The sequence below is a fragment of the Rhinoraja longicauda genome, chromosome 11 (genome assembly GCF_053455715.1).
Source record: "Rhinoraja longicauda isolate Sanriku21f chromosome 11, sRhiLon1.1, whole genome shotgun sequence".
NCBI classification, from domain to species: Eukaryota; Metazoa; Chordata; class Chondrichthyes; order Rajiformes; family Arhynchobatidae; genus Rhinoraja; species Rhinoraja longicauda.
In genome coordinates this window covers 24626990-25756592 of record NC_135963.1, presented here as the reverse complement: position 1 = coordinate 25756592, position 1129603 = coordinate 24626990, and the positions used below count along the sequence as shown (strand labels likewise).

At 42.1% G+C, this 1129603-nt stretch overlaps 3 protein-coding genes across 6 annotated transcripts; 2 read left to right on the top strand and 1 right to left on the bottom strand.

Moving 5' to 3' along the window:
• Nucleotides 1-157199: 157199 nt before the first annotated feature.
• pomgnt1 (protein O-linked mannose N-acetylglucosaminyltransferase 1 (beta 1,2-)) lies at nt 157200-195625 on the top strand. Its single transcript, XM_078408497.1, has 21 exons — nt 157200-157477; nt 162709-162811; nt 164426-164541; nt 167203-167268; nt 168716-168829; nt 171713-171830; nt 172111-172209; nt 173216-173343; nt 175051-175121; nt 175857-175932; nt 177408-177491; nt 177874-177915; nt 180128-180186; nt 180505-180577; nt 182605-182733; nt 185749-185874; nt 186146-186210; nt 186459-186503; nt 186818-186953; nt 191522-191631; nt 192233-195625. The coding sequence occupies exons 1-21, from the start codon at nt 157208-157210 to the stop codon at nt 192303-192305; spliced, it is 2103 nt and encodes a 700-aa protein (XP_078264623.1). The 5' UTR covers nt 157200-157207; the 3' UTR covers nt 192306-195625.
• A 72595-nt stretch (nt 195626-268220) lies between these two features.
• Nucleotides 268221-281571, bottom strand: tspan1 (tetraspanin 1). 2 transcript variants are annotated; one of them, XM_078407958.1, is made up of 8 exons: nt 281458-281571; nt 277634-277711; nt 274709-274915; nt 273614-273688; nt 272132-272230; nt 271152-271289; nt 270989-271072; nt 268221-269325 (listed from the first exon to the last, which is right to left on the bottom strand). In XM_078407958.1, the coding sequence occupies exons 2-8, from the start codon at nt 277688-277690 to the stop codon at nt 269263-269265; spliced, it is 723 nt and encodes a 240-aa protein (XP_078264084.1). In that variant the 5' UTR covers nt 277691-277711; nt 281458-281571; the 3' UTR covers nt 268221-269262. The 2 variants fall into 2 exon arrangements, with proteins under 2 accessions (XP_078264084.1, XP_078264083.1); XM_078407957.1 differs by lacking the exon at nt 281458-281571 and adding an exon at nt 278419-278452.
• Nucleotides 281572-555672: 274101 nt separating this feature from the next.
• pik3r3b (phosphoinositide-3-kinase, regulatory subunit 3b (gamma)) lies at nt 555673-1071182 on the top strand. 3 transcript variants are annotated; one of them, XR_013547854.1, is made up of 17 exons: nt 555673-556088; nt 556638-557295; nt 693430-693522; nt 700084-700161; nt 807242-807373; nt 840655-840856; nt 844895-844980; nt 1019629-1019740; nt 1020215-1020313; nt 1025082-1025262; nt 1026586-1026711; nt 1028864-1029006; nt 1030024-1030200; nt 1030312-1030386; nt 1033097-1033267; nt 1035256-1035521; nt 1070709-1071182. XR_013547854.1 is itself a non-coding variant. In XM_078408495.1 (16 exons), exons 2-16 carry the CDS (start codon nt 556971-556973, stop codon nt 1035452-1035454), a joined length of 2199 nt encoding a protein of 732 aa, XP_078264621.1. In that variant the 5' UTR covers nt 555674-556088; nt 556638-556970; the 3' UTR covers nt 1035455-1041539. The 3 variants fall into 3 exon arrangements, 2 of the variants coding, with proteins under 2 accessions (XP_078264621.1, XP_078264622.1); XM_078408495.1 differs by lacking the exon at nt 1070709-1071182 and having other exon boundaries at nt 555674-556088; nt 1035256-1041539; XM_078408496.1 differs by lacking the exons at nt 555673-556088; nt 556638-557295; nt 693430-693522; ... (3 more) ...; nt 844895-844980; nt 1070709-1071182 and adding an exon at nt 999414-1000082 and having other exon boundaries at nt 1035256-1041539.
• Nucleotides 1071183-1129603: the final 58421 nt, after the last annotated feature.

Below are 1129603 nucleotides of genomic sequence, written 5' to 3'. Positions count from 1 at the left end.
CAATTTGGGCCCTTCTGGCTTCTTACATGCTTACTATTTGGGGATATCTTTTGTGAAATACCATAAGCCTTCCCAGTCTTCCTGCTTTATCTTTTTATGATGTATGGACTGTTCTATATTGTGGACCCCTATGTATCTCCTGGTTTTTGCATGCCATTTACCATTTCCTAGGTATCACAAAATGCTGGAGTAACTCAGCGGGTCAGGCAGCATCTCTGGAGAGAAGGAATGGGTGACGTTTCGGGTCGAGACCCTTCTTCAGACCATTTACCAATTCCTGATAGTTAATTTCATTTCACTAGGGGAGTATTGAAGGTCTTACATGTACTAAGTTATTTCAAGCTTAAGCCTTTTAATATGGTTTGCTTAATTTGGAAAGAAGTTTAAACAAAATTGCACACTGAAAAGACCAGCATGATAACAATATTGAGACAGTCCTTCTATTTCTTTGCTCCATGGCATGATTCATCCAACTGAGATAGAGTACTCCAAACAATAAATGACCCCACATTGTTTTCCCTACTTAACATATCTAACCACATCAATGCTCATCAAGCATTGCTGTTTATCACTCTGCACAAAGTATTTTTGGAGTTGATTTGAAATTCAGTTATCCCTCTCTCAAATCTTTTTGCACAATATTATGTATAGAGTGTAAATAACAATGGATAGGGAGCTGGGTACTGTCTCACACTATGCGCTGGGGCAGAGCACTTAAGGGAATTGCCTTCTCAATGGTTGCCTTCTGTTCCACTTTGTGCAGTTGCTGGAACAGAAAATAGCAGTCGCTCTCCAAATTATTGGATTTTTTTTCCCCATGAGATTTCTTTTGTGTCCTTACGTTTCCAAATGTAGCGACACTGGAAGCACTTATTGATCCTTTCCCTTGCTTTGACAAGCTGCAGTTCCTTTTATTTTCAAATTATTTTAATCATAATCATGTACATAAATGTTTCTCTATGTTAACTGTACTATCAATTCAGTACATCTTCTTACAATGCGTCAACACTTCTCATATTTCTTCTTCAATGACGGATCTATGAAGCATTGGAGAGGCTGTTGCACAGGCCCTGCTCCTGAGTATTGAGTGGCGACAGGTTCTAGGCTGTAGTCCTTCCTCACAGAGCTTTTGGGATGGCTGCACTGAACCTCTCTGCATCCCTCAGCACATTTCCTGAACTTTGGAATCTGCCTGTTAGCTACATCTCCTTGCACTGGAAGACCAACAAATTTCAGACAGACCAAAATGTTGTTTTCCTGAATTGTTGATCTTGCAATGGCAATTGGTGTTTAACTCGGTATGTGTCCCTGGGAAAAGCCCACGGGTCACTGAGTCCTTTGTGGTGCAACTTTTGGGATGGACCTTGGCACAAACTGCAGCATCAATTTTGAGACCTGGTTGGAGAATGCACAGTCCATAACGAGGTGGATGATAGTCCCATCCACGTCACAGCCATCCCGAGGGTAGCATGTGGTCAGATTGAGTCCCTTACTGCGTATCAGGGACCTGAGGGGGAGGGTTCCTCTCGATACCAACCCAGCGATGTTTTGTTTAGTTTAGTTTAGTTTAGAGATACAGCGCGGAAACAGGCCCGTTGGCCCACCATGTCCCCTCTGACCAGCGATCCCCGTACATTAACACTATCCAACACACACGAGGGACAATTTTTACACATACACCAAGCCAATTAACCTACAAAACTGTACGTCTTTAGAGTGGGAGGAAACCGAAGATCTCGGAGAAAGCCCTAAGTGGTCATGGGTAGAACGTACAAACTCTGTACAGACAGCACCCGTAGTCGGGATCGAACCCGGGACTCTGGCGCTGCAAGCGCTGTAAGGCAGCAACTCTACTGCTGCGTCACCACGCCACTGTGCCATGCCATCTTGGTGCTTGTTTGTGAGTTCTGGCAGAGATACACTCTGCTAAACATCCACTAACACAGAGCTTCCCACAGAGCCTACAGGACAATCCAGGCTGGCCACTGGCTGATGGATGTGGCCAAAGGCATTTTTCCACAGGAACTTTTCCACGAAGGGCATGTAGTGTGTAAAGTCAGCTGAACCAAACATACGGCAACATGGCCATGCCCATCCTTGGTGAGACCTGGGCAGCTAGAACGTCCGCACGTAGCAACTCTTGGTGTTTACGTTCTCTGGCTCTGTGCAGACTGAGGCAGCCGCACACAAAGACTTTATTCATAAAGCATACATTAAATGTAATGGGGATATGTCCTTCATGGCAGTAATCATACCAACATATCAAGACATTCTCTTAATGCATCGACCTCCTCTTTAATGAATTCATGAAATGTTTGAGAGTCTGTCTAACAACAGCGCTCAGTCTCTCAGTGTCTAGTGGCAGCAGGACCATAGACTGTGGGTTGAGGCTGCAAGTCCCAGAAGGAGCCCTGACCAAACTATCAAAGGACTGTCCTGCCACAAGACAGAAGTATAGTCGGACCGTGGCCGCATTTGGAATATCGCGTGCAGTTCCGGCTGTGCCATTACAGGAAGGATGTGAAGGGTTTGAGAGGGTGCAAAAGAGTACTGCCTGGATTAGGGGTATTAGTTACAAGGAGAGGTTGTATTTGGATTGTTTTCTCTGGAACGTCGGAGACTGAGGGCAGATCTGATGTAAATACATAAAATGATGAGAGGTACAGATAGGATAGACTGTCAGAACCTTTTTCTCAGGGTGGAAATGTCACAGATTAGAGGACATAGTTTTAATGTCAGAAGGGGAAAGCTTAAAGGAGATGTGTAGGGCAGTTTTGTTTTACAGAGCACAGTGCCTGTAATGCACTGCCAGGACTGGTGGTGAAAGTAGATATGAAAGTGGAGTTTAAGAAACTCCTAGATAAGCGCATGGATATCCAAGGAATGGAGTTATATGAATCATGTGCATGCAGAGGGTCAAGTCAAGTCAAGCCAATTTTATTTGTATAGCACATTTAAAAACAACCCACGTTGACCAACGTGCTGTACATCAGTTCAGGTACTAAGAATGAACATACAATGGCACACAAACATAACAGCACATACATAAACAGTTCACAGTGCCCCCTCAGAGGGCCTCAAACGCTAGGGAGTTGAAATAGGTTTTGAGCCTGGACTTAAAGGAGTAGATGGAGGGGGCAGTTCTGATGGGGAGAGGGATGCTGTTCGACAGTCTAGGAGCTGCAACCGCAAAAGTGCGGTCACCCCTGAGCTTAAGCCTAGACCGCGGGATAGTCAGTAGCCCCAAGTCAGCCGACCAGAGGGACCTGTAGATAGAGGGGTGGGTTAGAAGATTTTTGATATGGGGGGGAAGGGGGAAGGGGGGCAAGCCCGTTTAGGGCTTTGTATGTGAATAGGAGGAGCTTGAAGTTGATTATGTACTGTACTGGGAGCCTGTGGAGAGAGGCCAGAATCGGGGTGATGTGGTCCCTTTTACGGATACCCCAGGAGTCTCGCTGCTGAGTGGATGACTTGAACTTGGCCTCATGTTTAGCACAGACATTGTGGGCTGAAGGGCCTGCTTCAGTGTTGTACCGTTTATATTCTGTGTAAATAAGCATCTTAAAATAATGGCTATGATGGGAATTGTGTTTTTGGACTATGGGAAAGATTATGTAATGAAGGAAAATTTCACCATTGTTTATCTTAATCTGATTCATTTCCTGTTTTTCTATATATTAATATATTAATGAGAAAATGGGCCACTCTGTGTTTTGTGTGCTTCTGCAATCAAACTGTGAATGAGCTGTGCTTGCAAATTTATAATGAAACCACAAAGGAAATCTGTTTAAATGAGAACAGTATGAAATTATTCCCTATTTCTGGAGGCTGAATTATATTCTCAAGGTATTGAACCTAATATTGAAGTGCGTATTAAAATTGTGCCTGATTAACTGCATCAAATTATTATCCTTCCCCAGATCTTCTTTTAAGGAACCATGTAATAATTAACTTTTATTTATGCCACTTTGACCTTGGAAACCTTGGCAACCTCCTTGCTGCTTGTCCAGGAACTCTGTGCATTGCAAATAATCTGCCCTACGAAAATACGTGTACATTTTTAAAGCATTTTTCAAGCATGTAATAATAATCATAAATTTTTTTTTTTTTGGTATTAATGGCTGGATACACAGTATACGTATATGACACTAAATTATGGGTAGCGTAAGGGTGCTGAGAGGAGTATAGGAAGTGCATGTAGAATGATATATGGGTAGCTATAGAAAATTAACATTTCTAACTTAAGGAATCAGCTTACAGACAGTTCTCAGGAACAGAACTTGGGACTGCCTATAATCTAATTTGGGACAACACAGTGATGCAGCTGGTAGAGCTGCTGTCTCACAGTGCCAGAGACCCGCTTCTAATCCTGGCCTCGAGTGCAGTCCGTGTGGAGTTTGCACATTCTCCCTGTGATTGTTTGGGTTTCCTCTGGGTTGCTTCGGTTTCCTCCCAACATCACAAAGATGTATGGGTTTGTAGGTGAATTTGCCTGTGTAAAAAGATTGTACATAATGTGTAATGAGTGCATGAGAAATTGGCATTACATAGAACGAGTATGAACTGGTGATCGATGTTTGGCATGGACTTGGTGGGCCGAAAGGCCTGTTTCCATGGTTTAGAGCTTCCATCTCTAAACTAAACTAATGCCACTTTGAACTTTCTACTTTTTATAATCTTGAATCCAAATAAGTTTATTTTCAATAGGATATGCTAGGTCTATTGCAATGCAATTCCAAAACAACTCTGACTGCAGATGATGGAATCTGGAGCAAGAGCTGGAAGCATTTAATGGGTCAAGATGCATCCGTGGAGGGAAAAGGTGTGAGTCGATATCTGCATCAGTCCTCTGAAATCTTCCAACATCCTGAGTTTTTATGCTTCAGTGAAGGAATTTGGAATTGGGTTTTGAAAGTTATTCTTAAAAACAATGTTTTTCTTTCATGTGCAAAAGTGTTATCAAAAACTTGATGTATGAATTTTAAGGGCCTCTATTATTTTGTTTATTCATGATCTAAATTGTCCTAATTTAGTCACAAGAAAATCTGATACTAGAATCTTGAGTGAAAAAACAGATGCTTGGGGAACTCAGCCTGAAGAAGAGTCCCAATCCAAAATGTCCTCTGTCTAATCCCTCTACAGATGCTGCCTGTCCCACTGAGTTCCTACAGCAGTTTGTTATTTGACCGAGAGTGGACTAGGAGAGAAAATATTTGGGAATGCACTTTTCATTGTTTATTTAGCCTTATGTTAATTTCTGAATTTACCACCCAAAGGAACTGTCATATGAGGAAAGATTGGAAAGACTGGGCTTGTATTCACTGGAGTTTAGAAGGATGAGAGGGGATCTTATAGAGACTTATGAAATTATAAAAGGACTGGACAAGCTAGATGCAGGAAATTTTTCCCCAATGTTGGAGTCCAGAACCAAGGACTACACTCGAAGAATAAAGGGGAGGCCATTTAAAACTGAGGTGAGAAGAAACTTTTTCACCCAGAGTTGTGAATTTGTGGAATTCTCTGCCACAGAAAGCCGTGGAGGCCAATTCACTGGATGAATTTAAAAGAGAGTTAGATAGAGCTCTAGGGGCTAGTGGAATCAAGGGATATTGGGAGAAGGCAGGCACAGGTTACTGATTGTGGATGATCAGCCATGATCACAATGAATGGTGGTGCTGGTTCAAAGGGCCAAATGGCCTCCTCCTGCACCTATTTTCTATGTAATCTATGTAACTTCCAATTGATCAGTGTAATTTCACATTCACAAGTTATAGGTGTAGAATTAGGCCATTCGACCTATCAAGTCTATTCCGCCATTCAATCATGGCTGATTTCTGCCTCCAAATCCCATTTTCCTGCCTTCTCCCCATAACCCTTGACACCGGTTCTAATCAAGAATTTGTCTATCTCTGCCATAAAAATATCCACTGACTTGGCCTCCACAGCCCTCTGTGGCAATGAGTTCCACAGATTAACTACCCTCGGACTAAAGAAGTTCCTTCTCACCTCCTTTCAAAAAGAGCGCCCTTTAATTCTGAGACTATGACCTCTGGTCCTAGACTCTCCCACTAGCAGAAACATCCTTTCCACATCCACTCCATCTATGCCTTTCATTATTCTGTAACTTTCAATGAGGTCCCCCCCTCAACCTTCTAAACTCCAGCGAGTAGAGGCCCAGTGTTGTCAAACGCTCATCATATGCTCACCCACTCATTCCTGGAATCGTTCTTGTAAACCTCCTCTGATTATTGAGTAAATGGGTCAGTGAATGTTTATTAAATTACAGCAGAAGTATAATTAGGGGACAATTGAATAAAATCTCACTTTTGAAGAGATATGTTGGTTATTTATTTATAAATTATAAAGTTGTTTCGTTGCCTGATAGAACAGAATGGAGCCAAACTATAAAGAGGCAATTAGGAAAAAACCTGAATATTGGTGAATAATTCATATCTGTCTCCAAATTATATCATTAAAACAGGAATCATTAAAGGGAAGGAGAGTAAGTGATGGAGTACAGTTAAAACAATAACACTTAAAGAGAAACACAAGTGCAAACTTGACATATGAGGAAACAATGGGTCGACTGGGCTTGTATTCGTTGGAATGTAGAAGGACGAGAGGGGATCTTAGAGAAACATATAAAATTCTTAAGGGAATGGACAGGGTGGATGCAGGAAAAATGTTCCCCATGGGGGAGTCCAGAACCAGGGGTCACAGTTTAAGAATAAGGGGTAGACCATTTAGGACTGAGATGAGGAAAAGCTTTTTCACCCAGTGAGTTGTGAATCTGTGGAATTCTCTGCCACAGAAGACAGTGGAGGCCAATTCACTGGATGTTTTCAAGAGAGAGTTAGATTAGCTCTTAGGGCTAACGGAATCAAGGTGAAATGGGGAAAAAGCAGGAAAGGGGTACTGATTTTAGATGATCGGCCATGATCAAATTGAATGGCGGTGTCGGCTCGAAGGGCCCAATGGCCTACTCCTGCACCTACTTTCTATGTTTCTAAATGGCTTGTTTCAAGTAGATAAGAATCTATGACTTTTAAACTGCATGCTTATTTTGTAAATATTATTGATTTGTGTTCTATGCAAAATGTAAGACCATGAAAGATCATTTGCCTGAAATATTCATTCTTTCTAATTCCACAGATTCAGTTCAGTTCAGTTTTGTTCAGTTTAGAGTATTGCCATGTGTACCGAGTGAGGTACAGTGAAAAACTTTTGTTGCGCGCAAACAGCCAGTGGAAAGATAATACAAGTTTACAATCGAGCCATTCGCAATATAAAGATACATGATCAGGGAATAACGTTTGTACGAGGTAAAGCCAGCAAAGTCCATTCAAAGATAGTCTCATGGTCCCCGATGAGATAGATAGTAGTTCAGGACTGTTCTTTGGTTGCTGTAGGATGCATGAGTTGCCTGATAACAGCTGGGAAGAAACTGACCCTGAATCTGGAGGTGCATATTTTCACACCTATACCTTTTGCCCGATGGGAGAGGGGAGAAGAGGCAGTGGCCAGGCTGCGACTTGTTTTTGATTATGCTGCTGGCCTTGCCAAGGCAGCAGGAAGTGTAAACGGAGTCAATGGAAGGGAGGTTGGTTTGTGTGATGGTAACATTGTCTTCTGCATTCTCATCCAAATTGTTGATATAAACCACAAACAGCAAGGGCCCACCATTTGCTGCAATTTCTTGTGGTCTTGATGGAGCTGTTCCCAAACCAAGCTGTGATGTATCCCAATAAAATGCTTTCTACACTACATCTGTAGAAGTTGATGAGGGTTGATAGGGACATGCTGAATCTCCTAAGCCTTCTTAGGAAGTAGAGACTTGATGTGCTTTCTTGGTCGTTGGTTCAATATGGCTGGTCCAGGTTGGTCATATTTACTCCTCGGAATTTTTCAACTGCCTATACTTCGGTGCCCTCAATTAAAACTGGGATATGCGTCAATTTAAACTGGGGTAAGCTTCCTGAAGTGGATCACTATCTCCTTTGTCTTGCAGACATTGAGGGAAAGATTGTTGTCTTGGCACCAGGACATGAGGTTCTCAATCTCTTTGCTGTACTCCGACTCATCATTATTTGATATCCGGCCCACAATGGCGGTGTCGTCTGTGAATTTGTAATGCCGCCTGACCTCCAGAATGTTTCTAGCACTTTGTTTTTATTTTAGATTTTCAGTATTTGGTCATTTTTTAAACATTTCTTTTACCATGTCATTACTTTACAAAAGATTTCAGATTTTCATATATTTGTCTGCAAAAATGGAGGAATTTCCCTTTTTTTCATCCTATTTCAGAATATCGGTTACTTTACTCCTTATGCAATGTAGCTTGCATGGAATCCCAGGTGGCATGGTTGAACATGTGTAGGAAGGAACTGCAGATGCTGGTTTAAACTGAAGACAGACACAAAATGTTAGAGTAACTCAGCGGGAAGGCAGCATCTCTGGAGAGAAGGAATGAGTGGCGTTCTGGCCGAGACCCTTCAGACTGATGTCAGGGTAGAGGGAGATACATAGATAAGGAAGTGTAAGGTGTGAAAATGGGACAAAGGGAATGGAGATCAAGGAAAATGTAGAATAGATCATTGTTAGCTGGGAGAAGGTAACAACAAAGCAGAGATAAAATGTAATCGGAGACAGTAAGACTGGTCGGAGAACTGGGAAGGGGGAGTGGTGGAGAGGGAGGAAAAGAAAGGGTTACTTGAAGTTAGAGAAGACGTGTTCATACTGCTGGGGTGTAAGCTGCCCGTGACATATGAGGTGCTGTTCCTCCAACTTGCACTGGGCCTCACTTGATTGAACATGTTAGGCAAAGGGGTGAGAATGGCCAGAATTAGAGGAAGATTACAGAACAGCAGAAGTTTGGTAGAGATGATGCCACGAGGGAAGAAACATGTGAATGTGACATGCAAGATTTAAAAGAGGAATGATAACATAGAAGGCTGGTGTGGAATGGAATGTAGATAGCAGAGTTCTGTTTTGAATTCTATGGAAGGTGGAGAAGAATTAGGATCTGATTAGAATAGTTGTTTGGAGCAGAGAAAGAGTTGGATAAGAATGGCAGCAGCCATGAGGCATTAAAATATGATGAACAAATTATTTTACCCTAGTTGCTGCACTATACCCAAACACCTGATTCCGTGAATATGTATAAATCTATTCATGACTGTCTTGAACATACTATGCAACTGAACTTCCACATCTCTCTAAAGCAGGGAAATTCAAACCTATTCCATCCTCTGATCAGAATAGCCAACTCTTTATTTTGAGACTTCTCGATATCTCAACCAGGGAAAATAATATCTTCACACCTACTCAGTCAACCCCGTTATAAATATTGTGCTTTTTAATGAGATAACTGTCTACCCTTCCAAACCAGAGAATGTAGACCCAGTCCACTTAATGTTTCCTCATCCCAGAATGAATTGGAGTGACCTCTTCCTTTGGTTGGAAAATCAGGTCTGTACACAATATTCCTGATATGCTCTTATCAGGGATCTGTACAGCTGAAACAAGATATCTACGAACTCAAAACCCTCTCACAAAAAAAGGCCTTTGCTCTTCCTAATTACTTGCTGCATCTGTAGTCTTTCTGTCAGTGAGCTGTGGCCAAGAACAAACCAAGTTTTATTCTCAGTTCCATCAGGTTTCAATCCCTCACCATTTTAAAAAATACTGTTTTCTCATTTTTTTACTGCCAAAGTAAATGGCCCCAATTTTTTCCATTGTCTATCTCCTCAGGTATGCATGTAACCTGAAGCCTCTCTGGATACTCCACACTTGATGTAAATTGTGAAAATCGGGATCCTCGCTATGATCACAGGAGGACCTCACACATTCCAATATCTCAAATCAAAAATGGTCCATATGTTCCCTTGTTTTCCTATTCATTCATTGACCATGAGACTATCTTTGATTGGACTTTGCTGGGTTTACCTCGTACAAACATTATTCCCTGATCATGTATTTTTATATTGCGAATGGCTCGATTGTAAACTTGTTTTATTTTTCCACTGGCTCTCAGTCCATGCCAGTAAACTATCCCTAATACTGTGAACTTGAATTTTAGTTAATAATTTCTTGTGTGGTAAGAAATCAAAGATATCCAATATCCATATACACACTACTCGCCTCTGTTTTGCTCGATGCAATCTCGGTTTTCTTTTGTGGATTTATCAATCTATATTTCTAAGGTAGGATGAAGATAGAACAGACATATAGATGAATGTTGTTCTGAAGTTGAAAACATAAGATCTTTGTCATGGGAAGTATTAAAGATTCAACACTAAGCTATATAGAATGTCAAGGTTTAGATGGAAATAGTGGGTGGCGAAGAGAATGAAATCAGGGGCAAGTTCACAAAGGTTCATGGCAGCAAATGAAGCTAATGACTTGGTATTTCTTCTGAGTGTTTAAGTGGAAAGAATTGTGACACAGAATGGTTATCAGGCAAGGTCTGATAATATCCTTTGGACCCACACGGTGCCTTGCATGATAACTGGTGTAAACATTAGTATGGGCCAATAAAATTATAATATTATTTAAGCATGTCCCTTTTGCAGCCGGTGACCCTGAAATTTCACAATGTTATGAGTCATGATGTTTTTGAGCAGGTGTAGTTTGTTACAAAATGGGAAGGTTGGAACCAGTGTCGTTTGGGGAAGGAAGTGGGGATCGAGCAGCTGAGTGGCTGCTGAAATGCTCCAGCTGTAGCCAGATGCCTCTGTCACATCTTTCCCATTGTCTTCAGCACTGGTGCCTCCCTCACTTTTTCCACTTTAACACCATTCTTCCTCGAGGAGGGTGACCAAAGCTGAACACAGTACTTCAAGTAGGGAATCACCATCTCTTATACAACTGTGACACAATGTACCAACTACTATACTCCGTTCCCTTTCGTGCTTTGGTGACCATTGCTGGGACATATTAAAAGTCAAGGATCCCATCCGTCTGAGGTGTTCTTCAACAGAAACCTGATGTCTGCCAACATCTATAGCCTCTGCTCACATTGTTGAGTTCGTGGAGCCTCAGGTACTGAGGCACCTCCAGGAAGAAAATTGGGAAAAGCAAAACTTTACAGAAGTTGATTCATTTTGCTGTTACAATCCAATACTGTAATAAGAAATCTATTTACTTTTAAGCTAAGGATCTAATGGAAGTTTAGAAAATAAAGCTATCAATGTGTCTGTGTGAAACATGTAATTCTGCTCATGCCAGTTTTTTTCGTTATTGTCTTGAAAATATGCTACTTCTGTATAAGACATACAGTATTTTTTGTTTCACCTACTTAATAATGTCACTGCATTACATTTTGCAACATTTCTGAGATATAATCAAGTGATATGCAATCACGTGCCATCTTATCATATCATATCATATATATACAGCCGGAAATTGGCCTTTTCGGCCCTCCAAGTCCGTGCCGCCCAGCGATCCCCGTACATTAACCCTATCCTACACCCACTAGGGACAATTTTTACATTTACCCAGCCAATTAACCTACATACCTGTACGTCTTTGAAGTGTGGGAGGAAACCGAAGATCTCGGAGAAAACCCACGCAGGTCACGGGGAGAACGTACAAACTCCTTACAGTGCAGCACCCGTAGTCAGGATCGAACCTGAGTCTCCGGCGCTGCATTCGCTGTAAAGCAGCAACTCTACCGCTGCGCTACCGTGCCGCATCTTGCCTTTTTCTCTTTATTTTGGGGCTATTTTTAATCCATTTCACCCATTTAACATTGCAGGATTAATCTACCGACAGATTAAACCTTATCTACAGTAAAACAAGATAAATAATTGCCACAACTGGTACTCTGCAAACTGATTGATGAGCAAGCCCTTTGTAAAACAGTGCCTCTCACAACATGTATTAGGTTTCTGTGAGTTCCATAGCTGTGGGAGTTTCGGCGTTTCCTGTTTGAAAAATTATTCTCGTTCAAGCGAAAATTTCTTTTGTGTTAACAAGTCAAAGAATTTTTGGAAAAAGAAATCTAAAGAATTATTTTCAGTTGCCATGCACATATTTTCTATTCATTTGTCATGTTGAGTTCAATAGATCCATTCATCTAATTTCTTGATAATTAGTAAAGTACAAATGTCCTTTGTAAAGATGTGAATTCATTATTTTGTTTCTCATTCAAAATCATTTTTAATTGACACTCTTTGTATAAATCTCTTTTCAATGTTTGGAATTTGCATTATCTTTGGAACAATGACCATATTTAGACAAAATGACCGAGCCCAAATCATTGCATGGATATCCTTTGAGTTTTGTTAAATTTTAAAGCCACACTTCTGTAAGTTTGAAATCAAAGTTATCATCCATATTCTTCCATTCCCTACATATCCATGTGCCTATCTAAAAGCCTCTTAAACGCCACTATTGTACCTTCCTCCACCGCCATCCTGTGCAACCTACCACTCTTATGTGTAATAGAACCTGCCCCGCACATCTCCTATAAACTTTATCCCTCTCATTTTAAATCTGTCGTTGGTCCTTGACACTTCCACCCTTGGGGAAAAGATTCTGACTGTCTCCCCTATCCATGCCTCTTATCATTTTGATATACTTCTATCAGATCTCCCCTCAGACTCCAGTGCTTTAGAGAAAATAATCCAAGTTTGTCCAAGCTCTTCTTAGAGGTAATATAGCCTCCAATCCAGATAACATTTTGTTAAACCTCTTCTGCATCCACACCAAAGCCTTTACATCCTTCCTGTAATGGGACATCCAGAACGGCACACGATGCTCCAAATGCGGCCTAAACAAAATCCTATTAAACTCAACGTGACTCCCTGACTCCCCTGCCCCTGACTGATGAAGGCAAGCATACTGTTTACCACTCTGTCTACTTGGACTTGGACCCCAGATTTTATGTGAAGAAAATTCTGTGCCCTCCAAAAAATGATGACAGTGGGTGTTTTGAATCAGCCATGATCAAAGTGAATGGCGGTGTTGGCTCGAAGGGCCAAATGGCCTACTCCTGCACCTATTGTCTATTGTCTATTATTTAAATGATTTATCAATAAATGTCTGGACACATGTTCAGGGGAAAGCCTAAAAAAGAAAGCTCCCATAAAATAACAACAATTTGTTTAATTGAACAACAGTGGCATCAATTGATTGTAATTAATTTATTAGCCAAGTATGTAAAAAACATACAAAGAGAGCATACATACACACGAGAGCATTTTAAAAGTTTATATTTGAAAGGATTGAAATGAATGCTTTACATTTAAGGAAGTTGGGACATAATGATTGTGGATTGTTTTAAGGGCTATTAATGGCCTAAAGATGTATATATAATGCAGTAATATGTCTGGAAATCATTGTGGAACCAGAATACCACCAGCATTGTTTGCTGCTGCCATTAATTTAGTGGTAAAATAGTTGAATGGCTGTTTTAAAATTATCAAGTAGAAAGATGTGAATGATCAAAATGCAAGGTTCTTGGGATAAATGAGACCAATGTATCTCCTGGGATTTGGACAACACTGTGAGGTAAGAAAGAAGTCCTCGAAACAGATGTGTAACATGGTGCATGGCGAAGATAATGTACGAGGTCTCTGGAGGTTTGAGGTTGAATGAATTAAACGTTCTTATTCAGTATCAATCTTAAGATTGTCAAACTTGTGATTATCACAGTGAACTTACGTGGTAGTTTGGCAGTCCCAGGTCATTGCTTTGCTTCCTGTCTCTTCTGTTTTTGATAAATTCGAGTAACAATAGATTTTTTTTCTCTGCACTTAGGAGGAGGAAGAATAAGATGGTGAGGGAAAACAAAACATCATATTGTACCTAAAAGGGAAAAAACCCTGCAATATCCTGGAAGATTCTAAAGGGAAAAATACCCACAATATTCTGAGTGTGTTTAAGGTATTTATAACACTGCTGGCCTTGTTGCAATACCTAAAATAACACATCAGAGACCTATTTTAAAAACCTTTGCCTTAAGTCATATAGAATTTTAATAATTTGATTTCTTATTCTATCTGTAAATGTGTCCTCCAGAGGTAACTAGTCCAGGTAAAGCTGCATCACTTTGACATTTTTAATGGTTCAGAAAATGCATGTGAGTATTATTTGTCTAATTCCAAAGCTTTTTGGAAGGCTTGATTTTGCTAACTAGGCTAAAAGTTGTAAAAGTTGTAGGGAATATTCTTTTTTTGTTAGGAGTTTTGGTTATAAAAATTATATCCTTCCCTGATGAGGTTTGCTCCCTCTATAAAAATACTGAGGGTTAACCCACAATATTTGGTGCTGCAGGGAGATCCCCAGATCAGATTAGAGAAACATTCAAAGAATTTGGTCACTGAGTGACTACTGCTGGTTTTTCCCCTCATCACTTCATGTGTTTCATATTAAGGTCAAGTTAACAGCCATTAATCTACCGCGGTTAATAGTGATGTCTGCACTGTAACCTTTCTGAATTTATCAAAATCAAAATCATATTTGCTCATGAACTCTATACGCCATAAAAAGGTGTGAAATTCTTTAGCTATGTAGTGTATATATGCATTCCTGAAATATATAGAATAGAATGAATTTTACATATAATCCTCAGTTTTGGGGAAAAGAAAAGAACAGTTGTGACTGTTAAATGCATTTGATAATATTGTAGCGACCATAGAGAGTGGTCCTAGTCGTCGAACCCTCAGATTGGCCAGCAAGGTCACGTGTGGGCGCGACCGTAGGGATTGGTCCAGAGAGCGACATCGCTGATTGGACAGCGTTGTCATGTGCGCTTTTGGCGCCCGAAAAGAGTTAGTTGGGAGACGTCTTCGAAGAGGACAGTTAGTTTTAATGGTTGTCTGTTATCTTGTTAAGAAAACTTTGTAATCGAATATTGCTGTCGCAATAAACTTCTTCAACAAAGAACAAGTTTCCAGACTCGCCATATTGGTGACCCCGACGTGATCTGGGCGATCACCGACCATGAATGAACACGACGCCCCGTTGTTGACTGCTGCGCCTCGCACACCGGAGCTAAGCGCGGTCAGCGTTCACCTTCCGTCGTTTTGGACACATCAACCACAATCTTGGTTTGTCCACACCGAAGCCCAGTTTCATTTAAGAAACATCTCGGCAGATGCGACGAAATACTACTACCTCGTCAGCGCTCTATCGCAGGAGACGACCACACGCGTGATGCGGTTCATCGTCAACCCTCCCGCGGAAGACAAGTACGAGGCCATGAAGGCACTGTTACTACGAACCTTCGGGTTCCATAGGCATGACCGAGCTAAAAAACTTCTGCACCTACCGGATCTCGGAGATCGGCTGCCGTCCGTTCTCATGGCTGAGATGCTAATGCTAGCCGGTGAACATACGGATTGCCTCATGTTCGAGCAGGCATTCCGAGAGAAGCTTCCCGAAGATGTCAGACTTATGCTCACGGATTGTTCTTTTAAGGACCCCGAGGCATAAGCGGTTCGATCAACAAGGTCTCGACATCAGTGACCACGCCACAGCGAGATCAAGATGGCGCCGCGTCTCCCGCCATTTCTCCAAAAGCCCGCCAAAAGGATCCGCACAAGCGCGGCTGGTGCTATTACCATCTACGATGGGGTGGAGAATCCCGCAACTGCCGCTCACCTTGTACTTTCGCGGGAAATGCCTCGGCCGATCGTACATAGGGGCAGTTGCGATTGGCCAGAACCGACGCCTCTACGTCCGAGACCGATTCACGGACACAGAATTTTTGGTGGACACGGGAGCCATTGTCAGTATAGTGCCGCCGACCGACCTGGAGACCAGATCGGGTAAGACAGGTCCTTCCCTCATCGCGGTTAATGGCAGCCCCATCCGCACGTTTGGTACACGGAAGATGTCCCTTGTTTTAGGCCTCCGCACGTACGAATGGCCATTCATTATAGCAAACGTCAGCCAAGCGATCCTAGGCGCAGATTTTCTCTGGGCCTTTTCACTGGTCCCCGATGTCCGCGGTAACGACCTCCGACCCTCCGCCAGCGATGAGCCCGTCGTTCCGACAATCGCCTCCCCGCCCAGCCCTACTGTCCAGGCCATCGTCGCGGCCCCTGACTCGTATGCCAAGGTCCTGGTGGAGTTTCCAGAGCTGCTCATCCAGCGTTTTGACACCCCTTCGGCCAAGCACGGCGTGGTCCACCACATCCGCACCGAGGGCCCTCCCGTTTTCGCTCGGGCCCGGAGGCTACCGCCCGAAAACTGGTGGTGGCGCGGGCGGAATTTAGGAAGATGGAGGAAATGGGCATTGTCCGTCAGTCTGACAGCCCGTGGGCCTCGCCGTTGCATATGGTCTCCAAGGCATCTGGGGGGTGGAGACCATGTGGCGATTATCGGCGTCTCAATGCTGTCACCACGGCTGATCGCTACCCCATACCGCACCTGCAGGACTTCTCGTCTGGGCTGGAAGGTGCGGTGGTGTTCTCCAAGATCGACTTGGTACGAGGATACCACCAGATTCCTGTGCGGCCGAAGGACATACCAAAAACTGCCACGATCACTCCGTTCGGGTTGTTCGAATGGTTGCGCATGCCTTTCGGTTTAAAGAACGCGGCACAGGCTTTCCAGCGACTGATGGACCGTGTGGGTCGGGGTTTACCCTTTGTGTTTATTTATTTAGATGACATCCTGGTCGCCAGCCCCTCAGTGCAGGAACACCAGGTCCACTTGTGGACTGTATTCCAGCGGCTCCAAGACCACGGGCTCATTATCCAACCCTCCAAGTGTCAATTCGGCCTCCCTTCTCTCGATTTTTTAGGGCACAGAATCACCCCTGCCGGCGCCACCCCTTTGCCCGAGAAGGTGGAGGCTATCCGGGCATTTCCCAGGCCCACCACAGTGAAAGGGCTGCAGGAGTTCGTAGGTATGGTTAACTTCTACCATAGGTTCGTCCCGGCAGCTGCGCGGGTCATGCGCCCGCTCTTCCAGTGCCTTGCGGGTAAACCTGTAGAGTTGATATGGTCCCCGGCCGCGGAGTCGGCTTTTGCAGCAGCTAAGGCGGCTTTGGCAGACGCCACCATGTTGGTCCACCCGAGCCCCTCCGCCCCCACGGCCCTGACGGTTGATGCGTCTGACGTGGCGGTGGGCGGGGTCTTGGAGCAGCAGGTCGGTGGCCTTTGGCAGCCCTTGGCGTTTTTCAGCTGGCAACTGAGTTCGGCTGAGCTGAAGTATAGCGCATTTGACCGAGAGCTTCTGGCCCTCTATTTAGCTGTTCGTCATTTCAGGTATTTCCTTGAAGGCCGCCCATTTGTGGCCTTTACGGTCCATAAACCATTAACTTTTGCATTTTCCAAATTGTCCGACCCATGGTCGGCCCGCCAGCAGCGGTACCTGACTGCCATCTCCGAATTTACCACCGATGTCCATCATATCGCGGGTAAGCTTAATGCCGTTGCTGACGCCCTGTCTCGGCCTGCTTTTCCCCCCATTTCGGCGGTGGACTGCGAGGTGGATCCCCAGGAGCTTGCGGAGGCACAGCTTCTGGCGGATACCGCCTCGGCATACCAGTCCACCACTTCGGGGTTGAAGTTGGCTCAGGTAGCCTGCGGGTCGGAAGGCACAAAAGTCTGGTGTGATGTTTCCCTTCCCCGTCCCAGGCCGGTAGTGCCGCCCTCCCTTCAGCGCCGGGTTTTCGATGCCATTCACGGGCTGGCGCACCCGTCCATCCGCTCCACCTCTGCTTTAGTAGCCGCTCGGTTTGTCTGGCATGGCCTGCGTAAACAGGTAGCTGTTTGGGCCTGTTCCTGCGTTCCCTGCCAGACCGCTAAAGTCCAGCGCCATGTCCAGCCCCCCGTACAGGAGTTTGAGGTCCCAGCGGTCCGTTTTTTCCACATTCACGTGGATTTAGTTGGGCCCTTGCCTTCCTCCCGGGGCTACACCCATCTCCTCACGGTGGTGGATCGGTTCACCCGGTGGCCAGAGGCTTTCCCATTGTCCGATACCTCTGCTGCCTCTTGTGCCAGGACTTTGGCCCTCCATTGGGTAGCACGTTTCGGGGTTCCGGCGGTTATTACCACCGACAGGGGGCCGCAGTTCACTTCGTCCCTCTGGGCCACGCTAGCAGAGCTGTACGGTTCCCGGTTACAACACACCATGGCGTACCACCCCCAGGCTAATGGGCTTGTGGAGAGGTTCCACCGTCAACTCAAGGCGGCCCTCAGTGCGAGGCTAGAAGGCCCGGACTGGGTCGACCAATTCTCCTGGGTCCTTCTGGGCATCCGGACTGCTCCTAAGCAGGATCTCGGTGCTTCGTCCGCGGAGCTAGTATATGGCTCGCCACTTAGAGTACCCGGGGATTTGCTTCCGGACCCCTCCGGCCAGCTGCCTCCAGTCCCATCAGTCTTAGCATCGCTCCGGGCATGTGTGGGTTCCCTTGCCCCAGTTCTGACTTCACGTCATGGGTGTCCCATGGTACACGAACCGCCTGCCCTGAAGGACTGTGAGGTTGTATTTTTGCGTAAGGATGCCCATCGTGCCCCGTTGCAGAGGGTATATGAAGGTCCGTTCCGGGTTTTGCGTAAGGGGACGGTCACCTTCACCTTAGACGTGGGCGGCAGGAGTGAGCTCGTCTCGGTGTCCAGGCTTAAACCTGCGCACTAGGATCCGGACCGCCCAGTCCTGGTCGGCCAACCACCTAGGAGAGGCCGGCAGTTCCGATCAGTCCAGGACCCCCCGCTCTGGCAGTTCCACCAAGTCCGGAATCCCCAGCTCCTGTGGTTCAGGCTGCCCCTCTCCTTACTTGTTCTGGTCGCGAAATCCGGCTCCCTGCTAGGTTCCGTACCTCGGGTTCTGGGGGGGGTCATGTAGCGACCATAGAGAGTGGTCCTAGTCGTCGAACCCTCAGATTGGCCAGCAAGGTCACGTGTGGGCGCGACCGTAGGGATTGGTCCAGAGAGCGACATCGCTGATTGGACAGCGTTGTCATGTGCGCTTTTGGCGCCCGAAAAGAGTTAGTTGGGAGACGTCTTCGAAGAGGACAGTTAGTTTTAATGGTTGTCTGTTATCTTGTTAAGAAAACTTTGTAATCGAATATTGCTGTCGCAATAAACTTCTTCAACAAAGAACAAGTTTCCAGACTCGCCATAATATATTACTAATAACATATATAAAACTTTCTTTTGTTATTTCAATTAAGTAGTAACTATTCTCAAAGAATGGAATAAAGACTTCTCTGAAACTACCAAAGAGAAGTAATTTTCACAAATAATACACATTGTGACTGTTTCTGCCTTCCACATGTTCAAGTCTAATGTGCTCATTTATAGGTACAGGATAAAATCACTTGTATCAACTCTTTCATCCATTTTCATTAGTTAACAATATTTTGCATTTATAAAGCACTTCTAATGTGATGATTGAGCATGATCAAATTAAATGTTGAAATCAAATTGGAGGTTACTAAAAAGGTTTTAGGGTGAGTGCATTAGCATTGGAGTGGTGAAGAGGTTTAATGGGGGAATATCAGAGTTCAAAGACCAAATGCCTCAGGGTGCAACTACCAGTCAGCATGACAACTAATTCAATTTGTTCATCTTGCTGTGATGTATGAAAAAAATACCAGGAATCAAATTGATACACTTTGGTAATCATCTGATATTAAATGATTAGCACGGATGGCACAGTGGCTCAGCTGATGGAGCTGCTGCCTCACAGTGCCAGAAACTGATCCTGACCTCGGGTGCTGTATGCGCGGAGTTTGCACGTTCTCCCTGTGACTGCGTGGATTTTCATCAGGTGCTCCTGTTCCCTCCCAGATCCTGAAGATTTGTGGGTTTGAAGGTTAATTTCTTGTCTTTGTGAAATTGTCACCTAATGTGTAAGGAGTGGATGAGAAGTTTGGATAACATAGGACTAGTGTCAATGGGTGATCGATGGTCACTGGGTGATCGATGGGTGATCGAGGGCCTGTTTCTATGCTGTATCTCTAAACTAAACTAAGCACCATTAAAGAGACAAAGAGGATAATTTTGCGAATCCCCATGAGAGGTGAATGGGGAATTAAAAGCAAGTCAACTTGAAATCAAGTTTCCACCTTCTGACTTTTGATGAGGCAGGTTTGGCTGGCTGATTAAATTGTAAATGGCAGGGCTCTGGGGGAGTGTTGTAGAGCAGAGGGATCTAGGAGTGCAGGTACATAGTTCCTGGTGTCACAGGTAGATAGGGTGCTCAAAAAGGCTTTTGACACATTGGCCATCATCAGTCAGAGTATTGAGTTTAGAAATTGGGAGGTTATGTTACATTTATACAAGACATTGGTAAGGCCTGATTTATTGTGTTCATGTTTGGTCACCCTGCAATAGGAAATATGTTGATAAGCTAGAAAGGGTGCAGAGAAGATTTACGAAGATTTTGCCAGGACTTGAGGTGCTGAGCTATAGGGAGAGGTTGAGCAGGCTAGGGCTTTATTCATTGGAGCACAGGAGGACGTGGGGTGATCTTATAGAGGTGTACAAGATCATGAGAGGAATAGATATGGTAAATGCACAGTCTTTTACCCAGAGTGCGGGAATTAAGAACCAGAGGACACAGGTTTAAGGTGAGAGTGGCCATGATGGTATTTACAGTGAAAGAGGGAGGTGGAAGATTTATTGGCCAGGGATCCCGAAGGCATGAGTCTGCCCATGAGTTAGCGAAATGTAACTGAGCGTGCTGATCACCTTTAGTTATGGCTGGGAAACCATTTACCATCAAAATGTCATTTAGCATCTCCCACAGTTGCAAGCGAGGCGTTGTTCCACTTACAAAGGTGTTGTCCCACTTACATTGTGTACTGGTATTCCATTGAATACCATGGGCTGCACAGTGTAGTTACAAAGATGCTCAGAAGTTTACTGCTAGTTTAACTAAATGCTGCAGTTTACTATCAGTTTTGCATCAGAAGATTCGCAATGAAGCACAAATAGCAAATCTCCATGCTGCTAGCACTGGAGGCCAGTGATAAATGTAAAATGTAAATGTAAAATTGCTTAATCACTGAATATATTTAGGTTTAGGTTTATGATTGTCACGTATATCAAGGTACAGTGGAAGGCCCTGTTTTGCATGGTATCTATATCATGGTATCAGATATACTATACATAAATACAATCGTCAAACTCAGGGATGGTAGATAGAACAAAGGGGAGGATACAGAGTCCAGAATATAGTTCTCCAGCATTGTACCACATTAGATCTGTAGACAATGTCCACAATGGGAAAGAGGTGAATTGGACAGTACCTTAGCTTATGGAAGGACCACTCAGAAGCCTGATAACAGAAGAGCTTTGTCACTGCAATCAGTCAGGAAATTGTATTTACTTGTCTCAACTTCAGTCGATCTTTCAAAGCAACAGTCATGGTTTGGGATCCATCTCTCACTGCCAATATGCTGTGATAACTGATTATGGATAGGAGCAATCTTAAATTGTTAAAAGAGCCTCGTTATAGTATTAGGAAGTTTCCAGGAAAGTTTAGTTAAACAGACGAGCCTGGTGTATTCTGCAGCCCAACAGCTCAGCTGAATGTGGAGAGCAGCAGGTGCTGATGCGTTTTGCTGCACTTCTGGTCCTTGTTTTCAGTATGAAACTCCCAGCAAGAATAATCAGCGGCATATCAACCTTAGTTTGTCACCGGTTGTTTGATTTTTCATTTTTATCTCTTTGCATATCAGTGTGAAGTAACACCCGACTGGCATGACAACACTCCTGTTACAGTCTACATATCGACTTTCCACCTGTCAAGAACAGGCAGAATCTCAGATTATTCTGGCAGCTGTATAAACAGTACGACTAAATGCTGCATATGTCTCTTATATATCTATACAAAATTATTTACACATATATCATCTATAAATGTTGTAGGAAGGGTATTGGACCATCTCTTTGAAAGGCATTTGATTGACCTCAATGTAATACAAACATTCAGTGTGTGGGATTAGACAGTTTGTTGTGGCAGGGAGGAGTGGAAAAAATCATTCCTTTGTCTTGGTCAACATAATCTTTCCTAAATAAATAAATGGTTTGACTGAGGTACGTGCTAATTGCATGGCACATGGATTAGTCTTTCAACATATTTGCCATGCAGATGGTATTACACAAGGAGTCAAACAACACAAAAGCTAAAGGTTTAGTGGTTCACGACATCTTCTTAGCTCCGTTTGATCTGCTGCCCTGTCTGGTTTTGCTGGACAAGGATGAGCAGGGTAACTAAAGCTCCCTATTATCAGTGCCTGGAGCTGTTACTTGGTGTCACCACTGGGCTGAAACTGAAGTTAAGGTTTGGGTGACTGACGATGTGGAGCAAAACATTTTTTTGTACTTGAGTACTTGCCACAGTTTTTATTACTGAGGAGTGATAGATGGTGTGTTTATTACTACAAGCAAGAATGTAGACTGTGGAGTGTAGTGATCCTGTCTTTTGTATCCTCATGGTGAATCCTACTTTAAGGATATTAAAATAAGAATTAAATTGCCACCTGGGCGCTTGAGCAACTCTATCGCTCAACAGTGTCATGGTTCATTCTACTTACCTATACTATCTCCAATATCTCCTAATTCATTTGGATTACATAATTTTGTCACTACCTTTGATACTCAGTTACCCAGTATCTACTACTCTCTGGCAGAAAGACTCAAACTCTTCTGCTCACAGAAATTCCTCCTATCTCCCCAGCCAAATATGTATCCCTTACCCTGAGCTCTAATTCTAGACTCGTCCACTGAGAAATATCTTTTGGTATCCACAATGTCACCTAGAGCTGGACCATTTTTTTCATTAAGTGGGAAAACATTGTGGCAAATATTCTTCCTTCTTCATTCCATTCATCCTGCATTCAGAGGCAGCAGCAGCTATCTCCTGCTCATATATGCTCTGACTGGTGGGTTGCCCCAGGCCCCAACATATCCCCTCTCACTTGTGTCATATGGGTGTCTCCGTGCTCAGTCTCAGTTTAATATTCAATAGAACTCTTGTCTTTTTTCCTGGGGCTTATTGGAGTGAGGCCTTGCTCGTTGATTATTAGCATTGCTTAAACATGGAAAACAAAATTGTGAATGAAAATCAGAATTCAAAGGCCGGCACTGACACAAAATGCTGAAGTAACTCAGCAGGACAGGCAGCATCTCTGGAGAGAATGAATGGGGGACGTTTCGGATCGAGATCCTTCTTCAGACTCTGAGTCTGAAGAAGGGTCTCGACCTGAAACGTCACCTATTCCTTCTCTCCAAAGATGCTGCCTGTCCCACTGAGTCGCTCCAGCATTTTGTGTCTATCTTCAGTTTAAACCAGCATCTGCAGTTCCTTCCTACTGAATTCAAAGGTCAGTGTATTAAGCGCCATTGAGTTGATGGTGATGCAATGGACAATTTTCTCCAAAACAGTAGAAAGCAAAAACCAAATGGAAAATACTGTAAATTGTTTTTGTTTTAAACATTTTTGCTATTTCATTTAAGTTTTTCCAACTGCAAAAAAACCACATATCAATTGATATAATGGATTATACATAAGATTTGGATCCTCAGATTAATTATGTTCAATAAGATGAGATGCGATAGGAATAAAGAAGAATTATAAATAGGAATGTAGTAAACCAACAGAAATACTAACTCTTTGCATTACATTCTTGTGACGGTCTATGACTTTTCTGTGGTCTCTTTCAGCTAGGCCAAATCCTGCTGTCGGGAGTCGATGGCTCCAATCACAATCACTGGCTTTCAGCCACTGAAGCCTTATTGAGTCTCCACATGTGTGCTGGTGAACACAGATTGATCCAGAGACAGATGGAGCAGCATCTATATCTGTGCTCTGTCATTGGATTCCTCTCCAGACTTCCTGGAGCTTCCCAGCATTTTCCATCCTCTGCCAGGTCAGACCCAGTGATTCAGGAGGATCCAAAGAATATTCTGCTCCTCATCACCAGTCATCCAGATCTTAACCAGTTTCAGCCCCTAGGGCCTGTGACGTAAGATTGAATGTAAGCAATATATTTTTGTTTAGTTTAGTTTAGAGATACAGAGAAATCAGAAGCCCAAGTTAATTGTAACAGAAATAATGATTCAGTTGAACTGACTTTTGTTTTCTTCGATGAGGCAGCAGGTTGATAAAGGTAGCTAATTAGGTTTATTTGGAAATTAAAAGCAGATAGAATTAACAGGACAGTGGCAGCTAGAGTTTGCAATTGTCCATCGAATGGAGGACAGACATCAGAGGTGAATGGATATCTTTCAGATGAGAGAATTGTGCAGTAGGGTCCTTAGAGTCCCTACAGGTTGGATTGTTTAAATCCATTGTTTCTTGTGGTATATAAAAATGGCCTGGGATTTTGTACAATTTTATTGGTTGTGGATGATACAAGACTTGGCAATGCCGTAAGAAGTGAGCAGCATATTGCAATCTTCAAGAGAGCTCCAGCAACCTGGCAGATTTAAGTATGAAGCAATGCACTGGGGAGGAATAATTCACAAGACGTTTAATCAAATACATACTGATTTGAAAATATGCAAAAATTAAGGCATTGGGGTGGGTGGGTGAGCGAGTGTGTGTGATTATATTCACAAATCTTTGAAGGTGGGAGGGAAGTAGATAAAGTAGTTGAGAAGGCAAATGTTACACTTGGCTTTGAAACTGAAAATCACACTTAATTTTTACAAAGCAGTGTCAAAGTTTCATCTGGAGAACCGCATGTGGTCTGGGCCCAACAGTTTAAATTGAAGTAATGGTATTAAAGATGTAGAGAAGCTTTACTGTGCGGGTATGTGTTTAAGGGACTTTAGCTGATTTGTGAAACTGTGATTGCATTCCTTTGAGCAGAAGTTTAAAAAAATCAAAGGGACATTGTTCCCACATAGAGAATTGTTATGTTTAAGTATAGTTTAGTTTAGTTTAATTTAGAGATGTAACGTGGAAACAGGTCCAGATGTAACGTGGAAACAGGTCATTTGGCCCACCGTGTCCATGCCAACCAATAAACTCCATATACTAGTTCTATCCAATACTCTAAGGACAATTTACAGAAGCCAATTCACCTACAAATCTGCACGTCTTTGGAATGTGGGAGGAAGCCAGGGCACTCGGACAAAACTCATGCGGTCATAGGGAGAACGTACAAACTCGAATAGACAGCACCCATTATCAGGATCAAAACTGGGGCTCTGGCGTGGTAAGGCAGCAATTCCACTGCTATGCCACTGTGCCGCCGATGATCTGAAAGAGTAGCATAAGCAGATTCCATGGGGACTATTAAATGTATAAGTATTTTAAAATAATAAATTTGCTGGGGTATTGGGAAAAAGTTGAAGCCTAGGTGCAAATTATTCAGCACTTTCAAAGTGTTGAGTAAATAAAAGCATGGTAGAGGATTTATGGTGGGTCATCATTTTATCATGAGGAACATCGATGACTCTTTCCACTGCAACAAACCAAGTAGCCATTCCATTCACCGCAACAAAAATCTAGAGCAGAGAAAGAGGGTGAGGAAAGCAGAAGGAAGACAAGAAGGGAAAAGAAAAAAAGATATTGAATTCATATTGCATCTTCTTGATGTCATGACTTCAGTGCTCTTCAAAGCCACAAAAATACTTTTCCCAAACACAGAAACTGCATTACAGATACAAAAGTAGTGTGTTAATGAGGGAAGAGATAACTATAAATAAATATATTTTCTATATCTATATGTTTGTTTGTTCCTGAACTACAGCCAAAACGGTACATAATAACGCGACAATTTTAGGCCCACCTTATTCACTGTCGTCCCTTTGTTGCTAATGGAAGAAGTTTAATTGAAATTGGTGTTATATTTAAAAGTCATTCACGTTTTAAAGTTTAAATCTATGTCCTAGGGAGGGGGGATAAGGGGAGTTGAGGGGGATGGAGTGGGGGGAAGTGGAAGGGGGAGGGCGGGAGGGCGGGAGGAGGGAGGGGGAGGGGAGGGGGGAGGGGGGGTGGAGGGGGAGAGGGGTGGAGGGGAGGGGAGGAGGAAGGGGGGGAGGCGGAAGGGGGGGAGGCGGGTGGGGGGGGGGGAGGGAGGGAGGGGGAGGAGGGAGGAAAAGGGGGGTTGAGGGGGATGGAGAGGGGGAAGGGGGAGGGGGAGGGGGAAGAGGGAGGGGGAGGGGGAGAGGGGAGGGGGAGGGGGTAGAGAGGAGGGGGAGGGGGTAGAGAGAGAGGGGAGAGGGAAGGAGAGGGTGCTGAACCAATGCAGAAGAGGTTTGGGCCCAATGGGTCCACTTGGTCTAGTATATATATATAAATTCCAATAAATTGATTCATCTTTTTTGGCATTATATATATGTATATATATGTATATATGTGTATATATGCATGTATATATATATATATCTATATATATATATATATATTTATATATATGTCTATATATATAGCCACAAAAGATGAATCAATTTATTGGAATTTATATATTCAATAATGGAATATATATATATTTTGGATGCCATAAATGATGAATCGATTTATTGAGATCATCTAAATGTCTAATAATAATAATAATCAAGGTTAATGTTACTCAGGATAATGATCCTGAATGTTACAGTGTTCTCCGAAACATAACGTAGATTGAAGTCAAAGTCTGTGGGGTGCATAGGTCTTCATCTTTGGTTCCAAACAGTAAAGAGGCAACATAGAAAAATAGGTGCAGGAGTAGGCCATTCGGCCCTTCGATATGATCATGGCTGATCATCTAAAATCAGTACCCCTTTCCAGCTTTTTCCCCATTTCACCTTGATTCCTTTAGCCTGAAGAGCTAAATCTAACTCTCTCTTGAAAACATCCAGTGAATTGGCCTCCACTGCCTTCTATGGCAGAGAATTCCACAGATTCACAACTCTCTGCGTGAAGAAGTTTTTCCTCATCTCAGTCCTAAATAGCCTACCCCTTATGCTTAAACTGTGACCCCTGGTTCTGGACTCCCCCAACATTGGGAACATTTTTCCTGCATCTAGCCTGTCCAATCCATTTAAGAATTTTTAATATGTTTCTATAAGATTCCCTCTCATCCTTCTAAATTCCAGTGAATACAAGCCCAGTCGACCCATTCTTTCATCATATGTCAGTCCCGTCTTCCTGGGAATTAACCTGGTGAACCTACACTGCACTCCCTCAATGCCCTTCCTCAAATTAGTGGACCAAAATTGCACACAATCCTGCAGGTGCGGTCACATCAGGGCCCTGTACAACTGCAGTAGGACCTCCTTGCTCCTAAACTCAAATCCTCTCACAATGAAGGCCAACATGCCATTAGCTTTTTTCATTGCCTGCTGTCCCTGCCTGCTTACTTTCAGTGACTGATGTACAAGCACACTTGGGTCTCGTTGTACCTCCCCTTTTCCTAATCTGACACCATTCGATAATAATCTGCCTTCCTGTTCTTGCCACCAAAGTGGATAACCACACATTTATCCACATTATACTGCATCTGCCATGCATCTGCCCACTCACCCAACCTATCCAAGTCACCCTGCAGCCTCATAGCGTCCTCATCGCAACTCACGCTGCCACCCAGCTTTGTGTCATCCGCAAACTTGGAGGTGTCACATTTAATTCCTTCGTCTGAATCGTTAATATATATTGTAAATAACTGGGGTCCCAGCACTGAGCCTTGCGGCACCTCACTAGTCACTGCCTGACATTCTGAAAAGGACCCGTTAATTCCTAATCTTTGCTTCCTGTCTGTCAACCAGTTCTCTATCCATGTCAATACCCTACCCCCAATACCATGTGCTCTAATTTTTCACACTAATCTCTTGTGTGAGACCTTGTCAAAGGCTTTTTGAAAGTCCAGATACACCACATTCACTGCCTCTCCCTTGGTGCCCACTGAGCTCCTCATGCTCTTGAGTTCAATTGAATCAAATAGTTAACCAACTTGGTAGCAATTGTTTAGTGTTGGCACCAAAAATAAATTTCCTTCTGTAATTATCTATGACTGGGAAAAAAAGTGTAAGTCAAGGATTCCCTCTAAAAAATTATCAGATCAAACTTAACAACATTTTGAATTGGTAAGTCAGTTGCTGGTGAATTTGGGCACTATTAGTCTATATCATAGCATTAGGGTACAATTGAAGGTCTCAGTGGTGCTTCTGATATTAACTAAGCCTATAATGAGTGCCAGCAGAAAACTTGCGATGGAAGGCAAAATCTTTTGGACTTGCTTGTGGCTAATTACAGTGTTTTATTAGCAGAGCCTTAGAGAATGTTGTAATAATCTAGAGAATCTATGAACACCTGGGGCATTTGTAAATCCCAGCAGAGGCTGCAATGATATGGAGTGCATTAAGAAATCATAATCAATGAATTTTACCCACAAATTCCACTAATTGTCAACACTCAAGGCTTGATACTCTCCACTTCTCACAGAACAGTTCTCAGACCAGTAGACACACTGGATTGCAGGATCAATTCTGAAGAACTAAACAGACACAAATCGTGCTTATTCCAACCCGCTTGAAATAAATAGTTTGGTAACTTTTAGAGCAACTGTACAAGGTACTGGTGAGAACACATCCAGGGGCGGCACAACAGTAGAGTTGCTGCCTTACAGCGCTAGAGACCTGGGTTTGATCCTGCCTACAGGTCTGTCTGTTTGTACGTTCTCCCTGTGACTCCGTGGGGTTTCTCCCCATGCTCTGGTTTCCTCCCACACCCCAAAGATGTGCAGGTGTATAGGTTAATTGGCTTTGGTGAAAAAATTGTAAATTGTTCTTAATGTGTAGAATAGCACTATTGTAGGCTCGTCGATGTGGACTTGGTGGGACTGTTTACGCGCTGTATCTCTAAAGTCTAAATGACTGTGAATATTTTGGTTCCCCTATTCAAAGTAGATAGTATATTATTGGAGATGTTTTAGAGAAAGTTCACTTGGATGAGGCTGCGTCTTGGGGGGTTTAAGAATTCTTTCCTTGCCCTTGCAGAATGCTGTTAAGGTGCCAAACCATGACGACATCATTCAAGGATCTCCTGCTTGGAAGCGGCTTTTGCCAGAAACAGCTCGTCAGCTGATGGGTTTATTTAGTGTTGCGCAGTGCAGTGAAAGCTGTTGAATCCGAGAAGAGTAATTAAAGAGGAATTTACTGGATCAAATGAGCTACGAGAAACTAAAGCACAGTTGGAAAATAATGTCAGAAAGAAAATAAAAGACAGACGGATTGTGGCTGAAGTAGGCGTTAAGTTTTGCATCATCTTAAATAGCTACATGTCATTATGTAGCATTTGGATAACATTATTCATCTTCTCCACCAATCTTTTGTTTTGGTTTCCTCATTAATCTATCTGTCTGTCTGTCTGTCCGTCTGTCCGTCTGTCCTTACGTCCGTCCATCTGTCCGTCTGTCTGTCAAAACTGCAGATGCTGGTTTAAATCGAAGATAGACACAAAATGCTTGAGTAACTCAGCAGGACAGGCAGCATCTCTGGAGAGAAGGAATGGGTGATGTTTTGGATCGAGAGCCTTCTTCAGACTGATGTCAGGGGAGTGGATGGGATAGAGATAGAATGTAGTCAGAGACAGTAAGACTGGTGGGAGAACTGGGAAGGGGGAGTGGATGGAGAGAGAGGGAAAGCAAGGGCTATTTGAAGTTAGAGAAATCAATGTTCATACCGCTGGGGTGTAAGCTACCCAAGCGAAATATGAGGTGCTGTTCCTCCAATTTGCGCTGGGCCTCACTCTGACAAAGGAGGAGGCCCAGGACAGAAAGTTCAGATTGTCAATGGGAGGGAGAGTTAAAGTGCTGAGCAACTGGGAGCTCAAATAGGTTAAGGCGGACTGAGCAGGGTTGTTCAACGAAACGATCGCCGAGCCTGCGCTTGGTCTCACCGATGTACAGAGGTTGACACCTGGAACAGTGATACAGTAGATGAGGTTGGAGGAGGTGCAAGTGAACCTCTGCCTCACCTGGAAAGACTGTCGAGGTCCTTGGATGGAGTCGAGGAGGGAGGTAAAGGGGCAGGTGTTGCATCTCCTGCGGTAGAAGGGGAAAGTACTTGGGGAGGGGGTGCTTTGGGTGGGAAGGGACGAGTGGACCCGGGAGTTGCGGAGGGAACGGTTTCTGCAGAAAGCAGAAAGGGGTGGAGATGGGAAGATGTGGCCAGTAGTGGGATCCCGTTGGAGGTGGCAAATGTGTTGGAGGATTATATGCTGTATGCGACGGCTGATGGGGTGGAAGGTGAGGACAAGGGGGACTCTATCCTTGTTGCGAATGGGGAGAGGGAGAGCAAGAGCAGAGCTGCGGGATATCGAGGAGACCCTAGAGAGAGCCTTATCTATAATGGAAGAGGGGAACCCCCATTTTCTAAAGAATGAGGATATCTCTGATGATCTAGTATGAAAAACCTCATCCTGGGCGCAGATGTGGCATAGGGGGAGGAATTGGGAGTAGGGGATAGAGTCTTTACAGGATGCAGGGTGGGAAGAAGTGTAGTCTAGTTAGCAATGGGAGTCAGTAGGTTTGTAGTAGATGTTGGTCAATGGTGTGTCTCCCGTGATGGACACGGTGAGATCCAGAAACGGTAGGGAGATGTCGGAGATGGTCCAAGTGAATTTGAGTGCAGGATGTAAATTAGCCGTGAAGTTGATGAAGTCCGTGAGTTCTGCGTGGGTGCAGGAGGCAGCACCGATGCAGTCGTCAATGTAGCGGAGGTAGAATTCGGGGATGGGGCCATTGTACGCTTGGAACAGTGATTGCTCAATGTACCCTACAAAGAGGCAGGCATAGCTAGGGCCATGCGAGTGCCCATAGTTACGCCTTGGATTTGGAGGAAGTGGGAGGAGTCAAAGGAGAAGTTGTTGAGGGTAAGGACCAGCTCTGCTAGGCGGAGGAGAGCATTAGTAGACGGAAATTGGCTGGTTATATGGTCGAGGAAGAAACGGAGGGCTTTAAAACCTTTCTGGTGGGGGATGGAGGTGTAGAGTGACTGGACATCCATGGAAAAGATGAGGGAGTGGGGGCCTGGAAAATGGAAGTAGTTGAAGAGATGAAGAGAGTGTAAGGTGTCTTGGACATAGGTAAGGAGGGATTGGACCAGGGTGGATAGGTATGAGGTATGTGGAAATTAATTCAGTGGGACATGAACAAGCAGAAACAATCGATCTGCTAGGACAGTTTTGTTCGTGGATTTTGGGCAGAAAATAAAAATGGGCCGTGCGGGGCTGGGGAACGATAAGGTTGGAGGCGTTAGAGGGCAGAGAGCTGGAAGTAATAAATATATCTATCTGTCTGCCTGTCTGTCTGTCTGTCTGTCTGTGTCTGTCTGTCTGTCTATCTGTCTGTCTGTCTGTCTGTCTGTCTGTCTGTCTGTCTGTCTGTCTGTCTGTCTGTCTGTCTGTCTGTCTGTCTGTCTGTCTGTCTGTCTGTCTGTCTGTCTGTCTGTGTCTGTCTGTCTGTCTGTCTGGTTATTTGTCTATTTATTATTTTAATTTGTTCTCCACATGCGTAAACAATACCTTTGTCTGTTCTGTGGCACCATAATTCTACCCAATTCAATGATGACAGCAAGTAATTATCCTAAATACATTTGCTATGAGAGTACACCAACTTTGTACCGAGAGTCAAAAGTTTTTAGCCTAATGAGCACACAAAAACGAAGATCACAACTTGTCCATCGGGATTCTAATCATACTAACACGTGTTTTTTTCACATAGCACACAGAAATTCTCAGCACCATCCCTCAGTGTGGATGTATTCTCCTGCAACACTTCATCACCCTATCTCTCCCTCTAGGCTAAATTCAATCCATCACGTTGCCAATCCTACGCTGCACGCCCTCAATAGCAAGAATATCCTTCCTCAAATTTGGAGACCAAAACTGCACACTGTACTCCAAGTGCGGTCTCACTAGGGCCCTGTACAACTGCAGAAGGACCTCTTTGCTCCTATACTCAACTCCTCTTGTTATGAAGGCCAACATTCCATTGGCTTTCTTCACTGCCTGCTGTACCTGCATGCTTCCTTTCAGTGGCTGATGCACTAGGACACCCAGATCTCGTTGTACGTCCCCTTTTCCTAACTTGACACCATTCAGATAATACTCTGCCTTACTATTCTTACCACCAAAGTGGATAACCTCACACTTATCCACATTAAACTGCATCTGCCATGCATCCGCCCACTCACACAACCTGTCCAAGTCACCCTGCAACATCATAGCATCTTCCTCACAGTTGACACTAACACCCAGCTTTGTATCATCTGCAAATTTGGTAATGGTACTTTTAATCCCTTCATCCAAGTCCTTAATGTATATTGTAAATAGCTGCGGTCCCAGCACCGAGCCTTACGGTACTCCACTAGTCACTGCCTGCCATTCTGAAAGGAACCCATTTATCCCCACTCTTTGCAAAATTCTGTTGAAATAAAGCATCTAGTGCAATAGGTTTAAAGCATTGAAGTTCCAACAATCCTTTAAAAAAAAAAAAATTCTTCCTGTCTAGCATGGCTGAGGAAAATGGAGAACAGATAGGTTTCATAGTTTAACAACCAGGAGCTGAGGAAATGTGTTAAGTCAAATCACTTCATAATGCTGTAGTGGAATTGACTGAAAGATTTGGGAGATTTAATTTGATCAGAAGTAGTTTGAAAGAGTAAGGTCGAAGTCTGAGGTTACAGAGGCAGTCAAAGATTTAGAGTTGGGGGAGTTAGTATTCTCCTACCCATTAAAAAATGTTGATCTTTGCTGAAGTGCAGCGATGAGAGGTAAGTGATCAGTCCATATTAATCGAAGGTAGACACAACGGTAACTCAGCGGGTCAGGCAGCATCTCGGGAGAGAAGGAATGGGTGATGTTTCAGGTCGAGACCCTTCTTCAGACTGATGTCAGGGGAGGGGGAGGGACACAGTCCATATTAATCCATCGGTAACAGCACGAACAATCACTAGCAACTAATGAAACTTATTCAACGTGCTATCCTGCTGCTTGCAAAGTGTCACCAAGAAATTAATTCCTGGTCGATAGCACTGAATGTATTGCCTGGTGGCGTCAGTGTTGTGGTCCCTGTATTCAGTCTATAAAGTCATAAGAATGAATTTCAGGGGGAGAGCATGTTGAGCATCTAGTGCCGCTGATTGACGAACACGTCAATGACTCGGTTGTCATGAAATGCTTCGAGAGGCTAATCAAGAAGCACATCTGCGCCCTCCTTCCTCGCAACATGGACCCACTACAGTTTGCATACCGTCCGAACAGATCCACGGATGATGCGGTCTCCCAGGTTCTGCACACCGCTCTCTCTCATCTGGACAGCCAGGGGGGCTATTTGAGGATGTTGTTCATTGACTTTAGTTCAGCGTTCAACACAATAGTCCCCAGCAGACTGGTTGAGAAGTTGCTGGAACTGGGGCTTAGCACCCCTCTTTCACCGCCAGGCCCCAAGCGGTCAGGATGGGGGAACACACATCTAGCTCCCTCACCCTGAACATAGGATCCCCCCAGGGTTGCGTCCTTAGCCCCCTACTGTACTCCCTGTACACACATGACTGTGGGGCCAGGTTCAGCTCAAACTCCATCATCAAGTTTGCTGATGACACTGTGGTGGTGGGCTGGATCTCCGACAATGATGAGAAGGCCTACCGGGAGGAGGTGGCTGATCTGGCACTCTGGTGTCAGGACAATAGCCTCCTCTTGAATGTCACTAAAACTAAGGAGCTGATTGTGGACTTTAGAAGGGCTAAACATCCAAGGACGTACACGCCACAGGAGATAAATGGGTCTACTGTGGATAGGGTGAGCAGTTTTAAATACTTGGGAGTCCACATCACAGAGGATCTGACATGGGCAACGCACATTGCCGCACTGGTGGGTAAAGCAGCGCCTTTACCACCTTAGACAGCTGAGGAAATTCAGAGTGTCTCTGAGGATCCTTCATTGCTTCTACTCTGGGGCTGTAGAGAGCATCCTGTCTGGCAGCATTACAGTCTGGTTTGGGAACAGCTCTGCCCAGTACTGGATGGCCCTGCAGAGTAGTGCGTTCGGCAGAATGCACCATGGGAACTACACTCGTCCCCCTGCAGGACCTATACATCAGGAGGTGCAGATCCAGAGCAAGCAAGATTATGAGGGACCCCTGCCACCCCAGCAATGGACTGTTCCAGATGCTACGGTCAGGCAAACGCCTCCGCTGTCACACTGTGAAAACGGAGAGGATGAGACGGAGTTTCTTCCCACAGGCCATCAGGACTGTCAACTTTATAACTCCAGGGACTAAATTTTGTCTTCTCTATATTAACTTTATTAACTTTATTTATATGCTGTAACTGTAATTCTTTTTTGTGCACAATCCGCAGGCATTGCCACTTTCATTTCACTGCACATCGTGTATGTGTATGTGACAAATAAACTTGACTTGACTTGACTGTCTATACACATGTGTCTTAATTTACTTCAACGCACAAGATGGACCTTTCAAATCAACATGTAAATCATCACCAAGTATTGTGTTTGCAAACATAACCACGCTATAAGTAGTAGAACTGATTATTTATGCTTAAATTGACATTTTGGGAAGGGAATGGCACTGGGATGACTGTCCATGTCCAGACTGAGAGTAGGGGCGAGAGGCACGATACTTCCAGAGGACCAGGATTACAGTTGTTAGGTTTAGTTTAATAGTATCCCTTTACTGCCGAGATAGTTGCTTCAGTTTTGGCGCATTGCCTTATGTAATTTGTACAGCAACAATTTAAAAAGAATGTCTTGGGCTTTGTCAAGAAAGAAGAGAGAAGACCAAAATTTCACCTGCTCACTCAACAACACTCCAGTCTGACGAATGTGTGCCGTAGAACATTGACAGGTTAATTGTGAAAAACCACAAAAAATGTTTTGAATGTTTATTTTCTAAAATAAATCCACAGTTCTCTAACACATGCATTTTGTATTAAATGGCTTGAATTCATACATTGCCAAGCTGATACCATCACCCATAGCAACGGGCTATTAATGGTTGGTTAGCAGCCTGGATTCAGGGTTTAATTCCAATCAGATTGCTTAACTGTTGTTATTTTTTTTGATGAACCATAGGAAAGAAGTGACCCACAATATCCATGCATTGGTGTCGAATATGGTTGCCAAACCTATCATAAAATAAAGACCGCAGGGATCCTGTTAGATTGAATCTACCTTAACTGAGATTTCCCAGTTATTCTTGTAAAGAATGGAACCTCTGCTTGCCCCCTTCCTGAAAAAGGTGCTGTCATGTATTCAGTACCTCTAGATGGACATGAATGCCAATGCTTCAGCCATTCCTCTAACACACACATAATTGGTCCACCATCACCGAGAAGGGGGATATTCTTCGAGACTCCTTCACCTGTTGGCTGATTAAATTTCCATCACCATTTGTAATTACATGTGATCTCGTAGTTTGAGATTGCACAGCCTTGGAGACATAGTCATACAATGTGGATACAGGCCCTTCAGTCCAACTTGCCCATGCCGATCAACATGTCCCATTTACACTTGTAACATTGGCCTGTGTTTGGCCCATATCCCTCTAAACCTATCCTATCCATGTACCTGTCCAAATGCTTTTAAATGTTGTGATAGTGCCTTGTCCATTGCATGCTGCTTTTGCTGTTAGCATGCATGTAGTTCCTGCGTTGCAACTGGTCTTTTGGCTGGTACCTCATTTTTAGTGTGTCAGATATTGCTCCTGGGCATGTCTGAGCTGCCGTGGTAGTGTTGGTGAAGTGAGTGATCTTTTGGGCCATGAGACTACAGACTGCGTGTACATTTGTGCCGCTGCTTATGGTCTACACCCCCGCCTGGATACTGAGTTTTGTGTTGCCAAATCTGTTCTGATTGTAACCCATTTAGGACAACAATACTGCCACACAACGTGCCAAAAGGAGACCTCTGTGTGAAGATCAGGACTGTATGGTCCTTCCATAAATGCCAATAAGTGGCACAGCTGATAGAGCTGCTGCCTCATAGCACCAGAGACCCAGGTTCAATTGTGACCTCATATGCTGTCTGTGTGGAGTTTGCACGTTCTCCAGGTGCTCCGGTTTCCTCCCAGATCCCAAAGGTGAGCAGATTTATAGGTTAATTCGCCTCTGTAAGTTTGTAGGAAATGGGATAACATAGAACTAGTGTTAACAGGTGACCTATGTTCAGTGTGGACTTGATGGGCCAAAGGGCCTGCTTCCTTTCTGTATTAATAAATTTTAACTAAAGCCATCATGGGCAAATACATTGCCACAGGTTCACGATGACAAGATTAATACGTAAGTTTATCCCTCGTTGGTTTACACACAGTCTGCCGCACAGTCTAACAGCTGTATTATTCACGACTCAGCTTGTTTGGATAGTCTTAGTGGTACCAAGGTTCTCGTGGTGATGGATATTGAATGGCTCCACCACAATACATTCTGTGCCCTTACTGCCACCTCCATGCATTGTTCAACATGGAGGAGCTCTGATTCATAAGGTGAGAGAGGGATAATCAGGAGGAAGTTTACTTACCTATGTCTATCTGATGCTTGGGAACTTACCAGGTCTGGCATCAATGTTGAGGACTACAATAACTACTCTACCCTGTCTGCTTCCCCCTGTGCCATCACTGCTGATGTGTTTGGATGTACTTAGGGATTGTGATGGAGGAGTTGGCACGTTATCTGCAGGTGTGATTCTATTGCATCAGGCTGGTCTATGGGCAGCTCTCCCAATCTGGTCACCGGATCCCTGATGTTGGTGAGGAGGACTTTGTCAGGGTGAATTGGCGATGAGCAATCAGGAACTCAGTTCTGCTTCGAAACTTGAAAATGCTTGAATTCTGGCCCAGTGGGGCACCCACAGTCATAACATGTTCCAATCAATGTCTCATAGAAACATGGAAACATAGAAAATAGGTGCAAAAGTAGGCCATTCGGCCCTTCGAGCCAGCGCCACCATTTAATATGATCATGGCTGATCACCCAAAATCAGTGCCCCGTTTCTGCTTTCTCCCCATATCCATTGATTCCGTTAGACCAAAGAGCTATATCTACCTCTCTCTTGAAAACATCCAGTGAATTGGCCTCCACTGCCTTTGGTGGCAGAGAATTCCACAGATTCACAACTCTCTGGGTGAAAAAGTTTTTCCTCATCTCAGTTCTGAATGGCCTATCCCTTATTCTTCAACTATGATTCCTGGTTCTGGACTCCCCCAACATCGGGAACATTTTTCCTGCTTCTCAATTGAGATTTGATAGAACTTGGCACTGTCGTTCGTTTGCTGGTTTGATTTCTTTTGACATAGCGTCTGCAGGTTACCTGCTCCTAAAGCTACCCATGCTATTGTAAGATCTGACTTTATATATATCTTTAATTTGTAATGTTAGTTTCTCAATATAATAAAATTCAATGGATAAACCACTATTGTGTTGCCAAACTGACAGCGTTAATCAACAGCTAAATGAAACAGGAAGCCTTGTCAGTTATCAGAGGGTGAGTAATGCAAACACATTTGTCAACAACACAAGGTGAACATTGGTATCAAAGCATGACGTGTGGCAATGTTTTGAAATCTTTGATGTCATTACTTATTGCAACTTTCTTTATGAGACAACATGACCTTGACTGTATTCTATGCGTTTAACATGTATGAATGATCTTACTGGTTTTTATCCCAAGTGATTACATCAGTTACACCACAAGACTGGCCAAAATTCCACAGGCATGAGCAATGTGAAAAAAAAAGTAAAATATTCTTTTTTAGAAGATCCTGAAAAGAAGGATACGGATCAATAGAATCTGGAAAAAACATCTAAGGTTGGCACTGGAAACTGTTGGACTGTGGCTTAAGGATAATGTTACAGCCAATGTGATGCTTTGCGATTTCTAACTGTGCCTGAATAGGAAATTTATAGTCATAGGAAGGAACTACAGATGCTGGGTTAAACTGAAGATAGACACAAAGTGCTGGAGCAACTCAGCGGGACAGGCAGCATCTCTGGATAGGAATGGGTGACATTTTGGGTCAAGACCCAAAACGTCACCCATTCCTTTTAAAATACGTCTTTTAGGTTTAATGTGGTTCTCCAGTGTTTCCCAATTTGAAGAGCAACCAAGACAAGGAATTCTGTTAAAATTTAGGTGAAATCTCTCAACTAGAGAGCTTCACGGAATAATGGTTGGTTTAGAGATTACAGCAGCTTATAAAATGAAGATGTGTGCACACATAAAGTGTCTGGAGGAGATTTATATGGTATTTATCCCAATTATGTGGTAAATTATTCTGTTTCATAGAAGGATGAATCTTGGAAATGGAAAAAAGTTGAAGCACACCCTCCACCCCCCACTCTTTAAGATCACAGAAAGCTTGTAAGGAAGAAAAGGATTTTCAGGCAGTGGTTCAATCTTTGTCAAGTGAAGTTCTGGGTCTGGAATTTTACAGTGGGTTAATTTTGGTAGTTAAAAGAAAGAAAGATATTTCATATGTCGAATAAAATATTGAGGCTAAACACAAAGTGCAGGAGTAACTCAGCGGGTAAGGCAGCATCTGCGGAGGGAACGAATAGGCAGCGTATTCCTCAGGAGCCCGAAGAAGGGTCTCGAAGGTCTTGACCCGAAGCGTCACCCATTCCTTCTTTCCTGAGATGCTGCTTATCCTGCTGGGTTACTTCAGCATTTTGTGTCTATTCTCGATCCGAAATGTTACCTGTCCATTCCCTTCACAGATGTTGCCTGACCCGTGAGTTATTCCTGCACTTTGTGCCTTGCTTAGAATTCCATCATGTGCATTGCTTGTATCCCCAAAATAATGGGACATCTGTGAAGGACAATATGAAGGTGGTAACGTTTGCTACCGTTCTACCTGTCAGTTTTGTTTAGTTTAGCGATACAACTTAAAAATAGGTCCTTCGGCCCACCGATTTCGTGCCGACCAATGATCCTTGTGCGCTAAATCTATCTTACACTTTAGGGACAATTTACAGAAGCCAATTAACCTACAAACCTGCAGGTGTTTGGACTGTGGGAGGAAACCCGTGCACCCGAAGAAAACCCACGCCTTCACAGGGAGAATGTACAAACTCCGTACAGACAGCATCCATAGTTGCCGAACCAGACCCTGACTCGACCAGTGCATATGGTCTCTACCATACGCCTGTAGACATTTTAGAAAGTATTCATCAACATGCCGAATATCCCCAATCTTCCAAGGAAGTAGAGACATTGATGGGATTTCTTTATGATTGCATCAATGTGTTGGGTCCAGGACAGATCTACACTATGTAAATCGTCACAGTAGATTCTGTGGCCAATTGGTTTTAAAGATTACATAGAAACATAGAAACATAGAAAATTTGTGCAGGAGTAGGTCATTCGGCCCTACGAGCCAGCACCGTCATTCAATATGATCATGGCTGATCATCCAAAATCAGTACCCTGTTCCTGCTTTTTCCCCACCAATGAATCTTTTGATTCATCATTAGATCACCAATGATTTTTTTGTTCCACAGTTGATCGATGTTGAAAAATATTAATGGATGAAAAATGATCCTATATGACGGTAGCTCCGAGAAAGAAATGCTATAATTTGTTGGCTTTAGTTAATGAGTTCACAAAAAAAAATCCAAATGACCTCGACCCAAAAACTGCAAAGTTCATACATATTTCATGCTTCATTGCCAAAACCACCTGTTTTCACTTTTGCTTGCACTAACACGGTTTTTCACCAATATATTTTAATATACATTTACTTCCAAATAGTGTCGTTTTCAGTTTATTTCCACGTTTATGTTTTATTAATATATTAATATGGCTCCTGATCCTATAAGACTACATTTAAAAAAAACATTTGATTAAATAAACAAACCCACGAGGCGATTTGCAGGTTTTACTAATTGTTCAATTATGAACGTCAAATGAAAAGGTCTCAGTACCCTGGGTCATGCATGCAATCCCAAGTTTGTCAAATTATCCAGGTCAAGAAATGGCACAAATTTTTTCATAAATATCTTCCTATATTCAAAAGAAGGCATTTCATGGATAATGCTGGCACTAACTCAAACCTATCATTAAAAAAATATCCTGCTGATGAAATTGGTAATTATCTCTTTATAGAACCATTGATTAATTCAGAATAAGCAAGGCCATTCCATTCATCATGTATTGATTGTTAGACACATACCACTGCTCTTGCACTGTAGCCATGTATATTATTCCCGTTTAAATATTTATCTCATAGAGTCATAGTAATACAATGTGGAAACAGGTCCTTCAGCCCAACTTGCCTACACCGGCCAACATGTCCCAGCTACACCAGTCCCACCTGCCTGCGCTTGGTCCATATCCCTCCAAACCTGTCCTATCCATGTACCTGTCTAACTGTTTCTTAAATGTTGGAATAGACCTAGCCTTAACTACCTCCTCTGGCAGCATGATCCATACACCCACCACCCTTTGTATGAAAAAGTTACCTCTCAGTTTCCTATTAAATATTTTCCTCTTCACCTTTAACCTATGTCCTCTGGGCTTCGATTCCCCGACTCTGGGCAAGAGACTCGGTGCATTTACCCGATCCATTCCTCTCATAATTAGATTGGGTAGATGCACAGATGAAATCTGATTTCATTATGAAAATTATTATTCAATGATCACATGGTTCCACATTTGACTGCCTTGAAATGGTTAAGGCCACCAGTTTGTCAATAGCTTCCTGAAGTCTATTGCTAGTTTCCATTTTTTGCTTCATCTGCCAGACTTTAGACTTTATTTTACTTTAGAGATACAGTGCAGACCAGGCCCTTTGGCCCACCAATTCTGTGCCGACCAGCAATTATTATTACCCTGTGCACCAGCACTATCCTACAATTTTTACAATAATAAAATTAATATAAAATTTACAATTTCACCAAAGCCAAATAACCGTACATCGTTGGGGAAACCGGAACACCCAGGGGAAACCCATGTGGTCACAGGGGGAATATACAAACTCTGTACAGATAGCACCCATGGTCTGGATTGAACCCGGGTCTCCAGCGCTGTAAGGCAACAACTCAACCATTGCACCACTGTGCCACTGCAAGATTTAAAGTAAATCGTTAATTCCCAAGACAAATTCATTAACATTGATTAAAAATAAATGGTCTCACATTCAATCCCTGGAGAACACCTCTGTAAAATTCCACTCAATCTAAAACTGTTCAGCACTTCTCTCTGTTACTGGGGACTTCATGCCACATTGGCTTCATGGTTTTAATCTCACAGGTCTGTTTGAAAGAAATATTTCAATTTCAATAATGGAAGCAATAAATTAGAAACTAGTTTGGAAATCATGTTTTCACCTCTATTTCTGCCATATTTCAAACCATCCGTTTATTCTTACCTCATGTTTATTTTGCAAACACGATTTCTGCTTCTTTGTCTATTTATTTGTCTCTATAAAGGGTGTTGATACACAAACATGCCACTTGGCATGCATGATTTTAATGCAGATGACTGTATTGATACCAAAACCTGGGTGGAAATATAGTTCATTCTGATGTTTCGTCTTTTAAAGCAACCTACTACAAGACCAGTGTTCTTCTTCATTAACCTCAGTTATTCGTAAATTAAACTCTAATATCTTTTTTGCTGCTCTGATACTTTATCCTACTTTGGTTATAAGCTTTTCACTTCCTCTTCAAAATCCTTGTTTTTGATTGTTCCTACAACCTTATCTAGTTAGATTGTAAGATATTCTTTTACACACCAAGATATCCATTTTTTTAGGCCAACCTTTGCACAAAGTATCTCCATATCTTCAGTGATTTCAGTTTTAATTTCAATTTTAATTTACTTTATGGTCTCTCCTCTAATTTCAAATCTGACTCATAGAAATGTGTATTCGTAGAAATGTATACCTGCAAGTTTGGTTGCTTACAATTTGAATGTCAATGCATCCCTGACTACCACACGTTTTTTTTTCAGTGTCAAATCATGCTGATAATTTGACAGGGTATTTCAAACTGATGGTTGTATCGAATGGTTGCTTACCTTGCCAATTCTGCACATAAGTAAATAATTTAAAGGGGACCTGCCTGAATTAATCCCCACCTATGAGCTGCAATCTTTTCAAGGAGGTACTCTTTAAATTTCTAAACAGTATGTAGAACCTAGTAATTAATGTGTTTTGCACCAATGTGACTTAATTTCCCCTGACATTAGTTCATCTGAGCAAATGCAGCTTGCAATGGGAAATTCCCTGCTGAATTTGCAAAGTGGGAGAGATTGAACTGGAAACCATTTTAGGGTCATAGCCTAAGAACATTAAGTTCAAATGCAGAGTAATGAAAAAGGCAGGACATAACAAAATTTTAAATAAATTGTTAGTAAGTAAGGTCATAAAGCAACATTGACAAGAAACCCAATAATTTTGATCAACAATGCAATTGTTGAGAATGACCTGTAGCTCTTAATTTGTGATACGTGGCCGTACTTAAAGGCCAACATTTCTCTAACATTCAGTGGTGTTTGTTGAAATTGGCAAGGAAGTGAAGGATTTATTTGTTCAATATGAGATAACTGTAATCTTGAAATGCTGGGAATTTCCAAATTCCATGCAACTTTGCTGCAATCCCAGTTGAGCTGAAAGTGAAAAGTCTTTGGTTTAAATCTCCAGATGCCCTGAAGTACTGTGGACTGCAGCTAAAACATTTCTTATCACCAGTGACCAGACACAACAGTGTGTAACCTGAGCAGTTTTTTTAAAATACATCTAAGAACTGGGTTGCAACCTTTTCCAGTCATTGTGAATCTTGATAACTGTACATTCTGATTAAATTCTTTAAATACACAATGGGTGAAATGGTTGATTGAAAAATTGATAAGTAAAATAAATTCATTCTTTATATAATCATGCCAAAATCCAGAAGCAAGTAGGTGCCAAAAGCTTATTTTGTAGAAAATGTGTTTTGTTTCTTGGTGGGGGGGGGGGGGGGGGGGGGGGGGGGGGGGGGGGGGGGAGGGGGGTTAAAGTATTTGCAACAACTGTTGGAACCTCAGTGAGGATTCCAAGTTCCAAGAGGAATAGATCGGGTGGACACAAAGAGCCTCTTGCCCAGAGTGGAGGAATCGAGAACTAGAGGGCATTATCATATCATATCATATATATACAGCCGGAAACAAGCCTTTCCGGCCCTCCAAGTCCGTGCCGCCCAGTGATCCCCGTACATTAACACTATCCTACACCCACTAGGGACAATTTTTACATTTACCCAGCCAATTAACCTACATACCTGTACGTCTTTGGAGTGTGGGAGGAAACCGAAGATCTCGGAGAAAACCCACGCAGGTCACGGGGAGAACGTACAAACTCCTTACAGTGCAGCACCCGTAGTCAGGATCGAACCTGAGTCTCCGGCGCTGCATTCGCTGTAAAGCAGCAACTCTACCGCTGCGCTACCGTGCCACCCTGGTTTAAGGTGAAGGGAGAAAGATTTTATAGGAATCTGAGGGGTATGTTTTTCACACAAAGGGTAGTGGGTATTTGAAATGAGCTGCCTGAGGAGATAGGGCAGGGACCATCACAATGTTTAAGAAGCAACTAGACAGGGACATGGACAGGACAGGTTTAGAGGGATATGGGCCAAACACATGCAAGTGGGACTAGTTGGTCAGTGTGGACAAATTGGGCTGAAGGGCCTGTTTCCACACTATATGACTCTATGACTCAAAATAGGTTTCTCCTGCCTGTAACAAACAGGGTTGTTCTTTGAATACATTTGCCAGATGTAACTCAAACATCTTTGAGGAGGAGAAATGGGCAGAAGAAGAGCAGATGTCCGCTGATGACCCCTTTGAACTCCTTATTGTCATCATTACAAGGGACATGACAGAGTAAAAAATGATATTGCAACATTCATTGCTTTGCAACCCGACAAGTATGGGCTTGATTTGCAGAGTTTCATTTCCTTTCGTTATGTTGAAGCTGATTGGGTTTAATCAGTGGTGTTTCACATTGGAAGAATATAACTGGACATGCTGCTTCAGCAGGCTGAGCTCCAACCTGTTTATCTGAGGTCAATTTAGTTCCCAGAAATTTGCATGACCGAAACAACTTGGCTACGCTAGCTGAGAAAAACAACTGAACCAGAAGAAAAACAAGTAGCTGAAAGAATTGGATCAGTCTGTCATTGATTCAAAAAAGGAAGCCTTAGTATGACCACACTCCTCAATAAACCTGTGCAGGATCACCTTGATGGGCTAAGGAAGGATAACATTTGCATTTCCACATTGCCTTTTGTATTGATAGAACCTTATTACATGTTTTGTGGCCATTAATGTGGCCTTGAAGTATTGTCATTAATGTAATGCGATCAAATACATGAGCTGGTTTTCTCATAGCATGGCTCTGCAGATACTGAACAAATAATTAGGTGTTTGGTTTTAGTTTTCTTCGTTTTAGAGATACAGCATGGAACAGGCCCTTCGGCCCACCAAGTCCATGCTGACCAACGATCACCCTGTGCACTAGCAATATCCTACACACTAGGGCCAATTTACAATTTTACAGAAGCCAATCAACCTACAAACCTGTATGTCTTTGGAGTGTGGGAGGAAACCGGAGCACCCGGAGAAAACCTATACGGTCACAGGGAGAACGTACAAACTTCATACAGACAGCACCTTTAGTCAGGATTGAATTTGGGTCTTTGACACTGTAAGGCAGTAACTCTACAGTTGCTCCACTGTGCCGCCCTGTGCTCAGGTAGAAGTAGAGTGTTAGGGGCACACAGATGTCTGAGTTCAGCTTTTTAGCCAGTGATAGCCATTATAGACAAAGCACATCAGTTTTAGCTTGAAGATCAAAGTCCCCAAATTTGTTTTGACACCACAATATTATTGTCAATTTACTAATTTTAATAGAGATGAAATAACAATAATGAATGCAAATAAAATTCACATGGCCACAGTAAGTGAACAACATTGACTACATTGACATTGCCATCAAAGATCACTCCACATGGCTGGAGTTAATTTTATACCATATTTACACATACCAAAATGTCATATGTATTCATTCACAAAGTGCATTTCACAATATACTTGGCTGCCAACGCTCATCTGTATGCAATTTGGATATAAAATCATTATAAAATGCTCTGGAAGGATTTAGCTGTGGTGGCAGAGTGGAAAGTAGGATTTTAAACACCAAAATTCCTTAACAACTGCCGTGAAAATTAAACGTTCCTAGAAGGATTTCCATATCTTGCCCTGAAAGAAAATAATCATTATACAACTGTACACATTTGGACATTCCAAAAAATCACATTTGGACATTCCAAAAAATCAAATCAACCATTTCAAAAATATATATTAATGTAGTATCACCTTTCCCCCTGTAACACAACTGATCATATTGGAAAGGATTGAGCTAATGTCATGACAAGTTCACATCCTGCTGTACTCCTATTGTAGCTAATCCTTTTCATATGTTAAAACATTGGGTTTCAATTTATGCAGGAAAACAAACTGAACTGAAGAATGTGATCCCAAAACTCTTATAAAAATCCTAAAATCCGATGCGATCAGAAATAATTAAATGCATTCAGTTCCTCTAAAGCATCAGCCGAGGCAAACCCTTTATTTAGACTTACAATTCACATATTTGCTATTTTTAAGTTGTCATCTTTCCGAAGGTTAGTAAGCAGACATGTACACATTCAGCACCAAGGGTTAAAAATGGGAATAGAATACCTTACTGTTTGCATTTTAAACCGCGGAGCATCTAATTCCGTTTATCAGCTTGTGAATATTTCTCCCCCAAAATAATATCTTTACAATTTTCAAAATTATCCATAGGATTAGGTTGTATAGAGTGTGGAAATGATTGTAGACAGAAATAATTATATATTACTGCCTCTATCATGTAACTTTGAAACAAGAGAACTTTAAATTAACTATTTTTTCCTGGAAATAATACTTATGAGCATGATTGTTTTCATTTACTCCTGAATTTGAGCAGCACATGAAAGGCTGGTATTTACCAGCAGACTGGAAGAGAGTGCCTCTTATCTTTAGATGTCTGTGATACCTATTACAGCATACTACGCCACTTCAGAAAGCAGTCTTAATTGTAAATGGAAGAATGTGAATGCAGAGGAGAAATTCAGAGAATCTGAAACATCTTGAGTATTTGCCCTGTTCACTCCTATAAGCATCAGAAGACTTGAACTGACCCAGATGGGACTTCAGATTGCTACATTAAAAAAAAAGTAGCTGTCTAGGGCTGGTGCAACTCAAATAGTTTTGCAACATCTATTCCCACCTTAGCTTAGATGGCTACAGTCAGGTCTCATCTCAGGTCTGCTTCCTTCCAGAGAAAAGTGCTCAGTCTGATCATTCTTCCCCAACACTCACATCTTCTCACATCTGTTAACAGCCTTGTAAAATTCTGTGGAAAATTTTACCTTTAAATATTTTCTTTATTTATTCATTTTTCAGGATCAGGAACAAGGCTAGGATCAGGACGAGCAATGCTAGAACGTCTTGCCCCTGTTTAAATGCCCTTGGAAAACTTTGTGGTAAGCTGGCTCCTTTAACCACTGCAGTGCTTCAGGAGAGGGTAGTTCACAGTGCTATTGGGAAAGGACTTCCAGAGAGGATGAACATATATGTACCAGAGAGGCAATACATATATGAATCTGAGTGGTGTGTGATTTGGAGGGAAACTTGTAGGTGGCGTTGTTCCCATCATAGGTGATGGTAGAATTTGCAGGTTTGGAAGGTATTGTTGGAGTAGCCTGGGCAAGTAACTGCTATGTACTTTGTAGATGGTATACACTTCAGTCACTGTGCGGTGATGCTGGAGGGGATGATTGTTAAGGTGCACAATGAGGTGCCATTCCAGAGGTCTGCTTTGTCTTGGACAGCACCAGGCTTCCTCAGAGTTAATTGAGCTACCTTAAACGAATGAAGACTTTGGAGCAGTGCTAAATTTTATGTAATTTTAAAAAATGCATACAATTTTGTACAATGACTTATAGGAAGCTCCAAAATGTACTAAAATACATGAAATCTCAGTTTTTGGGCGGTGACTGGGTGTGTCTTAGATCTCACTGGGAACTAATTGCTGAGACCTCAGCATTTTCAACTTTCCCTCAGTAGTTTTTAAATGCAGCACCAATGAAAAGTTGAGAAAAATATGCTGCAAGCAAAAAAATATATTCCACAACATTTGTTAAATTGTAGTGTACTTTCAGCCTCATTCCTAGTGAAAGCAAGTTAAAGGACCTACATTCAAAGTGACACAAAATGCTGGAGTAACTCAGCAGGTCAGACAACAACTCTGAAGAACATGGATAGTTGACTTTTCGGGTTGACACCCTTCTCCACAGATGCAGCCTGATCTTCTGAGTTACTCCAGCACTTAATGTCATTTTCTGTATTAACCAGCATCTGCAGTTCTTTGTTTCTACAGACCTACATCCAAAACTGGCCAACATTATGGTCAGCTTTCCGAAAGCTATCAATTAGGTTTGGCATGTTTCCATCCTGTTCTTTAGCAATGCTATTAAACTAAAAATGGGAAAGGGCATAGTATTTTTGAACCCCTGACATATCTGCATATGAAATCTTCAGGCTATCAATTCTTACATGTAAATGCATCATTACCACAAACATTAAATTATCACTGAGCCGCTGCTAAACTTTCATAATTGGGTTAAAACGTGGGCATGGAATTTTATAATTGGGTTTATTCGTTGGATCAGAATTTATTCACAAAAGTGTTATAGAGATAGAATTTCTGCAGGTTGATATGATCTTCAGCTTGAGGAAGACAGCAAAAACACATGCTTTACTGATAAACACATTTCATCCAAACATGCATCAGCCCCAGCCCTGGTCATTCCAGTCAAATTCCCCATCTCCACCTCATTATAAACAATATGTGTCTAAAACTGCCCGCTTATCCTGGACTGCATTTGTCCATGCATTGTCGTTCTTGTTGGGTTGTCCGATGCTTAAATCAAACACTCTTACCCTTGGTTGCCATGTAAATCTCAAGTCCTCCATCTCTCTCTTTGGTCCTTTCTATTTGCTCTACCTTTAAGAGTGCCTTCAAACCTATTTCTTTTTTGTCTCTTGCTACTATATGTTTCAGTAGCAGCTTTTTTCCCCTCTGGTTTGTTAGAATGGTTTTCTGAGTGGGAGGAGGTTCCTAAGTGTTGGCATTGTCATCTGTTAATATTATTCAGAGAATCAAAGAGTGATTATTGTGGAAAGCGGAGAAGAAACACTGGTTTATTAGACTGCTCTTCTGAGTTCTTCACTCCCAAATTTTCAATATTTTTCATAATTAGAAATATATAATGCTGGCAATAAACACAAAAATGTAAGATCATATTCGAAGACTTAATTGTAAAGGGCACCTAAATTGTCTAAAGAATAGTCACACTATCATTTTGAGATATGGGTGTTTGTTCTTTAAATAGAAAGAATATTGACTTTGATGTTTTGTACGCTATGATTTTGATCCTTTTGACTTTGAGTCCAATTGCAAGAGATAATGGCAACAATTCAGTTCTGAATTGTAGAGAATCCTCTTCTTATCAGAGATCCCCCTCTGCCCCCCCCCCCCTCCCCCAGGAATAAGTCCTTTGATGGTTAGTTTTCAAAATTCTAAATCTTCAAAGTTATGGCATAGCTGGGATTTGAACCCATGCCATTAGAGCCTTCGTGCCTTAATTCTCAGAAGTTCAGGTTGATTTGACTAAGCATAAGTCCTTTGAACTCAAAGCCAGTACTTTCTGTTCTTCCACAACAAGATAACATAGGACTTAATATTTCCTATTAAGTATGAATGAACAGTAAATGGTTGTAACTTCTATTCAGAGTTAACTACAGCATTTGGTCTCAGATCTCCTCTGCTTAATACTGTCACAATTATCTTCCTTTCCTTTCAGTAGCGAGGTTGAATGTTTTCATCAACTTGCAAAGCTTCTTTTTGCTGAGTGAAGAGCAGCTATAGTAAAAATATACTTAATCGGTGTCACAGATCATGGAATCCCGTGCATATGTTTAGGTCTGAACCGCTAAATCGTGGCCTGAAACTCAGTTGTTGGACCTTGTTACTGTGACTCTGTTCCCATTCGGATATGTCCTCTTGTCAAGCTAAAATATTTGGCAAATAATTCATACAATAGGTCAGGCTACTTATTGTACGATCAGCGGGACAGTGCTATAAACGTGGCCAAATCATTGGCTGCATTTGTATGATTACGGAACAAATTGAAAAATGAGTTAGAATAAAAGGTAATGACATATCCAGCACAGCAGAAAATAAGAGAGTCAGGTACAAAGAGGAAGGATGCAAAATTTGAAACGAATTGATGGAATCGATGACAAATAAAATACCCATCCACAATGCAGCCCTAATTTTCACTATCCTCAGCTGCAGAATTCTATAAATGAAAACATTCTGGCAATCATGGCATACGTTACGTCCAGATTTAGAAATAGGTCTGAGATAAAGATTTGTGCATGACATTATGACAATGGAATGCAGACAAGTAATGTTCAATAGAAAATAACGATGTGAGGCACATTTGCTCAAAATAGTATCTACTAATTAAACATAGCAACTATTTATTAAGTAGGGATATATTAAAACCATTCTCCCACGGCTGGGCTAAGTTTAACCACTTTAATTGAGTTGGAAACAATGCACAGAAACAACTCATGATATCAAGTGAGGAGTCACTAATTAACCTGAAAATACTTCATTTCTGAATGTGGGTCCAAATGGGCTGATCTCATAATGCAGGAGATACATTTATGATAATAAACTGCCATCTCATTCTCAGGGCACAGGGAATGTTCCAGAAGATTATGAAAAAATCAGCAGGGGGGTGTTCAATTGCTTAAATACAACCCACAATAACCATTGTAATAAATAATCATGAACTGTTACATCACAGAAGCAGATAATGTGACCTATAAATTATAATCAACCACATGAGCTGCCTGATCAAACTTAGTTTATAACCTTTCCTTGTTTGTCTAAGTAGCATCTCACATGGGGGGGGGGGGGCAAGAATGAAGAGGGACCCGGCAAAGACCAACAGCTCATACATTTGATTCGAGACTGCACTGAGAGACATCACCTAGAACCAATTATTTGTTTTCTTGGCTGGAGAAGAGTGAATGTTGCATTGGTGAAGTAAAGTGGAGAACTGAGTATGGAACAAGGATACACTGATGTGAACATTAAACATGTAAAATCATAATGGCAAGAAAGAACTTGATGTTGAGGGGGATTTTTGGTTTATGGGCAGCATTGCAGTATTGCCCTTGCACACTGTCTGTATCCTAAGGAATCATGTTCCTGTGTCTGTACCCTTTCTGAGCATCAATTGTGCACCCAATGACACTGCCTCAATCCCCATGAGAGTGATAAATTCAGATTCATTGTTCCTTTGTCTCAGATTATTTATGTCACATTGCAATTGTACCAATGTGAAGGCTGTTCTATTTTTTGCAGTTAAATATTTTAAGAATACCTCATTTTACTTTTCATGCAGCTGTTTCAGTGTTCGATTAAAGATGATCCCATAATAAGCAGGGCCATTGGACATATGTCTGTCAAAGGAATTGACACTATTGTGGTCCTGCTGAAGTCTGCTACATCCTGTCAAACAAGTTTCTTAGTGAAAACTCTGAAAAGCACCTTCCTTCAGCATGTATCATCGCACAATGGCATTTCCTTTTCAGTTGAAGCATTAACGATGTGGGTCGAAAGTGCCAATGAAGTACTGAAACGTTCACTGCGCTTACTTGTAAAGATTAGGCTCCTGGGACAAAATGGTATGCAGAAAGCTGACATGTATTAATCAATATCAGATCTCTGTTCCCAATTTCCCTCCACTTGCAAAGCTGCCTCACGTTGACATTCACCGTGAACTGCAACATCCCATTGAGCACAAGCGTTTAGTTTGAGAAACTAAGTGTCGTATGAAATTTAAAAATTTCAAAAATTTGAGAAATATTAAAAGACTTAACATGCTTGCCAAACAATGATGTCAACAATAATGTCTTTCTGTATTGTCTAGCTCTTTTATTTAAAGATCCCATTGACATGTTTTGATCGATTTTGGTATACATTTCTCGCTTATTTTTTGGCATGGAAGGTGCAACTTTTTATGTTCCCCTGAGTAGATCACAATAGCAAAAACACAAAGTGCCTGAGTATGGCAGTGGGTCAGGGAGCATCTCTGGAGGATGTGTACAAACAACGATCTGAAACGTCCAGGTTTTCCAGAGATGCTACCTGACCTGCTGAGTTGCCCCAGCACTTTGTGTATTTTTGTAAACCGACGTTGTAGTTCATTGTGTCTAGATCAAAATAACACTCAGTTCCAAGGCAGATTATGGCAACCACAAATTTGGTCCTTACACTTCTGTGCATAATTCAGTTAGTGCACCTGACCTTTTCCTGCTTATCTAAAGACTTTAGCATTTATTGAACACCCATTTTGTCCATACTGATATTAGTAGAACTGAAAGTTTGACCTTGGACATGAGGCCAAGATAATTTGATCAGCAAAGAGACTACTTGCCAGAGAATCTTCAGAGATACCTGATGGTTGACGGTTGGCAAGGACTCAGTGGGCTGAAGGGCCTGTTTTCATGTTGTATATTTCTCTGATTCACTGTGACTATGACACAACTTCCATGTGAACCTCTGAAATGTTTTAACCAGGTCAGGTTTTATGGGGGCAACGATCATTTGGATATGTGATGTAGTACAGGATGACTTTCACCAGGCTCTCATGCTTGAACCTCTCTCTATGTGCAAGTCAAGGTCACATAGACTCAATTTTCTTGCTGCAGGATCGTTCCAAGCTATTGCAGTAGATCTCTGCCATGTCTCCAAATTTGCTGTTCATTGCTGCACAAGTTTGCTGGACAATACATTTCCAGCTTGCACAGTTTAGAGGTGTGTAGCACATTGTCTGCAGGTGTACACTGCCCTTGGAATTGTACAGAAAACTGTTCAGAGCTCTAGAGTACACTGCCTGGACATTGATAGCACTCTATTTAGAGGTCTGTGGCAGAGTCTAGAGATGTCTCGTACAGTATACGGTTTAAAGGTGTATCCTTCACTGTTTAGAGATGTTTGAAGTGTACAGTGCATTGTCTAGAGTTGTGTAGGTACACAGTCTAGAGGTTTATAGGACGCTGTCTTAGAGATCTACAGTACCGCTCTGTTTAGTGATGTATAGTACACTATCTAGTGGTAAATAGTACACCGTCTAGACATCTGCAGTACACTGCTGAGCGGTCTACACTACACTGTTTAGAGGTGAATAATGGATTGTTTAGAGGACCATGGTACACAGGTTTATAGAAAATTGTTTAGAATACACTGCCAAGAGGTCTACCGTACACTCTATGGAGGTACACAGTAAACTGTCTACAGGTCTACAGTACATTGTGTGGTGTACAATATGCTGTTTGGAGGTCCAGAGTACACTGTCACTGGATTACTCTTTTCTGTTTTTCAGTTCAACCTACAAAGCCGTATTTGATGTGCTTCCTCCATTGTCAGAGTGAGGCCCAGCGCAAATTGGAGGAACAGCACCTTATATTTCGCTTGGGTAGTTTACACCCCAGCTGTATGAACATTGACTTCTCTAAGTGCAGGTAGTCCCTGCTTTCCCTCTTTATCCCCTCCCTCTTCCCAGTTCTCCCACTGGTCTTCCTGTCTCCCACTACATCCTATCTTTGTCCCACCCCTTTCCCTGACATCAGTCTGAAGAAGGGCCTCAACCCGAAATGTCACCCATTCCTTCTCTCCCGAGATGCTGCCTGACCCGCTGAGTTACTCCAGCATTTTGTGTCAAGCCTTATTTGATGGTCCATGTCATTGCTGTGAGTCTTTCTTTAAACAATATTGCCATCCTTGCATTTTTTAATTTCTCTCTATTTCATCGTAAAAACCATGTAACCAGAAAAATTAGGCAGTGATAGTGGCTGATGCCCTATAGGCCATTTATGGAGCCTGCAAGGCTCAGTCGGGTGCAGTTGGTTTGAGTTGCAGATAAATGAAGAAGAGAGGTTATAGAGGAATTCAAAGAAGATTGAGAATTTTATATTGGAGTCATAGAGAGATAAGCACGTGTGCAGTGCAGGGAAGAATGAACAAAGTTGATGGAAGTAAAGTTAAAGAAACTGAATTCTGGAAATGGAATACAGCACCTTATGTATCTTATAATATTCTTTGTGTTTGCAGAAACAAGTGAATGTAATTAAAACATATATATTCAGTAGCATTCAGCAATTTCAAATCTGGAAACAATTAAAGTACAAAAATATTGTTTGACATAAATTACTTCACTTGTTGGAAAAACTTTGTTAACTTAATTTTCTAATGAATGGTCATCACTCTGATCTGTTTTTCTCTAGGCGAGCAATGCCTGATCTACTGAGTATCTCTAAATTGTTCAGTTTTTATTCACATCTCCAGCATCTGTAATGGACTTTATATAAAGTTGCACCATGTACTTGAGTTGCACTAACTTGGTCTGGTTTAGCTAGAATATTTGATAATTCACTTTTTTTTTGGTTTGTTGCATTTAATGTTCCTGCAATGCAAGTAAGGATTTCATTATTCCTGTCAATTAAATACTCTTGAACTCTTGTGAACACTTGAAATTCTGTCTTTATAAATCTAAATACAAAATAAAGACTACTAGATATTAAGAGAGACACATTTTCTGCACTTTTCACTCAGTTTAGCAATCTAGAGCTTTCTGCTCATTTTTGTCTACACTTCATTGTTAAAATTACATTCAATTATTTTTATCAATGTAATAAAAGAAGAGTAATTTGGAGCTGAGGTAGTGTTGGGATGAGTGTAGTGCAGGGTGGTTAAAGATCCTGATTGTTGATGGGAAGAAGCTATTCTTGAACCTGGAAGTAACTGTTCTCAAGTTCCTGTACCTTCTTTCCGATGGCAGCAGCGAGTTGAAAGCATAGCCAGGATGATATCAGTTGCTTTGTTGCAACACTTCCTGCAGATATTTTTGATGAAGGGGAGATCAATTCCGGGCAATGTCCATTAGTTTCTAAGCATTTGAATTCATGAACCAGGCCATGATACAACCAGTCATAGAAACATAGAAACATAGAAAATAGGTGCAGAAGTAGGCCATTCAGCCCTTTGAGCCAGCACCGCCATTCAATATGATCCAGAATCAGTACCCCATTCCTGATTTCTGACCATATTCCTTGATTCCGTTAGTCCTAAGAGCTCTATCTAACTCTCACTTGAATACATCCAGTGAATTGGCCTCCACTGCCTTCTGTGGCAGAGAATCCCACAGATTCACAACTCTCTGGGTGAAAAAGTGAAAAAGTCAGTATGCTTTCTATCTTAAACATATCCTTCTCTCAAACGTCTGAAGAAGAATGGGGTGGCACAGTGGCGCAGCGGTAGAGTTGTTGCCTTACAGTGCCAGAGATCGGGGTTCGATCCTAACTATGGGTGCTGTCGGTACGGACTGTACATGCTCCCTTGACCATGTGAGTTTTCTCCGAATGCTCCGGTTCCCTCCCACACTCCAAAGATGTACAGGTTTATGGGTTAATTGGCTTTGGTAATTTATAAAATTGTTCCTAGTATGTAGCATAGTGTTAGTGCACGTGGTGATCGCTGGTAGGCCAGGACACAGTGGGCCAAAGGGCCTCTTTCCACACTGTATCTCTAAGTCTAAAGTCAAGAGACAATAATGATTTAATTCCTGTATCTCTATTGATTTGGAATGAAACAACAATGTAATTGTACAGATGATTATTTAACATGGAAGAACTTAAAAAATTATTAATGTTGTTTTGTTAGTTTGAAGTACAGTTTAAAATATAGTTCAGTGAAGACAATCAGCAAATTCAAGTATTTGGCACGTGAGCAGTTGATCTTAAACATCCCCCCTTTTGTCGTTCTCTCTGAAGCTAGTTCAATTGTAGATTTTGTTAACTTGGACATTTCACAATGTTAATTTATTTTGGAGTACAACCAGAACATTAAGGCATTTCAGTATTTGGTTTTTACTTCCTTTGACTTTATCTATTTATTTTTCCATTTTAATATACAATACATAACTTCCATTTATAAAGCTTATATTGCATAAACCTGTTTTTAATCTGTTATTTAGTTATTCTTCGACATCCTATTTTCGAGCTCCAAACATTTTTTTCCTGTGTGAAGCCACATACTTGGGTATGTGGGAGATTCTGATAACCATTTATTTTTTAAACAATGTTTTAAATAGCTCGACAATCTTTTTTTCAGAGTGTTCTGCAACGCTCGTGTTTTTTTGTTATCCCTGTTGCTTTCCAGTGACCTTTCCATTTTTCAGACAAGAGGGATATTCTGTATCTGGTGCACTATCCCAGGGATCAGTTGTTGGGCCTCAAATGTTTACTACTTATATTAATGGCTCGATTGTGATCATGTGCGGTCTTTCCGCTGACTGGTTAACACTCGACACAAGCTTTTGACTGTACCTCGATACACATGACGATGAACTAAACTAAACTAAAGTAAACTAAGCTAATGACTGGAGAAGGGAATTAACTATGAGGTTTTCAAGTTTGCCTTTGGCACAAACATAGGCTGGAATATGTTTTGTGTTGAGGGCGTTGTGGATCTGCAATAGGACATAAATAGACTGGGCAAAAAAATTGCCGAATGGAGTTTTACTTGCGAGGTCATGCACTTTGGTAAGATGAATCAAAAGGTGAATTGTTATTTAACTAGAGTGAGACTGAAAACAAATGAATTTCAGAGGGATCAAGATGTTTTAGTCCATAAATCACAAACAGTTAGCAGGCAGATACAACATGGGATTTTGACCTTTATTATACAGGGATTAGAATAGGGAGGGTGTGTTACAATTATACAGGGTGTTGGTGAGGCCACACCTGGAATGCAGTGCATAGTTTTGAACCTCTTACATAAAAAGGAGATAACAGAATGGAGGCAGTCTGAAGAACATTCATCAGGCAACTGCGAATGGGAGGGTTGTCATATCCAGAGAGTCATAGAGTCATACAGTGTGGAAAAAGGCCCTTTGGCCCAACTTGCCCACACCAGCCAACATGTCCCATCTACACTAGTCTTACTTGCCTGCGTGTGGCCCATATCCCTCTAAGCTTGTAGGAAAGAACTGCAGATGCTGGTTTAAATCGAAGGTAGACACAAAATGCTGGAGTAACAGCAGGACAGGCAGCATCTCTGGAGAGGAGGAATGGGTAACGTTTCGGGTTGAGACCCTTCTAGACCCGAAACGTCACCCATTCCTTCTCTCCAGAGATGCTGCCTGCCCCGCTGAGTTACTCCAGCATTTTGTGCCTACCCTCTAAACATGTCCTATCCATGTACCTATCCAATTATTTTTAAAATGATAGTCCCTGCCTCAACTACGTCCTCTGGCAGCTTGTTCCATACACCTACCACCCTTTGTATGAAAAAGTTACCCCTCAGATTCCTATTAAATCTTTTCCCCTTCATCTTAAACCTTTGTCCTCTGGTCCCTGATTCCCCTCCTCTGAACTAGAGACTCTGTGCATCTACCTGATCTATTCCTCTCATGATTTCATACACCTCGATGAGGTCACCCCTCATACTCCTGTGCTCCAAGGAATAGAGTCCCAGCCTGCTCAACCTCACCCTGCAGCTCAGGTCCTTGAGTCCTGGCAACATCCTCATAAATCTTTTCCGTACCCTTTCCAGCTTGACAACATCTTTCCTAGAACATGGTGCCCAGAACTGAACACAATATTCAGAATGCGGCCTCACCAATGTCTTATATAACTGCAACATGACCTCCCAATTCTATACTCAATATTCTGACTGATGAAGGCCAATGTGCCAAAAGCCTTTTTGACCACCTTATCTACCTGTGACTCCACCTTCAAGGAACTATGTACCCGCACTCCTAGATCCCTCTGCTCTGAAACACTCCCCAGAGCCCTACCACTCACTGTGTAGGTCCTGCCCATGTTATTCTTCCCAAATAGCAACACCTCACATTTCTCTGTAAGAGAGGCTAAATCATTTTGGAATGTATTCCTTGATGTTTAGAGGAATAACCTTATTCAAACATATAAGATGCTATAGCAGCTTGGCAGGGTGGATGTTGAGAGGTTTTCACCAGTGGGAGAGTCAGGAATAAATTGACATAACTACAAAGTCAGGGGACTCATTTAAAACCAAGTAGAAATTTCCTCTCTCAAGGATGGTGAATCTTTGGGATTCTCCAAGCCAGTAGATGGTGGAGGCCAGATTATTAGATATATTTAAGTTGGAAATAGTTCAATATTTGTAAAAATAGTAAAAATATAAATGGTGGAGGCCAGATTATTAGATATATTTAAGTTGGAAATAGTTCAATATTTGAAAGGTCAAGGAATCAAGCATTATGAGGAGTAGACACAGAAGAACAATTGAGGCCAACATAGATCAGTCATTGAATTACTCGGCAGACTCGATTGGCCAGGCACCCTACTCCTGCTCATATTTCTGTGTGTTCTTGTGTGTTCTCTGAAGTTAATGACATGTTGTGATGTATGTTTCCATGGGAATCTATCGCTCCCACCATTTTATGGCACCCATGTTGCCAGTTTATTTCAGGGCAGAGATTTTGGAATGACCAAAATAAAACCATTTCCCTGCTCATAGGAGTGTCACGTATATTTACCACATGATATCAACAATGTATCAACACACACTGCATTAATTTAGCACCATATCCATCAATAGCAATGAGTTCTACCTTGGTTGCCTTTCTGAGACACAATTATTCAGGGAGACAGAGGCTGGAAGTATAGATGAGGGCAGCTTGCTGCAGGCAGGGAAAGCAATCAGGCTGTGGCACAGCTAATGGGGGCCTGGTTGAAAGATCTGCGGGAGCACAACTAATACACCAATAACTTCCTTCGGTTTATTGCTTTGTTCCCTGCTGTATCATTTTAAGCATGTTTTAGTTTAAAGTTACACTGAAACAAATGACAATTACAGCGTTCGTGGAACAACTGCAAATTATTGAATAATAGAAAGGGAACACAAATGTGCAAATGTAATGCACTCAGACATCAGCTTCAGCTATTCAGGCACATTCTTTCTCATTACTGAGATCCTCGGGTCAACGGTTCAGCACTGCAACCATCAGCTAAAGTCAGTAATGAAGTGGCTGTCTGGCTGATTCACATATTCGGCTTTATGTAAGCCTGACACCTCAATGATGGCGAATGAGAAATAAATCTGCACATTGAACGTAAGTGGAAACACAGCTATTTATTAATTTTGACATAAAGCAGAAGATGTCTGATAATGGAAGCCAAATAGCTGTGAATAATTATCAGTGTGGATTAAATGCAGAGACACAAGACGCTGCAGAGGCTGGAATCTGTAGCTAATAAAGGGAGCAGTTGGATGAACTCAGCGGGTCAGGGTGCACCATTGGCGGGAAATGGACCGTCAACATCTCGGGTCGAGAATCTTTATCTAGACTGAAAGAGTAGAGAGGAAGTAGCCAGTCTAAAGAAGTGGGGGAATGTCTGTAAAAAGTGCTGCCAAGCAATAGGTGGATACGGGTATGGAGGGGTTGATTTTCAGGTAACAGTAAGGTGGGGGGGGGGGGGGGAGGGGGAGGGAAGGGTGGAGATAGCAACAGAGGCTGGGAAATGATAAGTGGAGAGCAAATGTCTGCAGATTCAGTCCCTCCAACTGCATTCCTTGTTTTTTTTTGTGACAGATTCCAACATCTGCAGCCTCTTGTTAGGAAAAGGAAGTGAAGAATGGAACTGAATGTGGAAGGGTGGTGACAGATGGGATCACCAGAGGGACAGGAGGGGAGGGGAGGGGTGAGCAATGGAAGAGAAGGGGGTCAAGTGGGAGGTGTGGCTGAAGTGGAGGGAAATAGTATCTGGGTAAGCTGGAAAGCTGGGGGGTGGGGGGGGGGGGGGGGGGGGGGGGGAGGGTAAGGTAGGAAGAAGGGAGCGTGAAAGAGGACCAGGGTAGAAAGAAGGAGAGAGATAGGATCAGAGGGGGTGCACGTTACCTGAAATCAGAGAATTCAATGTTCATGCTGTTGGGTTGCAGGCTACCCCAAGCGGAATATGAGATGATGTTCCTTTAGTCTGCATTTGGCCTCACCCTGCCTGGCAGTGGAGGAGACCTAGGCCAGACAAGTTATGGTGGGAAAGGGAAGGGGAATTAAAATGGCTGGCAACTGGGAGAGGGAACTAAAATGGCTAAAATACTCCTTGTATTAATTGTAAAGACACATTTTACTATTGGAGTTGTTTTCCATTATAGTTTATCGGTCTGCGGAATCTCACAGTGCTCAGGTTTACTACTGTCCCATACTCTGAGTGTCGGCTGTTAGATTCCTAATATCTTATATGGCTCTTTTCCAGACTTCCGTCAGAACCAAAAGAGAGAAATAGAGCATTTGCTTCCCGCAATTCCGAAGGAAACATTTTTCCATTTTATCTTTAGAACATTTATCAAGTGACATTCTATGCATTCCATTTGTCAATTTAATATTTTATTTAAAAATCACATTTTTACTGAAGAGCAAATTGGCACATGTCCCCGTGGAGGTAAATAAGATCAGGAAGGACCATTATTCTAATTCCATTCTGCTCTCATCATTTTCCTGTGAGAAGTGGAAACATATTTGTACTGACTTGGATTTCAAAGCCTGGCTTATTGAATTTTAATTTAAAATAAGATTAAGCGATGGACCTTTGTAAGAAAAATATAAATGGAACATGAGCTGCCTTAGAATGCTGTCAAGTGATATTTTTTTTAGTATTATTAAGATAACAATGGCATTTAAGTAAGAGGACCTGAACCTTAACAGAGTCCACGTCAATAAATAGCATGAATTGCAATGACTATGAACTTTAACTGAAAGCAGAAAGCACAGGAAACACACTGCACGTGTGGCAGCATCCATAGAGGTGGCTGTTTACCAAAGTAAATGAAGAAAGCATACAAAAGAAAGAGTTGTTCACATTGAAACTTGTCCACTCCTGATCCTGGGTGGTGAATCTGTGGAATTCATTGCCACAGACGACTGTGGAGGCCAATTCTTTGGGGGCATTTCTAAAGTGGAGATTGACAGGTTCTTGATTATCAAGAGTGTCAAAGTTTATGGGAAGAAGGCTGGAGGATGGGGTTGAGAGGGAAGGATAGATCAGCCATGATTGAATGGCAGAGTAGGCATGGTGGACCAAATGGCCCAATTCTGCTCCTATGAACATAAATTGATCTACTATAAGAAGAAATGAATAGGAGGCTTATAGTACATATTATTTTCCATGAATAATTCTGACATTTAAAGGATTGTCCTTTTGCCAATACAGTCGGAGTAAACCGTTTTCTGTTTTTGTATTGTGCCAATATTAAGAAATCGATGCTTGTAGAAATCAGCAGGTCAGCATTGAAATGAAAACAAATCGCAACCTGCTGGAAGAGGTCGACAGGTCAGACAGTGTCTGGGTAGGGAATGAACAGATGATATTTCGGGTGGCGACCCTTCTTCAGACTCTTTTCCAGTCTGAAGAAGGTCCTAACCTGAAACGTTGCCTGTTCATTCTATCCCCAGATGTTGCCTGACCTGTTTAGTTCCTCCGCAGTCTATGTTTTGTTCAAGATTCCAGCACCTGCAGTCTCTTGTGCCTTCATTAAAAGTGAAGCCTATGAAAACCAACAATTAGATATGCTCCATATTCATCATACTACAAGGTAATGCTGAATAATCGTGCACAGAAATATTATTCTCCTTTGTAAAACTCATATTTAATATGTATACTTGAAAAATGAACTAATTATTATTCTTAGCTTTATGCAATGTTATTATTTTGGATGAGATTACATGATAAATGCCAGCTTTAAGTTCTGACTTGAAGTTACAACACTAGTCTCAAGGCATTATTTGCAAAACATCTGGTGTCTTAATTTGCTATTTTGCTTCTACAATGAGAAAATATTAACCCTATTTCTGTGATATTAGGCAGCATTCAGGTCTGCAGACAGAGAAGAGTGTATGTGCTCATACCACAGACAAAATTCAAGATACTGTACGTGCTGACAATCTGAAAGGAAAGAGAAACAGAAAATGCTGGAAACTATCATAGTATCTACATAGAGAGAAATAGAGGGCTTTTGAACTGAAATACTAAGCCCATCAACATTTGTGTTAGTATGGTGCTTCACCAGTTGAATGTTTCTAACTTTTCTTATTTTTAATTCGAAGCGGAGACTGTGTCATTACTCTGTCAGGTTTCAGGATATTAGGCCCTGACCTACTATCTAACTCTTTGGTGACTCTTGGACTATCCTTGATTGAACTTTGCTGTCTTTACCTTGCATTAAACGTTATCCCCTTATCATGTATCTATACACCGTAAATGGCTCGATTGTAATTGTCTTTCTGCTGACTGGACAGCACGCAACAAAAGCTTTTCACTGTACCTCAGTACGCATGACAATAATAAACTAAACTACCTAGGCCCATTTTTGTTTTCCAAAGCTTCCTGCACATTTTGCTTTTCTCCAGAGAGCCAGACCTACAAGCTGACTGATTGTCCATCGCAACTCTTGAGCTGGTTAGATGCATTTAAAGCGAGGGAGGTCTTTTGTTTTTATTTGTGTATCTTGTGATATTATTTCTTGTTGGAATTCTTTCTAACCTTAATTAGATACAGATCTAAGAGCCACTCGTTCTTGTATTGTGATCTCTACATGAAGGATCCATATCCTGGCTGGCAATTAACAGAATCTAATGGAAAGAGTCAAATAGGGCTTGTGAGCCCCAGTAGAGGTATAGATCCCTGGAAAATGTAACCTGTTAGAAGTTAGTCAATTTCAGCTGACCTCTGAGGAGCACAGAATCTGCACTCTTGCTGGGTTCCCTGTTCAGCAGACTCGGGCATAGAGTCAAAGAATCATACAGCACCGAAACAGATCCTTCAGTCCAATTTGTTCATGCCAACCAGGATGCCCCATCTAGGCTAGTCCCGCCTACCAGTGTTTGATCCATATCCCTCTAAAGTTTTCCTATCCAAGTACCCATTTAAATCTCTTTCAAATGTTGTCATAATACCGGCCTCAACTACCTCTTCTGGCAGCTTGTTCCATGTACACACCACCATCTGTGTCCCTTAAATCTTTCCCCTCTCACCTTAAACCTAAGTTCTCTGGTTCTTGATTACCCTACTCTAGATTCTGTGCAGTCACCTTATCTATTTCCCTCATGGGTTTATACACCTTTATAAGATCCCCAATCAGCCTCCTGCATCCCAAGGAATAAAGTCCTAGTCTGTCTATCCTCTCCCTTTAGCTCAGGCCCTCAAGTCCTGGCAACACCCTCAAAAATCGTCTCTGTGCTCTTTCAAGCTTTATGACATCCTTGTTCCAGTAGGGTGACCAAAACAACAGAATACTCCAAATGTGGCCACACCAACGTCTGGTATAACTATAACATTTAATCGTAACTTTGATACTCAGTACCCTGACTGATGAAGACCAATGTATCAAAAGCCTTCTAGACCACATTCAGGGAACAATAGACAATAGACAATAGGTGCAGGAGGAGGCCATTCGGCCCTTCGAGCCAGCACCGCCATTCAATGTGATCATGGCTGATCATTCTCAATCAGTACCCCGTTCCTGCCTTCTCCCCATACCCCCTGACTCCGCTATCCTTAAGAGCTCTATCTAGCTCTCTCTTGAATGCATTCAGAGAATTGGCCTCCACTGCCTTCTGAGGCAGAGAATTCCACAGATTCACAACTCTCTGACTGAAAAAGTTTTTCCTCATCTCAGTTCTAAATGGCCTACCCCTTATTCTTAAACTGTGGCCCCTGGTTCTGGACTCCCCCAACATTGGGAACATGTTTCCTGCCTCTACATGTCTGTACTCCTAGATCCCTCTGCTCTACACAATTCCCAGGACTCTACCATTCACTGTGAAGGTCCTGCCTTGGTTTGACTTTCCCAAATGCAACACCTTCTACATATCTGCATTAAACTCCATTCGCCTTTCTTCAGCCCACTTGCCCAGCTGATCAAGATCCTGCTTTAATTTTTGATAACCATCTTCACAGCCACAACACCAACCACTTTAATGCCATCTGCAAAATTACAATGGCTAGTACATTCTCATCCAAACCACAAACAACTGCGGAACCAGCACCGATCCCTGAGGCACACAACTAGTCACAGTCCTCCAGTTCAAAAAAACAATGCATAACCAGTGATTGGGCAGGATGTAAATACCAGCTGCAATATGATTGGATTCAACAATTAGACTGAATTCATGTCCAAACTGGAATCTCAGTCATATTGCAAATGCTAAAAATATAGTTTACATAAAACTGGCATTAAGCATTAGTGGAAATATTAATTAATGGGGAGTCATGTTCGTAAATGACAGTGTTCCTAATTCTTTGATCAAGTTAACAATAAACCAATATTCCTTGGAAAAACATCACATTAGTTCACCACAAAACATCTAAGCTCTGTTAAAAACTACTGCAATCAAATTGCAAGATTATTTGTTGCTTGCATGTGTGGCAGACTAATATATTAGGTAATTTAAGGTTCTCTTTTCTTCCCTTTTCTAGTAACTGGCTGCATTCTAGCTTCGGTAAGATGACAGGTGGGTGGCTTATCATAAACCCTTCACCAACTTTGTTCCATGCTTTGCAATGAAAGGGACTTTTAAACCAGGTCTCATCCAGGTCATCTCCTACTCCACTGGCTTGAGCTTGGCACTGTGTTACAGCTTTCACAGTGATGGGCCAGCGAAAAGGATACCTGAATGAGCACAAATAATTTATTCCAAAGTATGATAGGGAACAAGAGAACACTAAAATGGATTGAATAAGATCAGGCAATATTTTCTTCTCTTCCTGATCATCCCCATGAATTCAGCACAACATAAACTCCCATTTGACTGCCTCACCTACTCCTCAGAGAATGGATAACTTTAATCGAAATGCTGGGAACAGAAACATGGGAGACGTTCCCATTTAATTTAGTTTTGTTTATTATTGTCATTTATACTGAGATACAGGAAAAAGATTTGTTTTGCTTGCTATTTAGTCAAATTATACCATGAGTACAATCATAACAAGGGTGGAATGGTCGTAGTGGATAATAATAGATCCTCTTCTGGGCCAGCAAGCAGTGACTGACCACATTCTGGCACCATATTGCAAGCTTCCAACTTGAAGTCTCTGAAATCAAGTTTGATGTTGGCTTAAGGAGACATACATTTTTGACGTTCTCACTTTAAGGACAGGTGTCCTGGCGGCACCGTATCGATGGTGCCTGGCCCAGTGCAATGCTGTCAGTTCCTTTCATGGCTGCTGCCGCTCCGTGCAGCTGCTGCACATGATGTTCATTCACCACCTGCAGTAGGTTTTCCAGTGGCCGATTTGTCCTCTCCTCTGAGGGAGACATAAGGAAAGACACTGAGCATCACAGTTGCGTAGTGATGGAGTTGTTGCTTTACAGCACATGATCAGATAAACCATGGTCAAACAATTCACCAGCAGCAGATATATGTATAAAATCAGTGGACCAAGACCTTGTCAGCCCAGACTCGTAAATGATGATGTAAAATGGACATCGCATTTCTCTGGAGAAAAAGGGTAGGTGACATTTCGGGTCAGGACCCTTCTTCAGACTTCTTGATCTGAAGAAGGGCCCCAACCCAAAACGTCACCTTCCTTTTCCTCCAGAGATGCTGACTGACCTGCTGAGTTACTCTAGCACTGTGTCTATCTTTGGTATAAACCAGCATCTGCAGTTCCTGGTTTCTATATTAGAGTTGATGGTATTCTCATGACCTTACTACTGTGGTTGATAACATTATGACCTTTCTTGGTGATTGATAACATTAGTTTGCTGTCATATATCCTGTATGATGTACACACTAAAACCATAATGAGTCACGGACAGAGGGTAGGGTAAACTAAAGTGCTGTAAAGAACACAGTGCCAGAACAACTCATGAACAAGTTCATCCCAACAAATTCATCCCAACAAGTTGAACCTGGACATATGCATTAGGTCAACACATTGAGCACAGTGTATATGCGTGAAATTCATTCACTTCATGTTCTAATTTCATGTTGTTCGGTGCCCTTGGTAGGCTGGACTCATGCACAACCCTATCTAAGAGACAGAGGGGAGGTAGCAACATGGTCACTTGTTATTGTGGGACGAAAGAAGAATTAGCATCAGTTATATAAGGAAGGCACTCAGCCAGAAGAAAACCAATTCAAGTTGAGTATTGAGAAATTAAATTCAAAACCATACTTTCAGATATTGCGGGGAAGAAAAGGAAAGTGCACTGATTTGAAGCAGATATACTGGGCATTTAGGAGAGATTTCAGAAAGTCCTACTTTCCACAAACTGTGGTCGACACATGTGGCAATTCGGCAAGAAGGTGGATGAATCTGTGAAACTGATTAATATGTTCAAAAATAGCTTGAATCTGTAACAGGAAAAGATCAGGGATGGTATTTTGCAAGGAGTGGTGTTTCAGAACGTTATTTCTTGGGAGTGTCGGTACTTTGCCTGCTTAAGTCAGTGAACACATGATGATGGGCTCCTAATGCTAAATGCAGACAATTGGTGCCTTTTCTAATCAATAACGCACAAAACTGACTGTAACCATCGATTTATGGAGCAAATATCCATTCCAGGTTGTCATTTGAATTGCTCTGTGAGGCAAGAAGTCATGAGGCAATCGGTCAGGTATGTAACGTTGTGAAGAGAATTGCTCACATGACAATACAACTGAGTTATGGTGACTGGCTGAACTATTACATTAGCCAGCCCCTAATATAAGCTGCCGGAGAAACAGGCCTGCTCAGTACAGGAACAGCATAAGGGCCAGGACAAGGTTTAACTTAGCAAAGCAAGGATCACATGGATATCCCCTGCAGGAGCAAGACACTCTTCCCCTAACAGCAAAATGGGCTGCAAGCCCCTCAACCTTCAGACCTGTGACACAACTTCCCCTTCCACTTCTGACCCCCATCCTTTTGTCTCACCGCATGCTCTTGCCTCTATACTTCTTTCCAAAAATAACTCCCTCCTTCTCTCTTACACCCCTGCCCTTTTCTGTCAATCCCTCTTTTCCTTCCCATTCCTCCTCCCACTGCCCCAGTCTGCCTCCCATTTCTCCCCACCAGTCTGTCGCTCTGTTATCCTCTGTGTAGGAGAGAACTGCAGATGCTGGTTTAAATCGAAGGTAGACACAAAATGCTGGGGTAACTCAACGAGACAGGCAGCATCACTGGAGAGTAGGAATGGGTAGGCTAAAGTCAGTCTGAAGAAGGGTCTCAACCCGAAACGTCACCCATTCCTTTTCTCCAGAGAAGCTGCCTTACTCCAGCATTTTGAGTCTAGCTCTGATATCCTCGCTCCTTTCCTTACATTGGCACATATACATGGATAGAAACAGTGGTGGACAAACGCAACAATGATTTTCAATGTCTTGGTCCAGTGTTTGGAATCAGCCTCATTTCTAACACCTGCTTCCAACAAGTGTGGAGAATTTGAAGTGCCCTTCTGTGACTCCAGGCCCAAGGTGTGGCAATCTTCTAACCTGTGGATGATGCTGGCCTGCAGTGCGGCAAAGCATAACGTGCCTGTAGGGGTTTTCAGTGTTGTGGTCACCTCTGACTTGTGCCTTAAAACTGAGATATTACAGACCTGTGTAGGATAGGGAGCTGGGGACTGATACGAGCAAAAGCACATGGTAATCACATTATCATGCCATGTGACTGCATTACAACCAGCTGAGATATATTTGGTTTATCTTACTTGTTGAATACTGCGTTGGTTCCAAAATAACCGCCTGGTTGTCATCCTTTTTATTTAAAGCAGTGTTCAAGAGTTACTATAGTTTTGCGAGGCTTTTTTAAAATCAAAAGTTCACCATTGAGGATCTCTGGCAGCTTTATCCAGCTGGAGCATCTTTTGTTTTGTTAATATAATTAAAAAGATTTGACAAATTCATAATGGAATTTGATTCTTGGAATTACAGTTGTTCAGGGATTTTGTTTGAACGAGGAGATGAACACCATTGATTATCTAAAAAACAGGACATTAGTCCTCTGGTCAATTTCCGAGAGGCATTTGTGAGGGTGTGGTGGGGCCAAGGGTAAAACCTTTGTCATCGAGTTGCAGCTGAAGTATTGGCAGGGCTTGCTTCTAAACTCAGCTGTCGGAGCCTGACGTTCATCCATTATTAAAGACACCCTTACAGGCTGTGATGCAGGAGCACTATCTGTTTACAGTGCTGAATTGAGGTGGTATTTTCAGAGCAAAAGAGAGCATGTCTCCATTGACATGCACCTGCCCATTTGTGGAAAATAACAGCTCACTCTTCCTCAGCTCTGAATGTCAGGGTCATTGAGTTACTGCGTGCGTTAACTGGATCCTTATACAGAAACTATAACAGTTGGGAAACTGCAAGGGTTTCACCTGCAGATGAACTCATATGTTGCGCCCAGCAGTGAAACTTCCCTTCCCTGTCGTGCTGATGCCTTGAAATATCCATTTTGTTCTGTGGGCTGAGCTTCTGGTGTGATGCAAGAAGGATCACAACAGGGCAGCCTGAGGACCAGAAGTATTTTCTTATCCCCAGTTTTCATGCTCACCGTGAACATCTTTACTAACAGTTGTTACACATGTGTGCCTGGTGGAAAACCTCACAAACACGCTTGAATATTTGCAACCTCTGATTCAAGAAGATGTCTGATAGGGACCTAGTGCCAGACTATAATCCTGATTCACTTGATTCACTCTCTCTGGCTATAACTTGCTCATCACAGTCAAGTGTCGGCTGAAGAGGTCAAGCACCCAGTACATTGGAGCACAACGCAACTATGTCACAAACGTCCATTATCACCAAAGATACTAGAGGAACTAGATAGACCACTCGACCCTAAAACCCGTAGTACGTCATGACGCCATTTTAGAAGGCAGAAACTTGCAGAAACATTTAAAAAGAAAAATAACAAAAATCTGTGAATTGATAGATGAGATATATTCTGCATTCTCATGGCATCATCACACATACTGTTCCCCCAAAACACTGATTACACTGCGAGAGGCATAACGAATAGCGGGTTTTGATTACTAAAATGGCGGACGTTATGCTCCTTTGCGTACTGCACTTCAGTATAGGCGATTTCAATGGAGTGGTCCATCTTGTTCCTCTAGTATCTTTGATTATTACAAATCTCTACATTTCTGGCCACCTTTTAAGTGATAACCTGCTTCTGTACTAACTCAACCCTTTCAGGTTCCTATCTGTACACTGTGAATGACTTGATTGTGATCATGTATTGTCTTTCCACTGACTGGTTAGCAGCAAAAGTTTTTCACTGAACCTTGGTACACGTGACAATAAATAAACTCAAACTCAAACTCAAAACCTGGTTACCCGATGATCAGTGAGGGTTCCATCATCCTTATCTGAACTTGGAAAAGCTCAGTCAGGGCTTTCTCCTCAAGCTCCGGCTTTCTCCGACTGTGACCAGGTCCTCTTATGTCTTTCATTCAAATCACTTGAGAGGATGTTCCAATTGTTAACTGACAGCAAAGTGCATTCCACAAAATCCCCACACATTTCTCCTTTGCCTGTGGTAGTCCGATGATCTGGTGCTAACGCCAGAGTCTTTAGAATTCCCTATCTTTAAGCAACTTTTATAAATACTCATTTCCTCCCTCCGCTCCCCTCCCTTCCCCTCCCCCCACCCTTGTCCCCCTTCCTCCACTTAAAGTCAGTTAACCAGCTCCACAGTTCGCAGTGATGTACCCCTCACACCATCCCCAGCCAAACAATTGGCTAATTAGGGAAGACAAACACAAAAAGCTGGAGTAACTCAGCGGGACAGGCAGCATCTCTGGAGAGAAGGAATGGGTGGCATTTTGGGCCAAGACCCTTCTTCAGACAATTAGGGAACATTCCTTCCTGAAGTCATCTATTGCCGGCCCTGATTTGTCCCGGTCTTTTCTTACTTCCAGTTCCTCACTCACCCCACCCCCCCCCATCCCGCTATCCCACTCCCCCCCCCCCATCCCGCTATCCCACTCCCCACCCCCCCCCCCCCCATCCCGCTATCCCACTCCCCCCCCCCATCCCGCTATCCCACCCCCACCCATCCCGCTATCCCACTCCCCACCCCCCCCATCCCGCTATCCCACTCCCCCCCATCCCGCTATCCCACCCCCACCCATCCCGCTATCCCACTCCCCACCCCCCCCCATCCCGCTATCCCATTCCCCCCCCCCCCATCCCGCTATCCCACCCCCACCCATCCCGCTATCCCACTCCCCACCCCCCCCATCCCGCTATCCCACTCCCCCCCCATCCCGCTATCCCACCCCCACCCATCCCGCTATCCCACTCCCCACCCCCCCATCCCGCTATCCCACTCCCCCCCCCCCCATCCCGCTACAGTTAGTCTGAAGAAGGGTCCCGACCCCCAAAAAAAAACCTATCCATTTTCTCCAGATATGCTGCCTGACCCGCTGAGTTATTCGTGCATATTGTGTCTATCCTCTTGGATCAGCTTTGCACACTCTCTGTTTCTGGGCAACTATTCCACCTCACCTCTCGGTGTCTGCCAGCCAGGATCATTATCATTAATTTCCCATTTGGACGCTTGCATTTCACTGGCATTGCTGAGTCTCTTGTGGCTCTGGAGACACTGCCAAGAGCTACCTACCTTCCTCTGCTGGTTTTTCACATCACGAAGGACATCGCCTACAGATTTTAAAGCCTCTACTTGAAGTAAGTGGAAGATCTGTCAATGATGTCAGACTTTGACTCCCCTTCCCATTCCCACACTGACCTTTCTGTCCTGGGCCTCCTCCACTGTCAGAGAAAGGCCAAACGCAAACTGGAGGAAAAGCAGCTAATATTTCGCTCGGGCAGCTTACACCCCAGCAGTATGAACCCCCACCTTAGTCGTTATACTAGTTTCACTATAATCCTGCTGAGTTTCATTGTTTGTATTACTCATTAACACCTTCTCCACAGCCAACCATGGACCATTGTGGGCTCCACCTTTCCTTGATCATCATTGCTGGCTTTTGATCTGTCTTTTTGCAGGTTTTTCATTAATTTGTTCTATGTATCTTTTCATATCTCTCGGTTCCCTCTCCCCTGACTCTCAGTCTGAAGAAGGGTCTCAACTCGAAACGTCACCTATTCCTTTTCTCCAGCCATGCTGTATGACCTGCTGAGTTACTCCAGCTTTTTGTGTCTATCTTCAGGCCTATATTGGGTAGGGAACCTAGGACTTCAACTGGGCATTCAGCACAACCTCAGAAGAACATACAGAAACCTCATAAGCAAACAGGAACAGGATGAAGCCACACGACCCTCATTCTTCCCCACAGTTAAAAATGATCATGTCTGATCTGCCCCAGGCCTCATTGTCCGTACCAGTTCTCTGTAGCCCTCAATTCCCTGACGTCGCAACTATTTATTTACTTCTTCTTTAACTTCCCTGGTGATTAAGCATCCACAATGCTTTGAGTAAAGATGTTCAGAGATTCAGCAAGATTTAGAGGGCCAATTTCAACGCTCAGAGAACGCAAATTAGGGTTTGAGATATAAAAGGTTGGAGACCAACGTACGTGTTGAGGAGACTAATTGGAAATTCATCAATAGATTGCAGGAGGCTGCTCTGAGTTCATTGACTTAAACAAGAAATGCTTTTATTATTTTACATTACATTTTTCAAGTAAAAGCTATTAAGGTTCAAACCATTATCCTAAATGCAGCAACACGGCAGATTTAATTTGGATGTAACAAGATACAATATTAATTTCTACAAGGCTGGCATTTATTACCCACCCCCTCCATTGCCCTTGAGAAGGTGGTGGAGAGCCATGTTTCTGCACCACTGCAGTCCTTCTGGTGAAGAGTGTCTGACAGTGTGTAATGTAGGGAGTTGCAGTACTTAGACTCAGCAAATTAGGCCTGCCGATATATTTCCAAGTTATGACTCTGGCATATGTTGTGAGTGCAGATGTGGCAAGTAACTGCAGTCCATATTGTACACTGAACACACTGCAGCCATCGTGTGGAGTGAATAATAGGAGATGGGCTAGCAATCTAATGGACAGCTTTGTCTTGCTATTGAGGGCGTGCAGCGTAGTTTTACTAGGTTAATTCCCGGAATGGCGGGACTGTCATATGCTGAAAGACTGGAGCGATTAGGTTTGTATACACTGGAATTTAGAAGGATGAGAGGGGATCTTATCGAAACGTATAAAATTATTAGGGGGTTGGACACGCTAGAGGCAGGAAACATGTTCCCAATGTTGGGGGAGTCCAGAACCAGGGGCCACAGTTTAAGAATAAGGGGTAGGCCATTTAGAACAGAGATGAGGAAAAACTTTTTTAGTCAGAGAGTTGTGAATCTGTGGAATTCGCTGCCTCAGAGGGCAGTGGAGGCCAATTCTCTGAATACATTCAAGAGAGAGCTAGATAGAGCTCTTAAGGATAGCGGAGTCAGGGGGTATGGGGAGAAGGTAGGAACGGGGTACTGATTGAGAATGATCAGCCATGATCACATTGAATGGCGGTGCTGGCTCGAAGGGCCGAATGGCCTTCTCCTGCACCTATTTTCTATTGTCTATTGTCTATTGTCTTGGATGGTTTTAAATATCTTGAGATTTATAAGACCTGCACTCATCCAGGGAAATGGAGAGTATTCTATCATTCACCGTTAGTGTCTGCAGGAATGGCCAATTACCAATTGCCGCACAATAAAGTCAGAGTAATTCAGTAAGGAAACAGATCCTTCAGCCCAACTCATCCATGCCCACAAGCTGCCCCATCTAAGCTCGTCCCATTTGTCCATGTTTGACAAATAAGACAAACTGCTGGAGGAATTCAGTGGGTCAGGCGTCATCTAAGGAGGGAAATGGACAGGTGACTTTCCAGTTGGGATCTTTCTTGGTCTGAAGAAGGATCCTGACGCGAGACTTTAGACTTTAGAAAAACAGCACAGAAACAGACCCTTTGGCCTGTTGAGTCCACACCAACCAGCAATCACTCCATACCCTAGCACAATCCTGCACACTGGGGGCAATTTACAAATCACAGAAGCCAATTGACATACAAACCTATATGTCTTTAGAGTGTGCAAGGGAACCGGAGTGACCGGAGAAAACCCATGCGGTCACAGGGAGAACGTACACACTCCGTACAGCCAGCACCCGTAGTCAGGATCGAAGCCGGGACACTGGGATGGTGAGGCGACAACTCTACCGCTGCCCCACTGTGCCGCCCATGCCTGAGACCTGAGATGTTGTCTGCCCATTTCCTCCCACAGACGATGCCTGACCCGCTGAGTTCCTGCAGCATTTTGTTTTGTAATTCTATTTTAGCCTCCTCACGGCACTCCATATCCCTCCAACCATACCCAAACACAATTCCCAATCCCGTTGGCCCACTGCAGCAAGCATGGGCTGAAACATCAATTCAGGCTTGGTCTTCACTGAAGGCAGCAGCATCATTGACACAATCCTGAGTGAGAAACTTTGGGGCGGCACGATGGCGCAGCGGTAGAGTTGCTGCCTTACAGTGCCAGAGACCCGGGGTTTCGCCAAGATCTTTGGTTTCTTCCCACACTCCAAAGACATACAGGTTGGTAAGCTAATTGACTTGGTATAAATGTAAAATTATCCTTAGTGTGTGTGGGATAGTGTTAAAGTGCGGGGATCGCTGGTCGGCGTGGACTCGGAGGGCCAAAGGGCCTGTTTCCGTACTGTATCTCTAAACTAAACTAAATTAAACTAAAATAAAATTTACTAAACTAAGCTAAACTTAACAATAATGTCTGGTGGGCCCTCTCCCAACTTCGGGCGACACACTACACTTTGAAACATAGGCTGCATGCTTTTAATTATCAATTAACATCCCCTGTTCGGTGAATGCTTTCCTGGCATTGCTTCCGGCAAGTAACACAATTAAATTGATTTGTTGAAACCTGTTCTTTTTTTAGTCCGATCCACAATTCTCTTGCTTTTAGCACATTCTCTATCCTTTCAACCCCAGGCCCACCCCACCAGCAGCTCCGAATGTGTTTCGGAGTGCAGGACACATGGGGACATGTTGGCTGACAGTGTTGTTCTGCCTGCACATCTGGTTGAAAGGCAGCCTGGGGATCTCTTTCCTTTTGGGAGATGTCCAGGCAGTTCTATTCCTCTACAAAAAGAAACACAGGAAAGCCCTGTTTCCTAACAGAATTTAAAAAAAATATATATATTTTCATCGTTTTAAAACATTTGGTTTGTGGAATTTCATTAGCGAGACATCAATCACTGAGTAAAAACAGATAGCACCTACTTGCCAAGAGATGGACGAAGGCGATCCAACCATTTGCCTTGTCACACGGATGCTGAGACAAACCAAGGCCACATTCCTCTTTTTAGAAATGTAGACAATAGGTGCAGGAGTAGGCCATTCGGCCCTTCGAGCCAGCTCCGCCATTCAATATGATCCTGGTTGATCATCCAAAATCATTACCCCATTCCTGCTTTCTCCTCATATCCCTTGTTTCCATTGGCCCCAAGGGCTATATCTAACTCTCTCTTGAAAACATCCAGTGAATTGGCCTCCACTGCCTTCAATAGACAATAGACAATAGACAATAGGTGAAGGAGTAGGCCATTCAGCCCTTCGAGCCAGCACCGCCATTCAATGCGATCATGGCTGATCACTCTCAATCAGTACCCCGTTCCTGCCTTCTCCCCATACCCCCTCACTCCGCTATCCTTAAGAGCTCTATCCAGCTCTCTCTTGAAAGCATCCAACGAACTGGCCTCCACTGCCTTCCGAGGCAGAGAATTCCACACCTTCACCACTCTCTGACTGAAAAAGTTCTTCCTCATCTCCGTTCTAAATGGCCTACCCCTTCTCTCAGTGGCAGAGAATTCCACAGATTCACAACTCTCTGTTTTTATTCCATGAAAACATGTGTGGTGCTTCAAACCAGCACCCTAGCATTGGGCGGTGGAGTGTCACAGCGGTAGAGTTGCTGCCTTACAGCGCCAGGGACCCGGGTTCGATCCTGACTATGGGGATTGTGTGTACGGAGTTTGTACGTTCTCCTTGTGACAGTGTTGGTTTTCACCAGATGCTCCAGTTTCCTCTCACATTCCAAAGAGGTACAAGTTTGTAGGTTAATTGGCTCAGGTAAAAAAATTGTAAATTGTCCGTAGTGTGTAGGATAGGGCTGGTGTATGGGGTGATCGCTGGTCGGCATTGTCTCGATGGGCCGAAGGGCCAGTTTCCGCGCTGTATCTCAAAAGTTTAAAGTAAAGCCTAAAGACTAAAGCGTTCAATCTGTTCTACTCTGGGTTTTTATCAATTAAAACCAGATTAAATCCCTGTTTGAATCTCAGTTCAGATCACTTTTAAATTGCTTTCATTTAAATATAAGCAGCACAGTTGTGTAACTAGTAAGAGATGCTGCCTCATTGCACCAGAGACCTGGGTTCGATCCTGACTTAGTATGTTCTCCCTGTTACTGCATGGGTTTCCTCCGGGTGCTTTGCTTTCCTCCCACAGCCCAAAGATGAGCGGGTTTGTAGATCAATTGGCCTCTGTAAAATTGCCTCCAGTGAATGAGGAAGTGTGATAACATGGAACTAGTGTGATGGTCGGCGTGGACACAGTGAGCTGAAGGGCTTGTTTCCATGCTGTATTGCTAAACTAAACTAAATCCATCCAATTGAGTAAATATATAAAACCATGAATCTATTTGACAAGGGGCAATACAATCCTCCCGACTGCACCATTCAATATTCATTCAACTCATTGCAAAATACGTAATCTGCTCATTCTCATATGATTGCACGTCTGACATAGTTGACTGTAACCTAGTGCTGTTTTTGCTATATTACAATGACTAGTTCATAAGTGATAGTAGAATTGGGCCATTCGGCCCATCAGGACTACTCTGCCATCCAATCATGGCTGATCTACCTTTCCTACTCTACCCCATTTTCCTGCCTTTTACTCATAACCTTTGAAACCCGTACCAATCAAGAACATGTTAATTTCTGCTTTAAGAATACCCGATGACTTGGCTTCCACAGCCATCTGTGGCAATGAATTCCACAGATTCACCACACTCTGACTAAAGAAATTCCTCCTTATCTCCTTTCCAAAGGTGCATCCTTTTATTCTGAGGCTGTGCCCTCTGGTCCTAGATTCTCCCACTAGTGAAAACATCTTCTTCACTCTATCCAGGCCTTTCATTTTTCAGTAAGTTGCAAAGAAGCCCCCCCCATCCTTCTAAACTCCAGTGAGTACAGACCAAGAGCTGTCAAATGCTCATCATACATTATGATATACATCATAGCTCAGAGGGAATCGTAGTGTTCTGGTTAAATCTCAAGATTAATTTCCAGGAGCCTGCAGTTTTCATCTGGAGACTGAATTTGAATCCCACATATGGCAGCTGGAAAACTTAAATTCAAAAAGTAAATTAAATGAATCTGGAATTTATAACAGTGGTTCATATGAATGATGGTGAACTACTGGATTGTAATTAAAAAAGCCTGTTTTGCTAATGTTTCTTCAGAGAAGAAATACTGGAGGTCTTACCCAATTTGGCCAATAAGTGCCACCAGGATCCTCAACAATGTGTCTGACTCTGAGCTAGCCTTTGAAATAGTTGAACAAGCCACATAGTTCACGGGTGGTTAACAGTGAACAATAAGTGCAGTCTAGCTGGAGAATTAAGTTAAAAAATCAAAGCTGATGCACTTCAAATACTTATTTCTCATATTATTGTATGTCTGACACTGCTGACTGTAACCTAGTGCTGCTTTTACTATATTACAGTGACTAGCTCATAAGTGATAGGAGCAGAATTAGGCTATTTGGCCCATTGTATGATGTCCAATCTATCTTTCACTCTCCTATTAAGATTTCATTACTCTGTCAGAAGTTATAAAGTGCAAGGCTTTGTTTCATCAGTCTTCACAAAATGTTTTCACTGCATAATTTCTTATTTCTGCTGTTTCCAAATTGCACTGCTTGACTTCTGTGAGTGCTCTGAAGGAGGGTGGCAATACCAATATCGACGGCAACTGCATCACAGGCAGCCGGTCACAATGCTGTCAGCTGGGAAACAACACCTGTAGACAGAAAAGAGAGAAATGCCACTCATAAACCCTTCACAATTGCATCTGTTACTCCATGTTACAATGTTGAGGCATGAGTGCTTTCTGCTTCTTTCTCTTTTATGGGGGTGGAGGAGGCAGGCAGGGAAATTCTAATGGATCAAATGTTCTGAACTGCAGCCACTGCTACTGTTGGGACTAACCTGCATTTTTGTTTTGCAGAGATATTGGCTTCCACCACTAGCGTGGGTCTAAGCTGGCTCCAACCTACTCTGGCTTAATGCATTGCCAGCTGCTTCTATGTGCACAGATGGATTCACAGAGTCCCGACAGTGCCAAAAAAACTTCTATAGACTGGGAACGGTCACTCTGCCTGTGCTGGATCAAGGCTGGCACAGTCCAGCAGCTCCATTCATTTAAATGGTAGGCCTTGTAAAGTTAAATGGAGCAACATCATTGTATGATTTCCAACAATATTTTCATTTTTGGACAGATAAAAGACATTCCCCACAGCCTGGGAGTGGGGCTTTGTGCGGTGGTTCCTCACTCTGAGAAAGCCACAGTGCTGCCCTGTAAAAGGGACACAAATTCATCTACCGTATACGAATGGGACAGCTGAAAATCAGCAACTTAGTCCAAACTCCATCCAATCTATGGATATTTAGGTCAGCTTAGAGATACAACGGAAACTGGCCTTTTGGCCCATTGAGTTCACGCCAACCATCGGTCAGCTGTTTACAATAGTTCTATGCTATTCCATATTTGCATCTACTCCCTACACACTTGGGGTACTTTTAAATTTTCAAACCTGTCTTCTGGATGATCTTACAGTCTGTGAAAATCAGAGCAGATGACGGACATGGTTGACAGCAAACTTGCAACAGGTTCAGATGGTAGCAGACTTTACATACAAAAGTATAAATATCCCAGCTCCGAGGGATGAATGGCTGACAACTCCCACTTCAACTGCATCACAGCTGTAGCTGGACGATCAACAAACTTGACGTCACCTCTATAGAGTCGTGACTGAGCAGCAAAAGGTGGCAGGCTGTGCGGCAACTCCTATGAGAGCGTTGTGTCATTCCAGCTGTTCGAGGCCAGAGAACCAGCCGCCCAATGCAGAACTGGAATGTGATGCTGCTGACTCTGGAAAATGGTGAGAAATTTGAAAGGCATTATTCAGATGGAATCCCTCTTCAAGTCCCAGATACACTGGTGGGAAGCAACGAAGGTGAGCGTCTGGAGTATAATCAGCAGGATGGATGAACCGTGAGGTCCAGCCCTGGGTCAAATCCAAGTCTGTGGCGTTCAGGTTGAACGATCCCGACCTGAACAAGAAATCTATAAAAGACCTTTGCAAAGCCTTCAGGGTTGCCAAGAGAGAAATCTGGACCAAGCTAGACTCCCAGAATAACCACACGGACACCTGCCAATTTCAGCAAGGCTTGCATGCTATAAGGGGCTACAAAATGAATTTGGGGAGTATCACTGGCAACAATGCATCCTGAACTAGCTCAAAGCATTTTATGCTCGCTTTGAGCAGAAAGTTAGCGGAATGATATCACCCACGCAGAAAGCCTGAGGGCCACCAGTACCCACAGACACCGTTACAGACATGAGTTTGGCCTTCCTGCGAATGAAACCATGGAAAGCGATTGGCCCAACTGTGTCCTCAGAACCTGCATGGACCAGCTGATAGGAGTATTTGTGGACATCTTTAATATCTTCCTAAGCCATTCTGAGGTTCACACCTGGTTTCAAAAGACCACTATCATTCCAGTGCCAAAGAAAAAGAAGATAGCGTGCTTTAATGATTAGCATCTTGTGGCTCTGACATTCACTATCATGAAGTACAATGAGAGGTAGGTCATGTAATGTAAGAAAATAACTGCAGATGCTGGTACAAATCACATTTTTCACAAATCATTTATTTCACAAAATGCTGGAGTAACTCAGCAGGTCAGGCAGCATCTCAGGAGAGAAGGAATGGGTGACGTTTCGGGTCGAGACCCTTCTTCAGACTGATAGGTCATGATGCACATTAACTCCAGCCACCCAAAAAACCTTAATCCGCTCCAATTCCTATCGGTGTAACAGGTCCAAGGCAGACACCATCTTTCTACTAGTTTAGTTTAGTTTAGAGATACAGCCCCTTCGGCCCACCGAGTCTGCGCCGACCAGCAATCCCTGCACACTAACACTATCCTACACACACCAGGGACAATTTACAATTATACCAAGCCAATTAGCTTACAAATCTGCAAGTCTTTGAAGTGTGGGAGGAAACTGGAGATTCCGAAGAAAACCCATGTAGATCACAGGGAGAACATACAAACTCCATACAGATAGCACCCATTGTCGGGATCGAACCCGGATCTCTGGTGCTGTAAGGCAGCAACTTTACCACTCTCCTTAAGTTTAATATAGTTATTCCTGGCCCTATACTCATTCCTGGAACATCTTGATAACATCTTGTCTAATCCTATTTATTGACTATAGCTCTGCCTTTAGCTCTATAATTCCAAACAAACTCCTCCAAACTCCTGGACCTCCTTCCAACTGGATCCTCAATTTTCTAACTACTACACACAATCAGTGAGGATAGGTGACAAAACATCCTCCACAATAATTCTCAACACCGGTGCCCTGCAAGGATCAGCTCTCAGCCCTTTACTATACTCCCTATACACTCCCAACTGTGTGGCCAAATTCTGCTCCATCTCCACCTACCTGTTTGCAGATGAAACCACTAGTGGGCTGGATCTCGAACAATGACAAGACATGAAGGAGATTGAGAGCTTCGTAAGATTGTGTCAAGATAACAACCTCTCCATCATTGTCAGCAAAACAAAGGAGCTAGTAACTGTTTTCAGGGAGCCGGGTGGATTACACGCCCCAGTCTGTATCAACAAAGCTGAAGTGAAGATGTTCGAGAACTTCAAGTTCCTAGGCATAAGTATCTCAACAATTTGTCCCAGTCCAACCACTTTGATGCTACAGCCAAGAAAGCAAAGCAAGTCTGAGAAAATCTGGCATGTCTTCAATGACCCTTACTAATTTCTAGAGATGCACCACAATGCTAGGATGCATCACAACTTAATTGCAATCCCCCCACCACCCCACCCCATTGACACCGCCTGCACTTCACACTGCCTTGGGAAAGCATAATCAAGGACTACTTATATCCCAGTCACTCCCTCTTCTCCTCTCTCCTGTCATGCCGAATGTACAAAAGATTGAAAGCACATATCCCCAGATTGAGGAATAGCTTCTTCCCTGCAGTTATCAACTATTGAACGGACTTCTCATAAGCTAAGGGTGCAGTCCCAATCTTCCAACCTACTTTCTTATGTTGTTTGGACTTTTTAATCTTCACTTTCTGTAACACTTTAATCTGCACTGTTTCTTTTCTCTTTGCGCCACCAGTTGTACTTGCATTTAGTTTGATTGCACTCATCTATGGTATATTTGCCTGGATAACACATGATACAGTTTTTCCACTGTATCTTGAGTGGCAAAATGGCGGCGCTGCCATAGCAGCTGCGGCTTACCTGCGGTCCATTTGTCTTTGTGTTTTGTTGTTTTTTTGTGTCTTAATTGTCGATGTGATGTCGTGTTTTTGTGTTTGTGTACTATGTGTGGGTGTGGGGGGGAGGGGGGGAACTGTAAAATTGTAAATATGTGTCCCTTCCGAACGGAGACCCGACCTTTGTTTTCTGGGTGTTGTCTCCGTTCCTGCTGCGGCCTACCATCGGCCCAACTCCTGGAGCTGGCGGCCCCCAGGGCTCTGGTTCGCAGAGCCCGCGGATCGGACTTACCATCAGGCTGCGGGAGCGGCTGCGACTCGCCTTAGGCTCGGGCCGCATGGATGCCGTCATCGGGAGCTCCGGCAGCGGCAGCGTGTTCGCTCGCCCCGGGTCGCGGGGCTTGGGTCGCGGACATTTCACCGTCCGGCGCAGCCTAAAATAGGCCGCAGGATTTCTCTCTGCTGGGCGGGGGCTTCAATGTCAGGAGCCACGACCGCCCCGACGTGCAGCAGCAGCGGCAGCGTGTTCGCCCGCCCCGGATCGCGGGGCTTGGGTCGGCCCGCTGCGGACCTTTCACCGTCTGGCGCGGCCTGCAACCACAACAACCTGACCGCGGGAGAAGACGGCAGGGGAAGGGAAAAGACATTGTGGCCTTCCATCACAGTGAGGAGAGGACTGGAGGAGACTCACTGTGATGGATGTTTCTTTTTTTTGTGTGTTTTTGGGGTTGTATAATTTGCCTATTTTAATGCTTTATTGTGTAATCTGCCTAATTTAATGTTTTATTGTTGGACTGTGGGTGACTGAATTTCGTCCAAAAAAAATCGTTTTTTTGGATGACAAATAAAGCTATCTTGAATCTCTTGAATCTCTTGAATAATAAACAAATACCAACATCAAAACACACTGGTCTGTGCATTGAAGGATTCCTCAATCTTCTTTGAAATTTTAATATAAAAACATGAAATGATGGAAATACTCAGTAGATCGGGCTGAACCTATGAGAGCAGAAACAGAATTAATGTTTTCATTGACTAGAAATGTTATTTCGATTTATCTTCCGACAGGTGTGACCTGATCTACTGAGTATTTCCAGTATTTTATGTTTTTATTTTAGATTTCCATCATCAGCATTGTTTGATGTTCATTTACTTGAACTATTACCATGGGATTCATTACATCTCCCAGAGAGCAGTTTGTCACATTTAATCCGACAGGCAGCATCTTCAATATTCTTTCATTCGCATTAATATAGGAGAGACACTGGCTCTGGAATGACTCCACTTTCCAGACATTTTTTTCTTTATATAACTCTCATCTTGTTTGTATGTATGTATGTATGTATGTATGTATGTATGTATGTATGTATGCATGTATGTATGTATGTATGTATGTATGTATGTATGTATGTATGTATGTATGTATGTATGTATGTATGTATGTATGTATGTATGTATGTATGTATGTATGTATGTATGTATGTATGTATGTATGTATGTATGTATGTATGTATGTATGTATGTGTGTATGTATGTATGTATGTATGTATGTATGTATGTATGTATGTATGTATGTATGTATGTTCCTGAAATTTAGTCAAAACGGTACATGATAGCACAACAATTTTAGGCCCACCTTACTCACCATTCGCCGGCGGTGTGCATTGATCAAGTTTCATTACATTTTAAAAGTAATTAACTTAATAAAAAATGTTTTAAAGCGCTCCCCCCATCCTGCGCAGTAGCGCCGGGAGGACTGGCGCCTATCCCGGCGTGCCCCGTGCCGGACCTTCCTCCAGTGGTGCAGCGTGGCAGCAGAGGGTCAAAGAAGATGGCTGCCGGCAGGACGAACATGCGGCAGCGCCCTGCGGCTGCTCTCCTGCTGCTGGCCGCCGCGATGGCCACCTGGGGCCGGGGTGAGTGACCCCCTCTCCTCTTTCCTCTCCACCCTCGCCTGCCCCCGGCCCCGGACCCCGGGGGAGACTACCCGGCCGGTAACGGGTCCATGGGTCACCAGTTGGGGAGGGGGGGGGGGGGGTTGCCGGGCCCGCAGGAGATGTTTGGACACAAAGGGTCCACGGGTCGTCTAATTTAATTTAAAACTTAAAGCGAAAGTTATGGCATCGTGATTTGAAAGGTTCTGTCAAACTTTAAAATGACCCTTTCCCTGTTGGTTACCAGTGCTTCTGGTAAAAAGTTAAATTATCTGTGTCGGACAGGCAGTGGGCCTGGTCCATGTATTTAACACTATATAAATGTCTAGCAATCATCAAGATGCTAGTTGAAGCTTCCAAGATCATTCCCGCTGAAAAAGAAAGAGATTGAAACTGAACCATTTAATATAAGAACATCTTCGTGTGTGAACAGTTCTACTGGGTTGAAGCCATCTCTCTTTTGGAGGACAATTAGGATGCTTATAAGTTTACATTTTAAGAGCAGTTTCTTCATAAAATAATATATTGTAAGTACAAAAATCAAATCACTGTCTTTCTATAGACTTTTAAATAATGATTACAATTTAATAATAACAGGTGCTCCAAAGGTCAGTGCTGTGCTATCCTGTTCCTAGTTCCAAGTACGCTTTACATAAAGATTTCAATTCTATTTTAATTGTTGCATATGCCTAGAATGCTAATTATTGAACAGAACTAAAATGGACTATGCTCTCTGGGTTGAATAAGTTATTTGTTTAAAAGCATGTGCATCAGGATGCAGTTAAACATTTTTAAATACATAAAATCGAACATACATGCAGACAGAAATGCACGTATGTTAAATATATTTATCTTATCAAAGCAAAAACGGGGTTCCTCCGGTGGGACAGAGCTTTCAGCTATTTCTCCACTGGATAAGGTACAATGAAAACTGAAGCCTACAGGTACAACAGACAGTGAAGAAAGCTAATGGCATGTTGGCCTTCATAAAGAGAGCAGTTGAGTGTAGAAGCAAAGAGGTCCTTCTGCAGTTGTACAGGGCCCTGGTGAGACCACACCTGGAGTATTGTGTGCAGTTTTGGTCTCCTAATATGAGGAAGGACATTCTTGCTATTGAGGGAGTGCAGCGTAGGTTCACGAGGTTAATTCCCGGGATGGCAAGACTGTCATATGATGAAAGAATGGAGCGACTGGGATTTCACTGGAAGGATGAGAGGGGATCTTATAGAAATATATAAAATTATTAAGGGATTGGACACGCCAGATGCAGGAAGCATGTTCCCGATGTTGGGGGAGTCCAGAACCAGGGGCCACAGTTTAAGAATAAGGGGTAGACCATTTAGAACTGAGATGAGGAAAACCTTTTTCACACAGAGAGTTGTGAATTTGTGGAATTCCCTGCCTCAGAAGGCAGTGGAGGCCGATTCACTGGATGCATTCGAAAGAGAGTTAGATAGAGCTCTTAAGGCTAGAGGTATGGGGATAAGGCAGGAATGGGGCACTGATTTTGGATGATCAGCCATGAATGGCGGTGCTGGCTCGAAGGGCCGAATAGCCTACTCCTGCACCTATTGTCTATGTATCTCTGTATCTATGTATCTATGGATATGCAAACTCATCTTGTTCTCCAATGAAGCTTTTCAACTTAAAAGGCTTCAAGGTTTTGCCCAAACTTACAAAGAAGGAACTGAATGGGCATGAGGACTGAGTACTGACAGAAAGAGAACAGGTCTGCCAGTCACTGACCACAGTAATAAATTGGAAAACCAGTTTTTTCACCTCTAAATTGTGAGTTTAAATCTGGTACTAGTAGATTAGAGCCGAAGAAAAAAAATCTTTTAACTTCCAAATCGCACAAACATAATGCACTCCAAAATCCTCAGTTGGATAAATGCACGCCCTTCTGTATGTCAGTGCAAATAAATAAATAATCAACAAGCTTCACACAACAGCTTCACAGATGTCAATGTAACATTCCGCCAGGCCCGAAAGTAAATTAAAAAAATACAAAACTTACTCTCTTCCTCTGTATGACTTCAGAGATATGATATAAGAGACTTAGAAACAAAGCAGAAGCCCTCACAATTATGGTTCAGGTATTAAAAGCAGTAAGGAATGACAGGATAAAGACTTTCATCCCCGGGCTTTTGGATAAAATTGTCTCCATTCCATCATCCTGATTTCAAACCCATTTAAACTCCTTAGGCAACACTTTACAGTTTGTAGTTAATGATTTATAAAGATAATGGAGCAAAATATGTTGTGGATCAAAAGCACTCTAGTGGAATTATCTCCGTAATGCCGTTTTCATGACAGAAAGATGAGAGCCATCAAATTCACAGATTCTTCACAATCTCTGGTAATAATCCAGCAGTCTCACATAGGGAGACATGTGGCGAGAGGGTCAAGGGATAGATGATGTAGCGCAGAATATACTTACAATATACTGCAATGTTGTTAACAGTCTATGGAAGAGACTGATAATTAATTTGCAGTTTGAGACTAGAATTATTATTACCCCTTTTATGTGCAACAGAATTATTATTTTTGTCTCCCTCACCATCCATTATATGAGAACCTTTTTTTTTAACATTCTTTCATCCATTCTCCTTTCTGCCATATTTTTAAATACACTTTGTGTGTTCATATTTTAAATAGAGCAGAGGAGCCTTGGAATCATGAATACGGGTTTACGTTAGTCTGGCATGGGTACGTGATCCAAAGTAACAGTGTGGCCTGAAGGATCTTGACCCGAAACGTCACCCATTCCTTCTCTCCAAAGATGCTGCCTGTCCCGCTGTTACTCCAGCATTTTGTGTCCATCTTTGTAATAATGTGGCCGTTGAGGGAAATATAGAAGTTTAAGTAACCAGGTACAGTGGACAGAATAGGCATCGGCAGGACCATCCAAGCTTTAAATGAAGCAGCTGTAAATGGTGCAGCAATATGTCAACATGCAGGAGATGGCCGCCGGGCTGGGTCTGGGTGAGGCGTTGAGTGAGCCAACACTCATTCCCAATAGTATTCGTGGTACTAAAGCTTCAGTCCATGAACGTTTTTGATAGGATTGACAACTGTACGGTCTTTGCAGATTCAAAGTCCTTTCTTTGCCCTAAGGATTCCCTCCACACGCGTGTTAAATGGAATGAAGTCAGATCAGATCTGACAGTTGAACATTGGACATCTGAAAGGCTCTGTGGACTGTTATGGGAATAGCGCACCCGGTGGTGCAGTACCGGGGATATATTACCCATGAGGCTGGAGCGATAGTGATCCTGAATTAAAATGGCTGAACCCAAGACTCGAGTGTAAAGCCTCTGTTAATTAGTTGTGTAGCTGTACTGTAGCAGGTTACAGAAAGGAAACACACTAACAAAACATGGTGTCAGGATCAATCGAAAGGACGACAGCAGACGACGTTTGTGAGTAATTACTGCTGAGAGACGAATGTGGGGCCTACATTGTTTCCATTGATAGAGGGGCGGATTTATCAGGAAAATGGAGCAGCTGAAGCCCCCTAGGCAAATTAATTTTGAGGCAAGGGACCTGCCAATGGAGTGGAGACAATGGAGGGAAGAGTTTGAGCTCTATGTTGATTTGAGCATGAAAGGGTAGGAGGACAAGACAATGAGGAAACTGCTAATGTACCTAGTTGGACCACAAGGGAGGGAGCTCTACCAAACGCTCGAGACACGGACGCCGGAGGGCAACGTACAAGAAGTTACGCTAGCGCAGGCACTCGAAGCTTTCGAAAAGCATTGTCAACCCGTGAGGAACGAGACCGTCGACAGGTATAGATTCTTTATGCGGAGCCAAGAGAGAGGGGAGACTTTTGATTCGTTTTTAATAGAACTGAAGCTCTTGGCAGCTCATTGCGGTTTCAGAGAGTTGAAGGATTCACTGATACGTGATAGAATAATATGCGGCATAAGGGATGACATGCTGCGGGAAAGACTTCTCCGAGAAACCTCACTTGACTTAGAAAAGTGTGTGAAGGCATGCCAGGCTTCGGGGCTGGCCAAGGCCAGAGTTGATGTCCTGGTAGGGGACCAGCGACAAGATGTCTGTGCAGTGAGACATGAGGGGAAACGATACCAGCCAACCATAGAGTGCAAATACTGTGGATACAAACATGAGAGAAAGAAGGAGAAATGTCCGGCATATGGCAGGGAGTGTTTCAAATGCCATCAGAAAGATCATTTCGCCTCACAATGCAGGGAAAAGCAGGGGGAGCAGAAGAAAGAAAAGAAAGGGAAAAAACCTGTGCATGCAGTGGTGGAAGTGGAGAGTTCCAGTGATGAGTATGATGACAGTTGAGGTTGATGAAATTCACACAATGGAACTGCAACCAGAAGCAGGAAAAGCAGAAAGTGTGCACAGGGTTGAGGAGACTCAATTCCCAAAGAAAATCTTTGCGACCATGATGCTGAAAGGGAAGGAAGTAAAATTCCAGGTGGACAGTGGAGCCACATGTAACATCATTCCCAAGATGTATGCGAAGGATGTGGATGAAACCAAGCAAGTATTGTCCATGTACAACAATACGACAGTGGTGCCTCTTGGGAAAAGCACGATGAGACTGGTGAACCCGAAGAATGGAAGGAAATACAAAGTAGAGTTTGTAGTCCTGGAGGAAGACTGCATTCCAATCCTGGGAAGCAGGGCAGCCCAGCAGATGGGGCTCATCTCAGTTTGTACAGAGAACATAATGACACTGAGTGGCAGTGAAATCCCTCTGACCAAGGAAAGATTGATAGCGGAGTATGCTGATGTGTTTGAAGGGACAGGTAAATTTGAGGGCAAGTACCATCTGCTGGTAGCTGACAGCATAACGCCGGTGATCCACCCACCACGAAGAATCCCTGTAGCCTTACGGAGTAAGCTGAAAGAGGAGTTGGGCAGACTGACAGAAGCGGAAATAATTGCCCCAGTAGAGACCCACACACCATGGGTATCCAGCCTTGTGTGTGTAGAAAAGCCCAATGGGAAGTTGAGAGTGTGTTTAGACCCGAGGGATCTGAACAAGGGGCTTAAAAGAAGTCATTACCCAATGACGACGATCGAAGATGTCCTCACCGACCTGAATGATGCCAAGGTCTTTAGCACGTTTGATGCCAAGAACGGGTTTTGGCATGTGGAACTGGATGATGAGAGTTCTCAGCTTACGACATTTAACACACCATATGGTAGATATAGGTGGAGACGCATGCCGTTTGGTCTGTCCACGGCCCCTGAGGAGTTCCAGCGACGACAGAACCAAGTGCTGGAGGGCCTGGAAGGAGTGAGGTCTGTTGCTGACGACATCCTAGTGTTTGGGAAAGGAAAAACGGCAGAGGAAGCAGAAAGAGACCATGACAGGAAGGTTAAAGCTCTGATGGAGAGATGTCGTGACCGTCACCTGAAGCTGAACATAGAGAAGGCAAAGCTGAAGGTGAAGGAAGTCACTTTCATAGGACATAGAGTCTCTGCTGCAGGACTGAAACCAGATCCAGGGAAGGTAGAAGCCGTGCCACATATGCCTAACCCAACGGATGTCCAAGTAAGTTCAGCGATTTATTGGCTTTGTTAACTACTTGAGCAAATTCCTTCCTGGATTAAGCGACCTATGTGAACCGCTACGCAAGCTGACACAGAAGGATGTAGTTTGGTGGTGGGCACAGGTGCATGACAGGGCGGTGATGGACATAAAGAAGCTAGTAACTGCCGAGCCAGTACTCAGATACTATGATCCATCCAAGGAGCTGACAGTACAGGCCGACGCGTCAGAAACTGGACTTGGTGCGGCGCTGATGCAGGAGGGCCATCCAGTTGCCTATGCCAGCAGGGCCCTGACGGATGCCGAGACCAGATATGCACAAATAGAAAAAGAATTGCTGGCAGTGATGTTTGGTCTAGAGAGGTTCCATGTGTACACATATGGAAGGCCAGTGAATGTGCAGTCAGACCATAAGCCACTGGAGATAATGGCCACAAAACCACTTCATCGGGCACCAGAGTTTGCAGAGGATGCTGGTGAGGATGCAGACCTATGATGTGACAATAAGATACAGACCAGGGAAGGAGATGCACCTTGCAGACACGCTGAGCAGAGCATATATTCAGACTGGCAAGACTGACAAGACCATGAGAGAACTGGAGACTGTAAACCTGGCAAGGCACATCCCAATAGCACAGCCTCTGTTAAATGGCATAAGGGATGCAACAGGAGAAGATGAGACTATGCAGAAACTGCAAGAGGTGATCAAACGAGGCTGGCCAGAGAACAAGAAGGATGTTGACCCAGAGCTCATCTCCTATTTCCATGTGAGGGACGAGCTGAGTGTTGGAGATGGTCTCATATTTAGGGGAGAGAGAATAATCATCCCTAAAGCCAGGAGACGCGACATGCTCACAAGAGTACATGATTCCCACATTGGTGTGAATGGCTGTCTAAGAAGGGCAAGAGAATGTCTGCACTGGCCCGGAATGAGTGCAGAAATCAAGGACTTCATACAAAAATGTGAGACATGTCAAGCTCAAGGGAAAGAGCAACCAAAAGAAACGCTGCATTCCCATGAAATTCCAGAGAGACCATGGGCGAAGGTGGATGCAGATTTGTTCCACTTGGATGGAAGGAACTATTTGATCACTGTGGACTATTTCTCAGGATATTGGGAAATAGACTATCTAGAGAAAACACTGGCAGTGAATGTCATCCATAAAATGAAAGGCCAGTTCGCAAGATATGGAATACCAGATCAGCTCATCACAGATAATGGGCCACAGTTCACAGCTGAGGAGTTCAAGAGTTTTACCAAGAAGTGGCAGTTTGAACATACGAGCACATCACCCTATTATCCACAGAGTAATGGAAAGGCGGAGAGCAGTGTGAAAGTTGCGAAGTCATTGCTGAGGAAGGCTAAGGCTGCCGGAGCTGATCCTTACCTGAGCCTACTAGCTTTTCGCAACACACCAACACCTGGCATGAGTAGCAGTCCAGTTCAAAGATTGATGAACAGACGTACCAGGACCATTCTACCGACTACTCAGAGGCTGCTCAAACCTGAAATTCCAAAATAAGTAAGAGATGAATTGAGAGCAGCTAGAGACAGACAAGCAGACTACTACAACAGAGGATCTCAAGATCTGATTCCCCTGAAAGCTGGCGATCCAGTTCGAGTGAAGCCGACCGATAATCGACATCAGTCCTGGAGGAAGGCTGTGGTTGTAGGCCGTGTTGCGCAACCCAGATCTTATGAAATCAGAACCGAGGACGGCGTCATCTATCGTCGGAATCGGCGCCATCTGAGGAAGACCAACGAGCCATTTCATCGCGTTGATGTTGACCTAGATGACCTGGTGACGTCGCCTGAACCGGAGCGAGAAAATTGACCTATGAGCCGACCACCGGTCCCCAGGGAGCATCAAACCCTGACAACAAGATCTGGTAGATGCGTTCGAAAACCACGCTATCTGCAGGATTATGTGCCCAAATAAGGATAGGGCCTGTACATGTAGTTAAATATAGATGTAAAGGCTATTAGGTTATGTTAAAAAAGTTCATGTTATATTTTCGGTTATAGTTTGATATGCATTGTTTTATGTAATGGCTAATAAAACTAAATAAATAAACAAACAAATTAATAGATAAAAAGGGAAAGGGAATGAGGAACCAGACATGTGTTGTTCAAAGTTTAGATAATTCCGAGCACTGAACTGTCGCAGATCCAAGGGAGGAAAATTTGGAAGCTACCACGGAAATGGATTGTCAAAGGCATGTTGGAAAATGGACTGTTGGAGACATGTTGGACTCAGTGAAATAAGATACCATGGAAGAATTTAATTTATGGCTATACATGTAAAGTTCCTGTACATATCTGTTTTGTATATAAAGGGGGATGTTATGGGAATAGCGCACCCGGTGGTGCAGTACCGGGGATATATTACCCATGAGGCTGGAGCGAGAGTGATCCTGAATTAAAATGGCTGAACCCAAGACTCGAGTGTAAAGCCTCTGTTAATTAGTTGTGTAGCTGTACTGTAGCAGGTTACAGAAAGGAAACACACTAACAAAACACGGACCATTAGCAGCATTAGAAGCGCCCGATCTAAGCTCAGTACCGGGCACATCACTCACTCTACAATTACAATCAGGCAGGTGATCGACCCTGCTTCAATGGGGAGTGCAGAAAGGAATGTGGTAGCAGTACCTAGCATACCTAAGCAGAGACTGTTCCCTCCGTAACTCCCTGGTCCACTCGTCCCTTCCTACCCAAACCACCCCATCCCCGGGCACTTTCCCCTGCAATCGCAGGAGATGCAACACCTGTCCCTTTACCTCCCCCCTCAACTCCATCCAAGGACCCAAACAGTCTTTCCAGGTGAGACAGAGGTTCACCTGCACCTCCTCCAACCTCATCTATTGCATCCGCTGCTCTAGATGTCAACTTCTTTACATCGGCGAAACCAAACGCAGGCTCGGCGATCGTTTCGCTCAACACCTTCGCTCAGTCCGCCTTAACCAACCTGATCTCCCGGTGGCTGAGCACTTCAACTCCCCCTCCCACCCCCAGTCTGACCTTTCTGTCATGGGCCTCCTCCAGTGCCATAGTGAGGCCCACCGGAAATTGGAGGAACAGCACCTCATATTTCACTTGGGCAGCTTGCAGCCCAGAGGTATGAACATTGACTTCTCCAACTTTAGATAGTTCCTCTGTCCCTCTCTTCCCCTCCCCCTTCCCAGTTCTCCCTCTATCTTCCTGTCTCCACCTATATCCTTCCTTTGTCCCGCCCCCCCTGACATCAGTCTGAAGAAGGGTCTCGACCCGAAACGTCACCCATTCCTTCTCTCCTGAGATGCTGCCTGACCTGCTGAGTTACTCCAGCACTTTGTGAATAAATACCTTCGATTTGTACCAGCATCTGCAGTTATTTTCTTACAATACCTAAAACTGAGATGCCAGCCTGGTGAAACTGCAAAACGGGACTACAAGCATGTTAAGCAGCCAAAACAAGCAATAGGCAGCTCACAACCACCTTTTCAAGGGCTGCTAAGAATGCACAATAAAGTGTGGCCTTGTCAGTAACACCCACATTACAAAAATTGTCTGTTAACTAAAGGGTGTGGAAGGAGTTTGAAGCTCACGTCAGTATTGTGGGCATTCTGCCATGCAACATTCAGGTGAAAAGTGAGAAGAAGTGCTGAGAATAAATGATTGGATGAACTTGCTTGCGACTGCTCCTATCAATGATGTAACAGCACAAACGTTTTCCCATTCAAGCCCCATTCAAGCTCATAAATATGATTTCTACTGAGATTAAAGTGTTGCAGAATAAGGACATTCTCCTTCAATACACCGTTAGTGCTGAGGTTGTGAACCACCTCTGGGGTGAGGGCTTCACAATGTGGCTACTTTAAACCAGGAACGTGGAGAGCTGAGGAAAAAAACAATTGATGAGTTATGTGGGCCTCAAGTATTTCACCACTTTAGGGATTATTTGGGCAGGAAGATAATTTGAGGTTTTAAATAGTTACATTTGTGGTTAAGCGCATTTTTATTTTAGTTTATTATCCACAACCCCAGTGGGCTGATACATCATCAACTAGAAACACTGAATTTATCCAAACTGTCTTTGAACTACGGTCAGAACTAGAATCAACAATGGAATTAGTTTTATTTAGTTTAGTTTAGTTGAGAGATAGAGAGTGGAAAGTGCCTTTTGGCCCACCGAGTCCATGCCGACCAACAATCACCTAGACACTAATACTAACCTAGAATAGAATAGAATAGTTCCTTTATTGTCATTGTAACATGAGCCATGTACAACGAAATTGTAAAATGTCAGCCAGTCAGTGCACCATTCAAACATTTCTAAAAGCTAACGATACATACAAGGTAAAATATTTAAAAAAAGATAAACAACTAAAATAAATATCATGAAAATAGCACGCATAAACACCCAACCCTACATCCTTCTGTCGATTTCACAGTCTCTTATTATGTATCGCCCCTGCGTTCCTTGGCGGCTACATTTAGTGCCTTTATAGCAGTGGGGTAAAAACTATTTTTAAGTCTGTTTGTCCTTGTCCTTGTAGATCTGTACCGTCTGCCTGACGGTAACAGTTCAAACAGGGAGTGTCCGGGGTGGGAAATGTCCTTTATAATACTCTGGGATTTTTTGATGCAGCGGGAACTGTGTAAGTCCTCCAAGGTAAGTAGAGGGCAGCCGACAATCCTCTGGGCGTTGTCAATGGCCCTCTGGAGCGCTTTCCTCTGAGCCGCTGTGCAGCTGGTGTACCATACGCATACACAGTATGTTAGGATGCTCTCAATGTAGCACCGATAAAAGGACAACAGCAGTCTCTGAGTGATGTTATTCTTCCTGAGCACCCTCAGGAAGTGCAGTCTCTGCTGGACCTTTTTCAGCAGCGCAGAGGTGTTCACGCTCCACGTCAGGTCCTCCTCAATATGGATTCCCAGGAAGCGGAAATCCGCCACCCTCTCCACACAGTCCCCTCTGATAGTTAATGGTACCATGTCCGTTTTATTCTTTCTGAAGTCTATTATTATTTCCTTTGTCTTTAAGGTGTTGAGGAGCAGGTTATTTTCTCCACACCACACTGTCAGCTGCACTAAAGGTAATTTCTAGAAGACAATTAACCTACAAACCTGTAGGTCTTTGCAATGTGGGAGGGAACCGGAGCACCCAGGAGAAAACCCACACGATCACAGGGAGAACGTACTAACTCCGCACAGACAGCACCCGTAGTCAGGATCAAACCCAGGTGTCTGCCGCTGTAAGGCAGCAACTCTACCACTGTGCTCTGTGCCGCCTTTATTTTTGAAATGTTTATGGGTTAACTCTGTGGAGGCACTGCCTCTGCTGGGAGGGTAACAGGAGAGGAACCCTGCCTGTACTGAGACTGACCCGGTGTTTCCAGCCTCGGTGCTGTTTGCTCACACGGCCAGGTTCTTGACATAACTGTGACTTTGCCCGTCTTGGGGCCTAGAAGACGCATGTGTCTGGAGCAGCTTAAAGGAACCAGGGTGCAGAACTTCATTTTGGAAGGCAGAGGGAGGGAAATAACTTGCGCTGAAAATTGTTGCTGAGGTCCCTCAACACTCACCATCCACCACCTCACCCTCAGCTGTTGAATTCCAGTGTGGACATGCTCCTGTTGGTCTTCCGAAGAGTCAATTCATTACCAATCAGAGCAGATCAAATGCAGGACATGAGGTGGCTAAGCGACTCTGTGCATGGACGCTGTTCCCAGAAAAATATTCTGTGCAGATAGAAAATTTATGGCCTGAACAAATCAAGTAAAACAGCTCCATTTTCTCAGACCATGTTGCACTGACTTGTCAGTCACTGGGCCACTGGAAATGAGTTCCCCTCCAGGAAACTGACGTTACTCACTGCCCATAAGGCAGAGTGCTGGCCGTAAAATGGATTGCAATTGCTTGGTACATCCACCTGTCCACAAGGCAAGGAGATCTCCAAAGAAGTTGGATGTTGCTGCATTTAATTGATACAACAGCTAAATTGTTTCAGTTTGCATTTTTTTAAAATCTACGATGAAACTGCACAATACATCCAGGAGAAAAAGAAAAAGATGCAATTATATAACACTTTCCATGTCTTCAAGTAGCTCAACCCATTTTAAATTCTCTTTTAATACCAACTATTTAATTCCATTTTAACAGTTTAGATTTAAAATCCTTCACAAAGTGGTTGCTCATGTAATGGAGGAGAGAATGACGAGGCACAATCTTTAGCCTTCTCCTTTTCCCTGCCACCCCTGTCGTGAGGGATGTAACACTAACACATGCAGAAAGGCTTGTAAACAGAGGCTTAGAGATACTGATGAAGATTCATCATGATGTTCTGCTCCACTCCAATTTGCTCATCTTCTCTTTCCGATTAATTATCGAGTAAAACCCTAATGATATCCTAGTAATTGACTCAGATCCTCTCAGAGCTATTTAACCTAATTTCCCTTTGTTTTCCACATGAAATGAATGGCATAGAAAGAGCAGTTACTCTCAATATCTATGATAGGATGTTGACTCTTCATGTTCCTGCCTCTGTCATTGTTCCGTTTCGGGAGATATAAAAATAAATCACTATTGATTCGTTTCCTACCTCTCTTGTCACCTGTACAACGTTTACATCAACCCTCTCTTTAAATATATCCCAGCAATCAGCTTCCACATTACATCTTTAAGCACAGTGATGGCAACGTATGGACAAATACCAGACGATCCCTCAGCATCCAGCTCTGTGCATTTCAACCTTCTCAATAACTCAAGGACATTGTACCAGGGATGAGTAGAGGATGTGTGGAAGTCAGATTCTGGTTCTAGTTGATTACTGCGCAAACACCTCATAAGTGGGTATCTCGCTCAGGTGATAGTGATGGAGGGAGGCCTGCAGAGGATGGAACAGACACAAGGGCAGATTGAACAATTTGGGTTTGAATATTGAAAGAAGGTATGGTTGGACATACTTCTGGAGGTTCACTAACTGGTTTGGGAAATAGCAGGACAAGGATTCCTTTTTTTTAAAAAAAGAATCTGGCACTGGTAAATGAATCAGACACTGGATTACAAAGTTCATGAGGGATCTAGAAGTGAAATCAAGATCAACACTTTATACGGTGAGTAACTTTGAGCTGGAGCAACATCTGAAACAACTTCTCCTCCTCACTGACCATCAACACAGGTGCACCTCATGTTAGCCCCCTGCTCTACTCTCTTTACACCTTTGAGTGTGTGACTAAGCACGGCTCCAATGCCATCGATTTTTGCCGACGACACCATGGTCACTGGCCAAATCACAGGTAGTGATGAGTCGATGTACGGGAGGGAGCTAGAAGACCTAGGAAAGACACAAGGTGCTGGAGTAACAGCACATCAGGCAGCATCCCTGGAGAACATGGATAAGTGACATTTTGGGTACGGACGCATTGCAAAACATACTTGGCTAATAAAGTATGATTATGATTATTATGATTGTGATTATGATTTTGGGTTGGCCACTTTCTTGAGAAGACTCAGTCTGAAGAAGGGTCCGGACCCAAAACGTCACCTATCCACATTCTCCAGGGATGCTGCTTGACCCGTTGATTTACTCCAACCTTTATGCCTTTCCTTGGGAAAACAGCATCTGCAGTTCCTCTGTTGTACAGCTGGAATACAGCTCAACCTAGTTGAATGGTGCTGCCACAATAACTTCTCGCTCAATGTCAGCAAAACCAAGGAGCTAATCGATAACTTCAGAAAGAGGAAGTCAGGAGACAATGTGCCAGCTTTCATTGGTTGTTCAGTGGTAGAGAGAGTTAGCAGCTTCACATTTCCTGGACATTGTAGCGTAGGTTCACTAGGTTAATTCCCGGAATGGCGGGACTGTCGTATGTTGAAAGGCTGGAGCAATTAGGCTTGTATACACTGGAATTTAGAAGGATGAGGGGGGATCTTATTGAAACATACAAGATAATTAGGGGATTGGACACATTAGAGGCAGGAAACATGTTCCCAATGTTGGGGGAGTCCAGAACAAGGGGCCACAGTTTAAGAATAAGGGGTAGGCCATTTAGAACGGAGATGAGGAAGAACTTTTTCAGTCAGAGAGTGGTGAAGGTGTGGAATTCTCTGCCTCAGAAGGCAGTGGAGGCCAGTTCGTTGGATGCTTTCAAGAGAGAGCTGGATAGAGCTTTTAAGGATAGCGGAGTGAGGGGGTATGGGGAGAAGGCAGGAACGGGGTACTGATTGGGAGTGATCAGCCATGATCGCATTGAATGGCGGTGCTGGCTCGAAGGGCTGAATGGCCTACTCCTGCACCTATTGTCTATTGTCTATTGTCTATCGTCTATTAACATCTTGGATGACATCCTCGGATAGTATACAGATGGAACCACGAAGAAGGCTTGCCAGCATCTCTACTTTCTTAAACATTTAGAGATTTGGCATGTCACTCAATACTCGAACAAACTTCGACAGATGCACTGTATAAAATCTTTTGACTGATTGCATCATGGCTTGGTACGGCAATTCCAATGCACAGGAATGCAAGAGGCTGCAGAGATTGGTGGACTCAGACTAGCCGATCACAGGCACAGCCCTCCCCACCAACGAAAGTGTCTACATGAGGCGCTGCCTCATTGAGTATCCTCACCATCTGCAACATGCCTTCTCATTGCTACTTTTGAGCAGTAGATACAGAAACCTGAAGTCCCACATCACCAGGTTTAGGAACAGCTGACTTCCTACACCATCAGGTTCTCGAACCGACCTGACCTGCACAACATAATCCCACCTCAGCAGTGGGACACTGCAGACCATCTCTTGCACTACGAAGGACTTACTTTTCTAACTGTGTTTTGCACGAATGCCTTGCTTTTTGCAGTCTTTTTCCTTTATTGCCTTGCAAAATTTATGTGTCATTTATATATATTTTTGTATGTGTGCTGCCTAAGTCCATGTGCCTGTGATGCTGTTGCAAGCAAGATTTTCATTGTACCTGTTCCTCACCTTACAAGTGCACATGAAAATAAACTTGACTTGCCCTGACTTGACTTGAACGCATTGGACATTTAGTGACATTCAAGATTCTGAAGGTATCACAAAAAGCTGGAGTAACTCAGCGGGTCAGGCAGCATCTCAGGAGAGAAGGAATGGGTGACCTTTCGGGTCAAGACCCTTCCTCAGACTGATGTCAGGGGAGGGGGCGGGACAAAGAAAGGATGTAGTTGGAGACAGGAAGACAGTGGGAGAACTGGGAAGGGGGAGGGGAAAAAGAGGGACAGGGGAGATTTCTCCTCAAGATTCTGAACCTTGACAGCAAATGATAAAGCCCGCTGGCATGTAAGAAAATAACTGCAGATGCTGGTACAAAGGTCCCGACCCAAAACGTCACCCATTCCTTCTCTCCTGAGATGCTGCCTGACCTGCTGAGTTACTCCAGCACTTTGTGAATAAGCCCGCTGGCATGGTTATGTCATTAATCAAAGGTGTTCTCAATGTTTATGTGGATTGCTTAGGTTTATTTATTGTCATGTGTACTGAGACTGGGTGAAATGTTTGTTCTGCATGTTCTCCAGCCAAATCATATTGAACATGAGTACATGTTGTGTACTCAGGTTGTGAGTTGAGTACACTAATTTTGAGTGTACATGTTGTACACTCCTCTTCTGGAGCAGCATGCTGAGAGGCCTGCTCGTTCCGGCACAATCTTGCAACTTCCAAATCTCTGAACAGGCTGATCTTGGCCCAAGGCGATGCACAATTTATTATATTTCTCATTTCAAGTCCTTGTGGCCTGGCAGCACTGGGTCGATGGAATAGGTCAACCTGGCCCAGTGTGATGCCATCGGCTCTCTCCACCTCTACTCTATGCTGTTGCCGCAGGCTGCGCTCGATCTACACACTTACCCTGCTACTGTAGGCCTCCCGCGGCCCTCTCTGCCAATACCATGTTCCACAAAAACTACAAACGCGCTGTCCTTGGCCTCCATTAGCTGCGCCTCCACTTCTGTGCGTCCACGTCACGTGTCCCACTTCATGAGCAGATCTCGTAATTCTAGAACTCATTTCAAGGCCACGGAGGTGAGTTCACAAACTGTTTGCAGCCACAGATGTTCCCCTTCGCCTTCCACCGCCACCATCATCTGGGTATGCAGGGGCTTCACACAAAGTGTGAGTCTTATTCAGATTGCTCGAGTGATCTTATTATATCCAAGAAAGAAAATGCGAGGAGTTTTGCGGAATGGTGTGTGCGCCCCAGTCGGTTTATTGAGCTTTTTCCAGCGCCAGTGTGTACTTATGTGAAGGAGAGTTGTTCTTTTCTTTGATGTGCCACACTTAGGCAGGTTTTCCAACACAGTTATCCAGTGGCCTGCATCCTCTGTGCCTGATTATTGTCTGTCGACTCTGTAACATTGAAAGCTTTTTCTCTGTGCTGTTCTTTGGTCCTTGTTTGCCTGCTAGTGACAGCTGCTCCTGTGGCCTGCATTAATCTGACGTGAAAAACATTCATGGAACATCCAGTAGAGTTAACTGACAATGCAGTGAGTGAACAGAGCTTTAGCCTCACTGACCTGCTGCTCTTCCAATCTGCTACAATCATCAGAGTCGCTTCTTGAAAGGCTGCGCTCGAATTATATGCCAGCCAACTACTGCTGCATTACGGAGATAGACACAAGATGCTGGAGTAACTCAATGGGTCAGGCAGCATCTCTGGAGAAAAGGTGACGTTGCAGGTCGAGGCCCTTCTTCAGACTGAGAGTCGGGATAGAGGGAAACTAGAGATATGAAAAGGTACAGAGAACAAATGAATGAAAGGTATGCAAACGGACAAATCAAAGCCAGCAACATGATCAAGGTTTTATTACAATTATTGTTTGGGCAGATCATCATACCACTAGGAAACTCTCATGTGAAGATGTCTTAAGAACATCAGTAAGTACAAATTATTTTCTTTTGACGTGCCACCTCGTTATTTGGAAGATTAACCTTTGCCAATATTTAATGGTTTTGCTATTTTCGCCATCATTACCTCAGCTAAAATCCCAGACACACCAAGCGCGCAGTGCACAATGCTTAACACCCTTCAGTCCCATGGACTACTATCCTCCTCCCCTCCAACCCTCTAATAGACCAGGACATAGGAAGCTTTGAACCGTGGTTCCTTCCTGTTGCTAGAGACCAATTCCTGTGACCATTTATTGACGCGAAGGATCAAAAAATAAATCACATTTAAAGAACAGCAGTTGCTGAAACTTTCAAAGCTTGTTTATTATCATTTTGGGCCCGGAGGCTGTTGTCTGAAGATGAGACAACCACTTGGTCCTCAGTTTGTTGCTGACATGGACATTCCTACATGAGGCAAGTTTCATTGCCAAACTATGAAAATTTCTCCCAGCTTGCTCTACCCCATGACTGAAAGATGACTGAGTAAATAATTGCAGGGAACTTCTCACATGTTATTTAATCTGACTACTCACATACCACAGATGACATTCCCATGGCTTTGAGGGATCTGGGCCATAATGTTTGATTATTTAGGCAGCTTATGTCTGCCATTGTGGGGTTTTTTCTCGCTGCTTATGGAATCACTTCACGAGCACAAAGAATAACATTTCCCATCATTTTCTGTAAAAACAGTAGAAGGGAAAATAGTATTCCTGCATTGCATATACTAAAGCAAATTCAGGAGAGAACAATTGCACAGAAGAAGAAAAATCCTGCAGTACCTGTTGAGGATGCAGCGCCCTGAGATAGTGAACATGGAAATTCACTGTCTGGACAAAAAAGTCCTCTTTCAGTGCAACTACCAGTCATAAACTTGGTAATCATTAACTCCAGCCCCTTGACCTCACCAGCCATGAAAATTCACAGTGACAAGAATTAAATCTCATGTATTCACATTTTAATTGTGAAGATTTAAAAAATATAAAATTAAAAACCCTATTGTCTCTTTTTTATTTCTCTCAGTGCAATCTTTCTTTCCATCTATTTCTTTATGCGAGGACCCATTTCAACAAAATTCATTCTCAGTTCTCCAGGACACTTCGCTTTCATTGAGTAATGTGACACACTGTCATTTGCCTTGTTCACTCAGATAACCTGCTTCCCTCCCCAATCACCCCATTCCTTTCCCCTCTTTTGTACCATCATCTCCCATCCCTGACACCCTCATTTCCCTTATATTCCCCCTCTCTCTGCTCCCCCTGTTATCTTCCTCTGGCTTTACATTTCATTCCTCCTCTTCTCTCCTTATCTGATACCCTTTTGTCTCTTTTTCATCTCTAGCCTTTGTCGCTTACTCCACCCATCTGCCAATTAAACTCTCTCATCTGCATCCACCTATCACTTGCCAGGCTTTGTCCTCCCCCCACCTGTCTTTCCCAGCTTTCTCCCCCCCCCCAATCCATTGGTCTGAAGCAGGTTCACGACATGAAACATTACCTGTCCATTTTCTCCACAGATACTGCCTGACTTGTTGAGTTCCTCCAGCACTTTGTGTTTTACTTAAAAACCCCAGCATGCTTGGACAAGTCTAATCAGCAACAGGTCCTATAGGTGTAGTGCTGCAGCAAATTTGTTTGTTCGTTGTTTGAGGTCTAGGCATTGCTGGTAAAGCCAACATTTAATGCCCATCTCTAATTTTCCTTAAATCGAATAGCTGGTTTTCTAGGCCATTTCAGAGGACATTTAAGAGGCAATCACATAGGATGTATTTGGAGGCACATGCAAGCTAAGCAAGGATGGCAGATTCCACCACCCATTCCCCACCCAAAGGACATTAGAGAAACAACGGGATTTTTGTATTGAATTCCAGCAGCATTTGTGATAATTATTGCTGAGCCAAATTAATTTGTTGTCCAGACAATCAACCCCAACTATAGAAAATAGATGCAGGAGGAGGCCATTTGGCCCTTTGAGACAGCACTGCAATCCCAGAACTTAAATTCGACAGATGCCATGAAGAGTTTTTTTTAGATTGTTTGTCTAGGATTCTGAATTACTATTCAGCTAATTTAACCACCATTCCCTTTCATTAAAGTACAATGAAACTTAATGAAAGAGAAAATATTGAATCTAAAGCCGAACAATTGTAATCAAATAACTGCCTGCTCTTGTGAAATGCTCATAGGAGAGGAGAGAGCAAAATCTGCCTGGTTGTGGAATCACTTTGAAGGTGGCAGAACATTATTTGTTTGATGTGGAGTTTGGTGGGATGGAAGGTGAGGATCTGGGCAACTTTAACGTTGTTCTGTCCAGGAGGAGAAGGGGGGAGAGCAGAGATGATGAGATGCAGTCAAGGGCTTTGTTAACAATGGTAGAGGGGAAACCATGATTCAGAAAGCGAGAAGCCAATGGGTCTCCAACCTGAAACCTTGACTCTATTTCTCTTCCCACAGCTGAGGCCAGACCTGGTGAGTATTTCTAGCATTTTCTTATTTTTAGATTTCTACCATCTGTGCTTTAAAAAAGAAATCATTGTCTGCTGTTATTGGACAATCTCAAAATCAAATCAGAAAAAAACTTGGTCTCTGGGCAAAGTTGTGAAGGAGGATATCTGATGCGAGAAAAAAAACCTTGTACTCACCGTGAGTGAATGCTGCAATACCTCAATCCCCTGGCACGAAACTAATTGGAGATGGTGGAGGTTAATGAGATGTGAGTGCACATCTCTAAAGGCTTATGTCGATGAGTCATTACTGCAGCACAAACTTGGCAATGACAGGCAGGATAAAGTCAGTCAGGTGCACTTCAGCTGAAAGCCTATCGCTAAATAAACAAACCTGTTTGCTGTTGTTGAGGAGTTACCTTTGTGGCATTGATGCTTATTAAGATAATTTCAAATGTTGTTTCTTAGCAATCTATTATTTATTAAATAAAAGAAAATGCTGGAAACATTCAGCAGGTGAAAGCAGCGTCACTGCAAAGGGACATTAGTGCAATTTATCAAGTCTGTCTGTTTGAATGATAGAATTATAGAATTATAGAAAACAGGTGCAGGAGGAGGCCATTTGGCCCTTCAGCCAGCACCGCCATTCATTGTGATCATGGCTGATCATCCACAATCAGTAACCAGTGTCTGCCTTCTCCCCATATCTCTTGATTCCGCTTGCTCCAAGAGGTCTATTTAACTCTCTTTTAAATTCATGTACTGTTAAATTCATGTGCTTCCTATACTGTTTGCTACAGTACCTGTACAGGAAGGGTATGATTGTGCTGGAGAAGGTGCTGAGGATGTTCACCAGCATGGGTGATAAGACTCTCTCCACCCAATCTACACCTCTCATAACATTATATAATTCCTTTAGGTCATGCATCTGCCTCTAGTGAAAATAAACCAGGTTTGTCAAACCTCTCCTTATAGCTATGACGTTCTAATGCAGGCAATATCCTGCTGAACCTTTTCTGCATCCTCTCCAAAGCCTCCACATTCTTGGTGTAATATGGCAACCAGAATTGTACAAAATACCCAAAATAAGGCCAACCCAGGTTTTATACAGCTGCAACATAATGCCCTGACTATTATACTCAATGCCCGGACTGATAAATGCAAGGATGCCATATGCCTTCATTACCAGCCTGTTTACTTGTGGTATCAATTTCAAGGAGCTATGGACTTTCACCCTTACATCAGTGATCTTGAGGGTCTTCACCTTTACTGTATACTTTCCTTAGATTTGACCTCCAAAAATGCGATACCTTACAGGTGTCCGAATTAAACCCCATCTGCCATTTTTCCATCTATATTTCCAACTGATTTATATCCTGTTGCATCCTTTGACACCATCCTTGTTATCCATAATTCCATTAGTTTATCTGCAAAATTGCTGCTTAGACTACCTACATTTTCATCCAAATTATTAATATATTTTACAAGCAACAGAGATGCAGCACTGATACCAGCAGAACACCATTACACGCAGGTCTCCAGTCAGTAAAAACACCCCACTGCTACTACTCTCTGTCTTCTATGCCCAAGCCAGGTTTGGATCCAGTTTAGCAACTCACCTTGGATTCAATTTGTGACTTAATTTTCTGGACCAGCCTACAATGAGGGAGATTGTCAAATGCTTTACTAAATTCTATGTAGAGAAGATCCTTTTCTCTACACATCAATCATCTTCATCACTTCCTCAAACAAATCAACCATATTTGTAAGACAGGTTCTTACACATACAAAGCCATGTTTACTAACCCTAAAGTCCACGCTCTTCCAAATGTGAGTAAATTCTGACTATGAATCTTCTCCAATGATTTCCCTACTGCTGATGCAAGGGTCTCCCTCTTGTCCTTCTTAAACTAAGGAACAAAACGGGCTATTTTCCAGTCTTCTGGCACCTCACTCATGGCTAAAGAGGTATACCGAGATCTCAGAGGCTCTTGCAATTTCTTCCCTTACTTCCCTCTGAATCTTGCAACAGATAGATTTCATCGGGTCCTGGGGTCTTACCCACTTTAAGGTTTTCCAAGACAAACAATGCCTCCCTCTTATCGATAAAATGAACATGAATCTGAAGGAGGGATGAATGATTACATGAGAGCCATTATCAATAATGAGAGTAGATAAAACCTGCATGTATGGAGTGCACCTTATTTGAAAGGTGTAGGCATCTCAAGCTGGAGCAAGATTTAGGATGGACAGTTAAAATAGCAAGATATGTCGACTGAATGGAAGTGTTAGGCAAAGCAAACATTTATTAATATTTATATTAATAACATGCAATTAAAATTATATGCAAATGAAGAATTGCGAGATGTTTCTAAGATAGACACAAAATACTTGAGTAACCCAGCATCTCCAGATGACGATTCGGGTCGAGACCCTTCTTCAGACTGAGAGTCAGGGGAGAGGGAAACTAGTGGCATGAAAAGGTACAAAGAACAAATGAATGAAAGGTATGAAAAGAACAATCAAAGCCAGCAGCGAAGATCAAGGAAAGGTGGAGCCCACAATGGTCCATTTTTGGCTGTGGAAAAGGTGATACGGAGTAGATATAGTGAAAGTAAGCAGGATGACATTGAAACTAGTAGGGTTACTAGGGTGGGGGAGGGACGGAGAGAGAGAGAATATGCAAGAGCGACTTGAAATGACAGAAATCAGTATTTATATCGCTGGGGTTTCAAGGTGCCAAAAATGTATCATACTTTCTTCTTCGGGAAGCATTGTGAAAATATTTCACCTGGAACAACATTGGCCTTTCTTCATTCACATCCATCTTCCAATGTCTTTTAAACATTCTGTTCAACTCTGCTGATGCCTCTGAACTTGGTGACAGTGGATTAACATGAAACAATACTTTACAATGAAACAAAAATATATCAACCACAATGTTCAGTTGTTGAGGCAAGGGTGCATTTCTCATTTGCACTGCAATTTACAGCACCCTCAATGTCAATTTGATACTCATGGAAAGAATGACATGATTGAAATTGGACAAATCCTTAATGAAACATGCCGCAGAATCTAAACTGCAAAGTCCAATACAGTGCCAGGTCATGCAGAGAAAACAGTATTGGAGAGGGAAAGAAATGTGGGATTAAGGTGGAGAGCGAAGAAAGTAAAACACAAAAAATTAATAATTTCATACAAATCTCCAACAATAAATATTGAGAAAAAATAAATTAAAAAATACTTTTCTGCCAGAGATTTGGAGTAAAAACGTATTTATTAATACTGCACTCAGACCAGCCATTCATGTCTCGTGGATGAATTCCACAAACTAATGGATTTTTGGTAGGGACACAATAATCATTCAGGTACTTTCTGATTTCTGTGTCTTACTTAGAAAGAAGTAAGATGTGCTTATGATAAGGTGTTCTTATTATAGAACGATAGAAGAGTAGAGCACAAGAATGGGCTCTTTGACCCACAATGTTTGTGCCCAAAAATGATGACAAGTTAAATTGATCTCATCTGCCTGTACATGATCCATTTCCCTCTATTCCCAGCACTTCCATGTTCATATCTAAAAGCCTCTGAAAAGCCACTATGGTATCTGCCTCCACCACCACCCCTGGCAATGTGTTCCAGGCCCCCCATACTCTGCGTAAAAATACTTGTCCCACACATCTCCATTAAACTTCCCCCCTCTCACCTTACAACTATGTTCTCTAATGCTGGACATTTTCATCCTGGGTAAAAGGTTCCGACTGTCTATCCTATCTATACCTTCCAAAATTTTATATACTTCTATTGTTTCCCCTCAACCTCCGACATTCCAGAGAGAACAATCCAATCTATCCAACCTCTTCCTGAGCAGAAACCCTCTAATCCTGGCAGCATTCTAGTAAACCTCCTCTGCATCTTCAACAAAGATTCCACTTCTTTCCTGTAATTAGGTGACCAGAACTACATGCAATTCTCCCAATGCAACCTAACCAAAGTCCTTTGATTCACGATGTGTAGGTATTGGAAGAATCTATCCGCATTAGCCGATAACGGTGATACAGTCTTCCTCATTATTATTTCCACTCCTAAATAAAGGCTCTTCCAATAAGACAGCAACTTATACAAACATAGAAACATAGAAAATAGGTGCAGGAGGAGACCATTTGGCCCTTCGAGCCATCACAGCCATTCATTGTGATCATGGCTGATCATCTACAATCAGTAACCTGTGCCTGCCTTCTCACCATATCCCTTGATTCCACTAACCCCTAGAGCTCTATCTAACTCTCTTTTAAATTCATTCAGTGAATTGGCCTCCACTGCCTTCTGTGACAGAGAATTCCACAAATTCACAACTCCCTGGGTGAAAAAGTTTCTTCTCACCTCAGTTTTAAATGGCCTCCCCTGGTTCTGGACTCACCCAACATTGGGAATTTTTTTCCTGCATCTAGCTTGTCCAATCCTTTTATAATTTTATGCGTCGCTATAAGATCCCCTCTCATCCTTCTAAACTCCAGTGAATACAAGCCCAGTCTTTCCAATCTTTCCTCATATGATAGTCCCGCTATCCCGGGGATTAACCTCATGAACCAGCTGCACTGCCTCAATAGTAAGGACGTCCTTCATCAATTTAGGAGACCAAAACTGCACACAATACTCCAGATGTGATTTCACCAGGGTCCAGTACAACTGCAGAAGGACCTCTTTACTCCTATACTCAAATACTCTAGTTATGAAGGCCAACAAACCATTAGCTTTCTTCACTGCCTGCTGTACCTGCACATTTACTTTCGGTGACTGGTGTACGAGGACAGCCAGGTCTCGTTGCACTTCCTCTTTACCTAATCTGACACCATTGAGATAATAATCTGCCTCCTTGTTTTTGCCGCCAAAGTGGACAACCTCACATTTATCTACATGGGATAATGAATAATTAATTTCACATTTATGTTAAATTCATTTTGAAAATTCACCTTGGGGACACAATGGCAGCACAGTGGTGAAGCTGGTTGAGCTGCTGGTTTGCAGCACAAGAGCCCTTAGTTTGATCCTGACTTCAGGTGCTGTCTGTGTGGAGTTTGCAGTTTCTCTCTGTGAGCAGCATTGGCTTCCTCCGGGCGATTGGGTTCCCTTCCCCATCCCAAAGACATGTGTGTTTGTAGTTTAATTAAGTTTAAGTTTAGAGATACAGTCTGGAAACGGGCCCTTCGGCCACCGAGTCTGCACCGACCAGCAATCCCCACAGATTAACATTATCCTACACACACTAGGGACAATTTACACTTACAACAAGCCAATTAACCAAAAAGACCTGTATGTTTTTGAAGTGTGGGAAGAAAGTGAAGATCTCGGAGAAAATCCATGCGGTCACGGGGAGAACGTACAAACTCTGTACAGACAGCACCCGTAGTCGGGATTGAACCCGGGTCTCAGGCACTGCATGTGCTGTAAGGCAGCAACTTTATCGCTGCGCCACCGTGCCACACCTGCAAATGGCCTCTGTAAATTGACCCTGGTGTGTAAGAAGTGGATGCGGAAGTTGGATAATATAGAACTACTATGGATGGGGGGGGGGTCGATGATTGATGTGGACGGTGGGCCTTAGGGCACGTTTACATGCTGTACCTTTCCAGCAATCAAAAATGGTCTCAAAGTGGTTTGAAATATATTTAGTTATTCTTCAACCATCACATTTAGTTGTCTATTGACAGTTACATTGCCTATTTCACCTTTCCTAATTTAGTAACCCTCAACAAAGCATGACAGGCAAAGTGCTTTATAGACTAATTAGCCCAGAGATATATTGAGAACTAAATTAAAGCCTGAAATTATTTTTAAATTGAACTGCATGCAAATATATTTCTTGAATTTCCCAAACTGAATTGGTTATATTTGATGGAAATTCCTTTACTGTAGTTCCATTAGGAAACCAAATAATCTGCATGAGGGTTCTTGTAATCTTCTGCAGGAGACTGGTGGAACTCGGGTGGAATTGTCACCCAGAATGTTGATCTTTCATGCTGCTGTGGCTTACAGGTAATGTTGCTGCTTTCACATAAAACTCTTGTAATGCCACTCAATCCCCCCCAAGCAAAGGAAAGTACCCTTATGGCTACAGACTTGTTTTTAAAGAAAGATCCATGTCAAGTCAAACAGGTTAATCTGCAGAAATCCATCAAGGCTTCAAACGACATGAGAGAAGAGTAGGAAGTAATGATTACCTCGTATCAACCTTGTTTCATTACGCAAGTAGATAGTAGGTGGGGGCGAACACCGGCAGGGTTGGGAAGGTAATGGTGTTGGAGGGAGTAGGGTGAGGTTGGTTGGGGACCGGTGAGATACACCTTCTCTATATTGCAAGAAATTATGTTTCTTTCAAGAAAAACAGACATGTAATGTGATGTGACCTGAAGCTCAGGAGAAACAAGAGAAAAAAGTGCAGAGGATCTTTGACTGAAGCAACTGATTAAATAATGAATAATAGGTTGTAAAAAAAGATTGTGGCATCTTGATCATCATAACTAACTTGATGGCTTTTCCAATCCCATTGAACAGCACAATTGATGCTACTTTAAGGCAGTGTGAATATAAACATAAACTTAGGAACTCTGCATTCCCATTAGAAAAGGGCTGCAGGACTGCGGAACTAATAGTCTGACTCAGTCTATTTTTAAGAATGAAATCATAGGGTTGGTGAACCACCACTGCAGAATAATCTGGCAATTGATCACAAGAATATTCTGCTGACTAAATTCCTGGTCTTCAATCATGAAAACTACGCGCTTTATTCATTGACTATTTAGGAATGAGGGGCATACAGTACTTTGAGACAAACCTTTTGAAAAACTAACTCCAGGTCTAAGTGTAGCAATGGTAAAAATATGATTTGATGATCCTTCTCAACCATTTGCATCGATTATAAAGAATTTACAATAAACAATAGACAATAGACAATAGGTGCAGGAGTAGGCCATTCGGCCCTTCGAGCCAGCACCGCCATTCAATGTGATCATGGCCGATCATTACAATTGGTATTACTTCTTCAGCTGACAGTATAAGTCTTTGAAAATAGAGGAAGCCTGGTTGTGAGAATAGAAGAAACTACAGATGTTGGAAAATTGCGTAGATCACAAGTGCTCGAGTAACTCAGTGAATCAGGTAGTATCTCTGGACCAAATGGATAGGCAAGGTTTCAGGTCGGGGCCCTTCTTCAGAAGTCTGATTGTGAGGAGCTTCTGTGTAAAGTCCAATACTTTACGATCATCCAATTGAATGACCACATTAATGATTTGTTGAAGTGCATTTTTTCCCCATTTAATTCACACACAAATATCATTCAAAGATAAAGGATTATCGATTGTGTAAATAATACAGATAGCCGCTGGTGCTCAAAATTAATTTCAGTCAGCCCAATAGTTTTCTGTTCTTTGGCTAACATTGGCTCATGTTACAGCAATTCAATGCAGGACGACAGGGGTTAATTATGCTGCACCAAGGATACATGCAATGGACAATAGTGTAATTGTGCTGAAATTACTGCACACTGAACCAAAGGGTGCAATAGAAGCCTGAAAAAAATCTTGATAAGGGTGCTTCTATTAAAACAGTGAGGAAGAGGGTGCCTCGAAATACTTTTTCATTCAACACAATTTTTTTCATCGTAATGGCATATATGAATTTGAATATATGTATTATAAATAAAATTATACCCATTTAAATGCATCCATCAAAAACCCAGTGATGTCTGTGCAATCTGATAAAACTATAAACCAAAAGAGCTACTTCCACAGCATGACATGGGATACACAATAGGAGCAGGAGTGGGCCAAGTAATTCCTTAATTAAAGCTGCTCTCCCATTCAATAAGATCATAGCTGATCTGATGTTGGCCTCAGCTCCGCATTCATGCTTAATTTCCAAAACGTATGTCTCTCTTATAGCTCCAAAACCTGCCTACATATTGTAATATTCTGGTCAGTCACTAGAGCCGTTCTACATGCCGAGTCAAGATCCCCTGCACACTTCAAGTGACAAAAAACATCAGGATGTGAGGCTTATGGGCCTGTCCCACTTCGGTGATTTTGAAGGTGACTGCTGGCGACTGTCAAAGTCGTAGCAGATCGCCGGTGACTTTTTCCCCCCTACGACAATGTCTACGACAATGTCTACGCCAAGCTACGACAACAACAACGGGGAATACTTGGCTGAGGCCAACATCAGATCAGCTAGTTAGCCTGACTTCGGTGGTGGGAAAGATGCTGGAGTTAATTATTAAAGAGGTAATAACCGTGCATTTGGATGGCAGTAAAAGGATGTCCAAGTCAGCATGGATTTATGAAAGGGAAATCATGCTTGACTAATCTTCTGGAATTTTTTGAGGATGTGACAAGTAAAATGGATGAAGGGGAGCCAGTGGATGTAGTGTATCTAGACTTTCAGAAAGCCTTTGATAAGGTCCCGCACGGGAGATTGGTGACTAAAATTAGAGCACATGATATTGGGGATAGGGTGTTGACATGGATAGAAAATTGGTTGGCAGACAGGAAGCAAAGAGTAGGAGTAAACTGGTCCTTTTCAGAATGGCAGGCAGTGGCGAGTGGAGTGCCGCAAGGCTCGGTGTTGGGGCCGCAACTGTTTACCATATATATTAATGATTTGGAAGAGGGAATTAGAAGCAACACTAGCAAGTTTGCGGATGACACAAAGTTGGGTGGTAGTGTAAACTGTGAAGAGGATGTTAGGTGGTTGCAGGGTGACCTGGACAGGTTGAGTGAGTGGGCAGATGCGTGGCAGATGCAGTATAATATAGATAAATGTGAGGTTATCCACTTTTATTGTTCGCCAAAGGAATATTTTGCTTGATTACTTACTTCTATTTAATAATTTTTCACCATCTTTGAATACCGAAGATGTTTAAACATTAAAAATCAATTACGGTTTTCACAGCTGGCAAAGTTGATGGCAGGGTTTTGTGCAGTGTCAATGGCTTTCAGTGGTGGGGTCTCCTCACTCACCTCTGTAGACCCTGCCTTTGCTCCGGTCACACCTCTGGAATATGCTGGGAAGATTGGCCTTCAGCAGGGTCTTTCCTTCTATGCGGAGGGGGGGGGGGAGGGACTGGGACAGGGACAGGAAGTTACTGCCCCAAAACTGGATAGCTTTTTGTAGTTTAATTGCTTAAATGATTAAAACTAACTAAAACATTGGAAAGAACCCGCTGCTCCTCTTTCAGTAGAGCTCCGAGAACTCTTACGGTCACCGTAGGGGGGGAAATGGAACTTCAGTTTAATCTACCCTGCATGTAGCTTCGGTGTCACGTGACACTGTGTCAGGGAATTAATTGTAAGGAGATCTTGATTTCATTAGTAAAAGACGGGACTTCTGAAAGTGCAGCATACATTTAACATTAGACTACAGTGGCAGTCCATATTTTATGCACAAGTGTCAGAACCCACAGCCTTTTGTTTCAGAATGTCTTATATGATCATTGAGGCGCAGCTAACGACCTTATTGGAGGTCATAACTACATTATTTAAGGTGTAATTTTTACATTTGTAAATTCTAAAGTCCACATTTATTATGGTGAATCCTGTGTTGTAGATTTGCCAGGCTGTAAATAATGCTTCCCACTCTGCAGTGGCCTTGAACTACTTTCTTATCCAGTCCTGAGGAGAGGAAACCACCATGAAATTACTCTTTTATTTTTCTTTTCGGAAAATAAACTTCTGGCACTCTGAGGCGGTATCTAAAGAATGATGATCTCAGTATATTTATTCAGTCATTTATTTAGATTGGTGGAATATAAGGAGCAAAATGCAAACAGAACAGTATTTTTATGCAACAAGCATGAATAAAATATTGGATGCAATGCTTGAATTCAACCCGCGCCCTGGTCTAAATTTGAGTTGTTGCTACCTCCAGTTAGTGGGAAGTAATGCAAACTTCGGAGCCCTGGAGGCTGGAACTGAAGGGCGGCATTGGATAATTCGGGTAACTTAATTTACTGTCAAACTCAACCTGAAACTATAGAGAGTTAAGTGTGATTTTGGGGTGAAGCTAGGATTATTGTTTCTTTACTTTTAAAATTGCTAATTTTACCCATGTAAACATGAACTTCATTTCAAGTAAGATCAATGTTCACATTGTTAAAATATGTTTTATTGAGCTACACAAGATAATATTATCTTAAACTTAATTGGACTTCACGGCCGGCTTTGTGTGCATCCAATAAACATGAGTGGTTACCTGCATGTGTGTGACGTGCATATGCAAAGCATGTCCCAACCCAAAACATCACCTATTCACATTCTCCAGAGAGGCTGTTTGACCCACTGAGTTACTCCAGCACTTTGGGTCTTTTTTTTGTGTAAACCAGCATCTGCAGTTCCTTGTTTCTACTTTATGCATGGAGACTGTTGGATATACACTTCGTGATGCCCATCGGTATATATGCATGAATTACATCGCTTGCAAGATTTTCTATTTGTATATGTGCTGTATAAAAAGCATGGTCCTTGACTGCAGTAGAGCAGAGCTGTAATCTGATAGACACAAAAAACTGGAGTAACTCAGCGGATCAGGCAGCATCCCTGGAGAAAAGGAATAGATGATGCTTCGGGTTGAGACCCAAAATGTCACCAATTCCTTTTCTCCAGAGAAGCTGCCTGACCCGCTGAGTTACTGCAGCATTTTGTGTCTATTTTTGGTTTAAACCAGCACTGCAGTTCCTTCCTACACTGCATTCTGATATGTTGCCGGTCTGTAATGTTAACTCAGTTTCTCTTTCCACGGATACTGCCTGACCTACTGATTGTTCTCAGCATTTTCTGTTTTTACACTGTTGTTATAGCCTTGCCTTGTTGGGGTATTTCTGTAGTTTCTATGTTGAATCTCTAGAAGAATGTAATACCACCAAGCAGAGTCAACTTGGCTTTACAAAAGAGAAATAGTGTTTGTCATGCTTGATGATTTTGATTACACTTCACATCTAACAGTGCAAATGCTACAGTTTATATTTGGCAAAGAAAATCCTGTGCTGCACAGTCTGCACAGTGCTAGCAGCATCACACATCTGACATTGCACCGACTTTATTGCGAATTCGACCCAGAATAGCTTGTGTTGCGCAGGTTACATTTCAAAGCCAATACTGTGTATCCAACAGCACACAAACGGTTCTGCATTTCCAGCACTGCCTAACATACACTGCACATATAATCATTGTACAGTATATCTGACATTGCTTAGGTAATGGTGCACATTCAAACCTTCACATCTGACACAAAGGGAAACCGTCGTCAAAGCTGAAATCCTTTGGAAAAATAGCACGATAAAAAGAGATAATTTTGTAACCTTTGAAAAAATCACTGACAAATTCTGTATAAGAAAATAACTGCAGATGCTGGTACAAATCGATTTATTCACAAAATGCTGGAGTAACTCAGCAGGTCAGGCAGCATCTCGGGAGAGAAGGAATGGGTGACATTTCGGGTCGAGACCCTTCTTCAGACAAATTCTGTTTCCACAGTGTATTCCTCTCACTGTCTTTTGGTGAACAGGGGAACAAATAGAAAATGTAACAGGTTCCTGTTTGTGAGGCTGTCAGCCACTTAATTATCAAGCAAGTAACTGAGGTTGGATTGTTTCACCTGGATTGAAAAGGCAAGTGGTTTGTTTTGTTGTTTCTTTATTGTACTTAATATTAATGTTTATAATAAATGTATCCAGTTAAACGTGGACCATTCTACATTGCAAGAGGGCCACAGCAGGCAGACTTGGCTGCTGATGTAAACTGCATGGCTGTAAAAGGTTAGTACAGTTACTGATAGCGTGGAACCCAGCAGGAGGCAAGGGGTCAAGCATAGTGCAGACCATTACTTTCAGCAACCAGCAAGCATCACACAAGGCTGTGTGTTGCTGATAGTCTGGTTACATTTTCAGTCAAAGAATATTATACTGCGGTCGACCTCAGTTCTGCAGAAGGTGATATAAATCACTGTGACACCACACTCTGAACCCCAGGCACTGTCAGGAGGAGTTGCCATGGTGAGATTCAATAACATGGAATGTAGTTGTCTTAAATTGGGCGGAGGCCTCCAGGGAAGTTACTTCTCATCTCAAATTTACTTTTAAGAACATTGCATTGAGTTGACATGTTAAATGAGTTCTGGAGAATGGGGGCCGTCAAAGCAGCGCAGTAACATGCCACATGTGGGACGTGAATGAACATTGTGGTGTTAGTGTATGTTATTTTAACACATGTTTGTACATTTCTACTTTAAGAACATTATCTTCCATAAGACTAAATACTTCTGAGCATTCCTGGGATTGTGGGTGGGGGGCAATAAAGAAAACAGCAAATGCTTGTATCTGCATTGTTCACTGCAGATACTAAGGGCAAATCATTGCAGTTTGCTGATGCCAAGTAGTTGGGTGCTGCAATTAGTGGAGGAGAAAGTTGCAACACTGCTGATCATAAGATTCATTGGTGCTTTGTGCAATGTCACCATTTGGAATCCATGCTTATCGACCTCATGTATAAGCATCTGGACAAAATGGAGTAGACCTGATCCAGTTCAGAAGATTGCTGTCCCTTTGTTGTATCTACTGCAAGATAACCTACAGTCAATACCTTGTGAGAGCAAAAGAATTTCTATGGAAGCTTTTATGAAATTAGATCCCAGAGTACCAGTTCAAGGGCCCATGTTATATAAGGCAGACTGGAATGCACAATTTCAAAATGGCATCACCTTTCCTTTCCCATGAAACCTACCGGGGCGCGACAACCCTCTGAAATCCATCCGCTTCTCCAATTCAGAGTATTTACTTGTACCGTAGTTCAATTGCTCCAACTAGATCTATTTGCAGCTGCAAAAGTCCTAAACTTTGGAATTGCTTTCCACTGCCATTCTCTCACTTAAGACTGACTTAATTAACCCCCTTAATTAACCTTTTGATTCAGATTGAAGTATCAGCTGATGTGACTCAATATCCAATTTTAATAGAAAACACTTCCATGAAGCAAATGTGAAGTGCAGTAGGCTGGAAGAAAGATCATATGTAGCACAAACACATCAATTGCTCTGTTTTACTCCTCAACCGTGACCAGTACCTTTGCCTTCACACTCCAATGCATATACATAAGCTATGCATACTATGCATATGCAGAAAGTGGTGTATCTCTTCTAAGATCACCACACCTTCATAACACTGTGTTTAAATCCTGAGTCTCTTTAAGATGACTCAGAATTATACAGGAAGAAAGAACAAATTTCTGAAGTTGGGGAAAATCAATGGTAGAAAAGAAAATTGTCTTTCATAAAAATAATAAGCAGTGTTTGAAGACTTGTTTGGGGTACCGCAAGGTTCGGTGCTGGGACCCCAGCTATTTACGATATACATTAATGACTTGGACGAAGGGATTAAAAGTACCATTAGCAAATTTGCAGATGATACTAAGTTGGGGGGTAGTGTGAATTGTGAGGAAGATGCAATAAGGCTGCAGGGTGACTTGGACAGGTTGTGTGAGTGGGCGGATACATGGCAGATGCAGTTTAATGTAGATAAGTGTGAGGTTATTCACTTTGGAAGTAAGAATAGAAAGGCAGATTATTATCTGAATGGTGTCAAGTTAGGAGGAGGGGGAGTTCAACGAGATCTGGGTGTCCTAGTGCATCAGTCAATGAAAGGAAGCATGCAGGTACAGCAGGCAGTGAAGAAAGCCAATGGAATGTTGGCCTTCGTAACAAGAGGAGTTGAGTATAGGAGCAAAGAGGTCCTTCTACAGTTGTACCGGGCCCTGGTGAGACCGCACCTGGAGTACTGTGTGCAGTTTTGGTCTCCAAATTTGAGGAAGGATATTCTTGCTATGGAGGGCGTGCAGCGTAGGTTCACTAGGTTAATTCCCGGAATGGCGGGACTGTCGTATGTTGAAAGGCTGGAGCGATTGGGCTTGTATACACTGGAATTTAGAAGGATGAGGGGGGATCTTATTGAAACATATAAGATAATTAGGGGATTGGACACATTAGAGGCAGATAACATGTTCCCAATGTTGGGGGAGTCCAGAACAAGGGGCCATAGTTTAAGAATAAGGGGTAGGCCATTTAGAACGGAGATGAGGAAGAACTTTTTCAGTCAGAGAGTGGTGAAGGTGTGGAATTCTCTGCCTCAGAAGGCAGTGGAGGCCAGTTCGTTGGATGCTTTCAAGAGAGAGCTGGATAGAGCTCTTAAGGATAGCGGAGTGAGGGGGTATGGGGAGAAGGCAGGAACGGGGTACTGATTGAGAGTGATCAGCCATGATCGCATTGAATGGCGGTACTGGCTCGAAGGGCTGAATGGCCTACTCCTGCACCTATTGTCTATTGTCTATTGTCTATTGTCTATTCTCAATGTTTAATGACAACATACTTTACATTGAGAGTATCCTCTAGCTTTACATTCTCTTTTTATTCACATCATAAAATCATGTGATAGGAGTAGAATTAGGCCATTCGGCCCATCAAGTCTACTCCGCCATTCAATCATGGCTGAACTATCTCCCCCTCTTAACCCCATTCTCCTGCCTTCTCCCCAAAACCTCTGACACCCGATTAAGAGATTGAATTTAAAAGCAAAACAATTGTTATGTGAACCTAGTAATACACATCACTGAAATGCATAGCACATCGGTGTCTATATGTGGACCAAATGCAAGCATGTCCATTTGTGATTACCTTTTTTAAATTCCGTTTTGGTGTTTTGTGTTCAAATGTTAACCATTCATTTTTGGCAAAGACAAGCTAGGAATGTATGCCAGATCTCCCAATAAAACATCTGGATTCTATTGAAAGAGCAATTTTCCTTATTACTGTTTCAGGACCTGTCTTGCAACAAACATCAATCATTTCATTATTGAATAATAAACAAATGTGGACTGACTTCTTTACAGCACAATATCCTTTTGCTCTTTTAAGCACAGCTCAAGGACAACACATCAAATATTTTTCTGATACTGAACTGACGTGACTGTCACCAACAATACAAAGAGTATTCACTAAATATTATTCATACATTGCTCCAGATTTCAAAGCATGTGTGCCAGTTATAACTTTTTACAGTTTCAGAATTGGAACTCTCTGCCGAGGTGATTGTTTTGCTCAAATTCTGTACAATAGTGGGAATTCAAAATTGTTTCTGCAAGAACTAAAAAAAGCTGGTACACATCCCATGACTGACTTTATATTTTGCTTATCAGTATGGCTGACGCAATAACGACTGGACATATTTTACTGATGTCAATAGGACACAGATACATTGTCACAGAAGGCCTGATGAAAGAGTTTTAATGGATTAGTCTGAGCGCAAGGCTATGTCAGCCTCCCGCTACAGTTTGAGGTGAGTCAGTTGAAAAACAATGTGAACAATCCTCTCCACACACACCTATAGTCCAATACGCCTGACAACTATTATTTTTAAATAAACAGTTCTTGCCCAGCTATAATTACATGCTATTTTACACTAATCCCAGCTGCACCTCCTCTGTTCTTTTCAAGAGATTCAAGATTCAAGATATCTTTATTTGTCATCCTTTTGGACGAAATTTAGTCACCCACAGTCCAATAATAAAAGCAATAAAACAAACAAATTACACAACCCCAACCAACGCACAAAAAAAGAAACATCCATCACAGTGAGTCTCCTCCAGTCCCCTCCTCACTGTGATGGAAGGCCAGAATGTCTTTTCCCTTCCCCTGCCGTCTTCTCCCGCGGTCAGGCTGGTGTCGTTGCCACGTTCCAGGCCGCACCGGCCGGCAGAAGGTCCGCAGCGGGCCGACCCAAGCCCCGCGATCCGGGGCGGGCGAACACGCTGTCGCTGCCGCTGTTGCTGCACGTCTGGGCGGTCTTGGCTCCCGACATTGAAGCCCCCGTCAAGCAGAGAAAAATCCCGCGGCCTTTTTCAGGCCGCGCCAGACGGTGAAATGTCCACGGCGGGCCGACCCAAGCCCCACGATCCGGGGCGGGCGAACACGCTGCCGCTGCCGGAGCTCCCGATGTCGGCATCCACGCGACCCGAGCCTAAGGCAAGTCGCAGCCGCTCCCGCAGCCTCCAAGGACGGCCGGCTCCGCTGATGGTGAGTCCGGTTCGCGGGCTCTGCGAACCGGAGCCCTGGAGGCCGCCAGCTCCAGGAGTTGGGCCGATGGTAAGCTGCAGCAGGAACGGAGACCCGACCCAGAAAACAAAGGTCGGGTCTCTGTTCGGAAGGGACACATATTACAATTTTACAGTTCCCCCCCTCCCCCCCACATACACACATAGTACACAAACACAAAAACACGACATCACAACTACAATTAAGACAAAAAAAACAACAAAACACAGAGACAAACGGACCGCAGCTGCTAGGGCAGCGCCACCATTTTGGGTATGGGAAGGCACTGCAGAAGCTGGTTTAAATTGAAGATAGACACAGAATGCTGGAGTAACTCAGTGGGACAGGCAGCATCTCTGGAGAGACGGAATGGGTGCCGTTTATGGTCGAGACCCTTCTTCAGAGGTCTGAAGAAGGGTCTCAACCCAAAACGTCACCCATTCCTTCTCTCCAGAGATGCAGCCTGGCCTGCTGAGTTACTCCAGCATTCTGTGTCTATCTTCTGTTCTTTTCTTTGCCAGGAGGAAGCTATTCAATTCCGACCACTGCCAACACTCTATGGCCTTCTCCATTATCTTGCTTTCCCTGTCAGCCTGTTCAGTTTCTTCCCAACTGTGATCTTGACCAAGATCCCCTTCTCCTCACGCCAGCCACACATTGCAAACTAGAAATCACTACTGACAACAACAGAGAACAATATTTTTAAATAATATTTTAATGTTCCTCATATTAATGAAACAAATTTTCTTTTTAAAGTTCACCTGCAACCAAAGTATTAATTTTTCCCCCGAGGAATAACTGGAAATATTGAAGGGCAAGAGATGATCTTTTACATTATTCACTTTCTTGATTTGTTTTTCTCCTCATATTTGCCCCTTTATCAAGTAAACCACTTTCATCGACAACATCAAAAACTGTGTCCTGCTCTGACACACTTTTAGATTAAGCAAATTGCACTCTTCTGTGTGAAACACACAAAACAAAAATTCAGGTTCTAATTTTTGCTCATTCCATTTCCACCTTATCTGGATACATGTGAATCAGGAGTCAGGAGTGTTTCATTGTCATATGTCCCGGGAATATAACAATGACATTTTTATTTGCTGCAGCTATTAGGTCTATAAATGCAGCAGTACAAAAAAAAATAAACATACCATAATCAATAGTCCAATAAATGAATAATCAGTGATAATAGGTACCCAGACCATAATAGCGCAAAACTGAAATACGCAATGCAACCTAAACCAAAGTTCAGAGTAGATCATTGCTGAGGTAGGGTTGTTCTTAAGGTTGTGCAGTGTGGTTCAAGAGCCAGATAGTTGCTGGGAAAAAGCTGTTCTTGAAGCTCTATGTTATGGTTGGCAGGCTCTCGTATCTTCTAACCAATGTAGAAGTGAGATGAGAGGGTATGGGAGCATGGCCAGGGTAGTGTGGGTGTTTGATATTAGCTGTCTTTTTAGGGCAGCTCCTCCCGTAGAACATCTTTGATGGTGGGCAGGTGAATACCCGTGATGGACTGGGCAACGTCTACTATCTTCTGCAACCTCCTTCTTTCCTGCATGTTCAAGTTACCAAACCAGGCCTTGATACAAGCAGTCAGTATGTTCTGTACCATATACCTGTGGATGTTAAAGGGAGCATTCATCAACATTCAGAATCTCCTCAATCTTCAGAGCAAGTAGAGGCGTGGATGAGCTTTCCTTGTGATTGCATCAATGTGCTGGGCCCAGGGCAGATCTTTGGTGGTGAGCATGCCCAGGAACATGAAGCTGTCAACCCTCTCCACCACCATCCCATCAATGGAGAAGGTATGTGGATCCCTGTCTTTTCCCTTCTGTTGTCAACCATCTATTCATTGGTCTTGCTAACGTTGAGAGCAAGATTGTTGTTCTGGCACCATTCAATCATATTATGAATCTACCTCCTTTACTCTGATTCATGGTTACCTGTCATTTGCTCAACAACGGTGGTATCGTCTGTGTATTTTAAAGTGGCATTGAACTTGTGTCTGGCTACGCAGTCATGTGTATAGAAAGAATAGAGCAGGGAACTGAGCACACAGCCTTGAATTGATGGTCATTGAGATGGAAGGGTTATTGCCAATTTGTACTAATTGAAGTCTGCCTCAGAGGAAGTAGAGGATCCAATTGCACAGTGAGGAGCAGAGACCCAGCTCCAGAGACCCAGATCCCTAAGTTTGATGGTTCGAAGGGGATGATGCTGTTAAATCAAATTCTTTACCTTCAGTCTGAATAATCACACGTGATACTGGATTAGCACATCAGATTTATTCCACCATGGGGTTCTTCCCGAGAAGATCTCCAGACACAACACTAGTGTCTGAAGAGACGTCAACTCAGGGGAGGGGAAGAACAACAACTTCTCCACCATTGTTTACTTTTTTATACAGAAAAAGAGAGGTGTGACAAAAAGAACCAATTACACATCTAATACAAGGACCAATTACACATCTAATACAATTCCCATGGTTACAGAGAAGTAATACAAGGACCAATTACACATCTAATACAATTCCCATGGTTACAGAGATGACAAAATCATTGATACAGGTCACATGCTCAAAAACCAAACCATTAATATAAGTCACATGTTTTTAGAGAAACGCATCAATTTACCTAGCGTGGATTCAAACTTTTCCTACTTTCACACGCACCCAAATAAGGAATTGTTACTAAGAAAGAAACTTTCTTATCTCTATAGACGAGCAATCTCGCAGCTGCATGACCTTGCTTTACTGTTTCAATACACAACACTCGCAGTCAGACAGAATGGGAGAGGATCTCTGCTGCCTTTGAACCCCTAACTGTAGTCGATGAACAACATCCTGACGTATACATTCTTATTGTCCAAGTGGCCTAGTGCAGAGTGGGGAGCCAGTGAGATCGCATCCCCCATTGGTCTGTTGTGGCAGTAGGTAAATTGTGGTGGGTGAAGGTCCTTACTTGGGCAGGGGTGGAAATCTTCCAGAATCCTAAACAAAATAGAACAGTTCCTGCAGATGAGGGTGGTGAATGTTACCCCATGGTTCAAAAAAACTGGAGAGAGAAAACAGGAAATTACAAACCATCTAACCTCACTGTGGTACTGTGGAAAATACTGGAGGCTATTATGAAAGAGGAGATTACAGGACACTTGGAAAATATCAAAGGGGTTACCCACAGTCGACAACGACTTCTGGAAGGGAAATCATGTTTGACAGATCTGTTGGAATTTTGCCGACAACAATAAACTGGGTGGGATTTTGAAACACGAGGGAGTTGCAAAGGCACTTTGAGGCAATCAAACAAAATTTGGCAGATCCAATATAACGTGATAAATGTGAAGTTATTCACTTTGGTTGAAAAAACAGAAAAGTTGTTTATTATTTGAATGTTGTTTAATAGGGAGGTGTTGATCTACAAAGGGACGGACTTTCTTATATACCAGTATTAAAAGCAAACATGTTGGCTCAGCGAGCAGTTGGGAAAACAACCGGGCTGCTACCTTTTGCAGGTGCTACAATTAGTTTAGTTTAATTTAGGGTTACAGCGCAGAAACAGCCCTTTCGGCCCACTGACCAGCGATCCCCGCACATTGTCGCTATGCTACACACACTAGGTACAATTTACACTTATACCAAGCCAATGAACCTCTACGTCTTTGGAGTGAGGGAGGAAACCGAAGATCTCGGAGAAAACCCATGTGGTCACGGGGAGAATGTACAAACTCCGTACAGACAGCACCTGTAGACGGGATCGAACCCAGGTCCCCGGCGCTGCAAGTAGGTAGCAACTCCACTGCTGCACCACCGTGCCTCCTCAGCGCCACCAAGTTGCCCCATGGATTGTCATGCTACAAATATACAGGACCTTGGTGAGATCATACCTAGACTATTCGGTACAGTTTTGGTCTCTATGTCCGTTTAATGAGCATACACACTAAGTATTATTCCAGTTGTTTGCGGAGTTAGGTGATTTAGATGAGCTGATGTTGGGAGTGGAACAATTAGTCATCCTGACTACAAGTCATCCTACTAGTTTAATTGTTGTCCTGCTTAGTTTAACTGTTCATGCCCCCTCATTATCACCTCTCCCACAGCCAACAATGGATCATTGTGGGCTCCACCTTTCCTTGATCATCCTTGCTGGTCTTGATTTGTTCTTTTCATACCTTTCATTCTTTTGTTCTTTGTACCTTTTTATACCTCTAGTTTCCCTCTCCCCTGACTCTCAGTCCGAGGAAAGGTCTCAACCCAAAACGTCACCTATTCCTTTTTTCCAAGAGATGCTGCCTGACCCGCTGAGTTACTCCAGCATTTTGTGTCTAACTTCGGTATAAACCAGCATTTGCAGTTTAGATTTTAGATTTCGATTTTTTAGATTTAGAGATACAGCGCAGAAACAGGCCCTTTGGCCCACCGGGTCCATGCCGCCCAGCGATCCCCGCACACTAACACTATCCTACACACACTAGGGACAATTTTTACATTTGCCCAGCCAATTAACCTACATACCTGTATGTCTTTGGAGTTCCTTCCTACACAATGTCAGATGTATTTAGCATAGAATAGAATCAGCCAAGGTTCCTGATCTCTTAACACAACAATTTGCAGTTGTTTCAATAGAAATTGTGGGACTGTAAAATATTTTACAGCATTTCATTGGGGGCATTATCAACCAAAAGTTGATATCAAGTCACAAGAGATATTAGAGCATGAAAGACGGCCAAATTGAGACCAAGCATGAATCAGCAAGTACAGGCATCACTTTCATAATGTCATTCTCTGACAAATTGACATTTCAGCTGAAATACATTAACTGCAAGTACACACTTAGGTCCACTCCACTTGCTGAAACTCTGTGATTATAACTCCTCCCAATAAATGCGGCACTGTTGACACAGATAATTCCCTTTGCAATTAATTACCTCCTATTTCTTTTTCCTTCCTCTCTTCAACCCGTGAATAATATCGAATGAATAGAGTGCAAGTTCCCGCTTCTTTCTCTCATCAGTGCACCGAATCAGCAATTTGGAAGTACACAAGAGAAATCTGAGGTATGATCGACCCAGTTTTATTTTAGCTGCATAGGAGTAAATTCTATTTACTTGATGCCTATGTTGTCTCCTCCATGAGCAGCCCTGAAATTGGTTTAGTGTGAGCCGCAACCTCTCACATGAGGCCGTACTGTGCTGGGAGACACCGGCCATGTACATGAAACTGAAGAGATTAAACAGAAAAAGCAAAGACTTCTTAACTTGGAGTTTAATGCACAATAATCACTAGTTCATATGGACCTTTCCCAACAATTGTTAAATTTTAGAAAGTATTGGCTTTTCACCACTAAAATCCTGAGGCTTCTGCTCCAGCTGCCAGCTAAAACTGGACAGTGACTGATATTGCTTTTGGAACTAATTCGTGTCTAGAGGTCAGACTCTTAATCGCGATAAGTAGGGTACTTCTGGTAGACTGTCCATCCAATTATACATCATTTCATTTAATGCCAGTTGTCAGCAAAGCTGATTACTTAACCTGCACTTACTGTGCATTATTGAATGTGGTAAAAGGCATGAACAGCAAGCAATTCATTATAAATACCTTCTATTGAAAGATGAAGAGGATAGTAAGATCTTTGAATTAATATTCTAAAGCCTGAAAGAGTGTTAAACCATGGCCTTTTGTTATTTTTGCCCTTTAAAAACAGCTTTCAAATGGACCCTGCAATTGAACAGCTTCACGGCCAGAAATTAGGTTGAGATAAGGTCTTTGTCAATTATACCTTAACTGGTTAATAAGAGTTAATGAAACTTGCTTCATTGTACTTCCTCCTTGTTCATGGGAGAGTAGCTTTGGTCTTTATTAATACAAAGCCAAAGGCATAGTTAATAATTGGAGAGAGTTTATGGGCCCAAGATCCGGTTCTACTAATCCCGTGATAATATATGAATACACAAGTTCAGTGCGACCATGTGATTTTATCACATTCACTGTGAGTATCCATTTAAGCAGCCTGGTTTGGACTTGAATGCAAAACCATTGGTGAAGACCAACTGCTGCAAGCTTGTTGTTTGGGAGACTGGGGATTGGACCAGTAGACTGAAATCACATCCAAACAATTCACATCAGCCACGTTTAACCAGAATTTTGTCTTTTGTGTCGGGTTTGACCATCATCAAGGTGTTTGCCAGTGGTGTGTGGGCAGCTGACAGTCTGGCCCCAGAAACGATCTCTTTGTCTTGTTATTAAGCTATTTATGGTCTGCAAACGTTTGATATTTCCCCCCTATTTCCGAGCTCACCAAGCTGCTTTCTGAAGCCTGTGCATTGCAAGTCATTTGCTTTTGAAATAAATGTTAGTGCAGATATCTCAATATGACGTATGTTAATTATGCAGTGGAGTAGACCACTTAGCTCTTAACCTTCCTCCACCATTTAATAAAATAATGGCCAACCTGATTGTAACTCTCCATCACTGTCTACCCACAATAACCTTTGGCCTTTGTTTATCAAGCATTTATCTACCTCCGCCCTTGATAATTTCAAAGACTTTGCTCCCACTGCCTTTGATAAGGAACGTTTGAAAGACTTATGACTATCTGAGAGAAAGTATATTATATCAACTCGTATTAAAATGGGCAACCACTTATTTTTAAATGACAACCCGTTAATTCTAGATTCTCTGCAAGAGGAAACATTCTCTCCACGTCCTCCCTGTCAAAACCCTGTCAAATGCTTCAATCAAGACCGTTCACACTCTTCTAAATTGCAGTGGATATAATAATAGCCTATCCAGCTATTCCGTATTCCAAATCTACTATTTCATTGTTATTCAGTATTAATTCTCCACTCTCATTTTATAGAGGACTAAAGCACCATTTGTTTACTCTTGTACAAAATAAGAACAGTAAATTTTGCAATTTGTTTTATTTTACTATCTCATTTTATCCGGCGTCTTTTTTTCCCTCTTCCTTATTATTATTTTTCTAATTCTTTGGTATTCTTTATATTTTATCCAGTCATCTATCCTGCTGTCTTTGCACAATTATATGCTTTCACTGATACTATCTTTGACTATTTTAATTAACCACAGATGCAGATCTTCTTGGAGTTGTTCTTTCTTGTTGGAATTTGGCGTACATTTAAAGTTCCCCTGAATGTCTGTGACTGCATTTCAGCAGATCCCTTAACTTAATTTGCCAATTCACATTAACTAGTTCTACATTTGTGCTTTATATTTGTCCTTGTTAAAGTATTGTCTTGGACCAATTCTTCTCTTCCTCAAACTGAATATAAAATTCAATTGAGGCACAAGAGATTGCAGATGCTAGAAAATACAGTAGAAAAAGGAGAGCAAGATGAAACCCTTCATCTTGATTCTGAAGAAGGGTCTCAACCAAAATGTCACCTACTGTATAACACTTTTAATATCAAATCACACTATGTTATCCCAGTTTCACCATGTCACGGCTGATTGCCTATATTCCCATTGGGGCAATCTACCAAATCATTTTCATTTTTAACAATAACTGATCTTACACAGCTTTTCTCACATAAAAGAAATGACTAGGCTATAAAAAAGAAATGCTAGAGTAGCAAACCTAAAGCTTGGTCAAGGAAGTGTGTTTTAATGAATACTAGACCAAGTGGACCTGTTGGGCCCAAACCTGCGTTGGTGCAGCACCCTCTCCTTCCCCTCTCCCCTCACCCCCTCTCTCTCCCTCCCTCCCCCTCCCTCCACTCCCGCCCTCCCTCTCCCTCTCTCCCCCTCCCTCCACTCCTGCCCCTCCTCCGTCCCCCTCCCTCAACCCCCTCCCTCTATCTCCCCTCCCTCTCTCCTCCCCTCCCCATCCCTTCCCCCAACTCCATTCCCCTCAACCCCCTTATCCCCCTCCTTCCCCCCACCTCCCTCCACTCCCCTCCCCTCCTCCCTCCACTCCCCTCCTTCCCCTCCCCCTCCCTTCCTCTCCCCCTTTCCCCTCCCCCTCCCGCCTTCCCCTCCCCCTCCCGCCTTCCCCTCCCCCTCCCGCCTTCCCCTCCCCCTCCCGCCTTCCCCTCCCCCTCCCTTCCCCTCCCCCTCCCCCTCTCTTCCCCTCCCCCTCCCCCTCTCTTCCCCTCTCCCACTCCATCCCCTACTCCATCCCCCTTATACCCCCTCCCTCCTTCATCCTTCCTCCTTCTTCCCCCCTCCCTCCTTCTTCCCCCCTCCCTCCCACCCTCCTCCCTCCCTCCCTCCCCCTCTATCCTGCCCCTCCCTCCCTAGGAGATAGATTTAAACTTTAAAATGTGAATAACTAAAAACATAACACCAATTTCAATGAAACTTCTTCCATTAGCACCAAAGGGACGACGGTGAGTAAGGTGGGCCTAAAATTGTCGCGCTATCGTGTACCGTTTTGGCTGTAGTTCAGGAACAAACAAACGAGAGTTTTAGTGTATAGATTTAAAAGAAGGGAAGAGAAGTAGCAAGATAAAAGGGCTAATGGAGGAAATCCTAGACCCTGGTACTTTGGCAGCTGAAGTCATAGCCACCAATTTTATAGCAAATGTATTTGATATTGATGAAAGTTAATTGGTTTCATTGTCCAATCCTCTCCAGGTGAATCAAAATAAAGGAAGACAAACATCTTTCACAACCTTACCTGTAAAGCAAGTTCTGCAAGAGGATCAGGCTCAGTTAGATGTAACAAAAGAACGTGCTCTGCAGTGAAATACTGCCCTTCCTATCAAGTTTTACTAATCAGTTATTGGATGTGGGAAATGACAAATTACCCATCATTCTGGAGCCACATAAATAACAATAGACAAAAGATTGATTGTTAGGAGTGGGTGGTGCAGTACAGCAGAATAAGATGTCATAGCTTCATCTCCCTGTTTAAATGTGACAAATCATTAAGGAAAAAAGCACAGTTTAACAATGCACAAAGTGAACAATTTATTCATCAAAGAACACGATATCCCCTCCCAATCGTCAGCTGCTGATCAACGAACTGAATGAGTTTTACTGCAGGTTCGATAGACAGAAGCATAACCCTGGTACCTCCTCCCCCCTCCCACTCCTCCCCAATTCATACCTACCACTTCATACCTACTGACAACCTGACTCCAGTCTGCAAAGACTGGACCCTTACCCACCAACCCCTCCCCAATCACCACTACACACCCACTTACACCCTGACTCCAGCCTGCAAAGATTGGGCCCTCGTCCACTACTCACCCCCTCCTTGCTGCCCAACATCAGTCTGGCCACTTCTCCATCACTAACAATAGCAATTGAGGAGGTGGAAAAGCTATTCAGGAGGCAGAAAAGCCAGAAATCTCCAGGACCGGACAATGTTTCCCTGTCTACCCTCAAGCTCTGCTGAACAACTGGCACCAGTCTACACAAACCAGTCCCTGCAAACCTGCCTGCTTCAGTCTCTACTATCGTTCCTGTACCCAAAAAGCCAAGGATCACTGGTCTTAATGACTACAGGCCTGTCGCACTGGCCTCTGTAATCATGAAGACCCTTGAAAGACGTGCTGGCCCACCTAAAAAATATCACCTCTGCAGTTTGCATACAGGGCCAATAGATCGGTAGATGACGCAGTCAACCTAGGCCTGCACTTCATCTTCCAACAGCTAGACCGCCAGGACACCTATGCAAGGATTTTGTTTGTGGATTTTAGCTCTGCATTCAACACCATTGTGCCAGAGCTACTACACTCCAAACTCTCTCAGTTGACTGTGCCTGAACCCCTTTGTCAGTGGATCATCAACTTCCTGACAGACAGGAAGCAGCATGTGAGCTGGGAAAGCACATCTCGGACCCGCAGACCCTCAGCATAGGAGCACCGCAAGGCTGCGTACTCTCCCCTCTCCTTTACTCTCTCTACACCAACGACTGCACCTCCACAGACTCCTCTGTCAAGCTTCTCAAGTCTGCGGATGACACAACCCTGATTGGACTGATCCAGGATGGGGAGGAATCTGCCTGCAGACAGGAAGTGACACAGCTGGTGTCCTGGTGCCTTCGTAACAACCTGGAGCTCAATCCTCTTATGACAGTGGAATTGATTGTAGACTTTAGGAGAGCTTCCATTCCCCTCCCCCCACTCACCATCAACAACACCACAGTCACATCTGTGGAGTCATTTAAGTTCCTTAGAACCATCATCTCCAGGGACCTTAAATGGGGAGCCACCATCGACTCCACAGTCAAAAAGGCCCAACAGAGGATGTACTTCCGGCGGCGTCTGAGGAAACACAATCTGTCACAGGCAATGATGGTCCAATTTTATACTGCCATCATAGAGTTTGTCCTCACCTTCTCCATCATGGTCTGATTTGGCTCAGCCATCAAACATGACATGTGGAGGCTGCAGTGCATCGTTCGATCAGCCGAGAATGTTGTTGGCTGCCTTCCCTCCATCGACGAACTGTACACTGCAAGGGCCAGGAAGCGAGTGGGTAAGATCATCTCTGACCCCTCTCACCCTGGCCACAAACTCTTTGAAGCACTTCTCTCTGGAAGGCGACTCCAGACTGTCAAAGCAGCCACAGCCAGCCATTAAAACAGCTTTTTTTTCTGCGAGCAGTAGCTCTACTCAACAGCCAAAAGTCTGTAGCCTCCTTTTGCTCTAGTATTTTATTTCATTCGTCACATGTTTAAATTATAATGTTTTATTCTTAATTGTTTACTGTATATCGTGTTGCTATTTGCGAGCAAAGCACCAAGGCAAATTCCTTGTATGTACACTTACTTGGCTAATAAAATGTATTCAATTCAATAAGGATACTGGAACTGTCACTGTGTAATAGCTAGTAGTTCTTCTAAATCTCTTCAACATTGTGATTCAACATCATGAACTTAGTTCAACTCTAGGATCAATTCTGGATCATAGGTTCCAGGATTTAATATTTCCTCCATAAATCCCTTTCTGTTGCTACTTCTCTTCCCTTCTTTAAGATATTCATTGAAAACCAATTCCATGACCAATGTTGTTGTTGTTGGCATCTGTCCATCTGTGAGAAATTATGGTGTGGCTTTGACATTGTCCTGCTTGGAGAGGAGAATCTTTCATTTGCATTTCCTGCTTCTGGCCGAACAGATCCAATGTTATGGCATACATATAATATTATAACACAGTTGACATTATCTATATCAGTTGTGCCTAAGTACTTGGTGTTATTACCACTTACAAAGCTAGATAAAAGTACCAAATTTTCTGACCATTGTTGTTTATCTCATTCAGCAAATGAGCATTGAGTATTTGTGGGGATGAGAGAAGGGTGATGCTTGACTGTAGATCCTTCCCTCTCAAACTGTTTCTGAGTATCTTTGTGTTTTTACGTCTGAAAGTATGTGGAACTGCAAATGTTTAGTCTCATTTCCTAGCACAAGCATATATACCCTCTGTTTTAAGCCTGCATTATTTCTAAAGATGTTCTTTCTCTGAAAATATATAAAAATATATATTTTTAATATTTTTTAAATATTAGAATAAATGTATTTGGAAACAGGTTGTAGCACGGTGTGATGAGCCTTGTCATGTTCTGGCCTGTGAGAACTGTAAATTAGCCAGCAGTCCGTGATTATGAATACAACCATTTCATGAAAAGGATTTATATCCCAAATTTAACTAGGTTATTTAAATTGGGTACATGTGGTTTGTGAACACGTCTCCAAGTTAAAAACACCCAGGAATTTGTACAGGAGACACATTCAGTTAAATACCAGCAGATTAAAATAATCTCAATGACTGTAGTTACTATCCCATTAAAAGCTGCAGTTAAATATATTCTTGCAAATGGATTCTTTTGTATTAATGTCGCCTAGGTATATTGTTGTTAAATGATCAGATTTTGGATATAAACCACTGCCAGATAAGTTGGCTCATTGTCATATTTCACTGTATGTTGGTTAGGTTAAATGTTGCTACCTTCATCAGCCTACCCCAAAAATATTTCATAGCATAGCATAGGAAATTTTTCCCAATCTCTCATTTTAGTAATTTTATTTTATATCTAGACCTACATAACCTTTTATTAATTTAGTACTCTAATACCAAAGTATTGGGCTATGTAGGATATATATTAAAAGAGTGTAACTATCAGAATCCGCCAGATTCAGGGACAGTTTCTTCCCAGCTGCTATCAGGCAACTGAACCTCCTATCAACAACTAGAGAGCAGTCCTGAGCTATTATCTATCTCACTGGAGACTCATGGACTATCTTTAATCGGACTTTACAGGACTTTATCTTGAACTAAATGTTATCCCATTATCATGTACCTGTACACTGTGGATTGCTCGATTGTAATCATGTATAGTCTTTCCGCTAACTGGTTAGCACACAACAAAAACTTTTCACTGTACCTATATGTGACATGTGACAATAAACTAAAATAAATATCCAAGTCATTTATATATATCACTAACAACAGAGGTCCAAACACAGATACCTGTGGAACACCACCGGTCACAGACATACCCAGAATAACAGCCTTCCACCACTAAGATGGTCTTCTTTAGGTAAACCAGTTTTGAATCCAAACTACCAAGTCAGCATGGATCCCATGCATCTTAATCTTCCGGATCAGTCTACCATGAAGAGTGCCTTACTAAAATCCAGGTTGCCAACATTCAGGTTGACAACTATTCACAACGATCACTTTAGAGTCATAGAGTCATAGAGTCCTACAGCACAGAAAGAGGCCCTTTGGCCCATCGTGTCCGTGCCGCCCGTTACCAACACAGTCTAATTTTAATCCCATTTTCCCGCATTTGGACCGTAGCCCTGAATGTTGTAGCATTTCAAGTGCCCATCCAAATGCCTCTTAAACGTTGTGAGTGTTCCCGCCTCCACCACCACCCCAGGCAGTGAGTTCCAGACTCCAACCACCCTCTGGGTGAAAAAGTTATTTCTCACATCCCCCTGAAACCTCCCACCCCTTACCCTGTATCAATGTCCCCTCGTTGTTGAACCTTCCACCAGTGGAAGAAGTTCCCCGCCATCTACCTTATCTATGCCCCTCATGATCTTGTACACCTCGATCATGTCCCCTCTCAGCCTTCTCTGCTCCAGGGAAAACAACCCCAGTCTGCTCAGTCTCTCCTCATAGCCGAGGCCCTTCATCCCTGGCAGCATCCTGGTGAATCTCCTCTGCACCCTCTCCAAGGCTATCACATCCCTTCTATAATGTGGTGACCAGAACTGTACACAATACTCCAGCTGTGGCCTCACCAGTGTTCTGTACAATTCCATCATTACCCCCCTACTTTTATATTCGATGCCCCGGCTAATGAAGGCCAGTAACCCATATGCCTTTTTGACCACCCTGTCCACCTGTCCTGCTGCCTTCAAGGACTTGTGTACCTGTACTCCAAGGTCCCTCTGTACCCCTGTCTTCCCTAGGGTCCTTCCATTCATGGTGTACTCCCTCTCCAAGTTATTTCTGCCAAAGTGCATCACCTCGCACTTTTCAGGATTAAATTCCATCTGCCACTGCTCCGCCCATCTGACCATCTCATCTATATCTTCCTGCAGCTTGCAGATCCCTTCTTCGCTATTCACCACCCCCACCTTCTTCCAACATTTGTGTCACCTCCAACGGGACCCCACTGCTGGTCACATCTTTCCATCCCCTCCCATTTCTGCGTTCTGCAGAGACCGTTCCCTCTGTAACTCTTTGGTCCACTCGTCCCTTCCTACCCAAACCATCCCATCCATGGGCACTTTCCCCTGCAACCGCAGGAGATGCAACATCTGTCCCTTTACCTCCCCCCTCAACTCCATCCATGGACCCAAACAGTCTTTCCAGGTGAGACAGAGGTTCACCTGCACCTCCTCTAGTCTCATCTATTGTATCCGATACTCTAGATGTCAATTTCTTTACATCGGCGAAACCAAACGCAGGCTCGGCGATCGTTTCGCTCAAAACCTTCGCTCAGTCCGCCTTAACCAACCTGATCTCCCGGTGGCTGAGCATTTCAACTCCCTCTCCCACTCCCAGTCTGACCTTTCTATCATGGGCCTCCTCCAGTGCCATAGTGAGGCCCACCGAAAATTGGAGGAACAGCACCTCATATTTCGCTTGGGCAGCTTGCAGCCCAGCGGTATGAACATTGACCTCCAACTTTAGATAGTTCCTCTGTCCCTCTCTTCCCCTCCCCTTCCCAGTTCTCCCTATATCTTCCTGTCTCCATCTATATCCTTCCTTTGTCCCGCCCCCTGACATCAGTCTGAAGAAGGGTCTCGACCCGAAACGTCACCCATTCCTTCTCTCCTGAGATGCTGCCTGACCCGCTGAGTTACTCCAGCATTTTGTGACAAAATATTCATCTGATGCGTAAATTCCCCTCTTTGTCCTACCTTTTTGCCTAATAACCATTTGTTTTTAATATATGTATAAAAAGTGTCAGGTCATGCACATTGATAAGAAGAGCCAAAGGCAGTCTATGAAATAAATGAGGAGAGATTGCTAATGTGTTCAGTACAAAGGGTTCTGGGTGTTCTTGTGCATAAATCACAAAAACATTAGTATGTAATTGCAACAAATAGTTCGGAAGGCAAATGGCATTTTGGCCTTGAGTGTAAGGCATTTAAAGTTCAGAAATAGAGAAGTATTCTTAGAATTGTACTGGATATTGATGAAGATACACCCGGAGTACTGTGCACATTCTTAGTCCCACGATTTAAGAAAATATATGCAAGCATTAAATGTGGTCCAAGAATGATACTCAGCTAATTCCTGGAATGAGTGGATTGTCTTATCACGAGTGGCGAATGAAGTTGGATCTGTATTCTTTGGAGTTTAGAAAAATAAGAACAATTATCTTTTAGAAACATATAAGATCCTAAGACAGATGTTGAGATGTCTCAAACAAGAGGATTTATTTTTAAGATAAATAAAGAGCAGGTCATTTAAAACTGAGTTGCACAGGATTATCAGATAGTGGTGAATCTCAAACACTGGGTGGCGCCACCAGCAGTGGCTGCCTCACCAAAAGTCTGTGTCCTTTCTTGTTTTTGTTATTTTTAGTATGTGTTAAAAAGTATGTTTTAGTGTTCCTTGGTTTGTTTTATGTGGGGGGTAGAGGGGGGGGATGGGTTGGGAGAAACTTTTGTTTCAAACTCTTACCTCGACGGAGATGCGATTTTTTCCCGTATCGCATCTCCATCCCCACTGTGGCCTAACATCGCTGAGTTGGTGGCCTTTCATGGAGACCGACCCGGCGCTCCAAGCCACGGGAGTCTGTGCGATTTCAACATCGTGGAGCTTACGATCCCTTTGCCGGGGATCAAAGCGCCAACCGTGGGGCCTGTGGACTTTAACATTGTGAAGCCCGCGGTCTCTGGTAAGAAGAGGCCAATTCGGGAGCTCCATGCCACGGAGAGAGTTTCAACCACGGTGAGTTTCCATCACCCCGACAGGGGCTTCGATCGTCGGCTGTGGGGCCTTTGATCGCCCCGATGGTTTGACTGCCCCGTCCGCGGGAGAATGAGAGGAAGCAGATTAAACTTTATTGCCTTCCATCACAGTGAGGAATGTGGAATCCACTGTGATGGATGTTTATGTTAACTTTTTTGTGGTTGTGTGTCTTGTCGCTTTTCACTTAGTATGGCTGTATGGTAACTCAAATTTCACTGTACCTTAATTGGTACATGTGACAATAAACTGACCGTGAAACCTTGAAGCCTTGAATGTCTGGAATGCTCTACCCCAGAGAGTTGTGCAGGCTGGATCATTGGGAATAGATAAAATTGTGAAAGATCCAGAAATTGAGGGCTATGAACCAGCATTGAAAAAACAGTGTTGGCTTTTGGCCACGATCACATTGAATGGCAGGGCAGGCTTTAGAGGCCAGGTTGCCTTCTGCTCGTTTTTTCTTCTGTTTTTGTGTAGTTGAATGTTAAAGGTTTCTCATTAATGCAGAAAAGTAAGTGCTAATTACAGTTGAACAGGCAGTTTAAAAAGAGCGCCAAAAGGAAGCTAGAAGTCAATTTGAAAAGTCCGGGAGCAGAGCAAGGACGCCCGTTGGCTGAGCAGAAAAGTAAGTGCTAATTACAGTTGAACAGGCAGTTTAAAAAGAGCGCCAAAAGGAAGCTAGTAGTCAATTTGAAAAGTCCGGGAGCAGAGCAAGGACGCCCGTTGGCTGAGCAGAAAAGTAAGTGCTAATTTAAGTGAGAAGTCAGGTAAATTGGACAATCAGGCAATTTAATTGGTGATATAAGCAAGACTTGCAAAAGGGTGCAGCCCTGTTCGGGTGCAGCCCAGTGAGAAAAGTGCGAGTCTTTGGCTGCGAGTCTTCGGCGAGGAGGCTGAGGTGAGGAGGATACAATTGTTTTAAGCCAGAGCTGGTTATAGGCACAAGGTGATGGCGGAAAAGTTGGCGCAGTGTGTTTCCTGCAGGATGTGGGAAGACAGGGACGTCGCTGGAGCTTCTGGGAGCTACACCTGCAAGAACTGTGTCCAGGTGCAGCTCCTGAAGGGACGTGTGGTGGAGTTGGAGAGGCAGTTGGATGACCTCAGGGCCATCCGGGAATGCGAGAGTTTCCTCGACAGGACCTATTGTGAGGCTGTCACGCCAAGGGTCCAGGTCGAGCGAAGGTGGGAGACTGTTTCAGGGGGGAGTGGACGTGGACGTGGACTACAGGAGACCCCAGTGGCTATGCCTATTGCAAATAGGTATACCCTCTTGGGAACTGTCGGGGCAGAAGACGTTTCCAGTCCGAGTGGCGGACCTGTTGGCAAGGATACTCGACAGGGGAGACCGAAGTCTGGAAGAGCCGTAGTGGTCGGTGACTCCATAGTCCGAGGGACGGACAGAAGATTCTGTGGCAGCAGGAGGGACTTGAGGATGGTCTGTTGCCTCCCTGGTGCCAGGGTTCAACACATCACGGACCGGCTTCAGAAAATCCTGGTGAGGGAAGGCGATCAACCTGAAGTCGTTGTGCACGTGGGCACGAATGACGTCGGGCGGAAGAGGAAGGAGGTGCTACAGCGGGAGTTTAGAGAGTTGGGAAAAACACTGAGAAGTAGGACGTCGAAGGTGGTTATCTCTGGACTGCTACCGGTACCTCGTGCTGGTGAGGTCAGGAACAGAGAGATAGAGGGTATGAATTTATGGCTGAGGGACTGGTGCAGAGAGCAGGGATTTCGATTTCTGGACCACTGGGATCTCTTCTGGGCTAGGGGTGACTTGTACAAAAGGGACGGGTTGCATCTTAACAGCAGGGGGACAAACATTCTGGCAGGCAGGTTTGCTAGTGTGACACCTGTGGCTTTAAACTAAGTAGTGGGGGGGAGGGGTTAACAAATTGTGAATATGAAGATGAGGTAAAAGGGAATACAGGAGATATTGCAAAAGACTCTCGGAAGAATGGGAACAGAAGTTCTAGAGGGGAAAAGAAATTAAGGACAGGGCCAATTGTGAACGATGTGAGAGGGGAGGTAAATACAGAAGTTAAAGTGTTGTACTTAAATGCGCGTAGTATAAAAAATAAAGTGGATGAGCTTGAGGCTCAGTTAGTCATGGGCAAGTATGATGTTGTAGGGATCACTGAGACATGGCTACAAGAGGACCAGGGCTGGGAACTGAATATTCAGGGGTACACAACGTATAGAAAAGACAGACAGGTGGGCAGAGGGGGTGGGGTTGCTCTGATGGTAAGGAATGATATTCATTCCCTTGCAAGGGGTGACATAGAATCAGGAGATGTTGAATCAGTATGGATAGAAATGAGAAATTGTAAGGGTAAAAAGACCCTAATAGGAGTTATCTATAGGCCCCCAAACAGTAGCCTCGACATAGGGTGCAAGTTGAATCAGGAGATAAAATTGGCGTGTCAAAAATGTAATGCTACGGTGGTTATGGGAGATTTCAACATGCAGGTAGACTGGGAAAATCAGGTTGGAAATGGACCCCAGGAAAGAGAGTTTGTAGAGTGCCTTCGAGATGGATTCTTAGAACAGCTTGTACTGGAGCCTACCAGGGAGAAGGCAATTCTGGATTTAGTGTTGTGTAATGATCCTGATCTGATAAGGGGACTAGAGGTAAAAGAGCCATTAGGAGGCAGTGATCACAACATGATAAGTTTTACTCTGCAAATGGAAAGGCAGAAGGGAAAATCGGAAGTGTCGGTATTACAGTATAGCAAAGGGGATTACAGAGGCATGAGGCAGGAGCTGGCCAAAATTGATTGGAAGGAGGCCCTAGCAGGGAAGACGGTAGAACAGCAATGGCAGGTATTCCTGGGAATAATGCAGAGGTTGCAGGATCAATTTATTCCAAAGAGGTGGAAAGACTCTAAGGGGAGTAAGAGACACCTGTGGCTGATGAGGGAAGTCATGGACAGCATAAAAATTAAGGAGAGGAAGTATAACATAGCAAAGAAGAGTGGGAAGACAGAGGATTGGGACTCTTTTAAAGAGCAACAAAAGTTAACTAAAAAGGCAATACGGGGAGAAAAGATGAGGTACGAGGGTAAACTAGCCAATAATATAAAGGAGGATAGCAAAAGTTTTTTTAGGTACGTGAAGAGGAAAAAAATAGTCAAGGCAAATGTGGGTCCCTTGAAGACAGAAGCAGGGGAATTTATTATGGGGAACAAAGAAATGGCAGACGAGTTAAACCATTACTTTGGATCTGTCTTCACTGAGGAAGATACACACAATCTCCCAAATGTTCTAGGGGCCGGAGAACCTAGGGTGATGGAGGAACTGAAGGAAATCCACATTAGGCAGGAAATGGTTTTGGGTAGACTGATGGGACTGAAGGCTGATAAATCCCCAGGGCCTGATGGTCTGCATCCCAGAGTACTTAAGGAGGTGGCTCTAGAAATAGTGGAAGCATTGGAGATCATTTTTCAATGTTCTATAGATTCAGGATCAGTTCCTGTGGATTGGAGGATAGCAAATGTTATCCCACTTTTTAAGAAAGGAGGGAGAGAGAAAACGGGTAATTATAGACCAGTTAGTCTGACATCAGTGGTGGGGAAGATGCTGGAGTCAATTATAAAAGACGAAATTGCTGAGCATTTGGATAGCAGTAACGGGATCATTCCGAGTCAGCATGGATTTACGAAGGGGAAATCATGCTTGACAAATCTACTGGAATTTTTTGAGGATGTAACTAGGAAAATTGACAAGGGAGAGTCAGTGGATGTGGTGTACCTCGACTTTCAGAAAGCCTTCGACAAGGTCCCACATAGGAGATTAGTGGGCAAAATTAGGGCACATGGTATTGGGGGTAGGGTACTGACATGGATAGAAAATTGGTTGACAGACAGAAAGCAAAGAGTGGGGATAAACGGGTCCCTTTCGGAATGGCAGGCAGTGACCAGTGGGGTACCGCAAGGTTCGGTGCTGGGACCCCAGCTATTTACGATATACATTAATGACTTAGACGAAGGGATTAAAAGTACCATTAGCAAATTTGCAGATGATACTAAGTTGGGGGGTAGTGTGAATTGTGAGGAAGATGCAATAAGGCTGCAGGGTGACTTGGACAGGTTGTGTGAGTGGGCGGATACATGGCAGATGCAGTTTAATGTAGATAAGTGTGAGGTTATTCACTTTGGAAGCAAGAATAGAAAGGCAGATTATTATCTGAATGGTGTCAAGTTAGGAGGAGGGGGAGTTCAACGAGATCTGGGTGTCCTAGTGCATCAGTCAATGAAAGGAAGCATGCAGGTACAGCAGGCAGTGAAGAAAGCCAATGGAATGTTGGCCTTCGTAACAAGAGGAGTTGAGTATAGGAGCAAAGAGGTCCTTCTACAGTTGTACCGGGCCCTGGTGAGACCGCACCTGGAGTACTGTGTGCAGTTTTGGTCTCCAAATTTGAGGAAGGATATTCTTGCTATGGAGGGCGTGCAGCGTAGGTTCACTAGGTTAATTCCCGGAATGGCGGGACTGTCGTATGTTGAAAGGCTGGAGCGATTGGGCTTGTATACACTGGAATTTAGAAGGATGAGGGGGGATCTTATTGAAACATATAAGATAATTAGGGGATTGGACACATTAGAGGCAGATAACATGTTCCCAATGTTGGGGGAGTCCAGAACAAGGGGCCACAGTTTAAGAATAAGGGGTAGGCCATTTAGAACGGAGATGAGGAAGAACTTTTTCAGTCAAAGGGTGGTGAAGGTGTGGAATTCTCTGCCTCAAAGGCAGTGGAGGCCAGTTCGTTGGATGCTTTCAAGAGAGAGCTGGATAGAGCTCTTAAGGATAGCGGTGTTAGGGGGTATGGGGAGAAGGCAGGAACGGGGTACTGATTGAGAGTGATCAGCCATGATCGCATTGAATGGCGGTGCTGGCTCGAAGGGCTGAATGGCCTACTCCTGCACCGATTGTCTATTGTCTATTGTCTACCCTGGAAGCCTTTGGAGAGGCTCTTTCAAACCATCAACCTGTATATTTGTGGATTTTGTGCATCATTCACAATAAACAATAACCTTGAATTTTTATGTCAGTGGATCATTCCAGGTTACATCTGAATCGAGGCCCACTCCAGTAATGAAAAACTACCAATTTCTGCACAACAAGGTTGCTCTCAAAGGTACAGAAGAACATAAGTCTGATTGTGACACTTAAAACCCCAAATGGAATCCACTTTATTCCATGCAAAGGAAAGGTTTGTACCTAATTAATATCCAACCGATAGACAATGTCAGTTATTTTAATACGTACGTGAATATCCCATTGTCCAGAAATCATTTTGATATTGCCTCAGTGCCTACTCCACTAAGTCTCTTAACTGGGCAGCACTGTGGCACAGTCGGTAGAGCCTCACAATGCCAGAGACATAGGTTCGATGCTGACCTCAGATGCTCTCTGCACGGAGTTTGCACATTCTCCCTGTGACTGCGCGAGTTTCCTCCAGGTTTCCGGTTTCCTCCCACGTCCCAAAGGCGGGCAGATTTGTAGTTTATTTGGCCTCTGTAAATTGTCCCTAGCCGGTAGGGAATGGATTAGAATGTGAGTTAACATAAAACTAGTGTGAATGGGTAAAATTCCGTTTCAGGCACCTCAATAAATTAGATCAATTCTCAACACCACTGCAACCAACCCACCTCAACACCATCACCATCCCCCCTGCACTATAATGAGTTCTGGCACACACGGGTTAGCCAATTATGTCTGCGAAAAAAACAGGTGGAACCTGGAGAACAGCCATTGATCGTAGGAGAATAAATGAGACCACTGAGCATGCACCCTCACAGTTGCCTTTGTGACAAATCTAAACAGCAGTGTGGTAACATTATGCACACTGTTGGATATCTCTAATGGGTTTTGGTTTATTGCGATTAGAAAGGGTGATCAGTACAAATTTGTTGGTATCACAAAATGCAGGAGTAACTCAGCAGGTCAGGCAGCATCTCAGGAGAGAAGGAATGGGTGACGTTTCGGGTCAAGACCCTTCTTCAGACTGATGTCAGGGGAGCGGGACAAAGAAAGGATATAGGTGGAGACAGGAAGCTTGCGGCCTTTTCAGGACGGACGATGATAGCGATGTAACATTTGAATGATGGACAGGAAAGAAGAAGTCCCATCATAGGTAAGCAATGCAGGTGACAGAGAAAGAGTTGTGAATGGAAGTGAGGTGTGAATTATAAACCGTACGGAAGCTGTGGTTTAGCGTTAAATCTATTTGTTGGGGAGGTTAATAAGATTAATAAGGTGGTCATGGAGACACAGCCCACAGTAGTGCCGGATAAACATCGACCTATTTAATACATCAATCTCACCACTCCTCAACGTATTTCCGGAGGTATAGAAAACTTTGCATACTATGGTTAAAGCTGAAATACATTTTAGGCATGCAATTTCATTAAATATATAAATAAAAGATCAGCTTCCTTAGAGTATATTGGTCTTTCAACCCATTTCAACTGTTAAAATTAGCCAAACCCTAAATGGACGAGATTTGGGTTTGAAAGTTTTAAAAAATATGACATTTCCTCTTGACCTAGACCCATCATTAATAATTTTACTTATTTTGAAATCTCAAAGGTCTTGTTTCGTGCTAATCTTTACAGTCTTCTCCACCTCTTTTCCATCTCAAATTCCCTGTTCTCTTACTACAGTAAATTACTCCCTCCATCAGAACCAGAGTAGAAACAACAATCATCCTTCAAATAGACTTTGAGCTTTGCTTTTGTAGATTTGTTCTCAGCATAGTCGCTGCATGGTGTAAAAGATTTGATTTTGCATTTTGCTGTCTTCTTCTTTGTCCAAACTTTGGGATTAATGCCTTAAGAGGTCTGGACCTTTATAATTTCCTGCTCAATGCTCTTCATTTCTTCACTTTCCCCTTTCATTTAAGACACTCCTTACAGCTCATCTCTTTATCCAATCTTTCGGTCAATGGTCCGGATTTTTTCATTGTTCACTCGGTATCAATTTTCAAGTGATTTTGGTTCTTTGAAATGCTACATGTTGTTGTGTACATTACATCACTTTTTATACTGTGGTGGCCATGGGGCAACAGTACCATTGTACTATGCCTGGGGAGTCATGACAGTTCGGAGCTCAAAGTTATACAGGAGTTTAGGGAGGAGATAAATGGGTCCGGTTGGGCCGAGAGAGGGGAGGGAAATGAAACAGGAAGAAAAAGGGAAGAGAAAGCATGGAAAGCATTGGGGGGGGGGGGGGGGGGGGGGGGGGGGAGGGGAGTGGAGGGGGAGGGGAGTGGAGGGGGAGGGGAGTGGAGGGGGAGGGGAGTGGAGGGGGAGGGGAGATGGGGGGGAAGGGTAATGGGTGTAGGGGACATGGACCGTTGTGATTTGTTGTTGAAGACCACTGGAGCAAGTGTATCTTCAATGAAATTAGGTATGTGCAGTTTTAAATGAAACTCTTTCTTCATAGCCTCACCTGCTATAGCCTGGGTGCTTGAATATGGATTTTCTTCCCTCAGTCTGATACTTCAGTGACATTGTTGCAGTTGGTGAAAGTACAAAATGTGTGAGTGATCTACCCTGCTTATGGCCATCATTCCTCAATCAACACCTGCAACAAAAACCCAGATGATGCTGTCATTTATTCACTACTTGAGGACACAAATTGACTCTTGGATTCACCAACATAACAATGGAATGCCCTGAAGGAAGGATAAGCTTCAATTTAAAACTCATTTTCTTCTTCCTCTAACTTATGGATTTTGCTATGATTGACAACTATATGCAGTTAACCAAAATTACAGAGAATGCTTTGAAGTTTTGAGTTCTTTTTTAGCATGTTATCAACGTGACTGTGAAACTTGGCCAGTCCAAATGATACAGCGCAAAATCAGTAGAAACCTGTGATCTCACCCAGACATGTTTAAATTTGCCATAATGGCCACTCCCAGAGAAATAATCATTTGCTTACTTAATGATGGGAACTGAACATTTAGGGAGTGATGACCTCTCTTTTAGATGTTTCTAATGCTTGAACTGGTCTGCTATGATTGAAAGAGTACTTATAGCCACACAAATGTAACCTTGAATCCTTGGAGGATAGGGAATTCTGTCACTTATGAAATTGCAGAGCCTTGTTATATTACCAGATGTCCCTTTGGAGCGGGGAAGATGAATTACCAGCTCGGGAGAAAAATGCTTGCCTGACTTTCTTAATGCATCTGTGCACAGCTGTTTATCTAATGTTGCAGATGTCCCCAATGAGAACCTAGAATGACCCCATAGCATGCGTGTTAAGGTCAGTCATTTACTTAACAGGCCCAAGTGATGGTGGGCTGTAAATCAATTTGCAGCATGTGTTATTACTTAGTGACAGCTTCCGTCGGAAATCACAGCCCCTCTAGGCACCGCTCCTCAGTTTAATGCAGGGAGAGGTGCCTCTGCCTGAATATTCTCGTTGGAGGGTACTATGGTACCTGAGCACATTCTCATCAGCATGGCCTCTCTCTATACCATAAACATTTCTGCATCTTCCAAGAGACATGAGAGGAATGGAATTCACAAAGAAAAAGGAATTCTGTCTAAACTTAAAGATGAGGAGTTACACCCTCATCAAATAAGTTGAGTTTAATTTATCATCACGTGTACCGAGGTAGAGTGAAAAGCTTTTTATCATGTGCGAACCAGTCAGCACAAAGACAATACATGATTACAATCAAACTACCACAGCATACAGATAAAGGGAATGATAAAGGGAATAATGTGAATAACATTTAGTGCAAGCCAAACCCAGTAAAGTCCGATCAGTCCGAGGGTCTCCAATGAGGCAGGTAGTAGTTCAGGTAGTAGTTCAGGACTGCCTCTAGTTGTTGGTATGACAAAGTATATGTTTGCAGAAAAAAAAAGAGTGAAAATGAAGGAGAAACTGGAGAACCCAGTATAGATATGAGCTGCGATGACTTTGATTGCAACAGGCTGGGTATCAGATTGAATTGCAGGAGGTGACAAACCTTCATTATTGTCTCTCTGCAGAAGCATCAACTCCTTGTGCAGGTCAAAAATGCAGCATGTTGGCTTAGGCTCATATCTCTGTTGCAAGTACTATATACCAAATTCAATCTGCTCTATTAGCACAGTTTCCTCTGGCTGCTGCTCTTCTCCCCAGAATGGACATTATAACAACCCTTGTGAACAAGAAGGTATGTAGCTAGAAGACCCCACTCAAAAGAGCTCAGAACGTAATGAAAATATTATAAAGTGCACGCAGCCTCGCCTATTCCAAAAGAGGCCAACATTTTATTTAAGCATCAAAAAGTCAGCACATTCATTGTTTTCTTAATATAACACACAAAAGAGAGAGAAAACAGAGGAACAAAATGTGTGAGCAAGGAGATCTTTTACTGTACATTTTGCCATGGAAAGATGATATAGATTCAGCTAAGTTAAAGAAGTTTTTGAAGTGCACAAGCTGGCAGAAAACCAGCAATTGCATGGATTTGCTCAATATCTGTTTAAGCTTCCTGATTGTCAAGCATATCAAACTGCTCAGAGATTTAATACAGAAGGACTTAGAATTACTCTGAAGGGAATTTGAAAACTGGCACTGCAATGATTCAAAACAGCAGCTATCAGCATTCCTGTCCTCTGATATTATAATCTTGAAGAAGAGGTCACAAGAGATTTTGCGATGAAAAACTACGAAACAATTTATACAAAGGGACACACTTAGATGGTTATCCTGGTCTTGAATCATGACTTCAAATAGGTCTTCAAAACCAGCTAGGAGAACAGATCCACAATCCCATTATGTATCTTTTACTGGGAAACGTCTTGCACTGACTGACTGCACATTGCATATACTTCTGAAAATGCTATTTCAAACCATGACAATGTTGAGATATGGTCCAGATGTTTAGAATGGTGAAGATTGTGGCATCATGTAGGCCTATAGTTTCAGTAGTGGTAAAGGATAATATTATTGCCCTATAGCCTTATTAGAGAAACCGGGAAACATAATGTAGTGTCCCATCCTTCTTAATTACAATTACAGTCAAGCTGATTGATGGGGCACTCATTGTTATAGAAGCAATGGTGTATTATCTGACTATATAACTTAAGTTTCCTCCATGTACGCATTTAAAGCCAACATTTCAAGATTTGCAACATATTGATCCAAGACTTGTGAAACCTGATGCATTATTTTCCATTAACTTGTTTTTATCCTAAAACGAGTTGGGTTCATAGTATATTTTCTGACCTGATTGGCATAGAATTTACATGCTTTGTGAGTTTTCTGTTCTTTGTCAATCTTACTAAAGCGTTTGACACTGTCATGAGGGCCTATGGCAAAGTATGGCTGCCCAAAAAAGATGCATAAAGTTGCATAACTATTGTACAGGGATCGATTGTCGGCACAGACTTGATGGGCCCAGGGGCCTGTTTCTGTGCTGTATCTCTAAAATAAAGGAAACTAATTGGACAAATTCAGACTTAAATTAAATTGTGCTCAGGTTAACTTTAATTGACCATTCTCAGTGACAGTCACAATTTTGTTCATCTGATCCAAAACAAGGGAAACAATTTTTGAGTATAGTGGGTGGCACAGTGGGTAGAGCTGTTGCCTCACAGCGCCAGAGACATGGATTCGATCCTGACCTTGGGTGCTGTCTGTGTGGAGTTTGCACATTCTCCCTGTGACCGCGTGGGTTTCATCCGGGTGCTCCTACATCTACATCCCAGACATGCAGGCTTGCATGGATGAGAAAGTGGGATGACATAGAATTAGTGTGAATGGGTGATTGATGGTCGGCCTGGACTTGGTGGGCTGAAGGGCCTGTTCCCAACTGTTTCTCTAAACTAGAGAAAGCGAGTGGAATATTATTCTTAACTGTCTCACAAAAATCTGAATGCTTCCATTTCCAATGTAAGTGAGCTTGGAAGGTGATATTAAAGATTGTCATCTGAGCTGTTTACCGTTCAATAATCGCTTGGGTCAACACCAACCGTTTATAAATAAAAAATGGTTTACATGGTCTATAGTCTGAAGGAGGATCCCGACCTGAAACGTCACCCATCCATTTTGTCCAGAGATGCTGAGTTACTCCAGCACTTTGTGTCTATCTTCGGTATAAACCAGCAGCTGCAGTTCCTTTCTACACACGGTTTGCATATCATTGGTTGCATAGCTATGATTCAGATTAGCTATCCTTAATCTTTTTTTTTAATCAGACATGGTGTTAGGTACATATGATGTGCTCATAGTGACTCCCTTTTGAATTAATATGATGAAGTTACTCATTTGACTGTTGAGTACATGATCAAGGCCCCACAGGATTCCTATATTTCCTGCCATTTGTCTATCGTTGAGACTTTTAATATTTTGAGAACTTTGGGTGTTAATCTGTTGCAGAGAGAGATGAAGAGCTTCTTGGCAGGAGTATTTGGTGGTTTTCACTGATGGGCTACTTGGCTTACATTCCTTCTCATGAACTCGTGACAGTTCAGTGCAAGGGCTGAGTCTCAAACTGACAGTGTTGGTTAAAAGTTTGTCATGATGTTTGCCATCTCAATGATGCTGCCTCTGGATGCTGAGGGGCTGGGTTTGTGTAGCCGCCTCTTGAATGCTGTACAGATGCATTGTTCAAGTAGAAAACACGAGACGTTGACATATTGTAAGACAATGTATTGAATTAATGGTACAAAGAACAACAGAATATATATTTACTGTATATTTTATGAATAAAGATATTTTTGAAAACAGAACTTCACATCCATTAGATTTAATTGTGTATTTTCTTGCCCATTTTGGTTGCAAATATCAGATCCTGGGGCCAAATTGCAAGCACCTCCATTTCAGCTGGTTCCAGCTAATTTGTGGATAACTTCAGTCCTCCTCATGATTGAAGTTTATTGAGGTTGCAGATGTTGTTAAATGTTTACGATTTGTGAGACTATGACTAAGAATGTCTCCAGGCACTTTTGAGTAATACTCACTGTCAAAATTCATTACCACAGAAGGGTTCAGATATTTTGTCACACCCTTTGCTTGGATGAAATGAACAGCAGTATTAAACTTCAACTGAATGATTGAATAAAGTTACCATACTATCCCATCCAGCTGGGCAGAAATTCATGCTAAATGCCTAATTCAAAGTCAACTGGATAACAAATTTCCTCACTGATTCAAATAGTTATAAGCGGTGTAAAAGGTGAATGATATCAGAAGAGCACGCTATTCAATTGTCAAGATTAGCTAACTTGCTTCATGGCATATACACAGAATTTGTGACTGGATAGCATGGCAGTTATTAGCTGTTGTGTGCCTGTGGATAATCCCTCAGTAACCTATAAAATTCTGATGACATCTTCATGTAAGATGACCAAATGGAGATGTACCTTATACTACCTCTCACAAACCTTCCAATTTGTCAGACTACTTGGTTGACATCTGTGAGTGAAAGAGCAGAAATTTCTGCCATTAAAACATTGGGAAGATATTAAACTTTGATCCTTAATATAAAATCTGATCCACCAATTCCATCTCTTTCCCAGGCAATATTTAAGGCTAACTCAGTTTGCAATTTTGGCATCATATGTAACTCCAAGAGTACCTACATCCATCACTTCCTGTGTCGCTGTGTATCTGTTGTTCCAACTCTCATCCATGTCTTTTTACTTCTAATTGATTATTCTAGTGCTCCCTGCCTTCCACCTTCAAAAGGACGATCAAAACCTGTTATCCTTGTCCCTCACTAGTTCCCATTCACATGATCCATGTGTTCACTGTGCCTCATTGACCCCAAGTTTAACAGTGCCCCAGTTTCAAATTCTTAAATGCTTGTTTTAAAATCCCAATCAGAGCCACGTAACTCGCTATCCCCGCGTTTTTTTCTACAATCCTTTGTGAAATCTGTGCCTTTGTGATATCCTTTGTGACGTCTGATCATTTGATTATCACTGAATGAATTATTCCACATCAGCACTTCTGCTTTCAGCTGTCAAGGGCCCAAGGTATTCCTTCCCTGTTTCCTTCCTTTTCCTCACTCTCCCAAAAACCAAACTCTTTGACCAAATCATTGTTCATCTACCCTAATATCTCCTTATGTAGTTTGTGCCCAATGTTGTTTGCCAATGCCTCTTTGCAATGCCTTTGGGAGGTTTATTATGTTATAGACGTTAGATATATGCAAGTTTTTTTCTTCCGCTTTTCTATTGACTCAATGTTGATCACCAGCTTTACTGGGAATACTGAATGTAATTAATTATCTGATTACAGGGTCTATTGGAATCTAAATATTTGAGATTTTGGAGTAACAGCATTTCCTTGTGCTTCTTGCATCCTTTGTTGGAGATTTTCAAGAGCTGAAAAACCATTCAACTGCACCATTATTATTGCCATATCCCCAGGTCCCCAAACAATGTTGAAGGATAGCCATGGACTGTGCTTTTTTGTGATGGCACATACTGATGTGGCTTACCAGCACCTCTAAAGAGTTAAATGTCATTATTTTTCTTTCCAGTCACCTCACACTTGTGTTTATTAAAGATGAGCACTGGCACCATATTGTCTACAGAAGGTCTTGCTTTGACCATGAATTCTTGGCTTTTTTTTTCTTCGTTTATGGTAATTGTATGGGTGCGTCTCCAAAATAATATTCATTCCTCTGATGTAAAAAAAAGAGGCACAACTTCGTGCGTATCACATATGAGAAAGAGTTAGGTGCAAGTAAAGCAGGAAGAGCTAATGGATTCAATGAAATAAAGAACCAGAAATGGTCTTAATTAATTAACAACAGAAAACATAATTTACCCAGGGTTGATCAGTTACAATGTACGCATATTATGACCTTCATTCCCAACCTACACTCTTTTTCTCCTGAATTTACAACTCTGCACTGCTGTACGCCATGGATAATAGTTATATAGATGAAACTATCATAAGATATTTAGTCTAACATAAACTGCAAAGGTGTGGTTGTGTTCTGATATTAGTATTAACTTGTTGCCATCTAGTGGCAGCATTCTTTCTAAACAGAGTTGCGGATGTAACCCGGTCCATCACAGACCAGACTCTCCACCATCGAAGGTATCACAAAATGCTGGAGTAACTCAGCAGGTCAGGCAGCATCTAGGAGAGAAGGAATGGGTGACATTTCGGGTCGAGACCCTTCGTCTGAAGAAGGGTCTCGACCCGAAACGTCACCCATTCCTTCTCTCCTAGATGCTGCCTGACCTGCTGAGTTACTCCAGCATTTTGTGATACCTTCGATTTGTACCAACATCTGCAGTTATTTTCCTACAAGACTCCATTTTCAGAGATGCGCAGGTAGGTTAATTGGCCACTGTAAGTTAGCCCTGATGCAGGTGAGTGACAAAAGATTTAAATGGGTGCGTTGGGAAAATGAGAGAGAATAAGATGCAGGGTCACAGGGCAATTTTTCGATTTTTATTCAGTGATCATTCATTCTTAAATAGTTGCATCTAATTCTAGATTCTCATAGAAGAAGAAACTTCTCCATATCATCCCTGTTGAGATCACTGAGGATGGCATGTGCTCCAAGGGTTAATCTACATTTCCGTTCTCTGGGCAATAACTGTTCCAACCTGCGTCACAACAGAAAATGCAATAAGGAAACTCAGTTGTACAGGGCCTTGGTGAGACCGCACCTGGAGTATTGTGTGCAGTTTTGGTCTCCTAACCTGAGGAAAGACGTTCTTGCCTTAGAGGGAGTACAGAGAAGGTTCACCAGATTAATCCCTGGGATGGCGGGACTTGCATATGAGGAAAGACTGGATAGACTGGGCTTGTACTCGCTGGAATTTAGAAGACTGAGGGGGGATCTTATAGAAACATATAAAATTCTTAAGGGGTTGGAGAGGCTAGATGCGGGAAGATTGTTCCCGATGTTGGGGGAGTCCAGAACCAGGGGTCACAGCTTAAGGATAAGGGGGAAGTCTTTTAGGACCGAGATGAGAAAACATTTCTTCACACAGAGAGTGGTGAGTCTGTGGAATTCTCTGCCACAGAAGGTAGTTGAGGCCAGTTCATTGGCTATATTTAAGAGGGAGTTAGATGTGGCCCTTTTTGCTAAAGGGATCAGGGGGTATGGAGAGAAGGCAGGTACAGGCTACTGAGTTGGATGATCAGCCATGATCATATTGAATGGCGGTGCAGGCTCGAGGGGCCGAATGGCCTACTCCTGCACCTATTTTCTATGTCTACGTTTCTATGTTTTGACTTAGTTCCATAGTACTTTACATTGCATTCACGAGAGAAAGAGGAGAACCGGCCAAAGTTGACATGTAACCACCAGTCTCAAAACAGCCTCAACTTCTAACAGTTAAACAGAGTAGGCCTTTTTCCACTTGGACTCACACCTATTTCTCATCCTCCCCTTCCAATTACATTCCTTCCTCTAGCTTCACAATTCTCAACTTTTCAATCCTTTTGTCTCACCCCTTCTGTCTTTTCATCTCTGGCCTTTGTCCAACCATCTGCCGATCAAACCCCCCCTGACCTGTATCCACCTATTACTTGCCAGGATAGACACAAAATGCTGGAGTAACTCAGCAGATCTGCCTGTCCCACTGAATTACTGCAACATTTTGTGTCTATCTTTGGTGTAAAGCAGCATCTGCAGTTCCTTCCTACATATTACTTGCCAGGCTTTGTCCTGTGACTCCTCTCTTCCAGCTTTCATCCTCTCTCTTCAGTTTCTGAAGAAGTGTCCCAATCTAAAACCCTACCTACCGATGATCTCCAGAGATGCTGCCTGACCCACTGAGTTATTCCAACACTTTGTGTCATTTCTTACTGTAAATGTCTTCTGCCAGTTCCTGATCCATACTTTTCCATCCCAACATGAATTAGGAGTCCAGGTAAAAGTGATGCTCCTAAGATTGATTGTTTGCAAGCAATAAATCCTGGGCCTTATTGCAATGCCCACAGCCCATGAATAAAAACACCATCTACCTTTGCCCATTGCATTTATTATTAGTTAACAAAATTCTTTTAATTTCAGCTTTAAAAATAACGATTTGCCTGCCGTTAATTGTTGCTGTGGAAGAATTCCAAATTTCCACTGCTTTTTGAATGGAGAAATGTTTTCTACTTTCCACTTTTAAAAGGCCAATCTATAAATCTTAGGCTATTTCCCTTATCCTGGACTCTCCAACCAGCAGAAATAATTCCTTCATTTATCATATTTTTACCATATGTGCATATGGAGAACATATTATCTTATGTAGACCATATATGATATTGTTCATATATTCCCCTCTCCTCCTTCCCCTTTTTGATTGCCTTCTCCATGGTGCATTTTTTAATAATAATAATAATAATGCATTACATTTGTATAGCGCTTTTCTAAAAACTCAAAGACGCTTTACAGGATTTACTAAAACATAGAAAAATAAATAAATAAATAAACAAGTAGACGAACAGAAAAGGAAAAATAAGGTGAGGTGACGGTCAGTGGTTGAAGGCAGTGCTGAATAGGTGAGACTTCAGTGATGTTTTGAATGTGGTGAGTGAGGAGGAGTCTCTGATGGTCTGAGATAGTGAGTTCCAGAGGGTGGGAGCAGCGATGGAGAAAGCCCTGTCCCCCCAGGATCTGAGTTTGGTCCGGATGGGGGGGGGGGACGGGGGGACAGGAGGTTAGCAGCAGCAGAGCGGAGGGTACGGGTGGGAGTGTGTCTGTGGAGGAGGTCAGTCAGGTAGGATGGGGCCAGGTTATGGAGGGCATTTGTCAGCATTCACAGTCCATTCAACAACCTTTATCTTTGGTCTCTTTCTAACTTGGTTCACCTTACTCTGTACATTATTGCTTTACTTCCACATCTGACCATGGGGTTGATACCAGGAACTAGAGCAAACAATCTAGAAAACACTTCCTCCTCTTTATGTTTTAAAGTGGCTCGATCTCAGAGCGATATAATGTGTATAATATTCATTATGAATATGACTATAATATTCATTCAGAATGGCCAAACTGTCTCCAAACTACAAATATTCACGTTAGAAGCACAATGTGCTGTGTAATATCATCTTCTATTTTATTTGTATATGTTTTTACGTATGCTGACATATTTTGCTGAAGACTACTGGGCAACACAATATCCTGTATGGAATACCAAGGGATTCTGCTCCAAAATGTTAGACTTCAAGCCAAGCGAGCCAAGGACAGCTACAATGCTGACATCTACTGGAGAAAGTTGAAATTTGCCCAAGTTCATGAAAAGGAAGAATCCAATTCAGTCAGTTGCCATATCATTGGTCTATTCTCAATCATCAACAGAGTAATGTAAGATATAGATACAGGGAACTGCAGATGCTGGTTTATAAAAAAAGGCACAAAGTGCTGGAATAACTCAGTAGGTCAGGCAACATCTCTGGAAAACATGTGTAGGAAGGAACTGCAGATGCTGGTTTAAACCAGACACAAAAAGCCGGATCAAGACCCTTCTTCAGAAACAGAGTTTTAGTAATGTACCAGACCAAGTGGACGCGTTGGGTCTAAACCTCCTGCAGTGGTGCAGCACCCCCTCCTCCCCTTCCCTTCACCCTTCCCCATCCCCTTCACCCCTCCCCCCTCCCTCCACCCCCTCCCCATCACCCCCTCCCTCCCTATCCCCCCATCCCTCCCTCCTTCCCTACCCCCCTTCCTCCTTCCCTACCCCCCTTCCTCCCCCACCTCCCCCTCCCAATGTGTATTGTGACACATTCCTCCCGTGACCACCATTATAACCACAGTAGACCTGTTGGTTCGGACCAGATGGGATAGCCTTCGTTGCCCTCGTGCATCAATGAGCCTTGGGCGCTCAACACCCTGTCGCCGGTTTGTGGTTTATCCCACCTTGGACCACTGTCGGTAGGTACTCACCACTGCTGACCGGGAGCACCCCACAAGCCTTGCCGTTTCAGAGATGCTCTGACCAGTCGTCTGGCCATAACAATTTGGCACTTGTCAAAGTCGCTCAAGTCTTTACTTCTGCCCATTTCCCCTGCATCCAACACATCAACTTCAAGAACTGACAGTTCACTTGCTGCCTAATATATCCCACCCCTTGACAGGTGCCATTGTAACAAGATAATCAATGTTATTCACTTCACCAGTCAGTGATCATAATGTTTTGGCTCATCGGTGTATAGATGCTAAATATTTTGGATAAGGTTCATACCAGGAAAAATCCAAATGAATTGAATTGAATAAATGTTATTAATCAAGTATACATACAAAGAGTTTGCCTTGGTGCTTTGCTCGCAAGTAACAACATGATATACAGTAGTGTAGTGAGTCCAAACGAGCAGTATTATTCAAATACTTTATTGTCGGTAAAACCCGTGACAAACGCAATGCACTTACTCTTGGACTAACACTAACTTCGCTCACTAATCTAATCTCTCTCCAGTTTGGCGCCAGGCATTTAAATACCTCGCGCTCCCTCACCCCGTGACCGTAAACCAATCCGAGGGTTCTAGACTACCTGGCCAATCCATATGTCCCTACATGACCCCCCCCCAGAACCCTCGAAACCATACCTCACGGGCGCCCGAACCTCCCGCCCAGAACGTGTACGGAAGGGGGAAACCGATACCCCCAGCGTGTCAGGAGGCGGGGTGGATGCGGCCGCTGGAGGCGATGGGGGGTCCACTGGAGCGGAGGGTGTAGGTGACGGGGGGCACTTGATCGGCCACGGCGGCCCGGGCCCAACCATAGGCGGCGGAGGCCCGAGAGGTGGTAAACAGGGCGCCACTGGCGGGACCAGTCGAGCGGCCACAGGCCGGCCCCGGCGCGGCGGCTGAGCCACCGACATGGGGAGGTCCTGGTCCAAATGGGCCGGCTTGAGACAGGACACTGAAACAAGCTCCTGGCGATTTCCTACCTGCAAGGTGAAGGTTACAGTCCCTCTTTTGAGCACCTGGAATGGGCCCTGGTAAACCGGCTGAAGAGGGGGGCGGTGGCAATCTTTCCGAAGAAACACGAAATCACAGCCCCGCAAGTCCGACGGAACGTGAACTGCTGTGCTTCCGTGACTGGAGGTCGGGACTGGAGCCAGAGAACCCACCCGTGCCCGGAGGGAGCCCAAGACTGACGTGACGGATGGCGGCAAGGCGGGAGTGGAAGGGAGAATGTCACCCGGCACCCGCAGGGGCGAACCGTAGACGAGCTCGGCCGAAGATGTGCCCAGCTCAGCCCGCGGGGCCGTACGAATCGCGGGGCCGTACGAATGCCGAGGAGGACCCAAGGCAGCTGGTCAGCCCAATCGTAGCCGGTCAGGCGAGCACAGAGGGACGCCTTCAGCTGCCGACTGAAGCGCTCAACCATCCCGTTGGCTTGGGGATGATAGGCGGTGGTCTGCTGTAAGCGAGAACCATACAGCTCTGCCAGCGCGGCCCAGAGGGACGAGGTGAACTGGGCTCCCCGATCTGTGGTGATAATAGCCGGGACACCGAAACGGGCCACCCAATGCAACGCCAGGGCCCGTGCACAGGAGGCCGCCGAGGTGTCCGACAACGGGAGCGCCTCCGGCCAACGAGTGAACCGATCAACCACCGTCAGTAGATGAGTATAACCCCTAGAATAGGGCAATGGACCCACCAAATCCACATGGATGTGGAAAAAACGGACGGGGGGAACCTCGAATCTCTGGTATGGGGGCTGGACATGGCGATGAACTTTGGAGGTCTGGCACGGAATGCAGGTGCGTGCCCAGGCTGCCACCTGCTTTCGCAGGCCATGCCAGACAAACCGGTCAGCCACCATGGCTGAAGTCGCCCTGATGGACGGATGTGCCAGGCCATGAATGGCCTCAAAAACCTTACGCCGCAGAGCGGCAGGCACCACCGGGCGAGGGCGTGGGAGGGAAACGTCACACCACAACTTGGTACCTGTGGGGCCACACGCCACCTGCTCCAAACGCAGTCCCGAGGCTGTGGAGGCGTACACCGCGGCAGTCCCTTCCAGGCGCTGAGCCTCCGCTAGCTCCTGGAAATCCACCTGTTTACCCACCACGGCTACGGAGGGAATGGCCGGCCGGGACAGGGCATCAGCAACGGCCTTCAGCCTACCCGCAATATGACGGACATCGGTCGTAAACTCCGAAATCAGGGTTAGGTGCCGCTGCTGGCGAGCCGACCACGGATCAGAAACCTTAGCAAAAGCGAATGTCAGAGGTTTGTGATCCGTGTAGGCCACGAAAGAACGGCCTTCCAAAAAATAACGGAAGTGGCGGACTGCTAAATAAAGGGCCAGGAGCTCCCTATCAAACGCACTGTACTTGAGCTCCGCTCGAGAGAGCTGCCTGCTGAAAAACGCCAGGGGCTGCCAATTACCGTCGACCTGCTGCTCCAAAACCCCACCCACCGCCACGTCTGAGGCATCCACCGTCAGAGCCGTGGGGGCGGAGGAGTGCGGGTGCACCAGCATGGTGGCGTTGGCGAGGGCCTGTTTGACCGCAACAAAAGCCGTCTCTGCAGCTACGGACCATACCAACTCAGCGGGGTTACCCGCGAGACATTGAAAAAGGGGGCGCATGACCCGAGCTGCTGCAGGCACGAACCGATGATAGAAGTTCACCATGCCCACGAATTCCTGCAAGCTCTTGATGGTAGTCGGGCGAGGGAAAGAGCGGCCCGCGTCCACTTTAGCTGGCAAAGGAGTGGCACCGGCCGGAGTAACCCGGTGACCCAAAAAATCCACCGCTGACAGGCCGAATTGGCATTTGTCCGGATGGAGAATCAGGCCATGGTCTTGCAGCCTCTGGAACACCGTGCGGAGGTGGACCAAGTGCTCCTGGACCGAACGGCTGGCAATCAAAATATCATCAAGATAAATAAACACAAACGGCAACCCTCGACCCACCCGGTCCATCAGACGCTGGAATGCCTGAGCTGCATTTTTAAGGCCGAAAGACATACGCAACCACTCAAACAACCCGAACGGAGTAATGGTCGCCGTTTTTGGAATGTCCGGCGGGTGGACCGGGATCTAATGGTATCCCCGCACCAAATCAATTTTTGAAAATATTGTAGCCCCCTCCAGGCTAGCTGAGAAGTCCTGAATGTGTGGAATCGGGTAGCGGTCCGGCCGTGTTGCCGCGTTGAGTCGACGGAAGTCACCACATGGTCTCCACCCCCCAGACGCTTTGGAAACCATGTGCAAGGGGGAGGCCCACGGACTACTCGAAGGCCGAATAATTCCCAGCCTCTCCAAGTTTAGGAACTCCTCTCGCGCCCTGGCCAGCTTGTCGGGTGGGAGGCGCCGTGCCCGGGCAAAAACCGGCGGCCCCTCGGTCGGGATGAAATGAACGACCCCGTGCTTCTCAGAAGGTGCATCGAAACGCTGGACGAGGAGCTGCGGGAAGTCGGCTAGGACCGCATCGAACTGACCGGGAGCCATGGTAATGGCCTGGATTACTGGGCTGGGTGGGGCGGCGCTTGTAGAAGCCTCTGAGCCAGTACCCCGGGGCCGTACATTAGCCGAGGGTTGCAGGCCCCTCCCGCGGACGTCTGCGACCAAAGAAAACGCCCATAGGAAATCTGCACCCAATATGGCCTGGCCCACATCCGCAACGATGAATTCCCAACGGTAAGTCCTGGACTCGAAGGACAGGGACATAGTCCTTTTACCGTAAGTACGGATGGTGCTACCATTCACTGCAATGAGGGGCGGGCCCTTCCCCCCCACTCGAACTTCGCAGTCATAGGGGGGCACAATACTCACGACCGCTCCCGTATCCACTAGAAAGACGATCCCGGATCCACTAGAAAGACGATCCCGGTACTCTGATCTGTAGCGTAGAGGCGGTAGTTACGGCCAATCGAGACTGCCTCTACCTTCGATCGGCCCAGGCATTTCCCGGAAACGAACACGGGGATCTACAGCTTCGTGCCTCGCTGCCCCACCGCCGATGGAAAGAGCACCAGCCACGCCTATCCGGCTCTGTTGTTCGAGCCCGCTGCCAATGAACAGGCGCCGCCGCCCTCTCTTGGCGGGCCGACTGCGAAATAGCGGCCGATGTGTCGCTCTCCCGGCCGCACCCCCGACTGCCGCTGGGCCTCGAGACCCGGTTAACGGAGCCGTCTCGGGTGTTGCGCTCCCTAACGAGCGTGTCGGCCTTCTCGGCGAACGCTACCGGATCTTCAAAAGGGACGTCCGCCAACACCAACCTGACGTCCCCAGGTAGCTTCTCCCGAAAGGCCGCTTCGAATATCATGCATGGCTGATGGTCGCCCACCAAGGTCAGCATCTCGGACATCAAGTCCGACGGCAGCCGCTGCCCCAGGTCTGGCAAATGGAGGAGCCTCAGAGCCCGCTGGTTCTGGGCCCAGCCGAAGGTCCGCAGCAGGAGCCTCTTGAGCCCCACGTACTGCTCCGTTTGGGGTGGACTGGTCAGGTATCGACTGACCCGCACAGCCACCTCCGCCTGCAGACAGCTCACCAGGTGGTGGTACTTCTCCTGGTCTTCCTCCACCCTTTTAAGATGGAACTGCGATTCTGCCTGCACAAACCACAGGTGCGGCTGATGGGCCCAGAACGGCGGTAGATGAATCTCGCCCGCGCTCGCTCCCGCCTGCGACATGCTGCTGCTTGCTTCTTACGTTCGAGGTCACCAATGTAGTGAGTCCAAACGAGCGGTATTATTCAAATACTTTATTGTCGGTAAAACCCGTGACAAACGCAACGCACTTACTCTTGGACTAACACTAACTTCGCTCACTAATCTAATCTCTCTCTCCAGTTTGGCGCCAGGCATTTAAATACCTCGCGCTCCCTCACCCCGTGACCGTAAACCAATCCGAGGGTTCTAGACTACCTGGCCAATCCATATGTCCCTACATGAGACAATTAAAAATAAAACATTATAATTTAAACATATGGGGCGTGGCTGTGTTCTGCAGCTGCGGCTCACCGGCAGTCTCTCCGTTTTTTTTTGTGTTTTTTGTCATTGTTGATGTTAAATGTACGTTTTGTTTTATTTTTAATTCTGTGTATGTAGGGGGGTGGTGGGGGGGTTGGGGGAAACCTTTTTTTAAATCTCCTCCTCAACGGAGATGCGACTTTTACCGTGTCGTATCTCCGTTCGCGCAACGGCCTAACAACGTGGAGTCGGCGGCCTCCAGCTGGGATCGACCTCGAAGACTCCGGTCGCAGGGCCTGGACTTACCATCTCGGAGGCTTCGGCCGTGGGCCCTGCAGACTGCAACGTCGGGAGTTCGCAGGTCCCTGGCTGGCGACCGGCTTTTGGGAGCTCCAGCCGTAGCAGCTTCGACCGCCCCGAAGCACGAGGCACGATCAACCCGCCCGCAGGCCCTTCATCACCCTGCGTGGCTCGGCCGCAGCACTTTACATCGCCCGGTGGGGGCTCAGGACTCTCATCGCCCTGCGTGGCTCGGCCGCGGCATTTTCCATCACCCGGTGGGGGCTCAGGACTTTCATCGGCCTGCTCGGCTCGACCCTGGGACTTTCCATCGCCCGGTGGGGGCTTCAAGGGGTTGGGAGCCTCGATCACCTCGTGGCGCCACGGGAGAAGAACGAGGAGGAGATAAGACTTTGCCTTCCATCACAGTGAGGGTATGCCTAGAGCAATCACTGTGATGGCTGTTTTGTGTAAAAAATTGTATCTGTGTGTCTTGTGTTCTTTAATGTCTACTGCCGGACCCTGACGTGAGAGGACGCTGGCGTTGATTATTCGCCGCTTTTCCGTCAGGATAGTTTGTCTGTTTGTCTGTTTGTTTCTATGTTAATTGTATTTGTAAAGCGCTTTGTGCATGTGTTAAGGCGCTATATAAAATAAATATATTATTATTATTATTATTATATGAAGAATGAAATAAAATACCAGAGCAAAAGGAAGCTACAGACTTTTGGCTCGTGGAAAAAAGCTGTTTTTATGTCTGGCTGTGGCAGCTTTGACAGTGCGGAGTCGCCTTCCAAAGGGAAGTGCTTCAAAGAGTTTGTGGCCAGGTGAGAGGGGTCAGAGATGATCTTACCCACTCGCTTCCTTGCCCTTGGAGTGTACAGTTTGTCGATGGGGGGAAAGTTGCAACCAACAACCTTCTCGGCTGATCGAACAATGCACTGCAGCCTCTGGATGTCATGCTTGACGGCTGAGCCAAACCAGACCATGATGGAGGTGAGGACAGATTCTATGATGGAAGTATACAACTGGACATCATTGCCTATGGCAGATTGTGTTTTCTCAGCTGTTACAGGAAGTATCTCTGTTGGGCCTTTTTGGCTGTGGAGTCGATGGTGGCCTCCCATTTTAGGTCCCTGGAGATGATGGTTCCAAGGAACTTAAATGACCATAGATGTGACTATTGCATTGTTGATGGTGGGTGGGGGGAGAGGGATCTCTCCTAAAGTCTACAATCAATTCCCCTATCTTAAGAGCATCCATATGCTATTCAACAATCATTGTAAAGCCCCAAACATGCAAGTGTTTCATTGTCTGAAGAAAGGTCTCCACCTGAAACGGCACCCATTCCTTCTCTCCAGAGATGCTGCCTGTCCTGCTGAGTTACTCCAGCTTTTTGTGTCTCTATCTTCGGTTGAAACCAGCACCTGCAGTTCCTTTATACGGCATACAATCAGTAAAATTTATTCAGAAAGACAGTGAAACTAGTCGGAAAACTAGGATGGGGGAGGGATGGAGAGAGAGAGAGAAAGCAAGGATGATTTGAAATTAGAGAAAGCAGTATTCATACCGTTGAATAATATAAGAAGATAACTGCAGATGCTGGTACAAATCAAAGGTATTTATTCACAAAATGCTGGAGTAACTCAGCAGGTCAGGCAGCATCACAGGAGAGAAGGAATGGGTGACGTTTCGGGTCGAGGTCTGAAGAAGGGTCTCGACCCGAAACGTCACCCATTCCTTCTCTCCCCAGATGCTGCCTGACCTGCTGAGTTACTCCAGCATTTTGTGAATAAATACCTTCGATTCATACCGTTGAGTTGTGAGTTGTTTTCACACCTCACCCTCCCATATCTCTAAACTCACTCGCCCCTGACTTTCAGTCTGAAGAAGGGACGACCTGAATAGTCACCAATTCCTTCTGTCTGTCCAGCGACGCTGCCTGTCCCGCGGGGTTACTGCAGCATTTTGTGTCTATCTTCAGTGCAAACCAGCGTCTGCAGTTCCTTCCCACAAATAGATAAAGCCCGTTGCCTAGTTACCGACAGCAGAAGATGGCGGCCCGGACAGGACCCGGAAGTGAATGTGCGGGGTGGGCTGGCAGCAGGGATCCAGGCCCAGGCCCGGGCCTGCAGCTGGAGTCCGGCTCGGGGAGTCGCCTGGTCCCCGGGATGGTCATCTATGGTGGCGAGTGAAGGCCGCAGCGGACAGCGGCAGCAGCAGCTCGCCTCCGATGGACGAGTGGAAGCCCAACCCTCGGGCCAAGCCGTTCGTCCCGCGGCGGCACAGGAGCTGGTTCATCGCCTGGAAGTACAGGCTGAGAGGGCAGCGGTCGGTCAGGAGGCTGTGCCAGGTGAGGGAGGCCCCGGGCCCGGGGTCTAGCTGCCCAGCGGCCCCGGGAGAAGCACACAGGGACCTGGCGGGGAGGAGAAGGAGTATGGGGCGGAGGAGGAGGAGCAGTGGAGCAGAGAGGAGAGGGGAGAGGAGGGTTGGAAGCAAGGGGGAGGTGGGGGAGAGAAGGAGGAGATGAGGGGGCACGGGGAGAAGGACGGAAAACCTGAGCCGCCTTCCATACCTGCATGACCCGCCTCGGCAGAGTAGACACCTCAATGTACCGAGTAGGTTATGACTCAGTTTAAGGCGGAGATTGACAGATTCGTGATTCATAAGTGTGTCAGGGGTTATTGGGTGAAGGTAGGAGAATGGGGTTGAGAGGGAATGATAGATCAGCCAGATTTGATGGGCCGAATGGTCCAATTCTGTTCCTGGAACTTATGACTCACAACATCTAAGAAATAACCAGCATTGCCAAGGTGTAAAAAGCCATGACCAACTGTTGGCTGACAGGATTGGTATGAATCAGTCCTTGATGCTTGCATAGAAGTGACAGCCAAGAGCCTGTTTCTGTGCTGTTGACTTTCACTCATCACATAGCTACAAAGTCTGGTTGAGTTTATTGCCATATGCACAAGTGATGTACAGGCATAGTCAAAACTTTGCTTGCAGCAGGATCACCGATTCCTTGCTCGGACAACTATACAACAACATAAATAATATAAAAATTCTGCAAGCCTGTGAAAAGAAAACGATTGCAAAAACGCAAGACATTGGTGCAAAGTACAATTATTAAAAACAAGCCCATGGTAGTGCAAGAGGTGGTATGTGGTACTCTATTACCACGGTAGGATTAGTCAAGTCAAGTCAAGTCAATTTTATTTGTATAGCACATTTAAAAACAACCCACGTTGACCAAAGTGCTGTACATCAGTTCAGGTACCAAGAAAGAACATACAATGGCACACAAACATAACAGCATCTACATAAACAGTTCACAGCGCCCCCTCAGAGGGCCTCAAACGCTAGGGAGTAGAAATAGGTTTTGAGCCTGGACTTGAAGGAGTGGATGGAGGGGGCGGTTCTGATGGGGAGAGGGATGCTGTTCCACAGTGTAGGAGCTGCAAACGCAAAAGCGCGGTCACCCCGAGCTTAAGCCTAGACCGCAGGATAGTCAGGATTAGAGTTGTGCAGATCAGTTCAAAAAACTGATAGTGTGTAGGAAAACAGCTGTTCCTGAACCTGGTGGCGTGGTGTTTCAGTACCTCCTGCCTGACATTAGCAGTGAGAAAAAGGCCCTTGCCCAGATGATGTGGATCCTTGATGATAAATACCATCTCCTTAAGGCAGTGCCTCATGAAGATGCTTTGGATGTTGTGAAGAGTTGTGCCCGTGATAGACAGGGCAGAGTCCACTGACCTCTGTCACCCCTTAGAAACATAGAACATAGAGAATAGGTGCAGGAGGAGGCCACCTGGCCCTTCGAGCCAGGACCACCATTCATTGTGATCATGGCTGATCATCTACAATGAGTAACCTGGGCTTACCTTTTCCCCATATCCCTTGATTCCACTAGCCCCGAGAGCTCTATCTAGCTTTCTTTTAAATTCATCCAGTGAATTGGCCTCCACTGCCTTCTGTGGCAGAGAATTCCACAAATCCACAACTCTCTGGGTGAAAAAGTTTCTTCTCACCTCAGTTTTAAATGGGCTCCCCTTTATTCTTAGACTGTGTCCCCTGGTTCTGGACTCCCCCAACATTGGGAACATTTTTCCTGCATCTAGCTTGTCTAGTCCTTTTATAATTTTATACGTCTCTATAAGATCCCCTCTCATCCTTCTAAACTCCAGTGAATGCAAGCCTAGTCTTTCCAATCTTTCCTCAAATGATAGTCCCTCCATCCCAGGGATTAACCTTGTGAACCTACGCTGCACTACCTCAATAGCAAGGACGTCCTTCCTCAAATTAGGAGACCAAAACTGCACACAATACTCCAGATGTGAACTCACCAGGGCCTTATACAACTGCAGAAGGACTTCTTTGCTCCTGTACTCAAATCCTCTTGTTATGAAGGCCAACATGCCATTAGCTTTCTTCACTGCCTGCTGTACTTGCATGCTTACTTTCAGTGACTGGTGTACATCAAGGTCTTGTTGCACTTCTCCTTTACCTAATCTGACAACATTGAGATAATAATCTGCCTCCTTATTTTTGCCGCCAAAGTGGATAACCTCACATTTATCTACATTATACTGCACCTGCCATGCATCTGCCCACTCACTCAACCTGTCCAAGTCACTCTGCAACTTCCTAACATCCTCTTCGCAGTTCACACTGCCACCCAGCTTGGTGTCATCCACAAACGTGCTAGTGTTACTTCTACTTCCATCATCCAAATCATTAATATACATTGTAAATAGTTGCGGCTCCAGCACCGAGCCTTGTGGCACCCCACTCTCCACTGCCTGCCATTCTGAAAAGGACCTGTTTATTCCTACTCTTTGCTTCCTGTCTGCCAACCAATTCTCTATCCATGTCAATACCATGTGCTCTAATTTTGTTCACCAACCTCCCGTGTGGTACCTTATCAAAGGCTTTCTGAAACTCTAGATATCCTAATCCACTGGCTCTCCTTCATCCATTTTACTTGTCACATCCTCAAAAGGTCCAGAAGATTAGTCAAGCATGATTTCCCCTTCGTAAATCCATGCTGACTCGGAACGATCCTGTTACCGCTATCCAAATGCTCTGCAATTTCGTCTTTAATAATTGACTCCAGCATCTTCCCCGCCACCGATGTCAGGCTAATTCCCCGTTTTCTCTCTCGCTCCTTTCTTGAAAAGTGGGATAACATTAGCTACCCTCCAATCCACAGGAACTGATCCTGAATCTATTGAACATTGGAAAATGATCACCAATGTGTCCACGATTGCGTCCCTGTGATTTGGGATTGATATACTAGGCCATGGTGCACACCATCAGTATACTTTCTGCAGTACAACTGTAAAACATTGTCAGATTATTCAGTGACAAACCAAAACTTTTTAAACTTCTAAGAAAGTGGACGGACTGGCACGCCACCTTTGTGATTAATTTATGTGCTGGGCCCAGGAGGGTGGAGGAAGGGAGGGGAGTGGGGAGGAGGGTGGGGGAGTAGATTTGGGGAGAAGGGGGGTAGGGGAGGGGTGGGTGAAGTAGAGGGGAGGGGTGGGGGGAGTAGGGTGGGGGGAGTAGGGGGAGGGGTGGGGGGAGTAAGGGGAGGGGAGGGGTGGGGGGAGTAGGGGGAGGGGTGGGGGGAGTAGGGGGAGGGGTGAGAGGGGTGGGGGGAGTAGGGGAGGGGTGGGGGGAGTAGGGGGGAGGGGTAGGGGGAGGGGTGGGGGGAGATGGGGAGGGGTGGGGAGTAGGCAGGAGGGGTGGGGGGGAGTAGGCAGGAGGGGTGGGGGGGAGTAGGGGGGGGATGAGGGGGAGTAGTGGGGAGGGGTGGGGGAGAGTAGGGGGTGTGGGGAGTGGGGATGGGGGGGGGGAGTAAGGTTGGGGGGGACTTGGACAGTTGTGATTTGCTGTTGAAGACCACTGGAGCAAGTATGTCTTCAGTTAAATTAGGTATGTGCAGTTTTTTAAATGAAACTCTTTCTTCATAACTTAGTCATACATTTTATGACCATTGTTCTTTTATTCAATACCAAGAGAATTGGGATATGTAAAGAAAAAGCAAAATAGAAAAAAACTAACAAAACAATTTTTTCTTTGTTGTAAAAAGTATTTCTGTTCAATAACCTTTCTATAATGGCAGAATATATTCATGATAGGCCTGACATTTTACATGTAGTCCAAGAACTACAAACTGTTGGAAATAATAGTTGTTTTTCACACGTGAATGTAGCGCAACGCGTACGCGCATTTGGCGTGCATACTTTTTTTTGCTGAAAAATTGCATTACGTGCCATATTATGAATTTTGATGTAAAATTCTGAATTTTGGAAATCAAAATTCTGAATTTGTAAAATCAAATGTTGGGAGGTCTGGTCTTGTTGATGTTGAATGAGAGGTTGTTGTTGTGGCATCACGCAACCAGGTTTTCTATCTCTCTTGTATACCAACATAACTATCTATGATTCGGCTAACCACAGTGGTGTCATTGGCGAATTTATAAGTGGCATTGGAGATGTGCTTTGCCATGCTCACAAAGACATGGGTGTAACGAGAGTAGAGCAGGGGATAAGCACGCAACCTTGCGGTGGGCCTGTGTTGATGGTCAGTCAGGAAGAGATGTTGCCACCAATTTACTCTGAGTTCTGCCGATGTGGAAGGATCTAGGTACAATGGGAGGTACAGAGGCCCAGTCCTGCGAGCTTGATGATGAATTTGGAGGGGATGATGATGTTGAATGCCGAGCTATAGTCCATGAACAACCTGGCCTAGGTGTTCCTGTGCAGGACTGGGAAGGGAATAGCCCTTTATCCTTATTTCATGTTGTGTTCCACAGCCCCATTTCTCTTGATAGTTGATTTTACTCTTGTAGCTGTGTGTGGAACCCCTTTACGGCTACATGGGTTGACCAGTGACTTTACAGAGTTACATGTCCATTGTGACCATTAAATACCCATCCATATTAATGCCACCGTCCACTACGTGGCCTTTGGTGCCATGGGCTTGAAACCTGGAGAGGGAGACATAACTGGAGGTGAGGATTTCTTTCAGGAGTTGGTTGATCTTGCCTGCACATTTATAGCAGGCTGGTTTTTAATATTTTCTATTATCACGATGCAAGCTGATTTACCTATAATATCACCGTGTGCTCTTACATTTAAATTCTATTTGATTTTGGTGGTTTTGGATGTCTGATAAGCACCTGACATTTTTTTGTTCAGTACATATTGTCGCAGTTATTTAGGCTTATAGTGGCATAAAGCAAGCAGTGAAGCTATAGTGAGTGAACTGTGGTGCTATAAGGGTCAAAGCTGCATAAATTTTGTTATCTGAAAGCAGCCTTGCATTGATTTCAAACGTTAATTGCGTTAAATGTAACGAAAGTGTGTAGATTAATTGTAAAACATAGGTATCTAGTTTAAAGTCAAGCCATTTACATGTATATGTTTTTGCTTTGAGAGCAACCCATGAAATATGTTTGATTTATTTTCTGAAATAAAATCTCCCTATTGATCTGTTTGAGCTAATGTTTAGGACATTTGTTTGTTTTCTGATGTTTTTATCAACACAAGATTGAACAAATACATTCCTGTCTTCCAGATTGGTGCACTCCTGTTTTTACTTGTGACTATAATTGTCAACCTCAAACTTATTTTGGATACAAGAAGAGCAGCAAATGAGGAAGAACTAGAAGAAAACTACGGTAAGCCTTTGCGAAGAAATGTACACTTTTTATTTTATTTGTTGTTAACTGCTCTAGTATGTTGCCAATCTATGTCGGGGATACCACATTGTGTGATGTTAGTTTTTTCAGGCGAGGTGAAGGTAAAATGTAGCGTTTTGAATATTGAGAGAGCAATCTCTAATACTTATTTTTGTTTGAACTCTAATGTACAATGCAAATTAGATGGTCCTGGTTTATACAGAAAATTTGCTTAAATATCAATCAAATTGCTAAACATTTTTTGATGAAGCTGATCAGAGTGGCCATTTTGAATCCTGTTTTGGAATTTTTATTTAGTAGTAGGAATAGAACTTGGTAAGGGTTACATATGCAGACTTCCCAACCCTTCCGAATTTGGCGGAAAGTTTCCGCTTTCATATTTAATTTCCACCATTCCGATTTTGCCTCACATTTTTCCACAAAACATGCCTCGCTGCTCGCACCGCCGCTCGCCTTGCCCGGCCTCGTCTCGCTGCTCGCCGGGCCAGGCCTCGTCGCTCGCCGGGCCGGGCCTTGCCGGGCCTCACCTCGCCGCTCGCCGGGCCTCGTCGCTTGCCGGGACGGGCCTTGCTGTTCGCCGGGCCGGGCCTCGCCGCCCGCCTGGCCTGGCCTCGCCGGGTAGTATGAGGCCCGTTAATGTTGAGAGGGGATGGGGTGGGTGAATGGGGGGGGGGGGGGGGGGTTGGGGGAGGGGGACAGGGGAAGGGGAGGAGGGGAAGGGGAGGGGAGGGGGGAGTGCGGGTCGGGGAGTGGGGGTGGGGGGGCAGAGGATGGGGTGGGGAGGGGAGTGGGGAGCGGAGGATGGGAGGGGATTGGGGGAGGGGGGAGGGGAGTGGAGGGGGAGGGGAGTGGAGGGGGAGGGGAGTGGAGGGGGAGGGGAGTGGAGGGGGAGGGGAGTGGAGGGGGAGGGGAGTGGAGGGGGAGGGGAGTGGAGGGGGAGGGGAGTGGAGGGGGAGGGGAGTGGAGGGGGAGGGGAGATGGGGGGGAAGGGTAATGGGTGTAGGGGACATGGACCGTTGTGATTTGTTGTTGAAGACCACTGGAGCAAGTGTATCTTCAATGAAATTAGGTATGTGCAGTTTTAAATGAAACTCTTTCTTCATAACTTTGTCATACATTTTATGACCATTGATTGTTCTTTTATTCAATACCAAGAGAATTGGGATGTGTAAGGAAAAAGCAAAATAGAAAAAACAAAATAAAACAAAATTTTCTTTGTTATAAAAAGTATTTCTCTTTAATCTCCTTTCTTTAACTAGCAGAATATACTCATGATAGGCCTGACATTGTACATGTAGACCAAGAACTACAGACTGTTGGAAATAATAGTATGCGCATTTGGCGTGAATACTTTTTTTTAACTGAAAAGTTGCATTATGCACCATGTTACTCCAGCTTTTTGTGTCTATCTTTGGTGCATAGAACTGCCTAGTTTCACAGCATAATTTACTTGTTACGGATGGGTAGTGGAGCTGAGTGTGACTATCTTCTGACATCTTTGCACCTGTTTAATATAACAGTTCTTCCAGCTCCCTTGTTTATCAGCATGGCTCCATGGGTGTTTTTCACAGATTTGTCTTGTTTTTGTGGCAGATGATGCAATGCCTAACATGGAAACTGCTCGTAGGCCTTCACATGGCCGGAAGGTTCTGGACATTGAAGTGTATTCCAGCAGGTCGAAAGTCTATGTTGCTGTTGATGGAACCACAGTAAGTGCATTCCCACTATTTAATTTCAGTTAATTTGTCATAATCTAATACCGGTTCTAACATTGGCAATGGTTTATTATTGATACAGTGATTTGTTTTGTATACTATCCAGGAAAATCATACTATACATGAATACAATCAGACCATATGCAAGTACACAGTGCAAATGGAAACATATACAGAATGCAGAATAGTCACAGCTACAGAATACGTACAGATTTTATAAAAGTGTAAGTGTTACAACAAGGTAGATTGGCAGACCAGGACCTCTCAGTGGCTTATGAGAGGTCCATTCAACAGTAAGGAAATGGCCAGGATGTAAGCAGCCCTTTTTTAATGTTGTCTGCTTTCCTGAGGCAGCATGAATTGTTGGTGGGGGAGGCTGATGTGTGCGATGGGCTATGCTGTATTCACAACTGGCTGCAATTTTTTGCCATGTTGGGCAGAGCAGTTGCCAAACCAAGTTGTAATGCATCCTGATAGAAGCTTTCGATGATGCATCTGTGGAAATTGGTAAGAGTAATTGGAGACATGCCAAATTTCCTTAGTCTTCTGAGGCAATGGAAGCATTGGATTGTTTTCTTGGCCATGACATCTGCGTGGTTGGCCGGAACAAATTGCTGGTGATATTTGCCCCTAGGAACTAATCCAATCTAGTAGCACTTGGTGGAAATCAGCACATAAAGGAACAAGTAAAAAGATGGGTAGCTTTCTGTCGATCCAGGATAGATTAAAGCAACAGTAAGCCAGGTCAAAGAGTAGTTGAGTTCACAGTATCTGCCTCAGATAGTTATGCATTGTCTTTAATTTTGCACAGCAGGAAATAAATTTGTTTTATTCACATTTGTATGATTGTGTCCTTGCAACTTTGGAAGGGTGAATTTTATGTGAGTGACCTTGTGGTTATAAGTTCTGAATTTTTTTTGAATGTCCTAATTTCTTGAAGTTACAGACTTATTTTCAGTTAGTGGGATTTCATTGATTGGTGTCATTTCGGGTCGGGATTCTTCTTCAGTCTGAAGAAGGGTCCCAACCTGAAATGTCACCTATCCGTGTTCTTTGGTGCCGCTGCCCGATCCATTGAGTTTAGTTTAGAGATACAGCATGGAAACGTGTAAATCATTGGCTGGAGTTCCTTCTTTCTATCTATTATTCCTATGAGCTCTGACATTGTGTTCGCAGGCAATTGAACCACAAAGGTTCAACTGACTGGCTTGGCATTAGGCTGCCATGTGCATTTTTATGACCATGGTGAAGAACCATGGAAGATTTTTTCTCCCTCTCTTCCTTCCCTCTGCCCTTCTTTGAACCTAATGTCCTATTCTGTCTTCCCTGCCCCATGGTTAAGCACCTGTGCAACAACTTTGCTGAAATTATGTAGGAATTTTGTTTGCAATAAACTTCTTGAGGAACTCAGTAGGTCAGGTAGCAAGAGGAGGGAAGCGGATGATCGATTTCTCGGGTTTGGACCCCACTCGGAAGTTATTTACACGAAAAGTTCCATTTGTTTGGCTTCAACATTATTGCAGACCTGATGGGTTGGCAGTTAGGAAAAGGCATAAAACCAGAATTTCAGTTGCCAAGCAAGTAAATAAGGGCTAGGCAATGGTGAGTGCCTATATTGCACCGTGCTACCAGATCCAATGTTGTCACAAATGCTGAAAATTACTGGTTTATATTAACAAAATACTCAAGGTCCATTTAATATACCATCCTCTCCAGCTTTCCACTTGAATGTAATTATCTGAACTCCTAGTTGGTGGGTGTTTTGCTTTTGAAGAGAGAAACAATGCTGTTGTATTGGTCGTTGTAAGATATTATGGCTTTAGCATGTAGATAGAAACAAAGCACAGGTTTTCAGTACATGCTGTTGCCAGTGTGTCTTCTTTATTTTACAAAAGTACACTGTGCATACTCGCACATATGTACACTGTGCATACTCGCACGAGACTGATACGATAATGAATATATCATATGACACAAATCATACCATTCTAGTACTTAGTTCTTAAAGTTACAGTTACCATTATGTACACTACACTGCTCTCCCCTTAGAAAATAAAATATCTTTTAAATTAGACAAACAAGAATAATTTTATAAATTTAATCTGACGACTGGTTTACACACTCTTTCTGATTTAATTTTTAAGGTTACAGTTACCATTATATACACTACAGTCTTGTCCAGAAATAAGTTATAATCATTGATTTAGCACGTTGTCTTGGACAATCTTCTTTCCATCTTGATTTTAGTATGGCAGCAATAAGTATGCAACAGTATTTGTTGGGCGATTACAGGGAGGGATTTGAACAATCGGCAGCAGCAGTTTGATGTATCTATTATCTTAAATTCAGCGATGGAACCAGCATTTGGTTGAATATAAGTGAAGTTTTATAATAAAACTTGCTGCATATTATCTGTTTTGTGCAATAACAAATATTTTATTTTGAAGTAAAATATGCACTTACCCTGAAAAAAGTGTTAAATTCAATTATTAACATGTCAAATGAGTAGGAAATATTGGCGAGTGTTTGCCATGGAGTCAGTACAAAGAGCAAACATTCGTGTTCATGCAGATGCTGGAATGTCTTAACTCCACGGTCAGTTAAGCAATGTTTATTAAAAGCTGTGCCTGATATACTTTCATTCTGCCTTTGTAGGTTCTTGAAGATGAAGTCAAAGAGCAGAGTCGAGGAATACACGTTATTGTTCTGAATCAAGCTTCAGTAAGTAGTCAGGCACATGAGCACTGAAACTTCCCACAAACCTACAGCCATACCAAATAAACTGCAAGTATGGCTTGGACTTTTTCATTTTGCTGGGATAATGTAAATTATAGAGCTGTGGGTCTGTTTAAAATTAAATGATTAAAAATTACTGTTTCCAGTCATTGTTCAGTGAGGAACTATAGTCAAGATAATTATCGATACAAACATGACTCCACACCAGTTTTTGCTTCACATTACAGATGCCAGTTTGCTTCTAGATGTCTATGCAAATCACGTACACATGTTTTAGAATAGCTTATGGTTTTTGCACATTGAACAGTACACTGGTGATTGCATTAATTATTTGTGCTGGGTGTATTGGGTAGACAGATCAAATCTTGTGCAGTCCTGGTAAGGCACATTGTTGCCATCCAACTGGACTGCGATCGAGACATCATATTAATCAGCACAAGGAATCCTGTTTTTTAGCTGTAAATTAGGTTGGTAGAGTGTCGTGGTGTACTGAGATGGTCTTGACTGGAACGTTGCCCAGGTATGTGCTCTTCATGAAGCGCAGGATAAATTCAGTCTCGGTAGTTACAGCACAGATTTGTCAACGGTCATCAAAGTAATGGAAAGAGCTGATTGAAGCTCTGTTAAAACATGTACCAAAGGCCTTAATTCCACAGGTTGGATGAGAATATTTGCCTTTGACTTCAATGTGACAATTGACTGAGTGAAACGTTAAAGAACTAAAGTCAGTGGACACCAAAGAAACATCAGACTTTGCTGGGTCTGGAGTCATTGTTGTGGACTCCATCTCAATGCCGTTGTGTGGTGTTGTTGAGGCACGACGTGCCCAAGGATTATAATGTAGGAATTGGGGATGTTGTTTCTAAAGATCCTGAGTATGGGTAAGTCAGGCTTTTGTTTTCAGCATTTTATGTTAGAATTCTAGGTTTGGTTATGAGACTAAATATTATTTTGCCCACACAACTGAAAAATCATATTTCATGTTTCCGTGCTGTAATTGTTATATAAGAACTTGGAAAATAAATAGTTTTAAGTATCATACAAAAAGGACTGAAGGCTCCTTACCTTTCACGAATGAAACACAAAGTGTTGGAGTAACTCATTGGGTCAGGCAGCATCTCTGGAGGATGTGGATGAGTGCTGTTTTGCATTGGGGGCCCTTCTTCAGACTACTATGAAACCACTTTCTTCACACGCAGGGAAATGCCTCCCATTGTCATTTTCACTTTTAGACCTTTATAATATTTACTAATCTAGCCTTTACGCCAAATGGATATGTTGTGCACTTAGTTGCTATAATGTGAAAAGTGGGTAGTAATAGTTGTAGATGATTTTCAATATTTTTGTCTTGCTGTCTTTGAAATATTAAGAAGCAGCTTTTTAGTGGTTACTAAGGATACTAACGATGCCAAATGTTTGCTGCTTTAAACAGGGCCACGTAATGGCCAAACGAGTGTTTGATACCTACTCACCCCATGAAGATGAAGCTATGATCCTGTTTTTGAATATGGTGTCTCGTGGGAGAATCCTTCTGTTCACTATCAAGGTCAGTATAGTCTTTCTCCAGAGATACATTTGGGAGACTAGAACCTTTTTGTATGTTTGGCCTTTGCATTTTGATTTTGTTTGGAAGGGAAGTCCAACTTCTAATTGAATTACTGGGACCTGCTTCTGGGATGTTAATGTGACAAATCTATTCTTGTTAGAGTAGAATGACTATCTATATTTGTAACAAATCATACTTCTCTAACCACATTTTCTACTTGCCATCAGTTTTTCAACCCGAGAAACTTGAGGATAATGTGCTCATTTTTTTCAAAACTAGATTTTCAGTTTATATCCAGCATTTTGAGCCATGCCTCCTGTTCAGCAACAGCCACCCAGCTCTCTTTATTGCTGCATTGATCTTTTATAGCCTTCCATGATAAAGTGGTCTGCAGAGCTGACTGTCATGGCTGTAGTGCAAGATGGGGAATACACAGGAACCAGAGGCAGGAATAGGTCAGAGAGGCTGGTCTATGCTGTATAAGAAAATAACTGCAGATGCTGGTACAAATCGATTTATTCACAAAATGCTGGAGTAACTCAGCAGGTCAGGCAGCATCTCGGGAGAGAAGGAATGGGTGACGTTTCGGGTCGAGACCCTTCTTCAGACTGATGTCAGGGGGGCAGGACAAAGGAAGGATATAGGTGGAGACAGGAAGATAGAGGGAGATCTGGGAAGGAGGAGGGGAAGGGATGGACAGAGGAACTATCTAAAGTTGGAGAAGTCGATGTTCATACCACTGGGCTGCAAACTGCCCAGTCGAAATATGAGGTGCTGTTCCTCCAATTTTCGGTGGGCCTCACTATGGCACTGGAGGAGGCCCATGACAGAAAGGTCAGACTGGGAATGGGAGGAGGAGTTGAAGTGCTCGGCCACCGGGAGATCAGTTTGGTTAATGCGGACCGAGCGCAGGTGCTCAGCGAAGCGATCGCCGAGCCTGCGCCTCGTTTCGCCGATGTAAATAAGTTGACATCTAGAGCAGCGGATGCAATAGATGAGGTTGGAGGAGGTGCAGGTGAACCTTTGTCTCTCTTGGAAAGACTGTTTGGGTCCTTGGATGGAGTTGAGAGGGGAGGTAAAGGGACAGGTGTTGCATCTCGTGCGGTTGCCGGGGAAAGTGCCCGGGATTGGGGTGGTTTGGGTAGGAAGGGACGAGTGGACCAGGGAGTTATGGAGGGAACGGTCTCTGCGGAACGCAGAGAGGGGAGGGGATGGGAAGATATGGCCAGTGGTGGGGTCCCGTTGTAGGTGACGGAAATGTTGGTGGATGATATGTTGGATCCGCTGGCCACTCCAACTGGACACTCCAGACCAGTCCAGAGCCATTTGTTAGCTCATGCTGTACGAAGCCTCTTTGATTATTTCTAAATACGTGATAATCAATGACATTAAAACGCAAATTGAAATAGATTTAAATAACAGCATTTAAAAGGTTGGATGTATATGGATAGGAACAGTTTAAAGGAATATGGGCTATATGCGGGCAAATGTGACCAGCTCAGATGGGTTATCTTGATCGGCATGGACAAGTTGAGCCAAAAGGCCTTATTTCATGCTCTATATGACTCTGATAGAAAAATGGACACTTAAAATAAATAATAAATACCTTTCATATTAATACATTTCAATTTGTACCTAATTTATACATATTTTCTCATGACATGAGGCCATTTGGTCCTTTAAGCCTAAACTGGCTGACAGAGCTATCCATTAATCCATATCCCCCACCCTGCAAGCTATTCTCTCGTATGCGCAACAACTCTGGCACTGTATCAGATCCAATAAACCTCCCAATCAACACCTCTTTGGAATGTGGGCAGGCACTGGAGAACCCAGTTATGCAAACTCCTCATGGACAGCAGCCAAAGTCAGGATCCAACTTGCGTAGCTTTAATTGCGAGTCAGCAACACTATCTGCTCTTCTGCAGCATTATCTATGTTATGTGGACAAGGATATCCAGCAGAGGGGGCTACACGATAATATAACATGATCTGTGTAGAGAAACTTAAACTTCATTTGTCAGTTTGAATCGGGTGCCATGAATGGAACTTTAGTATAATTGTGATTGAAGATTGTACTTGTTTTTTTAAATTTTGTTTACATATCACCACTGATTTCCTTTAATGCTTGGTTTAACATTCAATGTCTTTGTCTTTATGCCAGGCAATTGGATATTAAACATCCAAGCAGTTAAATCCAAATTATAGGGGGTAGAAAGAACTGCTAAATATCTGTAGGACAATGCAGTTCAAGAACATCATTGCCCTTGCTTGTGTTTAAATTCAAGTTTGGTAGGAAGGGAAGAATTTTTTTGGCCAAATGCCCAGGTTGCATGAAGAGTCACAAAACATGCCCAATAAAACTCAGCAGGTCCGGCAACATTTCTGGAGGATAAAACTGTGTATAGGTTTATGCAATAAGCAGTTGACCTATTAATAAGCTTCTGGGGAAACTGTTCGGGAGGTGGAAATGAGGAAAAAGAAAATGATATCTCAACAGATTTTGCATTTTAAATTGAGTATGGTCATTTTCTGTAAATAACTTGGTTTTTGGCAGAATAAAAAAACAATGGAAAATTGTTGTCTTCTGGTTTCATCTATAGCTTTCTTGAAATCAGTTGAAAATTTAAGCAACTAAAGTCACAATGACATCAGTGGGTGGATTTGCATTCTCCACTTCTTCCCTCTGAAATTGTACTGGATTTGACATTTAATATAGACTATACCTTAAACATTCTGTTACGCTTGTAGTAGATTATTTTCAAATATAGTATGATTTCATAAACCACGTTTTTACAAAGTTAAGATACTTTTACTTGCCATGCCATTGAACTTGTATGGGGAAAGAATGACCTGTGTTCTCTCTTTTATTTTACTGTTCAGGATGAGGGATCTTTCCATCTGAAAGACTCTGCCAAAAATCTGCTTAAAGGCCTCGGTAGTCAAATTGCTTCATCACTCAGTTGGCGAGACATGTGGACTTTTGTGGTAAAGAAAGCAGGTATAGTGTATACATACTCGTATGTGAATACAATGTAAGACCATTTCCATTGTTTTACTTGAAGAATCAAACATGGCAAAATAGACAATATTTTCTTTTAAGGTGGTAAGAAATTGTAATATCACTGCCCTGTGCTAGGAATTAGAAACATCCTGTTTCTGGCTTGACGTTAATAATAGAGATGTGGGAGCTTTGTACATTTTGGCAGTTAACAAGTGCAATAAAGAAGGATGTGAAGCTGTAATTTATCTGAAATCTGACTCTTCAGTTTTATTTTCAGGTCAAGTGTATGGTGAAAAACATTCCAAGTCTCCTGCCTTGGCCACTTGGGGTGATCCAGTTTTATTGAAGACTGAAGTTCAGTTAACCTCAACTGAAGGTGACATTTTAGTATCTCCTTTCCTTTTTAAATGTTATGCAATTTAATGTAAGCACTGAAGCATATTATCTGCAACTTCTATTCTCATTAAACACTATCTTTATGCAAATTTAAATAAATGTATGGTGAAGCTGCAAGTATGACTTTCAATTTTTGGAAAAATGAAACTAATTGAGACACAAAACTGACAAGCCATGTACCATCATAGCTGATGTCTAAGCTAGGTTGAGTTCAATCTAGTTTTATCGCCAAGTTATGCATAGAGCCATACCGCATGGAAACAAGCTCTTCGGCCCCACTCATCCAATGACCAACTAAGGTGCCCCATCAATGCTAGTTCCATTTGCCTTCATTGGCTTATATATCTCTCTCTCTAAACATTTCCTATCCATGTAGCTGACCAAATGTATTTTAAATCTTAACCTGCCTCAGCTACTTTCAAAGCCAGCTGGTTCCATATATCCCCCACCCTCTCTGTGTAAAGTAGTCTTTCAGATTCCTATTAAATTTTTCCCCACTCGCCTTAAACCTATGCCTTAAAGTTCTTGATCCCCTTACCCTGAGGAAAAGTGATATGTGCATCACATTATCTATTCCCCTCATGATTTTATATACCGCTATAAGATCATCCCTCAGCCTCCTGTGCTCCAAGGAATAAAGTCCTAGACTGCTCAACCTCTCCCTATAGCTTAGATCCTTGAGTGAAAAAGTTACCCTGAGGTCTCTCTCAAATCTTTCCCCTCTCACCGTAAGCATGTGCCCTTTAGTTTTCGATCCTCTGAGGCCCATTTCTGTTCCTAGAAAAGATTACAAGAAAACATGAAACTTGCCTTAAAATCCTTTACTTTTAGAAGATGTTTTAAGGTATTCTACAGCTGCACCTGGACATGAAATGATCCCAACTTGGTTTGGAGTATGTGGTTGAAACAAAATGAGAAATTATCCAAACTATTTCTTTGTGAGGAGCCACAAAAGTATCTGCAAAACGTTTGCATTTCTTGTCCAGATGCCGAGTGCCACTGGGCAGACACGGATGCCAATCGGAGGAGGAAGACGTTTTGCAGCAAGGTGGAAGGATATGGGAGCATCTGCAGCTGTAAGGATCCAGCACCTATTGAATTTAACCCCGAACCTGTAAGTTTCTCTTTTTCCCCTTGAACTGTTTTATCACGGCTTTCAATATTTTCAATCAATTGATTTCAAGTGGCTCATCTGTTATAATGGGCTTGATAAGATAGCAGTGATGGCAATATGAAGTCAATTTATTATGCTGTTTAGTGATTCAAAAATAAATAAATTCTGAACTGTCGATCTTGACTTTTGGTTGAGTACGTGCGACCATTCTTGCCATTGATTCCATCCTGTGCTCCAGAACATTCCCATCAATGTGCATCAACTAATTATTTTGCTAATGGATTTTCATCATTTAAAACTGAAAAAGAAATTAATCTGAAAACAAGGAAGAAAAGTGCTCATGAGACGCTGTGTAGGATTGGTGAATCGTCAAAATGACTTTGAGTCATAGAGTTATACAGCGTGGAAATAATGCTAGCCATACTGCTTTGACCCAACTTGTACATGCATTAGTTGGCATTCTGAGTTAGTTCCACTTACCTGCATTAGGATGGTATCCCCCAGGTTCCTTCATGTGTATATATATATATATATATAGATATATATATTTCTGTCCAAATGTCTTTTGAGAATTGTAATTGTATCTGCTTCTAAAGCTTTCTATGGCATGTTCATTCCAGATAGGGTCAACCCTCTGAGTGGAAACGTTACTTCTTAAGTCCCTCTTAAATATTTCCCTTCTTACCTTAAGCATGTGCCCTCTAGTTTTTAGTTAAATGTTTGAAACATCACCCATCCTTTTTCTCCAGAGATGCTGCCTGACCCGCTGAGTTACTCCAGCACTTTGTGTCTATCTTCAGCATCCACAATTCCATGTTTCTACTGTTTCTGCAATTTCTTCCGTCGCTTTCTCCAAGGCCTAAGGATGCATTTAATCAGACTGAGAAAAACTTTTATCCTTGTCTTTTCTTTTACCTTCTGATGTCTTTACCTTTTGTGGTTTTAGTGATATCTCCCACAGCTGAACGATATATCATTGTTTTAGGCATGAATCATGAACCAAATTCCCATACTCTTCTCCTCATGAAAAGACATTACAGTAGGGACTAATCATAGTTTTAGAAAAATCAATATGGGGGGGGCGGGGTTAAAAATTAGATTTTAAAAATGGGTGCTCTGTTGCCACTGCCTGTATCCTTGGAGTTCTTGTTCGGCACTTGCTTTAAAACAATTAAGTTACAAAATAGTTGGATGGCATGTTGTAGGCTTTGTTAAAGACTTTTGATATGTTTGCTGCTACATTGGCATTATGGTCATATTGCTCTCTGCTCAACAAATTGGAGGTTAAATGCTTTCTCTGAAGGCTGAAACATTTATCGGGAGTACTTTTGATGGCATAGTTGAACAGTTCTACAAGCAGGGTCAGGTTAACATGGAAATGGTCCAAGTAGCTGGCCAGCTGCAAGGGGTGCATGAAGGATGCCAAAGTAGACTAATTTTATTTTTGAAGAAACAAACAAAAAATGCTGTTTTGATGTAATGATTTGTAGTTAAGGGAAATTTGAATTTTATTACAATCTAAAGAACCACACATTTGAAATGTTGAAGATAGACACAAAATGGTGGAGTAACTCAACGGGTCTGGCAGCATCTCTGGAGAGAAGGAATAGGTGATGTTTCGGGTCGAGTCCTTCAGACATTTCAAATTTTGAATATATTTAAAATTTTCATCTCCAGGATAACGCATAATGTGTTTATTTTTTACAGTTAAAGGATAACAAAGTTTATGATGTCCCAGTGGCAGTGATAGCAGGTAACAGGCCCAACTACCTTTACAGGTGAGATTGGTTCATTTATGTGGACTTTGTACAAATGATGGAATTTTGTTAATGTTAATTTGAGTACATTCAGCATATCCTCATTTTACTCTCGGCTGCTATATTAAGGTTATAGTTTGGAATTCAATGATCCTATCTTGTGTACAGGTAGCATCCATGATCCTGCTCTGTGGCTACCTGGCTAACAACAGGTTCAGAGATTTCCAATTGTTAAGAATATAGCGATTAATTTTGTTCCTCCCATTGAAGAGCATTTGACTGAATGGTTAGCGAAGACTCGTATGTGAATTAGAGAGGACAAAGGGAAAATTCCTCGGGGTTTGTATAATTGGTGAAGTTTTAATGAGATGCTGCAGGGTAGTACGGTAGAATTCACTTTGATGAGGAGCTCATCAATTTTATATGTCACTGAAATGGACTATGAATGTCTTTTTGCACAATTGTTGCAGTTTGGTTTGCTTTGCCATGACAAATCGGGCTGTAAATGGAAAATACTTTGGCTCTGGAAATTCAGGAAGATTGTGGGGTATGGGCACAGAATAGCAGAAGCTAATTTTTGGATTGCTTTAGTCACAGGACAGGCTAGACAGGCAGTCTTTGAACTGTAAATTTAGTAGGACTAAAATAAATTGACCTGGCCATTTTTGATTATTTTATGGTGCCTAATACTTTAACATAAATGATGGATGCAACACAATTAAAGTTTGATTTGAATGTGACCTTCCTTTTCTGCAGGATGTTGCGTTCATTACTGTCTGCACAGGGTGTAAATCCAGAGAAGATCATTGTCTTCATCGATGGTTACTATGAGGTGAGATTTACTAGTGTTCTTCATTATGCTGTACATAAATCAAATCCTCAGAAAATATAATAAATTCCAAATGAGTTATTTCTTCCCCCTGAATGTATGACCAGAGATAAGTTTAACTACATTGAAAGTAATTTGTGACTTGGAGATGAATACTAATACTAATGTGCAAATCTGAATAAAAACAAAATAATTTGAGATATCACATTAGAAATCTAATTAGATTCCTACTGTGCTCATCCTAGAAGTGTGAATAACTGAAAGTGTTTCAGTTATAAATGTTTGCTCATTTTCCATCAGGTATGATATCGCCTCCAAAGCCAGACCCAGGGTTCAATATTCAAACAAAGGTGCCCAAACGTATGATGAGCGTTTATAGAAACATAGGTGCAGGAGGAGGCCATTCGGCCCTTCGAGCGAGCACCACCATTCATTGTGATCATGGCTGATCGTCCACAATCAATAACCCGTGCCTGTCTTCTCCCCATATCCCTTGATTCCACTAGCCCCGAGAGCTCTATCTAACTCTTAAATCCATCGAGTGATTTGGCTTCCACTGCCCTCTGTGGCAGAGAATTCCACAAATTCACAACTCACTGGGTGAAAAAGTCCCTTCTCACAGTGTTAAATGGCCTCCCCTTTATTCTATGACTGTGGCCCCCTGGTTCTGGACTCGCCCAACATTGGGAAATTTTTTCCTGCATCTAGCTTGTCCAGTCCTTTTATAATTTTATATGTTTCTATACGATCCCCTCTCAACCTTCTAAACTCCAGTGAATATAAGCCTAGTCTTTTCAATCTTTCCTCATGTGATAGTCCTGCCATCCCAGGGATCAATCTCGTGAACGTACGCTGCACTGCCTCAATTACAAGGATGACGGCTCTGGGCCTGTATTTGCTGGAGTTTAGAATGATGGGGGGGGGGGGGGGGGGGCGGCAGGGGGATCTCATAGAAATTTACTGTATAATGAAAGGCCTGGATAGAGTGGATGTGGAGAGGATGTTTTCACTAGTGGGAGAGTAGGATAAGAGGGCACAGCCTCAGAATAAAAAGACATACCTTCAGAAAGGAGGTGAGAAGGAATTTCTTCAGCCAAAGGGTAAATCTGTGGAATTCATTGTTATAGATGGCTGTAGGGGCCGTCTTTGGCTGTTTTTAAACTGGAGATTGACAGGTACTTGATTGGTGGGGGGGGGGGCATAGTTTCCAGGGAGAAGGCAGGAAAATGGGGTTGAGGGAAGGATCGATCAGCAATGATTGAATGCCGGTGTAGACTCGATGGGCCGAATGGCCTAATTCTGCTCCTATTGCTATTGAACAATATCCTTTGCATTTCAGGAATCGATTCTGGTATTTAAATAGTGTGCTATTTAATGTGCTAGAATAGGTGTTTTCTACAGACTTAAAGGTAAACTAAAAATCTTATTACAAGTAAATTCATTCTTTAATATATAATGTTTCTTTCCCCTTTCATCAGGAGCCAATGGATGTGGTGGAACTCTTTGGCCTGAAAGGTGTTCAGCACACTCCCATTAGCATTAAAAATGCTCGCGTCTCACAGGTATCAATTTCAAGTTGCAGTAATCTGCTTACCTTGTGGATTTTACTACTTTCTGCCTCTACCAGCAGTTCAGTTAGAATTCTTTTCCATCTGTGTTTCCTGACTTAATAGTTCAAAGCACAGAAATAATGTGTTAGTATCTAGTTTGTATATATATGATGGTGATGACAAAGGATATTTTGGTTTTAATCTTTGTGTGGGTCAGAACATTTACAAACAAACTGCTGTTGTAAAGTAACTGCATTCAGAGTCCGTCCTTAGTTTTCAACTTGATATCTGTAAACAGGGTAGTCTTTCTCTGATGCTATACCATTGGCCTACATGTATTTTGATTTTTCCATGCTGTTGCATTTCTTTTGTAACTTATTTTTTTATTCCATAGCACTACAAAGCGAGTTTGACAGCTACATTCAACTTGCACCCAGTAAGTTACGAGACGTGCATGAGATTCTTTTAATGCAGAAGTTTTCTCTACCACTGGACTCCATTGTGAAGCTCCATCTTATTCACATTTCTGTGGAGTTGCCCCATCAAATCCCGTGCAAGGTTGGATCACTATCTCATTGATTTCAATGTGGGTAATAGGCTGTTAATAATAGTGGAGGAGAAGGCAAAATCTTTGCTGAACAAAGTCTATCTATGCTAATCCCACTCTAAACCTTACCTATCCATCTGTTAAATCTTCTTATAATTGTACTTGCATCCCATCATTTCATCTGGCAGCTTGTTCCACTCGGCCAAGGTGAGGGAAACATTATCCCTCGCGTCCCTTTTAAATATTTTCTCTCTCATCATTAACTTATGCACTTTAGTTTTAAACTCTCCTATCCTGGGGTAAAGACTGACTATCTATGCCTCTCATCATTTTATAGGCCCCTTTACTTCAGGGACAACAGCCTATAATTTTGCTCTTTACAACTCAAGCCTTCCAATTCAGGCAACATTCTTGTGGATCTTTTGTGCACCCTCTAGGGCTTAGTCGCATCTTTCTGTGAGAGTGGCAACCACAGCTGCGCGCAATACTCCAAGTGCGGCATAACTAATGATTTGTGCAATTGTAACATGACGTCCCAACTACTGGAGGAACTCAGTTGGTTGAACAGCAGCTGTGGCGAGGGAAGAGTGGCCAACTTTTCCTGTTAAATCCCTGCATCATCCTAATCGCCAAAATGTTGACAATTCTTTGCCTCCCTGCCACTTGACCTGTTGAGTTTCTCTAACAGTTTGTTTTTATTTTGCTCCAGGATCCAACATCTGCAGTAAATTGTGTTTTTTAAGTATTTGTACCTGTATTTGTCGAGGTTCGAAAGCGCTCAAATGGCCCTACCTTTCACTGTATATGTCCTGTCCTGGTTTAACTTCCCAAAATGTATCACTTCACACTTGTCTGAGTTAAATTTCATCAGCCATTCATTCCCTTGTCTACACTTTCAGTTGATCTTGATCCTGTTGTAATGTTGGACATCCTTGTTCACGTTTCACCATACCACCAATTGCAATATCATCTGCACATTTATGGACCATGTCATCTACATTCTCTTACAAATCATAAATTAATTTGATGAGCAATGTAGTGCCCAGCACTGATCTCTGCCACACAATCCTGGTTGCAGGCCTCAAAACAGAAAAGCAACCCTTCATTACTACCCTCTGCCTCCCTTCACCAAGACAATTTTGTATCCAATTTACTATCATGCCCTGGATCCCATGTATTCTTGCCTGGACCAGCCTACCACGTGGGAATTTGACCAAAACCTTACTAAAGTCCACATTGAGAATGCCCACCCCCATGCCCTTGTTTTATCCTCTTGGTTTCCTGTCAAAGAAACTTGATCAAATTTTTGAGACATGATCACTGATCTGTAATTCCGTTACTTGTCCATACAGCCCTCCTTTAATAAAAATTAAATAATAACATTAGTCATCTTCCTATACCTCACTGACAAGCTGGTAGTAAGCAATGTAAAATTCGGCCAGATTTACTGTATCTCGACAGTTCATGCCTGGGCAGTTTTCTCAGTTTATACCAGTTGTAACTATACTGGCACTGTGGCTGGTTCTGGAGCATGGGTTCTACAACCGGGATGATACTTGGCCCTATACATTATTGCTGTAATGACACAATATTGTGGCCTGATTTGAAAAAAATATCCGTTAACTGTCATCATTTCTCACCTGCCTAACATTTAACTTTCACCCCACTGCCTGCTGTGCTATAGTGTCTACCATCTTTCCAGGGGGACACTGAATTGAGTGTGCTCTGCTCATGTGGAGATAATTGATTGCTTGTATATTTTTCCAGTGTCCTGATCTGGCTTGATTTCTGATTAACAAGTAGATAATCTTTTGTAAATAAAAATACTATGAAAAATATGAAATAAAACCAGAAATTGCTGGAAACACGCAACAGGCTAGGCAGGTCCATAAACTGAAATGTCAACTCATTCCACAGATGCTGCCTGATCTGCTGAATGTTTCCAACTTTTTCTGTTTTCGACCATATCGGACCTGGATGGGATTACTAATTGACATGTCTTTTTCTTTGCAATGGTTAAAATACCATCTTTAGATATTTGCATTACGGTAATTAATTGCATAAAATTACAGTTTTTATTTTTTGGATGGTCTATATTTAGGATGCAAAGTTTACTGTGGTACTTGAGGAAGACTTGGATTTCTCGGTGGACTTTTTCAGGTGAGTGCAAAGAGCAAACTTTTGTTTCTATTTCGAATGGAAAACATCACCAAACTAAGCATTGTGAAATATTGATATTTTTAAACATATTTAGTGTTAAGTTTTGAACTTTAAATTCCTGCAAAATTTCTTAAACTTGAATGCTGAGCACCCCATTGATTAAACCTTATAACCCTTGCCAATAATTATTCTCTGGAAAATTTGAAATCCCAGTGTATGTTTTTCTAGTTATATTGTTTTTTATATATTTGCTGCTGGGTCTGGTCAAATGCGGGGTCCTTGTAATTATCATGTACTTTGGAATCTGTTTTCTTCTAGTTTTCTCAGCCAAACAATCCATTTACTTGAAGAAGATGAAAGTTTATATTGCATATCTGCTTGGAATGATCAGGTAAGACATTGCTAAACCTCATCTGGTTGAGTTCTATTTTAACTAGATCGTGTGCATGTATGAATTGAGACTTTGAGGCTTATTGTCATGTTGCTTTGAAATGTATTTTTGGTTGGGATTGATAAATTAGCTATTTAGCCATATCTGAGTGTTGTGCTCTGCTTCAACTGTTGGTATTGTGACTGCAGAGCAATTTTTGGGCATGAGTTTTCTTTTAACATGTGCACTGAGGTACAGTGAAAAGCTTTTGTGTGATAACCAGTCAGCAGAAGGACAATACATGGTTACAATCGAGGCATCCAGATTGTACAGATATTTGATAAAGGGAATAACGTGAATAATGTTTAGTGCAAGATAAAGCCCAGTAATGTCTGATTAAAGATAGTCTGAGGGTCTCCAATGAGGTAGATATAGTTCAGGACTGCTCTCTCGTCGTTGGTAGGATGGTTCAGTTGCTCGATAACAGCATGCAGACTATAGTGCAGATGTGCATCATCAAGTAGCTAAAGATAGGAATTGATGAGTTTGCTGTTGGAAATGTTGCCCATCTAAATTACTATATTGAATTTAAGTTTGAAATAATTTAGTTTTTTGCCAAGGTAATTGGAGAAGGTTGCCATAACATTAGATTATTGTGCGAATCAATAGAGGAGATTGCAGGGGTCTTGGCGAAGATTTGTGTAACCTCTCTAGCTGCAGGCAAGGTCCTGGAGGACAGGTGAGCAGCCAATGTTGTTCCTTTGTTTCAGAAGGGAAGTAGAGATTATCCAGGAAATTAAAGGCCAGTGAGCCTTGCATCAATGATTGGGAAGGTATTGGAGAGAAGGATTTACAAGCATTTGGAAGAGAATGGGCTAATTAGGGACAGTCAGCATGGCTTTGCCACAGCAGGCCATGTATTATGAACTTGATTACGTTTTTTGAGGAAGTGGCAAAGGTCATCAATGGGGGTAGGGCAGTGGATGTTGTCTACATGGATCTTAGTAAGGCATTTTATTAAATTCCCCATGGTGAGCTGATCCGGAGGATTAAGATGCATGGATCCACGGTGACTTTGTTGTTTGGATTTAGAATGGGTTTACACATTGAAGACAGGTTATGGTGGAAGGGTGTTATTCTGGCAAGAAGCTGTGACCAGTGGAGTTCCGAGGGGGGTTTGGGTGGGGACCTTTGTTCGTAATATATATAAAAGACTTGGACTCAAATGTAGATGTGTTGGTTAATAAGTTTGCAGATGACACCATATAGTGGAGTTGCAGACAAAGAGGGGAGATGTCAAACTATACAGCAGAATATGATCAGCTACAGGAATGGGCATAGAAATAGCACATGCAGTATAAATCAAGCAAGTGTGAGGTGTTGTGCTTTTGGCGGTCGAATGTAAGGGGAGAGTGCACAGTTAATGGCAAGACCCTTAACAGCATTGGTGTACAAATGGTTCTTGGGTTCTAGTTCATAGTTCCCTGAAAGAGGCAACATAAGTACATAGAGTGATAAAGAATGCATATGGTGTAATTGGATTGTTTTCTCTGGAGTGTCAGAGCCTGAGGGGAGACCTGAGAAATATATAAAATTGAGGGGCATAGATAGGGTAGACGGTTGCAACCTCTTTCTCCAGGATCAAGGACTGGAAGATGCAGCTTTAAGATGAGAGGAGAAAAATTTAAAGGAGATGTGCGGGTCAGGATTTTCTTACAAAGAGAGTAGTGGATGCCTGGAGCACTCTGTAAGGTTGGTGGTAGAGGCCTATACTATAATGCTGCTTAAAAGGCTTTTAGATAGGCACGGATATGAGAATGGAGGGATATGGATCACTTGCAAGCAGAGGAGTTTAATTTAATCTTGGCATCATGTTCAGCATGGGCATTGGTCGCTGAAGAGCCTGTTTCTGTGCTGTACTTTTAAAGTATTTTGATGCATGAAAGTTCTCACTAGTTGGTGGTTTTGCTTGCTGCTCTACAGATCATTCAATACCGATTGCTGTTATCAGACCAAATAGTATTTCAATGACATTTTGTAAACCTTAGGGTTATGAGCACACAGCGGAGGACATTGCTCTGCTCTATCGAGTGGAAAGTATGCCAGGGCTTGGCTGGGTTCTAAAGAAGAGCCTTTATAAAGATGAACTGGAGCCAAAGTGGCCAACACCCGAAAAGGTAAGGTTGGTTTAATCCCTAGTCCATAAATTCAAGGTGGTTGTCTGTGCATTGTTCTAACAACCATTTCCATTTTTCGATAATGATCATTTTGCATGTATCAGTGTAATAAACTGAACAACTTCTGTTCTCTCCCCTCTCTTTGCAATTCGATGCAGGGAAAAATGTAAATGTTGCAGCTTCAATTTTTTAATAGGTTTTCCAGAAAAAGTAAGCTCCTAGGAGAATAAACCACTGAATAGATTTTCTGACCTCAACAGACAATATACTTTGGTTGAGACTGTCCATCAGCTATTTCCCCTCTTACTTTGGACTAATTCTCTTCCATTGCCCAGCAAAAAAAATAATTAAAAGAAACCGCAATAACCTATCAAAAACCCCAAGTTGGCATGCTTTGAATAACCAGATGTGATCTGGAATATGGTGTAATATTTACTGCTGCTAAATTGAAAGAGTTAATGCAAATGCTTGACCTATTGAGCACAATTATGAGTGGTTAATCATGGGAATTGTGCTATCCTATAAAACAATGTCTTTGTGGATTGTTAAAGTATAATAATTGTGGTCACAGTGTTGTCAGAGGTTATAATAATCAAAGCTGCAGACAAAGTATCATTGAGAAATCTTAACTTTTAACATGAATGGGAAGCGCATTCATTCTCATCGACTCAAAGCTTACAATACATTAAGAATAATATTTGAATATTTCACTAAATTCTAATAACATGTATATTACATAATTGTTAAGTACAAAGGCCAATTTGCCAAACCTGTGGTTTCTGGAATAAGTCAGCCTGGGTGAGAGAACCTGAATGCTTATCATCTTGCCAGGTTTTTGGCAACATATAGACAACTGCTGTCAAAATCCAAGGCGCTGCAAATTGTTATGCAGTTGTACACTAAATGCCACAGTTGGTGTACTCAGAGTTTATTTTTTTAACATCAGTAGAGAGCAACTTATTTCACAGTGGTTCCATTAGCATTTTTTGATAGGATTGCTGTCAATATAATTACTATGAGTTGAGTGTTTTTTAAATACTTAATCTTTATCTTGCAGGTCTTTGTCTGACTCAGTTCTGCAGCACCTCAAATTGTGTTCAGATCATGTTGTGGCTGGTTTCTTATCGTCTCTGACTGACATGACACAATTTCTCTCTTTCCTTTGGCTCTATTCTTATAAATCCTTACCATCAAAACATAGTGGTTTGCCATTGAACAAAATGTTATGTCAATTGAGTATTTCAATACAGTGACTAATCTAGCAGTATATACTCTGACAATTGGCTCACAATTTAATGTCCGTTGGGCATTTCAATACAGTGGCTAAACTAACTACTCTGATAATTGGTTCACCTGATAGGATCCTCCATTCATTTGCAAAAGTTATCAACATTATTCCACTACAATATGTACCTCTGGACACGAGAACAGTAACCTTGCATGGATTCCCATCACTTTCAAATAACGTCATCCAAATTTGGGCATTTCTCATTATCACTGGCTAAGCAGTGAAATATTCCTATCTAATATTATCGTGAGAGCATTATCTCAAGGACTGAAGCAATATGAGAAAACACCACCACAAGCTGTGTCCTAAAATCAATTAAAAGAATAATAACCAGTTAATACTATATTAGTAGTCGTAATATCAGACCACAATTTATTTTACAATTAGCTGCAGTTTTTTCGTGCCAAGTGAACTTTTAATTACATTAAACATTGTACACTTTGTCTACCACATACAAAATATTTATTTCACATGCAACTTGAAGAAAAATCTTTCTTATTTCTTGATGAGTACCTGATTCATACTTCTGAGGTACGAATTCATGTTGTATTTGCCAACCAAAATTAAAAGTTTACCTTGGTTAATGCACCCTTATTGTGCATAATATATTACTTTTGATTGAAAGCTAATGTTGGGAGCAGTTGGCTATACATTCTGTACCTTGGATGTTTAGTTTAATTCAGAGATTATCCACCGGGTGGCGCCAGCAATGGCTGCCTTGCCAACAGTCTGTCTGTCCTTTCCTCCTTTGTGCCTGTTTTGAATGTTAAATGTATGTTTTTAGTGTTCTTTAGCTTGTTTTATGTGGGGGGGGAAGAGTTGGGGGAAACTTTTTCTAATCCCTTACCTCGATGGAGATGCGTTTTTTTTTGTATCATATCTTTGTCCGCACTGCGGCCTAACATCATGGAGTTGGTGGCCTTTGCTGGAGATCTACTGGGAGCTCCATCGGGGGAGCCTGCGGACTTACCATCACGGAGTTTGGGATCCCTGTCGGGGTCGGCTTTGGGGCTCCAACCGTGGGAGCCTGTGGGACTTTTAACATCGTGGAGCCCACAGTCTGGTTAGAGACCGATATCGGCGACTCCAGGCCGCAGGAGTTTCGACCGCCCCAACATGGGAGTTTTGATCACCCCGATGAGGGGGCTTCGACCGCCGGCTGCGGATGGTTCGACTGCCCCGACCGTGGGAGAGTAAAGAGGAAGGAGATTGAACCTTCACAGTGAGAAATGTGGGGAATCCGCTGTGGTGGATGTTTATGTTAACTTTTATGTAGTTCTGTGTCTTGTTGCTTTATTTTTAGTATGGCTGTATGGTAATTCGAATTTCACTGTACCTTAATTGGTACATGTGACAATAAACTAAACTTGAAACAGGCCCTTCGGCCCACCGAGTCCGCACCGACCAGCGATCCTTGCACATGAACACTATCCTATACACACTAGGGACCATTTTTATATTGATACCAAGCCAATTAACCTACAAATCTGTATATCGTTGGAGTGTGGGAGGAAAACGAAGATCTCGGAGAAAACCCACGTGGTCATGGGGAGAACGTACAAACTCCGTACAGACAGCACCCATGGTCAGGATCGAACCCTGGTCACTGGCGCTGTAAGGCAGCAGCTCTACTGCTAAACTGCCCATGTATTGTTTGGGATGTAAATATAAAACTAGCTTTTTTTGTAGATGAAGACATTTGAATTTAAGTTCTGATTTCTCCACAGCTGTGGGACTGGGACATGTGGGTGAGAATGCCCGAGCAAAGAAAAGGTCGGGAGTGTATTATCCCAGATGTGTCCAGATCTTACCACTTTGGCATTGTTGGACTCAACATGAATGGCTATTTTCATGTGAGTAGTAGACAGTTATATTAATATAATAATGCTGCTGTGATAGAAATGTTCAGGGATGATCAGGCCAGTTGCCTAGTAACTAGTCACTAGTATGGAGCAGCTGATGTATGCTGTGTTTTTTCTGATTGGCTCGTGCAGTCAACAGTACCTTTGACAGTGGCTGATTAAAGGGTAATTTGGGTGTGACTTTAAACTGCTTTAAGTAATGAGTGGAATTTTTGTTGTTCTCCATTGATTTAAAATAATTCTAATTATTTTTGTTTTGAAGGAAGCCTATTTCAAGAAACACAAGCTCAACACAGTTCCAAATGTGCAGCTCAAAAATGTAGATAGGTATCTGATACTTTCATCTATTCCTTGGCTTTTACCACATATTATTTCCCATGTTGACTGGTGTGCTTTATCTTTCTAATTTTGCTATCTGACTTCTGTACAGCAATTTTAGAACCACAAATCAATTCAGGAGCTCTTGTAGTTAGAACATTTTATGCTAATGATTCCTCAGTTCAAAGCCACTTTGTTTTAAATGGTTAGTAAATGACTTTGCATACTCACAGGCTCAAACTTGACATCTTTTACAGTTTGAAAAAGGATGCTTACGAGAATGAAATTCACAAACTGCTAAGGTAAACTAGTTGTTTTATTGAAAAATAAAGCTTGCCATCTCGCATATTTCCAGTTGACTGTAAAACAAGCTGTATTCTTGTAGCTTTTTCTATTTCATGCATTCTATGCCATTTTTTACTTCAAGCGTTCTATGCCAGGAAATGATTTTCTCACTATGGTACCATTATATTTAATAAGCAGTGATCAAGTTTAATCATGTCTTGGTTAAACTACATTATCAATTTTGCAATTTGTTGAATAAATGAAAATTAAACCTCAAAACTCTGTTTTTGTAAACCTTTTGAATTGCTAATATTGGTTGCATTTCCTACAGTGAGGCCAAGGTTCTAGACCATACCAAAAACCCTTGTGAAGATAGTTTCATTCCAGACACTGAAGGAAAAATCTATCTCATGTATATTCAAATGGAACAGGAAGCTGATTTTACAACATGGACACAATTAGCAAAGGTAAGAAAGATTTTCCTCATCTGGTTTGTGCCTTCAAGAAGTGACTTGAGGAGAGGCATGGGAAATTATTTCAAAATTAGAATGAGCAGGCACTGCCTATTGGCAATAAAGTGGGGGAAACGCCACATTCTGTTGCTATGCAGCAGATGGAATGTCGGGCAACCATGCGGAGTAAGGAATGATAAGCCTGCGAGGAACCTAATAATTAAAAATATAATGGAATGTGAATCAAGAATATTGGGGGAATGAGTAAGAAGTTTCCAGACAATACCACAATTGGCTGCAATGTTGGAGACACAGAGGCTGCAAATGCTCAAGATTCTTGAGCAAAAACAATCATTGGGAGGATCTCAGCAGGTCCGGCAACACGTGGAAAGAAATGAATAGACAATCTTTAGGGACCTTTCTTCAGACGTGTGATTTTTGTATTATTGATAAGAAGCTGTAGAGTGCAGACAAATATCAGTGATTTGGTCAGGGATGAAGAAAGGTGGCAATTGGAATCTGTCATTAGGATTTGTGGAGCTGAGGGGTGCAAATAAGGCAAAGGAATATAAAATAGAAAGATATGATGTGTGGAAGACCAGATGGATTATAAAAGTACATTCTATAAATTCCTCAAGACAGTATGCATGTCAACAAGGCAATTAAAAAGGTAGTTTATTAACTGAGGAATAGAATATAAGAAAGGGGAATTCATGCTGGAACTGTGAAGCATTAAGCCTATAGTTAAAAATTGTTTATATATTTCCAGTCACTGCGTGGTAGGATTTATGTGGCAGCACTAATGAGAAGATGTACAGGTAGATGCCTGGGCTAGAGAGAAATAGAGGAATGATTAATTTGGTGGTTATCATTTTCTTTAGACCAGAAAAGGCAAAAATATTTAACCAGGGCGTAAAAAAGTGAGTGGCATTCCTCTATTCAACTTTTGCTTCGCAGAAAAATTGCCTGAAATGTAAAGTAGCAGGATTAGAAGAGACTTATGGATATTTTTTTCCACTTAAGTGTAGGTGCGGGCAGAAGCTCTTATTGCATTTAGTTGGTGGAAGGGCTGTAACCTGCAAAGCTGTGAGTAAAGAACTGGTTACTTTGTACAGCGTTTTTAACTAGTGTAAATGAGATAGCCCAGCTAGTTGCCTGTGAGGTAAACATTAGATTTTATGAAAGTTGTGCTTGGGATAGCTAATCCATGAGACTTGCAGTGGCTCAATTCGCAAGGTTGCCTCTCGTTTTATGGGGAAATCCAGACAAAAATATTCACGACCTAATCTGAATGTGATGCCCAAATCTGACGTGAATGCTGCTAATAGCTCCTGAAGCATTGAAACCCTGGAATGTTGATCTGCCAGTTGATCTGCCAGTTGATCTGCCAGTTGATCTGCCAGTCGATGCAATAATTTATTGCATCGAATGGAAGTCGCATTCACAATCTCGTTGTACCCCTGTACAATGACAATAAAGATATATTGTATTGTATTGTATTGTGTCTCTCTCAGCCAAATCTCTGTAATGGCCACAACATCATAGTCTCAAGCACTGATCCACAATCTGTGGCTCTCTGGCAGTGTAATGCTGTTACTCACATCCATCTTGCACTTGAATCTCTTCTGGTGTTCCAGAAATTGTCCCAAGTTTTTTTCCCCACACCCTGGAGGAGGTCTCTTGTTTGAGTCTAAATTAGAAGTCAAATGTAATTTTCAATTAAAAAAGACACAAAGTGCTGGTGTAACCAGCAGGTCAGACAGCATCTCTGGAGAACATGGATAGATGACCGAAGATAGACACAAAATGCTGGAGTAACTCAGCGGGACAGGCAGCATCTCTGGAGAGAAAGAATGGGGACGTTTCGGGTCGAAACCCTTCTGCGGCCACAACAAACTGAGGAAAATCACCCTCTCTTCCCTGTATCTACCTATCACTCACCAAGCATTGTCCTGCTCCTACATCTCTTCCAGCTGTCTCCTATAGACGCCCAACCACAATCAATCTGAAGAAGGGTCATCTATCCATGTGTAGGAAAGAACTGCTGATGCTGGTTTAAATCTTCAGACTGGCGAAGGGTCTCGACCCGAAACGTCACCCACTCCTTCTCTCCGGAGATGCTGCCTGTCTGTCGAGTTACTCCAGCATTTTGGGTCTACCTTCGATTTAAACCAGCATCTGCAGTTCTTTCCTACACATGGATAGATGAACCTTCTTCAGACTGATTGTGCTTGGGGGGGCTGTAGGAGAAAGCATGAAGAGATGTAGGAGCAGGACAATGCTTGGTGAATGCTAGGCAGATACAGGTGAGGAGAGTGCGGGGAGGGGGGTGATAGGCAGATGGTTGGCCAGAGATGAAAAGACAAGAATTGTGGGATAACAAAGGAAGAGTGCGAATTCTGAAGCCTGAGGAAAGGAGGGAAGGGGGTAGCCATAGGGAAGAGAGGGTGCTTTTCCTCGGTTTGCTGTGACCTCACTCTTGTAACGGAGGAGGCCCAGGATAGAAATGTTAGTATGGGAAGTAGAGTTTAAATGGTTGGCAACCGGGAGATCCAGGCGGCCTTGGAGAGCAGGTGTTGGGCAAAATGGTTGCTGAGTCTACACTATGCCTCAACAATGTAAATGAAGCCACACCGGAAACACCGGATACAGTAGATGAAGTTAGAGGTGCACGTGAGCCTCGCACCTGGAAGGATTGCTGGGGTCCTTGGATAGATGTAAGGGAGGAGGTATAGGCTCAAGGACCTATATTCATTCCCCTAGCTGCACAATGCACACTTATGTCCTCATCTCACACTTTTTGTCTTTTCATCCCTGCCTTTTGTCCAACCATCTGCCTATCAATCCTGCCCCCCTCTTCCCTACCCGAATCTACCTATCACTTGCCAGGCTTTGACCTGCCCTTCCTCTCTTCGAGCTTTCTCTTTCCCCCCCCCCCCCCCCCCCTCTCCCCACCACAATCAATCTGAAGGGTCCCGACCTGGAACATATTCTCCAGAGATGCTGCCTGACATGCTGAGTTACTCCAGCACTTTGTCTTTTTATGTACACCGGAAAGTGAAAGCAATTTCTTGTTTCTCAGTCTGTTTCACCTCCTTGAAATTAATCCCATCCAACACTGAAACTAGCATTGGACATAGTCCAAAAGATCTTAACTCGGGTAATTCCAAGGAGGATTAGAGTGTGTCCTCTTATGATTACCTATAGAAATTAGATCCATATTCTTTAGCATTTAGAAGAATGTGGGATGATCTTATTGAAACATGCCATCCTGAGGGCCATGGCGGGACAAATGTCAAGATGTTTCCATTATTAGGAGATCTTGAATGAGGAAACAAGGTTTCCAGAGATTGCAAGAGGAAATAACAAAAGTTTTGAAAGATCAAAGAATAAAAGACTGGGGAATTGAGGCTGATCAGTTGTAGTCACATTAAATGGCATGACAGGCCTGAGGGGCAGAGAGATATGCTCCTTTTTTTTCTTATTTTCCTTATCCTCACAACCCTGTAGTTTGCACAATTAATTTTGAAAGTTGTCATTGAATTTGCTTCCACCCACCTTTCTGCAAGTGTATTTATGATTGTAGCAACTTGTGTGTTTCAAATTGCCTCTGTTGTAATAAAAGCAGGGATTGCTGGAAATACTGGGTTAAATGCATGTGTGGAGATGACAATCAAGTCATAATTTGCATCATTATAAAGGAAAGGTTTGAAATGTTTGAGCTAGTTCCAATGAAAGCTCACCCACATGAACCTTTAAACTCTTTCTCTGTGTGCTGCCTGACATGCTGAATATTTCCAACACTTTCCTATTTTACTACTGATTTCCACCATTTTTTGGCAATATGATATCTTCAGCTTTCTCCAATTGCTGTTATTCTGAATCTCATTGCTTTATGATGGTACTTTTTGTTTTAATTCACCATCAATTCCAACAGCAAACAAATGTCCTCTTAATTTTAGTTGAAGGAAAACAGACTGCATCTTATTTGGGGCCTCCACATAACTCAAGTCCCGCTTCTCAGATACAATCTGCTATTGTATTTCTTTGCTCTGTCCGGTACATTACCATCCTGTCTGAACTAGTATCTGAAATCAAATTAATAAAGCTCGTTAGTTTTGTTTAAGTTCAGCTCAATTTTTTTTCCAATCTCTGAGTCTATTAATAAAGGATCTGTGTTGTTTTCTCCTTTGGGTAGACATGATATAATGGAATTCTAATGATGTGGCAAACAATTATTCATCAACTAATATCAATGATACAACATTCTCGCATTGGTTAAATGTGATCATAAAGGTTATCACATTTGTTTAAAGCCACTGCATTTGCATGTGTTGTGACGTTGACTGCACTCACAAACACAAAGGCTGTGATTGTGAACAGTGCCATGCAAGCACGTGCACTCTCTTGCTTTTTATCCATCTACGAAGAAATGGTTAAAATAAATAAATAATAATTGCAGAAAATAACATGTTATTGAATGTCTACGTTTCAACTATCAAAGGTTGTTTCAAAGTAGAAGATTTTGTCTATTATTGATTTTTTTCTAATTATCTAACAATTGCTGTGATTCTATTTTCTAGTGCCTGCACATCTGGGACCTAGATGTCCGAGGTAACCACAAGGGCATGTGGCGGCTGTTCAGAAAGAAGAACCACTTGCTTGTTGTGGGGACACCTTCCTCTCCTTATTCGTAAGTATTATTCTCCCATTCAGAACATTTTTGATTTAGCATTTTTTAATGTAATTAAAAATTAATTTGAGAATATTCTGATCAGATGTTTCCGTCACTTAAAATTAACCATATTGAATAGCTAAATGCAGCTGCATTATATTGTGGACCTGTTGGGCCCCAACCTCTCCTGCATTGGTGCAGCACCCTGTCCTCCCCCCCCCCCCTCCCCTCTCTCCTCAACCCCCCCCTCCCCTCCCCTCTCCCTTCTCCCCCACTGCCCCCTCCCTCCCCCCCTTTTAAACTTTAAAATGTGAATAACTTAAAAAATATAACACCGATTTCAATAAAACTACTTGCATTATCACTAAAGTGACAATGGTGAGTAAGGTGGGCCTAAAATTGCGCGCTATCGTGTACCGTTTTGGGTGAAATTCAGTCACAAACAAGATAACAAACGAGAGTTTTAGTATATAGATGATGGGTCAGGGCAAAATGCAATTGCTTTGGTTGCATTAAAATGGAGTGAAGCCGTAATCAACTTGCCACTTAAAATAAGAAATTCACCTAATGTCCGATTGAAATTTTGTAGACATTTGAAATAATGTATTTTTTTTACCAGGGTAAAGAAGCCAGCATCAATTATCCCAATATATATTGAGCCACCTCCAAAGGAAGATGTGGAATTGAATTAAGGATGGCATTTGAGGAATTTACTCATCATTTCCATGACTACTTTGTACCACTAAATTTAACGTAATATCATGGTGTTTACATGTTGGTTTTTAAAGATCCACTTCAAGTAAAGAAAACAGTTACCAATGGCTAATACTTGATTAATTGTACTACTATAGATTTTTATAAATTATGGATTGATATTTATTTTACATGGATGCTGAAACTGCATTTTCTGAAATATTAGCAATGCCAATCATTTGATTTGTTACTTTAACTGGTTATCCAGGAAATTATGAATGGGGTCCTGATTTATTCACGCTAAATATAATTGAACCTGGCGAAACCGATTACTTCAAGCGAGCATATTTCTTGCGTCATAAGTGTTTCTACTGTAATTATCTCTTGCTGTATTGTGTACGGCATAACAAATTGTTGACCAGAATTGTATTATCACGTCCTCAAATTCTGCAAATATGTAAAGTACTAAATATGTTAAATGATTTTTAAAAAATGATTGGGGTCAGTTTATTGGGAGTAGGATATAGGAGGGAAAAGATTTTTATCCTGTTGGACGGAATTATTTAAAAACACATCAAGGAGCAGCAGTACAATCTAACACAATATTATAGACTGGAATTTCCAGGTTTCTATGTATTTAATTAACCCCAGCTTGGACTAATCATGAAATCTTATTTAAAAAGCTTGTTTATTTGCATTTTTTGAACTGGGTTGGATTATGTTGACTATTATAAATAAATGCTGTTTATAATTGTATATAATCAATGAAGGAACTAGTAAGATATTAGTACCTATGAAACAATAATTGCTGCCATGGTGTGACAGAAAATCTCCTGAGGATTCCCTGGATGTTTAAACCATTTAGTTCAAACATCAATGCAGGTACTTTTCCCTTTGCAGTGTTTAATTTTACCTACTTTGTGCTCCAGCACAGTCCGAACAGTTATTGTGTATTGAATTGTATAGTTTAATCTTTCATTGCTTCAAAATCAATGAAATGACTGGCTTGAATTTACAGTTCATAAAGGAGTAATCCTAGTTTTAAAAAATGTGTTTACAACCAACATTAAAGATGCTAATGGTTGATGGGTTGTGGGGCCAGAACATGGGTGAGATTTTGAGCACTAAATATTTAACTTGACATGCAATTTATAGGATCTATTTAGATTTTCCACAAAATATGAAAATCAGAATCCTTTATAGTATTGTGAAGGATATTGAACACAAGACATATTGATCTGCACAGTTTCGACTTCTATTGAGTTGAAATGGTTAATGCAAATGATTTATGTGGCATCAATGTTTCTTTCATAATGTGACATTTACGACAATATGCTGGAACTGAGAAATAAATGTTCTATTATAAAATGCATCCCTAAAAGAATTTCACATGTAGAAACAGACTTATGATGAGCGAGTCCCAGTCCTGAGGTGGCAGTTGCTGTCGAGCGATCTATTTGGACAGTTGCTGAAAGATGTTTCAAAAAAATGTATAAATCTACCAAGGTAACAAATAATGCTCAAGATAATTGGACACTAGTGACTTTAAAATCAGTTTGTGGTCATTCCCTATAATTCTAAGTTTGTAAAAATGTTAGCTTTCAAATTGCCAAATAGATTATGCCTCTGCTTAAGTACTCAAAGGTTTCTGTTATCTTTCGAAGCTGTGTTGAAGTCTGAGTTTCCTAATTTGTTTGGAACTTTAACTGCTGTGGTGAAGCTGTCTTCCCCATCACAGTCTTGAATGATTCATTTAATGAGGAGACTGCAAATTAGTACTATTCCAAATCTTCAAAAAGCTGAAACTTATAACAGAGGCTCTGCTTTGTTATGTATGCTCATTTTTTTGCAGAAGATGGATGATTCGATGCAAAATAAATAGATATTTTGTGCTTAAGAGCAAAATCAAATGTGGCTGAAGAATATTTTGCTATGATGTATTGCTTGGCTTGACTCCCTTGAAGTGAGTTGAGTTAAGTTTGCAATAATTGTTAATGCATGATTTAATTAGATAATGGCCCTACCACAAGAAATGTGCACGATGCAACATTTTCAGTAACTTAACAGGATAGCAATTTTCGGAACTTAATTACTAAAAATTGATTCTCTTCAGACACAGAGGAGAGGGTGAAAATAATTGGAGTTCTTGCATCAAAATATATCTGCCAGATTTGGCTTTGGACCTTTCATGAGACCAAGGCGAAATTAGTATAAACACAAGGGTACCTGACCCTACAAAACTTTTAATCATCATTCTTAATATAATTTGGGCAATTTTTCTTTGCACATTTGTGATTGCTCTGTGGGGACGATGCAATATAAATGAAAGTTTCAAAAATAGAATTAGAAGAGCCCAAAAGGAGTGTTTGGATATAAGGCTATTTAAGCTTGTGTTTTGCATCTACTTGATAAAACGAGGCCACAACCTATTGGTGTTAAATGGTTTGGTTTCAGTTTTGCTCAATTCACCATCAAGGCTTCATTTGTTGAATTTGTCTAGTGGTTTAGTTTGATGGTGTGAATGTGGTTGACTCCTGAACTGCGATTAAGTATTCAAAACTGCAAAGGTGGATCCTTTCGATGAACAGAAACTTTGTGCTGTATTGTCCTCGATGAAATGCTACATTTCTAAAGCTCAATATTATTTTGCATCGTCCTTGTGCATACATTGCCATTTTGGTTGTGTTTCTTTAACCTTGGTAATCCAGATTTCTAAACCAGGACTGAACTGTTGGCAACAATAAATGCATTGTATTTTCAATCATCCAATTGATTACATGTGAATGCTGCACTGTAAACTCATCTGCACAATGAACATCACACTGCCTCCTCCAATATATTAATCTTATTTTTTCAAAACCTTTTGATTTTTTGCTACTGCATGGACTAAACATAAAGGAAAAAAAATGTGTAGGTCATGATACTATACAACCGTCCATTAGTTTTGGTGAGCATTGTAATAAAGCATTTTTGTATACTGTAAATAGGCATAAGTGCAGATGATAACAATTAAACAATTGTACGTTTTCCATACATTGCTTGATTCTTTCCATACGTCTTATTTATGTCCACGTATTTTGCAAGTTACTTTTTTTAATTGGTTATCATATTGTTTGCAGGGATATTAAAGAATTAGCACTGTGAACCCAAATTTTAAGACTGCTAAACCAGTTTAGTGTGAAAAATGCTGGCTCAAGGTCATTTTTGCTTGATTCTGAAGCTTGTCAGTTCAAGACTTGCACGTTATTTGTAAACCTATCGGACCCTCAATTGTGGGAAATTCCCTTACACTCTCAGTGGAAATATTTAGATTATGTATTTAAACGGAAAGTTGACTCAATCCAATATTAACGAGGCTGCAATGATGCAAATTTCCGAGGTGCATGGTTTAGTTACAGAATTTGGGTACCATTTTAACTGTAAGGTTACACAGCAGAAAATGCCAAGTAAAGTTTAATGGTTTTGGCTGTGTAAGTTTTAGACATTTTAGAGATTAAAATGTAAATTACAGTGGGGCCAATATGTCAAAACGTAAACATATCAGTAAATGTCCTAAAAATGTCTAAAAATAAGACGTCTGTCAGCGACACCTACTATCTTTTGTTTAGCTGCAATACGACGTGACCAAATTTTTGCACTGAATCTATTGCAGTCGTGGCTTTAACGGTGATTTCCGATTAAGCAGGGTCTTGAGCCAGAAATTATGCTTTGGAAGTGGGTGGTTTGCTAGGCAAATGAAATGGGTAGCATATTGGCCCCACTGTAATTCATGCTATAATGAGGTTTTGTGGTAAGTGACCACGTGGATTCTGCTTTTACTCTCCTGCATTTGTTTGTAGTCAGGTAATTCAAATAATATGATTGGTATCAAGTTCTGTTCATGTGACAATTTGAGATTAAAAAAAAATATTCTAGATCACACCCCATCAATCATTCTTCTATGATTGATACAAAGCAGCTGCCGTATGGACCATCTACAAAATCTACAACAGTTACTCACTGAGGCTATGCCTACTCCATCACCAAAACAATGGTCTGTTCTACATTTTCCTCGATCTGCATCTCCTTTGATTTCTTACGTTTCCTTATCTCTGTAACTCCTCTCCCCTGAGTCTGAAGAAGGGTCGTGACCTGAAACATCACCCATTCCTTCTATCCAGCGAGGGTGCCTGTCTCGCTGAGTTACTCCAGCATTTTGTGTCTAGCTTCGATGTAAACCAGCATCTGCAGTTATTTCCTACACACCAAAACCAATAATCTCTGTCATCAAGAAAGACATGGGTAGCAAGCATTAGGAAACGCCACTAGCTGCAGTTTCCCTTCCACCATAAATGTACTTGGCAGTTAAAATAGTGTCATCAGACTATGCATCTCCAAATATACTACTGGTTATTTCATTGAATTGTCATTGGGTTTAAATCCTGGAATTCCCAACACAGCACTGCGGGGTTGAAAAACTAGTGGTTTGGGAGGGTGGTTATTTTACTACCACCACCACCACCACCACAAGGTCAATTAGGAAAAGACAATGGATACTTAATGATTCCTGGATTAAAATAAAGTAAGTGTATTTTTGTGGTCTTTTCATCTGTCTCTGGGTTACTATTTGGTTACTATTTCTTTGTATGCATTCACAAAAATCACTGACCATCCCTCTAATTTCTGCTCCTGCCATGCATAAATGGTCTGCAATTCCACTTGGATATTTTTGCAACTTGTCAGTGTGGATGGTCTGTTGGCTTCCCAATTCTAGATGCCTGGGGTTGAGAAGTGGAGAATCAACGTGTGTTCTACTTCAGACCAGTCTTCTACCATCTCTACTAACACTAAATCTTAAGAACGGGTTTATTGCACTACAGTTCAGTTTTATCTGATGTTTTTATTCAACTACTTTATTCAACAACGAGTCAGGCAGCATCTCTAGAGAAAAGGAATAGGTGGAGTTTCGGGTTGACCCGAAACTCCGCTCATTCCTTTTCTCCAGAGATGCTGCCTGACCTGCTGAGTTACTCCAGCTATTTGTGTCTACCTTCGGTGTAAACCAGCATCTGAAGCTCCTTCCTACGTAGAATTCTGCACAGTCACGGCGGCGCACGGTAGAGTTGCTGCCTTACAGCAAATGCAGCGCCGGATACCTGGGTTTGATCCTGACTACGGATGATGTCTGTACGGAGTTTTACCTTCTCCCCGTGGGTTTTCTCCGAGATCTGTTTCCTCCCACAATCCAAAGACGTACAGGTTTTTAGGATAATTGGATTGGTAAATGCAAATGTCCCAAGTGGGTGTAGGATAGTGTTAATGTGCGGGGATCACTGGTCGGCGTGGACCCGGTGGGCCGAAGGGCCTTCTTCCGCGCTGTATCTCTAAACTAAATTATCAGTTTACGTTTTATATCCTGAAAGAAACCTTAAAGTGCATGTATAATATTTAAAATGTTTATTCCTGTTTCTGTAAGGTTTCCAGTTCTTGGGATGTTTTTGTCTTTTTGGATATTTACTAAAACATTTGGTTTAGTACTTGTTGATCTTGCTCTTGGGAAATGGAGTATTGGCTCAAAGGGGACATGCTGCTGAATTGGGTAAGGTTAATTGAGTCATTTACTGGAACATGACCTAGATTCCTGGGCAATGAGGCAGACAATTAATCGCATTATGAAATAAAATTTGGTCATAAGTAATTGTGTGGTTATTTCGGAGAGCAAATAAATTCCAAGCACCTGACATAAAATAATGCACATATATACCAACTAGAAAAGATACTGTGCATGTTGTTTTTAATATCCAGATTCGATTATATCAATCAACTCGGTTATATTGACATTAACATAAGATGGCATTGGGGAAATGTGAGGTTACGCACTTTAAGAATTAAAAGGCAGATTATCTACATGGGGAGAGAATGCAAGTGAATGAAGTACAGAAAGATCAAGATGTTCTAAAGCATGAATCACAAAAGGCTAGCATGCAGGTTCCATCAGTGGTTAAGACAAACAGCATTTTGGTATTTTATTGCAAAGGGGTGGGAGTTTTAACAATAGGGAAGTTATGTCACAGTTGCATATTGTGTTGGTGAGGTCACACCTGGAATGCAGTGCATTGGTTTGATCTCTTCAACCTAAAAAAAGAATTTAGGAATGTTGCAGGTAGCCAGCGGAGATTCACAAAGCTCAATTACTGGAATGAGAGGCTAGAGTGTTTGTGTCTTTGTTCCTAGGAGCTCAGAAGAATGAGAGGCGACTTTATTCAATTATATAACTTAAGGATACCTGGACTATCTCTGACATCTCCCTCCCATTTCTGGACCTCACCATCTCCATCACAGGAGACAGACTAGTGACGGACATTTACTATAAACCCACTGACTCGCACAGCTATCTGGACTACATTTCTTCCCACCCGGTCCCCTGCAAAAAGTCTATCCCCTACTCCCAATTCCTCCGTCTACGCCGCATCTGCACCCGGGATGAGGTGTTTCACACTAGGGCTTCTGAGATGTCCTCGTTCTTCAGGAAACGGGGCTTCCCCTCCTCCATTATAGATGAGGCTCTCACTAGGGTCTCTTCTACATCCCGCAGCTCCGCTCTTGCTCCCCCTCCCCCCACTCGCAACATGGACAGAATCCCCCTCGTTCTCACCTTCCACCCCACCAGCCAGCGGATCCAACATATCATCCACCAACATTTCCGTCACCTACAACGGGACCCCACCACTGGCCATATCTTCCCATCCCCTTCCCTCTCTGCGTTCCGCAGAAACCGTTCCCTCCGTAACTCCCTGGTCCACTCGTCCCTTCCTACCCAAACCACCCCAACCCCGGGCACTTTCCCCTGCAACCGCACGAGATGCAACACCTGTCCCTTTACCTCCCCCCTCAACTCCATCCAAGGACCCAAACAGTTTTTCCAGGTGAGACAAAGGTTCACCTGCACCTCCTCCAACCTCATCTATTGCATCCGCTGCTCTAGATGTCAACTTATTTACATCGGCGAAACCAAGCGCAGGCTCGACGATCGCTTCGCTGAACACCTGCGCTCGGTCCTCATTAACCAAACTGATCTCCCGGTGGCCGAGCACTTCAACTCCCCCTCCCATTCCCAGTCTGACCTTTCTGTCATGGGCCTCCTCCAGTGCCATAGTGAGGCCCACTGGAAATTGGAGGAACAGCACCTCATATTTCGCCTGGGCAGTTTGCAGCCCAGTGGTATGAGCTGTAGAGAGCATCCTGTCCGGCAACATTACAGTCTGGTTTGGGAACAGCTCTGCCCAGGACAGGATGGCCCTGCAGAGAGTAGTGCGTTCGGCAGAACGCACCATGGGAACTACACTCGTCCCCCTGCAGGACCTATACATCAGGAGGTGCAGATCCAGAGCAAGCAAGATCATGAGGGACCCCTGCCACCCCAGTAACGGACTGTTCCAGATGCTACGGTCAGGCAAACGCCTCCGCTGTCACGCTGTGAAAACGGAGAGGATGAGACGGAGCTTCTTCCCACAGGCCATCAGGACTGTCAACTTTGATAACCCCAGAGACTAAATTTTTGTCGACACTTTTTGTGCTATGTTTAGTAACTTATTAACTTTATTTATATGCTGTAACTGTAATTATTTTTGTGCACAACCCGCAGGCTTTGCCACTTTCATTTCACTGCACATCGAGTATGTGTATGTGACAAATAAATTTGACTTGACTTGACTTGATCGACTTCTCCAACTTTAGATAGTTCCTCTGTCCCTCCCTTCCCCTCCTCCTTCCCAGATCACCCTCTATCTTCCTGTCTCCACCTATATCCTTCCTTTGTCCCGCCCCCCTGACATCAGTCTGAAGAAGGGTCTCGACCCGAAACGTCACCCATTCCTTCTCTCCCGAGATGCTGCCTGACCTGCTGAGTTACTCCAGCATTTTGTGAATAAATCGATTTGTACCAGCATCTGCAGTTATTTTCTTATATAACTTAAGGAGGCTGGACAGTATAGGTGTTGGGATGTTTTCACTTGTGGGAGAAGCACAAGGAAAAGGGCATTGCAAGGAAATTTCTTCTGAGGGTAGTGAATCTCTGAAATGTTCTGTCCCTGTGGATGGTTGAGGCCAGATATTTATACTTGAGATGGAGACAAAGAAATATATGAAAGATGTTCAACGTTATGGGGAACAGGAGAGTAGTGAAGCTCAACGATAGGTTGAACGGTGGGGCAGGTTTGAGGAGCGAGGTGGCTCACTGCTGGTTTCTTGTGCAATCTGATATCGGTGATGCTAATCATGTTAGTTTAGGATTCGATGCATACAGAGTCAAGAGAGGTGCAGTCTGTTTACTGCATTCAGTTACTATCGGGAAACCAAGAGCTAAGCAAATCCAAGCAATAAATTTAATATTTTGGTTTTTTTGAGAGGACAACTTGTGGGTTGAATATCCGCAAATATTTAAGGGGCATTTTGATCTTTTGATTCTTGGATTGATTTAGTGGCCTATTCACAACCATGTCTGGTATTCGCATTGAATTCCAGATTCATTAATTGATGACTCATTGTTCAGCAGGGCAGAGTTGCGTTTCAATATGAATGCCAATGAGCAATGCCATTCTCAAAATTAACCCTTTGGTTTAGTTTTGATTTATAGGTCAAATTGTACTAATGTGCAATGAAGTAAAGAATTGGATATATAGAGGGGATTGTTTAATCGTTCCCCTCAAGTTATTTTTGATATTTGAATAAATATGCAATTTGGTGAATGGATCAGTTGTGAAGGAAGGGAGTGGTCACTGCAATGTGACTGAAATGGTAAATGGGAGGGAATGTGTGGGAGAAAGAATGCTTTCTGGCAATGTTGGAAGTCAGAGGTGGGTTAGAGAGTAAGTTGGAAAGTGAATGTGGTAGTCATAACGAATACCAATTTCAACAAAACTAAAAGAGCAGCAATGTTGTGAGTGGGGGAAGAGAAACCAATGGGGGGGGGGGGGGGGCAAGTGAAATGCAGGGACTTCGAAGTAAGTATGGATGGTTAGGTTTTACTAACAGATCTGAATTGAGACTGGAAAACCCAAGAGAGAAGAATGGTTCTGCATTGTGGTTTATTTGTTTTTATGAAACAATCCAGTAAAATTGTACAGATTTTTACTAGACGCCACCCTCAACGACACCATGCGGGTCATCACTGGCTGCCTACGCCCTACTCCGATGGATCTCCTGCCAGTGCTCGCAGGTTTCACCCGCCAAGCTTCGCAGAGAGTTCTTCACTCATAGGCTAGTGTGCAAGGCCCCATCGGACGCCAAACGTCCTTTGCACCCAGGATTCACAGCAACTGGGACCTCAACGCCTGTCATCTCGTCACCCTTTCTCCTGTCATGCAGCGACCCTCTGTGGGTCCGGTTTCAACGTACTAGGAGCATGGAGAACCAGCTGGGAACAGACATCGCGACCTCCTCAATTCACTGTCCCACCGAACACCACAGCCCCACCCGGCTCGGACATGCCCCGCAAAGAGTGGGTCGCCCTGAACCGGCTCCGCACAGGGGTGGGCCGGTTCAACGCCAACATGCATCGTTGGGGGTTGCGTCCATCAGCAGCCTGCGTGTGTGGAGCAGACCAGCAAACAGCGCAGCAAGTCATTTTCGACTGCACTGTCCTCCGTCCCCCTGGTGGAGGAGTAGACCTCACGGCCCTTGACAACAGCACGTTGCACTGGCTACAGCGCCTGGAGGACGTTACATAATTTCTGCTGCCTCAACCGCAAGAAGAGGTACAGTAGGTATAGGTGTGAGAGGTCAGGTGATATCATTTGTCCATATAAATTTCCATATTAATATCACAAGGAAACGGATTATATTTCAGAGGTTTTGATCCAAATCTGTGGGGGTTTGATTTCACTAGCTGTGGTATGATTTCACTGTATTGTTGGTACTATGGCGAGTCCGAAAACTTGTTGGTTGTAGAAGAAGTTTATTGCAGCCGCAATATTCGAACACAGAGTTAAACAACAAGGTAAAGGACAACCATCAAAAACTTACTGTCTTCTTCGAAGACTTCGCCAAACTGATATATCTGGCGCCAAAAGCGCACATGACCACGCTGGCCAATCCGCGATGTCGCTCCCTGGACCAATCCCCACGGTCGCGTTCCCACGTGACCTCGCTGGCCAATCCGAGGGTTCGACGACCTGGACCATTCTCTATGGTCGCTACATGACCCCCCCCCCCAGAACCCGAGGTGCGGAACCTAGCAGGGAGCCGGATTTCGCGACTATAACGAGTACGGAGAGGGACAGCCTGAACCACAGGAGCCGGGGGTTCCGGACTTGGCGGAACTGCCGGAACGGGAGGTCCTGGAGGAACTGCCGGAACGGGGGGTCCTGGAGGAACTGTCGGAACGGGGGGTCCTGGAGGAACTGTCGGAACGGGGGGTCCTGGACTGAGCGGAACTAACGGAGGTTGGCCTCTCCTAGGGGTTTGACCGACCAGGACTGGTTGATCCGGATCTAAATGTGCAGGTTTGAGCCGGGACACCGAGATGAGCTCACTCTTGCCGCACATGTCTAAGGTGAAGGTAGCCGTTCCCTTACGCAAAACCCGGAACGGCCCTTGATAGACCCTCTGCAACGGGGCGCGATGGGAATCTTTTCGCAGAAAAACAAACTCACAGTCCTTCAGGGAAGGCGGTTCATGTACCATGGGACACCCATGACGTGAAGTCGGAACTGGAGCCAGGGAGCCCACCCGTTCCCGGAGAGATGCTAACACTGATGGGACTGTAGGCAGCTGGTCTGAAGGGTCCGGAAACAAATCTCCGGGTACTCGAAGTGTCGAGCCATATACTAGCTCCGCGGACGACGCACCGAGATCTAGCTTAGGAGCAGTCCGGATGCCCAAAAGAACCCAAGGGAGCTGGTCTACCCAGTCCGGGCCTTCAAGCCTTGCACTGAGGGACGCCTTAAGTTGACGGTGGAACCTTTCTACGAGTCCATTTGCTTGGGGGTGATATGCAGTTGTGGGTTGTAACTTGGAACCGTACAGTTCTGCGAGCGCGGCCCAGAGGGACGAAGTGAACTGTGGGCCTCTGTCTGTGGTAATAACTGCCGGGACCCCGAAACGAGCTACCCAATGAAGGGCCAAAGTCCTAGCACAAGACGCTGACGAAATATCGGACAAAGGGAAAGCCTCTGGCCACCGGGTGAACCGATCCACCACCGTGAGGAGGTGGGTGTAGCCCCGGGAGGAAGGCAAAGGACCGACCAAATCCACGTGGATGTGGAAAAAACGAACAGCAGGGACCTCGAAATCCTGTACGGGGGGCTGGACATGGCGCTGGACTTTAGCGGTCTGACAGGGAACGCAGGCACGCGCCCAACCCGCTACCTGTTTCCGTAGGCCATGCCAGACAAACCGAGCTGCTACCAAAGCAGAGGTGGAGCGGATGGACGGGTGTGCCAGCCCATGAATGGCATCGAAAACCCGGCGCTGAAGGGAGGGCGGTACTACCGGCCTGGGACGGGGAAGAGAAACATCGCACGAGACTTTTGTGCCTTCTGACCCACAAGCTACCTGGGCCAACTTCAATCCCGAAGTGGTGGACTGGTATGCCGAAGCGGTATCCGCTAGAAGCTGTGCCTCCGCAAGCTCCTGGGGATCCACTTCGCAGTCCACCGCCGAAATAGGGGGAAAAGCAGGTCTAGACAGGGCGTCAGCAACGGCATTAAGCTTACCCGCGACATGACGGACATCGGTGGTGAATTTGGGGATAGCAGTCAGGTGCCGCTGCTGGCGGGCCGACCATGGGTCAGACAATTTGAAAAAAGCAAATGTTAATGGTTTATGGTCCGTAAAGGCCACAAATGGGCGGCCCTCAAGGAAGTACCTGAAATGACGAACAGCTAAATAGAGGGCCAAAAGCTCTCGGTCAAATGCGCTATACTTCAGCTCAGCCGAATTTAGTTGCCGGCTGAAAAACGCCAAAGGCTGCCAACGGCCACCGACCTGCTGCTCCAGAACCCCGCCCACCGCCACGTCAGAGGCGTCAACGGTCAGGGCCGTGGGGGCGGAGGGGCTCGGGTGGACCAACATGGTGGTGTCTACCAAGGCTGCCTTAGCTGCTGTAAAAGCCGACTCTGCGGTCGGGGACCATATCAACTCTACCGGATTCCCTGCAAGGCATTGGAAAAGCGGGCGCAGGACTCGCGCAGCTGCCGGAACGAACCTATGGTAGAAATTAACCATGCCTACGAACTCCTGTAGCCCTTTTACTGTGGTGGGCCTAGGAAATGCCCGGATAGCCTCCACCTTTTCGGGCAAAGGGGTGGCGCCGGCAGGGGTAATTCTGTGCCCCAGAAAATCAAGAGCAGGAAGGCCGAATAGACATTTGGAGGGTTGGATAATGAGCCCGTGGTCTTGGAGCCGCTGGAACACGGTCCGCAAGTGGGCCTGGTGTTCCTGTACTGAGGGGCTGGCGACCAGGATGTCGTCTAAATAAATAAACAAAAAGGGTAAACCCTGGCCCACGCGGTCCATCAGTCGTTGGAAAGCCTGTGCCGCGTTCTTTAAACCGAAAGGCATACGCAACCATTCAAACAACCCGAACGGAGTAATCGTTGCAGTTTTCTGTATGTCCTCCGGTCGCACCGGGATATGGTGGTATCCTCGCACCAAATCGATTTTGGAGAACACCACCGCTCCTTCCAGCCCAGATGAAAAGTCCTGTAGGTGCGGTATGGGGTAACGATCAGCCGTGGTGACAGCATTGAGACGCCGATAATCGCCACATGGTCTCCACCCCCCAGATGCCTTGGAGACCATATGTAACGGCGAGGCCCACGGGCTGTCAGACTGACGGACAATTCCCATTTCCTCCATCTTCCTGAACTCCGCCCGTGCCACCACCAGTTTGTCTGGCGGTAGTCTCCTGGCCCGAGCGAAAATGGGAGGGCCTTCGGTGCGGATGTGATGGACCACGCCGTGCTTGGCCGAAGACGTGTCAAAACGTTGAATGAGCAGCTCTGGAAACTCCGCCAGAATCTCAGCATACGAGTCGGGGGCCGCGACGACGGCCTGGACAGTAGGGCTGGGCGAGGAGGCGATTGTCGGAGCGACGTGCTCATCTTCGGTGGAGGGTCGGAGGTCGTTACCGCGGACATCAGGGACCAGTGAAAAAGCCCAGAGAAAATTTGCTCCCAGGATCGCTTGTTTGACGTCGGCTATGATGAATGGCCATTCGTACGTGCGGAGGCCTAACACAAGGGACATCTTCCGTATACCGAAAGTGCGAATTGGGCTGCCATTAACCGCGATGAGGGTGGGACCTGTCTTACCCGATCTGGTTTCGAGGTCGGTCGGCGGCACTATACTGACGATGGCTCCCGTGTCCACCAAAAATTCTGTGTCCGTGAATCGATCATGGACATAGAGGCGCCGGTTCTGGCCAATCGTAACTGCCCCTATGTACGATCGGCCGAGGCATTTCCCGCGAAGGTACAAGGCGAGCGGCAGTTGCGGGATTCGCTACCCCATCGTAGGTGATAATAGCACCAGCCGCGCTTGTGCGGATCTTTTTGGCGGGCTTTCGGAGAATTGGCGGGAGACGCGGCGCCATCTTGCCGTCGCTGTGGCGTGGTCACTGATGTCGAGACCTTGTTGATCGAACCGCTTGCCTTGTTTTTTGCCGCTATTAGCGCGTCCGCTTTCGCTGCATATGCTTCGGGGTCCTTAAAAGAACAATCCGTGAGCAGCATTCGGACATCCTCAGGAAGCTTCTCGCGGAATGCCTGTTCGAACATAGGGCAATCCGTATGCTCACCGGCTAGCATCATCATTTCGGACATGAGGACGGAAGGCAGTCGGTCTCCAAGATCCGGTAGGTGCAGAAGTTTTGCCGCACCACCATGCTTATTAAACCCGAAGATTCGCAGTAATACTTTCTTCATGGCCTCGTACTTGCTTTCCGCAGGTGGATTAACGATGAACCGCATCACGCGCGTGGTCATCTCCGACGATAGAGCGCTGACGAGGTAGTAATACATCGTGGAGTCGTCCGATATCTTCTTTATATGAAATTGAGCTTCGGTGTGTATAAACCAAGATTGCGGTGCGTGCGTCCAAAACCACGGAAGGTGAACGCTTACCGCGCTTGACTCCGGTGTGCCCGGCGCGGCCATCGACAACGAGGCGTCGGCTTCCTGCATAGTCGGTGATCGTCCAGATCACGTCGGGGTCACCAATATGGCGAGTCCGAAAACTTGTTGGTTGTAGAAGAAGTTTATTGCAGCCGCAATATTCGAATACAGAGTTAAACAACAAGGTAAAGGACAACCATCAAAAACTTACTGTCTTCTTCGAAGACTTCGCCGAACTGATATATCTGGCGCCAAAAGCGCACATGACCACGCTGGCCAATCCGCGATGTCGCTCCCTGGACCAATCCCCACGGTCGCGTTCCCACGTGACCTCGCTGGCCAATCCGAGGGTTCGACGACCTGGACCATTCTCTATGGTCGCTACAGTACAGTCTTTTAAGTTTGGTCAAAGGCACAAAATAACATCTCGTTGAAATCTTAGCAGTGTTCCCAATATGCAAGGACTCAAATAGTTACAGTTTAATGAAAATGAAGATGAGAAGAATTTTTCTTTTACAGTGCTAATTGTGTTATTACACGAAACTGTGATGTCGATGCTGTGACAAATATTGCTACTCCCACCTGACATTTGCATCTGCCCTCACTCACTCTTTGTCTTGGGACTCTGTACTTGCATCCGTGAGACCCGTTGCTTCATTGTGTTCAGGTTTTACAAATGTATTACAAAAATACTCAATTTTTCTGTTTATTTCCAGAAACACAACCAAGATTGTTTGCAGGCCCATCCCCATTGTTTCCTAAACAATGTATTTGGTTAAAACATTCTGCAAAGGATTCTGTCACAAACTGCACCCTGTTTTAACAAAAGGAGCCTTTACGTCATAGCACGGCTCCTTTAAGCGATTAGCGACAGTTGATCATTCTTTGTCCTTGTGATATAATAATTTACCACTGTTTAACCCACTTAGAACGTTTAAAAAATCTGGTTATAAACTCTGGATATGTAGAACAAACACAACAAAAAGCTGTTAAATCAATCATTAGTATCTCAGCTAGTTAATACAATGGCCATGTTAAGCTGCACGGAACGGTTAAATCTGTGATATTGTTAATTGGATTTCATCCCGAGTGGCTGCTAGGAGTTAAAATTGACATCAGCAACTCTTCACAAAGAAACTACTTTTCTTCCTTATGGCTATTAGGCAACTTTCTGGAACACACACTTGGATATGGCTAAGTATGTTTATGATAACACAATTCATTAACTTATGTTACCTTTGAGCGTTGCTTATCAATGCAATTTGTTGAAATTACCTTGCTCTGAACCTAAGTGGTGCAATACATAGATCTTTTCTCTGTATAAAAGTTTCAACCCGAAACGTTGCCTATCCATGTTCTCCAGGGATGCTGCCTGACATGCTGAGTTACTGCAGCATTTTCTGTCTTTCTCTGGTCTCTGAATGTTGACTGAAAATGCAGACGTTTCTATCATTAATTAACTCTTGCTAGAGAGGTGTGGCAGGGAATCTCTTTCTAAATTTCCCAATAATGTAGGACTTCTGCCAAGATCTTTCTATTCCAGTGTTTTCACACCTTTCCTTGCTGGCATTTGCCAGATGTGTGCTTTGAGCTTCCTACAGGGGTCGTCATTAAGAATGGAATGAGGAAATTCCTGTTCTGCAACAGTGTGAGCTGCAGCAGCAGCACAGGAAGATCCCAAGATCTTAGTATGGAAAAACAAAATGTACACTTTACTTCAACGACATTCTTGGCCATAGATCATCTGGAGGCGGCAGGGAAGCAGTAGGCCGTAACAATCATGTGGAGGCGGCAGGGAAGCGGTAGGCCGTAACAATCCGTATCAATGCCAAACCTTATCGACCCATTTCCCCACTCATTCCTGAGCAATTGTACCCTTTTGTAAAATCTCATATATTTTCAATAGTAGGAGCATTAAAGTGACAAGGATTCAGGGAAATAAATATAGCTGCAATTAATAAAACACGGAATCAGCAGAGTTGCTGCATTTAAATGACGTGCCAATGAATATCTAAAATGTTGGTTTTAATTGTATTGTATTGTTAATTTCTTTAACAATTTAGTGTATAACTTGAAATTAGCATTTCAAACTAATTGTCAGTGTATGTAATTTTTCCAATAAATCCCCCCCCCCCCTCCCTTTTTGTATCATTTTAGCTTTGAATTGGGAAAGTAAACCATGTATTGAATATTGTGAACATGTTTGAGTTGTTTCCCCTTGCTGGAAAGTTGAGAGCTTATTTTGGACTGGGCTGAGGAAAAAAAAAAATCTCCATGCACACAGCTGAGACTTTATGGAATGTTATATCCCAAAGGATTGGAATCCTTGTTCAGTTCTGAGACTGATGGTTTAGTAGACGTTGAAGGATATGATGGGTGTGTGGAAAAGTGGAGTTGACACTGAGGCTCAACTTTGAGCTTATTGAACAGCAGAGTAAGGTCCAAGGTATTCAAAGTGTTTTGTGAATGTGTAGGAAGGAACTGCAGATGCTGGTTTAAACCAAAGATTGACACAAGAAGCTGGAACAACTCAGTGGGACAGGCAGCATCTCTGGAGAGATGGATTGGGTAATGTTTTGGGTCGAGACCCTTCTTCAGACTGAAGAATGCAGGAACAGCAGGCACTGCAGAAAGCTAATGGCATGTTGGCCTTCATTGCGAGAGGATTTGAGTTTCGGAGCAAGGAAGTCCTACTGCAGTTGTACAGGGCCCTGGTGAGACCGAACCTGGAGTATTGTGTGCAATTTTGGTCTCCTAATTTGAGGAAGAACATTATTGCTATTGAGAGAGTGCAGCCTCGGTTCACCAGGTAATTGACATATGATGGAAGAATGGGTCGACTGGTCTTGTATTCACTGGAATTTAGAAGGATGAGAGGGGATCTTATAGAAACACATAAAATTCTTAAAGGATTGGACAGACTAGATGCAGGAAAAATGTTCCCAATGTTGGTGGAGTCCAGAACCAGGGGTCACAGTTTCAGAATAAGGAGTAGGCCATTTAGGACTGAGATGAAGATTTTTTTTTAACCCAGAGAGTTGTGAATCTGTGGAATTCTCTGCCATGGAAGGCAGCGGAGGCCAATTCACTGGATGTTTTCAAGAGAGAGTTAGATTTAGCTCTTAGGGCTAAAGGAACCAAGGGATATGGGGAAAAAGCAGAAACAGGATACTGATTTTAGTTGATCAGCCATGATCATATTGAATGGCGGTGCTGGCTCGAAGGGCCAAATGGTCTACTCCTGCACCTATTTTTCTATGTTTCTATGAAACGTGACCCATTCCTTCTCTCCGGAGATGCTACGGTCCCGTGGAGTTACTCCAGCTTTTTTTGTCTATCTTCTGGCCCAATGGAATGTCACTTTCCTTGCCAGCAGATGACCTACCGACCCATCGCATGACACCTTTTGAACAACCCGGGGCTTCTATTTGATCATCAATGATTGAGGATGAATATGTAACTTCCCATGCCCTCTGGCAGGCTCACTTGCTGGGTCTGGCTAGCTGACTCAATGGGCTGCTCACCACACCCTGGCAATGGGCACAAATGGCCCAGTGCTACAGGATGAGAGCTGAGCACTTTCTGGGACTTTCCTCTTCGTTTCACTTTGGCCACAATGGTTGAGTGAGAATCCTGTTCCTAATTTCTATGTGCCCATTATTGCAAATAAATCAATAGAGCACATGATGCAGACTAACAAAATGTCCCAATGAGTCATTCCTATCTCTCTGGTAACCTAAAAAACACAGTGGCAACCTGAAACCCGGTTAAACCAGTATTTTTAAATGTGATTGCATGTGTCCTTTGGATTGAGGAAGAGGTTTGTGCACAACTGTTTTTGTCAGATTACACCTACAACTAATCCTTTAATGTTTTAGGAAAGAACTGCAGATGCTGGTTTAAATCGAAGGGAGGCCCAAAATGCTGGAGTAACTCAGTGGGACAGGCAGCATCTCTGGGAGAGAAGGAATGGTTGACGTTTGGAGCGTCTCGACCCAAAATGTCACCCATTCTTTCTCTCCAGAGATGCTGCCTGTCCCGCTGAGTTACTCCAGCATTTTGTGTCTACTAATCCTTTAATTGTTGTTGTGCATCCACTTTTGTGCATTCTGCATCAGGAACACGCAAGCAGAGGAAAGACTATACTGCCTTTCTCAACATTTGCATAATATTCCAAAGTGCTTTATGGCCTTTGAAATACTTGCGGTGTTGTTATGTTGCAATAGACAAAGCAGTAAAATTGCTAGAGAAAATAGGAGAGAAGCAAAAAGATTTGACTGGGTAATCCTCAGAAAATCTGAACTTCAAAAAAAATCTTAAACCTGTCTAAAATTCTGGTGGAGGATTGACAAATACAATATCTGAAGCAAACAAAAATCAAGAAAATCGGCATAGACACAAAATGCTGGAGTAGAAAGAAACTGCAAATGCTGGTTTATACCGAAGGCAGACACAAAGTGCTGGAGTAACTCAGCAGGTCAGGCAGCACGTCTGGAGAAAAAGAATGGGTGTTATTTCGGGTCAGAACCCTTCTTCAGACCCGACCCAAAACATCATCCATCCTTCTCCTGAGATGCTGCCTGACCCGCTAAGTTACTCCAGCACTTTGTGTCTGTCTTCGGTAGAAAACCAGCATCTGCAGTTCCTTCCTACACAAGAAAACCAGCATTTCAGGCAGCATCTGCAAAGAAAGAAACAGAACTAACATTTTGGTTCAGGGACTTTTCATGAGAGCTGTTTCTCTCTCCACAGTTGGTTCCCACCAGCTACGCATTTCTAGTGTTTTATATTCATTTGGCAATGAACTACCTATCTCTCGAACAATGGGTTCTTAACTTTTGAGCCATTGTTTTGTATTCAAATACAATTACATGTTGTTTATCTCAGCTTTTCACTGAGAATCCACAAGGCTAGAGAATTTCCCTCTTAAGATTTTAAAGACCATGGAAACAAATAGTCTACCCATAAGCTTTCAAATATATTTCCTTTGAAGAGATATTGTAACAGATTTTTAAATTGCAGATGGAACTTCATTATTTTGATAAATGAAACCAGGAAATAGTCTAATATCCAGTTCTGGGGTAGTTACAGCAATGTATAATTGAAGTGATTAAGCACAGAGGAACAAGTTTATGATGGAAAATTAACAACATTTAGAAAGATCAGATTATGCTTGATATACTCTTTGAACTTTTTGAGGATGTACAAAAGTAATAATTAAGTATGTGTAGTCATGGCAGGTGTTTGGGGTAAAGAACATGCAAAATAATTCACATCCTACTCCCAAATCTACCAGAGAAATGAAATCCTTTGAAATGTCAGAATCCAAAGTTCACTTTTGCCTCGCACGACTTTTTTTTTTACAGATGTGACAATGACAATGTCTGAAGCACTGTTCTCATATTATCATTTAGATCAGGCAGCTCGACTAATTCCTTTGAAACAGTGTAACAGAAAATAAAGGAGTTGTTTTTAGGTTATTGTTTGGATATATTATCTTTGTTTTCCTCTCCATAACTGCTGCTTGAGCCTATATAGAACAGAGAGAGGTGTAGAGCACAAGAACATGGCATTTTATATTATAAATGCTTTAATTTGCGAGGGCAAAATAAAAATGTGTAGCAAATTTATTTCTAAATAGGGGCTGACAAAACCACTGATAAAATTAAAAGTACATTATTTGGTTGATTGTGACATTTGGTCCAGTGCTCATGTATAGAGTACTGGTATCATGGCACCAATACCACCATTAAATGGATTTGTACTTGAGGTTTGTATAATGTAACATTAGAATATGTCTACTCAAGTATATCACCCTGAAATCATCGTTATCATCGTAACGTTTTTTGCATATCTTTCATTCATTGTTCTTTATCTCTCCACATCACCGTCTAATCTCTCGTTTCCCTTATCTCCTAACCAGTCTGAAGAAGGGTCTCGACCCAAAACGACACCTATTCCTTCTCTCCAGAACTTTTTGAGACCACCCTGAACATGCTGGTTCTGTTTGAAAATCAATAGATTGCAGAATCTGGAGACCTGAAATAAAAACTGAAAATGCTGGAAACGCACATTTGTTGTGGAGAGTTAACGTTTCAGGCCTGGGACCCTTTATCAGAACTGTTCTACTGTGGATAAACACAAAATGCTGGAGTAACTCAGTGGGACCTCTGGAGAGAAGGAATGGGTGATGTTTCGGGTCGAGACCCTTCAGACTGATATCTGGGAGAGGAAGGTACATAGATAAGGAAGTGTAGGGTGTGAAAACAGGACTAAGGCAATGAGATCAAGGAAAATGGAGAATAGATCATTGTTCATTGGGAGAAGGTAACAACAAAACAAACAGTGATAAAATGTAGTCGGGGACAGTAAGACTGGTCAGAGAACTGGGAAGGGGGAGGGATGGAGAGAGAGGGAAAGCAAGGGATACTTGAAGTTAGAGAAGTCAATGTTCATACCGCTGGGTTGTAAGCTGCCCAAGCAAAATATGAGGTGCTGTTCCTCCAATTTGCACTAGGCCTCACTCTGATGGAGGAGGCCCAGGACAGAAAGGTCAGTATGGGAATGGGAGGGAGAGTTAAAGTGTTTAGCAACTGATTGTGAATTGTTCTATTGTGAAAATTGGGATATCTAGTGAAACCCCAAATCCTCCTTGCTGCGGATCTAAATAATTTTTAGGCATAAGGGCACGGCTGATGGAGCTGCTGCCTCGCAGAGTCAGAGATCTAGGTTTGATTCTGACCATGAATGCTAACTGCGCGGAGTTTGCACATTCTCCCTGACATCACATAGGTTTCTTCCTGATGCTTCCACTTCATTTGTTCATAAGTGCATAAGTTATAGGATAGATAATAGGTGCAGGAGTAGGCCATTCGGCCCTTCGAGCCAGCACCACCATTCAATGTGATCATGGCTGATCATTCTCAATCAGTACCCCCTGACTCTGCTATCCTTAAGAGCTCTATCTAGCTCTCTCTTGAATGCATTCAGAGACTTGGCCTTCACTCCCTTCTGAGGCAGTGAATTCCACAGATTTACAACTCTCTGGCTGAATTTTTTTTTCCTCATCTCCGTTCTAACTGGCCTACCCCTTATTCTTAAACTGTGGCCCCTGGTTCTGGACTCCCCCAACATTGGGAACATGTTTCCTGCCTCTAACGTGTCCAATCAGCCAGTCTAACCCACTATCCAGTTATGGCTGATCTATCTTTCCCTCTCAACCCTATTTTCTGGCCTTCTCCCCATAGTCCCTGACACCCATACTAATCAGGAATCTGTCAAACTCCGGCACCATTTCCTCCCACATCCCACAGATATGTGCATTTGTAGGTGAATCGGTCTCTGAAAATTTCCCCCAATGTGTAGGGAGAGGATGCGATAGTGGGATAACCGAGAATGAGAGTGAAAGGGTGATTGAAGATCAGCGTGGAGCCAGTTAGGCGAAGGGCCTGATTCCATGCTTTTCCCTTCAATAAAATCCCATTTATATAGCTGATTGCAGTATCTCCATCAACTGGAAGTGGACAAGGCTATTAAAATTGGTGACCAACGAGCAGAAGAGATGTACCTTTGCTTGCTTTAAAGCTGAAATAATTTAAATATTGGAGAGAATCTCAACTGGAGTATTTTGTAGACTTGAATTCAATTGAATTCATTTTATTAGCCAAGTATGTGCACATACAAGGAATTGGCTTGGTGCTTTGCTCGCAAATAACACGATATACAGTAAACAATTAAGAATAAAACATAATTTAAACATGTGAAGAATGAAATAAAATACCAGAGCAAAAGGAGGCTACAGACTTTTGGCTGTTGAGTAGAGCTACTGCTCGTGGGAAAAAGCTGTTTTTATGTCTGGCTGTGGCTGCTTTGACAGTCCAGTCGCCTTCCGATTTTGAAGTGCTTCAAAGAGTTTGTGGCCAGGGTGAGAGGGATCAGAGATGATCTTACCCGCTCGCTTCCTGGCCCTTGCAGTGTACAGTTCATCGATGGGGGAAGGTTGCAGCCAACAACCTTCTTGGCTGATCGAATGATGCGTTGCAGCCTCCCGATGTCATGCTTGGTGGCTATGCCAAACCAGACAATGATGGAGAAGGTGAGGAGAAACTCTACGATGGCAGTATAAAACTGGACCATCATTGCCTGTGGCAGATTGTGTTTTCTCAGCTGCTGCAGGAAGTACATCCTCTGTGGGCCTTTTTGACTGTGGAGTCAAAGGTGGCCCCTCATTTAGGGTCCCTGGAGATGATGGTTCCAAGGAACTTAAATAACTCCACAGATGTGTCTGTGGTGTTGTTGATGGTGAGTGGGGGGAGAGGAGGGTGATCTCTCCTGAAGTCTACAATCAATTCCACTGTCGTAAGAGCATTGAGCTCCAGGTTGTTGTGATGGCACCAGGACGCCAACTGTGTCACTTCCTGTCTGCAGGCAGATTCCTCCCCATCCTGGATCAGTCCAATCAGGGTTGTGTAATCTGCAAACATGAGAAGCTTGACAGTCTGTGGAGGTGCAGTCATTGGTGTAGAGAGAGTAAAGGAGAGGGGAGAGTACGCAGCCTTGCGGTGCTCCAATGCTGAGGGTCTGCGGGTCCGAGATGTGCTTTCCCAGCCTCACATGTGCTTCCTGTCTGTCAGTAAGTTGATGATCCACTGACAGAGGGGTTCAGGCACAGTCAGCTGGGAGAGTTTGGAGTGCAGTAGCTCTGGCACAATGGTGTTGAATGCAGAGCTAAAATCCACAAACAAAATCCTTGCATAGGTGTCCTGGCGGTCTAGGTGCTGGAGGATGAAGTGCAGGCCTAGGTTGACTGCGTCTTCCACTGATCTATTGGCCCGGTATGCAAACTGCAGGGGGTCCAGCAGGGGGTTTGTGATATTTTTCGGCTGGGCCAGCACAAATCTTTCAATGGTCTTCATGATCACAGAGGTCAGTGCGACCGGCCCTTTAGTCATTAAGACCAGTAATCCTTGGCTTTTTGGGTACCGGTACAGACTTTCTGATGATGTGAGCAAGCCAGGCTTAGCAGTCAAAGCATCAGCTCAGAGATGCATGTAAATTTTCTATTTTGAATTTAAGTTCACAAGTTAGTTTGCAAAGGGCCGACAGTCTGGAAGATAATAGTTCCCTTTAGTTGAATTTACATTTGCTTATTTGCTGAGGTAAATCTATATCTGCAGCCACCCCTTTGCTCAACAAAGCTGCTGCCAAGATATAAAAGCCAGTTTAACAATGTAAATACAAAATGTCGTCAAACGAACACTGTATTTCCATGGTCTGAATGATGAATAAATAATGGCCAATAGCATTTATATTGCTTCTTTAAACTTGTAAAACACCACAAGGTGCTTTGCTGGAGTATTCTCAAATGAAGTGTGACACAAATGCCACATAAGGAGGTTTTGGGATAGTTGGCCATGAGTCTGTCAAACAGAAGACAGACACAAAAAGATGGAGTAACTCCACAGGTCAGGCAGCATCTCTGGAGAAAGGGAATGGGTAACGTTTTGGGTCGAGACCTTTTTTTAGACTGAAGATGAGTCTCGACCAGAAACGTCACCTATTCCTTTTTCTCCAGCGATGCTGCCTGACCCGTTCAGTAATTGCAGCTTTTTGTGTCTGTCTTCAGTTTAAACCAGCATCTGCAGTTCCTCCCTACACAGTCAGTCAAACAGGTTGATTTTAAAGATGTGTTTGAAAGGAAGCAAAATCCATTTAGAATTTACTGAGAGAACTTAGGACCTTGGCAGCTGAAACCTATGTTGTCAACAAAGCTGCTGCCAAGATATAAAAGCCAGTTTAACAATGCAAGTACAAAATGCAGGAAGTAAATAACATAAGGAATGTGTTAAAAGACCAAATTTGAGGAGCTTGGATATTTGAGGAGTTGGTCACTGAGAAATGGCTGGAAATTAGGAGGAAAAATATAAAGCTGATACATTACGAGTCCAGGAATCAGAATAGGTCAGTGGGCACAACAATGATTGTGAGTGAGTCTTGGTTTGATTTGAGATATGGGCAGTGGAAACATAGAAAATAGGTGCAGGACGAGGCCATTTGACCCTTCAAGCCAGCACCGCCATTCATTGTGATCATGGCTGATCGTCCCCAATCAATACCCCGTGCCTGCCTTCTCCCCATATCCCTTGATTCCACTAGCCCCTAGAGCTCTATCTAACTCTCTCCTAAATCCATCCAGTGATTTGGCTTCCACTTCCCTCTGTGGCAGAGAATTCCACAAATTCACAACTCTCTGGGTGAAAAAGTACCTTCTCACCTCAGTTTTAAATGGCCTCTCCTTTATTCTAAGTCTGTGGCCCCTGGTTCTGGACTCGCCCAACATTGGGAACATTTTTCTTGCATCTAACTTGTCCAGTCCTTTTATAATTTTATATGTTTCTATAAGATCCCCTCTCATCCTTCTAAACTCCAGTCAATACAAGCCTAGTCTTTTCAATCTTTCCTCGTATGTCAGTCCCGCCATCCCAGGGATCAATCTCGTGAACCTACGCTGCACTGCCTCAATTACAAGGATGTCCTTCCTCAAATTAGGAGACCAAAACTGTACACAATACTCCAGATGTGGTCTTACCAGGGCCCTATACAACTGCAGAAGAACCTCTTTATTCCTATACCGAAATCCTCTTATGAAGGCCAACATTTCATTAGCTTTCTCCACTGCCTGCTGTACCTGCACGCCAACTTTCAGTGACTGGTGTACAAGGACACCCAGGTCTCACTGCACCTCCCCCTTACCTAACCTAACTCCATTGAGATAATGATCTGCCTCATTGTTTCTGCCGCCAAAGTGGATAACCTCACATTTATAACATAACAGAGCTTTATTTGTCATTCGGTACCGAGGTACCGAACGAAACTACATAGCAGTCATAAAAAAAAAGAACACAAGACACATAACCCCAACACAAACGTCCATCACAGTGACTCCAAACACCCCCTCACTGTGATGGAGGCAACAAAACTTCCACTCTCTTCCCCACGCCCACGGACAGACAGCTCGTCCCCGACCGACCCGCACAGTCCCCGCAAGGGGATGGAAGTCCCCGTGGCCGAATCGCACTGGGCGCTGAAACGTCTCGCGACCGAGCCGGGCGATGAAAGGCCCCGCGACCAAGCCTTGCGCAGCTAAGTCCCGTGGTCGAGCCGCACCGGGCGATGTTAAGTCCCGCGGCCGAGCCGCACCAGCGATGAAAAGTCCCGCGGCCGAGCTGCACTGGGCGATGTAAAGTCCCGCGGCCGAGCCGCACCGGGCGATGTTAGGCCCCGCAGCCGAACTGCACCGGGCACTGTTAAGTCCAGCGGCCGAGCCGCACCAGCGATGTAAAGTCCCGCGACCAAGCCGCACCGGGCGATGAAAAGTCCCGCGGCCGAGCCGCACCGGGCACTGTTAAGTCCAGCGGCCGAGCCGCACCGGGCACTGTTAAGTCCAGCGGCCAAGCCGCACCAGGCGATGTAAAGTCCCGCGGCCAAGCCGCACCAGGCGATGTAAAGTCCAGCGGCTGAGCCGCACCGGGCGATGTTAGGCCCCGCAGCCGAGCCGCACCCCGCGCCTTGAGGAAGAGAAAAGTTTCCCCCACCCCCCCCATGCTGACTTGGATTTATCCTTTTACTGCCATCCAAATGCACCATTATTACCTCTTTAATAATTGACTCCAGCATCTTTCCCACCACCAAAGTCAGGCTAACTGGTCTGTAATTCCCCATTTTCTCTCTTGCTCCTTTCTTGAAAAGTGGGATAACATTGGAAAATGATCACCAATGCAGCCACTATTTCTAGAGCCACCTCCCCGAGTACCCTGGGATGCAGACCATCAGGCCCAGGGGATTTATCATCCTCCAGTCCCATTTCTCGCCTAATGAAAATTTCTTTCAGTTCCTCTACCCACCTAGATCCTCTGTCCTCCAGTACATCTGGGAGATTGTTTGTGTCTTCCTTAGTGAAGGCAGATCCAAAGTACCTGTTCAACTCTTCTCCCATTTCCTTAATAATTTCCACAATAATTTCACCCGTGTCTGCCTTCAAGGGACCCACATTTGACTTTGCTACTCTTTTTCTCTTAACATATCTAAAGAAGCTTTTACTATCCTTCTTTATATTCTTGGCTAGCTTCCCCTCGTACTTCATCTGTTCAGCCCGTATTGGCCGTTTTGTTACCTTCTGTTGTCCTATGAAAGTTTCCATATCCTCTGGCTTCCGGCTACTCTTTGCTGTGATATACATCTTTTCTTTTAGTTATATTCCATTCCTAACTTCCCTTGTCAGCCACGGTTGCCTCCTACTCCCCTTAGAATCTTTCTTCCTCTTTGGAATGAAATGATCCTGCGTCTTCCGGATTATGCTCAGAAATTCCTGCCATTGCTGTTCCACCGTCAATCCTGCTAGGATCCCTTTCCAGTCTACCTTGGCCAGCTCCTCGCTAATGCCTTCAAAGTCCTTTGTTCAACTGCAACACTGACACTTCCCCTTTAATCTTCTCCTTCTCAAATTGCAGATTAAAACTAATCATATTATGATCACTACGTCCAAGCGGTTCCTTTACCTCGAGTTCTCTTATCAAATCTGGTTCATTGGACAACACTAAATCCAGAATTGCCTTTTCTCTGGTAGGCTCCATTACAAGCTGCTCTAAGAATCCATCTCGGAGGCACTCTACAAACTCACTTTCTTGGGGTCCAGAACCAACCTGATTTTCCCAGTCTCCCTGCATATTGAAATCCCCCATCACCACAGTGGCATTACCTTTCTTACATGCCAGTTTTAGCTCCTGCTGCAACTTACACCCTACATCCGGGCTACTATTTGGGGGTCTGTAGATAACACCAATTAGTGTCTTGCCTTTACAATTCCTCAACTCAATCCACAGTGACTACACCTCGTCAGTCCCTATGTCTTCCCTCTCAAGGGACTGAATTTCGTCCCTCACCACCAGAGCTACCCCATCGCCTCTGCCCAACTGCCTGTCCTTTCTATAGGCTGTATAACCCTGTATATTAAGTTCCCAGGTCCGATCCTCCTGCAGCCATGTCTCTGTAATCCCCACAATGTCATATCTACCAACCTCTAACTGAGCCTCAAGCTCATCTACTTTACTTCTTATACTTCGCGCATTCATATACAATACTTTTAATTCCTTACTCATCTCACCCTTCACATCGATCCCTATTACACTTGGCCATAGTCTCCTATCCCTCTCCTATCCTATCCCTATCTCCTACCAAAATGGCGGCGCTGCCATAGCAGCTGCGGCTTACCTGCGGTCCATTTGTCTTTGTGTTTTTGTTGTTTTTTTGTCTTAATTATAGATGTGATGTCGTGTTTTTGTGTTTGTGTACTATGTGTGTATGTGGGGGGGAGGGGGGGGAACTGTAAAATTGTAAATAGGTGTCCCTTCCGAACGGAGACCCGACCTTTGTTTTCTGGGTGTTGTCTCCGTTCCTGCTGCAGCCTACCATCGGCCCAACTCCTGGAGCTGGCGGCCTCCAGGGCTCCGGTACGCAGAGTCCACAGACCGGACTAACCATCAGCGGAGCCGGCCGTCCTCGGAGGCTGCGGGAGCGGCTGCGACTCGCCTTAGGCTCGGGCTGCGTGGATGCCGACATCGGGAGCTCCGGCAGCGGCAGCGTGTTCGCCCGCCCCGGATCGCGGGGCTTGGGTCGCGGACATTTCACCGTCCGGCGCGGCCTAAAATATGCCGCGGGATTTTTCTCTGCTGGGCGGGGGCTTCAATGTCGGGAGCCACGACCGCCCCGACGTGCAGCAGCAGCAACAGCGTGTTCGCCCGCCCCGGATCGGACTTATCATCGGCGGAGCCGGCCGTCTTCGGAGGCTGCGGGAGCGGCTGCGACTCGCCTTAGGCTCGGGCCGCTGCGGACCATCCGGCGCGGCCTGCAACCACAACAGCCTGACTGCGGGAGAAGACGGCAGGAGAAGGGAAAAGACATTGTGGCCTTCCATCACAGTGAGGAGAGGACTGGAGGAGACTCACTGTGATGGATGTTTATTTGATGGATGTTTCTTTTTTTGTGTGTTTTTGGGGTTGTGTAATTTTAATGCCTATTTAATGTTTTTATTGTTGGACTGTGGGTGACTGAATTTCGTCCAATTTGGATGACAAATAAAGCTATCTTGAATCTTGAATCTTGAGTTTTCTTTCCTGTTAATTCCAGGGTCATTAACTATCCCTTTACTCTCTTTCCCTTTAACTCCATCCTTGACTATCCCATTTGACAAACCCCCCCCATTTAGTTTAAAACCACCCGTGTAGCAGTGGCAAACCTGCCCGCCAGAATGCTGGTCCCCCACCTGTTAAGGTGCAATCCGTCCCTTTTGTACAATTCCCCCTTACCCCAAACCAGCTCCCAGTGATCTAAGAATCTAAATCCTTGCCCCCTGCACCAGTTCCTCAGCAACACATTCAGGTCCTGTATCTCCCTGTTCCTGCTCTCGCCAGCACGAGGAACTGGAAGCAAACCGGAGATAACCACCTTGGAGGTCCTGCTTTTCAGTATTTTTCCGAGCTCTCCGAGGTCACGCTGCAGAATATTCATCTCTTTCTTTCCGACATCGTTTGTGCTGACATGTACTACCACTTCCGGCTGTTCACCTTCGCCGTTGAGGATTTCCTGCACTCTGTCCGTGACATCCTGGATCCTGGCACCAGGGAGGCAGCACACCATCCTCGAATCCCGCCTGTTGCCGCAGAAACCCCTGTCCGTACCTCTCACAATGGAGTCTCCTACTACCATGGCGTTGCCTGACGTCGACCTCTTTGGTTTTGGCTCAACAGCACTTTTTGCTTCGCAAGCCAGTCTGCCGCTCAGTGTGGCAACATCTTCTTCCCCGACAGGTTCCAAGTGAGTGAACCCGTTCTCAAGAGGTACAACACCCGGGACCTTTGCATTTCAACTTTCCTTCCCTTTCTCACCGTCACCCAACTTCTCCCTTCCAGTACCTTTGGTGTAACAATCTCACTGTAGGACTTGTCGAGGAACGACTCAGTTTCTCGGACGAACCCGAGGTCATCCACTTGCTTCTCCAGTTCCCCAACACGGTCCTTCAGGAGCTGTACCTGGATACACTTCTCACACTTGTAGCAGCCAGAGGCACCAGCAGTGTCCCTGACCTCCCACATCCTGGATCAGCTTGCTTGGCATTTCCTTCTTTCGTCTCTCCCTCTCCAGCGTTCAGTGTGGCGTCCTCCCTCAGCCTCCTCGCCAAAGACTCGCAGCCAAAGACTCGCACTTTACTCACAGGGCACTTCCCTCAACAGGGCTGCAAGCCTTGCTTATATCAGATGCTAAATTGACTAATTGTCCAATTTACCAATCTTCCAATCTAATTGTTCAGCCAATCCCCACACTCACTCCTGACCTTCCTTTCTCATAGCTTGAAGGTATGTGTTTTGCCCGGCCTGCACTCAAAGACTGCTAACCTGCTGTTTGCCCTCTTTTTAAACCTGCACTCAAGATGCACTGTCCAGCCAATGGTCGTTCTCGCTGCTGCTTTGCCCGACCTGCACACAAAGACACCGGAGTTTTGGATAAGCTCAAGTTTTCGAAGGATGAAAGGTTTGAGAAAGGTTTGAGCAATTAAGAATGGTCTGATGAATTTAACCAAAAGCAACAGAGTCTCAACCAACAACTGATATCAGGTGATGTTATGGTTTTAGCTGTAACCAGTTTTGTTGATGGAATAGATACGTGACTGAAACCTCATCTTGGACTAATGTTGGGCATAAATGTTGCTCGTTCTCTGGGTCAATCTCTGACCATTGACAAAGTGAGGGAGGGGATAGGATAGGTGAACCAAGGGAGAGGAAACCCAGGTAGATGGGTATGTGTATGATAGGCAGAATCGGTGATTAGAAAACAGATTTAGGGGTAGGAATGGGGTCCAGGTTTGAAGACAATTCCATCAAACTTTCTGTTATTAAAATGGAAGACATTTCTATTCGGAAATGGACACAAAATGCTGGAGTAACCCAGTGGGACAGGCAGCATCTCTGGAGAAAAGGAATGGGTCACCTTTCGGGTTGAGACACTTCTTCAGGCTACCTATGAGAAAGGGAAACGAGAGATATAGATGATGATGTAGAGAGATATAGAACAAATAAATGAAAGATATGCAAAAAAGTAACAATGATAAAGGAAACAAGCCATTGTTACCTGTAGCTAGGTGAGAACGAGAAGTTGGTGCGACTTGGGTGGGGGAGGGATGGAAAGGGAATGCAGGGGGTATTTGAAGTTTGAGAAATCAATATCATACCCCTGGATTGTAAGCTGTCCAAGCGAAATATGACATGCAGTTCCTCCAATTTGCTTTTTGCCCCACTCTGACAATGGAAGAGGCCTAGGTCAGAAAGGTCAGTGTAGGAATGGGAGGTGGAATTAAAATGTTTAGCAACCATAAGATCAGGTGGGTCCAGGCGGACTGAGCGAAGGAGTTCAGAGAAACGATCGCCCAGTCTACGTATGGTCTTGTTGATGTACAAGAGTCCACATCTTGAACATCAGATACAGTAGATGAGGTTGGAGGAGGTGCAAGTGAACCTCTGCCTAACCTGAAAGGACTATCAGGGTTCCTGGACAGTCGAGGGAGGAGGTATAAGGGACAGGTTGCACGAGAAGATATAGGGACAAGTGTTGCACCTACATCTACATCATCTAAATACTGCATTAATTAATTTATTTATTTATTGCATCGTATGGGAGGCGCATTCCCAATCTCGTTGTACCCCTGTACAATGACAATAAAGATGTATTGTATTGTATTTCTATTGTCCCACATGGGTTGTTGAGTGCGGAAATCATCGATGAAGCAATTGTTGAGAGGTGGAGCTAGGTGTTCAAGCTGGTTGGATTCACACAGCATGGAAACGGGTCCTTTGGCCCAACTCAATCACACTGACCAAGATGTCTCATCTAAGCTAGTCCTATTTGCCTGCATTTGGGCCATATCCACGTACATCATTCTTACCAATGCATCTGTCCAAATATCTTTATAACGTTGTTATTGTGCCTGCTACAAATACTACTCGAGCCCTCAAGTTCTGCCACCATTCATGTAATTCTTCTTTGGACTGTTTCCATCAGAATGGCATCTTTCCAAGAGCAGAGTGACCAAAACTGAAGGTAATACACCAAGTGCATCCTCACCAACATTTTGTACAATTGTAACATAACGTCCCAACTTCTATACTCAATTCCCTGACTGATGAAGGTTAACATGCCAAAAGCCTTCTTCATCATCCCATCTACCTGTGATTTCAGTGGACTATGTACCTGTACTCCTAGATCCCTCTGCTTTACCGCAACTCCCCAGGGCTCTACTGTTCAATGTGAAAGTCCTGGTTTGACTTCCCAAAAGGCAACACTGCACACCGCACATCTGAATTAAACCCCATTTACAATTCACCAGCCCACTTGCTCAGCTGATCAAGATTCTGTTGTAATTCTTGATAATCATCTTCATTATCTATGACACCACCCATTTTAGATTCATCTGCAAACCTATTAATCATGCCTTGTACGTTCTCATCCAAATCGTTGAAATAGATGTCAAGCAGCACCGATCCCTGATGCACACCAGTAGTCACAGTCCAATGTCAGAAGATCCTTCAAGAGGGTGAACTCTCAGAAAATGTCCAGTTCTGGTGGCATACCTGGCCGCGTTCTTAATCCTTGCTCAGACTATCTGACTGGAGACTTTGTGGACATCTGCAACCTCTCATTACTAAGTTTGAAGATCCCACCTGCTTTAACTCCATCAATAATATTGAAGAGTAAGGTGACATGTCTCATTGGCTACTGACTAGTGGCACTAATGTCCATGGTGATGAAATGTTTTGAGAGGTTGGTTATGACACATATCAACACCTACCCAAGCAAGGACCTGGACCCACTGCAATTTGCCTCTTGCCACAATAGATCAAGAGGGATGCAATCTCGCTGGCTGTCCATTCCGCACGGAACCACTTGGACAATAAGAACACACATGTCAGGTTATTGTTCATTGACTACAGCTCGGCGTTCAACACCATCATCCCCTCCAAACATTATTAAACTCAGGGAACTGCGTTTCTGCCCATTGCTATTCAACCGGATCCTTGGCTTGCTCATCAGCAGACCATAGTCAGTACAAATTGGTAACGACTTCCCATCCTCGATAACCATCAGCACAGGAGCACCTCAGGACTGTGTGCTCAGTCCCCTGCTCTACTCACTCGAGACTCATGACTGTGTAGTTCCACACTATGTTTACATTTGCTGACAATACCTCCAATGTTGGACAAATAATGGGCGATGATGAGTCATGGGAGGAAGATTGAAATCTGATTGGTGGTCTGGCTGCATTCAATCTTGCTGTCAACATCAGCAAGACCAAGGAGCTGATTATAGGATTCAGAAATGAAAATCCATGAACCTGGCTTCTTTTACGGGTTGGTGGCGGAGAGAGTCAAGTCCTCTGAAGTTCTGTCCTGGACCCAGCTTATTGATGCAATCATTGAGGAGGTGGAGAAGCTATTCAGGAGGCAGAAAAGCCGTAAATCTCCAGGACCGGGCAATGTTTCCCCCTCTGCCCTCAAGCTCTGTGCCGAACAACTGGCACCAGTCTTACACAGACATTTTCAACCAGTCCCTGTAAACCTGCACTGTTCCTGCCTGCTTCAAAGTCTCCACCATTGTCCCTGTACCCAAAAAGCCATGGATTACTGGTCTTAATGACCACAGGCCTGTTGCACTGACCACTGTAATCATGAAGACCATTGAAAGACTTTTGCTGGCACAGCCGAAAAACATCACAAACCCCCTGCTGGACCCCCTGCAGTTTGCATACCGGGCCAATAGATCAGTGGATGATGCAGTCAACCTAGGCCTGCACTTCCTCCTCCAGCACCTCGACCGCCAGGACACCTATGCAAGGATTTTGTTTGTGTATTTTAGCTCTGTATTTAACACCATTGTGCCAGAGCTACTGCACTCCAAACTCTCCCAGTTGACTGTGCCTGAACCCCTCTGTCAGTGGATCACCAACTTCCTGACAGACAGGAAGCAGCATGTGAGGCTGGGAAAGCAAATCTCGAACCATACGAGCACCGCAAGGTTGCGTGCTCTCCCCGCTCCTTTACTCTCCCCATACCAACGACTGCACATGGCATCCTGGTGCCTTCGCAACAACCTGGAGCTCAATGCCCTTAAGACAGTGGAATTGATTGTGGACCTTAGGAGAGCTCCCCCACCCCTCCCCCCGCTCACGATCAACAACACCACAGTCACATCTGTGGAGTCATTTAAGTTCCTTGGAACCATCATCTCCGGGGTCCTTAAAATGGGAGGCCACCATCGACTCCACAGTCAAAAAGGCCCAACAGAGGATGTACTTCCTGCGGCTGCTGAGAAAACACAATCTGCCACAGGCAATGACGGCAGCATCTCTGGAGAGAAGGAATAGGTGACGTTTTGGGTCGAGTCCCTTCTTCAGACTGGTTAGGGACTAGGGTAACGAGAGAGAAGACGATGTGGAGAGATAAAGAATAATGAATGAAAGATATGCAAAAAAGTAATGATGATAAAGCAAACAGGCCATGATGTGGAGAGATAAAGAACAATGAATGATAGATTTGCAAACAAGATGGTGATGTGGAGAGATAACGAACAATTAATGAAAGATATGCAAAAAGATTAACGATGATAAAGGACATTGTTAGCTGTTTGTGGTGTGAAAATGAGAAGCTAGTGCACCCTGGGCGGGGGAGAGATAGAGAGAGAGGGAATGCCGGGGCTACCTGAAGTGGAAGAAATCACTAATCATACCACTGGGCTGTAAGCTGCCCAAGCGAAATATGAGATGCTGTTCCTCCAATTTGTGTTTAGCCTCACTCTGACCATGGAGGAGAACGAGGACAGAAAGGTCTGTGTAGGAATGGGAAGGAGAATTAAAGTGTCCAGCAACTGGTAGATCGGGTTGGGTCACGTGGGCTGAGTGTAGGTGTTCCGCGAAACGATCGCCCAGTCTGCGTTTGGTCACGCCGATGTATAAGAATCCACATCATGAACAACGGATACAGTAGATGAGACTGGAGGAGGTGCAAGTGAACCTCTGCCTAAACCGAAAGGACTGTTGGGGTCCCTGGACAGAGTCGTGGGAGGAGGTATAGCGACAGGTGTTGCATCTTCTGCGGTTGCAGGGGAAGGTACCTGGGAAGGGGTGGTTTGGGTGGAAAGGGATGAGCTAACCAGGTTGCGGAGGGAACGGTCTCTGCGGAAGGCAGAAAGGGGTGGAGATGGGAAAATGTGGCTAGTGATGGGTTGTGGCGGAAGTGGAGGTGCCGGAAATTTCAGAGGATTATGTGTTGCATGCAACAGCTGATGGGGTGAATGTAAGGGCTTCGGGTCTCTGTCTCTGTTGTGATTAGGGGGAGGGGGAGCAAGGGCGGAGCTGTGGGGTACCAGCGAGGCACGAGTGAGGGCCTTGTCTATGATGGGAGACGGGAATGTTCTAGTATGGAACACCTCATCTACGCAGATGCGGTGTAGACAGAGGAATTGGGAGGAGGGGATAGAGTCTTTACAGGAAGTGGGGTGGGAAGAAGTGTAATCAAGATAGTTGTGGGAGTCAGTGGGTTTGCAATAGATGTCAGTAAATAGTCTGTTTCTTGTGATGGAGACTGTGAGATCAAGAAAGGAGAGGGAGGTGTCGGAGATGGTCCAAGTAAATTTGAGTACAGGATGAAAATTGGTGGTGAAGTTGATGAAGTCCATGAGTTCTGCGTGGGTGCAGGAGGTAGCGGCAATGCAGTCATCAATGTAACAGAGATAGAGTTCGGGGATAGGGCCAGTGTATGCCTTAGGCCATTAGGCCCGTGAATACGACACAGCAGAAACCACTGAACTATGGACTTTCTTTGGTTGCACTTAGGACTTTAGGTTATTTCTTGCACTAGTATTGGCATTATGGATTTTTTGTTTATTATACATTATCTTTGTATTGTGTTTACAGTCCTGTTATGCCGCTGCAAGTAAGAATTTCATTGTTCCATTCTCGAAAGATGTGACAATTAAACAATCTTGACTCTCTCTTGACTCTTGAGATTCACTACTACAGCCACATAGGTTTCCTCGGAGTCTGTAGAAAGGTCCTGATCCAAAATGTCACCTATCCATGTCATCCAGGGATGCTGCCTGACCCACTGAGTTACTCCAGCACTTTGTGTTCGATGCAGAATTCTGGCACCAGCAGTTCCTTTAGTCTCTGTATTCATATATCTATCTCAGTCAGGATTCCTGCAATTTCTTCTCGCCCCACAGCATCTTTGGATATGTTTGGTCAGGCCCAGGAGACTTACCTTTATATGTCTTAGGACGTCCAGCACCTCCTCGACTGTGATACAGACTGTCCTCATGACATCTCCAGTAATTTCTTAGAGTTCTCTCATCTTCATGTCTTTCTTCACAGTAAAGACAGATGAAAAATATTAATTGAGCTCATCTCCTGTGGCTCCACACAGATGAGCACATTGGTTTCTGAGTGATTTTCCTTAGTTACTCCATTCCACTTAACATACTTAAAATCTCTTTGTATTCTCTATCTCCTGGCCCTTTTTGCCCACCCGATTACCTTCTTCTCATTCCCCTATACCCTTTAAGGGATACACTTGATCTCAGCTGCTTTACCTCTTTCTTTTTCCTGACCAGAGCCTCATTTTCTTTCATCATCCAGTCTTTCTTCTTCCTGCTTGCCTTGCCTATCACTTTTACAGGAACATGCTTATCCTGAACTCTCATTATTACATTTTAAAAGCATCTCACTTTCTGGACATACCTCTACCTGAAAACAACCTACTGAAGAAAGGTCTCGACCTGAAGTGTCACCTATTCCTTTTCTCCAGAGATGCTGCCTGACCCACTGAGTTACTGCAGCATTTTGTATCTCTCTTCTCCTTCAATCAACTTTTGCAAGCTCATGGGTGATACCGTCATAGTTGGCTGGACTGCAATTTAGAATTTTAAGTTGTGGACTAGCCCTGTTCTTATCCATATTTATTTTTAAGCCATTAGAACCAGTGGTTGCTGGTGACAGAAGTTGCTAGTGGTTGCTCGTGGTTGCTAGTGGTTGCTAGTGGTTGCTAGTGACAGATGTTGCTAGTGGTTGCTAGTGACAGAAGTTGCTAGTGGTTGCTAGTGACAGAAGTTGCTAGTGGTTGCTCGTGGTTGCTAGTGATTGCTAGTGGTTGCTAGTGACAGATGTTGCTAGTGGTTGCCAGTGGTTGCCAGTGGTTGCTAGTGGTTGCTAGTGACAGAAGTTGCTAGTGGTTGCTAGTGGTTGCCAGTGGTTGCCAGTGGTTGCCAGTGGTTGCTAGTGACAGAAGTTGCTAGTGGTTGCCAGTGGTTGCCAGTGGTTGCCAGTGGTTGCCAGTGGTTGCTAGTGGTTGCTAGTGACAGAAGTTGCTAGTGGTTGCTCGTGGTTGCTAGTGGTTGCTAGTGGTTGCTAGTGACAGATGTTGCTAGTGGTTGCTAGTGACAGAAGTTGCTAGTGGTTGCTAGTGACAGAAGTTGCTAGTGGTTGCTCGTGGTTGCTAGTGATTGCTAGTGGTTGCTAGTGACAGATGTTGCTAGTGGTTGCCAGTGGTTGCCAGTGGTTGCTAGTGGTTGCTAGTGACAGAAGTTGCTAGTGGTTGCTAGTGGTTGCCAGTGGTTGCCAGTGGTTGCCAGTGGTTGCCAGTGGTTGCCAGTGGTTGCTAGTGACAGAAGTTGCTAGTGGTTGCCAGTGGTTGCCAGTGGTTGCTAGTGGTTGCTAGTGACAGAAGTTGCTAGTGGTTGCTAGTGACAGAAGTTGCCAGTGGTTGCCAGTGGTTGGCAGTGGTTGCCAGTGGTTGCTAGTGGTTGCCAGTGGTTGCCAGTGGTTGCTAGTGGTTGCTAGTGGTTGCCAGTGGTTGCCAGTGGTTGCCAGTGGTTGCTAGTGGTTGCCAGTGGTTGCTAGTGACAGAAGTTGCTAGTGGTTGCTTGTGGTTGCTCGTGGTTGCTAGTGACCCACTGATACATCAGGCACTTGCTCTGCGCAATTCCCTAAAAGTAGGTCAAGTTTTGCTCTCTTCCTTGTTGGGCCTCTACATATTACCTAAAAAAAGTTTCCTGAATGCATTTCCTTAATCATCTAAGCCCTTAGCATTATGGCAGTCCCAGTTTATACTAGGAAAGTTAAAATCTCCTACTGTAACAACTCAATTCGTCTTGCAGATGGCTCCAATCTTACTTCCTCTACTTCCTGTTGACTATTTGGGAGTTTATAGTCGTTGAGTTAAGTTTAGTTTATTGCCATGTGTACCGAGGTACAGTGAAAAGCTTTTGTTGTGCTCTAACCAGTCAGCGGAAAGACAATACATGATTACAATTCAGCCATCCACAGTGTGCAGACAGAATGTAGACTGTGCGATCGATTCGCTGAACACCTTCGCTCAGTCCGCCTGGACCTACTTGATCTCCTGGTTGCCAAACACTTTAATTCCCCTTCCCATTCCCAAACTGACCTTTCTGTCCTAGGCCTCCTCGAATGTCAGAGTGAGGCTAATCACAAATTGGAGGAACAGCATCTCATATATCTCTTGGGCAGCTTACAGCCGAGTGGTATGAATATTGATTTGTAGGAAAAAAACTGCAGATGCTGGTTTAAATCGAAAGTAGGCACAAAATGCTGGAGTAACTCTGCAGGTCAGGCAGCATCTCTGGAGAGGAATGGGTGACATTTCGACGGGGCGTAGCAGGGAATGGTGGAAATGGCAGCGACGGCCATCTTGTTTGACCCTTTTCCGCCACACTGCACCACGGGAAGAAGGTCAGTGCCCCATGTGAGGAAGGGTCCCGGTCCTCCCGCTGGTCCTCCCACTGGTCCAACGTGGAGGGGGGGGGGGGGCGCATTTATTAAAGTTTATTGTTTTTTTTAAGTATTACTGAGTATTACTTTGAAGGACCGCAGGGGAATTCCCTCCAGTGTCCGATTTTTACCGTGACTAACCAGATTATTATCTGTGGGAACTTGCTGTGCATGAAGGGCCTGTCCCACTTCGGCGATTTTAAGGCGACTGCCGGCGACTAGGCTGTCGCCGACAGTTTGCCGAGTGTCGTGGGCATGATTGTGAGGAGTCTTCCAAGAATCGTAGTGGATCTCGGCGCGTCGCTGAGAAATCATCCGGTTTGAAATTTCTTGGCGACAGCTGGCTTGTCGCCAGGTATCGCTGCTTATTGCGGGCGCTGTCACATGCTGTCCCCAGGTTTGCTAGGTTCTCTTAGGTGCATTTAGAAGCACATTATATTAAAATAAGTAAAGTCATTTCAAAATACCATAAAATCCTTTAACCTATTTATTTACATTTAAAGTGGGTTCCCAACCCAGATATGCAACCCAGAAACCAGATATGCATCTCCCGTATATTTTCAAAGAATGCCCACACACTTTTCACAAACATCCACTTAACCACTTTTAAAATATGTTTTTAAAATACAGCTATTAGTAAACTGGAAGTAAATGCAGTTTATGCCTTGTTACTGTGAAGCTTGCTTTTTAAGTAACCCCTTCAAGGTGTTATAGTTAAAAACTCTCAAGTACTTACCGACGTCAGTGATTTCAGTGAAAATCAGGACGCCGGAGAAGCATTGACAGTGTGGGAATTTCGCGATGTTTCCGAAGACGCTGTAATCTCAACCTGACTCGGCATTGTCGTGGTCATTGTCGCGGGGTAAAAGAAAATTTTGGTGATCCGCTACGACTTTGACAGTCGCCGGCAGTCGCCAAAAAACCCGCCTAAGTGGGACAGGCCCTTAACGTGGCCACCATGTTATCTTTAATATATCAGAGACAATACTTCAAAAATAATTAATTGGCCAGAGCTATGTAACAAAATGATACTGCCACCAATTTACTATTGAAAGTTTATACAGTGAAATATCTTTGCAGTTTCTGATGCCTCGGAGAATGTCAAAACCTTTATTTACTGTAAACCTACAGTTTGTACTTCCCACTATTTGCTTGTTTTGAAGTTGAGTCTTGTGATTCATTTACCATTCTGTACTCAGGTAGAAGGTCCAATCTTCTGTATGTGGGAATGATGTAACCATTTGGCAGCATAGTAATTTTAAGTGCATTGATAAATGTTCGGTATTCAACCGTGACGTCTTGTTACATATTGTCCAAGTTAAGAAGGAACTGGTCATTGATGTGGAACTCAAAGAAGTATCTAATGTAAACAAATAATCACAAGCCACACAAACGCTTATTGTCAGAGTGTAGTGTGGAAACAGGTTTCATTCAGCCAGACTGCTATCCTGCAGAAAACCTTACAGTAAATCAGGACCATGCAGGTCGTCGTGCATGGGCGATTTTAGTCTTGATGGAGGTCTAGCAGACAGATTCCGAGGTGGTTAGCAAACTGTCTGCTCCTGCACAGAAAAACTCTGTGAAGACTTTAAGTGCAGAGACATATCTACAAAGACTCTGACAGCCTCCCATTCACTCAAACTTGGTGGGAAGCTTTTGATGGGCAGATAGTGGGTGTGGGAGCAGGGTGTGTATCTGCACACCCAAAGTAATCCACGTTGGACCCAGGAAGAATGCTTACTTTTTCCAAAAGAGAACTGGATATATATCAAAGTAAAAAAAATGCAGGGCATGGGGAAAGAGCAATTTATTCGTGAAACAAATGCATTCTTTTCTTTCTTTTATACAAATTCAATACAGGAAGCAAACACTTTATTTTTTTCTCTTTCAAAGTCCCAAACAGCGTCCTGGTCTGTAGGCTTTCAACTGCTTTGGGCACGGGAGAATATTTAATAAGAGAAAGGACACCAAGTGCAGGAGTAACTCAGTGGGCCAGGCAGCATCTCTGGAGAACACGGATAGGTGACGTTTCAGGATAGGACCCTTTTACATCTCCTTTCATGACCACAAGATGTCCCCGAGTTGGTTTTGAAGTACAAGAAGTGGTAGATATGGCCTGGTCCATCATGGGTACTGAACTTCCTCCATAGTCAAGATCTGTAGGAGGGCCTGCCTCAAGAAAGCAGCCTGCAGCATCAAAGAGCAACACCACCTTGGTCGGGCTCCCATTTCATTCCTACCATCGGGAAGGTAGGAGCCTGAGAACCGAGACCACCAGGTTCAAGAATAGCTGCTTCGTAACAACCATGAGCTTCTTGAACACTACACAACTCTAACCACCAGACTGTCTTTGGTTACACCAAGGAATTCAGGCTTTTTTTGGCACTAATATTGGCGTTAGTAATTTACAGACATTATTGTTTATTATATATTATCTCAGTGTATTGTGTTACAGGCCAGTTTTGCTGCTGCAAGTAAGAATTTTATTGTTCTATTGTCAGTGCATATGACAATTAAATACTCTTGACTTTTAAGTGCCTGCTCAATGTAAAGGGCATGGAGGGCATTAACTATAAAATAAAGTCGTGCAGCTTTTTAGGAATTTGGATAGAGTGTATTTGGAATATTGTACGAAGTTCAGGTCACTCCATTACAGGAAGGATATGGTGAGGGTGCAGAAAAGGTTTATCAGAAAGCTGTCTGGATTAGAGGATATATTTCCTATAAAGTTACACAAACTTGAATTGTTTTCTTCGGAACATCCGAGGCTGAGGAGAGACCTGGCAGAAGTATATACAATTATGAGACGCGTAGATAAGGTAAACAGCCAAAACCTTTTTACGGGGGTAGAAACATCAAGGACTGGAGGACATAGCTTTAAGGAGACAGTGGCAACATTTTGAATAGAGAATTTGCTCCATTAGATAGAGAATTTGCTTCTTATTATAGAGAATTGGCATATTGTATTCCGTTTTGATAACTGTACTACGGGAAGGATGTTGTTAAGCAGCAATGAGTGCAGCGAAGATTTACAAAGATGTTGCCATGACTTAAGGGTCTGAGCTGTAGGGGAAGGTTGGGCAGGATAGGACTTTATTCCTCAGAGTGCAAGAGACTGAGGGATAATTTTATAAAAGTGTATAAAATCATGGGGAGAATAGATAGGGTGAATGCACAGAGTCTCGTACCCAGAGTAGGGGAATCAAGAACCACGTGATATAGGTTTAAGGTGCGAGGGGAAAGATTTGATAGGAACCCGAAGGGCAACTTTTTCCACACATGTTGAGGGTGTTGGGTATATGGAATGAGCTGCCAAAGTTAATTAAGGCAGGTGTTATAACATTTAAAAGACATTTGGACAGGTACATGGACAGGAAAGGTTTAGAGTGATATGGGCCAAGTGAGATTATTGCAGATGGGGTATCTTGGTTGGCATGGATGCTGTATATCTCTTTAACTCTACATGTGGGATGTTTTTATACACCAAGGGTGGTGGATGCCTGGAATGCACTGCCAGGAATGATGGTGGAGGGAGATATGATAATTCATTTTAGAGGTTTCTAGATAGGCACATAGATATGCAGGGAATGGAGGGAAATGGATCACATTCAGGCGCATAGATATACAGGGAATGAAGGAATATGGATCATGTACAGACACATATATATGCAGGGAATGGAGGAATATGGATGACTTTCTGGCCGAGGAGATTAGTTTAATGTTATTCGTGTTCTACATGAATATTGTGGGCTGGAGGGCCCGTTCCTATGCTTCAGTGTTCTATGTTCTAAGTGATAACAGATTTTAGCACTGGAGGCTCATGGAACTAGCAATTAGAAATGGGAGATTTTATTTACTTATTATGACACAGAATAAGACTATTTTGGCACAGTAAAACCATGTCCCATCACCCTCAACTTACTTTCCTCTACCAGGGAGATTAAATGAGAGAAACTTATTATTACATATATGCTCCTGCCCATCACTCGCCTTTGGTTCTTTATTCTCTGATTTTTATTCAACCACTAGACCAAGCGGACCTGTTGGGCCCAAACCTCTCCTGCATTGGTGCAGTAGCCTCTCCTCCCTCCTCCCTCCTCCCTCCTCCCTCCTCCCTCCTCCCTCCTCCCTCCTCCCTCCTCCCTCCTCCCTCCTCCCTCCTCCCTCCTCCCTCCTCCCTCCTCCCTCCTCCCTCCTCCCTCCTCCCTCCTCCCTCCTCCCTCCTCCCTCCTCCCTCCTCCCTCCTCCCTCCTCCCTCCTCCCTCCTCCCTCCTCCCTCCTCCCTCCTCCCTCCTCCCTCCTCCCTCCTCCCTGTACAACTGCAGAAGGATCTCTTTGCTCCTATACCCAACTCCTCTTGTTATGAAGGCCAACATTCCATTGGCTTTCTTCACTGCCTGCTGTACCTGCATGCTTCCTTTCAGTGACTGATGCACTAGGACACCCAGATCTCGTTGTACGTCCCCTTTTCCTAACTTGACACCATTCAGATAATACTCTGCCTTCCTATTCTTACCACCAAAGTGGATAACCTCACACTTATCCACATTAAACTGCATCTGTCATGCATCCGCCCACTCGCACAACCTGTCCAAATCACCCTGCAACCTCATAGCATCTTTCTCACAGTTCACACTACCACCCAGCTTTGTGTCATCTGCAAATTTGCTAATGTTACTTTTAATCCCTTCATCCAAGTCATTAATGCATATTGTAAATAGCTGCGGTCCCAGCACCGAGCCTTGCGGTACCCCACTAGTTACTGCCTGCCATTCTGAAAGGGACCCATTTATCCCCACTCTTTGCTTTCTGTCTGTCAACCAATTTTCTATCCATGTCAGTACCCTACCTCCAATACCATGTGCTCTAATTTTGCCCACTAATCTCCTATGTAGAACATTGTCGAAGGCTTTCTGAAAGTCGAGGTTCCATCTTGAACTGAGTGTTTATGAGGCCTTCAGCCAGTAGTTGAGTAGCAATTATCATCAGTGTGTTTGGTGTAACTGCAGGGGAGCTCAGGTCAAAGATCACAGGTTTCCTCAACAACAGTACAAAATGCCTGATGCATGCACATGTCAGGCTGATTCTATGGAAAGATGAGCAACGTAAATGGCTTCAGGGCAATGACCTTTCTTCAAAATTGGAAAAGAGAAAACAAGTCTTTTAAGTTCCTGGAAGGGGGCAGGAACAGAGAACAAAGGTAATGCTGTGATTGGATGGATGCCAAAGTTGCCAAGGTAACCAATGCCAGCTGTTAGTGAGAGAGAAGCTCAAAAGAACAAACGGGAATATCCAGCAACGTCCATCGAGAAAAACAAAAGGAAAAACAAATAGCAGGTTACCTGAAATGGTTGAATTCATTATTGAGTTCCAAGAGATACGACTTGTTGAGATGGAAGATTAGGTGCTATATCTTGAGCTTGCTTTGTGTTTCATTGGAACAGTCTAGGAGGCCAAGGTTAAATTGGTAGTGGGATGGAAAATGAAAATTATAGCCAACGGAAGTTCAAGGTTATTCTTGTGAACTGAACAGTGCTTATCCAATCTGTGTTTAGTTTTTCCAGTGTGGAAGTCAGTGTTGCCGGGTGTGAGGGGGTTGCGGGGGGGTGAGGGGGTTGTGGGGGGGTGATGGTCAGTGTTGCCAGGTGTGAGGGGGTGAGGGTCTGTCACCGGGTTGCCGGGTGAGATGGGGTGGACGATTCGCTCTTCTTGCTTGCTTAGGTGTTGTTCCTACTTTATTTCTTCTACGTAATTGTATTATTATTTCTTGTACAAATAAAGTTAATTTTAATATATTCTGTGTGTTACATCAGCTCAGCACCTGAAAACACGACACATACCATTTTCCTGACGTTCACAAGTTTATTTACATAAACCATTTCTTTTTAAATGCATATTTAATTGGGTTTTTTTCCTGTTGCATACCGCAATGAGCATAAGAGCCAGAGATATTGGACGTCATTATGCTTCTGGAAGTGCTAAACGTAAAGCGAAGGAAGAAAAAGAAAGAAGAGACCAACTTGTGATATCAAAAACACGTAAGTTGACAGAATAGTTGAATGTTCATGGTGACGGTGCTACAACGGCTGAAGCTGGAACAACTAGTACTAATGCAGCAGAAGGCATCAGCAAAAGCGGCATCTATTGAATGTGAAAGAACAAGTGAAAAGACCAAGTACTCTAAAGATATTGGTGAGTGGCCAAACAATCTAGATGATTGTGATTGTGAATATTGGATAGCCAAGGGAAGTGATGAATGTCAACATGCTAATAGTGACCTCTTCATCCATGCGATTGTATGACAATGAAAAGAATCCTCGGAGCTGTCACATATGTTCATAAACCTACAAACAAGCAACATGCAAGAAATTGGTTATGCTATTCGGAAAGCAAAGGAAGCCTCTTCTGTTTCCCATACAAGGTTATGACTTCAGGATGTTCATCAAAGTTTAGTGAAGAGGGGTTTAATGACTGGAAAAATGCAAGCAATCTATTACGTCGACATGAAGAAAGTTCCTCACGTAGACAAGCTTTAATTTCACTGTCGATGTGCAAAAACAAAGGTGAGCGTGTCGATTCCCAACTTGTGAAACAAATGGAGACTGAACAAAAGTATTGGCGCACACTTCCAGAGTGAATAATTGAAGCTGTAAAGTTTTTAGCAGAACGAGGCCTTTCATTTTGTGGTAATGATGAAACTGTTGGCTCTCCTCATAATGGAAATTACTTGGGGTTGTTAGAATTATTTGCCAAGTTTGACCCTTTTCTGGCAGAACATATAAATACTCATGCAAACAAAGGAAAGGGACATAAATCATAGCTATCTAAAACAACATGTGAGGAATTCATCAATCTGATTGGATCCAGCATACTGGATCACAATATCGGTGAAGTGAAGAAATACAAGTATTATTCTGTTTCATTTGATTCTACTCCAGACATATTTAATGTGAACCAGCTGACTTTGACTGTGCGCTAGGTTTTGCCGTCTGGACCAGTTAAAAGATTTGTGAAGTTTTTGGATATGGGAGGTCATAGTGCTGAACAGCTTGCTCAAAGTTTACTTGACTTTTTAAAGGAAAATGACATTGATATAAAAGACTGCCATGGTCAAAGTTATGACAATGCCAGCAACACGAGTGGCAAGTATAGTGGCTTACAAGCACGAATGAAAGAGCTGAATGAGTTTGCGGATTACATCCCATGTTTTGCACATTCACTAAATTTGGTTGGAAAATGTGCTGCTGAAGGTTGTCAAGAAGCATTAATTTTCTTTGACTTTGTAGAAAGCCTGTACACATTTTTTCTGCTTCTACTTATCGGTGGGATCTCCTTTCTGCTGCATTATCTGATAGTGGTGCTCATTCGCCCATTGTGAAAAGAATGTCAGATGCCAGGTGGTCAGCTCGTGCAGATGCAACAAAACACTTTTACACAACTTTTCTGCAATAAAACAAGTCTTGGATGACATTTCAAATAACAATGATCAGAAGACAGAGTGTCAACAAGAGGCCCGTGGACTACTTTCAACCATGATGAAGATGGAAGCAGGAATAATGGTCATATAGTGGGATCAAGTATTACAGCATTTTCAAATGACCAGTGCTTCTTTGCAATCTTCTGGCCAAGACTTTGAACACAGCTTGTGCACTCTATGAATCCTTGCATGGATATATTCAAGCTATGCGGTCTACTTTTTCAGACATTGAGCAAAAAGCCAAGGATCTGACTGAGTGTGAAGATTATCAACAACAAACTCGAAGAGAACACAAGCGAAAACCCGCGAATGATAATTTCAGAGGTTCCAGCACTCTTGATCCACTTGTTGAATCTCAAACGCCTTCTCAGAAGTTTAAAAGCCGAACATTTCTTGCCATTATTGATAGCTTGCTTTCTGCTCTGTCAAAACGCCAGAAAGCTTTTCAAAAGGTGAATGGTGTATTTGGATTCCTGCATTAGTTACAGGCGTTTACACCTGAAGAGATTGTAAAGAGGTCATCAAATCTTATCAAATCATATCTGGAAGATCTGGAAGAAAGTCTTGGTGAAGAATTTGTGGTTTATTGAACTGTTGAAAGCTGATCTTGCTTCTCATATTGGCACCGAACAAGACATTGTAGAGTTACAGTTGTACCGTTTGATAACTGACAATTCTTTGGAGTCTTGTTTTCCAAATGTAGAAAATGCCTTGCGCATCTATTTGTCACTCATGGTTACCAACTGCAGTGGAGAACGCTCACTTTCAATACTGAAAAGGATTAAAAATGAACTAAGGAGCACCATAGGTCTAAACAGATTGAACAATCTCACTCTAATGAGTATTGAACATGAACTTCTGCGTGAAATCGACATTTCCAATATCATCAACAAATTTGCTCATGCTAAATCTAGAAAATGTGACTTAGATAGTAGTTTTGTTACTTTTGACATTTGAAATTGAAAAAGTAAATAATTTATGTTTGAATATTTATGTGTATTTTTTTAATTTAAGGTGCCTTTATAACATACTAGACCAAGTGGACCCGTTGGTCCCCTTCACCCCTCCCCCTTCACCCCTTCCCCATCCCCTTCACCCCTTTCCCCCTCCCCCATCCCCCCCTCCCCCCAACCCCCTTCTCCCCATCCCCTTCACCCCTCCCCCTCCCTCCCCTCTCTCGCTCCCCCCCCCATCCCCATCCCCTTCACCCCTCCCCTCTCCCTCCCTCCCCCCAGCCCCCTCCTCCCACTCCACCCCTCCACTCCCGCCCCCCTCGGCCCAACCGTGGAGCCGTTGCCGGGCGGGGAGTGCCCCCGTGGCCGTGTGCCAGCAAGGGGGGAGAGGGAAAAAGCAGTGACGTCGGCCCCGTTTCTCCTGCGGAGCCGAAGCGTCTCCTGCAGCTCGGCTGCAATCTGCGGCGGGGAATGGTGGCGAAGGCATGGACCAGTTGCCGGGTGGGGAGTGTCTCCCGGGACCGTGGGTGGGCGAGAGTGGACAGGGGGAAGGCACTGACCTCGGCCGCATTTCTCCTGCTGTGAGCGGCGGGCGACGGCCATCTTGTTGGACCCTCTACCGCCGCCTCTGCGGCGCGCTGCAGTAAGGGAGGAAGGTCAGGCGCGGGGCACACAGGGATGGGCGCCGGTCCTCCCGCTGGTCCTCTGGGGTGGGGTGGGGTGGGGTGGGGGGGAACAGATTTATTAAAGTTTATAAGGTAAATTGTTTTAAAAAAGTAACGAAAGTAGGTTTATTCACACCATAGGGGAATGGTGAGTAGGGTGGGCCTAAAATTGTGGCGCTATCGTATACCGTTTTGGCTATGTAGAGGGCATGGTACACACATACACACAAACAAACTGAGGGTTTTGGTAATATATACAGATGCTACCGGCCCCATACTAGCTTAATCCGGCCCTGTGTTCAATTGACCGACTCAGTGTGAAAACTAAATAATAGAAACATTTTTAGAAAGAGAGTATTTCCAGATGTTCATTTTCCATCCAAGAAGACTCGACAATGAAACATCAGCTGCAGGTCGTAACATGCACCAAATAAAATCAGGTGTCTCGTTTCAAAGCCCACAAACGGTTGCAAGCACTTGGCTGTTCCTGTCAATGTTTGACGCATTTGTGTCAGAGATGGATGGAGCAAGTTAAACATTAGCTCAATAAACATTGAATATATTTGAGCCCTTTTTGCATTAAGAGGGCACTGAGTCACAAGAGCAGTTTTGAACCGAGAATTCAAAACAGCATTCCCTTGGAAACATGTATTAGTCAATGATACTCCTCTAAAACAATGATTAGTGTAATGGGGGATTGGGTAGCAATAGCTGAAGTTTTACCAAGTTACAGTGACAAACAGAAACAGCTGGAGGAATTGAGCAGGTCAAACCACATTTGTCGAGGCAGAGATAGCCTATGTTTTGAGTCGAGACCCTATATGTGATTGTAGACTGGGGATAACCAGTATAAAAAGACGAGAAGGAGGGGAGAGAATGAGGGTGGCAGATAATAGATGGAACCACTCGCTGAGATGGGGTGGAGGGGAGTGATGGGCAGATGGAACAAGAATTGGGGGAGGGAGCAGGGGGAGTTTTGAGGCTGTGGTTGGCGGGTGATGGATGCAAGCAGATAAGGAAAAAAATTGGGCAAATGGAGACTGATGGGGGAAGGCAGAGACAGGGCTGGAAGGCAATAAATGGAATATGAAAAGGGAGTTGTGATGGGCAGATGGAGGAGGAAATCTGGAAGGCTAGGCCAAGGGAAAAGAAATCTAGGTGGATAAGAGTGTGCATGATGGGCAGATGGAATCAAGTCGGGCAGGGTAACAAATCTGGGTAATAAGGTAAGAGACGTCAGGGAATGGTTAAGGTGAACAAAAGGAGAGAGAAACTATCTTTAGTTTTAAGTTTACCCTTAAGAGGAGTATTGAAGTGTTGTTCTAGTTTGGGTTTGCCTTATGGTGGCAGTGGCAGTGAACAAGGCTGAGGACAAACAGGTTGGTGTGGGAATGGGAAGGGGAGTTGAAATGACATGTAACTGAAAACTCAAGGTGGCCATTGTAGATGGAGCACGGGTGCTCTTTGCTTCCTGCCATTTTCGATTTGTAATCTGAGATGTCACTTCCCCTGAAAACCTTTAGTATTTCAGTTTTCTGATCATCTTATCAGTGGGTTGTTGTCAAATAGTTTGCTGAAAATTGTGTATACTTCATCAATGTGCCACCCTCTACAGTCCTCCTTGTTATTTGCTCAAAGAATACAAAGTTAATCAATCAAATTCATGCAGACTCTTCTTGCTTTAGCTGTTGTTTTTCTGATTGATGATTTTGATTGTTTTTCAAAGTTCTTTCCTGTTATTTTCCCACCACCACTGTTGAGCTGACTGCCTGGTAATTTGTTCAATTCCTTACCTTCTCTTTACACAGTAGCCTGTGACCAGACTTCTGGTTCTCAAACATTGCAATCATAGCCAGAGTGGATTGGGAAAAAAAACCCCACAGTTCTGGAGGAACAACAAGTCAGATTTGGGAAATCACGATCTTCACTTTTTCTTGTCTTGCTTTTCTTAACAGCTGGGGATAAGTGTTATTTGGGCCTTTTGATTTATTTACTTTAAAATTGCTAAACCCTTAATATTTCCTTCCTTTCTATTTTTATATCTCACACTTCACTCTTCTCCTCCTTAACTATGGTGTCCATATTCTTCCCATTTTATATGAATGCAAAACTAAAGTATTAGCTTAGAACCATATCCATGAGATCTACCTGCACGAGAGGTGGCATCTTTGAACTCCAATAGGCTCTACTCTTTCCTTTGGTGTTTCCTTATTAAACATCATGTAATTTTCATTAGCTTTACTTGCCAATGTTTTTCATGCATTCTGTCTTTCTAATTTTGTTACTTTATTTTAGTTTAGAGCATGGAATTAGTGCTCTTCGGGCCACTGAGTCCATGTTGACCATAGAACACCCTAGGTCTATGTTATCTCACTTTCTCATCCATTCCATGCAAACTGGGGACAATTTACAGACGCCAATTAACCTACAAACCAGTCACAGGGAGAACGTGCTAATTCTCCACAGGCAGCACCTTGGGTCTGGATCAAATCTGGGTCTCTGCCGCTGAGAGGCAACAGCTCTGAAAGCTGCATCACCCTGTCTTTTCTGTGTTTTCTTCGATACTGAGCTATCGGTATCTGATACAACTTTTCTTTGTTTGTGTTTACTTCCTTGAATGTTTCTTGATGCCCATAGGTCCAGCATATAATCCTCTAACACTTTCACCACCTCCAACAGGATCCCACTACTGGCCACATCTTCCCATCTCCACCCCTTTCTGCTTTCCGCAGAGACCATTCCCTCCGCAACTCCATGGTTAACTCGTTCCTCCCACACAAACCACCCCCTCCCGAGGTACTTTCCCCTGCAACCGCAGGAGATGCAACACCTGTCGCTATACCTCCCCCCTCGACTCCATCCAAGGACCCCGACAGTCTTTTCAGATGAGACAGAAGTTCACTTGCACCTCCTCTAACCTCATCTACTGTAGTCGATGTTCCAGGTGTCAACTTCTGTACATCGGCGAGACCTAGCGCAGGCTCGGCGATCATTTGCTGAACACCTCCGCTCAGTCCGCCTTAACCTGCCTGATCTCCCGGTTGCACAGCATTTTAACTCCCCCGCCCATTCCCAATCTGACCTTTCTGTTCTGGGCCTCCTCCATTGTCCGAGTGAGGCCAAGCTCAAATTGGAGGAAGAGCACCTCATATTTTGCTTGGGTAGCTTACCCCCAGCGGTATGAACATTGACTTCTCCAACTTCAAATAGCCCTTGCTTTTCCTCTCTCTCCATCCCCCCCTTCCCAGTTCTCCCACCACATTCTATCTCTCCCCGACTACATTCTATCTCTGCCCTGCCCACTCCCCTGACTTCAGTCTGAAGTTAGAGAAGTCAATATTCACCCATTCCTTCTCTCCAGAGATACTGCCTGTCCTGCTAAGTTTTGTGTCAATCTGTTAATGTGTGTGTGCTTCTACAAGCCTTACGCAAGAACATAAAGATTCCTGGTCTACCTTTGGTCGTTTTTATAACTGTATTAAATCTAATCTACCATCTCTTTCACCTGCTCAGCAATTACCTAAATCTTAGTCCAGAACAACTCATTGTTTGCTCAATTTGCCAGGCAGATTAAATAAAAAATTTGAATGCATTTGAATAATTCTGCACTCTTTCCATTTTTTGCATTGCTTTTGCACCAAGTGCTGTTAACAGTTGTTGAAATCTCCTTTTAGTCAGAAGCTTTTTTTAACATCAAACCTCCTCATGTCGGTCAGTGCCAGCGAATCTTCCTACATTTTTATTTATAATTGCCTCACTGCTAAAAAGTATAAAGTAATTACCTTGGGTATCCAAGTAATTAGCTCAGGTGCTTTTTATGTGGTTGTATAATGGGTTTGGCCTGACAATGATCTGGGGAGGTGGTTTCCTGAGAATCTACAATTTAATTGCATTACAAATGGTGAATCCTAGAAGCATACAGTGCAACAGGATAGAAGTCATGTTGACTCAGCATGTTTGGACTATCAAATTTGTTATTCTCCCCCACTCATTTCCCAGAGTCCAGAATACTTTTATATTTCAACTCCCTTTTCAAAATGTTCATTGAATTTATTTCTATCATCCTTTCATCTTGAAATTCTCAGCCTTAGCAACCTTTTGTGTAAATGTATTTTATTCCCTTTGTGTTACTTTAGGTTCTTTTGCCAATTGTCTTCATTCTCTGCCGAGAAGCAAAATGGTGTGGTTCCTAAAGACCTGAGGTAAAAGCAGAAAAAGTTGGAAATTCTCAGCAAGTCAGACAGTGTTGTGGATGGAATTTTTTGTCAGAGGAGGAGGCAGGAATATGAAGTTTGGCAGCGGAGCGGAATCATGTGAAAGGTTTGGAGAGAGACATGCAAACCAGGCCCTGCTCATAAAAGATTACAACCCTTTTGCAGCCAGCTACACCATACCTTTGTACTGACAAATGATGATGTCTTTTTGTATATTACATTCAATAGCTGTTAAAAAATGTTAGTTATTAATATCCTAAGAACAAATAAATAGTTTTACAATGCAAAACAAAAGATTAAAATCTAGAAACACAAACATGAATTAAACCATTTAATGATACACGCAAGCAATTAAGGATGTTTTAATTAGCTACCTGCAACTAGTGTTCTGGTGGATTTTCCATCGTATTGATATCCCATGCTTGTGAGAAATCCCGTCTCAAGAGGATGTAACTAGGAAAATGGACAAGGGAGAGCCACTGGATGTAATGTACCTAGACTTTCAGAAAGTCTTTGATAAGGTCCCACAGGAGATTAGTGGGCAAAATTAAAGAACATGGTATTGGGGGTAGGGTACTGACATGGATAGAAAATTGGTTGGCAGACAGGAAACAAAGAGTAGGGATTAACGGGTCCCTTTCAGAATGGCAGGCAGTGACTAGTGGGGTACTGCAAAGCTCGGTTCTGGGACCGCAGCTATTTACAATATACATTAATGATTTAGATGAAGGGATTAAAAGTGACGTTAGCAAATTTGCAGATGACACAAAGCTGGGTGGCAGTGTGAACTGTGAGGAGGATGCTATAAGGATGCAGGGTGACTTGGACAGGTTGTGTGAGTGGGCAGATGCATGGCAGATGCAGTTAATGTGGATAAATGTGAGGTTATCCACTTTGGTGGCAAGAACAGGAAGGCAGATTATTATCTGAATGGTGTCAAGTTAAGAAATGGGGAAGTGCAAGGAGATCTGGATGTCCTTGTACATCAGTCACTGAAAGTATGCATGCAGATACAACAGGCAGTGAAGAAAGCTAATGGCATGTTGTCCTTCATAACAAGAGGAGTTGAGTATAGGAGCAAAGAGGTCCTTCTGCAGTTGTACAGGGCCCTGGTGAGACCACACCTGGAGTATTGTGTGCAGCTTTGGTTCCAAATTTGAGGAAGGACATTCTTGTTATTGAGAGAGTGCAGCATAGGTTCACGAGGTTAATTTCCGGAATGGCGGGACTGTCGTATGTTGAAAGAATGGAGCGACTGGGCTAGTATACACTGGAATTTAGAAGGATGAGAGGGGATCTTATTGAAATATATAAGATTATTAAGGGATTGGACACGCAAGAGGCAGGAAACATGTTCCCGATGTTGGGCGAGTCCAGAACCAGGGGCCACAGTTTAAGAGTAAGGGGTAGGCCGTTTAGAACGGAGATAAGGAAACACTTTTTCACCCAGAGAGTAGGTGAATCTGTGGAATTCTCTGCCTCAGAAGGCAGTGGAGGCCAATTCTGAATGCTTTCAAGAGAGAGTTGGACAGAGCTCTTAAAGATAGCGGAGTCAAGGGATATGGGGAGAAGGCAGAACGGGGTACTGATTGTGGATGATCAGCCATGATCACAGTGAATGGCGGTGCTGCCTCGAAGGGCCGAATAGTCTACTCCTGCACCTATTGTCTATTGTCTATAAGTGCACAGTCAGCAGGTACAAGGTGAACTGCGGTCTTGTTGAAATGGGCAATCACGACAGTCCCAGAGTTGCTGGCAAATTACTGCCATTTCCCCCAATGCCTTTCCAGTGAAATCTCAACATAAGCTGCAGATTGGTGACTTTTCATCAGAATTGGAGAAAGTTAACTGGAACAGATTTTAAACTTCTGCAGATTCAGGGGGAAATGTATAGTGGAGGAAAGAATAAAGAGAAGTTCTGGGACAGGGTGAAAAGGGAGATGGCAAAGAAACAAAATATGTCCATTGGATTTATAACTGACTATATTAGAGTCATTAGGCACTGTGCAGTCCAATACAATTGAGATGCAATAAAGATCAGTAATAAGTAGAAAATGCTTCTCAGCAGGTCAGGCAGCATTTGTGGAAAGCGAAACAAAGTTAACATTTCCTGTTGAAGACCTTCCATCAGTTCTGGCCCTATTATATATTTAACTAAATAAATGATGAGAGGATGGCACAGAGGCAATGAAAGTGAAAGACCATTTCATTATGTTCATGATGCATGGGAAAGTGGACTGGGCAGAATGAAAAATAAATCCAAATCTGTTGAGGCAGATTAAGGAAGAAAATAAAATGATTGAAAATGACATTGCCAGTGGCAGTAATCATTTGTAAACCTCGAGAGCCTCAGAAACAAATCACTTCCACCTGCACCAGGTGTCCTGACAATTGTTGTAATACACGGTTCTTGTTGAGCATCTCCCAAGTGCTTTGTAAGAGGAGGAGCAACAATATCTGTTGCTGTGAGATTGCTGGCCCCTGTTACATTTGTGCTCGGTTGGGCTCATCAGACGGATGAGAGAGAAAGCTGAAAGGTATGAGCAAATTCAGGGGGAGTCCATTTTGGAGTGCAAAGCGAGTGTATATGGTTCCTATTTTCCAAACCAAGTGTTCAATGGTGAAATTATACTACAACTGTCTGTCCTGCCGCAGTTTTTGTTTTGTTTTACATAGAACATAGAGCAGTACAGCACAGGAACGGGCCCTTCTGTCCACAATGTTTGTGACGAACATGATGCCAAGCTAAACTGATCTCATCCACCTGCAAGTGATCCATATCCCTATATAAACAGATGCAAGTCACATGGCGAAAAGTCATGCCAGCTCCATCATGCAGTTTATCCCACATAAATTGCTAGAGGCTAATGCCACTCATCTCTGAGTGGAGGAATTTTGGAAAAAGAAAGCATTCACTTGAAATATCAATGAGCAAAGATCAAGGGCATTTTCTAGATAAAAAAGACACAAAGGTCTGGAGTAACTCAACGGGTCAGGCAGATTCTCTGGAGAATTGATTGATTGATTGATACTTTATTGACGTTTCAGGTCAGGACCCTTCTCTAAACTCGTCTCTAAATTTTCTCAGTGACTTGGGTGGGTAAGCTGTTCAATGTACTTATATAAGCCATTCCTTTAGACAAGCAATGATAGGTTTGTTTTATTTCAACAACAGTCTGGACTGGGTTCCACTAGCTGCAGCTCAGGATTGTATCTCGATGCCGAACCATGCAGAGCAGTCAGAAATATAGATTAACGTTCAATAGCAATGAGATTTCATTAATTCCACACAATTGTGTTTTCGGCAGGACTGTCCAGCAGTAGAGTTGCTGCCTTACAGCTCCAGAGACCGGGTTCAATCCTGACTCCAGGTGTTGTCCGTATGGAGTTTGTACATTTTCCCCGTGACCACGCATGTTTTCCCTAGGTGCTCCAGTTTCCTCCCACATTCCACAGACGTACAGGTTTATCGGTTAATTGGCGTCGGTAACGATTGTAAATTGTAGTGCGTAGCATAGTGCTGGAGTGTGGGGATTGCTGGTTGGCTGGGACTCGGTCAAAGGGCCTGCTTCTGCGCTGTATCTCTAAACAAAATACTGAACTGATTATTATTAGTCTCAAAGAATATAATCCAGGGCATTTGATCTTTGATAAACGACTTTAAGCAATATGGTTCTAGGAATAATCTCTGACCTTTAGTAGTTCACGTCTGTAGGTTAGTACATACAATGACGCTGAAATTTGATGTCTTTGAACAGATACACACAGTGGCTTAGTTCGTACAATAGGGCGGAAATGTGATCCCGTTAAACAGAGACACAAAGTTAGAGGGATAAATCTAAACATTGCTGAATACATATCCAAAGTTTTTAGTTGCTCTGGAGGTGTTTTTGTCATTGTTCTAAAATAAAGCATGTAGTAAGGTGCATACAAAAGGCCTATTCTCCATCAAAATGGCGGCGATACTTATACTCCAGGTAAATACCCATTAAATTTTCTAGTTTTAGAGTAACAGAACCAGCTATCCTTAAAAGATATCACAAAAACAGCGACCAACTTAAAGTTTTGATCTTTTTTAAGCAATAGTGAAGAATTGCGAGTTGGTAGTCGAAAGTGCCTCGAGTGAGTAGATGAATGGTTGGATTTTGGTGGTGGGGGTGGGGGTGGGTCAGGGGAGATTGAAATGTTCTCGGTTGATGTGAATGTTGGAAAATAAAACGACTGGGATAGGATTGATATAAAAATGGATGTGGACTTGGTGGACCAAATGGCCTGTTTCTGGGATGTCTGGATAAAGCCAGTCTGAAGAAGCCTGAAATGTCACCCATTCCTTCTCTCCAGAGATGCTGCCTGTCCTGCTGAGTTACTCCAGCATTTTGTGTCTATGGCCTGTTTCTGTGCTGTGTTTTACTGTGCTTCTATCAGCATGGAACCAGAAGAGCAGGAATACTCCTCCTCCCATCATGGTAGTGCAGTAATACCACTCTTTGTAGTGCAGTCCCATCTTAGCACCCCCTTCCTATCTCCTGCCCTGCTTTGGCATCTAGAGCCGTATGTTGCTGCCAGCGACTGCAACCCAGAATCTACCTTAACATTGCCAGCAGCCTATTTGTGATTATAGGGAAGCAAGATCTTGAGACAAACCACAGACCCACTACAACAAGGTACCAAGTATGGATTTGATTAAGATTTCATTCCAACTTTCCATACTTAACACTGCACCGATTTCAATGCAGCCTAGAAGCCAGTTCTAGGCTGAACTCCAATGCATTCAAACATTAAAGGGTCATACTTCTAAAGATCTGTCTCGTTTGCTTCAATAAGAGAAGTAGTGCATCTCTGACAAGGGGAGATGTTAACCATACATCACCCACTGGTCCTTTCCTCCAGCAACTTAAGAAATTTGAGCAGATGCATCTATCCTGGCACCTGAGCAATCCTTAGGTCGAGCCACACTCTGCCTTCTTTTACTTGAGCTATTAGACTAAGCTCCCACCTGTTCTCCCAAATAGACATAAACTGTCTTGGAGTATTATTTCAGGAAAGATCAGGGAGTTATTCCTTCTGATCTGGACAATATATTTTGCTCAAAACTGCTAATACAAAGATTGTGGTCATTTTCATAATACTATTAATGGGATCTTGCTGTGTGCAAATTGGAGGCCATGCTTCCCACTTTAAACCACATTTTAGAACATATTTTATTAGCTGGTTTATGTTCTGTGTCGTCGTGAAAAGGGATATGATAGTTACTGTAAATGTGTGCACGGAACCTGCTAATGATCGTTCTTGTTGCGTATCCATTCTGTTGAGTGGATGATGCATTGGGTAAAAGCCAAGGAGAAGGATTGTAATGATAAAATAACGCTGTAATAAGGTCCCACTAAGTAATGAACATGTTTTTGGTGGTCTAATTTCTGCAAGATTCAAACAAATTGTTCTTACATTATGCGATGAACAAGTTGCATCTTCTAATTCACAACTTCCCCATTCTTTCAGTTTTCATGAATTAGTGCTCATTTTGTTCGAGGCTTTTTCTGGCATCTGCAGGGTGGTAGAGCAGTGGTCTATTCCTCTTATTTCAGTATCTTGCCAACTGCTGGCTCGATGCTTCTGCGAAAGGAAAAGAGATAGAACAGATCTTTCTATTGACTGGTTTTCTGGATGTGGAACCTGATCGTGCTCTCTAATTGAAACTCCGTGACGCTCTTTTAATGGCAGGTGAGAGATGAATGAAAAATATTGCATCTTTGATTAATCAACATCCCACTGCCTGGCAACACATAAATAGAAATGAGCTGATAAGTGTCCTGAGCCCCTTAAGTGAAGAGGAAACTAACAACAAATTAGTCTATATCATCAGTGCCTTAGCAACGAGGAAGCACAGTGAATACTTTCTTCATTTATTTCTAAACTTCATTTATAGGATGTGCACGCTGCTGGCAAGGCCCGCATTTATCACCCTCCCATAATTGCCCTTGGTGATGGTGGTAGTGAGATGCTTTTTTGAACCACTGCAGTTTCTCTGGACACGGCACTCCTACAGGCTACTGTGCACGGACGTCTAGCAATTAGTCAGAGGGCCGAAGATGACACAGCAGTATATTTCCAAGTTAATGTCTGCTCTGTGACGTTCGCCCCTCTTCTGTCAGACAGAAGATACTAAAGCTTCAAAGCATATTCCACCACGTTTAAGAACAGCTTCTTCCCCATTATAAAATGATTGAACAGACCTTTTGTTTTCAGGATGTATTCCTAAAATCCCTGTCCACTTTGTTACAGTTGCACTTTTTTAATATCTGCACTTCAATTGTAGTTGTAACTCTGTGTTCTGCATTGTTTCCTGTCTCTTTTTGTACTACCTGATGCCCTCGTGTATGGTGTGATTTATCTCGAAAGATTGCAAAACAAAGTTTTTCACTATATCATTTGGTGTCACTCTGACAGTGAAGGACAGCAAGGTCAGTGTGGGAATGGGAGGGGGAGTTAAAGTGTTGAGCAACCAGGATATTGCATGGGCCTTGGAGAAAAGGACCGAGCGGAGGTGTTCAGCTAAATGATCGTCGGGTCTTCACTTGGTCTTGCCGATATATAAGAGTCCACACCTGGAACAGTGGATACAGTAGATGAGGTTGGAGGAGGTACAAGTCAACCGCTGCCTCACCTACACCTATCTTCTATCTGCACCTGTATCTATCCTCGGTGTAAACCAACATCTGCAGTTCCTTCCTATACAAAGCTTATTGATGTCTGATTCTGTAAAATTGTCTGAATATCATTGGTAATCATTCTATCCTGGAATCCTGGAATTTGTCCAGGTAAAGACAAAGGCTTTGTTGAAGTCTTGAGTCAAATGTTCTTCACAGAACATAGCCTGGACGTTGATGATGTGAATAGACAGTACTTAAAAGCATTGGTATCAACATCTTCCATCTCATTGCTGATGATTCAGTATTGACTGATGGGATCATAGTTTGTTAGATTGGGTCTGTAATGCTTTGTGAACAGAACATTCTTGACCAATTATCCACTTTGTGGTGTCGGTGCCAGTATTGTGTTTGCACCAGGATAGCTTGACTAAAAATAAGGTAGTTGCGAAGCCAAGCCCTTTATCACTACAACAAAAAACAAACAGCTTGAGGAACACAGTCAGCATCTGTGAAGGTAAATGAACAGTTTGACCTTTTTGCTTTGAGACCGCAGCCTCAACTCTTTAAATAGTTGTTGCCCTGCTATTCTCTGCTTCTTCCATCTGTTAATCATTGAGTCAAATAGCTATATAGATTAGAAACATGGCCTTGCGCCCAACTTGTCCATGCCAACAGATTGCCGAACCTAGCTAGACTCACCTGTCTGTGCCTGGCCCATATCCCTCCAACCTTTCCTGTTAATGTACCTGTCCAAGTGTTTCTTAAAAGTCATTATTGTACTCTCAGCTACCACTTTCTCTGACAGTGTTTCCATGTTTTGTGTAAATAACTTTCCCCTCAGACCCTTTTAAATCTTTCCTCTCTCACCCTAATCTTACCCCCCACACCTTAATAGAATCATAGAGTCTTACAGCGTGGACAAAGGCCCTTTGCCTAACTTGCCCACACCAGCTAACATGTCCCATCTACACTAGTCCCACCTGCCTGCATTTGGCCCATATCCCTTTAAACCTGTCCTATACATGTACCTGTCTAAATGTTTCTTAAACATTGCGATAGTACCTGCCTCAACTATCTCTTGCAGCAGCTCGTTCCATACACCCACCACTCTCGTGTGAAAATGTTACCCCTCGGGTTCCTATTAACCGTTGCCCCCTCACCTTAATCCTATGTCCTCTGGTTCCTGATTCCCCTACTCTGGGCATGGGACAATGTGTATTTATCCAATCTGTTTCTCATGATTTTTCTCCACCTCTATAAAATCAACCTTCATCCTCCTGCCCTCCAAGCAATAGTCTTAGGTTGCTCAACCTCTCTCTATAACTCAGGCCCTCGAGGCCTGGCAACATCCTCATAAATCTTCACTGCACCCTTTCCAGTTTGACAACATCTTTCCTCCAACATGGTGCTCAAAACTGAACACAATACTCTAACTGTGGCCCCACCAATGATGTGGATGAGAACATTCACGGCAAGATTAACAAGTTTGCAGATGATACAAAAGTAAGTGGTTTTGCAGATAGTGAAGATGGTTGTGAAAAATTGCGGCAAGATCTTGGTCGATAGGCCAGGTGGATTGAGGAATGGTTGATGGAATTTAATACAGAAGTGTGAGGTGTTGCGTTTTGAGAAGTCTAACATGGGCAGGAACTACACTGTGAGTGGTAGGGCTCTGGGGAGTGTTTTAGAGCAGAGGGATCTAGGAATGCAGGCGCATGATTCCTTGAAGGTGGAGACACAGGTAGATCGGGTGGTCAAAAAGGTTTTTGGCACATTGGCCTTCATCAGTCAGAGTATTGAGTATAGAAGTTGGGAGGTCATGTTACAGTTGTATAAAACATTGGTGAGGCCGCATTTACAGCATTATGTTCAGTTCTGGGCACCATGTTATAGGAAAGATGTTGTCAATCTGCAAAGGGTACAGATAAGATTTACGAAGATGTTGCCAGGAATAGAGGGTCTGAGCTAAAGGGAGAGGTTGAGTAGGCTGGGACTCTATTCCTTGGAACGCAGGAGGATGGGGGTGATCTGAGAGGTGTATAAAATGATGAGAGGAATAGATTGGGTAGATGTTTAGAGTCACTTGCCCAGAGTAAGTGAATCGAGGAGCAAAGGACATAGGTTTAAGATGAAGTGGAAAAGATTTATTAGGAATCTGAGGGGTAACCTTTTCACAAAAAGGGTGGTGGATGTATGGAACAAGCTGCCAGAGGAGGTAGTTGAGGGTGGGACTATTCCAGCATTTAAGAAACAGTTTAACAGGTACATGGATATGACAGGTTTGGAGGGATATGGACCAAATGCAAGCAGGTGCGAGAAGTGTAGCTGGGACATGTTGGCAGCTGTGGGCAAGATGGTCCGCAGGACCTGTTTCCACACTGTATCGCTCTATGACTCGATGACCAACGTCTTATACAACTGGAACATGATCCCCCAACTTCTATAATCTTTTCCTTCTCATCTTAAATCTTTCCCCTCCCAGGAAGATGTACTCACTGATTCAGCAGCTGAGAGAGGAAAGTAGGTTCGAACCAGCGCCCCTAAAATTCATGGGGTCAAGAGTCAACATTGAAGACTTCCTGGGGTGTTTCTGCATACCATAAATACTGCACTACTGCCTGTGTGAACCTGTCATATCAGTGAGATAATGAACCCAGGGATTGTGGTGGAGGAATAGACAATAGACAATAGACAATAGGTGCAGGAGTAGGCCATTCAGCCCTTCGAGCCAGCACCGCCATTCAATGCGATCATGGCTGATCACTCTCAATCAGTACCCCGTTCCTGCCTTCTCCCCATACCCCCTCACTCCGCTATCCTTAAGAGCTCTATCCAGCTCTCTCTTGAAAGCATCCAACGAACTGGCCTCCACTGCCTTCTGAGGCAGAGAATTCCACACCTTCACCACCCTCTGACTGAAAAAGTTCTTCCTCATCTCCGTTCTAAATGGCCTACCCCTTATTCTCAAACTGTGGCCCCTTGTTCTGGACTCCCCCAACATTGGGAACATGTTATCTGCCTCTAATGTGTCCAATCCCCTAATTATCTTATATGTTTCAATAAGATCCCCCCTCATCCTTCTAAATTCCAGTGTATACAAGCCCAATCGCTCCAGCCTTTCAACATACGACAGTCCCGCCATTCCGGGGATTAACCTAGTGAACCTACGCTGCACGCCCTCCATAGCAAGAACATCCTTCCTCAAATTTGGAGACCAAAACTGCACACAGTACTCCAGGTGCGGTCTCACCAGGGCCCGGTACAACTGTAGAAGGACCTCTTTGGTCCTATACTCAACTCCTCTTGTTACGAAGGCCAACATTCCATTGGCTTTCTTCACTGCCTGCTGAACCTGCATGCTTCCTTTCATTGACTGATGCACTAGGACACCCAGATCTCGTTGAACTCCCCCTCCTCCTAACTTGACACCATTCAGATAATAATCTGCCTTTCTATTCTTACTTCCAAAGTGAATAACCTCACACTTATCTACATTAAACTGCATCTGCCATGTATCCGCCCACTCACACAACCTGTCCAAGTCACCCTGCAGCCTTATTGCATCTTCCTCACAATTCACACTACCCCCCAACTTAGTATCATCTGCAAATTTGCTAATGGTACTTTTAATCCCTTCGTCTAAGTCATTAATGTATATCGTAAATAGCTGGGGTCCCAGCACCGAACCTTGCGGTACCCCACTGGTCACTGCCTGCCATTCCGAAAGGGACCCATTTATCGCCACTCTTTGCTTTCTGTCTGTCAACCAATTTTCTATCCATGTCAGTACCCTACCCCCAATACCATGTGCCCTAATTTTGCCCACTAATCTCCTATGTGGGACCTTGTCGAAGGCTTTCTGAAAGTCGAGGTACACCACATCCACTGACTCTCCCTTGTCAATTATCCTAGTTACATCCTCAAAAAGTTCCAGTAGATTTGTCAAGCATGATTTCCCCTTCGTAAATCCATGCTGACTCGGAATGATCCCGTTACTGCTATCCAAATGCTCAGCAATTTCGTCTGAGACATTAACTATAAAATATCCTTGAGTGCGAGACAATTTTCCCAATTTAGACCATAGTCTCCTGATGTTAATTACAATGACTGAACGGTGCTAGGAACAACACTGTTGTTTCTGATAGTGGTGCTCAATTTGTTGCTAGGTTGCTTAATTACTTTCATTTTTATTTCATGGCAGTTTTCGTAAAACAGAATAGCTTGAATCTTTCCTGCCCCTTTAAGAGGACTATTAGGAAATACAAGCCAGGCAGGGTTAAACCAGGAAATGACCTTCATAAAATATATCCGTGTATCCGCTGGATTTTGAAAGATGATCTCTTTGCTTTAAAACACATCGAAATGATTGAATTAGCTGAATTGCAATTTTTTCAGTGCCATGGTGAGAGTAGAATTCATATGTGATTTGGAATCAAATCGTACAAGGGGCGTGGACGGAGTCGAATTTCTTACATGCGTTTGTAAGGATTTCATAACTAATCTATGGAGGGTCCAACCAGAGAGATGCACTGGACCTCTTATTGGGAAATGAAGCAGGGCAAGTGCTGGTAGAGGAATACTTTTGGACCAGTGACCATAATTCTATTAGGTTTTATAAAGTTAAAGAAAAGATAGGACTGGCCCACATGTTAATGGCCCTGATTTGGATCAAAACCAGTGTTGAAGGTATTTGACGGGAACCTGCAGAAGTTGATTGGGAGACGTTTTTTACCGATAAATTGATGCTTGGCAGGTGGGACACTTTTCAAGGTGAGATTGGGAGAGTACAGGGACAACATATTTCTGTCAGAATGAAGGGTAAGGATGGAAGATTTAAGGAACATGATCCCCCAACTTCTATAATCTTTTCCTTCTCATCTTAAATCTTTCCCCTCCCAGGAAGATGTACTCACTGATTCAGCAGCTGAGAGAGGAAAGTAGGTTTGAACCAGTGCCCCTAAAATTCATGGGGTCAAGAGTCAACATTGAAGACTTCCTGGAGTGTTTCTGCATACCCTGGTTGATGTGCGATATTGGGGCTCTAGTCGGAGAAGCAGGAGTTGTGTGTCAGGTGTAAGCAGCTGGCATCATAATAAATGTAAGGGTAGACGGAAGAGGCAGATGGGTGCCATGGCTAGATTAAAAAGACATTTAGACAGGTACATGGCTAGATAAGTTTTAGAGGGATATTGGAAAAGCAGACAAATGGGACTAGCCCAGGTATAAAAGGGCGACACTGTGGCTGCCTTACAACGTCAGAGACCCGAGTTCGATTCTGACTCCGGGTGCTGTCTGTATGGAGTTCGTACATTGTCCTGCATGAGTTTTGTCCGGGATCTCCGGTTTCCTCCCACACTCCAAAGACTTACTTGATTGTAGGCTAATAAGCGAGTTCGGTATCTCACACGCGCAAGGAATCATGGGATTTGTCAAAGGTCATTCGGGATAAACAAAGAGCGTTGCTAGTGATCACGAACGCAGCGCTGTATAAACTGTGCTTACGTATTGGGTGGAACTCGGTGTAAAAATAATATTTTCGGTCTGAGTTTTCGGTCTAAGTAACAAGAGACGAGTTATGGCATATACCATACATTTTAATTTTGTTTACTTGAAACAAAGTCAATATCAATTTGTAGTTTTGAGATGCAACTCGACATAAGTACTATGCATATATGTGACTACTTCTAAACGTATACATTTAAAAGTAATGGCTAACGTACACTGAAACAATGGTTGATAAATGATTAAATGAAATGAAAGATATTAAGAGTTGTATGAACTTCTGTACAGTTACAGATTGAGATGTGTATCGTATTGAACTACGAGGAAATATGTCAAATGTGCTGAGAGAGTTGTATGTTCTTTCACTTGAATATCTGCAAGAATGATGGAGTTGATTGAGAAGTAATCCCCGTATCCCCCCCAAAATGCTTGCAAGCAACCCTCTCTCGCGTGTACAACCGTGACATGCCACCTCCTAAATATTCATCTTACATGGTTTTATCAATTATTGGCAATTCCAAAGCACTATGATTTTCCCCAACATTTTATCTCTAATGAAGAATTATTAAAAACTACACCGCAGATATGCAAAACCAGATCCCGACATGCATCCTGGAACTAATCCAGACACACATACAGAATAACTATTAGTAAATAGTCATTGTGGCTTGAAAAAACAAATTCTCTTAAAATTGTTTATGCAAATGCAAATACACTGGGGCTTCACAAACTAATTGTATATTTCTGTACTGTCATACTGTCAGAAAAAAATCCACCAGTTTGTGTACTATGAATTAAACGCAATAAATGAGCTCTGTATAGATACATGGTGATAACAAAACTGTTTTGCAAAATAAGTACGATGTAAGAGATGAAATGTGCATGTTGCAAACTCGGCAAGTTCAGGATTTCAGTTCATATCAAATCTGGTTGAACATAAAGTTGAACTTCTGATCAAAATGATCTGCAAGTGCAACAACATCTCATTTACACACCTATGGAGGCAGTAAACTACATAATGCTCCGTAAACGGTGAAAATATCATCAATATGCAGAACTGAAGTGATGGGTAAAGTGTTTGTCAGGGTGTTAAACCACTTTAGATGACCTATTCAACATGAATGCGGACAATGGCAACCTTCTTGGTTTTGTGTACTTTTTCTCTGGGCATTTGCTGATAATCACGGCTGGGAGGGGAATCTCTAAATAGGCTTGGCGAAACTTCAAGTCTTCTTGAATGGGAAATCCTCTATCTGCCATTATGCAATCTCCAGGATCAACTAATTTCAAAAATCCACTCTTCCATACAATGTGTGTATCAGATGATCGCCCACCCCAAGGAAAAGCCAATAAAACCACCAAAATCATCTGAACCGTAAATACACCTAGTTAATAGTTTTGAAAGCAGTATTTGTTTACCTCGAAGAAGCAAAACTGGAAAATGCGTATGAAACGCAGATCAAAACAATTATCGATCGTGATGTATACACACAGTAGCTCAGCTGTCGAGATTGTTTATCCCGAATGACTCATGACCTGGGCAAACTCATGCATGCGCAGTTGTAATACCAAACTCGCTTATTGACTTGGTATAATTGTGAATTGTCCCTAGAGTGTGTCGGGTAGCGTTAGTGTGCAGGGATCGCTGGTCGGCACGGACCCAGTGGGTCGTAGGGCCTGTTTCCACGCTGTATCTCCAAACGAAACTAAAACAAAACCTGGTTAGCACATGCGCGTTGGGCTGAAGGGCTATGGTATTGATCCAAGTCAGGACCTTAACTTGTGGATTAGTCCTGTGCTGTCTGACTCTCTGGCTCTCTCCCCAGATCATTCCATGTTTTGAACTGTGGATTAACAACATACGAAGGTATCACAAAATGCTGGAGTAACTCAGCAGGTCAGGCAGCATCTAGGAGAGAGGGAATGGGTGACATTTCGGGTTGAGACCCTTCTTCAGACTGATTAACAACATACGACTTACACATTAAAGCATGCTGACAACACTAATATACACCGATGAGCCAAAACATTATGACCACTAACAGGTGAAGTGAATAACATTGATTATCTTGTTACCATAGCACCGGTCAAGGGCTGGGATATATTAGGCAGCAAGTGAACAGTCAGTTCTTGAAGTTGATGGCTTGGATACAGGAGAAATGGGCAGGAGTAAAGACCTGAGCAACATTGACAAGGGCCAATTGTTATGGCCAGACAACTGGGTCAGAGCATCTCTGAAAGGGCAAGGCTTGTGGGGTGCTCCCGGTCAGCAGTGGTGAGTACCTACCGAGGAGGGACAAACCACAAACCGGTGACAGGATGATGGGCGCCCAAGGCTCATCGATGCGCGAGGGCAACGAAGGCCATCCCGTCTGGCCCGAACCGACAGAAGGTCTACTGTGGCACAAGTCACAGAAAATTTTAATGTTGGGCACGGGAGAAATGTGTCACAATACAGTGCATCGCACCCTGCAGCGTATTGGGCTGCTTAGCCGCAGACTGGTCAGAGTGCCCATGATGACCCCTGTCCACCGTCGAAAGGACCTACATTGGGCACTCGAGCGTTGGAACTGGACCTTGGAGCAGTGGAAGAAGGTCGCCTGGTCCGATGAGTCCCATTTTCTTTTAGATCACATGGATAGCCGTGTACGTGTGCGCCGTTTACCTGGGGAAGTGATGGCACCAGGATGCACTGTGTGAAGATGACAAGCCAGTGGAGGGAATGTGATGCTCTGGGCAATGTTCTGCTGGGAAACCCTGGGTCCGGCCATTCATGTAGACGTCAATTGGACACGTGTCACCTACCTAAACATCGTTGCAGACCAGGTACACCCCTTCATGGCAATGGCATTCCCTGATAGCAGTTGCCTCTTTCAGAATGATATTGTGCCATGCCACACTGCACAAATTGTTCGGGAATGGTTTGAGGAACGTGATGAAGTGTTCACGGTGTTGCCCTGGCCTCCAAATTCTCCAGATCTCAATCTGATTGAGCATCTGTGGGATGTGCTGGATCGACAAGTCCGATCCACGGCGGCTCCACCTCGCAACTTACAGGACTTGAAGGATCTGCTGCTAATGTTTTGGTGCCAGATATCACAGGACACCTTCAGGGGTCTTGGAGAGTCCATCCCTCGGTGGGTCAGCGCTGTTTTGGCGGCACACGGAGGACCAACAGCAGATTAGGCAGGTGGTCATAATGTTTTGTCTCATCAGTGTTCATTGCAGTTCTCATATTTGTCTACTTGCTGTTCAACTTTTGTAGTAATAATTCTTGATTGTAATTAAGACTTGGTGTAGTTGATACATGTAAAATAAATTTACAATGTTAATACTTACTCAAGTGAAGTTTTATTTTCACATTACATCAGTGTCTACTTTCCAAAAGTAGTTGATTGATGATAATGTATTTTGGGACAGCTGTATCAAGGCAGATGGAACACATTTGTGACACTAGCCTTTGTTAGAAATCAGTTGGGTGGGCTACTGACGGGTTCAAACAGAAGCCAACTTGAGGCGAGCCTTACGAGAAAAATAATAATGAGAATGGTTATTTTTTAAACTAGGAATTCTGCTCACCCAGAATTCTAAGGAATTCTAGTCATCTAGTCACACTAGTCACCAGTATATGAATCCTCATGCCAAGAACCACATTATCTTTTATAAAATGAAAACCAATTTTCTAGGTAGTGGACAAAGTAGCAGAATTTGATCTCCAAATTCATTGTTAAAAAATCTTCAATGTTTGGTATTCATTTGGTTTACTAAATGTTGGCAATTGATTATGTAAATGTTTAGTAAGCCAATGTTTAACAAACCAAATGAGTACCGAGCAATCTGAGATTTTTTTTAACATTTTTTAACAGAGCTTACATTTGTATAAGTTTTTGAAATCACAATGACTGAGGGATCAATGTTAACAGGATAGAAGTGAGAGAGGGATGAGAAAAGAATAAAGAAGAGGAGAAAGTGAAAGGTAGAGGGAGAAAGAAGGAAAACAGGTGTGAGTGTGACATATGAGGAAAAAAGGAGAGAGAGAAGAACAAGAGGAAGGAGAGTTATTCAGAGGGGGGTTGAAAGTGAGAAGCAAAACATTAATTGAAAACTTTGGTGATGAATTTATTTTCTATTGTGATTTGGCAACATATTACCAGGATAATCTCAAAACTTACAGCAGCCAGTGGGATAGTGTGGCTCAAATTCAGGTCAATATTTTTCTGTTTTGGTAATTTCTCTTGAGCGAATCAGCCTAGTTCAACATTGAAGGCTTTACATTTTCAAATTCCTTCTGGACATTCAGTTTACAAAAGCACAAAATATTTTCTTGACATAATTAAAATAAGCCTTGAGTTCAATGTAGCCTTAATTACAATGTAGCCATTGTAGCTGAGATATTCTCTTGGAAATTAAATATTTACACAGCTTCTAATGCATTGCATGGAATACAGAAGTTGCAAGGTTTTATTTGCATGGCTCTAAATCCTTGAGGTGAAATTGTATGACGTACATTAGCTGATTGTGCTCCTGATCAATTACGGAGGAAAAGTGTTTTCAAGGTCAAAGTTAATCAACAGTTTTGTGAGATCATATTGATAACAGGAAGCAGGTGAAAGCTGGTGAAATTTATAGTGTACACACCTTTACACCACAATTCAAACTATCAAAGGAACAATTCCACTCAGACATTATTCAACCTATCTGCTAAGCAAAGAGACATTACCTGGTGGGTAAAAGATATCTTCTGTATAAATCTTATTGATATCAGGTAGTTGGATGAACTCAAGGCTTTTCATTGATCCAGTATTATCCATTATTTCCAAGTTTTATATTTATTGTTTTGAAGGGAGAACAGGAAATATGTTTAAAATTGGCTTTGTTACTGAAAATTCTTGTAAGAGTCTGAGGTCTAAGGTTGAGTGTGTGTTTGGAAGGAGAACCCAACAAGAAATAAGAAAATAGGAGTAGGAATAAGCCTCTTGGCCCATCAAGTCTGCACACCATTCAGTAAAACCACAGCCGGTCAGTCCCAGGCTTCATCTCCTCGTCTGTACCTTATCCCTCAATCCAAAAAATACATACATTTTGTTTCAATACCACCAATGATCTAGTCTTCACAGCCCTTTGTGGTAGAGAGTTCCAGAGATTCACCATCCTTCTCTCCCGAGATGCTGCCTGACCTGCTGAGTTACTCCAGCATTTTGTGAATAAATACCTTCGATTTGTACCAGCATCTGCAGTTATTTTCTTATACTACCTGTTGCTCCACTGCGATTTCTCCTCAAGGTATGTCCACTTTGAAGAAGTTCTCCTCCTCTCTTCGACGAGAGTTTAGCAACATGCTCTCTCGCTGCTCCCCCTCTGTGAGTTCTCCTGCCCTCCTACTCTACGACATTTTAACCTAGACTCGCTACCACAGCCACATCTGCTTTACTTCTCCAACTTTAGATAGTTCCTCTGTCCCTCTCTTCCCCTCCCCCTTCCCAGATCTCCCTCTATCTTCCTGTCTCCACCTATATCCTTCCTTTGTCCCGCCGCCCTGAAATTAGTCTGAAGAAGGGTCTCGACCCGAAACGTCACCCATTCCTTCTCTCCCGAGATGCTGCCTGACCTGCTGAGTTACTCCAGCATTTTATGAATAAATACCCACTGTGGGAAGATGTTTTTCATCCACCTCAGTTTTAAATGGCTGTCCCATAATCTTTTATGACCTCTCATTTGAGATTCTCTCACTTGTGAGTTCATGTCAACATCTACCCTGTCATGCCCCTAAGGATCTCCCATGCTTCAATAAGATAATTTCCCTTTCTTTTAAACACTGAAAAATATAGAACTACCTTCTTTGACCACTCATGATAGGACACTGCTCTCATCCCAGGATTTAGCCTGGTGAATTTGTTGGATGCCTCCAATGCCAATGTATCCTTTCGGCAACAGGGGACCAAAACGGTGCACATGAATCCAGGTGTGTCTTCTCCAATACCCTGCACTACTGTGGTAATATTCCCCTATTTCCAACCCTCTTACTATAAAGGGTAGGTGCAGGCATGTGGGACTAGGCCAGTTAAACAACTTGTTTTAGTTTAGTTTAGTTTATTGTCACATGTACCGAGATATAGTGAAAAGCTTTTGTTACGTGTTAACCAGTCAGCGAAAAAACAACACATGATTACAATCGAGCCATTCACAGTGTACAGATACATGACAAGGGGAATAACGTGAATAACATTTAGTGCATGATAAAACCAGTAAATCCGATCAAAGATAGTCCAAGGGTCTCCAATGAGGTAGAAGGTAGTTCAAGACTGCTCTCGAGTTATGGTAGGATGGTTCAGTTGCCTGATAACAGCTGGGAAGAAACTAGCCCTGAATCTGGAAGTGCGTATTTTCACACCTATACCTTTCGACCGATGGGAGAATGGAGGAGAGGGAGTGGCCAGGGTGCAACCTGTCCGAGATTATGCTGCTGGCCTTGCCGAGACAGCGTGAAGTATAAATGGCGTCAATGGAATGGAGGTTGGTTTCTGTGATGACATGGATGAGTGAGCTGTATAACGTTATGATGCTCCATCTCCATGGCAGGTTGCCTTTTGCCTTCCTATGCATGTGTGACACCTTCCTTGTTCTTTTGTTACTCGTGACTCATGCACCAAAGCACCTTAGTCCTTTTATACTTATCCATTTATATAATAGTCTGTTTATAGATTCTCATATCCAAGTGCACAACCTCACACTGTGAAGTAGGGATAACATAGATCTAGTGTGAACGGGTGATCGATGGTTGACGTGGATTCGCTTGTCGAAGGGTTTATTTCCATACTATATCTCTAAACAAAACTAAACTTTCCAACACTGAACTCTATTTGTCAAGTCTTCTCCCACTCGATCCAGTTATATCCAGTTACAATCTCATCGCTCCAAATCTATTTTCATGTTATGAACAAACTTTGATACCTTGTACTCTACGCTGTCCCTCCTCCAGGTTATTTATATGATTCATAAATCATTTAAGTAAAGGAAGGTTAAGGAGGCTATTGTGGTAATATATCTGGAAGTTGGAATTAATGAATACACAGTACAGATTATAAAAGAGGAATCATACTTTACCATTCTTATTGAATTTTTAGAAGAATAAAAAGAGTAAATATTGAAGGAAATGCAACAATACTGCAAGTGGATTTCTCTAATGCTGGTAATAAGGTAATACATAGTATACTCTAATTAACATTAGAACGTCTGGTATCAAAGAACAAATAAGAGAATAGATAGCATGTGGACAATAAATCAGTGACTAAAGACCAGAGATGAAAGATGGTTGGTCAGTCCGGCAAATAGCTTTCCAAACAGATCACTGCGGAGACTGTTGGGCTTTTGGGTTTCTATCAATGATTTGAACTCACAAAATGGAAGAACACCTTCAAACTTTGCCATTAACAGCGAACTGAGCAAGACGAGAAGCAACAATAAAGCTGCAGAAATGGTGTGTGTGAAAAATGAACTGCAGGTCAGTGAACAGCAGCCCCTTTGTGGTCTGAGGAATGAGGAAGTTCCACGTTTATTATACTGAAAAATGTCAGTACAGTAGAGAAATCTTGAAGACCAGATAAATAAATCAGTAATAAATTAACTTTGGCCTTCTCACCTTAAAGTTATGCTTTCAATATTTGATGTTTCAAATATTAGAACGCCAGATTTTCATATTTGAAAAGCCGGAAATCTCCAGTACCGGACAATGTTTCCCCCTCTACCCTCAAGCTCTGTGCCGAACAACTGGCACGGGCCTACACAGACATTTTCAACCAGTCCCTGCAAGCCTGCACTGTCCCTGCCTGCCTCAAAGTCTCCACTATTGTCCCAGTACCCAAAAAGACAAGGATCACTGGTCTTAATGACTGTAGGCCTGTCGCACTGAAAAACATCACAAACCCCCTGCTGGACCCTCTGTAGTTTGCATACTGGACCAATAGATTGGTGGATGATGCAGTTAACCTAGGCCTGCACTTCATCCTCCAGCACCTTGACCCCCGCCAGGACACCTATGCAAGGATTTTGTTTGTGAATTTTAGCTCTGTATTTAACACCATTGTGCTAGAGCTACTACACTCCAAACTCTCCCAGTTGACTGTGCCTGAACCCCTCTGTCAGTGGATCATCAACTTCCTGACAGACAGGAAGCAGCCTGTGAGGCTGGGAAAGCACATCTCGGACCCGCAGACCCTCAGCATAGGAGCACCGCAAGGCTGCTTACTCCCCTCTCCTTTACTCTCTCTACACCAACGACTGCACCTCCACAGACTCCTCTGTCAAGCTTCTCAAGTTTGTGGATGACACAACCCTGATTGGACTGATCCAGGATGGGGAGGAATCTGCCTACAGACAGGAAGTGACACATCTGGCGTCCTGGTGCCTTCGTAACAACCTGGAGCTCAATGTTCTTAAGACAGTGGAATTGATAGTAGACTTTAGGAGAGCTCCCCCTCCCCTCCCCCCACTCACCATCAACAACACCACAGTCACATCTGTGGAGTCACTTAAGTTCCTTGGAACCATCATCTCCAAGGACCTTAAATGAGGGGCCACCATCGACTCCACAGTCAAAAAGGCCCAACAGAGGATGTATTTCCTCCGACAACTGAGGAAATACAATCTGCCACAGGCAAAGATGGTCCAATTTTATACTGCCATCGTAGTCTGTCCTCACCTTCGCCATCATGGTCTGGTTTGGCTCAGCCACCAAGCACGACATCCGGAGGCTGCAGCGAATCGTTATATCACAACAATATCACAAACCCCCTACTGGACCCTCTGCAGTTTGCATTCCAGGCCGATAGAACGGGGGATGATGCAGTTAATCTAGGCCTGCACTTCAGCAGCTGAGATGTTTGTTGGCTGCAACCTTCCCCCCATTGACGAACTGTACACAGCAACTTCTGTTACTAGTAATCTAGCCTTACAGTAATCTATGAAGGACCAAACACCAGATTGCACTATTCAATATGGAAAATACTGCAATTTTAAGTTATACTAGGCCAAGTGGACCCATTGGGCCCAAACCTCTCCTGCATTGGTACATCACCCTCTCCCCCCCTCCCCCCTCTTTCAGTTATAACCTTCCATCTGAACTTGGTTTCCAAAACTCAGCCACTATAAAACCAACTGATTAAATATGGCATTGCACTAAATTCATGAGAATCGTTGCAGAACAGAAAGCGATCATTTGGCCTATTAAATCAAGGCTACTTCCTAATACGGCAATAGTGTCAGTCCCATTCCTTCAATTTTTTCCATTGCCATCTAACTTAATCTCTCTCATGTCTGTCCAATTCCCTTTAGAAGACACTTATTGATTCTGCTTCCACCACCCCTTCACGCAACTAACTCCAGATCACAATTACTCTGTGCAAAATGTTTTATAAGTAATAACAGAGCAATCTGCTTGACCATCCTTGTGCAGTCTTTCTTTATTTCCTCTCCATGTATTGTTTCTGCCCAGACACTTAAATGGAAGCTCCTTATTCCTTTTATAATTTGCTCTTAGGCACATTTTCCTCACTGTTTTGGCCTATCAAAAGCACGCATACTTCTGGACATCTCAGCCAAATTTCTTCTTGACCTTTTATTTGCTCCAAGAACAATCCAGGTCCTTCACTCTAACCTTGCAGTTTAAATCCCTCATTCATGGAACTATTCTTGTAAATCTGTTCTCCACTCTCTCTCTCCATCAGTGGAGAGAAGGAATGGGTGTCGTTTCGGGTCAATACACTTCTTCAGACTGATTCCTTCTCTCCAGAGATGCTGCCTGTCCCGCTGAGTTACTCCAGCATTTTGTGTCCACCATTTGCTAGTACAATATATTGAAAGTTATATTGCATCCTTTGCAGATTTATAGAATGGCAGCAGTGTAGGAGGATGCCATTGGCTCATTGAGTCTGTACTTGCTCTCTGTAAAAAGTAATCCAGGTTCCCCCATCTAACTGTCCTCTTCCCATCACCTTGCAATTTAATTCCTTTTATGATCCATTGAATTCATGCCATCTTCCCAGAGTGCAATCCCATTCCCCCTCCTTATATTGACATACCCCTGTAATTTATTTCCTCTCACATATACCAATGCCTCTTCAAAAAATCTCAAATTGGTGAGACACAATTTTCCCATTCACTAAAGCTGCACTGATGACCCCAATCAGTCCTTTCCTTATGCAGATGGGTTGTGCCTTTTAGAATGCCTTCCAGTAAGTTAGCAAACCAGCCTGCAGCTCGGTACATTGCCATGTTTTCTGTTACCTAGAATGTTCAGAAGTATGTAGAGTATACCTATGCCTAGTATTCTCAAGATGTGAATTATTAACATATGCTGAGAAAAACAATAGCCTTTGTGCTGACCTGTAGAGAACTCAACTGTGCATTTCTTTCTGGGTCATAAAAGCTATTACTCCATTTTCTGTTATTTGCCAAGTTTTATTCACGTTGTTAACACCCTTTTTAATTCAACCTCGTGATGTCTATTAAAAGGCATTTTATCGACTCTATATCTAATACACGAACCGCAATTACCTCAGCAGTCCTCTTAAGGTCATAAGGAATAGGAGATTTGGCCCATCAAGACTACTCTGCCATTCAATCATGGCTGATCTATCTCTCCCTCCTAACCCCATTCTCCTGCCTTCTCCCCATAACCTGACACCTGTACCAATTCCTTAAAAAGACAGGTATGATTTACTTTCTCTATTCAGTTGCTAATTCTGTCTGATTAATGCTTCCAAAACTTGTCTGATCACTGATGACACTAAGTAGACTGGTCTTTGGTTCTGGTGCATTGAGAAGCCTAGCCTGTATTCAAGCATAAGCTAATCATCACATGAATCTGTCACTCAGTCCAACGACTTTCCCAAGTTTCACTTTCTTGCGAGGTATCTCATATTCAATGCCAGCACCTATTTCCTTCGCTGGCATCCAATGGCATAGCCAGAGCCTGTAGCTTCGAATCATTTCACACTTTGATGACTGAAGTGTGACTTTCCGTTCTCGACCACTCCAGATAAAGGGATATCTACTTGCAACAATGGCATTCACTACTCGGGCAAGTGCCTGATCCATCTCCATTCAGTGTAGCTTTCTTTCACTCTGTTCACTACATTTTGTTCTTTGCAACATTTACCTGTATCTTTTCAAAGCCAAGTTTTGCAGGAGTCAGATCATTAAAAGTAAATGTCAAGCACTTTGTGAACTGGTACATTTCAGATCTCCTCAGATACACTTCACCGATAGCCAATCATTCCCTATTTGTTGTGATCCCAGATACCAAAACTTTATCCAAGTTTTTAAACTGCAGCTGCTGGAAATAGGAAACAAAACAAGTGTGCTAGAAACATCCAGCCAGGCAGCATCTATGGAAAGAGTTAAGATTTCAGTTTAAGGATTATGCCACAAGGGCTTTGACCAAAATGTCAAGTTCCTGCTATTGGTGCTTCCCATCCTGCCAAGTGTTCCTAGATACCTGACCTTTGGGTTCATATGAACTGCTGGTTCACCTAATGTTTCATGTAAACAGTTGGCAACATTTTTAATGAAGCCAAATTAAATTGTTTAGGTCATAAAAGAACAGAGAATAAGCTTAGTGGTACAGAACAATTCCCAATGTCATATTTGGCTTGGAGGATGGTAATAAAGTTGCTTCAGAGACCATGTCCAACAGGCCCTCAAATTTTGAACTGTGAATCCTCAGTGTATTGCTGGTCATGTGGTTGTCTCCATTCACAGGCCTTTTCAGTTTGTGATATCCCAATTCCAATTTTATAGTGCTTAACTAGAACTTCAAATTTGTCATCAGCTCGACTCATTCAGATAAAAATTTAATTAGAAACTGGTTTTATTCCCCAAAATTTGGATATTGTTTCAGTAACATAATGGACAATGGTTCCTTAAATGAAACCTCAAATCATATTGAAATAAGCAATGAGGAAAACAGTAATTGAAGGCTTTTATTCTAAAAGTCTGTTATGTTCTGGAGGAATTTAACCTCTTGTCAGCCAGAACTTGTCCCACAAGTGTGGTTTCAGGGAGGAAATTGAATGCACACATTGCCATTACAATCAGGATCCATGGATTTGGCAAGTGCAGCTTCTTTCCTTCTGACTCGGTTATAAAGTAAATACACTGCTAGTTGAAGTCTAGGCTGATGGACTGTAAGAGTTGGTGTTCAAGGATCTGCACAAGTTGCATTCCCAGCACAGGCAAATCCAATCATCTCACTACAGCTGCACCCAAGGTAGCTGCCATTTCTAGAACATCAAGTTGATTTGGAAGTGGTGCTTTCAATTGCTCAAGAGATTGCGATAAAACAGGACTAGTTAAATACAAACTAAATGCCACTTCTCATACTGCTCCCACACACGACTACAGCTAATGCCAGTGCCTAATTGCAAGTAGGTATACATACATCTTACCAATGTAGTGAACAGTTCAGAAGCAGTCATTTGTAACCCACATTCAACGACCCCTCATTGATATTAGCTCCAATAATCTCTTGTTTAGCCCCAGAAAAGTCCCAATATTTAGCACATTTGAAATTAATTAGACTTCAGTTTATTATTTATTAAAAGACAAGATTTCCAAGTACAATGATTTATATAAACTTCCAATTAATGTTATGTCATAATTAGAATACAAAGACTGGTCAAATTTTGGTAGCATCAGATGTTATTTACAAAGCATAGAAGATTTATCTTTACAATGGACAATCATCCAGTTCAATAGATGACAAAGGACTCATGGACATTGCTAGTGATGCGAGGACTATGCATATTCAAGTTGGAGTCTTGCCCTACCTCACGTTTGTATTTATGCTAAAGAAGGAAAAAAAGAGACAAGTTTACACTGTTCAATACAAATTATCTTTCAGGAAAGTGCCATGTATAAAAAGATTCCATGACCAGGAAACTATTTGCAATTTTTAAAGTGCTGATGCGAATAAAGTTTCAACATATCAGTAAATTAAAGTATAAATTTTTGCCCTTGGCCTGGAGATTAGATACACAACTCCTGTAGTCCATGAATGCTGTATAAGGAAACTAATAATCCTCTCCCTTGCCCCACTAAATCTAAACATGGCAGCCTGTTTTAATCATATACACTTGACAAATTCCAGATGTGCAAAATAAATCAAATTTCTGCACACAAATACTTAATTTCTAGTTCAAGAGACCAGATAAACTAAAGCTATGGAAAGACAAGTACCTTTGCTTCATGCAAAAGAGACAGATGCAATTTATGTATTAGAGTCAATGGGCAATCTGTTGTGTCTGAGGTGTCCCTGCACGTTAATTCCAAACGCATGCTTAGGGGCTGATGAGAAGAATTTTCTTGGTGCCAATACAAAGTAATGCCTAAGTTAAGTGTGCCTGAAGACATTCAACTCCAAGTACCATCAAACAATCATGTGCTAGCTTTCACAAATATGAAGTTTCATTACACTCCCCAGCCGACTTAAAAATGTAGCAACTTGCAATACGTCAGTTCTCATACACGAGTTTTTCCATCAATCTTGCAGTACAGATACATTGACACCGCCATTGCAGCAATCTGAAATGAGAAATCGTTCAGGATACATGGCAAATGAGTGAAAACAGCAGATTTAATAACCCTCTAAAGTGACCAAGGCAACAACTTATAGGGAGAGGTTGAGCAGGCGAGGAGTCTATTCTTAGAGTACAGGAGGATGAGGGGCAATCTTAGAAGTACAAAAAATCATGAGGAATAAAAAGGAAAGATGCATAGTCTCTTGCACAGAGTAAAGGGAAATAATGAACCAGAGGACATAGGTTTAAGATGAAGAGGGAAAGGTTCAATAGGAACCCGAGGGGTCACTTCTTCCACACAAAGGGTGGTGTGTATATATGGAACAAGCTGCTGGAGGTGGTAAATGAGGCAGGCACTATCACAATGTTTAAGAAACACAGGTACATGGATAGGCAGGTTTAGAGGGATATGGGCAAAACACAGGTAGGTAGGACACATTGGTCAGTGTGAGCAAATTGGACAGAGGAGCCTACTTCCATGCTCTATGAAAGTAGACACAAAAATGCTGGAGTAACTCAGCATCTCGGGAGAGAAGGAATGGGTGATGTTTCGGGTCAAGACCCTTCTTCAGACGGATGTCAGGGGAGGGGGTGGGACAAAGATAGAATGTAGTCAGCGACAATAAGACTAGTGGGAAAACTGGGAAGGAGAGGGGATAGAGGGGAAAGCAAGGGCTATCTGAAGTTAGAGAAGTCAATGTTCATACCGCTAGGGTGTGAACTACCCAAGCAAAATAAGAGGTGCTGTACCTCCAATTTGCACTGGGCCTCACTCTGACAATGGAGGAAGTCCAGGACAGAAAGGTCAAATTGGGATTGGGAATGGGAGGGGGAATTGAAGTGCTGAGCCACCGGGAGATCAGGTTGGTTAAGACGGACTGAGCGGAGGTGTTCAGCGAAATGATTGCCGAGCCTGTGCTTGGTCTCGCCGATGTAGAGAAGTTGACACTTGGAACAGCGGATACAGTAGAGGAGGTTGGAGGAGGTGCAAGTGAACTGCCTCACCTGGAAAGACTGTTTGGGTTCTTGGACAGACAAGCACCTCATATTTTGCTTGAGTAGTTTACACCCCAGCAGCATGAACATTGACTTCTTTAACTTCAGATAGCCCTTGCTTTCCCTCTCTATCCCCTCCCCTTCCCAGTTCTCCCGCTAGTCTTGCCGTCTCTGACTGCATTCTATCTTTCTCCCACCCCCTCCCTCGACATCAGTCTGAAGGGTCTCGACCTGAAACGTCACCCATTCCTTCTCTCCCGAGATGCTGTCTGACCTGCTGAGTTACTCCAGCATTTTGTGTGTACCTTCGATTTAAACAAGCATCTGCTGCTTTTTCCCTACTTGTCCATGCTGTATGACTTTGATGCCAAAGATGAACATTTAGTACAAAGCTAAGAGGCCAAAAAAAGCTCAGTTTGCTGTTGCAACTTTGACAAAAAAAAGTTACAAATTGGGCCAAACCTATATGTTTGGATTATTGGAGATTATACAAAATATTCTGTTGGGCAATAGAGATCATTAAATATTTTGATTTGCTGGCATCTTAATTTCCAGCTAAATTTTAAGAAATAGCCACTTTTCTTAAATATCATGCCACAAGTTTAATCATGTCTAAATAGCTTGCTTTGACAAGACCAAAGTATTGGATCAGTTTAGAACAATGAACTCACCTCTAGTACACAAATCCCTGCTGCAATCCCACCTACAATGTTTGCATTCTCCTTTAGAATGTCAAAGAGTTGACGAAAACATCCCTGCAATGAAAAAGGGTGATGTAATAGCTGATGAATCAAGGCAAGGCAGAAAATGCCAGGAATTAAAAAGCCATCATACCTGCACCTTGCTTTGTATTGCTGCTGCCTCAGTACAAATAGTCAAATTGCAACAGAAAGATGGGTAGGTTTTGTTGTTGTTATTGAAGTAATAGGAATCAGAAAAATCTGTGTAGTTGGTAAAGCCACAACACTTTAGCTGCAAAAGTTGGAGGAAAAAAATGTTACATCAAATGCTGGAGTTACACTGTTCACATTAAATGCCAGTACATATGCAAGATATTTATCAGGGACACCAATGAAGCAAGTTCAAAAACAGTATGTAAGTTTCCCTATTCAGTTGGATTTCGGCCAAATTTATTCAAATTCCTTGAAGTTTAGTGAACAGTTTGCATCAAGCCTCACATCCCTTTCTCAATTCATACAAGAAAAAACAACTTCAAACTCTTCAAACTCACTTCCCGAGCACATGCATTCCTCACGACAAGGCTCCCCCTCCATTCCCAAGGAATAGAGATCTTTTACCATCTACCCGTCCCCAAAATCCAGTCATTGCCAAGTCCCGCAGCCTCAACTTTAGCATTTCTTTAATGTTATTACAACATCTTTCTACACCATTTAGTAGAGTTGATTTCTTCAAAAGGAGGAAATATAGATAAGAATTTGGTTTTACATTATGTCATGGAATATAGAAAATTCAGTATATTCTGGTAATACAAAATTATGCCTTGGTTCCAACATTTGTTGAAGTACCACCATTTAAGACTGAATTAATGGAATACACTGGTGCCACAGCAACTGAAGTATTTCCTGTGTTATTGAAGTACAAATCCATGACCACAGTAAACGGACTAAAATACACGGGGAGACTTGGCTAAATGAACCATTTTTTCGGGAGTACTTGAACAGGAGCACTGAAATACACCCCAAGGCAATTGTTCTACTACTATTGACATTGTAGCTGATTCTACAGCATTAGCCTTGACATTAACATGGCATTTGTCCCCAGTTTAGTCATTTATGTGGGAAAAAAAGAATTACTTCACTCATTGTAGTATTCCATATGCCAGTTGCATCACTTTGCCTTCCATAATCATCCCTCAGTATTGGAGTAACCCAGGCACGGAGAAGACTTTCTGCCTACACCAAGAAAAGAAAACTGGAGGATTAAAATTCAGCTCCCATTTAGAAGTAAATTGAATATCTAGTTCTACATAAAGCATAGCAAACAGCAAGATTTGGTGCTCACCATAACAAACAAAGTTTTACAGCCAAACTTCAAATTCAGATTCAGGCTGATAAGCGGGAGGTAATTTTTACTTTCAAAAGGAAAGCACCATAATCAACAAAAGCTTCAGCTAGTCTCGTGACATTCAAGCGTGGTGTGCACCAAAAAATCCAGGACTTGAATTGAGTAGCCATACTCAAATGACAAGAACAGTGGAAGATAGACATAAAATACTGGATGAACTCAGAGGGTCTGAAATTAGTCTAGAAGGTTCTGACCCAAAACTTTACCCATCCCTCATTTCACTCCAGAGATGCTGCCTGACCTGCTGAGTTACTTCAGCATTTTGTCTCCATCTTCGGTGTAAACCAGCATCTGCCATCCCTTCCTACCCAAGAATAAAGTGGAAGCTGGGTTTGTGGCAAGCCAGCATCCCCCTCAATTTTCTCAAGGCTGCACATGATTCACAAGGCACTTGCCTAGATGGTCAATATTCAGGCCAGATGTGCAACTGATGTCTAACGTGATAGGATCAGTGAACTGAGATTTCAGCATGTACCATCCACAGGATGGGGTGGCAGAGCAGCGCAGCAGTAGAGTTGCTGCCTTACAGTGCCCGCCCGAGACCTGGTTTTGACTACGGGTGCTGGCTGTTCAGTTTCTACATTCTCCCTGTGATAGTATGGGCTTACTCCAAGTACTCTGGTTTCCTCCCATACACCAAAGACGTACAGGCTTGTAGTTTAATTAACTGGTAATATTGCAAATTCTTCCTCGTTGATAGGACAGTGCTAGTTAATGGGCTGATCGCTGGTTGATGTGGAATCGGTGGGCCGAAGGGCAAGTTTCTGTGCTGTATCGCTAAAGTCTAAACAGTTATGGTCCATTACAGCTACTGCCCAAAAGGGAAGTTGAGCATGTACACTAAATATGGATAATCTGAAAATTCCTCTTCAACACCAGAGAATATAAATAGGGACAAGCTGGTCATCTTCACCACCACATCTTCAGGAGTGGTGTGTGGGGGAAGGGTGGGAAGAAAATCCATCTGAAATGGGGATGCAAGTACTTCTTAGAAAGCAAAGCCAAATGTTACAAAAAGTTTAGTTCTAATTTCACCACTCTTGAAATGAAAGCCTTATACTTCTAAATATCAAGCTGGGATAATCAGAGGCAAGTGCATGTGGAATGGATTTCATAACAATGGCATCAATATACCCTCAACAGCAGAATTCAATACAAAAGTTTTATGTTGCTCTACTTCATAAACTTCAGGAAAAAAAATGTGTACTTACAAAACTAGAATACACCAGAGCCACAACAGCAGCAGCAATCTCAGCAATAAAGATTATGAGAACAATGGCGAAGAACTAGGGAGATGAAAACAAAAGTTACCACCATGCTCAGAGAAAAATCATGGATAAACAAAGTTGAAGTTTAAATTAAGGCAAGCAATGTCAAGGTCCAAGTACCCTACTGTGCAAGTTTGGCAAATCATGCAACAAATTGATTTAATTCTTGATTTATGGGGTTTCTTCAGACTTTATGTTGATCATGGAGACCACAAGATATTATGCCAACATAAACCAAAAACAGGATTTCAGGTCAACCAGCTCATAAAATAACCCACCATACCGTTCAAATATAGCATTGCATTGCTAAGTCAGTAGGGAGGCTCTGTCAATTATTGTAGGATTTGGTCTTTCAAGGAGCTGCCTGTAACATTTAAATGGTGTCCAGGACAATGCATGAGTGACAATTGAAGTTTGCTGCAGCCACCATAAAAGGTTCCATGGGAACAGGGCTGTGCTTCCATTGTACACTGATGGGCTACAAAACCAGCATAAAACCCTTTTACATAGAAGAGGTCACGCAAATGGTGCAAGTCTTATGAAAATTGAATATTCAGCTATAGTCAAGCATGTTTGATGTTTAATTGGAGAGGATGTTAATCTGTAGCATGCAGTCACTGCGGCAAGTATTCCATGTTGCATACGGTCCCAGCTTGAGACACCAGGTTCAATGTTTATCAATCCCAATTAAACTCCTAGCATCAATTTGACACGGTATAGCAATCCCATCCCATCCCCTCCAAGGCCAGTGCAACAGATGCTACAGGGAAAGTACTGAAGCAACTTTACTTTTGAATTTTAGCTATTTTGAGACAAGGCCAATATGGAGTTAGTTTTTGTACCCTATTTAAGTGTACATCAAAAACATTTCCCCGGTGTTGTAAGTTTCCCCGGTGTAGGACGAATAAAGGAATATATTATTATTATTATTTGCTCTGCAATTTCTTGTTTTTATCCCCAGCATCCCACCCAAATCACCAAGCCTGAAAACATACATTATTCCTCTTCAAATCTTTTCCACCTACAACATATACATACCAGTATTAGCAGGCATTTACTTTCTTTCTGTGCTCCACAACACCCGAGAAATCCAAGGAGAACCAAGATAGCACCAATGACAATGCAAAAGTAGCCAATGTTGACAAACTGCATGGCTTGAGATGATACGGGGCCAATTACTCTCACAAAGGAAGTTCCATCCACGCTAACCCATATTCCAACTCCCAACAGGGCTCCTCCTGCAAGCTGAAAGGAATGAGAAAACAGCAGCTTGAGAAGAGTTTTTTCACACACACACAATAAAAAAAGCTTGAATTTCATCTGATAAAGAGATGCTTCAAGAATTACAGGTTTTTTTAAACTTGAATCATTCAAAGTGGTGCAGAGGCAGAGTTTCTGCCATACAGCACCCAAGACCTAGGTTCAATCCCGATTACAGGTGCTGTCTGTACAGAGTTTACACGTTCTTCCCCATGCGGTGTGGGCGTTTTCCAGGTGCTCTGGTTTCCTCCCTCACTCCAAAGAGGTGTTGGTTTGTAGGTGAAGTGGATTCAGTAAAAATTGTAAAATTGTCCCTAGTGTGCAGGATAGTGCTAGTGTAAGGAGCTCACTGGTCAGCATGGACTCAGTGGGCCGAGGGGCCAGTTTCCAGGCCGTATCTCTAAACTAAACACTGCAATGAAGCAAAAAATATCAAAACCTCATTTTATTACAAGATTGATCTTGAATTTAGTCATTTTCTCACACGATATTCCTTGGGTCAGATGTATCATTAAATACTACATTTCTAATGCAATCACTCTAGTACAGGAGAGTAAATTTAGACACGGCCAGATTTAACAATCAGGAGAATTCTTTACTCTAGAATAACTGAACAGGATGTTTACTTCTAGAAATAAAAATGTAGAGGAGACTCAATTTATCCAATCAGTAAAACTACAAACAAGGTGCAAAAGAAACAATTGCATGTAAAAAGAAAGAAAGTGCTGGAATAACTCAGGTCAGGCAGCTTCCCTGGAGAACACAGACAGGTGACATTTCTGGCCGCAACCATTCTTTATGTACAATTGCAAGTTGGATTAGTGACAAGTTTATTATGCTATATTCAAATTAAAGCACAAAGACTATTTCTACAACAAAAGGCAAAACAGTAAAGTATGGTAGGGGAGGGAGGGTGGCAAAGCATTAGATGACAAGACAGATATTGGAATCTGGGCAACATAAACTGCTGGAGGAAACAGTGCAGATCAAGTGGCATGTGTGAAGGCAGAATAATGGCTGACATTTTGGATTGAGACCCTTCCGGATTAGACCTTCACTGGAAAAAATATTAATTCCTTGAAGAGTACACAGGAACACTGAAAGAAATACTGCTGGTTTTAGCAAAGCAAATAGAGTAGCAGTGTCAAGGTGGGGGTCAAGGAAAGAGTCCGATAAGAATAGAATCGTGGGAAATTGAAAATGTTCCAAAATAATTTGTTTGGGATCAGTTCAAAAAAGGATGCATGTAGCAAGCTCCACAAGGTGCACCAGATGAAGCAAGAGATTATCAAGGATTGGTTAACCTGATTATTTGCAATGTACACCAAGTCAGTTTAGTTAAAGTTTAACCACAAAAGCAAATAAAGCCTCAAATTTCACACAAGATTAAAAGAAACTTTCTGCATATGGGTGGTTCACCACTGGAAAGGAGGCATCATAAAATCAGATATTTTGGAATACAAGTGGTTAACCCATTGGGCTCACCCAAACTAACTGTAAAACATAGCCTTACACACAACCCCTCCCCTTCCAAATAACCACTATTTCAAATCTGCCTCTCAAGTCTAGGATTGTTACTGCCTTACTTCCCAACTCACTCTTCAGAAGCAATGTCACCATTCCTCCAAATAGGTTTCTGCCATAAAAACTAATACCTCCATCTTTGATCTTGGAGTTTGTCCATGATTGTCTGCCTGGGTGGGGGGTGCATGTTCTGATTTTGGCCATGATCAAATCATCAGAAATGGTATCTTCAGCTCGACATTTCCGCTCGACAGCTCGCACTCTTCAGCTCGACATTTCCTATCACTCGTGAACTTTGAAAGTGGGTTTCTACTGATGACTTGCATATCCAAAATAGTTCCGCTGCATCATTGTCGGAACTTGTCACAACCTTAATCTTTTGCAATCACCAAAAAGTGATATCAGCATTGATCCATTTCTCTACCATCCAGCTGAGTCTAAACCAGGTGATGATCTTTTTGACCATTTGAATGACCAAGATTACCATCTCCAATGTTATCACCCCCCAGCTTCATTCCCACCTCAGTTCAAAACTGCACTCTTTCTCTTAGCCATTCGCATGCAAACATTTCTGCCATTTAAACATGTTCACCTGGCCACCTTACCCAGGTGCTAATGTCAAATCCCTGGTGGACATTCCGATTTCAAATCAACTTGAATAGGCAGTTTCCTGGTCCATTGGCATTTAAAATTTAATTCTTATTTACTATTACAAATAGTTTGGCTCACCTTGCGAGTCACATTCAGCAACTTCCCACCCCTAGAAGTTATTTTTTAAAAGTCAGAAATCCCTTTAAACCAGACCGAGATCACCTAAATTGCTGATTCTCTGATCTCGTTTCGATGGCAACGACGCAGAGCTTTCTTTCAAAAAAATGTCTTTTAGCAATTTAAAAACTCACTGTAGAGACATTGGGAATGACTTCCTTTATCAGCTCAATGCCAATTTTTGATAATCCTGTAGCGTCTTGACATTTTACATTGAAAACGTTAGCACAAATTGCCAATATTCAAGGTGGCATTTGTATGCAAAATAGTATTTCAATTACAATAGAATGCAAAGTCTACAAACCAAGGATTTAAAAAAAAGTTGAGACATTTACAAAAGTGTCTCACATGGGTCATTTTCATCTAGTCGTGTTGCCTAGCAGCTGCTAATGAACAAGCAGATATACTTACAAAGATGAAGAGGTTGAACAGGATCATCATAACCTTCACAAACGTAAAGCACCCCATTTTCACTTGAAAGGAGGAGATCTACAAAACAGCAAAGAGGGTTAAACATTATGAAAAGACATTTAATTAAATCCATAACAAAAGTCATCCAAGGAGAAAGAGAATAAATGACATATCAGGTCAGAACCCTTCTGACCCGCTGAGTTACTCTAGCATGTGTGTCTATTTTCTGGATACGTCAGCATCTGCAGTTTATTTCTACACATGAAAGTCATCTTATTCAACCAACCAGAAGGGCAAGCTCCACTTGAGGATTTTAGTTGCATGCAGTTTAGTATTTAATTCAGAACTGCTTAAGATAATATTGTCTTAGTTATTGAAGGTTCCAAAAGGTTCTCTAATGTTACGTGTTGCTTTCAGTATCTAAACATTTTGTTGGCAAGAATATTAAATTAAAAGTACATATTTATGCCTTGCTCGGCACTCCCAACCTTGATTCTTAGTGGAAGGTTGAGAATATCATTCATTCTATCCACAAATCTATCACAAGCAAAAAAAGTCTAGCCCAAATTCCCCTTCAATTTGTGTTACTTGATTATGGACAATGGGTACAGAAGCTTCATAAAATGTAGTATTGGCAAGCAAGTGTTTCTGGACACAGTCAAGGGAGGCTCCCCACTCATGCAGAGATGCACGCTCAACAGTATTTGCTATTTAGTATATTTCTTCAATTTAAATTACCCCTGAACAATTTTTTAAAGCTTGCAAAAGAAGGAGTGCTGACCAACCATGCAGCCCTGCTACACCATTCATCAGATCACAGTTGCTCAGTTGTGTAATCTTTCAGCACCATCCCTTCAATCCCCGTGATCTCTAAAGATGATTGAATCAACTGGTTCCAGCCTCTACAACTCTCTGGGGTGAAGAATTCCAAAGGGTGGCTACTCTGAATGAAGCAATTTCAATTTTAAACAGCATGCGTCTTATTTCGAAACCACATCAACTCTCCATAACTACATCCACTGATCTTGTACTTAAAGGAAAAAAATCTTCCCTTCATCTAGACAGTCAAGCCCCAAAGGAATTTTGTACATTTTGATGCAACCTTTTTCAAATGTTCCCACACAAATGTACTATTCTAGTCACTCTCCTCATGAGAGAAGAGTCACACAGCATGGAAGCAGGCCCAATTCATCCATGCCAACCAAGATACCCCACCTAAATGAGTCTCATTTGCCTGGACCTCTAAACTTTTCCTATCCATGCACCAGTCCAAGTGACTTAAATTTTATTGTGCCTGCCTCAACATCTGGTAGCTTGATCCACATACCTGCCATCCTATGCGGAAAAAACGGTCTTCAGGTTTCTATTATTTCCCCTCAATGTAAACCCATGTCCCCTAGTTCTTGATTGCCTTACCTTTGGAAAAAGACTGCATTCACCCCCTCATGATTTTACACACCTTAATCTCCTGTACTCCAAGGAACAAAGGACTAACCTCGTCATGGCAACATTCTTGCAAATTTTCTCTATAATCATTTGATTCATCTTTCTTACAACAGGATGACTAAAACTAAACATAATACACCCAAGTGCAGTGAAATTGCAAGTGCCCTGCTGGAGATATACAAAGTATTGTTAGACACTGACTAGGTACTGGAGGGTAGTCAGTGAGGCTTTCAAGGAGATCTTGTCTAACAATTTGGGTGACAGCATTGCAGCTGGTCGAGCTGCTGCCACACTGCACAAGACCTGGATTCAATCCTGACATTGGGTGTTGCCCATGTGGAGGTTGCAGGTTCTCCTGTGACGGCACGGATTTATTGTGCGTTCCAGTTTCCCCTCACATCCCAGACACATGTTGGTTTGTAATTTTCCCCTTGTGTTTAGGGAGTGGATGCGAAAATGGGATAATGTAGAATTAGTATGAACAGATGATTGAATGGTCAGCATGGACTCTGTGGGCCAAAGCATGATGCATCTTCCAGTCCAATCTATTTTATTGAATTTTTAGGTGGTAACTACATGTAAACAAGGCTAGCATGGCTATTATCCACGTAGATGCAAGTGTAGCATTGACAATATTCACATGGAGACTGGATCAGAAGGCAGGAGCTCATGTGATATAATGCATGGGATTCAGTAGGATTTCAGTCATTAGATTGGATAAGTTTGGCCTCTTCCTTGGAGGAAGAAACTTGGAGGGGGGACCAATAGGGGCAAATAAAATTATGAGGGGTAGAGGATAGATTGCAAGAAATTTTCCTTGGGTAATGTCAGAGGGTAGTTTAGTTTACTGTGGTCACGTGCACTGAGGTACAGTGAAAAGCTTCAATGGCTGCATGCTATCCAGTCAACAAGACGACTACACATGATAACAGTTGTCCACAGTGCACAGATGCAGGAATATAGAAATGTAAAAGTGGAGGGATTGTAATGTTTGATAGCAGATCCACTTCTGGGACCAGCGCACAAGATGTTATCTGGCTTTGGTGTTATCTGGTCCAGTTTTTTCATGGAACAAGGTAATGGATTGGAAATTTAGTACAATGGTTCAAATCTGGAACACTGCCTGGGAGGGTAGTGAAGCAGAGCTTAATTAAAAGCTTAGATGAGATTTTAAATGCAATTGCATAGACAGCCATAGGCCTAATACTGGACCAATAGGATAGTATAGTTAGGTACTTTGATGGGCAGTATGGCCACACTGGGCGTGTCGTGGTGATGTAACTAACGTAATGCCTGGTCCCTTAGTATCTTGATGAGTCACAGGAGGACCAAGTATTAATTAGAGCAAGGAGGGGAAGGAGGAAGTTCTGGTAGGTCGCTTTGATCTTGGAAACCAAGAATTTGCTGGCACCGTGGTAACCCATCAACACAGATTTCAAGAGGAAGAAAATTTAAAAAATCATTTTCCGGATTTAATGCGATCTCGTGGTCAATTCTACCAGATACGCTCCATTTAAACACGGGAAAATTGCTGCATCTCTGAGAAATCTGATTACAAAGTAAAATGCCTTGAAAATTCAACGTCAGGTAAACAAGCAGAAAGACCAGTTGAATGACCATTAGTCAGAACTTAGAGGGAGGGGGAAGGGGGGGGGGGGGGAGTATGAAAACAAACTTGAACTAGTAACAACTACCACCCACGCAATTGTTTTTGTTGTATTAAATGAAAACAATTTGTAGGAAAAACCTCCTAGAAATATTAGACTTTAATTACTGGAAGGGGCTATCGTGGACACGTTGAATTCGTGGCCCAATTTGGGCCTTAATACCGAAGAGAGACACCTCAATTCAACTAAGATTGTTCGTTTTCACCTCTGCAAAACAACCAGTGCGCTAAACAAAGTATGGCACGTATCTAGCTCACTACAATGGAGTGTGGAGATTGTTCTTCTTACAAGAGATATTTTCCAAACAAGGAGAAACACAAGGCAGAAACCACAACCCAAGAAGAAGAAAGTTTGGTGGGAAAAACAAACACAGGCAAGATTAAATGTAACAATCAGTGTAGATAAATTAATCTGACTGTTCATGCTCGTTGGATTATTTGTCGGTTCAATTACACACGCAAATTTAACGACCTTCAATTTAACCTCACTCGATGTGAAACTAGGACGGCTGGAATTTAAAAAAACGATTCATAAATAACTCTATTGCACATCCCAAAAGTTAAGCCTTCTGTCTATTACCAACAAGAAACGAATTCCAAATGAGAAAACAAAACTTTACAAGTCAAAAGACAAAAAAAACAAGTTATATTATGTCTTAAAATAACGAACCAAAGTTTTCACCAATTCGAAATTCACATCATTGAAACATACCTTTTAGTTGTTAAAAGTTCTTTAGTATTTTTCTTTAAAAAGACGATGTAGTTATTCCAGCCCCTTTAGAGGTCAACCAATGCTTTGGTCGAAACTGGTCCACTACCTCAGTCAATCCAAATGCCTCACCTGTTGGCTGGCGCTACATTTAAAGGAGGGGGTTGAACCGTGATTTAAATTGACATTGCGTTTAACCAATGGCCATGGGAAAAGGGTTGGCGCTGAATGAACCAGGTGAAATGATGATTGTGCGCGCCCTCTGGTGAACATGTGGGCAGAGTATATTAACGATAACCTTATCCCATCCCCCCCTCCCTCCCTCCCCCTCACAAAACAAAACCCTGACGTGACATCCTTTGTATGAGTCATGGGGAAATGCTTGAATGTGGAAACCATATTCGTCACAATAGCCCTTCTAATTCGTGCAACTCCCCCAAGGTTAAGGCGACGTCTTTGAGGTAGAGGTGCCCAGGACTACAGCTACATTGGTGACACATTCAAATGACCGAGCTAAAAATCACAGAATGAAGGGCAGCACCTAATCCAAAAGCCGTTTAGATACACAACCGTCCCAAGTAGCTGTTTTGCAGCCGATCAACCGACAAGACTCAGCACTTACTCACGTGAGGAGGTTATTATAATGGCAGCTAAATGTCTTACATGGAGCCTGGGAGAGCAGTTGTCTTTCTTCACATTGTGCTTCCAATGTCCCAGAAGATCAATAATGTTCATGATGTTACTATTCAACAACTCAATCCCCTTCTGATAAGATAACCCCATCCTCTCTATTTGTAGTTACCCATAACCCCCTTTTTTTATTAAGGGGACATCCTTTCCTGAAAGAAAGATATTGACAATTAACAGCTTCAGCTGGGTGTACAAGCAGACAGGGGATGTGACTGGTGCAATCACAAATTTAATGAGAATTTGCACATAAGGTGGAGACCATGATGTTTAGTTTACCCCTCTGAATATTGTAATAGGATAAAGTACTTGACGTTTAGCCTAGCTTTAAACCTTGAGATATTGCCCTCTGTTGAATCAGTTAACATCAGTTAACAGAAGGAGCCATATGGCCTACATGGTAAGGGTCATTGTATCACAGAAAACACTGCGGAGAATGAGGCCCTTCCTTTCATTTTTTATTGTGCTGGTTGGTAAGGATCTACCTGGTCTGTTCCCATTCTTCCAGCACTAAATCCATTACCCTGAAGGTCACAACTTTAAAAAAATGAATAAATTGTGATGACTCTTTCTGCCTTTATCACTTTAGCCAGATTTTACTACCCTCTGGGTGATACTTCCCCCTTCTTTTCTTATCTTTCATATTTTAAGATTTAGGCCTCCCTGAGTTGTTTTACTCCTTTGCTCAGGAATACTCCCATTTACTCCAACAAAGTTCCTTGTAGTTTTGTATGCTTCAGTTAACTCTCCCTTCAGCCATCTATTTTCCCAATAAAGTAGCCCTATTTTTCATCCAAACTTTCTTCTGAACTCTTTTTTCTGTCCTAGAAACAAACCAGAAAATTTCATTTGCATCCACAGTTCACTCCTGTAACATGTTCACCATGACCGTATACAGAACTTAAGCCATGATCTATGTGCTGTTATATATATATATTCCCAGCATAACTTTATTTCCATAACCTGTGACTTGTTTCATGAAAGGAAATGTACCAAAACTAGTTACACTTCCAGCCAATTGAACTGGTACAGTTATAACATTGGCATCTACCTGAGAATGTCAACAATTTCCCAGGCACACATAAAAGCCTGACAAATTTATCAATAAGTTTCATCAGCAGTTTATCAGTATACTGTAATAAATTGGCTCCTCCCAGAGATATTCCTTATATGGTTCTTCCCAGGGATATTCCTTATATGGTTCTTCCCAGAGATATTTCCTTTGGCCTATCTCTCCAGAGATGCTGCTTGACCTGCTAAGTTACTTCAGCACTTTGTATCACTTTTCTTAAACTAGTAGCTCTCGTTCCTTGTTTCTATGTCTTGTTTTCTCTATTTCCCAGTTCTGATGAAGGATCTTCCACCTAAAATTTTAACTCCCTGCTGAGTGTTTGCAGCATTTTCTGTTTTTGTTTTGTGAGACTATTTGATCATTTTCCGTGCCCCGGCTTATTAGTGACCTATATATTTATACCCCTGTCTTTTTAGACCACGTGTAGAAAGGAACTGCAGATGCTGGTATATATCAAAGATAGACACAAAGTGCTGGAGTAACTCAATGGGTCAGGCAGCATCTCTGAGAACAAGGATGAGTGACATTGGAAGAAGGGTCCTGACTCAAAACGTCACCCATCCTTTAAATCCAGAGATGCTGTGTGACCCACTGAGTTACTTCAGCACTTTATGTCTCTTCTTTTTAGACTACCACTGCTTCTAGATTTTCATCATTTTCGTTTTATGTTATTGTATATACAGTGGACGATCTCCATATTCATTATCCTTGGTTTTGCCTATTAGCATAATTTAATATTATCGTGTTATAATGCAATGTTATCATCTGCACTGCATAGCGTGCGGCCTTTCTTTGTGTACTTAGCAAATATGAATATGTGGCTCATTACAATTTATATTGTATGATGAATTTCATCTGCTTTTAGCCAAATTATTGGATTATTTCATGGTCTTCTGAAATTCCTGAAAAGATAAGCTTACTTTAATCCGCTGAGAGGCAAAAGTGGTTGAAATAGGCTTATCTTCACAGATTCACTGGCCTCTTTTAGTTTGTATCAGAATCAAAATTGGACGATTTGGATTGTTTCTGAAACCATATCATTCATGCAGATCAGAGGCCATGCACAAGCCGAATTCTGTATCTCCTTGCACACCTGCAATTTATTCATTTACTTCCTCGTTTTATGCTTAAACAGCTCAATTCCATGAAATGTTTATTTTTGTGTGCTTGAACATCACCCTGAATTCAACTGGACAAGGAGTGATGATTTCCCTTAAAATAATTCCTTACCACAAGGAACTGCAAGGTTATGAAATAACAAAACCGCTTTCGAGAGCCTGGCACTGATTGTGTATGATCTCCAATGTGATGGGGAGAGGGCCAATATAAAGAGATTGGTGATGGTTGGAACCAGGTAAGGATGGGAGTGCCGGGCAGTTGGTGCCAAGTGGGAGGGATGGTGGTGGAGGCATTTTGCAAGGTGATAAATGGAGATAACAAAGAGCTGCAGATACTGGAATGTGGAAAGTGCGTTGGTGCAACCCCGATAAGGGAGGAATGACAGCCAGGTAGAACCAGTTAGGGTGGTGTAAGGAGCCTATCAGTTGAGTTTGGTTTATCGTCATGAGTACCATAGTACAGTGAAAAGCTTTTGTATGCTAACCAGTCAGCCAAAAGACAATGCATGATTACAATCGAGCCATCCACAGTGTACAGATACATGATAAAAGGAATAACATGAATGACGTTTAGTGCAAGACAAAGTCCAGTAAATTCCAATCAAGAATAATTCGAGGGTCTCCAATGAGGTAGATAGTAACTCAGGACTGCTCTCTAGTTGTTAGTAGGATGGTTCAGCTGGGATGAAACTGTCCCTAAATCTGGTGGTGTGGGTTTTCACACTTCTATGCCTTTTGTCCAATGGGAGAGAGGGAAGAGGGAGTGGCCAGGGTGCAACCTGTCCTTGATTATGCTGGTGGCCTTGCCGAGGCAGCGTGAGGCGTAAATGGAACTGATGGAAGGGAGATTGGTTTTTGTGATGGTTTGGGCTGCGTCCACAATTCTCTGCAATTTCTTGCGGTCTTGGATGGAGCTGAACCCAATGGGTAAAGTGCATGGCTTATGGGGAAGATAGGGGTGCAAAGAAAGGAGGTCAGAAAACCTGAGTAAATCAGCAGGAGCAATAAATGAAAGGAACGCTGGAACAAACACGGGCTTTGCATTGCTCATTCTCCAAGCACCACCTTCATGTGAGAGATTGTAATAAGGCGAGAAAAAATATTAATGAAAAGCTAATGAAACCTCAATTATATAATTTTAAATTGTTTTGGGCTCAGTGAAACATAATAATTTAACTGCTATAAATTCATCAGTTGTGAATTTATATATAACATAGACCGGTACAGCAAAGAAATAAGCCCTTTGGCCCACAATATCCACGTCAAACATGAACCCAATTTACTAATCGTCTCTCCCTGGTCTTGATCCATATTGTTCCATTCCCTGCATATCCTTGTTGGTAATACTCTCTAATCCTGGTAGCATTTTAGTAAACCTCTTCTGCGGCCTCTTCAAAGACTCCACATCTTTCCAGTCTGAAGAAGTGTCTCGACCCGAAACGTCACCTATTTGTTTTCTCCGGATGTGCTGTCTGACCCGTTGAGTTACTCAGGCATTGTGTGTCTGTCTTTGGTTTAAACCCCAGCTTCTGCAGTTCCTTCATACACTGCATGATGCATCTTCCAGTCCATTCCACTTAATGAATTTTTAGGTGGTAACTGCACGTAAATGAGGATAACATGGCTATTGTCCACATGGATGACAGAGAACTGCACATAAATGAGGATAACATGGCTATTGTCCACATGGATGTCATGGATGACAATATTAACCTGGAGACTGGACCAGAAGGCAGGAGCCCATGTGATATAATGCATGGGATTCAGTAGGATTTCAGTCATTAGATTGGATAGGTTTGGCCTCTTCCTTGGAGGAAGAAACTTGGTGGAGGGACCAATCGGGGCAAATGAAATTACGAGGGGCAGAGGTTTATATTAATGGAACGATGGTGGAGAGAGTCAAATATTTCAAATTCCTGGGCGTGCATATTTCTGAAGATCTTTCCTGGACTCAGCACACTGATGCAATTATAAATAAAGCACATCAACACCTCTACTTCTTGATAAGTTTAAGGAGATTCGGTTTGTCAAAGAGGATTCTCGTGAACTTCTACAGATGCACAGTAGGGAACCACACTGGCTGGTTGCATCATGGCCTGGTTCGGCAATTTGAACGCCCAGGAGCGGAAAAGACTGCAAAATGTTGTGAACACTGCCCAGTCCATCACCAGCTCTGACCTCCCCACCATCGAAGGGATTTATCGGAGTCGCTGCCTCAAAAAGGCAGCCAGCATCATCAGAGACCCACACCATCCTGGCCACACACTGAGGGGTGATCTCCTGCACTCCAAGGAATAGAGACCCAGCCTACTCAACCTCTCCCTATAGCCCAGACCCTCTAGTCCTGGCAACATCCTCGTAAATCTTCACTGAACCCTTTCAAGATTGACAATATCTTTCCTATAACATGGTGCCCAGAACTGAACACAATATTCTAAATGCAGTCTCACCAACGCTGAGGTGTACTGAGATATATATACTGAGTATGGTGTACTGAGATATGTGTATTGTGTGCTATCCAGGCAAATCATGCCATACATGTGTACAATCGTTCCATACACGAGTACAAAGTAGTGGGAAAAAAAAGAAACAGAGTGCAGAATATAGTGTTACAACTACAGAGAAAGTGCAGATAACAACTGCAAGGGCCACATTGAGGTAGATTGGGGGATCGGACAGGCCATTTAGCACACGAGTCGGGATGTCATGTTACAGCTGCACAAGGGAGTGATGAAACGGCATCTGAAATAATGCATGCAGTTCTAGTCACCATATTATAGGAAGGATGTCATTAAGATGGAGATGATTTAGAAAAGATTCACAAGATTGTTGTCACACGAAACATCAGATGCTGGAATTTTTAGCAAAGCACAGGAATTCAGCAGATCAAGCAGTATCTGTGGAGGGATTGAACATATGACGTGCCTGGCAGGGACCCTTCTTCAGACCTAAGTAGGGTCCCGACCCAAGACATTGTTTGACCATTCCCTTCACAGATGTCTGACTCGCTGAGTTCCTCCAGCACTATGTGTTTTGCTTTAGTATAGCCAGACTGGTGGAATGGGCGCATACGTAGCAGATGAGAAATGTGAAGTGTTATATTTTGTTAGTAGGAAGAGAAGGGACAATATAAACCAGAGAGCACATTTAAAAGGGGTATAAGAACGATGATCCTAAACCTCTGAGTTCCTCTGCACTTCGTTTTTTTCCCCAAGATTGTGCTTGCAATGTAAGGAGAGACTGAATAGGCTGGGACTGCTTTCTGGAGTGAAGGAGGTTGAGGATTCACCTTATTGGAGTTAAGAAAATCATGAAGGGCATAGACAAGATGGATTGTCACAATCTTTTTCCCAGTGTAAGGGAGTGTAAAACTAGATGACATAGGTTTAAGGTGCGAGAGGTAAGATTTTAAGAGAACCTGAGATACATTTTTTAACAAAGAGAATGGTAGAGGGTGGTGGGTAAATAGAGCAAGCTACTAGAGGAAGTGATGGAGGTGGATATATTTACAATATTAAAAAAAACATTTGGACAGGTTCATAGAAATGAAAAGTTTAGTGGGACATGGGCCAAATGCAGACAGATATGACCAGCTCGGGAAGATACCTTGATCGCCATGGAAGAGTTGGGCTGAAGGGTCTGTTTCCATGCTGCATAAGATTATGACTCTATGACTTTAAAATAAAGGCTTAAGCATTCACTCATAACTGAGGTCAGAGAGACTGGTCAGAAGTGAATCGATTTTCGAAAACCTGAGGAGATATGAAACAATTGACTGCATTGATGCTGTTTTCTTGTAATGAGGTTTAACATCTCCTTGAAAGCTGCGCTGTAATTGTCTTCTCATTAATGACACCACTTCAGTTCCTTGCTACTGATGTGTAATTAATTTAACTTGAAGTGCTAAACCGGTTTTGCTGGAATGAAAGGTTCATGTTTCATTCCTTTTGTTTGTTACAATTCCTCATGCTACGCTCTCTGCACTTCATTTACGTTTCTGGCCAGAAGCCAAATGAGAATTTCATCTCTCCGACCAAGTAGATAGCCGTAAAAAACAGTTTCCAATGCCTGATTACAAAAGTTAATGATTACATTAAAACAGTCTGAAGAAGGGTCTCGACCCGAAACGTCAGACCCGAAACGTCACCCATTCCTTCTCTCTCGAGATGCTGCCTGACCTGCTGAGTTACTCCAGCATTGTGTGAATAAATACCTTCGATTTGTACCAGCATCTGCAGTTATTTTCTTATACATTAAAACAGATATTACTCCTTTTTTGTGGTTTCAACCAACTCATGTTTAAGTTCTAGAACTGTTTCCTTAAATCTCTCTACTCTCCTGTTTTATGATGCCCCTTAAACCTTGGATCTCCTGATGTAGATTTTTATTTGAAAATGCTCCTACGAAGTGTTTATGCAGATTTTCCATTATTAAAGGCACTATATAAATGTAAGTTGAAACTGAATATAGTTGGATATAATTGGACTACAGAGGAGAGGTAATTATCCTTTGCTTGCACACACCTTCGAACCAAGTCAGAATTATTCCTTTCTGTTCAGGGCTGCATGCACTATGATGGATATTTTGGTGCTGGAGGAAGTAAAATTAACCTGGAGTTCAAAGTATTATGTGGGCAGCACAATGACGCAGCTAGTAGAGCTGTTGTCTCACAGCTCCAGTGACGTCTGTGTGGAATTCTCCCCGTGACTGTGTGGGTTTCCACCAGGTGCTTTAGAATTAATCCCACAATACAAAGGCACACGGATTTAATTTAAAGATACAGAATTGGAAACAGGCCCCTTGGCCCACCTAGGCCACATCAATGACCCATCACCTGTTCACTCTAGTCCTATGTTATCTTGTTTGCCTATGCAGTTGGAGGATAGCAAAAGTTTTTTTAGGTACGTGAAGAGGAAAAAAATAGTCAAGGCAAATGTGGGTCCCTTGAAGACAGAAGCAGGGGAATTTATTATGGGGAACAAAGAAATGGCAGACGAGTTAAACCGTTACTTTGGATCTGTCTTCACTGAGGAAGATACACACAATCTCCCAAATGTTCTAGGGGCCGGAGAACCTAGGGTGATGGAGGAACTGAAGGAAATCCACATTAGGCAGGAAATGGTTTTGGGTAGACTGATGGGACTGAAGGCTGATAAATCCCCAGGGCCTGATGGTCTGCATCCCAGAGTACTTAAGGAGGTGGCTCTAGAAATAGTGGAAGCATTGGAGATCATTTTTCAATGTTCTATAGATTCAGGATCAGTTCCTGTGGATTGGAGGATAGCAAATGTTATCCCACTTTTTAAGAAAGGAGGGAGAGAGAAAACGGGTAATTATAGACCAGTTAGTCTGACATCAGTGGTGGGGAAGATGCTGGAGTCAATTATAAAAGACAAAATTGCTGAGCATTTGGATAGCAGTAACGGGATCATTCCGAGTCAGCATGGATTTACGAAGGGGAAATCATGCTTGACAAATCTACTGGAATTTTTTGAGGATGTAACTAGGAAAATTGACAAGGGAGAGTCAGTGGATGTGGTGTACCTCGACTTTCAGAAAGCCTTCGACAAGGTCCCACATAGGAGATTAGTGGGCAAAATTAGGGCGCATGGTATTGGGGGTAGGGTACTGACATGGATAGAAAATTGGTTGACAGACAGAAAGCAAAGAGTGGGGATAAATGGGTCCCTTTCGGAATGGCAGGCAGTGACCAGTGGGGTACCGCAAGGTTCGGTGCTGGGACCCCAGCTATTTACGATATACATTAATGACTTAGACGAAGGGATTAAAAGTACCATTAGCAAATTTGCAGATGATACTAAGTTGGGGGGTAGTGTGAATTGTGAGGAAGATGCAATAAGGCTGCAGGGTGACTTGGACAGGTTGTGTGAGTGGGCGGATACATGGCAGATGCAGTTTAATGTAGATAAGTGTGAGGTTATTCACTTTGGAAGTAAGAATAGAAAGGCAGATTATTATCTGAATGGTGTCAAGTTAGGAGGAGGGGGAGTTCAACGAGATCTGGGTGTCCTAGTGCATCAGTCAATGAAAGGAAGCATGCAGGTTCAGCAGGCAGTGAAGAAAGCCAATGGAATGTTGGCCTTCATAACAAGAGGAGTTGAGTATAGGAGCAAAGAGGTCCTTCTACAGTTGTACCGGGCCCTGGTGAGACCGCACCTGGAGTACTGTGTGCAGTTTTGGTCTCCAAATTTGAGGAAGGATGTTCTTGCTATGGAGGGCGTGCAGCGTAGGTTCACTAGGTTAATTCCCGGAATGGCGGGACTGTCGTATGTTGAAAGGCTGGAGCGATTGGGCTTGTATACACTGGAATTTAGAAGGATGAGGGGGGATCTTATTGAAACATATAAGATAATTAGGGGATTGGACACATTAGAGGCAGATAACATGTTCCCAATGTTGGGGGAGTCCAGAACAAGGGGCCACAGTTTGAGAATAAGGGGTAGGCCATTTAGAACGGAGATGAGGAAGAACTTTTTCAGTCAGAGGGTGGTGAAGGTGTGGAATTCTCTGCCTCAGAAGGCAGTGGAGGCCAGTTCGTTGGATGCTTTCAAGAGAGAGCTGGATAGAGCTCTTAAGGATAGCGGAGTAAGGGGGTATGGGGAGAAGGCAGGAACGGGGTACTGATTGAGAGTGATCAGCCATGATCGCATTGAATGGCGGTGCTGGCTCAAAGGGCTGAATGGCCTACTCCTGCACCTATTGTCTATTGTCTATTGTCTATTGTCATTTAGAGGCCTGCAAACCTGCACATCTTTGGGATGTGGGAGGAAACCAGGGCACCTGAAGCAAATCCACGCCATCACAACTAGAACATGCAAACTCCACACAGACGGTCAGAATCGAACCCGGGTCTCTGGTGCTTTGAGGCTGCAGCTCTATCAGCTGCATCACTGTGCCGCCCAGGTTCTTAGATTGCCAGATTAAGTGGCCCTATAGATTACCCCTAGTGTGCAGATTGGTGGTAGAATCTGGGGGGACTTGATGTGAATGTGGGGGAAATAAAATGGGATTAGTTCAACTGTGCGTGATGGAAAGATTTGTTGTGCCAAATGGCCAATTTCTGTGTTACATAACGTTATGATTAAGTTAATATGCCTTGAACATCACCCCTAATTATCCCCTGCCACTGGCAGGATGGATTTAAAAGATTTGGCTGCACAGTTGTATACAGGCAAGAGTGACACTGGGAGTTCTCAACATTGATTTCAAATCCCTAGAGGTTTGGACACAGGCAAGAAAATCTCCTGCTGATTACCAGTTCTTACTTTCCAAAGACGTACAGGTATGTAGGTTAATTGGCTGGGTAAATGTAAAAATTGTCCCTAGTGGGTGTAGGATAGTGTTAATGTGCGGGGATCGCTGGGCGGCACGGACTTGGAGGGCCGAAAAGGCCTGTTTCCGGCTGTATATATATGATATGATATGATATGATCAGCTGATAAGATCACTGTTCCTCCATGTTGAACAATATTTGGTCAAAGATCATAAAGTTGCAAAATGTCTTTTAGGTGGGCATACAATGCCAATCTCCAAGAAAGGTTTACAGATGATTCCTTCAATATGAATTTATCCACAGACTCAAGGTGGTCGCAAAGGATCTCATCTGATTCCTCTGACCAGTTCTGTACAACTTCCTGTGCTGGGTTCTCCCACTTCAGCTGCTTACTTGCAGGCAGAAAGTAGAAGCACAGCCAGGGGTGGTTAAACTTTCCAAAATGTGGCCGGGTTATGGAGCTGTAGGCATCTTTGATGGTTGCAGAGCAGCAATCAAGGTTGTTTGGGCCACTGGTGCTACAGGAGATGTGCGGATAATGGTTTGGTAGCTCCTTCTTCGGGTTGGTATGGTTGAGAATTCCTGACTATTATGACTTAGGGGGTACTTCGTTTCAAGGCTATTGGTAATGGTGCATAGTTCATCCAGTGCAATATTAGTATCGACATGGGGTGGAAATTATAGAACAGAAGGAGGCCGTTGAGCAAATGAGGCAGCACTATCTCTATCTAATCGCACGGCCTACAATCTTTTCATTTTAACCCTGCACATTTCTCCTTTCAGATACTTAACCAGTTCCATTTCCATGGCGACAATTGATCCAGCCTCCACTCCTATCGTTGGCAGTGCCTCCAGACCCTAACAGCTCACTGTTTAATAATAATAAATAATAATAACTATTTATATAGCACTTTTCAAGCAATTGAATGCAGCCCAAAGTGCTTTCCCCAAGAACAAACACATGTCTAAACAAAAATACAATTTAAAACAGTAAAGACATAGACTGTTAATAGCGTACAAAGCACAGATTTATATAAAAAATATAAAATGCAAAATGTAAAATGTAAAATTGAGAGTGTAAAAAGACAGACAAAGTAAAATCAGTTAAAAGCTTGATTAAAAAGATATGTTTTTAACTGCCGTTCAAAAATATCAACTGAGTGGGCGTCTCTCATAGCCCTGGGTAGGGTAATCCACAGCTTGGGGGCCTAGTTGAAAAAGGCTGCTTTACCAATTTTTGTTATTGCTGTGGCGTTGAGTGGCCAACAAGCCAGCATCAGCAGACCTGAGCGCTCAAGTAGGGGCATACGGAAGGAGGGACTCCGTAAGATATGCTGCTCCTAAGCCATTTAGGGCTTTGTAGACAAGAACGAGGACTTTGTAGTCAATCCTTGATCTCACAGGGAACCAATGGAGGGAGTATAATAATGGGGTGATATGTTCCCTTTTCTTGGTATTTGTTAAAAGCCGGGCTGCGGCATTTTGAATGAGCTGCAACTTGTTGGTGGATATTGAAGGCAGACCGGTAAATAAGGCATTACAATAATCAAGTCTGCTTGATATGAAAGCATGTATGAGTTCTTTACAGTCATGTTGAGTTAAGAAAGGCCTTACTTGTGATGTATACATGGAACAATATGGTAAAGCTGCGCCTGCACATTGCGAAAATACACAGAGAGTTAAAATGGCGATCGTGTGTCCAGACGTGTCCTGTTTTGGTCTCCAACGTAATGCGTGCTTTTGAGAATGATACTGAGTAGAACGTATCATTAATTGGCGACGAGGATAAACTTGTTTTGAAGTTTCGCTTGGTGACTTGCTGTTGTGGCTATCATGGTTACGTTTGGCTCAATAGGGGAATTTGATGTTGATGTTGCACATGGCGACTGGGTGTAGGCATTTGCATCATTGGGTTGAACAGAGGTATAACTGAGTGTCATCGGCATAACTTAGAAAATTTATATTATGGTGTCTGATAACTCCTCCTAGCGGCAGCATATACAAGGAAAAGAGTAACGGGCCAAGGCAGCTACCTTGTGCTACACCAAAGGGTATATCATGCAGCTGTGACACATTGTCCCCGAGGCTAACAAAGTACTTCCTTCCACTTATATATGATTGGAACCAACAGTACCTGATCTGACAGGACGACCCAGTTTTCTGGGCGATCTATAAGAATACTGTGATATATGGTATCAAAAGCTGCTGTGCGGTCTAAGAGGATCAGCACTGAGACTGTCCTCGTCAGTGTTAACTCTAAGGTCACTGAATTTTTTTTATCAGGCAGTCTCAGTGCTATAATTTGCTCTGAAGCCAGATTGAAATTTCTCTAAAATGTCATTTTGATTCCGATGGTGTTGTACGTACCTTGCTGATAAAGGGTAGATTTGATATGGGTATATAATTACTCAGTAGCCCACTGTCAACATTTAGTTCCTTTAATAGAGGCTTTATGACAGCGGTTTTATAAGTATCTGGGAAAGTTCCAGACTCAAGGGAGATGTTTATAATTGTAAGAACAAAACTGGATAAACTGTTAAAAACATTCTTTAAAAACTTTGTAGGAACTGCGTCAAAATGACAGGTAGTGGATTTGCTCTCAGCCACAATTTTACAAAGTTCTGAGGTAGAAACACTTGTGAAACTGCTTATTTTTGCCTGCGCCTTACTAGGCCAGCAGCAGAGGACAGTAGAATCTAAAGGGATACCGGCTCTGATAGTCTGAACCTTATCTTTAAAATAATTGGCAAACAGCTCACATGTGCCAGTATGAGGATAGCTCCTCCACTTGCTATTTGTTTTACTGGTTTTATGATTCATGGTTTGTTACCAGACTCAGTGTTGTCTGTTCTGTTAGTGCCAGTCATTAAGGACAAAGCTGGTAAAGTGGGCAGCCTAAATAATTACAGGCCCATAGCTTTAGCAAGTATACTATCAAAAGTCCCAGAATGAATTCTGCTGAATAGATTGAATGAGTTTGTTCAATCCACAGATAACCAGTTTGGTTTTAATGCTAGACATGGCAGTGACTTATTATGCCTTAAAGGAAATTGTAAACAAATATAGAGGTAAAAATTCATCAGTCCTTATGTGCTTTATTGATGCCTCCAAAGCCTTTGATCGTGTTAATCATAGAAAGTTGTTTGTTAAATTGAGTCAAAGGGGGGTGCCTAAATACATTGTGAGTATTCTGGCTTACTGGTATGCCCACCAGTCTATGCAAGTAAAATGGGGCAATATGGTCTCAGACCCATTTGGGGTTAGCAATAGTGTTAGACAAGGAGGAATCTTATCCCCAGTTCTTTTCAATTTCTATATTGATGATCTGTCCAAGCAATTGAAAGCCTGTAATACTGGGTGCATGATTGGTAACACTTTAGTGAACCATATTATGTATGCAGATGATCTTGAGGTCCTTAGTTCATCTAGCCCTGGTCTACAGCAGCTCCTTGCTATATGTTCTGTATTTGGTGTGGAACATGATATCAAATATAATGTCAGTAAGAGTGTTGTTATGATCTGTAGAACCAAAGAGGATAAATGTCTAAAATTTCCTGATTTTAAATTGACTCATAATAATCTTAGTGTATGTAATAAGGTAAAATATCTTGGACATTTTATTACAGAACAAATGACAGATGATGAGGATATTTATAGGCAAGGCTGCATGATATATGCACAAGCAAACATTCTCTTGCACAAGTTTGGTGCATGTACAGATGGGGTGAAGATGTCTCTGTTCAGAGCATACTGTACACCACTCTACACTGCACATGTGGTCAAATTATAAAAAAGCTAGTTTACAGAGTCTTCAGGTAGCTTTTAATGATGCCACAAGGATATTACTTAAGAGACCCAGATGGTGTAGTGCAAGTGACATGCTTGTGGCTGCAGGAGTTAATACCCTACAAGCCATGCTAAGAAATTTAATGTATAAATTTATTTGCCGAATTAATGACTGAAAATGAGATCATCACTAATAAGGTTTAGTACTACATGCTACCAATCACAGTTGTGGAGACATTGGTATAGTTGTCTCGTTGTTGATCACTGATGGCTGATGCTTGAAACCATGCATTGTGCTTGCGTAATTTATTGTGCTTTTGTTAGTAATTTGTTAGTAACTTACTGTGCTTTTGTATGTAACTTATTGTGCTTCTGTATGTTTATTATATGTAATGTCTTGGCTTTTATCTGGACCTTGAGTCTGTAATAAATAATTGATTGATTGATTGATTGATTGATTGATTTTTCAGCAGAAGCTTGGCTTAAAAAATCAGGGCTTGAAGCAGAGTTTAATAATCTGTCAATGGTGGAGAACAAAATCTTACCATTTCCACCACTTTCTGCGATAATTTGAGAAAAATGTGTCCTCCTTGCAGATCTTACAGCATTATTATAAGCAGCAATGGTTTCTTTATTGATGCAAAGATGTACTTCTGGTCCTGTTTTTCTCCACTTTCTTTCGGCTACTCTACATGATTTTTTAAACATGAACAGAAATATGTAACCCTGGAGATGTTTTAACCCTTACTTTCCTTTTAACCTTGAGAGGTGCAACTTTATCAAGTGTCGTAGCTAGGTTACTATTAAAAACTTTTATCATTTCGTCAACAGAATCTCCCTGGGTGAGAAGAGCGAATGTACTGACAAGCTCAGAAAATTTGAGTTCTGCTGCTGGATCTAAAAAGCGCCTTTTACATGTAGACTCCAAGGGGCACCTAAACAACTTTAAAAACACATTAAAAACACACACAGTGATGGTCAGAAACAGTAAAGTCAGACACCAGGGTGTTATCAATTTTTAACCCTCGGGATATCACCAGGTCCAGTGTATGTTTGCGAGTGGCCTCATTTATATGTTGAGTGGTCGAGGGTGTCAAGTAAGCTCAGAAACTCTGTCGCCTTGAGGTCTGTGCTGCTGTTTACATGTATGTTAAAATCTCCATTTAAAATCACTGTCATATCTCATTATGACCAATGTGATCAATTCAGAGAATTCCATATGGAATAAGGATAGCTGACTGGGTGGTCTGTACAGTGTTAGAGTGAGCACAGTTTCATCTGTTTTCAGGTTAATGGCAAGATATTCAAAAGAGCAGAATCTCCCAAGGTCAACCTCTGTGCACATAAAACCTCGTAAAAATTACAGCTATACCACCACCCCTTCCAAATTTATGTTGTTTATTCATTTACTTTCATCTATGGAGTCTTCACCCATCCTCCAAAGGGAACAGTTCATAAGATCATAAGTGATAGGAGTGGAATTAGGCCATTTGACCCAATCAAGTCTACTCTGCCATTTAATCAAGGCTGATCTATCTCTCCCTCATAACCCCATTCTCCTGCTTTCTCCCCGTAACCTCGGACACCTGTACTAATCAAGAATCTATCTATCTCTGCCTTAAATATATCCACTGACTTTGCCTCCACAGCCTTCTGTGGCAATGAATTCCACAGATTCACCACACTCTGTCTAAAGAAATTCCTCCGCATCTCCTTCCACAAAGAAAGTCCTTTAATTCTGAGGCTATGACGTAGACTCTCCCACTAGTGGAAGCATCCTCTCCACATCCACTCTATCCAAGCCTTTCGGTTAACTTTAACTTCTCTGTATTATATACTTCTATCAGATCCCCTTTCAATCTCCTCTGTTCCAGGCAGAACGACCTTAGTTTCTCCCATCAACCCACACTATTAAGGTCCCACAGCCCTGGGATGAATTTATTAAATATTTCCTGCATCCCCTCTAAAACCTTAACACCTATTTGAGAATATGGTGCTCAGACATGTAGCCGAACCAATGGTTTATAAAGGTTCATCAGAACTTCTTTACTCTTATACTCTAACATCTCTATTTTTAGAGTCCAGGTCCCGTATGCTTTTGATTATCCACTTTCATTCTACCCTACCATTTTCAGCAAACTATGCACATATTTCTTCAGATTTCCTTATTCTTGTACCCCTTTTGAATTTACTCCCTGCTACCAAAATACAACTCTTCACATTTCTCACCTGCTACCTTTGTGCCCATTCCTCCAGCCTCTTTATATCACCTTGAATTCGATTGCTATCCTCCTGACAGTTCAGTATGGCACTGAAAATTGTGCTCGGTGCTCCCAAGTTCAAATGTATTAAGGAGAGCAGTGGTCCTGATACTGACCCCTGAGGGACTCCAGTGCACATTTCCCTCTCACCCGAGAAGCCTCCTTTCACTGCTGGTCTTGTAGCAACTGTCCTTGTAGCAACAGTCCCTTTTATACCTTGGGCTTAAATTTTGATGTCCAGCCTAATATGTGGCTTATTTTCAAATGCCTTTTGGAAATCCATTTATACCACATCAGCCACATTGTCTCCATTGGCCTCCATTACCTCATGAGGCAGAAGTCTATTCAGTGTAAGTGAAACCTGGTGTGCCTTTAACAAATCCATACTGGCTGTCTCTAATCAATCAGCATGTTTTCAAGTAACTGCGATTTCTCTCCCTGATAATTTCTTGAATTGTTCTCACTACTCAGATTTAAATGAATGAGTTTCATTTATTGGGTTAATCCTTATCCCTTTTATTTTGAACAATGTATGACATTACCATTAATTTACTTTCTCTTCAGAGTTTCAAAGGCAAACATCAAGAGGTTTTTTTTCAGTGTATTCTTTAAATTTAGATTCCCTGTCTCTTTCTTCACCTACTATCTTCCCAGTAAACCTATGGCCTGCTTGGCTTATACACCGTGTCTTTCAATAACCTACTTGCCGAATGCCGACTTCAAATGGCACCCAGAGCAGTTTGACATCAGTCTAATTCATTTTGGGGATAATCACGTTATTCTTGCATCAGTCATTTAGTGTATTTTCTGCAGCATTTATGTATGCAGTCGCTATGGTAAAACTCTGATAATCTGCTATTGGATTGTTTAAAAATCTTCTTTGGCATTTTGGTGCTGATTTTTGTGCTCCCATTGCACTCTGGGGCCCCGTTTTGTTCCCTTCAAGCCTATTGTGTTCACTTGTAAATGTATAACACTACTGTGCAACATCCAAAACAAAAAGGAATGAATAGTGTGTTGGAGTATTAATAGGTGTTAAGATTCAATAATCTGGATAATCTGCCCGTCCCTTTTTACAAAAACTCAGAATGTTACTCTCTTTTCTAAATATTTTGACTCCCAGATTTATTTCTTCTGAAGTTAATTTTTAAGATTAATAACAGCAATTGCCTCCAGTGGCCAACATGTGACAGTGCACCAGTACAGACATACAGAATGTCTCCTCAATCACTGTGAATTTAAACTTATTTTTAGTGGGAATAATGAATAATTTGATGCGGGATTTTTTTCGTGATCAATCCATGGCTTCAATGCAGCTGGAGAAATCTAGCCCCTCATTGCAATAATGATACACAGGCACAAACTATGTTTCGATTGAAGTCCCAGCTACATCAATCCCCTTTGTCCAAGAACCTGATGGAAAAGATATATAGGAATGTGCTTCCAGCTTGCAATGATTGGGTTTCCCCAGCATTGGGATGGGGTGCTAGGGATGTGCCTGAAACAGTGCTTACATCTGCCTTCCTCAGGCCAGTGGCTAGTTCTCACTTTGACTCCAGTGGGCTCAGTGCTGGAGAATAGTGGGATGTGACAAAGTTGGGAATCAATATCTTACTGTTGTGTTGAAGGCCATGAAGCAGATGGTTTTCAAGGTTCCCATTAACAAGGTAGAGCCGCTGTTAGTTAGGCAAAACATCCTTGATACATCTTGTTGCTAATCTTGCCTTTTTGTCTGGAAAATGAGATCGGGTCTCTAGCAAGCAACCATTTAAATGGAACGCTTTGGCATTTAGATTCTTAAATTGAGAAATTGAGATCAGGAGAAAAGATGGACATAACAAGCTGGAGTAACTCAGCGGGACAGACAGCAACTCTGGTGAAAAGGTATAGGTGACATTTCGGGTCGAGACCCTTCTAATGTCTGAGTTTACAAGCAAAATGTAACAGAGCAGTAATGGTGCAATACCACTTGGTGGAGCTGTGTCCACATCTCATAACAGCCGTGAGCACCACAACCTGGTACAGAAAATTTTATGTGCATTGGAAATATGCTGCAATGCCTTTGCACCAGGGACCAGCTCCAGTTTCACCTGGGACCACAGGGAGGGTTTTCTTGGCGAGGGATTTGCAGAAGCTGTGGGAATCCTGGATCTTCAGCATGCTTACACTAGATAACCACATTTAATATCAAAAGCAAAGGCAGTCTTCTTTTGGGCCTGGAGCTGTTCGGGCAGCCATTCTCAATGCAGTCCAGGCTTCAAGAAGGGGACCGAGTTAAATAGTATAGTAGATGGAAGCATCGGAACATTGAGTGGAGCTGGTGAACCCGGAGGATGGAGTAGTCCTTCCAGTTTTGTCATTTGTGTCCCAGAGATCAGATGAAGCAGATTAATGATTCAATGATTCTTTATTGTCACATGGACAGTGAAGTAAAATCATATAGCAGACCTCACCTAGGCAGTACACAGGTTTTGGTGCCGACAAAGTTACAAACGTTCACCGAACATTCCTCACGTGGCAACAGGTCCCCACTCCCCACTGCCCCCATTCTTCAACCCCCCTCCCCCACCCCCAAGGACCCCCTTCATTCTCCAATGTGCCATTGTACATTAATATGTGTCGGAGCATATGAATGTTAGGTCAGGGTACTTGATTGTTGGGTCTTGATTCCTTGTATTCATCTCCATAATTGAAACCATAACATTTAGCGGGCAGTACAGTATAGGATGTAAACTATGGGTCGTGCTATGTCGACCAGCTTGTATGAGTGAGGTTTAGCACACATCCCAGCCCCCAGTCCATTTTTATCTTTGTGCCATTTAGGAAGAGCTGCTAAATTAACAGAATCTTTAGTAGCAATATGTAGAAAAAGAACATTAAGGTAAGAGGCCGCTATCTGGTGCAGATTGACAAGACCCAAACAAGAGCAGAATAAAAAATCTGAAATAAAAACAATAGATACAGAGCAGATTAGCAGCTTCTGTGGAGAACCCCCCCCCCATGTTTCTGTTCAACGAGCAAGACTACAATGCAATAGGGAGGCCGGGGCGGGGAAATTAACTGTTCAGTCCCATGCCATTCTTCAAGAATGCGGCTATTTCTGGATAGAAAGGATTTGAAGAAACGTTTTATTGAGTTTTTATAAATCAAATATTCTCACCAAATGAACACAGATGAAAGGTTGGTAAAATTTTAAACAGAAGCTGGTATTTCTCTGAGAAAAAGCAATTCATTAATCTCTGGTGTAATCAGAAAACAGTGCCTCACAGCACCAAATATCTGGGTTCGATCCTGATTTCAGGTGCTGTCTGTGTGGAGTTTGCACGTTCTTTCTGGAACCACGTGGGTTTCCTCCAGGTGCCCTGGTTTGAGTTTAGCTGAGTTTAGTTTATTATCACGTACAGTGCATTCAGAAAGTATTCAGACCCTTTCACTTTTGCCACGTTTTGTTACGTTACAGCCTAATTTTAAAATTGATTAAATTCATTGTTTTATCATCAATCTACACACAATACCCCATAATAAAAAAGCGAAAACAGGTGTTTAGAAATGTTTACAAAGTAATTAAAAAGAAATAACTGAAATATCACATTTACATAACTATTCAGACCCTTTACTCAGTACTTTGTTGAGACACCTTTGGCAGCGATTACAGCCCCAAGTCTTCTTGGGTATGACGCTACAAGCTTGGCACACCTGTATTTGGGTAATATCTCCCATTCTTCTCTGCAGATCCTCTCAAGCTCTATCAGGTTGGATGGGGAGCGTTGATGCACAGCTATTTTCAGGTCCCTCCAGAGATGTTCAATCGGGTTCAAGTCCGGGCCCTGGCTGGGCCACTCAAGGACTTTCACTGACTTAGAAACATAGAAACATAGAAAATAGGTGCAGGAGGAGGCCATTTGGCCCTTCGAGCCAGCACCGCCATTCATTGTGATCATGGCTGATCATCCCTAATCAATAACCCATGCCTGTCTTCTCCCCATATCCCTTGATTCCACTAGCCCCTCGAGCTCTATCTAACTCTCTCTTAAATCCATCCAGTGATTTGGCTTCCACTGCCCTCTGTGGCAGAGAATTCCACAAATTCACAACTCTCTGGGTGATAAAGTACCTTCTCACAGTTTTAAATGGCCTCCCCTTTATTCTAAGACTGGTTCTGGACTCGCCCAACATTGGGAACATTTTTCCTGCATCTAGCTTGTCCAGTCTTTTTTATAATTTTATATGTCTCTATAAGATCCCCTCATCCTAAACTCCAGTGAATACTCATATGACAGTCCCGCCATCCCAGGGATCAATCTCGTGAACCTACGTTGCACTGCATCAATTACAAGGATGTCCTTCCTCAAATTAGGAGACCAAAACTGTACATAATACTTCAGATGAGGTCTTACCAAGGCCCTATACAACTGCAGAAGAATCTCTTTACTCCTATACTGAAATCCTCTTGTTATGAAGGCCAACATTCCATTAGCTTTCTTCACTGTCTGCTGTACCTGCACGCCAGCCACTCCTGCTCTGGAGCAGGTTTTCATCAATGATCTCTCCGTACTTTGCTCTGTTCATCATTCCCTCGATCCTGACTAGTCTCCCAGTTCCTGCCGCTGAAAAAGATCCCCACAGCATGATGCTGCCACCACCATGCTTCACCGTAGGTATAGTATTGACCAGGTGATGAGCAGTGCCTAGTTTCCTCCAGACGTGATGCTTGGCATTCAGGCCAAAGAGTTCAATCTTGGTTTCATCAGACCAGAGAATCTTGTTTCTCATGGTCTGTGAGTCCTTTATGTGCCTTTTGGCAAACTCCAAGCGGGCTGTCATGTGCCTTTTACTGAGGAGTGGCCTCTGTCTGGCCACTCTACCATAAAGGCCTGAATGGTGGAGAGCTGCAGATATAGTTGTCCTTCTGGAAGGTTCTCCCATCTCCACAGAGGAACTCTGAAGCTCTGTCAGAGTGACCATTGGGTTCTTGGTCATCACCCTGACCAAGGCCCTTCTCCCCCGATTGCTCAGTTGTGGCCGGACGGCCAGCTCTATGAAGTCCTGGTGGTTCCAAAGAATGACGGAGGCTACTGTGCTCTTTGGAACCTGCAATGCGGCAGAAATTGTTTTATACCCTTCCCCAGATCTGTTACGACACAATCCTGTCTCTGAGGTCTACGGCCAATTCCTTCATCTTCATGGCTTGGTTTTGCTCTGACATGCACTGTCAACTGTGGGACCTTATATAGACAGATGTGTGCCTTGCCAAATCATGTCCAATCAATTTAATTTAGCACTGGTGGACTCCAATCAAGTTGTAGAAACATCTCAAGGATAATCAATGGACACAGGATGAATCTAATCTCAATTTTGAGTGTCATAGCAAAGGGTTTGAATACTTATGTAAATGTAATATTGCAGTTATTTCTTTTTAATTACTAAATTTAATGCAAAAATTTCAAACACCTGTTTTCGCTTCTTCATTCTGAAGGTATTGTGTGTAGAGTGATGATAAAAAAAATTCAATCCATTTTAAAATAAGGCTGTAACGTAACAAAATGTGGAAAAAGTGAAGGGGTCTGAATACTTTTCGAATGCATTGTCTACTGAGGTACAGTGAAAAGCTTTTGTTGCATGCTAACCAGTCAGTGGAAAGGCAATACATGATTCCAATCGAGCCATCCACAGTGTACAGATACTTGATAAAGGGAATAATGTGAATAACGTTTAGTGCAGGATAAAGTCCAGTATCAAAGATAGTCCGGGGGTCTCCAATGAGGTAGGTGGTAGCTCAGGCTGCTTTCTGGTTGTTGGTAAGATGGTTCAGTTGCCTAATAACAGCTGGGAATAAACTGTCCCTGAATCTGGACATATGCATTTTCACCCTTGTATACGTCTTGCTTGATGGGAGAGTAGAGAAGAGGGAGTGGCCGGGCTGTGACTTTTCCTTGAGTATGCTGATGGCTTTGCCGAGGCTGCCTGAGATGTAAATGGAGTCAAAGGTTTCCTCTCGCATCCCAGAAACGTGTAGTGTTTTAGGTTAATTGGCTTCTGCAAACTGCTCGCAGTGTTTTGGGAGTGGATGCGTTAATGGAATAACATAGGACTAGTGTGAATGGATGGTCGATGCCGACTCGGTGGATGGAAGGGCCTGTTATCGTCCATGCTGCATCTTTCAATCAATCAATTGATCTCTCAATGATTGTGCTGAATGACTTTTTGATTGCTATCTGTTGATAATGTACTGAACAAGTGCTAGATACACACACAGACAGTAAATGGACCTTGATTGGAGAGAAAACGCAAGCCCAGTAAATTAATAAAACATCAATCAGTTAATCTGTTTACAACAAGCAATGAGACAGAGTATTAAAGGTTGTTCATTACATTTCTATTACTGCATAGTAATCAGTTATAAGAATTGGATAAAATGAGTCTGGTCATATTTACTGCCCTCATCACCTTATTGTTGGGCACTAGTGGATCCCATTGTTCCATCAAAGGAAGTAACACATGGCAAAGAAGAGATGAAAAGACAAAATGGGTGAGATAGGGAGATAAAGATGGAAGTGGTGTGAAATACGAAGCTGGAGGATAGCATTTAAGGAAAGGGGAAAGGGAGAAATGGGTGTACATCCAGGTGGGGCACATGAAAGAAAGGGGGTGGGGGTGAAACCAAGTGTAGACGAGGCAACTGTTTCGCCAAACACCTGCGCTTGCTCCAAAGCCTGCTGCATCTCTTAGTTGCGAACCATTTTAACTCCATTTCCCATTGCCTATACTGACCGTTCTGTCATGGGCCTCCTCGATTGCCAGTGTGAGGCCATGTGCCAACTGGGGGAACAGCTCCTCATATTCTGTTTGGAGAGCTTACAACCCAACAGTATGAACATTGAATTCTCCTATCTTAAGGAAACTAACATACAAATAGCTCCCACCTTCACCTCTACATCCCTCCACCCCCCCCCCCCCACTCCTCTGCCATGCTCACACACCCTCTCTTCCATATACCCCATTTACCCACCACCCTATGGGCCCATGCATTTGCTCTAGGTGCTCCAGTTTTCTCACACATCTCAAAGATGTGTTGGTTTGTAAGTCAATTGGTGTCTGTAAATTGCCCCAAATGTGTAGGGAGTGGATGTAAAAGTGGGACAACATTGAACTAGTGTGTGGGAAGGAACTAAAGATGACAGTTTATACCGAAGATCGACACATGACGCTGGAGTAACACAGAGGGTCAGGCAGCATTTCTGGCGAAAAAGAATAGGTGACATTTTGGGTCAGAACTTTTCTTCAGAGTCTGAAGAAGAGTTCCGACCCAAAATGTCACCTATTCTTTTCCTCCAGTGATGCTGCCTGACCCGCTGAGTTACTCCAGGATATTGTGTCTATCTAGAACTGGTATGAACAGGAGATCGATGTTTGGCATGGACTCAGTGGGCTGAAGTGCCTGTTTCCATGCTCTAAATATCATTCAATTAATCAGCTCTGTTGATTGTTAGTTGTTAATTTAAGGAAGCGAGGGGCGTCAGGGTTATTGAGTCATACAGCTCGGAAACAGGCCCTTCAGCCCAACTTGCCCATGTAGATCAAGCCCCATCTATGCTAGTCCTATCTGCCTGCATTTGCTATAGTCCATGTACCTGTCCAAATATCCATTAAATATTGTTATAAGACATGACTTATCTTCCTCCTCTATCAGCTCATTCTATTAAATCTTTCCCCTCTCACCATGAACCTATGTCTTCTGGATCTTGATTCCCCTACTCTGGGTAAAAGACTGCGTGTGTTCACTGTATCTAGTCTCCTTGTGATTTTACACAGCTTTATAAGATCATCCCTCAGCTGCGCACAAAGGAATACATTCTTGGACTGCTCAACCTCTCTTTAGCTCAGTCCTTCATGTGCTGCTGACATATTTGTAAACCTGCTCTGCACTCTTTCCATCGTAATGACATCTTTCGTATAGCAGGGTGATCAACACAGTACTCTAAAGTCCAACACTTTGCACCGATCTGCATCAAGCGTCATTAACTATTCCTCAGCCCACTTGCTCAGCTGTAATGTTTTGAGAATCATCTTCCCTATCTACGATACCAACCATTTTAGTGTCATCTGCAAAATTACTTTGACATGCCTGTCTTCTTGTCCTTCTCCATGGCAAAAACTGTGGAGAAATGCTCATTGAGGACCTTGCCCATCTTCTGCGACACGGAGATGACTGATTTAGTTTCTGATGGGGCCCTATTCTCTCTCTTGTTACCCTCTTTCCCTTAATATACTTATAAAATCTCTTTGTATTGTCCTTAACATTTCCTGTCCCCTTTTCACCTTCCAGATTTCCTTCTTAAGTATGCTTCTCAGTACCCTAAACTCCTCTGGGGATACATTTGATCCCAGCTGCCTAAAACTTATGTTCACCCCATTGCTCCCTTCAGTCAACAACCAACTCTTTTGCCTTGTTGAGCATGAGACGAGGTTCTCGATCCCTTTCTGGTGCTTTGTCTCATCGTCTTTGTTGATCTGGCTGACAAAAGTTGTATCATTGGCAAACTCTTGAGTGTGCAAGGAGTAGGACACGGGACTGAGCACCCAGCCCCAAGGACCACCAGTGTTGAGGGTCGGTGCGGGGGGAAAGGTTATGACCAATTCTAACTGGCTGCTGCCCTCCTTGATTACGGAATAAGGAAACCACATCAGCTGTCCTCTCGTCATTTGATATCTCGCCTCCGACCTGCAAAGTTTAAATAATTTTGGTCAAGGTCCAAAGGAAGGATGAGCGCAACCAGTGAGTTTGAAACTTAGACTGAGAAATGCCAGCAGTTCCCCAGGGAATAACTAACACGGTGCAGCAAAATCCAGACTGGTGTGTTGAAACTACATTTTGGTACATGCTGTGACAGAAAACCAAGGAATTTGACCTGGCAGGGTTTGGATACCTGTTAAATATATAAGTTCTTAAGGCCAATAAATATTAGAAGATTATATTGCCAATAGGAAATTCTGTGGCATACATAGATTCAAACCTTGCATTTTAAAATGCACCTTTCTTGTTTTACTGCTAATATCATGAGCATTATGGAAATAAGTTCTGCTCTCTGAAATCACTATTTCTATTAAATCCATCAGTGAATAGATATACTGGTGCAAATTCTTTGTATTGCTAAACTTTGATATCATTCTATAGAATTGTTTAATTTCTATTTTCTCAATTTATTATTGAGAAACTTCACAATTGTACAAATTCATTAATCTTTTGTACTTTAGATGTGAATTAACAGAATTTGTTAATGCTGTGACAAAGGAAGGGCAAAATAATGTTTCTTTCCCCCCCCCCCCCCCCCCCCCCCCCCCCCCCAGAAGATTGAATGTAAAGCATTTAATTATCATTGCAGTGTACTTTGTTCCATGCTAAAGGTAGCTTTGCCCAAATGCAGTCCAATTAACCTTCAAGTCCTTCACCTTTTAATGGATCATATACCAGATGAGCTCATTAGAAAGTGCACTAAATCTAATGGCGTGATAAGAGATCAAATTGCAGTTACTCTGGCTTCAGTCATAATTTTTGTTAATCACAGTCATATTCATAACACAAAGGGCAACCAATCTGCAGTGTCTTTGGTTGAGTATGAACAATTAGCACTGGAGGATTTTTTAGATGCTGTTGCTCTGATTCGTTTTTCGCTCTAACAATCATTCATCTCTGCTTGCTTCACAACAGCTGAGAGCAAAGATAAGTGCTTCACTGGCTTCTGTAATATACGGTTATGGCACTCGCACTGCTCTATGCTAAAGCCAATAACAGATGTGTGTTTTATTTCCCAATGGCAGGAAAGGCAGTACCTGAGATCACTTACTGGGGGTACTTATTTTTTAGATAATATTTAACGTCAATAGCTGTGGTCATAAATTGAGTTTCTGGCAAATTTCTCTCTGCTAGCTTGGTAACTAAAGATGTTTTTCTGCTTATTTTCAGAGGTCATTGAATAAAAATTCTAGGTCCTATTTACATAAGATTATATAATAATCCTTCAAACTCGAGCCTCCCGTTCTTATTTGGCTCATAATTTCATGGACACTGCAAGAATAATCGGTCACAGTGAAGGTGCCTCGCGTAGCTGCCAGGAGCCATTAATTGCTCTGACGCTGCTGCTGGCAGTCATTTTATCAGTAAGATACAGTTAATTTTGAGAAGGATCTGAATTCAGAGAGGTTCACAAACTAACCCTCTTTAGGTCCACTTAGATCAGGGCTTATTTTTATGCTCATAATTGACTGAATCTAAACAGCAGAGGAAACTACGTGACTGTTTGGTTAAGCAAATATCGTATTGGTTAAAGTAGTTTCTATTTTCTGCTTTACCAAAAAATGTGTGAAAGATTTCAACTGTTTGTTGCAACATGGTGCGATGTGGATGCATTGCATCGAGATGCTCCAAAACTCATATATATGCAAGCAAATTATTTCTATTGGTTGGATAACGATACTGAAAATTGGCTTAGGAGTGAAATAATGGAGAAATTATTCTTTTGATGATCAAAATTGTTGTGGAGGATTATATTTGCACATTGGGCAATTGTCAAAGTAAAGATTTTTTTCAATCCGCTGCCTAAACATGAGAAACCAACAGTAACCTTTAGTAGCACTCTGGTGTACAATGACATATTTTATCTGACTAATTATATCAATAAAAATCTTTTTCATGTCATCCGTTAAAAAATGGTTATTTTAATATGCAACATTTTACTCTTTGCATATTCAGAAAAGGAGTACCCTAGAATGCCAAATTTTGCCATCGGTAAAATTGAATGGTACAATAATTGTTTTCTGTCTATTTGGTTCTTTTAACAAAGCTGCTCATGGGAGGAAAATAATTTATAAGCACATCTGAAGTGACGGGATCAGTGAAGCATCCAACTTGAATGACTGTAATCTTAGTTAATCTACAGCATTTCTGTCACACTGTGGAATTATTTTCCCAATTATGTCATTAGCACTCACCTTGGTCTTAACTTTGTATGAAGTTAATGTTAGCTTTCGCTTAATAGATGCCTGTGTGCACCACAGCAAAACAAAAACATTGCACGATTACAATATGTTTCTTCTTGAATAATTAAAAGTGAAAAGAAAACCATTAAAGAACATAGGAAGGAGCTTCACAAAAAATGAACATTCTCACCCTTAGTTCATTTTATTTTGCAAAAAAAGGCCAGTATCAGAGTGAGCGAACGGAAAATGCTATTTAGTCTATGTAAAAACCTGGATTCAAATTTGAAAAATTGGCTGAATAACCACGGCAGTGGGCAGGTGTCATAGACCTGCACGGGAAGGTAGACGTTCCCGCCCCCACGAGTCTAGGGCAGATGAGGCTCGCCAGCCTGGGAAGGCAGTCCATCTAGGAGAGGGAAAACTCTGATCTAAAACCTCCACTGCCTTGTGGTCATATCCAGTCATGGCAAAGGCTCCAGGAGTAAACCTCAAGAAAATCCAGAGTCGGAGTCCCGAAGGCAGTTCGTCGTTGTCTACAACCTTGTTCTGGCAGCTCCTGCGGTGGCGCTGGTGCCAAACTGCAATAGCTCTGCTGTCCTTTGGATCGATCAGCGATGTGGCGAGGGGGGACTTGCTGCATGGGCAACAGCCTGTCCTTCATATGACATCGCCCAGGCTTGCATCTGGCTGAATAATAAAATTAAAAATAAAACAGAATACACTCAGCAGGTAAGGCCGCATCTGTGGAAAGTGAAACAGAGTTTATCTATTTAGATTGAAGACTCTTCATCAGAACTGGAAAAAGGAGAAAACAAGTTAGTTTTAAGTTGTAGAAAGAGCAAGAACGAAATGGACAGAACAAATGGAATGCCTCTGATAGGATGAGGCCATAGTTGCTGTGGGGATAAACCTTTGAGGAAGTCATCTAATTCATCAATGAAAAACAGAGAGAGTAAACATGAACAAAGGAGAATAAAAGCTGTGGAATAAGGGGGGGGGGAGAGAGAGAGAGAGAGAGGGAGGGAGAGGGAGGGAGAGAGGGAGGGAGAGAGGGAGGGGGAGGGAGGGAGAGGGAGGGAGGGAGGGAGAGGGAGAGGGAGGGATTGAACAATATCTTATAGAAATTAAAGAATACTAGACCAAGTGGACCCGTTGGACCCAAACCTCCCCTGCATTGGTGCAGCACCCTCTCTTCCCCCCCTCCGCTCTTCCACCCCTCCTCTCCCCTCTCCTACCCCTCCCACCCTCCCACCATCCACCCACTCCCACCATCCACCCCCTCCCCTCTCCTCCCCTCCCCACCCTCCCTCCTCCCCCTCCCCTCCCCCTCCTTCCTCCCCCTCCTCCTCCCTCCTCCCCCCTCCTCCCCACCCCTCCCCTCCCCCTCCCTCCTCCCCTCCCCCTCCCCCTCCCCCCTCCCCCCTCTCCTCCCTCCCTCCTCCCCCTCCCCTCCCTCGTCCCCTCCTCCCCCCACCTCCCTCCACACCCTCCCTCCCCCTCCCTCTTCCCCTCCCCCTCCCCTTCCCCTCCCCCCCACTCCATCCCCCTCAACCCCCCTTATCCTCCCCTCTCCCCCCTCCCTCCCTCCTTGCCCCCTCCCTCTCTAGGAGATAGATTTAAACTTTAAAATGTGAATAACTTTAAAAATACAACACCGATTTCAACTAAACTTCTTCCATTGGCACCAAAGGGACGGCGGTGAGTAAGGTGGGCCTAAAATTGTCGCGCTATCGTGTACCGTTTTGGCTGTAGTTCAGGAACAAATAAACAAACAAACGAGAGTTTTAGTATATAGATTTTGAAACGGAATATGTTGAAGATGGAAACTGTTATAAAATGTGATGTCAATAGTAGCTTGGCGATTTAATTTATGACCAGTAGCAATACAATATGGCGAGTCCGAAACTTGTTGGTTGTAGACGAAGTTTATTGCAGCCGCAATACACGAATACAGAGTTAAACAACAAGGTACAGGACAACCAATACAAACTTACTGTCTTCCTTGAAGACTTCGCCGAACTGACTAAAACGGGCGCCAAACGCGCACCTGACATCGCTGGCCAATCAGCGATGTCGTTCCCTGGACCAATCCCCATGGTCGCGTTCCCACGTGACCTCGCTGGCCAATCCGAGGGTTCGACTACATGACCCCCCCCCAGAACCCGAGGTGCGGAACCTAGCTGGGAGCCGGATTTCGCGACCATAACGAGTACGGAGAGGGACAGCCTGAACCACAGGAGCCGGAGGTTCCGGACTTGGAGGAACAGCTGGAACGAGAGGTTCTGGAGGAACTACCGGCACGGGGGGTTCTGGAGGAACTGCCGAAACGGGGGGTCCTGGAGGAACTGTCGGAACGGGGGTTTCTGGACTGGGCGGAACTAATGGAGGTCGGCCTCTCCTAGGGGTTTGACCGACCAGGACTGGTTGATCCGGGTCCAAATGGGCAGGTTTGAGCCGGGACACCGAGACGAGTTCACTCTTGCCGCCCATGTCTAAGGTGAAAGTAGCCGTTCCCTTACGTAAAACCCGGAACGGCCCTTGATAGACCTTCTGCAACGGGGCGCGATGGGCATCTTTACGCAGAAAAACAAACTCACAGTCCTTCAGGGAAGACGGTTCATGTACCATGGGACACCCATGACGTGAAGTCGGCACTGGAGCCAGGGAGCCCACCCGTTCCCGGAGAGATGCTAACGCTGATGGGACTGTAGGGAGCAGGGCTGAAGGGTCCGGAAACAGATCTCCGGGTACTCGAAGTGTCGAGCCATATACTAGCTCTGCGGACGACGCACCGAGATCTGGCTTAGGAGCAGTCCGGATGCCCAAAAGAACCCAAGGGAGTTGGTCTACCCAGTCCGGGCCTTCAAGCCTTGCACTGAGGGACGCCTTAAGTTGGCGGTGGAACCTTTCTACGAGTCCATTTGCCTGGGGGTGATATGCAGTTGTGGGTTGTAACTTGGACCCGTACAGTTCCGCCAGCGCGGCCCAGAGGGACGAAGTGAACTGTGGCCCTCTGTCAGTTGTAATAACTGCCGGGACCCTGAAACGAGCTACCCAATGAAGGGCCAAAGTCCTAGCACAAGACGCTGACGAGATATCAAACAATGGGAAAGCCTCTGGCCACCGGGTGAACCGATCCACCACCGTGAGGAGGTGGGTGTAGCCCCGGGAGGAAGGCAAAGGCCCGACCAAATCCACGTGGATGTGGAAAAAACGACAAGCCGGGACCTCGAAATCCTGTACGGGGGGCTGGACGTGGCGCTGGACTTTAGCGGTCTGACAGGGCACGCAGGAACGTGCCCACCCCGCTACCTGTTTCCGCAGGCCATGCCAGACAAACCTCGCTGCTACCAAGGCAGAGGTGGAGCGGATGGACGGGTGCGCCAGCCCATGAATGGCATCGAAAACCCGGCGCTGAAGGGAGGGCGGTACTACCGGCCTGGGACGAGGAAGAGAAACATCGCACCAGACTTTCGTGCCCTCCGACCCACAAGCTACCTGGGCCAACTTCAATCCCGAAGTGGTGGACCGGTAAGCCGAAACGGTATCCGCTAGGAGCTGTGCCTCCGCAAGCTCCTGGGGATCCACTTCGCAGTCCACCGCCGAAATAGGGGGAAAAGCAGGTCTAGACAGGGCGTCAGCAACGGCATTAAGCTTACCCGCGACATGACGGACATCTGTGGTAAATTCGGAGATAGCAGTTAGATGCCGCTGCTGGCGGGCCGACCATGGGTCAGACAATTTCAAAAAAGCAAATGTTAATGGCTTGTGGTCCGTAAATGCCACAAATGGGCGGCCCTCGAGGAAGTACCTGAAATGACGGACAGCTAAATAGAGAGCTAGAAGCTCTCGGTCAAACGCGCTATATTTCATCTCGGCCGAATTTAGTTGCCGGATGAAAAACGCTAAAGGCTGCCAACGGCCACCGACCTGCTGCTCCAGAACCCCGCCCACCGCCACGTCAGAGGCGTCAACCGTCAGGGCCGTGGGGGCGGAGGGGCTCAGATGGACCAACATGGTGGCGTCTGCCAAGGCTGCCTTAGCTGCTGTAAAAGCCGACTCTGCAGTCGGGGACCACAACAACTCTACCGGATTCCCCGCAAGGCATTGGAAAAGCGGGCGCAGGAATCGCGCCGCTGCCGGAACAAATCTATGGTAGAAATTAACCATGCCTACGAACTCCTGCAGCCCTTTTACTGTGGTGGGCCTGGGAAAAGCCCGGATAGCCTCTACCTTCTCGGGCAAAGGGGCGGCGCCGGCAGGAGTAATTCTGTGCCCTAGAAAATCGAGAGCAGGCAGGCCGAATTGACATTTGGAGGGTTGGATAATGAGCCCGTGGTCTTGGAGCCGCTGGAACACGGTCCGCAAATGGACCTGGTGTTCCTGCACTGAGGGGCTGGCGACCAGGATGTCGTCCAAATAAATAAACAAAAAGGGTAAACCCCGGCCCACGCGGTCCATCAGTCGCTGGAAAGCCTGTGCCGCGTTCTTTAAACCGAAAGGCATACGCAACCATTCAAACAACCCGAACGGAGTAATAGTTGCAGTTTTCTGTATGTCCTCCGGTCGCACCGGAATCTGATGGTATCCTCGCACCAAATCGATTTTGGAAAACACCACCGCTCCTTCCAGCCCAGATGAAAAGTCCTGTAGGTGCGGTATGGGGTAGCGATCAGCCGTGGTGACAGCATTGAGACGCCGATAATCGCCACATGGCCTCCACCCCCCAGATGCCTTGGAGACCATGTGTAACGGCGAGGCCCACGGGCTGTCAGACTGACGGACAATTCCCATTTCCTCCATCTTCCTGAACTCCGCCCTTGCCACCACCAGTTTGTCTGGCGGTAGTCTCCTGGCCCGAGCGAAAACGTGAGGGCCTTCGGTGCGGATGTGATGGACCACACCGTGCTTAGCCGAAGGTGCGTCAAAACGTTGGACGAGCAGCTCTGGGAACTCTGCCAGAATCGCAGCATACGAGTCGGGGGCCGCGACGACGGCCTGGACAGTAGGGCTGGGCGAGGAGGCGATTGTCGGAGCGACGTGCTCATCTTCGGCAGAGGGTCGGAGGTCGTTACCGCGGACATCAGGAACCAGTGAAAAAGCCCAGAGAAAATCTGCGCCCAGGATCGCTTGCTTGACGTCGGCTATGATGAATGGCCATTCGTACGTGCGGAGGCCTAACACAAGGGACATCTTCCGTGTACCGAAAGTGCGAATTGGGCTGCCATTAACCGCGATGAGGGTGGGACCTGTCTTACCCGATCTGGTTTCGAGGTCGGTCGGCGGCACTATGCTGACGATGGCTCCCGTGTCTACCAAACATTCTGTGTCCGTGAATCGATCATGGACATAGAGGCGCCGGTTCTGGCCAATCGTAACTGCCCCTATGTACGATCGGCCGAGGCATTTCCCGCGAAGGTACAAGGCAAACGACAGTTGCGGGATTCGTTACCCCATCGTAGGTGATAATAGCACCAGCCGCGCTTGTGCGGATCTTTTTGGCGGGCTTTCGAAGAATTGGCGGGAGACGTGGCGCCATCTTGCCGTCACTGTGGCGTGGTCACCGATGTCGAGACTTTGTTGATTGAACCACTTGCCTTGTTTTTTGCCGCTATGAGCGCGTCCGCTTTCGCTGCATATGCTTCGGGGTCCTTAAAAGAACAATCCGTGAGCAGCAGTCGGACATCCTCGGGAAGTTTCTCGCGGAATGCCTGTTCAAACATCGGGCAATCCGTATGCTCACCGGCTAGCATCATCATTTCGGCCATGAGGACGGAAGGCAGTTGGTCTCCAAGATCCGGTAGGTGCAGAAGTTTTGCCGCACCACCATGCTTATTAAACCCGAAGGTTCGCAGTAATACCTTCTTCATGGCCTCGTACTTGTCTTCCGCAGGTGAATTTACGATGAACCGCATCACGCGCTTGGTTGTGTCCGGCGATAGAGCGCTGACGAGGTAGAAGTACTTTGTGGATTCGTCCGACACCTTCTTTATATGGAATTGAGCCTCGGCGTGGATAAACCAAGCTTGCGGTGCGTACGTCCAAAATAACGGAAGATGGACGCCCGCCGCGCTTGACTCCGGTGTGCCCTGCTCGCTCATCGTCAACGAGGCGTCGGGTTCCTGCTCAGTCGGTGATCGTCCAGATCACGTCGGGGTCACCAATATGGCGAGTCCGAAACTTGTTGGTTGTAGACGAAGTTTATTGCAGCCGCAATACACGAATACAGAGTTAAACAACAAGGTACAGGACAACCAATACAAACTTACTGTCTTCCTTGAAGACTTCGCCGAACTGACTAAAACGGGCGCCAAACGCGCACCTGACATCGCTGGCCAATCAGCGATGTCGTTCCCTGGACCAATCCCCATGGTCGCGTTCCCACGTGACCTCGCTGGCCAATCCGAGGGTTCGACAACCTGGACCATTCTCTATGGTCGCTACAACAACATGATTCCTATAAAAGTGAGCATATTTTCCTTTTAATAAAAATGCTCATAATTGGATCCAGATTGCGTTCCAAATTTTACCCCATTCATTGTCTTGAAATGGCAACTTGTAAAGAGTTGTAATGACAATTCCTTCATTTGGTGAAGTTAATGTAATAGATTCCTTACTCTCATCATGCCAAATGATGCTGAGCCTTTAAATGTTGTTTAAATCAAATTTTCATTTATTATGGATTTTGGTGCAGAAATGTTCTTAGATTCCTCAGGAATCAGGAGGTTTTGGGCTGTGGTTTCATAGTAACTGTCATGTGTTTAATGAATAGAAGTAACATGAAGTGTTTCAAACGATCCTGTCATCAGATGATGCCCAAATTGAGAAGGGATGATTATTTACTGATTGTGATCCCAAATGCCTTCCGATTTTTGGCACAAGGTACATTGAGCATGCCCAGGGAAAGTACAGCATTCCGAGATGCAAAATATGGTTTCAATTGTTTTAACCCAACAGTGCCATTTGTCCTTCAAAACTAACTTCTAAATGTGCAGTAATCACAATGCAGCAAAGTGCAGGTGGTGGGCATCTCAAATTAAAGTGGAGAATGCTAGAAATGCTCAGCATTCTCAGCAGCATCTGTGAAGATGCAACGAAACAGAACTGACGAGAGATCATTGACCCAAACAGTAACATCACGTGGTCTGATCTGCAGACAATTTTGAGGTCTCTGCTTTATTTCTAAAGTTCCATATCAACCAGCAGTTTTAGTGTTAAGTGTCTGAAGTGATAGACAGTTTGTCGTGTGGTCTTGTAACAATTTGTTTTGTAATTAATGTCTGAGAGCAGCTTACAGGGGCAAAAACACACATACATTATTACAATAACTGGAGATTTCTATGGATCATGGAAGAAGAAACGACACATTTTTGTATTCTATTTTTGCTCAGCCTTTACTTTAGAATTCCCCTTCTTTTGCAAACTTTCACCTGAGCATAATAATATATCTGTTTATTTTGTCTTTGAATGGCTAACACCAAATGGCTAATCTGATCTGTTGTTTCCACCGTTCCTGGTCCATTCAGGTTCCTTCCTACTAGCGTGACAGAGTGGATGTGCATTGTGCTATCTGTTAAAAAATTACAGCCCTAAGGACAAATATTAACACCCTTCTGTTGCAGATGGTTGCAGCTGTGAAATGTTCCTGAAGGCATCAAATGCTTTAAAAATCTATTTTTCAAAACATCTGCTACCCTTTGATTGACTTCAATTACTGCTCTTATTTTGGCAGCTTTATCTTTCCACACAGCAGTCTTTATTGCATCATTTATGGTACCGGGAAGTTTCCTGTTAATTGGCTTGCTGCGAACTGTACATTCACTCGGATGAAAATCTGTTCCTTCCAAAGCAAACTCGGGTTGGTGTTTTCTCACTGTTCATCTCACTTTCTGTGAGGACACTGCACTGAAACACCGAGGTCAATGACCCACAAGCAGCACTGGTAACGAGCGGTCAGCGAGGTCTTCAAGAGCCAAAATCTTGCCTCACAATCCTCTCTAAATTCTTTGAGGTGGGCTGAGAAAATGGGGTACTGTAGTGGATGTGATTTATCTAGACTCCTAAAGGGACTTTGTTGAAGTGGAATGTTATTAAATAATTAATAGCACAGCCTGGAGTCGGGGAACAAGTAGTGCAACAGAGAGTTGCTGGGTTGGCTGCAGATAGCAGAGAGAGGGGTTTAAGAAAAGATATTTGGAGTGGCAAAAGGCAAGAAGAAGGAACCCAAAAGGATTAGTGCTGAAACAGATGTTGTTTCCGAGTTAGAACATGGAACACGGAACAGTACAGCGCAGGAATGGACTCTCTGGCCCACAATGACTGTGCCAAACATGATGCCAAGATACAGTAATCTGATCTGTCCACACATGATCCATACCTCCCCATTCCCTCATATTTATGTACCTCTCTAAAAGCTTCTTAAACACCGCAATTGTATTTACCTCCACCATTTTCTCTGGCAGCGCTTTCCGTCACCCACCACTCTCTGTACAAAGAAACCTTGCCTTCCACATCTCCTTTAAGCTTTGTCTCTTTCACCTTAAAGCTGTGTCCTCTAATCCCTGCCATTTCCACCCTGGGAAAAGGCTTCTGACTGTATACCCTGTCTGTGCCTCTCATATATATATATATATATATATATATATATATATATATATATATATCTATACACGCACGCACGCACACACACACACACACACACACACACACACACACACACACACACACACACACACACACACACACACACACACACACACACACACACACACACACCCCCACCCTCCAACATCCCCCAACATCCCCCAAACAAGAAATGTTTCATTTCTTATTGAAACATATAAAATTCTTAAAGGATTGGACAGGCCAGATGCAGGAAAAATGTTCCCGATGTTGGGGGAGTCCAGAACCAGGGGTCAGTTTAAGAATAAGGGGTAGGCTATTTAGGACTGAGATTAAGAAAAATGCCTTCACCCAGAGAGTTGTGAATCTGTGGAATTCTCTGCCATGGAAGACAGTGGAGGCCAATTTTGCTGGATGTTTTCAAGAGTGAGTTTGATTTAGCTCTTAGAGCTAAAGGAATCAAGGGATATGGGGAAAAAGCAGGAACGGGGTACTGATTTTAGATGATCAGCCATGACCATATTGAATGGCAGTGCTGGCTTGAAGGGCCGAATGGTCTACTCCTGCACCTATGTTTCTATGTTTCTAATGAAGTTGCTTTAAAATTCAGTTCTTGGAATGCAGCTTCTCACGGTCAATTGGGAATGGGAAATAAATGCTCAGTAGCGATGCTCATATCCTGAAAAATGAATGAGCAAAATGAAAGCATTTCCCGTCCCTAAATATGTTTAATCCAAGATAAGCCCGTGAGGTGGAATGCAACAATGAACTTGATAAAATAAGTGAGAGGTTCAAATGGAGCAAAATGCTCGCATGAACTGATTGAATGCCGGCTTTCCTGTTTAATATTTTCTGCAAGCCTCTGAGTTGCAACATGAATAACTTTAAATTATTATAGGGTTTACATCCAGGACATCTGACGTGACTATTTCCCAATGCCAGCTGCACCACTTAATGGAGACATCAGGCAGAGTCTGGAGGAAAGAACTGCAGATGCTGGTTTAAATCGAAGGTAGACGCAAAATGCTGGAGTAACTCAGCGGGACAGGCAGAGTCTGATCTTTTTTACCATAAGTATAAGAGCCAAGTCAGGTTTATCTGAGTGCTGTAGAAGATGAAAGAGCAGATCACACCCTACCTTTCAAACTGTATCAGAGAGGATTCTGCTGTTGATCTAATGAAATGAAATGATTACAGCAGCTTTACAAAAGGAAATTCCAATATGCCCATGCAAAAGTTAAGAAAACCCTCGCTTTTTCATACAATTATGTCAGGACATTAATGGTTAACTAGACCAAGTGGACCCATTGGGCCCAAACCTCTCCTGCATTGGTGCAGCACCCTCTCCTCCCCCTTTCCCCCTCCCCTCTCCCCCTCACTCCCCCCTCCCCCTCCTCTCTCCCCCACTCCCCCCTCCCCCATCTCCCCCCACCCCCTCCCCCTCCCCCTCCCCCCTCCCCCTCCCTCCCATCTCCCCTCTCTCCCCACTCCCCTCCCCTCCTCCTCTCCTCCTCCCCTCTCCCTCCCAAGGAGATAGATTTAAACTTTAAAATGTGAATAACTTAAAAAATATAACACCGATTTCAATGAAATTTCTTCAATTAGCACCAAAGGGACAATGGTGAGTAAGGTGGGCCTAAAATTGTCGCACTATCGTGTACCGTTTTGGCTGTAGTTCAGGAACAAACAAACAAACAAATGAGAGTTTTAGTATATAGATGATAAGGTGATAACCAGTTAAGGTATATAAGGCATATTCACCTAGTGCCATTGATCCATAAGGTAACATGTTGCCAATTTGCCATTTTATCCACTGGGATTGAACCCTTGGGTCCTTGTTAAACTGTCTGCCTTTGTTTTTGCTGACTGGGTAAAATGGCCTGGCTAATGAAATGGAATAGAAATCTGACTCCTGTGAACTTTAATTGAGAAAGTCAGCCAAATAATAAGACAAAAGAACAAAATAATATTTCTTCTATCCATTGTATTTGTAGTTGAAATATTTCAATAAATTAATAAAGTTATAAATGTAACAGAAATCTTTTATTAGTGTCTCATTTAAATGAAATCAACTGGGGGCTCAATTACAACTCAAAACACTGATGGGTCCAGATGTGGAAACCCATGGTGGTTTTCATAATAAGATGAATAGCTCTGGACGTGTCTAGCTGGAATCTTCAATGCAACAGATGCTTTTGTTATCCAGCAGGGAGTAACGTTTTCAGAGACTGCTTCTTTGGCAGATTGGGAAGCCAGATAAGCCTGTGGGTTGGAAGGCAACAGTGGTTTAACTGAAGGGAACAAAAGGTTCATGTGGACCTCGACTGTAGGGCAGTCACCTAATCTGGATTTGTTTCCTTCAATATAGAGCATCAAATGGGTTTAGGTTTATTGTTGTCTTCGTGCACTGAAGTACAGTAAAAATCTTTGTTTTCATAACATCATAAATTCTCGGAGCAGAATTAGGCTATTCACCCCATATAGTCTACCCCGCCATTCAATCATGACTGATCTATCTTTCCCTCTCAACCCCATTCTCTTGCCTTCACCCTATAACTCCTGACACCTGTACTAATCAAGAAACTGTCTATCTCCGCCTTAAATATATCCATTGACTTTGCCTCCACAGCCGTCTGTGGCAATGACTTCCACAGATTCACCACCCTCTGACTAAAGAAACTCTTTCTCATCTCCTTTCTAAAGGTACGTCCTTTTATTCTGAGGCTATGTTCTGCATGCTATTCAGTAAAATCAGATAATATTATACATAAATACAATCAAACCAATCTCAAGTACAATAGGTAGATCAGAAGGAAAGATACGGAGTGCAGACTATAGTTCTTGGGTATAGACTGCAGTATACAGTTCACAAAGGAGGTGCACTTAATAAGGAGAAATAGAACACAGCTGAATAAACATGAAGCCAAAATCTTGCCTGACCTCTCTGGTGGATGTAAGAGATCCCATGGCAACAGATTGGCAGGAGTGACTGGGATCAGCCCAATAACATAAGCAACATTTAACCTTGAACCAAAATAACCAAATGAAGTATTATCTGTCCATTTATCTCAGTTATACAACAGGACCTTTTGATAGGTAGTCACAAAACGTTGGAGTAACTCAGCGGGACAGGCAGCATCTCTGGAGAGAAGGAATGGGTGATGTTTCGGGTCGAGACCTTTCAATAATTTGACATGCTGTGTGACAAAAACTCCAGATGGCAATTCACCGATTATGAAAATCTTTGGTAATTCTACTTTTGGGAAAGGTGAAATTACACATCTTTCCTTCTGACAACGCTGCAACCTGCAGTTCAGGGCAGAAAGGATTTTGTAATTTATATTAATTTTAAAACATTTCTATCCTATCTGGGTCAGAACATTATGCTGACATACGATATCATGAAATCCTGCAGAAAACAGTATAAGTAAGAAAAATGTCCCAGTACATTGTATTATAATTTGTTTTAAATAATGCATTCCTTTTTTTCATGAATGTCATTGCTGTGATTTAACGGCCAGCTGTGATTTCCTGTGGTTGTCAGCTGCTTGTTTCAACCATTGTGATTTCTGTGATAAAACTTCAGGTGAGGTCTTTGGCTTGGTGACTATGGTACAGAATCATAGAAATTCACAGTGCAGAAGGACATTTGGTTCATCATGCTTAACCCAGCCAAAACATAATGCTGTTCAGGTTGCTTCCCCTTCCCTTGTAGGCTACTGCTCTTCAAATGCTTATCCAGTGGGTGGTGCAGCAGTAGAGTTGCTGCCTTACAGTGCATGCAGCGCCAGAGACCCGTGTTCCATCCCGAATACGGGTGCTGTCTGTACGGAGTTTGTACATTAATCAATTGAGTGGGAGATTTAAACCAAACTGGAAAAGAAGAATTAGTGGAGTGCATCAATGATTGTTCTGAAAACAGTATGTTACGGACCTAGTGTGCAAGAAGGAACTGCAGATGCTGATTTAAATCGAAATAGACACAAAAACCTGGAGTACCTTAGCGGGACAGGTAGCATCTCTGGAGAGAAGGAATGGGTGACCTTTCAGGTCAGATCTGAAGAAGGGTCTCGACCTGAAACGTCACCCATTCCTGCTCTCTCGAGATGCTGCCTGTCCCGCTGAGTTACTCCAGCTTTTTGTGTCTATGTTACGGGCCTTAACCTGGGAATGAGGTATTTTACATTTGGTCATGATTAATGAGGAAGGGCTAATAGGAGATCTTGTGGTAAATAATCCCTTTAGGCGGCAATGACCACAATATGACAGAATTCCAGATGCAGTTTGAGAGTGAACTCAACAGGATGAAAACGGTGCCCTTCCTGTGGTCACAGGTCATGGTGTAGGTGCGGGCAGCTGAATGGGACCCTGCAGTAGCCTGGTGACCGGGCTGATGGAGCACAGTGTGTGGCAGCTACATGGAACAGCCACAAACCGTACTCCAGGCTGGAAGGAGCCGACAGCATTGTGTGTGGCCAGGCTGACCCCTGTTTCAGCAATCCAGTGTCTGGGGCTTGGAAGTGAGACACTATGAAATTGTATATCTCCTTAGCCCAAGATCAGGCTTTTCACAGACTTGGAAGTTGTAAGATGGTGCCAGAAAGTGGTGACCCCGCTGCATAATATGCCAGAAGAGGATCTATTGTATTACGATTTGACTGGACGGCATGCAGAACAGGCCTTTCACAGGGAATGATGTTATATTTCAAGATCGGTTTACTCTGCACCTTGGAGGAGACGCTTCAGGAGGGTTAGCCTCAGGCACTGGTGCTTCTGTTCTTTTATAGGGGCACACTCAGTCACACAGCGCAGAGGTATGGTAGAGGTTTAGGAGGTTCTTCAAGAAGTCTTGGTGAGTTGTCCTGTTGAATCTTGTAGATGATGCTGTGGAGGGGGTGCAAGTTCAGGATGATGGATAGGATGTTAATCAAGGGAATACTTTGTCCTAGATGTTGTCAGGCTTCTTGAGTGCTGTTGGACCTGCATCGGTGTAGGCAGATGGAGGATATTCTGAATGGAACCAAAAGATTTAGGGAAGATAGGTAACTTATTCTGTCAGGTTGCACAGAATGTGAATGTTCATAAGTTCATAAATCATCGGAGTGAAAGTAGCCATTCGGCCCATTGAGTCTACTCCGCCATTCAGTCATGGCTGATCTAACTTTCCTTCTCAACCCCATTCTCCTGCCCTCTCCCCATAACCCTTGACACCCTTACCAATCAAGTATTTGCCAAAAATACCCAATGACGCGACCTCCACTGCTGTCTGCGGCAATGAATCCACAGATTCACAACCCTCTGACTAAAACAATTCCTCCTCATCTCCTCTCTATTTCCTTTTATTCTGAGGCTGTGTTCTCTGGGATTGGTGATGGGAGCTGTCAAGGAGAGGTGGTTGGACCTTCCCTTACTTGAAGTACTATTGCCTTGCAATTGTGAGGTGCTGTAGTTACTTGCTGCCCACAAACCCATGTGTGAACATTGTCATACTTTTAAGCACACAACTTTGCTTCTGTATTTTAGATTGAATCTTTCAGGTGGAAATGTGGTATTACTAGAGCAAACATTAGTCTGAGATTTGAAAAGATCTGCAGAATATAGTTTTTGAGTCTTAACAAAATTATTGGGCTGAGCTATCAGCACTGATTGAGAGCGGGAGGGGGGGGGGTTTAGAAGTGTGAGACAAGGGGACGCAGAATGGATACATTAAAAAAATGTAGTTCTTTCAAAGTGACCTCTCATTAGTGACTACAGTGCAAGATGCTTGCTGGGGCAATTCCAGCACATGCTGCTTTTTGGAACGTAATTATGAAAACCGTATTCAAAGGGCTGGCTGGTGACTTCAGGTGACCACATTGCCCATCAAACATATGGGCCCCATGGACTTAGCAGTGGGACCAATGCCTACATCAGTGCATGAGTCATCCTTTCACATCGTGCAACATTTGATCTCAAGTAAAACAGGAGAGCTGGCATATTTTAAAAGGTCAGTGCGGCATATATTTTTCTTTTAAAACTGTTACGTGGTTGCCACAAGCTATTACATTTTCTTTGATGCTGTTACAAGAAAAGTACTTTTTCTTGGCTTATGCACTGATAGTTCACATCTGGTGCCTTCATTCTGGAGCGGATTTTGCAGAATGCAGCACGGTTATTGAACAGCTATGTTAGCGAACAGACCACAGATCCAGATTGCACTAGTTTCTCTCATGCAATTGCCAAAATCTATGTCAAAAGTTAGCTCGCGTTCATTTATTTCTGTTCTGTGCTTTCAATTTCATACAGTGAAACTTCCACTTCAAAGTCAATTTGTTCCAACTCTTCTGTTTTATATTTGTATAAAAAAATAATAAAAGATATAGGCGCAATTTCAAATTCTTATGGGGTTACCTATTTTAGCATTTGAAAATACACTTTGGAAAATGTGCTCAAGGAGTCAATGTGAGAATTGAGCCAATTCACTCAATATGCCTTTCACACAAGCAATCGTGAATGCCTGTGGTTACTGTGACTGCAGTAATAGATTACAATTGCCCCTTCACACCACTGACATCCAATGGATAATCCATTTGTGATAGCCACATACCGGTAAAAATTGAGTTGTTGATAATGAGTTTTCCTAATGTTTGAGTGAAGTATGAATTTTGATTGCTGTTCACTGATAAATAAACAGGTCAGACTATTTGAATACTATACAACAGTGACATTGCTGAAAGCTAAAGGGATAAGCCAGGCCTGCAAACCAATCCGCTATCCGAAAGGATAGTAGTTCCTGTATGATTTTATGTGCTTAGGTTGAATGGCTGATAAAATTATTTGAAAGAACCCAGTTTGTTTGTGACTGTTGCAATTGGCCGTAGATACTCAGGCCTGATGCAGTCCAAGGAAAAAAAAACATATGTTTAGAGCCAATTAATTTGGAGGAAAATTGACCCTCACCCCCCACACACACCCGGCGACACTGACCCTCACCCCCCCACACACACCCGGTGACACTGACCCTCACCCCCCCCACACACACCCGGTGACACTGACCCCCACCCCCACACACCCCCCCCACACACACCCGGCGACACTGACCCACACACCCCCACACACACCCGGCGACACTGACCCTCACCCCCACACACACCCCCCACACACACACCCCACACACACCCGGTGACACTGACCCTCACACCACACACACCCCCCCACACACACACCCCACACACCCCCCCCACACACACCACACCCACCCCCACACACCCCCCCACACACCCCCCCCACACACACACCCCCCCACACCCCCACCCCCACACACACACCCCCCCACACACACCCCCAAACACACACCCCCCCACACATACCCCCCCCACACCCCCCCACACACCCCCCCACTCACCCCCCCACTCACACCCCCCACACACCCCCCACACACCCCCCACACACCTCCACACACACATACCCCCACACACACACCCTTTTATAATTTTATATGTTTCTATAAGATCCCCTATACGTTTCTATAAGATCCCCTATATGTTTCTATAAGATCCCCTATACATTTCTATAAGATGCCCTATATGTTTCTATAAGATCCCATGTATGTTTTTATAAGATGCCCTATATGTTTCTAAAAGATCCCCAATATGTTTCTATAAGATCCACAGGCATCCAGGTATGTGCATGCCTGTGACAAAAATGGTCTCCTGCAAGGTCCAATTCCCAACCTGTGTGTGCAGCTGGGAGTAAGCCAGTATCAAGTTGTTGGTTATTAGCTGTTTGTTGGGTTAAAAATGAGAAACTGGTGCAACTTGGGTAGGAGAGGGATAGAGAGCGAGTGAATGCCGGGGTTACTTGAAGCTGCCTTACAGCCCAGTGATATGAATATTGATTTCTCTAACCTCATGTAACCTAGGCATTCACTCTCTCTCTCTATCACTCCCCCGCCCAAGTCGCACCTGCTTCTCGTTTTCACCCAACAAACAGCTAACAATGGCCTGTTTCCTTTATCATCGTTAGTTTTTTGCATATCTTTCATTCATTGTTCTTTATCTCTACATCATTCTATATCTCTCGTTTCCCTTTTCCCTAACTAGTCTGAAGAAGGGTCTCGACCCGAAACGTCACCCATTCCTTCTCTCCAGAGATGCTGCCTGACCCACTGAGTTACTCCAGCGTTTTGTGTCTATTTTGGGTTTAAAGCAGCATCTGCAGTTCACTCCTACACATCCATTTGTTGGTGTTGACCTTAACCTTCCCCTGTCCCAGAATGCCAATATGAACTGTACACTGCCGACGGATCCTGACAGCTGCAAAGTGTCATTAGCACCAAAATACCTCCAAAAATATAATTTGAACTGAAACTGAGCTCCAATTGCTGTAAAAATGCTCTAAAATATTCCAGGCAACCTCCCTCTGTGAGCACGTTAGAGCAGATCTCTGCCACTCCAGGGTCTAACGGTGAGGCTGCTGTACCTGTTGACTGATTTGCCTGTCAGGTTGACTACACATTTGATGCCAATGTGCTGTAGACTGGCAAGTCTTCACTGCTTTCACTGGCGAGTTCCCACGCACAATTATTTGAAATATGAAACCCCTGTTAGATTACACTCCTAATGAGATATCAGCAACTGCCCTCTCCCAAAGGGTTTGCTCTTGCATAACCTGACACGCCCAGGTTAAACGCATAAACCGGTGGGTTTCGGTTGCTTCCTGATGTGCTGTCACTTTCAGTACATTTAACCTTCACTCACTCACAAACCCACCCATGCATGGACGGTAAAACCCAGGCCAACGTTTCTGTATGAATTGAATTTTGATTTCCAGCAATCTTAATTATGGGAGCCAACTAACCAATCCTTCAATCATAACTCAAGTCATGCATATGTTTCTTGACTCGCATTCTGGGATCTTTGAAACATGCAATCTAAAATAATACTGAACTCAAAGCCAAAACTTTAAAGCTTGCATTGGGAATACATTTAGGTTTAAAAGGTGCATTATTTATCTTGGAATGTTCATTTCTGACAGGTGATTCACACAGTGGGTTTTATTCAATAAATCTATGGATCGAATATCAGTAAAAGCACAATATTATTAGGTCCTGGAAACAAAACTGGCTTAAGGAAAGCACGGCAGTGGAGAATTCCAGTGTGTTTTCACAGAACACTTAATCCTCTGTATTGTACAGATGGCAGGCATCCACATTGGCTTAATAAACAGAACCTTCATTCTAACAGGCTTTTGTACACTTCCTCCAAGTGCAGCTGCATTTTTCTTTTGAAGCTCCTGGGCATTTGGTAATTGCTGTGTATTCTCAATGGGGTCAGGTTGTCACCCAAGTATGCCAATGGTACCATCGAGCACTTCAAGTCAAACCACCACACATAAACAAGTATGTCCAAAGACCTGAACCTCAGAGAGTAGGTGATAAGTGCAGGGTTATTTTAATTTACTGTTGACTTTCACACACATTTATATTGCTGCTAACTTTTTATAGTAATATAAATAACAAACATTGTAGGATAATTCTCCAATGACTGTTAGCCTTCATTATTTTTTTTCATCAATGTACAAGCAAATGGAGGAATTAGAGCATTTGCATTAGTGTAATAATAATAATCCATTCAGCCTTTAAAATAATTGACCAAGAAAATATATACGTTATGACCCATACCAAAGAGATCAATCTCTGACAGCATGACTGAGGTACAAAGAGTTGAATAGAATATGGACGATCAATATTGTAAATGTAATGTATTGATGTAGCTGAACTGTTTTCAGAATTACCATTTCACTCAGGCACTTACATTTATGAACAAAATGTCCTGCGTTATCGCTCACATATGATCTAAAATCTCTTTATGCAGTTTTCAAAATGTAGTTATTTATATTAGTAAGAAGTGGCAAATTATTGCAGCAAAAGGTGCATTGAAAGGTTTGCACTTCATAATGATTAGGAGGCTTTGTTTGGAATTGCACACAATCATTACCTCGTGCTGCACTGTTCTTTCTTTACTTGTTATTAAACCTGTAGAACGCTCGCTTTTCCAATAATATTGACAGTTACAGATCATTAAAATGAAGTTCAGAACACACCCAAAGTGCTGCTTTTAATGTAAGAAACTTGTCTCACGAAGGGCATGAATAAAACAAGGGCGATTCAACCTCTACTTTCAAAACAGTTAAGCGGTGGGACCCCTTAAAATATTTGTGAACAAAAATGAAGTTTTAGTTTAGAGATACTGCATGGAAGCAGGCACTTCGACCCACCGAGCCCATGCTGACCATTGATCACCCACTCACACTAGTTCTGCATTATCCTGCTTTCGATCCACTCCTTAGACACCAGAGGGAAATTTACAGAGGCCAATTAAACTACAAACCTGCATGTCCTCGGGCTGTGGGAGGAAACTGGAGCACCTGGAACAAACCACATGAGGTCACAGGAAAAACATGCAAAAGCCACACAGATGGCTCCCGAAGTCAGAATCGAACTAGGGTTTCTAGCTTTGAGCCAGTGGCTGTACCATCTGTGTCTCTGTGTCTCCCTTCAAAATTTCAATATGTAGTCAGAACAATAAGTAGTCTTTGTAGGGATCCCATTGGGGGATGGAGGAAGAAGTGCCGACAAACCTAATGCCGAAACATTAAGTCTGTGGATAAATTGCTGAATGGAGCAACATTTGATATGGAATGATCAGTCCGCTATATTAGTTGAAGTTGATGGTGGCTGTCCTGTTTAGGATACCCTGCCTAGAAAACTGTAGGCAGTATATTGTCCAAAACGTGTGGGACACAATGATAACTTTGTGTAGCTTGTCTTCGTGGCCTGGGAATTAGTGTAGGAAGTCAGAACAGCTCTTTTCATTGCAACCCTTGTACCCAGCCGGGCAGCCATTCAAGTGGCAGCCTATCAGTTAAACCTGTGCAACACTCAAATTTACAAGAGCTTCACAATGCATGACACCACAGATGCTGCTTATTGATAGCTGCTTACTGACACACACAGTGAAGGAAAGAAGAAACTTGCTTTAATCTTGCACCATTCATGTTTCCAAAATACCAAGAACAGCTATTACTCCTCATAAAAAAATATTTTGTGAGATGCACATCTGGATGGAATTAGCTTCATTTGGTTCCAATCTTATCTATCAGCTTGTAGCCAGGGTATCGGGTGCAGTAATTTCTCCTCCTGTTCCCGGACCATTACTGTCTGAGTTTTCCCCGAGGAGCTATTGTTTGCCTCCTTGTTTTCTTTGGTGTACTACCAGCTCTTGTTACCTCTGTGTCCCACTCCTCAACCCCTAGCCTCTGTCTCTAACTTCACCCTCCCTTCCCCCACCTGGCTTTATCTGCCCATCAACCTCAATTCCTCTCAGTCCATCTATCACCTACTAGCCCTTGTCTCATGCCTGCCCATCTCGTTATTCTGGCAACCTCCCCGCTCCACTCTGCTGTTAATGTTGGTAGTTGTTTATTGTCATGTGTACTGAGATCTTGTAAATTCCCGTTCGTTTTAATTCACAGTTAGGGTTGGAAATTCAGTAAAGTAAATATTATAATGTGTGAATTCTGTTCAAACTGGCTTTCACCTTGTGTTTGCCTCATGTGGAACTCTTATGGCTGCCTTAATGTTTATGACCCTATGGACATCATCGAGTTCCAGGCTTCACAGTTCAGTTTAGTTTAGTTTAGAGATACAGCGCGGAAACAGGCCATCGGACTATTGAGTCCGCACCGACCAGTGACCCCCGCGCACGAACACCATCCTTCATACACTAAGGGCAATTTACAAATTTACCAATTAGCCAACAAACCTGTACGTCTTTGGAATGTGGGAGGAAACTGGAGCACCCGGAGAAAACCCACGCGATCACAGGGAGAATGCACAAACTCCATTCAGACAGCACCTTTACTTAGGATTGAACGCGGGGCAGCAACTCAACTGCTGCGCCACCGTGCCGCCCACTATTGTCCTGCAAAGCAGAGCAGTCTACAAACAGTGACTCTGCCTCAGAAGGAAGACTCTGTGGTCCCACTCCAAGATCACCCTGATGGTCTCCACACGGAAAAGTCAGAATGGCGCTGATCTCTGTGAGGAAGAGCCCTCTTCTAAAATCCCAGCCAAAGGTAGATTTATTTTAACCATTGAATAATACCACTGCAATCATCTTATTTGATATCTTTCACAAATACGACTTGCAGCAGTTGTTCAACAGATCACGAGAGGTTATTTTTCTTCTGGTTGGAGCATTTTCTATTTATTCTAAACTTCTGCCTTCAATTAAGAAAGTTCAACTACATTGTTTATCATCTATTCTATGAACCCAAGTTTCCTACGACTGAAATCACAAGAGAAACATTACCAATGCCCAGTTCATTTTAATTAATTTAACATTTAACTGATATACTAGATTAAATTAAACACACAATGTTGCTTTCAAACTTTCCAAAACTTGAACGTCAATGCGGCTTATTTTATGGTTTAAAAAAAAAAGGTATTATATTCCATTAACATTTCCAATGCTTTTGCAATATGCAATATGCTTTCGTAATAACTGTCATGGTCTTAATTAAATAATAGAATGAAAATTATAATCAAAGACAAAAACAATTTGGAATGTGTACAGTTAATGGAAGAGCTGGCTTATCTTTGCTTTACGTGTCCATATTCTTTACTTGGCTGCCCTTTAGTCTTATATAATATAATGAGTCTGTTTTTATTCAGTTTTATTTTGATTGAACCATTTAATGCATGTTGATGCAATTCTGAAGTTTTAATGAATTTTAAAGTGTTGCCAGCAAATGTCAAATTTTCTGCACCCTTCCAGTTTCAGGCTACTGATTTGAAAAGTGGTACGGATCAATTAAAAAGATTCTATTCAATGATACTTTGTTGTCACATGGACCTAGGCACAGTGTTTTTTTTTTGTTTTTGCATACAATTCGGTAAAATCATACAGCAGGCTTCATCCAGGCATTACACAGAGTTGCCACGTTTTGGGCGCCGACAGAGTTTCAAAAGTTCTTATTAAAAGTTCTCCCATTAAAAATATTCTCATTGCATTTATCTTTGACATGATGCTATAGCATTTTGATACACATAATCTAATGTGTTTTGCCCGTATAAATGTTATATTCATCAAACAAAATACCAGGGTAAACATTTTTCTCTCATTGTATTTTGGAACAAAGGAGTGACTGGATGTAAAAAGATGAATGCACATGTCCCAGTTTCTACAGACTCAAGTCTTAAATCAGATTTGAAGCTCCTTCATTTTGTTCTGAGCACTCCGCCTCGGCAAATATTATCTACGTATACAGAGAGCAGGAAAACCTGCCCTAATATTTGATGCTGTGAGCAAAATGAAAGATGCATGTGTACATCAGAAGTGACCACGAACCTCCTTAGACACAGAACAATCTGTGTTAGATTCTTGTTTGCTGCACATAATTTTCATGGTGCCTTTGGATATACTGAGTTTGATTGCTTTGAATTATGTCTGTAGAGTATTAGCCTACTTAAAATTAACCCACATTCATTGACTATTTTCAGTTATGTTACCATTCATTTATATTTCAGTCATTGGGTCCTTTCTAGTATATATGGTTAGGGTGTGGAGTCAGGAGGATATTGGTACCATGTATTCTAAGATGGTGACATTGGGCTAAATTGCACAGAACTGCAACCTGCAAGTATCTGCTGTTGTCAGGTAACTGAACCACCCTACCAACAACTAGAGAGTAGTTTTCATGAACTACTATCGACCTCATTGGAGACCCTCGGACTATCTTTGATCAGACTTTACAGGACTTTATCTTGGACTAAAACTTATTCACGTTATTCCCTTATCAAGTATCTGTACACTGTGAATGGCTCGATTGTAATCATGTATTGTCTTTCTGCTATCTGGTTAGCAAACGTTAAAAGCTTTTCACTGTATCTCGGTAGACGTGATAATAAACTAAACTAAAATAAATTAGACTAATTCCACAGAGCACTGCTGGCTGACAGCATAAGGCAGACCAATGCATTGCTTCATGTACTTGAGTGGCACATCTTGCCAGCTGTTCCACCGCTGGATGTAGCAGTGAGTCTGAGGGAGTGCTCAAGTATGTTGTCGTCAACAAACACCTTCACCTAATAACGCAGTTTTGTCGTTTATCTTTTCCAGAATGCACATAGCAATAGAAATAACTCCAAAATGAAAACTCCATTTTGTCATGCCATTTGGAAGATGCCGCCTTCAGATGGATGAAATTCAAGATGGTTTTGTAAAAATCGTAGCAGAGTGTAGCAGCTTCCAGGTCTACCCATAGAATGCTGCTGAAGGACACAAAGTGCCTGTTATCCCATTCTTTCAATATTATGAAAATATATTTTGTTCTTCGGCAGTCAGTCTTCGGTTGCACTTAGTCTTGATTGCTTAAAGCAAGTTTTTTTTTTAGATTTTTTTTTTTTAGATTTAGATTCTACAGCGCGGAAACAGGCCCTTTCGGCCCACCAAGTCCGCGCCGCCCAGTGATCCCCGCACATTAACATTACCCTACACACACCAGGGACAATTTTTACATTTTACCCAGTCAATTAACCTACAAACCTGCACGTCTTTGGAGTGTGGGAGGAAACCGAAGATCTCGGAGAAAACCCACGCAGGTCACGGGGAGAACGTACAAACCCCATACGGACGGCGCCCGTAGTCAGGATCAAACCTGAGTCTCCGGCGCTGCATTCGCTGTAAGGCAGCAACTCTACCGTTGCGCCACCGTGCAGCCAACTCAAGACTAGACAAGAACAAAAAGCACAATATTTAGTATTAGCCTCTGGATCCCCATGTGCCTTTCCAAAGTTATCTGCAACATTTGTGAAATATGGATCATTTGATCTCAGTCCTTACCATAATAGCAACATGAGGGATACAGCTCCATTTTAATATCTCACCAAAGGGTAGTCCCCGTGGATTGCACAATTCCTGGTTTAATATTTATTTCTGCAATTATTTGCAAATTGATAGTATTGTGCTGACAGTTGAAGCTAACTAATGAAATCTCAAGCTTCCATAGAGTCTCATTACTATTGCACTGTGATGCTCTGCAGCTGTTGCATAAGGAGGTTGTGGAGGTTAATGTGACTTTTTTCAGAAAATAATTATTTTAAGTCACTGTTGTGGAAGATATTAATTAATCCACATGAAATAAATTAACTAAAAATGCAATGAAGACATTCTGAGTTTTGTTATATTATTTTATTTTTATATAATTATGTCATTGTTCAAATTAGGAAGAGGGCGTGGAACAGAAAAGGGTTTTGGATAGATGCAGCGTGGAAACAAGCATTTCAGGCCACTGAGTTTGCACTGACCAACGATCATCAAAACACTAGTTCTCTCCTACACAGTAGGGATAATTTACAAAAGGCAATTAACCTACAAATCTGCACATCTGATATGTGGGAGAAAAGGGGAGCACCTGAAGAAAGCCCACAAGGTCACAGGGTGAATATACGAACTCCATATAGACAGCACCTGTAGTCAGATTCGAACCTGGGTCTCTGGCACTGTAAGGCAGCAACTCTACCGCTGCGCCACTGTGCTGTTGCTGAAGGAGTTCAGTGCCTCACTTAATTAGTGCAACTTGGCTTTTACATTTGGTAGCGATAGAAATCCGAGCTCAGTGTTTATAATGGCACAGCAGTGATGTACAGCAGCTATGTTCTGTCAGAGGCTGAAGAAGTAGCAATCTTGATGTGGGTGACACATCAAAGAAAGGCAGGTCTATATGGGGCAAGGGGTCAGCATCCAGTAAAAGCATGCTAGCCAGATACATAGAGGAAGACTGATGTCCATGTCACTGTAGCAACCCAGTTCCTGGCAACAAATAAGGAATGTGTGATATCCGCAGAAGGCCAAAGTCTATGTTTCTCTCACTTTGGCACTTATTCCTCATAGGGCCATTCAGGAAATCTAATCCAGAAATCACTGAATTCTGAGAAAAATGCCTCATAAAGAGTTTAAGCTGCACAGCTTGCTAATAATGGTGGCAGTGTTGGGCAAGGAACACCAGGCTCCAAAGCATTACTACACTGTGTGAAGGGACGGTTGACAGTTTAGATCTAAAATCCCTCTTCACATAGAGAGTCTTGGATCTGGAATGTTAACTCTTTTTTTCACAGACACTGCTGAGTATTTCCAGCACTTTCTGTTTTCATTTTAAATTTCCGACATCTCAGGTTTTTTTTCTTGATTTTTAGCTGGGACTCTGAAGGTGTGAGTGTTGGCCTGTAGATCTCAATAGTCATATATTCACTTTTCTTTTTAAGTAGTTCACTCTGCGTTGAATGCATCACAGTTTTTCTAGCTGAAGGGCAATGATATTTGGAATGATGTCTCTGTGGTCACCAGCTATCTAAACATCATTTTTTCCTTCATTAAGACACTGCAATTGATACCATGAGCTCCGATACATACAAGCCAGCAAATTAGGTGCTACTTGAGGGCGATCTGACATCAGGGAAAGCTCTGTCATTTGTCCAGCTGATGCTTCCTTTCCACAGGAAAAGTCATGAAGGTGTAAGTTATTTTCTACAGCTGTGATTTTGCACGTATATACACCAATTGCAAACATGCCAGATGTGGTAGATGTTTGCATGGCTGGCTTTTCCTTTTTGGTAAGCTTACAGAGAAACGGAAAATGGAAGTAGAAATGGGTCATTTGTTCTTTCAAGCCTGGTCCCCCATTCATATGATAAAGGTCGATCATTCAAATTCAGTGCCCTCACTGCTTTTTCTATTTCACCCTTGATCTCTTTAACTACTTTAGTTACGACAATACCCATGTCCTACTTGGAAATTGCCCTCTGCTGCCGCTGTGGTTGACAATTCCACAGCTTCACCACTCATTGGTGAAGAAATTCCTCTCTTCCCCTTAGTCCAAAATGGTGTATGTCATACTCTTGTGGTAGAAGAATATGAATGTTACCCCTGATTTTGGACTTTCCTGTGATCAGGAGGATTCTTCCTGCATCAAATCTGCCCAGTCGCGTGAGGATTATATAAGTTTAGATCACATGGGGATTCGGGGAGAGCAATCCGACTGGATAAAAAGTTATTTGGTGGAAGGAGTCAGAGAATGATCTTGACGGTTGCCTTTCAGATTGGAGGCCTGTGACCAGATATGTAGGAAGGAACTGCAGATGCTGGTTTAAACTGAAGATGGACACAAAATGCCGGAGTAACTCAGCAGGTCAGGCAGCATCTCTGGAGAGAAGGAATGGGTGACGTTTCGGGTCGATACCCTTCTTGACCCTTCAGGGGACCCGAGACGTCGCCCATTCCTTCTCTCCAGAGATGCTGCCTGACACGATGAGTTACTCCAGCATTTTGTGTCTAACTTCAGCCTGTGACCAGAGGTGTGGTGCAAAGATCTGTTCCGGGTCGACTGTGGTTGGTCTTTTATATTAACGATTTGAATGACAATGTATTAAATATGGTTAGGATCTATATCAATTAGGGAAGTGGGACAAGGAAAGGCAAATGGAATTTAATGCAAACAATTGTGAGATGAGGCATCTTGGTAACTTGTATCAGAGCAGGACTTCCACAGAAAATGGTAGGGCCCTGAAGAGTGTTGTCAAGCAGAGAAACCAAGAGGCACAAGTACACAGTTCCCTGAAAATGGTGACCCAAGTAGAGGGCAGTGAAGAAGGTGTTTTGCATGTTTGCTTTTATTCATGAGGGTACTGAGCACAGGGAATGCAACATGATGTTACAGCTATACAAGAGGTTTGTGAGATCACATTTGGAGTATTGTGTGCAATTCTGGTCACCTAGCAATAGGAAGAATATCATTAAGCTGGAAAGGGTGTAGAAAATATTTACCAGGATGTTATCAGGGCTCAAGGACTTGAGTTATAAAGATAATAATAATAATAATAATAATAATCCATTTATTTTATATAGTGCCTTATCACATGCTCAAAGTGCTTTACAAAAAAAGATAGGCTGAAACTTTTTCCCCAGGACTGTAGGAGGCTGAAGGATGAACTTGTAGAGGTATACAAAATCATGAGAAGTATAGTCAGGGTGAATGGTCCCAATTTTTTACCCTAGGTGGAGGAGACCAGAACTGTAGTGTATAGGGTTAAGAGAAGAGAGGAAAGATTTAAAAGAGATCTGAGGGGCAATTTCTTTCCACAGGTGGTAGTGTGAATATGGGACAAGGTATCAGAGGAAGCTTTTTGGCCGGTGTAATGGTAATGTTTAAAAAACATTCAGACAGGTATATGGAGAGGAAACATCAGAGGGATATCAAAAATTTGCATGGGAATAGGTCTAGCTTACCAATAAAAACTCGTTGGCCAGGACAAATTGGGCTGAAGGACTTTCCATGCCATACAACACTATGACTCTTTCAGTGAGATCTGCTCTCATTCTTCAAAACTCAAGTAAATATAAATCCAATTGTTTCAGTCTCTCTTCGTATGTAATTTCTGTCTTCCCAGGAATCTCTCTAGTTTGACTTCCATGAAGGTCCAGTTATCTTAATAGGGTAACTGAACACAGAATTGTTTTCATGGGGAATGTAGCAGGTAAGGACTGTTCTTTGTTCTGGTCCCCTGTAATGACAATTATCTGGAGGCTAACGTGTTCTTTCTTTCTGAGGCCAGGTCTTACCTGCTGCGATATAGCCTCAATACTTTCATTTAGCATTGGCAGGGTCATCTTTGGATGAACTAACTTCTCTTATTAGGTAATAATGTGACCACTTCAATAAAATACTTATCGCAGCTTACAGATGTTGTGCATATCATTCCCAACCTTCTGTCTTTTCAATATATTCTCAGCTAACATTTTTTGAAGGAGAAAACCTCAATTACCCTTTTCTCCTGTTATCAGTTATCAACAGCTTATCAGCGGGGTAATACGATAGCTAGAAAATAAAGGAAATGTTGATAAATGAATGTGCAGGAGAGTGCATGAACTGCGTGTGAAGAATGACTGCAAAATGTTTTCTTGAAAGGACTGGGAGTATACTGTAGCTTGAACTGTGAAAGTGCAGAGAATCGGAGCGATTGACAATAAGAATTACAGAAGCTGGGACATGCTCGAGGGATCAGTTCAAGGATGTCATCCAAATCCCACGAATTTTATTATGGCATTGTACGCACTGACATTTCAAACACCATTTTTACTAATAACTGTCTGCCACGAAGTATTTGAATCAGGAGAAGTCAATATTCCAGAAATTGAAGCTTGCCTTTCTAAATAAAAATGGCAGATTCTCTGACCCAGCCTTCTAAGCACAGCAAATAATATTCTGTAATGTTGCTAAATATATAACGGGACCTGGGTAAAAATTATTTACCTCTTCAATGTAGTTTGTTTGTACTCCTTAATGTTGATGAAGTTTCTTTTTAAATTAATCATACAGAATGAAACTTGGAAAAGAAATAGGAACTCTAATCATAAAAATTTAATTAACAGGAATCTAGAGTACTAAATATAGACTATATAGACTATTTACCTTGACTCAAAGCACTGATTCTGAGAGATTTTACAGGCTGGGTATGTATTCCTCAGAATTTATAATGCTATTGTCGTCGTGGCTATCCCTCGAGGTCGAGGATGATGGTCTATGTTCCGTTGTAGCGATCGAATCAAGTATTCACCGCTTCTGTGCCGGTTCTTGACTAGGAGCTTCCAGCCATCACATAAGCCTGTTCCTGTCACCTTTCCCCGATCACCGAAAATCTTATGTGAAGTTTTGTGCTGCTCACAGAACGAAGACACCTGTGCATGTGCACCCCTGCAACAGTCTGTTCGAACTCCTTCCATCGGGCAGACGACACAAGGCCTTCTATGCCCGCACCTCCAGACTCAGGAACAGCTTCATCCCCAGGGCCATAGCTGCTATGAACCGGTCCTGCTGAGCCGGATGGTCACAACGCATAGATCAACTTGCACTTTACCCTGTCTAAAACTGTTACAATTGTTTCGTTGGGTTGCTGTTGTCTAAATTACTTAAATTATTGCATCGTATGGGAGGCGCATTCCCAATCTCGTTGTACCCCTGGGTACAATGACAATAAAGATATATTGTATTGTATTGTATTGTATTGTTTAACGTGTACTTGATGTTGCACTCCAAGAAGCGCATGGTCCTTCACAAATCAATCAACTAATTCCATGGCAAGGAAACCAAGACGATTGGAGCTGATAGATCTGTTGCAGCCTTCATCCGCCTTCACAGCCATTGAGTTCAAGATAACTTCGCCTGCCTAGTCCACCGTTGAGGTCTTATAGGTTGGATCGTTCTTCATCCGGACCCTCATCCTCGACCTTACCGCCATGGGTGGCCCTACCAGAAGCTAGTGCTTCCGACGGCATTGCTCTCGGAATCATGGGGACACGCAAGCCTCTTCACCACAACAAGGTGAACGATCCGAAGAGGATAAGGCTATAGAATGATTTGAATAACACTTTCAAGGTATTAAGGGCAACCAGGGAGAAGGTTGGACTGCTCAATGGTAAAGGAGGGAATTTGTGCTTGGAGTCAGAGGATGTAGGTGTGGTACTAAATGAGTACTTTGCATCTGCACAAAGAAGAAGGACATGGACCCAGGGAGATCAGTGCAGGGAATACTAATATGAAAGGGCAAGTTGAGATCAAGATAGAGTTGACGGCAAGACTACTGGCGGCACTGTGGCGTAGTGGTAGAGTTGCTGCCTTACAGCGCTTGTAACGCCGGAGACACGAGTTCGATCCCGACTATGGGTGCTGTCTGTATGGAGTTTGTACATCTCCCTGTGACAAGCGTGGGTTTTCTCCGAGATCTTTGGTTTCCTCCCACACTCTAAAGATGTACAGGTTTGTAGGTTAATTGGCTTGGTTTGTATACTTGGTATAAGTGTAAATTGTCCCTAATGTGTGTAAGCTTGTGTTAATGTGCAGGGATCGCTGGTCGGTGCAGACTCGGTGGGCCAAAGGGCCTGTTTCCACACTGTATCTCTAAACTAAGCTAAACTAAACTTCACAGCATTGATATGCAGAAAGAGCTTGGATTCAAGATCCACAGCTGCCTGAAAGTAGCCACACAAGTTGATAGAGTGGTAAAGAATGTGTATGGTATGATCAGTGTCATCAGTCAAGGAACTGGGACATGATGGGGTCAGGAAGTCATGATGCTGTTCTATAAGACTTTGGTTAGGCTGCATTTGGAAGATTACCTCTATTGCAGGAAAGATTTGGAGACGTTTGAGAGTTGCAGAAGAGATTTACCAAAAATGCTTCCTGCATTATAGAGTATTGGCTGCAAGGAGAAGTTGAACAAACTTAAATTATTTTCTCTGGAATGCTGGGGGTTGACGGAAAATCTGATGTGTATATAAAATGGTAAGAGGCATAGATTGTCAGAATCATTTACCTGGGCAGAAATGTCAAAGACAAGAGCACAAAGGAGAGAGGGGCAAAGTTTAAAGGAGATGTATGAGGCAAGGTTTTCACACAGAGAGTAATGGGTGCCTGGAACATGCAGCCATCATAGCAGCTGCCGGTGGTAGTAGCGGCAGATACGATGGTGGAATTTAAGAGCCTTTGATATAGGCATAGGGATATGCAGGGAATGTAAGGAAAAGGATCATGTGCAGGCAGATTAGATTAGTTTATCGTGGCATCATGTTTAGCACAGGCTTTGTGGGCTGAAACACCTGTACTGTTCTATATACTAATTGCCAACATGCGTATGGAGCGTCTTCGGTCTCTATCTGTGAAGTCTCAGGACGGAATTGGAATAACCTGGAGATGAGAGCCATGCTTTTGCAGAGCAAAGTTTGTCAACGTTCCTGCAGGCAGAGGTTGAGGGGAAGGAGGGAGAAATTTTGAACTTTCTTCCTTGGATAAGAAGGACGATTGCTTCTCAGTTTCTTGTTAATTTTATGCCTGAGATTGATTGATAAATCTTTGCCATCCATACTTATCAAAGGGTATGGGGAAATCATGGATATCAAAGGACATTGAGGAAAAGTTGGGTACATCGAGTAGATTCACAAAGCAGTTCTGATCCTTATGAGAGGCAGAAGAGGTTTTGAGGAACTAAATGATTGATGGGCATTTCTATATTCCCTTTTACAATAATTGGTTTGACATTCTCAACCAGAGGTGCACATAGGCACATGACTGGTTCCCCACCTACGATGGGATTTACAGAAGTTGCTGCCTCAAAAAAGCTGCCAGCATCATCAGAGACCTGCACCACCCTGGCCACACTTGTTTCACTCCTGCCATCGGGAAGAAGATATAGGAGCCTGAAAACTGTAATATCCTGGTACTGGAACAGCTTCCATCAGGCTTCCATCAGCTACATCCATCAGGCTATTAAACACTACACCCTCTAAATAAACTCTGAACTACATAGATTTGGGAGCATTGATTCCCAGGTCTATTCTGCTCATTTTTTTTCTGTTGACTGCCAGAAGCTTGTAGCATAGTAACAGATGGTCAATGGGATCTAATGGGGACAATCTTTCTGAAGGATTTATTGTAACATTACTTCTGTCAACATTCATCATACAGTTACTTAACCTGCTCATGCAGAATTATTTTCTTTGTTATATTGATGGAAACATTCAAATGGTGCTGGAGAGGATCCAGAAGAGGTTTACGAGAATGATCCCAGGATTGAGTGGGTTAACGGCACTGGGCCTGTATTCGTTGGAGTTTAGAAGGATGAGGGGGGACCTCATTGAAACTTACCGAATAGTGAAAGGCCTGGATAGAGTGGATGTGGAGAAGATGTTTCCACTAGTGGGAGAGTCTAGGAACAGAGGTCATAGCCTCAGAATTAAAAGATGTTTCTTTAGTAAGGAGATGAGGAGGAATTTCTTTAGTCAGAAGGTGATGAATCTGTGGAATTCATTGTCACAGAAGGCTGTGGAGGTCAAGTCAATAGATATTTTTAAGGCAGAGATAGATAGATTCTTGAATAGTATGGGTGTCAGGTATTATGGGGAATGGGGTTAGGTGGGAGAGATAGATCAGCCATGATTGAATGGCAGAATAGACTTGATGGGCCGACTGGCCTCATTCTGCTTCTATCGCTTATAAACTAATGTGAATTAATATCACAATTGTTCTTTTTCCTGACCCATCTAATTTTACTTCCAAATTAATATTTACTATATCCAGTGGGAAATGAGGTAGCCAGTTTATCAAACTGGATAAATATTACTTTTAATTTGGAGGAGACTTCTTAGAGATAGCAAAGAAAAGTTGCGGGAGTCACAATTAATTAATCTTATGAGCTGTTAAGGTACACCAGGGAACTATAAAGGAAATAAATGCACAAGTTCATATTCAGTTATATTTGACAGCAAGCACCTCATAATTTTGCTCTATGCCATTTGGCAGGTCAGTGTGACTTTCAGTAAATGTTCTCAGTTTTGATCCAGAAGGGTTTTCAGACTCAAGAAGGCTGATTTTTAATTTAAAGTGCCCTCTACTACCGCCTCCCCCTGCCCCCCCCCCCCCTCCCCCCCCCCCCGCTCTCCCCACACCATCCCTCTCCCGCTCTCCCCTGCCTGAAGTTACCACTGTGAGGCCTAAAGCATTTTGAAGCCTGGGACTGGCTTGCATGAATTGTTGGCATCAAGCCATCAGCCTGAGGTTACCTGCCACTTGGGAGGGCTGGGGACCAGCCAGTTGCCTTGTGGATGGAGCCTGTTAGAGCCTGGAACAGCGGTGCACAGAGGAGATATTAAGCAGGAACTCCCACTGAGTGACAATGTGTGTGGGTTTCTGGTAGGACCATTCTTTCCCTTTCTGGCACCATGAAAAACAGAAACTCGGAGGAAACTTTGACTGTTTAGCCAACCATCCATTTAAGGACTTTTGATTAGATTGCTCGATGTAAGAACGAAAGAGTGGAGAGAGAGTGGGGCAGGCATGGATTTTACTGAGACAAGGTAAGTACCATTCCTAAACGCTTTCAAATTTCATCTTAAATATGAAGCAGAAAATATGCTGTGGTATTTTCCAACCACACATAATGTTCAATAAAGGATTTTCCTCACATGTTCATTCGGCTTCATCTGTTTTATCATCAAGAGTCGGCCACCACTAGGGTTGCCAACTGTCCCATATTAGCCGGATCATCTCGTATTTTGGGCTAAATTAGTTTGTCCCGTACGGGACTGCCCTTGTCCCGTATGAATAGGGTTGCTAACTTCCTCACTCCCAAATAAGGGACAAAGGGTGATGTCACCGTCCCGCGCCCCACATGACCTCACCCAGCCAGCGGCCACGTGCTCCCACTCCACCAATGGCGGCCGCCCGGGCTGGGAGGTGGGTTGCTACGCAACCTCTGTTAGGCGGCGCATGGGCCTCCAGACCTAGACTGTCAAAATGTCGGAAACCTAGAGTGTTGGGACCTAAACTGTCGGGACCGACAGCATCGGGGTATACAGTGTCGGGGCCTACAGCGTCCGGGCCTAGAGCGCCCCCCTGGCCCTTGCCCCATATTAGGCCCGACTGGGCACTGTAGGCCCAGGCACTGTAGGTCTGGACATTGTAGGCCGGGGGTCCCTGTAGGCCCGTACAGTGTAGGCTAATGGAGTGTGTTCGGGGTGTGGGGCCGAGTGTGTTTGCCTAATGGAGGTTGCATTACAACCCGCTTCCCGGCCCGGGCGGCCATCATTGGTGGAGCGGGAGCACATGGCCACTGGCTGGGTGAGGTCACGTGGGGCGCGGGGCGGTGATGTCACCTTGTCCCGTATTAGGGAGTGAGGAAGTTGGCAACCCTAGCCACCACATAAAAAATGAATGTATTCTGATTTCAGAGGCCATGGAGTGAAATGATCTGTGTTGTGTTCATCGATTTTCCATTGAAGTTGACCTGATTTATCAAATGGAAGTGATAAAAAGACCCATATAATGCTTTATTATACATTAGTTCAATAAGTTAGTGCCTCATTTGCTTTTATTACTTGCTAGTATATTCAAGATTTATTTACAAAATATAGTAACTTTGTTTGCCCAATCTTAGTTTGTTCAAACTCCCAGAAATCTCTCAGTACTTAACTATCAAATGTGTTTTTTAATATTAAAATAATTGATTGATTGATTGAAAGTTACAGCATGGAAACAGGCTCTTCGGCCCACTGAGTCCATGCGGTCCTTTGATCATCCGTGCACACTACTTTTATGTTATTCCACTTTTGCATCCACTTACTGCACACTAGGGACAATTTTACAGAGGCCAGTTAAGCTGCAAACCCACATGTCTTTGGGATGTGGGAGGAAACTGGAGCACCTGGAGAAAACCCACGTGGTCACATGTTGTACATGCAAACTCCACACACAGCGCATCCGAAGTCAGTCTGAAGAAGGGTCTCGACCCGAAACATTACCCATTCCTTCTCTCCAGAGATGCTGCCTATTTCGCTGAGTTACTCCACCTTTTTGTGTCTGCACCCGTAGTCAGAATCGAACCTGGCAAAATACCGTCTGGCTGTCTCTAGAGATGACCAGTCCTATAGACAATAGACAATAGACAATAGACAATAGGTGCAGGAGTAGGCCATTCAGCCTTCGAGCCAGCACCGCCATTCAATGCGATCATGGCTGATCACTCTCAATCAGTACCCCGTTCCTGCCTTCTCCCCATACCCCCTCACTCCGCTATCCTTAAGAGCTCTATCCAGCTCTCTCTTGAAAGCATCCAACGAACTGGCCTCCACTGCCTTCTGAGGCAGAGAATTCCACACCTTCACCACTCTCTGACTGAAAAAGTTATTCCTCATCTCCGTTCTAAATGGCCTACCCCTTATTCTTAAACTGTGGCCCCTTGTTCTGGACTCCCCCAACATTGGGAACATGTTTCCTGCCTCTAATGTGTCCAATCCCCTAAATATCTTATATGTTTCAATAAGATCCCCCCTCATCCTTCTAAATTCCAGTGTATACAAGCCTAATTGCTCCAGCCTTTCAACATACGACAGTTACTGTTTTTTATTTCCTAAACTATTTGCAATTACTTGAGAACTCAGCAACTTGACATCTTTCAGCCAATTATTCTATAAACTAAGCTATATGTTTGAAATTTACAAGCAGCAGGTATCGGAAAGAGAAAGATGGCTTTCAATTTATCATTTTAAAAGGTGCAGTTTGGTTGCCGTGTCTCATTTGATACATTGAATTGGTTGACTGAAAAATTCAGCTCCAAAACAATTTTCTGGGCGACAGTGAATGGCAATTTGGTTTGATAATAGTGTTCAGCTAATTTGTGGTCTTGGATGGACTATTGGTGCTTAAAATACTCTCAGACAATGACAATGACAATCACACGAACATCATTTTGCATGCATTGCTGCATTCTGTGGTTACTGGGTGCAAATTTCTATCTCTGAATTTATCTTATCAATTTCCTTTGTCATCAAAACATGTATACTTTTCCGGTGATATTCAGCATTTGAGTTCAAAAAGAAACGTCAAAACAACTTAATGCTTTTTGGGGTTAAATTGTTCCAGAGTATTTCAATTTAGGGAAGGAATCAACATTTAAACAGCAAACAGCACATTTTAAGTTTGAATGACAAATGAAAACTGGCAAGGTGAGAAACAGGACACTGGTTCTGACCACTCTGTCATCTTTAATGAATCAGTCTTAATCTGTTCTGAGAATGGGGATTTTACCAGAAACTGGTGGGGTACCTTCCTAAGTGCACATTTCAGGCTTGGATGACTTTATAGAGATCTGAGAGTCATTTTAAGTAGCAGCCAGGATAAAGAAGTTAATGGGGCCTCCATTCCAGTCCAATATGGAGGTGGAGGAAGGAACTGCAGATGCTGGTTTACACTGAAGATAGACACAACATGCTGGAGTCACTCAGCGGGTCAGGCAGCATCTCTGGAGAAAATGAATAGGTGACATTTCGGGTTGAGACCCTTGTCTGAAGAAGGGTCTCAACCCAAAACGTCACTCATTCTTTTTCTCCAGAGATGCTGCCTGTCCCGTTGAGTTACTCCAGCATTTTGTGTCTATCTTCAATATGGAGGTGAAGCTGTGGCCAGAACATAGTTCTGAAAAAGCAATATGTTTCATTCATTTGCTTGTGGTTCCATAGAGTCCTCTCCCCTACCTCGGAATATGAAGCCCTCTTGTGATACCTCACAGGATATTACCTATCTACCAGCCATGTGCCTTCTAGCAACAGTTTCTTTTTTCCCCAACATCTTGCTCCTGCCTGACAGCCAACTGCCTCCACCTGCTGAATGCAGAAGTGAAAAGCTGTAGTGCGTCCTAGAAAGAGAAATTACCAAGTCGTGCTGCGAAGTTAGAAGCATATCACTGTCTACCTCAGCCCTTGCCTAATCCAACTTCAAATCACCGGGCCAGTACGCCACAACTAGTTTTCATATTCTTCCATGCATGAGCCAGGAAACTAAAATTCATAACTTTCAAACTGTTGTTCACTTCTGTCATAAAGCATAATGCAACCTGAGAGTTTCATATATATAAAATGCAAAAATATTCAGTCACCATTGGGGCTCAATTATTGAAAGCCACACTGCAAATTCTAGATGGCACATTGTCCTGGATTATAAATCCATTTCAAGGGTGCAATCAACATCCAAAATAATATGATTATTATTTTCAGATTTTATAGTCCTTTATAATTACAAAAAAGACATTTCCACTTGTGGGAAAAATCCTCTTATCAGTTGATTGAAAAATCCTCTTATCAGGTAACCGCATGAGTGGAATTAGTAGTATCAATGGAAGGTTGCCAGCAGAATATTACCTACTTAAAATGGATTTTGATATGCTGCTGTTCTTTCAGGATTGAAAGTAATCAGAATATTTCAGAAGTAATGGTGAGCTCCAGGCATTGATACAATTTCAGGTCCAAGAATGACAAGTTTGACTTCACAGCAAGCTTGCTCAAACTCAAATCCTCCACTGTTACTTTTTTTCTTTGACACTTCCAAACTGTAAATTGTGTTGGTACATAAATTCCAATTCAAAGCTTAGGTGCCAACACCAGATCGTACTCCAGCTTAAATAGTAACACTACTGTGGGAAATTCACTGAGGACTACAATATCCTTATGAACAAAATATATTTAATTATATGAGAAACCTATCGAGTGGACATTCTAGTTAAGGATCCAATTAAAACCTCAGCCCAACTCCCTCTTTGGGAAAAGCCAGTATAAAATTGCTTACGTTGAACTACAGTCTGCTGCAATTTGTGCTTACTTCCATGATCTCCTGACCGAAAAGCAGCTCCACATCAAGGATCAATGGCTAGAACCTGGATCTAAATGTAAACTCATTCCTGTTATTTTTGGCGTTAATGCTCCCGTGTCATTGCTGGCTTTAACAGCTAATGCTGCAGTTAATGCTGGGAGAAAACTTCCTCTCGAAGTATCGACTACATTTATAATTCCTGCCTAGAGTCATAGAGTCATAGAGTGATACAGTGTAGAAACAGGCCCTTCGGCCCAACTTACCCACATCGGCCAACATGTCCCAGCTACACTAGTCCCATCTGCCTGCGTTTGGTCCATATCCCTCCAATGAACCTTTGCCTCGTACTAATTTCCTTATCCTTCTCACGTTCCATTTTTCCCTCTATATTTCACCCTTCACTTCTTTCTCTGGCATCTACACCCCCTTTCTTTTCTCTTCCCCTTCTCCAACTCCAACTCCAAATTTCTCTTCCAATTCTCTCTCCATTTTGCTTTCTGTCTTTCCCCTTCTCATTGCCTACCCTTCCTCAACTCCCACTCCCCTCCAAAAAAAAAGCACTTGAATTCAACAGGTCAGGCAAGATTTGCAGAAGCATTCCTTTCTCTCTTTCCTCTCCCCTTTCCCAATTTCAACTCCTCTCCAACAATAAAAAACAAATGCTGGAAGAACTCAGTAGGTTAGGCAGCATCTGTCGAGGCAAAAGATGTAAGCCCTCATTTTGGGTTGAGACCCCACATCAGGTTTAAAAGGGAAGAGGAAAGACTGCTAACTTTAGTTTAATTTTAGTTTAGAGATACATTATGGAAACTGGTCCTCCATCAGCCCAACCAATGATCAACTGTACACTTGTTATATGTTATCTCAGTTTCACATCCTACACTTGAGGGACAATTTTACTGAAGCCAATTAATCTGCAAGCCTACAAATCTAGATATATCTGAGATTTCTCTGTCTCTGGCATACCATCAGGCCCAATGCATGCTGGTTTTCAATATTCCTGCTCTGGCATCCTCTAGACCTCTTACCAATTACCATGGTCTCCAGTGTTAGGTACTTCTACTATAGGGAAAAGTTTAATTACTATCTGTGTCCCTCATGTAAAACAGAACCAGAGAGAGGCACATGCTGAAACAGGCACAGTATGGCGTTAAACGGGAAAACACAAAACTGTGAACTTCACGAAAGAAAATTTGCAAAAGGGAATTTTGCAAGTGCTATTAGAGTGACACACAATGCTGGTTTATGTGATTAAAATGCAATAAAGCATTTTCTTGACCTACAATTTCACCAAGCAAGTGCCATCATAAAGCTGGAATTAATGATGAGGTTTACTTCAAACCAGATGTCGGTAAAGATTTCATTATTATCTGTTCTATGTACTTTAACCGTATCTACAATAGAATAGTATCATTCAGTAGACATTGCCTTTTTTGCATACTTATTTTCTCTATTGTTGATTTATTTATGTAATTCTTACAAAAACCTGCAGAGATACCAAATGCAGAGAATCAACAAGTGGGAGTTTGTTTGTCTACAATCAGTTACTGTACCTCTTGATGGTGTTTAATCGGATGGATGTCCAGATCTACTTTCTAATATATTGCCACAGTCTAAGAAACCATCAAAAAGTGATTGCAATTGGGAGATTTCTCTGGGTTGTTCTTTGCAATAAAAACCGAAGGAAACACTGTTCCTCATTTTAATGGCTTTGCTGTATCCTATTGACCATTATTGTGACTTTCGAAAACACCAGTGATAATATGGTCAGATTAGAATTAAATCATACCATTTTTACAAGCATTTAATGATCAGAATTCCAGTTGGCACAGTAGACTAAATCAAAGATACTCAATCTGGACAGTATTTATGCCTTAAACAATAAGGCAATAGTATAGGGTAGACACAAAATGCTGGAGTAACTCAGGGGGACAGCCAGCATCTCTGGAGAGAAGGAATAGGTGACGTTTTGGGTCGAGACCCTTCTTCAGACTTTGATTTAAACCAGCATCTGATACTTTGAATTTAAACCAGCATCTGCAGTTCTTTCCTACACAAGGCATAATATATATTTTTTACAAGAGATAATGTTAACATAATTATTAGAATGTGTTATATCATATTACAATGTAACATAGAAACATAGAAAATAGGTGCTGGAGGAGGCCATTTGGCCCTTTGACCCAGCACTGTCATTCATTGTGATCATGGCATTGTGATCAGTAACCTGTGCCTGCCTTCTCCCCATATCCCTTGATTCCACGAGCCCCTGGAGCTCTATCTAACTCTCTCTTAAATCCATCCAGTGATTTGGCTTTCACTGCCCTCTGTGTCAGAGAATTCCACAAATTCACAACTCTCTGGGTGAAAAAGTTTCTTCTCACCTCAGTTTTAAATGGCCTCCCCTTTATTCTTAGACTGTGTCCCCTGGTTCTGGACTCCCCCAACATTGGGAAAAAATTTTCATGCAACTAGTTTGTCTATCTAGCTTGTGTATACCAAGGTAAGAAAATGAAATAGCAAAATGCAAATTTAAAATTTATGTCTGGAATCACCATGTAAGGAATGAATGTCTTAGGATAGATTCATTTGCTTTTATCATGTTACTGATAAAATATTCAATGATTATCAGCTGCTGCCTAGTTCTGATGATTTAATTTTCTCTCTATTACAGCCCAAGTCCACTTAAAATGATTAAAGAATAATAAAAATCCGAGAAAAATATTCCATGTGCAAATTCCCTTTTATCTTTCCTGATGATAGCTGTTCCTAAGAAATTAAGATCTGTGAAATGTTTAAAACATTCAAATGAATTGCAAAAGTCATGGTTTATTCTTTTAAGTTGCTTCACAAAGGCCTATGACTTTAATCCCTTATGACAAACATTTTGTTTCTCTGTGAAAGTCATCCAGCAACAGATTCATTAATGTCCTTTCAGTATCTCAGTGCAAGTAGATTTTGACAACCACTGGAATGGGCACCTTTATGTTTAAAAACTGCTTGATCAAGTGCTACAGCCTATAGTTTTAAAATTCATTACGTTTTTGTATTGAACCAACTTCCTGGTAATGTACTGAAGCTGAAACTGTCAGATAGATTTTAACAAAAATCAGAAAACCAATTTCAAATGTGCATGAACAATGCACATTCGGTGGGCCGAAGGACCTGTTTCCGCGCTGTATCTCTAAACTAAACTAAACTAGACTAAACTAAACTAAACTAGACTAAACAAGTCTCCTTCAGGTTTAGGAGGAATTTACGTAGGAAAGAACTGCAGATGCTGGTTTAAATTGAAGCTAGACACAAAATGCTGGAGTAACTCAGCGGGCCAGGCAGCTTCTCTGGAGAGAAGGAATGGGTGACGTTTTGGGTCAAGACCTTTTGTAATGTCCCGTCATATCTGTTAGTCTTGTGTCATGTTCTGTGTTTAGATTCTCATTTCAGGTCCCTTGACTTCCTGCCATTGTAATTGTCAGCCCCGCCTTGATTGTTTCCACCTGTGTGCCCTTACCTCATGTATATATAGTCCACGCCTCCCTTTGTCCTGTGCCAGTTCGTATTGTGATTCATGTGCTCTCGGTCGTAGTATAGCCAGTAAGTAATTTTTGTAACTAATGTTTTTGTAGCTGAGTAAGTTTAGAGTTTTTGGTTCGAATCGCAGTGTTCTTTAATGTGAAAATTAAAGAACGCCTTTATTTTCTCCAAATTGACTCTTGTGTGTGAGTCGTGCGTTTGAGTCCAGTTCCTGTGTGCCCCAGAGCATAACAGAACGAACTGGCCATAATATGGACTCAGCCGACTCTAAGGTTTGGAAATCAGCCCTTGCCAACCAGGGCACTAAGATCCAGCACCAGGAGGAGCAGCTGCGCTCAGTCAGTCACGGGTGCGCGAGCTGAACGATAGACAAGGCGAGTTCCAGTCATCAGTGACGACCCAGATTAACCACCTCGCTGTACAACTCCATCAGGTGCTGGCTCGTCTAGACCCAACCTCGGCAGCTTCTTCACTGGCTCACGTTGAACCTTCAGCCGGCCATCCGCCTGTTGTTCCGGCCACGCCTGCGAACCCCCCGCTGATTCTACGCCTGGCTTCACCAGATAAGTTCTCTGGAAACTCGGAGAATTGTAGATCATTCCTTGTACAATGTGATCTCCACTTCAAGCATAACCCTGCACACTTCCCCTCAGACCAGGCCAGGGTAGCATTTATTGTGTCCCATTTGACAGGACGAGCCGCAGCATGGGCCACTGCGGAGTGGTCTCGGGGCTCCACAGTCTGTCAGGATCTAGACCTCTTCCAAAGAACATTTAGCAGTATTTTTGATCACACTTCCTCTGCTAAGGAAGCTTCCCGAGTCTTACTGCAGCTAAAACAGAACACTCGCCCAGTGATAGACTATGCCATTGACTTCCGAACCCTTGCAACAGACAGTGGGTGGAATATGCCTGCACAAGTGGATGCATTCATGAATGGGTTGTCGGAGGCTATAAAGGACAGACTTTCACCTTTTGAGTTACCCAGTGATCTAGAGACATTAATTACCAGGGCTATTCGTGTCGATAACAGGATAAAGGAAAAGGAAAGACACCAGGCTGCTGATCGTCCTCCCAATCACCAGGGGCGCTCCTCCGGGTCCTTCACACCGAAGAAGTCATCGTTCCCTGTCCATCGCTGGCCGGAGAAAACAGTGTCCTCTCAGCCGTCGGAGGAACCCATGCAGCTAGGACGAACCAGGCTGACTCCGGAGCAGCGACAGCAACGCCTGAAGGACGGAGCCTGCTTTTACTGCGGTCAACAAGGACACCGTCTGGCCGACTGCTCGGTAAAAGAGGTGGCTCACCAGTGAAAAGGAGGACACTGGTGAGCCAATTCCCCATTTCGGACTTACCTCCTCGACCTCTGACACAGGCCACCCTCACTCTGAATCAGCAAATTGTGACTCGGGGGGTTTTGATCGACTCCGGAGCCGACGAGAGTCTCATGGACTGGACTCTAGCTCGATCGTATAAGGTTAAATCTGTGCCCTTGTTGCAACCTATTGTGGCGAGCGCTTTAGATGGACGTCAGTTGTTTGAGATAACTCATCGTACAGAACCTGTCAAAGTCATGTTCAATGCTAACCATGTGGAGATAATGTCTTTTCACTTGTTTGACTCAGCTCAACATCCCTTGGTCTTTGGTTTCCCTTGGCTGCAAAAACACAATCCTCAGATTGATTGGCGATCTGGTAAGATCAGACGATGGGGGGTTGAGTGCACACAATCATGTCTTGTTGAACCAGTGAACAAAGGGGTGAGTTACGGGAAGATCGGGGCGGTTTTGTGTATAAATGTTCTTAAATCTGAAGAAATAAAGATTTCTAATGATGATGATGACTATCCCGATCTGTCGAAGGTTCCACCATGTTACCATGAACTGAAGGAGGTGTTCAACAAGTCCAGGGCCACCACCCTACCTCCTCATCGACCTTTCGACTGCGCTATCAACCTGCTGCCGGGGGGCCCTATTCCCAAGGGGCGACTGTACTCCATATCCGGCCCCGAGAGGAAGGCGATGGATGAGTACATTGAGTCCTCCCTGAGGACGGGCATTATTCGCCCGTCCTCCTCGGCAGCAGGCGCGGGGTTTTTCTTTGTGGGCAAGAAAGATGGGTCACTTCGTCCCTGCATAGATTACAGCTTCCTAAACGAGATTACGATCAAGAATCGTTACCCACTTCCTTTGATGTCTTCTGCTTTTGAACTGTTGCACAAAGCCAAAGTATTCACTAAACTAGACTTAAGGAATGCATACCATCGAGTGAGAATCAGAGAGGGGGATGAGTGGAAAACTGTGTTTAACACCCCTAACGGGCACTACGAGTATTTGGTGATGCCGTTCGGGTTAACCAATGCCCCCGCAGTCTTCCAAGCTTTTATGAACGAGGTCCTCAGGGAATTTCTCAATGAGTGTGTTTTTGTCTACCTTGATGACATTCTTATCTTCTCTCCAGACATACAGTCTCATGAGCGTCATGTCAAGTGTGTGTTGCAGAAGCTCTTAGCTAACCGTCTGTATGTGAAGGCCAAGAAGTGCGACTTCCACGCAGACACAATGTCCTTTCTGGGCTACATTATATCGGCCGACCACATCCAGATGGACCCTGGTAAGGTCAGTGCGGTGGCCAATTGGCCCACCCCCACTAACAGAAAGAAGGTGCAACAGTTTCTCGGATTTGCAAACTTTTACAGACGTTTTATTAGAGACTTCAGTGCTGTTGCTGCTCCTCTGCACTCTCTCACGTCCTCCAAGACCCAGTTCCAGTGGAATCCTCAGGCCGAAGCCGCCTTCCAGCGCATCAAAACATTGTTCACCAACGCTCCTGTTCTGACCATCCCAGATCCCCAGAGACAGTTCATTGTGGAGGTGGATGCCTCCAACGAGGGGATTGGGGCGGTACTTTCCCAGAGAGCGGAGAAAGACAACCGGATTCATCCCTGCGCCTACCTGTCACGTAAGTTGACCCCCGCAGAAAAAAATTACGATGTCGGAAACAAAGAACTGCTGGCGGTCAGAGCCGCATTGGGGGAGTGGAGGCACTGGCTGGAGGGGGCCGAGCAGCCTTTTCTGGTATGGACAGATCACAAGAACCTGGAATACATCCGTAAAGCTAAGAGACTCAACTCACGTCAGGCCAGATGGACTCTGTTTTTTAGTAGGTTCAACTTTTCTCTGTCTTACAGGCCCGGTTCCCAGAACACAAAACCAGACGCCCTGTCCCGACTTTATGACCCTGAACCTGATACCAGAGAACCCGAACCCATCCTGCCACTTAACCGTGTGGTAGGAGCGGTGTCTTGGCAGATCGAAACAGATGTGAAGCAGGCTAATGATGAGACTCCAGCACCAAGTGGCTGTCCTACTAACTGTTTGTTTGTTCCTGTGACATTGCACCCCCAGGTAATCCACTGGGCTCACACGTCCCTGCTCACATACCATCCAGGTGCCAAGAGAACTGTTTTTGTGGTTAAACAGCGTTTTTGGTGGCCTTCACTTGAGAAGGATGTAGCTGAATATGTGGCCGCCTGCCCTGTCTGTGCAAGGAGCAAGCCCTCCAGACAAGCCCAAACGGGCCTGCTGCACCCACTTTCAGTCCCTCAGAGGCCCTGGTCCCACATCTCCATTGACTTTGTTACTGGGTTGCCGGCCTCCAAAGGTAACACAACTGTCCTGACGGTGGTAGACCGATTTTCAAAGATGGTACATTTTATCGCTGTGGCCAAGCTCCCCTCTGCCAAAGAGACGGCAGAGGTAATGATGTCTCACGTTTTCCGTATCCATGGTTTCCCTACAGACATTGTCTCGGACCGAGGTCCTCAGTTTGTGTCCAAGTTTTGGAGTGAGTTTTGTTCCCTCATAGGTGCCACCGTCAGCCTGTCTTCTGGTTACCATCCGCAATCCAATGGCCAGACTGAGCGGATGAACCAGGAGCTCGAGACCTGCTTGCGCTGTCTGATCGCGCAGAACCAGACCACCTGGAGCGACCATCTCATCTGGGTCGAGTACGCACGCAACACGCTTCCTACGGCTGCCAAGGGACTCACACCCTTCCAGTGTGCCTACGGCTACCAGCCCCCCTTGTTCTCGGCTTATGAGGGTGAGGTGACGGTGCCTTCTGCCCACGCCATGATCCGACGCTGTCGCCGAATCTGGGACGGAGCTCGGAGGGTTCTACTCCGGGGTCAGTCCCGGATGAAAGCAGCAGCTGACCGCCACCGCAGATCAGCTCCGCATTATCGCCCAGGCCAGAAGGTATGGCTGTCTACAAAGGACTTGCCACTTCACGTCCACGCCAGAAAGCTGGCTCCAAGGTTCGTGGGTCCATTTCCCATTTCGAAAGTCATTAACTCTGTTTCGGTCCGTCTACAACTCCCCAGGTCATTAAGGGTACATTCCACGTCAGCAAAGTAAAACCGGTCACGGAAAGTGCACTCGTGCCCGCCTCCAAGCCACCTCCACCCCCCCGGCTCGTCGACGGTGGTCCGGTCTACACAGTTAAGGCACTTCTTGCAGTCCGCAAGAGAGGTCGCGGTCGCCAGTTTCTGGTCGACTGGGAAGGCTACGGTCCTGAGGAGAGGTGCTGGATTCCTGCCAGCTTCATTTTGGACAAAACTTTGATCAAGGACTTTGACAAGACTCATCCTGACCAGCCTGGACCGTCAGGAGTCGGTCCTAAAGGGGGGGGTACTGTAATGTCCCGTCATATCTGTTAGTCTTGTGTCATGTTCTGTGTTTAGATTCTCATTTCAGGTCCCTTGACTTCCTGCCATTGTAATTGTCAGCCCCGCCTTGATTGTTTCCACCTGTGTGCCCTTACCTCATGTATATATAGTCCACGCCTCCCTTTGTCCTGTGCCAGTTCGTATTGTGATTCATGTGCTCTCGGTCGTAGTATAGCTAGTAAGTAATTTTTGTAACTAATGTTTTTGTAGCTGAGTAAGTTTAGAGATTTTGGTTCGAATCGCAGTGTTCTTTAATGTGAAAATTAAAGAATGCCTTTATTTTCTCCAAATTGACTCTTGTGTGTGAGTCGTGCGTTTGAGTCCAGTTCCTGTGTGCCCCAGAGCATAACACCTTTCTTCAGACTGAAGAAGATTTAAGAGGAATTTAGGCAGACACATGGACAGGCCAGAAATTGAGAAATACAGACCATGTGCAGGCAGCTGTACAGTTTAAATTGGGATCCTGATCAGCACAGATATCATGGACCCAAGCTCCTCAAGCAAGAATGATTCCAGGAATGGGTAGGTTCATCTACGATGAGTGTTTGTCAGCGCTGGGACCTCATTGGAACATACAGAATAGTGAAAGGCTTGGATAGAGTGGATGTGGACAGGATGTTTCCATTATTGGGAGAGTCTAGGACATAGGTCATAGCCTCTGAATTAAAGGACGTTCTTTTAGGAAGGAGATGAGGATAAATTTATTTAGTCAGAGGGTGGTGAATAGACATGGACATAGAAAAATAGGAGTAGGCCATTCGGCCCTTCGAGGCAGCATTGCCATTCAATGTGATCATGGCTGATCATCCAAAATCAGTACCCTGTTCCTGCTTTTTCCCCATATCCCTTGATTCCGAATCTGTGGAATTCTTTGCCACAGAAGGCTGTGGAGGCCGTTAGTGGATATTTGTAAGGCAGAGATAGATAGATTCTTGATTAGTACGGGTGTCAGAGGTTATGGGGAGAAGGCAGGAGAATGGGCTTAGGAGGGAGAGATAGATCAGCCATGATTGAATGGTGGAGTAGATTTGATGGGCCGAATGGCCTAATTCTACTATCACATGACATCACTCTTCCTGTGTTGTATTGTTCTGAGTTTTGTTCTAAGTATGGTAGATTTTGATTCACAGAAGCAAACTTTGAGGAGAGGCAGGTCAATTATAATTTTAGGCAGTCCCTCAAGTTAAGGATGTTTTGCTTCCATTTCATTTGTGTGGGTTTGAAGATAGCTGATGTTCGATGCTCCCAGGATGCCGCATGGTGCAGAAGGGTCCCGCGATGGACCTGCCCAGGAGAAATGGTGGGCCGGGCGAAAGATGACCTTGCTGGCCGTGGGACCTGGCAGCCTGTGGGGGAAGCCGCTGAACCCCCCACAGCCACGAGCAATGGCAGCAGGCCTGCCTCGCTGCCATGAAGAAATACCCAGCTCAGAAACCACAGAGCTCAGCCTCGAAGACCGGAGAGCCAAGGAGGAGGGAGCCGCTGGCGACAATGGACGCAGGAATTGGGCCAGTAGGAGAGGGACTGGGGTATTGCCTCCAGCGTCTTCAGCTGCAGGAGTTGTTCCCAGGACACAAAGGTGATCAGGTGAGGAGAGAGACGTTGTTTCTGCCTGTTCTTGCCTCACTGAACTTACCTCCTCACACCTCGACCATCGTATCTCACCTTGTCGGCTCCCTTCCCTCCTACATCAGGGACACCTTGCATATCCTCCACTTTTTTAGCTTTCATTTCCCTGGCCCACAGGGTCTCATCTTCACCATGGACATGCAGTCCTTATGCATGTCCATTCCACTGTCTGCAAGGTTTCAGGGCCCTCCGCTTCTCTCAATATTGGCAAGCAGCTCGACAATCACCAGGAAGTTAGCAGTGGAGGATGAAGAGTGTAGGAAGGAACTGCAGATGCTGGTTTAAACCGAAGATAGACACAAAATGCTGGAGTAACTCAGCGGGACAGGCAGCATCTCTGGATGTCCAGAGATCCAGAGAAGGGTCGAGATGCTTCTTCAGACTCTTTATGATGAATAGTTGTGGTATAGTGTAAATTCATGCTGATTGGATATGGAATATAAACTTGCTCATCTATTCCTTTCCAGTTCACTCTTTCACCAACTTGATCGCTATTGCGACTCTTTAGATCTAATTTTAGATTTGCTGATTTTGCATGTTTGCTGAGTTTGATCCCTGGTACTTTTAGCTCTGGGCTACTTTGTGTTTTGCATGATGCATATTGAGGCAAGAACAGAAAATACTGGGAAAATGCTGCAGTTCAGCCACAGCTTGTACAATGGCATGGGAATTGTATTGAAATCGTTAAGGTTTGTTTAAAGTGCTCATATCTTTGTCAAAACTGCTTTCCGCGTAGCATTCAAAGCCAAAATTCTCAAAATAAGAGGCAAAAATGGTGCAAACTATTACTTATAAAGGCATATTTAGAAAGTTAAATTGTTTTATCTGGAATTTTTTACTTTCCTGGGGTAAAATTTGCAGTGAATGTTTAAAATGTGTATATGTGGCTTTAGAATATTTTGAAATGTACAAGAGGCAAAATATCTTTCAGCTTCAATATAAAACCTAAGATTGTTTTCTTGGTCAAAACCTTATACAATGAAGGTGCTAGACACAGAGACAGCTCCAGTAATAAACATAGATGTTGCCTGGACTCGTGGGCCTGAGCTGCAGGGAGAGGTTGGGCAGGCAATGACTTTATTCCTTGTAGTACAGGAGCCTGAGGTGTGATCTTACAGAGGTGTATAAAATCAGGAAGGAATAGATAGGGTGAATGCACAAGGTCTTTTGCCCAGACTAGGGTAATCAAGAACCAGAGGACATAGATTTAAGGTGAGAACGGAAAGATTTAATGAGAACCTGAGGGGCGACTTTTTCACACAGAGGGTGGTGGGTATGTGGAACAAGCTTCCAGGTGAAGTAGTTGAGGCAAATACTGTAACACCATTTAAAAGATATTTAGACAGGTATATGGATAGGAATGTTTTGAAGGATATGGGCCAAATGTGGGCAGGTGGGACTAGGTAGATGGGGCATCTTGGTCGACATGGGCAAGTTGGGCCGAAGGGCCTGCAACCATTCTGTATGCACGATTTGTGCACAAGGCCTGATAAATGCGTGACTCTATGGATTTATGTCACACCTGTCCCTACACCTCCTCTCTCACTTCCATCCAAGGATCCCGCACCCCTTGCAGGTGAGGTAGAGATTATGTGCACCCTTTCAAACCTCGTCCACAGCATTTGGTGCTCCCGATGTGGCCTCCTTTACTTCAGCAAGACAGTGGAGACTAGGCAACTGTGTCATTAAACACATGCAGTCTGTCTGCCAAGGCCTGCTGGGTCTCCTGGTTGCTAACCATTCCCATACTGTCCTTTGTCTCCTGGGCCTCCTCCATTGGCAGAATCAAGGCACCAGCAAATTGGAGGAACAGCACCTCATATTCTGCTTGAATCGCTTACAATCCAATGGTATGAATATTGAATCCTCCGATATCAAGTAAATGCTCTTCTGCTCCCTCTCTGTGGTGTGCGGTTGATGGCACTGGGCCTGTACTAGATGGAGTTTAGGAGGATGAGGGGGGGGGACCTCATTGAAACTTACCGAATAGTGAAAGACTTGGATAGTGTGGATGTGGAGAGGATGTTTCCACTAGTGGGTAGAGTCTAGGACCAGAGGGCACAACCTCAGAATAAAAGCACGTACGTTTAGAAAGGAGATGAGGAGGAATTTCTTTAGTCAGAAGATGGTGATTCTGTGAAATTCATTGCCACAGAAGGTTGTGGAGGCCAAGTCAATGGATATTTTTAAGGCGGAGATTGATATATTCTTGATTAGTACAGGTGTCAGGGGTTATGGGGAGAAGGCAGGAGAAGGGGGTTGGGAGGGAAAGATAGATCAGCCATGATTGAATGGTGGAGTAGACTTGATGGGCCAAACGGCCTAATTCTGCTCCTATAACTTATCAACATAAACTTACGAACCCGCCACACATTTCTCCCACCTTTCCCCTCCTCTGTATGCTCATTTCTCATCCTCAAGTTGTCTATTTCCCTTTTATCCACGTTTTTCCCCTCCCCCGTTCCCTTCCACCCGTATCACTCTCTCTGGCTTCATATTTCACTTATTTTCTCTCCGCATCTGTCTCATTTTCACCTCTGTTTTTTGTCACTATCTCTACTCATCTGTTACATCTGCCTATTCATTGATCAGCTGGCCTGAAGTGGAGGAATGGCAACAGCATGTCTTGGCTGTCTTTTCCAGCTTCTCTTACCCATCAGAATTCGTAAAGTGTGCCAAACCCAGCCAATTCTACTTCAAAGTAGATTCACTCTTAAAATGAGTTTTGAATTGAATTGAATTGAATTAAATTGAAAGATACAGCATGCAAATAAGCCCTTCGGGCCACCATGCATGTTCACACTAGTTCTATATTATCCTACTATTGCACCCACTCCCTGCACAATAGGGCCAATTAACCTACAAACTGACACGTCTTCAGTATGTGGGAGGAAACGGGAGCATCCAAAGGAAACGCACATGGCCATGGGGAAGATGTACAAACTCATGAGGTCAGGATCAAACAAGGGTCTCTGGCGCAGTTGATCTCATTGGAATATTTGGATGTCAGCCTGAGACTAGCAAGTGGATTAATTGCCCATGCCTCAACTCCCCTGGCTGTCTCAGTCCTGCATTTTTATTTCTTGAATGCTAATCTCCTTCTGGACCTAACCCACTAATTTTGAGATAAGATTCAGCCTTTTTACATGCACCCTTCTTGTCATCACTTCCAATGTTATGTCTGTCTGTCTGCACATCGTTCTTTGAAAGTAACCATGAAACCCATCTCTCTGACTACCTCCTGATGCATGAGAGACCGTTAATCCTTCTCTCACATTCAATTTGCCAATGCAAAGCACCTTGGTTCACTATCCTACATTAAAGTCATTTTATAAAGTTCATTTGTTGCATTTGTTCCAGCAATGTACAAACGGGAAACACAGGCTCCCAAACTGCTGCCTGGTTCAAATCTGCTTTGAGTGTCAGTGAAGAGTACATCCGTGAAATGCGTGAGAAATGCACACATTCATTGCATGGAACAGCAATAACACTATCCAGATGACCCAAGTGGACTCTGTTAGGTTTTTGTCTTTCTGTCTTGTTTTGACTAAATAAATGGGGCGATTTTAAATTAAAAAAGCCAATTGACTGAATGAATGAATCCCCCCACCAATAACAATTTTGCAAAAGTAAACACATAAGGAAGCCTAATAAATGTCACTGCCTTACCCCCTTCCCAGCCCCTTCTCTTGCTCTGAATTTTGTTGGCGGGTGCATGTAACATCAGCATCGCAATTGACTCAGAGGAATTACTGGGCTTGACTGTGTAAGGGAGCTGAATTTAAATTAGGCGAGAGGGTGTCATTTGTGTAGCTTCAGTGACCTTTTTTATTCAAATGCATTTTCATTCAGCAACCTTACACTGTCAGACTCAGTGACTATTTCAAGCTGACTCCCCCGATAATAACCTTTGAAAATTAAAACAATATCATAAGCATTGGGAAGATGGAAACATATTCCCCATGGGCCTTTCCGTCTTCAAGGGAGATCCACTGAGGAATGAATTAGATTGAGTTTTGATTGTGATCTTAACAAGCTTTGCACCAAAACTCGATTTTCTGGTCAGGTTTCTAAATACCTGGCTTATCGCTCTGAAAATCCATACTGAAATAAATGAACAATAACAGAAGATCTATAAAAGCCGGAGATTAGACAATAGCTGGAATTGCTAGAAATATATGATGTATCAAAAGGAATTTGAAAAATAACAATGTTGTTAAATCAAGAGTGGGATTGGTTCTGCATGGTTATCCATCTTTCTCTTTCACTGTTAACTAGCCTATATATTGCTAGAGAATCTCCTGAGGTTGAATCATGCAACTAACTACTGGCTAATTGCACAGAGCTCAAATTTCCCAGAATGCAATTGCCTTGTCCCCCTGAGTATTTAACACAAAACAATTCAGGTTCCTTATAAGCATATTGCAGACACAATTGCTGGACACCTCATTTGTTGCCTGGATTGATATGATGTGTGGCATGTTTCTGGCTCAAAATATGTTTCATTTTGGTTTTCAACATGGTGTGGACCATTAGATTTTAGGTCAATATCTCCATCTGAGGTGCTATAGATTTATATCTAATTTGATTTTTGTGAAACGCTTTGGGACATGTTTCTAGGTTAAACCCACTAGGCAAATATAAAGTGAAATCAAACAGAACATGCTGGAAATACTGAGTAGATTAGGGAGCACGAACGGCAAGAAAAACAAACTCACCATTTTAGGCTGTGTAGGAAGGAGCTGCCAATGCTGGTTTATACTGAAGGTAGACACAAAATGGCACAGTAACTCAGTGGGTCAGGCAGCATCTCTGGAGCAAAGGAATAGGTGACGTCTCGCGTTGGAGCCCTTCTTCAGACTGAAAGATAGAGAAGGCCAGAATAAAACAGAGCCGGCAACAGATGACCTCAGGAAGGGTGGAGTCCTCAGGAAGTTTGATTTTGACTGATTACCTTTTATTGGAATTGGTATGTTAGAGGTAATAAAGTTTTGAGATGTAGAGTGGGAGGACAGGGAAGGAGGGAAGAAGGGAAGGAAGGAAGGACTGAGGCCAGGAGAGATTAAATCACCAAAGTGAAAGCATAGGAAACAATTACAAATACATGGTCCTTTTTTCTAAATAAGTGTGTATTAGCAATTTTAAGCATACAAAGCTTATTTCAAATAATTCAATAATTACCCAGAATCCACAATTACCTGAACATAGAACATAGAACATAGAATAGTACAGCACAGGAACAAGCCCATTGTCCCACAATGTCCATTGCAAAATTGCTATCAAGCTAATCTCCTCTGCCTGCATATGATCCATATCTTTTCAATCCCTGGTGATAGGAATCCCATCCTGGCAGTAAGTGCACATCTAAGATAACCCTTTCCACCAGTAATTACTTTTGTGCAATTAATTTTCCTCATGACCTCAAAGCTTTTTGCTCTCAATCTTTATTCTTTCATTCCAACTCTCTCGTTTTGCTCAAACCTTGCCTTCTCAGCCAAGCGTAGTCTGTTTCCCTATTTCCATTTTTCTTGGATCAATTTCTGTTTGGCCACATTCTTTACAGTATTTCTCAAGAAGTCTTTCTGCAGAAATTTATCACCAATCCCACCCATATCATTGTTGCCATTATTAAATATATATTTTTGTCCAGTTTGTTATCGTTGTTCCTTTGTAATATGAGCTCAGTTAAAGAAGAGCACTCAAAGATGGAATTAAAATGTTGGTTGAGGAACTTTCACATGCAAATATAACATTGTATGTTGCCAGAGGATGGTAAAACTTGTACAGGTTTAGAATGTGAGATGATTGCCATTGAAGGTTGAGTCACTCATATCACTTTTGTATATGATAGGTAGAAGAAAAGTACTCGGAAAGAAAAGTAAAATACTTTAATAACCAAGTGTATTGCATGGAATGTGAAAGCTTACCAAAGAGAAAGACCCCAAAAACTACTAGTACTAGAAATCTGATTTAACACTTTCGTGTTTGTAAATGCACAGTAGGCCAGGCATCCTTTCAACAGAAAAGCTTTACAAAGGTGACCGTAAATCTTAAAAAAATTATTACAGAAACCCACCCAAAATCCCAAAGTCTTTCTCGAACACTATAGTGCAAAGACCATCATGCACTGAGCAGCCTTTGTGGTGAAAAGTTGATAGTGGTTCAGTGCTGAGGTAGGTTGTGGTTAGAGTGATGCCGTGTGGTTCAAAAACCTGATGGTTTATAGCAGGAAATCTTCTTGAACCTAGAGCTAATGGCTGCTTGTATGAGTTGCCTGACTTGAATGCTGCAGAAATGGTCCTCAGTAGATTACCGATCTTCTGGTTCAACCAGAGTACTCAGGTCTTGGTAGGAAAACACACTTCCATGTATTTCTTAACTAAGTCAACAACAGTGATGCATTCATTCAGATACATTGTTGAATCCTTGTAATTGCCCACTCTGCCCAATCTAAGCAGTCACAAATTAACTCCTCTGCCTTCTATGACGAGCTCTGTACAAGCCTTTTCATCAGAGCTGTGCTCTTCAGTGACTGCCTATACACAGAAAAAAGGATCACAGCCAGTTGCTCTGATTTTCCAAAGTGCAGGTGAGGGATGGAGTAACAGGGCTGAAGGGCCTGTTCCTGTTTGAAGTTCTATGCGAACTGACCTGCTTGTTTAATTCTCCCATATTTCTTGTTCTAACAAAATCAAATTAACCTTACAAAAGATTCAGTTAACGTTTTGCAGATGGCTTCTGAAGATCCATAATGCAGAGGCTACTTTGACTGCTGCTGTTTCCAGGGAGATTTATTTTAAATTCTGTCAAGGTAGCAGGGCCAGCATTTATTGTCCATCCCTAATTGCCTTTGTGAAAGTGATGGTGAAGTCCCCGATTGAAACACTGCAGTCCTACTGGTGAAAGGGCTTCCACCATTAGGTAAGGTAATGAGAAAAAACCCAAGTCAGGGTGGTATGTGACATACAGGGTGGTATTGCCACAGATCTGCTAAATGGTTTCTTGGTGGTAGAGATTGGAGGAATGGAGGGGGTGGGAGGTTTATTAAAGTAATCTTGATGAGTTATTGAAGAAGGTTTGAACGAGGAACACATTGCAACCACTATATCCCCTAATTGTGGAGGAGTAGAGGATGATGGCCGATTGCAATCAAGTGAGATACTCTATCCCTGGATGGTATTGACTGTTGGAGCTGCACTAATCCAGGTAAGCTGAGAGTGCCCCATCACTTTCCTCCCTTCTGGCTTGTAATTGTAATAGGGCTTTGGAGAGCCATAGGACACCTTGGCTCCCATGTTGTCCTGCATGTACAGGATTTATGATGCTGATCAAGTTACGTTGCTGGTCAAAGATGACCCCAAGGGAATTGAGTGCACAAAACCTATTGTATTTCAGTGAAATACAGATTCCAGCAGGTTGGATCCAACTTCCTGTGCATTTGGCATTTTGGTTAATTTCACCCCTCTTTAACACCCAGGTCCACCAGCCCAAGCATATTAAAATTATCCTCCTCCTTGCGCAGAACAGCTCAACAAATAACCAGCATTCAAAGCTGTGGAAAACTTACAATCTCAGTATTCTGTCATTTACGACAGAACAACAATGCACTTATACAGTAGGAGTAATTGACTGAATTTAAGGATGCAACTTTGTTTAATTAAAAAAGAACTGAGCTATCCCTAATACAGGTAGAAAAGGAGGAAAGACTCAGGTTCCAGCAAGATACTCATCAAAATTATGAGACCCAATGTGATTCCATAACTGCAATTAAAGGCCAATACATCCATCAACCATTTTATAACTTTTAACTTGCATTGCATGCATCGTACTTGCTGAGTGTGTTCGTTGATAGTATGAGTGAACACGATGCTGATGCCTAGTTGATCAGCGTGTTTCATTAGAAGTTACACTGAGAATCTTTATATTATCCACTGATCTGTGGATATTTGTAATTTTTATCAGAGGGCGTATTTACTTGCAATACTTGGTAGACCTTTAGGTGGCACTGTGTGTTTTAAATGTTAAATATTCTGCAACATGAGCGATGAACACTTGGAGGCTCCTCCATTACTTTTCCTCACTGGAGTTTGCTTTTCATTTTTTTAAATTTTCTCCATATATTTACATCAGCATTAATCTCCTCACATTAAATGTGAGGTTATCCACTTTGGTGGAAAGAACAGGAAGGCAGATTATTATCTGAATTATGTCAAGTTAGGAAATGGGGAAGAACAAAGAGATCTGGGTGTTCTTGTACATCAGTCACTTATAGTTAGCATGCTGGTACAACAGGCAGAGAAGAAAGCTAATGGCATGTTGGCCTTTATGACAAGAGGAGTTGAGTATAGGAGCAAAGAGGTCCTTCTGCATTTGTATAGGGCCCTAGTGAGACCGCACCTGGAGTACTGTGTGCAGTTTTGGTCTCCAAATTTGAGGAAGGATATTCTTGCTATTGAGGGCATGCAGCATAGGTTCACTAGGTTAATTCCCGGAATGGCGGGACTGTCGTATGCTGAAAGACTGGAGCAACTAGGCTTGTATATGCTGGAATTTAGAAGGATGAGAGGGGATCTTATTGAAACAGATAAGATTATTAAGGGATTGGACACATTAAAGGCAGGAAACATGTTCCCAATGTTGGGGGAGTCCAGAACCAGGGGGCACAGTTTAAGAATAAGGGGCAGGCCATTTAGAATGGAGATGAGGAAAAACGTTTTCAGTCAGAGAGTTGTAAATCTGTGGAATTCTCTGCCTCAGAAGGCAGTGGAGGCCAATTCTCTGGATGCTTTCAAGAGAGAGCTAGATAGAGCCCTTAAAGATAGCGGTGTCAGGAGGTATGGGGAGAAGGCAGGGACGGGGTACCGATTTTGAATGATCAGCCATGATCACATTGAATGGCGGTGCTGGCTCGAAGGGCCGAATGGCCTACTCCTGCACCTATTGTCTATTGTCTATCAACCTATCAACCTATTTATTTATCTTGATGGGGCAGTATTATTTACTTTCCGTCCACCTGTATTTAATTAACTTATCTGTTGTATAAGGATGTCTTTATTTAATTACTTTGATTTGTTCCTTGGAATTTTACCTCCATCCCAGTCGAAATCCCTCCCTCTAGACTTGAAGGTAGGAAATGGAAAATGTGATGGTGGATATGTGTGGTGTAGGGTTGTGTGTACTGTTGGGAATATGCTCCTAGTTATATGTGCATTGGTGAGGGTGTACTGATAGGAGTGTGCTGGTAGGTCTGGTGCTGGTGGGAATTGTTTCCAATTGGAATATATAGGTGTGCAAGCAGATGTGCATCTCAGTATTTAGGTACACTAGTGGGAATGAATGGTGTTGGGTATGTGTGCTGGTGGAAATCATTAATGGGTTTAGGTGCCTCTGGAATTGTATGCTGTTGGGATTAAGTGCTACAAGGATTGTACATTGCTTGGATGGTGTGCAGCTGGAATTGTTTGCTGCTGGGACTATGTAATGGCTGGGACTATGTAATGGCTGGGACAATGTGGTGGCTGGGACAATGTGGTGGCTGGGACTATGTAATGGCTGGGACAATGTGGTGGCTGGGACAATGTGGTGGCTGGGACAATGTGGTGGCTGGGATATTGTTCTGCTGGAATTATGAGGTGACTGGGATGGGATGGTGGCTGGAATGGTGTGCCACTGGGATTATGTAGTGGTTGGGATGGTGGGCTGCTTGGATTATGTGGTGGCTGGGATGGAGTGATGTTTGGATTACGTGGTGGCTGGGATGGAGTGATGCTGGGATTATGTGGTGACTGGGACGGTGGGCTGCTTGGATTATGTGTTGGCTTGGATTATGTGGTGGCTGGGATGGAGTGATGCTGGGATTATGTGGTGACTGGGATGGAGTGATGCTGGGATTGTGTGGTGACTGGGATGGAGTGATGCTGGGATTATGTGTTGTGTCATCTTGATAACCTAATCTCCTCAGTATTCCTGATCTTCCCTCTGAAGCCCAGACATCCTCCTCAATCTCCCTTATGAATTCTAATTTCTATCTCTCCACCTCTAATCACCACCCTATCACTTTCCCAACTCACTCTAAGCCTCCCTCCATACCTCTCCCCACCCTCAATCATCTCCTCACGATCACATCCCCCACAAGGTTATCTCCTCCCTGATCATCTTCTCCATCTCCCTTTGCACTGCTATGCCCCTGAGCAAATCTCTAGTCTATTGCATTTATCTACTACTTCATAACGATCTTGTGCCTTTACTAAATACATCACATCCAACATATATATATATTCCTTTATTGGTCCCACACCGGGGAAATTTACATCTGCTCTTCAGTTGGAGCCACTGTTGCTCTGTTGTCGATTTTCATGCTGCAGGTTCTGCAGTGCAGCGGTGGGAAGACCAGGGGATGGAACTGAGGAGAGGGTTTCCTTTTCGTGCATCAAGACTTACTGAAGGAATTCCAGAAAAAGTATCAGTTTTATTCAATGAAGTTTGGCATCCTAAACACCCCTGACTTTGAAGAATTAGTCTGCTCGCAAAATACTGAAACAACTGTTTTTTGAAATGTGCGCAGAGAGAAATGACTCTGATTCCGCAGTAACTGAGTGAAAACAAAGCTGAATATCTCAGTTACTGAAGAATTCACTATGGCTGTATCAATGCTGCTGAGGTGGAGTCGGTCAGCAGTTTCACGTTTGTAGGTGTAAATGTCACCAACAATTTGTCCTGGTCCAAAAATGTTGGCACTAAAGCTATGAAAACACACAAACACTTCTCTGTCCTCTGAAGGCTAAGGAAATTCAACATGTCTTCAATGCCTCCAAACAATTTCTACAGATGCACGACAGAATGCATCCTATCGGGCAGCATTGCAGCTTGGTATGGAAACTGCTCTGCCCATGACCGCAGAATGTTGCGGAGAGTTGTGAACAAAGCACAACCTCACCGTCCTCTGATTAGCTCGGCCTACACTTCTCACTGGCTCTGGAAGGCAGCCAACATAAACAATGGCCCCTGCCCTCCCAACTCACACCTCAGTCATTCTCTCTTCTCCACTCTCCTGTCAAGCAGAGGATACAAAAGCATGAAAGTATATACCACCAGATTCAAAAACAGCTTCTTTTCTGCTGTTATCAGACTCTTCAATGGATTTCTCACATGCCAAGGAAGAATTCTTGATCTTCCAATCTACCTAGCATTTTTTAATCTGACTCTCTAAAATTACCCTTGCAATTTTTAAATCGGACTCTCTCTGAAGCTGTAATGCAATATTCTGCATTTTTGTTCCTTTTTGTACCTCATTGTGTACTTATGCATGGTATGATTTGCCTGGATGCCACACAAAACTAATTTTTCACTATATCTCAGTGCACATGATAATAATAAAAAAACATTTCCAATTCAAATATTCTGCTATATATTCCTTGACCCCTGATCCCTAAACTCCTCAGTGCATTCTATCCTTCAAAGACCGTACAGTTTGGACCTCTAATACTTGCGATCATTCACCAGTGTGTAGCCAAACTGAAGCTGTCTTTTATAATTATATAATTTATCATTGTAATTTACAACCACCTCTCACAAGGAAAGTCTGGGGCTGCCAAAGTATTTATAATTTCACTTGCTCCTCCAAATTTTTCACTATCTTTTTTGCCAGTCAGCACAACAGTATGTGGAAACCATCAAATGTAAATTGTATGAGATATCCAGTGAATAACTCATTCTCCGTGCAAAGCTTCAGATTGGTCCATTAACTATTAAAGAGACACTGTTGGTATTTTACCAGAACCTGGAGGCAGAAGAGCTTAGCATGATTGGAGCATGGGGAACTGGCCATTGTAATTCCTTCAAATATCACAGTCTGAATGTATCCAAAAGCCCCCTAAGGAATTACAACTTCAGCCACATCATAAATCTTCTCCAGGGATTTGGTATGCACCTTCTAATGGTTTTATATACTTCTAAATGAAAATGACATATATTGTATTTTGAACCGTTCCCCTCATTGGGCAGTGGTTTGATAGTTACTCTGGAGTTGTGTTGTTGAATATCAGAAAAAGGCCACAACAATGAGATAGTAAAAATAAGGCTTAGTCACTTCAGATTTGAAATTTCCTATTCTGCCTGCTATCTTGCACATTTATACTAGGAGTCTGAACAGAGTCACAGAGCTAGCTCCATTAGCTGCTGACGAAATGAATACTCCTTTCAGTTTTCATGTCCCTGGCCTCTTTCAAAATGCAATTGAAGACAACTTGTAGCAACAGTTTAGTTTAGTTTAGTTTAGTTTAGTTTAGAGACAGAGTGGGGCAACAGGCCCTTTGGCCCACCAAGTCCACACCGACCAGCGATCCCTGCACATTAATGGCACGGTGGCACAGCGGTAAAGTTGGTGCCTTGCAGCGCTTTCAGCACCGGAGACCCGGGTTGGATCCCGACTATGGGTGCTGTCTGTATGGCGTTTGGACGTTCTCCCTGTGACCGCATGGGTTTTCTGTGACCGGTGGGCTGAAAGGCCTGTTTCCATGGTGTATCCCGAAACTAAACTAACTACCCTATAAACACTGAATTGAGGATTCAAGATGACTGCGTCTTCTCCAGGTTTGTGGGTTCTGTTCTCTTTCAAAACTCTGGAACACAAATCATCATGTCCTAGGGAATTATCATCTTCAAATTCTCCAGGACTTTTTTTTCCAATGCACATTTTTGTTAGTTTCTCATTCTTGCTTGACCATTGGAATTTTTGACAAGATTATTTTATGTCATACTCTCTGCAAACAGAGACAAAGCAATTATTTAATCCCCTGCCATTTTCTTTTTTTCCCCATCATAAGTTCTCCCATCTTTTTCTATAAGTGACCCACATTTGTTCTTTTTATATACCTGCAGGATCTCCGACAGTCCATTCTTTTGTTTCTTACCAGTGTACTTTCACATTCTAGCTGACCTTTCATTATCAATTTGCTTTTGAATACTTTTGGGCAGGAGGGCGTAGGGGAAGGCAGGGGTTCTGACCTGTTGTTCTACAGTCTGTTTCAATCTGCCAGTTGATGGGCCTTTTCTTGCCTGCAATCAGCTAGGTTGTAAAGTCAACCCGATCAATAGACCTGATTTTACTTACATTAAACTGCATCATAAATCGTTGGCAATCAGTAGTGCTGGGTTTACACCCAGTGAACGGGGTTGTAAATCCATGCCAATCAATAGGGCTGGGTTAAATTGCACTGAAGTGTTTGCACTTCATTTACATTTTACGAATTTGCACTATTGCTTTTATGTGCATGATTCAATAATGCATCAAGGAAAGAGGGGAGTAAGTGTTTCCCTTCTCTACTTTAGAACAATACTGAAGAACGAATAAATCATTGAAGGAACTGTAAGCATGTTCAGTGTCGACATTCCAAACCTGTGTCAATTCCACATGGGGACGGGTTGTAAATCTACTGTAATTGAGTGTGTTTTGGTGACAGGTTTCGAATGCCTTAAAATTAACACTGTTAGTATAGAAACATAGAAAATAGGTGCAGGAGTAGGCCATTTGGCCCTTTGAGCCAGCACTGCCGTTCAATATGATCATGGCTGATCATCCAAAATCAGTACCCTGTTCCTGCTTTCTCCCCATATCCCTTGATTCCGTTAGCCCTAAGAGATATATCTAACTCTCTCATGAATACATACAGTGAATTGGCCACCGCTGCCTTCTGTGGCAGAGAATTTCATAGATTCAAAACTCTCTGGGTGAAAAAGTTTCTCCTCATCTCAGTCCTAAATGGCCTACCCCTAATTCCTGAACTGTGACCCTTGGTTCTGGACTCCCCCAACATCAGGAACATTTTTCCTGCATCCAGCCTGTCCAATCCCTTAAGAATTTTACATGTTTCTATAAGATCCCCTCTCATCCTTCTAAATTCTAGTGAATATAAGCCTAGTCGATCCATTCTTAGCTCTTCCAAAATCGCCCAGGAGCTAGTAGTGTAACTGTGCTGCTTCCAAGCTCTTTACTTGGCAAATGAGTCACAAAATAGTTGACAAAGGCAAAGTATTGGGAATGTTGGAAACCCGTGTTGGAAATGCTCAGTCAATGTAGTAGCATCTATAGAGGAAAGAATGGGATTGAAGTTTCAGATTCATCTCAGCTGAAAATAGTTAGAGATGTGACAGGACTGCAGGAGGAAATATTTCTCTCATTACTAAAAAATAATAACACAACTAGGAATGTAGTGTTATTGTGTGTTGGTACCTAAATAGAGACTAAAACATTGAGCTGCCCTCTGCAAAAGTTAGCCATTAGATTAGGTCTAGATTAATTTAGACCATGGCTACAACAAATTTTCTTGGAGTTGCCATGGAGAAAACATTATGACACTCCAACTTTGGACAAGACTTTGAAATTGTGAAAGATTTACAGGCTGAGTAGCAGCTGAATGAAGAACAAAGCTGCTATCAGAAGAATAAGCTCTCCATCCCTGTAGTCCATTTTATAACAATATATGCTTTATACTGTTGCAGATTTTTATGTGCCTCTCTGACTCATATGATAAGGGAAGCAGCCACATCTTCCTGTTGAAGGCAAATTCAATGCTAACATAGAGGACTGGATTTCAAAAACAGGGATGTAATGCTGAGGCTCTAAGAGGCACTGGTCAGGCTGCATTTGGAGTACTGTGAGCAAATTTGGGTCCCATATCTGAGGAAGGATGTGCTGGCTCTGGAGAGGGTCCAGAGGAGGTTTACAAGAATGAGTGGGTTAGCATATGATGCGCGTTTGACAACACTGGGCCTCTACTTGCTGCGGTTTAGAAGGTTAAGGGGGGACCTTGTTGAAACTTACAGAATAATGAAAGGCATGGATAGTGGATGTGGAAAGGATGTTTCCACTGGTGGGAGAGTCTAGGACCAGATGTCATAGCCTCAGAATTAAAGGGTGCCCTTTTAGAAAGGCGGTCAGGAGGAACTTCTTCAGTCAGAGGGTAGTTAATCCGTGGAACTCAATGCCACAGAGGGCTGTGGAGGCCATCAGTGGATATTTTGAAGGCAGAGATAGACAAATTCTTGATTAGAACAGGTGTCAATAGAATGAGTTATTGTTTCAGTTCAATAGTCTTTTGTTTTTACCAGCAGTCTAGTTTTAGCACATTTTCGCACTGTGGGCCGAAAAGCCTGTTTCTGTGTTGTACTTTTTAAAAACCGTTATAAAGAACAGAGATTATAAGATGGTTTGACAACCATCTTCACATTCTACAATCCCACCCACTTTTGTGTCATCTGCAAACTTGCTAACCATGCCATGTACTTTCTCATCCAAAGCATTGATATGTATGACAAGCAGCAATGGGCAGGAGCATCGAACCCTGGGACACACCACCAGTCATAGGCCTCCAGTCCAAAAAGCAACTCTCCACCATCACCCTCTGTTTCCTTCCATGAAGCCAATTTTCTATCCTTTCAGCTATCTCTCCTTGAATCCAATGGAATCTAACCAATGTTGTGACATTCTGGAATGAGATGCCATATTTGAGACTTATTTCTACCCTTCAAAAAAAGTGACAATTCCGTTTCCACAATCAATTTCCACTCACTCCACAATTGAACGATGGCTGCTTTCATTCATCTTGATTCATCATGTGGCTTTGGGAGTACATGAATCACAAAAGCCCTCTCTGCATTAATATGGATCATCTTATATTTGGAATACAACTGGGGAAGGTAGCATTCAACTTCATTCATATTTGTTTTCTCTTTACTTCTTACATAATATGAACCCATCTTTATTGATTTAGTGAACTATCCCCATACTCTGTAAGATATGCAGAGTCATAGAGTTATACTGCTCGGAAATCGGCCCTTTGGCCCAGCTCATCTATGTTGACCAATTTGCCTTACCGAGTTAGTGCTAATTGACTATGCCGCATATTCCTCCAGTTCTTTCCAATCCATGTACTTATCCAAGGATCTTTGAAATGTCATAATTGTACCCATCTCTACCACTTCCTCTGGGAGCTTGTTCATTTTACAACCACCCTCTATGTGAAACAGTTGTGCCCCCAGGTCCCTTTTGAACCCTTTTCAGTCTTTCTCCTCTCATTTAAGCCAATGCTCACTTGTTTTAGACTTCCCTACCTGTGGAAAGGACTGTGGCTTTTCACCGTATCTATCCCATGTGCTCAAAGGGGGGGGGGGGGAAAGATCTTAGTCTATCTAACCTCTTCTTATAGCTCAAACCCTTTGGCCCTGGTAACATCCTTGTAAATCTTTTATTCAGCCCTTCCACTTTTAATGACATCCTTTTTAAACCAAGGTGAACAGAACTGTACTCACTACTCCAAATGTTGCCTTACCGACATTATATAACCACCTCCAGTTTAAATTCCATTTGGAATATTTTGGAGGACCAAGAACCAGGAACCAAGATGTCCCGACTCCTGTACTCGACTTCCTGACCAATAAAGGCAAGTGTGCAGAGTCATAGAGTTATACTTCCGAGCAGTATAACTCTATGACTCTCCATCTTTACCACATTGTCTTCCTGTGTCACCTCGTTCCTTGATAGTGGCAACATCCTCAGTTACACTGCGTTTGAAGAAAGGCTGTGCTGTGATATACAGCAGAATACAAGAGTGAGAGCCAGGCTGAGAGCAAATGGAGGTTGGTACAGTGAACTTGCGTCTTTTTGCAGTGTAATTTCAAGGATATAAATTAAAAAATATTGGATTAATTTGTCTCTGGTTGGTATTTGATTATATTTGATTGTATTAATTTGTGACTTACTAAGTTTCCTGTTTCACAAGCACTAATATTATATTTGATATAACTTGTTGGATCAAGGGACATTGCGAATTGCAAAGATTTCAGCTATTCCAACGATGGAGTGTGGATTCTCTTACAGTACAAAAAAACTGTTGCAATATAGCTTCCATTTCTAAGTGTGAATATCAATCCAACTTGCTAAATCATTCTCAATGGCTTTATTTTGTATTAATTATTGAGGTTAAAAGGAAATGGAGAGCCAGAAGGCAAAATTAAATATCAAAGTTCTACCAGATCTTAATGTTCGATCACTGCTGAATGTTGTAAGTAAAAATTGCCCAGACGTTATATTTCAGAGCCAAATTTCAGAACCGAATAACAGTTTATAATGAAAGCAAGATTCTTCACAATGTACTGACAATATTTGAAAATCTACATTATGTGAGCAAATGGTGGGAAAATAAATTAGATTAAATTTTAGGTCTTTATTCTTGACTGAATAGCACAGAGCTGCAGCAAAGATGGTAATTTATTATAAAATTCTTGCCAAAGGCTCCACAATCATTAGCTATTTCTACGTGACCCCTTTTCTTTCATAGTTCATTGTCAATTACCTCTCCTACCCCCAGTTACACTGTGTTTGAAGAAAAGCTGTACGGTGATATACAGCGGAAAATAATAAGTGAAGCACAACTCGTGCCCTGTTGAGAGCAAATCTAAATTTCAAGATTGACATTAATAGTTCCAAAAATTTGAATATTGTTCATGCCACCATGTCAGGTACACTTAACGGTGAAACATTTCTGTTTTCTCAGAATGAAGATCAACCTATCGTTGAAATCATTCAAAGCACTCAGCAGAGAGTAACCTTTCGGTGAACCCGCTACCATGCCGCATTTAAGAAAATTAATTGCTTTCATTTTTATTCAGTACTTTTCCACAAACAATGACGTACTGAAATGCAGCTTTTTAAGTTTTAATTATTTAGGTAAAGCCATTGCCCAGGTAACACGAAGCTAGAGGTCTAATGTTGCATTTCTTTTTGATATGTAACAATCCCAGCTGTGCAAAATAAGCGGTCTCAATATTCTGGATCAGAGAACAGGGAAGGAAAATAGACAAGCTGCTCTTCTATCGTACACAGGGTTGTGATTTTGCAGTTTCAATGGAAAAAAGGCTCAGTTATGATTCCTTTCATGGTGAACACTGTGGTGATACAATCTAAAATATAAAACAGCAAATAGGGTGAAACAAAAGGAACAAATGGAAAAATTCTAGATATAGATACCAGGCCATCAATACTCAATCAAATATTTCATCTATGGGTCGCAATTCTCACAAATATATAAGCAATCAAAAATGAATCTAATTTTGTAAAATAGCAACATTTAACTGGGTAAAATTTCTTCAGTGCTTGGTTAAGATTTTTGAATAAATATTGTGCAATGGGTGCCCATGTGGTACAATATACCCTCGCTTTGCAAGGAATTCTTTAGTTATGAAAATGTGATAGAAAATGGTTTGAGATTTTAACATTTCTATTAATTTAATCAAAGTCATCTGAAGCTTGACTAAGTGAAAGTAAATGTATCCTGATCAAATTCAGGTATTCTTGAGTATTGAGCAGTCTGATCTTGTCAATTGAGTAATAATTGAGGTCCATGAGGATATTTGAGACTAAAGCCAGGAAAGTCAATTACAGGCAGTCTCTGCCTTCTGTTAATCTTCCTGTTTTCTATTGCAATGCCCAATACACAGATTTATCAATTGTAATTTACCATTCATCAGTACTTTGATTATTGTCTGTCAATTACTATGTGGTTTGATTCTCCTATTGTCCATTGCTATGGTGATGCTTAATACTTGTCATGTTTGAATTTGTTAAAAAAATTCATAACATTTTTAACAGTTTCACTAGAACTGAACTAAATCAGTCTACAGTCACGGACTACAAAGGGAAAAACAGGGGCACTCTTCAGCCTACCGCATCGCTCTCCGACGAGCTTAACATCTTTTACGCCCGGTTCGATGCAGAACACAGCGCCCACCATGAGTCCACAGGTGTGCAGGGGGACTACCACACTGTCCTTACAAACGGCAGACGTGAGGTGGTCCTTCAAACAGGTGAACGACCGCAAAGCTCCAGGGCCGAATGGTATTCCAGGGCGGGCCCTCAGAGCGTGTGCTGATCAACTGGCAGAGGTGTTCACCAACATCTTCACCTCTCTCTGAGTCAGTCTGTGGTTCCCACCTCCTTCAAAGCATCCATCATCGTTCCTGTTCCAAAGAAACCAGTAACCTCATGTTTAAATGACTACCGTCCTGTCGCACTGACATCAGTCATCATGAAGTGCTTCGAGCGACTAGTCAAAACTCACATCTGCTCCTCTCTCCCTGACACCTTGGACCCTCTTCAGTTTGCATATAGACCAAACAGGGCCACGGACGATGCCATCGCCATGGCAATACATACTGCGCTCACCCACCTGGACAAAGGAATGTGAGAATGCTCTTTATTGACTACAGCTCGGCATTCAACACTATTATTCCCTCAAAACTCATCCCCAAGCTCCTTGATCTTGGACTGGAGACCTCCATCTGCGGATGGATATTCGATTTCCTGACGGGCAGGCCCCAGGTGGTGAGAATTGGCAGCCACACCTCTTCCTCACTGATCCTCAACGCGGGCACGCCACAGGGCTGTGTGTTCAGTCCTCTCCTGTACTCCCTGTTTACGCACGACTGTACTGCTAAGCATAGCTCAAACATCATCCTAAAGTTTGCTGACGTCACGACCATCTTGGGCCTCATCACAGACAACAATGAGATGGCCTACAGAGAGGTAAAGGCACTAAACAGCTGGTGCCAGGAAAATAACCTCTCTCTCAATGTCAGCAAAACTAAAGAGATGATCGTGGACTACAGGAGACAGCGGGGGAGTGGACACCTCCCCATCCACATTGGTGATGCTGAGGTTGAAAGGGTCAGCAGCTTTAAGTTCCTCGGTGTGCACATCACTGAGGACCTTTCCCGGACACTGCACACGGACACAATAACAAAGAAGGCCCACCAGCGGCTCTTTTTCCTGAGAAGACTGAGGAAGTTTGGCATGAACGCCAGCATCCTCACAAACTTCTACAGATGCACCATCGAGAGCCTGCTGACGAGCTGCATTACAGTCTGGTACGGGAACTGTTCTGCCCACAGCCACAAATCACTACAGAGAGTGGTGAAGATGGCACAGCACATCACTGGCAACTGTCTCCCGGCCATTCAGGACATTTTCTACCAGCGGTGCCTGCGGAAGGCACGCAGCATCATCAAGGACCACAGCCACCCAGCACGCAGGCTGTTCTCCATGTTACCGTCAGGCAGACAATGCAGGAGTATGGCTGCGTGTACCGCTAGACTTAAGAACAGTTTCTACCATCAGGCCATCAGGCTTCTGAACTCATAAAGACATTTCAAATCATATATGTTGATTATTTTTAATATTGTCTTTTTACCTATTTTTAATATTGTCTTTTTACGTTACTAATGTCATTTTTTATCTTATTTATCCGTTGTCTTGTCAAATACATTTCATTGTACCGTTGACCCTGTGCCAACCTACATATGACAAATATTTTTTTAAATAATAATAATAATAATAATAATAATAATTATTATTATTATTATTATTATTATTATTATTATTATTATTATTATTATTATTATTATTATTATTATTATTATTATTATTATTATTATTATTATTATTATTATTATTATTTAAAAAAATATTTGTCATATGTAGGTTGGCACAGGGTCAACGGTACAATGAAATGTATTTGACAAGACAACGGATAAATAAGATAAAAAATGACATTAGCAACGTAAAAAGACAATATTAAAAATAGGTAAAAAGACATATATGATTATTATCATATATAATCAACAATAATAATAATAATAATAATAATAATAATAATTATGTTTATTATACCTTCTTTTGCAATTTTTTACTAGAATTAAACATTTTTTTGTGGATCAATGCTCTGTCTAAAATAATGGGTAGAAGAACATGATACGCAAATGTTCATCATTTATTAATATCCCCTTTGCTCATTTTAGGCCATGATTCATTAACAATACAGATGAGATAATAATAATAATAATAATTATAATAATAATAATAATAATAATAATAATAATAATAATAATAATAATAATAATAATAATAATAATAATAATAATAATAATAATAATAATAATAATAATAATAATTATTATTATTATTATTATTATTATTATTATTATTATTATTATTATTATTATTATTATTATTATTATTATTATTATTATTATTATTATTATTATTATTATTATTATTATTATTATTATTATTATTATTATTATTATTATCTCATCTGTATTGTTAATGAATCATGGCCTAAAATGAGCAAAGGGGATATTAATAAATGATGAACATTTGCGTATCATGTTCTTCTACCCATTATTTTAGACAGAGCATTGATCCACAAAAAAATGTTTAATTCTAGTAAAAAATTGCAAAAGAAGGTGTCATACAGGCATTCAGCATGGAAATAGGCCATTTGGCCCATAGTATCCATGCCAAGCAGTGGGCACCCATTTGCACTAATAGCACCTCCCAGTGCTTGGCCTATATCCTTCTCTGCCCAGGCCTTTCAAGTGCTCATCTTGGGACTTCTTCAATGCTGTTACCAAATCTGCTTCAACCACTCTCTCTGGCAGTGCATTCTAGGTACCTACCACTCTCTGTGAAAAAGGTCTCCCTCATATAGTCACAAAATGCTGGAATAACTCAGTGGGTCAGGCAGCATCTCTGGAGAAAAGGAATAGGTGATGTTTCGGGCCGAGACCCTTCTTCAGACAGACCCTTCAGATGGATTGTTTCTCGACCCAAAATGTCACCAATTCCTTTTCTCCAGAGATGCTGCCTGACCTGCTGAGTTACTCCAGCATTTTGTGTCTGCAGCATCTGCAGTTCCTTCTTGCATAGTCTCCGTCATATACCTAGATTTATCCCCAGGAGTGCCGTATTAATGCATTAAGCATTGATCCTCTAATACCCTCCACATTAGCTCCCAGCTCCTTGAGTACCACGACAAATTGTTTCGGTTGTTGCTATCTGTTTGTGTAAAATATTTAGCTCCTTCTAGCATTGGCCTCTCCAACCAATAAATATGTTGCATTGCACTCACATGGAAGAGTGGAGGAGTGGAGGAGGTAACAAATGGTGGATGTCATTGAAGCAGATACACACACATACAGAATGGCTACAATGTGAAAACTCAGAGCCATGGCCAGGTGAAGATAGAGGGTGGAATTGCTGAAAGATTCTGGGAGCATCCAAACAAGTTCCCCGATATTATAAAGTATTAAAGGATGTAAAGTAGATGATAGCAGCATGGTAGATATTGCCATATGTACAGCCACAGAGAAATATTGATTTGGAGTTGTGCTTTACAAGCAATAACATGGAATGTACAGCCCGACTAGTCAATGCTTGTGTTTGTGCAAGACTTAAGCCTTCAATCATTCATCAGTATTTTGAATCAGTATTATCCTTAATTTTTTACCATTTTACATGTGCGTCTAGGCTCCCCATAATTCCATGTGTGCTATTCCCTTCATATTCTCACATCTTTCTAGATATAAAGGTTTCTTTGATTTTAAAAAAAAAGTGATTTCTTGACGATTAATATATATTGAATTGTTTTGGACTTCCCCACAAACGGAAGCACACTCAAATTCTATCAAATCTTTCCATAATTTTAAAGAATTCTATTGCGTTTCCTATTAGCTTCCTCCTTTCAGGAGAAAAGAGTCATAGAGTTGTACAGCACGGAAATGGGCCTTTCAACCTCCTCATCTGTGTAGAGTATCTTGCCTTTCTAGGCTAATCTTTATTGCCCACATTATGTCCGTATCATTCTCTGCCATGCCTATTTAAATGCCTGTCTGAAAGTCTCTTAAGTGTGGTTATAGTATCTGATTCCACCACCCACTCTGGCAACAAGTTCCAGCGAAACACTCTCTGAATGAAAAAAGCTTTCCCCCCAAATACCCTTTAAAATGTTTTCCACTCACATTAGGCCAATGCTCTCTTGTGTTTGATACCCATACCACAGCAAAATGTTCCGACTGCATGTCCTCTCCAGATTAGAAACACCCAATTTATGTACAGTCCAAGATAGACACAAAAAGATGGAGTAACTCAGCGGGACAGGCAGCATCTCTGGAGAGAAGGAATGGGTGACGTTTTGGGTCGAGACCCTTCTTCAGACCTATCTTCGGTTTAAACCACCATTTGCAGTTCTTTCTTACACCTTATGTACTGCCCAGACAGGTGACTGTTTGGTAAAGCGGTGTGATTGATTTGCCAGCAGCAGGCACCTTCAGTCGTGTGGAACCTGGTTCACGGCAATATCGTTGAACCTTGCAGAGAAGTTGGAACAGCCTAGTTAAAAGCCCTTGTTGCCCTTGCTGGCCAATGTTTTCATTTAAATAAATCGCTGGGCTGCTGCATTTCCAACTTGTGAATTGTTTAGGATATAAACAGGAATGGAAGTCTATTGTAACCTAGAGAGGACCCGTCTCTACGTCTTTCAGGTTACCCCTCGAGTTCCATCACTGCACAGAAAACAAACCCAGTTTAACTAATCTCAATTCAAAACTAAGGTTCTCCGATACAGGCAAACCCCTAGTGAGTCTCCTTAGCACCCACTCCAGCACAACATGTACTTCCTATAATGTGAGAACCAGAACCATACACAGTACTCCAAATGTACAGTAACCAGTGGTTTGTGAAGTTGCATCATATGTCTTAACTTTTATACTCTGTGCTTCGACTGACTGACAAGCATGCCAATATATCTTCTTCACCATCCTTTTGTACCAACATTGCCACGTTCAGTGATTTAAGAAATTGGATCCCAAGGTCCCACCAATAAACAAGCTGCTGGAGGAACTCGATAGAGCAGGCAGCATCTGTGGAGCAAAAATGGACAGATGACGTTTCAGGTTGGTTCCATTCTTCAGAATGGTCTGACCAGTCCCGACCAGTCATCTGTGCATTTCCCTCCACAGATGCTGCCCGACTTGCTGAATTCCTCCAGCAGTTTTTATTATTCAAGTTTTCTGCATTTGCAGTTTCTTGTGTCCCAAAGTCCTTCTGTTCATCAACATTTTTAAGTGCCATTTGCTCTAGATATCTTGCCCCTATTTGTCTTCACAACATGGATCATCACCTAGCACATGCCAGGATTATAATCCATCTGCTAATACTTCACCCAATTTTCCATTTGATCTCCACCCTGTCCCACTTCCGCGATTTTTAAGGCGACTGCCGGCGACTTTTAACCCTACGACAATGTCTACGACTCCCCCTACGACAATGTCTACGACAAGTTACGACAACCTACCACCTAGGCGACGGCAAGCTGCCGACAACCGGCGACCCAGTCGTCGCGACCTAGGACGTCCACCTACGACAGCGACTACGACAAGCTACGACAACCAAAGTCAACCTACCTCCACCCTCAACAAGCTACGACCCTGTCAGGTCACAACTGATGACAACGGTAGCCATTTCACGTAATTTTGGCGCAAAAATGGGTTTGGGTAGGGTCTCCGATTATTCAGCATCATGACTGCCAGGAAGCAACATATGATGGCACTGCTGTTACATCAAATGCAAGCCCTGCTGCTTGCAGCAGCCTTCATGCATAAAATTCTGCAAGACAGAGGGACAAGAAGAATGGGGAAGAAGAAGCCAAGAAGAGGTCTGTGTGGTTGAAGCCCTTGTCCCTGAAGAGACCCAATGCAGTGCAATGTCAAAATTAATGAAAAGAGTTTGCTTTTCAATGCAGTGCAATGCTTGTGTTTGTGTTTGTTTTTTTGGTCAAAGTAAATGAAATTAAAATATTTGAAAGAGATGCCATGAGAAACTACTCTGAAATACAATAACTTCAAACATTAATCTTTGGTCAAAATGTCCAAAATTTACTTTATTCAAACAAACAAAATTCTTATAAAAGGTGGATCAGCACCGGCGACAACCAGTCACCTGGCGACAACGTGGCGACAACCTACGACAGGAGTCGACAAGCTACGATCACTGGCGTCAAGCCAGCTGTCGCCAAAAATGTTCGAGCAGGGAGAAATTTCCGCCAAGACTCGAGAAAAGCTACGACTCATTGGTGACTACTCACGACCATGCCCGCGACACCCCGCGACCGTGCGGCGACAGCCTAGTCGCCAGCAGTCGCCTTAAAAATCGCCGAAGTAGGACAGGCCCTTAAGGTAACCTACCTCACTATCCAGTACACCTCCAACCTTTGTATCATCTAGAAACTAATTGAGTGAAATTAATCATATGTCCTATATGCAAACAAAGAAGATCCCAGTAACAGTCCCTGTGGTAAACCACTGTTCACATAACAGTTTCAGTTTAGTTTATTGTCACGTGTACCGAGGTACAGTGAAAAGCTTTTGTTGCGTGCTAACCAGTCAGTGGAAAGACAATACATGAGAATACAATCAAGCCATTCACATATTTGTAGTTAGAAAAGCATCCTTCCATCTCTACCCTCTGTTTCCTATGACCAGGCCAGTTTTGGATCCAATTAACCAGCCTGCCATGGAACCCATGTACCTTAACCTTCTGAACCAACCGACCATGCAGGACCTTATCAAACAAATGCCTGTTCATTCTCAAATGTACTCTTGCATTTTTGATACCATTCTTCCATCACTTTCAATGCACTCTCACCAGTGCTTCAATATCTTTGCAATTTGGTGAGCTGAATTACACTCAGTGCCATTTTATGGACACAAAATGGTGGAGTAACTTGGTGGGTCAGGCAGCATCTCTGGAGAAAAGGAACAGGTTTTCTCCAGAGTTGTTGCCTGACCCACTGAGTTACTCCCCAGCATTTTGTGCCACTCTTCAGGGTAAACCAGCATCTGCAGTTCTTTCCTCTCCGTTTTATGGACATTATATTCGCACAAGCAAACACAGCTGGTATGATTTTAAACAAGTATCAGTTATGAAAAGATAATTTATTAACCATTGAATCTGTCAGCCCCTAATACTTAACATTTTCATTTATTTTGGTTGAATGATTTTTTCATTAATGTTTTCCAATTGCTTTTCCAAATGAACCACTTTTATGTTTTTCTTTTTCAACCGTTAAGAGTTGAAATATTTTCTGAAGCTACCCTAAAGACATTTTGCTCAGGGACTCGGCTGGGAGGTCATTAAAATTCTTGCAATCATACACCAAGACGTATTTTAGTTATTTTGACATGTTTCATTGATGCATTCTTTTACGATTACATGAAATGATCCCACTTGCAATGAGATAGGAAACCTGAAACCACTTTGTAATTACTTGAAGTGAAGCACTGAGACACATTAATATTTTGACATTCTTTCATGTGACTATCACATTATTTACAGAATCTCATTTAAATAACACATTTGTATAATCGAGCAAGTGGCTTGAATCTGTTTTGTTTTTCATGCTATCTCTGTTACAAGACTAAATCCGTGAATTCATCACGCCATTGGATTTAAAGGGAATAATCCCTGCTATTTTATTATTTTCACGATTCTTTGATCTGTCCCTCTGTAATTAGGCCTTGGTATTTTATAGTGTTGTTTAACACGATTGGAAATATTATTCTTGATACATTTTCTCTTTGAAGAACTGTTAAAACCTTTCATGAGTTAGGATGGTAAGGACTACACAATCGTGGGAAGGTGGAGGGAAATGTAGCACAATCTGCAAGGACCTGAATACATGTCAAAATCTTCAAGGGCTTCTGCACAGAATATGAGGAAAGCTTTGAACACAACCCTAGGATCACCTTGCAATACATACGATGATTGAAGCAGTAGACAGAGAGAAACTATTTCTTCTGATGGGGAATCCAGAAGAAAGGGGCATAAATGACTACTAACACTAATAAGTAATGCAGTATTATTACATTAACACAGCCTCTGTCACAAAACAGCATGAATTAAAGTCTTCTAACAGATGTTTAAGCAAAGTGAAGATGAAAGCAGAAATGACCTATTGAAGTTTTCAAGTGATAGAAAGAGTCTGGATTTTTTTTTAAAGCTTGTCATCTTGTCAGATGAATGCATGTTGCCACAATAGTATAATCCTCCAATAAAATAATGATATGACATTCTCTCTTTGGAGATAGAAATGGGCAGCACAGGTTTAGGTGTGAGATCATGCAATTTAATCTGCAAGAGCTCATTCAGCCAGAGCTGGTTACCTTAACCAGATAGACAGTCCTTTGAGTTTGTCTACAATAACTGCTGAATATTTGTGCTTGCCTCACTCAGTAGTGTGTGATATTCAGCAACAGTACATTTACTTTAATATCCCCCTTCTTACACTTAGTTCTTCGTACCGGCAGATTTAATCATACCTGATTTCAGTTTCACTGCGATAGAAAGCTTTGACAAATAGCTTTGTACTTTCAAAGTCATGAAACAACGCAATTCATTACGTAGAAGATAAGTCATTGCAAGCTAGAATGTGCTGTTGAAATATTTTCAACAGATAATAGTGCCTCTTTAATGGGACTGTCATTTTCAATTTTGATGGCTCTGGAAAGTAAAATATTGGAGCATCCAGCTTTGGATAAGCCTTTCTTTTCTTATTTTGCTTCACTTTGTACAATTTTATCAAAAACAAGTCAGACAGTATCTAATCAGTCAGAAAAATGAAATGACACTGATTTCTATCAATTACTTTTGGTTAGGAAGCTCTCTGTAATTCCTGAAGAGAGTACTCGCCAGGCAAGTTTCGGAGCTAAGTTTTCCAGCCTACAGATTCTTTAGAAATGAGGGGAAGAGGCAAAAATAATAAAAATAAAGCACAATAATTGCAGAGGAATGGAAGGATTTCAGGCAGTTATTGAGCTGATGTTCAAGAATATTAAGAAATACAAGATTTCTGTTGTTGGAGAACTGTGTTGGAATAAGGGATAGGGGGAGTAAGCAGGAATGGGGTATTAATTTTGGTTGATCAGCCATGATCACATTGAATGGCGGTGCTGGCCCGAAGGGCTGAATGGCCTACTCCTGCACCTATTTTCTATGTTTCTATGTGGTGGGGAGGGGATGGTGTAGTGGAATGCATACTCCTTCAAACATAAGTGTAATCAACTGCTCTGCTTACCAGATGAAGTCAATTGCAATATCAATATGAAGCCCAGATAAAATGTTTATATAAAAATCGTTCCGATGAAAATTATTCATAAAAAATATCTATACAAATGCAGAGAGTGGTGGAAATCCAGCAAGCAACAAAGAAATAGAGAGAAAATCTAAGGAGAATACGTGAAGAAAACACTGTAAAAAAATATCTAACCAATAACAGTAGTTTTAGTATTATGAAAAGGTGAGCAGCAAGGAGGACCGTGTTCTAACTAAAGACCGTGGCAGGTAAGATCATACCTGACAATGAAGGACCAACCTGCTGTATTCTGAAATATGTACTGTGTATTTGTATCCATAGGCGAGGGAGAAAATAAAGAACAAGTGGTACAAAGGAGATTTCATAGAGACAAATATAATGGGGAAAATGACGGTGATAAATGCAAACAATGCTCGGGACCTAATTGTTTCACTCCAATTTTTAAATATTATTGGTAAAGAAAGGCACAATTTTCCAAACCCCTTTAGATTCAGGAATTGTGACTTTGGATTTGAAAATTGCAAATGCTGCCCCAGCAGCATCATTGTGACGAACCTTTCATCTTGGGGGGGAGTGACAGTATGAGTTAATCAAAGGGAATAAAAATAATTGGCTTTTACCTCAGGATGACTGGAATATGAAGTGGAGCAATTGACACTTCAGTGATTTGAAGACTTCTGTCAGGCACCACTGGGAGTATAACATTCTGCTTTAGCCATTGACCTGCAAAGATGTATGTTGTCCATGGAGTGGTTTGACACAGATTGAACAGTGAGTATATAACTTAGGTTTATAGATTATATGATAACCATGGGTTGAACACATTTTGGTTTATATTTACTTTGAGTTTAGAAGGAGTAATCTTTAACCAATTGGAAAGATCTAATGTTCCCATTAATGGCAAACTTCAAAATGAGGAGACATTGTCTGATAATTAGAGAAATTCTGAGTGAAATAGGGATGATGTTCTGGAAATATTTTCAACAATGTTTGGAAGCTGGAACAATTGGAATTTTTAAGACTACAGTTAGTAACATTTTTGTTAGGCTGGAATATCAAGGGATTTGTGCATTATATTGGTGTATCAATACCATTGTGGCCCTGCTTCTCGTGCTTCCTTTAGATACATGGGGCCCTGCTCCCCTTAATCTCACAGAGTTCACTGGTAAAATATGTTCTCCTAATTAAAAAAGGTTGGGTTATTAATAAAGATATCAGCCGAAAATCCAAAATATGCACTCGCCCTAAATTACGTGGCAAAACGATACCAGTTGGGCATTACCTTGGGCCTCACTGTTTGCCTTCACCACTCCCCAAACCACTAAACCCACCTTCACCTTGAGTTAGTTCCCCCAGTGAGAACCTCCCAAGTTAGCCAGCTTTAATTTACTTGGCAAGCCCCTGAGCAGCAAATGACGTCTAAACATAAATCCCATAGAAATACTTTGGTAGCAGCTTCAACCATGCTCAGAGTCTGGATCAGCTTTCAAAATCATTCATAAACTATTAACCAGGGAACATTATTAAATTGAACTCATGTTAAAAATAATTTAAACCATAACACTGGAAAACATTTGGGGAGAGAGTTAAATGGCTGAAAGACTTGTGCACCAGCATTTTATGTCTTCCCATAGAGTTTGGTTTTAACCTGCTCTTTTGAACAAGTTGTCAACAAAGACACCTGCCAGAATCCCACTGGGTCCTTTTAATACGCCAATTGCTTCTGATAATGTCATCAATATCCAATGTGGCTTTAAAATGTAGAAACAAGGAACTGCAGTTCCAGCATTACAACAAAAAAAAGACTCAAAGTGATGGAGTAACTGAGCAGGTCAGGCAGCATCTCTGGTGAACACGGATTGGTGACGTTTCAGCTCGGGATTCTTCTTCAAGTGTATCCTCTCGTTTTGAAGCCAAGAGGAAGACCATGTAAATTTATTAAATCCCTCCCAGCCTCTCAAAGATAGTTTAGGGCTTCCGTGCCCCTGACGCCCTCCCGACCAGGAAACCCACCCTGTACTCTTGCGGTGTCAGTGGCAGTTCTGCCCACTGGCTGGGTTCTACCTCCATCTGGTTTTGAAGAACATGCAGGGAACATGCAGATGCTTCACAGTCTCTGCAATCCCAGGCCACAGGCTGCTGGTTGTCAATTAAACAACCCACGTTTGCAGCTCACCCTAGCCCCAAACCAGGTTAAACCTAGTTGTTTAAGTTCCAATTATCATAACCAAGTAGAAGTTCCAATGCTTGTTCTTTCTAATAAAGATCTGAATCTCATTCCAGGTAAAATATTGCATGTCTTTTTCAGATATGACAAAATGATAATTTTAGGGACTGTTTACAGATAACAAGGAGGATCTCAGGCTTACCTGAGAATGGAGGAAGATTCAAAGAAATAATTACTGAAAGCTAGTGCTGGTAATCCATACAGTTCACTTGTGATATGTGCATCTTGCCAGCCATGTCACAGGTGTGAGTGCAACAGTAAGAGCCTAATAAGGAGTGAAGGCTCCGCAGATGCAATGCACCAGTTATTTATTGCAAACTGTGAGATTACCCCATCACTGTCGCTGTTTCATTTGATTTATTCATACCCCAACTTGTTCCTGTCCTGCAGCACAGATTCTATCGAGATTGCTGCTGCAGTTGCCAGATAATGCATGTTTGGCAATGCAGGTCAAACTTCATAAGAGTGGCGAGAATGTGAAATGTACTAAGCAGAGAGCTGAGGCAGAAACGATGGATGTGAAGAATGTTTTTAAAAAGAAAGTGAGATTAACTGGTGGGTTGGAGTGGGGAGGGGGGGCGGGGGGGGGGGGGGGGATGGTCGGGGGAAGGAATTATTGTTGAATGGTACATTGACAGTATTGGATAGAGAATAGTAGTAAGCCTTATGTCGAACTGGTAAAGGTTATGTAGGAACAAATAACTGCAGATGCTGGTACCTACAAGGGTCTGAAGAAGGGCCCTGACCCAAAATGTCACCTATCCTTTTTGTCCAGAGGTGCTGGCTGACCCGCTGAGTTACTCCAGCACTTTGTACCTATTAAGCTTATGTAGCAAAACTGGGTTCAATCCTAATCTCGGCTGCTGTCTGTGTGGAGTTTGCACGTTCTCCCTATGACTGCAGCGTTTCCTCTGGGTGCTCCAGTTTCCATAAGACCATACGACACAGGAGTAGAGTTAGGCCATTCAGCCCATTGAGTCTACTCCGCCATCCAATCATGTTTGATCTATTTTCCCACTCAACTCCATTCTCCTGCCTTCTACCCGCAACCTTTGACGCCATTTCTAATCAAGAACCTATCCATCTCCACTTTAAAAATACCCATTGTCTTGGTCTCCACAGCCATCTGTGGCAATGAATTCCACAGATTCACCACCATCTGGCCAAAGAAATTCCTCCTCATCTCCATTCTAAAGGTACGTCTTTTCATCCTGAGGCTGTTCCCTTTGATTCTAGGCTCCCACATCCAAATGACATGCAGGTTTGTAGGTTACTTGGTCTCTGTAAATAGCCCCTAGTGTGTACCAGTGGTTCCCAACCTGTGGGTCGCGACCCCAAACGGGGTCGCAACACCAATGCCATGGGGTCGTTAAATGATTTTGAGCTGATATGAATATTATATAAAACACGGTGAAATGCATATTAAGATAGTTATATAAATTCATACTATGAAACTAAATGTAACAGTTCCCTAAGTCACTCAACACAACGTGTTGTCACTCAAGCCAGTATTGAACATGTTTGGTTTCTGTTTTGTCTTGGTCGCGCCACCGCTGTCGCTCCTCCCACTTACCTAGTGTTGTACGCGCGCTTGCAGTGACACGTAGTTAGTTTTGTTCGAGTGATTCTTAACCCTTTAAAAATGAGTGTAAGAAAGAGAAAGTACAGTGATGATTTCTTGAAATGGGGATTCACTGACATAGTTAATGCAGGTGTGGAAAGACCACAGTGTGTAGTATGTTTGGAAGTTCTTGCTCATGAGTCTATGAAACCAGCTAAACTTCAAAGACATCTCGAAACTAAGCACCCTGATTTGAAAGATAAAAGTATTGACTTTTTTAAAGCAAAAGTTGTTGGTGTCAAAAGCCGCCGGCTTGATAGCAGTGGATTATTTCAAAACAAAAATGTAGCCGCCATTGAAGCTTCATACACGGTTGCATTAAGAATAGCACGTGCTAAAAAGCCACACACAATAGCTGAGAATCTTATTTTTCCATGCACCAAAGATATTGTACGTCTCATGATCGGTCCTGAAGCGGTAAATAAATTATCGCTTCTATCCGTGTCAAACAATACGGTAAAACGAAGGATAACAGATATGTCCGAGGATATTTTATGCCAAATTATTCAAGAATTAAAAGAAACTCCAACTGGGCTGTTCAGCATACAGCTTGATGAAACTACTGATGTGACAAACTTTGCACAACTTCTTGTGTATGTTCGTTATTATAAAAATGAAAAAATTAAAGAAGAATTCTTGTGTTGTAAGCCTCTGCAAACTTCAACTACTGCTGCTGATATTTTTGATTTAATTGATGATTTCTTTAATGAACATTCAATTGAATGGAAGAAATTATGCGGAGTTTGTACTGACGGGGCACCTGCAATGCTCGGCTGTAAGTCTGGCTTCCAATCGTTGGTTAAAAAAGTGACTCCAGAAGTAATTGGGACTCACTGCATGATTCATCGACAAGTATTAGCTACCAAGACGTTACCTGAACCATTGAAAGAAGTGCTTAACCGAGTGATTAAAGCAGTAAATGTCGTTAAATCAAGGCCACTTGCAACACGGCTCTTCAAAGTTTTATGTGAGGATTTGGGATCAACGCATGAAGCACTATTGTTTCACACAGAGGTAAGATGGCTCTCGAAAGGAAAGGCGTTGAAGAGATTTTTTGAATTAAGAGGAGAGCTTCAAATATTTCTCGATTCTCAAAATGCAAGCGAATATGAATCATTGTTGACGGATGAATTTACGTTGTGCAAATTGGCATACCTGGTCGACATTTTTGAGATATTTAATAGTGTTAATACAGGATTACAGGGTAAGGAAAGTACGATAATATCTTTGTCTGAAAACATATCGTCTTTCAAAATGAAATTGGAACTCTGGATCACCAAAATTAACCATAAGAAATTATACATGTTCCCAACACTTGTCCAATTTGTTGAAGAAGCGGCAAATGAAATTAACATCGATGACTTATATAGCTTGATACAAGAGCATTTGGAAATTCTTACTGTTCGATTAAGAAGTTATTTTCCTGATGAATGTTGCAAATCTTTCTCCCTTACAATCAACCCATTCAATGCCAATGTATCTAATATCCCTGAAGCAGCAGAAGAAGAGTTCATCGACTTAAAAAACAATTTTGAAGCTAAATCATGGTTTGGTGAATTGCAACTACAAGAATTTTGGGCAAAAAGTTTCCAAAAATTCCCAGTAATATCAGAAATCGCGATAAGGAATTTATTGCCCTTCCCAACAACTTACTTATGTGAAGCAGCATTCTCCCAACTTCTCATCCTTAAAAACAAATACCGAAATAAATTAAATCTGGAAGACGACTTGAGGTGTGCCATATCGACAACGGAGCCCAGGATAGAATTGCTAGCTAAAAAACTGCAATACCAGCCGTCTCATTAAAGTCAGTTCATAAACATATTTTACATAACGGTGGAAATTTGTGTGTTCGAACAATTTTGAATTGATTTGCAATTAATTAATGTTTGTAGGAGCTTTGGAATTTTTTATGAATAAATAATCTATAATTCAATAATCGCAATATATGGCAGTTTGTTGTACAAAAACCGAATGTATATATAAGATATTTTAAGGGTTGGGGTCGCTTCATGATTGCTTGTTCTAAAATGGGTCGCTATATTTGAAAGGTTGGGAACCACTGGTGTAGGGAGTTGATGCAACAGTGGGATAACATAAATCTTGTGATCGATGGTTGGTGTGGGCTTGATCAAAAGGTCATAAGGAATAGTAGAATTAGGCCATTTGGCCCATCAAGTCTACTCCGCCATTCAATCGTGGTTGATCTATATCTCCCTCCTAACCCCATTCTCCTGCCTTCTCCCCACAACCTCTGACACCTAATCAAGAATCTATCTATCTCTGCCTTACAAATATCCACTGACGGCCTCCACAGCCTTCTGTGGCAAACAATTCCACAGATTCACCACCTTCTGACTAAAGAAATTTCTCCTCATCTCCTTTTTAAAAGAACATCCTTTAATTCTGAGGCTGTGACCTCTAGTCCTAGACTCTCCCACTGATGGGCCTATTTCCATGCAGTAGTTTCCAATTCTTCAATCAGGTGGCGCAGCGGTAGAGTTGTTGCCTTACAGCAAATGCAGCGCCGGAGACTCAGGTTCGATCCCGACTACGGGCGCCGTCTGTACGGAGTTTATACGTTCTCCCCGTGACCTGCATGGGTTTTCTCCGAGATTTTCGGTTTGTTCCCACACTCCAAAGACGTACAGGTATGTAGGTTAATTGGCTAGGCAAATGTAAAAAAATTGTCCCTAGTGGGTGTAGGATAGTGTTAGTGTGCGGGGATCGCTGAACGGCACGGACCCGGTGGGCCGAAGGGCCTGTTTCTGCGCTGTATCTCTAAAAATCTAAATCTAAAACCCCTTTATTAATAATGAGCATCTGGGCTGAATGGTGTTCACTTGTATTGCAGAATCCATGGACAGCTGATGAATGTTTGCAGGTCCACATGAAACTGTCAACCAAAGCCCAAATCTACTGCCTGAACTCATCCAGCCACCTCTGTCATGCTGGGGAAACTGCTGTGACAGGTTAGAACCAGTACAGGGTCAACAGGCTAATTTATTTAAATGGATTTGTAAGGCTATGGGGAAGAAAGGAACAAAAGGTTAGTTCGTTTATTTCTTAGCCTGCTGCCCAATAAAAGCACTATATTTTTCATTGAACACACTTATACAGCTTGGTTGAGATGAAGAACTTGTCACTTGAGTATGTGCTCAAATCGCACTGTGATGTCGAACACAGAGTCTGAAGAAGGGTTCTGACCCAAAACGTCACCTATTCCTTTTCTCCAGAGATGCTGGCTGGCCCGGCCCCATAGCAGAAGCGTCCGCGTCGCGGGGCTGGAAACTGGAAGTGTCCTGAGCTAATTCTGCTACCACCATCATCTATCGTACAAGACGTGGCTCCCACTGATTGTCGCTGGAAGCTTGCGCCCTTTTCAGGACGGACGATGACAGTGATGTAACATTTGGAACATGTATGATGGACACGAAAGAAGAAGAAGCTGCCTGGCCCACAGAGTTACTCCAGCATTCTGTGTCTATATTATTATGTAGCACACTCCCTTACAAGGTTACTCATGGAAACAGGACAAATACTTAACCAAAGCCCAGAGTTTCTGAATCCGAGAAGGCAGGTAGACACAAAATGCTGTTGTCGTGTGTAACGGAATCAGGGGATATGGGGGAGAAAGTAGGAAAGGGGTACTGATTTTGGATGATCAGCCATGATCACATTGAATGGCGGTGCTGGTTCGAAGGGCCGAATGGCCTACTCCTGCACCTATTGTCTATGTTTCTATGTCTCCTTGGCGCCGGTCATGACCCAGCTCGAAGTGAAATCCCAAACTTCAATGGCTTGTCTCACCTTTGTATTTGGTTCCCAGACCTCTGTCCTTGGCTCGTGGCCAAGCACTGACCACAGTTGACATGACTCTGAGCACGATCACCTTGGAGCACGATCACCTTGAGCAGTATCCTGTTTTGTTCTTTTGGCTAATCAATCTTGTGATACCACTTCTCCTGTGCTTCTAATTTCCAAAGTTTAGCCGACGCAGCAGGAACAGACATTATTTCTGTTTGCAGAGTCGTGCACATTTTGCAAACATTTGACCCTTTCCTTACTTTGCAACCTTTGACTCTCTGGGCACCGATCACATTGTCCGGATCACATTCAATAGAAAGAATTAGGCACCAGGTTTTTTAACAGATCGCTTAAACAAATTCTACAAGCACTAATATCACCAACAGAGATTGCTGCCTGCTGAGTACTACAGCAATCTACTATGACATTCCCTCTTCCCCACTCTCCCATCAGGGTAGAGGTACAGAAGTCTGAAAAAAACATACCTCCAGATTCAGGAACAGTTTCTTCCCAGCTGTTATCAGGCAACTGAATGGTCCTCTCGTCAGCTAGAGTGCGGTTCTGACCTCCCATCTACATCATTAGAGTCCTTTGAACTATCTTTAATTGGACTTCAATGTTTTATCTTTGCACTAAATGTTGTACTCTTTACCCTTTATCTGTGCACCATGGACAGCTTGATTGTATGCATGTAGTCTTTTCTTTGACTGGATACATGCAAACAAAGGCTTTTCACTGTACAGAGGACAATAGTAAACTAACTAAGAAGGGTCCGAAGCTGAACATCACCTGTGCATGTTTTCCAGAGATACTGTCTGACCTGCCTAGTTATTCCAGCACTTTGTATCTTTTTATTCACAAAATGCTGGAGTAACTCAGCAGGTCGGGCAGCATCTCGGGAGAGAAGGAATGGGTGACGTTTCGGGTCGAGACCCTTCTTCAGACTGATGTCAGGGGGGCGGGACAAAGGAAGGATATAGGTGGAGACAGGAAGATTGAGGGAGATCTGGGAAGGAGGAGGGGAAGAGAGGGACAGAGGAACTATCTGAAGTTGGAGAAGTCGACGTTCATACCACCGGGCTGCAAACTGCCCAGGCGAAATATGAGGTGCTGTTCCTCCAATTTCCGGTGGGCCTCACTATGGCACTGGAGGAGGCCCATGACAGAAAGGTCAGACTGGGAATGGGAGGGGGAGTTAAAGTGCTCGGCCACCGGGAGATCAGTTTTGTTAATGCGGACCGAGCGCAGGTGTTCAGCGAAGCGATCGCCGAGCCTGCGCTTGGTTTCGCCGATGTAAATATGTCCACTTTGTATCTTTTGTTGAGTTTGCAACCACTGATTCTAAATCCCATATTAAGCTATATAAGAGTTCAACACATTTAATTGGAAAATATTTGCACATGTTCTAAGACTTTCTTTTTAAGCAACTTTAATTATATTCACTGATCAGTTCATATGAACTATTGTGGATGTTTCCCAATGTAAAGAAATGTGGAATCATGCTGGTCCTCAGCTCTACACTTTCTGAATGACAGGCAGTGACTAGTGGGGTACCGCAAGGCTCGGTGCTGGGACCGCAGCTATTTACAATATACATTAATGACTTGGATGAAGAGATTAAAAGTACCATTAGCAAATTTGCAGATGTTACAAAGCTGGGTGGTAGTGTGAGCTGTGAGGAAGATGCTATGAGGTTGCAGGGTGACTTGGACAGGTTGTGTGAGTGGGCAGATGCATGGCAGATACAGTTTAATGTGGACAAATGTGAGGTTATCCACTTTGGTGGTAAGAATAAGAAGGCAGATTATTATCTGAATGTTGTCAAGTTAAGAAAAGGGGACGTACAACGAAATCTGGGTGTCCTAGTGCATCAGTCACTGAAAGGAAGCATGCAGGTACAGCAGGCAGTGAAGAAAGCCAATGGAATGTTGGCCTTCATAACAAGAGGAGTTGAGTATAGGAGCAAAGAGGTCCTTCTGCAGTTGTACAGGGCCCTAATGAGACCTCACCTGGAGTACTGTGTGCAGTTTTGGTCTCCAAATTTGAGGAAGGATATTCTTGCTATTGAGGGCGTGCAGCGTAGGTTTACTAGGTTAATTCCTGGAATGGTGGGACTGTCATATGTTGAAAGACTGGGGCGACTAGGCTTGTATACACTGGAATTTAGGATGAGAGGGGATCTTATCGAAACATATAAGATTATTAAGGGGTTGGAAATGTTAGAGGCAGGAAACATGTTCCCAATGTTGGGGGAGTCCAGAACCAGGGGCCACAGTTTAAGAATAAGGGTTAGGCCATTTAGAACGGAGATGAGGAAAAACTTTTTCAGTCAGAGGGTTGTAAATCTGTGGAATTCTCTGCCTCAGAAGGCAGTGGAGGCCAATTCTCTGAATGCATTCAAAAGAGAGCTAGATAGTGCTCTTAAGGATGGCGGTCAGGGGGTATGGGGAGAAGGCAGGAACGGGGAGTATAAGAAAATAACTGCAGATGCTGGTACAAATCGATTTATTCACAAAATGCTGGAGTAACTCAGCAGGTCGGGCAGCATCTCGGGAGAGAAGGAATGGGTGACGTTTCGGGTCGAGACCCTTCTTCAGACTGATGTCAGGGGAGCGGGACAAAGGAAGGATATAGGTGGAGACAGGAAGATAGAGGGAGATCTGGGAAGGAGGAGGGGAAGGGAGGGACAGAGGAGCTATCTAAAGTTGGAGAAGTTGACGTTCATACCACCGGGCTGCAAACTGCCCAGGCAAAATATGAGGTGCTGTTCCTCCAATTTCCGGTGGGCCTCACTATGGCACTGGAGGAGGCCCATGACAGAAAGGTCAGACTGGGAATGGGAGGGGGAGTTAAAGTGCTCTGCCACCGGGAGATCAGTTTTGTTAATGCGGACCGAGCGCAGGTGTTCAGCGAAGCGATCGCCGAGCCTGCGCTTGGTTTCGCTGATGTAAATGAGTTGACATCTAGAGCACGGGGTACTGATTGAGAATGATCAGCCATGATCAAATTGAATGGTGGTGCTGGCTCGAAGGGCCGAATGGCCTACTCCTGCACCTATTGTCTATTGTCTATTGTCTACTGCAGTAGTATTTTCTTTTAAAAATCAGACTGCCGACACTGGAAAGATTTTATTCCCCCCTCCCTTGTTCTCATTGTATATTCTGTTTTGGAACAGATATTTAATTCTACTTGTATACATTGCATAAAGTTTTGCCCTTGTCCGTCTGCTACTAAATTAACTTTACTGGCTGTTGTTCTCTCCAAAGGCAGCAGGGTGCAGGACAGAGCAAAGCCAAGGAAATAAGAATAAATCAATCCCAGTGCAAGGGAATATTGAATAGGAAGACGAGAACCGATTAAAATCATATTATTTTCGTGCCTTGACTTTGAATATCAGATAAGTTTGTGTTGTGATTTAATTCTGAATCTTTTTTAAAATATTACCAGCTTGTTCTGTATTTTATCTCTGTTTTATGCCTTGTATGCCTGAGTAAAGGATCATAGCATTAGACCAGCCTTGACATGGCATGCTGTTAGTTTGTTGTAGTGCAATGCATGTGCACAGAAGCTGCCTACTTCCAGCTACGTCTGCCAAATATAGGTCCACGTTTTTGGCTGAGGTAGGAGAAAATTGGGAGGAATAATGAATAAGGATTAAGGAATAATAAACATCTATTGTGTACCATAATGATATTTTGGTATTGGTATTGTCAGAATCCTAGAGTTTTAGAGCCATACAGGACGGAAACATGCCCTCTGCCCAAGTTGCCCACGCCAACCAACATGTCCCATCTATGCTAGATAGATAGATAGATAGATAGATAGCTTTATTTGTCATCCAATATTGGACGAAATTCGGTCACCCACAGTCCAACAATAAAAGCATTAAATATGCATTCAAATTACACAACCCCAAAACCCCCAAAACACAGTCCAACAATAAAAGCATTAAATAGGCATTAAAATTACCCAACCCCAAAAACACACAAAAAAAGAAACATCCATCAAAGAAACATCCATCACAGTGAGTCTCCTCCAGTCCTCTCTCTCCTCACTGTGATGGAAGGCCACAATGTCTTTCCCTTCTCCCGCTGTCCTCTCCCGCAGTCAGGCTGTTGTGGTTGCAGGCCGCACCGGACGGTCCACAGCAGGCCAAGCCCAAGGCGCGTCGCGTCGCAGCCGCTCCCGCAGCCTCCGAAAACGGCCGGCTCCGCCGATGATAAGTCCGATCTGCTTGCATTTGGCCCATTTCCCTCTAAATCGATGCTATCCATGTACCTGTCTAAATGTTTCTTATATGTCGTGATAGTACCTGCCTCAACTATCTCCTCAGGCAGCTCGTTCCATATACCTACCACCCTTGAAACAAAAAAGTTGTCCCTCAGGTTCCTATTAAATATCTCCCCCCTCACCTTTATACCTATATCCTCTGGTTCTCGATTCCTCTACAGAATATCTATCTGTTTCTGTGGAAAAAGATACAGTAAGAAATGCTGCCTTGATCCAAAGTTTTTCTTTTATTAAATAAACACCTTATTGTTATATTGAATTACTGAATATTTTCCCCTTTATTTAGAGGCATTATCTTCAATGACACCCATTCTCATAATTATTCAGCACCATCTTTATTTTGTTTACCTAATTCGACTCCTGGTTGACCCTTGAGTTCCAGCTGTGAATATATATGAGGGAACTTCACTGAATGTCTTGATTTTGTACAAGAGCATTATCAATGCAAGTTGTCTCTCTCGCTGTGGGTTAGGCCCTTCAGCCCACCGAGTCTGCCCTGACCAGCGATCCCCGCACATTAACATTACCCTACACACACTAGGGACAATTTGCACATATACCAAGCCCATTAACTTACAAACCTGTATGTCTTTGGAGTGTGGAAGGATACCGAAGATCTCGGAGAAACCCTACGTGGTCACGGGGAGAATGTACAAACTCCGTACAGACGGCACCCGTAGTCGGGATCGAACCCTGGCCTCTGGCAAGCAAGTGCTGTAAGGCAGCAACTCTACCGCTGCGCCACCATGCCGCCCACAGTGTAGGATAGGATTGGTCTGGCTTTCTGTCATGCCTGTCATGCCTCTCTGATTAAACTCTACTGATCAGACACAGCAAGGTCTTCAGTACCTGAAAAATAACACCTTTTGAAGTGAAGAAATCAGCGCGGAGAAAAAGATTTCCAACAACTATTGTCAGCAATGCATAAAGTTCCAGCACTGTTAATTAAATGTACATGAAGCATGAGGCATGAGGCATTTTTCATAGAATTTCATATCAATTCATTTCAGGGGTGAGAGGGTGTTCAACTGGCACTAAATTAGCAAGGCCACGCTACCAATCACCGGCGTGATCTGTTTAAAATGCAAGGCAAAAAGGTTCAGATTCCATCTATCAGGTAGCTGTGTCCATACATAATGAATGTGCAGCTGCCCAACTTTCCAGGTGACATTTAGCGAGCCATAAGCAAACCACACTAGGCAACAGCTGACTGGTCACTCTAATGTGAAATAATCTCTCCGCTCTTCACTTTGCAAGGATGTAGTCAGCATAAAAGATCAGTAATAATTTTTGCTGTTGGATTCAGCTCAGCAATAAAACCACTGATTGCAGTGTTTTCCTTAAAAACTGAGCAGGTTAACATGACCTCTGTCATTCTGTTTTTCTATGAAATGTTACAATTAATTATTCGTGCCAATTGCTCTTTAGTTATTACTTCATATTTTTGACAATTTTCCCAATCTGGATGGAAGGAGGGTAGGAATTCATGCCCATTCAAGTGTATGAAATGTGACAGAATCAGCAGGAAATAAAACAACTTCTAAAGCATCATGTGTGCTGTATAACTGAAGCCACCATGGTGTGAGATAATAATAATAATAATAATAATAATAATAATAATAATAATAATAATAATAATGATAATAATAATAATAATAATAATAATAATAATAATAATAATAATGATAATGATAATGATAATGATGATAATAATAATAATAATAATAATATATTCCTTTATTCGTCCCACACCGGGGAAATTTACATTTATAGGCAATGGCAGCATTAGTACATTGTTTCAACAAGCAACTTTCTCATGCCAGTATCTTGCTGAATTGAGTCTGTTTTTATAAAGTGAGCTGGTATTGATTGTAAGTGACATCAAGTTAATCCTGAGCCTTTCTTCATGCAATGTCCTCATTTGTACACACATCAATCAGCCTTCCCAAAATCACTGCTCAACCATCAGACGTAGGAGCCCTGACTGATTTATTTCCTCATTTTCTCTAATCCAGAGATATAAACTCACCTTGACTATATTAACAGCAAACCTTTGACACCTATGAAACAGTGCAATGGTGAGTAGAGTTTCCAATTGACAAGTAACAATTGACAATGGTTGGTGTGGGTCTGAAGAAGAGGCCCGACCCGGAATGTTGCCTATCTAAAGATGCTGCCTTGCCCACTGAGTTACTCCAGCACTTTGTGTTCTAAACAAGATTTTAGCATCTGCAGATCCTTGTGTCCAGGTATTTTTTAAAGTTGTACATCACTTTGTGTCTTTTTTGGTAAACCAACATCTGTAGTTCCTTGTGTCTTCATTTTACTGTCTGGACAAGAACAGAACCTGACTTTGAAAGAACAAGTTTTTCAAAGCATAATAATGGGAGGAATAATGTGCATTAAAGTATGCAATATTTATTGAGAAAATCATCAAGGAAAACATCTTATGTATGATATCTTGGCAGGAAACAATGAATCAATTATCTTTGGGGTCATAAGTGCAATACATGTAGAGAATGGAACCAATTGTCACCAAGTTTGACCAACTCTACAAAATGGTCTAAATTTTCTTCTTTGTGTTCCAGTTCTTTGGTTTCTGATGTCACTAATGAATGTGATGAAGAGCCACAAACTCTGCCACAGTTGAGTAGAGTAATTATATTAACTGATTCTCCTTCTACTGTTTTTGTGTCTCGAGGTTCCTCATTGCTTCTATACCAGTTTGAATTGTCTTCGATGATGGCTGCTCAAGAGATGGTGGGGTTGGTATATGATCATTTTTTTTAAGGATGCTTTGAGGATGCCCCTGAGGCATTTTTCTCAGTCTTTCCAGAAATTGCTCACTGTGATGGAACTTGGTGCAGAGTACTTGTTTCAGGAGTCTAGTGCCAGCCATGTGGGTAGTGAGACCCACCCATTGAAGCTGGTGAAGAACTTTGGCCTGGGAGAGGCCACTGACATTGGTTCAACTGTCTTGCCAGTGGATGTGAAGGATTGTGTAGAGGCAGTGTCCGTGGTACTGCTCCAGTGTTTTGTAATACGTTGTTAATCTCTCCGAAGTTTGGTAACAATGGACACGGTGCTGGGGTTGATATCTTGATCTGTACACATCCTGTTCTAGTGTCAAAGATTGTGTTGCTACATTTGCTGCTGGATTTCACCATCGATATATTCCCTTGCAAAGACATGGCTACAGAATAAACAGATTCAAGTATTTTTGATTGAGATGAAGAGGTATGTCTCATGGAAGTGGTTGGATTAGTAGGGGACACATCGAACATACTGAACAGCATGTTCTGCATGGTCTCAGAAAACAATTCCGTTTTTTGCATAGAGTAGGTTTTGGTGTGTTCCCTTAATTATATGAAAATATTTTCAGCAGCATTTAGCAGATACTTGCTAATTTCTATACAACTCTAAGCCCCCACAGCTCTTGCACAATTTCAAAGTTTCCGTAAGGGGCTTTGAAATCTGGAAGGAATTAGATACAGCCGGAGAAGCTGTTCTTATGATGGACCTGTCCGAGTGTAAGACAGGTTACAATGGGAGGAGGTGTGTAGGCACGAACAGACTTGTTGGGGGTAGATAGATGACCTGTTTCTGCACTGTAAACTCTATGATATATGCCACCAGGTTTAGGTTGACAGCAAATAAAACGTTTATTAGCCAGCTGGAAGGAAGGAAATAAGATATGATTGACGGACTACCTAATATATAGTTTCTTTGAATGAATGAATGAATGAATGAATGAATAAGTTTATTCACAAAATGCTGGAGTAACTCAGCAGGTCAGGCAGCATCTCGGGAGAGAAGGAATGGGTGACGTTTTGGGTCGAGACCCTTCTTCAGACTGAATACGTTTATTGGTCAAGTATGCATATACAAGGAATGTGCCTTGTTGCTCCGCTCACAAATGACAACACAAACATACAGTTAACAATTAAGAATAAAGCATAACCACATCAAAACAATAAGGATACAACATTACAGTCTAAACATGTGGGTGAAAATAAACCAGGGCAAAAAAGAGACTACAGGCTTTGGTTATTGAGTAGAACTATCACTCGTGGAAAAAAGCTTTTTTTATGTCTGGCTGTGGCTGCTTTGACAGTCTGGAGTCGCCTTCCAGAGGGAAGTGCTTCGAAGAGTTTGTGGCCAGGGTGAGAGGGGTCAGAGATGATCTTGCCCGCTCGCTTCCTGGCCCTTGCAGTGTACAATTCGTCAATGGGGGAAGGTTGCAGCCAACAACCTTCTCAGCTGTGCGAACGCTCCGTTGCAACCTCCGGATGTCATGCTTGGTGGCTGAGCCAAACCAGACCATGATGCAGAAGGTGAGGACGGACTCAATGATAGCAGTATAGAATTAGACCATCATTGCCTGTGGCAGATTGTGTTTCTTCAGTTGCCGCAGGAAGTACATCCTCGGTGGGGCCTTTTTGAATGTGGAGTCGATGGTGGCCCCCCATTTAAGGTCCCTGGAGATGATGGTTCCAAGGAACTTAAATGACTCCACAGATGTGACTATGGTGTTGTTGATGGTGAGTGGGGGGAGGGGAGGGGGATCTTTTCGAGTCTACAATTAGTTCCAATGTCTTGAGAACATTAAGCTCCAGGTTGTTGCGATGGCACCAGGACGCCAGCTGTGTCACTTCCTGTCTGTAGGCAGATTCCTCCCCATCCTGGATCAGCCCAATCAGGGTAGTGTCATCCGCAAACTTGAGGAGCTTGACAGAAGAGTCTGTGGAGGTGCAGTTGTTGGTGTAGAGAGAGTAAAGGAGAGGGGAGAGTACACAGCCTTGAGGGTCTGCGGGTCCGAGATGTGCTTTCCCAGCCTCACATGCTGCTTCCTGTCCGTCAGGAAGTTGATGATCCACTGACAGAGGGGTTCAGGCACAGTCAGCTGGGAGAGTTTGGAGTGTAGTAGCACTGGCACAATGGTGTTAAAAGCAAAGCTAAAGTCCACAAACAGAATCCTGGCATAGGTCCCCTTGCGGTCGAGGTGCTGGAGGATGAAGTGCAGGCCTAGATTGACTGCGTTGTCCACTGATCTATTGGCCCTATATGCAAACTGCAGGGGGTCCAGCAGGGGGTTTGTGATGTTTTTCAGCTGGGCCAGCACAAGTCGCGACAGGCCTGTAGTCATTAAGACCAGTGATCCTTGTCTTTTTGGGTGCAGGGACAATAGTGGAGACCTTGAAGCAGGTAGGGACAATGCAGGTTTGCAGGAACTGGTTGAAAATGTCTGTGTAGATCGGTGCCAGTTGTTCGGCACTGAGCTTGAGGGTGGAGGGGGAAACATTGTCCAGTCCTGGAGATTTCCGGCTTTTCTGTTTTCTGAATAGCCTCTCCACCTCTACAATGGTTTCTTTGAAATTATGATGGCATTACTTATAAAAGAGTAAAATGTCAAGGTTGGGATGGAAGCAGCTATCTTGTACAATGACACTCAAAATTAATCCAAACATAGTGAACAGTTGTCCCAAGAAAATTCCAAGAGTTCACACATTTGTCAGATCAATAGCTCACAATGGTATCCACTCTATGAATATCATGTTGTCTATATTAATAGTGGTGCAAATACAAACATTATGAATACAAGTTTTCTACCTTAAAGTGATAGATAGGTCATGGAAAATTATTATCAACATTTTGTGGTTTGGATATAGTGCAAAAGACCCTGTTAATATTCAACATGGCAGGAATGTTTACAAGCCAAGAATTTATAACACTTTTCTATATGAAACCATTCAGAGTGCGTTGCAAGGAAAAGACTATTAGTTTTGTCATAATGACTGAATCTATATATTACTAAAACTCTCATAATTTATATACACACACACACACACACACACACACACACACACACATATATAATATATGGGTATATATATATGGGTATATATATAGATTTAGTATGTTCCCGAACTACAGCCAAAACGGTATATCATAGCGCAACAATGTTAGCACCACCTTAACCACCATGTCTTGTGGTTCACATGGTTGTTATATATATACATTTTTCCACTTTTTAAACTTCAATCACCTTTTTAAAGTTAAAAAAATCACTTTTCAACCTACCGTGCCCTTCAGCACGTTCAACGTCACAATGGGACCCGCCCGAGTGACGAGATTGGTGGCCAATGGGGGAGGGGGGCGCCCACGATGGTTGCTGAGGGCGAGACCCGCCAGAGTGACGGGAATGGCGGCCAATGAGGGGGGGGGGGGCTGCTGAGCCGATGAGCTGCCACTGCAACTTTAATAAATGTGCTCCCCCCCTCCGCTGGGGGGGAGGAGGAGAAGAAGGAGAGCGGCCGCAGTGCGTGTGTCGCGCTGTCCGCTGGGAGGTGTAGTCCCCACTCCCACCCAGCCCCAGCAACCCGGACCATCACCGGACTACAACCCCCAGCGGGCAGTGTGGCACATACACACACTGCAGCCGCACTCCTTCTTCTCCTCCTCCTCCTGCTCCGACATCTTTTGCTTCTCCCGCCACCCCGTTCCCGCCGGGAGGTGTAGGCCTCGCTCCCGCCCCGGCCCTGGCGGGGAGGGGGGACGGGGAGGAAAGGCGGGGGGAGTGGGGAGGGAATGGGGGAGAGCGGGGGATGGGGAAGGGAGAGGGAGGGGAGGGAGGGAGGGGAGGGGGAGGGGGAAGGAGGGGGAGGGAAGGGGGGAATGGAGGGAGGAGGGGAGGATGGAAGGGATGGGGGGAAGGGGGGAAGGGAGAGGGGGTGGGTGGGAGTGCCGAGAAGCCTCTATGAGTGGAGTGGGGTGAGGGGATGAGGGAGGATAAGGGGGGTTGAGGGGGGGTGGAGTGGGTGAGTGGAGGAGGGGTGTGGGGGAGGGGAGGGTGCTACACCAATGCAGGAGAGCTTTGGGCCCAACGGATCCACTCGGTCTGGTATATATTTAATACTTTCTCCAATTTCAAAGTACTCCAAAATAATATAACTTTTTACTCATTTAAAAGATCATCACCTGAACAAATGCATCAGGATTTCTGAACCAGGTTTTATTTTGTTTTCCAGTGCATGGTAACATCCCAATCCAAGTAATGCACCTTCCTTCAACATTTCTGTGCAGCAAGAAGATGGTGCATTTTTTTTATTCAGTTGCCTCAGTTCCCTCTTAGCCTCCTCATATTTTTGGGCAGTCTTTTTGACAGTTGTTTTCTCCTAGTTTTTTTGACAGTTGTTCTCTCGCCTACCAACAGAACACAGAGCGTCCGCGCCCGGGTGGTGTTGGAGAGGGACTGTGCGCTGTCCATGGGCATCCTGTGGGGATTTCCAGGACCGTTGGGCACCGCGGGGGATTGGATGCATCGTGGATAGGGATTGTAATATAGTTGTATAATAGTTTCATTTGGTATATTTGTTTGTATTGTATTCTGGTGGTGGGTTCTGTTTTGTTTTATTGCATTATAAATATTATTTTTAAATAATTGAATCTTTTTTTTGGATTACAAAAAACGGGGGAAAAAAACAGAACACAGAAGCGTGGTGGTAAAGTTCCTGGACTTGTATCCAGAAGCCTGGCCCTGTGAGATTTGAGTTTGAATCACATCATCACAGCTGTGGAACTTAAATTCATTGTTTAAATACATCTGGAATAAGAATCCAGGCTTGTAACACTGATCATGAAAGTGTTGGATTTTATAGAAACTCATCTGGTTCACTGCTGTCTCTCAGAGCTGGTGTTCAGTCCTCGTCTGGTTTTGCCTGTGCGTAACTCCAAACCCACAGCAATGTGATTGAGTCTTAATTGCTGTTTGAAATGGTACAGCTAGCCCCTTACTAAAGGAACAATTATAGATGGGCAATAAATGCCCACCTTACCAGTGACCTGTGAAAGAACATGTAATAATTGGCTCTTGAACTTGTCACTGGAAATTAAGTTTAAACACGATGTAAAAGTACCATTTTAGTGGTATGGCACGTGTTAATCGCTGCTGGCGCTGAAAGTTAACTGCTTCAAGTTTGGAATCCTTTCAAATCTCGCAGGTTTTGCGATTGTTAGGGAGATTTTTTCTTTTTAAAAACAATTCTTGATCCAATCTTTCTTTCTGTGCAGTTTTCAATTACCAGTTTGACGTTCTGTTCACTCGCTTAACTCTTTTTTTTCTTTCTGTGTTTATTTCGGAGTCATTAAACGTTGTTGGTTTGGCATTCTATTAATTTGTCTGAAAAAATAAGGTCCTAAAGAATATATACCCTCGTCAACAGCAAGGCTGAAGACTCACATGTGTTCTGCAATAGCATGACCTGTGTCCATCAGAAAATCTTTATATTTGCAGCATTGGCAGTGAGTCTTGGCCTCTTGGGTGGAAAATGTGACAGCATGACTTTATAGCCCATTGCCTTTAAATTGCAATAATTGGAAACATACCTACCTTCATATGATAGCTGATAGTTTGTTGGCTATAATTTTTGTTCATTAGTTATGGCATACAAAACCTCAAAGGACAAAAAGTGCTCTCTGCTGTTCATTTGTTTCTATCAATTAGAATGTGCATTTTATTTGAGACAGAATCCAGTTCCTTATTTACATTTCAAATATTGTGAAGCTGTCCTTTACAGATGCCAGGCATTCTGATCTTTGATTTTATAAAAATGTATACCATGGAGCTACGGCAGCCACTTGTAAAGGTTCATTCCATATTCCTGTTAACCTGCATTCCCTGTTAGCGCAGTTTGTACGTTGATGATACAAACGGATTTCAAAAATCTGAAATGGGATTCACCCCACCGTGGTGGCAAGGAGGTGCGGTGGTAGAGCTGCTGCCTTACAGTGCCTGAGATCCGGGTTCGATCCTGATTATGGGTGCTGCTCCCTGTGACTGCATGTTTTTTCCCCGGGTGCTACAGTTTCCTCCAAAGATGTACAGGTTTGTAGGTTAGTTGGCTTTGGGAAAAACTGTAAAAATGTTCTTAGTGTGTAGGATAGTGCTGGCGTATGGGAATCGCTGGTCAGTGTGGACTCGTTGGGCCATAGGGCCTGTTTGCAAGCTGTATCTCTAAACCAAACTAAACTAAACATTGGGGATATCACAAGGTGTAAACAGCTCTTTACAAGCTTGTCGATTCAGCAGATATAAATTAGAAAAATTGGTAAAAAAAGTTTAAGCATCAAAACGATTAAATTCTCTAGTTTACAAAAACAATTGCTAAAGCTGAGATTCTACTTGTGGACATTTAAGAGGGATGATAGTTTATATGGCAGATTGGTCAGGAGTGGCAATGAACAGGGCAGCAGTTTAGGCTGGGTCTTTATTCCCTGGAGTGCAGGAGGATAAGGGGTGATCTTATAGAGGTGTATAAAATCACAAGAGGTATAGATCGGATAGATGCACAGTCTCTTGCCCAGAGTAGGTGAATCAAGGACCAGAGGACATAGGCTTAAGGTGAAGGGGGAAAGATTTAATAGGAATCTGAGCAGTAACGTTTTCACACAAAGGGTGGTGGGTGTATGGAATGAGCTACGAGAGGATGTAGTTGAGGCTGGGACAATCCCAACGTTTAAGAAACAGTTTGACAGGTACATGGATAGGACAGGTTGGAGGGATATGGACCAAACGTAGGCAGGTGGGACTAGTGTAGCTGGGACATGTTGGCCGGTGCGGGCAAGTTGGGCCGAAGGGCCTGGTTCCACACTGTATCACTCTATGAATCTATGCTCACTGTGTTGTGCCTTTCTTCGTTGTCTCTCAGATCAGCTTCAGTGGAGAAATAAAGATGTTGGTAACACATGGTTTGGACAATGTCCCTGGAGGAAGGGAGAAAAGGCTGGAGCAAATATTGGGGAAATCAATTTCAATTAATAATCATTTCCATAATTCTTATTTTCAATGGCTGGCATTGACTCAACCCTCTGGTATTTTCAAGAAATCATTATGTTTTCCCGTTTTCATCTCGCCTTTAGTTTTCTTGCTTGTCCCATAATTACCCTCTTTTGACCAACCTTTTCATCCCCTTTCATCCTTCAGAATCTTGCACATTCCACCCCATCTCTGACCCTCCCTTTGTGTCTCTCCTCGTCTGCTTAGAACCTGTTTGACCTCTAACCGTTCTCAGTTCTTACATCATTGACATAAAATATTAATGTATAGGAAGGAACTGCAGATGCTGGTTTACACTGATTATAGACACAACATGCTGGAGTAACTCAGCAGGACAGGCTTCTGGTGAAAAGGAATGGGTGACATTTTGGACCGAGACCCTTCTTCAGACTGAGTCTGAGTCTGAGCATAAAATATTAACTTTGTTTCTCTCTCTGCATATACTGCTTGACCTTGCTGAGCAATTCCAGCATTTCATTTCCGATTCCCAGCATCTGCAGTATTTTAGCTCATTTTACCTCAGTTGCAGGACATCTGTATTCAGTTAAAGAGCAAAATTGTCAGAAATGTAACTAAGGCAGGGTCAAGACCATAGGACGTTAAATGGTCAAAGACTATGAAAGTTTCAAATGTGAAACAACCAAGTTCTTTATTTTAAAAAACGATTAAAATAAGATATCCTGGAATATTAGCAATCTCAGGTCACTTTCAGTTACTCCTTCAGCAAAACGTAATTTGTCGATCAGACCAATTCCCTTGACCATGAGCTCAAACAATTACTCTACCTGATTTACCACATTCAAGTGAAGCTTTATGTTTGATTTTAATACACTGTAAGAAATCAGTTTCAGCCCCAGATAGTATTGTGTCCATGAAGTGAACATTTTCCATTAGCTCATATAGGAAATGAATCCACATGGTTACTAACATTTTTGATTGATATTTACACTACATCCCTTAGTTGACTCTACACTACCAATTCTTTTAATACAAATATTATTCTATGCACCTTATTCGTTACCAACGTTGCTTCATTTTTCCAGTTATGCGATTCAAGCTTAATTTTTTTTAAATGTGAATTTGTTTTACCCTTAAACAAATTCCAGTGAATTATTATATTTCATGCGCACAAACAGTGAAGTATATTCCAGATGAGTTCACAAGGAGCCCATTTTGTGTGTGGATACACTTGTGCTTTTAGTAATACCTGTCTGTTTTTGTTCCTCTCTCCACTCTTTATCGAAAACCTAGGACAAAGCATTAGGCATGTTTGCTCAGTTTGCTGCATGGTTGGCGAAACAGCACCTAGCAACCAGCGAACACAGGACATTAGCTTCACATTTAATGCCCATTTACACAGACATGGAAAAACTGTCGCCTGTCAGCTATGGGAGAGAAGTAGTCAAAGCCGCAGTAGGAGGCTGTCAAGCTTTCTTTCAACAGTAGCTCTTAATTGTGTTCTCATTCTTCGCTGTTAGTGAACAATCTCACGCTGCATACAATCTTTTCTATTATAATTATATTAACAATGAGTGGGTTATGAACTGAAGTCTGGAAATATTAATGATTATGTAACAGAAAATCTTGAAAAATATCAACATTCTAAAGGGTTTATGTTTCCACCTCAGCAGCAATTAAGGCTTTGAAATTAAAAAACTAGATCTGCATTCAATGCCATTCATTGAGATCTCTCCTAGGTTAACTGGATGATGGCACAGCAGTAGGGTTGCTGCCTTAGAGCGCCAGAGATTCAGGTTCGATCCTGACTGTGGATGCTGTCTGTACGAAGTTTGTACGTTCTCCCTGTGACTTCATGGGTTTTCTCTGGGTGCTCCGCATTCCTCCCACAGTCCAAAGATGTACAGGTTTGCAGGTTAATTGGCTTCTGTAAATTGTTCCTCGTGTGTGGGATAGTACTAGTGTACAGGGTGATCGCTAGTCGGCGAGGACTCGGTGGGCCGAAGGCCCTGTTTCTGCACTGTATGTCTAAAGTCTGAAGTCTAACAGTCTAAAGTTCCATGGTAAAGACATCTTGCAGGTTTGAGGTTTCATCAGACATTCTCTGTTGCGTGATTTATATTGAGGAAAATTAGGCAAGGGACTAAGAATTGATAATTCTCCCACCTTATCCTCCCCACTGCCCCCATTTCAGACACATGCCCACTGTGCATTGCATTAAAGCCCTGCCAACTGCAAGATTGCAATGAGGCTTCAGACCTAAAGAAACTACTCGGCCTCTAATATCTTACATCAGATGAATAGGCATTTGAATCTGCAGGTGAAAGAAAGATTCAATGTGAATAATTGTAGAGCTGAATAAAGAACCAGATGAACAGATGTCCAGCAGAAAAAAAAAATAGCACAGTCAGAAATTACATTTAGAGGCTATAGCAGATAGTTTCACAGACTAGATGGGGCCTAACAGCAGCTGAGAAATGCGTCCATGTTTGTACTATACAAGGTTTCAATTCCAGGTGGAACAATGCAACTGTTTAGTCATAAATGATTAGAATATGGTTATTATCTTGGAAATGTAACAGAAGTGAATGTCAGCAGTCATTTTACGAATTGGTTACACATGATTAGTCGAAAGGTTAAGGAAATTACTCTCTTCTTTGCCCTTTTCCAGCTCTAGCTTCAAATGGATCTTTTGACTATAAGCCCATTTCCATGTCTATTTACCATTCCATCTCACGCTTTCATTCCTTGAGTTTTGGCTTTTGCCATTAGATTTTCATCATGTGACGGTACCGCCATACATGTCTGCTACAGTTTTGATTTTGATATTTCCAAGAGTGGTGTAAAGAAATAGTTTTTCAAGAATTTTCCACAATTTAATTCCAAAGTCCACCAATTTATGCAAAACCAAAGCTATTTTTGGGAATCCATTGAAGACGGTCAAGTATGCAAAACTCAGGGAAACCAGAGAAGTTACAGACAGAAACCAAGTGCACTGCCAACAATGGGGAAATAAGGAGCTGTAGATGCTGGTTTACAAAAAATGACACAGTGCTGGAGTGATTCAGAGAGTCAGGCAGAATCTCTGGAGAATATGGATAGACGACGTTTCGGGTCATGACCCTTCTTCAGACTGATGGAGGGGGGGGGGGGGTGGGGGTGGATGGAGGGGGGGAAAGCTGTATGGGATGAGGGGCAGAACCAAGCCTGGCAGGTAATAGGTTGAGTGTGTAGGAAACATAGAAAATAGGTGCAGGAGGAGGCCATTTGGCCCTTCGAGCCAGCACCGTCACTCATTGTGATCATGGCTGATCATCCACAATCAGTGACCTGTGTCTGCCTTCTCCCCGTATTCTTTGATTTCACTAGCCCCGAGAGCTCTATCTAACTCTCTTTTAAATTCATCCAGTAAATTAGCCTCCACTGCCTTCTGTGGCAGAGAATTCCACAAATTCACAACTCTCTAGGTGAAAAAGTTTTTTCTCACCTCGGTTTTAAATGGCCTTCCCTTTATTCTTAGACTGTGTCCCCTGGTTCTGGACTCCTCCAACATTGGGAACATTCTGTTCAATTTTTCTGCCATTTCCTTGTTACACATAATAATTTCACCCGTTTCTGCCTTCAAGGGACCCCCATTTGTCTTTACTAATCTTTTTCTCTTAACATACCTAAAGAAGCTTTTACTGTCCTTCTTTATATTCTTGGCCAGCTTCGCTTCGTACCTCATCTTTTCAGCCCGTATTGCCCTTTATGCTACCTTCTGTTGTCCTTTAAAAGTTGCCCAATCCTCTGGCTTCCCGCTACTCTTTGCTATGTTATACATCTTTTCTTTAGTTTTATTCCATCTCTAACTTCCCTTGTCAGCCACGGTTGCCTCTAACTCCAGATGGAACTGCAGATGCTGGTTTAAACCAAAGGTCGACACAAAAAGCTGGAGTAACTCAGCGGGTCAAACAGCATCTCTGGAGGAGACGAATAGGTGACGTTTCGGGTCGAGACGTTGATACAGATGAGGGTTTTTTTGACAGGCAGATGGTTGGACAGAAGATGAAAAGATCGAGACAAAAGTATGAGACAAAAAGATTGAAGAGTTGGAACTGCCAAACACATTTTTGCCAGCACTATTGTTAAACAATATAGAACACTCTACTTTAAACATTTCTATCACCTTTCTGTTAAAATGATGCTGCATGTTTCAACTATTGCCTATCACATAGCATTCAGTAATCTAAACATTTTAGACAATAGACAATAGGTGCAGGAGTAGGCCATTCGGCCCTTCGAGCCAGCACCACCATTCAATGTGATCATGGCTGATTCGGCTGATTTTGCACAAAAAATCTTTAAAACTTACACCTCATTTTTTATTGACAATTTTAAATCATGGACACTGCACCTTTGTTGCTCAAACTAGAATAAATTATTTTTTCCTATTATCCATACTTTAGACAATTGATCTTTACACCTGACTTTTCTAATATATGTATAAAGCCTAAACTCTGCCTGACAATGAGCTTAGAATACCTAGCCAATTCATTCCACTTTGCAAATAATTATGATTGAATTATATTGAATCGTACTACATGTGTACGCCTCATAGATAATGCTGCTTCATTTGCTGAACTAGCACTATGATTTGATCAACAAAATATTTGTTTTTAATAACTTTCAAATAAAAGTTTTTGACATGAATGGAATTTAAAAAAAGCAGAGCCTTGATGAGATTTCTGCAAGTTACACATCAGTTCTGCTAGGAATTAATGTAGAGAATTGTGGTTCCATTATACCGTAACACAGAGCGCCAATCTAATGCATGTTTTCAGATTTCAATTCATCTGAACGTTGATCTAAAATTCAGTGTGTAAGAGGACAATTTATATATCCATCTATTTGAACGGTCTTATCACAGAATCCTTCCTCTGCTAACCATGGATGAGAATTGAGATTTATCAAAAATTCATTTGAGTATTCATAAATTCACTTCATGCACTCTCGAGTCTCTTTATGTAACATCTTCATTGACCCGACTCTCGAAACCCACTGCAGTTAAATTAAAAAACAATATTTCCCCTTGGTAAACCTATCCATCTGCATTAGAGCCATAATTTGATTGTTTCGAATTCATAATGAAAGCATGCTGCAGGATATCTAAATATGAGGATTTTGAGCTGTACAATTGTCACGATTGTTATTGCTCATGAGAACATCTTTCCTTACTTACGTGCCAGGAACACTCTTATATTAAGTATATCCATTAAAGGAAGGCCAAAGTGTCTTTGGGGTTTCTCTTTCTTTCTCTTATTAATTGGATATCTGTTCCTGTGTGCATATTGATATTGCACATTGTCAAGTCTTCTACTAGGTTTATTATCTTTTCCACAGTGCCAATTACCCGTGTTATTAGGTAATGATGAATATTTAATGTTTTTGCACAATGCATTCTAATGAGACCCTTTCCTCCGTGACGCCTTTATTTAGAACATAACTACTCATTGTACTGAGGTAATTGTAGGATCCGTATTACAGAGTAATAGTGGTATACAGCACAGAAACTGTCCCTTTTGCCCACTGAGCCTGCACCAACCAGCATGTACCCATTTACATTAACCTTTTATTAATCCCATTTACTTCTCTTCACCTCAACTCTTCCCAGATTCGACACTCACCCAGGGTGAATTTACAGTGGCTGATTAACTGTGAAATTTGTATTTATTCTGAATATATCATAATGGGGTCCATACTATCACAGTTTAAAAGCTGAATGTTGCTACCAAAGGCTGATCAAGAATTTTTCAGCTAGTTCAATGGATTTGGTTGAGGATTATTCACGGATGTAATTTTATTCATTCAGGAATTGTGAATGATCTTAAACCATAATAAACGAAAGTTCCTAATCTTGCTGTCCACAAGGTGATGCCAGAGTCATTCAATCTGGTGACCATTTTCTTCATTTGTGAGGTTTCACTCTCTAATCTCCTTATGCCTCATTGGATGTTAATTAAAATTTGTAAAACTAGAATCAACATTTAATTCAGCAATTGTGGCAAGGTAAATACCTGATGATGGTTTTGATTGACATCTTTGCATCGGAGATGCACCTTTGAGACCTTTCAAATCCAATGTTTTTCCAATGACCATGACTGATTATAAATGGTTTGTTCACTGGAAGGTAAAATGAAGGATAATCAGATTGTTGGCCCATGCTCTTTGCTGTCCTATGTTGCTCTGCACTCTGTCAATTGGAAACTGCATGGTTTCCCCATAACATTAAGCTCTTACAGGGTTTATTTTTCTCAAATTCATAGTCAATCTTTTCCAAAGAAACATGCAAATAATTTGGAATTACTATTATTTTAGAACATACTTTCTAAGTTATATGAATGTTTAATCTGCCCTGTCTGTAAAAAGTAAATACATTTGTAAATTATATAGAATATTCAGCATGATGTACTTGCCCAGTGCAGTATTTGACAGTTTTTTATTAATATCTTTGTTACGTGTTCTGAGTAATGAATAGGCATCTATATTCTTCTGGGCACAAGTGTATCATTTATATTTATTGTACCACATTAGTCAATAGAGCAGTATATTCTTCAAAGAAAACATACATTTTGTCACACAGTAACATGCGGTCTTGTTGTCTGAAAATAAACATAACATTGGAATTGTAAACCTTAAACTTGAATTAAGAAATAGAAACTCTGGGAACAACAAGTTGCATTTTTACCTACTTAAACATTGTTTGCAAAACTTGAAAAGATGACAAGAGAAAACCTTTCGCAGCAAGTTAAATAACTTAAGGCTTTCTTTTGTCAATGTAAACAATGCCAGCTGAATTCAGGTTGTCATATTTATTGGCAGGGCAGGCCTGAGGGGCCAAGTGGCCAGTTCCTCTTCCTACATTCTTGCGTTATAGCGTTCACTCTAGTCCTTCTGCAGAGGAGCCACCTGATCAGTTCAATGGGGCAACCAAGACGCTGATGGGGATTCACAGTGAGGTGAATGTGGATTGGCAGCATTGCTACTTCAAGAAGCAAGACAGGATCCAGCACTAACACAACACAGTAGCTGAGTGCTCGGAGCCACTTTTTCCAACCTGGAAAAGAAGAGCAACTCCTTTACCATGTGAAAAAGGACACAAAGTGCTGGAGTAATTCAGCTGGTCAGGCAGAATCTCTGGGGAACATGGATTGGTGACGTTCCGGGTAGGGACAATTCTTCAGACTGATTGTGGGGGGTGGGGGGAAAGAAAGCTGGCAGAGAGGAGGGGAATCATAAAGCATAAACCATAAAAGTAGCCCTCGGCAAGCGGGTCTCTGATAGACAGACGGTTGGAACAAAGACCGGAGATTAAAACCAAAGGTGTGAGACCAAAGAATTGAAGAGCTACGAATTGTGAAGCAAGAGGAAGGAATTAGGGGTGGGGGGGTGGGGAGAAATAAGTGCAAGTCCATGTGCGAGAGAGGAGAGAAGGGGAGGGGTGTGGGGGAGATCTATGATTGAGTGTGAGCGATGAACTTCAGAAAGACAATATGGCATTCTTCTTCTTGCGTTTGAGGCAGCAGAAATTATGTAACGCCCTCCAGGCGCTGTAGTCAGTGCATTAATATGGCATTGAATCAGTATTGGTCATTAATGTAATTATCTGCCTGTCTATATGCTTCTGGTGGGAGTTGGTCATGGGTGTATGGTGACATTGATGATAACACTGTGGATGAGCAAGCAGAATCCAAACATTATTTAGCTGAGAAAGAAAAGTTTGAGGGAAATGTTAGTAATCCAGAGAAAGATGGCTAAATTAATGCATGTTGTGGGGATTTAGATTTAGAATGTTGTAAGTTGGATCTTTTAGATGCAACTGGACGAAGTGGACCCATTAGGCCCAAACCTCTTCTGCATTGGTGCAGCACCCTCTCCTCCCCCCTCCCCCTCCCCCTCTCCCCCTCTCCCCCTCTCCCCCCCCCCCCCCCTCCTCCCTCCCTCCCTCCCCCTCAGCTCCAGATGTTTCAGGTCGGAACTCTGCTCTTAGAGCACTAAAGTTCATTTTTTTGTCTCCATACTCAATGAATAATATTTTTTTCCCTTAGAGATGTGCAATGAAGTTTCACTGAATTGGCTACTGAAATGAAAGTGATGGATGCAAACTGGATTTAGACATGTCCGTACTCTGAATCTCTGCGAATGAGAGATGATCTCATTAAAACACATTTGTTTTTTGAGGGATATTGACAGGATGGGCAATGTGAACAGTTTTCCCCCTGAGAAACTTGGGAATCTTTTCTCAGGAAGGGGTTTGACCACAGGAATGAGATGAGAATGCATTTTTTGACAGCAAGTGGTGAATGATTATAATTCTCCCCACAATAGATGTGGATGTTTAAATATATTAAAGACTGCAATGAGTTATTGGGTTACAGGAGAAACCAGGATTTATTGGATCAGGCAGAAAAATGGAGCTGAAACCAAAAGTGTGGCTAGCCACCATCTTATTGAATGGCTGAGCAGGATTAAGCAGTTGTAAGACATACTTAGAAACATAGAAAATAGGTGTAGGGGTAGCCATTCGGCCCTTCGAGCCAACACCACCATTCAATATGATCATGGCTGATCCCCCATATCCCTTGACCCCCATAGTCCCAAGACCCCCATAACTCTCTCTTGGAAACTTCTGGTAGAGTTTTTATGTTCTCACTTTTAAAAAAATTAAATGTCCATATTTAGCTCCGTTGAAGGAGTTGTCCATGTACCTAATAGTGAGTTAATAACCATTTCTAATTTTTGGATAAAGAGCACTTTCCTTCAATTAAATGTTGAAATTAGAACAAAACCCATATATGAATCCCTACCACTATCTCCTTTCTCTCATCTGACACAAGGTTGAATTGATAAGACACCGTGACATAGCTGATCTCTCTTCATAAGCGCTTGTGTTGTTATAGACTTGGTTGGGCTAATGGTCTGGCTGAGTTGAGAATGGCTTGAATTGTTCCAGAATTTCTGAAATCCATGAATTAGGTTTTTAATAGACTCATTGTTGCTGCCTGGCAACCTCCTATTCATTAAACCTAGAGCCCCTCTTTCTTCTTGTGCCATAGAAGTCCCCTGAAAGGCTACATTCATTTGAATGTTCTATCTTCCCTGGCAGCTGTGAATTGTTAGGAACCCACAACATTATAAAGGAAATAGTTTCAATGTGATCTATGTTCTAAATGTTGCTTCTTTTGATGGCAGGGTTTCTGTGATTTGGATGCCTAGGTTCCTTGGCCAAAGTAAATCATTTTGGCTTCCCCCTGCAGAAGCACGGCTGTTTCCTCACAACCCTCCTTGGTCCTATTCTTGTTTCTCCGTGTGATACCAGCCCCAGCTTACAAATCTTCCCTGTGACTGATTTCGGGCTAATGCTGTTCCTTCATCCACCTGTGGTATCTTATTGACATTGATTTATTACCGTGGTAGAGAACCAAACAATGTGAAAGGTCTATAATTCATTGGAAATTAAATGCCATTTCTACAAACCTTTCATTGTAACGATGTATTCAAATGATGGTTGACAGCAATCGCATTGTTTATCCTGACACTATCCACTTTGCTTTGAGAGAATTGGATAAAAATGAAAATGGAATGGTGCCAAAATTGTGTGACTGAAAATGGAAGCAGTACTGGTCAATGAGAGCTACAGACTGGATTAACTGTTTTGTTTCCCCATTACAGAAATGGACAGCGTGAAGGTGACTCATGCTGCTTCATTTATTTCAGGTTATTAATACATACGAGAGGCTCTAAGAATTGTATTGAGCTGCTGAGTTTCTTATGCCTATGCTGGCTTTGCAAGTCCACTCTAAAATGATTGAGTTGATGCAGCCTGATTCTATCACCCCTGTTGGTTTGGAGCCACTAACCTTTGCTTGGACCTGCTCCCTTGGGTTCCACAGAGACATGCGCTCTTCCCTTCCATTGCCTTAGTCAGAAACATCCCTGACTTCAAAACTCTTGGAGCCTTGATCACCGCAGAATGCCTCCTGCTGGTTAGTGGGTTACTAATCTTTCCTCATGTGCTCTCCATTACCCTTAGCACTTACGAAACGTTCAAGTCCTTTGAATTCTAGCGAATTCAAAAGCTGCAGCATAACAAGCTTTTAAAAGCTGCAGCATAACAAGCTTCTTCCTCTGCAACCTCCTTCAACTAGTAGCAGTGGTTACAAAGCAGGGGGTTACTCCACAGATATAGAACCCCCACCCCACCATGCACTTGTAAGAAGATGCACTATGGATCAGGGCTATGTGGAAGCCCCACATTCTGATGTATTGCCCAAATGTGCCTTAAAGTGATTGATTATTTAGAACTCTGATTCTATGGTGAGCCTATTTTTTAATAACAATAACAAGAGGTTGAATAGGATGACTCTGTACTCAGTAGAGTTAATCACAGAGTAATAAAGTATACAGAACAGAAGCAGACCCTTCGGTCCAACTTCAGCCCTGCCCCCAACACTGTTGCAAAAAGAGCTTTGGTTGTTCAATGATTCTGGGCAAATGGCTCTATTACATTTATTCCACGGTTACCATGATCTTCAACATTCAAATCAATGTAATCACCCAACCGAATCATATTTAATAAAATTTGTTAATGAATAAAATTATTTTTCTAGGCCAATCATAGTTGCATTAATTTCTAAAGTGCAGCATTATCCATTTCCTTCATTGTAAATAAGTTATTGGCTTGCTCCAAACTGGCAATTTTACCTGAATTGTTAGAAAATCAACACAATTCTTTAAGACATGTGGATTGCTGCTTTGTCAATGATGTGATCTTTTCTAGAGGAAACCTTGCTTTAATTTCTCTCTACTGATTGTTGTCGTTCAACATTTCCCATTTCCAAATCTGTTCTGACAATAATAATCTGTTCAGAAATGTAACCTAAAAAGTGCATTTTGGAAAGGCAGGTAAAGAAAGCTTTTAAATTGAGCAATGTGGTAAATTAAAAGAGACAACACATTGAAAGGTTCAGCTTAAATTATTAAACTTGGTTATTACAATACACATATTGCTTACATTTTTTCAAGAGATTTGAGAATTGTAAGACTTCAGAGTGGAAAAAAAAAGCATTCCAGGAAGGATTAAATCTCAGGTCCAATCACTTCAAAACCACCAGACAAAGGTCAACACAAGTATTGTCAATATAGTCTACAACCCATAATTTAGACACAGATGTGAAAGTAATTAAATATAAGATAAAATGTTAGCATCTTATAATGAAACATTAAAGTTAGGCGAAGGGAAATAAAATGCAACAGAGGAACATCTGTGTGAACTTAGGTAAGTCTTTTAACTGCACACGAAGAACATTGCTCTGCAGAGACTGCGTTAATAACATCCAAACCACAAAACTATTTGATAGTTATACAGAGTTTTCGTGTTTAACGATATCATAGGATTTTCAGAACTTCATTAGCCAACTAGTCACAATGGAATAAAACATAATATTTCAAATTGATTAGGCTGCTATGCCATTTTAGCAAGTATTATAACTTTAGATATTTGATTTGGGAAGGAGTGCATTGAGTACAGTAGACTTTTAAATAACTTTACAGTTGTTTTTTGGAAGATGAATTGTGCTAAACCTGGAAGGTCAAATGGAAATCCTAATCTAGGGAAGCTGCCATTCAATGCAGCTGGGAAAACAAATCATCTCAGCCATTAGTTTCACTGAATTGCTGCCTGTTTAGGCATGAAATGAATGGGAAGCACTAAAAATGATCCCATGGATTCAACAGGAGCAGAGAGGCAGGAAGGAAATAAGTGATTTTAAAATATTCTTAGATATTGGAATAAGTACCAGACCAAACTAATGAACCCCACAGCTTCCAATACAGCATATTTTAAATAATATTTTATATAAATATACATATTTTAGAATGAGAACAAATTAAGTCATACATACCTGCAAAGCAAATTATGTAACTAATTGAATAGCAAAGGGTTGAGGGAGCAAGATCATTTTAGATTCTGAATCTTCTGGCCAAAGGTTATTTGTTTATAAAAGGTTTTATGGTCCACTTACAGGGGCAAAGATTTATTGTTGGATATATAATTGGCAACCAAATATTTAAAAAATCTTCACAAGTAAGTGAAAGGATTTTGATTGCAGCAAGTTTCACTTTGATTTGGCTGTCGAGGCTGGAGCTAACCTCCCACCAAAAAAGTGGCTCACTCTCAGAACTCTGGATATGAGGTAAGATGATCTTCCATGTAGGTGAGTACTTACCATTTGTTGGGTGCTTCTCCTTTAAATATTGTGTCGATTAGTTGATTTCAAAGCAGGTCAACAGATTTATGTCAGTTATATATACGTCAGTTCCAAGCATTTATTTTTGATTCCAACTGATGAGGCATCTTGTTTGGGATTTCCAATGTAGAATTGGATCATGGGGCAAAGAACCACATCAGACAAAATTGATGTCCAATTGTTCATTTATTCACTGGGCAATTCCTTGATTTTTATTTTGATTGCTAAGCAAACGGTTTTGCTGAGAATACCTTCCTTCCTGTTGGATTAAATCTGAGTTTGCACCTCCCTGCCCCAAATTTAAGGAGAAAACAATTCTCAGCATCTATATTACAACACAACTCTGGTATATATTTGAGGATTGACACAATTTGAGGAGACACTTCTTCACTCAGACAGATGATAACATATGAACTTGCAAAATAGAAATCTCTTTTCCTCCTTTTTCCTAGGCATTCTGGATCTGATCTAAAATTCCTGCCAGAGTTCGTAGGCCATTAATGGAGATCGGCACCTTCCCCCATTCAGTGCTTCTTTGTGGCAGACCTGAGCTTGAGATGAAATGTTTGCACAGATTTGGGACTTCCTTAAAATAGTTGCAGCTCCTTTCTGCCCATGCAATGGAATAACATAAATGCAACTGTCATTGTGATTTAAACATCCAAGGGATATATCTTACATTGAGAAATTAAAGTATAGAATCATATTAAAGCAATATATCAGGAAAGGTCAAGATCAATGCCTTATTAGGTTCCAGAGCACATGCACAGACTATATGGTTACATTTCAGTCAGTGGTCTATTAATTACAGAATGTAATAGCTACCTTGAAGAAAATACAATATTATTAATTATCATTTGAATGAAAAATATGACATTCACTGAGTTTTATGCCTTCTGTAACTAAGATGATTAAGAAAGTTACCATCAATATGTTGTAAATGTCAACAGTTCAATAATTGTACTGGAAGCAATAATTGTTCTCCTTGCTCAATGTGAAGTAAAAAGAGTTTGTTTGACAATGGACGTCTCCTTACTACCTCACATGAGTCATAGGCTGTTTTTTTCTCAGCTATGCACTTTTTAGTCCAAGTTATTGGTTCACCTGTTACCTAATTCCATTCCAATGGTCACTCTTCCACATAGTAGTTAGATTTGCACTTTCTGTGTACATTCGTGCTATTGAGGGAGTGCAGCGTAGGTTCCTCAGGTTCATTTCCAGGATAGTGGGACTGACATATGTTGAAAGAATGGATCGGCTGGGCTTATATTCACTGGAATTTAGGATGAGAGGGGATGAGACAGGCTAGATGCAGGAAAAATGTTTCTGATGTTGGGGGAAGCACAGAACCCGGGGTCACAGTTTAAGAATAAGGGGTAGGCCATTTAGGACTGAAATGAGGAAAAAACTTTTTCACCCAGAGAGTTGTGAATCTGTGGAATTCTCTGCCACAGAAGGCAGTGGAGGCCAATTCACTGGATGTTTTCAAGAGAGAGTTAGGTGTAGTTCTTAGGGCTAACGGAATCAAGGGATATGGGGAGTAAGTAAGAACGGGGTACTGATTTTGGATGATCAGCCATGATCATGTTGAATGGCGGTGCTGGCTCGAAATGCTGAATAACCTACTTCTATACCTATTTTCTATGTTTCTAAGATTTTTTCATCAAACATTGACACCTACTGTAGCAATATTCAATGCATGCAATTTATTGTTATCTCAAATATCTCAATAAACAATGAAGATTGCCTTTTTTTGTTTATGACATTCTCAGGAACAGCTTCATCCCCAGGGCCATAGCTGCTATGAACCGGTCCTGCTGAGCCGGATGGCCACAACGCATAGATCAACTTGCATTTTACCCTGTCCAAAACTGTTACAACTGTTCGTTTCGTTGGGTTGCTGCTGTCTAAATTACCTAAATTATTGCATCGTATGGGAGGCGCATTCCCAATCTCGTTGTACCCCATGGTACAATGACAATAAAGATATATTGTATTGTATTGTATTGTATTGTATTATCAAACTTTTTAACGATATTTATATTGAGCTACTTTGGTGTCCTTATACTTTTAAATCCATATAGTATTTTGTATCCAATATAAATCTTTATGCTCCTGTAAATAAGTCACTGAGTTTTGTGCATTCTGGGTGATCATGTGTAATTTCTGAAGCTTCAGAAGCACAATGCTGTGCAAAGCTACGTCCTTATAGAAAGGACAATGATATTTGTCCTTCCTTTAAAATGGTATGATTCTAATTTAAATTGGATGGAACAGTTAGTGAAATGCTTCGTGTACTTTCTCAGAATTATTTATTTCTCTTGTATATTTTTCAGAAGGAATGAAACTCCTCACATCACTTCTCCGCTCCAATAATTTCAACATGCGTGGAGATTTGTAGAGTAGGATATGCACAAAGGTTTTGCATGGTAATATATTCATAGAACAGTTAAGAAGTGATAACTAAATTGTACATAATATATAATTATGTGAATATTCCAAGATTTTCCTTTTCACATGACATTGGGTCGATACAGGTTTTCCATAAAGAGGGAGAATGGTGGTCAGTAGCTGTAGTAAGATAACCTTACCATCACACCATTTTACTTTTCTGTAATCAAATACCACAGTGAATCAGTCTTGATGCAATGTTCGCACTCTTGTCATATGAGGCAGCAGCTTGTTCAAGCCTTACTCCAGCCACCTGATTAGTACAATACCAGAGATGAGTATCTCAGGGATGAGTATCACATTGAGACATTCATTTAAAGTTCCATCTATCCTCATGCGGAGAAGATATTGTTATAGTACCTTCTGATGAAAAGTAGGCAAATTCTCCCTGGTGTGCTGGCCAATATTTTTCTCTCACTCAATATTACTAAAATCAGATTTTCTGGTCATTACCATTTTGCTCTGAACAGGACTTTGTTGTGTGCATATCCCATCTTCCAACACTTCAAAAATCACTTAATTAGCGGAAATGCACATTTGATAGCCCTACTGATATGAAAAGTGCTTTACAGGTATAGATCTTTCCTTATTGAAATGGATCCAGAAACTGCTAATCTGCCTCATTCCTTTATCAGAAAGAGTAGCTGGTAGAAACCAGCTTTCCATCTTCCACTGAACTCAGCACATGTACAAGTCCTCCCCTGGTTACAACAAGGTTCATTCTTGAGAACTGTTTGTATTCTGAAGAGCTCGGAAGTCAGAAATGCAACACAAGGCACGATGGTGGCACAGTGGTGGAGTTGTTGCTTCAGCAGTGGAGACCCTGCGGGTCCACTCCTGATTACCGGTGTTGTGTGGTCTGCACGGAGTTTGAACATTCTCCCTGTGACTGCATACGTTTTCTCCGGGTGCTCTGTTTTCCTCCCACATTCCAAAGACATTCTGGTTTGTAGGTCGAAGGTATCACAAAATGCTGGAATAACTCAGCAGGTCAGGCAGCATCTCTGGAGAGAAGGAATGGGTGACGTTTCGGGTCGAGACCCTTCTTCAGACTTCTTCAGTCTGAAGAAGGGTCTTGACCCGAAACGTCACCCATTCCTTCTCTGCAGAGATGCTGCCTGACCCACTGAGTTATTCCAGCATTTTGTGATACCTTCGAATTGTACCAGCATCTGCAGTTATTTTCCTACACTGGTTTGTAGGTTAATTGACTTCTGTAAATTGCCCCGAGTGTAGGATAGAATTAGTGAACGGGTGATCATTGGTCATCATAGACCCGCTGGGCACTGTATCTCTAAACTAATCTAAACTGCACCGCAATATTTTAAAATAAAAATATAGGCCACCTCAGGCAACATGTGGCTAAGTCAGGGTGCTTAACTCGATCAGTCACATTTTGCTGTGAACCAAGTTCCCACATGATGGAAGATGCTGGTAGCCACACTACAGTCAGCATATCCATTCTGCCAGTCTCCCAAATGCTTGTGCATGTGTGTAAAAGTCAGGCGTTTGTAACCAGGAGAAGCCCAAAATTACTTTCAACTCCATGCATGTTGATCCTCCATTGGATCCCAGTGCAAAAAGCATCAATTCCAAAATTCTCCTTCCACTTTTAAAACCCCTTTACGGCCTCACCACTTCCTTTGTAAATCCTTGGGTGCCATAATTCTCCAAGTTATTCACACTTATCTAATGCTGGCCTCCTGATCATCCCAAAAATGAATCTCTCCACTAATGATTGCCATGCTTTCAGCTGCTAAGACCCTCAGCTCTGGAATTCCCTCCCTGAACCTCTCCATCTCCCTTTCCTATTTTAAGACATTCCTTAAAACCCATCTTTCAACAGGCTCTTCTTCATCTTTCCTAACTATAATCTCCTATTGAGGCACAGTGTCAGATTTTGATGGAATGACACTCCCATAAAGAGCTTTAGGATGAGTTACTAAATTAAAGGTGCCAATTAAAATTGTTGCATTTTACTATTGGTGACGTGATTGAACAGTTTCCACTGCTGTAAGATACCAACCAGAGTGGACAGTAACACAAATCCAAACAGATGTTAATTATATAATCAGTAATAGAATACAGCATAACACCCTCTATTAAGCTGCTATGATATTGACATTAACTTTCACTTGGCCAGCATTTTTTGCTTGAGAGCATGATCCTGCCATACAACAGTGCCTGTAAACTTTGCTTTCAAACCAAATGGGTTGCACCTTGCATGTTATACATTGAACTTTCTCCAACCTTTAGAAGACATTTTTTCAATATATTTTAAACATTGCCCCTTTGCGACTAAATTCAGACAAATTAATACCACGTCTAGCCAAGGGCATGCAGACACCTGTTGTGTAGGATTTTTCATTCATGGCATGCCAAGCAGACATCCTGTGAATTGCTATTCTATATGAGGAACATAGACCTCTGAATGTAAGACATTCACAAGCAACGTCAAATACAGCTTATTCTCCCCCATATTAATTGTTTATAGGTTTGGTTAAAATGAAAATATTTTCCATTCGAAATGCATAATTGTGTAAGCATTGTTTCGCAATTTCCTCGAAAATCGTAACCCTTAGCATACACTAAAATGTATGAGAATCGCAGTAGCATAACCACAGCAGCACAGTGGTGCAGTGGTAGAATTGCTGCTTTACAGTGTTAGTGACCCGGGTTCGATTCTGATAACAGGTGCGGTCTGTACGGAGCTTGTACGTTCTCCCTGTGACCGCGTGGGTTTTCTCTGAGGGCTCCGGTTTCCTCCCACACTCCAAAAATGTACGTGTTTGTCGGTTAATTGGCTTCGGTAAAATTGTAAATTGTCCCGAGTGAGCAGGATAGTGTGAGTGTACGGGATGATCGCTGGTTGACGCGGACTTGGTGAAGAGCCTGTTTCCGTGCTGTATCTCTAGTCTTAAGTGTAAAGTCTGTGGAAATGTTAAAAACTAGTCCAAAAATATGTAGAATTTTCTGTAGGGAAAACTGAGGAGTCTATACCTTCCATAAAAATAACAAGTTAAAAAATCACCAAAGCATTTTTACACGAGTCATTGTCTAAATAAAATAATGATATTGTGGAAGGTTTTAAATTCTTGATGTCATCTTACAAAATTAATTCAAATACTTTGGAGATAGTCACAGCTCAGCTGGGCAGGCAGCAGCTCTGTAGAGATGGAATGGATGATGTTTCAGGTCGAGACCCTTCTAGAGATGCTGCCTGTCCTGCTGAGTTACTCCAGCATTTTGTGTCTATCTTTGGTGTAAACCAGCATCTGCAGTTCCTTCCTGCACAATTCAAATACTTTGTTGGTCTCCAAGAAATCTAGTTGGGTTTTGGTTGTACATCATATAAAAAAAAGTAATTTCACAATGGCATTTGAAGGCTCTTTAGGGTTGCTGTTTGCAAATGCAAATAACAGAGATGGCAAATATCAACACAACGTATTTTATTAAAGACAGTAAATACAGTCAAGTGCGAGGCCGACATAAAAACGAGACCAGATAGTATGTTTGGTTCTTAAGTGCACACATTTGGAGAGACACGAGACTGCAGATGCCGTAATGTGGAACTGAAATAAACTGCTGGAGGAACTCAGCAGGTCAGGCAGCATTTGTACTTCAGGACCGAAAGTGTAAAGGGAGGATAGCCAGGATAGAGGTAAGAGGAAGTGTTGAGACAGGATACCAGATGAGGTAGGAATGATGGGTAGATGAAGCTAGGGGGATGCTGGGGAAGGGAAGAGTTTAGAGACAGAGGCTCATGTGTGATAGATGGTGCAGATAAAGTAAGGGATGATGAGCAGATGGATCCTGATGGAGGAGGGTAGAGGGACGATAGGCGACGGGAGAAAAAATACAGTTTGGTGGGTGTGCGGGGGAGGGGCAGATAGAAATGGGAAAGGCGAAGAAAGGGAGCAGGAACATAGGTGAACCAAAGTACACACACTTGTTATTGTACTATTATTATTGATATAGTTTCCATTTAATTTAGTTCATTGTCACGTGTACCGAGGTACAGTGAAAAGCATTTTTGTTGCGTGCTATCCAGTCAGTGGAAAAGCTATACATTATTACAATCAAGCTACCCATGGATACAGGATAACGGGAATAATGTTTAATGCATGATAACGTCCAGAAATGTTTGATTACAGATAGTCTGAGAGTCTACAATGAGGTAGATGGAAGTTCAGGACCACTCTCCAGTTGGTGATAGGATGGTTCAGTTGCCTGATTACAGCTGGGAAGAAACTGTCCGTGAATCTGGGGTTTTCGAAGTATCCTCAGAAATGTATCAAAGATTATCAGGGATAAAACCCAGAGCCACACCATACTTGGAATAGTAAGCATAATGTTGCAACCATTCAGATCGGACTAAAATGCAAAATTTCTACATTTCTTGCATGAAGAGATGAATCACTGTTAAAGTAAGGGACTTTGGCAGCGTTCACATTGAGTTCGTGCAAATGATGGGTGAGATGTGGGAATAAATTCAAAATTATTGACCACATTTGCACCACTGTGCACAGTTCTGGCAACTGTGCAATAAGAGGGATGTCAGTAAGGTGGAAAGGGTGCAGAAAAAAAATCACAAAGTTGTAACAGGGACTGGAAGACAAGTTATAAGGAGAACTTAGATAGACTGCTCCTTTTTTCCTGGAGTACAGGAGGTTGAGGGGTGAACCTTTATAGGTGTATAAATTCACAAGAGATACAGATAAGGTGGATGTTCGGTATTTTTTCCAGGGTAAGGGAATCCAAAGTTAGAGGGCCTAGGTGAGAGCGGAAGGATTTAATTGGAACCCAAGGGGCAACGTTTACACAGAGGGTGGTGGGAATAGGCAACAAGCTGTCAGAAAAAGCTGTAGAGGTGAGATAAAATGACAATGTTTAAAAGATGGTTAAACATGACTACCAGCAATGGCTACCTCGCCAACAGTCTATATGTCCCTTCCTTTGTTGTTTGTTTGTATGTGTTAAATGTATATTTTTAATGTTTTATGTGGGGGGGGGGGAGTTGGGGGAAACTTTTTCTAATCTCTGACCTCAATGAAGATGCGATTTTTTTTCCGTATCGTATCTTCGTCCGCACTGCGGCCTAACATCGAGGAGCTGGCAGCCTTTGCTGGAGACCTACTTCGGGAGCTCCACCGTGGGAGCCTGCGGACTTACCATCACGGAGCTCGCGATCTTTGTCGGGGATCGACTTTGGGGCTTCAACCGCGGGTGCCTGCGGATTTTAACATCGCAGAGCTCGCGGTCTCTGATTAGAGACCGACTTCGGGAACTCCAAGCAGGAGCTTCAATCGCCCCGACGCGGGGGCTTCGATCGCCCCGACGCGGGGGCTTCGATCGCCCCGATGCGGGGGCTTTGAACGCTGGCTGCGGAGCATCGAGCGCCCCGAATGCGGATGGTTCGACTGCCCCGACCACAGGAGAATAAAAGAGGTAGGAAATTGGACTTTATTGCCTTCCATCACAGTGAGGAACGTGGGGAATCTGCTGTGGTTGATGTTTATGTTAACTTTTATGTAGTTGTGTGTCTTGTTGCTTTTATTTAGTATGGCTGTATGGTAATTCAAATTTCACTGTACCTTAATTGTTACATGTGACAATAAACTGACCTTGACCTTGAAACCTTGAAATGTTTAGAGTTTAGAGATACAGATGTGAAACATTCAGCCCATCGAGTCCGTGTCGTTCATTGATTACCCATTCACACCAGTTCTTTGTTATCCCACTTCCTTATCCACTCCCTCTACACCAGGACACCTCCCTACAGAGGTCAATTAACCTACAAACCTGTAAGTCTTTGGGATGTGAGAGAAAACCGGAGCACCTGGAGGAAACCCACGTGGTCACAGGGAGAACAGGCAAATTCCATACAGACACCACCCGAGGTCAGAATCGAACCTGGGTCTCTTGGCACTGTGAGGAACCAGCTCTACCAGCTGCACCACCATGCTGCACTGTTGAGAGGGACAGGGGCTAAATGTAGGCAAATTGGATTAGATCAGGGAAGCATTTTGGCTGGCATTGATGAGTTGAACCAAAAAGATTGTTTCTGTGCTGTGTGACTCTAAAACCTTACAAGTTAAGGGCCTGTCCCACTTTAGGCGATTTTAAGGCGACTGCTAGCGACTAGGCTGTCGCCAACAGTTAGCCGGGTGTCGGGGGCATGATCGTGAGGAGTCTTCCAAGAATCGTAGTGGATCTCAGCGCTTTGCTGGGAAATCATCCGGAATGAAATTTCTCGGCGACAGCTGGCTTGTCACCAGGTATCGCTGCTTATTGCGGGCGCTGTCGCATGCTGTCCCCAGGTTTGCTAAGTTGTCTTAGATGCATTTAGAAGCACTGTATATTAAAATAAGTAAAGTTATTTCAAAATACCATAAAATGCTTGTGTTTAACCAATTTATTTACCATCGGGTCATTTGACAGGTAGATTGGAGACGACAGTTTGACGGTCAGGTAAGCGTGGGAATTGTCACGATGTTTATGGCCATCAGCCATTACATTTAAAGTGGGCTCCCAACCCAGATATGCAACCCAGAAACCAAATATACATCTCCCATACATTTTCAAAGAATGCCCACACACTTTTCACAAAACTCCACTTAACCACTTTATTTTTTATTTTTTAATACAGCTATTAGTAAACTGGAAGTAAATCCAGTTTATGCCTTGTTACAGTGATGCTTGGTTTTTAAGTAACCCATACAAGATGTTATAGTTCAAAACTCTCAAGTACTTACCGACTTGTCAGTGATTTCAGCGAAAATTAGGACGCCGGGGAAGCATTGACAGCGTGGGAATTTTGCGATGTTTCTGAAGACGCTGTAATCTCGACCTGACTCGGCATTGTCGTGGTCATTGTCGTCGGGTAAAAGAAAATTTCGGCGATCTACTACGACTTTGACAGTCGCCGGCAGTCGCCTTAAAATCGCCTAAAGTGGCACAAGCCTTTAGTAACTGTCAGGCTTATAAGGGGAAAGAATACTAACCTCTTTAAAATATCTATTCAGTGACTAACATAGAACATAGCACATGGAACAGTGTAGCACAGGAATCGGCCGTTCGGCCTACGACATTTGTGCCGAACATGATGTCAAGTTAAACCGATCTTATCTGCATGTACATGATCCATATCCATCTATTCCCTGCACTTCCAGGTGCTTCCCTAATCTCTTAAACACCTCTATTGTGGCAGTGTGTTCCAAGCCCCCACTATTTTCTGTGTTAAAAAAACATGCCCCATACACCTCCATTATACTTTCTCCCTCTTATCTTCGAGCTCTGCCCTCCAGTGTTGGACATTTCCACCCTGTCTACATTTGACTGTCTACCCTATTTATGTCTCTCATAATTTTATATACTAGTATCACTCCCCTCAACCTCCAACATTCCAGAGAAACCAATCCAAGTCTTTCCAACCTCCCCCTGCAGCTGAAACATGCCTCTAATCCAAGCAGCATTCTGGTAAATCACCTCTGCACCCTCTGCAAAGCCTCCACATCTTTCCTGTAGCGAGATGACTAGAATTGCACTCCAAATATGGCCTAACCAAAGTCCTATAGATCTGCATCATGTCTTCCTGACTCTTATAGTCAATGACCCTCACAATGAAGGCAAGCAAATCATACACCTTCTTTATCACTCTATCTACTTGTGCTGCCACCTTCAGTGACCTATGAACTTGGACTACAAGATCCCTCTGCACATCAATGTTGTTAAGGGTCTTGACATTAATGGTATACTCTGCCTTAAGTAAAGTAACAAAGAAACTAAATGTTACTATTTAGTAAAAGTTAGCAAAGTTAGCAAAGTAATAAATAAGTAATACAACAAACAAACAAGGGAATTCAGGAATTCTTTGTATAGCATTTGTATTTAATTGCAATGAAATCCATGAGTAACCTGGGAAAGTTATGGCATTAAGATCGATGATGCAGTCAACTCTGCTTTATGTGCAATTGTTTTCATTTAATTTCCATTATTTATCAAAGCAAATTAAGGTCCCTTCTTCAGACTGACGTAGAAAGGCAGAAATCTGAAAAACAGAGGTGGAGCTGGCCAAAGCCTGGCAAATAATATGTGGATAGACACAAAAAGCTGGAGTAACTCAGTGGGACAGGCAGCATCTGGATTCCTTCTCTCCAGAGATGCTGCCTTTCTCGCTGAGTTACTACACCTTTCTGTGTCTATCTTCGGTTGAAACCAGCATCTGCAGTTCCTTTCTACACAAATAATATGTGGATAGAGATAGGTTTGATTGGCAGATGGTGGGGTAAGTGATAAAGGCCAGAAGTGAAAAAATGACAAAAGGGTGGCAAATAAGGAAAGAGGAGGATGAACAAAATGCAAAGCCAGAGAGAGGGATATGGGTGGACGGGGACAGGAGATTGGGGAAAGAGGAGGATGAACAAAATGCAAAGCCAGAGAGAGGGATATGGGTGGACGGGGACAGGAGATTGGGGAAAGAGGAGGGATAAAGGAGAAATGTGGGATCCGGTAATAGGAGATGAACATGTGAAGAGGGGAAAGGAGCAGGGTGGCTGGAGTGAGTGGAGAGAGATAATGGGAGGAATGCGTGTGTACCAAGAAGTGGGTAGGGTGAGGGGGGCAGGAGAAAGAGAGTGGGGTGTGCTCATTAATTTATTTATAATTTACAGCAGCTGTTAATTGAAGTAATTTTAATGCAGAAATTGCCTTACAAATGAGTGGGTTAAGGCTGAAAACATTTTACTCCAGCAGAATAGAACTAATTCACTAATTCCCTTTACCAAACTAGCTGGATAGCCAAATAAATTGGAGAAACTAGTTGATTGTTATGAATTTATAAAGGATATTTGGATAATCTGTGCCAGAAATTATGATTAATGCACCTCCTCTAACCTCATCTACTGCATCCGTTGGTTCCGATAGGGGCACCTGTCCATTTTCTCCAGAGATGCTGCCTGGCTCGTTGAGTAGCTCCAGCATTTATTGTCTATCTTTAGAAATTATGACATTGGTATAGATGTGTGTTAAGCGGCATAGGATTCTAATGAAAAATACTTCTGTCATGTCTGAGAGCTCATATGACCTCCACCTGACCTTTTCTTCACTTCTTTGTAACAACGCAAAGGCCCACAGAAGCTCTGTGGCTGGAGAGCTGAAGCTGAACAGAATAACAAGTTAAAATCCTCTAAGTGCAAGTCGTGAATCAGAGTCAAACGTGATTGGAAAATTGGAATTTTGCAGGTTTTTCCAGTTAATCCTGTTAAAATAAAACAGCAGCCAATATTGTAGCTAATCATTTTTTACTGGTCTGTTGTAAGATTCACTGGATGGCTGTTTATAATTTGGATAGGTTTCTGCAAATGTCCTATTGCAGTTAACTAAATGATGGAAGCTAGTGATATGCCAGAAAACTGGCCCATAATGCGTGCATAATACAGACCCCATGTCTGAACTGTGTCCTTTAACTCTACACAGATTATTCAGGAATTTGAATGGTCTATTGTTAAGTGTTCACACATGTAAAAGAAAAACAAAGGAAAATTCACAGCTGTCCAAATAAAAAAAACTGCTTTTATAGATCAGCGTTCTCACGCAGCAGAATGTGATAAAATATTTAAACTTATATGAAGGATTCAACTTTGGCCGAAGGTTAACTCAGTGCTGAATATGTATTCGTGTATTATTCCATGGATTTCAGATATTTAGCCTCTGCAGTACTTTCCTTCATAACTTGTCGTTCATTTACGTAAAAATAATTATAGATTTTTTAAAATGTAAAAAACCTTTTCTTGTATTATTTATTTCTTCGTGCATTGGACAACATTCAAGTGATGAAGGACTAATCACTAAAAACCTCTTAATATTGTTACATCAATTTCCATATGTACATTGAAGACAATAGACAATAGACAATAGACAATAGGTGCAGGAGGCCATTCGGCCCTACGAGCCAGCACCGCCATTCAATGTGATCATGGCTGATCATTCTCAATCAGTACCCCGTTCCTGCCTTCTCCCCATACCCCCTGATGGGCGGCACGGTAGCGCAGCGGTAGAGTTGCTGCTTTACAGCGAATGCAGCGCCGGAGACTCAGGTTCGATCCTGACTACGGGTGCTGCACTGTAAGGAGTTTGTACGTTCTCCCCGTGACCTGCGTGGGTTTTCTCCGAGATCTTCGGTTTCCTCCCACACTCCAAAGACGTACAGGTATGTAGGTTAATTGGCTGGGTAAATGTAAAAATTGTCCCTAGTGGGTGTAGGATAGTGTTAATGTACGGGGATCGCTGGGCGGCACGGACTTGGAGGGCCGAAAAGGGCTGTTTCCGGCTGTATATATATGATATGATATGATATGATATGACTCCGCTATCCTTAAGAGCTCTATCTAGCTCTCTCTTGAATGCATTCAGAAAATTGGCCTCCACTGCCTTCTGAGGCAGAGAATTCCACCTTTCAGCTTTAACCTGACACCACCTCTCTACAACTCTCCACTGCCTACAAGTTGTTGTATTGATTGTATGGCATCCATTAAAGGCAGTGGAAAAGTGTCCTTTAGCTCCAATATTGAGAAGTATTTAAAATAGAGATTATCCAAGTGCTTGGCTTTGCAGGTCAATATTTATTGTCCATCCCTAATTAAGAAGGTTAAGAACTACTTTCTGAAACCACATTCTACTCAACCTAAAGCCAACTTTTCCCCTATTCTGACAAAGGGTTCCAACCTGAAATGGTAACTTTGTTTCTTCCGCGGATCTTGTCTCACCTTTCCAACCCCTGCCTATCCTACCTTTAACTTTAGGACTGTATTCTCCGTTTACACTCTATATTACTGCAAACTGTTTTATTAAATGGGAAAGAAAAAAAAGTGCTATTGGAACAATACTAAGAAGAGATGATTTTTGTTTCTTCGTACAGTTTGATAACAAAGTTAAGTTCGCAATACAACTCTCCCATTGAGATATGATTTTAATTTTATTGTTAAAATCTCAAACTTCATTAAAGCATAATTGTTTAGGTTCCCTTGTGCATTTTTGTTTGGGATTTGTTATTATATTGAGTTTAATAGGCATGGCTCAAAATGATATTGAATCAACTAGATCACCACTTAATCTCTACACTGGTTCATTCAGAATGTAATCTATCCATCACTTATGAAAGCCAAGGAGTTCTGCAGATAAAATAAAATAATTAACCATAACTGAAAAGACAATGGTAAACAACTGGGTCGGAGGATGGTCCCCACCCGACATGTCACGTATTCATGTTCTCCGGGGATGCTGCTTGACCCATTTTGAAGTCCATTTTTGTAAACCAGCATCTACAGTTCCCTGTTTCAATATTTCGGTAATTTTATTCTATTAATTGACTCTGAGCTACTGAAGGATTTCAACGGCAGGTCACCAAGGATTTATTAGTTAAGGTGAGAATGTTGACCCAGAATTTCTTGACAGGAGCTCCCATCTCTGCTCAAGCCAGTCCTACCTTTGACCGTTCATCAAGTGACTACTTGTTGAATGAAGAGAGAAGACAGTGCAGAAGCTGGAATTTTGAGCAAAAATAACATTTGTATAGAAATTCAGATCAGGCAGCATGTGTGGAGTGAAATGGACAGTGAAAGGGCGGCACGGTGGTGCAGCAGTAGTGTTGCTGCCTTACAGCATTAGAGACCCGGTTCGATCTTGACTACGGGTGCTGTCTGTTCTCCCTGTGACCTGCGAGTGTTTTCTCCGGGAGCTCAGGTTTTCTCCCACACTCCAAAGACATACAGGTTTGTAGGTTAATTGGCATGGTAAAATAGTTAATTGCCCCTAGTGTGTGTAGGATAGTGTTAGTGTGTGGGGATCACTGGTCGGTGTGGACCCGGTGGGCCGAAGGGCCTGTTTCCATGCTGCATCTCTAAACGAGGCTGAAGATGACATTTCAGGTTGGGATTCTTCTTTGGATGGAAGTAGCATCATCTGTCCATTTGCCACCACAGATGTCACCTGAACCATTGAAATCCTCCAACAGTTAGTAACTTGCTGAATAAATGTGGCTCAAAATTATTTGGCAAACGTTTCTGGTGAAAATGACAACACATAGAAAGGTATTGGTGAGTCCTTCCCCTGGAAATACTTTGTTATCAGCTAAAACATGAACCCAGATCAAATCAGCAACCAAAAGCAGCCATTTCAAACATTTGAACATCTCTGACATTCAAAAATATACAAAAAATGTTTAAACTAATCACAGTACCCACAGTTCTCGTTATATTAAAATGGTGGAGTTTTTATGAGAACATTCCAATAAAGAGAGTAGGTGAATATTGATTGCCTGGAAAATGCGACTGGGAATTGATAATTAGAAATAAGGAAAAGTTCAAGGGGCCTTGAACATTTTACATCTGTCTTCATGATATCTCTGTAATATTTGAAAAATCAAGGGAGAGGACAGGAGGATCTTAAAACAATCATTTTTGCAAAAAAATAAAGTACTAGTTAAACAAATGGGACTAAAGGCAAATGACATGCAAAGACCTAACAGGATGTTATAAGAAGTGGTGAAAAGCTAGTGATGAAATGATTGTGATTTTTCAACATTTCCCATATTCTAGAAGGGAGTTTGAATGAAATTATAATTATAATTTTCTTGATGTGGTCATTTGTAGGAATTCTGTGGATTTTGTGTCAGTTCAGACATGGTTAACGTGAAAGAACATCAGATAGTGCAAGAATTTCACATTGTAAAAATGAGATCGTGAAATCAGTCCAAAAATAGACGTAGCATTTCCTGGAAAGATAAACTGACATTGAAACACTTCATAAAATTATTACTTTTGGATTAAAAGTTGGTCCTTTGATATAACATAAAGATGCAGGAGTTATGAAATATTTAGAGGTGTTCTACCTCCATGTGACTTTCACAAGCCAACTGTTATATCGATTAGGTATTTATTTATAAACTCTCAGAAAATTGATCTGTGGGAATCGAGACAATTTCACTTAAACATAATCATTATTGTTCAAAGTATGAGAATCAACTTTCAAAATATATTTTTTGACATTTGACTCAGAGTAAGTACCATTTCAATTGGATTAAGTGAGCTATTTGTGATACTTACTCTTAATGACTTGATGATCAATATATCAGCAAAAGACGAGGTATTGTGTAGATCAGCATAATAACATTTTTATTCATTTTACATTGATCAAGTCTTTTGAAATGGCTTCATTATTCATTTTCATTCATTTCAAACCTATCAATGCAATAATTTGTTGCATTTAAAGAACAGGTATTTCTATGGCAACATGCCCTAATTTTCCATTGATTTCACTTCAACAGCTTGCATCGGGCAAAAAGCACTAAGCGGCTTGTAGAAGAACCGAGAATGTGATTACTTACCTTTACGGACAATTCATAGTATGTATGAGTCATTAAATTAGGTAATTTAATTAGCAAAGACTGCTTTGATTCACAAACTGGTTTCCAAAATAACACTCTGTCCTGCTTTGCCCATGTGTACACTGGCCAATATTTAGCGTAGATCAGGATTGAACCTGAGTCTTTGAGGCAGTGGCCCTGCTAGTTACACTCTGTGCCACCTACTGTGACTATTATTAATTTATACTCTAGAACTAGTTAGAAACGATGAAAACATTTCTTGCCCATTTCAGTATAATGTGGATTCAAAGAGTTACAGCCACTGGTTTACAAAAAAAACCACAAGATGCTAGTGTAACAGCGATTCAGGTCTCATCTCTGGAGATGTTTTGGTGACATTTCAGGTCATGACCCTTCTTCAGACTGATTGTGGTGTGGGGGTTGGGTTGGTGGGGGGGGGGGGGGGGGGGAGTAAGCTGGAAGAAAAGAGGGGCAGGACAAAGTGTAGCAAGTGATAAGTTGATAAAGATGAATGGGGTTTTTGATAGACCGATGGTTGGACAAAGGCCAGAGATGGAAAGACAGAAGGTGTGAGATAAGGATTGAAGAGTTGCAAATTGGGAAGGTGGAGAAAGGAATATAGGTGGAAAGGGAGGGGAAGGGCAAAAATAGGTGGGGCACAGGGGAGAGAGGAGAAAAAGAAAGGGAGGGAAGAAGGAGGGGGAGAGGGTTGGTTATTTACCGAAAATTGGAGAATTCAATGTTCATACCATTGGGTTAAAAAGTAACCGAGTGGAATATGAGGAGCTGTTCCTCCAATTTGCATGTGGTCTCATTCTGGCAACGGGAAAAACTGGAATAATTGAAATATTGACTGGAAAATTGACCTGTAACCAAGTTCTCAGAAGCCCAATCATTTCTCATCAAGGGACAGTAGAGCAAAGAAAGATATGGATGATGATTAATAATTATAATGATAAATATTACCCTCCATCTATGAATAACAAAGTTCATATTTTGGATATTTTCATATCCAGAGGAAGGGGCTTGATTTAAATCTTATTGACTTGACCATTTTCCTCCACAGATGCTGCCTGCCTTATTGAGTTCTTCCAGCAGTTTGTTTTTTTTGCTCCAGATTCCAGCATCTGCCATCTTTTTTTGTTTTCATATTGTGAAGTGTTTTTGTAGTCACTCGAGCTGCTGTACGCAGCCATGTCTGGAACATACAGCACACATGCCGATTGTATCCTTTATTAATCTACTGCACTTATTGACTTGAAGGATTTGCCAACTGTTAAATGTGACAATATCACCTCAGTGCTTGTTTTGTGTGAAAACAGCTGCAATTCGCAGTGCCCAGCAGCTGTGTGAATCTGTACATTTAGACGATCTTCAGCCATCTAATAGCCCAAACACTTTTAATTAACATCTTTTCCAATGCTATTACCAGAACAACTACCCTCTGTTTGTGAGAACCCTTTCCACAGAAAACTGAGCCCAAATATTGGTTACCCAAGAGGTTCAGTTACATAGTTATGATTTCTTATGTCAAGCATGAGGGATCGTAAAAACTTATAGCATAGAGAAGGCTGTTTTGCCCATAGATGCCTTACTTCAATTTTTAAATATATCCTTTCCAATTTACTTTTTAAAGATGAAATTAAATTTACTCCCATCTCTCAGTTAGCACTTTGCCAGTCATCATTATACATTACGAAATACAGGGAGACACAGTGGTGCAGCAGTAGTGTTGCTGTCTTACTGCGCCAGAGATCCGGCTTCGATCCTGTCTATGGGTGCTTGTCTGTACGGAGTTTGTACAATCTCCCCGTGACTACGTAGGTTTTCTCTGGGATCTCCAGTTTCCTCCAACACTCCAAAGACATAAAGGTTTGTAGGATAATTGGCTTGGTATAATTGTAAATTATCCCTAGTGTGTGTAGGATAGTGTAAATGTGTGGGGATCGCTGGTCGGCGCAGACTTGGTGGGTCAAAGGGCCTGATTCCGCGCTGTATCTTTAAACTAAACTACTGAACTAAACTATTTCTCCACTAATGTCTCTGATTACTGACCTACCTTCTAATGGAAAGTTTCCTTTTAGTTTATCAAGCCTTTACATCATTTTGAACTCTTCCATCAAATCTCCCTTAACCTCTTGTACTACAAGGAGAACATTAAGGACTGCCACGTCTTTCCATGTTTTTGACCTTCGTCATTCTTGATATTCTCTCTGATGTGTAGACATTATTCCTGAAGTGTGTTGCTCAGAAATGGAGGTGATATATTATCCAAGGCCAATGATTCACAAAACATCAGAATATTTTCTTAATTTCTTGGAAAATATACCCATTCATAGAGCCATTAATTCCTTATTTGCTATTAACTTTGTTAATATTTGCCAAATGAATGGATGTGTTTATGCGAGCTTCCGGTCCTCTTTGTTATTGTTTTCCTTTAACAGTGCAACATTTATCTTAAGTTGGTTCTCTTTGATATCATTCCAAAATGCATCAATTCACATTCTCTGCACTAAAACTGCATCTGTTAATATTTAATTTACTTTGTGTCTGCCTTTTCAGTCTTATCTATAGATTTGAATTGAGCAGATTTATCAATTTCACAACCAACCTATCCAAGGATTGTAGGAAAGTAACTGCAGATGCTGGTACAAATCGAAGGTATCACAAAATGCTGGAGTAACTCAGCAGGTCAGGCAGCGTAAGCTGCCTGACCTGCTGAGTTACTCCAGCATTTTGTGATATCTAAGGATTGATGCTTCTCTAAATTTTAGTTTAGTTTAGTTTATTATTGTCACATGTACGTTGGTACAGTGAAAACCTTTTTGTTGTGTCCTATCCAATCAGTGATGAGAGTGGTACATGATTACAATCAAGCCGTCCCCAGATAGAGGATAAAGGGAATAATGTTTAGAGCAAGATAAAATCCAGTAGAGTCTAATGTAAGAACTGCATGCCATAGTGAACAACACTAGACAGCCTGTATCCCAATGCTTTCCCCAGCTAGAGGATCAAGTACTCTCAACTATTACTACTCCACCATCAAAGATACCTATTGCTCCATCTCTTGCCATAAGTTATGGCTACCTACTATTAAGGTTGTTAATTTATGAATGTTTTATGATCATTATATTTTATCTGTGTGCATTGCATTTAAGTTCCTATTATGCTGCTGCAAGTAAGAATTTCATTGTTCCACTGCCAGAATGTAAGACAATTAAACACTCTTGCAGTCTGAAGAAGGGTCTCGACCCGAAACGTCACCCATTCCTTCTCTCCCGAGATGCTGCCTGACCTGCTGAGTTACTCCAGCATTTTGTGAATAAATCGATTTGTACCAGCATCTGCAGTTATTTTCTTATTAAACACTCTTGATTCTCTTGACTCGAGTTTGATATGGGGCTTTAAACTGTGATTCCATTATGCCGCCCAATCCAGTTCAACACGTATTTTTTTCTCCTCATGAATACGTGTTTTATAGACAATAGACAATAGACAATAGGTGCAGGAGTAGGCCATTCAGCCCTTCGAGCCAGCACCGCCATTCAATGCGATCATGGCTGATCACTCTCAATCAGTACCCCGTTCCTGCCTTCTCCCCATACCCCCTCACTCCGCTATCCTTAAGAGTTCTATCCAGCTCTCTCTTGAAAGCATCCAACGAACTGGCCTCCACTGCCTTCTGAGGCAGAGAATTCCGCACTTTCACCACTCTCTGACTGAAAAAGTTCTTCCTCATCTCCGTTCTAAATGGCCTACCCCTTATTTTTAAACTGTGGCCCCTTGTTCTGGACTCCCCCAACATTGGGAACATGTTTCCTGCCTCTAATGTGTCCAATCCCCTAATTATCTTATATGTTTCAATAAGATCCCCCCTCATCCTAAATTCCAGTGTATGCTGCTCATGTAGCTCTGGCTCAGTGTAGCCCCATGAGTCAAAAGATGTTTGGTTCTAATTCCAGTCCTGTTGCTTGACCCTTTGATCTGGACTTTGCTCAGTGCGATGATCAGGGAGTAATGCAGTGGTTGGGATGCGGACTGCCTGGTATGGCATTAAATTGAGACTCTTTTCATCCTCTTGAATGGATGTTAAAGATTCCATGCCACTATTTAGAGGAGAGTTGCCCTGGCACCTTAGTCAACATTATGCTCAAACCCATTGTCACTAAGATTATTCACCTTGCTGTAATTTATTGAATTTGGCTGTGTTTCTACTTTCGATCAATCTCAGCACCTCACAGTTACCGTACTTAATTTACTGTGCAGCTTATTAGGATGCCCCTGAAGTCATAAAAGATGCTACATAAATGGGAGTCCTTTCTCTTTTTAACCCTGCTTGTAACTGGATCTGCATGATATTTCCATATTCTGTGCCAATTATTGCCAAGATGGCTATAGTTTGTGTGATTCCATTGTAGCTGCTGATCTCTCTTCGAAAGGTCGCTGACTATTACACAAGCTTTTCTTGGCAGGCTGTGAGTTTTTTTTAATGAATTGGCAAGAACAGGGTGTTCCCGGAGAAATATAATTTCTCCTTTTATTATGGTAATCATGACCGTGCTATTTCTAAAATGTTAACTGCTGATAGTATTAATGAGCAGTGTTGTTGCCATGTTAAATTACTTACAGTGTTTTTTTTGGAATAATCCTGTGACAATGAATGTGTGGCAAATCATTTAATCTTCTTGATGGTAATCCTGACAAATGTATGCTGTAGTTAATTCCTCTGCACTCAGTTATTTTGTTTAAAAGACGAGTTTATTTTTATGGAGCATGAACAAAGGTGGTAAAAATATTATCATTCACTTGGAAATAAATAATTATTAAATAATTAATAAATAAAATATCTGTCTCATTGCCATTTTCAGGGATCTATGTACTTGTACCCCAATGTTTCACTTTTCAATAACACTCCTCATGATGCTGCAACTCACTGAGTAGATCCTGGCCTGGTTAAATTCCCAAAATGCATCCCTTTACACGTGTCTGAATTAATTCCATCAGCCATTCCCTCACTCATTTACTCAATCTTGTTCCTCCAGATCTTGTTTGAGCCTTTGAAACCTACATTGTCCACTATACCACCAAGTTTGGTGTCATTTGCAAATTTACCCATCATGCCATTTACATTCTCTTTCGTGTTATTAATACCCATGGATTCAGCATTGATCATTACAGCACACCATTGGTTACAGGCCTCCAGTATGAAAAGCAACCTTCAATTACCACCTTACGCCAATTTTGTAAACAATTTGCTATCTCACCCTGGATCCAGGTATTCTAACATTCTGAGCCAGCCTACCACGTGGGACCCTATAAAAGGCCTTACTAAAATCATCGAGAACAACCACAGATTTCCTGCCCTCATTAATCCTCTTTAGGTTTAGGTTTGGGTTTATTATTGTCAAGGTACAGTGAAAAACTGTTTTGCATGCTATCTAGTCAGATACAATCAAGTCAAACTCAAGTACAATAGGCAGAGCAAAGGTCAAGATACAGAGTGCAGAATTGTAGCATAACAGTTGCATAGACAAATACAATTGTCTGTGATGGGGTAGAGGTGAAATCAGAGAGTCCCCCCTATCGTATGGAAGGACTGTTGATGCCATGAATGCTACATTTTAGACCCCTTGGATGCCATGGATGCTACATTTTAGTCACCTTCAATGGGCAAATATGGAAGTGAATTAAATCTCAACACCACATTGAATATTGCTAATTTTGATATGATTAAGTTGAAAAGTATTTAATAGAAAGTTATGTCTGAAGAGGGGTCGTTAACAGAAAGTAACATTAGGTTCAATATATATCATAACTCAAATTTATTTTCCAGTAGCTCCTTCTAATCCTTTTGTTTTTCACTGTGGATGCATTATGTTTGGCACTGCTGAAGGAGTGAATTTACAAAGCCATCACGAGAATAATATAAAAGCCTAATCTATCATGAGTTACTGAGGCATAGAAACACTTTATAAAAAAAGCTTTGTTTTATTCTTCATTGAGGCAGCAAACAAGTAAACTCGGATGTGTGTCAGGGCCTTGAGCTAGTTGCTGAGGGATGTGGAAAGTAGTCTGATACCTCTGTAAATCAGATGGTGGAGACCGGGAAATCATCACGGGAAGAATTGAAACCCATCTCTCAGTGGTGCAATGTACAACTACTTCATCTGTTAAAATAACGTCGCACTCACTGTTTTTTTAATCTCTTTACCCCAGAGAATCAATCATTGGATTTGGGAAAAGAAAAGAACATCTGCCTCTGTCTCCAGCTACAAAAAGATATTCAAACTTTCTTCTTGCCATATCTCCATGATTTCACTAAAATCTCTACTGTAGGGAAGTGTCAAAATAACTAATTAGATTTTCCTCCTTTAAATTGATTAATCGGGACAATTCATTGGAGGGTGGTTTACTGTGATTGCTATGCTTTATACGTTTCAGAAGTTCACATCTGATGAATTCATGTGAGGCCAGGATCCTCTTTTATCCTGAAGATGGTCACAAAATCTTGACCTAACTCAGCGGCTCCGGCAACCACTCTACAGAAAAGGAATAAGTGAAGTTTCAGGTCGAGACCCTTTATCCTGTTGGGCCTCCAACATTACTGACAGTGAACAACGACTTCCTGAATGCTTACTTACCATCCCTGCTGTCTCCACCCTGTAGATCCCTTGCCAATGTTTGCATTATATTTCTTTGTAGCAACAGAATGACTTTTATCTGGTGTCTGTGTATGAGTGAGTAAATACAAATGTGGATGCTGCCAACGCAGCCATGTTGCTTTGCAGCTCTGCAGAGTTATGAAATGATTCGGCATCACGTACAACGCAAGTTTTTTGAATTATTAAAAACAAGGAACTGCAGATGCTTGTTTACACAAAGGAACACAAAGTGCTGGAGCAACTCAGTGGGTCAGGCACCGTCTCAAACGCTGCAGCACTCCATCACTTTGTGCCCTTTGTTGAATTATTGCAACTCAGCTTTTGGACCTGAAAAGATAACTAGTCTATATTTATACGATTTTAAGCAGTTAATTTTCTCCACAATTTCCAAGTCTCTATTAGTTAGCATAATATAAGTGTGTTGATTTTGTATTTCGAGATTGCCTTGTTAACTTATTAAAAATGAATCCTGGTTTCATAATGACATTTTTAACTGGTCAACTTAACTGTACCAGTCAAATGTAAATATATTGCTAGTTAGTTGGATCTGTAGTCAAGATACATACGCAAGGATTATATTTACACACAATAACATTGTTCACATATAGGAAAGACAGCTTTGTGAAATGCTGGAATTCTTAAGAATTTTTGTTTGGAGTTAAAACATATACTTTTAAATAGTTACGAGACGAAGTGGACCCATTGGGCCCAAACCTCTCCTGCATTGGTGCAGCACCCTCTCCTCCCCCCCTCCCCCTCCCCCCCTCACCCCTCCTTCCCCTGCTCTCCCCCATCCTCTTTCCTACTCTAAACAATGACATGTTTGAACACCACTGAAAGCTTTGAATCATCCTCAGTATCACAAAATGCCTTTGTTCCATTGAAAATTAAAGATATTATTTACCTTTTTAATGCACTTATGATCTTCAGCCTACTTTGGTTGCCTCGGGGATATTATTTTTTTTTGTTTTGATGCATTTTTTTCTTACAAAGTACATACGATGTAATTAATGCTAAACCATAATTTTGGCAAGATCACTGTGCCCTGTGAAGCCTTGTCATTCAGTGGAAACATTTTTTTTTTCTGCACACAGTCTTGTGTAAGTGCACAATAATTACAGAGCTTTTTATCTGGAATTATCCACAATGAAGGGTAATTTAACTGCAGCTTAAAGCAAACAGAGTGCTGTTCAAGTGGTAGCTTTCCGTCTTATCTTCCAGCTCCCCAATGCCCCTTAACCCACCCAATCCTTTAGTTCCACTTCCAATGCATTAAAGCTCTGTTTCTCCAGCTGACATCTCAAACAGTTTGCAGAATGGGAAAACAACTTTATTGCCCTAGTTTGTTTTGATAACTGAATTGCTGACCATTTGCTGGAATGCTGGTCCAAGTAAAAGCTCACAAATTAGGGTTATGGCAATTATCACAAATGTAACATTAATAACAAAATTACCCTTCTGGATCAAAGAGTAGGAAGAAGCCATAAGTCATTCCTTTGACAATGTGAACTTTGCTTTGATTCTGGAAAAAAAACCAAAGCAAGATTGAGATTGTTTGCATTTACATAGTGCAATTTTTGTTCTCAAGGCATTATGTACATCTTTATAGCCATTGGTTCTTGTGGCTTGAGTGAGCAATTTGCCAGCCAAGAACAAAGTTGTGTGAACTTACCCCACTCCCAGGATGAAAGGCGGTGATTACTTCAGTTCCTTTATTAGTTCGTTTTCACTAGCAGAGAAGGTGGGGAATTGATGGGTAGAACAAATGGAATATTTCTGTAGGGTGAGACCAAAAGAACAAACTTAATAGTGTGAGTAGCATTTGGGATCAGGTTATGTTTCTTAGTCTGTATAATGTGTTGTTACTTATCGCTATGTGTTACTGCAATGTGGAATTATTTTGAATTTTGATATTTTTTGAGTCACAACATTATTCATCCACTGTTGTTTTACAATAGACAATAGACAATAGACAATAGACAATAGGTGCAGGAGTAGGCCATTCAGCCCTTCGAGCCAGCACCGCCATTCAATGCGATCATGGCTGATCACTATCAATCAGTACCCCGTTCCTGCCTTCTCTCCATACCCCCTCACTCCGCTATCCTTAAGAGCTCTATCCAGCTCTCTCTTGAAAGCATCCAACGAACTGGCCTCCACTGCCTTCTGAGGCAGAGAATTCCACACCTTCACCACCCTCTGACTGAAAAAGTTCTTCCTCATCTCCGTTCTAAATGGCCTACCCCTTATTCTCAAACTGTGGCCCCTTGTTCTGGACTCCCCCAACATTGGGAACATGTTATCAGCAGAAAAGGATAGCACGTGCTGGCTTAGACTTTAGACTTTAGACATTAGAGATACAGCATGGAAACAGGCCCTTCGGCCCACTGGGTCCGCGCACACAATGATCACCCCCAGGTGGACCTTGATTATGTTGACTGCTTTCCTGAGGCAGCTTGAAGTGGATGAGTTGGAGTCTGGTTTGTGAGATAGACTGGGCTGTGCTCACAACTCTTTGCAATTTCTTGCGGTCTTGGGCAGAGCAGTTCCTGTACCAAGCTATGATGCATCACAACAGGGTGTTTTTAATAGAAATATAGAAAATAGGTGCAGGAGGAGGCCATTTGGCCTTTCGAGCCAGCACCGCCATTCATTGTGATCATGGCTGATCATTCACAATCAGTAACCTTTACCTGCCTTCTCCCCATATCCTTTGATTCCGCTAGCCCCGAGAGCTCTATCTAACTATCTTTTAAATTCACCCAGTGAATTGGCCTCTACTGCCCTCGGTGGCAGAGAATTCCACAAATTCACAACTCTCTGGGTAAAAACGTTTTTCTCATCTCAGTTTTAAATGGCCTCCCCTTTATTCCTAGACTGTGGCCCCTGGTTCTGGACTCCCCCAACAATGGGGACATTTTTCTTGCATCTAGCTGATCAGTCCTTTAATAATTTTATACGTTTTTTTAGATCCCCTCTCATCCTTCTAAATTCCTGTGAATATAAGGCCAGTCTTTCCAATCTTTCCTCATATGACAGTCCCGCCATCCTGGGGATTAACCTTGTGAACCTACGCTGCACTGCCTCAATAGCAAAGATGTCCTTCCTCAAATTAGGAGACCAAAATTGCACACAATACTCCAGATGTGGTCTCACAAGGGACCTGTACAACTGCAGAAGGACCTTTTTAGTCCTATACTCAAATCCTCTCATTATGAAGGCCAACATGCCATTAGCTTTCTTCACTGCCTACTGTACCTGCATGTTTACTTTCAGTGATTGGTGTACAAGAACACCCAGGTCTCGTTGCACTTCACTTTTTCCTAATCTGACACCATTGAGATGATAATCTGCCTTCATGTTCTGGCTGCCAAAGTGAACAACCTCAAAGTGGATGGTGCAGAGGACTGTGGAGATTGAATCAGCTATGAGGTTTTTGGCATGTAGGTTTTGCATATGTGAGCAGGAGAGTAGACCTGAAGCCAAGACCGGATTAGCCATAGATGGGAGAAATGAAGTCAGGGACTCATTCAGGATCGCTTCCAGTAGAGGAGAGGAAAATAACTTACTACACCATTGATTAAATTCTCTGGAACGGTGAGTTGTTTATTTGTAAATCACTGATGCTGGTGAGGCCCACCATCTCACATTGTAAACAGATTTGACCTTAAGGGCCAATATAATTCCAAGCTGAAGTTTGCTTGAGTAGTTACAATTACATTTTAAGAAATGTCACATTTCCTGATGCAATCGTCACTGGCTGAGCAAGTGGTAGAGTGCAGATTTAATTCCCTGCACTCTGTATCCATGAGAAGTTAAATTGCTGCAGTACAATCATTAAACGACCACAAAATAAGGCCAAAGTGACAATGCTCTCTTGGTAATGGATAAATGCTTTTGCAATTCTACATCAATTGAAACACCATGTCACATTCTTTTTTTGTGTGTGCTTTAATATGAAAGCTTTGCCATCTACTATTCACTGATTTTTATTCCACTGCTTCCTTGTGTATTTGATGCAGTCTCTCTTCTATACACAGAGACCGTAAGAAATAAAAGCAGCACTCGGAGCCTGGTCCACCGTTCAGTAGGTTCATGGCTTGGCTTCAGGTCTACTTTCCTGCCGAATACCAAAACCTTTAACCTCTTAAATGCCAAAAAACCTCACCTCTAATTCAATCTTCACAAATTTCTGGTGAGGAGAATTCAAAAGGTTTAGATAAAAGAAGGACACATCCTTGTGAAATCAAGGAATTATTCTTCCTCTATATTTAAAATGGCTAACTCTGAAACTAAGATCTTTAGTTCTAGTTTCACCCATGTTTGTGCCATTATAGGTCTATGATTGTAAAACTGAGGAAGCCAATAACTTGGTGCTGATGATGGGTGCGTGTCTAGGTGAGGTGGAGATGGACGGGATCATGAACTTGAAGCTCAGCTCAAGACAAAATGGATGTCTAACAACTGGGGGAAACTGTGTTTTAACAAATTTCTTATAGACCTGGGCAGTTTTTTCTCTTTTCAGGCAAACTGTTGGAGGAAGGAGATAATAGACAATAGACAATAGGTGCAGGAGTAGGCCATTCAGCCCTTCGAGCCAGCACCGCCATTCAATGCGATCATGGCTGATCACTCTCAATCAGTACCCCGTTCCTGCCTTCTCCCCATACCCCCTCACTCCGCTATCCTTAAGAGCTCTATCCAGAAACAAGGAACTGCAGATGCTGGTTTAAAAAAGACGACACTAAGCGCTGGAGTAACTCAGCAGGTCAGACTCATCTCTGAAAAAAACATGGATAGGTGACGTTTCGGGTCGTGACCCTTCTTCGGACATTTTTGGGTCATGATCCTTCTTCAGACTGAAAAAGGGTGCGGAACCGAAACATTACCTACTCAAGTTCTCAAGCGTTGCTGCCTGACCTGCTGAGTTACTCCAGCACCTTGTATCAAGATTTAACTGTATTCTTCTGGATGATTTGAACATGCATGTATGCACTTTTCGACTGGCCACCATCTGTGTGGGGCTGAGGGATATGGCTGCTTCCATTCCAATGTGGCTTTAAGTTTACTGTCTATTAAAGGCTAGCTCTGTTTCTCTACTGGTTTTTGGATTAATATTTTGGAATCTTAAGGTTTTTTGAACATTTAAAATCGCATATACCATCCTCATTATTTCAGCAAGCACAGGACATCTGTCTTTAACCTGTTCAGTGCTACCCCCAAGTATACTCGGGTCTTGGCCAATAGTGAAAAAAAACTTGGCAGTGAACAGGCTAAAGGTACACTCAGCCCTGCAGTCAGATAGTAGCAACACATACAATATCTGCCAAAGGAGAGAAAGAAATCACTTCCAAATTTACTGAAACAGACATAGAAGTCCTCATCAGAGATGGAGCCTGCTTCCCTGCTGTATCTCTCAACTAAACTTTAAATTTAAATATATATTTTCCCACCTTATTACAGTTATCATTTTTTTTACACATTCTAGTAAGTTCAAAGATGCTTTCATCGTCCTTGTAAAAATGCAAATAAATGCAGTAAAGAAGTAGCCTGATACAACTAAGGATAAAAAGGAAGATAGATAGCAAGGTCTGCCAGCATTGATTTATCATTGTTGCATTCAATGAGGAAGGAAGTGCATGCAGGTTGATTTGTTCATTATTGGTATCTTTAATGCTTTTGGAGGGTAAGGCTATAAAATCACATTTCCCAAAAGATGGAGGACAGGGAGTCTTAGAAGATGTTTTTTTATGAAAGGCATGGACACTGAACCTTTATCCCAGGGTGGAAATGCCAAATACTAGAAGGCATAGGTTGAAGGTGAGAGGGGCAGAGTTTAAAAGAGATGAACGGTGCAAGGTTTGTACACTGTGGGAGATGGGTGCCTGGATTGCACTGCCAGGAGTGGTGGTAGAGATAGATACAATCATGTCATTTAAGAGGCTTTTAGGCAGTCATATGGATATGCAAGGAAAGGAGGGAAATGGCTTTTGTACAGGCAATTGGGACCAATTTATCTTGGCATCATGTTCGACACAGACATTGTTCTATGTCAACAATCCATGTTCCATGTTCTATGTTCTAACACCCATAAGACACCCAGGCATATGCTTAAAAATATTAACTATAACTTATTTTTTGGAGAAACCATAAACAACCTTCCTAAATGATTTTTAGTTGGAGTTTGTGCATGCAGTGAAGTGTCATTGGAGTAGAAAAGAGAAGAATTCAGAGAAGTATCCATCAGATTATTGTGATCTATTATGGTCACTTGCTCTCTTGCTTTGTCCTGGAGATGAAAGTGTGTGGTGGTAAGGAAACCTTGAAGCCAACATCTTTTGGATCTTGATTTGAATGCAGAGACGCCCATAACTGCCAGGGAAAACATAGGCAGAATATTCTTTTGACATTTTCATTACAACTACATTACCACAGCTCCCTATGTTTCAGGCTTGCCCTAATTTTTTTGTGTGAAAATATTTGCCTTTGTTCTCGCGAGTCATCGTGATTCTGAACCCAAACCAGGAAAATTAATGAACTCAATGAGAAGTGGAGCCAAGTCAAATAGCAACATCTGTTTAATTATTATTCTAGAGGATTTGTCCTTTATGAGTAAATCACTGGGTGCCAAGAAGTGCTTTTCTAAGTCTTATTTTAGTGCTTCCAAATGTAACCCGGGAGCCAATGCTGTTAGTGATTGTGATCATAGTCCAAGAGTCTTTAGGGGATTTTGTCTAATGCCAATCATTCTGGTAAGGACTAGCTGCTCTTATTGTCCAGTGCCAGGATTTTAATGAGTCTGCCAAAGCTTTAGAGCTATGGTCTGCCAGACTCTATGGATGGGTGATGCAAACTACAATAAGGTTGTCACCACTCCATTAATGTACTGTATATATTGGGAACATCCTACCGGGATGGTTGCAATTGTGAGAGGAGTATTTCCATTGTGAGCCTGTCACCCACTATATATCCTTGGAAGGGCCCCAGTACCTCTAACTAGGTACAATAGTAGTTGAACTATCTTTTCAAAGCATTGGATTGTAGTTTGAATGTGTTGTCTTCACTACCGGGGGCAGCTATTTTCTGATCCTTTGATCCCAATTCCCAATTCTCTGATTCTCTCATTAGCTGTGAATTCCCCAGCTATCAATTTACAAGCCGGGGTGAAAATCGCTTGCTTGCAGGAACATGGGCCAGTTTTTTCCTCAAAACCATCGTCACATTCCTTTTCTTGATTCTCTGACATCTTCACTTGCAAGACTGTGCTGTGTACTGTACGTGGGAGAAAAGGAGATTACCAGAGTGTGCAATGTTTTGGATCCAGTTAACCACTGTATCAAATGTGGCCGCTCACATACTGATTTAATTACCTCCGTGCAATTTATATCAAATGCATCGTTATATAGATTTAGTATGGAACGGTACTTTGTTACATGTACCGAGGTACAGTGAAATTAATTTTTGTATACAGTTCAGTACAAGTATCACAATACATAAGCACTTAGATACCTATTCGATAAGCATTTCAGATACAGTACAAGTGTATAGCAGTAGTGCACTGAGACAGTGTATAGAGTCGCTAGTTTGGTGCCATTTTATTGATTTTTTGATTTTATTGATATGGTGTATCATTTGGGAACTTTGTTGCATCTGTTTTCATGGTAGCAAGTTAAGCTGGGAGTGTCAATGTTTGGGGAAATTGGAGGTGGATTGGATATCTCAGCGTGGAAGAGCTGAGGAAGTGAGGAAGGACCAGTAGACAACTAATAATCTGGCTGAGTTTTATTCAAAGTAATCTTTCCATTTGTTGATGGCCAAACTGAAATATCTCCAGAGCAACACCTTTGCTTGCTATTTTCCACCCTATTACTGTTATCATTTTTTATAGATCCTAATATGTCGAAACATGCTTTCATCATCCTTGTTAAAACAGTCTGAAGAAGGGTCTCAACCCAAAATGTCACCCATTCCCTCTCTCTAGAGATGTTGCCTGTGCCGCTGAGGGTCTCGACCCGAAACGTCACCCATTCCTTCTCTCCAGAATTGCTGCCTGTCCCGCTGAGTTACTCCAGCTTTTTGTGTCTATCTAAAGTTTAAAGGAGATGTACAGTGCAGGTTTTTTACACAGAGGCTGGTGGGTGCCTGGATTCTGATATCTGGGGATATCAGAAATATCTCCAGAGCAACACCTTTGCTTGCTATTTCTGTGGATTAGTCACTTGATGTGATCTGATATTTTCCAGTATCATCTGCCCTCTAGAACAGACATAAAAAATCCTGCTGATTTATTATCAGAAATGTCTGGGGGTGAGGGTGGAGGAGGATAGACCCAGGTATCCTGGCCGATATTAATAACTTCAACAAAACACTTCTTTGAAAAAAGCTACCTTATTCGGTCATCTGACAGAACGCTGTGAAAATTGACTGTCATGCGATCCTGCATTTAAAAACTATTTGTGTAGGAAGGAACTGCAGATGCTGGTTTACACCGAAAATAGACATTGCTGGAGTAACTCAGCAGCATCTCTGGAGGGATGGAATGGGTGACGTTTCGGGTAAAGACCCTTCTTCAGACTGAGTCAGGGGAGAGGGAAACTAGAGATATGGAAGGCTAAGGTGTGAAAACGACAGATCAAAGCAGATGTTGCTCAAGGAAATGTAAAATGGTTCATTGTTAAAAACTATCTCACTGGTTGTATTCTGGATATTCTGAGGTCACAAAATCCAAATACAATTTAAATACTTTCTTCCTTTGTTCCTAATCTTAATAATTCCAATCAAGACAGCATTTATGGGTCATCATTGAGAAAGCATCTTATTCTACATCATTCACACATGCACATGTGAACAACACATGTTCATGAACACGCACTGATATATAAAAGGAATAGGTGACGTTTCGGGTCGAGACCCTTCTTCAGACTGAAGAAGGGTCTCGACCCGAAAGGTCACCTATTCCTTTTCTCCCGCAATACTGTCTGACCCGTTGAGTTACTCCAGCTCTTTGTGTCTATCTTCGGTTTAAACCAGCATCTTCAGTTCCTTCCTACACAGTTGTATAAACATACATTTGCTAGACGCTAAGATTTCATTTTATTCCATGTTACTTTCCTGGTTGCTCATCAGAGGTTTGCCAGGTCTTTAAAATCTATTTCCCAAATGTACATCTGAAGGATTAAAACAATGCTGGCAAACACTTCATGCTGAAGGAAATTAGCTGCCAACTCCATTAGGCATTTATAAACCTATTGAGTTCTGTAGAGTAATGACTGTGTCATTGTACAATCTCTTGTGCAGAAGAGGCACATTCTTGGTGGAAAATATATCTTAAATTCAAACAAAAGTATTAAAAGATGGAAGAGTACAATGTTTTAAATTAAGCTTTAATTCACTGTCAGAAAACATTGATGGCACGGGTTGCCTGGAAACCAATTGAATTTCTAAGTGAATGTAGAAAAAAGTAATTGCAATGTGCACTTCAGGTCTTTACACGTTGATAACATTCTTGTCTTTGAACAAAAGAACTGTGCTTGGTTGCACAATGATTCTCCCTGTACTTTGATTCTTTACTACAGTACATCCTTGAAATGAAGGACGATCAATCCACGACTACCACTAAGCCCATTGAATTATGTAGGGCAGCACAGTGATGCAGCTGGTAGAGCTGCTGCCTCACAGTGCCAGAGACCCAGGTTCGATCCTGATCTGGGGTGCTGTCTGTGTGGCGTTTGCATGTTCTCCCTGTGACCACGTGGGTTTCCTCCGGGAGCTTTGGATTCCCTCCCACATCGCTAAGATGTGCTGGTTTGCAAGTCAATTGGCCTTTGCAAATTGCCCCTCGTCTATAGGAAGTGGATGCAAAACTGGGATAACAAGGAACTAGTGTGAATGCGTGGTCCATGATTGAAATGGAGTCGGCAGGCTTGTTTCCGTTCTGTATCTTTCAATCAATCAATGTACATCGGCCCCAGGTTTGCAGGGAAATGCCATCCATTCAGCTACAATAAAGATAGGCTTTTTGCATTAATGCCAAAAAGTGGTGGTCATAAAGTTTCTGTGAGAAGTTTGTGGCCATTTTGTGATACAGAATTCAGTGTTGGGGTTGAACTTGTGGAGGTTCTCCACCTCTTGCGCAGAGAATCCATACAGAAAGATCTTGCACCAGGTTGTGTTCAATTCACTAGAGGGGAAGCATTGTGAAAATATGAGGTAGGAATTAGTTAAGTTAGATGTTTTGGATGGGTTTTAAGTGTTTTTTTCAGTTTATGTTAAAAAATAAATAAATTTGTTTTTGAATAACTAAAAGATTCAGTTGCAGTTTGTTCTGGGAAAATCACATGGTAAAGCCTCGGCAGAAGTCACTTTCCGTTATCTTTTATGTGAGCAGGTTTATTCTGCCAACCAAGGCATCCATAAGTTTGTGTTATAAAGGGAAACAATGATTACTTTGCACAGAAAGATCCAATATAATTACGGGACGCGATAAGTAGTGTCAATATGCAGGACTGCATTTTAATCAGGACAACAGGAAGAAACATATGCTCCATAAGTAGTGTAAGAGACGGGTCACAATTCATAATTTTATGATAGAGTGATTGAATCCTTTCTACCCTTCTTTAAGGGTGCTGTGGTGGTTGGCAGATTCCTGTCACAACCACTTCAGTGAAGGGTGATGGTGCAGGACTGCTTCAGCTTAGTACGAGAGGTTTTTCCAGAATTTTGTATTTATATCCAATTTGGTTGGAATTTGAAGTTTCATTTCCAGACTCTGGGAAGGAAGTATGACCACGAGCAAAGGATAATATCGAATATGGGCTTTGCAACCATCTAAAGAAGACAATTTTTTAAAAAACTGATGGTGGAGAGGTTTCTCATGTTTGGAAATGGCATCTGAAATGGTGCATGTACACATCTGTTGGCAGATGTTGGCAATGCCATCCCAGGGCACAATGTGTACAAGAGTATGTACACGTTTTAATGTAATTTTTTTCTGGTTTCTGGGCATAACCCCAGTACCCCCACCCCCCTCCCCCACCCAGTCCTCCCCAATCACCACTTCACACTTACTTACAGCCTGACTCCAGTCTGCAAAGACTGGACCCTTCCCCATCCACTCCTCCCCAATCACCACTTCACACCCACTTACACCCTGACTCCAGTCTGCAAAGACTGGGCCCTCGTCCAATACTCACCCCCTCCTTGCTGCCCAACAGCAGTCTGGCCACTTCTCCATCACTAACAATAAAAATTGAGGAGGTGGAAAAGCTATTCAGGAGACAGAAAAGACGGAAATTTCTAGGACCGGACAATGTTTCCCCCTCTACCCTCAAGCTCTGCTGAACAACTGGCACCAGTCTACACACATTTTCAACCAGTCCCTGCAAACCTGCACTGTCCCTGCCTGCTTCAAAGTCTCCACTATTGTTCCTGTATCCAAAAAGCCAAGGGTTACTGGTCTTAATGGCTACAGGCCTGTCACACTGACCTCTGTAATCATGAAGACCCTTGAAAGACGTGCTGGGCCACCTGAAAAATATCACAAACCCCCTGCTGGACCCCCTGCAATTTACATACTGGGCCAATAGATTAGTGGATGACGCAGTCAACCTAGGCCTGCACTTCATCCTCCAGCACCTTGACTGTCAGGGGACCTATGCAAGGATTTTGTTTGTGTATTTTAGCTCTGCATTCAACACCATTGTGCCAGAGCTACTACACTTCAAACTCTCCCAGTTGACTGTGCCTGAACTCCTCTGTCAGTGGATCACCAACTTCCTGACAGACAGGAAGCAGCATGTGAGGCTGGGAAAGCACATCTCAGACCCGCTGACCCTCAGCATAGGAGCACCGCAAGGCTGCGTACTCTCCCCTCTCCTTTACTCTCTCTACACCAACGACTGCACCTCCACAGACTCCTCTGTCACGCTTCTCAAGTTTGCGGATGACACAACCCTGATTGGACTGATCCAGGATGGGGAGGAATCTGCCTGCAGACAGGAAGTGACACAGTTGGCATCCTGGTGCCATCGCAACAACCTGGAGCTCAATGCTCTTAAGACAGTGGAATTTATTGTAGACTTCAGGAGAGATCCCCCTCCTCTCCCCCCACTCACCATCAAGAACACCACAGTCATATCTGTGGAGTCATTTAAGTTCCTTTGGGCCATCATCTCCAGGGACCTTAAGTGGGAGGACACCATCGACTCCACAGTCAAAAAGGCCCAACAGAGTATGTACTTCCTGTGGCAGCTGAGAAAACACAAGCTGCCACAGGCAATGATGGTCCTTTTTTATATTGCCATCGCATAGTCTGTCCTCACCTTCTCCATCATGGTCGGGTTTGGCTCAGCCACGAAGCAGGACATCCAGAGGCTGCAACGCATCGGTCGATCAGCCGAGAAGGTTGTTGGCTGCAACCTTCCCCCCATTGACAAACTGTACACTGCAAGGGCCAGGAAGCGAGCGGGTAAGATCATCTCTGATCCCTCTCACCCTGGCCACAAATTCTTTGAAGCACTTCCCTCTGGAAGGCGACTCCGGACTATCAAAGCAGCCACAGCCAGACATAAAAACAGCTTTTGTCCATGAGCAGTAGCTCTACTCAACAACCAAAAGTCTGTAGCCTCCTTTCGCTCTGGTATTTTATTTCATTCTTCATGTGTTTAAATTATAATGTTTTATTCTTAATTGTTTATTGTATATCGTGTTGTTACTTGCGAGCAAAGCACCAAGGAAAATTCCTTGTACGTATACACACTTGGCTAATAAAATGTATTCAATTCAATTCAATTCAATTCTTAATAATGTTAGCACTTATTGCTCAACCCTAAAGCGGAAGATAGTGATGAGCCACTTTAATGAATTACTGCATATCTTCCTTGTATTCTCATGATTCCATTGAGTAGGGAATTCCAGGATTCAGAGGCAGCAAAATGAACGAATTCCAAGTGTGCAATTTGGAGGGAAACCTGCAAGTGATGGTGCTCCATGCGACTGCTTATCCTTGCAAAATCTTACACCACGGAACACAGGCTTGGGAAATGCTGTCAGAGTAGTCTGTACAATAAACTGTAGTGCATTTTGTAGATATTACACATTGCATCCATGGTAGAGGAGGGAATAATTGTTGAATGGGATGCCATCCAAGTGGGATGCTTTGTATTGGATGGTGCATACCTTCTGGAGAGTTGTTGGTGCTGCACTCTTCCTTGGAAATGGAGAATATTCCATCATGCTCTTGGCTTGAGACTTGTAGAAGGTGAAAAGACCTTGGAGTGCTAAAGGGTGCCTCATAGATGCTGGTAGCATGCAGAGTGGGCAGAGGATCAAGTCAGTAACTATGCATTGCTGATTTGAAGCCAATGCTGTTCTCTTCAATCTCTGCAATTTGGCCTCTGTCCCATCCTAAAGTACAACAGCCAAGTGTGACTTTAAACTCATGAAGCAAGCTCATTAACACTGCCTATCAGGATCATTAACAACAGACAGATTTGTCGCTGGAAACATTCTTCTGGCTCCTGGGGTAATTAAAAGTACTCCCGGAGCTTTCCATTAGTCAATTCCTTGACTGATGAAGGCCAATGTAGCAAGTCGTCTTCACCATCATATATACATATATACATCATATATACATGCAATGCCACTTTCAGGGAATTACAGTATCTACTCTCTATAGAAGCTTTACAACAATCCCACTCTTTGTGAAGCTCCTGCCAACGTTCAACGTTCAACGTTCCAGAATGAAACACCTCAAATTTATTTAAATTAGACTCTGTTAACCAATCCTCAGCCCACTTTCCCAGATAATCAGCATTCTGTTGTAGTTCTTGACAACTATCTTAACTTTCTACTGTACCACGTAATTTAGTGTCATCTGCAAACTTACTAATCATGCCTTACACATTCTCATTCAAATAATTGATATAGATCGCAAAGAGCATCACACAAACCGACCTCCCTCCCATTGACTCCATTCACACCTCATGCTGCCTCGGCAAGGCCACCAGCATAATCAAGGATGGGTTGCACCCTGGCCACTCCCTCTTCTCCCCTCTCCCATCAGGCAAGAGGTACAGAAGTGTGAAAACGCACACCTCCAGATTCAGGGACAGTTTCTTCCCAGCTGTTAACAGGCAACTGAACCATCCTACCAACAACTAGAGAGCAGTCCTGAGCTGCTAGCTACCTCATTGAAGACCCTTTGAACTATCTTCGATCGGACTGAACTTCATCTTGCAACAAACATTATTCACGTGGTTCCCTTTATCATGTAACTGTACATTGTGGAGAGCTTGAATGTAATCATGTATTGCCTTTCCACTGACTGGTTAGCATGCAACAAAAGCTTTTAATTGTACCTCAGTACAAATGACAATAAATGAACTCAAACTAAACTTAAATTCAAACATGAGCTAGCACATTGAGTGAGACTTGATTTTGATGTGATGAGAATGTGGGATCAGAATCTAAATTTCATTTCTGTGGATTGCAACAAACATAATAATGAACATTCATGAATTATGACTTCAAATGGAGGTGTTGACAGGATAGATTTTCAATTTGCCATTTGCACTATGCCATTTATTTGTATAAACAATGTTATAGTAGCCATCTGGTACATTTCTGAAGGAGGGGCTGATCTACGGCACCAGACGGAGCAAGAAGAATTTGTGGCAATCCCTCTTGGACTGTGAAGACATGCTAGTCTTGTTACATGAACCCATCCTTCCCCTGGATTCTCCCAGTCTAAATCATGATGCTACCTTTATAAACAACAAAAACTATTTCACGAAATGGAGCCACATCTGCTATAAATAAAGGATATTGGATGACTGTCGGCAAGTTTTAAAACAGTAAATCAGTCATCAATGGGTTCAGATTTCATCATAATCTTGTGTAGCATCTGCGCATCACAAGAACCCTCATTGGATTACCTTCTGTAATCCATTGACAGCCAGCCTGAAAATGTTCTTATATGGAGAGATTATGAATTTTGAATCTGAGGATGGGTTGTACACTTAGATGGTATGGAGAAAGCTAGTTCATATGTTGTGACAATCTATAGGTAAAATCCATATTTCTGAGCTATTTTGACCAAAGCATTATTGAAACAAAATACCAAATTTCAATTTATCTCCTGGAAATTTAATTTTCCCGTGTATCACCACTTTTATCAACTATTCATTTAGTTTGATGCCACTTTGAATTTTTGCGTCTTAAAATTCTGAAAGTCCATTATATTTTTTATCTTCGGACTATTCAATCACCTACAAATCACCTACAAATCAAATGATTCATTCTAAAAGATCTTGAACTTGTTCTTTTAAAATCTACTGTAATTTTTATGACCAGTATAAGAAGCAATGCAGCTGTAAATCAGATAACCATTAGCTTCCATTAGCACCTCTGCTATCCACTGCTTGTTATGGGAAGTGAGAAATGTTCACTTTTGCTAAATGGCAGAAAGGTGCAAACTTTGTCGATGTTGGAGAAATCACCTGGATACAAAAGGTATTTCGAAGGAGAAATCCTTGAATTGCCTAGTAATGGAAAGGAAGATTAAAACAAAAGGGCAGCACGGTGGCTCAGCGGTTGAGTTGCTGCCTTACAGCGCATCCAGCGTCAAAGACCCGGGTTCGATCCCGACTACGGGGTCTGTCTGTACAGAGTTTATATGTCCTCCCCGTGACCTGTGTGGGTTTTCCCCGAGATCTTTGGTTTCCTCCCACACTCCAAATATGTAGTTTTGAGGTTAATTGGCTTGGTATAAGTGTAAATTGTCCCTAGTGTGTGTGGGATGGTATTAATGTGTGGGAATCGCAGGTCGGTGCGGACCCGGTGGGTCGAAGGCCCTGTTTCTGGACTGTATCTCTAAACCAGCGGTCTCCAAACTGTGGCCCGTGGGCCACATCCGGCCCACGGGCCACATCCGGCCCGCCACGCGATTTTATCCGGCCCGCACTAAGCACGTTCTGTGCTGTGGGTTCTGTGGTAGCATGGGAACTTTTTTTTTTAGTGGCCTATAATGAATGGTGGTTTATTATCAGGTGTGCACTGCACAGTGGAATTTTTTTAGTGCAGATCACACGTGCACAAGTCACCACCATATTATGGTGCCATTTACAAAAGTCCAAAGTCGGGTCCGCGCGTTGGATGTACTGGAGCAGCTCCCGATCCAGGTGAGCCCCAGGCTGCTGCAGGGCCTCCTCCGTCGCCCTCAACTGGCTCGGCCCGTCGATCGACGTCCCTCTCCTCGACTGACCGACCGCCTCTGTGTCCCAGGGGAAACGCCTTCTGCAGCCAACCTTGCAGGTGCTGGAGGCATTACCCCTCTCCTACTTGCCTACTCATCATGTCCGTCATCACCAGCGGCTCCCTCCTCCTCGGTTCGGGACCGATCTCGGCGGCAGTTTCCGAACTTACATGTCAGGTAGGCTATCAAGTTGGGGATTTGTATGCAGCTGCCGACAATAATAATTTAAATTTGTAATGATTTCCTAACGGAGTGCCCACCCGTGGTCACTCCGCCATTATATCATATGATATTTCTATAGTCTGCATGCCCACTGGTGGTCACTGTATTTATTCTGTTTTATAAATAATTGTATACCTACGGTGTATATATATATTCCAATATTTCAAGCTCTTTAAAAAAATTGAATATTAGTTATTGTTGCCATATAAACCTCATTAAATTTATAAAACTGACATTTCTTTATTTTTTTCTATGGCCCGCAAAATGTGCCAAATATATAATGTGGCCCTCATGCTGAAAAGTTTGGAGACCCCAAGCTCTAAACTAAACTAAAACTAAAAGCACTGTGGGAAAAGTTTTGTGGGAATACTGTGCTGGATAGACAAGTCAGTCATGGAAGATAAAAGAATAGTTTATTGATTAAAAAAACCTGATTTGCAACATGAAAGGTAAAAGTTATCGCAATAGGAGATTGCTCAAGATGGTGGAAAAGGTGTTTTGGAGAAAAGATCTAGAAGTATTCTAACTGTAGTGATCCTCTAGTTTGAATCTTAAAACTATTTCTCTCCATTATTAATAATGCACTTCATTGGAAGGCAAGAGGGCCTTAGTCAATATGCTCACTTGCTCTGTGTGGGTCTCAAGCTGCTGGCAATGATGTTATGCTGCTTGTTTGCCTGAAAATTACAACGGGCAACTCTTCTGTAAGGATCTCCAGGCTACTTTCAAATTATTGCTGAACTGGTTGAATTTTTGTCTTCCCACGCTGTGTATGAGGACCACAATTGTAATCGTCGTGGTTACACTAATGAAGCCAAACCGCAAAATTGACTGGGGCTTCCCTTGACTACACAATCAAGGGGCAAAGTGATTGCTTCACAAAACGGCGTAGTTTATGTTGAATTCAAAATTCAATCCTACTTTGCACAAATGGCGAATTGTCAGCAGCTGTTTAATGCGTTTTTAGTGTCAGATTTTAATTGACTTTTTAAGTACATTGCTTGCACTCACCTGAAGAAAGCACGAAAGTAAAATTACATCTTAATAGATTAGAAGAAGTGTGTGTTTTTTTTTTAAAGACTTGTCGTGCCAGAAAAATGATCAGAAGCCTTCGCGGTCATGATTTTTCCCATGCATTGACAGTAAACACTCTTTAGCGCATGTTCTTGTAGAACATCATCTGGCCTTCTTTGGCTGGAGGCCACGATAATCTTTCCAAACCTACACATCTAAACAGGCATCCATTGTATAAAGCAGTGTGATTTGTTGGTGCAATTGATTTGATTATTTTCATGCCCGAACATCGCCCTGACTTTAATATGAAATATTTACACCAGCACTTATATGTTGTCCTTGTTCCATCAAACTAAACTTACATCTCTTTGCCAATTATGAAGCCACTAGTTGGACAGACTCCCTTATACATTCAAAATCCAAGCAGCAATTACCAGATTTAGGAAAGCTGCAAATATGTACTTTATGAGATTATAAAATATGCCTGTACGATTCTCCTATAGGCTCTCTGCTTTAATTTGTAACATAACAAGAGAACAGTTGATGACAAAGAATACAAAGATAATCAAGCCATGAATGCAATATCCTGTTCCTGAGTCTGGTGGTGCGCACTTTCAAACTTCTGTACCTTCTGCCGGATGGGAGTAAGGAGAAGGAATGACCACGGAGGGACAAGTCTGTGGTCATGTTGGCTGCTTTTTGAGGTAGCATGAAGTGTAGATGGAGTCAAAGGTGGGAAGTTTGGTTTGTATGGTGGACGGGGCTACATCTACAACTCTCTGCAATTCTTGCAGTCTTGGGCAGAGCTGTTCCCAAACCAAGCTGTGGTGCAACCTGACTGTATGCTATCTGTGGTGCATCTGGAAAATTTTGTAAGCATCATTGTAGACATGCCAAATTTCCTCAGTCTCCTCAGGAAGTAGAAGCGTAATAACTTGGCCTTCTTGGCTGTCGCAACAATGTGGTTGTCCATGACAGATCATTGGTAATATTAATGCCAAGGAACTTGAAACTCTCAGCCATTTCTACTTTGGCACCATTGATGTTGATTGGGGAATGTATTCCACTGTGCTTGCAGAAATCGATAGCTAGCTCCTTCGTCTTGCTGACATTGAGGGAGAGGTTATTGTCCTAACATCATGTTACTAAATTCTCCATCTCCTTCCTGTATGTCTCATCATTGTTCAAGATCTGGCCCAGCATAGTGGTGTCATCTGCAACTTGTAGATGGAGTGAGAGCCAAATTTGGCTCTAAGTCATGAGTGCATAGGAAGTATGGTAGGAGAGCAAAAATGTATTCTTGCAGAGCACTGGTGTTGAGAATTATTGTGGATGAGTTGTTGTCATCTATCCTCTTTGGATTCAATCTAATGACCTTTTGAGGATCCCAGAGAGACTTGAAGCTTCTCAAGAGTCTGAAGAAGGGTTCTAACCCGAAACGTCACATATTACCTTTCTCCAGAGATGCTGCCTGAACCGCTGAGTTACTCCAGAATTTTGTGTCTATCTTCGACTTAAAGTACAACATAGCTTATCAACCGGAAAAGCTGAATTCAACCCAATTTAGAAATTCAGTAAGCAACATTTTGTCAGCAATTTCCTTATATCCTTCAATGTGTAAAAAATCTATTGGGTGAGGGAAATCACTTAATTGAGATTTTTATATGGTGCTGTCAGCTGAAAGAATGAAGCATGATTTTTTTTCTTCTAAAGTTGCTGATTTGCTTTTCTTTGTGTTTAGCAGCAGTCTTAGTATTATAAACGTCTATTGTTGACAATATATGCCATCATGTTTTTGTGCAATCACTTTAACAAAGTTCTGACAAGCACACTTACTGTCATCTTAATGGATACATTTACTCCATCATTGCAGTTAGATGTCCAATGGTTATTTCTTTTCTCTTTTATAAATATTGTTTTTAAGCAAACAATCATGATGAAACCAATGTCCGATATATGTTCTGCTACAATAATGAATTACCCCTTAGGGTCTGAGAGTTTGAGAAAGTTCTAGTTTTCTTAATTTCCAATCCTTTCCACAAGATGTTTCAAGCTTGATAGGATTTCTCCACTACTTCATGATTTATAAGAGCAAGATATTTATCAGTGCCCCACAGAGGTGTACTGACCATTCACTGTTGGTCTTTGACAGTTATTTTGGTGATGGCTCCATGGATCAGTTGTGTTCGATGCCCAAGACGGCAAAACAAATTGAGCTATTCAGACCAAACTGGGCGGAGAGGTTGGCATGGCCATGGTGGGCTGAAGGGTTCACTTTTGTTTAACTGTGCTACTCTATGCGCTCCCAGCAAGTTTTAAAGAACTGGTGGAATCACTTCTACTACAGTCCATAGTTGCTAATTTGCAAAGGCTGACCAATAACTGTTCAGTATTTTGAACTGATGCTGTTGTTTCAGCAAATTGTCTCTCATTCAGTTTGATGTACTAAGGCAAAGAAACAACCCAATTAGCATTGGATACTCACTGAAATCATGGCCACTATCTTGCAGCAAAAAATGTGTGTGTGTCCTGGGACAAAGGAGTAGGAGTTTGTTTGTGGAATTCCAGTTTGTGACCCCATATCCATTTTCTGGTGCCATCTTATTTAAGTACACCCTACCCCAACATCATACACCCTCCCACTTAAGTACATAAGGGAGGAATTGGATAATATGATTAAACAACCCTTCATTTTATAATACTTGATAAGCTGTGTCAGCCAGTGGAGATCGGATGGGAATTTGTACCCATGTTTACATCGATCAGCAAGTGCTACTGATTACCTGATCTTCAGCACATGTACCTCAGTGGCCAGAGTGGCTAGCACAAGTTGGAATTACCTGGTGATAATTACATAATGTGTAGGAAGGAAGAAATGAATGAAGAAGGGTCTCGACCCGAAACATCCCCCATTCCTTCTCTCCAGAGATGCTGCCTGGCCTGCTGAGTTATTCCAGCATTTTGTGTCTATCTTTGGTGATAATTACATCTGGACCTTTTAAAGAGGGAATTTTTGTAGTTACAGAAAATCATGGAACCAATCTGAGGAGGACACTACAGGAGGACTACAGGAAAAGGTATGAGTGTTTCTCAGTTGCTGCTCTAGAGCTGGAGTTGGGTGAGGTGAGATGTTTTCAATGTAACATAGGGCAGAAAGCTGTCTAGTTCAGACTTCCGTTGCCCAGTATAGCACAACAGGCATTTGTGTGGATGAAGAAATAGAGCTATTAAATAGCACATGCGGGGAATGCCACCTGGTGCTAATGCCAGCTCTCACGTGTGCTTAACACTATGTGGTATGTTCATTGGTGTGCTCCAATTTTGCAGAGCTGGCACCAATGCAACATTCCACAAGGACTTATATCATCCACTCGCTTCCATGTGCAATTGCATTGCATACACTGTGGCATTTTTCCAGATGACCAGTCACTGTGATTAGCTCTGAAAATATCCATTACCTATTTTGCAGATTAAATGGGATCCATTTCACCAACTGGGGCAGTGATAAAACTAGTGGTGTGGAACTCAACGTCTCGCAGAGAAAGTTAGCTGACAGGAAGGGCCCCTGACTTGTCAACCTTATCGCCGCTTTCATGTCTGGACAACGTGTTGTCAGATATTTCACTTATCCAAAAGAAGTCAGTTAGAGTAGGCCGCGTTTTGTGCAAGTCTAAATGGCATTAATCAAGTCCATACTGAAAACGTTAGTCTCTGCTGAAGTTTGTAGTTTACTACTCTCGTTAATCAGTTTTCACAGGACAAGCGCACTTCAAGTTAAACCAAGATGTAATTATTATCCTGTCAGAAATCACAGGGCTTTGGTGATTAATGGCGCTGGAACTGCTTTTGCGAGAAGCCCGCACAAGAAGTGAGGCTGATCATGAATCCGGTGATGGGGCGATGGAAAGAAAAACATTCTAAATGGAGGGATAGATGAAAGGAAATGAACGTGTGGGTGGTTTCAAGAAAAATAGCCCTCCTCAACAAACCACATTGAGGCTGTTCAACAACATCCACTCTTTAGCTAAAGAAAATGGGACAAATGCTGGAACAGCAGCAGAATTTTGTTGCTCGTCACACTATTTTCCATAAGCTTTCTCATTATTTATTGTTCTCCAACCCCTCCAAAAGATTATAACCTAAGGTCAAGGAGATGCTGCCAACTGCAAGCAGAGTCAGTGCTATCCAAACCCTCCTCTGTGCCTCAACCAGCAGAAATTACTCATGCAATTGAAACATGTCTTAGTTCTCAGGAAGGTTTGCTCAGAAGCCAGATCTCGAATGTAATCACACTGGAATGAATGCTAATAAACCTGCCTCAGGATCATTCCCCCTTAATCCCAGCATGTGTTGCATTTGCAGAGAGCTGACGTTGCCTGAGGGCAGAGTTGCCAATGTTGATGGATACATTCCCTGGAGATTTCATCACATTACATGATCTGCTTGTTCCCTGTCACCCACCTTTATACTTCCACTAGTATTAGTCGGTGATGCCCTTTCTCTAGATAGGCAAACTATTTTTTCGTCACCTGGTTAGACACGTTTACATCCCAGTCTGCACTCTTTGCTGACTCCAGTATTTTGCTGTTCTGAGTTGCCTCACTTTGCTCAATAGGAGAATTCCCACAGGAAATGGGAGGCAGAAACAATAGCTGTTGCTGACCTATCCCCAGGAAATGAGGTCGCAAAGCCAAGGAAGGGGAAGAATGAGTAAAAAAAAGTGACGAAGAAAGAAGGATGGCGCTTCAGTTGGATACCCCAATAATGTGGACCAGGAGATGGCTGGTGAGATTGAGCTTCATAGATACCTTTAGACTTTTGTCTACTTTAGATTTTAGAAACACAGCGTGGAAACAGACCCTTCAGTCCACCGAGTCCGCACCGATCTGCGATCACCCTGTACACTAGCACTATCCCAAACACATTAGGGACAATTTACAATTTTACCGAAGCCTACAATCCTATATGTCTTTGGAGTGTGGGAGGAAACCAGAGTACCCGGAGAAAGCCCACGTGGTCACAGGGAGAACGTACAAACTCTGTGCAGACAGTACCCATAGTCAGGATCCAGCCCGGGTCTCTGGTGTAATAAGGTCTCAACTCTCGCTTTGCATCATTGGGCCGCCTGATCAAAAAGGAGATAAAAAAACTTGATGGAGGTGAATAAGGTAAAAGAGAGACATAAAAAGCTGGAGTAACTCAGCGGGACAGGCAGCATCTCTGGAGAGAAAGAATAGGTGATGTTTCTGGTTGAGACCCTTCTTCAGACTAGTCAGGGAAAAGGGAAACAAGAGATATAGACAATGATGTAGAGAGATATAGAACAATGAATGAAAGATATGCAAAAAAGTAATGATGATAAAGGAAACAGGCCATGTTAGCCTTTTGTTGGGTGAAAGCGAAAAGCTGGTGCGACCTGGGTGGGGGAAGGGATAGAGAGAAAGGGAATCCCTTTTTCTTCCAAATCAACTATATTGGATTTTACTCTGCCATTTTTGCAATCATTAACGTGCTTTATCAGTTCCTGAGGCATTTATTTTCACTTTTAAACTTGACATTTGTTATTGATTTTAATGCTTGCTTTCTGTTTCTGAATTCAAGTGAGTAATTGGGTGAAAACGTGACTACCAGGTTCAAGAATAGTTTCTTCCCAACAACCATCAGGCTCTGGAACACCACACACCATCCTCAACTATAAAGTTCAGACAGACTTTTGTTGCACAAAGGAATTTAGTTTTTGTTTTGCACTAGTATTGGCATTATTAATTTATTGGATTTTTCTTTGTGATATATTATCCATGCATTGCATTTAATGGTCCATTATGCTGCTCCAATCCAATCCAACTGCGGAGCCTGGGTTTATAAATAGTAGGCTGACAAGGTTATAGTGGGCTAATTGAATATTAACCAATTGGACCTAGCTATTACCAATGGTGCTGAGGTTTGGCCTCTCTGTCAGAGTGGCAACCGCGGAAGGAGATGCTGTTACAGAGGGAAATATATATCAGCCATCATCGAATGGTGGAGCAGGCACGACAAACTGAATGGCCTAATTCTTCTCCTGTGTCTGATGATCTTATGAACTCCACACAAAGGGCACCTGAGGTCAGGATCCAACTCTGACACTGTGAGGCAGCAGCTCTAACAGCTGCAACACTGTGCTGAAATGCTGATTATGAGAAATGTTGAGGTGAGTCTCTAAAGGTCCAAGTAAGTGTTCTGGTAATGGATTCCAAGCTTCACTCAGCAATCTCAGTTTTTCAAACTAAGTCACTAATCCAATTCCTTATTTGCCTATTCCATGGCAGTGGGGCTGTTGCATTAGCTGGACAGAGTGCTTGCCCATTATTGCAAGTGCATAGAACAAAATCAAAATCTCCATGGTATAATCTGATTTAGATGGGATTGGCTGAAAAGAATTATCTCAATTTGTCAAGCTACTCTTAACTCTATTAATCAAAGTACATAAAGGAATTTACGCAATAAGGAGGGAGCATTTTATGGAATATCGTATCATCCTAACCAGCTGAAAATACAATGACTTAACCCCTGCAGATTAGGTTTAAGTCTAGATCTGGCGGCCTCCAGCTGGGATCGACCTTGAAGGCTCCGGTCGCAGGGCCTGGACTCACCATCTTACCTGGACTTACCGCGCGTGGGCTCTGTGGACCGCAACATCGGGAGCTCGCAGGTCCCTGGCTGGCGACCGGCTTTCGGGAGCTCCAGCCGTAGCAGCTTCGACCGCCCCGAATCGTAAGGCTCGATTAACCCGTTCGCAGGACCTTCATCGCCCTGCGTGGCTTGGCCGCAGCACCTTCCATCGCCCGGTGGGGGCTTAGGACCTTCAGCGGCCTGCTCGGCTCGGCCCTGGGACCTTCCATCGCCCGGCGGAGGTTTCAAAACTCGGGAGCTTCGATCGCCTCGAAGCAACAGTTTGACTGCCTGACCGCGGGAGAAGAATAGAGGAGGAGATAAGACTTTTCTTTGCCTTCCATCACAGTGAGGGTGTGCCTGGAGGAATCACTGTGATGGTTGTCTGTGTTAAACTGTAATTGTGTGTCTTGTGCTCTTTATTGTTTATTGTTTATGACTGCAAGGTAACGACAATTTCATTCAAATTTATTTTTGAATGACAATAAAAGCAATTTGATTTGATTTGATTTGATTTATTACTGTCACTGAGGTACAGTGAAAAGCCTTGTTCTGCATGCTTTACAATCAAATCAAATAAAATTATACAGAAATCCAATGAGGCCAAACTCAAGCACAATAAATAGATGAAAGGGAAAGATACTGAACATCAAGATTTTGGATTTATTTGGTGCCATGTATTATCTGATCAATTTGATTTATTATTTGCACCAATCTGATGTCTACTCTTAATTGGAATTTCATATTCCTGTAAATCTAGGGATAAAATATCAGTTAAAGACAATTTTTGAACTTACTTTGCCCAATTGTATGTTCAATGGTCAATAGTCAATAGTCGTTTATTTGTCACATACACATAAATGTGTAGTGAAATGAAACATTACCCGCAGTTGAAACACTAAGACCAATAAGAATAATCAATAAAAATGCAATAACACATACAATCATACACTAACACCAAACAAAAGAAACATCCATCACAGTGAGTCTCCTCCAGTTCCTTCTCACTGTGATGGAAGGCCAAAATGTCTTTTCTCTTCCCTGCCGTCTTCTCCCGAGGTCAGGCTGTTGAACTTGCCACGTCGGGGCTCCCGACATTGGAGCACCGCGCCGGACGGTGAAAGGTCCACGGCCTATTCCAGGCCGCGCCGGACGGTGAAAGGTCCGCGGCGGGCCGACCCAAGCCCCGTGATTCGGGGCGGGCGAACACGCTGCCTCTGCCGCTGCCGGAGCTCCCGATGTCGGCCCCCACCCAGGGGCCTGTGGGCTTCTGACGTCCACGCGGCCCGCGCCGGAGATGAGTCGCAGCCACTCCCGTAGCAGCCGCAGGCAGCCAGCGCCGCAGGTGGTGAGTCCGGGCCGTGGGCTCTGCGAACCAGAGCCCCAGGTGGTCCCAGGTGCATGGCCGGTGGTAGGCCGCAACGGGAACGGAGACACGACACAGAAACAAAGGTCGTGTCTCCGTTCGGGAGAGAGAATTTTTTACAGTTCCCGTTCCCTCCCACCCCCCCCCCCCCCCCCCCAAACATAACATACAAACACTACACCATATTAAAACTACAATTCATACAAAAACAACAAAAAACACAAAAGACAGACGGACTGCAGGCAAGCCGCAGTATTATGTTCTATGTCTTAATTTTGACATTCAGATATCCATATATCACACCCAGAATTCTGTACCAAGTTTTCTATACAACGCTGATGGATCTGTTCCATTTACTCAACCGAGTGGCAAACTTTTGTCATGGGGCATCATTTTCTGTAACATGCCGGCTTCATGCGAAATGTGCTGACTGGTTTCTATATATCAGCAGGAAACTACCATTAAGTAAATGAATCACCAGCAGTAAATGCTTCAACAAAGGAAACTATAATGAAGTTTTCTCCATCAAGAATTTAGAGCAAAGCTGTATGCAGATTGAAAATAAATAATAAAATTGTCCATAAAATGGCTTCAAAGGTTGTTGCCAGTCAAAAGAATTTAAAACGACACAAGCTGGTTTTCAGACAACGTGATCAAAGTAAAATCTGTTTCATTTTGAAAACAGTAAGCCCTCTTTATAACAGGACCAGCAAGGGGGGCAATGGTGTTCGTTCTTGCTGATTGTCCGCTGTAACTGAGTAAGGCATTATAGGTAGCAGGAACAAGGAACTGTAGATGCTGGTTAATACACAAAATGACATAAAGGCCTGGTATAACTCTCGTCCATCAGCATCTCTGGGCTACATGGCTGGGTGACCCTCAGATCGGGACTTTTCTTCAGACTATTGGTCTGAAACTGGGCCTGGAATCCAGGTGAGTTGAGGCGAGGATTGGTAGAGTCATTGGTCGTGGCCTGCAGATGGCCGGAGTGCAGGTAAAAGTTGGCAGTGGCAGCAACGATGGCAGGCATAGCCTGGAAGCCGTGAGGAAGCTGTGTGGGCTGTGGTGGCGGCAGTAGGTCTGGTCTGGAAACAGCTGGGAATGGCAGTGCAGGCTGGCATCTGCAGCCTGGCCTGGAAACGGCCGGGGGTTATGTTGGCAGCCCGGCCAGGTGGTGAAGGTCGGTATGTGTGTCCGCTATAACCAAAATCCATTATAAGGAGGTCCGTAAAAATGAGTGTTTACTGTATTGAAATATGTTCATTTGGTTTCTGTCTCTGCCCTTTGTTAAAAGGGCAAATGGCTGTGGGGAAGAGGCAGCTGCAATCTAAAATACACGTATTTCATCCAATAAACAAAGCAGAGAGTTAGTGATTGAACCCGACACCGTGCTAAAATCTGAGTCTAGATTAGATAGATGTGTGAAGATAAATGAAGTAAATATATCTCGGATCAATGGATTAGGACTGATGCATACATGGAGGATAATAATCAACATGGACTGGTTGTGCCAGACTGCCTGACCCTATGTTTTAACATCAATGTAATTCCATGTTAAGCACTGGTTATGCAACAATGCTGGAATGTTTAAGCTTGTAATCAGTATCTGGTCTGGAAAGTTGCCAGTGTTATTGTTGGTAATGTTATGGATCCACTAACTGAACAGCCTACCCATTGCAACTGGAGGATGCTTTCAGTATGAGCGTGAGACATCTCAAAATGGAATTAAAGTTATGCAGTGGAACTTATGCAATGACAGTGCTGGTGACAAGTACCAACATTCTGGCCATCTGATACCTAACCAATGCTGGTCTATATTTGCTGAGGATCCATGTTATCATGGCCCGACACAAAATGAAATAATTAAATGCCTTTCTGGTTCTGGAATCATAGGCTCTGATCTGTGACCATGCACATTTTATTGGATAAAATGGGCTTAATTTGATTGATATGTGGACTGAAACAGTGCAACCGTGCAAACTGACATTAAGAGTGTACTCATATCCAAAGAGATGCCTGTGTAATGCAGGGAACACTGGTAATATTTGATTACAAGTTGCAATCTGATCTCAGCACAATAATTCAATAAGTATTAGTATAAGTTTATGTCAGGAAGGGAACACTACAAATTCAAAAGATATTTTCTTACCTAACAGAGGTTTAAGATTACAGTGAAACACGTTAGTAAATGCATTGCTTTTGTGTGACAAGCAGATGGATTGAATGCAGTAGTGGTTCCTGGGATGTGTGGATTTCTTGAGTCAGATGGAGCATTTAAAGGGACTCTACGAGGCTTTAAAAATATTTTGAGTTTTAGGACTAAGTTCACAATAAAAAGTTTAAATATATTTTACATATTATTTGATCTAGTCATTGGGCTATTAGCAGTCAGCAGGATCTTCTCAATCTTTAAATCACCAGTCCACGATGCCATCAGGATTTGAGGATGGGTAACTGGAAAGGAAGGTGTATTTTCCAAACTTTGGGATCCACTGGAATACAGTGCTGATTTGGAGCTTTTTAAGGACATTCTGTGATGGTCTAGATAGCTCTGATAATCACGATCATGTTTATTAAGCAATCTTTATTTCATCAATAAAGTTGGCCAAACTGGACAGATTTTAATGGGTGAGATAGTTATTGGCACTGAAGACTAGCACTGACAATTCCCTGGTCAACATTTTCAGTGTGGTCTATTGGAACAGATGAAATGTTAACCTCACTTCATGAATTTCTGTAATGTCCGCCCCAAATTTGTCAAGTAGGAGTTAGTGGGTATCAGCAAATTCAAGAGTTTATCCTGTTATCAAATCAAGGAAAGGTTTATTTAATTTTGCTACGTAAATAATGCAATGCTGATTTTAAACTGTTTTAAGGACATAATATTTCTTAACAGGGCACATGAAATGGAAAATTGCTCAACTGACATTACAACAAACAGTTAAATATTCTTGAATACATGAATATTATAAGTAATTCAACTCAGCCAACACAGTCAAACATCCCATTTTATAGAAAATGGATAAGAAAGTAATATGAATCCTGAATTAATTTCAGGATAAATAAAAAATTAAATCCTAAATTAGAAAGCAACGATGTTAAGAATTTCCCAAATTCTTTTGCTCTCAATATAAGCTCATGTTCTGGGAGCAGAATTAGGCCATTCGGCCCATCAAGTCTACTCCGCCATTCAATCATGGCGGATCTATCTTTCCCTATCAATCCCATTCTCCTGCCTTCGCCCCACAACCCCTGACGCCCATACTAATCAAGAACCTGTCAATCTCCACCTTAAAAATATCCGTTAACTTGGCCTCCACAGCCGTCTGTGGCAATGAATTCCACAGATTCACCACCCTCTGATTACAGATATGAATTTACTTATTCTTTGAGCCTAAGATAAGAGCTCGCAATGTTATTTAAAGCAAGTTGCCTAGAGAGTCACTGAGTTCACAGTTGTGGATCAGAGAGCGTGAGAGATAAATACGTTTCTCTGTCCTGCTTTATTCGTGTGAGATTGGGATTTGAGAAAGTATCCTTTGATATGGGCATCCCAAACATCCCCAAAGCCGGAACTAGAATGAATTAGTAAGTAGCTCTATCAGTTGTCAGAAACATTAACATGATTTTGATGAAAGATCATCAACCTGAAACATTACTCCATTTATTTCTTCATAGCTGCAGCCCGATCTGCTAAATATTTACAGCATTTTCTATTTTTATTTCAAATATCAAGCATTTGGACTTTTTTTGTTAGCATTTCTCTCTACTTGTGTATCATGAAACATTTATAAATATTCTGATTTATTTAATTATTTGATCACCAGTTCAAAATGACAGAAGACACAAAATGCTGGAGTAACTCAGCAGGTCAGGCAGCATCTCAGGAGAGAAGGAATGGGTCACAAAATGCTGGAGTAACTCAGCGGGTCAGGCAGCATCTCAGGAGAGACGGAATGGGTGCACAAAATGCTGGAGTAACTCAGCGGGTCAGGCATCCGCAGTTATTTTCCTACACATCTAGTTCAAAGTGACAGGTAGCTTGTCTCAGCTTGCTGGATAATCTTGAGAGAATTTTACCACAGAATAATATTTCGACATAAATAATTCAACTCAGTCAAAACAAGCAGTACAAGACAAGCACAGTTTGTTGGAGAAAGGGAGAAAAAATAATTTGGCTCATGACTTATTTTCAGGGTAAATAAAAGATGAACTCACAGATTAGCAGTCAAAGAAATCAAAATTTGACAAAATTCGTAGAACTCTCATACTTGGTACTTTAAATTATCAAGAATTTACTGTTTGATGAACTGCAGTTATTTTCTGCAGCATATTCATTTATTTCAGTGTAATATTTTCACCTTGGGCCCTGAATTAAATGGCATGGTTATATTTTTAATCACATGGCAATAATTTAATGTTTTTTATTTTTTAAATAATAATTATTTTGACATTTATGTTATCTGCTTCAATTGCCTCTGATCTGCCCGTGATCCACAGTCCATTAGAGGCTCCAATTCGAGATAAGGAAGTGGATGGCTGCTAAAGCTGGCGCAGCCAGGAGATGAATGTGGGAGGATGTCTGTGAGGTATGGCTTGTACCAAGTGCAGTTTGGACAAATTGCTCAAAGTTCCAGGTTGGAGAAGGAGATAGGTTGCGATGTTTGTCCTTACAGATCCATGTATTTCTGATTGAGTTGACGTAGTTGTTTCAAAGAAAAACTGAATTTCAGATTAAAGAAACAAAAGCTGCTCACCTTACTGATAACTATATTTTGTGGGGATATGTCAGAACTGCCACGTTTATCTGCAGTCCAAACAACCAAGAGGGGTCCCCACTCAAAGCCAATATGGAGGTAAACTTGGCAAACACACAGGGGCAGCCAGCACTCACTGGAAGAAATACTTCTTGACTGTTACTCTTTTGTTTGACATAAATACCTTTGACAGCGTCCCACAATATATTATCTGGAATCGTCTCTGACCAACAGCAAGTTGAAAAAGCCAAATGCCAACTGAGAGTGAACAAGGCCTCAGGAGCAGACGATATTCCTGCTGGTTCTAGCATGTGGGGGAGAGGATATTCAACCAGGAATTCACAACCCAACCTCCTCTGCCGGGGAAAAGAAGGTCCTGTAAAGGGACCTTAGAGACACCATAATCTTGATCATCCTCAACAAAGGACGCAAATGAGAGAAGGGATTCCCTGCTATCGGCTGGGGGCAAAGTCACCAACAGGGGGCCTCTCTACCCTCTTGCCCCATTAATCAAAGAGCTGTTACCTGAACCACACAGATTTTGACCATTTAGAAGTGCAGGGACACAATATACCAGATCAACATCTTATGTTTCTGCTGCACCTTCAACTCCCTCAATCCATTTTAATGGAGCAGTGTCAAATCATTTGGGTTACCAAAGGAAGAATTGAAGGTGCATTCTGAAATAGGTAGGAGGGGTTGAAATCCAGGTTTGACAAAGGATCTTTAGAGCTGGGTAAACATCAGTAATAGTGCAGTTGAATATGCACAGTGGCACAGCTGGTACAGCTGCTGCTTCACAGCGCCAGAGCCTCTGGTTTGATCCCAAACTCGGGTGCTCTCCGTGTGGAGTTTGCATGTTCTCCCTGTGATTGCATAGGTTTCCTCCGAGTAATCCGGTCTCCTCCCAAAGATGTGTGGGTTTGCAGGTTAATTGACCTCTGTAAAATTGCCTCTCGTGTGTAGGAAATGGATATGTAAATAGGATAACATAGAAATTGTGCGAATGGGTGATCAATGGTGGGTGTGGACTTGGTGGACCAAAGGGCCTGTTCCCACGCTGTATCTCAAAACTAAACTATACATATTGGGATGAAAAGGGGGCCAGGATAAGAGGAGTTTAGTAAGTAAAGTGGCATACAGTGGGATAAAATTACAGGCACAGGGGCCAATGCTTTTGAGGGATTTGAATGCAAGGGTGAGAAATTAAAAATTAAGACATTGATTATCCCAGACCAGGTGTAGGTCAGGAAACATAAGGTGATAAATAATTTGAATTTAGCACGATACGATTTATAGACAATTAACAGCCGTACAATTGACTCCCGCAGACTTCAGGCAATCCTTGACTCATGACTTTAGGCCGCAGGGTGGTGCAGTGGTCGAGTTGCTGCCTTACAGCACCAGGGATCTGGGTTCAATCCTGACTAAGGATGCTGTCTGTACGGAGTTTGTATGGTGTCCCTGTGACCTGCATGGGTTTTCTCTGGGATATCCAGTTTCCGCCTACACTCCAAAGACATACAGGTTAATTGGCTTGGTAAAATTGTAAATTGTCCCTCGTGTGTGTGTGTGTGTAAGATAGTGTAAATGTACGGGGGATCACTGGTTGGCGCGGACTCTGTGGGCCGAAGTGACTGTTTCCGCGCTGCCTCTCTAAACTAAACTAAACTCCTCAAAATTGAGAAAGAGCTTTGGGAATGGAACTGATAATCTCGTCCTGCCCTTGGGTACACACAAAAGCCCCGTGGAAGTGGCAGAATGATTACACCCCACCTCCTGTGGAAGAGCCTGCAGCTCCCACATTGGCCTCACCAACCACATCAGAACCCAGAAAACTGGTGTGGAAGTTGATTCTGAGGGAGAGCCTAAAAGCTAATATGAATTAGAACTGGGAAAAGGCTACAGATTTGACCAGGATTCACCCCAACTGGTCTGTAAACATGGAAACTCTCAAGAATGGTCAACGTTGTGAGCAGGGCACAATGACGCAGCGGCAGAGTTGCTGCCTTACAGCACCAGAGACCTGGGTGTAATCTTGACTACGGGTGCTGTCTGTGCGGAGTTTGGACGTTCTCCCTAGGTTTTCCCCGGGTGCTCTGGTTTCCTCCCACACTCCAAAGGTGTTCAGATTTGTAGTTAATTTGGGTTTGGTAAAAATTGTAAGTTGTCCCCAGTGTGTAAGAAAGTGCTAGTGCACAGTGATCGCCGGTCGGCGTGGACTCTGTGGACCGATGGGCCTGTTTCCATGCTGTATCCTTAAAACTAAAACACTAAAGCAGGGCCAGGATCAGAGATTCTGAGCATCGGCTTCCCATGGCTCTGGTCCTCAAGGAATTCTGGCAGTGACATACAAATCAAATGGCAAAAAGATGGTCCTGAGGACGTTTCTTCTCTATAAAAAAACACCAATCGAGGACAGGGACACCTCACCACCACCTTTTCAAGGACAATCGTAAATGGGCAATTAAATGCTTGATTAGCCTGAGAAACTTGCATGAATAAAAAACATATACTTTTAATCTTTATTTCAGAAACTAGCGATCAGTTAGCGACCACAACGAACTCAACAGTAGGCTTAAGGTGCCTAAACCTCATGAGGAGTGATAGATATCCAGGTGTGGTATTGTGGCCATTATTGATGCTCTGCTTTCATTTAATCTGACAAGGTAATTTTCAAAATAGGAAACCATCTTTGGACATTCCATGTATTTATCACTGAGTTATTATCAGTGTTATTTTTCTCACTCGCACATAATTATTTGGAATCACTGACAAATTAAATCATGGAATGGTAGATGAGAAGAAAAAAACTATCATTTGAATAATTGTCAATGAGTCATTTGATCTTCATTAATATGAATGGTTTTAGGCATATGTGCATTATTCAACCTGTATTCAAGTTCAAGTTATTAAAATGAGTAACTTCAGAGAACCCCACATATTTATTGGTCTCACAATTCAAAAACAATAAAGTAAAAATAACATGAAGGGAGCATATTAGCATCAGGAGTTGTGTAACTTAAATTTGTTATTGGTATAGTCATATACTGTAACTAGCATTGCCAATGTAACATATTTGAGTTAATGTAACCCAGTTGGCCTTTTTCTTACTGCCTCGCCATATGAGGTATTGTTACCTCAAAAAAAAAACAAAGAACAAGGAAAATATCAGTACTTTACTGGAATAATTCATAATTGCATCATGTGTTTAAAAATACTTTGTCATAAAAGGGGTGCTGAGAAGGATAAAAACAAACGGAACGACATTAGGTTAGCAAGAATAAAAGTTAACAAATGAAGAATGGAGGTGAATCTTTGACCCAAAACCATGTTCTAAATTCCTGACTTTAACATCTTACTACATTTACAGTTCCAGCACAAAGACCAAGATATTGCTATTCACCATAGAGTGACTTAGATGTGTCGGTTTTCCTGGAAACTCATCCCCAGTTGATAATTCAGGGTGTGTTGTAAAGTACCATCAGTGCATTGAAATTTGCCTCCAAAATTAATTTTATTAAATTTCAGAGGCTGAAAACGATGCACAAATGCAATGAAATGATGTGTTTAAAGCTGCTGACAGACTAAATTTCTGGACAATGCCATGTCCCTTGAGCTGGAAAAGATGTGCTCAGGTGGTGCATATGGAATGTACATGGTGTTCTTCAGTTGAGGGATAGATATAATCAAATAGTCTAATATCTTATTTACAACATGCAAAGCTGCTCCCTTTGGTGGGTAAAATTCTAAGAAAATCTTTAGTGTATACTCAGAAGGTGTTTAGATTTAAGCTTCCTGTTTTAAGGACATTTTGCAACCTTGCGTGAATTCTAGCAAGACCAAGCAGAGATGCCTACTGCAGTTGGTGTACCCACTCCCTCCTTTCTTTTCTAGCTCTCCACCCCCCCCTGACTCCAATCAGTCTGAAAGAAACGTCCCGATCTCAAAGGTCATCTGTGCATTTCTTCCATCGAAACTGCCTGACCCACTCATTTCTTCCAGTACATTTTTGCTCGTGAGTTCTGGAATTATGAACATAGAAACATAGAAAATAGGTGCAGGAGTAGGCCATTCGGCCCTTCGAGCCTGCACCGCCATTCAATATGATCATGGCTGATCATCCAACTCAGTATCCCGTACCTGCCTTCTCTCCATACCCCCTGATCCCTTTAGCCACAAGGGCCACATCTAACTCCCTCTTAAATATAGCCAATGAACTGGCCTCAACTACCTTCTGTGGCAAAGAATTCCACAGATTCACCACTCTCTGTGTGAAAAAAAATGTTCTCATCTCGGTCCTAAAAGACTTCCCCCTTATCCTTAAACTGTGACCCCTTGTTCTGGACTTCCCCAATAACGAGAACAATCTTCCTGCATCTAGCCTGTCCAACCCCTTAAGAATTTTGTAAGTTTCTATAAGATCCCCCCTCACTCTTCTAAATTCCAGCGAGTACAAGCCGAGTCTATCCAGTCTTTCTTCATATGAAAGTCCTGCCATCCCAGGAATCAATCTGGTGAACCTTCTCTGTACTCCCTCTATGGCAAGAATGTCTTTCCTCAGATTAGGAGACCAAAACTGTACGCAATACTCCAGATGTGGTCTCACCAATGCCCTGTACAACTGCAGCAGAACCTCCCTGCTCCTATACTCAAATCCCCTCGCTATGAAACTAGACTATGCTTTAATACTGGCATTTAACTTATGTAAATAAAAAGTGGAATTTATCAGTCTTGTAAAAAAAAATATAGCACACATTTAAGCCTCAATGAATCACCATTGAATTGCATTAAGGGGTGAGAGTTGGGAAATGGAAACAATTTGGATGTTTGGGGGGGGGGGGGGACGACGACAAATAGAAGTAAATACAAGAAAGACTGATCATAAGTAAAATCAGTTAATTTTAAACCAAATAATGTTGGTCTGCTTACTTAATAATGTAACATAAATTAAATTATTACCTCAAGTTTTATTGCCATAAGTATATAAAATAAAAACCCTGATGTACCAGAAAGCTAGTGTACGTCATGAACCTGATATTCTGAAATGTTTGTATTTAACATTGCAAGGCAGATTTATGCAACACATTCCCGAAAGTAATTCTTCTGTTCAGATTCTTGAATTTGGGACAATATTTTTCTCTTCTCCATAGAAATGGCCTTGTTTCTTACTCAAACTTACGTATTTGAACTTGTTGAAGGAACTCATTAAGATCCCTGGACAAATGACATAAAAAGCTCGGTAAAGTATTTGTAATTAAAAAAATTTGGAATTGTATTTTAGTAAAAAAATTGAGCCAATTGGCATATTCTGTAGAAGCTGTTCTGATATATCTCTGGGCACTTCATTAACATGAACTTATTATGAAACCTTTAGTTGAATTTAAAGAAACAGGATATGTTCAGTGACTTGTCTGTAAAAATTGCTAAAGAAGTGCAAGAAAATGTCTATCAGACCATTAATGTTCACTCTATCCAAAAGAGCATGTATTTCTCGTTTTCAGCTGTGCACTGTTTCACTGCTCTCCCTCCTGATAGACAGAATAAAAAGAAGCCAAAGGAGTCTGTGGGTAACTTTTGGAAACATTCTAACTAATTCCTCTCCAACTCTGAGAGATTGTGGTTAACCATGACCATTATCTAGGCAACTTCAACTAACCATTACTCCTCCTGGACACTCTTACTTCTTAAAAGATTCCAGTATAACTATTAATGGCAGCTACAGAGCATTAACCGTGTAACAAAACATTTCTGACTGTTCTCTCATAACTACCTATCCATGCTGTCAGAACAAAGTCAATTAAATCTATCCTTTACGTTAAAAGACACAAAGTGTTGGAGTAACTCAATGGGTCAGACAGCATCTCTGGAGAACATGGATAGGTGACGTTTCTGGTAAGGACCTTTCTTAAGTCTGAAGAAGGGTCCTGACCCAAAATGTCAGTCTGAAGTTGAAATGTTACATATCCATGTTTTCCAGAGTTGCTGTCCGATCCACTGGTTACTCCAGTACTCAGTGTCTTTTTTTGCAAACCAGTGCCTGCAATTCCTTGTTTCTACTCTCTATCTTTTACACTATTGTTCAGAGCACAATTACATTTCACTGTCCACTGCACAGAAATCGGATTGATATTGTAACTCCTCCTCTCCCTCAACACCAACCTTTCTGTCCTGGACCTCCTCCATTGTCAGAGTGAGTGAGGCCCAGAGCAAATTGGAGGAACAGCACCTCATATTTCACTTGGGCAGCTTACACCCCAGGAGTATGAACATTGACTTCTCTAACTTGAAGTAGCCCTTACTTTCCCTCTCTCTCCATCCCCTTCCCAGTTCTCCGACCAGTCTTACTGTCTCCGACTACATTTTATCTCTGTTTGCTTTGTTGTTACCTTCTCCCAACTAACAATGATCTATTCCACATTTTCCTTGAACGTCATTCCCTTTGTCCTGTTTTCACATCTTACACTTCCTTATCTATACACTTCCATATCTATGTACCACCCATTCCCCTGACATCAGTCTGAAGAAGGGTCTCGACCAGAAACGTCATCCATTCCTTCTCTCCAGAGATGCTGCCTGTCCCACTGAGTTACTCCAACATTTTGTGTCTATCTTTGACTTAAACCAGCATCTGCAGTTCCTTCCTATACATGTACATACATATACATATAACAAATAATGATGTTGCAAATGTAGTTTAGAGCTTATTTAGGGAGGAAGCTGCTCCTGAACCCGGACATCAAATCATTATGGAGCAGTCCTATTCCAGAGAAAATAGCACTTTTTAATGTCATTTTACAAATATATATAATCCTTGTGATAGTGATATATAGTCCTGGTGCCCTGAACTTACAACGACTCCGTCCAATGCTTTTGTTATGACTATGAACTCTGTGACGGGATTGGATGCAAACCAACAGTGGGTCAGAAGGAAACTATCAACAGCTAAAAACCCTGAATACTTGACTTCCGCTTCAAACATAGGAAATACTCTAGATGAATATTAGGAAGTAGAGTGCACAACAACACATTGAATGAAACTATTGTCGTTCATTGTTTAAGATAAATCTGAAAAGATGTGGCTTATGAATGCTCTAGTTGGTGCTGCCTTGACATCTTATGATATATCTTACAAGATTGAAATATTTTAGCTAGCCACATGTAACATGATTTTATGGTATATTTAAGTGAAATATTTCAGGTTGCTATTTAACAAGGAGGTTTATGTGATATTTCAAACCACACGACACAAGTTTAAGATATATATCGTTGATGCCCTGGAATTAAATGAAAGCCCATTAAAATCGAGGCTTGAAATCATTTCCTGGAATGTGATAATCTCATATGTTTTGCTGCATTAAATATCTGGATAAATTCCAATTGCAAATTTGATCGGTCCGAAGCGTCAATTAGTGAATCGAAAGGTTCGAAAGAATGTGCACATTGTGCTTGAGATCAATAATCCATTATTTAAATCAATCACTCATATCTGTGTCTTCAATGCACAAATAATTGTATTGAAACTGAACGTAATTCTGTGTGATTTATAAAAATACGTAGGTTCTCTGATATGAAGTGGGCTTTCATCACGGGGATCATTGAGCGCATCGGTGCTCCCACTGTTGTAGCTTTGGTCTACATTTTTGACTTCACTGCCTGGGGAGTAGGCGTGGTCCAGTGGAGAAGGTCACAAGACCCTTATAAAGCCTGCCTGAGTTACATTCTAGTGAAATGAATAATGATCATCCAATGGGTCCCAAAGGTAAATGTACAATTTTGTTAATTTAGAATTTCTGTTCCTTGCAGAGGACATTGACAAAGAATTGATCATAATCCTGCTTGTGGTGGCTGCCAAATCACTCAGATTAATGACTTCTGCCACCTGGAGGACAACAGAATACCTGCGAGGTTCACACTTTTCTTGCTCCATCACCAGCAAGCATGCACAATTATAAACCGGGGAAGGCTCTTCAGCCATTTGAGCCCATTCAACTATTCAATATTATCAGGGCTAATCTGTTATCTTCGTGTTACTTTCCTGTACTGGCTCTCATGTCCACTGATTCCCTAACACCCAGAAATCCAAATTGCTCCCGAATACACTCAGGGAATGCCTCCACACCCTCAGGGAAACAATCTCAATTATACAGCTAAATGGAATCTTTTTTTCAATTCTAATTTGAAGAGGTTTCTCCATGCTTTTCCCCGCTTCCCGCAGTACTTCCCCAGCTACGCTTTCATGCGGTCCCTGACTAAAGTTCTCTAGATTCTTATTCTGGACCATCCCCATAAAGCTCTCATCAATATCTTGCACAATCTGGATTTATTTGTCCACTTAACATCTCCCATCCCCAGATTCGGACAGGTACATGGGTAGGAAAGATTAAGAAGGAGATGGGCCATACACCAGCAGGTGGGACTAGTGTGGATGGGGCCTATTAGTCGGCATGGGCAGGTTATGCTGAAGGGCCTGTTTCCGCGCTCTATGACTATGACTCTTTAACATCCTTCCACCAATGGGGCAATCAGATCTTCTACAATGAAATGTATCGCAAACCTAAAGCTTCCATGAGGCTCACAACCTTTGAAAAGTGTTGTGTTCAAGATAGACACAAAAGCTGGAGTAACTCAGCGGGGCAGGCAGAATCTCTGGAGAGGAATGGGAGACGTTTCAGGTCGAGACCCTTCTGAAGAGTTGCAAGCCTCATTGAACTTTTAGGTTTACGATTTTGATTTCTGAAGAAGAGTCTCGACCTGAAACATCACCCATTCTTTCTCTCCAGAGATTCTGCCTGTCCTGCTGAGTTACTCCAGCTTTTTGTGTCTATCTTCAGTTTAAACCAGCATCTGCAGTTCCTTCCTACATGTTATGTGTTCAATATTGATACCTTTCCAAACTCACATACGGTTTATTTTCTCTAATGTGAGAGTAAGAAACAAAACAATATTCCCCAGTGTGTAATAGGTCAAAGAGCCACACATTGTCGAATTCTTTGAGTTGTCATCTTTGAGTACTCTGTGAGTTTTGGATTTAATTGGGGTTCAAATGCTACTTCTAAATGGACATATTGTCAGTTGCCTCGATTATCCTCTGCATTCTCACACGGGAGATAGTAATAGCTAGAATTCCCTAGGGAATAGGAGGACACTGCATACTGCCTGTGCTCCCCCCTGCAGTCAAGTGGCCAGGCAAGGCTCAAATGTGAACGGTTTGCAACGGAGGCCTGAAATATCCCATAGTCAGGTAATAAAGGGTTAGATGACAATTTACACACAAAAAAGTAATTTAAGTCTGTGACAAATGTGCCAGGAGTATGGTTGCAGTCAAAATAAGTATTCAGCAGTGATCCACTGAAGAGTAATGTCACCACAACTGGGACTCCACCCTGTGGGTATGCAGGGATAATTTTATGTTAAGGTAGCTTTAAAAAGCTTTTGAGGGATTTATAACAAGCAGTAGTCTCTACCCTAAATATGTCGTGTGATTTAGATTAGAAATGAGTCATGTAATACTGAGAGAAATATCTGCTCTAGGACAAACACCTTGTGTCTTATATTGGAAAGTTATTGTAGAATTATAAAAAGGTTTTGATGTAAAAAACCTCCTGAAGTGGATTTGTAGGGTAGATTAAATAAAATAATGAAAACAATATTTGCTGAAGATGAGTTACATAGTACAACCATCTTCTGTTAGTCAGCTGCACAGACACCGACATATTGGAGTATCCATGGAGATGGTTGATTTGCTCTTCCAGAACAAACTGAAAAGTGGCTGCACAAGTGATTATCAGAAAACATCAAATATTCCGCATTAGAAGTGGGCGACAAGGAGTAAGGATAGATGCATAGGAAGGAACTGTTTACACCGAAGAAAGACACAAAATGCTGGAGTAACTCAGCAGGACAGGCAGCATCTCTGGATAGAAGGAATGGGTGACAATTCAGGTTGGGACCCTTCTTCAGAGTAAGGAGAGATAACATGTCTTCTGACTGGCAGCATTTTTTTTCCGCAAATAGTAATGATTTTAGGGTAGAGTCATGCATCCACGTTTACAGCGTGAATACTGTTTGATCTTTAGCAAGTAAATGCATTAGATCAACATTCAGTTCACTGTCTGGGTGATTCAGGGTTAGAGATCAAAAGGTTGCTAAGTCTAGTAGTGAGCATTCCTGGAGGTATGATTGCATGCCATTAACTAGATAGCATATTCTTCCTCATGAAATCAACACTTAGGTAGTGCAATCGACACTGCCTTATGATGGAATTCCATATGGTATATTATTGTTCAGTTCAAAAATCTTCTTTATGTTTTCCTTGATTCTTGTGCTAAGAATCTAGCCTGTCCCTCTGATCATCATTTGCCCTCCAGTGGGACCAAGAAGTAAATAGAAAACTGAAGACATTCTTTGATGTGAACAGATTCGCCTGGAGAAAACCCCTAAAAGCTCTGGGAAGCACTAATGAGGGTGGATCTCTGAAAACATTTCTTAATATTTTTCTGGAAGGAGATGTGTGTTTATAAATGCCCCACTGAATAAATAGTAGTGGTTCTCCACGAGTGTTATACTCCACGAAAGATGCCTGGGAAGATGCAATGTTGTACAGTTGTACAGCAACTAACAACAGTGAGAACTGCTTGTTATATTTTATATCTCTAACTCACCAAATATTTACAATGAGATTAAATATGAAAACTAATGTCTGGAACTGAACTGGACATGCTACCATTGTTATCCATTATTATGCATTATTATCCATTATTACTGCAAAAGGTACAGTGTCCAACATTACAGACTGCAATATGCTGCAATATGCTGCAATATGCTGCAATGATGCAGCTTTTACATGAACTCTATGTTTCTGAATGATAAAAGCAAGGCATGTTGAATAAGAAAACCTTTCTATTATTGGGACATACACATTAAAGATGAGGTTGAAAGTAATTTCTTTGCACAATCCAGAGATTTTTATGCACAATCCAGGGATGCAAAGATAAAAATGAAGAGGGAGTAATTTCAAACATAATTGTAAAAGGTGAGCATATTATTATTATTTTCTAACTATATTTGAGGAAAATTGAACAAAGGGTTGACAGAACAGTGGGAGGCGATAGATGACCAAATAATCTCATTCACTCATATAACCTTGACCCCAAAACCTTTAGGAATGAAATAGTTTTTTTCATCCTTCATCGAAAGCAATATGATTGAATAGAATGTTTTAAGTGGGCAGCCAAATGGTCCTATTGTCATTCAGTAGTATATGGCTAATATTAATGCCTGTCATATAATGTTGAAGATTTCCATTTCATGTCTTTGGCATTGAAAACCACCCTTGTGAGATGAAATCCCTAATAATGCTTTTAACATGGAAGCATGATGTCATTCCCTGAGTGCTTGCAAATCAGATTATCCATTAGGCATAGTCGCCAGGAGGCAATAACGCACCCAGGGAATATCAATCAATCAGCTGGAATCTATTTGCCATTAATGGACTTCTTTAATACATTTTGTTTCTAATTATTTCTGTTTTCATTTATTCAGGTTTACCTGGCATGTTTTATGTGGTAGTATTTTCTTAAACAAGCATTAAAATCATATCAGCTTTCACTGTGAAAGCCCACCATTTCCATGAAGCAGCACCCTCTTGAGTAACAAAAATCTGAAAAACAGTGTAATCTCGTTGCCTTTTGAAAGTGGTAAAATTGAAATATAATTTGAGTATTTTCGCAGCATCAATTGTTGCTTTTCTTAAAAAGCTGATTGAAAAGCACCATGTTTAAATTTTTTTCTCTCGTGATATTTTCTGTTGAGTACTTGAGTAGTAACTGTTGCTGACCACACTGGGAGTATTGGCTGGAGAAAGGAATTGATCCTGCTGTTTGAAAGAGATGAATTACAGCATCCGTTCAACTACTGCAGCCATCCAAGCACTGTCTTTTTCTTATTAGTATGTTATTCACTAATGTGTGGTTTGGATTGCAAAGGAAATAATCATACCTATAGATGCACGCTGCAATTCCATGGCACATAACTTTCCACCGAGTCGGGGAACGTGGGTTCAAGTGCCATTTTCAGAACAAAATCTAGACTGACTCCAGTATCTTGGAGGATGTAGGGACAAATTAAACTGAAGCCTTCCTGGATTAATATCAAACACTCCATCAATACACAAAGAGCTGAAGAAACTCAGCGGGTTAGGCAGCATCTGTGGGGAAAATGAACAGACAATGTTTCAGGTGAATAGATTCAAGAAGGTCATCTGTCCGTTCCCTCCACCGATGCTGCCTGATGCTCTGAGTTCCTCCAGATCTTTATATTTTCCTCAAGATTCCAGCATCTGCAGTTCCTTGTGTCTTCAAATACTCCATGGTGCTCTCCCAAGAGAATAAATAGAGCTTTGCCTGGTGGCCTGAGCAATATTTATTCCTTGATCAAAGGCCTTTATCACAATTCTGTTGGCAAGTGAAATTGGTTGCTGTATTTCCTACATTATATTGTTTCAAATAGTAACTTTGATTCTGAGGTCCTTCGTTGGTTGCAAGTGTTTGAGATCTATGGAACATACTAACCTAAATCCTTGCTGAGAATCCTAAATTCCTGTACTTGTAGTTGGCCCAACTTACTCTGGGCAAGGCTTTTTTTTCCTCTAACATTCCATTTGGGTTCAATAAAAGAAATGCTATTTGCAAAGTTTCTTTCACACGGTGTTCTGGGTGCCTATGCATTTTTTACATTATTAAGCATATCAGTTTGGATGAAATGTATGTGGATGCAAACATTGTTTTGGCATCCTCTTATTAGATGTTTTAAGTGAAGTGACATGAATAGAGCACTCCAAATAAACTTTTTCATATTAAATAAGCAAGGAAAAGTTGATAAAAGTGAACCATTTGTGAACAATGCAATTTTGGCCTGCTTTCATTCATTGCCCTGTAAAATTATGATATAAAGACGAAGAGAAATAGATTGGTTTCAAGCCTGGAGCCTTGTCATGAAGGACATGTTACCTCTCCTTTGCATGCAATTAAGAAAATTTGCCTTGTACACTTTACTGTTACTTCTTTGCATGCATGATGGAAAAAATATAAATCCTCCCCATGTTCTGAACATCCGACCTTTGCATGTTGCTCAGAGCAACCTCTGCCATGTGGAAACTTAGTTTGGGGCTATAACCGAATGATTGAGTTGAACGCTTCAATTTAATTACATGTTGTTCGTGATTGCCCTTGTGCTTTACTTCAAATATATTGCCAGGTGCCACATTTCTGACTTGCGAACTGTGAGGGTTATGAAGAGTTTTTAAGAACGGAACCCTGTACTAATCTGGAGAAAGACCCGTATTAGGATTTTGGTTGCTTCTTCAGTCCCACTATGAAATTGACAACCAAAATGTAAAGGGAATGTAAGGCAAAGGTATACAGTTAATGGCAAGACCCTTAACATCACTGATGTGCAGAGGGTTCTTGGAGTCCTAGTTCAGAGCCCACTGAAGGTGGCAGCACAAGAGGATAGGGTGGTAAAGAAGTATGCTTGCCTTCATTGCGAGGGGAATTGAGTATAAGAGTCAGGAAATCATGAAGCAGCTCTATAGGAAGTGGGTTAGGCCACATTTGGAGTTTTGCGTGCAGTTTTGGTTGTCTCAGAAATGATATAGAGACTTTGGAGATTGTGCTGAGGAGGTTTACCAGAATGCTGCCTTGTTTGAGGGTTTCAGCTACAGGGAGAGGTTGGATAGACTTGGATTGTTTTCTTTGGAACATGGGAGGTTGAGGGGAGACTTGATAGAAGTGTATAAAATTATGAGAGGCACAGATAGGATAGACAGTTCAGAGCCTTTATCCTGGGGTGGAACTGTCCAACACTAGGGGGCACAGCTATAAGGTGAGAGGGAGACAGTTTAATGGAGATGTGCAGTGCAAGGTTTTACATAGAGAGTGGTGGGCCCCTGGAACACACTGCCAGGGGTGGTACTGGAGGCAGATAGGACAGTGGTGTTTAAGTGGCTTTTAGATAGGCACAGAAGCGCAGGGAACAGAGGGATATGGAGCATGTACAGACAGATGAGGTCGGTTTAATTTGGCATCATCTTTGGCACAAACCCCTGTTGGCTGAAGGGCTAGTTCCTGTCCTGTACTCTTCTATGTTCTATGATTCAAATTAATCAAAACAATGGTATCTCGATGTAATCAAGAGAGAGTTAGATATAGCTCTTGGGGCTAATGGAATCAAGGGATATCGGGAGAAAGCAGGAACAGGGTACTAATTTTGGATGATCAACCATGATCATATTGCATGATGCTGGCTCAAAAGGCCAAATGGCCTACTCCTGCACCTATTTTCTATGTTTCTATGGGGTTTTTTCCACAATCACCAGTCTCCCTGAACATACCACAGTGGATCTATCTTACTGGCCCAAAGTGTTCAGGAGTTCAGCACATGGCCAGGGTGTTGGTAGTCCTTCCAACAACACTGTGGAAAAGTCTTTCACCTGGACATCTGCATGTATTCGTATTTTGCCAGGAAAATGCTCTTATTTTAAAGAATGTATAAGATTCTGCACATTTATGCTATTAAATTATCCTTTAGATTCAACTCCTCAAAGTACCATTTTGAAGAAAATTTTATTTGAAGAAAATTAGGCCATAAAACAGGCAGTTAAAACTTTAAAGAAAGAGTTAAAATATGTCTTTGTTATGACTATGGGGGTAGGGTGCTGACATGGATAGAAAATTATCACAAAATGCTGGAGTAACTCAGCAGGTCAGGCAGCATTTAGGAGAGAGGGAATGGGTGACGTTTCGGGTCGAGACCCTTCTTCAGACTGATGTCAGGGGGGCGGGATAAAGAAAGGATATAGGTGGAGACAGGAAGACAGTGGGAGAACTGGGAAGGGGGAGGGGAAGAGAGGGACAGAGGAACTATCTAAAGTTGGAGAAGTCAATGTTCATGCTGCTGGGCTGTAAGCTGCCCAATCGAAATATGAGGTGCTGTTCCTCCAATTTCCGATGGGCCTCACTATGGCACTGGAGGAGGCCCATGACAGAAAGATCAGACTGGGAGTGGGAGAGGGAGTTGAAGTGCTCAGCCACCGGGAGATCAGGTTGGTTAAGGCGGACTGAGCGAAGGTGTTGAGCGAAACGATCGCTGAACGATCTGCGTTTGATCTCGCTGATGTTGAGAAGTTGACATCTAGAGCAGCGGATACAATAGATGAGGTTGGAGGAGGTGCAGGTGAACCTCTGTCTCACCTGGAAAGACTTTTTGGGTCCTTGGATGGAGTTGAGGGGGGAGGTAAAGGGACAGGTGTTGCATCTCCTGCGGTTGCAGGGGGAAATTGGATAGAAAATTGGTTGGCAGACAGGAAACAAAGATAGGGATTAACGGATCCCTTTCAGAATGGCAGGCAGTGACTAGTGGGGTACCGCAAGGCTCGGTGCTGGGACCGCAGCTATTTACAATATACATTAATGACTTAGATGAAGGGATTAAAAGTAACATTAGCAAATTTGCGGATGACACAAAGCTGGATGCTTTGAGGATACAGGGTGACTTGGACAGGTTGTGTGAGTGGGCAGATGAATGGCAGATGCAGTTTAATGTGGATAAATGTGAGGTTATCCACTTTGGTGGTAAGAACAGGAAGGCAGATTATTATCTGAATGGTGTCAAGTTAGGAAATGGGGAAGTACAAAGAGATCTGGGTGTCCTTGTTCATCAGTCACTTAATGGTAGCATGAAGATACAGCGGGCAGTGAAGAAAGCATGTTGGCCTTTATGACAAGAGGAGTTTAGGAGCAAAGAGGTCCTTCTGCAGTTGTACAGGGCCCTAGTGAGACCACACCTGGAGTACTGTGTGCAGTTTTGGTCTCCAAATTTGAGGATGGACATTCGTGCTATTGAGGGAGTGCAGCGTAGGTTCAGTAGGTTAATTCCCGGAATAGCGGGACTGTCGTATGTTGAAAGACTGGAGCGACTAGGCTTATATATGCTGGAATTTAGAAGGATGAGAGGGGATCTTATTGAAACATATAAGATTTTGAAGGGATTGGACACGTTGGAGGCAGGAAAATGTTCCCAATGTTGGGGGAGTCCAGAACCAGGGGCCACAGTTTAAGAATAAGGGGTAAGCCATTTAGAACGGAGATGAGGAAAAACTTTTTCAGTCAGAGAGTTGTAAATCTGTGGAATTCTCTGCCTCAGAAGGGAGTGGAGGTCAATTCTCTGTATTCTTTCAAGAGAGAGCTCTTAAAGATAGCAGAGTCAAGGGATATGAGGAGAAGGCAGGAACGGGGTGCTGAGAATGATCAGCCATGATCACATTGAATGGCGGTGCTGGCTCGAAGGGCCGAATGGCCTACTCCTGCACCTATTGTCTATTGTCTATTGACTTGGTGATGTTTATCAGAACAGTGCAGACCAAACATTCTGACTTTCTAAAGGAAGAAGCAATGATAGATACAATATAACAATTTTTTAAAATAGTATTTGATATTTTGCTCAAAGTATTTGATAGCTTCAGCTTCTATCATTGCCTTGGCCTTGGCCTAATCTGTATTCAAGTACTTAAACGTTATTTTTCTCAGTACTACAGTATGTTCACAGTGATGCAATAATCCTACCTTAATTGTTTTGCCCGCGGGTTTTTTTGTCAAGTAATCCTAGAGTAGGGAGTTATGAAAGGCTTCATCTCTTTCTCAATCAATTAGGAACATGGTTTTCTTGTTAAATGAATATGTGCCCTTGATCACCTGTCTGACAATGTAACTGATACTCCAATTGCAGTAAGAATAACTCTGTGTGCTTGATTGCTCTGTTATTTGATAAGTCAGCAGTTCAAGCAAACTACAATTTATATTTCATGCCATCGTCATTGCAAGGCTTAACATCCGTTCATTTCAGTGGAATGCTTGAATAGATTCGCAGTCGGAACATTGCTTTAGGCACTGTGGAAGCAGAGAAACCACAGATGATTATGTTAGCATGCAACATTCTAATAAGCTTCACTATCCCTGTTATTGAAACATTTGCAACCAATTACTATTTATGGGCAAAAACTGACACAGCGTGTGTATCAAGATAACAGTGAACTGTTTGTACCCGCAATATTAAAATTGATTTTAAATAGTCATCTTGAAAGACATCCCAAATCAATTCACAGCCAATGAAGGGCTTTTGAAACATGGCCATAGTTGTAAAGTAGAAAACAAGGCAAGGATTTGATAGATGCAATGAAAAACAAATCTCGAGAAAATCCCTTTTAGTGTTATTTAAGAACATGAGATGAAACTATCCTGGTTTGAAAAAATACATCACTCTACCTTTTACAGCCACTTGAGAAGAATGGCTGAACTCAGTAACCTCTCTTCTGAAGGACACTACTTCTGGCAGTGCAGTCCCTGATGGTCTCGGTATTGGAGTGTCAGCATAAACCTGATGCTCAAAGTTCTGGCCTGAGGCTTGAAGCTGCGAATATCTGATTTGGACAAGATTGCTGCAATTGTCTGACTACAGTGTACAATCAGATGTGGGTCACGTACATATGAGGTCACAGGAGTTTGCTTGGGCCTACGTGATCTCACGGTTGCCAAGCACTTTAACTCCCCTCCTCTTCCCATTCCCTTGCTGATCTTTCTGTCCTGGGGCTCCTCCATTGCCAGAGTGAGGCCAAATGCAAATTGGAGGAGCAGTTCCTCATATTTTATTTGGCCAGCTGACAACTGAACGGTATCAATATTGATTTCTCTAATTTCAAGTAAATCCTGCATCCCCTCTCTCTCCGTCCCTCCCCCACCCTAGTCATACTAGTTTCACTATCATCCTAGTGAGTTCCATTGTCTGTATAATTCATTAACACCTAGCCCAGAGCCAACACCGGATTGATTCCTTGATCATCATTGTTTTTTACATATATTTCATTCATTTGTTCTATATCTCTGTATTTCACCATCTCTCGTTTCCCTTTCCCCTGACTCTCAGTCTGAAGAAGGGTCTCAACCCGAAACGTCACCTAGTTGTTTTCTCCAGAGATGCTCTCTGACCCGCTGAGTTTTTTGTGTCTATCTTCAGGTCAACCTGCATTGCCGGCCAGAGTTTACGACAACACTGCATAGTTTATTTTTGGTATTGATTAATATTTTACACCAAATGTCTGTGTGAACTATTGTAAATGCCTATGTGTGCCGCTTAAATATAACCCATGAGTTCACAAAAACACTAAGTTATAATCACTGCATCGTGGGGCCAGAACACATGACAGCCACCCAGTCAGATGCCACCATGAATGTATCAGTTTATTACATTTATTTCATTCCATAATTTCTGTAAAACAGTTTGAAGTGAGTTTTATAATGAAAAGAAGATGGAAAATTGAATGATTTTTTTTTGAGAAGTTAAAATTGAGACTGCAGTAAGTCTGAGGTGTACAGAAGACAGTGATAGTTGAAAGGGTGACAATTGCTCAAAGAAAAATAGTTTTTAAGCTGTAGAGTCTGAGTTCCTAGAAAAATGAAGGAAGACTTTGCTCCCATTATCTCCCACCCTAGTTACCCTGCTCCTTTCCCTTCCTTCATGCACTCTTCTCCCACCCACAAATCCCTCATTTCCTTATTATTTCCCCTCCCTCCTGCCCCTTTCCATCTAAATCACTCCCTCTGGCTTTACATTTCACCCCTCTTCATTTTACCTCACACCCTTTTGACTCCTTTGTCATTTATTCCACCCATCTGCCAATTCAATACCCCTCACCTGCACACCCACCTATCACTTGCCAGGCTTTGTCCTGCCCCTCCCTTTTTCCACTTTTCTTCTTGCCATTAAATTCAGTCTTGCAATTGGTCCCAACCTGAAACATTGCCTTTCCATTCCCTTCACGGATGCTGCCTGACTCCAGCACTGTGTGTTTTGCCGGAGACTTTGCAACATGTCTATTTCAGCTGTAAAAAGAGAAATGTCTAAGCATAATGCCCGCTTGATATTCAGAAATAACTAATGTTTCCACCTTAAAATTCATGTCCTCATGTTGTTCCTCTTTTATATTTCCTATTCTTTTCATCCCCATGTCTTTTCTTCCTCTGTCCCTCATCCCCTTTCTCAATCCGTCTCTGTCTTTCTCTCTCTGTTACATTCTCCTCTCTCTCTTTCTTTAAAATGCTCCAAAATATCAATCTTGGAACAACCTTTTATTTATTCAGTGTGAACTCCCTGAGCTCAGAGTCAATTTTAAGTTTATTGCACTCCTGTGAGGTGGATTTACCACTTTAATGATAATAATTGAAAAAACAAACTTTAGTTCTCTGGGTAAAAGAGGAACAGTAATATATGTAAAACACCCAGTAGTAAAAGTAAATATAATTTACGTTTTCTCTTTCTACACCCATGATTAAATAGAACCAGGCAAGAAAAATGTTGGTGGTGAAGAAAGGGATGGCTACCTGTTATTGACTGTTTCTTTTCTCTAGTAATTAATGCCCTAACTCCTATAGTCATGAAGTGCTTTGAAAGGCTGTTCCTCTCACACATCAAATCCAGCATCCCTGCCTCACTGGACCCACATCAATTTGCATACAGGGCAAACAGATCCACAGAGGATGCCATCTCTCTGGCTCTTCATACTGTCCTGGCTCACCTGGAGAGACAGGGCATGTACGTGAGGATGCTATTCATTGACTATAGCTCTGCCTTCAACATGGTCATCCCCACCAAGCTCATCACTAAACTCCACCAGCTAGGCCTCAGCTCATCGTTATGCGACTGGATCCTGGACTTCCTGCTGGAGCGACCGCAGGCAGGTAGAATGGGCCCGCACCTGTCCTCCACTATCACCCTGAGTACAGGAACACCACAGGGCTGTGTTCTGAGCCCCATGCTCTACTCCCTATTCACACACGACTGTGTTCCTGCATTCGACACCAACACCATTGTCAAGATTGCAGACGACACAACGGTGATCGGGCTGATCACCAACGGTGATGAAACAAAATACAGAGCAGAGGTGCAGAACCTGGCGGACTAGTGCTCTGATAACAACCTGTCCCTAAATACCACCAAGACCAAGGAGCTGATCATCAACTTCCATAGGTCACACAACGGGGAATACGCCCCGATCTTTATCAACGGAGACAGTGTGGAGAGAGTGTCCAGCTTCAAGTTTCTGGGCACTCACATTTCGGAGGACCTAACATGGTCCACTAACACTGCTGCGTTGGTCAAGAAGGCACAGCAACGACTGTTCTACCTAAGAACACTGAAAAAGTCTGGTCTACCCCAACAGCTGCTGACGACCTTCTACCGCTGCACCATAGAGAGCATCCTAACACATGGCATCCCTGTGTGGTATCTCAGCTGCACAGAGGCAGAGAGGAAAGCTCTTCAGCAGGTAGTCCATAGAACTCAGAGGGCCATCAGAACACAGCCACCAGCCTTGGAGGGCATCTACAACACACGACGCCTCAGAAAAGCCACCAGCATCCACAAAGACTCTTCACACCCCTGCAACAGTCTATTCGAACTTCTACCATCGGGCAGACGATACAAGGCCTTCTACGCCCGCATCTCCAGACTCAGGAACAGCTTCATCCTCAGGGCCATAGCTGCTATGAACCGGTCCTGCTGAGCCGGATGGTCACATCGCATAGTGAACAGATCTACTTGCACTTTATTCTGTTTTAAAACTGTTCTAATTTGTTTCATTGGGTTGTTTAAATTAATACCGACTAGCTAATTAATTTATTGCATCGTATGGGAGGCGCATTACCAATCTCGTTGTACCCCTGTACAATGACAATAAAGATATATTGTATTGTATTGTATTGTATTGTACGTATGATTGTGCCTAATGTCTAGTAAGATCGTTATTGAACTGTATGCAAAAAGAATGTCACTATACCTCGGTACATGTGACAATGAAGTACTATTGAATCATTGTGATGTCCTCTTCCCACACAATTCCAGTAAATATTATTCTTGCATTAGCTTTTTCAAGCTGTACACTAATTTTGTACCTTTACAGTATTAAACGTGAACGTACGACACACAATGTGTTTGCTGATTCATCGTTTATTTTATTTTGATTTGTTTTAACCTGCCTCAGCTTTTCCTGCTTCAGAAATGCATGCTCTTACTATCGTACCTTTATTAGGTGCTAGTTTTGAGGAGTAGTAGGGTGTGTTGTAAAGTGAAAGTGATCGGGGCAATGCTGCATCCTGACATCAAGGCCAAAACAGTAGTCATGCTTTGTACTCTTTTCTCCCCAGAATTAAAAGACTGACTTCTTAATTCAGTGTTTAGTTTAGAAATACAACGCGGAAGCAGGCCCTTTGGTCCACCGAGTCCACATTGATCAGCATCGAAGGTATCACAAAATGCTGGAGTAACTCGGCGGATCAGGCAGCATCTCAGGAGAGACGGAATAAGTGACGTTTTGGGTCGAGACCCTTCTTCAGACTGAACCCTCGATTTGAACCAGCATCTGCAGTTATTTTCCTCCACATCGACCAGTGATCTCTACACATTAACACTATCCTACACACACTCAGGACAATTTACACATCCACCAAGCCAATTAACCTACAAACCTGTACGTCTTTGGAGTGTGGGAGGAAACCGATGATTTCGGAGAAAACCCATGCGTTCAAAGTGAGAACATACTAACTCCATACAGACAGCACCCACAGTCAGGATCAAACCCGTGTCTCCGGCGCTGCAAGCGTGTAAGGCAGCAACCATGCCACCCATTAAAAGAGTAAATTTTGACATGTCCTGATTCATTGAAACAGGGAGCCAATGTTCATTGTATTCAATGGTAAAATGGTAATGGTATGTTGTTTGTCTCACAACAGCAAAAAACAGCCCTTTGTGACAAGGTACCAGAGACTTGACAAATGCTATTAAAATTGTCATTGATACATTAGCTTATGATTTTGATGCCAATTGATCTGATGACAAGGAGTAACATCAGTTGTGAAGCAAGTCCTCAGGTTTATTAGACTGAAACATTTACAAACAATGTCAGACTCCACAGCAGCTGGAGGCTTGACAGCACAGAACCAGATTGACCGAATCATTCAACAAAGAATAGGATCGGATCATGTGACAAATTGCTAACTTCAGATGATTTCTCACAATGTACTTGAAATTACCTTTCACAGTTTATCACCCGATGCCAGCATTTCAGTTGCAGTCTACATTCCAACCCGACAGCAAAAGGAAAACTAGTGTATCTTCTAACCAATGGCGACCTCACGTACATAGTTCAACATTTTCTAATTAAAACCAGCATACATTGAATAAGGTGGTATTTACAAGGTGATTTGGATCATAAAATGAAAAGGCAGCTTGGCTTGTATCTGTCTTAATCCAAATTAGTAACAATTTTCCAAGGAAAAAAAATGAAGCAATCATTTGATCATTTCAAATATTTATTAGAGAAAAAGCTTATTCAGCATTTTCGTACTTAAGGTTCCTAATAGCAGTCGTTTTTTTTACTCTCCCAAAATGGTTGCAACTAAGTGATTGCATGTGGAATTATCTGCACACTTGATAGGATATAAACACACATATTGTATGCCTTAATTTCACAAAAGAGAAAATACAGAATGCAATTCTAATGATAAGGATTTAACAAATTAGATAACCTTGCAGAAATAGCTTGATAGCTCTTTGGAAGCTAATGGATTGATCAGCTCTAGATCTTGATTGATTGCTTGCGTTGTATGAGAATTATGTCCCACTGGGTGAAATAACCTGGCCTTCATCAAAGCAAGTACCTCAGTGTGTGCCTTGAGATGCAAAAGATCATTCCCTGTTGCCATTGTTCAGCTGTGGCCCTCGAACAGAACCAACGTCAGAGCTGAAGCAGTAGTTTAGCTTAGTTTTGAGATGCAGCACGGAGACAGGCCCTTCAGCCCACTGAGTCCACACTAACCTGAGGTCCTGCACACTAACTCTGTCCTACACGTAGTAGGGGTAATTGACAATTTTACCAAACCAATTAGCCTCCAAAACCTGTATATCTTTGAAGTGTGGGAGGAAACCAGAGGTCCCGGAGAAAATCCATGCAGGTCATGGGTAGAACATACAAACTCCGTACAGACAGCACCCTTAAGGGGTCAGGATTGAACCTGGGTATCTGACGCTGTAAGGCTGCAACTATATCGCTGCACCTCTGTGCCACCCACTAGCATTGGAGGAGACCAGCTAGGAACAGGCCATAAATACTCCGTTAGGTCAATGCTGATCAAAATTTACCTCATTGTGATCCATTTATATTGAAAGCTATACAAGAAAGATTAGTATTCAAATATGGACACAACTTCTTAAGCTTTCTGGTCTAGCAAGCTCCAGACTTTCACCACCTTATGTGTAAAAACATATTATCTGACTTACCCCTGAGTCGATAAGACCAAATTTTAAGATTGTGCCACTTGATGTCCCAATAGTTCCTCTGTAAGAGTCCATTAAGTTGATTTACCATTTTAAACACCTGAATTAATTCACCTCAACACCATGTCATGTCATGGAGTCATGGAGCTGCAAGGCACAGAATTAGGCCCTTCAGCATGCGTGCTCCATGGCAATCAAGTCGCCACGAAAGAATGGGTCGACTGGGCTTGTATTCATTGGAATTTAGAAGGAGGAGAGGGGATCTTATAGAAACATGTAAAATTCTTAGAGGATTGGACAGGCTAGATGCGGGAAAAAATGTTCCTGATTTTGGGGGAGTCCAGAACCAGGGGTCACAGTTTAAGAATAAGGGGTAGGCCATTTAGGACTGAGATTTCACCCAGAGAGTTGTGAATCTTTGGAATTCTCTGCCACAGAAGGCAGTGGAGGCCAATTCACTGGATGTTTTCAAGAGAGAGTTAGATTTAGCTCTTCGGGCTAACGGAATCAAGGGATAAGCAGGAATGGGGTACTGATTTTGGATGATTAGCCACGATCATATTGAATGGCTCGAAGGGCCAAATGACCTACTCCTATACCTATTTTCTATGTTTCTATGATTTTTTCATCAAAAATTGACACCTAGCAATATTCAATGCATGTAATTTAGTTATCTCAAATATCTCAATAAACAATGAAAATTGCCTTTTTTTTGTTTATGACATTCTTATCAAACTTTTTAATGATATTTATATTGAACTACTTTGGAGTCCTTATACTTTTAAATCCATGTAGTATTTTGTATCCAATGTAAATCTTTATGCTCCTGTAAATAAGTCACTGGTTTTTGTGCATTCTGGGTGATCATGTGTAATTTCTCCTGAAGCTTCAGAAGCACCATGCTGTGCAAAGCTACTTCCTTATAGAAAGGACAATGATATTTGCCTTTTCTATAAAATGGTATGATTCTAATTTAAATTGGAATTAAGTTAGTGAAATGCTTAGTGCATTCAGGAATTCAATGAAACAGTTGCATCAGGCAGCAAATACACCAAAGGTCAATTACTTCCAGAGGAAAGTATTGGTGTCTAGCCTCAACTTGGCATCAATTCATAATCTGGTTTGCTGGTTCTCTCTCACCTATTTAGTTTAGGTTATTACAACCATCGGTTGTGTTTTAATCATATAAACTGTCATTTCATCTCTAAGTCTACATAATTTTAAAGTGAAAACTCACTCTTTAAAGCCACTTTGACAAAGAAGCAGCAATAGATTGGGAATTAGTAGCTAGCTTGTGCACTCTTTCCAAATGGTGAGCACTAGTCACCATGTGAAGAGACCAAAACAACGTTACAGCCCAGTTTAGACCCAACTAGGATCTTGTACAGGGCAAAATAAATGGCAAAATCTGCTAAACAGTTTTCTGATTGTAATATTCCTAGTTTACAGATGTTTTAAAAAAATCATCATTTGGATAAATGACTGAAGAGCTACTATTTTTTTTGAAGAACATTATAACAAAATCTGGTTAGCATTAATTCCATTCCAAGAAACCTGACTGTGAAACAGAGACAAGAATCCTTTACTTTCTGCAGAACCTACTGTCTGCAGCTTCTACCATAACTTGACTTGACAGTTTGTTCTTCTTTACATCACGATTGAAGTGAGAATCTAAAATGTTGCTCCAACTGAAGTTTTATTCAAATTTTACATTCCCTGTAGTATCAACTGTTCTAAAGCATAATTCACACGAGGGAACAAAGAATGGTTTGATAACAGCATCACAGACATGTTCTGTTGTAAAGCTTTCAAGCAATTCAGGGGCACACAGCATATTTTAAGGCTAAGCTGTTTTAATTCCATTAACCTGAAAAAGATAAATATACTCCATAAGAATTATCTTAATGGTGTGTGAAGGAAAATATTATTAGTAAAAAGATATATTTGACTTCTGGTCTATGTTCAGGTTATGTCAAAGGTCTTTCAAAGAAACAAGCTTTCTCAACGCAATAACAGATGTAATGGTTCAAATTAACATTTTTATTTTGAATAAAGAAAGAGAAAGCTTTGCAGAGGCCTGCAGTTGATTCTGAATGACATGTTTGAGTTGGCATTTTAAATGTGGCATTCCTTTCCCTGGGCACGATGCCAGTGGTTATCAACGTTTTCATTATGACAAATATTGTCCTAATCTTTTGGCTCTGCTTATTGTCACTTAGCAAAAGGCATGTTGCTTCATATCAGCATGTAATGACTTTAGTAATGTAAATCCTTTCTGCAAAAGTGATTAATAATCTGTGAGTCTTGGGTTCCAGTCATTCCCACCAAAGATTTTAAAAGCTGTCAGTGTAAGCTGCTCCTTTCCCATGTTTTGCCCAGTTCTAATGCACCAGGTGGATAGCGTGGGGCTATTTCAGGCGAAGGCCAATGCTCATGTGATTTTAGAGCTGTTATGTTCACAAGGCTTGTCCAGAATTCAATTGCCCTTATCTTAACTGACATCAAGTTCTTTTCACCATGCCTCCTGACTTGGATAACTTGCCATTCTCTAGGGCTACTCACTATCCCGCGGTCTAGGCTTAATCTCAGGGGTGACCGCGTTTTTGTGGTTGCAGCACCTAGACTGTGGAACAGCATCCCTCTCCCCATCAGAACTGTCCCCTCCATCGACTCCTTTAAGTCCAGGCTCAAAACCTATTTCTACTCCCTAGCGTTTGAGGCCCATTGAGGAGGCGCTGTGAACTGTTTTGTATGTGCTGTTATGTTTGTTTCATTTTATCCTTAGTACCTAAACAGATGTACAGCACTTTGGTCAACGTGGGTTGTTTTTAAATGTGCTATACAAATAAAATTGACTTGACTTGACTTGACTCTCCATTCTTCAGATCCCCACTATTTAGAATTTGCAGCCAGATGATTTAACTCCTCTATTGCAGTTCTTCTCCACTTTTTAACATATCTATCTGGTCCACAATTTCCCCAGAACACTCCTTTTGGTCTGATTTTCTCCTTGGTGGCCAAGCCTTGGCATGCATCAGCTCAGCTGCTGAGTGGACGATCTATCTCAGATTCTGGGATTCTCACATTACAAAAAACAGTCTCCAGCCTATCTGTAGAAACAAACAACTGTAGATGCTGATTTATCCCAAGGGTAGACAAAAAGTGCTGGGGTAACTCCGAGGATCAGGCACCATCTCTAGAGAAAAAGGATGGGTGACGTTTTGGGTTGGGACCCTTCTTCGGACTTCTTCCTGCAGTCACAGGGAGAGCGTACAAACTTTGTACAGACTGCACCTGTAATCAGGATCGAACCCGAGTCTCAGGCGCTGTAAGGCATCAACTCTACTGCTGCGCCACTGTGCCGCACCACATTTAATTCTGATAAATGTAAGATGAATGCATTTTGAGAGATGTTAATGAGGCTAAGACCCACACGATGAATGGTGGAGGGGGAAGGGCACAAGAGGAAAAGAGGGACTTTGTTGCACATGTCCAAGGATCCCTGAAGGTGGCAGCATAGGTAAATAGAGTGGTTAAGAAGGCATGTAACATTACTTGTTTCTGACTTAGCAAGGACAGAGAGCATAAAATCACGGAGATACAGTATAACTTTACGCAATATTAGTTAGACCACAGCAAGAGACTGTGTGTACTTTTGGTAACAACACTGTTGGAAGGATATGATTGGAGAGGGTGCAGACGACATTCACCTGGATATTGCTCGGGATGAAACAATACTGTTTTGAAAGAGTCAAATTGACTGGATTCCTTTCCTTTGCAAAATAGGAGGCTGTGGGGAAACTGATAAAGGTGCATAAAAATATGAGTGGCATGAATAGGATAGATTGGGAGCTATTCCCCATAGCAGAATTGACAAAAAGTAGAATGCCTGGGTTTAAGATAAGAAGTTTAGAAGGGATCTGAAGAAGAACTTTTTCATCCAGAGGATGGTTGGACTTTGGAGTGGTCTGGTCTTCCAACAGTAGATGGTTGAAGTGGGTATTCTCACGTTGAAGAGGTATCTGAGCAAGCATTTGATTGCCAAGGCTTAGAAGGCTATGGCGTGAGTACTGTTAAATCATTTTTGATTGTAAACTTTAGAGATACAATGCAGAAGCAGTCCCTTCAGCCCACCGAGTCCATGCTGACCAGCATTAGCACTAGCATGTATAATTTTACCAAAGCTAATTAACTGACAAATATTTTGTGTGTGGGAGGAAATCGGAGCACCTGGAGAAAACCCACGCAGTCATAGGGAGAACGTATGAACTCCATACAGACAGCACCTGTAGTCAGGATCGAACCCGAGTCGCTGGTGCTGTAAGGCAGCAACTCTACCACTGCGCCACTGTGCCGCCCCTTTATAGAAAGAAAGATATGGGATTAGTGGGTAGAGATGGGTACTTATTGCTAGGCAAATATATGGTGGTCTGAATAGCCTATTTCTTTGCTGCATGACTCTATGACTAAAAGTCATCCCTGGTTACTATATGCCAGAGCAAACATATTGTGCTCTGGATCTGGAGCATTTCACAAAGGAATTAATTTTGGAGGAAGTGGCAGCTATATAGTCTGTTCTGTGTTATGAATCTGAGAAGAATTTCTAAATGACATTTCGCTGCCTTGAAATGCGATTGCCGTACAAAGTCCAAAACTAGAGCGGGAGGAGGAAGCATAATCACTACTTGGCTACTTCAATCTACGAGAAGGTGATGTTACTCCATTCAAAGGGACTGTGAATATTTGAACTGTTGCTCATTCATTGAATGTATTCGAGACATCAATCAGTAGATATGTGGTTAGTCATGGGTTTAAGGGACATGGAGAGGGGAGAATAAAGTTCCATTGTCTTTTAGAATAGTGCAGGCTCATTGTGCCTTAAGGCTCCCCCTGTTTTGACTTCCCATGTTCTTACTTCTTAATACTGATCTTTCAATAATCAATCAACAAAAACCCGAGAGGTGAAGTAATATAATTTTCCTTTAGAGTATGAGATATTATGATATTATTTTTCATTTTCCCAGTAATATTTTAGGATTCAAAACTTTGTAATGGATTGCTTAGTACTGCTGGGAAGAGAACTTTAAAAATCTGTAGCAGAAATATTCTTCAAGACATCACCATAATGATTGTAATATAGACAGACATTGCCAAGCAACTGGTAATTCTGGATGATCAGGAGTACCACAACACGTTATTTGACATGCTGCAGTGTCTGGTATTTTGAAATCATATTATTTGTCATCACAAGAAAAGTCATCAGACAGATTTCAAAATTTTGGAGGAGATTCATTAGAAACATTAACGCTGTAAATCCTGAGCTGGTTTATTTCCTGATACATTTTACATACTGAATTTAAAGGCTGAGGAAGGGGGCTAATTGGACTTAATAAAATCAGATTATGGTGAACGGTGATGTTAACACTGATATATTTGTGTAAAGCCAGAGAAACGTAAGATCCCGAGGGAAAGGGGAAGTGGAAGAGCTGGGCAATGCGTATTGACTTGACAGCTTAAGTGATCCAACCATATTTCGCAGCAATATATTTTATCCTGAACACTAGATATATTCACAATTAACATTCACATTCGATAACATTATAAGAATCAAGAGGCCAACGCTTAGACCTGTTGTTGGCACACTGATCTAAGTCTATTGTGTCTTTAGTTGAAAACTGTTTTATTTTGTTGTAACTGTAAATAAATTGGTCCTGCATTTAATCTTGAGAACACTTGGGGATGCAATCAGATGTTAGCCACGTTTGGTAGATCAAGAGATGGCCAATGTCCAGTCAAGTCTCCCCCAATCAAAAACGGCAAATTTGGCCAATAAACTTGGAATGAAAAATTTGGCAAGGAATCGCTAGTGGAGGGAGCAGTCCAAGCATGAGAATGTAGCTGAAGTTCTTCCCATTCAGTCACATACTTGAGGGTTGACAACCTAGAAAAAGCCAAGGTCGGTTGTGGTGTCTCTACAGATTCTGTCTCTTGTCCTGCGGTCCCTGATTCGTTCAGCATGGCCAGCAAGGCTGTAGAGATACCTCCACCGATGGAAGTTAATCAGCAGCGCAATCCTGGCAACCCACACCATGATTGTTGTAGTACCCTCCATGAATTTTATAAAGGCTTCAAACAATCTGCAGTCACTTCTGAAAATGCACAGGCAGATCTCCAGTCCTAACATAGGCCCATTATAAGTTGCAAGAAAGATTGCTGTGGTAGGCACTGTGGGGCAGCGGTAGAGTTGTTGCCTTACAGCGCCAGAGACCCAGGTTTGATCCTGACTGTGGGTGCTGTCTTTTGGGAGTTTGTACATTCCCTCAGTTACCGCATGGGTTTTCCCTGGGTCCGGTTTCCTCCCGCACCTCAAAGACATACAGGTTTGTAGGTTAATTGGCTTCGGTGAAGATTGTAAATTTTCTCTAGTGTGTAGGACAGTGCTTGTCTATGGGAATCGCTGGGCAGCACGGACTCAGTGGGCCGAAGGGCCTGTTTCCACACTGTATCTCTAAATTTTAAACTAAACTAAAAGCAATTGTGTTTCTAGTACTACTGAGATGTTTTACTTAGATTGAAGCTCCTATTTATATCAGAATTGATGGATCAGAATTGGGTGTTACGCAAATAATAGCATAATTCAGTCTACGCCTAACATTGGGAAACCAAGAGGTGAATTAAGCAGAATATTACATGAACGTATCTGCTCCATTTTCACATCTGGCCCAATTTCGTTCTGAAATAACATCTGATGTGATATATTCCAAGTAAAGCTGAATGGGACCATATAGCACTCAAACAACAAGCACATATGGGATTTAATTTCTCAGTTTGACTCTCTGATACAGACCAGGGACATTGTATTCAGAATGCTGACAGCGTAAAAACACAGATGGTTGTCATATGTGGGTACCGGTATCCAGACTGTCCACCACCAGCTACCTTTCTGTTTTGTTACATCTCCTCCCAACTCATGTTCTAAAAGATAAAGAACAGACTGCAACCATTTATTTTCCCCCTTTCAGGACAGTCAAAAGTGCTACAGTGTTTTCAGTGGTTTTAGGGTGAATTTTCTGAACCATTTGTTTGTGAATTCAGGAATGATTTTCTTGCACAAAGTCAATCATGACATTTGGATTCAGGAAAAAGTACTCAAACAATTAGATTGTGAAAATAATTCAAAAGTAGTTTAATTTCTAATACCTGTTTTATGTTGCCCAATTAGAACTTGCTCTGCTTCCACTGAGTGTTTATTTTTTAAAGAGACCAACCTCGCATCCATCTACTGAATGGATGAGTTCTGCTGCTGTACAGAACATTCCTATGCGTGTTGATTCAGTCTCAGGTCATTTGAGAAGCAATATGTATTGAGTCAGTTATAAAGTATGGAAACCCACCCATCAAATTTGATCGAGCAGATCATAAAGAAATGGATCACTGACTGGGGTTAATGAAATAAAATGGCTTTCCACATTTCATATTTTTTCAAAGAGAATAAACAAATTCTGCCTGAAACTTAGTCAATTTGAATTTTAGCCTGAATTTATTATTCTCCATCCAGGCAGAGATGAACACAATCGGGGAGTACTGGCTGAGTGGAAAATGAGGCAAGCATTGTGGAAATATTCAGAGAATTGTCGAAAATGAGAGTGAAAAAGGAAACTAAAAATGTTAAAATCAGTAAGAAAAATATTTTTAAAGTTTAATTTTCAGGGTATCATTGACAAGGTCAACAGTTATTATTTGCCTCTAACTGCTCTTGAGAAGCCAGTAATGATCTGTCTTCTGGTGAAGGTGGACAGAGAGTTCGACACAAAATGCTGGAGTAACTCAGCGGGCCAGGCAGCATCTTTGGAGAGAAGGAATGGGTGACGTTTCAAGTCGAGACCCTTCTAGAGCAGTCTGAAGAAGGGTCTCGACCATTCCTTCCCTCCAGGGATGCTGCCTATCCCGCTGATTTACTCCAGCTTTTTGTGTCTATCTTTGGTTTAGACCAGCATCTGCAGTTTCTTCTTATACATTTCTTATGTTAACGGACAACTTAGCCTGAAAATGGAAATTGGTAACAAAGATGTGGAAATTTAGATTTGCAGTTGTCCTAAGGCATTGAATACACAAAATTTGATGAAATGTTCTGTTATCAACAACAAACCATTAGGTAATTTCAAGGATTGAGAGTGTTTTATTGCCATGTGCACTGGGACCGCAACAATGACATTATTACTTGCTGCAGCTTTACAGGGACATTACATGCAACAACACTGCAAATAAATAGACAACAAATTATCACTTATACCAGACAAGCCATAATAGGATAAACCAAAGTGTACAGTACAACCTCAGTACAAAATCCATAGTAAATCAGTGCTGAGCTAGGGTTGTGGTTAGGATTATGCAGGATGGTTCAGGAACCTGATGGTTGCTGGTAAGAAGCTGTTATTGAACTTGGTATTTCTTAGGCTCCTGTACCTTCATTCCACTGGTAACAGCAAGATGAGAGCATGGCTGGGGTGGTGTGGGTCTTTGATGACATAAGCTGCCTTCTTGAGGAAGCACTTTCTGTAGATCTGTTTTGTGGTGGGGTGTTCAATTCCCATGATGGACCAGGCAATGTCCACCATTTTTTTGCAGCCTCCTTTATTCTTGGGCTTTTAAATTTCCGATCGAGGTTATTCCACAAAGTATTTTATTGCTCTGACTAGAGATTTAATTTCATCTTTTAATGCAGCAGTGCTGTGTTCTGCTGTAGAAACAAGAATTGCATATACTGGTTTACACAAAAGGATACAAAGTGCCGGATAAACTCAATGGGTGTGGCAGTATCTCTGAAAAATGTGGATGGATGAGAGGAGGGAATGTGAGATGAGGAGGTGGGGAGGGAATTGCACTTATTTCTCCCCACCACCTCCTTCCACACTACTTCCTCAGGCTCCACAATTAGCAACTCTTTAACCCTTCTGTCTCACACCTTCTAGTTTTAATCTCTGACATTTGTCCCGCCCCTTCCCCTGACATCAGTCTGAAATCCCACCTCCTCCCCTGACATCAGTCTGAAATCCCACCTCCTCCCCTGACATCAGTCTGGACATTCTATCTTTGTCCCCTCCCCTCCCCTCCCCTTACAACAGTCTGAAGAAGGGTCTTGACCCGAAACATCACCTATTCCTTCTCTCCCGAGATGCTGCCTGACCCGCTGAGTTACTCCAGCATTTTGTGTTTACCTTTGTTCCAATCATCTGCCTATCAAAACCCCCCCTCGCTTGTGTCTACCTATTACCTGCCACCTGCCATGCCTTGTACTGCCTCTCCTCTCTTTCAGTTTTCTTCCCCCCACTCCACTACAATCCATGTGCTCCAGAGATGCTGCCTGATCTGCTGAGTTAGTCTGTCCAGAACTTTGGTCCTTTCATGTGTCCATAATGCCCATATTATGAAAATTTGTGAAATTGGCAAACCTATAAAATCAGCATTATGGTTGTTTGCCTGTATATTGAAAGAAGGCGGTGCAGCGGTAGAGTTGCTGCCTTACAGTTCCAGAGACCCTGGTTTGATCCTGACTACGCGTGCTTGTCTGTATGGAGTTTGTACCTTCTCCTCGTGATCTATGTGGGTGGCTCCCAAAACCATCCTTTTTTTGCCGTCAATGAAGGAAAAGAGGGATGAGCGACACGTGACGTCACTAGGTACGCGAAGGATACTGGGAAAAAGGTCAGCCACCTAAAGTACCCGGCTAATTTGCCGATGGGCTGGATTTCATATGGAAATTATGGCTTGCACAATAAAATGCACCCGAGTGGATCCAATTTCTAGGCATTTGTGTTTGCTTTCTGCAAGATTAAGTGAGCACTGGGCAGGTTCAAAGCCAAACTACTGAAGAAACTAGAGTTTTGAGTTCTAACATCTTGCATATTTGGAGCAGTTTTCTTGCCTTTTCCTTCTGAAGCAAGAGCGATCAATCACGTGTGTATGATGCACTGCTTGTATAACATGGATAAATGGTGGTTAGTGAACCTCTAGCCTGAACTATGTTACTGTTGAAGATACCGTTAGGTTATGCACTATCTGATAAGTTTAGGAATATTTTACCATCTACCTTTCTGTAACTAAAATGATTACATTTCTTTACACCATAAAGTTCCATTCGATCCAGTTGAATGTTCTCCAGGGATTCTGCCCGATCCGCTGAGTTACTCCAGCACTGGGCCGATTAAAGTTTCAATTCTTTTTAATGAAATTGTAAGGCACACATCAATTTGTACCCCTACCTTTAAGAAATTTCTGGTTAATCATTCTTTCAATTCCACAAATCATTGGAAAAGGACTTGGCTAACATGAAAATTGCCAGAAACTTGTTGCTATTAATTTGCCTGGAATATAATTGATTATTCTCAAATATAAGAGGAAATGTAATTACGTAAAGTGGCAGCAAATTAAACTCGCATGCATGGACTACTTTTATTATGTAAGTATATAATCATGTACAATGTACACATCTCTTTTTTTCTTGGCAGTCCCTCAGGACTGAGAAAGAGTTACTTCTACACTCCTTTTATAAGCTCTGAGATGATTAAAGAGTCTGAAGTAGAAACCACAGACTTTTCCACAGAGCGGGCAGGCAGGGCTGACAAGATGGGTGGTTGGGTAGTTTGTGATGTCTGCTCCTTCCACTGTTTGCAACTCCTCCACTTTATGTACTCCGAGTGCATGGCCTTGAGATTCCCAATACCAGACCAAATGCTCTAGTTTCACTTTGAACGGTCACGGATTCTCAGGAATATTCAATTGTTTCATATCATATCATATCATATATATATCATATATATGCAGCGCGGAAGCAGGCCTTTTCGGCCCACCAAGTCCGCGCCGCCCAGTGATCCCCGCACATTAACACTATCCTACACCCACTAGGGACAATTTTTACATTTTACCCAGTCAATTAACCTACATACCTGTACGATCTTTGGAGTGTGGGAGGAAACCGAAGATCTCGGAGAAAACCCACGCAGGTCACGGGGAGAACGTACAAACTCCTTACAGTGCAGCACCCGTAGTCAGGATCGAACCTGAGTCTCCGGCGCTGCATTCGCTGTAAAGCAGCAACTCTACCGCTGCGCTACCGTGCCGTGGAGGCATGGAGGCTTTGAGCACATTCTTGAATCTTTTCCTCGTCCGTCTGGAGGTCTCTGTCCATAACAGAGATCGGAATAAAGTGTATAATTTGAGAGTGTATAAAACAGGGTATTCTGGCTATCCAACCCAATCATACTGCACATGAGTACAGTCAAACTACATATAAGTGTAAGTAGTGCAGAGGAGAAAGGAAACAGAGTGCAGAATATAGCTACATTGAAAGTGCAGTTACAAAAGTGTTATGGCCGCAACGAGATAGATTGGCAGAGTGGGAACACATCCTTCACATAGAACTTGGCGTGTAAATGTTGTCTTCCCTAACATGGCCCAAAGAGTGCAACCAGGGCATCGATTGTGTGGATTATTATCCAGGGACAAGCTACTGATATCAGTTCACTTATCCTTTCGGTGAGTTTGTAGAAACAGTAGTGATTGTATTTATTCATTCTCGAGATGCCTGCTGTAGGTAGTCTAGGTCCAAGAAGCATATAGAAAAGCAGGGATCACTGCTGCCTGGTAGATCATGAGTCTGCCTGGTAGATCATGGTCTGAGATCTTGATCTTTAAATACCCATTTCTTTAATTGACCAAAAGCTGTTCTGGCTTATTGAAGGTGAATTTTCTTATTGATGTCTGACTTCACGAAAAGGTAGTTCCTGAGATATGGAAAGTAATCCATGTTTTACAAGATTTCACCATGAACCTTTAATTTCAGATGGTAGGGTTGTGCAATGAGGACAGGTTATAGAGAACCTTGTGCTTCAGTGAAAGTGGTGATGATTGGCTTGGAGCTCACCCTGTACGGTTGTACAAACACAATTAAAAGAACTGAGATTTTGGTAACCTTGTTTTTGGAGTTTTGATTGGGCAGTTTCCCATTAGTTACAAAAATAGCTCCTTTCCTGTGGGAAGTCTGCCGGAGGTAGCAATAGGAATCTGTTTTGTGACAATAGGAACAGAGAGAAGTGTTGGGGCACTGTCAGTTTTGGTTGACACCAGTTTTCATTCAGATTGGTTCTGTCATTGTGCAGCAGGTGTAAGAAGGGGATAAGCTAGGCAGTCAAATCTGAGTAGTGTGATCCACTGATGGAATCAGAAGCTTTGTGAGATTGAAAAGGCTATGTATAGTGGCTGGGTCTGTAAAGTGGTCAAGTCAGCTCTCTGCATCTTTTTTTGGATTTGATGTGTGATTAAAAATCACGATTCATAATATATTTGCACCATATTTTTTATTTTTTTTATTTTTTATTTTTAGATCCTACAGCACGGAAACAGGCCCTTTCGGCCCACCAAGTCCGCGCCGCCCAGCGATCCCCACACATTAACACTATCCTACACACACCAGGGACAATTTTTACATTTACCCAGTCAATTAACCTACAAACCTGCACGTCTTTGGAGTGTGGGAGGAAACTGAAGATCTCGGAGAAAACCCACGCAGGTCACGGGGAGAACGTACAAACTCCATACAGACGGCGCCCGTAGTCAGGATCGAACCTGAGTCTCCGGCGCTACATTCGCTGTAAGGCAGCAACTCTACCGCTGCGCCACCGTGCCGCCATATTATATTCTTCGGTGCCCAATATCCATCCTACAAGGATATATATGTTTGCTTTGTGTTACGTATGCACATTTTTCCCCTTTGATTAAGAATGAAATCTATGTATGTAAATTAAATCTGAAGATATGTAGTTCCAAAAATAAAATAATGTAGATCATTATTGCTATCACAACTAAGGAAATAGTATTGTCCAAGTAGCAGGGAAAATGGATGTCTTTTTATGAGATTAATTAAATTCCAAATCTTATATGCAGGTACATAAATTCTCACTGGAGCTTTTTTTAACCAGAGGGATTCTTTCTTATTGAAGAGCACTAATCGGTTTTGCTCTCTATGAAAGTCCATAGTGCAGCTGCACTGCTGTTCCACGCACACCTAGTTATTGTAAATATATATTATTAACTCCAGCAAAGTCTTCCTTTTGTAGTGGCAACGGACGAATGCAAATATAATTTTCAGATGACATGTACATCGGGCCCAGTGAAATCTTACATGTACATGAGTAAACAGTGCATTCAGAAAGTATTCAGACCCCTTCACTTTTTCAACATTTTGTTACGTTACAGCTTTATTTAAAAATGGATGAAATTCTTTTTTTTATCATCAATCTACACACAATACCCCATAATAAAAAAAGTGACAACAGGTGTTTAGAAATTTTTGCAAAATAATTTTTTTTTTAAACCTGAAATATCACATTTACATAAGTATTCAGACCCTTTACTCAGTATTTTGTTGAGGCACCTTTGGCAGTGATTAGTCTTCTTGGGTATGATGCTACTAGCTTGGCACACCTGTATTTGGGTAATTTCTCCCATTCTTCTCTGCAGATTCTCTCATGCTATGTCAGGTTGGATGGGGAGCGTCGATGCACAGCTATTTTCAGGTCCCTCCAGAGATGTTCGATCGGGTTCAAGTCCGGGCTCTGGCTGGGCCACTCAAGGACATTCACAGAGTTGTCATGAAGCCACTCCTGCGTTGTCTTGGCTGTGTGCTTAGGGTCGTTGTCCTGTTGGAAGGTGAACCTCTGCCCCAGTCTGAGGTCCAGAACGCTCTGGAGCAGGTTTTCATCAAGGATCTCTCTGTACTTTGCTCCGTTCATCATTCCCTCGATCCTGACTAGTCTCCCAGTTCCTGCAGCTGAAAAACATTCCCACAGCATGATGCTGCCCACCACCATGCTTCACCATAGGTATGGTATTGGCCAGGTGATGAGCGGTGCCGCTTGACATTCAGGCCAAAGAGTTCAATCTTGGTTTCATCAGACCAGAGAATTGTGTTTCTCATGGTCTGAGAGTCCTTTAGGTGCCTTTTTGGCAAACTCCAAGCAGGCTGTCAGCCTTTTACTGAGGAGTGGCTTCCATCTGGTCACTCTACCATAAAGGCCTGATTGGTGGAGTGCTGCAGATATAGTTGTCCTTCTGGAAGGTTCTCCCATCTTCACAGTGGAACTCTGGAGCTCTGTCAGAGTGACCATCGGGTTCTTGGTCACCTCCCTGACCAAGGCCCTTTTCCCCCGATTGTTCAGTTTGGCTGGGCGGCCAGCTCTATGAAGAGTCCTGGTGGTTTGAATGTTCTTTCATTTAAGAATGACGGAGGCCACTGTGCTCTTCGGGACCTGCAATGCTGCAGAAATTGTTTTATACCCTTCCCCAGATCTGTGTCTCGACACAATCCTGTCTCGGAGGTCTATGGACAATTCCTTTGTCTTCATGGCTTAGTTTTTGCTCTGACATGCACTATCAACTGTGAGTCTGAATATTTATGTAAATATGATATTTCAGTTATTTCTTTTTAATTTGCAAAAAATTCTAAACACCTGTTTTCACTTCTTCATTCTGGGATATTGTGTCTAGATTGCTGATTAAATTGGGTTTTTTTAAATTAATTTTAAAATAAGGCTATAACATAACAAAATGTGGAAAATTTGAAGGGGTCTGAATACTTTCTGAATGCACTGTACAGTAGCAAATACACTTAACATTTTTGTGGTCAGACACCTGTTACTGGCATTTTGTTTAAAAGTCTCCAGCAGAGTAGATGACAAGGAATAGTGAATCAAACTACCTATCGTATATTACAGTTGTAAATGTCTCTTCAGCTTCATTACATTAATCTTTGCCTGAAATCTTAATGGACTCACTCTTGAATAACAGTCTGAACCAATACCAACTAGAAAAAATCTTTTGCTCTTTTCTCATTGCCAGGATGACTGAGAAAGGTAGACTGGAGTCGTCTGATCTCGTGCCTGACATTGGAACTCTGCAAGAGGACTACGGAACAGTAGACCACATCTTCGGAATATGACAAGGAAAATGGTAGAAAATGAAAGGAAACATGGGGGCAGGAGAAATATCCACAAATATGGAACAGACCCAGAAGAATGGGAATTCAAAATAAATTATTCTGAGGAATGAGATTGGAATGTTCTGGTTTGAGGGTTGATTTTTCCACTGCTGCTTAAAATACACCCAAATAGATTATCTTATTAGAGGCTCCAAATTTCTGTTCCACTTTGCCAGCAGATGAGTCCACTGAGATGAAGAACTGCTGATAAATCAATATTTCTGTCAGCTCAGAGACTTGCCAAAGCACAGGCATCGTGAGGCCTTCAGCCAGGGAAGAAAGCTGAGATCATTTCCTAAGCACAGCAGAAATAATAGGCCAATGTCTGGAGAATGTAACTGTTTTTGAATGATGCAGTGTGTAGCTCCAATTACTGTGCCAACTCCACATTGTTTTACCCACAAATATATCTCTGCATCAGATATTGATGTGACAACTTACATTTGATTTGTTTTAATAAGAAACAGGAATTTCACCCTGTCCCTTGGTAACCTTAAAAGAGATCTGATGGGCCGTTGGAAGATATATAAACCTTATGTAGTGTGCATTGCTTCTCTTTTCAAATAGATTATTTTTGAGACAGATCTCAGAACACTTGCCAATGCTTTGAGAGCATTGTTGGTCTCAAACAAAGGTTCTGTTTAATTTCATGTGCCAAAGCACTCCGAGAGTTGATGCAGAAATATTTGTAAGATTGACAATTGAAGATGGATAATAGAACATCATCTTCATTTGCTCTTGGCAGTCATGCATAATGGACAGAGTGGTCAACATTTTCTTTCATTGCCTGCCGTTGACTTCAAGGGCGTGTAGACTTCTCAAAACACTATTATGTTTTCAGCCACTGTCATGAGAAGAGTTTATCCTATTTTCTTGTATCGTCATCAAGTTCCAAATTCTTCGCATCCATTTTGGCCGAGCATAAACACCATGTTTGGCTAAACTTTATTACTAATCTCCTCCCATATTAAATTCATTTGGACTATCTCAGCCATCTGTCTCCTTTTTTTAATATCTCTATCTCTATCACAGGGGCAGACTATCCACTGACATATCATATATATACAGCCGGAAACAGGCCTTTACGGCCCTCCAAGTCCGTGCCGCCCAGTGATCCCCGTACATTTACACTATCCTACACCCACTAGGGACAATTTTTACATTTACCCAGCCAATTAACCTACATACCTGTACGTCTTTGGAGTGTGGGAGGAAACCGAAGATCTCGGAGAAAACCCACGCAGGTCACGGGGAGAACGTACAAACTCCTTACAGTGCAGCACCCGTAGTCAGGATCGAACCTGAGTCTCCGGCGCTGCATTCGCTGTAAAGCAGCAACTCTACCGCTGCGCTACCGTGCCGCCCTCTATTACACCTACCCATTGACTCCCAAGCTATCTTGACATCACCTCCTACCACCCGGCCTTTCGCAAGTACACCATCCCTTGTTCTCCATCTCCGCCACATCAGCTCTGAAGATGAGGCTTTCCCTCTAGGATATCTGAGATGTCCTTCCTTCAGTAAACTTGGTTTTCCCCCTGAGGTTATAAATGGATCCTCAACTCGTGTCTCCTGTTTCCCGCAGTTTCAAAGTCAGCTCCCCCTCCCCATTGACAGGACAGGGATAGTTCCCCCAGTCCTCAACTTTCATCTCACCAGCCTCCACATGCAACACATCATTCTCCAAAATTTTCGCCAACTTCAACATGATCCCACCACCAGTCACATCTTCCTGTCCCCATCCCTGTCTGCTTTCCCTAGGGACCACTCTCCATGCAACTCCATGGTTGACTCATACAATCCCACCCAACCCACCACCTCCTTGTACCTCCTGCAACCACCTGTAACACCTACCCCTTCACTTCCTCTGTCTCTTCCATCCAGTGATGCCAACATCCCTTCCAGGTGAAACACAGGCTTTCACGTGCACCTCTACCAATCTCGTCAACTGCATTCTGTGCTTCCAATGTGGCCTCCCTATATCAGCGAGACCAAGTGTAGACCAGGCAACAGTTTCATCAAACATTTTCACTCTTTCTGCCGAGGCCTGCTGGTGCGCCTGGTTGTTAACCACAGCAACTCCCCTTCCCATTCCCATACCGATCTTTCTGCCCTTGGCCTCCTCCATTGCCAGAGGCCACATGCAAACTGGAGAAACAGCACTTATATTCTACTTCGGTAGCTTGCAATCCAATGGTATGAACATTGAATTCTCCAACTTCAAACAATACCCCCTACCCACCTTTCTCTTTCTGCCCACCCACCCCCACTGACATCAGTGTCCACATATTTCTCCCACCACTTCTGTCATCTGTTGCTTTCCCCTCCTCCTTGTGCGCATCTCCCACCCCTCCCACCTCACAGTCTCCCATTTCTCTTTTATGCGAGTGCAGGAGACCTCGGTGGAAGTACCTCTTGAAAACAGGTACACCCTCTTGGGAGCTGTCGAGTCAGACGACGCTTCCAGTCCAAGCGGTGTACAGGTCTGTGACTCGAATCCTAGCGCTGAGACTTAACCTGCGAGACCGACGTCAAGCAGAGCCACAGTGGTGGGTGATTCACCGAGGTGCGGACAGGAGATTCTGTGGCGACAGACGAGACTCGAGGAAGGTGTGTTGCCTTCCTGGTGCTAAGGTGCAAGATGTCTCAGACTGACTTAAGAACATCCTCGAGAGGGAAGGTGTTGAGCCGGAATTAGTTGTGTATGTAGGCACAAATCATGTCGGTAAGGAGAGGAAGAAGGTTCTGCAGCGTGAGTGCAGCGAACTCGGTAGGAGGCTGAAAAGCAGGACTTCAAGGGTGGTTATCTCTGTGTTGCTTCCAGTACTTTGTGCTTGTGAGGGTAGGAACAGGGAGATAGGGGATCTGAATGTGTGGTTGAGAAGTTAGTGCAGGGGAAGGGATTTAGATTTCTTGATCACTGGAATCTCTTCTGGGGCAGGAGTGACCTGTACAAAAGGGACGGGTTGCACCTTAATTGGAAGGGGACCGACATTCTGGCAGGCAGGTTTGCTAGTACTACACGGGTGGGTTAAACTAAAAAGTGGGGGGGGGGGGGGGGGGGGGGTGGAGTCAATAATTGTCTTTCAATTCTTCCAAGTGCTTCAGTATGAGAGTCACCCACAGGAGGAATCTGGTTACCATGAAGTACAAGATGGGGCACCCACCCTGGAAGAGGTGAAACATCATCCCTGCCTGGGAGTGGAACTGAGCAGTGATTTGAAATGGTCTACTCACATCATCCAAACAACCACCAAGGCTAACAGAATGCTGGGATTACTGAAGAGAAATATTATTATTGTAACAACAAAACCAAGTCTATAGCCTACAAGACTCTGCTAGGACCCAAACATGAGTATTGCTCCGCAGTCTGGGGTTCACAACACAAAACAGATGGGGACAAGTTAGAAAGAATTCAAAATAGAGCAGCAAGGTTCACCGTTGGCAATTACAGTAAGGAGTCCAGTATAACTAAAATCCTCGCTGATCTAGAGTGGGAAACTCTTCCAGATCGTAGACCCAAATTACGCCTGAGGACCATCTCTCAAGAAACGCATGGGTTTATTCCAAGCAACATCAAGAGTCATCTTCAATCCGCAAATTCATCCAGACAACCAAAGACCAGGCAATTGGGGGTTTTCAAACACAACATCATCCCAACAAGTAGACTGTTATAGGTTTTCACTGTACCCAAAGGCAATTCGTGAATGGAATCATCTCCACCATGACATTCGCACTGCACCCGACGTTAAGACCTTAACGTTAAGACGTCAAGTTGAAAACAATCGATATTAAGACGTTGACCTTTAAGGCCTACTTTAATATTTAATTGCGACTTGGCACATGACCCTCCTAACATGTGCGACAACCAGTGATGGTGATTATATGTCAGGATACAGATACATAACAACATGGATGTGTATCCGTGCAGCTAACGGGAAAGAGAGTGTAGGAAAGGCCACATGTAAACTAACAGGGCAGGGGGATGGGACTCAATGCAAGGAGACAGAGCGCCATAAAAGGAGGGCAGAAGCAAAAGGTAGAAGGGAGATAAGAAAAACTAACCTGAAAGCTTTGTGCCCTAATGCGAGGAGCATTCGAAATAAGGTGGATGAATTCAATGCGTGGTTAATAGTTAAGGGATATGATATAGTTGGAATTATGGAGATACAGTATGCCTCCAAGGCTGGGAGCTAAACATGCAGGTGTATTCGATATTCAGGAAGGATAGACAGAAAGGAAGAGGAGGTGGGGTGGCATTGCTGGTTAAAGAGATGATTAATGCAATAGCAAGGAGAGGCATTAACTTGCATGCTGTAGAATCTGTATGGGTAGAACTGCAAAATGGCCAAGGGCAGAAAACGCTTGTTGGAGTTGTCTACAGTCTGTTCCATGATGAAAGAAAAATGGCTTGTTCACCACAAGTCACCAGTTACCCATCAAGATTTATTATATTTATTCATAGACCAGGATAAACAATCATGAAGTGTCCTCCTTTCTAGTTCCAAACTTTCTCAGGATCCTACTGTGGCTTCCTCAAGTTATTGCGAGTCAGTGCAGGGATGTAATGCTGAGGCTTTTAAGGCACGTCAAATCACATTTAAAGTATTGTGAGCACTTTTGGGCCCCATATCTGGGGAGGGATGTGCTGGCATTGGAGAGGATCCAGTTTACAAGAATCATCCCCGGAATGATTGGGTTAATGTATGAAAAGCGTTTGATGGCTCTGGGCCTATACCCGCTGGAGGTTAGAAGGATGAGCGGGGACCTCATTGGAACTTACCGAATAATGAAAGACTTAAATAGAGCAGATGTGGAGAAGATGTTTCCACTAGTGGGAGAGCCTAGTACCAGAGAGCACAGCCTCAGAATAAAAGGACGCACCTTTAGAAAGGTGATAAGGTGGAATTTCTTTAGTCGGAGGGTGGTGAATCTGTAGAATTCATTGCCACATATGGCTGTGGAGGCCAAATCATTGGGTACTCTTGAAGCAGAGATTGACAGGTTCTTGATTAGTAAAGGGGTCAGACGTTATGAGGAGAAGCAGGAGAATGGGGTTGAGAGGCAAAAATCGATCAGCCATGATTGAATGGTGGAGTAGACTCATGGGCTTATTGGCCTAATTCTGCTCCTATGACTTATGAACTTATGAACATGAGTGGAGTTAATAACTCTTTTCGATTGCAAATTCTACAAACAAGGAATGTACATGCAATATGTCACACAATGCTTCATTTCAAGGTAGGAGATGAATTCACCTTTCCTAGGGAGAGAGTCTAGGCGATCTCCCAAAGTGACTGGTTTACTGAAAATTGCAAGAGATTGCTGGCATCCTCTGCCCTTGCCTACAATAGCAGAGGGATGAGAAATGTATGCTCAACATCATATTCGCTGCCAGTAGCCGTATAGCCCTGGCTCGGAGCTGCAGCCACTGTTGTGATTGCCGTATGTGATATATTTTCATCAGCAATACTTTGGTGAAGCAAACTCTCCTCAAGATCCTTGTTGCAAAGCCCAAGAGAAAGGAGAAATATTGCTCTCTAATGATCCTTGGTCGATAGCTTCCTCTGCTCAGGATGCTTATCTGTGGCTTCGTCCTCCCTTTCCCAACAGGCATGCCTATTCACTAGACTCTTTCCCCACTCTCTCTACAATACCATGGACGGAGATGACTTGATGCCAATGCACCATAGTCCGGCAGCAAAACGTTGGCTAAAGCTTCGAAGTCAGGAAACAGCCAAACCTCAAGCACACCAGTCCCTGAAAAACAGAGCTTCCCTGCAAATGCTGAGCAAAAAGCCGTGTTTGCTGGCAGTTCTGAAAAATTCCAAGTGATTTGCAGCATTGACTCTGTATCTGCTTGGTCAGGTATTATTTCTGTTTTGCATTTGATCATTTAAGTTCCAATGTCAGAGACTAGAGGGCATTCCTTCAAGGTGAGAGGAGCAAAACTTAAAGAAGTGCGGGGCAGGTTTTTTGCACAGAGTGGTGGTGGGTGCCTGGAACATGCTGTCAAGGATGGTGGTGGATGCAGATACGATGGTGAAACTTTTAGATAGATTCATGGATATGCTAGAAATGAAGGGGGATGGAATATATGTAAGCAAATGAGATTAGTTTATCTCAGCATTATTTTCAGCACAGGAATTATGGGTCGAGAGGTCTGTTTCTGTGCTGTACTTTTTTTATGTTCTATGTCATGCTGATATCTTCAAAGGATCACCTCTGTTTTGGTTCATTAGACTTTTTTTTTCTATTAAAAACAGAGACATTTATATTTATTAAACAGCCGTTGGCACTGGAGGAGTACTCAACCATCTGCATCGTGCTGAAGTTCAGCGAGTCACACAGAGAAGTGTTGGCTGACTATAATGCATAAGGACTGACTCACACACCTGAACATTGTTGCAATGAAGTGAGGAACCAAGCTGGCGATTCAGATTCCCTGCTCAGTTGCTGGTCTCAGCACCTCCAGTGGTGGAGAACAAACCAAATGAGACAAGTAGTCAGATGTACTTTGCATCTGTCCCACCCAACCTTATGCAAGATTTGGGTTATTTATTTTAAGTAATCTCGATGTTTTTAATTAATTTCTCGCACTTAATTTAACTTCAAATTTTGTCTAATATTTATTTAATAACATTTTTAAATAATTTAAATCCACACGAACAAATTATAAATGTCCCCGATCATCAAAAACATTTAAATTTAGTTAATAGGCAAAAAAGATCACACAAAACTGTCAAAAGGCCATCTAGGGGGCACAGTGGCGCAGCTGGTAGAGCCACTACCTCACAGCGCCAGGGACATGGGTTGGATCCTGACCTTGGGTGCTGTCTGTGTGGAGTTTGAACATTCTCCCTGCATATTTGCATGGGTTTCCACCGGGTGCTCTGGTTTCCTCTCACATCCCAAACACATGTAGGTTTGTATGTTAACTGGTCTCTGTAAACTGCTCCTGGTGTATGGAAAGTGGATGTAAAGGGGGGATAACATAGAACAAGTGTGAACAGGTGATCAATGGTCAGCATGTGCTCGGTGGGCCGAAGGGCCTATTTCCATGCTGTACCTTTCGATGAATCAATCAATGTAAGATGGGTCCGGGTTTGAGACTCCACCATAGACTCTGCTGACTGAGGACTCGTGGGTGCTTGTTGACTGTTCCACTCTGCAAAACAGCCACAGCAGCTAGGCCTCAAGGCCTTGGGCTTCCTAAGGCCCATGGAGCTGCAAAAGTAGGTGCAGCCTCAGGTATAGCTCAGTTCATGAACAGAGGCAATTTGATGAGCAGTGCACAATCCAGCCCATTGCAATCATCAGATAGTTTACAAAATCTAAATACCACAGGTGCTGAATATCCAAAAAAAGAAAGATGGAAATATTCAGCAAGGCAGAAGACATCAATTCAGTTTGGTGACCTTTCATCCGCTCATAAAGGAGTTCCCCCAAAGCAGTAACGTTTGCTCTTTTCAAATAGATTTTGCATATGATTATGCAGATGGCCAGGATTCACATTTCCAATGTATAAGAACCATTTCACATTCTAAATGTTAAAAATTTGCAAACCTGTGGTTTTATAAGTTAGCGGCGTAACTCTCCTGTGCAGTACCAGCTAAACATGTCATTATGTACAGTATAGTTATTCGAAGCACAACTATTTTGTTTGGTATCTTGCCTGGATAGATAGAAGATGTCCATACACCGATCACTCCTGAAAAACCTTTGCTTCTCGTTTCCTTTAATATTTATGCTTTGGGGAATTAAAGCTACAAATTCCCATCCTCCCAATCTCCCGTTGTATTACTGGGCTATCAAATGGCCTGCTCGTTGAAAGGAGCACATGGTCATTATGAGAGGAATTTTGTTGCATTCATGCCATTTCATTCTGTAAAAGCGAGTGAATACGATGATGGTTGATTCTGCAGTCTGTTGGATGAGAACTGCACAGTCAGCTGTTGTGGGCCTTTGTGATAGATTCCATCACAGCTTTCAGCTTCAGCCAGTTTTTAAAAGCAAGGCTGTAAATTATGCTGGTCTTAATGTATTTGGAGTGACAGGAAAGCCAATTTAAGCTGACAATAGTGTTTTGCTGCAGAGGTCACTTGCACTACTTTTCCAGGTGGTAGGCTGTGCAGCTTGGAAAGGCAGCCATAAACTTTCTGCTGCAGCTTCATCTTATTACCGGTCACTTCTCATGAGCTGCTCAGTTGTGCATTTCACGGGAGAATCCGATTTCAAGTTGTAAATTTTTACATTCATTATTATTGCTTGAAGTTTCCATGTAAGAACCTGCTTTTGATTGCTTCGGGGTTCTGTTGAGTGCATTCAATACTCCTGGAGTCTTGGTCATGTTGTGGAGAGGGGTACAACAGTTGGATGTTAACTGCTTATTATAGGTGGATTTTGCAGCGGACGGGAGGTTAAACTGGGGAAATAGTCAGCAAGTTGGGAACCTGACACAAGTTGACATGCTCCTACTGACGATGGGTCCAAATCCAAAACACCACCTCTCCATTTTCTCCAGAGATGCTGCCTGACCCATTGAGTTACTCCAGCACGTTGTGTATCTATGCTCCCACTGTTAGTCAGTGATTGGAAAACCCCTGCAGGTGATACGGGTTGGCATTTTAAATGTTGATTTCTCTTCAACAGCAGCCTAACTGCAGCTAGACACAAAGTGCTGGAGTAACTCAGCAGGTACATGGGTGACGTTTCAGGTTGGGAGCCTTCTTCAGACCCGAAAAGTCACTCGTCCTTTTTCACCAGAGATACTGCCTGACCCGCTGAGTTACTCCAGCACTTTCTATCTATCTTTAGTATATACCAGAATCTGCAGTTTCTTTCTACACAGCCTAACTGCAGTGTTGTGATCTAATCCAGAGCACACTGACTTCCTGGGCTCTTTGGAACTTGCTCGTGAAACACAGGAGTGAGCAGAGTGCCCTGAGTAGGTGCTGAGGAGCTGACAATGCACTTTTCCAATGAACACCGATAGATGCAGTCTCTTGCCCAGAGTAGGGGAATCAAGGTTTCAGGTGAGAAGGAAAGATGAGGGGTAACTTTTTCACACAAAGGGTGGTGGGTGTATGGAACGAGCTATCGGAGGTAGTTGAGGCAGATACTTTTGCAATGTTTGAAACATTTAGACAGGTACATGGAAAGAATGGGTTTAGAGGGATATGAGTGAAACACAGGCAGGTGGAGCTTGTGTAAATAGGACATGTTGGCCAGTGTGGGCATTGGGTCAAACGGCCTGTTTCCACGCTGTAAAACTATGACTCTAATTTAGTTGTTTCCAATATTCTCTTCTTCTTCAGTTGCTTTCTTGACAAGGTTGATGTGCAGCTGAAGTTCTAGTGTTTGACAGCATTGTGCTCAATTAGTTATGATTACATGTAAAGTATGATAAATAAAATACTGAGACCTATACAAGTTATCAAAGAAATCACTATTTCTAACAGGGAGCTCAATAATTGAACTGAAGCTGAATGATTCATTGTAAGCCCCTGGATGGTAGTGAGATAGGAGTTGTAAGGACAGGTGATGCACCTCCCATGGTTGCAGTGGAACGTACCAAGGGACAGGGAGGGTGTTTCTTGGGTAAAAGTTGGACAGGCTAGCCTTGATTCTGCTGTAGTTTAGAAGAGCTAGAGAGGTTTTTATTGAAACCAAAGTGATCTTGAGAAGTCGCATGGGAAAATCCAGAATTAGTTTCACTGTTTACGCATGATGAGGTTCTCTCAGAGTGTTGTGTCCTTGAAAGTGCTTTTATCAAAGGGTGAATTATTTGAGTATTCTTAAGGCAGAAGTAGATGGAAACTTGATAAGCAATGGGGTGAAAAGTTATTGGGGTAAGCAGGAATTCAGAGTTGAGGTCACAATCAAATCAGCTATAATCTTACTGAATGGGGGAGCAGGAAAGAAGAACCAAATGACCTCCCCTTGCTCAGAATTTGTATATTCATAATAAAGAAATCCAGGCAAAAGTAGAATGCACTGGGTGATTAGAAATAAAAATTATGAATAGTTTTATTTTGATTACAGAGAAAATTAATGGTGATACATTTGCCATTAATTAAATCAAAACTTTGCTATGTAGTGATTACAAACCACGGAGTCTTTCACATTTGGCATGGACTGTCCTCTTGGATGGAAATCTGAAGTTGTGGCTTTTATAGCTTTGGAGAAAGAAAAGTCTATTGTGCAAATATTTTGTGGTTAAACTGATGGAAATGTATTGCTTTCTTGAATCCTCTGCAGCAGTAAGTCATTTGGCTCCTTCTGCCTGCTCCATCCTTCAATAAGATTACAGGGCTGATTTTAGACCACTTTCTTGCACCATCCTCATTTACTTGATCTAAAACTCCCTCACCAGTCTTTGATGCCAGCTGCCCCACAAAGAGCAGTGCAGTGGCCTCATCCATTGCCCCGTGTCAAAAATGATCCATCACTGCAATTCTCACCACTTCAGATTCGGATTCAGAGTAGTTTATTGTCATACACACTAGGGTGCAATGAAATGCCTTGTTTGCATGAAATTCATAGAATACACAGTATGCGGTAATGATAGATACAATAATAAACAGAACAACCGAAGCCAAACAGCAGAATGGTGAAAGGATTGTTGCACTGTCTGAAGTAGTGCAAAATAATATATAGGGTGCAATAACAGAATAATTAAATGTAGAGTGAAGGGTAAGAGAGTGTGGCAGCACCTTCAGGAAGGAGGTTCAGGAGTCTGAAGCATGGGGAAGAAGCTGTTCTTTAGTCTGGATGTTTGAGCTTTCAAGTTCCTATATCTTCTCCCATAAGGTATAAGGGGGATAGTGGAATAGTCATGGTGACGGGTATCCTTGACAATACTTCCAGCCTCCCCGGTGTAACGCACGGTGAAAATGGCCTGGATGGAAAGAAGTGATCAGGTGGGTTGTGTTCACTAGTCGCTGCAGGTCCAGATGGTCAAGATAAGTACATAGAAACATAGAAACATAGAAACATAGAAACATAGAAACATAGAAACATAGAAACATAGAAACATAGAAAATAGGTGCAGGAGTAGGCCATTCGGCCCTTTGAGCCTGCACCGCCATTCAATATGATCATGGCTGATCATCCAGCTCAGTAACCTTCACCTGCACCCATACCCCCTGATCCCTTTAGCCACAAGGGCCACATCTAACTCCCTCTTAAATATAGCCAATGAACTGGCCTCAACTACCTTCTGTGGCAGAGAATTCCACAGACTCACCACTCTCTGTGTGAAGAAATGTTTTCTCATCTCGGTCCTAAAAGACTTCCCCCTTATCCTTAAGCTGTGACCCCTGGTTCTGGACTCCCCCAACATCGGGAACAATCTTCCCACATCTAGCCTCTCCAACCAGTACAGCTGCCATACCAGGCTGAAAATGTGCCCATCAAACTGTTTTCCGTAGTGCATCTATAGACATTCAAGAAAATCATTCTGGAGTTGCTGCATCTTCTCAGATGCCTAAGAAAGTAAATCTCTGGACCCACTTTCTTGATCATCACATGAGTGTGAAGAGACCAGATTAGATTGTTGGTGATATGGAGGTCTTCTTCTTCTTGCGTTTGAGGCAGCAGAAATTATGTAACGCCCTCCAGGCGCTGTAGCCAGTGCAATGTGCTGTTGTCAAGGGCCGTGAGGTCTACTCCTCCACCAGGGGGATGGAGGACAGTGCAGTTGCAAATGACTTGCTGCGCTGTTTGCTGGTCTGCTCCACACACGCAGGCTGCTGATGAACGCAACCCCCAACGATGCATGTTGGCGTTGAACCGGCCGACCCCTGTGCGGAGCCGGTTCAGGGGCATGTTCGAGCCGGGTGGGGCTGTGGTGTTCGGTTCGACAATGAATTGAGGAGGTCGCGATGTCTGTTCCCAGCTGGTTCTCCATGCTCCTAGTATGTTGAAACCGGACCCACAGAGGGTCGCTGCATGACTGGAGAAAGGGTGACGAGATGACAGGCGTTGAGGTCCCAGTTGCTGTGAATCCTGGGCGAGGTGGTGCAAAGGATGTTTGGCGTGCGATGGGGCCTTGCACACCAGCCGATGAGTGAAGAACTCTCTGCAAAGCTTGGCGGGTGCGATACCTGCGAGCACCGGCAGGAGATACGTCGGAGTAGGGCGTAGGCAGCCAGTGATGATCCGCATGGTGTCGTTGAGGGTGGCATCTAGCTTGCTGGTATGAGCGCTGCGGCACCATGCTGGGGCGGCGTAATCAGCGGCGCTGTACACGAGTGCAAGAAGGTCAAGGAACTTGAAGCTGTCAACCGTCATTTTAGTGTGTTTCTTTCATTTTCCACTGATTCCATCAATTTTCCACTGATGTGTTCTCCCCCCTACTTCCTTGGGTCAACAACCAGCTCTTTTGTTTTGCTGACATTCAGGGATAGGTTGTTGTACAGACACCATGACACAAGATTCCCAAACACTTTCCTGTGCTCATCGTTATTCTGGATCCTGCTGACCACAGTGGTCTCATCGAGCAAGTTAAAGATAGAGTTGACAGTGCAATGAATGTATTGAAGGGAGTCATTTGAAACAGATGACACTAGTTCTAAGGGCCTTGAAATTTTAGCAGAGGTTTTACTGAGCTGAAACTCTACATTTGGGGAAAACAAGAATGAAAAGAACAGATGACAAATGTTTGTAATATGGGGGAAGCCATTTGGGTTTGTGTTGGAACAATATAAAATTAATTCCCTGTTCCGTCAGCTCTGCATCAGATGCCCATCCAGTGTACGGTGCTGATATTATATTAATAATAATAATGCATTACATTTATATAGCGCTTTTCAAACACTCAAAGACGCTTTACAAGGATTTCTAGAACATAGAGAAGTGAATAAATAGATAAATAAGTAAACGAACAGAGAAAGGAGACAGAAGGTGAGGTGACCTTCAGTCGTTGAAGGCAGTGCTGAAGAGGTGAGACTTCAGTGATGTTTTGAGTGTGGTGAGTGAGGAGGAGTCTCTGACGGTTTGGGGTAGTGAGTTCCATAGGGTGGGAGCAGCGATGGAGAAAGCCCTGTCCCCCCAGGATCTGAGTTTGGTCCGGATGGGGGGGGACAGGAGATTGGCAGCAGCAGAGCGGAGGGTGCAGGTGGGAGTGTGCCTGTGGAGGAGGTCAGTCAGGTAGGATGGGGCCAGGTTATGGAGGGCTTTGTAGGTCATGAGGAGGATTTTGTACTGGATTCTCTGGGGGATGGGGAGCCAGTGGAGTTTGTAAAGGACGGGGGTGATATGGTCGCGGATCGGGGCGTGGGTGAGTAGACGGGCAGCGGAGTTTTGAATGTATTGAAGTTATGTATTGATTATGTGATCATAGTCATTTAGGTGGATTACACTCGTACAAGAAGTGAGCAATGAGTATAGAAAACCCACCATGGTCACAGGCATGTGCGATGGAATTACAATCGAAGCAGATGGTTTCAACAGCTGGGTAAATACCTTCTTCGAAATGAGCATGAAGACGCTTGCGACAGGTGTAGATCTGTCATCTGGGTTCTTCTTTGCTGCTGGGTCAATTTTCTATACACAGATTTAATAGCCAAGTTTAAAAACAGAAACTCAATATCATGAGAATTTATGGAGTAGAAATCCAGTCACCAGCATTAACTGAATACAGGAACATTACCAGTCTGTTATCCTCCCCCCTGACATTCCACGCCATTGACTCTGGTTCTTGTAGCCTGTCCCAGAAGAGTACAATGTAGTAAATTCTTTCTCAGAACATCATGGCATTCGTTTAATTATTTAATGATTTTGCACATACGCAAAAACAACCCAATGTGAATTATAATTGACCATATTAAATTGAATACAAATGTAACTTTTACTTTTCACATGCAATGTAAACTGTTCCAGAGTTAAAGTATGAGGGAACTCATGCGTTACTTAGTGTTAACAACTATGTGCTACTGAGCGTAAATCAGATGGTGTATGCTTTTATTGCAGCACATTACTTACATTGAGGATTGCAACATTTGGAGGAGAAAGTGAGAAATTATAAGAAAAGGGTAGGAAAAGTTTTTTTTTTAACTTAGAAATGAAGAGTAAATAAAAGTCAAATAAATTAAACAAGTAAAAACCCTACACTCTTTAAAATGCTTTACAGTATTTTTAATCAAACTCTTTTAACTGGTATTATACATTTCAAAATATCTAAGTTAACAAACGGTTCAAGACTTTAAAAAAATTATTTGTAAATTTTTAAATATTACAAAAATCTCTCTCTGTGTCCCCTCATCCAACCATCTCCCTATCAAAAACCTCCTCTTCCTGCACTAGTTTGTCTTGCCATGCTTTGGCCTTCTCCCCACCCTTGCAATCAGTCTGAAGCAGGGTTCTGATCTGAAACATCCCCTATCCATGTTCTCCTGGGATGCTGCCCGAACCGGTGAGTTACTCCAGCATTTTGTGTCTTTCCCTGGGAGAACATCTCTTCCGTGGCCTGGCGTAGATTTCCCTTACTATTCCTTTATGTAAGTGTTACTGATTGAGCCCAAGTTCCCTCTGCTGTATTGAGCTCTATTGAACTTTGAGGAGCATGTTACCTGACAGATTGAGTGACATTTCCATTTTCACACCCCCAGAAACGTAAATCCTAGGGTTGATGCCAGTTGCAAGGGGCAGTTTTGCTGTCAGTACCCCACATAATCTGGACCATTATTAGATTACATTTTATGTCTGTGGTTTGTGTTTCATGATAAAAATGATTGAAGTAAGAGTAGAAATTTGATGCATATGTGTTCACCAGTGAGGCACAAAGTAATGTAAAAAAAACGTTTCAAACACAAACCCTTCATTTCCATAAGCATGTAAGAAATAGGCCAGGTGGCTCTTAAAGGCTGCTCCACCAAGCATCAGTAGCATGGTCGATCTTCTACCCATCACTTTCCTCACAACTCTTGAATCTGTTAATGCCTGAAAGTTTATAAAGTTTGTGATATCAAATCTTTTTATTTTACAAGTACATTGTTGAACAAAGCATTGTGCAAGATTATGGGTCAACACACAAATAATTGACCACCAGTTCATTATGGTCATTTCTTGTATATGTTTAACCTTAACTGAGGTAGTGATTTTACAACTCGTTGGCACAAGATGATAAGAAAGTGATTGCCTCAGTTGCAAGTATTTTAAAAACAAGCTACATTTGACCAGAAAGAACTATAAACGAGCAGTTTCCAATTGATTTTAATTGATCACTTGGTCATTTCTATCAATATAAACTAACTGCATAATTTATCAGCACAATCTGGTTCCTCTGCTATAGGAAGGATGTCATTAAGCTGGAAATAGTGCAGAGATGATTTACGAGGATGTTGCCAGGACTCAAGAGCCTGAGCTACATTGAGAGATTGGGCAAGCTCAGACTTTATTCCTTAGAGTGCAGAAATCTAAGGGGTGATCTGACAGAGGTGCATAAAATCATGAGGGGAATAAATAAGGTGAACGCACAGAGTCTTTTACTGAGGGTAGGGGAATCAAGAACCAGAGGACATAGGTTTAAGGTGGAGAGGGGAGAGATTTAATGGGATCCTGAGGGGCAGCATTTTCACTTCAGAGAGTGGTGGGTATATGGAAGGTGGGTATATGGAACTAACTGCCCTGAGGTGGTAATTGAGGCTGGTACAGTAACAAAATTTTAAATACATTTGAACAGGTACATGGACAGGAAAGATTTAGAAGGATGTGGGCCAAATACAGGCAAATGGGTCTGAACTTGAACAGTTCAGAAGAGGTCTTGACCCAAATCGTCGACAGTCCATGTCCCTCCACAGATGCTGCCTTACCCAGAGTTCCTCGAGCACTTTTTTGTTCATGTTGCCATTAATAGTTGTTAAACTAATTGGCCTTTAATTTCCGGCCTTTCACCTTTCTCCTCTGGCTTTGAAGTTCACATTGGCTATTTCCCAATCTTCGAGTACCCTCATGGATTTAGTGAGTTATAATAAATTTGAACCAATGGATTCATCAGTCAGAAGAAGGGTCCTGACCCAAAATGTTGTCTGCCCATTCCCTCCACAGATGTCTGATCTCTGAGTTCTTCCAGCACTTTGTTTTTCTGCTTAGGTTTCTGGCATCTACAGTCTAGTGCCTCCATTATTGGCAACATACTAAAGTCAATGTACAGAGAGGGAATAGCTGATCAGTTGGAGACGCTGAATATAATTATATCTAGTCCACATGGTTTTATGCAGGTAAATCATTCTTCGAATGAGTTGGGCCAAGGGGCTTCTGTGCTGCATGACCCTGTGCTATTATGACTGTAAGTGGTTGATAGAGAGGAACTTGTAGATGTGTATTTAGATTTCCATCCTCCTTTGACAAGGTGCCACACAGGAAACTGATGAATAAGTTCAAAGCCCATGGTATCGGAGGAATCTTGTTCCAGTGGTTAGAAATATTGCTGACTCACAGGAAATAAGGAGTTGGAACAGATGAGTCTTTTTCCAGACTGGAAGGAGGTAACAAGTGGAGTACCACAGGGGTCAGTCCTTGTCGGGTAATTGTTCACTAATTACACTAATGAGCTGGAGGAAGCAACATTATGTAATGTTTCCAAATTTGGCAACAATAGGTAAATAGGATAAAGGGCATGTTGTGATAAGGATGCTTTGGTTCTCAACAGGATTAACAAGTGAGTATAGAAGTTGGGAGGTCATGTTGCACTTGTATAAGACGTTGGTGAGGCCACATTTAGAGTATCGTGTTCAGTTCTGGGCACCAGGTGCGGTCTCACCAGGGCCCGGTACAACTGTAGAAGGACCTCTTTGCTCCTATACTCAACTCCTCTTGTTATGAAGGCCAACATTCCATTGGCTTCACTGCCTGCTGTACCTGCATGCTTCCTTTCAGTGACTGATGCACTAGGACACCCAGATCTCGTTGAACATCCCCTCTTCCTAACTTGACACCATTCAGATAATAATTTTTAATGCATGGGGAGGCACAGTGGTGCAGCGGTAGTTGTTGCCTTACAGTGCCAGAAGCCTGGGTTTGATCCTGACTATGGGGGCTGTCTGTCTGGAATTTGTACGTTCACCATGTGACCTGCATGGGTTTTCTCCAGATGATCCGGTTTCCGCCCACATTCCAAAGGCCTGCAGGTTTGTAGGTTACTTGGCTTCAGTAAATTGTCCCCGGGTGTCTAGGATTGAACTAGTGTTAGGGTGGTCCACACAGACTTGGTGGGCCGAAGGGTCTGTTTCCATATTGTATCTCTGAAACTAGAACTAAAATATATAATCTGCTTCTAAACTGTAGTTAAAATGAGACATTTACGTCTGTCAGGTGAAAGGATTTTCAATGTTTTTTTTACTTCACAGACTGGATTCAGGAATGCACCGTATTTAATCTAAAACTCCATATCAGGTTGTTCAGCCTGATGAATCCCTCTGCGTACAGATCAACAGTACATTCAAATCATGTCAGTGTATTGTGCCATTTAACTTACCAAGTATTTGGTGGGCAAAAGCTGATCCATTAACTTAACGACAGGACAACTGAAAAGTTGTTAGTCAATCACAAGACCTGTGAGCCTCGCGTCAGTGGTACGGAAGCTGTTGGAGAGGATTCTTCAGGAGAAGCTTTTCGCCCGTTTGGAAGAGAATGGGTTAATTAGGGACAGGCTTTGAATGTAGCACGTCATGTCTAACTAAATTGATCGGATTTTTTGAGGAAGTGATGAAGGGTGGATGTCATCTACATGGATTTTAGAAAGGCACTTGTTAAAGTCCCCATGGAGGCTGATCCAGAAATTTAAGATGCACAGGATTAACAATGACTTAGTCGTATGGATTCAGAACTGATTTCTTCATAGTAGACAAAGCATTGTGGTGGAAGGACATAACTTAGGCTGGAAGTGTAAGAAAATAACTGCAGATGCTGGTACAAATCGAAGGTATTTATTCACAAAATGCTGGAGTAACTCAGCAGGTCAGGCAGCATCTCAGAAGAGAAGGAATGGGTGACGTTTCGGGTCACGACCCGAAACGTCACCCATTCCTTCTCTCCTGAGATGCTGCCTGACCTGCTGAGTTACACCAGCATTTTGTGAATAAATAACAAGCTGGAGATCTGTGCCCAGTAGAATTCTGCAGGGATTGTGCTGTGGCCTCTGTTGTTTGTGATATATATAAATGATTTGGATGTAAATGTGGAATGGGTTAATTAGTAAGTTTGTAGATGGCAGCGAGATTTCTAGGATCGCAGACTGTTAGGAATGCTATCAAAGATTTTCAGCAAGATATAGATCAGCTACAGAAATGGTCAAATAAATGCCAAAGGGAGCAAGCAAGTGTGAGGTGCTGCACTTTGGGAGGTTGAATGTGAAGGGTGAATGGTTCGGCTGCATTTGGAGAATTGTGTGCAGTTCTGATTTCCCCATCACAGGAAGGATGTGGAGGCTTTGATAACTGTGCAGGGGAGCTTTACCAGAATGAGGCCTAGATTAGAGGGTATTAGCAACATGGAGAGGTTGGACAGACTTGACCATTGTTGTCCCCAGAATGCCAGAGGTTGAGGGAGAACTGACAGAAGTACAAGGAATTCTGAGAGGCACAGATAGAGTAGATAATCAGAAGTTTCTTCCCATATGGAAGTGTCAAATACTCAAGGGCCTGACTTTAAGATGAGAGGGGGAAAGCATAAAGAAGTTGTGCGGGGCAAGATTTTTACAGAGAGGATGGTGAGCGCCTGGAAAGCGCTGCCAGAATAGTGGTGGAGGCAGATACGACAGTGGCATTAAAGAAGCCTTTACATAGGCATATGGAGGGAATGGAGGAACATGGCTTAAGTGCTGGCAGATAAGAGTCTTGGCATCATGTTTGGCACAGACATTGTGGGCCAGTGCTGCATTGTTCTATTGGAAAAGAAACTTCAGATACTGGTTTAAGTCAAAGGTCGACACAAAATGCTGGAGTAACTCAGTGGGTCAGGCAGCATCTCTGGAGAGAAGGAATGGGTGATGTTTCAGATCGAGACCCTTCTTCAGACTGATGTCAGGGGAGGGACAAAGATAGGATGAGAGGGAACTCCCTGGACCAGTCGTCTCTTCCCACCCAAACCATCCCCTCCGCAGGTACTTTCCCCTGCAACCGCTGGAGTTGCAACACCTGTCCCTTTACCTCCCCCCTCGACTCCATCCAAGGACCCACACAGACTTTCCAGGTGAGGCAGAGGTTCACCTGCACCTCCTCCAACCTCATCTACTGTATCAGCTGTTCCAGGTATCAACTTCTCTACATCGGCGAGACCAAGCTCAGGCTCAGCAATCGTTTCGCTGAACACCTCCGCTCAGTCCGTCTTAACCAACCTGATCTCCCGGTGGCTCAGCACTTCAACTCCCCCCCCCATTCCCAATCTGACCTTTCTGTCCTGGGCCTCCTCCATTGTCAGAGTGAGGCCCAGCGCAAATTGGAGGAACACCACCTCATATTTTTTTTTTTTTTTAATATTTTTATTAAAAGTACGGTAAATTACAATAATACAACAGATATATCTTAATACATTTTTTATACCGCTTCATTTTTTTGAGCTTTAAGAAAAAGATAGAAGTAAAGAAGTAAAGAAAGAAAGTGCGCAAGAGTCGTGAAGTGCAAGAGAGTGTTGGGAAAAGAAAGCCCCTTGGAAAAGAAGTTAGAGAAGGAAGTAAAGTAAGAAAGTAGACCCTAGAAAAGAAAGAAAGAAAAAAAAAAAAAAAAAAAAAAGGGGTAGAAACAATCGCTCTATTATAACATTAAACTCCGCAGGAAGGGGACTACCAACCAAGTCTGTTTTGTTGTTTTACCTCCCGTTACCAGGTCCTGATACCATTTATTTATTTATTTCTTTGTAAAATTACTATTGCACCTCATGCTTGTAATAGGTCCAAAAACGTAGACCACGTCTTTTGGAATTGGTCTGCTTTACCACCTCATATTTTGCTTGGGTAGTTTATACCCCAGCGGTATGAACATTGACTTCTCTAACTTCAGATAGTCCCTGCTTTCCCTCTCTATCCACTCCCCTTCCCAGTTCTCCCACTAGTCTTCCTGTCTCCGATTCCATCCTATCTTTGTCCTGCCCCCTCCCCTGACATCAGTCTGAAGAAGGGTCTTGACCCAAAATGTCACCCATTCCTTCTCTCCAGAGATGCTGCCTGAACTGCTGAGTTACTTCAGAAGTTTGTGTCTAACTACATTGTTCTATGTTGTATGTTCTCCAAAAGACTGTCTCCAATAATAAGAAATGTATGAAGAAAGCAGAAGTCAGATATTTAAAGGAATAAAGGCAAGGCAATCAAATATTGACACCACTATTCAATCAGGATATGCATGATCTTCTTAGAACCATAAGATATATCAAAAAAACGTCATTCCTCAACCTTCCAAAAGTATAGTAAACAATGCAAGTTTATGCAATGTCTCCTCATAATTAAGCCCTTTTCTTTTGTTTGAAACATATGTTGCCAGTGAACAAGGCATAGCCATTTGTAGCATCCTTGCACATCATCCAATACAGCAGGGGAATCCTTAAAAGGCACATTTGGGGATACAGCAACTAGTTGGATGTGTAGGTTGCCGAAAGGGCAGTAAATCCTTGCTTGGACAATCTGGAGTTGCGTGGGGTTAGAGTTTTTGCTCATGGCACAGCAGTTCAGAGACTCCTTCCTCTGATTTCCCAAGGGAAGACCACTGTGAGGCCAGATTATAATGAGAAAAACTGGGACTTCAAATGTTAATACATCTTCAAATAAAATTCAAAACAAAAATTACTTTTGAAAAATAACTGATAAGGCCCTGATGCTCTTGCACTGCTGTGTAAGAAGTGATATGTCTTTGTTCTGACTTTCTGGGTTAGTTCCATGCACATTCTACTTCAGTTCTCCATCACCCTTTGCAAAAATGGGGGTCATTGACGAAAGGCCAGTGTAAGCCATGAAGTTCAATTACTTAAATTCCAGACTGTTTCAATTATTATTAAACCAGGGTTGTTTTCCTTTTTTAAAACGTTTGGAGATGTGTTATTCATTAATAAGTAATGTTCCTAATACAAGTCGAGCAGCACAAATGACTCAAATAAAGCGGATTATCAAACAGTTTGCATAATTGCCGGTTTTAGGTTTATACTGCCAGTGCCTTAAATAAACATATTCTGTCAATGAGCCTTTTCAGTCAAAATGAACAGAATGAACACAAAAGAAAATGGTTGAGGGAGAGCATCGGAAACATGGAAACAATTAATTGGAACTGATCACTCAGTTTGGCCATCGTGCAAAATAGCAGTGAAGAAGAACAGAGGTGGAGTCAATCAAAGGAGCTTACCCTCATCACTCATGCGCCTGCCTTATGCCAAAAGGTGACTTTCAGAAAAATAGCGATCTGTGTTGCCTGGAGACTGGTAGAGATCAAGGAGCTGGGGAAGGCGACTGAAGTTGGAGTGACGTGGCACTGGGATCCAACTCCCTCAGCTGGATCCTGGGATGGAGAAGTTGCGTTGTTGGAGGAATCTTGTCGGCAGCCAGGCCGAGGGTGCCAGCAGCCATTGGCACGCATCACTGGGAAGAACGACCACACCGCCACATTTTCGATTGTGGCTCCAGCAGGCAATGGATCTGCAGGCAATGAAGTTAGCTGATTGTCACAGCTACAGCCATGGTCTGGAGGCCCCAAGTGAACAAGAGGTTTAATGTTCCCTCCAATCTCACAATCACCCTGTCTAATCATACCTGCAGGACATGCCCATGTGTCAACATCAATGAGCTCAGATAACTGATTAGCTGCATTCATTGCAGTGCTATTAGAATGTCCATCTTCTGAAGGGCAAACACAGAAAGGCCAGTTCACTACCGTGTCTTGAAAGATAGTCATGAGATGAGGCTAAGAACCATTATCTCACAGTGTGGGTGGTAGGAGCCTTTCTGTTTGGGAAATGCATCAATTCAATAAATATCGGTGGGATCTGCAGATGTCCAGGTTGAGAATTATTTAGACTTTAGACTTTAGAGATACAATGTGTAAACAGGCGCTTTGGCCCACTGGGTCCGCACCAACCAGCGATTACCCCGTATACTAGCACTACCCTACACACTAGTAACAATTAAACATTTACAGAAGCCAATCAACCTACAAACCTGTATGTCTTTGGATTGTGGAAGAAAACCCACATGGTCACAGGGAGATCGTTCAAACACCATACAGACAGTACGTGTAATCAGAATTGAATCTGGGTCTCTGGCGCTGTAAGACAGCAACTCGACCACTGCGCCACCGTGCCACTCTTTGTGAACTTAGGCCTCAGTCTGATTGTTTTTACAGTACATAATATTTCCTTGCAAATGACCAAAACTGATGAATCCAGGAAAATAACTGCAGATGCTGGTACAAATTGAAGGTATCACAAAATGCTGGAGTAACTCAGCAGGTCAGGCAGCATCTCAGGAGAGAAGGAATGGGTGAATTACAAATGCTGGAGTAACTCAGTAGGTCAGGCTGCATCTCAGGAGAGAAGGAATGGGTGAATCACAAAATGCTGGAGTAACTCAGCTGGTCAGTCTGAAGAAGGGCCTCGACCCGAAACATCACCCATGCCTTCTCTCCTGAGATGCCGCCTGACATGCTGAGTTACTCCAGCATTTTGTGATACCTTCAAAAACTGATTAATCTGTTGTTTATGAAATCTGAGCAGACAGTAAAATGCCTGTCATCAGATGCTCACTATCTGACCATCTTTAAGATTTTTACATTTGTCAACATTTTTACATCTGAATACCCACATTTGTCCAGCAGAAGAAAAAGTGTCTTAGCTTGCCATTCCTAATCACGTTCTTAATTTTAGACATGGTTGTTCTCAGATTCATATGTTGACAGAGGTCATAAGCTGTCACCAGCAACATCTGTGTGGACTGGCTGATAAATTGGTGTGCAACAAAATTCCAATAAAATGCTTGATAAAGATGGAATTGGAATATTACAAAGTTCATTAACTTGGTCTGCAGTTGGCTGCTCCAATGGGCTGTTATAGATTGCATAAATAAACCCTGAGGCAGAGAAAGATTTTAATGAGACCATGAAAAGAAAGTGTCTGATCAATTCACTAACTGATTTTGAGGAAGTTATTAGGTGGATGAATGAAGATAACCTGCTTGACATAGATCAGATGCTCAAATGGTCCAACCATATTGATGCCATTGCTAATAAACAAGGTCATGCACTGGGTTTCCTATGTAAAATAACTACCCATCCCTCAGTTGTCACCGACCTACAAAAATCTGATTCTTATCCCTTACTTCAAATGGGACAGATGGAGAGCATGGTTCATTTGAAAAGGTCGTGTCTCTTTGCCACTTTAAAAGGTGGTCACTCAAATCCCACAGTAAGTGATTTAACCTCGTGACTCTCCACACAGGCACAAGGTAAGAGTATAATGGAATAGACTCCTTTAAACTGGTTCTGTCCGACATCAGCCACACTTAAGACGTTCAATTCCACCCAGGACTAAGAGGGCTACCAAACTGACAGGCCACTCACTGCCTCAGAATCTCATTCCTTCCCTTCAACCACTCCCTGGCAATGCAACATGATAGAATGGCTATTTAGGCTGATATGGTATGCTTGTATTCAGTGGTAGGGACATTGATTATACGAGTCAGAAAGTCCTGATGCAGCCTTGTAGGATGATGGTTAGGCCGCAGTTAGTGTATTGTCTGCAGTTCTGATCGTCAGATTACAGGAAGCAGGCCTTAGAGAGGGTACAGAAGAGGTTACTGGACGTTTGCCAGAAATCAAGGGTATTAGCTGCAAGGAGAGGTTGGACAGACTTGGATCGTTTTCTCCGGAATGCTGGAGATTGAAGGGAGACCTGATAGAAGTATATTAAATTATGAGAGACTTAGATAGGGCGGACATTCAGAACCTTTTTTCCCAGGACTGAAATGTCAAAGATTTGAGGGCATAGCTTTAAGGTTAAATGGGAAAATGGTTGATGGAGATGTGTGGGACAGATTCTTTACATAGAGGGTGCGGGGAGGGGAGGGGGGGGGGGTGGGGGGGGGGGGGGGGGGGTGGTGGGTGGTGGTGGTGCCTGAAATGTGCTGCTGTGGATGGTGGTGGAGGTGGATAAGACAGTAGTGTTTAAGAGACTTTTAGATAGGCAGATGGATATGCAGGCAATAGAGAGATATGGATCATGGGCAGGCAAATGAGAATAGTTTATCTTGGCATCAATAGACAATAGATGCAGGAGGAGGCCATTCGGCCCTTCGAGCCAGCACTGCCATTCAATGTGATCATGGCTGATCATTCTCAATCAGTACCCCGTTCCTGCCTTCTCCCCATACCCCCTGACTCCGCTATCCTTAAGAGCTCTATCTAGCTCTCTCTTGAATGCATTCAGGGAATTGGCCTCCACTGCCTTCTGAGGCAGAGAATTCCACAGATTCACAACTCTCTGACTGAAAAGGTCTTTCCTCATCTCAGTTCTAAATGGCCTACCCCTTATTCTTAAACTGTGGCCCCTTGTTCTGGACTCCCCCAACATTGGGAACATGTTTCCTGCCTCTAACGTTTCCAACCCCTTAATAATCTTATACGTTTCGATAAGATCTCCTCTCATCCTTCTAAATTCCAGTGTATACAAGCCTAGTTGCTCCAGTCTTTCAACATATGACAGTCCCGCCATTCCGGGAATTAACCTAGTAAACCTACGCAGCACGCCCTCAATAGCAAGAATATCCTTCCTCAAATTTGCAGAACAAAACTGCACACAGTACTCCAGGTGCAGTCTCACTAGGGCCCTGTACAATTGCTGAAGAACCTCTTTGCTCCTATACTCAACTCCTCTTGTTATGAAGGCCAACATTCCACTGGCTTTCTTCACTGCCTGCTGTACCTGCATGCTTCCTTTCAGTGACTGATGCACTAGGACACCCAGATCTTGTTGTTCGACACAGACATTTGGAGCCAAAGAGCCTGATCCAGTGCTGTACTTTTTAATGTTCTATGTTCTACCTTTCACACCTTGTTTTAATTGTATTCTTAGATCGAAAATTATTATAGTAATTATTTCTTCCTGAATTATCCTACTTTCAGTTTTATCTGACCATCTTCTGCCCATGAACATATTTTGAACCATGAACATATTTTACAGTAAATTTAATAAAAATCTGCAGGATGCTTGAAATCACAAACCACAAAAGCCTCAAAGCCCTCAAAGCACTCAGCAGGTCAGGGACCATCTGTGGAAAGAGTTGACTCTTCACATCCAAGATATTTCATCAAAGAATCTCGCACCAGAGGTGTTAGCTCTGTTTCTCTTTCCACAGATGTGTCCTGCCCTACTGAGTTTGCCCAACATTTTAGTTTTATTATGTAGAAAGGAATTGCAGATGCTGGTATAGACTGAAGATAGACACAAAGTGCTGGCGAACTCAGCGGGTCAGGCAGCATCTCTGGAGAAAATGGAAGGGTGGATTTTGGGTCAGGACCCTTCTTCAGACTCCTATCACCCATCTTTTTCTTTGAAGCTGTCTGACCCGCTGAGTTACTCCAGCACTTTTTGTCTATCTTACTTCATTTTTAATAATGTGTTTTTATGTTTTTTGATATATCTTATGGTTCTAAGAATTATAATTTTCAAATTATTTTACTACTTGTTTTTCAGTCAAGTTAAAATTGAAATGTATGTTTGGATAATCCCATTTAGAAAACCATTTTAAATAGCTTTAGAATTGTAATAACATTGCCTGTTATAATACAGTATATTAAAGTCTCGGGAGCCTGCTTCAAGCTTGAGTTTATTCATATCATGAATTCTCAAGTTGCTTGACCTGATTCAGTCAAAATAATTATAGACTGAAGTCTGAACAACTGGTTCAAAGATGATCCGAATGTTTGGAAAAGAGGGGGAAAAAAGTCTCTTATCTACTCATCAGCATCCCTTTTTAGTTGCCACTCGACACACTCAACCTGAATTGAAACAATTATCATTTTATCATTGTAATGAAACATGAAAGTCATTTAGCTTGCTAAAGGTTGAAACTGATAGATCTCTAGTCAATAGAGACCAAATGCATTGACATATAGAAAATTGTTGGAGTATAATTTATGCCTTTTTGATCCGTCCTAATATTTCTGAACCAACTTTATCATAATTGCATTTTGCAAAATATTCAATGCATATTTGCATCATTGCAGGGAGGAATGACATTTTTTTTTAACCTTCGTATGAGGCAAACATCAAATTGTACTTAACAATGAATTTCTGTTAGTCCCATTGCGCAGCATAGTTCCTGAGAGATATGGGATGACCTAGAAGCCTGAACATGTAATATGAGTAAAGGTACGATTATTGTTTCACCAAATTACTGTGCAGAAGTAGTTTTATATGATACCACCTCCACGGTGAACTTATTAAAACATAAATTCAGTTTAGATTTGAAGGTCTTCTTTCCAAGCATGTGAGCAAACCTGGATGAGGGGCCAAAGTATCAAGATTTCTGGATCTGAGGGATGGTTGAAAGAAATTAGTCTTGAGATGGTTGGGTCTCTGGGGTTGAACACAATTCCATCTCTAATCTGCCACATTTCAAGAGCAGTTTTAACCATCTATTTTAACCAGCAGCTATTGAAATTCAACCCATCTTACTTGTTACATCTCAAAGAGCTCTCACCATTCTAAGATTTGATCTAAGCTTATTGATGATTGTGGGAAAGAAGAAAATGGCTTTGTTTATTAGTTGGTCCTGAAAACCTCCTCACTGCTGTCATATTGACGTTGTTCAATGGTTCAATGGTCCTTTTTGTGAAGTGTACCGAGGTACAATGAAATTTGATTTGCCATGCAGTCATACATTAAAAAATCCAATAAGATACATAACTGCATAAAGGTTAAACATTGACTTAAACAGCCACCACAGTGGCGTGTGAAAATCCCCAGGACACACAGCATAAGCAGAGACCCACAGCCATCAGTTCAATGTCGAGGTCACACACACGCTCCTTCACCGTGATGTGACCGGAGTTGTACCGATCGCTGTCACTCTCTCTGCAGTCCCTGTCCGCCCGAACAGTCAAAAGGTCGTCCACACTCGCACTAGACTCTGGGATGTCCTCATGGAGCGATGTCCCTGCAAACACTGAGATCAGTGCACTCACGGCACTCCCTCCAAGTCCTCACCAGTGCAGGCAGCACGCCCATCTTGTTTCTCGGCAACCTTTCATTCCCCACTGTGATGGAAGCAAATAACTTGTACCTTCTTTTCTCCCACGGTCAGGGCAATCAAAACATCCGCAGTCGGGGCGATCAAACCCCCCACATCGGGGTGATCGAGGCTCCCGTGATCGGGGCGGTCGAAACTCCTGCGGTTGGAGCTCCCGAAGTCGATCCCTAACAAAGGGACCACCAGCTCCACAATGTTAAGGCCGCAGTGCGGATGGAGATACGATATGGAAAAAGTTGCCTCTCCGTCGAGGGATGAGATTTTAAAAATCCCCCCCCCCCCCACCACCCCCGCATAAAACATAAACTAAAGCTGTCCTAAAACTTACAAGTAAAAACAGACTAAAAATAACAAAAGAAGAAAGGGACGAGACAGGCTGTCGGCAGGGCTGCCACGTACGGCGCCACCTGCTGTTAGGAGTCAAATCAGAAATTTATTCTTGACTAATGTACATGGACTAGTGTATAGTGGAAATATAATTACAGGGACTTGTACATTATTTGTACAGTATACAAAACCGTGAGAGGAATAGATCGGTTAGACACACGGTTAGAATCTCTTGCCCAGAGTGGGGGAATCAAGAACCAGAGGATATAGGTTTAAGTTGAGGGAGGAAAGATTTAATAGGAACCTGAGGGGTAACCTTTTCACACAAAGGATGGTGGGTGTATGGAGCGTGCTGTTGAGGAGGTAGTTGAGGCAGGTAATATCGCAACGTTTAAGAAACATTTGGACAGGTACATGGATTGGATAGGTTTAGAGGGCTATGGGCCAAACACAGGCAAGTGGGACTAGTGTAGATGGGATGTGCTGGCCAGTGTGGGCCAGTTGGACCGAAGGGCCTGTTTCCATGCTGTAAGAATCTATGACTCTAAACCATCTTCACCATTGCTTAAAGTACACCTCTCATCCCTCTTCCTCTGGCTCATAACCTATTTATCTTGCATACATATCTGTGAAATCTATTGGAAATGTTCTTCTCATTTACAGGAACAGTGGCACAGCTGGTAGACCTGCTGCCTCACAGCGCTGGGTTTAACCCTGACCTCGGGTGCTGTCTGTGTGGAGTTTACATGTTCACTCTCTGACTGTGTGGGTTCCCTCTGGGTGCTCCGATTTCTTCCCACATCGCAAAGACATGCAGGTTTACAGGTTAATTGGCCTCTGTAAAATTGCTCCTGATGTGTAGGGAGTGGATGAGAAAGTGGGATAACATTGGACTAGTTTGAATGGGTGATCAATGGTCAGTGTGGACAGTGGGTCGAAAGGCCTGTTTCCAGGCAATATTTCTAAACAAAGACATATGCTTTTAGTTGTCATTAAGAGTTCGACCCATGACTTGTGCACTGATCCCCAGCTCCTGAGTCTTTGTTGTTCACCCAGGGCTCAGTAATTTCTACAGGCACATGATGTAAACCTTCGGCTCCAGAAACGTTTATAGATAGGTTTATGTTTGGTATTGCCCCGTGTGCTGAAGTACAGTGAAAACCTTTGTTTTTCAAGCTGTCCAATCAAATCAGATAGTATTATGTGCAATCAAGCCAAACCCAAATACAATAGAATGAATGAATGAATACGTTTATTAGTCAAGTATGTGCACATACAAGGAATGTGCCTTGGTGCTCCGCTCACAAATGACAACACAAACATACCGTTAACAATTAAGAATAAAGCATAACCACATCAAAACAATAAGTAGAGTAAATGGAAAGATACAGTGTGCAGCATGTATTTCTCAGCATTGTAGAACATCAATTCCAGAGACAGAATCCCAATGTCTGCAATGGGGTAGAGGTGACTCAGACAGTACACTAAATTATAGAAGGACCTCATAAGCCTGATAAGAAGCTGTTCCTGAGGCTTGTGGTATGCGCCATAGCACTGCACAGTGGCAGTCAAAACTGATTAATATGGTCTCAGCATATTTTGTGGAACATACTGTCCTGTGCTGCATACATGCATTTTAAGCTGTTCACATTTGTTTTTACAGCATTAGCATTGTACTCATCCAGGGCAGGCTTGGTGCTGAATATTACGTCACCAACAGACATTCCACAGGAGTGGAGCTAATCTTTCAGAACTAATGGGAAACTGTTCAGCCTACAATGACAACTCCTCCAGAACCAAGGTCACCTGAACCTCCATAGTCAAGCCATTGTGTGCAAATGATCCTTGCATTTGCATATGCTCAGGGGCTGAGTTCCAAGCTTTTAGTTTAGTTTCGTTTCGTTTAGAGATACAGCATGGAAACAGGCCCTTCAGCCCACCAAGTCAACATCGACCAGCTATCCCCGCACATTAACTCTACCCTACGCACACCAGGGACAATTTACACTTATACCAAGCCAATTAACCTACAAACCTGTTCGTCTTTGGAGTGTGGGTGAAAACCGAAGATCTCGGAGAAGACCCACGCGGTCACAGGTAGAATGTACAAACTCCGTAGAGACAGAACATTTTTCAATGTTCTATAGATTCAGGATCAGTTCCTGTGGATTGGAGGATAGCAAATGTTATCCCACTTTTTAAGAAAGGAGGGAGAGAGAAAACGGGTAATTATAGACCAGTTAGTCTGACATCAGTGGTGGGGAAGATGCTGGAGTCAATTATAAAAGACGAAATTGCTGAGCATTTGGATAGCAGTAACAGGATCATTCCGAGTCAGCATGGATTTACGAAGGGGAAATCGTGCTTGACAAATCTACTGGGATTTTTTGAGGATGTAACTAGGAAAATTGACAGGGGAGAGTCAGTGGATGTGGTGTACCTCGACTTTCAGAAAGCCTTCGACAAGGTCCCACATAGGAGATTAGTGGGCAAAATTAGAGCACATGGTATTGGGGGTAGGGTACTGACATGGATAGAAAAAAATGGGTCCCTTTCGGAATGGCAGGCAGTGACCAGTGGGGTACCGCAAGGTTCGGTGCTGGGACCCCAGCTATTTACGATATACATTAATGACTTAGATGAAGGGATTAAAAGTACCATTAGCAAATTTGCAGATGATACTAAACTGGGCGGTAGTGTGAATTGTGAGGAAGATGCAATAAGGCTGCAGGGTGACTTGGACAGGTTGTGTGAGTGGGCGGATACATGGCAGATGCAGTTTAATGTAGATAAGTGTGAGGTTATTCACTTTGGAAGTAAGAATAGAAAGGCAGATTATTATCTGAATGGTGTCAAGTTAGGAAGAGGGGATGTTCAACGAGATCTGGGTGTCCTAGTGCATCAGTCACTGAAAGGAAGCATGCAGGTACAGCAGGCAGTGAAGAAAGCCAATGGAATGTTGGCCTTCATAACAAGAGGAGTTGAGTATAGGAGCAAAGAGGTCCTTCTACAGTTGTACCGGGCCCTGGTGAGACCGCACCTGGAGTACTGTGTGCAGTTTTGGTCTCCAAATTTGAGGAAGGATATTCTTGCTATTGAGGGCGTGCAGCGTACGTTCACTAGGTTGATTCCCGGAATGGCGGGACTGTCGTATGTTGAAAGGCTGGAGCAATTAGGCTTGTATACACTGGAATTTAGAAGGATGAGGGGGGATCTTATTGAAACATATAAGATAATTAGGGGATTGGACACATTAGAGGCAGGAAACATGTTCCCAATGTTGGGGGAGTCCAGAACAAGGGGCCACAGTTTAAGAATAAGGGGTAGGCCATTTAGAACGGAGATGAGGAAGAACTTTTTCAGTCAGAGAGTGGTGAAGGTGTGGAATTCCCTGCCTCAGAAGGCAGTGGAGGCCAGTTCGTTGGATGCTTTCAAGAGAGAGCTGGATAGAGCTCTTAAGGATAACGGTGTGAGGGGGTATGGGGAGAAGGCAGGAACGGGGTACTGATTGAGAGTGATCAGCCATGATCGCATTGAATGGCGGTGCTGGCTCGAAGGGCTGAATGGCCTACTCCTGCACCTATTGTCTATTGTCTATTGTCTATTGACAGCACCCATAGTCGGGATCGAACCCAGGTCTCTGGTGCTGCAAATGCTGTAAGGCAGCAACTCTACTGCTGCACCACCATGATGCCCTGTAGACTCTTTGTGACTCGTTTATTGGAACACTGGAGAGGATGGGACTTCAGCTCAACATCTAGCATGGTGCAGTGGTACAGCTAGCAGTGCTCGTAAGGCAAGTGATCTTGGTGCAATAAAGCCCTAGGGTGCTGACTACACGGAGTCGACACATTCCCCTGTGACTATGTGGGTTTCCTCTGGGTGCTCTATTTTTCTCCCACATCCCATAGGGGTGCAGGTTGCTAGATTAATTGGTCACTATAAATTGTCTCTTGTATGTTGGTGACTGGTAGAACCTGGGGTGATTTAAAGTGAATGTATGGAGTACAAAAAACTGGGATTAATGTAGCATTAGTGTTAAATGGGTGATAGACGATTGTTGTGGGTTGGATGGACCAAAGGGCCTGTTTATGTGCTACATCTCTTTTTAACTCTGTGAATCTATGCCTATCTGCATGACCTGCACCATACTGCTCCATGGCAATAAAAGTTCAAACCAAGACTGAAAAACATGAGTTTCTTTGCATGTCATGGCAGTCACCTTTGCTGCACAGCACTGCTTAACTGAGGAAAATTATATATGGAGATTACTTCAGATTACTTCAAACCTGGTACAAAACTCATGGCCTACCAGACAGCCATGATACCTGTCTTCCTTCTGTGACTTTAACTTCGACTACCCACAACAGGCACCTCAAGGCACTGGGGAAAAAAGTAGGCAATTAAACTCCCCACCTTTCTTTCTTGTCAGATTCCACCCATTTCCTTCTCCAATTATTATCTCCAGCCTTGATCTGCTAATCAACCCCTCCTCTCCAGGATCCACTTATCACTTGCCAGCTCTTGCCCCACCCCTTCCCCTCACCTCTTTCCACCAGCTACCTCCCCTCTCCTTTGCCTCATCGGTGTGAAGAAGGGTCTCGCCCTGAAACATCCATTTCCCTCCACAGATGTTGCCTGACCTGCTGAGTTCTTCCAGCATTTTGTTTTTGCTTCATAGGTTTGAGTTCTTTCTCAGCTTTACATACTTTGGTAATTTGACTGCCTCGCTGATGTTCACAGTGCCATCTTATGTTATTTAAGCTTGCGGGTTCCTATATGTCATATTGTTCAGAATCACCCCATTCACGATTCCAATTGACTTGACCATCTCAGAGCAATAAACCTCTGAAGTTAATATCAGGACATTATATACTTGATAATAATTTAAAGAGTTTGAGCGAAGATACAAACTTGGTTTTAAATGTTGTGAAAAGTAGAGAAATACAATTTAGACTAAAATTACATTGCAACATTCGAACTGCATTTCAACCAGCTCAGTGCAGGAAACATACACACTCATTCTTTGAACCACAACTAGAAGGTTGTTTGCCAATTGAGTGGTTTTGTATGATTTCCAATAAAAATAAAACGGTACTTGTTTTCTCGTAAGTGTTGGAGATTTAGCTAATCCTCTGACTGTGAGGGGCCATTCATCATGGCCATGAGAGAGTTGCAAGATGTTGTGGAAATTAATTCCAGTAGTACTAGTCCTAATGTAATGTAGTTAAATGTCTTACCCACAATTATTAACCAATTTACCCAATTCTCTACTTTTTAGTGTTGTAAGGGGAACAGACAATGAAGAGCAAAGACGGTGACAAGATAACAGATGTTAGTGAAGGGAATGCTGTGTACCCTTTTAAAGTCCGTCAATGTGCAGTTTCTATCTGACCATTCATTGACTGTTCATTCAGTCAATTTCAAGTACATTGTCAGTTCACAATAAATGTATTCTGTTCATCACAGCTGCCTCTATCTTTCCATGTCCATGTTGCACCATACAAAGGATCTTGGGGGAGAAGGCAACATCCTGACAAAATGGCTGCTCCAACACAGCATACAGACAGCTCTACAATGGCAGCTGCATCTGAGCTTAGTTGTCCCAGCAATGGGATTACTGTGATTTTATTGCCTGCACAGTTTTCAACAGCCAAGCTGTCTTTTTAGTTTAGTTTGGAGATACAGCAGGGTCAAGGCCCTGTTTCCACCAATCTTTCCACCACTATGCACAAGGAGCACAAGAAGCGCAAGACGCCATTTTATGCAGAATCCGAGAAGTGTGTTCAGCTCTGGCTGAACAATTTCTAATCTTGTGATGTGGACTCGATAAGAAGATGAGATACAGCCCGGACACAGGCCCTTCGCCCAACAAGTCCGCATCGACCAGTAATCCCTGCACACTGATGTTGCAGACACTAGGGGACAATTTACACTTCTACCGAGACAAATTAACCTACAAACCGGTACGTCTTTGGAGTGTGGGAGGAAACGGAAGATCTTGGAGAAAACACACACAGTTCACGGGGAGAACGTGCAAACTCCATACAGACAGCACCCGTAGTTGGGATCGAACCCGGGTCTCCGGCGCTGTAAGGCAGCAACTCTACTGCTGCACCACCAGGCCGTCGTATGTCAACGTGTGTTGCATCTGCTTAATCTGGCCATTGGGTGATCTCGACCATGATTTGCCCAGGAGGAGCAGGGGGATGGACCAGCAGGCAAGTGAGGGCAAGAATCAATACCAGGTCCATCAAGAGGAGGTGGATGAAGAAGAAGAAACTGAGGATATGGAGCCATTTGATTCAGAGTCTTAATGACAGGAGCTTTATGCCTGATTTTCTAGAAGAGAACAACACGATGGTGCAGCAGTAGAGCTGCTGCCTTACAATGCCATGGATCCAGTGTGGCATTGTAAGGCAGCAGCTCTACTGCTGACTATCCTGAGTATGTGTGCCATCTGTACCAAGTTTGTACGTTCTCCTTGTGACCGCTCATGCTCCGAGTGCTCCGGTTACCTCCCACTCTCCAAAGATGTACAGGTTTGTAGGTTAATTGGCTTCTGTAAATTGTAACTTATCCCTAGTGTGTAGGATGGTGTTAGTGTCTGGTGTGATTGCTGGTTGGCACGGACAAGGTGGGCCGAAGTGCCTGTTTCCACGCTGTATCTCTAAAGTCTAAAGTCTACACACTGCTTTCTGGATAAGAAGCAGTGTTTGATCTCGGATAGATGCTGCCAGAAACCAGTACGCCTGTACATTTTCTGCAAACTCAATCTTAGATGATTCAATCAACAGCTGCTAGCCTATCACTGGAGCCTGACTGGTAATGGTGATGGTTTGAAAGTAAGTTACTTTGCTTAAAATGGATGCAGATATTCCCTTTCATAAACAGTGGACAGAAGCAATGCATCTCTGGGCCTGAGGCAAAACTTGCAACAAGGAGTTATTGAGAACAATGGCTGTAAATAAGCCAATATTGTCACCACAATAAGACTCCGAATAAACGCTAATGTTATTCCTCATTCTCAATATCCTGCCTCCACATTTTGCACTGAATAGTTGCTACCTCTTGAATTATTTTCATCAAAGGTTGTATATCATTGTGACAAGTGGATATTCCAATTTCCATATAATACCAGTACTCATCAAATATCCCACTTCAGCTCACTTGCAGTCAAGTATATCAATGGATATTTTAAATCAGAACAATACATAGCTACTGCATTGAGTTCAGAAGGGCACAATTATAACCTCTTGATTCAATGGAATACTTTGGCAACAGCTCAAATGATCATCATGTCATTTGATCAAGCAATGTAGACAGCAGCATTATAGTCTCACGTGAAGTTGCAGCCAAATCTCTCCTCCTGCAGACAGTCGGGTTCTGGTGCTCTAACCAAACATCTGCAAAATATGCACATCAGTGGAGGTGTGCAATGATGTGCTTCAACCACATATATCTCCCTCTGCACAAATGTGATTCATCTCCTAACTCTGTATGACAGATATTCCTCAACCAGCCAGGCCTGGAGCAAGGTCTGTGCTTCTGATGTTTGGCATCTTGCAGTGTCAAAGCACAACTGAGATTCTCATATTTCAAAGGTATTTCAGACTCTGCCTGTGGGATCGAACTCACCAATAGCTGTGCTATTGAAGGAATCTGAGAAAGCACCACCTCTGATGCAAGGCTGGTAGAGTTGCTGCCTCTCAGTGCCAGAGATCCAGTTTCGATCCTGACCTAGGGTTCTATCTGGGTGGAGTTTGCACCTTCTCCCTGTGATTACGTAGGTTTTCTCTGGGAGCTCCGGTTTCAATAGACAATAGGTGCAGGAGGAGGGCATTCGGCCCTTCGAGCCAGCACCGCCATTCAATGTGATCATGGCTGATCATTCTCAATCAGTACCCCGTTCCTGCCTTCTCCCCATACCCCCTGACTCCGCTATCCTTAAGAGCTTTATCCAGCTCTCTCTTGAATGCGTTCAGAGAATTGGCCTCCACTGCCTTCTGAGGCAGAGAATTTCTTCCTCCCATATCCCAAAGGTGTGAAGGTTTGTAGGATGGTTGACCTCTGTAACATTGCTCCTGGTATGTAGGGATTGGTTGTGAAAGTGGAATACCATCGAATTAGTGTAAACAGATTTTAGACTTTAGAGATACAGTGTGGACTAGCAATCATCTACACTATCCTACACACACTAGGGACAATTCTACAACTTACTGAAGCCAATTAATCTACAAACCTGTACATCTTTGGAGTATGGGAGGAAACTGGAACACCTAGAGAAAACCTACATGGTCACAGGGAGAATGTACAAACTGTGTACAGACAGCACCCATAGTCAAGATCGAACCCTACTGTTGCATCACTATGCCACCATTGATGATCAATGGTTCGTCTGGACTCGGTGGACCAAAGAACCTGCTTCCATGGTGTTCTTTTCAATTAATTAATCAGTCTGCATGAATCCTCAATTTTTGCTAATGTTAATTCAATCAGTAGTGTTGCCAGCAATGCCATGCTGCTGCTTGCAACATTAATTGCCTGCTAATGATGAAAGAATGGATCAACTGGGCTTGTATTCACTGGAATTTAGAAGGACGAGAAGGGATCTTATAGAAACATGTACAATTCTTGCAGAAAAAATATTCCCGATGTTGGGGGAGTCACAGTTTAAGAAGAAGGGGTAGGCCATTTAGGACCAAGATGAGGAAAAACTTTTTCACCCAGAGATTTGTGAATCTGTGCATGATGTTTGCTCACTGTTGTGATGAATGTAAGCACAGACTCAAATTTTACCAACAGCAATGTGAAAAATTCCATATATTGGCAAGAGACAAGAGTCAAGAGTGTTTTATTGTACCATGTACTGAAACAGAACAATTAAGTTCTTACTTGCAATTGGCAATACTATTTCAAGTCAGAGTGGAGATGTTTGGATCATGGTCATAGGGTCATAGAGCTGTAGTCCAAAGAAGCAGGCCCTTCAGCCTATCTTATAGAAGACTGAGGGGGGATCTTATAGAAACATATAAAATTCTTAAGGGGTTGGAGAGGCTAGATGCGGGAAGATTGTTCCCGATGTTGGGGAAGTCCAGAACCAGGGGTCACAGCTTAAGGATACGGGGGAAGTCTTTTAGGACCGAGATGAGAAAACATTTCTTCACACAGAGAGTGGTGAGTCTGTGGAATTCTCTGCCACAGAAGGTAGTTGAGGCCAGTTCATTGGCTATATTTAAGAGGGAGTTAGATGTGGCCCTTGTGGCTAAAGGGATCAGGGGGTATGGAGAGAAGGCAGGTACAGGTTACTGAGCTGGATGATCAGCCATGATTATATTGAATGGCGGTGCAGGCTGGAAGGGCCGAATGGCCTACTCCTGCACCTACTTTCTATGTTTCTATGTATATCCATGCTGACCAAGTTGGCATATTGAGCTAGTCCCATTTGCCTGCATTTGAGCAATATCCCTTGAAACCCTGCCTATCCATATATCTGTCTATAGCTTGCTCTATGTGTAGGAAGGAACTGCAGAAGCTGGTTTACACCAAAGATAGGCACAAAATGCTGGAGTAACTCAGCGGGTCAGCCAGCCTCTCCGGAGAAAAGGAATAGGTGATATTTCGGGTCAAGACCCTTCTTCAGACTGAGAGTTACTCAAGTCTCAGACTCAATCTGGAGAAGGGTCTCAACCCGAAACTTCACCTATTCCTTTTTCTCCAGGGATGTTACTTGACCACAGCTAATTACTCCACCATTTTGTGCCTATCTTCTTACAGATTGCTCTAGCAGTTCATTCGAGATACTGACTCCCTCTGCTGTTGGGGCCCTTCTGAAATCTCTCCCCTCCTACCTTAAGGCTGTGCCCCCTAGTTTTAGAATCCTCTACCCTGGAAAAAGGGCTGAGCATTCACTTTATCCATGCCAATCAATCACTTTACCCTATAATTCAAATCTTCTTGCCCATATGCAGAAAGTCCCTGATTTTATGTAATTAGATTCATCTGGCCACCCTCCACTCAGTGTATTACACTTTAGACTTTGGAGATACAGCGCGGAAACAGGCATGTCGGCCAACTGAGTCCACGCCGACCGGTGATTACCCAGTCAATTTTATAATTCTACCATGCCAATTAACCTACAAACCTGTACTTCTTTGACATAAGGGAGGAAACCGGAGTACCCGGAGAAAACCCACACAGTCGCAGGGAGAACGCACAAGCTCCATACAGTACAGCACTCATAGTCAGGATCAAACCCGGGTCTCTGGCGCTGTAAGGAAGCTACTCTACTGCTGCGCCACTGTGTCTCCCCGGATATTGCAACCCAAATGATAAGGTCACCAAAGATCGACACCAAGTGCAGGAGTAACTCAAAGGGTCAGGTCTGGAGAAAAAGGATGGGTAACGTTTCGGGTTGGGACCCTTCCTCAGACTTTTTTGATGGTGTTAGTTGAGGGATAATTGGTAGCCAGGATAACAGAAAAGCTTGCAATTTTTTTTAATGGAAATCTGAAATATATAAACAGAAAATTCTGGAAACTCTCAGCAGATTCAGCATCTGTGGAAAGATGTTTGAGGTCAGAGACTCTGTCAGAACTAGGAATGAGGGTCTCAGATTGACATCTTGTCTGAGCAATGGTGTTGTGTCCTTACTAATTGACAGAATGTCGGCTTGGATTATGTGCTTACATCTCTGCAGTGCAGCTGACTGCAATAACTTCGGGCTCAAAGATGAGAGTGCTACCTCATGACATATACATAGAAATATGATGGTTTTCAGATCCCAATAAATTCTGCGAGCACCAAATATACCGGATTTATTTTTATCTTTTATTAAGTTGCTTTGAGGTGTAAGTGGTTCGGTCGTCTGCCAAAATTAATTGTTAACAATATTTTCATCTTAAAGCTGGCAGCCCATCTGCTCTGATTTTCTGGTGTGCAACGTCTCGATGGGGAAGGCAGCAGTGGAATGTGGTGGAGGAGATGCAGCGGTATCTGCTAGACGGGCAGATGCAGCGGTATCTGCTAGATGGGCAGATGCAGCGGTATCTGCTAGACGGGCAGATGCAGCGGTATCTGCTAGATGGGCAGATGCTCAACATTATTAAATGGAACTGGACCAAGTGGACCCGTTGGGCCAAAACCTCTCCTGCATTGGTGCAGCACCCTCTCCTCGCCCCCTCCTTCAATCTGTAATTCCTTCCTACACACATCTTCAAAGTAGGCAATTCCTATGAGGAAATGTGGAGCAATATAATGCAAGTACAAGAGACTGCAGATGCTGAAATCTTGAGCAAAAAAGCTGGAAGCAAGCCAGGCAATTACTTATTCAAGAGTCTGAAGAAGGGACTCAACCTGAAACGGGTCTGAAGAAGGGTCTTGACCTAAAACGTCACCCATTCCTTCTCTCCAGAGATGCTGCCTGTCCTGCTGAGTTATTCCAGCAATTTTGTGTCTACCTTCAATTACATTCAAGCTATTCATCATTTCTCGAGGTAGTATTTGACCATATGCTGAGATCCATGCTCAATGCCATGGGCTGGTACTTCCATGACAACTTTAGAACATAGCACATAGTACAGCACTGGAACAGGCCCTCTTACCCATAATGTCTTTGCTGGCTTTGATGCCAATTTGAACTGCACAAATTATCTATATCTCTCCATTCACTACCTGTTCATGTCCCTGTCTAAATGCATCTCAAGCATTGCTATCATATCTGTTTCCACCATTTCCCCAGGCAGCTTAATCCAGATACCTGCCGCTCTCTGCATAAAAAAACATGCCTCGTAATTCTCCTTTAAACAATTCTCCTCTCACCTTAAAGCTATGCCCTCTAGTTTTTGACATTTCCATTGTGGAAAAAAGACCATGAATGCCTCTCATAGACACTGTCTATGCCTCTCATAATTTTATATACTTTACAACAATACTAATTTACTTGGTCTCAAAGCTGTCATGGTCCACAGCATCACTTTATTATTTGCTGCATCTGTTGCTGGAACAAGTACCTATTTTCATTTCTTTTTAGAAATATAGAAAACATAGAAACATAGAAAAATAGGTGCAGGAGTAGGCCATTCAGCCCTTCGAGCCAGCAACGCCATTCAATATGATCATGGCTGATCAACTAAAATCAGTACCCCGTTCCTACTTTTTCCCCATATCCCTTGATTCCTTTAGCCCGAAAAGCTAAATCTAACTCTCTCTTGAAAACTTCCAGTGAATTGGCCTCCACTACCTTCTGTGGCAGAGAGTTCCACAGATTCACAACTCTCTGGGGAAGACGTTTTTCTTCAACTCAGCCCAAAATGGCCTACCCCTTTATTCTTAAACTGTGTCTCCTGGTTCTGGAATCCCCCAACATCGGGAACATTTTTCCTGCATCTGGCCTGTCCAATCCTTTAAGAATTTTATATGTTTCTATAAGATCCCCTCTTATCCTTTTAAATTCCAGTGAATACAAGCACAGTCGACCCATTCTTTCAACATATGTCAACCCCACCATCCTGGGAATTAACCTGGTGAACCGAGACTGCATTCCCTCAATAGCAATAATGTCCTTCCTCAAATTAGGAAACCAAAATTGCACACAATACTCCAGGTGCGGTCTCACCAGGGCACTGAACAACTGCAGTAGGACCTCCTCATCCCTAAACTCAAAACCGCTCGCAATGAAGGCCAACATGTCATCAGCTTTCTTCACTGCCTGTTGTACCTACATCCACACTTTCAGTGATTGATGTACAAGCACACCCAGGTCTCGTTGAACTTCCCCTATTCCTAATCAGACACCATTCAGATAATAATCTGCCATCCTGTTCTTGCCACCAAAGTTGATAACCTTACATTTATCCACATTATATTGCATCTGCCATGCATCTGCCCAGTCACCCATCCTACCTAAGTCACCCTGCAGCCTCATAGTATCCTCATCACAGCTCATACTGCCACCCAGCTTTGTGTCATTCGCAAACTTGGAGATGTCACATTTAATTCCCTCATCTAAATCGTTATTATATATTGTAATTAACGGGTCCCAGCACCGACCGAGCCTTGCGGCACCCCACTAGTCACTAACGGGTTCTGAAAAGAACCCGTTAATTCCTACTCTTTGCTTTCTGTCTGCCAACCAGTTCTCTATCCATGCCAATACCCTACCCCCAATACCATGTGCTCTAATTTTGCACACTAATCTCTTGTGTGGGAACTTGTCAAAGGCTTTTCGAAAGTCCAGACACACCACATCCACTGGCTCTCCCTTATACATTCTACTTGTTACATCCTCAAAAAATTCTGGAAGATTAGTCAAGCATGATTTCCCCTTCATAAATCCATGCTGACTTTGACCAATCCTGTCACTGCTTTCCACATGCGCTGCTAAATCATCTTTAATAATCAACTCACCACCGATGTAAGGCTAACTGGTCTATCGTTCCCCGTTTTCTCTCTCCATCCTTTCTTAAAAAGTGGAGTTACATTGGCTACCCTCCAGTCCACAGGAACTGATCCAGAGTTGAGAGGACATTGGAAAATGATCACCAATGCATCCACGATTTCTAGGGCCACCTCCTTGAATACTCTGGGATGCAGACCATCAGGCCCTGGGGATTTATCTGCCTTCCGTCCCAACAGTTTACTTAACATTTCCTGACTAATGTAGATTCCGTACAGTTCCTCCCTCCCACTAGATCCTTGGTCCTCTAGTATTTCTGGGAGATTGTTTGTGTCTTCCTGAGTAAAGGTAGAACCAAAGTATTTGTTTAACTGTTCTGCCATTTCTTTGATTCCCTTTATAAATTCACCTGTCTCTGATTGTAAGGGACTTACATTTGTCTTCACTAATCTTTTCCTTTTTACATATCTAAAGAAGCTTTTAAAGCCAGTTTTTATATTCCCCGCAAGTTTTCTTTCATGTGCTTTCCCCCCCCTCTTAATGAACCCCTTTTTCCTCCACTGTTGAGTTCTAAATTTCGCCCAGTCCTCCGGTTTGCTGCTTCCTCTGGCCAATTTATATCCACTTCAGTTAATCCTTGTTGTACACCTCAGCCCTTCCAAGCCAGATCCGCAGCACCTTCAGGTAGTCAGACCTGAGGTTGAGTGGGATGGAAGATATGTCAGACCAGTTGCCAAAGAGCATGGCCTCGCTTTTCCTGTGGTTGACTCTTGCTCTCGATGCCAACTCAATCTGGTTGCAGATACTGATCAATCTGTGGACTAACAGCAGATCCGAGGAAACGACAGTGACATCGTCCATGTTCAGGGAAGTTTTGATCTGAGTGCCCCCACTGCCAGGCAATGTCGCACCTCCATTGCTCTCATCTCTCCAGGTGTATTCAGCAACGGGTCTTGTAGAGCATACAAGCAGAGGGTGATTGGCCAACCCTGCCTGACTCCAGACCTGATGGGGAAACTATCCATTTCCCACCCATTGATTTGGACTGCACAACAGATATTTACATCGAGCAGCTGGATACAGTTCCTGATTCCATTCCCAAAGCCTATTTTGGAGAGTATGTCCATCGTTTACCTGTGTGAAGGTAGACACAAAATGTTGGAGTAACTCAGCGGGACAGGCAGCATCTCTGGAGAGAAGGAGTGAGTGATGCTTCAGGTCGAGACTCTGCTTCAGACTGACCAGCATCTGCAATTCTTTCCTGCAATTCTTACACATTTACCAGTGTGATATCCTTCAGATGAAGAAAGGGTTCTCCTGGTCCAAGCTGACCAGGCAGGTGTCCACCCCTCTGTTCGGCACGTAGACAATGGTATCCCTGAGCTGTGCCAGTCTTCCCGAGATTTTCCAGCCAGGTACAGACAGGTTGGATCTCTTGTCCCAGAGCAGACTTGACCCAGTTGACTATAGTCTTGGACCTGATCTTATAGTCCACATTTAGCTGCAAGATGGATCTCCAATTCCTGATGTCATCCTGCTTCTTCTGCTTGGAGATGAGGTATTATCATTTTATGTAGTTGAAACAAGAATCAGATGATGGTTAATACACAAAAGGACACAACAGCCACGGTCAACCGGACCGTGTGGAGAGCGAAGAAGGGTTTGCTGGTGCATCTTGCGAGTCGGAGTGGCATCAGCTGATCCGTCCACAATAACCAAAATCCTTTATAAAGTGGTCCGTTAAAGTGATGGTTTACTGTACCTCCGTGTATTCGTGCAAATGACAAGTTGGTATACTTTGAGGCGATCTTGCATTGGAGCAGTTAAATGGAGACACAGGGAATGCAGATGCTGGAATCTTGATCAAAAAACAAAATGCTGGAGGATCTCAATAGGTGAGGCAGAATCTGTGGAGATCTAAAGTATGGTCCCGATCGGAAACGTTACCAGGCCATTTCTCTCCACAGATGCTGGCTGACCTGCTGAGTTTTTCCAGCACTTCGTTTTTTTGCTCATGATTCCAATATTTGCATGTCTCCACTCAATTGCCCTTTTTGATTATCCTTGTGTGACAGTTTAATGATCTATGTACCTGAATTTCCAAGTCTCTTTGGTTCAATTTTATTCCTAATTTTTCACCATTTATATCTGTTTAGATCCACAATGAAATCAATTTGCTTTGTTCTTGTCTTTTCACTATTGACTAATTGTTCTTTGTGATTTAATGCTTTGATTTACACTGCTTACAATATAAAGGATTTTTAATCCACAATTGCATCATGGTTTCTGTCACTGAAAAAAACTATTAAATGTAATGGGCCCAATAATATGCAAGAAAGATATATCGACAATTTGAGTTCATTATACGAAGCCTTTAATGTAGAAACATAACCTTTGTAAGTACATACAGACACGATCAGGCATAATGGATAGCAAAATGGATTACCTGATAGATTATGAGGCATAGATAGGATGGACAGTCGGCACCTTTTTCCCAAATAGAAAAACAGATACAAGAGGGCATAATATTAAGGTGAGATGTGCAAATTTTAAGATGATGTGCAGGACAAGTTTTTTATTCAGCGTGTGGTAAGTGCCTGGAACACACTGTCGATGGTGGTGGTTAATGCAGATTTGAGATTGGCATTTGAGATTTTTGGATAGGCATATAATATGCAGGGAATGGAGGGATATGGATTATGTTCAGGAAGATAAGACGGTCTTGGCTTCATGTTTAGCACAGACATTTTGGCCCGGAGGGCTTGTTCATGTGCTGTACTGTGTTCTATATTCTAGGTTCTATGGTCTAAAATATAGAAGGGGATCATATGGAGATTCCAGGTACTTGAATGAAAAGATGTGTTTTAAAAGAGGTCTTAGAAAAATGGTTTAAGGAGGTAAGTCAGACCCAGATGGATAAAGACACAGTTGGAAATAATGGGATAAAGTAAGAGGAAATGGATGAGAAAACAGGGTTGGAAGGAAAGTGAGTTCTGGGTGGTGGGGATGTAGGGGTTGGAAGAGAATACAAGGATAGTGAAGGTGAGCCCAATAGAAAACTAGGATATGGATGAGAAGAAATGGGAAGCATTGTGTGACCAAAACAAAATGCTGTTCTGGAAGGAGGCAAATGAAGTTTGAGTGAATTAGGAATTAGACAGTAGGACTTTAGAGTATGAGAATATTTCAGAATTTAATTGATCACAAGATCTATGAAGTGATCAATATCTCTCAACCCTTCTCCGAATTGTACCCAGTTGGCCCTCAAATCCATTTACCGTGCTCACTTCAAAATACTTCTCATCTCATTTGGGTAAAATCGTGTCTCATTTCCACCTTGCACCAAATGTTCTAGTTTTTGATTTGCTTAAAAAGCCCTTAACCATGAGTATTATCTGACGCAGGCCTAGCTAATTGCACACAGGATGTTTACATGGAGATCAATAACATGTTCAGTGGTAAAAATACAACTACAAAAATATGTTCTTCTATGTTGTGGCTTTTCGTACTGCAGTAATGTGGACCAAGACAGTAACAAAACCAGTTACATCGCCCCTTAAATATAAAAATGTGTTTGACAGATGCACAATTAAAAAATATACCCCTAAACAAATAAGAAGAGGGAGGCGGTGACCAAAAAATTGGTGAGAAAAGGAATTGTAAGGATTCTGGTGAAAACAGGGAGATGTATTTTTAAAGGATGGGATTCAGGGTAGTGTCACATGGCCATTAAGGGAGGAAGTAGGAAGATGTACAAGATGGGGAAATTAAAGCGACAGGAGGGATGGAGCTGGTTAACATGAAGAAGGTGATGAGGCATAGAAAGTGAGTGGTGATAACAAGGCGAGATTAAAATGTACAGATTAAAAAATGAAACTTGAAATGCAGGGCTACTGTGGGTAAGTAGAGACAGCAGTGATGGATGAGCAGGCTTTTACATGGACACAATAATCTGGAGAAAATATTCCATTTCATATTGATAGTTATTCCCTTAAATGTGTCCTCAAAAGAATCGTTCTAAACTCCTCTAAATCAGACCTTGCCTCTCCTAATTATCTTAAATTGTATCCCAAATAAAATTTTCCACGAGTTTCCCTCCTTTCCCTCCTACTAATGTAAACTCAAAGGCCTGCAGTTTCCCGGCTTATCCCTACCACCTTTCTAAAATATGGGGACAACCTCAATAGAACCTGCCTCCATCTCATCCACACCACTGCATTCCAGATTCCATCCTAATACTGCATTAAGATGATTTGTCCCACTTAATTATTTCCTCTTTATTTAAGTCCTTCATCCCTCCAACAAAAGGAACAACCACTTAATTCAACTTAAATCCACCTCCTGTGTATATTGTCTTTTAACTAGACCAAATGGACCTGTTGGGGCCAAACCTCTCCTGCATTGGTGCAGCACCCTCTCCTCTACTGCCTTCTATGGCAGAGAATTCCACAAATTCACAACTCTACTGTTACTATTTTTCAATTTTATTTTTTAAGCATAATTAATTAAATTGAAATTCCTCAGCTGGTGCAGCAGGATCTGAATCAGTCTTTCCAAAGCATTTATCCAGGCATCTGGATTTCTAGACTTGTAAAGAGTAAACTACCATTCTACTAATCCTACAACCGCAGCTGGTAGAACTGCTGCCTCACAGCATCAGAGACAGGGGTTCAATTCTGACCTTGTGTGCTGCCTGCGTGGAGTTTACGTTCTCTCTGTGATTGTGTGGGTTTTCTCCGAGAGCTCCTGTTTCATCCCACATCCCAGAGACATGTGGGTTTGTAGCTGACTTGGTCTCTGTAAAATTGTCCCCTTGTGTGTAGGGAGTAGATGAAAAAGTAGGATAACATAGAACAAGTGTGAACAATTAATCAATGATTGGTGTGGACTTGGTGGGCTGAGAGACCTGTTTCCATTCTCTATTTGTATTTTGTATCACCAAACAAAACAAAATTTTGCAATGTTAGGAAGAGGGGATGTTCAACGAGATCTGGGTGTCCTAGTGCATCAGTCACTGAAAGGAAGCATGCAGGTACAGCAGGCAGTGAAGAAAGCCAATGGAATGTTGGCCTTCATAACAAGAGGAGTTGAGTATAGGAGCAAAGAGGTCCTTCTACAGTTGTACTGGGCCCTGGTGAGACCGCACCTGGAGTACTGTGTGCAGTTTTGGTCTCCAAATTTGAGGAAGGATATTCTTGCTATTGAGGGCGTGCAGCGTAGGTTCACTAGGTTAATTCCCGAAATGGCGGGACTGTCATATGTTGAAAGGCTGGAGCAATTAGGCTTGTATACATTGGAATTTAGAAGGATGAGGGGGGATCTTATTGAAACATATAAGATAATTAGGGGATTGAACACATTAGAGTCAGGAAACATGTTCCCAATGTTGGGGGAGTCCAGAACAAGGGGCCACAGTTTAAGAATAAGGGGTAGGCCATTTAGAACGGAGATGAGGAAGAACTTTTTCAGTCAGAGAGTGGTGAAGGTGTGGAATTCTCTGCCTCAGAAGGCAGTGGAGGCCAGTTCGTTGGATGCTTTCAAGAGAGAGCTGGATAGAGCTCTTAAGGATAGCGGAGTGAGGGGTTATGGGGAGAAGGCAGGAACGGGGTACTGATTGAGAGTGATCAGCCATGATCGCATTGAATGGCGGTGGTGGCTCGAAGGGCTGAATGGCCTACTCCTGCACCTATTGCCTAAAGTCTATTGTCTAAAATAAAAGAAAATACTGCAGATTCTGGAATTTAAAAAAAAAGAGAAAACACTGAAAGACTCAGCAGGGAAACAGAGTTAACATTTCAGATCCAAGACCCTCAGTCAGAATCTCAAAGGATCTTTGACATGAAACGTGAAAAACTTATATTCCTTCCCCCATGGACGCAGCTTAACATGCTAAATATTTCCAGGCTTTTCTGTTTGTACATTCCATTTTGATGCTTAATTGGTAACTGTTAAAATGAAAATGAGCAGATTTTCATTTGTTTTCCTGAAACACCTTTATAATGCACACGTCTTTTCCAAATAGACGGCCTATTTACAATGGTAACGTTGCTGGAGGGGAGGGGATGTCCTTCCTTTTAAAGATAGCAGACCTTGACTGCAGCCTCGCTCCGCAGCTCAGCGTGCCTCGGTTCAACATGTAGCGGCAGCAACCGAGTAACGTGAAGCCGAATCCGCGCCTTCCCAGGGAAGGGAGATCTGCACAGATTCTGCAGCGCAATGAGCGACTTTCGCTGGCAATTTATCACTGACAACGATGGGGAGGGGAGGTGTGGTCAGACGCGTCACGCTATAAAGGCAGCAAGTCTGGCGGGCTGAAAGTAACTGCAATGAACGGTCCAGACTGCGGAGTTTCGGATCCCCCAGCCAGGGCACAACTAGAATAAAACAACTGCAAAAAAACCCAACCCAACCCACAACAACAACACGGGGAGACAGCCAGCCAGCCAGCCAGCCAGCCCAGCCAGCCAGCCCAGCCTCACCTCCAGCTCACACAGTGGCGAGCTCTTCGCCCTCAACCCCTCTTGAAGACCCACTCAGCATCTCAGCGACAAACCGCCTGGGATTTGGAGAGGTATACATTTATATAATCACAAAAATGTGCAATTGTTTTAGTTTAACTTGGTGTCTGTCCTCTCGAATGCTATTAAGGTCTAAAATACAATCCTCTCTTGTAATTGTGGGAGCTGCCCCGTGGGGTTTTAAAAATAAATCAATCTGGCCCTTATTTTAAAGGCTTAACTTTCTCTTCATGTTCAATGTCAAAAAGCTTCAGGGGTATTTTAAAATAGAAGATTGCTGGCATCTCGTCCCAATTGGCCTGGACGATTGAAAACTGCCCAGGGGACGGGTTACACAGTGGTCTGATTTTGTCCTGTGTTAAATTATAAACATGAACCTATGATTCTGTTTCATGCACTTCCGTGCGGACACCTCTATATAAATGCGCATGTAATGGTGAGAGGCAGCCCACTGATTTTTTTTTTGTTGGTCGTATTAACAAGCTCTCTCTCTCTCTCTCTCTCTCCCTCCCCGTCTCCTCCCTCTCTCTCTCCCCCTCTCCCTTTATCCTCCCCCTCTCTCTCTATCCTCTCCCTCTCTCCCTTATCCTGCCCCTGGTCAGTTCGATCGGATTACTGGAAGGACGTGAACCGAATGATTAACACTTAACTGAGGCAGAAAACAAAACCGCCTGGCAGCCAGCACACCTCGTGAAGTTTCACAGCTTCACCCAACTTAGGTGCCAACCCGGTGTACGTGAAGAGAGAGAGAGAGAGAGAGAGAGGATGGAGACTGCGGCGAGCAGAACAGCGGGCATTTCACACTGGGGAAATTAACAGGGCTTTGACATTGAGCTCCAGGGAAGAGTCAGTGTTGGTCCTCAGGAAACACTGCCGTCTTTCTTTTAAAAAAACCCCAAACCACAACAACATCGATTTCCTCCAACAGACCAACAATGTGCACCGAGGCTTTCCAATACCGGGCTCTGTATGAGTACAAGAAGGAGAGAGACGACGACATCAACCTCCTGCCGGGTGACCTGCTCACCGTTAACAAGTCAGTGCTGCTGACCGCCAGCCATCAGGGGGGGGATGAGAAAAACCCCAAAGGATGGCTAAACGGAGTGAACGAAAGAAACAAAGACAAAGGGGATTTCCCTGGAACCTATGTTGAGTTTGTTGGTCCGATCCGACTTGTGCCTCTAACTCCCAAGCCAAGACCAAGACCTGTTCCCCCGACTCCAGACGGCTCGGCAGCGGCCAGTCCGGCTCCGCTCTCTGGTACGTGCCCCTCAATTATAAAAACAAAACTCTCGCACCGTTCACAGTGAGTGGTTCAGGAAGGAATCTGCCGCACTAGTGTTTGGCCCGTTCGTTACGATGCACGACAATGACAAAGCGGGATGGGTGCATTTCTGTAACTGTAGACAGTTAGTGAATGAAAGTTTTTTTTAGATATAACGGCTCAAGAAAGGAAGCAACCGACAGAGATTAAAATAACAGGGGATGCGATCAATTTAATATCATTTCATGGTTTGATATTTGAAATAACATCAGCTGGTCTTCCTTTCAACCATTCCGGACCCTCTTCATTGGCTCAACTCAACTGAGCATGAAGGAAATTAAAGTGTTAAAGTATTAACATTTTGTATGAACACTTAAAATGCACATGTCTGATTTTCATCAGATATATATTTCTGAGTTAGTTAAAAATCTGTTAAAAATAGCTTTAAAATGTTGGTTTAAATCCCAATCCTCCATGAAATTCCTGTAATTCTATATATTTTTTCGGTACCTGTATGCAGCTTTCATATATTCTTAATGGATGCTGCCATATAGACCGGAATGCATGTCTTAACAGATAATGCATTGCCTTACCCACCTCCAGTTTTTAGTTGAGTAAGTAAACGTTTTACCATTTACCTGCTCTGGAGAATAGTCACCGGTGTCTAACACCAGCCATCATATTGCCCCGTGAAAGACCATAAGATATTTTTGATGTGGCTATCGGGTGTTATTTTTTCCAGGGGCCCAATAATACAAAATAATGCAAAAATAAAATTAAGATTAATTAGTTCGTCAATGCGTTAATAATTAGCTAAATGTTTTCATAGTTAGGGCAATTGGAACCAGAATATAATTCAGAATGATTACTTTGCTGATTTACCTACAAACCTTCCTGCACTGATAACAGAGTTTAAGATATTGTTTTCATGAACTTCAGTAAGTCCGTCTGGATTGTGGCTTTCTATCTATGGAGAGACCAATCCAAAGCAACAATGCTTGGGGCAGGTGTGCTTGACTCTCAGTTATGTAAGTGAACTAAAATATTATTTTCTATATTTCTGAAAATCCAACAAAGTTAAAGTTCAAAGTTTTTAATTCAATGGCTGGAGAAAACTTTGGATTTACACAACTGCAGTGCTTCAGGTTTAAACTGTCACAATTCAACCACAGATATCAAACCAGACAATTCTTCTCAAAAGAAAGGTCCTACAAAATATGGAAAATATTTCAAATTGATAGTTTTAGTAAATCCTAAGGTTTAGTATATCACTTTTGTTGTAAGATGTCTAACTTGCCTCAAAAGTTATTTGGATACCAGACTAAAAACCAACACAAACTTCACTTTACAAGCTCTGCATAAAAGTTGGATTAAACAAGCCCATGATTATTAAAATTTTACTTTACATCAACAATTATTAAAGTACATTTTAAATAGTGCATCAGATTACAAAAAAACATCTTCATGTTCTAATGAATGGTCAATTGAGCATAAGCAAAAACATGCAATTTTGGGGAATTAAATTAATAAATTAGAAATATCGTGAAGCCTTTTGGGATGAAATGATGAGGTGAGCCGGCAAACAAAATGGATGTGAGATGTGGTAACAGACAGCTTTCTTTTGAAGCAAATTAAAACCGATACACTTTTTGATGATGTGTTTACTTTGTTATTGGATTTATCGAAGTTTTAAGTCCATGTGAAAAAATATTTATTCCATAATCACTTTGCAATATATGGCTTACTCTTTTAAGGAAAGTTTCTTTTGTAAGCTAAAAACTTCACTAGTAATACTTTAGGAACATGCTGTGTATCAATTTGATTTGATTTTTTTTTTAATGGCCATAAAAATAGTTAACATACCATGTGTGCTGATTAAGTGAGGCTTGTGGAGAATACTTTTACCAATACGGTAATCATGGATAAGAATAGCATAGTTCTTCATGGGAAAATTTTGGCTCATCGGAAGTGCAGAAAGGTGTTGGACGTTGCACGGTTAACTTGGATTAGGCTAAAGATACTGCTTAATGCTACATAAACACGAAAAGCTTGCACAGGTCACCATTACACATAAAAAATGAGGGTTATGTATTTACACATTATGTTTAATCTGTTTTAAAATGATGGCATTGCTATTTATAAAAGGCCTTGCTTAATTGAAAGGTAGGGTAAAATCAAATGCTCTCGGAAACAATAAATAATATAATGGGAAGTGGTCGAATGATTTCTGTTAAATATGCATCACACTGGTATTTGTGGGGAAAAAAGTAAGCACAATCTTTTTTAAAAAAAGGAAACACTATATTTTAACACAATAATTTAAAGGAAAAGTCAGTGAAACCAAGAATTTTATCTGCTTGAGGTGTTAACTGAACAGAGTGAATAGTTAAAAGTAACTGTTCTGGGTGGTAGTGTGAACTGTGAGGAAGATGCTATGAGGTTGCAGGGTGACTTAGACAGGTTGTGTGAGTGGGCGGGTGCATGGCAGATGCAGTTTAATGTGGATAAGTGTGAGGTTATCCACTTTGGTGGTAAGAATAGGAAGGCAGATTATTATCTGAATGGTGTCAAGTTAGGAAAAGGGGACGTACAACGAGATCTGGGTGTCCTAGTGCATCAGTCACTGAAAGGAAGCACGCCGGTACAGCCGGCAGTGAAGAAAGCCAATGGAATGCTGGCCTTCATAACAAGAGGAGTTGAGTATAGGAGCAAAGAGGTCATTCTGCAGTTGTAAAGGGCCCAAGTGAGATCGCACCTGGAGTACTGTGTGCAGTTTTGGTCTCCGAATTTGAGGAAGGATATTGCTATTGAGGGCGTGCAGCGTAGGTTTACTAGGTTAATTCCTGGAATGGCAGGACTGTCATATGTTGAAAGACTGGAGCGACTAGGCTTGTATACACTGGAATTTAGAAGGATGAGAGGGTAGCTTATTGAAACATATAAGATTATTAAGGGATTGGACACGTTAGAGGCAGGAAACATGTTCCCAATGTTGGGGAAGTCCAGAACCAGGGGCCATAGTTTAAGAATAAGGGGTAGACCATTTAGAATGGAGATGAGGAAAAACTTTTTAAGTCAGAGAGTTGCAAATCTGTGGAATTCTCTGCCTCAGAAGGCAGTGGAGGCCAATTATATGAATGCATTCAAGATAGAGCTAGATAGAACTCTTAAGGATAGCGGAGTCAGGGGGTATGGGGAGAAGGCAGGAATGGGGTACTGATTGAGAATGATCAGCCATGATCACATTGCATGGTGGTGCTGGCTCGAAGGGCCAAATGGCCTACTCCTGCACCTATTGTCTATTGTTCTGTAGGAATCGAATGCATATCACCCCTTACATCTGACAATCATTTTGCGTACATTTTTTTTGGGGGGGGGGGGGGGGTGGTATGAGAATCCCATGTTTAAAAAAAAAAGTAATTTCAGACACTCCAGCACTTTGTGTTGTCTTTTGAAGTAATACATTTCATTATTTATTTGGCATCTTTCATTTGTTGAAGCTTGCAGCCTTTTTGACAAATGGATATTTTGTTGTCAGTGTCCCTGCATTTATGTGTTTTTTGTCTAGCTGGTAAGAAAACTGAAAATAATAACACATGGTGTTTAGGTAATGCCAGTTCAGCATCATATTGAGGTTTGGATTTTTATGTTTTGAAGTATAACTTACTACAAGCGACGGGTTTCCAACAACGCATGGGCTTTTGAACAAATCAATAAAACTGAGCAAATGGCTTACATTTGGCTTTTCTCTTTTAATACCGGTGACTTCTGAGGAAACAGATGGATAGAGTATTTTCACAAAATGGGATTATCCATAGTTAGCAGAAGAGAATAAAATATATATGTATTGCTTGGTAAATTGTTGGTACATTACTGCTGAATGCTACTGGGACCACATCTTCAGCACTCAAAGCGGATCCACTTTTAACAGCCAATTTAAATTATTTTCCCTGTGTAATTGCATTGATAAGAAGAAATTATTTAGCTTGTGTAATTAGTTTCTTCTCAGTTTAAAAATGGAATGTTATTTTTTTCCAAAATATGTAGCTGCTGGCAGTAAATCAAAAGGATTTATTTATAAAAATTGTGCAGACAGGATTTTTTCATTGTAACATCACTTGTTTGCTAATTTTCTGTTCAAGTGACATTTATTGAATTTTACTAATCTTTACATCTTTTGTTTATCAAAAGAAGGAGACATTTTTAGGGTTAATATTCAGAAGAAAATTTTAATCAATTATAATTTAAAATCATTCAAATCAAATAGTTTAAAATTAGGACATTTCTGTTTTGTTGACTATCATTTCATTCCAACTTAGCTCAGTGCACTAGTACAATTGAACACATCCTGATATGTAAATTTTATTTGACCTCGCGTCATATCTCTCTGCTAAAATCTGTAACTAATTGGTGAAATGTTCCTCCTGATTAATTTTACTGTTGTATGCCTCGTTATCACATTCCCCTCAGCTAACAATGAACCATACTACATTTCCTTGATCTGCATCGGCTTTGATCTGTTACTTTCACACCTTACCCTTTCATATCTCCAGTCTCCCTCTCTCCCGACTCTCAGTCTGAAAAAGGGTCTCGACCCAAAACATCACCATTCCTGCCCTCCAGAGATGCAGCCTGCTCGATGAGTGACTCCAACATTTTGTGTCTATTTTTGGTGAAATGTTCACTCTTGTTGGTGCAGTGAATTTAGGAGTACCTTGATTGTAAATGTCATAATTAGGTATGTATCGATTCAGTCATACGTACTCTTTCTGTCTTGCCTTTTACTGAATAAATTTGACTGAATGCATTACATGGTGTAGCAACCAAGTGACTTCAGCTAACTTTCTTGCAACGATAGATAAAGTGTATATCAGCAATACCCCCGATATAGGGAGGTAGCAATCATCCTTTTCTACATTTTACCCTCTGTTTCCATTTCTACATTTCACACTGGCAACTGTTACTTCGTTCTGCCCAGATACTTTATGTGGCTGTCACTGCGGTTAGCTTTTGACATCATTTCTGATAATCTACTTTGTGGAAAATAACAATAGACAATGTGGCACTTGACAACTATATGCAAATAAATATTTTCCAGGTAAACGTAAAGGTGGACTTGTTTTATAATCTTAACCTTTAACCAAGGTACTGCTAGGTGTCTGTCACAAGGCTTTGGCTGCAAGGAGGCATTGAGCTTGTGCTCTGAGGATGAGAGGCATGTGAATGAGTTGATGGAAGGGAAGGACTGTATCATGTTAACTAGAATGGTGGAAGTAAAAATCTCCAGGTTGAATTAACATGAAGAGGGAGAAGTGTTTAAATGTATACTGAGCAGTCAGTGTTAAGGTTTGAACTGAGTAGCATGGTGTCAAGATCTGAATATGCTGCAGCCTCTGCCCCATTTTGGAACTAGAGTACAGAAAACAAAGTTAGAATAGAGAAAGTTAACCTTTGGATCATTAATAATTTGTTGAAATGCCAAATTTATTTTGGTCTAAAAATCTATTAATCATAATATAGGCATGCATGCTGAAGAACCTCTGAATATGCCCTCTTATTAATTTTGGACATTCAGTAATTTTAATTAACTTTCAGTTAAAAAAAAAATTATATATGAAAATGCAAGAGAAGGATTTTTATGTATAACTACATTTATGTAAAACAAATGTGGCTACTTCTTTTTAATGTCAGAGCCATCTTTAAAACTGTTGTTGCTTGATCTCTGTGGCAGTTTCTCTTTCATGTAAAATCAGCCCTTGCTAGTTATCCTGTATTGCGTATCCCAGCAGTTGAGCTCTGGGGAGTGGAAAGATTACTGCAAATAGTTTCCGTACATGGTGAGCAGCAGAAGAAACATCACCTCTTTTTAATTAATTCTGAACTCATTTGCAATGTGACGTCTGTGCGATTGGCGAAAGATTTAGCAAGTCAGGGTAGAAACGTGTCAACAAATTAACACACTTGCATTTATAGAAATTTCGTTTAAGGGTAAATTATAACTAACATTGAATCTTCAAAAGAAAATTGGTATCATTGCAACATTGGTTGAATGCTTTTTCAGCATTGAGATATAAAACAGTTTCTCTATTCTTGCAAAATGTAAAATAGTACTAGGTGTTATGTACTCCAATTGCATTATAATATAATGGATGAAAATGTCCAAGTGTTATCTCACCCCCACTTGACTATGAATCTTCAATTGTTACGAGTTAATTCATCATTGCATTTTTTAATGAAAATATAACTCTAATTTGACAGCTTTCGTCCATGCTTGCTTTCAAATCATACATTTCTTTATAACAAATCATTACAAAACAATCATGGGCTGAGAAAGAGAGGTGCCTTGTAATAGCTCAGCATAAGTTGGGAGCGCACAAATAAATAGAAGTGAAGAATCTTAGCTGGATGATGTATGGGGTATAATGTTTTTTAAAAAATTCACAATATACTTTTTGACATTCTCTGAGGCTATACATACATTCAATACTGTTTACACAAATTACACAATTTTACCCCACACCCTTGCCACTCATGTGGCTCACTGGTGTGGAACCCCTTCCCTTTGAGGGGCGTCTCCACTGCTTCCTGCCACCCATGTCAAGCAGTGAAAGAACCCAAGACTGTGGTCCTCCCCCAGAGAGCATGTTTGTTTGGATAGAAGTGCTCAAGCTGCAATTGGGGCAAGTGCTCAAAACCATTTATACCCATGACTCAGGCAGCAAAATGGTGGTCGACAGGCAGCAAAACACTCTCGTACACTCTATATGGGAATGACTGTACGGTGTTGTGGCACATCACATCAGCTTATAATTATCAGAGCAACTTTACAATTTTCAGTGGAGTGAAAATATATTTTTTAAGTCGCTTACTGACATTACTTTTATGCATAAGCAGTTTGACTAATAATGGGTAATTATTTGTGCTAAGAGTTTGATTAATATATATTATCTTTTGAAAGTCTTCTTGACATTGCATTCGGAGCATTTTGTAGTAAAAATCTGATGTTTTGATTTGCTTAATTGTAATATCTAACACTTGTGGAATTTATGAAACATGATACCAGCTGCTTTAATTAAGTAATAGAAAAGAAGTATGCTGGAGCATCAAGAGATTAATGCTATATTTTAAACCGTGGAAGATGTTGAGATAATTTGAAATCTGCCGAATCAATGAACTGTGAATCACTCTTGAATCCGAAATGGCGATGGTGAGACCAAAAACAGGCTCGGCTATCGTTTCACTGAACACTTCCACTCAGTTCGCATAAACCAACCTGATCTCCTTTCTGTTAAACACTTTAACTCCCCCTCCCAATCCCACACTGACCTTTCTGTCCTGGGCCTCCTCCATTGTCAGAATGAGGCCCAGCACAAATTGGAGGAACAACACCTCATATTTTGCTTGGGCAGCTTACACCCTAGCGGTATGAACATTGACTTCACTAATTTCAAGTATCCCTTGCTTTCCCTCTCTCTCCATCCCTCCCCCTTCCTAGTTCTCTGACCAGTCTTCCTGTCTCCGACTACAGTTTATCTCTGTTTCCTTTGTTGTTACCTTCTCCCAACTAACAATGATCTATTCTCCATTTTCCTTGATCTCCATTCCTTTGCCCTGTTTTCACACCTTACACTCTATCTATGCATCTCCCTCTCCCCTTGCATCAGTCTGAAGAAGGGTCTCGACCCAAAACGTCACCCATTCCTTTGCTCCAGAGATGCTGCCTGTCCCGCTGAGTTACTCTAGCATTTTGTGTCTATCTTTGGTTTAAACCAGCATATGCAGTTCCTTCCTACACTTTTGAATTCCTTTTTGGTTGAAAATTAGTGTTGTACTTGGTTGGAGATGCATCTCTTCATTTTGTGGACAATATGATTGCAATTGTGAAATCTTTAATGGAGTGTTTTATATTTGGTTTGAAATTATATAACTATAAAGAACAGTAAATAGTAACCTGCAGTATTTACTTGCAGCTGCTCCAGTAGTTACATACTGATAGTTGTCTTTCCGTTATCACCTTGGGACAATAAAGCTGTTAGGGAACTGCGTGCAAAGGTGATAATTTATCTATTTATTTCTTAGTGGAGACAATTTGCCTATGTGAATTAAAAATTAAACTAAATTGTAATTTCCTCACTTTCAAATATATTTATTAGGATCATTCTCATTGTAGTTTTTGGTTTGCTCTGTTACTTAATAGAATATTATTCTTGCATAATGTGTTCTCTGTGCTTATTGACTGTCAAATACTGCAAATAGAAATCATTTGCTTATTGATTCTATAGTTCATAGGTTCTCGGAGCAGAAATAGGTCATTCAGCCCATGAAGTCTACTCCACCATTCAGTCATGGCAGATCTATCTTTTCCTCTCAACCCCATTCTCCTGCCCAATAACCCCTGACACCCTTACTGATCGAGATAGTCTTGATCTAAGTGATCCCAGAACCAACCAGTAAAATTCGGCCTCCGCAGTCTTTCTGCATCCAGTCAAGATTGGTGGTGAACATATATAAATTAATTAATCGAGGGGTCTTCTTGATAATCTAGGCTGTCCCTGGTAATGAATAAGTTCTGTTCTTGTAAGTCAATTTTTTTCTGTAGGTCGAAAAGTACACAACAATCACTTGATGTAGTAGCAATATTGCAATGAATGGGCATCAACAGCACACAACACTGTGCTAAAAACATAGGCAAAGTGATGCAGCGGTAGAGTTGGTGACTTACAACACCAGAGACCAGGGTTCGATCCTGACTACAGGTGCTGTCCATACAGAGCTTGTACGTTCTCCCTGCAACCTTGTGGGTTTTCTCTGGGTGCTCCGGTTTCCTCCCACACTCCAAAGACGTACAGGTGTGTAGGTTAATTGGCTTCGGTAAAATTGTAAATTGTCCCTAGTGTGTCGGATAGTGTTAGTGTACGGGGTGATCACAGGTCGATGCAGATTCAGTGGGCTGAAGGCCCCGTTTCTGTGCTGTATCTCTAAAGTCGAAAAGCACTGCTAAATAAGTGCAGTTATTAAAAGTGAAAAGAGAGCGAAAACTAGTTCTGTAATTCTTAGGAACAAGCATGTGAATGTATTTAGTTTCGTTTAATTTAGAGATACAGTGTGGAAATAGGCCTTTCGGCCCACCAAGTCCGCGCCGACCAGCGATTCCCACACATTAACACTATCCTGCACATACTAGGGACAATTTACAGTTACAGAGAGTCAAATAACCTACAAACCTGTAGTCTTTGGAGTGTGGGAGGAAACCGAAGATCTCGGAGAAAACTCACGCAGGTCATGGGGAGAACGTACAAACTCCGTACAGACAGCACTCATAGTTGGGATCGACTCGAGTCTCTGCCGCTGAATGTGCTGTAAGGCGCAATATAGGGGCAAGTATGTGAGTATAGAAAACAAATCTGGAGCATTTGAAAAACCTCTTCAACAAAAACTGCTGGATATATTAATCATTAATCAAGGAATTTGATTCACTCCAAATGTTATCATGGCACAGCTGAGAGCACTTGATGCAGCAAAGACTACGGGGTCACGAGACACCCTGGCTGATGTGCTGGACTTGTGCTCTATATCCAACCAAGCTGTTTCAGTATACCCATAATACTGGTACTGAGGCAATGAAAGGGAATGTTACCGAAGTATGTTCTAACCTCCAAAAGTGGACAATTTCAATCTAAGCAGAGGTATCATTCTCACTACAAACTGCTGCCTGATTTTCAGTCTGGATTTTGCCAGGACTGCATTTGCTCTGTTCAGAATTTTCATGATCATAAGGGAAAATGATGGGTTTGCTTCAAATTCACCACTTTCCCAATGCCATTTGCCCTAAAATGTCATCAATGATTCTTAATGAAACTTAAATCAATGGGAATTAAAAGTAAAACATTTCATAAGCTGGAGTCCTGCCCAGTGGGAAAGAGTGTATTGTGTTTGTTGGAGGTCAAGCATCTCAGCTCCAGGGCATTGCTGGAAATGTATCACAATCCTTTCCCTTTGCTAGGTCAAAGTACTGGAGCATTTTGGTGGTAACTTCACCACAAAAATTGTAATGGTTCAAGAAGACACCTGACCACTACTTTCTCAAGGGCATTTATGATTGATGATTGAAGAGCTGGCCAAGCCAGTAAATCCCACATTCCTTGAATGGATACAAATATTCCTATTTTGGGTGGAAAAATAGGTTGGCTTGTTTTTGCTGTGTGTAACTGATGGCAAACTAATGTGTTGTATTTTTAAAATATTTGCTGCATTTATCTAGACAACATTATTTGAAGGATATCCTAGATTTCAGTTGTGGTTGGGTAATTCTTTCAGACTAAATCCCAGATGTGTTCAGAAACATTTAGTTAAAGAAATAATTGAAAACAGGTTCCCAGTATGTTTCAGGAAATTAAAACTTTTTTTTTAAACACCTACTATCCAAAGATTTATAAAAACAAAAAGCTTTAATTTAATTCAAATTTTAGTTTTAAATTGGCAACAATGGTTGGATTCTAGCACGTATTCTAATCTCAATTTAATATTATTGCTGACATTTGCCAGAGATGGTCTCATGGCTATACCTGGCTCACAGATTGTTACACTGGCATTTTCACACAATTCATTCAGATTGTAGGTGTCATCAGTTAATTTTAAACCGTGTGCCAGAATGAGATCTTTTGTCCAATTAAGAATAATTTTCATCCAAATCAAACGAAAAGGTATTTAGTTCCTGAGGTATTTCTTGACAGTGTTTATTTCTTATTCTGAGCACTTACCTTGATTTTGATTTCCTTTATTGGATATTGGTTTGCCGATTTGAAGAGGAAGTTTCAGTATAATTTTCTGCTGAAGATAAATATCTCCAAAATTACATTTGACCCTCAAAATGCTTGGATATAACTAGTGCAATATTTTATGCTGATATTATATTACATGCTCTGAATATAAATGTAATGTATAATGCATTATTATTATTATTATTATTATTATTATTATTATTATTATTATTATTATTATTATTATTATTATTATTATTATTATTATTATTATTATTATTATTATTATTCAGTCAGCATAAGTTCCACACAGCTTTAATCGAAGCATTATTTCTGTTTTGTTCAGATATTATAGAGATGGCCACAAACATTGGGTACTTTTGAAGTCACAATATAATCTTTAATTTCAAATGGTGTCCTCTCAAGCTTTGCAGCTGTGTTCTATGTTACCATCTGAAGTTTAAAACATAATTTCTACTGCCAATCTCACACTTTTGCATGTTGCCTTTGCTTTATATTGGAACCAAGTCTGAATAACATTTCTTGGAAGTAACAAGGTAGTTTCTGTAGGAATCTATTGCAAGGGCTGCTGCAACATATGGGTCAAATGTGTTTGAGAATTATCCTCCTGAAATCCACCAAGCAATTACCAATTAATCTGCTAGAGTGACTGCAGATTATTTTCTCTTTGCTAATATATGCTGGAATCATACTGATCATGGAATATGACTTTCTGGAATACATATAGTTATGTCGAGTTTATTGTCATATATGCTCAAGTACAACGAGTCCCATGTACAACAAAAATCCTGCTTGCTGCAGCATTACAGGCACTTAGACACAGATACCACACAAGACATAAATATACATAAATTATACAAAAAAACAAAAACACTATGCAAACCAAGATATTAGTGCAAAATACAATTAGAAACAATAGCTTGTGTGGCCATGGTGGCGCAGTGGTCGAGTTGCTGCCTTACAGTGCGTGCAGTGCCGGAGACCCGACTACGGATGCTGTCTGTACGGAGTTTGTATGTTCACCCCGTGAACGCGTGGGTTTTCTCCAAGATCTTCGGTTTCCTCCCACACTCCAAAGACATACAGTTATGTAGGTTAATTGGTTTGGTGTACGTGTAAATTGTCCCTAGTGTGTGTAGGATAGTGTTAATGTGTGGGGATCGTTGGTTGGTCCGGACTCAGTGGGTCGAAAGGCATGTATCCGCGTTGTATCTCTAAACTAAACTAAACTAAACAATTCCTTGGCAGTGTGAGAGATGGTTTTGTCATGCCCATTGCTGAGGTAGGGTTAAAGTTGTGCAGGTCTTTAAGTTATACTTTAATGCTGCAGTGCAATTTAAAGATTCAAGCACAATTGTAATACAGAAAACATAGGAAATATTAGAAAGATTTTTCCCCAGTATTTTTGTTGATTTCTACATTTTAGTTGCTCCATATTTCAGGAGTCTTAACACTTCATCCTTCCTGGAGTATCTGCAATAGGAACAGCATAGTGTCCGCTCCCAGAATTAAACACCTTTTTGAGCTCTCTTCGACTGCTTTTTTTTTTTTTCCGGATGGAAATAGGCGTTAAGAAAAATTGAAATGTGGTTAACCTTCACATTTATTAATGAGTCAAAAGTTGTATTTATCATATAATTGAATATTGCCCTCACAAACTAAAGGTAACAAAAATAAAACGTAAAACAAAACATGTTGTTAATTACACACTTGCCAAAAAGGAATATCAACACATTAAGGGGCTTAACATTTAAAACATTTCTTAAGTGAGTACAAAATATAATTGAAACCAAAAAATGAATTTGTAACGCATTTCATGAGTGCCTAACAAAGAACTTTGAAGGCAATGACTATTTTGAAGGGTTAGTTCTATTGTACTGGAGGAGAAGGATCCTGTTGGCGCACAAGGAGAATTTCTCCACTTCTTTCAGTATTGCCATGGGATCTTTTACATTCACCTGGGAAAGCAAATGAGGTCTTGGTGTGACATCTTGTGCCAGTGACTCAACACTTGACAATAGACAGTAGGTGCAGGAGTATGCCATTCGGCCCTTTGAGCCAGCACCACCATTCAATGTGATCATGGCTGATCATTCTCAATCAGTACCCCGTTCCTGCCTTCTCCCCATACCCCCTGACTCCGCTATCCTTAAGAGCTCTATCTAGCTCTCTCTTGAATGCATTCAGAGAATTGGCCTCCATTGCCTTCTGAGGCAGAGAATTCCACGGATTCAGGAGGGGATGAAGTCTCAGCCTAGTTTGTGTGCACAAATCTTTGCAGTGCTATCTGAACTCACTTACTCTAACATATATTTGAAGTTTTAAATATTATATAACAGAGTTATCATAACTAACTTTGATCATTAATATCAAAGGAAAGCTGTACTGCTACAAATAAGGCAAATAAGTTCCTCCCCTTTCTTTAGGTCCTCTGGAATTCCATTTTACAAATTTGAGTTTCTAAAGAAAAGCTTTAGAGGCTAGATCTGCAGAGATAAATTTCCTTTTCATCAGGTAATGAATGCAAATCATGTGCATCTTTGAACTTGGATTCCTATTATTAGATTTTCTGTAAATCTAAGACTATTTCCTTTTTCTCTCACGAGTTCAAATTTGTAAATATGGGTTGAAAAAATGAATTCCCTGTCTGAAAGTTAATCTGTCAGACTGCGTTGCCCACCACTGTATCCATCTGGTTTTCATTCCATTGTGGTTATGCGAATAAGCAGCATAGATTCAAGACAGTAAAACTACTTGTGAAGCGTAAGATTCATATTACTGTTAGTGGGAAGAATTTTCAGCAGAGAGTCGGAACCATTCTACTGAACAGAGTGAAGTGGAAATATAGGCTAGACAGATTGTGGTCTAAGGTTTTTTCAAAAATATTCTTATGGACACAGTTGTTAATGCGTGGCTAGTTGATGGAATCTAATAATACATTGGTTCTTGATCAATAGAAATACAAGAGAATAAAATTTCCATTAAGAGTTAAATAATGCATCCATTTTCCCCTTCGCCTGAACATCAAGTGATTTTCCTTAAATACTCTATACAATTTGAACATGGAAATTCCTGTGGTTGAATTTTAGCTGACAGGACGGCGCAGGATATAACCCGCACACAGAAAACGAATCTGTACTTTATAGAATTTCTGTTTGAACATTTTTGATCTTTCACATTATCTTCGACAATCTGATTTGAATTGCTTTAAAGGCAAGCACATAATCTTCTAGTTCAGGAAGGCTCAGTCATTTTACTTCAGTAACCCAGAAAACATGAATATAAAACCCATGACAGAGAATTGTGAAAGTAAACCTAATATATTTCATAATTTAGTGGCAAACACAAATAGGAATTGCCCATGTAATTACTAGATTATTGTAAAAGCCCAACTAGTTCAATAATGTTCTATGCTGAAAGCATCTGCCACATATGTAACTAAGCCTACATGGGGCTCCACTCCATAATAATGCTAAATATTTTCTCAAATATTTCCAAGAAATCTACAATATTAACCATTACCTTTTTGAGTATAGCTTTCATATGTGATCTTAATGGAATTCCAAAAATATATATTTAAATATTTAATAATTTTATCAGTTTATAAGGAGAAACTAATTCTCACAGGAGGGTCAATAACGACAAAATAATTGTCAACCGAACAAGAGACGAGTTGAGGAGGCTTTCTTTTTACACATCAGGTGGTTAACGGCTGAAATACAATGCCTGAAAGGGAGTGGTTGCAGCAAATTTAATAGAAATGTTTAAAAGTCAATTGGATATTTATTTGAATGTTTCAAATAAACTTGCAATATTATTGGAAAACAACAGGGGATTAGAGCTGGATAGCCACCTCTTTTAAAGAATTACAGAGACATGATGGTGCAAACAGCCTACCTGCACGATGAAGGATTTTATGACAACTAAATTTTTAACTTCTGCTTTTGCTTCAGCTTCACGGTTCTTGCTGATGCAGCAGATTATGTGGTTAAAACAAAATGCAAGAGTAACTCAGTGGATCAGACAGTATCTGTGGAGAGAATGGATAGGTTATGTTTCGGGTCGGGACCCTTCTTGAATCTGAGCTACTCCAGCTATTTGTGTATTCCTCAAGATTCCTGCATCTGTAGTTCCTTGTTTCTCCATACTATGTGGTCACCCATATGGATTATTTTGATTATCATATTAAAATTCTTACTCTGAAAACAATATTAAATGCTCACACTTATTATGTAGAGTTCCTTGTCGGTGGACTGGCAGTAGTTTGAGGTCCAAACAGCCTAGGTGATCTACACAGGTGACCATGGAGTATCCCATTGTGCAGGATAAGGGCAAGGTGAGAAAGATTTGCTGGAATTGAAGTAAAAAAATAAGCCAACAATTATTTAAATCAAATATGATTTCAACAATTTTACCGCATGTTTTGAGTGATATAATTTTTAATTAATGGAAACATTTAATCTTTACTACAATAAAGAGCTTGCCAAACCCAAATATGAATTTTTGGAAATGAATCAAGATTCTTGAACAAGTAACTTGTTTTGATTGTTGCCTTTCACTGATGTGCTTGTCCGAGATTGTCTGCTACATCACTTGACACTGCAGTGCTGAAGCAACAGTGGCGGGCTGCTGAATGCTGCCATTGTGCAGCTTTGAAAAAACAGTATGCTTTGGCACAATTTGGTGCTCTGTGAGATAGAACCGAAGCCAGCTGAAGATTGATCACTGCAACTGTCGGAGGGTGAAAGAAGAGCTTGTGTTTGCATTCCAACATCATTTTGAACAGGACAAAATTATTCTTTCACTTTCTGTCATCCTGTTTTTAACATCTTCAATGAAACACACATTTGTTGCTCTAAATATACCAGAGAAAATATGTACATCATACAGGTGCTGGATGCATTATCCTCAGACTAATTCCCTATTAGTCTCACTGATCTTAGAACATGTGTCTGAATCACAGGGCAGTATAGAACCACTGCTGGTGGAGCTGCTGCCTCACAGCGTTAGAGACCCGGATTCCATCCTGACCTTGTGTGCTGTCTGTGTGGAGTTTGCACTCTGGATCAGAGGAAAATAAAATCACCCAGAAAATGCTCACCCCTGCTTTCTTGCCCGTTTTCTCTTTTGCTTTCTCTCACTTTCTTGCACATGGAGCAGTGGTTCTATACTGCCCTGTGATTCAGACACATGTTCTAAGATCAGTGAGACTAATAGGGAATTAGTCTGAGGATAATGCATCCAGCACCTGTATGATGTACATATTTTCTCTGGTATATTTAGAGCAACAAATTCACTTCTATATCCTAAATTCAGTGACTAAAAGTATATTTGCCTTCCAACACCTTGTAGTGGATAGAATGCCCGTAAACATTTTAACATTCCCTTTTTGGAAAATATCTGTTTTCCGATCACATTCTACAGTTTATTCGAAAGCCTTTGGTGGTTTGGAATTGCCTAATTCAGTTAGTTTCTGCTTTTATCTGCTGCCTTTTGAAATCAACTGTTGAATTTGATTTGCCTTACTCTCCGACTTTATCAGGCTGGTTTTTATTTAGTAATGTTTCTGTTGCAATACACTTGAGACATAATGAGCTGTGTTTTATGTGGTTTACAACAAACATATGCACAAAATGCAATAGTCAAGTAAAAAAAAAAATAGCTGATGAAACCAAAATTGGCAGTAAATTGATAGCGAGCAAGGAAACTGGACTATAGAATGGTTACAATGGACTAGTCGGGTGAATAAAATTGTGGCTGATGGAATTCAATCCAAAGAAATGCGTGACGGTACATTTGGAGAGGGCAAACAAACCAAGGGAACAAGTGGTTGTTGATCAAGTGGTAGGAAAACAGGTGGTAGGATCTGGAGAGCAGCAGAGAAATTTGTAGATCCCTGAAAGTCATAGGCTGGGAAGATTGAGGCATAGAATATAGGACAAGGAGGTCATGTTAGACGAACTATATAAATGTTGGTTAGGTCACAGTAGAGTGCTGTGTACAACTTTGGTTATCACATTTCAAAAGAATGTGAGAGCACTGTATTGGGTGTAAAAGGAATTTCTGAGGATGTTGCCAGGACGAAAGAATTTTAGTTCTGCGGAGAGCTTGTCCAGCAGGTACTACAGGAGAAACAGCCTTGCTTAAACAGAGGGTAGAAGGGGATGAGGGAAGCTTTGGTAATGATTGCTGTGTAAAATGGTGAGTAACCATGATAAGGGTAAACAACAATCACCTGTTCCCCTTAACACAGGATTCGGTCATTAGTGGATAGTTTTAAAGTACGATGTAAAAGAAATAAAGGGGAGCTGAGAAAATATTTTTCATCCAATGTATGAAATATGGGGATCTGGAACTCCCTGTCTGAATGGGTAGAACAGAGAGAAACATGCACCCATTTAAAAAGGACATGGATGAGCACTGGAGGTGCAGTAACCGCAGGCTACTAACCAGAGCGGAGAAGTTGGATTTGCTGGGTAGGTTGTTTTTGGCAGGCACCAACATATGGGGCAAACTGTACCATCTTGCTGTAAGTTTTGACGCTACATTGAAGTTCACATTTTAAGAAATCAGATTCAAATTATTTTATGTCTTTTCTGCGATTTGAGATGGTAGAAATCTAAGGTAAAAATAGTTACATTGAGGATGAAATAACAAAAATCATGGTATGTTGGAAACGCTCAGTGGGTCAGGCAACACTGGTGCAAAGACAAACAGTTAACATTTCAGGTCCGAGGCCCCTTTGTCAGCACTGGGTAAGAGAGAAAAACAAGTTTGTTTTAGTAGCAAGTAAGATGGGGCAAGGGTGAGTAGAAAAAAGGAATATCCCTGAGAGGGCTATCTCAAATGGGTTAATTTCCACAGCCTCACTATTAATGACACATGGTAACTACCCTATTAACCCATTTAGTATCACTCTATCAGCGATAGTTCACAAATTAATGCCGATACCGCTTTCTCTTTTCAGTCTTGTTTTCATTCCCTCTATGCTAACCTGTGCAAAAGTCTGGAATAAATTATTGAGAGACAAAATAATAAATCCTCATCAATTTGCGGCTCATAACTCAGTGCTTAATAGAATTTAAATGACGCAAATGTAAAACAAAAGGGGAGGTGACGAGAAGTCTGATATTAGAAATTGGCTTGACCTAATACCAGTGTTTAGTCTGTTCTACAGGGACATTTTATGCAACACTGACATAACTAGGTTACATTTTAGAATCAGTATTGTCATCGGGACATTTTTGTTGTGATGTGGATTCTCTTGAAAGTCCTTTTGTAAACAAACTTTTGTTTCTATTCATTATATCCAATGGTGATGGAAAATATTTGCAATGCATTTAGGATTGCTTCTAGATTTTGAAGCTTTTTGCCCGAAACGTCACCCATTCCTTCTCTCCAGGGATGCTGCCTGTCCCGTTAAGTTACTCCAGCTTTTTGTGCCTATCTTCGGTTTAAACCAGCATCTGTGGTTCCTTCCTACACATCAACACTCTAAACAGTTAGGACAAGCAGTGAGCTTTGCATGTTCCTTAGCTGCATGTCGGGCACTCCCCCGACACCCTGGACTGGAGATTCTGGTTTTGAGGGCCTTTGGCCCCAAATTCAGTGTGAGCTCAACCTTGAGTCCTTCCACGACAGGGTCACTCTGCTGGAGTCCCACTCTGCACCAGGCTGCTCCATTGGCTTCTTTCAACCCTGCTCTCTCTCTCTCCTGTCTCGCTGCAGTCATTCACTCTCACTGTCAGTGATGGTCAGATATCTACCCCACGCTCTCCCTTCCATGCTCACCACAGCAGCTCTCCGTCTTGCCACGTTCTTTCACGCTCTCTAAACAGTCCCAATGCAGGATATTGGTGATGAATTCCCTTGGTAGACAAAAGGGATGGCATGTTATGATCAGATATTACAGGTCGTTTGGGAGGGGTGGAGCTATGACCGTCACATCAGTACACCACAAAGTATTGATCAAAAGGCAGGTGCCACCGGGTCCTGTCTGCCTTTCATTACAGAGTACAAACCATGGAAGTGGTGCGATGCAGCAGGGATTTCAGGCTCCGCGCCCCGTCCACCAACAGCATACGTCTAGCTGACGTTCAATCACTCAGACTTTACAAGCTGAGACCAAGGTAATTGTTTCAAAGGGAGAGTGGGAACTGCTCTGTTCTCCATTTCACAGAGACATGACATACCCCTGACGTGCCTGACCTGCTGTACCACATGAGGGTTTCTTCCTTTACCGTATGGACCTTACAGTATCCTCAGGCAGGGGGAAAGGTGGCAGCATCTGCTTTTCAATTAGTACTTCATGGTACACTGATGTGACAGTCTTAGCTCAATTTTGCAGCCTGCCTGCAATACCTAATCACAAAATCTGGTCCCTTTTATCTACTGAGGGACTTCACCACTACCATCTTGTCTGCAGTCCATATACTACTCCCAAGCCAATGCCAGGATTCTGCTGGATGAATTGTACTCGGTTGTCAACTGTCTTTGGATGCCAAACCCTGATACTCATCATCGTTGGCGACTTCATTCAAGCAAACATCATGAACATACTCTCCAAATACCATCAGCATGTCTTGTGTCCCATGCAGGGTGTTAACAAGCTAGACCACTCTTACACCACCATCAAGTAAGCCTATCGCTTCATCCTTCGTCCCATTTCAGCCAGTTTCATCATCTATCAATGCTGCTCCTGCCCAATTACAGATGAAGTTTGAACTGTGAGTCAAAAACAAAGAGTAATATAGCAGTGGTCTGAGGATACCAAGGTCTACTTCAGGACTGCCTTGAGTTGGTGGGCTGGAACATGTTCAAGGCCACTTGATGAGGCTGGAGTTCACTTCATCCAGTATAATGAGTGTACCTCAGTTGTTGCCAGTTTCATCATGAAATGCGTTGATGACTGTGTTCTGATAAAAACACTTTTCAACGATGCCCGTCAGTCACCCTGGCCATTCTCGTTTCTCTCTTCTAACTTCTGGGAAAAGATGTAGGAGCTTGAAAGCCTGGACATCCAACCTTAAGAACAGCATCTTTCCCACTGCTATCAAACTCCTAAACCAATCATCACTTTTGTCACCCCCTTCCTGGAGCTGCCAAATACTCTTGTCTCTGCCGCCAGTTATTGTACAATTGCACATGGTATTAATTTTTATACTACTTCAGATTGCAGTACATTCTTTGCACCATTCTGTTGTTTTGAATTTGTCTTTGTGTGTATTGTTGTATCTATCATTATCTTATATGCTGTTTACTCTGAGCTTCACATGAACGAGGAATTTTATTGCACCATGGTGTATATGACAATAAACTGAAGCTGAAGGGTTATTTCATCGATACTTCCACTTGCACTTTGTTCATGCACACTTCTTTACCAGGTGTGGTGGATAATTGTACTAATCCCATAATTTCAACACAGAGTATTATCTGCCATGTATAGATTTTGAGTCGAATTGGGCCAGAAGTCAGAAATGTCATTTTTCTTTCATAGATCTCCACGTGAAGTGTGGTAATGATGCCCGCGTCTTTATCTATTTCGCCTTTCCAGCTCTGAGCTAACTTACTGCTTTTCCCTCATTTTCATCCAGTTTGGCAGGAAGATTGCCCTGTATCCTCATTATTGCACAACTGGATCTGTTGGTTTCCTGGAGCACATCCAGCATGGGAACTATCAAGGAACACACTGTTATTTTGGCATTGAAGCACATTTAAAAACATTTCTGCATAGGTTTGAATTGCACATTTTCAAACTGTTCCACGGCATTATTGGTACCAAAGTAAGACAACTGTGTAATTTGGTCATTTTAATAAATACGCTAAATTAGTCACTAAGTTGTTTGCTTGATAAAATAATGTTGCCCCTTTTGGTATGAGTTTTAATGCATAATATAAAAGATTATATTGATTTCCATCAATTTTGTAATATTCTTTCATAATTACCACACACAGCTGTTGACTTTAGTTTAGTTTAGAGATACAGTGTGGAAACAGGCCTTTTGGCCCACTGAGTCCATGATGACCATTGATTACCTGCACACTAGTTCCATATTATCCCACTTTTGCATCCTACACACTTAGGGGTGATTTACAGGGGGCAATTAACTGAGAGGACCCACATGTCTTTGGAATGTGGGAGGAAACCGGAGCACCCATAGAAAGCCTACATCAAGTCAAGTCAAATTTATTTGTCACATACACATATTCGATGTGCAGTGAAATGAAAGTGGCAATGCCTGCGGGTTGTGCACAAAAAGAATTACAGCATATAAATAAAGTTAATAAGTTACTAAACATAGCACAAAAAGTGTCGACAAAAATTTAGTCTCTGGGGTTATAAAAATTGACAGTCCTGATGGCCTGTGGGAAGAAGCTCCGTCTCATCCTCTCCGTTTTCACAGCGTGACAGCGGAGACGTTTGCCTGATCGTAGCATCTGGAACAGTCCGTTACTGGGGTGGCAGGGGTCCCTCATGATCTTGCTTGCTCTGGATCTGCACCTCCTAATGTATAGGTCCTGCAGGGGGATGAGTGTAGTTCCCATGGTGCGTTCTGCCGAACGTACTACTCTCTGCAGGGCCATCCTGTCCTGGGCAGAGCTGTTCCCAAACCAGACTGTAATGTTGCCGGACAGGATGCTCTCTACAGCCCCAGAGTAGAAGCAATGAAGGATCCTCAGCGACACTCTGAATTTCCTCAGTTGTCTAAGGTGGTAAAGACGCTGCTTAGCCTTACCCACCAGTGCGGCAATGTGCGTTGCCCTCGTCAGATCCTCTGCGATGCGGACTCCCAAGTATTTGAAACTGCTCACCCTATCCACAATAGACCCATTTATCTCGAGTGGCGTGTACGTCCTTGGATGTTTAGCCCTTCTGAAGTCCACAATCAGCTCCTTTGTTTTAGTGACATTCAAGAGGAGGCTATTGTCCTGACACCAGAGTGCCAGATCAGCCACCTCCTCCCGGTAGGCCTTTTCATCGTTGTTGGAGATCCGGCCCACCACCACAGTGTCATCAGCAAACTTGATGATGGAGTTTGAGCTGAACCTGGCCCCACAGTCATGTGTGTACAGGGAGTACAGTAGGGGGCTAAGGTCGCAGCCCTGGGGGGATCCTATGTTCAGGGTGAGGGAGCTAGATGTGTGTTCCCCCATCCTGACCACTTGGGGCCTGGCAGTGAGAAAGTCCAGGACCCAGGCACACAGAGGGGTGCTAAGCCCCAGTTCCAGCAGCTTCTCAACCAGTCTGCTGGGGACTATTGTGTTGAATGCTGAACTAAAGTCAATGAACAGCATCCTCACATAGCCCCCCTGGCTGTCCAGATGAGAGAGAGCGGTGTGTAGAACCTGGGAGACCGCATCATCCGTGGACCTGTTCGGACGGTATGCGAACTGTAGTGGGTCCATGTTGCGAGGAAGGAGGGCGCAGATGTGCTTCTTAACTAGCCTCTCAAAGCATTTCATGACAACCGAGGTGAGGGCCACCGGTCGGTAGTCATTTAAACACGCTGGAGAGGCATTCTTTGGCACCGGTACAATGATGGATCTTTTGAAGCATGCAGGGACCACGGTGTGGAAACAGGCCTTTTGGCCCACTGAGTCCATGATGACCATTGATTACCTGCACACTAGTTCCATATTATCCCACTTTTGCATCCTACACACTTAGGGGTGATTTACAGGGGGCAATTAACTGAGAGGACCCACATGTCTTTGGAATGTGGGAGGAAACCGGAGCACCCATAGAAAGCCTACATCAAGTCAAGTCAAATTTATTTGTCACATACACATACTCGATGTGCAGTGAAATGAAAGTGGCAATGCCTGCGGGTTGTGCACAAAAAGAATTACAGCATATAAATAAAGTTAATAAGTTACTAAACATAGCACAAAAAGTGTCGACAAAAATTTAGTCTCTGGGGTTATAAAAATTGACAGTCCTGATGGCCTGTGGGAAGAAGCTCCGTCTCATCCTCTCCGTTTTCACAGCGTGACAGCGGAGACGTTTGCCTGATCGTAGCATCTGGAACAGTCCGTTACTGGGGTGGCAGGGGTCCCTCATGATCTTGCTTGCTCTGGATCTGCACCTCCTAATGTATAGGTCCTGCAGGGGGATGAGTGTAGTTCCCATGGTGCGTTCTGCCGAACGTACTACTCTCTGCAGGGCCATCCTGTCCTGGGCAGAGCTGTTCCCAAACCAGACTGTAATGTTGCCGGACAGGATGCTCTCTACAGCCCCAGAGTAGAAGCAATGAAGGATCCTCAGCGACACTCTGAATTTCCTCAGTTGTCTAAGGTGGTAAAGACGCTGCTTAGCCTTACCCACCAGTGCGGCAATGTGCGTTGCCCTCGTCAGATCCTCTGCGATGCGGACTCCCAAGTATTTGAAACTGCTCACCCTATCCACAATAGACCCATTTATCTCGAGTGGCGTGTACGTCCTTGGATGTTTAGCCCTTCTGAAGTCCACAATCAGCTCCTTTGTTTTAGTGACATTCAAGAGGAGGCTATTGTCCTGACACCAGAGTGCCAGATCAGCCACCTCCTCCCGGTAGGCCTTTTCATCGTTGTTGGAGATCCGGCCCACCACCACAGTGTCATCAGCAAACTTGATGATGGAGTTTGAGCTGAACCTGGCCCCACAGTCATGTGTGTACAGGGAGTACAGTAGGGGGCTAAGGTCGCAGCCCTGGGGGGATCCTATGTTCAGGGTGAGGGAGCTAGATGTGTGTTCCCCCATCCTGACCACTTGGGGCCTGGCAGTGAGAAAGTCCAGGACCCAGGCACACAGAGGGGTGCTAAGCCCCAGTTCCAGCAGCTTCTCAACCAGTCTGCTGGGGACTATTGTGTTGAATGCTGAACTAAAGTCAATGAACAGCATCCTCACATAGCCCCCCTGGCTGTCCAGATGAGAGAGAGCGGTGTGTAGAACCTGGGAGACCGCATCATCCGTGGACCTGTTCGGACGGTATGCGAACTGTAGTGGGTCCATGTTGCGAGGAAGGAGGGCGCAGATGTGCTTCTTAACTAGCCTCTCAAAGCATTTCATGACAACCGAGGTGAGGGCCACCGGTCGGTAGTCATTTAAACACGCTGGAGAGGCATTCTTTGGCACCGGTACAATGATGGATCTTTTGAAGCATGCAGGGACCACGGACTTTGCCAAGGAGAAGTTGAATATTGTGGTGAGCACTGGAGCAAGCTGAGTAGCACAAGACTTTAGTACTCGCCCAGATATACCATCTGGGCCTCCAGCTTTCCTCGTGTTCACACGCGTCAGAGCCCACCTCACCTCATGCTCGGACACCGAGAATGTGTGCACATCCCCGGCGGTGGATCCCCCTCCAGCCTCGCTAGCCAGCGCCCCTTCGGTGCTGTTTTTAGACGGCGAGCTGGTGGTGTTACCCGTCTCAAACCGTGCGTAAAAAGAGTTCAGGTCATCAGCTAAGGAGGAGCCGGCACTTCCGGTTGAGGGGGTGCTGGACCTGTAGCTAGTTATAGTCCGTAGCCCCTGCCAAAGGCGCCTGGTGTCCTGCTGCTCCATCTGTGACTCCATCTTGTCCCGGTACCTCTTTTTTGCATCCTTCACTGCCCTTCGCAGTCGGTAGGACTCTCCCTTGTAGTCGTCCATGTTGCCGGATGCCAGGCCGGAGTTGTAAGCAGCGGTGCGAGCATTCAAGGCCACGCGAATAGACCTGTCCACCCAGGGTTTTTGGTTAGGGAAGATACTGACCCTTACCGTGGGGATGATGGTATCGGCTATTGTGGCAATGAAGTCCGTAACCACTTCTGCAAACTCATTTACGTCTCTGGAACTTGCTTGGAACATGTTCCAGTCGACTTCGCTCAGTGCATCCTGCAGCATGGCCTCTGAATGGTCAGCCCACCGCTTTACGTCCCTCGTCACTGTCGCTTCCCGTACTATCCGTTGTTTGTACTCCGGCAGCAGGAAAATGGCAGCGTGGTCAGATTTCCCAAAAGGAGGGAGAGAAACGGCCTTGTAGCCTTTCCTGAATGGCGTGTAGCAGTGGTCCAAAGTTCCTTCCCCCCTGGTGACACACGTGATGTGTGGGTAGAAGTTGGGCATGACCTTTTTGAGATTTCCCCTATTGAAGTCTCCAGCCACCAGCACAGCCGCATCAGGGTTCTTGTTTTGGTGTTGACACAACACATCGTGTAGGGTGGACAGTGCCACGTCGGTGTCCGCATGCGGTGGGATATAGACGGCTGTGATGATCACCGAGCTGAACTCCCGGGGTAGGTAGAATGGTCGGCATAAGATAGTTAGATGTTCCAGGTCCGACGAGCAGGAACGAGAAAGCGTCTTAATATTCCCAGGATTACACCAGTTATTATTGGTCAAGAAGCAGACTCCTCCGCCCTTGGATTTCCCGGATTCTTCGTTCTGTCCGCCCAGAAAACAGTGAAGGACTCGGATGGGCAGATCACCTGGTCAGGCACCAGCAGGGTCAGCCATGTTTCGGTCAGACAAAGGATGTTACAGTTCTTTATGTCCCTCTGGAATCTGATCCTTGCCCTCAGGTCATCCAGCTTGTTCTCCAGGGACTGGACGTTGGCCAGAAGTATGCTGGGCAGAGGTGGACGTAAGGCTTGGGTTCTCAGCCTGTTCCGAATCCCCCCTCGCTTCCGTCGGTGTTTTTTCCGACTTCCCCACTGACCTGCGCTCCCACTGCTGCTGCCGCGGTGCGCTCCTTTGATGATCTCAATTGGTATATCGGTGAGTAGATTTCTGTTTAATAGTGCTCCTGTAGCGCTCGAGTTTAATTTTACGAGCGTTTCCCGGTCGTACATTGGTTAATGCTAAGTGCTAGCACACGCTAGAGCACTTAGGGATAATTTTAAAGTAAACATACCAGTTTAAAACGCACAGTTCCCGCAGAGCTACCACGACGGCGACTGGACTGGACCGCGCCATCATTATGGGATGGTCACAGGGAGAACATATAAACTCCTCACGGACAGCATCCGTAGTCAGGATTGCAGCCAGATTGCTGGCTCTGTGAGGAAGCAGCTCTAGTGCTGAGCCACTGTGCCACCCACATGCTAAATATGGTAGAATTATTCAATGTATTGCTTCACCACTGCCCATGGTTTGTGTTACCAGCATGCAATGTGTACTTGCATTTCTTAAATAGGGGGTGTGTCATTATCTGTACCAATCTTCATTAACAGGATGATATTGGGGTGAGTTAAAAGCATCAGGTTCCTGGGCAAGCACTTCTCTGAAGATCTGTCCTTGGCCCAGAACGTTGATGCAATCACAAGGAAAGCCCATCATTACCTCCACTTTAGAAGTCTATATGTCATGCGGCTGAATACTCTGTCAAACTTCTGCACATGTACGGTACAGCCTGGTTACTGTGGTTACTTCGTGACCTGGTTCGATAACTTGAATGGCCAAGAATGAAGGAGGCTGCAGAAAGTGGTGGATGTTGCCCGGTCCATCACTAGTATTGATCTCTCCACCATTGAAGGGATCTACAGAAAGTGCTGCCTCAGGAAGGTAACAAATATATTCAAAGGCCCAGTTCCTCCTGGCCATACTCTCATCTCACTGCTCCCATCAGGAAGAAGGTACAGGAACCCGAGAACCATTAACTCCAGGTTCAAGAACAGCATCTTCCTGACAACCATCAGGTTCTTGAACTACCCTGAACAATCCTAACCACAACCCTACCTCAGCACAGAACTACTATGGACTTTGTATAAGGTTGCATAATGTACTTTGGTTTGCACCATTATGATCTAATTAACTAGTACAATTGATAATTTATTATATTTTTCTTTATTAGACCATGGACAATAGACAATAGGTGCAGGAGTAGGCCATTCGGCCTTTCGAGCCAGCACCACCATTCAACGTGATCAATGTATATTTATTTGTTGCATTGAGTGTTAATGTACCTGTGAAGCTGCAGCAATACCTCATCTTTTTCTTGCCAGCATGATTTACCTGGGAATGGTTCAGAACAATCTGTTGGTCTGATCTAGTAGTGAATCCTGGGCATTGAACTGCATCATTTAGCAAGTTCACCAAAAGAGCCTCCAATGATTGGCAACAAAATAAGTGGAAAGGTTCACGAAGGAACTGAGTCTGAAGAAGGGTCTCTACCAGAAACTTCACCCGTTCCTTCTCTCCAGAGATGCTGCCTGTCCTACTGAGTTACTCCAGCTTTTTGTGTCTATAAGTGGAAATGTTTATTGTGTTGTAGTTGATGCAGAAGCAACTAACAGTTAGTGAAAAATATAGGGAAGTACATGATTTCTGAGTACTAGCACGCTACACAAATGACAGATTTGTGAAATCTAGAAACTTAAGACACTGAAGAAGGCATTTGGCAAATTATGTTCAAAATGAAGCTGAGAATAATTTTCTGCTTCATGGACAGAATGTTATAGGTTGTGCGGCCATGTTGGTATTTTTAACTTCTCTCCACCACTCTTGCTGACAGTGGGTTCCAGCCTCCATAATGAGTGTGTGAGTTATTTTTTCCTCAATTCCATCTTAGTTCTCCAATTTTAATCTGTCTCCTCCTCCACTGCTTCTCTGCTGATTGGGAAAATGTAATTTGCTTCCACTGCTTCCAGGCCACCCAGTTAACTATCCCTTTATTCTCTTTCATTGCAAAGAAAATAGCCTCGGCCATGCCATTATTTCTCATTATTAGAATTCTCCAGTCCCTGCAACATCCTTTTAAATCTCTTCTGCGCAATCTCATAAAATCACATCATTCCCGTAGTGTGGTAACTAGACTGTACAAAGTACTCGAGCTGTGGTCTGATTCATAATGCATGCAGCTGCAGTGGGATCTCCTGCTTTTGCACCCTATGCCTCGGGCAATAAAATGAAGTATCCTGCAATCTTTAGTAATACCCTTATCCATCTTCATTGATTTGAGCATGTGCACTCTAATATTTCTCTACATCTTTGTTGATTTGTGCACATGCCCTCCTACATCTTTTTGGGTATCCTATCATTAATCATGCCTCTCCCGAATGGCATATCTCACACTTCTTTGATTGAATAGATTCAGCATATTTTAACAATCAAACTGATTTACTGCACCCTGATAAATAACAGGTAGTGTAGGAAAATAACTGCAGATGCTGGTACAAATCGACGGTATCAGTCTGAAGAAGGGTCTCGACCCGAAACGTCACCCATTCCTTCTCTCCTGACCTGCTGAGTTACTCCAGCATTTTGTGATAAATAACAGAATAATTAAAGCCACTGAATGAGTTAAAAGTTGAATGCATCAGCATTTTTTGGAATAATATATTCAACCGTTGCTCCCAAGTTTCCAGTTTTCTTTACTTTGGAATGAACCCAATTCTAAATCAGCATATTTCATCATGTTGAAAAGCAATCAGCAATGAACTGAATTATCATCTTTTCCTTTCTGCACAAGCATTGATTACCCTGGCCTTAAACACTAAAAAAGTATGTGCCTCTTGAGCCATGATTCTGTTTTCTCATGCATTGGGCTTACACAGTATGATCTAGAAATAACTTTACTAACATTTATTTAATGCTTTTACATGAAGATTATTGTTTTAGATTCATTCAGCTGGTTATATTTCTGCTTCTGGGAGGGATGGTCGTGACTCTAAGCCCATTCCTAAGGCTTTGAAGCACTACAATATAGTACAAAGAGAGTGCTGCACCATTAGAGATATTAAACCTAGGCCCGACATGCCCTCTCAGGTCTCATGGTATTTAAAATATCAGTCACCACACTTCAGGCACAATGTCAATGTCTTGCAGAAGCTGTGGAGAATTTTTATGCCAGGGACTGCACAGTTTGGGCTGCACAGTGGCACAGCGGTAGAGTTGCTGCCTCACAGCACCAGTGACCCGGGTTCAATCCTGACTACGGCTGCTGTCTGTACGGAGTTTAAAGGTTTTTCCTGATTCTGCATGGGTTTTCTCCAGGTGCTCCGGTTTCCTCGACCACTTCAAAGACGTACAGGTTTGTTGGTCAATTGGCTTAGGTAAAAAATTGTAAATTGTCCCCAGTGTGTAGGATAGTGCTAGTTTACAGTGTGATCACCAGTCAGCGTGGACTCAGTGGGCCAAAGGGCCTTTTTCGCACTGTATCTCTGAAGTGTAAAGTCTAAAGGCAGAGGAACTTCAAATTATGTGTAAAAATGTGAAATGGTTGCATCTTTCTCTTTCATACAGAGATGTAGGGGAGACCTAACACTGTTGGCTCTTTGATTGAAAGTCTTACGTAATGCTTTTAGTATTTGGGTGGAGATTGTTTATTATTAAACTCCAGCTTCAGGGTAATTCAACTTCAAACTTCAGAATGCCAAGCCTATGAAATGAAATCAGCAGTGGTAACTTGGGTGTATAATTAGGATGATATCTACTGATTAGATGACATCTTGGCTGGTAGAAGTGAGCCTCATTTCATAGATTAATCGTCATGCAGCACAGAAAGAGGTTCTTCAACTTATCTATGCCAATGAAAATGCCTTTCTGAGCTAATCCAATTTGCCTACATTTGGTCTAAATGCCTTTAAACCTTTCTTCTCCGTGTACTTGCCCAAATGTCTATTAAACATTGCAATTATAACTGGCTCTCTCGCCTGCCCTGAAGCTCTTTGCATATACCACAGCCCTCTGTGTGGAAAAACTTGCCTCTCATATTCCCTTTAAAACCTTCCTGTCTCACCTCGAAACCAATGCCCTGTAGTTTTAGACTCCCCTACCCTGTATATCTACCCTTTCCGGGCCTCTAATAATTATGTAAATCTCATAAGGTCGCTCAGTGCTCCTTTGGTACTGGAAAAACAATCCCAGTATAACCAATATCCCTTCATAACTCAAGCCCTCCAGTTCTGACAACATCCTTCTGAATCTTTTCCACACTTTCGTTAATATAATCATATCATTCCTACAACATGGTGACCAGAACTGCACGGAATACTCCAAGTGATGTCTCAACGGCTTGATGCTTAACACAATTTATTTTCTTGTTAGTTATAAAGGCCCTGGGTTAGGACATTGAAATTTGGAAATGATCGAAAACTTGGCAAAGTATTAAATATTAAATAATTTAGTAGTAAACTTCAGGAGGGTATAGACTGGTGAATTGGGCAGAGATGAAGCAGATGCAATTTATTGCAGATAATTGCGAAGTGATATACTTTGTCAGATATAACAAAGTGAAGTAATAAAATCTAAATGCATATTCAGTTTCAGGAACCTAGGGATGTAAATTCACAATCCTTAGGTAAAACAATTGAATCAGTGGTTTTGAAAGCAGATGGACACATGGCTATGTAAATAGGGCACCACTGTATACCATATCAAGGAAATCAATAATATTTAGCAATTCTCTGATTAGGCCTATAGTTCAGTTTAGTTTAATTTTGTTTAGTTTAAAGATACAGTGCGGAAACAGGCCCTTCAGCCCACCGAGTCCACGCCGATCAGCAACCCATACATTAACACTATCTTTTCATTTCTACCAAATCCAATTAGCCTACAAACCTGTACGTCTTCGGAGTGTAGGAGGAAACAGAAGACCTCGGGGAAAACCCACGTGGTCATGGGGAGAACGTACAAACTTCGTACAGGCAGCAGGATCGAACTTGGGTCTCTGGCGCAGTAAGCGCTGTAAGGTAGCAACTCTCTCAATGCGCCACCATGCCACCCTCCGTTGCGCTTCTACTGAATTATTTTTTCAAACACCGGTAACCACACACCAGGAATGATGGGAAGGATGTGAAAGAGTTTTATAAGGGGGTGCCATGACAAGGGGCTTCAATACTGGTGCCGACAAGGATGTGTTCTTGTAATGGAATAAATATTACTATTTACTGAACGTAATATCATCAATAATTAGTCCTGGTCCAACCACATTGATGCTATGGCCAAGAAATCACACCAATGTCTCTACTTCTTCAGAGAAGATGAAGGAAATTCAGCATGTCTCCAATGACGTCAATTTCTATAAATGTACTGTAGAAATCATCTAGATGCATCACAATTTGGTTCAGGAACAGCTTTGCACAAGAAGTCACAGAGAGTTGTGATCATTCCCACTTCTCCCCTCTCCCATCGGACAAAAATACAAAAGCATGGAAGCACATGCCATCCGATTCAGAAACATCCTCTCCCTGCTGTTATCAGACTATTAAATGGACCTCTCATAAGGCAAGGAAGGGTGTAGTCCCAATCTCTCTTGCATTTTATTCTTTCATCGTCTGCATTTTCTCTGCAGCTCTAACACTAATGCTCTTTGCACTACCTGTTGCACCTATGTATAGCTTGATTGTCCTGACGTATAGTATGATTTGACTGGGTAGCATGCAAAACAAAGTTTTTCATTGTATCTCGCTGCATGTGACAATAATATACCAATGCCAATGCCAATGCCAATTATGTTTGGAAATTTGATGAGCTGGCATCTTTCTCCATTAGACAGAGACATGAGAGACCTAACAGATGTGTATTGTTCTGAGAGATTTTGATAGAGTATGAAGGGAAAACAGATTATTTTGGCAGGTAGGTCAGTAACCATTCATTTATAATAATTGGCAAAAGAACAAGAGGGAGAAATGCAAAATATAAACCTGGGTGAGTAGCATATGTGGGTAGAGAAACACAATTAACTTTTCAAGTTGACAGAAGTTCTTCAATTAGAAGGCTAACTCTTTTTCTCTCTCGAAGCAACTGCCTTATCTGCGGAGTAGTTCCACCATTTTCTGTTCTAACTTTAGATTTTCAGCACCCGAGGTTTTTACTTTTAGATTATGGGAAAAATGAGAACCATCAGATAAAGTCATTAAGCTGGAAGTCACTAAACTTGGAAATGTTGATAAGTGTACTATACACATATTTGTTATACACGTATTGGCAATATGCTAAAGACGGCATGATGGCGCAGTGGTAGAGTTGCTGCCTTACAGCCCTTGCAGTGTCGGGTTCGATCCTGACTACGGGTGCTGTCTGTATGGAGTTTGTACGTTCTCCCTGTTCCCACGTGGGTTTTCTCCACGATCTTCGGTTACCTCCCACACTCCAAAGACGTACAGGTAGGTAGGTTAATTGGCTTTGTGTGTGTGTAAATTGTGCCTAGTGTGTGTAGGATCGTGTTAACGTGCGGGGATCTCTGGGCGGTGCGGACTCGGGTGGGCTGAAGGTCCTGTTTCCGTGCTGTGTCTCTAAACTAAACTAAAAACAAATTGATGCAGCATAGAGTGTTCATTGGAGTGGATCAGGATTTCATAGCCATTCTGAAGGGAATTATTTTTTGATGTGTGTACTGCTAAACCTTTTTTATTTCATTTCAAAGTAAATTAGATAGGGAGAAAGATATTGGCAAGCAATTGTGTCTTTCTAATATATTTTTGATGGGTTCAACTTCAGATTATGCATACAAAAGCACATCATTGTTGATTCAGTTCAAGAATAAAAACATTCTCTTCACATCAGTTGACAATGTGTTTTGGTTATGCTGTGAATTTGTTCACTAAGTTGGGTGAGAATTGCATGAATTATGAGTGTTTCTGAGCAGCATTTTGAAAACTGGAAAGCATAATAATGAATGGATTTGTTGCAATTATCCTGTCACCATAAAAATAACACACATCAACTTGGTGACAAGTGAAAACGTCTATCAACGGAAGAGTCTAAAGGCTGCAATAGAACTTTGGTTCTGCCAACTATAAACCAGAATAAATATGCCTTTAGCATATGCTAAGACATGCTGCTCATTTTTTCCCGATAAAAAAAAAACTGGTCTCTGGACCAATGTATAAACCTAATATATTTAATCAGAAAATGAATTTAATCTCTACTGACAATTGGTGATTAATCCAATGAATGCTGCTGACAACTACATTTTCAAATAATTAAGTATGTAGCCAGATAACTACAGGCAAAAGAGAGCCTTATGTCAGTGGTGAGGAAATTATTGGAGAAAATCCAAAGGATAAGGGCGGCATGGTGGCGCAATAGGGTAGGCACAGTTGTTGAGTTACTGCCTTACAGCGCTAGAGACCAGAGTTCGATCCAGACTACAGGTGCACTCCGTATGAAGTTTGTATGTTCTCCCCATGGGTTTTTCCGGATGGGTTTTCTCCGGGTGCTCAAGTTTCCACCCACATTCCAAAGGTTTGTAGGTTAATTGGCTTTGGTAAAAATGATAAATACAATACAATATATCTTTATTGTCATTGTACCCAGGGGTACAACGTCCCTGCTGTATAGAATTGTGCTAGTGTACGGGGACTCAGCGTGGATTCGGTGGGTAGAGTTGCTGTCTTACAGTGCCGGAAACCCAGGTTCGATCCTGACTACAATGCTGTCTGTACGGAGCGTGGACGTTCTCCCTGTGACTGCGTGGGTTTTCTCCGGGTGCTCCGGTTTTCTTCCACACTCCAAAGATGTATAGATTTGTAGGTCAATTCGCTTTGGTAAAAATTGTAAATTGTCCCTAGTGTGTAGGATCGTGCTGGTGTACGTGATCGCTGGTCGGCATGGACTCGGTGGGCTGAAGGGCCTGTTTCCAAGCTGTTTCTCTAAAGTCTAAAGTAAAGTCTGGACCATTCAGCCCGTCTTGCAGGCACTGTCATTCAATTAGAACACAGCTGACCGCTTACAGTGCCATTTTCTTGCACTAACCCAATATCCTCTTATTTCCCCAACATCTAACATTCTATCTTGAAAGCAACACTAACCATCCACAGCCCTCTTGGATAGAAGAACTTTATCTTCATCCTAAAGGCTGAGCCCATATTTTAAGACTGTGATCCTTTGTTTTAGACACCTTCGCCAGGGGAAACATTCTCAGTTTCTCCCTGTTAAATCCCAAAATAAGTTTGTTTGTTTCACTAAAATCATCTCATTCTTCTAAACTCAAGAGGCTGGAGGTCCAGTCCACTTCATCTCTTCATAATCTCACCAGGAAATAAATTTAGGAACTGTTGCTGTCCTCTATGGGAATTTTTTACATGAATGCAGGTCCAATTGAGCATTAACAATGCACGACATGCCTGTTTGAAATCTTTTGAGTCTTGAACCCTATCCACTTCCTTCTTAAATACATTTCATGCTTGGCCTCCACAGATATCTGTGAAATGAATTTCAAAGATTCACCATTTTACACGTGACCCAGTATCCCATCCTGCATCCCGAGACCGTGACCACATGTTCCAGATGCACTCCTCCAACTCACAGCCTTGGGGAACATCCTCCTCGCATCCACCATGTTGAGCCCTGCCACTTGCATTTGTACATCTGTACACTTCAGCACGATCTCCTCTCATTTTGCTCCTTGCTGCCTCAACCTGTCCACGCATGGCACATCTCAGGAATCAGTCTGATGAATCTTCAGAAAACAAAAATGCTGGCAGAGCTCAGGCAGTAGGTAGCATCTGTGGAAAGTGAAACAAATCAGTGCTTGGACTCAATGACCCTTCCTCAGAATAAGTTTCACAGCATTTGTATCTTTGTAAAGATTTCAGCATTTGCAATTTTCTATTACCAGTGAATCTTCATTGCATTCAATTTTTCTTGGATAAGGAGAACAAAAGTTCATATACATTTCTTACCAAGGCCTAGTATAATTACAGTTGGGCAATGTTCCTCCTGTTAGCTGAGGGAGGATGTTGTCCGTGAATTTTTGTTGTCCATCTGGCTGACAAAAATATCATTAGCTATTTCATCATTGTTGATGGCTGCCTTGATTATTTGGAGTTAAAATGACACAACCTCTATGTCTTTAGAAAGTGGGAGTTGCATCTAAAGTAACATACATAATGGGCAATATATGACATTTCCGTTCATGAGGGGTTTAACCCAACACGGCTTGTTTCTTATCTCCATTTTGTTGGAAGCCAAAGAAAATATTCCCATAGACCTTTTGCCTCAGGCCTGATCTTATCCAATTCACATATTTATCCCAAATCCTATATTTTATTGAGCTTAATTAATGGGTAGCAGTCTCTTTTGGAAAGAAAAATGCACCGCAACTGAGTTACTCCAGCATTTTGCGTCTATCTTCGCCGCAAATTTCAATGATGGCATAATTAAAATGTTTAACTTTTAATTGTACTGAAGAGCTTCAAGTTTGATATTTAATGCTGGTGTTTTACATGATTCAGAAATGAATGCGTCTATAGTTGTCTATGTCAGCTGTGTTAAACTTTGTTTCATGACTTGCCTTTAAATCTTATCATCTATGCTTCTCAAATCTCCTTTGCAGTGTTTCCCTTAGCTTTTCATTTTCTTGGTTAACATACATGTGCCCTGGGGATTAATTTGTTTTTAGCATTTATGGTCTGTCTGAGACTTTCATCTCATTTGTTTTAAAATCATTAATTCTGCTTGGCTCATCAGATCTTAAAGAAAACAGGGCAAGGGGAAATAGCCATTCACAGCATTAACTCGTGCTATCTTTTGTCCTTGGCACATTTTTCTTTTCTCATAGTTCTTAGCAAAACAGGATGAAAATTAACAAAAAACATGAAATAATGACACAACAACAAATTTAATAAAATCTGCCATTAGTTTTCTCTCATTTTACAGATCTTTGTAGTGAAAGGAAATACATTGATGAAATTTTAATTTCAGAGTAAAGGCTGATAAGTGTATTTTAATGAACAAAGGCAAGCCATGATTAATGAATGAAATAAATTTAGGTTCTGCATCACCAATTGATGGATAACAAATTCAGGCAAAGCTTATTCTCGTCCTCCCCAGGTTTATATTATAACCAAAGCTTAATACGAACCCATTCTATGCATGCATAGTTTACATTATCCAAACATATATTGAAAATGATGATTCAATTAGTGCTAAATCATTTTAGATTTTGCAATGCACCTCAATCTATTAAGATACGGTTTGAACTTTGCAGATTAATTCTACTCAACCAATTCAAACTTTGTCCTATATCCCACTGATTCATATCCCATTTTGAACAATATTTGATTGCTTTGACTCAGAATGTCGTAGAAACGTTCTGAGTTTTTACGCACTTAAAAGGAAAACTCTCTGCCCGAATTAATGATTAAGTAGCAGTCTCAAAACATTCAGCAGACATACTTACATTCTATCAGTTTAGACATGTTAAGAATCAAATTGCCAAAGGTACAAGTCCAATTTTTATTCTAATATATACATTTAAATTTAAGAAGATGTACTGGAGGACTGTCTCCCTCCATTTTTCAAATCTGCAAACAAAACAAAAACAAAAGCTGGACTGATGCAGAAAGAGATACATGTATAAAAAGAAACTTACATTTGTTCATATCTGGCGTATACCTCATTTATCATAGGCAAGGACTGAATGCATCATCCTCATGAAAAGGGCCAAGGTACATGATATATAGGAAACCGACCAGCATTTCCAAACAGTGTTGCCAAATCATTTGAGGAGGTGTTGCCCTTTTTGGGGCTTTGAATCTGAAAATATTTCTCATTTGTGGAGTTGAACATGATTGTAGCATTCTGGAAATCTGGAACTACTTGTTAAAATTCACCTTGTATTCCTGCCACATTTTACGTCAAGTACTGACTGGGTTTACTCTGCAATTCTCTTTGATCGATTGTAATCATGTATTGTCTTTCTGCTGACTGATTAACATGCAACAAAAGCTTTTTACTGTACCTCGGTACACGTGACAATAAACTAAACTGATTAAGGAGCATTGCTCTAAATCAGACCAAGTCGTCCTAAGAGTGACCATCTTTAGATCTTCCTTAGCCACTTAGTTCTTGGGAACACTGGACATATGATTTCGCAAGTCTAACTCCTCACTCAATAAAATTCCCTCGATTCTTCTAAAATTCATAGAATACGGGCCTAATTCTGCTTGTGATAGGGCATCCTTGTCATTCCAGGAATTGGCCTAGTGCATCTCTTCTGTAGTACCTCCAATGTTGGTATAAACATTCTTCAATAAGGAGACAAGGTATCCTGGTACAATCTCACCATGTTAATATATGTGCTTCCCAGCGATAAATAAACTGGTCAATAATTAAGTGTCGTTTGAGAGAAATAGGCACTGAGTGGGAAAGATGGATGAAGTGAAGATGTACAACTCTTTATTGAGGTTCAAGACCCAACTAAATGATATCAATGGTCTCTTCCTGAAACGACACTGATTCCTTCTCTTCAGAGATGCTGGCTGTCCCGCTGAGTTACTCCAGCATTTTGTGCTTATCTTCGATTTCAATGGTTCAAGATTTAATGGTATTTTATTGTCACGTACTGATCGGCAGTGAAATGCCTTTTAGCATACAGTTCGATATGTAATAATGCTATACTACACATAAATACATATTTGACTCAGTACAAGTGTATAGGTATAGCACACTGAGACAGTATACAAAGAGTCGCCAGTTTTGGCACCATTTTCAAATCCAGGTTGTTATGAGTGCAGCGTTCTCAACCTGACCATAAAAGACTTACAACCATTGCAGTCCTGGAAGTTTAGGAGAGTCAGCCGAGTCAAACGTGGTAGTGGTTGCATCATATGCTGCTCCATCATTCTGTGCCACAGTAGGATACGTCTGGCCTGAATGTTCAGCCTCTTGGAGCTGTGCCTGATCCAATTGAGCCCCAGGCTGCTGCAGGGCCTCCAGTGGCCCACTCCACCATTGAGATGCGCTGCACTGCCTCCTGTGTGCTCAGTCTCTTGGAGCAGATCCCAATCCAGTTGAGCCCCAGGCTGCTGCAGGACCTCCAGCGGCCCACTCCATCGTTGAGGTGTACTACACCGCCTCTCACAGCCGGCCCAACTAAAACCCACGCTTCATGGAGTCCATAAAGACGTGGGGAAATGGAAGGTGTAACAGGATAGCTGAAAATTGTGACTGAAATTCTACTGTAGATTCTTTTATCACATGCATGGCAACTTGCGGTCTTATAATTTATACTTAGCTACATAACATGAAAGCGCTTCAGTTTGAAACCCTTTGACCGCAGACTACTGCTACTATTAAATCACCTTGGAATGCTCAGCTTTCCCTTGAAAGGTCTGCTGTGATTCAATGTGAAAAGCATGGCAGCTCATTAAATTATGGGCCAACGTGGAGCACAGATCCCACATTCAGGCCTGGAATACCACAGCTGCATTGCTTATAGCAAATTCACTCAATTTTGGGAAGGAAGTGTGCGGCCTGCAGCTAGCGCCAGAATCCATTCCCTTTACCCAATTCATGGATGTCTGCTATATAGTTTGAGTTTATATTATGCAGACCTATCGCAACAAACAAAGTTCAGGATATTCATTTGTTGTCTTAGCCAGATCCTAATTTTGAATCCATATGTATAAACTGCCTCATGAAATAACATGAATCGGATTAAAGGACTCTGTTTGCTTGATGGTGAATGGATAATCCATTCAACCAGCCATTTCCTCCTCGGCCATTGGGAAACCTTAACAGGTTTAAGGTTGGACATCATATACAAGCATATTTTATGTTGCCATTTTACTGGCAGCCTCAATCATATTCAATTGTGGTATTCTGGTTGGACATATATGATGACATATATAAGACTAAGCTTGTATTGACTGGAGTTTAGAAGGATGAGAGGGGATCTTATAGAAACATATAAAATTATAAAAGGAATGGACAAGCTAGATGCAGGAAAAATGTTCCCAATGTTGGGCGAGTCCAGAACCAGGGGCCACTGTCTTAGAATAAAGGGGAGGCCATTTAAAACTGAGGTGAGAAGGAGCTTTTTCACCCAGAGACTTGTAAATTTGTGGAATTCTCTGCCGCAAAGGGCAGTGGAAGCCAAATCACTGGATGGATTTAAGAGAGAGTTAGATAGAGCTCTAGGGGCTAGTGGAATCAAGGGATATGGGGAGAAGGCAGGCACGGGTTATTGATTGTGGAAGATCAGCCATGATCACAATGAATGGCGGTGCTGGCTTGAAGGGTCGAATGGCCTCGTCCTCCACCTATTTTCTATGTTTCTATATCCAAACTTAAACCTGTTAAGGTTTCCCAGTGGCCGAGGTGGAAACGGCTGGTTGAATGGATTATCCATTCACCATCAAGCAAACAGAGTCCTTTAATCTGATTCATGTTATTTCATGAGGCAGTTTATACATATGGATTCAAAATTAGGATCTGGCTAAGACAACAAATGAATATCCTGAACTTTGTTAGGATAGGTCTGCAAAATATAAATTCACACTGCCTCTCAATATATTATAATATCAAATTTGTTGTCCTGCTTAAAAAATTATAGTTCATGAGCAAGTAATTTGGGGGAAAAGGCTTTGGGTGAATTGGAGGGAACATGTCAGAATGATCATGATGGACGATGCACTCTACTTTTGGTAATATTCTTATTTTCCCTAAAATGTTCTACCAAAAACTCAATAGTATTTTTAGGTCAATTCCCCCAAACTGCAGCAACTGCACAACCAAAAACTGTGGTTGTGGGGCCCTTGATTCATCTGAGATTCTGTCATCATGTCTACCTCTGAATTTAATTATTCCATCATTGGTGATGATCATCTTTTCAGTTGTCAAGTCCTTAGCTTTACAATTCACTCCATAAATATTCATCCTCTTCCTTCCTTTCTTTCATTTAGGCATTTCCTCCAGTCCACTTCTTTGGTCAATGTAGCGGCCAGCTTCTCGTCTATCTCAATTAGCTCCCAAGCTGCCACTTGCATAGACCGGGTCAGCGATAAGCGTATTGACTCAAACAACTAATAACAGAGATCCTCCTTGACGTTTAATAGTTAGTCTTCTTTATTTGAAGGTGCAATAAACATATTGGCATGTCTCTTGTCATCGACTGGTTATTAATTGCTAGGTAAAATTCCATATCTTTCCACAGTCTATGCGATCAATACTGGTTACCAGATATTACTTCGACACAGTTTGTATTAATCTTCTTGTTAATAAAACTTACAGGCGATTACATCATGGCTGATAAACCTTTTGGCGGAGCTTCTAGCTGACCCTCTGTCAGCACCTCCCAGCTCACACACTCTGTGCCAGCACGTACCCAACTGCCCGTACTCTGGCTCCGCCCAGCCCCTACGTAAGCATTGCATTAACTCTATAGTGTCCAAACTACAGCAGAATACAAGGTAATAATATCAATAAGTAAAAATAACTAATAACTGCAAAATGGCTCCTACAGTCAAGATGTTTGTTCTTTTGCTCTGGCACGAAGTTTGGTGTCACATTTTGTTTGCTAACTATGAAGTACCTGGATATGTTTTACTGCCTTAAAGTCCATATATACATGTATATATAGATGTACGATCTTATAGAGTACAGGAATAAGAGAGGCAATTCGATGCTTCTTCTAATATGTACCAACATCAGATATAATCAGCCTAAAGCAATGAGAACCGGGTGCAGTGTTCCACACCAGATGCCTGTGCACAAATCCTGATGGCATGATTGGAAAGCACTTACGTATTTAGAGTCCAAGGTTTGCATTAGACTCATTAAAGTATGTTTTTTTGTAAAATAATTGAGGTTTGTATGAAGTGAGAGCAGCATCTAAGCAACATTACTTCTGTAACACACAATCCGCACAAAACAGGCATATCCAGGGAGGGGTGATTTTGCCCTTGAATGCCTGAGTTAACTTTTACAAAATATGTTAGAGTTCTGTAATGTTTGAATCAGCGTTCCATGCACGGTAATATGGTAACACTTTGGAACTAGCTTTAATATTAATGATCAGAGTGATAATTGATATTTAGACATAGGAAAGAGGAGCACAAGCTCGAACATTGCGAGCTGATTCCTTACAATGCAGGATATCATTCCATTTCATTCACTCGGTGGGTGGTCTAAGCCACACAGATCCTGGCGAAACTTCTGCTCACACATGGAGACTCACATTTCAAAATAGTAACTTTGATTGATAGCTCAATAGTCCGACCGTCCTCTAATGATTTTCTCTCTGCGTTTATCCCCCCCCCCACCTTCCATCTTGGACACGTTGTCACTGAGAGACTGCATGTATCCTCCATAATGATTCCATAATGCATTGACAGTGAGTTATGTAAATGCCTTTAGAGGCTGTTCCTGTGAGGTTCAAATCCTAAAGTATCCAACATGGAGGAGCCATTGAGCTGATCCTCCACCCAGCAGGATTTATATCTCCTGTTATTGGCAACTGAATCATTCTACCACAACCAGAGAGCAGTCCTGAACTACTCTCGACCTCATTGGCGACCCTTGGACTATTCCTTGATCAGACTTTGCTGACTTTGCCTTGCACTAGACATTATTCCCTTATCATATCCTCCTGACTTAGGCTTTATGCTTTCCTCAGGAGAATCATCTTGTAGCTCATTCATATATCAGCAGTGCTTCCCATTTTACTTGATGCTGTTAGTGAATTCTTACCAATTTTTCCACTGGACACCTAAAGAGCGGAGGATGAATATTTTCTACAATGCTTCATTAGAGTAGGTTTACATGTTAGTACATTCTGGAGAACTTGGGGAAACTTCTGATGAGACTGAGACATGAGAAAATGAGTCTCATCTTTATTGCTTCCACATATTTTATTTCAAAGATAAAACTATGCAACAAGGATATTCAGTTGAAACTAACACTTCCATGTGGCATTATTTGACATAGGAAAATCTGAAGAAGGAGAAAGGAAGATGTTAAAGAAATGCCACCTCCCCACTCCTTGTATGTTATTTCTGTGAATGTTATTTGCGAGAGAAATTGACAATCTGCACACAATGGCACCTCATCTAACACAATTTACTAATCAAAAACAGAATTGAGAAAGCTTTCTTTAAACTTCAGTCTGAGACCAAAATCGCGGTTCACCATTGTTGTTGGGTTCTATAACTGTCCTCAACACCTTGCAATCCACCTGAGTTGATGAGATTTACTCAATAGAAATACCAGACTCCTGCACAAACTCAAGGTTGAACTTCACTCTCACTCAACTCTCCTTGTGTTTCTACACTTTATCCTCAGAACAATAATCCCATTTCTCCTGATCTTTTTGTATTGAGAAGACATTTCTAGAACATAGAAAAAAATGTCCTGGAATATACTGTAATTAGAAGGTCTCCTCCCTCTCTCTTTATTGCATTTTCCAGGCCAAGCAGGACTTTGCTGGTAATTATAATTGCTGCCAGGAATTCTCAGCTCTCCAGCTCATACTCCCTTAAAGTGGACTTTAAAACAAATGTCAAGTCTCTGCCCAATCTGAAGTTTGAGGAGGTGTTGGTGAGAAAGATGGTGCACGTTAATGATATGTACTTCTTTCTCTTCAGCTATGGCGGCAGGAATCAGTACATTTTATACTGTGGTTTTGGACAACACCCGAAGATTAGAGCAATGCCTATTGTTGATCTTTGCAGTGACAGTGAATTTCCTTACTCCAACCCACGGCCAGGCAGTATCTGAGGAGGGAATGAACAGGCGACATTTCGGGTCAGGTCTGATTAAAACAGCCCGAAAAAGGATTCCAATCCAAAATATCATCAATCCATTTCCTCCACACACACTGCTTGACCCGCTGCATTATTCCAGCACTCACAATTCTAGCAGCTGCAGTTCCTTGTGACTTAATTCAAGTTTGTAACGAGAAAACAGTGACTTGCTAGGAAGATTACATTTTCAAATTTATTTTGACATCAGAAATGAGAGATGACATTGCAAAAATATCGTGCTTAATGATTGAGAGCAGTGGAGCTGATGTAATGGATTAACTTGGTCTTCCACATTGTTGGAGAGCAAAGTCACTTTTTGATTAATATTCAATAGATACTTTCAGATCTACTAAAGGCAGAAATAATGTGTATTTTATTATAAGCTTGGGCATCATCAAAAGTGATGACTGCTCCAGCAACATTTATTTTGGCTAAAAGTGAGAGAAGTCAGAGTTGGGAGTGATTTTCACATTTTAATGTTTGATAACTGATAAAGCAGCAGGGTAAACATAACATACATTACCACTAGCCTCTGGGAGTCTCCCTATTGTAAATGGTGAAGGTTTCCATTTTGCACAAAGTGCATGATTTTAGTCTCCATAAAAACTAACGAATATTACCTATTTTTTTGCAGGAGAACATCAGAACATTAAAAAAATAGAAATTAGATTAAGCCATTTGACCCCTGATACATGCTCCACCATTAAATAATAATGGACTTTTACTACACACCCCTTGATTCCCTTAAAATGTTAAAGTCTAACAAACTCTGTCCTGAATATGTTCCCACAATCCTCCTTGCCCCCACAATCATCCTGGCAGCTAAATTCCACAGAATTTACCATCCTCTGATTGATGAGATTTCTTCTTGTTGGATCTGAATCACCAACTCTTCTTTTGAGATTGTAACCTTTGGTCACCCAGCCTTTGGAAACATAAACTTTGTATCTGTTGTCTAAGAAGCTCTCTTAGAATTTGTAAGCTTCGACAAAATCATTCCTATTCTTTGATTCTTAACGGAAAATCTGCTTATTTTACTTAATTTCTCATAATTGCACAACCACCCTAATATGGTAAGTCTTTGTTGCAGTACCTTTACTATAGGTTTATCCTTCCATAGGTAGCTGGACCTGTACACAATATTCTGCGTCAGCCTCACCAGGGTTCCATATGATGGGAGGGAAACAGTTCTACTCTAGGTCTCTGATCTTTGTGCAACAAAAGGCTAATGTAATGTTTGATGAATTGCATATTAACATTTAATGATTTTGTTCAAGGATATCTAAGACTTTCTGAACACATTCATCTTGCATTTTAATAACTATTCCACCTTTCTACTTTTTGAGGGAATTTTAGAAGCTGTGGATGATCACATTTATTCCATGCATTATATTCCATTTGCTGTGTCCTTCCCCATTCACCTTTTCTGTCTCTTTTCTCCTAAAGCTTGCCTGCAAATTCCACACTGTGAACACTGTCACCAAGGTCTATATCATCAGCAACCAGGTACTCTCATCAAAATAATTGCCATAGACTGTATTTCCTGTCATTAATGGCACTTCAGCAAAGGCCTTCTGAAATTATTCTATACCATCTGGGGTTCATCCTTATCTATTCTGCCAGCCACAATCTCAAAAGTGTCGAGCACATTTGTTAAATATGAATGCCCTTTCATAAATCAATGTTGATTTTGTGCAATGCTATTATTATTTTCTCAGTGCCCTGTTGCCACTTCCTTAATAATAGAATCCAGCTTTTTCCCTGCCACTGCTGTCAAGCAAAGTGATCTATAGTCCCTTTTATCTCTTCCCCCATTTGCTTAAATGGTGGGGTTGCATTTGTAACCTTTCAGGCTGTTGGAACTATTCCAGAATCTGTGGAACTTTGGAAGCTGATACCCAGAGCATCCAATATCTCCCTACTCTCTTTCTTCCATACATTAAGATGTAGATCATCAGGCCCTGTGCATTTATTACCTTTCAGTCTCATTATTTTCTTCAATCCTAGTTTGTAACTAATCTTGATTTCCTTGTGTGCTAAATGTGTAGTCCTTCACTATGTAGAGGAAGTGTATTATGTATTTTTCTATGTATATATAGTATAGGAAAATAACTGCAGATGCTGGTACAAATCGAAGGTATCACAAAATGCTGGAGTAACTCAGCAGGTCAGGCAGCCACTCGGGAGAGAAGGAATGGGTGACGTTTTGGGTCGAGACTCTTCTTCAGACTTCTCCCGAGATGCTGCCTGATGTATTTTTCTATGATGTTCAATTTCAGTTACATTTCTTTATTCCTCAATATAATTTCCTTGAATCAGCATACCAGGGACCCATATTAACTTTTGTTAATCTTTTCTATTTATATACATATAGAAAGTCTTACAAATTATTTTATGTTTCTTGTTAACTTTTTTTGTTTCTCAATACCTTGTCCTACTTTGTGAATTTTACTCAATCCTCAGGCTTTTTGGGATGATTATTTTTGGTAATGTCGTAAGTCTTTTTTTTTAACCTATTATTATCTTTAATTTTTCTTAATAGCCAATGTTAGTTCACTTTTCCTATTTTTTTTGTGTCTGAAAGACATCTTTTACCTACAATATATGTATGGACTGCTGGTTTGCTGTGATACGTTTTAATCTATTTTCCAAGTCTACCATAAGCAACGCATGGCTTATGCATTAAGGCTTCTCTGGTATTCAAATTTGAAGCACTAGTTTCAGAATGAGAGTGATTGAAAGATCACTTTCAATTTTAATAGAACATTCTACCTTACATGTGTAGGAAGGAACAGCAGATGCTGCTTTAAACAGAAGATAGACACAAAAAGCTGGAGTAACTCAGCAGGACAGGCAGACAGACAGGGGATGCTGCCTGTCCCGCTGAGTTACTCCAGCTTTTTGTGTCAATATTCTATCTTACATGATCATTTCGCTCCAAAGCTACCAGATTATCAATTAGCCTTAGAAGAAACTGTCGACATGGGTAGTAGTTTACAATACCCACGATTTGTAAAGTTTTTGCTATTTACGGTAACTGTTGATGGGCTATTCGACTGTGGTATATATCACAGCTGGGCCCAATATCAGTAAACACATGCTTTTCAGCGACAGTTCATTGAACAGAGATCAGAAGGTGACAAGTTTTGTTTTTGACCAGCTGGGTGTTGGACATACAGGGAAATTTGTAGATAGTCCTTTGAACCTGGTTACAAAGTTATAAACATAAGCAGAGTCTCTCTTTCCTGGAAGGAAGGTCCTGGGAGAAGGTATTACCTTGGGAGAGCCACCCATTCCATTTTTTTCCATGTGCACATGTGATTTGGATTTATGCAATCTTTTTAAGGATCATTCTCATCGGTGCCTCTCTGACCTGCATACCAAAGAAAGCTTGCTTATGAATGAATGTTGAACGAATAAATCTTGCCTGAAGTTGAAAATGTCATGACTAAAGAGAGATTGCATCTTCAGTTTCTGAAGAATAAATCACTGAATGCTACATACTGTTATAGCGCCAGCCTACAGTAACATTGCTTGCATGGCTGGGATGTCCCCCTTGATCTACAGATTCTTGTTGGGATTCAAAATGGCATATAGTTTCACTGCAGTAATGCAGAGATCTTTAGAATGAAGAAGTCACAAAATGAATTCTCATAAATGCCTTGACGCTTCCAAGTTGTCCCGGCAGATTAGTTTAATACGGGAAATTATTACCACATGCTGCAGACAATCTTGCCCACTTTTTCTTTAATCCATACACTGCAGGTATTTTTAAATACCCTTACATTTTCTCAAAAAGACCATAAGGTGAAATTTCCTCTGTGTGCGTTTAATTCCCAGATATCTATCTTTCGCCCATGATTATAAAAATGAAAACTTTCCTGTGTTTCTGGGAACATTTGTCAGCACCTCTGTGTCTGCAGAATGTCAGCAGAAAATTGGGCAAGAATTGCTGTGCTCATTGTAGCTCATGAAAGCATAGTACGGGGAGTTTATAAGAGGAGTGGGGGAGAAAATCGAGCCAGACTTTTATTAAACATTAATCTGTAAAACTCCAGAACGTGGTTCTGATTTGGTTCTGATAAAGAAACTGACTGAACTCTGCACATTTTAGTAAAAGAATGAAGGACTTTGTTTCCAATTTGGTAACAGCTGTAGTATTTTATAATAAAATGCCAAGAACTTTGGATATTATATGCTCTCAGAAGGAATATCATTCATGCTGTACTCATTATGTTTTGTGGCATAAGTAGTTTTTGCAAGCTCTTGTTATGAATGAATAACATTTTCAGACTGTTAGCTGGGCCTCATTACTTTTCCATCAGCAGTCCCTGTCTTTCTTAACATTGATTCCAAATCTCATTCCCAAAATTCTCAGCCTTTCGAACTGTACATTGCAGCAGGATTTCTTTGTTTATCATTTCGTGGCCCGCATGGTGAACCTGTCAGTAATCCAGAGATCAGCATGTCACAATAAAGTTAGGCAGGACACACACGGGATCTGCCAGCAATCGGTAAGACGTGCCTGGGAAGCTTAGAGAATATGTGGGAGAGGAGGAAACAAGTCATTTGTGGGCAAAGCTGCAAGATTTAATACGGGATTGCATTGAAAGGAGCGCAAGCATCTCACAGGAAGGTTAAAACATAGCTCAATGGACAAAGGGAAGCTAACAAGTATTAAAATGGAAGCAGTTTAAAATATGTGAAATAGAGTTATAAATCCTTATGCAATTTTGTTGATTGTACTACATTGCTGTTCACAATTTTTATGTTGGAAACTTAAAGTTGCCAAGAACGGGGAAAGCTGTTAATGATCATGAGATCCATCATGATCTGGCACATCTGTAATACGTGCTATAATGTGAAGGGTAATCAAGTTAGATTATGTGGACTATTGTGTTTATTACAAATGTTTCACAGCTATTGTATCAGCCAACACTATGTCTTCCTAATTATTTTCTGTCACAGCTAAAACCTTGCAGCTTTCTGCGAGCCTGGTACGTGCTACTCCTTTCTCAGCACCCGTGACTATTTGGGGTCAACCACTCTGTCTGCTCAACAAAGTCCTGGATCTTTGTGGAGAATTAAATTGTGGATAATACAGAGAGCCACCACAAAATGTGATGATGTCTGCAGGAAGGAACACCTAGAGCTAAATGTAGATCTATTCTACATTTTCCTTGACCTCCATCCCTTTTGATGTTTTTTTTTCACACCCCACCCTTCCTTATCTCTGTGTCTCCCTTTCTCCTGACTGAGTCAGAGGTTATGGGGAGAAAGCAGGAGAATGGGGTTGGGAGGAAAAGATAGATCAGCCATGATTGAATGGTGGAGTAGACTTGATGGCTGAATGGCCTAATTCTGCTCCTATCTCTTAAGATCTTGTGACTCTGTCTGAAGAAGGGTCTCGACCGAAACGTCACCCATTCATTCTGTCCAGAAAAGCTGCCTGTCCCGCTGAGTTACTTCAACATTTTGTATCTATCTAGAGCTAACCAGATGTATCCAAACTCCCGAATCATCAAACCGAAATGCCAATGGCCTACTCAGTTTTAATCAGACTATGGAAGCATGTTGCATTTGTGTTTCTTTCTCACTGGCATCTTTTCCCTGTGCTGTAGCCAGCCACAAAAATACCTCCAAGAACTGAAATGAGCCTTTGCCCTAAATTAAGAACAATTGCAAGGAGGCTGGACCGCTGAAGGATTTTAAAAAAACCATGGTAACTTTCTTATTGCTGATTACTTATAAGCAACACCTACAACTGCACTCCAGTTGGGTTGCTTTCAGTTCACCTTATTAAGAGCAAGGACTGGTTGGCCACAATAATACATTTAGGACCAAGCACTGATGGAGGCCCGGTATCTGGTCAAAATTAAGGGGATGCTCATTTTGTTTGTTTGGCTCCTATGCCAAATGCCGTGAATTGGCAGGCAGAGTGTTAGTATTTGCCTGATTGCAAAAACTGATACCAAAAGCCATTATCACTGGAAATCGAACTGCTGTCATGACTTTTAGAACAATTGGATGATCTTGTTTCCTGAAGAAAGTTGTAAACATTCTTGCAAAGATCTTTCAGGCCTGCCAGAGTCATTATTACATTATCCTGAAAAATAATCAAAAGTAATAATTGTTTAGTTCTTGGTAGCTGGATATCTGCTGGGTCTCCACCTCCTCTGCTGCCAAACTAACCTGACCCGTTGAGTTGTCAACTGTTTCTCTTCGACGTTCTATTTTCTCCTCCAACATATTTAGCATGGAGATGAAAATATCCATTGGAAAATCCTTGTTACAGCCCCATTGTACTTAAAGGCAATTTTCTAAAAAATAAATCAGTTTTAAGGTGGGCTGTCAAATATACCTTCGAACCTCAAACAAGTTTTTGATCAAAGGCTAATCCAAAGGAAAATTCAGAACTTGTATCTATCGATGCAAGCAAAAATAGTGATTGATCCATAAAATTGGCAGCACAGTGGCACAGTTGGTATAACTGACAATCCAAGTTCAATCCTGACCTCAGGCACTGTTATTTGGGGATTGCAAGTTCTGGAGAATGTGTTGGTTTTCTCCATTTCTCTTGCTGCCTCCCACATCTCAATGATGTCTCGGATACTGATGGTGAATTTGCCCTGTGTTAAAAGAGTTGAAAGTCTTCTAGGGGAGCTGATGAAATATTTCTTCCACCCAGAGTGTTATGGAGTCCAAAACTCATTTTCTAAAGTGAAACGTGCATATATGAGCATTTGAAATGCTGTGGCACGCGATTGCAAGTGCTGGAACGGTGCTATCAATGCCTTCTATGATTCAGTGTCCTTGATAACTGGCAGACCCATGCTAAGGCCCAAATTCCATTAACCCAAAGCACAGGAATGCCAGAGACATCGTGATCTCGTTCCCTGCACTGTGAATACACAGAGATGATCAGTAAAGTCTTAATTCATTGTGTTTATAATTGATCAATAATTGAAGCTAGCAGTCTTGTAATTACACACCAAGAGTAATGTTTTTCTTCTGTTATTTTTACACCAAAGGTTAACCATGTTTCTTATGTTATTTACAATTCCTTAATAGCAGTAACCAGCATGGGTGCCTCAGGCAGGTGGTTGGTAGTTTCCTGTGAAACCTGTCAGATCAAACTATACCTCGCTCATCCTCTGCTCACTGAGAAACAAAGGGAGGGAGATTCATGTAGGGAGCTTTACAGAGATAAAACTTTGATGAAAGAGCTTTAGAAACCCCATAAAAATGCAGGTGATGCTATTTTTACCCCCAGGTTTCCCATGCTTTTCAATGGCACTTGCAGTAGCTGAGCGGGAGAGTCCTCGCATAAATCTATATGACTGCAGCATTTATATTCCTGTTTCCCTGCTGAATGACTCAATGACTCTATGAATGTCTTTCCCCAATCATTATAGACAATAGGTGCAGGAGTAGGCCATTCGGCCCTTCGAGCTAGTACCACCATTCAATGTGATCATGGCTGATCATTCTCAATCAGTACCCCGTTCCTGCCTTCTCCCCATACCCCCTGGCTCCGCTATCCTTAAGAGCTCTATCTAGCTGACGGTGCTTGCAGCCAAAGGCATCACAGCCTTTATACGTGTGACTTTGTAGTGTCCTGTAAGAAAAAGAGACGTGAGGAATCAGAATGAGTGGAGCTGGATTCACAAGGGGGAGGGAATTGTGAGTAACAGCATTTTGATTTGATAGTACTGAAAATACGTGCTTAAAAATAAAATCAATCCCGGCATGACTGCCTGTACTATCTATCATTGAGGTCGATTGTCATTCATGAAGCATGTTGCCTTTATAGATTTTGGCTAACACTCACCTCTGGCATCTTCACACCTTGTGGTTTGGCACCAGCTGAGCATATGGGTACAGATTCAGCGCCTCATTAAAATTCCAACTGGCGTCTCATTGCATTCACCCTTTATTTGGCAGCTGAAACAATCTCGAGCTCTCGCCTTCAAACTTGGGATACTGTGCGAATTCAGTGTCTTTGTATCTCAGAATAGCCTCAGAAATAATTTAATCAACAGTGTCAGAGGCTTGGTTTGGAAAGACAAATTAAAAAATATTGTCTTAAAAACGGTTTAAGTTTAACTTCTGCATCCTGACCTCAGTCAAAGCACTGTTGCATTGACCTTTCACAAAAGGTCTTTTACAGTGAAACAGCTGTTTAAAAAATAAAGTTCAAAGACTTTGGTATTCAGGTTTTGCATACATTATATCTTAGCGTGCAATAAATTACCTGAATTTTTTAATCTTAGCTTGGCAAATGTTTTGTCACCCTTAAATTCCTGCAGCATTTGTCCTGGATTAATTATGTAGACTTACAAAATATCTGTAATGTAAAAAGTAAATAAAGCTCGTATTTTAGGGGTGCCTGTTAATGACAACAATCTAATATTAAGTAATACTGATGGAATTCATAACAGGGAAAATTAAGAATTGTTGCAATCGATATTATTTTAAGCATTGACTATTACCCCTTAGCTCCCTGAAAGTCTTAATTTTTTTTTAAAAATCCTGCATGTACAGACCTATGATCTTATCTTGTGGTTATTATCATGGGCATTGCAATAAAAGATGACTTCAGGGATTGTGGGACGTTGAGAATTCCCGGTGTATAACACGCACTGCCCTTCCTATCTCAAGACAGCTAGGAGGACTTTTGCCTTCAGTTTTTGAGATGTGAATTAATCTGCCAGGAAGGGGGAATGGCAGTCTTTTTTCTACTTTATAATTTTTTTTTTTGCCATCCACCCGGTAGATAGCACAAGCAGCTCCTCTTGAATCTTGTTGATGCCACTCTGTGGCTTGCTGCTCGCAGCGTGAAGGACGACACCACAGGTTGAAGCAAGCTTTTCCCAGTGGGAATATGCCTCCTCCTGGCTTGGTTAATAAGAAGGAGCAGGTACCTTGGTCCAATCTAAACATTGCAAGGTGTATTATTTTATTGCAATAATTGGACAGTCTATCAAGGCGTTGTTTGAACTGCAGGATATTAACACTATTTCTCTATTAAGTAGCCAGCTTATTTTATTAAACATTCTTTTGCTGTCCCTGAATGTTATTCATAATTTTTCGACGTGCTTTATGTAATCACGAAAGCTGTTCCATGTTCAAACAGACAATCACAACCAACCATTTCCTTCACCAATGTCCTGCTTCACCAAGATATGTAAGAGTCGATCGGCATGCGAGTGAGAATACGGTCCAAATAAATTGAGAAATGGGGTTGATGTTATTACTCTGAGAGCTGGTATTAATCCAAAGGACCAAAGAACCTCCTCCTATGTCGTATCATGAGTTAAAAGCTTTTCAGGCTGTATACACTTGCAGAGTAGTTTTGGTATACTGAGGTTGCCTCAGTATCATGAGGCAACCTCAGTATACCAAAACTACCCTGCAAGTGTAGACAGCCTGAAAAGCTTTTAACTCATGTTTGAATTATCTTCTCAGAAAAATATATGTAATTTCAAGTTTTCTTTTCAATCTGCATCTTCTGTACATCATATGCTGAAGGCTTCAGTTCTACTTAGAAAATATGTCATCTGTTTTATCCTACAGATGTGCATGTGTATGTTTTGAACTATTAATAAAGTGTGTCTGGAGTTGAGGTCAAACTGAAATGTTCTAAGGTCTTTTGGGACCAGAAATGTCTATCTCAGATATTTATAGCCCATCCCTCTTCAGTTTTGCTGTGGGTTGCCTTTGGGGAAAAAAACAGAACAAGTGAATAATGACAGTTAGAAGAGAGCATGATCACAAGGGGAAATCACATCCAAATAATCTAAGTTTTAAAAAAGACGTATATTTCCCCCACACTATAATTCTGCTTGTAGCAAGGCACATTTTTCCTCTTCTTCCCCTCTTAAATTATACTTCCTAACTTCCCTTAGCTAACTGCAGTGCCTGTTGGACTCATTAAAAATGTCTTTATCAAATATAATATTTTCAGTAAAACATGGATTTACACTTTTTCATTTTTCAACACAGTTTCTCTTTAAGAATTCTAAACACAAATTAAAAAAGATTTTCACATATTCTCTTATTAGGAAATATCTGTGGTGGTTCCCTCTGTGGTCACAAATCTCGCCTTTATAGTCCACGAAAAATTACCCAATTAAGTTCTTCATGAAGGCTACCATTCTTTTATGATATAAAGATACTGAAAGGAGATTTTGCAACTTACATTTTCTCTCTGCTTGAAGTAATGGATTAGATGGAAATAATAAATAATGTAAATTATGTGTTTTATCGTGATCTGTGTTGCAAAATTAATTTGGCAGCAATGCCATTCATTGCCATGGCAATAAATGAGTTTCTTCTGAGAATTACCCGATCCCAATGTAGCACAGTATAAATATATGTTAGCCAGCTCTGGAAATAGAACTGTTTCCAGACACTTGGAAATATATCCTTCTCAGGTACCAGTATCAAGTTTAGCATTAGCTCAGCTAATGTCCGCATAGGGTCAGTTCATCACTTTCAAACAAATCCCATCCACCTACTCCTCTGTGGGATGCAGGCCTTATTATATCGGCACAAAACCTGCTGAATGTTTCCCGACATCCACACTCATGATTGAGGTCATGTGCTTTTACCTGGTTCACCTTTGGAAGGCTGAACTCAGCGGACGCAAATATTCAGGACACATCTCCCGAGGCCCTGTGAGGCAGCGTGGCCCTCATGCGGCACAATTTGCTCACACGGATTGGCCAGAAAGAGCCGCAGAAGCTGGGAAGAGCACGGACAGAGAACAAAGTCACGTCCACAGTGTTGCTGTCCACCATGCCTGCCGGTCGGTGTCCGATGGTTCCCTAATGTTCAGAGACATCCAAAAATAGATTAAATCACCCGAGAACTGTTGGAAGCACATTTATATTATTCATACCTAGTCATGAATGATATGATTTGAATGGAGAGCAGCAAAACAAAGCTGTTCACTGTATCTTGGTACATGCGACAATAATATAACCGATAAACCAGTATTGCTAAAAATATTCTGGAAACACAAATGATTAACAAGATTTAACTTCATTGTTGCAAAATATTGCAGAATCTGTCTACAGATCTGACAGTGTAAGTGTGGAGGAAGGCAGTCACTTCTGGCTCTGTCATGCGTTTCTGTGCTGAGCTCAGCACCGTCTTGGACTGAACACATTCCTACAAGACTGACTTCCACGTGCAGGCACAGATGATGACACTTTGCTGTGGATCTGCTGCAGGCTCGCAGCAAGTTCCCGCCCATTCACTCCTATCACATACATGCCCTTCCTTCCAATTACACCGCCCAACCTCCCGTTACCCATTTTCTTTCCCTTCCACCAATTGGTTCTATCTGCCTATCACCCACACAGTCAACCCCTGGGGTATCACCTCCCCTGACTGCCCATCGCCTGGACTCCTCCGACGGTAGGGGTCCCTTGTCTGGTTCCACTCATCACCGTTTCTTGTCAGATTTTATAATCTGCAGCCCTTGGTTATCTCCACTGATCACCTCCCTGCCTCATTTGCAATCTCCACCGTCCTTCCCCCAGTCAGTTCAATCTACCCATCAACCCCTCCTCACCTATGTCGATGTATCGCATGCCATTTCCTGCTCGTGCCTCCCCTTCGCCTCTTCATACTGACTATTTTCCCCTCTACATTCTCAGTCCTGATGTAGTGTCTTGACCTGCAATATCCACTATCCCTTTGCCATCACAGATGCTGCCTGACCTGCTGTGTTGTTCCAGCAACTTAGCATTGATATAATCACAGAGTAAAGTTTTGACAGGAACCGTTTTCAGACCTTAAAATATCTAAGGCTTGTAACACTTAAGGATTTTACGAAGATGGCCATTGTTTTCTCATTTCCATGGAAATTGTTTGCATTGTTAATATTGTTAGGAAATTTGCAGATGACACCGAACTTGGTGGTATAACGGACAGTGAGGAAGGATATCTAAGTTTATAACAGGATCTAGTTCAGTTGGGAAGGTGGGCCAAGGAATGGCAAATGGAATTTAACTCTGACAAGTGTGAGGTGTTGCATGTTGGTATGTCAGACAGGGCAGGACTTGTTGCACTGAATAGTAGAACCCTGGAGGGTTTCCAGAACAAAGAGATCTTGGTGTAAAGATGAATGGTTCCCTGAGAGTGGCAAGCTAGGTGGGCAGTGTAGCGAAGAAGATCTTTGGCACATTGCCTTCATTGGGAAGGGTATTGAGCACAAAATTGGAGGCATCATATTGCAGCTGTACAAGTCGTTGGTGAAACCACACTTGGATCACTGTGCATTGTTCAGATCTCCCAGCTATAGGATGAATGTCATTAATTTGTTAAGGGGCAGAAGAGATTCACCAGGATGATACCAGGGCTTGCGGCCTTGTGTTATAGAAAGATGTTGGATAAGCTGGGACTCGTTTCTTTGGAGTGTGGGAAACTGAGGTGAGACCTTATTGAGATGCACAAGATCTTGAGGGACATGGATAATGCAAATGCTTTGTCTTTTTTCCCCAGGGTTGATGATTCTAAATCTAGAGGGCGTTGGCTTAAGGTGAGAGGAGGGAGATTTAAGAACGGCCTCGGGTGCAAATTTTTCATTCATAGTGTAGTCCATATCTGGATTGAGCTGCCAGAAGAATCTATAGAAATACTTACAATTAAAATACATTTGAACACATATATGGATAGGCAGTTGAGAGAGCTATAGGCCAAAATGCAGACAAATGGGTTTAGCCCAGTATGCTAACATCGTTGGCATGGACAAGGTGGGCCAAAGGGCCTGATCAATGCTGTACTGTTCTATAGCTCTATGAAAGTGCACATTATCAAAGAATACAATTCCAAATTCCAAATCTGCAGAAAGGTCTTGACTGGAAACGTCACCCATTCCTTCTCTCCAAAGAAGCTGCCTGTCCCGCTGAGTTACTCCAGCATTTTGTGTCTACCTTCGATTTAAACTAGCATCTGCAGTTCTTTTCTACACATTCCAAATTATAAGTTGAGTTCAGGAATTCTGCATAATTGAAACTGATTTTGACTTAATTGTCCAAATAGTACCTTAACCGAACCTTAGGGTTTTGCACCTTTACTTGCATTTCCCAATGTTTGTTTTGCCAATATTTATTTTGCCATGGGTGGATTTTCTTCTGTCTGAGCAAACTATTGGGAAAAGCTAAAAGGCTGACAAATTTCAGCAAACTTTTATTGTTAACTTTTATTGACCAAGCACTATTTAGAACTATGTGAGTTGGTTTTAAATTTCAGAACTTGCGATCCCAACTGAACATAATCAACTTTCAACTTCATCGTTTATGTGGTTTGGTGGCCCGTGGACTTAAAGGCATAAATGTTTCACATTATTGACCTCCTTTTAACAATAACGTGCTTCCTCAATGAAGTGCACCTTGCACCATGAATCTCCAGTATTAATTTGACAACCTAATGTAATTTATTATTGTTGCAAATTATCAACACTAATGGGAGACATTTTATTAACAAAGGTAGCAATGGGCCTAAATGCATCACATATGAACAGACATTGGATCACTTCTAATTCAATGATACAATGCGTATATCATCTTGAAGGTGGTTAATATTGTGCAAAGTGCTCCTGATTGGGCTGAGTTTTTAAATATGTTTTTAGGATGGCACCTTGGCACAGCTGGTAGAGCTTGCTGCCGCATGGCGCCAAAGTCCTGTGTTCGATCCTGACATCGGGTGTAGTCTGTGTGGAATTTGCACGTATTGTCACTGCATGGGTTTCCTCGGGTGCATTGGTTTCCTTCCACATCCCAAAGATGGTGGGTTTGTAAGTTAATTGGCCTCTTTAAAATTGCCCCTAGCTGGGTGAGCGAATGCAAAAGTGGGATAACATAAAACTAGTGTGAACAGGTGATCATAAGGTGATCATAAGTAGAATTAGGCCATCAAGCCTACTCCGCCATTCAATCATGACGGGTCTATCTCTTCCTCCTAACCCCATTCTCATGCCTTCTCCCCATAACCTCTGACACCTGTACTAATCAAGAATCTATCTCTGACACCTGTACTAATCAAAAATCTATCTATCTCTGCCTTAAAAATATCCACTGACGTGGCCTCTGCAGCCTTCTGTGGCAAAGAATTCCACAGATTCACCACCCTCTGACTAATGAAATTTCTCCTCATCTCCTTCCTAAAAGAACATCCTTTAATTCTGAGACTTTGTCCTCTAGTTCTAGACTCTCCCACTAGTGGGAACATCCACTCTATCCAAGCCTTTCACTGTTCTGTATGTTTCAATGAAGTCACCCCTCATTCTTCTAAACTACAATTAGGTCAGTGGGCAGTGTGGCCTTGGTTCCCAATTCAATTCAATCAATCAATAATAAACTACCATCCCCACCATATCACCAGGCATTGCCTTGGGCCAGATTATAGAGGCAGCTAGCAGGTGGATTTGTGGGCCTCAGTAGGGAAGCATGAAACATGCTACAGGCCAGTTGCAGACGCCTCAGCTTTGCATCAGCCATAGCAGGCAATCCAGCATAGCCTCACTTGAATGAGGCCATTGGCTCTCATTAAATGAGTAAGTTATCTAAGCTTTTTTGTTTATTGTTTTATGTCTTTGCATATTTGTATTACAATGGTTTAATATGTTTTAAGTTAATGCATTATTTTTAATTTAATACTGTCTTTATAATTTTCATCTTTAAAATATTTAACCTAACTTCAGCAGCTTTCAAATGTTTCTGGATTTAGAATGCTCAGAAAATTTATATTGTGTAGAGATATTTAGTAAGTCATATACTAAATATTACAAAATATTTTAACTGAATGAAGATGATAAATATATAAAGTATTCTAAACAAATGAAGGTGATAGGGATGATATTGGACATGATAATAGGGCGGCACGGTAGCGCAGCGGTAGAGTTGCTGCTTTACAGCGAATGCAGCGCCGGAGACTCAGGTTCGATCCTGACTACGGGTGCTGCACTGTAAGGAGTTTGTATGTTCTCCCCGTGACCTGCGTGGGTTTTCTCCGAGATCTTCGGTTTCCTCCCACACTCCAAAGACGTACAGGTATGTAGGTTAATTGGCTGGGTAAATGTAAAAATTGTCCCTAGTGGGTGTAGGATAGTGTTAATGTACGGGGATTCGCTGGGCGGCACGGACTTGGAGGGCCGAAAAGGCCTGTTTCCGGCTGTATATATATGATATGATAATAGGGATGATATTGGACATGATAATGGCATTTGCCAAATATACTTTAAATTTGCTTTTGTTTTGTTCTGAAGTCACTTAAGAATCTGCAATATCTTAATTTTTCAGTCTGCAGTGTTAGGCACTGTCTTCCTTGACATCCACCTGCACCTCAAGCTATAAACACGATTCTTTTCAATCACTCTTGTGTTCTGGATATCGTTGGCATTGGGTGCCCACCCTTGAGTTTGTAACAGTGGGCAATTATAGGGCACATTTTGGTGTGCCACTGAAGTCACCTAATGTTCAGAATGCAGAGCATGAGGGAACAAGCTGTATTTCTACAACAAAATGTTTGCTGTAGCTCATCTGGTAGCTCAAGCCGTACAGCGTGACCCTCTATACCTACAGGCTAGGATTTGGATGGTATTGTGCTACTGATGACTTTTGTTCTTCAAAACTTTGATCAACATTTGCAAAATGCCTGGTTTGTTGAGTGGTGGCAGAAAATAGACAGGAAAATGGAACATTAAATCTGCGTTGCCCATTTTATACTCCATAAATTTAAAATATCTGCCTTAAGATTCTAAGAGTGTTGATTTCTTTGTAGATCTATAGCTGACCTTTGCAGTTTGAATGCGGTCAGCCGCGGTTGTCAGTTGGGTTTATAAATCTTTCCGTGGGTAAATGCCTGGAAGCTTGATCCTTGCCACCTGTCAGATGTCTGCAGAAGTGTGCAGTTTTCAGCCCGGTGATGAATTCCAGTCCATGGATCCAATTATAGAATGATACAGCACCTAAGAAGGCTGCTCAGCTCATTGTGTTGGACTGGCCCTTTGATAGAGTATCTAATTAATTCTACTGCCTGCGTTTTTTTTTTGCCGTCGGCATGGCATTTTATGCCTTTCCAAGCAGTTAACAAATTCTTATCAAAGAGTCATAGAGCAGAGAAATAGAGCTCTCGGCACAACTCGGCTATGTTGACAAAGATGCCCCATTTAAGCTAGTCCCATATGCCCAAAGTTACCAAACCTTTCCTATCCATGCACCTGTATAAATGTCTTTAAATATTGTTGTGACAGCTACCTCAACTACTTCCTCTGGCAGCTCGTTCTATATACCCAACACTGTTTGTATGAAAAAGTTGACATTCATGTTCCTGTTATATCTTTCCCCTCTCACCTTAAACCTATGTCCTCTCATTCTTGATTCCCCTACCCTGAGGATAAATGGCTATGTGTATCTTCTCAGGCTGTTGTAATTAAAACTACTACCGCCACTCCTTAGGGTGTGCATTCAAGGTCACGGCAACTTGTGTAAAAATAAAAGGTTATTTGCGTCATCTCCCATTGTTTTGCTAAATGCATGTGACTTCAGGTTTTTGCCTTATTTTCACTGGAAACGTTCTCTCTTTAATTCATTAAAACTGTTCATTATTCTGAACACTTGAATCAAATCAAGGGCAGCAGAGTGCCGCAGCAGTAGAGTTGCTGCCTTGCAGCTCCAGTGCCCCAGGTTCGATCCTGACTACGGGTGCTGTCTGTACGAAGTTTGCATGTTTTCCCTGTGACCGTGTGGGTTTTCTCTGGGTGCTCTGGTCTTTTCCCCATATTCCAAAAGAGGTACTGGTTTGAAGGTTAATCGGTTTCTGTAAAAAAATGTAAATTGTCCCTAGTGTGTAGGATAGCGCTAGTGTACAGGGTGATCTCTGGTTGGTGCGGACTTGGTGGGCTGAAGGGCATGTTTCCACATTCTCTAAAGTCAAAAGTCTAAAATAAAGCAAACCTCTTGTTAATCGCCCCAGCCTCAAAGAAGCAGCTCCTATTCTGTCACTCCATTAACAGAGGCTTCTCACATCCGATAAATCTCTTCTGCATCCTCTCCAAATCCTTCTTACCATGTGGCCCAGGATTAAAACAGTCTTCTTAAGATAATTTCCTTCCTTTCTATCCTATTCTTCCATTAATAAAACCAAAGATCTTTACACTTTTTAAACACACTTGTCAACTTGTCCTACCATTTTCAATTACTTTTATTTAGTTTAGAGATACAGAGAAACAGGCTCTTCAACCCACCGAGTCCATGCCGACCAGTGATCCCATACACTAGCACTATCCTGCACACTAGGGACAATTTACCATTTTTGCCAAAGCCAAATTAACCTACTAACCTGTACATCTTTGGAATGTGGGAGGAAACCAGAGCATCCTGGGAAAACCCACGCGGTCACAGAGAGAACGTCCAAACTCCTTACGGACAGCACACAAAGTCAGGATCGAACCCAGGTCTCTGGTGCTGTAAAGCAGCAACTCTACCACTGTGCCACCGTGCTGCACTTTTTGTGTATACATTTTCCTGAGATCTTCATCAACGTAGCCCTAGAACATGGGCGGCACGGTGGCGCAACGGTAGAGTTGCTGCTTTACAGCGAATGCAGCGCCGGAGACTCAGGTTCGATCCTGACTACGGGTGCTGTACTGTAAGGAGTTTGTACGTTCTCCCCGTGACCTGCGTGGGTTTTCTCCGAGATCTTCGGTTTCCTCCCACACTCCAAAGACGTACAGGTATGTAGGTTAATTGACTGGGTAAATGTAAAAAAAATTGTCCCTAGTGTGTATAGGGTAGTGTTAATGTGCGGGGATCGCTGGGCGGCGCGGACTTGGTGGGCCGAAAAGGCCTGTTTCCGCGCTGTATCTGAAATATGAAAAAAATAAAATATGGAACATTAATTGCAATTAATTATAAGAGCAAAACTGTTCATGAAACATAAATGGTACGCAATGCATGTATTGTCATGATGTGAAATTGATTCACTAGGCTTTGTGAGTATAACCCAGTGATACACTGTAATATGGCATTAATGTTTACATGCCCTGCACCAGATTATGTCCCAGTACTGTTCAAAATGAAGAAGGAGCAGGAGCATTTGGCACAGTTTGGAGAACCTCAAGTCTGAGAGATTGCATTCAGTGGAGGAAAGGACATTTAAAGGAGATGTGGGTGGGCTCCGAGGAGCACTCAGACACTAAGCAGATTGCTTGATTTGAAATGATGGTGTACAGCTTGCAGACATAGATTTAAAAATAGCAAACCTTAAACAGAAGGAAAGCAAGCGAAGCTCCAGCCTCCCGCACAGTGAATATAAAAGGACATTTTCACTTTGAACATATTTTACATGTTCTGGGCAACTCAAAGTCACCTAGTTGCTTTCAAATGTAGCAGCCAGTGTGAACACAGCAAAGTTTCAACATTAATAAGCTACAACATTAACAAGTGAGGGCATTCCCATTAGCCGGGGCAGTGAGCAAGCTCCTGGCTCTGATTTGAATTTTGAGATGTGAGCTTCATCTCAACATTAGGGTGGCATGGTGGTGCAGTGGGAGAGTTACTGCTTTATAGTGCCAGAGACCCAAGCTTGGTTGCTGTCTGTGCAGAGTTTGCATGTTCACCCCGTGAGTGTGTGGGTTTTCTCTGGCTGCTCCGTTTCTTCCTACACACCAAAGACATACCAGTCTCTAGGTTAATTGGCTTCAGTAAAACTGTACATTGTGTATAGTATGTAGGATGGTGTTAGTCTACGGGGGTTGCTAGTTGACGCGGTTTCAATGGGCCGAAGCGCCTATTTCCGCATTGTATCTCTAAACTAAACTACATCAGCTTAACCATTACTCTCAAGACTGTAGTCCTACTACAGTGCATGACTTCAAATCCTGGCTTGAACTCACAGTCTGCTCAGTCCAGTTAATACTTGCCTCGGATATACAGAAATTATCCGGAGGTCAGGTGATGTATTGGAGAGAAGCAAAATACAGAGGTAAGCAAAAGCACTCCATGACAAAATGGTCCCAATGCTGTTGGAACTGTGTGGAATGTTAAGTGGGGCAGGCAGCAGGCCAGGGACAGGGGCGATGTAGTGAATAAATATACTGGAGTTTGGCTTGCTCCAAGACCAAGACGTACGACTGCAGATCTGTGTACCAGGCAATTCATTAAGGCTGTTCTATAATGAGGTAAACCGCACATAATCAGTAAAAGATGTCAGAAGACCCCTATCTCGTTCTGTGAATTTTTAAGACTGTACTAGACCAAGTGGACCCATTGGGCCTAAACCTCTCCTGCATTGGTGCAGAACCCTCTCCTTTCCCCTTCCCACCACGCTACTCCCCCTCCTCCCTTCCCCCCTCTCCCACCCTCCCCCCATCCCTCCCTCCTTCCCTTCCCTCCTCATCCTCCCCCTCCCTACCCTCCCCTTCCCCACCCCCCTTCCCCTCCCCCCACTCCATCCCCCTCAACTCCCCTTATCCTCCCTCCTCCCTCCCTCCACGCCCCCCCCCCTCCCTCCCTAGGAGATAGATTTAAACTTTAAAATGTGAATAACAAAAAATATAACACCGATTTCAATGAAACGTTTTCCATTAGCACCATTAGACGGTGAGTAAGGTGGGCCTAAAATTGTTGCACTATCGTGTATTGTTTTGGCTTTAGTTCAGAAACAAACAAAAAAGAGTTTTAGTATATAGATATAGAAACACAGAAAAATAGGTGCAGGGGTAGGCCATTTGGCCCTTCGAGCCAGCACCACCAATCAATATGATCATGGCTGATCATCTAAAATCAGTAACCCTATTCCTGCTTTTCCCCCCATATCCCTTGATTCCTTTAGCCCGAAGAGCTAAATCTAACGCCCTCTTGAAAACATCCACTGAATTGGCCTCCACTGCCTTGTTGCAGAGAACTCCACAGATTCACAACTCTCTGGGTGGAGGTTTTTCCTCATCTCTGTCCTAAATGGCCATGTACTACCCCTTATTCTTAACCTGTGATCCCTGGTTCTGGACTCCCCCAACATTGGCAACATTTTTCCTGCATCTAGCCTGTCTAATCTTTTAAGAATTTTACATGTTTCAATCAGATCCCCCCTCATCCTTCTAAATTCCAGTGAATACTAGCCCATTGCACCCATTCATTCATCATATGTCATTCCCGCCATCGCGGGAATTAACCTGGTGAACCTACGCTGCACTCCCTCAATAGCAAAAATGTCCTTCCTCAAATTAGGAGACCAAAATAGCACACAATACTCCAGGTGCAGTCTCACCAGGGCACTGTACAACTGCAGTAGGACCTCCTTTCTCCTAAACTCAAATCCTCTTGCAATGAAAACCAACATGCCATTAGCTTTATTCACTGCCTGCTGTACCTGCATGCTTACTTTCAATAACTGTTGTAAAAGCATACCCAAGTCTCATTGCATCTCCCCTTTTCCTAATCTGACGCCATTCAGATAATAATTTGCCTTCCTGTTCTTGCCACCAAAGTGGATAATCTCACATTTATCCACATTATACTGCATCTGGCATGAATCTGCCCACTCGCCCAACCTATCCAAGTCATCCTGCAGTCTCCTCGCAGCTCACACTGCCTCCAGCTTTGTTGTCATCTGCAAACTTGGAGATGTCACATTTAATTCCCTTGTCTAAATCGTTAATATATATTTAAAATAACTGGGGTCCCAGCATCGAGTCTTGCGGCACCCCACTAGTCACTGCCTGCCATTCTGAAAAGGACCCATCTTTGTTTCCTGTCTACCAACCAGTTATCTATCCATGTTAATACCCTACTCCCAATACCATGTGCTCTAATTTTGCACATTAATCTCTTGTGTGGGACCTTGTCAAAGGCTTTTTTTGAAAGTCCAGCTACACGACATCCACTGGCTCTCCCTTATCCATTCTACTTGTTGCATCCTCAAAACATTCCAGTAGATTAGTCAAGCATGATTTCCCCTTCATAAATCCATGCTGACTTTGACCGATCCTGTCACTGCTTTCCAAATGCACTGCTCTTACATCTTTACCAATTGACTCCAGCATCTTCCCCACTATTGATGTAAGGCTGACTGGTCTTTAATTCCCTGTTTTCTCTCTCCCTCCTTTCTTAAAAAATGGGATTACATTGGCTACTCTCCAGTCCACAGGAACTGATCCAGAGTCGAGGGAACACTGGAAAATGATCACCAATGCATCCAGGATTTCTCAGGCCATTTCCTTGAGTACTCTGGGATGCATATCATTAGGCCCTGGGGATTTATCAGTCTTCAGTCCCAACAGTTTACTTAACACCATTTCCTGACTAATGTGGAATCCATTCAGTTCCTCCCTCCCACTAGATCCTCAATCCCCCAGAATTTCTGGGAGATTGTTTGTGTCTTCCTGAGTGAAGTCAGAACCAAAGTACTCGTTTAATTTTCTGCCATTTCTTTGTTTCCTATTATAAATTCACCTGTCTCTGATTGTAAGGGACCTACATTTGTCTTCACTAATCTTTTCCATTATTGCTTGAATTTTAATTTATTTCTCCTGGAATTAAAAATTAATCACATCATCACGAGATATGTAAGTACTGGGAAATTAAAATATTCTATTTTGACATCCAGTATTAACGTGAGGCGAGGTCTCACAGAAGCACTTGGAGAATAATACCTTCTCCACTTTGTCCACAGAGGATCAATGCAATAGTGCACTGACTGTCAAATCAACACAAGTATCTTTCCTAACCAAGCATTTTGTACAATCCCCAGGGAATAATTTCTATTATATTTATTGAGCCATGCCTGATTATGTTGGATTTCACAGATTGGAAATGGTACGCTGTAGGAGATTTCTGAAGTTATTTTATTAAATTTTAATACTTAGCAAAAAGTTATTGATCAAAGAACTTGCTTTATACCATCCATTAACAAAAAAAATAAATTGGAGAATTGTGCTCACCACATGTGATTGCTTTGATCTATACATTTTAATTTTAAACACTGTGCTCTTTGCAACAGTGACAATTGCCTGTCGAGCTGTGACTTTGGATTGTTGTTGCCAAATAAGTCATCTCAGAAGGTTAATGGCTTGTTTCTCCAGCAACTCAGCTGGGAGTAAAGCCATCTGTTTTATCACTGTACAGCTGGAACATTGGTGAAGAACTCCTATAACTGATCAGCAGAGCATTTGAACGGACTTTCAGAAAGTTTTGACATGGGCAGAATTGAAATTGTGTTCATTTGCACATCATTGCATGGAGAACATATCCATTGTCAATCTATTATAAAAAAAATACTGTTGGACAGCAAGTGAACTGAAGCAACTTTCACTTTTGTTCCTGATTTTTTTTCACAACATTTAATAATTATGATTATAAATGTTCATGGTACATTAGGATCAATTTTTGCCAGCTGAAATATAAAAGAAAAGAAAAATTACTGTAGCAATGATATTCTGGCTGTATCTTTAGTATGTTTTATTATGATATAACACTTCCAATAAGCAATAATCTACAACCATTATTATTAATTTTATCGCTTTTGCATCAAATGTATCAAAAGGCTTATTCCAACACAAGATAAGCCTTTTGATACATTTAATGCAAAACTGTTTGTGATACATTTGAATGGATCTCTGGCATGGCCCTTTCGGATCTCTGTTATTCTAGCGTGCCTTTGTCGGTAGAAACTAATCTCTCTGCTGGCCTTGGGTGTCACATGAAATCTCAGTCTGCACTTGGGCTGTGTTGGCTATAGGTGCCCAAGCCTAAAGTTGCTCTCATTTTTTTCATCAATTGCCACTGAACTGACAACCCCGGCTCCTAGAAAATTAAAACAAAAAACTGCAGACACTGGAAATCTGAAATAAAAGCAGAAAGTGCTGGAAACATTAAGCATATCAGCACTTGCAGAGTGACACGGTGGAACAACAGTAGAGCTACTGCCTTAGAGCGGCAGAGACTCTAGCTCGATCCTGACTACGGATGCTTGTTTGTACGTTCTCCCTGTGACCACATGGGTTTACTCTGGGTGCTCCGGTTACCTCCCGCATTCCAAAGACGTACAGGGTTGTAGGCTAATTGGCTTTGGTAGGTTGTAAAATTGTCTTGAGTGTATGTAGGTTAGTGTATGGGGTTGATTGGTGGTTGACGTGGACTCAGTGGTCCAAAGGCCCTGCTTCCACGCTGTATCTCTAAAGTAAAGACTAAAGTCTAATCGGGCAGCTTCTGTAAATGTTTCAAGTCATGTTCTTATATATTTTTTTTCTGTCTCTAAATCCCTCAATAATCCATTAAAAGGATGGCTACATAATCATTGGGGTCACCTTGGCCTCACCCATAGCTATAGGCGAGCAATTACTTTCCCAAAGTCCTACCCAACCTTCTCATACCCGACACAATTCAAAATTAACTTGTTTTCTCACTTTTGCAGTTCTGATGAGGAGCATGTTTTGCTTGTGACCTCACCTACCACTAAGCGATGTGGAGAGTGGAAATGTCACAATGCTGCAGGAGGAGGATTCTTCTGAAATTTTGATTACAAGATAACTTTCTATTTCATTCTTTCTCTCTTTGTCTCATGATTATCCTTATGGCCTTTGGAATTAAATCTGTCATTGCTGGGGAATGGTGTTGCAATACCATTCTGACAGTTAGCACTTCAGTGAGACTCGACCACACTTTTGTATTGTCGTTCAGCAACCAGTGAAGTGTTGTTAGAAAAATGAGCGTGTGTAATTTACCTTTGCTTTGCAAGTTTAGAAAATTGTGCTACTGTGATAATTGGAAGTGGACTTTGAACCATGGGAACATTCCTTCCTATTGTATGGGTGGCTTTTGTAAAGATCCTGGGAGATCCCAGAGAATATTGTCAACATGTGTTGAAAGGAACTGCAGATGCCGGTTTACACACAAAGATAAACACAAAATGCTGGAGTAACTCAGCAGGGCAAGCAGCATCTCTGGAGAAAAGGAACAGGTGACGTTTCGGGTTGAGGCCGTTCTTCAGTCTGAAGAACATCTGAGTCTAAAGAAGGGTCTTGACCCACAACATCACCTATTCCTTTTCTCCAGAGTTGCTGCCTGACCTGCTGAGTTATGCCAGCATTTTGTGTCTAACATTGTTAACATCATTTGTTGAAAGAATCTGGGCATAAATAATAGACAATAGGTGTAGGAGTAGGCCATTCGGCCCTTCGAGCCAGCACCGCCATTCAATGTGATCATGGCTGATCATTCACAATCAGTACCCCGTTCCTGCCTTCTACCCATACCCCCTGACTCCGCTATCATTAAGAGCTCTATCTAGCTCTCTCTTGATAGCATCCAGAGAATTGGCCTCCAATGCCTTCTGAGGCAGTGAATACCACAGATTTACAACTCTCTGAGTGAAAACGTTTTTCCTCATCTCCGTTCTAAATGGCCTACCCCTTATTCTTAAACTGTAGTCCCTGGTTCTGGACTCCCCCAACATTGGGAACATGCTTCCTGTCTCTAAAGTGTCCAATCCCTTAATAATCATATGTTTCATTAAGATCCCCTCTCATCCTTCTAAATTCCAGTGTATACAAGCCTAGTCGCTCCAGTCTTTCAATATACGAAAATCCCGCCATTCTGGGAATTAACCTAGTGAACCTATGCTGCACTACCTCAATAGCAAGAATGTCCTTCCTCAAATTTGGAGACCAAAACTGTACACAGTGTTTTACTGAACCAGTATAAACCTTCAAAGATGGATGGATCAACCTGTTCCCTACCCTCTCCCTGAATCCTTACCACAACTACCTCACTTTCTATAATTGTATAATATTTTTAGCAAGCTTTTTGAATGCTATAAGTGGTATATCTTGGAGTGCATTTAAGTTTGGCTAATTCAACCATTCTACTTTGCACATCTGCAATAATATTATGTCTTTTGAGAATTGGGGACTGGAGTCAGCCTAGTCCCAAATGGTACCAGTGAATAAATTAAAGTAAACTCTTAAATCAAGATACAAAGGAATGATCTACAGCTGGGTATGAGTGCATTGCTTTTTCTCAATTTGGGTCTAACTGGTAAAAATATTGAGCTTTGTGAAAACTGATTTTATATGAATATTTTTATGCTGTACACTTCACCTCAAGGACAGGCTGATGGGGGTGTGTGTGTGTGTGTGTATAAAAAAAATTAGTTGTTGTTGTGCAACTTTGTTTCTGTGTGGCAGGCTAAACAAGCTGATAAGATATGAAAAACTATGAAGGACAGGGTCACTGGAGGGCACAAAGATAGCTCCTGCTGCCAGTAGGTGCTGACATGCCAGGTTCAGTGTTTTTTACTGAACCAGTATAAAAGATGAGAGAGAATTGGAAAAAAAACATGAATTGATGGGGAGTAAAATACAAAGTGCTGGGGTAACTCTGCAGGCCAGGCATCATTTGTAGATGGAAGGGATAGGCAATGTTTCAAGTCGGGTCCCTCCTTCAGACTCTGTCTGAAAAAGGGTCTCAACCTGAAACATCATCTATCCATTGAGTCTGAAGAAGGGTCCTGACCTAAAACATTAACTATCCATTCTATCCACAGATGCAGTCTGACCTGCTGAGTTACTCCAGCATAGAGTCATAGACCTGTACAGCATGGAAACAGGCCCATTGGCCCAATCGTCCATGCTGACCAAGGTGCCTTGGACCAAGCTTGTCCCATTTGCCCACTTTTGACCCACATCCTTCTTAACATTTCCTATTCATGTACTTGTCCAAGTGCCTTGTAAATGCTGTTTATAGTATTACCTCAGCTACCTTCTCTGGCAGCTCATTCCATATACCCACCAAGCTCTGAGTGAAAAATTTGCCCTTCAGGTTCATATTAAATCTTACCCCTCTCACCATGAACTGATGTGCTCTGGTTTTAGAATTCCACCCTGGGTAAAAAATACTGTGCATTGACTCTATCAATTCCCCTCACCATTTTTATGCACCTCCATAACATCATCCCTCAGCCTCCTGTACTCCAAGGAATAAAGTCCTGCCCAACCTCTCCCTATAGTTCAACCCCTTCAGTCATGGCACTTTGTGTTTTACTCAAGATTCCAGCATCTGCAGTTCCTTTTATCTCCATGAATTGACAGTGCTTCCCCCAGAACCAGGGGTCACAGTTTAAGAATTAAGGGATAGGCCATTTAGGACTGAGATGAGGAAAAACCTTTTCACCCAGAGAGTTGTGATTCTCTGCCACAGAAGGCAGTGGAGGCCAATTCACTGGATGTTTTCAAGAGAGAGTTAGATTAGATCTTGGGGCTAAGGGAATCAAGCGATATGGGGAAAAAGCCGGACCGGGATACCGATTTTGGATGATCAGCCATCGTCATATTGAATGGCGGTGCTGGCTCGAGGGGCCGAATGGCCAACTCCCACACCTATTTTCTATGTTTATTGTAGAAAATATGTTCCATGGTGCTTATCAAAGCATAATCAGTCAAAAATGTAATTAAACCAAAGGAGATATTGCACTGGGTATCATTACTTACTCTGTATTGCCTGCTCTTTATCTGCGTTCTTTATTTCCTGGAGGTTTAGAATAAGGACCATAGAGCAGGCGAGATGTAGTGGGGCGTAACCTTGATCTTAACCCTAAGAGAGGGAATTCCTGCGTTTGAAAATTGAATGAAATAAATTCACATTATCAGTCTTTCTTGAAGTTAAAGCCTGAATTACAGCATGATAGGTACTGACTAAGGGCTGAAGAGATTGGGAAATGCATATTAGGAACCATATAAAAATGCAAGAGCAAAGGAATTGAACAAGGATTTGAAGGAATGTAAAAAATATATATATTATAAAACTTCTTCAAGTTATATTAAGTAATTGGTATTGATTCTCCTTCTGAAATAAACTCAATGTCACAATTGGTTCATGGAGTACAATTAATATTTAATAGACAATAGGTGCAGGAGGAGGCCATTTGGCCCTTCGAGGCTGCACCACCATTCAATGTGATCATGGCTAATCATTCTCAATCAGTACCCCATTCCAGCCTTCTCCCCATACCCCCTGACTCTGCTATCCTTAAGAGCTCTATCTAGCTCTCTCTTGAAAGCATTCAGAGAATTGGCCTCCACTGCCTTCTGAGGCAGAGAATTCCACAGATTTACAACTCTCTGACTGAAAACGTTTTTCCTCATCTCCATTCTAAATGGCCTATCCCTTATTCTTAAACTGTGCCCCCTGGTTCTGGACTCCCCAAACATTGGGAACATGTTTCCTGCCTCTAACGTGTCCAACCCCTTAATAATCTTATATGTTTCAATGATCCCCTCTCATCCATCTAAATTCCAGTGTATACAAGCCTAGTCGCTCCAGTCTTTCAACATACAGCAGTCCCGCCATTCTGGGAATTAACCTAGTAAACCTATGCTGCACGCCCTCAATAGCAAGAATATCCTTCCTCAAATTTGGAGACCAAAACTGCACACAGTACTCGAGATGAGGAGTCACCGGGGCCCTGTACAACTGCAATAGGACCTCTTTGCTCCTAACAACTGCAATAGGACCTCTTTGCTCCTAACAACTGCAGAAGGATCTCTTTGCTCCTAAAGACCCTTTGTCTTCGAAAGGTTTATGGTAACATTCCAAATTAGGCAAAGTTGTACGGATGAACCTAACTGGCATTAAATCTTCATATTGGAACTCAAGCTATAACCATTTGGGAATTTTGCATCTTAAAATGCTTTTGGCATATTTACAAAACTTACTTCAGCAGCTATGGAATAACTTTTGTAAATCTCAGTGGTGCCAAATTTAAAATTTACTGCTAGGTTGCAGCCAAGTAAATTATGTTGTCCCATAATCCTCTGGGTATCCCCGAGGATGCAGTTGGATTTAATGAATTTTGCTAAGTTCACCATCTGGTTCAGATACTCTTCACTTGTTGCGATCTGCATTGATTAACAATCATCTTTCAAGAGTTAGTCTTCTGTCTTATATGTTCCTTCCTTAATGCATTTCCTTCCGATTCCAATAGTTGGCAACAAAGCTGCGGAAAAGTGCTTTATCAACAGATAGCAGCATTAATAAACTGCTGAAATATGAGCCGTATTAATGCACTGCGATGAATTGGTGCATGTTGAAACTACAGTCCAATTTATTCCGGAGACACGAGAAACTACAGATACTGGAGTCATTAGCAAAACACAAAGTGCTGGAGAAACGCACATGGATCAGGCAACATCTGTGAAGGGAATTCACTGATGATGTTTGGGTCAGGGCCCATTAGTCTGTCCATTCTTCTTCCACACTTTGTGTTTTGTACAATTTATTCTATTTATTCTATCTCAGATCATTGTAAAAATAGTTACTTGTTGCAAATTCATATCAATTGCTAATGCAAATGTTTATTTGAAAATGCAACTGTATAACAAATACCAAAGTGCAGAGACATTTCTGTGATGTTCAGGCCAAGATTTATCCCTCGGTCAGCAGCACTACATCACATTATTGGGTTATTTATTTCATTGTTTTTATAGGGGATTGCACTGTTCTGCAAAGTGGCTGCAAAGACGACAAATCTTCGAAAGATATTTATTGGCCATGAATTTTCTTTGAGACACTCTGATCTGTCAAGCAAGTGACTTGAATTTGGGTTCATTCCTTATATTGAATTTAACTTCAAGGATGGAAGCTGCCAAATGTGACAGCCTTCTGATGGCAAAATAGAACCCTGTGCAGAGATCATTTGTTGACACAGCAGTAAAACTTGACTGCTTGCAATGGGTATAAAATGGAGGAGTTTAAGTTGGATATCTGGTTTGCAATATAGAGGCAAGGTTTTGCATTGGGTCCCTCCTTCAGATTGATTGTGATAGATAGCTGGAAAAGAAGTGAGGTTGAGACAAAGTCTGGTAAGTGATCGGTTGTTACAGGTGAAAGGAGGTTTGATTGGCAAATTTGAGGACAATGGCTAGAGATGGAAAGGAGACAAAATGATATATTTTTTTAAAAGGAGAGAAGGTGAGTGAAATGTTAAGTCAGAGTAAGGGATCTAGGTGGAAGGGGACAGGTGGGGTAGAACAGTGGAAGAAATACATATGCACCTGGGTAGGGCACAGGGAAGAGAGGGGGGGAATAAAAAGAAGTACAGGTATTATCTAAAATTAGTGAAATCAGTGTTCATACTGAAGATAGACACAAAGTTCTGGAGTAACTCAGCGGGTCAGACAGCATCTCTGGAAAAAAGGATGCCCAAGCAGAATATGAAGTGCTCTTCCTCCAGTTTGCGTGACCTCACTCTGGCAATGGAGGAAGCCTAGGATAGAAAGATCCGTATTGGAATGGGAAGGGAGTTAGTAACTGAGAGGGAACTGGGATTAGGCAATACAGCATGTTCTGTTGACTTCTATGGAAACCACTATTTATTTCCTTCAGATTTCCTTTGCCTATAGTGACTGGAAACAGTTGGAAAAATTAGTTGTGACCTCATCCCAACCAGTGCATCTTCAAGGCATTTGATTCAATGCTTGGAGCACTGTGAACAGCTTTGGTCTCCCTCTTTAAGGAGTATGTACTTGCATTGAAAGGATTTTGGTGAAGGTACATTTGGTTGATTCCTGGGATGAAAGGATGATCTTATGAAGAAAGATTGTGTAAGTTAGAGTTCATAAAAGTGAGAGCAATTTTATTGAAAGATATGCTTTATCCAAAAGGTTTCACTCTGGAGTAAGGATTTTATGAAGAGCCATTGACCTGAAATGTTAATGATATGTTACCTCTGCACAATGTAGCCTAAACTTCCGACAGTTTTCAGGAATTTCTGCACTATTAAAATTCTAATATCTGCAGTATTTTGTTTTCAGTTGAGAGGATGTTTCTTCTTTTGGGAGAACTAGAAGATAGATGTTCTCAATAGGAGATTGGAGGGATTCATTTAAATTAGAGAGGATTTTTAATCCAAGAAGGACCTTTGAATTTTTAGTTTTTACCCTGTGGTTTGTAGGATTTGATTCATTGAATGAATTCAAAGCTGAGTTAAGCAAACCTCTGGATGAGGGAAGTTGATGATGATAATAGGGGATAGGCAGCAAAGTAAACTGGAGAGTAAGATTGGATCATTATCTTACTCAGTGGCAAAGCAGGCTCAAGGAATTGTTTGGCCAATTCCTGACCTGGCTGTTTCTTCACATGTTCGTCGTTATTGTGCCAATCTTGCTTCAGCTCAACATTTTTCTGAAGGAGTTGGAATGAAATATAACAGCCAAACTGGTTTGCTGGGCTTGATGAGCCAAATGCTGATCAACCATGGCAGTCCATTCTGCAGCCAGACCAGGTTATAATTCATTGCACTGCTTAAGTCCGTCACAGGACAACTCCCACACTCTGCAATCCCCTCACACTGCAGACACATCAAACTGTGTTCGTTCACTCTGCACGAACAACACTTTTTTCCCCACAAAACTAAATTTATTCAGCTATGACAATAAGTATTTACACGAGTATTTGCACATCAAACTATAACAAAACATCCACCACCAAAACAGCGGACTGTCAAATATTCCTAACAACTAAATATTAAAATCCTACATCGCAATACTGATTCAGGAAACAGTCAATCCCATGTGGTGCCCAATGGTACTGGAATGCTCCATGACGCTGTGTGTTCCCTTTCAAGAGATACCTGGGCATAAATGTAATGCCAGAGGAGGGGCAAGGTACACCAACTCTGTCTCCCCACTGCAGGTGCGTCACTCTGCAGGTGCGTCACTCTGCAGGCGCATCACATTACTCTGCAGGCGCGTCACTGCAGGCGCGTCACTCTGCAGGCGCGTCACTGCTGGGTACATCACATTACTCTGAAGCACATCACTGAGGTACATCACTCTGAGGTACATCACTCTGAAGGTGTGTCACTCTGCAGGTGCGTCACTCTGCTGGGTACATCACATTACTCTGCAGTGCATCACTCTGCAGGTACGTCACTCTGCAGGCGCGTCACTCTGCAGGTGCGTCACTCTGCTGGGTACATCACATTACTCTGCAGTGCGTCACTCTGCAAGTACATCACTCTGCTGATGCGTCACTCTGTAGGTGCATCACTCTGCAGGCGCATCACTCTGCAGGCACGTCACTCTGCAGGCGCGTCACTCTGCAGGCGCGTCACTCTGCAGGCGCGTCACTCTGCAGGTGCGTCACTCTGCAGGTGCGTCACTCTGCAGGCGCATCACTCTGCAGGTACATCACTCTGCAGGTGTGTCACTCTGCTGGATACATCACATTACTTTGCAGCGCGTCACTCTGCAGGTACATTCACTCTGCAGGTGCGTCACTCGGCAGGTACATCACATCACTCTGCAGGCGCGTCACTCTGCAGGCGCATCTGCTGAATGCCATATCTGCAGACCCCACCCAGTCCCTCTCTTTGGATGAGGGAAGTATATGATTATGGGGAATAGGCATGAAAGTGAACCTGAGACCTGGACGGCCATGGTTGATCAACATTTGGTTCATCAAGCCCAGCAGAGCGGTTTTGCTGTTATTTTTCATTCCAGCTCCTTCAGAAAAATTATGAAGTGAAGCAACATTGGTACAATAACGATTTCAACGTATGAAGAAACAGAATAGGTTTGAAAGTTGGCCATACATTTCCTTGAGCCTGCTTTGCCACTGAGTAAGTCAATGATACGTTCTTTCAGCTTTATTTTCCTGCCCATTCCCCATAATCATCAACTTCCCTTATCCAAAAGTTGGCACTGGGTGGGGCCTGCAGAGTGGTTTTTTTTTCTACAGAGTGGTGTCTCTGCTGCGTGATATGTCTCCAGGTACATCACTCTGCAGATATGATACTCTGCAGACCCCACCCAGTGCCTACACAATGCTTTACAGTTCTCTGGCACTGAAGCCATTACTCTTGATGCTCCACTCTCATTACCAGTGCCACACTCTGCTATTCTTTTGTTGTTACTCTGACATTTGGCAGTCGAATATTTTTGCAAGTCGATGCCCCTACCTCCACCCACATTGCAATTCAATACACTAAGCTCCATTCTTAATAGCACATTCTGTAAGGTACAACTCACTGCTGCCCCGTCACACTTCATGCCTAACACCCTGCAGTACATTCAACTTCCACTGCTTCGCCGATGATATCCAGCTCCTCATCTCCACCAAGTCAATCTCCTCCACCACACACTCTACACTGACAAACTGCATTACTGAAATAAAATCTTGGCTTCAATCAAACTTCCTCAAACTCAATTGCAACAAATCTGAAATCATCATCATTGGTCCAAAAATGCTCACCAAATCCACCCAAAACTTCATCCTCAACATTGATGGTCTCCCAGTATCCACCTCACCTCACATCCGGAATCTTGGAATCATCCTTGATCAAACCCTCTCCTTCGACAAACACATCAAACACATCACAAAGACAGCCTTCTTCCACCTCAAAAACATTGCCCGTCTCCGTCCATCCCTCTCCTCCACAGCTGCAGAAACCCTCATCCACGCCTTCATCACCTCCCGTCTGGACTACTGCAACAGCCTCCTCTATGGCGCACCCTCAAAAATCATCAATAAACTTCAATACATTCAAAACTCCGCTGCCCGTCTACTCACACACACCTCGATCCGTGACCATATCACCCCCGTCCTTTATAAACTCCACTGGCTCCCCATCCCCCAGAGAATCCAGTACAAAATCCTCCTCATAACCAACAAAGCCCTCCATAACCTGGCCCCATCCTACCTGACCGACCTCCTCCACAGGCACACTCCCACCTGCACCCTCCGCTCTGCCGCTGCCAATCTCCTATCCCCCCACATCCGGACTAAACTCAGATCCTGGGGGGACAGGGCTTTCTCCATCGCTGCTCCCACCCTATGGAACTCATTACCCCAAACCGTTAGAGACTCCCCCACACTCACCACATTCAAAACATCGCTGAAGTCTCACCTGTTCAGTACTGCCTTCAACCACTGAAGGTCACCTCACCTACTGTCTCCTTTCTCTGTTCATTTATTTATTTACTTATTTATCTATTTATTAATTTCCCTATGTTCTCAAAATCTCTGTAAAGCGTCTTTGAGTATATGAAAAGCGCTATATAAATAAAATGTATTATTATTATTATTAATAAGCAAACACAAATCTCAGCACTTCACTCGCTCTGTAAAAGCACCATCTGCAGTCCCTTCGCAACTCCAACCTGCTGAAATCCCCTCTAAAATCCCCTCTAATCCCTGCTAATATAACACTCTGCCTTCCCAACCCTTTGCAAATTGAGCACTCCATACTCCTCTCACATTGTAAATAGCACACTCAGTAATGCTCTCGCATTGCAACTTGACTGTGTGCTCACTTTGCCAGTACGACAGTGCGCAGTGCTCCACAATGTAGTGGGAACAAATCTGGCTGCGTGCTGCGATGGAACTCTGTTGAATTGTGCTGATTAGTATTTGCTTTGTTCCCTGTACATAATGTATTGTCTATTCAGAATGAGACCTGTTTTGAAATAAGTGAATTAGCAATGCCTGAAGGGTTAAATCATCAAAAGGCATGAGGAACTGTGACCTTTGAATTGCCCGCACTGTCGAATCTATGTTTTTGCATTGATTTTTTTTCTACCCAGCTTTTCGAACACAAAGCTGGCTGTTCGTGCAAAAGAGAAAAAGCAAGGACATTCCCTATTTCCTAGAAATGGTTCAATGCATTGCACACATGATCCGCACAATCCATCACATGACAGCTCTTACACGTAGTTTAACATGAACCTGAACCAAATTTAGCAAAGCAATCATCCATTTTGTCATCTGACCTGAAGCTTCGAGTGAGAAGGACTTGTTCTGTATGTAATGTCCCAAGTGTTTTTATCTTGATTTACTGACATATTCTCAATCTATGTGAAGCAGATTGAATTCAGTTTCTTTAAAGCAGAAAGCCAAATGAATGGCAAGTTGTAGAATGATTGTCCCAGCATATTACTGCGGTTTCTTTGGGTTTTTTATTAAAATAAAATGATTCTCTTTGACCTTTGACAGCCAACGATGAGATAATTCATGAAGAATTTATTTTAACACTGGAAAAGAGACAAAACACTTGAATGTGTTGCCCATGAGCAGAGAGTGGGGCACTTGCTGCAGGCAGGGATTTAGAGATTTCTTAGCATTTGCTGCTGTCAAAGGGCATAATGCACTCCAGCAGCTTTAACAATTGCTACAATATTAGACTGGAAATATGAAAACTGCATTTAAGTACCAAAATAAAAGGTACATTTTTCAAATTGTCCTACCTGTTACTTTGTGGGGGTGTGTTACAGTATATTAGACTTCGATACTTTGTTAATAAAAGGCACAGAGGAATTCAGTGGTAAAAAGGGTAACGACATTGAAATAATTAGCACCGACTATATTCCACTGACCTGCTGAATTTAAATGCAATATCAGCCTCTGTGAACCAGCGGCCTGAAGAAAAGCTCAGCAAAGCCTTTATCAGCATTAAGATCAGTGAGATCATTAGGATCAGGGCAGCTACTCTTGTGTAAATCAATGTGCGTGTGTTTGCCAAATGAATGACTAGCAGCAAGAAGATTAATTTCCATAATATGTATTTGTTTATGGAAAAATACAATGCAGGCATAATATGAGTAGTGTAACAAAACTGTAAAAATAAGGTTAAGCTAATGTTTTGTGTAAGAAAAGTGACTAATATAATTGGATTGCTAATTCTTCAGTGTGCTTATTCTATACTTAAAGGTACAAGTGAAAAAATGGAAATTAATATATTTTAAAATTTCTAAATCCTTATTGTTTTTTTTGTAACTTAATTTGATGATTACTTTGAAAATAATGTTTCTTCTTTCAGTGATAAACCGAAATAAAAATATTGATAAATTAAGAATTGGAGTCATAGAGTGATACAGTGTGTAAACAGGCCCTTCAGCCCAACTTGCCCACACCGGCCAACATGTTCCAGCTACACTAGTCCCACCTGTCCGCGTTTGGTCCTTATCCTTCCAAACCTGTCCTATCCATATACCGGTCTTAACTGTTTCTTAAATGTCGGGATAGTCCCTGTCTCAACTACCTCCTCTGGCAGCTTGTTTCCTACACCCACCACCCTTTGTGTGAAAAAGCTACCCCTCAGATTCCTATTAAATCTTTTTCCCTTTACCTTAAACCTATGTCCACTGGTCCTCAATTCACGTACTCTGGGCAAGAGACTGAGCAAATACCCAACCTATTCTACTCATGATTTTAGACACCTCAATAAGATCACCCCTCATTAAAATAACCCACAAAAGGAGAAATTATGTGAGTAGTTTTCCTCGAAATTTTCCATTTCAATCAGGATTTTTGTAAACAAGCAACAATGTAAATACTGGCACTGACCGCTTTGCCGAACACCGATGTTCAGTTCTCAAGGGTGACCCTGAACTTCCAGTTGCAGGTCATTTTTATTCTCCATGCCACATTCATTTGAAACTTTCTGTCTTTGACCTCTTAGGCTGTTCCAACGAAGCCCAGCATGAACTCGAGGAACAGCAACTCCTCTTTTGACCTAGCACATTATAACACTGAATTGCAACATTTCAAATAGTTCGCTATTTCGGTTTATGTTGGGACTTGTAATGTTAACTCTCTCTATACATTCTGCCTAGCCTGCTGAGTATTTCAAGGGTAAAGAGTGCTTACTTGTCTAATGTTCTGCGGCCAGCTTTTATGGCTTTACCATTGGACACAATTCATCCAATATATATATATATATATATATATATATATATATATATATATATACACACGATAAATTACCAGTAATTCCAGGTAAACTGAACCATTCTAGTGGAAGCCGAGCCAAAGTATGTAATGCATCCTTAGTCATACAAAGTCTATAATAGTTCAGTGGTGAGCTATGGTTTTGCAGGGTGAATCAAAAGCCTGATGGTTGATGCAAAGAATCTGAATCTGAATCTCCTCTGCATGTTCTTCTTGTTGATGGTAGCGAGATGAGAGCATGGCAAGGGGTGAAGTGTGACTTTGATGTTATTAGCTGCCTTCTGAGGCAGTGCCTCCTGTAGATCCCTTTGAAGGAGGGGAGGTTATAATGGACGAGGCATTGCCCACCACTTTCTGCAGCTGTCTTCATTCTTGGGTGTTCAAATTACCAAACCAGGCCACATGGCAACCAGCCAGCAGTGCATTGTTTTTTTGTAGATCGTTCCTTACTGTTGGTGCTTATGGCTGATCATCACCCTCTCAGCATCGTAAGCTTTTCAGGGTTTGAACACCTAATTTAATTAACACATGTTGTTTTTTAAACTTCAGTGATAGTAAAAAGTTTTTTAAAATTGAAAATCTAGCTTTAACTTTTAGAGTTGTCGGTGTGCCGTACTGGCATGTACAGTCACATAAAAAACAACTTCCAGTCAGTGTGCTCTTCACTGTACTCCTGGAGAAGTTTCTGCGTTCTCCAGTTCATATTTCCAGTAATTCTAGTTTTTCTTTGTATCTCACAGTTTCAGTATTGTTGTTCTTCCTGTTTGTCATCCATCTTCATTCATCCATTTCTTTAGCTATATCAGCAACCAGTATTACACGTCACTCCCCTTTCTCAAGAGCCCCCATCTGTGTCGATCAGACTCTCCTTATCACAAACCTTCCCCTCTGTTGCCTCTACCTCCCTGTCTAATTTCTGACATTGTAAAGTTTACAGAGGTTATGGACCTGAAATATTAACTTTTATTCTCTCCCTGTGGATACTGTTACCTGCTGATGATTTCGCAACATTTTTTGGTCGTGTTACTTCCAGAACTGACTATGTAAGTGAGGTCTAACTGCTGTAAACCTCTGGTCTTTGAAATCGCTGCTTCTGATATCTTAATTCACCAAATCAATCCAATGCCTCACTGACCCGAGTTGCCTCCAGGGTATCCAATGCCTTGATTTTAAAATTCAAATTTCAACATGACCTTGAATTGTACTTTATTGTTACATGTACCTAGGTACAGTGGAATTCGATTTTTGCATACACGAGAGTGATAAACCTACACTTGCATTAGGCACAATCATACTAAGTACGAGAGTGTAAGACAGAGACACTACACGAGGCACCATGTTTCAGGTGCCATATTGTACCTTTCAAGTCCAAAGATTTAAAAAATGTTAGCCATAACTTGGCCATAAAGGACTGTTGTTCTGGCAGTGGTACTGGGTTGGAGTTGCAGGGTCCATTGAAGCTGCAGAGTTGCGATGTGTCGATGTCCTTCACTGCTCTGTACCACTGCAAGTCATGTCTATTCTGCGTGCGCGGCCTCTTGGCGCAGTGCCTCCAGTGGTCCACATGGCCAACACGGCCACTCTGATGCCTCCTCGACTTTGGCCGGTGACCCCTCATCATCAATAGTCAGCGCTCAGCCTCCATGCCTGGGACGCCTCCCGCAGCCAACCCAGAAGGTCTCCGAGTGCTGGGGAAGTGATCCCCCAACCTGCTAACTGGCATCGTTCTCCCCTTCCGTTTGCCGCCGCCGCCATCTTGAAGTGCAAAATGGACAGTGACCCTTGCCAATCACAAATCTCATCTCCTCTGATATCTGAATTCCTCCAGAAGGTGTGGGAGAATGAGGGTTAAACATGCAGAGTGGTGATTGATGGGATTTCAAAATCCTAAACTGGAAACAAAATTTGATTGTAAAAGAATATTACATTTTGTTCTTTCTTAGGCATTATTGATGTATCATCAGCAAAAAAAAACCCCAACCAGAGACACAGGGAAATTCAGCCCTGAGGGTGCCCACTTGGGTTTCCAGTATGTAGTTTATGTAAAACTGTCTGTAAACAATAATTGCTACTTTTCAATTGTTATCCCTTTAAGAATTTTGTCAAGGTCTTTGGCTGCAACATTTATAGAAAATTCCAGAGACAATCTGAAAAGAGTCCTTGAATAAACTGTACACAGTGCCAGGAGCTCCCAATGTCTTGCACGTGTAAGGCTGTCTGTGCAATGATCTTCATTGGAGGTAAAGTACCAAATAAGTTTACAAACTTGGTAAATGGTAGCAGAATAATTTGACTTCTTTGTTTGGTCGGGTTCTGGCTGCAACTTATCCAAATGTACATGGAATAAGGGATGTAAGTTTCTATTACCCGACACTCCACGGCATGGATTTTCTTTTTTTCATTTCTGTGTTTGCAGTAAATTAATTGACAGAGATTCATTCGCCTATTCCATTATTGTATTGGTGACTCTATTACTCTTGTATTGGTGACCTGCTTTTGTTGTATTGGTGACTCTACTACTGCTGTATTAGTAACTCTGCTACTGTTGTATTTGTGACTCTATGGCTGTTGTATTGGTGACTCTGTGACTGTTGAATTAGTGACTCTGTTACTGTTGAATTGGTGATTCTGTTCCTGTTGTTTTGGTGACCACTGCAGTAGTATTGGTGACTCTATTAGTGGTGTATTTGTGACTTTGTTACGATTGTATTGGTAACTGTATTACTGAGTATTGGTGACTACTAGGATGGTGAAAGGCAGACCAGGTAGATTTTGGTCTTTTTATATCTCACATTTTCTATGTTCCCTTATTTTCAATGAATTTTCAGCAAACAAGACCCATATTGCCAGCCCATTACCCTGCTCCCTGACCACATTTTCACTTAAAACACATTTTACCTCACAAATGTAACTTTTCTGTCTTGTTTTGCAGAAGCATTGAATGTGAGAGAGCAGAGACAATAATTTAGTGATTGAGCAGTCAATCTAAAGACCAGGCTCCTCTGGGTAATGGTGGAATCAATTTGTATTGATTTTCTCCAAACCAGAAAGTAACATTTTAGACAATGGTATATGATCTATTTAAGACAAATGGTATTTTTAGCAAGTTTTGGAGGAAAAAGTGACTTTGGATCTGCAGTTGCAAAAAGCTCGCCACGATATGGATTTTCTTTGTGTCCTTTCTATGCGGGCAGTAAACTAATAAGCGAGTTCGGTATCTTGGTAAACCGCAAGGAATCATGGGATTTGTCAAAGGTCATTCGGGATTTTTTAAAAAAGCAAATGCGTAAAGTGTGTATAAATTGTTAACTATTCTACCAAGGAATTAAACTAGAATTATGTCAATTCAATAGCTTCCTTTCTTGTTCTGCTGTTCACACACTACTTACATAGTCCTAGTTCTAGTTCAGTTCATTGATCTGCAATTATGAGATGTTCAAAAAATTAAAGAATTTATTACTTTCATTTAATCCTTAATGTGTTTGCTACTGGAATAACAAAATATTACTTGTGTTTGAAACATTTTCTTATCTTTATTCATAATTTATGTGTAAAAATATATTTAATCTGAGGCAGGCAGCGACTGTATCAGTGTGATGTGGGCTGATGCTTTACCTACAGGCGGTGTGAATATATCGTTAAGCCAAAGATTCATCTCCGAGGAAAACTGAGGACAGGGTTGGCCCTGTGAAGGAGTCGCCAATCCGATATAAGACATTTAACTGCGAAATGCCTGCCCTTCAGCATTGGATAGATTGAGTGGAGGTCTGTGCTGTTCCAAGTTTGCGGTGGTTACGGTACGTTTCCCCCAGCTATCTCGCCCAGCGCACATTGACCAGCACAGTTCGCCAGCCCTTGTTAGCGGAGGCTCTTTGTGCAGGTGTTACCCGAAGCCCAAAGGTTTTGTGGAGGTTCTGTGTTAGGATCGGGCACACAGCGAGCTAGCGAGAGGGATGTCAGATCAGATCAGCCCAGGTTGCCGAGTGGCCGAAGGGCGGATTTTAATGGGTCATTATTAAACGGTTCCGTCTTTGCGGCAATGTCAGCTCTCCCTCTCCCAGATCCCCTACCCCAACTGTCGACAAAGTCTGACTGAGAAAATGATCCCAATCTTATTACGGGTTATTTATAAATCTCATTGAAATGAATACGCAGGTCCGTATACACACAGTAGCTCAGCTGGCGAGAATGTTTATCCCGAATGACCCATGACCTGGGCATGCGCAGTTGTAATACCAAACTCGCTTATTGACTGGGATTCATTCTCTGGGTCACCAATGAGTCCGTTATTGTTTTATTGGTGACTACTGGGTTGGTGAAAGGCCCACTGGATCAAATTTAATCTTTTTAACAGATTTCATCTGTTCCCATATTTTCAATGAATTTTTAGCAAAGTGCACTATAGCCATATTCCCAACCCATTACACTGATCCTTGACCACAACTGAGCATCTTAAAGGATAGAAGGTTAGAATGCTATAATGTAATATAAAATAATGGCATAAAGGTACTAATAGTGCACTTTCCAGTCATTGAAAACCTTTCAAAAACATATTGCAAATACCTATGCCAGACTCCATGAGCATAATGACTCTGTTAGGTCTGGAAACAGCACAAAGCAACTGACAATTTATGTACTGGAAGATAAATAGTTCTTTTCAAAGGGTCTGGGCACGAACAGTGCATTCAGAAAGTATTCAGGCCCCTTCACTTTTTCCACATTTTATTACGTTACACCCATATTTTTAAATGGATTAAATTCTTTTTTTTAAATAAATCTACACACAATACCCCATAATAAAAAAGCGAAAACAGGTGTTTAGAAATTTTTGCAAAATAATTAAAAAGAAATAACTGAAATATCACATTTACATAAGTATTCAGACCCTTTACTCAGTATCTTGTTGAGGCACCTTTGGCAGCGATTACAGCCTCAAGTCTTCTGGGTATGATGCTACAAGCTTGGCACACCTGTATTTGGGTAATTTCTCCCATCTTCTCTGCAGACCCTCTCAAGCTCTGTCAGGTTGGATGGGGAACGACGATGCAAAGCTATTTTCAGGTTCCTCTAGAGATGTTCGAACGGGTTCAAGTCCGGGCTCTGGCTGGGCCACTCAAGGGCATTCAAAGACTTGTTATGAAGCCACTCCTGCATTGTCTTGGCTGTGTGCTTAGGGTCATTGTCCTGTTGGAAGGTGAACTTCCTCCCCAGTCTGAGGTCCAGAATGCTCTGGAGCAGGTTTTCATCAAGGATTTCTCTGTACCTTGCTCCGTTCATCTTTCCTTCAATCCTGACTAGTCTCCCAGTTCCTGACGCTGAAAAGCATCCCCACAGCATGCTGCTGCCACCACCATGCTTCACCGTAGGTGTGGTATTGGCCAGGTGTTGAGTGGTGCCTGGTTTCCTCCAGACGTGGCGCTTGACATTCAAGCCAAAAAGTTCAATCTTGGTTTCATCAGTCCAGAGAATCTAGTTTCTCATGGTCTGAGAGTCCTTTAGGTGCCTTTTGGCAAACTCCAAGCAGGCTGTCATGTGCCTTTTACTGAGGAGTAGCTTCCGTCAGGCCACTCTACCATAAATGCCTGATTGATGGTGCTGCAGATATAGTTGTCCTTTTGGAAGTTTCTCCCGTCTTCACAGAGGAACTCTGGAGCTCTGTCAGAGTGACCATTGAGTTCTTGGTCATTTCCCTGACCAAGGCCCTTGTCTCTCAATTGCACAGTTTGGACCTATGAAGATTCCTGGTGGTTCCAAAGTTCTATTTAAGAATGATGGAGGCCACTGTGCTCTTCGGGACCTGCAATGCTGCAGAAATTGTTTTATACCCTTCCCCAGATCTGTGTCTTGTCACAATCCTGTCTCGGAGACAATATCTTCATCTTCATGGCTTGGTTTTTGCTCTGACATGCACTGTCAACTGTGGGACCTTGAATAGACAGGTGTGTGCCTTTCCAAATCGTGTCCAATCAATTTAATTTACCACTGGTGGACTACAATCAAGTCGTAGAAACATCTCAAGGATAATCAATGGAAACAGGAAGAAACCTCAGCTCAATTTTGAGTGTCATAGCAATGGGTCTGAATACTTATGTAAATGTGATATTTCAGTTATTTCTTTTTAATTACTTTGCAAAAATTTCTAAACACCTGTTTTTACTTCATTCTGGGGTATTGTGTGTAGATTGATGATTAAAAAAATGAATTTAATCCATTTTAATATAACACTGTAACGTAACAAAATGTGGAAAATTGAAGGGGTCTGATTACTTTCTGAATGCACTGTACTCCAGATCCAGGAAAATGACAGGGTTTTGGATAGGAGTCGGGGGCAGCATTCATCTTTTCCCCAAAGAGTGTAATGCCTGAATAACGTGTTGAACATTGTAAATTAACATAAGTGTGTTTTTATCCTGCAGTTTTATGTGTTGTCCATGTTAAGTGCATAACATACCGAATTCATTAACGGATTCCAGTTCATCTGGAAAGTATGCAATTTTGACAATCTGCCATGGATGATTTTGATGCAGTGAAGTCCTGAAGGTGTCATTAGAATTCAGTTTCTCCGAAAGTGTAAGAGGTTGTTTTTTATTGCAGTACGTCCTGTACAGAGGTCATTAGCCTTAAGAACTGAATAGAGGATTTATTTAGTTGAGATGCGGGATGTTGTTAATTTCCCTTTGGGCTATTATTGTCTAATTAGTTCTGTTTACTGTTGTTGACCACTGAAATTAAAGGATTTTAAGCAGCTGCCAAGTAGATAAAGGTACAAAAGAAGTATGTTGCAGACTTCATTTTCAAATAATGCTTAAGGCTAATACAATAATTCACGAGGGGCACAGTGATAAACTCTTTATTATTCCCTACTTGTAGATAACCGTGACATTCAGCATTTCCTGTTGCAGTTAACCTGGATTGGAGTGACCTTATACTTCAAAACTTAAGCATTTATCACTGTTATGGTTTGCCCTGTCTTTTGTCACCACTTTAAACAAATATGGTGAGGACGTGGAATAGAATTGAGCGATGCCACTGGTTGGAATACATCCCACAGTATTTAAACTCACTTGTTCAGTTACTGTTAAAGAAAAGAACTAGTGGAAGAACCAAAGCACAGAGACAATAGCAACGCAGATGCTGGAATATAACAAAAAAGGAACTGGAGATGCTGATTTACACCAAAGATAGACACAAAATGCTGGAATGACTCAGCGGGTCAGGCAGCATCTCTGGAGAAAATGGATAGGGAAAGTTTCATGTCAGATCCCTTCTTCAGACTTAGATGCTGGAATCTTGTCCAGATACAAAGTGTTGGAGTAAATCTGAGGGTTAGGAGCATCTGTGGAAGGAATGGATAGGCAATGCTTTGGATTGGGACCATTCTCAATCTGAAGAAGGGTTCCAATCCAAAATGTCACCAGAGCATAGAGTACTGTTTGTTGTAAATATTGATGAATGTGGCTTCTTTATTAGTAGAGCCAGGATTGTGCCATAAGTACCTTTTCATGCATTTTTTGATGATTTTAGCAAGTGTAGCTGACGGCCTGCTTGGTTCAGCAATATTTTAGACTCGCAAGCGGACAATCAATCCTCCTTTACGAATGTAGAAAACCTTTCCAGGAGCTTTCAAGTCTGAGAAGGATTCCAATTCGAAGGTAGCAAGCTTTATGGCTCTTGATTTTAATACTTTGTTGCTGACAGATACTGCAACCAAATATCTGTCTGCAACAAATCAAGGGCAAAGTGTAGGGTCCCAGCAGGAACAGTAAGATTGTTCAGAAATGTTGACAGTAACTGCAGGGATGACAGGGAATTGACAAATGTTCAGCAAGTTTTGATATTGAGTAAGACCATGAGGAAATTATATAGCACAGAGCCTTGTACAGCCTTTGCATCTTCTAGAAAATTACAGTTGTGGAGGGAGAAAATAATTATTTGAAGCAGAGGCTGCATATAAAGTACTATTGACAAAGTGAGATACTGTATTAAGTTGGCAGTAGGTAAAATCTGTTCTTAAAATAACATGCACTAGAAACAGTATTTTACCTTGCTGGGTATCGTGAAGATTGCACTGAGGCATATATAATTATTGTTACAGGATAGGTTATCATGATACACATTCCATTAGGAAGCATTTTACGTGACAAAGGTAAAATGCTGCTTAAATTGGAAGGAAAATTGAAAGAGAAGGTGCTGGGAATCCTCAGCTGATCGGGCTGCATTCGTGCAGACTTGAAGCAAAATGGCTGTTCAAGGGGCTTTTAATCTTTAATGCTAGAGGTGGGAACAAAATAATTATGCTGCTGGGCACACAATTCTATCAGGTTACAAGTTAGAAATGCAGAACATTGTCACTTTGATGCAATCCTGTACCCGTGACAATAGTTACATCCGCCGCAGTGCTCATCAACTTCTGTTGCATTTCTGACAGTAACTAATTGGTAGGGAAGGGTTTGGGGACACTTTAAGGACATTATAACGAAATACAAATTAATTGTTTTACAATACTCATTACACCTAGCTTCCAAAAAACCCCATTATTGAACTAAAGGGGAAGGTGTCAATAAATCTAAATATGAATAAAGATTGTTTACAAAGCTTAAAAGCATATAAATGGCAAAAATCAAGGTTCATATCACTAAACACCTAACCTTCATAGGTACTTATTTTACTTTGTAAAATGTTTATATTTATCTGTCAACAATAACGGTTTAAAAACAGTGAGATTCTGCTCCTCATCCATAGGCTGATTGGGAGCTAAGACACTTGCAATTTGGCAGGGGAACTGAGAATTGAAACTCTGTGTCCGATGTATTGTTCCATTGAACATACACTGTTTAAGGGTGAGAAGGAACTGCAGATGCTGGTTTACACCGAAGATAGACACAAAATGCTGGAGTTACTCAGCGGGTCAGGCAGCATCTCTGGAGAAAAGGAATAGGCGACATTTCCTGGAACCTATTTCTTTCCTGTTCTCCAGAGATGCTGCCTGACCCGCTGAGTTAATCCAGCGTTTTGTGTCTATTTTCGGTGTAAACCAGCATCTGCAGTTCCGTTTGAAGGGCCCTGACCCGAAACGTCACCTAATTCCTTTTCACCAGAGATTCGCTATTTATGGATTTATTTACTAAAATAATGGAAATTCCAGAGGTCCAAAGCAGAATGGGAAAATTCTGGGAGCATTCAGCAGATCAGGCGGCATCTGGGGACACTTTGTGCACACTTTATTTCTACACTGTTGCATTTTCTTTAAACCCGATCTCCGATCTTCACATGTGCGTTTAATAATTCTATACTCCTAATTAAAAATGTCAACTTTATGAAAAAAATAACTGATTTCCCATGGCAGTGTAGTGGAAGTGGAGATTATCACTATTGCAGCAAATTCAGCCCATTAGTTTGTGTTCTGGGCTGTAGTACAGATTGATGGCTTACCCATGAATTATAATCAATGGCAGTTTTAAAATGTGGTATATATAGTATTGGTGGTGAGCCATAATTGTTGCCTTATGACTGTCACTCCTTTATGTTGTGTGATTAACTGATATCTGGTCTTAAACTAGGTGCATAGAGAAGTCCAATGGAAATCCTTGACGAGCCCTTAAATAAACTATCTGCACCTTGTTTGAGCTCTTTGTGTCTTACACATCAGTCTGTAGTCTGTGCTTCATAGAGGGGGAAAACTCAGTGAACATACATACATACAGACATGAATGACAATATATTCCTCAAGAAAGAATTTTGCTTCCTTTGTTTAAAGATGTATTACTTAAATGGTGAGTTTGATTAATTGTTCAATAACAGTTCCTAATATAATCACTTGCCATTACACTGTGACAACCCATTGACTTAAAGCCAAGTGTGACACATTCGGGCAGCTGGTAAAGCTGATACATCACAGCTCCAGCAACCCAGGTTCAATCCTGACTTGCTATGCTGTAGAGTTTGCGCATTCTCCCTGTGACTCCATGGGTTTATCTGGGTGCTCCAGTTTCCTCACATATCCCAATGAGGTGCATGTTGGTAGATTAGTTTACCACTAGTGTGAAGGTGAGTTTAGTTTAGTTTAGAGATACAGCATGGAAACAGGCCCTTTGGCCTACCAAGTCCGTGCTGACCAGTGATCCCTACACACTAGCTATCCTACACACACTAGGAACAATTTACAATTATACTAAGCCAATTAACTGACAAACCTCTAAGTCTTTGGAGTGTGGGAGGAAACCAAAAATCTCGGAGAAAACCCACGCGGTCATGAGGAAAACGTACAAACTCCGTACAGATAGCACCTGTAGTTAAGATTGAACCCGGGTCCCTGGCGCTGATAGGCAGCAACTCTACTGTTGCACCACTGTGCCGCACTTGTAGAGCTGAGGGAGGTTGATGGGAACGTTGGGGGAATACGATGACATAATTATCAGATTAATGTGGACAGTCAGTTCAGATTTGGTCAGCCAAACGGCATGTTTCCATGCAGTTTGACTCTGAGGTTCATAGAACACAGTGCAAACCAACATGTCTATATTGTAAATGCCCTACAGCATCTTATTACAGTAAAGCTTCTAAGACCCAGTTAAGTGGTGAAGGATTTACAGTTTGTTAGGAAAGGTTCAGGAGGATTTCTTTAAAATCCTCTGATGACGGGATAGAATTGAGTATATCCATAATTTCCTGGAATGTCAGTTGTAAGGTAATAACATAACCTTTACTTTGATCTAATGTGCTTAGCTGGACTGTAAGAAATAAATTAATCATTTGCTAGGACACAGCCAAACAGTGTAAAATTCATGTTTTAATATATTCACATAGTGCAGTCGGAGCACATACACTGGTTATGATCTTAAACTAAAATGCCCCTGAGATCTTAACTCGTACTGTAGGTTGGTATTTTTATAGGGGTATTTGAACATACATTGGAATTGTTGTGGAACAACGGAAATTGTTCTTCATGTGATTTTGGTACTTCAATAATCTGTCCCAAGTTGTCACTGTTCAAAGCTGAAGCATTGATTCTTGATTCTCTACCTCATTCAGTGGATGCTGACGTTCAATGGCTATGATTGGGAACAAATTTTTTTTTTCAGTGCTGTTGTTTTCCTGCACAAGGTTTGCCTGTGCAAAGCACATAGTTGTTCTATTCAGGCACTTTGTTGTAAATGGGCTTCACTCAAACAATCCACTGCTATACTTTATTTCAGCACAGCAGCCTGGAAAATCGATTGTGTGAAAATAGACACAAAAAGCTGAAGTAACGCAGCGGGTCAAACAAGGAATAAGTGATGTTTCGGGTCGTGACCCTTCTTCAGACTAAGAGTCAGAGGAAAGGGAAAGGAGAGATATAGACGGTGATGTAGAGAGAGAGAGATATACGACAAATGAATGAAAGATATGCAAAAAAGTAACCGCTAAAGGAAACAGGCCATGGTTAACTGTGATCTAGGTGAAAACTATTGTGTCTCCACACTGCCCAATTAAAAATGAAAATAAAAGAGAAACATGATACCAACATTTCTGGGTCACTTTGTGTCACTACAAAAACTAAAACTGGCTCCATGGAGAAGTCACAAGACTTCAAAGGATTCACTCTCTATGTTGAATGCTGCTGGGCACATTAGAACACATTGCCATTGGAGCAGCCATCATCAGTGAATCCCAGGACTACTATGTTTTCAAGCTTATTGTCAGTCAGGAACTCACTAAGGTAAGTCCCATACTTGCCCTCTGCATCTCAATCCACCCACTCAACCTCCTGATCAGACCAGGTCCAATGCCCCTATCTACATTGCTATGTTTTTCATTAGTACCTACACCAGATTTGATGTTCTGAATGCTGATTTCCCCCAACCCTCTCTGATTGCTGACCTTCCCCTCTTACCAACCCACCGAACCAGCCCTCGCACCAGTACGTTGATTGGTGATAACCACAACCCTATAATGCCAGCACCATCCCTAATTCTCCGATTACCTGTTACATCCCCTGGGTGCATCAGCTGCACCTCAGCTTGTCTTTTAACCAGTCACTAACCTAGCACTCCTTTCCTGATCCCAATGTTGCTAGGCTGAGAGGAGTCTCTATTGTCTGGATCTGCCTACTTATCCCTAAGCCTTAGTCCTGCAAGGCAGAATTTTGTTGGCGAGAAGGTGCAGGGGCCTTTCCACATTACAGAAGGCTCAGTGTATCAAACACCAGAGTCTGTTGTGATCCCATGGCTGATGTAGTGGTTGGGTGTTTCACATCATGACATAACCACTACCTATACCATAGCGATACCACTGTGTTAAAACATTTATGTTGGTGTTTTTTGAATTAATAATAAGTAGTAAAGAAATCTGTAGATTTTGGCTGTTTGCCACATGTCAAACTGTATTCATAAACTAATTGAATATGAAATACATCAATTAAAACAAACATAATATGTCTCATAAAATAAACTCAGAGGAAGAGAAAGATGTGCCAGAAATTGAATTTCATCCATTTTTGGTGCACTGTATATGTATGATTATGTTATTGCGAAAGCTAAATCAGCAGTCACTACAATAAAAACATTGAGGAATTGTGATATCATTGTTTTAAGAAAATATTATTGAGATGTACTCCTATTAAGAAAAAGCAGCAGCAGCAGCATTCACATTCTGATCCCTAGGATATGGGTCAGCACTGAGGGTGCCATTTAGATGCAGCCAAGCAGTGGAAGGATCTCAACAAACAGAGGTGGGATCGGGTAATATGGGAAGAGGTAGAGAGAGGTAACAGCCCATGGGGAAGTGTGCCCTTGATCTTCCATTATCAGTCACAGCATCAGATCATAGTTTAATAGTTCACAGAAACTGCAAGCCACACCACCAGGGATAAGTTTCAAAACATTAAAATGATATTTTAGTTTAATTTAGAGATACAGCGTGGAAACAGTCCTAAGGCCTACCAAGTCAGTGCCAACCAGCGATCCCCACACAATAACACTAGTTCTGCGCACACACAAGGGACAATTTACAATTATACCAAGACAATTAACTTACAAACCTGTCCGACTTTGGAGTGTGGGAGGGAAACCAGAGCTCCGGGGAAAAACCCACGCTGGTCATGGGGAGAACGTTCAAACTTCACACAGACAAGCACCCATTGTCAGGATTGAACTCTGGTCTCTGGCGCTGTAAGGCAGCAACTCATAAGGTCATAAGTGATAGGAGCAGAATTAGGCTGTTCGGCCCATCAAGTCTACTCCACCATTCAATCTTGGCTGATCTTTCCCTCCTAACCCTATTCTCCTGCCGTCTCCCCATAATCCCTGACACTGTACTAATCAAGAATCTATCTATCTCTGCCTTAAAAATATCGATTAACTTGCCCTCCACAGCCTTCTGTGGCAAAGAATTCCACAGATTCACCACCCTCTACCGCTATACCACGATATTTTGAGGGAACACTTTAAACCGTGTATGCTTCATTACTTTAAGCTTGAGGTATCCATTATTAAACTACGTGCTAATAATTCTTGTGGTAAATTCTAAACTTTTGATTCATTTTCTGTCAAAGTAAATAATGTGCACTTCACTCATTGTTGACTTCATTAATTGTCCACATGCAACAGGGAAATGTCATTTGCATTTGGGGTAAATCATGCCAGAAAGTGCTCAGTCCAATTTCCTGACACGGGGTGGCTCCACCCGGATGTTTTTGCAAATCATGATCAGAGTCACATGTCATGTGCTGTTTGCACATCTAAAATTGCCACAGATTGATTTTCTATAATCCGATTTCTAGGCTGTTTACTTCCTGAGGTGGTCTACGTTTTTCTGCTTAGAATTGAGAATGGCTACGTGTCATTCCATAAAATCTTCTCAAAGAGCCAGAAGTGATGTAATTATGGGATGCCAAACAAGTTTCTTTTCCAGAGGAGTCTTGTCTGACTAAATGTACATCATTGTAGCCTACTCTAGGTTTCAGAATTCAATTTAAACTAGACTAAAATCAATGAATAATTTTGCAACTCTGTTCCCAAATGAATCAATCTAAACAAGAAACGTGTTTGTCTGAGATTTGAACTTTAACTATGATATCTCTACAAAACAAACATAGGTTTAAGGTGAAGGGGAAAGATTTAATAGGAATTTGAGGGGTAACTTTTTCACACAAAGGATGGTGGGTGTAGGAAACAAGCTTCCAGAGGTGGTAGTTGAGGCAGGGACTATCCCAACATTTAAGAAGCAGTTAGATAGGTACATGGATAGGACAGGTTTGGAGGGATATGGACAAAATGCTGGCAGGTGGGACTAGTGCAGCTGGGACATGTTGGCCGATGTGGGCAAGTTGGGCTGAAGGGCCAGTTTCCACACTGTATTGCTCTATGAATCTAATTCTTAATTTATCAATATTTTTATTTCTGTTTATCACCAAAAGAAATATTATTTTCAGGAAAAGATAAGAGGAATAGGATACTTTAGCTAATTGTGCCATTCAGACTTTAAAACAGAATCTTTTGATAATTAAAAATAAAAATATCTTGGAAAACCTTGTATGTCAGGTGACATTTGTGGAGAGGGAAGTAATTAAGGTTTCAGATCTATAACCTCTCATTGGAACCAGTTTTTGCTTCCAGGCCTGGAATCATAGAGCATGGAAACAGACCATGCATCCCAACACGTCCAGCTGGTCTTTTGTTTGCGATCACATCAAATTCTGTGCTTTACACTTTTAACCTCTGTAAACAACATTGAATATTTAAGAGGCATTTGGCCTTGATGCAGACAGAGAAAAGAAGTAATTGCACCACCACAAAAGGTGGGCATTTGGCTCATCGAAGCGAGAGGAAGACTATGGTGATGGTGGGAATTGTTGGAAGGTCCACCTATGGAATATTAACACTGGCATTGCCTAGTTTGCCTTTTTAGTGGGCGTTAGCTCTTTTTAAATAAAACTCTGACAATACGATCCCAGATCTGAAACATTAGCTGTTTCTCTTTCAAAGACCCTGCTGGGGTCCAGCATTTTCTAATATTTTCTGTTCATGCTTCTTCATAAAGCTCTCCCTGACGTTTGTTCTTGCCTCTTTAACTTGCAGAGATTAAACTGAGTTCTAATTCCACCCCAGTGCTGCCATCACAGAATCAGTTGATTAAACTCTGAACAAGAGCAATCACGCGACACATATAGCAACTGTGAAAAATGTATGAATAATGTTTGTATAAGAAAGTTTTGGATACTTTCATTTAGATTCTAGCAATGGAAAAGATGGAAAGCTTTCACATCATTTTTAATGGGCTGTCCATTCATTGCATGAATCAATTGCACCTGATGGCAGGAGCACTCAAGTCAATCGGTTTAATCTATGTGAAGCTGTGCGCACTTTCCACAGCTAAGTAATGAGGTAGTGGTTGGTACATGCAGAGCTCCATTAACAGTGAACAAACGTGTTCAGATCCTGAAAAGCTTATTTCATGATAAAACTCCAATTTCTTTGAACAATCTGTCACAATGTACAGACTAGTTAAAATCTCAGCCCAAGTAAATAAAGAGAAGGATTAATAAGGAAAAAAACATACTTTGTCTGATATTAAATGAAAAATGCAATCTAATGAAAACATTTGTGTGTATAGAAACATAGAAAATAGGTGCAGGAGTGGGCCATTTGGCCCTTTGAGCCAGCACCGCCATTCAATGTGATCATGGCTGATCATCCAAAATCAGTACCCCGTTCTGGCTTTTTCCCCATATCCCTTGATTCCTTTAGCCCTATGAGCTAAATCTGATTCTCGTGGTATTGTGCATGCTTGAATCTATTTGTGGACCCTGAAATATTAATCCGGGTAGCAGTTTCCTTTACTCAAAATCAGTTTGAAGGCCAAAATAGTTTTGGGAAAATAAAACTAGGCAGAGTCTTTTCATGACAGGTTTCGATGACTTCACTGCAGGCAAGTTCAGTCGAATAAAAAAAACATACACACCATCCTCCTGTTCAGACACAGTTGGCTTTTGTCCTCCTTTTCAACCTCTCCAGTACCTTCCTTATTGATTATGGCCACCACATTTCAAACAATGGTGCTTCTTCTTAGGCACCATCAGATTAGGCCTACGCATATAATTTCCTCATTTTTAATTATGCAAACTCATACAGACATATGTTAAAATTGCCTTCATCAGTAGGGGTTTTGAGTACAAGAGCCAGGAAGTCATGTTGCACCTTTGTGGGACTTTGGTTAGGCCGCAGTTAGAGTATTGTGTGCAGTTTTGATTGCCCCATTACAGGAAGGATGTGGAGGCTTTGGAGAGGGTGCAGAGGAGGTTTACCAGAATTCTGCCCAGGTTAGAGGGTTTTTGCTACAAGGAGAGGTTGGACAAATGTGTATTGTTTTCTCTGGAGGGTCGGAGGCTGAGGGGGAGACCTGTTGGAAGTACAGTATATAAAATTATGAGAGGCATAGGGAGTGTAGACTGTTAGAACCCTTTTCCCTTGGAGGAAATGTTAAGGATTATAGGGTGTAGCGTTAAAGTGAGAGGCCCAAAGTTTAAATAATTGGTACACGTGACAATAAAAGACCTTTGAAATCTTTGAAATCTTTGGAAGGATATGCATCACATGCAGGTAGAGGATATTAGTTTAAGATGGCATCATATTTTGAAATGATCAGCTGTTAGAATCTGGGATGGTTATTCACCTCCCTGAACCTGAAACGTTCAGGGTGGCACGGTGTCGCAGCGGTAGAGTTGCTGCCTTCCAGCACTTGTAGCACCGGAGACCCATGTTCGGTCCCGACTACGGGTGCTGTCTGTACGGTGATTGTACGTTCTCCCCATGACCTGCATGGGTTTTCTCCGTGATCTCCGGTTTCCTCCCACACTCCAAAGACGTACAGGTTAATTGGCTTGGTAAATGTAAAAATTGTCCCTGGTGTGTGTAGGATAGTGTTAATGTGTGAGGAACACTGGTCAGCGCAGAACCAGTGGGCCGAAGGGCCTGTTTCCGTGCTGTATCTCTAAACTAAACTAAACTAAACTAAAATGCCATTACTCCAGCTGAGGTCATTCCAGCACTCACTGAATACGTTTGCTAAACCATTTGTTGCATGATCGCAAGGCTGACTGCACCTCAGGGGTTAAAATTTCTTTAGTACATTTATCACAATTAAAATGAGTAATTTGAACTTTTATTTACTTCATGACTTTATTTGGGAAATGATCATTGCCATGCAATACTAATCACTGTTCCTGTATTTGAGGTACTTGTATTTAAAATGAAGCCAACATTTATTTTTAGTAACTGGGGAACAAAATGGACCCATATGCATGGTCATATTCTTGTTGATCCATTGTTGTTTGTAGATACAATAGCAGCCATGATTCCAAATGTTGTTGAGCAGAATTATCTTCTTTTGATCTTCCAGGGAATACAGGTACACATGCGTGCACATTGTGGGGGCAGTGCTTGTACAAGCACCGTTCTGCAGTTTAAAGATCTAAACCTGAAGGTTTACTTTTGAAGGCTGAGGCAGACAGCTCTGACCTCTTTCCCCCCCCCCCCCCCCACCCACCTCCCCCATCTCCAATCAGTGCTCCATGGAGACACTTGAACTTAAAGTCCACAAACGAAGGAGGAATTCCTGACAATACTGTCAATAAAGAGTTATTATAAAAAGTCAATGACAAAGACTGGAGGGTTTAACTGTCTGTGCTGGGTTAGTACCATTAGAGGCATTGTACTGTTTCCGTTGGCACATGCCCAATACATAGACAACTCTGGTATGTGTTAAAAGGAATAAGCGCAATATCAGAGTGATTGGGGGGGGGAGGGGAAGTTTGATGTCAGTTTATTTTAACAGTGGTAACAGATACAGTTTAGATTAAGCAAAGCAATTTGCTCCACAAATCTGCCTGGCTTACTGGGACATTTTCAAGAGGTTTAATCCAGTCACCTTCCAGTCTCAGACTGTAATTGTGTATCAGTGCTTGTGGATAGCTGCTCAAAACTGAGGGAACTGAACATATCGCTGGACTACTTCCAACCATTTTTTTGGTAGGTAGATGCACACGCTTGGGGACATTTTCAACATTGCTCAATGGAGGGCAATTTGGAAGAGACTGCGGGACTGCAGTAGAATACTCTTGTGAAATTTGCCCTTCCCTTTGTCCTTGTCAATATTTATCCTTCAAACCACCATTGATGAAAAGAAATGGATCAACCTGTCATTATCTAATTGTGCCTCCAGGACATTGCTGTGTGCAAGTTGACCTCCATATTGTTGAAGTTATAAAAATGACTAAAACTTTAAAAACTGCTTTTTTTGTATTGAATGTGCTGCAGGCCCGGCGCTATGTAAATACAAGTTATTTCTAAAGAAATCAGTAAGATAAATTTTGGGAACTTTATACAATCAGATGGCAGTCCACTATGTCAGATTACAGTCCTTGTAATAAAACACAAGAGTATTTCCACTTTGGGAAAAGGTGTGTGAAATTAAAATAACAGGGATGACAGTCCTCTTCATGTAAATAAATGGGGAGAAGTAGATTTTCTGTTAAAGTTTTGCAAAATTAAATTTCATGAACATTAATTTTTAATCATGCGATGTAGAAGAATATAGTTTCCTTGATAACAAATATATGTGAGGCAGTGCCATCAAAAATTGATGATCTAATAGTTCTTAAGCAGGTAATCAGCACTTTACTAGTGTAAGTCCACTACATCATTACATTCCAATCAGGTACTAACATTTACCCCCTCCGCCAAGAACATGCAAGCAATTTGCCAAACTTCTTTTACATACTTCTCTTAGGGATATGGGGGAAAAAGAAGGAACGGGGCAGTGATTTTGGATAATCAGCCATGATCATATTGAATGGTGGAGCTGGCTCAAAGGGCCGAATGGTTTACTCCTGCACCTATTTTCTATGTTAGTTCTAAAGTCCTCACCTTCCAGCAGATGTGTAAAACATAAATGTATTTGGTTGTGGGTGTTGAGGATTTCATCCAGCATTTTTATGTGACCAACATGTGGTTTTATGGTATTAGGGACATAAATGTGTTTGCATTTCTTGCACCATGCAGACTAACAGCTGTAGCTAACTTCATTGAAGATCCACCAAGCATCATTCTTTTGTTGCAGACAGTGGTTTGCTGCAAGCACGAGTGTTGTCATCCAACAGCCATTGCTTGTACAGTTACCATATTAAATTGGAACAAAGTATTCTGCAATTACAACTAATTTATTTGCATGGTATCTTACAATTGGATTGGAATTGGAAAGTGCAGATTGCAAATGGTTTAATTTGAAGTCATGTTCCCTCATCATAATTTTTACTAGGAATAAGCTGTTACATAAAGAAATACCAACTTCATTTAAATATTAATTGGTTACTGTACTCATTAATTAATCATTTTAATCACCGTAATTGAAAATTTCACTTTATTTTATTATATGCGCAGGTGTGTTACATCACTGCAAATTAAGTTATTTTGCTGTAAAAGCTACGTGATGTGATCATTGTTCTGTTTTGTCCAAGACCTGGCTTTTGTTCGGAGGATGGAATAAAAGTTGCCTCACAGTCATGCTGGTGGCTGTAAGGACAATGCCGAATGTGTGTTTTGATTGATTCGATCCAGTTCAGAAGGGGGTTGGAGATGGATCCACACCACAAAACATCCCTTAAATGTTGTGAGGAAAGAATCCCACTGGCTCAATAGTAGTGCAAGCAGGGAAAATTTGTTCATGGGGTGGATGGGGAATGAAGATCGTCTTTATCTCCTCATCCAGAAATTATTTTGGTATGGAGGACATCACCTGGTTCGTCTCTCTGCTCCTCTGCCAACATTATATGGGGTTTCTCCTCTTGGCATAAGAGCCCTGTCCTTTCTTTAGCCTGTGAAATCTCAGTGCATATTAAATGTATTTCGCCAGTTCTGAGTGCCAACCCTGGCACTAGTTTCCTTGTTGCACACAAATGTCATTTTCAAAATGTCCAAGAGAATTAAAATAAGATTTTGTGGTTGTATGCAGAATCCAGCCATAAAGCTTCAATGGCAAAGTAAAGAAAAACATCCACAGGACTGTATGGTTAATAACAAATTATTTGAGTCTCAAACAATCATCTTATTCCAATTATCAATGAAACTTTGCACTTTGTGAATCTTTTGTAAGCAAAAGAATTTCTCTGTTATTTTAACAAGCAAGAATCTCTTTTCCTTCAAATATTGAATTTGTATACCGGGGCAGCATGGTGGCGCAGCAATAAAGTTGCTGCTTTACTGCACCAGAGACCAAGGTTCGATCCTGACTACGGGTGCTGTCTGTACGAAGTTTGTACATTCTCCCTTTGACCGTGTGGGGTTTCCCGGGGTGCCTCGGTTTCCTTGCACAGTCCACAGACGTACAGGTTTGTAGGTTAATTGGCTTCAATTTAAAAATGTTGTAAATTATCTCTAATGTGTAGGATAGTGCTAAAGTACAGGGATCGCTGGTCGGCGTGGACGGTGGGCCGAATGGCTTGTTCCCACTCATTATCTCTAAACTAAAGCAAAAGTCTTTCAAAGTAATACCTTGCTCCTCCACTAGGTGTGCTACTGAAGTCCTTGCAAATGGTAAAGAATCATTTGGTATCAATGAGTAAACGTAAACCTTAGCATTTTGCATATTATTTTCACCGCAATAACTCTTAAACTTAAATGAGGTTTAACTGAGTTTTAAATAGCCATAATGAATGCTTAAAATCTCTTGGTCCTCCAAAGTTAATCTCATGTCCTTAGAATAATTATTAACAATTTTAATTTCCTTTAAAAAATGATTTTTTACTTTTTCGGAATGTTATTCGAAATTTCATCATCTCCATTAATACTATACACAAGTCCCGGTTTTCATTTTGCCTTTTGTGAAACAATAAGTTATGTGAATTATGACACCAGATAACATTGCCAGGGACACCAGGAAGTGAATGGGATTCCATGCCACTGAAGTGATCAGACAACTCCCTTTGCAGTCAATAGGAAGAACTGTTACCCCCAAAGCTGACCATGCTGTTTTTTTAAAATTCAAGTGGTGTGTCTCTTTAGCTAAGAGAAGGACACACATGCTGAATTCGATTTGGGGCCCTGTCTTGCAGATCTAACAATAGCTCGAGAATTAACTCCAACACTAGTCAGGGCTGACATCGTATAATGGATGTGCGTTGAACTCCAGAGACTGGAGAGGGGTTAAAGGGAGGACAGCTGGCAGTGTTTCTGTGAACTGAACACACTTGTGGCCCTTAAATCAGCTCAAAGGGCTTTTAATTTGTGGTTCACAATGGGATACATAGTTACTGTAAGGCCATAAAGTCCTAAAGTACCTACTTCAAGCAGCCCATAATTACAAATAATAAAGCATAATACTGTTTTAAAGTGGGACGTTTGGGCCAAGTAAGTGAGATAAATTCAATACTTTAGAGCTGTTAGAGGTTTCCATTGTTTTAAAAGAAACCTCTATTAAATCATTCTATAAGATACTGAAGGATATTATGAAACAGATGAAGGTTGTTGCCTGGAATTTGTTGCTCCATCGCCATGAATAATGCGTTGGAACCATTTCTTCTGCTGTTCTGGCATATTTATGACAAGAGACCAGTGATGCTCTGCAACTCCTATGAGAGAGGGGGGGGGGGGGGGGGGGGGGGTGGTGCAGGGACTACATTGTACCTGGGCCCGGGGTTCAAAAGGGGGCCCGGGAGCCAAAGGAGGGGGGCCGAGAATTTCCTGAAATCTCCGAAAATGTTTGCATATATCTTGTGAAGACTAACATTCACATTTTGTGTGAGCCTACATAGTTTTATACATCGTAATTCGTAGAAATTATGATCCATAATATGATGTAGTGTTGGGAAATGTAGAGGTATAATGGATAATATTATTTGCTTTCATCAGAACATCACTGCATCAGTATGATTTAATGAGGATTTAATGGGGAAGCGATGGAGCCAGTCTGAGACGGGCCCGGCTACCTGCATTGCTTTAGTTGGATTTTGTCCAGAATGTTCCCTTTAATGGGAAATAATAATACCTACCTATGCATATTATATATAATTATCAAATACGACGTTATGTGCTTTTTTTAGATGAAATACTGCCTACAAACGCATTCAACGCATTTTAGTACTGGCATGAAGGCAGAATTTGTAATGGTGTTTGATGCAGACAGCTAGTTTATTAGCTGTCTGCATCAAACAGAGGGTGGGATTCACTTTGGTAGTAAGGTGTAGTGACTGGGGATCATGGATCAGCATGCTGAGTAGGCTATATTAACGACAATACATGATGAAATAGATAATTAGGAGGTATGTTACTGTTCCTCACCAGCAGGCATGTTTTAGGGAATTTGGAATTTTACTAATAAGACACTGAATATTCCATGCCAGACTTGACAATACTGGCCTTTTGGAAATTTATGTTTTAGTACCGACTTAATTCCAAGTGCCTGTTTGACACATGGGGTGGGCAGTATGGCAATGGTCGTTTCACCCTGCAACTTAGTGTAGTAGCCTTTGATTACCCCAAAATAAGTCAGGCCTATTTAGGCCGATTTAGGCTTGGATAAAGACGGAAGGCAGCAGGAGGAGCAAAAAGGCAGCAAGTATGCACAGAAACACATCATAAAAATGGTATTTGTTCCTTTTGAGTTTCCCCGATATTTTTCTGTGTTGCTATCCAAGGAAATACTGCTGCTTTCTGGTGCCTGTTGTCACTGCCGTATAATTAACGTAACTAATGTATTAACTGTAACCTATATAACACATTATTGCAACAGTTCAATGCAGAAAATCAACAGAGCACTCCATTCCACTCCTCTCTCATCTTCCATACCCTTTTTGGCCTTGCAGGCTACAGCTCATGGCATAAGACCATAGTGGATAAAACAGGATGGCTAATGGAGAAGGGAAGGGGACCCGAAAGAATCTTTGTACCCACTGATAAAATTCCTCTCGGAGGCCTTGATGCTCTGAAGAAATCCCCACCCTCATGCTCGCTAGGTGCTATGAAGAAATCCCCACCCTCATGCTCGCTAGGTGCTCTGAAGAAATCCCCACCCTCATGCTCGCTAGGTGCTCTGAAGAAATCCCCACCCTCATGCTCGCTAGGTGCTATGTGTGGTATCTGGAGGCTCTTTTTTTAAAATGTTGCTTAACTAAGTAGTGTAACTTTCCAAATATATTTTATTGGAGATAATAACTTTCAACCGAAACATCGGTATCTGTTCGAGACCCTTCTTCAGACCTGAAACATCACCTATTCCTTTTCTCCAGAGATACTACCCGACCTGTTGAGTTACTCCAGCGATTTGTGTCTATCTTCGGTGTAAACCAGCATCTGCAGTTTCTTCCTACACATCAGTACCTGGTATCTGTAGTATGGTCATGCCACCTGGTACACTCAGATCTTGGAGGCAGATTTATATATATGTACACCACACTGCCTTCTAGTTAAACAGACAATAAACACGTGGAAACCATCAATACTTTACACATATGAAGCCAAGCAATAGGTTTATATACATACAGTTACCAACTCAACCAATTATAAATTTAATTGATCTGCCAACCTTATTTTCTCAGACCTTAACTGCAAAGGTACATTTTGTCATTTCATCACCACTTGCAGACTGTGTTTCCCGTAGCTCATGACCTACCCTGTATGTCTTGGCCAGTAATGGCTCTGTCATAGCAACATTCCTTAAACTCGCATGTTGCTTGTCCTCGTCATCCTGTTTTTCTTCACCATATTCTTGTGTATACCAATTCATCTGAAGAGCCCAATAGAGTCATATCACAGAAACAGGCCGCTCAGCCAAAGATGACCATGACGGCCATTGTACTTATCTATACCGTGCCTTATCTTACCGTGCCGTGGCGGCACGGTAGTGCAGCGGTAGAGTTGCTGCTTTACAGCGAATGCAGCGCCGGAGACTCAGGTTCGATCCTGACTACTGGTGCTGCACTGTAAGGAGTTTGTACATTCTCCCCGTGACCTGCGTGGGTTTTCTCCGAGATCTTCGGTTTCCTCCCACACTCCAAAGACGTACAGGTATGTAGGTTAATTGGCTGGGTAAATGTAAAAATTGTCCCTAGTGGGTGTAGGATAGTGTTAATGTACGGGGATCGCTGGGCGGCACGGACTTGGTGGGCCGAAAAAAGGCCTGTTTCCGGCTGTATATATATGATATGATATGATATGATAATTCCAATTTACTCACGTTTGGTCCATACCTAATATGCCTACATTATTCATGTGCTTACCTTGGTGTTTCCAAAATGGTTAAATAGCTTTGTGTTGTCTATCTTCACCAAATAATTCCCAACTCCACAGTACTTCCACAATATCTCCATGGCTCCATATTCACAATCCTTTGTGACTTGATGAATGGAGCTCCCTCGACGTGTCTCCCACGTCTTTAAGTTCACAAGTTCTAGGAGTAAAATTAGGCCATTTGGCCCATCGAGTCGACTGTGCCATTCAATCATGGCTGATCTCTTGCCTCCAAAATCCCATTTTCCTGCCTTTTCCCCATAACACGTGACACCCATTCTAATCAAGAATTTGTCTATTTCTGCCTTAAAAATATCCACTGACTTGACAAGCAAGTTTAACTATGGGAAAAAAAGAGCAACATTCAAAGTTGCTTTGCTAGTGGAGTGAGACAGGGGCGTGGCTGTGAAAATGCATTTCTGTGCACAGGACCTGTTCCGGTTCTGTCGCGGTAGGTTTTCTGTGGAGAAGGCATCACAGGGCCTGACAATCTCTGCAAAGAGATCTGTGCAAAGTAGATATGGACATTCTGCCCAAGTCAATTGCAAGCATGCTTTGGCGTGCCACTGCTGGGAAATTCTGACCTATCTTTTTCCAAGATAGACACAAAGTGCTGGAATAACTCGGCAGGTCAGGCAGCATCTCTGGAGAAAAAGGATGGGTAACGTTTCGGATCGAGATCCTTCTTCAGACAGCTTGAAGCAGGGTCCCGACCTGAAACATCATCCATCCTTTTTCTCCAGAGATGCTGCCTGACCCGCTGAGTTACTCCAGCATTTTCTGTCTAACTTTGGTATATACCAGCATCTGCTGTTCCTTTCTACACTATTTATTTCTAATATGGGTAAGAGCAATCAGAAGTAGAAAGGCTTGAAGAATCATTGTAGAAAGGTGAATCGGTGGTACCATAAAGTGAGCATGTTAAAAGTTCAGATTCTGAAATTCTATCTTGATCACATCCGAGCTGCTGAGAGCAATTGCCCAGCAAAACGATCTCTGGCATTAAAGGGTCAAATGTTATTGACAGTGGACAGACAACAGGCAGTTCACTTAAGCTCTTTGTGTAGTATCTGGCAAAGAAGAGAAATGGAGGGAAAGAGCTTTAAAATCCAGAATCAGTTAGCTAAAGTTCGACAGAAGAAGAAAAATGTTACTTTCATTAGATTCTAGATATCAAATTGAGCCCAACAGGTTCTTCACTGGTCACATTAAATAAGAACGATTGTTAACGTCTCTACCTTGTACACAAATTAATTAAAAATAGCCTATAATAACGTTGCGGTCTGTGCATTACTGGAAAACATGGCTACTAAAAACATTGCTTGCTTAAGATGCAGGAAAACTGAGCTGATCTCTTTCAGGAACTCAGCATGAATTCTGCAGTATTTTCATACATTTAATAACCCTGTGACACAGAGCAATATCTTGGCGCCCAGTAAAAGTCCAGAATATGGATTATGTTCTCATTAAAGTGTCAGTGCAATTTCCTCTCAATGGAGAATATACAAATGGTTTTGTTTCTAAATTGAAACCACATGTTCCAAACCCTAGCAAAAAAATCCCTGAAGATTTTTTGGGTGACCCTAAATACAAATTGTTTTGGTATGTCATATTTTATTTTCAGTCTGCAGTAAATCTTCTTGCAGAATGCTGAGTTCAATTTCGCCATTGCCACAATCCCTGCCCCCAACTAAAAGCTAATCATTCTCTTCAGCCTGCCTCTCTCCAGAATAGAAGAGAGTTGAGGCTGTTGTAAAATGGCTCTTTAAAATGGCTGTTTCTGGCAGCTTGCTGTGTACAAATTGCCTCTCGTTTATTTCATGTCGCAACATTGACTACAGTCCAAGAAGCATTTCATTGGTTGTAAAACATTTTGATTATGATTGCGGCAATATAAACATAAGCTGTCCATTTTGTATTATTTTGTCCCATAGTCTAACCTTCCAGTTGGGGTGGGAAGAAGATATGGTGAGAGGGTCGGTGATGGTGTTCCCTGCTGGCTTGGTAGACTTAAATAGCTGAAGATACGAAACTGAGAAGGGTTTGTGAGCTGGCTTGATGCTGTGAAGGGATGGGAATAACAAAGGCTACCTCGGCCTTCCTGTATTGGGAACAAGGAAATCAAAATCATTGTTCCCACCGCTGATCATTATTCAGCCTCTCCAGAAAGTGCACGAGCATTCGGGCTGCAAACTCTTCTGGATATTCCAGATGGCTTCATCTCCCAATTTTGCTGCCAGCAATTCAAACTGTGCTTCGCATTGCAGTTTGAGCTGCTGGTGTTCCAGAAACCCCTCTGACTAAAGAAATTCCTCCTCATCTCCCTTCTAAAGGTATGTCCTTTTATTCTGAAGCTATGGTCTCTGGTCCAGTTGTGCAAAGCTCCTTGGGCAACAGTGACCATAATATGGTGTAATTCTGCATTGGGATGCAAAGTGACATGGCTAATTCAGAGACTAGGGTCCTGAACTTAAAGAAAGGAGACTTTGAAGGTATGAGATGGGAATTGGCTAGAATAGACTGGCAAATTATACTTAAAGGGTTGACGGTGGAGATGCAATGGCAAAGATTTAAAGACCGCATGGATGAATTCCAAAAATTGTTCATCCCTGTCTGGCTAAAAAATAAAACTGGGAAGGCGGCCAGAGGAAGCAGCCAGGGACTGGGAGAAATTTGAACTCAACAGAGGAGGAAAAAAGGGTTCATTTGTATCTGTGTGTCCTGTGCTTTTTGTTGTCTACTGCCGGACCCTGACGTGAGAGGACGCTGGCGTTGTTTATTCGCCGCTTTTCCGTTAGGATAGTTTGTCTGTTTGTTTTTAATGTTGATTGTTTTTGTAAAGCGCTTTGAGCATCCGATAAGGCGCTATATAAAATAAATGAATTATTATTATTATTATTATTAAGAGGGGGGAAAAAGAGCATGAAAGAAAGCTTGCGGGGAATATAAAAACTGACTCTAAAAGCTTGTAAAAACCTAATTAAGCTATGACTCTAAAAGCTTGTAAAAAGCTATGTAAAAAGGAAAAGATTAGCGAAGACAAATGTAGGTCCCTTACAATCAGAGACAGGTGAATTTATAATGGGAAACAAGGAAATGGCAGAACAGTCAAACAAGTACTTTGGTTCTGTCTCCACTAAGGAAGATACAAACAATCTCCCAGAAATACTAGGGGACCGAGGATCTAGTGGGAGGGAGGAACTGTAGGGAACCCACATTAATCAGGAAATGGTGTTAGGTAAACTATTGGGGCTGATGGCAGATAAATCCCTAGGGCCTGATGGTCTGCATCCCAGTATACTCAAGGAAGTGGCCCTAGAAATCGTGGATGCATTGGTGATCATTTTCCAATGTTCTCTCGACCAGTTCCTGTGGACTGGAGGGTAGCCAATGTAACCCCACTTTTTAGAAAGGAGCGAGAGAGAGAAAACTGGCAATTATAGACCAGTTAGCCTTACATTGGTAGTGGGGAAGATGCTTGAGTTGATTGTTAAAGATGTTATAGCAGTGCATTTGGAAAGCAGTCACAGGATGGATTTATGAAGGGGAAATCATGCTTGACAAATCTTCTGGAATTTATTGAGGATGTAACAAGTAGAATGGATAAGGAAGAGCCAGTGGATGTGGTGTACCTGGACTTTCAAAAAGCCTTTGACAAGGTACCACACAAGAGATTAGTGTGTAAAATTAGAGCACATGGTATTGGCGGTAGGGTATTGACATGGATAGAGAACTGGTTGGTAGACAGGAAGCAAAGAGTAGGAATTAACGGGTCATTTTCAGAATGGCTGGCAGTGACTAGTGGGGTGCTAGGAACCCAGTTATTTACAATACATATTAACGATTTGGACGAGGGAATTAAATGTGACATCTCCAAGTTTGCGGATGACACAAAGCTGGGTGGCAGTGTGAGCTGCGATGAGGACGCTATGAGGCTGCAGGGTGACTTGGATAGGTTGGGCGAGTGGGCAGATGCATGGCAGATGCAGTGTAATGTGGATAAATCAGAGGTTATCCATTTTGGTGGCAAGGACAGGAAGGCAGATTATTATCTGAATGGTAGGCACAAAAAGCTGGTGTAACTCAGCGGGACAGGCAGCATCTCTGGAAAGAAGGAATGGGTGATGTTTTGGGTCGAGACCCTTCTTCAGATTCCTTCTCTCCAGAAAAGCTACCTGTCCCGCTGAGTTACTTCAGTTTTTTGTGTCTATCTTCAGTTTAAGCCAGCATTTGTAGTTCCTTCTTACACATTATCTGAATGGTGTCAGATTAGGAAAAGGGGAGGTGCAACGAGACCTAGGAGTGCTTTCATATCAATCACTGAAAGTAAGCATGCAGGCAGTGAAGAAAGCTAATGGCATGTTGGCCTTCATTGCGAGAGGATTTGAGTTTATGAGCAAGGAGGTCCTGCTGCAGTTGTACATTGCCCTGGTGAGACTGCACCTGGAGTATTGTGTGCAATTTTGGTGTCCTAATTTGAGGAAGGACATTATTGCTCGAGGGAGTGCAGCGTAGGTTCACCAGGTTAATTCCTGGGATGGGAATGACATATGATGAAAGAATGGGTCGACTGGGCTTGTATTCACGGGAATTTAGAAGGATGAGAGGGGATCTTATAGAAACATATAAAATTCTTAAAGGATTGAACAGGCTAGATGCAGGAAAAATGTTCCCAATGTTGGGGGAGTCCAGAACCAGGGGTCACAGTTTAAGAATAAGGGGTAGGCCATTTAGGACTGAGATGAGGATAAAACCTCTTCACCCAGAGGGTTGTGAATCTGTGGAATTCTCTGCCACAGAAGGCAGTGGAGGCCAATTCACTGGATTCAAGCGATTATGGAGAAAAATCAGGAACGGGGTACTGATTTTAGATGATCAGCCATGATCATATTGAATGGCAGTGCTTGCTTGAAGGGCCGAATGGTCTCTCCTGCATCTATTTTTTATGTTTCTATGTTTTCTATATTTCTATCCTCTTCAATCCACTCAATCCAGGCCTTTTGCTATTCGGTAGGCTTCAATGAGGTCCCCCCTCAGCCTTCCAAACTCATCTCACATCTAACTCATCTGAACCTCATATCACAGCAGATACTTATAGTGTGACATGCTGCTGGCAAGTTGTGTTGTAAAGCCTGCATTGCGCACAGATACATACAGGGTAAGCATGTGGTGTTGCCAATCCCTGCGCAATGCTGATATGGGCACGATTATCCTGCTAAAACCCCATTCCACATGTCTTGCCTCTGTCGCATCACCCTGTTAATGCAACATGTTACTTGGCAAAACACAGTGCCTAAGCTGGAGGAAGAACACAGTCCTAATAACGATGCACCTGCCCCTCTCCTCCAGCATTTGTGCATTTTATAAGGATCGTTGATGAATTACAAGCAAGAAACAAACTGCTGGAAGAACTCAGCGAGTCAAGCAGCTTATGATTGATGCTGCCTGATCCGTTGAGTTCCCAGAGCAGTTTTTTTTATTTTTACTCCAGATTCCAGCATCTGCAGTCTCTTTGTCTTGATGAATTGCAGGTTTGCTGAGGCATAATTGGGACTAAAATTGATGGGGGAGGGAGGTCAAGATATTTGAAGAAAGTAAATGCCCGGTAGTGGGTGAGTGGTGCTGTTGAGATGAAAATGGAGCTTTCTATTCAACAAATGGATGCATTGATTTTGATCTCAGTGAGAATAAGGAGTGAGGGGGAGGAGAAGGAGCAAGTCCAAAGACCAGGTCAAGTTGGCAAGAGTGGCAGAGAGCATGAGGTTGGCAATACAGAATTATCCTGCCGGTGTATTCCAAGAGCGATATTGTTGTGTACTCTTTCTGAGGGGCCTTGCCCAAGGAGGTAGTCACAGTGATCAGCCATTTCTGCAGATAGTGTAAGGCTGCCTGTGGTAGTTAGGATCTCAAGTGGTCCTTAATATTTCTGCAACCAGTTTCTTCTCGTCAGGAACTGGAGGCATCATTCACATTATTGTGTGGAGGGGACAACAGTGACTCGCCATAGTTTAAATATTACAGACTCACCATAGTTTAATTATTACAGGGACAAGGCTGTATTCAGCATTTATGGTCCATCCCTGATTGACCATGATCTGAGGGAGAAGTGATGGGTCACCAGACGAGTGAGCCTAGAGTCAGAAATAAGACAGATTGTGTAAGGGTGACAGATGGCCTGTTATGAAGGGTGTTAGTGAAGTGATTTTTTTTGAGCAATTACTGGATTCCTGGTTATTATCACCAAAACTGGCTTTAATTTCAGATTATTTAATCTCTTGAATTTTTCGCCCTGAGTTGTCAGGTTGGGATTTAAACCCACATCTCTGGTTCAGCGGTACAGACCTCCCGCCTGTTGGTGCCATATCTTAGTCACTGCTATTTCCCTATGTAGAAATAGAGAGGGATTCAATTGCTTCGACTTGAGCAGGAAGCAGGATGTGATTTTCTGGGAGATGGGGGCTTCCTTGCCAACTGATGTGAATTTTCCTTTAAACTCTTCACTATTGGTGAGTCAGGGCTGTCAAAGTAAGGGCATCTGAGATATAATGCAAACCTTCACTGAGGTGCACAAGCAAAGATTAGATACCGGGATGGATCTAGATGTGATTATTTGTAGCAGCAGTGTTGCCATGATGTGGCCATAACAGGAGAATGGAGAGCAGTGGAATAAGGGATGATGAGGCTAGATGGTCATAGCCACAGAATGAAAGGACGTTCTTTTTGGATGGAGATAAGGAGGAATTTCTTTAGTCAGAGGGTAGTGAATCTGTGGAATTCTATGCCACAGAAGGCTGTGGAGGCCATCAGTGGATATATTTAAGGCAGAGATAGATAGATTCTTGATTTGTATGGGTGTCAGAGGTTATGGGGAGAAGGCAGGAAAATGGGGTTAGGAGGGAGAGATAGATCAGCCACGATTGAATGGCGGAGTAGACTTGATGGTCCGAACGGCCTAATTCTATCACTTCGGAACTAATGCTCTTATGACAATGAGAAGCCCCTTTTTGAACATGCTGAGAGAGAATGGTTAATTATTCTTCTCCAGTGAGAAGCATGAACAACATTTAAAAGGCAAGAGGAAGTTTAGGATTAGGTTTATTATTGTCACATGTACAGACGTACAGTGTAAAGCTTTATTTTGCATGCTATGCAATCAATTCAGATCATCCAATGCATAAATACAATGATGACAAGCTCAAGTACATTGGATAGAGCGAACTGAAAGATACAACTTGCAGAATATAGTTCTCAGCATTGTAGCACACCAGTTCCATGGACAAAATCCAATGTCCACAATGGGGTAGAGGTGAATCGGACAGTATCCTAGTTTTATGGAATGAAACAAGGAATGAAGCAGTCTGTGCTCACATGCTTCAAGACATTCAACAAATTTACTGTTGAGACAATATCAGTGAATGACTACTTTGACTTCATCCTGCCTTTCTATAGCATTACCACCACCAAATACCCCATTATCCACATGCTTGGAAGGGCAAGGTCAGTTTGGAGTTGCAGGGAAGGGTTGTGTCACCATTTACTAAAAACTCACTTATGTGTGTCCATGTTGAAACCACCTCTTGTTCTGCAAGTATTTATTCACAAAATGCTGGAGTAACTCAGCAGGTCAGGCAGCATCTCAGGAGAGAAGGAATGGGTGACGTTTCGGGTCGAGACCCTTCTTCAGACTGATGTCAGGGGGGCGGGACAAAGGAAGGATATAGGTGGAGACAAGAAGATAGAGGGAGAACTGGGAATGGGGAGGGGAAGAGAGGGACAGAGGAACAAAGGAACAGGCCCATGACAGAAAGGTCAGACTGGGAGTGGGAGGGGGAGTTGAAGTGCTCAGCCACCGGGACAATGTTCTGCAGTGTGAGCCGGTTGGTGGTGAAACATTGGATGCAAGTTGTTTGAAATTCTGTATTTACAATTGGAGGAGTTACAATTTCAGTCTACAATTAGAATGGAGGCAGAAGTAATATATTTCTCTGATACAGCATGCAACAACAAAAACATTTTTTTGCATTAATGCAATGAACCCACTGTCACCATGCACTGCCATCATATTAGTGAGGTGGGAGCTTGAATGTTTCTGTCCTGCCAGCGCTAGATTGTCGAGGGTTAGTCAGGCATTGTAATTCCAGTTAGACACAAAATGTTGGAGTAATTCAGCGGGACAGGCAGCATTTCTGGAGAGAAGGTATGGGTGACATTTCGGGACGAGACCTTTCGTCAGACTGATCTCGACTTGCCTCGACTGAAACGTCACCCGTTCCTTCTCTCCAGAGATGCTGCCTGTCCCGCTGAGTTATTCCAGAATTTTGTCTACTTTCGATTTGAACCAGCTTCTGCAGTTCCTTCCTACGCTTTGTAATTCCAGTCCTTGTCTTCCACTGCTGACCATTTATTCCTACACAGATTTTAACTGTTCGATTAAAAGAAAATGCCTGAAGAGAAAAGATTAGAATTTTGGCAGAATTCATTCCAAGGTTGAAACGTGTTTACAGCCCCGGATAGTTCTGGAGCTGCACATTGTATCTGCATTTTCAACATTTGGACTATCAGAGTTAGCATTGCAAATGTCCTTTGGGAATCTCCCACTTGGATACCGGGTGAAATGGGATTCCTGCCATGTTGTAGCAGTCAATCAGCAAGCAAGCTTTTAGCATGTGTTTTCAAAATCAGACCCTTCCAAGACTGAAATATTTGTGTTTGGTTTTAGACCTGTTTTAGAAGGGTGAGATACTCAGCCAGCGGGCCTTGGTTCGTGCTGTTAAAATCATTAATCTAATCTAAACAAGTCACTCACCTTGGGCAGAGTAAAATTGTTTGGTTTGTTGGTAATGACAAAATGTATTTGGTTTTCTAAAATAATCTGCCAGGTTGCCTAATGCAGTCAATCACTGTGTTTAATCAGTATGTGTGATTAATTACACTGGGCAAGGCAAAGCTATGAAACTGAAATCCCTCCAGACCACAGGCAATTTTTAAGCTCAGTGTTGCTAAAGTCCAAACAAGTGAATATGACAGGCAGATAAGTCATTCAGACATGGTCCACACTCATGACTCTGCATTTTGCAAACCCACTATCCATGACCCAGAAATATCCCAAGAGATTCCAAGGGACAGAATACGATACTCAGGGATATTAAAACCAATCCAGGAGGCAATAGGTTTATCTTAATGGTGAAATTACTTTTAACAAGCTGCATTTCTAGTCGTGAACAAAGGCAGCTGTAAAAGCAGGACACGGCTAGAAATCCAATATTAATAAAAAGAGGGTCCTGACCCAAACTCTCAACTACCCATGTTCGCCAGAGATCCTGCTTGAGTTCCTACAGCACTTTGGCTTTTTTAAATAAACATTGAAAACACTGATAACAGTGTTTGGATGGCGCAGTGGTGCAGTGGTAGAGTTACTGCCTTACAATGCCAGAGACCGGTTTTGATCCTGACTACGCGTGCTGTCTGTACAGAGTTTGTACATTCTCCCTGTGACCACATGGGTTTTCTCCAGGTGCTCCGGTTTCCTCCCACACTCCAAAGGCTCACAAGTTTGTAGGTTAAGTGGCTCTTGGTAAAATAGTGCTGGTGTACAGGGTGATCACTGGTCCGTGCGGACTTGGTGGGCCGAAGGGCCACACTGCATCTTTAAAAGTAAAAAAAGAAACACTCAGCAGGTCAGGCAACATTTGTGAAGAGAGAAATAAAATTAACACATTGGGCCATCAGATGAAAAGACATCAACCTGAGCTCATTTTTGAAACTGCAAGGACCCAGTACTTACCATGCAGTCCAGATTCACACTGCACTTTGCTCAACATTGTTCCTGTTCAGACTCATGCAAGATTTAAATGGGTGTCCCCAGTCTGCCAAACTGAAATCATCTCTCACTATACACCGATCAGCCAAAACATTATGACCTCTGTCAGGCGAAGTGAATAACATTGATTATCTTGTTACAATGGCACCTGACAAGGGTGGGATATATTAGGCAGCAAGTGAACAGTCAGTTCTTGAAGTTGAAGTGTTGGAATGCAGGAGAAATGGGCAGGAGTAAAGACCTGAGCGACTTTGACAAGGGCCAAATTGTTATGGCCAGACGACTGGGTCAGAGCACCTCCGAAACGGCAAGGCTTGTGAGGTGCTCCCGGTCAGTAGTGGTGAGCACCTACTGACAGTGGTCCGAGGAGGGACAAACCACAAACCGGCAACAGGGTGTTGGACGCCCAAGGCTCATCGATGGGTGAGGGCATCGAAGGCTATCCCAGCAGGTCCAAACCGACAGAAGGTCTGGTGTGGCACAAGTCACAGAAAATGTTAATGGTGGTCACGGGAGGAAAGTGTCACAATACAAAGTGCATCGTACCCTGCCGTGAGTGGGGCGAGCTGCACATGAGGACCAACAGCATATTAGGCAGGTGGTCATAATATTTTGGCTGGTCGGTGTATAGGCCCTTAGTTAATTTACAGTTAATCCAGTCAAGCCAAAAAGAAACATGATCTTGTTTTGAATCTTATCTGAGTAATAAATGGCATTTATTTCTGCTGCATTGCTTTTTGACCAATTTCATTCAGCTCTTTTTGCGACCATACTTGGAATGATCATTAATTTAATCAAATTGTGCGTTAGTTTTATTAGAGCTTTTGAAATAGGAATAAATCGTGAATTTTGCCTAATAATGAATGGGATTCCTTGTTATTCTGATTGTTCTCTTGTAAATATGCCGTAACACTGATAAATTACATCGCAAAGTGATTATCAAAACTAACAATTGTTTTGTCATAGGTTAGAAGTTCCATTAGATAAAAATTGTGTTAAAATAACTGTGCAAATATGCCGTAATGATGCTCTGGTTACTCTTTGTGTTTCTTCCCAGTGTGCCTTTTTCTAGTATCATCTGACTCATTTTTTAAAATAATTTAGCACGTTACTTTTCGCATGGAATTAAAATAAGTCAACAGCAAACTATCTTGCAACATAACGTGCAATGCATGGTTCACATCCCTGTTGGACATGTTTTGATAGTGTCTAAATACTGCTGCATGACCTCAAAAAGTTGATAGCTTCAAAAAGTTCAATAGCTGAGAGTTGGACAGAAACCTGCAGATGTGATCACTTGTCGGGCTTTGGGATAGATACACAATAATACTTCAGAAATCGTAGTTAAGTGAAGTCTGTGGAAGTTGATCTATAAATCAGCACAACATTTTCAAAAAAGTTAAACATTTTCTGTACCTGTTCAAAAGTGGGGTTAAATATGTAGTTTCTGCTTGTTTTTTTAAAATGGGATATATAAGAGTTGTTCTAACAAAAGTAAAGTTGTTCAACTGCAACTGGATTTAAAATATAAGAATCTTTTAAGACCATTAATCACCATGAATTTGCAAACTCAAATTATTACGCCCTAGGTATAGAATACCGTGAGCTTTGCAATAACATTTCACTGGAAAACCTATCGCGAAATGTGATCCAGGACTCACCGTATTAACTTTGTGATTCATGATTTTGCTCCTAAGTTATAAATGTGCATGAAGTGCTAATATCTGGAAACTGTTGAACTTGTCCTATGCTGAACTTGAAAGCATGCAATAAATATACTTATGTTAGTTCTGGAACATTTCTTTACCTGCCTGTGGAGTACTTCACTGAAAACCAGCTGCAGATAGATGGCCTATATATTAAAAATATATAGTTGCATACAAAGTTGCATAATTGCATACAAATCACTGAAGGTTAACATGCAGATGCAGAGGAAGGTAACTATTGTATTGGCCTTAATCACATAAGAATTTTCAGGCAATGGAAGAGTCCTCCTGTTCCCATTATATAGAGCCCTGGTGAAACCACATCTGGAATATTGTGTGCGGGTCTGATCTTGCAACCTATGTAAGAGCAGTGAAAATGAAGAAGCTAGATGGTGGATTAAAGCTTTGAATGCTGAAAGCTCTTTCACCTGCGCTATAATAATGTAATATAATTGTGCTTTTATATTGGAGGACCACTTCTTCCTTTATTTTACATTGAAGTGACGTTCTTATATAGATCATCACTCCCAACAAAACTAATAAGAACACCAACATGTCTAAGACAGATCAATGGGATCATTCCTTGCTTTACAAGTGCGACGGTTTCTAGGGTTTGTCCTTAGATTTTGTGCAAGATTCTTCAGTAGACCAGAGTGTTTTAAGACTTGTAAAGGATAACTGGTGAGGTAATCCCTGTCAGTTCTGCTGTACATCCTATCGTTGGAAGTTATGTGGCAATCAGTGGGAGCTTTCCTGCTTTTGTTCTGCTGGCTGATACTAGCATCAATAAGGATGCAAATTCACAGCACATCTTCAGCGCAATCCAACGCATTGACAGGTCAACACACTGTCGTATCGAATCACTGTGATCTGTATTAACTTCGATATTTTGCCCGAAAAATCTTTCTCCCTTCTTGCCATGTCACTGCAGCATCGCAGCATCGTCACACGCTGCAGGTTGCCTTGATAAATAGCAAATGTGATGGCTCGACTGGGAAAATCCATGCAAAGCTACAACGAAAGGACTAATGTGTTTTTAAGAAATCGAGTGTCCCATTACATGTCCTATCACGAGAAAGGTTTCGGCTAGTGCAATGATGTAATTCAACAGCCTTTCAGGAGTGTATTAGCTCAGTAACTATATTGGAAACAAAATCTTTCACATTCAGCATTCTGTTAATGTGTTTGTGTTGACAGCTTGGATGTATTTTCTTTCTCTCTCCGATGCGCAATTAATAAGATCATAAAGTTGTAGCAAAATGAAAATTGGTAGAATCACAATAAAATCATAAAATGGAAGTAAATAAACCAAGTTTTACAGTGGATACGCTCTCCCTGGTTTTAAGATCCCTGAGGGCCATAACATTAAAAGTATCCATTTTTATGATACTCGGGTAGAGGACAGGCAGGAGCTGTCTTGTACATATTGATTTGAAACATGCTATGTACAGCTGTCTGCTCTGCACTGGGTAATTGAATAAAAGCATTTGAGTTTGACAGATGATACTGGAGATTGAATCCGTCAAGTGGCTGCTACCCAGGAATCCGAGCAGAGACAAGGCACAGGCCAGTCCAGCAATTTAATGCACCACTGTCTTCGGGGACTGTAGGTACTTGTCGAACTGGAATTGGCTGCTGACCATCTGTTTTGGATGGTTTGGTTGGAACTTAGAAAGTCACAGGGAGGATTCCTGAAGAGATTGGATGAGCGGGGGGTGGGGTAGTACTATTCAGATCTATCAGGATAGAGAAGCAGGCAGACACAAAATGCTGGAGTAACTCAGCAGATCAGGCAGCATCTCTGGAGAAAAGGGAATCGGTGATGTTTTGGGTTGAGATGGATAATTGGGTGGATAATTTTCAGAATCAAATACATTTTCTACCATTTAGCCTAATATGATTATGATGACTAAAAATGGACATAACTGGGTAGTGTTTGTATTACCTCTACAACTTGTTAGCTGTTCCCATTGTACTTTTGTGGTTTTATACGTGCCATATGAATTAAGATCTTGCATTAAGACAGTGATTTGATGTTTTGGAGGTGTTTTGCTTTTATCTGGAAAGTTTCTATAAATCAGCTTTTGACAGCTTGCCTCGTAATGGCAGACATTAGCTAAGAAGTTAAATTTGGAATCAAGATGTATAAATATACTTCACTAAATTCTAAAAGCTATTAAAAAGACTACTTGTGACCTTCTAAATATGCTTCAAGATTTCATGATATATGATACCATGTTATGATAAATATGTTAATCCCTCAGGAAGTGGGTGGTTGCAAGATCAATAAGCCGTCCTTCACCTCTTGGGCTATGCTTGAATCCAGACTAGAGCATTCAACTCAGTCTCCTCCCTATCGATTGTGAATCAGACCCTTGAGCATGTAATTCAATCTATTGACTAATGAATGAATGCAAATCATAAATCCATTGGGAAGATGTAAATGCAATTGATGTGGTTAGTAAAATAGAATCATAATGCAGAAAGAGGCCCATCATGTCATGCTCAGTCTTTGAAAGAGGAGTCAAGCGTTGTCCCACATCCACACTTTTTAGAAATGATATAAAATCTATGGTTGCATACCAATCTTATCTCTATTCACTTCATCAAAATTTCTTGCAGGTTATCTTACCTTCTCTTTTTGAAAGAGAGCCATCCTAACCTTTTGTTCAGCTTCCTCTCATAACTCACGTTTATCGTCCCCAGAATATCCTGATAACCTTTGCAATCCACCTTCTAAGTCATTTTTCCTCATGTGGTTTCCAGAATCAATCATATTACTCCGGTAGAGCCTAGCCATTGACCTTTACATTTCCTGAATGGTGTCTTTGCTTTTACATTCCACCCCTTTATTTATAGAATGGATAATTCATATTCTTTTTGTAATCAGCTTATAAATGGCTTCATTGAATTCCATGTATGGTCACCAAAGTCTCTCTGCAGAACCTCAGTTATGAAACTCATCCCATTAATAGTATTGCACATGAATCCATCCAAAGAGCATCAATTTACTCTTCCATGAGTCCATCTGACAAACCTTTTGTACATTCTGCTGAAACCTAAGCCCCCTGAGTCCACAATTTCTGTATCATCTGGAAACATTATAAAAGAACTCTTGAGTTTGGCATCAAGATTTTAATAAAAATTGCAAAGACCAGAAGAATTAAAACTATGCTCCTACTCCTATTATATCATACATTACACAAATGGTTTTTCTGGCATCCATCTATCTGCGGGAGATGATGGTGTGGCTTGGCGTTGTCCTGCTTGGAGAGGGGGATTTTTCAGGGTCCTCTCCATTTGATTTGGCCACTGAGCCTGGGCAGGTAAATGGGAATACAAACTTGCCCAGCATCTACATTTCCTTCTCGACCTAATATGCTGATACCAGAGGAATGGCGTGGCCGCTACGTCTGGGGCCTACTCGGTTGCAGGAGTTGCCGGAAGATGGACGCACGATGGATCAGCCGACCGTCTCTAGGGACTCCAGCTCCAGTGCCTTTGGCTCTCCTGAGCCTTACCCACAAGGCAGCAGGGTGCTATTTAACACCTGTTCGGGACCTGGTTGATGGACGTCAGGACGTGTCCGCATGCCGGTGGGCCTGCACGTCGCATCTCTAGGAGCCAGGGTTCCTCCCAGATCCCTGCACAGTTTACCCTGTGACTGAAGATGGCCCCAGTTACCATGTGTTGCCACAAGGAGGCACTGTGAGAGTTTTGATGCAGAGGTTATGTACTGGCATAGAAAATAGGTGCAGGAGGCCATTCGGCCCTTTGAGCCAGCACCGCAGAGTGAGGCTTACGCACTCAGTTCCCTTTTTCGCAAAATTTGCTAGCCAGTGGCATCTGGATTTATACCAGGGCAGCAGACACATGCAATACACTGTGGCCCGCACCACCAACACACATACAAATGCGAGGGCGGATTTAAATGGGTTGTTTTCAATTCTTGTTTAGCATTACCAACATCTATTTGAAATTGTTCCGCTGTTCTTGAACACGATGATCATGTTGTCTCAATATGTTGTGCTTAATGTGCCTGCATTTCACGCACCTTCCATTCATTCATAAGGTGCAATACAGCAATCCTCAAACACATCTCTTACCTTGATTTTCTTTCTTTTGAGTTGTTTCCTTGCTTTACCTTCCATTATCCCTCTTGTTGAATCCAATGCTCCTCTCTTTATATCTCTATCCTGTGTCTTCCTGATTCTTATGGGTGGATTTTGTTGTGCTTCTGATGTCAATAATCCAATGCAGATTGAACAGGTTTCCTTATCTGTAATCAGTTTGTAATCTTATGAACTCTAACAGCTGTGCCACTATGCCATCCTCAATGAATTGCATGCTGTTGTAAAACTCTAGAAGTTTTGAAGTGGTGGCTCAGTGCTAATAACTGTGTACTCTCACATTATTATTCCCCTTTGGTTCACTAATTTTCTTGTAGGCCAATTGGTGGCAAGGTCGAGTTATGTTTCCTCATTCTTTGAATGACAACTAACAATTAATCCTCATCAATTCAATCATTCCTACCATCTCAGTTTTTCTAGTATCCTTTTGTTGGTAGAGATTATGATTTATTTTCTTTGTAGACAGTCCATATTGTTTTGTGCCCTGGTGGTAAAACAGTGTCCAATAATTAAAATAAGGGCACAAAAGGAAAATTCAAAGAGGAACATTAAAACCTGAGTGAGATCAATTATCTTTCATTCTTGGCAAGAAAAAAAAAACAAATGCTCGAAACCATCAAAGAAAGCTCTGTGCAGAACAATAGGGATGTGTGAAAAACAAAATGTTAAAAATAATGTTGCACAGAAGATGTTTGTTGTTTAATCTATATACTGAAACTCGCGTTTGTTTGTTTGTTCCTGAACTACAGCCAAAACGGTACACGATAGTGCGACAAGTTTAGGCCCACCTTACTCACGGTCGTCCCTTTCGTGCTAATGGAAGAAGTGTAATTGAAATCAGTGTTATATTTTTTAAGTTATTCACATTTTAAAGTTTAAATCTATCTCCGAGAGAGGGGAGGGGGTGGAAGGGAGGGACGGAGGGGGGGGAGGAGGGAGGGGGAGTGGGAGGGAGAGGGGAGGGGGGGGGAAAGGGGGAGGAGAGGGTGCTGCACCAATGCAGGAGAGGTTTGGCCCCAACTTGTTCTAGTCTCAAACTAAAAATTAAACGGTGGAAGCAAATCTGGCATCACCAAATAGTCCTGCAGAAAATAAATAGTGCATGTTCTAGATAAGATGACAATTTTTGTCACCACTAAGTGGATGTTGAAATGCAAAGCAGATTTTTTTTAGATACATTTGGCAGTCTTGTCCTCTCCACCCACTGTACTTGTAAATCTGATTCGCTGAAACACATCTGACCAGCAGAAGAGAAATCTAATTCTAGCTTTGAGTAACAGAGTGATAATCTAGGTGCCCAAACTACTATCTGTTGGCTAGTGCTGAGGATGATTAGAAGCCCTCATTGGATTGAAGGGTTTATCATTTCGTGGAAAGGATCCTGAAGGTGCCGGACCAATTTATTGTATGGTGAATCTCTAGTTAATTTAATATTAAATAGCAATATCATACAAAAACGGTCATTGTGACTGATTCATTAAAGTTCTGATAATGTGACACCATCACGACTTTGGTAACGAACAGCCTGAATTTCTGGACTGTTGGGTGTTACTTCCATCAATACACCAATAAACTTTTATAATGCCTTTTTAACATCTTACTGTATAGTATAATGAATTTTCCAGTGAACCTGATGGGTTTGTAGAGAACGGGAAACAGAATTGGGTGAGTTTTCAGCTTGTATGCTACAGATTGACTCCCGGTGTGAAAACCATAAAAACTGCAGATGCTGGAAATCAAAATCAAAAACAGAAAGTTCTGTAAATGTGTGTCAGGTCAGGCCTCATCTATGGGAAGAGTGAGTCAACATTTCAGGTCAGAGACCTTTTTTGTCAGGATTCCAGTTCTGATGAAGGTTCACTGACCTGAAACATTTACTCTCACTCAGCCCCACTCCACACCCAGTGTTCCTGAACCTGACCCCAGTTAAGGTTGCACACCAGACCCACAATCCTGGCTACATTCTGGGTCTCTATTCTTACCACATTCCCCTCTTGTGGTCTAGACCCTTGGCTCACACACTGGACTAACAATGAGCCAGATGCCAAACCATCAGCATTTCCAAACAATCAGATGCTGAGTTACCTGAGTTTTACTGTATTACAATTCCATGATTATCATTATTTTGAATCTCTTTAGAGATCAGTGGATTTGTTTTACTAATCTAAGGAATCAGAGTCAAACATTGATGTGGCCTTCCCATCTAATGATTTATTCTTCCTGTTAATATTTGTGAAGCACTTTCCCTGTATTTTTGGGATCAGTATAATCTGGTGAAAATCATACTCTACTAACTCAAAGACTTTAATACAAAATTAAGTTGAGCAGAGTCTGAAGCTCATTCCAAAGGGGAGTTTACACTGAAAATGCTAATTATTTGTTATCAATTTTGTATTAAACCACAAGTCTAACTCCAAGGAAGCCCCAGGGAATGGCTGCCAAACAAAGTACTCGTGATGGTCTAGTCCTCAACCCCAAGGGTTAGCAGTAAGTTCTATAGAAGGGGTGGGATACTCAGCATTTGTACTGGAATCTAAACATAAAACATAAAACCAGAGCTCAGAAAATCTTACATTTTATAATGGAAGTTAACTTTGATTGCCTCCATTTTCAGCTTTATCTAGAACGGTGATACTAAGGAAGAAGGCAATGTATCACAAAGCAAACAGGCAAATGTCGTTACCCAGAGTGGAATTTCAATGATGTGCCAGTGGCCAAGAATTTGTTCTTTGGAAATTATGTTTACTTTTCTCCTAAAATATCATTTAATCAGAGAAGTGCCCTGCAAAATAAAAACAGATGACAAGTAAATGTAGGTCTAAGAGCTCATGGCCCACCACAGTTAGTGTTAATAATAAAAAAAACAAGTGGAGCAAACAAATCTTTAATTTATAGCTGTACAAATTGCATTTTGATTTAACGTTGCAGATTTATGGTCCAGCCATTTAATAGGTCACAGCTTTGTCTGCCTATTAATGGTTTGGGTGGTCACAACAGGGAAAATGAGCAAGAATGATAGATTTCTCACTCTAACATTTGATTTATCACAAGAACATTTGCATGCTGTGTGTGTAGGGGTTTCCTGCTTTGATCTTGCTATGAAGGAGAGTTGCTGACGAGAGGTCAGGTTCTTCTCTGCATGAGTACAAGCAACTGTTGATGATCCCCAGAAATAAATTATTTGTTCCAGTTCTTAGGTTGTGAATGATGCATGGTATGATAAAAAAAGAATAACTAATTTCTCAGTTTGAAAATTCTGATTGGTAAAACATCCATAATAATCCTTCATAGGACACATTGTCAACTGTGGTCTCACTGCAGCTCTGGTTTACTTCATCATCTTTATTCCTTTCATTCAGGATGAAAGGTGTTATCCAAAATGCATTAAAATATCCCACTATCTCTGCCTCTAATTTTTTTTTGCCATTTCCTCTCAAACTCTCATTCTCCCACAAGTTACTCTCTTCCCCTTCCACTCTCTCCTTTTCACACACCAACATAAACCTGCTCATTCCCCAACCGCTGATTCCACAAGGGACTGATAAAATGTCCATGAAATTTATGACCATTATCAATGTCCACAGTGATAAACATGGCCCTTATATCTGCCCTATCACTATACAAACCATATGAAAGAAATAGTGCTGTCCACACATTCTGCTTTCATTTGAATTAATGGACTTATCTTCTATTATGACAAGAAGTGCTACAAAGCAAGCATCTATCTTCAGGCAGTGGGCAGACTCCATGTGCACCAGTTAGAAATCCATTGCATAATTTTATTTAAAGGAACTCCATAAATCAGGTACCAGATCTGAGAAATATTTGCAGCTGTAAGACGTATTCTAGCCCTTGCACGATGAACCAAAGTGGCGCTCGTGTTTTGCAAAAAAGAAAATAGTTATCCTTGTAATACCGAAAATATGGCAGCCAATATATTCCCAGTATGCCCCAATAAATTCAATAAGAGTGTGATTGATAAATATTGTTCACGACACGACATAAATTTCCTTCTCTTCTTCAATACCACAGTTTCTTTTAAATCCACTTGAATGAGGTAGGGCCTCGGTTTAATGTTTTATCTCTGACACTTGCAAAAAAATGCAACATCTGGTTGTACTGTAATGGATTGTCAGCCTAGATTTCTGTGTGCAAATCTCTGACATAGGTAAGTTCTACCAACTCAACCATATTTCACAGATGTAGCACCCAGAAACTGCAAATGCTGATTTACCAAGGAAAGATACAAAACACTGGAGTAACACAGCGGGTCAGGCAGCATCCCTGGAGAATGTGGATAGGTGATGTTTCAGGTCGGGACCCTTCTTCAGGCAAGTCTAAAGAAGGATGCCGACCTGAAACATCACCTATTCAAGTTCTCCAGGGATGGTGCCTGACCCGCTGTGTTACTCCAGCATTTTGTGTCCTTCTTTCCGTATTTGACAATGTGCTGGTAAAATGCTTCTCTTTCCAGTGAGGAGAAATTCAAACTTTAATGACGAGCCTCAGATATGATGTAGGGATGAATATCTTCCAATCTTCCTGCATGTCTGGTAACATTTTGTTCCATTGAATTAATGTGAGGATAACTGATGACCAATATCTAGACATTTAGCTCTGGCAAAGAAGATTCTATCTTACCGCCTCCCACAATGAATGAATGAATGAATGAATAAGTTTATTGGCCGAATATGTGCATATACAAGGAATATGCCATGGTGCACAATTTTGTCCAATTTTGTAGTTTTGGGTTTGCATCTAGCTTTCCTCTGCAAACCTCAAGGCTTCTTTTAAGCAAGATCTTTCATTAACTAAGTAGACAAAATAGGACAGTGCGACTATCTGTAGGTGTACCATCCTTCACTGGCAGTGGGTTTAAATCGTGGACCTTCCCATTTAACCACAATGTGGGAGTTCCTTCAGCACAAAGATTGAAATGGTTGAAGCACTGGAATGAGCACTGTTGCCAGGCTTTACCAATCCCCGCATCTTTTGTTTGGATGAAAGAAAACAGTCATATCACTCACCAAGTCACAATAAAGGTTGGGATGATGTTCAATATTTTATTGTTTCTTCTTTGCCTGATAGCAGAATGCAAAAATGTTAAAGAAGCAAGGGAAACCGTCTACAAGGATCTACTAATTAAGAATCTAACAAAAAATATCCTTGCATAATTTCCGAGCTACTTATTAATCTGCATGGATTCCCTTTTTCCCGCAACACATCTTTCTCACACCCACGTTTGAAATACTGAAAATAGCAACTCTTTCAAGGATGAGAAATAAATATTTGCTCAGACGTTAGCTGTGCATTAAGGGCCTGTCCCACGTTAGGCGATTTTAAGGCGACTGCCGGTGACTAGGCTGTCGCCGACAGTTCACCGGGTGTCGTGGGCATGATCTTGAGGAGTCTTCCAAGAATCGTAGTGGATCTCAGCGCGTCGCTGGGAAATCATTCGGAGTGAAATTTCTCGGCGACAGCTGGCTTGTCGCCAGGTATCGTTGCTTATTGTGGGCGCTGTCACATGCTGTCCCCAGGTTTGCTAGGTTCTCTTAGATGCATTTAGAAGCACATTATATTAAAATATGTAAAGTCATTTAAAAATACCATAAAATGCTTGTGTTTAACCAATTTATTTACCATCGGGACATTTGACAGGTAGATTGGAGGCGACAGTTTGACGGTCAGGTAAGCGTGGGAATTTTCGCAATGTTTATGGCCATCAGCCATTTCATTTAAAGCAGGATCCCAACCCAGATATGCAACCCAGAAACCAGATATGCACTTCCCGTACATTTTCAGAGAATGCCCACACACGTTTCACAATAACCCACTTAACCACTTAAAAAAATTTTTTTTTTAATACAGCTATTAGTAAACTGGAAGTAAATCCAGTTTATGCCTTGTTACAGTGAAGCTTGGTTTTTAAGTAACCCATACAAGATGTTATAGTTCAAAACTTTCAAGTACTTACCGACTTGTCAGTGATTTCACCGAAAATTAGGATGCCGGAGAAGCATTGACAGCGTGGGAATTTCACGATGTTTCTGAAGACGCTGTAATCTCGACCTGACTCGGCATTGACGTGGTCATTGTCGTCGGGTAAAAGAAAATTTTGCCGATCTGCTACGACTTTGACTGTCGCCAAAAAAATCGCCTAGTGGGACAGGCCCTTTAGTGGAATGTTGACATCTCGTGCAGAAAGTGTTAATAATGAAACTAAGAAGACACTGCATGTATATTATTTTTATTAAACTGGTCTATGCTTACATATAGCAATATATTTAGGTATAGCAATATATAGCAGTAGCCTGTTCTTCCTTTAGGGAACATTCTTGGTGAAAAGCATTTATGTATAAGGCAGCAATATTGTTATCAGCTATTCTTGGGGTTAAATGCAAGGTTAACTACAGGCTTAAAGAAAACGTCTTGTTCTGTTTGTTATTCTTCCATATTTTGTTTTGAGTGTGACTTCCTTGAATTTGGTGGCTACTGTGTGTAAGGCTACTTACACTACAGACCCGTAAATATTAAAGAAACCATAAAACTGGAGAGGAACAAGACTTTTACCTTGGCTCTCTGCAGACCCTGAGTGCTACTGGTGCAGGATGCTGGGCTAGAGATTATGGAGCACCTAAAATTGCTAGTGTAGGTCGGCCTGCTTGAGGTCGTGCCAGGCTTCTGCCACAAGGTTCTTTGAAACATGAAGCCCAAGGTATTTTTAATATGACAAATCAGGATTGTGTTTATAAAGGTTCCTCTGATTGCCCGCGATAGCTGAGCAAATCGATGAAGCCAATTGTTTTGTAGATCGTAGTAAGTAAGGAGTGGGAGCATCAAGAACAAAGGGGGAAGACTCACGACTACAGATAGAAACTGGATGGGGAGATGTGTGAGGAGTTGTTTTGTGTTAGAACTGGGATTGGTCTGAGAGGCAATTGGGCCAGGAGGCAGGAGATCTGGGGATACCCCGTGACTAAAGGATGGGATGGAAATGGAACCAAGTATCGAGAGAACCAATTAATAGAGGAACTAATAGAGGAACTACCTTTAAGACAAAGATCTCCTCGGACTTTCTGGTCCATGGAAAGGACCATGCAAACAGGGCCCTGAATGTTGGAAAATCTTGTTATCCACAAGTTAAAGGTGAAGAAGGAATTTCCGCAATGACATAAAAATGACAATGGAATCAAGGGATATGGGGGAAAAAACAGAAACAGGGTATTGATTCTGGATGATCAGCCATGATCATATTGAATGACGGTGCTGGCTTGAAGGGCTGAATGGCCTACTCCTGCGCCTACTTTCTATGTTTTTAAAATGTGCAGGGCACTCAGCTTGAAGCTCAGCATGTGACCCTGTGGCCCATATGCACTGGCACATCGTACATGTAAACAAACCAGAGTAAATTCACAGCAGTGCAGTGCCTGTACCCCGACTGACATTGAGCACAATGTCGGATTTCTAGGGTACCGTTTTACACCAATTGTTCAATGTAAAAATACCTAAATAGGGCATTCATCCCATTGTTTATTCTGAATAAATCTTCTTCGGTCTTTATTACAACATTTGCTGTATTTCTGAGTAACTCAGTGTGCATCATTGAATGCATGCAAAGAGCTGGATAGATGCGATACACTGCGAATCCTTGGCTTTGGTACTGCTTGATAGGGGTCATCCAGTTAATCTTCTGATAATCAAGATCCACAAGGATTTAATCCTAGGAGACTCATATACGAGTATTACCATGGGGGGGATTGAGTGAGAACTTGTGTGAGTTGGTTTAATTTTGGACATAGTATATTTATTATCTGCTATTTGTCACCCTTAATTCTTCAAAGTTGCACGAGGTGCTTCCTGATTGGAATAATTCTCAAGAGAAGGAACCATGTGGAAATACAATTGAACAGACTGATCCCTGTCCCAGTGATGGAGACATGCATTGATGAGGCCAATTAAGATATCTTGGTTTTCAGTAAATGTGTAGGAAGGAACTGCAGATGCTGGTTTACATTGAAGATAGGCACAAAATGCTGGAGTAACTCAGCGGGACAGGCAGCATCTCTGGATAGAAGGAATAGGTGACGTTTTGAGTCGAGACCCTTCTTCACAGCTCAGTCTGAAGAAGGTTCTCGACCCATAACGTCACCCATTTCTATCCAGAGATGCTGCCTGTCCCACTGAGTTACTCAAGCATTTTGTGTCGATCTTTGGTTTTCAGTAATATCCTGAAGAAGTCTAGAAGCAATATGGCTGCAATAATTAACTTCTGAGAACATGATCCTCTTCTATACCCCCACTTGAACCATCATCCCCCAGATGATAGTGAATCCAATTTTCAGAGGCCAACTGAATTGGTTCCAGTTAGGTGCAGTGGCTAGATGGTTGCTTGGTTACCTCAGAGAGCCAATAAGGTGCTTTGTGTCCGACTGGAACCAACTGCGGCCAAGGAGTCTATGGTCTAATATTACTCGATGCAAACAAACCAATGACAAATCTATTAAACTTATTTCCGCACGTTTCAATAAGAATTTGGACTCTCAGTGTCTGAGCTTCTTGTCCAGTAGTAGCATGTTCATCACACCAGTCCCCAGATTGGGCATTAAAGAGCTTAACGAATCACCAAATCGTTTACTCTTAATGTTGTTCCAGCTGCAAACCCTTTCAGCATGACAACTTTTTGAGTTACCATACTTTTTTGGAGATAAAACACAATAACTTCAGTGGCATTACAATATGTACATCATATTGGAGGCTTATTCACAAAATGCTGGAGTAACTCAGCAGGTCAGGCAGCATCTCAGGAGAGAAGGAATGGGTGACGTTTCGGGTCGAGACCCTTCTTCATATTTGAGGCTGATTGGAGTCCTAATTCCATAAAGGAGCTGCCTTAGCAACAACAGGGCAAGATTGCATCAATGATATTTTCTGTTCAAGAAAATTCCTTATTAATGTGTAACATAAATCAGGAAACAGCTGGAAGTTAAACTAAAGGTTTGGGTTTTAATGATATTGCTTTAGCTCATGTCACCCAGCTGAGCATTAGTAAATTTCGGGGGAAAACTGCTGAGAGCAGCAAAAGAGATCTGTGATGGAAATTATTTTTTTCAAAGGAGCAGCATTTTTGGCACCCTTCCATGGCAGTGGATAAAGGCCCCTATTTCAATTCTGTTAGCATATGTTTGCCTGCTAGGCCTGCTTTAATTTGCTGCTGAAGGCCATTTGAGGTTTGTTTCCACTGAAACTGATAGTGACTGGGTGTCCTTGGCATAGCAGGGCAACTGGCATGAATATTTAGAAAGCATATCACCCTGTGGACTGTGAGAAAAAGTTTTCTGGCAGAAGACAGCGGAGGAGATGGCCAAGGCTCTCACTTGTATGTTTTGACCAAGAGATAAGTTTGTGAAAGGTAGTTTTATCACATACAAACAATGTCAAGACTTAATGGCAGCTATTTTTTCCATTAAAAGTAGGGGAAAAAAATCTCAACTCATCTGGGAAACTCAATCCTGGCTAAATACTGCAGCATAATTTGCAAGTTGTTGTGTCATTTGTAATGTTTGTATCTTCTCAGAGTATATACACATTTTTCTTTTTTTCCTTGTGATGCAGGCCACACATTGTGCACTCTTATCTAGATTATTAATATTTATTGATGCACCCCGATCTAATAACAGTCGCTGCTGAGTCAAGATTAAAATAACAACTTTTATAGTATACACACTTGCCTGCTGCTTATGATCCTAATATCCAACAAGTATAAAACAGTTACAAGAAGAATCAAGCAGTTAGTGTCTTGGTACGACTGTGGAAACTAGACGTGGCAAAGCTGAAAAAGTCTCATCTTTTGCCCAAATCAGTGCTATTCATGGCCAGATGAGAGGAGGGAGCCTGCTCTGCACCAAAGCTAATCCAAGCAGATGGTTCAGTTTATAACAGCCTTCTGGGCCAATATTATTGATGGTATTAGGTTCCGTAGGCTTGTGTTCTTTGTACACTGGAGTTGATTAGAACATTCTGCATGAGATTGCTGAACTTTCACCGATCAGACATGGTGTCACAACTGTGCATGATCATTTCCATGCCATTATTTAGCAAAAGTGTCCACAAAACTTCATCTGAAAAAAAAAAATTGAAAACATGAGTTCTAGGAATAGGTTGGGCAGACTGGGGCTTTATTCCTTGGAGCACAGGAGGCTGAGGGGTGATCTTATAGAGGTGTATAAAATCATAAGGAGAATAGATAGTCTTTATCCCCAGGGTAGGGAAATAAAGAACTCAAGGACATAAGTTTAAGAAGAGAGGGGAAAGATTTAATAGGAACATGAGCTGCAACCTTTTCAGACAGAGGGTGGTGGGTATATGGAACAAGCTGACAGAGGAACAAGTTGAGACAGGTACAATAACAACATTTAAAAGACATTTCAACAGGTACATGTATGTGAAAGGCTGAGAGAGAAGAGGGCCAAACGTAGGCAAATGGGACTAGCCTAGAAGAGGCATCTTGGTCGGCATGGATGAGTTAGGCCGAAGGGCCTGTGTCTATGCTGTATGACAAGGGCAATGGCTCCATACAGTGTCCGTTTTCTCCGAGATCTTCGGTTTCCTCCCACACTCCAAAGACGTACAGGTATGTAGGTTAATTGGCTGGGTAAATGTAAAAATTGTAAAAATTGTCCCTAGTGGGTGTAGGATAGTGTTAATGTACGGGGATCACTTGGCGGCACGGACTTGGAGGGCCGAAAAGGCCTGTTTCCGGCTGTATATATATGATATGATATGATATGACACTGTGAAGTACAGGATTTATAAATTGCAACACAGTAACCAAAAAAAGGGACAATGTCAAATGTGTTCCTACAGCTCAGCGTGCCATGTAATACTTTGCCTTAAGATTCTGATGGAAAACTGCATGTGCTGCAAATCAATATCTAGTGGGAAGTAGGTTGGTATATGGGATGAATACGGTCCAATAGAGCCAGGTTACACAATTTTCACCGTTTTATAAATAAACAGTGTATTCTCAATAAAAAATAGTCTCAATAAATAGACCATGGGCTAGAAACTTGTTCACTCGGCACAAAACATGTTGTACTGTTGAAAATGGCTTAAACCATAGCAGGAGAATTTTCCACACATTTCTCTATCTACTCCTGTCCTTCAGCAACGGGCAAAGCTGCCACAGGCATTTTCCCACATTGCAGGTCTCCCCCAGTGTGCAGACATTCAGAAACATCCTGCAGGCTTTTAGCCGGCACTCCTGTCAGTCCGCAGGAGTACTGCACTGCTGTGACATTCAACTTGGATGTCACACGCAAATTGGAGGAACAGCACCTCGTATTTCACTTGGGCAGCACAACCCAGCGGTATGAATATTGAATGGCGGTGCTGGCTCGAAGGGCAGAGGGTGGTGGGTATATGGAACAAGCTGACAAGTAACCCTTGCATTCCCATTCTCTGTCCCTCCCTCATTCCAGTTGTCCTAATAGTTTCACTATTCGTACTTCTTTGTTATCACCTCTCCCACAGCCAACAATGGACCATTGTGGGCTCCACCTTTCCCGGGTCATCGGTGTGGGCTGTGATTTGTTCTGTACCTTTTCATACCTCTAGTTTCCCTCTTCCCTGACTCTCAGTCTGAAGAAGGGTCTCGACCAGAAACATCACCTCTTCCTTTTCTCCAGAGATGCTGCCTGACCCACAGAGTTACTCCTGCATTTTGTGTCTATCTTCATTGGAAACCAGCATCTGCAGTTCCTTCCCACACATTCAAAAGGAAACTGGATGCATAGCTGAAAGAGCAAAGATTACAGAGGTTTGGGGAGAAGGTTAGGGAGCTAGATTTCCCAGGCATAAAGCTAGCAGCGACTTAATGGGTTGTATGGCTTCTTATGGAGTCATGGAGTCATAGAGCCGTACAGCATGGAAGCAGGCCCTTTGGCCCAACCTGTCGATGTTGACATTCTGGACTAATCCCATTGGCCTGCATTTGGCCCCTATGCTCCTTGGGGCTGTAACCTTCCCGTTGAACTCTCTGCATTCTCAGTTAGATGAACATCTAGGATGGCTCTTTCCTAAAGAATTGTGTATAACCTCTATTGTCCTGGTGATATTTAACCTCATTCAATACCGTTAAATGATGTCCAGTCAGTATGCTATGCACAAATTGGCTACTGTATTACACAGACTACAATGGGTGACAATGGTCCAAAAGTACTGTCTTAGCTCTAGTGCACCTAGGGACAACTTGAAGTGTCTTTCAATTGTTCTTCACAACTCTCCACAAGTAGCTAAAATGGTCCTACTGTGGTTAATAGCACCCTGTGCTGTAGTTGCAATCTTTCCATGTAAATTAAATTCACTCTCTACGTGGCTTTCAGATTCAGACCAGCAGTGAGTAGAAGCCGCCCCTGTCGCTACGTGGTGGCTGCTGAGTTCATTGCCTCTACAGAAAATCCTACTGATTTATTTGGTGCTGGAACTGTTGTGGCACCACTGTGTGGATATTGCAAGCATTGCACATGTTAATTGTGTTGTGAGTAATGTGCTGTAAAATTCTGGTGATACTGGACTACAGGTATTCTGCTCAGTTACCAAAGTGTCTCCTTATGAAGATTAGCCACCTGCCCTACTTTAAGGGTAAACAGAAATAGAAGTTTGTAATGACTGTCCTAACAAAGTGCTCCCCTGCAACTTTAACAGTAACAGGTATCTGCCAATGCGACGGCTTCTGTAGGATTATCCTCGCTACTGAGAACAGTCTAAAGCAAATCCAGCTATTCTCCTACTCGTGAGTGAACTGGCAGAAGGCTGAGTAAACTGGCAGCTGCATGTACATGTTGGGTGCACAAGAAAAAGTCCATCTTGAACAGTATTGCCACCAATAAACCCTCACTTTAGCAGTTTTTGGAAATCAACAATGATCAAAAAACTGAGTTGAGGCAACCTGATAAATATCATGACTCTAAGAGTAGAGTTTGCACGTTCTCCCTGTGACTGCATGAGTTTCCTCTGGGTTCTCTGGTTTCTCCCTGTGTCCCAAAGGCGTGTGGGTTTGTAGGTGAATTGATCTCTGTTAATTGCAGCTGATGTGTAGGGAGTGGATGAGAACGTGGGATAACATAGAACTAGTGTAAACGGGTGATCGATGGCCAGTGCAGACTTGGTGGGCCAAAGGGCCAGACTTGGTGGGCCAAAGGGCCAGACTTGGTGGGCCAAAGGGCCAGTTTCCAAGCTGTGCCTCGAAAACTAAAACTAAAACTGTGAAAAATTGCATGAATTTATTCCTTCCCAGCTCATGGATTAAACATATGTTTGCTTAGTCTGGTTTATTTCACAGTATCTTGAAAAATGTTGCTACATTTATGGGATAGCATTTCATGGGGGAATTCTAGTGGCATAAGTTATGGCGAGGAGAGTTTTATACAGTTTTTCCTCTTGGACAGGAGAAATTTAAAGCATTTCCTTGAATTAGCTCCAGAGTGCACAGTAACAATGGACACATAGCCTGTAGGACTACAATTGAAGAGGAACAGTGTGATGTTAACATACATTCAAAGAAACTAACATCGAAATATCCAGACGTCATGATTTTTGCTGGAAATGCCAGCAAAATTTACCAGGCCAGGCAGCATCTACGAAGGGGGAATCAGAGGGGATGAAAGGAGAGTACCATCCATGACCACAGGGAAGTTGGATTGATCAGGCACAGTACCTCTGGGACTGGTAGCTGCCTCTGTACTTAAATAAACTGGTGGGATCATTATTTTTTTTTCAGTTGCTGTGATCATTTCCATTGGGCCTCACTGCAAGGACGAACTCCTAATGCCATTTTTTCCCCACTAACTCCTAATGCCATTTTCTTTCGCTACTGTCATTTCATTACTGCTCACAGTTCAGAGTGGTTGGGTTTGTGTGCGTGCATATATGTGTGTGTGTGTAAGCGATTGTGTGTGTCTGTGAGTGTGTGTAAGCACGTGCATGTGTCTGAGTGTGTGTAAGCACGTGTGTGTGTGTCTGTGAGCATGTGTGTGCGCACGTGTGTGTGGAAGAGAGATGCAGGAGTGAGGGAATAAGGTGGTAAACCAGTGTGACTTTGGAGAGGAGGCAGGAGGCAGATAAGCAAGCTTGTCCTTGACTTTCCCTGTAGTTAGTGAGCTCTTTATTTTAGATTTAGATTTAGGGATACAGCGCAGAAACAGGCCCTTCGGTCCACCGGGTCCGCGCCGCCCAGCGATCCCCGCACATTAACACTATCCTACACCCACTAGGGACAATTTTTACATTTGCCCAGCCAATTAACCTACAAACCTGTACGTCTTTGGAGTGTGGGAGGAAACCGAAGATCTCGGAGAAAACCCACGCAGGTCACAGGAAGAACGTACAAACTCCGTACAGTCCAGCACCCGTAGTCAGGATCGAACCTGAGTCTCCAGCGCTGCATTCGTTGTAAGGCAGCAACTCTACCACTGCGCCACCGTGCCGCCTTCTACCATGTGGCATTTTCTCACAGGGAGAGGACACACTGATTAATGAAAAGGACATGGAGCACGAAACTGCAGAGACCCATGAGTCCATCTACCTCCAAACATCTTTCTTAAAATGTCACGTCGAACAAGAAAAAGGACTGGAAGGGTACAATAGTAACACACGGTTGCTAATACTTGAACATAAATTGGAAGAGGGATTACTTTATAGTAGAGAAAGATATGAAACTAAATTCTTAAAATGCTCAAAATGAAGGCAGATTCTTTGTCACTGTGCTTTGTGGGCAAATACAGTCGGACCTAAAACACCCGTTTAATTCTCACAACTATAAATGACAGCAGCTGAAACCTACTCCTTAACCAGCTTCGATCCAGATTTTTGTTTTCAACGTTGCCTGAAGGTCTGATTCTGCAACACTGTTTCTTGGAAGCTACTGCCAGAGTTGGCTTTTTAATGCTTTGATTTCATTTGATTTTTCTCACCCTCATTGCAAATTAGTTCATTAATAATGCAAAAGAAAAACATCAAATCGCAGGCAGGATCCAGACTTGCCATTTACAAAGTTTTAAAGAGACAAATGATAAATATAGATGGTTTAACCGATTTATATAAGTGAGCTAAGGAGACACAAGAGGCTACAGATGTTGGAATCTTGAGTAAACAAAGTGCTGGAGCAAGTCAGCGGGTCAGGCAGCTGACTATGGAGGAAAATGCACAGACGACATTTCGGGTTTGGGATCCTTCTTCATGGTATTGGGGTTATTAGTATCCAATTTTTTGGAGTAAACTTAGTCTGCTCTTGAATTTCTTTGGCACCTGCAGTATGTCTTCAACAGTTGCTGTGTTGAATGACAATTGCTGTTTCACTTATAAGCCCAGTACTTGAACGCTCCAAAGCTTTGGTGCCACCTAGTCAGCTTCACACAGCCCAAAGGCCCTTCCTTCTCACATTGCCCCAGACTTCCATCAGCTTCATGGGAGCCCTCCAACATCTCATCCTGTCATCATGCCCTTTATCCTGTATCTGTACACTGTGGACGGCTTGATTGTAATCATGTATAGTCTTTTTATTGAATGGATTGCACGCTACAAAAAGCTTTGCACTGTGTCTCGGTACACATGATAATAAACTAAAGGGTGTCAGGGGTTATGGGGATAAGGCAGGAGAATGGGGTGGAGAGGGGGAGATAGATCAGCTATGATTGAGTGGCAGAGTAGACTTGATGGGCTGAATGGCCTAATTCTGCTCCTATCACTTATGAACGAAACTAAACTAAATTGTTTTCCACCCTAGATGACCTCCTACCCCTATCAGCCAAGTGATGTAAAACTATTCATCAGCCATGAAAATGCAGAAAGATGGAACATAGAAAACTAGAGCAGGAGTAGGCTGTTTGGTGCTTTGATCCTGCTTAAATTCAATTAAATTCAAATTACTCGTGGCTGGTGCTTTATTTCAATGATGTAAACCCACTCTCTATATCACAGGGGCATAATGCTTTGAGTGCAAAAGTTTCTCATCTTAGTCCTCTGTCTCGCTCTTTATCCTTAGGCTGTGATTCCAACATTCTGGACCCCCCCTTTTAGGGAAACATCCTCGCCGCATCCAGTCGGTTTAGCCTTGTCAGAGTGTTGAAAGTTTGAAGGAACTCGATGCTTTTATTTGCTTTAAAGCATTCTCTTTGCTCGCGAAGTCACAAAGAGGACATTTCATATTTAATTCATTATGGAGAGGCCCTTTGAAATTCATGAGGCATTATCTTCAGAGAAACTAAACTAAAAATGGCTTCCTGTAAAAAAGCAGCAGCCAACATTAAAACATTCCCAAATGCACTTTGTGTGAGAAGGAACTGCAGATGCTGGTTTAAACTGCAGATAGACACAAAAAGCTGGAGTAACTCAGCAGGACAGGCATCATCTCTGGGGAGAAGGAATGGGTGACGTTTCGGGTCGAGACGTCTGAAGAAGGGTCTCGACCCAAAACCTCACTCGTTCCTTCTCTCCAGAGACGCTGCCTGTCCCGCTGAGTTACTCCAGCTTTTTGTGGCTATCCCAAATATGCTTTGTTGGGGAAGGATATCAGGGCCTTACATCATGCTGAACTTCCTGATCCACCTGTCCAGGCCTGAAATTTCCAGGAAAGTTTAGGTGATTCTGAGATGTAGAGCAATTTCTCTGGAGGACATTTGCATGCAACTGATTTATACTAAAATAGTGAGAATCAAGGAACTGCAGATGCTGACATCTTGAACTGCAGATGCTGACATCAACAAACAAGATTTGCAGAGGATGTTAGAATCATTTTACTGCTCTGCCCATGAGAAAATTAGTTATTTTTTACCAACAGATCTCAACTTAAATTCAGTCTGAAGAAAGGTCTCGACCTGAAACGTCACCCATTCCTTCTCTCCTGAGATGCTGCCTGACCTGCTGAGTTACTCCAGCATTTTGTGAATAAATACCTTTGATTTTTACCAGCATCTGCAGTTATTTTCTTACACAGCTTAAATTGAGTTCAACTTCCAGTGGCAGTCGTTTTAATACTAAAAGTGGCCAGGAGATTTGTCTAACGTTTTCCCAGTGTAATAAAACTCTTAACCTATTGGTCATGGAGAATACATTTATTTTCTAAATGTAAGATGTATTTTGATTTAAATTGTTGGTGCACTTATTTATAGATTGGACTGTGGGGGTTGGTGGGGTGGGTGTGGAGGGCAATTGGAGATTAAACATTGTGTATCATGCCATTGTTACGAGTGGGGTTTTGCATTGGTTTAAATAGATGGATTAAATATCAGACAGCATAGTAAAGTAAGATTTGGGATTAGATTAGTGGTTTCAATCCACCCAAAATATTTATTGTTAAATGTAAGTTCCTGCACCATAGGCCTCTGTCAGAATTTGACACTAGGCAGCAGGGACATGCTGGGCAGGTCTTGTAGAACGGCTAATGTGGGAGTTCGGAAATTGCAGTTGCTCCATATTCAACACTAAAGAAGGGTCCCAACCCGCAACATCACCTATCCATGTTCTCCAGAGATGCTGCCTGACCCGCTGAGTTACTCCAGCACTTTGTCGTTTCTTTGTAAACCAGCATCTGCAGTTCCTTATGTATACCATAATCATGTGGTCTTTCTCCCTACCCACTGAACATGTATAGGGGGGCATGGAGAATAGGAATCCTGTAGTGGATTGTCGAGGCCATGTCTTAGTTTGGGGTGCCCTCTTTTTGTGTGGCCTGCTGATCAAAGCATGGCTCGGTAACCCACACTGAGAATGGGCCTATCTCACATCAACAAAGGCCCAGCACCCAAAAACGAGAGGTTAAGCTTCCTCGAAAGGCACTTTTTGTAAGAATCCATTAAAAAAAATAAAAATTGCAGTAATAATCTTTGAAATAGTTTATGTAAACGTGTGATTCGGATTAATACTGTCATCGAAGAGCACTGAATTTGCATGTAAAAAATGTGCACTTGTTCCTGTTGTTGAAAGATCCGGTCCATGGTGTAAGCTGGTCAATTTTCCACCTGCAGGCTCTAACATAATTAAAATAGACTCCAGAATAGAAAACGTCTAGCACAGAGTCTAGTCCTAGCGGATATAACTGCAGTTGTACGAGTGCGCCTTTCAAAGTCTAGCCAACTGGACTACTTGTCGAGAATGATAAGAATACGTGTCGGTACACAGTTTGTAACATAATGGTCATGATTAAAAATCCAGTTCAGATGATGCTCAGAGCAGGCTGCGGGCAGGCATAATAAATAATCTCTCTGTGTTCTACATTGACAGGTCCCTCGGGGCAAGAGCTAACTGAGCTGTTAACTTTGCCGGATCAAGCACCGCAGATTGTGATGAAGCTGATTGAGGGCTTGGAGAAGCAAGGTACGTTTGTTAAGAATTCCCTCGGTTACTTTTTTTGGTCAAATTGCAGCCACTTGCATCCACACACCAGCATGCAAGCAAGCGTCTGTCTCAGTCAAAAATGAACAAATCCTTCATTTTTGCATAAAAGTCGAAGAGTTCAAGCTATGGTTCATGCTGAGGACTACAATGTTGGTCTTCAAGAAAAAACAGAGAGTGCTAGAAGTAATCAGCAGGTCACCCTTGGAGAGAAAAACAGAGTTAAGGGCCTGTCCCACTTAGGCGATTTTTTTGGCGACTGCCGGCGACTGTCAAAGTCGTAGCAGATCGCTGAACTTTTCTTTAACCCGACGACAATGCCCACGACAATGCCGAGTCAGGTCGAGATTACAGCGTATTCTGAAACATCGCGAAATTCCCACGCTGTCAATGCTTCTCCGGCGTCCTAATTTTCGCTGAAATCACTGACAAGTCGGTAAGTACTTGAGAGTTTTGAACTATAACACCTTGTATGGGTTATTTAAAAACCAAGCTTCACTTGTAACAAGGAATAAACCGGATTTACTTCCAGTTGACTAATAGCTGTATTAAAAAATTGATTTAAAAAGTTGTTCAGTGGATTTTTGTGAAAAGTTTGTGGGCATTCTTTGAAAATGTAAGGGAGATATATATCTGGTTTCTGGGTTGCATATCTGGGTTGGGAGCCCACTTTAAATGTAATGGCGGAGGCCAAAAACATCGCAAAAATTCCCACGCTTACCTGACTGTCAAACTGTCACCTCCAATCTACCTGTCAAATGTCCTGACGGTAAATAAATTCATTAAACACAAGCATTTTATGGTATTTTGAAATGACTTTACTTATTTTAATATTATGTGCTTCTAAATGCATCTTAAGAGAACCTATCAAACCTGGGGACAGCATGCGACAGCGCCCGCAATAAGCTACGATACCTGGCAACAAGCCAGCTGTCGCCAAGAGATTTCAAACCGTTTGATTTCTCCGCGACGCGCCAAGATCCACTACGATCTTTGGAAGACTCCTCACGATCATGCCCACGACACCCCGGAGAACTGTCGGCGACAGCCTAGTCGCCGGCAGTCGCCTTAAAATCGCCTAAGTGGGACAGGCCCTTTAATGTTTCAGGTCAATGATTCTTCATCAGGGTCATTGGCATCAATCAAGTGAGAGGCAGCCATTTGGCTCCCACCAGAACTTTAAAGGTCAAGGCAAACAGAGCAATATGGCAGCATGACAATGTTCTGCTGGAAGTTTAGATCCCGAGCAAGCTTTCTGCTTTTGCTGGTCTCAGAGAAAACTCTATACTGGGCTGGGTTAGTATTGCAAAGTTTTTGTCGCAAACAGCTGGAGCCATAAGATTCCTGAAAAAAATCATCTCGATCAAGAATATTAAAGAGTCCGAGATGCAAATGAGGGAGCATTGTTATAGAATTAATGTCATTCTTTCTGATGTCTGTGATTTAAAGAAAACAGAAAAGAACACTGGCACACTCACAATCCTCAACACTGCAGCTTATTAATAAATATCCTGCAGCCATACTACCAATTGAAGTTGTGTCAGTTTCCATCCTGTGAGTGGCCTTCAGCCTTCAAAAGCTTTACACTTTTCAATGTGCACAATGTGTAAAGAAGTGTCCGAGAAGAAATGGCCGAATAGATTTCCCCTATATAGGTTTAATGAATAGGTAATACTTGACCATCTTCATTCTTTACTTACATTCAGATCTATCATCTGCTTTTTCTTGTGTTATCTCTTGTCATGGGCCTGTCCTGAATGGTGCGCTGGATAATTACCCATGATCCTCTGAGGGGCCTGTACTGCTAAAACATCAAGCATGCATTAGTGACCCGTGGAAACTTATTTTCAGATGGATAATCCTGTTTTTATCTATCTACTCTGTACCACCTTATCCTAAAACTCACTTGTTCTGCAGTTCCACTTCCCCCTGCTGCTTCAACAGACTTTCCCCATTTCCTTCCGCTATCAAAGATGGGAAACTTCAATAACTCTTGCATTCTAAATCACTCCCCTTTCACTTCCTACTCTCTGTCCAGCTCCACCTCTTTCTAAGTTTTCACTATCCCTTATCATCTTCCTTCTGATCCCAGCCATCCAGTTATAGAGTCAAAGAGTCATTTTGCATGGAAGCTGGCCTTTCGGCCCAACATGTCTATGTTGACCATGGTGCACCATCTAAGCTAGTGTCATTTATTGCATTTAGCCAATATTCCTCAAAACTTTTCCTATCAGTTCATAATCCTCATTTTCATCCTCACTTCCTCAGCTCAATGCATTCCAAGCCTAGAGATGATGCAGCCCATCTGCAAGTCTGCAGCACTCCACTCACCAAGGGGCCAACACCAAGACTACCACCAAACCTGCAAACAAGTGCTGCTGTTATTTAGCAAACTGACATCTACCTCACTGAGGCTGAAGACCAACTAAATGACACCTCCCCAGACCTCTCACTGGCCCATGACCTCCACCACTAAACATTAGGCCATTGTCTCCCAGAAAATCACTGAGTTTATTTCCTCTGAAGAGCCCACCTTTATAACCTCTTGCTTCATGTTACCCGAGCCTCACATAGCCAACTTCTACTTCCTGCTGGTCCACAAGCAGGACTGTCAGAGTAGACACATCACTTCAGCCGGTTCTTGCTCCACTCACAGAATATTGGGATATAGATATAAAGTGAAAAACATCGTTTTATTTACAGTGGGTGTTGGGACTGCGATGGGTAGTGCAGACAAGCTAGTTCCTTGTTTCTCATAAAAAAACATGCACATAATGATGGAAATTTCACTGGAGACCTCGGGCAATTTTTTGCACATCTGATTTAATTTCCATCAAGATTTGAGAGGAACAACCAGGGCTCATGCCCATGGAAAGAAGATGGAACCAGTGTTGCTCAGGTGCATCAGGATCCAGCAGAGGCTGCCTCCAAACACAAAACATTATTGTACCTTTTTCGAAAAGGAGTCAGGAGGAACATTCAAGTATGTTTGTTCAACATTGTCACGACAAGGCGCCTTGATCACACTTATTTCCACCATTTGGACGGTGTTAGAGTTTTCAGGCTGAACCATGGGCAGACCAGACTTGGAGTTGAGCATTAAAGTTATTGGAAGAGTCATGAAAGGGAAATGTTTTTGCTCATGTGCTCCTGAATCAGCCCCAGGAGTGCAGGCAACCTTGGAATTACTGTCCACTTGTTTCCATTAAAGCAGAATGATGGCTGTATATTTGTGATTTCCCAAGCTGCAGTTCTGGTGAATGAGTATCAGTGCCAAGAGAGCACAAGCTCCTAACTTACCCTCGAACTCCTTCAGGCAGCAATAGGTTCCAATTCAAAAAGTCCTGAAGGAAAAGGCTAGCATCAGAATGACATGGGCAGATGTCTTTCCATCATTTAAAGCAGTGCTGTAATTACCCTAAGTATTCTTTGATGTGGTTTCAATAAGCCCATACAACAGCACAGGGTCCTCCACAATTTGCTTGTGTAGGTAGTCCTGAGTGTGAAATTTGCCCTTGCAGGTCATTTCATTGGGCTCCTTATGGGGCACATCTGTGTCTGAAGAAGGACCCCGACCCAAAACATCGCCTATCCATATTCTCCAGAGATGTGTCCTCTTGTATCTAAGGCAGTATTGGTGACACCGTGGTGCAGCTGATAGAACTGCTGCCTCGCAGTACTGAACACTCGGGTTTGATCCTGACCTCTGGTGCTGTCTGTGTGGAGTTTGCACGTTCTCCTTGTGATTATGTTGGTTTCTTCTGTGTGCTCTGGTTTCCTCCCACATCTCAAGGACGTGTGGGTTAGTAGGTTAATTGCCACCTGTAAAATTGCCCCTCGTGTGTAGTGGATGAGGGAAATGTGATAAACTAGAACTAGAGTGATCGATGGTCAGTGTGGATTTGGTGGGTGCTGAATCCCTAAAACTCGGAGTAAATGGAACTGCAGGTTCAAACCAAACGGCAGAATTGCAGGACCAAGTAAACATGGATTCAATCTGCCGCATAGGTTTTGTAGTTTACCGGCAGTCCCGAGGTTATGACAAGATTTCGTCCACGACAACTGTTCATAACCCAAACTGTTCATGAGGTGAAATAAACAAGAACCGTGCGTGGGAGAGAATCACAGAAACCGCTGTGATGGGAGAATCAGCCCGTGTCGGGAAAAGTGTTCACCAGCTCTCCTCGCTGACTTAGTGAGCGAGTGAGTCTGCTCCTTGCTCCCAGCTCTTCGCAGGCCCATCCAGCCCCCAATTGTTGTGGCTCAGGGGGGTGGGATGAGTGAAGGTAAACAGAAATGCTCTGTTCCCACCTGTCAGAAGATGCCCGACAGAAGACCCACAGCAGCCAGCTGATTCATTCTGCTGGACTCCCAAACACTCACTCGTATGAAGAGCTGTCTAGTTTAGTTTAGTTTACAGATACAGCATGGAAACAGGCCCTTTGGCCCACCGAGTCTGCACTGACCAGCGATCCCCGCACATTAACACTATCCTACATACACCAGGGAAAATTTATACAAGCCAATTAACCTACAAACCTGTACGTCTTTGGAGCGTGGGAGGAAACCGAAGATCTCGTAGAAAATCCACGCGGTCACAGGGAGAACATACAAACTCCGTACAGACAGCACCCGTAGTCAGGATCGAATTCGGGTCTCCGGCGCTGCAAGCACTGTGAGGCAGCAACTCTACCACTGCGCCAAGGTGCCGCCCTTGTTGTTATTGTAACTGTCGTGAGTTCATAACCCAGTGAGAACCTATACATTGCATTTTATGCTCAATTCATAGTCTTCTTGGAGACATTTATTTATAGTAAGCAAAACAAGTAGAATGAGTGCAAAATGTATGAATCATTTTTGGAGGAAAAGCCATGAGTCTGAGGTCAAGGGGGACTTTGAGTGTTGTGACAGAGCAAATATTGTATACCACAGTACAGAGCAAGCTTTGTGCCCTTCAGTTCCAGTAAGTTGATGCTGTTGTGTAATTTGTCAGACCAATAAATGACTGGCGCCAAAACCCTGTGGCTTATGTTTCCCGGCCCTAAAAATGGCCTGAGTGTAGAGGAGAATAGTGGTGACTCTTACACGAGGAGTTAATACTTTCCCTGACTTCACTGGGGCCATCCATAGTGAAGGACTGCTGGGAGCACACTGTCAATGGTGTGAAAAGCCTGCTAAATTCTGGCAGTACAATTCAGGCTCCCAAGGAGCATGATAAAAGTGTAGGCATGCATCAGTGGCAGTCATCTTCACCTATCTGATCTTCAAAATTTCCCCAGAGTCAGTGGCTGTGGTTCCAGTCGTAGAGTCAAACGGTTAGAATCATACTGCATGGAAACAGGCTCTTCAGCCCATCTCATTCAAGATGCTCATCTATACTAATCCCACTTGACCCATATCCCATATCAATGGGGGTTTCCATGAGTGGGAGAGTCTAGAACTAGAGGTCATGGCCTCAGAATTCAAAGGCGTTCTTTTTTTTAAGGAGATGAGGAGAAATTTCTTTAGTCAGAGAGTGGTGCATCTGTGGATTTGTTTGCCACAGAAGTCTGTAGAGGCCAAGTCAGTGGACATATTGAAGGCAGAGATAGGTAAGATTAGTAGAAGTGCCAGAGGTTATGGGGAGAAGGCAGGAGAATGGGGTTAGGAGGGAGAGATAGCTCAGATTGGGTGGTGGAATAGACTTGATGGACCGAATGGCCTAATTCTACTCCTATTCCTTATGACCTTGTGACCACTAAATCCTTCCTTTCATTTTATAAATGTTTTTCAAGTGTTGTTATTGTAAAGAGCTCAGCAACAACATCTGGCAGTTTGTGCTGTATAGGTGCAACCCTGTGTGTGAAAATTTGCCCCCTCCCCCCCCCCCCACCCAAGTTCTGATTCAATATTTCCTCTTTCACTTTAGACCTATGCTCTAGTTTTTGAATTCCCCAACTCTGGGGGAAAAAAACTATGTAACTTTCCTCTATCTATGATCCTCATGATTTAAACACCTCTATAAGGTCACCCCTCAATTTTCTATGCAAGGATTAAAGTCCTAGACTGACAAACCTTTTGCTACATCATAGTTCCTTGAGTTCTGGCAAAATACAGGTTAATATTTTCAGGGTACTTACCTGCTCAATGGCATGTTACCTATAGCATGGTGACCAAAACTGAACACACAACTCCAAGTGCAGCCTTATCATTGTATTTTACAACAGCAACATACCTTCCCAACTTCTATACTCAATGTCCTGACTAATAAAGACCAGTATGCCAGACACCTTCTTCGCCACCCTGTCCATGCAGACAACGTGCCACTTTCAGGGAACTATGTACTTGTCAACCTATGTCCCCTTGTTCTTCAACACTCACCAGAGCTCAACCATTCACTGTGGAAGACCTACCCTGCTTTGACTTCCCAAAATGCAATACCTTGCACCCACCTTGTTAACTACACAGGTTAAGTCATAGGGTTGTTATTTTTATTGTTGCTTCATAAAATATCAGAATACATTGATCTTATTCCTACCTAACATTGTTCACTTTCCTTGACAGGTGCAGAAAATGAAAGCCTTTATAGGCCTCCCTCCAGCTCACCCAGTGGCTTGGAGATCAAGGAAGCTCTTGAAATTGGTAAGCTATCAATGACTATAAACAGTTTAAACTAATTCACCCTCATTTTCATTAATAAAGAATCAAATCGACATCCTCAATATCAGATGGATTTCTATTCACCTACCGATACAACTGAATGTGGATTAAAAATTGTCATGGTTACTTGACCAAAGTGGCAGTATTTCATATTTGAATCTAATCAGCAAATGTTATATTCTGACATTTCCATTTGCCTACTTCATAACCTTCATTAATGTTAAAGTAAATACCATGATTGATTCTCTCCTGTACAACCAGGCTATGGCCATCTGTAATAACAGATGTGTTGCCCTGCTCAAGTCTTGCAATGCACAGAATGGGAATCAAAACAAACCCTCCCTGTTTTAATGTTAGGTGGTATTCTCTTGAAACTGTACTGCATGGGTCAAATGTTTTTGTGTGCTGTATGATCTAACATAATTGAAAACCATTTGCAAAAAGAAGGTGCAAAATTAATATGAGTTCCATGACGTCCACAATTTTCCTCCCATGCATCTGATGCGTTCACACATAGAGAAGTCCTGACAAGATCAGTAAGGTGTGAAGTTATACAATATATAACTGGAAGCCATGCAAAGGATTTTAAGTCACAAATAGTCAGTAGGTAAGCACCCACTTGATTTCATTACACTGTCCCCTAAACTCACCTCAAGCCTCGGAAGGTCTCATTCCCAGGGACATTTGAACCAGCTCCACTAACCAGCCCCAAGACTCTGACTCCCTCCTTCGTTTTGCATTCTGCAGTGACAGAGCACGCAAAGTAGGCACTTTTAAGGTCATAAGGAATAAGAGTAGAATTAAGTCATTCGGCCCATCAAGTCTACTCCGCCATTCAATCATGGCTGATCTATCTCTCCCTCCTAACCCCATTCTCCTGCCTTCTCCCCATAACCTCTGACCCCTGTACTAATCAAAAATCTATCTATCTCTGCCTTAAAAATATCCATTGACTTGGCTTCTACAGCCTTCTGCAGCAAATAATTCCACAGATTCACCATGCTCTGACCCACCCTCTCCTCATCTCCTTCCTAAAAGAATGTCCTTTAATTCTGAGGCCTCGAGTCCTCTAGTCCTAGACACTGCCACAAGTGGAAACATCCTCTCCACATCCACTCTATCCAAAAATGAGAAGAGATATCCGTGAATTTATTAAATCAAGACATTGCCTTTCATCATGGCAATAACCACACTATTCACTATTCTGTGTGTTTCAATGAGGTTCCCCCTCATTCTTCTAAACTCCATTGAGTCCAGGCCCAGTGCCGACAAACACTCAACATATGTTAACCTACACATTCCTGGGATCATTCCTGTAAACTTCCTCTGGATCCTCTCTACAGCCAGCCTTTCTGGCCCTTTTCCACATGCAAGTCTTATTCTATGAATTTTTTGGTGGGATCCCGCAAATAAAACATTACGACCTGCACACATTGCCGATTAATGTATCTTTTACCGCCACCTTTCAATTTCTAGGCAGGAAGGTTAAAAACTTAGAATTTAATAAGAATAAGATATTCGAGTTGAAGTTAGTTTTCTTATGTTTAAGCAGTTGAAAAATTGTGGTTATTACCATGATGAAAGGCAATGTCTTGATTTAATAAATTCACGGATATCTCTTCTCATTTTTGTCAAGCTAATATTTGCAGGGCTTCTACTGATATCCCACTGCAAAATCTAAAGAAACAGATATTCAGAGATCAGGACAACCACCGTAATAATTTTGAGCTGTTGTATGCAACTAAGCCATGTTTTGGCTTTTATTATTTATTCTTGATCTTGCATTGGGTTGTAAATGCCAATTTATTCACTCTGTTATCTAACGAGTGAGGGAATTGATAGCTTGCAGCCCAGCCCCACTGTGTGATGTGGAAGAGTGGTCTGCATTGATTGCCATTGCCAGACTCCGAAGTTGTGAGGAGGAACAGGCTGCAACCGTGTGTTTCTAGCAAGCTCGGTCCTGCTGACTCCGCAGAGTGGAGAGACAGCTGGGTGACCAGTGTAACAGATTTGAATTAGAAAACAATTAGTTTTTTAAAAATCCTCCTTTTAAAAAACGTTTCTATGCAGATTGTGCACCGGACATCATTTGTAATTGAGAAGTAGAAATGCATCCATCAAAATGGTGAATTATTAGCTCATGCCCCATGCTGAGGTTTGGTTTCACAGGTCAGGCTGGCTTTCCAGCTAAGTACAAAAGGAGTACTACCGTGATGGAGCCATTGTTCTCGCCGTGAAATATTTAATTATTTGTGGACAGCTTGTTCCTCTGGGAACTACAGACTGAATAGCCTAACATCAAGGGTGGTGTGTGTATGAAACGAGCTGCCGCAAGAGGTCGCCAAGGCTGGGGCTATTGCAACTTTTAAGAAGCAATTAGACAGATACAGGGATAGGACAAATTTAGAGGGATATGGGCCAACTGCAAGTAGGTGGGACTAGTGTAGATGGGACATGTTGCTCGGTGTGGGAAAGTTGGGCCAAAGGGCCTGTTTCCAGACTGTATGATCAGAGGTGGTTCAATTATTGGAGGGGATTCTAAGAGACAGGGTCGACATGTATTTGGAAATGCAAGGACTGATTCGGGGCAGTCATCATGACTTTATATGTGGAATACCAGATCTCAACAATTCAAATTAGTTTATTGAAGTGATGACTTCATGTTAAAGGTATACAAGATGTTAGTTAAGGCCAAATTTGGAATATTGTATACAGTTCTGGTCACTGTGCTGTCGGAAGGATGTCATTAAACCAAAACGTCCGCAGAAATTATTCACAAGTATTTTACCGGGTCAGGAAGGTTTTGGCAAAGGCCTGATAGGCTAGGCCAGGAGCAGTAGATTGAGTCTTGGCCTTATAAAGCTATATATAAACATGAGTGGCATAGATAAGGCATATTCTTTGTCCCAGGGTAAGGAAGTCTAAAACTAGAGGTCAGCAGGTTTAAGGTGAGTAGGCAAAGATTTAAAAAGGACCTGAAGGTATTTTTTTTTCACACAGAGGGCAAAGTGTATATGAAACAACTTGCCAAATGAAATGGTACAGGTGGATACATTTACAACATTTAAAAGACACTTAGACAGATACATGGATAGGAAAGGTGTGAAACAATATGGGTCAGGCACAGGCATGTGGGTCTAGCTTGGTTAGGCATGTTGGTCAGCATGGATGAGTTGGGCCTTTGGGGCTGTTATAGTGCTGTCTAGCTCTGACACACAGATATTAAAAATCTTTCCACACTACTCAAGGGTATGTGCAGAGTTTAAATTTGTCAGCTTTGGAAGACCATGTTTCCACATTGTTGGTGAATGTGTTCACTGGTAACTATAGCCTTGTTACTATAGTAACTATGGTATAGCCACTAGTAACTATTGCCTAAAGGCCTTCCCTCCAACAACATGCCTATTGTTGGAGGGAAGGCCTTTGCTCCTGATTTCCCTCTGCATCGAGTGCACCCCCTGAACAACTATTCCAAACATTTAGGGAGTCCCATGTTGGGCTTGACATCATTTTGCAGTGGTAAATTGATTTCCTTGCTGCTTGTGGGATCTTATTTTGTGCAAAGTAGAGCTGCAGTAATGTCATTTCCAATACTAACTTTTTGCATGTGATGCACTTTAGAATACTTCTGAGGACACCATGCACATAGGCATCTCTGTTTTCAATCTTATAACTACATATTTAGCTTCAAACCCCCCAACATGAACGATGCTGAAAGCTTACAGAATTTGCACTGCCATTCTGTAAGGTAGCTGAGACAAGCCTTAGCATCATTGTGCTCAGTCTAGCAATTAGAAACATGCTCCAGTTTTTTTAGTGGATTGAGCTTGGGGTGCTGCAGAAATTTGACCCAGATGACGAGGTGGATTTCAGAGCAATGATGGCAATTGAATATCAAATGTGCAATCACTACTTCCATCTTCTGTAACAAAGTACTTACTACATTCAGTAAGGTCTTCACAAATGAGCAATGTCAAGGACACATTCTGTAGCTTTCAGTGAGAACCTGAAATGCTGCAATGGGAGGGATTAAATTAGAGTTTTGCTCCTGACAGGCCACAGCCTTGTGATGGAACCTACATACACCGAGATTTCACTCTGCAGATATTCTTTGGAATGAATTCCATTTGGTTTAAGCAAAGTCAAAAAGAAAGCTGCCTCATCCATCAGTAATCACAAGCCAAATATTCAATGCTGACGTAATATACCCGGATTCCTGGGATTGTTCTACTCAACTCAAAGGGATAATGGGCCTCCCTTTTACCATTCATCAAGGTGGAAATATTGGTAAATGCTGCTGTATTAGAATTGTACCCAAAAAGATCATCTCCAGCAATAATGGGATAACAAAAGTCAATGGTGTTTCATTTTCATATACACCAGGACCGGAACAATGAAATTCTTACGTTGCAGCTTTTCAGGCACATTAAACACACCACACCAAATATGCATACATATATACAGTACAATAAATTATCAGTTACACTAGGGTACTGGACCGTAATAATGCAAGCTAAAGCATGTAGTGCAACCAAAGTAGAACAAAGTCCGTAGCAGTTCAGTGCTGAGGTAAGGTGGTGGTTAAGGTTGTGCAGATAGTTCAAAAGCCTGTGGTTGATGGCAGAAGGTGTTCTTGAACCTGGGGGTCATGGTTCTCAGGCTCCTGTACCTTCTTCCCAAAAGTAGCAACAAGAAGAGAGCGTGACCAGGGTGTAGTGGGTCTTTGATGATATTAGCTGCCTTATTGTTGATTCGTATGATGATGGGGAGGTCAGTACCCATGATGGACCGGGCAATGTCCTCCACTTTTTACAGCCTCCTTCATTCTTGGGCCTTCGAATTGGTGAATCAAGCTGTGACGCAACCAGTCAGAAATGTCCCCACTATACACCTGTGGAAGTTCAATGGAGTCATCGGCGAAATTAATTCAATCTTTCCTTCATTAGTGATGTCATATAAGTCTTCACATTACATCAAGTGAGAACCCAGTCACATCGATAGCCACAGAGATTCCAGTCATATTGATAGCTACAGAGAACCCAGTCACAACAATAGCTAGAGAACCCAGTCACATCAATAGCTAGAGAACCCAATCACATCGATAGCTACAGAGAACCCAGTCACATCGATAGCTGTAGAGAACCCAGTCACGTGGAAAGCTATAGAGAACCTAGTCACATCGATAGCTATAGAGAACCCAGTCACATCGATAGCCATAGAGAACCCAGTCACATCTATAGCTGTAGAGAACACAGTCACATCGAAAGCTATAGAGAACCCAGTCACATCGATAGCTATAGAGAACCCAGTCACATCGATAGCCACAGAGAACCCAGTCACATCGATAGCCGTATAGAACCCAGTCACATCGAAAGCTATAGAGAACCCAGTCACATCGATAGCTATGGGGCCGAGGATATTAAAGATAGTATGAATAATTGAAAAGGGAGTAGATGAGCACATTGGGATTTCCAAATGTTATTTGATAAGCTGCCACATAAAAGAATATGACACAAGATCAGCCATGATCACAATGAGTGGCAGTGCTGGCTCAAAGGGCCAAATGGCCTCCTCCTGCACCTATTTTCTATGTTTCAATGGGGATTCTAATCACATCCATGATTACTGAAGGTGATGTTGTTGTGTGGCTGTTGGAGCAGCTCTCTCACAAACATGTGGAGTTTGTACATCTTCGGGTGCGCAGGGAGATTGATTAGCTCCTATAGGTTTTCCCTTAGAAGGTGGCAAAAGAATCAAAGGGAAGTCGATGACATGTGTGAGAAAATAAATTGCAGGGATATCAGGAAATAAGGAAGGAGAATGGAACCATTGGGATTAGGCTGCTGGAAGCCAGGATGGATCCTGGGGCTGTTTGACCTCCGACATGATAGATAAACTAACATTCACAGCTGTGGAGATCCAAGAAGCACATCCACAGCTGTGGAGGTCCTGGTCTACAGAAATAGAGGTCCCACACACAGCCCCATCTCCAACTATGTCCTCTTTCCCCTTGGTACATTGGACCAGCAGTACCTCCACATGAATCATCCACAGCACCAACTGTTTCAGAACCTCTTCCAAAAGGTTGCTTGGCCTTTCACCACAATGAACTCATTTAATATGGAAATTGTACACGTGCTGCTGCTGCTAACTTTTCCAAGCTCCCACGACCTATTTGGCTCCTTCCTGGTGGGGTTCCTGTCTTGTGTTGCCAATATAATTTAAACTAGATGACACCAGAATTCCTGACCGGGTCAGACTCATCCGGTTTCAATATATGGGACTTCTAAACACTGAGGTCAAGACCCATGAATATTGGTTGACTATGAGGAATTTTTATGAACGATGTATGAGATATTTTATTCATAACGTTATATGGTTTGATTTATTCAGAATCATGAGGAATTGCACATGAGGTTTGGGGAGAGGGGGGTTTCCATTTAGTCCCTGATGGCACTTTCTTGGCTTTTGCTCAGGAACTCAGTAAGTAGCAGCTTATGAATTCAATGTAAAACCCCAATACCTCCAGGAAACAATTCAAGATTACATTCTTTTGTCAAGAGGAATGAGAACACTGGACTGTTAATATTCACTATTTCAGTCCTGAGGGCATTCTTACAATTCCAATCATCTTTTCTATCTGTTGGAGAATGGATGTTGAGAGTCCCAATGATCTATCTAATAAAAACCATGGTTACCTTTTACTCCCGTATAATTCAATATATTTTGTTACTTACCGATTTTTGTAAATAATGAAATTGATTTGTTGCTGTCAAATCTTTGCTTCTGTACAATACCTGCTTGAAAACACTAAGAATGCAGAATCCATTTTGCAATTGATCACAATTCAGATAATTATTGGACCTGAGATCCATTCCATCTGCAGGGCAGAGAATGAAAGGATTACAAGGGATATGGGCTGCTGATAGAAACTAATCACACTTCATGATGGTAACAAAAACACAATACCTTGTCAATAGGTAGCTGCAATCTATAGCAGTTGAAGGATTCTGTTGGCTGGAATCCATACAGTCATCTACCTCTGCTCAGACCATCCATATAATTTAGGGTGATTTATCTCTGCTCTAGTTTTGTGAGTTCTTATCGTGTCTTAGAGTCACACAAGGCAGAAACAGGCCCTTCTACCCTCTATGTCTATACTGGATATCAAGTATCTATCTGTACTAATCCCATTTCCCACCATTCAACCAACAGCATTCTATGCCAATGCATTTCAAGTCCCCATCTAAAATATTTTCAAGTGCAAATTAACCATATGACTCAAAATACTGAAGTTTCAGTAATATGGGTGGCACCATGGCATAGCTGGCAGAGCTGCTGTCTCACAGCGCCGGAGATCCGGGTCCGATCCTGACCTTGGGTGCTGTCTGTGTGGAGTTTGCACATTCTCCTGCGCCTACGTGGCTTTCCTCCGGTTACTCTAGTTTTCTCCTACACCTCAAAGGTGTGCGTGTTTGTAGATTAATTGGCCTCTGTAAACAAAGAACTGTCCCTAATACGTAGTGAGTGAATGGGGAAGTGGGATAACATAGAAATTGATTTTCAGCATGCACAGTGGGCCGAAGGACCTGCTTCCATGCTGCATCTCAAAGATAATTTCTTTACCAGTAATAAGACTAATGAGGGCTCCACGGTGGCATAGCCTACTGCCTTACAGCGCCAGAGACCCGGGTTCGATCCTGACTACTGGTGCTGTCTGTAGAGAGTTTGTACATTCTCCATGTGACTTGCGTGGGTTTTCTCCCAGATATTCGGTTTCCTCCCACACTCCAAAGACGTACAGATTTGTAGGTTAATTGGCTTGATGTAGATGTAAAATTGTCCCAAGTGTGTATAGTGTTAGTATGCAGGGATCGCTGGTCGTTGCAGAATTAGTGGGCCTGTTCCTGCACTGTATCTCTAAACTAAACTAAAATAGGTGAATGTAGGGACCGCAGACTCTTCCATAAAAATAGGGCAGGCAGTGAACATTGGGGTGGGGTGTGTCTTCTTCAGCTGTTCACACAAAGCCTTTGTGAGCTCCCAATGTATGAACTTGAGGTCCTCAAAGCCATCCAGATTTTTCTTTCTCCATTTTGAGTGGGTTTACGCCAGAGATTGCCTGGATTCAATAGGAATGTTGCATTTCGTTTGAAGAGGCTTTGAAAGAGTTTATAAGCGAGTGTCTGTTTTTGGAGTCTGGTGTCGGGTAGTTGAGCAATGCTTCCTGTCCAGTGTAACTGAGGACGTTGACCTGGGAAAGTATACTGACATTGCATCACTGGTCCTTCCAAAGAATTTGGAGAATTTTGCAGAGACAGCATCAGATGTGACACAAGGTTAAATCTGGTGATTTGTCCATTCCACGTGTTGTCACAAGGACTCAAGCAACGTGATAGTGAGAGAGACCTACAGTGGGTCTGATGAAACTGACTAGAGCCTATGTCGTAACCAAAGGCAATCAGCCTCGTATGAAGCAGCAGAGAGAGAGTAGTAGGGAAGAGGTGAGGGCCAAAGCAATTACCCAAAAACATTTATCATCGAGCATCAATGAGAAAAACTGTTATACAAGGGAAGAGTGTAACATGGTGTGTAAATCATCTTGGCTATCTGAACAAGTCTGGCTGAGGTTTTGTCAGATACTGGGAGCCCTCTCTTTCGTTGAACATTCTACGGTGGTGCAGCGGTAGAATTACTGCCTTGCAGTGCCAGAGACCCGGGTTCGACCCCGACTACGGGTGGTGTCTGTACGGAGTTAGTACACTCTCCATGTAACCTGCTTGGATTTTCTCTGGGGTCTCCGGTTTCCACCCACACTCCAAAGACATACAGGTCTGTAGGCGGATCGGTTTGGTAAAATTGTAAATTGTCCCTAATGTGAGTAGGATACTGTTAGTGTGTTGGAATCGCTGGTCGGTGCGTACACGGTGGGCCGAAGGGCCTGTTTCCGCACCATATCTCTAAACTAAACTACTGCCAGGTTGTATAGAATACCTCTTGTATTTCTCTGATCTGGAAATATGTGGAAAAACAGAAGGTGAAAGGAATGAAGTGACTGAGGATATATACTCCTATTCTTTCTGGATTGGCAAAAAGTAGAAAGGCAAACGAAATTTGGTGAGAACGGTGGGTGGTCCACGGAGTTCCCAAATGCTCAATGTGCCAGTGGTAGAACAAGAGGAATTGGTCAACTCACTAATATAAACCCCCCCCAGGTGTGGGCAGCAGCTGTGGCTTCAAAAACAATTTACTCCTTCAGGCGCAGTGATGGTGTAGGGGGAAAATCAGCAGGCTGAGCCGTAGGGCAAAATGAGAGAGGGCGGCAGCAGGTGATTGGAAACGGTCATCCAGATAATGGTGGTGACTATTTCCCATGGCTGGGTCCCGAATAGTTCATTTACTGATGTTAATCAATAACTATGTTTTACTTGGCTCCTTAAACAAGTGTTAGGCAGCCTAAGAGCATTATTAAAGGGGCCTAACTTTCTCAGGCCTCTACCACCAATGTCTCGATAGTCCCCAATCTGCCATGTCAATGGACAAACTGAGCATGGAATGTTAACTTCCATTTGCAGGCATTTTCAGCAGATCTGGCCCTGTATGTAGATTTTCACTTCACCCCCCCCCCCCCCCCCCGAAACCTTGGGGCAGCACAATGGCATTTGGGGCAGCAAGATGATGCAGAGGTAAAGTTGCTGCCTTACAGCACCAGTGACCCAGGTTTGATCCTGACCATGGGTGATCTCTGTGCAAAGTTTGCATGTTCTCCCTGTGACCATGTGGGCTTTCTCCAGATGCCCCGGTTTCCTCCCACATTCCAAAGACATACGGGTTTGTTGAATAATTGGCTTCTGTAAATTGTCCCTACTGTGTAGGATAGAATTAATATGTAGGAAAGAACTGCAGATGCTGGTTTATACCAAAGATAGACACAAGATCACAAAAGGATTTCAGACTCTGAAGAAGGGTCTCGACCTGAAAGGTCACCCATTCCTTCTCTCCAGAGATACTGCCTGTCCCACTGACTTACTCCAGCATTTTGTGTCTGTCTTCGGATAGAATTGGTGTGCGGGTAATTGTTGGTTGGTGCGGACTCGGTGGGCTGAAGGGCCTATTTTCACGCTAAATCTCTAAATTAAACTAAACTAAATTTTGTACCAGCCCACTGGGCACTTATCTTCAGAATGTGCAGAATATAACAAATGATCATGGATATTTGACTGCTGGTGCTCAATACTTCTGAGTCCATATTTAAAAACCAATCTCAGTAAAGTCAGAAATCCTTTTTTCTTGTCACGTCTTCTGTCGCCCATCAGAATCCCTTTAAAAATGACTACAGTTGCTGCGGGGCCAAAACATGAGGACGTTTTAATATGCTTCAGGGCATCGGCAGCAATGGCGATTTAGAAACCTATAAATCTCCTGCAGAGTTGAGAGAGGAGAGTGGAGGTCAGTGAGAGGGAATGCTGTGTCAAATCATTTTGAAACGACAGTCTTTGTTGGCCTACAGCGAGTGATAGTTTGGTCCATTTCCAAGTTGTATCTCTTTCCCTTTGATCTGCTCTGTCAACTCTAGGCCGACTTCATAAACTAACTCAGCAACCCACAGATTTTTGCACCTAAAATAGCACAGGAACAGGACTGAAGGGAACCAAGTTCATTACTGCAATAAAAAATGATGGGCTCCTTCGAAAGGGAAAATGATCTGTCAGAACATAGGTTTCATCAGCGCAACTTAAGATCTCTCTGTATCCTGGTATCTTACAACATGATTTAATAAATCCACTCCAATCTACTTCAGTCTGAGGAGAACCTGAGACGTTACTTATCCATGTTCTGCTCCTTCAATACAATAGTTTACCCGCTGAACGTGTTCTGTCATTGCACAAATATTCCTTCAACACTGCTCACTATTTCTACATCTCATCTATTTGCTGCATTCAGTACTCACAATGCGAAGAAAGTATAAAACAGCATTAAAGGATACAAAGTGCTGGAGTAAGTCAGTGGGTCAGGCAGCATCTGTGGAGAACCAGGGAGACATCCACCATTCAGCCAATCAGTCTGAAGAAGGGTCCCCACCCAAAATGTCACCTATCTATGTTGTCCAGCGATGCTGAGCTGAGTTACTCCAGCACTTTGTGTCCTTTTGTGTATTAACCAACATCTGCAGTTCCTTGTTTCTACCAATCTACTATGAATCAGTATGTCTGAAGAAGGGTCTCGACTGAAGCGTCACCCATTCCTTCTCTCCAGAGATGCTGCCTGTGCCGCTGAGTTACTCCAGCATTTTGTGTCTATCTGTAGTTTGGTTGCTTCTTTTTTCTTTAGTTTCATTTGGATCCAGTAGCTGAATATCTGCCGTGAGCCACTAGGGGTTGCTGTTTTATTAGAGTTATAGCCACTCTTTTGTCACCATATCGGGTTGTAATCTTGGTTTCCCAGTAAAGCTCAATTGTGTAATAATTAAAACGTATTCTCTGCACTAGTGTTATAATAGAAATTCCCCTTCCAGGAAATCGTCCAAATGGTGTTTAATTATATGTGAAATGGATTTTCCCGATTATAGCTTGCGTGAGTCACTGGTGGGAAGTGAAATCCTTGGCACTGTATTCCTGTCCCATCTTGCATCTTCAAGACAGGAGACCATCTGGGGGATTTAAAAAACACCTTTGATCTTACATAGTTTTGATATGTTGGTATTTTCTTTCATTCTACTTCATGAAGGTACAGATTGCTGCTACCAATTTAACTAATTTGCTTGCATCTCTGATTCCAAAGGAATTTACTATATCGGGCAGAGATAAGGTTAATCATGTGGATATGTGTTTTAAAAGATTTTAAACAGAGTCTCGACATCAAATTGGCTAAAATTTTGTTTTCATGATTTTAATTATGACGTACTGAGTATGTAAAAACTGTCTACATGACAAATAGTGACACAAACTACCAGTGTCCTCTGCAGCCTACCAATAATTGTTCACAAATTGTTAAACACCTGCACTTGTTGTACTGAAATGAGAATGACAGGCATCTATTCTATGCATCTGGCATTAAATGTTCGAAACTACTTTTTTTTATCCGTGTTTACTGCCAGAAAATTTGTGTGGCTTATTTGCCCTGCTTTACACCTGAATAGCACTAAATCTTAATATCCTCGATGGTTTTTACTGCGTGCTATATCTGAGCATGCCTTTCAAACAGAAGCAGCAATTGCACATAAGTGACTGTCAGAAACCTATGCACACACATTCCTCAGCTAAGGAGCAAACTGCTCCTATCATAATCAAGCACTGTACCTCCACACAGGTGCCATTTGTCTCAAAGTGCTTTAATAAGGAATGTTTTTTTTAAATTTCTGGCCTTTGGACATAGGAAAAAAAAGTTTGTAGTGTGATGAACCCCACTGTGAATCTCAAATATATTGCACAATCAATACGTTATTTTTCTGAAGATAGACACAAAATGCTGGACTAACTCAGCGGGTCAGGCAGCCTCTCTGGAGAAAAGGTGTAGGTGACGTTGTGGGTCGAGACCTTCTTCAGCCTGGTCTGAAGAAGGGTCTCAACCCAAAACCTTACCTATTCCTTTTCTCCAGAGATGCTGCCTGACCCGCTGAGTTACTTCAACATTTTGTGTCTATCTTCAGTGTAAACCAACACCTGCAGTTCCTTCCGACACAATTATTTTTATCATAATTTTTGATTAATGTTACTGCGAAGGCAAGCTCAGCTGTCGATGTTTGTTAAGCAAGGTCCTGCTAATAGCAATCATTTGAATGAAAAATGTATTTATTTTTTAAGGTTGTAACTAAGGGGTTAGCATTAGCCGGGAAAGAAAGGGAGATGTTTCCCCAGACCTGTTAAAATGTGCTAATTTTATATATATTGCTGCCCACGGTTTAATTTCAGGCATATTAATGAATGGACAATTCTCTTGCTCAGCTGTGCTCCCTGAAGTTTGCAGAGTTGGCTTTTTTTGCTTATACAAGCTTCACCCAGTTAAACTTTCAAGTCATGTTTGGCTATCGAGGTTTCAAGTTTCAGTGCAGAGGAATCTGGTATTTTCAAATTATTTAGCCTCTGGAACAGGACATAGCCTCTGAGGTGCAGTGTGTATGCAATAGTGTCCACACATAGATATTAAGATCTTACTCTGTTATTCTGTAGGAATGACTAAGATAAAAACCTACACTGAAATTTTTTTAACTACTAGCTTGTCAAGATTCAAACTTTGTATTGTTTAATTTTAAAGATAATATATGAATATATATACAACTAGTGCTGTTTTATGAAGAAACAAGGAACTGCAGATGCTGGTTTACACAAAAGGACACAAAGTGCTGGAGTCAGTAGCGGGTTATGCAGCTGTGAAATGGGTCCCTTCACGCAACCCTGCTTGTGGTCTTGGAGAGGAGATAGAAATGGGTTGTTTGGAGTTGGGTGACTTAAAGGCTTAAAGCTGTGAAAGAAAGATTTCCCAAGTAAATAAGATCTGTGAGTGCCTGGGAGACAGCTGATGTTTAGTTGTGGAGAGACATGTAGAGGGAGGTATGAGGTGATAGCTCAAAGCTGACGTTTGGCCTCTGTGAGATCACTCAGTAGGTGATTGATGGGATTGTCTTCTTTATTGATCCAGTTGTTTTTAAATCACCAACAAAGGCTGGAATCGTAGAAGTTGTATATGTCACAAACAGGAAAGGCAGCGCTGTGGATGGGAGTGATTCGTGAAATCTCAGGGTATCACATGCACTTTAAAATAATCCGACTTGACTTCCTCATGGGGTGAATTAGATCATGATCTAAGTGAAAATGAAAGTAGAACTGATATTAGTTCACCCAAATACCTATCAACATGGCTGAAAGTAAGACAACAGTGTAGCTATCAGCTCACAATCTTCTGGGCTGTGCAGCCATTTGGTTGCTCAGAGTTTGGAAGTGCCTTAAACCCTTTAAACTGCTTAGACAATAGACAATAGACAATAGGTGCAGGAGGAGGCCATTCGGTACTTCGAGCCAGCACCGCCATTCAATGTGTTCATGGCTGATCATTCTCAATCAGTACCCCGTTCCTGCCTTCTCCCCATACCCCCTGACTCCGCTATCTTTAAGAGCTCTATCCAGCTCTCTCTTGAATGCATTCAGAGAATTGGCCTCCACTGCCTTCTGAGGCAGAGAATTCCACAGATTCACAACTCTCTGACTGAAAAAGTTTTTCCTCATCTCAGTTCTAAATGGCCTACCCCTTATTCGTAAACTGTGGCCCCTTGTTCTGGACTCCCCCAACATTGGGAACATGTTTCCTGCCTCTAACGTGTCCAACCCCTTAGAGGCGGTTTACTAAACGTGGAATGTCAGTCCTGAAGCTGTACTTCATCATATGCACGTGTAGGAAAGAACTGTAGATGCTGGTTTAAATCGAAGATAGACCCAAAATGCTGGAGTAACTAACTCAGCGGGACCGTCAACGTCACCCATTCCTTCTCTCCAGAGATGCTGCCTGTCCCGTTGAGTTACTCCAGCATTTTGTGTCGACCTTCGATTAAACCAGCATCTGCAGTTCTTTCCTACACGTATATATGATGAAGTACACCTTCAGGAGTGACATTCCACGTTTAGTAATTGGCTACAAATATCACTTACTGACATAGGTTTATTGCAGTTTATCATATTTCCGAATACCAGAGTGGGGTGCAGTAGAAAGTGCATGAGGTGGTGAAGTCCATTGAACAGACAAATAGTCTGTGCATGTAAGGGGGATTTAGGTTGAGCAGATAAGGACTGAAGTTGCAGAGCATGTATCTGCTCGGGGCCAGGGACTGGGCACGACGGGCGGGATGGGGATAAGCAGGGTTAGGGTTCCCCGAGAATCATGACCCCTGTCAAGGACATCCATCTGTGTGAACGCGATCTCCCTGGTTACAGCGGCTCTCCAAAAGCAGGCTGATTCACATCGTATAAATCCGGAAGATAGACACAGAAAGCTGGGGCAACTCAGCGGGTCATGCAGCATCTCGGGAGAAATGGAGTAGGTGACGTTTCGGTTGGAGAGCCTTCTTCAAACTGAGAATCAGGGGTAAGTGAAATAAGAGATTTAGACAGTGATGTAGAACAGAGATGTAAAACAAATGAATGAAAGATATGCAAAAAGTAATGATGGTCAAGGAAAGGGTAGCTGTGGGCTAACGAGTTATACAGACAGTGAAACTCAACAGGATGACAGTGAAATTAGTCTGACGACTAGGGTGGGGGAGGGATGGAGAGAGAGGGGATGCAAGCATTACTTGAAGTTAGAGAAATCAATCCTGTACAGGTCACTTATAAGGGGGAAGTTATATAATAGTGTTGGAGAAATATCCTCAAAAGTGAGTTCTGCAGACAGGTTTTTACACCTGGCTCCACTATAGCACTCTCATAAGAAACAGCCCCACTCATGGGCCTGTCATATCAAAGAAGCAGCAGCAACACTTCTGATGTCATGTAGTCCGTACAGGGAGCTTTTATTTCATCCCTGCTGCTGAAAGCAACTGTGAACAGCTACTGAGCCACCCTCAGCTTTCTTTCAGCCTCTACGTAGCTGAATACTCAACCCCTGTGGAAGACTGCCGTGTTCCTACAGCAGGAGCGACCTGCTCATTTGAAATTGGCAACAATGACACCAAAAGCAAACTTAAAGACTCAGCGTGCAGCCATTTGTCTGCTGCCACCAGTGATGTGCGTCTGCCTGACCTTGGATAATTTCATCTCCTTCCCTGAAAATTATTAGTAAGACTGGCACCCACTCACTGCCTTTTGTCATTCCACTCTGCTCTCAGCCTTTTGCGTGAAGAACTGTTTCCAATCTTGTTTCCTGAAAGGCCTGCCTGTTATTCTAAGGGTATGTCAGCCACAATTCAGCGTGGTCCTAAATTGATGTCTTGTGATAGGAGCAGATGAACACAATGTCATTACTTTTTCTGCCCTCAATGGGAACGTTATTCTGTTTGTAACAAATGGGGGTCATGCCTCCTCGAATAAGGGACCATTTCACATGTGTGTTTGCTTGGCATTATTTGACGTCATGTAATGTAAGGGTTTTATGTTTATGCAATTCAATATAATCCAGGATGAACACACAAAGATATGACCAATCTCTTCATTCGTCTACCAGGCATGAAATATGATGAGGTTTCCGAGGGTCAGATAGCTATTAGCAATGGTGGATGGTCGACTTTTCAAAATTCGAACTAGATTTCAAGGTCTGTCAATCATGATTGATTTTTGGGTGAAAACTGAGATGTCCCCAGATGCATATGCATTCACCCTTCTAAGCAGCTGGCAAGTGCAAAATCAGGATAATTGGTGTCTAATTCTCAAGTCCACAACTTTAAACTGATCTATTTGTTAAGGGTATCTATTGTATTAATCTGCATGTGTTGTGTATAAGAATATGATATGCATATTGAATGACTTACGCGATTGTACGCATGCGCGGGGGAGACTCAAGATGGCGATAACATGACAACAGCACGTTTAAATACTTGTGTGTTCCGAGTTTTATTCCGAGTCCGATTCCAGCACAAATACATAACAATTTGGCGACGAGGATGAGATTCCTCTAACAGGAATAGTATTGCGGTCAATTTGAAACTTTTCTCACGACTGGACATGAAGTTAATGACGCGTTATGCATTTGGACTGGAATCGTGGAACGTACGATCGCCGAGTGCACGTCACTCCATCGATGCAACCTACCGTACAAGCGGTACTGTAGACGTGCAGCGCAGCTCATCGAATCAGCCTATAGCCAGAACAACATCAATAGTGTTCACTTGCCAGTAACGTGCTAACCCTAAGCGGTGCAGCCCTGATGTGGTCAACTAGCACAGCCGTAGGAATACCGTGTCGCCCAGCCAGTAACGTCGCGTAGCCTGAAAGTGAGATGGTGCCAGCAGTAGCATCAGCCAGCAAAGCCAGCCCAGGAGGCCAGCTCGAGTCACCGATTCACCTGAGTCCAGAGACAGTTTGGTCTACAGTCAAGTCGACCGGTGAATTCATCACAGCAAGATCTGGACTTAATGAACTCAGTTGGTATTGATCATTGATGAAAATACATCGATCTGACATATTTTGTGCATGCATGTATATGGCGTGAAATATGATAGACTAACATTAGAATTGAGAATATCTCAAAGAAGCTATTAGAACCAAGATTTGGTCCTAAGGTAGTAATCGATCTAATGGTTGAGTTGATCGATTATAAAGTGTTATATGAATGAATGTTATGCCAAGTAATTGGTCATATGCATATGAAGTGGTGACTGTATTGAGTTGCATAGTGTTGTTGTGTAACTGAGTATTAATGGTGCAACCATGGCTAATCCAATCGTTGGGAATGTGCCCCAGTTAGAATCTGGTTATACTTTTGAGGAATGGACTGAAGTCTTAGAGGCTTGGTTCACTTCAAACGATATCACGTCAGAAGAGAAGAAAATAGCATTGTTCCTTACAGGTTTAGGAAGCAAGGGCTACCACACCCTACCTGCATTGCTGCAGCCAGCAAGGCCCACAAGTAAAAAGTATAAGGAATGTAAGGATGCTTTAATTGCTAATTTCTCGCCAAAACCAACAGAAATAGTGCATAGATGTCGATTCTATACCTGCACACAAGCAAATGAAACAATCCCTCAGCTCCTAGCAAAGCTTCGGCAGTTAAGTGATGGGTGTAATTTCAAGGAACGGGAGAATATGCTGAGAGACAGATTGGTGGTAGGGTGTGCAGATGTTAACATCCAGCGAAAATTGTTGGGTACACCAAAATTAACCTTTGAGAACGCAGTCAATATTGTGACAGCGATGGAGGTTGTCAAAACAAGATGTAGAACAGATCAAGAAGATCGGAAGGCCTCAAGAGGATCCTACATCCGTCAATCAGCTTCAAAGGAAGGCGTCTGGACTACAAAAGACAAGGAGTCAACCAAGGACACCCAAAGACAAGGGTCACTCCTCTAAGAAATGCTGGAGATGTGGTGGCAGATGGTAGGTGCTTCAGGTGTTCTGGAATGGGCCACACCAAGAGTCAGTGTGAGTTTGTTAGAGCCGACCAGCGGAGGAGAGGACAATCTCAGAAAAAAGCAAACCACTTGGAGGAGGCAGCTTCGAATTCATCAGAGGAAACCATGAGCCACTTGGACAATGAATCGATCAACAAGTTGACGAACTCTGACCCCTATACAGCCACTTTGATAGTGAGGTACAACTAGAAGTTGTCACTGGAAGTCCATGGACTATCGTACCAGAAGAAGTCTTCAGCAAACTTGGTCAAGACCCTAGACTAGATCCCAGTAGCATCAAGCTGAAATCCTGCACTGGCGAGAAGGTTGACATCAACGGACAAGCAGCAGTACAGTTACAGCTTGAACCTCACAATAAGCCAGAAACGCTGCCCCTAGTGGTAGTAAAGAAAGGTGCAAACCTAATGGGAAAGAGACTTGTTAAGGAAGTACCCTGGATTGCTGTCAAATCTAGCCAGCCAGAACATGCCAGATCAAAGATTAAGTCCACCGAGTAGTATGCACAGTTTGCAAGATGCCATGGAGATAGTACTCAACAAACGCGCCAAACTGTTTGATAACAGCAGCCATGGAGTACTGAAGGGATACCAAGCCAAGGTATATCCACAAGATCAAAACAGTGGAGCACAGTTTTACAAGGCAGCTCCTGTTACCTGTGCTGCTAGAAAGCAGATTGATGCCGTATTGGATGACTTGCTGCAGGATGGCATTATCAAGCCTGTGAACACAGCAGATTTCGCATGCCCGATCATAGCTGTTCCGAAACCAGATGGGAGAATGAGAGTCTGTGGCAACTACAAGCTCACAGCAAATAAGGTGCTGAAAGTTGAACAGTATCCCCTTCCAACTTTGGAGGATCTACTGCAGGAATTAGGAGGAGAAAAGTTCTCTAAACTAGACCTCTCCCATGCCTATCATCAGATAGAGTTAGACCCTGAAGCTCGAAAGATCACCACGATTAACACACCCAAAGGTCTCTTCGAGTATACCAGACTGCCCTTTGGGATATCCAGTGCACCAGCCATGTTCCAGAGAACAATGGAGAGTCGGCTAGCCGATATTCCCATGTGCAAGCCATACCTTGATGATATCATCATCGGCGGAAAGACTGACGAAGAGCACCTCAGGAATCTGGAAGCAGTCCTGTCAAGACTAGAGACCAATGGGTTACGTCTGAAGAAGGAGAAGTGTGCACTGATGCAAGAGTCAGTCGACTATCTCGGACATCGACTGAACAAGAATGGTCTTCGTCCTCTTCAAGACAAAGTTGATGCGGTGCGAGAAGCAAAGCGGCCTGTGAACCAAAGCCAACTCCAGACATACCTCGGTTTACTGGGGTATTACAGGAGGTTTATACACAACCTGTCACAGGAGATTGCACCATTGATTCAGATGCTGAAGGCAGAGTACAGATCAGCAGATTCAAAGAGTGGGAAGAGAAGCAGCAAGCCTGATCCCAAGTTCAAATGGAGAAAGGAACAAGAGCAGGCATTCCAGAGATCCAAGCGTCTTCTTCAGAGTGACAGTCTGCTGACGCATTACGATCCAGCCAAACCCATCCTGCTCCAAACGGATGCAAGCCCCTATGGCTTAGGTGCTGTGATAAGCCATGTTGAATCAGATGGACAAGAACGCCCGATAGCTTTCACATCACGCACTCTCAAGCCAGCGAAGTGAACTACACACAATATGAAAAGGAAGGTTTATCCATAATCTTCGGACTGAAGAAGTTCCACAAGCAGTTACATGGAAGATCTTTCACCATTGTGACTGATCACAAGCCTCTGATGGGACTCTTTGGAGACCACAAGCCTGCCAGCCCGATGGTCTCTGCTCGCGTAGCAAGATGGCATTTGATCCTGTCTGCCTACAGTTACAAGATAGTCCATCGAGAAGGCAAGAAATACCAGAATGCAGATGCGTTGTCGCACTTGCCGATCCACGAAGAGGACTCTTCATGGAATCATCCGGAGCTCGCCGAGCTTGATGAAGCACCAGAGACACGCATCAACATGCTCACCGATCTGGACACACGCCCTGTTGATGCACAGGAAGTGAAGAGAGCCACCAAGAAGGGCAGAGTTCTCTCCAAGGTGAAGAACCACATCATGGAAGGGTGGCCAAGTGCAAGGAATCTTCCAGAAGAAGTAAAGCCCTTTGCCAGCAAGAAAGAAGAGCTGTCAGTTGAGGATGACATAATCCTGTGGGGACCATGAGTGGTCATCCCAGATAATCTGGAGATAAGGACTAGAATCCTTGAAGAACTTCATAGCACGCACCCTGGCATTGTGAAAATGAAGGCATTGGCAAGATCATACGCATGGTGGCCAGGAATCAACAAAGAGTTGGAACAACAGGTGAGAAGTTGTCCAAGCTGTCAGCAGAGTCAGCATAGTCCTGTTGCAGCCCCAATCCATCCATGGGAGTTCCCTGAGAGACCGTGGAGTAGAATTCACTGTGACTATGCCAGCCTCGACAATGAGAATGTGCTGATTGTGGTCGATGCTCACAGCAAATGGATTGAAGCCGTTCGGGTGAAACACACAACAGCAGCAGCAACAGTGATTGCCCTGAGGCGGATGTTTGCAACTCATGGGTTACCAGAAACGGTGGTCACAGACAACGGTACGCAGTTTGTGTCTGAAGAATTTGCCAAGTTCCTCAGCAGCAACAACATCTGCCACATTCAAACATCACCCAAGCACCCGTCCAGCAACGGACTAGCAGAAAGAGGGGTACAGATGGTGAAAGCAGGCGTGAAGAAAGGAAAAGGATCAGACCTGGAACTAAAGATCCAGAAGTTCTTGCTGACGTACCGAGTCACACCTCAAGGAACGACTGGAAAGTCACCCAGTGAACTGATGTTCAGAAGAAAAATCCACACTAAACTTGACAGTCTGCGACCCGATCTCAGCAAAACTGTTCGAAGGAAGCAAGCCTCAATGAAACAGGCAGCAGGTCGAGGAAGCAAGAAGCGAGTCTTTGATGTGAATGATCATATCATGGTCAAGAACTTTACATCCGGTCCCACTTGGCTTTACGGAATGATAGCAGAAGTCATCAGTGAAGTCCTGTACAATGTAAAGTTGAGTGAGGGAAGAGTCGTTCGTCGGCATGTCGATCAAATGAGAGCGTACTTGCCAAAAGGTGATGAAAACACCAACTTCCAACAAAGAGAAGTGGTTCAACCAAGCGAGGAGCCACTGATAGTTCTGCCAACCCCAACCGGAGGTGTAGATCCTGAAGGCACCCCAGATGGTGTAGATCCTGAAAGCACTTCAGATAGTAACGAACCTTTCATCCACAGTGATAACACAGCATCTCAACCAGAGCCTGATATTTCAGATCACATGAAAAATCCAACACAGACAGATAGACGCATGTCTAATAGAACTACAAGAACACCTAAAAGATTTGATGATTTTGTTCTTTATAAGTGAACCTACATATACACAAAGCAATGTATCATGTCTTTTATTTGTCACACATTTTAGTTACGATATGCAGGTTTATTGTTTGATATTATGTGACTTTAGACATGGGTATGTGTGTAGTTGATTTAAAGAAAATCCATTGGTAATATTACAGGTTTTGATATATGGAGTTATGATAAATCTAATTGTAAGACGATTTTCATAATACTATTTGGAGAAGTGTATTGTTCAATTATATACACATTGTGGTTTTACACATTGCACCTGGGATCGCAGATCACATTGTTTTGTGAGTTACATTACATTTATTATACATAAGATAAGAGGAATATTCTCACTAAAGAATATATCCAAGACCGGTTTAAAGTTGTAAACTGAGGTTAGTTGATTTAGTAGGCAATGAGAAGTCACTTGTACAAGCTAAGTTTTGAAAAAGAAATTTCATGTTTTGGTGTCACAGAGTATGGATTTGTGTAAAAGATCATATACAGTGAAGATGAAATTGTGTTACCTGCCTCCAAGTTAAAGGGGGAGGAGTGTTGTGTATAAGAATATGATATGCTTATTGAATGACACGCGAATGTACGCATGCGCGGGGAAGACTCAAGATGGCGATAACATGACAACAGCACGTTTAAATACTTGTGTGTTCCGAGTTTTATTCTGAGTCCGATTCCAGCACAAATACATAACAGCATGGTATAAATGAGACCCCCCTCTCTTTCCTTTCACTGTCCACACCCTTTGGAAATGTAAAGACCTTTTGTCACTGAGGCACTGATTCATTGATGGCCTTCTTCGAACGGCGTGAATTCTGCCAGTACATTTTGTCGGGAAATTCCCACTCAACGGTCACATCTGATCCGGCCTTTCCATTTACAGCATCCTCACACGAACCAGCCCCAGTCACGGGGCTGTCATTTAAAATGAAGCAGCAGCATCACCACTGACAATGCTGAGGCCAAACAGGGAGCTTTTATTTCATCCCGGCAGCTGAAAGCAATTGTGAGCAGCTACTGTGTGCTGCCCTCGGCTTTGCTTTCAGCTTCAACATAGCTGAAGGCTCAAGCCCTAAAGGAAGGCGGCCAACTTGCAGCAGCAGAAGAGGCGTGTTCCTTGAAACTTAAGAACAATGACACCAGGATCAAACTTACAGACATTCTTAATAGTATTGTATTTGTCCGTTGCCACCAGCAATGTGTCCAAAATAAGAAAACAGATAAACAAGAGTATTTAGATAGTTCATAAGTTCTAGGAGCAGAATTATATGCCATTTGGCCCTTCAAGTCTACTCCACCATTCAATCATGGCTGATTTATCTTTGCCTCTCAACCCCATTCTCCTGCCTTCTCCCCATAACCCCTGACACCCTTACTAATCAAGAATCTGTCAATCTCCACCTTAAAAATATCGATTGTCTTGGCTTCCACAGCCGTCTGTGGCAATTAATTCCACAGATTCACCACCCTCTGACTAAAGAAACTCCTTCTCATCTTCTTCCTAAAGGTATGACCTTTTATTCTGAGGCTATGGCCTCTGGTCCTAGACTCTCCCACTGGTGGAAACATCCTCTCCACATTCACTCTATCCAGGCCTTTTACTTTTCGGTAAGTTTCAATGAGGTCCCCGCTCATCCTTCTAAACTCCAGCGGGTAGAGGGCCAGTGCCCTCAAACACTCATCGTATGTTAACCCATGATTCCAGACAACAGGTTAAATCAGACCTGCTGCTTGCTCCTCCACCAGTGCTGCCCTGTGGCTTAACTTTTAATGGCTTTATGGGACTTGTGAAAGCAACTGCGGTGAATTGCGATGCAATGATTGCCATCATTACTGAGCTCTAATTTCTCCCATGCACATGTACACCTGAATATGGATCTCGAGAAGTTGCTTGCAGTGATAGCCAGTGCCTTCAGTGGCTGTTCAGTGTCAGTCATCAGAGATATAATCAATGTAGAATTAGTAATATAAAGGGAAAGTCATACGCCTCTTATTTGTTCATGGGATGTAAGTATACCTGACAACAAGATCGGTATTTACTGCCTGATTTACCCAGGAGCAGGTGGCGATGAGCCGCCTTCTCGATCCACTGCTGTCTCTAATGCCCTCAGTTTTTGATAGGGAATTCCAAGATTTAGACTCAGTAGCGATGAAAGATAATTCCAGGTCAGAGTGGTCTGTGACACTTTGTGAATGGCACAGGCCAGAGTCACCATGCACTGCTTGTGGACCGGGTGGCAGTCAAATGGGTTACTTAGTCCGAGGTGGTGTGGAGCTTCATATAAGTTAGTGGAGCTGCACCTATACAGGCAGCTGGAGAGTATTTCATTCCACTGCCAACCTGTGTCCTGTGAATGGTGGGGATGGTTTGGGCTATCAGGGAGTGAGTTACCCGTTGTGGAATCCCCACCAATCTTTGGTAAAAATGTAAATTGGTGGATTAATGATGGTCTTTATATATCTTATTACAATAGAAGAATGCCATTTGGCCCCTAGGTCCATGTTGACTGCCACAGGAGCAATGCCATTGGTCTTAGTCTACTGTCCTTGTACTTTCTTGTATCTTTGTGGCTTATTCACAGTTTAGTTTAGAGATACAGCGCAGAAACAGACCCTTTGGCCCACCACGTCTGCGCTGACCAGCAATTCCCGTACACTAACACTATCCTGCACACACACTAGGGACAATTTGCAATTTTTACCGTAGACAATTAACCTACAAATGTCTTTGGAACGTGAAAGGAAACCGGAACACCCAGAGAGAATCCACGTGGTCACAGGGAGAAAGTTCAAACTCCGTACAGACAGCACCCATAGTCAGGATCAAACCAGGTTCTCCGATGCTGTAAGGCAGCAACTCTACCACTGCGTCACCATGCCGCCCTCTCTCTCTCACTTACCCATCAACAACTTTGAATTTGCTTTGCTATTAACCTCCATTTTGGGGGTAATTTATAGTGGCCAATAAATCATGTTTGGGATGTAGGAAGAAGCTGGAGCACTCTGAAGAAATACACACAACCAGAGGGAGAACTTGTAAACTTCACACCCAAGGTTATGTTCAATCCCAGGTCCCTGTAGTGTGAGCTAGCAGCTCTTACTGTGGTACTGCTGGGCCAGAAGCAAATGACACGATTTAGTAACAAATACTCATGCCCAAAGTGCACAAAAACTGCAATAGAAACAACAACCAAGTGGCAAAACCTACTCCACAGTCTCTGTAATTTGAAACAAAGGAGGAATTAGTTGATTGGTGCTATATTTCAATATATTTTGTCGATTATACAAAACCATAGTTTAATAAAAAGCAGAAGTGAATGTGAAAAAGTGTACGTATTTTCACATGCGTGCAGTGAAGTTATCATGCCACCAATCTCTCCATTGTTTTCTCAGTGTGGTGTATTTTGTATCATTAACTTAAATTGGCTTGCATACATCATCAGAGACACCTGTCAGTGTGACTGCTGTAGTTATGAAGGGTGCACGTACCTCATTTTTGCAAACCCTTATTTAGTAGTGAAGTGTGGAATACAATCTCTGGAAAGCTAGACAGTGAGTAGACAATTTAGAATTCTTACGTGAATAGTGGTTGAACTGTGAGCAGCTAGAGGTCTCCTGATACTGTTAAAGATAGCATATAAAATTCAAGCCTCAAGGGCATCATCTTCCAGACACAACACCAGTTTCTAAGTTTGTTACAACACTTTAGAATGCTTGTTTCATTAACACCGCCACAAATTTGCCCAGAAAAAACACTATTTTCAATTAAGCCTAGATACATATTTTAATATGTATATATATATATTGCAATATAATCCTGATCCAACTTGAACAGTTTCCCACCAACTGGGGCTAATGGATTAGTATTGGGGGAATCACTGCTGACTATGGACAGTATTTTCACCTTGCTTGCACTATTCTGGATTATAATCATTTTCTTCAAAACTGGGGCAAGAAGTCAGAGTAGCTGCCTGGGGCAGTTCGGAGGCATCATCGCTGCGGTGCATAAATCAAAAACCAATTTAATTTTACCTCTATTTTCAGGAACTATATTACACTTAATCATTCTTATTTATAGTGCTTTATTTTTACATCCATCATCAATTAAACTTCAAAACGCTGCTAAAGGCTGCTCATAAATGAATGCAAATGCGGCGCATGTATTATCTTGATATTATCAAGGGTACATTATTGTAATATAAGGAGTGGGGGTACGAGAAGGCCATAAGGTTTACATATTTATAAACCATACACCATGTTAAATTCAGTTGGTGTAACTCCCGACAATGATGCTGCACATGGTATTACAACAACACTGCCTTATGAACTATTTCAGGCTCACTCTATTTTGGCACTGCACTGGCTTACTTTATTAGCTCATTGATGCATCTATGGAAGACATGTTGTAATAAAGGATATTTACTGGGGTGAATGATAGAATTGTACAGGCAGGGTGGGGCAAGAATGATGAGGCATTGAGCAAATTAAGACATTTCACTAAGAAAACACAAATCTATATTTTTGGCACTGGATCAGTTGAGTTCATTCAGGTTAGCAATGGAAACTTTCCACACTGTCTTAAACACTTGCTAAATAGACACCCAGAGTTTATATTGGCTGGAAATTACATACAATGCTGTTTTGAGACCATGATTCAATCGCAGATTACATCCCTGTCATTATTTAAACTGGGTGATTAATATATGTAATTATGAAACTACCAACCTTTCCTTCTGGGCTGATGTGTGAGCAATATCTTTCACTGGTCTAAATTTAGTGACTGCACTGCTTGCCTAATGCATGTTACTGTCCTACAAAGTGAACTTTTATCTGTCTGTCCAGATCTTTTAATCTTTGAATAGTCGGAAAGAAATATTCTTAATAACTGCACATAAAAAGTCTAAAAATTGAATGTGTAAAAGAGAAGTAATGTTCTCCGTTTCTCTCACATAAATAATTGAATTAAATGGATTATTAAGTCTCCTTCACCTTTCCCTCATTTCTTTTCAATCATTCTTCCTCCTGGTATTGCTGAAGTAAATTTCCACCACTGCCGACCTCCTCCCTGTTCATGTGCATGAGATGAGATGCAGGGGCAAAAGTTTGTCTACGGTGGAAATGTCACGGCCAAGGCCGTTCCTGCCCTCACTGCTTGATGCTAATGGGAGTCAAAGCGAAGTGTTTCTGTTTGCTTGGTCAAAGTGCAGAAATCGTTTTCCTTGACAAACAAGCAGTCAAGTCTGGTACCTGCTCTGCACGTTGCATTATTGACCGTACTGGCACATTTGCTGCTGTGGGGGAGCTGATTCTTAATTTCTCTCCACAGCCATTTCATAACAGACCAGCATCTTTGCATTGAGCATGAAGAGAACATGCATTAAGTAAGGATATGATTTTCCCCTTGTGGTCTCAAAGGGGAAATGATGAATGATGAATACAGCATTTATAGTTTGGTTCAAACTGCCTGCTTCAGCTCTGTAAATTCTATATAATTTTGGAAGACCTACACTGCAGTGAATTTTGTCATTATTAAGAAATTAGAGGTTCGTAAATCAACGGCCATGTGGGAAATGGTTGCCACAAACATTTATATTTCCTTACAACATAGAAGGTGGCCCATCAACTGTATGCCAGTTGTTAGAACAATCCCATACCCCTTATTTATTTCCCTATAACCCTTTAACTCCCCACCCCATTAGGGTTAATTTACAGTGGGCAATAAACCAACCAAAGGGTACATCTTTGAGTTGTGGGAAGAAAACCAGATCACCCAGGGGGAAATGCACATGGATCTCTGGGGCTGTGAGGCAACAACAGTACTTGCTGTGCCCCTGTACTGTGCAGCTTTGATTGTCCATTCCAAATTGCTCTTTCATACACACTAAAAAAATACCACAAACTGGATTTGTCTGCAAGCACCAAGTATGAAAAAAAAGAGTTTCATATAAGGCAGAGAAAGAAAAATGCAAACATATAAAGAAGACAGAGAATAATATTCATTGGCACTCAAGTGTACCAGTTTAAATGAAGAAAAATTGTAAGTAAGGGCAAAAGGCATTGAATTCCTGCATTGTGTACATGATTCCTCACTAACCCAGTCATCGAGATGTCCAACAAGTGAGATTTGCTGAGTTGTGGAAATGGAGAATGGACCAGAATTGATACATCAGTAAAAGGAGGAAGAACATCTAAGGAATAGGGAGCAAAATTGCAGATGGCTTAAAGATAGCTATTTAGAAGGATGCAGGATCCTTGCAGGGTGCTGCTTAATATCATGGGCAGTCATTCACATGACACCTCTGGAATTCAGATCCTCGATCCACATTTAGAACACTTTGTTAATGATCAAAGCGCAAAGTGCTGGAGGAACTCAGTGAGTCAGTCAGCAACTGTGGACAGAATGGACAAATGACGTTTTGGGTTGGGACCATTGTAAAGAGTCTGAAGATGGGTCCCGGCCCAAAACATTGTCTATCCATTCTCTCGACAGATGCTGTCCGACGTGCTGAGTTTCTCCAGCACTTTTTGTTTTGCTCAAGGTTCCAGCATCTGCAGTCTCTGTGCCTCCACTTTGTTGATGATTATCAGTAGACTGATTGGCAGTAATTAACCAATGCAGATTTGTCAACCAATGGTGTTATATGAAGAAGTATATAAGTTCATCTGAATGTACAGTGGAGAAATACAAAATATAGAACTTTCACTCCAGATTAATGATGATCACACATTAAAAAAAAACATAAAACAGTATTTTTGGCAGTAGATCCGTTGTGTTGTTTTGTTTAGCAATGGACATTTTCCACACCGTCTTGCACACCTGCTAAAAACAGACATCCAAAGTTCATATTGGCTAGCTTTAAGAATTAAAAGTATGTAATAGGAATTTTGATTCCCATGTAATAATTTATTGCAAAAAAATAGAGTGACTGTGAATCAGGAGACAGCTAAGATAACAATTCATAAAGGAGACTGGTTATGATCATGGAACTGTTGAGACCAGTAAAGGGTCTGACCCACTTTAGGCGATTTTAAGGCAACTGCCGGCTAATTTTCGCTGAAATCATTGACAAGTTGGTAAGTACTTGAGATTTTTGAACTATAACATCTTGTATGGGTTACTTAAAAACCAAGCATCACTGTACCAAGGCATAAACTGGATTTACTTCCAGTTTACTAATAGCTTTATTAAAAAAAGTAATTTAAAAAGTGGTTAAGTGCATTTTTGTGAAAAGTGTGTGGGCATTCTTTGAAAATGTACGGGAGATGCATATCTGGTTTCTGGGTTGCATGTCTAGGTTGGGAGCCCACTTTAAATGTAATGGTTGATGGCCATAAACATTGCAAAATTCCCACGCTTACCTGACCATCAAACTGTCGCCTCCAATCTACCTGTCAAATGTCCTGACGGTAAATAAATTGGTTAAACTCAAGCATTTTATGGTATTTTGAAATGACTTTACTTATTTTAATATTATGTGCTTCTAAATGCATCTAAGAAAACCTAGCAAACCTGGGGACAGCAGGCGACAGCGCCCACAATAAGCAACGATACCTGGCAACAAGCCAGCTGTCACCGAGAAATTTCACTCCGGATGATTTCTCAGCGACGCGCTGAGATCCACTACGATTCTTGGAAGACTCCTCACGATCATGCCCGCGACACCCGGCGAACTGTCGGCGACAGTCTAGTCACCGGCAGTCGCCTTAAAATCGCCTAAAGTGGGACAGGCCCTTTAGGATTACATCCTTCATAGGAAAAAAATACATTCCCCACTGAAACAAAAATAATTACAAACTATTTTCACGAGATCTTGTTTAACTAACCTCACTCAATGGTTTGAAGAGACAACATGATGGGTAGGCAAGGTAATGTAGTAGATCTAATGTACTTACATTTGTAAGTCTTTTATAATTTGTAACAAAATAGAGTAAAGTAGAATAAAGTGTGGATTCAAGGAATATATCTCTACCTTCAAGTAAACATTGACTTCTCTAACTTCAAGTAACCCTTGCTTTCCCTCTCTCTCCATCCCTCCCCCTTCCCAGTTCTCCGACGAGTTTTACTGTCTACGACTACATTTTATCTCTGCTTTGTTGTTACCTTTCCCAGCTAACAATGATCAATTCTACATTGTCCTTGATCTCCATTCCCTTTGTCCTATTTTCACACCTCACACTTCAACAGACAATAGACACTAGGTGCAGGAATAGGCCATTCGGCCCTTTGAGCTAGCTGTGATCATGGCTGATCATTCACTGTGATCATGGCTGATCATCCACAATCAGTACCCCGTTCCTGCCTTCTCCCCATATCCCTTGACTCTGCTATCATTAAGAGCTCTATCTAACTCTCTCTTGAAAGCATACAGGGAATTGGCCTCCACTGCATTCTGAGGCAGAGTGTTTCACAGCTTCACAATTGTCTGAGTGAAAAAGTTTTTCCTCACCTCCGTTCTAAATGGCCTACCTCTTATTCTTAAACTGTGGCCCCTGGTTCGAGACTCCCCCAACATCGGGAACATGTTTCTTGCCTCTAGCGTGTCCAATCCCTTAAATCTTACATGTTTCAATAAGATTCCCTCTCATCCTTCTACATTCCAGAGTATGCAAGCCTAATCGCTCCAGTCTTTCAACATACGACAGTCTCGACATTCTGGGAATTAACCTCGTGAACCTACGCTGCACTCCCTCAACAGTAAGAATGTCCTTGCTCAAATTTGGAGATCAAAACTGCACACAGTCCTCCAGGTGTGGTCTCACTAGGGCCCTGTACAACTGCAGAAGGACCTCTTTGCTCCTATACTCAACTCCTCTTGTTATGAAGGCCAACATTCCATTGGCTTTCTTCACTGGCTGCTGTACCTGCATGCTTCCTTTCAGTGACTGATGCACTAGGACACCAAGATCTCATTCCTTATCTATGTATATCCCTCTCCACTGACATCAGTCTGAGGAAGGATCTCGACCTGAAACATCACCCATACCTTCTCTCCAGAGATGCTGCCTGTCCCGCTGAGTTACTCCAGCATTTTGAATCTATTTTCGGTTTAAACCAGCATCTGCAGTTCCTTCCTATACATAGAAATATATAACTGGTTGGATGCATGACAGAAAGTAGGCAGCTGAGTTACAGGATAGCTGTAAAGTGGCAGAAGATCAATGGTGGAACCAGGTTTGTTCATAAATTCTGTGAATGATTTGAACCTTTGGGCCGAAAACACAATTTCTAAATTTCCAGCCAAAACAAAACTGAAGGTAGCTCAAAGCAGAGGACATTTGCTACAAATTAAAAGAAGATTACAAATTTGTAGAATGGGTATATGATTTACAGAGTACTGTTAATAAAAGTAAATGGAAATTTTGTATTGGACAAGAAAACCAATTAAGCTAAATATTATTTAGAAAATAATTACCAATGAGGGAGCAATGTAATATGTAACTGCAAATACAAATCAGTAAAAGCTGCAATACAGCTCAATAAGACCACAGCAGAGGTCATTCAATCCTCGGGGCTTATTTCTAGGAATGGTGAAACTCAAAAGTCGAGACATCGGCCATCTTTAGTTAGATCATACTTCAAATACCATGTGTAGTTCTGCATTGTTGCATTATAAAAGGGTCAAAGAAGGTGCAGAAAAGACGCAAGGTTATATTAGAAATGTAAGGTTATATCATGAATGGGTAATAAGCTGGCTGGGTTTTCCCTTGAAAAGAGAAATCCTGGAGTTGAATTAATAGTATCTTTTAAATTATGAGAAGCTTTGAAAGAGACCATGCTTCTAATTGTGGGAAAAGCAAAACTAGAGGTTATCTGTATAAGAATATAACCACAAAATCAAACAGCAGAACCTTCTGTACTCAGTGTAGTGATGATGTGGAACTTGTTACCACATGAAATAGTTGGATAGTATGGATGCATTTAGGGGAAAAGCGATAAATATTGTTGGGGAGAAATAAATTGAGGTGAAAGAGACAAATAATATATACCAATAAAAAGGGAGGAGGTAACATGAGATTTTGACTGGTTTGAACACTAGCATGGTCTGAAAGCTCATTTCTGTGAAATATCTTCAGTGTAATTCTATATAATAACATGCTGTTCCACTGTGCCACACTGTCCCTTATGGACTAAACCTTGATTTAATCAAAGATAGACACTAAATGCTGGAGTAACTCAGCGGATCAGGCAGCATCTCTGGAGAAATGGAACAGGTGACGTTTGGGACAAGAGGATTAAAGCTTTGGATGCATTAAACATCTTAAATAATATATACTAAAAACTTACAGAGAAAAGTAGGTGAATTCTGCAACTGATCTGGGAGACAATTTGAAAAAAACAATTAGCCAAGTGGGAGGGTTAGATTGAGGCAAAAACTGACTATTCAGGGAATTTATTTTCCTCTTGGGAACACAGTCTAACGATTCCATTGCGCAGGGGTGTCAAACTACCGGCCCGCAGGCCGGATGCGGCCCGCGAAGTGGTCCAATCCGGCTCGCGGGATAATTTGAGAGAAAAAAAGCTGCGTTGTCAATCGTTGTGTGGAGGGCGGGCGGCATTTATTGCAGCACGTCGGGGTTGTAGTTCGGGGCACGCGTGAGTGGTGGCCGGGAGGAAGGTTGCGGACTACAGTTCCCGGCGGGCAGCACGACGGGAGGGAGGGTGCGGGCAGGCGGGCACAGTGCCGGTTGCAGTCCCATCCGGCTGGGCGACGAGAGCTGCGAGTCGGTGGCTGGAGCGGAGCGGGGTGTGGTGGAGCGGAGCTGTGCGACGGACTGGAGTGGGCCGGAGGCACCGACAAGAGGAAGATTAGATACTACAATTTACCTGATTTCTTAAACATAATCTTAAATAATCACCATTGCAAACCGTGTCACCTATGACTCATTCAGCTCTGGGTCTATTCGAATGCAGCAGCCTGCTTTAACTGGATGTGACTTTGCTCACGGCAGGCAAGGATAACGAAGTGTAAAGCAACATTACCAATGAATTAGTAATTCAGAATGAATCCATTTACTCACAGGTAAAGGGGTCTGTAAATACTGTCTTTGTATAAGTGTCCACAAATCCAATTAATTAAAATGTAAGAAAATAACTGCAGATGCTGGTACAAATCGAAGGTATTTATTCACAAAATGCTGGAGTAACTCAGCAGGTCAGGCAGCATCTCAGGAGAGAAGGAATTGGCGACGTTTCGGGTCGAGACCCTTCTTCAGACTGATGTCAGGGAAGCGGGACAAAGGAAGGATATAGGTGGAGACAGGAAGACAGTGGGAGATCTGGGAAGGAGGAGGGGAAGAGAGGGACAGAGGAACTATCTAAAGTTGGAGAAGTCAATGTTCATACCACTGGGCTGCAAGCTGCCCAGGCGAAATGTGAGGTGCTGTTCCTCCAATTTCCAGTGGGACTCACTATGACACTGGAGGAGGCCCATGACAGAAAGGTCAGACTGGGAATGGGAGGGGGAGTTGAAGTGCTCAGCCATCGGGAGGTCAGATTGGTTCATGCGGACTGAGCGCAGGTGTTGAGCGAAGCGATCGCCGAGCCTGCGTTTGGTTTCGCCGATGTAAATAAGTTGACATCTGATGCAATAGATGAGGTTGGAGGAGGTGCAGGTGAACCTCTGTCTCACCTGGAAAGACTGTTTGGGTCCTTGGATGGAGTTGAGGGGGGAGGTAAAGGGACAGGTGTTGCATCTCGTGCGGTTGCAGGGGAAAGTGCCCGGGGATGGGGTGGTTTGGGTAGGAAGGGACGAGTGGACCAGGGAGTTACGGAGGGAACGGTCTCTGCGGAATGCAGAAAGGGGAGAGGATGGGAAGATATGGCCAGTGGTGGGGTCCCGTTGTAGGTGACGGAAATGTTGGCGGATGATTTGTTGGATAAGCTGGCTGGTGGGGTGGAAGGTGAGAACAAGGGGGATTCAGTCCTTGTTACGAATGGGGGGAGGGGGAGCAAGAGCGGTGCTGCGGGATGTAGGAGAGACCCTAGTGAGAGCCTCATCTATAATGGAGGAGGGGAAGCCCCGTTTCCTGAAGAATGAGGACATCTCTGATGCCCTAGTGCGAAACGCCTCATCCCGGGCGCAGATGTGGCGTAGACGGAGGAATTGGGAGTAGGGAATAGACTTTTTGCAGGAGACTGGGTGGGAAGAAGTGTAGTCCAGATAGCTGTGCGAGTCAGTGGGTTTATAGTAGATGTCAGCCACTAGTCTGTCTCCTGTGATGGAGATGGTGAGGTCCAGAAACGGGAGGGAGATGTCGGAGATAGTAATTAAAGTGCTCACAGACATCAAGCTGCCATGCATCATGAGCTGGCCTTTACCTCATTTCTTTTCCGTTTCCAGTCACTTCACCCTCACCACCCAGGCGCACAGATTGCTGGTTATTTCCATTCCCTTCCATTTGTGATTTCCTCGTGTCCCGTTCCCTAATTCCATTCTAGCATTTTCCTTGAATTTACCAACAAGAGAACGAATGTACAGTGCCCTCCATAATGTTTGGGACAAAGACCCATAAGTTATTTATTTGCCTCTGTACTCCACAATTTCAGATTTGTAATAGAAAAAAAAATCACATGTGGTTAAAGTGCACACAGGCAGATTTTATTAAAGGGTATTTTTATACATTTTGGTTTCACCGTGTGGTTTAGCCAACAATCCCAAGGAAGAAAGAAAACATGACAGAATTCTGTTGCATTTCACCCCCAAAAAGGAAAACAGCGTGAAGAAAACAAACCTTTTAATTTCCTCTTTTTTTTTACATAAGACGATTCAACCGAGACGTCGGCTGGATCTTTATTTCTTCTGGGAGGTTGGAATCGGAATTAAAGAGAACTTATTTTCCAACGTATAACTAACAGACAACAGGTCCCTGATGTTTAGGAAAAAAAACCCTGCAGATGCTGGTTTAAATCGAAGGTAGAAGAGTTTGAAGAAGGGTCTCGACCTGAAACATCACCCATTCCTTCTCTCCAGAGATGCTACCTGACCCGCTGAGTTACTCCAGCATTTTGTGTCTATCTGAGGTCCCTGATGTTGACAGGCTGGTTAAAGCCAAGAGATGTCAGGTGTCTGGAAGCAGCAAGTGAAAAATGAGTGACACTGTTCGATGCCCTGCGACATGTAAGCAAAATGCATTATGAAATATTGAGTGTCATAATATTGTGATTCATTCATTTTCTGACTGTTCTATTATTGTAAATGTGATCACTTCAATAAAAATTAGAGGCTAACTGTGTTCATTGTCTGAGTTTGATTGCTGGAAGCAGGTTAATTTAAATATTAGGTGCAGTTGTGTAGCCTACATTTATAATTTGTTTCGTTAGGTCTACATTTGTGTGTCTGCTAATGTTCGATTTCAAATGGTTTATTAATGGAAAGGGTGTTGCTCCCAAAACAATCTTAGCCAAAATTAGCATCATTTTTTAGACAATAGACAATAGACAATAGGTGCAGGAGTAGGCCATTCAGCCCTTCGGGCCAGCTCCGCCATTCAATGTGATCATGGCTGATCATTCTCAATCAGTACCCCTTTCCTGCCTTCTCCCCATACCCCCTGACTCCGCTATCCTTAAGAGCTCTATCGAGTTTTCTCTTGAGAATTGGCCTCCACTGCCTTCTGAGTCAGAGAATTCCACAGATTCACAACTCTCTGACTGAAAAAGTTTTTCCTCATGTCCGTTCTAAATGGCCTACCGCTTATTCTTAAACTGTGGCCCCTTGTTCTGGACTCCCCCAACATTGGGAACATGTTTCCTGCCTCTAACGTGTCCAACCCCTTAATAATCTTATACGTTTCAATAAGATCCCCTCTCATCCTTTTAAATTCCAGTGTATACAAGCCTAGTCGCTCCAGTCTTTCAATATATGACAGTCCCGCCATTCCGGGAATTAACCTAGTAAACCTATGCTGCACGCCCTCAATAGCAAGAATATTCTTCCTCAAATTTGGAGACCAAAACTGCAGATAGTACTCCAGGTGCGGTCTCACTAGGGCCCTGTACAACTGCAGAAGGACCTCCTTGCTCCTATACTCAACTCCTCTTGTTGTGAAGGCCAACATTCCATTGCCTTTCTTCACTGCCTGCTGTACCTGCATGCTTCCTTTCAGTGACTGATGCACCTGGACACCCAGATCTCGTTGTACGTCCCCTTTTCCCAGCTTGACTCCATTCAGATAATACTCTGCCTTCCTATTCTTACCACCAAAGTGGATAACCTCACACTTGTCCACATTAAACTGCATCTGCCTTGCATCCGCCCACTGACACAACCTGTCCAAGTCACCCTGCAACCTCATAGCATCTTCCTCACAGTTCACACTACCACCCAGCTTTGTATCATCTGCAAATTTGCTAATGTTACTTTTAATCCCTTCATCCAAGTCATCCAAGTTTTCTCTCCCTCATCACAACTTTCTTGTAGCCTACGACTGTAAGTTAATACCAATCATAAAAGTAATGCTTGCTAGGCAATCTTCTTCACAAGAAACAAAATTCGTAAAGTGAAACACATGAGAGCAGGTTGAAAAAACGAAGGCAACGAAAGCTGTGGGAGCACGCGTGCGTGTGTTTGCGCATGCACAACTGATCCGACCCGCATGAAGTCGCATTTTGCCTATTCCGGTCCCTGACCTAAAATGAGTTTGACACCCCTGCCATAGTGTTTCTTGCACTTTAAAAACATGTGCACATTCTGCTATGCAAGATTAACATTCTGATTTCAGCAGATAATTGGACCCAGAGTAAGAAAGTTCATATGACTGCAGGGCAGTGGAGGAACAATAGAGGTGTGGTGTTCAGGTGCATGCGTTACTCGAGGTTAGAGATGTAACAAAAGTTATATAGTGAAGGCCGAACAACCTATGGCCTGTGACATTATCCCAGATATATTATAAAATAAGCTGCATACCATTTATGGGGAAATGCATAGGAAAAATAAATTAAATGATGTTACAAAGAATGGACTTTGAGCAGAGACAGGTAGAAATGAGATGCTGTCCCAAGAATGAAATACATTATGTTTAGGCATAAAAGGTCCCTTACTTCTATGCCATTACCAACTGAAAAGGGAATAGTACTGGAGAAACACCAGGGAACATAGAAGAAAACACTCAGTCTTGAAAATGAATAATAAGAGGAGAAATGGGTCAAGAGATCACACTCTGAATGGGACTGTGGGTAAGGTCTTGAGAGATTTGTGAGACAAGATCATTGAAAGGCACTGTCCACCTTCAGTTTGCTTTGTCATATTCATCTGGATTAATTACCCATGTTCCCAGCAATTGCCTGGGCAGTAATAAACAAAAGGATAATTAAGATAATGCTAATTCTTCAAAATGGAATGCTGTTTAAACAAAGACATTTTCAACTAAATAAATGTCCTTGAACATTGCATTAAATGACATCATCGAATGATCATCTTGATTTTGCATTACCACTAAGATTCAGAGCTTGGCATCATTTTCATCAAATATTATTTGGCAGATTTTCTTAAGTGTGAGTTTCTCAGAAATGTCATATTGGAAAAAATATTGTTATCTTTTTTTCTTTATTATGATGTGTATTATGCCATCACCAGGGCCTGATCAGATATATCTGAGGACATTATGGGAAACTAGAGAGAAAATTGCAGGAGCCCTGGTTGAAATTTACGAGTCATCCTTAGATACAGGTGAGGTGCCGGAAGACTGGAGGGTGGCAAATGTTGTGCCTCTATTCAAGAAGGGCTGCAGGGAAAATGCAGGGAACTATAGGCCAGTGAGTTCACCATCTGTAGTTGGAAAGTTCCTAGAGAGTATTCTGAGGGATAGGTTATACAGTCATTTGGATGGGCAAGGCTGATTAGGGATAGTCAGCATGGTTTTGTTCGTGGGAGGTCATGTCTCACAAATCTGATTGAGTTTTTTTGAAGACGTGACCAAAGTGGTCGATGAGGGCAGAGCTATAAATGTTGTATACATGGATTTCAGTAAGGCATTCAACAAGGTTCTGCATGGTAGGCTGCTCCGGAAGGTTAGATCGCATGGGATCCAAGGAGAGATAGCTGAATGGATAGCTGAGTGCAGGTGCATGGTTCGTTAAAGGTTGAGTCGCAGGTAGATAAGGTGGTCAAAAAGGCTTTTGGCACATTGGCCTTCATCAGTCAAAGTATTGAGTATAGACATTGGGAGATCATGTCGCAGTTGTATAAGACATTGGTGAGACGGTATTTAGCGTTCAGTTCTGGGCACCCTGTTATAGGAAAGATATTGTCAAGCTTGAAAGGGTTCAGAGAAGGTTTACGAGGATGTTGCCAAGACTAGAGGGTGTGATCTATAGGGAGAGGTTGATTAGGCTGGGTCTCTATTCCTTGGAGCGCAAGAGGATGAGGGGTGATCTTATTGAGGTGTATAAAATCATGAGAGGAATAGATTGGGTAGATGCACAGAATCTCTTGCCCAGAGTAGAAGAATTGAGGACCAGAGGACGTAGGTTCAAGGTGAAGGGGAAAAGATTTAATAGGAATCTGAGGGGTAACGTTTTCACACAAAGGGTGGTGGGTGTATGGAACAAGCTGCCAGAGGAGGTAGTTGAGGCTGGGATTATCCTAACATTTAAGAAACAGTTAGACAGGTACATGGATAGATCAGGTTTGGAAGGATATGGACCAAGCACAGGCAGGTGGGACTAGTGTAACTGGGACATGTTGGCCGGTGTGGGCAAGTTGGGCCGAAGGGCCCATTTCCACACTGTATCACTCTTTGACTCTCTGACTCTATTAACAAAATCTTTAGCTTGTTAATTTCAAATGAATGAATTTGCTAGAATAATGCACACAGGAATGTCAGCTCTTGTACTTTGCTAAGGAAAAAAGCACAGGAAATGATTTAATCAAGTGAAAATGAACTTCTGAGATCGGTCTGGTATGCAAGTAAAGATGAGCAATGGAAACGTTATTCTGAAAGGAAGGAGAGAGAGGCAGCATCTGTCAGGAATGTAATTGTGGGAGTATGTAGGTCAACATATGTTAATTGAATCCTTAAAACGGCACCACACCAACGGCTGGATATTTTTGTTCCTGCAGGGGTGAGGACAGTTGATAGAGGGCTACTCCCTGTAATGAAATTTTCACACAGTTATTCTCAGCTCTCTCAACAGCATCAAATAGCAGTTTGTTTCATAAATAATTGCAAAATGCGCCAGGCTTATTTCATCATAATGATAAACAGACATTTGTTAATTTCTTTTGAAGTCAAGAGAGATTTCACATACACGTTTTTAAGGCAATATTATGCCTATTGATGTAGCAAACTGAATGGAAAATGCTGAGACAGCAACTAGCAATGACAAATACTGATTTAAATTTTATTGATTGGTATAAGTCTACAGACTAAGAAGGGTCTATTATTTATGTGTTGTGGTTACATCTAGTGTCAGACGGGGTTAATGGTAGATAGACACAAAAAGCTGGAGTAACTCAGCGGGTCAGGCAGCATCTCTGGAGAAAAGGAATGGGTGACATTTCGGGTCGAGACCCTTCTTCAGACTGAGAGTCAGGGGAAAGGGAAACGAGAGATATAGACGGCAATGTAGAGAGATACAGAACAAACTAGACAAAGTGGACCCGTTGGGCCCAAACTTCTCCTGCATTGGTGCAGCACCCTGTCCTCCCTCCCTCCCCTCTCTCCTCGCCCCCCCCCCTCCCCTCTCCCTTCTCCCCCACTCCCCCCTCCCTCCTCCCCTCCCCCTCCTCTCCTTTTAAACTTTAAAATGTGAATAACTTTTAAAATATAACACCGATTTCAATAAAACTACTTGCATTATCACAAAAGTGACTATGGTGAGTAAGGTGGGCCTAAAATTGTTGTGCTATCGTGTACCGTTTTGGCTGAAGTTCAGTCATAAACAAGATAACAAATGAGAGTTTTAGTATATAGATAGATGAATGAAAGTTATGCAAAAGAGTAACGATGATCAAGGAAAGGTGGAGCCCACAATGGAGCATTGTTGGTTGTGGGCTCGGTGAAAACAAGTTATACAGACAATGAAACTCAACAGGATGACAGTGAAACTAGTATGATGATGAGGGTGGGGGAGGGATGTAGGGAGAGGGGATGCAAGAGTTACTTGAAGTTAGAGAAATCCATATTCATACCACTGTGTCGTAAGCTGCACAAGCAAAATATGAGTTGCTGTTGCCCCAATTTGCGTTTGGCCTCACTCTGACAATGGAGGAGGTCCAGGACAGAAAGGTCAGTATGGAAATGGTATGTTGTATAACTACACACTGAGAATTTCCCGAAGTAGCATAATCTTGCTATTGGTTGTGAAGGTAATGGAGATATTGTATCACAATGTAAGTTATATCTTTATTTGAATTGTTCGAGGCCACTTTACATTTTGTTACTGTGGACTTGCCTTTGTCATACACAGAGGATCGACACCTACTGCTCTGTGTGAAGTGTTAAGCCTGTCCTTTCCACACAAACAAGGAGAAGCTATTCCATTCTAAATGCTGTGTCAGACAATTAATCAAATTACCGCCAGATGCTGAATACCATAAGCATATAATTCAGAGTATTGTATTTACATTTAAGATCTGGTAGCAAAGTGAACTTGAGATGCAGTATGTATCTGGCAGAGCAGTGTGATGAGCTTCAGAGGTACTCCCGTTTCTTTATTTTATATATAGGCGGTGTCAAAATCTTTGGAATGGCTCGACAACAACTTTCTGTTGATCCTCTTTCCAGTGTCAGAGGCAAAAATTACACCTCAGACAGTGTGCTCCCAAGCCCATTGCTCTGCTTGTATTTGTACACCAAACCTCATGGTAGTGGTCTAGAGGTAGAAACATTCACTGTGATTGCTTTAGTAGAAATGAACACTGCACAGGCTTTGTGGAAATGAAGCCCTGCCATCACGCCAAGGCAATTATCCAGCACCTTGTGCGGCATGACAATTGTGTTAAATTAAAAAGATTCAGAACAAATCTGACAATTCAAAATTGGGCATCCACGATGTGGTATGGATTATCAGCAGCAGCAGAAAATGTATTGCACCACAATCTGTGAACTCATGGCTCATTTCATCCCCCACTTTATTTGTTATGTTCAAGAGGTCAAACCAAATCCAACAGGAGTACAGAAGGACATGCCAAGAATGACACCAGGCAAACATTAAAGATGAGGTGGCAATCTGGTGTATAACTGCACAGGGCTACATATAGGTTAAACAGAAAAACAGCTTGCAATAGACAGCATAACAATCTCATAATGAACAGATCAAATCAAAATTCTGCAGTCTTGCCATATCTGGTCATGAGCAGTGTTGGACAATGAAATATACAAAGAGAGGAGGAGGCTCCATCTCACTTCCCCAGCCACCATGATGGGCCGGCTCACAGCACAAGGCTGAAGCATTCACAATCATGTTTAGAGGAAAGTGCCAAGAAGAGTATTCATCTTGACTTCCTCCTGAGGTTCCAACCATGGCAAAGCTGGTCTTCAGCCAATTGGATCATCTCCACATGATATCGGGAAACATCTGAAAGCACTGATTAGAAGAAAGCAATGGGATGAAATAATATCCCAGCTGTGGTAGTGTGCAGCAGAACCCAGCCATGCCTATCGGCAAGCTGTTCCGGTGCAGTTAGAACACAGCCACTTACCCGATAATGTAAAAAATTACCATGGTGTGTCCTGTTCACAAAAGGAGCACCAGTACAATCTTCTTATGAACCATAAAATCAATCTTCAAACTTCAGTAACGTGTTGTTGAGACCATGTTCCCTCCAACAAACTCCTCATCGATGCCCAGTTGGGCTTTGCCAAGGCTACACGTCTCGGACCTCATCATGGCATTGGTCCTAATATGGAGCAAGGGACTGAATACTACAGGTCAGGTGAGAGAGACACCAAAGTGGCATTGAGTATGGCATCATGGCACTCTAATAAAATTGGTAAATGGACACCTAAGAGAAAACACCTCAATGGTAGAGTCATATTTCACACAAAAGAATATCCCAGTCCAGACATCGCTGCAGGAATCCCTCAGGGCGATGTCCAAGGCCCAACCATCTTCAACTCTTTCATCAATGAACTCCCTTCCAGCTCCACAGCATATCAAACACTCTATGCCTATATGCAGGTAGACTGCAACTACATTCAAGCATGAGCTGATAAATAGCAGATAACGTACTTGCCACAAAGTGCCAGGACTTGACCATTTCCAACTAGAGATAGTGTAACCACTTACCCTTGACATTCAATGGTATTTCCATTACTGAGGCCCCACCATCAGTATTCTGGGGATCACCAGTGATGTGAACATCAACTGGATCAGTCTCTGTCACTACAAGAGCATGTCAGAGCCTGGATATTCAACCCCAAGTAACTCATTTTCTGAAGACCCCAAAATGACAGACAATAATCTGAAAGATACAAATCAAGATTGTGATGGATTAATCTTCAGCTATCTGGGTGAGTTCACTTCGACAAAGTGTCAGGGGTTATAGGGTTATGGGGATAAGGCAGGAGAATGGGGTTCAGAGGAAAAGGTAGATCAGCCGTGATTGAATGGTGGAGTAGACTTGATGGGCTGAATGGCCTAATTCTGCTCCTAGAACTTATGAACTTCCAACAACATTTAACAATTTTGACATCACCGACATAAAAAGATCCCACTTGATTGAGACCCATTCACCACACTGAGCATACATTCCCTCCACTATGAGTTTGCATCCCAACCTAAGTTTAACATAGACAGTGAAGATAACAAAGAATCTCCTGATGGGCTCATGGCAGCTCCCTGCCATCAATGCCCTTCAAATTCCTTTAAATTGTCTCTTAATTGTTGATGTATTTCAAATTGTTAAATAAAACAAATTACTTATAAGAAACAATGATAGAAACCATTTTCAAATGTGAATATAAAGACACTATTTGCCCACATTTAACTATTTAATTAAAGTGAGTGATTTCACTGTGGGATTGGATCCTAAAACCGTGCAATCCATCAGCTCAGTACATTCAAGCTCTGCCATTGAACACATTAATGGTTCCAGCAGTGGAGTTGGAAGTGAGATGTGGCACCATCTGTCCTCCAGCTCAAAGCTGACATCCATGTTGCAATGCACAGGTGTGGATGTTTGAGACAAGTCATCCCTTGAACAGGATGTAACTATAGACTCTGTGCAATTGTCAGTCACGGGTAAACATAATGCCTCATGAATTTTCTCTTTTGAAATGCATCAAAGTGCAGTGGTTAAATATTCTGTCGAGCATTGTGCAGATTGCTCTATCTTGCTGCTTTTATGCTTTCACTTCTAACCATAGGTCATTTCTGCCCCAACCCATACTGATATTCCTCGAGTATAATTCCGATATCCCAACTTTAAGAAGTCTGAGTGGTCTCAAATTTGCTAAGTGCAGTACCAGCCTTATTGTTTGATCCTTGGACATTGCCACCCGAACAGTAGATGGAGAAAATCACAGCTTTGGGTGTAGGTAGGTAGCAACAAATTCAATACAGCTATGGTTTTTGACATAAAACACAAGTCAAATATTTAAAGAAGAAAAGTCTAACAAAGACGGGACATTCAGGAACAAGCTATGGATTTCTTAATTCTGCCTCATCCCTTCCTTGGCATCTTTTGCAGACACTTTCAAAACACTAGGAATGAAAAGGATCTCAACAAACAGTAACATTTATAAACTTGCTTATCTACATGGATCTTTGTTTATATTTAATGTTATGTACGTGAAGTAGATTACATTTTTAAATCACCGTTAATGAATAGCATGAAAGAGTGTGATAGAGGCATGGATAGATGGGCCTGGTGCCTGGCTTACTAGCAGACTTGGCAGAAACCAGAGAGCAGATTGCCTTCTTCTCCCTTTAAACAAGGAAATTGAGTAGGATAGAGACTGAAAAACAGAAGAGGATTTTTTTTAAAATTCACCCAATCTACATCTGGCAAAGCACTGCACTGCTCTGTGGAGAGAGAAATCATTTGGTAAGGTACAGCTGTCCTTGGGATTAGAAAATAGTCACTTGGCCTATCTTGGATCCAGCTGAAGTGGTGCCAAATGCATGGAACAATCTAACCACAAAGCCACATCTTTGGGGTTCCAAGCCACAGTTAATTGCATTGATCCCAGGCCCAGCCCAGTAACAAAACAATCAGATCTTTTTGAGTTGCCATCTTATGTTACAAGCTCTGCAACCTACTTCACATAGAAACCTTGCACAAACGTATTGGGACAAAATGTAACATTACATCCATCACCGTTTCCCAGTGAGCATCAGTACTGTTAGCGATATTATATATATATATATATATATATATATATATATATATATATATATATATATATACATGCAGTATATATGGATGGTGGATCAGGCTCAAGGAATTGTGTGCTCGATTCCTGGACCTGTGTTCGAAGGGAACTTATATCTACTATTTTTGGTTGCTACAAATATTTCCTTTTATGTCAAATAAGGTAGAATTTCCCCATCATTAAGACCATAAAGACCTTGATGCTACAAAGTACAACCACAGAAAGGCTGAAACAATTATTTATCAACAGCGTTGTCAAAAGTTTGTTTTTTGAAGATGACATTCACATGTTTGAACCTTTCTGTAATTCTGAGCAGCTACCTACGTTACCAGTAATGATATGATTGGTGCAGGTTGATCTAACAGTCAGTATGTCTATGATACATGGAAGAAAAATGGAGCATCCGGGGGTAATCCCATGCAGTAACAGGTAGAATGTAAAAACTCCACATAGACAGTATCATCGGTCAGAATTGAACCTGGGTCACCTGAGCTATGAGACAACTGCACCACTTGCAGCAAGACTGTGCTGCCCAGTCGACTGGAATGACAAATGAACTGATTTATATATCTTTTTATCTGCCCCCTTGACCTGGCTCAATTCTTGTCCCTACTTGCCTCATGTAAGCAGGACACGTATTATGCCCTGGATCAATAATTTAACATATGTACTTGATACTACATGGCATTTTTAAAGAACATGAGAAATAGAAACAGGAGTGAGCCATTTGGCCTCTTGAGCTTGCTCCACCGTTCATTGGTCATAGCTGATCTTTAACCTCAAACATAATTTTCCAGCCCCATCCCCAGATTCCTTGAATCATCCAATATCCTACGATCCCTAAATCTTCATCATTCATTCATTTGCCATCTGAGATTTCATTAGTAATAACATTTTCAAAAGAAATCAAAAAGTTTAGCTTTAGAAGCATTAAAATGCAGGACAAGAGCATGTCTACACTGAAAATAATGCCAGATTAAACTAATCCCATCTGCCTGCTGGTGGTTCATTTCAGTCTATTCCCTGCCTGTTCATGTGCCTGCCTAAATGTCTCATAAATATTACTGTCGCGTGTGCTTCTACCACCAACCCTGTCAATGCGTTCCAGACTCCAAACCTTTCCTAAAAACTAATATTTTATAATTGAGGCATCATCCTAGTGAACCTTGTTTGCATCCTTTCCAAACCTCCATATCCTTTCAATGTAAGGCAACCAGAACAGAGTCATAACAACTTACCTCATCTACACTAGTCCCACCTGGATCCATTTGGCCCATATCCCTCTAAACCTCTCCTATCTATATGGACCCATCCAAAAACTTCACACAATATTTCAAATGTGACCGAACTAAAGATTTATACAGCTGCAACATATTTTTTCAAATTCTGTACTCAAAGTCCTGACCTATGATGGCAAGCATGCCATACAACTTTACCACCTTGTCCACTGTGTTGCCACTTTCAAGGAGCTTCAGACTTGAATTGAATTGAATACTTTATTGTCACATGTGACAAGTCGCAGTGAAATTCTTTGCTTGCATACCCAAAGTATGCAAATAGTCACCAGTTTGGACTTTATTCCTTTGAGTGCAGGAGGGTTAGAGTTGATATTATAAAGGTGTGTAAAATCATAGAGGGAATAGATAGGGTGAATGCACAGAGCCGGTTTTTTCCAGGGTTGAGGCATCAAGAACTAGAGGGCATATGTTTAAGGTGAAAGGGGAGCAAATTAATAGCATCTGAGGGGCAACTTTTTCACACACAGGTGGTGGGTACATAGATCAAGCTGCCAGATAAAGTTGAGGCAAGTATTATAACAACATTTATAAGACCTGTAGATAGAGAAGATTTAGAGGGATATATAGGATAGGTACAGGCAAATGGAACTAGCATGGATAGGGCACCTTGGTCAGCACGAATATTGGGCCGAAGGGCCTGTTTTTGTGCTATATGAATCTATGACTCTAAACCTTTCATTTTAAATGTTCATCATTAAGCATTGGGTTTGTATCTCAGAGAATCTGACTTTATTTCTTGATGTGCTCAGGACTTCTTCATACTTGTCAGTCAAAGTGAATGAGGGACAAAGATTACTTGGTGGTGTCCATTCCCTGATTCCTGATCTCATTCCTCCTCTGTGGTGCCTCCGAGGCAGCATCCAACAATCTTGGTTTGCTCTCAAGGCTTGTTTTAGCCTCCCCCCCCCCCCCCCCCCCCCCCCGTTTCCTGGTGACAGCAGCCCGTTTGCACCACATTTGCTGTCTTTCACTGGTGACACAGCTGACGATATTGTCACCACCATCGGCACATCCCTGCTCTGAAAGGCTGTGCTGCCAGCGATCATTGTGGCCGATGCTGGATGCATGCCTGCCTCAGCAGCAGGGCCATTACATGCATCCTGTGTCAATACTGCCAGTAATGCCCAGAGGGCATCTGTCACCTCTGTTCCCCATTTTGGATACAGTCAGATTTCGAAGCATTCACACTTCCAGTTGAACACAATGATTCTCACAATTTGCTCTTGTTTAATCATGCGATCATCGACAACTCACTTCACTTTCCTTCTTTTTCCCCTCAGCCGTTCAATCTCTTAACAAATGGCAAAATTAGCAAAATTGCAAACCCGATAAACTAATGCTAAAATGTTGGCACACTCTAATTTTGTAATAAACGCTGATCAAGTATTCATGCATGATTATAACATTAACCATTTCACATTAAAATAAACACATTAATATATTCAATTTTCTTCCCTTATACCTCTGTTATTCCTTCTTCTCCATTCAATTTTTGTTCCGTGATAGCATTCCAAATCCCCAGTCCTCTACAGTTGTGGCAGTGTATTAAAATATTCCCTCTCTGTTTTTGGAATGTGAATTTGATTCCTTCTCAGGCTGATATGATGAAAGTTCCCCTTTCTTTGCCACTGCAGGAGTCCCAAGTGAAATGTGCATTGGGACAATTTCAGAGCAGTTTGCGAACACATTTCAAAATCCCTCACAATCTGGCACAAGATTTGTAGTCTCACTTAGAGGTCGCAGCATAGATGGTGTTGAGAGAGAGAAAAATCACAGCGTGAGAGGAGGCACTTCTCTGAGCTGTGATCAGTGTGTGTTCTGCATTTCTCTGTAACTGATTACAAAAGTAATCTAATGGTTATGAAGTACTTTGGATGAGAAAGCTGCTTGGTAATGGGAAAATATTTGCCTTTCCCTTTTCATCCTGATTTCAATCAATGAAATCAGAAGAAGTTGAAGCTTTGGCATTGAAACTGCATTGGCCTGGGAGTATCACAAAGGGAGACACAAGGTGCTGGAGTAACTCAGCGGGCCAGGCAGCAACTCTGGACAAAAAGGATTGGGATCCTTCTTCGGACTGAAGACTAAAGTCTGAATAAGGGCTCTGATCCGAAACGTCACCCATCCTTTTTCTCCAGAGATGCTGCCTGATCCGCTGAGTTACTCCAGCACTTTGTGTCTAATAAACCAGCATCTGCAGTTCTTTGTTTCTACATGTTATCACAAAGGGAGATAGGATCATAATCATTTCCTGGTTATTTTGTGTCAATGTGGAAAATCATCCATTCCGGGCATGAGCCACAATTGTGCATCTGATAGGATTTCTTATTTCTCCTTGCAGAGTTGTGTGGGGAAATAAGACTCACCTTCATAAATGTGCTCTTATTCCCATTCATGAGTGGCTTTATTGAGGGCAATACAGCTAGGCTCTTAGAGTGCTTTGAAAAATTGTAACTCAAATGAGCCCTTAAGTAAAAACATGGTCCTAATGACCTATTACCCATCAGTTGCTCACACTACCTAAACTCTCTGTGCTCCTCCCTCTCCTGCCCCCACTCACCCAGCCCACTGATTTCCCTGCACGATATCTCATCAACCCAAGCCTGACTCTTCCCCTTCTGCTGCTTCACCCACACCCCAAATCCTTACCCAGCAATTTCTCTCCTGAGGTCCCTGATGAAAATCCTGATCTCCAACCATTAGCCTCAGCTATTTTTTTTCTGTTTTCATTTTAGTTTTAGAGATACAACAGGGAAACAGGCCCTTCGGCCCACCGGGTCCATGCCGACCAGCAATCCCCACACATCAACACTATCCTACACACACTAGGGACAATTTACTTAGTTGATTTCTGCCTATGATTACTCCACATGCACCACCAGCAATGTATCTGATCGTCAGCTTACACCATGACTGAAGCCACTGGTCAGTTTTATGGTTCTGTGACCACTGGCCCTCTCTCTGTACCCTCAGTCCAAGCTGCATATTTGCAGCCCCCAAAAAGTGAGGCCCAGATTCAGTAACCCCCAATCAGTAGAATTAGCCCCTTCATTTGAACCAAATTAGAACTGCGTGAAATGAAAAAGAAAGGACATTCAGGCAAATGTGTGAAGTATATTAATTTTTTTTTAAACTGGATATTCTTGCATTTTTTCAATTTTGTCGATAGTGTAACTGGATCTGTCCCAAGAGCACAACAATATACAATGTGCCAAGGACCTATTCACGGTGCCATATCCATTAAGGATTTATTGTGAAATCTTTCACTTAAATATATGGGCGAGGGTGATAATTCTCATGCATGCTGCGGTGAAAGCTAAGAAGACCACTCTGAGGGATAAACTGTCTTTTGAGCCATATTAATGCCAGCTGTCTTTTATTGGTGGCGATCCAAATTCAAAGAGACAAAGGCAGCAATATTTATGGAGGGGGAAAAGGATATGTCCAAGGAATCTGCCAAGGAGGGATGCTGAGCTGAGCAACAGGACTACATCCTCATTTATTTGATCCCTGTTGCCTGTTGCCAGGCAGAAAACCGGCAGATGGATGTGACAGCCTATTGGGAACATGTTTCCTGTTTTCCCAATTCTCTCTCCTTCCCCTGTGCCCTCATGCCTTTTAATATCAAGGCCAAAGCTTGCACTGAATTGAAGTGGCGATTGCAACCTTCCCCCTTCATGGAGTCAACATGTGGAGGTGGTAGTTCATAGCTTTAGCTATCAGCAGTGACCTAGTAAAGAGCTAATCCTGGCAGAGAGGTTTTCATATTCCAGTCAGCTGTATTTTTTTTCTCCTCAACTAAAAGCCTATGGCTGGAACTTTAGAATATGAAATGAGATTTTGGTAGATCTGCCTTTGATGATACAGATAATCAATCTACTTTGTGAAGGTCCAAAAATGATTTGAGTTTAGTTCAGTTTAGTTTAGAAATACAGCATCCAAACAGGTCCTTCGGCCCACCGAGTCCACGCTGATACAGCCATCTCCGCACACTTACACTATCCAACACGTACTAGGGACAACTTTCAATCATACAAAGCCAATTAACCTACAAACCTGTATGCCTTTGGAGTGTGGAAGGAAAAGGGAGATCCCGGAGTAAACCCATGCATGTGACGGGGAGATCGTATATACTCCGTACAGAAAAGCACCCATAGTCAAGATCTAACCTGGGTCTCTGGCGCTGTAAGGCAGCAACTCCACCACTGTGCTACAATGCCGCCTGCATTGATATCACAATTTCACGTAGGGTATAATGGGAGCATTTTTTTTAGTTAGCTAAGTAAATTCTGCAGAATATTTCTGAGTTAAAGTGGCAACATGTAAACGCCAGGATAACTCCTCTCAACTTGGGCGGTCCCTTATTTTGTTGCTTGATGTGGGATCTAACTCCCAATTGACAGGAAGTAATGAAACATGTGTGGTGAAATCCTACGCTTAAACAAGTGGCCACGGGTTATAGTTCATCCTATGTTCAATATTTTAGGAATGTCACTTAAGCAAGTCTGCATGAATTCCATTTACCCAGGATGACCTATGACATACATTCTTACTGTGGATTTTCATGTTTCAGCTGATTACTTTTCCATCTTGTAAATTCTTTAACACATTTTCCACAAGTATCTCTGAAGATCTAGCTCTGTGTTGAAATCTGGAGCTATCCATCCCTTTCAAGAACACTGAGGCCTCTATTCTTCTTTACTGCATCTATTTCACACTTGACACAATGATGTTTAAATCATCAGTGAGATACCACATGCCCAATCCATGTGTGGATGTGGGCCGCTACTGAATTTCTTGGATCCAGTCCAGGTGTTGCCTCGTGCATTTCTGAATGAGGTCTAAAACCTGATTCAGGTGCTAATGCCACAATTGGTTGGTGGTGAGTAAAACAAGGTCTACAATATGTGTAGGAAGGAACTGCAGATGCTGGTTTAAACTGAAGATAGACACAAAACGCTGGAGTAACTCAGTAAGACAGGCAGCATCTCTGGAGAAAAGGAATGGGTGAAGCAGTCTGAAGAAGGGATCGACCTGAAACATCACCCATTCCTTCTCTCCAGAGATGCTGCCTGTCCCGCTGAGTTACTCCAGCTTTTTGTGTCTATCAAGGCCGACAATATGTTCTATTTTGGATTGATCAGCTGCCCTCACCAGAGGATTGGCATGCTCCCTTTTATTGCCATCTTATCCCAGGTCTTAACTCTTCAGGCCAACATTGGAAATGGAAAGATTGCAGCCTCAATGATGAAAAAAAAATCTCTTCCTTCACAGTGTGTGTCGCATCACAACCAAATACAGTCACTGAGGTGTCCAGTCAAGTCATAAGACTCAAACACTATAGTTCTTATTGCTGGCTTACCTTCTACTTGTTGCCCCTCTCATTAATTCACTTGTTGCCTCCATTCTGGTCCACATGCCACATCTCCAGCATTCCTTTCCATCTCCTTTTTGATCTATAGTCACCTGTGCTGTATCCCGGTGTTATGCAGTGATAAACCTATGGTCACCAATACTGTTTCTTAATGTTAAACAGTACTAAAACTGTGGTCACCAGTACTGTTTCCTAGTATGACCTGCCAGGCTTTGTCCTGCACTTCCTCTCTTCCAGTATTCTTTGGATCAAGCTGCATCTATGAAAATAGAAACAGTTATTTTTTTCACGCTGACAAGCCGTTACTCAGCAGTACTGAGCCCAGTGTTATGCAGCAACACATCTATAACAACCAGTATTGTACTCTAGCATTGCACTGTGAAAAAACAGTACCCATAAATGCTCTACCTGTTCTACCTGTTCTATATAATAGATCTGTGCCCCTTGGTATAGCTGAGTTAAACTGAGACATGGACCTAGATCTAGTCTGGGCAACATACAATTGGTCCAGTCCTAGCATGTTCATTGGGTCTCTGCTTGCTAGGTGCCTCATCTCTGGATACCTGGTCTCCAGCACAGTCAGGCTCCTGATCAAGGGCTTAATATTGGACCAGAGTTGAGATCTGGCATCAATAAGGCCCTGAGAACCTGGTTCCAACATTACCACTGGGCTCAGTGTAGGACCTCAGTGGACCAGTGGGACCTGGGCTTCAAGGGACCTGGGTCCAGTTTTTGAGTCTGAGCCTGGAGCTGCCTTAGTCATGTGAACCTGGGGCTAGTTGGGCAGTCCCCAGAGATCTGGGCCTGGTGTTTAGTTGGTGTTAGGAACTCAGGCCTTGTTGGGAGGTCCTCAGACACCTGGGCTCAGCATTGGACAGGCCAATGAGTCTTGAGTATGTGTTAATTTGGCCCCAGGGAACTGAGTACAGTGTTGAACACTAAACCCATGTTTCTGTGACCCACCAACTTTTTTGGGGGGTTCCACCAAGGGAAATTGAAATGTTTAGGATGTTTGCTGCTGGCAATGATGTCCTGCTCATTTGTTGTATGCGTCCACTTTTTATAGAGTTCTTATTTAACATGATTCAAAAAGAGGCTCTCTTTGAAAACATTATTGCATAAATATTTTGTGTATGGGTAATTTAAATGCCATGTAAAGGCAGGCAAGGGAGAGAGATATTCATGAAAGTTGCTGGGAAACGTTCAAAGCCAGCTGCCAGATATGAAGGACATGAAAGAGTTCATAAATTCATGTCAAGGTAACGTAGGCAGAGTCCAGACAAAGATTATTATTATGTTGAATACTTTGTATCAGTCACTTTTCTTTTTGCAGTGACTGTGATGTAAGAGTTGGCGCCAAACACTGGGCGGAGAAGGGTAAAACATTTAAAGTTGGGTGGAACAAAGAACTCTTGTGAATCAATTGGTGACATCAAGGCCTAATTTTGGTAATGGTCTCTGGGTTGATTTGAAAGAGCATCTGTTTGTGTTGTATTCTTACATTGCATGCAGGACAGAGGGATGGTTGTTTTTTATGTGGGTTTTTTTTCCAGTACATCACAAGAGCAGGCCTTTTGGCCCACAATGTCTGTGCCGAACATGATGCCAACACCATCATTTATCTACCTGCACATAACCCATATCCCTCCATTCCCCGCATATCCATATGCTATCCAAAAATATTTTAAATACCACTAATGTATCTGCTGCAACCACCACCCCTGGCAGCGTTTTTCAGGAACTCGGCACCCTCAGTTTAAAAAACATGTCCTGCACATCTCCTTTAAATTTTGCCCCTCCTCCTTAAAGCTACGCCCTCTAGTATTTATTTTTTTCATCCTGGGAAAAATATTCTGACAGTTTACCTTATCTACTTCTCTCATAATGTTATATATTTCTATCAGGTCTCCCAGCAACTTCTAGTGTTCCAAAGAAAAAAATTCAAGTCTGTCCAACCTCTCTCTGCAGATAATACCTCTTCATCCAGGTATCATTCCGGTAAATCTCCTCTGCACATTTTCCAAAGCCTGCACATCCTTCCAGTAATGAGGTACCCAGAACTGCACACAATATTCTAAATGTGGGCTAACTAAAGTCCTAGTTGCTGCATCATAACTTCCTAACTCTTATATTCAATGCCCTGACCTATGAAAGCAAGCATACAATAAACCTTCTTTACCACTCTACTTACATTGCCACTTTTAGGGAGCTATGGATTTGGACCCCAAGATCGCTCTGTACATCAATATTGTTAAAGATCAAGCTGTAAATTGTATATTTTCCTCTTCAATTTGACCTCCCAAAGTGCAACACCTCTGGGGCTGTAGAAAGCATCTTGTTTGGCAACATCTCAATGTGGTTTGGAAACAGCTCTGCCCGGGACAGGAAGGCTCTGCGGAGAGTAGTGCATTCGGCTGAACGCACAATGGGACCTACACTCGTCCCCCTGCAGGACCTATACATCAGGAGGTGCAGATCCAGAGCCAGCAACATTATGGGGGACCCCTACCACCCCAGCAACGGACTGTTCCAGCTGCTACGGTCAGGCAATAGACAATAGACAATAGGTGCAGGAGTAGGCCATTCAGCCCTTCGAGTCAGCACCGCCATTCAATGCGATCATGGCTGATCACTCTCAATCAGTTCCTGCCTTCTCCCCATACCCCCTCACTCCGCTATCCTTAAGAGCTCTATCCAGCTCTCTCTTGAAAGCATCCAACGAACTGGCCTCCACTGCCCTCTGAGGCAGAGAATTCCACACCTTCACCACTCTCTGACTGAAAAAGTTCTTCCTCATCTCCGTTCTAAATGGCTTACCCCTTATTCTTAAACTGTGGCCCCTTGTTCTGGACTCCCCCAACAGGCAAACGCCTCCGCTATCACGCTGTGAAAACAGAGAATGAAATGGAGTTTCTTCCCACAGGCCATCAGGACTGTTAACTCTTATATCACCAGGGACTAATTTACTGTATTCATTTATTTTTTGTGTTGTGTCTTTTTTTTTTCTGTTTTGTAGTTTTAGCACAATCCGCAGGCATTGCCACTTTCATTTCACTGCACATCTTGTATGTGTATGTGACAAATAAAGTAGATTTAACTTGACTTCCTCACAGTCCACAATCCCAGCAATCTGGGTATCATCTGCAAACTTACTAACCAACCCGTCTACGTTAACATGTAAGTCATTTACAACATTCACAACAGCAGCGGTCCCAGCACAGATCCTAGCAGAACCCCACTGGTCATAGACCTCCATCCACCACAACCCTCTGTCTTCTATTAGTAGGCTAGTTCTGAAACCATACAATCAAGTCACTATTACTCTTGTGGATCAGCCTACCATGGGGGGGGCTTTATCAAATGCATTACTAACATCCATGTAGTCTACATCCACTGTCCCCCCCTCATCAATCACCTTTGCCATCTCCTCAAAAAACTCAATCAAGTTAGTAAGACACCACCTGCCAGTCAGGCTGAGCTTTTTCAGTGATTATGGATCATTGTTTAACTTCTTGTGCAGCTGGGATCTTTTATCTTTCAGACGTGGATCATCTTCAGAAAATAAGGTCTTGATTTATACATGGCAATGCTCACAACTTCTGACATACTGTTGCAGCCATGGTAATTAAGAACATGGTTCGGATTATTTTCTGATCATTGGTGATTCTCAGGATATACTGTGTATTTTGGAGAATTGAGCAATGGTAATGACGGGGAACCTCAAGTAGAAATGATAAGACCTCCACTTGAGTCAGCCAACATTCTCATGTGCACGTTTGACGTGATTTTAACTCACTGCAGGCCCAATACAATGTAAAGATCTTGTTGCATTTAGATTTAGCTATTTTATTGCTCATGCCTGGAATTAGTGGAGACATCCAAAGTAAATTACAGGGGTGTAGAGAAAGCAAACACAATGCTGACATTTATTTCACCAGGGCTAGAATACAAAAACAGGGATGTAATGCTGAGGCTCTATAAGGGTATTGTGGGCAATTTTGGTCACCATATCTGTGGGAAGAATGTGCTGGCTCTGGAGTGGGTTCAGAGGAGGTTTACAAGAATGATCCCGGGAATGAGTGCGTTAACATAGAATGAGCATTTGACAGCACTTGGCCTGCACTCGTCGGAGTTTAGAAGAATGAGGGGGGACCTCATTGAGACATACCAAATAATGAAAGGCTTGAATAGAGTGGATGTGGAGAGGATGATTCCACTACTGGAAGAGTCTCGGACTAGAAGTCATAGCCTCAGAATTAAAAGACGTTCCAATAGGAAGGAAACGAGGAGGAATTTCTTTAGTCAGATGGTGGTAATCTGTGGAATTCTTTGCCACAGAAGGCTGTGGAGGCCAACTCAATGGATATTTTTAAGGCAGAGATAGATTGATTAGTATGGGTGTCAGGGTTTATGGCGAGAAGGCAGGAGAATGGGGTTAGGAGGGAGAGATAGATCAGCCATGATTAAATGGTGTAGTAGACTTGATGGGCCGAATGGCCAAATTCTGCTCCTATCACTTATGTCCTTTTGTCCATATGTAAGCCTCAACAGCATGTCAATGTCATGATGGCCCAACCGCTGCAGAACAGGCATGAGCACTGTTGAGGTTTAGGTTTATTGTTGTCACATGTTTCGAGGTACAGTGAAAAGCAATGTTTTGCATGCTATTCCAGTAACATCAGATAATATTACACATAAAGTTATCACAGATGCTGCCTGTCTGCTGAGTTCCTCCAGCACTTGTTTTTCTGTCAAAATTCCAGTATGTATATTCTCCCGCGTCTCCGATAGTCGTGTGATGGTCATGTTCTTCCGAAAAGACAGGCTTTGCTACTTTTGACACTCCACAAGTCTAATGTTGTACATTGGTGTCGACCAGTGTTTCCCAAAGTGGGGTATGCGTACCCCCAGTGGTACGCCAAAGGTCTTCAGGGGGTACGCGGCAATTTCCAGCTATGTACTACTGAAACATAGATTCATTATTGGAAAAAAATACTGTGGTTACAAATTATTTTATACATACATATTTGCAAATAAATTATATATTTGGTATGAATTCTCCTACTCAAGTTGTGATAGCTGCTGCATTTGGGTAGTTTGCAGACTCCCGCGCCACAACTCATAAATTTTCGTTTTTTCGTTTTGCGACAACTCATAAATCTTTTTTCTAGCCCTTAAATTCTCAGTTATGGATCATTGGTTAAAAACTGGGTGTATAAAACACACAAAAGAGAGCAATAAGGAAGATAGAAGATAGAAGTAGCCGCAGACAACGATATATCTGGACCATATGAGTGTAATGAAATTGAGAAGGGTATGTGTGCCACCTGGCATCTCTAACGGACCAACTAAGAAGATGGCGAAGAAACTTCGTACGTACGATGTAAATTACTTGAAATATGGATTTTCATGGACGGGAGATGAAGATGAACCGGCTCCATTATGTGTCATTTGTCATGAAATTTTAACAAATGAGAGTATGAAGCCTTCCAACTTGAAGCGCCATTTTGAATCGAAACACTGGGCGGCGCGGACTTGGTGGGCCGAAAAGGCCTGTTTTCGCGCTGTATATATATGATATGATATGATATGATATCGAATACAAAGACAAACCTGCGGAATTTTTTGGGAATAAACTTAAAGATTTTTTTAAAACTCAGAAAATAATGTGGGGCTTGACAGGAAGTGAGAATAAAAAACCTTATGAGCTTCATGTATGGTGTCACTCTTAATAGCGAAAAATGGCGCACCAGAGACAATTGGCAAAACTTTGGTCAAACCTGCAGCAAAGATAATGGCAGAAGTTATGATCAGAGATGACGCAAAAAGGTCTTTTGATCGTATTTGTCTCTCAAATAATACTGTTCATCAAAGAATCACCGAAATGGCTGAAAATATAAACCAAATATTATTGTCCGACATCCGTCAGAATCGTTATTATGCATTACAGGCGGACAAATCCTCTGACATTGCGGATTTTGCAAATCTTTTGGTGTTCATTAGGTATGAAAAAGACCAAAGATTTCATGACGACCTTTTATTTTGCCAACCTTTGCTAGAACATACAACTGGAGAAGAAATCTTTAACATTATGGATGAATTTATGCCACAAACCAAACTTGATGGAAGCGTTGTGTTGGAATGAGCACAGACTCATGGCCCAATGAACCATGGTCGGATGTAAGAAAGGGCTTGTTTCAAGGATTAAAACTATTGTACCAGATGCAGAATTGACACATTGTTGCATACGCAGCTTTGGCTACACATCTGATGTCTGCAGACCTAAAACAAGTTTGAGACGAAGCAGTGAAAATCATAAATTATATTAAAGGATGTCGGTTAAATGCCCAACTTTTCTCACAACTGTGTGAAGAAATGGGTTGTAATCATACCCAACTTCTATTCCATACCGAGGTTCTTTGGCTTTCTCGGGGAAAAGTGTTAACTCGTTTATTTGAACTACTGGAATGAACTACTGGTTTTTCTGAATGAAAGCTGTGAATTGAAAGAATGTTTACAAGACTGGAGATGGCTCTGACAATTTGCATATCTGGCAGACATATTTTGTGTTTTAAATAATCCTAATTTGTCCTTACAAGGCAAGGAAATTTCTATATTTTACATTCAAGATAAGGTGAGCGCCACGGTGGCTAAATTGAAGTTGTGGCAAAAGCGAGTTGTTAATGGAGAAATGGATACTTTTCCATCTCTTCATGAATTACAGACAAGTTCGAGCGAACAAATTGAAGACGGTGTGATGACAATTATAATACAGCATTTACAGAGTTTACAGATTAATACAGATGTATTTCCCTGAATTGCACATAGATATTGAGTGGATAAGATACCCATTCAACATCAATCAATCAGTGCCAAAAGGTCTGTCACAAACAGAAGAAGAACAACTGATGGATTCTTAAAAAACAAATATAAAGAGAAGACATTATCTTCATTTTGGTTACAAACACAAAATGAATTTCCAGAATTTCCAAACGCATACCTGTGTGAAGTTAGATTTTCGGCCCTTGTGGACATTAAGACGAAGAAGAGGAACCGCAAATTAGATGTTGAACCACAACTGAGGTTGAAATTAACAACTACAGAGCCAAATTTTGCCGAAATATTTTCCCAACATAAGCAATTTCATCCTTCACATTGATGATAAATTATTTTAATTTAAAATGTATTTAATGGATACTTTATTAATTTCAGTCTAGTAATTATACATTATATTATAGAAAACTTTTGTTTACATGCATACCTCAATCCAAAATAAAAATGTATGCAATTTTACAATGAAATACGATTGTTTTTAACGAGGGGTACAAGATGCTTACAAAAATTTACGAAGGGGTACACGGGTATCACAACTTTGGGAATCACTGGTGTAAATACTAGATCAGCATAGGATGGTTTTCAGACAATTTTAAAACGTCAAATCGTTCCAGTGATGATTTTATCATTTTTATTGGTAGAACATCTGTGAAAGAATGTGAACTCCATGTGAACAAAAGATCTAGGAAACAAGATAAAGATTTGGCCAATATACTGACTGTACTGTAAACAAAGTTTGTCACACAAACTGAGAGTGATTGTAAGCTGCAAATTCAGCTATATATATCAACAACATATTTTGCCATCATGCCAAGATTATACTGTTGTATAAGAAATGAAGTATTTTTTAAAGGAAATTAAGTTCTCAATGATTAGGATCAGTGTGGCCTCGTGCAGAGTTTGGAGCTTTGTTGCTGGCTGGTCAATGGGTTTATTGGAGGGAGTGGGTCCAGGAAACCATACAATATTTAATGTAAATAGACCAAGTTGGTGATAAATTTGTAGAAAACCTCTGGTTACAAAAACTATTCATACACTAATTATTAGCAGGATTATTGTCATGTGATGCTGGATTGTTGCCCTTGGTTAAGGACCACTTGCCTTTATCTGTTTAAGAGGAAAATTAAAGATCTCAAAACTCCAGCAGGTTCAACCTTGAATTTCCATTCAAATTTATCAAATCCAGGAAGAACGGTGGCAGTTCACAGCTAATTCCTGGTAGGATGGGACAAATTAATTGATTGATTGCAAGATACAGCATGGAAACAGGTCCTTCGACCCATTGAGTCCATACCAGTGATCACCCGTTCATACTGGGTTCCATGTTATCCCACTTTCACATCCACTCCCAATGCACCATAGGTAACTTACAGAGGCCAATTAACCCTACAAACCTGCACGTCTTTGGGATATGGGAAAAAACTGGAGCATGGCCACCAGGAGAATGTGCAAACTCACACAGACATCATCCGAGGTTGAGATTGCACTCAGATCTCTGGCGCTGTGAGGCAGCTGCTTGACCAGCAGCACTACTGTGCTGCCCATGTAGATGTATAAAAATAAACAAGATCCATGGCAGAGCTAACAGAACGATAAGCAGCAGTGGCTGACTGAAACGCGTGTCTCACAAAATGCAGAGTTGTGGCCTGTTCTCCATCAGGTTATTGTTCATCATTGAAGCCTTAAACTGGGATCAAAAGAATTGCAGACAAAATCAGACAGGTTGCAAAAAGATATGTGTAAGAAGGAACTGCAGGTGCTGATTCACACTGAAGATGGACACAAATTGCTGCAGTAACACAGCGGGTCAGGCAGCATCTCTGGAGAAAAGGAATAGGTGACGTTTCGGTTTGAGACCCTTCATCACACTAAGTGAGTGTTAGGGAGGGGGAAACTAGAGGTATGGGAAGGGACAGAACAGATCAGTGCCTGCATCGACGACATGGGAAAGGTGGAGCCCATAATGGTCTATTGTTGGCTGGTGATGAGGTGAATACAAACAGTGAAATTAGCAAGAGGACTGGGGTGGTGAAGGGACAGAGAGAGAGAGAATGCAAGGGTTACTTGAAGTTAGGGAAATCAAGATTCATGCCACTGGGTTGTAAGCTGCCCGAGCGAAATACGAGGTGCTGGTCCTCGAATTTACGTGTGGCCTTGCTCTGACAATGGAGGAGGCACAGAACAGAAAGATCAGTATGGGAGTGGGAAGGGGATTTAAAATGTTTGCCAACTGGGAGTCTTGCAAGAGAATATATAGCATTATGGCATCAGCATGTGGGCCTAGAACAGAAAAAGATGAGAAGCTAAAATATCACTGCAAGGATTAGTTTAGCAGAACTGATCTCAGGGTTTGGTGAAGATTGAGGCCAATGGAAGGAACCCTAAAATGGAAGCAGGATTGTATTCCATCTATTGGTTTGTTACATGTAAACCAGGTTTGTTTAACTATTAAATCTGTGAATTTGGTGAATCTGTGGAATTCTCTGCCACAGAAGGTAGTTGAGGCTAGTCCATTGCCTATATTTAAGAGGGAGTTTGATGTGGCCCTTGTGGCTAAAGGGATCAGGGGGTATGGAGAGAAGGCAGGTACGGGATACTGACTTGGATGATCAGCCATGATCATATTGAATGGCGGTGCAGGCTCGAAGGGCCGAATGGCCTACTCCTGCACCTATTCTCTATGTTTCTATGTTACTTTAAGGTTGGTGAGGTCAATGTTATCTTAAGCTGTGTCACACGTTAACAGCAACATTTTATGTACCATGCTTCCGTTCAACTTGAAGAATCTGCTGCTACAATAAAATCACGTTCCCTCGATGTTCCTTCGGGTTCATGGAATACTGCCAGCACAGTTACACAAAGAACCTCATCCAGGAAATGCCCGATAAAATTTCAGTAATAGTATCAACAGATCTGGGAAAGGTTGTTTCACTCTGGGTAAAATAGTTTTAAAAACATGTAATGCTGAAAATAACAATGGTGTGGGTCAAAGCTTTAGGCACATGAATCTTTGTAATAGTGAAGCTCAAGAGTGTATCATTGTCGTATCAAAACAGAACAATGAAATTCTTATTTACGAATGCATAACAGGTCTACAAACACAGTCCTCATACTTAGCATAATTTTTTTTTAAAGTTCAATAAATTAAAAACACAAATATTAGTACAAAGGAGACTGAACTCAGTGCAACCAAGGCAGTTGTTAGATCATAACCCGTGCCTGCCTTCTCCCCATATCCTTTGATTTCACTAGCCCCTAGAGCTCTACCTAACTCTCTCTTAAATCCATCCAGTGATTTGGCTTCCACTGCCCTCTGTGGCAGAGAATTCCACAAATTCACAACTCTCTGGGTGAAAAGGTTTTTTCTCACCTCAGTTTTAAATGGCCTCCCCTTTATTCTAAGACTGTGGCCCCTGGTTCTGGAACTGTGGCCTGGAAGCAAGTTTTCCATGTTGGTGAAAATGGAAATGTCCTGAAAATAGTTATCTTATACATATTTTATCACAAAACAATTATCTAATTTAATTGCATAAGGCATATTTGAATTTGTATCCACCATACTTTTAGGAGCACATTCTTCTTCATAAATGTTTGCTGCATAAATATCTTTTTCTTCATGCCATTCTGAATCTTTTGCTAATCACCATGTCAATGTCCTTTGGTTCTTACCCCTTCATTATTGGGAACATTTTTTCCATTTATCCTATCTAAACTAAGAGTTTATACTTATATCAAATCAAATCCTCGTAAACTTCATTTTTCCAAGGAGAAGTCTCCCCCTTTTGCCAACAATCCTTCACCAACTCCCCACCCCCACCCCCCTCCTTACCCCAACTCTGTTGTCCATCCTTGTAACTGCAATTCCTTATCCCTGAACTATTCTGGTATTCTAGTGAACTTCTGTCCATGAACCCAGTGAAGGGCCTTTGCATCCTCTCTGAAGTAGAGCAATCATTACTGGAGCAATGCTCGGATGATGTTGTAACCAACCATTATATAAAGGTTCAACAAACCATCTAAGCTCTTGTCCTGCATCTATTTAATGAAGCCCAAGATCCATATGTTTAATTAACTGCTTTCATACCAGAACAGAGCTAATTCCAAAAAGAATATGATTAACATGATTTGAACCATTGGTGATGTCGCTTTGAGTCAGATTATTAACTCCTTATATCAATGCACGGTATCCCAAGCAAGCCATGTCCATTTTAAAGTAGAAAACGAGGCTGTATTAACAGCAACAAAAAATGTTGTTTTGAGATTCTGGCGGAATTAACCAGGACAAATTTATGATTGGTTATGATGACAAAGACCATAATTTGTTAGTATTTGTACTTGGACTATGACAATCTGGTACCTCCTATAACAAGGCATCCAGTTACTGAAGCAATTTTAAAATGCTCACAGCTAAAGGTTGCTGAAAACAACTACTCCTGATGATGAGCATGCAAATCCCCTAACTTTGTTCGTTGCCCACAGCCACTTTACATGAAATGTTCAGGAATATTCAAACACACTCAAGTATTTTTCTCAAAAAAATTTATAAACTGCATCAAACATTAGACTTGTAAAAAAAATATATCGAAACAGTATCATTTATTAAGCTAAAGCTATGATCACAAGTCAACTATTTCCAGCAAGCGGGTTTTTATATTTGTTAATCCTTGTTAACTGAGATGTAAGAGAACGCCAAATATTCAAGAAACTGCAAATGTGCTGACTGATATGTAGTCTCATTAAGCTCAAGTAATGTGAGTGCCACTGAGTAAGCACACCCTTCACAGGGTTCATCTGAAGACCAGGCAAGTCTCTGCAGGTCCCAGAGTTTATCCAAAATAGTTGCAACAAAAATACATCTTTTCATTTTATTACTCCCTAGAGTAACTGCTTTCATGTGTCTTCTGATAGGCTTCACAGATCGTTATTTGTGATTAGCATTAATCCATGACATTTTTTTAAATCAAATTCCAGTTTAAAAAAAAAAATTCACTCAGGGTTTGGAAGGGAAATTATCAGGATGACTGTGCGCTCACTTTTCCACTTTTTTTTCCGGGAAAACCAGCCACAGTGGGAAAAATATTGAATCTTTAGCATCAACGCCAACTGAAGTGTCTTTAAAACCATCTGCCTTGCTTGATGAGTGCAGTTTATAGAATCTGGAATTGAAACATAGAGATTACTAGCAGTTGTTAAATCTGCATTTGTGCTCCATAACAACAGGGAGTTTTTTCCCTGTAAGAAATGAATTACCAGTGGTACCGAGAGAGAAACAAATAGCTGTGGAGTTTTCCAAATGTTTTATGGATGCATTAAAACACAAGGGACATGGAGAAAGGTTCACTTGATGAAAAGGCATAGAGTACTGGAAATTCCTAACTGTGATCTGGGAGCTATTGAAAAAAAAACCCCTCCTTCTGAAATATTTTCTGAGGATTACATTGTTTTAGATTTCATAAATATCTTGGATTTTAACTTTAAATTCTTTTAGTTATTTTAAAAGTGGCAAATGGGTACAGGGGTCAATCCTTGAATCTGGAGATGGTAAAAGAGGTGAGGAGCAGGGGGAAAGCAGAAAGATGCAGCGGTGAAATATGGCATCCTGCAGAAGGATCTGTTTTCTCTCCTTATTGGACACCCTTATGTCCCCATTTCATTTCTAGCCTTTGTTCCTTACTCAATCCATCTTAAAACCCCCCTTCACCCGTATCCATCTATCGCTTGCCAGGAAGATGCTGGAGTAACTCAGCGCGTCAGGCATCATCTCTGGAGAAAAGGGCAGGTGATGAAAAGGTACAGAACAAATCAGAGCCATCTTTCACTTGCCAGGCTTTGTCCCTCATGCTCCATTCGATCCGAAGAATGGTTCGGATCCAACATACTGCCCATTCCCTTCACAGATGCTGCCTGACCACCGAGTTACTCCAGTAGTTTGTGTTTTGCAGAAGAAACTACAATATCGAGAAAGCATTGCCCCTACAGAAACAATGCTTTTTAGAGCACATATTTAGCCGATAATAATTCTCAAAAGCTAGTATTTTTTAGTATTTGCTTTGCAGCGTAATGCACATGGACCTTCAGAATGATAGAATGTAGTTTTAATGTTCCAAGATCTGTGCTGGAAGGAGGCACGGAATATTGCAAAGAAAATCTGGAAACTACAACTGTGCAGAGCCTTAGAAACACAGAACATAGAAACATAGAAAAATAGGTAGTAGTCGGCCATTTGGCCCTTCGAACCAGCACTACCATTCAATATGAATGCAGTAGGACCTCCTTGCTCCGAAACTCAAATCCTCTCGCAATGAAGGCCAACATGCCATTAGCTTTCTTCACTGTCTGCTGTACCTGCATGCTTACTTTCAGTGACTGATGTACAAGCACACCTAGGTCTCGTTGTATCTCCCCTTTTCCTAATCTGACACCATTCAGATAATAAACTGCATTCCTGTTCTTGCCACCAAAGTGGATAACCTCATATTTATCCACATTATACTGCATCTGACATGCATCTGCCCACTTACCTAACCTCTCCAAGTCACCCTGCAGCTTCATAGCATCCTCATCGCAACTCACACTGCCACCCAGCTTTGTGTCATCCGCAAAATTGGAGATGTCACATTTAATTCCCTCGATTAAATTGTTAATATATATTGTAAATAACTGGGTTCCCAGCACCGAGCCTCGCAGCACTCCACTAGTCACTGCCTGCCATTCTGAAAAGGACCCGTTAATTCCTACTCTTTGCTTCCTGTCTGCAAAACAGTTCTCTATCCATGTCAATACCCCACCCTCAATACCATGTGCTCTAATTTTGCACACTAATCTCTTGTGTGGGACCTTGTCAAAGGCTTTTTGAAAGTCCAGATACACCACATCCACTGGTTCTCCCTTATCCATTCTACTTGGTACATCATCAAAACATTCCAGAAGATTAGGCAAGTATGATTTCCCCTTCATGCTGACTTTGACCGATCCTGTTACTGCTTTCCAAATGAGCTGCTATAACATCTTTAACAATCGACTCAAGCATCTTCCCCACCACCGATGTAAGGCTAACTGGTCTATAATTCCCCGTTTTCTCTCTCCCTCCTTTCTTTTAAAGTGGGATTACATTAGCTACCTTCCAGTCCACAGGAACTGATCTGGAGTCGAGGGAACTGGAAAATGATCACCAATGCATCCACGATTTCTAGGGCCACCTCCTTGAGTACTCTGGAATGCAGACCATCGGGCCCTGGGGATTTATCTGCCTTCAGTCCCAACAGTTTACCTAACAACATTTTGTGACTAATGTGGATTCCCTTCAGTTCCTCCCTCCCAATCGATCCTCAGTCCACCAATCTTTCTGGGAGATTGTTTGTGTCTTCCTTAGTGAAGATAGAACCAAACCACTCATTTAACTCTTCTGCCATTTCTTTGTTTCCCTAAAAATTCACCAGCCGTCTATGTGTCTGTGCCAGAGATTATGGAGCATTGTCCGAGACGTGTGAATGGATCATTGGGCCATTTTCTTAGACAAATAATGGATAGTGTATTGGGCTTGGAGAGAAAGGGTGGGAAAAACAAAGAATGTAAGGGAGGGGAGAAATGTATTTTCAGGATTGTTTATGGATATATAAACATTTATGTGCACATACACGATGCAAGTAGCCAGGCATTCAGCATTTGCCTGTCTGCTTCTGACAGTCGACTTTAAAGTGACTAAAGCCAGACTCAGGGAAAAGGCACTGCTCTACAGTGAAGATACATCAACTTGCCATTAACTTCAGTATTTCCTGGCCATGTGAACATACTGATAGACAGCTGACTGTAGGTGCAGATAAAGTTAAATGAATTGAGTGAACTCTCCCAAATTGGGGCTTCGAAAGTTTATATTTCCCTACAGCTTTGATGGTAAAGTCTGACACTTTTTCACAAACAATGCAAATCCTACTTTAAAAAGCCTGGGTAAAGCCTTCACAATCTTCCATTGTCTTTAGAGACATGATTTTAATAGGATTCGTCCCCAGATTGAGACTGCAGAATTGTGGGTCTGAAGAAAGGCCTCGACCTGAAACATCACCTATTCCTCGCCTCCAGAGATGCTGCCTGACCCGCTGAGTTACTCCAGCTTTTTGTGTCTATCTTCGAATTTACAGCAATGTTTGGATCTTTCTTATTATTCCATATGACCTTCAATATTCTGTCTTCCACCACACCAGATAAAACATCAATGCTCATGTACAAACTATTCTGTCCTTGGATCGAAGCCAATCTTGATTATAACGTCAGGTGCACCTGCAGAATCGTGGCAATCAAAGAGCACCTGCAAGAACTCAGAAAGTAACTGTGCGAAGGTTTTACATCTTAACTCAAAGACAATGGACGGATATAATTAGAATCTCAATGTACACCATCAGCCTGCAATAGAATTTTTAAGTTGTATCATGAGTCCGTTTATTCTGTGAAAGAGGGCACTGTGCAAACACATCGTGGTGACGACAGCATTACAGGCCAGAGAGTTAACATTTATAATCCTCTCTAACTGTTCTGTCACTGGGATTTAAAGAAGGGAAGAGGATAAAGTAGAAATGGTGTAACTGTGAACCCGATGCAAATATTATCAGAAAACTATCTAGAATTATTTTCTGTTTAAGAATAGTCTAATTTTCCCACCTGTAGGTACATGTTTAAATATAAAATTTACACAGCTGCCTGTGTAATCCACCCATTGCAGGATACATGGAGACTCCACGTCTCAGCGCCCGGTGCGACTCGGCCGCGGGGACTTCCATCTCCTTGCGGGGACTGTGCGGGGACTGTGCGGGTCGGTCGGGGACGAGCTGTCTGTCCGTGGGCGTGGGGAAGAGAGTGGAAGTTTTGTTGCCTCCATCACAGTGAGGGGGTGTTTGGAGTCACTGTGATGGACGTTATGTGTTGGGGTCATGTGTCTTGTGTTCTTTTTTTGTGTGTGACTGCTATGTAGTTTCGTTCGGTACCTTGGTACCGAATGACAAATAAATCTCTGTTGTTGAACTGGTAGACCCCAGTTGCATTGCACCGCCAAGTCCAAAAGTCACTCTTGATAGAAAGAGTATATTAGAAACCTCAAGGCATAGTGCCATATTGGAATAATGTTATTGTCACTCTCCAAGAACTGATAATGTGCTCTATATTGTTATGATTACTGCAGATAATATGGTAATTACTGCTCAAGGAAATCAACTTTCCACAGGAATAGAACCTTAAAAAAACTTTTTGTACTGTTGCCATGACAACATTTCATACCTTGGACACATATTTTCAGACTCCAATTCCTATCAAACACAAATGGTACTAATTGTTGGCCTTAAGCCATTTGATATGTCAAATATGAAAAATTCATGTTCCTGGTGACAGAAGCAGAGATATCAGAGATGACATCATTGCCGTTCCCCTTTCCAAGTTCAACACACTTTTTATTTTCTCTCACTTGTGGTTTTTTCCCTCCCAATGCGATTTCTCCTCAAGAAACAAGGTAGGCCAGACCACCAATTCTGCTAAGGCTCTTAACAAACAATTTTATATAAAACAGAACCATCCCCTAAGAGAATATCCCTCCATCAATGCTTGGTTGTAATAAAAGAGCTTTTAAAATGTCCAACGGGTTAGTCTACTACAACAGCATCTAAGAACTAGCAGATTCAACACTACTCAGTTTTAAATAGTGATCATAAGGTAACTCAAGTTAGGAAGCATCTCTGGAGAACATGGATAAGTGACATTTGTAATGGACCCTTCTTCAGACTGATATCACTGATAAAGGTGTTGCTCTGCATTAATCTATCTACAAACTAATTTGTTTGTTTGTTTGTTCCTAAACTACAGCCAAAATGGTACATGATAGCGCAACAATTTTATGCCCACCTTACTCACCGTCGTCCCTTTGGTGCTAATGGAAGATGTTTCATTGAAATCGGTGTTATATTTTTAAAGTTATTCATATTTTAAGAATAAGGGGTAGGCCATTTAGAGCAGAGATGAGGAAAAACTTTTTTAGTCAGCGAGTTGTGAATCTGTGGAATTCTCTGCCTCAGAGGGCAGTGGAGGCCAATTCTCTGAATACATTCAAGAGAGAGCTAGATAGAGCTCTTAAGGATAGCGGAGTCAGGGGATATGGGGAGAAAGCAGGAACGGGGTACTGATTGAGAATGATCAGCCATGATCACATTGAATGGCGGTGCTGGCTTGAAGGGCCGAATGGCCTACTCCTGCACCTATTGTCTATTGTCTATTTAAAGTTTAAACTATCTCCTAGGGAGGGGGGCGAAGGGAGGGAGAGAAGGGAGGGAGGGGGAGGAGGGAGGATAAGGGTGATTGAGAGGGATGGAATGGGGGGAGGGGAAGGGGAGGAGAAGGGTGGAGGGGAGGGGAGGGGGAGGGGGAGCAGGGAGGTGGAGGAGGAGGGAGAGGGAGGTGGATGGAGGGGGTGGAGGGAGGGGGGCAGGGAGGGGAGGGGGAGGAGGGAGGGGAGGAGATAGGGAGGGGGAGGGGAGGGGGAGCAGGGAGGTGGAGGAGGAGGGAGGGGAGGAGGAAGGGGGAGGGGAGGGGGAGAGAGATGGGGAGGGGAGAGGAGGGGAGAGCAGGGAGGTGGAGGAGGAGGGAGGGGGAGGGGGGAGGGTAGGGGAGAGCAGGGAGGTGGAGGAGGAGGGGGGAGGAGGGAGGAGCAGGGAGGGGTAGGGGGGTAGGAGAGGATGCTGCACCAATGCAGGAGAGGTTTGGGCCCAACGGGTCCACTTGGTCTAGTGGCATTTAAATATCATCAGAATAGGCTTTCTATGAAACAGTGTTTTTCATCAAAATCATCTAAATTTACTAAATTTTGAAATGCGATGGGAAGTGCTTTGTTGGTTGTCTTGGCCCTGCATCTGTAGACTGTCAACATGTGGGTTTTTTTGACAACCAAAAAAAACTTGGCTGTTCTAAACTGACAATAATGTGGTGAGTGATGGCCTTTGAAACAATAACAACTGACTGCACTGATTTAATGCCTGGTTTGATAGCCGTGGACTTTGTTACCACTCTCGGACTATGGGCTACAGTTCGAACAATATTTTGTGGTGGCTGTAATTGTCTAAAGTCCTTGGATGCCATTTCCATCAAAGCAGCAATTTTACATGAAAGTTTGAATGTGATTTTTTGCTTGCCCAACAGCTTTGATCTTCCAGTCAACAAATAAATCGGTTGTCTGTCAGTGTCTAAAAATGCACCAATTTTTTGATGCAAGCATAAGTTCTTTAACGAAACAATACACTCACTAATTGTCTCACCCTACTTTTGACATCTAAACTTATCGCTTTTAGCATTTTCTCACAATCTTGTATTAAATTTATGTTTCAGTTTCTGCATAATAGCTTTAAAAAAAACTTGTTTTGCCATGCAAAGTACAGGAAGATTTCTTCATTTCCACTGACCCATTCATTATCTTGAGTACTACTTTCTTGCTATCACATATCACACTTTTGGGTCTTCATTACATCACCACCTTCACTTTAAAGAACATGTCTAATTGTTCGATGAGCTCAGTCAAACATACTGAACATCTTGATACAGCCCATTGAGACAATTATGTAGTCCCACACATAGTCAAAAGTCACATAGCAACATAGGGTGGCACGGTGGCGCTGTGGTAGAGTTGCTGTCTTGCAGCGCATGCAGCACCGGAGACCTAGGTTTGATCCCAACTACAGGTGCTGTCTGTATGGAGTTTGTACGTTCTTCCCGTGACCGCACGGGTTTTATCCGAGATCTTTGGTTCCTCCCACACACAGGAATGTAGGTAAATTGGCTTGTCTCCTAGTGTGTCTAGGATAGTATTAATGTGCGGGGATCACTGGTTGGTGCGGATTCGTTGGGCTGAAGGACCTTTTCCCGCGCTGTGTCACTAAACTAAACTAAACTAAACATTTATGCATGGGATGGTCATTGATGAAGCCTTTGGCATTATGACTCCTTGTCCTATATCCCCTTGTTGCAACGTGCCTTTGATGAACAAGGTTCCATGTGAGTGGTTGCAGGGAAACACCTCAAAATATGATGCTAGAAAATCACTTAAAATAGCCAGTGAGAATCATGAATGTCGTCAAAAATCATGAAAATAAATTCCACGAGAGCATTTGTTGTTCATGTTCATAAGTTCTAGGAGTGGTTTTAGGCCTTTCGGCCCATCAAGTATATTCCATCATTCCATCATAGCTGATCTATCTTTCCTTCTGGGTGGCACGGTGGCGCAATGGTTGAGTTGCTGTCTTGCAGCGCCGGAGACACGGGTTCGATCCCGGCTACAGGTGCAGTCTGTACGGAGTGAGTACATTCTCCCTGTGACCTGCATGGGTTTTCTCCGAGATCTTCGGTTTCCTCCCACACTCCAAAAACATACAGTTATGTAGCTTGGTGTGTGTGTAAATTGTCCCTAGTGTGTGTAGGATAGTGTTAATGTGCGGGGATCGCAGGTTGGCATGGACTCGGTAGGCCGTAGAGCCTATTTCCGCGCTGTATCTCTAAACTAAACTAAACTAAACCCCATTCTCCTGCCTTCTCCCCATAATCCCCTGATACCCTCACTCATCAAGAATCTAGAATCTGCCAATCTCCAACTAATCAAGAATCTGTAAATCTCCGTCAATTTATCAATGTCGCCAAATTGTTTTATGTCTTCATAAATGCACAGAAGCTCAGCATACTTTTATCGAAAGGGGTAGTGGTTTATTTGCAGGCAAACCACAACCTACATACAGGTTGAGATTTTAAGCTTCTGTTACAGACTGGGTTTATTAGTCATTGTTACATTGTCGCAATGCAGGACGCCAAAAGATTCTGCTTGCCCACAGGATCCCAGGATGTCTACATGCATAAATATACAGATTGGCGCACTGTTGTAAGAAAATAACAATTTATACCAGCATAGGACAGCACTGTTGATATTTTATGGACTCCAATTCCAGAAGTTTGAACTGTTCAAAATTTAATGCCAAGAGTTTTGCTTAAGTTGAGGCTGGGAAGAAGAGCATTTTAAAATGAATTTAACTCCCTATAAAGGAATATTTGCATTAAACTATATTACTGGGTTGTGTGACTCCTGTGCATATTTCCCATCTGACTTCAGCTTCATTGCTTCATTTTCATTACATGCCATTTTTATGTGAAAGATAAGGCCGCCAAGCCTTCAATTGATCTGACGGAGAAAGAAATTCAGAATTCTCCAACATTTGGATCAGCTATTCATTGAGGGCAGAGAAAGCTGGAGTCCATAAAGAGTTCAAGCCCTAGGAGTGATGAAGCTAAACTCACTGTACATTCTGTCAAGCAGGGAACAGCCAGCTCTAAAGAGAAGGGAGCAGGGTCATTATGCAGCAAACGTCATTACTGAGTACAAGTTGAACTTCTGCTAGAACACTTAGCCATGTTCTGTTAGGTATTGTGGTTATCAGCGTGTACAAGTACAAACTGCTTGTTAGCTGTTGCCACCATCCTCCAAGTAACCTCTTCTAAAATGTAAGCCTTTTTTGAAGTATCACTATAAATAATGCCCAAAAATGTGTTTTACATTCTCCCTCCCCTTATCTTTTCCACAAAGCTGATTACTTTATCTAATCAAATTTCTGAAGGAGTTGGGTTATTGTCATGAATGATGCACCCAGTGACGCGCCTAAGTACTCATTGGAGTGTGACAGAGCTTCGGAGCACACTGCAAAAGACAAGTTCAACACAGCACTCTATCATGTTAAAGTGTCTCATATCTGCTCCCAGAATGAATTACATTTGATAAAGCATTTACCCTGTATTTGTTTCTCTACATTTAACGTGCTGTTGATATTTAATTACTTAGTATAACGGCAAACTATAACTTTTCTCAATAATTGGCATCCCCCTTGCTGCTTATAAAATGTTGATGCCAGAATTTTAAACAGACTGTAAAATTGAACTACAGGTGATCTGATTAAGATTATATTGGGTCTAGTGAAAGGGCAGTGGTGGGAGTATGAGAATGCTTAAAAATTAAATTAAATGTTGCGCTCTATGTTTCCTCCCATTTCCCTGATGCCCCTCGTTGCCTTTTCCAATCGAATACCCGATGGAATTTGGCATAGCTAAGACATATTCATGAATATAGCCTAACAAACAGTATTTTGAGAGTCAAGCACCAGGAGTGTCTTATTGTCATATGCCCCAAAACGGAACAATGAAATTCTTACTTGTGGCAGCGTGTAGACATAGTACTTTGTAAACACCATAATAAATGACAAAAAGAAGTTCAGTGTATAGTAAACCAAACAATAACAGTGCAAAGTGTGCAAAATACACACTTTGTTTAGAAGGATGAGAGGGGATCTTATCGAAACGTATAAGATTATTAAGGGGTTGGACACATTAGAGGCAGGAAACATGTTCCCAATGTTGTGGGAGTCCAGAACCAGGGGCCACAGTTTAAGAATAAGGGGTAGGCCATTTAGAACAGAGATGAGGAAAAACTTTTTCAGTCAGAGAGTTGTGAATCTGTGGAATTCTCTGCCTCAGAGGGCAGTGGAGGCCAATTCTCTGAATACATTCAAGAGAGAGCTAGATAGAGCTCTTAAGGATAGCAGAGTCAGGGGGTATGGGGAGAAAGCAGGAACGGGGTACTGATTGAGAATGATCAGCCATGATCACATTGAATGGCGATGCTGGCTCGAAGGGCCGAATGGGCTACTCCTGCACCTATTGTCTATTGTCTATTGTCTATAAAATAGTACTGAGCAGCCTTGAAGTGCTCCCCTGCTGATGATAATTGAGCAGGAACTGCAGCGAATTAAACAAGAACGAGTCGCACCATGACCACTCCCTCTTCTCCCCTCTCCCATCAGGCAAAAGGTATAGAGATGTGAAAATGCACACCTCCAGATTCAGGGCCGATTTCTTCCCAGCTGTTATCAGGCAACTGCATCATCCTACCACAACCAGAGAGCAGTCCTGAACTCCTGTCTACCTCATTGGTGACCATCGGACTATCCTTGATCGGATTTTGCTGGCTTTAACTTGCACTAAACGTTATTCTCTTATCATGTATCTATACGCTGTAAATGGCTCGATGGTAACCATGTATTGTCTTTCCACTGACTGGATAACACGCCACAAAAGCTTTTGACTGTATCTCGGTACATATGGCAATAAACTAAACTAAACTGCTGCCAATCGCACGGATTGTGGTCTGTTGATGAGGAAGTCAAGGATCCAGTTGCAGAGAGATGTGCAGAGACCCAGTTCTATGAGCTTGGCAACCAGTTTAAAGAGGATGATTGTGTTGAACGCCGAGCTGAAGTCTGTGAACAACAGCCTGATGTGTATGTGGTTTTATTGTCCAAGTTGTCCAGTGCAGAGCGTAAAGCTAACAATATCGCATCCACTGTTGACTTGTTGTGGTGGTAGGCAAATTGTTCTGGGTCCAGGTTCTTGATGAGGTAAGAATTGATATGGGCCATAACCAACCTGCCAAAGCACTTTATCACCACAGATGGTTGTGCCACCAGTCAGTAGTTCTTGAGGCATGTCCCCTTACTCTTCTTGGGCACTGGTTTTATTGAAGCCCTTTTAAAGCAGGTGGGAACTAAACTTGATTACAAAGTAAACCTTTCATGACTACTGTCTCTGACTATCAAAGCACAAACGTAATTTCGTTCTTCAGTATTATGATTAGAAAATTGTGCTCTGGCATTCCAAGCCTCTCTCCTTCCCACCCCGGTCACAAAATCACAATATTCATTTTGCATTCAATCCAATTCCAGTGCAAGAAGCCACGCACCTCCCTGCCCCAACAATCTCTCAACCTGCCCTTTGGCCTGATAGCTCATCATCCCGGCCTTATCTAGCTGGTCTACACAATAGCATTACTGTCCTTCTGATTTTTGGTTGGATTAGACAGTTTAGGTTTTAGAAACATAGAAAAATAGTTGCAGGAGTAGGCCATTCGGCCCTTCGAGCCAGCACTGCCACTCAATATGATCACGGCTGATCATCTAAAATCAGTACCCCGTTCCTGCTTTTTCCCTATATCCCTTGATTCCTTTAGGCCTAAGAGCCAAATCTAACTCTCTCTTGACCAGGCTTGACTAGTGGGTTTTACTAGGCTTTTGAGATTATTCTAAATCAATATCAAATTCCTGAAGACTTCCATTTACAGAAACAGAAACTCATTCATTTCAGTTCCCCATGATGCATTAAATATTAATAAACAGTAATTATTGTCTGCCAATAACAAAACAAAAATCAGAATTCAAGTTACAACCACCCCAGTTCCCATGTTTCCATCCTGTGTTGTACCCAGTCAAGGATGCAATGAAAGATTCAGCCTTAATGAACAAAGGTACCTTGAATTCAAAATTTTCACTAATTTACTTAAATGGATAGGGATTTAATCGACAATGACCCTGAAATGTGCTTTGAAATTTAGAGGTATGTGTGAAGAATAAAATATTTTAATATGTTGAATGGCCCCCTGGAAAACAAAATATAAGCATAAAACCATAGAAGTATAGTATAGTCTTTTTGCTGATGATAGCATGCAAGGAAAACAAAGCTTTTCACATTACCTTGGTACACGTGACAATAATAATAAACTAAACTAAGCTAAACAGATCAGGCAGGAGTGAAGAGATTGAGTTGAGTTGAGTGAGTGGGCAGATGCATGGCAGATGCAGTGTAATGTAGATAAATATGAGGTTATCCACTTTGGTGGCAAAAACAAGGAGGCAGATTATTATCTCAATGGTGTTGATTAGGTAAAAGGGAAGTGCAACGAGATCTGGGTGGCTTTGCACACTAGTCACTGAAAGTGAGCGTGCAGGTAGAGCAGGCAGTGAAGAAAGCTAATGGCATGTTGGCCTTCACAACGACAGGATTTGAGTATAGGAGTAAAGAGGTCCTTCTGCAGTTGTATAGGGCCCTGGTGAGACCACATCTGGAGTATTATGTGCAGCCATGATCACAATAAATGGCGGTGCTGGCTCGAAGGGCCAAATGGCCTCCTCCTGCACCTATTTTCAAAAAAGGTGCCAAACTGTTACTGTATCAGGTTGGTGACCATTTATCAAAACTGGACAAGTGAAGATTAAGATCTTTGAAAAATGTTCGGAAGCAGGGAAAGGATGGAGAGAGGTGTGGGAGGGAGCGAACAAGGACAGGGAAGGACAGTGAGGAGGTGTGTCAAAAAATGAAATGTTCAGGAGATTAAGTCGGAAAATGGATGATGGTCAAAGGCAAAGCATGGTCGTAATGGGACAAGTTGGTCTCGAGGAATGCAGGGCAGCAGCAGAAGCATTGGCCCAAATAATCCTGGCACTCAGTAATTTAAACTGTAGGCAGTCTTCAAGCTACAGGCAGTGAGTCTGAGGCCAAAGGCCTTGCGACACTGTCACCAAGTTAACCTGGGATCACTCAGATCCTGTACCAGATTAGACCTGGCACAGGATCTCAGATCCCATTGATTTCAAAGTGGATTTTAGACATTCAGATCAGTAGATGAAAATTAAGGTACTTCCTTTCATTTATCTTGCTTCAGTTTAATGTTTTTAAATTACCTCTAAGCACTTATGTGTTTTTTTAAATTTTAATATATGATTTTTTTATTTTTAACGTAATTGGTTCAAATGACTCTGGATAGCATTTAATTAAAAAGATAGTGAAAGATTTGTCAGGTGGCACAGCTTTGCCTTCTGCCAGGGGCTATCCGGAGCAGAGGCCTCTGCTCTTGGCCACATACCACCAGTTGATATCTGGACCTTGCTGCCAGACCGAAGGGGCAGAGGGTCATTGTCATTGGGCCACCAAATCTGGCGCAGTTAAGTGTGGCCAAGCAAGAATTGTTGATGCTCATCCCGGGCTACCCGTTAACATAGAAAATAGGAGGCCATTCGGCCCTTTGAGCCAGCACCACCAACAGTTATCCTGCTCATAATCTAATATTTTTGTTATTTCATTGTTGAGTCTGAATGCTTGTGGTGTTGCAGATTGGAAGATGAGGTACTGTTTCTGGAACTTCCACTGAGTTTCTTTGGAAAAGTGTCGGAGATAGGGAACAATGTGCAGAATTCAATTGTGGGTCAGTGGAGAATCAAGGAGAATGGTGCCTGTAGGCTTTGTATAATGATTTCAGACTGAAAGGAAGCAGTTCACAAGAGAGTTATCCAATGTCCAATTAATCTACTCATTGCAGAAGAGACTACATACAAAACAGTGACTAAAGCACACTAAATTGAAGAGGCACAATGAAATGGGTGTTTCGTCTGGAGAGAGGTCTTGAAATGGGGGAGGAGAGCCAGGAAAAGGACAGGAAGACTAGAGGTAAAAGGACAAATCTGATCAGCACGTCCATAGGAAGTGTTGGGGTGGATTGTGGAATCAACTTGGATATGTCGAAACGAGGCAATGTATCTGGTGCTGGCACCACGTTGGAGATGGAGAAATGCCAGAGACTGGCATGTTGGAGGTAGGTGCATGGTGAGGAGTGAGGACAAGGCGAGCCCTGTCATGCATTTGGAGGGACAGCGAAAAGTGTGTGAAATGAGGGTGAACCTATTGTGGATTCTGTCATCCACTCACTTTGAGCTGAAATTAAATCCGTCATCCAGTTTTAAACCAGAAGAGCGTGGGCATGCAGCCAGAGGAGGAATGAAATCCTCCAGCCTTTTGTGCTGCAGAGTTGATGGTAATCAGCACAAGTAAAATAAAGCACTGACAAAGTCTGAACATGTCAAGCTTATGTGCTTTGGGGTATTACTCAAAAGCACTTTCCCACAGCTCAGAGATTTGCTGAGGCAGCCAGAAGATATCTGGTCTTGGTACTTTACGTATAGCAACAGAACACATTAACAAAAGGGCAGGATCTGGGAGTACAATTGAGGAAAGATACCAATTTCTGGTAACATTAGGCAGTAATACTTGTTACCAAAGGTCCTCTACATAAGATGTGAAAGACTGTCACAGTAGTATCCAATTCACCCAGCACGGTGTATATTTACAGTGACCCTCAGTGAAGCAGACCATTCATTGAAAACATCACTGACCCATATATGAGTCAACAATTTGCATGATGCAAGTTAACAATTGTCAAAATGAATTTAAACTTAGGTGTATGGTCACCACACCACCATGAATAGGTGACATTTTGGGTCAAGACCCGTCTTCAGATTCAGTCTGTCAGTCTGAAGATGGGCCTTGAGCCGAAACGTCACCTCTCCATGTCCTCCAGAGATGCTGCCTGAGCTACTGAGTTACTCCAGCACTTTGTGGGGAGTAACTCAGCACGTCAGGCAGCATCTCTGGAGAACATGGAGAGGTGGTGTTTCAGGCCAAGAACCAGGAGTGTGTGATTGGAGTTGCCTGCCGTGCTGGAGAGAATGGACTTCAACCTCTGTGCAATGCCAGGTGCCAAATTGGCTTATTGGCAACGAGAGACACAGGCCAGCTTCAGCTGTGATGGCATCTGCAACTCCTATTACCCACCCTCAATATTAGTTCCACTTTCTTGTCCGCAGCCAATGAGCAGAGCAGTTTGCCCTGCCTGTTGTACTAACATTGTGAACATTAACTGGAGAGCAGCCTGTATCGCACTCTATGGACATGGATTAAATATGCTCCATGATCCCCGGATCTATATATCAAGCTGTTGACAAGAGTTCAGTAAGCAAGTCTGCAGAAATATTACCAATGCATATTTTTTTTGTGCATCTTCATCCATACCAAAGTCTCATAGGTTTACCACATGGGCTGATCTCTCTGGATTTGCACATTTCTCCAGTCCGTTTATGAAAGCTGAATTACTTTATAGAATCAGTTTTAATGGGGATCAGTGGGATACAACTGTTCTTTCTCCTCAGGGTCTGGCTACAAATCTAATCCAGATTAATGGGGGAAAGTATCCTCCGACTGCTGGTTTTATGAACTGTAAATTAAATAGATTTGGACAGTCCAAATTCTCAGCACAGTATACAGCTCCGTGTGTTAAGATTTCTTTACATTACTGTCATTTTTTTAACAAACTGGCAGTTCCATGCTCTGGAAACTGCCTTGTGCAATATTGTGAGGTGTACTCCACTGCCTCATGGGGTAGGAGACCATAGGCATAATAAACTGATGCATTTGCAGTTAGTTGACAAGTCACAACAGCTTTGTTTTCTGGTGTGGAGAAAAAAAAAAAGCTCAAAAATTGCTAATGCCAAAAATCCAAATAAAAACCTCCAGAAAAATACTGGAGATACTCCAGAACGACACCCGTGGACAGAGTGATAGAGTTAGTGTTTCAGATCAAGAAATCAGTTCTGTCAAAAGGTCATTGACCTGAAACGTTGACTCTATTTCTCTAATGCCTGACCTTTGGAGCGTCTCCAGCACTTTCTGTCTTTGCACAAATTCTCAATGGGGATTAAATTTCAATTTGAGAATGTCATGAAAAACAAAAAGAAAATGCAGATGGTGGCAATCTGAAATATAAACAGAAAAGCTGGAAATACTCTGCAGGTCAGGCAGCATCTGTGGAAAGAGAAGCAGAGTCTATGTTTCAAATCTGGAAGCAGATAATGGGTCTTGAACCTAAACATATAGTTCTGACCATGAGACATATTTGTTCCTAGAGCTCTCAACTCTGCCTTTGAAACTTTACGTGGAGCAGTGGTAGAGTTGCTGCCTTACAGTGACAGTGACCTGGGTTCGATCCAGGCTACAGGTGCTGCCTGTACGGAGTTTGTACGTTCTCCCCGTGATCACGTGGGTTTTCTCTAGGTTCTCCAATTTCCTCCCACACTCCAAAGATGTACATTGTTTGTAGGATAATTGGTTTTGGTAAAGATTGTAAATTGTCCCTGGTGTGTAGGATAGCGTTAGTGTGTGGAGATCGTTGGACGGCATGGCCTCGGTGGCCCATTTTCACTTTGCATCGCAAAACTAAACTATACTAAACCAAACTTCAGGTGATCACTAGCCTAGACCATGGATCCTGCCCTCCTCCCATAACCACAGTTCCATTGCCAAGCTCCAATAGTGTTTCTATGCCAGGATCAGCCAGTTCTGAGGGATACTGGAACTGTTGTTGATCAGTACCTAGATGGAAGACGAGATGTTACTTCTTGGATTTGTGTTGGCCTTTCGTGGGGCCAGTGTAACAATGCAAACAGAGAGAGGTTATAGTGGAGAATTTAATGTAAATGTTCATCTAATGTTTTTCTGACGAGCCTTCCTTCTTCCAATGTGTGAACTTTGACTCATCGACAGCCATCTCACACGAGGACCCACTCGCCCTTTACTCCCATCCCACGTACATCTGGTGCCCAGTGCCCCAAACTAAAAACAGTAATTTTTGTATTGAAAACAGCCTCTCTCCTCCCTTGGCTTTATCTTCTCCACTCATCAATCTTCCCCAAGCTTCCTTTTCTCCCAACTCCATCGACATGTTCATTCCAGTCTCCATATGCTACCATGAATGGCCAAGTCTTCAGCGGACTTGCCCCAGCTTCTGAATCTCACCTCCTCAACACCTCCACTTCTCTCCATTTCTTTTGTTCTTGGATCTTCCTTAAAAGCTCATTTCTGACCAATTCTTCAAACGTCACTCCTAATGTCTATTTTCTTTCTGGCTTTGTTTCCAGTTTCAGAATTCACCTCTGCAAAGATTTTTTGGAGCATTATTCTGAGTTCCATATAAATGTAAGCTGTTCTTAATAGTTCATGATGAAAAACCTGAAACTAGGCAAATGTACAATTGCAAAATGCTTTTAGGCACATTTAGGTCTTGATAATGTGATGCTATAAAACATTGTTTTAATAGAAAAGGGGAATAATGAAAACTGCATATGATTCAGCACAAAATAATAATACATTCTCAGTGTCACTTAAATCTTAAGTATCCCACCATGGGAGTAGATGCTGTTCTTGAATTGGTGTTGTATTGGAGCAGTGCTTTCCTAATTGACAATTTATCTCTGTCCAATAGTTTATTTTGTTTGTTTAGTTTCTTGTCATATATACCAGGATGCAATGACATTCCTTGCTTACATGATGCTCCTAGGGTAAACAGTATGGATAGGGTAATAATAATAACAAATAATAAAGTGCTGGAGGAACTCAGTAGGTCAGGAAGCACCTATGGAAGGAACACACAGACAGAAGAAGTGCCCCAACCTGAAATGTCACCTGTCTACGCCCTCCACAGATGCTGCCTGACCCGTTGTCCTCCCGCACTTTGTTTTTTGCTTATGATTCCAGTTCCTTGTGTCCCAGATTCCAGTGTGTCTACATAGGGTAATGATGTATACAACAATAATTACAACAACAAACACAAAGCAGCAATAGACAATAGACAATAGATAATAGATGCAGGAATAGGCCATTCGGCCCTTCGAGCCAGCACCGCCATTCACCGTGATCCTGCCTTCTCCCATATCCCCTGACTCTGCTATCATTAAGAGCTCTATCTAACTCTCTCTTGAAAGCATCCAGAGAATTGGCCTCCACTGCCTTCTGAGGCAGAGAATTCCACAGCTTCACAACTCTCTGAGTGAAAAAGTTCCTCATCTCTGTTCTAAATGGCCTACCCCTGGTAGAATGGCAGAATGGTGCAATGGCAGAATGGTGCAAAGATTGTAGTGCAACTTGAAATAGTGTAATAAAATACTAAAATGCAATAATGGATTAATCGAATGGGATAGAGTAAAAGTACATAGCAGCATCTCAGTGATCTGTGTGTGAAAAGGGAGATGGGTTCAAGAATCTGATAGCCATGGGGAAGGAGCTGTTATTAAGACTGGGCTTTCAAGCTCCTATATCTTCTCTCAGAAGGTACAATAGAGGAAAAGGAATGGCCAGGGTGGCAGGATCCTGATGGAATGCTTTGTGAAGATGAAGAGGGCTATGTTCTCCCCCACTTGAGGACAACAGGGCTATGTTCTCCCCCACTCCCCACTTCCTTAGGTCAACAACCAACTCTATTGTCTTGCTGATGTTAAAGGCTAGGTTATTCTGACATGATGACATAAGGTTCCCAATCTACTTCCTGTACAAGTTTGGTTCTGAACTATAATAAACAAGATGTGTGTGGGGTGACTTAGTTGATTTCAGCAGTAGGAATTGCTCTGTTTACTGCTGTGCCTCAAGTTAAGCAAAGCATCTGCTTCTGATTGATTTGTGATAATAAGTGCTGGAAAGGAAGGCTGCTTCTGACAGCAGATTCATGCAATGCACTAATCATTGTGCACACACTAGCTAAGCAAAGGCAAATGCATTAGGAGGAGGGAGAAGGAAAAGGGCATTTCTTTGTACTTCACTTGTGAGTGCTTCTTCATACCATCTCCATTTTGATTGGCTTTAATTTGCAATATTTTCCAGCCATTCATTCTAATGTCGTGGCATATTGATCAGTTCAATCAGTGAGAAAGTTAGAACAAATTAAGGAAAACCAACTGATCACAGCAGAATGGGTAATAATGATGCCATCATGAATGCCCATGCCTTTGGCACACTGGTTATGTGCTCTGAACCTATTGACCAATGATTAATTCAAGTGTTTATTAAAACTAGTATTTTTGTAAAACTATCGACCAGCAAATTTGGTCAGGGTTGGGCAACAAAAGAGATGCATTCCAAAAAGGCTGTAATGATACTTAAAACTTTGACAATGGCTTTAGCCTCTTTGCATGTTATTTGTCTGATGTTCGCTACACCAATGGGCAATGGAGCTTTCCACTCGAATGGAACTAATATATCAGATTCATTGTCTACACTCCAGAATAAAAGCATTGCTCATGTGTGTGTTTAGAAGCTGGACTCCAAGGCATAATCGACCTGAGCACTGAAGTTTGTGGGAGGATGGATCCGCTATTCTACCCCCCCCCCCCCCCCCCCATTTTAACAACACCAGACTCCATGGTAAGACCCTGAAAAACATTTGGCATATCTGACATCACAGCAAGGGCAGACACAACCTCAAAGACCAAGACCTCAAAAGAGGCACAAAACCCACAGGTCTACTTTACAGCAGGGATTCTGCCTTTTGACAGCAGGACTGCCTGCAGAAGACATCTCAAGGCATTCAAAAGATACCGTCAATGCCGTCTCTGTAGAACCTAACAAAATACAGTGAAGGAATCAGGGTCAGAGTTCTTTCCCAGTAAGTGAAAATCAAAATAACTGCCGATTTTGTGAATCTAAAATAACAACAGAAAATGATCAGGCAGCATCTGTGGGGAAAAAAAACATCATGAAGAAAGGTTAACTACTCAATAATTTCCCTACTGCCTACCGGATCTTAGTGTGCAGAAATTTGCTGATGTTCATGCCTATATATTTACAAGTGCTTTGGAATGCATTTCACCATAAAAATGTTTCCATGTACTACATGTCCACAAATGTAGTGGAACAAAGATAGTGGATTATTTTATTCTGAATCCCAAATTAAATTGATATGAAATATCTCAATGGGCTTAGATCTACTACATCTATTCCTTCAATATCAGTAGTTCTCATGATAGTGTAATTATTCATTACTTTGTATCTGTAAACAGCAGTCACGCTGTTTCATTTCATTGTAATTTATTCTGTATGAAATTCTTCGACACATTTGGAAGAAATTTTGAGACATGCCACAAATGAAAGCCTTTCTTATTCACACACAATGTGAAAATATAGCCGGGTGAATTCCATATAACTTGAAAAGCTTTCACAAAGCTGTCAGAGAAATAAAATATTCGATAGTGCACAGTTATATAAACTTTTTAGCCATCTTCCCCCAGCATCACCTCGAGACAAAAATGTCAAAATGTCCCATCATTTTAAATGTCAAATCCAAAAGCCTTATATTAGTCATATTAAAAAAAATCTAATCTTAGTGCAGAGCAAGACTGTGCCCATTTGTAATCCCTAGAAGCTTTCTCATATTTAGAAAGAATTGTCATCAATTTACCACAATGCCTATTTACTTATTTATCTATTTATTCATTTCCCTATGTTCTCAAAATCTCTGTAAAGCGTCTTTGAGTATATGAAAAGCGCTATATAAATAAAATGCATTATTATTATTATTATCAAAGAAGACAATGCAAAACCAGGTATTTTATTTTAAGTTTCCCAGTATTTTGAACCTTGTTGGTTCCTATCCAAGCAGTGTTCCTGAAAGTCAATCATAAAAATACCATCTTATGCCATTCAATTAAACAGTAATGCTGATCTTTTGAAATTGAGCAGTCCAGATACTGGGTTTCAGTGATCATGTCCAAATGGCACATTGTATCATGGGAACCAGGATTCAGTGGCTGCTGTGAGAGAGCTGCATTACCACAATGCCTAGTGCCAACTCAGGTCATGTAACCAGATAGTCCCTCTGTAATGTGTTATAGAGTGTTTTCTCAAAGAGAAAGTGAATTACTAAGAGAAGCTTGATTGGCCATGACCATTGTTGAGCCAAGAGCCATAACAGTGTGAAAGCCAGGCATTAACTCATTGTACTCTCTGAGTTAAGAAAAAGTGATCTTCTCAGATCCACCCGTGAAACCCTTCATGGGAAGTTAACATTGAGACATGTCAATCGGAATACAAAATTGCACGGAAGAACAATTTGGCAAATTAATTTATATACATTAAGTACAATTCAAAACACAATATATGACCTTGAGTTTTTGTTTTGAGTGTAGAGGTTATCTGGGAGAATTGCACTCAAAGTTGTCTTTGTTTTCAGGAGGCTGTTTTTAGCTCATGCTCCCACTGCAACACATTTGAAATTTGCCAAATACAAAATCTTCCCTATGTTAGCAAAACCAGGCAGACTTTTAAAGGCAATCTTTTCAGCTGCTTTTTAGCCTGGAGCTCAAATCCATCCACTGTATTGCCGCCCAACTTGCATTAACTAACCTGATCCTCATGGGGCTGACTGGCTGAATTGACCCTCCATACACAAGCATGGCCTCGTGAAGGGAAGATGACTGCAAATAACGATGAGGCCTTTGGTCCGAGTCCCTCTCACCTCCCCCAAAATGCTCTGACTGCTTTTAGCAGCTCCCTGCTGACAAAGGACTTCAAACTCTTCGTAAATGTCTCTGTTAGTCAGAAACATCCAAAACTGTTCAAATGGATCTAAATTCTTTTTTAAAGTTTAATTATGAATACCTTGTATCAGAAATTAAAAATGGCAAGGTGAAATAAAGTACATAAACCTGTAAGTTACACTTTTAACAATCCCATTCAAATATGGTGAATTTGGCTGTGGAATCAAAGGTGTGATGTGCTGGCCTTTTGTTAGTGGTTGTGTACAAAACACTGACTAATGTTAGGGTCCAACTGATTCAGCCTGTCTGGCCCACAAACCCTGCGAAAGTTGACTTTAAATAACCAAAATTTCCTTCTGTGAATCATGTAAACCATCATTTGCCACTCGCATTATGACAACATGGCCCCATTACGAGTAAATTGAAGTTAAATATATAAAATCTTTTAAAGCTTGACTTTCTGAGTTTGAAACTGAAAGAAACTTTATTTTTTTAGAACCTACTCAAAGGGTCACAAAATTGCTGAATTAGCAGAACTCACAATGGTGACGAATTCATCCTGGGGATTTGGCCAGTCTGTGGAAAGAGCCGGTTTTTAATACGAGGTTCTCCAATCTTGTGGAAAAAGGTTAACAATCCTGCAATTCATGTCTCAGGGAATTTCCATTAGGCTGATTTCAAGTGAAATGTACTTTTTTTTTGCTTCATTGAAAGATGCAGCATGGAAACAGATCCTTTGGCCAACTGAGTCCATGCCGACCATCGATCACCTCTTCACACTAGTTCTATGTTATCCCACTTTCGCATACACTTCCTTACATATTAGGGATAATTTACAGAGGTCAATTAATCAACAAACCCTCACATATTTGCAATGTGGGAGGAAACCGAAGCACCCGGAGGAAACTCATACGATCACAGGGAGAAGATGCAAACTCCACACTGATGGCACCTGAGGTTAGGTTCAAAGCTGGGTCTCTGTGGCTACTTAAAAAGAATGCAGTGGAAACTAATATGTTGCTAATATATACCCAAATATGTTGCTGAACTCTCAGTCTGAAGAAGGGTTTCGACCCGAAATGTCACCCATTCCTTCTCACCAGTGATGCTGCCTGTCTCGCTGAGTTACTCCAACATTTTTAGTCTAACCTAAATATGTTGTGTTGTATTCTGCATCCACTTGCTATTTGGAGTACCCAAGAAGTTTCCAATATCACTGCATGGCAGGAGGGCTTCCTTTGGCCTCAATACTCCAACAAATGAGTAGAGAAAAAAAAGCCTTAATACTTGCCCATAATGAAGAAGCAGTGCTAGACAATGTATATATGAGACTAAGTAATAATCTCGTCTTTGCTGAATAGTTTCTGGATTCTTGCATTCTCAGACCAATTATGGCCTATTCTATCCAGGATTTTTGGAAACTCTTTTCGCTACATACTCAGCAGGGACTTTGACTTCATGAATATTTCCCGCTTTAATGACATTTAAAGTAATTTAACTTTTCCATCAAGATCATTCGGGGGCTTTAGTTCTGCTTTAAATCCAGTTTTGTTTTCATTAAATTATCTTTGTTCTGGTGTCCAACAAACTGTGCTCTCTGCTCTACTGTGACATTACATAACGTAACTCGTGATTCAGATGCAATTGGTAGAAAAGCTTTTTTTTCCCCCCATGAAAGCTTATGAGGACATTGAACAGCTTTACGAGGGATACTGGTTGTGAGTTGCAAAGGCATTTATCACAGTCAGGAGGTCTGCAATGAAAATTAACAGTGAGCAGTTCTCCCAGCCTTCTTTAAACTAATTGCTCTTGGATACTAAAAGGTTTTGAGCTGAAGTAGGACAGCCAACACACTTCCCATGGATAGCTTTTCTCTCAAATCTTTTGTTGCATTCAACCAGCTTCCTATTGTGTGATCCAGCCTAAGTAACAACATGACAAGGCTTTCTTTACCATTCCGCTCTCCTCTATTATCAGTTATCAAATTTCAGCTGGCTGCCTGCAGCAAGGAATGGACAGCATTCAGAACTGGGCTGACTAGTGCAAGCAATGATTATCTACAGCAGGGGAGAATCTGACCACATCGCCTGTTCCATGAGTTTCTGAGGGGGGATTTACAGGGTGGATATTGAATGTTTCCTCTCATGTGGCTGCCCAGAACAAGGGGGCATGCCATTAGAATAAGGGGGTCACCCATTTCAGACAGAGGTGCGGAAAAATGTATTCTTTCGTGAACCTTTGGAATTCTCTACCTCAGAAAACTGTGGAAATGGTATCACTGAATATATTCATGGCAGATATCGACAGATACTTGGACGACAAAGGAGTTGTGAGAGAGCAAGAAAATGGTGCTGAGACTAAGATTGGATCAGCCATGATCTTATTATTAGAGTAGGCTCGAGAGTTTGAGTGGTTGAAGAGGGCAGAGAGACAGTGTTTTCAAGTGGCTCCCCTGCCCACCACGGCAATACAGAACCAGTCAGCGTCTCCCTTCAAGCTTCAGCTCCCAACAAGTTATGAACTGAGCCACTCTCACTCTCCATCATTTGGAACGAGTCATTGATATTGTTAGGCAGTAAGACTGATTCTGATCAGCAAGGGCTAAGCTCCAATTACGTTATGGGGCAGCGGAAGTGAAATGAGAACAGGCCACCACACACTGATGATGGCAGGGAGATCAGAGGGCATAATGGAGATGGCAGCGGGTGCAGAAACAGCAAGAACAGGAGCAGAGGGAGCAGTGCATGCAGCAGCAGGGGGAGAGACAATAGTGGGAGCAGGAGCAGTGAGCTGAGCAAGGAGCTCATGGGTGGAGAAGGAGTTCTGGAGGTGGCAGTACGGTGTCACAGCCGAAACAGCTCACCCTTACATGGAGCACTTGCCCTGACTAGCTTACTCAGTATAAGTTTACTTTCTGATATATTCACTTGCATATTTGCAGTAACTTTATATACCCATACAGAGCACAATGCATGTTGGCTTTTTATACTGTCTTCAAATAGCGTGCTAAAAGTGGTTTGTCCTGGACAAGAGCCCATTAACTAAGCAGGGTGCTGGCAGTAAGATTGCAATTAAACTGAGGGAAATGTGCCAGTGCATTGTAGCAGAGATAAACAACCTTGCAAGGCATTCTTATAATCTGCTTTGAGATCCCTTGGGATAAGGTATGGGAGCTACCAATGCATGGGACGACATAATGGCAAACACACTTTGATCCCGATAGTCCTGACCTGGGTCAGGTAAGCTCACATCCCTCTTTGCTTCTCTATTTTAATTATGTGCCATGGTGCTGGGTCAAACACTTGGTGTGATCATAGTTGGCAGTAGCTTTCCTGATGCCTAAGTTTAGGGACCCAGCCATTCTCCAGCAGAAACCTGCCCCAGCATTACATTATCATAGCCATGCGAGCCTGAGAGAGAGAAAAAAAATATTTAAAGAAATATATCAGGAGTTACTGGAACTTCTATTCTGGAGCGACCTTAATAATTCTCATTAACCAAGCCTCCTGCACTATAGGTAGACACAAAATGCTGGAGTAACTCAGCGGGTCAGGCAGCATCTCTGGAGGGAAGGAATGGATGACGTTTCGGGTCGAGACCCTTCTTCAGACTGCCCGAAGAAGGGTCTCGACCTGAAACGTCACCCGTTCCTTCTCTCCAGAGATGCTGCCTGACCCGCCGAGTTACTCCAGCATTTTATATCACACCTTCGATTTAAACCAGCATCTGCAGTTATTTTTCCTACACCTCCTGCACTATCAATCCTTACATAGGAGGGGCTAAAGCAAGCCCAGTTTAACATTAGCTAGACCATCCCCCTACTTTTTAATGGCATGGTTCAGCCTTCACTAGGACTCATGTTCGGTGTAATCCAATGATAAGGTCACAATCCATGTAACGCAGGCGATACATGGTGTATGACGTGTAGGTGTAGATACAGACAGACCTGGGATGTCCAAGTTCACAGAGAATGATCAGCTCTGTTGGTGAGGATCCAGAGTTGCTGTTTATCTGTGAAACTTATCCAGTAGAAGTCATTTGCTCAGGAAAGGTTTTAAAAAAACAGCTTTATTGCAGCCACTAATAGTTATGGGATTTTAATTCACTGATTTCAATTGATGAAATATTGTTATAAACTATCACCTCAGATTTACAGATGATTCCAGATTACTCAAAACTGTAAAGTTCGTATATTATTCTGAAATTGAACAAAAACTGCACGACTTGGTGCTGGTTTCAGATGTAGTCGAGTACGCACTTTCCTTTGTGTATTCAGTCAGATTGCCATCGGGTTCCCAGTAATTTGATTTTTTTTTTAACTGCATGGTCCAACTATCCCAGTGATAAAAAAACATTATATCTTGTGCGAGTTGTTAGCTCAGCAGTGGAAACAGCAATCACACCTCTCCACACGGCTGGTTTAATTTTTCACTGGCCTACATTCTCCACAGTAATGACAAACGTGAGCATTGTGCCTGTGTGTTTTCTCTGAAATAATCTGTCATCACAATAGGAGCCTCTGCAGCTGAGCCTATCAGGCCAAGGTCAAGGTTCACTTCTGCGCAGCACAATGCAGTCTTCTACTGCAATCTTAAATGAAAAATGATATTTGTCCTTGCTGGCAGGTTATAATGTTGACACGGTCATTGGTTAATTCTGTGTGTTGGAACCACTAATTGGAACTACATGTTCTCCCTCTTTTGTATTACCACCAACCAGCTGCTTTACGAGTCTTTCCATAACTTTGAGGTAGATTATTTTACAAATGAGTTCTCTCTGATGCCTGGATCACGATTTTCTGTTTGATTTTAATGCCAAAGTATGAAACTTGGAATGACTATTCCACCCAATTCCTGGAGATTTTGTCATATGAGTAGCCACCTCCAATCAAATCTCCCAGCCCTGGTCAGTCACATGGCCTTTGTTCTCCATTGCCAATATATTTATAACAGTGCACAAAGGAAATAACCAAATCACATAGTATTATTAATCTCACCATGATCTTTCTACTGGTCTTCTCAACAATGTGTGTGGGGGATGTGTATTTAATATGGGTTCCTTCAGGATTGACAATGCCCACCTACCACAATGATACAACCTCATCCTCTGCTCATCATTGTGAGGCCAGGCTCAGTTATTTCAGAAAAGGCTGCCTGGGACTGGTGAAGCAATCTCCCGTGATGACAGCCAATCTCTGGAGCTGACAGAGAGGACAGAGTTTGAACTAAAAGACATTTCCAAACAGCAGGGTAAGAAGCATGATCAATCGCTCTGCAGTTGGATCAACCTACAGGTGGACGGTGGCGCAGCCGGTCGACCTGCTGACTCACAACGCCAGACACCTGGGTTCAATCCCGAGGGTGCTGTCTGATTGGAGTTTGCATGTTATCCCTATGACCTCGTGGGTCTCCTCCGGGTGCTCCAGTTTCCACCCACATCCAAAGGACGTGTAGGTTTGAAGGTTAATTGGCGTCTGTAAGTTGCCTCGAGTGTCTAGGTAGTGGATGTAAATGTGGGATTACACAGAACTAGTGTGAAGGGGTGATCGACGGGTGGCGTTAACTGGATGTGCTGAAGGGCATGTTTCCATGATATATCTTTCAATCAATCATTCAAAACAAAAAGTCTTCTCTGAGAACCAAAATATCACATCTCCCTTTGCTGCCAACGGCAATGTTGGTACCAGGCTACAGATATGTGCCTCGAAGCTCAGTGTTACTAAGATGCAACTGACAGGAAGGCAGTTCTGCAATCGCTGTATCTTATGTACAAAATCACATCCAATCCCAATACTGACAGAGATGGCAGGGGTGTTATTCTTTCTCTTGCTAGCCATGGTGCAGTGAGGAAGATTTTGATTGAGACCGACTAATGCAGAATTTGAATTGAACCGTAGAACCTCATGAACTGCATGCTGAAGTGCAGTTTGGACAATGTGTTTACAAAGTTAGTAATGAGGAAGCCAACATGATTACATGTTTGAAGTGATATAAGCTTACGGAAAGGAATCTGAAAAAGGGTCTCGACCCGAAACGTCACCCATTCCTTCTGTCTTGAGATGCTGCCTGACTCGCTGGGTTACTCCAGCATTTTGTGATACCTAAGCTTGCGGAAAAACTGTTGAATGTACCTGTCAGGCAACTCTAAACCAGGTTTTAATTTTTTTCTTTTGTTGACATCTCTCATTAATACAATTTGCCATTTTGTTTTCCAGTACTATCAATGGTTCAGTGGTTCAATGGTTCAAGCTATAGGTTACAAGTGCAAGATTCACCTATCATCTCTCAGTTAGAGTTAAATTTAAAAAGAAACATGTAATATAAAACATTGGGATATATCTGAGCAAATACATCTATATGTATATGAAGAGAATCCTCATAATCTGTGTTGAAGGTTTGAAATACGAAGCATAACACAGTTCAAGTGCTTAATGAAATTCAAATGTCTAGATCCAAATTATATGTTGGTCAGAAATTCATGCTTTGTCCTTCATCCAATGCAATAATGTGTGAACTTTGAAATCTGTCACTGAAGTCCAATTCCATCAGACAATGGAACCAAATTTCAAAAGCTGAACTCAATGCAGATGTCTGATATCATCACATATTTAGTACACAAAGTGGCAGATGAATTTCTTCCCAATATTTGACAGCTGACAAACTGGGCTATTACCACGGAGACACAAATTTGAACACTGACATGTGAGTTGTGGAATTTGAATACAGCTATTTAAATAAATTGGGAATAAGAAGGGTGACCACTGAAAAGCCGATCATTATAAAAACTAATTGACCTCAGTGACATCCATCAGGAATGGATATCTGGAGACACAAAAAACAGCAGATGTTGGAATCGTGAGCAAAACACAAAATGCAGGGGAAACTCAATGAGTCAGGCAGCATCTGTGAAGGGAATAGATAGGTGATGATTGAGTCGGAACACTTCTTCAGACTTACAAAGGGTCCTGACATGAAATGTCATCTCTGCATTCCCTCTACAGATGCTACCTGACCTGCTGAGTTCCTCCAGCACTTTGTCTTTTGCTCAGGAAAGGAAATCTGCCAGACTTATTCAGTCTAGTCACCATGTGACTCCAGACTTGCCAATGTAATTGACTTTATTCCACCCTCTGAAATGGGCAAGGATGTTCAAGGAGCAGTTGAGGATGGATAATAATACCAGGTTTGCCAGTGATGTTCAAACCCTATCAATAATTTTGTTCACAATGTCCTGGTGATACATAGATTGCTCACAAGGCAGTTTCAGCACTGACACTTTCCATCTGCAGGAATTTTAAGACATTGGATTTACTTAGCAGGCAGCTGAAAGCATGTGGAATAGTCAGAAGAAGGGTCACGACCCGAAATGTCACCCATTCCTTCTCTCCAGAGATGCTGCCTGTCCCGCTGAGTTACTCCAGCATTTTGTGTTTATCTTTGCGGCAGTCTGTTCAATTTGTGCAAAACAGGCTACTAGAATCTACTGCGTAGGAAAGAACTGCAGATGCTGGTTTAAACTGAAGAAAGACACAGAAAGCTGGAATAACTCAGCGGGACAGGCAGCATCTCTGGAGAGAAGGAATGGGTGATGTTTCGGGTCGAGACCCTTCTTCAGGCTCAATCAGAATCTACTGTGATGCCGTACACTGCCTTAGTGTACACAATGAAGCAGTCTTCCGCTCCCCTCACCCTCTACACCCATAGAACCTTACTTCCACTGGTGCAGATAGCATTGAGGAGGCCAGATGGCTCATAAATCAGGGGGTTGAGCAATCTCAGAGCAAGGACTGTGTTGCGGGTGGAGAGACGGGGAAGGCTTTATTGTGGCTTTTTCAGATGATTATCATGCATTAAAAAAAAATTGGTCTGCGAGTTTTAAATACAAAGTATATACAAGCAAACATTAATGTATCGGTGGTATTCTTTCTAAAATGTCCGCAAAAAGTTTACAGAAATCTGTATTATAGCATGGTAAAATGCATCTCGAATGACCAAAATGTTGTAACAACCTTTATTCCATCAAATAATGAAATGTTGAGATTGGGATCTTTGAGCCTAAATGATGTGCATTTAAAGGATAATGCAGCCCCAAGTGCTCATGCAGTGTCCAGCAACATTAGAACTCCACAGACCCTCCCTTGGAGCCATCATTTATTCTTAGTGTAATCTAATAGCAAAGTTCGGATGAGATCATTAAATACAATAGTAAAGCCTTAGTGGTTTATATCCATTATCTGAATTTTAAGATTAGATTACAGCCTTGAAATCAGTCTCTTGTCTCCTGTATAATTTATGTATTATTTGCATTGGGGTGAACATTTCTATTTAAACCTTTTTGCTTCGTGTTATCAGCAGCAAAATATGAGATGCAGGTACATTTCATACCATTGATAGTTGAGGGAAGTTTCAGGGTTTTTTTAAAGTATAAATAGAGAACTTGCATTGTTGCTCAGATTGTTTGGAGAATTCAAATCCTTTGTAGAAAGAGCTGGCAATTATTTTACTTGCTGGTTAATTACTTAAATTATTGCATCGTATGGGAGGCGCATTTCCAATCTCGTTGTACCCCTGGGTACAATGACAATAAAGATATATTGTATTGTATTGTATTGTATTGTATTGTATAACAAGTGAGAGTTTAGTAATGCACCATGATGGGGTGGATGTAGGGCGTGCCAGGATCTTCAATTTCAGGGGTTAAACTTTTGGAGGGGTTTATTACACAGTCACTGTTCACACATGGACAGTGTTCACACTGAAATATAAACTCCTATTTTTCTCCTATTTATGCTAGCCCAACAGCTGGGGAGTTCCAGAATTGTCCGCTTTCATTTCAGAGTTCTAGCATCTGCAAAGTTTTGTTTTGCACCTTTATATATTTAATTTTCGATTATTGATTTCTCTGGTTTGCATCAGTAGTTCAGCCAACTAATGAGCTCAGCAAGTGCTCTTTGTGAAAATGTTTTTGAAAGTATAATTGCATCCATTTAGAACATGACCTTTCCTGAATCAATAGTTTGTCACGTGTTTACAGTCTTCCCTCTTTCTGCTCCCTGCAAGCCATAAATCTCCAGTAGCCCGAGAGGGACATGAAACAGGGTTCTAGTTATGGTGTAGTGGAACAGGTCACCAGGAGATTTGCACTTGTCACCCAGTTTCACTCTGAGATTTCTTCGAAGGTAGACACAAAATGCTGGAGTAACTCAGCGGGCTAGGCGGCATCTCTGGAGAGAAGGAATGGATGACGTTTCGGGTCGAAACCCTTCTTCAGACTGATGTCAAGGGAGTGGGCGGGACAAAGATAGAATGTAGTCAGAGGCAGTAAGACTGGTGGGAGATCTGGGAAGGGGGAGGGTTCGGAGAGAGAGGGAAAGCAAGGGCTATTTGAAGTTTGAGAAGTCAATGTTGATACCGCTGGGGTGTAAGCTACCCAAGCCAAATATGAGGTGCTGTTCCTCCAATTTGCGCTGGGCCTCACTCTGACAATGGAGGAGGCCCAGGACAGAAAGGTCAAATTGCGAATGGGAACGGGGGTTGAAGTGCTGTACACCCGGGAGAGCAGGTAGGTTAAGGCGGACTGAGCGGAGGTGTTCAGCGAAATGATCGCCGAGCCTGTGCTTGGTCTCGCCGATGTACAGTTGACACCTGGAACAGCGGATACAATAGATGAGGTTGGAGGAGGTGCAAGTGAACTTCTGCCTCACCTGGAAAGACAATCAGGGTCCTTGGAAGGAGTTGAGGGGGGCTAAAGAGACAGGTGTTGCATCTCCTGTGGTTGCAGGTGAAAGTACCTGGGGAGGGGGTGGTTTGGGTGGGAAGGAACAAGTGGACCAGGGAGTTGCGGAGGGAACGATCCCTGCAGAAAGCAGAAAGGGGTGGAGATGGGAAGATGTGGCCAGTAGTGGGATCCTGTTGGAGGTGGCAAATGTGTTGGAGGATTATATGCTGTATGCGACGGCTGATAGGGTGGAAGGTGAGGACAAGGGGGACTCTATCCTTGTTATGAATGGGGGGAGGGGGAGCAAGAGCGGAGTTGCGGGATACCGAGGAGATCCTAATGAGAGCATATAATGGATAGGGGAACTCCTATTTCTTAAGGAATGACGACATCTCCGATGATCTAGTATGAAAAACTTCATCTTGGGTGCAGATACGATGTGGACAGAGGAAGTGGAAGTAGGGGATAGAATCTTTACAGGAAGCAGGGTGGGAAGAAGTGTAGTCTGGATAGCTACGGGAGTCAGTGGGTTTGTAGTAGATGTCAGTCAATAGTGTGTCTCCTGTGATGGAGACTGTGAGATCCAGAAACGGTCGGGGGATGTCGGAGATGGTCCAAGTGAATTTGAGTGCAGGATGGAAATTGGTCATGAAGTTGATGAAGTCATTGAGTTCTGCGTGGGTGCAGGAGGTAGCAACGATGCAGTCATCAATGTAGCTGAGGTAGAGTTCGGGGATAGGGTCAATGTACGCCTGGAACAGTGATTGTTTGATGTACCCTACAAAGAGGCAGGCATAGCTAGGGCCCATGCGAGCTCCCATAGCTACGCCTTGGATTTCAAGGAAGTGGGAGGAGTCGAAGGAAAAGTTGTTGAGGGTAACGACCAGCTCTGCTTAGCGGAGAAGAGCATTAGTTGACGGAACTTGGCTGGTTCTGCGGTTGAGGTAGAAACAGAGGACGTTAAGACCTTCCTGGTGGGGAATGGAGGTGTAGGTGTAGATTCCCTCTATATCTATGAGATCAGGTATACACACTCAATTGCACCGGCCGTAAAAATATCATTGCAACAGAAGTAGGTTGTCGGCTGGGTATCCTGTGATGAGTGATTCAACTCTTAATAATAATAATAATAATTCATTTATTTTATATAGCGCCTTATCGGGTGCTCAAAGCGCTTTACAAAAACAATCAACATAAAAACAAACAGACAAACTATCCTAACGGAAAAGCGGCGAATAAACCGCCATCGTCCTCTCACGTCAGGGTCCGGCAGTAGACAACAAAAAGCACAGGACACACAGATACAATTTTTACACAAACAGCCATCACAGTGATTGCTCCAGGCATACCCTCACTGTGATGGAAGGCAAAGTCTTATCTCCTCCTCATTCTTCTCCCGTGGTGCCACGAGGTGATCGAGGCTCCCAACTTTTTGAAGCCCCCACCGGGCGATGGAAAGTCCCAGGGCCGAGCCGAGCAGGCCGATGAAAGTCCTGAGCCCCCACCGGGCGATGGAAAGTTCCAGGGCCGAGCCGAGCAGGCCGATGAAAGTCCTGAGCCCCCACCGGGCGATGGAAAGTGCTGCGGCCATGCCACGCAGGGTGATGAAGGGCCTGCGAGCGGGTCGATCGTACCTCGCGCTTCGGGGCGGTCGAAGCTGCTACGGCTGGAGCTCCCAAAAACCGGTCGCCAGCCAGGGACCTGCGAACTCCCGATGTTGCGGTCTGCAGGGCCCAGGGCCGAAGCCTCCGAGATGGTAAGTCCAGGCCCTGCGACCGGAGTCTTCAAGGTCGATCCCAGCTGGAGGCCGCCGACTCCACGATGTTAGGCCGTAGCGCGAACGGAGATACGACACGGTAAAGGTCGCATCTCCGTTGAGGAAGAGATTAGAAAAAAAGGTTTCCCCCAACCCCCCCACCACCCCCCCACATACACAGAGTTAAAAATAGAACAAAACGTACATTAAACGATGACAATAGACAAAAAACAAAAAAAAGACAGAGAGACTGACGGTGAGCCGCAGCTGCAGAACACAGCCACGCCCCTTTTGACACCTTTCACCCGTTCCATCATCTCCAAGGCACAAATCTGGAGTGTAATGGAATAATCTCCATTTACCTGGATGAGTGCAATTCTAACAACACTAAAGTAACTCAGCATGAGGCCATCTGTCTGATTGGTATCTGGTCCATCAATTTACATCTAAGTTGCACATCTAAGTTGCAATGGCAGCACCTCCAAAACCCATGAGTTCTTCCACCATGAAGGACATGAGCTTCAGCTTCATGGGAAGACCATAACCTGTGGGTTCCCCTCTAGGAATTTCATGCTTCCTTAAGCAGCTACTTTTCAGATATGAAAATGCATTGCAAAATTGACTGGCACTGCAGCAAAGTCGAAAGAGGAAATATTAACCTTTTGGTATTTTTACGCTCGTAATATTTGGCACACCATCCTGATTTGGAAATATATTGCACTTCCTTCATTGTCGCTTGGGTCTAAATTCTGGAACTACACCCAGAACAACTACCTCTCATGCACAATTTGGGATGGATAATACATGCGGGCTTTGAAAATGGCATCCACATTTTTTTTAAATCACTAAATTAATGAACATCTTGGTCAGAAAGGTTGTGGGTGGTCATTGTGTGCTGCCAAATCTTTGAAGGTTTAGAATACTTTCAAGCCACCCAGCAATATGTTCATCACTGATAAATTGAGTGGTAATTTTCTTCTTAGCTTATCTAAATTATCAGAGCAAATATGTAGTCACAGCAGTTAAATGAGAACTGGATGAATCATATATTTGCCAGAGTTTTATACTATCTTGAGGTGCATAAATTATTTTTCAGATCTGAAATGCATTGTTAAATTACTGGTACATCAGCAAAACGAATGGGGAAATATTAATCTAATCATAATTATTACGCTTGTAATTCTTGGCAAGGAGAGCTAAATTCATCCTTCAAAAATTGGGCACTGCAAAATTATCAGCAAATCTTAGATGGGTTCAGAATTGAGAGTCTTATCCTTAACCCCACACAGATCACATGCACCTATAAATAAAGTACAGCTTCAAATCAGACTTATCAGGCCATTTTATTGTTGTTGTTTCAATACGTTTTTCTTGCCTTATCTTTTAATTGATACTTCAAAAACCAGATTCAGTTCCACCCATCTAGGTTCTTTACATTGGTTTTATTTAATAATAGGCAAGACATAATAGAACTCTGCAGAAAATTACAAAATATCTAAATCTGCCTGCATAAATAAAACATTGGTGCAGAATGCCATAATGCAAAGAATAGCTGCTGACAAATTATTTAAACAAAATCATGAAATAATTTCCATTTTTAAAGGGATCTCCAGGTGGGATCCTAGACTTACAGGAGCCAAGAATTGAATTTTAAACATGGAAATGATAAAGTGGAAAATCTTCATGGGAGAATTTAGACTATAATTAGCTGTGATGGTATATATGTCTGTCTATGTGCACTAGATGTGCAAATCGGTTGTACTACACATGCTAAAATTAGCTTAGTTCAAACTGTTGTTTTGAATCATTACTTGTGGGTCAATGGACTTGTTTTTGTTTCATCTTCAGCTTTTAAATGCTGTTTTTTCCTGTTCACTGACCTGTCAGTTTATCCAGTGACAATCACCGTTCGTTGTTAAGAAATACAATTTTCAGATTTGTGCAGGTGGTGAATTCGTTTGCTAACACCTGGAAATATCGTGGGTAACTCACTGGCGATTTTCTGCCATTGATGGAGTCACGTCAGAAGGCCTTTTGCTGCAGGACTGGGGCTGATGTATCTGTCTATGTGTTGACTTATGCCAAATAAACAGCAAAGCTGAGGACGTAAATGAGAATATAGAACCTAGAACAGAGAAGAGTACAACACACGAACTAACCCTTCTGCCCACAATGTCCGTGCTGAACATAATGCCGAGTGAAAGACACCTTAAATCTATGCCCTCTAGTCATTGACATTTCCACCCTGTGAAAAAGGTTCTAACAGTCTAGCCTATCTAGGCCTCCCATAATTTCACAATTTTCTTTTAGGTCTCCTGTCAACCTCCAACATTCCAGAGGAAACAATCCAAATGTTTTCCATCCTCTCCCTACAGCTAATACCCCCATATTCCAGACACTTAGGTCCTCAAAGGTAGTTAACGAGTTCGCGACTGAATGACAACATGATTATTAGCCCAAGCTGGAGAAGTTAATTAGAATTTTGAGAAGTTAAACCTGCATCGGTCAACGGCATAAAACTGTTACAATAGAGTACTTGCATCCTAGAAAGTAAAATTGTAACAAAAAAAATCATCTTTTGTCCAGTCTTTAGTTATATCTTTTTCTTTCTCTATTGTCTCACAAAAACACTGAAATATGACAGTGTATATGATAAATATGACAATAAATATGACTTACGCAAAGCCTTCTACCAATGCATGTTAAATATATGAAAGGTACTTTGGATTTTATCACTTGTCTGTCTTATCTTTGGGAAAGAGCCATTTGCCTCACAGCAACTCCTTGATTTAGTGGAGGTGGATTAGGAACTGGTCAGGCTATGGTAGCATGAAACCACAGCCAATGTCCCTTAACACATTAATAACACAAAGGACCTGCAATTTATGGATTGGCAATGGAATTATCACTGTAAGAATGGATATTGAAACTTCAAGCCAGAGCACACTCTCAGGAGAGTTTTCAAAAGAATTGGTTGCAAAGAAAAATCCAAGGTGAATTGAGTAAATGTCAGTCATGGTAAATCATGCATTGAGCCAAAATTTCCAGACAGATGCAACTCTTGTGCTCACACGTCCTGTTCTCTGCGTTTGAGTGGCTCCCCTCAGGACACCAGCTTCGCTGCCCAGGCTGTTGGATGCAGAGGAGAAGGGCAACCTTTGTTCCCAGGGCTGTTCAGCTCCTCAACTCCCAACCACCCCTGTCCTGCAGCTCATCCTGCTCGCTCCCCCCCCTCCCGCCAATAGTTTTTGTACTACTCTACGTGCCTTTGTAAATTGCCCCACGGAGACAAATAAAGTGTTTTTGAACTTGGAACTTTGAATATTCCCATATCAAGAGTGTATACACTAACCTAGAGGAGATCTTTCTTCAACAAAGCATTAAAGGCATCTGTAGGATGTGCTGCCTCTAAAACATCATCGAGAACCCACATCACCTTGGCCACGCTCTCACTTCACTCCTTCCATTGGGAAGAAGGTATAGGTGTCTGAAGACCATAATGTGTAGGTGCAGGAACAGCTTATTCCCAACAACCATCAGGCTACGGAATGCTATGAACTCCTACTAAACTCTGAACTATGAACTGCCTTGATTGTCCTAGGGACTTTGGGCTTTGTTTTTGTGTTGTTTCCACTAGATATATATTTTTATTTATTGAACTTTTTGTTGTTTATTATAGTATCTACTGAGTACCATGTTCACATACCTGCTGTGCTGCTGCAAGGAAGAATTTCATTGATCTGTTTCAGGAAATATGACAATAAAATGTTGTTGACGCCTGACCCTAATGTGTATGGGAGAGCTTGTCTACGATATGCCTATTGGCTGTAAATGGCATCCAGAGAGAGCTTAGCCCAATAATAACTTGACAGCATGTGACACCATGTCACAGGCTATCAAACCTATCAAATAATTTGAAAGTTTAGGAACAAAATTCAAAAGAATTAAAAGTTTGTTATAAATTAAAAATATATACATTTAAATCTATACATTTAAAGTTTAAACTACTTGAAATTGCTTGTAATTCTTCTAGTATCAGCATTTTTTAATTTTAATTTACAATTAAATTGCACATTCCCTCTCAGGAATGTGTAGAAAGGAACTGCAGATGCTGGTTTATGCCGAAGATAGACACAAAATGCTGGAGTAACTCAGCGGGACAGGCAGCATCTCTGGAGATAAGGAATGGGTGTCGTTTCGGGTCAATACCTTGCTTCTTCCCTTCCAGGAATGTTAGCTTTGAAGAGGTTCTCTTCAGTTTTCTGGCAGGATTTCCATCGATTTCCAGTTCTCATAAAGGGTTCTTGACCTAAAGTATTAACCATGTTTCTCTTTCTACGTATCTGCTTGATTTGCTGAGTGTATCCAGCATTCTCTGTATTTATCACCAATTTCCAGCATCCACAGTAATTTGATTTTCAGATACATTTAACTCATTATTCAAAAGTACCTGAATCTTACCTCTCCCTCTCATGCAGCCATTTGTCTGCATTGCAATGACTGGAAACAAAGTTCTTGCTCCAGATCAAATCTGTTGTGAACATTGTGAGCCAATTTCCCACCTGTCAGGGACAATGCAGAGTCCCAACTAAGACTAAGGGACAATGCAAAACCAATCATCGGGACAAGGTCGGGGAATCGCTGGCAATGACCTTTCAGGAAGTTAGGAGCTTGTGCATTCACCCATAATGTACTGGGATCTTCAGCTTCCTGATGGTTACTCAGGAATTAGCTTCACCAATCTACCCATAGAGGATACATCTGTCCATGACTGCACTGGTAGAAGATATTATCATACAGTCCTTAGAGATATTATCATACAGTCCTTGTACGTTGGGAGCATTTTTCTGAAGGGAAACACAGATGCTTAACTTGCAGTGATGCCCAGATCCTGAAAAGTTAGCAAATCAATGATAGCATCTTAAATCAAGCTGTGCAGAGCTTTAGAATCCTGACTGTGTGTCTAAGAATGACACTCTGAGGAAAGAGAATTGGGCACTCTGAAAGATAGTATCCTGATTTCTGCTGGTGCAGTCAATGATTTAGATTCACCCATTCCCTCTGTGTTTTCAGAGTTAGGTTGTGTTAATGTGCAATTTTAAATGTGCTTTATCCTTGCACATACTTTGTCAGAAGGCTTTTTTATCCCCTAAGAACCAATGCAATGAAATTATAGATTTGTGGAACTGAAAATGGTTTTGCTGTGCAGATTTTTGCTGTGCTGCCTGAATTATTTGGAATATTGATGAGGTTTGCTATTATTTAAATTTTAGGTGAAGGATGAGGCAAATTTAAAACAAATGGATTTTTTAAACAAATTTTCAAGTAATACTCAGTATAAAAGCAAATCATTGAGACTATTAACTGGAGAATGCTTTCCCTATGCCTATTTCAGTGAAAAGGGATGCTTCTGTGAATTGATCTTAGTGATGGCATAGCAAGTGACCTCATCCTCACTGGTTATGGCTCTATGTTACTATCTCCTGCATCTGTCATATTTGTATTAGATAATACCTGTCAGGGAGGTTATTTATTCATGATTTATCTCTCAGTTTGAAGAATTTATGTTTCCCCTTTAAATAGCAAACATCAGTAAATCTGGTTTGTTCTTTGTGAGGAGTAGTTTTGATCAACCAGGCAGCAGTTCTTTATTCCACATGGACATGGTACACATATATGCTTACTGCTATATAATGACTTGGTAACCTCCTGCAACCTCCAGTTCTTCACTGAGGGTAAGAGAAGGCCTACACAACTAAAGGGCTCCCGTATATTCTTAATAGTAATCAACTTACTCTTGTATTGCACTGTACAGCAACGAAAGCTGTGACACTGATGTAGTTGCTCATTTTTCCATCTGTTCAGCCTGTTAATTACATTGATCGCAGACTGATGAATTGTTTAATAAACTGCTGGGACTCTGAATGCCAATGCTCTGCAATGATCAGCTGCTCATTATACTTTATTTATCACTGTACTTGCCATTAACTTGCTATAAAAGAGATGTGTGCAGATCCAATGTCTTTTAAAAAGATCCAATCTAATAATAGACCCTGATGACCTTTCTGTGGAAGGATAGTGCTGACATAATGCCAAAAGTCTACACCAAAAATCCTACAATGATTTACAAATGTACTAAGGAGATTTGTATGTTTTCTTTCACAAGAAAAATCCACGGGGTTTATTCCTATTAAAATTCCTTCCTTACCGTTTGTTTCCACCGTATTCTCAATTTGCCTACAGTGAAGCAATTGGTCACTTTTTAATGGGGTTTGGCTAATCTCAGTTATCACAGTGAACTGTGGGCAGCATTAGGGCAGCACAGTGGCACAGCGGTAGAGTTGCTGCCTTACAGCGCCGGGTTCGATCCTGACTACAGGTGCTGTCTGTATGGAGTTTGTACGTTCTCCCCGTGACCGCGTGGGTTTTCCCCGGGTGCTGTGGTTTGCTTCCACATTCCAAAGACGCACAGATTTGTAGGTTAATTGGCTTTGGTAAAGATTGCAAAATGTGTGTAGGCTCGTGCTAATGTAGAGCAATCGCTGGTCACTGGACTCGGTGGACCGAAGGGCCTGTTTCCGCGCTGTATCTCTAAACTAAACTAGACTAAACTAAACTAAACTAAGTTATCATAAACCCAAACAAAAGCACACATGTGCCCATTATGTTGGGAGACCAGCTAGTGTTCTACCATCTTATTACTCTTAAACATTCCCCTGACATCGTACACATTTCTAAATTTCAGGGGAAAGACAACATTAGAAAGCTCACAAGCAAAAGCCAGAGACTGACTCTTGAAAAATGTTATTCCCCATTCACCAGGTTGTCACTATATCTAAACTCAGTGCTTTCTTGTTACAGTCTTCAGTTCTTAAATCCCAGCTCATGATTCTCTTACAATAGGAAAGAAAACAATTTACATGGTGACAACATTTCTGGAAAATATTATTAAACAGGTCCAATCTGTCAACAAAGGTGAAATATAAATTGAAAACTAGGTCAAAAAGAAAAATGGCTTGAATAAAAAGGTGACCATGTTTGATGCACTATGCTTGTAAACGACATGTGCAAAATGCACAAATGCTGATTTGGAAATCGGGAATCTTGCCTGAACTTTCTCTATAAAGCCAAAAACCTGCAGCCATTAAACAAAATTTGAAAATTGATCAAAATTATGATGCAAATGGTTTTGAATAATAGAGTGGTGTGGCATTTCTATCGAGATATGTCAAATGGCATCTTCCCATACTCAGGTTGCCTGCTGGTTAGAGTAGTGGTGGTGGAGCCCATGAGGAACAGAGTAGCATTGTGATACATTCCATCAATGCTGAAAGACAAATGAATTCAGAGGGTGCATCGAATTTTTAGCGCCTTTATTCAAACTTCCATCAGAGGACTCCAAAGATAAGCTAAAAATTCTTGTCATACATGGGATTCAACAGTGAAGAAAGCAAAAGAAAATCCTATTAAAAACATAGATAGCTTTGAATTAGCGTGGGTAGGTTGTAGGTGCAGGGTTCCTTGCTGAAGCTGGAGCCTGTGTCCATGTAGTTCAGCAAGTGGCCTCCAATTGAATTCTAGTTCAATTCAATTTTAATTAGTTTGAACTTTAAACCAACTCTGCACCTCAATTTGTTTTTAGAAGTTAATCTATAAAGAAAAGTGTGCATTTGCCAATGTGGAAACTCACTTGTCTGCAAGTAATTTGTTTTCCATCTTTTGTGCGCTTGGTTTCAGTAAGCGATCCCAAATCATGCAAGTATCGTTGAACACTAAATTATGCTTCCATTGCTCTGTAAACCTCAGAAGAAAATATCCCTTACTGCAACAAAGCAGAATTTTTCCATCTTCAAGTATCATGAGATAATTCAGTTTCATTTCAGTACTACTATAGGGGCAGTTTGTGGCTGGATTGGCACCGCAGAAACTCGTTATAATGCCTGGGTCTAACCCACTTTACCTGAATATTGTCATTGCATACATTTTGTGAATATTTTAATAGGTAGCATGATTTTTGTAGAATATGTAAAGCAGAGAACAGCAAGGCACAGGAACAGCCCCTTCAGCTCACCATGTATGTGCCAATCATGATGGTGATATAACTCATCCCATCTTTGGTTGTAAACTTCTATACCAAATCAGAAATCAATAGAATGCATGAACAATACCTTGAGACTTTGCTTTAATTCAAAACAGAAAGGAGATTTTTGCATATGGTTGGTTAAAACTGAATGCATTCAAATAGATACCCAACTTGTTCTGCCTCAGTTGGCCTCGTTGTGTGCAGATTTCAATGAAAATGGGTCCACTGCATTTTAGAGAAGTAAAAAAAATCATTTAATAGGGAGGAAGACTGTTATTTAAGAATATTTAATGGGCAGGAATCTCACAGAGGATCACATACATCATAAACCACAGAACAATCACAGCAGTTACATCAATCTGGACCCTCAGATGCCTCACTGTGGCAGAAATCTGTGCTTGATCCAGACTTTGGGTGCTGTCTGTGTGGACTTTGCACTTTCTCCATGTGATCATATTGATTTCCTCTAGGTGCTCTGGTTTCCTCCCACATCCCAAAGGCATGCAGGTTTGTAGGTCGATTGGCCTTGGCCTCTGTAAATTGCCGCTAGTGTGTAGGGATTAGATGAGAAAGTGGTTTAACATAGAACCAGGGTGAATGGGTGATCAACAGTTGGCAAGGACTGTTGGGCCAAAGGGTCTGTTTCCATGCTGTATCTCTAAAATTATAGTAACGTTAAAATCGCTCCTAAAGAGCAAATCACCCCCGAGCGCAATATTAGTGAATTGCTCACCATCAGAGATTGCAGTGATCTCTGAGAAATATTGGGAATTCCACAGGGCATTTGCAACCACGTTCAGGATTCTCAAGTGAATGCGGAAGTCCTGAACTTGTTGGCAAGGGGTTAGTGATGTTCTCCTGGACCTGCACCAATGTTCATCTGCACTGAATTCTTCCTGCGCCGACATATGAAGATACTGAATTTCCTCAGCAGTTGCACTGAACAACTTGAACCAGGTTGGACCTGATGTGGGAATAGTCTCTCTGTTTATCTGAATCAAGACGCAGGGTAGGTACATGGGCCCCCCCCGTGTAGGAGGACCTCACATACAGAAATCTGACTTTAAGCAAATTATTTCATAAATATTTAAAGAATTTTTCAACATAGTACTAATAATAAAATGTTCTGTGGTATTCATTAACAACTGGACACAGTTAATTTTCAATTAGTTTAATTGTGGGTAGATTTAGGATAAATATTTGATGAAATGAAAGAATTATAGGAAGTGTATGTGGAGCAAAGCGATATTAGTAGTTGTAGAAACAGCATTTCTTACTTATGGGAAAACTGGTGCTTTCAGGAATGAAACCCTTAATGGATCACATGCAGGCAGAGGAGATTATTTTAACAGCATCATATTCGGCATGGACATTGTAGGCTGCAGGGCCTATCATTGTGCTTTACTGTTATATTTAAATAAAATAAACCAAATGTCTAGAAGCAGTTTAAGTCACAAAAGCTGGCTGTAGTTTTGATCTATATTTGGATAATTTCCTTCATTATGATTTATTCCTGACAAGGTGATATTTTATTTATTTTTGCCGATGTGTTTAATTTTTCTGGATACTATAATTATTGGTATAATGACGACAACATCAGACTCTAGTTCAAGTTTTTCAGAGAGCTGACTGGAATGATGGACTGTCCTGGGGAACAAACGGAAACATTGATGTCCAAAGCTCTGAATTCCATATTTTTCCACTGGTTGCCCATCATAACTTTGTCCTGAGCCCTCCATAAAGGGAAGGGGGGAAATTACACCCCTCTAAACAAAACAGCGGGTGGTGAGAAGAACAGAGAATTTTAGTTTGGTTTAGATAAGTTTGGAGATACAGAAGGGAAACAGTCCCTGCAGCCCACTGAGTCCACATCAACCATCGATCACCCGTTCACATTAGTTCTATGTAATGTCACTTTCTCATCCACTCCTGAATTTCTAAGAGTAATGTTTGTAAAACTGATCTCCCTTTGGTACTCGATCCTGGCTTCTATTGACATAGTGCTGATGTTATCTGTGACTGATTATTAACATTGCACATCTTCATCATATTATTGATAAAAGTGAATTACATTTGTAACATTTCAATGATTTTCTTAAATAATGATGACCTTCCACTGTGGACTTTGACATTTAATATACTCCACAATCCATGGCTGTGAGGCTTCGGGGCGTAACTAACACTTGGTGTTAATTGCTACTAAAGCTCTTCATCCCAAAGGGATTGCAATCCTTAAAAAAAATTCTTTGAAGCAAGGGTTTCAATTGACATAACCACCTTTTGCACTTCAGTGAACTTTCCAAATTATTGAAATAATACTATATCTTTGAAGCTGAGTAGATGTCAAATATCCCTACAACTAAAAATTCCCCCTCAAATATTACTGCTTGTGGAAAAGCACAGCTTTATATTGGTACAGACCTCCTGAATGGCAACCTGACTGTGCTGTTGAAAGACGGGAGGATGAAGTAAATTGTCAAACTAATGCACGTTGTTCATCTTTGGTTCACCATACCTCACCAAAATGTAAAGACTTCATGCAGGAAGTCAGAATTTCCATTATGCAGCAAATGTTGTAATTCAGCTCAATGAATCAATGGCAATGGAAAACTTTCTGAATTAATAATTCATTTCAGATTTGCTGATTAAATTAGAGTTTTAATAGTTTTACAAGTTAATCGAATAATGTTAGCAGAAGAGATGCAATCTTGATTCAGTTTGAATTATCTTGTTGATTGTGTTATATGGGCTTGCGTGATTTACTTCATAATGAACAGTGTGGGTGGCAAGCCAATCTATACTCAGTGCAATAAACACAACCTAGATAAGCCACTTCTAAAAGCAAAGCTGATAAGTAAGAAAAATCAATATTCTCACTTTAACAGTTTTAAGGATGAATTTGAAATGAATGTGTTGGAACTGTTGTCCCAGAACAGACCCCTTGCAATGATAATGACTTCATTAAAGCTACTGTTTAAAGATTAAAATGTTTTTGATGGTACGCTATTCTACGCACAATATATCAAACCAGTTACTTTTCCCATTATCTACAGCGAATGTCATGCCCCGAAATGTTTGTTAGGCATCCTGATAATAAACATATTCTTCATTATCCTGCCACTGGGGAAGGCTGGGACAGTAATATATAAGCTAATGCATTTGTTTTTAAATCCCAGTTAAAGAAGTAGCAAACCTCAGAGCTAGTTGGCCAAGAGACATGAATTAAAGTTGCCTCTGACAAGAACAAGCAGTCTGCATCTAGTTGCCATGATGCCTGATACTTAACGTTCTCTATATTTCACACATCATTGCTGGGCCTTAAAGCAATGATTGCAGAGCTGCACAGCAAAGATCCATGCTATAAACTCCGCTGAGTGATGAATGGCTTGGGACCACTCACGGCGCAAGACTCAACCCGAGCTGACAATCACAGAGGGTGGGTCTCGTCACGCACGTTAAATGCATGTGTTCCCCTCTCCATGTTTCTCCTCACCTCCATTATATGCCACTGCCCTGAGCCTGCCACTGAGGGAATTATTTAAGGCTGTCTAGCATTCCCTTGATTCCTGGTGGCTCTGATATAGCAGCTGCAATCTCTGCACACAGTTGCTCTCGGGATGCCACGCAAGTCAGGTAATAGCACAGTAGTCTTGGTGAAAACCTCCTGACTGATTTTTTTTAATAGTACATTTTTCCAAATTCATGATTTTTATGGGATCCCTGGATTGAGTGTCAGCAGTAAATATTGCACACTTTTCACACCCTAAATAAGGAGGAGGTCCATTTCTAAGCACGCTTATGCAAGTTATTCCATTTCCGAGCTACCTTTCTTCAGGTGAAGACACAGCAAAAGGTACAGAGAAAGTTCTGAATTATAAATCAGAGGCAAACCCACAAGGCCAAGATAGTCAGGTTGTTTGTTTTTTTACGACTCTGAGATTATCTGACAACAAAGAAAATACCTTGTGGAAGCATGGGCTGGCAGATTTAAGTCATGGTGCATATGACCACACCTTAACCCAGAGGGATGAGCAAATTAAATGTGTTGTTACCTCATCTTGGGTAATCACAGCCAAAGCCAGCAACAAGACTACTGTCTGCTATCTAGCGGCTGTAAGAAAGCTGATGAATTGTACTAATAAAGGCACTGTGGTCTCTAACCTCCTTCATTATGTTGCAGATATGGCAGCTGTTGATATCGATCAATATGACATCCACACCATTGCTGATGCACTGAAGCATTACTTACGAGGGCTGCCTTCACCTGTGATTCCTCCAGCTATTTACAGTGAGCTACTCTACACTGCCCAAGGTAAAATGCTTCAGATGACTGGTTCTAAGCCTTTTTATGATTCCGTAAATAAAAATCTGTTCTAAAATGTACTGCTGAATAATAGCTCGATAAATTTGTAATGCTTTTCGGTCTTTTCTGCAAAAGTCATTTTTCTTTCTTTTAAGAGTATTGTTTGCCTGAGAAACGTCAAAGGATTTTAAATCTTTGTTTCATATACCTTTATTTGTTACAAATTGTTTTGTCCCTACCCTGCATCTGATCCTTTAGACTATTCAAATATTTCCACCTTGTGTTAATCTAAATCCTCAGCAGATTTTGCTTTAAATGGCGATGTCCATGTGCGAGCTTTCTTTCAGAAAATTCAGATTCAGTTATTCAGAATATTGCATAGTTTACCTTCATTAAAATGGTGGGAAAGTAAATAAGTAGTCAACTCTGTGTGTTTCGCAAAAACGTAAGCTTGACGAATTTTATGTTCATTCCTTGAGGACCTAATAAATTGTAGCCAATTGAGGGGCCACATTAAGGTAGATATCCCGAGATTTAGGATGAATCCATGGAACCTTTGTATCATAACAGCATATACAGAGACCATCCATCATACCAAGTACATGCTATCTTCTTATCAAGATGTCCAATTATTCTGTATATCCTGCAGCTCTGTGAATTCTTTCCCCTCTAGTGCCTGCCCGATTCCTTCCTCAATCATCTTGTTTCTCATTAAATCAGTCAAAATGTCTAATTCATCAGTCAATTATATCTCATGACTTAAAATATCAGGTGAGGACAGGACCCAACTCCAATATGATTGTGATCCTACACCAAAGTTAAATGTTATGAGTCGTTGTCAAGCCCATTTACATGGACTTAAAAAAAAGACAAGTTGGAGTAACTCAATGGATCAGGCAGCATCCCTGGAGAAAATAGGCAGATGATGTTTGAGTTCGGGACCATTCATCAGACTGAGCATTAAACATCAGTCACAGGAAGGGACACGACCTGAAATACCACCTGTCCATGTTCTCCAGGGATGCTGCCTGGTTACTCCTGCACTTTGTGTCTTTTTTGTAAACTAGCATCTGCAGTTTCTTTGTTTCTCCATCTGTCTGGATAGCAGGTATGTTTTTCTGGTATCGAAGGAACACTGTGCAAGCTGGGTGAAAGGGTGATAGGTAGGGAATAAAAATGACGGAACTGTCATCCTGGTGCATTGTGATCACCCTTTTAGATATATATATATATTTTGTTGAGCTTTAAGCCATCAATTTTAAAAAAAGATTATTGTCAGGTGGAAACAAATAGGTGACACTGTACTGAAAATAAGGGGACGAAATGGCAACTCTGGAACTGGTTCCCACCAACTGGCTGGCCATGTAACTGTTGTCAATAACAGCTGACATTTATTAATTAAAATCAAACATTCGTTCAATGTTGATGCAAAAAATAATGTGTTGTTACTCCTTCATAAATTACTGACTATGGAACTTATCATTCCAATCATATATCGAAGGTACTGAAGTTTAGTATTATTATTTTTACAATCTGGAATCAAATTCATGCCAAACCATCTGAGAGTTGACATGCAGAATCTTCATCTTCATAAAATATTACTGAATTAATAAAGATATCAATCAACTCACGAGAATATTATAGATGATGAATGTGTAATTGAACCTGGTCAGAATGTTCTGCATTTATCCGAAGGCAAAGCTTTGCTGAACCAAATAGCTTTAATACACTTAGAAATAGGAGTTCCACAGTTTGGATGTTCAAAGATAATAAAGCACCCACATAAGGTGCCACGGCAAAGAAAGATACCGAAGGGACTGCCACCCTTGACAAAGGCGATAATTTCGCTGGACACCTACGCTCAGTCCGCCTTGGCCCACTCAATCTCCCGGTTACCAAACATTTTAACTCCCCTTCTATTCCCCTATTGACCTTTCTGTCTTGGGCCTCCTCCACTGTCAGAGTGTGACCAAACTTAAATTGGAGGAACAGCACCTCATATTTTGCTTGGCTGCTTACAACCCAGCAGTATAAATATTGATTTCTCTAATTTCAAGTCTCTTCCGCACCCCTAGTTGTCCTGCTAGTTTCACTGTTCGTATCCCTTCATTATCACCTCCTCCACAGCCAGCAATGGACCATGGTGGGCTCCTTGGCCATGAGTGCCGCCGGTCTGATTTAATCTGTACCTTTTCATACCTCTCCCTGACTCCCAGTCCGAAGAAGAGTCTCGACCCGAGACGTCACCTATTCCTTTTCTCCAGAGATGCTGCATGACCCTCCAGCATTTTGTGTCCATTTTTGGTGTAAACCAGCATCTACAGTTCCTTCCTACACAGAGGAACTGTTTGTTGTATTTGTTTTGAGGCAAACTTTGTGAGCATGCTGGCATCCTGTACAATGATTTTATAGTACAAGAAGATGACTTTAACTGGGGAGAATCTGTAGTATTTTTTATTCTTCAATAAAAGGCGTCGTCGATTTTTCCTCTACTAGTTCTATGAAAATTAAGTAAAATATCCACTGATACAAATTTTAAGTAAAACTAGAAAAGGGTGGACCCGTTGGGTCCAAATCTCTCCTGCATTGGTCTAGCACCCCCTCCTTCCCCACTCCACCTCTCCCCCCTTCCCCTTCCCCCCCACTCCCCCCTCCTCCCCCTACTCACCCACCTGCCCTCTCCATCCCCCTCAACCCCCTTTATCCTCCCTCCCCCCCTCACCCACTCAGCCACTCACCCACTCCAACCCCCCTCAAACCCCCTTATACCCCATCCTGCCTTCCCCCACTCACCCACTCCATCCCTCCTCAACCTCCCTTGAGGCGGCGGCGGCTCAATGGCGACTGTCCCCTCATTCAGCAGCAGCGGCAGCGGTGGCTCGACAGCGATGGTCATTGCTTTGAGTGGGAAGAACCAGTGACCAATCGGGCATCGAGCGGGAGGTCGGAGTCAATCAATCATATCATATCATATCATATATATACAGCCGGAAACAGGCCTTTTTGGCCCTCCAAGCCCGTGCCGCCCAGTGATCCCCGTACATTAACACGATCCTACACCCACTAGGGACAATTTTTACATTTACCCAGCCAATTAACCTACATACCTGTACGTCTTTGGAGTGTGGGAGGAAACCGAAGATCTCGGAGAAAACCCACGCAGGTCACGGGGAGAACGTACAAACTCATTACAGTGCAGCACCCGTAGTCAGGATCGAACCTGAGTCTCCGGCGCTGCATTCGCTGTAAAGCAGCAACTCTACCGCTGCGCTACCGTGCCGCCCAATCGACCCCACGTGGGGGGAGCGACAGGAGCCAATCAGGATGCACCGGACCCCCACGTGGGGGACAGTTGGTAGAGCCAATCAGAAGGCGATCTCAAAATGGCGATCTCAAAATGGCGATCTCAAAATGGCGATCTCAAAATGGCGATCTCAAAATGGCAACCCTCCCCCAAATGCACACGCGTGGATCTGTCGGCCATCTTACCGTTGTGACGCAAGATGAACACGTAAGTATTAGACCAATTGGGCCCCAACTGTGCAGGAACCCGTTGGGTTCCCATTGTGGCATGGAACATGGAGGTATTACTGTGCAGGCACGGCTGACGGGCAAGGAAAGTGGGAACAATTTTTTGAAGTTTAAAAAGTGATTTATTAAAGTTTAAAAAGTGAATAACTTTAAAAAAATAACAACCATTGGAACAGCAGGTCAATGGTGAGTCAGGTGGGCCTAAAATTGTTGCGCTATCGTGTACCATTTTGGCTGTATTTCGGGTACAAACAATCAAACAAACAAACAAACATACAAGATAAGAGTTTTAGTAATATATATAGATAACCACTGATGCCAATTTTGTAGCCCCGCATGATTTATTCTGAGCAACTTGAATTTAGCCCAGATGGAATTTAGAAGCCCCTGCCTCTTTAATAACATTAGTACCTCCTTATGCATGGAATTTTGCCTAGGAAGGTGTTTCCATTTCTTCTATTCCATCACTTTTATCTGTGTGCATAATTGAAGCTGAATTTAAAGGAAGGGCAGCATGTAAAGTGTACAGTTCTTTAATAAAAGGATGTATCTGTAATAGTTACTGACACAGGAATAATATTACACATATCGTTAGAACCTAATAACCTTTTTTGTTGCTGTTGGTTGGGTGCAACAAATAAAGAAAGATATGAATTTGGTTATTAATCATGCAAGGGAAATGTTACATACATCATAAACTTGTCAACGGAAAGTGCCAACTGATAAAGGAGCCAGATCCTCCTACAAAGTGGGCTTGGATTTATTACGACAATATCCTGCCGTGTTTCTGCCATTGCAAAGAGCACCTTCATATTTTGGAAAATAACCATTAATGCTGGGAGATGAATATTCAAACCCTCCTTGTCCGTGTAAGTGGTGGGCTTCGTACAGCACTAATGGAACCAGCCATATAATAACAACAAATGGAAGTAAAATATATTTATCATATATTCTTGTGCAAAGCAAAATAGTGCAGGTGCTCTAAATTTGTAATTGAAGCGGGCGGTGGTGGAAACAGTTTTCTGATAAAGGTGCGTCATGTGCGATTTGTTAGAATCGTACAGTGTGCAAACTGGCCCTTCGGTATAACTTGCCCACACCGACCAACATGCACCATCTACACTTGACCCACCTGCCTGCATTTGGCCCATATCCCTCCAAACTTGTCCTATCCATGTACCTGTCTAATTGCTTCTTAAATATTGGGATAGTCCCAGCCTCAACTACCTCCTCTGGCAGCTCATTCCAGACACCCACCACCCTTGTGTGCCAAAGTTACCCCTCAAATTCCTATTAAATCATTCCCCTTCACATTAAACCTATATCTTCTGGTTCTCAATTCTCCTACTCTGCACGAGACTTTGTGCATCTACCTGATCTATTCCTCTCATGATTTAATACACCCTATAAGATCAGTCCGCATCCTCCTGCGCTCCGTAATAGTCCCCCAGCCTGTCCAACCTCTCCCTATAGCTTAGACTCTCGAATCCTAGCAACGCCGAGCCTCGGCGATCGCTTCGCTGAACACCTGCACTCGGTCCGCATTAACAAAACTGATCTCCCGGTGGCCGAGCACTTTAACTCCCCCTCCCATTCCCAGTCTGACCTTTCTATCATGGGCCTCCTCCAGTGCCATAGTGAGGCCCGCCGGAAGTTGGAGGAGCAGCACCTCATATTTCGCCTGGGCAGTTTGCAGCCCGGTGGTATGAACGTCGACTTCTCCAACTTTAGATAGCTCCTCTGTCCCTCCCTTCCCCTCCTCCTTCCCAGATCTCCCTCTATCTTCCTGTCTCCACCTATATCCTTCCTTTGTCCCGCCCCCCTGACATCAGTCTGAAGAAGGGTCTCGACCCGAAACGTTACCCATTCCTTCTCTCCCGAGATGCTGCCTGACCTGCTGAGTTACTCCAGCATTTTGTGAATAAATCGATTTGTACCAGCATCTGCAGTTATTTTCTTATACTCCATGTAAATCATCTGTGCATCCTTTGCAACTTGCCAACATCTTCCCTGTAATATGGTGCCCAGAACTGTAAGTAATACTCTAAATGCAACCTCACCAACGTCTTGTATGACTGCACATGACATCCTGACTTCTATACTCAATACTTTGAGTGATGAAGGCTATTGCGCCAAAAGCCTTTATGACCACCCTATCTACAGTACCTTCAAGGAAGGCCACCTTCAAGGAACTATGTACCTGCACTCCTAGTTCTCTCTGCTCTATAACACTCCCCAGAGCCCTGCCATACACTGTGGAGGTCCTGCCCATGTTAGACTTTCCAAAATACAACTCCTCACATTTCTCTGTATTAAATTCCACCGACTATTCCTCAGCCCACCTGGCCAACCGATCAAGATCCTGTGGCTATTTTTTACCTCCATCACATCTGCAATCCACCCACTTTTATATCATCTGCAAACTTGCAAATCTTGCCATGTACATTCTCATCCAAATCATTGATATAGATGACAAACAGTAATGGACCCAGCACTGATCCCTGAGGCACACCACTAGTTAGAGCCTCTAGTCTGAGAAGCAAGCTTCCACCTTTTCCCTCTAAGTCTTCCATGAAGCCAATTTTCTATCCAATTTTCTACAGAGAACTACAAGATTATTAAATAATCTTATGGGGAAAAGGCGGGAGAATGGAGTTGAGAGGGAAGGATAGATCAGCCATGATTAAATGTGTAGGAAAATAACTGCAGATGCTGGTTCAAATGAAAGGTAGACACAAAATGCTGGAGTAACTCAGCGGGTCAGGCAGCATCTCAGGAGAGAAGGAACGGGTCGAGACCCTTCTTCTGAAACGTCACCCATTCCTTCTCTCCTGAGATGCTGCCTGACCCGCTGAGTTACTCCAGCATTTTGTGTCTAGCCATGATCAAACGGTAGAGTAGACTTGAGGGGCCAAATGCATAATTCTGCTCCTATAACTTATGAACTTTTGAGCTCTAACATTCTGGGCTGAATCATGTGGGAAGGCTAATTCCAATGAAGTTAGATGTGGTATTAATATTGCAAGTTAATAAAGATTGGAAATGTTACAGAGCAATACCGCGACCCAGGATAAATGTTCAGGGTATATTGCCTTTCCTGACAGGAGTGTAAGCATGTTAGGAAAGGCAATATACCCTGAACATTACATTCAGGGTATGAACATATGTCATTCAATAAGATTGTGGATGGACTACTAATCACTTTATTTCACTATTCCCATATGTCCTGTTCCCAAAGTGACCATGAATTTCCTTGTCTCAATCTTGTCGGTATTTAATGACCGAGCAAAATGACCTTGTAAGTAAAGCATTCCTAAGATTCATTGTCTCCTGACTGTCAAAATATCTCCTCACCTCAGTCCTAAAAAGCCAATCCTTTATTCTACGTCCATAATTCTAGATTCTTCAGGGACTTGAAAATGCTTTTGAGTATCGACCTTGATAAGCGCATGATGTCTTGTGCACAGAGATCTACTCACTTTCATCTAAGATCCAGAAAATACAATTTTTCTGAATAGGTAGCCCTTTCATCATGGGAATCAAATATATCCTATCAAAAGCAAGGAGGCCAAAAATGTGCTCTCACCAAAGTCTAAGTATCTCCAGGAAGATAGCCTTACGCTTATACACCAAGACTCCTTACTGCCGATAATAAACATGTGCACAGTGCTTACAGGCGAAAAGTCTGTAAGGATAAGAAAGACAGGACTTCAATATGGATGTTTGCCAAGGCATATTCTAACCATTAATACTAACTTTTACAAATATTTACAAAAGTATAGACACTTACAATGCATGAAAAGGTGGCACAGTGGCGTAGCTGATGGAGCTGCTGCTTAACAGCACCAGAGACATGGGTTCAATGTTGACCTTGGGGTGCTGTCTGTACGGTGATGGCATGTTCTGCCAGTGACAACGTGGGTTCTCCAGTTCCTCCCACATCCCAATGACATGCCCCAAATGGAAAGGGGACTGGATGAGGAAGCGGGATGACATAGTGTGGACCTGCTGGGCCCAATGGCCTGTTTCCATGTTGTATCTTTCAATCATTCACTCAATCAATCAATCGATTAAAAAACATATTTAAAAATCGGCTTGGATATTGAACCAGAAATGTTGACTTAAATTGCTTGTCGCATTTTCTTGTTTATTCATTTTATGAGATGAGGATGCCACTGGTAAAACCAACATTTATTGTCCATCACAATTGTGCTTGATACGGTGGTGTTGGTGAGCTAGCTTCCTGGACCACTGCAGCCCTTCTGGTGAGAGTAGCTGAATACGCTGTTGGATGGGGAGATTCAGAATTTAGACCCAACAACAACAATGATGTAACAGCAAGGCGATGGCCGATTTACATTGGATCTTGCAGCAAGTGGTGTTCCTATGAGCTTGCTAATCCTATCAATCTGGTTGGGTTTGGGAGATGGTGCAGATGAACTTGGGTAAGATACTGCGGTTTCGTTTTTCTGCAGTTTATTAAGATTAAGTATTTATATAAAAATATTTAAAAACCTGCAGTGCAAAGAGGCAGGTCTGACCATGAAGCTCAGCTCGAGCCAAAATCCAGGTATGATTATTCCATCACACTGGCCAGCGTACAACATTTATTGATCTTCTACTTCAACAAATAATACTTGGCTTCACTAGCCTCCCCTGCAAAAATAATTATGCCATTAATCTTCTCTAAAACCTTCAATCCTGTTTCTCTATCGATCCAATTCCATTTTAAAGATGCCAATTGAACTCCCATAAAATACATGCCCTTGGAAGTAGTCCATTATTTCAATAAACCATGCTTCAGTTTGGTAGCCCGACATGCTCTGATTAGCTCTGTGTTGGGCAGGGGTCAGACAGTGAATACTAAGAGATACTGTGCATGTTTATGTGTTTGTTGGGGAGGGGAGAGATAATGGAGAGGTTTAGACATTATTATATTCATTCGGGCTCAGGTCAGGCCCCAATTTTCTTTTACATTTGTCACTGATTTCCTGAATATATTATTGTTATCAAATCTCACTCTGGAGACTTGAGCACATAAATCTAGACTGACACTCCCGTGCAGTGCCGGGGGATTGCTGCACAATTAGAGTTGCTATCACTGAGCTCAGATGTTAAACTGAGGCATCATCTATTTTCTCAGATGAACCTAAAGAATCAATGACATTGTTCTGGCAAAGACCATGTAAGCTATCCCCTTAGTCCTGGCCAAGATATTGGCTTCAATGTACATTTCTGAAACAGACAGTATGGACAGAAGCTAAGTGCTACAATTTGAAGCTTGCTGTATTCAAAACTTCTTTGGCGTTAGAATGTTATGAAGTATTTTGAAAGAGACATTAAAAAAGTGCGTATTTTTGTTTGAATTTTGAATTTCATCTATTGTCATCATAATTGTTACGAGAGATTTATGAATATTATACCCATGTTCATTTCTGTTCACCCTCTACTGAAATTTGTCAACTTTCATCTGATCTATACTGTACAGGTCTCCCCTTGGTCTTTTCCTTTCAATGTTACAGCACATATATTCAAACAGGGCATATTTTGCATTCTACCTGCATTCTACCATCTAATCACAGAATCTCACGTTGCAGGGGGTATAGGGAGAAGGCAGGAACGGGGTACTGATTGAGAATGATCAGCCATGATCAAATTGAATGGTGGTGCTGGCTCGAAGGGCCGAATGGCCTACTCCTGCACCTATTGTCTATTGCATCAATGCCACTATTTCCTTCAATGCACCTGCAAAACATTTGTGAGGTAGTTCTCAGCCCTTCCGTGTCCAGTTGTGGCCTGACATTGGACTGTGCTCCTTCTCCAAAGAGCCTATGCAGTGGCTGCATTAAGCTTCAGCACATTCTCCAGCATCTCGAAATGCTTCCCTCGGCAGCATTCACTTGCAGTCATCTCTTGCCACAGGAACAAGCTTTGCACAGACCAAACTGCATCTGCTACCAAGTTAAACACAAAATGCTGGAGTAACTCAATGGGTCAGGCAGCATCTCTGGAGAAAAGGAATAGGTGACGATGTTTCAGGTCGAGACCCTTCTTCAGACTGAGTGTTAGGGGAGAGGGGAACAAGTGTTATGAAAAGGTACAAAGAACAAACGAATGAAAGGTATGAAACGAACAAAGCAACATCTGCAGTTTCTTCTTACACACTCTGTCACCAAGTTAATGTTTATCTCAGCTCACATCTGCCTGTCTTCTTTGCCCCATGAATATTTTAGCACACATTAATCCCTCTAAGTTTTAGAGTCACTCTGTATGCTCTTTAAAACTTTTCTGCCGTCCTTTCGAAAATGGTCCGACTACAAAATATATGCAATGCATATGAGAGGTAACTCCATCAGTGATCAATACCATATGGATCTCATTCTGGCTCACTCTCTAATGCTGTCAAGATCCAGCTGAGCCCCTTTTTGACAACTACCTCATGTATCCAGATGTTGTCAGCAAGGTATATTACACTATATTAAGTCTAGGTTGCAAATTACAGCAGTGCATACATTTCAAAACGATCACAGAGGCTTTCACGCACTTTGGTGTGTTCCGAAAGAATGTGAAAGGTGATATATAAATTATTATTTTTTGGTAATATCAGGGCAATGGAAAGGTTGAAGATCTTTTGAATGCTCTTCCTGTTCATATTTTCTACCCTTCTTTTTTTAAATCTAAAGCACCACTCTTCGTGTGTGAGTGAGACAAGTAGAAAATTCTGCAGACAAAAGGGAATGCATCTTGGCAGAGATGGCAAAGATTTTGTTTTTGCTGAAGTGTGCTAAATGGTATCAGTTTGCTGTGCAAACTCTAACTGTACCTGAGGCCCCTTGTTCTGCAGGGGTGTAGCTAAATTCATGCAACACACAGAATATTGCATACATATTAATCTCCAGGTAACTACTAATCTTTCCAGTCTAACGAGAATTACGATAATTGAGCACTGCTGGCAACACAAATTGCTGCAGCAATTTTCTTTCTAATTTCCAACAAGCCAGCAAACACTTTGGGAGAATTCTTGCCCATTGTGTTATTCCATGTCTTTGTGTAATAGGAGTTGAAACCCACACTAAGTGGGGAAGAGAATGGCAGTGGGAAGAAAACGCAGTAACAACACTATGGGTGGCGCAGTGGTAGAGTTGCTGTCTTACAGCGAATGCAGTGCCGGAGACCCGGGTTCAATCCCGACTACGGGTGCTGTCTGTACGGAGTTTGTACGTTCTCCCTGTGACTTGCGTGGGTTTTCTCCGAGATCTTCGGTTTCCTCCCACACTCCAAAGACGTTCAGGTTTGTAGGTTAATTGGCTTGGTAAATGTAAACATTTACATTTTTGTAAATGTAAAAATAGGAAAGTGTTAATGTGCGGGGATCGCTGGTCGGCGCAGACCCGGTGGGCCGAAAGGGCCTGTTTCCGCATTGTATCTCTAAACTAAACTAAACTAAACTAAATTGTGTTAGGAGGTGGTGAACGTTGCCAGTATCGATGCAGGGGAATGTAGGTCTGAAGAAGGATCTTGACCCAAAACGTCACCCATTCCTTCTATCCTGTCCAGCTGAGTTACTCCAGCTTTTTGTGTCTATCTTTTACTAAAGGGCTGCCTGTGCAGGCCAAGTCTTTGGGTATTTTTACGGCAGAGATTTACAGATTCTTGATTTTTAAGGGTGTCAGGGGTTATGGGTTGTAGGCAGGAGAATAGGGTTGAGGGGGAAAGATAGATCAGCCATGTTTGAATGGCAAAATAGATTTGATGGGCCGAATGTCCTAAATCTGCACTAGTCACTTGTGAAATGAAATTGTGAAAAGAGGGTTCAAAATTGCCTGTGTTAATTGAGGGGGTGGGGAGTTCAGAATGAACCAGATGAAAGATGAATTAAACAGTGAGAGGATGGGTGGTGTGGCCATCGGAACAGTATTTGGAAAAGGCAGCATTTAGAAAAACTAGCATGCACTGGAAAAGGCAAAGCAAATGAATGCCATAAACTGAAATGAGCAGGTAAAGATGTTTCATTAAGAACTGGAAAAATATCAGCCTCTACGCACAGGAGGGGCGCAGAAGAAAGGCGGCTCAATATCCAGGCAGAATAAAAGGCGTACCTGAATGGAGGTGAAGAGGTGAATCTCATCTTTGGAGATACAGATACAGAGATGCAGCTTGTAAACAGGCCATTCGGCCCACCGGGTCTGTGCTGACCAGCGATCACCCTATACACTAGCACTATCCTTCACACGAGGGACAATTTCCAATATTACCAAAGCAAATTAACCTACAAACCTGTACATCTTTGGTGTTTGGGTGGGAACCAGAGCTCCCGGAGAAAACACACGTGGTCATAGGGAGAACGTACGAACTCCATACTGACAACACCCGTAGTCAGGATCGAACCCTGGGTCTTTGTCGCAGTAAGGCAGCAACTTGACCACTGCACCACTGTGCCACACTAATCAAGTGAGGTGAATGAACATGGGTAATATGGAGGGAATGTTAGAAGTCGCTGGCTGATCTTTGTGAAAACTGTAAGGTGAGCTGCCTGCTTCCCAGGTCAGCATTCAAGCATCGACATCGGCTTCATTGCAGGAGCCATGCTCAACTTCCTGGCAGTGTGATAAATTGGATATTGCTGCCCAAGGGCCATGTTCTGATGGAGTTCAACCAGCAGGAAGGAATTCTCATTTAATAGTCAAGATTACAAATCTACCAATTGTAAAATAATATAGTTTTCAGAGTGCAGAAGGTAATAAATCATTTCTGGAAGCATGTCCCGGATCCAGGGGATCGAGAGAGCACTGCAGTGTTAGTAAGCTTAACTTTAACTGAGCTGAATGGGATCTGCTGTTCTGTGGCCTCCAACACCACACTGTTCAGTGCATTGACTCCTCAAGCCAAGGGAAGATTAGCATCTGCTGTCCTGGACAAGAATAGACATTGTACTCACATTGATTGATTAACTATGTTAAATCAATGATGATGTCTAATTCAGAAATTCTCTGCTAAATCTATATCTACACCACAAGAATCGTGACGAGATTTGTTTAAGATGAGACACACAACCCCACCACCTCTGAGTTTAGCATGTGCATTTCCAGTAAATCATTTTTGCAGCCTGCAATGGTTTAAATCATTAATCAGTGTCTGTTTATAATGGCATTACACTTAAACTGTAGAGATTTTGATTTCTATTTTCTGTGTAAGCATTTGTAGTTAAACTTAGGATGAGTTTAATTTCACTTTGTAATGTGCTGTGCGTACATATATTTAATTTTAAAGTTCTGACATGCCATCTTTACATTTAAAAGCTTTTAATACTATGTATTCCGGCTAAATCTAGAAATTATTAAACTGTGGATAAACCTATATTTTTCCCATCTGCTTCATGTCACTAAATAAGTTGAACTTATTTGTTCACCAGAAAGGATTATTTCTGGGTCATTTAAAGTTATTTGATTAAAACAATTAAGTACATGCTAATAATTTATAAATAGCCTTTTAAAAATATGCAGATTATTAAGAAGGATTTGAGTAGGGGTCCATCTGGGCCAGAGATTATACACACAGGTTTTAACCTCCTGAAGGATAAGGTCATTCGAAGCAGCAGCTGGTTGAGTTTAAAGTTCATTGTGAGTTTCCATTGTAGAGCACACATCATTGATAATCACTGCAAGGAAAGCAGTGGGGAGTAAGTAATGTCCCAACCATGACAAACCATGTTGGATCAAGGGTGAGTCGTTGCGTTCTAATTAATCCATACTTGCTGAGATAGGCTTAATGCCCATTCATCATCTGCCAGTTTACCAATGAGCTGCTGATGACCTAAGGACTTTAAGTGCTTGTATTATTATAAATACTTCAATGAGATATAGATCCATCAACAGCCTTTGTCAGCGTAGCTATCGTGAAAACGTTCTGTATATCCAACAGAGAAAAAAAAACAAGCCCTTATACATATATATAAATATATATATAGGAAGGAACTGCAGATGCTGGTTTAAACCAAAGATAGACACAAAAAGCTGGAGTAACTCAGCGGAACAGGCAGCATCTCTGAAGAGAAAGAATGGGTGACGTTTCAGGTCAAGACCGTTCTTTAGACGTCACCCGTTTGTTCTCTCCAGAGATGCTGTCTGTCCCGCTGAGTTACTCCAGCTTTTTGTTTCTCTCTCTCTATATATATATACATATCTACCCGAGAGCATTATGGTTCCCTTTGCATCGTTGCTAACTTTTATTTCTAACTTTTTTTCCATTAGAATCCATAATAAAATATTTTATCTGTTTCAGTGCACATACTAAAATATCTTGTGAAACACATGATCAAGAGGTTTATTCCAAACCAACACTGGGTAGCAGGCAATGAGCTGCTGTGAAGCATTGTTCATTGTGCTTTTTGCTGCAGATGGGCATTTGTTGCTTCCTTTCCCAGCCACAGACTTACTGCATATTCCCTATTCTCCAAACAGCATTTCTGAATGTACTGATTTTGTTTTCATTTTTCTTCCTCATGCAGAGGGGATATTTCTCATTTCCCTTTTTGCTGGAGGCCAGTTGCCACAAATACTTGGGCAATACTAGCTTTCATGTACGTGGTGTTATTCTACAAAGGGACACCACGTCCTTCAGCCTTAGTTTGTCTTTGGTGTCCAATATCTGGTCGCACAATATTGTAATTGGGCCTTAATAATAATTAAAACATCACTGTTAACAAGGCCTCCACTTCTCTTTGGAAGTGCTGGGTTGTGAGTGCTCTTGTGACACAAGGCCAATGCTAAACAGGCTAATATATTTTCCAATGGACGATTGAATGAAGAGAATCACCATTGAACAAATTTTAAACTGGTTTATATAAATTCTAATTATTTTGTATTCTATTTCAAAGCAGACTTCAGAACAGCACACAATACCGTCCCCATGATCAAGACAAATAAGTGTTTCTGATGATTAGCATTTCTGATCAAACCTACCTAGGGATTGAAGCCCATGTCACTGCCTGAAGGTATCAGGTCACTGACTGCTGCAAGGGCTTCTTTCTAGGGTTGTGGGATATATTTAAGGCCACCCCAAAGGATTTAATGGACCTTGTCCTTCTCCATGATTCTTCTCCAGATCCTTCAGTCCAACAGAAGAGACATACAACATCTTCTGCCATTTCTGTCAGGGTATAATCTCCCACCCTCCCTTGCAAACGTTCAGGGCCTATTCCTCTTCCTTTGGAGGTGCTATGAAAAACATAAGTATTGACAATCACAGCCACATTATTCTTTACTCTTCTTAGTACGCAGTCCTTCAAAGAAGCTTTGCCTCCCTCTGAGAAGATGACAAGGATTGGTCTAAATGCAACCTCACCTTCTTCTCCCTCAACATATATGTGATAAAATCACTTCTCAAAGGATTAGCTCCTGCCCAATCTCACTGATAGCCCGATCCGCATGTGTAACACATTATAGCTCGAATTTACAATTTAAATTTTAAATTTTAAAGGAGATATGCAGGGCAAGTTTTTGTACACAGAGTGGCGGGTGCCTGGAATGTGCTAGTGGTGGTGGTGGCAAATACAATTGTGGCATTTAAGATGCTTCTAGATAGGCATATGGATGTGCAGGAAATGGAAGGATATGGATCATGTGCAGGCAGATGAGATTTATTTTGGCATTATATTCAGCAAGGACCAAATGGTCTGTTCCTGTGCTGTACAGTTCTATGTTCTACCTTGTGCCAGTATTCCCACTTCTCAACAACTTTGCCCTCCCATCTTTCTAGAACGAAACTCCAATCATAAAATCATTCTCTGTTCTATGTTTGCAACTTCCCTTAAGTTTCTTACTTGGTGTGCACTATAGAGATTTTTTTTTAAATGGTTGAAATAACTTTGAATCAAGCACCTCCTCTTACCTCATCTACTGCACTCAGTGCTCCCAATGTAGCCCCATTTGCAGTGGTGTGACCAAGCATACACAAAGCGATCATTTTACCAAACACTTGCACTCGGTCCTCCCAGGCCTGCTGGTTCTCCAGTTGCTAATCCTTTTCCCTATTCCCATATCGACCTTTCTGTCCTGGGTCTGGGAGAAGGCAGGAAAAAGGGGTTGAGGAGGAAAAATAGATCTTCGTAATAAAATGACGGAGCAGACTCGATGGGCCAAATGGCCTAATTCTGCTCCTATATCTTTTGGTCTCTTCCATTGCCAGAGTGATGCCACACTCAAACTGCAGGATGGCACCACAAATTCAGCTTCATGAGCTTACAACTCAACAGTGTGAATGTTGAATTCTCCAAATTTAGGTAATTTTAGAACATCATTTGGGACGTAGTTGGACAAATGGAATGCAGAACATCCATTGCCCTTCAGTGAAATCAGTTTAATGTTTCAGCAAGGAATGACGCAAAATAAATCACAAATGAATTTGTGCCTGTCAAGCATGGATTAAAGGAATCTATATGCAGTGACAATATTGAATAGTTTTATCAATTAGACTTATTGTGTTTCTTCATGATTGAGTAAATCCAGCTAATTTTTCTATCCGTTAAAGGAGAGATAAGAAACATGCCCACAAAATGTTTTGGTCCCAACTTGGGTCAAAACGCGAAATGCTGGAGGTTCTCCGCAGGTCAAGCAGCATCTGCGGTCCTGCAGTTTGTGTGTCAGGTCAAGCAGCATCTGTGGAGGGGAATGGACAGACGATGTTTCAGGTCACTACCTTATTGCAGACTGAAGGGAGGGGGGGGGGGGGGGGGAGGAGGGATAACGGAAGTGGAGGGAGAGAAAATTAGAACAGAGAAATGGGGTGGGTCAAACCTGCCAAACCTGGAGGAGACAAAATCGACTGTCTGTACCTGGTCTGCTAAACACTTTAACTCCCCCTCCCATTCTCATACTGACCTTTCTGGCCTGGTGTCCTGGGCCTCCTCCACTGTCAGAGTGAGACCCAATGAAAATTGGAGGAACAGCACCTCATATTTCACTTGGGCAGCTTACAACCCAGCGGTATGAATAATGATTTCTCCAACTTCAAGTAACCCGTGCTTTCCCTCTTTCTCCGTCCCTCCCCATCCTAGTTCTCTGTCTAGTTCTACTGTCCTCCTGGTTAAATATTACTGATTGTGTGTCACGATGCTCACAATGAACCATTCTACATTTCCTTATCAACTACATCTGCTTTTATCTCTCGTTTTCACACCTTACCCTTCCATATCTCTAGACTCCCTCCCCCCTGATTCGGTCTGAAGAAGGGTCTCGACCCAAAACGTCACCGATTCCTTCTCTCCAGAGATGCTGCCTGTCCCGCAGACTTACTCCAGCATTTTGTGTCTTTCTTAAGTGATAAGTGGATACAGGTAGGTAGACACAATATGCTGGAGTAACTCATCAGGACAGGCAGGATCTCTGGAGAGAAGGAATCGGAGACGTTTCGGGCCGAGACCCTTCTTCAGAGGGATTGGTTGGCAGATGGGTGGAGTAAGTGACAAAGGGTCGAGGTGAAAAGGAGACAAAAGGGTGTTCGATAGTGACAGAGTGGGAGGAGTGAAATGTAAAGCTGGAGGGTGGGATATGGGTGGAAGGGGACAGGAGGGAGGGGAAAGAATGGGGATAAAAGTGAAAAGGAGCATGTTGCCAGTCTGCCAACCTGTGATGAACCTGTTCATCATACTCCTTCAGCTACAAGAACAATAGAAGGATGATGTGAAGTCTGCAGATTCTGCCGAAGGCAAAGTAAGACATTCTTAGTGGAAGAATGGGTAGCAACAAGAAACTGCTGATGCTGGTTTACAGAAAATAAAGAGACACATGACACTGCAGTAATTTAGTGGGTCAGGCAGCATTCCTTGTATTTTAGAACATTTTCAAAGTTGCCATTTCTTGTGGAGATCTCACAGTGGAGCAGTCAAAATGTAGAAAGAAGAAACTGCAGATGGTAGTTTGCAAAAAATAAAAAGGCACAGGGTGCTGTGGCAACTCAGCGGGTCAGGCTCCAGCCCTGGAGAACACAGTGGATGGGTAATTTGGGAGATGGCATGATCCCTGTGCAGCACATGTTGGGCTTTCGTGTGCTCCTGAGGAATGAACTCAAGGTTCTTGGTGCCTTCCCGAATGTTCTCCATTTTAAATGAACTTGAACCACGGATCCCCATGAGTCAGTGGGATGTTACATTTTTCCAAGAAGGCTGTTGACAACCTCTTTGAAATGTATCATCTGTCAACCTGGTGATCTATTTACAGGCTAGAGCTCAGAATAGAGTGTCTGTTTCAGCAGTCTGGTGCCGGCATATGAACAAGATGACCTGTTCATCTGAAACAATGAGGTATATTTAGGATCTCGTGCTTGTGGACCTTGACTCGGGAGAGGACACGAACATTGACGTTCACTTCTATTGCATATAGTTTTGGAGGACTTTATGGAGATAGCAATGGCTGTACCCCTAAATGCTTTCCGGTAACCTTTACAGCTCAAGAGGGCAAGGTCGAGTGGATGGCACAATGGTACAGCTGACAAAGCTGATACCTCACAGCTCCAGCAAACTGAGTTCAATCCTGACCTCCTGTGCTGCCTGTGTGGAGTTTGTATATTCTCAAGAGTCAAGAGTCAAGAATGTATTATTGTCACATGTCCCAGATAGAACAATGAAATGAATCGGTTGAGAAAGAAAGATATATCAGCCATGATTAAATGGATTCAGTTGTGATGTAATGCTAAAGCCAATCAGCCTGGTCATGCCGATGTGAAAAGTCTGATGCTGAAAAAACAAATTGCCAGAGGAAAACACCAGGTCAAGCTGCTGAGTTCCTCCATCGGTTTGCTTTTTTACTCAGGATTCTAGCATCTGCAGTCTCTTGTGTCTCTGTACAAACTCTTGTTCTACTTTCTCAAAGAGCAGCTTGGGGTTGTCCCAAACCATAACAACCAACAGGTCAAAGCCATCTAATTAGCTTAATGAATATCTACACTCAGCTGCAAAACAAACCACCACAAAGACACTTGTTATATTTATATTGAAGGGAGTTCAAGAATGATGCAACCTTTATTTACATTAAAATATTAAACAGATATAACCTAAATGAAACCCATGGTAGTTCATAACATAAGATTTTCTATCTTAGATAAGGTGATAGCTAACTTTGGGTTAGTATTTTTTAAATTAATCACAGCTGCTGATGAGTCTTTAACAATGTCTTTGTTTAGTTTACTTTAGATTAGAGATACCACGCGGAAACAGACCCTTCAGCCCACCAAATCTGCGCCGACCAGTGATCCCCATACAATAACACTATCCTACACACACTAGGGACAATTTACAATTTTCACCAAAGCCAATTAGCCTACAAACCTGTATGTCTTTGGAGTGTGGGAAGAATCCAGAGATGCCGGAGAAAACCCACACAGCTCATGGGGAGAACGTACATACTCCGTACAGACAGCACCCACAGTCAGAATCAAACCTGGGTCTCTGGCGCTGTAAGGCAGCAACTCTACCGCTACGCCACTGTGCCGCTTTGCCTTGGCTACCTGAAATGAATTTTAGAAACATAGAAAATGCAGGAGGAGGCCATTCGGCCCTTCGAGCTAGCACCGCCATTCATTGTGATCATGGCTGATCATCCACAATCAGTAACCTGTGCCCAACTTCTCCCCATATCCCTTGATTCCACTAGGCCCCAGAGCTCTATCTAACTCTCTCTTAAATTCATCCAGTGATTTGGCCTCCACTGCCTTCTGTGGCAGAGAATTCCACACATTCACAACTCTCTGGGTGAAAAAGTTCCTTCTCACCTCAGTTTTAAATGGCCTCCCCTTTATTCAAAGACTGTGGCACCTGGTTCTGGACTTGCCCAACATTGGGAAACATTTTCCTGCATCTAGCTTGTCCAGTCCTTTTATAATTTTATATGTCTCCCCTCTCATCCTTCTAAACTCCAGTGAATACAAGCATAGTCTTTTCAATCTTTCCTCATATGACAGTCCCGCCATCCCAGGGATCAATCTCGTGAACCTACGCTGCACTGCCTCAATTACAAGGATGTCCTTTCCTCATATTACTAGACCAAAACTGTACACAATACTCCAGATGTGGTCTTACTAGGCCCCTATACAACTGCAGGAGAACCTCTTTACTCCTATACTGAAATCCTCTCGTTATGAAGGCCAACATTCCATTAACTTTCTCCACCGCCAACTTTCAGTGACTGGTGTACAAGGACACCCAGTTCTCGCTGCACTTCCCCCTTATCTAACCTGACACCATTGAGATAATAATCTGCCTCCTTGTTTTTGCCGCCAAAGTGGATAACCTCACATTTATCTACATTATACTGCATCTGCCACACATCTGCCCACTCACTCAAACTGTCCAGGTCACCCTGCTTGATATATGAAGACAATGTCCTTCCTTTGTTCATCATTTTTCTTCATTTTGAATGCACGTAGCTGCTCGTCAGGTAGAAAGAATTTGGTTTGGTTAGACATAGTGACTTTTATACAGTCACTTGGAAACAAGCTATTTTGATATTTTAAGGTGTTGAATGCAGACCCCACCAATTGATAGGAATCATTTGCATTGCACACTAGGCACACACTGCAATGAAGAAGAATAGCAAGCTGAAACGTTAGCTATTCATTCCTCCACAGGTACTCCTAACCTGCTAAGTTACATCAGCACTTTGAGTTTTGCTCAAGATTGCAGCCGTCGCAGCTGCGGCTTGCCTGCAGTCCGTCTGTCTTTTGTGTTTTTTGTTGTTTTTGTCTAAATTGTAGTTTTAATATGGTGTAGTGTTTGTATGTTATGTTTTGGGGAGGGGGGGGGGGGAGGGAACGGGAACTGTAAAATTCTCTCTCCCGAACGGAGACGCGACCTTTGTTTCTGTGTCGTGTCTCCTCCGTTCCCGTTGCGGCCTACCATCGGCCATGCACCTGGGACCACCTGGGGCTCTGGCCGCCTTCGGATGCTGCGGGAGCGGCTGCGACTCGTCTCCGGAGGCTCGGGCGCGGGCCGCGTGGACGTCGGAAGCCCGCAGGCCCCTGGATGGGGGCCGACATCGGGAGCACCGGCAACGGCAGCGTGTTCGCCCGCCCCGAATCGTGGCAACTCCAACAGCCTGACCGCGGGAGAAGACGGCAGGGGAAGAGAAAAGACATTGTGGCCTTCCATCACAGTGAGGAGGGGACTGGAGGAGACTCACTGTGATGGATGTTTCTTTTTGTTTGGTGTTAGTTTGTGATTGTATATGTTATTGCATTTTTATTGATTATTCTTATTGGTCTTATTGTTCAACTGCGGGTAATGTTTCATTTCACTACACATTTATGTGTATGTGACAAATAAACGACTATTGACTATTGACTATTGATATTGATATCTGCAGTTTCTTATATCTCCATTTTACATACTAGACAATTGGCTTCCTTTCATTACAGTCTGTGCTCATTACCATTATTGTACACCCTTGTAACATAAGCATATGTGCAGTTCACGTTTTAAAACTTTGAGAACATATGGAAATGCAGATTCTGGAATCTTGAGTGAAACTCAAAATATTAGAGTAACTCAGCTGGCCAAGCAGTATGTGAGGTGTGCGATACAAGAAATGGCAGATGGTGATTTACAAAAAAAGAAACAAAATGCTGGAGTAGTTCAGCAGGTCAGGCAGCATCTCTGGAGAACAGGTGACGTTTCGGGTCAGGAATCTTCTTCAGACTGATTGTGGTGGGGGAGGGGGTGGAGAAAGCTGGAAGAGACATGGGGCAGGACAAAGCCTGGTGAATGATAGGTGGATACAGGTGAGGGGGGATGTTGATTGGCAGATGATTGGACAAAGGCTAGAGATGAAAAGATAAAAAGTATAAGATACCAATAGAAGAGGTGAGAATTATGAAGCTAGAGGAAATAAATGTAGGGGGAAGAAGTGGGAGAAGGAGAGAAATGTGTGTAAGTCCAAGTGGGAAACAGGAATAAAAGGAGGAATGAAGGAAAAAATAAGAAGGGGGGTTGTTTTTAGGTTAGTTACCAAAAATTGGAGAATTCGATGTTCATATCAATAGACAATAGACAATAGAGAATAGGTGCAGGAGTAGGCCATTCGGCCCTTCGAGCCAGCACCGCCATTCTCAATCAGTACCCCGTCCGTGCCTTCTCCCCATACCCCCTGACTCCGCTATCCTTAAGAGCTCTATCTAGCTCTCTCTTGAATGCATTCAGAGAATTGGCCTCCACTGCCTTCTGAGGCAGAGAGCTCCACAGATATCGTCCCTCTGTAAGCAACCCCACCCTTTCCACCTTCCGCAGAGACTGTTCCCTCTACTACTCCTTGGTCCACTCATCCATTTGGACCCAACCCCCCCACCTACCCGGGTACTTTCGCCTGCAACCACAGGAAATGTAACGCCTGTCGCTATACCTCTTCTCCCTCACATCCATCCAGGGAACCCAGCAGTCCTTCCAAGTGAGATTCATGCGCCCCTCCCCATACCTCATATGCTGCATCCAATGTTCTCGATGTGTCCTTCACAGCAACGAGACCAAGCGTTGATCCGGTGACCGTTTCACTGAACACTTGCACTCGATCCACCAGGGCTTGCTGGATCTCCCGGTTGTTAACGATTGTAACTCCCCTTCCCATTTCCATACTGATCTTTCTATCCTGGTCCTTCTCTGAATGAGATCACGCGCAAACTGGAGGAACACCCTCTAATGTTCCGCTTGGGTAGCTCACAACCCAACCGTATGAACATTTAAGTCCCTAATTTAGCCAACTCACCTACAAACTACGCTCTTTTTTTCTTTTCCTCCCCCTCTCTTTATTGTGCCCCACTTGGACTCTCCTTCCCACCCTCCCATTTCTCCCCTTCCCACTCTCCTTCCACCTACATTCCTTCCTCGGGCTTGACGATTCACACCTCTTCTATCCTTGGCTCACACGTTTTTGTGTTTGTCGTTTTATCACTGGCCTTTGTCCAATCAACAGAGAACCTATAGCTGAGTACCTGCACAGCTATTCCATCATCAAGTATCTTTCTTCGAATATTCTTGCCCAGCGGGTCGATTTGCTTTGCTTTAAAGGTGTGCAGATTTGCTTGAATCAATTATCTGGGAGGTTGCCTTCAGGTAATTGAAATCTGTATCAAGGGTAAACTGAAGCTAAGAATGATCACGTCTGGTGTTTCAATTGATAAAAACCATGCACATATAAGAATCTGAAGCAGATTAAATGGAACTGTGGCATTGTAAATAGTTGTGAGATGTGTTGCTTTTTGGAAGTGAGTGCAGGATGGATGCTGGGGTGCTAAGCGAGGCTAGAAATTGTCCCAACAATTTTCTCATTTGTTCTCATTCTCAATGCAATGGCTCACTTCAAACAAGCTTGCTACTGAAAAAGAGCTAATTTATCAGACAAATCAAAACCTGTTCAACATACATCACTTTTACCGCAGAAGCAAGCTTATCCCAACTTCAGACATTGGGCGGCACAGTGGCATAGCAGTAGAATTGCTGCCTTACCCGAGTTTGATCCTGGTTACAGGTGCTTGTCTGTATGGAGTTTGTACATTCTCCCCATGACCTGCGTGGGTTTTCTCAGAGATCGTCAGTTTACACACACACTCCAAAGACATACAGGTTTTTGTAGGTTAATTGGCTTGGTATAAAAATGCTAAATTGTTCCTAGTATGTGTAGGGTAGTGTTAATGTGCAGTGATCGCCGGTCGGTGCGGACTCAGTGGGTGAATTGCCTGTTTCTGTGCCATATCTCTAACATAAAGTAAAGCAAAGCTACAAAACACAGATAGATGATGCTTGTGCATGCAAATCTTCAGAACTTAGAGTACCAAGTAGTTGACTGACTTGCTGAAGCGTATTATACCTGTCTCCACTATACTCCAACAATAAAGATTGATAACAAGACTCGGGGATAATGAACTGCATCCCATCTCTAGGAACCACCTCGCAATGAAGCCAGATATCGATGATGAAGTTCACCATTGCCTTCGGAGCATTAGCACAGCCTTTGCCCTTCCATTAACAAAAAAAATGTTTGAAAATCAATTCCTTAAACCTGGGACAAAACTCAAGGTTTACTGGTTAGCAGTAATTCTTGTCTCTGAGAGACGTCTTTGCTCTGTGCTACATCCAGCTCTGTGCTCTGTGCTACCTCCAGGTCTGTGTTTGCTACCTCCAGCTCTGTGCACTGTGCTACCTCCAGCTCGCTCTGTGCTACCTCCAGCTCAGTGCTCTGTGCTACCTCCAGCTCTATGCTCTGTGCTACCTCCAGCTCAGTGTTCTGTGCTACCTCCAGCTCGATGCTCAGTGCTACCTCCAGCTCGGTGCTCTGTGCTACCTCCAGCTCGGTGCTCAGTGCTACCTCCAGCTCGCTCTGTGCTACCTCCAGCTCAGTGCTCTGTGCTACCTCCAGCTCTGTGTGTGCTACCTCCAGCTCTGTGCTCTGTGCTACCTCCAGCTCGGTGCTCAGTGCTACCTCCAGCTCGGTGCTCAGTGCTACCTCCAGCTCGGTGCTCAGTGCTACCTCCAGCTCGGTGCTCTGTGCTTTCTCCAAGTATGCATGATACCACCATGTGCTGTCTCTGCAAAATTCCTTCAAATCCACTGACAAAGTAAATGAACCAATAATACCTTTAACCATCCAACATCCTTTCATTAAGGTTTATAATTGCAATCAGTCTCTCAAGTGAACTGGCCTGATCGGGTGCATTTCTGACACCTGAAAAATACTTTGGCGAGCTCCATAATGGAGCTTTGGTCCTCATTGGAGATTGAATTTGGCAAATGGCCAAACACAAAGGTAGAGATTAACAAATGCAAGCGATTGAAGGTCTTCTCAAAACTGTCTTTGTTTGAGGGAATTGCTGGCTCAGGAGGGTGAAGGGGTGTCTGGATGTCTTTAAGAAACTCCAGTTCATTCATCAGGAATGAGGAGAAGCCCAGCATAAGTCCCAGCATAATGATGTTTCCACTAGTGGGAGAATCTAGGACTAGAGGTCATAGCCTCAGAGTTAAAGGACATTCCTTTAGGAACGAGATGAGGAGGAATTTCTTAAGTCAGAGTGTGGTGAATCTGTGGAATTCTTTGCCACAGAGGGCTGTGGAGGCAAAGTCAGTGGATATATTTAAGACAGAGACAGATAGATTCTTGATTAGTACAGGTGTCAGAGGTATGGGGAGAAGGCAGGGGAATGGGGTTAGGAGGGAGAGATAGAATAGCCAGGATTGAATGGCGGAGTAGACTTGATGGGCCGAAAGGCCTAATTCTACTCCTAACACTTATGTTAAGCGGCAGAAAAAATGCACCTCCCAGATTCCCCACCGAACTGCCTTCCCCATTAAACACATCAACCCCACCTGTGGCAGAGTCCATGGGTCACACATTGGCTTCATCAGCAACCTCAGAGCACGTAGAACTGGAATGAAACCAAGTTATCCTCAATCCTGAGGGATTATCTAATGAGAACGAGAAGATAACCTTGATTCCTTTTCAATGCTGGATTTGGATGCAACAAAAAAAGCAGAGTCGAGTCAAACCGATGTTGCATACATCTTTCAGTGCCGTCTCAAAAAGCTGTCCAGCAATACCAGGTCAGTTCCTGGTACTTAAAATTGTCTACATTCTAATGTAGTGGAGATTCCCCGGCAGCCAGAACAACACAAAACAGCTGCTCATACAAAAGCTTGCACATGTGCATTTATTTTTAACAGTGCATCTGGTCACTGTTCGTTCCCAACTGGCATCATGGAACAGAGTTCAGAAAGCAACTGGCAGCAATTAGAAGACATAGCTCCCTCGGACAGTAAGTCTGGTTTCCAATTATGTCAGCACTGTGGATGCCATTACAGCTGGAGATGTCTGCTCTGTGCAGATGAAGTTCAGAGGTAGCAGGATTTGCATCATTACAATAGCAAGTTATCAAGACACAAAAGTAGGTTACAAGTCACATCATTCAGATGTTATGTATTATGCACACAGCTGACCAAGCCTTTAATTAAGTAAATATATTAAAGCCAAACTAACCCTGTTCTTCAAGTATGATGCATCTTGTACCAATAACTATGCTTTTACGTAAGATGCAAAATAAATCTCATTACATAAATATAAATGGACTTAGATACAAGAAGAAAAACAAAATGTGGAAAAGAAGGCTTTTTTTACACCAAGATTGTGATATTGATTAATCAAGATTAATTTGGATGAAGGCATGAAGGAAAATGATAGAAGTGGGATGGGAACAGAGTGGGCAAACAAGCTTAAAACTGTTTTTTTAGGTAGAGCATTTTGAAAAATCATAAAGTTATTATGGCAAAAGGCAATTTTCCAATCACGTCCAAGCTAAATCCTTGTGGAACAAACCATTCCATCCAACTCCCCTTAATACAGTAAGGTGATTGAATTCATGAAAGGTTGTCTCTACTGTCATGAACACCATCACACATCACCTGTGATATTAAGATGTCAAGGTTTTATTGATTGTGGATGATCAGCCATGATCATATTGAATGGTGGTGCTGGCTCAAAGGACTGAATGGCCTACTCCTGCACCTATTTTCTATGTTTCTATGTAAAAAGGAACGTTGGTATTTTACAATATTCTCCATATTGTTAAGATTTTTAGGCAACCCACAGATCATTCGTAAATATATCCCATCCTAAAGAAAAATGAATGAAGGTGCAGCAAGGATGCATGTTTGCCCATGAGATTATTGTTAGAATTTTTTAATACTAGAAACTGCATATGCAAGAATAATTTACAGAGACTGCCCTCTTCCACACCAATATTTCTGTCTCTGCCTCATTCCATCTGCTGTTGCAAGCCGCTTCCCAGTCTTTATCATTTCCACTCCAAGCAAACCTCCTATATTCATTTAGTAATGATAAAGGAAACAGGCCATTGCTAGTTGAAGAGTAAGGGGAATCACGGAGGGGAGCAGCGAGAGAGGATACTGCAGAACTCTCATCAGTGAGAGGAGGAGAACTTCCTCAAAGTAAACATACCTTTGAGGAGATTTTGCAGTCGAGCATGTTGCCGAACTCTCTTCGACGAGAGTTCTGCAACATCTTCTCTCGCTACTCCCCCTCTGTGATTCCTCCTGCTCTCCGACTAACAATGGTCTGTTTCCTTTATCATCCTAACTTTTTTGCATATCTTCCATTCATTGTTCTTTATCTCTCTACATTTTTGCCTATATCTCTCATTTCCCTTTTCCCTAACTAATCTGAAGAAAGGTCTCGACCCAAAACATCACCCATTCCTTCCCTCCAGAGGTGCTGCCTGTCCCGCTGAGTTACTCCAGCTTTTTGTGTCTATCTTCAGTTTAAACCTGCATCTGCAGTTCCTTCCTACACAATTGATGTATAAGGTCTCTGTTTAAAAAGAAGCATGGTGCAGTGGAGAAGCCATATGGCACGCTTGCCTTCATAGGTTGGGGGCATAAAATGTAAGAGTTGGGATGTTTATGTTGCAACTTTACAATACACTTGTTAGGCCATGCTCGAATTACCGTGTACTACCCTGGTTATAGACAATAGACAATAGGTGCAGGAGTAGGCCATTTGGCCCTTCGAGCCAGCACCACCATTCAATGTGATCATGGCTGATCATTCTCAATCAGTACCCCGTTCCTGCCTTCTCCCCATACCCCCTGACTCCGCTATCCTTAAGAGCTCTATCTAGCTCTCTCTTGAATGCATTCAGAGAACTGGCCTCCACTGCCTTCTGAGGCAGAGAATTCCACAGATTTATAACTCTCTGACTGAAAAAGGTTTTCCTCATCTCCGTTCTAAATGGCCTACCCCTTATTCTTAAACTGTGGCCCCTGGTTCTGGACTCCCCCAACATTGGGAGCATGTTTCCTGCCTCTAACGTGTCCAACCCCTTAATAATCTTATATGTTTCGATAAGATCCCCTCTCATCCTTCTAAATTCCAGTGTATACAAGCCTAGTCGCTCCAGTCTTTCAACATATGACAGTCCCGCCATTCCGGGAATTAACCTAGTAAACCTACGCTGCACGCCTGCAATAGCAAGAATATCCTTCCTCAAATTTGGAGACCAAAACTGCACACAGTACTCCAGGTGCAGTCTCACTAGGGCCCTGTACAACTGCAGAAGGACCTCTTTGCTCCTATACTCAACTCCTCTTGTTATGAAGGCCAACATTCCATTGGCTTTCTTCACTGCCTGCTGTACCTGCATGCTTCCTTTCAGTGACTGATGCACTAGGTCACCCAGATCCCGTTGTACGTCCCCTTTTCCTAACTTGACACCATTCAGATAATAATCTGCCTTCCTATTCTTACCACCAAAGTGGATAACCTCACACTTATCCACATTAAACTGCATCTGCCATGCACCCGCCCACTCACACAACCTGTCCAAGTCACCCTGCAACCTCATAGCACCTTCCTCACAGTTCACACTACCACCCAGCCTTGTATCATCTGCAAATTTGCTAATGGTACTTTTAATCCCTTCATCCAAGTCATTAATGTATATTGTAAATAGCTGCGGTCCCAGCACCGATCCTTGCGGTACCCCACTAGTCACTGCCTGCCATTCTGAAAGGGACCCATTTATCCCCACTCTTTGCTTTCTGTCTGTCAACCAATTTTCTATCCATGTCCGTACCCTACCCCCAATACCATGTGCTCTAATTTTGCAATTTTGGTTGTTATATAATGGGAAGGAGGTGATTGTGCTGGAGAGAGAGCTGAGGAGATATACCAGGAATTTATCTGGATTTGTAGTTTTAAGTTAAGGAAATGTTTGGATAGGAGCAAAGAAGCTGAAGGATGACCCAAAAGATTTACAATTATGAGGCATAAATAAGAAAGATGGTTAGAATATCTTTCCTCTGATTGGGGTATCAAAAAAAAGAGGGCATAGGTTTAAGATGAAGGGTAATTATTTTTATACAGAGAGTGGTTGATATCTGGAACATGCTGCCAGGGAAGGTAATAGAAACAGATACAATTATTATGTTTAAGAGGCAATATGACATGATTAAATAGACAAGGCCTGGAAGGATACAGTCCACATGCTATCAAGTGGGAGTTGAGTAAATGGGCACAAAAGTCAATATGGACATAAAGGGGAAAAGGGCCTGTTTCTGAGCTGTTGGACTCTATCAATTTAAAAGCAGGGAAGTGACACTGTGTCAATTTAAAGCACTGGACGATTGCATCGCAACTGTGGTCAGCATGGTTCAGGAAGGACATGAAAGTCTTAGAAAGGATGCAAGTTAGTCCAAGGAAGAGGGGTATCAACCATAAAGCTAGCCCGCAGAAGCTGGCTTTGATCGCCTTTAAAGGTTAAGATGGCTATTTTCTGTAAGGCCGATAAAGGGAAGCAGCTCCAGTAACAGGTGGTTCTCAGATTTGATAAGTGAAGCAAAAGTTGATAGGAAACTCTTTTTTTGTTCAGCAAGTAGGATACCAGTGGGTTGCTTTAGACAGTGGACTGAATGTCTTCTTTCTGTGCCAATCCTGGAACAGGTCTAGAATTCCATCGGGGTCTCACTGTCTGGAATTTCCTTTCAAGATAGAAAAACTTGCATGAAAATAGCATCCTTCACATTCCTTTCACCTCACAGCCAGTGAAGTACTTGTAAAATAATTGATGTATGGTAGAAAATGTGGCAGCCAAGCTTCCATTAAAATGAGATACCAACCGGATAATCTGTTTTAGCTATACACTCGTAGAAACATCCACACTGAAACAGGTCACAATTCATGCCAAACAAAAATGTGGTTACTCTATTTCTTTTCTATTATTCAATATTTTCTAATAAAGTACGTTATTGGTGAGAAGTCAATGTTTCATATTTTGATTTGATATTGATTGAAGGAAATGTTGGCCACAACACCAGGGATCAAGATAGTCCAAAAACCCTTCTAAAGCGCCATCTAAATCACTTTGTTGCTCTATCACCTCTCAAGAACAAGACTGCTAATTTGGGTATGAACTGGAACACTTAAATTATTCAGCATCCCATCAAGAAACAACACAACTTGATTTGGCAACTGGTTTGCCCAAGAAATGGCAAAGTTGTGGATGCAGTTCACCATGTAAATAAGCCTCTGCTTCCCGCTTCTATCGATTCCATCTATACTTCACGCTGTCTCGGGAAAGCAGCCAAAGGCATTTTGTGTATATCTTTGGTATAAACCAGCATCTGCAGTTCCTTCCTATGCATATTGATGGACCACTTACCATTGGTTATTCCCCTTTGACCCTCTCTTGTAGGATAGAATGTAAAGCTTGAAACCACATGCCATCAGACGTCAGAAGAAGGGTCTCGACCCGAAACATCACCCACTCCTTCCCTGCAGAGATGCTGCCTGTCTCATTGAGTTACCGCAGCATATTGTGTCTATCTTCGGTTTAAACCAGCAACTGCAGTTCATTCCTACACCCTTCAGCCCACTGATCTTAGATCACCAGTTCAATCTAGTTCTATCTTATTCCACTTTCGCATCCACTCCCTATATGCATGGGGCAGAACACAGAAGTCATTTATTGTAAAAACCTGCACATATTTAGGATGTGGGATGGCACCGGAGTACCCACAGAGGAAATCCACACGGTCACAGGGAGAATGTGCAAACTCCAAACTAGACAGCAGCCAAGGTCAGGGTGAAACTTGAGTTTATGGCACTGTAAGCCAGTAGTTCTACCAGCTGCACCACTATCATTCTCGATTTTGAATGAATAATAGTTGAGCCTCCACAGCCTTCTGGGTAAAAAAATTGCAAAAGGCCATCATACTCTGCAGGAAGACATTTTTCATCATCTCAATTTTAAATAGCTAAACCCTTATTCTCAAACTGTACGCCTTGGCCTCGTCTATTTAGCCAGGAGAAATGTCCTCCCTGCATCCAGCCTTTAAGAATTTTATAAGCTTCAAAGTGATACCTTCTTGTCCTCTAAATGTTGGAGCATGCAGGTTTAATTTAAACAGTCCTTCCTTATAGAACAAACCCACCATCCCTGGAACCAGCCTATGAATCTTCACTGCACATTCACGAGGATATGTATATTCTTTCTTAGAGGGGGAGATCAAAGCTATACACAATGCTCCATGGGTGCTCTATAAGATTGCAATTAGACGACTTTACTCATTTAATCAAACTCTCTCATCACAAAGGCTAAAATCATTTATCCTCCTAATTGCTTGCTGCACCTGCACATTGCCCTTTGGTGATTTGTGTGCAAACACAAACATGTTCCTTTGAGCATCGGTACGACCCAATCTCTCATTATTTAACAAATGGTCTGCTTTCCTGTTTTGACCATGCAATTTTTCACACTATATTCCATCTGCCATGTTCTCAAAGATTCAATCCATACCCCCTTGAAGCCTCTTTACACCCTCCTTACAATCCCACCTGCTCTAATATGTTCACTACTTGTTTCTATGAAATAAGAAGTAGCTCAGCTAAGTTACAATTTTAAGGCAACGACTACGCATCACACACAATCTATGTTCTACCTCTTCTGATACTTGGAAGGATGAAGTTAAGCATTAAAGCACTAACTAAATTGTATATTTGAATTTCCCCGGTGTGGGGCGAATAAAGGAATATATTATTATTATATTACTATAACAAACTTCTCAGTGTTTTCATTTAATTAATCTGTATAACTTAAATCCAGGTTTTGTAATGAAATGTTTGTGGGGTGCATTATCTCAGGAATCTATAGTATTTAACAGAGTGGAACAGTGCCAACTTTGCTTCATTAACATTGTTTCCCCTCTAAAAACCAACATCTATTTTTAGGGTTTAATACATGTTGATAGCTTAGAAATGCCAGTTTTGCCATTTTGAAATACAGGGGAAAATAATTCAAATTTGTAAAGTACAGCTTTCACTGAAAGTCTGTTTGTTTGCTGTCTTTAATTAATGTGTTTATTTTTTTATAACCTAAATTGTAGGCTCATAGATTACATAATCAATCTGTTCAGTAAATCTTAGGCGAATGATATGTTGGCCTATATTTAGGCGAATGATATGTTGGCCTATGTAATATATTTTGGTGGGAAGAGTTTGCATTTAATTTCTTTCTATCACTATTGTTCACCTGGATACAGGACAGGTTAAATAAAGTCCATGTAAGATCACAGAGAAGTGCATAGAATATCCATTGTCAAAAACAAAACAAAGCCTTAAGAATTAAATTATGGCAAATGTCAAAGGTATGATATATTGTGAAATATGCAGGAATTCAGTGCTTTCTGCAGAACCCAGAAGCTTTTAATTGATCCCTGAACCTTGTTTGATACTGAAATCCAAATTAAATTCAATGAGTTGAATGACTGAATTCTGCACTCTGCAGAATGAGGTGATGTTTGCTGGAGTGGCATTAGGAATCCTTCAACCAATACAAACAACTTATAGAGAGTGGGCAACACTGGACCTTACCAGAGAGAGGGCAACACTGGACCTTACCAGAGAGTGGGCAACACTGGACCTCCTGTAGGGAAATGAGGCTGGGAAAATGACTGAAGTGCCAGTCGTGGAAAACTTATGCCTTAACCATAATTCATCAGTTTTAAAAGTGGAACATGCTACCACCAGCTTACACTTAGTTGTGTAAACTATATGTATGATCAACCTAAAAGTCACTACTGTAACTTTGAATTATTTAGAATCTAAAGGATAATTTGGCAGACACGAAGCATAGATGGGAGTTGTAGAAACAAAGAACTGCAGATGCCGGTTAATACACAAACCGACACAGAGTGAAGTCTGAAGAAGGGTCTCGACCCGAAACCTCACCTACCAAGTTCTCCAGAGATGTTGCCTGACCTGCTGAGTTACTCCAGCACTTTGCATCCACAGATGGAGTTGTTTGGCATAGCATCATCGGTCACACCAATGTGGTGCTGATATTTTTTATGTTTTAGAGTAGATCATTTAATACTCTAGATTTTAAAAAGGTCACACGCATGAATTGTTAAGTAGCACTCTTGCTTAAAGCTCTAATTTCACAAATATAATGACATATCATCCTCTCTCTGTGTCGAAGGGAGGTAGCATACTAGGAAACATCCATAAACTAGTAAGGCAATCACGCATCCCATGAGAAAAAAAGTCTGGGGATCAGAACCAAAATGAAAGTTCAAGCCAACTGATCCAAAGTTAGAAGGGAAATAATAAAAAATTACAATGATTCAAAAGTCTTCATATTTTATTCTTGCACAGCAGTATCATAGTTATCGGAGTGGAGAATTGCAATAGAAATTACATAATTGAACGTAATGTTTCATGAGTTCAGAAGATGACTAATTAAAAAGGAGTGAGTTGGTGTTAATGGATTGTGCAGCTCCTCATTCAAACTTGCACAACCCATGTCAGGTAGCAGAAGCACAGATGGTGGGAAGTATGTTCTTTTATTCTTATCTTGGACCCTATTATCAAGTTTGGCACCACCATACCTTATTTCACATGGCCAGTGGTCAGCAACAGTTCTGCTCCGAGTCCATTGGCAGCGGCAGTAGGTAGTTAAAGAGCATGACCCAGAACCACATTTTACCTGTTTTAAAATCTCCTATTTTATCTGTTTACCTGCCTTAGGGCTCATGTTAAGTTTCTTTTGCAAGCATTTCTTTATTCAGTTTTACTCTCTAAGAAAACTGCGGGTAACTGCACATGACTGATTTATAGGGTATCAATGCACAAGTGTGGTACACAACACACAATAAGAAAGCTGTTACCTGGGTTTATACTGGAAATAGTCCTTAACATCATCCGATCTCTTTTATTCAGAAACCCAGAACCTCGATGAGTGCGTTCATCAAATCAGAAGGATTGTGGAATCTCCCAGCATGCCTCTGCCACACTGCCTTATTCTGCAGAGCCTGGTGAAGCACTTCTGTAAGGTGTGTCAATATGAAGGCACAAATCATCTCACACCACGGCTTCTGGGCGAGATCTTCAGTGATGTCTTGTTCAGTCATTCACTACTAAGGTAACTAATATATTTAGAAAAAAACACAAATAGCTGATTATTTTTCTTGTTATTTGTCAACGTGTCAATCTGATTTCACCCATCAATTCCCTGAACATATCAAACATTATGACTTTCGGAAAGCATGTGTTTAACCCAGCAGTGATGCGTACACTCAAGGAAAATTCTGAGTAATGGATTAAAAAAAAACTAGATCTTTATGACCCTAACCACCTGCCTATGTCCAGACAATGAAAGAAGGTGTTGGTTACTTGCCGTTTATTGAGATCATCACATTCTAATTGGAGGTAGTTCATGGAATTTGCCACATCCAACGTGCCACTTTTCTTTGATATCCTAAAAATATTCATGGCCTCTTGACACGGAGGGTGTGGTAAAGAAAGCACTGGAGCCTAGTGACTCTTTGTTGTTCCGAGAGGAGGATATGCATCTGATACAATCTCATCATAATGATGCCTTTGGAGGTTTCATGGAAGTTATATTAATGAAAATATTAAGGGAGAAAGTTCAAGGAAGGAGTTTTATGGAGGTTCTGAGTCAATAATGGAGCTAGAAATAGCAGTGATGATATATTAGTGGCTGTACTCTATTCATATACGAGGTAGAAACATGATCTGTTGTTTGTCTTGTGTCACATGAATTGATAATGTGCCATTCTATCTTGTTTTGAAATAGTTTCAGAGAACCGTTCCTCGTAGTTCTATATTTTTAGTTGATTATTTTAGTTGAAAGAAGGAAGACATATGGACACAACCTTCACTTTAAGCAGTCTTAAGTTATTTTTTTATTTACTGTTTGGGATAGTTCACTGGCTGACGTTACTGGTTAAGAGGCGTTAAAGGTAAGGCAGATGAACTTGGGACCTGGGTAGATACATGGAACTTAGAATATATAGTTGTTACTATTGAAACGTGGCTGAGAGAGACACAGGACTGGCAACTCAAAGTTCAGGGATACAAATGTGACAGAGAGATAGAGGTGGAGGTAAGATAGGAGTGGGGGTTGTAGTTTTGTATAGGAAGAACATCACAGGATTAGAGAGGATATTTCTGGAGTGATTGTTCCGTGAGAAGAGAAAATATACAGGTGGATCGCAGATGCCATAAGAATAATATAGTTATAAGCGTGGGGAATGTTAGCTTTCCAAATAATGACTGGGACGGTCACAGTGGTTTGGATGGGGTGGAATTTGTGAAGTGTGCTCAGGAAAACTTTCCTAAATAATATGTAGATGAGACAAAATTCAACCTCCTTTTGGAAAATAAGATAGCATAGGTGTCTGAAGTGTTTATGGGAAAGCACTTTGGGACCAGTGACCACAATTCTATTAGTTTTAAATTAATTATGGAACAGGATAGGACTGATCCACTGACTGGTCCATAATTGTGGGCGCCAATTCTGATGGTACTAGTCAGGAACGTTCATAGGTTTATTGGAGGTAAAGGAATGTCTGGCAAGCAGGAGGCTTTTAAAAGTAAGATAAGGAGAGTTCAGGGCCAACGTGTTCTTGTTAGAGAGAAGGTCAAGGCTGCCAAGAGTAAGGAACACTGGATGACAAGAGATATTGATGCCTTGGTCAAGAGAAAGAAGATATAACTCAGGGACAGGCAGTTGGCATTAAATTAATCCCTGGAGGAGTACAGGAAGTGTACATGTATACTTAAGGGGAAAATCATGAGGGCAAAAAGGGGACATGCAAGAGATTTGGCAGATGGGATATGGGAGAATCCACAGTTACTCTAGAAATATATTAAAGGCAAAAGAATAACCAGCGAAGGGATGGAACCCCTTAAAGCTCAGCAATGTATGTAGAGCCACAGAAGATAGCGGGGAGGTGTTGGATACATATTTCCTGTCTATATTTATTGTGGAGAAAGACATGGAGATGTTAGAAACATAAAAAATAGGTGCAGAGGAGGCCATTTGGCCCTTCAAGCCAGCACCGCCATTCATTGGGATCATGGCTGATCATCCACAAATGTTGAAGGTCTTAAAAAGCATAAAGGTAAATAAATTCTCAGGACCTGATCAAGTGTATCCTTGGACATTGTGGGAAGCTAAGGAAAAATTGCGGGGCCCCTGGCAAAGATATCTGTATCATCGATAGCCATGGATAAGGTGCTGGAAGACTGGTAGGTGGCTAACATGGTGCCTCTCTTTAAGAAACCAAGGAACAGCTACTAGGAAAGCCTGGAAACTCCAGGCCTGTGATCCTAACATTAGTGGTGGAGAGGATTCTGAGAGGCAGGATACACATGCATCTGGAAAGGCAAGGCCTGACTAGGGATGACACCACAGGTTTGTGCATAGGAAATCATGTCTCACAAATGTGATTGAGTTTTTGAAGAGGTGAACAAGGATGGATAACCTGGATTATTATCCCTGGAGCGTTGGAGGCTGTGAAGACTTGATCAAGGTTTATAAAATCATGAGGAGCCTAGATAAAATGATTAGCCACTGTTTTTCCCCCCCAATGGGGCCTAAAACTGGATGACATTAGTTTAAGGAGAAGGATAAAAAATTAAAGGGACATGAGAGGTAACCTTTCCACAGAGTGGATGGCATGTTTTTGGAATGAGCTGCCAGAGGAAGTAGGTACAAATATGACATTTGAAGGACACTTTGTAGGTACATCAATAGGAAAGGTTTGGAGAGATAAGGGCCACACACAGCAAGTGGGACTAAATCGGTTAGGCAACTTGATCAGCAGGGACAAACTGAGCGAAGAGCCTGGTTCTGTGCTGTATACCTCTATGACTCAAAGTAAATCAAAGGTCAAATGCTGCACTGTAGGTTAGAAAGGTTCCCAGTATGTTATTTAGGCTGCGTCTTATTCAAACATACACTAATGATAATGTGACCAAGCTGTATCCCAAGAGACCACCCTTCCATCAAAAGATACCTGTCTTTTTGGGTGATATCTGCCATAGATGAAGGAGAGGATAGTAATGACATAAGTTGCTGTGATTTTATTCCACCTTAACCTTTTTACCATTTCCCTCAAGCATGATATGAGATGTTTCATTGAATGTTAACGCACAGAAATTCTGTTGTGCAAAATGTTGATGTTGTGGTATGTTCCGGATCACTGGTAATTTTTATTACCTTTAAACAAGTTTGTATGATTGCCTCTATATTTTATTAATTGAGAAATTGGGCATGGGGCCAACATTCAGAGTGCAACGTGCTCTCAAGTTTGAACAATATGGTGAAGAGTATGAAGTATTGATCCAGTATTGATGAAGTTAAGTTTTCAAAGCGTGTTCTTAGGTAGCAAGAATGGAAGCTGTGGTTGGGTGGAAGAGAGAGATGGTGAGGAATTAATCAAAGTTATATTTGGTATTTTTCCAGTTCTTATCCTTCTGATTTAACTGAGAAGTTAAATTTAATGCAGTAATGTCAAATGAATGTTCCTCATTCCACCACTGACCACCTCCAAACTTTTCAGTCCAATTCATTGTTGGCCTACTACATCCCACAGCACAACAAATAAAACGTACGCAAAAAGCTGGAGTAACTCAGTGGGACAGGCAGCATCTCCGGAGAGAAGGAATGGGTCACGTTTTGGATCGAGATGCTTCTTCAGTCTAAAGAAGGGTCTTGACCCGAAACATCACCCATTCCTTCTCTCCAGGGGTGCTGCCTGTCCCGCTGAGTTACTCCAGCTTTTTGTGTCTATCTTCTGTTCAAACAACCATCTGTAGTTTCTTCCTACACAAATAAAATATACTTGGTGCATGGTCCAGGCTTGGCCAGTGATTATAAGCTTTTGTCAGCAGATCTGAAAAAGCAAATCATGTGGGAATAATGTGGGAATAATGGGTTTATTTGAATTTAACTCCGTGACTTGCAGCGTTTCCATGTCTAGCTCTTGATCACTATTTATTAAACACTTCACTGTTCAGTAAATTGAAGTCAGTGGCAAGAATTTGTAGAATGCTGATGTCAGGCCAAATGTTGTAAATTGCATCTGAAGCAGACATTCTGCCAGGCTGAATGTATACAGAAATGTTAAATGCTTGTTATATTTGCTTCCAGTGCTGATGTGAATCCAGAGCACCACATTAAGATCGTCGAGGCACTTATCATGACTGGAGGTTTGGCTGAAGTGCAAGTAGCACCAGGTAGGAAGACAATATTCACTTTCTGTGTTATAAAATCTTCTTGGCTGATTTTCCTCTTCATAAACCAACATCATGAGGTATTTATAAATGTATCTTAGATAGCATATTGTTACAATGGCCTCTTTGTTGGCCCTTTACACAGAATTTAGATGCGGTAGCTACTTTTAATATATGAACCTTTTTTTGGATTTCACAGAGCTTGCGTGAGTCACTAGGTTTTTCTGAGATGGTGCATGCGGGTTTTGATCTATTTAAGGGATACTGATTTTATGTGGAAATACTCAGCTATTTGTTTTTCGGTTCAGAGAAAGACAAAATTTTTCATGGTGGCATTTCGCAGAACTGACATTTGAATGTACTTTGTCACTGAGTCACGCTGAAATATATCTAACTTGTCCTTTTAACTTTCCCATACTACTTTATATAATGGAACACGATCAGAATAAGTGGAATAAATTATCATTTTGTACAACACAGATTTATATGGCACTAACTCTTATGATGATATTTTAAGTCCAACTGATCTGTACTGAGCTCGGCAGTGGCTGATAAATGCTCATGAGAGTGTACCCCAAGGCTTGCTGCTGCCTGTGAGAAAATACAGGAAATAATTAGTCTCTTCATCTGGCAAGGCATTTGAATCTTCCAATTTGGATATGAGTCAGTCCCAATTGTCCATGGCAATGATTCTATATCTCTGAAATAAGCATGGTGCCTATCGTATGTCGGATGCATTGTTGCAAAAGGAGTGAAATTCTGAAAGGAAGAAAGCATAACCTACTTGATGAAAAGGAATATTTTTTCCACCGTGCATTTTGATTTCTGAGATTATAACTCCATCTGCTTAAGAATATCAAGAGCTGTGTATTCCATTATTCTATTGTCTCCATTCCCAGAGAGAAAATTGGATGACACTCATTGCCTTTTATATAATAATTCTTAATTGAAAAATCATTTGAGTTGCTATTACCTACTGGCTGCTGGCTTTGTTCTGCAGATGGCCAATTAAGACCAAAGCAATTTATACTTTGTTGATAAATGAATCTTGCTCAGACATTTATTACTGTAGCTGAAAACTGCAAACACCCTCGTATTATTAAGTTTACGTTTGAATGGTATCTTAATTTGTTTTGATAAATACATATTTTCCTGTCTTTTGGTGTTGATCAAAATACAAAGCGTACTTTCAATGCTGTGCTTCCAGTTCATTGGTCATTTGGAGGCCATCATTAGAAGGAAGGGAGGCTGTGTGCGAGATAAAATATATTGTATATCATTAGGAGATGATAATTCAGAGCTTGTGTTGTTTGAGAGTCTTGTGTAAGGATCCCATTTGTTTATTATGTGAAGTGGGAGGAATAACTTTGTGCTGCAAACTATTTTAGCCTGCTCTTTTTGACTCATTTTATGGGGCCGAGTGCTCAGATTATTTTTGTATTTAATAAACCTGTTTGTTCAGGTATATCCTAAGCCTCAGTCAATTAGAATGGTCATTGTACTTATTTTCAGAGTTTTCCAGATCAAAGAAGAGTACAATGACACAACAAATAAGTTAAGTGCACTCAAAAGATTTATGGTTACCTCTTTATACAATGTATTGTTATGCATGTAAGGTTTTCGAGATCTATGTTGCACAGCAGGCTATGATTTCTGGAACGACCTTAAAGGCTGAGTTCATGAAAAAAAGGTTGAAAATAAGCCGACAAAACGGTGGGGAAGATGCACATAACAAGGGCCTTGCCCCTGACTGCAGCTGTGGGCCAATTGGGATTTTCAATGAACGATTCAGCTATCTGGACTGTTCTGGGGGCATCCTACAGTATTGTGCAGGATGAGTTTACTAATTCATGGCCGCATGTTGTGCCTTCCATAGGCAGGCAACTGTTCTTACTCACAAACTGGAAGCACAAGATAATCATGTAGGAGAAGGATGAGGATGAAAAAGAAGATGAAGGAAGAAAGTGAAATCTGGAGGCCTTTTCTGAGTGTGCTGTCTAGCAAGTCTGATAGCATTGCGTTTCCGGGGAAGATATGATATGATTAGGATTAAAGCTGATCTGATTGAGATTCACCCTGATCAGTTGTGTAACACAAGACTCTCTGCATTACAAAATGTTCTCAGCAACTAAGGCAAATGTCACATTCAGCAGACGAATTAGCAACTTGCTCAAAGATTAACTTTGATCTTCCCCAAAACGCTCATTTTCCCAGTGCAAATTGCTGCCTATGTCCAGTACTTTGTGCTGACGGACACATAAAAGACTGGTGCCACTATCACAAAGGCTTGTTAGGAAAATAATGCTACCTTGCATCTTGAGGAACTTGAATCATTGTAAAAACTCCTATGAGCTCATGGAAGGTTCACGAAACAAACAAAAATATGGCATCTTGATTCACAGGTGCTCCTCAACTTACGATGGGGTTACGTTTCGAGAAACCCATCGTAAACTGAAAATATCGTAAGTCGAAATGCATTTAATACACCTGATCACGTGGCCAGAATCGAGCTGTGGCTCGCTGCCGTTCCCTAGCGTCTTCACCATCGTAAAGTCGAAATATCATAAGTCGAAGTATTGTAAATCGGGGAATATCTGTAATCTGAAACCTGTCAGGAAATTATATGATTAGAAATGTACTGTGAATGGTGACAGAAGATCTGAATACTGTCCCATTGAATTCCTCATTGAGTCCTCTGAAGCTGAATTCATATTCAGAGATGCAACGTGGAAACAGCTCCTTCGGTACACCGAGTACCGAAAAATCACCCGTACGCCAGTTCTATCCTACACACCAGGGACAAATTCCAGAAGGCAATGAGCCTGCAAACCTGCTTTTCTTTGGATTGTGGGAGGAAACCGGAGCACCCGGAGAAAACCCACACGGTCACAGGGAGAATGTGTAAACTGTACAGGCAGCACCTGTAGTCAGGATCTAACCTGGGTCTCTGGCGCTGTAAGGTAGCGACTCTACCATAGCACCACTGTGCCACCCATGGTGAACCATGTAGAACCTCACTCCCCAGAAAGGCAGCACTTGAGCCTTGTAACTCACTATGTGCTTATCTGTCACTTGACCACACCCAATGGCAAACAAAGAGCCAGTAACCAAACTGAACGCCCTCTGTGTTAGATTAAGTGTTATCTCCTTGGTGATTTCATTGCTATTGTCTGGCTCACATATAAAGTAGGATAAGGGAAAGGGCAAATCACAGTTGCATGATTGCAACATATCCAGATTATAAATCAGAAAATCTTGTGCAGTAGGGAAGATGAATATTGGGCACCACAATATTCAATCAAAACAACAACGTGCTGGAGGAACCTAGTGGGTCACACAACATCTGTGGAGGGAATGGACAGACGACATTTTCGATCGAGATCCTTCGCCCAAACCGAAACGTTGTTCTGTACATTTCATCCAAAGATGCCGCCTCACCTTCTAACCTCCTCCAGTACTTTGATTTTTGCTTAATCTTTAGTTGTTTGTGATTTCCACCACAGGCTCTATGGCCCTGCCTTCAATAAAGGCAAGAACACTGTTTCATATGATACAAAGACTAGGTATTGGTGTTCATTGGAGTCATACTTGTTAACCTCATACGTTTCTGCATCTGTCATGGATAGATGTTTGAAAGGTTCTGTGGAGTTCATTTATGAATCACTTGGCCACATAAGGGACCCACTCCTTATTTATATTGGACTGATCCAGTTAGGTTCCTGGTCAATGTACTCTCCGAGGATGTTGATACCCCAACTAGATTGCATATTATGTGTTATAGACCGCTGAAGAGTTACGAAAGGAAATGAACACTGGCAGTCACCAGAAAGAATTCAAATTTCTGACCACATCACAAATGGAAGTTTATTGATGAATGAAATGGTTCAGCACCAGCCAATACAATGTTAAATAGGTAAGATTGCACAAGCAGTGTTGAATGAAGCTGCGGAGTAAAGAGTTGGGTGGCTGGAATCTACCGTTGGAAGCTGATTGATGCCTGCGAAGCAACTGCAGGTCTGAAGAAAGGTCCCGACCTGAAACATCATCTGTGCATTCCCACTAGAGATGCTGCCTGACCCGCAGAGCTACTCCACCACTTTGTATTTTACTGTAAAGCAGCATTAAGTTAGAAAATGATGGGTGACATGGATATATCCTGTGTGATATTAGTGTCGACTGTAAAGGGAAAAGAAGCTTTATCTGTGCTATTTGCCTTGAGATAGGAATGGAACTTTATGAGAATAACATCACAGAGCTGAGCAACAGAGGATTTAAATGCCTTTAATTGACTCATTTTAAGAGTCATTCATCTTCCAGTGTGTAAGTCCTTTTTTTAAATTGATTTCTAATTATTTAACCTACACTTTATGGCAGCATCTGTACATGGCTACAAAGGCATTGATGTTCAATTAACATAATCAAGTTGAACTTGGTTGCAAGAATTATATAATGTGTTTACCAAAGGTGCACAATCTAGACAAATCAAACCTCCTAATGATCTTGGTATAATAGGGAAGCTGTGTGGCTTTCTTAATTAGTTTGCTAAGCACCAGCACAATGGCAATCCCACCATTTCCTGGTCTGGGAACTATAACAATAGACAATAGACAATAGACAATAGGTGCAGGAGTAGGCCATTCAGTCCTTCGAGCCAGCACCGCCATTCAATGCGATCATGGCTGATCACTCTCAATCAGTACCCCGTTCCTACCTTCTCCCCATACCCCCTCACTCCGCTATCCTTAAGAGCTCTATCCAGCTCTCTCTTGAAAGCATCCAACGAACTGGCCTCCACTGCCTTCTGAGGCAGAGAATTCCACACCTTCACCACTCTCTGACTGAAAAAGTTCTTCCTCATCTCCGTTCTAAATGGCCTACCCCTTATTCTTAAACTGTGGCCCCTTGTTCTGGACTCCCCAACATTGGGAACATGTTTCCTGCCTCTAATGTGTCCAATCCCCTAATTATCTTATATGTTTCAATAAGATCCCCCCTCATCCTTCTAAATTCCAGTGTATACAAGCCTAATTGCTCCAGCCTTTCAACATACGACAGTCCCGCCATTCCGGGAATTAACCTAGTGAACCTACGCTGCACGCCCTCAATAGCAAGAATATCCTTCCTCAAATTTGGAGACCAAAACTGCACACAGTACTCCAGGTGCGGTCTCACCAGGGCCCGGTACAACTGTAGAAGGACCTCTTTGCTCCTATACTCAACTCCTCTTGTTATGAAGGCCAACATTCCATTGGCTTTCTTCACTGCCTGCTGTACCTGCATGCTTCCTTTCAGTGACTGGTGCACTAGGGCACCCAGATCTCGTTGAACATCCCCTCTTCCTAACTTGACACCATTCAGATAATAATCTGCCTTTCTATTCTTACTTCCAAAGTGAATAACCTCACACTTATCTACATTAAACTGCATCTGCCATGTATCCGCCCACTCACACAACCTGTCCAAGTCACCCTGCAGCCTTATTGCATCTTCCTCACAATTCACACTACCCCCCAGCTTAGTATCATCTGCAAATTTGCTAATGGTACTTTTAATCCCTTCATCTAAGTCATTAATGTATATTGTAAATAGCTGGGGTCCCAGCACCGAACCTTGCGGTACCCCACTGGTCACTGCCTGCCATTCCGAAAGGGACCCATTTATCCCCACTCTTTGCTTTCTGTCTGTCAACCAATGTTCTATCCATGTCAGTACCCTACCCCAATACCATGTGCTCTAATTTTGCCCACTAATCTCCTATGTGGGACCTTGTCGAAGGCTTTCTGAAAGTCGAGGTACACCACATCCACTGACTCTCCCCTGTCAATTTTCCTAGTTACATCCTCAAAAAATTCCAGTAGATTTGTCAAGCACGATTTCCCCTTCGTAAATCCATGCTGACTCGGAATGATCCTGTTACTGCTATCCAAATGCTCAGCAATTTCGTCTTTTATAATTGACTCCAGCATCTTCCCCACCACTGATGTCAGACTAACTGGTCTATAATTACCCGTTTTCTCTCTCCCTCCTTTCTTAAAAAGTGGGATAACATTTGCTATCCTCCAATCCACAGGAACTGATCCTGAATGGAACAATGTGAAAAATAAACATTTGTATTAAACGTGTGATATTCCATAAATATCTGTTTCCTCTCCTAGGTCTCTGCTTATATAAAAGATAATTGATTCCTTGACTTATTTAGGCTGACTAGGCTCATTCTTTGAAAGAGGTCACATGAGGATGAGGTTTCTGTCACTTCCCCCTTGAATCGCACAGGTGTAAAAGGATACCTGAGGAGCACCTTCAGCAAAAGACTGGTTCCACCAAGATGCAGAACAGAATGCCACAGGGGATCCTTCTACCCTGTGGCTATCAAACTCCTCCCTCTTCTGTCATGGGGTAAACTGACTCCCCCCCCCCCCCCCCCCCCCCAATCTTTGCACATTCCCAATCCTTTCCACTCATCACTTTAATGTCATGCTTCATATAGTTTGTGTTTTTATGACTGTTGGCAGATCAATTTTCCTCCTGTGATAAAAAAAGTTCTATCGTATCGTATATTGCCACTCAGAGATAATAGCTCTCAGGTATAGTCACAGGGAGTGTTTTGGAAGGAGCCACCCGTGAACAGCTCTGTTACTTGGCACGTGCCTGACTTGACACATACCAGTTTATCAAATATACAAGGTTAACCTGATATGAAACTCTGGCAGCCCCTCAGAACTATCTATATGCTGGTCTTGGGGATACACTGAAGTGCAAGAAGGCCTAGATGGAGTGGATGTGGAGAGGATGTTTCCACTAGTGGTTGAGTCTAGGACCAGAGGCCATAGCCGCAGAATAAAAGGAAGTACCTTTAGAAAAGAGATGAGGAGGAATTTCTTATTAAGAGGGTGGTGAATCTGTGGAATCCATTGACACAGTCGACTGTGGAGTCCAAGACAATGGATATTTTTAAGGCGGAGATTGGTTAGTACAGGTGTCAGGGGATTTGGGGAGAAGGCAGGAGAATGGGGTTGAGAGGGAAAGATAGATCAGCCATGATGGAATGGTGGAGTAGACTTGATGGGCAGAATGGCCTAATTCTTCACTTCTTTTAATCTTAAATTCTGCTCCTATTACTTATGAGCTTATGAAGATACTGAAACATATCAATTAGAGAAGCACCAAACAGCCATACTTCCAGTATACATGATACAACTGGCTAGCACGAAAGAATGAAAAGTGCTTAGTGGTTGCTTTGTATATATAGATTTCGGAATTGTAGCCAGTCTTTTGGTGCTACCAATGGAGGCAAGAGTGTTTAATTGTTATATGTACCGAACGGAACAATGAAATTCTTACCTGTTACAGCATAATAGGCTTGTGAATACAATAATATTATAGATAATATGTAATTTTAAAAAAACCAATAAATTAATAACCACAATGCTAGCTCAAAAAAATCCCAAAGTTCTTAGTTCAACCAAAGACAGTCCATAGAAATTGATACCTGAGGTTAAAGTTGTGTTGTGTTCGAGAGGTTGATGGTTGTTGAGAAGAGGTTCTTCTTGAACCTGAAGGTCATGGATTTCGGACTTCTATGCCTTCTTCCCGATGGTAGCAGCAATGGAAGAGCATGGCCAGAGTAGTGTGGTCTTTTGAGACACCACCTCCTATGAACCCATTCGATGGTGGGGATGTCAGTACCTGTGATGGACAGTGCCCACACACTCTCTGTAATCTCCTTTGTTACTTATAAAGTCATAATTAATAAGGAACGTAATTAATAAACTAAGTTAGAGTAGGTTCTGTGAATTCCAGAGCTGATGCCTTTCTGCAGTGTTCAATTTTACTGCAATCTGCACCAAGGAACTCTTGGTCTACAATACATTTCCACAGTTGTTGCTAATATGCAGTTAAATAACCATCTGGACTTTAGTGCATGACAAACACATTATTTTTGACTGTGACTGTTGTGTTGTGTGACAAAAATACAAAGGGGTTTCTATGTCATTATGCAACAAAATGCTAGTTTGGATGCTTAAATGACAGAGGCCACACTGTGTGTGGCTACATTTTCCTGGAGCCCGTACAATGGAGGGTCAGTGCTGCTGCTGATGTCTACTGAAAGGAAGCCCACACTTTTGCGTGCATTGTTCTTCTGGAAATGTTAAATAGCATCTGGGATACTGAGTGTCGCTTCATGGATTGTGAATATTCTAAGCAGACCTGCTGACTCTTTTGAACTCCTTTGCTGATGGCTCAGCAAGTTGGCTGAATGTGCAGCTGAGCGAGTGGGGGCTAAGAAGCTTCCATCAGTACCGAGTCAGCTGATGTCAAGATGGGGCAGGAACAATGTCCTGCAAATGATTGCTCTCCTGAGGTAAAGTTTGCACATGCAGAATAGGACCACTGCGGCTGTTGTTAGCTCCACTGTAATGTAGACACATTCCCCTTCCTTCCCCATCATGTCACTCTCCCTCTACAACCTCACAAGCACAAAGATTGTTCCCCTCTGTTGTCAGGCTTCTGAATGGTCATTCCTTAAGCTAGAGTACTGTCATATTCACCTCTACCCCATTCTGGACATTGGACTTTGTCTATGTAACTGGCGCATTAAGGAGCTGAGAACTATATTCACACACTATGTCTACCCGTTTGCATTATCCATTGTACTTGTTGACTTGATTTTTTTCATTTTATGCTATCTGATCTGATTAGTAGCATGCAAAACAAAGCTTTTCAATTTACTGTACATATGACAATAATAAACCCACATGTAAACCTATTATTCAAGGTGTGAGGTGGTAATCTGTGGCACATTCCTTAATTATTGTACAATCAACAGTTTCTCTGAACTACTTCGCTCTGAATACCTTCGCTCAGTCCACCTGAACCTACCTGATCTCCCAGTTGCTAATTGTCCTTCCCATTCCCACACTGACCTTTCTGTCCTAGGTCTCCTCCATTGTCAGAGTGAGGCTAAATGCAAATTGCAGGAACAGCATCTCATATTTCGCTTGGGCAGCTTACAGCCCAGTGGTATGAATATTGATTTCTCTAACTTCAAGTAACTCCGGCATTCTCTCTCTCTCTCTATCCCTCCCCCACCCAAGTCGCACCAGCATCTAATTTTCACCCTGCAAACAGCTAACAATGGCCTGTTACCTTTATCATCATTACTTTTTTGCATATCTTTCATTCAATGTTCTTTATCGCTCTACATCATCATCATCTATATCTCTCGTTTCCCTTTCAGTCTGAAGAAGGGTCTCGACCCAAAACATCACCCCTTCCTTCTCTCCAAAGATGCTGCCTGCCCACTGTGTTACTCCAGCTTTTTGTGTCTATCTTCAGTTTAAACCAGCATCTGCAGTTCCTTCCTACACTTATCAATTGAAGTCAGGTTCCCAGATAGTGCTAGAACCCTGATCTCTGCTTATCTGCGTCTCAGAAGGATGTTAGTTCCACTCCAAAATCAGAAAAGAACAATGAGACTGACTTGACATCACACATCACTCATGTCTCCTGCCCGACCACAAGGATAATAATCTTATTTCTATGGTTCCTATAGTTTGAAACAGAGCAAGAGATAGTGGCTCCTATCAAATATGAAATTAATCCTATAATCTTTTGACTGATTAACTATAGGGAAAACATTTCAAGCCTATAATTCAATCTTGGTTGACCTGATGGCATTATGAACCATATAGTAAAATATTACACTGCTATTAATATTACACTGCTAGTACATCTCATCCTGGCTTCCCATGAACTCTGAGCTATTCCAGAATTTTTTATTTTGTGCAATAAACATTAGTATTTTCTACGTTAACTGTTGAAATTTGCATTGATAATTCATGATGATTAACCCATTGTCCTGCAGTGAATATCATCACCTGTATTGCTTTGAAATCTTAAAGAGGGATTTTTGTGCAACAAAATAACATTCAGCTGACATTAATAAATGGCAACAATCCGTACAGAATTCCATCAAAGTTTTCTTTGCCCCATCATGATTGATTCAAGTATTTAGTTGACAATACAGCTCACCCCCTCCATGACACACTAGTCAACCTGAGGAACACCTTCAGCAACAGACTGGTCCCACCAAGATGCAGCACAGAACACCACAGGAGATCAATTTTTCCCTGTGGCGATCAAACTGTACAACTCCTCCCCCTTCTGTAGTGAGGTAGATTGACTGCCCTTCCCCCTCCCCCCATCCCCTCCCCAATCTTTGCACTTTCCACTCATCACTTTAATTTCATGTTTCATGCATCTTGTTGTGTTTTATAACTGTTGCCAGACCAATTTCCCTCCTGGGATAAATAAAGTTCTATCGTGTCATATCATAACTTACCACATTGTATTTCCCCAATTAGTTTACATTTTTTCAATAAATTCGGACCAACTGCAAGCTTTATTTTCTCAATTTTTATGTGCACTATTTTACATACATTCTGCTATCACAGATCTTTGCAGCTAAAAAGATTTCTGAATTGTTGCAAAAGAAACCAAAGTATGGACATGTGTGTGCAAAGAAAGATGAAGCAGAGGTTCAGAATTCTGAAAACATACATTGGAACATATACTTGCTTGGACAATAAATATTATTGTGCTGAATTTCCTATTTTGTGTTAAGATATTGTCACGTGGTTTATGCATATTAGACATTTCTAATTTATTATATTAATTGGCAATTGTTTCTAACACATCCTGGTGATTTCACTCTCAATTGCTGTGTGTATTTTATAATGAGAAACAGACAGATCCTTGCTATAGAATCATTCACAGTCGGATTTTCACAAGCCCTTTCTTGTTAGCCTTGGTAATCGTAGACATAAATGTTTGCAATGTGACAGTTTGACTCTCTACAGTGTCATGCCGAAAAGATTGGAGATGCAGCTCATAGCTTAAGCCTGGCAGGGTCATTGATGCGTTGGCTACAGAGTGAGGGCAAGCCCAGGCAACCAATCAGCCCCTATCCAATGGCACATGCAACATGGGGTGACACTGCAGATACTAGATGTGATTTATGAGGCTCTGCTCTGAAACGACCGAAGGAAATCGAATCTTTACCCATTTTCTGCACAGCTCAGGTGAGGAGATATTGGCAAAATGTATCTGAAGGGCACCGTCTTGAACTGGCCTTGGCTTTGGGAAGTTTATCAAAGGGCCTTTTATCTGATCAAAGATCATTGGCAATGTCCGGGGACCAGGATGTGTCATTGGTGTATTGAATGACAAATACAAGATTGAGGGGCTAGACATTAATCACCCTTGTGGATTCACAACTGGCACAAAGCCAAGCCCGTGTCTGAACCATGAGGGGCCTCCTTAGATTACCTGCTTATCTTTACAGCTGAGAGAGGTTAAGCTTTATTTTCATGTTCATTTATTTGATTTCAACCAAAAAATATTTTCCGAACCACACAGTTAGCTCAGCTTTCAATGTTTTTACAGCCTTAAGGCTGAATGTTTAAAGCTTTAACATTTAAACTGGTATAAATTCACTCCTACGTTCACAATCCTCGCAATGTCTGACATTTCCATCCCACACCCAGGCCATTATTTTCCCTCTCTTTCTTGGATTCTTTTTTTTTTCCACCCCTTACCGCAAATCACTTCATATCTGCAAGAATGGACACTTGTCCTTCTAAACTTAGACTTCGAAACATGCTGCTTTCTGACTAGTATCAGTGTAGCAGTATTTTAATACTTTCCCAATACCACTCTCTCAAGAAACATGCTGAGTGCACGTGGATTAACAAAGAACTGATTGTGTAAACAAAGCAGAAATAGGCCAGCATGACATTTCAAGAATCAGACAACAAAATCTCCAAAAATAGACACAAATGCTGGTGTAACTCAGCGGGTCAGGCAGGACCTCTAGAGAAAAGGACTAGGTGACCTTTCAGGTAGTGACCCTTCAGACTGAGAGTAAACGGGATAGCTGGTAGAATGAGGTGAGGAGACGGGTTGGGGCAAGAGCTGGCAAGTGATAGGAGGATCCAAGAAAAGAGGGGCTGATTGCAGATGAGACGTGGGAGAGGGAAAGATGGAGATAGAAACAAAGGCTGGAAGTGATAAGTGGAGAATACAAAGGGCTGCAGATGGTGGAATCTGAAAAGGAAGGAGTGTAGGGAGTGAAATGTGGAACCAGAGAGAATGATGGTGCGTAGGTGGGAACGGTGGGAAGAGTTGAGGAAATAGGAGACCCAGAGGTGGTAGAAGTGGGTGATGAGCAGGAGGAGGTGGAGGAAGGGAAAAGAACTGAATGTTGGGACAGGGGAGTGGCAAGAAAAGTGTGCATAAGGGGACGCACATAGATCATAAGGAGAGAGAAGGTGGGGGTGAGAGGTGGTTATCTGAAGCTGAAGAGGGTAATATTAATGCTTTTGGGGTGCAGGTCACGCAAGTTCTCACGGAGTTTGCATGTGCTCTCAGGCAATGGAGGAGACCAGGATAAGAAAGGTCAGTATGAAAATGGGAAGGGAAATTGGAGTGGCTTACAATTGGGAGCTGCAGATGGCCCTGGTGGACAGAGCACAAGTGCTTGGCAAAGCGGTCGCCGAATCTACATCTGGTGTCACCACTGAAGAGGAGGCCATACCAAGAGTACCGAATGCATGAGATAGATTTGGAACAGTGATTTACAGCTGCAAACCTCTGTCTGTCTGACCAGCGAGGGCCTGTGTGATCACTGAATGGAGGTGCAGGATGAGACATGGGGACATGTGTTGCACCTCCTGCGGTTATCCGGGAATGTGCCCCGGGAGGAATGTGCTGCTGAGCATCCTGGACAATACAGCTCACCCCCTCCATGACACATTGATCAACCTGAGGAGTGCCTTCAGCCTCAGACTGGTTCCACCAAGATGCAGAACAGAATGCCACAGGAGGTCCTTCTTCCCTGTGACTATCAAACTGTGAAACTCCTCCCCCTTTTGTCGTTGGGTAGACTGACTCCACTCCCCCCTCCCCCCTCTCCCCCCTCCCCCCTCTCCCCAATCTTTGCACATCCCCAATCCTTTCCACTCGTCTCTTTAATTTCATCTTTCATGTATCTTGTGTTTTTATGACCGTTGGCAGATCAATTTCCCTCCTGGGATAAATAAAGTTCTATCGTATCGTATCGAGAGGGAGTGGTGGTAGGAAGAGATATCTCTCGTTTCATTTCCCCCTGACTCCCAGCCTGAACAAGGGTCTCGACCCGAAACGTCACCTATTCCTTTTCTCTAGAGATGCTGTCTGACCGGCTGAGTTACTCCAGCTTTTTGTGTCTATCTTCCATCAATTACTTGCCAGCTCTTCTCCCCCCCCCCTTTCCCCCCACTTCTTTCTGCCATTTCCCCTCTACTCCAATCTTGAAGAATTTGAACTAAAAAATCGTCTGAATATTTCCCTCCGCAGTCGTGCCTGTTCTCCCAAGCCTCTACAGTTTTGTTTGCTCCAAAATATTCAACTAAGCTTATTACTACGTGGCTGAATAAGACGGAAATGAGTAAACTCACATCAAGCCATTAGGTATGCAAATGCATTTTAATGAAGGAACTCAAAACAGGCACAGTAAATACCTTATTTTATGTTCATTAAAGAATTATTACTTCAGAAAAAATTATGGCTTCATTATTTGCTACTGAATATATTAACATTACTTACTTCTGTAGAATATTATTTCAATTATAAGCTGAGGATTCATCATTTGGATTTGATCACCTTATGTAAACATAAAACAAAAAATGAATGTTTCAAATTCATTGTAATTGTCCCTGCTTGTTTTCTAGTTAAAACAAAATTGTGTTCTGCTAAATTAATGCAGGATGCACATCAGCAAATTGTGTTTTAAAGCAGTTTCCTGAATAAACTGATCTTATGATTTAATTGAAGGGCAAATGAAATATTCCTGGCCGACCTTTGACTATGGCTGAATATAAACGAGACTCTAACTTAGCAGCTACGAAGGGATCATTCTTCATTAAACTTGTTCCAAATTGAACCGTGTAACAGTAAGCTCTGCAAAATCCTCTGAGAGGGTGCTACTTAATATGGATTGGATCAGTTGCAAAAGTTGTTCCCATCTGAGGTGTGCTAGCTGATAAATACAGCACTACCTGATTTTGATCTGAGTGATGCTTACCAGTTCAATGAGTAAAAGACAAAGCATGCTATTTCGCAAAGCTGTACAGACCAGAATGTCCATGGCCGAGATAGTTCTCCTCGCTGGGGGCAGCTGTTTGTTTACTGCAATTTGCTGCACGCATTTGGCTGAGGAAAGGATAAATTATAGCCAGACTCTCTTGATTGCTCTCTTCAGATTTCTCTAGGAAATGTGCATGTGCACGACTTGATTGTATTCATGTAGAGTATTATCTGATTTAATTGGATAGCATGCAAACAAAAGCTTTTCACTGTATCTCGGTACAATGACAAACCATTACCAATACCAATGCTGGACATTGATTGAGATTATAATGCAGTTTAAGGTTGCATAGGAGCAGTTTTAAACAAACAAAATTCGATACCCACCCACAGAAGGTGTTAGCAGGAGATTTAAAGTTGTTTTTAACGATGGTATTAAAGGATGGAGAATAAAAGAGAGATGGAATTCCAGAGCTTGAGGCCTTTGCACCTGAAAGCAAGTCAGCAATAATGAACCAATTCAAATTGAGATTTCTCAAGGGGCCAGAATGGGAAGAGTGCAAATATGTTTTGAGAACCAAAAGAGACTAAAAGGATTAAGTGAAATGTGACCATGGAAGTATTATAAACAAGTGTGAGAAATTTAAAGTCAAGATTAATGTAACCAGAAGCCAATGTAGATCAGTGGGCAATGGGATTTGACTCTACGAAATGTGTAACATAACTTTGGATGACCTCTGGCTTATAAAAGGAGGATAAAGGGAGGTGAGCAGGTGTGTGTTGGGATTGGCCAGACTGGAGAATAACAAAGGTTTGGAGGAGAATGTCAGCAAGAGATGACATAAAATTAAAAAAGACAGACTATGTTACAGAGATATGGTATTATTACAATAAGCCTTTATTTCTAAAAATATATACAATATATACAAAAAGAACAGTGCGCATGGCTTTCTTTACATTCATAGCAATGATCAGTCCATATATTCATCATGTTATCAGTTCTATACTTTGTGGTGTTAGCACATTTTGTGTACTGAGCAATATTGCCGCTCACATAGCCTGCTGGGACAATACAAAGTTCAAGTGTTTATGGGCACCTCAATGTCTAGTGGTGGAAGGAACTGTTCTTGCCCACAAAGCCTTTGCACTGGATGCTACAAACATCAGTGCACCCCACCGTACATATTCCCGCAACCTGGAATGTGCCAATTGGTAGCATTTCCTTCTGGACATCTCGTTGTATTGGGTGTGTATGTCTGTCTAAAGAAGGGTTTCGACCCGAAACGTCATCCATTCCTTCTCTCCAGGGATACTGCCTGTCCCGCTAAGTTACTCCTGCATTTTGTGTCTATCTTTGTTGTATTGGAAGACTAGTAAGCATTGAACAGACCAAAGTGTATCTTTCTGAATTGATGATCTCACAGCAGCACTTGTTGTCTTAGTCTGTGTCCCTCGACACAGCCTGTAGATCAGAGAGTCCTTTTTTATGCAACTGCTCGAGATGAACCTCGACAAGAACACGCATTATTTTCCTTGCCTTCTTTGCAAATGCACAGTCTCCAAGGAGCGGGATGATCATCTCGCATTGTCACAGCTGGTCTGGCACATTGGGAGTGAGACTCTGATCGAGCAGGAAAGATCTGGAAGGGAGGGTCCCTATCATCACCAGGCAAGCGAGGTCTTGGTGCCTGTTGGTGAGTCTGCCGATAAGGCATTCTGCCAAATAAGTTTGGCAGTCTGGTTGGGGAACCATCCCACAGGATCCCTCAGTTCTTTGTCCCACAGTGCCTGCAGGACATTCCGTGCTGACCACTGCCTGATTCAGATGTGGTTTTTCTGAAAGAACATTTCCATGTAGTTCCACTATGTCCAGCTGAATGGCACATTGCACAGCAATGAGGCGAGGCCTATCCTTTGCAACAGCGAGGACTGGTGGAATCTCAGCAGGTAGTGAGACTTGGTGCTTATGTATTTTTGTCCCACTCACCACACAGTGAAGCCAAAAGAAAAATGATGGCCATTAGGACATGCTACCAGCCAGAAGTGTAGCATTGTGGACTTCCAGCAGGTCTGGGCTCAAACCGGTCCCATAGTGCCGAACTTAGCCAGTAGGCCATTGTGTCTGGGAGTTTTATGCCACTTAAGGACATGGGTAGAACCTGTCAGCTTCAGGGTGAGTGACTGGTCCAGACTCTCCCACTCACTATTATCTCATACCTCTGCATTAGTGGACATGAAGCTCCAGGAGGTTATGATGTGTGTGGCCTTTCTGTCGTACAGACCAGCATAAAAGGATTTACAGATCCTCCATATACCTGCCAAAGAGGACGTTACTGACCCATTATTTGCTGTGGATCACAGTGCACCCTGTCAACCTTTTGGAAGAAGAACTGCACATTTCATCCTACTCCACGGAACAGACTCAGGATCTGAATTTGATCTCGGAGAGTTCTTATGCCAAGAGCAAAGCTTGCCGGCTCTTCTCTTGGAGTTGTTCTCTCATACCCACCCCTCTTCGAGTGTGGAAGTAGCTTGTCAGGAGATGACACAATTTCCTTTGACTCCATCTTGCTTTGTGAACTGCTATCTTATGGAGATAGAGGTATTGTTGTAGTGATGATATCACTCAATTGTAAGTGCATGCTTGCTGCCATTTATTAAAAAATGTTGTCCCTCAAATCAATTTGGAACCTGCAATAGAAGAGTTACTATTGTTCAGCCTTCTGCAATGTGAAACAATAGTAGGAAACTAAAAGCATTTTTACTCTTGTTCCAGAACTATTCAGGTACAACATGATTCAACTTAATATTGAATTTACATTGTTGCTTTGTCATGAGTGGTTCCTGCAAAGTGGCCATAGCTAAGCATGCAACAGGAATTAGGTTTTGTCTGATCCTCCGATAACGGCCTTTCATGCAACAAAAATAAGATGTGCCGGATGGAGAAGGCTATTTCTAATGGTTAACTGTGAGCCAAGTAATTAAAACACTCACTCCTGGCCTATGTAAGCTATTAAAATATTGCTATTGTGCATGAAGGAACTGCAGATGCTGGTTTAAACCGAAGATGGACACAAAAAGCTGGAGTAACTCAGCGGGTCAGACAGCATTTCTGGAGAACAGAAATAGGTGACGTTTTGGGTTGAGACCCTACTTCAGACTGAGAGTCAGAGGAAGGGGAAACGAGAGATATTGACAGTGATGTGGAGAGATATAGAACAAACTAGATCAAGTGGACCCGTTGGGCCCAAACCTCTCCTGCTTTGGTGCAGCACCCTCTCCTCCCCCCTCCACTCTCCTCCCCTCCCCTCTCCCTCCTCCCCTCCCCTCCCCCTCCCCATCTCTCCCCCCCTCCCTCTCCCCCTCCCCCCTCCCTCCCTCTGAGATAGATTTAAAGTTTAAAATGTGAATAACTTTTAAAATATAACACCGATTTCAATGAAACTTCTTCCATTAGCACCTAAGGGATGACGGTGAATAAGGTGGGCCTAAAATTGTCACGCTGTCGTGGACTGTTTTGGCTGTAGCTCAGGAACAAACAAACAAACAAACAAACGATGAATAGTACATAGATGAATGAAAGATATGCAAAAAAGTAACAATGATAAAGGAAACAGGCCATTGTTAGCTGAGGGCTAGGCAATATTCCTATTGTTGGTCTACTCAGATCTCTAACAACTATTGAGAAAATTGCTGGAACTCAAGTAGAAATAATTATACTGCACAGGTTTGTCAGAAGTATATCTTGCTGCTGTGAGAAAAAAAACTGTTTGCTGTAAATTCTACACTGGTGCGGTGACAGCCAGAATCTCAAAACTGCATCAGGAAGCAGTTCTGTAAATACAAATACAGTAAGGCCAATGGTTAACGTGCATCCCAGTGAGAAGAAAGCAGTGATTTATTACAAAGTGAGACAGTAGGGCAATGGCTCGAGTCAGCAAACTGGCTGTAAGGAAAGTTGGGCTCCTATGATTTAGAACACACACACAACCCACTTCCTGATGGAGACAAATCACAGAATAGTTCATGTTCATAAGCTTCCAGGAGCAAAATAAGGCCATCCGATCCATCAAGTCTTCTCTGCCATTCAATCATGGCTGATCTATCTTTCCCTCTCAACCCCATTCTCCTGTTTTCGCCCCATAACCCCTGACACCCTGATTAAGTATGGAAGGCGGGTATTTGGCTGCCGATCCACATCAGCTCTATGAACGAGCCACCCAATGAGTCCCACTCCTCACCACCATCTCCACATGGACGAGCACTTTGTTTCTTGTGGGTACATTATCAGCTCCCCTTTGAATGCTACAAATCAAACCTGCCTCCAGTCTTCCTCTCAAACTGCTCCAAGCTGCTCCTAGGTTCAACAGTAGAGTTGCTGCCTTACAGCGCCAGAGACCCGGGTTCGATCTTGACTATGGGTGCTGTCTGTATGGAGTTTGTATTTTCTTCCTTTGACTACATGGGTTTTCGTCGGTGCTCCAATTTCCTCCCACACTCCAAAGACGTACAGGTTTGTAGGTAAAAAATAATAATTAAATTGTACCTAGTGTGTAGGATAGAGTTCGTGTACGGGGTGATCACTGGTCGTTGCAGACTCGGTTTCTGCACTGTATTTGTAAAGTAACGTCAAACTCTGTACTTGATGGGCATGAGAATGAGACCCCATTCAAAGGAAGACATATCAATGCTAACATTCTGCTGGAAATGCACTATTTAAGCAGCAATGTGATTCGGTAGCGCAGCGGTAGAGTTGCTGCTTTACAGCGAATGCAGCGCTGGAGACTCAGGTTCGATCCTGACTACGGGTGCTGCACTGTAAGGAGTTTGTACGTTCTCCCCGTGACCTGCGTGGGTTTTCTCCGAGATCTTCGGTTTCCTCCCACACTCCAAAGACGTACAGGTATGTAGGTTAATTGGCTGGGTAAATGTAAAAATTGTCCCTAGTGGGTGTAGGATAGTGTTAATGTACGGGGATCACTGGGCGGCACGGACTTGGAGGGCCGAAAAGGCCTGTTTCCGGCTGTAGATATATGATATGATATGAAAGCTGGAATAAGGCACCCTGTTGGAACAAAGCACATCTCTGAATCTTGCCTATGTTGCATTTGTCCTGGGATGCTTGACCAGAATCCTAAAAGTAGAAAATATTTCCATTCTGCTGCTGTTCACCCTCGTCAGTATGAATTCACCAAAAAAAGCCATAATATCTTAAAGGGCAGAAGTTCCCATTTAATATACCTCATCAGAAAATAGTTACAAGATTAAGATTGGTCCTAACATTTATTCTATTCATGATCTGTGCTTTTAAATATATTTTTTCTCCAAATATTAGTCCCTTTGACATTGAAACTGGTGTGTAGTTTCCAAGCTTGACAGCGCGTGGAAGATAAATGAGAATATTTTGGAAAAATTAAAATGCAGTTATAAAAGTGACTGCAACAGGACAGGTGATGCCAACTTCGCTCGGACTCATTCTGTTAAATATGGATTGTCTTTTGGGCAGCTCCACAAAACAGTCAGGGGAAAGAGTTCAAGCAGGGTATAAAACAATAGCTTCACGTTCTTAATTCTCGTCTTCTCCTCCATCTTGGGCTGTCTCCTAGGATCGACGATGGCTTGCTACCACTCCAGTAACATGGGCTCTAAGGTGACTGATGAGGCCTATGTGGGAAATGCAGGAGGTGTACTGGTAGGATGGATGGTGGGTGGTTGATGAGATGGTACATTCCTCCCACGCTTTATGCTGGGCTTCAGTGCACTTTGGATGTGGGGACTTGAGTTTCTCAGTGTCTTCCCGAGTGCTTCTTCAGTTTGAGTGACAATGGGGCCATGGATTTTCAGGAGATGGTGGGGGTTTTGAGAGGATCTTCCCTCCACCCAGTAATCTCATGACGTGGAACTGTAACAGGAGAGAACTACATCTTGCAGGTGACTCAGAGCTTACATGGTGAGGGCAGAACACTGACAACAGGAAAGATTAGTCCAGCAACAGAAACTGTCTAAGAGCTATTGGGCTGTTCCACATTTCCTCAGTGCAAAGGTGTTTTCCTTCATCCATGGGAAATACCTTCCTTTCATTTCAGCTCTTCTGCAAACATTCCAATTAACTCATTTTGGGGAACAGTGTACACAATCTGTAGTCGACTAATCTCTGAGGCATTGTGCATAACAACATACCGCTTTCCTGGTAGGTTTTTGTACAATATTTTTTCCAAGTGACTTCATTACTGCTCAGTCATAGAGCCATACAGCATGGAAACAGGCCCTTCACCCAACTTGCCCATGCCAACCAAGATCATCATATCATATACATATAGCCGGAAACAGGCCTTTTCGGCCCTCCAAGTCCGTGCCGCCCAGTGATCCCCGTACATTAACACTATCCTACACCCACTAGGGACAATTTTTACATTTACCCAGCCAATTAACCTACATACCTGTACGTCTTTGGAGTGTGGGAGGAAACCGAAGATCTCGGAGTAAACCCACGCAGGTCACGGGGAGAACGTACAAACTCCTTACAGTGCCCCGTTAAGTTGGTCCAATTTGCCCACATTTGGCCCACATCCCATTAAACCTTTTCCTACCCATCTACCAGCCCAAGTGTCTTTCAAATACAATGGGCTAAAAGGCTGTCCGCGAGCACTTTCACCTTTTCGCCTCTTTAGGCCATTTCTGGGATTCAGGTTATGGACTGCAGTTTGCACATGTTGGAAAATGTCTGCTGACAGCCTTCAATGCTGACAGATTGCTGCAAACTGTAATGAATCCTCATGGCAGCTTTTGTTGGCTCACTCTTCAGATGCCAAAATGAAAGCCCTGAAACCCATTCCAGCTAATCCCTCGTGCAAGCATTGTCTGAAAGAAAAGTGCTTTGATAACACCAAAGTGACACTGAAAGATGGGCTCACTGCATCGTGCTTCAACCACCACCTTGTGATTGAAATGCTAAACACAGAAGATAAAGGGCTTACGGAAAGATGATAAAAATTAAGGACCGGTAAATTAAAAAAGCTATAAATACTGCAGGGACAAAGAATGATATCATCTCATTTGCATGCACTGTAATTTCAAACAGCTTGCTCCTGCAGCTCTTGTATTGTGCAGCAGAGAGGGAAAAAATCAATAGAATCAGTCAATGTGTAGCAACATTGATAAAAGATTAACGTCAAATGCTTTATCTGATGCAGCTCAACGAAGAGAGCAAAAGGAATGGGTGAAGTTTCATCGAGAAATCGGCCAGAGAATAATTAAAATTGGAATGCACTTACTTAACTATCTTGCATATGTCTATAAAAAATAGTTTTGATTTTTTTTCCCTCCAGATTATCTACGGAGAGAAAATCAGTTAGAGAGCAGAGAAGGAGCATTGCGGTGTGACATTGACAGTTGGAGCTGGCACCACCAGTAGCAGCTAATGATGTGCAGAGCTTTAAGATAGAAGTGTGTATTTGTCACCCACCCTTCATTGTGGTGAACATTTACAGCTAGTCTCTCCACATCCTGCAGTTGAAGCATAACAGACATAGAGAAAATATAAGCAGAAGTAGCATTCCCCCTAAATGCAGTCACTTCAATAGGCAGGTATGTTTCATGCATCTCGACCTGTCGCAAAATATGAACACACTCGCACACGCTCACTTTATTCCCCCAAGGTTGCAAGGGCGCACGTGGCCTATTAAGCTGCTAGGAACACAGGTGGAGCATGAAACCACACAACAAATTCCCTCTCACACTGTTCTCTATTTCTGCTGTTCTTTCATGGAGCTCTGTCCTTCACAGGTTGGGTCTTTATTCTTTGGAGCGTAGAAGGTTGAGGGGGGACTTGATAGAGGTTTTTAAAATTTTGAGAGGGACGGACAGAGTTGACGTGGGTAGGCTTTTCCCTTTGAGAGTGGGGAAGATTCCAACAAGGGGACATAGCTTCAGAATTGAGGGACAAAAGTTTAGGGGTAACATGAGGGGTAACTTCTTTACTCAGAGGGTGGTGGCTGTATGGAATGGGCTTCCGGTGGAAGTGGTGGAGGCTGGCTCGATTTTATTATTTAAGAGTAAATTGGATAGGTATATGGATAAGAGGGGATTAGAGGGTTTTGGTCTGAGTGCAGGTAGATGAGACTAGGTCAGGGAGAGTGGTCGGCGTGGACTGGAAGGGCCGAACGGGCCTGTTTCCGTGCTGTAGTTGTTATATGGTTATATGGTTATATGGGAGAGGGCGGGACAAAGATAGGATGTAGTCGGAGACAGGAACACTAGTGGGAGAACTGGGAAGGGGGAGGGGATAGAGAGGGGAAGCAGGGACTACCTGAAGTTTGAGAAGGCAATGTTCGCTGGTGTGTAAACTGCCCAAGCGAAATATGAGGTGTTGTTCCTCCAATTTGTGCTGGGCCTCACTCTGACAATGGAGGAGGCCCAGGACAGAAAGGTCAGATTGGGAATGGAAGGGGGAGTTGAAGTGCTGAGCCACCGGGAGATCAGGTTTGTTGAGACAGACTGAGTGGAGGTGTTCAGCGAAACGATCGCCGAGCCTGCGCTTGGTCTCGTCGATGCAGAGAAGTTGACATCTGTATTCCGTAAAATAAAATTATTTCTAAGAGAAAGGGATCTTGGGGTCCATGTCCACAAATCGCTGAAAGTGGCAACACATAGATGGGCATGGTAAAAAGGTGTATGGTATGCCTGCCATCATTGGTCGGGGTACTAATATTCACAGTAAGGAAGTCAGATTTGGAGTATTGTGTGCAGTTCTGGTCACCCCATTACATGAAGGATGGCTTTGGAAAGAGTGCAGAGGAAGATTACCAGAATGATGTCTGGATTAGGGGGTATTAGCTACATCAAATTGTTTTCTCTGGAATTCCAGAGGTTGAGTTGAAATCTGATAAAAGTATGCAAAATTATGAGAGACATCGATAGGGTAGACAGTCAGAACCTTAATCCCAAAATGGAAATTTAAAATAGCAAAGGGTATAACTTTAAAGTGAGCGAGACAAAGTTTAAATGAGATGTATTAAGCTGGTATTTTACACAGCAGGCAGTGAAGAAAGCCAATGGGAATGTTAGCCTTCATAACAAGAGGAGTTGAGTATAGGAGCAAAGAGGTCCTTCTGCAGTTGTACAGGGCCCTAGTGAGACTGCACTTGGAGTACTGTGTGCAGTTTTGGTCTCCAAATTTGAGGAAGGATATTCTTGCTATTGAGGGGCTAGGTTAATTCCCGGAATGGCGGGACTGTCGTATGTTGAAAGACTGGAGCGACTAGGCTTGTATACACTGGAATTTAGAAGGATGAGAGGGGATCTTATCGAAACATGTAAGATTATTAAGGGGTTGGACACGTTAGAGGCAGGAAACATGTTCCCAATGTTGGGGGAGTCCAGAACCAGGGGCCACAGTTTAAGACTAAGGAGATGAGGAAAAACTTTTTCAGTCAGAGAGTTGTGAATCTGTGGAATTCTCTGCCTCAGAAGGCAGTGGAGGCCAATTCTCTGAATGCATTCAAACGAGAGCTAGATAGAGCTCTTAAGGATAGCGGAGTCAGGGGGTATGGGGAGAAGGCACGAACGGGGTACTGATTGAGAATGATCAGCCATGATCACATTGAATGGCGGTGCTGGCTCGAAGGGCCGAATGGCCTACTCCTGCACCTATTGTCTATTGTCTATTGTCTATTGGGTGGGAAGTGCCTCGAACAGAATGCCGGAGGTAGTGGTACGAAAGTGGCCTTTAAGTGACTTTTAGATAGGCACACGGATATGCAGGGGGTGGAGGGATATGGATTATGTGAGGACAGATAAGCGTTCGTCTTGGCATCATGTTAGGCACAGATATTGTGAGCTGAAGGATCTGTTTCGGTGCTGTACTTTTCTACGTTCTGTATTCATAGCATCATGTACAGAGACTGAGAGGGGTAGAGCGAAGAGAGGAATGTCTCTCTGCAGTTTATTGTGACCCTTTCTTCACTTTTCTAGTTCTAAGAAGGGCCCTTCTTCATGTCACCTTTGTTTCTCTCCCCATCAATAAGTCCTGACTTGCTGAGTGCTCCCAAAATTGTCTGCATTTGATGCAGTTTTTCAGCAACTGCAGATTTTTGTTCCACTGACTGATCATCAATCAGTACTCGGTCATGTAACACCCACAAATATGCAAAAAAAAGTTTACAGAAAAACACAACAATGTCAACAACATGGGAAATATCTACTTGATTCTGTCAAAGTCTCAACATAAAATCCAAATAATCAAAAAATTGTATCATAAGATAAAATGGATGGGTTTCTGTTGTGTTTATCTATGGAGATTCTTCTAGGATACTTTGATTTACTACCTCATTCATTTCAGGGTTTTATCTCAAGTTGCAAGATGAAGAAAAATTTGGTCAGGAAGTTGAAATCTTCTCAATGACAACCATGAATCATCAAAGACAGATATAGGGCAGAAAGCCAAATAGTAATCCACCTCAGACCAATAAAATATGGTTACACAACATCAGATTTTGAGGTCAGAGATCCATTTTCCAGTCATGTACAAAATTTGTAAAAGCTATCTGTTGGTTCAGTAGTTCTGTTGGCTACTAAGACAAATTATATGGTTGGAGCTGTCCACAAAAATATTGTATTGAAGGAAGTCATTTCCCACTGAATTCCAATGTATCATGTACATGGTACATGGTACATTCAGTTCTCAAAAGTGCAATCTTCTCATACATATTACATTACATTGTTTCTTCTTCATTGTTATAAACTCCATATACTAACTAAGATTATATAATCAGTCAATCATAGGTATAAATGAAATTATACAATTCGCTAAATATTGGCAAAAAATATATACACTCCTATGAATTTAACCAATTATACGCTCACTCTGTCTCTTAGACTCTTGAATTTCCTATCTATAAATTAATCTTATCTTCAGCACCAACATTGGCTATGCCAGACTCCACTAATATTATCCCACTATGACAACGTCTGGCAAGATTGTTACCCTATTTGTGGATTCTTGTGGTGGCATGGGTAAGTTCTACTGGATTTCTTGCAAACCATTTATCATTTCAATTCGTTTGGGAGGTGCCAATGCACTCTGAAACAGAAGTGGTTCCTGGATCTCATCACCATCCAATAATATGATCTTTTCAAATACACAAAATTCCTGAGTAATTCAGTCGTCCGATGACGCATGCTCCCGCAATAGCCAAAGGACTATCTGTCTCCACCAGAAGCAGACAACTCCCCCTTTGCTCAATAAGCCCCTTCTAGACATGATCCAACAGAATTTTGCAGACACCGCCATTAAGAGAAAGTTGACCTTCATCCTCCATGAGGATGTTTGGTTGATGACTCAGCCTCTATTATTTTATTTAGTCTGGGGTCACAATGTCTTGTACATGGTCACTGCAAATAGCTCATGCCAGAAGAACCTGATTGAATTCCTTGAGGAGATGATTAAAGTAATGTTTGGAAGAATGTGAATTGATCTTATTTATGCAGACTTCCAGAAGGAAGATGATCCACCAGTCAAAGTTGAAGCTGGTAGGTATGCAAGCAAATTATATGCAAGCAAGTCCATCTGTGGAAAATGCCCAGAGGCAGGAGGAGCGAATGGAGGAGCGAATTTGAGGATATTAATCCTGCAGGATTCTGTGCCAGATTCCATAACTTCTCACCTGCATGGTCGGTGTAGCGTCCAAGTTTCTCACTCACAGAGTCTTCATCAAATTCAGACTTGTCACTTGTCAGGACAGTACAGAGTCTGAACTTCTTACATGCAGGGTCTTCACAAAGTTCAAATTTATCACCTGCTGGAACAGTGCAGAGTCTGAACCTCTCACCTGCTGGGTTTGTGCAGTGTCTGAATATCTCACCTATTGGCATTATGAAGAGTCTGCTACTCCCAGCTGTAGGGACTGTGCAGAGTCTGAACATCTCACCGTGTTTACAAAAGACCGATGATGGGGCAGAGAACCACAGACTCAATGTTTGTGCATGACATACAGGAAAGTAGAATGAAAGGCAATGCAGATGGAAGTGTCAAATTAAAAAGGTGCCTAACCTACCGATTAAGAGAATAGTCGAAACTGGAGCATACATCTTTTATTACAGGCAGCTGTAAGGTCATTGACTTGGACATGAAAAGGATAGACTTATTTCTGATTAGTGTGAAAAGCGAGAAAGCAGGGAGGTCAATGCATAGAATTTAAGATATCGCGGATCAGTACAGGAAATTATCAAAGGTTAAACAAAATGCCAGCCATTCTATCTAGAGGACTGGAGCGCAAGAAGTTAGCAGTAATTCCACAGATATTGGAGGCTGCAGATTGACCGCATCTACGCCTGTGTAGTGTAATAATAGATTGAGCCTTGGATCAATACAGCTGCTTTCCACTTAGTTGCCACCCACTTATTTACCTGGCGTGGATGAGATGACTAAACAGTATGACCCTCTGCACTGGAGGGAGAGGTTTACTGTGTACCTAGAGTGAGCGGGACAGACAGTGTACCAATGAGACCCCTGAGAGCTTTGATACAAGGCAAGGTAAAGGAGCTGGACTCTTAGCTTATCGCACAGTGTTTTTGAGATTTTGCACCAGTCTTTAAATGTGTCTAATACTTAGAGGCATTCAAAGACTCTAGGCTACTCCCAGCGCCAGAGATCTGGGTTTGATCCTGATCTCGTGTGGCTGTCTGTGTGGAGTTTGCACGTTTTTCCTGTGACCTCCGAGTGCTCCGGTTTCCTCTCACATCCCAAAGCTGTGAAGGCTTGTAGGTTAATTGTCCACTGTAAAATTGTCCCCAATGTGTAGGCAGTGGATGAAAAATTGGGATAACACAGAACTAGAGTGAAGAGATGATCAACGTGGACTTGGTAGGCAGAAGGACCTGTTTCCATGATGTGTCACTAAAACTAAAAACTATTAAAAGCATTCTTAAAAAATTTGAAAACACATATAAACTGTAAGAAACAGTTAAAACATTTAAAAATGCATAATATGTATACAAATACAAGAAAATGAAACTTCTCATTTATATCCATAAGATCACCATTCCTCAGCTAGGTGTGGCTGACATATCCTCACAGAGGTAGATTCCCATAATGAACAGTGATACCCGAGATTAGTGGATGTCACTCAGTTTGTAGCAGACTTACTGTAGGTCCATGTAGTTCTGAGATGTACTTAGCTGGAACCAACTGATCATCGGTTTTACCCCTTGGAACCACTGGGCTCTGTCTACTCAATTGTCTTGTTGAATGTCAATTAATCACATACCCACTGTTTGCAGCTCAGCTTAAGTAATGACACCTTTGCCCTTCCAATGGAAGGCATGTTGAGTTAGACATTAAGATCAGTACTTACTTTCATGGGGTGAGTGAAGCTGTGATATAATTTGTTGCCATCACTGAAGCACTGCTGATAGGAGGAGGATAGAGTGGGAGCATTGTCAGATAAAATCTCCCTGTGTGTGGATGAGATAAGAAAACAGTCGCCTCACTTTTCTAAATGTAGACATTGTGGAAACAAGAAAGGATATTGATTTTTTTAAATTCTGATTTTCACAGTCATAGAAGTCACTTTTCTTTTTTAAGTCCATTCACTTAATTTAAACAATTCATTTCACAGCAATTTATTTTGAGTGAAGCACATGAAGCACATGAAGTTACATGAAGCACAGTAATTATTTTAAAATGTGTTTTTCTTAATATACTCATCAGATACTTTTCTTAATATACTCTCTAATCATATCAGGTAATACTATGCAGTTGGCAATTGGCTTCTTTGACTTCTTGTCTGTAAAGAGGATGACCAGGTTAGTCCAGATCATTGGCTGCAGAATGGAGTCAAGTGTGCTCATGTCAACGGCAAAATTGAATGTTTTATGTCAAAACTAAACTTTATACGTGACTTTCTTTACAATCACAGTCTTTGGGTCTTCCTTCCGGGCGTGTACTGTCGCTGCGGCACCTCGGGAAAGCCTCTGCCGCTTGGTTTTGACGGGAAAACGTGCGGACAAAGGTCAGAGATGGGAAGAAGACCAAAGGCTGTGAGATTGGGAGTGAAAATGTGCAAAATGAAACCCGAGGAAGGTACAGAAGTGGATGGGGGAAGAGGAAAAGAGGTTGGGATAGTGGGTGAAATTGGTGTGCATCCAGGTGGGGCACAGGGAAAAGAGTAAATGGGTCTAGATTCGATAGGGCTTCTTGGTTTGGCAAAGTTTAGTTGGGCTGAAGATCCTGCTTCAGTGCTGTATGACTATGACTCTCCTTGACTCCAAATAGGTCAGCCTTTATTGTTCTGTCCTAAACTGAGTCAAATTTCACTGACAAAATTATACTCCGGGTAGTTCTTTAATGACTAGCATTCTTAATGAATGTGGAGATTATTTAATGTGGAATTCTCCAAACTTCTGTTATTCACACATTGCATGACTCACTAAATAATTTATCAGAGGGAAAATCCACTGAAGCTCTAATTTGACTTTATTTTTACAACAACTGGTTAAATCACAAGCCATTGATTTTCCATGAACCTTCACTATTAAAAGCTTTGGAACAGTTGAAGAGATAGGTACATGAGTAAGGTTTCCTTTTGTGTATGTTCCCAATGTTGGGGGAGTCCAGAACCAGGGGCCACAATCTAAGAATAATGGGGAGGCCATTTAAAACTGAGGTGAGAAGAAACATTTTCACCCAGAGAGTTGTGAATTTATGGAATTCTCTGCCACAGAAGGCAGTGGAGGCCAATTCACTGGATGGATTTAAAAGAGAATTAGATAGAGCTCTAGGGGCTAGTGGAATCAAGGGATATGGGGAGAAGGCAGGCACAGGTTACTGATTGTGGATGATCACCCATGATCACAATGAATGGCAGTGCTGGCTTGAAGGGCCTAATGGCCTCCTCCTGCATCTATTTTCTATGTTTCTATGTTTCTATAATTTGGAATGGTTGAAAAAGGCCTGGCAAGTTCACGTTAAATGCCCTTCATTGCATCACAGGGAGAATACTTGAATTATTGCGCTAACATTTAAATAGTTGTGCTTGAAGTTTAATTTGGTTTGGTGTTCTTTAATAATAATAATAATAATAATAATAATATTCATTTATTGTCATTGCAACGAGTACAACGAAATTAAAAAATAGCCAATCCTGACGGTGCGTACAAACATATATGCAATAAATGCAAAAACAAATAAATACATAAATACAATTAAATACAATTATGTTAAGTACAAAGATTTTTTAGTGTTGCCTAGTGCAAAGGTAGTGTTCAGTTCTCGTATGGCCCTGGGGTAAAAACTGTTCTTAAGTCTGTTTGTTCGGGATTTTATCGACCTGAAACGTCGACCAGAGGGCAGATGAACAAACAGACGGTGGCCGGGGTGGGATGGATCTTTTATTATTTTGCCTGCTCTACTGAGGCAGCGTAGGCTGAACAGGTGCTCCAGGGAGGGCAGTGAGCAGCCGATGATTTTCTGGGCCGTCGTGATGACCCTCTGAAGGGCCTTCCTGTCCTTTTCTGAGCAGCTGGCATACCATGTGGTTATACAGTATGCCAGCACACTCTCGATGGAGCAGCGATAGAAGGACAACATGAGCTTCTCCTGCAGGTTGGTTTTCCTGAGGATCCTCAGGAAGTGGAGTCTCTGCTGTGCCTTCTTTACTGTGGTGATGGTGTTGGTAGACCAGGTGAGATCCTCTGCGAGTGTAAACACACTCTACATATAAACTTAATTTAGCCAGAGCCAGCAAACGGCATGGTGGCACGTCGGTAGTTGCTGCCTTACAACGCTTGCGGCGCCAGAGACCCAGGTTTGATCCCGACTACGGGCGCTGTCTGTACGGAGTTTGAATGTTGTCCCCATGACCGCGTGTTTTTTTTGTGAGATCTTCGGTTTCCTCTCACACTCGAAAGACTTACATATTTGTACATTAATTGGCTTGGTATAAGTGTAAATTGTCCCTGGTGTGTGTAGGAAAGTGTTACTGTGTGGGGATCACTGGTCAATGCGGACTTGTTGGGCTGAAGGACTGTTTCTGCTCTGTATCTCTAAACTATACTAAACTAAACAGGAAAATAGCCAATATAATCAAAGACTATTCACACCGCGGTCATTCTCGCTTCTCTCGTCTTCTGTTGGGCAGGACGTACAAAACCTTGAAAGAACATCTTCTTTCCCATGGTAGACACAAAATGCTGGAGTAACTCAGCGGGTCAGGCAGCATCTCTGGAGAGAAGGAATGGGTGACGTTTCGGGTCGAGACCTTCCTTCAGACTGATCTTCTTTCCCATGATTATTAGATACCAACATATCTTTCATATGCTAAGGACGAGTTTCTGATCTTCCATGGCACCTTGCTTCAGCCCTTGCACTTTATTTTATCTGCACTTTCTTTGCAGTTTTACCACAATAGTATGCATTATTTTTACTTTCACTTTTGCATTACCCGATGTATTCATTTATGCTATGATTTATCTGGATATCACGCAAAGGAAGTATTTTGATACACGTGTCAGTAATAAACCGATACCAATAAAATTATTTAAATGCCAGTATGATGTTCTAATTGTGGTGCTTTACCTTTAAAAATGTATCTCGTTAATCTCTTAGATTTATCTCGGAAAATATGAAGTAAATACTTTGAGCATTGTAACTGGATAATGAATCATTATTTATTACATCTTCAAATGAGGTGATCCCTCGGTAGTTGTTACATTTTCTTAGGTCACCTTTTTTTGGCAGTTTCACAATGTATCCCTCTGCCCATTCTGTGGGTGTCTTTTCCTCTTCCCAAATTCTCCCAAAGAAGCCGTAGAGCATGTCTGTTGATGGGTATATATCTACTGTAAGGAAGCTGTAGACAAGAGGGTACGGGACCAGCAAGCAGGATTCAGGAAGGATCGCTCATGCACAGACCACATAGCAACACTACGCATCATCATTAAACAGTCTATTGAATGGAACACGTCCCTGTACATCAACTTCATCGACTTTCAGAAAGCGTTTGACAGCTTAGACAGGACAACACTATGGCGCCTAATGGACCACTATGGAATTCCCACCAAGATCATAAACTTAATCAAGAACTCGTATGATGGAACCGCATGCAAAGTCATGCATGCAGGCCACCTCTCCCAGAGCTTTAGTGCCAAGACGGGCATCAAGCAGGGATGTCTACTGTCACCATTCCTGTTCCTCCTGGCAAATGACTGGATCATGATGGAAACAACTGAAGGAAAAAGAAATGGAATTCAGTGGACAATGTGGGAACAGCTAGATGACCTTGACTTTGCAGATGACATAGCTCTCCTTTCACACACACAGATACAAATGCAGCAGAAGACGGACAGACTCTCACAAGCTGCAATAAAACTTGGTCTTACACTCAATACAGCAAAGATACAAGTGATGAAGATCCACTCCAAAACCAGCAAACCTATCCTCATGCACAGCACTGCCCTGGAGGAGGTAGAAACATTCACATACCTAGGCAGTGTTGTGGACACCACCGGAGGGGCAGATGCAGACATAAAAAGCAGAATCAATAAGGCTAGGGTGGTGTTTAATATGCTCAAGAAGATCTGGAACTCAAAACACATCTCAATCAATACCAAAATACGCATTTTTAACTCAAATGTGAAGCAGATGATGCTGTATGGATCAGAGACATGGAACACAACAAACAGGATGCAAACATTCATTAACACCTGCCTCAGGAGAATACTAAACATCTGGTGGAGAGACGAAGTAAGCAATGTGGACCTCTGGAAAAGAACAAGCCAGGATCCCATTGACTTACAAATTCGAAGGAGAAAATGGAGTTGGATTGGACACACCCTCAGAAAACATGCCACAAACATCACCCAACAGGCCCTGAAATGGAACCCCCAAGGAAAAAGGAAAAGAGGTCGCCCCAGGAACAGCTGGAGAAAAGATGTCCAGGCAAACATGTCTGGGAGTGGGCTCAACTGGGGAGATCTTGAAAGAACCGCCAACAACCGAGTGAGGTGGAGGACATTTGTCAATGCCCTATGCTCCCTAGAGAAGCCAAGGGCTTAAGAAGAACAAGTAGATCTTCAAATGACTCGTCCTTAGGTTAAAAAGGACACTTGACCATCACATTTTCCTGTTTTAACTGGATAGTTACCTTTTAAAGCGTTATTCATATTGAGCCAAGTTTGTTATATTCCACATGATTTTTAATAGTATTTATTGGGGCATAAGCAGCCAAATACATGATATTTTACTAAATAAACAGTGGCTTACAAATGAATAAATATTTAAGGTGAAAACCATGGTAACATAAATAAAGTATACAGGGCAGAAGGGCAGAAGAAATTAAGTGTCCTGTAAAATAAGTTGCAGAAGGCCTTTCATGTTGACTTAATATTATTGATAAGTGGAACACAGGGGTTTCAGTGTTTAACCTTATCCAGAATAAGATCAGTAATTGTTCTAAGTTTTGACCCTGCCACCGAGTTGACTAATTCAGCTGCACACATCAACTACAGAAAGCTAAGGTGGCAAACGGAAGAAACCAAACTATTGAAATTAATCTCTCTCTCACTCTCTCGCCCTCTCTCGCTCTCTCACACACACATAAACACATGCTCTTTCACTCTTTCTCTCTCACACACACACTTGCTCTCTCTCTCTCTCGCTCTCTCTCACACGCAAGCACATTCTCTCATTCTCTCGCTCTCTCGCTCTCTCTCTCTCTTTCTCTCTCTTTCTCTTTCTCTCTCTTTCTCTCTTTCTTTCTCTCTTTCTCTCCCTTTTCCTCTTTCCCTCTTTCCCTCTCTCTCTTTCTCTCTTTCTTTCTTTCTTTCTCTCCCCCTTTCTCTCTCTCTCCCTTTTCCTGGAAGAAGACATAAAATTACAAGCTCAAGCACTACAGAAGTTGTTAATTTGAAAAAAGCTTGAGATAGTTTTAAACACTAATTTGAACCTTTCCAAGTATTTTCTGGGGCAAGAACGTGCTGGCAAATGAAAGCAGGAATTTATGTCTCTGGGCTTGGTGTCTTTGAGCTCAGTTTGACAATGAGAAGAAAGTTGTCCTGTTTATTACATTTGCGGACTTGCTTCAGAAATGATGACAGAGCCATATGTCTGTCAAGAGAGGATGATACAATGTTCACGTTGCTTTACATAGGCTGCTACTCACGGGAACAGACTTGGAAATTGACTAACCTTAAAGGAACAGACTTGGAAATTGACAAACCTTAAAGAAACTAGTAACCAAAATCAACTGTGGTTCCATTTGCAAAGTTCAAGGTCTCTCTATGCATGATGTAAAGTGTTACCAAACAACTTATTTCAAAATTGCAGCTTGTATCTTGGAATGCAAGCTGTGTTTGAGGATTTATCTGCGCCGTAGATAAAATACAATTTTCTATCATTCTAAGACTGCCAAGCACTGTCAGCAGGGAAGGGCAATTCAAAGCATTCACCAAATTCCATACAAAATTTTGCAAAGAACAGGGGTAGCTAGTAATTTGGAAGGCAGCAGTGTGACAACATTTGATAACTGCATTCTGCTCCTGTTCAGCAGAGAATCAGATGCTCCTGGAGAAATCAGCTAATTGTTCTTGACATCTGTGGAATCCCAGAGCTGGCCAAGAAGGAGGTGAAGCCAAAAACCAGTGAACAGGGTGGTAATTTACTGCAACTACATAAGATGCAGGGTTTGTTTCTTTGTACATGGGAGGAGCTTACTTCTGCAAGATCAGCACATAGCCCATATCCTTCTTATGTCTTGGTGACCATATCTGCACACTACTGAAGCTGAGGTCTGACCAAGGTTTTCTAAAGTTAGAGCATAATCTTGCTGAAAATCTCTTTCAACTCATAAAGTCCAGTATTTTGTGCACCTTTCTAACCGTTATTGACCTGTGTTACTACCTTTAAGGATCTATGGAATTGTACTCCAAATTCCCTCAGTTCCTCAGTGCTTCCAAAGATCCTATCACTCATACTTCATATCTGAGTTTCATTAATGCTACCAATATGCATCACCTGACATTTGTCTGGATTAAACTCCAAATGCCATTCCTCAACCCATTTCACCAAAACATTGATACCTCTCTGCAGCTTACGAATATCTTATACATCTTTAACAACTGCACCAGTCTGTATGTGATCTGTGAATTTATCTTGCTTGCCTCGTCCATATCCCAGCCATTTACATATATGGCAAACATATATGTTATGACATTCTCATACTTTGCTGCCCTTGCCCTTCTAGCTGGTAGTAATCATGGGTTTCAAAGATGATGCCTAAAGAGTCTTGGCGCATTACTGCAGTGCACCCTCTAGGGGCAGCACAGTAGTGCGGTGGTAGAGTTGCTGCCTTACAGCGCCAGAGACCCGTGTTCGATCCTGACTATGGGTGCTGTCTGTAGGGAGTTTGTACGTTCTCCCTGTGGATGCTCCAGCTTCCTCCCACCCTCCAAAGACATACAGGTTTGTAAGTTAATTGGCCTGTAAATTGTAAATTGTCCCTAACGTGTAGGGCAGTGCTATTGTACAATCGCTGGTCGATGTGGACTCGGTGGGCCGAAGAAACTGTTTCCATGAACTATCTCTAAAGTTTAAAGCTTCTTGAGTGTTATTGAAGCTGCATTCATCCCGACAAATGGAGAGTATTCCATCACTCTCCTGACTTGAGCCTTGTAGATGATGGGCAGACTTTGTGGAGTTATGTGGTGAGTTATTTGCCACAGGATGAGCAGATTCTGCTTCTCGTTTTCTTCTACCCCTCATAATGGTAGTATGCAGAAATATGAGAGATCCTTGCAATCAAAACATGGCAATGATTATTGGCGATTTTAGTTTACTCAGTGCAGAGGTTTACAAAGATCACTTTTTTTCCAAATAATGATATAGGCTGAGTATAGGATACCCATTAAGTTGCAGCTTTGAGTATCAGGCACACACCAATAACTGTATGTTTGTTCACTGTATGTTTGTGTTGTCATTTGTGAGCGGAGTACCAAGGCACATTCCTTGTATATGCATACTTGGCCAATAAACTTATTCATAACTCTCCACCGAAATATATTGTTTTCCCACAGAAGCTAAAATGATTGAGTGAGTAAATCTAGGTCAGAAAACTGTTTCTTAAAATATAAGATGCACAGTACAATGCAGTTAACACAATAAACACACAAAGTTAGGCTGAGCTTCTCGTAGACCCCGTTTTCTCCCACTCATTAGTCTGACCTAAATAACCTTTATAAGATTAGCCACAATTCATTGTTAGATATGCACAGCTTACTGTGCAGACTTATCATGTGATGTACTCTCTGATTATCATTTTAGGCATAAGTGGGGGATTTCCAGCTTTGTTTTTTTTTTCTGTCTGTGCTTTGTAGGCTTTTTTTTAATCCTACATAATTTCAGAGCCAAATTAATTAACAATCCTCCGGATGCATCAGGCATTAATAATTTGTACGTTGCCACTAATTACTGTTGTAAGTGCAAATGATAAACATGTTTGTCTCTTTAAATGCACAAAAGGAGGGTTTTTAATTGAACTTAAAGTGCTTTATTTATTTCATCTGTCTCGCTTTGTCACGTGTGATCCACAATTAAGGCAGTAAAGATAACCAAATGCTGTAGTTTATCTGCCTCTTCATGTTCTGTATTCATCTCTTTCACAGCTTCTCTTTCGTCTAAGCACCTACACTTGATAACTCCTTCTGAGTGCTTCCCAGATGGGCACTATGAATGCTGCACTGCTTTGTGGCAAAATATGCTTTTGGGATGCAAAGAAATATGAATTTGGCCCACACAGTCCTTATAATTGAACGGTCACAGAACCCTCTCCGATATCAAATTAGTGTTTCTAATAGTTTTTTTAAATATTAAATAAATATTCAAGCCACTAATTAACGTTTGCTTACAAATATCATTGCATTTGCATAAAATAGATGATTATACACAAATATAGGAAGAGATTTTAATTGTGCCCTGAATCTGCATTTCTGCGGAATATTTTGTACAAAGCAGGAGGTGGAATCAGAGCTCCAGCAACAAATCTATAAAAGGGTGTTTTCAAAAAAGCCTTGTGTCGTGATGTGGTTACAAGCAAACCAATAAACAGTATTGGGTTTTAAATTGGCCCAATATCCAAATATACCTGATATACCACCTTAACAATGGTGACATACTGTTAATGTATGGACTGATGAATAGTCTGCAAGGACTTTGATTAGGGTTGTGGTGCAGCCAGAGACCATGAAGGTGTACATAGACCAAATCCTTGTTGTCATGGCAAACTTGATGTGTTCTTGTAGACCTTAGGGTTATTTTGTCCAGACGGTTCTGCACCTGGCAGGGCCATTGTTGGTGAAAAGAGTGGATTCCAGATTTACTGCGTCCAACTCTCTAATGATGGATCAGAAGGTAGGAAACATTTAAGACACTAAATGCTATGAAGACACATAATAGTTTCAACAAGATAGAGATTGCCAGTTGACTTGAACTTTCCGTGACAAAGAAGACATATGGTATGCTTGCCTTCATCAGTCAAGGCATTGAGTATAAAAGTCAGGAACTCATTTTGCAATTTTATAAAACTTTGGTTAGAACACATTTGGAGTATTGTATGCAGTTCTAATCTCTCTATTGCAGGAAAGAATGGGGAAGCTTTGGAGAGGGTGCAGAAGACGTTTCGAAGAGGCTGCCTGGATTAGAGGGTTTTTGTTATAGGGAGTTGGACAAAAATATTATTGTCGGTTAATTGTTATTCACGTTAATGTCATTCACATTATTCCCTTTATCATGTATCTGTTCACTGTGAATATCTCAACTGTAATCATGTATTTTCTTTCCACTGACTGGTTAGTATGCAACAAAAGCTTTTCACTATAACCCAGTACACATGCCAATAAACTAAACTAAACTAAACTAAATTAGTTGGCTTCTATAAATTGTCCATAGTGCATAGGATAGAACTAGTGTAAGGGTGATCCTAGGTCAGTGTAGACTTGGTGAACCAAAGGGCATGTTTCTATGCTGCATCTCTAAGCTCTAAATTGCTTCCCCTTTATAAGAGAAGATATAGTGATATTGGAGGCAATCCAAAAGTAATTCATTTGGCTAATTTACAGGATGAGAGGATTGTCCTATCGCAAGTGGCAAAATAAATTAGATTTACACCTTTTGAAGTTCAGATAAATTAAGAAAGATCTTATTGGAACATGCAAGATGTGGCCAGGACATATGTTTTCATGAATGGGATAATCTCGATCAAAGGAATATAGATAGTTGCAATATTTGGAGGTGGTCACGTAAAGCTGAGTTGGGTTGGAAGAGGATAGTGAATTGCATGAATTCCCTTCTCCAGAGAGGAATGGAGCCGGATAATTGAAGCTATTTAAAAAAGGGGGGAAGATAACATTTGGAAAGATCAGGGCACTGAGTCCCATGGGCAACTGGCATCATGGAGTAGCTGCGGCCTGGGCAGATCACAATGAATAGCGGGGCAGGCTTGCGCCTATTTTCTTATTCTGTTGGAATTGTGTCCATACATACTTATCCTCCCGGCTGTAGAGTTCACATGACACATGAGCACTCTATGGTGTAAAGAAAATATTTCAAATGCATGTGGTTTCACAAGTCAAGTCAAGTCGTCAAGTTTATTTGTCACATACACATACACGATGTGCAGTGAAATGAAAGTGGCAATACCTGCAGATTGTGCATAAAAAAGAATTACAGTTACAGCATATAAATAAAGTTAATAAGTTACTATAGTGTAGACAAAAATTTAGTCTCTGGAGTTATAAAAGTTGACAGTCCTGATGGCCTGTGGGAAGAAACTCCGTCTCATCCTCTCCGTTTTCACAGCGTGACAGCAGAGGCGTTTGCCTGATCGTAGCATCTGGAACAGTCCGTTACTGGGGTGGCAGGGGTCCCTCATGATCTTGCTTGCTCTGGATCTGCACCTCCTGATGTATAGGTCCTGCAGGGGGACGAGTGTAGTTCCCATGGTGCGTTCTGCCAAACGCACTACTCTCTGCAGGGCCATCCTGTCCTGGGCAGAGCTGTTCCCAAACCAGACTGTAATGTTGCCGGACAGGATGCTCTCTACAGCCCCAGAGTAGAAGCAATGAAGGATCCTCAGAGACACTCTGAATTTCCTCAGCTGTCTAAGGTGGTAAAGGCGCTGCTTTGCCTTACCCACCAGTGCGGCAATGTGCGTTGCCCATGTCAGATCCTCTGTGATGCGGACTCCCAAGTATTTAAAACTGCTCACCCTATCCACAGTAGACCCATTTATCTCCAGTGGCGTGTACGTCCTTGGATGTTTAGCCCTTCTGAAGTCCACAATCAGCTCCTTCGTTTTAGTGACATTCAAGAGGAGGCTATTGTCCTGACACCAGAGTGCCAGATCAGCCACCTCCTCCCGGTAGGCCTTCTCATCATTGTTGGAGATCCGGCCCACCACCACAGTGTCATCAGCAAACTTGATGATGGAGTTTGAGCTGAACCTGGCCCCACAGGTTCACACAGATCTAATGCGAAGATTGGTTTCACAAATTCTAGGAGCAGAATTAGGCTATTCGGCCCATCAAGTCTGCTCCGCCACTCAATCATAGCTAATCTGACTTTCTCTTTCAACCCCATTCTCCTGCCTTCTCCCCATAGCCCCTGACCCACTCGCACATGCATTATCGGTAATGAAATTATGCAACGTGTTCATTTGCTGTCCTTTCTTTACGGGGACCTTCATTTTAATCCATTCTTGATTGTCAGGATTAAAAACCTTCTTCCTCCATCCTACAAGAGTAAAACGTTCAACCCATCTAGAATCACTAGGAAGGAACTTCAGATGTTGGTTTAAACCGAAGATAGACACAAAATGCTGAAGTAACTCAGCGGGACAGGCAACCTCTCTGGAGAGAAGGAATGGGTTAAGTTTTGGGGTGAGACCCTTCTTCAGACTGATGTCAGCAGAGAGGGATTGCCTTCCAACCCAATATATTCAACTCCAGTGTGAGGGAGACATTGCTACTATAATTTGGTCTTGTTATTATCAAGCTGAAGAAAAGAGAAAAGACAGGTGAAGAATTTAAGTTTGGATAATTAATGAGAGCTTTCAAACCCCGGATGTTCTCATTTTTTGAGCTGTTTCAGTGTAGTTAACCTGATGTCGAAACATCAGTGTGAAGAAGGGTCCCGACCTGAAACATCATCTATCCATTTTCTCCAGAGATGCCGCCTGACCCACTGAGTTACTCCAGTACTTTGTGTCCTAACCTGATGTAGGACTGTATGTGATATAGAGTGGTTAGCAAAGCTTACAAGACAAGTCAGTAAATTTTAGAGCTGTTGTGATATCCGGTGTCTTTATACTTTGGCTCCGCCAAAAATAAATAACATTGTTTATGTGACGGTATTATTAAACGATGTTGTGGACATGGCCTTGGATAAAGTACAGAATGGCTGTGGCTGAAATGACTGCCTCTGTCAACATTTGATCAGTAAAACATGCCTTTTTTTGGTATGTTATTTGAGCAGCACATTCACCAGGTGTGAAATAGCCTGGATCATCAATGCTGTTCCTCCATTGTTTGCCTGTTGAAAGGAACTGTTGTCAGTAAAAGCAAACATGTAGAATTAGGAGCTGATACCATGAGGCTGTGTTAGTGTCTTTGAACAGAAGGGTAAAAGGGCAGGAACAGCTAAGACCTCTGTGTACAGACAATCTTTGCTTCAAGGCCTGAAAGTCATATTTAACTCACAAAAGAGCAGATGCAAGTAAACAGCGGAATACAAAGCAGTAATGGGTCATTTGTACCAGGACTGAAACTGGGTCCCATTCTTAAAAACGTGTTCACAGAAATAAGAGCAAGGAAACATTTTGCAGAAGCTTATTAAGATTTATTTTAAAATCTTTCCTAGATGTTGTCATCAACTATCGGTCTCTTTAGGTCGAATTTTACAGTTGGATTCCTATATACATTTTACGCGGTTGTGTTTGAGACAGTTGTGTTTTGGAGATTGGCTTTATTTATTTGAGGTCTTAGATTCTAAATTCCTAGTGAGTGTTAATCAAGAACTGGTTTGCTTGACAACTTATGATTATCTGATTAATCAATTTATTGACTTTTATAGTTTGTGGAACATCCATCTGCTTTACATTTGTCTATTTATGTATCCGTTGCTACATGTTTATGGAGCTCTGAAGAAACATTTCTTGGTAAGATACAGACCTAACAGACTCATTAAGAATTTCATTGTGGCCTTGGCGGCACATATGACAATTAAACACTCTTGACTCTTGGACTGGCTCTGCTGAGGCAGACTCGCCCACGTCCCTTCCCCCATTCTCTCTGCATAAACACACTCAGATTACCTTGTAATCCTCCTGGGGAGGAGTGGGTAAGGTTCAGCAGAGTTTTTCTTCAGTCTTCAGTGAGAGAAAATAAGGAAACACCAAAGAAGTGTGGATTTAATCCATTCCTTGGTATCTAAATTGTAATGCATCCTGTTTGCTGCATTGCTGTGGCTGGAATAGTCTGAGCTCCGGATAGAGCCTTTGTTTCTCCTCAATGCGGTGAGAAAGCAGTGCTGAATGCTGGCATTGACAAGAACACAATGATATCTAATGTTTACAGGGTATCATTTTTAGAAGGTGGATATTATTCCTACTGCACCTGGGGTTGCATTAGCAAATCCAGGGTGAAGAATAAGATTGACATTGGCTCCTGTGACGAAGGCTGGTGTCACATGGAACAAGTTGAACTCAGGTCACCTACTTGTGTCACTGTAGAACATTTAGCATGATGGAGTTTGTAAAGAAATACAGCTGGTAAAGAAATTACTTCAGCTGCCAGATTGTTGGTGAAGTTGGATTTATACTGCACCTAATATGCCTCTTTGGAATAAAAATGAGAACTTTATACCACAGAAGGTGATCTGATTAGTACGGGTGTCATGGGTTATGGGGAGGAGGCAGGAGAATGGGGTTAGGAGGGAGAGATAGATCAGCCATGATTGAATGGCGGAGTAGACATGATGGGCCGAATGGTCTAATTCTGCTCCTATCACATGAACTGATTAATTGATTGAAAGATACAGAATTAAACCAGGTCCTTCAGCCCACCGACTCTATACCAACCATCACTCTTTCACACACTAGTTCTATGTTTTCCCACTTTTGCGTCCACACTCTAAACACTAAGATGAAACCAACAGACCTGCATGTCTTTGGGATGTTGCAGGAATCCAGAGGCCCTGGAGGAAACCCACAGGGAGAACCTGCAAACGCCACACATACAGCACCTGAGGTCAGGATTGAACCTAGACTTACAGTACTGGGCGTCAGCAGCCCTACCAGCCGCACCATGTGCTTGTTGAGTCAGAGATAGACTGTTAAAGCAATTTTGACCATTCCATGGATAGATACGTAGCAATATACAAAAATTACTTCTTTATGAACATTGATGAATCTTGGCATCTCTAGAAGATGCCTTCTTTACCACTCCATTCTGGAAAATACTGTTTAATTTATTGATAAACTGGAGTAAAGTTTTCATTTTGAAAGAGCTTCCATTTTGACACATCACGGGGTGCCAGTTTTTGTAAACATTTTACACCATGAAATCCATCAGACTTAATTAACCAAAATGACACGAGGAAAAACTGTGCAGCAAATGGTTGGACTGGAATGCACTTCCAAGGGTAGTAGTGGAGGCTGATTCAATTGCAATGTTTACAGGGGAAACGGATGAGTATGTGAAAGCTAAAATGTAGGGTAATCACAGAGGATTGAGACCAACAGGATTGCTATTGCAAAATGTCTGTATGGAGTTGATGAGCTGAATGGTCTTGCATTCTGTAACTATTCCATGATTTTTGCATTGGCATAGGTAATATACTATGGAGAAGTTATTACCAATAACCTGTAACTCATAACTTTAAATGTTTAAGCCTGCACTTTAATATGTTGCATTATGTCCATTTGTGCCACGGATTTTAATATGATTTGAATGTTAAATTATTTCATATATATATAGATGTATATAAAATTAAATTTTAGAAATGCATATATAATATATAAATATATATATATATGCATTTCTAATTTTTTTTAATATAATCAATGCAATGCTTTTTTTAGTATTTTGGATTTTCAAGTGCATATTGCAATTCCTTCTTTATTATCAAAACAAAGAATTATTCATTTCATTCATGGAATGCTACACCACACAATCAGGTTTAAAATTACAGACTGAATATATGCATTAAGAGAATGTCAGTATTAATGGGGCGCCTGAATAAAACACAGAGTTGTACATGTTGAATATATATTATTGTTGAAGAACAGGTCAAACTTGAAAACTAGTCGGTTGCATAGGAAGGGTGGAATTGAAGGACTCTTCAAGTATCACCTGTTGCTAATTCACGATAAACTTTTAAATCAGAAAATCGCAATTCTGGTCCTGTAAGAAAGGAGGTAAACTACATCTGGTTAATTGGATATTTTCCTTCCTTTCTCCTGGGTTGTTGCTCTGTTGCTGCATATCTGTAGAGATTGGGTGGGGGAGGGAGTCACTGTAAGACATCAGCGTGGGACTGATTGTCTCTGGTGCCTGTTCAGCGGCACACCATTGTGCAATTTCTGGATTTGGATTCCTCTTGGGATGCAGTTGACACACTGCATTCATGGAAATTCACGTTTCAAAAGCCTTGCTGGAATAGATCATATCAGTCAGCAGAGAAAGTAAAGCTGACAAACCATTCCTCTATTTATCAGGGTTTAAATACAATATACAAGCAGGTGTAACATTATTAAGCTATGGTCTGTTTACTTTCAGATCATGTGTACATTTACTTTTATTGTCTTTAATAATTAACAGCATTTTATCTAGAGTTCCATAGCTAGCAGCTTATTTTAAAAATTGGACCTCAGTATAAAGTGACACTGAACTGAAGCCAAGTGTATTATACTCCATTGGGCCACTACACTCTGCGTTTGCTTCTGTCCAATTAGGCCGCCACATTGAACTAACAAATCTTAATGCAGGCAAACAAGTGCGGTTCCCGTCAACACAAGATTCTTTCGAAGAGTCGGTTGGTTACTAAATTGGATGGTGTATTTGGTCTCCAGTACACTGTGCCTAAGGATTGTTCGTTGTGAGTTATCACCCTCCATTTTCCACTTTGCTAATCATTGAGATCAGTTAGGACGTGCTTTCCATTCAAGTACCAATTGGAGTATAATGGTTATGGAAAAGGCCTTCATTGGTATGCTGCCATGATCTTCATCAGAATGCTGCAGGCAGTTGTGGATGCTTTCTAAAGGCAGCTTCCTTTATTCTATTGACAAGATTTGCTTCTGTAAGTTATGAGGGCCAGGTTCCACCCTTAGACTGAATCCTTTATTAAATTTCAGTAGAAAGGAAAGAGATTTTGACTGCATTCAGGTTGTTGAGTACTGAGAGCATGAGCGACTTTGACGATAATGCCACATTAAAATGGAATGTATTTTTTTATTAATTATGAGGCATGCCTTCATAATCTGGAACAGGATTAAGAATGAAAAGATGGCAGGCAAAAACGTGAAGGGAATTATGGTGTACGGGTGAATTCAACTGGATCACTTGGATTCACCAGGCACGGTCCCAGTAGACCTGTACTTATTTGGACTTCTCCGGACTGGAAGCCCGATCCATGCCCATCCATGGATGGATTGGAGGCCCATCCATGCCCTTAAATCAGGAAGTGGGGTCTGAATGGCTATCAGGAAGGGAAGAGCAAGATGCAGAGGTCTTAGCCCCAAAATTCTCTTTGGCAGGCTTTGACAGAAGGCAAATCTTGGGCCAGGGCATTGTCATCTGACAAAGCAGCTATTGATTTTGACAGAATTTCAATGTTCTGATATTCAGAGAAATTTGAAAGCACTAACATTGAATGAAATAATCTGAAAAAATATAAACATTTTGAAAACATAAAAGTAAATTTAGAACCATACAAAAGTATTGAGACATAATTGATACCATCAATCCAAGGTAAAATATGATTAAAAAAATTACCTTTCAATTCATGTGCAGGCCTGGAATTTCCATTGATTTCATTGGGGATCTCAGAATCTCCTGTTGGGATGTAAGTGGTGTAGGGTATGAGAGGTAAATCCCAGAAAGACAGTGTCCTCCAAAACAGTCCATAAATCCTGGACTCACAACATGTCCAGAACAAACTTTGATTCAAATGGCTGAATGCCAACAGTTGGCTTTAGAACTACGTTTGCCCCACTAGGTTTCCCAAAAGAGGTTAATAACAGCATATCTGCAGTGTTAAAAGCTAAAAAGATTGTGGGAAGAAATGAAAAGTAAGTGAAGTAAGAGGTTTCAATTGTCAGCCAATACTCTGAATCTTGTGGGGTGGATTTGATTTGCAGGTAATGATGCATGGGTCATGTTTATCAGCAAGCAACCATAATTTAATTTATTGAATTAGTTCTAGGAGGAAATGAGATGGGGTGATGCCTTAAAATAGCCGGTTGCTGTGTAAAATTAACTATGGTTATGATATAGTGGGTTTCAATTTGCAACTGTTGTTTTTAATGTTCCCATTACATGTATGGACAGATGCTGCTACACTTTACCAAAATAATCAGTTTGATGAAAGAACCGAGTTAACAAAAGCACGAGGTGAGGAGAGATGTTTGCGTCCAATGAGCCAATAACACAAATAGATCTCAATCATGAAGGGAGTCCATAAAGTCACTTTGCTTAGTGTCATGGAACTTCCTAGCAGTAGAAGAAAGTGAATCTGCATCAAGCATCTATTCATATGTTATTTTATAACAGCGAGGAAGGACTGGATCATCTTTAACATCATATCGAGAGAATCAATTCTTTGGAACAGAGCAAAACCAAAAGTGTTGGAGGAACTCAGTGGGTCAGGCAGGATCTGTTGAGAGAATGGACAGATGATATTTTGGGTTGGGACCCTTCTTCAGACTCAATAAAAATGAAGACGTTTGAAGAGGTGCATGTGAAACTCTGTCTCACCTGGAAGGCCTGATGGGACCCCAGGATGGGAGAAGGTATAAGGACAGGCAACACTTGGAGAAGTGTCCCACCCCAAAATGCTGCCTGTCCATTCTCTCCACAGATGCTGCTTGACCCATTGAGTTCCTCCAGCTCTTTGTGTTTTGCTCTACATTCCAGCATCTGCATTTCCTTGTGTCTCCATTCTTTGGAACAGAAGAGATTGAGGGAATTCTTATCGGAAGTTTATGTGACCTAGCGTAAATAGGAAGGACCTATTTCTCCCATTGGGGAGAAACCTATTATTATTTAATGAATGTGGTTCTGTAAGCTTCAGGACCAGAAGATCTTTTAGTGTTAACAAATTATTTCAGAATTTATGAAAAATAAATACCTCCCAAGGTAAAATTTAAACTAGAATTTGATGAATGATGTTAGATTTAGTGAAGGTTAACCAGCTTTTAACTCAGTAGAAGGTATTTGTTAATGCAAAAGCAGTTGTAACCAATAGACAATAAACAATAGGTGCAGGAGTAGGCCATTCAGCCCTTCGAGCCTGCACCACCGTTCAATGTGATCATGGCTGATCATTCTCAATCGGTACCCCGTTCCTGCCTTCTCCCCATACCCCCTGACTCCGCTATCCTTAAGAGCTCTATCAAGCTCTCTCTTGAATGCATTCAGAGAATTGGCCTCCACTGCCTTCTGAGGCAGAGAATTCCACAGATTTACAACTCTCTGACTGAAAAAGATTTTCCTCATCTCCGTTCTAAATGGCCTATCCCTTACTATTAAACTGTGGCCCCTGGTTCTGGACTCCCCCAACATTGGGAACATATTTCCTGCCTCTAACGTGTCCAACCCTTTAAGAATCTTATATGTTTCGATAAGATCCCCTCTCATCCTAAATTCCAGTGTATACAAGTCTAGCCGCTCTAGTCTTTCAACATAGGACAGTCCCGCCATTCCGGGAATTAACCTAGTAAACCTACGCTGCACGCCCTCAATAGCAAGAATATCCTTCCTCAAATTTGGAGACCAAAACTGCACACAGTACTCCAGGTGCGGTCTCACTAGGGCCCTGTACAACTACAGAAGGACCTCTTTGCTCCTATACTCAACTCCTCTTGTTACAAAGGCCAACATTCCATTGGCTTTCTTCACTGCCTGCTGTACCTGCATGCTTCCTTTCAGTGACTGATGCACTAGGACACCCAGATCTCGTTGTACGTCCCCTTTTCCTAACTTGACACCATTCAGATAATAATCTGCCTTCCTATTCTTACCACCAAAGTGGATAACCTCACACTTATCCACATTAAACTGCATCTGCCATGCATCCGTCGACTCACACAACCTGTCCAAGTTACCCTGCAACCTTATAACATCTTCCTCACAGTTCACACTACCACCCAGCTTTGTATCATCTGCAAATTTGCTAATGGTACTTTTAATCCCTTCATCCAAGTCATTAATGTATATTGTAAATAGCTGCGGTCCCAGCACCGAGCCTTGCGGTACCCCACTAGTCACTGCCTGCCATTCTGAAAGGGACCCATTTATCCCCACTCTTTGCTTTCTGTCTGCCAACCAATTTTCTACCCATGTCAGTACCCTACCTCCAATACCATGTGCTCTAATTTTGCCCACTAATCTCCTATGTGGGATCTTGTCAAAGGCTTTCTGAAAGTCGAGGTACACCACATCCACCGGCTCTCCCCTGTCAATTTTCCTAGTTACATCCTCAAAAAAATCCCGAAGATTAGTCAAGCATGATTTCCCCTCGTAAATCCATGCTGACTCGGAATGATCCTGTTACTGCTATCCAAATGCTCCGCAATTTCATCTTTTATAATTGACTCCAGCATCTTCCCCACCACTGATGTCAGACTAACTGGTCTATAATTTCCTGTTTTCTCTCTCCTTCCTTTCTTAAAAAGTGGGATAACATTAGCTACCCTCCAATCCACAGGAACTGATCCTGGATCTATAGAACATTGGAAAATGATCACCAATGCTTGCACAATTTCTAGAGCCACCTCCTTAAGTACCCTGGGATGCAGACCATCAGGCCCTGGGGATTTATCAGCCTTCAGTCCCATCAGTCTACCCAACACCATTTCCTGCCTAATGTGAATCTCCTTCAGTTCCTCTGTCACCCTAGGATCTCTGGCCACTAGAACATCTGGGAGATTGTTTGTATCTTCCTTAGTGAAGACAGATCCAAAGTACCAGTTCAACTCGTCTGCCATTTCCTTGTTCCCCATAATAAATTTCCCTGCTTCTGTCTTCAAGGGACCCATATTTGCCTTGACTATTTTTTTCCTCTTCACATACCTAAAAAAGCTTTTACTATCCTCCTTTATATTATTGGCTAGTTTACCCTCGTACCTCATCTTTTCTCCCCGTATTGCCTTTTTAGTTATCTTCTGTTGCTCTTTAAAAGAGTTCCAATCCTCTGGCTTCCCACTCTTCTTTGCTATGTTATACTTCTTCTCTTCTATTTTTATGCTGTCCTTGACTTCTCTTGTCAGCCACGGGTGCCTCTTACTCCCCTTAGAATCTTTCCTCCTCTTTGGGATAAATTGATCCTGCAACTTCTGCATTGTTCCCAGGAATACCTGCCATTGCTGTTCCACCGTCTTCCCTGCTAGGGCCTCCTTCCAGTCAAATCTGGCCAGCTCCTGTCTCATGCCTCTGTAAACCCCTTTGCTATACTGTAATACTGACACTTCCGATTTTCCCTTCTCCCTGTCAATTTGTAGAGTATAACATCATATTATGATCACTGTCTCCTAATGGCTCTTTTACCTTGAGTCCCCTTATCAGATCAGGTTCATTACACAACACTAAATCCAGAATTGCCTTCTCCCTGGTAGGCTCCAGTACAAGCTGTTCTAAGAATCCATCACGGAGGCACTCCACAAACTCTCTTTCCTGGGGTCCATTACCAACCTGATTTTCCCAGTGTACTTGCATGTTGAAATCTCCCATAACCACCGTAGCATTACATTTGCGACATGCCAATTTTAGCTCTTGATTCAACTTGCACTCTATGTCGAGGCTACTGTTTGGGGGCCTGTAGATAACTCCCATTAGGGTATTTTTACCCTTACAATTCCTCATTTCTATCCACACTGATTCTGCATCTTCTGATTCTATGTCACCTCTTGCAAGGGAGTGAATATCATTCCTCACCAACAGAGCGACCCCACCCCCTCTGCCCACCTATTTGGCTTTTCTGTACGTTGTGTACCCCTGAATATTCAGTTCCCAGCCCTGGTCCTCTTGTAGCCATGTCTCTGTGATTCCCACAACATCATACTTGCCAATGTCTAACTGAGCCTCAAGCTCATCCACTTTATTTTTTATACTTCGCGCATTTAAATACAACATTTAACTTCGGTATTCACCTCCCCTCTCACACCAGTCACAATTGGCCCTGACCTTACTCTCTTGTCTCATCTAGAACTTTCTTTCCCATTTATTCGAGAGTCCTTTGCAATTTCTCCTGTATTCGCTTCCCCTTTAACTCCATCTTCATATTCCCAATTTGGCAACACCTCCCCCCCACTACTTAGTTTAAAGCCACACGTGTAGCACTAGCAAACCTGCCTGCCAGAATGTTGGTCGCCCTGCTGTTAAGGTGCAACCCGTCCCTTTTGTACAGGTCACCCCTACCCCAGAAGAGATTACTGACAGTTATTTAACAGACAATAATTTCACCAAGGTTAAATGACACCAACATGTTCAGGGTGTGGAACCCCTCAGAATGCTTATAATTGTCTTTGGCGCATGTTGCAAGATTATAGTCCCAGAGTCACGGTCCATCCATTATCTATTATCTTACTATTGTGAGGAAACCTCATGTTGTGGATCAGGGAACATTGTTTCACAACAATGGGATTTGTGATAGTAAAGGATGATGGCTACAGAATGTAAGTGTGACAGCAGGAAGTGTAGCTGTCACATGCATTTCCAAGTTTTAATGATGAAATGTCCAGGTGTTATATACCATGAACCAGATAATATGAATTTCTCTTTACCAGTCCCTGCACTCCCCTTCTCTCTATCTTTCATTTTCTCTCTCCCCATTTCATTTCCTCTCTTTCTCTCTCTTTCTCTTTCATTCTCTCTCTTTCATTTTTCCTCTTTCTCTCTATCATTTTCTCTCTCTTTCATTCTCTTTCCTTCTCACTCAGTCTTTCATTTTCTCTCTCACTATCTCTTTCATTTTCTTTATTTCATTTCTCTTTCTCACTCTTTCTCTTTCTTTCTATCTCTTTCATTTTTCCTCTCTCTCTCTCTCTCTCTCTCTCTCTCTCTCTCTCTCTCTCTCTCTCTCTCTCTCTCTCTCTCTCTCTCTCTCTCTCTCTCTCTCTCTCTCTCTCATTTTCTCTTTCATTCTCCCTTTCATTTTTTCATTTTCTCTCTTTTATTTTCTCCCTCTCTCTCTTTCATTTTCTCCCTCTCTTTCATTTAATCCCCCTCTTCCATTAAATTCTAGTTCCTATCATCACGATAAAATATTGTAATTACTGGTTGAAGTTTTTCACAGCATGAGTCAAACTACCTTTTGAGAATAGATGATTAAATTGCATTCATTTAAATCTGTTATAATTTTGAGATATTTTCGAAGGAAGCAATTTTGTTAGAGTAACACATGGTATAGAAACAGATAAATTATATTTTCCTGTGTGTGATGTGGGTTTAAATCATGTTTACACAAAAAGATTACTGAAGTGGCAAGAAAGCACACCAGCGAAGGTGGAACGGGATGACATAGGTTTACACCCATTATTCTCCATTTGTCACTTTTCTAGTCCAGGTCAATTATGCAAACAATGTTGTGAAGAACAGAGATGGTGTAATGTGTTTGTTAGATTGCCTGCAAGCAAAGCAAGATGGGAATTGGATTTGAGAACCACGAATGACAGAGACAGTCTGCAATGAAGTTTGGCACAGTTACTGTCATATAAACATCCATCTGCTCTATTTATTAATGGTTAAATGTACTAAATGGCAAGGAAAATGCAAGTGAATGTTCAGGCGCAGTGTGCTACAAGTTCACTAATAGGCGTAGACAGCAGTGCATCTGGGGCACAGGTTTGGCAGCCATTAAAAATTGTTAGATTCATTTAAATCAGAGCACAACGTTGACAAAGGTGTACGTTGCATCAAGTTTGGATGATTTAAGAGCAACAAGCAGAAATTATGTCAAATAGATAGCTTGTGCACCAAGCAGATGGTTGATGGGAAGTGCAGCTGCAGCTGGTCCTCATGCATTTCAATACATTGTCATCTGTGCTCCCAAACAAAGGTTGGAAGGGGAAACATACTCGGTACCTGGTGTCAAAATAATGCAGCCTCCACTGCCTCTAAAAAAGAAATTGAATGCTCTCGGTTGTCCAAGCTCACCATCCAAAGGCATAAATTGTATTGCATGCAAGGTAATTGGGAACAAAAGTAAGGAATCAACAGAATTTCATCATAAATCATTTTCATAATCATCTGCATTTCCATAAATCTTTTGAAATAAAGACAATCGCAAATGGAGAGCTGACACACAGCCTTTGCAAAAGGACTATGAGGGATGACAATAATGTTATTTGAAGACATGGCCAACAATGGCCAACATGGCCAGCAGATGGAAAATCCAATGCTGCAGTAGTGGTGGTCAGTATTCATGGCCAGGACCTTGTGGGGCTGCTGGGAAAACAGGACCCTTGCAAAACACGCATCAGGTAATAGGTAATTTTAAGGTGTGTGATTAGATCTAGAATTGAGAATGATCAGCCATGATCACATTAAATGGTGGTGCTGGCTCGAAGGGCCGAATGGCCTCCTCCTGCACCTATTGTCTATTGTCTATTGTCTAATTCGGTAAGACTGCCCAGTATTTTGCCTTGTTCATTTGTTGCATTAGGGAAGGTTGTTGTTACAACAGGGGTGATGACCCAAGGCAGCCAAAATGCTCAGGTGCTTTAGTTTGTAACTTGTCCTCAGTGTGTACGACAGTGCTAGTGTACACGGATCGCTGGTCGGCGCGGACTCGGTGGGCTGAAGGGCCTTTTTCCATGCTGTATCTCTAAAGTAAAACTAAAATAAAGGTAAAAACAAAATGTACATGGATGACATTATCATCTTCTGCTTGAATTCATGGTTGGTCCAAAGCTTGCTGAGCTTCTACAGCTGGTTTGAATGGGCAAAAAACAAACTGCTGGAGCAACTCAGCGCATCAGGTAGCATCTGTAGAGGGAATGGACGGATCACATTTTGGGTCAGGCCCGTGCTTCAGACTGAGTTTGCCTGAGATTCCAGACGGAATCACAGCAAGAGTGAGGCCATTTTCGGCAGCAACTGGTCGGACTGATCCCTTACCCTCTTCACTAACAAATCCAGTCATTTCATAAGATCTGCACTTGGTTTGGCTAAGCCAAAGTACATCCCAGGAACTTTGTGAAATACATAGCCAAGGTACAGCAGCAATTGGAACAGTGTCAACAACACTCCCTCTCAATTGCAGGAAGAATCATCAGGTGCAACATTCCTTTGTTGTTGCTGCAAATTGTGAAGGAGTAACCCATACCCTACTCCTACTGTGCAGTCACTTAGGCTGGTTTCGACTTTGTTCAAAGAATGGTGATAGATTGTGTCTGCGGAGATGCAAAGTACAAACCTCCAGAGGAAGTCCAGATAAATATATGTGCTCATCCTGACTCCTCTATTTGTCAATGGTTGCATCAGTTATATATAACCTCAGGGTATGCAAACACGCAGAGTCACCATGTACTAAAGTTCTGTCTGTCCATCATAGGATGCAATGGGCCACAATACTGCAAAGCATTTCATTCAGCTGGATTATGACACACTACCTGTCCCTCATAAATAAGTTGGCGCAGAAGGATTCCTTTGACCACAAGTCAAGACAGGGAAAGGCTTACTCGTCACCAGCCAAAGAATGGGCTTTAGTGTTGTAGGAAGGAACTGCAGATACTGGTTGAAACCGAAGATAGACGCAAAATGCTGGAGAGCTTTGGTGGTTGGTACTGGTGTTGAGGCAGAATATTGCAGTTCCGTGTGTCTGCATCACATTGGGTTGATAAGGCTGCCCAACAGTAGCTGCAACTGATTTTTCCAGGATGAGAAGGTGTCAGACTAAATATAGCTCAGCAGCAATATCTGGGTTGAAAAGCAATTCGTTTTGCGCAGACAAGGGATGAAAGATGGAAAGTTTCTATATGGGCTCAGCTACTTGCTGAGACAATAAAGAGTTATAATCTTCAAAACTTGCATACTTAATTGGGATTCCTTCCCTAAATGTAAAGCTGTTGCTACTTTTTAAGCTCTTGCATGGAAGGGAAAAACATGTGACTGACACTCTAGAAACCAATACAGTGGGAGATGACAGCACAAACCCCAGGCTTTGTCTTGAGCTAGGACATTTCTGGACAGTTTGTTCATTCACAAACTGGGTGGAGTATTCACAGGTTCAATCATTGAAGGTATTTGTCAAACAGGAATTGAAGATTGATGTCCTATATTCAAGGGGCTGTAAGTACAGAACATGAGCTTAGTTAATAAGTAGAATTATTACCTTCTCTCTAAGATTAATTAGGACATTGGTTTGCTATGTCTTAAGCATTCAGGTTAATGATCTACAGAATTTGCATCAATAAATTAGTATTGTATGCTTCTATAACTTTAAAGGAGAAATATCTCCATCACGTCATTTTGCAAACAATGTTTAATCTTTGCTAACAATGTTATATCAAACCATGTTTAATCTTTAACGTCATATATTTTTGTTTGTTTTTATTAATATTCAATATTTTTCCATTATTTTTGTTGAAACTGTGTGGGTCGAAGTCCAGTGATAAAGTGTCACATGTATACTGGGAAGTTTTCAGTTTTTCAAAACTTTACTTGCTTGCAATGACACAGAAAGAGCCCATTCAGTGCACGTTGTTCATGCTGACGAGCAATCCCGACCAGCTCCATTTCCATTTGTAACATTTTTCTCTAACTTATTCTTTCTCATGTGCCCATCAACTCTTCTTTGATTATTTTGCCACTTACTTGCACTAAGAGCTAATGTACAGTAGCCAATTAAATACCCAGCATGTCTTTGGGATGTGGGCAGAAACTGAAGCACAGGGAGATCCTGCAATCTCCATGCAGATAGCACCTGAGGCTGGAATTGAACCTGGGTCCCTGAAGCCATGAGCCACAAGCTGTCCTTAATTGCTCCTGAGTAAGATGATGCACTCCTGTTGCAGGAAAATAAATAAAATCTCCAGTGTTTCCATTCCACTTTGCTCTTTATTTATGGAACTATGGATGTTTGTTGCTTAAACTATAGTATATTTTTTAATAACCATGATTATAAAACCAGGTCATAATAGTGAGATCTTCCCCCATCCACCCCCAACCCAATGTCGATCGTAGTTCCACTGCTTTCAGTTGAACATAAAAGGAGGAGATGGAACTGCTCGGACAGCTTCACTTGTTACATAGAAACATAGAAAATAGGTGCAGGAGGAGGCCATTCGGCCCTTCGACCCAGCACCGTCATTCATTGTGATCATGGCTGATCATCCACAATCAGTAACCCATGCCTGCCTTCTCCCCATATCCCTTGATTCCACTAGCCCCTAGAGCTCTATCTAACTCTCTCTAACTGGCAGAGAATTCCACAAATTCACAACTATCTGGGTGAAAAAGTTCCTTCTCACCTCAGTTTTAAATGGCCTCCCCTTTATTCTAAGACTGTGGCCCTTGGTTCTGGACTCGCCCAACATTGGGAACATTTTTCCTGCATCTAGCTTGTCCAGTCCTTTTATAATTTTATATGTTTCTATAAGATCCCCTCTCATCCTTCTAAACTCCTTCAAGTCTAAAGTGTTGAAAGTCCTTCCAGTCTCATATGGATTATGATTATAAAATCCAAGTACATATGTCTGCAGTACTAAAGAAGGCTGAAGTGGGAATCAACAGACTATAAAGACCAATTTCCTTACAGCATTAAGATTGCAAAGTGGTGTTACTGAATCCACTGCCAAATTTGTTGCTGTCATCTCTATTCTCTAAATGTCTCTTCCCAGCAGTAGAATAGTTGCTTTACAGAGCCAGAGACTCGGGTTGGATCCTGACTACTGGTGCTGTCTGTACGTTTATAGGTTTTCTCTGGATACTTGGGTTTTCTCCTGCATTCCAAATAGGTGGTTTGTAGGTTAAATAGCTTCAGTAAATTACTCCGAATATCTTGTATGTGAAAACGGGATAACATAGAACTAGTGTATGGGTGACCATTGGTCTGTACTGACTCTGTAGGCCAAACGGTGTGCTTCCACATTATATCTTTTAACTTAACTAAACTAACTAACCCTCTCCCTCTCCCTCCCCCTCTCCCCCTCTCTCTCCCCCTCCCTCCCCCTTCCTCCCCCCTCTCTCTCTCTCTCTCTCTCTCTCTCTCTCTCTCTCTCTCTCTCTCTCTCTCTCTCTCTCTCTCTCTCTCTCTCTCTCTCTCTCTCTCTCTCTCTCTCTCTCCCTCTCTCCCTCTCTCCCTCTCCCCCCTCTCCCTCTCCTTTCCTCTCTCCCGCTCCCCCTCTCCCTCTCCCCTACCTCCCTCTCACTCTCCCTCCCCTCCCCCTCTCCCTCTCCCCTACCTCCCTCTCACTCTCCCTCCCCTCCGCCTCCCTCCCTCTCCTTTCCTCTCTCCTTTCCTCTCTCCAACTCTATCTCCCCCAATTCTCTATCTCTCTCTCCAACTCTCATTTACTTTCTATTCAGTAATTGTGAGACAGAATCTGCAATTTTTCTTTTTAAAAACCACTGTTTTATTTCAAGTCTGATGTGAATACATTAAGTTTGTCACACTGTTAGTGTTTAAAAAGCCAGGAAAATAGACATTTCTCAGCACATCCAAACCACAAATATTAAATAAATGTAACCACTAAATGCTCTTTAGTTATGGAGATTGGCTTTCCAACAGACTAAACGTTCTGTGCCATAAAAAGTGAATGATACTTTAACATTTAAATTCCACCTTTTATCGTGGACCCACAGAGCTCTGTAATTCCTTCCCCTCCATGGCTCAGAAAGAAATGTAATTTTTATACAAAATCATCTTTCTTGGGTCTTTACTCACCCAATCACCAAATCTCAACGTGAATTCCCTTTCTGGAGCACATGTCCACACTGTTGTCCATTTGCAACACTCTGCTGAGTGGTTTTTCAATCGAGAAACAGTTGCTTCTTGGCCCCTCTCCTGGAAGTTAGCCTTAGGTCATCTACAAGGTGGAGAGAGAGGAACTGAGAGAATGGAAGAGAGAAGGCAGACTGGGATGAAGAATAGTTGAAGTAGCTATGAGACTCGGTTGGCTTGTAATGGATGTAATCTATCTCCTGAAATGGAAACAGAGACATCTTAAAAGGGAAGAGAAAGCCAGAGATCGACCATGTGAAGATAGACACAAAATGCTGAAATAACTCAACAGGACAGGCAGCATCTCTGGAGAGAAGGAATGGATGATGTTTCGGGTCAAGACCTTCCTTGACACCATCTCTCGACCATATGAAGTTGGGGGCAGGGTGTAAATTGTCAACCAAAGTCATGAAATTGTTGAGATCTCCATGAATTTCTATCAATTTAGTTTTTGACTTCTGAAAACAAAAAATGAAGTCATCTATTACAGCACCAGATGTGCTGAAAAATAAAGTAGAACTGTGGACCGTGACAACTGTGGGATAGAAGAAGCTGGTGTTGTCATAGAGGGAGGTCAAACGCATGCATGTACGACGCATGGTTTTGAGTGTGGATCTGCAAAATAAACAGGCCCATGGAAAAGAAATGTGTGGGGTTATGGGCACCCTGTGACATTTAGAAATCTTGCAGGCCCCCAGCAATAACCACGCTTCTGGTAGCTGGCTCGAGAGTCGAGAGAGAGAGTGTTTTATTGTCATGTGTCCCAGATAGAACAATGAAATTCTTACTTGCAGCAGCACAACAGCATATGTAAACATAGTAGACTGTAAACAATATAATAAATGAGAAAAAAGTTTCAGTGTATGTATATATACACATACCCACATATATATTTTTTATTGGAGGAATAGCACCTCATATTTCGCCTGGGCAGATTGCAGCCCAGTGGTATGAACATCGACTTCTCCAACTTTAGATAGTTCCTCTGTCCCTCTCTTCCCTTCCTCCTTCCCAGATCTCCCTCTATCTTCCTGTCTCCACCTATATCCTTCCTTTGTCCCGCCCCCCTGACATCAGTCTGAAGAAGGGTCTCGACCCGAAACGTCACCCATTCCTTCTCTCCCGAGATGCTGCCTGACCTGCTGAGTTACTCCAGCATTTTGTGAATAAATACCGTTGATTTGTACCAGCATCTGCAGTTATTTTCTTATATTATTTATGGCCATTTATTATCCTTTTTCTCAGCATGAGAGTTAAAAGTCCATTAGAACTACATTTATTTCTTTCTGAATGTTCAGTCTTTCACTTTATCTCAGAGATGTTTAATTAGAAAGTTGTTTTTGCCATTTTTCTAGAGACTAGAGATAATCCTCTTTGATTTCATCCATCAGTCTCTGGCTGAATTTCTGAAAACTTGTTATAAATTCGATCTGCTCTGGGTAAGACAATACCTCCAATATCTGATACTTGTACTCATTTCTGAAGGAACGTTGGCCCTTCCAAAGGACCGACTTCGTACTTTTCTTTTCTTCATGCGCCAAAGACTAACAGCTTCACTAGAATAACGCTTTGGACAGTAAAGCTTAGATTCCTTATGACTCAGTAATAAGTCTGTTTATATAGACATGTTTTGAATGGACGGATGCCTACTTTTTGGAACTCTGGGAATAAGCCTCTTTTGTAAATGTTCCTTTTTTTATTTTCTTTGGTGTGTTTTATGAATTCAGTGTCACATGAATATTGGATTCTCTGACTAAAAGCAATGCCTTTTAACCCACTGTGTTCTTACTTCAAATGCTTCACTTCTTCACAGATGCACGTTTGTGTGACCTATGTAGTGGATCAAGTTGATCATCAGTTGAGAGGCCTGCTGTCGTTTAAAGACTTCGCTGGAGAAATAAAGCTTTGTAAACAACAAGGCCATTTTTATGTGACATTGAATAATCTTCAAAATAAATAGAGAAAATCAAAGCTTGCCCTCCAGTAATTATGTAGTCTGAATATTCTTGAATCTGAAGAAAAGTCCAGACCTGAAATATTGTCTGACCGTTTTCCTCCACAGATGCTGCCTGACTTGTTGAGTTCCTCCAGCGCTTTTTTATTGCTCAAGATTTCAGCACCTGCAGTCTCTTGTTGTGAGGATTGTCCTCTGACGCTTCTGTTAAATGCACAAATTAACTCAACACTTTGCTTTTAAACTAGATTTCTGATGACTTTGAAGCCAAATATTAGAAGCAATATATAGATTATTATATGTGCACAATTAGTGCAAGAAACAAATGTGAATCTTTACCACAATTGAGACTATGCACTGATGGACCAGCAATGAATATTAAGTCGTCAATGCCTTAAATTCCTCATTTTGGGCCCGATGTAGCCCTATTCGTTTTATAATAAGCTTGAAATAAGATGATCTATGTAATCCTCTTATGGCAAGAAATATGCGTGTTTTCTCCATTTATTTGATTCTTTTTACAAAAGGTAGTGTTCATTCAGATATGGCTTCCCAAACACCATCCATATTTCAGCTGTATCACCTAAGTCACTCCAGTTCCCATTTTGTGCTGAAGCAGCACATGTTGGGCTGGCTCACCAGTCAGTGGGAATTAGAATTGAGCTGAGTCGTCTGGGTGCCTGAGCATTTAAGCATTATCAAGGGATAACAATCAAGGGGTGGTTGCTCATTCCCCTCCCTTGTGTTCAGCACCTGCTTATAATCTCATGGCCTGACCTAGAAGCTCCCATTTTGTACAACCATAACATTAAACAGACCTCTGACTATCTTATCTCAACAACAATGAATAATGCTCCAAGGTCCAAAACACCTCACAATGTTTAGTTTTTTTTTAAAACAACGTGAAGAAGTGATGTGTTTATTTTATTCTCTTACATTATGTAACCAGCAAACCAATAAACCTCATTGCTGTTAGTCTACGAAAATCAAGTCGCATCAAAGTGGAGGTTTTGACTTCTGAACCAAATCTTTTTTTCTGGTGCCATGTGTGGCAGCAGCAGGTTTTAATGATCAATTGGACCTTTCTGTATCCATGTTATCATCATGTGGGTGATGATCAGTCTGGCTTTATCAGTACTGTCTACAAACATATAATAGACCATCTGTGCTCGATCAAAGAGGGTTATAAGTAACCGCACTGCTGTTAATGATTTGGCCAACAGTAGTCTGATCTTGTGAAATAGTTATTCTCAATGGTCAGCTTATATTAACCCTTTCATTTCAAATTACTATCAGTAACAGCTTTAGTCTTATATATATTATACCTTATACAATGAAAATATATGAGGAAAGGCTATGATTTTACTGAGTGTTGAAAAGGCTGGAAAGTCCACCTGGCATACTGTACACTCTATGTCATATCATAAAATAGATTGCTATTGTTTTGCTCCTCATGAACTTCAGGATATGAAATAAACAATTATTTTACTTTACAAAATAAGTGACACAAGTTTAGAGAAAGCATACAAAACATAAAGATTTCAATATAATCCTTGTGCTGGTAGATCAAAAGAAATGTTGGAGAAGAAACTCATTCTCTGTTGCTTGCACGAAATGTGCAAGATACGTTTGGATGCAAAATGCTGGAGTAACTTAGCAGGAGGGGTAGCATCTCTGGAGAGAAGGAATGGTGACATTTCGGGACTAGACCCTCCTTGTGATGAAGGGTCTGGACCCGAAACATCACCCATTCCTTCTCTCCAGAGATGCTGAGTTATTCCTGCTGAGTTACTCCAGTGTGTTGTGTCTATCTTTGGTGTAAGGCAACATCTGCAGTTCCTTCCTACACAAGATACTTTTGGAATCTGACACCAGGTCTGCTGCTAGATTTTTAGGTGATCATGGAGAAATTTGTACACACACAACACACACACACACACACACACACACACACACACACACACACACACACACACACACACACACACACACACACACATATATATATATAATGTGTGTGTGTGTGTGTGTGTGTGTATGTGTGTGCATCCTCAGTGATGTGACCTGGGGTCAAGGGGTGTTTCGGGTCTCACAACATCAGACACCCTCACCCAGGCGACCCAGCCGGGGTTGATCAGGCCCCGACTTGCGTCCCATCAGCAACTGCCCACGGATCAGCCCTCTTAATAACTACTCTGCAGGGGTTGCAATTATATATATATATTGATGAATATTTAGGGTTATTTGTCCAATATCTACATATGAGGGTTGATTTCAAATTTCATTAATGTTGCTGTGATAAATCTTGGAGAGTTTTGCATCAAAAACGTTGCATAATTGGAAGATATTAATTTAATATTTTAGCAACACGTCTTCGCAAATTTTACTGTGTCAGAAAGTACCTCATGAACCGGTTCAAGGCCCAGGAAGTAAACAAGTAGGACACATTGGCCACATTGGGAGATTGAACTTAAGGTATACTGTTGATGAGAAGATTCATAACTGCATTGATGCACAAATAGATATGGGGAACCAGGTCCATAGCTCACTGAAAGTGGCATTACAAGTAGATAGAGTGGTTAAGAAGGCATTTGGTATGCTTGCCTTCATTGGTCGAGGCATTAAGTATAAGAGTCAGGAAATCATGATGCATCTTCATAAGTCTGAAGAAGGGTTCTGACCTGAAATGTCACCTATCCATGTTCTCCAGAGATAGTGCCTGACCCACTGAGTTACTCCAGTACTTTGCCTCTTTTTGTGCCAACCAGCATCTGTAGTTCCATGTTTTACCCTCTAAGACTTTGGTTAGACTGCGTTTGGAGTATTGCATGCAGTTCTGGTCATCCCATAACAGGAAGGATGTGGAGACTTTGGAGAGAGTGCAGAAGAGGTTCACCAGAATCTTACCTGGATTATGGCGTATTAGCTACAAAGAGAGATTGGACAAACGTGCTTTCTCTGGAACACCTGAGGTTAAATGCAGAACTGATAGGAGTATATAAAATTATGAGAGGCATAGATAGGCCAGAACCTTTTACCCAGGGTGGAAATGTCACAGACTAGATGGCATAGCTTTAAGGTGAGAGGAGCAAAGTTTAAAGAAGATGTGCGGGACAAGATTTGTACACAAAGGGTGATGGGGATGCCTGGAATGCACTGCTAGCATTGGTGGGGGAGGCAAATAGGATAGTGGTGTATAAGAGACGTTTTGGTAGGCACATGGATATGCAGGGAATGGAGATAAAGTATATGGATCATGAGCAGGCAAATTAAATTAGTTTATCTTGGCATCAAGTTCAGCACAGACATTGGGGGCCGAAGGACCAGTTCCTGTACCAAACTATTCTATGTTTTATGCCTTTGTCTTGATATGCCTTTGCCATTTGACCTTCCATATTTTATACATGGACAAAGAATATTACCTTTCCTCCCATCTGGGGCTGCTATTCATTGTTATTTTCTCCATATCATATTCCTTCCACTTCTCTTGCTCAAACTCATTTTGCTTTTCTTGTTCTTCTATTGACTCCGGTCACTCTCAGTCTATTATTGTGCATACATTTGTCACAGTAACTACACTCAGTAACGGGCCGGACAGGGTGATTGTAGTGTGGTTTCACACAGACAGTTTTTTCACCCTAATTACAAGCATAGGAATCTTTCATCGACCAATTAAAGGATTGAAAAGCTCTAACATTTTTATATTTTACAGATATGATGTGACCTATTTTAACAGGCTACTACTGAGACTGAAATAGCTTTGCTTCATCATCATTCTAAGAATTTTAAGTTATAATATATTAATATATACACTTTACCTTCTTAATTGGCATTTTAGTGCAATGTTCAGGGACATTTACTAATCTCAAAGCACAAACTTTCGGGCTCCAAGAGTATGGGTCAGAGTTGAAAAGCAAACTTGATAAATCTCTATTTAACTTTTGGAAGACAATTAAAAGGTACAGATAGTTCTTTCAGGCAGAGGACTGGCCACCTTGCCAACCGTGCGGCAGTGAACAGCTGTGTTTTAGCAATGTAGGACCTTACAACATAAATGTCATATTAACCATATTAAGGTCACATAAAAACGCTGTTCTAGGTTATGTAGTTGTACAAAGTTATCTAATGTTTATGTGAACTCCAAGTCTTCGAAAATAAACTCTGCTGGGTAATGAGCTCAGGTTACTTCTTGAGCATTACAAAGTAAAATAATTGGATTGTTATGGTTAATGCTATCACCCTTTTAGTTCACTCCCCCTCAGACCATCTTAGTATGTAGCTGCCAATGGTTTTGTTTATTGTCATCCTACTTTGCTGTCCCTTCAGTTAAAAAGTTCTATCACCATTGCGACAATTTAAGCAACTCCCTAAAAGGAAACTTTATAACACAATAGCTGTGATGAATTTGAAGCATGTACTATTTGTGTTTTTAGTATAGCCGTTACGGAATCAATACTGTTTCCTCGTCATTTCTGCCTAAATTATTATTGGTTAGCTGATGTATATGTATGCCTTCTGTTATTGGATGAATAATCCCAAACTGGCCTCCAATATCTACAAGACCTCCTCTCTTCAATTAATAATTCACATTTGTGGATGAAATGCATGCCTATCAAAAAACTAATATATGGAACCCTGCTAAATGCTTGGGAGTAATTGGTGGTGTGAACAATGTTCAGATTAGATATGTATCTGCAATGGGGCACACTCATCTCCCCACGTCCACGGTCATGTGCGTTTATTCATTTTAATCATTCCACTCCCTGTTCGAATAAGGTGTCAATGATGGATATTGACTTTCGAACAATTATATGCAGTCATCTGGTAAAACCAAAACCATTTTGGCAAAAATCGAAATAATTTAAATTAAACTTTCTAATAAAAGGTCATTGCCCTGAAACTTTATCTCTTTGCTTCCCTCTCCAGATGTTACTTGACCAGCTTCACTATTTTGTTTTGGATTTCCAGAGTTTGCAGTATTTTTCTTTTGCTTCAGCATAAATCAAATTGATTTCATGTAAGAAGCTTATGAGATTGTGGGAGGCAGAGCAATCGCCTCATCAGGATCCAAACAAACCCTGTCTCAAAATGTTAACACGGAAATATGATAACTCCTTTTTGCCATGCAAGCCTCTTTCCTTATCACCCTCCCGAGACAGAGCATTTTGATATCTTCTGTTAACCTTTTATTCCAAAAGTCACATTTTATGCAACTCTTGCAAATACTTATCAAAACACTCTCTGTACTTTTTCCAGTGGGTCCAGCAATATTTTGCAAAAACTGGCTAATTATCTTGGCAGCACAAATGTTTTGGTTCAGTTGGCAGTTTCTTTCAGGAAGTGAAGTGATATTCTGGACCAATATAGACAGGCAGGAGTACAGTTACAAGATGAGGAAGACAAAGGCCAGGGCTAAAAATCCAAAGGCATTAAGATCAAACCCCATCATAACAGATGCAGAATTAAATTAACCTCCCTGAAAGTGGAGACACCAGTAGATAGCATGGTAAAGAAGGCAAATTGAATGCTTGCCTTCCCCATTCAGGGTATTGAGTACAAGAGTCAGGAAGTCATGTTGCAGTTTTATGGGACTTTGTTTGGGCAGCACGTGGGGTAATGTGTGTGCAGTTCTTTTCACCACATTCGGGAAGGGCATGAAGGCTTTGGAGAGAGCGCAGAAGAGGTTTACCAGGACGATGGCTGGATTAAGGAATATTAGATATGAGGAGAGTTTGGACAAATTTGGATTGTTTTCTCTGAAGCATCAGAGGTTGAGGGGAGACCTGATAGAACCATATAAAATTATGACAGGCATATATAGAGTAGATAGTTTCTAAGGGAGGAAATGTCAAATCCTAGTGCATAGCTTGGAGCAAGAAGGGGAAAGTTTAAAAGGAGATTTAGTGACTTTTAAGAGGTGTTTGGATAGCCACATGAATGTGCAGGGAAAGAGGGTCAATCGATCAGATGAAGGGATTTGTTTAAATTCAGCAGTAGGGCACCGTTGGGCCAAAGGATCTGCTCCTGTGCTGTGCTGTTCTATCTTCTTAAACTAATACCTTAGATTTAAAATAAAATACTGTACTTTGTTTTAAGGAAATGGCCAAAATTAGCAGGTAGACATGAAAAACCTATTTGTTTCACTAATGCTGCTCATGAATAGATAGCGTAAATGCAATCTTTTACCCAGAGTAGAGGATTCAACAACCAGAGGGCATAAGGTTAAGGTGAGGGGGGAAAAGATTTAATAGGAAACTGAGGCGCAACGTTTTTACACATAGTGTGGTAGGTATATGGAATGAGTTTCCGGAAGAGGTAGTTGAGCCAGGTACTATCACAATGTTTAAGAAACATTTAGACAGGTACATGGATAGGATAGGTTTAGAGGGATGGGGTCAAATGCAGCAGGTGGGACTATAGATGGGACATGTTGATCAGCATGGGCAAGTTGCGCTGAAGGGCCTGTTTCCACACTGTATGACTCTATGATTCTATGAGAGAAAATCTGCTCTCTTTACTCAGTCAGCCCCATTTGTGAATCCAGAGTTACAGCAATGCAGTTTACTCCTTGCTGGCCTCTGAACTAAACAAACAAGCCTTTGAACTGAGTTAAATCACTATATTCTAGCAGAAGAAAAGAATAAATCCAGACAGGGCGGCACGGTAGCGCAGCGGTAGAGTTGCTGCTTTACAGCGAATGCAGCGCCGGAGACTCAGGTTCGATCCTGACTACGGGTGCTGCACTGTAAGGAGTTTGTACATTCTCCCCGTGACCTGCGTGGGTTTTCTCCGAGATCTTCGGTTTCCTCCCACACTCCAAAGACGTACAGGTATGTAGGTTAATTGGCTGGGTAAATGTAAAAATTGTCCCTAGTGGGTGTAGGATAGTGTTAATGTACGGGGATCGCTGGGCGGCACGGACTTGGTGGGCCGAAAAGGCCTGTTTCCGGCTGTATATATATGATATGATATGATATGATCACTCATCACAGTATTGGCATGGTGAGGACATAGCAAGGTTGCTCCCAGCCCACTGATCTTACAAAGTTTCCTTTAGATTCTTTAACAAAGGCCTTTCTTTCAACATAAATTCAGAAGTGAAGATATTTGCTGAGAACTGTATGATGTCCATGATAATTTGTATCTCCTTATTAAATGAAGTGATCCAAGACTACATTCAGCAAAACCATGACAACATTCAGGCAAGAACTGATAAGTGGCAAAGAACAATAGTACCAGGCAATGAATTTCTAAAACAAGAGAGAATCTGATCATGTATCCTCAACGTGCAATCTTTGACCACTTCTGTAGTCCCCCACCATCAGCATCCTATGGATTACCATTGGTCAGAGATTTAACTGAAACAGACACATAAATAGGGTGGCACAGTGGCGTAGCGGTAGAGTTGCCACCTTACAGCACCAGAGACCCGGCTTCGATCCTGACTATGGGTGCAATCTGTACGGAGTTTGTATGTTCTCCCTGTGACCACATGGGTTTTCTCCGGGTGCTCCGGTTTCCACCCACACTCTACAACTACAAAGACTCAAAGTTAATTGTCTTCTATAATTTGTAAATTGTCCCCAGCATGTAGGACAGTGCTAATGTTCGGGGTGTTTGCTGGTCGGCGTGGACTCGGTGGTCCAAAGGACCTGGTTCCATGCTGTATCTCTAAAGTTAAATGTGCAGTTTTGGTCTCCAAATTTGAGGAAGGATATTCTTGCTATTGAGGACGTGCAGCGTAGGTTCACTAGGTTAATTCCCGGAATGGCGGGACTGTCGTATGTTGAAAGGCTGGAGCAATTAGGCTTGTATACACTGGAATTTAGAAGGATGAGGGGGGATCTTATTGAAACATATAAGATAATTAGGGGATTGGACACATTAGAGGCAGGAAATATGTTCCCAATGTTGGGGGAGTCCAGAACAAGGGGCCACAGTTTAAGAATAAGGGGTAGGCCATTTAGAACGGAGATGAGGAAGAACTTTTTCAGTCAGAGAGTGGTGAAGGTGTGGAATTCTCTGCCTCAGAAGGCAGTGGAGGCCAGTTCGTTGGATGCTTTCAAGAGAGAGCTGGATAGAGCTCTTAAGGATAGCGGAGTGAGGGGGTATGGGGAGAAGGCAGGAACGGGGTACTGATTGAGAGTGATCAGCCATGATCGCATTGAATGGCGGTGCTGGCTCGAAGGGCTGAATGGCCTACTCCTGCACCTATTGTCTATTGTCTATTGTCTATAAAAGCAGGTCAGAAGCTGGATATCTTGCAGCAGGCGATTGACCTCCTGACACCCTATCGTCAAGAAAGATCACCAAGAAACTCAACATTGTCCAGCACAAAACAATCGTCTTGATTGATACCCCAGGAATAACTATAAACATCCATTTTCTCCATCGTTAGCACAAAATGCACTGCAGTTACTCACTGTGACAGTGACGCACAAATACATGACCTCCATTGACAAGGAGTTGATGGGTAGCAGGTGCATGAGAACGCATGCCTTGTATGTACCCCTGCATGTCACACGCCACCCTGATTTGGAAACATAGAAACAGAAAATAGGTGCAGGAGTAGGTCATTCGGTCCTTTGAGCATTCAATGACCATTCAATTGATCATTCAATATGATCATGGCTGAACATCCAAAATCAGCACCCGTCCCTGCTTTCTCCCCATACCCCTTGATTCCGTTAGCCCTAAGAGCTATATCTAACTCTCTCTTGAAAACAGTGAACTTGGAAACAGGACTTGAAAACATTACTGTTACTGGACCTATATCCTGGAACACAATCCCTAACAGTATCATGGGAATACTTCCAATAGAAGGAATGAAACGGTTGGAGAAATCGGACTCATGACTGCTTTTTCAGAGCATATATGGATGAACGATCAATGCCGGCCTTGCCAGTGATGCCCATGTGCCAAAATATGAATGAATAAATAAAAATTATGCCTATATTGAGAATAATACTTTTTTTTTAGAAGGATTGCTGACATACAAAAGTAATACTGAATTAGTTTAATACTGAATTAGTTTTCAATGAAAATTGAATAGAACTAAAGAGTGTGAACCCCAAAACACTGTTAAAAATCAGGGGTTTTATAAGGCGACATTGGCTGGAACTTTGGATTTTGGCAGAATGACTAAACAAATAAATCAGCAGATTACAATCATAATTTGAGAATTGTTGACGTAATATATCAATGTGAATGTAAACTTGTATAATTGTCAGTGCCAGGAAAAAATAAAGTTTATCCTCAGAAACAGTATCTTAGGCTGCCTTTGACATCTAACTCCAGCGTTCCTCGCTGTCAAATTTGTTCATGTTATTTTGTGCAATTTAAACTTTTACCAGCGTCAACAATGTGCTATATGTTTGTTTCTCCCATTGTGTGTGTGAAAAAGATAACGACAGAGAAAGTACATGGCTGGTCAAACATATGAAAGGACTGAAAAGTATTCAGAAAATTGAGCTTTCTTTCGCCTTTAGTTTGGGGGCTCACTTTTATAAGTCAAAATGTTCCAGGACAAAAGCAAAGGCAGTTTTGTTTCTAATGAAATAGCATACAAGTAAGTATTTGTACAGTGTAACTTTAGCTATGTCCCAGGGGAAGGTGATGGGATTGATCAAATGAAACTATTATTCACATAAGCAAGATGGTCATTGAATGACCGCTTTCACCTTGTGTCCAACATGATTGGAAAATCTTCTGACTGTTTTTAATTTATAGAACATTATACCAAGGCCTCAAAGTATACAAGAATGAATGAATCAAATGCATAAAAGATTAAATGGTCCTTTTGACAAATATTTTGACTTTAAATGATCATGTCAGCATGAATAATTAACTTTGGCTGGAAATAAATTTGGAGCTTATCCTTCATGTAGAAATTGCAAGGCATTTCTGCTTTTAAAGCTAACCATTCATTTTCAATCGCTTGTCATTTTCAGGCCACTGTTATTTCATGTAGAATCAGCAACTCACTGTGAGATATAGGTCAACAATTTCATTATAAAGTAATAATGGTTAGCACAACTCAAATGCAGAACAGTGTCCCTTTCAAGTATAAACTCTGTTGAGGACGGATATTCTTAAATAAATTATCGTGAACCATCATTTAAATTCAAATCAATAAGAAAGCTGCCATAATTGGAAGAGACCTGGGCGAAATGAGTTCCTAATGACTGTAGGGTTGAAATTGGTCTAAGACCAATGATGAGAAATTGACATGTGATTACATTATAAGAAAAATGCTATTTTGGAAGTATAAATTTCACTGTCAATCCAAATGTAATAGTATAAACCAAATTATGCAAACGAAAGCAACAATGCCCAAATCAGAAAGTAAAATGCTACTTGCCCTTTTTCATCTTACAGGTGAATAATGCAAATGCAATAACTGTCATGACTAAATACAGGAAAAAAAATTAATTGAATTTTGCTTCCAAATGTTAAGGATGGCTCAGAAAGGTAGACGTGAACAAAGTGTTTAAGCACATTTGCTTAACCCATGATGCTAGGATAGACAAAAGGACTGTGCTGGTAAAGAAAAGAATGCTTCTCAATAGCACTGCACTGCTGGATCATTTGTCCATTTGTCAGTGACTGCAGTATTGCCCTGGGCACTGTCTGAAATGGAAAGCCGTGCAGGAAAGGTTAAGCCAGGCAAAAGGAAGGCAAGTCATGCTATTCAGTGGGGCACTTTATTATTACTGGAAGCTAACATCAGCTTGTTCTTTGGAACAATAGCAGCATCTTTTGAGAAATATAAGGTTACAAGATTATTTGCATTAATTTGTGAGTCATCCTCTTCAGTATCTGCAAGCTTCTCAAAGATCCCATTTCAGAAAATAAGCTAGGTGAACTTTTATTCTTCTTTATGATTCTTGTTACACGGAGATCTTCGGAAACTTGGGTTAGTGAGATTTCATTCATTCTGCAACCTGATCAGGGCACTCTCTAACCTCGTGCGTACCTTAGACAAGACAACATGGGATACAGCAGATCTACCAACCCACTTTCCGGCGTTGATGAAATGCTCTGCGTGTTGTATCTTGTGTCCCAACATTTACCATTCACACATACAGATCCATAGATACCATAGCAGCTACAGTGGAGCAAACATGTTGACCAGTATGTTATACCTTACTTGTGATGTTGAACAAGCTTTGCATTTGAAAGTGTACCAAGGGTGAATTTAAAATCGCACAGGAAGCAATGGAATTGATTTGGAAATGAACTGTTTATTGACTTTAGAAATGACTTGGATTTACCAACATATCGTTGTTGAGAATACATGATTTGTTAAATCTTGGGTAATAGCTCTACAGGCAGACATAGTACTTAAGGTACAAACATGTTGGTGTACTGGAGTAACATCCCCCAATTTATCCCCCTAAATATCTTTCATTTCAGTTTACCTTTGTGTTTTTCTTATAGATAAAATGAGGTTTTTTCTTTGTTTATCAAGGTGTTTACAGAGCACAAGGTTTACATATCCGTTGTGCTGCTGTGAGTAAGAATGTCACTGTTCTGTTTCAGGACATATAATAATAAAACACTCTTGATTCTCTCTTGACTAGATTGTCACACAATCCCTGGTTACATCATGTTTTGCTTGGTAGCACCTGTGTACGCAGTGAGCTATGTTGGTTTCCCATTCACCAACACATCTAATTCAAAATAAACTTCCTTGACATCATGTCCATCCGTGGCGTTACTCTTCTTAATCGGTGCAGCAACCCACCCCATCCCATTTCCTAGCTGTATCCTTCTTTGATGACCTTCATAGTCAAATAGCTTCCTTTAGCCCAATGTTCGGGCAGATACCAGAGCAGGATTGCAGAGGGTGGAAACATATACAGGATATTGAAGAGAGGAACCATGCACTAGAGGATATAGGAGGATGCAACTGTACAGAGGAGAATATTGGAGGATGCAAATACGCAGAGGATATTGGAAAGAGGAACAATGCGATGCACTCAAGGAAATTGGTGAATACAATTGTATACAGAAGGATATCGAGCGATATAACTGTCCACAGGAGAAGATTGGAGAATACAAATATATGCAGGAGGATATTGGAAAGATGAACCACGCCATGCACTCAAGGAAATAGGTGAATACAATTGTACACAAAAGGATATTGGAGGATACAACTGTACACAGGAGGATATTGAAGCTGGAACCATTTGCAGGAGGATATTAGATGACATGATTGTGCACAGAAGAATATGGGAGGTTGGAACTTTACGCTGAAGGACATTTTGACCATTTTCAACACAAGGAATTAAATTTTACATTTCTAAATAAAAACTAACCACAAGAGCAATTGAGGGATGTTCTTTCTCAGTCTTGATTTGACAAAGGCTGGACAAGTCACATTTGTACCTTCGTGTGAGCCTCTCGACAGGTTGTAAATATCCTGTCATTTTTGCGTGTGAAAGTTTCCATCCAGGGTTTAGTAGTGAGCTGTTGAAGAAGGGCCTAAATATATCAATACCATCTTTAGTAAATTGTTTTGAAAGTCTTTCAAGCTCCCTGCGGTTTCAAAGGCGGTATGACATGTTCCTGAATCACTGGGTATGACTGGTCTGAGCCAGTAAGTGAAATGGTAAAAAGCATTGCAGTTTTACAAGACCAAGGACCAGGAATTAATCTCATCACTAACTACACTTTAAGCCGTTGTTGTTGCTCTAGATGTCCATTTTACTGCTGACATCTGGTTTCATTGAGCTCAGTGGAACCGAACTTGGAGAAAGAAGTGCAACCCGATATTGTGGTGCCTGTTTATTGCAAGCAACCAGAGAGAAATTCAGTGTCCTCCTTTGCCATTTTCATTCAGGTGTACAAATATGCAGACGGACTTTAAATGGATCTGCTGGAAGCAGTAGAATTTGTAATCTCCCCATCCCCACATTTGGCTAAGTTCCCCAACACATTAAAAGCTTCAGCCTGCACTTTAGCAGACTAACAGAAAGATTGAATTCTTGGGAAGATTTTGATTAGAAAGGGGTCTGATGGTATCTGCCTCCAAATGATTTAAGTGCTCAGAGAAACATGACAGCTCTTCGCTGTCATTCTTCTTGGCTGCCATCAGATAAATCATTGCACACAGCATTTGTTGAAAATGCTTCACTTTACTGAGTATTTTAATTGCAATTACCTCCTGGTTCCTTGCAAGAGCAATTGCGTAACTAGAGAAGTATAGAACTGACACTCAAAGAATCTGCTCTTTTGGGTATCCAAGGGCTACTAATGTGAAGGCAGTAGAAATGTTAAAAGCCTTAAAATGTTTGAAGGCAATGTAATTAACTCTTAGTTACTCTTGTATAGTAAAAAGCTAAAGCCATCTGCAGGGATCCATCACTTAGCACCTCTCAAACTTTACTTGGCCCTTCTTGGAGATTCATGCCTGTACAAGGAGATTTGCAGACAGGCCTCAAAAGTAGATGGGTTGGTGGAACCAGGAGAATCATCGGCTTTGCGACAATGAAAGGAGTGTAGACTTTGTGTTCAGGGACTTCCCACCTCAGGATGTGGGAATTGTGGGCAGATTTTTAATGGAGACAATTGGTTGGATGCGGGTACAATTGCAGAATCAACATTGAGAAATTAATGTTGGCTGGGATACTCTGAGAAAGCCATGTTGGAATAGTGCCATGAGACCTTTTACATCGATCGTAAGTTTCTTATGCCATCCAAATGAAAGGAATTCCATCAGCCACCTTTGAGCTTTCATCGTGGAATGAAGTCTCCAGATTAAGGCAAAACTTGGGATCAACATGGTATAGATAAGTTGGAAAATGACCAATCTGCAGATAAATGAACTTCGAGGTACCATCCTACGTCAGTCCCAAATTTAAGTCATATGAGCAAAATACAATGGTTGTTTGCTTCAGTGTTCAAATCAATACATTAATGGTTGTTTTTGTGGAAATATCATAATCATAATCATAATAATCCTAATCGTAATTTATTAGCCAAGTATGTTTTGCAACATACAATGACTTTAATTTGCCATGCAATCAAGCAGCAGGATTGTGTGGTGAATAGCTGATTTAATATTGCAAATATGTTCAATCAACTTCCTTCTAACCATTGCATAAAATCATTTAGTATTTATTGGCTTGATAGAAGAGTAAATGTTTCTGTTATGAAAACATTGAAAATAGGAGCAGAAATTGGCATTTCAGCACTTCAGGCTGGGTCCATTATTTATTCTGACTGTGGCTGATTATTCATCGGGACCCTGTTTCATCTTTCTTCCCATGTAGAGTAATAGAGTAATAGAGTCATACAACATGGAAGCAGGCTCTTCAGCCCAACTCATTCATGCCGACCAAGATGCCTCATCTAAGCTAGAACCATTTGCCTGCATTTGGGCCATATCCCTCTAATCCTTTCCTATCCATGTACCTGCCCATCTATCTAAATACGGTTACAGTACCTGCCTCAACTACCTCCTCTAGCAGCTTGTTCCATATACTCTCAAACCTCTGAGTGAAAAAGTTGCTCCTCAGGTTTCTATTAAATCTTGCTCCTCATACCTAAGTCCTCTGGTTTTTGATTCCCCTACCCAGGGTAAAATACTCTGTACATTCACCCTATCTATTCCATATATCTTGATCCCTATAGTATTAAGAAACTTAACTATCTCCTTGATAGACACAAAAAGCTGGAGTAACTCAGCAGGTCAGACAGCATCTCTGGAGAAAAGGAATAGGTGACGTTTTGGGTTGAGATCCTTCTTCAGATCTAATTGGTGACGTTTTGGGTCAAGACCTAATAGGTGACATTTCGGGTCGAGACCTATATCCTTCTCCGTTATATTCAATGAATCAACATTCTCTATATTGTTTGGGAGAGAATTCCACATGTTCACCAGCCTCTGCGTTAGAATTTTAAAATATTTCTAGTCTTATCGATGATATTGAAAAGGTAAACTGAAACCAGTATAGGGTTTCCTCTGTATCATTTCTCTCCTCCCTAATATGTTGGTGAAACTGACTTGGACTGGAGAGGGAATTGGATTAGGGAACTGCTACCTCCAGTAAAGCTTCTATTTCTAGACGATACTGAACTGGAGAGGCAACCTACATGACAACATTGAATAAGTTAACATATGTATTTTCTAAATGTTTTAGAGTCTGCAAACCAAGCAATCAATCACAGTTGTTAGATATAAATCTTAAACCATATTTTGAGAAGGTTCAACCAACAAAAAAGGCTGCCAGTTGCTGGTTGCTTAGACTATGATCGGCCTGCCATTCTCCACCCTTCCAGTTGTGATGGCCATCAAAAGATTTAACCTACTCCAGGTTGGAAAATTGGCTGATGATGCTTGGAGCTTATATGGCAGCCAAAAAAAACCATCAATGCAAGAGATTCTATTCCACAGAGGCCAAATTTCTGGGGGATTAACTAGTGTTCACAGTATGGCAGTCCTACTGAAAAGCAGTTGGAGTCTGAAGGGACTCTAAGGCAAAGAATCATGATTTATACCCAATGTTCCAAACAGTAATAAGACAGAATGTCAGTTCATCACGTGTTGTCTGCAGGATGCCAACTAACTCTTTTTTGCAAACACATAATTACTTGGATCTCTGTCTTTTGTGTTTCAAAACATGTTTGGCACACGTACTGATTCTTCCTCGGCTTATTAGCGTTTTTCAATAAAACTGTTAAGTCACATCACGTTAATAGTTCCCTACTCTGCATTAATGCTGATTTTCTGTGCATGGGTTATCTTAATTGGCAAAGAGACGTGGGGGAGGGTGAAGTGGAGCATAAAATGTTTGCAAGTGTTTAGAGAAAAACTGAATCCTGCTTTGTATCACCATGTCAGTTGTTCACATTACTATTGACTATATACACCGCATAAAATGTTTTATTAAACGAAAAGGGCAAAGCCAATTTCCAAGCAATGCATCATTATTAAAATCTCTCTCACAAGACTTTGGCATTACAGAATTAGAATATGATTTAGGTTTAATAAAAGGGTTTAAATATAAGGTACAGCAAACTTGAATGCAATTTAACTTTCCCACCACCCCTGCACCACAATTTTTTTTTTGTACATCTCCCACTTGACACAGACAGGAAAGGGCAATTTATCCTCCTCAACTATATTTTTGATCATTTCTGTTGAATTGTTCAGTTGTGCTTATCTAGCAGATGTATCTAGCATCCTCACCAGCTCACCGAACTGTATCTGTACCCTTAAATTGACTTGAGAATATTTAGTTACGAAAAGTCATAATTGAGAATCACTTTGTTGTGCAGTCAATGTATAAAATGCATAACAATTCAGGTTTGATTGTTGTCTCACCTTCTTGTGTGTATGTTATAAAGTTTCAATCTATCAACCATATACTCTACAGCCAATTCATAACTTCACCAGCAAGATGTACCAATAAGCAATTAGATTCCCAATAGCAGATGGGTTGCAGAATAAATGACCCTGACTATTGCTTCCCAAATTAAGTGGGAAGTACTTTGATATTTCAACTCCTTGCCCCCACCCCTCCCTTAGTTTCAAGTGTTATATATGACTTTCAAGATGCCTGGAGTAAAGCAAGGTTATACTTCAATAATATTAAATAGATATCCAATATTTCTACTAAAATGAAAAAAAACTGCAGATGCTGGAAATCTAAAATAAAAACAGAAAATGCAGGAAACTCTCAGCAAGTCAGATAACAAATAAGAAAGAGTCAAAGAGAAATAGTTAACATTTCAGATCCAGGATCTTTGTTGTTAAAACAAGTTCTGACTGAACCAAACCTGAAGCATTAACTGCCTCTTTTTCCACAAATATTAATTTGATCTGTTGGTAACCTAAAACTCTCTTGTGCTTTAAATGTTCAATCTTTTATTTCTTCATTGATGTGATAGCCATTATCTATCAAAACAAATGTAAATCAGAAATTGTCCCCTTGGTTGGGAAATTTCCAACGTAAGAGGCATAAGAGCTACAAACCTTGGAGGTTATGGACAAATTAACAAAACATCAGTTGAGTGGAAGCTGCACAAATCTATTATTAGTGACACGATAACTGTTTGGATAAATAGGAGCTGATCCAGGAAATCAAGTATAGATTTAGAAAGCTACGTTGAATGCTTGGAGAATGTTATTAACGTGGAATATCTTTAGGTATAGTAGTTTAATGAGCTACAAGAAGCCATTCCAAAAGATGTCACGTAGAGACTTTCAAAATATAATCACATAGAATTGGAGGCAATCCATTGACATTAATTGAAAATCTGATAAGAGATAGGAGCAAGGGAATGTGGATAATGGATAGATACAGTTTAGCAGGATGTGGTAGGGAGTGCTTCAGGATCTGTATAAACAGCACAGTTTTTCCCATAATTTAATGATTCAGATGAAGGAATGGGAAATCACATATCTAAAATTGATGATAGTACTAATGCAATAGACATAGCAGTGCAAATAATGTACATAGAGCAGAAAGTTGAAAAAGAGTATCACTAGATTAGTTCAGTGGACAATACTGGTCAGATGAAGAGACAAGGATTGTAATCACTTGATTAGATAAGGTAAGGTATCATCTAATTGTAGTGTTTAAGATAATTGAAATGTTTTTATGGGTAGATGAAGCTAAGCACTACTCTGGTGGGAGACTGTAGCAAAGAGGTCCTTCTACAGTTGTACCGGGCCCTGGTGAGACCGCACCTGGAGTACTGTGTGCAGTTTTGGTCTCCAAATTTGAGGAAGGATATTCTTGCTATTGAGGGCGTGCAGCGTAGGTTCACTAGGTTAATTCCCGGAAAGGCGGGACTGTCGTATGTTGAAAGGCTGGAGCAATTAGGCTTGTATACACTGGAATTTAGAAGGATGAGGGGGGATCTTATTGAAACATATAAGATAATTAGGGGATTGGACATATTAGAGGCAGGACAAATGTTCCCAATGTTGGGGGAGTCCAGAACAAGGGGCCACAGTTTAAGAATAAGGGGTAGGCCATTTAGAACGGAGATGAGGAAGAACTTTTTCAGTCAGAGAGTGGTGAAGGTGTGGAATTCTCTGCCTCAGAAGGCAGTGGAGGCCAGTTCGTTGGATGCTTTCAAGAGAGAGCTGGATAGAGCTCTTAAGGATAGCGGAGTGAGGGGGTATGGGGAGAAGGCAGGAACGGGGTACTGATTGAGAGTGATCAGCCATGATCGCATTGAATGGCGGTGCTGGCTCGAAGGGCTGAATGGCCTACTCCTGCACCTATTGTCTGTTGTCTATTGTCTATTGACAATGGGAAGAACCTTAAAATTATGTAAAGGCAATTCAGGAAGAATTTCTTGATACATAGTATTGCGGAAATCTACAGCAATATCCATCCCCTCTCTATCCCAACTACACCTTTGCCAGATTTTTGCTGAATAGAATTATGGAACAATGGCAGCCAAGTAGAATTAGGATTAAGATCAACCATGACATAATTAATCAGCAGAACTAGCGAGCGATTGGATAGCCTATGGTTGCTTTATGTCAATTTTTGATCAAGTTGAAGAATGATTGGTTATTATCTTTCAGAAAGGACTACTGTATGGGCTGTTTAACATTATTAACACAATACCGTGTTTAGAATTATTAACATGATATACGAGCATCAGTCAGCAACATGCTGCCTGACATAAGTCTTATTTGTGCAATGATTTAAATCTTGTGTATTAATGTTCAGTTTTCAAGCTCCAAGACAGCTAATGTGCAGCACTGATCAAGATCTCTGTAATGAATAACGAAGGAGCACAGAATGTCTCCTCTTAATGTATCAGGGAGAAACAAAAGAATGCACTTCTTCTCTACTTCAGCTGAAACCTTCAAACACTACAATTCTGTTGGTCATATGAGAATGGTAAACTATAAAGGAGAGCCAGCACAGTTGCGCAATGGTAGAGTTGCATCCTTATAGCGTTAGAGACCTGGGTTCGATCCTGACCTTAGGTGCTGTCGGTACAGAATTTGTACATTCCCTCTGTGACCACATCAGTTTTCTCCGGGTTCTCTGGCTTCCCCCCATATTCCAAAGATGTGCAGGTTTGTCGGTTAAATGCCTTTAGAAATTAACTTATCATATCATATCATATATATACAGCCGGAAACAGGCCTTTTCGGCCCACCAAGTCCGTGCCGCCCAGTGATCCCTGTACATTAACACTATCCTACACCCACTAGGGACAATTTTTACATTTACCCAGCCAGTGGGAGGAAACCGAAGATCTCGGAGAAAACCCACGCAGGTCACGGGGAGAACGTACAAACTCCTTACAGTGCAGCACCCGTAGTCAGGATCGAACCTGAGTCTCCGGCGCTGCATTCGCTGTAAAGCAGCAACTCTACCGCTGCGCTACCGTGCCGCTACCGTGCCGCCTTATCCCAGGGAAATTGATCTGCCAACATCCATAAAACACAAGACACACGAAATATGAAATTAAAGTGATGAGTGGAAAGGATTGAGGATGTGCAAATTAAGGAGGGGTGGGATTAAGGAGGGCTTGTTAATCCTGTTAATCCTGTTGTCATCCACGGCCTTCGCCCTGCTGCCCCAGCACATGACAGCAACTCTCAACCGCTGGCCAATAGCATTGAGTCTGTTTGAAGGTCTTGGAGAAGTTCAAGGCCTTCAAATTGAAATGCCAATAAAGACAGTGGTTTATGCTGTGAATAATATAATTGTAACAAGCCAAAATTTGGGTACTAAATTTCTGCTTCCACGGGACAGAATTTGTGAATGTCCAATGATTAATTTGCTGAATATCAGTTGTGGACTGAAAATACAATCACGATTAATTGAAATTAAATGAGGTGGGGGTAGTTGGCGAGTAAACCCCCCTCCAAAAAATAATAGGAGTAAATAATGCCCCCCCCCCCCCCCCCCCCCCCACCCAAATTCATAATATTTTCATTTTCAAGAAGAAAAATTCACCCCTACAAGATATAATAACCGCAAAAGTGAAAAGCAATAAAAAGGATTAATATTGACAGTGAAGACAATATGGTAAAGTGTTCAATTAGAGGTGAGTTGGTCAATACATTCATAGGGCGGCACGGTAGCGCAGCGGTAGAGTTGCTGCTTTACAGCGAATGCAGCGCCGGAGACTCAGGTTCGATCCTGACTACGGGTGCTGCACTGTAAGGAGTTTGTACGTTCTCCCCGTGACCTGCGTGGGTTTTCTCCGAGATCTTCGGTTTCCTCCCACACTCCAAAGACGTACAGGTATGTAGGTTAATTGACTGGGTAAATGTAAAAATTGTCCCTAGTGGGTGTAGGATAGTGTTAATGTATGGGGATCACTGGGCGGCACGGACTTGGAGGGCCGAAAAGGCCTGTTTCCGGCTGTATATATATGATATGATATGATTTGGATTAATTGGAAATTGAGGTGGCTCACACAAATGAACAATTGCATTGCTGATCAAGTAGAAAAGACAACTGGTCAAGACCACAGTTTGTCTGATGGGCAATGGGGCAGTAGCTTCATTTCCACAGAGAGTTCAAAGAGTTCCAGAAATAGATTGAAAATATCCAAATTCATACGCCTGGTGATATAATTGATGCTTCATTAAGCAATTGAGCGTTCAACTTTTTTGCTGGTTTTTATTTGTATAACTCAGGGAAATAAAATCCATGAAGTAAGATGCAGTTTATTTCCTTAAAGTATTAAAAGTAAAGGAGTTTCAGGACCCAGGAATTGAAATAATGCAGTCGATATATACATCCTTTTATGTAAAACCATATACTTATGAAACTGGGCATATGAATAGAATTCTGAGAAATGGGAATTATTTGTCTTGGTACATTATCCTTTTCTTCATGTGATGTGTTAGTCATATGCTTGACTGACCTTGAATTAAGGGCTTTGTGGAGCCAAAACTCTAAGCTGACCCATCTAATGAAGCCTCAAAGCTGGCCTCTTTCCTTTTTTTCTGGCAAGTTATCAATTTTAGGCTCAAAGTTTGTATTTCAATGGTGAGAATATTTTTCCATTTATGGCATCCTCTTAGCATCAACTATGATCAATTGTTCCAGTTATATAACAGCACATGTTGAACTCTGTGCAAAATGATCTCCTTCTCCTTCCAATTATCCACCATGCCTGCATTTACTTAACCGGTATGGTGATTTTTATTTTGTAGTCAACCAACATAGGAGCAGAGTCAACAGTTTTCTCTGCAATATTTTTCAATCTGGGTTCCAAAAGTTAAACATTAATGGAGATAATGGCATTCCAGAGTTTGAGTGGGGGTGAAAATCAACAACTTTACTATTCAATCTAGATGATTATTCATTGTTAACCTCCTCTCAAATATTTTGACAAGAACTACAGATGTGTCCAAGTAAGTGTCAGCCAGAAGTTCAAAGTTATTTTTAGTGTAAGAGACTGAGGACAACTGGTTACAAGTGGAGCAAAAAACAAACTGCTGGAGGAACTCAGTGGGTCAAGCAGACTCTGTGAGAGGGAAAGGAATTGTTGATGTTTTGGGTGGAGACCCTGCATCAGGCCTGATCAAATTTCTACACCTGCAACCTCTTGTGCCCCTTGGTAATTTTTTTTACAAATTTAAACAATAGTTACCTCTATATTTTGCATCTCTTTAGTGCAATCTCTGCTGAGAACCTCTTTCACTCATTAACACAGTATAAACTACCACTGAAGAAGGGCAAATAATGCACGATTCTTCTATTTCCCTTTGTTTTTTATTGACATAAATATAGTGCAAAAATATATCGTTATAACAGGACCCAAAATCTGTGTCTTAATTGAGCAACTCCAATTGTAGCATTTCCAGATGTTTATGATACGGTCTGGAATAGGGTTGCCAACTTTCTCACTCCCAAATGCGGGACAAGGTGACGTCACTGCCCTGCGTCCCACGGTTACCTCACCCAGCCAGCGGCCACGTGCTCCCGCTTCACCAATGGCGGCCGCCTGGGCCGGGCGGCAGGTTACTACGTAACGTCCGTTAGGGGGCGCCCGGGCCTCTGGACCTAGGCTGTCCGGAGCTAAAATATCGGAAACCTAGAGTGTCGGGATCTACAGTGTCGGGACCTACAGCGTTCGGGCATACAGCAACCCCCAGGCCTAATACCGTATTAGATCCGGGAGGCTCTGTAGGCCTGGATGCTGTAGGCCCCGACACTGTAGACCCCAACGCTGTAGGTCCCAACAGTTTAGGTCCCAACACTCTAGGTTTCCGCCATTTTAGCTCCGGACAGTCTAGGTCCGGAGGCCCGGGTGCCGCCTGATGGAGGATGCGTAGCAACCTGCCTCCTGGCCCGGGCAGCCGCCATTGGTGGAGTGGGAGCACATGGCCGCTGGCTGGGTGAGGTCACATGGGGCACGGGGCAGTGACGTCACCCTTTGTCCCTTATTTGGGAGTGAGGAAGTTGGCAACCCTACTAATTTCCCGGCTAATACGGCATAGTTGGCAACCCTAGAGTGGAATCACTCTTGGGCAACCTGTTTAACTGTGCTCCATCATAGAGCTGCAGGAGATTTGGCCAGATGTCAAGATACCTCAAGGAGACAATGGGTTGAGAACGTCTCATTCCCCTGACCATTCACAGTGAAGCAGGCAGCAACCCTGGACATATCTCGATCCCCAATAAGCACAAAAGATGGTCATAAGGTCATAAGTGATAGGAGAAGAATTAGGCCATTCGGCCTATCAAGTCTACTCCGTCATTCAATCATGACTGATCTATCTCTCCCTCCAAACCCCATTCCCCTGCCTTCTCCCCATAACCCCTGACACCTGTACTAATCAAGAATCAATCTATCTCTGCCTTAAAAATATCCATTCACTTGGCCTCCACAGCCTTCTGTGGTAATGAATTCCACAGATTCACCACCCTCTGACTAATGAAATTCCTCCTCATCTCGTTCCTAAAGGATCGTCCTTTAATTCTGAGCCTATGACCTCTAGTCCGAGACTCTCCCACTAGAGGAAACATCCTCTCCACGTCCACTCTCTCCAAGCCTTTCACTATTCAGTATGTTTCAATGAGGGCCCCACTCGGTCAAAAATTATTTTGTGTTGTAGAGTAAACAAAGTGATGCAATTTTATTTTTCATACTATGTAGAGATAAACATTTATCCCCAAAATTTTTATGTTCCCTGTTTTACTTTTTCTGTGTTTTTTGGTCCCTCGCATTATTTCTTCCACTATTAGATCTGCTGCCTGTTAATCACAAAAGTGAAAAGCTATGGAGGGCGTGCAGCGTAGGTTCACTAGATTAATTCCCGGAATGGCGGGACTGTCGTATGTTGAAAGGCTGGAGCGATTGGGCTTGTATACACTGGAATTTAGAAGGATGAGGGGGGATCTTATTGAAACATATAAGATAATTAGGGGATTGGACACATTAGAGGCAGATAACATGTTCCCAATGTTGGGGGAGTCCAGAACAAGGGGCCACAGTTTGAGAATAAGGGGTAGGCCATTTAGAACGGAGATGAGGAAGAACTTTTTCAGTCAGAGGGTGGTGAAGGTGTGGAATTCTCTGCCTCAGAAGGCAGTGGAGGCCAGTTCGTTGGATGCTTTCAAGAGAGAGCTGGATAGAGCTCTTAAGGATAGCGGAGTGAGGGGGTATGGGGAGAAGGCAGGAACGGGGTACTGATTGATAGTGATCAGCCATGATCGCATTGAATGGCGGTGCTGGCTCGAAGGGCTGAATGGCCTACTCCTGCACCTATTGTCTATTGTCTATTGTCTATTAAAAGAGGTTAATATTGACAGTGAAGACAATATGGTAAAGTTGTCAATTAGAGATGAGTTGGTCAATACATTCATAGTTGCTTCTGATTTGGATTCTTTGGAAATTGAGGTGGCTCACACAAATGAACAATTACATTGCCGAACAATAGAAAAGGCAACTGGTTCAAGACCACAGTTTGTCTGACAGGCAATGGGGCGGTAGCTTCATTTCCACAGAGAGTTCAGAGAGCAGAAAGAGTTCCAGAAATAGATTGAAGATATCTAAATTCATACATCTGGTGATATCATTGATGCTTCATTAAGCTCATTGAGCGCCCAATTTTTTTGCCGGTTTTTAATTTGTAAAACTCAGGGAAATAAAATCCATGAAGTAAAATGTGGTTTATTTCCTTAAAGCATTAAAAGTAAAGGAGTTTCATGATCCAGGAATTGAAATGATGCAGTATATATATATTTATATTATCCTTTTATGAACAAACATCTACTTATGCAACTGGGCATGTGAATAAAATTCTGAGAATTTTTTAGATCTGCTGCCTATTGTCCCTCCCCCTGCTTAAGCTACTAGCATTTGCTCAACGATACCTTATTATGTAGGTGATATCAGGAGTTTATTATGTAATGAATTAGAGAGCCAAGCGTAGTGCCTTCCAGGTAGTAGCAGCATTCTTCCTGTGCTAATCAGAAGAAACATTAATGATTTCCAAGAAATTCAAGTGCGATAGCAGTTAATTACGAATGGATTGAACTTGAGGCTGAAATTATTCATTCAAATTGTATGTGAGTCACTTCAACCTTGATGCACTGGATGTGATATCTTCTTAATAAGAATACAATTAATTCAGGTTGAATCTGAATGAAACTAGAATATTAAATTGAGAATCACAGGGTAGTTTCATCCAATACAATATTAGGAGCCCATCATCAGCTAAGTATGTTTTAAGGGGAAGATTTTTTTCTTCATCAGAAACATCAAATATAGTTTGAAAATAATAAGAGATGAGTACAACTATTTCCAAATAGTTCTAATTAGTATCTTTACAAAAGAAAATGATACTCAAACTGTGTTATGAGTTGTTATTCCATTGTCGTCTGGAGGCAAAACATAAAATGACATCGTTTTGGCAACAATGGAGAAAATATTGTCGACAATAGTGATGAAATCATTGGCAGCAATGGAGGCAAATGAGGATTTAGTGTCTGCTATGGTACAATTAGACCAGTTGACACAGAGTATTTTGTTTAGAAATTCAGCAAAGAAACAAGCTGTTCATCCCACCGAGTCCACGAACTTGGCTTTAATCAAATCCGTTAGAAATTTAGATTCCATCTTACAACTGGACATTTTCAATTTTTAAGTATTCATCCTTGGTGTAGTTTAGTTTTGTTTATTGTCACATATACCGAGGTACAGTGAACAGCTTTTGTTGCCTGCTAACCAGTTAGCAGAAAGACAAAATATGATTACAATTGAGCCATTTACAGTGTATAGATACATGATGAGGGAATAACGTTTAGTGCAAGGCAAAGCCAGCAAAGTCCGATCAAGGATAGTCCGAGGGTCAAATGTGCGTGGTCTTCGGGTGCCGGGAGTCGAAGTAAGGACAGATCTCAGAAGAGTTTATGAAGGTCGTAGTTAAAGTAAGAAATGTTGCTGTCGGAATAGAGATTTAAGAGTGTGGAGCGATTGTAATATGTTTATAGATCTGCTTTTGTGGCTAGCACGCAAGTAGTCACCTGGGTTGGGCGCCATCTTGGAAGCCATGCGTCAAGTCCAGCAACAAGTCCAGGATTTAATGATAATAACTAATTTCCTTTTTGGGAAGATGTTGGGGTACTGCAATGAATATGTAATTAAGAAAGAAACAAAACCGCTGAAAACAGAATTCCATTTTCTTCTCAATTATGGACCCGTAATGGATGCTTTACAACCTCTGCAATGAAGGATTTAACTAATTATTATGCATGCAGAACAGATTTCTAGAATTCTTATCTGCTCAAATTGCATATTTCAGTAGTTATGACAAACATGATTATAGAGTCAGAATCATCAAGCACAGAAGCAGGTCCTTTGGCCCAACTCATCATGCCAACCGAGCTGCCCCATATAAACTAGTCCCGTTTACCAGCCTCACACCCTATTCTGTCAATCACAATTGAATATTAATGATGCAAATGACTTTCAAATACATCCTTCAAAATTCTAAAAATATCTGTAATATATTAATTTTCTTCCCCGTGTTCGCAAAACACAGGCGATGTGATCATGTGATTCTCTTCCTTTTTAATCGAGCCCACACTTCCCCACTTTCCCCATGTTCATGCCTCTCTACATAAAAAAAATATCTTGTTACCCATTCTACCAGCTGCAGGTTTGTGGTAACTTCAACACTTATTTTTAGTAAGTGCATTTTTGGACATTTAAAAATAAATCGTCTTTCCATCATTCAAGTGGAACATTTCACGTTTGTCGCAAGGGCAGGAATGATGTGTAACATCGCCATAAACAATGACATTATTTTCATATCACCGTCCTCAGTAATTGAGCTAAGGGAGCTCTCTAGGTAATTTTCATGCTTCATATTTTATGTAACTCAATGGTATTGGACGTTTTATGGTATGTTTTTAGACCGATGTCTAAGTTGTCTTTCTCATAAATATTTAACGAGACAGCGAGGAAATCCACATGTAGACTAAAATTCTTCCAATTACTTTACCGCAAGTGATAGTGCAAGAAAAATTGGAAAGTAAAAAGTTACATTTGGGTCATTCTAATTGTGTGATAATTATTGTACTTCTGCGATGACAGCAGATGGAACACATTGAAAAAAATTCTTTGAAGTATGGCTATATAAAATATCATTATGGGTGTAATATTAGCAAGGCCCACGTTTTATCCATTTCTAGTTGCCATTGAGAAAGTGGTAGTGAGTTTATTGGAACCATTGCAGTCTAAAAGATGAAGATGCTGTTGTGCAAGAGAGTTTCATGACTCTGATCCAGCAGTGAAGAAGAAATGAGAATACACATGCAAGCAGCAAGGATCCTACCAAATATACTTTGAAAAGTTTCCCGATGGTTTGCACTGTAGCTAAGGCACGGTGTTAGGCATTTTGAGTGGGAAGGTGTTGAGCAGACTCACTGCTTTGTTAAAGATATTACGTACTTTTGATGGCTCGTAGACAAGCATTCATTTTACTGTTTGGCGTACAGAAGAAAGCGTGCTGTCCATTGCCTTGCAAATAGGGAGAGAGAGAATTCCAACATGCAAAATGTGCACACGAATGAGGACCCTGGTTAAAAGTGGCAAATTTCCTTTCTGAAGGTCATCAATGAACCAAATTCTTATTCACTACAATCTCGTAGATTTTCTGTTTCAGATTTATTTAATTGACTAAATTTACAATCTTCTATTTGTACAACTTGAAATCCCTCATCCAGGCATTTTGTTTGCTAGTCCAGTAATGTGAAGACTACGTTTAATTCCCAGATGCATGAGTATGAAGAGATAAATGATTACCATTCATCTCAAGACTTTCTCAAGCACTTCACATCCAATTATATGTTTTTTGAAATATCACTATTGGTGTTCTATGAAAATTGGTATCAATATTAAACAAGTGATATCCTAAAGGTAGCAAATATAAAATATAACCTGTTCCTGTTGTAGGATAAACTAATTGATTGATTGATTTTTGACATGAATATTGACCAGGAACTGTGAGAACATCCCTCTTTGCTTTTAAATGCACTCTCGATTTAAAAAAAATATCCATCCACAAGATAATTTAAAGAAAACATGTAAAGTGCATAGACATACAACACAAGACAATACTGCACAGTACCAGGGATGTAATTTCTGAGTCGAACATAATGCCAGGTTAAACTAATTCCTTCTGTCTGCATGTGATCACTATCCCATACCCTGCATATCCGTATGCTAATCTAAAAGTTCCTTAAATGCCACAATCATATCTGCTTCCATCACTGCCCATGGCAGCACATTCCAGCAATCCACCAATCTCTGTTTATGAAATTGCCCCATAAATTCAACTTTTCCCCTCTAACCTAAAGCTATGCCCTCTAGTCTTTGACATTTCCACTCTGGGATAACGATTCTGACAATCTACCTGATCTATGTCTCTCCTAATTTTAAATAGTTTTTAGTCTCCCGTCAATCTCCAATGGTCCAGAGAAAACAGTCAAGTTTGTCCAAATTCTCCTGATAGCAAATGCCTTCAAACCTTGTAGCATTCTGGCAAATCTCTTCTGATCAATACTTAATGTTCCAAATTGCAGGTGCAGCAGGCAAGATAGAGATGGGTGGTAAAAGGAGGGAGAGTTGCTTATCGATTAAGTAGAACAATACAGCAATAGTCCAAGATTACATTATTGAAGGATCGTCCAGCGAGGCTATACGTGTGGAGCTGAGAAATAAAAAAAATAGACAATCACCTTGTTTGGATTGTACCGTGGCCCCCAGAATAGTCAACAGGAATTAGAGGAAGAAATATGCTGGGACATTGCAGAAAGCTGCAAGACTAATAGGATTGTCATAGCAAGGGATTTAAACGTTCCCTGTAACTGGGACTGCTATAGTAAAAAGGGCTTATATGGGGTGGAATTTGCAAGTATGTTTAGGAATGTTTCCTCAGGTGAAATGTAGAGAATCCTTCTAAACAGAGGGAAAAACCTGACTGATTCCTAGGGAATTCCAAGCTACTCTGTATCAGTTGGTGACCACGATGGGATAAGCGAATACAGTTTCATTAGCTTAAAAATAGGTGTTTTGTGTGTTTCAGGCCATTTTGGTTATCCTGAACTCTAAGATAAGATGTTTGATGGTGTTACAATACTCCAGGAACAGAGGTGCCTTCTGTCCATTTCACCTTGAGACTGAGCCCACACCATTGTGTGATTCTTTTGTACAGAGAGCAGCCTAACAGTGCAACAGAATTAGATGTAGAATTACACTTCATCTGCCAAACACAAATTACTTTTAAATGCAAGAGAATAAGTAAATAGCAGCAATTAAACAACATATGCTTTTTCAAAGTTTCCAAGTTCTGCTAGCAGGTGGTATGAGATAAATGGCTCACAATTATTGCGTTAAGCTATAATGTGAGGAGTGTTATTTATTTATCAGTTATTTTCCGTTTCTCACCATTCGTGGAAATGATCTGGTCTCCCTCTGTTCTGAAAAGACTAATTGATTTCAAAACATCACAGAAGCACAAGTGAAGTCAGCAGTTATTTAAATTTAACAAAAAATAAACATTAAACTCTTTTTGAACAACTCACCCTAAAGCTTGAATATAAATGATATACCAGACAACACTGACTTTGCAAGAAAATGTATTAATGCATGCTAGACCACTTGTCAGTGAGCTGGGGTTTTTCCACACACATGATACTGTCCTTTTTATGAAACACTTTAATTTTATAACGTACTTTTAGATGCATTCATGTAGTACTTTTTAATGACCATATTAAGTTGACTTCGTGACTTGATCTTATCAATAAAGCAATTTATGACAATGAACTACTGGTCAAATATGGTGCAGGAAATGCAGCAGCCAATTTGAACAGAGCCAGCTACTGCAAACAGTAATTAACAGATAGAACATAGAGCATAGGACAGTACAGCACAGGAACAGGCACTGCAACCCACAATGTTTGTGCCGAGCATGATGCCAAGTTAAACTAATCTCCTCTGCCTGCGTGTGATCTCTATCCCTCCGTTCCCTGCATATCCATGTGCCTATCTAAAAGCCTTTCAGATGCCCCTGTCATATCTGCCTCCACCCGCCACCCCTGGCACTATGTTCCACCTTTATGTTGTAAACGTGCCCCGATAATCTGTGAATACCGGTTGATAGGCTTTAAACGTTTTACATGTTTACTCTTTTTTACAACATTTACACTTGCGATAAGTTCTTGCACTTCTTCAAAATAGTGGTATAGGGTGTTTTACATCCACCTCAGAGAGCAGACGGTTCTTCAGGTGATCAACTCAAAAAGATGTCACTTCCAAGCCTTCTGTCATTACTGCCAAGGGATTGTCAGCCTTGAGTTTTGTGTTGAGTATTTCATGATGGGACTTGAATCCACAGACCCTGCATTCAGACTCATTGGCTGACTGCATTCTTTTCTCCAACGAAAATTAAAATTAGTGACAAAAAATAGATAATCTACCTTTCTACCTTTCTGCTTCTATTTACCTCAAAAACTATCCACAATATGTGAGGACGGATTGCACATGGAAATGCTTTCACCTTCTAGTTCCCCTACCAGTGGCTCATCCTCCTGACTTCGAAATGTGTCACCAAATCTGCATTGTTATTGTGTCTTCATCCTGGAACCTTCATCAGGACAGCAGTCCAAGCAGCCAGCTCACCATCAAAAAATAAAGTGCTGGAGGAACCCAGCAGGTCAGCCAGCTTCTGTGGAGGGAATGGACAGATGGCATTTCGGGTTGGGACCCTTCGTCAGACCGTTTCCCCAGTTCGCTATCTTGATTCTCGAGGGTATTTGCAGTGTTGCCCTTTGGGATCACGCAAGTTCCGTTCATGAAAGAAATGTTAGGACATAAAGTGTATATAAATTGATGTGTTTCTGCGTCACAGCTTTCTAGAGATTTTGCAACAGATTCGTCATTCAGTAAGTTCATATCATCATTTTTTTTTCTTAAGAGTGACAAGAGTTCAATATTTTACTCAGGTTATAGCTGTTCTACGGAATAAACAATTCATGAATTTGGGTGCCTTCCAGTGAGCTCGAGAGAATAATTAGGAATGATTTGAAAGAATGTAGGTTAATTGGCTGGGTAAAGGTAAAAATTGTCCCTAGTGGGTGTAGGATAGTGTTAATGTGCGGGGATCGCTGGGCGGCACGGACTTGGTGGGCCGAAAAGGCCTGTTTCCGGCTGTATATATATGATATGATATGATATGATAATTATGAATACAAATTAAAGTTTTATGTGAGATGATAATAAAGGCAATTGACACACATTGATGGAAAAAAAACAGGTTTCAATTTTATTAAATGGGACTTTCTGATACTTGATTTCTATTCTGTTTTTATGTAAAAATGTACATTTATGTAGCACAATATTTCAAGATCCTCTACCGAAATACAAGAACCAAGAGAGGGGGAAATATACATAAGGTCATAAAGGATAGGAGTAGAATTAGGCCATTTGGCCCATCAAGTCTACTCCACCATTCAATCATGGCTGATCTATCTCTCCCTCCTGACCCCATTCTCCTGCCTTCTCCCCATAACCTCTGGCACCTATACTAATCAAGAATCTATCTATCTCTGCTTTAAAAGTATCCACTGACTTGGCCTCCACAGCCTTCTGCAGCAAAGATTTCCACAAATTCACCACCCTCTGACTAAAGAAATGTCTTCTCATCTCCTTTCTAAAAGAATGTCCTTTAATTCTGATGCTATGACGTTTAGTTCCAGACTCTCCCACGAGTGGAAACATGCTCTCCACATCCAATTAAAAGAAGGAAATTAGAACAAGATGAACAAATATTTGGTTCATGAGTTCTGCATTAGTTAGAGAATTCATGAAAATGGGGGGCTATCAAAGTTGGGGAGGAAATTCTTGACAGGGTAAAGCAAGCCGAGGGGACAACTGCCCCCAATGATGAGTTTGTAGAGCGCAAGGAACTGCAGATGCTGGATACTTGAGTAAAACACAAAGTGCTGGAGTAACTCAGCAGGACAGGCAGCATCTCGGCAAGAAATGGATAGGTGATGTTTTGCGTCGGGACCATTCTTCAGACTGTTTGTAATGAGGAGAGAAAGCCGGAAAAGAGTTGAGGTTAGATAAAGCCCGGCAAGTATCTCTTGCTCACAGTCTGTCTTTGAACTGTAAGAAAATGTAAACATATTAATGGCTGGCAATAAAATATAGGTTGCAATTAAAGCTTCTCTTTATGCTCCAAACATCTGACTGATTTGTAAAATAAAACAAACAACCTTTTGAGCAAAGACATTTGGAGTGTCTTTTTGACCCTACTTTGCAGCTTTTTCCTGTGTTCTAGAATTAGAATGTATGTCCGAATTACCAAATGATAATTGATGATCTTCTGCTTGCTCTAGAATTAAAATAATTATTATTCTGAAACATGTACAATTTCATCATACCCGACTGAGTTTATTCGCTCAGGTTTATGGTAACCAAGACAAAAAACAACACTATAGCCTCTGTAAAATTGCCCCTCATGTTTCGTTTGGTTTAGGGACACAGCATGGAAACAGGCCCTTTGGCTCATTGAATCCACGCCAACCATTAATCACCCGTTCACACTAGTTCTATGGTATTCCACTTTCTCATCTGCTACCTATGCAAGGGGCAGCACAGTGGCGCAGCGCTTTACTGCCTTACAGTGCCCAAAGATTCGGGTTCGATCCTGATTACAGGCGTTGTGTGTATGGAGTTTGTATGTTCTCCCTGTAACTGCAAGAGTTTTTTCCAGATGCTCTGTTTTCCTTCGACATTCCAAAGACATGCAGGTTTGTAGGTTATTTGGCTTCTGTAAATTGCCCCTTGTGTGTAGGATAGAACTAGTGTACGCATGACCGCTGGTTGGCATGGAGTCGGTGGGCCAAAAGGCTGTATCTAAACGAAACTAAATTTTACACAGGCTAAATAACCTGCAAGCTCACACGTCTTTGAGATGGAATACTGTTCCTACAACCCAGGAAACTGAGTCTAGGTAAAGAGAAGGAAGTGGGAGGAGGTAAAAAGTACGACAAAAGTATGTATGACAAAAGCAACATTGACTTTTATATATTCGCTCACATGTAAAATGTCCGCTTCCGATTATTCCTGAGTATATCGGCAGTAACTCCACAGCAACCATTAAAATTATTATATCTACACCGTTTGTCAAGGGCATGAACCTCCAATGTTCTACTCGTAACTTCAGATGTTCAGTGAGGTTTGACATGTACAAAGCCTTGACACATGCGATCCTTTGAACATTTTAGCCGCAACATGAAGCAATATTATGAATTATTCTTAGTTTCCCCTTAGTTGCCCCTGTTTGAACTTAGCAATGGATGCCAGCATGATTTGATTCAAGGCAAGTCAAGAATCAAGAATGGCGTTCATTTGCTGGTCTTGGGGATGTACTGAAGTACCAGAAACTGGAAAGTATCAATTCGTGAAGCAATCTGGGCGGCATGGTGGCGTGGCAGTAGAGTTGAGGCCTTACAGTGCCAGAGACCCAGATTCAATCCTGACCATGGGTGCTGTCTGTATGGAGTTTGTACGTTATCCCCATGACCTGCATGGGTTTTCTCCGGGATCTTCAGTTTCCTCCCACACTCCAAAGGTGTACAGGTTTGTCAGTTAATTGGCTTGGTATAACTATAAATTGTACCTATTGTGTATAGGATAGAATTAATATGTATGGATCACTGGTCAGCGTGGACTCGGTGGGTCGAAGGGCCTGTTTCCGTGCTGTATCTCTAAACTAAACTAAAAATAAGCAGATAGCTAAACCTTCAGCAAACATCATAATACTGGATAGCATGAAATTATGCTCCCTGATTCATCCTCTGAGCTACAGAATGTTTAAGTTAAAGATCCTCCTGATCTTTGATTGCCAAAGATGACAATGGAGTGCAATTGTGATGTCCATTAGTTTAACACGAACCTCATACAATCTATGTACAGGATGTCTAATCTTTTTATATTGTGACTTCTAAATAGACATTTAAATTTACTGATATGTATTTATTTAGTTTAGGTATTACGTTTTAAATAATGTCCTACTTTCGGAGAGGAGAAAGGAAATATCATGACACATGATGTGCAGTACAGGAAATGAAATAGTCAATATCAGAATCAGAGCAAATACTGTTCAGCCGTTAAAGCAGCTAAAAGTATAAGCCTTTATCAACTTAATAGGTAACAAGTTGATCTTGCACAGTGTATTAATACAGAAATCTCATTTGTCTAAAATGTATTTATAACATCCGCAGAATTCAGACTGCCAGGTGTCAAGAGATACCAGGGATTCATTACGCTCAGATTAAGTTATATAGACCGAGACCTAATAATTCAATCTGAATCTGCCTTACATTGGAAAGAACAATGCCCGCAGATTTATCCAAAACCGACTGTGGCCGATGATGTCACCACAAGGTACTTTTGAAGGAATAATCTTAAAGGGATTAAGTGAACGCAGATTGTTACCTTGCTAAATTGCCTTCCCTGTTGTACTTCATTACTCTTTAATTTGGAGATGCCAAATAGGATTTTGGATCAGAGGTAGTGAAGCAGAAAACATGTATAGGTCATCAGTATTTTGAGTTCCTATTTCCAACGAAGCAGTTTAAATACACTTTATATCAAAGGTCTATGAAAGCTCCTGTTAATTTTGGCAACATCAGCTGCTGAGTTTCATCAGCACGGAAAACACTCAACAAGGGATGCAAAACTTTGGTTAATTTCCATTACAATAATACCCTGAGCCTGTTACGTTTCTTTAATTCATGCGTGTGCTACTTGCTTTCCTGTTAGGAACGATTTTAGAATTCTCCTTTCAGTTAGTGCCATTATTTTAGTGGCGCTGGTAATAAATTGTGCAGTTCTAATGTAACGACTGTTCTCAAAGGCACTTACCTTTCATGTGATTGTGTCATCCATAGACTCCCCTTGCAGCCCTTTCAACAGCAGTATTAGCCCTGTAGTTTTCACACATGGGAGGCAATCTAAAGAAAGCAAACTCTTCTGAGTGCCTTATAACATGTTTATAAATCAGCCACAAGGACACAAAGAAAAGGTACCATGGGGACTGCATGCTATCTATTTGAGAGCTCAGAGACGAGGGTCCCCCTCTTGTGCATGTATATTCTAGGGCCAATAAAGGGTGCTTATGATTAATTATATGCACCACACAATTTATAAACATGTTTACCACGATTTAGGAATGCAATTAAGCATTAAAAGGAGTCTTTAGGATCTGGGCAAGTATTTATCTCCTGATAAGCCGCAACTAATCAGTTCTCTCTAAGAAAATCAATTTGTTTGAATAATATAATTTGTCGGCATTCAGCTGTTCAGTGAGGCTGATTTTGCAATGTGATGTAGACCATGGAAAAAGTCTAGCATTATGAATTTCTAATGTAGACATAGAGCTCTTTTGATATTATTTCAGCTACCATTTTATCAAGCACGACTGAAATCTGGTAGAAGTATTAGCCAAATTAGCAGTTTGGATGCCTAACATAAACTGCCAAAATAGCTCAATTTGACAGCCCTACTTTGTAAAGCATCAATGCTGACTACTGTGTAGAAACAAAGAGCTGCAGATGCTGGTTAATACACAAAAGGACACAAAAGTGCTGGACTAACTCAGCGGGTCAGGCAGCTTTTCTGGAGAACATTGATAGGAGACATTTCAAATGGAGACCCTTCTTCAGAGTCTGTCACTTTGTATCCTAATTACTGTGTGCAGGGAATACTGAGCATGACAGTCAGCATGTGTGAAGAGAAAAACGAATTGAATGTCTCAGGTTAAAGACCTTTCTTCGGTCTCCTGAAAGGTTGTTGACCTGAAGTGCTAACTCTGTTTTTCTCTCCAACCTGAGCTACCAACCATGTCCAATACTTCCAGGCTTTATTTCAGATTTCTAGCATTGTTTAACTTTGTTATAGGTGTTTGGCCTTGGCTCAGTGACAACCCTTAGGGACGAAGACTAGAGGATCAAGTTTCATTCTAGAAACTAGAGTGCAATACCTAGATTGCCAGTTTAGAGCAAGTCAGAGAGACTGTGTTGCCTACAGTGTTGTCTTTCAGATGAGGATTTTAATCTGAGGTCCACACTATCCTCTCAAGTGGATGTAAAAGATCACATGGCCTTTCAAAGAAGTACAGACAATTTGTTCAGTTCCATGATCAATGATCACCCCATTTATATCTGAAATATCTAATTTGTTTATTTCACTGTTGTTTGTGGGCCACGTTTTTGCAAGATCTCTGAATGTCCAAAATGCCGATATAATTAAAGGTGTTATGGCGAGTCCGAAAACTTGTTGGTTGCAGAAGAAGTTTATTGCAGCCGCAATATTCGAATACAGAGTTAAACAACAAGGTAAAGGACAGCCATCAAAAACTTACTGTCTTCTTCGAAGACTTCGCCGAACTGATATATCTGGCGCCAAAAGCGCACATGACCACGCTGGCCAATCCGCGATGTCGCTCCCTGGACCAATCCCCACGGTCGCGTTCACACGTGACCTCGCTGGCCAATCCGAGGGTTCGACGACCTGGACCATTCTCTATGGTCGCTACATGACCCCCCCCAGAACCCGAGGTGCGGAACCTAACAGGGAGCCGGATTTCGCGACCATAACGAGTACGGAGAGGGACAGCCTGACCCACGGGAGCCGGGGGTTCCGGACTTGGCGGAACTGCCGGAACGGGAGGTCCTGGAGGAACTGCCGGAACGGGGGGTCCTGGAGGAACTGTCGGAACGGGGGGTCCTGGAGGAACTGTCGGAACGGGGGGTCCTGGACTGAGCGGAACTAACGGAGGTCGGCCTCTCCTAGGGGTTTGACCGACCAGGACTGGTTGCTCCGGATCTAAATGTGCAGGTTTGAGCCGGGACACCGAGACGAGCTCACTCTTGCCGCACATGTCTAAGGTGAAGGTAGCCGTTCCCTTACGCAAAACCCGGAACGGCCCTTGATAGACCCTCTGCAACGGGGCGCGATGGGAATCTTTTCGCAGAAAAACAAACTCACAGTCCTTCAGGGAAGGCGGTTCATGTACCATGGGACACCCATGACGTGAAGTCGGAACTGGAGCCAGGGAGCCCACCCGTTCCCGGAGAGATGCTAACACTGATGGGACTGTAGGCAGCTGGTCTGAAGGGTCCGGAAACAAATCTCCGGGTACTCGAAGTGTCGAGCCATATACTAGCTCCGCGGAAGACGCACCGAGATCTAGCTTAGGAGCAGTCCGGATGCCCAAAAGAACCCAAGGGAGCTGGTCTACCCAGTCCGGGCCTTCAAGCCTTGCACTGAGGGACGCCTTAAGTTGACGGTGGAACCTTTCTACGAGTCCATTTGCCTGGGGGTGATATGCAGTAGTGGGTTGTAACTTGGAACCGTACAGTTCTGCGAGCGCGGCCCAGAGGGACGAAGTGAACTGTGGGCCTCTGTCAGTGGTAATAACTGCCGGGACCCCGAAACGAGCTACCCAATGAAGGGTCAAAGTCCTAGCACAAGACGCTGACGAAATATCAGACAATGGGAAAGCCTCTGGCCACCGGGTGAACCGATCCACCACCGTGAGGAGGTGGGTGTAGCCCCGGGAGGAAGGCAAAGGACCGACCAAATCCACGTGGATGTGGAAAAAACGAACAGCTGGGACCTCGAAGTCCAGCGCCATGTCCAGCCAGTTGGAAGGAGTTAGCACGTTGAGTGTTTATTTTGTGGGTTGGACATGGCGCTGGACTTTAGCGGTCTGACAGGGAACGCAGGCACGCGCCCAACCCGCTACCTGTTTCCGTAGGCCATGCCAGACAAACCGAGCTGCTACCAAAGCAGAGGTGGAGCGGATGGACGGGTGCGCCAGCCCATGAATGGCATCGAAAACCCGGCGCTGAAGGGAGGGCGGTACTACCGGCCTGGGACGCGGAAGAGAAACATAGCACCAGACTTTTGTGCCTTCTGACCCACTACCTGGGCCAACTTCAATCCCGAAGTGGTGGACTGGTATGCCGAAGCGGTATCCGCTAGAAGCTGTGCCTCCGCAAGCTCCTGGGGATCCACTTCGCAGTCCACCGCCGAAATAGGGGGAAAAGCAGGTCTAGACAGGGCGTCAACAACGGCATTAAGCTTACCCGCGACATGACGGACATCGGTGGTGAATTCGGAGATAGCAGTCAGGTGCCGCTGCTGGCGGGCCGACCATGGGTCAGACAATTTGAAAAAAGCAAATGTTAATGGTTTATGGTCCGTAAAGGCCACAAATGGGCGGCCCTCAAGGAAGTACCTGAAATGACGAACAGCTAAATAGAGGGCCAAAAGCTCTCGGTCAAATGCGCTATACTTCAGCTCGGCCGAATTTAGTTGCCGGCTGAAAAACGCCAAAGGCTGCCAACGGCCACCGACCTGCTGCTCCAGAACCCCGCCCACCGCCACGTCAGAGGCGTCAACCGTCAGGGCCGTGGGGGCGGAGGGGCTCGGGTGGACCAACATGGTGGCGTCTGCCAAGGCTGCCTTAGCTGCTGTAAAAGCCGACTCTGCGGTCGGGGACCATATCAACTCTACTGGATTCCCTGCAAGGCATTGGAAAAGCGGGCGCATGACTCGCGCCGCTGCCGGAACGAACCTATGGTAGAAATTAACCATGCCTACGAACTCCTGTAGCCCTTTTACTGTGGTGGGCCTAGGAAATGCCCGGATAGCCTCCACCTTTTCGGGCAAAGGGGAGGCGCCGGCAGGGGTAATTCTGTGCCCTAGAAAATCAAGAGCAGGAAGGCCGAATTGACATTTGGAGGGTTGGATAATGAGCCCGTGGTCTTGGAGCCGCTGGAACACGGTCCGCAAGTGGGCCTGGTGTTCCTGTACTGAGGGGCTGGCGACCAGGATGTCGTCTAAATAAATAAACAAAAAGGGTAAACCCCGGCCCACGCGGTCCATCAGTCGTTGGAAAGCCTGTGCCGCGTTCTTTAAACCGAAAGGCATACGCAACCATTCAAACAACCCGAACGGAGTAATCGTTGCAGTTTTCTGTATGTCCTCCGGTCGCACCGGGATATGGTGGTATCCTCGCACCAAATCGATTTTGGAGAACACCACCGCTCCTTCCAGCCCAGATGAAAAGTCCTGTAGGTGCGGTATGGGGTAGCGATCAGCCGTGGTGACAGCATTGAGACGCCGATAATCGCCACATGGTCTCCACCCCCCAGATGCCTTGGAGACCATATGTAACGGCGAGGCCCACGGGCTGTCAGACTGACGGACAATTCCCATTTCCTCCATCTTCCTGAACTCCGCCCGTGCCACCACCAGTTTGTCTGGCGGTAGTCTCCTGGCCCGAGCGAAAACGGGAGGGCCTTCGGTGCGGATGTGATGGACCACGCCGTGCTTGGCCGAAGACGTGTCAAAACGTTGAATGAGCAGCTCTGGAAACTCCGCCAGAATCTCAGCATACGAGTCGGGGGCCGCGACGACGGCCTGGACAGTAGGGCTGGGCGAGGAGGCGATTGTCGGAGCGACGTGCTCATCTTCGGCGGAGGGTCGGAGGTCGTTACCACGGACATCAGGGACCAGTGAAAAAGCCCAGAGAAAATCTGCTCCCAGGATCGCTTGTTTGACGTCGGCTATGATGAATGGCCATTCGTACGTGCGGAGGTCTAACACAAGGGACATCTTCCGTATACCGAAAGTGCGAATTGGGCTGCCATTAACCGCGATGAGGGTGGGACCTGTCTTACCCGATCTAGTTTCGAGGTCGGTCGGCGGCACTATACTGACGATGGCTCCCGTGTCCACCAAAAATTCTGTGTCCGTGAATCGATCATGGACATAGAGGCGCCGGTTCTGGCCAATCGTAACTGCCCCTATGTACGATCGGCCGAGGCATTTCCCGCGAAGGTACAAGGCGAGCGGCAGTTGCGGGACTCGCTACCCCATCGTAGGTGATAATAGCACCAGCCGCGCTTGTGCGGATCTTTTTGGCGGGCTTTCGGAGAATTGGCGGGAGACGCGGCGCCATCTTGCCGTCGCTGTGGCGTGGTCACTGATGTCGAGACCTTGTTGATCGAACCGCTTGCCTTGTTTTTTGCCACTATTAGCGCGTCCGCTTTCGCTGCATATGCTTCGGGGTCCTTAAAAGAACAATCCGTGAGCAGCAGTCGGACATCCTCAGGAAGCTTCTCGCGGAATGCCTGTTCGAACATAGGGCAATCCGTATGCTCACCGGCTAGCATCATCATTTCGGACATGAGGACGGAAGGCAGTCGGTCTCCAAGATCCGGTAGGTGCAGAAGTTTTGCCGCACCACCATGCTTATTAAACCCGAAGATTCGCAGTAATACTTTCTTCATGGCCTCGTACTTGCTTTCCGCAGATGGATTAACGATGAACCGCATCACGCGCGTGGTCGTCTCCGACGATAGAGCGCTGACGAGGTAGTAATACATCGTGGAGTCGTCCGATATCTTCTTTATATGAAATTGAGCTTCGGTGTGTATAAACCAAGATTGCGGTGCGTGCGTCCAAAACCACGGAAGGTGAACGCTTACCGCGCTTGACTCCGGTGTGCCCGGCGCGGCCATCGACAACGAGGCGTCGGGTTCCTGCATAGTCGGTGATCGTCCAGATCACGTCGGGGTCATCAATATGGCGAGTCCGAAAACTTGTTGGTTGCAGAAGAAGTTTATTGCAGCCGCAATATTCGAATACAGAGTTAAACAACAAGGTAAAGGACAACCATCAAAAATTTACTGTCTTCTTCGAAGACTTCGCCGAACTGATATATCTGGCGCCAAAAGCGCACATGACCACGCTGGCCAATCCGCGATGTCGCTCCCTGGACCAATCCCCACGGTCGCGTTCACACGTGACCTCGCTGGCCAATCCGAGGGTTCGACGACCTGGACCATTCTCTATGGTCGCTACAGTGTAATATAAATGAAATTTTGTTCGTTGAGATTTTGCTTTCTAAATGAAAACCACAGTCCCAAAGCTGTCCGTTTCTCAATGATTGCAACTGCCTCTGACATTCAGAAATATTTATGAATTATTTATTTCATTTCTAATAGTTCAATGGTTTAAATTGCAACTTTAAAAAATAAGAACTCCTAAAGTCACTCTTACATGCTTAAATATATAAAATAAAATAAAAGTAATGAAATAAAATGCAACTTAACTGTATCTCTTTGCTCAGCTGCAGATACCCCATTCAAATGAATGTGATCATAGATTGGGTATTAGTCTAAGGAACAGAGAGCATAACCCCAGTGTAAATACTGAGGATTCTCAACAAGTCCTGCTCTCCCACTGAACTCCAGGAGGATTCTGGCACTGGAGCACAGCCTGGGGATTGCTAGCCAGTGCTTTAGAAACTTTTTAAATCCCCTGGGTGTTCCAAAACTCTCAGCCATTTATGTTGAAAAATACTGGCAGTTTCCTGCTTTTCACAGTGAGGAGAAACATCAAAATCAAAATCAAACCATGTGGGCTGCAAAATTATCGACTTCATTGTCAGTTGTCCAAGATACATGGGGTGGGATGGGTGAGGCTCGCAGAGAGAAGGAACTCTGCTATCAAATATATATTGTTATTGGAATTGAAATGAATTGATAGACACAGCATGGATTTCCGGTCTTTTTTTGATGGCTTGAGCCACTTGTGCTGAAGCAAACTTTCCCATGACATCAAGTAAAGGGGTTCTGCCTGAGCACCAGTAATTATTTCTAGCTGGGCCTCCAAAGTTAGAAACATAATAGGCCATTCGGCCCTTCGAGCCAGCACCACCATTCAATATGATCATGGCTGATCATCCAAAATCATTACCCTGTCCCTGCTTTCTCTCCAGATCCCTTGATTCCGTTAGCCCCATGAGCTATATCTAACTCTCTCTTGAAAACATCCAGTGAATTGGCCTTCACTGCCTTATGTGGCAGAGATTTCCACAGATTCACAACTCTCTGGGTGGAAAAGTTTTTTCTCATCTCAGTCTTCAATGGCCTACCCCATATTCTTACACGGTGACCCCTGGTTCTGGACTCCCTCAACATCGGGAACATTTTTCCTGCATCGAGCCTGTCCAATCACTTAAGAATTTTATATGTTTCTATAAGATCCCCTCTCATCCTTCTAAATTCCAGTGAGTATAAGCCCGGTTGATCCATTCTTTAATCAGATGTCAGTCCCACCATCCCGGGAATTAACCTGGTGAACCTGCGCTGCACTCCCTCAATAGCAAGTTGATGCTTAGCTTTCATAATGGCAATCATAAGGTCATAAGGACATAGGTGACAGGAGCAGACTTAGGCCATTTAGCCCATCAAGTCTACTCTGCCATTCAATCATGGTTGATCTATCTCTCCCTCCTAATCCCATTCTCCTGCATTCTCCCCATGACCCCTGACGCCCTTGGCCTCCCAAACTTTCACCTCCTTCGTCCCTAGTCATGAATCCCATTTTCCTCCCCATGATAATCTCCATCCACAATTACAAGCCTGACATTTTCCACTCCTCCAACCTGATCAGGAATGTGTTCACCATCAGCATCCCATTTGCCACCCTGACCTTCAACCCATACCTAATCAGTATCTCAAATTCACTTCATCAGCCAATCATGAATCACCCTAATTCTATCGTTAAGCTGATCTTCCTCCCTTGCTCCCATCCCTCTGAATGAGGCCTGAAACTAGAACTTTTCCTTGGATTTCCTTTCAATGTAAAAATGTACACCACTTTCAATGTACTCCACCTAGGGGTTCATGTACCAAAACATCCACAGCAGAAGGCCATAGAGTAGAATGTTTTTTGACCTAGATAATTACCATACCTTCCCAGTGCCCATAAAAAGTTTTTATCGCTGTTAAGAACTGTTCATAGTACCCACAGTTGGCAAGTAATCAAAGGAATCATTTGACTTAAAATTTCTGTCTCAAATCATTTCAGAATTTGAGATGGCTTTCCTAAACAAATAGCCCCTCATTGTCCTCCTGTACAGTTCCAACTGGGCCTCTTAGTGGGACCCCCAGGTAGGATCTCCAGTTTCTCATTATTCTTCTTGTAAGCGCATCAAACTCTTCAACATAACTTCAAGTCCCAATCCCTTCTAGTTGTTCTTGAAATAAACATGGTGTGCACTGTACCACTTAGAAAACTTCAGACCTCCACCACCAGTAAGGACAATGGCCGCAGGAGAACACCACCAGGTTTCCCTCCAAGATTTAAATCTTGTGATGCCAAACTCTCGCCATTCCTTCATCATCACAGAATCTAAATCTTGGAACTCCCAACCTAACAACTTTTGCCAAAAGGACTGCAACTCATCACCAGCTTCTCAGGAATAATTAGGAGTTTTTGATGAATGCTGGACTTGTTAGTAATGCGTACACCCTGTAAAACTATTTAAAAACCAGTGAAGTAACACAAAAATGTGACAATATGAACTATTTTCAACATATGGATTTCCACTTCTTCCTTATTTTTTAAAATTTCATATCTTAGAGAGACACTGCCCTCAAAATGGTTTCTTCAACTCTATGTTGGAATATCAGCTTCTGTTTTTTTTAAGCAGCGTATTAGCACAGAATTATATAAGCCAGTACTGTTTACTAAGGGATTTGTATGTCTGGGAAAGTCATCACTGAGTACATCCAAGTACAGGGAACAAACAACATGAGGCACCAGTCTATTAAGCAACACCATAATCTAATCAGAACAGTCTGAACATAGACAGCATTTGTCCAATATCAGAAGTGGACATTGCCGCGCCTCATCAGAGCCATTGACCTAAATAACATATGCACGTGTTATGGAGTTTCCTCTTTACGTAAAGTACCGCAGCTTCATGGATTGATTTCTCAAGGCAAGAATGTTTATTGAAGGGTTTTGTGGTTAGAAGGATTGGCTATATTTTCCTTAACCTGACATCAACAGATCGAGACTTGACATGAGTCCATGGTAGGAAAGTTTACATCATTTAAAGAAAGTCTAATCTATAGGATATGGGCAGCTCCTCTTTATTTATCTTTTGGTTGTGATATCTGTATAGGGAACTATTCAAGCAAATGCAACTGATGGGGCTGTCTGATTAACTCTTTCGTGACTTGTTTCAAAGATGGTGCATTGTTTGAAGGAATTTCAGTAACCTGTTGCTTACTATTGTAAATAGATTTATCTCTCCATCAGCGTGTTCTGCAGTGCATTATCATTTGAGAGTGTCCAGACTGAATGTTAATAATGAATGTTTGAGTGGGTGGTTGGCATGTGGGAATACTAAATCAAAAGACAATAAACTGGTCACCCAAGCCGTGTTGTCCAGGCAGCATTGCTTGGGTGAACAGTTTCCAGACAGCAATGCCTGCAAGGTCTTGTTCTAGTTTACAGAAGCCAAGGGCTAACCCGCGAGAGCTTCATTTAGTGTAGCTGCAAAAGATTTCCAAAAAGGATAAAATTGTATCAATCTCATATGGCATGGAAAAATGTGAGATTAAATCACTTTTTTCTACCATGCCTTTTTCATTCAGCACAGTATGCTAACAATAATAAAATTCAGATCAAAAACGAAATGTTTACTGAAGGTCAAATCAAAACCATACCCAAGCCGTTAAACTACTTGTGTGCAAATATACAAACTAAAATCGGCTGCAATATGTTATGTAGCAAAAGATGCTGCATCATGATTCATGAAAAATGTAATCCATCTATCTTGATTATAGATGGGCTTCCCATGACTTTCACTCTGAAGAAGGGTCTCGACCCGACCCGATCACCCACTAAAAGCAGAGAAAGGAGGATTTTTTGCTCACAGAGGATGATGAATCTTTGAAATCCGCTCCCTCAAATGGGATCATTGAATATATTCAAGCCAGGTATTGACAGATATTTGGCTACTCTGGAGCCAAGATCTATGGGAGAGAGGGGGAATGTGGTGTTGAGGCCATGATCTGACTGAATGGTGGAACAAGCTCAATGGGTCCTGCTCCTGCCCTTGTTTCTAATGTTCTTTTGAGATTATTGCAATGGAACCCATCCTCAGTACTGAAGTATTAGTTGCCCACGATTTGGTGTCAGATAGAGTAAACATTGTAATTTAGACCTTACCCCACCCAGACAAATGTTTTAATATCATTGGATTAATTTTAGCTTATTTGGATTTGAGAGAATGTGTTTGTGTATAATACCTGGACAAGATGTTTACTTTCTTTTATGAAATTTCAAAAAGCATTAGATTAATAGGAATGAATACTTTTTGATTAAACAGATCATGGTTTGGTTTGCTCTGAGAACATATTGTTCTAAGTTCCTGGGTCCTGAGGAACTTTCTACCTCATTTGAGACCTCTGGACCATCTTTAATCGGACTTTACCTTGCACTAAACATTATTCCCCCTATCCTGTACCTATGCACTGTGGACAGCTCGATTGTAATCATGTAGAGTCTTTCCGCGGACTAGTTGGCATGCAACAAAAACCATTCACTGTACCTCAGTACACATGACAATAGACTGTGGTAAACTAAACTAAACTAAACAATTGTCCTGTTTTCTTAACAGAAGTATACATGTATCAACGTATTTAAATGAAACTAGTCAATAGAAGAGAAGTTGATTTTGATTTATAAAGTGGAAAATATATAAATAATTACCGTACAAAGTGCAGCAAGGGCTATGCGTTCGAGGGAAAAATAAAAGCACTCAATTAATGTTCCAACGTTTATGTCCACAGTCACAAGCTCTCATAATAAATATGAAACCAACACACAGATAGTACAGTTGCATCGAATCATACGGACAATCTGGAATGTCAGATTAAGTGTGAATACTAGGTTGTTTTGTAACTTTAATTTGTTGAGGCATTTCTGCATGGTGCCTGGTCTTAGTTAAAAGTTATAAATTACCTCATTCTTCTTTGACACGGAACAACATTAGCATTGGTTTGAGAATGATCATGCAAATCAAAAGCTCACAGTTCACTTATGTGACCCACTTTCCATTGATTATGCCGCTGCAGTCTCTGACTCCCCACCCACCACTCCTATGGTGTAAAACGTGGCTGGAAGTCGCAAGCTGCTGATTCTGTGTTGCTTCTGTTGCTTACAGCTATAAAACATGCAATCACCAGGATGTATTAGTTGCTGGAGGCCCCTCTCCCTAACCCCCGACTAATATCATTTTCTGCACTGTGAGTGAACAGGAATCATTGCTGCTCACATTCAGAGTAATTTTAACGATCATGTATAAATTGTCTATCGTCAAGTCCCTGTTGTTGTACTAATCTACTTCTCTTAGAATCATTGCTTAGGAAAGATTTTATATTTTGTTACAGTCCTTTTGCTCATGGCTGAACCTTGATTCCATGATGGCCAAATTGTTCTGAAGCCTTTTCTGTCCTTGCTGCAGTTTAAACCACCTTACTGGGCCAAAGGGGGTCTAGGGATGAATTAAAATAAGTAGAAACTGATCCACAAGCAATTCAACAGCATCAGTTGGATCCTGTATAATTGAAGTTTAAACTTCCTCTTATTTTTATCCCCAAATCTTTGCTACTTTTCCAATCTATTGGCAGAGGTGATGATACATTAAATTTCATACTTTGGATATTTTAAAACCATGAAAAACATCGTAAGGTGTTCTTCCTATTCTTTACTGAGTGGAATTACGTTGCGAATCGAGATTTGGACTCAGCAATCCAATTGCCCTTTAATTGATGGTAACTTATCTAGGATTCTTGCTATTGGTAATTTGTTAGGAAAGGATATATGTAGTGTAGTGTTAGAAAGATATTTTAAAACACAATAGAAAACAAAAGTTGTAATTGTGGTATTTTTGTTTTGCTGTTCAACATTTGTAAATGTGATTTCTATTTGAAGCAGGTGCTAATGATATGATAAATGTGTCTTAATATTTGTCCTATTGTGGATGCCATCAAAAATGCATGTCTTTGCCTATTTGGTTAGTGTATTGGTTGTTATCACAGTGCCTATGAGGGTGAGGAAATGATGTGAACACTAATAATGATGCAGTCCTTACCTTACACTTGCTTCAGGGCCGGATTAACATAGTAGCAAAAGTAGCATTTGCTACGGGCCCCGCACTTTCGAGGCCCTGCCCTAAATGCTTGGAATCAGCAGGGGCGCCATGTTGCGCGCGCCGCACCACAAATGTCGCGGTTTGAACGTATTGGTGGGGCTGTGCGGACCAATGGGCAGCCGGCACGTCACCGCCCCGCTCCGCTGGTGGCGGCCGCCCGGGCCGGGGAGGCGGGTTGCTGCGCGGCCTCCGTTGGGGGCTCCCGGAGGTCGCAACAAGGTGTGGTGGTGGTCAGCGGGGTCTTGAAATCCTGGGTTTGGATGTGCGGGTTTGGGCTGACTAAGTGTGGAGTTTGGCAGAAATGCCGCGGGGAAAAGCTCAGCGGGTCAGAAAGAGAAACAGAGTTGATGTTTTGAGTTGGCGACCTGTCATCATCCCCAAATCGCTTTAAATCCGACGATGGAGCATTGTGACTCCTTGTGTAAAGGTCGGAAGGTGGTTTCTAAAGTACAAGTGGGGATCTCTGCAGAGTATGGGCAGAGAATACAGCACGCCCTTGCATTGGTTGGCGATTGCAGTGAGGGCGAGTGCGGCCAGCGCCTGCTCCGTGTGTGTGGTGGCGCTGGAGACATCAGGGGAAGCTTTCTCGGTGTTGGTGGCGCCGGCTGCACACCATGTTCCCATTGGGGCAGCTCGGCCCCCTGGTGGCCGGCGCCTCCCTCTCTTGCGAGCCGGGCTCACCCGTGTCAACCCCGGGCTCCACCGGCATCGTGTGCAGGTTTGCCGGGGATGCTGCCTTTGTCTGTGGGTTCTGGGGAGGGGAAAGGAATCGGGGGGCCAGGCGGCTTCCCGTCCACCCAACCAACCAACCAAACATGCCCAGGACAGCAGAGTCTGGCTCGGTTTGCCGGCTGCCACGGGGGAATTGAGCCGGACTGTCAATGGGGAACCTGCGATTGGTGTCGGGGAATGGCTCGGTTTATAACTGTTTTTTTGTGGATTGGACGAGTTCCCGCGGGTTTGGGCAGTCTGAGTGGATTGTGGCCCGCTGCGGGACTTGGAGGCACTGATTTAATGTTGCTCCCTCAGAGGGAGCGGCATTGAGTCGGTGCTTCCGGGTCACGCAGCGGGTTGCAGTGCACGTGGATTGCTTGAACCTGCGGAAATTTGTTCAATCCACGGGGAGCAGTCAGGGACTGGGTCATTCTTTGACGCTGGTCGCGGGTTCCCCATTGACAGTCCGGTTGGGTTCCTTGCGGCAGCCGGTGGACCGAGCCAGACTCTGCTGTCCTGGAGGGCATGTTTGGTTGGTTGGTTGGGAGGGCGGGAAGTCGCCGAGTTTTTTTATTCCTTTCCCCTCCCCAGTGCTTGCAGGCTGTCACTTCCGTCACTCGGGCGGGTGCCATTGTGACGCCAACGCTGAACACAGGAAAGCTAAGTGGAAAAGTGAATTTTTAAACTTTAAAAAGAGATTTTGAAAGATTGAAAAGTGATTTAAAAAAAATATATAACATTTATTGAAAGCCCAGGACAGTGGTGAGTAAGGTGGGCCTAAAATTGTTGCGCTATCGTGTACTGTTTTGGCTGTGTCAAGCCCCAAATAATATACAATTAATAAAACACACAAACAAACAGAGAGTTTTAGTAATATCGTACAAGATATTGTTCAATTGTAGTTAACCATCAGCATGGCGATAGGATTTTTGGACTGTATAATTCAGTAGATTCATGGAATAGTGGTCATCTTTGTCCTGTTTCTTATTATTAAATAACCTGCCAAATGATTTCTATGATAGCATACGCTTGCCAAATAATTACATGCGCAAAAAGTTGGCACGCAATAATGTACTTCTGCATTGTCAAGGTGCTGAGAAATGAGAAGGTAACAACTTCAGAATAAGTAAGGATTTTTGCTTTTTCAGAGTCCCTGGGAAATTAAAATGTGTCTTTAGGATTTTTTTCTTGTGTCAATCACTGTAACCAAAGATCTTTCCAGTGACAGGCACGTTGCAAAGCTCATCGTCAGGGTCATAGAGTTATGTCCAAGTTGCCAGTCCCATTTGGTCCATATCGCTCTAAACCTTTCCTATCCACATACCTGCTTAAATGATCCGGCCTCACCAAGATCCTCAGTCAGACCTGTGGATGCTTGGAATACCCTGCTGGAGGTGGTGGTGGAGGGAGATATGATAGTGGCATTAAGAGGCTTTTAGGGAGGCACATGGATATGCAGGGAATGGAGTTATATGAATCAAAGGGTCATAGAGTCATACAGCGTGGAAACAGGCCCTTCAGCCCAACCTGCCCACACCGACATGTTGGCCCATATCCCTCTGAACCTGTCCTATCCATGTATCTGTCTAATTGTTTCTTAAACGTTGCAATAGCACCTGCCTCAACTACCTCCTCTATCACATGCAGACAGAAGAGATTAGTTTAACTTGGCATAATTTTGGTACGAACACTGTGGGCCAAAGGGCTTGTTCCTGTGCTGTACTGTTCTACGTTATGTATGGAGACCAACTCTGAAAAGTGGGAAGATCAAATAATGTGACATGGTCTGCCTCTCACTGTAGTCACATGTCTTGGGCATTAGAGCATAGACTCATTTTACTTCCTTATTTTATTATTGCACAATTTGCTCTTGATTCACTATTGATACAAAGAGACCTTCTAGGTGGTCCATATATCCCCTCCCATGGCTGGTAATTTGTTTAGCTACCTTGATGTCCAGGTTGACTCCAATTATATGCGTCATGCCTGACACATGTCTGCATGGGTGACATTGGTTACCCATGTTGTCATGAGGAAGCTCCTGCTTAGATGGTGCCCAACATCCATTGTTTGATTCTAACAGGTTAGAAAATCTGGATTGAATGCGTTCCTCATCATGCTGTTTGATGCCCCAGTTTATAAAATTAGATAATCGAAGGAACGATTCACAATTTCCAACTTTGATAAAAAAAGAACGACATGGAAGAATTTATATTTTAATTAATTCGAAATATATGAACCGTGTGGTATATGCGCTATATTATACACCATCTTGAGAGGTGTGATACGCTATTGCAGTGTGACTACAGGACCTTTGCACGTAGTTGTTAAAGTAGAAAATACAATTCAGGATATGTGCCAGCATCCTCTCCTTTTTGCAATGCTGACTTGCATCTGACAGTTTTTGTGAGTGGAATAACGGCAGCTCAGAGGGAGGTTTAACTATTAACTTCCCCGCTGAATAAAAATAATCTCCATAATGTAAACAGCAGTCTCAGGATATCACTTTAAGGGAATGTCATTTCCAGTAAATGCACATTTGAGGGTTCCTGCAAAAGAATCAGTTCGTCTTAGATTATTATTTTTATATGATCAGCATTTTTATATTGTATGAAAGACACATCAAAGGCAACCATTCTTTTTGTAAACACAAGGAACTACAGAAGCTGGAATCTTGAGCAAAACACAGAATGCTGAAGGAACAAGCAGCATCTGCGAATGGGATGGATAAGTGATGTTTTGGGTCTGGACTCTTCTTCACTGATTGTAATTGGGGAGGGGGGGGGGACAAAGTCTGGTAAGTGATGGATGGATACAGGTGAGGAAGCTGTAGGCAGTTAGGTGGAGTAAGTGAGAAATGTTAGACATGTAAAGGAGACAGAAGGTTGTCAGATAAGGAGACATGTAAAACTAGAGGAAGGAATATAAGGTAGTAGACAAGGGGGCCAGGACAGTGGGAGAAATGGGTGCACACTGGGAGGGCGCAGGAAGGAGAGATGGGAAATGGGTTGTTAATTAAAATGTGAGAATGTCAAGCAAATGTCAAGCAAAATATGAGGCGCTGTTCCTCCAGTTTGTGTGTGGCCTCACTCTGACAATGGGCAGAAATGTCGGTATGGAACAGGACAGAAATATTGGAATGGGAAAGGAAGTTAAAATGGTTTGCAAACAGAGATGCTGCAGATCTTGGTAGACAGAGCACAATTGTTCGGAAAAACCTTCGCCAAGCCTATGCTTGGTCACGCCACTGCAAAGGAGGCCACATTGGGAACACCGGAAGCAGTGGGCATTTTGTAGGATCATTGAGATTACTATGGGGTTATTCACCATTATTTAAAAGCCAATTAAAGCACAGCTCTTGTATTAATTCAGATTGTTTTATATCACCACAGTGAAGAATCAGGAGAGTAAATGTAGATTTAGGCATCAAGTTAGATCATAAATAAATTGATCAGTTCTGAGGGGTTGTCCTGAAGTAAATTTTCACTTCAGCAATAGATAGCCTGCCTGGCACAAAGTTTTATCATTTTCAAGAGTCATGATTTTAAAAAAACACCCAAGGATTGAGCCTCCAGACCCATAAGTGTTGAAGAGGGTTTGTGCACTTGATTCTATAGATCATTCAGCACAATGATCAGAGTTCAGGTGATTTAATTAAAGGGGCCAAAGGCACATTTCTTCAGTACATTGCAGTGTGACATATGTATTGCAGCTATATCAATTCAACAGCGATGACTAACAAACTCAACAATAGAAATAGACCATTGAATGCTTCTATCAAATTCCAGAATCATTTGCTTAGTTAGTTTGGTTTGGATATGGCAATTTAAGGTCTTATTCTGGAATCTCAGGTACATTTCACTGTTTCTGATGATATTTTGTGAACTCTTAAGGTACCTTGAATGTTGGAATTGATGGTGCGATTGTTGGAATTTTCAGAATCCCACACATGCAAGGCTATCTGCCATCTTCCACAGATGTTAAAGATATTTTGGTATTTTTAAGCATTCCTAAGGTGCTTGAAAGAAACCAAATATATCTGCTAGAGAGAGAAATGAGGAATTTGTCAGATATGATCAAATTTTATTGGATGTATATTTTATTTTTTCTTGAACCATAACCTCCTCCAGTTCTCATTTTAGCTCAGGGTTTCAGACAGCAAACCTTTAAGCTATTAACCACCAGTCTCGCCAGAAAATATGATAAGTAGATTGTAGCATGACCTAAATCTACATTTACGTTGTGTCTGTGATGGACCAACCAGTTAGTATCATGGCTTAAAAGTCAGCATGCAGCACATGTAGAATGACATTCATTTCTGGGCTCAAAATATAAGACGGATTGTCCATGTACAGTATCCTTCAGCCATCAGCACCAACAAATTACCTGTTCATTTTTTACTTATTCTTCAGTTAGAATTACCTGTATTTACTTGCATTAAAACCTACGCTAACTTCAAAAAGTGTTTAATTTGTTTTGAAATGATTTGGGGTGACTTATGCACTTGAATGATCTCGGACCCGAAGGTTATGGGCCAAGTGCTGGAAAGTGGAATGTATATGGATGGGCGCCCACTGGTTGGCATAGACTTGGTAGGCCGAATGGCCTTTTTCTATGCTGTATGACTCTATGAATTTCTGTAATTCTAAGGCCATGGAAGATATTATATAAATGATATTTTGTTTTATCTTTGTACATTAAAGTTAGAAGCATTACTTTTTACCATGACTGAAACTAATCTCACTTGTGGTTTTGGAACTGTGTTCTTCTTGTACTGTGACTCTCACTGGACAATTCCCTAGATATCATAGAAAGTGTCAAACATAAGGAATCAGTTAAATTCTGCATATTGTTCATGTAGCAGTTTGTTCTGATGGGTTGATTCAGTAGCAAGAGTCTGTTTTTCTTCTGGAGATTCAGTGGGTAAGGTTGCGGTGAAGTGGACTGGCAGGTGGCATCGAAGCAGAATGATATCCACTATTTAAGGCAAGACATCATCTTTCCACTATCTGGTTTGACGAAAACTCTCACATTCTACTCTGAACGTGACCAGAACTTTAACGGTAACATTCTTTTGCTGGACCTCCTCATCTCTCACATGGGTCAGAAGACAGAATGACTCCAGAGGTAACAGCCCATCCCCTCCCATATCCCCCCACTGTGTCCCTTACCCTTCTTCTTTATCGGGTCCACATCACAAGATTAGAAATTATATTAGGATTATCAGAACATACTACAAACTTTACAACAAGTCAGGTACATTTTCTTGATTACAGTTTAATAACTGCGAAAAAATTAATACTTAAATTTTGGAAAAAACCAATAACCCCCACAATTAAAATGTGGACTACGGAAATGACAGAGACCCTGCATTTGGAAAAAATAAGATTTGCCTTAATTGACAAACCTGATTTATTTTTTTAAAATATGGTCTCCATTTATTGAATTTTTAGAAAAGTAAATGGGTTTGACACAGGACTAAAATAAAAATTTAAAATTAAAAGTTGAAACTTGAGTTTAGGGCTGGATGTACAACTGTGGTTATTGTCTCCCGGATCTACCCCCTTTAATTTTTATAGTTATACCTTTTTTTTTAATTTTAATTATTCTCTCTTCCCAATAGTATAGTTTTTTTTTCTTTCTTCTTTATGTTTTATTTTCTCTCTTTAAAAATTAAAAAATTGAAGCTATGTAAGAACTTTGTAACAAATTTGTCTTTTATTTCTATCTGTACATATGCTTTTCAAAAATAAAATTTAAAAATTTAAAAAAGAAATTTTTCGGCCAGAGCTGAACACACTTCTCAGCATCCGCATACAATGGCGTCTTGCGCTTCTTGTGCGTAGTGGTGGAAAGATTGGTGGAAACAAGGCCGCAACGTGAATGCTCTTTCCTTGACCCCTCCCTCATCCTCATGTTTCAAGAGTGACTAACAATTGGTGAGCCATGAGAAAACAATATTTATCAACATCTTAGACACTTAGAGGTCAAGGACCATTTTCCGTCATCTTCTATATATTATCTTGGCTTCAAAAGTCCAGCAATTTACACTATTTTTATCAAATTATTTTGTTGCGAATATGGCTTTGAAATTTTACTGCATAACAATGACATGTATTGACTTTCAATTCAAACTTGGACGGTGCAGCAGTGCTGCAGGTAGAGCTGCTGCCTCACACTGCTAGAGCTCTCGGTACAATCCGGGCCTCGGGTGCTGTCTGTGTGGAGTTTACACATTCTCCCCGTGACCATGTGGGTTTCCTACGGGTGCTCCGGTTTCCTTCCACATTCCAAAGGCATGTGGATTTGTACACCAATTGAACTGTAAATTGCCCTCTGTGTGTAAGGAGTGAATACGAAAGTGGGATGACATAGAACTAGTGTTACCGGGTGATCAATGGTCGGTGTGGATATGGTGGGCCTAAGGGCTATTTGATTGATTGATTGAAAGATACAGAAATCAGACAAACACTGTACTTTTAGCTATATCAACTTAGTTCATTAGGAAAGTTTAAATAAAGGCAAAGAAGGAACCTTGGTAAGGATTATACCCCTTACTCAAAATCAATGAATGTGACCTACAGTTAATCCACTTTCTTTTTTGCTGATTCATAAAGATTGTCATGCGTTAGAATGTCTATAATTATGGATATTTACAGTGGCTTCTCTGAAAGACATTCTACATTTGGCTTGCAGCGCATGTAAATCTAATGAGGTTTAAGTATAATTTCTCTCATCTATTAGTCTCCTAATCCAAGGGCCTGTTCAGCATCCTTAAATCAGCAAATCTCCCTTTGGTTTCAATAGGATATAACATTGTCAAGCAGGTGCAACCTAATTAGAATTAAGCCTCAGGCTTGTCATAAAGTCTGGTGTGCTGCAATATTTACAGTTCTCTTGAAGGACAAGTGAGACCATTTTGGAAAGTTGTTGTGGAACAAACTATTTTTGTTTTTAAAGGAAGGCCAAGTTAGAAAAGCAGTTGCTCTAACATGCTGCGCATCCTGACATTGCAAATTCCAATTCCAATTCTCCTCTCAAATTATGTGCAAGGGATTTACGTTTAAATTAAACTAAATATAGTCCAACTTCATAAATTGGCCGAAGATAGACACAAAATGCTGGAGTAACTCTGTGGGATTCGGCTCATCAGAACAATGCTTGCCATTAAAAGTAAGCATAAAAAGTTGCTGAACGCAGGTATTCACAGTCATAAGGTTCTTTAAAAAAAAATCTTGTTTTCACCTTCATTCCCTTCAGTTGCTTAATTTAGCATATTGCCCTGCAAATACTTCATTATTGTGGTTGGCTTTCAAGCCACACTGAAGAGGTGAGCTTGGGTGGAGATTTGAAACGCTTTACAAAATTGGCACAAGGAAAATAAGTTTTGACATGATGAAGAATAACTAAGCCTATGTACCTCATCTAAATCTATAACTCAAACAGTGCATGGAGTTGTCAGAAGAAACTGTCTTCACTGCTTCAAAAACATAATTTGCACAGCATTGTACCATCTATGATCTGTGAACAGAGTCTGGTTCATGCAGCTCTCTTTCTGTTACCACTACATGTGGACAGTTTAGTAAACTTCTCCAAGCCACCCCAGGAAACATCCACCCCAGTAGATACGCAGCACATCGCATAATGTTTAAATGAACAACACACAATTGGATTGGTTACACTGGCCAGCTGAACAGTACATGCAGCTTACATATTATGAATCAATTGTCGACATTATAATGTCTTTGCTTGAAACCCATGATTTCCAGGAGGAGAGACAACTTATATTGAAATGGTGTTGACCACAGTGACATTATTATGCCTACGACTGTTCATTATCTTTGTGTGGAGGGGGTGGATGGGATAACATAGAACTGGTGTGAACAGGTCGGCATGGACTCAGTGGGCAAAAGAGCCTGTCTCCAAGCTGCATCAATCAATCAATTTAGACACATTTAGGGGAATAAAAGACAAATAGTTGTGTTATGCTAGGCATTGGGCATTGCCCAATATAATTGCATGCTATGCTCAGGAGAAATTTCTGTGACAGTGAAGAATGTACATAACTTCACCTTGATCCTGATACCACATGCTACTTCCATTTTTGCAGCAATATACAAGTGATATTCCACTTGGGTAGCTTAGCAACCCAACGGTATGAACATTGAATTCTCCAATTGTAGGTAACTACAAAACCCTCCCCCTCTCCCTTCTTTCCCCAAATCTGCCCCTCCCCCATTTTCCCCTTCTCCTCTCCCCTAAGCCCAACATGGACTCACACCTATTTCTCCTTTCTCTCGTCCCCTTCCAGCTACATTCCTACCTCTACCGTCACAAGTTGCACCTCTTCAATCCGTTTGCCTCATGACATCTGTCTTTGCATCTCTGGCCTTTGTCCAACCATCTGCCTATCCACCACCCCCCCCCCCCCCCCCCCCCCCCCCCCCGCCCGCCTCACCCGTATCAACCTATTACCTGCCAGGTTTTGCTCTGCCCCTCCTCTCTTCCAGCTATTTTTCCCTCCACCTCACAAATCAGTCTGAAAAAGGCTCCCGACCCGAAACATTGCCTATCCATATTCTAGAGATATTGCGTGACCCCCTGAGTTACTCCTGCACTTTGTGTTTTTTTCTTGTAAACCAGCATCTGCAGTTTGATGTATCTACAAGGGATGGGCTTGTCTGCATTGGCTTGATTAGTATCCAACCTCCCATTAGAGGGGATCTATACTTTTACTGGTGAGTTGCTCTATACCCCTTGCTTTAAAGCACTGAGCAGCAAATCCTCCAATTCTGAAGCAATAATAAGGAACAATGTTGTTATTGTGCAAGTGGTTGTGATCTCGTTGACCAACTTTCAACCTAAATCACAATTGGTCCTCAAATAGTAAGCTTGCTTTCTTTCTAAAAGAAAGTAGATCTTTCTAAAAATTGCAGCTGCACTGGACATTGGCTTAAAGGTTTCATCATGAGTCCTCCTTCCATTCACTGCCTCACCCATTTAAACTTACTTTCACTACTGGTAAACAAATGTCATAATAAACATAAAAACATGCTGGGAAATTGTATTTGTGTCAAATGCGCTAGATGTGCAACATTATAAAGTATGCTGCTGGCACTCTGTTTCTGAGTTTTGGTTCTATTGATTTCAACAGGAATACATAACTGCATCACATGTTTATCACAATGCCCTGCGCTTTAGAAAACTCTTACAACTCTGTTCGGAGGTTTATCCCTGAGGGCACCAGAGAGCCCAAGGCTTTGGTGATGAAAATTAATGAATCAGGGGCCACAGTTTAAGAATAAGGGGTAGGCCATTTAGAACGGAGATGAGAAAAAACTTTTTCACTCAGAGAGTTGTAAATCCATGGAATTCTCTGCCTCAGAAGGCAGTGGAGGCCAATTCTCTGGATGCTTTCAAGAGAGAGTTAGATAGAGCTCTTAATGATAGGAGAGTCAGGGGGTATGGGGAGAGGGCAGGAACGGGGTATTGATTGTGGATGATCAGCCATGATCACATTGAATGATGGTGCTGGCTCGAAGGGCCGAATGGCCGACTCATGCACCTATTTTCTATTGTCTATAATGGCTGGATGGATTTCGTGCTCACAGCTATTTCTCCTTTCCCAGATTACAATCATGCAGATATGATCCAGCAGGAAGCTTTGCCTATTCCTGCACCTCGTCTATATTCCCCACAGGCTGTAAGTGTTTAAATCAGTAGCAACTGAGATTTGCTCCCTCCTTCAACTATGCTTGGGGTATGACTCCAGCACTGGGATATACAGTCACTGTTTGTCAGGACCATAAAATCCGGGGTTACATGTTTGACTTTGAATTGCTGCTGTTTTATATTTCTCAGATCCAATTATTTTATTAAATTCCAGTACCTTCATCACAGTGAGGTAACCTGATTATAGTTACACCATTACATCATCTTCCATATTGCCATGACAACAAGACCTTCTGAGACAAACGATAGGATGGTGAACAATGCTTTCTCCTGGCCCCCCTGCAATGAGAACACATATTTCATCTTAACCGTGCTTGATAGCTGTAGCTTATACAATGTCACCTGAACTGCAAAGTAATTTTTTCACAGGTTTAGTTTTGGTAAGTCAGACTCAGTACATGAGGATACAAGGCCCAGTATTTCAGATTGAGAGGAGTGTGATAGTCGTCATAAAAAACCCTGCAACATTTTAACATTCTAGGTCCTCTACGAGTGGTGTTGATGAAACCCTTATTCCTACATTCCACAAACATATATTCAAAATATTCTATTTGGGGGATCAGAACAGTGTAGAGAAAACTGCAGACAGGCTTCCATTGTTTTCATTTGTATTTTAACCAGTTCTTTTGTACCTGTTTTTGAATGAAGATATTTTCATGGCTCTTTTAGGAATCTGACCAAGTGTTTCAAGATCAAAAAAGTATTTATGAAGAATCGCCTGTAAAGAGCATTTATCCATTGCAGACTTCCACAGACTGTAATGTGTCAATGACTACAAAATCTGTTTGGAACTCTGGTTAGCCCAGATACTGAGGATATCTCCCCTCCTCTTCTTCACATTAGTGCCATTGGATCTTTTAAATGCATCTGAGTACATCAGAGAAAACATAGCTCCTCATTTCAGAAGTATTGTACATGTGCATTGTCTAAAATTTTGCATTAATTTCCCTGAAGTTCCATTCAATGTAGCTTAATGGTGGCATATTTGTTAATAAGTCAGAAACACTTAAATCAGGGATGTAATGCTGAGGGTTTATAAGGTACTGGCCAGACCACATTTGGAGTAACGTGAGCAGTCTTGGGCCTCATATCTGAGGAAGGATGTTCTGGTGTTGGAGAGAGTCCAGAGGAGGTTAACAAGAATGATCCAAGGAATGATTGGGTTAACGTATGATGAGCGTTTGTTGGCACTGGACTTGTACTCGCTGGAGTTTAGAAGAATGAGGGGGGACCCCATTGAAACTTACCAAATAGTGAAAGGCTTGGATAGAGTGATGTGAAGAGGATGTTTCCACTAGTGGGAGAGTCTAAGACCAGAGGTCATAGCCCCAGAATAAAAGGACATACCTTTGGAAAGGAGAAGTGGAGGAGTTTCTTTAGTCAAAGGGCGGTGAATCTGTGGAATTTATTGCCACAGACATCTGTGGAGGCCAAATCTATGGATATTTTTAAGGTGGAGATTGACAGATTCTTGATCAGTAAGGGTGCCAGGGGTTATGGGGAGAAGGCAGGAGAATGGTGTTGAGAGGGAAACATAGATCAGCCATGAATGAATGCCAGAGTAGACTTGAAGGGGAGAATGGCCTAATTCTATTCCTGTAACTTATGAACATTTGGACAGGTACAGGGATAGGAAAGGTTTAGAGGGATATGCATAAGACGCAAGCAGATGAGACTAGTGTAGATGGGACATCTTAGTCAGTAAGGGGAGTCGGCCACAAGCCCTATTTGAATTGAATTGAATAAATTTTATTAGCCAAATATGTATACATACAAGGAATTTGCCTTGGTGCTTTGCTCGCAAGTAACAACACGATATACAGTAGACAATTAAAAATAAAACATTATAATTTAAACAAGTGAAGAATAAAATAAATTACCAGAGCAAAAGGAGGCTACAGACTTTTGGCTGTTGAGTAGAGTTACTGCTCGTGGAAACAAGCTGTTTTTATGTCTGGCTGTGGCGGCTTTGATAGTCTGGAGTCGCCTTCCAGAGGGAAGTGCTTCAAAGAGTTTGTGGCCAGGGTGAAAGGGGTCGGAGATGATCTTACCCACTCGCTTCTTGGTAGTGAACAGTTCGTCGATGATGGGGAAGGTTGCAGCCAACACCCTTCTCGGCTGATCGAACGATGCGCTGCAGCCTTATTATGTCATGCTTGGTGGCTGAGCCAAACCAGACCATAATGGAGAACGTGAGGACAGACTCTATGATGGCAGCATAAAACTGGACAATCATTGCCTGTGGCAGCTTGTGTTTTCTCAGCTGCCACAGGAAGTACATCCTTTGTTGGGCCTTTTTGGCTGTGGAGTCAATGGTGGCCTCCCATTTAAGGTCCCTGGGGATGATAGTTCCAATGAACTTTCTGTGCTGTATGACTATGATTTCATGACTCTATATGGGGTTTAGTCTTATTTGAATACGTAAATGCATGAGCAAACCTTCTACTTCATTGCATTGACTAAAGGAGATGTCATCTTTTAAATAAGATGCAAAGTCTTACTGAATGATTCTGCAATGCTATTCAAAGAATAGCAGGAGAGGTGTTTATCATGACTCTGTCCGATAGGTATCCCTGAACCAATATCATTAAATCAGATTGAACAGCTGCTTATCGTATTGCTGCCTGTGGAACTTCCTATGCATTGACTGCCAGTGTCATTTCCTTGAAATACAAAACTGACTCCACTTTGAAAGCATTTCACAGGCTATAGGTCACCTTCAGATATCTGGTGATTGTGAAGGTCAATATAAATCCAAATTTGCATCTCAGAATTGGAGCCTCATGTGCAAGAAAGAAGGCTTGGGTGAAGTGCAACCTTCACACTTGTGAGCACCTGACAAGGAAAATTGTTTTCTGGCAGTCCAAAAATTGAAAATCTCCAACGCTGCTTGAATTATTATTTTATGTGCGGTTGATGAGTAAATTCAATAAGTTACTTTGAGAATTACGCAAAGCCAAATCGAAGCAATTTTAGATTGATACCTATAGCTTTAATCATGAATTTATGGAAGTGTAGAGTAAAAACTTATTAATATATCACCTCAGATATCTGCATTATTTCTAGAAGTATTATGTTGTAACTGTCTTCTAAAATTGTACCTTTTTGGTACATTTCAAAAAGCTTTTTATAACTATTGCCATTTATTGAGTCAAAGAGTCATACAGCGTGGAAACAGGCCCTTCGACCCAACTTGTCCACACTGAACAACATGCCCTATCTACACGAGTCCTACCTGCCTGCATTTGGCCCATATCCCTCCAAACCTGTCCTATCCATGTACCTGTCTAATTGTTTCTTAAACAGTGCAATAGTTCCCGCCTCAACTCAGTCTGAAGAAGGGTCTCGACCCGAAAGGTCACCCATTCCTTCTCTCCTGAGATGCTGCCTGACCTGCTGAGTTACTCCAGCACTTTGTGAATAAATCCCTCCTCAGGTAGCTCCTTCCATACATCTACCAACATTTGAGTGGAAACTTTACCCTTCAGATTTAAAAAAAACCTGTTTCTTGTAATTTTCAGCCTGATATAGAGTCTTTGCGCAGCATCATTAAAGGAATATTAGAGGATTCAAAGTTACTTCAGCAACTACTTTAGTAATTCTCATCTACACATCCACCTCTTATTTCCATTTGTGGTATCTTCAGAGTCAATGCTTTGTTTAAAAAATCCAGACCCGTAAGGAGCAATCTTCCCCTCTTCATTTCAGCTGGGAACAATACGTACAATGCAACTTGTGGGTTCCAAGAGATGAACAAAGTGTGAAATTCCTCTAAAGCCTCATGTAACTAAGCAAGTAACCATGGACCAGAAATGTTGGCATTAACCAAGATACACCATGATTCCATAACTCCTCAATAATCCCTCACAATTTGCAGTCTTATAAGCATGCTGTCCTAGAAATCCTTTGGTTCCACACCTTTTATAAAGATACAAAATCAGCACCTAAGTGCCAATAATCGCAGGATGATTGTTTTGATGTTTTGTGGGCTTTGTGCAGTGTAGCTAGGGTTTGAAGCAAGATTTTTATCCTTTGCAGATAAAATAGGGGCTTAATGGTCTCTGGCAGATACTTTTTGTAAAATTTGCTTGTGTCCCTTTGCTGCGTGAGCTGCCCAACCTCAATGTCTTCTCCTTCATGTACTGCCAAACAAAAACATATTTGACATAGTAATTTTACTGTGAGGGTTATAATAGACGAGACCAAGTGGACCCGTTGGTTCCAAACCTCTCCTGCATTGGTGCAGCATCCCCTCATCCCTCCCCATCCCCTTCACCCCTCCCTCCCCTCTCCCCCACACCCATTCCCCCATTCCCTTCATCCCTTCCCCATCCCTCCCCTCCCCCTGACCCCCTCCCCATCCCCTCCCCCATCACCCCTCCCCATCCCCTCCCCTATCCCCACCATTCCCCCTCCCTCCCTCCCTCCCCTCCCTACCCCTCTCTCCCCATCTTCCCCCTCCACCCCTCCCTCTCCCCTTGGCCCGTGGAGCCATTGCCGGGCGGGGAGTGCCCCCGTGGCCGAGTGCGGGCAAGGGGGGACAGGGAAAAGGCACTGACCTCGGCCCCGTTTCTCCTGCGGGCCTCTCCTTCGTGGAGCCAAAGCGTCTCCTGCAGCTCGGCTGCAATCTGCGGTGGGGAACGGTGGCGACGGCATGGTCCGGTTGCCGGGTGGGGAGCGTCTCCCGGGGCCTTGGGTGGGCGAGAGTGGATAGGGAGTAGGCACTGACCTCGGCCCCATTTCTCCTGCTGCGATCGGTGGGGAGCAGCAGGGACGGCCATCTTGTTGGGCCCTCTACCGCCGCCTCTGCGGTGCGCTGCACCACTGGAGGAAGGTCAGGCGCGGGGCACGCCGGGACGGGGGGCCAGTCCTCCCGCTGGTCCTCTGTGGGGGGGGGGGGGAGGGCGCAATTATTAAAGTTTTTTTAGATAAATTGTTTTTAAAAAGTAACAAAAGTGGGTTTATTCACACCACAGGGGAATGGTAAGTAGGGTGGGCCTAAAATTGTTGCGCTGTCCTGTACCGTTTTGGCTGTGTAGAGGCCATGGTACATACATAAACATATAAACATATACACACAAACAAACTGAGAGTTTTAGAGACAGACAGACAGACAGACAGACAGACAGACAGACAGACAGACAGACAGACAGACAGACAGACAGACAGACAGACAGACAGACAGACAGACAGACAGACAGACAGACAGACAGACAGACAGACAGACAGACAGACAGACATATATCATGGTAGAAAATCGTATCACTTTAGTGGAGGGAGTGGCAGATAATTTAAATACCACATGAGTATCAGGAGTGGAAGCACAAATTCTCCAAACTATTTACAGATACAGTAAAATAAAGGTGAAAAGTAATTTGTCAAAGTTTTTTCAATTAAGAGAGTTGAGTGGTTGCTCCATTCAGCATATCTAGAATTTAAAAAACAACACACAAAGCACTGAAGGTAGGTCTTTATGGGCCAATATGCACTTGATGCCATCAGAGAAAATGTATGTAGACCACCCTCCCCACCCACCGGCATCCATTTCTCCATAATTCTCATTACAGTAACCTCATAGGGGAAAAGCAGAAGTTTGTGCACAGAGCTATTCAAGAACAAAATGGAAGTAAAAGATTAGCATTGATTCCTTCTGAGACGTTTTGGGAGAACAAATTAATAGGCTGTATTAAATCAACATGTGTTTGGCTATAAACTCGCAAGCCTTAACCTCGCTGCAGATACAAGGGAAGAAGTTAGAGACCAAGGCCAAAGACAAGCTTCCCGATGCAAGCTGTTAATGGTTGATGCACCGGTTGGCACGTGACTAAAGACTACCCTTTGGCTAAGCTCACTTGGCTGCCATCCCTGAAAGATCACTTTCAATTTGGGGCATTCTGACCTCGTACTAAATGTGATCATGCTTGGGTTGCAACATAAAGTGCTTAAATGTTAATCTACCCAGTACACAGATAGTTCTGTTGAAAACATCTTTCTAAGAAACAAAATCACCATATTAGATCACTAATGACTGGAACAGTGGGACTTCCAAGTTGGTAAGCTTGTCATGAATCGTGCATGTTTCTGCATCAAGATTCCTGTTAAGAATTGTTAAATGACAAATTAAATAATATAAACACTTAAAAATAATTTTAACCTTTGGGGAAATTAGTGATTCCTTGTACCACATTTACACTGAAACTGTACAGTAATCTGACCTTGGAAATCAAATAGATGTCGGATAACTGAGTCGTGTTGACCTGTTTGAACTACTGGACCTCAACATGGAAATTTCAAAAGTTGAATGTTCTTTGTATTAAGTGAAACTTGATTTATTTTCTTGAAAATTAGTGAACAATTAGGAGAATTGAGTTCAGGAGATAGTGACATCTGTTTGTGGCATTCAAATGAGAAACTGTTTCTCAAAGTGCTTCTGAATTGATCCTGATGTCCACAAATTGGACTGTAGATATTTTTACTCTTCAAAATGAGTGCTGCATATGGCACTAAGACCCCATTCCAGTTCACCAAAAAACCTTTAAGGCAAGCACTATTGTAATGTTCCACCTACAGCATTTCATAGGAACATAGAAACAGAGAAAATTGGTGCAGGGGTAGGTCATTTGGCCCTTCGAGCCAGCACCGCCATTCAATATGATCATGGCCGATCATCTGAAATCAGGACCCTGTTCCTGCTTTTTCCCCATATTCCTTTAGCACTGAGCTAAATCCAACTCACGAAAACATCCCGTGAATTGGCCTCCACTGCCTTCAATTGTCTTTATGTGAAAGCCCTGGGAAATAATGTTCAGAATTATGCCATTTATTGGGACTTCTATACAGCCCCGTCAAAACATTGAAAAGTTACTTATTAAAGTACTCTCCAGCTGCATTCACCCATCCCTGCCCCCTCCTTCCATCCACATTCAAATCAATGGCAATTATTATTTTTCAGGATTGATATACTTTTTCCTCTGCTGTCTCCACAACTAAAATAATGGTGCGTCGTGAAGAGTGGCAAAAATTAATGTACTTAATTCATCCATATGCATAAATAACATTGATACTTGAACTGCTCTTGAATGATGCGGATTGGCATGCCCATGACTAAAACGATTTTATGCAATTCAATATTCTTTGACTCACCTTATGCCAAGAATGAACTGCTTAATTGATGCAAAGAAGGTGTCAGCAATTGGCTACATAGTTTTGAACTCTGACTGACTGACCACTCTGCTTGCTGCAGTGAATTAAAATTGCTTTTCCAGGAAATTTTAGAATAAGTTTGTAGAAGGAAGATTAAGGCATGCAGCAGCAGAATTAATGTCCTACTTTGTGCCGTTCCAGGAACTTCAGGGTATTTATGGTGGTTCCCATCAATATTATTTCCAGTCATTAACTTTGTCCATGTTGTAACTCATTGTGCCATATTGTAACTCTCTGTACCCATAACGATAATAAAAGCTCTAAATTGGTGACTTTTTTAATTACATCATCCACCAGTAGTGCTGCAGTATTTGCATTTCTAAGCTACTAAGCTTAGGACATAGAGAAAACTATACCCTCCAGCCAAATGTTATCACTCACCAAAAACATAATCAGTAAATGCCTAGGTATTATATAAATGGTGGACAGTATGATTTTAAAATGGGTTCAGATGCTCTGTCCTTACTTTCAGTCACCGTCACCTTCCTCCAAGCAATGGTGCTGCTCATCAAATAAAGCACTGGTAGGAAAAAACTATGATCATAATGATTCTAAAAAGCTTAGACCAAGTAATTTATGAATTTAAGGATGCCAAGGCAGGGTTGTACCTTTTTTTGTAAACTGTTGAGAAATTATGGATCAGCAATAGCTACCTCCACAGATCATGTGATCCTGAATCAAAAAGTGGTTGCTGTGGTTTCCTCCACAGCATTAAACATTTTGAGGGAATTGATTGATTGGTAGATCTGTTCCAGCAATGTTGACCTTCAGTCAACTTTTGCAGCCTTTCAACACCATCATTGATCCTGCACACACTGTGCTGTGCTTTGGTTGAGATGACGACATTTCTCCCCAAAAATGATTGATGCCAAGATCAATACGCATCAACCTTAGAGGCTGTGAATGTTATGTCCTGGTAATATAACGCTCCAGACAATTGATTAACAGGATTCTGGATCTTGTAGTATGAATTAGAAGTTTATGAATGCAGTTGACCTACTGCTTTCTTAATTTTCTTATAGTTGAGCTAATCTGTTTCTTCCTGAACTTGTTACATTCTTGTAAAACAAGGTGCCTCATATATTATCATGAATCAATGGTACTTCATGGATGTTAAGAACCATAACACGGGAATGGTAAAATATTATTCTTCCTAGCCCATTGAAAAGCTTCTGTTTCAAAAACATCGTGTCATTTAAAAAATTCTTTTTCATCTCTACTGAATCAGAACTATTCCAGTTTCCAAATACTATCACTTATTTTGTTTACATACTGGACCACCAACCTTTAAATGTGAGGATACTTAATTGCTTCTCATATTTTATCTAAAACTATCTATTTTGGGACTTCATTTAGTATTGTAAGAACTTAGGATCTGAGCTCTCCAATAGTTTAGGCGTTGGTCAATGTATCACAAAGTCCAACATTCCTGTTGGCACTCAGTTTGTGCTGACGTGGTTAATCTCAGTCAGGGGAGTAATTATAATTAATATGATGGAATGATATAATAGTACTCACATGTATGCTCAACATGAAGAATAGTCACACAGCTGAGTTACCAGAACATTACAGGCCCATTTAAATTTGCTGGTCGGGTGTATAGATCAGAACCTGAGTAGTGAATTTGACAAAAATGAGAAAAATAATTGATTGTCTATTAAAATAAATCTTGTGATAATACATTAGTTTACTTACAATCTTTGTGTACCTCAATTATCTATAATAAACCAGAACAATAGACAATATAGACAATAGACAATAGGTGCAGGAGTAGGCCATTCGGCCCTTCGAGCCAGCACCGCCATTCAATGTGATCATGGCTGATCATTCTCAATCAGTACCCTGTTCCTGCCTTCTCCCCATACCCCCTGACTCCACTACCCTTAAGAGCTCTATCTAGCTCTCTCTTGAATGCATTCAGAGAATTGGCCTCCACTGCCTTCTGAGGCAGAGAATTCCACAGATTCACAACTCTCTGACTGAAAAAGTTTTTCCTCATCTCCGTTCTAAATGGCCTACCCCTTATTCTTAATCTGTGTCCCCTGGTTCCCATTGGGAACATGTCTCCTGCCTCTAACGTGTCCAAACCCTTAATAATCTTATACGTTTCGATAAGATCCCCTCTCATCCTTCTAAATTCCAGTGTTTACCAGCCTAGTCGCTCCAGTCTTTCAACATATGACAGTCCCACCATTCCAGGAATTAACCTAGTAAACCTATGCTGCACGCCCTCAATAGCAACAGGCATTCTGTAAATCCATATTGATGGCTCAGTATTCAGTAGGTAGGCATACCCACCCCATGAAGTGTGTTTGTCACCTCTCCATTGCAATGCAGAATCTTAATCAATTAAATCTAGGAAGTAATAAACTTTGTAACATGTTGGTGAGAGTTTTCAAGCTAGAAAATTCTAAAATAAAACACATGCGGTGTCCAGCAAAGAGGCAAACCACAGATTTGCAATCATTTTGCTTCGATAGATCAACTTGCTCCATAATGTGGTATTTATAATGTAGCGAGACATGCCAAAAAGTTCAGCATAATTGTTATCACATTCGACATTAACCCACAAAGGCAATTAAAAGAAAGACCAACAATGGAGACCCAAGGGACCGCAGATACAGACATCTGTTTTAAAAAACAAATTGCTGCAGGAACTCAGCAGGCCAGGCAGCTTCTGTGGAGGGAAATGGATGGACAACATTTCGGGTCGGGCCCCTTCTTCAAACAGAATAAGCTCCTTGACCCATAACATCATCTGTCCATTTCCTCCCAGGAATGTTGTCTGGCCTGCTGAGTTCCTCCAGCAGTTTGTTCTCTAAGAAAGATGACTACATGCTTGGCAAAAAGAAAGGTTTTAAGGGGATTTAAAGCAGGGAAGAAAGATAAAGAAGTAGTGAGATTTAAGAGGATTGTTCCTGAACTTGGGTCCTAGAGAACTGAGCAAGTAATTCCCAGTGTGCAACATTTAAATTTGACATGTCCAAGAGGCCAAAAGCAGAGAAGAGTAGACATCAAATGATTTGGGGGCTGGAGGAGAACACGTTGTTAATGAAGGAGTTGTATTTTTGTTTTGTCGTGGTACATACCAGCACGGCGTACTGGCACCTATGAAGAACTAAAAACTAGATTGTTTACAGCAATCAATAACATTGCATAGACACAAAATGCTGGAGTAACTCAGTGGGACAGGCAGCATCTCTGGAGAGAAGGAATGGGTGATGTTTCGGGTCGAGACCCTTCATAACATTGCATGAACTCTTACAGTGTACAGGAACCTTTTGTTTTCAAAAGTGGGGAGGAGTGAGGATTTTTAAACTAAGGGTGAGGATTTTAAAAACAATGGCAGGTTTACAAGACTGCAAGGAAAGTATTTTTAATCCATATAACTTCAAGTAGTCTGAGGAGAACCTTGGGGATGATGGTAGCATGTTGGTTGGCAATTGGGATGAGGGAGAACATTTTAAATTTACAGCATTGTATTGGATTGGAAGCCTGTGGTGGGTTAAGGTAAGTGAAATTCAACTCCAATGTGTTAAGCTGTGTCCAGACAATCCCCAAAAGAGACATGTTGCCAATTCCAATATGTCATGTCAGTTAGAGTGATATTCATGTTTTTTTCCCTTTTAATTGTAAATCTGCAGAATTTCTGGATTACTGGAATTTGGCAGTGACTTTGCACAAAGTGCGGAAGTGGCTGAGATTGAGAGCTTTGCCAGATTTCTAAATTCTAATAGCCCCATTTTTTAAGCCCCATTGATATCAATGGTAAATCAAATCTGATTGCAAAGTCCAGTTTGATGCAGGATTGAGGAGGCCATGCATGTGCCCAAGGACTTGCTGTCAGTTGAACATGCTGGCAGTTCTGGTCATCACCATTAGCAAGATCTAGTCCACTGCAAACTATGCATGTATCTTGTAAACATTGCACAGTGCCTCTGTGTTATCCAAGTCGTTACTGTTATCACTCATCTGACCTATCTTCCCTGATGTCATGACTATACCACTTTGTAAAGACCCTCCTGATTTCCCTTTCACTCCAGAATAGCTACATATTATTTCATATGTTTATGCTTCCACAATGATGGGATTACTCTTCACCATGAGACATCCTCAAGTGAAGCTCTTGAGGAGAATAGAAGCACTTTCAAGCTTGTGACATCTCAAAGACGATGACTATAGGCAAAGGATTAAGTAGAAACATTTTCAAGATTAATACTGTGCAATACTTTATATCACAGTATATAACAAAAGAAAAAACATAAATCAAGAGTTTAATTCTGCTTTCTTTAGAAAGACCCTGCTGCTAAAGATCTCCTTTTTAGCATTCATAGTAGAATATATTATTTCTATCATTGTCTATACTTGTATATAAATGAAAGGAGGAATTATATTTTGTGTCTTTTTTTAGATATTGTAAATACCAGTATACAGGGTTGCCCTATTCTAGAAGTCATGCACTGAAATATGGCAGGCAACCGTGTGTCAATAAAATACTCTCTGGAGCCCTTATCAGGCCTTCAAGTTTCCAGAACACTCAGTCCCACATGAAGCTTTATATTTATTCTGAGTATTCAGTGGTTTAAAGAGGACTTTCCCTGTTAACTCTCCTATTTAAATGATTAATTATTACCTAGTATTAAAGTATTGTAAATTAAGTGAGAGCAATAGGTCATTGGAAACACCAAGAGCAATGGAAATCTCAAATGACATCTCAAAGGCGATGACTATAGGCAAGGTGGTGCAGCGGTAGAGTTGCTGCCCTGCAGCGCCAGAGATTTGGGTTTGATCCTGACTACGTGCTGTCTGTATGGAGTTTGTATGTTCCCAATACCACCAGTCAAATTATACTACACATAAGTAAAATCATGCCATACACAAGTATAACAGGTAGTGCAAAGAGAAAAAATCCAGAGTGCAGAACATAGTGTTACAGCATAATGAACATTACAGCTAGAGAGAACGTGCAGACAAAAATAGTGCAGGGGCTGTAATGAGATAAGTTGGGAGATCTGGTCTGCATCCTTAACTTCTGAAAGGACTGTTAAGTGGACTGAAAACAGCGGGGACAAAGCTGTTACTAAATCTGATGGTACATGCTTTCAAACTTTTATATCTTCTGACAGCAAAAGAGGGAGAAGAGGAGAAGAGGGAATGACCATGGTGTAAATGGTCGTTGATTATACCAGCAAGGCAACATGTCCAAGGCAACATGAAATGGAGATAGAATCGATTGGGGGGGGGGGGGGGGGCAGGGGGGCAGCTGGTCTGTGTGATGGACTGGGCTACATTCACAACTGAAACTTTTTGCATTCTTTGGCAACCAAGTCGTGATGCATCCACATAGGATACTTTCTATGGTGCATCTGTTGAAGTTGGTCAGAATTGTTGGAGACACGCTGAACTTCTTTAGTCATCTGAGGAAGTATTGACATCAGTGTGCTTTCTTGGCCACAGCTTCAAGTGATTGATCCAGGCCAAATTGTTAGTGATATTTATGCCTAGGAACTTGAAGCTCTCGACCATCTCCACTTTAGCACCATTGTTGCTGACTGGGGCATGTACCGATCACGTATGTACTTGTCATATGCTCAAATACAGGTACAATGAAAATCTTGCCTGCAGCATCACAGGCACTTGGGCTCGATAGCACACAAAAACATAAATTATACATACATAGTAATCATGAAAGGCTATATCGAGAATTACCTACCATGCAATCCTGAAAACATTGCATGTGCACTGAATAGAAATATAATGAGATTATTTTTAAGGCCTGAAAATTGATGGATTTTGGCTGCTTGGGAGAGTCAATTGTTAAAAATCTGAAAGCATGGCCATGTGTAACTCAAAGCCACTCAATTACTGTTTAACTGCGATGCAGTGAGGGCTGGCAATCAAGCCATTCTTAGCAGGCAAGCCGGTAGCTCAAATAAAAACAGAAAATACAGGATGCACCACGCTTACGAATGTGGGCAGGGTAAAAAAAATAGATTAATTTAGAATTGGTGGTTGATGATCAGCACAGATTATATGGGCTAAAGGGCCTGTTTCCATGCTGTATGACATAACTTTATAACTCTCGATTACTACATGTGGACTTTAGACTTTAGCGATACAGCCTACACACTACCCTACACACTAGGGAAAGTTTACAGAAGCCAATTAACCTACAAATCTGCACCTCTTTAGAGGGTCGAAGGAAACCGAAGCGCCTGGAGAAAACCCACGTGGTCACAGGGAGAACGTACAAACTCTGTAACGATAGCACCCATAGTCAGGATTGAACCCGCTATACCACTGCCCCACTGTAGGTTTTGTGCAGTAATAGCAGTCCTGCCCCATTAGGACAGCACAGTGGTGTGGCAGTAGAGTGCAAAAGGAATCTGTTTATACAATAAATGCACTTGATGTGAAGTTAAAGATCTGAAACCCAATCCTCGTCCGTTGAGAGGTGAGCTCCCACTGTCGTGGCTTCTCTCACTAGTTTAATTCCCAGTAGTTACTGCTGGATCCCTCCTCTCTGAGTGGCTGATTACAAACTCTCTTTGCAGTATATTGTGCAGCATCTTCCTCCATGCTTCAGCCCTTGCAGGTACATGGGTCTGTCCTCACTGCACATGCCTGATTAGCATTGCCTCCTCTCCCTTCCGGATATAGGAATGCAAGAGTAACTGTCTTTAGCGTAGGTCTTTTGCGGCTCCCTGATCTTGATCCATCAAATCACAGGCAGATTATTCAATGCTCTCCCCTTCATCCCATTTTTGTGTGTTGTATCATCCCTCTTTAACAATCCTACAAGTCTCTGCACAGGGGTGCTTTGGGAAGGGAAGGGGAAAAGGAAGGAGGAAAGTTCTCTTATTCAGAATGTTTTAGTGTGGTATTTCCATTTTTAAATAACTATAAAAGTACAAAAGTTTAAAAACCTATGAGTGCCTGGATAGAGTGGACGTGAAGAGGATGTTCCCACGAGTGGGAGAGTCTAGGCCCAGAGGCCATAAAGGACATACCTTTAGAAAGGAGATGAGGAGGAATTTCTTCAATCAGAGGATGGTCATTGCCACAGACAGCTGTGGAGGCCAAGTTAATGGATATTTTTGTGGTTGACGGACTCTTGATTAGTACGGATGTCAGGGGTTATGGGGAGAAGGCGGGAAATGGGGTTGAGAGGGAAAGATAGATCTGCCACGATTTACTGGCGGAGTAGACTTGATGGGCCAAATAGTGTAATTTTACTCCTAGAATTTATGAACTTATGTTAAACTTTTGTTTCAAACCTGCTTTGAGATAAAAGATCTGTCCGGGGGAAGGGAACGACCAGGTCTGATCCCAAGCCTTTCGCCAGCTTCATCTGGTGGGAAACTCCTACTGAGGCTACAAGGTCAAATAGTAGTTCCAGTCTCAACATAATCACAACCCACACTGGAGGTTTAGAGAAAGGCACCACAAGAATTTGGTTCCTCATGTCATATACAGTTCTAAAACATCAATCAAGTGTGTTGAATTATATTTCCTAAAGATATTTGCTGTATAGAGTTCCACTCATATTCTCTCCCATTATACTTAGTACAGTAAGAGTTCTCTAATTTGGTTTGATGCAACAATACTCTTTCCATTCATGTGCACGGTTTGCAATTATAATTCATTCCCCACTTATTTTTACAGTAGGCACTTCTTAATTGATAGGCCAAGAAGTTTCTAATAAGTTTTTTTTTAAATGTTCAGCAAAAAGTAAGGTGTCAGTCTCCAAACTAAACTTAAGATGGCAATTAACCTTCAAAGTCTATTCATTTATAGCTTTTAGTTCAGCAGATCCCATTGTATGATCAGGCAGAAAATGCCAAGTAACTTAGCAAGTAGATGTCTGTTTAGAAATATTAGCTTTTAGTTTTAGTTTTTAGTTTTAGAGTGGAAACGTGCCCTTTGGCCCACCGGGTTCACGCCGACAAGCGATTCCCGTACACCTGCCACTGTATGTTTCTTTTATTTTTCCTAATCAGATGTGCAGCACTTTGGTCAACGTGGGTTGTTTTTAAATGTGCTATACAAATAAAATTGACTTGACTTGACTTGATTAAACTATCCTACACACACTCGGGTCAATTGTTACATTTACCAAGCCAATTAACCTATACACCTGTACGTCTTTGGAGTGTGGGAGGAAACCAAAGATCTTGGAGAAAGCCCATGCAGGTCACGGGGAGAAAGTACAAACTCCGTACAGACAGCACCTGTAGTCTATGGATTTATCGCAATTATCTCGATGGGAGATATTGAGCCATATAATTCACCCTCAATCAACATCTATATTGAGTTGAAATAAAGTTGACGTTGATCATATTTTTGCCAGAAGACACAATCATTGTGCGACTAAAGCAAAGGCTCTTGTGAATTGGTAAATACAGCAAATACAGCGATTCCTTGCCTAATACAGCAATTTCACTCATAAGTGCAAAAGTGTTAACATTCCTTTATTTCTGATAAGTGCATCATGAAGAGCAATGTTGATATTTTTTCTTCTGTAAAAATGAAATAATATTTGATATATCATAAAGTACAGGTAAATAAAGATGTTATTCCTTCTGCTTAAAGCAGCAGTGTTTGGAAAAGGTTTTTGTCCCGCCCCCTTCCCTGACATCAGTCTAAGAGGGGTCTCGACCCGAAAAGTCACCCATTCCTTCTCTCCCGCGATGCTGCCTGACCCGCTGAGTTACGCCAGCATTTTGTGTCTACCTTTGATTTAAGCCAGCATCTGGAAACTCAAACTCAATTGCAACAAATCTGAAATCATCATCATTGGTCCAAAAATGCTCACCAAATCTACCCAAAACTTCATCCTCAACATTGATGGTCTCCCAGTATCCACCTCACCTCACATCCGGAATCTTGGAATCATCCTTGATCAAACCCTCTCCTTCGACAAACACATCAAACACATCACAAAGACAGCCTTCTTCCACCTCAAAAACATTGCCCGTCTCCGTCCATCCCTCTCCTCCACAGCTGCAAAAACCCTCATCCACGCCTTCATCACCTCCCGTCTGGACTACTGCAACAGCCTCCTCTATGGCGCACCCTCAAAAATCATCAATAAACTTCAATACATTCAAAACTCCGCTGCCCGTCTACTCACACACACCTCGATCCGTGACCATATCACCCCCGTCCTTTATAAACTCCACTGGCTCCCCATCCCCCAGAGAATCCAGTACAAAATCCTCCTCATAACCTACAAAGCCCTCCATAACCTGGCCCCATCCTACCTGACTGACCTCCTCCACAGGCACACTCCCACCTGCACCCTCCGCTCTGCCGCTGCCAATCTCCTATCCCCCCACATCCGGACTAAACTCAGATCCTGGGGGGACAGGGCTTTCTCCGTCGCTGCTCCCACCCTATGGAACTCACTACCCCAAACCGTTAGAGACTCCCCCACACTCACCACATTCAAAACATCGCTGAAGTCTCACCTGTTCAGTACTGCCTTCAACCACTGAAGGTCACCTCACCTTCTGTCTCCTTTCTCTGTTCATTTATTTATTTACTTATTTATCTATTTATTCATTTCCCTATGTTCTCAAAATCTCTGTAAAGCGTCTTTGAGTATATGAAAAGCGCTATATAAATAAAATGTATTATTATTATTATTATCTGCAGATTTTTTCCCACACATATTATGTCTTATTTAAATAGGTATTGCGATGGATGTTGTTATTGGTATTTGGTTTATTGTCACATGTATGAAGATACACGCAAAAGGTTTGTTTGCATACAATCCAGTCATGTCATACCATGTGAGATATATGGTTGTCATCAGGATGAATCTGGAGCAATCATGGCATGATGGTGCTCTATTGAGTTTATCTCTCAGGATGGTGATGAACTGCAATACAAATAGATGAATTACTTAATGTAACCTCCTGGCTATGAACTCAATGAAAAGTAAATCCAGGCCAGCTGGTCACTTCACTTTTTGGCGAGATGAGTTAGGTTTAAAGAAACTCCTATATCTGATGTAGTATGGCCATTACGTGAGCCATTTTAAAGATTTTTCATCCCCACTAAATTTCTTACTCCTCTCTGTCACTAGCAACTGAGCAATGCCCAAATGATGTAGGAAAATAACTGCAGATGCTGGTACAAATCGAAGGTATCACAAAATGCTGGAGTAACTCAGCAGGTCAGGCAGCATCTAGGAGAGAGGGAATGGGTGACGTTTCGGGTCGAAGAAGGGTCTCGACCCGAAACGTCACCCATTCCCTCTCTCCTAGATGCTGCCTCCTGACCTGTTGAGTTACTCCAGCATTTTGTAATGCCCAAGTGATTATTATTACACAGATTTGGAGGGTGGACATTGACCAAATAATCAACCACTTGATCTATGTGGTTGTACTCTATTGGGTCCCGTAGAACGAACACTTGATGTTAGAATCATTCTAATTGATGCATCATTTGGACCACGTTTGCCCATTTGAATATTTATGCAAGTGAGGTAGACTGGTCGGAAATATTTGCAACATTGTTTCAGGTTTTGATACAGTAGTTATTTAAATGTAATATTTCTTCTGCATGAGCAGCATTTCCTGACATTTACAGAATCAATTTTTGGACGATTGGATGTTATTCCTTTTAATACTTCAACAGCCTTTTAATTCAATTTGTTGTACCTCTGTGATATAATAAAATATCCAGTGAACCTGGTGAGTCAAGAGTGTTTATTGCCATGTGAACTGGATATGAACCGGATCAATGAAATTCCTACTTGCTGCAAGTTCACAGCAAGTACAATAAATATAAGGGACCACAGATATATAAGGGATTAAAGGAAATGTATACAGCAAGTTGTTTACACATAGCATGGTGGGTGCCTTGAATGCATGCCAGGGGTGGTAGTGGAAACATATCCAGTTGTGGTGTTTAGGAGCTTTAAGATAAACACATAGATATGCAGGGACAGGAGGGATATGAATCACATTCAGGCAGAGCAGTTTGGCTTGGTCTCCTGTTCAGCATTGACATTGTGGGCTGAAGGCCCTGTTCCCATGCTGCACTGTATGTTCTATGTTCTTAGTTATATCAGCAAATGTATTTATCAGTGACTGTGCACAATATCGAGCCATGCAAAATATAATGTTCTACTGAAATATCAACAAAGCTTGGATATTGCAGATGCATTCTTTGCATGTTGTTTAGAGAAGGGGAACATTTAATAAGCTAAAAGAGGCAACTAAATTCAACCTGAGTTGAAATATTAGGGTCTGAAGAAGGGTCTCGACCCAAAACGTCACCTATTCCTTCGATCCAGAGATGCTGCCTGTCCCACTGAGTTACTCCAGCATGTTGTGTCTCTCTTCCGTTTAAACCAGCATCTGCAATTCCTTCTTCCAACTTGAAATATTTACTGTCAAATTTAATTATTTACTTGTAATGGATTATTTATGCAAGGAAACAGTTAATTTTATTCTAAATTCATGGAGAGGGAATTTGACTCAACAGGAAACTTGGCAGAATTCATATTCCAGAAGGAAAAATGGGCTTTGGGCCTGGATTATATGTTAACACCAGTGTTGATAAATGTGACATCAGCATTTATACTTGCAGACCAGTGGCACTGACAGTGTACTTTATTATCATTATCAGGGTTTAATTATTACATCAGTTCCACAAAGCAGACATTAAATACCTGGTCAATCAAACCTTCATGAATGTAGGCCTATTGCCAAGGATACCGAAGCTTTGTTTGGTATTTGCAATGCCTTACATATATTATCTTATGTTTTTTAAAAGAATTCTCCCCTTTCTTCTCTCTGCCCTATGCCTTATTTTGTTGAAAGTTATTCATTTCAACAACTGTTTAATTTTCTTCTCTTCTTTTCTATGTTTCCAAAGGGTGCCAGGAAATACCGTATAATTTTGTGCTTCCAGTGCCTACGTGATAATTTGTCATGCGTTATCTTAGGCAGTGATTTCTGTGAGGTTGTTTGACAATGCAAAAATAATAATACTGAGTCTATCAGAATATGACCATTGTTTCACATTTACGTTTAGTGTCCTTTATGATATGGTCATTGGATAATAATCAAGAGCTCGGTTGGAATTTGTTTTTGGTGTTTCATGTTTCTAGTCAAGGAGAATACCTTATCCAAGGATTCCCAGTATTCACTGGAGTTTAGGAGGATGAGAGGGGATCTTATAGAGACGTATAAAATTATAAAAGGACTGGACAAGCTAGATGCAGGAAAAATGTTCCCAATGTTGGGGGAGTTCAGAACCCGGAGCCGCAGTCTAAGCATAAAGGGGAGGCCATTTAAAACTGAGGTGAGGAAAAACTTTTTAACCCAGATAGTTGTGAATTTGTGGAATTCTCTGCCACAGAAGGCAGTGGAGGCCAATTCATTGGATGAATTTAAAAGAGAGTTAGATAGAGCTCTAGGGGCTAGCGGAATCAAGGGATACGGGGAGAAGGCAGGCACGGGTTACTGATTGTGGATGATCAGCCATGATCACAATGAATGGTGGTGCTGGTTCGAAGGGCCGAATAGCCTCCTCCTGCACCTATTTTCAATGTTTCTACGAGAATAAGATAAACATAGCAAATTAGTAAATATTAAAGGGTTTATCATTTTCAGAAATGGATAAATTACCAGGACCAGATGAAACACTTCCCAGGACATTAAAGTAGCAAGGTCAATAAAACAACTAACTAACTAACTAACTAACTAACTAACTAACTAACTAACTAACTAACTAACTAACTAACTAACTAACTAACTAACTAACTAACTAACTAACTAACTAACTAACTAACTAACTAACTAACTAACTAACTAACTAACTAACTAACTAACTAACTAACTAACTAACTAACTAACTAACTAACTAACTAACTAACTAACTAACTAACTAACTAACTAACTAACTAACTAACTAACTAACTAACTAACTAACTAACTAACTAACTAACTAACTAACTAACTAACTAACTAACTAACTAACTAACTAACTAACTAACTAACTAACTAACTAACTAACTAACTAACTAACTAACTAACTAACTAACTAACTAACCAACTAACCAACTAACTAATAGAGGCTTTAGTTATAATTTTTTTCAATTGTCAATGGTGGCAGAGTGGTGTTGGAGGGTTAAAATTCTACTAAGGTTGGCCTTGTATAAAAAGCAAGGAAGGGATAAACCAAATAATTATAGATCAGGGGCACACAACGAATTTCCTGAGGGAAATTTATGTCTTATTAGACTGAGGTGGACCCGTTGGGGCCAAATCTCTCCTGCGGGCCTCTCCTGGGACAACCCACCCCCAACTGACGATCCTGCAACCCTCTCCAACTGACGAAGCCCGTTGCCGGGCAGGGAGTGTCCCCCGGGGCCGTGGGCGGGCGAGGGGCAACAGGGAAGGGGAGAGGGCACCACTCACCTCGGGCCCATGACGCCAGCGCTGCAGCCAGAGCGAGCCATGTACCCAAAGCCTTTCCTGCATTGGTCTGGCAACATCCCCTCCCACACTACCCCCCCCCACTCACCCACTCCATCCCCCCTCAACCCCCCATATCCTCCCCCTTAACCCACTCACCCACTCCATTCCCCCTCAATCCCCCCTTATCCCCCTTCCTCCCCACCCACTCCACCCCCCCTCAATCCCCCAAACCTGCATTGGTCTAGCACCCTCCCCTCCCCCACTCCCCATCTCCCCTTCTCCACCCCTCCCCTTCCCCCACCCCCACTCCCCCCTCCCCCCACCCCCACTCCCCCACTACCCCTCCCCTCCCCATCCAACCCACCCCACTCCCCTCCCTCACCCCCACTCCCCCCTCCCTTGCCAGCTTCAGTTTAATAAGGTGATTTTTAAACTTTAAAATCTCTCTAACTTTAAAAATATAAGGCCAATTTAAATTAAACTTGGTTGAACAAGTCCCCAGGACAAAGGTGGGTAAGGTGGTCCTAAAATTGTTGCGTTATCATGTGACGGGGGCACGAAAATAAGGTTACATCAAAGGCATCAGCAAACAAACAATCAGAGAGTTTTAGTAATATACAAGACCAAGTGGACCCGTTGGGCCCAAACCTCTCCCCCTCCCCTTCCCTCTCCCCCTCCCCCTTCTCCCCCTCCCCCTCCCCCTCCCCCTCCCTCCCTCCGCTCCCCCTTCCTCCACTCCTTCCCCTCTCCCTCCCTCCTCCCCCCTCCCCTCCCCCTTCCCCTCCCTCCCCCTTCCCCTCCCTCCTTCCCCTCCCTCCTCCTCCCCCTTCCCCTCCCCCACTCCATCCCCTTCAACCCCTCTTATTCTCCCGCCTCCCTCCCTCTTCCCTCCCTCAGAGATAGTTAAACTTTAAAATGTGAATAACTTTAAAAATATAACACCGATTTCAATGAAACTTCTTCCATTAGCACCAAAGGGATGGCAGTGATTAAGGTGGGCCTAAAATTGTTGCGCTACCATGTACCGTATTGGCTGTAGTTCAGGAACAAACAAACAAGCAAATGAGAGTTTTATTATCTAGATTAACTTGATTGGATTATTTGTGGTAACAAGGAAGGGCATGTATTTGATGTAACCTATGTGGATTTTAGCAAAGGTTTCGACAAGCTCCCATGTGCAGGGCTGGTCAAAAAAATAAAAGCCCATGGGATCCAAAGGAGAATGCAAATTAGATCTAAGGTTGGCTGAATGGCAGGAAGAACAGTATCTTGGTTGTTGGGTGTTTTTGTGACTGGAAGCCTGTTACCAGTGTGGTTCTACAGGTCTTAGTATTCAGTCATTTCATTTTTGATCTATATATGAACAGTTTGGATTTAAAACTGGGGTTATGTTACAGTAAAGATGTTTCCAGATTATGTAAGAAATGGTCATGTGCTTAACAGCAACAAAAAAAAAGATTTAGCCTGCAAAAGGATATGAATGGTCTACTCAAATAAAACTGCGGGTATGGAATTTAATCCGGAGTAGTGTGAGGTAATGTCTTTGGGGAAGTCTAAAAGGTAAGGGAGTATAAAATAAATGAGGACGTTGAGTGGTATGGAGGAACTGAGGGACCTTGGAGTGTATGTCCACAGATTCTTAAAGTGTAGCAGGACAGGTATGTAGCATAGACATATGGAATATTTTCCCTGAGAAGCTGGCACACAGCATATAGGAGTGGAGAGGTTATCTTAGAACTGTGTACAGCTTTAGGCCACAGCTTGAATATTGTGTGCAGTTCTGGTCATCACATTATAGGAAAGATGTGTTTGCACTGGAGAGGATACTCATGAAAATGTTGTCAGCACTAGGAAAATATAGTTATGTGGGAATATTGGATGAGCTAAAAATTATTTATTTGGAATAATCGACACTGAGAGGAGACTTAATTAGGGTCCATAATTATAGTTAAAACTGGTTAATTCAACACTGCCTATGAATTGAACTTTGAGCTTCCTAAGTCAGCGTAATTCAATTACAGATGAGCATTATTATTAAATAAGCTACCTGGAGACTTAAGGCCTTTTTAAAAAATAATAATCAGTTTAGAAATTTAGATTATTTTAAAGCTGATTACTTTGGTGCTATGTGATTACAAATAAACTTACTGCAGAGTGAAACATGCTAACAATCATTTCTGCATCATTCAGCCATTCCAGAAATTCATCTGTCATTCCTTAATTTGAAGTACACTTGAACCTCTGACAATGTCTATGTCAGGCATACCCCAGGTTAAAACAATCCCTGCACAATATTATCTTTGGAATATTTAGAGGAAAGTTGCTCCACTTTGTCCCTGGAATGGACGCTACTTAGGACTGAGATGACGAAAAGCTTTTTCATCCAGAAAGTTGGGAATCTGTGGAATTCTCTGCCGCAGAAGGCAGTGGAGGGCAACTCACTGGATGTTTTCAAGAGAGAGTTAGACATAGCTCTTCGGGCTAATGGAATCAAGGAATATGGGGAAAAAGCAGGAACGGGGTACTGATTTTAGATGATCAGCCATGATCATATTGAATGGCGGTGCTGGCTCGAAGGGCTGAATGGCCCACTCCTGCACCTATTTTCTATGTTTCTATGACAGTTAACATCTGGTTGCAGTGCCTGACAGGGACCCATAACATTCTTATCTTTTATCATTTGCTCCCAACATTGTACCTTCATGACTGTTCACACCCTCCCCCTGCCCATTCCAATTATTAACCTCACAACCAAATTTCTGTTTGGCCAGTCCTCAGCTCAGTGACCTTCCCACTACTCTGCCAGCCCCTTGATATGTGATCCAACCCTGATCGCACACTGATCATCAAAGGTACCTCAACCACAATCCACCATTTCGCCCACCACTACTGCCACATACATTTAGGCCTTAGACCACCAGCTTTCCCAACCCCTGAAACTTGATTTTAGTCCCAGGTGGCACATCTTAATCTTGATCTTAGTCCCAGGTGGCATATCTTATTCCTGAAAACGTGTTCAGGGACCACCAAAACCCAAGCTCTTGGATGTGGCCGCAGTTTACACCAAGGTATTTGTATTCTGTTGCTGCCACAACCCTTTAGGACACAAAAACATTCTAGGATATTGTATTTCATTAGCATGTAGGACAGATCTTCTCTTTTACTGAGGCTTGAATCAAAGCAAGGAGCATTGTAGTAGGAAATTTGGCTGATTTTCTGTGGCTTTGTAAAGTGTAATTTGTGCGTGTTATAATATTATAATGCAAACAAGCTCTTTGTGCAAAGTCATATGCAATATAGTAATATGCAACAACTACTTAAGAACTGTACCACTTTAATCCCCTGTCATCTCATGCTATAATAAACATTCTTTAGTGTTATGTGTCAGCTTGGGCCTTGCCAATGAATCAGAACATTGTGGTTTGATTCTAACTCCAGGGCTTCAAGTGATCTAAGTTGCCAGTTTCGTAGGACATTTACGACTTTGCTGTATTGTCAGAGGTGCTAGTTTGCAGGTGGCACTTTAATCTGACATCCTTCTTAGTCGTTCAGATGAACAGAACCGATGAAATTTCTCACTTGAATCTAGCAGTGAGCTGATGGGTCGAATGGCTTCTGTGCTGCAACAGTAGTGTGATTCTACGTCCCGTGGCACTGTCAAAATAGGGTGGAATTGTCCCAGTACCCGATAAAACAATTAGGACAAACTGGTGCTCCTGTTACTGGTCATTGAACTCATCGCTGTTCATAAGACTTTGCTGTCCAAGAAATGGTTGACATATTTATTTCACACATAATTCAGTAGCTAAAAGCCTACTGGGATGTACTGTGGATCTGAAAGACACAATATAAATGAAAATTGAACTCATAGCATATCTTCTCTTTTTAAGTAAAGTCACCAACCACATTGACAAAATTTGGCATTAACGGAAGGATTAATTCCCGTAAAGAGAAACCTCTCATGAAAAAAAAATAGAAATAATATAGCTTGCATCAATCTTTAAATAAATATCTGCAACTACTTACAGGGTATCAAGATTTGTTTTCATGGGTAATGATGTCATGCAACTCCTTCCTTGCCACGCCATGTAACTGGATATGGATGAGATGGACAACCAAATTGTTGCAGCTTGATTTGGGTGCATTACATTTGGTTTAGTAAAGGAATCACGTTTATAAAACAAGCCATATTTATGAAATGATTTCCAAAGAATAGTGTGTGGATGCATAAAAAGGCAGAGACCAACCAGATATTATGTGAAAGGATATTATAACATGTACACTGTATAAGACCAGATATTACAGCAGTTAACATAATGAAAGTGACCTCTGATGATGAAGCCACATTACATTTGTGTATAGAAAACATCAGCCATCTACATTTCCAATAAAATGCCAGGCCAGTCGGAATTGTGCAATGGATGTTGACAGGGAGTAATCAAAGATAATTGATAACATTGATTTAGTAATGTAAGTGATGTAATTTATACAGACTGATGGAATTGACTAACAAGAAGAATTTTTGATCATTCATAAATTTATGTATCATTATATATTATATAGCAAAGGATTGGTCACCTTGTAAACAGTCTGCCCAATTGTCTTTGAGGTCAACAGAAAGTAACATTGGACAGGATATATACAGAGTTGCCAGCTCTTGGAAAAGTATCTCTCCTCATTCCCCTTGAATACTTTGAGTTTCTCCTCTACCCTTTATCCTTCCAATTCATTTGGAACATCGAAAATAAAAATGGAAAATGCTGGAAATACGCAGCAGGTCAGGCTGTAACAGTGGGGAGAGAAACTGTTGCTTCAGGTCCAAGGGCATTTGTCGGAACTGAAAAGGGAGATAAAAGAAGTTTGTCAAGCTGCAGGGAGGGTGGGGGAGAGATATGTCTCTGATAAGGTGAAACCTGGGTGACCATGGGAGATAGATAAGTTGTAACTAGGTTATCTAATCAGTCAGTGAATGGGAGCACATATTGAAGGGGTGAACAAGGACAGAAAAACCTCGGCAAAATAATGTAGGAGTTGTGAAATGCAGAGTTGGAGGACAAACCCAATGGGTCAAGCTGGACAAATCCTCCGCTCCCAGAGAGAAAGAAAGGGGACTAAAATAAGTTGAGTTAATACTACAAATGAATGACTGATCCAGATCGCGAAATCAAGTTACCTGAAGTGTACAATTCAATATTGAGTCCAGATGAAAACTCGGGTGCTGCTCTTCAAACATGTATTGGGCTTGCTGTGACAGTAAAGGAGGCCACAGACTGATAGATCAGAATGGAAGTTTCATGGGGAATTAAAGTGGCCAGCAATGTCTGAATGCAAGTGTGCTGCAAAATGATCATCCAATCTGTGTTGGTTTCCCTAATGTAGAGCAAAGCGCATTGTGAACACTGAATGCAGTCCACTAGACTAGACCAGTAGACCACTAGTCCACTAGACTAGAAGAAGTGGAAGCGGAAAGACTGTTTGGGTCCTGGAATGGTGGGAAGGGAGAGGTGACAGAACAGGTGTTGCATTGCCTGTGGTTACAACAGGAAGAACTGTTAGACAGGGGATGGTTGGTGGGAATGGCAAAGCAGACGTGGATGTTAAGAAGGGAATGGTCCTTGCAAAATGCTGAAAAGGCAGGAAAGGAGAATAAGTGTCCGGCAATGGGATTCCATTAAAGGTGATGAAAATTGCAGAGGATGATTTGTTGAATGAGGAGGCTGGTGGGGTGGAAGGTGAGGACCAGGAGAACTCTACCCTCCTTCTGCCCCCGAGCAAAGGAGGTAAGAGTAAATCCATGGGGAATGAATGAGATGTAGTCAAGGGCTTTGTGAACAATGGTGCAGGCTTTCAGAAAGAAAGAAGATATTTCCGAGGCACCTCTACAGAAATCTCATCATTGGAGCAAATACAATGGAGACTGAGAAACTAGTTGAATGGGCTAAAATCCTTATTGGAGGCAGGCTGGGGCAAAGAGTGGTCAGTGGGAGACAGGTGAACCCTGACCTACTGAGTAATCCAGTATTTTCTATTTTTCTTTTAAGATTTCCAGCATCTGCAGTTTAAAAAAAATATTTCCTTTCTTTGGAACATGCAGTGTTCACTTTATTCATGTCTGAAAAAAAATATCTGGGTGGTTTTTTACAATATCTTGGCCTCACCATTTTAACTGGAAGCAGTTCAGACATAGGATGAATTCCGTACAGGCAGTTAGGAACATATTTAACAAGTTATTGGCCAGAGGGACAATTGCTGTGAAAGAGGAACCTATTCTTATTCATTTCTTTAGGATCTTTCGTGGGTAGGAGAAACTGGAGCGCTCTGTGGCTCCAGTATCATTCCCCAGTGCCAAGCTCCTTCCCCATTTCCAGTAACAATATCTGTTGGAATTGTTAACTTTCAGTATAACCTTCACCTCACAACCTGTATCCTTTTATGCCACCAAGTCTCTGATAAGAACCAGTACTCTCCCTGATTCCCACAGTTCATACCACAGCACACACATCCCGCTGGCTCCTCCAATGTAGTTATTCATTTGAAGAGTCACAAATGACTGCAAATGCTGAGCAACTCAGTGGGTCAGGTAGCATCTGTGGAGGGAAATGTACAGATGATGCATCGGGTTGGGCCTCTTCTTTAGAACTGGCTCAAATAAATTACTTGGCCTTAGCCTCACATTTCAAAGTCTGAATGGATTAAAGATTCTTTGATCCTCTGCATCCAGGCCTTAAAACACATCACTGTGATTGAAACACCTTCCTATTCAGCTGAGTAAGAGACTTCACTATAAACAATTGGCCAATTAAAAATATAAGCCACGCAGTGCTGCAGTTATCTATTACCACTGTTAATCATAACTTTATAAACAACACATTACAAATTGAACTTTTGCAAATCTTAAATGGAATCTTATTTTTTTAAATTGTGAAGATGATTTATTAATGTAATTAATTCCACAGTTAAAGCAGAGCAAGGTTTATTGTTGCATTTAAAAGATCTCGATGCTAATTGATTTCCTTTGCACACTAGAGGGAATAATGGATCCCTTTGTCAATAACAATGGACAATAACTACTCTCACATCATTAGAATGGCACTCAGAATGACATTTAAATGATTTATCACCATCACCAAAGCTTACGTTTTGATTATTCCCACCATTACTATCACTGCCAGTCTTACAACTACTGCGACCACAATTAACACCTATATTACAACTTTCAGAAGGAAATTACTGCCAAGTTTCACAGAGGCATATGGTAAACCAGCAATGAGTCAAGTAAAGAAAGGTTAGGAGAATGATTCAATTGGGGGGGGGGCGGGGCTCAAGAAATATGCAAATCAAATAATGACCAATTGGGACATTTGTAGAAAATAAAATAGTTTTAAAAAACATTTGAAATATGCTCACATAGGACCTCAATTTCCTAATGACCTCTACTCAAATCAGTGCAATTCCCAACTGTCTTATTGGATGAAAAAACTCTGATTGTATACAAATCAGTGAAGATAACACCCAGGAACAGAAACCAAGTATGAATGTTGGCCTTTATCGCAAATGGAATAAGATCTTAGACTAAAGATCAAAAGATTAAGTGTGTACGAGGGATCTGCAGATCTGTAGATGCTGGTTTAAACCGACGATAGACACAAAATGCTGGAATAACTCAGCGGGACAGGCAGCATCTCTGGAGAGAAGGAGTGGGTGATGTTTCGGGTCATGACCCTTCTTTGGACTGAAAGTCACGGGAAAGGGAAACAAGAGATATAGATGATGATGTAGAGACATAGAATAAATAAATGAAAGATTCGCAAAAAATTAACAATGATAAAGGAAACAGACCAAATAGCAAACAGCTAACAATGGTCTGTTTCCTTTATCATTATTACTTTTTGCATATCTTTCATTCACTTGTTACAAACACGCACACGCGCACGCACACACACACACACACACACACACACACACACGCACGCACGCACGCACGCACGCACGCGCGCGCACACACACACACACACACACACACACACACGCACGCACGCACGCACGCACGCACGCACGCGCGCGCACACACATACACACACACACACACACACACAAAACTTAGCAGCACCATGGCAAGGAGCACCTGGTGGAGCCAAAAGAAAACAAACTCGGTGGAGAAACAGCATTGAGGGATGGTTAACATTTCAGATTGAGACTCTGCATCAGTACGGAGAATGCAGAGGAGAGTCAGCCAGTATAAAGTTGTGAGGGGGATGGGTGAGCAGAATCTGACCGGTAATAGGAGAAACCAGGTGAGAAGAGGGATGATGAGCAGATGGAGCCAGCTAGGATGAGTGGATAGGGGTAGAATCAGAGGCTGGGAAGTGATATGCCAAAACAAAAGTCTGCAGATTCTATTGTCTAAATAAAGAAGGTGAGTTATGGCCAAGTTAACATTACATTCTTAACAACTTTCGACTCGAATCTTATAACATAACATAACATAGCATAACAACACTTTATTGTCACTCGGCTTTTTACACCGAACGAAATTTCAGCAGTCACACAAAACACAGCAAAAAAGAAAAGAACACAGGACACCCGACCCCAACACAAACATCCATCACAGTGACTCCAAACACCCCCTCACTGTGATGGAGGCAACAAAACTTCCCCTCTCTTCCCCCCGCACCCACGGACAGGCAGCTCGACCCCAACCGAGGCAAACGACACGCACAGCCCCCGCAAGGGGATGGAAGGCCCCGCGGCCGAGCCGCCCCGGGCACCGAAACGTCCCACGGCCACACCGGGCGATGTTAAGTCCAGCGGCCGAGCCGCACCGGGCACTGAAACGTCCCGTGGCCGAGCCGCGCCGGGCACCGAAACGTCCCGCGGCCGAGCCGCGCTGGCGATGTTAAGTCCAGCGGCCAAGCCGCGCCGGGCACTGAAACGTCCCGCGGCCGAGCCGCACCGGGCACTGAAACGTCCCGCAGCCGAGCCGCACCGGGCACTGAAACGTCCCGCAGCCGAGCTACGCCGGCGATGTTAAGTCCCACAGCCGAGCCGCACCGGGCACTGAAACGTCCCGTGGCCGAGCCGCACCGGGCACTGAAACGTCCCGCGGCCGAGCCGCGCTGGCGATGTTAAGTCCAGCGGCCAAGCCGCCCCGGGCACTGAAACGTCCCACGGCCGCACCGGGCGATGTTAAGTCCAGCGGCCGAGCCGCACCGGGCACTGAAACGTCACGCGGCCGAGCCGCGCCGGCGATGTTAAGTCCCGCAGCCGAGCCGCGCCGGGCGATGGAAGGCTCCGCGGGCGAGCTGCGCCCCGGGGAAGAGACCTAATAAAAGAAAGGTTCCCCACCCCACCCCCACCCCCCCCCCCCCCCACCACACATACACAGCCAAAAACAGAAACAAAAACCATCCCAACACTGACACAAACAAAAAAAAAGAAAAAAAGACAACAGACTGCCAGAGAGCCGCAGCCGTTAGGCGCAGCCAACTCCTCGGAAGGTGGTGCCGGAAATCTGACAACTCTAGTGTACTGCCTCAGGGTAGTACACTCTTTCTTCTTTAAGTATGATTGTGCAAATATATAGTAAGATTTTACTGAACTGTATGCAAAAAAGAAATCTCACCGAATCTAGGTACATGTGATAATAATGTACCATTGAACCATTATTGCTGTATATTCTCAGGGACAAGAATTTTCACTGCTCACAAGCCCTAGCCTCTTGCCTCAAAATCTCCGACCTGTCTGAGTGGTCAGGCATGACTGTAACAATGTGACCACGGAGGCACAGATGGAACAAGCATTTTCACAGACAAACACAGGAAAACAAAACACTGTTAGTTTAAGCGCGCTCTGCACACTGTGAAAAATGATTCTACAGTTTGGAGTCAGTTCTGAAGATGCCCTGTCAGCCATCTCAGTGTCAGCAGAGTGTCCCTTTAAATAGTGAAGAAAGCAACAAACTAGTTTAAAGTAGCCTAGGTATGTGGATACTTAAAGTGTATAGCTTACTGAAAGTGGCAACAGAAGTGGGTAGAGTGGTAAAGAGGTGCTTGCCTTCATCAATAAGGGCATTGAGTATAAGAATCAGGAAATCGCGTTGAATCTTTCTAAAATGTTTGTTATGCCGCATTTGGAGCATTGTGTGCAGTTCTGCTCTCCCCGTCACTGGAAAATAGTGGACGGTTTGGAGGGTGCAGAAGAGGTTTACTAAAATACTGCCTGGATTAGAGGGTATTAGTTATAAGGAGAGTTGGATTGTGGAACCGAGACTAGATAGAAATATATAAAATTACCTGAGGCATTGATAGGATAGATGATCAGAACTTTCTTCCCAGGGTGGAAATGTTAAAGACCAGAGGGCACAGCTTTAAGGTCAGTGGGGGAATGTTTAAAAGAGATCATGTGAGTGGGAGCAAAGTTTTTACACAGAGAGTGATGGGTGTCTGGAATGTGCTGCCAGGAATGTTGTGGAAGTAGGTAAGATAGTGGCATTTAAGAGGCATTTAGATAGGCATATGGAAATGCAGGGAATGAACGGGTATGGATCATGTGCAAGCAGAGGAGATTTGTTTAACTTAGCACATTCATTGCCTGCCGAAGGGCATGGTCCTGTTCCGTACTGTTTTATTCTCTACTAGACCAAGTGGACCCATTGGACCCAAACCTCTCCTGCATTGGTGCAGCACCCTCTCCTCCCCACTCCCCTCTTCCCTCTCCCCCCTCCCCCCTCCCCTCTTCCCTCTTCCCCCTCCCCCCTCCCCCCTCCCCCCTCCCCCTTCCACCCACCTCCCCTCCCCCTCCCCCTTCCCCCTCCCCTCCCCCCTTCCCCCCACTCCATCCCCATCAACCCCCTTATCCTCCCCCCCCTTCCTCCACCCCCCTCCCTCCCTCCCTCCCTCCCATCCCCTCCCTCCCACCCCCTCCCTAGGAGATAGATTTAAACTTTAAAATGTGAATAACTTTAAAAATATAACACCGATTTCAGTGAAACTTCTTCCATTAACACCAAAGGGACGACGGTGAGTAAGGTGGGCCTAAAATTGTCCCGCTATCGTGTACTGATTTGGCTGTAGTTCAGGAACAAACAAACAATCAAACAAGAGTTTTAGTATATAAAAGATGTACTATAGCCCTTGTCCTACTGAGACTGATCCACAATGGGCTTTGAGTTCCAGTTTACACTGTTATAGACAAAATTGGCTAATACATTAGTAATCATATCATTGGGTGCATGCCTGTCACCAAAAAAAAGGTTGGGAGCGCTGACGAGGAAGTGCCCAGCCTAACTTCATAATTGATGAAACGCTTTGCAATAAAACCAGTTACATGATATGGGTGGGGGCTATGTGATCTAATATTTAGGCATTTATCCTTCTAAGACTTGCTAACCATTTAAAAGGTCTCTTATTACATGGTATAGTTTTGTTTTTCTGTACATATATACAACCAATTGAAATAATATATGGGTTTCTTAAATGATCTATGTACAGTCCTCATGAAAGGCAGCTTTGAAAAGACTGTTTAGTCACAGCTAGATGCCTCTTGCCTGCAGCATTAAAGTGAGTCTACAAATCCTATCTGTAGCTTTTCTTGGTTCTGCAGGAATGGGGGATGGGTTTTTCTATATTATTCAATGTCATTCTGTGCAGGGGCAGGTTATAAACCAGATGATACTGGGGTTTTATTATATCCTCAACCCTTCTCCTCCCCCTATTAATGCACACTCACCAACCCCCATCATCACTCCTTCTATTTTGTGTCAGTAATAAAATGGAAGTCTCTAATGAGCCAGACTTCTGACTGTTCAATTTCAAACTTTACTACAAGAAAGGGAAAGAGAGGGAGGAGAAGGAAAAAAAGAATTGACACATGAGCAATCTTAGCTTCTCACAGTGCCATAACAGGACTCCGAATTTTGGTGAGTTTCTTCCCACAATGCTGGCAATCACAATAGAATGTGTAAGAATCTTACAATTTGATTGTAAAGAATAAAAATCACGTTATTAATGGAATAAAGATAAATGTTGAGATTAATGTTGACAGGGTTGTCATTTAACATTTCTCTTGCAAATACTTTTAAGTGAATGAATGTTGATGTGTTTAGAAATACATTATCTCTTACTGTATTCTCTACAGCAGCTACTGTTTGTAACACACTTTTTCTTGCATTTTGTCTCTATGCATATATTTTTTTCTCACATTCTTGGACAATTTGTAGAACTGTATTCCAGAGCATTCTCTTAAAGGAGCATAAAAGAATAGAAATGAGAAAGGAGAAAGGAGTGAAATAATGGATGTAAAATATATATATTTAAAGTAACGTACAATCAAATAACCAAATGCATGGAATTGATGCTTAGCGATAAAGAATTTATCACCTACTCAAAATCACGCACCAAGCACTTGCTGAATGGAAAAAAAAACATAAGAATTTTTGACAAATATATTGTAGTATCTGACATTTCTGTTCACAATGCACAAGCAACAAATGAATATTATTATTATTATTATTATTAAATAATGGATGTAATATATATATATTTAAAGTAACGTACAATCAAATAATCAAATGCATGGAATTGATGCTTAGTGATAAAGAATTTGTAATCTCTAAATAAACATGGCATTCAAATGTTTAATGAAGTAAAAGGAGTTGGCTCATACTCATGGTAAAAGAGTTTGCCGATCCTTTGTGGTCTGACTTGTTGCGACAAATTTGAAAAGGTGATGCCTTTTTTGTCCTTTCAATCTTCTTCTTCTTTATGGCAGCACATCTGCTTACTGTGACCCAGTCAACCAAGAAAAGCTCCTCAGAGCAATGCTGACAAAGGCTGAGAAAGAGAGACAACCCCCATTTACCCAGTCTGAACTTTGGCACAAGGTGGTTTTTGTTTAATCAATCGTGACACCTTCTCAAAATCACGCACCAAGCACTTGCTGAATGGAAAAAAAGACTCATAAGAATTTTTGACAAATATATTGTAGTATCTGACATTTCTGTTCACAATGCACAAGCAACAATCCAATATTTTTTGGATAAATTAGATCAATGTTAGTCGGTCCTCAGAATTTTTTTTAGTTTCCATAGGCCGTTATGATGCTGAACATTGACAATGCACACTATCAAGTGGAATTAAAATTCGTAACTGGTTGATAAGAGATATTCTGGGGAATTCAGAAACATTGCCGACTAATAATCTACCAGTCTGAGAGATAAATAAAACTGTCAGTTTCTAAGCACACAGTTGGTTCTCTTTACATCCTCATAAGTGACTGCCCAATGCTGAAGGTATATTTTCAGGTTAATTATACATTCTCATTAACAATGCACCAAGTTCAACAGGACCGAACAGAGATAAACAGTCTGCACAGCGCTTATAGCCAATTGACTCATAAAACAACTTTTATTATTGAGCAATAAAAAGAAAACCTCTCACACATTCTTAATTAGCTTCAAATTTTAATCATAACAAAATGATTTGGAAGCAAGAAACAAGGAACTGCAGATGCCCGTTTACAAAAAAAGAAGACATAAAGTGTTGGAGTAACTCAGCTGGTCAGGCAACATCCTTGGAAAACATGTGTTAGGTGACATTTCGGGTTGGGACCCTTCCTCAGACTGACTGCATGGGTTGGGAGGCGGGAGGGTGATTGGAAGAAAGCTAAAAGAGAGCTAGAAGAGATTTGGAAGCTGTTGCTAGTCATCATCTACATTAGAAAAGATTACAGGATTTTGTTGCCCCATTCTCCATTGCCAACTCCAAAACATGGTCAGAGTATATTAAGTTTAACGGTTCTCATTTGAATTTGTAAAATGTGTAACATGTTGCAACAGTTTATGTGCCATTATTAGATTAGTTCATATTTTGAGTTGCCGACTGATAATGAAAACTAGCTTGATTAAGGACTGCTTCATTAAAAACCCTGCCCTAATGTATATGTAATCCCATTGATTTGCTGGAAGGTAGGTTAATTAGCTGCTATAAATTATCTGAGTGTTTGTTGGTGGCAAGAGAGTCATGGTGAAGTTGATAACATCTGAGGGAGAAGTGGAGGAATGAAACAGATGGGATTAATCTGAGTTCTGGCATAGAGAGCTGAAAGGCCTCTTGCTAATATGCAAGACAATATATGTCTAAATATAACAGGGTTGGAATTGGTGATGGTATGGCATCTTCCCACAACACCATCCGCTCTCACTGTTGAAAACAAGAATCTGTTAAATCTCAGTCTTCAGGCTCAGGAATCAAGGATGATCTTGGGCGAACTCTGGGAAAGTAGGTTGTCTTGCATGGAATTCTTAATAGAGCAAGGCCAATTAACCTACCAACCCACATATCAATGGAATCACACACATACACATGCACACACACATATGCACACATTCACGTGGCAGTAAAATTCAGGGTAGAAACAAGGAGCTGTGGATGCTGGTTTACAAAATAAAACAAAAAGTGCTGGAGTAATTCAATGAGTTTGGCATCGACTCTGGAAAAAATAGATAAGTGATGTTTCGGGTTGGAACCCTTCTTCAGACTGGAAAAACTGAAAGGTCACAACCCAAAAGGTCACCTGTTCATAATCTCCAGAGATGCTGCCTGACCCCAAGAGTTACTCTGGCACTTTGTGTCTTTTTTTAGCAGTAAATAGCAGTGCTACAAATTTGATACCCACACTGTGTATCTGTCTGCTGTGGGACTAGATTAATTTGTTGCAGCAAGATTATTAGAAAGTAGAAACTTTGGTTGTTTATTTTTCCATCTTCATTACAAACCAGACCAAGTGGACCTGTTGGGCCCAAACCATTCCTGCATTGGTGCAGCACCCTCTCCTCCCCTTCCCCCCCTCCTCCCCTCCCCCTCGCCCTCCCCCCTCGCCCTCCCCCCTCGCCCTCCTCCCCCCTTCCCCTCCCCCTTCCCCTCCCCCCTTCCTCTCCCCCCCACTCCATCCCTCCTCCCTACCTCCCTCCCTAGGATAGATTTAAACTTTAAAATGTGAATAACTTAAAAAATATAACATCGATTTCAATGAAACTTCTTCCATTAGCACCAATGGGACAACGGTGAGAAAGGTGGGCCTAAAATTGTTGTGCTACCGTTTTGGCTGTAATTCAGGAACAGAAGAGTTTTAGTATATAGATGTAACACCTTTCCTGCCCTTGCTGCATCTAGTTCTCAGCATGGATTAATCCTAGGACCTTCAGTTTTGCATGGGTAGTTACTTGTTTATGCATATATTTATTTGCTAATTCTACTTCTGCATTCCTTTAGCAGGATTTTTGAATGACACTGAACTCAGTACCTATCTTGAACATCAGCATTCTCAGTTCATGCTGATTTATTTATTTCCTTTTCCCAGTCTTTTTCCCATGCAAGAGAAATAAAAAAACTAAAGGGCCTTGGTTTAAAGTCAGAGGGACAACATCTTCACACAGAGGGCAGTGCATTTATGAAACGAGGTACCAGAGAAAGTAGTTGATGCAAGTATAATAACAACATTGTTGTGTTCTTATTGTACGATATAGACATTTGAACAAGTATCGGAAAGGTTTAGAGGATATGGGCCTAACATGAAACTGATACCAGCTTTGATGGGGTTTCTAGATGGGTTCCTTGGTCTGCATGGACAAGTTGGGCTGAAGGGCATGTTTCCATGCCGCATTATTCTATTGGTCCATGACTGTAGAATTATGAAAGCAAGGCACTGTAGCCTAAGATATCGCTTAGGTTAGTAATAATGCAGAATTTGTCTCGCAGCAGAAAGAAATAGGTTGACATTCACACAGCCTGTGAAACTCTAAGGGTGAGAATTATTGTGAGGGAAAGGGATGATGAAAAGTGGTATATAAGTGGAACAAAAGGAAAATATTGTGACCTGTCAGAATTATTCTGATATTGCAGCTGGCTTTGTTAAGAATAGAATGAAGCCGTATATTATAATTTTCTTTCTTTGCTTCACGAAACCTAATTCATTCTTTACACTGGAGGTAGGACAGTGCTTGCAGCTGATAATAGCTTGGAATAAGAATGACTTGCTTAAAATGATTGGCAGACTGTTGCATCAGGCAAGAACAGGTCACATTGCAGTTGAGCATGACATCACCATGTTGGTTGAAGCTGGTGCTGCTAAGCTAAGTATGCAGCAGCTAGAACTAGGGATTTCCATAACTCACAGAGGTAGTTCAGGCTAATGTGATTAATACATTATTGATCCCAGTTATCAACCCAACACAGTGCAGCATTTTTGCATCCTGATAATCACATAAAACTACTTCTCATAATTGTCTTGTAGAATACTTTAGTATTATTAAAATATTAAGACTTTTAAAAATAATATTAAAATGTTAATTTATTTCCACCAATGACTTTTGTATTATCATTTTCTGTTCCAAAACTAAGCCCCAATTGGTTATATCAATGCTTAAAATCGTTTTATATTATATTTGTGCCAATTTAATTCCTTATTACTTACTTAATTTATATATTTTCTTATGTACAAATGACTGGACAATAGCCTGTAGATGGCTTTGATTTGAATTTGTGAATTTGGATTTATTTATTTATTTAACTTTTTTTGTTGTTTATTATGTTATCTATGAGGACTGTGCTTGCAGACCTGTTACGCTGCTACAAGTAAGAATTCCCATTATTGTTCCACTTTTGGTACATCTGACAATTAAACACTCTTGACATATGCATAATTCGAAGTAGGGCACTGTTGCTGAATTGACCTTCGCGTGAGGTTTGTGTTACTGCAAATATGAGGTCCGGGACAAGATGTATTTAGCTCCATGTTGATTCTTTTTTAAACCCGATTTTAAATATTGATATGTTATACTGTTTATCTAAGAAGACCAATTTTATCTGATGTATAATTGTCCAAGATTGTCTCATGACACGGTAAAATTTCTAGGGAAAACGTGAGATGCATTTTAATTTTATGCTAGTCAATAGACCTAAAGATCCTTCAGGAATAGTTGCACTATTCAGGTAACTTTGCCAGTAAGATTTAAAAAGGTTGAGAATTGTAACTACTCAATTCCCTGGAGATGTTGATTTTGAAGAATTTATGCAGTTCAAAGGTAAATTGCTAGAGGTCCGTGATCTGCCATTTGTTCCAATTTGTATCATACCCAATTTTCCATCATCTCAAAAGAAACATTTGTAGATGACTAGATTTCTCCCCTAATATCATCCTTGGTACTGAAGAGCATGGATCTTTTGAGCTGCAGTGGTAAGAAGCCAACGATCATATACCCCACCTAGTGGATGGTTTGAGAAAGATCAAATTTTAATTCTTTATTAACTATCTCAGCACCCAACTGGGTTAAGAGTAAAACCACAGAATCTACCTCACACTTGTAGGAAAATGTAACCCAATTTAAGTTTCTTTTGACCCACTTTGAGCTTCAACAAGAGTTTGGTTGAGAATCATTGAGGTATTATTGAGGATGATCATATCCCCAGTTGAAAGCAAAACTACTAACCTGTTAAGTACAATGAGTTCAATCTGAAGTTTGGAATCACTATTGCTTTATAAAAATATACCGTGCGTAAATTCTTTGTTGAACTCAAAAACTGGATATTTATTTTACCTTTGCCTCAATAGGTTATATGCTTTGACAATGCTGAACAGCACAGAGTGCTCTTATACAGACTAGTTATATGTTGGCCTACTGAATAATCGTAAGCTTAATAACCAAAGTTGTCCCTTTGCATGGAACTGATAACACAGTTGCTGACAAAATGGCTGCTGTGAAAATGAACCAATTCCTTATTTCATTAGCTTGCAATCAACAGTTCAAAGTTTTTGCTTAAGTGTAGCTGTTTTGTATATTTTATTCATTGATGTGAAATGTCAGTGACTGTACAAGGCAAAGAATGAATAATGTGAATCTAAATATAGATTAGTATTATGTTAGAGGCATTTTGTTAAAGGAGCAAGTCATTAAAACTGTGATCACCATTGTGGTATTCTGTCTGCATATAAACTTGACTGCACTCTTTTTTTTTTACAAAGTTAGAGAAAGTTAAACAATACTAAAATGCTGATTTTCAGCTATAACTTTAAATATTATAAATATTTGAAGTTAATCAAGAATTTGTAGTGATAGTAGTTAATATTTTAGCATTTTCTAAAAATGGATTGGGAAGCCTCTCTGTTTTCATGGTAGCCTACGAAGTGTTGGACACTTGGCAAAGTAGTTAATTATATTAAAAATATCTTGTATCCAAGAATGACATCATCTGCACCAGTATTTTGTATCGGTGATAGCTTACAAAGTATCCAGGTCTGCAGTAAATTGTTTAGTGTGGTGTGGCGTTGTTTTAAATGTAAATTGTCAAGAATGATTTAAATGTTCTTGTCTGGCAAGCGAAAGAGTTAACAATGGTTGGATTCACTGGGGATTTAAGGTCTGCATATATTCGCATTCCAATCCTGTCTTCCTTCGCTTTGCAAGCAGCTAGAATTCTCGGTGCCTGAGCGATCTGGAACATAGGTTATTGATTTCTGGTCATATGGTTTAGGTAATTGTCTCCTAAATGTGTATCCTTACAGCTCTCACACAATGGCAGGAAGCACTGTTCAATGAATAGCAAAGGGGGGGGGGGGGGGGATTGGTGGATGGGTGAGGGTGATTTCAGTTTGCTTATCACTCAGATTTTCAGCCATCTGTTAGTTCCCCCTTGCAGCTGAGCAGAGAAAGAGAGGGAGGGAGAGAAAATAAGAGAGGGAGGGAGAGAGAAAATAAGAGAGGGAGGGAGAAAAAGAGAGGGGGAGGGAGAAAAAGAGAGAGGGGAGAGAGAAAAAGAGAGAGAGAGGGGAGAGAGAAAAAGAGAGAGGAGGAGGGAGGAGGAGAGAGAGAGAGAGGAAAGGAGAGAGAGAGAGGAAAGGAGAGAGAGAGAAGAGGAGAGAGAAGAGGAGAGAGGAGGGGAGAGAGAGAGGAGAGGAGAGGAGGGGAGAGAGAGGAGGGGAGAGAGGAGGGGAGAGAGAGAGAGGAGGGAGAGAGAGAGAGAGGAGGGGAGAGAGAGAGAGAGAGAGAGAGAGAGAGAGAGAGAGAGAGAGAGAGAGAGAGAGAGAGAGAGAGAGAGAGAGGAGGGGAGAGAGGAGGGGGGAGAGAGAGAGAGAGAGAGAGAGAGTGAGAGGAAAAGAGAGATCTCAGTTGTGCATTTCAAATCAGCCTTTCCTTTGTCCCTCTTAGTAACTGTGGAGCCAATCAGCCAGCGGCTGGGCAGGCAGCTGGGAGTGGGTTTGCTGAGGCTGTGGCACGGTGCGCTCCAGCAGCCTGTGAGAGAGCAGACAAAGGCCGAGCTTGGCAGCAGTTGCGCTGGTGCTGTTCCCATTCGCTGTGCAGCGCCGAGTTTGCGTGCGGCGCAGCACCAGCCCCTTGGCGAGGACAGACCCGGCATTGGGCCGTACCACTGAGGGGAGAGCCGGAGGGGGGAGAGGGGGGAGGCGGCGGCGGAGGAGGAGGAGGAGGAGGAGGAGGAGGGGGGGGGGGAGAGAGAGAGAGCAAATGACAAGGCAGGAAGCTGAACTACATGTGCTTTATCTGCATGTAAACATTTCGCTTTCTCATTCAAAGGGGAGCACTGACGAGAACAGAGATTAAAGCCACGGCTGGAACGCACCTTTTGCATTGATTTAGTTGCAAAGGAGCTACTGGTGACTTTTGCCTTTGCAGACAGTTTTAATTTGCAGCCCAGAGCTGGCTCTGACCCCCCCCCCCCCCCCCCCTGCCTGCAGTGGCACTGCCTTGTGATGTCAAAGGTTACTGGTCAGCCCCCCCTTTAACTGTTAAAATGAAGTCTAGCCTCTTGCTTCAAGGAAGTCCAGAATCGTAGAGCTGGTTTCTACATTCATCCCATGACTGTTAAACTATTCTCGTCCATTCTCCCTCATTTGAATCACGAGCATTTAAAGTCAGCAAGAAATATAACAGCAAAAAAAAAAAAAATCAGACATAGGGGTTCCTTTGAAGAGCACATCTGAACTAGGCTTTAAGAAATATTGTAAAGTGGAAGCTGTATAATAGCATTTTATATAAAAGAGTAAATATTAATACTGCGTAGACAATGTACAACACAGTTTGGAATATGGACAAATCTGATGCAGACTGGAGAGAAGTGATGATGCCCTATTCAACAGAGTTAATATTCTACATTGAAATGGATCCTCCAGGTAACACGTCTTCATATTTTACCTCCTTGGTCTGTTTGTTCGTGCAATCTTAGACTACTTAAAGCTTGAGTTTGTTGGGGTTTTCTTTCCCTCTTTGTTCCTTTGTGATTTGACTGGTCTGTTCATAGCCTTTGCAGTGTACTGTCTATTGCTGGTCGGGCCTGTTTCCCATTCTTCTGAGGTTTACGTTGATTTTTATCGTTTATTCCTTGAAAAGGCTTTTGGATTATTGGATATTGAAATAGAACCTGTACAGACACTTCCCCACTCCTGAAATGACACAAGGCATTCATATTGGAATTAACATATGCTGTGTGAAACTTTGTAGCAATAACTTGAGTAGGAAATATATTTTGAATTTAGAGTTGCTTGGATAATTCATACTTTAAAAGCAGCCTTTGGACAGTATAAACTGGTCTCTGTGGGATGGCAGCATACCTCTTATCATAAGCAGGAGAGGGAAAGTTTTGCGTGCAAAGGAATTGTGTGAACAGCATGAACGATAAGAGGAGCTCTTTGTTAGCCATATCAGTCCTGAATATAGAATTTAAAAGTGTCTGCATGGTAGAATTTAAGCATTATTTCTAAAGACTAATGCTGTGAGAGTCTGTTTTATTTTTGGATAAGGAAAAGATAAGGGGAACATTGAGTGATAAATTTTGCAGGAGATTAAGAGGAGCGTTCACCCTAATTACTAGATTATATGGTTGAATTTTTAAAAAAAGGCCTAATTAGCATCGCTGACCCGTTGGCAATGGAATATCGAGTTAAATTTACAGTTAAGCTGTTCACAGATTTTTTTGTGTGAGTGAAAAGTGGCATATAATTTGATTTCAAAATAGGCATCCTACTGTCAGAATATCCATTTTGTAGGCAGTCTGGGGTTGGAAGGGATTAATTTTGAAAGTTTCTAAGATATTAGGGTTGTATTGGAGTCAATAATGAGAAGATAAAAGTTTAATAATGCTCCTTTCAATAAAATGGAACTGCTGACTTTTAGACAAAGAATGCCAGCAGAATAGGAGACAATGAAGAGGGCAAGGATCTAACCATGTTCACATAGGGATTGAGGGTAATGATGGGGTGGGGGAGGAGGAGTTTCAGCAGATTTTCCACTTTAATATTTATCGAAAAGAAACATGAGTCTGCTTGAACTTGGCATCATTTCTGTTGGACGCTCTGGTATGCTTTATGAGCTTTGAATGCATAATCGGTGTGAACTCAGCACTACCCTGATCCACTGGCCAGTCTCTTCCCAATAGAGTGCTGTACAGACCATGAAATCCTGCTAGCTTGGGACTTCTGGATGTGATTGTAAGGATAAGAGTTTGGCCAGACTTTCCTTACCCCCACCCCACCCCCACACTCCCACCCACTTTCTGGCTGCTGCTCCCTTTGGCTCACCACAGATCACATTGCAGTGTCTAGGGATTTTTAGGTGAGATTATAGAGACAACAGCTATTTCTGCAGCAACCCTTTTTAACCTTCATTTTATTCTTGGTGATTCAAAGCAGTAAGATGTGTTGAGAGCAATTTAAAAATAGTTGATGTACCCATTTAAAGCAATGCATTACATCTTAATCCGATCAATTTCAATGGGGACTGGTTTGCTGTCTTGCTGTTGACCAGTATCTGCAAAGATATTTGTTAAAGCTGCGATATTGATCCAAAAGCATTAAAATATGAAGCGTAGTCAGTTTTATTTTTGCAAGAAAAATTACAGCCATGCTCCAGATTGGGAACTAGCGCTCTATTGCTGGCAAGAATATCATTTGCATTCTGAAGATGTACAGACATCAGAGTCCTTGCAAATGATGTCACTCATATTTGAGAAGACAATAGCGCATGGAGCAAAAGTCCAACAAAAGTCAAGTGTATTTCACTAAGACCTCTCCAAGAGTTAAAATTTAACTATGCAGTTGCATCAGAACAGTGGCCTATTTGTAGCCACTATTTTTATTTGCATACTGTTACCAGATCCAGTGTAATAGGAATTAACACCACCTATATAATATTTTCCCGGCCTTCACATCCCAATGGGACTTGGCTGGGTACATTATTCAGCTAAGATTACACAAGCAGTGAAGGGAGCTGGTGGTGTTGGGAGGGGGATGGGGGTGTCATGTCTCAGCCCCTGATAATGTCACAGCAGCAAGTCTCCTTAAAACAGCTGAGCTTTGTGTTAGTGTTCTGTCAGGGTGTCGCTTAACTGCATTGCTGCATTTGATTCACTTTTACCATCCTGGAGCTTGACATTAAAGTACCAAGTCCTGTATGAAAGGCCACTGTATCATTGCCAGTAACCTAGATAATCCTGAGAAGAATTTTGAGACAAATTATTTATGCTTGTATTTCTGTGTTTATTTTCCCCTTGGCCAAATTCATTTTTATTGTAGAGGTTGAAATATAATATGACAGGGCATTTTTGATACTGCACACAATTAATTGCAGCAGCAATTACTGACATTAACAGGGTATTTGTACTTATCATCTGTGAAGATCAAATGATTAAATACTAGTGAATGGATGCAGTGATATGTTCACATCTCTATTCATACGATCTGAGTTCTTCCATTTGAGTTTTCATCTGTGCACTGTTAAAGTGGAAAGAATAGCAGCAGCAATATTGTTAAGCTATATTTGCAAACAGAAATCTTTACAGTTGTACAGAGTCAGAAGGCTCAGCAGGGTTTAAGCTTACTAGTTATTTGGCCAGTTTGCCACAGATAATTTTAGGGGAAAGATATGATATGTCCACAAACAAAATAACTTGTGACTTGATAAATATATCTGTTGGAAGCACTTTGCTCACAGATTGAGTTGAGCTAACCTAGCCAAAGTAAATTAATCAAGCTGTTTAAAAATCAATACAACTAATTGTGTTTCCTGCTTCTGGCAAACTTGCTTCCCCCCTTATTCTTTTCACTTTAACAGTGCACAGATGAAAACTCAAATGGAAGAACTCAGATCGTATGAATAGAGATGTGAACATATCACTGCATCCATTCACTAGTATTTAATCATTTGATCTTCACAGACGATAAGTACAAATACCCTGTTAATGTCAGTAATTGCTGCTGCAACTAATTGTGTGCAGTATCAAAAATGCCCTGTCATATTGTATTCCCCCCTTACCTCTCTTTTATGTTAGCTTGACACAATTGTCTGAATTGACACAACTCTAGCAGAACAATGCCAGCCCGCCTGTTGGGGTTGGTGGTGTGATGGTAGCTATTTGGGATGGGGGAGGGAGAAATGGATGTAACAAGGCAGTGGTAATGATGCTTTCTTGTATGACAGCTGTACTCAAATAGGATTGGCATTTTTCTTGTCTAGAGGACATAACCAACGAACAAGGAGCTAGGGGCAAAGAAAGACCCTCCTTAATTAGCCTCAAAGGCCTTGTTGGATTAAGCTAGGCAGAGAGTTCATGCACACTGACAGTAGATGCCTTGTAGGAGGTGACTACCAGTTTTACTTCAGAAATTGCCTCTTCTGGGAGCTTTGATTCACTTCCAATATTATTTATACCTGCATTTCGGATATCTGTGCAAGGCTGATACTAATTGTATGACTGAAACACAATGTTGAAGGTATTTCTGAAAGATACAGAATTTCTAAACTGAGCTGTTTTTGTGTTAACAAGAGTAATGTTGTCAGACTTTGGAGATATTGGTGTTCAGTGGCACAGCTGTTAATATTGCTGTCTCATAGCACCAAGGACCTGGGTTTGATCCTAGCTTGGGTGCTATCTGTGCAGAGTTTGCACATTCTCTTCATGAACATACGAGTCTGCTCTGGATGCTCTGGTTTCCTCCCACATCCCAAGACAAGCTCAGATTAATTAAGTACACTAAATGATCCCGCAGTGTGGGTTAATAGCAACAAGAATCAAAATGGAGAGATAGACTGCTGATGCTGGAATCTTGAGTAAAGTACAAACTGCCGGAGGAATTGAGCAGGTCAGACAGAGGCTGAGGAGGGAAATGGGAAGATCACATTTCAGGTCAGGCTCTTTTTTAGAACTGATGGAGTAGAGGAGGATAGCTGGTTGAAAAGGATAAGGGGAAGAGGTGGGTCAAAGGCTGGTAAGCATTAGGCAAGCCTGGGTAAGGAAGAGGTGATTGGTAATTGAGTCAGGGAGAGAGAAAAAGTGGAGATAGCCAAGGCTGGAGGTGACATGGCAAAAACAAGGGGTGCAAAGGGTAGAATTTGATTTTTTTTTAAAAAGAAAGGTGGGGAATCAAAACGAACGATGGTGGACAAATGGGAGATAAACATAGAAAATAGGTGCAGGATGAAGCCATTCGGCCCTTCGAGCCAGCACCGCCATTCATTGTGATCATGGCTGATCATCCACAATCAGTAACCTGTGCCCAACTTCTACCCATATCCCTTGATTCCACTAGCCCCCAGAGCTCTATCTAACTCTCTCTTAAATTCATCCAGTGATTTGGCCTCCTGCCTTCTGTGGCAGAGAATTCCACAAATTCACAACTCTCTGGGTGAAAAAGTTCTTTCTCACTTCAGTTTTAAATGGCCTCCCCTTTATTCTAAGACTGTGGCCCCTGGTTCTGGACTTCCCCAACATTGGGAATATTTTTCCTGCATCTAGCTTGTCCAGTCCTTTTATAATTTTATATGTCTCTATAAGATCCCCTCTCATCCTTCTAAACTCCAGTGAATACAAGCCTAGTCTTTTCAATCTTTCCTCATATGACAGTCCCGCCATCCCAGTGATCAATCTCGTGAACCTACGCTGCACTGCCTCAATTACAAGGATGTCCTTCCTCAAATTAGGAGACCAAAACTATACACAATACTCCAGATGTTGTCTTACCAGCGCCCTATATAACTGCAGAAGAACCTCTTTACTCCTATAGCGAAATCCTCTCGTTATGCAGGCCAACGTGCCATAAGAGACATGAGGGAGAGTGTTAGACGAGGAGAACTGGTTGGGCTGCTGTTTTAGGATGAAATGAGTGGTCCTGAGCTTCTTGATGGGAAATGAAAGACTAAAGGGAATTGGATGTCCATGTTAATGGTGCAGTGGTGGGTGCCAAGGAATTCAAAGTTGTTGAGGTGAAAGAGCTTGTCTGAGGTTTCCCAGATCAGAAGTCCTGTCTGTGGATTTTGGGTAGAATATAGAAGCGAGAAGCCTCGCATTGGAGGCTGTGGAGGTAAGATCGTGGGGACTGATGAGATCTGTGATGGTTTGGGAGACAGTGGCCGATATTTGTCGTTGGGGTTGTGGTGAAGGGATGGTGTCAAAGAATGCTGCCCTAACCTCACTCCACCAGACTACAACAGCATCACCCTTTCCTGCAAGTTTGAGGTTGGGATTGGAGCACAGTGAGTAGAGGCAGTGTGTTCAGAGGGGCTGTGATTGGATTGGGGAGGGGACTGGAGAAGTCAAGACTGTAAATGTCACAGTGGCAGCTAAAAATACAAGGGTCGATGAGGGTAGGTGGCTGGCAGGCAGGGGATGTTCAAGAGGAAGAGTCAGTAAGTGTTGGAAATGCGAAAAATGTTCATCAGTGGTGAGCCAGGACTCCTTGCCAAAGAAATTGGCATGGAGGCAGAGGTAATGGAAGAAGAGTAAGACATCATAATGGGTTAGGAACTCATTGGGGCCTGTGCTGAGGAAAGATGGCTGAGCATCAGAGGAGAGTGATAAGCTGGTGGAAAAAAAAGATATGGGTAGGGACTGGGGCCACACTGCTAGATCCCACTGCTCTTCAAACTGGGGTCCCCAACACCATGGAAAGAAATGGGAGATGAGGCAGGTTGAATTTGGGTTATATTTGATTTGCGTGTAGCCACATGACTTCCATATTTCATTTAGTCAATTTAGGATCTTACTTTATATAATTTATGTAAACATTTCAAGTCTTAAATGTGTTAATATTTTACATCTGAAGCCAATTCTACTTGATACTTTGCAGTTTACAGACCTCAGACCTGTATCCCTTTCCCTTCAAAGCAACTAGAATAATCAAACTGAAATGATTAAAAGGTAGGAAGCACATGAGAGAGAGCCAATTCTTCATTAACATTCTTAAGATAAAAGCAGAAATTATGGAATACCTTTTTAAGAATGTCCATTCCATTTTGCTATGCCATTTTAGAAAAATACATGTCATTAAAGATTCAGTGTTCTTGTGAAAAAGCTGAAAGACAGTATAAGTAATGTTTTGTATTTGCAAAATCTGTGCATGCAATTTGGCACATGGTACAAATTGAGGGTGAAGATGAAAATTATTCAAAAGGCAGCCTCCTGTGATGCACTACTTTGTTTAATCATAGGATCAATGTGCAGTGCTTAATAATTGTCCCATCTGTAGTATATTTCCCAAAAAATTTTTAATCGGCCATGTTGAATAAATTGGGATTCAACTGAACCTCCTCTCCTGCAAATTTGAAGTATTGGGGATTGTTTTAAATTTTAGATTATTTTAAATTGTCAAACCATATTTTGACCAAGTGATAACATGGACAAATATAGTTTTTGTTATGATAATACTTTATGTACTTAGATAAGTTTTAAGATTCTTTGGACCAATAATTAGACCAATTTTAAGTTTTAAGCACTTTTGTGAGCAGAGCCATATCTATTGGTAGATAAGTACTTTTGAATGATTGTTAGATGCAATAATTGTGGAGAAGGGGTGAGGGAAGGACAGGGATGATATAAATCAATGTAAATTGGTCTCATTATTTTGTTTTAAATACAGTGATTCGAAATTGCACTGCAGTTGGTTTGTCTGAATCACCATCTTTTCTCAGGTACACAACTGTAGATTAATAAAACTTGCTATTTAAGAAAAAATAGCTGGGATTAAATGAAAGATGGAAAAATAACTCTGCCCTGTAGGAGTGAAGCAAATCCTTGTCATATGAAGGGATGAAGTTCTAAATGTCTTATCTTAGCGGGATAGAGGAGTGTGTTGGTACACGTGTTCCCCAATATTTGCCACTTGCTGTAATGCACTTGTTCATCTTCTTCTTCTTATTATTATTATATTTCAACATCAGAAGCACATAATTGTAATGCAGTACCCTGATTGGGTGAATGCTGTATCCATTCAAAGTTAGAACTATCAGATGGTTTTGATGTGGGCTTAAAATTTAGCAAATGCTGAATTCAGCTTTGTTAGTTAGCATGATACTGGACAAGGAATGAATCGGATACAAATAAAGGACTGATAATGCATGAAGTAGATATAATGAATTGAGTAATGCTTGCCGGGCTTCTATCAACAACTATTCTCATGCACAGTAAGGGAGGAAAAAGTGCATTTCTAAACTGTTTATTTAAATAGAAGGCAAATTGGAGAGAACATTTGTAAACGAGCTGGGATTAACACTGATTAATTGTTGTCATTGCATAGCTACATAATTTATGTTCAATTTTAATACATGTTTGTTATTTCTATTTTTGAGTAGTGCTCAATATGTTCATGAAGCATTTTTACTAGTTATTTGAAATTGCAGATGTTTTATTTGTGTAAAGTTATTCTTCTTAGCAAAAGCTCTTTGTTTGAAATAATTATTACCCAGATTAAGCTGAGTTTAAAGAAAACACCCTTACATTTTCACTATGGCTGACTAATTCTAACGAGCATTGCGAGACCTGGATTAAAATTATATCAAAATGATGTAGCTGTTGCGTTTAAAGTACAGTTTGTTAGGATTAGCCCTGCAGTCCATCCATCTCTGGACAGTTTGAGGACAGCTATTGCTGTTTTCAGATAATGTGGCTTGTTGATCACTTTTTCTTGTTGAGTATTTAAACTTGTATTTCTGTTCCTGCAGATGGGCTGTTGGAATAGAATTATATTTTTAAATGTCATTGGTTTAAGTTGAATCAGTTGATAATTGGAATTTTGAAACTTTGCTGGTATATGTTAACTCATAAACCATGTGAGCTTTTGAACAGGAATTCGCAATGAAATGTGTCGTTATGTTTTATAGCAAATTTGGGTGCACTTTTGACATTGAGAGCTAATATTTATACAAAAAATGTTTCCGACTGTTCCTGTTGCCAGAGCCAACTGTATTTTGGGGTAATGGTTTAAAATATTGTATGTGATTTTTGTTCGGTTGAAGTAAATGGGAGCATGATATACACACCTAACAAATGCATTACAGCCATTTAATTTTTTTTAATGATCTCAGTTTATTAATCACATTTATTAATCTCACATTTTTAATCTAAAATTGGAGCAAATAGACTGTCAGGTCAACATCATTAAATATTTGATCCTAGAAATTGTAGCGAACTGCAAAAGGCAAAGTATTATTAGTTGCACGGGACACCAATAACTGGGCCTGTTGTAGCAAAATTCAGCAATGCCTGAAGAGTCAACTATAACTGAACTGGAATGTCCAAAATCAGGTGGTGCGTGAAGGAAGCCTGTCCAGCCTTTTGGATTGGGAGGAAAGTAAAAGAAGCTGATATTGGTGACCTGATAATTTCAGAGAAATTTAGTGCCTTCGGTAAAGCTATGTTTCTATGAGATTAGGGACTTTCATGGAATCCAGGATGTGTCTGGAGAGTGAAGATATACATGAAGGTAAATAATGGGACTTGGTGACATCCGAGTTTTACACAAAGTTATTAAAATGTAGTTCCAGGAATGACAACAATTGCTCTTTGGGATATTATGGTCTTGTGTCCCTACAGCATTTGTGTGTGTAAATTGCAATTTATGTTGGATCTATAAACACAACTCGCTCTTGAAGTTGACTCGTTGAATGTCCAGACTGATGTGAAACGGTCCAAAACTTTCACATTACTGTGTTTTATTCTTGATGGTGTAGGGGAAAGAAGAGTTAATTTGTTTTTTTGCGGTTTCTTGAGATGTGAATTTTGTCATGCCCATTGGTATAAATGTTATATCCATGCAACTCTGTGGAAAGAATGGTCATGCCTCCACCTGTCATATTGGCCATATGTAGTTTAGTCCAATCATTCCAATAGCAGCCAATCAATGTCAAACTTGTTAACACCAGAAAATGTTAAGTAGGGCAAAATATATTTTGTACAAGTCACTTGCTTGGGAGTTGATTTACTCCAGAGGTAACTCTGAAAATAAATATGTAAGTTTAGGGAATGGAACAAAAGTGTTACCAAGCAGAAGATGGAGCCATATATCCTGAGTTGTTTGGCTCTCTTGGCATTTTTGTTTTGTTTTGGAAAAACATACATTGTGTTGTCTTGATGCCAAACTTTACTTTAAAAAAAGAACGGAACAAAGTTGTCTTAGTTACTCGTATGACTGCAATGACTGGAACATATGAAGCGCATTCTAAACTACAACCTTTTAAACTGCCAAGATTATGACCTGGAATTTGTGGTTTTAAGGGTTCGCCAACCTTGCCATGTAAAGTTGACAGCAACCACTTGCATCCCACATACAGAATTAAAAGTAGAAATCCAGACCTTGCTCTCAGTACTTCTGTGCTCTTCAATAGAGGGCACTGCTGCAGTCGTTGGAGATCTAATTGATGTAGAGTAACTTAAATTTTGTCAAAGCCATTCTTTCTATAAAAATATTATGTGTGACTTGAATTTTTAAAGCTGTACCACTTTGCAATTACTGCTGAACAACTCCCAGCTGTACAGCTTTGCTGTTGGTCTGACTGGCGTCTTGAAATGTCCAAGGCGATTTATTTGGGCAAACTTCTTAGATTAAAAATCTGGAGCATAATATTTATTTTTGGGGCAGTAGTTTAAAACATTTACTAAATGCAAAGGTAATTTTTTTTTTTGTTTTTTTGTTTTTTTGTTTTTTGATATGGACTCTGCCAGAGCAGCATTCTGATTTTGAGCATCCTAATTCAAAATGCTTTTGCATTGTTTGTTTTCTCCTTTCAATTGTAGAGAAATAAGCAAAGCATTTGCCATACAAGGAAATGAAGTGCATGGAAATTTCTACTAATTTTGCAAAGAAGCCACAATGAACACATTTTGTATCTTAACTTGTGTTCCACTTATGTATTAAGTAAGCATCAACGTTTTGGGCAAATTGCCATATTCACTCTTTAGAGCAGTTCAGTTGATAAAAACACTTCAAATTAGTTAGTCCAACCCCATAAAACTAGATTTGAGTTCTGTATTATCTTACAGTTTGGTGTTCAGTAACTGAAACTAACTTAAGACGACACCTAGGATTAGGTGCTTTACTCTCAGGCCTTAATACCAAAGTGACATGATTTTGCCCTGCAACGTTTCACTTGTCATTTTGTACGAGACAATTAAATGTAAAACCTTTGGTTTAATTTAAAATAATATGCCTGATTATTAGCTGGAGGGAGTAATAAGCATGGAATATTTAGGTTTGTAAGTAATACCTGGATTATTTTAATTAACTGAGTTGGATGCCCTTATGTTTTCTTTTGACATATGTCAAAATGCTGCAAAGCTTTCTTTGAAAAATGAATAGAAATATTTTTTCATTATGAAAATATTTTATTATGGTGAACTGCATAATGGGAAGGTTAGATTTAAGGTATCCTAGAGAAGGTGCAAAAAGTGCATTCACAGTGCATTGATTAAAAATTGTGTAATTCCTGTGTAAAGTGGACAAAATCAATTGGGATCAGAAACATTAACCCATTCATATTGCCAAAGACACTTTTACTGTACAATGGGAGCAAGATAAAAAAAACATTCACTCATTCAAGTATGTTTAATAGAGGAATCCATCAGCATTGTTTTGCTTGCTTAGTCGTAACCAGGAATGTGGAATGACATTGTGCAATAGGTTCAAAACCCTTCTATGTATCTAAACTGTTTGTTCATGATGAGATCGAACAAATATGGGTCTCGTAAAATATTTCACCTTTGCGCAAAAGTTACTGTGACTGAACAGAACAAAACTTAACCTATTTACCTATTTAGCAGGTGCATTTTGGGGTGTGTGCCAGATTCCATTTCAAATCAAAATGCAAGCAGCACTGGCTCCTTTGAGTACTGATTTGTGTAGAGTCATAGTTTTACAGCATGGAGAAGGTCCTTCAGGAAAGCAGCCAAAGTAATCAAGGAGCCTTTTCACCCCAGTCATTCCTTCTTCTCCCCCTCACCTGTCGGGCAGAAGACAAGAGCTTGAAACCACTTGGCACAGATTCAGGAATTGCTTCTTCTCTACTGTTATCAGGTGACTGAATGGTCCTCCCGCAAGATAGGTTGGAAGATCGAGACTAAACCCCATCTCATTATAGTCCTTATACTTTTTCTCTAATTGTAGTGCTGTGATATTGTAATAATAGATTTTGCACTCTGGTACTCTGCGTTGCCTGTTACACGTGCGTGGCCTGATTGTACTTGTCAATAGTATGATTTGACTGGATAGAGCACAAACAAAGCTTTTCACTACATCTCAGTCCACGTGACAATAAATCAATACCAAGTCATTTATGCTGACCTCGTCCCATTTGCTGCATTTCGCCCGCATCCCTCTAAACTTTTACGATCCATATACTTCCCAAAATGTCTTTGAACATCACAGTACCTGCTTCCTCTGACAGTTCGTTCCATATACTACCACCATCTTGTGGAAAAAGTTGTCCCTCGGGATCTTTTGCCTCTCACCTTAAATTTATGTATGCCCTCAGATTTTAAGTTCCCCAACCCTTGGAAAAAGACTAACCATTCACCCTATCCATTATTTTAGTATACCTCATGATTTTAGTATATCTCTATAAGAACACCCCTCAACCTCTATAGGCCAAGGAAAAGAATCCAGCATATCCAATCTGTCCTAACTCGACCCTCCCCATGAATCTTTTCTGCACTCTTTCCAGCTTAATGATGTCCTTCCTTTTGCCGGGTGACCAGAACTGCACAGGACTGCAAATGTAATCTCGCTGACAGCTTGTATAGTTGCAACATGATATCCCAACTCCTGTATTTGCTACCCTGACCAATAAAGACAAGCGGCCAAATTTCATCTACACCACCCTGTCTACTTGTGTCGCCACTTTAAAGGAACTATATAACCCCTATCTCGTGTTATCTTTGATCTACAGCACCGTCTAGGGCTCTACCATTAACTGCAAGTCGTGCCCTTGTTTAACTTGACAAAATGCTGTACCTTTCGTTTGTTGGAGTTAAATTCCATTTGCCATTTCTTGGCCCACTTCCCCCAGTTTATCTAGATCCTGTTGTCATAGATAGCCTTCACTAATCACTGTACCCTCAATTTTGCTGTCATCTGCAAACAGGAAAAGGAATGGTCCAAGTACAATGACTGGTAATTAATCCCAACCATTGGGAACATACTGCAAATGAAAATGGAGCTTTAACCAAAGAGGAAAAAAAATCAGACGGTGATCACAAGTGATCTCTGACCAGTGATTGCCACTGAATACCCAGTGGTGGCTTTTAGAGGATAGTCTTGACGTCAGTGTAATGCTTTTGATATGAGCATAATGGTGAACTGACTGAAGAACCAACCAGAGGTTAACTTCACTGAAAAAGTATGGTGGGAAGAAATAAATGGAAATCGAGGAAGGGTGGAATATCATGCAAGAACTAGATTAATGGGTGATTTTTGGTTTTGTCATCACATTTGATAGATGATTTTTCAAATATGGTTCCCATCGTGTTCAGCAGGCGAAAGGTCCATAAATATGTTCCAACAAAACTCTCATGTTGACTTCTCTAAGCTAACAAATATTTCTGGACTAAACATCTTTGCCGTCCCTATAGTTCTAGCAACAAACCGATTATTGTTTTGTGCTTTAACACCCACCTCAAATTTTGATCGCATTCCCTTTGCACTATTTCACATTAAAGGTCATTTGAGCAGACTGGAATTTAATCTTTTTTGGGGGGTTAAACTACAGATTTCTGGACCACTTCCAATCACCACCCAGTAAAACCGCCAATAAACCGTTTTTTATTTTGCCGGATTTAATAGCCTACTATGCAGTTTTAACATTTTACAACAGTCCACAAAAAGAATGAGTTTGTTTGGTGTTAGTGCCTGTTGATGTGTAGTGCTCTTTTATCAAATGGATTTGGTCAGTTTTTGGATAGCTTGTTAAATGGAATGCTGTGTCTTGGAACCCTGAGGGAACTGTCTGAGAGTTAAACAACCTACAGAAAGATTCATGGGGAATGGAGTTCCAGGCTGAATATCACCATGGCTTCTCACAATTCTAGTTCAATTTCATGGAAGGATGTCTCATAATAAAAGAGCTATTCACGTGTTGGGATTCTTATTAAAATGCAGGTAACAGAAAGTGAGCTTGGAAAATCGAACAATAAAAATTCACCTTTGGACATTGTGACTGGTTTTTCAGTTCTCTGAAATCCTTCGGTTTAGAACACAATTTAAAAAATATTCCAGTAGAACTTTCCTATCGTGTGAGTAATGTCCTGCAGTGCACAATGAAAGAAAAATGGCATGCGATTAAACAGTTTAAATGAAAAGATCTTTTTCCAACAGCCGATCCTAAAACGGTGATTATGAAAAATAGCACAATTTAGCATTTTAAGCAAAAACGTTTTGTTTTTCGTGTTTTGCTCAAGATTCCAGTGCTTGCAGTCACTTGTATCTCCAGTTTGGCATATTAATTGTTTGAGGGCAAACGCTTCACAAATTTCATGCTTCAACCTGCTTCACAAATTATAATTGCAAACAATTCTCTTTGTTAAGTTTTTAAGCCTTGACAGATAAAGATCGTGTTTCTGTTGCTGTTATGTAGCTTGCTTAAACATTAAAGTGCAACTTATACTATTATATGTCCAATAATTCAAACTAGTCCATGTTTACTAGTCATAATTTTCATAGCTAAGGAAATTGGAGGAGCAGCACTTCATATTTCGCCTGGGCAGTTTGCAGCCCGGTGGTATGAACGTCGACTTCTCCAACTTCAGATAGCTCCTCTGTCCCTCCCTTCCCCTCCTCCTTTCCAGATCTCCCTCTATCTTCCTGTCTCCACCTATATCCTTCCTTTGTCCCACCCCCGACATCAGTCTGAAGAAGGGTCTCGACCCGAAACGTCACCCATTCCTTCTCTCCCGAGATGCTGCCTGACCTGCTGAGTTACTCCAGCATTTTGTGAATAAATAGACCTTCTATCGTTCTCACCAAATAGTTACATAATGCATAGTCTTTATCTTAATTTAATCTGATTGAGTTGTTTGTATAACCCTTAATATGTACACATATCTTTTCGTGTTGTTGTTCTATGCCTGTATGAAACTTTGAGTTTTCAAGGTACAACAGAAGTCTTTATTACAGTAACTCTTAATCTGACTGCACACTCCCCACTGTGTACAGCCAAGATAACTGTACAAAACATCTCCCTTTGTCCTGTGCAGCGCCACCTGCTGCACGGGAGGAGCAACGGGTCCTCCCACCCCACAAAGTCCATCAAACATCACACTCCCCCTTTCCAGTTTGAACGTCTCTATTCCTGAATGAGTCGCCTTGGGGGAGTACCACGATTGCAACGTGTCGATTGACGAAGGACCACAGGCAGATCGGCGGGGAGTTCGTCTGGTGGAATTTAGTCAAGCCAGGGGGGGGGGGCAAATCAGGCACTCCAGTGTCCACACGATTCGGCACCGGGGTGTCCGACTGCTTGGTTCTGGTCAGGCTCTGCGCAGTCTTCGCTGGAGGAACGTGGCTTCTTAATTGGTCATCATGCAGTCGGCAATGTCCTTGTCCTTGGACGGTGTACATTTTGGTTCCAATGTGAGCCATGATCCTGCCAGCGCACCATTCGTTTTGCCTGGTCGTATAATTGCGATAATATGCGTAGTCGCCAATATCGAATTTGGACTTGTTCGACTTCGTTGGCTGAGTGCGCGCCGTGTTAGTTACGGGTCGGGTTCAAAACTGAGAGGGGAGAGCGCACTTGACGTCTGAGCATCATGTCCGCTGACGTTCGACCGGTAGTGCAGTTTGGAACAGGTCGATACTGCTGTAAGAAATCACGCAATGCCAATTGTTTCGATTTATTTTCAATTTCTGCAGTGCGTTTCATAGCTTGCTTGAAAACGGCAACGAGCCGCTCCGCCTCACCATTTGAGGGTGGATGAAAAGGTGCTGATGTCAGATGCACGATTGAGTGATGTTTGCACCAGTCACTGAACATTTGCGAGGCAAATTGGGGTCCATTGTCGCTTACTATTGTTAAGGGCAATCCCCAAATGGCAAACAAATCGTCGAGCGCTGAAGTGGTTGTTTCAGTGGTTGGATATTTATTCATTTGGATAACATGTGGCCATTTGAATGGGTGTCCATGACGACCAGCCACATGAACGGTCCGGCAAAATCTATGTGGATTCGCTACCATGGTTGGTCGGGGACGGGCCATGGGGAGGTCTTTTCCGGTGGATTCGGCACAGTTTCGGCATATGGTGTGCAGTCCTTGCAGTGGTTGGCTATATCAGCCTCGATATTCGGCCACCACACATGCATGCGGGCGAGCGCCTTCATTCGCACATTTCCAATGTGTGTCTTGTGTGACAATTTCAGAATTGGCGATCGCAGTTCCGTCGGAATGATCCCTTGACAGTCGCGGAGCAGAATGCCATCCTTTGAAGTACTGTCCTCCTTGCAGCTTGACGAACAGCTCGTCCACTCTTGGTATGGGGTGTTGATCAATGTGCAATTGAGGCTTTGCAGTCACTTTGTAGTTGCCACAGATGCGCACCTTGCCACAAAGTTTCTGTACGACAACTATGGGTGTGGCCCATTCTGAATGGTCCACATGGGTGATAATTCCCATTTCTTCAAGACGGCAGAGTTCCTTGTCGACAGCATCCATCCGACTGAACGGAACTGGTCTTGGTTTGAAGAACTTGGGGACGGCATCGTCTTTGAGTATGAGCCGTGCCTTCATCTTTGTCCAGGTGTGAAAACGTCCGGAAACTGGTCAAGAATCTTCTGCAGGTTGTTCTCGCACTTGCTGACCATGTTGCAGTCCGTGGTAGATGACAATGACATGTTGATCCATCGTAGATCAAGGCGTTCATGTCAAGCTTGAAAGCACGGATCCAGTCGATGGCGCACAGGGATGTACCTTCTTTTCCAACGACAATCAGCGGCAACATCTGTGTCATACCATTACAGGAAACGGCGACAGTGCATTTGCCGTTCGTGGGAATGGCCTATCGTCCATATCCGAAAAGGCGGATGTTGGCCGGTTTCAGTTTCGGCGATCCGATCCTCTCCCAGATGTCCTGACCCACTAGCGACACAGCCACACCAGTGTCCACCTGGAACTGTAGATCAACGTTCGAGACCCGCAGTGAAATTCTCGGCTTGTCAGTGTTCGTGGACACCCCGAGCACTTCAATAGAAATGGTCTCCGCAATTTGGTCGACTGTGTTTTGCGCTTTCTTGCTCTTTCTCCGCTTTCCTACGAATTGACACACTGCCTGGAGATTACTTTTTCGGTTACAGGCGTAACAAACGGACTCGATATACGGGCACTCACGGTGATGATGAGCAGTCGAGCTGCACCGGTAGCAGGGTTTCGATCTTTCCTCCACAGGGAGCGGCTCTTCTGAAACTCTCTTCTCCGGATTTGCTCTGGGTCGATCAAATGGTTTCTGGCGTTGCGGACAAGTCTGACAAACTGTATGCACACGTTGCGGACAAGTCTGACGAACTGCATGCACCTCTTGAGGGAGCTTCAACGCTGTATCACCTGCCATTTTATGCAGTTCTTTACTTAGCAGCTCGGCAGCTTAGCACACTGCAGCACATTCTTCAATGAGGTGTCCGATTCCTTGAGAATCGCCTGCTGGATGAATGCGTGCCTGCAGCCCATGGCCAGTCTATCCCGCAATGCATTGTCTTGGCACTTTTCGCAGCATTGAGCTTTAAAATCACATGCCTTTGCCTTGGTGCGAAGTTCGGCAAGAAATTCGGTGATAGATTGCCCTTCCTGTTGCACCGTCCGGTAGAAATCGAGGCGAGCTGCGAGGAAATTTCAACTTTCTTCGTAATGCAGCTGCAAAGCCATTGTGATTTCAGCATATGAAACTTCAGTTACTTCTGTAAGTAAATTTTGAAGTAGTGCAAAAGTTTCTGGAGACATTGATGAACACGAGAGCCTTCTTCCTCAGGTCAGTCGTAATTCCCATACTTTCAAAATAAAATTCAGCACGCATTAAATACGACGCCCACCTTCCTTGCTCGGGATTTAAACGATCGAATTGCCGAGACATGTTTTTTTTTTAAATTGAAAAATAGGCTCTTATCTGGGTCTTTGGACACAATCCGAAGTCTCCCGTTCCTGACACCACTTTCGTGTTCTTGTTCTATGCCTGTATGAAACTTTGTGAGTCTTCAAGGTACAACCGAAGTCTTTATTACAGTAACTCAATGCTGGCAGCAAGACAACTAAAATGGCTCCAACCCCACAATCTGACTGCACACTCCACACTGTGTACGGCCAAGATAACTATGTACAAAACATCTCCCTTTGTCCTGTGCAGCACCACCTGCTGCACGGGAGGAGCAACAAGTCTTCCCACACCACACATCCCATCAAACATCACATATCTATCATCCAGTTTTACACTTTCCATTTGACTAAAGGGTGTGTTTGGTAGAGGTGTGGCAGTTTTGGTGTTCGTTGGAAAGAATTCTGGGCTTTCTTCACCAATTGATCTAGCTTTTTTAAGGTTATGCTCTTTTTCCCTGGCCTCGTTCATCAGAGAAAATATTCTTTTTATGTCACATCATTCAGTCGTCTTTAATACTTCAGTTAATTGACCCTTTAATCTTCCATGCTCAAAAAAATACGTCTTTTTTATGCAGCCTGCCCTTACAATTTCATCCTTTTAGCTCTGCTCTCATTCAGGTGAGTTTGTTATGCCCTCTCCCAGTATAATATATTCATTTTCAGTTGATACTCTGTTCTGACTATAGTCCTGCTGATGAAATCTATTTGGAGCAATATTCACCTGACTGCAGTGTTTACAGCTGTAATGTTCTATTCCTTTTGAGATAAAGACAAGATAATTCAATTCACAAAATGCTGGAGTAACTCAGCAGGTCAGGCAGCATCTCGGGAGAGAAGGAATGGGTGACGTTTCGGGTCGAGGCCCTTCTTCAATTAGCTATTTCAATTTTTTTTTAACATTCTCCCCCATGCTTTAGTAGTTTCGTAGAAAAGTGAAAGTCTTTAGTTGTTCCGTTCATAAGTTTCTTGTCATTTAGATCAACTGTGTGTGTGCGTAGAAACTATTAATAATCTATTGAAACTTTATGCTGTCAACTGTACCATTTACCATACCACCCAATTATGTAATCAACAAATTCAGATGAATTATCCTAAATCATCTGCAAATATAATATAAAGCCAGGGCTTGATGTGCATTCCCGTAGGACAATGCCTGCCATGTCTTTCTTGCCTGTTGTGAGTATATTATCCAATATCCATATCTGTTTCAAAACTCCAAGATAGTTCTGAATCTAGCTTGATAGATTGCCTGCAACTTTTCCTTATGCTGGAAATGTCATTCAAAAGCAGTCACTTATCTTATTTGTTACCACTGAAAACAAAAGGCAATTATTTCATTGCTCATTATTCAGAAATTCTCCCATCTATTTTACCAACATCTGTCAACCTAAATTTATTATTATACATTAATAGTTTGCCTCCTTTAAAACCCTGGAGTGGAAACCATTGGGCCCCAAAGATCTATCAACTGTTTTATCTGATTGTTTGAAAAAAAAGTGATGAGAAATAAACATTCTTTTAAAATCATTATATTGAATTTAGGTAGCTCCTTCTCTCAACATATATTGCTTGTCCTTGTAGCTCAGGTCATGTCAAATTTTTCCATCACAATATCCTCTAAAATAAATGAATGGATAAATAAAGTCCATGCACTTCTAATTTGCTCTTTGGGTTTGGAGTAGCTTGTGCCAGTTGGATCTTCACTGGGTACATGAGGCACCAAGCTCTGCCCATTAGAATTGTCTGAAGGAAATTCAATTGCTTAACCCTGCATTCTACCATACAGCCAAACAATGTAATAATTTGTTCTATTTATATTAGTCTTTTTTCTCTTGTGGAGAAAATAAATGTAGTGAGGTCTACAAAGGATTTCCTCATCATTTTACAGCCACAAGCAAATTATACCAGAACTTCAGAGATACTTTTATATTGGTAAATCCAGTTCTGATAAATCACATTGGGTCATAATCATATTACTTTCACTGACAATTTTTTTGAGAATTCAGGTCTGTAAACCTCTTGCAGTGCGGCGAATAAAGCTTGTTGCATCTGCCAATACTTGCCACGTCAGTTCATTGTTCATTTAAAATGTATGTCAATTATGTCAATGTATGTCGGTAAGCTTCTAAACTAGTTTGTAAAGTGTTGCATATGAGAAATTAATAAAATACAATAGAATATACCACAGATAGCTATGAACAAACCAACACCTAGAGTATATTTTGAGTAAATTATGAAGTCCTGATTATTCTGTTCAGAAATGGTTATTTCATTGTGATGCAAAAGTTGTACAGTCCCTACATCAATGTTTCTTTTTATTGCTTGCAGCTCTTCCTCCAAAGCCACCTAAACCCATGATGTCATTATCTGCCAATGGAATCAAAGATAGTGGAAGCATATCTCTACAAGATGCTGAATGGTACTGGGGAGACATATCTAGGTGGGTATATTTGTTGTGCCTATTGTATTCCTATCAACTTCAACTGCAATGTTTGCTTAACAAAAGCCATTCACTAGCTCCATCAAATTCAATAGCCTCCATCAAATTCATTTGCTTCACCTACAACCACTATTTAACAGAAATGCAAAATTAGATTTGTGCACTGTTTGTCTTTAGCAGCATGGCTTTAAAAGAAAATTCTCATAGCGGTATCTTGCCTATAAGCATAACAGCAAGAAACCCAATAAAAAAATCAGAATTTTTTGAATAGGAAATGGAAAAGGCACAAAGATCACCTTTAAATGCTGTTGGAGTAGCTTTGCATAATTAAAATGTGCACAAAAAGGTATTCAGAATAGAGTTGCTAGTCTTGTTATAGTGGTTGCATAGCAAATGGAGTTTGGTTGTGATAGCTTTGCATTTAAAAGTCACCTGCTTTGGAACCTTCTAATCCCTCCACTTTTAAATCCACAGGGAAGAAGTGAATGACAAGTTGCGTGACATGCCAGATGGTACATTCCTCGTGCGGGATGCTTCTACCAAGATGCAGGGAGATTATACTTTGACCCTCAGGTACAAAATCATTTGGAGAACAATGAAATGTTGCCTGGCAAAATTCAAGTGTATTTTTTACACCTTTCACTAAGCATAGTTTCTGGATTTCAATTATCTATATATATGACTACATTTTTTGTTTGTTTGAATGTTTGCTCATTTGATTGTCTGCTCATTAGATTATTTGTTTGCTGATATCTGTGATGTAACCTTATGTTTGTGCCCCCGTCATATGATAGCACGACAATTTTAGGATCACCTTACTCAACTTTGTCGTGGGGACACTTTCATCCAAGTTTCATTCAAATTGGTCTTATATTTTTAAAGTTAGAGAGATTTTAAAGTTAAAAAATTACCTTATGAAACTGAAGCTTGGCAATGTTCAGCATATGACGTCACAATGGGACCCGTCCGAGTGACGGCCAATGAAGGAGGGGTGGGCCACGATAACCGCCGGAAATAGTTGTTTTTCACACATGAATGTAGCGCAACGTGTATGTGCATTTGGCTTGTATACTTTTTTTTGCTGAAAAGTTGCATTATGCACCATATTATGAATTTTGATCTAAAATTCAGAATTTTGGACATCAAAATTATGAATCTGTAAAATCGAATATTGGGAGGTCTGTTGAGCCCACGAGCTGCCGCTAACTTTGATAGATGCGCTCCTCCCCACACCGCTCCCCCGGCTGGGAGGACCGGCGCACGTCCCGGTGTGCCCCGCGCCTGACCTTCCTCCCATGGTGCAGCGCGGCAGCAGAGGGTCCAACAAGATGGCCATCGCCGCTGTTTGCCGAAGATCACTGCCGTGCTGCAGGAGAGGCTTTGGGTCCATGGCTCGCTCTGGTTGCGGCATGTGGCCGAGGTGAGTGGCTCCCTCTCCCCTTCCCTGACCAAATAAGAACAGCATTTGGCTTTATGATCCTGCTTATTCTGAGGCTGTGTGCAGGGAATCCAAGCACAGGCAACATGCTCTTAGCATTTACTCTTAATATTTCAATCTAATAAATGAGATCACTTCTGCTGCTGCCTTATAGGAATCCCCTCATCCAGAAACCAAATGAGTGAATCAACACTACTGCACCCAAAGGAAGGAATCATAATCATACTTTATTAGCCATGTATGCTTTGCAACATATGAGGAATTTGACTTGCCATACAGTCATACCAATAAAAAGCTACAAAACACAAAATACATTTTAACATAAACATCCACCACAGTGACTCCTCCACATTCCACATCTCTTCCCTTCTTTGTTTGAGCCTTCCGTTGACGGGGTGATCTTGGTTCTCGTAGCCGGCGGTTGGTCCCTCTGCATCGGGGCGATTGAGCTCCCGCATCAGGGGGGATCTCGGCTCCCCCTCGCCGGACGATCTCACCTGGGTCAAGGCTGATCAAACCTCTTGCGACTTTGGAGGTTCCTGACATCAGCCTCTACCAGAGACTGTGGGCTCCTCGATGTTGAAATCCGCAGGCCACGGTTGGAGCGTCGATCCCAGGCAAGGGATCGCAGGCTCCGATGGTAAGTCCACAGTCCCGCGGTGGGGCTCAAAGTTAGTCTCGAGCAAGGCCGCCAGCTCCATGATATTTGGCCGCAGAGCCACCGGAGATACGATTCAGAAAACAATCGGATCTCCGGCAAGGTAAGAGATTGGGGGAAAAAGTTTTCCCCGACCCCACCCCCCACATAACACAAACCAGAGAACATTAACACATACTTTTAAAACACACTAAAAATAACAAAAATTACAAAAAGACAAGCGGACCGTTGGCGAGGCTGCCATCGCTGACGGCGCCACCCATCAATAATTCCTTGAGTGCCAAGATTAAAGTCGCATCTCCTTGTAGAAATCACTTGTAAGCCCTTGACCTGCGTGTTCTCATCAAATCCTCCTGGAATAAGGGTGAAAAGCAGATGACTACAGATGCTGGAAATCTGATTAAATTGTTTAATAAATTTGGAAATTTATTGACATCAGCATTGTAGTGCTACACCGATCTTAAACTTATTTCTCCCTCACCCATGAACATTTCCAGAAAAATAATTTTGGTTACACTCTTATTTCCTAATAAATAATTCAATGGTTGAGAAGATAATTGTGGGGCAGTTTCAATCAAATTTGTTGTCAGTGTAGGGCAGACTTTCTGGTTGCTGTTCACTTATTTTGATGCATGTAACACATTAGTTAGTTTTGCTTTTAAAAAGAACTTGTAAACTGCATTTTGTTGACGTGCATCCTCGATACAATTAGCAAACAATATAACCTGGAATGAGATTTGATTATCTGCGCAAGCTTGTATAGCTATTTAATGTGACTTTGAAAAATTAAACAATTTGACACCATCTAATCTGCTATTACCATGTGCTTCAGGTGTAAATTATTATTGGAATACAATTTCAAAATAACTGCAGATGCTAGAAATATGGCAAAAGTAGAAAACACTGAAAATATTCGGTAGATTAGGTTGCACCTGTAGAAAGGGAAACAGCCAATGTCACGGGTCTGGGACATTGTTCTTATCATTAGTGTCTGAATAATTTTATTCAGTGTCTTACGACATTATTGGTTGTATTTGACTTTCATTCCTTTCTAGCTCCAATCTTAACAATCTATTTGAAATTGAAGAGTTGACTGCAATATATATTTTTCCCATTTTTGTATCATTATAATGAATTATTGGCCACTCCAATGTCCTGATTATTTAAGCACCTTTTTCTAAATGCCTGTGTCCACATTACAATATTTAACCCATGCTCACCACCATTTTGTTTTGTTTGATCTTTTTGCATTCTCAAGTGGTCAGATTTGCACTCTAACACAATCCTTGTAGGACAATGTTTATCCCAATTAAATATTGGGCAAGTTGAAGCTGTCATATTATGTGCTTGCCACAAAGTTTGCTCCTCTGCCATTAAAACTTCATCTATCCATGGCTTCATCGCTCTCCAACAATTTTAGGCCCACCCTACTCGCCATTTGCCTGCAATCTCGATTGATCAAGTTTCCTTACATTTTAAAAGCAATTAACTTAAACTTTAATAAATGCACTCCTTCCCCCCCCCCCCCTCCCAGTAGGAGGACCGATGCCTGTCCAGCATGCCCCGTGCCTGACCTTCCTCCCGGGGTGCAGCACGGCGGCAGAGGGTCAAAGAAGATGGCCATCGAGCTGCCGCTGAAGGAGAGGTTTGCACCCAAAGGGTCCACGGCTCGCTCTGGCTGCCGTGATGGCGGGCCGGGGTGATTAGCTCCCTCTCCCCTTTCCTCTCCCCCATTGCCTGCACCCGGCCCCGGGGGTGACTCCCCGTCCGGCAACGGGTCCACGGATCTTCAGTTGGGGGAGGGTTGCCGGGCACTTAGGAGAGGTTTGGACGGAGGGTGGCCGGGCCCGCAGGAGAGGTTTGGACCCAGCGGGTCCACGCCCATCTAGTTACATTTCAAAATTCACAAATTACCTAATCAAAATGTATTTTGTTTCTACAATGATTTAAAAACTGGTATGACCATTGCAGAAAACCGAAACCACTGGTTTCACTTTAAAATTTATTGTATGAATATATAATTGAAGATTATTTTCTCAATTATATTGTTCTTGAAATTGCACAAACTACTGCTTGATTTATTAATGCAGCCAATCTCCTGGTAAATCTTTTATTTTTATGTTGGCTTCAAATAAGAATCCATGCACAAGAAGTGTCCATCAAAGGATTTACTCTTTTGTCCATCTAAGACATTAGTTGCCTTTCACCTTGAGCAAGCCTCCACCATAAATATTAACAGCCAATTTGGGTACAGTGTATCACAATATCTTCAGTTTTTAACTCTCTAGGCACTTTTTAAAAATCAATAATTCTAAGGTAGTGACACACATTTCTAGCTGCTTCAAATCTGCATGCATTTCCCATGTGACGATGGACCACAGTTGTTTAAGCAAGAGTTGTGAGCACCCAATTCTTGCCAATTAATTTCCAGACTGTCCAGCAACAATATAACTCTGTAATGGCCACCCCGTTTAAGCATTGGTGGGATTTAGTATTAATTGCTGGTCTTGTCATTGACAGCCCACATTCTATGATCAAATTGTGTCTACTTTTCAGGGAAGTTCTAATTCTTAAAATGGACACGAATGATGGGTGTGGGATAGGCTTGCAGTAAACTTTTGCAGAGGCAAATATCTTGGCTCATTTCCAATAAAGCCCCAAACTTATGTTGCTGTTCTAACATGGTGGAATGCTCTAAGGAATGAGAATAAGCCATGGACCTGGGGATACTCTAAACACGGTATTGAAATTTACAACACTTTGAGATGTAGAATCAATATCATCCTACATTGGATTGTATGTACCTGTCCTCGGGTGAAAAACAAATTGCCGTTAACAATTGCCTTGCATTTTCTATGGAACCATTGTCATTGATTTTTAGCAGTAATGACATAAAAACATTAAAACCTTTTAGGTAATCAGTGCATTTGACACTGCATATGACACCTCAATATGTATATTATGTGTACTATAAGTTGCCTTTTCTATTTTTGGGTTGCCTTCATCAAGTTCCATGATCTTAAAAAAACTACAAGCAGATTGGTAAACAGATTTGAAAATAAAATTGTATTCTACCTCTGAAGCTGCTCAGCTGCATTTTAGTTTGTTGCATTATTTTGCCTGACTATTTTTTTTTTCAAAAAAGCAACACGAGCCTTTTTGAGTTTAATTGCAACCGTTTGACACATTTCTGTGTATAGTTTCTCAAATGGCTATCACTTTTCTTTCTTGTCTCTTTATTATAGGAAAGGAGGCAATAACAAGCTAATCAAAATATACCATAGAGATGGAAAATACGGTTTCTCTGACCCACTCACTTTTAACTCTGTTGTGGAACTCATTAACCATTACAGACATGAGTCCCTTGCCCAGTACAACCCAAAGCTAGATGTTAAGTTAATGTATCCAATATCTAAGTTCCAGCAGGTAAATCAAGTTTTTATATTTCTTGTATTTAATGTTAGATCTCCAGGTGTGGTGCCATGTTAATCTATTGTTAGAATCTATTGTTAGAAATGTGGTATTGGAATGTTTAGCAATAAACCATATGATTGGGCAGGGTAGGCACTTGTTTATAAAGGACAAATCATCTTTGTTCTGAGAATTATTTTCGGTTGTAACTTATCAAGGCGTGTATGAGATTTGATGTATTTGAATTTTCAAAAGGCGTTTGATAAAATGTTCAAGTGCTTATTACAAATTAATTTCTCTTCAATCCTGCAAACCTGAATTAAGAATCTGTTGAGACATTAAATGGATGTAAATAGCTAATTTTCAGATTAACACATTTGAATTATTGGTAAACCTCAGTTATTTACAATCTATATCAATAACTTCAAGGATGGTCCAAATGTAATGTATTAAATAGGCCATTACTAAGAACACTGCACTATGTTGTGAAAAGTTGTGGACTCCTTACCCAAGGAAGGATATCCTTGGAGGAAAACAATACAGGTTGATACCTGAGATGAGGTGTAGGAGGGTGATTTTTCCTTTGGAGACACCTATTTTTGCCCAGAATTTAGAAGATAATCTCTCACAAACATTTCAAATGCTTTTGGGAGCTTGGCAGATTCAGAGCAGAGAGAGTGCTGGCTTTAACTGGACAACCTGAAATGTCTCAGTAAACCTTTAAAATACTTGATCCAAGAGTGATGTGGAGAATTTTCTATTTGGATACAGAGAATCACTTCATATGGAAATACTATTGGCATGATCTTATTGAATAGTGAAGCACTCTCATCAGGCCAATGGACAGGATGAATGATCTACTCCTGCTGCGGTTTCTCAGGGGAGTTGCTCAGTGAGAGTGCTATATCCTAAGAGTGGTTACTGTAACAGGACAGTCTACCATTTAAAAGGCTGTCCATTAAAAATGCATGCAGTCAAAGTAATATAATGACAGATCAATCTGTCATACCAAACATTTAATAGTAAGTGAATCTGATGCCTCGGGTGCCGCATGAGCTATGCTTCTCTTGCTGATTATTTGGTGCAGAATCTGTATAGACTCTGCTGACCTGGAGTACCAGTTTTATTTAGCCTTGTGCAGAATGATTTTATCTGCACGTCATAATATATAAGTTGTGTTTATTATATTCAGTGTTTGGTGAAAAGACAATTGCCTTTTGCAGATTGAAAACTTTGATAATAAAACAAATTATTGTGTAATTTTAGCACTGTCATCATAATGAAACAAATCGTGGTGAGAGTATAGTTATTCTTTGTGCTGTCCACTTTATTAAACAGGATCAGGTGGTGAAAGAAGATAATATTGATGCTGTTGGTAAAAAACTGCAGGAATACCATAACCAATATCAGGATAAGAGTAAAGAATATGACCGGCTTTATGAAGAATATACAAGGACATCACAGGTAGGTGCAGGAAGAACTGCAGATGCTGGTTTAAACCAAAGATAGACACAAAAAGCTGGAGTAACTTAGCGGGACAGGCAGCATCTCTGGAGAGAAGGAATGGGTAACGTTTCGGGTTGAGACCCTTCTTCAGATTCATCTCTACTGGATTGTGTTATAATCTCAAATGCTAGTTTTGACTGTTTCATCTATTCAAATATCATCTGCCATCTTTTAGTCAGTTCTTGTGGGCCTAAGCAACCAGCAATGATACATTGTAGATAACCTGCTAGGCTAACTGAAGAGACATGAATTTATAATTGAACTTGAATTTATAATTTAAGTTCCTTCATTCACTTTTAGGACATCCCAAAGCACTTGATAGCCATGATTTTATTGAATGTGTGGTTTTGGTTGTAATATAGGCAATGCAGTAGGCAGTTGCATACAGTAAGTTCTATAACCAGCAATCTAATGGTCAGATAATCAGGTTAAGGGTGAAATCTTGGCTAGGTGCTAGGGATTACTACTTTCTTCTGAGAGAGTGTACAGGGCTTCATTTTTAACTTGTGAAAGTAGGCCTTTCAATTGTGCAGCTATGCCACAATATGGCACCGTGTCTCATCGTAGTTTTTGGTATGCAGGTCTATAAATTCAAATTTAAATCTGGAATCTTCCAACTTGCCAAACGTCCTAGCTGCTAAGCCATGGCTAGCACTGAGTGTGATGTATTTATAAAGACTGAGGTAAAAGGGGGAAGGTGAAAGCAGTGTAGGGCTGAGCAATGGGAATAGGATATTTTTGTTGTTTTCAGGGTGCTATTGGAAGTTCTTGTGGAGCAAATTATAAAAGATTGTAAATACATTGTAACGATTGCTTAAGATTAATACAGTGGGTAGGTAATGACAGTGTTGGAACTTATCTTGTGCGAAATACATGATGGTATATATACTTGGATACTGCCATCAACTTTCAATTAATATGTAGGACTATACGATCTGCTAATCATCACTTTGGCTTTTTGCAAGAACCAATGAGTATTCAAGAGCCATCTTTGAAACATTGCTACCTTAAAAGTATTTAGTCATGTGTTTGGTTGGATTTTTTAAGAGGTGACAAGCTACCTTTGCAGTTTGCTTCAAGCTGTGTGCTGAGGCCAAGTTTTTCAAAATGCACACTTTGCAGCCTTGTTATTATAAAAACACTCTTTTTTTCAATGAAGTTCGTTAACTTGTGATTCTTGGCTTAATAAAATTTGTTACTAAAACCTTCAAAGATTGGATTATAATATACTTAACCCAAAATCCCCTTTTCCTTTTATTAGGAATATTTTGGCACCTACTTTAGTTAAATTGTGAGTGTGCTTGGATAAGCTTTGTCTTATGCTTATATGAGCATTCTCATGTTCAAAGTGGCCTGTTGATCTCTTGCAGTACTGAGTTTGTCCTAAAACTCCAGCTCTCTTTGGCTAGTGATAGAATACTGATTTATTTATTTGTGTCATCACACAACTGTTTGCCAATAGCGAGCAAATTTTAGTGCCACGTCGTTGGCCTCTGCAAGATCCTTTACAGTGCATGTATCATGCAGCATGTCACAGCTCAGCAGATGTTCCATGGTCTGGAGGCCCCGTCCGCACTCGCAGTCTGCCGCATCTTCAATATATCCCCACTTCAGCATGTTCGATTCACTCCTACCCGTGCCTGTCCGCAGTCTGTTGAGACTGCGCCAGGTTATCCACAGTGCATACTGATGCATTAGTATAAATCTAGAAATCGTGTGATAGCAATTAAGTTCACCCTCTGTCTATTATTAATTGAAACCATTGCACAGCCATTGATACAGTACTGTGATATTGTATTGTGGGATAAATTTCACATTAACAGAACTTCTCAAATTTGATTTCTCCTTGTTAAACATTTCACTTAAGCTATGGTTTGCAAAATGAGTTGGAAATTTAGATCTTTAACCAAACAAAATTGCATTGTATGGGTGATATGAACTGTTTGGTTTCAGGGCATTGAGACCTCTATCCCATCATGAAAATTGAGATTACCCTTGGAGAAATGCTGACCAAAGTTTATTAATAGCAGTGGTTAATGGACAAACTATTACATTGTTTACGACCAGTAAATTGGTCACCTAACCATAAAACTGATCTGAATCTTAACAGGAAATACAAATGAAGAGAACTGCAATTGAAGCCTTTAATGAAACAATACAAATATTTGAAGAACAGTGTCACACTCAAGAGCGCTACAGTAAAGAATATATTGAAAGATTTCGCAGGGAAGGGAATGAGAAGGAAATTGAACGGTATGTTGCTTTGCTTTTACTCAAATAATAACTTAATGAAGTAACCCACTGAATCTCTCTCAGAATACTAATATTAACCGTCATTTAAAAGTTCAACACAGGGAGGTCATTCAACTAACATGGCCTGTACCCTTGTGTATGCTCCCACCTGCATCCTTCCAATATACCCTTCAGCTTGGAAGCATAAGTTGACTTCCTAATCTTGTATCCTTCCTTGCTATCTCTTGGATCTCAGGCAAAGACTACAATTGTTGTAAATTCTAAATAAGAACCAAAATTATGAGGAATCGTCTCCAACCCAAGCATTTCTAAAAAGGAAGAACAGTTAATGTTCTTTTCAGTTAATGGTCAATTACTTTTTATCAGAACATGCATTTCTCGGCTTTTATTCCTCTCTAGATCTGCCTGTTTTAAAATTAATTCCGCAATATGCATTTGTCACATTTAATCAGTTTTTCCACTGTTAACTATTCACCTGATTTGTTGCCATTAGCAAACTGATACATTCAGAAACTGAATCCAGCTGATCAGTTCATGTCACAATAAGAGTCTCCTTCATAATGTACTTAAATCGCAGAAATGGGAGTAGGTCATTTAGCCCCAAGTCATTTAGCCCCTCTTGTCGGTCGTGCTCTTCAATGGGACCATTGCTAATCTGAGAATTAATTTAATTAACCTCAGACTATTCTTTCTATCCCTGACATTCCAATGAGTGAAAATAGTGTCTTGCTGCCTCCTGTTGTTCCACTTTAATATCTTCAACATGCCATATATTGAAGGCATGCGATGTTTGGGATAATTTTGCTTTCACAACGCGCATCCTATGTAAACCTAGCTCAAGTTAGCAATATATACACATTTCCTATGTCGGGTTATAAATTCCGGTAAGGGTGAAATTGTAAGGGGAAAAAAGTACTAAATATAACATTAAGTTTGACTCAATAAATATAAACTGTTAGCACCATCCATGTAGCATCCTCAAGTGCAAACTGAAACAAACCTTCCTTTGTATGCCAGGATAATGATGAATTATGAAAAACTCAAATCTCGTCTTGGGGAGATCCATGACAGCAAGATGCGTTTGGAACAGGATCTGAAGAAACAAGCGTCTGATAACAGAGAGATTGACAAGAAAATGAACAGCATCAAGCCAGACCTTATTCAGCTGCGAAAGATCAGGGATCAGTACCTTGTGTAAGTAGCAACACAAAATAAATGACATTGAATTTACTTTATTGACGGGCAATACTTGGCTGAGTGTAACAATTAACAATTTATGTCTTGTGTCTCTGTGTCCATTTGCAGGTGGCTCAATCACAAAGGAGTACGTCAAAAACGAATAAATGACTGGCTTGGAATCAAAAATGAAAATACAGACGAGTGAGTAATTTTTCTTGTAAATACTTGTTAAACTTTAAGCTGAAATAGTAATACAGTTACTATTATCCTTGCAACCTTTAAGGTTTGATTTTAGAGATACAGCACGGAAACAAGCCCCTTTGAACCACTGAGTCTGTGCCGATCACCCCATACACCAGCACTATCCTACACACGAGGGACAATTTACAATTTTAATAAAGCCAATTAACCTACAAACTATGTCTTTGGAGTGTGGGAGGAAATCAGAGCACCCGGAGAAAACCCACATGGTCACAGGGAGAACGTACAAACTCGTACAAACAGCACCCATAGTTAGGATCGAACTATCAGCGTCTCTGGTGCTGGAAGGCAGCAGATCTACTGCAATGCCACTGTACCACCTTTTTTTTTAAGACACCCTCTAATTTATAAATGCCAATATCTTTAAATCTGTATCCATACAGTATTTGGAAAGGTATTGCCTCGGAAGTATATTTTTTTCCACTTTAACTTGGAGTTGAGCAACTGATTAATCAGCTTTCAAATAAACCTCCTCTGAGTGACTATGATTCACCTTCCAGGATTCTTCCTTCTTGTGCTAATGCCGCCAAAGTAGCATTACAAAAATGTTGAAGGAGATAGTTATTTGCAATAAAACATGACTTCAAAATTTTATGAGTAAAATTCTATTTTGATCATACATTCATTTGCCTGGTTAACAACTAGAAAAAGGTTGATGTTATATCAGAAGGGAGTTAAGCGCAGGCAGTGCTGTGTATTTCCAACACTTATAATTTCGGACTTGCAGTATTCTAGTTTTGTCTTGATTTTTTTTCTAATTGAATTGATTAGAAACATAGAAAAATAGGTGCAGGAGTATTCGGCCCTTCGAGCCAGCACTGCCATTCAATGTGATCATGGCTGATCATCTAAAATCAGTACCCTGTTCCTGCTTTTTCCCCATATCCCTTGATTCCTTTAGCCCTAAGAGCAAAATCAAACTCTCTCCTGAAAACATCCAGTAAATTGGCCTCCACTGCCCTCTGTGGCAGAGAATTCCACTGATTCACAACTCTGGATTGGAAGATTCAGCATGGAAATAGGTTCTTCAGCCCACCAAGTCCAGGCCAGCTATCGATCACACATTCAGACCTGTTCTATGTTGTTCCAATTTCACAATCTTCACACTAGGGACAACTTGTAGAGGCCAATCAACCTATAAACCCACATGTCTTTTGGATGCGAGTCAGGATTGAAACTGGGTCTCTGGCACCGCATGGCACCAGTGTGGCACCTTTAGTTGGGAGAAGAATAAATATACTTTAAAACTGTTGGTTCTGTAGGAAACTTCACTAATCTTGGAATCAATATCTATTTTCAAACAGTCCAAATTTGGTGCTGCTCCTCTTTACGTTTTCAAAGCATAATTTAAAACATGCTTTTCTATCTGTTGGCAAATCATTAATTGTGCAATTAATCATGCTATCCAGATTATAAGCATTGGTTTTGTAATGTTGAATGTCAAGCTAATGATTTAAATAAGTAGTTGTGTTGTCATGAATACCTCGGAGGTCCAGTAGACAGATAGTTTTGTCTCTTCACTTTCTAAGTAATGGAGCCAAATCTATGTGTCTCAGTCATGTTGATCTATTTAAATGGGCTTGTTACTCGAATGTTTGGAAAAAACTTTCACACCATTAAACTTATACCAGTTTACAATAGACAATAGACAATAGGTGCAGGAGTAGGCCATTCAGCCCTTCGAGCCAGCACCGCCATTCAATGCGATCATGGCTGATCACTCTCAATCAGTACCCCGTTCCTGCCTTCTCCCCATACCCCCTCACTCCGCTATCCTTAAGAGCTCTATCCAGCTCTCTCTTGAAAGCATCCAACGAACTGGCCTCCACTGCCTTCTGAGGCAGAGAATTCCACACCTTCACCACTCTCTGACTGAAAAAGTTCTTCCTCATCTCCGTTCTAAATGGCCTACCCCTTATTCTTAAACTGTGGCCCCTTGTTCTGGACTCCCCCAACATTGGGAACATGTTTCCTGCCTCCAATGTGTCCAATCCCCTAATTATCTTATATGTTTCAATAAGATCCCCCCTCATCCTTCTAAATTCCAGTGCATACAAGCCTAATTGCTCCAGCCTTTCAACATACGACAATAGTGTGAAGCTGCAATATTGTTCCAAATAGGGTTCCTATTTAGGTTTGGTTAATAGGCCGCGGACCTTTCACCGTCCGGCGCGGCGCTTCAATGTCGGGAGCCCCGACCGCCCCGATGTGGCAGCTCCAGCAGCCTGACCGCGGGAGAAGACGGCAGGGAAGAGAAAAATACATTCTGGCCTTCCATCACAGTGAGGAGGAGACTCACTGTGATGGATGTTTCTTTTGTTTGGTGTTAGTTTATGATTGTATGTGTTATTGCATTTTTATTGATTATTCTTATTGGTCTTATTGTTGAACTGCGGGTAATTTTTCATTTCACTGCACATTTATGTGTATGTGACAAATAAATGACTATTGACTATTGATAGTGACAGCAATAAGTTTTTTTTTTAAACCCAGTCACTGAAACACCCAAGCTATATTACTATTCTTTCAATGTTATGTAATTAAAAGGTCGAATTGAAATTTGGGTACAAAATAAAAAATATTGATAACCTCACTGACATGCACTCTGCAGGTTTCAGTAAGTAACTTGTTATATACAATTTCGCCTCAGCACATATTTCATGACTGAAGAAGATGAAAACCTTCCTCACTTTGAAGAAAAGACCTGGTTTGTAGGAGCTATTAATCGAACACAAGCTGAAGATTTACTTCAAGGAAAATCAGATGGTGCCTTCCTAATCAGAGAAAGCAGTAAAAAAGGCTGTTACGCTTGTTCTGTGGTGTAAGTAACTTAGACTTTTTTTATTAACGATGTATTTTGGCATATCCAAATTATTACTAATGTTGGATCAGATGTTTTCATTAATCAAAACTACAGGAATGGCTGTCCTGCTACTTGGAGGAAACGTGCAGAACTTTATTATAAATTTACAATTTGTCATTTAAATTCATTTTTGATTTATTTTTACAAATGTGTTGCAAATTTTTCGTACTTTGGCAGTCTTTATCGAGGTCCTGTTCTACCCTTCATCCCATGCCAATGATCTTCCTATGTTTCCTTGAATCATTGTCACTCTTGGTTGTTAAAACAGCTGATCTGGTGGTATTGAAGGAAGAACAAAAGCACAGCAACATTGCTTCTGATTGAAACTGTCAGTGGAGAAAGAGGGACATTGAAAGCAAGATTCCAGTCACGGAACAATGATAAATGCATAAGCTTATTAGTTTTGGTGTGGAAGAGATAATGCAAATTGGATGTGAGGTGTCATGCGACATGATGGGATGTGGAAATCAGTCGAAGGATACAAGGGAATGCATAGGAGAGGTATCAGAGTATTAGCATTTTTCTATGTGAGGTGTGCTATAGATGAGTCTTATGCAAGACAGGTGTCTTAAAAATGTCAAGGATGTGTCGGTACAGCTTTCTTTTCCATGATGTTCTTGGAAATCTCTTTACCTTCTGTCAGACATTTTTGGAATTTTATTTTCACTCGTCCAATTTCCACAGTTTGGGGCCAGACCGAGGGCAGGGCTCATCCTATGGGAAGCCAGCACTTCAGAACAAGAATCGAGGGATATATTGAAGGCTTTGTCTGCAAGGTCTGGCACATGACCAGTACTCTGTGGGACCGACTGAGCAGTTTGATATGCTTCAGAAGGGTGATTGTGCTGAAAAAGAATGCCTTTCTGCTGCATTCACAATAAACCACAGTAAAATTCCAAAATCCTATTGCCACAAACAATTAAAGCAGTCTTTCTTCTGGTTGGAAGACCTTGGTGGCATTTTGACCAGCTGCATGGTAAACTTCTATTTATAGCTGCCAATATAACACGTGGGCATAACTTAATATGAGAGATTATTTTTTCTTAATTCAGTAGCTGCCCAAATTAGCAGCCATATGAAAGAGACATAATTGTGCAAAATAATGAATTTAAATTGTATCCTAAACCTTTGAATGTTCAGCAAAACTGTTTGGTAATTGCAAAATGTAGCCAAATGATGAAAGTAACAGATTCCTAAGAACTGTTATGTCAAAATTGGAATTTCAAAAGCCCATTTTTATTTAAACCGTATGTATAAGAAACAATAGTATAAAAAGTTACCATTGTATTTGCGATGATAGGGGAACAAAACTCTAGTACGTTAAAGGAAATGATAGTGACATTTTGAAATGCAAGTGAAATCTTTCATTTATACTTTGTGGTAACAGTAGCTGTAGTTAATTTGTGGTACGGACTCATACAAGAATAATTCCAAACTAGATCTACAAAGACATATTAAGAAAGCAGAATCTATTATTTTGCATATAATGTTATCAAAGGGATATTTCCTTTTAAAGATTTGGAAGGTGAATCTTCAAATTGATTCTGACTATTCAAGTTCTGCATTAAATTAGACTTTTCAGTATTTTCAGGTAACTGAGATTTTGTTGTGAGCAACTGTCATTGACCTTTCGATCGGGAAATTAATTAGGAAGACATAGTGTTTGAACCAAAGAGATTGTTAGTTTTAATTCTTGCCAGGCAGTGAGTGTCTTCTGTCTACAAATTAAAATTGGGATTCTCAATAAATTGCTCATATGCTTTGTGAGTGGTGTAGAGGGAGGAGTAAGATAATCTGAAAGAGAGAGAGAGATAAAAATTGCCAAAATATATGAAATGTATTTCAGCCATTTTAAGGTAATTACATGAATGAATAAGTTACTTGACTAAAATGTGCTATCAACACATTTTCTCTTGCTGATATCTTGTTGCATCTTCCCTTTATAGTGCCGATGGAGAAGTGAAACACTGCGTGATTTATAGCACGCCGAGGGGTTATGGATTTGCAGAACCATACAACTTGTACAGCACTCTTAAAGACCTGGTGTTGCATTATCAACAAACTTCACTGGTCCAGCACAATGACTCTCTGAATGTGAGACTGGCTTACCCTGTTTATAGTCAGATGCCCTCTCTGCGCAGATGAATGTTCAAGAGTTGGCCGTGAAAAATTACAGAATACTGAGGGCATTGTACTTGGCTGCTTTTGCACAGTGAGTACAGAATGTGAATCAGGACAGTGGTGTACTCAAGAGTTCAGGTGACCTGGTGCTACCTAAACTCCAACTGTGACTTTCTGTTTTCTGCTTTTATTTCAATCAGAGAGAAACACAAAAAAACTGGAAATGTATCTAATTTTCTTTCTTTTTGGTTTTTGTTTTGGTGTCATACGTGTGGGGCTGAAACCTTAGTCCAAACAATCTGGTGCTGATGGCTCTGGGCTATTCATCTTGCGAGTTTAAAATTCTCCAACTTTCAGATGTTCTCTTTTTCATGGAACAGCCAAGAAGAACTCTGTTAGTCTTAACTTCAAATCTCAGCAACATCTAGTGCAACTCTTACAAGAGACCCAGTGTATGAAGAAGACTTCTTTACATTTTTAGTTTAGTCAACATATTCTTCTTGAACTAGACTCGTCCAGATTATCTGATTTCTTTCACTCGTTGGATGACGCTGAACTCGGTGTGAAAGAAGACCAAAGGCATTCAGGAGAGCTTCTAACGAAAGTTAAAACTCGTGAAATTTGAATTCAAAGTTGCACAAAGGGTCGCTTTTCAATGTACTGGAGTACAAGTAAAAAAGAAATACAAATAAAGAACATTTTATGGCTTCTGTGACTAGAGCTCTTCACAAAAAAATATAACCAAAATGTAAAGACCAAGGCATCTTTTGATGTTGGTTTTAGCACTTAATATTCAGTCAGATGTCTGCAGCCGCACATATTTGCACCAAAATGTTAGTGTTTTTAAAGAATAAAAACACTAATGCATAATGTTATTAACATAACCTTTAAACTTTGCAGTTTTTTCTTTGACTAGTCATGCATAACCCAGAAAGCAAGCTTCAAGTCGTAGCTGTAAGAAGGCAAGTACTTTAAAGGTGAATAGAATTAGACTAAAGAAAGAAGTGGGCAAGGCTTGAAACAATACTTTTGTTTCATAGCTCAAGAATAGAAAGTGCAATTTGTAATGCTTCTGGATGGCAAAGAAAGATTCTGTTTAAAGGGTTTTTTAAAAAAAAAGAGTGGTTGTGCAAGTACAAGATTGGTGGATAGTTACTATTCCAATAAAAAACACAAGCTGAATTAGATGCTTTTCATATTTATGGAATCAGATTTGTGCATTGTGGCTGGAAATATACACCAGTAATTTTTGAGGAATTGGATAAAGATCTTTGTAGAATGTGAACAGTTTAATTTTAAATGAAGCAGGAGACTACTTGTTGAGTTCACTGAGGATGCTCCCTGAGATGCCATTTTGAAAAAGATATGGCTCGTCCAGGAAACGGGCCCCATGATGCACAGGGCATTTTGTTTAGATATGTGCAATTCAAATAAAAAGCATTTTGCAAATCTTTTTCCAAAAGAATAAAAAGATGGCAGCTAATTTTCTGCAATAATTGTCTTTCTTGAAACTAATATTTGCATTAAATACTTTTTTTAGGAACTGGATCAGCAGTTTCGTATATTTACAAGTATTTTTTAGCCTTTTCCTATCTCCTGCCAAAACTTTGAGAACCAGCACCAGTTGGTTTTTTTACAACAGTAAATAATCTCTCCACTTTTTCCTTCTCCCTGTTGTAATCCCTGAGCCATTGCTACATTATGCACCAATGCTGAAATAGTTTGGTTCCTTTTTGTTATGTCTGAAAAGCAATAGGCTCTCAATGAAAAATGTAATTGTTGAAATTTGCCCCAGCATTTTGAGAGAGCCAAGGTAAGTTCTCTGCATTTCTGATTCTTTTCACAGATAATTAACAATATACAAAACATATAAAATGGTTAGGCTTTCTTTTTTCCAGCCATCCAGATGCAATCGATTTGCATTTGTAGTGTTTTTTCTTGTCATGGCAGAAACCTGATACACTATATATCAATTTATATTAACAGTGAAGCTGAAGAGAATGAGCATCCATAGGTCTTGAGGGCAAATGGCACTAAATGAAACATTGCCATTTTATTTTGCAAGAGTCCCTGTTTAACTGCAGGTAATAACAGAAATGGTACATTTTAACTCTTCACTGTGCACAAGCTGGTGGTTATCCAGCATTTATCAAAGGTGCATCTGTAACTTTAAGTGTTGCCCACTTACTAAAATTTTTTTTTTGGTACTTGAGCAATCATATTTCTGTTTTGATTTTTTTTTCGTACTGGTAATGCTAGTTGGACCCTGGAATAGAGTTGAAAATTTCTTGGATTCATGGAAGGGGGTGGGGATGGCATTAACGGTAGTGGATGATTGTTGATAAGTACTTCTGAAAGAAGTTTAAATGGCAGATGGGATGCACTTGGAAATAAAGTGTATCTGCCAATATTCAGATTTTTTTTTAAAGTGAACGCGTGTATTTTACTCTTTTCTGAGAAAATTTGTTTAAACACTAAATCTGGGTAATTTGGTCAAATTATTAAGAAGTGTTGATCAAAAAAAATTAAAGTCCTTTTGGGAAGTTGCAGGAATGTTAATTCATTGTGTTGATGTTATGGCTGCCATTGTACAATTTTGTTTACTCCTTGCCATACCTTGTGTCTTGGAAGTACAGAGCGATACAGTTTTTCTTTGTGGCTATAATCATTAATAGGAATAATATACAACCCACACCAGTTCTGCAGTGAAATGTTATGCTTTGAGATTATGGATTAGCAGCAGTTGGCATTCCATGGCTGCATAGCTAAATCCTCACTCTGGATCACCTCCACAGTAGAATAGCATTCCCACTGGATGCTTGTGAGAAGGAAATGAAATTAAAATGGAGAACAATCGTGCATCTCATCAACTATGCTTGGTGTTTGTTGATGCTGCCATTATTCTCCAGGCTGTCCAGCTCTTTCAGTGAACAAAGACAATGATTGAAAATGACAACTGAATGAAGAAAGCAGGAAATTTTCCAAAGTGCAGGTGTTGATGGGAGCCGGGCTGTCGGGTGGTTCGTTGGTGATGGAAATGAGGAGAAATGTCTTGAATATTTTACAATGCCATTTTACAGATCATGCCAACAAAATAACATGTAAACTGACCTGAGCACAGATGCAATGTGTTCAGTTCAATTGAGATAAATTCTGAAGTGCTGAATGAAGATTCAAATTACAATATTTAATCTGATTTTTCAGATGAATGTTTCAATTTATTACTGAAATAAATTTTCATGTACTTGTGTAGCAACCAGCAATTAAAACTAAATTTGAAACAATCGTGGTATGAGGGCTAAAATATGTAATATTTCTTGATCTACATTTTTAAAGGGTTGTAATTTCTCATTGCCACTTACCCCTTTCTCATCTGTCCTTTCCATCTGCACAGACTAATCTTTCTGTGCCTGTTTTTGATGGAAGGACAGACCAACCTCTTTTGGACTTTATTGCTTTTGAAGAGGGGGGTGAGAGGGAAGGAACGTGAGTTGGGATTTTTTTTACCCTGGCATCTAATTGCCGGTTGCATTCTGGTGCTCCCTTTGAACAAACTAAAATCTTTTCAAGGATTCTTGAAATTAATAATCAAAGCATATAATAAAACTATTTAAACTGGAATACTTAGAATTGTTTGTTACTAGGATTGCAGTTCTAACTTGATGAAATTTCACCTTTTTAGTCATTGCTGAATGGTTTGTGGAGGCAGGAGGAATGTGGTTGGTGCATGGAAGCGGAGCCATACAATTATAAAAGCCACCTTTTTCAAATCGACATTTTTCTTAAAGTGACCAATATCCATGAGTAAATGAAGTTTATTGCTGCAGAAAACATGGTTTATAAAGTGTTTTCAATTTTACAGCAAAATATTATTTTAAACAAATACCTTGCATGCTACTTGAAATTGCCTCTTTTGGTTTTCCAGAATTGAAAGGGGGGAAATATGATCAACTTGTGCTATTGTATTGCTTTGTATTTTGAGTTGCAGGTACTTCAAAACCATACACAAAATTCATCGACTAATTTACCTTCTCTTTTTGTTTATTTTTAAAATGAATTTCAAAGTGTCACCACTTTTGAGCATTGACGACATCTTCAATTCAAAAAGAGGGAATAATAGAATTAGGAGCACTAGGTTACATTGGAATATTTCACCCTTTCAATTCTACGAACTTGACTGGTCAAATGAACACTGCCCCTTTGCTCTGTGCTAAGGCCCAACATCAAATAATTTTAGCGGCTATAGTTTAGTTCCTATTAGACAGATTTGTACCAGACTGAACAATAACTACTTGGACCACAAAGGTGGTGACGGTATTGGAAATAAGGTAAAATTTCAGACTGGTAATAGAGAAGGTTGTTAGTAAGGAGATGCTGATGAAAGCATAGCAAATCAGGCTTTACTATATAATGTGGTAGTTTGTGCTTGACTTGACTTGATTCTGATAACAAAGGAAAGTGGCCTTCATTCTTGTCGCAATAGGTTATTTTATAACAAAAAAATGTAAAACGAAACTTTCACAATGTTATATGCAACTATTATTCCCTGCTCCCAGGTTTGCGTGAGTGTAGCATACAAATCGGGCATTTGTGAATCGAATTCAAATATGTGCATAACCTACCAAAATGACACCCTGCAAGTATAGCAGATAAACCTTAACTAGGAATTGAATAGAGTATTGGTACTGTACACAAAACAACATAAAAACAGCTAAAACTTCTGTTTAATTGGGAACAATGTCTTCACAATAACCGCATCAAACCATTGCAAAATGTTAGTAAAACAAAAGCCATATGGTACTGTTCCATAGATGGTATTCTGAATTCCCAGCCTCGGGACTTAAAAACAATTCACGGCAGTTTTTTCAAGTTGCCAATTTACCACTGAATTTAAAACTAGTATTGAGCTCAGGATTGATGTCCATTGGATTGGACCTATCCAAATTTAATTAATTTGCACTTTGAGCTGTTAACCCTAATTACAGATTTATTTGAGAAGGGAGAGGAAGTAAATTTGCATACTTTCCAGCATTACCATCTCCTGGTACCTAGTCTTTTGTAGCATTGTGTTTCCTACACTTGTGAAGAAAGCACATTATTTATAATCAGTTGACCACACAATTCTCAGCCCTGGTAGGAACTCCTAATGGTGGAGAAATGCTGTGGTTCCAATGGCATAGTCACCAATTGCTAAGTTAGTGTTCCATGATAACTTTTTATGCCTTTTTAGTCAGTATTGTATTTGCACATTTTTATTTCAAGAAAAACTAGGTTCAGCAAAATATGCTTTCAAGTTTTTTTTGTGAACACTTTAGAAGTTCTACCTGATAACACTTGCTTCATTTGAATGATTATATTCTTTGAACATTTTAATTGTCATAAATTGGATTGTTTTGGTTCTCTGCAGGACAGAAGGCTTACATGGTATGTTGCAAGCAGTCAAAAACGGGCATTTTTATTATTTTTATTTTTGCGGTCTCATTTTTATGCTGTTTTTCTGTCTTTCTCTTTCTTTGTTTTCTCTTTTTTATTGTTTTTCTGTTTTTTTCTCTCTCTATTTTTATTTTGTTTAATCTGTTTTCACTCTCTTGCACACTCATAGATTTCATGCACTTTTCACAGACAAACCCAGCATGTAACTTGAGTATGTTGACTGTTGTATCTGTGTAATTCAACTTTGTTCTGTCTGTAAATGGTGTAGTTTAATATGAACTTATGTAGCTTACAAGAAAAGGTCACATCGTACATTGCAACTAATCGAGTAGCATTTGCTCCCATTCCTGGTATGTTATATTTTACAGATAACTGTATACTGCACTAGGCTGTATCAATTGTGCAAATCTGTTCCTCGTCTGCAGCTGAGTCTTTTGTGACACCAATAACAGGTCGCAGCATGTATGGGATTTTCTGCATTATAAGCATTGACTCTGTTTCACTCTCCACACAGTAACTGCTACTGTCTTCACAACTGGTGATATTTTCTCCTTTTTGTCAAGTTGCCATAACTTCATATTATTCATCTATCTTGCAGAATAAAAATGTATTTTGTTGAGAATCAGTGTGAAGGGTTTAACTTTTTAACAAAAATAAAACCTATTTCACCTACTAATTTCTCCTTTTGCACAGTTGATTATAATGCCCTGCTTTATATTGAAAGAAATAATACAATTCCTATAGAAGTTTCACCAAGCAAATCTCATGAGATAAATCGATAGGATTCTATAACATCCTAAGGACACGCTGAACCATTTAGACACTTGGGTAAGAGAAAACCTATGCAGACAGTTAATTTCCATTTTGAAGTGGAAATGCACAAATTGTTAATCCTCATTGCAAATTGGAGATGTTCTCTGTAAAGAAAGTAAAACATGTTAAATAATTTAAATCTCGTTTCTTCAAACTGTTTATATACCTTTGAACAAAATTTGGAGGAATCGCAAGTAAAATTCCTTTTGAGGAAACGTCCAGCAAAAGGAAATGACATTCCTGCAAAATAATTTCATCTGTTTTCCTCACTGCTTCGATATTTGGGCCTCAAGATAGTGGACAGCACAGTGTCTCTGAGAAATATGATGTCGTGCAGCATTATTGTTTACAAAATATGTGACTTGCAAAGTTGACAATCTTGGTTTCTCCTGTGTCAATGGTATCACATTTGTAATGAGCCTAAATACTTAATTTCCATATGTTCCATAATGTCACATTCAAGATGGGCAAGGCCCAATGATGGTATTTACTCATTCAAGAAAAAAAGATTTCCATTGCTAGTGCATTGTCTCCAGAAGTACCTGGCATACATTAGATATAGATTAAAAAAGCTGACTATAAAATCAGTTTGGGATAATGTATGATAGCCCCTTGTTTGATAATAAGACAGGGAAGAAGAGACTACTTTCGTTGGTAGATGCAAATAATCACATTGAGCTGCTAAACTATCATGCATCAATATTTTGGGGGGTTTTGGGAGCTGCTGCTTGAAAACCAGCCCTTCAGTCCATTGAGTCCATGCCCACCATCGATCACCATTCACACTAGTTCTGTTCTTCCAGATTCTCACCGCTCCCTACACATTAGGAGCAATTTTACAGAGACCAATGGGCCTACATCTTTGGGATGTGCGAGGAAACCTACATAGTCACAGGGGGTAGACACAGAATGCAGGAGTAACTCAGCGGGTCAGGCAATATCTCGGGAGAGAAGGAAAGTGTGACGTTTTGCGTTGAGACCCTTCAGTCACAGGAGGAGCATACAAACTCCATACAGACAGCACCAGAGATACCACTACTGCAGGAAGACTACTTTGTTTATCTACCCTATGGTCTCATAATCCCACAGTGAAAACCTATGCAACCTATCCAATCTCTCCCCATAACTTAGTCCTCCAATACAGTCAATATTCTGGTTGATGTCCAGTACAACCATGTTCCTGTATATGCAATGACCATATTGATTTGCACACAATGCTCCCAAGTGCAGTCTGACCAGTGTTGTGTAAGGTTGCAGTGTAATGTCTTAACTTTTATATTCTATATTCAACCTACGAAGGCAAACATTCTATATGTCTGCTTCATGCTATCTGTATTGCCACTTTCAGTGAACAGTGGCCAGCACAGTGGTAGAGTTGAATGGCCTACTCAAGAGAAAGAACGTTTGATGGCATTTTCTCCCTCTGTCCCTCCCTCCCTCTCTCTCTCCCCCTCCCTCCCTCTCTCTCTCCCCCTCCTCTGTTTGTGAGCCATGCTGCCTTACAGCTCCAACGACCTGGTTCAATCCTGACCTTGAATGCTGTCTATGCGGAGTTTGTTCGTTCTCTCTGTGACCATGTTAATTTTCTTTGGGTGCTCTGGTTTCCTTCCACATTCCAGACATGCAGGTTTGAAAGTTAATTGGCTTCTGTAAATTATCCCTAATGTATAGGATACAGCTACTGTACCGGTCGGTGTTCGTTGGTCGCCATGGGCTGAAGGGTCTTTTTCTATGCTTTATCACTAAAGTATGAACTTGATCCCCAAGATTCTTCTGTTCATAAACATTCCTTCGTGTCCTACTGTTTACTGCATGCGCCCTACCCCATTTGACTTCCCAAAATGTATCACCTCTCACTTGTGATTAAATTTCATACGCCAGCACTCTGCCCAACTTTCCACCTGATCAAGACAACCTTCCTTGCTATCCACAATACCATCAACTTCAGTGACATCTGCAAACTTGCCACTCATACCTCTTACATTCACGCACATCGTTTATACAAGTGCAAGCGACAAGGGGTGTGACATAGATTCCTCCAGTGCACCACTAAACACAAACTTTGATTCAGAGAAGTTACTACAATTCTCTTATCCTCAATTCTCTTTGGGAACCATATCTGAGGAAGGGTGTGCTGGCTCTGGAGAGGGTCCAGAGGATGTTTACAAGAATGATCCCAGGAATGAGTGGATTAATATATGATGAGTGACGACACTGGGCCTGTACTCGCCTGAGTTTAGAAGGATGCGGGGGGACTTGATTGAAACAAATCGAAGTGAAAAGCTTGGATAGAGTGGATGTGTTTCCACAAGTGGGAGAGTCTAGGACCAGAGCTCATAGCCTCAGAATTAAAGGACATTCCTTTAGGAAGGAATAGAGGAATTATTTAGTCAGAGGGTGGTGAATCTGTGGAATTCTTTGTCACAGAATGCTGTGGAGGCTGTCAATGGATATTTTTAAGGCAGAGATAGATTCTTGATTAGTACGGGTGTCAGGGGTTATGGGGAACAGGCAGGAGAATGGGGGGAGATAGAGATCAGCCATGATTGAATGGCAGAGTAGACTTGTTGGGCGGAATGACCTAATTCTGCTCCTATCACATGACCTTATGCAAGCTGATTTTTGAATGCAATTAGCCAGCTCCCTTTGGATCCCATGTGCCTTGACCTTCTGGACCAACCATATGGGGATCTTGTCATATCCTACACTAAAATCCAGATGGATAATGGCTGTCAATCTACCTTCGTCAGTGATATTGGTTACCTCTCCAAAAACTCAACCAAATTAACGAGGTGGGACAATCCTTACACAAAACCATGTTGACTATGCCTGATCAGCCCATGCCTTTCCAAGTGTAAATAAATCCTATCTCAGGATTCCCTACCAATGACCTCTGGACCATTGGCCAGTAATTTCCTGGTTTGTTCTTGATGCCCTTCTTAACTATCCTCCAGTAGTGTGGCACATTGTCTGTGGCCAACAAAATTGCAAAAATCTGTAAAGGTCCCAGCTCCTCTCTCCCTTGCTTCCCATAGCAACCTGGGATAGATCTCACCCTGGTTCCGGAGGCTTATTAATCCTTGTATATCAGCATCAAGCACCACCTCCTTAATGATGACCTGCTTCGGGTTATCCATGGGCATCTCCGTGAGTTTGTAATCTTCCATGACCTTCTAGGTGAATCCATATGGGAAGGATTGCCTGACTGCACAAATTGATTACCCCTATTGTCCCTAAGGGACAAGTCCCTGAGCTCTTTCCATGGCTAACCAATTGGTCCTAATTCATAGAATTATTGAGAGTCTTTATCTTACTTGCTGTGTTCTTGACAACGTGGAAATATTTGGTTATTCATGATACCTGTCTTAAGGACAGTAGCAAACAATATATTGCAATGTTATATATCTCCCATGTTAGTAACCAGTTTCCCAACAGATCATTTATGTACTATACCAATCCATCTTGCCAATCGCAATAATCTTGTTCTCCATTCAGTCCTTCAAACATCTTTCAATATTTAACAAAAGAATTTAAACGCCTTTTAGACATGAATCTTACATTTAGCTATTATTGGCAGCATTATCCTTTTAACATGCTAAGAAATTAAAGAAACATCAAGAAATTGACATCAAGAAACATCAAGGCAGGATAGAAGTGAGTACGTGGATTGGCTGATCAATTAAATTAGAAGTTTGGTAAATTGGCCAATTAGGCAATTTAGTGACTGATATAAACAAGGCTTGCACAAGGGGTGTGGCCCTGTCGAGGGAAGTGCCCTGTGAGAAAAGTGCGAGTCTTTGGCTGCGAGTCTTCAGCGAGGAGGCTGAGGTGAGGAGGTTACACTTGTTTTTGAGTCTGATTTGTTTTAGACACTAAAGTAATGGCAGATAAGTTGGTGCAGTGTGTTTCCTGCAGGATGTGGGAAGGTAGGGACACCGCTGGAGCTTCTGGGAGCTACACCTGCAACATCTGTGTCCAGGTGCAGCTCCTGAATGGACGTGTGGTGGAGTTGGAAAAGCAACTGGATGACCTCGGGGCCATCCGGGAATGCCAAAGTTTCCTGGCCAGGACCTACTGTGAGGCTGTCACGCCAAGGGTCCAGGTGGAGTGAAGGTGGGAGACTGTTTCAAGGGGGAGTGAACGTGGACTCCAGGGGACCCCAGTGGCTGTGCTTATTGCAAACAGGTACACCCTCTTGGGAGCTGTCGGAGCAGAAGACGCTTCCAGTCTGGGCGGCGGACTGGTTGGAAGCTCTAATCCAGGCAAGGAGACTCGACCGGGGGGGACCGAAGTCAGGAAGAGCCATAGTCGTGGGTGACTCCATTGTCTGAGGTACAGACAGTAGATTCTGTGGTGGCAGGCGAGACTTGAGGATGGTCTGTTGCCTCCCTGGTGCCAGGGTTCAAGGCATCACAGACAGGTTTTAGAACATCCTAGCGAGGGAAGGCGATCAGCCGGAAGTAGATGTGCACGTGGGCACGAACGACGTCGGGAGGACGAGGAAGGAGATACTGCAATGTGAGTTTAGAGAGTTAGGAAGAAGACTGAGAAGTAGAATGTCGAGGTTGGTTATCTCTGGATTGCTTCCTGAACCTCATGCTGGTGAGTGCAGGAACAGAGAGATCGGGGATATGAATGTATGGCTGAGGGGCTGGTGGAGGGAGCAGGGATTTAGTTTTCTAGACCACTGGGATCTCTTCTGGGGTAGGGGTGATCTGTACAAAAGGGACGGGTTACACCTTAACAGCAGGGGGACCAACATTCTGGCAGGCAGGTTTGCTAGTGCTACACGTGTGGCTTTAAACTACGTAGTGGGGGGGAGGGGTTGACAAATTGGGAATATGAAGATGGTTAAAGGGGAAGCGAATACAGGAGAAAATGCAAAGAACTTTCAAATAAATGGGAAGGGAGTAAGGTCAGGGCCAATTGTGAGAGGGGAGGTGAACACCGAAGTTAAAGTGTTGTATTTAAATGCTCAAAGTGTAAAAAATAAAGTGGATGAGCTTGAGGCTCAGTTAGACATTGGCAAGTATGATGTGGGAATCACAGAGACATGGCTACAAGAGGACCAGGGCTGGGAACTGAATATTCAGGGATACACAACGTATAGAAAAGACAAACAGGTGGGCAGAGGGGATGGGGTCGCTCTGTTGGTAAGGAATGATATTCACTCCCTTGCAAGGGGGGACATAGAATCAGAAGATGTAGAATCAGGATGGATAGAAATGAGGAATTGTAAGGGTAAAAAGACCCTAATGGGAGTTATCTACAGGCCCCCAAACAGTAGCCTCGACATAGGTTGAATCAAGAACTAAAATTGGCATGTCGCAAATGTAATGCTAGGGTGGTTATGGGAGATTTCAACATGCAGGTAGACTGGGAAAATCAGGTTGGTAATGGACCCGAGGAAAGAGAGTTTGTGGAGTGCCTCCGAGATGGATTCTTGGAACAGCTTGTACTGGAGCCTACCAGGGAGAAGGCAATTCTGGATTTAGTGTAATGTAATGAACCTGATCTGATAAGGGAACTCGAGGTAAAAGAGCCATTAGGAGGCAGTGATCACAATATGATAAGTTTTACTCTACAAATTGAGAGGAAAATCGGAAGTGTCAGTATTACAGTATAGCAAAGGGGATTACAGAGGCATGAGATGGGAGCTGGCCAGCTTTTGACTGGAAGGAGGCCCTAGCAGGGAAGACGGTGGAACAGCAATGGCAGGTATTCCTGGGAATAATGCAGAAGTTGCAGGATCAATTTATCCCAAAAAGGAGGAATGATTCTAAGGGGAGTAAGAGGCACCCGTGACTGACAAGGGAAGTCAAGGACAGCATAAAAATAAAAGAGAAGAAGTATAACATAGCAAAGAAGAGTGGGAAGCCAGAGGATTGGGACTCTTTTAAAGAGCAACAGAAGATAACTAAAAAAGGCAATACGGGGAGAAAAGATGAGGTACAAGGGTAAGCTATAAAGGAGGATAGTAAAAGCTTTTTTAGGTATGTGAAGAGGAAAGAAATAGTCAAGGCAAATGTGGGTCCCTTGAAGACAGAAGCAGGGGAATTTATTATGGGGAACAAGGAAATGGCAGACGAGTTGAACCGGTACTTTGAATCTGTCTTCACTAAGGAAGATACAAACAATCTCCCAGATGTTCTAATGGCCAGAGATCCTAGGGTGAGGGAGGAACTGAAGGAAATCCACATTAGGCAGGAAATGATGTTGGGTAGACTGATGGGACTGAAGGCTGATAAATCCCCAGGGCCTGATGGTCTGCATCCCAGGGTACTTAAGGAGGTGGCTCTAGAAATTGTGGACGCATTGGTAATCATTTTCCAATGTTCTATAAATTCAGGATCAGTTCCTGTGGATTGGAGGGTAGCTAATGTTATCCCACTTTTTAAGAAAGGAGGGAGAGAGAAAATGCAAATTATAGACCAGTTAGTCTGATATCAGTGGTGGGGAAGATGCTGGAGTCAATTATAAAAGACGAAATTGCGGAGCATTTGGATAGCAGTAACAGGATTATTCCGAGTCAGCATGGATTTACGAAGGGGAAATCATGCTTGACTAATCTTCTGGAATTTTTTGAGGATGTAACTAGGACAATTGACAGGGGAGAGCCGGTGGATGCGATGTACCTCGACTTTCAGAAAGCCTTCGACAAGGTCCCACATAGGAGATTAGTGGACAAAATTAGAGCGCATGGTATTGGGGGTAGGGTACTGACATGAATAGAAAATTGGTTGACAGACAGGAAGCAGGCAGTGACTAGTGGGGTACCGCAAGGCTCGGTGCTGGAACCACAGCTATTTACAATATACATTAATGACTTGGATGAATGGATTAAAAGTACCATTAGCACATTTGCAGATGATACAAAGCTGGGTGGTAGTGTGAGCTGTGAGGAAGATGCTATGAGGTTGCAGGGTGACTTGGACAGGTTGTGTGAGTGGGCGGATGCATGGCAGATGCAGTTTAATGTGGATAAGTGTGAGGTTATCCACTTTGGTGGTAAAAATAGGAAGGCAGATTATTATCTGAATGGTGTCAAGTTAGGAAAAGGGGACGTACAATGAGATCTGGGTGTCCTAGTGCATCAGTCAATGAAAGGAAGCATGCAGGTACAGCAGGCAGTGAAGAAAGCCAATGGAATGTTGGCCTTTATAACAAGAGGAGTTGAGTATAGGAACAAAGAGGTCCTTCTGCAGTTGTACAGGGCCCTAGTGAGACCGCACCTGGAGTACTGTGTGCTGTTTTGGTCTCCAAGTTTGAGGAAGGATATTCTTGCTATTGAGGGCGTGCAGCGTAGGTTTACTAGGTTAATTCCAGGAATGGCGGGACTGTCATATGTTGAAAGACTGGAGCGACTAGGCTTGTATACACTGGAATTTAGGATGAGAGGGGATCTTATCGAAACATATGATTACTAAGGGGTTGGACACGTTAGAGGCAGGAAACATGTTCCCAATGTTGGGGGAGTCCAGAACCAGGGGCCACAGTTTAAGAATAAGGGGTATGCTATTTAGAACGGAGATGAGGAAAAACTTTTTCAGTCAGAGTTGTAAATCTGTGGAATTCTCTGCCTCAGAAGGCAGTGGAGGCCAATTCTCTGAATGCATTCAAGAGCGAGCTAGATAGAGCTCTTAAGGATAGCGGTGTCAGGAGGTATGGGGAGAAGGCAGGAACGGGGTACTGATTGAGAATTATCAGCCATAATCACATTGAATGGTGGTGCTGGCTCGAAGGGCCGAATGGCCTACTCCTGCACCTTTTGTCTATTGTCTATAAATTACTTTCCAATTACCAATTGAGCAATAGAAAAAATTGAGTTGGCTTGCACTTCTGAGTGTTTGACAAAAGAGCTAGGTAAAATGTTTTTTTCTGCAGGGAGTTGTTTAGGTCTGGAATGTTCAACCGAAATGAAAGTGGATTTGGTTGTAGCCTTCCAAAGGGATCTGGATATATGAGGGGAATGAATCTGCTATTTTATGGGGAGAGTTAATGAGAGTGAACTGGCCAAACTGTCATTGCACTTATCCTGTACGGACTCGATGGGTTGAATGGTCACATTTTCTTGCAGCCATTCTGTAATTTTCTAGTTCAAGTTCTGAAATGGAATATTTGGCATGAGGTTGAAGGACATGAATATTTTTGAGAGGTTAGAATATCCTTGACTAATTGAAAATTTGACCTCATGGATTTTCTGAACTAAAAATGACAACTTGTCAAAGGGTCATAAATGTGAAACTCTAAATGCAAGTTCGTGTAACATCTACATAAATGTTCCTTGTGAAATGCTCTTGACCCCAGTGGTTTAAATTGGGAGATAATTAAGAGATCTGGGATGACTTTAGATCTGTCTACAATGTAGACCTGTGGTTTTACATTAAGTAACAACGATTAAAGTTCAATCCTTTCTGTTTGATGAGAATTTGAGAATGTTACCATATGTCTCCTTTGTCCAAGCTCTTTCTGCTTACTAAAATTCAGTTTGGTAATCTGTAGCCAAAGGTACATTAAGCAACTTGTTTAAGTAATTGGGTGTCTGAGGTTTTTTTGCTTCTGTGACAGTGTGATCGTAGGGAAATGTCAGGTCTAGAAAAAGGCCAGATGTTCCATTCAGCCAGTCACTAACAGACTTGAGGAGATTCTCCAACACTAGGTAACATGTGATTTCCCAAGTTTAATTTAAAGATACAGCACAGAAACAGGCCCTTCAACCCACTGAGTTCGCACTGACCAGCGATCCCTGTGCACTGGTACTATCCTACACATTGGGGACAATTTACAATTCACCTAAAAAACGTACGTCTTTGAAGTGTGGGAGGAAACCGGAGCACCCGGAAAAAACTCACGTGATCACAGGGAGAATGTACAAACTCCGTACAGATAGCACCCATTATCAGGATCGAACCCAAGGTCTCTGGCGCTGTAAAGCAACTACTTTAAACTAGAGAAGGAAAAAAAGGTAACAAACAATGAGCAAATTTCACTGAGAAACTAAAAAAAATTCATTTCTGAAATAAAAACACAAAACACTGGATAAATGTAGGTCAGGCAACATCTGGGGAGTAGGGGAAGAAGAACATGTGTAAGGTTTAGGGTCAAAGACATTTTGTCCGAACTGCTGAGAGATCCTAGCACTTTCTGCTTTGTTTCCAGCATCATCGTTCTCGGCGATTAGAAATGGCAATGACATGGCTCTTAAGACTTATTCACAAAATGCTGGAGTAACTCAGCAGGTCAGGCAGCATCTCGGGAGAGAAGGAATGGGTGATGTTTCGGGTCGAGACCCTTCTTCAGAAACGTCACCCATTCCTTCTCTCCCGAGATGCTGCCTGACCTGCTGAGTTACTCCAGCATTTTGTGAATAAATCGATTTGTACCAGCATCTGCAGTTATTTTCTTATGGCTCTTAAGACTCTTTCTCTGAATAAAAAATGAATCTTTTAACTCGTCTAATTCCTCCTTTACATAATTTATATAAATTGCTTCTTGTTTCTTCCATTTAAATAATGTTAATTAGCATCAAGTTGTAAATAGAAAATCCTACTTTTTTTTGTCATCTAAGGAAGTGGATGATGGTGCAGCACTCAGCACTCTACAGATTCTGCAAAATTACAATTCGCATAAAGCTTTACTGATTACATTACTGGGCTATTTCAATTATGTTAACCCACATCTTATCAGCTGCAACTTCAAAAACATGGAGAAAGACACTAATTTCCATTTAAATGTGTTCCCTTTTGGAAAAATGTTGTCCAAATGCAAAGGTGTCAGAAAATAAGAAAGTAGATTTAGATTTATACTTGTAAGCTGCAAGTTTCAAACTTTCTGCTTTCCTTGTTGCACCTATATAGTTCAGCAGAAGGCAAGATGCAGATGATTCACAATACCCTCACTTGACTTAATGAGTCTGGCTTGGGGCATGACCCACAGCTATTTAGCAGCTGAGTACACACTAGTACTTGGCAGATAATTTTTCAGGAGGTTGGTTAAATCAGGCAGTGGAGATTCGCCTGTAATAGAAGCACTTAAAATGTATGTGACCCATGCCATAGACTAATCAGACCAAAGTGTTTAGGAGTGAAATTGATCTGAACTAAAAATAATTAAACTTTTTTTTTGAGTTGCTGGAAATATTTTCAACGGAGTGTTAAACTTGTCTCAAGATTTTGCCTCTATCCTGTTGAGTAGGATTTTTCACCATTTCTGCTAATGCTTTATTTGTCCTGAGGGTGCCTGATGTTGAGCACCAGGAATGATTTTGAAATGAAATATTCTTTATGTTGAAGATGAAAAAATTGACAAAAATATAGATTTATAAATATCTATTTTATATAGCCAGTGTAGGAAGGAACTGCAGATGCTGGTTTAAACCGAAGATAGACACAATGCTGGAGTAACTCAGCAGACAGGCAGCATCTCTGGAGAGAAGGAATAGGTGACGTTTCGGGTCGAGACCCTTTTTTAGCCAGTTCTGTTCAAAAGTGACTGCCTAAATGATTTTCTTCAGACCTAGCTTGTGGTCTCCAGGAAGTATGACATGGCCTGCATATACTCAGATTTAATAATCTAGTGGGCAATTACAAACTATAGTGCTAATATATGATAGGCGGCATGTTTTTGTGCACACTGGATCAATAAACCTTGATTCCTACCAAAATGGATGTGCTCAAGTGTTGTGCTAATATGGGAAAGTGATTTATTGTACTTTAAGAAAATTTAACGATGATTCATCGCAGTTTTAAGTATATATTTTTTAATAAAATTGAATAGCCAACAATCTTAGAAATATTTAATAAAATAATAAATGTTAATTATTAATAACGTTGATAAAAATTATCAAGACTCAAGGTGCAACAAAGTGGCACAGCTGTAGTTACTGCCTTACAGCACTAGATAACTGGGTTTGATCCTGACTACGGGTGCTGTCTGTACAGAGTTGTACGTTCTCCCTGTGACCACATAGGGTTTCTCTGGTTTCCTTCCATACTCAAGACATACAGGTTTGTAGGTTAATTAGCTACAGTAAGTTGTAAAATTGTCCCTAGTGTGTAGGATGGTGTTCGTGTGAGGGATGATTGCTGGTCAGTGCAGACTCGGTGGGCTGAAGGGCCTGTTTCTGTGCTGTATCTCTAAAGTCAATGTTTAATGTTTAAGTTCAATGTTTAAAGTCTGTGAGCCTGGGTCCTGGACTTTCTCACTGCCAGGCCCCAAGTGGTCAGGATGGGGGAACACACATCTAGCTCCCTCACCCTGAACATAGAATCCCCCCAGGGCTGCGTCCTTAGCCCCCTACTGTACTCCCTGTACACACATGACTGTAGGGCCAGGTTCAGCTCAAACTCTATCATCAAGTTTGCTGATGACACTGTGGTGGTGGGCCGGATCTCCAACAACGATGAGAAGGCCTACCGGGAGGAGGTGGCTGATCTGGCACTCTGGTGTCAGGACAATAGCCTCCTCTTGAATGTCACTAAAACAAAGGAGCTGATTGTGGACTTCAGAAGGGCTAAACATCCAAGGACGTACACGCCACTGGAGATAAATGGGTCTATTGTGGATAGGGTGAGCAGTTTCAAATACTTGGGAGTCCGCATCGCAGAGGATCTGACGTGGGCAACGCACATTGCCGCACTGGTGGGTAAGGCTAAGCAGCGCCTTTACCACCTTAGACAACTGAGGAAATTCAGAGTGTCTCTGAGGATCCTTCATTGCTTCTACTCTGGGGCTGTAGAGAGCATCCTGTCCGGCAACATTACAGTCTGGTTTGGGAACAGCTCTGCCCAGGACAGGATGGCCCTGCAGAGAGTAGTGCGTTCGGCAGAACGCACCATGGGAACTACACTCGTCCCCCTGCAGGACCTATACATCAGGAGGTGCAGATCCAGAGCAAGCAAGATCATGAGGGACTCCTGCCACCCCAGTAACGGACTGTTCCAGATGCTACGGTCAGGCAAACGCCTCCGCTGTCACGCTGTGAAAACGGAGAGGATGAGACGGAGCTTCTTCCCACAGGCCATCAGGACTGTCAACTTTGATAACCCCAGAGACTAAATTTTTGTCGACACTTTTTGTGCTATGTTTAGTAACTTATTAACTTTATTTATATGCTGTAACTGTAATTATTTTTGTGCACAACCCGCAGGCATTGCCACTTTCATTTCACTGCACATCGAGTATGTGTATGTGACAAATAAATTTGACTTGACTTGACTTGACTTGACTTGTATACCTTGGGGTTATCTCTAACTCTTTAATTCCCTCTTGTCTTATAAATCTTGATCTCTCTTTCAAATCTAGTCTCGCACCTTTCTGATTTTCTTTGTCCCATCTTTGAAGATCAGGTGGCTCTTTACAAAATAGCTTCGTTTCATTCAACACTAATGAGAATAAGAACCCAGCTAAGTCCAGTTCTAGTCTTGTTTTTTGTGTGTATGGGGTTGTGGTGATTTGAGGCCAGAATAGAAAATGATGGAAATACTCAGCATGTGGAGAGAGAAAGAGTCATGTTTTGGGTCAGTTCCTTTCTCTCTTCTGATTAGTGACATTGACTTGGAACATTAACTCTGTTTTTCACTTCACCATCACTGCCTGACCTGCTGAGTATTTCTTACATTTCTGTTTCAGATTTCCAGCACCTGGAGTCATTTGCTATTTGATTTGTGGTTCAGGGACTTGCTCTCTCTTTGCCTTCCTTCCTCTTCCCCTTCTGCGCTGTGCCTGATGTGTGGCAGATGGAGTGGCAACAAGAGTGAGAACAGAAGGTAGCTCTTGTTGAAGGATCAAATTCAGCAGAATTCATTATATTTTCAAGAGATTTAGATTTAGCTCTTGGGGCTAAAGCAATCAAGGGATATGGGGGAAAAAGCAGGAGTTTAGATGACCAGCCCTGATTGTATTGAATGGCAGTGCAGGCTCAAAGGGCCGAATGGCCTACTCCTGCACCTATTTTTCTATGTTTCTATACGCCTTCTGTTAACATGTGTGTTTCAGGCAGTGGATGAAGGTAATCATTCTGAATTGAACTCTGTTGACCTGCATGATTAAAACATTGAAACACATTCATTGATAGTACTGATTGATGTGCCAAATTATCTTCGATCTTGTCCAACCCATGTCCACTACAGGACCACACTCACTGGATATGAGGATTGATGCCACTGATCCGCCACAATAGAACTTCTGATGACGGGCATAATGTTCTGAAAGGCTTTGACAGGTTTAGATTTATTACTGTCACAAGTACCGAGGTACAGTGAAAGGCTTTTGTCTGCCTGCTATCCAATCAAATTGGATAATACTATACACGAATACAATCAAGCCAAACACAAGCACACAGGTAGGGAGGGAGGGAAGGAAAAAAAAAAAACAGATTCCAGAATATAACTTCAGTGTTGCAGATTTACAAGCAGAAAATAGATTTGAGTGTGCCAATTGTATTGGATGATAGTAAATCGTCCTCTGGGACCAACACGCAAAGATTTGCCATGCTCTGGCACCATCTTTTTCCACTAAAGCAAAGTTGGGGAATTGCTCAATCACATGGCAAAACTGAGAAGAATTTTAATAGTTACATCTTTTTTGATATTCTGGGACATTCAAAACAATCTTTGGCTAACACTCACTTCATGCAGTACTGTTTCAAAGTACTTTTTGCAGAATACGTAGTTTGGTATTTTGGTAACTACAGGAAAGAGGTGCCGTAAAACAAATGCTGCAAACACTCAGCTAGTCAGGCAGTGTCTTTAGTAGAAACATTGTTCATGTTTCATGTGAATGACAATCCTGGAGGTACTTCGATGAAAGTCATAGACATTCAGCTGAGAGTGAAGGTAAGATAAGGTAAGGACTTTTTTAAACTTTCTTCTTTCATCTTCGTACAGTTAGGATGGCAGTTAAGGCAGTATGTTCTCTGCTAACAGGATATGGAAGGTCAGGCAGTCTTCCAGTGTCCCTGGTGATACACTTGAGGGAAGAGTGTCCAGCTACAGCTCCTGACTGACCCTGAAGGAATGAGTTGGATACAGTCAGGCTCACCAGGGATGCTGAAAGCATCATACACAGGAGCTGTGGTGAGGTGGTCACATGGAAGGCGCATGTGGAAAGTAGTTGGGTGACCACCAGGAGACAGGAGATTTTGTGGCCGCTAACGAGATTCCAGGTTGATGTGTTGCCTTCATAGTGCCAGGGTCCGTGATGTCTCGTAGTGACTATAGAATATTCTGAAGGGGGGGGAGGGGAGGGGGGAAGGGGGTAAGCAGCCTAAAGGTGTGCAAACTGACATGCATCAGGGAGGGACAGAACTGGCAGCTTAATGTTCCAGGGTACAGGTGCTACAGGCAAAATAAAGGTGATGGAAAGAGGAGGGGGAGTTGCATTTTTTGATTAAGGAAACCACCACAACATGGCAGGTGATTAAGAAAACCCCCAGTCTTGAGATATAATGATTACCAGTGAAGCCTTCAGTGTGGAGCTGAGAAATAAGAAGGGGGTGATCACCTTGTTGGAATTGTACCCGAATTGTCAATGGGAATTGTTGGACCAAACATGCAGGGACACTGTAGAAAGTTGCAAGAATAATAGGATTGACAGAGGAAAATAAAAATCCCCGAAGATGAAGAGGGCCCTACTAGGTAGAGGACAAAGCTTAGCCTACTGTTGCAAAATGAGGTAGGACAAGTTGCTGAGGTGGCAGTGGAGGAGCACATTAGGACCAGCAGCTATAGTTTCATTAGCTTTAAAATAACAGGACAGAACTGTTCCATGATTTAATGCTCTAAACTGGGGTAAGGTGATTGACGGTATTAGACAGGAGCTTTCAAAACTTGATTTGAGCAGATTGTAGGCTTGGAACATCTGGGAAGTGGGAGGCTTTTAAAAGTGACACCGCAAGAGTTTAATGTCCGCATGTTCTTGGTTTGAATTGCAAGACACTCGGGGGTAGGGAACTCTAGATGATAAGACATGTGGAGGCACTGCTCAGAAGAAGGAAGGAGGCATGGGTCAGGTACTGGCTGCTACGATCAAGTGAATTCCTGAGCAAGTGTAAGGAATGTTGGAGTTTACTCAAGAAGGCAACCACGAGTGCAAAAGGGCATGAAATATTTTGGCAGGGAAGATTATGCAAAATACAAAGAGATTTTATAAATGAAAAAGAATAACCAGGGAAAGGAAAGGGTCCCTCCAAGACTTAAATGGATATCTGTGTGGAGCCACAGAAAATGGGTGCGGTCCTCAATAAATATTTTGCCTCTTTTTACTGTGGGGACAGGATTGAAGACAAGGAATCTCGGAAAAGGTTAATGGGAACATCTTGAAGTTAAGAGGTGGAGCTGGACAGCTTGAAACCTTTGAGGTAGTTAAATCTCCAGGACCTGAGCAGGTATATCCAAGAACACTGGGAAGCTGGTGAAGAAATCGCAGGAGCACTGGATGAAATATATGTCTCCTCGTTAGCTACGAGTGAAATGCCAAGTGACTGGAAAGTGCTTAATCGGATGCCTTAATTTAGGAAAGGCTGCAAAGAAAAACCTGGGAACTATGAACCAGTAAGTCTAGCAGGTGTGATGGGCAGGTTACCAGAGGGGACTCAATATACATGTATTTGGAAAGATGGTGATTGATTACCAATAGTCAACCGCTTTATACATGAGAGAGCATATGATAGCAATTTGAGGGTTATTTTAAAAGAGTCAACCAAGATGGTCAATGAGGGCAGGGTCATTAGACATAGTCTATATGGACTCCAGCAAGGCGTTTGAAACAGTCTGGATTGTAGGTGGTTTTGGAAGGTTATATCACATGGGATCCAGGAAGAGCTAGCTAATTGTATACATATTTGGCTTAATGGTGTGAGGCTGAAAGTGATGGAAGGCTGTTATTCAGAGTGCGGGCCCAAGACTACTAGTGTGCCTTGGAGATCGATGCTTGGTCCATTGCTTGTTTGTCACCTGTATCAACTATGTGAATGGCAGTGTACATGGCATGGTTAGCAAGTCTGCAGATGACACTAAAATAGCAGGTATTGTAGACAGTGAAGAATATTATTTTAAAATTCCAGTTAGATCTTGCTCAGCTGAACAAGTGGGCCGAGGAATGGCAAATAGAATTTAATTCAAGTTAGTGTAATGTGTTGTATTTTGGGAAGTCAAACCCGGGTAAGACTTTCACATATGAACAGTAGGGCCTAGGGGAGCATTGTAGAACACACACATCTGTGAGTACAATAATATAGTTCCCTGAAGTGATGTCACAGGTAGGCAGGTTGGGGTAAGTGACATTTGGCACATTGGCCCTCATCATTCGGGGCATTGACTGTAGAAGTTGGGATATTATGTTGCAGTTGTAGAAGACGTTGCTGAGGCAGTACTTGGGAGTATTGTGGCCATCCTGCTCTGGAAAAAGGCAATGTTTTTAAACAGTGGTAGTGCCTGGAATGCACTGCAAGGGAGAGCAGTGGAAGTGGATATAACAATAACATTTAAGAGGCATATAGACAGATACATGAACAGGCATTGAGGAGACAAAGTGTAGAAAGGAACAGCAGATGCTGATATATACCGAAGACAGACACAAAGTGCTGGAATAACTCAGTGGATCAGGCAGCATCTCTGGTAAAAATGAGATTTTATCCAGAGATGCTGCCTGACCTGCTGAGTTACTCCAGCACTTTGTGTTTATCTTCAGTGAACGAAGGAAAAGGATGAGATGCAGATAGATGTGATTAATTTAAATTGGCATCATGGTCAGCCCTGGCATGATGTACAGTCTAAGAATAAAGGGGAGGCCATTTAAAACTGAGGTGAGAAGTAACTTTTTCACCCAGAGAGTTGTGAATTTGTGGAATTCTCTGCCGCAGAAGGCAGTGGAGGCCAATTCACTGGATGAATTTAAAAGAAAGTTAGATAAAGTTCTAAGGGCGAGTGGAATCAAGGAATATGGGGAGAAGGCAAGCACAGGTCACTGATTGTGGATGATCACAATGAATGGCGGTGCTGGCTAGAAGGCCAAATGGCCTCCTCCTACACCTATTTTCTATGTTTCTATGATGGGCCAAAGGGCCTGATCCTTTGCTGTAATGTTCTGCTAATTCTATTTTTAATCCATTGGTAAAAATGTGGCTAGATATGGTACCTGAAAACTAGATTAAATTATAATTATACAGTCAGCTGAAAATTGTATTTAATTTGTAATTTTCACAGATGGAAGATACGTGTGGTAGCTGTAGTGTAAGAGCTGATGGAAACCATTGAGCCACCATGTCTGCATCTGCAACTCAAATTCAGCTGAAGAATTGTTGAGCTTCAGCTGCCACACAAGGGAGAAGGTTACCTGAACACACTTCCCAGAGGCTGTCTCACTCCTTGGATTAAGTACTGTAGATTTGGTCAATGGACAGTGAGAGAAGGTTGCCAACACAACTGAGGTAGCTACCTGGATCCGAGAGGTGCTTTAGGAATCCTGACCTTTCAGTAGTCCAACAGGTACAGGGTCATTCTCGTTCGCCTGTTGACTATAGGGAGAAGGAATAACTGGGCTACAATGCTGCAATGGAGGGAGCCATTCAAGTACAGGGAGCAATTGTGGTGGAGAACGGTATTGTTTGGGGTTATATACAATACCCCGCAGTGGTGAGTGAGAATCCAGAAAGACGTGTTGTCTACTCAGTACTGGGATTTAGGACATCATCTTGTAGATGTCCTAGACATTTGTGGGCATTGGGACTAGTATTGGTGAAAGGGGAAGCTGTTCTAATGTGGCCAATATCCTGCTAAATTGAATAAATAGGGTTGTTGTTTGAAATTTAGGCACAATGACTGGCGGGGAAGGATTGGGTTCCGGTGGCAGATAGTGAGTGATAAGAGCCTCAGGGGATGAAAAATTGAGAAAGTTAAGCAGAGGGATCAAGTTGATAATGCAGGATAGTTAAATGAGGCTATCATTTCTGCACATGAAGACACAGAATGGAAGCATGGCTTAAAAAGTCAAAATTAAGGACTCTATCATTCTGCAGTTTTCAGAACTAGTTTTAGTTTAGTTTCTTGTCAGTGAATAGATTTTTGTTGCGTGCTATCCGATTAAGCCATGCACAGTGTGCAGATATAGGATAAAGGGAATAACGTTTAGTGCAAGTTAAAGTCCAGTAAAGTCTTAAGTAAATAAATAAATTGCACAAGTAGAAATAATTGCATGTCCTCTATGGAGACAAGTTTACAAGGTGACTGAAGCTGGGAAACTACAACTCCAGGTTACTTGACACATTGTAGGGAAATGAAAGAGGAGTTTGGGTGGAAGCTAAACTCTTAATAAAGGATGAGAAATAGACAATAGTGAGAAATGACCCTGGAGCAGGTCAACAATGGGGATGAGGCCATCCACTTTCGTAAAAGAAATAGAAAGGAAGTATATTTTTAAATACTCAGAGATTTGTGGTGTTGGTATGCCGAGTCCAGGGTGTTCTTTTCGATAAATCATTGAAGGTAAATATGCGTTGCAGCAAGTAATTATGAAGGCAAATGGTATACTGGCCTTTATTACAAGAAAATATTGGTATAAGAGGTATCAGTACAAAAGTTGAAATTAGTTCAGTACAAATTATATAGGGCCCTGCTGAGACTGCTTTGGGTCTACTCTCCCAACCTAAAAGGATATAGCTCTGATAGAGGAAGTACAGTGAAGACGCACCAGATTGATTACTGCAAAGGTAGGTTTGTCACTTGATTGGAGCCTATTCTGTCTTTAGTTCAGAAAAATGAGATATAATCTCATTGCAATTTACAACATTCTGAATTTGTTGATAAATGTGGAGTTGATGTTTCCTTTGGCTGGAGTGTTTGAACTAGGGATCACAAGCTCAAAATCAGAGGTCAGTAATTCAAGACAGATCAAGAAATCTCTTTATTCAGAGGGTCATGAATTTTTTAACTCCACTCGCAGGAGGCTGTGGAGACTCGTTGGCTGAATCCATTTGAAACAGAGATCAATTGTTTACTTTTAGATATTAATAGAACTGACAGATATGGAATGATTACAAGGAAATTGCATGGAGATAAAAGATTAGCATCATTAGTTGAGGCCTGAATGGCTTTCTCTTATTTTGGTTTTCTATGTTCTTGTCAGCTCCCAAACTGATTGCACATAAGAAAAGATAAGGGAAATAAATTGCTCGTCGTAGTAATCTCTGTGTCCCTTCCCTCCTCTAACTACACTCTAGACAATAAATAATGGGAACCCTGCAAGAAAGGTATCAGAAGAATCATGGATGACTTTAGATGAATCAACTTGGCAAATGTAGCCTTGAGGTTGAATTCATAGAATACTTTCTCAGAACAATACAATTGGAACGAACAAATGAATGTGGTATTTTAAATCTGCTCATGTACAAAAAGACGGGATTAATTAATAATGTCATTGTAAAGGATCGTCTGGGGAAAAGTGATCATAACATGATGAATTTAATTCCCTTACAGAAACATGAGTCTTAACCTTAAAACTTAAGTCTTGGCAGTTACAAAGGTACACAGGCTGAGTTAGCTCAACTAAATGAGAAGAATATATTTTAAAGTAAATTGGCAGATAAACTGTGTCAAATATTTGAGAAATTTCATAATTCTAAAGACCGTACAAGAAGAATGATCCATGCATGACAAATAAAATAGCACAGGATAATATCAAATTGACGGGGAAAAAAACATACATTAATTTTGAAGATGAGAGGCAGGATGGCAGTTTGCTGAATTCTAAAATATTTTTTCAAATTATGTTTTTTTTTAAAAAGAGAAAAATACATGAGAGGATTAAATAGTAATAAAAAGGGTCAAAACTCCTAGAAGTATTTAAAAAGTGAGTCCATTGGAGCGTGAGATTGGGAAAATAATAAGCGGAAATACGGAAATTTAACTTGCTTCCAGATAGAACGTGCCAAAAGCAACCTAATAATAGTAGTAAGTCCACAGGCAAGAAGGGAGGAAGGAATTGAAAGTGATCATCACCACAGGGGAAAAAAGCAGGAAAAATAATGGGTTTAAAGGATAAACAATGGCCAGTGTCTTAGAAATTACATTTATTAGAGCCCTGAGATAGTTTGAGAGATACTGATTGTAATTTTCTTAAATTCGGTGGATGATGGAAATGTCCCAGTGAATTGTAAAAACACAAATGCAATTTCCCAATTTAAAAAAAAGGAGGAAGTTAAAATGCAGGATACTAAGCCAAGTAGCATGGCACGAGTCATTGAGAAAATACTAAATTCAATTATTAAGGTGGTAATAGCAGGGCGTTAGAAAATCATACAGAGTCAAAAATGGTTTCAAAAAAGTAAATCACATTTGACAGATTTATTAGATTGTTTTGAGGATATAATGATCAGGGTGGAAAAATCCAGAACAAATATGTAGATTTCCAGAAGGCTTATGATAATGAGCAATACGCACGAGTTCATGGCAATGAGAGTAATATTTTAGCATGCAGAGTGGGTCTATAATAGTTGGGGTGAAATTTATTGAAACATGTGAAAGATTCTGAAAAGGATTCATTAGAAAGATGATGTGAGGTTTCCCTATTGGGGAACCCAGTACCAGGATCACAATTTCAAAATAAAAGGTTGCATAATAAGGTGGGAGAGTTTTAGCTCTTAAAAAAATGTTGTATCTTTGGTATATTCAGCTGTGGGGAGTTGTGGAAGTTGAATCATTACATTTTTTCAAAGTTGAAATTCCTTTTGGGACAATCAATGAGTTGAAAATTATGGGGATCAGGCAGGAAAGTGGAACCAGGACCAGAATGAAAGAGCTAGTTCAAGGGAACATGCGGCCTACTCCTATTTGTGTTCTTGAGTGTAAAATGAAAATAAACAATGAAAACAAGATAGCCAAATTTCTGTATTTCACAGTGTTCGCATTCAACTGAATAGGGTTTCGAGTCTTACACTAGGTTTTTCAATATATCCCAGACTTGGTGTGTCTGTTTAAATTCAGGTCTGCATTCCATGGGGAATGTCTGAATTCCTCAATTCCCTCTGGAACCATCACATAGTAAAGCCACAGGAAATCCCTTGCATTACAAAAATTACATTAGTTTTTAAGCTGCTTGTTCTGAACATTTTTAGGTGAATAGGTGTCTGCTTGAGCAAGGCAACTGGTCTACTCAAACACTATCAAATGCAAGCATGTTTTAATGCATCTGATGGTACATCTGCCTCAGTCACTTGTTACCTACCAAGAGGTAATATCCCATAAATAGACCATCCAATATTGCAAGAAACACTATCATTTTCATAGCAGATAGAATAAAATGTACAGAAGTCAATTGGGATATAATTTATTAAGATTCGATGATCAATTAGCACAGTTGCCTTTCATGACCATTATGTTCATTTGAAACTGGCATCTTCAGCTGTTGCATTAAAATCAAAAACTAGAGCCCCAATTTTAATCACACATTCAAAATGAAAGTCGGGCTTGGGTTTAGCTCACGTTCTGCTTGGTATAGTTTTAGATAGAGTCACACCGCCATTGGTAGAGCGGGAGCATGTGGCCGCTGGCTGGATGAGGTCATGTGGGGCATGGGCAGTGATGTCACATTTTGTCCCTTATTTTGGGAGTTAGAAAGTTGGCAACCCTAACTTTAATATCCACAAAATATCCTAGTTCTTTATTTTTCATCAAAAGTAAAATTAGCTCTAAGCATTATCCTATCAGATCTTGTATTTCAAAGAAGATCACTTCTCATTCTTCTGGGCTCTTGTGAAAATATAATATGTCTTTGCAGGACAATTTATCTTGTAGGATAATTTCTTTGTTCCAGAAATGAATCTACTAAACCTATTCATCATTGGAAATCTTTCCTTATAGATGAAGATAGTAAAGCTGCAGACAATACTCCAACTATGATCACATCGACGCCCAACTCCTGCTCAAGTCCAAATACTCTTTACTCCAATACTGCATCTGCCTATATGTTCATGAGAAAAGCTAATATTTACCTCCATAACATGACATTACATGAAAACAAGTCATTGTGTGTGTTCAGCAGTGATTTCCCATACAAATGCATCATGATTTGGGCTGGTCATGGTGAATCGTGCCGATCCAGTGGAAAATTAAAATGTCATTCAATGATACAACACTCAGTCCACCAAGGCCATGCTGACTGAATCACGCATTTACACGAATCCCATTTAGATTTCGCCATTGCTGCCAAGTACAAAGGGAGATCCGTCCGGCCAAATATGGCAACGGCCTGGTTCGCTGCTGCGAAAAGACGAGACTGTACTAAGAACTTTTGAAACATTATCGGTGCCAGAAACGTGGCACCTCGGTGCACTGCCTAAGTGACATCTGCTATATGATATTACCAGATTGTATGCAAAAACAAAGACTTTTACTGTGCCTAGGTACATGGGACAATAAAGTATCATTGTATCATTGAAAGTATCATTGAATCATTCACCTACACATGCGGGTCAATTTGCAGTGGCCACATAACTTACCAACTTTCACGCCTTTAGCACGTGTAAGGAAACCAGCCGAAACCCACTTAGTCACATGGTGAATATGCAATCTCCACACAGCACCAGAAGTCAGATTAAACCTAACAACCTACTTCCCCTAATTTGAGGAAGGACATTTTGCTATTGAGGGAGTGCAGCATAGGTTCACCAGGTTAATTCCCAGGATGACTGACATACAGTGCATTCAGAAAGTATTCAGACCCCTTCACTTTTTCCACATTTTGTACGTTACAGCCTTATTTTAAAATGGATTAAATTCTTTTTTTTTTATCATCAATCTACACACAATACCCCAGAATGAAGCAAAAACAGATGTTTAGAAATTTTTGCAAGGTAATTAAAAATAAATAACTGAAATATCACATTTACATAAGTATTCAGACACTTTGCTATGATACTGAAAATTGTGCTTAGGTTCACCCTGTTTCCATTGATTATCCTTGAGATGTTTCTACAACTTGATTGGAGTCCACCAGTGCTAAATTAAATTAATTGGACATGATTTGGAAAGGTACACACCAGTCTATGTAAGGTCCCACAGTTGACAGTCAGAGCAAAAACCAAGCCATGAAGATGAAGGAATTGTCCGTAGACCTCCAAGACAGGATTATGTCGAGACACAGATCTGGGGACGGGTATAAAACAATTTCTGCAGCATTGCAGGTCCCGAAGAGCACAGTGGCCTCCATCATTCTTAAATGGAAGAACTTTGGAACCACCAGGACTCTTCAAAGAGCTGGCTGCCCGGCCAAACTGAGCAATCGGGGGAGAAGGGCCTTGGTCAGGGTGATGACCAAGAACCCGATGGTCGCTCTGACAGAGCTCCAGACTTCCTCTGTGGAGATGGGAGAACCTTCCAGAAGGACAACTACATCTGCAGCACTCCACCAATCTGCTCTTTATTGTAGAGTGGCCAGAAGGAAGCCCCTCCTCAGTAAAAGGCACATGACAGCCCGCTTGGAGTTTGCCAAAAGGCACCTAAAGGACTCTCAGACCATGCGAAACAAGATTCTCTGGTCTGATAAAACCAAGATTGAACTGTTTGGCCTGAATGTCAAGCGTCACGTCTGGAGGAAACTAGGCAACGCTCATCACCTGGCCAATACCATACCTACGGTGAAGCACGGTGGTGGTAGCATCATGCTGTGGGGATGTTTTTCAGCAGAGGAACTGAGAGACTACTCAGGATGAAGGGAAAGATGAACGGAGCAATGTACAGAGATATCCTTGATGAAAACCTGCTCCAGAGAGTTCTGGACCTCAGACTGGGGCGGAGGTTCACCTTCCAACAGGACAACAACCCTGAGCACACAGCCAAGAAAACGCAGGAATGGCTTTGTGACAAGTCTGTGAATGTCTTTGAGTGGCCCAGCCAGAGCCCGGACTTGAACCCGATCGAACATCTCTGGAGGGACCTGAAAATAGCTGCGCATCGATGCTCCCCATCCAACCTGACAGAGTTTGAGAGGATCTGCAGAGAAGAATGGGAGAAATTACCCAAATATAGGTGTGCCAAGCTTAGCATCATACCCAAGGAGACTAGAGGCTGTAATCGCTGCCAAAGGTGCCTCAACAAAGTATTGAGTAAAGGGTTTGAATACTTATGTAAATGTGATATTTCAGTTATTTGTTTTTAATTACTTTGCAAACATTTCTAAACACCTGTTTTCACATTTTTGTTATGGGGTATTTTGTGTAGATTGATGATAAAAAAATGAATTTAATCCATTTTAAAATAAGGCTGTAACGTAACAAAATGTGGAAAAAGTGAGGGGGTCTGAATACTTTCTGAATGCACTATGATGAAAGAATGGGTTGACTGGACTTGTATTCACTGGAATTTAGAAGCATGAGAGGGGATCTATAGAAACATAAAATTCTTAAAAGGATTAGACAGGCTAGATGCAGGAAACATGTTCCCGATGTGGGGGAGTCCAGAACCAGGGGTCACAGTTTAAGAATAAGGGGTACGCCATTTAGGACTGAGATGAGGATAAAACCTCTTCACCCAGATTTGTGAATCTGTGGAATTATCTGGCACAGAAGGCAATTCACTGGACGTTTTCAAGAGAGTTAGATTTAGCTCTTAAGGCTAAAGGAATTAAGAGATATGTGGAAAAAAACAGGAATGGTGTACTGATTTTACATGATCAGCCAGAAGGTATCACAAAATGCTGGAGTAACTCAGCAGGTCAGGCAGCATCTCTGGAGAGAAGGAATGGGTGACGTTTCGGGTCGAGACCCATCTTCAGACTGATGATACATTTTCTAATTAATGGAGCTTACTTAATATTTCCTTTTAGTGATTTTTATTGTTTATTGTTTTAATTCCTTTTTAGGTTACTTTTTTAGATCAGTTTTTAATAGTTTTTGGATGTCAGAATTCTTTAGAAACATTTAAATTAACGGTTTTATAGGTTTAACTCTTGGTCGAGGATGCAGATGTTTCTCCACTTGTCGTCGAAGCACATCTTCGGCCTGGGTTCAGATCCCACCACACAAAATGCCATCTACAGCCAGGCTTCAGAGCCCACCACTCAATGTCATTTATGGTCAGGCTTCAGAACCCACCACAAAATGTCATCTATGGCCAAGCTTCAGATCCTGCCACAGAATGCCATTTACAACCAGAACTGCAAGGTACTGACAACTAGGTCAGCTGCTGGGACATCTGCACAAGGTAAGTGCAGGTACAGAAGTGGTCACTCTAAGGAAATTAAGCTTTTTAACTATCTACCTTTCATGTAACAGCTCAGCCAGGTTCCTATGTGTGTAACATTTACAAATTTACCAACATTTTAAAATATAATTTTTTCATTCACCCCCTAAAATAAAGACTAGTAACTTTTCCAAATGATGCTTCATTTGCTATTTTGTGTCAATCCCTTTGCTAACTGCATCATTCTTTTAGCTCGTCATTTTAAATGGCTTTATAAAACAAAAACAACCAGTGCATTCGAACATAAAACATGGAATATTACAACTTAGAACCAGGCCCTCCGGCCCACAGTGTCTGTAGCGAACTTGATGCCAAGATAAATTAATTTCATCTGCCTGCACATGATCCAGGTCCCTCTATTCCCTGTATATCCTTGTGCCATCTAAAAACCTCTTAAATGCACTATTCCATCTGCCTCCACCATTACCCATAGCAGAGAGTTCCAGACACCCACTACAATATGCGTACATTAAAAAAATCTGTTCATCCCTCACATCTCCTTTAAACTTTGTCCCTTTCACCTTAAAGGGATGTCTTTACCTCTTTGACATTTCAAACATGGGAGAAAAGGTTCTGACCTATGCTTCTCATAATTTTATCTACTTCTATCAAGTCTTGCCTGGTGTTTCAGAAAAAAACAATCCAATTCCATCCAAATTCCTCCACTTCCTTCCTGCAATGAGGTGACTGGAATTCCATGCAATGGCCACTGTCCTTGCAGCCTGTGCTTTCATCTGACCCATTAATATAGATTGTAAGTAGCAAAGGCCAAGGTAACATTCACCAACAACGAATCACCAATCTGAAAATGACTTTTCTTCCTGTCCTACATCCTTTTAACCAGTCCTCAACTTAACAATCTTCGGTGATGGACATCATCTGGATTTTCAAAACTCTTTAGTTAAATTTAGGGCGTCATGGTGACACAGCAGTAGAGCTGCTGCCTGACAGCGCCAGAGACCTGGGTACGATCCTGACTATGGGTGCTGCCTGTACAGATTTTGTACATTCTCCTCGTTACCTGCATGGGTTTCCTCCCACACTCAAAAGATGTACAGGTTTGTAGGTTCATTGGCTTTGGTAAAATTGTAAATTGTCCCCAGTGCATTTGCGGGGATTGTTGGTCGGCGCGCACTCACGGTCTGTTTCCGCTCTATATCTCTAAACTAAATTAATCTAAAATTGCAGCTATTGGTTCCTCCTTACCTGCTCGCTTAGTTTCAATTTCACAACAATCTGTTAGATGATTGCATTTGATCTATCATTCATAAAACATGCTGAACCTGCCTTGAAAAGTAATCCTTAAAAGGTCGAACAAAGAATCTGGGAACATGGCAAAATAATGGATAATGTAAATAATGAATGCAACCAAGAACATAAGAAATTAAAGTGAAAGGAATCCATATGGCCCAGTAAACAAACTACTATTTAAGGTCATAACCAATCTTGTACCTCTCCACATTCCTGTTGGATCACAATTGTGATCCCAATTAACACATTGAGTGACCACAGTCACAATTAACAAAACTGAGTTATTGTGGAGCAAGAAACTGCAGATGCTGGTTTAAACTGAAGATACACAAAAGTGGAAGTGCAAATAAATTATTTGATTCATATTCCCCCTGCCGAGTGTCTGGATAAATGATAGCTACGCTCAGGAATCAACAAATAATTCCTAGTAGTGTAACACAGGTCACTGCAATGTCCAAACCTTTGCCATGTGTTTAATGGGTGGATCGTAAGCAAGGCTTGGAGTAGAAATCAACTGATGATTTTGAAGCACGGTAAGTTTATGAACAACAATCAGCTGAGAATTATATTTGTTCTAGTAAACGTTTTAAACTGCTATATTTGTAAACATCTTAAAAACAGTGCATAGTCCTGAGCTTAAACGTGAATATCTGTATTGAAGCCTTACAAACAATATTGTCCCATTGTTATAGAATTTCCCCACTGGACAGAATTCTAATCAGAGTTGAGATAATCATATTTGAAGATAATCATTTCAGGGATATAGTAACCTGGAATTTTCGAAGATGTGCTGAAAAAAACAGCCCATAGGCAAGGAAATGAATTTGCCATACTTAACAAGCAATCATTCTCTGTCAATAACATTGGCTTTAATTTGAAATATCTTTGATAGATGGAACTTAATACCTGGCCAAAACAGCCTACAAAAAAGCTATAAAACTGAAATAACCCATCACCAGCCTACAATCTATATTATAACATTAATATTTTTTAAAGAATTATGGACAGAGACATTAATATTTCTTTGATCCATAATCAGTTTATTCAGTTACTTGACATTAATAGCAACAGCAATTACTTAATATAATATGCTGTATGTTTCAATAGCAACTACTGAAAATTATTCAAGTTACTGTACATAACCCAAGATCTTAAAAAGATCAAGAATTACTCCACATGCACGCAAATATTCTTGCACTTTTGTGCAAATTTACACTTGTAAATTTCTCGCTGCACCAATGCCTATCAATGCAACACTGAAAGCATCTTATTGGAAAGCATCACTGCTTGGTTTGACAACTCCGCTTTACCCAATATCACAAGAAATTGCAGTGCTGTTGTCACACCCTAAACATCACCTAAACCACCCCCATCGCCAACATAATCGAGTTGACATTGCTTTGATCACCTTTGAACTTGTTTAATTAAAAATCTTGGTTCATGGTTAATATAACAAGTCTGAATAAATTATTTTGGAGAAAAATACAAAATAGCTGATTCTGATGCTGGATCTCGACCTGAAATATTGGCCATCCTTTTGCATCCATAAATACTGCCTGATCCATTGAGTTCCTCCATTAATTTAATTTTTCAAAGTAAATCCAGATGCAGAATCCAGCATCTGCAGCCTATTGTGTCTCAAAATAAATGATTTTGCTGGACTGTAATGGTGATAGAAGTGGATACAATAGCAATTTCATGCAAGAAAATTAGATAAATTATTGATACGGAAACATTTTCACAGATATCGTTTGTGCAAAACTGGATAAATAACTGAAATGGAGAAATTTGCACAGAGATAGATCAGAGCTGGGTGTTTGGGCAATCAAAGCACCAATTCAGGCTCTATGGGCCAATTTCCTGTGTTGTATGATTTAATAATTGCAGATATATTTCAGCATGTATAATATCCAAAATGTAATTGCTCTCAATTATTCGTGGTTTATGTCAGAAATTCCCTTTAAATATTGTGCTCATGGTATACAGGCTGATTGATACTCAAAAGGTTTTCCAATGCATTGTTAAACAGTAGTTATATAAATTCATAAATGCTTCAGAAATGTTAATAGTAAGTTCTGTTTCTCATTTAAAATAACTTGAATATTTTTATATTTTTCTGATCAGGAAGCTTTTTTTGACATTTAATAGGAATCCAAGGGGTAACTTTTTCACACAAAGACTATTCCATCGTTTAAGAAACAGTTAGACAGGTACATGGATAGGATAGGTTTGGAGGGATATGGGCTAAGCGCAGGCAAGTGGGACTAGTGTATCTGGAACATTGTTGGCCAGTGTGGGCAAGTTGGGCTGTAAGGCCTGTTTCCACACTGTATGACTCTATGACATGTTATTATATTTCCAATATAAAGAGTCTGCATATTTGTCCCTTGGTTTATCAAATCATTTTATAACTGAATTTTTACAACTTATTTTCTTTTTCTGCCAATAGAAGTTTAGGCTGTTTGTAGATCGTTGTCAATATTGACCTGTAATTTGGTACACTATGGAAGCCAGTCTAACACCCTTTCTTATTATTTCACCATGCACAGGAAAAACTGTAATTTTATCATCATCCTCACCCGGAAGAACTGATTAAGATGTTCTCTGCAAGCAAATGATGGAAAGTGACATGGTGGTTAAGCAACCATACTAGAAATCTAGGAGCATCAACAAATAAAACACGAGCTATCAAGTGGCTCCCTTTCTCAGGGTTGCTGAATTTGGATAATGGAGTTCGCTCAAAATGTTCTTACAGTATTAGTCCCAAGATGGATAAAAGAGCTGAATTCCAGAGACACAGAATGCATGGTGTATCTTGGTACCTAACTAGGTTTGGTATTAAAACATCCTGCTAAAGGCCAATAGATATCGCAGAGAAAGTTATCTTCTGACTGGCCCTACCTTACATGAAGGAAGATGGTAGTTGTTGTTTTCAGATCCAGAATATGACGGCAGGAGTTATTTGTATTATTGTCCCAGACCCAACCACCTTCAGCTGATTGAGCAATGGCCTACCTTCCATTATATTTGTTGATCTTCACTTTTTTCATTATACCTGTACCTTGCCGAACTTGTGCATATGACAATAAACTCAACTCGACTTGACTGGGCTTGATTTGACTGATGTGCAATTTTCAATTCCATTTTCAGCTGCTAACATATGAAGCACTTTTGTGCCTACAAAAAACAGACAACACTGAGACAAAATGAAAAATAACATTAATGTGCCTAGAAATGATCAGCATCAATATTTGGGATCACGACTAAAATCTGAATAGGGTTGTTCATACCAGAGTGGCAACAAGAGCAGGTACCCTGTGACAAGTAATTCACCTAACTCTGTCAAGTGTGATAGAATACTTTCCATCTGACAGGATGAGTGCAGCTCTAATACAAAGAATACAATAATACCATTTGGCACAAAGCAGTCTTCTTCATAGGCTCACCATCTTCACTCCCTTCAGTCGTATAATTTTTTGCAGCTGTATACCATTTACAAAGTTGATTATACTAACTTGCCTAATGTACCCTGATCGTATCTCCCACAACTTCCAATGCCAAGAAGGAAAGAGGCAACACCACCATTGAATTGAAACACAACCATTTCAGGTCCCCAAAAATGTCATCCACAGCATCCAGATTTAGAAATGCAGTGCATTCAGAAAGTATTCAGACCCCTTCACTTTTTCCACATTTTGTTACTTTACAGCCTTATTTAAAAATGGATTAAATTCTTTTTTTTAATCATCAATCTACACACAATACCCCATAATAAAAATGCAAAAACAGGTGTTTAGAAATTTTTGCGAAGTAATGAAAAAGAAATATCTGAAATATCACATTTACATAAGTATTCAGACCCTTTACTCATTACTTTGTTGAGGCACCTTTGGCAGCGATTACAGCCTCGAGTTTTCTTGGGTATGATGCTAGATGCTTGGCACACGTGTATTTGGGTAATTTATCCCATTCTTCTCTGCAGATCCTCTCAATCTCTGTCAGGTTGGATGGGGAGTGTCGATGCGCAGCTATTTTCAGGTCCAGAGATGTTCGATCGGGTTCAAGTCCGGGCTCTGGCTGGGCCACTCAAGGACATTCATAGACTTGTCATGAAGCCACTCCTGCATTGTCTTGGCTGTGTGCTTAGGGTCGTTGTCCTGTTGGAAGGTGAACCTCCGCCCCAGTCTGAGGTCCAGAACGCTCTGGAGCAGGTTTTCATCAAGGATCTCTCTGTACTTTGCTCCATTTATCTTTCCCTTGATCCTGACTAGTCTACCAGTTCCTGCCACTGAAAAACATCCCCACAGCATGATGCTGCCACCATCAAGCTTCACCATAGGTATGGTATTGGCCAGGTGATGAGCGGTGCCTGGTTTCCTCCAGACCCTTTACTCATTAAGGCTTGGCATTCAGGCCAAAGAGTTCAATCTTGGTTTCATTAGACCAGAGAATCTTGTTTCTCATTGTCCGAGAGTCCTTTAGGTGCCTTTTAGCAAACTCCAAGCAGGCTGTCATGTGCCTTTTACTGAGGAGTGACTTCCATATGGCCACTCTACCATAAAGGCTTGATTGGTGGAGTGCTGCAGATATAGCAGTCCTTCTGGATGGTTCTCCCATCTTCACAGAGGAATGGAGCTCTGTCAGAGTGACCATCAGGTTCTTCGTCACCTCCTTGACCAAGGCCCTTCTGCCCCGATTGCTCAGTTTGGCTGGGCGGCCAGCTCTATGAAGAGTCCTGGTGGTTCCAAAGTTCTCACATTTAAGAGTGACGGAGGCCACTGTGCTCTTCGGGAACCTGCAATGCTGCAGAAATTGTTTTATACCCTTCCCCAGATCTGTGTCTCGACACAATCCTGTCTCGGAGGTTCTAGAGCGGAAAAGAAATTAAGGGCAGGGCCAATTGTGAACGATGTGAGAGAGGAGGTAAATACAGAAGTTAAAGTGTTGTACTTAAATGCGCGTAGTATAAAAAATAAAGTGGATGAGCTTGAGGCTCAGTTAGTCATGGGCAAGTATGATGTTGTAGGGATCACTGAGACATGGTTACAAGAGGACCAGGGCTGGGAACTGAATATTCAGGGGTACACAACGTATAGAAAAGACAGACAGGTGGGCAGAGGGGGTGGGGTTGCTCTGATGGTAAGGAATGATATTCATTCCCTTGCAAGGGGTGACATAGAATCAGGAGATGTTGAATCAGTATGGATAGAAATGAGAAATTGTAAGGGTAAAAAGACCCTAATGGGAGTTATCTATAGGCCCCCAAACAGTAGCCTCGACATAGGGTGCAAGTTGAATCAGGAGATAAAATTGGCGTGTCAAAAATGTAATGCTACGGTGGTTATGGGAGATTTCAACATGCAGGTAGACTGGGAAAATCAGGTTGGAAATGGACCCCAGGAAAGAGAGTTTGTAGAGTGCCTTCGAGATGGATTCTTAGAACAGCTTGTACTGGAGCCTACCAGGGAGAAGGCAATTCTGGATTTAGTGTTGTGTAATGATCCTGATCTGATAAGGGGACTAGAGGTAAAAGAGCCATTAGGAGGCAGTGATCACAACATGATAAGTTTTACTCTGCAAATGGAAAGGCAGAAGGGAAAATCGGAAGTGTCGGTATTACAGTATAGCAAAGGGGATTACAGAGGCATGAGGCGGGAGCTGGCCAAAATTGATTGGAAGGAGGCCCTAGCAGGGAAGACGGTAGAACAGCAATGGCAGGTATTCCTGGGAATAATGCAGAGGTTGCAGGATCAATTTATTCCAAAGAGGTGGAAAGACTCTAAGGGGAGTAAGAGACACCTGTGGCTGACGAGGGAAGTCAGGGACAGCATAAAAATTAAGGAGAGGAAGTATAACATAGCAAAGAAGAGTGGGAAGACAGAGGATTGGGACTCTTTTAAAGAGCAACAAAAGTTAACTAAAAAGGCAATACGGGGAGAAAAGATGAGGTACGAGGGTAAACTAGCCAATAATATAAAGGAGGATAGCAAAAGTTTTTTTAGGTACGTGAAGAGGAAAAAAATAGTCAAGGCAAATGTGGGTCCCTTGAAGACAGAAGCAGGGGAATTTATTATGGGGAACAAAGAAATGGCAGACGAGTTAAACCGTTACTTTGGATCTGTCTTCACTGAGGAAGATACACACAATCTCCCAAATGTTCTAGGGGCCGGAGAACCTAGGGTGATGGAGGAACTGAAGGAAATCCACATTAGGCAGGAAATGGTTTTGGGTAGACTGATGGGACTGAAGGCTGATAAATCCCCAGGGCCTGATGGTCTGCATCCCAGAGTACTTAAGGAGGTGGCTCTAGAAATAGTGGAAGCATTGGAGATCATTTTTCAATGTTCTATAGATTCAGGATCAGTTCCTGTGGATTGGAGGATAGCAAATGTTATCCCACTTTTTAAGAAAGGAGGGAGAGAGAAAACGGGTAATTATAGACCAGTTAGTCTGACATCAGTGGTGGGGAAGATGCTGGAGTCAATTATAAAAGACGAAATTGCTGAGCATTTGGATAGCAGTAACGGGATCATTCCGAGTCAGCATGGATTTACGAAGGGGAAATCATGCTTGACAAATCTACTGGAATTTTTTGAGGATGTAACTAGGAAAATTGACAAGGGAGGGTCAGTGGATGTGGTGTACCTCGACTTTCAGAAAGCCTTCGACAAGGTCCCACATAGGAGATTAGTGGGCAAAATTAGGGCACATGGTATTGGGGGTAGGGTACTGACATGGATAGAAAATTGGTTGACAGACAGAAAGCAAAGAGTGGGGATAAATGGGTCCCTTTCGGAATGGCAGGCAGTGACCAGTGGGGTACCGCAAGGTTCGGTGCTGGGACCCCAGCTATTTACGATATACATTAATGACTTAGACGAAGGGATTAAAAGTACCATTAGCAAATTTGCAGATGATACTAAGTTGGGGGGTAGTGTGAATTGTGAGGAAGATGCAATAACGCTGCAGGGTGACTTGGACAGGTTGTGTGAGTGGGCGGATACATGGCAGATGCAGTTTAATGTAGGTAAGTGTGAGGTTATTCACTTTGGAAGTAAGAATAGAAAGGCAGATTATTATCTGAATGGTGTCAAGTTAGGAGGAGGGGGAGTTCAACGAGATCTGGGTGTCCTAGTGCATCAGTCAATGAAAGGAAGCATGCAGGTTCAGCAGGCAGTGAAGAAAGCCAATGGAATGTTGGCCTTCGTAACAAGAGGAGTTGAGTATAGGAGCAAAGAGGTCCTTCTACAGTTGTACCGGGCCCTGGTGAGACCGCACCTGGAGTACTGTGTGCAGTTTTGGTCTCCAAATTTGAGGAAGGATATTCTTGCTATGGAGGGCGTGCAGCGTAGGTTCACTAGGTTAATTCCCGGAATGGCGGGACTGTCGTATGTTGAAAGGCTGGAGCGATTGGGCTTGTATACACTGGAATTTAGAAGGATGAGGGGGGATCTTATTGAAACATATAAGATAATTAGGGGATTGGACACATTAGAGGCAGATAACATGTTCCCAATGTTGGGGGAGTCCAGAACAAGGGGCCACAGTTTGAGAATAAGGGGTAGGCCATTTAGAACGGAGATGAGGAAGAACTTTTTCAGTCAGAGGGTGGTGAAGGTGTGGAATTCTCTGCCTCAGAAGGCAGTGGAGGCCAGTTCGTTGGATGCTTTCAAGAGAGAGCTGGATAGAGCTCTTAAGGATAGCGGAGTGAGGGGGTATGGGGAGAAGGCAGGAACGGGGTACTGATTGAGAGTGATCAGCCATGATCGCATTGAATGGCGGTGCTGGCTCGAAGGGCTGAATGGCCTACTCCTGCACCTATTGTCTATTGTCTATTGTCTATTGTCTATGGACAATTCCTTCGTCTTCTTGGCTTGGTTTTTGCTCTGGTGTGCACTGCCAACTGTGGGACCAAATATAAGCCTTTCCAAATCATGTCCAATCAATTTAATTTACCACTGGTGTACTCCAATCAAGTTGTAGAAACATCTCCAGGAGCCTGTCCCACTGAATTACTCCAGCATTTTGTGTCTATCTGTGATTTAAACTAGCACGTGTAGTTCCTTTTTTACACATTTTGTGAGAGCATATTTCTCATACAGACCGTAATAATTCAAAGCAGTAGTGACCCCCTCATCGCGTTATAACAGGCAGCATGGAGGGACCACTAAATACAGATCCTGCCCATGTTAGCCATAATTTAACAATAAAATCTTTTAAAAGGAAGTCCAGCTGACTTTGCCTTTATTCACAAAGTGCTGGAGTAACTCAGCAGGTCGGGCAGCATCTCGGGAGAGAAGGAATGGGTGACGTTTCGGGTCGAGACCCTTCTTCAGACTGATGTCAGGGGGGGCGGGACTTTCATAGATGAAGTTATTGGCTCTTTTTGGAACCCTTTCTCTCAGATCGATTTTATTTTACAAGTGAAATATCCATAACATTATTGTAGAATGCTGCAAATACTCATGCTCACTATAGGCAGAGAGGGGATAACAACAGTTCCACTAGCTGTGCCAATCTTTCCTTTTACTTGACACCTCCATGATTAAAATTTGGCTTTAGTTTTCAATTTATTTTTCTTCAACGTCTTGGTCCTATTCCTAACTCTAGCTCTCAGTATTCTTTGTTTTAGTTAGTGTTGATCAATCTATTTTAGCATAATTCCCATATAAAACTAACTCTGCTCTTAACTCCCACTCCCAGTACTTGAGTTTCTTGTTGCTTTATTCTTCCTCTGGTATTTGCATAGTCCCACTCTCTGGGATTTTCGTTATCTGTTCTCCTTCTTCTTACCTTTATCAACGAATGAAACAATCTAGTGCTCTGCTTTCTTTTCTGTTTTTCTCCCACTACAGTCCACTTGTTAAAACATCCCAACAATGGACCTCCACCCTTTCTCCTCATGGTTTTTTAAAAATTAGTCCTTCATTAATGGCCAACTCTTTTCCAGCTTTGCTTCAGTATTAGAAGTGCCCAACCATACCTGGTCCAATGTGGAAGTGCCTGAGCCCATCACCTTGCAGCTAGATCTTTAAAGCATTTTCCTTGGTGTTTGCTCCACCAACCATGTGCCTGACCCCTCCTCTATAGACAATAGACAATAGACAATAGGTGCAGGAGTAGGCCATTCAGCCCTTCGAGCCAGCACCGCCATTCAATGCGATCATGGCTGATCACTCTCAATCAGTACCCCGTTCCTGCCTTCTCCCCATACCCCCTCACTCCGCTATCCTTAAGAGCTCTATCCAGCTCTCTCTTGAAAGCATCCAACGAACTCTACCACCTCACTATTACACAGTTGATGCTCTTAGTGCTCCCTGCATCCACTCAGCCCATTTACCTACCAAGCAAAGACTTGATTAACTAGTAATACAATGGTAGAACGAATGGAGAAAATATCTTCTATCAGGGTCAGATGTTCAACTCCCAACCTGAAATGCCACCTATCTCTGCTCTTCAGAGATGCTGCCAGACCCGCTGAGTTACTCCACTACTTTGTATCTTTTTTTGTAAACCAGTGTCTGCAGTTCCTTATATGCCGATATATAAGATCTGTTCTATTGCAAATAATCTCAGGCCTCAGACAACTTTGTTGCAGAGAATCCGTGTGCAAACGTGGCATAACCTCCCAGACAATACTACTTTGACATGCCTATTATGCCCTATTCTAGATCAATATGTCCTCTTCACTCTCTTGAAAAATAACATAGAAGATCAATTTGTGTTGCAAAATGATGTGATAGTTAAATGATATCACTGGGTATGTTGAAATCATGTCTAAATGAATATACAAGGATGTAAATTTAGATAAATTCATGACTACATTGGGAACATATACAAAAATAATATTATAACCTTGCTGTGGAAAATAGTACTTAAGTTGTTTCAAACAGCATATCACATATCAGTAATGATGGAATGTTTGAAGAAAATATTACTATACAGTAATATACAGGGTGTCAGGGGTTATGGGGAGAAGGCAGGAGAATGGGATTGAGAGGGAAAGATAGATCAGCCATGATTGAATGGTGGAATAGACTTGATGGGCCAAATGACCCAATTCTGCTCCTAAATCTTGTGAAGTTATGAATTTATCTCAATGCTTAAAATACATTCCAGCCCTATTATTGTTATGCTGTATTTAACCTTGCTCAATCACAGCTAAATGACAGGCACAAGAATGCATTGCTACTGTGCTCAATGCATGCAGCTCTCCAAGGGATAGGTGACTTGGGTGATATCCACCACCTGCAGCTAGCACAGCATTGACCATTGTAGTCATGTTCACTGCAGTGATGTCCATCCTTCCATCAGCCCTTCCCTATCTACCAAGGAGGAAGAGCAAGAGCAGATCTGCTTACAATCTATGCCTGAATTTCTCTGATTTCTAATACTCAACTTGTTAAAGAAAGTATTTTCTTTCTCCACGTCCATGGGATATACCAGATTAGGGTTGCATGCTGGCAGAGTTTGCAGGATTCCTTCAATTTGAATTCCACCCAAGAACTCTAGATTCCCTTGCATCACCCAATTGCCTTCACAAATCGCAAGCTCTATAAAAGGATGGTGGATAAATGTCAGTGAGATCTGTGAGACCGCCCAGTAAGACATTAGACATCTCCCCCAGGCAGACTACGTTTCTGCTGTTTCCTGTTAACAGACTTTAAAGATTTCAAAGAGCTGGACTGAAAGGAGTTTACAGTGGCAGTGAACATAACTTCAGCAGAAAGTGTTTGGCTAGTTCTGGTTTCTGCCTTCACAACTCCTTGAGGGTTTCCCTGAAGGCTTTCATTTTTCAAGAAACAACTGCGGGAAATGGTTTGGATCCAGTGCTGCTCTCACTGAGGTGACCCAAACCTCAGTGGGTTTCCGACTCACCATCTTGTCCCCATAATTTCATGGGCCCAAACTTCAGAATACTAGAAATGATGCGTAAGTAGATGATTATAGTATAAGAAATGCAAGCTAGAGGTGGCCATTTGGTTCCTAGTGTCTGTTCTGATATTCTATCAAACCATGGTGATATCAGTTGGTTCATCACAAATCCTCTGATGCTCCTTGTGTCCAAAAGTCTATTGATCTTAGCCTGAATATACTCACTGGACATCTACAGCCTTCAAAAGTGAATTTTGTCAGTGTAAGGCTTTTACGAGTTTCTTTGTAAAGAGATTTCCCTTCATGTCATTCCAAAATTACTACTCTTTTTTCCTATACTTGCCAATTTTAGATTCTTCAATTAATGGAAATAATATTTCAGTTTCCACCCTGTCAGTCACTCTCAGGAAAGCATTTAATTTTCTATTCTGTATAAGAAAATAACTGCAGATGCTGGTACAAATCGATTTATTCACAAAATGCTGGAGTAACTCAGCAGGTCAGGCAGCATCTCGGGAGAGAAGGAATGGGTAACGTTTCGGGTCGAGACCCTTCTTCAGACTGATGTCGGGGGTGGGACAAAGGAAGGATATAGGTGGAGACAGGAAGATAGAGGGAGCTCTGGGAAGGAGGAGGGGAAGGGAGGGACAGAGGAGCTATCTGAAGTTGGAGAAGTCGACGTTCATACCACCAGGCTGCAAACTGCCCAGGCGAAATATGAGGTGCTGCTCCTCCAATTTCCGGCGGGCCTCACTATGGCACTGGAGGAGGCCCATGACAGAGAGGTCAGACTGGGAATGGGAGGGGGAGTTAAAGTGCTGGGCCACCGGGAGATCAGTTGCGTTAATGCGGACCAAGCGCAGGTGTTCAGCGAAGCGATCGCCGAGCCTGCGCTTGGTTTCGCCGATATAGATCAGTTGACATCTAGAGCAGCGGATGCAATAGATGAGGTTGGAGGAGGTGCAGGTGAACCTCTGCCTCACCTGGAAAGAATGTTTGGGTCCTTTGATGGAGTTGAGGGGGGAGGTAAAGGGACAGGTGTTGCATCTCGTGCGGTTGCAAGGGAAAGTGCCCGGGGTTAGGGTGGTTTGGGTAGGAAGGGACGAGTGGACCAGGGAGTTGCGGAGGGAACGGTCTCTGCGGAACGCAGAGAGGGGAGGGGATGGGAAGATATGGCCAGTGGTGGGGTCCTGTTGTAGGTGACGGAAATGTTGGTGGATGATACGTTGGATCCGCTGGCTGGTGGGGTGGAAGGTGAGAACGAGGGGGATCCTGTCCTTGTTGCGAGTGGGGGGGATGGGGAGCAAGAGCGGAGCTGCGGAATGTAGAAGAGACCCTAGTGAGAGCCTCATCTATAATGGAGGAGGGGAAGCCCCGTTTTCTGAAAAACGAGGACATCTCGGAAACCCTAGTCTGAAACACCTCATCCCGGGCGCAGATGCGGCGTAGACGGAGGAATTGGGAGTAGGGGATAGAGTTTTTGCAGGGGACCGGGTGGGAAGAAGTGTAGTCCAGATAGCTGTGCGAGTCGGTGGGCTTGTAATAAATGTCCGTCACTAGTTTTTCTCCTGTGATGGAGATGGTGAGGTCCAGAAACGGGAGGGAGATGTCAGAGATAGTCCAGGTATATTTAAGGGCAGGATGGAAATTGGAGGTGAATTTTCTATTCTTCCTACTAAAGAACATAATTTCAAGTTTTTCCACAGTTTACCCCAGATACCACTTTCTCGCCCACTTGTTTCATCCTCCAATGTCTCTATGCGGACTTTCAGTTCAGTTTCCCCTAGGCTTTGTATCACTGCTGTTTTTTGTAAATGTTACACTCACTCTATTCATGCAGATTATTGATATGTATTGTGCATAGCTGCAGCATCAACACTGATACCCATAGTACGCTACCATAAACATCATTTATTCTTGGTCTCTGCTTTCTGTCCTCTTACCAATTCTCTACCATGCTGATATATTTCTCCCCAACCCTAAGAGCTTGTAATTTATTAGATTAGGTTAAAGTGTATTCCATTTGCTAACCACCCACCTAAGTAGATATAATGCTTAGCAGTTGATTAATGGGGCTGATGTCCCTGTTGAGATACGATCGTAACAAATTCTGAGATCCGATAAATCTAACACATAATTTATTGTCACGAGGGAATGGTTACTCTTGCAAAATGTGTTTTTGTACTTTTGGTGCAGAAATTTATTGTGGGTTCGGAAAACTTTTTAAATATGTATGTGAAACACAATGGAAATAAAGCATTTTTAAACTGTGAAAATGCGAGAAAATTCTCTAACACTAAATAAATTACGCAAAAGTCACAAAGTTGAGTAAACTGTATGAACAACATATTTATTTTCAGAATAGTAGATGCATATTGAATGGATAAATAATGAATATTCCTTGTGTTTTTCTAATGAATGATAAAGCACTATCTATGGATACTTGTGTTAATAACTAATTTCAATTACCATATGCAATTTGGCTCTGACAGGCACCTATTAAGTAGATTCCAGCTGTATCTCCCTGAAGAAATGTCTTAATTACATAAATTTCCATATGTATAACAGTGAATTATACAAGTCCAACAGAAACCTAATTGCATATGTTTATTGGAGTCAATCAGCATTTACCCATGATTTATTTATTGTTCCTGTCCATCATATTTAGTACATCTATATATCTAGCCCATGCTCATTTAGTACGCATTAATTGCAAGTTTTATGAGTTCACATACAGTTTGTCACAATGATTTGGCATGCAAAAAGTACATTGCTATATTTTACAGATGTTAGTTGAGAATTTTGAACACCAAACATCCAGGTGATTGCTACAGTGCTGGCTCGAAGGGCCAAATGGCCTTCTCCTGCACCTATTTTCTATGTTTCTAGATCCAAGCTGTTCACCAGAGAAAAACCAAAAATCCATTTTGTTGGAAATTTCAAATAAAGCAGCTCCTTTCAATTTTACTACCTAGGAAGTGTATTCACTGAAACAAGTGATATCAAGTCTAAATGTATGGCTTTTCAACTTGGAAGAAGTCATAGTCATGCAGATTGGAAACAGGGCCTTTGTCTCAATTTGCCCACGCTGACCAACTTGCACCATCTACACTTGTCCCGCCTGCCTGTGTTTGGCCCATATCCCTCCAAACTTTTCCATTCCATGCACTGATTCAAATGTTTCTTAAATGTAGAGGTAGTATCTGCCTCAACGACCTCCTCTGGCAGCCCATTCCATATACCTTCCACCCTCTGTGTAAAAAAGTTGCCCCTCAGGTTCTTATCAAATCTATTCCACCTCACCTTAAACCTATGTCCTCTGGTTCTTGATTCCCCTACTCTGAGTAGAAGACTACCCCATCTAATCCTCTCATGATCTTATATACGTCAGATTACCCCATATCCTCCTGCACTCCAAGGAATAAATTACTAGCCTGCTCAATCTCTCCCTATAGCTCAGGCCTACGAGTCCTGGCAATATTCTTGTAAATCCTCTCTGCACCCTTTCCAGTTTAACAACATCTTTCCTCCAATAGGGTGACCAAAACTGAACACAATACTCCACATGTGGCTTCACTAATGTCCTGTACAACTGTAACATGACCTCCAGACTCCTATACTCAATATTCTGACCAATACTCTGGTCCTTATGTCTTTTTCCACAGTAAAAACAGAGGAGAAATATTTATTGAGGTCCTTGTCCATTTCCTATGGCTCCATGCAGAGTTGACCACTTTGATTCCTGAGGGACCCTATTCTCTCCGTAATGTTATTTGCCAGGGCTATCTCTTTTTGCCCCCCTGATTTCCTTATTTCAGGTACTTTTTACAAAGCCATTTTATCTTTGTGGAATTCCCCAAAAATGACTTCAGATTAGGATACAGCTAATAATTAAAGTGAATTGTCACAAACTTGGCAAATCTAATTATTTTTAAGAGAAAACTTTTTGCATACTTGGTCCTTGTATTTTACAGCAGTATTAGCAGTGTCTAACAAATTCAGATCATAAAATTAAATATGGAGGTTATCACAATAGCAAATGATGCATCCAGTCAGCCACATGGAAAAGATCAAATTATGCAAAAACATTAAATGAACAGATACAGAATAAATAAATGAGATGTACCATTAATAAAATGTAAGCTTGGAAAAGCAGCGTGACAAATGTCAACACAAGTAAAGGCGAAAAGAAAGATTTGTGCATGATTATTTAATACTATTCAATGAACACAATTTGTTGAATAGATGTCAAGAAGTTTGCCGAAGTGGACTGCAATATATTTAATGCATTTACTTATCAGTTCATCTATTTTTATTATTGACCAAAGTGAGTTTGCTTGGTTCTATCCAGAAACCACTTTCCCAAGGGGAGTGGAGATAGGTGTTGAAATTTAACCTCTCCTCCAATCTATTTGACTAGGAGTAACTTCATTATGAAGTTGATATTTTGCTCAAGCTTGAGAACCCACCTTCTAAATTTCAATGAAACTATCTCTACTCCACATGATCCACTGCTTCTGAAATCCTCATTTACCAATGCATTACTTGTCAGCCACTGAAGCTTCCTGCATCTCTCAGAACTCCACTAAGTGCCACATTAAATCCAACTTACTTATTACCACTCTTAGTTTCTTGAGTTATAATAGTATTACTGCTAGGGAAGATAGACACAAAGTGCTGGAGTAACTCAGTGGGGTAGACAGCATCTCTGGCAAAAAAGAATGGGTGATGTTTCAGGTCAGAACCCTTCTTCAGATTCTGGATTCTGAAAAAGGGTTCCGACCCGAAACGTCACCCATCCTTTTTCTCCAGAGATGCTGCCTGACCCGCTGAATAAGTCCAGCATTTTGTGTCTATCCTCGGTATAAATGAATATCTGCAGTTCCTTTCTACACATTACCACTAGGGAAGTTGCCTTTCAAGAGAAGTTGCCTTCCCTAGTATTGCATAAAATCCTCATCTCTTAAAACACTCTTTCTGGCCTTACCTGAACCATTCCTCGTTTTTATTGATCCCTCCCTCTGCATCTTTCTCTGATAAACTTTGCCCCCTCCATTACTAGGAGCGTATGTTTCCCCTCAACAACCATCTTCCTAAATCTCCTCAGTTATCAAGTTTGAATTCCTCTAATTCCTGTCTTAAAAGATTATTTTTTGCACTTCCAGAAGTTATTCATCCTGCTGTCAAATTTGAACATGGTCAGTGTGTTAAGATGACGATGATTGCAATATGTAGGGCTTGATTGTCAAGAAAGACACTTCAAACTGAACATCCCAAATGGAAATATATTGAAAGGAAATGCCATTTTTAATATAATGTAGTTGATTAACTTTGCATTGCATTATGATCTAAAGTAGGATCATTGGTTGATTGTTCTTTAATTTATGATAACCATTAATATTATTAATGCCATCCTGAGATGTGCTAATGACACAAAAGGATGACACAGTCTTAGTCAAAAGCAACGAACTGGAGGAATTCAGCGGACTTGGTAGCATCGGTGGAGGAAATTGAACTGATGACATTTTGGGTTGGGACCCTTCAACCCTTCCTCAGAGATGAGGAAAACGTTTTCACCCAGAGAGTTCTGAATCTGTGGAATTCTCTGCCCCAGAAGGCAGCGGAGGCCAATTCAAGAGAGAGTTAGATTTAGGGCTAGGAATCAAGGGATATGGGAAAAAAAGCAGGAACAGGGTACTGATTTTGGATGATCAGCCATGATCATATTGAATGGGAGTGCTGGCTCAAAGAACCGAATGGCCTCCTCCTGTACCTATTTTCTATGTTTCTATGTTTTTAACAGAATGACGGCATAGGGGGAGAAATTTGGAAAAGTGAGGCAGATGTCAGGCAAAGCCTGGCAAGTGATAGTTGGATACAAGTGAGGGGTGGTGGTTGGAAGATGGGTGGAAATAGTGACAAAGGCTAAAAGTGAAATGGAGACAAGATGGCAGCAAAGACTAGTGCTGAGTAAAGATACAATAGAGTATTAGTACTTTCTGAAATGATTTTGTTCCCTTTGTCCACTGCATTGACCCACTCAAACACGGAGTGCATTTCCATTAATATTCCCTGCTGGTTATAGATATTGAAGCAGGATCTAGGATTTTAATGCTATTAAATATGTTCAAATGACTCTGTGCATAATACTTTTTTTTCATTATTGATACATAGTTCAGCTTATTTGAACAGGATGTGTGTTTACATAAAATTCAAGGAAGGTAACTATTCATCTATATAAGATTTTGGTATCTTATTCGAGATGAAATCAACATGAACTATGCTGTACATTTGGGAAAGGGCTATATTGTATGCAGATGAGCATGTTTCTAGTCTATTCAAAGGTGGCTAAAAATGGGGTTATTTACCCTCAGTGCAATACAGCAATGGATTAGGCTCACAGGTAATTTTAAATACATATATGGCTAGTTTCTGGTACTAAATAATCATACACAAATCTTCCTCGTCACTTTTGCTTGTCAAATTGCATTTTAAAACGTTCATTTTATGCATGGTATATTTAATTATCACTTGATCTTTTCCTATCCTCTGTAATTGCAGAACGGCTCATTTGAGGTGAATCAGAGCCTATGGCTTGTCACTTCATAACTCCAACAATTTTGTATGGACTATTCTGTTTATTCTGTAAAATTCCAGAAATAGCTATAAATTGGAAATAAAGGGCGCGAGGAACTCATGAAAATGACAATAACCAGAGAAGTAATAACGTAAATTGTTCAAGCTGTTGGGTGACATGCCCTGGTGGATTTTATACTAAGGAATTAAAAAGTTGAAACAAAAGTAGCTGATGAGATAGTTGATGCATTGTTGTTTTTTTTAATTTTCCAAAGTTTCTGAGCTTCATGGAGATTTCCATCAGTCTAGGAAGGAACTGCAGATGCTGGTTTACATTGAAGATAGACACAAAATGCTGCAGTAACTCAGCGGGTCAGGCAAAATCTGTGGAGAAAAGGAATAGGCGACGTTTCAGATCGAGACCCTTCTTCAGACTTCAGGGTTCCATCAGATTGGAAATAGACAATAGGTGCAGGAGTAGGCCATTCGGCCCTTCGAGCCAGCACCGCCATTCACCGTGATCATGGCTGATCATGCACAATCAGTACCCCGTTCCTGCCTTCTCCCCATATCCCTTGACTCCACTATCATTAATCAATAGCAAATGTAACTATACAAGACAGGAGGGAATCTAAAAGCACAAATGTAGAAGCCAGGTTAAATTAATGGGCAAAGATCTGACAAATGGTGTAAAATGTGGGAAAACGTGAAATGATCCCTCTGTTCAGTTTTCTATGTGGTGAGGGATTTCAGAGCTGAGAGAAACAGAGCAATCTGAGCATCCTTGTGCAAAATCCACTAAAGGCTGGCATGCAGCTACGACAAATAATTAGAAAAGTCAACAGAATGTTCTGATTTCTCCTGTGGAAAATAAATGTAAAAGTCAGGAGGTTATACTCCAGTTGGCTATGGAATTGGTGAAACTGTTAGACAACAAAGAGAGACAGATTGTCAGGGGATATAGTAATAACAATCATCGATAAAAAGCAAACACCAGTCTAAAATCCATTTCTATCATTCTCTGTTCCTCAATTGATATTAGGCTAAATAATTGGTCAATTAAAATCACCAGGGCACAATGTTGTCAACAAAGACACTTGTCAATTAGAATGGCAGCTGTGTGATGTTTACAGTCACTTGACATAATCAGTTCTCATAACTAACCACAGTTCATGGACAGACCCCAATTCATTATAGTAACGCTGCAGCAGAAGAAATCCTGATCTTTACATGTATAATAAGCTATATATTTTTTCAGTGTTGGTACAGCCAATTAAGGTAACGTGGCATGAAGCAATCTGACAAGGAATAGAGTAAACCATATTGTCTCAGAGGATACAAAGGGCTGAGTTAACGAAAATCCATATCAGCACCACGAGAGACATATTGAAACTGAGCAAGGATACACTGATGAGGTGTGTTGAGGAGGGAACTGCAGATGCTGATTTACACCGAAGTTAGAAATTAAATGTTGGAATAACTCAGCAGGTCAGCAACATCTCTGGAGTAAAGGAATAGGTGATGTTTCGGGTCAAGACCCTTCTTCAAATTGGGAGTCAGGGGAGAGGGAAACTAGAGGTATGGAAAGGTACAGAACAGGTCAGAGCCGGGACCGATGACTAAAAATCCCACAATGGGCTATTGGCTGTGGGAAAGGTGATAACGAGGGTATAATACAAACAGTAAAATTAGTAGTATTATTACGGTGAGAGAGCTGAGTTGTAAGATGCTGAAGCACAATATGAGGCGCTGTTACTCCAATTTGCGTGTGGCCTCACTCTTACAGCGGAGGAGGCCCAGGACAGAAAGGTCAGTATGGGAAGGGGATTGTAGATGAGTGAGCGATAAATAGCTGTGAAATTAACCTAGGGCAGAAAACACCTATTCTTGGGACAGGCAGCATCTCGAGAGAGATGTTTGAAAAAGGGTCTCGACCCGAAATGGCACCCATTCCTTTTCTCCAGAGATGCTGCCTGTCCCACTGAGGGTTACTCCAGCATTTTGTGTTTATTTGTGGTTTAAAGCAGCATCTGCAGTTCCTACACCTGTTTAGTTTAGAGATACAGCGTGGGAACAGGCCCTTTCGGCCCACCGGGTCCACGCCGACCAGCGATTCCCGCACATTAACACTATGCTATACCCACTAGGGACAATTTTTATATTTATTAAGCCAATTAACCTACATACCTGTACGTCTTTGGAGTGTGAGAGAAAACCAAAGATCTTGGAGAACACCCATGCAGGTCACGGGGAGAATGTACAAAACTCCATACAGACAGCAACCGTAGTCGGGATCGAACCTGGGTCTCCAGCACTGCATTCGCTGTAAGGCAGCAACTCTACCGCTGCGCCACCATGACCTATTGTTGGGAAGCGGGCAAGACATGAATAAACCAGCCTTAATATATTTAAGAATGAAGGTACCTGGTCCCTGGCAGCGCAAAATTACTATGGGAAGCCCTCTGTCTTCAATGCATGCATTGGAAAATGGGTGATTGAATCTGACCACCAGCCTCATCAATAATGGTCATGGTTAGTGTGCTATCAGTCACCTGTCATACCTCAAGAGTCAAGAGCATTTTATTGTCATGTGTCCCAGATAGAACAATGAAATTCCTACTTGCAGCAGCACAACAGAATATGTTAAAACATAGTACACTGTGAACAATAGAATAAACAAGTTCTGTGTGTGCTTGGACAGACGCGCGCACACGCACACCCGTGCACACACACACACTGATAGTGCAAAAAGACAAAACTAATGCTTCTAAGTCTATTTAGTTCAGAGCTTATTTGGAGGAGGTGGTGTTTAATAGCCTGATGGTTGCAGGGGAGAAGCTGTTCCTGAACATGGACGTTACAGTTTTCAGGCTCCTGTACCTTTTTCCCGATGGCAGGGATGAAATGAGTGTGAGGCCTAGGTGGTGTGGACCACTAATGATGCTGGCTGCCTTTTTTGGCTGCCTGTAAATTGCTTCAATGGTGGGGAGGTCAGAACCCGTGATGGACTGGGCAGTGTTTACAACTGTTTGCGGTCTTCACTCCTGGGAATTTAAATTGCCAAACATGGCCGTGATGCAACCAATCAAGACGCTCTCTACTGTACATCTGTAGATGTTCAAGAGAATCCTCTCTGACATACCAAATCTCCGCAATCTTCTCAGGAAGTAGAGGCGTCAATGAGCTTTCTTTATAATTACAGCAATGTGTTGGGTCCAGGAAAGATCTCCAGAAATATGCACGCCCAGGAATTTGAAGCTTTTGACTCTCTCCACCATCGTCCCGTCGATATAGACAGGTTTGTGGATCCTCATCCTTCCTCTTCCAAAGCCCACAATCAGTTCCTTGGTCTTACTGATATCGAGAACCAGGTTGTTGTGGTCAGTCGATTGATCTCACTTCTATACTCTGACTCATCATCATTTGTAATTTGTCCAACAACGGTGTCGTTAGCAAACTTGAAGATGGAGTTCGCACTGTGTCTGGCTACACAGAGTGAGTATAGAGTGAGTAGAGCAGGGGCTGAACACACAACCTTGAGGTGCTCCCTCCGTATTGACGGCTATTGAAGAATAAGTGTTGCCAAGAAGACAGGTTTGTAGGTTAATTGGCTTCTGTAAGTTGTCCTTGGTAATTAGGACAATGTACGGGATGCTTGGCATGGAATGTGCCGAAGGACCTGTTTCCAGGCTGTATCTCTAAACTATATAAACCTTTCATTAATTTTTAAAGCTCTATTAAATCTTCTCTTAACTTTCTCTGTTACAAGAAGAAGAATCCCAGCTGCTCTGTACTATCTACATTATTGTATTTTTTTGTGGAACTGTTCTAGTCATCTGGCAGCAAGACTCTTTGAAGATCCAAAAGGAACATTATAACATGCATATTTTTTTCTCCAATTTCTTCTTGATTTAAAAATACTCTTGACGAATCTTCCCCATTTCAGGATTCTTTTCACATTCCAGCATTACCAACCCATCAAATATTGGTTCCACTACAGTGAATAGTTATGTATCATCACTTTCGCATGAATTATTAAATACAACTACCAGCTGAAACTATCACAAAAGGCTGAAATATTGCAAGACATTAAGTCCAAGTGTCTACAACTGAAGTAAGGTGGAATGCGGTATAATTTCATCTATGCCTTTCTATTTGTTCATCGTGTTATTAACAAGGTGGAGTAGCAGACAAAAAGGTCGAAAATTGCATTTGAAACAGTGAATCAGGTTTCTGGATTCATTAAGCACATGATCCGTAGACCTGGGATGAACAGTGAGATACAAAAAGCAACATCTGTAATAATGAGTGGAGTGAATCAAAGAACAAAAGGTCACCAATCCCTTCAACCTCCCTATCTCTTTAGCAAACAACCAATGCTCAGGACAGTGCCGAGCATCATGAAAGTAGGTGTGAACAAGAAACTGCGGCTTGCTGGGGCTCCAGATCCATCAGAACAGCTGAATGTCACCATTAATGTCAGCTTTGGCATTGCAAAATCAAGGTTCACAAACACAAAAGTGTGGTCAACTATAAATAATAGTTGGTGTTGTCAGGAAGATATATGCAGGTTAGATGATTGGGCAGGTAAATGTCAAGTAAAATTTATTTCAGAGGAGTGCAAGTTAACCATATTTTATGAGAGATGAAGGAAAGGATATTTGCACTAAATGACAATACTTTACAGAGCAGAACCATTTAGAAAAAATTGAAGGGAACAAGTGGTTTATTTCCGAAAGGTTATGGAGGCCTACGTTTTAGAAGCAGGTGAATAACGCAGAAAAGTGAAAAGACAATTCTAAAATTATAGAATGGTTGGAGTTAGGATATTACATTTTGTTTCGGTTATTCTCAGGAGCATGCCTAAGTCACCAACACCAGTGATTAGAGATTCTAGCAAAAGCAAAAGTGAGAAACTGGGGCTATTCTTGTTATGACGTGGAACATTAAGAGGAAATTTGATAGCGGTGTTAAAAGTAAATAGGAAAAGTATATTTTCACAGTTCCACCATCAGCAAAAGAACAAAGGGGGAGAATGGAGGGAGTTTTTATAATGCAGCCGGTTGTTAAGGTATTGAACGCCCTGTCTCAAACACTGGTTGAAACATAATCCATTAGAGTTTTTAAAAGGATAAATATTTGAAAAACTGTAAAAGGATATGGGAAGTTGGCGGGGCAATGGAATTAAATGGATGGTGTTTTCAGAGGATCATTACAGCACAATTGGTTGAATGGTTGGAGAATTCTATGACTCCAATTCTATAATTACAGCACCTTGGAACCTGTCCTGTAACAAGAAGAGTTTGGAGCACTGGGAACCTCGGGCGTTGATGCAAGGTAAATGATTACGGGTAAAGTCATAAGATAAGATATGTAAAACCTTCTTATAGAGGTCTTATAGAGGTGTACGGGGAAAAGAGGGTGGGATAGTAAGATAAATAGGTGTGCAGCAGGGTGGGGCACAGGGAAGAGAGGGGAACAAAAGGGGGGGAGGGGTGAGGATTACCTAAACTTGGAGAATTCAATGTTCATTGTGTTTTAAGTGGAATATGAGGCATAGAGACTGGTAACATATGCCTTTCATTCAGATAACATTACAAGTTTGTAATGTTGAATTTTCCCCCCTGCTCCCTTCCCCAGAAACTTGACTAACCTTGCACTAGTTTCCCCTACCCCTCTTTCCCCCTTCTCCCCCCCCCCCCCCCAAACCCCCTATCGATATGCACTCATCAAAGCACTTCAACACCATGGACATTAGTGCCACCGGTAAGTAGACATTGTGGCTAGTTACCTTATTGCTTTGGGGCATCTGTATTATCCAGGGGTTAGTGGAATCAAGGGATATTGGGAGAAGGAAGGCACAGGTGGATGATCAGCCATGATCACAATGAATGGCGCTGGTGGCTCAAAGGGCCAAATGGCCTCCTCCTCCACCTATTTTCTATGTTTTCTATGTCCTTCTAAAGCAGGATAGAAACTTCGGATCTAAGTAATGAGAGGTTGAAGGTGTCCACGAAACTCCAGTCAGTTGGTCCACAAAGCTTTTAAGTGCACGGCCTGCTATACCATCAGGTCCAGATGTTTTCAGAGGTTTCACCCTCAGGAAGGGCCTTCTAATGTTGGCCTCAGTGACTGAGATTACAGCGTCGTTGGAGGCTATGGGGGCGCTTCAATGTTCTCACTTTCAAAATTAGCATAGAAAGCATTGATAGGATGTAGGAAAACACCTGCAGATGCTGGTACAAATCGAAGGTATCACAAAACGCTGGAGTAACTCAGCAGGTCATGCAGCATCTAGGAGAGAAGGAATGTGTGACGTTTTGTTGACACTTGATTTACGACTTGGTTTCGCCTGTAGGAAGTGATTTCGTGCGAACCCTACCGCAGCTGAGTTACTCATCTTCAAATTTAGACCAAATGTCTTTCTGCTTTTCTGATGGCATTATTGAGGTACCATATTGATGGCATTCTGATGGCATTATTGAGGTCATACCTGGTCATACTAGATGGCCCTTTATCACCAGACTTGAATGCTCGAGATCTGTTACTCAGTAGATTATGGACCTGTTGGTTCATCCAAGACTTTTGGTTAGGAATCACTCTGGCCATCTTGGTGGCAATACATTCCTCCACACATTTCCATATGTAGTCGGCAATAACTGTGGCGTATTCATTCAGATCCATTGCCGAATCCTTGAATATCGCCCGATTTACCAACACCAAGCAGTCGCAGAGTTGTTCTTCTGCCGACAGACCAGCTCTGTGCACTCCTCACATCGGGAGCTGCGCTCTTCAGTCACTACCCTTTTGCAGGAAGAAGAAGCGCAGCCAGCTGGTCTGATTTTCCAGAGTGAGGGTAAGGGATGGAGCGATGGTCAAGGGTATTTCATCCTTTGGTGCTACAGGACACATGCCAGGTGGTAGTTAGGAAGTGACTTCTTCAAACTAGCCTTGCTGAAGATGCTGGGCTATAATGGGAAAGGATTCAGGGTACGCTGTCTGGGTGTTTGTGACCACGACGTTCAGTTCCTCTTGTGCTATCCGAACATCTTCCTGGAGCGGGACATAGATGATGGAGGCAAATTCCCTTGGGAGGTAGAAGGGACGGGGCTTCACTCTGAGATACTCTAGGTGCACAGAGCAGGAGTTGGACAAGATTTCCATGTCTAAGCAGCTGAGGGGGATGCCACCGCCTCTCCCTTGCCCCCAGTCCCTGTAATGAATTGATAAACCTTTGGGCTGAAGGGCTGAGCCTGGAGAGCTGGGATGAGCCACATGTTTGTGAAACACAACATACATCATTCCCTCGTGTCCCTTTGGTTAAACAACCCTGCCTTTAACTGAACACAGAGTGCAGCCATTGTGCAAGCCAATTTTGCATTGTAAATTTTAAATAGACCCCTTATTTACATATGAAGAGGCTAATGGTTGCTACAAGCATAGATGCAGGAGCCTATTTATTTGGCTAAGCTGATATAGTGAGTGATGCATTTCCTTCTTGTAATAGGAGCAAATTTGATACTTATCAAAGGAGAGGCTAGAACTTTAGCGTAAAGCACGGTTGCAAGATTTGTAAATCCAGCCATTCTTCTTCAACCAATTTCTTGTTATCAGGTACATCAACAATCTCACTGAAATGCAATACAAGATGGACTAAATACCTTGCCTCTGTTCCTGTGCCTCTTCCTACTTTCCTTATCCTCAGCCCTTTTGAAGGGAAGTGTGTTCCATACCTATGTGTGTAGAAACATATTCTCCATGACATCACTTTAATTTGACCCTGCTGTAATCATAAAACTTGGGGTTTGAATGTCCTCAAATTAAAAGAAATCTAGTACAAGAAACGGTCAAAATATACAAACAAGGAACTGCAGATGCTGGCTAATACGCAAAAGGACACAAAGTTCTGGAGTAACTCAGCAGGTTGGGCAGCATTTCTGGAGAACATGGATAGCTGACGTTTCGGATCAAGGAGGAGAGACGTAGGACAAAGCACAAAGTGTGGCAGACAATAGGTGGACGCAGGCAGAGCTTTTTAATAGGCCAATGATTGGATCGGAGGCCAGAGATAAAAGCAGAAGGTGTGAGACTGGATTGAAGAGTTGTAAAGCTAGAGGGAGGAAGCTAGAGGTGGTGTGGGAGAGAAAGAGGGGGGCGGGGATGTGGAGGGTTAGTTAGAGGTTATCTAAAATTGGAGAATTCAATGTGTTCATATTGTTGGGTTGAAAGCTAGCCAAGTGGAATATGAGGTGTTGTTCCTCCAGTTTGTGTGGGGCCTCACTCTGGTATTGGAGGAGGCCCAGTCTGAAGAAGGGTCTCGACCCGAAACGTCACCCATTCCTTCTCTCCAGAGATGCTGCCTGACCTGCTGAGTTACTCCAGCATTTTGTGATACCCAGGACAGAAATGTCAGCACGGAAATGGGAAGGGGAGTTAGAATTGGACCCACTGAGTTCTTCCAGCTGCTTTCCTTTTCCATCTACAGATTCCTGCATCTGCAGCCTTTCAGATTCCAAATTCTTTACAACTTGCTTTTCTACAGTATTACTTTGAAACATCACATTGGACTTCTCTATGGTCATTGATTATAAGTAATAGTGATGGAAATGTATCTACTTTGCCTGGATAGTCTTGTAAGCTGCAAAGTTTGCTCTGTGTATCCTGTGAAGTTTTCAAAGCCCATGCTGAAACCATTCTTTGTAGCCTCAAGTGAATGAAGCTAGTAAATTATAGGCTGTCTAACTTTATGGATTTATAATGGTAAAGAACCAAGATAATTCCAGTGTAAAAAGCCAGTGTTACAACCAACAGACAGCGAAGACGTTCACCTTTATCCCTCCCTCTAGCTTTACATTTCACTCCTCTCCTTTTATGTCACCTTCTATGTCTTTTCACTTTTCTATGTCTTTGTCACTTAATCCACTCATCTGCTAGTCAAAGCCCCCCTCACCTGTGTCCACCTATCACTTGCCAGGCTTTGTCCCACCCCCATCTCTTTTCCAGATTTCTCCCCCTTACTACAATCAATTTGAAGGGTCCCTACCTGAAACATCACCTTCAAAGATGCTGTCTGATCCACTGAATTACTCCAGGATGTTGTGTTTTGCTCAAGACTTTCATTTCACTGGTCAAAACTAGAATGTAACCCTGGTCCCAGGTATGAGGAGACAAAAATACCTTTCTTCGGTAAATAATTGTATTGGCACAGATTGCAGTAAATGTTATAAATGAAAGATAGCTTTTGCTTGTTTAGCTTCTATTTACAAAACAAAGAATATTGGTTAGCAAGTACTAGCCTTGATGTCAGGATCACATAAATATTAATCATCAATGAATAACAATAATTTTATCTTACTCCATTACATTGTATCTAGGGATGAAACCAAACCACTGTGAGAAAATATTGATTCCAGCAATGAACTGTCAATGGGAGCCCTGTGGAATTGATGCCAGCGCCATGTGTGATTATTGCATTATAAATCCCTGGAACATTCAACCTGAATTGAATTTCAGAATTTTGCTTTTGTGCTCAGTTTCAAAAATATATTAATTTAATGTGACATAGTCACAAAAACTGAAAATGGTCAATAAAATATCAAAAATGTGCAGTGATTCACTTTTCAGCCAGATATCTGCAGCAGAGTACAAAGATGTGATGAAGTTTCTCAACCAGTATTTCTTCAGTGCTGTTCACTTCCTTCTGCTTCTGCATCTTTGAAGGCGATGTTCCAGGTAGGGACCCTTCTTCAGGTTGATTGTGGTAAGGGGGAGAAATCTGGAAAAGAGATAGGGGTGGGACGGAGCCTGGCAAGTGATAGGTGGATACAGGTGAGGGGGCTTTGACGAGCAGATGAGTGGATTAACGTCTGCTTGCATCATGAGTAATCCTTTTCCACATTTGTAAAAGCAAACTGATTAGTGATTATGAGTAATTGGAAACATAAGCTTTTGGAGATTTTAATGCATCACGATTGATAATGAACTTTGATTCATTTTATGCCTAAATAAAAATTGGTGCGACAGTTTATACCTTGCTGTCATTTTTTCCCCTGAATGTTGTTCATAATATTAAGAACTCAATCTATTGCACAAAATAAGGTGCGACAAATTATCTAGATTTCCTACAAGGCTGGTAGTGGCATTAAGGTACAATGTTGTAGCGGGTCTAATCTTGGTTCCGGGCAACCAGGGGCTACAAAAACCTACTGCCTTGCAATAAAAATGAACAAAATTCATCTTACATTTTTAGAGTAAAAATATAGTCATTTTCCAAATCCATTTGGGGGGGTTTAGGCATTTATTTTTTTTCGCATGAAGGATTCAAATGAATCATGTCGCAGCACGGGTATTTTTAGATTAAAACAAGAACGACGCTCCCCCAGTTTACCTTCTGACAGCCTTTCATTTACATGATGCAATGATGAATGGGGTTGCCAATTATCACAGCTATCAATCTATCATTTAAGCTACAGGATACCCATGCATGCATGACACCAAAAAAACCCTGTGTCAGGAAGCTCTGGAAAATTTAATCCCAAAATCTATTATTCCTCTGAAGTATATTCCACTCATAGCATGCATTGTCTCCATTTATTTACATACTTATCCCAAAATATTATTTGCTGAAATATATCTATCTCATTTGGATTCTTGCTTCCATCAACTCCCCAGGCAATCTGTTCTTTAGATTTACTTCTCGTTCACTTAAATAATGTAACGCTGGTAATATTCTCCCAGGTTGATGACAGCCCTCTGTACCCACACCCTTGGGATTATATTGGTCAATCAATCACAAGTCCATTGTACAATATTTTGACTGCTTCTTCCTTTATTTTCAGAACAAGCCTTTCTAAAGGCCTTGCACAAATCAATGTATTCACCCTTTGTTGGATTATCCCTTTCTGCAGCGTAATTTGAGATTTAAAAAATAAAATTGTCCAGGTCAGCTCCATTTTTCTGACTGAATCAAAAGAAAAGTCTATTGAAAATATCAAACTATATAGTTTCTGAAATAAATCAATGGGTGTATTTTGAGAAATCATTATCCTGACAGATCACAAAGGTCACAGGTGCGAACGCTGGTTTAAACTGAATTAGCAAGATTGGTTTGAGAGGTACTAAAATTGACATTAGTTTTATCAGAGGCAGCAGCATCTAAACAGCAGAAGATGAGCAAAGATGTTTAGTTTAGTTTAGTTTATTGTCACGTGTACCGAGGCACAGTGAACAGCTTTTTTTTAATGTATGCTATCCAGTCAGCAGAAAGACTATGCATGATTACAACCATGCCGTCCACAGTATACAGATGCAGGATAAAGGGAATAATGTTTAGTGCAAGATAATGTCCAGTAAACTTCGATTAAAGATAGCCCAAGGGTTTCGAATGAGGTAGATGGTTGGTCAGGACCACTCCCTAATTGGTGGTAGGATGGTAATGTTGCCTGGTAACAGCTTGGAAGAAACTGTCCCTGAATCTGGAGGTGTGCGTTTTCACTCTTCTGTACCTCTTGCCTGATGGGAGAGGGGAGAAGAGGGAGCATCCGAGGTGCAACTCATCCTTGATTATGATGGTGGCCTTGCCGAAGCAGCATGAAGTGAAATGGAGTCAATGGAAGAGAGGTTGGTTTGGGTGATGATCTGGGATGTGTCCACAATTCTTTCAATTTCTTGCGGTCTTGGATGTAGCTTTTCCTAAACCATGCTGTGATGCATCCCGATAAAATACTTTCTACGCCGCATTAAATGTTGCTGAGAGTTGTTGGGGCCATGCTGAACCTCTTCAACCATGTAAGTAAGTAGAGGCATTGGTGTGCTTCCTTGACACCAGGTTATGAGGTTTTCAATCTCCTTCCTGTACTCCGTCTCGTCATTAGTTGATATCCAGGCAAACTACAATGGTGTCGTCCGCGAATTTGTAAATTGAGTTGGGTTTGCATTTGGCTGCACAGTCGTGGGTGTACAAGGAGTAATGAAGGAGGCTGAGAATACATCCTCGCAGAGCGCCAGTGTTGAGGATTATTTTAGCGGATGATTTGTCACTTATCCTCACTGATTGGGGTCTGTTGGTCAAGAAAGCGAGGATCCAGCTGCAGAGATGACTACTGACTCCATGTTACATGAATTTGAAGATAATGGTATTGAAAGCAGAGCTGTAGTCTATGAATAGAAGTCTGATGTAAGTGTCTCTCTTATCTAGATGTTCCAGGGACAAAGTTAGGGACAGGGAGATGGCATCAGCCATGGACCTGTCGTGGCGGTAGGCAAACTGCCATGGGTCAAGGTTGCTTGGTAGACTGCATTTAATGCATTCCATAACCAGCCTCTCGAAGGACTTTATGATAGTGGAATGTCAAAGCCACTGGACGGTAGTTATTAAGGCGAGAATTGATTTGTATGCATTAACTGCATGGAGAAATGATATTCGGCATTATGGAGCAATATTACTGAGAACTTGGCAAATGACGGGACTGAAACAATAGAAGGCAATAATATCTCCATACCTAATGCTCCTTCTCCCACCCTATTTTATTTAATCTTTCAATGTCTTCTGATTTCTGAGCTGCAGATCATATAATTCTCACTTTCTTCCTTATGTCTTTGTACTTTGCAATCGGTTGAGTCGTCAGGTAATAACTGAAATTATTGTTCACACTATTCATATTAACTGGGCAATATCAGCAAACCTAGCACTTATTGCCATCAGCAATTGGCTTTGATACGGTGGTAGTGAGCCACCATCTTGAATTACTGTTGTCCTTCTTGTGAAGTTCTCCACACTGATGCTGGAAGGGATTTGGGGAGTTAGGAAGTGAATCACTTGCTGCAGGATACCCACCCTTTTCAACAATCACAAACATCTTCCTTTGTGTGAGGTATGACCCTTAAGATAGACACAAAGTTCTGGAGTTACTCAGCGGGTCAGGCAGCATCTCTGGAGAAAAGGAATAGGTAATGTTTCAGGTCGAGATGCTTCTTCAGACTGAGAGTCAGGGGAGAGGGAAACTAGAGGTATGTAAATGTTCAAAACAAATCAGAGCCGGCACCGATGATTAAAGAAAGGTGGAGCCCACAATGGTCCATTGGTGGCTGTGGAAGAGGCGATAACGAAAGGATATATGGATGCGAACAGCGAAACTAGCAGGACCACCAGGGGAGGGGAGGGGCGGAGAGACAGGGAATGCAGGGGTACTTGAAATTAGAGAAATCAATATTCATAGCACTGGGTTGTAAACTGTCCAAGCAAAATGTGAGGTGCGGTTCCTCCAATTTGCGTGTGGCCTCACTCTGTCAGTGGAGGAAGCCCAGGACAGAAAGCTCAGCATGGGAATGGGAAAGGGAGTTAAAATATTTGTTAACAGGGAGATCGCATAGGCCAAAGTGGACTGAGCGTAGGTGTTCAACGGAACGATTGCCCAGTCTGCACTTGGTTTTTAGGCACGAAGACGCTGGGCCAAAGGGCCTGTTTCTCTGCTGGAGAGTTCTGTGATTATACGACCCTGAAGAAAACCAATGCATAATTGTTGTCCCTCTGACAGGCCATGACAATTCAGTGTCTGGCCTGGTTTGAAGATGCAATGTGGCAGGGACAGATGTCATGAGCACAAACTTAGTGAAACACAAGCATCTCATACACTTCTATGGTGATGTACAAGCAGGGAAATTACTCCATGTATATGGCAGCAAGATAGGTGAGTTTGCTTCATGTTTCAGGTTCAATCTACTAACACTCTCTTCCGCCGATCGGAGCTGGTCCTCACTCTCAACAACTTCTCCTTCAACTCCTTTTAATTCCTCCAAGAAAGGCGTAACTATGGGCACTCACATGGGTAGGAGAAGGGTCTCGACCTGAAACGTCACCTACTCCTTTTCTCCAGATATGCTGCCTGACATGCTCCAGCTTTTTGTGTCTATCTTTGGTTTAAACCAGCATCTGCAGTTCCCTCCTACTCCAAGAGAGGACTGTTTCAAATTCAAGAAAAGGTGTCAAATTACCACCACATATCACAAATGTGCATTTGCATCAGATGCCTCATAGGAAATAACTTGATTTTCATAACACACAAAAACTTGCTGCATAACTGAATTTTTCATCTTATGAGTTGGACTTGGAACAGTGAAGGAAGGCAGATGGCTTCAAATCAGTTCTCAGCATTGCATTATCCAAATAGGTCAAACCAGCTTATCAATGCAAAACTGCAAATTTGACTATTAGATTTCCATTACGTAACAACCATGACAACCTTGGAAAAATGAGCCTCAGGAGACTAATAAACTCAAAGTTTGAATTATCAGCACTTTCATATGCATTTTAATACAACGTAATTTGGAATTAATGTGACAAATTAATGTTCTGAGGTGTAGTAATAAAGTAGAAAAAGACACAAGTAAGCATAAACTAATCTGATAAAATGGCCTTCAAAAACGGTCTGCAAAACAACATTTATTTTACTTTCTTATATTAATTTCGTACATAACTGAGCTGAATACCCATATTTTTTATCTGTCCTTTGTTCTGCTCCTGTTATATTCTGTGCCACCAATATTCATCATGAGCTGCAGGAAGATAGGAGGCAGGGAGAAGGGAACTGATGAATACTAAAGCAGTGATTATTTTGGAATTAATTATTTTCAGCCTGCACTGCAAATAAATCACAATGCCCTCAATATAATTATCAAAGTGGCATTTTACATAATACAAATTAAAAGCTCATAATGAGAGTCTTCGTCACATCCTTTGCAGGGGCCCTCTCTCAGCATGGAATGTTAATTGCGCCTGTACTGTATATACCTGATGGCAAACACCTTCGCCAGTGGAAATGAGGTGACTTCAAACAATTACTTGGATTGTCTGGAAAATGAGCTGAATGGTCAATTTATCAGCAGTGTGAGACCTCAATCACGTTGGGTTCACATGACGCAATAAGTAACAGGTTTGAGTTTGAGTTTGAGGATAGTTTATTGTTGTGTACCAAGGTACAGTGAAAAGCTTTCTTGCATGCTAACTAGTCAGCGGAGAGACAACGCATGATTCCAATCGAGCCATCCACAGTGTACAAATGCATACTATTGGGAATAACATGAATAACGTTTAGTGCAAGATAAAGTACAGTAACGTTCAATCAAAGATAGTCCGAGGGTCTCCAATGAGGTAGATAGTAGTTCATACCTTGTAGTTCATAGTAGTTCAGGACTGTTCTGTAGTTGGTGGTAGGATGATTCAGTTGCCTGATAACAGCTGGGAAGAAATTGTACCTGAATCTGGATGTGTGCAATTCTATGTGAATCTATGATTCCCCATACCTCCTGCCTGATGGGGGAGGGGAGAAGAGAGGATGGTGGGGTTGCTGCCTTGCTTATGCTGCTGGCCTTTTATATTAAAAATATTGTAGCAAGTTATGTGGCACAGGGATGTGGTGCAGGGCCTACTGTCGTTCATTATTTATATCAATGATTTAGATGAAAATATTGGTGGCATGGTTTATAAATTTGCAGAAGACACCAAAATTGATGGTATAATGGCCAGTGAAGCATGTTATCAAAGATTACAACAGGATCTTGATCAACCGGGCCAGTGGAATGAGGAATGGCAGAAGGATTTTAATTCAGATAAATGTTTAATTCAGGTAAGTGTTGCCATTTGTGAGGACAACCCAGGGCAGGAATTGCTCAGGAAAAAGTGCAGCCGTGGGGAATGTTATACAACGGAAAGAGACCTCGGGGTGCAGGTACGTAGTTTCATGAAAATAATGTCAGAGGTGAAGAAAATGTTTGTCACTCTTGCCATCATGGGATTGAGTATTGTGCGCAAGAGTTGGGGCATCATGTTACAGCTTTACAAAATGTTTATAAGGCTATATTTATAGAATATTATTAAACTGGAAAGGGTGCAAAGATTTACAAGGGTGTTACTGGGTTTGGAAGTTTTGAGTTAGTTATTCGGAGAGGCTGGAGAAGCTCATTCTTTTTTTTTGTAAGGGGCTAAGAGGTAACTGTATAAAGGTTTAATGTCATTAGGAGCATGTATAAGGTGGATAGCCACAGTCTTTTAACCATGGTAGTGGAGTCTAAAACTCAAGTGCATAGATTTAAGGTGAGAGGGAAAAGATTTAAAAGGGACCTAAAGGGCAATTTGTTCAGACTGTGTGAGTGTGGGAGAGATGGTGAGGGAATGAGGGTGTGCACTCTGCTTTCTCCCATAGAAAATTGCTAATAGGTTCCATAAGCCCAGTTGAAAACCCCCATTTGAAGAGACACACACCTATTCCAGGCCAATGTTCTGGCTGAAACTTTGTACAGTTCCATGACAATTAACCTCTGTGCGCTCCAGGTGGCCATGGGATGGTTTTAACCCAATGAACCAAATCACAATTTAAAAAAAAACTATTCTCATTTAATCATTCTTTGAATCAGGCTTGACTTAAACTTTATTGAATTGATAGCATTTTGCTATTTCCATAATTGATTTGCTATTTTAACTGAGGATGCAACATGTCATATCAGAGCATTACATTCCAGGATGAGGAAATACATACGTATTGTATCTGATGTTTCCAGATTCATAACTCTGTCTGCATGTTTACATGCTCCATTGTATACAACTGCATGAAGTACACAACTGGAAGTGATAGTCAACCTTAAGGCCTCCCAAACAAATCAAGCTAAATTCCACTGCAGTCACAGTTACCTAGACTAAAGCCACCCTGCCATTCTCACCCATGTGATACTTACAGTATTTCCACATTACATGCATCAATACTGAGCAGGTTTAAACCAAGTAATAAACCTCTCACATTTCTACATTTCTTTCGAATCAGCACTCATGGCAATGGTCCCAGTCCCCAGCTCCCTGCCCCCACTACCAATACTCAACAACCCTAGACCTCGGAGCTCCTAAGTGCCAGCCCAAGGGATTAGATTTCCCAACCGGACTTGGACAGGCTTCAAGTGTAAATTCATCAAACTCTATTGGAAATTTGGATAAAAACACTTGCTGGATCTCTGCCCACTTTTGGCTATGTCCAATTTAGCACTGTACATTCTCAGTGTGCAGGAAGAACCTGTCATTTTTTTTTGTGGGCTGGATGCATGCAATTGAGAAAAAGAATATGGAACTTTTTTGCATTTCTCTGACTGACATTGTTTTCATTTTTTTACACATCTAAACTTGTTTTGCTGGCATGGGGTGGCGATGAATTTTCCTTGAGATGCCTCCTTGCAAACACTACCATAAATTCAGCCAAAGGCCGAATTAATAACATCTTCAAACTTAAACCACAGTTCCGATAATAAAGCAGGAGATGCCTGATGAAAATTCCTGCCATGATTGCACAGAGGTCAATTCAAAGTGCTCGGTAAACCAAATGCCAGATTATTATAACATCCTGCAAGTATTTTGTTTGGCTCCATTTCTTTTGTTGCTCAGTTTTAAGATCGTCTATGGAATCATATAGAGATATATTCACACAAAGGCAGAGCAAAGTCATGGCCACTCACCCACTTAGTCTATGATAACTCATTGATTTAACTAATTAATCCCACTCCTTGCTTTTCTGAACTACTTTTGTTCTTACCCTTTTCAAAGCTGTTTTGAACTGCTTTCACCATCATTTTAGAGACTGCATTTCCTTCATATAAAATGAGCTACATAGGTTTTCTATTCTCTCTGGTTTCCTTACTAATTATCTAAACGACATGTTATTAGTTCACAACTCACTTGATACAATAAATATGTTCTCCTTTTTTACTCTGTTAAAACTATTTATGATTTTGAAAACTACCAAATCACTTCTTAATCTTCTGTGCTGTAAAGAAAATAATCCCAAATTCTCCAGCAAAACCAAGTGACTGTGCCTGCATCACTAATACATTCTTGCAAACCTTCTCTGTACTGGTTCCAAGGACTTGAATTTCATCTTAGGGCTGTTGCCCAGAATTGTTCACAATACTGCAGCTGATGACTAACCACTGTTTTGTAACACTTGAACATAACCTTTGTGTTCTTGCCAGTCTCCACAAAACCAAGAGCCTCAAAAGTTTTATCATCTGTTTTGTTAACTTCCACTGCTAACTGAGAATAAATCCTGATGTGATAGTTACACCACCCCTTCCCCTCGCTATTTGCAATCCCTTTCACTCCCCCACCCCAGTGCAGAACCATTTCACTCACTGTCCTGCCTCTCTTCTCCCCCCCCCCCCCACACCTGTCTGCTTCCACCTATATCACTTTACATTTCATTCCACTTCTAACCTTCTCAGACACTCTTTTCATCTCTAGCATTTGTTACTTACTCCACCCATCTGCCAATGACCCCTCCCCCCCCACCCCTTACATGCATCCACCTATCACTTGCAGGCTTTGTTCCCCCCACCCCACATCTTTTCTCCCCCTTACAGCAATCAGTCTGAAGAAGGGTCCGGTCCTGAAACGTTGCCTATCCTTTCCATCCTGAGATGCTGCCTGATCCATTGACTCACTCCAACACTTTGTGATAGTGTGATGGTGACATGATGGTGGTTGTGGGAGACCTAATCAATGCTGGTGAGAGGGAGAGGACGGCAGGGTGGGGAGCAGATTGCAGCAAAATGGAAGTGCACCGAGAGTGGAGGATTGGTGGTGGGATGGTGGATGGCAAAGGTTTGATTGTTTGTCAAGTCAAGTCAAGTCAATTTTATTTGTATAGCACATTTAAAAACAACCCACGTTGACCAAAGTGCTGCACATCTGATTGTTAAGAGAGAGGTCCTGTTGAGCAGGGAGATAAATTATAGAAAGAAGGGGAGGGTAGTGTATTACCTCAAAGACTATCTACTCGTATGGGCTTGTGATCGAGATAGACTGGTTTAGTTTGTTTTGTTTAGTTTAGAGATACAGCACTGAAACAGGCCCTTTGGCCCACCGAGTCCGCACCAACCAGCGATCCCCATACACTAGCACTATCATGCACACTAGCAACAGTTTACAATCTTTACCAAAGCTAATTAACCTACAAACCTGTACGTCCTCAGAATGTAGGAGAAAACCGGAGCACCTGGGGAAAACCCATGCGGTCACGGGGAAAAAGTAAAGACAGCACCCGTAGTCAGGATTGAACCCGGGTCTCTGGCACTGTAAGGCAGCAACTCTACCACTGCACCACCATGCCACCCCAGTTTAGTGGCAGGGGTGAGAAGCACATGGTGCTCCAGAAGAGGTTGGATTGCAGAGGCCGAGGTCTGATCACAATGGAAATCTGACTTGGGGGGTCTGATGACAGGTGGATCGAATTCTAAATGTAATTGAAGGGCAGATGGAGTTGATCCAGGAACAGTGTTGGTCAGAATGATCAATTACTCGAGGAGCGGAGCAGGCAGGTTACTGTGGTGGTAATTGTTGGCTATTTCTTCAGCCTGGTGTGGCAGCAGGAGCAGGAGTGCTTGGCCCTACAAACTATCCATCATCTCTAGAATTTGGCAGGTTGGATACCAGTTCAGTATTTTTTACATTTCAAACCATCTGACTGAAGCAAACTACCTTGCTTTGGGGAATAAAAAGCTCTCCACTTAAATTTGGCAAAGATGAAAAAAATGTGGAAAGTGAAATATATCTTAACATGAAAGGGATGGATGAGACACAGAAAGTCATCCAGCTTGACAAGAAAAAATGAGAGAATAGAGAGAACCAAGCTGCCAACTGCAGGAAAAGAGAGACAATATCTTTCTTTCTCTTCATCCGCAACATTTCACACTGACTAATTGCAAACAATCTCGATCTGGGGTTGCACTGCATGTGAAAACAGCTACTAAAGAGGTGCTTGTGGGCACCCCAGTGCAAACAATGCTCAATTTACATGCACAGACCTCATACAACTACATAGGTATTTAGGAACCACTAATCATGATGTTTCCTACATTAATTCACATAATGCCTGCAATTATTCAAGGAGCAATTGCAGGGTATGGGGGGGGGGGGGGGGGGGGGGAAGGGGAGGTTGGATGATACAGTATGGTGGTAAAGGAGGGTCAAGTTGCAATGAGAGACGGTCCCTCAGGTGGGAATTGCAGGGGGACAGCAGGATGGGTAGGGATTCAAACCATACCTGGAGCAGATACTGATCATAGACTCATGCAGCATGGAAACAGGCCCTTAGGTTCAACTTGCCCATGCTGACCAACTTGCCCCATTTCCTATCTTGGTGAGCCCAGAGAAATTAATACGGTGTAATTTCTTCTCTCAGAGAATACTGAACCTCAGGAATTCCCTGCCCCCGAGGGTGGGGGAGGTTAAATCATCAGATATGTTCCAGCAAGAGATGGATAAATATTTGAAAGATTGAAGAATTGATGATGCTACTGTTGGGGAGGATCCAAAGGAGGTTTATGAGAATGATCCTGGGGATGATTGGGTTAATGTATGAGGGGCATTTAAAGGCTCTAAGCCTATACTCGCTGGAGTTTAGAAGGATGAAGGGGAACTCATTGAAATCTACTGAATCATGAATGGCCTCGATAGAGTGGATGTGGAGAGGATGTTTCCAGGAGTGGGAGAGACTGAACCAGAGGGCACAGCCTCAGAATAAAAAGATGTACCTTTAGAATGGAGATGAGGAGGAATTTCTTTAGCCAGTGGGTGGTGAATCTGTGGAATTTAGTGCCACAGATGGGGCCACAGGCCAAGGCTTGAGGCATTTTAAAAGTGGAGATTGATATGTTCTTGATTAGTAAGGATGTCAAAGGTTACAGGGAGAAGGCAGGAGAATGGGGTTAAGAGGGAGAAATAGGTCAGCCATGATCAAATGGCTCAGTGGGACAAATTGCTTCATTCTGCTCCTATGTCTCATGGTCTTATGGTTATGGGGAACAGGATTAGAAGAGAGGTCGAGGCCATCATTGATCAGCCATGATCACATTGAATGCCAGGCGAAGCTTGAGGGGCCTGTGCAGCTACCCCAGCTCCTATTTTCTTGTACTTTGTTGTCTTAATTAACAGGTGTAAATAGATGTCTGACAGACTGGTCGGAGATGGATAATGGTGCATCACAGCGATCTGCTCAGGGACTCCTCCTTTTTCATTTATATAAATGATTCAGAGAGTGGCATAAGTTGATGGTGAAGTTTGCTGATGATATCATATCATATCATATATATACAGCCGGAAACAGGCCTTTTCGGCCCTCCAAGTCCGTGCCGCCCAGTGATCCCCGCACATTAACACTATCCTACACCCACTAGGGACAATTTTTACATTTACCCAGCCAATTAACCTACATACCTGTACGTCTTTGGAGTGTGGGAGGAAACCGAAGATCTCGGAGAAAACCCACGCAGGTCACGGGGAGAACGTACAAACTCCTTACAGTGCAGCACCCGTAGTTAATGTTTATAGCAACTTAATTAATGTTTTATAGCAACAGTGAGTAAGAATGCAGAAGCTATGGGAAGACATGGATTAGCTGCGTGGGCAGGTGGCATACAGCTCAGCGCAGTGTAATGTATAGTAGTATATTGTGGAGAAAATGACTGCCAATCAAAAACATCCCAAATGCAATTTCTTATTAGCGGAGACATCTCAAGGTGTGGTGATCGGCAAATCTCTAAAGATGAGAATGCAAACGGAAAACCTATAAAAAGGTAGGTAGTCTTCTAGGTTTCAGTAAGAATGGAAGGCAGTGATGCTTTATCTGTTTTCGGTTAAGAATACGGCACAAAACGCTGAGTGTCCTTTTGTAGGAAACATAATAAACATTGTTTAGCGACCCGAACAAAGAAGCACTGAAATTACACCAGAATGAAAGGTTATGGTTATCAAAAGGGATTTGAAGTAAAGTGATTTTCCTCCTGAAACTTAGCAGGTTAAAGATTGAGTCTCATTGAGGCTTTCAAAATTATGAGTGGTTCTGAGAAAATGAATAATTAAAGATTGTTTGCACTGATTGATGAATACGACGTAAACTAACAAGAAAGTAGAAGATTTATTATTTCCCCACATAGGAGGTTATTGCCACTGGGAACATAAGAAATGTTATTAAAACCAAATCTGCAGGGATAATCTCAAGCTTCCATTGAAGGAAATTAAGGGCTGACTAGCACTGGGACTTTCATACACCAAAAATGAATGGTTGCAAGTTGGCACATTTCATCTGTATCTTCCTGTGAGCATGGTCAAGGCTTTTATAACATTCTTTTAATGGTAATTGGAAACAAAAGGAGTCCTTGAAAAACATTTGGAAAGGAAGAATATAAAACATTGTGTGGAAACGGAAATAGATTTATAGTTGGTTGCCAGAGGACAGATATAATAGACCAAGTAACCATTCTGTAATAATGCCAGTTCCGAGCTAAAATTTGAGACTCTCAAAACTAATAGGAGGTCCATCTGTATAATGTATTCCAAACTAGGCGTTAAACGAATGAGTTCTGAATTATTTAGCTATTTGTAATCATTATCAGCATGGAGTGTGATCAAATTAGGTTTGTCTTGAACAAGCCTTCTTTAAGACCCATACATACAAAATTATCTTTTGTTAAATTTAACTGCTTGGTATGGGCAATGTTTTTAAAGGTGGAAGTATATTGGGGCACCGTGAGATCGTGGAAGGCATGAAATAAAATGTAAGTCTCTTTTCAAAAACAATTTGAAAGGAGTAAAGTCTGAGGAGAATACGCTCCATGTGGAGTGAAATCAATGCAACATTCCTTCTCAGAAGTTGTACTGCATTGGCTGATCCGAAAAAGATGAAGGGTGAAATTTCACCACGTTTATCAGGGCTCGGCACCACTTTGCCCAAAATAAAACTTTCATAATTCAGTCGGGAACAAAAGCTGCCTTCATTTTAAAAGCTGCTCAAATAAACTGAAAAAAAACAACTTTTTAAGCACGGTGCAAGGAAACTTTCTTTGATACGGCCCAAATGTTGGTTTCTTTTAGCTTCCTCACTTTCATTCCTAGCCATACATGGTACACAGTAATTTTTATGCAGCTACATTCTGTTTTTTCAGATGCTCGTGGTTTATTATTACCATAGCACTGCGCTGGCAGGCACTCAAGAAAAACCCTGGATAAATATCCAAGCGTTGCAGGATCACATCAATGAAAGGTCCGAAAATACCTGTATTATTTTTTTGGAGAATTTGAAACATCTGCATATACAAGTATAGCACCATTTATTGGCAATGAACCCTCCGATTCCTCAGCCCACTTCCCTCCCCAAGAAATAAAAACACTGTGTAAAGCTTGATGGAAAGAAATTCTTATTTTATTAAGTGATTGGCTTCCCTGTGGGTCTGGCTATTGCTTCAGGCTGTCACCTGTGGTGGGAGGCTGAATTGTAATCTGTGATATTTTTTGCAAAAGAGCATAAGGTGCCATTATTGCAGTTTATAACAGACCATAATTTGTTGTAGGAGTGAATCTAATCGCATCTGCCACTAGTTAGGCTTGCTCTTGAATGTAAATGTTCCTTGCCTGAGAGTGAAGGCTAATAACATCATAGTGAAGAAACCAAACCAGTTGGTACCAAGGAGAACAGAGAGAGCAATTCTCCTTATCTAACAAGGCTGAAGGCTTATTCAGTTAACTGCACAAGTCCACGCAAGTTGGAACGAGCAAGCTCCAGCTTTGCAAACCCAAACATGCATCACAGCCTTCGTCTTGCAATCACCAACCACGTTGGGGGTTGGGGGAAATCACACAGAGAGGGAGGGGAAGCAGCTTTCAGGATCAGTTGAGGGCAGTAGTAGATGAGATGACCAGTGGGGAAGTGTAGAAGAGGAGAAAGGATGGGGAAGATAATTGGGAGAAATGTGTTGAGGATGAAAAAGGATGTGAAAGATGATTAGGTAGCTTACAACCCTGCCGTTTGAAAGTTGAATTCTAGAATTTTAGGTAACGTCTGCAAACACTTCCCTCCTTCCTCCCCACACTCTCCTCCCCACCTTCGTCCACGAAAAGTTAGTTAACCAGTCCCACAGTTCACAACAATGTATCCCTCTTGGGATCACACTGTCCCTAGCCAACAATCGGCCTATCTGGGATCCTCCCTGCCTGAGGTAATCTGTTACTGGCCCTGATTTACCTTTCTTGCTTCCAATTCCACGCATCCCATGAAGAAGTCTGGAGAAGTCTACCGACCCGAAGCGTCGCCTGTCCATTTGCTCCAGGGATGTTCCCTGACCCCCTGAGTTACTCCAGCATTTTGTGTCTATCGTTGGTATAAACTTGCATTGGTAGTTCCTTTTTATTCCATAGCAGGTTTCAATGCTTCAGTAAAGGCCTCCTCCAAAGTTTGTCAACTGCCCGTTTGTCATCACGTGTATACTGTAAAATGTCATGAAAATGACATCAATAATGCAGTGTAAAATGCGAATGACATAATTACATGAATGCAGCGCTCGCCATGAGAATGTATCAACAAAAGACCTGATTGTATTTATTGGTCAGGTTTCAAATGAAACTCCATTACATAGTACATAATAACATTCAACTACACAATAGAATTTCTAGGTCAGTGAACTCAATGTCAAATCAGGTGGTGAAAGGAGACAAAGAGTGAAAGAAAGATTGGATAATTAGACAAAGAAAAGCGCAGGAAAAAAAAAAAAAACATTTCAATATTATAATTAAAGCTTAATGGAAAAAAATCTCACTTATGATCAAGTAGTGTTAAATGTCGGTAATAAAACTGGCAATAATTTAACGCATCATGATCCTAAAAGCTTACCTTAACTGTAATTAACAAAACTTAAATTGTTGCAAAGGAGTTTTGTCCAATTCTTTTGTGCCAATCCAGCAACTTCATTCATAGAGTCGTAGAGTCATAGAGTGACACAGTGTGGAAACAGGCCCTTCGACCCAACTTGCCCACACCGGCCTGCATGTCCCAGCTACACTAGTCCCATCTGCTTGTGCTTGGTCCATATCCCTCCAAACCTGTCCTATCCTGTCGTATCCACTCCTTCAACACAAAGCTAATGGAGGACAGCACAGTGGCGCAGCAGTAGAGTTGCTGCCTTACAGCGCCAGAGATCCGGGTGCGATACTGACTACACGGAGTTTGTACGTTCTCCCTGTGATTGCGTGGGTTTTCTCCGATTTCCTCCCACATTCCAAAGAAGTGCAGGTTTATAGGTTAATTGGCTTCTGTAAAATTGTCCCTATGTGTGTAGGATCGAACCAGTGTATGGGTGATTGCTGGTCGGTGCAGACTCGGTGGACCAAAGGGCCTATTTCTACGCTGTAATTCTAAATTGAACTACAAGGACATGACACATCTCTGAGAGCCTGAAGTTATTTCAACATTTAGGCATCAATAATAACATTACCACATAAACCTTACCATCATTTTGATAGGAAAATCTGAACCAATAATTTTTCCAATGCATTAAGTCAAGCTGTTTATTTCTATGTTTACAGCACTACTTATAGTTATCCACTTAGATGCATAATCCCCCAACAACATAGAACATAGAACAGTACAGCACAGAAACAGGCCCTTAGGCCCACAATTTTTTGTGACGAACATAACGCTAAGGTAAACTGATCTCATCTGCCTGTACATGATAGCGCGGTAGCGCAGCGGTAGAGTTGCTGCTTTACAGCGAATGCAGCGCCGGAGACTCAGGTTCGATCCTGACTACGGGTGCTGCACTGTAAGGAGTTTGTATGTTCTCCCCGTGACCTGCGTGGGTTTTCTCCGAGATCTTCGGTTTCCTCCCACACTCCAAAGACGTACAGGTATGTAGGTTAATTGGCTGGGTAAATGTAAAAATTGTCCCTAGTGGGTGTAGGATAGTGTTAATGTGCGGGGATCGCTGGGCGGCGTGGACTTGGAGGGCCGAAAAGGCCTGTTTCCGGCTGTATATATATGATATGATCCATATTCCTCTATTCCCTGCACTTCCATCTGCTTATCCAAAAGTCTCTTAATCACCACTATTCTATCTGCCTCCACCACCATCCCTGGCCCCCACCATGCTCTGTGTAAAAAAACGCCCCGCACATTTCTATTAAACTTTCTCCCTCTCAACTTACAGATGTGCCCTTTAGTGTTGGTCATATTCACCAATGGAAAAAAAGATCTGACTGTCTACCCTATCTAGGCCTCTCATAATGTTATATACTTAACCATCAAGCAGACGACAGTTTGGAATGTACAAGGACATTTAAAAGGACTCAAAGGACTACTTGTGAGATAGGGAAGATATTAAATGCAACAAGGTAGATGAGTTTAAGTTAAAGTGTGGTCACAGAAAAAGGAAACATGGGTGAAAGATCAGTTAAGAACTAACTTTGGAATCTGAAGCGAATCTTGATTAGAACGGGTGTCAAGGGTAATGGGGAGCAGGCAGGAAGATTAGATTAGGAGGCAGAGATCAGCCATGGTTGAATGGTGTAGACTTGATGGGCCATATGGCCTATTTGTACTATAACGTGAACTTGTGAAGAGTGATTGCAGCATGAGTGCATGAACAAGCCATTATCTGAACAGATAACAATGATGTGAAGAATAGCACCCATTTATACTTACATTCAGTCCCAGTGGATTTCTCTACAGCTGAACTTAAGGCCCATTGTCTGTTAGTCCTTTCTGACCCTTGACCTGAATGAGTCGGGTACATTTGTGTTAAGCTATCATCAGCTAGATAGGGAAAAAAAAGACACAGATTGCTGGAGTAACTCAGCAGGTCAGGCAACATCTATGGAGAACATGGATAGGTGACGTTTCAGGTCGGGACCCTTTTTCCATGTTTTCCAGACTGACCTGCTGAGTTACTCCAGAACTTTGTATCTTTTTTTGTATACCAGCATCTGCAGTTCATTGAGTCAGCTGGATGGGAAGCGTGCTTCAAATGCCCGCAGCTGCTGGTGATTTTTTTGTTGTTGTTTGTTTTAGATTAATTTCCACTTTCCATGTGAAAAAATGGAGGGGAAAAAAGTCAGCTTAGTTACAAGAAATCTTCAGATAAATAGGAATTAAAATGACCACAAAGGATGTTGTTATGATAAGTGTGTAATCACCAGTTTGGTGCTGGCAGCAGTGTTTGCGAAATGGGCATTTCTTGCTGATTGTAGATTGATCCAGCTTTTACTGTGAGGTTCCTGATGCTCACTGTGTAGATACCCACAATGACCATAAGCACAACCACAAACGGGAATTAGCCGGTCAAAAAAACTCCTGGGTCTGATTTGCAAAGTCTGGATAGTCTTTAGAGGTTCAAGAAATACAATCCAATCACATGGGAGTGCCAAGGCAAGCCTGGCCCATGATACTGAAGAAAGCCTTGAGACGGCAAAACCACAACCCAGCTTTAATTTTTACAAAGGTTTTTTCAGCGTCTCTGACATTCAGCATGCAAAAAACTATTTAATCTAAAATAAACAATCAAGATGTTATAAGTTTCAAAAAAATCAGATCTAATAATTAAATCATTAAAAACATCACAGTAAACTCTGCAAAATTTCTTTGTTCCAGCCAAAAAAAATCTTCATCCAAATGAATGGCGTTGGGAATCCTGCCCCTGTTTTAATTGACGGGGAAAAATTCCAGCAGGTTTGTGCTCCGTTGCTGTGTTTCATGCCAAGCTACTTATTACCCAGAATTTGCAAACAAGCTCAGAACGTCTCAAAAATGTGAAGCCCACCGGTATTGTAAATGAGTAAATGACAGCAGTTGACCACAGAACCCAACAAACTCTCAGCCATTTACTGAGCCTGAACAAAAACTCCTCGGTGAGGTGACTGTTCCTTCTCTGGTTAGAAACGAGGCCCAACAACTAATGTTCCTTTAAAGTTGCCATTTCCTGAAAATTAGCCGGGGGTGTAAAGCCTCACGGGGACTGCAGATTAGGCACACAGTGATTAAAGCCGCAATTTAAGGATATTGAGACTCTCAGGAAAAGCTTGAAATCATGCTAGTGCACAAAATATAAGACTAAATTAGATCTCTCACTAACAGAAACATATGTAATTCATCTTTGACATGCTTGGGACATAATAACATTTTGATTATGGATGTAGTTTCAGGAGTCCTGATTAGCAAAAACCTTTGTAGAAAGTGGCAAAATGCCCTCAACATTAATTTTTAATATTATGGGCAAGGTGTAGCAGAAGAATTTCTCCGGACTTTGCAAGAAAAACTCTTTAAAAAAACCGATTGACCACAAGTGACCAGATGAATGTTATAAATTTGAATTTAAATATCACAAACTTAAACCTGCAGATGCTGGAAAATCTGAAATAACAAATGAAAATGCAGGAAGCAGGTCAGGCTTGAATATTATCAGCATCTTCTATGTTTATTGCCATTAGTTTAAACTGCTTTGAACCTCTATCCAAAGGTCTTCCACCTCCTGGACAACTTTGCTCCTCCTGGACAACTCTGAGGGGCTTACCTCTTTATTGCATTTTAACCGAGTGCTGATGGGTGACCTTCCTTCTGCCCAATCAGTGCACCTCAGAGCCGTCCATCTCCCTCTGAACAGCATTTTTCTGCTGCACCATGGGGAGCATGGAAAGCTTTCAGGCTCCTGAGTGGTGGTTCCAAGCAGGCAACACCAGAAACTACTAACAATGCCCACAGGGGATTTATCCAAATCAAGAACATTCCCTGCATTGCTTTTAATGACAGTGCCTCTGGGAGCAGGCAGGTCCTCCTGTGAGCTTAAGAGTCATATTAGTTGAATGCACAAGATTGTTGTGCTTAGCAAGTATGGTACATTGTTGTGCTTAGCAAGTATGGTATATTGTTGTGCTTAGCAAGTATGGTACATTGTTGTGCTTAGCAAGTATGGTATATTGTTGTGCTTAGCAAGTATGGTACATTGTTGTGCTTAGCAAGTATGGTATATTGTTGTGCTTAGCAAGTATGGTACATTGTTGTGCTTAGAAAGTACTGTTACAGGATTGAGCTGTGCAACCCATAAAATTCTCTCCATTGCTTCCCCACACCACTACCCCATTCAGGCAGTAATAATTATATTTTGTTTGAAACTTGCCTGCTTCATGAAGGTTTGGCCTGTATTTTCAGTCTGGCCCCACTGCTGTTTGCTGTTCTGTTCTGTTCGGTACAACAAGAACAAAAGTCCTTTGATGTTAGGTCAGTTCCCACAATGGACATGGCCAGGTCATTGGGTATTTTTACAGTGGAGATTGACAGATACTTGATTGTTAAGGGGTGTCTAGGGCCATGGGGAGAAGGCAGGAGAATGTGGTTGAGAGGGAAAGATAGATCAGCCATGATTGAATGGCAGAGTACTCCTTGGGGCGAGTGACTTACTTCTGCTCCTATGACTTATGAACATGGACATTGAAAGCAGAACCTCTAATGAGAAGAGGCCCTTTACAACATGATTGCTTTTGTTAAAGGCATGGGTGAATAATCTTGTTAATATGTAGCTATCCGCAAACATTAAACATAAAAGTCGTCCAATACACTCCCATCTCTGCCTGATTAAAAGCCTTTGTCAAGAAGCCCTGCCCAATAATGTAGTGGGATTACTCCAGATTAAGCCTTTGGCTTTCTGATGCCTCTCCAATATTTGTACTCCAACCCCATCTCATTTACTGCTGAGCGACTGGATACAATTAGTCAGCATCCACTTGAAGCAGTGCTCATAAGTTCTTCCCAAATGTACTGCTCCCCTCCCTTCCCCACCTCACCCCACCCCATCCCCTGCCCTTGCGTAATTCCTTCTACAAAACTTCCAACTCTGCAGCAATCAGAGAGTCCTAAACCTTCTTCGAACAATTCCATTACACTTTTTGTTCCAAGCCTGAGTAATTCTTTAAAAGCCAGCTATTTCCCTTTAAGAGCTGCTCTCTTGCAGAAGGTTCAAATTTCAAGCCACAGTAAAAGCTTTCTGGAGTAGTAGTTCCTGCTCGAGCAGCTTGAACAAATCAGGGGAGTGCTGCCGTCAGAGAATTGAACCAGGTCTGCTCTCTATTAGACATTTGGGGTTTAGCATAATCCTGGGACAAGGTGCTCCAGCGTATGAGATAGGAGGTGGCATTGAAACTGCACCAGCCTCTGGCAGAGAAATACTGCGCCTGACTTATGCTCTTGCCCAGCATCCTTCCTGCAACTACGCCCACCGAGTCTGCTATTCAACTGGCTAAAAGGGAAAGGATCTCTTTGCCGTGACTGGAGTCTGCGAAGTAGTTAGCGAGGCTCACAAATATGTGGAGCACTAATATAGTTAGACGAATACTTGACATTATAATTTACATTGATGGTATACTATATTAAAGTTATTTAATTATTTTAATTAAGTTTATATTAGATTGCAGGAGTATCATGTGTTGGCTGTTATCTGCATTTCAGAAACGTTAAATTGTTTTAAATTCAATCATGTCAGTATCGGGTTATTGATTTAAACTGAGTTACTTATTGCATTCAAAGCATCGTGATTGCTTTGCTTCCCATATCTGGTTGAACAAATTATGCTTGACTGTATTTTAAAAGAAAATCCAGAATTAACATTGAACACACTAGCCTTGCCCTCCCTGGTAAACACTGCTTATTGATCTTGTATTTGGAACCAGAGACTGCACAAAAACAGACAACAGTTGCCTGGAAATTCATTTTCTTCTTTATTTAAAGAATGGCAGACAGCCTGTCAATCGTGCAAATGATCCTTGGTAATTACAATCACATGGACAAGATGCTGATTGAATTAGAGAAGATTGGCTGCTTGCTCCAACCCCTAGCCCCACCTGTTGAATTAGCAACAAAAAAAATCAGGGTTTAGAGTTTCCTTTTCAAATATTACCAGCTAGACCATATCGAGTGGCCACCATATTTATTTAAAAGTAGCATCCTCTTTAAATGCATTCTGTATGTTCGTGCTGATGGTTAATTTGTAATTTGGATAATTGCTTTTGGGTAATGCTAAGTAAGGGTGGGAAAATTGTGTACTGGTACTGTAGGCTTTAAAAGTTGAAGGCACAGGGACTAATGGTGCAGTGAATTGATAGAGTGAACAGCACACTGCAGACCTTTAGTGTGGATTTACATTTGAAATTATCCATTTGGTAATTTCAAGACTGCAGTCAGGATGTCTGGAGAAGGATACTTAAAAAAAGTGAGGTATTTCCTTCTAGGGAGATAAGTCAGTGGACGTTAATTGACAGCTGATTGGATATATGAGGTTGCCAAGGGTTAACAATATGTTTTGGCTGTACAGGTACTGAGACTTGTGTCTGCTGGTACAGGTTAATACTCAGATTTCACCATTGTTGAACAGTACAGCCCTGACATTGAACAGAAGTGATACTGAACACAAATGTTATAATGTATTTAGAAGCAACCCTCCTCCTGCCTCCTTAAATTTGAAACTGTGGATTAAGAATAATACTGGAATCACAATTGCAAAGCATGAGAAATTAATTGACACATCGCAAGTGAAATTTAATGTAACAATGTGGTTCAAAATGAACATGAAAAAAATATTTCAATTCTACACATCTTTTGTTGACTACTGTTTCTACTTCTTGAAGTTAATGTAGCCCAAAACTGTCTTCGAGCTTGCTAAACATTGCATTTACAAATGAGTGTCTTTCTGAAACAAAAGAAACTTTTTGACACTGTATTAAAATAACCAGTTCCTTTTAAAGTTTAAAAAATATACCAGCCTATGGCCAATGCCATTTCACTAAAAACACTCTGAGGGGAAAATAGGTATGATTAAAAAAACCTTATACCTCAGCTGTTGCAAATGTTCGTTGTTACAGTCAGAGCTTTAGAGGTTTCTGTGTTCCATTAAATTCTTCTTTTAAAAAACTATCTTGTATTAAGAATTATTGGTCCATGTACTACTTACTCAGACTATTGCAAAAGTAGGCCACTTACTTTGTGCTAAATACAGATGCTAATAATATAAGGTTTTAGCTCAAGCAATCTTGGCTGAGATTCAAACCTTCTGCACCGTCACTAGATTAACTTCCCTCTCTTTCTGCCCTATCCCCTTCATAGCAGTCGGACTAACTGAGCAATTTTAATGGAAGTGAGCTGCTCCACTCAGAATGCCATTCAGCCTATTTTACTGAAAGAAAGCCGGGTTGCAAGGCAGCATGTTAAATGCTCTGTTCACCTGCACTCAACGCAAATTTTTTTAGGAGTCCTCATGTAGTCCAAACGGTAAACATCACGACATCCATCACGACATCCAAACAAGATCCTATTAAGTCATGGGGACACAGGGACAGACTAAATCCAGGTCCGTTCTTTACAAGGGCCCTGCAGAGTGGTCTTATTTGGAGAGACACCATTAAAACAAATAAAGGGTGATAGAGGTGAAAGGTGAAATTTAATAAAAATCTGAGGGGCAACTTTTTCATTCAGAGGGCGGTGGGTATATGGAACGAGCTGCCAGAGGAAGTAGTTGAGGCAGGTACTATAACAACATTTTACAGACGATTGGACAGGTACATGTAGGTTTGGCAACTGTCCCATATTAGCCGTGATCCCGTATTTTGGGCTAAATTGGTTTGTCCCATACGGGACCGCCCCTGTAGGTCCCGACACTGTAGGCCCCGATGCTGTAGGCCCCGACAGTTTAGGTCCCGACAATTTAGGTCCCGACAGTTTAGATCCCGACACTCTAGGTTTCTGACATTTTAGCTCAGGACAGTCTAGGTCCGGAAGCCTGGGGGCCGCCTAATGGAGGTTGCATAGCAACCCACCTCCCGGCCCGGGTGGCCACCATTGGTGGAGCAGGAGCATATGGCCACTAGCTAGGTGAGGTCACATGGGGCGATGACGACACCTCGTCCCGTATTTGGGAGTGAGATAGTTAGCACCCCTAGGTACATGGATAGGAAAGGTTTAGACGGATATGAGCTAAACTCATGCAGGTGGGATTAGTGTAAATAGGGCATCTTGGACAGCATGGGTAAGTTCAGCTAAAGGGTCTGTTTCCATGCTGTTGGACTCCAAAACAATAAATACTGGATCCATGCAGCAGGTTAGACAGAATCTGTGGAAAGAAAGAAAAAAGCAGTGTTAATATTTCAAATAATGGGACCATCTACGGTCTTAACTGAGTTCTTGTCTCCACAGATGTTGCTGGTCCAGCTAAGTGTTTCCACATTTATTCTTTGTAATCTGTAATAGATAGCATGCACTACTAAATAGTTTGGTGCAAAGTAGATTTCACCTGTCAAATTAAGGTTGAAAATCATTTTTTGTCTCTGGAACAAACCATTTCCCAGAAAATCAACCATCTCCTATCATGAATCACACCTTGCAGTTCCAGAGCAATTTCTACATTAGACTCCCAGGATTGACATAGTTTGAACCATCGCAGAAGTTTCCAATCTGTGGAGGGAAGTCGGGCGAAAGTGAGGGAGATAGAGATACAGCTTGGAAACAGGCCCTTTGGGCCACCGAGTCCACCCTGCCCAGCAATCACCCCATACACTAGCACTATCCTACACACTAGCAACAATTTACAATTTACAGAGGACAATTAACCAACCATCCTGTATGCCTTCGGAGTATGGGAGGCAAAACGAAGCACCCAGAGAAAACCCACGTGGTCACGGGGAGAACATATAAACTCTGTACAGATAGCACCCTTAGGATCGAATCCAGGTCTCTGGCGCTGTAAGGCAGCACCCCTACTGCTGTGCCACTGTGCTGCCCTCAGGAAGTGCATGGTTGGGCATTCCTGGGGCAACAGATTCTCCTACAGCATCTGCGAAGCACCAATCTCTGCATTAAACTTAATTGCCAATATTACCTAATTTTCTATTACAATCTTCTGACATCCTCTACCCTTCCCCTTACTTTGGTGTCAACTCAACATTCCATTTTGCTGCTGTTTTTGAGCCCATACCCAATAACAGAATAGACTTCTGGGGAAGTTCTGCCAAGTTGGTATGTCTTTTGCCAATTACCAACTTGGCTCTATGCTTGTCTGGGAATTACCTCTGGGCAGTACAGTTATGCAGTGGGCCTTAATTGAATCTGATGTCTGGTGCAATGGGCCAATGAGCAAAAGAGCCATCAGACCCTTTTGTTTGTATCATTGTAGTACACCCTTATGCAGACACAAGAGTCAGCAGGCCACAATTTTCTGAACACCATTTTGGGCTCTTCTTTGCACTCTTGGGAGTGAGCGCTTACCCCTATGGCCTCACCTCTTGCACCAGGACATCCACAGGCATTCAGAGAGCCCAAGGTTTTACTCCTGTATTCTTGCAGTTTGTGGTACAAATAACAGCAGTGTGTTTTTAAGCAAATCTAACTTCCCTGGCAGAGCAACATTCCTGGTTTAAATTTATGCCCAGAAATTCTTTCAACATTTCATTCATATTGGAATAGATTTTACAGTTCTGCTGCTTTATTTCTTACTGTTACCAGGACAGAGCTGTGTGCTAATTTCAGGCTCCAAAGTGATTACTGCTTCTTTTCCTTTTATCTCTTTGATGAAAAAGCAGTTTGAAGTATCTCTAGCTGCCGGAACGATATTTTTAATAAAAGAGATGGCAATGTATAGAGAAATGACCTCTACCTTTCATTAATCAATTGGTTGAGTTATTTAATAACTTTTGCCTCTCTAATAATTCTGGTCTTTCTCATTTAATTGCTTCCTTTACAGACTCAAATATTGGTGTAAGATGCCATAGACTAGAATGATCGGTTAGTTGAAAGCAGTAGTTAATTGTTAAAATGGGTCAAAATCTCTTTTGAAACACTATATTTATTAAGGTCCTACCACCAGACATCCTCTCTGGCTGTGATTGATGAGGGGGAGTATACTCGAAACAAGACCTCTGAGACATTGGCAAAGTGGCATGGACACTCACATCTGGGTCCCACTGTCGTCAAAGGTACCTCTGCTTCAATCCTGCTGGATAGTGTTTGTGGAAATATTTGAGATGTTTGCAGGCATTCTACACCTGTAGGAAAGGAGATTCAACAAAAGGCATAAAAAACATTGAACAATGGTTTCTTTGTTAAAGTATGCAAAAGAATGAAGAGGTTAAAAATGTGGCAAATGGAAGGTTTGAAGCAAGCCAAGTGGGGTGTCTAAAATTACAAGCAGCCTAAATACTGTGGATGGGAAGAATATACATTCCATGGTGGAGGTGTCAATAACAAGGGGGTGTTATGCATCCTCTCTACACAAGCCAAATCCAACAGCACCCAACAATATAAACCTAAGAGGGATCAAAAGAAAGATACCCTTAAGTTTAGGTCAGGTTCAAGATTAGCCGTGATATAATGAGATTCGAGTCAGATTTTAATTTTTGACTTGAGCAGATGAGTACGCAATAGACAATAATGTCATCACCAGCCCAAAGAGTGGTATTTGCATGCAGCTCACTGCCTGAAAGGATGGTTGTACCAAGAAAACATCATCACCTTTGTAGAGTATCTTGATGAATGCTTGAAGATGCATAATTAAGTATTGCATTTTCATACAAAGTATGAAGTGCAAGATGTGAAGTGGAATTAGACTCAATAACCCTTATTGGCTGGCAGGAAAATGATCGATCTTATGGCCTCCATTTGTGCCATGAAGCTCTATGATTAGATGATGGAAATTTGGCCTGATGACAAGAGCAGAAAAGTAGAGAAATGTTGTTGAAAATCACGCAGTCGGCAAATTTGGATCCACAAATCGCACTTTTATATTTTGCATTGAAAATAAAGTTGGACATCTCACGTTTTAATTGCTGTCTGCGTGGAATTTTTGTGTTCTCCCTGTGACCGTATGGGTTTGGAGAAGAAGTCTGTGAGAGGAGCCAAATGCAGTGGATCCCGCCTTCCTAATCCTCAGTTTATCTCAGAATATTTTATCTATGGAGTGTCTACTGAAAGTGTGTTAAGACAATTTGCCACATATTCAATAATTCTGCTTTTAAATGTGATAACATACAATTGCCTCTTTTATGCATGGCAATAGAGGCTGACAGCTTCACCTACTTAAATCCAGATCCATCAAGCTGGTTGACCTTTGAACTCCATTGCCATAGTTACTACCTTACTTTCAATTACTGCTATGGACTGGTTTAAAATTTCCTGGAAGTTTGTGCATCTTCAGTGTTTAAAAGTCATTTGCTAAACAAAATAAATCAATGTGGAATACACGAAGGAAAAAAAAATTACTTTATGGTCCTTAGTCGGTGCTCTATCTAGTACAATAAAATGATTTGCTTACCAATGCACTAGGTTACCAGATGATAGACCACTCACTCATATCATGGTTTCCTGTCTTGGGCATGTAATTTGGGGTAATTTCAACAACAGTGAAGTGCTTCTCCAGCAGAATAAAATGACCAGTAATGGACTCAATAAGTGAGTAAATCATGTAAATGGAAGATGTAATAGGTGTGTTTGTACTGGATGTTGGGTAAGTCTGAAGAGGGAAAGTGCTTACAAATTACATTTGATTCAGTGCATTCAAGAGGCAGGGCCGTGCAGTGGACAGAGTTCTTTCAAATAGTTAACATTGCTCTTTACTGCAAACAAAGAACAGGATTTGGAAATATAGGGTTTTAACATTTTATCATATCTTTAATGTTCATAGACCACTATGAACTTATTTGCACAACAGGACACTTAAACCATTAACATGTTGAAGCTTTTGGTGCAGAGAATGTCTACAAGAATGTTACAGTGTTGTTAAGACATCTGACATCAGACACCTGTTGAATAGGATTGCAATTAGGGGTGCCAACTATCTCACTACCAAATACGGGACAAGGTGACATCACTGCCCTGCGCCCCACGTGACCTCACCCAGCCAGCGGCCACATGCTTCCGCTCCACCAATGGTGGCCGCCCTGGCTGGGAGGCAGGTTGCTACGCAGCCTCCGTTAGGCGGCGCCTGGGCCTCTGGACCTACACTGTCCAGAGCTAAAATGTCGGAAACGTAGAGTGCCGGGACCTACAGCGTCGGGGCCTGCAGCCTAGTATGGGACAAGGGTGGTCCCATAGGGGACAAACCAATTTAGCCCAAAATACAGGATGTCCCGGCTAATACAGGACAGTTGGCAACCCTAATTGCAATAGAAAAACACAATGGGGTGTGGAGGGGAAGTGAGAGTGGGGATAGAGAGGGAAAGGATATAATTCATCTAGAAACGGTGTAGAAAAGATTTACGAGGATGTTGCCTGGACTGGATGGCTTAAGTTTTAAGGAGCGATTCGATATGTTGGGACTGTTTTCCGAGGAACAAAGGAGGCGATCTTGCTGAGCTTTGTAAAGCAAAGATGGCCACAGACATTTTCCCTGGTAAGGGACTCTAAAAGCAGAAAGCATAGGTTTAAGGTGGGAAGGAAAGGATTTAAAAGGGATTTGAGTGAGCAGGTTTTTCACACAGAATCTTGTGGATGTAAGGAACAGGATGTCAGGGGAGTTGGTAGAGGTGGGTACAATTGCAATGTTTAAAAGACATGCGGACAGGTATATGGATACTGTAGGAAAGAACTGCAGATGCTGGTTTAAATCAAAGATAGACACAAAATACTGTAGTAACTCAGTGGGACAGGCAGGAGAGAAAGAATGGGTGACATTTCGGGTCAAGACCCTTTTTCAGGTATGTGGATAGGATAAACAATGGCCAATGGGAGTAGCTAAGGAAGGCACCTCGGTTGGCATCGGTGAGTTAAGCCAAGGGGCCATTTTCCTTACTCTATGACTATTCTTGATGAGTATTGAGTTCTGTAAAGCCAGTTTCCTTAACCACTCTGACTTCTCTGCTGCTTCCTTTTAAACTGGATAACCCGAATGACTAAGAATATGTTCAAACCCATTCAATCTCATAAATTTAGAAATGTACTGCATCAAAGCTTGGGTGCCATAGTCGGAAACAAAGGCTTCAAATATATCGCAATATGCAAATCATCTCTCAACTCATCTATAGCTCATTCAGTGTTGGTGCATAATTCCATGGGTTTTGCTTCAATCTATTTTAAATGACTATTGATCAGTGCGATGAAAAATAATTCTGATTAACTGGATACAAATGCCTCTAATGCTGGTTAACTTTGTGCAGTGTTGAAACTTGTTTGGAGGAAGGTAATATTGGGTTGTGCAACAATGTCTACGATCTCCTTCAAAATGGTACCACCAGCTGAATGTGATGCTCATCCTGCAGATTATTATGGGGTCTTTTTGCAGCAGATTCCCAGAACACTTTGTATACAAACTCTGGAGGCAGTGGTTGCTCTAACAGAGCCTCCATTTTCTAGTTTCACCTCTGATCCTCCACTGCTCTCAAGTATGGTGTATCAAAGCCTCCGGCAGTGAATCAGCAAACCGGCTTTGCACAGCTCTGAAAGTAGGCAATTACTAATCCATCATATCTGTGCCTTTTTGAGGAAAGGCCAGAAAGGCAACAGCTGCAGGAGACAAGATCCTTTGACAGGATTGCTGTTTAGTTAACTAAAGAGAAAACATCCTATAAAAAACACAAAATTGCAATCATAACATAGAGCTGGATAAAATGGTCTATGAAAGGAGTGGAAATATTATAACTTCAGAATATGATTCCTAGTAAGACCTGCATATGATTTTGAAATTTTCCAGATTATGCATACTTTCTTTCAAACACTAGAATCATCTGGCCTATGATTATATATTAAAACATGTTATTTTAACCTTGTGTAAATTACAAATGAGGTCAAATTTAAAATATTTATAAAATATTTATGTAATTTCAGGCCCCCTCCTTTTAAAAGATACTGGTGCTTTGAAGTGGGTTCAGAGTAGAGTGTTGAGGATCCTCTGGGAAAGGGGCTATTTTGAAGTCAGGGCCCTCGGTTTTGAAAAGAGCTGAAGTTCAGCCAATTAACTAATTCTGAAAGGAGTCTGAATAAATATTGGCCTGAACCAGTCCCGGAGCTCACAGAACTAAAGTTGTTACTGCAAGAGAAAAGACCAAGCAAAGGCTTGATCCACATCTCAAAAACGGTGTGATGGAAGTAGAAACAAGCTATTTTGTATTAACCTTTGTGCAGAAACCTAATCTATACAAAATTAGAGGCCACGTATTGAAAGGAACCTTTTCTACACAGCATAAAGTGCATATTGAATAAACTCCGTGAAAACAGCTGAAGCTCAGTCAATCAGCTCCTGTACAAGGGAGCTGGATAAATATTTGTTTGGGAGGAACATTAAAAGTCATATCATAACTTAAAGCTGACACTGTCAAGTACCCTGTGGCCTCTGCTTTTGGAATTTGTGGAGCAGGGCAAGGTTAAATCACAGACCATGAGTGTTATAGAATTCTGCTAAACTATCCTTGGAATCAGAGGATATTATTTAGAATCTTACTAAAGGGATTCTGTAAGTGGATATGATTTATGCATTGTGTAAAGAACGGGTTCGATGATCGGAATGGTTCATTTTGGTTCAACGTTTTGATGCTTTCCCACTGTTTCCTGCCAATGAAACCCTCAGTGCCGGAACTCAGCAGTGAAAAGCAAAGATGACCAGCTTGAGAAGGCAAATAACATATCTCTGAAAGTGACCTTTCCTTCAAAACTGCGGCCAATCAAGTTTGCAAAAATAATTCCAAATGTTACTACCAATCATATGTAGTAGGTTTTGAAACTCTATAATAGCTAATGAATTCGACATTGAAGACCAAATGGGTGCCCAAAACCAGTGGAAATAAATATTTTGCATCAAAACGGCGGAAATGGGATTTGCTGTTAGGTTGATTCTTGAAGTAACAAAATAAATCCATGACCAAGGCATTTGATCAACTTTTTGGGTCGGGACCCTGCCTCAGGACAATGGGTTAAGATAATCTATTCAGCAAATTCAACTTGTACAAATGTTGGGTACCTGCTTGTCTCAAACTTCAATAATCTGGAAAGAGAAAATTATTATCACTCATGTTGCCCAAAATATCCCAGTTTTCCTTCAGGGACAAGAAGAGTTCTTCCAAACATTTGATACAGTTATGGGTACCATTAGATCAGATTTAATTAATTACTTACATTTAATTAATACTTCCAACTCCAACCTGCCGCACCTCAAAAATGCTATTATAGGATTAAAGTCCATGTTTTCAGATCAATCATCTGGTTATTTAATTGCAGTGCTTCTGTACCTCCCCATGATGCACCTAAAATGGAGACTGGCTCTTTGAAAAATGTATGAAGTGGTCCCATTTCACTGCTCTTCCACTGTAGGTTAGCATCTAAGGATGTATCCAATTCCTGCTCAAAATTTTACCATGCTTTTACCATCCTTTCAGGCAGTACATTCTTTGTGTATTTTTTCATTTTAGTTTAGTTTAGTTTAAAGATCAGCGAGGAAAAAGGCCCTTCGACCCACCGAGTCCCCGCACATTAACACTATCCTACATACATTAGGGACAATTTTTACATTTACACCAAGCCAATTAACCTACAAACCTGTACATCTTTGGAGTGTGGGAGAAAACTGAAGACCTTGGAGAAAACCCACGCAGGTCACAGGGAGTATGTACAAACTCCATACAGCACCTGTAGCCAGCTTTGAATCTGGGTCTCTGGTGCTGTAAAACAGTAGCTCTACAGCTGCGACACCATGCCGCCCCAATTTTGTTGGTCTTTTCTGTGCACTTTGTAAAAAAAATGGTTAATAAGGTAATTGAAATTTGGCATGAACATATTGGGCAATTTTATTGATAAATAAGAAAAGCAGAAGATAATTTAAGCAACTAAAAAGGACATGAAAGACATTTTTCTGACATAGACAATCTGTCAAATATGGCACAACCCATCCGAATACACACTCACCACATACTCAAAATCAAAATATATCTTTAAATGTACATTTAATACAAGTTCTATTTTTATTTCTCCATATTTTAGTCCAGATCTTGAATAAAATATAATTTCCATATTCAAGAAGGGTGTTTAGTCAAGACAAGTCAATGATGGAAATGGGTCAAACTGCGACATTTGCTCCTTGATTCATTTCTGGCAAATCCTATTTTATTTTCCTCAATTATGTAGGCAGAGCAGATGACATGGTGCATTGGGAGTCCACCATAATGTGAAATATGCTGCTGCAATGTTGCTGTTTCCATTGCAGTAGTTAAAGGGTTGGCTGCTAATGAAAATGTAACTAAGTGAATTCTAACAGGCCTCTGTGGAGTAATTAAGTGGTTGGGTATGGAGCAGCTAAATTGAGAGATGCTCAGATTTTGCTGGTCTCACCATTAATGCCACTCAGTTTCTGCCGTTTGTGTCTACCTTAGAACATAGGCACATTTCCTTAATCTCTGGTCTTTCCTTCAGTTCAAACGAAAATCTGTTGAAATCCTAAATCCATATTCCTCCTTCATCATTTACATTTATCACTTATGTGTAGTAACATCTGATTGAATTGGATAGCATGCAAAACAAAGCTTTTCACTGTGCCTTGCTACATGCGACAATAACAAACCTAAACCTAAACGTGGGTTAAGATGAATAATAGGCGTAGTAATCCACTGGGAAATATTTTTAGACTAACTGCGGGGATCAGCTGACCCATTCTAACCCATTTCTCTTAATTCTGCTCCCAGGGTTCTCTCTGCTATGTTACAAAAGAGATGGAAGTTAAGCCATTGCCCCCGAATCCAATGTGCATATAAGTGACAAATAACCTGTCACCCACAATGATATATGGAATATTTTATTTAAGTCATTCTCTGCAAATTGGCTCTTTCAGGTTTACCTTCGCAAGATCGAATGCACCCTTCTTGGAGCCACCGAGATGCTCAGGGGAGAGCAATCTCCAACTAAATCAGATTGGATACATTTGGCAGGTTCCTCGCGCCAAGGCTGGACTCTCGTGACCTTTGACAGCAACTGTGGATTAGTATTCAGCACAAGACTCCCACACCACCAGCATGTTTACCCAAGGTCGTGTCAAGACTGATGAGATTACCAACTTTCATTGAAATTCATTGTCAAAAAACTTGTTGATTTATACTGTGAATTATGCAGGTACATCAACATTTAACTTGATCACTACAATTATTTTGAATTCCAAGATCATATCAATTTCCAGTGCAAAAAAATCCCCTTTAAAGTACTAACTTTAAAAATATTGGTTATTCTCATATTTTACAAGACTAATACAATTATGGCCATCATTATCATCTCCTGTTGGTAACATATCGTAGTTGCAGTGATGCAAAACAGCTAGTTTTTTTAAAATGAACTTTTGACTGGATCTGCAAAAAAATTCTGCAAATGAATATTTGGCATATCTGGTTGTGCCCATCACAATTGTTTAAGCCAATTAATAACTCAACATGCTAGGAAAAGATACCTCTCTTATTTTTGGGTTGCAGCCATGTTCCAGACGTATTTTGCAATCAAAAGTCCTCCTCTTCCCATCATACCAGCATGCATTAGCCCCAATCATTAATAACAATTTTCTGTAAGGAAAAATATATAATTGTAGGTTTCATGGTAATCTATTTATGATTCCAACCTGCTTATAAGTAATTACTTACTGCAGCCTTTGTGATTAAAACTATAAAAGACACAGATGTTTAAGAAGAATCCATTCATAAATTAAAAGACATTTGGACAGGTACATGTTTGGAAAGGTTTAGTAGGATATGGACCAAATGCAGGAAGGTGGGACTTGGTTGGTGTGCGCAAGTTAGGCCAAAGGGCCTGTCTCCATGATGTATTATTCTATGACTCTTAATAACATCAGCACACTAAACTCACAAGATTCATCTACAGGGTACGGATTGGATAGCTTGTGCATTTTCTCAATGAATTGCCTGTAGTGTAGCTGTGGTGTTTGTGTGTGAATTGGCATCATGTGTGCAATCCAGCTATTCTCAATTTTATTTTTCAGGTGCAGGTGTAAGCATCCAAAGCTCTTCACCAAAAATAAGATCAAGCAATTAACAATTAACATCATTACATAGCATCATGGGGCATACCCAAACCTTTTAAAAGTCACTCCGAATGGCCCTCAAAATTTGACACACAGGGTACCACTTCTACCATTAAATGCTTGAGAATATGTAGGCAGCATATAATGAATAAGAGCCAGAGTGAGCTTCAGGGGAGGGGATGGTGGTTTCCTGGAATTTCCTGGGTCCCAACCTTGGCTTACTCTGCCAACATAGTGGCAACCAGCATATGGAGAAGGAAGATACATCCATGCTCCAAAAGCAGTGTGTGTCGGCATTTGGCCAGCATTGCAAGGATCCTGCTGATGCCGGCTGGGGTGATGATAGCAAAAAATGGCAGATTTATGTTTTTCTTATCACATCAAACAAATTGGTTTTCAGCTGTCACTGTTATTATGCAAGAGCATGCAGCTACTCGCAAGATTCCTTCAAGTATCATTGGAATCATTGGGGAGTTTGTGCATTTTTGGTGGGTGTTGGTAGAGAGGGAAGTGTTTGCCAAAAGATAAGATTAACTCCCTGCTTTTGAAGCCCGGGGTACCACAGGAACAAGTCGACCATCTATTAACTGGGAGTAACATTCAGTGCGGGGCTGAAGTGATAAATTGAATTGAATGAATCATATCTTCTCGTGGTCGGACTCTCAGGTGACAGTGTTACAAGTTGAACCATTGCTGACGTTTGAACTGCTAATGTAATCAATGCTCAAGATTCAGGTGAATGCATCAGTTCATGGCATGCGTAGACATTAGGAGGCTGAGTTGCAATTAGCTCTATGATTAAAAATACTGTTGGTATTTTTGTTGTTGTTATTATAACTTGCACGCAAGAAATGGCAAGCCCAATTATATTGAATCCTGGCATAGATTGAACATTTTCAGTTGTAAAGTAAATTAAGAGGTGGGTGTCAGCCAACCGTTTATTGTGCAATTAAGAATTATGCAATAAAGGAGGTGGCATTGTAGTTTTAGCACATTCTCGGGTTTCTAATACTGTTGATATTTGCAGAATCAACATTATTCAATGCAGACATTACAAAGACAGGCTGAAAAGACAAAAGTAGAGTATCATTTGGAAACCTGCAATTATTAAACAAAATTATTGCAGACCTTTATAATCTTCACTCTAAAATGTAAGGTTTAAGAGACA

Bases quoted from the DNA above. Each gene is read 5' to 3' on its own strand.
- pomgnt1 (XM_078408497.1), top strand. From the start codon at position 157,208: ATGTGCGGGGTGGGCTGGCAGCAGGGATCCAGGCCCAGGCCCGGGCCT. The intron at 162,812-164,425 runs GTAAGCCTTTGC...TTTTTGTGGCAG, and splicing joins AGAACTAGAAGAAAACTACG to ATGATGCAATGCCTAACATG. The intron at 180,187-180,504 runs GTGAGTGCAAAG...GTTTTCTTCTAG, and splicing joins TTCTCGGTGGACTTTTTCAG to TTTTCTCAGCCAAACAATCC.
- tspan1 (XM_078407957.1), bottom strand. The intron at 272,231-273,613 runs GTAAGTACACAT...TTCTTGGTGTAG, and splicing joins CTCTGGTGTATTCTAGTTTT to GCAGAAAGTCTTCTCCGTGC. The intron at 271,290-272,131 runs GTAATTCTTTTT...CAACTTTTGCAG, and splicing joins GGAATACTACAATGAGTGAA to CTAAAGTGTTGTGGCTTTAC.
- pik3r3b (XM_078408495.1), top strand. From the start codon at position 556,971: ATGTGCACCGAGGCTTTCCAATACCGGGCTCTGTATGAGTACAAGAAG. The intron at 840,857-844,894 runs GTAACTAATATA...ATTTGCTTCCAG, and splicing joins TTCAGTCATTCACTACTAAG to TGCTGATGTGAATCCAGAGC. The intron at 1,025,263-1,026,585 runs GTAAATCAAGTT...TTTATTAAACAG, and splicing joins CAATATCTAAGTTCCAGCAG to GATCAGGTGGTGAAAGAAGA.